This window comes from Anomaloglossus baeobatrachus, chromosome 4 (genome assembly GCF_048569485.1).
Source record: "Anomaloglossus baeobatrachus isolate aAnoBae1 chromosome 4, aAnoBae1.hap1, whole genome shotgun sequence".
Classification (NCBI taxonomy): domain Eukaryota; kingdom Metazoa; phylum Chordata; class Amphibia; order Anura; family Aromobatidae; genus Anomaloglossus; species Anomaloglossus baeobatrachus.
Genome location: NC_134356.1, coordinates 233,245,735 through 234,399,167, shown reverse-complemented (window position 1 = coordinate 234,399,167; position 1,153,433 = coordinate 233,245,735). Strand labels below are relative to the sequence as shown.

General features: G+C 44.6%; 2 protein-coding genes across 3 annotated transcripts; both read right to left on the bottom strand.

Annotated features, from left to right (window-relative positions):
* Positions 1 to 214,624: 214,624 nt before the first annotated feature.
* On the bottom strand, positions 214,625 to 324,510 carry NEDD1 (NEDD1 gamma-tubulin ring complex targeting factor). Its single transcript, XM_075344745.1, has 15 exons — positions 324,440 to 324,510; positions 299,528 to 299,671; positions 283,445 to 283,539; positions 269,862 to 269,978; positions 269,579 to 269,719; positions 269,259 to 269,488; positions 266,633 to 266,831; positions 262,617 to 262,803; positions 262,221 to 262,352; positions 261,105 to 261,152; positions 252,317 to 252,519; positions 251,498 to 251,645; positions 250,412 to 250,568; positions 217,423 to 217,489; positions 214,625 to 216,678 (listed from the first exon to the last, which is right to left on the bottom strand). The coding sequence occupies exons 1-15, from the start codon at positions 324,477 to 324,479 to the stop codon at positions 216,574 to 216,576; spliced, it is 2,013 nt and encodes a 670-aa protein (XP_075200860.1). The 5' UTR covers positions 324,480 to 324,510; the 3' UTR covers positions 214,625 to 216,573.
* A 141,123-nt stretch (positions 324,511 to 465,633) lies between these two features.
* Positions 465,634 to 1,146,223, bottom strand: CFAP54 (cilia and flagella associated protein 54). Of its 2 annotated transcripts, XM_075344743.1 has the most exons (69): positions 1,146,022 to 1,146,223; positions 1,135,252 to 1,135,357; positions 1,129,042 to 1,129,185; positions 1,116,769 to 1,116,940; positions 1,116,556 to 1,116,614; positions 1,097,687 to 1,097,830; positions 1,093,930 to 1,094,043; positions 1,070,851 to 1,070,952; positions 1,057,953 to 1,058,151; positions 1,049,256 to 1,049,354; positions 1,036,281 to 1,036,393; positions 1,024,383 to 1,024,548; positions 1,023,393 to 1,023,472; positions 1,015,559 to 1,015,693; positions 1,009,077 to 1,009,227; positions 990,193 to 990,257; positions 986,359 to 986,490; positions 982,753 to 982,906; positions 974,078 to 974,155; positions 973,878 to 973,993; positions 973,424 to 973,600; positions 971,578 to 971,670; positions 969,799 to 969,984; positions 967,087 to 967,226; positions 964,124 to 964,271; positions 946,263 to 946,418; positions 935,301 to 935,423; positions 929,600 to 929,767; positions 927,331 to 927,436; positions 915,064 to 915,153; positions 905,412 to 905,538; positions 862,232 to 862,340; positions 861,746 to 861,852; positions 805,683 to 805,913; positions 778,981 to 779,135; positions 776,412 to 776,593; positions 773,006 to 773,233; positions 754,555 to 754,778; positions 754,276 to 754,411; positions 740,858 to 740,966; positions 723,870 to 724,025; positions 714,210 to 714,410; positions 711,386 to 711,473; positions 680,802 to 680,999; positions 673,969 to 674,035; positions 673,672 to 673,872; positions 669,099 to 669,185; positions 664,031 to 664,153; positions 663,873 to 663,926; positions 661,007 to 661,223; positions 650,230 to 650,309; positions 645,169 to 645,338; positions 640,809 to 640,896; positions 634,716 to 634,848; positions 628,586 to 628,743; positions 618,995 to 619,168; positions 602,638 to 602,764; positions 592,755 to 592,913; positions 582,005 to 582,113; positions 579,259 to 579,379; positions 566,823 to 566,921; positions 531,962 to 532,103; positions 525,919 to 526,077; positions 522,761 to 522,963; positions 502,287 to 502,466; positions 500,444 to 500,550; positions 486,978 to 487,149; positions 468,225 to 468,299; positions 465,635 to 467,955 (listed from the first exon to the last, which is right to left on the bottom strand). In XM_075344743.1, exons 1-69 carry the CDS (start codon positions 1,146,174 to 1,146,176, stop codon positions 467,836 to 467,838), a joined length of 9,447 nt encoding a protein of 3,148 aa, XP_075200858.1. In that variant the 5' UTR covers positions 1,146,177 to 1,146,223; the 3' UTR covers positions 465,635 to 467,835. The 2 variants fall into 2 exon arrangements, with proteins under 2 accessions (XP_075200859.1, XP_075200858.1); XM_075344744.1 differs by lacking the exon at positions 592,755 to 592,913 and having other exon boundaries at positions 465,634 to 467,955.
* Between the last annotated feature and the right edge of the window lie 7,210 nt (positions 1,146,224 to 1,153,433).

The window sequence follows — 1,153,433 nt, the reverse complement described above, 5'->3', positions numbered from 1 at the left end:
AGCACAGGTGAGAAGATGGAGAACTTAGGCTATGTAGAAGAGGGAGAACTTAGGATATGTAGAAGATGGAGAACTTATGCTATGTAGAAGATGGAGAACTTAAGCTATGTAAAAGATGGAGAACTTAGGATATATAGAAAATGGAGAACTTAGGATATGTAGAAGATTGAGAACTTAGGATATGTAGAAGATGGAGAACCTAGGCTATGTAGAAGATGGAGAACTTAGGCTATGTAGAATATGGAGAACTTAAGCTATGTACAAGATGGAGAACTTAGAATATGTAGAAGAAGGAAAACTTAGGCCATGTAGAAGAAGGAGAACATAGGCTATGTAGAAGATAGAGAACTTAAGCTATGTAAAAGATGGAGAACTTAGGCTATGTAGAAGATGGAGAACTTAGGCTATGTAGAAGAAGGAGAACATAGGCTATGTAGAAGATGGAGAACTTAGGCTATGTAGAAGAAGGAGAACATAGGCTATGTAGAAGATAGAGAACTTAAGCTATGTAAAAGATGGAGAACTTAGGCTATGTAGAAGATAGAGAACTTAAGCTATGTAAAAGATGGAGAACTTAGGCTATGTAGAAGATGGAGAACTTAGGCTATGTAGAAGAAGGAGAACATAGGCTATGTAGAAGATAGAGAACTTAAGCTATGTAAAAGATGGAGAACTTAGGCTATGTAGAAGATGGAGAACTAAATTTCTCCATCTTCTCCATTGTCTGTCGGCGTATATCGGACTAAACTCTGATAAAGTCTTAGTGTAGTCCGATGTTTTGCACAGGTCCATTGACTTGAATGGGTGCACGCCACTCGATGTACACCGTCAATCGCAGCATGTGTTGATTTTCTTCTTCATGCCAAATTGGCAAAATAAAAAAAGCCCCATAGGATAATATTGGGCCCACTGCTATCCAACAAAAAATCTGATAGCACTCAGCTGTGTTATATGCTTCTGTGAGCGAACCCTTAAAAAGGCTCCTATGATGATATAAGCTGTTCGCAGGGACCACCAGCACTTAGCAATATTCTGTGTGGAAACCAGAAAAATCTGTCTGCAATTCTTTCATTTCACTTGCAATTTCCCTGTAGCGCCCCCACAAGGAAAATGATAGATTACACTAGTGTCATTGAATTCAGTGACTCTACATTGTAATACATGGACACGGGAAATCTTTCTGAACGAGAGTTATATTAAAATAAGATCACAGCTAGAACACAGTATCTAACCATTTATTTTACATCAAAATCATCAGATAGATTGAATGGGATTTACCTTACCATTTTTAAAGCAAAACATCAAGGCAGAAATATATATATTTACGTATAAACCGCTGTTTGCGACCCAGTGATGAAAACATGTTCGAAAGAAATAAAATTAATCTTTTAGACATAGCATGTAACCCTATTTCTTCAGTCTTTAGAAATGCCTTTCTAATCCACCCTTAATGAGTATAATCGGATGGCTGATCCGTTCAGTCTCCTGCAGTGTTACTTCTGTATTATCTCTGTATTAAAACTTTTCACATGTTTCACATTATAGAATTTTGTTTTATTAATTTAATAGAATCTAAATTGCATATTTTATCTACATATGTGTAAACATCAGAGATCATCATTTACTAATATTACAGTCAAAATAACTATTTTTTCGAGTTATTCATTTAAGTAAAAAAATATATGACATACAATATACAGTAAATTTCAACTAAATATATGTCAACCCGTTTCATTTATTCCAGCTTAAATACTTTACAGAACACTGGTTCAATATTATTATACAGTTGAAACCAGACATTTCCATCCACTCTTTATAAAGACACATATGCATGTTTTTCTCACTATCTGATATGAAATCAGAAAAAACCTTTCCCGTTTTAGGTCAATTAGGAACCAAAATTATTTATATTTGCCAAATGAAAGAAAGATGATAGAGAGAGAAAATGTTTTAAGGTATTTTTATTACTTCCACAAAGTCAAAAGTTTACATACATTTCAATAGTATTTGGTGCCTTTGCCCTTACACTGTAGAACTTGAGTAAAACGTTTTGGATCTCCTTCCACAAGCTTCTCACAATAGTTTGTAGGAATTTGGGCCCATTCCTCCTGACAGAACTGGTGTAACTGAGACTTGTTTGGAGGTTGCCTTGCTCGCACCTTCCTTTTCAGCTTTGCCCATAAATTTTCAGTAGGATTGAGATCAGGGTTTTGTGATGGCCACTCCAAAACATTGACTTTGACTTTGTTATTTTAAAGCCACTTTGCAACCAGTTTGGCATTATGCTTCAGGTCATTGTCTATTAGGAAGACCCATATCTGCCCAAGAAGTAAGTTCCTGGCTGATGTCTTGAGATGTTGCTTCAGTATTGACACTAAATCTTCTTTCCTCAAGATGCCATCTATTATTTGAAGTGCACCAGTCCCTCCTGCAGAAAAGCAACCCTACAACATGATGCTGCCACCGCCGTGTTTCACAGTTGGTATAGTGTTTTTAAGCTATGAGGCTTCTCCCTTTTTCCTCCAAATGTAACGATTGCTATTATGTCTAAACAGTTCAATTTTAGTTTTGTCAGACCACAGGACATGTCTCCAAAAATTAAGGTCTTTGTTCCTGTGTGCAGTTGCAAACATTAATCTGGCTTTTTTATGTTTCTTTTGGACTAATGTCTTCTTCCTGGCAGAGTGGCCTCTCAGCCCATGTTGATACAGTACTTGTTTCACTATGGATAATGACACAATCTTACCAGCTTCCGCCAGCATCTTCACAAGGTCTTTTGCTTTTGTTCTTGGGTTCATATGCACATGTCTGACTAAAGCACGTTCATCTCTGGTACACATGTGCCGTTCCCGTGTCAGCAGCCTGCCGCCGCTGCTCGGATCCAGATCTGCGGTGGCTCGAGGGGTCTCCGGACCCGGAGATCGGGGTCGCGAGGCCACTCGGAATAACGGGGGGTTATTTACAAAGGGTTGTATGGACAGTTCGTGACGCCACACATGGTGCGTGGTAAGATGGAGTACCACCGCTGCAATGGGGAGTACCCGGTGGCGATGGTGTGGGCAGCCAGATGTTTAACCCCTCCAAGGGGGGATGCCCTGGGACTCGGTGTTGGTGACAGGGAGGGATCACTTTAATACTCACTCAGTCCAATAACGCTGACACCGACAACCATGGTAAACCAAAGTTTGTAGTACCGCTGCAGCAGGGAGGGAGCACGCCTGGATCCCGTGCCCGTTGGTGTTGCTTTTTAGCCTGTGGCCTTTTCCGTGGCACCTCACTTCTAACTGGTCCCTCTAGCATAGAACTATCGGGTCTCGCTCACCAGTATGGCTAACTGGGTGAGCATGCTCTCAAGGTTCACGCTTGGGATTTTCTGGACTATGTAGTGGGAAAGTCCTATCCCCCTTGTTGCGCTAGTACTCCCATTTTGGAGCAGGTGGAGAATGGATCTTGAAGACTCCGTCCTTGTCAGGTAAATTGTCAAGATGCTTGAAGCTCCTTCTCGACCTAGGGTCCACGTACCCCGTCGTGTCCTGGCCCCTGCCCGGTGATGGCACAAGACGGACGGCTGTCCTCCTTGACAGTCCGTGTCCATTGTCACGATCCCCCTGCGACTGGGGTCCAGCTCCTACCAGGCCCAGACCAATGTTTGCCACCTAGTAACCAATGAGCCCAGCTCCTGACCTCCTTACACTTTCACCTCCAACACTCCACTGTCTGTCTCCTAACACTCCTGACCTCATCTTAACCAACCCGCCAAGTGGGCGACCCTTTTCCCTTCAGGTCAGCCACTGGTATGTCTGGTGGGTGTGAAGCAGAGTGTTCCTAGGATTTTAATTAGCTTGTTCTTGGCAACACCAAAGTTCAGGGATCCGTAACCAAGGAGAAGGTGGATACCGTGCAGAAGGGCAGATTGCACAATACCCTGTGACGACCTGATAGGCCAGGGCGTCACACACAGAACTCGTCTCCTTCCTGAGCAGTATGATGGCTGGACATTCCCATCTTGTTTGTACTTGCCAATAATTCTTTATACAGATGAACAAGGCACCTTCAGGCATCTGGAAATTGCATTCAAGAATGAACCACACTTGTGCAAGTCCACAATTCTTTTCCTGAAATCTTGGCTGATTTCTTTTGACTTTCCCATGATGCTACACAAAGAAGCAGTGTGTTTCAGGTGTGCATTAAAATACATCCACAAGTGTGTCTCTAGTTAACTCAGGTGTTGCCAATAATCCTATCAGAAGCTTCCAAAGACATGACATCATCAGATGGGCTGTCCTATATTGTTTTAAGGCATAGTACTTTTAGAGTATGTAAACTTTTTACTTTGCAGAAAGTAATAAAAATGCCTTAAAACATTCTCTCTCTCATTATTCTGGCATTTGGCAAATGTAAATAATTTTGGTTCTAATTGACCTAAAACTGGAAAAGTTTATTCTGATTTCATGTCAGACAGTGAGATATGTGTGTTTTTAGATAGTGTATGTAAATTTCCGGTTTCAACTGTACATAGAAATATGTTTCCATATATTCAAAAAGAGGTCCCATGTCTCATAGTGCTATACACTAAGTAGAATTAAAATCTTCAAAAAAATAAAATATGCTATTGGATATGGAAAGGGGAAGACAGAAAACAAAAAAGGTGTATTACATTTTAACAATATGCAAAGTATTATTTGTGGAGCAACATAATATGTAATTTAAGTACTCCAGTGTTAACTTAGTAAAGAGACCAAAAGGACCATAGGGTTTAAAAGTTAGGAAATGTATCTTCTAAGATGCTAACAATTCCTATGAATCATCATACTGTATTTCCAGTGTTGTAGATAATGTTTTCAGAAACTTACAGATTATACAGTGCTCATTATAAATGAGTACACCTCAATAGATTTGTCAGAAAACCTTTAGTTTCCTTTCAGAATCAGCATTTTCTATGGGATACCCTACTACAAAATACCCCCACAAATGTGGGCCATTGATTGCAAACAAGATTTGTTATTTTACTCACCCAAACAAGTAATTTTTCTAACCAATTCATTCAACCTCATGTTTCAAAAATGAGTACACCCCATTGGAAGTCTTAGGTGAAAAGCTAAAGTTTAGACTTCAAAATTTTTATTAAAAAGAATTCAACCACAGGTAAGTCAAATTATTTATTAAACAGGTGCCCAGCAGACAGTTGACTATAAACGAAAGATACTTAACAAAGAAAGTCCAATCCGAGATCATGCTGTCAGCAATGGAACCACATGGAAGAGAAATGTCACAAGACTTGAGAGAGAAAATAATCTCTTTACACAGGAAAAGTGAAGACTTCAAGAAGATGAGCAAAGTTTTACTTATCAGTCAGAATGCTGTAGCAAAAGTGATATATACAGTATATGAAACAAAGATGGAACTGCAACAATTTCACAGATTCTTCCAGGCCAATGTCTACTTAATACCTGATGAGAAGGGTTGAAGAAAATCAACATGGAAGTTCAATGCTATTGGCTAAAGAGGTAGAAAGCCAAACCAGAGTGTTTCATGTGACAAAATATGGCGTACACTGCAGAGGAATAGCATGCATGGGTTACGTCCATGAAGTAAGCATCTCCTAAAGCCCATGCACAAAAAAGCTAACCTACAATTTGCTGCAGCCTCTGCTGGAAAATATCAAGACTACATAGACTCAATTCTCTGGAACTGATTGCTTCAAAAAAGTATAATATCGTAACGGTGAGTACAAAGAAAAATACTTGCTGCCTACAGTGAAATATGGTGGTGGTAGTATCCTTAGGTAGGGCTGCACGAGCGCGCTGATGTTGAGCAACTACATTTAATTGTTAGTGAATTTACAAATATGCTGCTCTATATCGAAAGATAAGATGCTACCATCATTCTATGCCCTTGGTTGATGGGCAATTTTCCGGCATGACAATGACTTAAAACACACATCTAAGACCACTGTTGCATTTCTGAAGAACAGCTTAAAAGCGATTCAGTGGCTTGCTATGTCTTCTTATCTGAACCCAATTGAACACCTATGGGGAATTCTGAAGAGACAAGTGGAGCATCACTCTCCATCTAGCATCTATGCTCTAAACGAGGTTATTCTTGAAGAATGGGAAAACACATCATGCAATATGTCAACAACTTTTTTCATTACATAATTACATGCCTAGAAGACTTGGTGCTGTCTTTATAAACTATGGAGGTCATACAAAATATCAAATGCAGTTGTTTTGATATTGGGCGTATTCATTTTTGCATCAACTAAATTAAGTAAAACTAAAGATTTTGTTATGCAATTTTTATTATTATCCTTTACTTTCATGTAAGAGGTTTAAAAATGTTCTATCAAATTCACTTTTCTCAAAATGTTGGAAAATGTTCTTGTGTTCAATGGGATATTGGTAAAAACCTTACTTTTTAAAGAAGGTGTACTCATCTATGCTGAGCACTGTATGTGAGACCAGTTTCTCGCATTTACCAAAGAGATGTCAGTATGAACCAAGTAGCACAGATCAATGAAATAGCAGAACATCCGGAACTTAATGAAGAGCTCTACCATGTACTAAGTGAGGTGCAGATGAGTAGAATCACCAAATGTGAGCCATGGTTGTAATGTAACCACTAGGGGGAGCCGGAGCACCGGTGAGTGAAAGTCAGGACTTGGAAACACAAGGTAAGGCAGGAGTAATCACTAACCGATGACAAAGAGAAGTCGTACTAGCAGGGTCGAAGCCGGGAGATATTGCAGAACCAGGGAGCAGGAAGAGACAGCGTCAGGGGTGAGCCAGAGATTGGAGACCAGGAGGTAGCATCAGGAGCCGAGGGTGAGCAGAAATGTGGTCAGTCACTAGCCAAGGTCGGAACCAGGAGATCAAGCCGTGGGGGGGTAGGAGAACTGGGAAGGAACAGGTTACTGGGAGCAAGAGAGGTAAACTGAAGGGAGACACTAAATGGAGGATGCCGGAGGCAGGGAAGATGGACTGGAGGAGGGAGATGGAAGTCAGGGAGGACTAACGACAGAGGGGGCAGAATAAGGAGCACTTACAGGGACCAGGCTATCACGCTGTGAAGCAAGACTATAACTGGCAACTATCCGGGTGAAACCACGCAGAGATAAAGCACCATGAGTCCCCACAGAGCAAGCTTCATCCACCAGACTTAACCCTGCAGGGGTCAGAAGCAGTCATGACAATGACATTCAATTTACTGCAGTTCCCAGGTGTGATGTATCATTTCATATAGATTTCCTACCATGTATCCCATATTTTATTGGAATTGGATATTGTGCTCTCATGTACAGGTTCAAGTCTGTATAAGATATACAATACAACTTATTTGACTACAAAGCATAGAGATGAGCCCTTTTTCAATGGATCTGTTGTGAAGGAGTACCTTATGCCTGCTTTACACCTTTCAATTAAGCATACGATATCGTATGCGATGTGACACGCGCCCATCGTATGTGTGGCACGTTCAATTTGTTGACTGTGTTGCACAATCGATTAAAAGCTGTCACACGTACTTACCCTTCCATATGACCTCGATGTGGGCGGCGAACATCCACTTCCTGGAGTGGGAGGAACGTTCGGCGTCACAGCGACGTCACGCGGCAGCCAGCCAATAGAAGCGGAGAGGCGGAGATGAGCGGGACGTAAAATACCCGCCCACCTCCTTCCTTCCGCATTACCAGTGGGAGCCGCGGGATGCAGGTAAGATCTGATCATCGTTCCCGGGGTGTCACACACTGCGATGTGTGCTGCCTTGGGAACATTGAACAACCCGACGTGCAATTTTTAGGAAATGAACGACGTGCATGCAATGAACGGTTTTACGTTCAATCACAGTCGCACGTTGCTGTCCCATGCTACAACACCACTAACGATGTCGGATGTGCGTCACTTACGACGTGACCCCGCCGACACATCGTTAGATATGTTGTAGCATGTAAAGCGGCCTTTAGAAGTGGTGAATTATGAGCATTTAAATGGGTTTAACCCATTAAAAAAAACATAAGAAATAGTCACTCAATCTCCTACAGCTTCTGTTCTGATGCTTACCTGGTTTTCTAGGTAATAGTTAGCAATGCCCACTATGTCAAAGTAATTGAATTCAGAAGTGAAGTAATCAAGAAATAAAAATGTGAAAATAATTACATACTGTATATGTCGCGGGCGGAGGGGACGCGCTCGCCACGCTCGGGTCCGGGGCTTCTGCTGCTGCTGCTCGGTGGCTCGAGCGGTGGGCCGGACCCGGGGACTCGAGCAGCGCTCCTCACCCGTGAGTGAAAAGGGATGGTTTGTTTGGGGAGAGAGTTCGTGATGCCACCCACGGGACGTGGTGATGATTGCACCACCGCTGCTGGTGATGGGGATCCCGGGAGAGATGGTAGGGAGCAGCGAGGATGTTGTCCCCTCTGTGGGTAGGGGGTTGGTGATCCCGGGGCCCGGTGGTGTAACGGGGAGGCTGGATGGCTGGGGTGCAGGGACTGCGCAGCGCGGTGCCGGACAGCACTGGTGTACTCACTCAGACAATCACTGAAAGAGTCTCTGGTAAACCAAAACGGCTGGATGGACGGGTCCCACAGCCGGCTGCAGTGTTGTTGTTTTGCTCTCCCCGGACAGCTGATGATGGCTGTCTTTCCCTGCACCTTTTAGAATGTTCTGACTCCTGTGGTTGCCCACCTGTAGTCCGCTCCCCGGCGTATAGGTGCCGTAGGAGCCCGTTTTGCCTGCAGGCGCTGGCCCTTGGATCTCTAGCCTGTGGCGGTGGCTGTATATCCTCACGGTGTGAGTGGTTGCCTTCTGTCAGGACTTGGTTGTTGGGAAACCCCTGGGGTTCCTGTCACATTCGGATTTGACTATTTACGGTGGCTCCAAGCCTGGTCGGGGTCCGATGGCCCTGCCTGTGTGCTTAGCTTCACTCCGCTCCCCGGTTCGGTACCAGCGGGCCAACGCTCGACCCCAGTCCTATGGCTCTGCATAGTTCCGCTAACTCCTGCAGACGGCCACCACCGTCTGCCAACCTTGCTGTCAGTGCCTGGGCTCCGATCCAGACACTTGCAGTTCATGTCCTTCTACTTTCACCTCCAAGACTAAACTAAACTTTTCCCGCCTCCAGGCCTGTGAACTCCTCGGTGGGTGGGGCCAACCGCCTGGCTCCGCCCCACCTGGTGTGGACATCAGACCCTGGAGGGAGGCAACAAGGGTTTTTGATTGACTGTTGTTACTGTCTAGGGTGGGGGGTGTGTGCATGTTGTTATGTATGTGACTACCTGGCTAAAACAGGGCATCACATATACATTGTTAGGTCCTCCAATATTTCTAAAATGAACTGTAGTTCGAGGTTATTACTGTGCACATACTTAAAGATAGTGTCAGTGGGCTTATACACATTACTTAAAGTGCTATTTTGTAATTTATTCTAAGCATCTATAGATCATGTGTACTTTAATGTGCAGTCCAGAACTGTTTTCCTACAGTAGTCTTCAATATACAATTGTAAGACTTTTTTTTGCATAAAGTTGAGCATATTAGCTTTCCTGGAACGTATAAAACGTGTATGACTTAGCTGAATATCCATTTGAATGAAGTTCATATCCATCCATACCATTGTTTTGAGAGCACATGCTGCTTGTTTACTAAAAAGCGTCTTGTGCATTGAGCCTGTGGTCTTTATCTTATTGTGAAGTGATTTTTCCCACTCAATCATTTTCTAGTCAGTATTAGTTGATGTAAGAAAATTTGTTTGTATTTATCAACATTCTTAAGTGTTCTTGGTTTACGCTCTGAAAACTGACAATGATCCTCCACCATGCTGGACTGCAGGACATTTTTGTGTGGGGACATACCATGCGGGAATGCTAATGGATTTCATTAATGGTACAATTTCATTGTTGGCACACATAAGTGCATCTCAATAAATTAGATCATCAAAAAGTTTATTTATTTCAGTAAATCATTACAAAAAGGGAAACATATTATATAGAGTCATTACACACAGAGTGATCTATTTCAAGTGTTTATTTCTGTTTTTGTTGATGATTATGTCTTACAGCCAATGAAAGCCCAAAAGTCATTATTTCAGAAAATAACCACAAAACAGTCTACTCCTTGTGAATCTCCCCCAAGTTTTTGAATGGCCCTTTCTTTACAATCCTATCATAGATGCAGTTATCCCGGTTGCCTGTGCCCCACTTTTTCTTTCCACTCAAGTTACCATTAATATGCTTGGACACAGCACTCTGTGAACAGCCAGCTTCTTTGGCAATGACCTTCTGTGGCTTACCCTCCTTGTGGAGTGTGTCAATGTGTGTCAATATTTGCAGATGATACTAAACTCTGCAGGGTAATCAATACAGAGGAGGATAATTTTATATTACAGGGAGATTTATGTAAATTGGAGGATTGGGCTGAGAAGTGGCAATTGAAGTTTAATGTAGATAAATGTAAGGTCATGCACTTGCGTAGAGGAAATAACATTTATGATTATGTACTTAATTGTAGAACACTGGGTAAAACAGGCACAGAAAAAGACTTGGGTGTATGGGTGTATGGTAAACTTCACTTTAGTGGACAGTGTCAGGCAGCTGCTGCCAGGGCTAATAAAATAATGGGATGTATTAAAAGAGGTATAAGTGTTCATGAAAAAAATATAGTTCTACCTCTGTACAAGTCACTAGTGCGACCGCACTTAGAATACTGTGTACAATTCTGGTCACCGATATATAAGAAGGACATAGCTGAACTGGAGAGGGTGCAGAGAAGAGCCACCAAGATTATTAGAGGAATGGGTGGGCTGCAATACCAAGACAGGTTATTAAACTTGGGGTTATTTAGCTTGGAAAAACGAAGGCTTAGGGGGATCTAATCACAATGTATAAATATATGAAGGGACAGTACAGAGACCTTTCCAAAGATCTCTTTACACCTAGGCCTGCGACTGGAACACGGGGGCATCCGCTACGTCTTGAGGAAAGAAGGTTTAATCATAATCACAGACGAGGATTCTTTACTGTACGAGCAGTGAGACTATGGAACTCTCTGCCGCATGATGTTGTAATGAGTGATTCACTACTAACATTTAAGCAGAGCCTGGATGCCTTTCTTGAAAAATGTAATATTACCAGTTATGTATATTAGATTTTATGACAGGGTATTGATCCAGGGAACTAGTCTGATTGCCGGATGTGGAGTCAGGAAGGAAATTTTTTCCCCATTGGAACTTGTTTGACACATTGGGGTTTTTTTGCCTTCCTCTGGATCAACGTGTTAGGCTACAGGTTGAACTAGATGGACTTAGAGTCTCCCTTCAACCTTAAAAACTATGATACTATGATACTATGAATGACTGCCTTCTCACATCTGTCAAGTCAGCAGTCTTCCTCATGATTGTGTAGCCTACTGAACCAGACTTAGGGACCATTTTAAACACTTTTGAAGCCTTTGCAGGTGTTTTGTGGTAATTATTCTAATTTTCTGAGATAATTACTTTTGGGTTTTCATTGGCTGTAAGCCATAATCATCAACATTAACAGAAATAAGCATTTGAAATAGATCACTCTGTGTATAATGACTCTATATAATATATGCGTTTCCTTTTTTGCATTGAATTACTGAAATAAATTAACTTTTTGATGATATTCTAATTTATTCAGATATATTTGTATAAGGGACTGGACAAGGTTAGGGCAGAGGTGTAAAATAAAAAAAAACCTGTAATGGAGTGATACAGTACATGTCCTTGTTTCCTATCTTTCATTGTTGGGAGGTATGGCAGAGCAGTAAAGGTCAGTAACCCACTTTTGATGATTCTCAACCTGTTCCTTATAGTGTTGTACTGTGTGCTGTCAGCCACTGTTTGGCGTTAAGACATAACAGACACAGCGGCTGTGATGCAACGACATCCATGTGATCCTAGCATTCCACAGTAGTGCCTGCCTGGATACATTATAGCACCTGCATTATGTCAGTTGTCCTGACTACTATTTGTGATCTTGAAGGTAAAGATAATTTAGATTCCACCTACTCTTTAAATTTCACAAAGGAAACAATTTGTCAAAAGCCAGCCCTGCTAGACTCATGGTGGAAGACATGGTTTAGAGTCTTTCATTGCTTCTACAAAGTAGAAGTTACTTTTGGTTATTTGTCTAAAGGCTGCTTTACACGGTACGACCAATTGTGCAATTTCACAATCGATCGTACCCGCCCCCGTCCTTTTTGCGTCACGGGCAAATTGCTGCCCATGTCGCACAAAGTCAGTAACCCCCGTCACACGTACTTACCTCTCGTGCGACCACGCTGTGGGCGGCGAACGTCCACTTCCTGGAGTGGGAGGGACATTCGGCAGGGCGGAGATGAGCGGGACGTAAACATCCCGCCCACCTCCTTCCTTCACATAGCCGGCGGCGGCCGCGTGACGCAGGTGAGCTGCTGTTCATCGTTCCCGGGGTGTCACACGGAGCGGCGTGTGCTACCCCGGAAACGATGAACAACTAAATTAAACGATATGGAACCTAGCGAGCAGTACACGACTCACGATTTGTGAGCGATACTGCGTCACTAGGAGGTGTCACACAGGCCGGCATCGCCATGTGCGTCACAAAAACCGTGACCCCGACGATCTATCGCACGATAGATTGTCTGGTGTAAAGCAGCCTTAAGTCTCTACATTTATTAATTTACAATACCAAATGCACAGTCTTGGCATTAATTTTTTTATTTTATTTTCACTGTTTTTTTCATTTTTTTTGCAACATCTTCTTAAGAAATGCAAATTCTATGAGAACCATGGACTTCAGGAGTCATCAGTTCCAGTTTACCATGGACAATAAGACCGTAACCACATTTTTCTATATTTTGTTTTACTTTTGTTTGATGTTCTCTGTATGTTAGAGGTATTATTTTATAAACCTTGCAAAATATCTCTTTCAGACTAGGTTAATACCACATTCTACTCCCCCCGGTCAGCATGCCATCGTCTCCTCAATGTAACAATACACTTGAATTAGGCAAATAGAGCCTAAAATATAAAAGTTTTGACCTTTGTTTCTAATGGTGAATATCTACCGTGGGACTTTCAGAAAATTTGCTGCAGAAATTCACGACTGAAACTCAGATTTTTGTTGTTCAACAAATCCGACAATATTTAGCGCAAAATGAATATCAACTGCTTGGCGTCAATATAAAAGCTTTCAAAATACAGTAATTTTGCAGCAAGGAGAGACATAGTTAAATATTACTTTTAGTTTTATATATATATATATATATATATATATATATATATATATACAGTACAGACCACAAAAGTTTGGAAACACCTTCTCATCTCTAGAACAACTATTAAGAGGAGACTTTGTGCAGCAGGCCTTCATGGTAAAATAGCTGCTAGGAAACCACTGCTAAGGACAGGCAACAAGCAGAAGAGACTTGTTTGGGCTAAAGAGCACAAGGAATGGACATTAGACCAGTTGAAATCTGTGCTTTGGTCTGATGAGTCCAAATTTGAGATCTTTGGATCCAACCACCATGTCTTTGTAGAAAAGGTGAACGGATGGACTCTACATGGCTGGTTCCCACCGTGAAGCATGGAGGAGGAGGTATGATGGTGTGGGGGTGCTTTGCTGCTGACACTTTTGGGGTTTATTCAAAATTGAAGGCATACAGGACCAGCATGGCTACCACAGTATCTTGCAGCGGCATGCTATTCCATCCTGTTTGCGTTTAGTTGGACCATTATTTATTTTTCAACAGGACAATGACCCCAAACACATCTCCAGGCTGTATAAGAGCTATTTGACTAAGAAGGAGAGTGATGGGGTGCTACGCCAGATGACCTGGCCTCCACAGTCACCAGACCTGAACCCAATCGAGATGGTTTGGAGTGAGCAGAACCGCAGAGTGAAGGCAAAAGGGCCAACAAGTGCTAAGCATCTCTGGGAACTCCTTCAAGACTGTTGGAAGACCATTTCCGGTGACTACCTCTTGAAGCTCATCATGTGCAAAGCAGTAATGAAAGCAAAAGGTGGCTACTTTGAAGAACCTAGAATATAAGACATATTTTCAGTTGTTTCACTCATTTTTAAGTATTTCACTCCACATGTTTTAATTCATAGTTTTGATGCCTTCAATGTGAATCTACAATTTTTAGAGTCCTGAAAATAAAGAAAACTCTTTGAATGAAAAAGTGTGTCCAAACTTTTGGTCTGTACTGTATATATAGTATAAGGTAAGATCTCTCCCAAATATCATGATGTTGTATCAAGGTTCAGGGAGCGTCACAGGTGCTTTTAGCCAGGTTTTTAAAGGAGTGGTGACTTGTGATTTGTGGAGGTGGTGATTGTCTGTGCATGCCAGGTATTCGTCTTAAGCGTGCTTTACATAAGACGACGGATTGTGCGATGCATCGTTGGGGTCACGGTTTTCGTGACGCACATCCGGCATCATACACGACGTTGTCTCGTGTGAAACCTCTGAGCGACGCAGTATCGCTCACAAATCATGAGTCGTGTACTCGTCGCTCAGTTTCATAATATAGTTTATTTTTACTTGTGCCGGTTGTTCATCGGTCCCGTGGCAGCACACATTGCTCCATGTGACACCCCGGGAGCGATGAACTCTGCTTACCTGCGTCCCGCGGCACCCGCCGGCTATGTGGAAGGAAGGAGGTGGGCGGGATGTTTACATCCCGCTCATCTCCACCCCTCCGCTTCTATTGGCCGGCAGCTGTGTGACGTCACTGTGACGCCGAACGTCCCTCCCCATTCATGAAGTGGACGTTCGCCGCCCACAGCGAGGTCGCTCAGCAGGTAAGTACGTGTGACGGGAGTTTCACGACTTTGTGCGACACGGGCAGCGATTTGCCCATGATGCACAAACGACGGGGTGGGTACGATCGATTGTGAAATCGCACAATCGGTCGTCCCGTGTAAAGCAGGCTTTACACTGATGTCGCTCTCTGTTGTCAGCTCATTACTACTAATCTGAGTTGGTGAAAGAGCGCACTGTCATTATGCACATTGCACAGTGACAGTGCAAGAATTAGCCCGGCCCCTGAAACAAAGGTCACCGATGACGCTTTGTTTTGGGGAGGGAGTAAGGGATGCTGCAGTGACCAGTGACCGCAGCCTCTGTTCCCAAATGACGCTTCGTTTGAATATCCTAGCATGCACTGGGATTCTGAATCAAATATAGTGGTAAGGAAAGGAAAGGGAGTAGCTCACCAATGTACTCTGTACAGGTGCATGGAAGTGGCTGGCATTCAATAAGCAGAGAAAAGAAAAATGAATTGTCCAGCACTTATTCTTCCTTGAAATGTGTTTTATTCAGAATTCACATACAAGTTCCCATTAAAAACATATGATCCCCATATAACAGGCCACACTGGCCCCCATCTTATACGTTTCAGAACAAGTCTTTACCCATAGAGATATAGACATACATTTGACCCCACATTTAAATATCATATTTATTATTGTCACAAGTGAATGCAATAATAACCCAATTAAGTGGAATAACATATGCGTGTTCGGAAGAAACTCCCCAAGCGTCAGAAAAATAGCAGCATGCATTTAGTCTTCATAGTAAAACAATCAAGATGCAGTATCCAAGGAATGAATAACATACAAATAAACCATAAGGTATATTAATATCCTTCGGATTAAGGTAAATCCATATAGCATGAATACTACTTTAACATAGTAGATGGTTAAATACTTATTCATCATAATACAGGTTCATGTAAGAACAGATAAGGCTGACATAGCAATCATGTATTTATAACAATGGACAGTTGTTAAAAATAACACCTGTTTGCATGCAGTTTTTTATATGTATATTAAGTAAATATAAATTATTCATCTATATATATATTACATTTGCGACGCCCTGACAAAACCAAGTAGTCACAGTTAGGCCCCTGCACAACACTGTCCCCTCATTAGGAAACACACAGCCAACCATTAAACCCTAGTCACCCCCTTAGGGACAGATAGACACACCAGTGGGCGTGGCCAGGCGGTTGGTGCACGCCCACCCAGGGGTTAAGACAGCCCAGGATGGGAAAGCAAGCAGTGAAAGAGGAGTTCAGTTTCAGAGTTCAAAGAGAGTGGAGGTCAGGCCTGTGTGTCAGGCCTGAAGGAAACTGACAGGTACCAGGGTAGGAGCCCTGATGCCACTGGCTAGGAGGCAGACGGTGGTCTCCGTCAGGAGGAGACGGGAAGACTGCTTGGTGGAACCAAGGTGGACCGGGACAGGGTCGTAGCTCGCCGGCACCAACACGGGGAACCGACCCGGAAACTGTAGCACAAAGGGGGGTACTCGGACCCTGAAGCCTGAAAACAGAATCGACTGGAGCTAGTTAATTAACCGATTGAGGCCAGGACTAGAGGTTCTGTCCCACCCAAAGTCCCTCATAAAAGACAACAGCCCACCGATTAGGGATAAGAGGTCACCACCAAGGCCCATAGATCCCACGGGCCAGCGTCTGCGGGCACGGCTCTTTAAGCCACATCCAGCCGAAGCGGACTCCTACGTTTCACACTAGGAAGTCATTTCTACTAAAAGCAGTACAGGAAAAGGATAGAGACCACCAGCCGGGTGAGGGACCAGAATGCAACCGGCCGCGGCACCGGCCACCATCACCTTGGTTTACCAGAGACTTGTGTGGGTTTCTAACTGTGAGTACACCAGCACCCCCAGCGGTCGCCATCCCCTGCACGCACCAACCGGGTCCCAGGGCCACCATCCCTGCCCACGGAGGGGTTAACAACTCGCTGCACAACATCTCCCCCGGGTGCCTCGTCACAGCAGCGGTGGTATCCTACCTCACCACACACCGTGTGTGGCGTCACGAACTTAAATACGGCCCAGTCCGTACATATACAACCCCCCATTTATTCGGCATGTCCGCAAGACCCCCGGGTCCGGAGACCCTCGAGCCACCTCCCCTGAAGGCTCAGACCCGATCAGCGCCAGCTGCTGGCACGGGGGCGGCACACCCCGGCTGTGATATTTTTAATTCATTCTGTAACTAATCACCGAATACATATGTAGATCAGCTAGTATTACATTAGCTAGTTGTTCCTTTCTATTTGAACTTTTTTTTGTTTTTGTTGTGTCATTTGATCTCTTGGTGACTGTTTGGAAATTATATGCTTTTGTGTTCTCTCAAGGAGGTCACAATCTCAGTCACCAGAACACCCTGTATGATGAAACTGTACTACACAAGTTCTGCACAGATGGGAACAAAATCTTCTATCAGTTTCTGAAGATGATTTGGCAGCTCCTGCGCCACAGTTATTACAGATGAGCAGATTTGGCAAAATTCTAATTCAACGCTTCTCACATGTTTTCCCATAAAATACAATTCAAGGATAAGTTATCTCCTAAAATTGAATGTCCCTTATTATGCTCTGGGGTTATTTTTATACCCCAGAACATAATAAATGTAGGATATAAAAAAAATCCTTATAGTCACCTCACTACTTACCTACCTCTACTCACTCTCAGCTGCTCCTCACTGCATATTTGGATCGCCATTGCTTGCTCTGAAATCCTTGGGCCTTTGACTCTGGGCTTGGACTTCCGTGCACTTGGTCAGAACTCTCCTGGGTCTTAATTAAAACCAGAAGTTTCAGCCCAGCATGAGAGTTTTAAGACTCTAGTACCAGTCGGGGCAATCTGAAGATGCAGTTAGGCCCAGAAAGTCGAGTATAATTTTTTTTTCACAGTTTAATAGAATTTTACAATTCAGAAAAATAGCTGCCATCCGCAAAGTGTGATGGATAATCAAATGAGAGTGTAGTTTTGAAACAAATGTTGAAGGACTATTTCTTTATAGGGGTTTTTCCATGAAAAAGTACATTTTAATCAATAGATCTTGGAAGAATATTAAGGTCTACAATTGAGTGTGATAAAAAAAAAACAAAAAAAAATGTTCCTGTGCTGAGATAATCTTATAAATATGCCCCTGCTATGTTTTATGTAATGGATGTAACTGGCCATACAGGAACATGGTTTGCACATACCAAAACTCCTGGGCAGGAGGGAGATGCAAAAAAGTATACAGACTGGACAGCTTGGGATCACAGCTGATTCTTTCTGTGAGGTAAAACAGGGAAATGTTTTACCTCACCAAATCCTGTGTTGTAATGCCTGTATACTCTCTGTCTTATTACCAACCTCTAAAATATGTTTGTGTAGTCGCACAGATGATGACGCACCAGCACTGACACATTAAATGCCACACTAGGGATGCTGGAAGGTAGGGTTTTTGTAACCCTCCTGTCTAGTCGCATGGTACCCTGACCAAATCAATCCACTCATCTCTAATTATAATTGAGTGCCAAGGTGCCCTTTGTAGCACATTTCTAATACACTGCAGACAGAATCCAGCCACAAACAACATCAGACAGACTGAACCTGAGCTTTCATAATGTCCATTGTTTCGAAAGTTGTGTTGCCATAAGTTTACCCTGTAGCCACCAAGCTTGTGTACAACTTACTGATATTACCCCACTTGTATCATTGACTGGAACTGCCAGGATTAATGCCTCTAGTAAAGTTGGATCTGTTTGTAACAGGGTCAAGTTAGCATGAGCCATGATTGGTAGTATACCATGTCCTAAGGCCATTTTTAAACAGGTTCATTGGACAAATTCCTGTGAGTGTCTATGAATGAACAACCATAATAAGATGCATGGAATCAAGGGCAGACATATAATTGGTACAACCTGTGCAACCACACAGAGGCCGAAGATGTCATGGGTCCAAGTTCCACCTCCAAAGGAGCTATTGGAATTCAAATCAACCCATATATTGTTTTTGCACAAGGGCCCTTTTCTGACATTGTCCACCAGTGCATTGAATAAATCTCTAGCTACAAAACTGTTAGTGATGAGGAACGGCATTGAAAATCCTGAACTTTTACTACTCAGTTTTACCAAAAAAAAATATATTATATTAGTTTCTACTAGAGATAAGTAGATCTGACAAACTTCAAATTCACATGTTTTTTGTGGATTTTTCTGGGAAATTTGATATGCAGTAAAGTTATTCTCTGAAAATTCCATTATTATGCTCTGGAATCTTTATAGATCCCAGAGCATAATAAATGTAAGATGTAAAAAAAAATACATATACTCACCTCACCATTCACCTTTCAGTCATTCCTGCTGTTCCCTTTCCACTGTATGGTCCTCCGAGACTCCATTGCAATGCATTGTCAGGCCAAAGAAGCCCATGCAAAACGTGTGTAAGGGTTTTGGAGACACACAACCTTGCAGTATCCAGGGTATTATGGGTGAGTGTTACTCTTTTCTGAGTTTAGTACCTTAGCTGCTAATTTGCACATGCACCTTATGTTCAGCGGTTGGTTCTAGGCTTGGAACTGGGTACTATTGCTGCTAGACACTCTCGAACAATGGGCTGAGAAGAACAGGATGGTTTTTAACAGGGACAAACACAAAGTCCTACATCTGGGTAAAAGAAATGTAAAAATCATGTATAGTATGAGGGAACTAGAACTAGGGGATAGCACCGGGGAAAAGGACTTGGACATAATAGTGGATCCCAGATTCAACATGAGCCAACAGGGCGGTGCTGCAGCTAAAAAGGCCAACAAAATCTGGGATGTATCAAGACAAGCATTGAATCTAGATCAAGAGAGGTCATTATTCCCCTATTATACTCTGCCTGATCAGACCCCACATGGAATACTGTGTACAGTTCTGGGTGCTCCAATTCAAGAAAGACATCGATATATTGGAGCAAATCCAGAGAAGAGCCACCAAAATGGTGGAAGGTCTGCAAATCATGTCATAAGAAGAACGGCTAAAAGAACTAGGAATGTTTAGTTTGAAAAAGAGAAGACAGAGAGGTGACTTAATAGCGGTCTACAATATCTGAAAGATAGTCACAGTGCAGAGGGAACCACCCTATTCTCATTAGCACAAGGAAGTACAAGAATCAATGGGATGAAACTAAAAAGAAAGGGGATTCAGATTAGACATTAGGAAAAACTTTCTGACAGTGAGGGCAGTCAGAGAGTGGAACAGGCTACCACGGGAGGCGGTGAGCTCTCCATCAATGGAAATCTTCAAGCAGCAACTGGATAAACATATAAGCTGGGATGATTTAGGAAAGCCGGCACTCGCAGGGGGTTGGACCCGATGGCCTATGAGGTCCCTTCCAACTCTACCATTCTATGATTCTATGATCTATTATGCACATGCACTTTATACCCACCCTGTATTTCTTTTGATCTGCACTGTGGTGTTCTCCTCACTTGTAATCTTTACTGAGCACCTTGTCTCTTGTCTTTTTTATTATGCTACTTTTTCATGATGTATGATTAATAAATTTATTTGATTATCTAATTTGGTGGATTTCTGACTCTATTTAGTTATAGCTTTATATACTGTTTGAGTCACTACCTACTATTTATTCTTGAGTCCTTTTTGCAATTTATTGGGTGCCAGAACCCACATTGGGGATCATTATTACGGATCACTTTTCTCTTGTTGTTCAGATGTTGTTGACAGTATTTACTTTTGGCCTTGGCTTCTGGCCACACGTTTAGATGAGCAAATCTGTGGAAATTTGGTTCAGCAGGCGCAGCTGAACTGAACCTCCATGGGTTCAGACTTGACACGAACCCCAGTGGAAGCCAGAGATTGGCACTTCAGGTCACCACCCACATACAGCTAGCCATAAGTAGAACACTTCCGGGCGAGAGTGGGTGGGGTTTTTCAATTTTATTTGAATGGGTTGCACACTACATCCGATCACGATTTTATTAACCACAGTACGAGCCGTTTAAATACTTCAAGCAGCTCGCACTGAGCTGAGCACCAAGTGTACCTGAGCACAGCGATGCTCACGCAAGTGGTTAGCATACATAAAGAACCCGATCACTGTTTTTTTTTGCAAAGTCCGTGTTCAGCCCGAATACCAAAGATTGGGTTTGCTCATCTCTAGCCACAAGTAGGCCTTGGAGCATGTGCAGTAAATTCTTGAACCTGCTCATAGCTGGAAGAAAGAACAGGGGGCCAGATTTTGTAAAATTTAAGTAAAATTCTTTTCCACTTGAATAACTTTGCCTATCTCCAGTTTCTACTGTTAAACATCCTACTTGATGTATAGATATAACCGGCAATAGGTTTATTTTGACAACCTGCTGAGTATGACATGGACAAAGAACAGTCTTTTATAGTAATTTGCTATTACTTGTTCTCACCAATAAAAAGATTTTCAGAATTGAAGATTATTTCTACCTACTATTTGTATAATATTTCCATAGTAAAATGATTATGTAGAATGTAAAGCAGGCTTTACATGCTACGATATATCAAATGATATGTCATCGCGGTCACATCGTTAGTGACGCACACCCGGCCACGTTTGACATATCGTAGCGTGTAACACAAATGAGCGACTGTGAACGAGCAAAAATACTCACCTTATCGTTGCTCGTTGACACGTCACTCATTTTAAAAAAAATTGAACGTCCTTCTGTGCTCCGGTTGTTCATCGTTTCTGAGGCAGCACACATCGCTCCGTGTGACACCCCGGGAACGATGAACTGCAACTTACCTGCGTCCCGCTGGCAATGCGGAAGGAAGGAGGTGGGCGGGATGTTTATGTCCCGCTCATCTCCGCCCCTCCGCTGCTATTGGCCGGCTGCCGTGTGACGTCGCTGTGACGCCGAACGTCCCTCCCCCTTCAGGAAGAGGATGTTCGCCGCCTACAGTGAGGTCGTTCGGGAGGTAAGTACGTGTGACGGGGGGGTTACGAGTTTGTGCGACATGGGCAAGAAATTGCCCGTGCCGCACAAACGATGGGGGCGGGTGTGATCGCAAATGTGATCGCACGACATATCGACACGTGTAAAGCAGCCTTAAGGCAAGAAACAGATTTGTATGCAAAGTACATTCAACGAGTCAAAGCTAAGATTTAAAATGATGCCCATGATTAATTGCAACCAATATTTCATTTACTATATAAAAATAGAAAAAAAACTATTGAGTGAAAACTGTGAGTCATTAACTATATTCAACCGGAGAAAATTCACATAACTATGGAAACTCCGGACCTTTTTCTCACAGTGTCTGGATAACGTCCAATGTAACACATTTAATCAATTCACAGGATAAAGATAAGCTACTGCAGGTAGTATACCATCTTTATTTTTATCCTGTACATAATGTATCATTTAAATATAGCACAGTAATTAACAAAGCTCGCATTTTTCATTTTGACTATACTTTGCAGTGTATCTGCACTGCAGAGATAACCATGAAATTAAAAGAGCACTACGGATATATGTTATGGTAAGGAAATGTCCTCAGCATCTTTTTACATATTATCAAAATCAATCCTCATTTTAACTTCTATGCTTCGCTGTAATGCACGGAAACCCATTGTGTATTATTACTGAAGACTTTATAATAAGACGAACAACACTGAGCAGAAAGAGAATCCTTTCAATGCATTGGGGAGAAGAAAAAAAAATGAAGCTTTAGCTAAAAGATATACATATGTATGAAATATTAATATTTTCTTGGATTTTTATTATCCATTTCAATGTTGAGTGCGACCGGTTTGTATTCTCTATTCTCCTTGTAACTGTGAGGCAGGTGTGCAGGTAGCTGGTTACCATGGCAACATATTGGCAAGGGATTAGAGCAGAGTCTTCATCGGCGTAAGTGAAAGGGGGGTGAGCGGGTTCTATAAAACTCTATTGCCGCTGTGTAAAAGATATAACTTACATAGAGCCATACAAATACATACAAACATCTGAAGCCCGTGTGTAGGTTTTCATGACAAAATAGTACATTTCGGGATCATAAATGTGTGATAAAATTCATAAGGATTACTAGAAAAGGCTTCTGCTCCACTAAAATACAATTTTACTCTAGCTTTCATATTAAACAACATCAAATAAAGGTGTTCGGTTTCATCCTATATATTGGCTTTCTTCATATTTTCCATTTTCTCCACTGTTTGTATTCCGGAGTAGCTATTAAGGAACGGGATATCATGTTTTTGATGATTGAGGCAGCGAGAATGCTTTATGGAAGGCTGTTTACTAAATAAAGACTTTAATCAGTATTAAAGCTTCGTGTCTTAATAAACGAGCGAGCTATTCAATTACCACAATGTAATCATCATTTTATTAAGTACATTCTTCTCCCACCTAATGATAGTATCAATCTATAACTGAAGGAACACAAGATCCTATTCAAACAGAAAAAGAATGTTCCTTGGCTTGATAATAATCAGGTACGACCGGGAAAGGTTGTCGTCAATTACAATGGGGGTCATTTATGAAAGGGCTGGTTTAACAAAGTGGTGCTATGGCAAAGTGTCGTAACCTATCCATTCTCTCCTGTCTTTTTAAAGGGCATAGGCAGCATTCCTGTGCTCAATGACTTTGTAAACCTATCTGATATAAACCTTTATAGTGTGAGCAATGCACCTTTCTTTCCATGTGGATGTAAGGACACAGATAACTTTACTGATGTCTATGGAAGAATGTCTGTCCCTGCAGAAGGTAGGCATTAGCAATAGCGAATGAGCTCCTCTATAGGAGGCTTTACACGCTAGCGATATCGGTACAGATATCGCCAGCGTGCGTACCCGCCCCCATCGTTTGTGCGACACGGGCATATCGCTGCCCGTCGCGCACAAAATCGTGCTCCCCGTCACACGGCTTACCTGTCCTGCGACGTCATTCTGGCCGGCGATCCGCCTCCTTTCTAAGCGGTCGGGTCGTTCAGCGTCACAGCATCGTCACACGGCAGGCGTCCAATAGAAGCGGAGGGGCGGAGATGAGCGGGACGTAACATCCCGCCCACCTCCTTCCTTCCGCATTGGTGGTGGAGGCAGGTAAGGAGCTGTTCCTCGCTCCTCCGGTGTTACACACAGTGATGTGTGCTGCCGCAGGAACGAGGAACAACATCACTAATGAGAGGTAAACGATTTTTTGTTTTAGGAAGACGTCTCCGCGGCAAACGATTTTGGGAGCTTTTGCGATCGTTTTAGGTCGCACATAAGTGTCACACGCTGCAATATCGTTAATGCCGCCGGATGTGCGTCACTAATGACGTGACCCCGACGATAAAACATTAACGATATAGTAGCGTGTAAAGCCCCCTTATGTCTTCAGCTGCTGCTATGGTGGGGAAAAAAAATATGACACTCTTTTCAATGTTTTAGGCTAAGTTCTAGTGTTAAGCGAGTAGTTAACTATTCGTACTTGCTACACTGCTAGCGAGTACTGTCCGCTACTCACATATTCATTACGAGTAGTCAATGGGAAATACTCGCTAAGTAGCAAGTAACCCAAAAGCCCTACTATTCTCTACTCGCATGAAAAGTATGGCTTTCGGGTTACACGCTACTTAGCGAGTATTTCCCATTCACTTACATTGCGCCTGCTACTAATAACGAATATGCGAGTAGCGGACAGTAGTCGCTAATAGCGTAGCGAGTACGAATACTTAACTAGTTGCTCAACACTATTAAGTTCACATATCCTGAATCCTTTTTTTAACATGGGAGGCTGTAAAGGATCCAGTAAGAAAACAAAGGATCCATTACAAATGCAAACTCCTACAACAGATAAATAGCTATCTGTTAACGGATCCATAGTCCTCATATGTTAAAAACGGATCCAGCCGATGTCGGTTATTTAACAACGGACAAAAAAGTTGTGTTTGCACAACTTTTTTGCCAATGGATCTCTAACAGATCGGGAATAACGGATGAGTACAGGACATGTGACATATATCAAAAAAAGAGTAAGTCAGCTACACCTCAGTCTGCTATCATAGATACCTCACAAGGGTGCGGTGCACGGAAAACCAGGCCAGTTCCTGTCTACAATGTTGTTTAGATCCAAATGTGCAAGTATAGTTCGCATCCGCAAAAAATTCTTCTCAGAATGAAAAATTCATTAAAGCATACCTTTATTCATGTCATAAAAATACATATAAAACCAGATGAATGGCAGACAGATGAGTCTAGGCATACAGGCATGAGCTCTTAATCATGAAAATGTTCCATTCTGAGAAGAATATTTTTGCTGCTTCTGGATATACAGTACAGACCAAAAGTTTGGACACATCTTCTCATCTCTAGAACAACTGTTAAGAGGAGACTTTGTGCAGCAGGCCTTCATGGTAAAATAGCTGCTAGGAAACCACTGCTAAGGACAGGCAACAAGCAGAAAAGACTTGTTTGGGCTAAAGAACACAAGTAATGGACATTAGACCAGTGGAAATCTGTGCTTTGGTCTGATGAGTCCAAATTTGAGATCTTTGGATCCAACCACTGTGTCTTTGTAGAAAAGGTGAGCGGATGGACTCCACATGGCTGGTTCCCACCATGAAGCATGGAGGAGGAGGTGTGATGGTGTTGGGGTGCTTTGCTGGTTACACTGTTGGGAATTTATTCAAAATTGAACGCATACAGAACCAGCATGCCTACCACAGCATCTTGCAGCGGCGTGCTATTCCATCCAGTTTGCGTTTAGTTGGACTATCATTTATTTTTCAACAGGACAATGACCCCAAAAACACCTCCAGGCTGTGTTAGGGCTATTTGACTAAGAAGGAGAGTGATGGGGTGCTACGCCAGATGACCTGGTCTCAACAGTCACCAGACCTGAACCCAATCGAGATGGTTTGGGGTGAGCTGGACTGCAGAGTGAAGGCAAAAGGGCCAACAAGTGCTAAGCATCTCTGGGAACTCCTTCAAGACTGTTGGAAAACCATTTCCGGTGACTACCTCTTGAAGCTCATCAAGAGAATGCCAAGAGTGTGCAAAGTAGTAATGAAAGCAAAAGGTGGCTACTTTGAAGAACCTAGAATATAAGACATATTTTCAGTTGCTTCACACTTTTTTAAGTATTTAATTACACATGTTTTAATTCATAGTTTTGATGCCTTCAATGTGAATCTACAATTTTCAGAGTCCTGAAAATAAAGAAAACTCTTTGAATGAGGTGTGTCCAAACTTTTGGTCTGTACTGTACCTGCACATTTGGATCTAATCAACAGGACATGTGAACCCAGCCTTACTTTGTTCATGTGCATCTATTTCCTCTTAACTCTATCATATAACCTCTCTGTTTTTCATGGTGCAGTTCTTCCTGTAATCTTCCATGTTGTGATGTTGAAGCTAGTGATTGATAGTCTACCCATGTAAAAACAGTTTATTGTCCCCTGATTGTCTCAGTTCTGAATGATTCTGCTGAAAGCTGAAATATGCAACATGCTTTTCCATTAAACGCTAATAAGTGAAATGTTACGTGGGAGTTTTTAATGTTTTACCACTACAGAGCTTTAATTTTGATCCACTTGTGAGAGCAGGATCCATTTTGTTAAATCTAGACACCATTTTGTCGTTGTGTAAAGGCCCAGTCACACTAAACAACATCGCTAGCAACATCGCTGCTAACGAACAACTTTTGTGACGTAGCAGCGATGTTGCTAGTGATGTCGCTGTGTGTGACATCCAGCAACAACCTGGCCCCTGCTGTGAGGTCGCTGGTTGTTGCTGAATGTCCTGGGCCATTTTTTAGTTGTTGCTCTCCCGCTGTGAAGCACACATCACTGTGTGTGACAGCGACAGAGCAACAACTAAATGTGCAGGCAGCAGGAGCCGGCTTCTGCGGACGCTGGTAACCACAGTAAACATCGGGTAACCAAGAAGCCCTTACCTTGGTTACCCGATATTTACCTTCGTTACCAGCGTCCGCCGCTCTCACGCTGCCAGTGCCGGCTCCTGCTCTGTGCACATGTAGCTGCAGCACACATCGGGTAATTAACCCCATGTGTACTGTAGCTAGGAGAGCAGGGAGCCAGCGCTAAGCAGTGTGCGCAGCTCCCTGCTCTGTGCACATGTAGCTGCAGTACACATCGGGTAATTAACCCCATGTGTACTGTAGCTAGGAGAGCAGAGAGCCAGCGCTAAGCAGTGTGCGCGGCTCCCTGCTCTCTGCACATGTAGCTGCAGAACACATCGGGTAATTAACCCCATGTGTACTGTAGCTAGGAGAGCAGGGAGCCAGCGCTAATAGGTGTGCGCTGGTAACCAAGGTAAATATCGGGTTGGTTACCCGATATTTACCTTAGTTACCAAGCGCAGCATCGCTTCCACGCGGCGCTGCTGGCTGGGGGCTGGTCACTGGTTGCTGGTGAGCTCACCAGCAACTTGTGTAGCCACGCTCCAGCGATCCCTGCCAGGTCAGGCTGCTGGTGGGATCGCTGGAGCGTCGCAGTGTGACATCTCACCAGCAACCTCCTAGCAACTTACCAGCGATCCCTATCAGGTTGGATCGTTGTTGAGATCGCTGGTAAGTTGTATAGTGTGACTGGGCCTTAAGAGTTTGGACTGTGCCTCTCCTGGTGTCTTGCAGATAGATACCCCTGCTTACTTTAGCTAAGGACGTACTCTATATAGTTTCCTTGATAAAAGTGAAAATAAGAAGTTAAGTAATGTGAAACTATATATATATATATATATATATATATATGTTAATGCCGAGATAAGCTGAGTCAATTAGGATTCTACAATGTATATCCAAGGAATTCCTATATAATTGAGTAGAGTTGAGCGCGGTTCGCGGTTCGAGGTTCTCCAGTTCGCGGCTCGAGTGATTTTGGGGGCTGTTCTAGATCGAACTAGAACTCGAGCTTTTTGCTAAACCTTGATAGTTCTAGATAAGTTCGAGAACGGTTCTAGCAGCAAAAAGACAAGCTAATTACTAGCTGGCTTTCCGCTGTAATAGTGTAAGTCACCCTGTGACTCACACTATTATGAAATTTCAGTGTATAGTGTGCGGGAACAGCGCATTCAGATCACTGCTGTTTGGATAATGGCGATCGCCATTTTTTTTTTTTTCCTTGTCTTCCTTCCCTAAGCGCGCGCATGTAGTGGGGCAGGCCAGCATGTCAGCCAATCCCAGACACACACACAGCTAAGTGGACTTTTAGCCAGAGAAGCAACGGCATGTGTGATAGGATGTCCATGTCACATGTCCATGCATTATAAAAACGGACATTTTCCTCCAGCACGCCATTATCTGCCTTCTGCGTCTTGGTGTCAGTCACCGCTGGCGTAGCTCCTGTCTCCGATACTGCTGTGTACGCTCTATACACAACGCTATACAGAATAGGGATAGAGGTTTCTATTAGTCCTTTTAAGGGCTAATACCGGCAGGGTCAGAGCCATAAGTGACAGTCAGGTCTGTGAAAACAGATTTTAACAGCTACACAAGATGACAGCGTCTGTGTAGCTAAGGTCAGGGATTTCCTCGCTGCATTTCCCCATTAGGAGGGATAGAAAGGCAGGCTTCCTTTCCTCTACCCAGACCCACAACCCTGCCACTGTACCCTCCTGCCCTTTGCACACTCAAGCTCATTGTTACTAAGCCATTATACTAGCAAACACTGAGTAAACTTAGTTGCATCCTAAAAGTGGCTGTTGGACTTCCATTAGTGTCCCACTGGTGCAAATCTATGTGCAGCACCTCTGCATTGCACACTCAAACTCATTGTTACTAAGCCATTTTACTAGCAAACACTGAGTAAACTTAGTGGCATCCTAAAAGTGGCTGTTGGACTTCCATTAGTGTCCCACTGGTGCAAATCTATGTGCAGCACCTCTGCATTGCACACTCAAACTCATTGTTACTAAGCCATTATACTAGCAAACTCTGAGTAAACTTAGTGGCATCCTAAAAGTGGCTGTTGGACTTCCATTAGTGTCCCACTGGTGCAAACCTATGTGCAGCACCTCTGCATTGCACACTCAAACTCATTGTTACTAAGCCATTATAATAGCAAAAACTGCTGCAACTTAGTGGCATACAAAAAGTGGCTGTTGTACTCCATTTGTGCCCCACTGGTGCCAAGCTATTTACAGCACCACTTCATTACACCCTCCTGCTCTGTTTTTAAAAGCTATAATAATAGCAAAAACTGCTGCAACTTAGTGGCATACAAAAAGTGGCTGTTGGACTTCCATTAGTGTCCCACTGGTGCAAAGCTATTTGCAGCACCTCTGCATTACACCCTCCTGCTCTGTTTTTAATAAGCTATAATAATAGCAAAAAATGCTGCCATTCAGTGGCATACAAAAAGTGGCTGTTGTACTCCATTTGTGCCCCACAGGTGCCAAGCTATTTACAGCACCTCTGCATTACACCCTCCTGCTCTGTTTTTAATAAGCTATAATAATAGCAAAAAATGCTGCCATTTAGTGGCATCCTAAAAGTGGCTGTTGGACTTCCATTAGTGTCCCACTAGTGCAAAGCTATTTGCAGTACCACTGCATTACACCCTCCTGCTCTGTTTTTAATAAGCTATAATAATAGCAAAAAATGCTGCCATTCAGTGGCATACAAAAAGTGGCTGTTGTACTCCATTTGTGCCCCACAGGTGCCAAGCTATTTACAGCACCTCTGTATTACACCCTCCTGCTCTGTTTTTAAAAGCTATAATAATAGCAAAAAATGCTGCAACTTAGTGGCATACAAAAAGTGGCTGTTGGACTTCCATTAGTGTCCCACTGGTGCAAAGCTATTTGCAGCACCTCTGCATTACACCCTCCTGCTCTGTTTTTAATAAGCTATAATAATAGCAAAAAATGCTGCCATTCAGTGGCATAGAAAAAGTGGCTGTTGTACTCCATTTGTGCCCCACAGGTGCCAAGCTATTTACAGCAACTCTGTATTGCACCCTCCTGCTCATTTAGCTACTCTATTTTTATTATTGTTTGTTTGCTGCCAAGCAAGGTGCAACACCTGTGCATTCTTCACTCCTTTACATTTGTGGAATGTAATTATTAACTGCAGGTAGTCCAGCCAATCTGTGACGAAGGTGCAGGCGTGGATATAATGTTTCCTTCATCCAATGGTGGTTCTCTCAATGTCTGACAGCTCAACAATAACATCTGTTTGGACTTACAAAACAAGTGATGACCTGCCAATCACACTCCCGCTTACGGGTAATGGGGTGGAAGTTCAGTGTTTAAAAGCATGTGTGACTGCTGTCCCCACAGTCACAGAGGATGAAGAGCACGCACATGCACGTGATGGGGCAGGCGGTGGTTGCACAGCCCCGCTAGGCCGCATTGTAGCACAGTGAAATTCTCATTGCGACTTATGTTTAATTTTAAGTCTTGTATTTAGTGTGATCCCCAGTATGCAGCAAAACTACGCAACATGAAAAGCACTGTATGCAGTTGGGTTCATAAATGATTGTTTCACTTTCTGAAAACACACAATAAGAACCATGCATTAAATTGAAATAATAGAACAATCTATTCAGTTGCCTACTGCTTGGTAAGCCCTCTGTGTAGCAGCAGTAATTGTGTGTTTGTGCGTGTGTGTGTGTATGTGTGTGCGCGCGAAGACAACTTACCAGTGGCGCATCATAAGAGCTTCCCAGTTATCTACCTAAACATAGACAAAACACATCACCCACCCTGAATACCCTTGTTAGCTGAAGCCTCACAGATAAGGCAGATGATAACAGTGTGAATGCAAACCACACAGCTCTGCAACACAGTCATGCAAATCTTGTAAAGCAACATTCAATGCAAACATGTGTCGCTGTCCCTCTATGATTTAAACTGTACGTGACAATTTGACAGTGCAGAGGCAGCAAGTGTGATTGTCTATATCAGGGGTGGGAAACCTCCGGCCCGCGGGCCGCATGCGGCCCGCCATGACCTTTTATGTGGCCCCCGGGCAGATTCCCGGGGGAGGCAGTGCTGGTGCTGTCACCGCGGTCTTGCTGCCACCGGCCCTTTAAATCCACACATTGCTGTTTGTGCTGCAATGTGTTCTCCCGTCGGCCAGTGCTTACTTTGTGGGCGGGTCCACAGCAGCCTCACAGCTTCCAGCCTTGTGTGTCCGCCCCCTGCCCTCCGGAGATCAGTGCCCGCCTTCTCCTTCTGATGCAGTGTGTCCGGCTCCTGCACTCCGGTGAAGTGAATGCAATGCTGCTGTGAGTCCAGCGCCGACCCTCTGCTGCTATGTGCCCTGCCCAATGCTTTGTGCCTCCCCACACCAGTTCTGTAAACCCTCTCCCCCAGAGTTGCATGAAACTCTCAGCGCAGTGTGCCCCCCAATGTCCTGTGTGCACCCCCCACACAATCCTGTGTGCAGCCCCCCCAGTCCTGTGTGCAGCCCCCCCAGTCAGTGTGCAGCCCCCCCAGTCCTGTGTGCACCCCCCACACAATCCTGTGTGCAGCCCCCCCAGTCCTATGTGCAGACCATCACCCAGTCCTGTGTGCACCCCCCCAGTCCTGTGTGCACCCCCCAGTCCTGTGTGCACCCCCCCAGTCCTGTGTGCACCCCCCCAGTCCTGTGTGCACCCCCCCCGTCCTGTGTGCACCCCCCCAGTCCTGTGTGCACCCCCCCAGTCCTGTGTGCACCCCCCCAGTCCTGTGTGCACCCCCCAGTCCTGTGTGCACCCCCCCAGTCCTGTGTGCACCCACCCACTCCTGTGTGCACCCCCCCAGTCCTGTGTGCACCCCCCAGTCCTGTGTGCACCCCCCCAGTCCTGTGTTCAGCCCCCCCAGTCCTATGTGCAGCCCCCCCAGTCCTGTGTGCAGCCCCCCCAGTCCTGTGTGCAGCCCCCCCAGTCCTGTGTGCAGCCCCCCCAGTCCTGTGTGCAGCCCCCCCCAGTCCTGTGTGCAGCCCCCCCATCCTGTGTGCAGCCCCCCCCAGTGATGTCTGTGCAGCCCCCCCAGTGATGTCTGTGCCTCCCCCCCAGTGATGTCTGTGCCTCCCCCCCAGTGATGTCTGTGCCTCCCCCCAGTGATGTCTGTTCCCCCCCCCCAGTGATGTCTGTGCCTCCCCATAGTGATGTCTGTGCCCCAGCCCCTCCAGTGGTGTCTGTGCCCCCAGCCCCGCGTGTGGTGCCTGTGCCCCCAGCCCCATGCCCCCAGTTAATTAATTGCTTCACCCAATATAGCAGGGTCATTTAAACATTGATAATTTTGTGCGGCCCCCGAAGGTTGGTAGAAATTTCCAAATGGCCCCCGACAGAAAAAAGGTTCCCCACCCCTGGTCTATATAGTCGTCCTACCCAGAACAGATATGTGTTTTCATAATAAAACAAAGTGTTGCGTGCACGCATTACTGTCTGGGCACAGCCTACCGTACCCGGGTACTGTGATGTCCAGTTGCCATAAATACAGACTTTACGCTCCTATCATGGTTAACAGTATAGACAGCACCGGGAGAATGTTGGTCTGTGGCACAGGATGCTGCTCACTGGCGTTACAGTACTCCTCACCAAACTCCACAATGACTCCCCTCACAATTGAACGAAGTGTTTCCGCAGTTGCTCCTTCCTGTGTGCCGATTTACCCCAGCCGCAGCCTAACTCCAGTGTTTCGCCAACTGAGCATGCTCTGCCTGACTGTGTCATTCCTGAGGCAAAGTCTTAATTTTGGGCTACAGCGCATGCTCGTTTGGACTTTGCCTGAGTCATTCTGCGACCTGCGGCTCAACACACTTACACAGGGCCCTGGTGCTTGACTCACTCGCGGGAGGCCACTAAAACTAACTGCACCCAACATCAGCCCCAGGTGTCCCCTTACACTGCAGTGGCGGTCCCCACTGACCGCAATACTGAGAGTGGCATCACGAAAATACATATAAAGAAGCAACCTAAGTGTGACCAGACTCTTCCTCCACGTGGAGTCCCTGAAGGTAATGCACCAACATAACACCTGTGGGGCTTCACAATGACTGAGAAAAGCCTCTTTGCACAGGTACTTGCACTCCGTGCCGGGTCTAAGTCCTGTGTTGTGCCTAGACAGCATGCTGAAGCGGATAGTCTTTTTTTCAGAAACTGTATTTTATGCTACTGAGCATGCTCAGGCACTTACTGAATCAGAGGCTAGGTCGGGTAATTAACTCTTTGGCCCTGCCCCTGATGTGGGGAGCCCATATAGACCACAGGGAATCAGGTGTCCTGACAATTTGGCCAGGCTACTCCCAACAGGCTTGCAGAGGGCCGCCCCTATGACTTGTCACCTCATTGTTGTTGGTCAGACGATGACTGTTGAGGTGTTTTGGTTGTGGCAGCAATGAGGTCATCATTCAAGTGGCGGTTCAAAAGAGGATGCTAGTTATGCCACTCATGACGTGTCACTCTGCTTTTGTCTCCAGGAGGTGCATTGTGGTCCACCCTGGTTTGGGACGGACCCAGGTTATAAAAGGGGCTGGAGCCAAGAAGAAGGTGCCCAGTCTTCTATTATGCTCCAAAAGAGCACACCTCCATGTGTTGAACCCATTGCGGCTTTAGGCCAGAGGTAGGCAGGGATAGGTCATCGATGCAGGCCGCCACCACAGTTGGTAACGCAGAACGTTTAAGAAGAGCTCCTGTCCTACCAGTCCTGCTAGTGCAGCCCAGTGGCATAAACAGGCCTGCTGCTGCTCATGCGCCTGCTGTCCACAGGTGTGTCCCCTACGCACACGGACTGCGTAACCAATGGCCCCTGTGTTGTTAACAGGGAGTTCCGGGGCTGGGTGGTCGTGTGGACCCTGTCACGCTAACAGGGCTCCAAGTCTCCAGATCCGAGTTGCGTCTAACTCGGTTCAGGCTACTATTTGTTTGAGAGTCAACCTGCTCTGTATCCTCCTCCTAACCTTCCAGTTGCCAACCTCTCCTTTTCCATCTATGAGCACGGTGGACACCGAATGGCGATTGGGATATCTACCTTTCTCTTTCTTTTCTTCTTAATATTTTTGATATATCGGTAACATAGTATGTACCACCTTATCCAAATCTGCCAGTCCCACCATACCAGATGTTGTTTCTTCAGCAAATGTTAATGTTGCTTAACCACCAAACCCACGGACACAAACTTTTTTACCCTTTCCAACACACCTGTTCCCCTTTCCACCAGCATCTGTCCTTTTTCAACTCAGTTTGTATATGACCAAAAATGCAACTCTGCAGAGACACCGTACTCAACGCCGTCTCAGCACAGCAGTCAGCCCTCGGTCCCTCAGATGTGGACAAGTAAGACCATTTCCTCTTATCGATGAAAAAGCATTGAGATTCACTCTGTGCACCACTGGTGTTTAGTGGAAAAGCAGATGTAAGATTGCGTACCACCTTCTGCTGATACTCCTGCATACGTGCGTCCCTTTCTATGGCAGGAGTTATTTCGCAAAATTTTGTGTTGTACCGGGGATCTAACAGTGTGGCAACCCAGTAGTCAGCATGACTTGTAATTCGTACAATCCGAGGGTCATGTTGTAGGTAGTGCAGCAAGAAGGCGCTCATGTGTCTTGAGCATCCAGGAGGACAAAGTCCTTGGTGTCTTGGTGGCGGAGAGGTGAGAATCGTGCCTCCTTCCTCTGCCCTCTCCCCACAACCTCGCACAACCAAAATGTGAGCAAGCTCTCACTAATCTGCTGAGTCTTCCATGCCCATCGCCAGTTCGTCCTCCATTTTCTTCCTGGGCTCCTGCACCTTCCTCAACTGTTTTGTTGATACTATGCTCCCTTGATAATCCCTCTCCCCCACCGTACCATGACTGCCGACAAGGTGCCGCTGAACGTCTGGACCTTGTAGATCTTGTTATCCTTTCCGCATATGACTCCTCCAGTACTTCCTCCCTTCCTCTTGGACCAACACCTGACTCCGAATAATACTTACAGTGTGTTCCATCATGTAGATGACCAAAATTGTCACGCTGAGAATGTCATCACCAGTGTTAAACATCTGCGTCGACATTTGTAAACTGTGTAGAACGGTGCATATGTCCTTGATCTGACACCACTCCAGCAGCGTGATCTGCATCACCTCTGGATCAAGTTAGCCCAGGGTATACGTCATAATAACGTATTTCAGCTGGGCTCTGCGGTGCTGCCACAGACGCTGCAACATGTGCAGATTAAAATTCCTGCATGTCGGAACATCGCATTTTTGACGTTTAACCGCCAGACCTTAAGACTTCAGGAGTGATGAAAGTTGTTGAGCTACTGGGTGCAAACGATGGAAGTGAGTACATAGCGAGTGTGCCCACTGTACAAGGCCATGTAGGCCGGGATGTTGTTTTAAAAATTGCTGGAGAATCAGATTAAACACGTGAGCCATACAAGTCACGTGTGTCACATGGGCCTGACGAAGGCACGCTGCCATGTTTGCATCATTGCCGCACACAGCTGTTAAGTCACCACCGTAGTCCGCTACGTCAATTTGTACTCCTGTCGCAAGGTGACAACGTGTTCCTTTCGTGCATAGTGCTGATGATGGGAGAGGAGTCGATGCCAGCGGTGCAGGTGGACACAGGTTATGCTCACCCACTGGGATGCGTTACCTTGACAGATGCAGAACCACAGGCTGAATGCAGGTGGTGGGTATCTCACAGATGAAGTACCATCATTCAGCTACAACCAATGGGAAGACACAACACCCTTTTTTAGGCCCCTCCTGTCTGAAGACCACTGCCAGACATAGCTATGAACCTCTGGTTACTGTTACCCCCAGTTTAGTTTTATGAGTTTGTGTGCTTGTTACCTGACTACTTTTCCTGCTTGCTGTTTAGGTACCTCGTTGGCCGATTTGCATTTCACCTCTGCTTGTTTTCTGATTAAGTCCTGTCCCTCCCATTCTGTTCCTCTTCCTCAATTAATGTTTTGACCCTGCATGACTACTATTCTCTGGAACTGCAGCCTTCCACAGGTATTGATCAACTTGGGCCCTGTGTCATTCAACATCACTGTATAGGGATTAAAGGGTTTCGGGGTTCTGGGGGTCCAGCTTGGTGAATGGCTTCCCTCTAGCCTATCCTTTACAGCCCGTCTGTATCGTCTGTGTCAATCCAGGCAGGCGTTACACCGTGCCCTCGACAGAAGGACATGTAGGCCGGGATAGTGTTTTAAAAATTGCTGGAGATTCGGATTCAACACGTGAGCCATACAAGGCACGTGTGTCACATTGCCCTGAAGAATGGCCGCAGACTGTTTAGCATCATTGTCGCACCCGGCATTCCCTGGCTGCTGGTTGAGTGGAGACAACCATTGATGAAACTCGGTCTCACTCTACAGAGCTAACCGTCCACAATTCCTCAGCGGTGTCTTACATTTCCCCTACATTTCAAAGTAAACATTTGACCGCCTGATGGCCTTGAGCTCTGCTGCCAGCATAGTAAGGAGGTGTGTGGGATTCCTTGGGCGCAGTTACAAGGAAGGGTGGCCTGACCACACAGGGTTTGGGCTGAGGTGCAGGAACAACACGAGGTTGATGAGGCAGAAGGAGTAGAGGAACTTGTACATACAGAGGAAGGATTGAAACACACAACTCGTGGGGACGGAAAGACTTGTACAGCAGACACTTTTCCATCTATCACCATAGTTACCCAGTGCCCAGTCAGCGACATGTAACGCCCCTGTCCATGCTTACTGTTCCAAGTATCTGTGGTGAAATGCACCCTGTCACACAGAGTTTCTCAAAGAAGCGGTGATATTTGGTGCGACATGCTGGTGTAGCGCGGGCACGCCTTTGTTGGAGAAGGAGTGGCGCCTGGGCATCGGCTCTTGGGGCACTGTGATGGGCATAAGGTCTCGAAAATCCTCGGTTAAAAAGGTTTGAAAGGAAACATTTTGGTAGCCAACAGTTTGCAGATGCAGAAAGTCAACCTCTAAGCCATGTCATGCCCTTCTAAAAGCATGTAAAACAGAGCAAGGGGACTCCAACCACAGTCTCCCTTGTTTCCAAAAATTGGTCCACACACACCCCACTTGACTGTCATCAATTGACCCCCATTTTCAAGCTTACAAAGATGCTTTGCATGAAGCACTATCAAAAATACGCGTGCCTTTGGCCTCCCCTGGCTGACCCAGGGGAAGAAAAGTCCTCTGAGAGCCATGACTTGTTCATCTTGGTTCTTTTTTCAAAAGCGAGGGGACTCCAACCACAGTCTCCCTCGCTTCCACTAATTGGGCCACACACACCCCACTTGACTGGCATTAGTTGACCCCCCTTTTGAAAAAGAAAAAGATGCTTTGCATGAAGCACTCTCAAAAATACGCATGCCCTTCGCCTCCCCTGGCTGACCCAGGGGAAGAAAAGTCCTCTAAGAGCCATGTCCACATTGTCAGTGGACAGACACGTGTGCTTATCTGCCAGCAGACCCCCAGCAGCACTGAAAACAGGTTCAGAGAGAACGCTGGCTGCAGGACACGACAAGATCCCCAAGGCGTACGTGGCAAGCTCAGGCAATTTATCCAGATTGGAAGCCTAAAATGAGCAGGGCTCAAGTTGCACAGTAATGGCATCGATGTTTCCTTGCATATACTCATATATCTGTGTCTCCTCCTCTTTTTCCTTGTCCAGCTCTTTTGTTTTCGCATGAGTATATGTCCTTGTCACTTTCCCATGTGTTTGTGTTGTGTTGTGAGTTGTTTGTCACCTTTTGGACACCTTTGAGGGTGTTTTCTAGGTGTTTTTATGTGTTTGTGATTGCCTGCCATTGTTTCCTATGCGGTTCGAGTTCGGTTCGTCGAACATTCGCCAAACCGAACTCGAAAGAGACGCCCGTTCGGCGAACCGAACTCGAGCCGAACCGCGACCGGTTCGCTCATCTCTATAATTGAGTGACAATGATGTTATAAACACTTCTATTTTTTTAGACAGAGAGCTGCATCTGAAACCTTATTGTCTCTGGGGGTACTCTCCTATTTGGAAATATGAGATTTTAATTAGAACCATACACACACAAGTCTTATATGTCCCATGCTAAATAACATTAGTTATGGGCGGACCTGGACTGTAAAAAAAAATGACAGAAAAATAAAAAAAATAAGAATGAAGCGAGGGTTTCATACTTACAAAGGTTCCGGCACAGCTGTACACTGCTCCTTCAGTCTCTTCTTCCCTACCTGGGCCGCTCATCATTTCTCAACCATATGCATTGCTTTCCCTGCCCACCAGCCATCCTGGCGTGTGTGCTTGGTTGCGGTCAGATGCGCCCCAGCCTGTGTGACAACGTTTGACTACAACCAATCACAGACCCCGTCTGCCAGTCACTATTGTGGTATCAAAATAAATAAAACAATTGGTATAGGGTCCCACCCATATTATGATACCAAGCACAGATAAAGCCTATGACTATTGGCTGCAGCCCCCAGCCATGCGCCTGTCATGGCTGTGTATCAAAATAAGAGGACCGCATGCTGCTTTTTTTGTTTTTAATTATTTAAATAAATAATTTTAAAAAACGTCATGCAGTCCCTCCCAATTTTGAGATCCAGCCATGATAAAAACCCAACAGCTGTACAGCTGTTGGCTGGTATTCTCAGGCTGAGGAGGTCCATGCTTATTGGGCCTCCCCAGCCTAAAAATAGCAGCCTGCAGCCATCCAGGATTGTCGCATCCATTAGATCAGAGGTTCCCAACTCCAGTCCTCAAGGCACACCAACAGTGCATGTTTTCAGGATTTCTTTAGCATTGCATGGGTGTTGGATTCAGCACCTTTGCAGGTGATTAAATTATCACCTGTGCAATACTAAGGAAATCCTGAAAACATGCACTGTTGATGTGCCTTGAGGACTGGAGTTGGGAACCTCTGCATTAGATCACTAATTCTAGAAGTAAAAAGAAATACACAAGCACAGAGAAAAATCCTTTATTTCAAATAAAATACAGCACTCTCATTCCCCTCTTTATTAACTCCAAAAGACCCTTGAAGTACCGCGGTAATCCACACAACACACCATGACGGTCCTGGCTCTCTCTGCTACATCCAAGCCTGGAGAGACCGAAAACATGTCCGATCTCTCCATGCTCTGACTTAGGGGACCTGGCTGGAGCAGGGATGTCACTCAGTTCACCGGAGGTAATACCCGGGTTCCCACGGAATGACCTCTGGTAACCTGAAGCACTCTGGCTTAAATTGCGGAGCTGGGAAAAGCCCCGCACCCCCCTGTCCCTGGCCGGCACTGTGACTGTTAAAGTGTCGGGCCGTGCCCCACACCTTGCCAGCGCTTAAACAGTGACAGTACCGGCCAGGGGTTAGGGAGTGTGGGGCAGCCCCGCCCGCCTGCACCTGGCTGGCACCATCACTGTAAACATACGGGGCTGTGCCCTGCACCCCACCAGCCTTTTAACACTGACAGTGCCGGTCAGGGAGAGGGGAGTGTGTGGCAACGTTAAAGGACCGGTGGGGTGCAGGGCACAGCCTGCACTTTAACAGTGACAGTGCCAGCTAGAAGGAGGGGGGTGTGGAGCTGCCCCGCACTACCCGACCCTGGCTGGCAATGCCATTAAAAGGCTCTACAAAAATTATTATTTACAAATAATCAAAATATTCCGTATAATGTCATACCCCCCCTAAAATAATATCTCATCACAAAGAAATATGTAAATAAATACAAATGATTTTTCTTTTAGTTTACCTCATAATCATTAAATCTTAGATAAATAAGTACTATATGAACGGTATAGCGGTATTCAGGACTTGTGACCATCCTAAGCTATTGAACCCCTTAATGATTTATAAAATTTGGATTTATCCATATATTGTTGGTACTTGTTAAGTTTGGGAACGACCTTTAATCACATTTATGTCCAGGATATACATAATCTTTACCATCTGGTCACCGCACTAGGCACTTTATAAAACCTGTTAATCCGCGGCTAATATTTGGGAAATTGATCAGGTCCAGTATTTATGTTTTTTATTCTTTCTGCACTCGATATTTTTAATGTTAAAAATTAATAAAAATGTATATTTTATATAATTAATTTGTCACTATTCCTTTCATTTGAATCTCTGGGGGTTCTTACTGGGGGGTTTTTGACCTGCAAAAATTATTATTTGTAGTGCATTTTTTTCTGACTGAGCACTCCGCTCTATAACCAGGCTGTGTCTGTCCTCCTTTATAGCTGGATTCTTCATGCCCAGACATGTAGGTTTTTAACTCAGATAGAGGCATTTAAGTTAGGGTCACAGTATATTGGGATCACCTTGCCCCTGGTTCCCAGGCTCACATGCATTGGCCAATACATAAGCTAAGTATCTCTTTTTGAACATATTCCTATAGCAGTAATGCAATACCAGAGTTCCCTTATTCATTTTTAGCATTCCAGAGTGCAGCTGTATATATTTTTTGTTGTTAAAAGGCTGGTGGGTTACAGTGCTTGGCCCCTCACTTTAAGCTAGAGTGTGGTACTCAGGTCACCAGAGGTCATACCGTGGGAAAATGTATGTGACATCACTGCTGCCAGCCAGGTCCCTCTTGTCAGTGTTTCCTGAAGCCTGGAGAGATTGCACAAGTTTTCGGTCTCTCCAGGCTCAGATGTAGCAGAGCCAGGACTGTCGTGGGACCTCGTGTGAGTTACATCGGACCTGCAGGGGTGTTTTGGTGATTAATAAAGTGATGAAAGAGGGTGATTTTTGTATTTTATTCCAAATAAAGGATTTTTTTGGTGATTGTGTTTATTTACTTTCATTATTAAAGGGGGGTCTCATAGACTCCTGTTATTACTAATCTAGGGTTTAGTGGTAGCTTTGGGCTGCCATTAACCCCTGATATTACCTCGAATGCCACCACACCAGAGCTATCGGGAAGAGCAGGATAAAGCATCGGGCTTGTCGCGTCTAATGGATGCGACAATCCCAGGCAGCTGCAGGCTGCTATTTTTAGGCTGGGGGTCGCCTAATTAGCAAGTAAGAAAACATCAACCCCCAGCTCTCAGCTTTATCATGGCTGGGTATCAAAATTATTTAAATAATTTACGATAAAAAAAAAAGGCGCATGTGGTTCCTCCTATTTTGATACACAACCAAGATATATATATATATATATATATATATAAGATTTCCTCGAAAAAAAGACACTGTTTTATATATTTTTTGCCCCAAAAAAAGCACAAGGCTTATTCTCGGATAAACTTGGTTGGGGGAAAGTTTATCCCCCCAAAAAATGCAGATTCCCCTTCCCAGGATCGTTATACTCACCAGATCCTGAGCGTCTGCGTGGCTCCCATTTCCTTCCGTGATCCTTGGTGGGCGCTCCCAACAGGCATGCTGCACTCCGTCCTCCCCTCCTTCTGGCTGACACTTACACATCAGATAGCCCATACACTTATACACACACACTCATACACACACACTCATAAAATCGCACATACAATTGCGAGCAGATAATATAGATATTATATGCTCCTCAGCTGCTGTCACTCAATAAGCAGCTAATTTTATAAAATTTACTTTCTTGGATTTCAAAACCTAAACATCCGAGTTGACCACTAAAGCTACATAGAGAATCAGCCAGATAGTGCCAATATAGCACTGGCTTTAGGTTATATACAAAAATCCTGGTGATTGGTTCCCTTTAATGCTCTCCACAGCTCCCTATAAACTGTATGATGTCCCCCAAAACTCCCTATATACAATATGAAGCATAACAGCTCCCTATATGAACAATAATGTCCCCCCGAGTTCTCTTATATACATTATGGTGCCCCCACAGGTCCATATCTTCATTTTAATGTTCCCATAGCTATCTAAATACAGTATGAAGTACCCACAGCTCCCTATATACTGTATTATGTCTTCTATAGCTTATTATACACAGTATAGGGCCACCATACAGGGCCGGCACCAGCACTCAGGCAAATGCCGGGGGCCTGGAACACCGAGGGGGCCCATATGCAGACGGCAGGGTGGCATACCGCCAATGGCAGCAGGCCACATGGCCACTTTGTTGCCGGTGGGTCAGGGTGGACCAGTGCTAGCGCTGCACTGCCATCCCTCACGCAAGGCGAGATGGCCTATTGACTGCTTTCCTGACACCCTTAGGTAGGAAGGGGTTAAGTGAAAGGAGGGGGGTTAGAGTATAATTCGGACAGAATGTAGAAGGAGGGCAGGAGAGTCCCCCATAGGAGAAAGAGATAACAAGACCAAAACATTTGAATATAGATTATCCTATGGGTCAACCCTTTGACAGCAGACACACAGGGTCCTGCTCTTTAGAGGACTGATTGTTAACTGCGTACCCAGAAGAGGGGTTGAGTCCAGATGGTCGGGGTGGCATCCGTTTTTCCTGGATTAAAAACCCAACAAATTTTCCTGCGATAACGAAGGTCAGTGGGCTCTTAAAGGAGAAGACAAGGTCCTGGCCAGAAGCACAGGTGGAGGAGTAAGCCCCTTCAATAGCATAGCTGTGGAACGAAGTGGCTAAAGTTAGCTGCGTAGCCAGGGCCGGATTATAGGCGGGGCAGACGGGGCTTCAGCCCAGGGGCCCCCACCACAAGAGCCTCTGAGGGGGGCCCCCACCACCATCTGTGTGTCCGCCATTTTATTAATGTTGCAGTGGTTCAAGACTGCACTGTACCTTTAAGGTATTTCAATCCCGGCCATCACTATACTGTAGACACGCCCACTGCACGCTGTGTGGGCTGCGTCTGCCAGGATGACGTCACCGCGCTGCTGTTTCTTCCTGCCGTAGAGGAGCTTGTGGGAGGACCGGAGGTGTCAGTGGATCCCGGTAAGTATGAGGTCATTAATCATGGTGCCGGCCGGGCAGGAGGCTGCAGTGAGGAGGGAGCAGGACGCCGCTGATAACTCCAGACGGGATTCCATAGTGTCAGCACAGCGGCCACTCTGCTATCAGTGTGAGTTATTGCCGGTCGCCGGAGTCTGAACTGCTGCAGACCAGGTCGGGCTGTCAGTGCCGGGTCATCGGCCTCATCCCTCCCCTGCAATAACTCACACTGATCTCCAGCACAGACATCACTACACAGAATCCTGCACTGATCACATCTGAGCCTGCAGCACACATTACACTATATGGCCCATATTACATATAGAATATGTTATATCCTGTAGGTCCAGGTGTGATCAGTGCAGGGGATTGTATATCTGTGCACATGGTATACCACATCCAGTGTACAGAGAGAGTAGTGTGATACACTGTGTACACACATCAGATGGTATATAATAATGTGTATATTGTATAACATCTGGTGTCTGTATCACAGTATATTGTGTAACAGTCATGTATTCTCCTGTACACTGTACAGGGGCGTACCTTTGGGGGGCATGCGTCATATTTGTCCCTGCACGGCAATCAGGGGGGCACCATTAAAAAGTGTGAGGCAGCAGTATGGTGGGAGAAAATTGTAAGTGGAGAGTATTGGTGGAAAAAAGTGTGAGGGACATAGTATAGAGCCTGGGTAGTGGGGGGGGGGGATAAGAAGTATAGAGAAGGGGCAGCATGGTGGCCAGTGTGAGGGCACATTATGCTGAGGAGGGGGAATGTGAGATGGTGGTACAGTATAGTGACTGTATAGTGAAGGAGGTAGACAGTATAGAGAAGGGGCGGCATGGTGGCCAGTGTGAGGGCACAGTATGGAGGGCACAGTATGCTGAGGAGGGGGAATGTGAGACTGAGGTGCGGTATAGTGACTGTATAGTGAAGGAGGTAGGCAGTATAGAGAAGGGGCAGCATGGTGGGCTTTGTGAGGGCACAGTATGGAGGGCACAGTATGCTGAGGAGGGGGAATGTGAGACTGAGGTGCGGTATAGTGACTGGATAGTGAAGGAGATCGGCAGTATAGAGAAGGGGCAGCATGGTGGGCAGTGTGAGAGCACAGTATGGAGGGCACAGTATGCTGAGGAGGGGGAATGTGAGACTGAGGTGCGGTATAGTGACTGGATAGTGAAGGAGATCGGCAGTATAGAGAAGGGGCAGCATGGTGGGCAGTGTGAGAGCACAGTATGGAGGGCACAGTATGCTGAGGAGGGGGAATGTGAGACTGAGGTGCGGTATAGTGACTGGATAGTGAAGGAGATCGGCAGTATAGAGAAGGGGCAGCATGGTGGGCAGTGTGAGAGCACAGTATGGAGGGCACAGTATGCTGAGGAGGGGGAATGTGAGACTGAGGTGCGGTATAGTGACTGGATAGTGAAGGAGGTAGACAGTATAGAGAAGGGGCAGCATGGTGGGCAGTGTGAGGGCACAGTATGGAGGGCACAGTATGCTGAGGAGAGGGAATGTGAGACTGAGGTGCAGTATAGTGATTTTGGTACTGAGGGTGAGGGCAGTATAGAGAGGGGATTGCATGGGGAACAGTGTGAGGGCACAGCTCAGGAGGGGGAGTGTGAGGAGGGGGCACAGTATAGACATTTGGAGGTATAGTGGGTACACAATGTAGAGGCCTGTGTGAAGAGGGGGCCCAGAACTGAACGAATAGGCCATGTACCATAAGAATGACATTGTGTGGGTCATTTTGTGCAGGGAGCACAGTGAAGGGCAATTATTTATTCAGACACACAGTGTAGGTCATATATTTATATTTAGGAGCATTATAATCATTCTGCTATTTATTTTAAGGGCATAATGTCGAGATGTGCTGCAGAAGACCCGGGAGGTCTGCAGAGAGGAGCTGTAGATGTGAAAAGTCATCATGACGTCTGGACAAGATGGAGAAGAAAGAATAAGATGACTCCGATCAGAGAAGATGTCACCTACAAGGTACCCGGATGTAACTGTATGTGTGTGAGGCCCATTTCACACGTCAGTGAAAAACACAGACGTTTTTTACTGGCGTGTAAAACACACACATGTCCCTCTGTGTGTCGTGAATCTCGGCACACGTGGGTTGTCTAAGTGCAATCCGGGCTCCGTTCTCCGTGGCCCGTGATTGCACTTAGAAATCAACTCACCTGCGCCCGCTCCCGCTCTCCGTGGTGCTGAATCCTCCCGCGACGCAGCATCCGGCCGGCGGTGACCCCCGCAGCAGCTGCTTCCGGGTCGGCTGTGTCGCGCATAATGAATATGCGTGACAGTAATCAGCCGGCACAGATGCAGCAGGGAGGACGGGCTGCAGAGAGCGCGGCTGAAGCCGGGTGAGTTAAAATGTTTATTATTTTAAAAGCACGTTTTTTTCTGGCACGTGTTTCACAGATCACACCACTGCGTGGTCCGTGGGACATCAGTGATGCCAGAAAAAAATGGACATGTCTCCGTGCGGCAATCACGCACACACGGGTACGCCGCACGGAGACACGTGCAGTGAAAAATCACTGACGTGTGAGCAGACCCATTCATTATAATGGGTCTGCGTATGTCAGTGATTCTGGTACGTTTAAAAAAAAGCACAAACGTCCCAGAATCACTGACGTGTGAAAGGGGCCTGATACTCAATGCTTCTCATCAGGACTGTGGTTCCTCTATGGTCCAAAGTCTGATAAATACTGATAACAACTCCCAGCATTTTCTTACAATTGTTAAGGACATACTGGGAGTTGTTAATTCATGTGATACAAATGTATATGGGGATGTGACATTACAATATATTGTTGTAAATTTGGTACTGTAGTCATGTATTGGTGGTTCTGGTGATATATTCGTTTAGTGATGAGGGTGCTAGTGATGTATTTTGGTATTGCTTTTGGTTCTGGTGCTGTACACCGTGTGCAGAATTATTAGGCAAGTTGTATTTTAGAGGATTTTTTTTTATTATTGATCAACAGCAATGTTCTCAATTAGCCCAAAAGACTCATAAATATCAAATCTTAATATTTTTGGCAGTTGGAGTGGTTTTTTTTAGATTTGGCTTCTTAGGAGGTATCTGTTTGTGCAGGTAACTATTACTGTGCATAATTATTAGGCAACTTAATAAAAAGCAAATCTATTCCCATCTCACTTGTTTATTTTCACCAGGTAAACCAATATAACTGCACAAAATTTAGAAATAAACATTTCTGACATGCAAACACAAAACCCAAAAAATTAGTGACCAATATAGCCCCCTTTCTTTCTGATGACACTCAGCAGCGACCATCCATAGATTCTGTCATTGCTTGATCTGTTTACGCTCAACATTGCGTGCAGCAGCCACCACAGCCTCCAGACACTGTTCCGAGAGGTGCACTGTTTTCCCTCCCTGTAGATCTCACATTTTATGAGGGACCACAGGTTCTCTATGGGGTTCAGATCAGGTGAACAAGGGGGCCATGTCATTATTTTTTCATCTTTTAGACCTTTACTGGCCAGCCACGCTGTGGAGTAGTTGGATGCATGTGATGGAGCATTGTCCTGCATGAAAATCATGTTTTTCTTGAACGATACCGACTTCTTCCTGTACCACTGCTTGAAGAAGTTGTCTTCCAGAAACTGGCAGTAGGTCTGGGAGTTGAGCTTCACTCCATCCTCAACGCGAAAAGGTCCCACAAGTTCATCTTTGCTGATCCCAGCCCATACCAGTGCCCACCTCCACCTTGCTGGCGTCTGAGTCGGAGTGGAGCTCTCTGCCCTTTACTGATCCAGCCTCTGGCCCATCCATCTGCCCATCAAGAGTCACTCTCATTTCATCAGTCCATAAAACCTTTGAAAAATCAGTCTTCAGATATTTCTTGGCCCAGTCTTGATGTTTTATCTTATGTTTCTTGTTCAGAGATGGTGGTTTTTCGGCCTTCCTTACCTTGGCCATGTCCCTGAGTATGGCACACCTTGTGCTTTTTGATAATCCAGTAACGTTGCAGTTCTGAAATATGGCCAAACTGGAGGCAAATGGCATCTTGGCAGCTTCACGCTTGATTTTCCTCAATTCATGGGCAGTTATTTTGCGCCTTTTTTGCCCAACACGCTTCTTGCGACCCTGTTGGCTATTTGCCATGAAATGCTTGATTGTTCGGTGATCACGCTTCAAAAGTTTGGCAATTTCAAGACTGCTGCATCCCTCTGCAAGACATCTCACAATTTTGGACTTTTCAGAGCCCGTCAAATCTCTCTTCTGACCCATTTTGCCAAAGGAAAGGAAGTTGCCTAATAATTAAGCACACGTTATATAGGGTGTTGATGTCATTACACCACACCCCTCCTCATTACAGAGATGCACATCACCGGATTTACTTAATTGGTAGTTGGCTCTCAGCCTATACAGCTTGGAGTAGGATGACATGTATAAAAAGCATCATGTGATCAAAATACTCATTTGCCCAATAATTCTGCTCACAGTGTATTTATGTACATTTTACTGATTCTGATCCTGTACACATGTAGCAAGCCATAATTTGTAAAATTACATGACCGCAAGGGTTTCTACATTATGTTAGTAGCATTAAAGGGGTTGTCCAGGTTTGTGATGAAAGTTTCTATGTGACTGCAGACTTCTGAATCCTCAGTGTGCACACTGCACACTATCAGGACTCTCCGATGCCAGCAGTGAGAGCTTGAGGGCATGTAACTATTGAGTGAGGCTGCAGACGTCTAATTTGAATGTGGCCGGAAGTAAGCAAATCGCATACTTGCAGTCCCATGACTACTTGCTCATGGCACGGGAAAATCATGACAGTGTGCAGTCCGCAAGCTGTGAGAATTCAGAAGTCTGCAGTCATATAGGATAACAACAAATTTTCCTTGTCGACCTGGACAACCCCTTTAATAATAAAAGTAAGCCCCGTAGCATGCCCAATCCAACAACCTGTAATATACTCAATGTAAGGATTTAGCTCTGCTTGCTAATTCCGGAAGTGGTCACATGACCACTTGCAGGTCATTTTAATACTTTGAGTCACAATTAGCTTCTCTTCCTGCTTCCCTTTATGGGCTGTAGTATTTCACTTAACATTGAGAGAATTAGGAAGAGCAGCTCATCGGCACGTCGCAAGTGTGAAAATAGCGTATGAGCGGTCACCTGACAACTACTCAAACCGCATAAGCCGTGTATAGAAAGGGGCGCCAAACTGAACTCCTACTCCATGGACAGGAAAACCTAGATCCACCTCTGATACTGTGTATGCCATACCGTGTACAGACATCAGCTGCTATGTACTACTCCGGAGATAATACAATAGAGAGCACATTAGTATTTTTAGCAACCATTGCTGCCAGTGAGAACTTTCCCTTTCTGTATTTTTACTATTCCATGGCTGTCTTAACATTGGGATCAATAAAAAAAATGTGAGTAACTTTCTGTTTATAAGTGTAAATGTGAATGTGGCATAACAGGATAAGATCCATGCTCAGTGGATTTATTTCTAAATGCCTCGGTTCGCGCTCTACTGTTATGGCTAAAAATGTTAACGTTATGGGGCCCCCACCAGATTTTCTGCCCAGGGGCCCCCACCAACCTTAATCTGGCCCTGTGCGTAGCTGTGGGTGGAACGGAGTGGCTTAAGGACTTTTTGAATCGGCTAGTGCAGTGTGACGTCAAACAGGAGAATGAGGGGCCTAGTGACATTCAAAGAAGCGCAGGTGCGAGGAAAGTGGTCGGCAAATTTAATTATGGAACGAAGTCTGGAAGGATCCCTATCAGGGTCAGAAGCAATGCCTGTGTGATGTGAATTGAAAGTACCCATGTAGTGAAAGCAAAAAACGTTCCACAGGTTAAAAGATGTGCATCTGTGCCTGATTCATTGACTCATTCTTCATTGGAAGAATGGACTGCGAAATCATCCCTGCAGTTACTGATGACCAGGACATAAGGGTTTATTGAATGGCTGCGCTGCGGCCTAACAACCCCTGTACACATGACTACTACTGCCTCCCCTAGCAGCTCTACACGCTGACTCTCTCCTCATTCCTCCACCTTGTCTGTCTGCGCTCTGCCTCTGACAGCTCAGTACAGTGGAACGAAATAACGTCATTACTGTGCGCGCCTGTGTGCTGAGCTGTCAGAGGCAGAGCAGGGGACACGCTGAGGAGCCTAGAGCAGTGGGGGAACGAGGAGAAGTGAGTATGTAATAATCATGGTGGCCATTAAACAATATGGGGCTGCATAATGCTACTACATGGGGGCTGAATAATGCTGCTACATGGGTTTTGCATAATGTTGTTACATGGGGCCTGCATAATGCTGCTACATGGGGGCTGCATAATGCTGCTACATGGGGCTGCATAATGCTTCTACATGGGGGCTGCATAATACTGCTACATGGGACTGCATAATACTGCTACATGGGGTTGCATAATGCTGCTACATGGGGGATGCATAATAATGCTACATGGGGGTTGCATAATGCTGCTACATGGGGCTGCATAACTATTTATGGGGGAATATGAGGCTGCATTATATTATATGGAGGAATATTTGGTGCATTATTCTATAGGGAGGACTATGGGGGCTGCATAACACTATAAGGAGGAATATGCAGGTGCATTATATGGAGTAATATGAGGCTGCATTAAATTATGTAGAGCAATATGGGTGCATTATATTATATGGAGGAATGTGGGGGCTGCATACTACTATACCACCCAGAGCTGTATGTCCCCTCCAACCCAGTGCTGTATATCCCCCCAGTGCAGTGTACCCCCCAGACCTGAATATCCCCCTCCACCCCAGTGCTGTATACCCCTCAGAGCTGTATCCCCTCCCTGGAGCTGCATGCCCTCCGATTGCTGTATGCCCCCTCCTCAGTAATGTGTATGCCCCCCATGCCTATATATGTCACTGTATATGACTGTGCATGGATTTGTCTGTTTATATGTGTTTTTCTTAATTTCTCTTTCAATATGTATATGTACATATGCCTATATGTGCATGTACCTGTGTATGTGCGTGTCTGCATGGGGCCCACTCAGACTATTTCGCCCGGTGCCCATAAAAATCTGGAGCCAGCCCTGCCACCATAGCTCCTTATAATGTCCTCCATAGCTCGCTATGTACACCATTTAATGCTGAACACATCCTTCTTTCTGAACTCAGGATGGAACAGTTTGATTTTTTTAAAAAGGTTAGCCACTGCAAAAGTAATTGTGGCCTCAGTTATGAGAAATGCCTAGTAGTAAGATTGAGCTGGTTGACTTTAGCCACTGCATAAGTAACTTGAGCCTCAATTATAAAAATTGCATCATAGTAAGATCATTACGGTTGACTATATCAACCAGAGTGCAGCTTTCAGCATTGAAGCTGCTGAGGTAAAGCGAAACCTGAGCTCTGATTGGTTGTTATGGACAACTAGACTTTTATCAAGCGTAACCAATAATCTTCTATTTACAACAGGGGTGGGGAACCTCCAGCCCGCGGGCCGCATGCGGAACGCTATGACCTTTTATGTGGCCCCCGGGCAGATTCCCGGGGGAGGCAGTGCTCGTGCTGTCACCGTGGTCTTGCTGCCGCCGGCCCTTTAAATCCACACATTGCTGTTTGTGCTGCAATGTGTTCTCCCGTCGGGGAGTGTTTACTTTGTGGGCGGGTCCACAGCAGCCTCACAGCTTCCAGCGTTGTGTGCACGCCCCCTGCCCTCCGGAGATCAGTGCCCGCCTTCTCCTTCTGATGCAGTGTGTCCGGCTCCTGCACTCCGGTGATGTGAATGCAATGCTGCTGTGAGTCCAGCGCCGACCCTCTGCTGCTATGTGCCCTGCCCAATGCTTTGTGCCTAAACCCCAGTTCTGTAAACCCTCTCCCCCAGAGTTGCATGAAACTCTCAGCGCAGTGTGCCCCCAATGTCCTGTGTGCAGCCCCCCAATGTCCTGTGTGCACCCCTCCCCCAATGTCCTGTGTGCAGCCCCCCAATGTCCTGTGTGCACCCCGCACACAATCCTGTGTGCAGCCCCCCCAGTCCTATGTGCTGCCCATCACCCAGTCCTGTGTGCAGCCCCCCAATGTCCTGTGTGCACCCCCACACAATCCTGTGTGCAGCCCCCCCAGTTCTATGTGCAGCCCATCACCCAGTCCTGTGTGCACCCCTCCCCCAGTCCTATGTGCTGCCCATCACCCAGTCCTGTGTGCAGCCTTCCAATGTCCTGTGTGCACCCCCACACAATCCTGTGTGCAGCCCCCCAATGTCCTGTGTGCAGCCCCCACACAATCCTGTGTGCACCCCCACACAATCCTATGTGCAGCGAATCACCCCAATCCTGTGCGCAGCGAATCACCCCAATCCTGTGTGCAGCGAATCACCCCAATCCTGTGTGCAGCGAATCACCCCAATCCTGTGTGCAATCTCCATGTGGTGTCTGTGCCCCCAGCCCCGCGTGTGGTGTCTGTGCCCCCAGCCTCGCGTGTGGTGTCTGTGCCCCCAGCCTCGCGTGTGGTGTCTGTGCCCCCAGCCCCGCGTGTGGTGTCTGTGCCCCCAGCCCCGCGTGTGGTGTCTGTGCCCCCAGCCCCGCGTGTGATGTGCGTGCCCCCAGCCCCGCGTGTGATGTGCGTGCCCCCAGCCCCATGCCCCCAGTTAATTAATTGTTTCACCCAATATAGCAGGGTCATTTAAACATTGATAATTTTGTGCGGCCCCCGAAGGTTGGTAGAAATTTCCAAATGGCCCCCAACAGAAAAAAGGTTCCCCACCCCTGATTTACAATATAAAACTGAACACGTCCTGCTATCCGAAGCCGACCTGGTGCGTGCGCTGTGCTATGTTTACGTCTACATAGCCCTCCACATGTGCCAGCCATCACTTTCACCCGTCCACACTAGTTTCATGGTGAGAGAGGGGAGAGTCGAGAAATCGCCTGCCCACACCAAACACGTCATAGTGCGGGAGGTCAGCAGCGAGCAGACATCACATCACCTGCAGATTGCTGCGCCTGTATGGAAGCTGCTTACCAGCACACAGGAATGCAGAGCATGGTCTGTGCAGGCTGGCGTTGTGAGATGCAGGAGTTTGGCTTCCGCACTAGGGAGCGTGGGGTCTCCTTGGAGGCTGCACGGTGCTGTGTGTTTAAAGAGGCCAGCAGTGGTGTCTCAGAGCAGGATGCCTGTGCAGCATGAGGTGGAGGGCCTGCTGAAAAGGTACAGCAGTGCAGGGGCCGTCTAAGGTCCCTGATGTCACTGCGCAGACCAGGGCGCACGCTGTTTCTATCTGTTAGCTGCCAATACACACTCACATACAGCCAATTCACTGATGCCCTGCGCTGACCACCGCACGCTTCTGGTCTCTGCCATCTGCCAATGCACATATATATATATATATATATATATATATATATATATATATATATATATACACTGTGTATATGTATATATATATATATATATATACACACATATATACACAGTATGAACGTTGAACGTGTCCTTCTGTTCTAAGCCGGGATAGAACTGTTTGGCCGGCGTGGTGCCAGAGTCAGCGCGTGCATATACCACCAACTCTGGGGCCACTTTATTGAAGATACTGTCTCTGTGAATATCACCAGTGACCAGTTTGTTTGAGATGATATTCGCAGACACAATGTTTTCAATAAAATGGTGCCGCAGCTGACTCAGGCGCCATTTTATTGAAGAATTCAACTACTTAGTGAAAATAGCGCTACATAGGGATGATCAGCAGCAACATTTAACACTAGAAGTCCCAGAAATTTCGAGCTCCCTCCTGAAGTCCCGAAAGCGGGTCAAATGACCCTTAGTCTAAACTGAATAGAACTAACTAGAAACGAAATGGCTAAACTCAATGGAAAACAACAACCTCCAGTGATGCGACAGAAATGGCCTTAATTACAGAACAAAAGACGGTGATTATAGGATGTTAGCTAAAATCCTTCAGGTCATTCGACCCATCTCAAAGGTAGAAATGTTAAATGACCCCTCTCTGGGACTTCTAGTGTTAAACACATTGGGTTGTCATGGCAGCCAGGGGCTTGCTGAAGGCTGTCATAACTTGCATCCTGTTTATTTTGTGAAGTCTGTGGGGCAGTGTTGCAGCATGAGTGTTGGGAGTGTTGGGAGGCAACAGGTCACCTGCCCTGCTGGTGCACTGTCGCTGCAGCAGTGGTTGGGGCACAGCTCGGCACCTTTCAGGCTTAAATAATATAGAGACACACTGAAAGGTTCACCGTAACGTGGCAGTGTGCTTCATATAGTCTTATCAGAATTTGATTTTCAACTAAGAACCTTATGTTCAATTCTATAAATTTTTGCCTAGTGGTACAAGATCAAGATATGATTTTTGGATTTGCAGTGCATGTCTTTTTCTATTGCTATGGTATATATACAATGGTGTGAAAAAGTGTTTGCCCCCTTCCTGATTTCTTATTCTTTGCATGTTTGTCACTCTTAAATGTTTCAGATCACCAAACAAATTTAATTATCAGACAAAGATAACACACGTAAACGATGACTACTGTAGCTCACATGATTAAGGTCCTGTAAGAAACAGCTGAGTACTGCTTATTACAAGAGATGAGCTTTTCTTCCGATCTGAGCAGTGCTGCTCTGATCATGAGAAAGGAATCAGCGATCAGACAGTTGATCCTTATTGCCCCCTAGGGGGACTATTAAAAAAAAAAGTTTTGAAATATTAAAAAAAATAAATAAATAAAATAAAAGTTCAAATCACCTCCTTTCATCCCATTGAAAATTTAAGGGTTAAAAAAATAAAAAATATTCACACATTTGGTATTGCTGCGTTCAGAAATGCCCGATCTAACAAAATATAAAATCATTTAATCTGATCGGTAAATGGTGTATCGGCAAAAAAATTCCAAATGTCAAAATTACTTTTTTGATCGCCACAAATTTTGCGCAAAATGCAATAACTGGCGATCAAAACGTAGCATGTGAGAAAAAATGGTGTCGTTAAAAATGTCAGCTTGAGACGCAAAAGCATAAGCTGTCACTGAGCCATAGATCCCAAAAAATGAGGACGCTACGGGTCGCGGAAAATGGCACAAAATGTATGCCCCTTTTTTAAGACAAACTTCTGATTTTTTTTATTGACTGAAAAAGAAAAAAGTAACATCTCACGGATGAAGAATGGCGAAAAAACAAAAGCGCAAAATCGTCCGGTCGTGAAGAGGTTAATCAAAACTATAACTCATCTTGCAAAGACTCTAATACAGCTTTGTTTATAAAAAAAATAAAGTTATAACCTTTGGAAAAAAAGGGTAACAATGTCCAGCTTGTAAAGTGGTTTATTCTAAATATTTCCCTAAATGTTTTTTTTTCCACTTTTGTTTAGTTAGCCCTTTAAGCTATATTACTATTTTGCATATATATAAAGAAACTCAAAGTGCAATTCTTAGGGGTACTTTACACACTGCGACATCGCTAACAATTTATCGTTGGGGTCACGGTGTTTGTGACGCACATCCGGCGTCGTTAGCGACATCGCAGTGTGTGACACGTACGAGCGACCTTCAACGATCACAAAAGTGGTAAAAATCGTTGGTGTTGGAGAGGTCGTCCAAACACCAAATATCATTGTCTGGTGAGTAGCGATGTTGTTCGTCGTTCCTGCGGCATCACACATCGCTATGTGTGACACCGCAGGGACGACGAACATCTCCTTACCTCCGCCCAGCGGCAATGAGGAAGGAAGGAGGTTGGTGGCATGTTCCAGCTGCTCATCTCCGCCCCTCCTCTGCTATTGGACGGCTGCCGTGTGACGTCACTGTGAAGCCACACAAACCGCCCTCTTAGAAAGGAGGTGGTTCACAGGCAACAGCGACGTCGTTAGGCAGGTATGTGTGACGAGTGTTAGCGATGTTGTGCGCCACGGGCAGCGATTTGCCCATGACGCACAACCGATGGGGGCGGGTACGCTCGCTAGCGATATCGGTCCCGATATCGCAGCGTGTAAGGTACCCCTTACTGTGTATAGTAGATTAAAAAAGGATTTTGCCAACATAATATAGCTATATTATTAATTCCAAATAAAATATTCTGTCAACTTACAAAATTATACAAATTAAAAAATACATATTAAAAAATACAAAATTATATTTTTGCATTTTAAAAACCCTTAAGATGCTACAAGTCTCAAAATTACTAGCAGCACTTGGTAGAGCCTATAGTCCCTTATAGTCCCATTATGATGCATCCATGTTGTGCCTTCAGCTGAACCAAAATAGCGCTCACTTAATTTTCCTTGCATATACACAACTTTCAAATATTCCATATGCTCAATCATTGCTTGCAAACCCTCGGATTTGTCCTACAAAGCCATATGTAGTGAAATGTAGTGAAATGATTCCAACATTACTCACATGGTCTTTATCTGCTATTTACATCAATGTAGTTAATTATCTATTTAGAATCCTCTGACAAACACTTATCTCTCCACTTAATGGCAACACACATTTCTTGTACAATTAAATATATTTGTGCGTCATGGTTGGAACTGGAACAAACTAATTGATACAATAAAGGGCTGTAAAAGTACCATGGATTAGCCATTTCATTAGTTGTCTAAAATGCATTACATGAAATGGACAAATACTCTTCCATGCTCTGAACCCACACAATCCTAGATTAGCAGAATTATTATTTTACTACATTTGAAATTATGTAGTTCTATTTGTTTAAAGGGGTTGTCTCATCTTATAAAATGTACAACATTGCAAAGTGCTTGTAAAAATAAAAAAGTAACTTTGCAATTATCTGCTGATTAAAAATACCTTAATTCTTAAGAACAAAGTGATTTTTCATTTTATAGTACAGTGATTCCTCGGGTATCGTGGGAGTTACATTTTAGAGACCCCTGCGATAGGTGAAAATCCGCAAAGTAGCATAATTATATTTACTTTATTATTTTCTCATATTTTTTGGATTATAAGATACACTTTTCCTACCAAACATTTCGTCGGAGAATGAGAGGTGCATCTTATAAGCCAAAATGAGCCAAATGTAACTTACCATGGTGTGGTGGAGAATGGTGACAGGAAGCAGGGGCAATGCTGCGGGCTGTGGACTGTGCGCTGTGGGTGTTGAGGCAGGAGCCATCCTGAAAATGTTGATGGGGCGGGCTTCAAATAATAGCACCTGGAGTCAGTGCGTGCGCAGAATGAAGCTCTCAGCTCAAGATCTCACCTGCGCACGCGCCGCCTCTGACCCATTGGTTGCCCTGCAGCGGACTTAAGGAAAATGGGATCAGCAAGTGGCATATGCGCAAGATGAGATCTCGGCTCATCATTGAGCCGATAGCTCAATGCGTGCACATGCCGACTATGGACGACATTTATGTGAAGCTCGCACCGCCGACAGTTTCTGTATGTTCCTGCCTCACAGCACCCACAGCGAAAATCCAGCACAATGCTGCAACACCCGCAGCATTGCTCTTCTCCAGCACCGCTCCTGCCACCTGGGAACCCGCTCCACCACCGCTGCTGACCCCTGGTAAGACACCATCAGATTATAAGACCCCATCATTTTTTTTACCTTTTTTTTCTCTAAATTTGGGGTGCATTTTATAATCCGGTGTATCTAATGAGACAAAAAAATATGGTTGTTCTTTAAAAAAAATATGGTTGTTCTTTAAAAACCCTGCTCATTGCCTATGTTACTGGCTACCTCTGCAGTGTATCAGAGGTATCCAGTCACTTAAGTAAGGCATACAAACTTCCGTGTCCCTTTTCACTTTGCTACAGAAGGAAAGCTACCTCAGCTTGCAGCCTGTGAGAATGCACCGTTCAGGTCACTGTCTAACATCTAGCCCTCATCGCTCCCTCACCCAATCAAGCAGGAAGCCAGAAGGCTGGGATAGGTGCACTCCTGAGGAAACATCCTGCCCATAAAGCACTCACAATCAAATTACTGATTTTGGCAAAATACCCTAAAACCAATTTCAAGAAAAGTCATTTTTCAGTTGGCTCTTACCTAGTGGATGAAGACTAGTTGCTTTAAAATGTAACTTAAAACTTCCTGTTCCGGCGCTGAGGATGTAGGACGTGTGGTGAGAAGCTCCTGCACCTGCAAGAGATCATACTAAGAATCAGAGACGGATCTGTGCCCATCCAACACCCCAAAGACACAGCTGCTGGGGGATAGCTTCCTCTGCAAGAGACTCCCTGAGAAAAAGCTGGGTGAGAGACAGATTGAGGGTCTGGCAGATGCATTGGGGTAGAGACCGGAGGATCCCCTGACCCAGGACTCCTGCTGTGGAAACTGCACTGATGTCCCTCGCTCTGGCCAGATTACCGTGAGGAAGACAGAACACAGCAGTGCTGGGCTGGAGCCTGCCATTAAGAGCTGAGGCCAGAGAAAGAGACTGGACCAGGGGTAGGTCGGGGTGACCCCCGTTTCCCCCCCCCTTGGGTAGCACAGATCACTGAACTGATGGTTGAGGTCCCCACTGGTGTCCCTCTGCTCCCCCTAAACTGTGCTGAGTAGTGCCCTCACCAGTGCTGAAGAGAGAGTCATGATGTGCTGGAGGTCGGGAAGGCAGAGAAAGCTGCATGCTGAGCACTAACACAGGCCAGAGAGAGATTTCTGGGCGGGAAAACTCCATTTTTTTTTCTCTCTTTGAAAACTGCCCGACTGCTGGATCCCCGGGAAGCAGGAAGTGAGACATCTAGTGGGTGAAACAATATAGTGCATCTCACACAGAACCATCTGCAGGATACTGCCTCCCTCTAGTGGCCATCATACAGAACTGCATCTTGTAAATTGATTGCTGGCTTCTGAAGGAGCTGACAGTAAGCCACTCATATACTAAGACCCTCACACTACAATTTATTGTCTCCCCTCGGTAAAGGGACGGTGCTTTTGCAACTTACAGACTTGTGATTTATGGAGCGGTACCTCCTACGTAGTGCACAAAAAATGGACTCCTCTCGCGTAAGAGACAAGGCCAGCAGCGAAGGGGAGGAAGAAATGGCACTGAGCCCCCTGGAAGAACAAGTCTCTGTTGATATATCTCAACCGCTTCACAATGCCTTTATGAGTGAATCTGCCGAACACTCTAATGACAGCAACAAAGAAATTGACACGCACATGCAAACGGTAGACTTTAAAACAATGGCAACAGAGGTTACAGCTAATATCATGCCAGAGATCCAGAAAACCATAGAGAAAGCTATCCAGAATGCCCTCCACGACTTTCAGGGGCAATTAAAAAAACATAAAGGACAGACAGAGGAATTGGAACAGAGAGTGTCATCCCTGGAAGAAGATAACAAGCAACTGTCCTCACAGTTAGAGGAAACGGTCGCAGAAACGAAACGCCTCGCGGACAAGGTTGAAGATCTCGAGAATAGGTCCAGGATGAGCAACCTGAGAATGGTGGGGCTATCTGAAGCGGTTCCCATAGCCGAACTTCAACGCTTATGTGAAAGAGATCTCACGGCGGCTCTGGGAATTAATAAGGACTGTAGAGTCGAAAGGGCTCACAGGGTGGGCCCAGCTCTGCGCTCCCATGCCCAAAAATCTGGTGATCAGACAAGACCACACCAAGTGATCATGAAATTTTTGGACTACAACGACAAGTTTGATATAATAAGGGCCTACAGAAAGAAAACCCAACCATTGATCATAAGAGGAATGAAACTTCTTCTGTTCGAGGATTTTTCTGCAGATGTGGCCAAGCGAAGAAGAGCTTTCAGCAAAATATGTGTGTCTCTGCATCAAGCTAGAAAGAGCTTCACACTTCAGTACCCAGCATTACTGAGGATTTTCCAAACAGATGGTGTCAACATTGTCTACAACTCGGCAAGGGACGCCGAAAGAGACATTGAAAAAATATTGCAAACGGCAAAAACTATAGAGAGAAGAGGAGACCGAGAGGGGGACAACCGAACAATGTCACCGAAATCCCAGAGGTCAACAGGTCGTAATAGGTGAAGCAACCCAGTGATAACTTGTGAATGGTGATGTAGTATATACCCTTACCCTTACCCTTACCCGCTTTCCCTTAAAACGGTCTGGACTCTTATCTGAGCTGTTTGTGAGATGATACCAAGATAATGAATGAATGAACTTTTTTTGGGAGGAGAGGAAGTGGGGGTTGGTGGGGGAGGGGCCAGGAATAGGTTATGTCATGTCATGTGGGGCCTGCCATGCCAAAGGACGCTTGTTCACATCATCTCTATCCCCATCTGGGGATGTGTCCTGTGGTTTGGTGGGGGAGGAGGTGGAGGGGTCTGTTTAGACAAATTGTGAGGGGATAGTTGGGGGATACGGATGTCGTCCTGATTGATATTCCCTACATTTCATGTAGTGCAGGTTGAGTTTCTCTAATATGCTTGTGTAATCAACCACTTTCCCAATCTCAGAAAAAAGTGAAGTCCATAGCACTTCTGGTGGTGTGCGCAGTTCGGAACACACCGCAGTGCATTTCGAATTTAGAGTTATTGTTGCCCTTGGATATTTTTCCTTGTTGTGTATTTCTTGTTCTTTTTTTTAACACCTTTCTTCTTTCAGGAGTCACAGATGGACTACGCATGCTGTTTAACCCTTCCACAAGTATTAAGTATCTGATAACAGGTAGTAACAAAACTATGATTGTCATTTCCTGGAATGTAAAGGGTCTATGATCTCCGAACAAAAGGTCTAAGATACTGAGGCACCTTAAACGATTCTCCCCAGACATTGTCCTACTTCAGGAGACTCACTTAAGGGAAGAGGATTTTTTCAGGCTTAATAGATTCTGGGTGGGGACAGTAGTGGGATCGGAGCACAAGGTAGACATGCAGGGGTAGTGATTTTGTTCCACCGCAACTTCATTTTTAAATTATTGTCTCAGGAGTGTGACGACCAGGGGAGATGGGTATGGGTCACTATAGACCATGGAGGAGAAACCTATTCTATATATAACATTTATGGCCCCAACGGTTCAAACAAATCCTTTTCTGAAGATATAGAGAGAAAAATTGTCCTGGATAATTCTCCCTTGATAATTACTGGAGGTGACTTTAATACGGTACATAGGATAGAGGAAGATAGAAGGAGTCAGGGTAGGAACCCCCAGAGAGAGGAGAATGCACTCACCTCTCTACTTAACCAGACTGGGCTGAGGGATGTCTGGCGCTGGCTGCATCCTGATGCTAGAGAATTTACTCACTTTTCCCATGTCCACCAGTCCTGGTCAAGAATTGACTACCTCCTGACCTCTGAGAGTCTATTAAACAGGCTGAAGTCGGATGAAATTTTTGATCTGGTTATATCAGATCTTACCCCAGTGGGTATGGAACTGACGGACAGGGTGGTCAGGGGAACAGACTTTATATGGAGGTTTCCAGCCTTCCTGAGAAAGGACGAGGGATTCAATGACAAATTGCGCTGCTGGTGGGATGAGTTTGTATCTGACAACAGAGAACACGTAGATGAAACTGCTCTGTTTTAGAACACGGCAAAGATGGTGCTGAGAGGCAGAATTTTAATGTACGTCTCTTCACTTAAGAAAAAAGTGAACGAGGGGTATTCTGAATCGAGTGCAAAACTCAGACATGCCTATACTGAGTTCCTGCAGAACCCCTCACCTCAAAACAGAGAACATTGGAAACTGACCAAACAATAGTTTGAGACGTGGATAGACAGGTGGGAGCAGGTGTATAGATCTAGGCAAGAGGTCGAATTACTTAGATACGGCAACAAAGCGGGTAAGCGTCTGGCGAAATTGGCATAGGGACGTTTACAAGTATCACCCATAGTCAGAATAAAAGATGGACAAGGAAAGGTAACATCTGATCCCAAAAAAATAAATTCCACTCTACAAAATTTTTATGACGATCTATACAAACTCTCACACACAAATACGACAGAGGGTAGAGCCTTCCTCCAAAGCTTATCTCTCCCTAAACTCATGCAGGAGCAGCAGGATGTAATTAATGCAGACATAACGGAAGAAGAGGTGAAGCAAACTATAAGTCATCTTCAAAATGGAAAGGCACCCCGTCCTGATGGGTATAGTGGTGAATTTTTCAAAGCACTCAAGGAACAGGTTTCCCCGGTATTGACTACTTACTACAACAACATTTTGACAACAGCAGATATTCCAGGTAGATCCAGGGAGACGTATATCAAAGTAATTCCAAAGTATGGCAAAGACCTCTTGGAGGCTGGTTCCTATAGACCTATTTCACTTATTGACTTAGACCAAAAGATTATATCCAAAATAATGGCCGACCGCTTAGCAATGGTGCTCCCCCAACTGGTGAAGCCAGCTCAGGTGGGAAGAGCTGCAGTTAAAAACATAAGAAAAGTCTTGACAGTGCTGGACGAGGTAGGACGACAGCAGCATTTAGGAGACAGACCAGCCCTCCTAACTCTTGATGCAGAGGAAGCATTTGATAACGTTAGTTGGGAGTGGCTGGGGGCGACGTTGGACTCGTTCAATTTAAAAGGCAAATTTAGAACATTTTTGGATGGGGTCTACAATAGCCCTACAGCTAGAGTACACACAACAGGATTCCTCTCTGATCCTTTTCACTTGCACAAGGGGACCAGACAGGGATGTCCAATGTCACCATTGCTGTTCAACCTGGCCATGGAACCCTTTGCTAGATTTATGGAGGAGTCAGATCTATTTGACGGAATCAGAGTAGGCAAAGATAAAGTTAAGATTGCTCTATTTGCGGATGACGTCATACTTTTTTTGTCAAGACCACTAGAGCAGCTGAGCATCTTTGACTTTATTCAGAAATTCAGTGAATATTCAGGGTACAGGATTAACATCAACAAAAGTGAACTTCTAGAATTAGGAGACAAAATACCTCAGGAGCAATGGGTCAAGCTAGGTCTGAACCTACGTGTCTCAAAGTCATACATAACGTATTTGGGGATAAAGATAGGGAGGAGACCAGATCAAATCTATTCACTTAACTACACCCCCCTTATAGGTAAAATATTGGGGGAACTGCAGCGGTGGCATCACTTATCAATATCTCTTTTGGGTAGATGTCACCTGGTTAAAATGGTTAGCTTCGCCAGGCTCCTATACCCCTTGCAAACCTTGCCCTTGATTTTAAAACATTTAGACATAAAGAGACTGAAGAAGGCCTTTACACATTTTATTTGGACAGGTAAAAGACCCAGAATTGCACTAGAAAAACTGATGCTACTGAGAAGTGAAGGCGGGATTAATTTTCCAAATATACGTGCTTATAATATCGCCTCTTTATTTAGACATGTAGTGGACTGGATACACGACACTAGTTGCTACTCAAACACCCATCTAGAATGACAGTTAGCCGCCCCTTGGGATCTGACCGCTCTTATCCACACAAGACAAGCTAAACTGCCACAGATAGTGAGATCCTCCTTTTTACTAAGGGACACCATAGTATGTTGGAAGATAGTGAGGAAGGCCTATCAGCTTCCCTTTCTGGTTTCCAAACATATGCCAATATTTGGTCACCCCGAGTTCCCCCAGGGAGCTGAAATTAAGAGGGCCATTGATCAGAGTTGTGATCAGTTGCAAACAGCGGGGTCCATTATGTGCCGGGAAGAAAAACGGTGGATGTCTCCACAAGAAATTAGGGACAAATTCAAGATACACGGGAAACATTTCATACAGGTCCTGCAGCTTCATTCTTTTTGTCAGTCCAGACTCAGAAAGTTGGAAAGGGAATCTGTCTCTCATGCCTTAGATGACAGTATAGGCCCGCGCACCCAAATGGCAAGTATCACCTCATTGTACAGCACCATGAGGCACAAATTTGTTAAATTAAAACAGAGCAAAATGTTCAGAACATGGGAGAGGTGGACAGGAGATGAGGAGATAGCGAAGACAATATTACAAGGGTGGGAACGGGTGAGAAAATCCATCTTGTGTGAGAGATGGAGGGAGACTTATTTCAAGCTCATGCACACAGCGCTGTATGGCTTTAACATCCCGCCTTCACATAGCTGCCCTGGCCGGATTACAGCGTGTCCTAAGGCGGGCTTTGCACGCTGCGACATCGGTAACAATGTGTTACCGATGCTGCAGCGATAGTCCCGCCCCCGTCGCACGTGCAATATCTAGTGAAAGCTGCCATAGCGATTATTATCGCTACGGCAGTTTCACACGCACATACCTGCCGTGCGACGTCCCTCTGGCCGGCGACCCGCCTCCTTCCTAAGGGGGCGGGTCGTGCGGCGTCACAGCGACGTCACACGGCAGGCGGCCAATTGAAGTGGAGGGGCGGAGATGAGCAGGATGTAAACATCCCGCCCACCTCCGTCCTTCTCATTGCAGCCGGCGGCAGGTAAGGTGAAGTTCCTTGCTCCTGTGGCTTCACACACAGCGATATGTGCTGCCGCAGGAGCGAGGAACAACATCGCACCTGTCGCTGCACCGGCATTATGGAAATGTCGGAGGCTGCAGCGATGATACGATAACGACGCTTTTGCGCTCGTTCATCGTATCATCTAGGATTTACACACTACGACATCGCAAGTGACGCCGGATGTGCGTCACTTTCGATTTGACCCCACCGACATCGCACCTGCGATGTCGTAGTGTGCAAATCCGCCCTAAGTGTGGGGTGCCCTTTACGAATCTGTGGCGTGAGAAATTCTGGGTCTTCTGCTGACCACAAATGATGAGGCTCCATAGGATTCGATGAGCGTTGTGGCATTGGATTATGTCAGAACTTTGAGGATTTATTTTTAATTAAAAAAATTGGTGAGTGTATTTTTTTCCTGGGTGTATTTTTTAACTGTCCACATACACGGTTTGTAATGGGGGTGTTTGATAGACACTTGTCCATTACTAACCCCTGGGCTTCATGCCAGCTGTCAATTCACAGCTGACTTAAACCCCAAAAGTATTACTCAGATTGCCACCACACCAAGACAATCATGAACAGCCAGGCAAAGTGCCAGAATTGGTGCATCTAATGGATGCGCCACTTATGGGGTGTTTATGGGCTGCAATTTTTAGGCTGGAGAGGGCCAATTAACTATGGGTCTTTCCAGCCTGAAAATAGCAGCCCCAGCTGTCTGCTCTATCTTGACTTGTTAACAAAAAAGGAGTGACTCTAAGCTGTTTTTTTTTTTTTAAAATTATTTAAATAAACAATTTAAAAAAACGGTGTGGGATCCCCTCTATTTTTTCATAACCAGCCACCAAGGTAAAGCAGACAGCTGAGGGTTGCAGCTCCCAGATGTCTCCTATACCTACAAAAATAGGAGGGACCAAATGTAATTTTTTTTGTATTTATTTCCAATGCACCAGGCTATTAGGGTTCTCAGCACCAGGCTGTTACAGCACCCTGCTCCAGCCTATATTAGAGCACTCTGCACCAGGCTGATAATAAAATAGCAGTGCAACCCATGATCCGGCATTTATAAAGGCGTAGTAACGTGACGTGGTGCACTGGCCAATCACAGCCTTGTCAACACTTGGCATGGCTGTGATGAGTCTGGACGTGCCCACAGCGCTCCAGCCTTTCTACAAGCTTTTTTTGGCTGCCGAACTGGAACAGTAACATGGACTTCAGTTTAGAAGTCCGAATTCAGAGTTCTTCACCTTACACTAGGTGTCTGGTATGAACCCCACACTTTACCATTCAGGTTCATTCATCCCTACTCACTATTCCTCTCTCTTCTACTGCCTATAGAGTACAATACAAGTGTCTTCACACCTCCCTGTGCTCTGTCAGTCATCTTGCTTTAACCAAGATAGATTTCTGCTGTTTGTTTCAGCGTCAGTGGTGAGTTCAGAAGGTGGGGGAGGGTAAGAAGTGATGCCTGAGCAGAAAAAGAAAGACATTTCTCTAAATAGATACCTGATAAAGCTTTTTGTATTCACTTGCAATAGTGATCTATTTGTTTAAATAATTGACTGATCATGATCATCTTCTTTATGCCTTGCCCTCATCGTACAGAAGGATAGCAAGGTATATGTGGCTGTGAATTAAAGGGAATCTATCACCAGGTTTTTGCCATCTAATCTGAGAACAGGATAATATAGAGACAGACCCTAATTCCAGTGATGGATGTGTTACTTACTGGGCTGCTTGCTGTAGTTTTGATAAAATCACTGATTTGTCAGCAGGCAATTATCAGAAGAGGACTAGAAAATCTTCTGCCATGTACTATTCAATATTAATTAGCTCTGTGAAATGCCATCCCCATCACTGATTGCACAGGGTACACAGAAAGCCATCAATAATTGGTGTGGGAGGGGTTATAAAGAAATCTGGAAGATCTGCAGCAGATAAATCTGTGATTTTATCAAAACTGCAGCAAGCAGGTCAATAAGTGACACATCACTGGAATCAGATGTGGGAGCAAAAGCCTGGTGACAGATTCTCTTTAAATGCCATATGAGATTGTTCGAAGATGCTGGTTTCATTGATGCAATCTACTCAGACAGAAGATGTGGAGAGTATCGTTTTTCAAAGTGCTAGAGTTTTTAGGTTGCATTGACATCTTAGGTAGGCAATGTTGTTATTAGAAATTAGAAAATTAAAAATTAGCAAAAATATGACATAATAGTTGATATCTATATTTACCACATACAATGTAAACTTTAGGTGGCCCTCAGGTAGCTGAAATTAATGTCTATAAAAAAATACATTACTATCTGTTCAAAGTGGATGTAAACAATTGATTACCAAAGAGCCAACATCATTGAGAGAATTCATACAATGATACTCTACATTTCTCCTTTTCTGGTTTACTTGTACTTTATATGCAGATCTGTTATCTGGTCTTCAGGACTAAAGTAGCAGATGGTGTGATTATCCATTAAACAAATTATTAAAAAGCCTACCACAGGAATACACAATACTCAAATATTTGCAAACAAGTTGAAGCACCTACATAATTCAAATGAACTGGAATCACTGTTAACTGGCTTTAGTGGTTCACTTACTTTTTTACTATATAATGCTTGTAATGGTAATGATGCTCTAAATGGCGCTATAATCTATGCAAGTATCTATTTAACAGTAACCATTACATTTTCAGTGTTAGTTCCATTCCAGAATACTTAATGATAACTTTGTAATTTTGAATACATTGTAAAGCGACCCTCCAGCCGAATTAAAATTTGACTATGTGTGGACCGGCATCATATTCATTTCAGGCCTGCGACACACATCCGTGCCGCCGGCACGTGTTTGCCATTTTTTGCACATACCGGCGGCATGGAGACATGTTCAGCAATGCTACCCTATTGTAGCAGGCACACACACGTAAAACCACACGGAACATGTATCCGTGTGCGTTTGTACGTGTGTGCGTTTTTCTACACGCTGACATGTCCACAATTTCTCCAGCAGCACGAGTGTCACACGGCCCGTACCACACGGATGTAGTGGGGATGCGGTCCTGTGTGACACACGCCGGAGAAAACACACATGTCAGTGAAAAAAAACCAAACATTTACTCACCTTCTCCAGCCCTCCTGTCTCTGCCGCTCATTATGCTCATTTAATATTCACTTCACTGCGGCCGGCAGCAGCAGCAGCGGGGAGACAGCAGGGCTGGAGACCGAAGATCAGCACCACAGACAGCAGCGCGAACCACATGAGTATGCAAATGACCGGTTCTACGTGTGCTATCGCGGATAGCACACGTAGAGCACACGTGGACCGCACGTACCCGAGACATGTACTTACCACACGCAACACGCAGGGTAAATACGTGTCTCGCGGCACGTGCATGTGTTTAACGGAAGTGTGTTTCAGGCCTCAAAGAGCGCTCAACACAAGAAAATTGCTCGAGTTACCCATAGACTTCCATTGTACGAGAGGCTTCGGATAAGTCTGTGGTTTTGTGATCTTTTTTTGTTTCTATGCTAATGAATGTTACATCACATGAAAGCTTTATGTGTCTAATATATGTTTTCAAAATTTTGTGTTTGTTGCTTATGGCAACAGAGTTCTACGTACGCTAGAAAACAAAGGCTATTCATGGTGATATGCGCAGACATTGGGGGATCAATGCCCTTTATATTCCACAGTTAAGAACTGGGTTGCCAAATTTAAAATGGGCTACTTCAGCACCAATGATGAGGAACGTCTTGGATGAATGAGAGTGGTCGATGTTTCAGATATCGTCGATGCTGTGGACAACCTCATACTGGAGAATTGACGAATTTCAACTAAAGCAATAGAAGACATCATGGGGATTTCCCATGAATGTGTTTGTATTATTATCCATGAACATTTGGACATAAGGAAGCTTTCTGCAAAGTGAGTCCCCAAATGTTTGAAAACAGATCAGAGACGCATGCGAGTGAAAACAACCCGGTCAATTTGTCAGCGTTTCCAGACTGATAAGAATTTCCTGGATTGACTGGTCACTATGGGTGAGACCTGGATTTATTCGTATAGTCCTGAAAACAAGGAGCAGTCAAAAGAGTGCTCCTCTTCCTCCAAAGAAGTTCAGGGTGCAAAAATCAGCCACTAAGGTGATGTCGTCTGGGTTCTTGGATAAGGAGTGCGTGCTGCCAGTGGACTACCTTCAAAAGGGTTCCACCATCAATGCAAAGTATTACATTGAACTTTTGGACCAATTGAAGGCAGCTTTGAAGACCAAAAGACGTGGCAAGCTGTCCAAATGAATCTTGTTACTGCAATACAACGCCTCTGCTCACACTGCACAAGCGACCACGGCAAAACTGGTAGAGCTAGGCTTTCAGCTGGTTGACCACCCACCTTATTCACCAGATCTAGCTTTCTCCAACTATCATTGTTGTGGACAGGTGTCTATTATACTGATAACAAGTTCAAACAGGTGCCATTACTACAGGTAATGAGTGGAATAGAGAGGAGCCTCTTAAAGAAGAAGTTACAGGTCTGTGAAAGCCAGAAATCTTGAATTTTGTTAGATGACTAAATACTTATTTTCCACCATAATTTGCAAAAAAATCTTGCCAAATCAGACAAGGTGATTTTCTGCATTTGTTTTCTCATTTTGTCTCTCTTAGTTGTGGTCTACCTATAATGTCAATTACAGGTCTCTGTCATCTTTTTAAGTGGGAGAACTTGCACAATTGGTGGTTGACTAAATACTTTTTTTTCCCCACTGTGCAGGTAAACATCTGTGTTTCAATCCAGGACCAAGATACTTGGTGTTCGATATGAACCCCAAACTTTACAGTTTGGGTTCACTCAGCCCTAGTCACAGAGATTTCCACAGAGAATACAAAATAGAAATATTTATATTTCAAATAAGAACACGGTTGAGCGTCATAATTTCTAACTGTATGACTCTATAATGACCGCTTCACTAGTCATTAGTATTTGACCACATTATATTCTTTACTGATCCGTAGATCGCAACTTTAACGTCACAAAGTGGCGTTTTTTTCACACTACGAGTATAAGGTACATTTACTATTTCTATGCAAAATGTGTTGCTTTACTTTTCTCCCATTCAACATAGTTAAAATGTATGAAAGCTTATAGGCTTTTTATATTTACTGCTATGAAGCCAACTGTAAATGTAGTGCCTGGATTCAAGAAATATAGCCTCATTATTCTTAGCTGTATTAGTGCTTTAGATATGGTAGTTTCTAGAATACTGGGATAACTAAAGGGATTGAAAATGCAAATAAGATCAATTTATTTTCTGGTAAAAATAATACTATATGAAGCTAATTCAAAGCTTTTTTGATTTGTCAGAAAAGAATAACGCTTTTAACCCTTTATATTGTTAAACAAATTTTTATATCAATTTTCTCTCATAATAAAAACAGTACTCCAACTCTACATATCTCTAAAGTCCAGACTGACCCACAGGTAAGTAGGTGAATTCCTGCATGTACACCTATGCAGGGGTCAGCCCTTAGCCTCCACCCTTCTAAATGAGCACTGCTTGACATAGTACACTTGATGCACTATACTTCATATAGACAGAGGTGGCATAGCGCATCACATCATTTAAAAGGGTAATGCAATGCCATTTTTTTCTGTGCCTATGAACTAACAGGTAGTAGATGCTAACTATTTTACCTACAAGAAGTTCACTATAAATAAAGCCCCTAAATATGTACTGCAGAACCTAAATAACTGTTTTCTCATGTACAAGTCATAGAGCAAAAGAGAAAAAGCATCAGAGGACAATGCATACATATGTTCAAATAGAATAAAGTTTATTGACATAAATTACAAAAATAGAACCGGGAAAATAGCAGGTAAGCTATATGGCTAAAACATACATAAGAAATATGTTGGTGAGATTCAAATAAGAACCTCACGTTCCCTATCAAAGAGGCAGGAAGAGCGACCCTCAAACTGTATTCCTGATTGGCAAAGGATATGTACGTAATATGCAAGTACAACTATAAGTACGTAAGTGTTGCGCCCCTGAGGCTCCAGTCGACACAGAGGTACTGCACCTCAGCCAGAGGTGTCGTATCCCATTCCTGGGTAAGGAGGAGGTCACAAATTGGTATACACACAAACACAGATACACTCTTCATTTAGCAACACTCCATCAGGCCATGGTTAGGGCCTACTGCAAACTATTATCCGGTAGAAGCACCATCCCCTAAGCCAGCTTGGAGGTGGAGTCTACTTAGTGGGAGCACACTGAAGAATGTTAATCAGTCAGGAAGTAGGAGCGGAGGAGTGAAGACCTGTGGTCTGGAGCTGCAGCAGCTCGGCCCAGGCACACCACTGAAGGGGTCCTAGAGCCCACGGGAAGTGCGCCATACACCCGTAGTGTCGTTCCACAAATGGCATAACGGAGTGGAGGGACTTGGCCGCATAAGGGGAGCGGGACCTCAACTAGTGGAGAACTACAAGGCTCAGCTAGTAAACTAAAGGCTGAGGTTACTGCAAGTACCGAAGCCACATCCACACATATCCAGTGAAAAGGTGTCCACATAAGGCTAAGGAATAGAGCTTCAAGCCACCCGACAGGGTCCGCGGACACCGGCTCGGGGCTCTGTGTGTGCAGGTGCGGGACAGGAGGGAGAGATCAGCGCAGGAAAACTACCGGGGAAGAAACACAGAAGCGTGTACCGGCTTCTGCCTTCGAACTATCCAGGATTGTCTGGAGCCCATCACAGCAGGACTAAGCACTCCAAGGGCAACATTTGACCGGTCATGTAAACCAGGAACTTTCAACAATAAGTAAAATCTTGAGATTGCATCCCTGTGTTGCCCAGTTATTTGCCTGCGCCTCCGGCTCTGCACCCCGCTTTTACATCTCCATCATTGGTGAGGACTACTACTCACAATAGCCCTGGGGCCCAGCTCTACCTGTGGAGAACTATACCAAATCAGCTGCATCACCACCGACCCCCATAGAAACTGAACAGCAGTGGCGGCTCATATCTTGCCGCATACCACAGGTGGCGTCACGACATATCCCCTGTAAATAATAACATCCATCATCTCCATTAACGACACTGCCAGGGTCACGGAACTGGGCCCTGTCGCAGTGACATCCTCCGAGCAGAACATAAACCGTGGCCTGGTAACGAGTGCCCCTAGGCGTCGGTGGGCCGTGTCATAAGAGCTGACCAATAGTCATGTGTTAAACAAAATGAGTGTATGTTCCACTGATATGATCATTTTTGAGCAGCACGGTGGCTCAATGGTTAGCACTTCAGTTTTTCAGCACTTGAGTCCTGGGTTCAAATCCAACCAAGGCCAACATTTGCAAGGAGTTTGTATGTTCTCCCTGCATTTTTTTTAGAGGCAAGTGGGGGGTGCATCTTATAATTCAGATGTACCTGGCTCTGTCTGTGGAGGGAGGGGGTGTAGGAGCCGGTCACAAGAGGCGGGAAACAGTAATGGGGCTAATAGTATGCTCACCAAAAGGGGTGTATGTTCCACTATGATCTATCTATCGTTATATAATTTATCTATTGATAGACCATGATGAAGGCATAAGAAGCTGAAACGCGTAGTCCAGCCCTGCGACTAGTCAGTAAGCACTGCCAGGAATGATTTTACAATACTTTACTGGATGTTTTATACTTGTGGAATAAAAGTCTTGTTTTTAATATTCCTGAATTTGTGGATTTTCACGGGACAGCCTTTTCTCTTACTTCTACCTATGAGTTTATCTTTTAATGACCTACATGACCATGTAAACAGTTTAGGGTGATTGTTTTCGCTGAAAAATTCCCTAGTAATTTGTTGCTGTAGCTATGAGGAAAACTTAATTTGCAGACAAAATGTTGCTCATGTGGTAAGTTTTTATATTGAATAATGAACATGCAAATTCTGTCATTCAATGTCTTCCTCTGTATACTTAGGTGACAGATGTTAACTGGCTTGTCTGGACAGACTATTGCATTGTATAGTGGTGGTTCATTTTTCCTGCTGCCATCATTCTGTTTTCTACTGACATACCGGTTAGTCACTGGGATGGCACTGGAAATACTGTACATTTTTTACTCCTGGGGAAAGTTATTATACATATCTTTTCATATTTCAAGATTTCCATTTAACATTACACTGTAATTTTTTAAAAAATACAACTTAGTTCTTAACAATCTCTACAATATTTTGTTAAGATGGTTGCAAAACCTTGAAAATACGGACACTTTTGAAAACGCCAATTTCCACTCAGGCCCCGCTTTTTTCTGCTGAGTCCATTTTCCATGCCATGTGATGCTGTATCTCCTGCTTTTTTAGCTTTTTAAACATTTTAAAACTTTCTAAATTCCCCAAACCTGCAATGAAGTGATCATTATTTTAAATTATGTGAGTTTATAGATAAGACACAAGTATACCATTAATCAACAGGAGAGACTTTAGAAACCACTTTTACAACCTGAAAATCAATTTTAAAGAAATCATTAGTACAGCGTAGTTTATATGGTTTTCATGAAATCTGACCTTCATGAAAATTACAATTATAAAGGCTTGCCTTTAGTTCTAGCTTGAACTATTGGACAAAAAAATGATTCATAGACCACATTAAAACTCTAATAGAGCTACAAAAGTCTACTTACCTTTCTGCTAATGGCAAAATGTGAATTAGTCCCTTTTCTATATTAGTAGGAATATTTTAAATTACATAAATAAGACCAAAGTATATTCTCCTATTTATAACCCACTTTCCTACACAGAAGCTTTAAAAACATTTGAAGTGAGATAAACATTTGAAGTAAATGACAACAAGAAAATCACTACCAATTCTAATGCATGAGAAAAGTCTATGAAGTTCATTCTTTGACCCTTTCTAGTAGGTGATTATACAATCTTTGAGATTCACTTGTATCATAAAAGTGTCATATCCCGGTACCCCTTCTACTGCTGCTGAGATAAGCAGTTGACATGTGGCAGTAGACCTTTGCCAATGGGCCAGAATGACTTTGGGCAATGTGAGTTAGGAAGTATGTAATGCATTGTGTTATGTGCGTACACTGAGGATTGTTAACCCCTTAATGATGAAGCACAAGAACAAGGGGGCATTCTCTTTGATTGGAGGAAAGAAAATTCCTACATCAGCATAGAAGAGGGTTCTTCACGGTAAGAGCAGTGAGGCTCTGGAACTCTCTTCCTGGGGAAGTGGTGATGGCCAACTCACTGAATGAATTTAAGAGAGGAATGGATGCTATTGTTGAAAGCAACAGTATAGAAGGTTATGAATAACACAATATTACGGGTAGATAGTTGACCCAGATTAGGAGTCGGGAAAGAATATTTTCCCCTATGAAGAAAATTGGCTCCTACTCTGTGGGTTTTTACCTTCCCCTGGTTCAACACTGCAGAACAGCGACACTAAAAATAGGCTGAACTAGATGGACATAAGGTCTTCCTTCCGCCTTACAAACTATGTAAGCCAATTTTGACCTTAATGACCAGGCCAAATTTACGATTATGACCAGTGTAATTTTATGATGTAATAACTCTAGCACTCTTCAATGGATCCCAGTGATTCTGAGATTATTTTTAGTGGTAAATTTAGGCTGATATTTTTTCCATTTATTTGTGAAAAAATCAGAAATTTGGGGAAAATTGTTAACATTTTGCAATTTTCAGATTTTGAATCTTTCTGCCCTTTAACCAGAGAGTTACGTCACACAAAATAGTTAACAAATAACATTTTCCACATGTCTACTTTACATCAGCGCAATTTTTCAAACATCGTTTTCTTTCTTAGGACGCTAGAAGGGGTCAAAGTTCATCAGTAATTTCTCATTTTCCCAACAAAATTTACAAAACCATTTTTTAATGACCACATCACATTTGAAATGACTTTAATAGGCCTAGCTGACAAAAAATATCCAAAAGAGCCATCAGTCTAGAAGCTGTATCCCTTAAAATACTCAAAACCACATCAAATAAGTTTATGAACCCTTCAGGTGCTTCACAGGAATTAATTCAAAATGTAATGAAAAAATTACACTTTACCTAAAAATGTTACTTTAGCCCCAATTTATACACTTTCAAGAAATAACATGACAAAATGGTCCCAAAATTTGTTACCCACGCTGATATCCCACATGTGGTCAGAAACATCTGTTTGGACAAACAGCTGGGGTCAGAAGGGAGCAATATTTGAACTTTGGAACACAAATTTGTCTGAAATAAATTGCAAGCACCACGTTTGCAAGGCCCGTAAGGTACCTAAACTGCAGAAACCCCCCACAACTGACCCCAATTTCAAAAATTCTAAACTAGATCCCTCAAGGATTTTATTCAGGGGCATAGTGAGCATTTTGAACTCATATGTACTTCTCGGAATTTGATAACATTATGTCATTATAATAAAAATTTTAAATTTTTTTCACAAAAATGTTGATTTAGCATCAAAGTTCTCACTGTTACAAAAGGTACCACCAAAACGTGGAAACACAGTTTTTTACCCACTTTCTTACGAGCGTGTGGATATCACAAATGTAGTCAAAAAGTTTGATTTGGAGAAACGGGAGTGCTCAGAATGGAATATTTGAATTTTAGTAAGCAAATTTGGCTAAAATAGATTGCGGGCACCATGTTGAATTTGCAGAGCCCTTGAGGGAACAAAACATGAGATACCCCCCACACACACAAATTACCACAGTTTGCAAATCCATCAAGGACTCTTTAAAACATGGATGTGAAAAGGATACCGTAGTTACTTTTTTTTTGCAAAAAATTCAATTTAACACAAAATTTGTAATTTTGACAATGGATAATATGAGAAAACAGACTCAATTTTTACTAAATTGTTACTCAATTTTTCCCAAACACTGTGATAACCCATACATGGTCAAAAACTAAAGTTTGGGATTATGGCAGGGCTCGGAAAGCAAATAGCGGTATTTGATTTTTGGAATGCAAATTTGGGCATGTTGTATTTGTAGAGCCCCTGAGGTGCCAAAAATGCAGAAACACTCATGTGCTACTACATTTGGCAACATAAACCTTATATGAATTTATCTATTGGTGTGGTGAGTAGTTTTAACCCACAAATTACACAGAATTTTATTAGATTGGGCCATGAAAAATAAAAAAGTAGGGTTTTCTGCTAAAATTTTAGTTTAGCTTCGAACTTTTCATTCACACAAATAGTAATAGGAGAAAATGGTCAGGAACGTTTGTTATGCAACTTTCACTGAATGTTGTAGTACACTATATGTGATTGAACACTACTATTTGAGTACACGGCTGGGATCAGATGGGAAGGAGCCTGACAGAGTATAAAGAATGCAGATTCTGTTTGACTAGATTCTGGCCTCAATTAGCAGAGCCCCTGAGGTGCAAGATCAGCAGAGCCCCACAAGTGACCCCATAATGGAAACGCCACTGCTAATTTAATTTATATAGAGGTGTACTGATTATTTTGAACCCTCAAGTGCCTCACAGAATTGTATAACATTTGTGCGTGGAAATATAACATTTTACTGGTAATAGATTTTTTTTTTTATTAGCTGCAAATTTGTCATTTACACAAGGATTAAAAAGAGAAAATGAACCTCATAATTTATTGCACAATTTCTCCTGAACGCGGTAATGCTCTAAATATCCACAGAAACTACTATCTGGCCACACAGCAGGGCTGAGAAGAGAGGAACTATATGGTTTTTTGGAGTACAGATTTTGGTACAATAGGTTGTAGGCGACATTTGCTGAGCCCCTAAGATGCCAGAACAGCAGAAAAAAACTAAAGTGATCCCATTGTAGAAATTGTACCTCTCAAATAATTTATCTGTGGCTGCAATGACTATTTTGTAGCATCCATGCCCCACTTTTTTTCTGGACAATTACAAATATGACAATTTAGTGTCCATTGTGCCCCCATATATTGTAGCGACTCCATACACTGTTCCTAGCTTGTGCTTCTGGCGACACGCACTCCATAAACTGTTAAGTGCACTCTCCCCAATACAATGATGTGTCACGCTCTCCGGGTCCCCTGCTCTGCTCCCCGGCTCACCTGCCATGCTCCCCGGCTTCCCTGCTTCTCTCCCCGGTCTCCAGCCTCCATTGCCTGCGGTCTCCAGGCGGCCCGGTCCCCGCTGCCGGCACCCGTCGGCTACTCAGCCCCTGCCCGGCTCTCCTGCTTCCTGCTCACCGCTCCCTGCCCTGGCTTCTGGCACCCGGGCCTCGCGCATGCGAATTAGGGCGCGCGCGCGGTCATTGACCCTTTCTTAAAGGGCCAGCGTCCACTGACAGGAAATTGAACACACAGGTACAGGGTATAAAGGGGTTAGTGTCCAAGTGGGCGGGGCCTGTTCTTCGTGTTTCCTAAGCTAGGAGTCAGGTCTCCTTGTGTCTCTGTGCCATACTTACCTATCTCTCTTCTAGAGCCGCTCCTGCCTCGCCATCCGGTCCTGCCGATTCCCGAACGCTGACTATCTGCCATCCCGTCAGTCCGTTCCATCTCTGATCCCTGTGGTGACCCGTCCTCTCGCTCCATCGGTTCCGGACTCTGCCTGACAACATCTCGGCCTCCGAACCTGAGCTCCGTCACCCGGACTACCATCAGTGACTCCGTGGTCCCAGGGACTTCTCCATTCCACTCTTGTGCACGGACTGTCCTGCTACCCGTAGTGCCCCGGCTACCGGACCCCTTGCCTTCATCAAGGAGTTCGGCCCAGTGGATCCACCTCCTGGGTCTGCCCGTCCACCTGGCCCTAACAGTAAGAACAGGCCATGGATCCCGCCCAAGAACTAGCGGCCTTGCAGGAGGAACTCACACGCCAGCGTGAGACCCAGACCCGCATGCTGAACTTCATGACTTCTGTGGACGCCCGCCTGAACATGCTGCAAGCGTCGGTCACATCTTCGGCATCTCGAGCTTCCACTGGACAATCCACGGCCACAGCTCCCGTGGCAGCCTCCTCGGATGCTTCCAGACTTCGTTTGGCCTCACCACCCCGGTACGCCGGAGATTCCAAGACTGCAGGGGATTCATAAACCAATGCTCCCTCCATTTCAAGCAGCTGCCGCACTTGTTTGCCTCCGACCAAGCCAAGGTCGCGTTCATGATGTCCCATCTAGAGGGTGAGGCGCTGGCCTGGATGAACCCCTTGTGGGAGAAAGAGGATCCGGTGACCACCAACATCCAGGAGTTCCTGCAGGCATTTCGTGGCACCTTTGACGAGCCCGGACGCGCCTCCGCGTCTGCCTCATCTCTCCTCCGGCTACGTCAGGGGACTCTGACGGTGGGTCAATATGCCATCCGTTTTCGCACCTTGGCTTCGGAACTCGGGTGGAACAATGAGGCTCTAACCGCCGCCTTCTGGGAAGGTCTCTCGGGTCGAATTAAAGATGAGCTGGCTGGTCGTGACGTGCCGTCCACCCTGGATGCCCTGATTGCCCTAGCGACTCGAGTGGATCTTCGTTTTCAGGAACGATCCAAAGAGGTGTCCCGTGAGAGACGTCCGATACGGCATTCCTCTCCTCCGCAGAAGCCCGCCGTACTTCAGTCAACGTCATCTGGTGTCTCCGTCCACGAGCCCATGCAGATCGACCGTTTGCGGCAGTCTGAACAACGCCGAGCAGAACGGCTCGCCAAGGGCCTCTGCTTCTACTGCGGAGAGGGCACACACCTTCTACGCTCCTGTCCAGAGAGGCCGGGAAACTCCAAAGCCTAGGGTTGGTAGGAGAGGCCACCCTAGGTGCTGGGACTCTCTCAGACCCGGTTACGTGGACAGTTCAAGTGACAACGGGAGAGACGCGGTTCACGACCGAGGCATACCTCGATTCCGGGGCAGCAGGCAATTTCATCCAGCAGGCCACGGTGGACAAGTACCAGGTGCCTGTTACTCCACTCGACAAACCCCTAGTGATTGCCTCTGTGGATGGGAGACCCCTCTCTGACACCATCTCGTGGATCACCAAGCCGGTGGAACTACGTATCGGTGACCTGCACACCGAGAACATCACTCTCTACGTCCTCCCACACATGTCTCATCAAATCCTGCTGGGACTCCCCTGGTTACGGACACACGAACCCTCAGTCAGCTGGGGTACTGGTGAAATCACCCGATGGGGCTCCTCTTGCCACGAGAACTGTCTGAAGACTATTCAACCCATCCGACGACCTCCGGTTGCAGAGTCCCTACCGGGACTGCCCTCGGCCTATTGGTCCTTCGCGGACGTCTTTGACAAAAAGGAGTCAGAGGTACTGCCACCACATCATCCTTACGTTTGTGCCATCGACCTGCTCCCGGGAACTACACCACCTCGAGGACGGATATATCCGCTGTCCCCTGCCGAAACCAGAGCCATGTCTACCTACATCACGGAGAACCTGGCAAGGGGATTCATTCGGAGATCCTCCTCTCCTGCTGGAGCAGGCTTCTTCTTCGTTAAGAAGAAAGAGGGCGACCTACGCCCATGCATTGACTACCGGGGATTGAACCAAATCACCGTGAAAAAAAAATACCCCCTGCCGCTCATCCCCGAATTGTTTGATCGGCTTAGAGGAGCTCGTGTGTTTACCAAGTTGGATCTTCGGGGTGCCTACAACTTGATCCGCATTCGCTCTGGGGACGAATGGAAGACCGCGTTCAATACCCGTGATGGGCACTATGAATACTGTGTGATGCCCTTTGGCCTGTGTAACGCACCAGCAGTCTTTCAGGAATTGGTGAACGACGTGTTCCGGGACCTTCTCTACATCTGTGTGGTGGTGTATCTTGATGACATCCTGGTCTTTTCTCCGGACCTCCAGACCCACAGAGAGAACGTGCAGCTGGTACTACAACGACTGAGGGACAATCGTCTGTACGCCAAGTACGAGAAGTGTGTCTTCGAGCAGTCTTCTCTTCCCTTCCTGGGTTACGTAATCTCCGATACCGGACTGCAGATGGATCCGAAGAAGGTCTCTTCCATTCTCAACTGGCCCCCTCCTTCTGGTCTGAAGGCAATCCAACACTTTCTGGGATTCGCAAACTATTACCGCCAGTTCATCCCTCACTTCTCGGCTCTGACTGCTCCTCTCTCCGCCTTGACCAAGAAGGGGGCTAATCCAAAGGACTGGTCACCTGCGGCCGACGCCGCGTTTGGCTCTCTGAAGCGGGCATTTGCCTCCTCCCCTGTGCTCCACCGTCCGGAATTAAACCGACAGTTCACCTTGGAGGTGGATGCCTCCTCCTCGGGAGCCGTAGCAGTGCTCATGCAGAAGTCCTCCTCCGGGAAGATGGTGACTTGCGGTTTCTTCTCCAAGAGCTTCTCAGCGCCTGAACGCAACTACACCATCGGTGACCGAGAGCTATTGGCAGTCAAACTGGCTCTGGAGGAATGGTGCTACCTTCTAGAGGGAGCAGTGTACCCCGTGATCATTTACACGGACCACAAGAACCTGGAATACCTGCGGTCCGCTCAGCGACTGAACCCACGGCAAGCCAGGTGGTCCTTGTTCTTTGCCAGGTTCGATTTCCAGCTCCATTTCCGACCTGCAGACAAGAATGTACGCGCAGATGCCTTGTCCAGGTCATTCCTGCCCATGGAACAGGAGGAGGAGACATCCCAGCCCATCATCTGCCCTATTAAAATCATTCCGGTGGCCCCTGTCACCCTGGCCCAGATACCGCCCGGGAAGACCTATGTCTCTGAGACTGACAGGCAAAAAGTGTTGCACTGGGGCCATGCCTCGAAAACAGCCGGCCATGCTGGTCAGAAGAGAACATGGAGTACGATTGTACGTCATTACTGGTGGCCATCCCTTCGCACGGACGTCGCTTCTTTTGTCTCAGCCTGCTCCTCTTGTGCCAGGAACAAGATGCCTAAACATCTGCCATATGGCCGTCTTCTGCCTCTGCCTATACCCTCAGTTCCGTGGCAACACATTGCGATGGACTTTATTACGGACTTGCCCCTGTCCTCCGGACACACAGTTATATGGGTCGTGGTGGATCGGTTCTCCAAAATGGCTCATTTCGTCCCTATGGCTGGACTGCCCTCTGCCCAGGAACTCGCTGACGCCTACATACAGCACATCTTCCGGTTGCATGGCTTTCCATCACACATTGTGTCCGACAGAGGAACTCAGTTCACCTCCCGCTTCTGGAGGGCTCTCTGCAGACATCTGGGAGTGACTCTGGACTTTTCTTCAGCCTACCATCCTCAGTCGAATGGCCAAGTGGAACGAGTCAATCAGATCTTGACCTCCTTTTTACGTCACTACGTCAACGCCCATCATGACGACTGGACCACGCTTCTTCCTTGGGCTTAATTCTCCCATAACCACCACGTGAGTGAGTCTTCCTCCAGCTCTCCCTTCCATGTCGTTTACGGACTTCAGCCTTCCGTCCCATTACCTGTATCCTCTTCCTCGGATGTCCCTGCTGCTGATGCTGTAGCCCGTGACTTTGCAACAATTTGGGACTCTGTCAAGGCGTCCCTTGGACGTGCTTCCCTGCGGATGAAGAGACACGCAGACAAGAGGCGTCTGGACCCTCCGTGTTTCTCTCCAGGAGATCTCGTCTGGCTTTCTTCCAAGTACGTCCGATTGAAGCTACCATCCTACAAGCTGGGTCCTCGCTACATCGGGCCGTTTAAAGTCCTCAGCAAGATCAATGAGGTCTCCTACAAACTGCAGCTCCCGGCCACGATGAGGATACCCAACTCCTTCCACATCTCCCTGCTCAAGCCGGTTGTCCTTGGTCCCTTCTCCGCTGCTGCCAGTTAGGCTCCTCCTCCTATTGCTGATGATGACATCTATGCGTTAAGGGATATCGTGGCCATGAAGACCGTACGGGGCCGACAGTTCTTCCTGGTGGACTGGGCTGGGTATGGTCCTGAGGATAGGTCCTGGGAACCCCGGGAGAATGTGGGTACTCCTCTGATCCGTGCCTTCCTGTCCCGGTTGCGGGGAGGTGGGTGTGGGGGGGGGGGTACTGTCACGCTCTCCGGGTCCCCTGCTCTGCTCCCCGGCTCACCTGCCACGCTCCCCGGCTTCCCTGCTTCTCTCCCCGGTCTCCAGCCTCCATTGCCTGCGGTCTCCAGGCGGCCCGGTCCCCGCTCCCGGCGCCCGTCGGCTACTCAGCCCCAGCCCGGCTCTCCTGCTTCCTGCTCACCGCTCCCTGCCCTGGATTCTGGCACCCGGGCCTCGCGCATGCGCATTAGGGCGCGTGCGCGGTCATTGACCCTTTCTTAAAGGGCCAGCGTCCACTGACAGAAAATTGAACACACAGGTACAGGGTATAAAGGGGTTAGTGTCCAAGTGGGCGGGGCCTGTTCTTCGTGTTTCCTAAGCTAGGAGTCAGGTCTCCTTGTGTCTCTGTGCCATACTTACCTATCTCTCTTCTAGAGCCGCTCCTGCCTCGCCATCCGGTCCTGCCGATTCCCGAACGCTGACTATCTGCCATCCCGTCAGTCCGTTCCATCTCTGATCCCTGTGGTGACCCGTCCTCTCGCTCCATCGGTTCCGGACTCTGCCTGACAACATCTCGGCCTCCGAACCTGAGCTCCGTCACCCGGACTACCATCAGTGACTCCGTGGTCCCAGGGACTTCTCCATTCCACTCTTGTGCATGGACTGTCCTGCTACCCGTAGTGCCCCGGCTACCGGACCCCTTGCCTTCATCAAGGAGTTCGGCCCAGTGGATCCACCTCCTGGGTCTGCCCGTCCACCTGGCCCTAACATGATGGTGTCTATCTTTTTAGTAATTCCCTTTTTCCTATATCATAATTACGTTTGGCTGATGATTATTTCTTAGAAAAGAAGGCGCATGGATGGTTTAGCAAAAAACGGACCTTGGGACAATACAGCTCCCACCCCCACTTCTAATACATCAACCTCCACAAGAATGAGATACGTCAGGCTGTTTCCTTACAAGTGCCAGCGAAAAGAACTTCTTAAGATAGTTGAAAGTATATAAAGCACCCTGAGTCCATCTAGAGTGGTCTGTACCCTTTTTAGTCATGTGAGTAAGTGAATTTCTTAATAAACATCCAGTAATAACTAGCAAAACCTAACAAGCAATGCAGGACTTTGAAGTTCTCGGGACGGTCCCATTTCAAAATAGCCTGTGGTTTAGTGAAATCCATCAGAAAACCTGCAGCTAAGATAATGTAACTTAAAAACAGAAGTTCTTGAACGGTGAAGACACATTTTTCTAGCTTAGCGTACAAATTAACTCTTAGAATTTGTAATACTTGTCTGACATGTTTCAAATGAAACCTAAAATCCCATTAATATATGAGAATATGATGAAGGTAAATAATTACAAATTTCCTTACCAGATGAGAAAACACATCATTAACAAAATGCTGGAATACTGAAGGTTAGACCGAATGGCATCACCAGATTTTCAAAGTGCACCTCTGGCGTGTTAAATGCCATTTTGCACTCATCCCACTGTCTGATCCTGATCAGATTATCGGCACCACTAAGGTCTAGTTTAGAGAACCATTTAGCCCCATCAATTTCATTAAAGAAGTCAGGAATGAGTGGCAGGAGATACAGATCACAAACCTTTTTCTGGTTGAGTTCACCAAAGTTCAGGCACCAGCAACCACCTGCGATGAGGATGGTTTGATATGCCCTTTAGCCAAACACTCCATAACATACTGCTTGAGAGCTAATCTCTCATGGCCAAACAAATTATACTGTCTGCACTTGGGCAATTTTTCCCCTGGATTCAACCTTATGGTGCAGTCATAAGGTCTATGCATTGGCAACTCCTGACAATTCTTCTCAGAAAATACATTACCAAAATCTGAGAGATCTGGAAGACTAGAGGTATCTGCCAAAATACAGGTTCCTGGATAGTGTTCCTTACAATATGTGCTCCTTTTAACTATGTCTTGGGTTTTTCTGTCAACAGTGGGGTTATGTATTGCAAACCAGGGGAACCCTAATACAATTTGTGCAGGAAGGCCCTTAAGTACATAACAAGTTATGAGCTCCGAATGGTGTATCCCTATATGGAGTTCCAGCCACCGTACACACTCAACAAAACCACCCTAAGAAAGAGGTGATGAATCAATGGCAAAATTCTGTACCAGATGGGATAACTACTTAACTTCTAACCCAGAAGAATGAGTAAAGTGTTCTTTGACAATGTTTACCTCCAGAAAGACTGTAATAGAAACATCTAGACCCCCAACCTTAACCCTTGCAGGTAATAAACATTGAGACACCATAGTGGAGGAAATATGAAGACTTAGGTTGGAATCCTCCAACCCACCTGGGTCTAAAAGTTTTCTGCAGCTGTTTTTCCTTGGCACGAAGGTGCAGGTACTGACAAAGGGTCCCTTTTTGACACAGAAAAAACAAACTCCTTCACTTTTAGGAACAGAGTACTTTCTCCCCATATGGTATGTCCCACCAAGCTGTATGGGCTCGGGTGAGGATTCTGTAGGTAATGTCGGTACAGTAACCCCCTCCCATGGGGTCTTGGTTTTATGACACTGTGTCGCCCGAGGATAAGGCTCTGTGCGCACTGGGAAGTGGAATTTTCTTGAGAAAATTCCGCATGCCCTCAAAGATTACCGCACCCGCGGTAAAAAACCGCGGGAAACCGCACCCGAAAACCGCATGCGGTTTGCCGCGGTTTGCTGCGGTTTTACTGCGGTATTATTCGCGGTATTGCCGCGGTTTTGCCGCGTGCGGGTTGGGATGTGCTTTATTGCATTCAATGCAATAAAGCACATTGAAGAAAAAAAAAAAAAAAAAAAAAGTCATTTAATTCTGAGAGTAGATAGACAGAAGAATAGATAGAGGGATAGACAGACAGATAGATAGATAGATAGATAGATAGATAGATAGATAGATAGATAGAGAGATAGATGACAGATCGCTGCATTTCCCACGGTCGGCAGTGAGTTCACATTACCGGCCGTGGGAAATGACCGGTAATTACCTCTGCTGTCTGCTGCATTCAGCCTGTGTCTGTGACATTCGCGGCTGGATGGAAGCAGCGCAGGACGTCGGACCTGGATTACGCCGGAGCTTTGTTTGGGGGGGGTTAATAAAATGGTGAACGAGGCTTGTTTGTTTTATTTAAAATAAAGGATTTTTCGGTGTCTGTGTTTTTTTTCACTTTACTTACGGGTTGATCATGTCAGCTGTCACATAGACGCTGCCATGATCAAGCCTGGGGTTAATGGCGGTGGTCCCCCATCACCATTAACCCCTTGTATTACCTTGCCACCACTGCTACACGGTGGCAAGAAGAGCCGAGGACACGCCGGCAGTGCCGCATAATGCATGCGACAGTGCCGGGGCAGCTGCGGCTGATATTCTCGGCTGCCGGAGGGGGAGTGAGGCGGGGGACATTACCCCTGCCCCTCTCCCTCCCCAGCCTGAGAATACCGGGCCGCCGCTGTGTGCTTACCTCGGCTGGAAGGTAAATATGCAGCGGAGCCCACGTTCTTTTTTTTCTATATTTCCGTTTTCTTTCTATGTGTGTTCTATGTGTCTGTGTGTGTGTGTGTCTGTGTCTGTGATGTGTGTGTGTGTTTACTCTGCACGGCTTCCTCTTCCTGTAATGACATCACTTCCCTGCAAAACCGCAGACAAGCGATGTACATTACCGGAGGTAAACCGCGAAATACCGCAGGGAATAACGCAGGAAAACGCAGTGAACCGCACAGAATTTGCTGCCTGCGTTATTCCCTGCGGGATTTCTTGATTAACATTGAGTCAATGGAGTGAAATCCTGCAGCGATGTGCGGAAAAGAAGTGACATGCACTTGTTTTTGCTGCGGGATTCCCGCAGCAAAACATGCAGCTGTCAAATTCCGCCCAGTGCGCACAGGATTTTTTTTCTCCATAGGATTTGCTGGTGATTCACTGCAGAGATGTTATGAACATTTTCTGCAGCGAAACATGCAGCAAATCCGCGGCAAAATCCGCGAAAAATCCGGTAAGTGCGCACATAGCCTAAGGGGTACTCAGATCCGGGCCACGGGGTCACTTCTGTGGGTATCATGGTGGCGTGACCCGGTCTGTGATCCCAGGCTCCACAGTAAGAAGGGGATTAGGTAAGGGAGATTGTCCGTGACGCCACGTGACGCGTGGTGTGCGGTGAGGTAATGGAGCACCGCCGCTGCCGGTAAATTGATCCCAGGGATGGTGGTGGGCAGCAAGGTGGTGATTTCCCTCCACGGGTAGGGTGTTGGTGTCCCAGGACCCCGGTGAGGTGTTGCAGGGAGGAGATGGAGACCGTCTGAGAGCTGTGCGCCCGGTTGGACCGGGGGATGTTGTTACTCACAGTTCGCTTTTCAAGGAAATTCACACAGAGTCAGGAATTAACCAGAAATTGCCGGTGTCTGCAGCCTTCGGTGTGGAGGGTGTTTGGGGTCCCACACACAGTACAGCAGGATCCTGGTCTTGTTTTGCAGCCAGACGCTTCTTTCTCCTTCCTCAGTCGGGAACGGGGAGCCCACTCCCCCTGCAGTGATCCGGGTCACCCCTGGATGCCGGCGGGCCACTACCCTGCCCCGGCCACCTCGGTCCCCTTCCTCACACTTCCCTTCCTTATAGCAGCCAGGAGCTATCTCTCCTGGTCTGCTCTCTTCACACTCCAAACTCACTCTGCTCCAGCCCCTCCCCTCCTGCTCTGTTTAGCTCTTACACTGGGGGGGGTCTGTCCTGCTGCACTGGTGTGGGATCAGGTTACCAAGGAGGAGAATCGCCTGCACTTTGCTGGATGTCTGCAGGCTCTGTGACACCCTGGTTTTGCCAGGGCATCACAACACCTCTGTTGAAAATGAGGGTCAATACATGTTACTAGGGACATGGCACTCTTAAGAGAAGGAAAAGGTTTCATACATTACCATCTCCTCCTTTGACCTCTCAGATACACCCTGAAAAAACTGGATTTTGAGTATATGGTCATTCCACTGAGTGTCCATGGACCAGTGCCAGAATTCGGCGCAATAGTCCTCTGCAGGCCGATTCCCCTGTTGCAGTGAATGGCTTTAAGAATCACCTAAAGATATGTTGTCTGTATCAAAATAGATGAGCCCAAGTGCTGAGAAAAAGCACCCACTGACAAAAGAACTGGTTACTCAGGGAACAAAGAAAAAGCCCATGCTTTTGTGGGTCATCACTCATAAGCAAGATCACAGTTCCCACCCTCTGTGCCTCACACCCAAAAGAGTGAGGATGTAAACGAAAGTACAGCTTACATGCATCTCTAAAAGCAACAAAGCAGCTGTGCTCCGGGAGGGGCAGTTTGGGTTCAAATGATCCAGCAACTAGAACAGATTGCATCGGTGTGGCAGACTGTCCTTATTGCTGTACCACCCCCTTTAATTCAGCCACCTAGAGAGACAAGGTCTGCATTTTCCTCGATAGCATAGCCACTGGGTCTATGCTAGAATGTAAATTTTGGTCAGCTATAATGTGACAATGACTTTGGGATAGCTGGTATCTAGGGCTCCTAAGCTGTCCCTCAAGCTACGGCACCCTACGCTATCCCTAACCTCAGGGATACTCATAAAGGTGAAGAGGCCTGAGTCTCCATCCTGGCCCTCCTCCTGTCCAGTCCTGATCTAATTACACTCCCGTGTAAGGAGAAATGGGACAGGAGTGTGTAGAAACCCACAGGTAAAGACAGACAAGGGGAAAAAAACTGTCACACAACATACACACACAAAAAAAAACAATAAGAGATTGATCAGGAAAAACAAAAGAGAAAGGAAATACAAAACAACAGGGGTACACTCCACAACCGCACCAAGCAAAAAGCAACACTAAACTCACCTTTCACGAGAGAGACTTTGGGACACCACACCTCATAGAAGAACACATAATAACCTATAGTTGATATGGGTAGAAAGATTCCAAAAGTATAAATAGGAGGGGAGCAGATGTGATAGCTCTCCCCACAAGATGTGATTAAGGATCAAGTACACTAGCAGAGATTAATTTTAGCTAGCCTGCCTATGAATCAGCACACAGCAGGTCACAGCCCGAGTCTGCCTGTGTTGATTCCAGACACCAGAGAAAATATTGAGTCCAATGACATCATGGCAGTCGGTGAAGTTTGTGCAAAACTCTGTGGGACACTAGCCATCCATGTTCTGGGAAATGAACATTCTCAGGGAAACTATTATCTTTGCTTCCAAAGCTAGATCTACTCCTGTTACCCCTCCATATTTCTTGATGAGATAACCAGGTACCATGCAGAATACACAACTTACACAGACTCCAGCTGCAGACTATAAGGCTTCTATGGAGGCCCATGTAGACACAATTGGCAGAGGATGTGAACAAATCTCTCAGCAGATCAAAAACCTGAGTATTCTACTTTCACCCTCCAGCGAGCAATCCCAGAGCAGGGCTCCTCTCCCTGAGCCTCCACCCAGACGTCAGCCTCCAGATAGAGCTGCTCATCGTGAAAGACGTTTCTGTCAGCAATGCAGCAGATATGGACACACCAAAACCCAGTGCTATCAGTTAAATGGGCTACCCCTGACCGACCCTCAGGAGGAAGAAGGAAAGGTCCGGACAGAACAGCAATGTGAGTGCCCTGCTTCATCTCGCCCTGCAAAATGATGTTCATGTGGAAGCCTTGTCCACAGCACATCAAAGGTAACCACTTTGTAGAAGTGGGTATATCTTAAATATTGGGACTTTAGTGAATTTGATAATCCTTTAGATATCTTGATAAACATTATACCCAGTAATGAGCAATGCATGCCTCACCAAGGATACTGAGAGCTCACTATTCAGTTTGGGGATATTAAGATCCCAAGACAGGGTGTCATTGTAACTGATGTAGAGGATGAAGGTTTTGCTGTAATGGTTCTAGGAATGAATGTTGTTTGTCTTGCATGCTTCTCGCCCTACAGAGAATGAGTCTTCATCCAAGTCTCCTGCTGAACATTACAGGAAAAAAGCAGAACCCGGGGATAACTCCATGACTTTCTTACCAGTAGAAGAGTTCCAACCCGGCTACAACAAGCTCATCCTGATGTGGAATGTATCCGCCTGTGGAGACAGCAAAAATGCCTATTCATCATGATTCATAATGAGAAACAGTTTGGACACTGTCTCTGGAGAGAGACTTTACCAAATACTCGCCCACAGAGAGATGCATGGGTCATTCTCGAAGTCTATCATGATTGTTCCAGCTATTTCAGTGTCCAGAAATCTGAAGCTACCATCCAATAAAGATTCTACTGGATCAATATGAGAGGTGGCATTAAAAGTTGGTGTTGAGAATGCCCAGCATCTAATATCACTAAACATGAGAGCAGTGAAGAAAAAGCACCTTTTCCCCCTTTCAAGTCACAAAAAAACTGAAGAAATTGATGCACTTGATCATGTGAAATTGGGACCAACTCGCTCTGGTTTTACATATGCCATAATAATGGTGGATCATTACACAAAGCTTGCTACTATTGCTCCTGTCAAGGATCTTACAGATAAAACTGTAGCTGACATTTTCTATAGAGTTCGTCTACACATTATGGATGTCTGGACCACATCCTCATTGATGGTGGACCTGCCTTTGAGTCTCAACTTTTCCATGAGCTATGTAAGAAAAGAGATTGTAAGAAACTGTGTACAACTGAATATCATCCACATCTGTGTGAGATACTGAACCAAATTATCATCGGTACCACTTCTGCCACTAAGGGAACGGAGTAGCCTGTACTTCCGAGAGATCTTGTCCACATTAGTCAGGTCAATTTAGCCCAAATAAAAACATAGGGACTAACACGTAATCTCAACCCTATTTTCAAATGTGCAATTTTTATTAATATTCATTAAAATGTACCCACAAACAGACACACCAACGTATAAATGAGAATGGATCACGTTATCCTTGTAAATAACCAAGGAGTTTTATATACACACTCACTTTAGGAAAGGGAAGGGAAACTAATATAGCCCTATAAGAGTAGTGTGTCCCTACCTAACAACGGAGGGTATGACACCATAAGTTACCGGGCACCCCCGTTCCACGTCGGCTCTCCCTCTCCCTGACCCTGATATAGGGATGGGATGGAAATCCCTATAGTGGTGCTTGCATAGTACAATATATATGAGTTCCCAAATGGTAATACTCTTCCCTATATTGTTTTTCTTAGATCAAGAAGGTATCAATTTACTGATCTATAACCAGGAATTCCTATTCATGATACTAGCACTGTACAAGACGTATAGACTTCTATTCCTAATAAATTATCTTTATGCAAGGTAGTGATCCATAAGAGTTATTTACAACCACATATGTTACAGGGTGGTATACCCCAAAAGTATATTACAGTCACCTAGAGTCATATCACAAGGGGCTCAGATCATTTCCCTATTATACCCCAGGAGCTGAAAGAAAAATGGGATACCAACACCCCTGCAAAAACACCCCTGCAAATTACTGCAAAATAGAAAAGGTTGCTCCAATCATATTCTATATAATATAGTATAACAGGGAGAAAAGATTAATTACTTCCCTGAGAAGCAGGAATCCAGGCCTGCCAGGCCTCAACACGTTTCTCCTCTCCCTTCAGAGGTTCATCAGGAGGCTAAGGGGAGATGGCAGCGGGTCCTGTTCAATAACAATCCATGGCTGTAAGCTGACCTCCGTTGTTAGGTAGGGATACCCTACCCTTATAGGGCTATATTAGTTTTCCTTCCCTTTCCTAAAGTGAGTGTGTGTATATAAAACTCCTTGGTTATTTACAAGGATAACGTGATCCATTCTCATTTATATGTTTGTGTGTCTGTTTGTGGGTACATTTTAATGAATATTAATAAAAATTGCACATTTTAAAATAGAGTTGAGATTACATGTTAGTCCCTTTTTGAGCACTCTACCCATCTATTTAGCTCTGTTAGTTCTTCAAATAAAAACATAACCTAAAACAAATTCAAACAAAAGGTCTGTGAAAGTTTTTTGTCTCTACTAAGTGTGGTGATGATATAAAAAATGTCTACCAACATCTGCCAATCGGAAGTGGGTTGTTTTCAAGATGGCCATGAAAATCGGTAAATTACTCTAACAATCTTATTTTTAAGCGTCTCCTACTTTCTTATAGTTTTTTTAACTTTCTTATTTCACCAGACAAAGAATTTCTGGTATTAACTATATATTTTCTTTTGTTCCAGGATTGAAAAATGAGTACTAATTAATGATAGAAGAAAGAAGGAACATCCAGCTCTTCAGGCGAGGAAAGCCATGGTCTTAATTTTAGCATGCAGACAACAGATGACATGACCAGCACAGCACTGCGCGTTTCAGGTGAAACAATCACCCTTAATCATGATGATGATTCATCACAATTAAGGGTTATTGTTTCACCTGAAACGCGTAGTGCTGTGCTGGTCATGTCATCAGTTGTCTGCATGCTAAAATAAAGACCATGGCTTTCCTCGCCTGAAGAGCTGGATGTTCCTTCTTTCTTTTATTTGCAATATCGGGCTGTGGCAGCGCCTGTCCGTGCTCCAGGGAGAGGCCAGGAGTGAGCTTGTAGACGGTGAACTGATATACATAAATTGGACTAATTAATGAGAAGCGCCACATCTGCAAAGAAAGTTTGACAGACAGCGCTGAAATCCAAGTTCTAGAGAAGGGCGCTGATGGCATAAATACTGCAAGTATTCTGAGAGGTAAAAGTAATGTTGCCACTGCTGGTTGTAAAGTGCATGTGCAATGTTGAAAAACGTTATGTGGATAAAAAAAGGCATTCATTTGATGAGACGTGAGTCCAATAAACCAGAACCGAGGAAAAGTGAACAAGCGCCTGCCAACCCTTTCATGAGTAGGCGTTATTGTCTTTTCTGTGGGACACTTGTTTCTCTTGGAAGTTTTGATTACAGCTAAGTAAAGATAGATACATTTGCCAGGACCATTGGTATGTGCTTTGATGGCCAAGCAACTCTTCCCCTGATGAGTCCACTAACAAAATGTGTAGGGAGGTCCAGGATCACCTAAGAACATACAGGCACAGACTGATTCTATGGTGTAATGTGTGGCCTTGCCTAATTGGACCCGCCTCATTTGTCTTTAAGTGGTCTGATGATTGGGCCCTCATCTTGATGGCATTTATAATCTGGTGAGATTGTTTCATTACCTGTTCATCTGTATTATATTTCTCTTTGCTGTATGGTTCTAGAGATCACCACTTTCCTAATATTGAAGCACAATTGTATACTTATTTGCCGGTAATCATTTTCTAATGATGAGATATACGTTTTCCCATGTTTATATATTACCTAAGATATTTTGGGATTGTGTTTAATATATATCAGCACTTTACCCAGTGTCGCTGTTGTTAACTCTGTACATTACTGTTAGCACTTTATGTTTGTGTGTGTCATTTTTTTGTCTGTCAAATTCTATTTGTACAGCTTTACGCATAGTGTGCCATAAAGAACATGAGTATATACTTTTTCTTCTATTATAGTTGCATTGTGGTATGTTTTTCTTCTAAATACAGTGAGTGAAATATTTATGTAACACCTCACCAATTTTCTAAGTAAATATATTTCTAAAGCTGCTATGGACATGAACTTCTCACTAGATGTTGGTAACAACTCATCCAATCCACACAGGCAAAGAAATCAAACCATAGATGTCCATAAATTTAGTGATATGTAATAATGAGAAATGATACAGGGAAAAATTATTAAACACACTTAACCCCTTAACGACCGCGGGCCGTAAAATTACGTCCTAGCGGTCATAACGTTACTGCCCGCGGTCTGCCGCCGGCAGCATGCTGCGATCGGCGCACATCTCAGCTGATTTTCAAAGCTGAGATGTGTGCCTGCTAGGCACGAGCAGAATCGTTATCTGCTTATGCCGTTTAACCCCTTAAATGGCGCTGTCAATATGTGACAGCGCCATTATAAGCCCGATCGCGGTAAACTTTTACTTACCGCCTGATACCGGAAGTCATGTGACGCGATCACATGACTTCCGATAGTTGTCATGGTAGCACCTGGTCATGTGATAACTCCTGTACTACACATGAATTACTTTCACTTTCGCTGTGCCCGAGGCACAGTGAAAAAGAAAGTGAGCGTATCTGCTGTTTACAGCTGTATAGCTGTGATCAGCAGATAGTGCAGAGCGATCGGATTGCTGATCGCAATAGCCCCCTAGGGGAACTAGTAGAATTAAAAAAAAAAGTTAAAAAAAAAAGTTCAAATCACCCCCCATTCGCCCCATTGAAAATTAAAGGGTTAAAAAAATAAAAAAATATACACACATTTGGTATCGCCGCGTTCAGAAACCCCCGACCTATTAAAATATAAAATCAATTAATCTGATCAGTATACAGCGTAGCGGCAAAAAAATTCCAAACGCCAATACGACGTTTTTTTGTTGCCACAACTTTTGCGCAAAATGCAATAAAGGCGATCAAAATGTAGCATCTGCGCAAAAATGGTACCGTTAAAAACGTCAGCTCGAGACGCAAAAAAAAAGCCGTCACTGAGCCATAGATCCCGAAAAATGCGAGCGCTACGGGTCACGGAATATGGCGTAAAACGTGCGCCACTTTTTTCGGACAAACTTCCGATTTTTTTTAACCCCTTATATAAAAGTAAACCTATACATGTTTGGTGTCTACGAACTCGCACTGACCTGAGGCATCACACCCTCACATCAGTTTTACCATATAGTGAACACAGTGAATAAAATATCTCAAAAACAATAGTGCTATCGCACTTTTTTTGCAATTTTTCTGCATTTGGATTTTTTTGCCATTTTCCAGTACACTATATGGTAAAACTGATGGTTTCATTTAAAAGTACAGCTCGTTCTGCAAAAAATGAGCTCTCACATGACCATATTGACTGAAAAATAAAAAAGTTACGTCTCTCAGAAAAAGAATGGCGAAAAAAAAAACGGAAAGCGAAAAATCGGCCGGTCGTGAAAGGGTTAATGACATTTATGTAATACTTTGTACAAAAGCCTTTGTTAGTGACGACAGCTTCAAGATGCCTCCTGTATGAAGAATTTAGTCGCATGAATTGCTCAGGTGTAATTTTGGCCCATTTTTTCACACAAACATTTTTCAAATCCTGAAGGTTCCATGGGCTCATTCTATAATCGTTAGTTCCTTGCATAAATTTTCTTTTGGATTCAGGTCAGGTGATTGTCTGGACCATTCTAGCAGCTTTATATTCTTTCTCTGAAGCCAATGGAGAGTTTTCTTGGCTGTCTGTTTGGAATCATTGCCTGGATCAAATGTCCACCCTTGTTTCATCTTCATCGGCCTGGTAGATGGCAGATTTTTATCAAGAATATTTAAGTACATTTATCCATTTATCCTTCCTTCAATTATATGAAGTTTGTGAGTACCATGGCTGAAGAAAAGCCGCACGCCATGATGTTGACACCACCAAACTTCACTGTTGGTATACGGGGTGATATGCAGTGCCTTTTGGCATCCAAATTGGTGTGTATTATGTTATTCAAAGAGTTCTATTTTGTTCTCATCTGACCAGACTATAATCTCCCAGTATTTCTCAGGCTTGTCTCAATGTTGTTGAGAAAACGTTAAACGAGCTTGAACATGCTTTTCGTTCAGCAGTAAAGTCTTGCACGATGAGCCATCAGCTTATGGATAGGTGATACAATTTTCGATGGGATACATCTTTAATTTTAAGTTTTAATTTGCCTTTATCCTAACATTAATTAGCAATATTAATGAACCCCTGCACTGAGGATGAATTTACCGTGACATACATGCTGAGAAAATAATGCGTTTAATAAGAAAGTGGTTATTGAAGATTTACATTTTATGTAGGTAAAAACAAAAAAGTTCTTATGTACTCTTATAATGAGTTGCAAAATAAAATATATTATTATATTGATATGAAATGGCAATGCCTTCATCACCTCATTCACTACAGGGCTTAGAGAATTGGCTGCTTACCGGTAGAAATAGTTGGTTATACTTTATTTTATATGCATAGCATAGTAGTCTTTGCAAGTAATAGTTGAATTGGATAATATATTGAGGTCATTTTGACATCTATATGTTGCATATATAGTATGGTAGATTGTCCTGATGTTAATGGGAAAATATGTACAAATATGCTTTTTACCTGCAGATACAGGGTTAATTTGCAGGGAAATAGCATTAAAATCCTGCTCTATTGGAGTAGCAGCTACAGGGAGAAAAATAACTTATATCCTCCCTATGGCTGTTCGCTTCCAGGCATTGAGGTGGTGAAGGGTGCGGTTATAGTCATTGTTACTATTAAGTGAGGGCACTGTAATTCAACCCGTCACTTACGATTGACATCCGGCTCAACTCACAAACACAAACACATGCACACATGCCCACACACACACTGCAGCGCATGCTGTAAATTAATGTGTAGGGAAGTCATAACTGCACATTCACTGTACAGTGAGCAGTGAAGGTAACCACTCGTTGCACTGCCCCTATGACTGAAAGTAAGTAGTTACAGGGAGGATATAAGTTCATTTTCTCCTTGTAGTTGCTCCTTACATTAAGTAGCCAGGCAGGATTTTAACATAATTTTCAGTGGTTATGTAAAGTGTTCAGACCCCTTTAAATTTTTCACTCTTTGTTTCATTGCAGCCATTTGGTAAATTCAAAAAAGTTCATTTTTTTCTCAACAATGTACACTCTGCACACCATCTTGACAAAAGAAAAAGAAATCTAAAAATTTTTGAAAATGTATTTAACAAGAAAAACTGAAATATCACATGGTCGTAAGTATTCAGACCCTTTACTCAGACACTCATATTTAAGTCACATGCTGTCCAATTCCTTGTGATCCTAATTGAGATGGTTCTACTCCTTCATTGGAGTGCAGCTGTGTTTAATTAAACTGATAGGACTTGATTTGGAAAGGCACAGACCTGTCTATATAAGACATCACAGCTCATAGTGCATGTCAGACCAAATAAGGGTATGTGCGCATGTTGCTTTTTACCTGCTTTTTACCTGCTTTTTTGCTGCTTTTTCTTCTGCGCTGTTTAATGCCAAAATGGATGTGTTCTTCTATTCAAGCAAAGTCTATGGGAATTTGGGTTTCTTGTTCACACTATGTTGTTCAAAATGCAGCCTTTTTGAGGCAGAACTTTGGTCAAAAACTCAGCTTTTCAAAGAAGCAACATGTCAATTGTTTTTGCCATTTGGGTTTTGCACTGCAAAGCTGAGTTTTTGACCAAAGTTCTGCCACAAAAAGGCAGCATTTTGAACAACATAGTGTGAACAAGAAACCCAAATTCCCATAGACTTTGCTTGAATAGAAGAACACATCCATTTTGGCATTAAACAGCGCAGAAGAAAAAGCAGCAAAAAAGCAGGTAAAAAGCAGGTAAAAAGCAACGTGCGCACATACCCTAAGAATCATGAAGTCAAAGGAACTGCCCAACAAGCTCAGAGACAGAATTGTGGCAAGGCACAGATCTGGCCAAGGTCTCTGCAGTCTCTGTAGTACTCAAGGTGCATAAGAACACAGTGGCATTCATAATCATTAAATTGAAGACATTTGGGACCAACAGAAGTCTGCCTAGACCTGACCGTCCAGCCAAACTGATCAATTGTGGGAGAAGAGCCTTGGTGATGTTAATGTTGGCCATAAATTTACTTTGATGCAATCTAGTCATGCATCCCTCTTAAACTGTCTGCAGTCCAAATTATGAGTCTCTTGTGGTAGCATGCATACCACTCTCTTTCACAACACACCAGAGACGTACTCAGATATGAATAGAAAGTAAGACTGATTTTAATATGGAAGTTGTACAAATATTTAAACGGAATTATTGGCTAGGTGCCAAGAATACGTAACACGTCTCCCATTGGATAAAGTAGAACAGCTTATTCTGTGATATACAATATACTGTAATGTGCTTGCTTCCTCATTTATATTAAGCAATGTCAGCATGATTCACTTGTCACAAGACTCTGTCTGTCTGAGTCTTATGCCAGGAGATATATGTGTGGTACAGTTCAAACACCATCTTAAATCCTGGTTTTTGGATATCTTCATATATACTCCTAATAGTTCATAATCTTGTCCTTAACAGTCCCCCCTTTGGAGATAGCCAAAAGTTTTTCCTTACTTTCCCAGGTCTATTGATCTGTCTTAATGCCGATGGTTACCTCACTGACATACGAGATAACCCATCCCTTGTGGATGAATTTTCCCACCCAACAGACTATGCATAGGAAGCCAGATCCTGACCGTATTCTCTAGACTGTCCTCATGGCTATGTTCCACTGGCACGCGTTATTCAGGAAGGGGGAACGTGGCAGTAGTCCTTTAATTGGCTAATATTTATCAGGGTTGGTTTCAACCAAAGTCTCATGCTCCTCAGTCCTCAGGCAGTAATGGTGGGACATCATCAAAGATGGGATGCACAGTTGTTTTCTGGTCCACATGCTTAGATATCATCGTCCTGGCACAAAGTATTGGGTAGAAGAGGGAAGACAGCCATCTCCTGGTCTCAGGTCTGACATCTCTTTGTTGTGGAATGCATGGATCTTCGTCCAAAAGAAAAAAGTAAAAAAAGTGAGAGAAGAGAGAGGAAGAGAGAGAGAAAGATTGAGAAGAGAGGAAGAAAGAGAAAGATTGAGGAAAAAGAGAGATAAAGAGAGGAAAAGAGAGAGAAAAAGAGAGAGAGAAAAAGAAAAGAGAAAAATCTAGATCTGATTGGATCTGGAGGAGAAAACTCAAAAACGTATATTAGGCAAATGTTTAGTTAAACAAACAACAAGCTTAGTTGAAGTATCTGGGGGTACTTCTAAACAGGATTTCATAGGGTCTCAACCTAGTGGTCCCTGCTGGGGTGTATCTGACACTGAACAATTCAAGGGGAAGACTCTCATGCCCTTGCTTTCTACACTGCCCCATCCTCACAACCTTCCCTCTATTATGTGGCTGGTATGGGGTGTGTAGAGTCAGTTCTGTGTCTAAGGCCTGCCATATCTCTTTAGCTGGCAGTAAAAGCAGGTCACTAGCCACTTTCTATGGTCTCCGGGAGCCCACAGCTGCACCCTATCTCAGTCCTCTTCTTCTTCTGAGACTTGCTCTTGTAGGGTCAGGACAATGTTTTCTCAATACTTTCCATCTTTCCTTTCTTCTTCACATCGGGGTCATTCAAAAAGCACAGATTGACTGACTGTTTCTTTGGTAAGTGGTCTTGGGGCTTCTTTGGATGTTCTGTCAGTGAGGGCACTTCTTACTGCTTCCCTTGACTCCTCCAATGTAGGCCTCAACCCTGCTCACCGCGACTCTGTCTGGCAATAGCAAAGCTTCCATCCGTTCTTCTATGGCCTCATGGCGGCGTACAGTTCCATTGGCAGTGATCAAGTCTCTTGTCTTCCATACAGAGTAGATGCTGGCTGCCATCTTGCAGGCTTCAGCAAGAGCACATACATCTGCTTCTTCACAGATAGGCATGCGGGTAGCGACTGCTCTATCAGCACAGCGTCTTCTGCTACCCCCACCATACCCATGTGGAACCGTCTTCTTGATGCACATCTTGATCCATCCGCAAAGGGGTTAAGTCAGGGTCCAAAGGTGTATCCGTCACTGTATCGAATCCAGAGTTTCCTCAGCTATGCCAGAGTCAACTACCTCTTCCACCAAGGTGTCAGAGGTGGGACACTCCTCCCCCCTTGGAAGAGGGAGAAGTTTAGCAGGATTAAGGACTGCACACCGGGAGATGGTGACTTTGTCAGGGAGCAGTTTGTCACTGGTGCTTTAGGTAGGTGTTCAATCTGGCTAAGTAGTAGTAGTCAAAGGGCTGCTGTCTGCCTCCATGGCAAACAGGTAGAATTACTTCTGGGCTGGAGATGACGTGATGATACTCTTCAGGTGACTGTGATTGTAACTCAGGTGACTGACTGTAACTCAGGTGACTGTGACTGTAAGCTGCTAAATTCATCTCCAGACATCCTGCCACTTGAAGGAGGATGTCTTGGTCCTTACCAGCTGTAGTTTGCATGTGGGCTCTCGGAGACCTGATACAAAGGACTATACCCAGGTTTGTAAGAAAGAGCAATGGGTGTAAATTTGGGTCAGGAGAACACTGAAATTCTAAAAACTAAAATCCCCTAAAACCCCGGGGAAAGAGAAAAGAGCACAAGAGGGTATGGAAACTACCAAGCAGCACCCCCTGACTACATATACACAACTAGAAATAGCAGTGGAGCGTATCTACTCTACCTCTCCTGTGCTGACCCTGTAACTGGGGGCCCTGCACTCTCCCTCATCCCGACGGTAGACCTGATGGTGGTCAGGGTCGGGCCTCCAGCGTATCCCTCTCTCCTGTCAGACCCTGCAAACTAAGACACAAAGGATTACTGGGTGCTGCCAACAAAAACCCTAATATATGCCAACTCCTGATGATCAAAGTCCCCTTAGGACCACATGATCCTCCACCCTCTCTATCAGTGAACTCTTGTGCAAGATACCAGGCAGGATAACATACAAGTGAAAATATCTCAAACTAGGCTAAGCAGCAACTGCCATAGGCAGAAAAATATTCACTGTCCACCAGGACTAATAGTGAGCAGTCTATATGGTCTACTAAATTGTATACTAGATACAGAAAAAACAAACATGCAAAAGTGAGGGGAAAAGGTTTCCACAGGACTATCAGCAATAACCTCTGCTAAGGTTCATTAGTGGGAACACAATGGGGCACAACTGCATATATGACCAAAAACGGAGTGTGTGTTTCAGGTCCACAATGTGCAATGTCAGCATGATTCACTTGTCACAAGACTCTGTCTGTCTGAGTCTTATGCCAGGAGATATATGTGTGGTACAGTTCAAACACCATCTTAAATCCTGGTTTTTGGATATCTTCATATATACTCCTAATAGTTCATAATCTTGTCCTTAACAGTGAGAAAGGTAAAGAAGAACCCGAAGATCACTGTGTCTAAGCACCAATGATGCAGTAGGGAAATGGGAGAAAGTTCCACAAAGTCAACTATCACTGCAACCCTCCACCAGTCAGGCCTTTATGGCAGAGTGGCCCGACGGAAGGCTCTCCTCGGTGCAAAATATACAGTGGGGGAAAAGTATTTAGTCAGCCACCAATTGTGCAAGTTGTACCACTTAAAAAGATGAGAGAGGCCTGTAATTGACATCATAGGTAGACCACAATTATGAGAGACAAAATGAGAAAACAAATCCAGAAAATTACCTTGTCTGATTTGGCAAGTTTTGTTAAAAAAATTGTGGTGGAAAATAAGTATTTGGTCAATAACAAAAGTTATTATTATTATTATTATTATTATTATTATAGCGTCATCTATTCCATGGCGCTTTACATGTGAAAAAGTATACATAATAGGGACAAGTACAATAATAATAAACAATACAAGGCACAGACTGGTACAGGAGGATAGAGGTCCTTGCCCGCGAGGGCTCACAGTCTACAAGGGATAGGTGAGGATACAGTAGGTTAGGGTAGAAATAGTTTTGCGGCACTATATCAGACTGAGGGTTACGGCAGGTTGTAGGCTTGTTGGAAGAGGTGGGTCTTCAGATTCCTTTTGAAGCTTGTCAGGGTAGGCGAGAGTCTGATATGTTGTGGCAGGGCGTTCCAGAGTATGGGTGAGACACAGGAGAAAGCTTGGATGCGATGGTGGGAAGAGGAGATTAGAAGGGAGAAGAGAAGGAGATCTTATGAGGATCGAAGGTTACATGCAGGTAAGTACCGGGAGACTAAGTCACAGATGTAGGGAGGAGACAGGTTGTGGATGGCTTTGTATGTCATGGTTAGTAATTTAAACTAGAGTCGTTGGGCAATGGGAAGCCAGTGAAGGGATTGGCAGAGAGGAAAGGTCGGGGAGTAGCGGGGGGACAAGTAGATTAGCCGGGCAGCATAGTTTATAATAGATTGTAGGGATGCGAGACTGTTAGAGGGGAGGCCACAGAGCAGGAGGTTGCAATAATCCAGACAGGAGATAATAAGGGCATGTATTAGGGTTTTTGCAGCTTCTTGGGAAAGGAATGTACAAATCCGGGAAATATTTTTCAGTTGGAGGCAGCAGGAGGTGAAGAGGGCTTGGATGTGTGGCTTGAAAGAGGGATCAGAGTCTAGAGTTACTCCCAGGCAGCGAGCACATGGGACTGGGGAAAATGAGCAGCCATTGACATTGATGGATATGTCAGGTAGGGGGGTTGAGTGAGGAGGAAAGACAATGAATTCTGTTTTGTCCATGTTCAGTTTTAGAAATCGAGCAGAGAAAAAGGCTGAAATAGCAGACAGACATTGTGGGATTCTGGTTAGTAGGGAGGTGATGTAAGGTCCAGAAAGGTAGATCTGAGTATCATCAGCGTAGAGATGATACTGAAAGCCGTGGGACTCTATAAGCTTTCCCAGGCTGCAGGTGTAGCTGGAAAACAGCAGAGGTCCAAGAACTGAACCTTGGGGGACACCGACAGATAGGGGGCGAGATGAGGAAGTGGTGTGAGAGTGGGAGATGCTGAAAGTTTGGTTAGTTAAGTATGAGGAGATCCAAGATAGTGCCAAGTCTGTGATGCCCAGAGACAAGAGAATTTGTAGTAGAAGGGAATGGTCTACTGTGTCAAAGGCAGAGGACAGGTCCAGGAGGAGGAGGACAGAGTAGTGTCACTCAGCTTTTGCAGTTTTTAGGTTGTTAGTGACTTTGGTTAGGTCAGTTTCAGTGGAATGATGGCGTCGGAAGCCAGATTGTAACCGGTAAAAAAGGGAGCAGGAAGAGAGGTGAGAGGAAAGTTCAAGATGGACAAGTAGTTTTGAGGCATAGGGGAGAAGTGATATTTGGCGATAGTTTGACACAGAGGAAGGGTCAAGGGAGGGCTTTTTGAGGATTGGTGTGATGGAGGCATGTTTAAAGCATGAGGGGAATACATCAGTTTTTAGTGATAGATTGAAGAGATGGGTTAAGGTCGGGATGAAGACTGTGGTGAGATTGGGGATGAGGTGAGATGGGAGTGGATAAAGCAGGCAGGTTGTGAGATGTGATCTTGAGAGTAGAGTGGAAAGATGATCTTCTGTCATGGTGGAGAACCTGGATTTAGAGGAAGAAGGCTGAGTAGTTGTGAGGAGTGACTGTGGTGATTGTGGGCCAAAGCTTGCTCTGATGTTGTCAATCTTCTGCTTGAAGAAATAGGCAAAGTCTTCAGCTGAGATGAGAGGAGAGAAAGGTGGTGCCGGGGGACGGAGGAGAGAGTTGAAAGTATTGAATAGCTGTTTAAGGTTGTGAGATAGAGAAGATATGAGAGATGAGAAGTAGGTTTGTTTTGCAGCAGTGAGTGCAGACTTGAAAGTGGTGAGGGCCTGTTTGTATGAGATGAAATGCTCGGCGGAATGAGACCTCTTCCAACTGCGCTCAGCGATTCTGGAAGTCCGTTTCAACTCTTTAGTCTGACTTGTATGCCAGGGTTGCCTGTTGATTGTGCGGGTTTTGGTGTGTGTGAGGGGGGTGGCTGATTCGAGAGCTGCAGAGATGATGGTGTTGTATAAAGTGGCAGCAGCATCTGCATCGTGTGAAGAAGCAATGTCTGCAAGAGGGAAAGTAAACTGAGAAAGTGATTGTAAGGTCAAGATGATTGAGATTTCTTGGAGGGTGTGAAAGTTTGAGGAGGGTGGGTTGTGTACTTGGAGAAGAGAGGGAAGAGAATGTGAGTAGGTTGTGGTCAGACAGGGTGAGAGGCGCGTTAGAGAGGTAAGATAGGGAACAAAGGTTAGTGAAGATGAGGTCAAGCGTGTGGCCATCTTTGTGATTAGCTGCAGAGGACCATTGGGTGAGGCCGAAGGAGGAAGCAAGTGTTATATGATTTCTATAGCTTCATTGGTGTGGAAATTTTTTTTTAATCAGACCATGATGTATTCTGTTATAGTTTGAAGCTTTACCACTTAGTGTAGTGGGGAAATAGAATTTATACGGGCACCTTGTGAATAAATTAAATGTGGCTTAAGCAGGGTAACACATCTGACACTGAAAGATCTGAGTCCCTGACGGCGTAGTCTGTTACAGTGGCTCCAGGTCTATGCAGGTCATTCACTAAATTCCCCGTGTGGTTCTGGGATTTTTGCTCACCGTTCTTGTGATCATTTTGACCCCACTGGGGAGATCTTGCATGGAGCCCCAGATCAAGGGAGATAATCAATGGTTTTGTATGTCTTCCATTTTCTTATTATTGCTCCCACAGTTGATTTCATCACACCAAGCTACTTGCCTATTGCAGATTCAGTCTTCCCAGCCTGGTGCAGGGCTACAATTTTGTTTCTGGTGTCCTTCAACAGCTCTTTGGTCTTCACCATAGTAGATTTTGGAGTGTGACTGTTTGATGTTGTGGACAGGTGTCTTTTATACTGATAAGTTCAAACAGGTGCCATTACTACAGGTAATGAGTGGAGGACAGAGGAGCCTCTTAAAGAAGAAGTTACAGGTCTGTGAGAGACAGAAATCTTGCATGTTTTTAGATGACTAAATACTTATTTTGCACCATAATTTGAAAACAATTCTTGCCAAATCAGACAAGGTGATTTTCTGGATTTGTTTTCTTATTTTGTCTCTCATATTTGTAGTCTAAGGCACTTCTCATCATCTGCCTAATACAATCCCAATAGTAAAACATGGTGGTGGCAGTATCATGCTATGGGGGTGTTTTTCAGCTGCAGGGACAGGATGACTGGTTGCAATTGAAAAAAAAGATGAATGCGACCAAGTACAGAGATATCCTGGAAGAAAACCTCTTCCAGAGTGCTCTGGACCTCAGACTTGGCCGAAGGTTCACCTTCCAACAAGACAATGACCCTAAGCACACAGCTAAAATAACAAAGGAGTGGCTTCAGAACAACTCTGTGACCATTCTTGACTGGCCCAGCCACAGCACTGACCTAAACCCAATTGAGCATCTCTGGAGAGACCTGAAAATGGCTGTCCACCAACGGTCACCATCCAACTTGACGGAACTGGAGAGGATCTGCAAGAAAGAATGGCAGAAGAGCCCCAAATCCAGGTGTGAAAAACTTGTTGCATCATTGCCAAGAAGACTCATGGCTGTACTAACACAACAGGGTGCTCCTACTCCATACTGAGCAAAGGGTCTGAATACTTATGACCATGTGATATTTCAGTTTTTCTTGTTTAATAAATTTGAAAAAATCTCTACATTTCTAGGGGTTTTTTTTTCAAGATGGGGTGCAAAGTGTACATTAATGAGAAAAAAATGAACTTTTTTGAATTTACCAAATGGTTGCAATGAAACAAAGAGTAAAAAATGTAAAGAGGTCTGAATACTTTCCGTACCCACTGTACCTGCAAATTAATCCCATATTCACGGTAACTAACATTTTAGGACTAGACAGATTCCCTGTAATGCAATGTCTCCATTTTTACTGTGAATGACACATGTTAGAAACTCGTTAGTCACATTCTTTAGATGTAGACGGCGAAAATGCAACTAGATAGCAGAGCTGACAAAATATCGTCACCAAGTACTCCACAGTACTTTGGCCAGTGGATTTAGATTAATGGCTATACTGTAGGTGAAAGGAAGTCTTTGTAGTCACAGCATTTGCAGCAAAAAATATAAAGTTTATTTTACAATAAGAGACATTTTGGACTTAATTGTTTTTTTCACCCTTTACTAGCCCATATGCTAGATGTAACATCTGTTAGAAAACTACTTTAAAGGCTAGTTAGAGAAAAGAAAAGCATCTCTCTTTTATAAATGTTCTTGCTAAGACTTTATAAATGAACACGGCAAATTATGACTCACAAAACAAAAAGGGCAGGATGCCCTTTTCTAATCGTTTCTTGTATTTAGGTTGAGATAAATGAAAACCACTAAACAGCATATGAAATTAGAACCAGCTATGCCTCCTGCAGGTGAAGACGAGGAACATTCTTGCTGAAACTACACCATTGTGCAAAAAAAAAGACATACCAGTACTTCCCAACACAGATGCATCATTCACAGTATAATTAGCTGGTATAATTCTAGTTATTTTATGTGTATTTTTAGGACATATTCTGTATGGAGGTTTGTGTTCCTAACAATAAGCAGCAGCAATAAAAATCGCTTTCATTTCACAGCATCTGTATCTAACTCTTAATGGCAGATTTGTGCAAAAGTTTAATTCGAGACTAAGCGTAAAAGATTGGAAGAATGATCAGCACCCACCGAAGATCATAAAAGGTTGTAATTGTATTATGTTGATGCATTTCTTAGTTACTGCTTTGATGTTTAGAGTGTACAGTAAAAACTATATATATCTGCGGGAACCAGTGGGGCAGATTACTGGTAGTCCTGACACTGCTGTGGGCTGGACAAGGTCACCCTGTAACGGTAGTGGATTACAATTTGCCAGCCTAGTGTCATAGATTTAGGGAAGGAATTCTGTCTTGGATTGAGGGAGCATCTGAAAGAGTACAGCTGTAGCCGGTGTGCAGGACATAGTAAAGATAGATCTTGCTAGAATGGATTTGTATGGTTGTGGGATCGTATTGAAGATGTAAAGTAGTGCTATGTATAACCAACTGTGTGAAAATTCTGACAAACCCAAGCGTAAATACCATGCAGTCAGATGCCATTATTACAGTATAGGCCCCTTTACACGCTACGATTTATCTGACGATATGTCGTCGGGGTCACGGTTTTCGTGATGCACTTCCGTCATCGTTAGCGACGTCGTTGCATGTGACACCTACGTGCGACTCAGAACGATCGCAAATAGGGTAAAAATCATTAATCGTTGACACGTTGTCAGTTTCAAAATATTGTTCGTCGTTTGGAACGCAGCAGACATATTGCTACGTTTGACACCCTGCCAACAACGAACAACATCCACACGACTGCTGTTACGGTTGCTGCGAGCACTGGAGACTATGTCCAGATTTCTTGCTACTGCACATGTGCGAGCGCTGGAGACTAAGTCCAGATTTCTTGCTACTGCACATGTGCGAGCGCTGGAGACTAAGTCCAGATTTCTTGCTACTGCACATGTGCGAGCGCTGGAGACTAAGTCCAGATTTCTTGCTACTGCACATGTGCGAGCGCCGGAGACTAAGTCCAATCTTGGAGCCATTGCACATGTGCGGGTGACATCATCGCTGACACGAGGTCACATGTCTCTGACACCTTCTTTGCCGATTGGTCGCTGGTCATGTGCTTGTGACGTCTTGCTCGGTGATAGGCCAGCATGACGTCACTCCTGTCGTTCTGGCAGCGGATTGGCTCTGGTGTCCTCCATCTTGGATGAGGCACAGAGTCTATATAAGACCCTGACACACGCCGCATGGTGCTCAGTCCTCTTGGTTCATGCATATGAGTAGACGCTCTGTGCGCGTTCCTCTAGGCATTCCTCTGTCTATGCTAGGTGAGCGCTACCGGCAGGGTAGCGTTCTTATACCTTACAGCTTCGGCTGCTGTCCGTATCCTTACCTCTTAGGGGAGCGGACATAGGCAGGTGCCTGAGGCACATGGTCTGGCTGGGCCTTGTGATTCTACTCGTAGGTGGACGTTGCCGCTAGGGTAACGTTCCTTATACTGCGTCTGGCAGTTGTTCGTATCCTCGCACACTAGGGGAGCGAACAGAGGTAGGAGCTTTGTGCGGCTTACGCTGCTGTTCGTCTCTTTTGCACCACTAGAAGAGCGGACCTAGGCAGGTGCCATATCTAGTGGTTCGTGTCCTCGCACACTAGTGGAGCGAACGCAGGTAGGAGCTTTGTGCGGCTTACGCTGCTGTTCGTCTCTTTTGCACCACTAGAAGAGCGGACCTAGGTAGGTGCCATTTCGCACACATTGCCTTTGTCTCTGTGATTATTAACAGAGATCATTCCACACACCCTCCAAGTAAGGGAGGAATTGCTTTACTTACTTATTATATTCTTCTGTGAGTTAACAGAGGTATTGCACTCTGCCATAGTCTGCAGCAAAGTCTTTGCACGGTGGACCCTGACTGTCTGATACTCCTTTCAGTTATTATCAGACAGCCCCCCGTAACATTAGGACTGAGCCAAGGGTCTGGCAGTTATGGCAGAATATCAGCAGTTACACCGTTACATACAAGTACTTGAGTCACGGCTCAAGAGTATAGAGGATAAACCTCAGACCATGGTGACATCTGCACATGATCCTCGACTTGCTCTGCCAAACAGATATTCTGGCGATGCCAGATCATGTCGTGGTTTCATTAGTCAGTGTCAGATACACCTAGAGGTCAACTCTTCTCGCTTCTCTACGGAGAGGTCCAGAGTAGGCTTTATCATCTCCTTACTTCAGGACAAAGCCTTAGAATGGGCGACTCCCCTATGGGAGCGCTCTGATGTGGTTACTCTGAGACATCAAGACTTTCTTGATGCTCTTAAGGCGGTATTCATGGGTCCGCAGGTTACCCATGATGCGGCCCTGAGACTGTTAGATCTATCTCAGGGTCCGTTATCCACTAGTTCTTATGCCATTGCTTTTAGAACTCTGGTGGCAGAACTAGATTGGCCAGAGAAGGTGTTGATTCCTATCTTCTGGAGAGGGTTGGCAGGCTATGTCAAGGATGCTCTTGCTACTCGTGAGGTCCCTGCTTCTCTGGAGGACTTGATCACAGTAGCAACGAGGATCGATGTACGCCATAAGGAACGTAGACTCGAGGTCTCTTCCTCACGCCCTAAGCATCGGGCTATTCCAGTTGTTGAGGGTCCACTACCATCTTCCTCAGCATCTGAAACATCTCCCACTCCTATGGAGTTAGGTCATACGTCTTCCAGACTACGCAAGTCTGGTCCTCCTATATGTTACGTATGTCGTCAGGCTGGGCACTATGCCAACAAGTGTCCTAGTCGTCAGGGAAACTCCCTGGCCTAGTAACCATTAGAGGGGGGTTACTAGAGACGTCTTCTGCACCCTCTAAGTGTTGTATCCCAGGTCAGCTCTCGTTATCTGAGAATACATGGCCTATTATGGCTTTTGTGGATTCCGGAGCTGACGGGACTTTTGTGTCCTCAGGATTTGTAAAGGGACACAATATTCCCTCTATCATGTTAGAGGCGCCTATTCCTGTCCGTGTTGTTAATGGAACTATGTTGTCTGACTCCATTACATTGAGGACAGTTCCCTTGCGCCTTTCCCTGTCTCAGGGTCACATAGAGGAGATTTCTTTTCTTGTTTTGCCTGAGGGTATAGACGACGTCCTTCTGGGTCTTCCATGGCTTCGGACTCATGCTCCTCACATTGACTGGGAGTCTGACAGCATTATTAGTTGGGGTTCGAAATGTCAGTCCCGATGTCTTCCCTTACCACCTAAGGTCGTTGCGGTTGCATCAACTGACCTCTCTCCCATACCTACACCCTATTTGGATTTCGCTGACGTGTTCTCCAAACAGGGTGCTGAGGTTCTTCCACCCCATAGGCCGTATGACTGTGCCATAGACCTTATCCCAGGTTCGGTTCCACCTAAAGGCAGGGTTTACCCCCTGTCGATACCTGAGTCGGAGGCCATGTCGACCTATATAAGAGAGAGTTTAGAGAAGGGGTTCATTCGTAAGTCTGTCTCTCCCGCGGGAGCTGGGTTTTTCTTTGTTCGGAAGAAAGAGGGTGATTTGCGTCCCTGCATAGTTTACAGGGGTCTCAACGCAATCACAATAAAGAACAAATACCCATTACCTTTAATTTCGGAGCTCTTTGACAGACTGAGAGGAGCTCAAGTTTTTACGAAGTTGGATCTGCGGGGTGCGTATAACTTGGTACGAATTCGAAAGGGTGACGAATGGAAGACCGCTTTTAACACCCGAGATGGTCACTATGAATACCTCGTCATGCCTTTTGGGTTATGTAATGCACCCGCAGTATTTCAGGACTTCGTAAACGATGTGTTCAGGGATTTACTGTTATCCTCAGTAGTGGTGTATCTGGACGACATCCTGATTTTTTCTCCTGATCTGGAGACTCATCGTCAGGATGTCGTTCGTGTCCTTTCCCGTTTAAGGGAGCACTCATTGTTTGCTAAACTCGAGAAATGTGTATTCGAGCAGTCCTCATTGCCTTTTTTGGGTTACATTATCTCACAAGAGGGTCTGGCTATGGATCCTGCGAAGCTCTCTGCTGTCCTGCAATGGTCCGAACCTCATTCCTTGAAGGCGGTGCAACGCTTCTTAGGATTCATAAATTATTACAGGCAGTTCATACCCCATTTTTCTACTTTGGTGGCCCCTTTGGTGGCCTTGACTAAGAAAGGTGCTAATCCCAAAGCCTGGTCTACTGAGACATCTCAGGCTTTTGAGGCAGTAAAAAGACACTTTTCAACTGCTCCCGTTCTTCAAAGACCCGATGAGAATAAGCCCTTCCTCTTAGAGGTTGATGCCTCTTCAGTGGGTGCTGGTGCGGTCTTGTATCAAAAGAACGGTGCAGGTAGAAAAAGGCCGTGTTTCTTCTTTGCTAAAACCTTTTCACCGGCAGAGAGAAACTATACCATTGGGGATAGGGAACTGCTCGCCTTGAGATTAGCCTTGGAGGAGTGGCGTCACTTGCTGGAAGGAGCGAAACATCCTTTCCAGGTCTATACAGACCATAAGAATCTGACGTACTTACAAACCGCTCAGCGTCTGAATCCTCGCCAAGCCCGCTGGTCCTTGTTTTTCTCCCGCTTTCACTTCTCCATCAACTATCTGTCTGGGAGTAAGAATAACAAGGCAGACGCCCTGTCTCGCTCTATGCTTTCTACCCAGGAAGAGATTGACGAACCTCGTCTTATCCTTCCCTCCAGGGTTTTTCATACGCTCTCCCCTGTGACGTTAGACCAAATCCCACCGGGCAAGACCTTTGTTCCGCCTGATCGACAGAATGATATACTGTCATGGGCCCACACCTCAAAGGTGGGTGGGCATTTTGGTATTAGGCGGACACGAGAGTTACTGGAGAGGTGGTATTGGTGGCCACACTTAGCCAGCCACGTCAAGAGATATGTCGGTTCCTGCTACTCGTGTGCTCGCAACCGTCCATTACGGCAGAGACCGGCTGGGCTCTTGCATCCTTTACCAGTGCCAGATAGACCATGGGAGGTGGTAGGCATGGACTTTGTGGGTGATCTTCCATGTTCACAGGGACATAGATTTGTGTGGGTCATTACGGACCATTTCTCCCGGATGGTTCATCTCGTACCGTTATCGAGAATCCCATCTTCCAGGGTACTAGCCAAACTATTCCTCAAGCATGTCTTTAGGCTTCACGGGATGCCAGATCGTATCATTTGTGATAGAGGCCCGCAATTTACTTCCCGTTTCTGGCGAGATCTTTGTAGCCTTCTGCAAATTGAGTTGAATTTCTCTTCGGCATACCATCCGGAGACTAATGGTTTGGTTGAACGTACCAATCAATCTATGATTATATACCTTCGACACTTTGTTGCTGAGAACCACGATAACTGGTCCTCCCTCCTACCCTGGGCAGAATTTGCCCTTAACAATTCGCTGGCTGAGGCCACTGGGCAGACACCGTTCGTACTCAATAATGGGCAACACCCTAGGGTACCGGTACCGTTTCCCGCTGCTGCACCTCCTCCTCTTGTGGCCGACTGGGCAACTAATGCCAGAGAGGTTTGGGATCGGACTCAAGAGTCGATCCAAGCAGCTAAGGACCGTATGAAGACGGTGTCCGATCGGTTTCGTCGCCCGGCTCCTGTCTTTTTTCCAGGGGACTTTGTGTGGCTCTCTGCAAAACACGTGAAACTTAGAGTGAGCTCTGTCAAATTTGCTCCTCGCTTCCTGGGTCCTTATGAGGTTCTTCGACAGGTAAATCCTGTAGTCTATCAATTGAAGTTACCTGTCCATCTTAGGATTCATGACAAATTCCATGTCTCACTGCTAAAGCCGGCTATTTTACCTCACGCTCGTGAAGTGCACTCTCCTGCCTCTGATTCCTCTCGCTCTAGCTATGAGGTACGAGCCATAGTTGGTTCTAAGATGGTTAGAGGGCGCAGGTTCTTCTTGATAGATTGGGAGGGCTATGGCCCGGAACATCGCTCTTGGGAGCCTGAGGAGGCTGTCCATGCTCCCGACTTAGTTGCCGATTACCTGCGTCGCCGGGAGGGGGGCCCTTGAGGGGGAGGTACTGTTACGGTTGCTGCGAGCACTGGAGACTATGTCCAGATTTCTTGCTACTGCACATGTGCGAGCGCTGGAGACTAAGTCCAGATTTCTTGCTACTGCACATGTGCGAGCGCTGGAGACTAAGTCCAGATTTCTTGCTACTGCACATGTGCGAGCGCTGGAGACTAAGTCCAGATTTCTTGCTACTGCACATGTGCGAGCGCCGGAGACTAAGTCCAATCTTGGAGCCATTGCACATGTGCGGGTGACATCATCGCTGACACGAGGTCACATGTCTCTGACACCTTCTATGCCGATTGGTCGCTGGTCATGTGCTTGTGACGTCTTGCTCGGTGATAGGCCAGCATGACGTCACTCCTGTCGTTCTGGCAGCGGATTGGCTCTGGTGTCCTCCATCTTGGATGAGGCACAGAGTCTATATAAGACCCTGACACACGCCGCATGGTGCTCAGTCCTCTTGGTTCATGCATATGAGTAGACGCTCTGTGCGCGTTCCTCTAGGCATTCCTCTGTCTATGCTAGGTGAGCGCTACCGGCAGGGTAGCGTTCTTATACCTTACAGCTTCGGCTGCTGTCCGTATCCTTACCTCTTAGGGGAGCGGACATAGGCAGGTGCCTGAGGCACATGGTCTGGCTGGGCCTTGTGATTCTACTCGTAGGTGGACGTTGCCGCTAGGGTAACGTTCCTTATACTGCGTCTGGCAGTTGTTCGTATCCTCGCACACTAGGGGAGCGAACAGAGGTAGGAGCTTTGTGCGGCTTACGCTGCTGTTCGTCTCTTTTGCACCACTAGAAGAGCGGACCTAGGCAGGTGCCATATCTAGTGGTTCGTGTCCTCGCACACTAGTGGAGCGAACGCAGGTAGGAGCTTTGTGCGGCTTACGCTGCTGTTCGTCTCTTTTGCACCACTAGAAGAGCGGACCTAGGTAGGTGCCATTTCGCACACATTGCCTTTGTCTCTGTGATTATTAACAGAGATCATTCCACACACCCTCCAAGTAAGGGAGGAATTGCTTTACTTACTTATTATATTCTTCTGTGAGTTAACAGAGGTATTGCACTCTGCCATAGTCTGCAGCAAAGTCTTTGCACGGTGGACCCTGACTGTCTGATACTCCTTTCAGTTATTATCAGACAGCCCCCCGTAACAACTGCCTTGGTCAAACAATATATCGTTGAACGATGTAGAGTCGTTTGTGAGATGTGTACGTGTGACCGCTACAAAATGACCTATGAGCGATCTCGGCAAATCGTAAGAACTATCTGGGCATGTTACATCGCTAACGAGAACGCTAGCGATATCGTTGTGTGTAAAGCAGCGTTTAGTCCCGTCTTTAAATTTCAGCACAGACTTTCTTTGTAACTATAATGGCCTCTCCTGCTTCCTTGCCTGTCTCCTTCACCACACTACATCACAGGCTATTGCGACCAGCCCCAAAGGGAGCAGTATTCATGGTGTGAAGAACAACATAATCACTGCCTCACTGTCATGCTGTGACTATCAGAGTTCTGCCAGGGGTAAGGGAACCTCCAGAAACGCCACCACAAACAGGGTACACCATGAACACAGTACAATGGTGGGCCTTGGTGCTAGGGAGATTTGATTTGGCATATGATTGTCCTGATGCAGAAGCTTCTGAGGGCTTCGAAATACGTTGACCAGTAAATCATATTTTATCTACATAATTTGGACACGTTTGGTGGTGCAGGAGATTAACCCTTTTCTTCCTTCCATTGTTTGTACAAGTTTAAAATGTGTAATACTAGATCTTACTCTTAAATTATTAAGGAAAATAATTTGCAATAGGAGTAATGGGATTTTAAAGGACTAGTCTCACCATAGCATCTACTGGGATATAATCTGTGAGTGTCATACATCCATTTTAGTGTCAAACTATGGTCCTGACCCAGACCTCTCCCAGTTCACGGCTCAACTGATCCAGACTTTAATGAGCATTGAACAAGTTGTTGACCTAAGTGTGGTTAAAATGAACATCTAAAGGTGAAGGCATTGCAGCTATTATATGGATATCTAAAGCCAGTCTAATAGTGGATCTTTACATATAGTGAAGGTAGTGCATGCTGCATGAAGGTGGAGAGCCAGAAAAATAAATATGAAAGTATTACTGTACATGGGCTCATGCTAGCATCTTATAAAGATCTGTACAACACAGAACGCTAATATGTCAAATAGTACAAAATGATTTCTAATTATTTACAGTATATATGTTTATATTAACACTATGAATTCTGTAAGGTAAAAAAAAATGTGCCAATTCAAAAGTTTGGATATCCTTGGAGATTTGTGTGCTCAGATAACTTTGACCAAGGGTTTAGACCTTAATTAGCATGTCAGGATTATGACTTGTTCACTATCATCATTAGGAAGGCTAGGTGATGCAATTTTCATAGTTTTATAAAAACCTAACCTCCTCTAACCTTGTGCCAAAAATCAGCAGCCATGGGTTCTTCTAAGCAGCTGTCTATCCCTCTGAAAATTAAAATCGTAAAGATCCACAAAGCAGGGGAAGGCTATAAGAAGATAGCAGAGTGTTTTTCAGTTTCCCTTTCCTCAGTTCAAAATGTAATTAAAAAATGGCAGTTAACATTAACAGTGGAGGTGAAGATAATGTCTGGAAAACCAAACAAAATTTCTGTGAGACCTGGTTGTAGGATTGCTAAAGAGGCAAATCAGAACCCCTGACTTACCGCAAAAGACCTTCAGGAAGAGTTAGCAGATTCTGGAGTTGTGGTACATTGTTCTGCTTTTCAGAGACACCTGCACAAATATGGGCTTCATGGAAGAGTCATCAGGAGAAAACCTCTCCTGCATCTCATCATGAAATTCAGCATTAGAAGTATGGAAAAGAACATCTAAACAAGCTGATGCATTTTGAAAACAAGTCCTATGGACTGATAAGGTTAAAATAAAACTCTTTGGCCACAAATGAAGTGGCGGTGAAATTATTATACAGAATTTCAGGAAAACAATATCTTGCCAACCATTAAGCATGGGGGTGGATCAATCATGCTTTGCGGTTGTGTTGCAGCCATTGGCATGGGAAACATTTCATGGGTAGAGGGAAGAATGGATTCTATGAAATTTCAACAAATTCTTGAAGCAAACATAACATCATCTGTAAAAAAGCTAATGTTGAAAAAAGGATGGCTTCTACAAATCTAAATGATAATAATCCTAAATACACATCAAAATCCTCAATAGATTACTTCAGAAAGCCCAACCTGAAAGTTTATCAATGGCCATCACAGTCCCCCGATCTGAACATCATTTAAAATCTGTTGCTAGATCTCAAAAGAGCAGTGTATGCAAGATGACCCAGGAATCTCACAGAACTGGAAGACTATTCCAAGGAAGAATAGATGAAAATCCATCTAACAAGAAATTAAAAACTCTTGGCTGCTAAAAGCATTACAAGCTGTGATACTTACCAAAGAGGGTGTTACCAGTTACTAACAGTGCAGGGCACCCAAACTTTTGCATCGGCCCATTTTCCTTTTGTGTTAATTTAAATATGTAAGGGATGAAAATGTTATTTTTTTGCCTAAAATACAAAGGTAATGTGTCATCTTTAGCTTTATGCTTGTAAGAGATCATTTCACCTTCAAATTGCTTAACTGTTCACGGTAACAGTAATATTGACCAAGCGAGCCCAAACTTTTACATGCCACTGTATTTAGTATGAATGATATTTAAAATATCTATATTTATTGTTTGCACGTACATTACTGTGTGAAGCCATTTCTGTAACACCAATAAAAATAGAAGAATGTGGGAATCTCGCACTAGGTTTTGTTACCCCATGTGAGAGCTGTATGATATCGGAGCAAAAAGCCTGGTTCTAGCAGTGCATCATTAACTGGCTGCTTACTGTAGTTTTCATCAAATCACTGCTTTGTCTGATGCAGACCTATTAGTTCTCTGAGTGCTGAGCTCTGTATAACCCTTCCCACAACAATGATTGACTGCTTTCTGTGTACACTGGCATGGGGAGAAGGCTGCAAACCTATACTGAGAATGAAGCCATAGAAAGAGTTCATGAATATGGAGGACTATATTGCTGAAGGCTTACTGGTCCTCTAGTGATAATCTCCTCTTGATTAGGGATGAGCGAACCCAAACTGTAATGTTCGGGATCCATACTGGTCACCTTATGTCTGGTGCTGAGCCCTGAACATACATTTTAATGCATCCGGTTCCTGTTTGGGTTTTGCCACCCAGAAAAAAAATTAAAAAAGTTAAAAGGAAGCAAAATAGAGATTAAAGCAGGAGAATTATACTTACTGAGTCTCCAGCGGCTGTCACACTGTTCCTCATGCATATTAACTGCTTCTCCCACCCTTTGTGACAGCATCTATGATTGGTTGTAGATGTGCAGTGTAAAAATAAATAAATAATTCAGAAAAATAACATAAGGGTCCCCTTTATATTGATTCCCAGTGCAGATAAAGCAGACAGCTACAGACTGCAGCCTCCAGCTGTGTACTTTATATTGGCTGTGTATCCAAATACGATGGACTGCATGTTACTTTTTTCCCACGGGAATTGCTCTCAAGTCCCTAAGTGCTGCTGCTGTTTAGTATTGTGTTCCACATTGCTAATTATGTTCTGTGTTCCAGTACCTGATGTATCTGCTGCTGCATCATACCATGTCAGCCAAATTTGCTATATTAGCAACTGCTATCTGCTATACCGGCCACATATGGAACATACCCTGTCAGCCACGTTTCCTTTACTGGCTGGTGCTGCATCACACCCTATCAGACACTGCTGCATTGTTCCATATTGGCTAAACCTGCCACATCTGACATCCTTTACTGTACCTATCATATCAGTCCATGTCCATACCCTGTCGCTCCTCCAGTCATCCTGAATGGCAACTGGTTTCCACCTGCAGTGCAACACTCTCACATTTAGAGGCTCTTTTGAAAACATGGTTTGATTCCATAGTCAAAATCCTCTAGTGTGCTTCCTGTGTGCGGTGGCCTAGTGGGTCCACTCCCTGATCGCACCCGCCAGCATTACAGTGGTGTCAGACAAGGCTGAATCCTGTCATCATTTCTCTTCAATTTATATGCAGAAGCTATTTTCAGAAAGGCTGGACTTGCAAAAAAGAAGAAGGAATCAAAATTGCTGGACAAATCAACAACAATCTTAAATATGCAAACAATACAACAACGTAGCAACAAGCATAGATGGAATAAAGGACTTATTACAGAGTGTCAAGATGGAAAGCTCAAACATGGGACTCCTACTCAATACAAAGAATCGGCTATTGACTTCTGCAAGGTATGAGCATGACACATTTGAGATAAACGGTGACAAACTCTAAGTTGTAAAGGACCTACTCGGATCAATGATGATTTAACATGCAGTGACAACACCGGAGGTCAAAAGCAGAATAGTTATGGACAAATCAACAATAAACCAACTGGACTAGGTCATCAATAGGTGATGAAGACACAACTCGTTCATATTCTGGTCTTTTCTATAGTAACATATGAGTGAGAAACCCAGACAATGAAGAAACAAGACAGAAGATGAATCAACACTTTTAAAATGTGGTCCTGGAGAAGGATGTTATTAATAGCATAAATGGCAAAAAGAACAAACAATTCAATTTTGGAACAAATGAAGCCAGATATGTAACTCAAAGCAAGGATCACCAAGCTACGACTTGTCTACTTTGGACACATTATACGAAAAGAGCTATAACTGGAGAAGAACATAATGGTCAAAAGAATTAGTAGGAACAGGGCGATGAGGAAGGTCAACAGCAGCAACCCAATGACTTCATACAACCAAGAAAATGGTGGAGAAGACTGGTGTATCTATCTAAGCTGGTACAAGATCAATCTTCCTACAGAGTGTTCATCCATCAAGTCACCATGGCTTGATATCGAGCCAAAAGCTGTTGAATAATAATAATTTTACTATAAATGCTGGTTCTACTTTGAGGATCATTTTATGCATTCCTTGAGAGTCATTCATTAGGTAGCTCTCCGATCAGGAAAAATTATACACCCCTAGACTATATCATTAACACCGTAGGTCCATGACCTGTGATACAGGTACCTTAGGGGTTACACTACATGTTTGTAATGATACTGATGCAATGCTTTTAAGGTTCATCAGGATATTTGATTTTAGATTAGTCATCCTTTTATGTAACTGTTTTGAATAGGGAGTACTTTCCATTAAAAACCACTGATCTGCAATATAGTTATTATTTGCAGAGTAATCTGCTTCTCTAATAAAGAAAAATTAATTTACTTTACCAACTAATAATAGGAACGTGAAGGAATATTCATCTAGTTTCCAGTGTCTTTCTGCAGATTGACAGACATAGCTGTTCTTTTAGCCTTGAAGAATCAGTGAATTTCATTACCATGTAAAGTATATGGCACAAAAAGATTCTATTTTCATGAACATTTGAAGATCGAAATAACCTTTTATTTTTTATTAAAACATTAGCGTATGCTGAATGATATCTTCTTGAAATATCAATATTTACATGGAATAAAATATAGTATATCATTGTAAGATTATTAAAACCATAATACGCTATTCAACTGATGTATTATTTAATGGTCACTAAGAATGAGATCATTTCAATATTTCACTCTGTGCTCTTCAGAATGATTACAGCATTTTTCTATAAAGGTTTTGTTAAAAACAAAATAAATACATTATGTTAAATTTGCTGCAAAACAAATAATTATAAACATTTGAATCCTTGCAAAATTTATCAACCTAGCCTTTATAGAACATCACAGAGTGATACAAATTTATATTGTACCTTTTCCTACTTGTCATAGAAATTTGACTAGAAGTTTGCATCAATATTCTGTGCTGATGTGAGCAGTTAGAGTATGAATCTCCAAATTTTCATCCAAAACGTTATCCACATTTTATTTGCAGCTAATTACGTCACTGATATGGAATGAGATGAATCTGGGCATTATAAATATTAAATTGCTATAAGTAAGGACTGGTAGTGATCTAATGGGGAAACCAGAACTGATCAATGATTTTAGTCATTATATTATGTAGCGTAAAAAGAAGTTGCAGACAGTCATTAAAGATGCAGGTTAGTGTAGAATGGTGAAGAAATGAGAGAACAAAGTGTACAACTCTTTACTACATTGTATGGCATAAGGATTTTTTTAGATAAACCTGGTTGTTTGGTCACAGAACATTTGTGAAAAAAATGTTCAAACTTTGGTAAAATCTAAAAAACAAATTCCCAAACATTCCCCCACCTGCCCACCCTGGGTTCCTGCACCTTTGTATACTTCCTATTCTGACTGAACAGACATGTAACTACTGCAGCCAGTCACAAGTTTTCTTGCTCTGGCTTCAGATATCATTTAGCCGTGTCTGTACAGATGGAGCAGTAAATTAAGAGACCAGCAAGGAACCCCTAAATCTTCTTAACAGGTGCGCTGGCGGATTGGTAAAGTAAGTATCCATTCTTTTTTACACTATTCTAGCTGTTGTTAAACAAAAAAATGTAAAAACCAATAACCCAATATTCCCATCTCAGCTTTTATGGCCAATAAGGTGTTAAAATCAATAGGTATCAGCCACAAGAGGCAGGGCTAATGCCCACTTTACATGCTTCAATAGATCTTTCAATCCGTCGTCGGGGTCCTGTTGTAAGTGACGCACATCCGGCATCGTTCGTGACGTATTTGCGTGTGACACCTATGTGCGATCAAGATTGAACGCAAATACGGTGATCGCATACACGTCATTCATTCCTCATACATTGGACGTTTTATTGTACGAACCTAGTCAATTGAAACGTGTGACATCCCTCATACGATTTGGATGTCTGAGGCTATGTGTGCAGGTGTGCGCTCTGCACCGCAGCTTAAAAAAGGTCTGCTTCAGAGCGCAGCTGAAAAGCTGCGTTCTGAAGTGCCTCACAATGTCTGTCATTCACTAATCTGTCAGTTGGTCACTATCTCTGTCCCTCTCTCTCTGTCCATGTCAGTCTATCCCTCTTACCCCCTCTCTCATACTCACCGATCCCCGATCACCGGCGTGGCGCTGCACGGCATTCACACTGCTCCGGCAGCTTTTACTATTTTGAAAAAGCCGGCCGCTCATAAAACAATCTCGTATTCCCTGCTTTCCCCGCCCACCGGCGCCTATGATTGGTTGCAGTGAGACACGCCCCCACGCTGAGTGACAGGTGTCTCACTGCACCCAATCACAGCCGACGGTGGGCATGTCTATACTGTGCAGTGAAATAAATAATTAAAAAAACCAGCGTGCGGTTCCCCCCAATTTTAAAACCAGCCAGATAAAGCCATACGGCTGAAGGCTGGTATTCTCAGGATGGGGAGCTCCACGTTATGGGGAGCCCCCCAGCCTAACAATATCAGCCAGCAGCCGCCCAGAATTGCCGCATACATTAGATGCGACAGTTCTTGGACTGTACCCGGCTCTTCCCGATTTGCCCTGGTGCTTTGGCAATCGGGGTAATAAGGAGTTATTGGCAGCCCATAGCTGCCAATAACTCCTAGATTAATCATGTCAGTCGTCTCCCCGAGATACCTTCCATGATTAATCTGTAAGTGACAGTAAATAAACACACACACCCGAAAAAATCCTTTATTAGAAATAAAAAACACAAACATATACCCTCGTTCACCACTTTAATAAGCCCAAAAAAGCCCTCCATGTCCGGCGTAATCCAGGATGGTCCAGCGTCACTTCCAGCTCTGCTGCATGAAGGTGACCGGAGCTGCAGAATACACTGCCGCTCCTGTCAGCTCCACGTAGCTATTGAAGACAGCCGCGCGATCAGCTGAGCTGTCACTGGGGTTACCCGCGGCCACCACTGTATCCAGTGACAGCGGGTAACCCCAGTGACAGCTCAGCTAATCACGTGGCTGTCTTCAATAGCTGCATGGAGGTGACAGGAGCGGCGGTGTCTTCTGCTGCTCTGGTCACTTTTATGCAGCAGAGCTGGAAGCGACGCTGGACCATCCTGGATTACGCTGGACATGGAGGGCTTTTTCAGGCTTATTAAAGTGGTGAACGAGGGTATTTGTTTGTGTTTTTTATTTCTAATAAAGGATTTTTTCGGGTGTGTGTTTATTTACTGTCACTTACAGATTAATCATGGAAGGTATCTCGGGGAGACGCCTGACATGATTAATCTAGGAGTTATTGGCAGCTATGGGCTGCCAATAACTCCTTATTACCCCGATTGCCAAAGCACCAGGGCAAATCGGGAAGAGCCGGGTACAGTCCCAGAACTGTTGCATCTAATGTATGAGGCAATTCTGAGCGGCTACTGGCTGATATTGTTAGGCTGGGGGGCTCCCGATAATGTGGAGCTCCCCATCCTGAGAATACCAGTCTTCAGCCGTATGGCTTTACCTGGCTGGTTTTAAAATTGGGGGGAACCGCACGCCGTTTTTTTTTAATTATTTAATTATTTATTTCACTGCACAGTATAGACACGCCCACCGGCTGCTGTGATTGGGTGCAGTGAGACACCTGTCACTCAGCGTGGGGGCGTGTCTCACTGCAACCAATCATAGGCGCCGGTGGGCGGGGAAAGCAGGGAATACGAGATTATTTAATGGGCGGCCGGCTTTTTCAAAATAGTAAAAGCCGCCGGAGCAGTGTGAACGCCGTGCAGCGCCGCCCCGGAGATCGGGGACCGGTGAGTATATGAGAGAGGGCTGCTCAATTCAGTTGCTCAGGAGTTTAGCGGTCACCGGTGAGTCCTTCACAGGTGACCGCTAATCAGGACGCAACACAGACAGAGCCGCAGCATGACAATGAAGTCGGGTGAAGTTAACCCGAGTTCATTCTGATCGTGTGGCTCTTTCTGTGTCTGCTGTCATCTGCCATTCAGCTCTGCTACATGGCTGTCTGTGTCTGCTGTTAGCGGCCATGTAGCAGAGCTGAATGGGAGATGACATAGTAAAAACGCATCCCTACACATTACACACGCTTGGAAAGTCAATAAATAAAAAAAAAAAAGGGGTGCCCAATACATACGTCACAGAACACATGATCTAAAGGATCGCACACAAAATTGATCAATTTAACATAGACTACTAACGCACGTGTGACAGCAAATGAACGACCTACGTGCGATCTCATTAAATCGCATATGCGACCTGGGCGTGTCACATCGCATACGAGATCGCACACCTAATTGTAAGGTGTAAAGCAGGCTTAAGAATACAGATACTGTTTGCATAATTACCATAGAAATTAATGAGTTACAGCATGGTAAAACAATCTACAATTTTGTTAATGTTACTCGACCATCATAGCATAGTTGTACTCGGCAGTTTTCGCAGCCGTGTGTCTGGTGGTCAGTGACTAGAAGAAATTATTCTCATCTAGGTTATGAAAGGCTGAGATGAGATTATCCCTTTAACCGCTACCCAATGAAACCAGTTTTCACTTTCCTGACCAGACAAAATTTGTCTTCTGATGTATGACTATATACTGAAGACTCTGAAATGCTTCAACATATCCCAGTGATTCCGAAACTGTTTTTTCATGACACATTGTACTTTTATGTTATTGGTAAGTTTGGGTCGAAGTCATTTGCGGTTATTTATGAACATATCTCAAATTTGACAAAATTTTGTAAAAATTCATACTTTTCAAACATTGAACTTTGATGACCATAACACAGATAAAAATCAAACTTTACAGAATAGTAATAATATTTATTCATTTATATAGTGCTATTGATTCCACAGCGCTTTACATACAATGGCAACATTGTCCCCATTGGGGCTCACAATCTACATTCCCTATCAGTATGTCTTTGGAGTGTGGGAGGAAACCGGAGTACCCGTAGGAAACCCACGCAAGCATGGGAAGAACATACAAACTCCTTGCAGATGTTGTCCTTGGTGGGACTTGAACCCAGGACCCCAGCGCTGAAAGACTTAACACATGTCTACGTTATGCCGGCATGCCTTTTGAACAGTATTTTTGTTGAATTATTTTTATTGAAAAAAAAATTTTGTTAGGATATTAGAAAGGCTAAACATTTACCAGCAATTTTTTTTTTTTTTTTTTTAAATGAAATTTACATCTTTAATTATTAGACACCACTTTACTTTTGAAGTTACTTTGAGGAACCTATCTTTCAGAAAACCTACAACCAAGACCCTATTTTATAAATTGCATCCCTAAATGTATCAAAAACCAGTCAGATAGTTTCTTAACCCTTAGGGCGGCTTTGCACACTACGACATCGCAGGTGCGATGTCGGTGGGGTCAAATCGAAAGTGACGCACATCCGGCGTCACTTGCAATGTCGTAGTGTGTAAATCCTTGATGATACGATGAACGAGCGCAAAAGCGTCGTTATCGTATCATCGCTGCAGCCTCCGACATTTCCATAATGCCGGTGCAGCGACAGGTGCGATGTTGTTCCTCGCTCCTGCGGCAGCACACATCGCTGTGTGTGAAGCCGCAGGAGCGAGGAACTTCACCTTACCTGCCGCCGGCTGCAATGAGAAGGACGGAGGTGGGCGGGATGTTTACATCCTGCTCATCTCCGCCCCTCCACTTCAATTGGCCGCCTGCCGTGTGACGTCGCTGTGACGCCGCACGACCCGCCCCCTTAGGAAGGAGGCGGGTCGCCGGCCAGAGGGACGTCGCACGGCAGGTATGTGCGTGTGAAACTGCCGTAGCGATAATAATCGCTACGGCAGCTTTCACTAGATATTGCACGTGCGACGGGGGCGGGACTATCGCTGCAGCATCGGTAACACATTGTTACTGATGTCGCAGCGTGCAAAGCCCGCCTTAGTGTGCTTTACAGGAATTAATGCAGTGAGAAAGGAAAACATGAAAAATTGGGCCAGTTGCATTCCCCCCAAAATTGACCCAAGTATACAAACTACAGTTAGTGAATTTATCTAGAAATACAGTTAGCAAATTTACACCATAGGCAAATGAATAGGGGAAAATGACCTCATAATTTTTTTACACAATTTCTTTTGAATCCAGCAATATCCCATACTACTTTTGGCTACTCGATAGGCTCGGGAGGGAAGAAGCACTATGTGAATCCTCTAATACAGATTTTCTTAGAATAGTTTGCAGACTCAATTTGCAAAGTCCCTAACTGCCAGAACAGAATTCCCAAAAGTGACCACTTTTTGGAAATTACACACCTCTTGGAATTCATCAACGGATGTAAGGACAATTATGACTACAAGGATGTTTTCCAGGAAATCAGCACGCAGTTGATGTTGCAGAGTGAAAATTACAAATTTTGTAAAAATTTGCTAGGTCCGAGTACATTGTGTCAAATTTGTGTTACTATAGACATGGTCGCTGTGGGAGGCAATCCCTGCTATAGTAAAAGCAAACATGTGGACACTAACTGCGGTTTAGGGACAACATGGCAGTCAGCAAAAAATGAGGGCATTTGGATTTGAAATTGCAGATTTTTTTATATTTCTTTTGGATGGGAACCATGCAGGTTTCCCAGAGTTTTTGTGCTAACTGTAAAGTCAAAACCCAAAAATGTTCTGTTGACAGATGAGGTTTGTGTTGAAGTTTTTATTGGTATCTTTTTGAGGTATGTAATATACATTTGGAATATTAAGCCAAGGTGTCACATTTGTCCTGTGCGCTACGCTGACTAACTACATCAGGGTTTTTGTCTATATCTCCAAAATAAGTGTTGCAGATGGAACTCCCTATAATGAGTGTATCCATCTGACACATTACAGTGAATGTGCCATCAGGGTTTTTAGAAAACCTGTTTTTTGGATATTGAAATGGAAACCACAACCTAAGTGTTCAGTGTAAAGTACAGGATAAATGTGCTCTTAGCCTTCTTGTGATCTTTAGTAGGTAGAATGAACAAATCAACAACAATTTAAGAAATGTTTTTATTTGTTTTCCGCCATTCCTCATGGAGTATAAGTGGTAAGTTAATTATATTCTTCGGGTCAGTACGATTATAGTGATACCAGATTTATATAATTTTTTTAAGCTTTGCTACTTTTACACACTAAAAATGCTTTTATTCTCCAAAAAACTTTTGCAACTATATATTTTGAGATCCATATTGTTTCTATTTTTCAGTCAATAGAGCTCTATAAGGGCTTGTGCGCACATTGCGTAATTACATGCATTTATGCTGCGTCTTGCACTGCATCGGAAATGCATGCGTCCTGCGTCCCCTGCACAATCTATGTAGATTGTGCATGATACGTGCGCACGATGCTTTTATGATCGCAGCGATTTGGGTGCTAAAATTTTGACCCAAATCCATGCGTTCATAAAATGAGCGTGGCAATTATTCTTTGCGTTCTGGGTGCAGCTCCCACTCGGTCTATGGTGGAGGCAGCAGCCAGAGAGCATGAAATCGGCTTTTTTGTACAAAAAACTGTATCCATTATGCAGTGTTTCTGCAGCGATTTGATGTGCACATGTGCTGTCAAATCGCTGTAGAATATTCAGCAGTTACATGCGCATGAGCCCTAAGGATTTTATTTTTGCAGGAGGGCTTTAAGTCTTTAGTCATACTATTTTTGTTTACATAGAATTTTTTATTGGCTTCTATTCTGAGTTTTGAAAGGCAGAAAGAACATAAAACCCAGTAATTCAATTATTTTTTTTACACAATTCACCATGCCGTAAAAGTAATAGGATAGCTATATTCTTCAGCTATATTCTTCAAGTCAGTACAATGGTATTGATATCACAATTATTTAGTTTTTTTGTTTTTCTTATTTTGCATACTGAAAAGCATTTGATAAAAAAAAATATTTATACATTGGCATATTCTCAGAATTATAAACCATTTTTACTTTTCCGCTACCAGTGCGAAGTGAGGGCCTGTTTTTTGCAGGATGAGATGATGTATACCATACCATTTTTATTTACAAATGACTTTTTGATTGTGCTTCACATCACTTTATATATGGCAATATGATGAAAACACAGCATTTTTGTCTTGTTTTTATTTTATTTTTTCCTACGATGTTCACTATAGAGGCTTAAATAGTGCGGCAGTTCTACAGATCAGGTCATTTCAACTCGATTTTATCAAATAAGTGGACTGCTCTTGATTATTTATGTTTTTATATGAAAAAGCAGACTTATTGGCATAGTTTTTCATATATATATAGATATATAGATATATATATATATATAGATATATAGATATAGATATATATATAGATATATATATATATATATATATACTTGTATGTGTCTATATATATATATATATTTTGTTTATATATATATATATATATATATACTGTATATATACTGTGTGTATATATATATATATATATATATATATCATATATATGTGTGTGTGTATATATATATATATATATATATATATATACAGTGCCTACAAGTAGTATTCAACCCCCTGCAGGTTTACACATTCGGAATTAACTTGGCATTGTGACATTTGGATTGTAGATCAGCCTGGAAGTGTGAAATGCACTGCAGCAAAAAAGAATGTTATTTCTTTTTTTATTTTTTTTTTTAAATTGTGAAAAGTCTATTCAGAGGGTCATTTATTATTCAACCCCTCAAACCACAAGAATTCTGTTTGGTTCCCCTAAAGTATTAAGAAGTATTTCAGGCACAAAGAACAATGAGCTTCACATGTTTGGATTAATTATTTCTTTTTCCAGCCTTTTCTGACTAATTAAGACCCTCCCCAAACTTGTGAACAGCACTCATACTTGGTCAACATGGGAAAGACAAAGGTGCATTCCAAGGCCATCAGAGACAAGATCGTGGAGGGTCACAAGGCTGGCAAGGGGTACAAAAGCCTTTCCAAGGAGTTGGGCCTACCTGTCTCCACTGTTGGGAGCATCATCCGGAAGTGGAAGGCTTATGGAACTACTGCTAGCCTTCCACGGCCTGGACAGCCTTTGAAAGTTTCCACCCGTGCCGAGGCCAGCCTTGTCCGAAGAGTCAAGGCTAACCCAAGGACAACAAGGAAGGATCTCCGGGAAGATCTCATGGCAGTGGGGACATTGGTTTCAGTCAATACCATAAGTAACGTACTCCACCGCAATGGTCTTCGTAAAGGTACCTTTACTTTCAAAGCGTCATGTCAAGGCTCGTCTACAGTTTGCTCATGATCACTTGGAGGCCACACACGTGACGTTTGGAGACTGGATGGCACTGCATATGACCCCAAGAATACCATCCCATACAGTCAAGCATGGTGGTGGCAGCATCATGCTGTGGGGCTGTTTCTCAGCCAAGGGGCCTGGCCATCTGGGCCGCATCCATGGGAAGATGGATAGCACGGCCTACCTGGAGATTTTGGCCAAGAACCTCCGCTCCTCCATCAAGGATCTTAAGATGGGTCGTCATTTCATCTTCCAACAAGACAACGACCCAAAGCACACAGCCAAGAAAACCAAGGCCTGGTTCAAGAGGGAAAAAATCAAGGTGTTGCAGTGGCCTAGTCAGTCTCCTGACCTTAACCCAATTGAAAACTTGTGGAAGGAGCTCAAGATTAAAGTCCACATGAGACACCCAAAGAACCTAGATAACTTGGAGAAGATCTGCATGGAGGAGTGGGCCAAGATAACTCCAGAGACCTGTGCCGGCCTGATCAGGTCTTATAAAAGACGATTATTAGCTGTAATTGCAAACAAGGGTTATTCCACAAAATATTAAACCTAGGGGTTGAATAATAATTGACCCACACTTTTATGTTGAAAATTTATTAAAATTTAACTGAGCAACATAACTTGTTGGTTTGTAAGATTTATGCATCTGTTAATAAATCCTGCTCTTGTTTGAAGTTTGCAGGCTCTAACTTATTTGCATCTTATCAAACCTGCTAAATCAGCAGGGGGTTGAATACTACTTGTAGGCACTGTATATATATACACTGTACTTATTTACAGTTTTTCCTTTGGCCTTTTTTTTAATTTTTTTACTTAGTTACTGGCTCTTTCATTTGCCTGACCACTTCTTATACCCTGCTATACTAATTTATTCCTAAGTATTGGACTAATCTTGTGGTTTGCCTGATGGGGAAGTGAGTACACTCAAAAATGCGTAGAGGAAAAAAAAAGAATTATGTATTCTAGTGTCTCAAGAGTTTTCTGACATTTCTAACTGTTGAGATGACATAAGTGCAGCATATCTGTTTCTCCACAAATATTCAGACCTGTCAGTGTTACGCTGTTACACTATGTTAGACCCTGTTTTGTGACAGGGTCTAACAGGCCACCATACCTGTCAGGAGCAGAAGTCATTGTTTGAACCCCAAGTGCCATGACATCCATTGACGCCCCATGTGGGAGTGATGGGGTTAAACCCCCCTCTTTTCACAATCTTCTAAATGCCACAATTTATATTGATTACAGCATCTAGAGCGGTAAAGAGCTACAGGAAATACTGACAAGCTGTTGCTGCAGTAGCTCAACTGCTTTATTTTTCTAGTCTGTGTGCTGTGTATCCTAGAGCAATAGAGTCTGCAAGATGACCATCAGTTGGGTACCTGAAGGAGATCAAGGGGCAAGAGACTGCAGGATAAAGTTTGCAAGAGACTGCAAGGAGCATATGGATAAAATGTTCCGCTACGGCGTTTACCAATCAGGTTAATTGATTTATATATTTTGATAGATCGGGCGTTTCTGAACGTGGCAATACCAAATGTGTGTATATATTTTTTTAACCCTTTAATTTTCAATGGGGTGAATAAGGGGTGATTTTAACGTTTAGGTTTTTTCAGGGTTTTTTTTTTTTAAACTTATATTTTACTTTTTTTTTTATTTTTCAGTCTGATCGCTCTTCCATTTCTCCAGATCACAGCTACACAGCTGAGATCTGCAGCAAAACAGATCTCCTATTACACATAACAGTCTGCCAGGTGTCAGAGGAACTGACTCATGATAGCTACAGGAGTCATTACATGACCCTGTGCTACCATGACAACCATCACATCCACGTGATCACGTCACATAACTTACGATGGCACCGGGTAAGTGAATGCTTATTGCGGCGCGCTGTTTCATCTCTCTGTCACATTTTGACAGCGAGATGCAAGGGGTTAACAGGCACAAGTGGGTAGCGAATCCACTCGTGCCTGATAGTCACAAATGTCAGCTGTTCAAATCAGCTGACATGTGCAGGGATCGCTGCCAACTGCCCGCGACAGGGATTAACCTCACACGATGCTTGACGTACCCAGTACCTCATGTGTCGTGAAGAGGTTAAAGTGACCATAGTTTCTGTAAATGTATCTTTTTCCAGTCCTGAAGGGTATTTGCTGCCATTTTATTAATACTTTTAGCATTTTTAAAATATTTTTGTGGACACACCACATATTTTTGTGGACACACCAACTGATAGCCATTTCTCTATTGATGACATGCTGATCTGGGTGTCACTCACTGCCAGAGGATCGGCGACACCTACCTCTTACCATGCAGTGACTGAAACCTCACTTGTCCACCCCCATGAGTGAAAGCGCAAGGCTGCCGGGAGGAATAAAGTTAATTTCCTTCAGGCAATGAGCCTGTCAGTGTGTGCGTTGGGCAGGTGCAGAATACTATTAACTTCCAAATTAACCCCATATCTGCAAGTTAATAGTTGTTTTTTTTACATGACAGGTTCCCCTTAAGGACACCCAGAATGTCCCATGATATTTCAAGTTGTGTTTCTCAAAAACTGTTCTTTATTGTAACTAAGAGAGACAGTGTCATTTCTAACCAATAAGATTGCTCCCTATCAGGAGTAATAGTTTTTTTAGTCTATGTCATTAAATTTTATAGGAGGTCCTTTGGTCCGTCACACTGTGTGAAGGTGCAGGATAACTCCTACAAAATTATAGCCAGATGATATGTTTCACCTTCCCACACCAACAAATGGTTTCCTATCTCACCAGAGATATGCTGGAGGTCTAAAAGCAAGCGTGGCACATACTTTCATATCTGGTGGAAGTGTGATCAGATACAACTGTTTTGGAAGCAAGTCCTCTCCTATACCAAGCAAATCTGCAATCTGACAACTAACCCCCAGCCAAGCCTAATATTCTTGAATTTGGTTGCAGACTCACAACATACACCAAACAAGACCCTCCTCTTATTCTTACTGGCGGCTGCCAAACTGCTCATACCTCCTCTCTGGAGTTTGACTAACCACTATACAGAAATGGTTACTCCGGTTAATGGTTAAAATGGTTACTCCGGTTAATGGTTAATTGTTATAATGGTTAAACCACTATACAGAAATGGTTACTCCGGGTTGACCAACTGTATCATATTGAAGAATTGGCAGCATCAACTTATCACTCCCAATGAAAATTTAAACTCACCTGGGCTCCTTGGTTGAAATTCAGGGAATCTAACATGTACCTTTATTTATTGTTGCTTGACCCCCTCCCCCCCTCATATCAGACCAAACATTCTGCAATATCATTTCATTTATCTTCTCACCCCAATTTCTTAAGTCCCAGTGCCCCCTTCTCCCACCAAGTGTACCACCCCCCACTGATGTCCCCTCATACCTAATTCATGCTGATTGTTGCGATTACATAATTGACCCACTACATTTTTCTCCCTCCTCATCCTGTCTTCATCATCCCGAACACTAATCTCTAATCTTTCTCTTAACCCTTATCTCTTTACACTTTAAAATTCACTAGTAATAGGGTATACAAAGCATTACCATAAAACCCTCTTAAAACTTAACATTTAATATTGATATTTAAAAGTAAAATACCACACTATGTGATCAAAGTGAAATAGTGCACAGAAGAGAGAGGGAAATATATCCCTACAATGTCCGCTCCCTCCTGTGTACTACCTAACCGTGGAGGTTGGCACCCTAAAGATACATAGTGGCGCCCCCACTCCTCGACGGCTGTCCCTGCTAATGACCCTATGAGCCCCTAGCCAAAAGATAAAGTGCAGTGCCTGTAAGTAAAGTGCAGTGCAAACATATATATATAAAGTGATACTGTGCCAAAATAGAGCTCATAAATAGCCTCAAATGATAAGAGGTCGCAATCCTATCTCAAATGAGACACTCAATAATAGCAGGGACATATAGACTTAGCTTAAACTGCCTCAACGCGTTTCCCCATCTCATGGTTCATCAGGAGGCCGATGTCCATATGCTGTGGTATGATAAACCTATGGCAGTAACCGTGCTGCCAGATTCACATGATGCTTAGGGGCCACCAGGTAATCAATCAACCTTATAACCCCTCAGGGGTCCTCCAATCCAGGTGCTGACCAATAAGCTAGAGCGTCACCTTATTTATTGTCCGAAAGAGGCCCGTTCCCACTCCTCCACATGTCCTGGCAATGGTGCCCGTGCTCACTTCCGCATTCCACAGTGGAATGCACGCGTGCACCGCCCCCATACACGTGGGGCCGCGTCAATGCGCTCCAAGGGGTGGAGACCTGAACGCACATAGGCATAGCCACCACTGTGGTGTGTGGATACACTGGCGGTGCCCATGCTCACTTCCGCGTTCCAAGATGGAACGCACGTGCGACCCGCCCCCACATACCCTGTAGGGCCGTGTCTATGCACACGCTTCAGGGGGCGGATCGCAGATCGCATACAAGCACAGCGCAGCCAACTCCTCCCCCAGGCCGGGTAAATCCATGGTGCATGTCAGAGGGGCAAATCAACATGATAACCTCATTACTTCCGCGTTCCACAGTGGAACGCATGCCTATGACACTCCTGTATTATAGCTATCGGTATATAGATTATTTAACCGATCTCAAAGCATGAGTATTAACAAGGTAATGGATAGTGGTGTATAAAGGAAGTGCCAAAATTACTCATAACCCATCTTAAAGATGTATTAGGAAGGAGTAACATTCCATCCGATTCCCAGGCCGGGGGAGGGGGAGGGGTGGTTGAGGAGAATAATCCTAAACGGGCCCCCTGTGGAGTATTTAATTTAGGGGTATCACAATATACAGATACCTCCCTAATACACTCTGGGTCATGGAGGACCCCCGATTTGATACTTAACCCTTTAGTGACGGAGCTAATTTTCACCTTAATGACCAGACCAAATTTTGCAATTCTGACCAGTGTCACTTCATGAGGTTATAACTCTGGAACGCTTCAACGGATCCCGGTGATTCTGAGATTGTTTTTTCGTCACATATTGGACTTCATGTTAGTACCAAATTTAGGACAATATTTTTTGCGTTTATTTATGAAAAAAATTGAATATTGGCAAAAATTTTGAAAATTTAGCAATTTTCAACTTTTGAATTTTTATACCGTTAAACCAGAGATTTCTGTGACACAAAATAGTTAATAAATAACATTTCCCACATGTCTACTTTACATCAGCACAATTTTGGAAACAAAATTTTTTTTTGTTAGGAAGTTAAGCCTGCTTTACACACTTCAATAAATCTTTCAATCCGTCGTCGGGGTCAAGTTGTAGTGACGCACATCCGGCATCGTTCGTGACGTATTTGCATGTGAAACCTACATGCGATCGATATTGAACGAAAATACGGTGATCGCATACACGTCGTTTATTCCTCATACATTGGACGTTTGGTAGTACGAAACTAGTCAATTGTAACGTGTGACATCCCTCATACGATTTTGATGTCTGAGGCTATGTGCGCAGGTGTGCGCTCTGCACCGCAGCTTAAAAAAGGTCCGCTTCAGAGCGCAGCTGAAAAGCTGCGTTCTGAAGCGCCTCACAATGTCTGTCATGCACTAATCTCTGTCAGTCCGTCACTATCTCTGTCCCTCTCTCTCTGTCCATGTCAGTCTATCCCTCTTACCCCCTCTCTCATATACTCACCGATCCCCGATCTCCAGCGCAGCGCTGCACGGCATTCACACTGCTCCGGCGGCTTTTACTGTTTTGAAAAAGCCGGCCGCCCATTAAACAATCTCGTATTCCCTGTTTACCCCGCCCACCGGCGCCTATGATTGGTTACAGTGAGACATGCCCCCACGCTGAGTGACAGGTGTCACACTGCACCCAATCACAGCAGCCGGTGGGCGTATCTATACTGTGTATTGAAATAAATAATTAAATAATTAAAAAAAACGGCGTGCGGTCCCCCCCAATTTTAAAACCAGCCAGATAAAGCCATACGGCTGAAGGCTGGTATTCTCAGGATGGGGAGCTCCACGTTATGGGGAGCCCCCCAGCCTAACAATATCAGCCAACAGCCGCCCAGAATTGCCGCATACATTATATGCGACAGTTCTGGGACAGTACCCGGCTCTTCCTGATTTGCCCTGGTGCGTTGGCAAATCGGGGTAATAAGGAGTTATTGGCAGCCCATAGCTGCCAATAAGTCCTAGATTAATCATGTCAGGCGTCTATGAGACACCTTCCATGATTAATCTGTAAGTGACAGTAAAAAAACACACACACCCGAAAAAAATCCTTTATTAGAAATAAAAAACACAAACAAATTCCCTCATTACCAATTTATTAACCCCGACAAACCCTCCATGTCCGGCGTACTCCACAGTCCTCCAGCGTCGCGTCCAGCTCTGCTGCATGGAGGTGACAGGAGTAGCAGAAGACACCGCCGCTCCGGTCACCTCCACGCAGGTAATGAAGACAGCCGGCGATCAGCTGAGCTGTCACTGAGGTTACCCGCTGTCACTGGATCCAGCGGTGGATGCAGTGGTGGCCGCGGGTAACCTCAGTGACAGCTCAGCTGATCGCGCTACTCACCTCAGTTGCTGACTGGAGCTGACCGGAGCGGAGGTGAGTAGCGCGATCAGCTGCGCTGTCACTGAGGTTACCCGCGGCCACCGCTGCATCCACCGCTGGATCCAGTGACAGCGGGTAACCTCAGTGACAGCTCAGCTGATCGCCGGCTGTCTTCATTACCTGCGTGGAGGTGACCGGAGCGGCGGTGTCTTCTGCTGCTCCTGTCACCTCCATGCAGCAGAGCTGGACGCGACGCTGGAGGACTGTGGAGTACGCCGGACATGGAGGGTTTGTCGGGGTTAATAAATTGGTAATGAGGGAATTTGTTTGTGTTTTTTATTTCTAATAAAGGATTTTTTTCGGGTGTGTGTGTTTTTTTACTGTCACTTACAGATTAATCATGGAAGGTGTCTCATAGACGCCTGACATGATTAATCTAGGACTTATTGGCAGCTATGGGCTGCCAATAACTCCTTATTACCCCGATTTGCCAACGCACCAGGGCAAATCGGGAAGAGCCGGGTACTGTCCCAGAACTGTCGCATATAATGTATGCGGCAATTCTGGGCGGCTGTTGGCTGATATTGTTAGGCTGGGGGGCTCCCCATAACGTGGAGCTCCCCATCCTGAGAATACCAGCCTGCAGCCGTATGGCTTTATCTGGCTGGTTTTAAAATTGGGGGGGACTGCACGCCGTTTTTTTTAATTATTTAATTATTTATTTCAATACACAGTATAGACACGCCCACCGGCTGCTGTGATTGGGTGCAGTGTGACACCTGTCACTCAGCGTGGGGGGCGTGTCTCACTGTAACCAATCATAGGCGCCGGTGGGCGGGGTAAGCAGGGAATACGAGATTGTTTAATGGGCGGCCGGCTTTTTCAAAACAGTAAAAGCCGCCGGAGCAGTGTGAACGCCGTGCAGCGCCGGGGAACGGGGATCGGTGAGTATGAGAGAGGGCTGCTCACTTCAGTTACTCAGGAGTTTAGCGGTCACCGGTGAGCCTTTCACTGGTGACCGCTAATCAGGGCGCGACACAGACAGAGCCGCAGCATGACCGTGAAGTCGGGTGAAGTTCACCCGAGTTCATTCTGACAGTGCGGCTCTGTCTGTGTCTGCTGTCATCTGCCATTCACCGCTGCTACATGGCTGTCTGTGTCTGCTGTCAGCGGCCATGTAGCAGAGCTGAATGGCAGATGACATAGTAAAAACGCATCCCTACACATTACACATGCTTGGCAAGTCAATAAATAAAAAAAAAAAAGGGTGCCCGATGCATACGTCACAGAACACATGATGTAAAGGATCGCACACAAAATTGATCAATTTAACATAGGCTACTAACGCACGTGTGACAGCAAATGAACGACCTATGTGCAATCTCCTTAGATCGCATATGCAACCTGGGCGTGTCACATCGCATACGAGATCGCATCCCTAATTGTAAGGTGTGAAGCTGGCTTTAGAGGGGTTCAAAGTTTATCAGCAATTTCTCATTTTTACATTAAAATTTACAAAACCAGTTTTTTAGGGACCACATCACATTTGAAGTGACTTCAATAGGCCTAGATGACAGAAAATACCCAAAAGTGACACCATTCTAAAAACTGCACCCCCCAAAGTACTCAAAACCACATTCAAGAAGTTTATTAACCCTTCAGGTGCTTCACATGAACAAAAGCAATGTGGAATGAAAAAAAGCAAAAATTAAATTTTACCTAAAAATGTTGCTCTAACCCAAATTTATTCACTTTTAGAAGAAATAACACAACAAAATGGACCTCAAAACTTGTTCCCCACTTTCTTATGAGTGCGCCGATACCCCACATGTGGTCAGAAACCTCTGTTTGAACAAATGGGAGGGCTCGGAACAGAAGGAGCAATATTTGTATTTTGGAAAGCAAATTTGGCTGAAATAGATTGCGGGCACCATGTTGCATTTACAGGTCCGCTAAGGTACCTAAACAGAAGAAACCCCTCACAAGTGATGCCATTTTGGAAACTAGACCCCTCAAGGCTTCTATCTAGGGGTATAGTGAGCATTTTAGATCCACAGGTACTTCACAGATTTTGTTAACGTTACGTTGTCATATTGAAAATTTTAATAATTTTCTCAAAAATGTTGCTTTAGCATCAATTTTCTCACTTTTTCAAGAGGTAATTCCAAAAATTTGACCTCAAGGTTTGTTAACCACTTTTTTATGAGCGCGGTGATACCTCACATGTGGTCTGAAACCTTTGTTTGGACAAATGGGAGGGCTTGGAACGAAAGGAACAATATTTGAATTTTGGAAAGGAAATTTGGCTGAAAAAGATTGCGGGCACCATGTCGCATTTGGAGGTCCCCTAAGGTACCTAAACAGCAGAAACCCCGCACAAGTGACCCCATTTTGGAAACTAGGCCCCTCAAGGAATTTATCTAGATGTTTGGTGAGTACCCTGAACCCTCAGGTGCTTCACAGAATTTTATAACGTTGAGCCATGAAAAAAAAAAAATAAAATTTTACCACAAAATTGTTATTTCAACCAGGTAGCTTTTTTTTTTACAAGAGTAAAAGGAAAAAATTCAGCATAACATTTATTGTGCAATTTCTCCTGAGTTTGGCGATACCTTATATGTGGTGGAAATCAACTGTTTGGGCGCATGGCAGGGCTCGGAAGGGAAGGAGTGCCATTTGACTGCAAAATTGGCTGGAATCAATAGCGGACGCCAGGTTGCATTTGGAGAGCCCCTGAGGTGCCTAAACAGTGGCGGTCCCCCACAAGTGACGCCATTCTGGAAACAAGACACCTCAAGGCTTTTATCTAGGTGTATAGTGAGCAGTTTGAATCCACGAGTACTTCACAGAATTTGATAAGCTTAGGTTGCCATATTGAAAATTTTCATTTTTTTCACAAAAATGTTGCTTTAGCATCAAATTTCTCACTTTTTCAAGAGACAACAACAAACCGTGGACCCCACAGGTTGTTATCCAATGTCTTATGAGCACAGGGATACCCCACATGTGGCCAAAAACCTCTGTTTGGATAAATGGGAGGGCTTGGAATGGAGGGAGCACCATTTGAATTCTGGAAAAGTTGAAATAAATTGCGGGCACCATGTCACATTAGCAGGGCCCCTTGGGTACCTATACAGCAGAAACCCCCCACAAGTGACTCCATTTTGGAAACTGGATTTTATTCAGGAGTATAGTAAGCATTTTGAATCCACAGGTACTTCACAAAAATGTTGCTGTAGCAACAAATGTCTCACTTTTAGGCTATGTGGCCATGATCCAGCGACACGGCGTCCAGTACACAGTGTCAGCCTCCTGCAGAGATGTGAGTGTTGTCCACGGGAGAACGCAGCTGCCCATGCCCACGATTTGGGTTCAGGCCGCTGTGGATCTCTATGCTACCTGCAGAGAACACTCATCTCCGCAGCATAAATTGACATGTTGAGGCTCGGGAAGCTGCGCCACAGGTCAGTGAATGCTGCGGAGAAAAGAAGCACATTGGGCATGGGATTTCTAAAAATCCTTCCACTGTGCTTCTACTGCACAACGCAGCGTTATGGACGCAGGGAAAACAATCTGCGCCCAAAACGCTGCAAACCCTGATTGTGGGCGCACAGCCTAAAATGCTACAATGGATGAATGGATAGATGTCAAACAAATATAACGTCCCACCCCCTGCATATTCTAAGCTGGCGCCCTTTAGTGCCTTTCATGTGGCACTAAAGGGTGCCTAGCCTTGTATTTAGCCCCCCAAAAAATTAATAATTAAAATAAACGACGTGGGGTCCCCCCTATTTTTGATAGCCAGCTAGGGTAAAGCAGACAGCTGTAGCCTGCAAACCACAGCTGACAGCTTCACCTTGTCTGGTGATCAATTTGGAGGGCTCCCCAGGCGTTTTTTAAAAAAAAAAAAAACGTGGGGTCCCCCCCAAATTAGATCACCAGCCAAGGTGAAGCAGACAGCTGGGGTCTGGTATTCTCAGGGTGGGAAGAGCCATGGTTATTGGACTCTTCCCAGCCTAAAAATAGCAGGCCGCAGCCGCCCCAGAAGTGGCGCATCCATTAGATGCGCCAATCCTGGCGCTTCGCCCCAGCTCATCCCGCGCCCTGGTGCGGTGGCAGACGGGGTAATATATGGGGTTGATACCAGCTGTAATGTCACCTGGCATCAAGCCCTGGGGTTAGTGATGTCACGGCATCTAAACAGATACCCGACATCACTAACCCAGTCAGTAATAGAAAAAAAAAAGACAAAAAAAAATTTATTTGAAAAACAAACTCCCCGAAACATTCCTCTTTTACCAATTTATTGAAAATAAAGAAATTCCGGTCGCTGTAATCCATTTTGGAGGTCCCACGCCGACTCTGGATCTTCTAGAATATGGGGGGCACGTTCAGGGAACGTATCCCCCATTTTCTGGAAGAGCAAGCTCTCCATGAGCAGTGTGGGTGCAGTAATCTGAGAATACTGCACTCACACTGCCCCGGTCCAACCTAGGGCAGAGTGACCTGCAGTAACCTCATTCCAGAATATGAGGGGCACGCTCACAGAACGTACCCCCCATTTTCTGGAACAGCAGTCTCTCCATGTGAGGAGTGTGACTGCAGATTACCGCACTCACCCTCCCCCGGTCCACAGTGGAGCCTGTGCATCAGCGACGTCAGGGTCCCTGCTTGCAGGGATCCAGCTGACAGCCGCTGTCTGCGCATGCGCCGCCAGCATTGAAGAAGGAGGCGGCGTGATCGCGGGACGGATCACCAGACAGGTAACGTAAGACCGGGGGCTTGGGGGGGGGGTGACGGGGGGGTGACGGGGGGTGACCTAGCAGGACCTGGGGACACCTTTCTGTCGCATGTGACGTGTCACATGCGGCAGAAAGAGCAGAATGAATGCGGCCGCGCGCTGTGCGCCGCCATCTTCCACGCTCTGGAGGGGGGAGGGGGGTGGTGGCTCTGGAGAACCGGAGGGGGCTCCGGTGACCAGAGGGCTCCGGTGGACCGGAGGAGGGGTCAGGGGGAGGACATTTCCCTCCGATCTGAAATGTTTGATCATTTCAGATCGGAGGGAAATGAATGCAGAGCCGGCGCCGGCGGCAGTTTTCTGTGCGCTTCGGCGCCATTTTGAGTGCTCCGGAGGGGAAGGTAGGGGTGGGGGGGGGGACTCTCCGGTACCGGGGGCTTTGGGGGCACTAGGGGGTTAGATTTCTTTCTCATCTGACATGTTTGATCATGTCAGATGAAAAAGAAATCAGTTTTACCGGCCATTTCTTTTTTTTTCATGTGTTCGTCGGTATACAGTGTATACCGCCGATCACATGATCGGGGTCCAAAAAAAACACCCCGATTCATAATCTGGGGGGTCTCAGCTTCCCCCGGTAGCTGAAACCCCCGAGATTTTCGGTCGCTGGGGGGCGCTACAGGGTTTTTTCGGGTCGCCGCTTTAAAGCGGTGGAACAGAATAAGTACCCTGTTTTGCCGCCGCTTTAAGTCGTACGGCCGTCGTTATGAGGTTAAATAAGAAAATAATAAATGCTGTCCTACACCAGACAGCTACCGCCAAGCTTTCCATCTTAGGACCCCTTATAGTATCACCCTGTTGTTACAAGAAACACGTATAGGATATCTGCTCATTAATCCCCTTAGGAGTTAGGGAGTCCAGTCTAAAGGTCCATTCGCTCTCTTTCTGCAATATACACCTATCAAAATCACCCCCTCTTGGATTGGGCTTGACAACTTCCATGACACAGAAGGAAAGCTGGTGTGGATTTCCCCCATGTTTCTCAATCACGTGCCTGGCCAAGGGGGTATCCCGCTTGTTGCGGATGTCCCCCAAATGCTCCCCCACCCGCCTCCTGAACTCCCTCCTCGTCTTCCCCACATAGTCCAGGGGGCAGGTGCAGGTAACCACATAGACGACACCCGCAGTTTTGCAATTGGCAAAGTCTCTGATAAAGAACTCCTTTCCATTCCTTGAACTCTTAACAAACTTATAAGGTCTCATATATCCACAATAGGAGCAGTTCCCGCAGCGAAAAAAACCACACACCTTTCTATCTAGCCACGTTCCTGATGGTACCGGCTTCCTATAAAAGCTGTGTACAAGGTGATTCCTCAGTGAGCAACCTCTCTTATAGGTTATACTTGGCTTCTGAGAGATAAACTTATTGATGTCTGGATCCGCCAACAGAACCCCCCCAATGTCTCTTAAGAATCTCAAACACACGGCTGTTCTGACAGTCAAAAGTCCCTATCAATCTGGTCAGGGAGTCCCCATCCTCATGTGATCCCCGAGGGTTCAGCAGACTTTCCCTGTTTTGCCCCTCTGCATGTTGTCGTGCTGGATATAGCACATCCCCTGGGTACCCCCTAGCCCGAAATCTTCTGGTCATGTCATCTGCCTGATTTCTGAAATCATCCAGCCTGGAGCAATTCCTACGTAGTCTGAGATATTGGCCCCTTGGGATGCCTTTTTTCAGAGGAGGGGGGTGGTGGCTTTCCCAATTAAGTAAATTGTTTGTGGCTGACGGTTTACGGAACGTTTTCGTTTCAAGGTTCCCATCAGTCCCACGTGTAATTAGAATATCCAAAAATGGGAGACGTGTCCAGTCATGCTCCGATGTGAACCTAAGTCCCAGATCATTCACATTGAGGACCTCCACAAAACCCAAAAATTCCTGCTCAGACCCGGACCATAATACAAGCACATGATCCGTGAGTGCCACCAGGCCTCCTCATCACCAAAGACAGTGGTTTCCTCCCACCAGCCCAGGAAGAGGTTAGCATACGAGGGAGCACATGGGCTCCCCATAGCTGTCCCCCTGAGCTGGTGGAAGTACTTCCTGTTGAAGATAAAGAAGTTGTGCCGTAAGATGAAATTCATTAGGTCGACCATGAAGCAATTGTGTCTAACGCACTCACTATTGCGGCTATCAAGATAATGCCGCATTGCCTCTAGTCCTTTCTCGTGTGGGATGCTATTGTATAAAGCCTCCACATCTATGGAGGCTAACAGTACACCCCTGTCCACAGACACCCCATCCAACTTTCTCAACAGGTCCATCGTGTCTCTGGTGAATGATGGTAAGGCATCAACAAAGGGGCGTAAAACACGGTCCACATATACACCACAATTCTGGGTCAAGGATCCTATCCCAGATACGATTGGTCGCCCCTTAAGGGTCTCCAACCCCTTATGTACCTTAGGCAAGGAATAAAAAGTGGGGGTTGTTGGGTAGGTAGGTTTGAGGAATTTGTATTCGTTAGATGACAATATCCCCTCATCCCTAGCTGCTTCAAGAAAGTGAGACAGAACTTCCAGGTACTCTTGAGTGGGATCTCCCGGGATAATTTCATACGTGTGTTTGTCATTTAAGATGGAATTACACATGTCCACATATCTCTTGTGATCCATTATCACGAGATTTCCCCCTTTATCAGAGGGTTTTATAATCAGATTTTGGTCTCTCTCTAGTTTCTCAAGTGCCCCCCACTCATCCTCGGATAGATTGGACCCTACTCCCCTATTTTTACTAGGGATTTTGCGAAGGTCCCTTTCCACGAGGGTCAGGAAAATATCGACACTTGTGGTATCCCCAACTGGTGGCATCTTAGTACTTCTAGCTCTTAGATCAGTGAAGGGCCCGAGACCACCATGATGCATCCCTGTCTGCACCTGTGCCAGTCCCATAAGAGTCTGATAGCAATCAATATCCTCCTCTGTTAGTCCCATCTCTCTACATTTCTCTCTATCGTTTCTTAGGAAGAATTTCCTCCACTTTAATTTCCTACAAAATAAATTAACGTCCTTGACCCAGTGAAAACAATTGAACTTATTGGTAGGGATAAATGATAACCCCTTCCTCAAGATGCCATAGTCATGCGCATTAAAACGAGTGTCCGTCAGGTTGATAATTTGGCCCCTATTGAGAGAGAGACTATCCCCACATGTGTCTCCTGTTACTGGACTCTGCTCCTCAAGTCGTAGGGTACCCCTACCGTTTTCTCTAAAAAAGAGGAAGCGGGGGGAGCGGAATGGGAGGATGAGGCACCCTGTAAAAATCCACCAGGCTGAGAGGGCCCAGAGGCACCGGATTGTCCTAAACCAGGATTTGGTGCCCTTCCGCTTTGATTTCCGGGTCTCTGCCATCTCTTGTTCCTCCTTCCTTTCCTCTGCCCCCTCCCCCCAAAGGAAGCCCCCTCCATTCTCTCGGTATCAGATACCTCAAAGTCAGATGATGATATGTCCAACTGTTTGTGGTTAGAAAAATTATATGCCTGATTGTTACTAAATTCCCTAAGGTCCCTTTGGAATTGTAGATGTTTTCTTTCTTTTAAAAACCCTTGATATTCTCCACGGATGCTTGGAGAGAAACCTCTCTCCTATTAAAGTCCGCGTCTGATTTATGCTTCAACACCTCCTCAATGCCCTTATTTAATTTTAAAGTGGCCTGTTCAAGTAATACTCTTTCCTCCTTCAGGAGGAGATTCATGAATCTGAAAGATGATTCCACAGATTCCTTTGCCCAAGCCTCCAATAAACGAGGATTAGAGGTACGCGGGGAGGGACACAGATTAATCCGTAGGCCCTTAGGGACTATTTTATTTTTCAGATAATTTTCTAATGTCTTGATCTCCCACCAAGATTTGCTATATTCTTTATAGAGGGAGTACAGATCCCCAAAACGTGTTCTTAAAGATGTAACGTTACTATCCCCAGGTGACACTTCAGTGCAAAATGCCTGATTGGCATCCTCCACCCACAATTCAGTATTAATGGGTCCAGATAGAAAGCTGGCCATGTCAACAAAATTCACTAGTAATAGGGTATACAAAGCATTACCATAAAACCCTCTTAAAACTTAACATTTAATATTGATATTTAAAAGTAAAATACCACACTATGTGATCAAAGTGAAATAGTGCACAGAAGAGAGAGGGAAATATATCCCTACAATGTCTGCTCTCTCCTGTGTACTACCTAACCGTGGAGGTTGGCACCCTAAAGATACGTAGTGGCGCCCCCACTCCTCGACGGCTGTCCCTGCTAATGACCCTATGAGCCCCTAGCCAAAAGATAAAGTGAGTGCAAGTAAATAAAGTGCAGTGCAAACATATATATAAAGTGATACTGTGCCAAAATAGAGCTCATAAATAGCCTCAAATGATAAGAGGCCACAATCCTATCTCAAATGAGACACTCAATAATAGCAGGGACATATAGACTTAGCTTAAACTGCCTCAACGCGTTTCCCCATCTCATGGTTCATCAGGAGGCCGATGTCCATATGCTGTGGTATGATAAACCTATGGCAGTAACCATGCTGCCAGATTCACATGATGCTAAGGGGCCACCAGGTAATCAATCAACCTTATAACCCCTCAGGGGTCCTCCAATCCAGGTGCTGACCAATAAGCTAGAGCGTCACCTTAATTATTGTCCAAAAGAGGCCCGTTCCCACTCCTCCAAATGTCTTGGCAATGGTGCCCGTGCTCACTTCCGCGTTCCACAGTGGAACGCACGCGTGCACCGCCCCCATACACGTGGGGCCGCGTCAATGCGCGCGCTTCAAGGGGCGGAGACCTGATTGCACATTTATTCATACATTCCTTCATTGGGTGTCACAGAAGGAATGTGTTAAGAAGGCTGCCATACACCTTTAATATTAATCCTTTTGTACTTCTGCGCAGTCCTATCATACCTATTACATTATCAGCTTGTATAATGATCACAGCTATTTTACATTGTTCTTCAAAGGTATGGCTTAATTTCAGGAATTTAAAAAACATAATGACGCGCCCACGGGGTCTCGGTGGTTACTTGTCACTGGGCCGTTGTCGGTTTGGGTTGACACGGCAGCCTGGCCCGGTTTCGTGACCCCGGCAATGTCAATAAAGATGGGGATGATTGGAGTATTTATTCGTGACACCACCTGTGGTATGCGGCCAGTATTAGCTGCGGGAGGTCTTCTCCGTGGTGGATGATAACGCAGCTCAGATGGTACAGCTCTCTACAGGCAGAGCTCAGGCCCCAGGGAGGATGTTGGTGGTAGTAGTCGCCAATGGCAAAGAGGCACGAGGATGCAAGCGCCTGCAGTGATGGGACAACACAGAGGGTGCAGTTCAAGTTCTTTTACTCACTGAAAACACACTGCTGTTGAAGCACCGAGCTACGCTGTGATGGGCTCCAACCGATCCCGGATACTTCGGAGGTCAAGGCCAGTGTTTTCTTCTGTGCAATGTTGGTGATTACTGGTGACAACCTCTTCCGTATCCGAAATGAATACTGCACCTCGGGTGAGGTGCAGTACCCTGTGGCGCCTGAAGCCACAGGGGCACCACAATAATGTGACCCAGAGGATAAAAAAAATGGTTGTTTAATAGTGAATAAGAGGTTTATTTTGTTAAGTGTGTCTTGGTGGTTAGCCAAAGAAGGTGGTGCATTATTTTCATCAACACAACATAAATGAATATTATGATGTTCGGTTGGTACATCATGCATGGTTCCTAGACTTTACAAAAATGTTTCTATGTATTATAGAGCTTACAACTAAAAATCTAAATTGCCAATTTACAACTTCATTAAATTAAATTTGCTCCTGGATATCATAACATAAGTGTATAATTATTTTCATACTTTTTGCTATATACCTGCATGATAATTCTCTAACAAAACAGTACACAACTGTTAAGAGCAGAACATTTGTTGGCAAAGGCTGTTTGCCTCAACTCATAAGGTGAATCTAAAAAAAAATGCAGTAAACAGAAATTGTTCAGCTCAGCATTCTTGAACTTGGGTTTTGTCCGCCAATGTCTAATTCAATAGATTTTAAAACACACCAAAAGATCCCGCAGCTCACAGTCTATATTTTCGATTCTGCCTTAAACTTTTATCATCCAACGTTTCCTGCTGCTTCATATGAACCACAGCAGGAGCATTAAATTTGTATGACTCGCAAAATGAGGCTGGATTTCTCGCGGCAGTTCAAGTGCATAAAACAATATGTTGCCCCTTAGCTTCTGGCAGTGTGTTTCTATTTTTAAGATCAGGTTAAACAAGTTCGGGTCACAGGAATAGATGGTCAGCGTAATTATATGGTAAAAAGTAAAGTCTGTTTAAGCGTTTTATAGATAAATGACCTTTTCCCAGGTAGAATTTTACTTGACACTTCTCACATTATATTTCTATACTGAAAAGTCAATGCTTAAATAAAATACATAATGTTCAATGCTATAAAATTAAGTGAAATTTACAAAAGCTCAAAATCTTTGCAATATACATTGTAAAAATATATCTGCTATAAAACCACCTTGCCTGGCTTTATCTTTTTTTATTTTAATATATTGAGAAATTTTTAAACAATTTGTGTTTTTGGAATGGCTGTAATACAATGGCACTGAACAATCCATTCTTTTAATTAACGCATGTATCAATCCAAAGAGGTCTCTTTTTATAGTTTATTGTGTCTTCTTTTGATTAAAACAGTGGACGATTTACTTCAATTAACTTTGGAGCTTTAGGCTGTGTGCACACGTTGCGTTTTTTACCGCGGAAACGCTGCGTTTAGAACCGCAGCGTTTCAGTGGCAAATTGCATGCGTTCAGCTTTCCCAGCAAAGTGTATGAGAAAGCCGAAAAATCAGTGCACACGCTGCGTTTCTAAACGCAGCGTTTTGGATGCCAAAAATCGGTGCGGAAAGAAAAGCAGCATGTCACTTCTTTTGTGCGTTGTGGCTGCGTTCTCTCCCCCATTGAATCAATGATGTGGGTCAGAACGCAGATACACCGCAGTTCGCTGCTTTTTTGTTGCGTCCACGGGCTTTGTCGGCATGCCAGAACGCAGGCATTTACCTGGAAGTGAGGTCAAGAGGATTCCTGTTGACCTCACTTCCTGGCAAAGTCCTGGAAAGCCCCCGGTGTCGCCAAAGTGCCCGCCCCGACCCCCGACCCCCCTCCCGAAAATCCAACATGGCCGCGCGCACAGTAGCGCACCGGCCGCCCTGCTCCTATGATTTCTGTCGCATGTGCCTTGAGACATGCGACAGAAAAATGCCCCCCAGGCCCTGCCCGGTCACCCCCTATTCCCCCCGGTATTCCCCCTTACCTGTCCGATCGCAGCGCTGATCCCCCGCGGCCCCCTCCTCCTTCACAGCAGACGCCGGTCGGTGCGGTCACATGAGCAGAGCAGCTGACAGCCAGCACTGTGTTCAGAGAGCTGTGCTGGCTGCTCGCACTCTGCAGCTGTGACCCGGGGAGAGTGGGTGCCGATTTTTGGCACCCACTCTCCTCAAATGGAGGGTCTGCCCTCCTAGAAAATGGGGGATACATTCCCTGAACGTGCCCCCATATTCTAGAAGGTCCAGAGGCGACGTGGGACGTCCAAATGGATTTCTGCGGACCCATTTTTTTAAAATTTTTTCATTAAATTGGAGAACAAGGGAATGATTTGGGGAGTGTTTTTTCTAATAAAAACTTTTTTGTCATTTTTTTTTGCTTTTGTTTACTGTCAGTTATGTCTGGTATCTGATAGACGCCGTGACATCACTAATTGCTGGGCTTGATGCCAGGTGACATTACACATCTGGTATCAACCACATTTATTACCCCGTTTGCCAACGCACCAGGGCGCAGGATGAGTTGGGGCGAAGCGCCAGGATTGGCGCATCTAATGGATGCGCCACTTCTGGGGTGGCTGCGACCTGCTATTTTTAGGCTGGGAAGAGTCCAATAACCATGCCTCTTCCTACCCTAAGAATACCAGACCCCAGCTGTCAGCTTCACCTTGGCTGGTGATCTAATTTGGGGGGACCCCACGTTATTTTTTTTTTAATTCTTTATTTATAAATAAAAAAAAAAGCCTGGGGAGCCCTCCAAATTGATCACCAGCCAAGATGAAGCTGCCAGCTGTGGTTTGCAGGCTACAGCTGTCTGCTTTACCCTGACTGGCTATCAAAAATAGGGGGGGCCCCACACCATTTTTTTCATTGTTTTTTTTTTTTTTTTTGGATAAATACTAAGCTAGGCACCCTTTAGTGCCACTTGAAAGGCACTAAAGGTGCCAGCTTAGAATATGCAGGCAGGGGTGGGACGTTATATATATTTGACATCCATTCATCCATTGATGCTTTTTAGGCTGTGTGTTCACAATCAGGGTTTGCAGCGTTATGGGCGCTGAGTGTTTTCCCTGCGTCCATAACGCTGCATTGTGCAGTAGAAGTACAGTGGAAGGATTTTTGGAGATCCCATGCCCACTGTGCTTCTTTTCTCCGCAGCATAAACTGACCGGTGGCGTGGCTTCCCGAGCCTCAGCATGTCAATTTATGCTGCGGAGACGAGAGTGTACTCTGCAGGTAGGAATAGAACTAAAGTCCACAGCAGCCTGAACCCAAATCGTGGGCATGGGCAGCTGCAGGAAGGCTGGCACTGTGTACTAGACGCCGTGTCGCTGGATCATGGCCACATAGCCTTAGGCCTCTTTCACACGTCAGTGATTCTGGTACGTTTGTGCTTTTTTTTAAACGTACCAGAATCACTGACATACGCAGACCCATTATAATGAATGGGTCTGCTCACACGTCAGTGATTTTTCACTGCACGTGTCTCCGTGCGGGCGTACCCGCGTGTGCGTGATTGCCGCACGGAGACATGTCCATTTTTTTCTGGCATCACTGATGTTCCACGGACCACGCAGTGGTGTGGTCCGTGAAACACGTGCCAGAAAAAAACGTGCTTTTAAAATAAAAATCATTTTAACTCACCCAGCATCCAGCGATGTCCTCTGCAGCCCGTGCAGCTTGCTGCTTCTGAGCCGGCTCATTATTGTCGCGCATATTCATGATGCGCGACACAGCCGACCCGGAAGCAGCTGCTGCGGGGGTCAGCACCAGCAGGATGCTGCACCGCGGGAGCGATCAGCACCATGGACAGCGGGAGCGTGCACAGGTGAGATGATTACTGAGTGCAATCACGGGCCACGGAGAACGGAGCCCGGATTGCACTTAGACAACCCACGTGTGCCGTGATTCACGGCACACGGAGGGACATGTGCATGTTTTACATGCCAGTGAAAAACGTCAGTGTTTTTCACTGACGTGTGAAACGGGCCTAAAAGTGAGAATATTGTTGCTACAGCAACATTTTGGGTGAAGTAGCTGTGGATTCAAAATGCTTAATATACTCCTGAATAAAATCCTTGAGGGGTGCAGATTCCAAAATGGGGTCACTTGTGGGGGTTTTCTGACGTATAGGTACCCAAGGGGCCCTGCTAATGTGACATGGTGCGCGAAGTTTATTTCAACTTTTCCAAAATTCAAATGGTGCTCCTTCCATTCCAAGCCCTCCCATTTATCCAAACAGAATGTGGAGAAGTAAATGACATCACAGGTTTTTTTTCCAAAGGTCTGTGTCCAACCAACTTTATTAACACTGACAAGTCTAAAAAAAACGCACCTAAAAAAACGCGCATGAAAACCGCATGAAAAACACATGCGTTTTCGATGCGTTTTTCTCAAAAAGCATTGTTTACAATTCTCCCCTCTGCCAGAGGGTGCGTTTTTTTCCGCGCTGAAAAAAAAGCAACGTGTGCACATAGCCTTACAAAGACATGAAAAAAATGACCCAAAGAGATTTTGGCAGTCGTTACCACTCTCAAATTAGCAAGGACTAACCTAGGGTCAGAAATCTAATGAAGCTGTCATCTTCACCTTTAACTCCATCTCAGATTGGAGAAGATCATGGGGGATTGCAATCAGTGGGAACTGCACAACAGAAACTGGCAGGTGAAGGTGTAGGTAGATGTGTAGCCAGATGTCAGAGTCAAAATTCTAATAACATTGGGAATCAAAAGTCATCAATGAGCTGAAATGTCAAAGTCAGGGAAAAACGAGTTAGTATTAAGACAATGGGCATAACCAAATTATGGTATATGATGCGTAGCTTAAGTAGTGAGTGTAAGGAAATGTGGTATTTAACTTATCTGATCAAGTGTTGACACCGGTGAGCAGCAGATGTGCAACTAATGATATATGGCCATCTAAAATAATAATAATAATATTTATTCACATACAGTATATAGCACCATGAATTCCACTGCACTTTAAATACAACAGCAACACTCTCCCCATCAATATGTCTTTAGCATGTGTAAGTAAACCAGTGTTTCCCAAACTCCAGTCCTCATGGCCCCCAACAGGTCATGTTTTCAGGATTTCCATACTTTTGAACAGGTGATGGAATCATTATCAAGGCATCACCTGTGCTATATGAAGGAAATCCTGAAAACATGACCTGTTGGGGGTCGTGACTCGTGAGGACTGGAGTTTGGGAACCACTGGAGTAAACCTATGCACAAGTTAGCCCTTAAAGGGAACCTATCAAGTGTAAAAATGCTATAAATCTGCTCATATGGGATTAATCTGCAGATTAATGGCATTCTGAATGCAAATTAAACCCTGTTGCTCTGAGGGAATGAACTGTAATCCTTCCAACAGCGTTCCAGTTTCAGTTATGGAGGCAGCAGTACCGGCACGGGATCAGTCACCGCTCTGTGTGGAGAATAGCAGCTGTAACCGCTGAGTCTATTGTCAGGCAGTGCGGAGGGTGGCTATAGCTGCTGCTCTCCATATACAGAGTGGTGGCCAAACTGCACCGGTTACATCCCCAAGACCGATTCCGAAACGCTGCTGGGAGGATTAAAGTTCTTTTCCTCCTGGCAGCGGGGTTCAATGTGTAGACACCAGGCAGGTTTAGAATGCTATTAACCTGCAGATTAACCCCCCATATCTGCAGGTTAATATCATTTTTCCATGAGACAGGTTCCCATGAAAGCATAACTTTGTTTCAAGAACAATAGCAGAAAAATGTGTTCCTACTAAGGCTGAGCGGATCCAAACTGTAAAAGTCTGGATCCGCGCGGTTTGAAAGATTTCCGGGTGTCAGATCCGGATCCAGAATTCCGGGTGCACTGGGGAAAATAATTGAAAAATAAAGAAATACAAAGATAAAACAGAGTTTCATACTTACCGAGACTCAGTGTCATGACGGCACACTGCTTCCGGGTCGCGCATTCACTTCCTGTACTGTGCATCGTATACACACAGCTTTCCGTGTTTTCCCCGCCCACCGGCCATTCTCGTCTGTGATTGGTTGCAGTCTGTGACAGTATCTGCCGTGCAGTCATCACGGCTTTCATTGTGTGCACAGCCTGCGGTCATGCTCTATGGCCGCTGGCTATGTAGCAGAGCTGAAGCGACGTGAACCTTGTGTGGATTACGCCGGATCTGCAGGGTGTTGGGGGTTAATAAAGAGGTGAAGGAGGGTGTGTGTTTGTATTTTTTTTTTCCAAATAAAAGATTTTTTTCTGTGTCTGTGTTTATTTGCATTTATTTACAGGTTAGTGTGATGCAGGTATCTCATAGATGCCTGTGCTATCACACTAACCTAGGGTTTAGTAGCAGTTGTGCGCTGCTGTTAATCCCTTATTACCCCAATTGCCATCGCTCCGGGGCAATCGAAAAGAGCCAGTATTATCATGGCTGGGGATGAAAATTAGGGGGGACCGCACGTCGGTTTTATAAAAAAAAGCCACATTACGGACACAGCTGAGCACACTTCTGACAGGAGTGTGCATATGTTTCTGTGTATATGATCACTCTTGCTCAGAAAGCGCAGGCTGTGCCGGCTGATGTCATGCCAGACTTGTACGAGTCTGACAACGCATCACCGGCATAATCGCACACTTCTGACAGGAGCGTGTATGTGTTTCTAGGTACATACACACTCATGTTCAGAGTGCGCAGACTGTGCCAGCTGATGTCATGTCAGCCTTGTACGAATCTGACAGCGCATCACCGGCACAGCCGTGCACACGTCTAACAGGAGCGTGCATGTGTTTTTAGGTACATGCACGCTGATGCTCAGAGAGCGCAGGCTGTGTCGGGCTGATGTCATGTCAGACTTGTATGAGTCTGACAGCGAAGCATAGCAGCGCACACTCCTGACAGGAGCGTGCATGTGTTTCTAGGTACATGCACGCTCATGTGGCGCCCCTGAGGCATCAGGTGTCACAGGGTACAATATCCAGGTACAGGTGCAGTACTTATCCAGGCTTCCTGGGAGACCAGTGCCAATAAACACCAAACAACACCATTTAAAACACACACATTTCTTTGCCCTTTTTCCAGACTGGGTAACAGGCTAGAGACGGATCTGATGGATGGTCACCTATTGGTCGGGAGTTATCCAATCCAACTTGTCAGAAACCCGGGAGGGGGAGGGGCTAGTCTAGACAGTTGACAGGGACATTTGAAAGTCAGTGAGGAGTTGACGTTGAGTCAGGGAAGGTGTGAGGAGACTCAGATCCAGTGAGAAACACGAGGAGTGACATTGTTGGGCTAAAGGAGTACGGTCGCCAGGGAGAGTACAGTGTCAGTACTCACGGGACCGAGCACAGGCGGGGTTCAGAGCCCTAGTTCAGGAGGACGCTTTAGGCTCACCTGTTAAATCTGCTAGGTGAGGGGATCATCAAGGTTCCTCACTGACTTTAGAGTCCAGGACACAGCAGCAAAGAGGGAACCTGGGAACTGGACAGAGGTGCAATCCATTGAGAGGTTCAAGCTGCCTGCCATATGGGCCAGGACAGTGAGACCAGGAGCGGACCCCAAAACGCTTCAGGCCACGGGGACCCACCAATTACAGAAGGGTGCATGGAGGATGAGCTCACCAGGTCACAACACCAGCAATGGGATCAAAGGAACACAGGATCACCTGTGACCCACATTGGCAGAGACCAGCACCAGGTGGGTGGCGGTACCAGAGAACCAGTGAGTAAAGAACCAGTTGAACCGCAGTCCCTGTGTCTTCTGAATTCTTCCCGCACCTCTGCATCACCAACGTTCACTATACTACAACCATCATCATTCTGCCCTGGGGCTTAGCTCTACTTATGGAGGGCCATAACATCCGAGCTGCTCAATACCAACAGATCCAGCCGTGAGAGACTTCGCAGCGGCAGCTCCCTCTCATAGCCGCACACCGCAAGTGGCATCACATACTTTATTTAAAATTGACTATAACTCCCATCATCAACTCCCCTTTATTTATTAAAAAGACACCGCCAGGGTCACGGAGCCAAGTACAGCCATAGCTGACATCCCTGGACTAGTCTGTCCCAGTTCTGAGTACCACTTGGCCCTGGAGTGGGCGTGTCACTCATGCTCAGAGAGTGCAGGCTCTGCCGGCTGATGTCATGTCAGACTTATACAAGTCTAACAGCGCATCACCGGCACAGCCGCACACTTTTGACAGGAGCGTGCATGTGTTTCTGTGTACATTCACGCTCATTCTCAGAGAGCGCAGGCTGTGTCGGCTGATGTCATGTCAGACTTGCATGAGTCTGACAGCGTACCACCGACACAGCCGCACACTCTGACAGGAACGTGCATGTGTTTCTGAAAGACATGCATGTTCACCATACTGACCCGCAGATACTTGCACTGATTTCCCCACCCACCGGCCGTCCTGCCGCCTGTGATTGGTTGCAGTCAGCTGACACGCTGCCACTCAGGTTGGGGGCACATCTAGCTGCAACCAATTACACATGCCGGTGGGCGGGCAAAACAATGAATATTGAATTGTCGGCTCCAGAAGGGAAAAGCGTAACCAGGAAGGAGTTTGCTGCCATGACACAGCCTCGGGTGAGTACACCGCGCACTCTCCTACCCCCGTATCCCTTCCACAAACATTTTTAATCTCCGGATTCTGGTCCCCATAGACTTCGGAGCGGATCTGGATTTTTTTTTTCAATCCGGTAGGGATCCGCCGGTCCCGGATTTTGGCAGATTCGATCAGCCCTAGTTCCTACAGCTCCTTTCCCATCTACCCTTCCCCTCTGCATAGAATATTATAAGTAGCAACTGTCATCTTTTTTCTTAGTAATTGGGAAATCTGTCTTCACTGAATAAATATTTTACCCATAAATTGAGTGCAAAAGATCAATCCAAGAGGAGAAAGAAGCACATATTTCTGATGAGATATTACAAAAATTTTTACTTTCATATGCACTATTGATTTATGAAATAAAAATTAAAACCTTACTTACTCATAACTACATTTGGACTGCATAACTGTGCACGATCATACAGCTGCAGTAGTGGGGGCCAGTTGTAAGACACAATCAGACTCACCATAGAGAAGACAGAGATGGTTTATTACCATCTTTGCCTTAGCAGTTGCTCTATACACAGTGCTAAACAAGCACTATCTATAAAACATATACGAAGCAAAGCACTGACAGCCTTTCCTCTTCTGGACCCAGGGGTCATGTGATCAATAGATGTAGGGTGACAGGAGAAGCTGCTGGATCCTAGGAGGCCCAGACAGATCTGCTCTGCTGCAGGAGGCTGAATTTCTCTTGTAAGGGTATGTGCGCACGTTGCTTTTTACCTGCTTTTTACCTGCTTTTTACCTGCTTTTTTGCTGCTTTTTCTTCTGCGCTGTTTAATGCCAAAATGGATGTGTTCTTCTATTCAAGCAAAGTCTATGGGAATTTGGGTTTCTTGTTCACACTATGTTGTTCAAAATGCTGCCTTTTTGTGGCAGAACTTTGGTCAAAAACTCAGCTTTGCAGTGCAAAACCCAAATGGCAAAAACAATTGACATGTTGCTTCTTTGAAAAGCTGAGTTTTTGACCAAAGTTCTGCCTCAAAAAGGCAGCATTTTGAACAACATAGTGTGAACAAGAAACCCAAATTCCCATAGACTTTGCTTGAATAGAAGAACACATCCATTTTGGCATTAAACAGCGCAGAAGAAAAAGCAGCAAAAAAGCAGGTAAAAAGCAGGTAAAAAGCAACGTGCGCACATACCCTGACTGGGGCTAATATATCAGTCCCAGTTACAGGAGAAATCAGTTAAAAATATTTAAATGTGGGAATGTACTTATTTAAGTTCTTTGTCAATCACTAGTACTGATATTTCAGCATCGCATTTGGGTCCAGACATTAGTTCGGGCTCTCATTGGCCCCTCATGCAATACACTCGCGGAGAGCCAATGAGTTGTTATAATCAGGAGGAGACTGTTTTTCACTATATACAACAGTACCTTGGTATTGCTGTATGCAATAGAAGCAATTACTGGTTCAATTCACCTAATGGGACTAAAAAAGTAAAAAGTAGAAAAAATGTTTTTAAAAATATAAAAATTAGAATCGCCTGTTTTCTGCAATTAACAATAAAGGAATGAAAAATCTAAAAAAAATAGACACCTATCTGTTATAATTGCATCCAGAAAAGTCTAATATATTATTATTATTATTATTATTTATTATTATAGCGCCATCAATTCCATGGCGCTTTACATGTGAAAGGGGTATACATAATAGGGACAAGTACAATATTCATAAACAATACAAGACACAGACAGGTACAGGAGGATAGAGGTCCCAGCCCGCGAAGGCTCACAGTCTACAAGGGATAGGTGAGGATACAGTAGGTTAGGGTGGAGCTGATTGTGCGGCGCTGTATCAGACTGGCGGTTCCAGCAGGTTGTAGGCTTGTCGGAAGAGGTGAGTCTTCAGGTTCCTTTTGAAGCTTGTCAAGGTAGGCGAGAGTCTGATGTGTTGAGGCAGAGCATTCCAGAGTATGGGGGAGGCACGGGAGAAATCTTGGATGCGATGGTGGGAAGAGGAAATGAGAGGGGAGTAGAGAAGGAGATCTTGTGAGGATCAAAGGTTACAAGCAGGTAAGTACCGGGAGACTAGGTCAGAGATGTAGAGAGGAGACAGATTGTGGATGGCTTTGTAGGTCATGGTTAGTGTTTTGAACTGGAGTCGTTGGGCAATGGGAAGCCAGAGAAGGGATTGGCAGAGAGGAGAGGTCGGGGAGTAGCGGCTGGACAGGTGGATTAGTCAGGCAGCATAGTTTAGAATAGATTGTAGGGGTGCAAGACTGTTAGAAGGGAGGCCACAGAGCAGGAGGTTGCAATAATCCAGGCGGGAGATAATAAGGGCATGTACTAGGGTTTTTGCAGCTTCTTGGGAAAGGAATGTACAAATCCGGGAAATATTTTTGAGTTGGATGTGGCAGGAGGTGAAGAGGGCTTGGATGTGTGGCTTGAAAGAGAGATCAGAGTCTAGGATTACTCCCAGGCAGCGAGCACGTGGCACTGGGGAAAGTGAGCAGCCATTGACATTGATGTATATGTCAGGTGGGGGGGTTGAGTGAGTAGGAAGGAAGACAATGAATTCTGTTTTGTCCATGATCAATTTTAAGAATCGAGCAGAGAAAAAGAATGATATAGCAGACAGACATTGTGGGATTCTGGTTAGTAGGGAGGTGATGTCAGGTCCAGAGAGGTAGATCTACGTATCATCAGCGTAGATATGATACTGAAAACCGTGGGACTCTATAAACTGTCCCAGGCCAAAGGTGTAAATGGAGAACAGCAGGGGTCCAAGAAGTGAACCTTGGGGGACTCCGACAGACAGGGGGCAAGATAAGGAGTGGTGTGAGAGTGGAAGACGCTCAAAGTTTGGTTGGTTAAGTATGAGGAGATCCAAGAAAGGGCCAAGTCTGCGATGCCCAGAGACGAGAGAATTTGTAGTAGAAGGGAGTGGTCTACTGTGTCAAAGGCAGAGGACAGGTCTGGGAGGAGAAGGACAGAGTAGTGTCGCTTGGATTTTGCGGTTAGTAGGTCGTTAGTTACTTTCGTTAGGGCAGTTTCAGTGGAGTGATGGGGTCGGAAGCCAGATTGTAACCGGTCAAAGAGGGAGCAGGAAGAGAGGTACGAGGACAGTTCAAGATGGACATGCTGTTCTAGTAGTTTTAAGGCATAAGGAAGAAGTGATATGGGGCGATAGTTTGACACAGAGGAAGGGTCAAGGGAGGGCTTTTTGAGGATGGGTGTGATGGAGGCATGTTTAAAGCATGAAGGGAATACACCAGTTGTTAGTGATGGTTGAAGAGATGGGTTAGGGTCGGGATGAAGACTGTGGTGAGATTGGGGATGATGTGAGATGGGAGTGGATCAAGCAGGCAGGTTGTGAGATGTGTGTTTTTTTCATACTTTCCACTACAATATGGGGCACAATGAACGATATTGTTCAAAAGTACAACTCATCCTGAAGAAAAAAAAACCTCACATGGCGAAAAAATAAAAATAGTTATGGTACTGGGAAGAAAGGGAGGAAAAAACAAAAATGAAAAAAAAATCACCCGGGGATGAAGGAATTAAGCCAATAAAATTATAAAAAAAATACTTTTGACATCTTCAAAATTGTGCTGACTTGGAGAATCCTGTTGACTGGATATTTTTTACTGCGCAATTAACACCATAAAAAATAAAATCCAAAAAGACAATGGCAGAATTAATTTTTTTTTCACAATTGCACTACATTTAAAATTGTTTGCCATCTTCCATTATTCTATATGGTAAACTGAATGGCGTAGTTCAAAGCTTCAACCCATCCTGCAAAAAAACAAGCCCTCATATGTCTTTATCAGTGCAAAAATATAAAAGTTATGGCCATCTGAAAAAGGAAAGGAAATATTAAAACTGCAAAAACGAAAATTAGCTGTGGAGGAAGGGGATGACTGCATGTTTGAAAAAATGAAAATCCGTCTGATCAGAAACGGGAGTAAATGGCCTGGTCTTGAACTGGTTCTAACATGCTGTATAGAAGAGCCCATGCCGCTGTGTAAAACGAAAAAAAAACACTTTATAATACTTACTTAAACGGTCAGGGTAGAGCAGATAGGTCAGATGGGCATCTCCGTTGTCCAGTGCTGCCTCTTGCGGCCATCTTTGTGGTCCTTCTTCAGTAACTGCGGCGCATGACGTGTCCTTTGTCATCCACACTCGCCGGCATTGAGGTTCTGCGCAAGTGCACTTTGATCTGCCCTGAGCAGGGCAGATCAAAGCATTGTAGTGCGCCTGCACGGGACCAGTGAGTATGTATGACGTAGGACGCATCATGCACACAGGCTTCAGAAGGAGGACTAAGATGGCCAAAAGAGGAGGTGCCACAGCAGAGAACGGAGACACCCATCTGACTAGAATCCACTACAGCGCGACCGTTGATGAAAATTCTAAAGTGTTTTTTATGTTTTACACAGCGGCCTGGGATCTTATATATAGCATGTTAGAATGTTGTATATAAGAGCCCACTGGTGGTGGCCGCCGCTTATATGCCGAAAAACTGGTGACGGGTTCCTTTTAACACTAGAACTACTGAGGTAGTCATTTTGACTACTTTGCACCATGTATTTCTATATAGGTGTCACGAGTCCAGTAGTTCTAGTGTTAAGTCATGTGGTATCAGTATCTGATTTCCTACCTGTATGTATGTTAAAAAAAAATTACTTTACAAAAACAGCAAACATTCCCAAATGAAGCATGGCAATCCCTTACAGTAGTGTGTGTTTCTTCCATTTCTAAGGTGATTGGCATTGCTTGTTAAACCTTTGGACAGAATTGAAAGTCCCTATCCAAATTTTTCATGTTTGAAAAATGTCATGCTGTTATCTTCAGATGATATATTCCAATTAGAAGTTGCCAGACATGAAAAACAGAGTTTGGATAAATTGTTTTTGTATACTTATGTCTCCTTTTTTTCGAGACTCTAAAAAGGCCAGAAGGAAAGTATATGGATTCCACCAGCTTAGCTGTAAATTCTTCTAGGCTCATGCCTTGATCTTTTGTAGCATTATACCGTTAACTTACTTTTATTTAAAACAAGCAGCTTTGTATTCGGTGCAAGCCATAAAGTTGTACCGAGGAAAAAGTAGAAGGCTTCTCCTTCACCTTACTGAATGACCAAAGGAAAATGAAGCTATTGAGATCTCAGACCCTGAGACTTATTTAATACGACAATATAACACAAACTGCTTACGTTTGCAGATTCTTGCCTTTTAGCTTTCTCTTCTTAACAGTTTTCAAAATTCTGCAAGAGAACTTAAATATTTCTTGTCCAATAAAGGGAATGTGTCAGCATGTTTTTGCTCTGTTATCTCAGAGTAACTTTCTGTATAGACAGAGATCCTGAATCCAGGAGATATATTACTAAATAGTGACTCTGCTTGCTGTAATTTTACATCTCTGTTGTATTAGGAGATATTCACTAGAGGACTAGTAAACTCTCTATATAACTGTCACAGACCGCTACTCAGGGACAGGGGCTTCTCTCACCCTGTAAGCTAGAGAACCCTGACTTGCCCTCAACCCACAGGTACACTTGGAGGTAGCGAGGCGTGACCCTCCAACCTGTCCTTGTCTCCTACACGAACCCTGCTCTAGAGACCCCCTACCTGTTCAACGGGACAACTCCAGGGAACAGCACAAAAAAAATAAAGAAAAACAAGAAAATAACAAATAACATTGCTTCTGCAAACTACACCTTGTTTGCAGAAGGCTACAGGAATAAGGATAGAACACACAGGCTGTCTCTATCAACTGTGGAGAGAAAATAACCAGCACTGTGTGAAGGATGCTGGGCCCTTTTAAAGGTCCAGCCTAATAAATACCTTAGAGCACTTGCAAAAGAAGCATTAACCCCTCAGGTGCTAAAAGGAAAAAATGTCCAATTAAATGAGAACGAGTCTCGCTGGAAAGAAACCAGCGTGACAATAACCCCGCCCCCACCTCTCATTAACAGGTTTCTATGTTCACTGTACATGAGCAAAAAGCTACCAATCAGTGCTGTGGGAGGGGTTATACAGAGCTTAATATTCCATATTAATATTCAGAGGAGTGCTGGTTTTACAGTAGATAAAACAATAATTTTTATTTTTTTATTTTTTATTTTTTTTTCATAATGATAGCAAGTAGCCCAGTAGGTGACACATTGCTGGATTCAGGGTCTCTGCCCATACATTATGCTGCTAGCAGATGGTGGGGCAATAACCTGTGGACAGACACCCTTTAGGCCAACAGTTTTTTTTTTATTCTCTGTGAGGTTTTTAGAGTATTTTTCTAAAACACCCAAAATATTCCCACAAACAAAAAAGTTAACTCCACATAAAGACATAAATACATTAATAACTCTTGAAACAGATTTCATCAAAAATGGGACCCATGGACTGACTTTATTAACAACTACACATGAAATGTTCAATCTAGCCTAGTTCTAGTTCTGTTATAAAAGTAATACAACATGATACTTGTACAATTAGTTTGATAAGAAAAGTGTTGGACTACATCCATCTCTTTACATTATTTCAAAATATCATACTATGGAAAATCTTAAACCGACTCTATGTCATTGTTTTTACAAATTTTAATACTATATTATTTGTTTGTTTCTTTTATTGTATATGTCTATATTATTTGGGTTTGATATAGCATGATATAATGCTATACAATGGGTTTTATTTTGTTTCTGTTATAACTGTTTTATTTACAAACTTTAAAAACCTACCTAATAAAAATGATTGAATCATAAATACATTTTTATATTAAAACAATTCACAAAACGTTATGATTACTAAAACGAATATACCAGTACTTCAATATATTGGATCCCATCTAATTAATCCCTTAAGGATGAAGCCAGTTTTGTACTTAATGACCAGGTCATTTTTTTGCAATTCTGACCAGCGTCACTTTATGAGGTTATAACTCTGGAACGCTTCAACGGATCCCGGTGATTGTGATATCATTTTTTCATGACATATTGTACTTTATGATAGTGGTAAATTTAGACAATAATTTTTGCTTTTATTTGTGAAAAAATCAGAAATTTGATGAAAATTTTGAACATTTCGCATTTTTCATACTTATCATTTTTATGACCACAAAATAGTTAATAAATAACTTTTCCCACATGTCTTTTTTACATATTCAGATTATTTGAAACAACATTTTTTGGGGTTAGGAAGTTAGAAGGGTTCAAAGTTCATCAGCAATTTCTCATTTTTTCAACAAAATTTACAACATTATTTTTTTAGGGACCACATCACATTTGAAGTGACTTTGAGAGGCCTAAGTGACAAAAAATACCCAAAAGTGGCACTATTCTAAAAGCTGCACCTCTCACATTGCTCAAAACCACATCCAAGAAGTTTATTAACTCTTCAGGTGCTTCACAGGAACTAAAGTGATATGGAATGAAAAAATAGAAATATCATTTTACCTAAAAATGTTGCTCTAGCCCCAATTTATTCACTTTTATAAGAAATAACACAACAATATGGACTGCAAATTTTGTTACCCAATTTCTTGTGAGTGTGCTGATACCCCACATGTGGTCAGAAACCTTTGTTTGGACAAATGGGAGGGCTCAGAACAGAAGGAGCAATATTTGAATTTTGGAACACAAACTTGGCTGAAATAAATTGCAGGCATCATGTTGCATTTTCCGAGCCCCTAATGTACTTAAACTGCAGAAACCCCCCACAAGTGACCCCATTCTGGAAATGAGACTCACTCAAGTATTTTATCTAGGGGTATAGTGAGCATTTTGAATCCACAAGTACTTCACAAAAATGTTGCTGTAGCAGCAAATTTCTCAGTTTTAAGCTATGTGCCCATGATCCAGTGACACCGCGTCTAGTACACAGTGCTAGCCTTCCTGCAGAGATGTGAGTAATGTTCACGGGACAACACAGCTGCTCGTGTCCATGATCCGGGTTCTGGCCGCTGTGGACTTTGGCTCTATTCTTCCTGCCAAGAACACTCTCGTCTCCGCAGCATAAATTGACATGCTGAGGCTTGGGAAGTTGCACCGCAGGTCAGTTTATGCTCCGGAGAAAAGAAGCACAGTGGGCAACAGATTTCTAAAAATCCTTCCACTGTGCTTGTATTGCACAATGGAGCAAAGCGCAGCTGAAACACTCTGCGTCCAAAACACTGGAAATCCTGATCGTGGGCGCATAGCCTAAAAAGCTAGGATGCATGAATGGATAAATGTCAAACACATATATAATGTTCCATCCCTCTGCATATTCTAAGCTGACACCCTTCAGTGACTTTCATGTGGCATTAAATAGTGTTTAGCCTTGTGTTTAGCCAAAAAATAAATAAATAGTTTAAAAAAACGACGTGGGGTCCCCCCCCAGTTTTGATAGCCAGTTAAGGCAAAGCAGATGGCTGCAGACTGCAGCTGGCTGCTTCACCTTGGCAAGTAATTCAATTTAGAGGTCACCCCATGCTGTTTATTTATTTATAAATAAATAATAGGAAAAAAAGGGGAGTCCTCCCCAAATTTGGATTACTAGCCAAGGTAAAGTGGACAGCTGTAGACTGGTATTCTGAAGGTGGGTGTTACGTCACCACCGGAGTCCGCTCCAGCGACTTCTACTATGATCACCAGGTGATGCCGTGTTCCTACCGTGGATAGTGCTGGTGATGGGAGCCAGCGGCACCAGTGGGCGTAGGCTCCACTCATCCACTGGGTTGGGTTTCCCAGGGTGACACAGGAAAAATGTATGGCTGATTGTAATGTCCGCTTTTAGACGTGCTGGGCATATTCAGACCAACAGATGTCTGACGCACCACAAAAACACCCCCCAACAACACCACAAACAAGGGGAACACGATAAGAATAGTGAGCCCTGGCGCTAGTGAGAGGGTAGATTGGACACCTCCTACCTTTACCTGCTGCTGTACCCTGCACTCCTAGCCAGACCCTACACATGCTCCCCACCTGTCGCCAAGCAGGAACCTGAAGCCCTGAAAAGACCCTTCAATAGTTCTGGCTAGTGAGTGGGAAGGTAAGGCTCACTAGGGCCAATGCTGCACTAATACAGGGGAATCAAAACCAAAATGGAGAAGATATTGCTTCAGGACAAATCAACACCAGTTCCTTCTGCCAAAGCGGCCAGAATAGTTTTGTATAATCAGCAAAGATTACTGGGAAACCCTGCTACTAAAACACAAAGGGGTGTGGCTACAGAGAAGCTGCAACTGACCTGCACAGCTAGAAAGCTGCTAGCAGCAAAACTGACATTAACTGTTTCAGCACCAAGAGAAACAAAACAACATTTAAATGCAGAGTCCCAGATGGAAATGAGACGCTACAGTCCTAAAGCTGTCATAAGTCTCTAAAAACAGTAACATGACAGTGAAAATATCCTTATTCATAATCTGATATTATGCTTTACCTCCGATAAACACAGGAAGAGGAGTACTCAGATTTCCAAAGCTCGAATAAACACCACTTACTATTTGTATTTGTCATGCCTCCAGCCATGGGTCTGACCCCTACTGGGCAGGGGGGGTCGGTGCCCAACACGTGGCTCCATAATGTCTGCCCATTCCACTGTCTTTCCTTCCCTACAGGGTTCTTACTCGGATCACAGTCATGGACCTTCCTCCAGCTCTCCGCCTTTGGGCTGTTCCTCCAGAAGCAAGCGTGCACCGAACAGGTTTTCCAGGGATTTCCTTAGGTGATGCCCGCAGCATCATACTGGGATTTAAAGGGCCAGTACGCCTTAACCTAGGAGTGCTTCCCGGCCTATCACGGAAAGGGTCTGGGCATATTTGGCATCCTCCCCTTCTAGGAGGTGCCTGAGCAATGTCTTCTTGTCCCTTATTGTGGTGTTGCTTCCCGTCAGGTCCCTGTTCCCTGGCTTTTTGGTTTAACCTTGCTCCTGTTCCTAATCTCTGTACCTTGCCTCTGCTCAGCGCCGGCCATGCCTGTCTGCTGCTCCAGTCATTGCCTGAGTCCCTGTGCCCTACAGAGTCCATACCATGCCCAGCTGTGACCACTCCACTTCAGCCCGCTGGATCGGAACAAGCACCGACAGAGTAGGTACTTACCAAGGCACCTGTGTCAACATTTCTCCTACTACTGGATCAAGGCCTGGCTAGCTGTTACCATCTACCTCCACTTTGGACCAAACTTCGCTGGTGCTCTAGTTCTACCTGCTGTGCAATGCTACTCACTCATACCTACCAGTATTTGGAGTATTCCTGTGCTGGCTGTACTTGCACTCTGGAATCTACTCTAGGAGCTTTTGTTGTTTGGAACTGGTTGCGCTGTGATCATTAAAGTCCTTTCCTTTCCCCAAGCTTTGTCCAAGTCCATCACTGAGGTCAGCTGCCACAGTCCTCTGAGGTCCTGTGGGTTCACTACCACGCTCCTCCGTGGGTAGCGCAACAGTAATGCCACAAATGGACAAACCCACTCAAGCCAAAAAAGCAGCTGCCACTTTATACAACCAGTATTTTGACTTATTGCTGCAGTGTTACTGTGTGACTATAAGCAAGAAGAAACACTTTTCTATAAGGTAGATATAAAGCAAATGATGCTGGATGGGTGTGTGGACTTCGATAATGTGAGCTATGAATGGGCAGACCACATGATGCCTTTGTTCTATGCTGGTCTGGACCAACAAGCAATTTGAGAGATAAACTGTTATTTTTCCACAGCAGTTCCTTACTGGACAGTTTGAGCATCTCTTCAGTTACAACATTACACAGAAAATAATGAATAACACTTCCAGTATGTTTTCAGTTTCCCCACACATTGTCAGACACAGATTTTTGTCCATTATTATTGGTCCTAAAAGGCCCAGTGCAATCAAGTCCTACATACTATCATAGTAGTGACAGTCCGCTTGCTGTACAGCGGCTCCGGGCACTATGCGTGTTCAATTATTCCCAGGCTAAGGCCTAATGCCTTAGGCTGCTTGTCGTCTATGGAAATGACGCTCAGCAGGTAGACTACTCCCACAGGATAGTAAACTTCACCCAATTCCATTACAGTTGAATGGGCCTGGCTCTGATTGCACTCCAGCTTCAATTACCTGAGGCCGCTCCATCTAAGGGTCGATTTTTATCCCTCTTGCTGTTCTCGTCCATTCCTAACCCACTATTAAGGTTCACACTATCTCCTGTCTGGTATCTCTCTGCTCCTGATGACTCGCCCACCCCAGGGCTATGGGACACCCGGTGCCGGGCCGGACTAGTCCGGTGGTAGTCAGTGGTGGCTGGGCCCGGCTCCGTGGCCCTGGTGGGTGTCAGTAGAATATGTGGCTTGATGAATAAAGTTTGTGTTCGTGACGCCACCTGTGGTCTGCGGCTATTAAGCCGCCGCTGCTGTGTGAGGCCTCCGGGGTGATATAACAGCAATGGTGGTACTGCTCCCCACAGGTGGAGCGGAGCCCCGGGGACACTGTTAGTGCTCGTGAAAGTCTATGGTGTTGTGTGGCTAACACGGTGCAGGGCCGACAGGCAATGGAAGAACCAGGCACAAACAACAGTCTCTTTACCTTTTCCTCTTTTACTTTGGGAACAGTCCAGTCCTGGGAGACCTTTACAGGTGGTGATGGGGATCCGGTCGGCCTGGAAGTACTTGGGGTGATCTTTCTGGCCAGCTGAGTATGAGGCCTACTCCTGTGCTTTTCTTTGTTATGATAGGACCCTGCTTCTCTGAATCCAGCAATGGCCCTCTTTGCTGCTGGGACCGATGGTACGTCCCTTTCCCTCTGTAGCAGGCTGCGCAGGCCCTGATGCTGCAGCTGTACCTTCGGGATGCTTATGGGCCAGGTGCTTGCAGCTCTCCTGCCCTTCGGATTCGGCTACCAGGGAGTATTTTAAGCCCTGGTGGCCACAGACTCCGATGTCCGAGTCTCTCCGCTGCCTCTCTGCTACTCCTGCTTCCCTGGGCCAAGCTACTCTAGCTCTAGGCCCCAGATCCACAGGACAGCACACTCTGCGTCTGCTCACTATCACTTCTCTCTACAGACTGAACCTACTTCCTCCCTCAGGTCAGACTTGAGGAAGGCTCCCTGGAATTCCAGGTTCAGAGCTCTCCCTGCTGGCCGGAGGGAGAACTGTGGTGGATGTTAAACTTGCTGGCCAATGGACCTCCCCATTACCTCCAGGCACAGCATTAACCCTTTGGAAGGACAATGCTGTTGTGGCGACCAGGTCCTGGGGCGCCACACTCCCCCTTAGTTAAATTCAGTACTCCCGGACTGTAGAAAACAAAACAAGAAATACATGTTACAACCTTAAACAACTATAAGAGTCCAGTGTGGCTCCCTGCCGGGTGTCCATTACACTGCTCCATGGGGGACCCGCCGCGATAAAACCCCCAACGTAGGCTTTGGGTGTGCGTCAGAGCATTGATGACCCCACTCTATGCACGCCGGACGGGTTTTTCTTCAGGGGTGCTGAGCACACTGGTGCTAACTATGTACAGCTAGGTGTTGGCCACCCATAGTCCAGTGGCCCAATTGTCTATTTCCTCAATCAAAAAAGAAAAACATTTTGTACACAACATTACAGACATTTCACATAACTATTTACATTCTAATAAGTACTCTTTCTTTTTACTCTCTATACCTTGGAGGGGGCTGTCCCCGAGTGCTGCGTTGAGACCTGCGTAGCTCTGGTGTTTGTCCCTGACTACTTGGTGTGTCTTCTACCTCAGCACGACAGGTAGGCCTAACCCTGATAGGTAAGTGTGATGATTGCCTATGTTGTCTAAGAGTCGCCAATGGTATGACAGGTTCACCACTGACAGGGGGTTGATTCTCCTGTTCCACTGCTGGCGTGTCATCTCGTGTTGGAGCGGACGGTTCTTTAGGTGGATCTGGAACCTCTTCTGTTTCTGGCTCGACCAACTGCGGGAACGTCAACACTGGTACCACTATGGCATTGTTTATTCGGGTCCAAGTTTTGGGGAATTTTCCAAGGATTGTTTGGATCATCTCTTCCTCTTTTTCTGGACTTTGGGGACTTTCTTGTACTTCTTCTACTTCTTTTTGGATTCTGCACCGTTCGGGGCATGCTTTCAGGCGGTCTCGAGAAACTGCTTGATAGGTCTTGCCTTCATCTTTGCTTATGAGGCATACCTTACTATTGTCAAAGTTGGAGGGGATAATGGTGTAGGGTTCATTCTCCCACTGATCATCTAATTTATGCGCCCTCCGCTTTTTCTTGAGGAACTGCTCTCCAGGTGCTAAGGGAGTTGCTGGAGCTGTTTGTATGTAATGCTGCTCTTGTCTCGTTCTTGCTTGAGACAGGCTCCTTTCTACGCATTCCTGGACCTTGCGGTACTGCTGTTGTCGCTCTGTATCCCAATCTTCTATCTCCTGAACCGCTTCAGGTGACTCAGTCCCCATCTCAAAGTCTACAGGTAACTTGCCAGGTCTTGCTCGCATCAGGTAAGCAGGGCTGCAGTTGGTCGAATTTACCGGGATATGGTTGTACAGGTCTACCAGATCTGGTAACTTCTCTGGCCATTGGTTTCTTTCTTCCAGAGGTAGAGTCTTGAGCATATCAATAACCACATGGTTCATCTTCTCGCACAATCCATTGGTTTGGGGGTGGTACGGTGTGGTTCTGATTTTCTTACAACCGTACATGTTACAGAACTCTTGGAACACTTCTGCCTCGAATGCAGGACCTTGATCAGTCAGTACCCTTTCAGGGTAACCGTGAGGTCGACAAAAGTATGCCTGAAATGCTCTAGCTGCTGTTCTGGCTGTCTGGTCCTTCACGGGCACTACTACCAGGAAACGAGAGTAACGGTCCACAATGGTGAGGGCGTACACATAGCCTGACCAGCTTGGTGTTAACTTCACGTGGTCCAGGGCCACCAACTCCAGGGGCTGCTTCGTGACAATTGGCTGTAGGGGAGACCTCTGGCTGGCATCATCTTTCCGCCTCAGGTTACACGGACCACAGTCTCGGCACCACTTCTCGACTGTCTTTCTCATGTGCACCCAGTAGAACCGATCACGGAGTAGGGTCTCCAACTTCTTCCATCCGAAGTGTCCTGCGTTATCATGATAAGCTGCTAGGACCATTGGAGCATCCCTCTGTGGGACCACTATCTGCCAGACGAGTTCATTCGTTCGCCAGTTGACATATCTCTTGCAGAGCTTGCCTTGGTATGTGAACAGTCGTCCCCTCTCCTTCCACAGCTGCTGGGCTTCTTCTGGAGCATCTGGGCCAAGATGGGTCTCAGCTTGTGCTAGTTTTTCTTTGACCAATCGCACGGCCGGGTCACCGTTCTGTGTCTCTTCCCAATTATGGTGGAGTAATGGGTTGACCGAGACCTCGTGCTGGCTCGAGCGCTTCACTCCTACAGCATGCTCACACTGGGAAACACCTTGGTGATGGAAAGCCGGTAACTCTATCTCTTCGAGTTCATCCAGGTCTTCTCCAGACTCGGGTAAGTGAGGCATTCTGGACAGCGCATCAGTATTGTTATTCTTCTTGCCAGCCCGGTACTTGATGGTAAAGTCAAAGTTAGACAGCCGGGCCATCCATCGCTGTTCCAACGCACCTAACTTGGCTGTTGTCAGATGTGTCAACGGATTGTTGTCCGTGAAGATGGTGAACTTGGCCGATGCCAGATAGTGCTTGAAGCGTTCAGTCACTGCCCAAACAATAGCGAGGAACTCCAGCTTGAAGGAACTGTAGTTTTCTGGATTCCTTTCTGTGGGCTGAAGCTTCCTACTGGCGTAAGCTATCACCCTCTCTCTGCCTCCCTGCACCTGGGACAGAACTGCTCCCAGTCCCACGTTGCTGGTGTCTGTATACAGTACAAACGGCTCGCTGTAGTCAGGGTAGGCCAGAATTTCTTCTCCCGTGAGAGCCCCTTTCAGCCGGACAAAGGATGTTTCTATTTGGCTGCTCCATTCAAATGGATGGCTCTGCTTCTTAGCCTGCTTTGGCTGGCCCACCAGGAGATCTTGAAGGGGCGCTGCTATCTTTGTGAAACCATCAATGAACCTTCGGTAGTAGCCCACCAGCCCAAGGAACTGCCGCACCTCCTTTACCGTGGTGGGTCTTGGCCAGTCCTTGATTACGGTGACTTTCTCCGGATCAGGTGCCACACCTTCTGCGCTGACCACATGACCCAGGTACTGTACCTTTGGCTTCAAGAGGTGACATTTGGACGGCTTTATCTTCAGGCCATATTTCGACAAGGACTCAAACACTTTTGCTAAGTGCCTCAGGTGGTCTTCATAAGTCTTGGAGTAGACTATGACGTCATCCAGGTACAACAGCATGGTTTCAAAGTTGTGGTGGCCCAAGCAGCACTCCATCAACCTTTGGAATGTCCCTGGGGCGTTGCAGAGCCCGAATGGCATACAGTTGAACTCGCAGAGGCCCATTGGTGTCGTGAATGCAGTCTTCTCCTTGTCCGCCTCTGCCACGGGAACCTGCCAATACCCACTGCTGAGATCCAAGGTGGAGAAATAGTTAGCTGACTTTAAGGCTGTTAGTGACTCCTCTATTCTGGGTAGTGGATAAGCATCTTTATGTGTAATGCGGTTAATTTGCCTGTAATCTACGCACATTCTCATTGTACCATCTTTTTTCTTTACGAGCACTAGTGGAGCTGCCCAGGGGCTACAACTATCTCTGATAACCCCAGCCTCCTTCATTTCCCGTAACATCTCTTTGGCACGCTGATACTGTGCGGGGGGTACAGGGCGGTATCTCTCTTTAATGGGATGATGATCACCCATGGGGATTTGATGTTTAACCCCTTTCACCTGCCCAAAATCTAGGGGGTGTTTGCTCCTGTACCACCCGGTAAACCCCATGCTTTTGGTGTGAGGGGGTGGAGTCGGTGCCCACATGTAAATTTTGGCACCAGTCTTCCAGCTGCCCCTTGGAGCCATTGTCTTCCGCCTGGTCGGACGGGATCAAGGGTTCCACTGCTTTGATGGTATTGTTGCTGACAGTGTACAGTTTTGCTACAGTGGCGTACCGGGGCAATTTGGCTTCCTCCTCCCCACAATTCAGGACACGGACGGGCACTCTCCCCTTGCGAACGTCTGCTACCCCTCTGGCTATCAGGACTCCAGGCCTACTGTCTGAATACACCGGTTCTACCAAGGCATGGTAATCCTGACCCTTGAGGCCTATTTCTGCCCGACACCATATCAACATTTCACTTCTTGGGGGTATTGCAATGGGGAGGGGGTCACTTACCCTCACACTGCCAATTTCTCCTCCGGCCAGCTCTACCTGCTGCCTCCTCATCAGGGCTCGGATCTCCCTCTGTAGGGCACGCTGCTGCCCGGAGCTGGCAGTTTCAGACGCCTGTTGCAACAAAATTATCACTTCGGCAATACAATTTTCTATCACATTTGTACCAATGGTTAGCAGTGGGTCAGATTCTTTGCGATCAATATCTACAATTATCATCCCCTGACATGGCAATTCTACCCGCCCCACTTTAATGGTTACTTCTTTATACCCAATTTGAGGTAAGGGCTGACCATTACTGGCCACAATTGTTAAATCATCATCTGGGCCATGGTCAATGTCTGAATCAGCCCAATATCTTTTGTACAGTTTATAAGGGATGGTTGTTACCTGGGACCCCGTATCCAGGAGGGCATTCAAAGGGATCCGATCCAGCACAATAGGAAGGACCGGTCGTCCTCCCACATACTTGCTGCGGCTGGGGGTTGAGCCGGGCTTCCTTACACCTGGGGGTTGGCTCCTGGCCCCAGGCTCGGCCCATTTAAAGGACAGTGTCGTGCAATGTGGCCCGCCTGGCTGCAGCGGCGGCAGATCGGTTGTCCCATTGAATCATACCGGTCTGTATCTTTTCCTCGGGTCGGCGGAATCCTCCTCTGTCGCATCCATGGGACGTCATCTGGGCTGGAGGCCAACTCGATTCTTGCAGGCGATGGAGTCACCTTTAGAGACTGCACGGTCTTGGCAAGGGCAGCTACAGTCTTGGTCAGCTCCTGGACCTTCTGTCTGAGCTCTGCAGTGGGGTCCTTATCCAGGGACTGCGCCTCAGCCCCTGCAGCGGCTCGTGTTGCAGGCACCACCGCGGGGTACGTGATAGCAAGAGGCCGGAGGGGTACTGGGTCATTCGGTCTAGATTCTCTCACTACCCGGATGGCCTGGTCCTTAAACTTTTCAAAGTCCAAAGCAGGGTTCTGCAGGACCATGATACGCAGCTGGGTCCTGTGGGCATCTGACAGGAGCCCCTCTATGAACTGCTCAGTTAGGAGTTTGTCTTCTTCACGTACACTCTCTGGGTCCACCTGTTTAATTGTTTGCTTTCAGGGCCTCCTGCAAGTTTAAGGCATAGTCCCGTATGCTGTGTGTGGCCCGTTGTTTGCACCCAAAGAATCTCATCTTTATTTCTGCTGCGGTGCGGGTGTCAAAAGTACTCTTTAGCTTGGCCAGTATCTGGGTTGCTGTCCCTTTATCTGTATCAGGCCAGGACGTCACTTCACGCTGGGCCGCGCCGGCTAGCTGCCCCATTAATATGCCCACCTTCTGGCTCTCAGTCAGCGGATACACCCGGAACAAGCTGTGCAGACTTTCTCTGAAGTCGCTCAAGGTATGGGACTCCCCGGAGTACTGCGGCAGCCATTCCGCTCCCGGGATGTACGGCATTGTGATCGGCATTACCGGCGCTACAGCGGGGGCTGGGGCGACGGCGACTGGGATTGCTTCGGCTGGTGCCGCGGCGTCTCGGGCTATGGCAGCCACCTGCCCATCCTCCGAGTCGGACATCTTCCTCCCCCTTAGTGAACCTTACCAGGCTCCATTCACTTTTCAAATTCCCTTCTGGGTCGCGCGGGGTTAACAGCGCTCTGCTCTGATGGCGCGCTCCCTTCGCGCTCTTTGTCAGGCACGTTCCCCTTCTTCCTGCGCTCGGCGAGGCTGATGGCGGCGGCAGTTTGCAAACAGTAACACAGTCTTTTAAGCACAGTTTCTGCAGGCGCACAGTACCCGGTGGGACCGGGCACGAAATCCTGTTCGTGACGCCAAACTTGACTCGCCCACCCCAGGGCTATGGGACACCCGGTGCCGGGCCGGACTAGTCCGGTGGTAGTCAGTGGTGGCTGGGCCCGGCTCCGTGGCCCTGGTGGGTGTCAGTAGAATATGTGGCTTGATGAATAAAGTTTGTGTTCGTGACGCCACCTGTGGTCTGCGGCTAGTAAGCCGCCGCTGCTGTGTGAGGCCTCCGGGGTGATGATATAACAGCAATGGTGGTACTGCTCCCCACAGGTGGAGCGGAGCCCCGGGGACACTGTTAGTGCTCGTGAAAGTCTATGGTGTTGTGTGGCTAACACGGTGCAGGGCCGACAGGCAATGAAAGAACCAGGCACAAACAACAGTCTCTTTACCTTTTCCTCTTTTACTTTGGGAACAGTCCAGTCCTGGGAGACCGTTACAGGTGGTGATGGGGATCCGGTCGGCCTGGAAGTACTTGGGGTGATCTTTCTGGCCAGCTGAGTATGAGGCCTACTCCTGTGCTTTTCTTTGTTATGATAGGACCCTGCTTCTCTGAATCCAGCAATGGCCCTATTTGCTGCTGGGACCGATGGTACGTCCCTTTCCCTCTGTAGCAGGCTGCGCAGGCCCTCTTTGGTGCTTCTCTGCTGGAGTCCACACCGGGCCCTGATGCTGCAGCTGTACCTTCGGGATGCTTATGGGCCAGGTGCTTGCAGCTCTCCTGCCCTTCGGATTCGGCTACCAGGGAGTATTTTAAGCCCTGGTGGCCACAGACTCCGATGTCCGAGTCTCTCCGCTGCCTCTCTGCTACTCCTGCTTCCCTGGGCCAAGCTACTCTAGCTCTAGGCCCCAGATCCACAGGACAGCACACTCTGCGTCTGCTCACTATCACTTCTCTCTACAGACTGAACCTACTTCCTCCCTCAGGTCAGACTTGAGGAAGGCTCCCTGGAATTCCAGGTTCAGAGCTCCCCCTGCTGGCCGGAGGGAGAACTGCGGTGGATGTTAAACTTGCTGGCCAATGGACCTCCCCATTACCTCCATGCACAGCATTAACCCTTTGGAAGGGCAATGCTGTTGTGGCGACCAGGTCCTGGGGCGCCACACTGACACAAGTCAACCAATGCGTACGGCCCGGACAGCCAGCAGACTATTCATACAATGTTCTTCACACTAGGTCACTTTCAGCTACTATTCCCAACTACACTGTTTAACAGGAACAAACACCTTTTTCCTTTGCTTGACCCCTCCAAGGGTGTGCTAGTACCACCATTAACTATGTCTGCCCCTACAATCTATTGCTGGGTAGATCTTAACCTTTTACCTACATTAACATTACATTACAATATCTTACACTTTACCAACACTGCTACATGTTAGATTATATATAATCAAAAACTATGTTATCTGTCACTACAATGAAATGTAAGACCTTATAATCCCTCCACCGAGTGTCGGCATATAACCCTTGGAGAGAAAAAGTGACGAAAAAAAGCAATAAATATGAGATATAACATTATTATTTTATTAAATTAATTTTTTTAAAAACATATAACATCGTACAAGAAAGATAAAAAGGCAGGGAGATTCCCAGATGATAGCAGCAAGTCAAATGCAAAGTGACAGTGCAAACAACTGACCCAAAGTATAGCCAAAACCCTATAGTAATGTTAAATAACATGTAATAAAAGTGCTCAATAGTGCTGTGCAAGTTTCACAATACAAAGAAAAAATATAAGGAAAAAATATATATAGCCAAGGTGCTAAAAATGATATGCTGAACCATAGTATGATGAATAACAAATAGATCGTAGGACATATACACGGCTAGAACAAAGTAAAATAGACACAGATCTCAGTGAGCAATGTCTGCAGATAATGAGAAATCACTAGGTAAAGCAGAGAATCATATACCTTGGTTATAAGGTCTGTTTGGTCCAAGTGTTCGGTGTATCTCCTGCAGACCCCGACATGTGTTTCGTGAGTTCCTCAGGGGGTGCCGAGTGTCACTTTTTCTCTCCACGGGTAATATGCCGACACTTGGTGGAGGGATTATAAGGTCTTATATGTTACATTATATATTCAACCTTACATATTATACTAAACCTTATCCAACAGTTCACTGCATTACCAACACTACTAAATCATATCCATTACCTTACATTACTGTACACTATGAATTAATATAGATTACTATATATCACAAAACAATTTACATGACACACCACAAATTATATACAAAAGATGCAAGACATTGACATGATTGATGTTTTCAGGGGGCAGGAACACGACCACCACAACCAATTCTCTTACAGATACATCACTTGAAGAACTGGTATGTACAGATTTCACATCAGTGTTCAAAGAATACTCAATTAACATTCTTTTTATATATGAAAACAGAGGGGAATGGCAATATTAATAAGTTACTTTTTTTCCACATGATTCTGAAAATTCAATAAAGAAAAATATTATCTTCATCTTTTTATCATAGTAGATAAAGTTATCATATTGGAAATCAGATGATAACAGGTCAGTAGATCAAACTATTTTATCTATTCACACATAACTAGAATTTAAAGAGGTCTTATGGGCCATATATGAATATCTACTGTAAAGTCACTCTATCTGATAGCATCTTGACAAATCCTAACTGTTACACTGTACAAAGGCTAGTAAGACGCAGTACAGCGTAATCCCCAATAGCTGGCAGCAGAGTAGTGAAGGAGAGACAAAGAAACACTGTAACGGAAATGCAGCTGAAGTATAGCAGAGTAACTTCAGCAATGTTAACAGGCGAATCACCAGGGGGCAATAGAGTAGTCAAACAGTCTGGGTCTAGCCAGGAAAGTCGAGTCACTGCAAAGGGAGGATCAATGTTAAAGTCAGAAGCCGGGAGATCAGGTATGCAGAGGGAAACACAAACAACAGACAAAAGAGGGAAGTCAGGGGCTGGGACAGGCAGACAAACGGGGGAGGGTCAAAGTCAGGACACAGTAGCAGGGAGGCAGAACAGATCAGGAACACTCAAGAGCCAGTATACACGCTGCAAGGCAGAAATATCACTGGCACTGAGCCATAGGTAGAGAGGCAATATATAGCGTCTTGGGATCCAAAATGAGGCAAGGGAAGTTAACCCCTGACATGACCAGGCAGGGAAAAGCCGGCGTGGATCATGACACTAACAGTGTACAATATTCAGACTGTCAAGATTCCATTCTGTTTGCCTGCTTAAGCAGTCCTCACGTAATCACTCGTGTGATATGCAAACTTGCAATCACATGCTAGCTAGCCCCACCTTTCTAGAAGCTACACACCATCCCCTTTATGGGCTATGTCTGGTACTGCTGCTCATCCTCGACCAAGTACAAAAAGAGAGACCCTTGTTTATAATTTAAAAAATAAACAACATATCACCTATCTAGAGGATAGTCAAAAAATACATTATCTCTGGGGAGGCTGATAACTGGGACCCCCGGTAATCACAGGAGCAAGAGTCCCGTGTGAAGTAGGAATTAGTGAGCATGTGCAACCACTGCACTATTTACTCTCCATAGGAATTATACACAATGATTTGTCATGGTCAGTAATGCTTCATTCATTTAGAGGACTTTGGGACCCTTGTTTTTAGTGAGGTGTCAGCACACATATTTATCCTTTATCCTGTGAATAGGTAATAGGTAATAAATGTTGTTTATAGGATAACATATACCCTGGACCAGGGTTGGCTCCAGGTTTTCATAGGCCCGAGGCAAAAGAGTTTCAGTGGGCCCCATTGACATGCAGACACACACATACACAAACAAAACACATAAAGGCATGTGTACATATACATATACATACAGTTAGGTCCAGAAATATTTGGACAGTGACACAAGTTTTGTTATTTTAGCTGTTTACAAAAACATGTTCAGAAATACAATTATATATATAATATGGGCTGAAAGTGCACACTCCCAGCTACAATATGAGAGTTTTCACATCCAAATCGGAGAAAGGGTTTAGGAATCATAGCTCTGTAATGCATAGCCTCCTCTTTTTCAAGGGACCAAAAGTAATTGGACAAGGGACTCTAAGGGCTGCAATTAACTCTGAAGGCGTCTCCCTCGTTAACCTGTAATCAATGAAGTAGTTAAAAGGTCTGGGGTTGATTACAGGTGTGTGGTTTTGCATTTGGAAGCTGTTGCTGTGACCAGACAACATGCGGTCTAAGGAACTCTCAATTGAGGTGAAGCAGAACATCCTGAGGCTGAAAAAAAAGAAAAAATCCATCAGAGAGATAGCAGACATGCTTGGAGTAGCAAAATCAACAGTCGGGTACATTCTGAGAAAAAAGTAATTGACTGGTGAGCTTGGGAACTCAAAAAGGCCTGGGCGTCCACGGATGACAACAGTGGTGGATGATCGCCGCATACTTTCTTTGGTGAAGAAGAACCCATTCACAACATCAACTGAAGTCCAGAACACTCTCAGTGAAGTAGGTGTATCTGTCTCTAAGTCAACAGTAAAGAGAAGACTCCATGAAAGTAAATACAAAGGGTTCACATCTAGATGCAAACCATTCATCAATTCCAAAAATAGACAGGCCAGAGTTAAATTTGCTGAAAAACACCTCATGAAGCCAGCTCAGTTCTGGAAAAGTATTCTATGGACAGATGAGACAAAGATCAACCTGTACCAGAATGATGGGAAGAAAAAAGTTTGGAGAAGAAAGGGAACGGCACATGATCCAAGGCACACCACATCCTCTGTAAAACATGGTGGAGGCAACGTGATGGCATGGGCATGCATGGCTTTCAATGGCACTGGGTCACTTGTGTTTATTGATGACATAACAGCAGACAAGAGTAGCTGGATGAATTCTGAAGTGTACCGGGATATACTTTCAGCCCAGATTCAGCCAAATGCCGCAAAGTTGATCGGACGGCGCTTCATAGTACAGATGGACAATGACCCCAAGCATACAGCCAAAGCTACCCAGGAGTTCATGAGTGCAAAAAAGTGGAACATTCTGCAATGGCCAAGTCAATCACCAGATCTTAACCCAATTGAGCATGCATTTCACTTGCTCAAATCCAGACTTAAGACGGAAAGACCCACAAACAAGCAAGACCTGAAGGCTGCGGCTGTAAAGGCCTGGCAAAGCATTAAAAAGGAGGAAAACCAGCGTTTGGTGATGTCCATGGGTTCCAGACTTAAGGCAGTGATTGCTTCCAAAGGATTCGCAACAAAATATTGAAAATAAAAATATTTTATTTGGGTTTGGTTTATTTGTCCAATTACTTTTGACCTCCTAAAATGTGGAGTGTTTGTAAAGAAATGTGTACAATTCCTACAATTTCTATCAGATATTTTTGTTCAAACCTTCAAATTAAACGTTACAATCTGCACTTGAATTCTGTTGTAGAGGTTTCATTTCAAATCCAATGTGGTGGCATGCAGAGCCCAACTCGCGAAAATTGTGTCACTGTCCAAATATTTCTGGACCTAACTGTATTTTAAGACAAATGCAGAAAAATATATAGAAATATATATAAAATATATATCCAGAAACAGTAGAGATATTTTTAATATGGGGAAGCCGGCAGCAGCCTCACTCACCTTCTTCGCTTGTCTCCCATTCAGCTCCTCTCCGGTGGGCATGTGGATTTGTAGAGCATGCTGCTTGATTGCTGCCACTTTAACAGAAATGGCATGGTGCTCTGGTAGCAGCAACACTGTGAGGACAGCTCTGCAGCTTTAATTCTGATTGTGTGCCAACCCGGCAGCAACACTTATTAGCAAACAAGGCTGCACAGGACACATTGAGACTGTTGTATAAAGATAACGGGAGACATGGGGGCTACAGTATATACATCACAGGAGGGGCTAGGGCAAATACATCAAAGGGAAGGCTGGAGGTATAGACATCACTGAAGACATAGACATCATTGAAGGCATAGGCAGCACTGCGGGCATAGACAGAACTGGTGGGGGGGCATACACATTACTGGAGGTGCATACATATTACTGGGGGGTCATGTACATTATTGGGGGGCATACACATTACTAGGAGAGTATAGACGTTACTGGGCGTGCATGCACATTATTGGAGGGGCTATACACGTTCCTGGGGGGCATACACTTTATTGGGGTGGGGAGCATACAGCACTGGGGGACATACACGTTACTGGGTTGGGGGACATAAAGTACTGGGGATATTGGCGCTGCCACGCCTCTTCATCAGTGAGAATGGGACCAGAGTGTAAATTCACCTACAAATGAACACTTTCCCTCAATGCACGTGTATGCAATGTTCAGCAGTGAACACTGCAATTCGTGCTCTCACTGCACATGCAAGGTGAAAGAGCTGGCAGCCAGTAAAATATGGCTGCTGTCCCAAGCACTGCGATTCCCGGGTATCTGCCTGGGGCCCACAAAAAAGATCACCACCCCTGCGGATGGCAAGTGGGCCCCCCATTTGTCCAGTTCCATGCCACTGTTCCATGTGCGACAGGTGACGACGCAGGCCCTTCCCTGGGGTACAGTAATGAAAATATGTTTTCTACAGTAAATATAAGCTAAATTCTAACTTTAGGTAATTTTGTCCTTGTGATTTGCAGCGGATTTTCTAGGTGCTACAAATTATATAGTTCAGTTATGTGGTTTGATAATGAAGCTGCTTTTAGTATTCGAAAACATTATTGCGCTGCCAGCAGAAGATCCTTAGTGATTTAATGACCTTGTACTATTTTTTCTTTAAGTAAATTGTTTGAGACTCAAATAGTTCTTTTGCAAAGTTCTTGATATCTGAAGAGAAAATACAACCCAATTCAAAAGGATTTGATGTTGTTTTACGTTAAGCTGTGCAAATCTGCTTCGGCATTGGACCATATATTTATGTAAATGGAAATAAAGTTTGGCAGTATTAAAACTTATCTTTGTTATTCTGGTAGTGGGTCGCCTGAAGCCTTGTTCTAGAGATCATTACTGTCTATACTTTAGGAGCTAAGCTACATTGCTCAGCTGGAATTTGAAGCTGTAATATATGCACACTAATGATAATGGAAGATGATTGTTAATTACAAAATATGTAAAATCATTGTAGAGTGAATTAGATCCCTAGGCTGATAAAACTTAGCGTCAACTGCAGTGTTACAACCAAAAGTGTTCTGTCATTTTTCTAACTTTGCTTAGGATTAGTCATTTTCCATGTGTCACATTTAGGAATTTCATCATAAGCATCTAAAAGTACTTAGAGGAAATATCCGAGACTCCCTTTAAATAAATCAGCAGTTATACTTCATTGTAGCCAAGAGAGAGGACACGTGTGCCCAGAGTATACCATTACCAAAAATTTACTAAGAGGTCACAATGAAGAAAAAAATTCAAAGTAAATCACAGCTTAAAATGATATTGAAACTTTAGTTGTCAATTGTATTCTTATATAAAGAATTGATTACTGTAGTAGTTTGGCTTTTCAGGAAATACAGAGCCTTGTAAAAGTATTTGGCCCTCTTGAATTTTTCAACCTTTTCCCACATACCAGACTTCAAATATAAAGATACAAATTTTAATGTTATGATCAAGTGGGACACAATTGTGAAGTTGAATGCAATTTATTGCTTATTTTAAACTTTTGTAAAAAAGAATAAACTGAAAATTTGGGCATGTAATATTACTCAGCCCCTTTACTTTCAGTGCAGCAAACTCACTCCAGAAGTTCATTGAGGATCTCTGAATGATCCAATGTTGTCTAAATGACTGATGATGATAAATATAATCCATCCGTGTGTAATCATGTCTCCGTATAAATGCACCTGATCTGTGATAGTCTCAGTGTTCTGTTTAAAGCGCAGATAGCATCATGAAGACCAAGGAACACAACAGGCAGGTCCATGATACTGTTGTGGAGAAGTTTAAAGACGGATTTGGTTACAAAAATATTTCCAGAACTTTAAACATCCAAGAAGCACTGTGCAAGCGATCATACTGAAATGGAAGGATTATCATATCACTGCAAATCTACGAAGACCCGGCCGTCCATCCAAACTTTCATCTCAAACAAGGAGAAGGCTGATCAGAGATGCAGCCAAGAGGCCCATGATCACTCTGGATGAACTGCAGAGGTCTACAGCTGAGGTGGGAGAGTCTGTCCATAGGACAACAATCAGTCGTACACTGCACAAATCTGCCTTTATGGAAGAGTGGCAAGAAAAAAGCCATTTCTCAAAGATATCCATAAAAAGTGTTGTTTAAAGTTTGCCACAAGCCACCTGGGAGACACACCAAACATGTGGAAGAAGGTGCTCTGGTCAGATGAAACAAAAATCAAACTTTTTGGGCACAATGCCAAACAATATGTTTGGCGTAAAAGCAACACAGCTCATCACCCTGAACACACCATCCCCACTGTCAAACATGGTGGTGGCAGCATCATGGTTTGGGCCTGCTTTTCTTCAGCAGTGACAGGGAAGATGGTTAAAATTGATGGGAATATGGATGGACCCAAATACAGGACCATTCTTGAAGAAAACCTGTTGGAGTCTGCAAAAGACCTGAGACTGGGACGGAGATTTGTTTTTCAACAAGACAATGATCCAAAACATAAAGCAAAATCTACAATGGAATGGTTCACAAATAAACGTATCCAGGTGTTAGAATGGCCAAGTCAAAGTCCAGACCTGAAACCAATCGAGAATCTGTGGAAAGAGCTGAAAACTGCTGTTCACAAACGCTCTTCATCCAGCCTTACTCAGCTCGAGCTATTTGCAAAGTAAAAATGGGCAAGAATGTCAGTCTCTCGATGTGCAAACTGATAGACACATACCCCAAGCGACTTGCAGCTGTAATTGCACCAAAAGGTGGCGCTACAAAGTATTAACTTAAAGGGGATGAATAATATTGCATAACCTAATTTTCAGTTTATTATTTTTCATAGAAGTTTAAAATAAGCAATACATTTTGTTCAAATTCACAATTGTGTCCCACTTGTTGTTGATTTTTCACCAAAAAATTTAAATTTTGTTATCTTTATGTTTGAAGCCTGAAATGTGGGAAAAGATTGAAAAATTCAAAGGAGCTGAATACTTTCACAAGGCACTGTAGCTATAGCAGAATTTAAAGTGGCTCCGTCAGCAGATTGCATAATACAAATGGCATTAAATTTCTTAGACCTGATGAGGCTAATGCATTTATGTTGAAAATTCACATCAAAATGATTGTTTAACCCTGGTATTAAAGCGCCACTACAGAGGGATTTTTTTCCAGTGCTGGAGTGGTGCTTTAAATCTAAGCCCCCTTGTCATATACTCACCTTCCTGGTGGCCTCACATTTTATCGTTGCCGCCCCATTTCCACATCACCATCTTGTGACTGTAACTTCTGACTAAAAAGGGGCGAACGCGAGTTTCGGTATTTGGTGTTCATACCAAACACAGACAGAGTTTGGGTTCGGTGTTTGGGTGCTTTATGTATGTAAACCACTCATGCAAGCATCCCTGTGCTCAGGTACGCTCAGTCCTCAGCCCAATGCGACCCACTTGCAATGTTTGAATGGCTCACACTGTGTAGTGTGCACAAACAAAAAAATAAAAAAAACCCTACCAACTCTCCCCCGGAAGTGATCTGCTAATAGCTGGCTGCATGTGGGCGGAGACCCGAACTGCCCAATTAGTGACTTCAATTGGGGTTCAGGTCAGGTCCGGGTCCCAAACAGAACTTTATCTAAAGTTCGGCTGCACCTAATGAACCGAACTTCCAAGGTTCTGCTCATCTCTAATTCTGACTCTCCAAAAGTCAGAATGTCACAAGCTCTCAATGCATTTCTATGAGAGCCAAAACGAGGCTCTCATAGAATTGTATTGAGTTATGACATCCAGCGTGCTGAATGAAACACTGGAGCAGCCAGCAGGTCACATATCACCGAGACTAACGCGATGCTGTAAAATTATGAAGATGCCGCAAGGTGAGTATAAGATAGGGGTTAGGGGACTAAAGCCTGCTTTACACGTTGCAATTTCGCATACGATATAGTATGCGATTTGCAACGCCCCATCCTATGTGTGGCACGTTCAATTTGTTGAACGTGCCGCACAAACGATTAACCCCTGTCACACGTACTTACCCGTCCATACGACCTCGATGTGGGCGGCGAATGTCCACTTTCTGGAGTGGGAAAAACGTTCGGCGTCACATCGACGTCACGCGGCAGCCGGCCAATAGAAGCGGAGGGGCGGAGATGAGCGGGATGTAAACATCTCGCCCACCTCCTTCCTTCCGCATTGCCGGCTGGAGCCGCGGGAGGCAGGTAAGATCTGTTCAATGTTCCCGGGGTGTCACACACTGCGATGTGTGCTGCCTCGGGAACATTGACAACCCGACGTGCAATTCATCAGGATTCAACGACGTGTATGCGATGAACGTTTTAACGTTCAATCGCAATCGCACGTACCTGTCACACACTACAATGTACCTTACGATGCTGGATGTGTGTCACTTACAACGTGACCCCGCCGACACATCGTAAGATATATTAAAAAAAAAAGCCAGAACTAAATGTGCACTTCAGCACTAAACATTCCAAACTGTACTTATTATAAAAATTTTGAGATTTTTGGCAAAAAATTGCAATTTCTTGAGCTGCCTCGCCACGTCACGGCAAATCTCATTTGAGGCAGTCCTACACTAAAATATTTTTATAAAATGTGCCATACGGCCTCATATATGAATAGTAGAATTGCTCTTAGCAGCACTCACCTGGTCTATTTCAATCCCGTACCCATGACTGAGTCATGGCTGTGGGCGGGACAGGTCCAAGCAAATGCTGCATGAAGTAAATAGCCTGTGGACAAGGCCTGATGACAATGTGAACAGTCACCAACCGCCAAAATCTAGACAGATGGAACACATCCCAAATTGGGGTGCATAGCAAAGTGGGGGTCAACCAAAGACCAATTCAATGAAGAAAAAACAAAAAGCCAGCACTAAATGTGCACTTCAGCACTAAACATTCCAAACTGTACTTATTATAAAAAATTTTGAGATTTTTGGCAAAAAATTGCAATTTCTTGAGCTGCCTCGCCACATCACGGCAAATCTCATTTGAGGCAGCCCTACACTAAAATATTTTTATAAAAATATATCGTCAGATATATTGTAGCGTGTAAAGCGGGCTTTAGATGTAAAGCACCACTCCAGAGGTGCAATAAAAGAAACACTGAAGTGGTGATTTAACATGAGATTTTATGAGTCCATCTAGAGAATTTAATAGCTCATGAGTCTAAGGGGCACTTTGCACACTGCGACATCGCAGGTGCGATGTCGGTGGGGTCAAATTGAAAATGACGCACTTCCGGCATCGCATGCGACATCGCAGTGTGTAAAGGCTGGATGATATGATTAACGAGCGCAAAAGCGTCGTAATCGTATCATCGGTGCAGCGTCGGCGTAATCCATGATTACGCTGACGCGACGGTCCGATGTTGTTCCTCGCTCCTGCGGCATCACACATCGCTGTGTGTGAAGTCGCAGGAGCGAGGAACGTCTCCTACCGGCCTCACTGCGGCTTCCGTAGGATATGCGGAAGGAAGGAGGTGGGCAGGATGTTTACATCCTGCTCATCTCCGCCCCTCCGCTCTGATTGGCTGCCTGCCGTGTGACGTCGCAGTGACGCCGCACGACCCGCCCCCTTAACAAGGAGGCGGGTCGCCGGCCACAGGGACGTCGCACGGCAGGTGAGTGTGTGTGTGAAGCTGGCGTAGCGATAACTTTCGCTACGCCAGCTATCACCACATATCGCTGCTGCGACGGGGGCGGGCACTATCGCACTCGGCATCGCAGCATCGGCCTGCGATGTCGTAGTGTGCAAAGCCCGCCTAAGTGTACCTAGTCAGCTGCAACTTGTACTGAGCAGTGTGAGATCTCAGCATCCCAAGGGAGGAGGGATACTGAAGAGCTGTCAATCAGTACACATGGGTGAAGTTTGAGTTAAACTTTCATATTGATTTTGCAGTCATTCTCACATGTATTATCAAAATAAATACAGCATCCTAATCAGGTTTAAGGGCTCTATTTAGTAGCGTATACAGTATGTATTGTGAAATCTGGTGACAGATCTACATTAAAATGAGCCCTAACTAGACTCATAAAATGCCGTATTTTAATATTATAATTTTATTGTCATTGTGACATGGATTTTAATAGTTATTATACCAGCCTAAACAGGCCCAAAAGATTGATTTAGTAAAGCATGTAGTTTGTATAGTAAAATCCGATGACATAACCACTCTCAATTATTTTACAAGACATCATTAAATATGGGAGTTCAGATGTGGTTTACTAGTTGGTTGCCTAGTCGTTGACACATAAACACAATTGTAGATTGGCCCATAGTAGAATAACAGACAGGACCATCATGCCCAGATTTCAGCTCCATTTATATCTCTTTCAAAGTATCTATTAACTTTCCTATCAAAACAAAATAGTTCACAAAGGAACTTGACAGACCCCATTATTATTCATTGAAGTCATGAAACAGTGGAGTCTAACATGTTTATAGAAGCCATAAATGAATACATGTGTAAGCAATGACCTATATGTATTTCACACAACCATTTTCAGAAAAACATGTTGATTCCATTGATGGGATGCTTAGCAGAAAATGGTCTAAATCAATCTTTGTGGTTGTTTAAAATCTCTATTGTATGGCCACCTTTACGTATGGTGTACACACCCATCCAAACTAAAGAGAATGTCAATTCAATGGGCAAAGTTTTTGATTCCCACACATTCTTATATATACTCTAAAATCATTAGCTATGCCTAGTAATAGATATCATTCAATATTTAAAGAGGTATTCCGGGGAGATAAAAAATTATTCAAATGACCATAACCTTATAAACCATAAAGATAAGATCCATAGTGCTGTTTACCACCCTCACAATACCTGTAATTCAGTCTTACAGGAGGTGCTCTTTCTGCTCCCCCTCCCCTCTGGGACATTACATCACACATCAGGGTGTGTGGCCTGTTCCTGGTGTCTAGAAACAGCCAGCCCCCTGATAATATCTCTTTTTGTTCTGTCCTAGAACACGGGGCATGGCAGGGGTGTAAACCATGTTCTCGGACTTCAGGGAAATAGATATTATCAGCTGAAAGTCACACCTATAACATGCACAGAACAGAAGAAGATATCAGTCAGCTTCTAGACACCAAGAGTAGGTAATGCCCCCTTGTTGGCAATAGATAGTCAACAATACTCTCCAAGCGTGCAACACAGCAATGGTTGTTTTATTCAGGAACAATCAGGAACAAATATACTAAGCTTAATAAATGAGCAAGTAATCATTTCTATGTGTCTCTGGTTGGAGCTCCTGCAGCAAGCATCCTCTCATAGAGAACACAGGAAAGAAGAATACAAATTACAGTCACATGCTCTTCCTGTGACCCACTTTCTCCTTTTTTTGTTCTATCTTTATTAACAGCACACAAACAGGAACAGGATTGACAAATTGGTACGGAGGTCAAGCTCTGTGCTGGGATCTCCTCTCGAGCCTGTGGTTGTGGTGGGTGAGAGGAGGATGTTAGCAAAGCTGACAGCCATCATGGAAAACCCCCACCACCCTCTGCATGAAACTGTGGGGGGCCTGAGCAGCTCCTTCAGTCAGAGACTTAAACATCCTCGCTGCAGGACAGAGCGCATCCGCAGGTCACTCATTCGAACTGCAGTTAGACTGTATAACACATCATGATGTTATTATTCAATTAGACAATTCACCTACACTGCCATCACTAATATGCACCTTCATATACATATATTTATTTATTGTATTAGATACTGTATATGTACATTGTTATATATCACATGTGTATAGTGTTTTTATCTTTCTTTATTCTATCCCACCCTCTCCTATATTGAGCTGTAGTAATGTGCAAATTTCCCCAATATGGGATCAATAAAGTTTTATCTTATCTTATCTAAACCTAGCAACTAAACACTCATAAGGCCACATCACACTAAAGGCCCCGTCACACTAAGCAACATCACTAGCAACATCGCTGCTAAGATACGACTTTTGTGACGTAGCAGCGATGTTGCTAGTGATGTCGCTGTGTGTGACATCCAGCAACAACCCGGCCCCTGCTGTGAGGTCGTTGGTTGTTGCTGAACGTCCTGGACCATTTTTTAGTTGTTGCTCTCCCACTGTGAAGCACACATTGCTGTGTGTGACAGCGAGAGAGCAACAACTGAATGTGCAGGCAGCAGGAGCCGGCTTCTGCGGACGCTGGTAACCACGGTAAACAGTGGGTAACCAAGAAGCCCTTACCTTGGTTACCCGATATTTACCTTCGTTACCAGCGTCCACCGCTCTCACGCTGTCAGTGCCGGCTCCCTGCTCTCTGCACACGTAACCGGAGTACACATCGGGTAATTAACCCGATGTGTACTGTGGCTAGGAGTGCAGGGAACAGGGAGTCGGCACTGGCAGTGTGAGAGCGGCGGACACTAGTAACGAAGGTAAATATCGGGTAACCAAGGTAAGGGCTTCTTGGTTACCTGATGTTTACCGTGGTTACCAGCATCCGCAGAAGCCGGCTCTCTGCTGCCTGCACACGTAGCAGAGTACACATCGGGTAATTAACCCGATGTGTACTGTGGCTAGGTGTGCAGAGAGCCAGCGCTAAGCGGTGCGCGCTGGTAACCAAGGTAAATATCGGGCTGGTTACCCAATATTTACCTTAGTTACCCAGCGCAGCATGCTTCCACGCGTCGCTGCTGGCTGGGGGCTGGTCACTGGTTGCTGGTGAGATCTGCCTGTGTGACAGCTCACCAGCAACCCGTGTAGCGACGCTCCAGCGATCCCTGCCAGGTCAGGTTGCTGGTGGGATCACTGGAGCGTCGCTTAGTGTGACGGTACCTATAGACATGAATGGAGTTGTTGCACTAAACATACGCCAACACCCATAATGTGATGTAATGACCCAGAAGGGAAGGGGAGCATCAAGGAGCAGCTCCAAATACACTTTATCAAATTACTGGCAACTAGGAATTATAAATGGCTAAATCTCCATGATAATGATGGGAAACTAATATTAGTATTGTAAGGTTTACAGACATCAGTGAACTGTTATAGTGGATAATCTTTTGGTTTAAAGGGGAAGAAATTCACCATGTTTATGATTCTCTTTTGAAGAATGTATTAGGAAAAATGGGTAAATATATATTCCAATTGTATTCTATGGATAAGTGAGCCACCTAAATGGCAAAATAGGTCTTAATCTGTGGTGCACCAGGCTTCATATTTCCATTCAGATTAGTACAGAATCACTCCTGCCTTCAAGCTAGTTTTTACCCAGGATACAATCTCACCATATTTTGCTCCTACTCTGATTAAATAAAAGTAAAACCTGTAACTCTTGAATACTATGGGAGATCATCTGATTTACTAATGACTTATATTTAACAATAGATTTTCATCTACTGTCACTCATCTGCTATAATTTCACCTTTTGTCACACTTTGTGTTTTCCATAACAAATAATTCCTGTTTAAAAGGAACCTGTCAAGGCGATAACACCTATAATCTATTAGAAGTATGCTATCAGGCTCCTAATAACGTTTTTTTTAATGAAGTCTAACTGTTATTGCAGCATTTGTAAAAAATAATGTGTAATCCCGCACCACTTGTACCAGGACTAGTCACTCATCCCTGCAATTTGAAAGTACCTATTCCCATCTCCTTTGCTCATTCTGATTTGTCAGTCGTGCCACCGTGGATTTGACACTAGCGATCTGCAGGGATAAGTGACGACACGCCTGGACTTGTCCCAATACAAACAATCTGGAATTTGCATTATTATTATACATATATTGTTGTAATAAAGGCATAATTAAAAATGTTATTAATAGTCCAAATATTATACATGATAAGCATGAATTGGCTGCTATTTCTGTGACATAATTCTCCGGCCATCAATTGGTTAAGCCATATAGTAAAGGCTCAATTTTTTCTTTTTTTTATCACTAAAAACTTTATGAAGAACCTGATAAAGCAGTCCTAATACATTATATGGGTACATATCCTTAAAGGTAAAAACAGCAAATTAGCTGGGAATTATCAATAGGTCCGGTGTACAGCATTCTAAGGAAAGAGTAGTATCTGAGCCGACCTAAGGTCATCGAGTGTGGTGCTATGCCTCAGTTTCGGAACCTGATTCAATGACCTTTTGATGCATGGTCAGTTTCCTTCCCTGCTGAGCCATACCCCGGTCGGTTTCTGTCCCAATTCTGATGGTTGTTTTATCTTTACTTCTTCATTTGGTGTGCGGTTTAGTCAGATGTTCTCACTTGCTTTTTTTGTCTCTGTCCGATCACTTCCTGGGTGGGGCTGTTTATACTCTCCTTTCACCAGCGTACTTCGCTGGTTATGCTCCTAGATGAATGGATGTTTGGAGTCCCAGCTCCTCAATTAAGGATATTCTTGCTGACTTATCTTTATAGCTTTTCCCTCTGGTTTGCTTGTGAGTTTCCTTTCCCTGCATTCTTCCCATTCTGTTATGCTTTGGATTTGGGGGGTTTCCAGGTATTCCATAGTCTTTTGGGTGTCTTCCATTTTCCTCCATCCTCCCTGCATGACTCAACGCAACTTAACCCTGTGTTTTATTCTTTGCTTGTGTGCACTTTCCTTATGGTTATTGTTGTTTTGTGTTACACTCTGTTTATAGTTGATGATGCAATTAAGGACACTGAGAGTCAGCCAATGTTGAGTGGTGTCACCATTATGTAACCTTAGGGTGCCTATCTTTGCGGTCAGTAAGGACAAATCAGGATCAAATTAGTCTGCCTCCTAGTCTACATAGGAAACTACCTGTGAATTGCAGATTTAACACCTCTCCTGGTTAGTCTATACCCATGTGAGTGGGGCTTGTTGTGTGCATCATGGAAAAAGTCCACATATTCTGCGTTAAGCAACAAGTGGCTGCTATATCATTGACATAATTCTCCAGGCCATCAAATAGCTATGCTGTGTGGTAAAGGCTCTACTTTATTATTTTTTGGGGGAAGGCGGAGGGGGAAGTTGCCATTTTATTCTTTAGAAAACGAGTCACAATAATAGTTGAGCTATAACAAAATGTATGGTTTATAGTGCAGATGTTTTGGGGAAAATTAGCTTGTTCTAATGAAGCCTAGAAATTAGCTCTAAAGCTACAAATATGTCTGTGAACAAGAGAAAAAAAAATATGCTCCTCCCATCGTGGTGCAACTTTAAAATTGTAAATGCCAATGTTGAGTTATAGGCCTAATAAAAAAAATGTAATGCGCATAAATCTATTTTATAACAGTTTTCATCAGATTTGTCCTATTAGTAGCTGTATGTAGATAGTTAAAGTGACTTATTTTAAGTGTGCGGTATTACAAATTTAAATAATACTTTCAAGCAATAAGTGCAGATTAGCAATTAACAACCTGTATTGTAATACATTGCAGTATTTTTAATGTTTAGATTCTTTTTGCCTTTAAATATAATTGGGACTTTTAAAAATGTCAGCACTGCACAAACACAATAAAGATAATGTGGATAAGAATAGCTCTGGAAATTTACATAATTAGTGGAATGTGTTAACTATTGCATATAACATTTAAAAAGTCATTAACCTTTTCATTAGTTTCAGAATAACATCAAAAGATCAAGAGATCAAAACTAATAAAAAACAAGAAGCAAAAAAAAAAGACCAAGGCATATAAAGGTTAGAAAACAGATAGGCATTGGGGTTTTTTTCACCACAAGCAAACTGCAGAGGTATTTTCCAAGTGTTAAAGTCTAAATGATGTTTTTAAATGATTCCATATCAATATTTTCATTGTTTAAAATTAGATAATGTTTCAAGTAATTTGGTAAATATGATTAACTGGTATTCTGGTGATATAAGGCCCTGTGCGCACTAGAAAAAGGAATTTTCTTAAGAAAATTCCGGAGGCTCAGTATGATTTCCGTACCTGCGGGAAAATACCGCACCGAAATTCGCATCCAAATCCGCATGCGGTTTGTTGCGTTTTGCTGCGGATTTGGTGCGGAAATGACGCAGCCAGCGTAATATCAGGCCTGGCCGCGGTTACCTGCACTGAACTCCGGAGCTCCCACCTGAGCTCCGGACTGCAGCTTAGACAAAACTGCGAGCACCGAGTGATTGATTCCCCGGCGATTGCTATTTAGTTCAGGCCGGGCTGATCTCCGCAGCTCAGGTGACAGCTCCGGAGGGCAACCCGGCGTCTCTACAGCTGTCACCTAAGCTCCGGAGATCAGCCCAGCCTCAACTAAACTGCAATCGTCGAGGAAACAATCACTCGGCGCTCGCAGTTTAGTCTACGCTGCACTCCGGAGCTCAGGTGACAGCTCCGGAGTTCAGTGCATGTAGCCGCGACCAGGACTGGTATTACTGGATATTCCTCTGGTAGCCAGTCCCGCAGCTACCTGCAGAAAATAAGTGACATGCAATTGTTTTTGCTGCGGGTTTCCCGCAGCAAAACATGCAGCTGTCAAAATCCGCCTAGTGCGCACAGCATTTTTTTTCCCATAGGATTTACTGGTGAATCACTGCAGACATGTTATGAACATTTTCTGCAGCGAAACATGCAGCAAATCCGCGGAAAATCCACAGGAAATTCCGTCTAGTGCACACAAGGCCTTAAAGTGAACCTGTCAAGCTGAAAATAGAGTCCAGCATTTTATAGAGGAGGAGCTGAGCAATTAGATGATACAAAGTAACGAAAATCCAGCAAGATCACAGGCAGATGAATTAAAAACTTTCCTTTATTTTCATCACTTTAAAAATGGATAGACAGCATCCACAAGGCACAGTTCATCCAACGCGTTTCGACATAACGCAGTGTCGTAAGTTCTTATTCATGGATAATTATATATCCATGACTAAGAACTTACGACACTGCGTTATGTCGAAACGCGTTGGATGAACTGTGCCTTGTGAATGCTGTCTATCCATTTTTAAAGCGTTGAAAATAAAGGAAAGTTTTTAATTCATCTGCCTGTGATCCACTGGATTTTCGTTACTTTGTATCTGCTATTATCCCCTTGTGCCTGGGATTTCCGTGCAGGATCAGCTGGTCTACTCCTCAGACTTACACACCAGAGGGTGAGTTGGAACACGTTTCTTCAAGCAATTAGATGGTGTTTTGTAGGAAAATAGTTAGGATAAAGCTAGGTTATCATATATTCATTATGTCCGATCAGTTGTTTTATGCCTCGGTCAGACACAACAACTAATGTGCACCCGCCATTTAATCAGGCATACACAGTTGTAGCATTTTCCATTTCTTGAATCAGTCATGTCCGTGGTGAAGAGACTTTAAGCCGCAATGCTTCGCTGGGAAATATAGAAATTGTCTCTTCAGTTAGGAAGTAGACGAACTCTAGTGCCATCAATTAGATGTTGCAATCCTAAAAGTCATAAGTGACTGTTTAACGAGTCTTGTTGTATGACTTAGGATTTATGCCAGATCAGAACCTCAATTTGCAGACATTGTGTTTTGGGATGGTTGTCCCTCGTCAGTGTGTCAGTCTCCGCAAGGAGAATAGCTTCTCCTGTAGATCCCGTCTTAGCCTCTCATACAGCCAGATCAAATCTCATACTTTGCACTGACAAGAGGCAACAATCTCGAAACACTATGTCTGCAAATTTAGGTTCTGATGTGGCATAAATTCTAAGTCAAATGACAAGGCTTGTTAAAGGCCCACTTTTGACTTTTAGAATTGCTATCTCCAATAGAGGGCACTAGAGTTCATCTAGTTCCTCACTGAAGATACAATTTGCATATTTCCCAGAGGAGCATTGTGGCTCAAAGTCTCCTCACCACTGGCATGCTGGAATGGTGTGTCAGTCTCCACAAGGAAAATAGCTTCCCTTTTAGACCCCGTCTTAGCTTCTCATACAGCCAGATCAGGTCTTATACTTTGCACTGACGATGGACAACCATCCCAAAACACAATGTCTGCAAACTGAGGTTTTGATCTGGCATAAATCCTAAGTCATATGACAAGGCTCATTAAAGGGATACTTTTGACTTTTAGGATTGCTACTTCTAATAGGTGGCACTAGAGTTTGTCTACTTCCTCAATGAAGAGACAATTTGAATCAGTCAGAAACATCATCAGTGCTTTTCTAGCCACAAATGTAGGATATAACCAGGTTACACCTCGTTATAGGTTATCACCTAAGATCAGTGACACAATTCTGATCTTAGGTGATATTCACGGACAAGCCGCAACCAAGGACGCTCATCGGACCGGACCGCTTTGTTCTACCCCGCGCTTTAACCTACATTGCAGATTATTTTCCTGTAATCATTCAACAGTTGTTATATTGTGTGATTCTATTTCTGAATGGCTCATAGATAGGTTTGAGCGGACCCATGTATGTTCAGATTTGCCAGGTTAGGCGACACTTTAGTTAAAAGTTCGGTTTGGGCCTCAAACTTGACCCAAATTCCATAGAAGTCAATAGGGACCTAAACTGCTGTGCTGTAAATTGGTTGTAGTAGGGGGGCCGTCTAGGGGGCTGCAAAGGAAGCAAAATGGGGGTAAGAGCAAAACAACTGCCCTGCAAATAAATGTGGATAGGGAAATTATGTAAAGGGGTACTGTTACCATAGCAATCATGGTTAATAGGACATAAATTAATTAGATAAAAAATTTAAGAGTGTCCCCAGAGAGACTGATTTCAGAGTTCCCCCACAAAAAAAAGTTGTAAGAGTGCCGCCACAGAGACTGTTTTCACAGTTCTCCACAGAGACATAACTGCAGCTCCAGTAGCGTATATTATAGCTGCTGCAGTTAAAATGTCCATAGTTATTATTAATAATAATAATAATAATAATGTTTATTTTCATAGTGCCGACATATTCCACAGCACTTTACAATGAAGTGGTGGTCATGTACAGACAAAAACAAAGTAGCACATAGTTCAGCAGTTACAGTAGGAATGAGGGCAATGCTCACAAGCTTACAATCTATGGGGAAATAGGGGGACACAAAAGGTAAAACGTGCTTGTAGTGTCTGTTCCGGCCATCAATATGATAAATAATACATTTCATAGAAAGTTGAATGATCCAGTCATCAGATAGTAACCTTTTAAGTGCACGTACGTGTTATTGGTTGTATGGAGGATGTGAGGACAGAAATAGGAGAGAGAAAGTTATGAATAGCATTTAGAAGATGGGAACAGGGGAGAGTTAGATTAGTGAGTTAAGATAATAAGCTTGCCTGAAGAGATGTGTTTTTAATGCATGATTAAAAAAATGCTACACCTGATTACTCCAGCTAGTAATAATGGAACAGGACTCTTGTTCTATTTTGTTGTTTTTCGGAACTGGGACCACGATTAAAATGGGACCTGTTGGAAAACAAAGCGAAGGAACTAGAGGCACTCTCGGCCGTCTAATTTAAAACCACCTCTACTCCTTCTGGCTTCACTATTCGTACAGTGGTACTTGGGCCTATGATATTATGCAGAACATCCTGTGACCTGTGTGCACCAGAGGAAGGTGTTTCATTTGGGCACATAGCAGGCACATAGCAGGCACAGATTGACCACGTCCTCTCCTTGCGGCAGCACCATCACCACCAGCAGCAGCATCATGGCCAAGTCCACGTCCCTTACTTGATGCTCTCCTCATTCTTTGCACCCCAAAAAAGGCAGAGTATTACACAGCCTGCATACAGAGAGAGAGTACCCAGCAGATTATTATACTGCATGTTTTCACAATTCACCACAGAACCAAAATTTCAGGTCCAGTAGCATACACCACAACTGCTGCAATAAAAAAAAAGCTCGTAGATGGATTTGGATCGATCAGGTGGTCTGCCGTGAGGTTTGCTACTCTCAGTCTCAGCCCCTTTGCCTTGGGGTGCTCCCTGATGCTGTTGACTGAGTGTCCCGGGGACCCAAAGTGTTTACAATGAAAAAAGTATTGTTCAAAGCAGACAGCCTTGCCTGCATACTCCAGCTAGTAAAAATGGAATAGGACTTCGGTTCTATTTTTTTGTTTGTCGGAACTGGGGCCATGATTAAGAGGGAACCTGGTGGAAGACAAATCGAAGGAGCTGGAGGTACTCTCAGACATCCCCTTTAAAAGCACCTCTAATTATTCTGGCCTCACCATTCATACAGCGCAGAACACTCCATGGCCTGTGTGCACCAGAGAAAAGTGTATCATTGGGGATCGTAGCAGCACAGATCAACCACATTCTCTCCCTGAAGCAGCTCCACCAGCAGCAGTATCATGACCACATCCCCTATTTGATTCTCTCCTCACTCTTTAAGAGTTTCCATACAGAGCCTGATTTCAGAGTCCACCCACACAGCTAAAACCGGAAGAGTCCCCCCACAAACAAACAATATTTAAAATGCCCCTACAGATCCTGCTTCAGAGTTCACACGCATAGCTAAAATTGGAAGAGTTGCCCCACAGACTAACAATGTTAAAAATGACCCAACAGATTCTGTTTTCAAAGGTCACCCACACATCCAAAATTGGAAGAGTTCTCCCACAGAACAACAATTTTCAGTGTCTTTACAGAGTCTGTTCACCCACACAGCCAAAATTGGAAGAGTTCTCCCACAGAGCGCACAGTAGAACCCCTTTAAAATAACTCAGAATTAAAAAAAATCTTGAAAAAGAAGGTGGAGGTCCAAGGGGAGGAGGAAGTTGAGGAGGAAGTTGAGGAGGAGGTGGATGTGGCGGTGTAGGTTTTTCTTTTTGAATTTTTTTGAGTTTTTTTTATTTCATTTTATATTTTTTATTTAGGGAGGCCCAAAAACATTAAGAATAGCAAATATAATGGACAAACTGTGAAAGACTATAAAAATGGCTGAGTGCAGCTGGTATACTTCTCTAGTCAGCCAGAGGTATGGACAAGTCCTGTGTGTTCCACGTCTGGTTCATTTTAATGACTGTAAGCTTGCTCAAGTTGGATGTGTAAAGGCAAATGCGTCTGTCTGATATCACATTCCCTGCCATGCTAAACACATGTTCCGACAGGATACTTGCCTCACGGCAGGCCAGCACCTCCAAGGTGTAAAGGGTAAGCTCAGACCATGTGTCCAATTTGTGGATAAAAGCAGTAGAAGTGGTCGAGTAGAGTGCTGGGACAAGAAAAAAATTCTTGAATAGAGGAGTAGACAAAACAAACCTTTTATTATCCCTCTAGCTGGCCACAACGCGTTTAGATAGTCAAAGCTATCTTCATCAGGTGATGTAGAGGGTGTGAACAAGGAAGTGCCATATATAGATAAGAATACACAATGATTGTATACAAAAAATGACAATAATTGGATATGGAATATAACACTATTAACCCTAAAATTTCCACTGAAAAAACGAAAACATTGTTATTTTTTGTATCCAATCATTGTGTATTATTACCTATGTATGTCACTTCCTTGTTCACACCCTCTACACCACCTGATGAAGATTTATTATCCCTCTAATAAAAGGTTTGTTTTCTATAATCCTTTATTCAAGAATTTTTTTCTTGCCCCAGCACTCTACTCGACCGCTTCTACTGCCTTTAGCCACATATCCATATCCCGCCCGAGGGAGCAGCGGCAGGAGCAGCTCCGGGACATCTCTATTGTGGTGTTTAGCTTAAAGACCTGCAGTTGCCTAGTAACCTGGGAGCCACAAGCTAGGACCTGCGGTGGCGCACTTCCAGTGGGGTCCAGTCACGTGACACCACTCGGAAATACTGCCAGAGCAGCGGCAACGGAGGCCTGCGGTGCTCGGACCCCTCCAGCGACTTGTCCCACATCACACAAGCCTTAACTGGGGTTGTGCAGGGGTGCACAACCCCAATAGGTGAGCAGCCACTTGGCCTATTCGTTTTTATTTCTCCCATTACCAGGTACCTTCACAGCGCATTCCCTTCTTTTCTTTCCTATGTGTCCAATTTGGAGACCCAGAAGTTAAATGGGGCAGACTAATCCCTCAGTATATGGAGAGGTATGAACACATACTCCTCCACCATCTTATTGAAACACTGCTAATACAGAGCATATCAGATGGTGGTGCTGGATGTTGTGGAGCACTGAGGAAATTTTTCCACATTTTGGCAAGGCTAACCCTTTCTTACGAGGTGGTGCCAGTTCCCCAGCTGCGATGGCGAATTCCTGCTCCTCTTCTACCTTGTGTTTCAACTGAACTCCCATCAGCAGTGCATCTACAAGCATGTACTTGTATTCCCGCATTTGCCAATTCCTCTCTAGTGATGGAAGTAAAGATGGCACGTTGTCCGTGTAGCAGGGATCCAGAAGTTTGACCACCCAGTAATCAGCACTGTTAAGAATATGGGCAACTCAGAGCTTGTTGTGCAGGCACTGCAACATATATTCGCTCATGTGTACCAGGCTGCCCAGAAGCAGTGACAAGCTTTCATCTGTGGGAGGTGTATCGTCTGTGTCTTCTGTATCCCCCAGCCACGCTCTAGTGATGCCCGTGAGCTGTTTTGGGTGTTAGGATGCTATGAATACTGTTCCACCTCTTTCTCATCCTCCAAAACTGTCCTCTGGTTGGACAGTTGTGTACCTGTCTGCTGTTGGAACAGAACCATACCCTCGAGCCATGTGTGGGAAAACTTGCTTGAAAATAGTGTGAACGGTCCCTGTTCCTCTGTTCCTCCTCCTCTTCCTTATGTGCCACCACCTCATCCATCATCGCCTGAAGCATTTTTTTTTCAAGGAGTCATAGAAGTGGGATAGTAATGCTGATGATGGAGTCATCAGTGCTGGCCATATTCATGGAGTACTCAAAGCAGCACAACATGACACACATGTCCTGCATGGAGACACACTCAGTGGTCGTAAAGTGCTATTCCGCCTACTGCTGCTCACACATTCTCTCCAACAAATGCAAGGTGGAAATTCATCTTGTGGGTACATCGCATATGAGGCAATGATCGGGAAAACAGAAGTTACGCAGCAGAACAGACAGGCAAGAGGCAGCAGGGTGAGAACACTGAAACCGCGCCCATACAGCTCTCACTTTCTGCAGGAGCTCTGAGATCGTGAGGTTATTTTTGAGGAACCTCTGCACTTCTAAATTCAGCACATGAACCAGGCATGCATCAAACTGGCTAGGCCCAGAGCTACTACAAGATTTTGCCCATTACCGCGCTCCAGCAGGCCAGGATGTTTAGCTGCATCAACCACTCATTGGTCTGTTTGATCTCCGTCCACTTTTTCCGCAAACAGATGAGTATCAGAACAACCTGCTGTCGTATGCAGAGTGCCCCCAGAGAGCTTGGTGCAGAGTAGCCCAATAGTGCCTTCTTTAAGAAGACCCACACATACCCTGTTTAGGAGAACCTCCAAGAACCCTTTTTTTTAAGAAGACTTCCACAAAGCTTGGTGCAGAGTGGCCACACAGACCATTTTTTAAGAGAACCCCCACAGATCCTGATGCAGACTGGCTACATATAGCCTTTTTTAAGGGCATTCACTCTTGTCCATGTTACCTATGAGTAAGGACCATGTTCTAGGGTCCGAAACATGTCAGGTTTTGGTCATGTTTTTTTTAATTTTGTATGTATTTTTAACATTATGATCTAAATAAAATAGAAGATTTTTTTTATTCATCTTCCTGGCTGGATTCCTGTTATGGTGCTGGATGTTTTTCTACATACTTTGAAGACTTTTTTAAGAGGACCTGAACAGAGCGTGGTGCAGAGTGGCTTCACAGAGTCTTTTCTAAGAGGACCCGCACAAACCTTTTTTTTAGGAGGACCTCCCACACAGAGCCTGGGGCAGAGTGGCCACACAGAGCCTTTTTTAAGGGGATAGCCAAAAACCATTTTTAAAAGTACTTTCAAAAAGTCTAGTGCAGAATGGCCACTTAGAGTCTTTTTTTAAGAGGACCCTGGCAAAAACCTTTTTTTAAGAGGATCCCACAGAGCCTGATGCAGAGTGGCCACACAGAGCCTTTTTAAGAGGAACCCAACAAACCCTTTTTAAGAATACCACCACAGAGCCTAGTTCAGAGTGGCCACACAGAACCTTTTTAAAGAGGACCACCACAAACCATTTTTAAGAGTACTGCCACAGAGCCTAGTGCAGAGTGGCCACACAGAGCCTTTTTTAAGAAGATCTCGGCAAACACGTCTTTTAAGAGGACCCCGCAGAGCCTGGTGCAGAGTAGCCACACAGTCTTTTTTTAAGAGGACCCTTACAAACCCTTTTTTTAAGGGTACCACCACAGAGCCTAGTGCAGAGTGGCCACACAGGGCCTTTTTGAAGAGGACACCCACAAACCCTGTTTTAGGAGGACCCCCATAGAGCCTGGTGCAGAGTGGCCACACAGAGCCTTTTTTAAGAGGACCTTCACAAACCCTTTTTTAAGAGTACCACCATAGAGCCTAGTTCAGAGTGGCTACAGAGCCTTTTTTAAGAGGATCTCCACAAACCCTTTTTTCTCGTAGGATCTCCACAGAGCTTGGTACAGAGTGGCCACACAGAGCCTTATTTATATGGACCTCCACAAACTCCTTTTTAAAAGGACCCTACAGAGATTGGTGCAGTGGCCAAACAGCCTTTTTTAAGAGGACCTCTTAAGAGCCTGATGCAGAGTGGCCACAGAAAGCCTTTATAAGTGGACCCTCACAAACTCTTTTTTAGGAGGACCCCCACAGAGCCTGGTGCAGAGTGGCCATACAAAGTCTTTTTTTTAAGAGGACCACCCCCCAAACCCTTTTTAAGAGTTCCACCACAGAGTCTACTGCAGAGTGGCCACACAGAGCCTTTTTAAGAGGACCCCTACAAACCCTTGCTAGGAGGACCCCAGACTGTCACAAATCCTGGTGCAGAGTGGCAACACAGAGCCTTTATAAGAGGACCGCCGCAAACTCTTTTTTAAGAGAACCCTATAGAGCCTGGTGTAGTGTGGCCACACGGGGCTTTTTTTTAAGAGGACAACCACAAACCCTTTTTTAAGAATACCACCACAGAGCCTAGTTCAGAGTGGTTACACAGAGCCTTTTTTAAGAGGACCTCCATAAACCCTTTTTGTCGTAGGACCTCCATAGAGCTTGGTGCAGAGTAATCACACAGGGACTTTTTAAAGGGGACCCCCACAGACACTTTTTTAGGGAGATCCCCACAGAGCCTGGTGCAGAGTGGCCACACAGAACCTTATTTATATGGACCCCCGCAAACCTTGTTTATGAGGACTCTACAAAGCTTGGTGCAGTGGCCACACAGCCTTTTTTAACCCCTTCTCCCCCAGGCAATTTTCCATTTTATTTTTATTTTCCTCTCCTTCTACCGAGAGCCGGAACTTTTTTATTTTTCCGTTAATCTTGCCATATAAGGGCTTGTTTTTAGTGGGATGAGCTGTACTTTTAAATGAAACCATAAGTTTTACCATATAGTGTACTGGAAAGTAGCAAAATAAATGTAAGTGTAGAAAAACTGCAAAAAAAAAGTGCTATAGCACAATAGTTTTTGGGATATTTTATTCACCATGTTCACTATATGATAAAACTGATGTGTTGGTGTGATGTCTCAGGTCGGTCAGAGTTTGTAGCCATCAAACATGTATAGATTTACTTTTATCTAAGAGTTAAAAAAAATCACAAGTTTGTGCAAAAAAAGTGACGCACTTTTTGCGCCATTTTCTGAAAGCCGTAGCGTTCTCATTTTTTGGGATCTATGGCTCAGTGATGGCTTATTTTTTGCATCTTGAGCTAACGTTTTAATGGTACCATTTTGCGCAGATGCTACGTTTTGATTGCCTGTTATTGCATTTTGCGCAAAATTTGCAGCGACCAAAAAACGTAATTTTGACACTTGAAATTTTTTTGTTGCTACGCTGTTTACCGATCAGTTTAATTGATTTTATATTTTGATAGATCGGGCGTTTCTGAACACAGCAATAGCAAATATGTGTATATTTTTCATTTTTTTTACCATTTAATTTTCAATGGGCCTGAATGGTGATTTGAACTTTTCTTTTTTTATTTTTTAAAACTTTTAACTTTTTTTTATTATTTTACTAGTACTCTTACGCACTCTGATCGCTCTTCCATTTCTCCAGATCACAGCTACGCAGCTGCTTTCCTCTCACACACTGTGCTCTGCTGGCAGTGAGAGAAAGTGACACATGACAATGTGCTACCATGGCAACCACTGGAAGTCACGTGATCACATCACGTGACTTCTGATGGGGCTGGGTAAGATATGCTTATGACGGCACGCTGCTACATGTCGCTGTCAGATTTTGACAGCGAGAGGTAAGGCGTTAATAGGCGTGGGTGGAATGCGATTCCACTAGCGCCTGGCAGGCATACGTCAGCTGTTAAAATCAGCTGATGTGTGCGTGGATCGCCGCGGACTGCAATCGGCAGGTGGCGGGGGTTAACCTCACACGATCCATGACGTAATGAATATGTGATGTGTCATGAAGAGGTTAAGAGGACCCCTAAAGAGCCTGGTGCAGAGTGGCCACAAAAAACCTTTATAGGAGGACCCTCACAAACTCTTCTTTAGGAGGACCCCCACAGAGTCTAGTGTACAGTGGTCACACAGAGCCTTTTTTAAGAGGACCCCACAAACTTTTGTTAGGAGGACCTCCACAGATCATGGTGCAGAGTGGCAACACAGAGCTCTTTTAAGAGGACCCCCACAAACCCTTTTTTAAGAGGACCCCACAGAGCCTAGTGCAGCGTGGTCACACAAAGCCTTTTTTAAGACCCTCACAAACACTTTTTAAGAGGCCCCCCACAGAGTAGCCACTAAGAGGCTTTTTTTAAGTGGACCTTCACAAATCCTTTTTTGAGAGGAACCCCATAGAGCCTGGTGCAGAGTAGCCACAAAGAGGCTGTTTAAGATGACCCCCATGGAGCCTGGTGCAAAATGGCCACACAGAATCGTTTTTAAGAGGACCTCACAAACCCTTTTTTAAGAGGACTACCACACAACCTGGTGCAGAGTGGCCACACAGAGCCTTTATTAAGAGGATCCCTATAGAGGATGATGCAGGGTGGCCACACAGAGCATGTTTTAAGAGGAGCACACAAACCCTTTTTTTTTTTTTTTTTTTTTTTTAAGATGACCCCCAACAGAGCTTGGTGCACAGTGACCACAGAGAGCCTTTTTAAGTGGTCCCCTACAAAACCTTTTTTAAGAGGACCCCTAAAGAGCTTTGTGCAGAGTGGCCACAGATAACCTTTTTAAGAGGACCTCCACAAACCTTCTTTTAGGATGACCCCCATAGAGCTTGGTACAGAGTAGCCACACAAAGCCTTTATTAAGAGGCCTCCTACAGAGCCTGGTGCAGAGTGCCACACAGAGCCTCTTTTAAAAGTACACCTACAGAGCCTTTTTTTTACAAATAACCCTAGATAGCCTGATGCAGAGTGGACACATAAAGCATGTTTTAGAGTATTGCCACTATAACTTAACTGTTCCTTTCTCAATCAGTGTCTTGTCCCTACACTAGTCAGAGCAAAATGGAGGCACCACCCAAGATCCAAAGATCCGGTGTTTAAAAAGGCTGGGTCACTTAGTACATTGGACAATCATAGACATGCCAATACTCGGCAAGGCTGTGATAACTGCGGATGTGCACACAGCCAAAAAGCTTGTTGATTTGCTGCGATGCCAACAAGCTTTATTCAGCATTGATCTATGAACTCTGATACTGAGTTCCGGGTGAAGTCCATGTTCAGATTTGAGCACTGGACACTAAGCATCCAGTCCCAACCCTGACCTTTACAGTTTAGATTCTCTCATCCCTATTCCTAGACCTTTATATGTCTTACACTATTGCTTCACCAACTACAAAGTAGCTGTGAAATGTGCGTCAAGTCATTGGTTGGTGAGCCTCAATGTACTTTGTCAATTATCCTGATTATTATCTGCATTGTTGAACTCTAAATACTTTAACCTCTTGGACTTTTAAATAGTGTTGGCACTTTAACCTTTAGTCACTAATTTTATATCATGCTTATATTTACTGTGTGACTATTAAGGTATCTGTTCATTTAGTGAATGCATTTTGGTGTATACCTATCAATCATACTTTGGAATTTACCATCAATTCAAATATACTTACCTTGGTCAGGTATTAATGTGCATACAGCTGTTCACTACTTTACATAATCTTCATTTTCCACCGGAATTTTGTTTCCCTATATGGCTAGCCCACTTTTTATATCTGTATTTACGTTGGATTTCTATTTACCCCCTCTCTTTTTTTAATATTTAACATTATTTATTTAACAAAGATTTATACCCAATTTTGTCCTACCACATTTTTCTTTTTAGTTTTTGTTTTTGTATCCATTAAGTGCAATTGAGGCATTTATCTTGCTCAGAGATACAATTCTTTCATCTGTTACAGTTTATGCAGAAGGCTGTCAATCAGTCTTGTGGGTGGGATTACACAGAGCTCAACATAGAAAAAATGGTAGATTTACAGTAGATAAATCAGTCATTTTATTAAAACTGTGGTACGTTGCTGGAATCATACCCTGTTCTTGTATCATGCTGTTCTCAGAGGAGGGTAATAGAAAGCTGGTGGCAGATTACTTTTAAGGAGTTACTAATCAATTGGTCCACAAATTATCAATTTTTGGGAAGTAACAAGTTTAGTGTTTGCATACAGAGATACAAAACAAAAGTTGTTGAGTTAATCACGCCAGTATGATAGTGGTTACACAGCAATCACTTAGGGAGGGTGCCAAAATCAGCTGTTGATACACAGCTACCAACATAGACCAAAGGGAAAAGATTTGACACCACATCCATTCCCCAAACATTGGTGCTTTATTCAAAACTAGCTGAAGTACCCGATGTTGCCCAGGATAGTAACAGTTCCTCTGTCTCTCTCAGTTTCTGTCTGTCTGTTTCTCTATCGCTCTTTGTCTCTTTCCCTGTCTGCCTCTGTCTCTTTCCCTGTTTGTCTCTTTCGTTGTCTGTCTGTTTGTCTCTTTCCCTGTCTGCCTGCCTCTTATCCTGTATGTCTTTACCTGTCTGTCTGCCTTTTTTCTCTGTCTGTCTCTGTCTTTTTCCCTGTCTGCCTCTGTCTGTTTGCCTTTTTTCTCTGTCTCTTTCCCTGTCTGCCTCTTTTCCCATGTGTTTGTCTGTCTGGCTTTTTTTTTCCAATCTGTCTGTCTGTCTCTCTCTTTCCCTGTCTGCCTCTTTCTCTGTCTGTCTCTTTCTGTTCTGTCTGTCTCTCAGTCTGTCTCTGTCTGTCTCTCCACTGACATCCTATTACCTCACACATAATCTTCTTATACTAACAATTTATTTTGTTCCTATAGCAACCACTCAGAGCTGCTAATAACAACCTGTAGCTCCCAGCTCCTTTCACTTTAATGGAGGCAGATTTTTTTGGAGAGTAACTGTAAAGTGCGGGGTTAAATTTTCCCATCAAAACATAGTCTATGACGTTTCCTGAGTCAAATGAGGCATCTTTGCAAAATTTTGTGATTGTAAATGCGATGGTGCGGATTCCTTTAGCGGATATACACACACACAGCTTTATATATTAGATTCATGATGTGTTATGGATTCACCTCTCATATGAATGTTGAATAGAGCACTTATTTTATTGCGAATGATGTACAAACTGACTTGACTTTTAGCCATCAAAATGTATACATTATCCCAATTTGTGATGTAAGAACAGGTTTGGGGTTTGTTTGTAAAGCAAAACAGCAAAGAAAAAGCACCAAGGCCCAGACAGTGTGGCCAATGAAGGACTAATAGGAAGCACCGGTTAGGACGCAGACAGCATATAGCTCATTTAAGCTGCCGAGATATGGCCAGTGTATATATGCAGCTCACCTTTAGCTAGTGTCATGGATAAATAGCTCTCATAAATACAAAAAAGTGATTTGATTATCTTACAATGTGAAAAGTTATTTTATTTAAAAAATCTGGCAAAAAAAAAAAAAGAAAGAAACTTGTGTTTAAATGGATGAAAGAAAAAGATGAAGAAGCCATTACTCATTGTAACTGTGACAACAAACTTGATTTTTTATTCATGGCAGCAACATCTTAATTGTAAAAATTGGTATATTCAAAACATCTATTTTTTTTTAGAACAGCAAAAGGTAAAGAATCATTTTTTTTAATAAAATGTCTAAAAATTATCCCTTGTTGAGAGCAGATTAGTGTTTCTTATATTGCCCTTTGGGTATGGGCTGTCAGCAGATGTATAATTTAGATAGGGAACACAATGGACAAGTAGATGTGTGGCTGTCTACTTGTAGTGGCAACAACAGCACACTATACACTGTGTGCAGAATTATTAGGCAAATGAGTGTTTTGATCACATGATACTTTTTATACATGTTGTCCTACTCCAAGCTGTATAGGCTTGAGAACCAACTACCAATTAAGTAAATGAGTTGATGTGCATCTCTGTAATGAGGAGGGGTGTGGTGTAATGACATCAACACCCTATATAAGGCGTGCTTAATTATTAGGCAACTTCCTTTCCTTTGGCAAAATGGGTCAGAAGAGAGATTTGACAGGCTCTGAAAAGTCCAAAATGGTGATATGTATTGCAGAGGGATGCAGCAGTCTTAAAATTGCCAACCTTTTGAAGCGTGATCATCGAACAATCAAGCGTTTCATGGCAAATAGCCAACAGGGTCGCAAGAAGCGTGTTGGGCAAAAAAGGTGCAAAATAACTGCCCATGAATTGAGGAAAATCAAGCGTGAAGCTGCCAAGATGCCATTTGCCACCATATTTCAGAGCTGCAACGTTACTGGGGTATCAAAAAGCACAAGGTGTGTCATACTCAGGGACATGGCCAAGGTAAGGAAGGCTGAAAAACGACTACCTTTGAACAAGAAATATAAGATAAAACGTTAAGAAATATCTTAAGACTGATTTTTCAAAGGTTTTATTGACTGATGAAATGAGAGCGACTCTTGATGGGCCAGATGGATGGGCAAGAGCCTGGATCAGTAACGGGCAGAGAGCTCCACTCCGACTCAGACGCCAGCAAAGTGGAGGTGGGGTACTGGAATGGGCTGGTATCATCAAAGATGAACTTGTGGGACCTTTTCGGGTTGAGGATGGAGTGATGCTCAACTCCCTGGCCTACTGCCAGTTTCTGGAAGACAACTTCTTCAAGCAGTGGTACTGGAAGAAGTCGGTAGCGTTCAAGAAAAACATGATTTTCATGCAGGACAATGCTCCATCACATTCATCCAACTACTCCACAGTGTGGCTGGCCAGTAAAGGTCTAAAAGATCAAAAAATAATGACATGGCCCCCTTGTTCACCTGATCTGAACCCCATAGAGAACCTGTGGTCCATCACAAAATGTAAGATCTACAGGGAGGGAAAACAGTACACCTCTCGGAACAGTATCTGGGACGCTGTGGTGACTGCTGCACGCAATGTTGATCATAAACAGATCAAGCAATTGACAGAATCTATGGATCGTAGGCTGTTGAGTGTCATCATAAAGAAAGGTGGCTATATTGGTCACTAATTTTTGGGGTTTTGTTTTTGCATTTCAGAAATGTTTATTTCTAAATTTTGTGCAGTTATATTGGTTTAGCTGGTGAAAACAAACAAGTGAGATGGGAATATATTTGTTTTTTTTATTAAGTTGCCTGACAATTCTGCACAGTAATAGTTACCTGCACAAACAGATATCCCTCCTAAGATAGCCAAATCTAAAAAAAAAAAACCACTCCAACTTCCAAAAATATTAAGCTTTGATATTTATGAGTCTTTTGGGTTGATTGAGAACATAGTTGTAGATCAATAATAAAAAAAGCCTCTAAAATACAACTTGCCTAATAATTCTGCACACAGGCAAGAGATGTTAAATTGTATGCGACAAGCACTGGGCAGCTCAAGCAGTAATACCATATAAATAAAGAGCTCAATGGATAGGCAAATGATTATTAGCACTGGCGACAACAGCACAGTATAGAACATGGATACGCAGATGTTCAGCTGTGTAGGGTCAACACTGGAAGTAGCACAGTATAGATAGAACATGTATGGATGGAATATGATAGATGTATAGTTTTTCACACTTGTGGAGGACATCTGGTCCACATGGACATGACAAAGCCCCCTGCTGCGTTCAATATCCTCCTTGACAGTAAAGAACAGGTTAGACATACGGTTGCTTGACATAGCAAACTGTGCCAGTCCTTACAACTGGTAAAATATGCAGACACAGACTCCATGAAGTCAGGGCTCAGGGTATCTGCCAGAGAAAGAACACTGCACAGCTATGATTGAACATCGTTGTTCAGGCAGCAAGTCTGTTTGCTGATGTGCATCACAGTGATGGAGATGCAGACCAAACATCTGTACTATCATATACTGTAATTGCTGCTGCCTTGGCTACTTGTTGTAGTGGTAGCAATCAATGTGCATGAAATGAATAGTGTATTCTATTTTGCCAAATCCAAACAAAAGCTTATTACAAAACAATCAGCCTTTTGGGGAATGAAGATTTTTGTAAAATTTGAGTAGAATTTAAATTCCCCTCGAGTTTATTTGCTCATCTTAAGTGTTGAGCTGCCTTTCATTCTCAGTAATTCCCCAGAAATTTTTCAAAATGTTAATACCATATTCAGAGATATAAGTGGTCAGTATGTGGTTGTCTAGCTGGATGGCATCTTGGTTTATTCGCCTGATATTAAGTCACACATCCAACTAACACAATTGTTTGCTAAATTTTAAAAATGTGATCTTCTGGTGCAGGAAGTAAACAACTTGAGATACATCTTGTCCACTGACTGTTTCAAATGGACTCCTCTAAGGTCCAAGCTATTAACACTAGAAGTCCCAGAGTGCGGTCATTTAACATTTCTACCTTTGGAACCCAGAGAGGGGTCGAATGACATTCTTTTGTTTACACTCTCTTACAAGACCTTTGTTGAGGTGGATCAACAAAATTGCCCCCTGCAGATTCCTCAGTCAATGGCCACATTTACAAATGAAAGGATGCTAGTTGGAGCCATCAGAGTTGTCAGTTTGGACTAAGGGTCATTTGACCCTCTTTCGGGACTTCAGGAGGGAGCTCGAAATTTCTGGGACTTCTAGTGTTAAGGTGTAAGCCATCCAACCACGTCAAGGTGTACTTTTTATAGATGGATCCCGATCACCTCTCAATGCGTCAAAGCCTTGATGTGGTGTTTAGCTCTTTGATCAAAAAAGACTAAGTACTTTACATTTTTAACATTTACAGCAATATTGGAATTCATGTATTCATTAACCCCTTCAGCCCCCAGCCTGTTTTCACCTTAAAGACCCGGCCATTTTTTGCAATTTTGACCAGTGTCACTTTGACAGGTTATAACTCTGGAACACTTCAACGGATCCTGGCGATTCTGACATTGTTTTTTCGTGACATATTGTACTTCATGTCAGTGGTAAATTTAGGCCGATATGTTTTGCGTTTATTTGTGAAAATTTCGGAAATTTAGCGAAAATTTTGAAAATTTTGCAATTTTCAAAATTTGAAATTTTATGCCCATAAATCTGAGAGAAATGTCACACAAAAAAGTTACTAAATAACATTTCCCACATGTCTACTTTACACCAGCGCAATTTTTGAAAAAAAAAAAATTTCCGTTAGGAAGTTAGAAGGGTTCAAAGTTCATCACCAATTTCTCATTTTTCCAACAAAATTTACAAAAAAAAATTGTTTAGGTACCACATCACATTTGGAGTGATTTGAGAAACCTAGGCGACAGAAAATACCCAAAAGTGACCCAATTCTAAAATCTGCACCCCTCACTCTGCTCAAAACCACATCCAAGAAGTTTATTAACCCTTTAGGAGCTTCACAGCAACCAAAGCAATGTAGACGAAAAAATGAAAATTTTACTTTTTTAACACAAAAATGTTACTTTAGCCATAAAAATTAGTATTTTCACAAGGGTATCAGGAAAAATGCATCATAAAATGTATCGTGCATTTTCTCCTGAGTACGCAGATACCTCATATGTGGTGGAAATCAAATGTTTGGGCGCACGGCAGGACTCGGAAGGCAAGGAGCGCAATTTGAATTTTTGAGTGCAAAATTAGCTGCACTCATTAGCGGACGCCATGTCGGGTTTGAAGACCCCCTGAGGTGCCTAAACAATGGAGCTCCCCCACAAATGACCCCATTTTGGAAACTAGAGCCCTCAAATATTTTTTCTAGATGTTTGATGTGCACTTTGAACCCCTGGGGGCTTCACAGAAGTTTATAACGTTGAGCCGTGAAAAGAAAAAAAAATTTTTTTACCACAAAACTGTTGGTTCAACCAGGTAGCTTTTTTTATCACAAGGGTATCAGGAAAAAATGCACCATAAAATTTATGGTGCATTTTCTCCTGAGTACGCAGATACCCCATATGTGGTGGAAATCAAATGTTTGGGCGCACGGCAGGACTCGGAAGGCAAGGAGCGCCATTTCACAGCAAAATTGGTTGGAATTATTAGCGGACGCCATGTTTCATTTGGAGACCCCCCTGAAGTGCCTAAACAATGGAGCTCCCCCACAATTGACCCCATTTTGGAAACTAGACCCCTCATGGAATTTATCTAGCTGTTTAGTGAGCACTTTGAACCCCTGGAGGCTTCACAAACGTTTGTAATGTTCAGCCGTGAAAATATTTTATTCTTGTTTTTACCACAAAATTGTTTTTTCAAACAGGTAGCTTTTTTTTCCACAAGGGTATCAGGAAAAAATGCACCATAAAATGTATTGTGCAATTTCTCCTGAGTACGACGATACCTCATATGTGGTGGAAATCAATTGTTTGGGCGTACGGCGGGGCTCAGAAGAGAAGGAGCGCCATTTCACAGTAAAATTGATTGGAATTATTAGCAGACGCCATGTTTCATTTGGAGACCCCCCTGAAGTGCCTAAACAATGGAGCTCCCCCACATGTGATCCCATTTTGGAAACTAGCCCCCCCCCCATACAAAAAAACATTAGTTTGGCGAAATAAAAAATACAGACATCAGTAAAAAAAAAAAAAAAAAAGAGCGCCTGCCACTAAGACCAGTGCCAAACGTGAGAGCAATGCACGAGTCTCGTATCGCATCATCCACTGCAGTCTGGAAGTGAGCAACTGCGCTGGATAATGCGATGCGAGAGGGCGGGGCGGCAGATGAGAAAGGGCGCAGCGGATGGAAGATGGGAAAGTGCGCAGCGGGTGGAGGAGCGGCAGAGGATGGGAAAGGGCGCAGCGGATGGATGATGGGAAATGGCGCAGCGGATGGAGGAGCGGCAGAGGATGGGGGGGTGAGATGGGGATACCTACCTTACAGGATGGATCTAGGCAGCAGAATCACAGCAGACAGAAGAGGCAGCAGATGAAGGAGGGTGAAAAGGATGGGAGAGAGCAGGCAGCAGATCAGGGAGGGGGGGCAGAGTCTGATGGGAGGGGGGAGGCAGCACATGGAGTGGAGGCAGCACATGGAGGGAGGGGGGAGGCAGCACATGGGGGGGGAGGCAGCACATGGGGGGGGAGGCAGCACATGGAGGGAGGGGGGAAGGCAGCACATGGAGGGAGGGGGGAGGCAGCACATGGGGGGGGAGGCAGCACATGGGGGGGGAGGCAGCACATGGGGGGGGAGGCAGCACATGGGGGGGAGGCAGCACATGGGGGGGAGGCAGCACATGGGGGGGAGGCAGCACATGGAGGGAGGGGGGGAGGCAGCACATGGGGGGGAGGCAGCACATGGGGGGGGAGGCAGCACATGGGGGGGAGGAAGCACATGGGGGGTAGGAAGCACATGGGGGGAGGGAAGGCAGCACATGGAGGGGGGGGAAGGCAGCACATGGAGGGGGGGAAGGCAGCACATGGAGGGGGGGAAGGCAGCACATGGAGGGGGGAGGGGAGGCAGCACATGGAGGGGGGGAGGGGAGGCAGCACATGGAGGGGGGAGGCAGCACATGGAGGGGGGGGAGGCAGCACATGGAGGGGGGGAGGGGAGGGGGGGAGGCAGCACATGGAGGGGGGAGGGGAGGCAGCACATGGAGGGGGGAGGGGAGGCAGCACATGGAGGGGGGGAGGCAGCACATGGAGGGGGGAGGGGAGGGGGGGAGGCAGCACATGGAGGGGGGAGGGGAGGCAGCACATGGAGGGGGGAGGGGAGGCAGCACATGGAGGGGGGGAGGCAGCACATGGAGGGGGGGAGGCAGCACATGGAGGGGGGGAGGCAGCACATGGAGGGGGGGAGGCAGCACATGGAGGGGGGGAGCCGATTAGGTGCAGTGGCAGCCGATGGAGGCGGCCGGCCGATCGGGTGCAGCGCGACTGAAAGGGGACGGTGGCGGCAGGGACAGCGGCGTGTAAAGCGGCGTGGCGACCAGGGACAGCGGCGTGGCGGGCAGCAGAGGTGGATCGGCGGGCAGGGACAGCGGCGGGAACAGCGGCGTGGCGGGCAGGGACAGCAGCGGTGGATCTCGGCGGGGAGCGGCGGTGGATCTGGGCGGGGAGCGGCGGTGGATCTGGGCGGGGAGCGGCGGTGGATCTGGGCGGGGAGCGGCGGTGGATCTGGGCGGGGAGCGGCGGTGGATCTGGGCGGGGAGCGGCGGTGGATCTGGGCGGGGAGCGGCGGTGGATCTGGGCGGGGAGCGGCGGTGGATCTCGGCGGGGAGCGGCGGTGGATCTCGGCGGGGAGCGGCGGTGGATCTCGGCGGGGAGCGGCGGTGGATCTGGGCGGGGAGCGGCGGTGGATCTGGGCGGGGAGCGGCGGTGGATCTGGGCGGGGAGCGGCGGTGGATCTGGGCGGGGAGCGGCGGTGGATCTGGGCGGGGAGCGGCGGTGGATCTCGGCGGGGAGCGGCGGTGGATCTCGGCGGTGGATCTCGGCGGGGAGCGGCGGGGGATCTCGGCGGGGAGCGGCGGGGGATCTCGGCGGGGAGCTATAACTTACCGATGGGCACCTGCAGCGACCGCTCTCATCAGCTTTCACGGACGGAGTGAAGCTGAGGGTAGCGGTGACGGCACAAGATCCACAGTGATTGGGAGAGATCGGTCACAAGGCCGGTCTCTCCAATCAGAGCTGGGGGCGGGTGAAACAAAGTTCACCCAGCTCCAGCCAGTCATCAGTGCTACAGCAGCACTGATTATGGCTGGATTGCAATGTGTTAGCCATTTTCAATGGCTGACACATTACAGTGACTGTAATTGGCTGAGCGGCGTTCGTCAGCCAATCACAGCCTCTGTAGGTTCGGGGAGGAGGCACCACCCCTCCTGAGGTCAGGCAGAGGTCCCCTCCTTCCCGAATCCACCGTTTAGGTAAACAAATTTCACTCCCCGGGGCTCCGGGACCGCGATTTCGCCAGGACGTACTGAGTACGTCATGGGTCGTTTAGCACCATGTGACCATGACGTACTCAGTACGTCCAAGGTCGTTAAGGGGTTAATCACAGTTTGCTGCCACACCGTGTACAGTTATAAACGAAATAATACCAGTGTGGTTGAAACAACTGAGAAAAAGCTGAATCCTCATAATAGCATCTATTTCTATATACACAAAGGCACTAGGAGCACTGCACATTCAATTCCAAATGAAAACATGAACAAAATACCAAGTTTTAAATTGCAATGGATGAAAAAGGAATAAAAGGCTCTTTTAAAAAAAAATAGAGTCTGCATTTTCATTTACAAACGCAAACATTTATAGTGTAAACTGAAATTTGTTAACAGACTTAGCTTTTCTGTTAATCGCTGAACTAATACTTAGTAGTATAACCTTTATTTCTGATAACTGCATCTGTGGGGCATGGAGTCGAATAAAACCTAACATCTGCAAACATATATTCCAGCCCAAGCTGACTGACTGGACTACATTCCACAGCTCTTCTGCATTCTTAAGTTTTGTATATAAACCAGCATTTTTTATATCACTCCATAAATTCTCAATCGGATAGAGGTCTGGGAATAGGGCTTGCCACTTCATAAGATCAATATTGTTGGTCTGCATACAGAATGTTGCTCGCTTACTGGTGTGTTTTGGGTCATTGTCCTGCTGAAACACCCATTTCAAGAGCATTTTTTCTTCAGCATATGGCAACATGACCTCTTCCAGTATTTTGATATATTCAAACTGTTCCATGGTGCCTTGTATCCAATAAATGGACTCAACTGCAGAGTATGAGAAACATTCCCAAACCATTTCACATGCACCTCCAGGTTTTACAGTATTCACAGTATATAGTGTTCAATGTTTATGGATCATCTAACAAACTACAGCTTTTAGACTAAATAAGAACAATCTTGGTCTCATCTGTCTATAAAACATTGTGTCACTTATCTTTAGGTTTGGATAAAGTGTTAGTTGGCAAGTCAAGAATGGTCACAGAGTTGTTCTGAAGCCACTCCTTTGTTATTTTAGCTGTGTGCTTAGGGTCATTGTCTTGTTGTTAGGTGAACCTTCGGCCAAGTCTGAGGTCCAGAGAGCTCTGGAAGAGGTTTTCTTCCAGGATATCTCTGTACTTGGCAGCATTCATCTTTCCTTCAATTGCCACCAGTCATCCTGTCGCTGCAGCTGAAAAACACCCCCATAGCATGATGCTGCCACCACGTTTCATTGTTGGGATTGTATTGGGCAGGTGATGAGCAGCGCCTGGTTTTCTCCACACATACCGCTTAGAATTATCACCAAAAAGTTCGATCTTCGTCTCATCAGAGCACAGAATCTTATTTCTCAATGTCTGGGAGTTCTTCATGTGTTTTTTTGCAAACTTTATAAGGACTTTCATATGTCTTGCTCTGAGCAGAAACTTCCATCTGGCCACTTTACCATGAAGGCCCGACTGGTGGAGGGCTGCTGCGATATTTGACTTTGTGGAACTTTTTCCAATCTCCCTACAGCATCTCTGGAGCTCAGCCACAGTGATCTTGGGGTTCTTTTTAACCTCTCTCACCAAGGCTCTTCTCCCACGATTGCTCAGTTTGGCTGGACGGTCAGGTCTAGGAAGAGTTCTGGTGGTCCCAAACTTTCTTTAAAGGATTATGGAGGCCACGGTGCTCTTAGGAACCTTGACTCCTGTAGAAATTCTTTTGTAACCTTGGCCAGATCTGTGCCTTGCCACAATTCTGTCTCTGAGCTCTTTGGGTAGTTTCTCTGACCTCATGATTCTCATTTGGTCTGACATGCACTGTGAGGTCTTATATAGACACGTGTGTGCCTTTGCAAATCAAGTCCTATCAGTTTAATTAAACACAGCTGGAGTCCAGTGAAGGAGTAGAACCATCTCAAAGAGGATCATAAGGAAATGGACAGCATGTTAAATATGAGTGTCTGAGCAAAGGGTCTGAATACTTATGATCATGTGATTTTCAGTTTATCTTGTTTAATAAATTTGTAAACATTTCTACGTTTGTATTTTTCTGGCAAGATGGTGTGCAGAGTGTACATTAATGTGACAAAAAAAAATGAACTTTTTAGAATTTACCAAATGGCTGCAATGAAACAAAGACTGAAAAATTTAAAGGGGTCTGAATACTTTCTTTACACACTCTCATATATATATTTATTATCTTATTAGCCACATAGAGGATTTGTGCACCTGTATTTTAATAATAAAAGTGTTCAAGTAGAGATGGGTGAAACCACAGATGTTCGGGTTAGACAGGTCCAGCAGATTTTTTTTTTATTTTTTTTAACAATCCGGTTTGAGACCAGTCTTGAACCTGAACAACTGCCCACATGCCAAACACAAATATAGGTCTAAGGGGACTCGAACAGTGTATTGTAAAATGGTGGTAGAAAGGACTAGGGGGATTAGAGCAGGAGAGTTCTATTTACAGAGTCTCCTGTGCGGGTCCGCTCATTAACCCTCATACATATTCACTGCTTCCCCTGCCCACCGTCAGTCCTGGGGTTTGATTGGTTGCAGTCAGACCACGCCCCCACTGTGTGAGACAGTGCCTGTGATTGGTTGGAATCACACATGCTGTCTGCGTCCCTATAGTGTAAAAAATAAAAAGGCATAGGGTGCCCATATTGTGATACCAACCACAAATCATGCAGACAGCTACAGGCTGCAGCCCCTAGCCATGTGTTTATCTTGGCTGTGTATCAAACTAAGAGGGACCCTATCTGTCATTTTTAATTATATAACTAAATAAAAAATGGCATGTGGTCCACCCTCCCACCAAGTTGGATACTCAGCCATGATAAAACAGACATCTGGGGGCTGGTATTCTGCAGCTGCCCATGGTTATTGGGGTCCCCCTACCAAAAAATAGCAGCCTGCAGCTGTCCATAATTGTTGCATCTATTAGATGTCATAATTCCGACACTTTACCAAGCTCATCCCAGTTGCCCTAGTGAGGTAACAAGCGGGGTAATATAAGTGGGTTAATGACTGCTCACTACTGCCACTAAGCCCCAGATTCATAATGGAAGGAGTCGATGAAATCCCCTCCATTACTGATACTGTAAGTGAAAATAAACACAAACATCGAAAAAATCCTTTATTTGAAATACAAAAAAAAACAAAAAAACACCCGTTTTCTCCAATTTATTAACCCGAAAAACCCAGTTCTGACGTTATCCACACGAGGGCCCCAGCCCTGTTATATATTGAAGTCGCAGCACGCGGGCACATTGGAAAACATGACCGCATTGCTGTGGCTTCAAGCAGAGGCTGATTAAGCCGCAGCTGTGATCCCCTTTCACCAAACACTATGCTACCTTTTAACAATCCGCTCTAGTTGTCTCATAATGTTCCTCAATACTCCATATGCCCCATAGCTCAATCATATCCCCATTTGTTAATTTCCCCCACAGCTCCATAATGTCCCCCAATGTTCGATAATATCCCACATCACTTCATAATATGCCCCATTATGTCCACTGGACAATAACACCAATCCTGAAATGCTTTTAATCTACGGTTCCTCCTAAAGCACTTACCAATCCATGCCAAGTACTCTGCGTCCCGGCGCCAGCAGCAGAGTGAGGTGGTTAGTAGCAGATTATCACGGATCTTCATCTGCCCCCACATCCCAGGTGTTAAAATGAGTGATTATTTGTGTATAGTTATAAGGGAGTTGGTGTGTCCCAGTTGATGCGGGCTGCAATAAACCGTATGCATATTATGAAGGCCTGTTATGGGGTATATGCTCATTTTGTGTTTTGGTTTTTTTTCCTCTTGGGTTTTGCGGTTTGGCCCTTCCCCATCCATGTAGCTTCCACTGCTTACACCAACTTTCCATATCTAATGCATTAGTCTGCATTGGAAGCTGTTCTCACCTTTAAATGTACTCTATAAAGAAAAGTTGGCACTAGAAGTCCCAGAGAGGGGTCATTTAACATTTCTACCTTTGGAACCCAGAGACAGGTCGAATGACATTCTTTTGTTTATTCCCCAGAAATTTTTCAAAATGTTAATACCATATTCAGAGATATAAGTGGTCAGTATGTGGTTGTCTATCTGGATGGCATCTTGGTTTATTCGCCTGATATTAAGTCACACATCCAACTAACACAATTGTTTGCTAAATATTAAAAATGTGATCTTCTGGTGCAGGAAGTAAACAACTTGAGATACATCTTGTCCACTGACTGTTTCAAATGGACTCCTCTAAGGTCCAAGCTATTAACACTAGAAGTCCCAGAGTGCGGTCATTTAACATTTCTACCTTTGGAACCCAGAGAGGGGTCGAATGACATTCTTTTGTTTACACTCTCTTACAAGACCTCGTGCTATTCCCTTCATTCGCTGCGTGGAGCTGACAGGAGCGGCTGTGTCTTCTGCAGCTCCGGTCACCTCCATGCAGCAGACTGGAAGCGACGCTGGACCATCCTGGAGTACGCCGGACATGGAGGGCTTTTTCGGGCTTATTAAAGTGGTGAACCAGGGTATATGTTTGTGTATTTTTTTCTAATAACGGATTGTTCGGGTGTGTGTGTTTATTTACTGTAATTTACAGGTTAATCATGGAAGGTATCTTGGGGAGACGCCTGACATGATTAATCTAGGACTTATTGGCAGCCATGGGCTGCAAAAAACTCCTTATTACCCCGATTTGCCAACGCACCAGGGCAAATCGGGAAGAGCCGGGTACAGTCCCAGAACTGTCGCATATAATGTATGCGGCAATTCTGGGCGGCTGCTGACTGATATTGTTAGGCTGGGGGGCTCCCCATAACGTGGGGCTCCCCATCCTGAGAATACCAGCCTTCAGCCGTATGGCTTTATCTGGCTGGTATTAAAATTGGGAGGACCGCACGCTGTTTTTTTTATTTATTTATTTTACTGCACAGTATAGACACGCCCACCGGCTGCTGTGATTGGGTGCAGTGAGACAGCTGTCACTCAGCGTGGGGGGCGTGTCTGACTGCAACCAATCATAGGCGTCTGTGGGTGGGGAAAGCAGGGAATACGAGATTGATTAATGAGCGGCCGGCATATTCAAAGTAATTGTTGCCGCGTATTCTCTGCACAGCTGTTCCTCGCCGCGCTGGTGATCGGGGTGCGGTAAGTATGAGAGAGGGCTGCTCACTTCAGTCACTCGGGGGATTAGCGGTCACTGGTGAATCCTTCACAGGTGACCGCTAATCAGTACGCGGCACACAGACAGAGCCGCGGCATGACAATGAAGTCGGGTGAAGTTCACCAGAGTTCATTCTCATCGCGCAACTCTGTCTGCCGTCAGCCGACATGTATCAACGACATTGTGCAACACACAAACGGACATTCCACACGGACATTCCACGTACACATACACGGGCATTTTAAACACAAACACGGACATTTTACACGTACACACGGCTCGCATACGCCATCACACGGATGCCATACGTACCGGAGAAACGCCCCAAAAAAACGGAACACGGACCCGAAAAACGGACCGTGTCACATGGACGTTTTTTTGCAGAAGTGTGTTTTAGGCCTGAGAGCTTGTGATGTTACTTCTGACTTCCACAGCCAGCGAGATGTTACAATTACAAGATGGCACTTCAAGATGGGAGTAACGTCGAGAAAAGGTGAAAACGACACAAGGTAAGTATAAGACTGGGGGCAGCGGACTTGGATTTAAAGTGCCAATCCAACGGTGAAAAAAGAAAACCGCTGGCGTGGTGCTATAAAACAAGTGCTATAAGACAGTACAGTGAGTGTGGAATTTTGCTTTAAATTAATTACAAAACTTTTCTTAACATCTGTGGATGACAAACCGTAGCTGGAAAAAGGGCTCTGCTCGAAAACTCACCAAATTCACTGTTTAAATATAAAAGCAATTTATTAAAATTCAAGGTCATTAAATCATTCAATGATTTAATATCAGTATAAAGGCACCGTGATTCTCTAGGTACACCTTTTAATTTTTGTTATCATGCTTGGCTAGACATCAATCAGACTTAGCCACAGTACCAGTTCTTCTCTTATTACATAATATTGATGTAGTGCTGAAGAGGATTAAACGGCATTTATATTTATGGTTTAAATAAAATTACTCTCCATAACAGATTTGAAATAAAAGTTAATTAGAACAAGTCTAACAAGACAGTTTCACACCAAAATAACCAAATTAAAAACAAAACAAATATCACCAAGGTTAGATTTTACATTTAAAATACCATATTTAATAATAAAAAAATAATAGTTTTGTAATGCTGCAAAAAAACACAATGCTCTTACTTTATTAGCTAAATAAATACAAGATATTTATAAAAATGTTGTGAATGATTTCTTAGAAATGCATGTATATTGAACATTGTATGAAAAATCATGACTTCAATCATGACAAGAGTTAGAATTTTAAAACACTAAGCTGAGCCCATAGTGGATATAAAAACAGGCACTTCGGTACATTAATAAAGCATTGACATTATAAGGCCACATCTCAGACCCGTGGAGAGTCACTTATTGCTCTGGATTATTGTACTACAGATAGGGCTGGGTGACTTTGCCTAAAAATAAAATCACGACAATTCTTTCAACTTAGGAGCTAAAAGAATGCCTTAGGGCAGAGTTATTGCATAAAGAAAGCATTGTTTGTACTGTAGTTCCTTAAAGAGGTTGTCTTGCGATGAATCTTCAGGAGCACATTTGCTCCCAGCTTCCTGCTTTACTGGGGATGGTGCTCCCAGAGATTACAGACCAGAGGCATATTTGTAAAATGGGTACGAACTGAGTCCTTCCAAGTTGCTGTAAGGAGATTTGCTTTTTCAACAACGGAAAGGGGCTAGGACAATGAAACTGGTCAGATTCATATACTCCTTACCTAAGTGATCAGCCAGGCTTTGTCTGCAGGTTGGCTAGTAAACTAGGCAATGAGAGGTATAGCCTATAAAATTAAAAATGCCTCCGTTCTTGTGGCAGAGAGAATTTTAATTAGGTAAAAATTGCACAGTCGCTTGTTTTGACAAGCATTATGTAATTTTGAAATTAAAGACAGCCACTTTAAATATAAACTTATGTGCTGATTATCCGAAGATATGTATATTAAACTTATGTGCTGATTATCCGAATAAAGATATGTATATTAAACTTATGTGCGGACGATCCGAATAAAGATATATATATTACAGGGATGCAAAAACAAACCAAACTAATGCTGAAATATAGAACGAACACTACAATTTACCATAACAATTCCTCTTTTTTCCAAGTCCTACAGGTGTGCCAGTCTCTCTCTTGCAAAACAAGAGACCCCTGGAGCAGCCAAGAAGTTAACAGTCTTTTACAATATTTCTGCTATTTGCTATATCTTAAGCTTTGGGAATTGCTTTACATGTATTTTAGTTGTGTAAAAATGAGGTGCTGTAACCACAATCCAGACACTGGATGTTTGGTTGTATACAGGCAATAAATGATTGGTGTAGGTTGTGCACTATATAACATATATGATTGTTGTAGGCTGTAAGCCGTATAATATGCATGATTGTTGTAGTGAGATATCATGGATGTGTTATACACTGCACATGATGATTGTCGGGCTCTGTGGTATACAATGATGCAAGTTGGGATCTCACAGTAACCCTCTACTTCACTTCATAGTCTACAATTTAAAGGGAACCTGTCACCGGATTTGGCCCCTGTAAGCTGCAGCCACAACCAGTGAGGCTTATTTACAGTATTCTAGCAAGCGGTATATAAGAGCCCAGGCCGCTCTGTACAACGTAAAAAACATCTTTATTCTACTCATCTAAAGGGCGGTCAGGTCCAGTGGGCATTGCTGCTCATGGGTCTGGCTCCTCTTCCATCTTCTGTAGTTGCAGTCCCCCTTCCCAGCCCAGTGTGGATCACGCATCGTACGTCATCCACACAGAGGCTGCCATTGCACTCCTGCGCACATTGATCTGCCATGCTCAGGGTACATCAAAGTATTGTAGTATGCATGCTCAGGTGGTCTTTGACCTTTCCTTGCACCTGCACATTACAGTACTTTGCTCTACCCTCAGCATAGCAGATCAATGTGAGCAGAAGTGCAATGGAGGCCTCTGTGTGGATGACATAGGACGTGTCATCCACACTAGGCTGGAAAAGGGGACTGTGACTGCACAAGACAGAGGAGGCACCGGACTGAGAGAAGCGACGCCCATTGGATCCGACTGCAGCCTAGGTGAGTATAATAAAGGTCTTTTTCACGTTCTACAGAGCGGCCTGATCACTTACATACAGTATTCTATAATGCTGCATATAAGGGTTCACTTGTGCCGCCTGCAGCTTATAAGGGAAAAATCTGGTGATAAGATCCCTTTAACAAACTTGCCTCAATCATGTTCTTTAAGATGGGAGCTCAAAGCCCATGATGATGAGAGGTCAAGTTCATCACAGATATGGGAGAGAAATATAACTGCACTCATATACAACTATGTCAGAGACACCAGGAGGGAGTAGAGTGGGTGACACAGGTTATACACATCAGCACTTCAAAAACACTATACATGACCAAAAGCTGGAAATGCATGCACCACGGCTCCCAGAATAAATTACACAGTGAACAAAGGCAGTGGTCACTGCATGAAAACTAAAAGTACTTCCAGATAAATAACCTGATGTTTCTCCCCAACACTGACAAACGCCACGTACACAGCACCGCAAGAACCTAGTCTCAGATCTCTTTATTTCTGGGTAGAGTTAGAGATTCACAGGACCAGGTCAGTAATTCACGGTTGCTGGATGAGAGCCCTAAGAAATAACTACAACCTCCGTGACATCACACATGTATCACACCACAACTTTGACCTTGCACAAGGCAGAGTAATAAAAGAAGAGCCCTGGATACCGGACGCTAGGAGGTGGTTCTCAGAACTTCTGTCTAGAAACTACAGATTACGGATGTTGCCAATGGACTGGGGCCTGTGAAATCAATTTGCACCAACTGTAGCGATGGTGGTGCATATCTTAGCCTCGCCCAGAGGAACAGAGGTTAAAATAGAATCTTCGATTTTGACCAAAACCAATATCGTCGGTAACTGAAATGGAAATTTAATTTGCTTAATACACCAACCCTAACTACAAGATAATACAATATAAATTGAAGAAAATGTAACCTAAGGTCACGTGAAAGAGTTATTGTCAAGAAGTTCCAAGATCCTCTATCTATAGTATAAATAAATGAGCGCTGTACTCTGCTTTCTCCGGCAGTCTCAAAGCCAATTAATAGAGTGGAAGTTGATCATAGGCACCTACACTTCATTCAAGATGGGGATCTAGGGAGCCCAATACCTATGTGCTAGATCCCTGTTCTTGAGACTCAGGGTCCCAAAGGTCAGCAATTGATAGTCTACCCTATGAATGGGTGATTACGTCATGATAAAGGGAATAACTCTTTAATCACATTTCAATCCAACTTTGCTATCCCACTTTAGTCCTATGTAACTAGACATATCTTTATATGGTACTTTCATTTTCACATAGGGAATAAGTAACAGTAAGTGCCAAAAAAATTATTTCGGAAAGGTACGCAATGTAATACTTTCTTGTCTGAGTTTTCAGGAAGAGGTACAGATAACCATACAGCAATGAGACACCCAAAAAGGACTTGCTGAAAATTTAAATTTATAATGTATTTCATCATGCGGAAGTCCAAAATATTCAACCAATGCAAGGAAAGGAAGTATGGAAGAGTTTAGTGTAAACTAATAATCTGCTCCACGTAGCAGTCACTGACTTCTTTGAATTTTTTCTTGGAAAAAAAAAAAAAAAATCCACATGTGCTTAAAAAAGGTAGAGACAAGTCTTGTATAGTAACTGACTATATTGCCCACAAAAATGCAATATGTCAATAATATGACGAGTGTTAATGAAAAATCACTTAAAAGCAATCTTGAATCAAAGTCAGCCCTCTTAATAGTGAGCTTTTAACCTTTTATTCTCTTCACGCAGCTTTTCTATCTCGGCGACTAAGTTTTCATTGACGGAGTATCTTTCAAGTAACATTTGAATTTCATTCTAAGAAAAGAAAGGAGAACAAAAGAAAGTGAGTTATGAATATAAGGAAAATACAGGTGAATAAAATACATGGCAATGGAAAACAAATGCATTATTTATAACTAAATAGAAACAAAAATAAGCAAAAGTTTAACATGGAGAGAAAAAAGAAAAACTTTCTCTTAACAGAAATAAAAGATAACTATTGAAAACCTTCAAACACCATGATAAAGACTTACAAAAAACGTACTACACCATAATATCTGCAAGAAGTAAGTTTCCAGCAACGTCTAACTTCTAATAACTAGGTTTCTCAAGAAGGAGTAGGGTCCAATACACATCCGTCTGATTTCACGCATTCTGCATTGCACCATGGTTTCCCTGCTCCCGCTCTGACACATTACTAGCTGTGAATTGAACCTTCTCTCTAATGTTCCAAAGCATTAAAATAATATTAAGTGAACAGTCTACGGGAAGCCTATATAGCAGTGTAACATACGTTCTTAATAACCGCTGTTTCCCATAGTTCTTTCTTTATTACAACCATTCTTTTCCTGCACAAATGCTGAGGCAGCGAGTCTGCACAATGTTACTTCCACTGGCACATTTAATATGAAAAGATTTCTGGTAATCGCCATGCACAAAACTCTAATTTCTATGCTTCATAGATTCATCAATCCATATGATAATTCACAGTCGTTTGGTTAAACTGCTCTTGTTTCTTCCACCTTAATATTCCCAGAAGCACATAGCCCTCATACATACCGATTGTATGTGAAACTGTTTTATCATCTCCACTTGTAAATTGATAATATCTCGATGACATGCTTCCCTAAAAAAAGACAAAGGATAGCAAAGAAATTACTAAACATTACTTAAAATGTGTTACCCCCTTTGGAGGTAGTTTTTATTTTATGTTAAACACATGTATTTGGGGCCAACAATCATTTTCCAATTGGGTTTTACTGAAGTTTTGCACTTGTTGGTTTTTACAGGCTTTATATTTCCTGCTCATTCAACTTTGATGTGGTCTGTGGTCATTGCACGCCCGTAATGCCAAACAAGCACAGAGAACAGCTCCGACCCTTATTGTGAGGCTACTTTCACACTTGAATTGGACGGCTTCCGTTGCTATCCGCAGCCTTGAGGAATTACGGTAACCGTTGCAGGAAACCATTATATTCCTCATAGACTTCTATTAGCTACAGATAGTAACGGATGGTCTTGCGTTGCATCCGCTGCACGATGCAGCGTCGTTATTTTGACGCTGCATCGGGCGGAAGGAATGCTGCACGTAGCGGTTTTTGTGTTGTTAAAATAGCGCACCTTGACGGATTCCGTTGGAATCCGCCACGGTGTCTAATGATAGTCTATGGTGGCGGTTTCCGCCGCTATGCGCTAAGCGGCGGAATACGCTGACGGATTTCGTCACGTTCTACTGCGCATGCTCAGCATGTCTAGCAGAACAATTGAAATCGTTTAAAATCACTCCTGGTCTCTCTCCCCCCTCTCTCATACTCACCGATCACGGGCACGACGCTGCACAGTTGTCACAAAGCTCCGGCGGCTTTTCCTCTTTTGAAAAAGCCGGCCGCTCATTATTCCATCTAGTATTCACCGCTTCCCTCGCCCACCGGCGCCTATGATTGGTTGCAGTCAGACCCGCCCCCACGCTGAGTGACAGCTGTCTCACTGCAACCAATCACAGCCGCTGGTGGGCGGGTCTATATCGTGCAGTACAATAAATTTAAAAAAAAAAAAAAAAATATCGGCGTGCGGTCCCCCCCAATTTTGATACCAGCCAAGGTAAAGCCACACGGCTGAAGGCTGGTATTCTCAGGATGGGGAGCCCCACGTTATGGGTAGCCCCCCAGCTTAAAAATAGCAGCCAGCAGCCGCCCGGAATTGCCGCATCCATTAGATGCGACAGTCCCGGGACTCTACCAGGCTCATCCTGAAATGCCCTGGTGCGGTGGCAATTGAAGTAATAAGGAGTTAATGACAGCAGCCCATAGCTGCCACTAAGTCCTAGGTTAATCATGGCAGGCGTCTATGAGACACATTCCATGATTAACCTGTAAGTGAAAGTAAATAAACACATACACCCGAAAAAATACTTTATTTGGAATAAAAGACAAAAAAACACCCCCTCTTTCACCACTTTATTAAAATACCCCTCCAGGTCCGGCGTAATCCACACGAGGTCCCGCGACGCATCCAAGTCACCTACATGAAGCTGACAGGAGCGGCACTAGAACACCGCTGCTCCTGTGAGCTCCACGCAGCAACTGAAGTGAATCGCGCTGTCAGCGGGGACGTCACTGAGGTAATGCCTGTCTGTGTGCGGTGATTATGAGTGCGGTAGTGCCTGCGTGTGCGGTGATGATGGGTGAGGTAGTGCCAGTGTGTGCGCGGTGATTATGAGTGTGGTAGTGCGTGCGTGTGTGCGGTGATGTAGACGGGAGTGCCGGGGTGTGTGCAGTAGTGTCGGGTTGTGTGCGGTGAAGATGAGGGCTGTAGTGTCGGAATGTGTACGGTGATGATGAGGGCTGTAGTGTCGGAATGTGTACGATGATGATGAGGGCTGTAGTGTCAGGATGTGTGCGGTGAAGATGAGGGCTCTCTCTCTCGGCTAAAGAAAACTTAAAGCAACGCGTTATTTCACTGGAATCCGTGGCCTTTATTATCACACTTTTTGCAAGGCATCCGTCACATGCGTTACAGAACGCATTGTGACGGATGCCGTTCAATGCAAGTGTGAAAGTAGCCTAAGCCCATAATTCCCAATACTCATAAAAGGCAGTCAAGAACCTAACATGGCATGAGTATCAGTTTCTCACTTAAAGGTGTATTCGCATCTCCAAGATCCTATCCCAATATGTAACAAGTGTAATAATAAAAATATTAGCAAATACCTCCAATTAGAAATGTAGTATAGTTCTCCTGATTAGCTATGTTTCTTACTTCATATGCAGGGCATTGCAGCTTGGGTATCCATGGTTACGGTCATGAGCAACTAAACTAACGCATTGTGAGTGCCATGGATACCAAAGCTGCAATGCCCTGCAATTGAGGTAAGAAAAAGACAATCAGGAGAACTATACTACATTTCTAATTGGAGATATCTGCTGATATTATTACGCTTACCACATATTGGGATAGGATTTTAGAGATGGGAATAACCCTTTAATTACATTTTTAGGATAGTTCTATCTGTATTTATATGGTAGCAGGTTTTATTAAATTGTCTGATTTATCTCATTTTCAAAACTTATTCTCAATGAAAGAGGGGCAGTAAGTAAAGGTGTCAAAAAGCAAAATTACCCTTAAAACCAATTTTTATTCATGTATTCTAAAATCCCAACCAGGTGAACAATTTAGTGAATCTCTTACTATAAGTGCATAGAAAAGGGAGAAGATGATACTGACCCTGTGCCGGTCACTCCCTCCCGTGCACTACCTGTCAGTGAAGGTCGGCACCCTAGATAGCGTAATGGCACCCCCACTCACCGTAGACTTGTCCTGCCTATCCCTGGATACCCCTGCCAAAAAAAGTGCAGTGCCTAATACAGTGTCACAGTGACACAAGAAAGTGCACAGTGCTTATATAGATTTTTCAAATCGGCAGATACAGGATAGGTAAGATTAGAGGGTACTCATCACTTTCCAATCAGATAGTCATATGAATTATAGGTCTGGAGCTTGTCATGGACATGGACAACTCAACGTGTTTCCCCTTCTTTTTGGTTCATCAGAAGGTTGATGAAAATGCCCCATTTCGTGGGCTAGTCGCCATGAAATACTCAGTAGTCAAGCTTTAAAGCAGCCAGCTACCAGCATGGTGACCAGAGATAAACACAGCTCCCTGCACAATGGCTATATGTCAGATGGATGTGATAGCAACGGTTGAGCGGGGGCGCCCCACCTCCAGGCGCCATTTTTCTTAAGTCCGCTGCTGGAAGATCAATGGGTTGGAGGCAGCACGTGCGCAGATGAGATCTTGAGCCAAGAGCTACATCTGCGCAGGTACCACCTTTGGGTGCCATTATTTGAAGCCCGCACCGCGAACAGAGCATCTGGGAGATGCATTGCACCGCTCTGCTCCACACAGCCCCCACCGCAGCCAGCACAGCGCCCATTCTCCACCTCCCTCCCTTAAATTCGCATTATAAGACACCCCTTTCCTTTTCTACCCAAATTTTTGGGACAAAAAGTACGTCTTATAATCCGAAAAATAGGGTAAATACTTGAAGGGGTGAAATCATCTTGCCGACAGATTTCCTTTACAACATATTAACATATTGTGGCTCGCTTTCCACGCGTTTCTTTACTTCTTGTTTCCACCTCTGTGGTTTTGAATATTCAAACTGAAGGCAGCAATGTGCACATTCCAATAAGATCAAGTTAAGTCGTTGCATGAAGTGGTGTGACCAAACTTTTGACAGGTACGCTGCATAAAAAAAAAAAAAAATGGCTGCCATCTTGTAACAAGGACAGAAACCTGTCATACTATGTTAATAGGACAGGTTGCTGTGAACAAGTGCAGTAAGAAGAAGCAGAATATGCAGATTTGTTTTTCATGGCTCCCATATAACCCACAGTTTGTGTAGAAAATTAAAAATAGTAGCGTTAGGATGATTTTTTCTCATTTGATAAATAATTAGCACAAAAAAATAAAATCTGTTGAAAATAAAAAAAAGAAAATACTTGTCAGCATATTTATTGTACAATTCGAGTTCCATTATTGACAATTGATTATAAAGTCTCTGGAGGACTTCAGCTCTAGATCTACATATGTGGTTCACAGGCTTTCAATTCCAACAGCTGGTTAGAAAGCTATCTGCTCTGAACAGTTCCTCCCGAGTCCTACCACAGTTCACAGCATTGAAAAGGGTCAGAGCCTCCCACTGACAGTCGCGTTTCTTCTTAAGAACTATCAGACATGAAACCATCTGGTAGACTGTCTTCGTATAGTGAGAAACCAGAAAGAGACTTTTTAGGTCATTGCCAGAGGAACACGATATAATGCGTTATGAAACAAAGTTTTATGGAGTTTACTAACCAAATGGGGTTTAACAATATGATCATTTGTTATAAATATAATATAAATAGACAAAATGCAGTGTTTAAGTTGTTTTCACTTCACTGCTCTAACAATTCGATCACCATAGGGAAATGTCTTTTTTTAGAGTAATAAAACAGAACTCTATTACTCTGTGATCTGATAGTACGTTATTACAGCCAATAGCAAATCTGACAAGAAATCATTGCAATGGCAGATTATCAAAAATGTGTTTAATAGATAAAATATTACAAACTTAATGCGGACAGGTTCAGAAACTCCTTGACAGGCTGTATTTTAGACTTGTTTAATGCAGAAAAGGTCATTTGAGCAAGGTTAAAGGAAAAGGGTGACATACCAGGTACATAGAGTCTACACCTATATAAAATACTTTTCTATATAATCCTTATTCTTGTCACAATGCTTCATAATATAAATTGCATAGTTTACAAAACAGAACTCTTGCACTTGATTAAACTGGTGTACTTACTTTGAAAAAACATGACCAAATAGCTCTACAATCCTGACATGAAAAGAGTATTCAGTCTCTGTCCACCCAACCTGAAAGCGCAGTATAGTACTCAGCAGTATGGGACCACAGCAGCAAGAGGGATACTGAGGAGCTGCCAATCAAGTTAGGTGGGCAGAAATGTGCGCAAACTTTCAAGAAGAATCATATGACCACTTCAACACGGATTTGAACATAATGTACACCCTCCTCATTACATCTATGAGATCTATATATCAGCAAAACCCATTGGTATTGTGAAATCTTGTGACAGATTCACTTTAAGAAAAGATTTTGGGTTCTCACCGTAAAATCTGTTTTTTGAAGCTTTCATTGGGGACACAGGAAACGATGAGTGTATGCTGCTGCCACTAGGAGGCTGACACTATGCGAAAAAGTAAATCCTTAACAGGTTATATCCACCAACTGGAGCCAAGGTAATCAGTTAGTGAGAAAGCAGTAGGAGAAGTAACATTAGGTAATACCAATCAAGTGAACAAACACAGAAACCAACAAGTGTGGGTGCTGTGTCCTCCAATGAAGGCTCCAAGAAAGAGATTTTATGGTAAATACCTAAAATCTTCTTTTCTGCATCGCTTCACTGGGGGACACAGAAAACCATGGGACGTCTTAAAGCAGTCCCGAGGGTGGAAAGAAATAGAACAAAGGCAAACTCTGGCCTAAGACTGGGCCACTGCTGTTTCTAGAACTTTGCCTAGGATGCCATCTGCAGAGGCAAAAGTGTGCACTTTGTAAAACTTTGTAAAAGTATGCACAGAAGACCAGGTAGCAGTCTTGCAGAGCTGTGATACCGAAGCCCAATGTCAGACAGCCCAGAAGGCCCCTACTGCATAGCTACAATAAGCCATGACCTTGAGCACAATCGGTTTGTCCTTTAATCAATATGATTCCAAGATGGCAGATCGGATCCAAAGAGCAAGAGTGGCCTTGAAGGCAGGTATCCTCCTGCAATGGCCATCGGGAATCACAAATAGGGAATCCGAGTGTCTGAAAGATGCTGTCCTGGAAAGATAGAGCTGGATAGCTCTGACAAGATGCAGAGGATGAGAAGGAGATGGGCAGACTAATGGAATAGTGATATCCTCATTAAGGGTAAACCACCTAAGGAAGAAAAGAAAGCAAAGGGCAAAGTATCCAGTTTCCCTGAAAATAAGACCTACCCTGAGCATAAGCCTTAGTAGGATTTTTGGGGCTTTTTTGAGTATGCTTAAAATATAAGCCCTACTCTAAAAATAAGCCTTAGTTGAAGTTCCATAAGGAAGTGTACAAGTAGCTAAAAATGTTAAAGAATACAGCAGAATGCTTCATCAAAAGAAAGCCAGCATACCCATAAAAAGAAGGATTTTTGTGTACTCACCGTAAAATTTCTTTCTCTGAGTCTTCATTGGGGGACACAGGACCATGGGTGTATGCTGCTGTGACTAGGAGGCTGACACTAAGTGAACATAAAAAGTGTTAGCTCCTCCCTGGCAGTGTACACCCCGAGCCGGAGGCGGAACTATGCCAGTTTAGTGCAAAAGCAGTAGTAGGAGAGACCTGAACAACCATAACTAAACGATGTAATACACGAGAAAAATGTGTGGTGAAAAACACGTATATACATATATATATATACACACACACATACATATATACCCACATACATATACATATACATACATACACATATATATATATATATATATATATATATATATATATAATAGCCGGATGGAAACAAAGGTGACCCGCAAACAACATCGGGAAAAATCCGGTAAATGAAGACCTCACAATCCAAACAGGGTGGGTGCTGTGTCCCCCAATGAAGACTCAGAGAAAGAGATTTTACGGTGAGTACACAAAAATCCTTCTATCGCTTTCATTGGGGGACACAGGACCATGGGACGTCCAAAAGCAGTCCCTGGGTGGGTACATATGCCGTCCTACAGATCGAAAACAAAACGCACAAATTCTGTAGGAACGCTCTGTACAAATGTTTACTACCTTTTTAGAGGTGTGCGACGGCCGTCTGCAACACCTTTCTCCCAAGGCAGGCATCTGCTAATGCCTGGGTGTGGACCTTGTAAAACCTGGTGAAGGTATGAAGACTGGACCACGTTGCGGCTTTGCAGACTTGCTCGGCTGAAGCCTGGTGCCTGATTGCCCAAGACGCCCCAACTGCACAGGTGGAATGGGCTCTTACTCCCCTCGGAGAGGACTTGTCCCTGATTCGGTAGGACTCCGAAATGGCTGACCTGATCCATCTGGCAATGGTAGCCTTGGAACCAGAAGGCAGGACGAACAGGTTGTCCGATTTGCGGAAAGGCGCAGTTCTCGAGACGTAAGTCCTGAGCGCTCGTACTAAGTCCAGAGTGTGTAGTGACCTTTCCAAGGAGCGAGTGGGTGCCGGACAAAAAGATGGAAGCACGATATCCTCATTCAGGTGAAAAGGAGATACCACCTTCGGCAGGAACTCCGGAAACGGACGCAGGACAACCTTTGTCCTGGTGAAAAACAAGAAAATGTGAACGGCACGAAAGAGCTGCCAGTTCAGACGTTCTCCTGATTGAAGTGACCGCCACCAAAAAAAATAACTTTCCAGGATAAGTGTGAGAATGAAGATTCTTTGAGCGGTTCAAATGGAGCCAGTTGGAGGGATCCTAAAACCAGATTAAGATCCCATGGTTCTAGCGGAGCCCGATAGGGCGGATTCAGATGAGCGACACCTTGGATGAACGTCTTGACCTGCGGACGTGATGCTAGATTTCTTTGCAAAAGAACAGACAAAGCAGACACCTGCCCCTTGATGGTTGCCAGCGAGAGACCCGCTTGCAACCCTGCCTGAAGGAACGCTAGAAGCGTCGGTATTGACAGAACTAGCGGGGAGAGATTTCCGTTGACCTCGCACCACTGAAAAAAAGGCCCTCCAGGTGCGGTAGTAGATCTTTGAAGATGAAGGCTTTCGAGCCCTAATCATAGTCTGAATCACTCCTGGAGCAAATCCTGACTGGGCTAACAGCCAGGATTCAAGAGCCATGCCGTCAAATTGAGAACCCCTGAATTTTGATGGAAGAGCGGACCTTGAGACAGCAGGTCCGGCCGATCCGGAAGCCGCCATGGGGTGTCTGCGACGAGCTGTGCGAGTTCTGCGAACCATGCTCGCCTGGGCCATTCTGGGGCGATGAGAATCACCGGAATGCCCTCTGCCTTGATTTTCTTGAGGACTCTTGGGATCAGTGGCAGCGGCGGGAAGATGAACGGTAGTCTGAACTGATTCCACGGAAGAATGAGGGCATCGACTCCTAGCGCCAGCTTGTCGTGGGAGCGGGATATGAACTGTGGGACTTGATTGTTGAACCGCGAGGCCATTAGGTCCACATCCGGAGTCCCCCACCTGTGGCAGATCTGCTCGATAACCTCTCTGTTGAGAGACCATTCGCCCGACGCCAGACCCTGTCTGCTGAGGTAGTCGGCCGCCCAGTTTTCCACGCCGGGGATATGTACCGCGGAGATCCTGGCGTGGTGAGACTCTGTCCACTGTATGATCCTCTTCACCTCTCTCATCGCCATGACGCTCCTCGTGCCGCCCTGATGATTGATGTATGCCACCGCCGTGGCGTTGTCCGATTGTATCCTGATTGGAGACCCCTGGAGAAGGTGCTGAAAGGCTTGCAGGGCTCGTAGGACCGCTCTGATCTCCAACACATTGATCGGGAGCCGGCTTTCCTGGTAGGACCACTGACCGTGAGCCGTGTGTTGATGGAAGACCACTCCCCAGCCGAGAAAACTGGCATCGGTGGTGACTGTCTTCCAGTGCACCGGTACGAACGACGTTCCTTTGACGAGATTCTGGCTGTTGGTCCACCAGCGCAGCGAGTGGCGGACTTTCGGGGACAAAAGTATCTTGCGATCCAAGGGGAATAGAGACTTGTCCCAATTGTGCAGCAGAGAAAGCTGAAGGGGGCGAAGGTGGAAGCGGGCAAACGGAACCGCCTCTATTGCCGCCACCATTCGACCGAGGGCCCTCATACCGAAGCGTATGGACACTGCTCTGGAGAGGTGGAGGGTCTGGACGTCCTTCCGGAGGGAGACAATCTTTTCCTGTGGAAGGAATACAAGTCCTTGGATAGTATCGAACTCCATGCCTAGGAAGGTAATCCGGCGCGCCGGGGTCAACGAGGACTTCTTCCGATTGATGAGCCAACCGAGACGGGATAGAGTGTCGATAGTGACCTGGACACTTAGACGACAGTCGTTGAAAGAGGACCCCTTGATCAGTAAGTCGTCCAGGTATGGAATTACCAAAACACCTCTGGAGTGCAGGATCGACATGGCAGCAGCCATGACTTTCGTGAACACTCGAGGCGCAGACGCAAGACCAAACGGTAGGGCAGTGAACTGATAATGATCGTGTGCCACTGTAAAGCGCAGGAATTTTTGGTGCTGGTGTGCAATCGGGATATGCAGATATGCGTCCTGTATGTCCAGAGAGGCGAGGAATTCGCCGACCTCCATGGAGGCAATCACCGACCGGAGGGACTCCATGCGAAATCTTCGGGTTTTGACGTACCTGTTGAGGATCTTTAGGTCGAGAACAGGGCGCACAGTGCCATCCTTCTTGGGGACAACGAAGAGGTTGGAGTAGACTCCCCTGAACCGTTCCGAATCTGCGACCGGAATCACGACCCCTGAGCGGTGCAGAGATTCGATGGCGTGCAAGAAAGGGCGAGCTTGCGCGTCTGACTCAGGAGGATGGGAAAGGAAAAAGCGACTTTGAGGAATTGACGTAAATTCTATCTTGTAACCCGAGACTAGGATTTCTCTGACCCAAGCGTCTGTGATCAAGGGGAGCCAGACGTGTTGGAAGAGAGAAAGGCGCCCCCCCACCTGGTCTGCGCTGATACGCGAAGACCAGGAGTCATTTGGAGGAGTATCGCTGAGATCTAGATGCTGGTTTGGCAGGCTGGCGTGGTCTGGAACGCCAGGAGGGATTTGCTTTGAAAAACGGGTTCCTCCTGCTTCTCTGCGGGGATCTGTTCCTCCTAGGCTGTGTCGGGGAACTGAAGCTGCGAAAAGGGCGAAAACCTGAGGTCGGCTGGCGGCGCGGGATACGCCTTGGTCTCAGTTGGGGAAGGGAGGTGCTCTTTCCTCCCGTAGCCTCGGCGATAATCTGGTCGAGCCTGTCCCCAAACAGTCGGCCTCCTGCAAACGGGAGGGCGGTAAGGGATTTCTTTGAAGCCGCGTCTGCATTCCAGGCTCTGAGCCAGACCGCTCGGCGGATAGCCACAGTGTTGCTGGCCGCTTGTGCTGCGCAATTGGCTGTAGACAGAGATGCGTTAATGATGTACTCACCCGCCAGGGCAATCTGTGCCGCCATGTTGACGAGCTCGGGATCGCCAGACTGCGAGCGAAGGCCTCTGCGGAGGATGTCGGCCCAGGTCACCATGGCCTTAGCTACCCAGACGGCGGCGAAGGCCGGTGACAGGGCCGTGCCTGCCGCCTCAAAAGCCGAACGGGCGAATCTCTCGATGTTCCGGTCCGTGGCATCACGTAGCGATGTTCCCTGCGGCAGAGATAGAACTGTGTGCGAGGCCAAGCGGGAGACCAGAGGGTCGACCACCGGTGAGCCCGCCCATTCCTTCCTGAGATCCTCGGGGAAGGGATAGTGTAGATCAATCGACTTACCGTTGTTGAACGTCCTGTCCGGTTGCTGTCTGTGCTTGCGCAAGATCTCGGCGAACTCCGGATGATCGCAGAAATACCTGTGAACACGTTTAAGTCGTTTGAAAGATACCTGTGAGCTCTGGTCGGTTGCAGAGTCCGGCTGTAGCTTCAGCGTCGTAGTATTCACCGCGTCGACCAGGCTGTCCACCATACGCCTGACATCGGCTGCCTGATCAGAGTCCAGCAGGGAGGCTGCATCCGACTCTTCCCCTGAATCATCAGACCGTCTCGGAGACGAGTGGCACTCGGGCCTTGGAGGGGAGAGGGACCTCTGGGAGAAATTGGAAGACTAGACCGTGCGGGTTCGCTTCCGCGCTCCAGTAGCCAGGTCGGGGTCAGCATGACTGTCGTCCTGCGGCAGCTGGACCTGTGTGGCATGGCTGAGCGTAGGGAGCGACTGCAAAGCTTGCGCGATGGTCAGGGACGCTCTTGACAGAGAATCCACCGACTGGGAGAGAGAAGTCATCCACTCCGGGGGAGGGAGCGCATTGGGACCCGGGGCGTCCTGTACTGCTGCAGTAGTGGCGTGGACGGGGGGGGGGGGGGGGGGCTGGCGGCGTCTGGGACAATCTGCGTGGGCTGCGGATCGGGAGCGCAAGCTGCGCAGAGGGAGGTAGCCTGGCCTTGGGAGAATTTTTCGTTGCAGGACGAGCACGCAAAATGCATTATAAAGGGGGCCTGTTTGGGGACGACTTAGAGTTAGGCATGGCTGCTCAGGAGACTCCTACTAGGGACACTAGGGAGGAAACAGGAGCTAGTATTAACCAAAAAAGAAGGACCAAAGATCCATATCTGTTTACACATTAAACAACGCAGATTCCACCATATAACTCATATATGAAACCAAAAAAGGGTGTTTCTGCACACAAAAATTTCATCCAATAACCATCATGTTTTTAGAAAAAATATCAAATTTTATTCCATCATAATTGAAGTACAACATTATATTACTTTATTAATTGCTGGTATACACAGAGTTAAAAAACCCTACCCCATAAAAACAACCAATGAAAACAACTGGTGCATTGTGGAACAAGACATAGTATCAAAAAATTCATGCATCATGCACACATATGAGTTCCTGGGTATAAATGGGCACGGGCACATCCAGTGATTGCCCACTACTGTGTTAAAGTGCCAAAAAAGGGGCTCAAAATATTTTAGATCTTAAACCTGCAATTTGCATTCCATATTGCGACCAAATCTATAACTATGTGGGTGAAATAAGGCTATTTCCTAGTTGACAGAGTTGATATATACATCATCTATAGGGGACATCATTCAAAACCAATATATATATATATGATGCAATCCCTCCTATTAAAGGGAAAAAGACCTTTTCAAATGTTGACAAAATTGTGTTATTGCATAGAATATCTCCCAACATTTAAACATATTGCATATTTTATCAATCAGATATTTGCCTTGGATTGTAAATGAGTTACCCCCATCAGAGTTGAAAATAATTCAGAGGGCCAAGGTTGATATCCCCGGGAGGTGAGTCACAACAACCAGCACCTCAATGTACACTGGTACATAAAGAGACAACCACGATGATAGTGCTTCCCATATCACATATATAATTGTGAGTTGCTAGATACAATTGTAAATAGGTGAAAACACCTCCGGAGATTTCCCACAAGATCTTAAGTTTAAAGGAAAAAACACCTCCATTAAGATTTGGTGCAATTCAAAGAGCCATATTCATATACCCAGGTGACGGACCACAACGCCCAGCACCTCGACGCGCGTTTCGCCTCTCGCTTCGTCAGGAGGTGCTGGGGTAGCCGTGGGGTCACTCTTATATAATAGAAGCCCACCTGATGTCTTAATGCGGCGCACGCCGCACAGCGGAGATCGCATCGCCCACTTCCGCCGGCGTCCCGGAAGGTGCTCTGCGCGTGTGCAGAGAGCAACCTACAATTGGGCGCCGGCAAAGGGGGCGAGGCAGTCTCCGATGCGCAGAGCGCGCTCTGACGTCAGTGTGGCCGAGTGGCCATATTAGATAGGGGCACAAGTACTGGCAACAGTCAAACCAAATCCACATGTATGTAGTAACTCTCAGGGCGGCGGTTTTGATTACCAATTGTATATAACATACAATCTAAACGCATGTTAGAAGGAGAAGCTTAAAAATCATTACAAATTCAATATGAGTTATTTGGAAAAGCTTAATCAGGCATGTTTATAAACATCTGACCTCTAGTGGGCAGACCCCCAAACAACATAAAGAATGTTTCCAGTGATAAGTAAAAGGGGGGTTTGATGCACAAATACCAGAACCCATATATTAGTAGGTATTCACCCACCGCATTGACATATGTAAAAACATTCACAATATAAATGTAATGAGGTAATGATTTCCGCTTCTAGATGTATACATCCTCAAAGTATAATTTTCATAATCCACGGAAACCTTCACATGCTGTTCTAACTTCATTCCGTCCCTATACAACAATTGTATGTTATATACAATTGGTAATCAAAACCGCCGCCCTGAGAGTTACTACATACATGTGGATTTGGTTTGACTGTTGCCAGTACTTGTGCCCCTATCTAATATGGCCACTCGGCCACACTGACGTCAGAGCGCGCTCTGCGCATCGGAGACTGCCTCGCCCCCTTTGCCGGCGCCCAATTGTAGGTTGCTCTCTGCACACGCGCAGAGCACCTTCCGGGACGCCGGCGGAAGTGGGCGATGCGATCTCCGCTGTGCGGCGTGCGCCGCATTAAGACATCAGGTGGGCTTCTATTATATAAGAGTGACCCCACGGCTACCCCAGCACCTCCTGACGAAGCGAGAGGCGAAACGCGCGTCGAGGTGCTGGGCGTTGTGGTCCGTCACCTGGGTATATGAATATGGCTCTTTGAATTGCACCAAATCTTAATGGAGGTGTTTTTTCCTTTAAACTTAAGATCTTGTGGGAAATCTCCGGAGGTGTTTTCACCTATTTACAATTGTATCTAGCAACTCACAATTATATATGTGATATGGGAAGCACTATCATCGTGGTTGTCTCTTTATGTACCAGTGTACATTGAGGTGCTGGTTGTTGTGACTCACCTCCCGGGGATATCAACCTTGGCCCTCTGAATTATTTTCAACTCTGATGGGGGTAACTCATTTACAATCCAAGGCAAATATCTGATTGATAAAATATGCAATATGTTTAAATGTTGGGAGATATTCTATGCAATAACACAATTTTGTCAACATTTGAAAAGGTCTTTTTCCCTTTAATAGGAGGGATTGCATCATATATATATATATTGGTTTTGAATGATGTCCCCTATAGATGATGTATATATCAACTCTGTCAACTAGGAAATAGCCTTATTTCACCCACATAGTTATAGATTTGGTCGCAATATGGAATGCAAATTGCAGGTTTAAGATCTAAAATATTTTGAGCCCCTTTTTTGGCACTTTAACACAGTAGTGGGCAATCACTGGATGTGCCCGTGCCCATTTATACCCAGGAACTCATATGTGTGCATGATGCATGAATTTTTTGATACTATGTCTTGTTCCACAATGCACCAGTTGTTTTCATTGGTTGTTTTTATGGGGTAGGGTTTTTTAACTCTGTGTATACCAGCAATTAATAAAGTAATATAATGTTGTACTTCAATTATGATGGAATAAAATTTGATATTTTTTCTAAAAACATGATGGTTATTGGATGAAATTTTTGTGTGCAGAAACACCCTTTTTTGGTTTCATATATGAGTTATATGGTGGAATCTGCGTTGTTTAATGTGTAAACAGATATGGATCTTTGGTCCTTCTTTTTTGGTTAATACTGTGTTCTCTTTTTTGGATCTAGATCTCAAAATGGACTATAAAAGTCGTGATGGTTGCTGGGCCTCACAGATTGGTGAGATATTTGGTGGCGGCACCGGACAGAGCAGTGCGCAATTTTCATTGCCAAATCGTGAGTTACAGACAAAAATTAAAGATCTGCTGAGGAGGCGGATGAGGGCATGGTGGAATAAAGCATCCCTAGAACAATATTTATCTCGAGGGATCACGCCCAGGGGACTCAGAATTCAGGTTTTTCCCTCATTTGAAATTTCGGATGATGTCTTTAAGAAAAGATGGGAGGAAGCCTGTAGCCTTTGTTCTCGTACAATGCTTGAACTTTTGATCGGTCTAGACAAGAAAAAAATAGAATCCCTTGAAACCGAAATTGAACAAGTAAATAGTGAAATCAGATCCAAGATGTCCAAGGAGGCGATTGATGCCCTGGAGAAGGACATACATAAAGAAAGTGCAGAATGGGAGAATGACATAAAACAATTCAAACTCAAAAAGTTCCAGCGGGACATCACGGATCATGAAACTAATAATGTGTTCAGATGGCATCAGACGAGGAGATTCGGTTCAAGACCTAGATCAAGATCTCAACAGAGAAACAGTTCTCTTTCCTCTGATGATCGCTCAAGGAGCCCACATCCCAACTTAGATCACGTACCATCTAATGACCCTCCTGAGAGATCTGGCATGGGAGGAGTAATGACACGCAACTCTTCTAAGAAGAAGGCAAACTACCCAATGGGAGGCTTGAAGGATCTTGCTCCCAAGGATAACCTCAAGGTAATTAACCTCTCAGATAGATTACTTACTCAAGAACAACTTGAAGTGTTACAATTGGGACTCTCATTCTCACCAGTGGCCAAGTTTGACAGCTTTATGGCTATTAAAGATGTCCAACTGTTCAGCCGTAAGCTCCTATACAAAAAATATTTCGCAAGAAATAGGGATGGAGGAGATTTGGCTGGTCTATCTGAACAAGATAGAGAGATTGTCAGCCTTTTGGAATCTTTACTGGCTGAACAAGTTGAACCAACTGGGGCAAAATTTCCACAAACAGTCAAAAAGCGATCCACGGCCTTTCCTCCTTTGTCGTCCTGTCCCACGGTAGAACTCTTCACTAGATTAGTTGTCCAGGATTTGCGGAAACTTCCTGAGACACGATCATATGACAACTTGAATCCAAACCAACGGAAAGCAATTAATGAACTATCTAGGATGAGGGACATTGTGGTGAAACAGGCCGACAAAGGGGGCAACATCGTGGTTTGGCCTACTGCCAAATATGAGCATGAGGCATTCAGGCAACTGAATGACCGATCATGCTATCGGAAATTGAACAGTAATCCGACTGTTTTATTCTTAAATGAATTAGAGGGGATTTTGAAGAAAGCCCTTGAAGATAACATCATACCACAATCAGTCTTTGATGGACTAATTAATAGGTTGCCAACAACACCGACCATATACTTTCTACCAAAGGTCCACAAGGACATTGAGAATCCGCCCGGCAGACCCATCGTTTCGGGCATCAATGGTTTATGTGAACCCATATGTGTCTTTCTGGATTACTACTTGAAGCCCCTAATGATGGATCTGCCTTCGTATATAAGAGACTCCACTGACTTTTTGGTCCGTCTGCAGGAGTTACATCTGGACAGTGACACTATAATGTTCACTGCAGACGTGGAGTCTCTATATACGTCCATCTCTCATAGAGATGGACTAAGGGCAGTAGAATTCTTTCTATGTACTACATCCCTAGACAGGTTGCTGATTGATCTCCTCCTCACCCTGCTTAGATTCATCCTCACCCACAACTACTTCCTCTTCAGGGGGCGCTACTATCTCCAGGAGAGGGGCACTGCTATGGGGGCGTCTTGTGCGCCCTCGTATGCGTGCCTCTCCCTGGGGTATTGGGAGCGCATGATACAATTCCCTGAGGAGGAGTGTGGTTCAGTACTAATGTGGGTGAGGTTTATAGACGATGTCTTTGCTATCTGGCAGGGTGAGCGGGAAAAGCTTGATTCATTCATGCTGGCATTGAATGATAATGCTTTTAATATAAATCTGACTTATCATTCCAGCATGGATTCTATTGAGTTCCTGGACGTAAGGGTTGTGAAGGATGAGGGCGGTCTAATAAGAACGGACATCTACAGAAAGAGTACGGCGGTGAATTCTCTCCTGAGCGCCAAGTCATCCCACCCGCCACAAGTCATCAACTCAATCCCAACAGGTCAGTTCCTTAGGGCTCGACGCATATGCTCAAATGTTGACCTGTTTGAGGGGCAAGCCCTGGATTTGAAAAAACGTTTTAAGAACAGGCATTATACTAATAGAGCAATCCAACAGGGATATGACAGGGCTAGGGCGACACCTAGGGATGACCTCCTGGTTCCATCAAAAAAGAATAAAGTGGATGACCAAGTGAGGTTAATTACACCTTACCACTCTCAATGGCGCAAAATGAAGGAAGTTGTAGAGAGGTATTGGCCCATTCTACTATCTGATAAAGATTTGAAATCTGTCTTATCAGACAGACCACAAATCACCCCTCGAAGATCTAAGACACTGGGGGATATGATAGTGCGGAGCCATTACACACCACCACCCTCGAATTTTTTGGAGAGGACTGGGGGTCCTAGATGGGGCTCCTTCAGTTGTGGAGATTGTGGGGCTTGCTCACAAATGGAGAGGACCTTTACCTTTCATAATTCTGCAAACAATAAAGAGTTCAAAATCGTCCATAATATCAACTGTAGGACTACATATGTGGTGTACTGGGCAAAATGTCCCTGTGGACTTATTTACGTGGGACTTACCTCTCGTGAGTTTAGAGTAAGGATCCTGGAGCACATTAGGGATATAAAGAAGGCTGCTGGAGTGGTGAAACCTGAGGAACTTGAGTTGTTGAAGAACATCCCGAAGCATTTTAGGGAGAGTCACAATTGTAATTGGCGGCTCCTCAAGTTCCGGGGGATCGATAGAATATATCTGAGTCCCAGGGGGGGTGACCCTAAGAGAATTTTGGCGCAGAGGGAGGTCAGGTGGATCACGGTTTTGGAGACGGAAAAACCGAGGGGGTTAAATGATTCCATCTCCTTTAAACCTTTTTTATAAGATCCCCTGGGTTCCCTCTCCGCCACATGGTCCCCCTGCCCTCATCCCCTGTTTTGCTGATTTTTGTTACAATTGCTGGTCTCCTCGACATGATCATATATATACATACAATATGTATTTTTGACTTGGCACTGATTATTGACTTTGTTACCGGATTGCTTGTCACTTTATATCTTGCTTTTTAATATAATTTTTGTGGTCACTCTAATTATGTTTTTTGTATATGTTTATTCCTCTTATGTTGAAGGTTCCGTATGTTGTATAGGGACGGAATGAAGTTAGAACAGCATGTGAAGGTTTCCGTGGATTATGAAAATTATACTTTGAGGATGTATACATCTAGAAGCGGAAATCATTACCTCATTACATTTATATTGTGAATGTTTTTACATATGTCAATGCGGTGGGTGAATACCTACTAATATATGGGTTCTGGTATTTGTGCATCAAACCCCCCTTTTACTTATCACTGGAAACATTCTTTATGTTGTTTGGGGGTCTGCCCACTAGAGGTCAGATGTTTATAAACATGCCTGATTAAGCTTTTCCAAATAACTCATATTGAATTTGTAATGATTTTTAAGCTTCTCCTTCTAACATGCGTTTAGATTGTATGTTATATACAATTGGTAATCAAAACCGCCGCCCTGAGAGTTACTACATACATGTGGATTTGGTTTGACTGTTGCCAGTACTTGTGCCCCTATCTAATATGGCCACTCGGCCACACTGACGTCAGAGCGCGCTCTGCGCATCGGAGACTGCCTCGCCCCCTTTGCCGGCGCCCAATTGTAGGTTGCTCTCTGCACACGCGCAGAGCACCTTCCGGGACGCCGGCGGAAGTGGGCGATGCGATCTCCGCTGTGCGGCGTGCGCCGCATTAAGACATCAGGTGGGCTTCTATTATATAAGAGTGACCCCACGGCTACCCCAGCACCTCCTGACGAAGCGAGAGGCGAAACGCGCGTCGAGGTGCTGGGCGTTGTGGTCCGTCACCTGGGAATATGGCTCTTTGAATTGCACCAAATCTTAATGGAGGTGTTTTTTCCTTTAAACTTAAGATCTTGTGGGAAATCTCCGGAGGTGTTTTCACCTATTTACAATTGTATCTAGCAACTCACAATTATATATGTGATATGGGAAGCACTATCATCGTGGTTGTCTCTTTATGTACCAGTGTACATTGAGGTGCTGGTTGTTGTGACTCACCTCCCGGGGATATCAACCTTGGCCCTCTGAATTATTTTCAACTCTGATGGGGGTAACTCATTTACAATCCAAGGCAAATATCTGATTGATAAAATATGCAATATGTTTAAATGTTGGGAGATATTCTATGCAATAACACAATTTTGTCAACATTTGAAAAGGTCTTTTTCCCTTTAATAGGAGGGATTGCATCATATATATATATATTGGTTTTGAATGATGTCCCCTATAGATGATGTATATATCAACTCTGTCAACTAGGAAATAGCCTTATTTCACCCACATAGTTATAGATTTGGTCGCAATATGGAATGCAAATTGCAGGTTTAAGATCTAAAATATTTTGAGCCCCTTTTTTGGCACTTTAACACAGTAGTGGGCAATCACTGGATGTGCCCGTGCCCATTTATACCCAGGAACTCATATGTGTGCATGATGCATGAATTTTTTGATACTATGTCTTGTTCCACAATGCACCAGTTGTTTTCATTGGTTGTTTTTATGGGGTAGGGTTTTTTAACTCTGTGTATACCAGCAATTAATAAAGTAATATAATGTTGTACTTCAATTATGATGGAATAAAATTTGATATTTTTTCTAAAAACATGATGGTTATTGGATGAAATTTTTGTGTGCAGAAACACCCTTTTTTGGTTTCAGGAAACAGGAGCTAGTTGGAAGAAATACCAAAAAAAGTACAAAGTGTCGCTGGTCCCAATGAGGAGCAGCACTCACCCTGGCCTGTGTCCTTCCCGGGTCAGCAGGGGCCTCAGAGTAGCTGGGACAGCTGCAGAGAAAAAATGCTGTTGCTCACCGGCCTGCCTGTGCTGAGGTGAGCCGTTGGAAAGAAAAACGCGGGCTTTTGCCTCTTTTTTTTTTAATTCTGGAGGGGGGCGTGCTGGCAGATGAGGTGGCTGTCTCCGGGCAGAATATGCGGAGGGTGGGCCAGATGCGGCGCGCGCGCGCAAACAGGGGGCGGAGCGCTCCGGCCCGGAGTAGGCCCGAAGCCGGGGACTAAATTAGTGAGCGGCGGCCGCCGGGAGCGCAGCGCTGCGCGCGGAGCAGCTCTTACCTGCGTCCACGCGCGTCGCTCGGATCCATATGTCCTCTCCATGATGCTGCGGCCCCTGGTAAGTGTTGAGGGATGCAGAGGGGCCGTGATGGAGACTGTGGAGCGCTCCTGCGCTGCAGTGCCAGCTCCTAAGCCTGGGCCCATGGTATCAGGTGAACGCTGGGGGAGGCCTGGTGACAGAGGACCCCTTGATGTGAGCGCTCCTGCGCTGTCACAGTCTGACATCCTCAGGGATTCCTCTTCACCTCCACCAGAAACACCCCCTGGGACGGTACCATGGGGTCGATGGGGAGTGTGTGCCCTTAAAACAATTAATAATATCGGTCCCCAATCAGCCCCTGGGGTGGTACCATGGGGCAGGAGGGGGATAGGGCCTGGCGTCTCGAGCCCTCAGGCAACCCTGGGGCGAGAGTTCTCTCTGAAGCAGGGTCTTTAACCCTGCAGAAGAGACAAAAAAAATGTAGAATGATGAGAATGCTGAGCGGCGCCGTATAGCCCGAAAAAAACGGAAAAAACGCAATAGCCTAGGCTGAGGTTGGCCCACAGAGATATGGGCCCACTTCAGCCTCCTACGACACTAAGCAAAAAACTGGCATAGTTCCGCCTCCGGCTCGGGGTGTACACTGCCAGGGAGGAGCTAACTCTTTTTATGTTCACTTAGTGTCAGCCTCCTAGTCACAGCAGCATACACCCATGGTCCTGTGTCCCCCAATGAAAGCGACAGAGAAAAAAAGCATACACCACCAAAAGAAAGCAGATCCCAGGCGGGAGAGCTACATCATGTGGAAGAAAACGTGTGAGATCTGGATGTTGCCAATCTGCCTTGATGCTCAAGTGTCCTCCAAGAGGGGGCTGGTCTATAAAGAGGGTATTTTCCTCTCCTGCCACACATGGTTCTTCTCCTGACAGCATGAGAACATTAGTGAAAGGAGCAATGAAGCAAATGAAGGGTCAGTTTGTTAGAAATAGAGCGCTTCAACTTTTGTTGAGAAAGCGAGGTTCTCTTTCCACCGTTGGCATCCAAAATGCTTTTTTACAACTGGGTTCCGAAGAGCTAGGAATCCTGGAAGTGAAAACTGGTGAGAGACGTAGAAGTTGATTCAGCGTTTCCTGCCATAAGCCATAGGGACAGGCGGATGTCCACGATACTACTGAATAGTAAGGCCAAACACTTGGCAGTGTCCAGGGAAGTAGACAAGAAATATTTTCCTGCATGAGCAAACTGGCTGGCCAGGTCTGCTAGTTCGTTGGTTGGGGCAGCGTTGACGTAGTAGTTTAGTCCAAGCAGAAACTGATTTGGAGACCGAAGCAGAAGCAAAGGACAGGCAGAGAGTGTATCCTGCAGCCCCGAATGCAGATTTGGCTATGGACTAAATGTGTCTGTCGGTGGAATCCTTGAGAGAGGCTTCAACAGGTGGAGAGGACACTGTATTGGAAGAGAAACTGGAGGGTCCACGACCGGAATCTCGGTCCATTTCTTGAGGAGGTTAGGAGGTAAGGGGTACAGAATATCCATTCTGCACATTTTCTGGAAACATTTTTCTAGGTGTTCCCATTCCTTAGTAAAGATCTCATTGAACTCACTGTGGTTAGAGAACAACCAAGGAGTTTTCTAGGCTCTCTTAAAAGATACCGCCTGTTCAGGGGGCAGGGGATCGTCTTCCTTGACATTTCAGGTCTGATTCACTGAAAGCACCAGATTGTCCATCAGATCACAGAATTTAGAAATCTGGTCAGTGTCTAGATTTGAATCTGGATGAGAGTATGCTTCCTGAGTAACCTGTGGTGAAGGAGAGGAAGAGTGAGAGAAGGAAGCCATTCTTGAGGAGGTAGAGAGAGAGGGAGATCTAAAAGAGGAGCTGATATGTGTCGTCTTTTTGAATCTTACGCGATCTGTCACGTGGGAGCGCATGAGCTGGAAAGTCCGGTTCGCCGAGGGAAGCGAACAGAGCCCCAGAGGCAGATAAAGAAATAGGCAGATGCTCCCAGACTGAGACCAAGTTCTGGGAAACCTTGGTCAGATCTGCCACTAACTGTGATCGCACTACAGCCCAATTAGGGGGTGCAGGGGACCTCTCTTTGTGGGTAGTGGGGGGCTCCTGTGTGTCAGACATGTAGGGGTAGCTGCAAACAGACCAGATAGCTGTGGGCTGTTCTGATGGCAACCTTTTCTTACAGGAAAAGCAGATATAATGCAAGACTACAGGATAGGAGGGGTGAGAGCGATTGTCTCTAAGATAAAGCATTGATTCCAGAGGTAAATAAGGAGGGCTAGTGATAACCCCAAAATGACAGCGCCTACCCCGTTCCTGAAGTAAAAACAAAAAGCCAGCACTAAATGTGCACTTCATCACTAAACATTCCAAACTGTACTTATTATAAAAAATTTTGAGATTTTTGGCAAAAAATTGCAATCTCTTGAGCTGCCTCGCCACGTCACGGCAAATCTCATTTGAGGCAGTCCTACACTAAAACATTTTTACAAACTGTGCCATACGGCCTCACATATGAATAGCAGAACTGCTCTCAGCAGCACTCACCTGGTCTACTTCAATCCCGTACCCATGACTGCAATTTGTGATGTATTCCATCTGTCTAGATTTTGGCGGTTGGTGACTGTTCACATTAAGTCATCAGGCTTTGTCCACAGGCTATTTACTTCATGCAGCATTTGCTTGGACCTGTCCCGCCCACAGCCATGACTCAGTCATGGGTACGGGATTGAAATAGACCAGGTGAGTGCTGCTAAGAGCAGTTCTACTATTCATATGTGAGGCCGTATGGCACATTTTATAAAAATATTTTAGTGTAGGACTGCCTCAAATGAGATTTGCCGTGACGTGGCGAGGCAGCTCAAGAAATTGCAATTTTTTGCCAAAAATCTCAAAATTTTTATAATAAGTACAGTTTGGAATGTTTAGTGCTGAAGTGCACAATTGGTGCTGGCTTTTTGTTTTTTCCCGTTCCTGAAGTGTAGAGGTAATCCTGAAGACGATAGTAGGCCAGGAAACTGGAGCTCACTGCTGTGCTGGAACCAGGGGAAAGAAGATGGCATCTATAAGGGAAAAAAGGGGTGTGGAAACACTGATCCCACAGAGTGCAATAATTGGCTTGGAGAGAGGGAGGCTGTGATAGGCCAAGGGGAGGTGGGCGGGGCCAAAAAGTGTGAGTCCTCGCCAAAATGCGCGCGGTTGGAGGGCGGCGCCAGGGGCGGTCCTAACAGAACGGCTAGGTCTCAATGAAGCTGGGTCCTTAAGTTAGTAAATTATTCATTGCTAGTAGCAAGCTGGAGCGGAAGGAATTAAACAAGGGAAACTGACGTGAACACGAAGCTTGCTTGTGTATAGGAAGAACAGGAGCTCCCACTGCCGAAAGAGATCTGGAAGAAGAGCACAAATACTTTTACATGAATATGAAACTGGCTCATTCTTCAGACACTTGGAAGAATGTCTTCAGTATCCCCGTGGAGGAGAACCGCTGGCACAAGGCAAGGCCCGTCTTCCCTCTCTGTGCCGTCTCACTCTGGTGGGCGAGCGGCGCTGGATATGGATGACAGGGACTGTCCGCTTGGATACTTCTAACCAATGAAGTGTTAGAAGAAAGAAGGGAATTTTGTTACTTACCGTAAATTCCTTTTCTTCTAGCTCTTATTGGGAGACCCAGACGATTGGGGTATAGCTACTGCCCTCTGGAGGCCACACAAAGCACTACATTAAAAGTGCAAGGCCCCTCCCCCTCTGGCTATACCCCCCCGTGGTATCACGGGTTCTCCAGTTTTAGTGCCAAAGCAAGAAGGAGGAAGCCAATAACTGGTTTAAACAAATTAACTCCGAATAACATCGGAGAACTGAAAAACCGTTCAACATGAACAACATGTGTACCCGCAAACAACAAAAAAACATCCCGAAGGACAACAGGGCGGGTGCTGGGTCTCCCAATAAGAGCTAGAAGAAAAGGAATTTACGGTAAGTAACAAAATTCCCTTCTTCTTCAGCGCTCTATTGGGAGACCCAGACGATTGGGACGTCCAAAAGCTGTCCCTGGGTGGGTAAATAAATACCTCATGTTAGAGCTGCAAAACAGCCCTCCCCTACGGGGGTGTCACTGCCGCCTGCAGGACTCTTCTACCTAAGCTGGCATCCGCCGAAGCATAGGTATGCACCTGATAATGCTTGGTGAAAGTGTGCAGACTGGACCAGGTAGCTGCCTGGCACACCTGTTGAGCCGAAGCCTGGTGACGTAATGCCCAGGACGCACCCACGGCTCTGGTGGAGTGGGCTTTTAGCCCTGAAGGAACCGGAAGCCCCGCAGAACGGTAGGCCTCTAGAATTGGTTCTTTGATCCATCGAGCCAGGGTGGCTTTAGAAGCCTGCAACCCCTTGCGCGGACCAGCGACAAGGACGAAAAGTGCATCGGCACGGCGTATGGGCGCCGTGCGGGAAATGTAGATTCTGAGTGCTCTCACCAGATCTAGCAAACGTAAGGCCTTTTCATACCGGTGAACCGGATGAGGGCAAAAAGAAGGCAAGGAAATATCCTGATTAAGATGAAAAGAGGATACGACCTTAGGAAGAAACTCCGGAATGGGGCGCAGCACAACCTTGTCCTGGTGGAACACCAGGAAGGGAGCCTTAGATGACAGAGCTGCCAGCTCAGACACTCGCCGAAGCGATGTGATTGCAACAAGAAACGCCACTTTCTGCGACAGCCGAGAAAAGGAAACTTCCTTCAGAGGCTCGAAGGGCGGCTTCTGGAGAGCAACTAGTACCCTGTTCAGATCCCATGGATCTAACGGTCGCTTGTACGGGGGCACAATATGACAGACCCCCTGCAGGAACGTGCGCACCTTAGGAAGACGTGCTAGACGCTTCTGAAAAAACACGGATAGTGCCGAAACTTGCCCTTTAAGGGAGCTGAGCGACAAGCCCTTTTCTAACCCCGATTGCAGGAAAGAAAGAAAAGTGGGTAATGCAAATGGCCAGGGAGACACTCCCTGAGCAGAGCACCAGGACAAGAAAATCTTCCACGTTCTGTGGTAGATCTTAGCCGAATTCGACTTTCTAGCTTGTCTCATTGTGGCAATGACTCCCTGAGATAATCCAGCAGATGCTAGGATCCAGGACTCAATGGCCACACAGTCAGGTTCAGGGCCGCAGAATTCTGATGGAAAAACGGCCCTTGTGACAGTAAGTCTGGTCGGTCTGGCAGTGACCACGGTCGACCGATCGTGAGATGCCACAGATCCGGATACCACGACCTCCTCGGCCAGTCTGGAGCGACGAGAATGACGCGGCTGCACTCGGATCTGATCTTGCGTAGCACTCTGGGCAAGAGCGCCAGAGGCGGAAACACGTATGGGAGCTGAAACTGCGACCAATCTTGAACCAAGGCGTCTGCCGCCAGAGCTCTTTGATCGCGCGACCTCGCCATGAATGCCGGGACCTTGTTGTTGTGCCGGGATGCCATTAGGTCGACGTCCGGCACTCCCCAGCGGCGACAAATTTCCTGAAACACGTCCGGGTGAAGGGACCATTCCCCTGCGTCCATGCCCTGGCGACTGAGGAAGTCTGCTTCCCAGTTTTCTACGCCTGGGATGTGAACCGCGGATATGGTGGATGCTCTGTCCTCCACCCACATTAGAATGCGCCGGACTTCTTGGAAGGCTTGCCGACTGCGCGTCCCTCCTTGGTGGTTGATGTATGCCACCGCTGTGGAGTTGTCCGATTGGATTCGGATCTGCTTTCCTTCCAGCCACTGTTGGAAGGCCAGTAGAGCAAGATACACTGCTCTGATCTCCAGAACATTGATCTGAAGGGTGGACTCCTGCGGAGTCCACGTCCCCTGAGCCCTGTGGTGGAGAAATATTGCTCCCCACCCTGACAGACTCGCATCTGTCGTGACTACTGCCCAGGATGGGGGCAGGAAGGATCTTCCCTGAGACAATGAGGTGGGAAGGAGCCACCATTGTAGAGAGTCTTTGGCCGTCTGGGAAAGCGAGACTTTCCTGTCCAGGGACGTTGACTTCCCGTCCCATTGGCGGAGAATGTCCCATTGAAGTGGGCGCAGATGATACTGCGCAAAGGGAACTGCTTCCATGGCTGCCACCATCTTCCCTAGGAAATGCATGAGGCGCCGCAAGGGATGCAACTGGCCCTGCAGGAGAGATTGCACCCCTGTCTGTAGTGACCGCTGCTTGTCCAGCGGAAGCTTCACTATCGCTGCTAGAGTATGAAACTCCATGCCAAGATACGTTAGTGACTGAGTCGGTGATAGGATCGACTTTGGAAAGTTGATGATCCATCCGAAAGACTGTAGAGTCTCCAGCGTAGCATTCAGGCTGAGTTGGCATGCCTCCTGAGAGGGAGCTTTGACCAATAAGTCGTCTAGGTAAGGGATCACCGAGTGTCCCTGAGAGTGCAAGACTGCTACCACCGCCGCCATGACCTTGGTGAAGACCCGTGGGGCTGTCGCCAGACCAAATGGAAGAGCTACGAACTGAAAATGGTCGTCTCCTATCACAAAACGTAGAAAACGTTGATGTTCTGTAGCAATTGGCACGTGGAGATAAGCATCCTTGATGTCTATTGAGGCAAGGAAGTCTCCTCTGGACATTGAGGCAATGACAGAGCGGAGGGTTTCCATCCGGAACCTCCTGGCGTGCACATGTTTGTTGAGCCGTTTTAGGTCCAGAACAGGACGGAACGAGCCGTCCTTTTTTGGAACCACAAAGAGATTGGAGTAAAACCCTTGCCCTTGTTCCTGAGGAGGGACTGGGATAACCACTCCTTCCGCTTTTAGGGAATCCACCGCCTGCAGCAGAGCATCTGCTCGGTCTGGACGTGGGGAGGTTCTGAAGAACCGAGCTGGAGGACGAGAATTGAACTCGATTCTGTACCCGCGAGACAAAATGTCCGTCACCCACCGGTCTTTGACCTGTGACATCCAAATGCCGGAAAAGCGGGAGAGCCTGCCCCCGACCGGCGATGCGGAGGGGGGGGGCTGGAAGTCATGAGGTAGCCGCTTTGGAAGCGGTACCTCCATTTGCTTTCTTGGGGTGTGTGTGAGTCCGCCACGAATCTGAGTTTCTTTGCGTCCTCTGAGTCCCCTTGGACGAGGTAAATGGTGTCTTGCCCGAACCTCGAAAGGACTGAAACCTCTGCTGCCACTTTTTCTGCTGAGGTTTGGTTGTTCTGGGTTGTGGTAAAGAGGAGTCTTTACCCTTGGACTGCTTAATGATGTCAGCCAATGGCTCGCCAAACAGTCTCTCTCTAGACAAAGGCAAACTGGTTAAACATTTTTTGGAACCAGCATCTGCTTTCCAGTCCTTTAACCACAAGGCTCTGCGCAAAACTACCGAATTGGCGGACGCCATTGAGGTGCGACTGGTAGATTCTAGGACCGCATTGATAGCGTAAGACGCAAACGCCGACATCTGCGTGGTAAGGTGCGCCACTTGCGGCACTGCTGGATGCATGATAGCATCCACTTTTGCTAAGCCAGCAGAAATAGCCTGGAGTGCCCATACAGCTGCGAATGCCGGAGCAAACGACGCGCCGATAGCTTCATAGACAGATTTTAACCAAAGGTCCATCTGTCTGTCATTGGCATCTTTAAGTGAAGCGCCATCCTCCACTGCAACTATGGATCTAGCTGCAAGTTTGGAAATCGGGGGGTCTACCTTTGGACACTGTGTCCAGCGCTTGACCACCTCAGGGGGGAAAGGGAAACGCGTATCTTTAGATCGTTTAGAGAAACGCCTTTCTGGGTGAGCGTCGTGCTTCTGGATTGATTCTCTGAAGTCAGAGTGATCTAACAAAGCACTCAATTTACGCTTGGGATAAAGGAAACGAAACTTTTCCTGCTCCGCAGCCGCCTCTTCTGCTGAAGGGGCTGGGGGAGAAATATCCAACAGCCTATTGATGGCTGAGATAAGGTCGTCTACCATGGCATCCCCATCCGGGGTGTCCAGGTTGAGAGGGGTTCCAGGAGTGGATTCCTGATCACTCTCATCAGACACATCACAGGGAGACTGATTGCGCTGAGACCCTGAGCAGTGTGAAGACGTCGAGGGTCTTTCCCAGCGAGCTCGCTTAGGGTGGCTGGGGCCATCATCTGAGTCATAATCCTCGGCCTGTGAAGCCGGGGACCCCCCTGTGGGCTGGATACATTCCAAGTAAGGGGGGCCTGAGGACAGAGGCCTCGCCATGCCCAGAGACTGAGCCCCATGCATAGATTGCAAGGTCTCAAGGATTTTTGCCATAGATACAGACATATTATCTGCAAAAACTGCAAAGTCCGTCCCTGTCACCGGGGCAGAACTTACAAGCGTCTCAGCCTGGGTCGCCACCTCTCCTGACTCCGGCTGGCGAAGCAGCACCGGGTCGGAGCATTGCACACAATGGGGGTCATCAGAGCCTGCTGGTAGATTAGCCCCACATGCAGCACACGCAGTATACACAGCCCTTTTTGCCTTGGCCGCCTTGCGTTTTGAGGATGACATGTTGCTGCTTCCACAGAGCGATCTGGGATATGCAGCCAGAAGCGACCTCACAGTGCAAGAAATACAATATCTATATAACTGTATCCAGTACACTGATACACAGTGAGGCACTAGAGGGACCAGCATAGAAAAAACGCTTACCGCCCGCCTAAAAAGCGGGTGTGTGGTCGCCAGATAGCCCCTAGTTCAGGTCTCCCAGAGCCTTGCGTCCTTCCTCCAGCCAGGCATGCATGTAATGGCTGCCGGCGTCTCGAGAGAGGAAGGGGGGCGGGCCCTGGGCGTTCCTGGCCAAGAGCGGGAAGCCTGCTTCCCTCTGTGCATAGTGTGAGGGCTGGAGCATGTAAATCAGGCTCCAGCCCTCGTCGCTGCTTGCGAACAGCGTCTCTCCCCTACCCTGATTGACAGGGTGGGGGCGGGAACGAAACGGAGCTGCCGGCGTCCTAGGCCCAAAAAGCCGGGGACTAAATTTATAACCGCCGCCGCCGTAAAAGCGCGGACGGCGGATCCCCGGCGCACCACAAGTCACAGCAGCGCCGCCCGGTCCAGAGGGGGTCGGCGCTGCGTTCCCAAACACAAACAATCCCCCAGTAATCTGTAGGGACACCAACTCCACGTTGCGGTCCCCGGCGCACTACAACACCCAGCCAGCCCGGAGTGTGTCTGTGCCTGCCGGGGACACAGAGTACCTGTAAGATGCAGGGCCTGTCCCTGATCGTACTCCTGCTCCGAATCCATCAGGTTCTAATGGGTCTGTGGATGGAGCCCGGCATCAGAGCTGAGAGGCCGGCAGGATCCCACTTCCACAGAGCCCTACAAGGGGATGTGGAAGGAAAACAGCATGTCAGGCTCCAGCCCTGTACCAGCAATAGGTACCTCAACCTTACAACACCATCCAGGGGTGAGAAGGGAGCATGCTGGGAACACTATATGTGTCCTCTTTTCTTCCATCCGACAAAGTCAGCAGCTACTGCTGACTAAAATCTGTGGAGCTATGCATGGAATGTCTGACCTCCTTCGCACACAAAGCTAAAACTGGAGAACCCGTGATACCACGGGGGGGTATAGCCAGAGGGGGAGGGGCCTTGCACTTTTAATGTAGTGCTTTGTGTGGCCTCCAGAGGGCAGTAGCTATACCCCAATCGTCTGGGTCTCCCAATAGAGCGCTGAAGAAAAGTCCTGCTGCGCAGACCAGAGAGGGTGCAATATAAATCACACCACACTGTTCTCTCGGTCACTTAGGCAGTAACAGAATGGCTCTCCCACTCTGTTTACCCAGTCACAAACTGAGCCTGAAAGACAAGAATAGCGAGGAATTAAATGAAAACAACAAAATTTAAGGTAGAAATGGGTCCAAGGGGAGCCCTTGTGCCTCCTATGGACACTAAGCTCGAAGGAATAACTTGGTTATAGTTATATATATATATATATATATATATATATAGATGTTGTTGTGTGTAGTTACCAAGTGTTTGTGTAGGGCGCTGTACATGTTCTGGGTGTTGTCTGGGTGTGACGGGGGGTGAGAGCGGTGTTGTATGTGTGTTGCGTGTGTTGCGTTGTTTGTGGAGCGCTGTGTGTCTGTAGCATTGTGTGTGTGTTGCGCGGTTTGTGTGTGTGTGGTGTGTTTTGGGGGGAGGTATGTTTTGTGCAATGTGTGTGTTGTGCGGTATGTGCGTATATTTCTGTGTGCAGCGTTGTCTGTGTGTGTGGGTGTCTGTAGGGCAGTTGTTTGTGGTTCCCAGTGTGTGTGGTGTGTTGTGCAGTGCGCGCGCGTGTGTGTGTGTGTTGGGGGGAGGTGTGCACTTCCCATCGTGCTCCATCCCCCATGCAGCGCACTCCCCATCGTGCTCCATCCCCCATGCAGCGCACTCCCCATCGTGCTCCATCCCCTATGCTGCGCACCCCCCATCGTGCTCCATCTCCCATGCTGCGCACTCCCAAACGTGCTCCATCCGCCATGCTGCGCACTCCCAAACGTGCTCCATCCGCCATGCTGCGCACTCCCCATCGTGCTGCATCCCCCATGCTGCGCACTCCCAAACGTGCTCCATCCGCCATACTCCGCACTCCCCATCGTGCTGCATCCCCCCATGCTGCGCACTCCAAAACGTGCTCCATCCGCCATGCTGCACACTCCCAAACGTGCTCCATCCGCCATGCTGCGTACTCCCAAACGTGGTCCATCCGCCATGCTGCGCACTCCCAAACGTGGTCCATCCGCCATGCTGCGCACTCCCAAACGTGCTCCATCCGCCATGCTGCTCACTCCCAAACGTGCTCCATCCGCCATGCTGCGCACTCCCAAACGTGCTCCATCCGCCATGCTGCGCACTCCCAAACGTGCTCCATCCCCCATGCTGCGCACCCCCCATCGTGCTCCATCCCCCATGCTGCACCAGCATCAGCCTCTCTACCCGCAGCATCAGCCTCTCTGCCCGCAGCATCAGCCTCTCTCCTCCCAGCATCAGCCTCTCTGTCCCCAGCATCAGCCTCTCTGTCCCCAGCATCAGCCTCTCTGTCCCCAGCATCAGCCTCTCTGTCCCCAGCATCAGCCTCTCTGTCCCCAGCATCAGCCTCTCTGTCCCCAGCATCAGCCTCTCTGTCCCCAGCATCAGCCTCTCTCCTCCCAGCATCAGCCTCTCTCCTCCCAGCATCAGCCTCTCTCCTCCCAGCATCAGCCTCTCTCCTCCCAGCATCAGCCTCTCTCCTCCCAGCATCAGCCTCTCTCCTCCCAGCTCTCTCCTCCCAGCATCAGCCTCTCTCCTCCCAGCATCAGCCTCTCTCCTCCCAGCATCAGCCTCTCTCCTCCCAGCATCAGCCTCTCTCCTCCCAGCATCAGCCTCTCTCCTCCCAGCATCAGCCTCTCTCCTCCCAGCATCAGCCTCTCTCCTCCCAGCATCAGCCTCTCTCCTCCCAGCATCAGCCTCTCTCCTCCCAGCATCAGCCTCTCTCCTCCCAGCATCAGCCTCTCTCCTCCCAGCATCAGCCTCTCTCCTCCCAGCATCAGCCTCTCTGTCCCCAGCATCAGCCTCTCTGTCCCCAGCATCAGCCTCTCTGTCCCCAGCATCAGCCTCTCTGTCCCCAGCATCAGCCTCTCTCATCCCAGCATCAGCCTCTCTCCTCCCAGCATCAGCCTCTCTCCTCCCAGCATCAGCCTCTCTCCTCCCAGCATCAGCCTCTCTCCTCCCAGCATCAGCCTCTCTCCTCCCAGCATCAGCCTCTCTCCTCCCAGCATCAGCCTCTCTCCTCCCAGCATCAGCCTCTCTCCTCCCAGCATCAGCCTCTCTCCTCCCAGCATCAGCCTCTCACCTCCCAGCATCAGCCTCTCTCCTTCCAGCATCAGCCTTTTCTGTCCCCAGCTGATGCCTTTTCGGTCCCCAGCATCAGCCTCTCTCCTCCCAGCCTACCCCAGCCTCAGCCTCCCCCAGCATCAGCCTCTCTTCTCTCAGCCTCCCCATCCCAGCCTTCCCCAGGGTCAGCCTCTCTCCTCCCAGCCTCCTCCAGCACGCCGTGCTCCTCTGCCGACACTCACAGATCCGATCGCATACACTCACACACACTCACACACACCCGATCGCATACACTCACACACACACACACACATTGACGATATTGCACATACGCGCTCATACTCACAACATCCGGAGATACCACATGCTTCTGGCCATGTGATCCTCCGGCAGGTCCTGGAAGCTCACAGCACAATATTGCCGCCGAGAAGCAAGCGATATCCCAGGATGTTGTGAGTATGTGGATGTGATGTGTGTGTGAGAGTGAGTGTGATCTGATGTGTGTGTGTGTGCTGTTATGTGTGTGCGTGTGTGTATTTTCCGTCGCTGCAGGACCTTGATGCGCTGGTAACTATGCTACCATGGTTACCAGCGTATCTCGTCCCCCGCTCGCACGGGAGCCACACCAGCATACGCCAGCCAGCCCCAGCAATGCGAGGGTATGTGTCGGCTGGTTTGGCGGCGTACGCTGATGTGGGCTCCCAGGGGTACAGTACTCACCTGGTAGTCGTGGCTCCGTGACCGTGTCGGTTCGGGGAATGCGGGGGGGGGGGCGGGGCCAGAGCTAGCGTGCATTGCGTGAGGGGAGCGGGGCGTGGCCGAGTTGCCAATGCCTGCAGGGTGCCGGGGCGAGAGGCCAATCTGTGGGGGGGCGGAGCCTGGGCGAGCGGCCGGCCAATCCGTGTGGGGGCGCAGCCTGGGCGAGCGGCCAATCCGTGCGGGGGGGCGGGGCCATGGCGAGCCCAGCGGCCAATCAGCTTTGTGTCACCGTAAGGACACAATTTTGGAGCAAGACAGACAGACATACAGACAGACAAGGCAGGATAAGGCAATTATATATATATATTCGTCTGGCAAAATATGCTTTATATAGATTACTACATTTATCAACCTTTTTAAAAAATTCAACTTGATTTTCCACGTCTACAGTTAACGCCCTATATGCTTTCTCTGCATTGCACTGTTTGCACATGCGTAATCTCTAATAAAAAGCCACGGGTGGAAGTAATGCACAGCAATTACATTTATAACCCATATGCTATATGCTAAGGAAATAACTTCTGAAAGTTACAATTCCCTACATGCCTGTTCAGCCGTCAGCTAGACTGAAGAATGTTCACATTAGTCAGAAAACGCCTTTATTTGTAATAGACATCTGAACACATCACCATGTTGACAGTTTTCTTTTTTTTCAGTAAGTTGTGCCACAGTTTAATTGTTTTGGAAAATTACCTGAAGTCATCAAGGGTTTCTTCAATCATATTTCTAATAAAATTAATCTGAACAGATGTTAGCGGGGCTCCAGATTTCTCACTTGCCAATGAGTCTGCTATTTTTTCTGACAGGGAAAAGGCAACTTCAGAACTCACAGACTTTGGCATCTTTGGACCTGCCAGAGAAAGATACAAGTTATTATCAATTGTCATACCGGCAAAAAGCTCAACTGCACCCACCAAATCCCCCCTATTACTCCTGTACTTCCTGATATTGCCACATTTTCTATTCATAACAATGCTACTTATAGTTATTCCTATAGCGCCAACATATTCCGCATCACTTTACAATTCAGAGGGGACATGTACAGACAATATCAGACATTAAAGAGTAAGACGTAATGCTACGATTACCAAAAGGAATGAGGGCAAGCTTACAGTCTATGAACTGTGGATACTGGGAAATAACCGGATTGTCTGAGATAGTGCATTTCAGAGACCTGGCTCAGCACAAGAGAAGGCTTTGATATCGGAGTGGGAGGGTTCTGATTATAGAGGATATCACTCTTGGGTCATTAGTGGAAACGAGAATACAGGGAGGGTGGTAGACAGAGATGAGGGAGAAGAAGTAGAGCTGGGAAGGACTGTGAAGAGCTTTGTCGTAAAGAGTGAAGTCTATATTGTAGCGGATGGGTAACCGGAGCAATGACTGGCGCAGGGTCAAGGCATTGATGTAGACGTTGGACAGAATTATGACCCTTTTATGCTGCATTCAGGAGATTGGAATGGAGGTGGTTTAGTATGAAGGAGACAGATTAATAGAAAGTTGAAAAACTCCATGTGAGCATGAATCCGAGCAGAAGTAATGTTTTGCAGATGCAGGTAAACCTGAGCAAGGTAGTGATCGGATATAGGGAAGAAAGATAAATAAAAGATCTAACTCAAATATAACCCCAAGACAAAGTGTACAGCTTGGGAGTTATGGTGGAGCCACCACCAAAACTGGTAACATTGGGTTTAGGTAGATTTTTATTAGGAAGAGTTTACGCCCATTGCTAATTACTTTACAGCAGTCATACATGTGAACATTAAAAAAGCCACATACTTAATGCCTTTGTGCCATTAACTGGTAAGTCTTGTTTTAACTGCGATGGAATTTGCTTGGCAACTCTTTCAATTACTTCTGGTGTCCGAGAAATGGGAACAGGTGAAGTATTAATTACAATTTGATCACTGTTTGTTGGTTTAGAAGGCTAGAAAATGGAGAAAAATAGGCAACTGTCACGGATATGAAGCGATATATCTATCTATCGCTATTACATATAGTCTGCCTAATAAGGAAATAAAGACCGGATGAGATATATACAATGTATGTAAAATAAATATACATATACACACACACACACACACACACACACACACACACACACATACATACATACATACATACATATATATATATACATACACATATATATACATACACACATATATACATACATACACATACACATTATATATATATATATATATATATATATATATATATATATACACACATACATACATACATACATACATTATATATATATATATATATATATATATTATATATATATATATACACACATACATACATACATACATATATATATATACATACATACATACATACATACACACACACACACATATTATACCACCCTTGGGGTCGGGCTATGATTGTATGCAGTATCACAGCCTTTGCATGGTTCATTAAGGACATGAAACATTTATGCAATATAGGTAGTCATCCAGTATGACTTAGGCCATTTTATCACAGAGAATCTCATGTAATATTTATTTTAATGACTCATATAGTGGATGTGATGTGCAATGGCAGGATAACCTCTTTAACAGACAAACAGTTTTGTGTGCTGATTACCTGTTTGACATTCTCGTTTACGTCCTGTTTTACAATATATGGCTTTCTTGTTTTAAGCTCTACATCTTGGGGCTCATCTTCTTCTTTAATGGGACTTCCAATAATTAAGTGTAAAGGAGAGGAATGCATCCCTTGAGTATTGGAACCTACAGGATGTCGTCTTGAGGCAGGAATTGCACTGAACTGAGCCAAGTAATCAACGTCTACGATTAAAACAACCATAATATAAAGTATTAAAAAAGCATATCTCTTTCAATAGTACCATCTACCTCCGGTCACTTTTAAATCTCAGATGGTACAATAACTCGCAGTTCCCTTTCAGCTGTAAAAATGTGAAACTTTCACACTCAGTAACAGGTTCAATATGTTTTTCCATTAAAGACTACATTCTGTTGATTAGTTTTTAGTTAGTTTTTGATGTTGCAAATTTTCTGCATCATTTCTGCACCTATTTTCTAAACTAAGTAACTTGTGTATTTTTTCCCCATTGTGTTTTTTTTTTTTTTTTTAACATGCTTTTTTTAGTGTAGGGTTTTTGTATTTTGTTTGGAATGTCATTTTTTTAAATTAAAGCGGATGTCCACTACTTGGATAACCCCTTCTCATTTACCTTGTTCCCCCCCACTAAAATAAATAAGCCTATACTTCCCTCCGATGTTGAATATAGTGAAAATCACAGTCTCCTTTGAAGTCCAGCCACAGGCAGGTTTCAAAGGAGAACTACTATGACAAGCATGTAGGTCTTCAGCAGACCCCTGCTCTCAAAGCAGGCAATAGGCAACCCATGATGACACGGGCGCACCGATGGGGGCTTAGAATAGCGTACCCACATGCCAGCGCATGATAAATGCAGCTGTCAGAGGTTAACAGCGGGATTTAACAGGTTAACAATCGCGTGTTCCCTCCACCCGCTATTGTAAGAGGCAGGTCTTGGCTGTAGTACAGCCAACTAAATAGGTAAGTACGACACTCCAAATCAATTTAGGTGCACAGATCGGGTCGAACCCCTTAGTAATATCAGAAAAATACTCCAGCACACAAAAAGCAATGGTGGTTATTTATTGTGAACAGTCCAAAATATGTGCAGTACGTGTGATGTTTTGGTCTATTGGGACCTTCCTCAAACATGCAGTTAGGCACACTGTAATAAATAATGAGTTATGCAGTGCTGTGGTAGTGCAACCGTGTCGCTGTAGTGAATGGACAGATCACAATAGACAACTAGCTTTGCTTTATTTTGAGGGTTGGAGTATTTTTCTGATATTACTATTTGGTTGGACCCTATCTGTGCACCTAAATTGATTTGGAGTGTCGTATTGGCTGTAATACACAGACATTACCAGCAAAGTATGGGGTGAGCTTACCCAATGAGCCCGCTCCATAATCCCGCTAGCGACTTGCGCCGTACATGTTAAAGGGAAGTTGTCAGAAGAATCAACCCTCCTAAGCCGTCTACATGGGTATGTAGGTCATGGAAAGCTGAACAAAATTATACACTATACTTTGATATCTGTGATCCAATGTCTTATTCCAGAGAAATTCACATTTTCTTTATATGTAAATGATCTGTTAGGATCTCTGGGTCAGACAGAGTTGCACGAGATTCTCCAGAACGCTCTCTTTTGTATAAAGAAGGGAATTTTGTTTACTTACCGTAAATTCCTTTTCTTCTAGCTCCAATTGGGAGACCCAGACAATTGGGTGTATAGCTACTGCCTCCGGAGGCCACACAAAGTATTACACTCAAAAGTGTAAGGCCCCTCCCCTTCTGGCTATACACCCCCCCGTGGGATCACGGGTTCCTCAGTTTTAGTGCAAAAGCAAGAAGGAGGAAAGCCAATAACTGTTTTAAAGACAAATTCAATCCGAGGCACAACATCGGAGAACTGAACTGTTCAACATGAACAACATGTGCACCCGAAAAAACAAACTCCCTAAGAAAACAGGGCGGGTGCTGGGTCTCCCAATTGGAGCTAGAAGAAAAGGAATTTACGGTAAGTAAACAAAATTCCCTTCTTCTTTGTCGCTCCTAATTGGGAGACCCAGACAATTGGGACGTCCAAAAGCAGTCCCTGGGTGGGTAAAGGAATACCTCGTGATAGGGCCGTCAAGCGGCCTTCTCCTACAGGTGGGCCACCGCCGCCTGCAGGACTTGTCTACCTAGGCCGGCATCCGCCGAAGCGTAGGTATGCACCTGATAATGCTTGGTAAAAGTGTGCGGACTCGACCAGGTAGCCGCCTGGCACACCTGCTGAGCCGTAGCCTGGTGCCGTAATGCCCAGGATGCACCCACGGCTCTGGTAGAATGGGCCTTCAGTCCTGATGGAATCGGAAGCCTAGCCGAACGGTAGGTGTGAAGAATTGGTTCCTTGATCCACCGCGCAAGGGTGGATTTGGAAGCTTGCGACCCTTTACGCTGACCAGCGACAAGGACAAAGAGTGCATCCGAGCGACGCAGAGGCGCCGTACGGGAAATGTAGATCCTGAGTGCTCTCACCAGATCCAATAAATGCAAACCCTTTTCAAACTGGTGAACTGGATGCGGACACAAAGACGGTAAAGTGATATCTTGATTGAGATGAAAGGAAGATACCACCTTGGGAAGAAATTCTGGAATTGGACGCAGAACTACCCTGTCCTGGTGAAACACCAGGAAGGGAGATCTGCAAGATAACGCCGCCAGCTCGGACACTATCCGAAGAGACGTGACCGCCACTAGAAAGGCCACTTTCTGTGAAAGACGAGAAAGGGAAACCTCCTTCATAGGCTCGAAAGGCGGCTTCTGGAGGGCAATTAGAACCTTGTTCAGATCCCAGGGCTCCAACGGCCGCTTGTAAGGGGGGACGATATGACAAACCCCTTGCAGGAACGTGCGTACCTGAGGAAGTCGCGCCAGGCGTTTCTGAAAAAATACAGATAGCGCGGAGACTTGACCTTTAAGGGAGCCAAGCGACAAACCTTTTTCCAACCCAGACTGCAGGAAGGAAAGAAAAATAGGCAATGCAAATGGCCAGGGAGAAACTCCCTGAGCAGAGCACCAAGATAGGAATATCTTCCACGTCCTGTGGTAAATCTTGGCGGAGGATGGTTTCCTAGCCTGTCTCATGGTGGCAACCACCTGATGAGATAAACCTGAGGCCGCTAGGATCCAGGATTCAATGGCCACACAGTCAGGTTCAGGGCCGCAGAATTCAGATGGAAAAACGGCCCTTGAGACAGCAAGTCTGGACGGTCTGGTAGCGCCCACGGTTGGCCTACCGTGAGGCGCCACAGATCCGGGTACCACGACCTCCTTGGCCAGTCTGGAGCGACGAGAATGGCGCGGCGGCAGTCGGACCTGATTTTGCGGAGCACTCTGGGCAATAATGCCAGAGGTGGGAACACGTAAGGTAGCTGGAACTGCGACCAATCTTGAACTAAGGCGTCTGCCGCCAGAGCTCGGTGATTGTGAGACCGTGCCATGAAAACCGGGACCTTGTTGTCGTGCCGTGACGCCATCAGGTCGACGTCCGGCATCCCCCAGCGGCGACAGATCTCCTGAAACACTTCCGGGTGAAGGGACCATTCCCCTGCGTCCATGCCCTGGCGACTGAGAAAGTCTGCTTCCCAGTTTTCCACGCCTGGTATGTGAACTGCGGATATGGTGGATGCCGTGTCTTCCACCCACGTCAGAATCCGCCTGACTTCCCGGAAGGCTTGCCGACTGCGTGTTCCCCCTTGGTGGTTGATGTATGCCACCGCTGTGGAGTTGTCCGATTGAATTCGGATCTGCTTGCCTTCCAGCCACTGTTGGAAGGCTTGTAGGGCAAGATAGACTGCTCTGATTTCCAGAACATTGATCTGAAGGGTGGACTCTTTCCGAGTCCACGTACCTTGAGCCCTGTGGTGGAGAAACACTGCTCCCCACCCTGATAGGCTCGCATCTGTCGTAACCACTGCCCAGGATGGGGGTAGGAACGACTTTCCTTTTGACAATGAGGTGGGAAGAAGCCACCACCTGAGAGAGTCCTTGGCTGCCTGAGAAAGGGAGACATCCCTGTCGAGGGACGTCGACTTCCCGTCCCATTGGCGGAGAATGTCCCATTGTAGTGGACGCAGATGAAACTGCGCGAACGGGACTGCTTCTATTGCTGCTACCATCTTTCCTAGGAAGTGCATGAGGCGCCTCAAGGGGTGTGACTGGCCCTGAAGGAGAGATTGCACCCCTGTCTGAAGCGAGCACTGTTTGTCCAGTGGAAGTTTCACTATCGCTGAGAGAGTATGAAACTCCATGCCAAGATATGTTAGTGATTGGGTCGGGGTTAGATTTGACTTTGAAAAGTTGATAATCCACCCGAAACTCTGGAGAGTCTTCAGTGCCACGTTCAGGCTGTGTTGGCATGCCTCTTGAGAGGGTGCCTTGATAAGTAGATTGTCCAAATACGGGATCACAGAGTGACCTCGCGAGTGCAGGACTGCTACTACTGCTGCCATGACCTTGGTGAAGACCCGAGGGGCTGTCGCCAGCCCGAAAGGCAGAGCTACGAACTGCAGGTGTTCGCTTCCTATAACGAGGCGTAGAAAACGCTGATGCTCTGGCGCAATCGGCACGTGGAGATAAGCATCCTTGATGTCTATTGAAGCTAGGAAATCTCCTTGAGACATTGAGGCGATAACGGAGCGGAGAGATTCCATCCGGAACCTCCTGGTTTTTACGTGTTTGTTGAGCAGTTTTAGATCCAGGACGGGACGGAACGACCCGTCCTTCTTTGGCACCACAAACAAATTGGAGTAAAAACCGTGACCTTGTTCCTGAAGAGGAACGGAAGTCACCACTCCTTCCGCCTTTAGAGCGGACACCGCCTGCAGGAGAGCATCGGCTCGGTCGGGCGGTGGAGAAGTTCTGAAGAAGCGAGTTGGAGGACGAGAGTTGAACTCTATCCTGTACCCGTGAGACAGAATGTGTCTCACCCAACGGTCTTTGACCTGTGACAGCCAAATGTCGCCAAAGCGGGAGAGCCTGCCACCGACCGAGGATGTGGAGAGAGGAGGCTGACAGTCATGAGGAAGCCGTCTTGGTAACGGTTCTTCCGGCTGTCTTTTTTGGGCGTGATTGAGTCCGCCAAGAATCTGAGCCCCTCTGATCATTTTGAGTCCTTTTGGACGAGGAGAATTGGGACCTGCCTGAGCCTCGAAAGGAGCGAAAACCAGACTGTCCCCTCCTCTGTTGGGGCTTGTTTTGTCTGGGTTGAGGTAAGGATGAATCCTTACCCTTGGAGTGTTTAATGATTTCATCCAAACGCTCACCAAACAAATCGGTCCCGAGAAAAAGGCAAACTGGTTAAGCACTTCTTGGAAGCAGAATCTGCCTTCCATTCTCTCAACCACAGGGCTCTGCGTAAAACCACGGAGTTGGCTGACGCCACCGCCGTACGGCTCGTAGAGTCTAGGACAGCATTAATCGCGTAAGACGCGAATGCAGACATTTGAGAGGTCAATGGTGCCACCTGCGGAGCAGATGTACGTGTGACCGTGTCGACCTGTGTAAGCCCAGCTGAAATAGCTTGGAGTGCCCATACGGCTGCGAATGCTGGCGCCAACGACGCTCCAATAGCTTCATAGATGGATTTCAACTAGAGCTCCATCTGTCTGTCAGTGGCATCTTTAAGTGCCGCCCCATCTTCCACTGCAACTAAAGATCTAGCTGCAAGCCTGGAGATTGGAGGGTCCACCTTGGGACACTGTGTCCAGCCCTTGACCACGTCAGGGGGAAAAGGATAGCGTGTATCTTTAAGCCGTTTAGAGAAACGCTTATCTGGATAAGCGTGGTGTTTCTGGATTGCGTCTCTAAAGTCAGAGTGGTCCAGAAAAGTGCTTAATTTACGCTTGGGATACCTGAAATGGAATTTCTCCTGCTGTGAAGCAGACTCCTCAGCAAGAGGAGCTGGTGGAGAAATATCTAACATCTTATTGATGGACGCCATAAGATCATTCACTATGGCGTCACCATCTGGTGTATCCAGATTGAGAGCAGCCCCAGGATCAGAATCCTGATCAGTTACATCCGCCTCATCACCCATAGAGTCGTCCCGCTGGGACCCTGACCAGTGTGAGGAAGTAGAGGGCCGCTCATAGCGAGCCCGCTTAGGTTGTCTGCGACTGTCGTCCGAGTCAGAGCCGTCACCCTGGGGTGCATGTGACACCCCCGGAGCTCCGAAGTGTTCCAGCTGAGGGGGACTAGGGGGCAATGATTCAACAGTGCCCATGGTCTGAGTTACTGGTCTAGACTGCAATGTTTCAAGAATTTTAGACATAGTCATAGACAATCTGTCAGCAAAAGCTGCAAACTCCGTCCCTGTCACCTGGACAGCATTCACAGGTGGTTCTCCCTGGGTCACGTCCAGCAGAGGCCCCGGCCGAGCAATTGCCACAGGGGCCGAGCACTGCACACAATGGGGGTCAGTGGAACCAGCCGGTAGAGCAGCCCCACATGCGGTACAAGCAGCATATAAAGTCTGTGCCCTGGCACCGTTGTTTTCTGCGGACGACATGCTGTTGACTCCTTGAGTAATCTAGGAGGGTATATAGCAGAAATCACCAGCGACCGTACAGTGTAAAGTATTGCCAGCACAAAATACAAAGTACACTATGGCACAAGTGGGGGTGAGCCCCTGAGGGCTGCTTACCGCCCGCTGAAAAGCGGGTGTGAGGTCGCAGAATCCCGTGTCTGGGTCTCCCCGTCTCCCCTCTGCAGCTCAGCGTGCAGACAGGAATGGCTGCCGGCGTTCAGTGAAGAGGGGCGGACCGTGGGCGTGCCACAAACAAAAGTGCGGGAAACTGCGTCCCTCTGTGCCTAGTGTGAGGGCTGGAGTATGTAAAGCAGACTCCAGCCCTCAGCGCTGAAGGTCTGTACAGCGTCCCGCCCTCCCCCTGACTGGCAGGTGTGGGGGCGGGAACGAAACGAACTAGGCCGCAAAAGCCGGGGACTGTAGTAATAAGCGCGGCCGTCATATATGCACGGCCAGCGCGGAAGTCCCCGGCGCACCACAAATCCCAGCCGCGTCGCAGTGAACGCTGACCCCAGCGGTCGGCTCGGCCGTTCGTACTAAGTCTACTCACTCAGCAGAGCTGCAGTGAGGAATGGCACAAGCGCAGCAGCGCTGTTAACCCCGGCGCACTAACACACCCAGCAATGCTGTAGTGTGCGTGCGGTATGCACGGGGACACGGAGTACCTTGATGAAGCAGGGCCCTGTCCCTGAGGAAACTCCGCTCCAAATCCAGCAGAGGGGCTGTGGATGGAGCACGGTCTCAGTGCCTGGAGACCGGGAAAGTCCCACTTCACCCAGAGCCCTAATGGGGATGGGGAAGGAATCAGCATGTGGGCTCCAGCCACCGTACCCGCAATGGGTACCTCAACCTTAACTAACACCGCCGACAGAAAGTGGGGTGAGAAGGGAGCATGCTGGGGGCCCTCGTATGGGCCCTCTTTTCTTCCATCCGACATAGTCAGCAGCTGCTGCTGACTAAACCGTGGAGCTATGCGTGGATGTCTGACCTCCTTCGCACAAAGCATAAAAACTGAGGAACCCGTGATCCCACGGGGGGGTGTATAGCCAGAAGGGGAGGGGCCTTACACTTTTGAGTGTAATACTTTGTGTGGCCTCCGGAGGCAGTAGCTATACACCCAATTGTCTGGGTCTCCCAATTAGGAGCGACAAAGAAATAAGCTCTGGAGGCAGATTCACAAGGAGATGTGTACGGCCCATAGATCTTAACAGCTTAGGTGCACATCAGAAAAACATGGATTTCTCTGGGATAAGACATCAGATCGCAGATATCAAGGCATCAATTTATTCAGCTTTCTATAACCTATATGCCCATATAAACGGCTTAGAAGGGTTGATCATACTGACAGGTTCCCTTTAAAAGGGAATAACTCAAATTAAGCCTACAGAAATCAAGAAAGCGTAATGTTTGACAAGTGGCAACTTTAAATTCATGATGTGAAACCAGAGAATGCCAGTTTTAGAGAAATAAAATGCATTGAGCAGAAAATACCAAAGCTACACATTTGGCCATGACACAAACAATACCCATAGCCTAAGGTCTGGGGCTCAGTAAGGCTGGGTTCACAGAACCGTATCTGCTCCAGGTGAGAAAAATAGTCAGATTATGCTAATCAGAGTGGGATCCTTTTTCTCGTTGTCTGCATGAGCCCTAAAGAGTGATAGATTTCTGGTGGATTTTGCACCAAAAATCCTAAACAATGAACTACACAAACCTGATGCAATTTAGGACACGTTTTGGATTTTATGAGTTTTCAAAAAGTACTCCCAGTAAAAAACCTTATCAACTATTCCCTTCTAAATCTGTCTGTAATAAAATTTAGGTGCATAAATATACTTAATTGTTGCCATCTTCCCCACTTACCAGAGTTGCGGGACTGCTGCTTCCGCTAATGTTCCTCTAAAGACACTCAGAACAAGGCTTCATAGGTTTACATTGTGAAAGCATGTTCTGATCCTGTGTGATCCGGCAAGTCTGAGGTCACATGACCCAGAAGAGGGCCAGAGTGAAGCTGGAAACATGGGGAGATGGCGATTTGTAAGCATGGAAATGCACCCACACTAAAGAACAGACAAATTTAAAAATATGAACTGAAAAAGCAAAACCCTGAAAAACACGACAGTTTTCAATGAAAATTAATACAGAGAGGTTTATATGGCTGAAGAGTCTCCGGTTCAGAGAAGGTCCCTGATTTTGGACCTACAAGTATTAGACAAACATATATGGAGAGCATCACCTACCGTTTCCTTTAGATGCAAACTCTTCCATTAGTCTAAGGTGTGAAGCATCTTGAGGAGAAAAAAAAATAGACATTGTAAGCATGTGTTTAAACATCGTATTAGCAATTTAACTTCAAATTCCATGTTAGGCCACAATTAAGTGAAGCAGATCTGTTGCCGATTCGTTTGGTCTTTCAAAACCCGATTCACACACACAGATTTACTTCCTCAGCATGCATTTGTTGAGGGTTTGCAACAAAGTATCAAATCCTCAAATCTGAAGCACAGTTCGTATATAACATAAAAGGAAATAATCTGCTCCATCTTAACCAATGTTCTTAAATAACCAAATATGTTTAAAGAGATGAGACTGTCAGCACAGAATAAATGTACAGACCAAATACAGGCACCCGTGCATCATAGTGGGGCCAATCATTTAAGCCCACCTGCTTGTTTTCTCTCCATCTCCACTCCCTCCCTTCTTTGATTGACAGCTTTGACTTCATAGAACCAGAGAAGGGCAGAGATAGATGGAAAACAAGCAGGTGGGAAGGAGCATTTAAAGGGGTACTCTGAGGAGATAAAATAAAAATATTCTATTGTACCTAGCCTCACACTATAAAGATGAGACACACAGTGCAGTTCTATATCCTCACAATACCTGTAATTCAGTGTGATAGGAGCTGCTCTCTATGGTCCCCCCCTCCCTTCTTGGACGTTACATGACACCTCAGGGTCGTGTCTTGCTCCCTGCTATCAGTAACAGCCAGCCCCCTGATATCTGCTTCTGTCACAGAACAGAGCGTGTGACCATTCCCCCTATTCTCAGACTGCAAAGAAACAGCTATTATCATGCTGTTACCAACAGCATGGAGCAGGTCCCCTTATATGTGAAACGTCTGAAAGGGGAGGGGGAGCAGACAGAGCAGCTCCTGTCACACTGAATTACAGGTTAAGGATAATAGAACTGCATTGAGCATTCTATCTTTATAGTTTATAAAGGTAGGGACGTTAGAAGATTCTTCATCTCCCTGGAGTGACCCTTTAAATGTTTGGCCACGCCATGAAGCACTGAGCGCCTGTACTTGGTGTGAACCCTCATTCTGAGCTGGCAAGCTCTTTAACAAGCAAACTTACCATCACGAACGGGAGAAAATATGTCACCTAGACTACTTCTTCCAAAGGAATCTACTGACGCTAAGTCTGCTGTTTTAGCATAGTCTGTTTCTTTTGACGGTATTACGTCAAGACTTGTACTATGTGGAATACCTAAAAGGAAGTAATAAAAACTTAAATTAGTAAAGAAAAACAATTGAAGATCCCATGACAAACAATGGGCAGTATTTTTAAAAACAAATAAATGACCATGTTGCCTATAACAACCGGGAACATTTTAGCTTTAAATTTCGCAGTTCTTTGGTTACTATTTCCAACAAGAAAAGTTTTCATATTAGACAAGTTAGACTAAAAGTTTACCATTCTCCCCCCCCCACCCCCAAAAAATAATGGTAAAAACACAAAACACATTTGTACCAGGTTTTTCACTATTCAGTTCACGTTCTCTAGCATCCACTGTCTCCGCCGCTATTTGTGAAGGCGCTGGTAGTGTTACACTGGATGGTAAATCTTTTATCATGTGAGCTCCGCTTATAGAAGCAGTTGACTTGGTTGGGGCCTTCTTTGAGGCTACTAAAGATGATTTACTTGATCCTTTACCGGTCTAAAAACAAAGGATATATATATAACTTTGTTAAACAAAAACATAAATATATAATATTAACATATTAAAATACATTTCTTTACTCCACTCATTAAATAGTTATAGGTGTTCTGAAGTTTTCCCGATCCATTGGTTAGGAGATATTTTTACGATCGCCAGGGGTTTGACTACCGCAGCCCCCACCAGTCCTGAGAACCTAAATGGAGCAGAAGTTAATCATGCGCACTACCACTCCATTCATTACTACTGAGAGAGGTGGAACATGCACAGTACAGAGCTTGGCTGATCTTAGAATGAATGGAGAGGCAGTGCACATGATCAACCTCCACACCATTCAGCCCCAGGATCGTCAAAGCTCTGGTCCTCGGGATCGGTGAAGGACATGGTGGTCCTTTGGATAGGAGATAACTTTCAAACTTGAGAACACTCCTTCACATGCTAGATCAAATGCATGCATTTATAAAGTGCTGCTATTCCTTCATAGTATTTCCTTAAGCTGTGCAGAGAACTTTCAACACTACCCCATACACACATGCTTGAGCATACTGAAAAATATCCCATTCAAATAGCAAGCAATAGGAGTTTTCAGTTACACACACACAAAATAAATATATATATATATATATATATATATATATATGTATATTACATATTTACAATTTATTAGTTTTTTGTGTTCTAAAGGTGTATTCCAATAAATATATTTTATGTTCTATCTAAATATCTTTATTATTGTATCATAAAAATGATTAAATGTCTGATGTTCACATTGTACTACAATAAATTTTTCACTTAAAAATATACTAAATATTATTTAGTATGTTTTTGTTGAAAACTGTTTTTTGCCACTGACAGTGTTATATATAACACTATGTAATACACTATGTCAGGGGCAAAAAACAATTTTCAACAAAAACATACTAAATAACATTTGTACAGTCTGTGAATTTGTTCTAAGAAAGAGTTGCCTCCATCAGATCCTCCTTCATAGGTGACCTCAAATGTAACCTAATAATTTTAAGGCTAGAGAACAACCTCTCTACACTAACTTGGGTTGGAGGCAAAGCCGTATCCACATGGGCAACAGCTCTAACAATTTCCGGGTATAAAGGAATTGCCTCATGCACAGTCAGTTTTGATGAACCGTTGACTTTTTCTATTTCTTTGAGAGCAAGTGAAAAATGTTGCTGAAATATGGTCAATCTGCTGCTATAGGAAACGGAGTGATATCTTTTTCCTTGCAGTAACACTTTGCTGCTCCATGTCATCCAAATACTTGTCAAAGTTAAACTTCTCATCTGATAAGGATGAAGATATGGCAGCAGTAGCATTGTCAGGCCCCAAGTCCTCTTGCGCCTGGCAGTCCTGTAGCCGCTCATCCTAACTGCTACCTCAGTCAGAGCTTCTTTTCCTTAGTAAGCTGTTGATCATCAAGCAGTATACGATGACTTGGGTCCACAAACAGCTGCCAGAAGAATTTTATTTTCCAATAGCTATGTCTCTCTCCGTTTCATTGATGCAGAAATGCCATCTGTGATTAAACCTCCTCTTTGGGTCAGGCAAAATAGCAAGTTCTTCCACTCCCTTATGAAAATGCCAGGAATTAAATCCTCAGCTTGTAAATTTTTAGTCACGGTAAATGGGTGATTATGCAATTCCTTCAATTCAGCCACCTGTGTCCATTGACCTTCATTTAAGGTTACTTTAGGGTTCACCATATCTATAAGAATTGATTTTAGTTCAAGCAATCGCTCAGTCATTAAATAAGTGCTGCCTCACCGAGTGGCTTGATCAACAATTGCCCCTTTCCCAGCACGTCTCTTCAAGATGGAATCAATTTTAGGGGTTCTGGCGGCAATAACCAACTTCCTCACTTTTCCAATCAGATTTCCAGCATGTCCGCCCAGTTTCACACATCCGGCTTTTTGCCAGTTTGGCGGATGTAGCGCACGCCAGTGCAGTACGATACAGTACAGCGACAGCGCCACAACTTCCGGGTCACATGAAAGCATGTTTGTCGCGCTGCCACTGTACTGTATACACAGTACTGGAGTGCGCCGCATCCGCCAAACCGACGAAAATACGGATGTGTGAAACCGGGGTCCCTCTTGCAGACTCTCTCTTATTGCCAGCTGCAGCATGTGCATAACACGATCATCTAATCCTAAAGTATCATTTTGCTGTTCTTCTGTTGTAATATCTGCTTGTTCCTCAGTTACATGAACATCACTGTGGCTCCATCTCACACATACTGAATCCTAAATTTTCTTCTAGCTGTTGTTCATTACTCTCATTCATCAGTTTAATTGTACTTATGTTTGAAGCATTGTTCGTTACAATGGCAAGAACCTGTTCTTTTTTGTGTTCTTAATCTTGCAGAACTTTTTCCACTAAGGCCTGGAGAAACTGGCTGCTGTGATGAGCTTTAGTATCTTTTACTGCCAGTGTCTTACTAACAATTTCTTTCTTGTCACAAACATATCGAACATTGATGGCAAAATAAGTCAGTGAAATGCAGTGACTCTGGGCATCCCAGCAAAGGCAATGGGTTTCAAGATAGGACATTCAGACACAGCAATTTGTGAGGATCCTCACAAAGAATGAGCATGTCAGTTTGTGTGGTGTTTTTCTAATCTGCTTTTGCTATTAGCATTATTTATGAGCTCAAAAACCATTCAGGTGATGCGGTTTTTTAAAAAGCTGATCTGCTTTTGCAGCTGAAAAACGTATCCTCAAAAAACGCAGCAAAAACGCTGTGTGTGAATGCAGCCTTAGATCAGGAATAGAACAGACATTTATAGGACATTTCATAAGTTTCCCAAATTCCTATAAAAAATATTTTCATCACACTCTGCATTGTACTACTGTCCCCAATTTATTATATATTTTAGGAGTCGGAGTCGCTGCATTTTATACCGACTCCACCAAAATCAGCTCCGACTACGACACCACGACTCCGACTCCACAGCCCTAATTTTAAGTGCATCTAACCCCAAAACAAAGCGTGTTAACGTACATTAGGTGCAAGGATAACACGTATAAATACAGAGCTCAATCAAAAAAGTATATAGGCGTTTACTACAGATTAGCAAACCCGTGGAAGTTTGGTTCGGTGGGTTCAGCCGGACTTTATCTAATGTTCGGATTGGGACAAAGAGTTAATCTGAACCCCAATGGAAGTCACTAATTGGGCAGATTGGGTCTCCGCCCACATGCAGCCAGCCATAAATAGAGCACTTCCGGGGGCGGATGGCCATGGTTTTTTTTCATTTTTTTTTTGCTGTACACTACATCACGCTGTTGTTACTCCCGGTGTGAGAAATTGAGAAATTCACTGGTAGCGGCTGAGCACTGAGTGTTATATGTTATAATTTATTAAGTACTTGAACTACAGAAGAAAAAAAAAAAAATTGAGTGAAGCTAAAAGTCGAGCAGCTTCTGCAATGAGTCCAGAAATTGTTGACCAAAGCACCATAGTACAGGAGAAACTGTAGGGTGACATGAAAAAAAAAAATCAACATGTTAATAAGACAAAAAAATAAAAAAACAGTCATTAGTGTTATATTACGCCTTACATTTTCAAGCCTTCCTGATGTGAAAATTTTGCACTGGACAGTTCAGCTGTGCGTAACAAACTAAGATTGGCAATCCTGAACTGTGATCAGGAATAATTATCTGTAGAAGAACGCATTTTTAATTCAGGCACTAAGAGCCAAGCTGAACAATACGAAATCTAAACAGCTTGAAAAATTGGATCAAGCTCATACAGATAAGAATGGATTCTGCATCATACAACAAGAAAATAGGGCTTAAACCCAACAGAACTCACTTTGTGTGCGCTGCTATGCTGGAACTGAATGCACTGCACAGATGTTTTATGAGCGTTCACGGTTTTGATCGGTGAGCTTAACATTCTCAAGTCATAAAGGTAAATTTTTCCACGTGAGGAGCCAACTGCCAGTGTAGCACCATCAGGCATGAAGTCTACAGCAGTCAGAGGTGAATCAGCTACAACTGTTTGCAGAAGACTGGAAGAAAAAAGAAAAGTTTACAAATCCGTATTTTTCGGACCATAAGACGCACTTTTTTTTCTGCAAATGTTGGGGGAAAGTGGGGGGTGCATCTAATGGTCTGAATATAGGGCTGCGGCCGGGAATTAGGGTGTTGCGGTGGAGCGAGTCATCGGTGGCACGAGCAGGCTGTAGCAGGCTGCCGTGACCACGTGGGCCCGCTCATTACATATGCACGCCCATCATCTCTCAGCTCTGAAGCCGGCGCTGACAGGTGGGCAGAATGATGGGCGGGAGGTGCGGGCATTTTAAAACAGCCTGCCGTGCTCACCCCTGGCAACTATAGCCTGGAGTGATCATGTGCAGCTGTATTCACTGTCCCCGTGCATCATCATCAGCGCGGGGTGCAGTGAATCAGTACGGCATACTCACCGGCCACTTCCCTGCAGCACCGCAATCTCCTCCAGTCTGTCGTCAGCTGATCTGTGTAGAGAGCGGTGAGCACAGCGATGACGTCATCGCTGTGCGCGCCACTAGTCACGCAGGTCAGCCGGCAGACAGAAGGACGAACGATGTTGCAGGGAAGTGACCGGTGACGGCTCCACACAGATCAGCGGCGCTGCTGCCGCCACAGACAGGGGGAGGAGCAACGCTGCATGGAGCGAGGAAAGGGGAGTATAAAAGTTTATTTTTTTTGTGTGATACAGGATACATGCCATATAGCAGGATGGATGGCGGTATATAGCAGGATGGATGGCGATATATAGCAGGATGGATGGGAGTATATAACAGGATGGATTGGAGTATATAACAGGATGGATTGGAGTATATAACAGGATGGATTGGAGTATATACCAGGATGGTGGTATCTAAGCAGGATGGGGGTATCTAAGCAGGATGGGGGTATCTAAGCAGGATGGGGGTATCTAAGCAGGATGGGGGTATCTAAGCAGGATGGGGGTATCTAAGCAGGATGGGGGTATCTAAGCAGGATGGGGGTATCTAAGCAGGATGGGGGTATCTAAGCAGGATGGGGGTATCTAAGCAGGATGGGGGTATATAAGCAGGATGGGGGTATATAAGCAGGATGGGGGTATATAGCAGGATGGGGGTATATAACAGGATGGGGGTATATAACAGGATGGGGGTATATAACAGGATGGGGGTATATAACAGGATGGGGGTATATAACAGGATGGGGTATATATACAAGGCAGGAGGATCATTACCAGGATGGGGTACCTTAGCAGAGAATTTGGGGACATTACCCCCATAACAGTGTAGGCAGCAGATCCTCGCACCATAACAGTGTGTCATGACCACATTTTTTGCTTAAAATTTTATTTTCCTCCTCTAAAACCAGGGTGCGTCTTATGGTCCGATGCGTCTTATAGTCCCAAAAATACGGTATACAATAGCAGAACTATTTTGTGATGCGCTGCCTAATCTTTGAAAAGTTTTCTTCAATCAGACAACAGTGGAAGGCAATTGCAATATTTTTCGTTTTATATGACACACCCCAAATTTAGAGAAAAATAAAAGGTAAAAAAAAATAAATAAAAAAAAAAGGGGGGGTGTCATGTGAGCTATGTGCTGCTCTGTGCTGTGGGCTGCAGGCGGTGACGCAGGCGACATCCTAAAGGCATCGATGGTGCTGGCTTCAAAGAAATGGTGTCCGGAGTCGGTGCATGCGCAGACTGAGTTATCAGCTCACTGACAAGCAGAGATCTCATGTGCACACCAATTTCCTTAAATCTGCTGCTGGGACATCAATGGGCAAGAGGTGGCGCGTGTGCAAATGAGATCTTGAGCCGAGAGCTCCATCTGCACAAGCATTAACTCCAGGTGCCATTATTTGAAGACCGCACCGCCGACGTCTTCACAAGATGTCCACTGCCTCACAGCCCATAGCAGCACAGAGCAGCGCACAGTCTGCAGCACACAACCCGCAGCATCGCCCCTGACGCCTGTCAACATTTTCCTCCACCTTCCAGTAACATACATTCGGATTCTAAGATGCATCCCTCATTTTGCTCCCAAATTTTTGGGAGGAAAGGTGCATCTTATAATCCAAAAAAATGATAGATTATAAGTCCAACAAACCAAAGACTTGCAATGGTGAATATGATTCTTGACTCCGACCTAAAATTGACGTCTCAGGTTTTTTTTGTTTCTTTTTTGTGGACGCTCAGGTTACAAAAAAAAAAAACATCGAAAACCTCATAAATTATAAAGGGTTTGTGTTCCAACTATGAAACCACAAATAGGACAAATGTCAAAAAAGATTTCTGAATGAGGTGTAAGTGAGAGGTCAGCTTGGGCAGGCATAAGAAGTTTGTGTAGGACTACAGACTTTGGTGGAGAGGTGTCAAAACACTACAAATAAATAGTGAAGTTGCCAAAAAGTGCCGAAATAGATCAAGAAGACAAAATTTAAACACTTACATTTTGCTGGACACATCGTAACATATAATTCTTTTATCCAATCCAATTGTGACCATCAGAAGATCATTTACTGGAGAGAAGCAGATTCCTGATGCTGGGGCCTTGTGAGCGCTGTCAAACATATGTACGGGATTCTGGCTATGTGCATCCCATAGCGTCACGCTGCCACTGTCAGATGCTGCTCCAAGTAGAAACTTCTTTACATGGGAATATCTCAAATGTCGAACTGGCTAAAAAAAAAAAAAAAAAAAAAAAAAATATTGTCTTTAATAAAGAGAACATTAAGGTACATAGAAATGAGGACACATATATATAAATACCTGACTGCTGCCATGACCAAAAGGCGCACTGGATAAATTGGTAGTAACATTATATAACATGATTTCACCACTCATGGAGCCCGAGGCAATATAGCTGTCATTCCCATTAAAAGTAACTGAAGTGATCTCATCTTTGTGATCCTAAAATAAAAGAAAAATAAAAAGTTTCACAAAGAAAGGTCACGACTATAAGTAAAATGTACTAACTTGCAGCTGCAGGCGATTCAAGGGACTGCGATTTAGACCAAGTCATTCGCACCGAAAATAATGAAAAACTTCTTACCTTCAAGGATCGATGTAGTCTTTTAGATTTTAAATCCCAGATGTTCACGGTGTTATCAAGGCCTCCACTGACCACATACTGCGAGATGGAGCTGAAATTCACGCATGTCTGTCTTTTCTAGTAATTGAAAGATTTTAAAACAATCACTAACAAAAGACACAAGTTCAATCTCATCCAAAGCCATTCTAGCAATTCATACACAAAAACACCTACGTTACATCATGCGCAATGGTGAATACATTTGATTGAGTTGGAGTAATCCGATGTTGCAGCCTGCATTAAAACACGCGGTTGCATTTACAATCTCTTTTTACCTTCAGAGCAAAAAATCTTGAAATATTTATTGCTTGCACACTGTGCACAGAGATTGACCTGGTGATATGTATTCTGGGAATAAAAGTCTTTACACCAGACACTGAACAATAAATGGATGTATGAGAAACAACCTGCCCCTCAGCATTCTAGGAACTATACTACGCGGTCACAAATATTAACCGGTTCCAACTTGAAGACAGACCATTTTTCCTTTATATATGTAATGTTGTTAATGCATAAGGTTAAAGTTCTCATTACTCAACTGGTTTCCTTTAATTAACAAAAGTATAAGGCCTAAACAAAATTTGCATTTACTATATCAAAATAATAGCTTATATAAAACATTTGTAAAAATGGTGGTACAGATATAGGGAGCGGACAGAAATAATTCACATAAATATTTTATCTATTCCATATAATTCACATATTGGTATGTAGAATATAAAGTGCCTAAGTGCTAGATGTAACTTAAAGTGTCTACATGCAATAAATATATATGTTCATATAAAGTGTCTGTTTTTTTAAGGGATATAGCCCATCATATACATTATCAGAGGTGTTGGTAGAATATCTCAAGTGAGTCTATGTAATCAGGAGGCTGGCAATGGTTGAAGATCAATGGGCATAAACTCATATGTCGTAACCAGATAAATAACTTTAGTTCATATATTAGACTAATAAAGCACTTAAAAGGGACTCTCGTCTGCAGGTTTCTGCAATTTAATCTGAAGAGAGCATGCTGCTATAGTTAAAACAGAGACTTCAGCCCTGTGTCTGTTCTCTCACAGTCCTTTTTTGTTTACCTGTAACGTTCGCTTATGCTCGTTATCTTTATTATTAGTGGGTCTCAGCAGCCATGAGCTCTAGTCCGAATCCATCTCCTTCTGTGATTAGTAGCTTCTGTTTATGGAAATGTACACTGAAAACCTTGTGTGGTCGGGGAAAAGTTCTCAGAGCTCTGCTACATGCAAAATCTAAAATCGTTCACTGTGTGAGAACGGCTGCACACAGAAATAAGTGACACATCGTTGAACACAGAGCCTCTTTGCCTACATCACGCTACTCTCAGATGAGGTAGCAAAAACCTGCTGATAGATGCCCTTTAATAAGGCACTAGCTAAAAACAGTATACAGTGCCTAAAGGCCCCGTCACACACAGAGATAAATCTTTGGCAGATCTGTGGTTGCAGTGAAATCATGGACATATTGTTCCATTTGTACACAACCACAAACCTGGCACTGATTGTCCACAATTTCACTGCAACCACAGATCTGCCGCAGACTTATCTCTGTGTGTGACAGGGCCTTAAGTGCTAAATGCAATTAAAAGTGCCTACATGCAATAAATTTATGTGCCCACAAAGTTTCACTGCTCCTTTAAGGAATATAACCGATCATAAGCACTATGAGCAGTATTAGTAAAATATCTCAAATGAGTTTATGTATTCGATTAGCTGGCAGTGGTTGAAAGTCAGTAGGCATAGTTCAGATGCAGAGAGCATTACATAGCTATAGTGTGTATGTTTAAATAGTAAACCACTAAGTAAGACACTTACTAAGATAAGGTAGTGAGCGTTCCGTCCATTCCCTCCGCACCAACACACGTTTCATTGGAGCGGAGGGAATGGACGGAGCTGGATGATGTGGAGGATGCAACATCCATAACCTTTTTATATCATGTGTTTAGTATAGCAGTAGGACATCATTCTGCATTTATTACCTCATCAGCCTCCTAATGAACCAGATTGGGGGAAACACTTTAAGGCATAGGCATTTGAAGTAGCAACATCACTCTCTATTAAGTACCCCTCATTTATTGATTTTGTAACAGATATATTGTCAGTTACAGGGCCTTATGAGGGCCAGCGGGGGACAACCGCCGTAGAGCAGGGGCACCACAACCTTATGTTAAATCCTCCATTGGTAGGCAGGGTGCACTGATATAGGTGCATCATTAGTGGGAGAGAAGTAAATGTTTTTATCATATTCATCACTATTTGCATGTTGTTTGTCCTATTTTAAAGTATATCAATAAACTTATTTTTTCTTTACAAGAGGGATTAACCTACGTGAGCCTATATCTGTAGCATCATTTTTACAAACGTTACATAAATTGTCTATGATATTAATATATTAAATAAAAAAAAAATATTTTAGGCCTTATACTTTTTCTGTTGTGCTGTTATATGAATCCTCAGTTCATGGCCTTTCAGTTATTTAAGAAAGGGTGCACAGTGTTAACTGGTTTCCTTTATTGCAGGGATGTACAACCTTTTCTAGTTCAGGAACCTCATGTGACACTTTAAACCGATTGCAAAGGTTACAAAATAATAAAGTGGTATTCTGAGCTGGGACATTTATAAAATATTGCAATCAATATAGCTTTAAAGTGAAAAGAAGACACCATCTTGCTAAACCTATATCCCAACATGTTGATCCAGAGGAAAACAATAATCCCATGAGACAGATGCTATTTGCCCCTTAGGGGAAAAAAAAATCCCTTTCCGATTTCACAAACGGGAAATCAGACTAGTACTCTGGATCAACGTCCCATCACAGAATTTAGAGCCCATAACCTGCAATATAATATTTTTCAAGAAAGTTATCCAGAACCTCCTTGAATTTTTATAGTAAATCAACCTATCCAACATCATGTGGTAGAAAGTTCCATAATCTCACTGCTCTTACAGTAAAGAATCGCCATATGTGATGAATAGTAAAACTTTTTTCCTAGACGTAGAAAATGTTCCCTTGTCATTGATGCTGGCCTAGAGAAAGATATCTGTACTGTCCATTCATATATTTCTACATTGTAATAGGATTGCCCCTAATGTTGTTTTTTTCCAAACTAAATAACCCCATGTTTGATAACCTTTCTTGATATTGAGGGTCACTCATTCCCTTCGTTACCTTGGTTGCTTTTCTCAGCACCCAGTCAAGTTAAGATATGTCCTCCTTACACATTGGGGCTTAAAATTGTGCACCCAAATTTGTACAAAGTATTCTAAAGTGTTGGATGCATTAGTGACCAATAAAGAGGCAAAATATGTTCTTGTCATGAGAATTTATTCCTCTATTAAAAGGGAATCTGGCAGCAGATTATTGATATATAACCTGACGCTAGAATGCTGTAAAGGTTAAGACACAAAGTTCAGGCATGACTGTATTGTCACTGTCCAATCATTTGTTTACTGCCCATGTTATTTTTTAGCAGCCTGACCATCATTGCTGTGGCTAACTGGCTGGTGACATGTTGTCCGGCACACACCCCCCTCCTCTGACTGACACCTCACAGTCAATGAACAATCTCTATAGAGAGCCTGGTGTGGGAGGAGACAGCTCGGTGTACACTTCTACATGACAATCTAAAAATGCACATTGTGTCAGAACGGCTGCACCCAGTAATCTAAGTAATACATTGTCGGGTTACGAATCTCTTTGCCTACATTATGCTGCAAAAACCTGCTGACAAATTGCCTTTACTGAATTCCAATATTTTAGAGTCCTTGCCAGCAGCTGCCTGGCACTGATCAATAGAGTTTGCCGTCCAACCATACATCCAAGACTTTTTCAGTGACTATTTTACCGAGTGTTTTATCATTTAGTACATAATATTAAATTTTACTTTCTTGGCCCAAGTGCAAACCTTACATCTATCTACATTAAACTTCAATTGCCATTTCTCAGTCCAAGCCCGAGTTTAACATACATCCCTCTGTAATATAAAATAATCCTTCTTTATATTGATTACCTTGCAGCGCTTAATATCATCTGCAAATACTGAGATTTAACACTATGTCTACTACAAAAGCATTAATCAAATAAAGAGAGACCAATACTGATCCCTGTGATACAGCGCTGTTGATTGTGACCCAATCAGAATTAATAAACACCCTTTGTTTCGTATAACTCAGCCAGATGTTAACCTAATTACACATTTTCACGTAGTCCCATTGTTTTGAGTTTATGTGCCAATGTGGCACTGTATCGAATGCCTTTGAAAAAGCCAGATATACAACATGCATGACCTTCTTCTGGTCCAGTCTGGAACCTACCTTACTTAACTTCTCATAGAAGCTTATCAGATTCATCTGACAGGACCAATCACTCAAACCCATTTTGATGTTGGGTCATGAGGTAATTCTTAGTAAGATACAGGATAGCATGTCTTACAAAATTCTTAAAGATTTTGTCAAGAGATTAAAACTTATAGGCGTATGGTTTCCAGGCTCAGTTTTTGACCCCTTTTTTGAATATTCGTATCCATTTGCTATGCACAAGTAATGTGGTACACACATCCTGTTATAATGGAATATTAGAAAAACGGATTTTTGTGTACTCACTGTAAAACCGTTTTCTCTTAGCCATCATTGGGGGACACAGGACCATGGGTGTTATGCTGCCTATCCATAGGAGGACACTAAGTAGATGCAAAAGCATAGCTCCTCCTCTGCAGTATACACCCCATGGCCGGGCCAGGCAACCTCAGTTTTAGTACACAAGCAGTAAGAGAAAAAAAAAAACAGTAAAAACTTCTCAACAGAGGAACATGAGAAAAAAAAAAAAAAAAAAAAAAGAGAGTCATAACCAAATAAGGTACTATGAGAACCAAGGCCCAACAGGGCAACAGGGTGGGTGCTGTGTCCCCCAATGATGGCTACGAGAAAACGATTTTACGGTGAGTACACAAAAATCAGTTTTTCTCTGACGCCTCATTGGGGGACACAGGACCATGGGACGTCCTAAAGCAGTCCATGAGTGGGTAAACAATGCAACCCAAGGACTAGGAACCAGTCCCAGATAGCCAGGAGCGCCTACTGAGATAGGTACTCCACTATCGTTTGCAGAATTTTCCTACCTAGGTTCGCCTCAGCCGAAGCCTGGGTAGGGATTTAGTAATGCTTTGAAACAGTATGTAGGCAAGACCAGGTCGCAGCCTTACACCTCTGTTCCACTGAAGGCTGATGCCTAATGGCCCAAGAGGCGCCAACTGCTCGCGTGGAATGAGTCCGCAGCCCACTAGGAATGGGCTTAAGTTGCAAGCGGTAGACTTCCTGGATCGCAGAGCGAATCCAGCGAGCCAGCGTTGCCTATGAAGCTGCCTGTCCTTTCTTAGGCCTTTCAAGAATGATGAACAAGGAGTCTATGTTCCTAAAGGGGCTGTCCTGGGTACGTAATATCTGAGAGCCCTCACAAGATGAAACCTTTCCACCCTATGGACTGGGTGTGGACAAAAAGGAAGTCAGAACAATGTCCTCGTTCATATGAAACGGGGAAATAACCATAGGAAGAAAATCCGGAAGGGGGTGTAGAACCACCTTGTCCTGATGAAAGATCAGAAAGGGTTCGCGGCAAGAGTGATGCCAGTTCCGAAACTTGTCTGATGGACGTAATCGCCACTAAGAATGTTACCTTCCAGGAGAGAAGAGCAAGAGAAGATTACTTAAGAGGTTCAAAAGGGGACCTCTGGATACCGTCCAAAACGAGATTGAGGTCCCATGGGTCCAGCGACCGTTTATACAGGGAAACTAGATGGGAAACACCCCTGAGGAAAGTCTTGACTTGCGGATTGCAAGCTAGGCGGTATTGATAGAATATTGAGAGAGATGAAACCTGCCCCTTAAGGGAGCTGAAGGTCAACCCCTTTTGCAACCTGACTGCAAAAAAAAAAAAAAAAAAAATCAAGAATTCTGGGGATCGCCAGAGGTATAGGTTGGACATTAGATTCCCTGCACTGGGAAAGGAAAGTTTTCCACGTACGGTGGTAAATATGGGATGAAGGCCGGCTTTCGGGCACTGTACATGGTGGAGATGACCGCAGGAGAGAATCTCCCTCTTGTTAAAGTCCAGGTCTCAATGGCCAGGCCGTCAGCTTTAGGGCTCTGGAGTTCTGATGGGAAATGGGCCCTTGGGTCAGCAAGTCTGGGATGCTTATGAGGCGCCATGAGCAATTGTACTAAATCAGCATACCAGGCGCACCTGGGCTAGTCCGGTGCTATTAGTATCACCGGGACTCCTGCCTTGATCTTCCTGATTACTCGCGGCAGCAGGGGCAGAGGCGAAAAACATGTAAGTTGGACGGAAACGACTTCAGGAGACTAGAGCATCTGCGCCAATGGACTGTGGGTCACGTGACCTGGCTAAGAACGCGGGTACCTTTGCGTTGAACCATGAGGCCATTAGATTATTATTAATTATTATTTATAGAGCACCATTAATTCCACGTCTGGTGTACTCCAGTGAGTGCAGATGTGTGGGAACACTTCTGGGTGGAGAAACCACTCTCCGGCGGCCAGGCGTTGGAGACTTAGAAGGTCCGCCATCCAGTTCTCTACTCCCGGTATGTGTAACGCTGAAAACACAGACCCCCCCGTCGATTCGGTCCAGGTGAGGATCCTGAGGACCTCGAGATAAGCTGTCTTGCTGCTGGTACCTCCCTGCTGATTGACATTGGACAATGCAACAGCTGTGGCCTATTAGACCCGAATCAAACGACCTGCTAGCAGAAGGGGGGGTGACCTGAGCGCGAGAAGATCGCGCCGATTTTCAGGATGATTTCTGGGAAGGGAAGACTCCTGGGGTGTCCAACGTCCCGAAGCAGTGTGGAGCCAGTACGCTGCTCCCCAGACTAAAGAGGCTGGCGTCCGTGGTCAGGAGTAGCCAGTCCACTTGGGGGAGCAAACCTCCTTCTCGATATGGAAGAGGACTGAAGCCACCAGTAAAGCACATACCTGACTGAAGGTGTCAGGTGAAAAGTTCGTCCAAGGAAAAGGGGCTCTTGTCCCAGGCAGCTAGAAGCGCAAGCTGCAGTGGGCGGTGGTGTGGCTAAGCGAGCAGCACTGCCTCTATAGCCGCCGCTATCCTACCTAGCACTCTCATACTGAATCGTATGAAGTGACAGGAGTACGTAGAGGGCAGTGTACCGCTTGTTGTAGAGCGGTCGCCTTGACTTGAGGGAGAAATATCAAGCCCCGAAGAGTGTCCAGGGACATGCCCAGGGAGGTGACGGATTTTGATGCGACCGGGGATGATTTGACTGGAGTCAGAAGCCGCCCTAAGCGGGATAGGGTGCCCACAGAGATCTGCACGCTGGTTGAGCCCTTGATGAGGAAGTCATCCAAGCAAGGCAGAACAGCCACTCTCCTGGCGTGAAGGGCACTCATGGCGGCCGCCATGACCTTAGTTAAGACCCTTGGTGCTGTGGCAGAGCCGAGGGTAGGGCCACAAATGAAAATAAGAAGTCCTGAACCGCGAAGCGGAGAAACTTTGGTGAGCTGGAGCGATGGGTATGTGCAGGTAAGCGTCCCTGAAGCTAGGGAGGCAAGGAATTCTCCTTCGACCATAAAGGTAATAATGGACCCTAGGAAGTCCATTCTGAATCTCCTTATGTGACGTTTGCTCAGGTGTTAGAGGTCCAGGATGGGACGAACTGACCCATCTTTTTTTTTTTTGGCGACCACGATAGGTTGGAATAGCCTTGAACCTCTCGCCGTCCGGAACAGGTACCAACACCCCCGCCGTTTGGAGGGAGTGGATTGCTGAGGAGAAGGCCTCGTGGTGTTTTGGAGCGTTTGGGGGGGTTTGAGAGAAAAGACTGACCAGGGGATCGGGTCCAGAATTCAATGTGGTAACCGGAAGACACAAGGTATCACACCCATTTGTGGTCTGAGGCGGTGGCCCAGATGGAGAGGGACGAGACTTCTCGGTCTCTGTCTAGACTGCCAGGACGAGGTAGACTCGGGGAGGGCTGAGAAGGTCGGGCCCTGCGTGTCTAGTAAAACAAAACAAAAACAACATCCTGGGCTAGAGTTGGGGGAGGGAGGTACTCTTTTCCTCCCGTGGCGTCAGACAAAAAAAAAAAGAGCCTGTCCAGACGATCGGCAAACCATCGGTCTGGAAAGGAGTACTGTGAGAGGCTTCTTAGAGACCGAGTCCACTCTCCATTATCGGAACCAGAGGGCCTTATGGATGGCTATGGTATTTGAGGCGGCAACAACTGCGCAGGTAGCAGCGCCGAGGGAGGCCTGCATGAGGTACTCTGCCACCGCAGCAATGTGAACAGTTACATCTGTGAGGGTCTGAGGGAAACTGGTAGTCCTGGTGCCTGTGCGACCCACATGGAAGGGGAGAGGGACCCGCGGCCTCGAGGCAGAGTGATCGAGCTGCTCCACTTGTCTGTCTGTCGGGTCCTTGAAGGAGGATCCATCAAGTAAAAGACAGGAGGGTCTTTCAGGCAGGCGGAAGCCGGGTGAGGGTCCACCGAGGCCGGATCGGCCCAGCCCTTAGAGACAGCTAAGCCAAAGGGGTACCGGGGCTCCATGAGTTTACGGATACCGAAGCGGCGTCAAAAAGCAATTTTTTTTTTTAAGGTTTCTTCACTTTTTTAAAGGAGACCACAGGGTCAGTAGTAGTGAATGGGAGATCTTCCACATGCAGAGTTTTGGTGGATTGCTGCAATAAGGGAGTCCATCGCAGCTTGATCGCTCAGGGAGGTTGAAACCAAGGAATCATCCCGGTACAAACATCATTCCCCTTCCTCCGGCTACTCAGAGACCGCAGAACATGTGGGAGAACCCCATCTGTGTACCCCAGAGGGAGACCCATGGGGGTCATGCCCTTTATCTGATCTGCAACCGGTGAAGCAGAGGGCTGATTCTTATCAGAAGGACCCTCTATAGAGGTGTCATCAGGCTGCGTTCTTGTCCAGGGGCCCCGAGGGGTGTAGGACGATGTTGCATAGCCAGCACCAGGTTCTGGGAACTGTGCCCATTCTGGGGGACTGGGAGCCGTAGGCTCTGGGCTGGCAGCGGTTGCTGCGGTGGTGGCGGGAGGGGGGGGGAGCTACAAAGGCACCGGACTCACAGACGGAAGAGTTGCTATCAGCCCCTAGTAGCTCAGCGTGGCAGGATACATTAATAGTCTTATAGTTGTTGCTGTAGTTGTGCAGGGCATAAAACATGTGACTGCAGCCCCTGGCTGATGAACCACAAACTCTGATTGTCATGAGGGAGCAATGCTCTGCAGAGTTAATATGTAAGTGAGGCTATAACTCACCCAGAACCCTGATGACCCCTTCCCCCTCCTGCGTCACAGTTCCTGTGGGAAGGAGGAAGCCAGCTCTGAGAGACGCCCACAGGCTCTGATCACAACAAGAGGGAGCAATGCTCTGCAGCAATGCTCTGCAGATCCTGTGTGAGGAGGGTTACGCGCGCTTTCGTGAGGGAGCGTGGCTTATCGAGTGTCGTAGGGGGCAGAGCTTAGCTCTGACAAGAAGACATGAGAAAATATAATAAACAAAAAATGGTGGGAAAGGACTCCCCTTCCCCCCTCCAGCCCTGTACAACAATGGTGGACAGAAAAACCTCTATAAGTGTACCGCAGCTGCGGGTGCACTTAGTCCAGGGAGTTGTCCCCTCCCCCCGCCACAGGTGGAATGCTATGCAGGTGTCTGCAATCACAGCCCATGTGCATCCAGTCAGTGTGACCTTTGCTCCAATTTCCTGTCAGGGAGCCAAATCTCAGACCATGTGCATCCAGTCAGTGTGACCTTTGCTCCAGTTTCCTGTCAGGGAGCCAGTGTGCAGATTCTGACGCCTGCTGTGCCCGGTCATAGAACGTGTATCAACTCAGAGCCTGCCAGAGGGACTGAGGAATGCTCTGGAAAAATCGGAATTCTCACCTCAGCTCCTGTGGAGATGGCAGTCTGGTCACGCTGGTGTGGAGCGAATATCAACTCAGAGCCTACAAGAGGGGCTGAGGAAGTTTTCATCTGCTCTGGGCTCTGAAAAATCAGTGCCATGAGACCTTTCGTCCAGTGAGTAACAGCCCAGGATCCAGCGTCGCAGGAGGGGGTACGGGGAGGCAACACTCCACGTTCCCGCCTGTTGATGGTTTTGGGAAATCGGTCCCCGAAGGAACCGTCGCCCTCTAAAAACAAAAAATTCTTGCTGCAGTAGTCTGCAGAGATGTGCCTCCTATAAACACTAAGCTAAAACTGAGGTTGCCTGGCCCGGCCAGGGGGTGTATACTGCAGAGGAGGAGCTATGTTTTTGCATCTACTTAGTGTCCTCCTATGGATGGGCAGCATAGCACCCATGGTCCTGTGTCCCCCAATGAGGCGTCAGAGAAATAATGGTTTGTCTATCACACATTTAATTCTGCAGAACTTGTGTATTTGTCAGTCAGACCCGGTGATTTGTCAGTTTCAATTTTTTGGAAGTGGTGCCGTAATTACTGCTGTGTTAAGCAGGTGACAGTTAATGGAAAATGAATGGTGTTCTTGATCATGTAATCTGTCAAGGGATTTTCTTGTATGAATACTATGGACAGGTGATAACCTGCTAAGCAGTGGGGGTCACTGTGATCAGAAATTGAGAACAGCACTTGAAAAAGCTCCATCCTTCATAAGGGGGCATTTTAGAGTCTGTTTTTGAAAGGGGCCTAGTAGTTGAACACCCAGCAATCAGCAAGTTATCACCTGTCCTGTGTGATAATTTGCAATGCTGGATATAAACTTTTGTTAGTGAAATTTGTCTGGGTTGCTGGCTACCTGGGGGAGAGGAGAGGTGGGCAGATCTCTACAGCATCGTGCTTAGCTGCTCCTGACCCACCACTGGTGGTTTCTGGCTCCCTGCTGTCCCCTTTGTAGCGCCTCTTGGCAGTCTGACCTCATGGTTTTGCTTCCGCTCTCTTTTTCTCCCTGCACAAGTCTCATTTCATGTGCTCTTTTCTCCTGGCTCCACTGAATAAGCTCCGCCTCTTTGTCTGATTCATCAGTGGTTAATCTCACCAGCATCTCGCTCCATTGATCCCCTGATCTATCCATCATGGGAAAGGTGAATGGTGGTTTCCAGATCCCTGAATCCCTATAGAAATAGCTACATACTGTAGGCCCCCAATGTATTAGCCCAAGCCCAGCTGGACATTTGTCCTTTATACTCTCTTCCCCTTTCATGTAAATATCCTGATTTGCCCATTGCGCACCTCCCTACACCCACAAAGTAAAAAGCTGCCACTAGAGATCTCCCCACCCATTTTCAGGCTGAAAACCTGGCCCGCAGAGTAGATGGGTTGTCTTACCCTCTTTTCTCACCGTTTCCTCTGCGCCCTCCAGGCAGGCAGACTCCCATTGTGTCTGCCCTGGTGCTCCTAAGCTTCTCTCTGGCTGAAGTGCAGCGTAAGCTACGTCAGCTAGAGACGGGTGTCTATGAAAATACAGTGGAGGTGGGGGCTACATAGGGGAGGGCTAAGGTTGCTGCAGGGAACTAAAATAAATGTGCACATGGAAAAGGCTATCAGTGCCGGGGCCCCCCACCCACTGAGCTCCATAGCAGTTGCGTGGTATGGCTGGATGGGTGGCACGCCACTGATCTTTTGCATGTGCTTGCTTTTTGGGTGTGAAACTAACAAGTTTTCCTCGTTCTGTTTTTTTTTTGGGGGGGGGATAAAGTACTGAGGGAGTAATTTAAAAAATAAATATTTTATTTAACGGACACATTTAACTTTTGAATACCTGATGTAATAGTTCAACTTAACTTTACACCCCGCAACCATACTGCATGCTGTTGCAGCATTTTCACTTCTAACAATGTGGCTAGGTGTACATGTTTTTCCACAGTTTTTTGGGTTCGTATATTGAGCCTCAATGGAAATTTGCTAGCTGCCAATACAGGAGAAAAAGCTGATTGAATTAATACTTGATACTAAAGGGGGCTTTACACGCTGCGACATCGCTAATGCGGAGTCATTGGGGTCACGGAATTTGTGACGCACATCCGGCCGCATTAGCGATGTTGCTGCGTGTGACACCGATGAGCGATTTTGCATCGTTGCTAAAACGTGCAAAATCGCTCATCGGTGACATGGGGGTCCATTCTCGATTATCGTTACTGCAGCAGTAACTATGTAGTTCGTCGCTCCTGCGGCAGCACACATCGCTATGTGTGACGCCGCAGGAACGAGGAACCTCTCCTTACCTGCCTCCCGGCCTCTATGAGGAAGGAAGGAGGTGGGCGGGATGTTCCGGCCACTCATCTCCGCCCCTCCGCTTCTATTGGGCGGCCGCTCAGTGACGTCGCTGTGACGCCGCACGGACCGCCCCCTTAGAAAGGAGGCGGTTCGACGGTCACAGCGACGTCGCCGGGCAGGTAAGTATGTGTGACGGGTCTGCGCGATGTTGTGCGGCACGGGCAGCGATTTGCCCGTGTCGCACAACAGATGGGGGCGGGTACCCACGCTAGCGGTATCGGGACCGATATCGCAGCGTGTAAAGTAGCCTTAACGCACAAATACACAAAAAAAAAAGACATGTTTTCAAAGCAAGCCCATGGTTTTGCTAAAGCACTAAACTGTTTTGAGCTTACCACCCAATATTCTTAGAAAAAATGGTCTCATAGGGAAATAATCCCTCTGAAGTTTGTAAGTTATCCCCTAATTATGGAATTAGCAATAGCCTTCCAATGACGGGAAGCCAACTCCAGGGACCTCAAACAATCCCAAAAACCGGGGCTCTGAAGAGCACCATGCGAGTAGAGCTGTGGTCTATCTTGCATTCCCCTGCTCCGTTCATTCTAATAAAGTGCAAAAAACAGCCAAGTTCAGAGATACCATTAAAAAAAGAATGGAGTGGCAATGCGCTTGATCCACCTATGATATATTCACATAGGGGATTCTTCAGAGTCCTGGTTCTCGGGCTTGTTGGAGGTCACAGTGACCAGTAAGTTACCTCATATCAAATGGATAGAGTATAACTTCCAAACTTGAGAAAACTCCTTTAAGGAAGATATCAATGTACATGGAAGTTAGAGAAATTAAAAATCTGTCAAGGAAGAATCTGATTGAGAAACCTTTGCCTTTTACACTGGATGCACAAATATCAGCTGTTTACACGCGAGCTGGACAACTGATGAATGTGATCCTGCACTTTTAGCACTACTCCAACATCTATAGGCAGGTTCTAAAAAATACAAAAAAAAAAAACCTCAATGCAACTTTTTTGATCCAGTTCAAAGACAAATAGACCAAGAGTTATACTGGTGGATGGAAAATGATCTGTTAAAGCCAGGAGGTCAGTTATGGCTTTGAAAAACAACACTGAATGGCCCCACAGATGGAAAAGAGGCCTAAAAAAGATTTCACTGTATTTGCTACACCCAAATATATAACGATGACAGAAAATATCATACAACATATCTTTTGATAACCAAGTTTCACAAACGTTCTATACATATAAAAGGAAATCGGCAAAACAACAATTCCAATATACTTACCCCCTCTGCTAACTCTAGAAGAGGAACAGGTTTGGACTTACAACTTGAAACAACAATTTTATCACCACTGCCAGAAGCGGTGACCAGAAAATTATCTGAGCATATAGTTAGGGACCATACAAAGAAAGCTGTGAAATTTGTTACTGACAGTGCAAAGGAGGAGTGCCGGCATTAACCTGCATTTCTATCAACAAAGGTCAGTTTTAAGTTCAAGTACAAAGAATGAAAAGCTGACGACAGGCCAGATAATCTCTGAAATGGCCAAAACCTCTAAATGGCAAAAAATAGAATTTGCTAACTTACTATTGCCTCAGTACTCTTGATCTTAAACCTTCACTTTGATTGAAGTTCAAAGCAAAGGCAACCACAGTGCTGTATCCGGAGAAATACACCAACCTAAATTCAGGAAATATCTAAGCAAGACTGTTCAAGCGCTATTTAATAAGCGATAAACTGGGGCACATCCCATAATAAAATAACATAAGAAATATAAGCGCTTTGAAGGCCATTCTTCACAAGACATAACTATTCTATCACTGTAGTAATTACAAAAAAACAAAAACTCAATGTTTTTTTATTAACAGTTATTTTCCAAAATTTTAAAAAATTGCATAAAACCATATCAACAAGTGCTTAGAAAAATAAAGATATGGGGAGAATGCCTTTGAAAAAACTTCATTATAGACTTTAAGGGCACGTGATCAGGATCCGCTGCGTCCTGGACGCGGTGGGTCCTGACCTGCGAGTGCTGTCCGCAGAAGACCGCAGCTGCTCACGCCAACGATCCAACCCCGGGCAGTTGCGGTCTCTCTCTTCTGCGGAGAATACTTGCATATTCGCAGCAAAGAAAAAGGAGCCAGCACGATCTGAAATTGGCATGCATCATATAAAAAGTGAAAATTCACAGATTTATTCCAACTGTATTATAATAAAAAAAATGAGATTTTTAGCAAATAACTGATCAATTTTTTGAGCCACCCCTGCCAACGTCACGGCAAATCTCAATAGGGGGGTCCTACTCTATATTCTGTATTTCATGTGCCATGCGGCCTCCTAGATAAAGTTAAAAGCAGAACCATAATGGAGCACACATACCTGTAACCTGTATATAGCCGCTTCCATGTTGCAAAAAAGGCAATTGTGAATAGAGGCCAGCCCAGGTCCCAGTATGTGGAGCAAGCTCTACACATACCAGGACTATATCAGAACTGACCCTCCCAGTGCCAGACTGCAACCATTGATAAAGGCGGACCAGATCCAAGAATGGTGCTTAATTAGCATTGCCTGTGGAAAGGGGTGAGGCAACTGAATCTGAACAGCTACCAACAGGAGGAATACATTGCAAACCAAACTCAGGCGTGCATGGTATGGTGATGGTCAGTCACCAGAAATTGTAGCATAACTACAGTATTGAGATTTGCCATGACGTTGGCAGGGGTGGCTCAAAGAATTGATCAATTATTTGCTAAAAATCTCATTTATATTACAGTACAGTTGGAATAAATCTGTGAATTTGCACTTTTTATATGATGCATGCCATTTTCAGATCGTGCTGGCTCCCCTCTCTCTATATTCGCAGCAAAGAATTGACACGCACAGTGGGCATGGGATTTATTGCGTTGACCAAAAAAATGTAATTCCGGCGTTTTCTTTTTCTCATTATTACCAATCAAATTACTTTATTTTATATTTTGATAGATTGGGCATTTCTGAATGAAGAGATACCAAATGTGTTTATTTGTTTTTTTATTTAATTGTTTAATTTTCAATGGGGCAAAAGGGGGATGATTTGAACTATTGTTAATAAAAATATGTAATATTTAAAAAAAAAATGGTTTTACTTTTTAGTGTTTTTACTAGTTCCCTTACGGGACTTAAAGCTACGATTGTCTGATTGCTTGTGTTGTACAGAGCACAAATGCTGACTTGCTGCGCACGCTGACGTTCAGCCGGCATTCACAGGAAACTACATCATGACAGTGACAAGGGTCTTCAGAAGACCCCTGGTTGTCACGACAACATATCGGCTCCATGTGATCATGTCACAGGGCTGCCAATAGGAGCGGGGATTAATGCGCTGTTGGAGCACATTAAATCCTGGTATCAGAGAATGACCACCTCCTCCATACAGCATAAGCTCCACATAGCCTCCTACATACAGTGTGAGCCCCACATAGCCTACGACATACAGCGTGGGCCCCACATAGCCTCCTCCATACATCATGAGCCCCATATAGCCTACGGCATACGGCATGAGCCCCACATAGCCTACGACATACAGCATGAGCCCTCACATATCCTCCTGTATACATTATGAGCTGCACATGGCCCCTACATATACACTTTATGAGCCCCACATAGCCTCCTATATACAGAATGAGCCCATAAACATATGGGGGGGGGGGGGGGGGGACAAAAATAAAAAAACAAAAACACACACTCGCCTCTCTCCAATTCCCCTGATACTGCACTGACCCTCTGAACAGGCGTGCCGATATGACATCATTGCGTCTGCTGTCTCATACGATGATTGGTGGAAGATAGAGCCAGTGGCGCCTCTGCCTCCATTGTATTTATCGCTATCTGAATCCTAAGCCATGTGCAAAATGATGTCAGTAGAGCTGCTCTGGAAAAACGTATGCTTAACTAATGGCTATTAGCAGGACTAGGACTATTTCCATGACCACCAGTTGTAACACACTATTCAAAGGGTGGGCTTAGCAGACGTCAGAAGCAGAGGTCTTCCATAAATCCTCTATATTATCGGGGTTCTTTGGTAAAATGTTGTTCATTTACCCAGCAACTGCTCTGATTAGAGGTTATTGTGGAGACTAATGGATGTAAACACTTTGGCCCAGATTCATTATTTGCATTATGCCTTTGTCACTTTTGTTTGTTGTCTTGAAGTATTTGGTGGACTTTTTTTGCGCCTTTTTTTTTTTTTAATGGCAAACTTTTGTTCCATCATAGGGGACAGGGTGAGGCGACTAGGGAAGACGACATATGAGGTCATTTACCCTCACTGCTCCACTGCACATGTATGGTTGCCAAAAAGGGTTTACTAAAAAATTGGTTATTGCCTGATATCTCCTCTATTAGGGAGATACTAAATCAACTAAAATCCTTACTGAGGATTGAAAAACTAGAAACAGAAAAGGAACCAGGAGAAGTTAGTGAATAGTTTTTTCAAAAAGTGGAAGGCGTTTAGTCTGATACACTTCAGAGAGAAAGACATAATACAAATTGTAGCTGCATTTGTGCATACTGAATGGTATATCTTGGAAGATCTTCTGGGCCGGTTGGGGAAGCTGAAAGTATAGCAAGGAGCAGTCTATCAAAAGTTGTTTGGGCTTGATAAGGAATCTGTAAAGCTTACGGAACAAGAATTGAATATGTTCATTTGCATGACGATTGGTTCTTATAGTAATGCTCTAAATAACATGGATGTGTATATGCCTTTTTCCGGTTATTCTTCTGTTGATGTAAAGCTGAGAAAATTAATAAATAATGTTTAAAAAAAATGGCAAATTTCATTCAATAATTGTGTAAAAAGTAAAAAAAAAAAATCTTTATTATTGTCTTAAACCTTTTTTCATTACACTTTAGTGCAAAGCGTAACACATTTCATGAGATCACGCAAAAATTGTGTCAAAATACCTACCATACATAACATCACTACATTGGACAACTGCAGTACATTTGTGACAAATTATGAATCAGGCAAAATCATTTGCAAGCCCTAAACATCAGCCACAGTGGCAAACTAAACAAGAAAACGGGAACATAAGGCATGTGACTGATTAGTTGTAAATAGTGTGATCATAAAGGCAACGGATTCCTGTGAAACATGTTGCGTTCTTTTAGTTTTCTTTGAGAGAGAGAAGAGAGAGGAGAGGGACCCCATCATCACCGCAGACACGCAGGCACTACCGCCCCATCATCAGCGCACACACGCAGGCACTACCGCCCCCATCATCATCGCACACACGCAGGCACTATCGCCCCCATCATCACCGCACACACGCAGGCACTACCGCCCCCATCATCACCGCACATACGCAGGCACTACCGCCCCCATCATCACCGCACACACGCAGGCACTATCGCCCCCATCATCACCGCACATACGCGGGCACTACCGCCCCCATCATCACCGCACACACGCAGGCACTACCGCCCCCATCATCACCACACACACGCAGGCACTACCGCCCCATCATCACCGCACACACGCAGGCACTACCGCCCCCATCATCACCGCACACACGCAGGCACTACCGCCCCCCATCATCACCGCACACGCAGGCACTACCTCAGTGATGTTACCGCTGACAGCGCGATTCACTTCAGTTTTTGCGTATAGCTCACAGAGAGCGGCGGTGTTCTACAGACGCTCCTGTCAGCTTCCGATGTAGCAGAGCTGAAAGTGTTATGGGACCTCGTGTGGATTATGTCGGACCTGGAGGGGAATTTAGGGATTAATAAAGTGGTGAAAGAGGGTTTTTTTTCTTTTATTCAAAATAAAGGATTTTTTCGGGTGTATGTGTTTATTTACTTTCACTTACTGGTTAATCATTGGGGGTGTCTCATAGCCCATCGCTGCCAAAAAGTCCTAGGTTAAACATGGCAGGCGTCTGCCATTAACTCCTTATTACCCAGATTGTCACCGTACTAGGGCAATTCGGGATGAGCTGGGTAGAGTTCCGGGACTGTCGCATCTAATGGATGCGGCAATTCCGGGCAGCTGCTGGCTGATATTTTTAGGCAGGGAGCTCCCAATAACGTGGGGCTCCCCATCCTGAGAATACCAGCCTTCAGCCTTGTGGCTTTATCTTGGCTGGTATTAAAATTGGGTTAGACCGCACGCTGGTTTTTATTTATTTTCCTGCATGATATAGACTCGCCCACCGGCGGCTGTAATTGGTTGCAGTGAGACAGCTGTCACTCAGTGTGGGGGCGCGTCTGACTGCAATCAATCATAGGTGCCGTTGGGCGTGGAAGCAGTGAATACGAGATGGAATAATGAGCGGCCGACATTTTCAAAAGCAGGAGAAGACGCCAAAACAGTGTGACAGCTGTGCAGTGCCGCGCCGGTGAACGGTGAGTATGAGAGAGAGAGACAGACAGACGCCGAGAGACGCCAAGAGACAGACGCCCAGAGACCGGCCAGGAATGCTTTTAAACGATTTAGAATGTTCTGCTGGAGATGCTGAGCATGCTCAGTAGAATGTGGCGGAATCTTGCACTGGAATCAGTCGCCAAATGCATGGCGATTGAATCCAGCACCATAGACATTCATTATGCCTCTTAACGGATCCCGACGGAATCCTGCGGAGTGCGTTTTTTAACACAAACAAAAAATGTTACATTATGCGTTTCGTCAACCTGACGAGCACTGACCGTAACCGATAAAACAACTGATGCGCTGTAGGGCGGATGCAACGCAAGACCATCCGTTGCATTCCGCCCTTAAGGGGAACCAATCACCAGGATTTTCGTATATAACCTAAAGCCAGTGCTGTACTGGCACTATCCGTCTGATTCTCTACATACCATTAGTGGTCAGCTCGGATGTTTAGGTTTTAAAATCCAAGAAAGTGAAGTTTGTAAAATGAGCTGCTTGTTGAGTGACAGCAGCTGAGGATCAGATAATATATTCATAGTTATCCCCTCCTTCTGTTAAGAATTAGCATAATCATTATATAAACGACTCACTTTGACCAGTAGGACCTGTTGTGAGGTCATACCCATGTGACCTGGTATCCAGCTTTGGTGGCTGAGGCCCCGCCCCTTCTGGTCACATGGGTATAACCTCACCACAGGTCCTGCTAGACAAAGTGAGTAATTTTTATAATACTTATGCTAATTCTAACAGCGGGAGGGGATAACTATGCATATAGGATCTGCTCCAGTGCAACTGCCACTCAAGAAGCTGCTCATTTTACAAACTTCACTTTCTTGGTTTTCAAAACCTAAACATCCGAGCTGACCACTACAGGTATGTAATCAGCCTGATAGTGCCAGTATAGCACTGCCTTTAGGTTACATGCAAAAACCCTGGTGATTATTTCTCATAGGCTTTTATTAAAGGGAACCAAACGGATTCCTGCAACGGTTACTGTAATTCCTCAAGGCGGCGGATTACAACGGATGCTGCACAACGCAAGTGTGAAAGTAAACTTTAAGAAAATGCAAACTAAAAGGCGCAAAAAAAACAAGCATTGAATTGGGACCTTTGAACAAAGCAGAAAACTGCAGGTTCATTGAATTTGTAGAGCTACTGCAGAACAGCCATCAAAAGAATCAGACCTGTTCTGCAGTACTCGGTAACAGCCGCTACATATTGAAAAAAGCTGCCCGATTCATTAAGTGCCGCTGAATTAATCAGGTGTGTCTGCTACCCAGCATATTCAGCTGCCAAAAATATACGTCAGCCGTACATTTCTGGAGTAAAGTTTCTCTACTTTAGTGGCTTAGTTCATGGTGAATGACAACCATGCTCCTTCCATATCACAGTAGTTATTCTGGCATACCTGGCCGGGACTGGCGCGTAAACGACAAATGACGCAATATTTTTGCTCAACTGGCAAATTAGACTAAAATATTGTGACTTATTAAGTTGCTTACACCAAATTTCTGGCATAAGCACCTTGATCAATCCGCCACAGTGTTTACATCCTTCCCCTGCAGAGTAATATCAGCTGATGGATGAGGAGCCATGTGTCAGACTCCAACTTATAACGACGACCTACCCTAAAGAGAAGTCAGCAATATTACTTGACCGGACAACCCTCTAATTTTCCTATATGTAGATTACCTAATGAAACTTATGCTTTACACTCTAATAATGTGCATGCATGCCCCTTTTTCACATGTATACTGTCATGGAATAAATGGCATAATAATAATAATAATAATAATAATAATAATAATAATAATAATAATAATAATAATAATAATAATAAAAAATAATAACTAACTGCTGTGAAGTCACCAAAGCCCTCCAGAGCCAGAATTATAGAATAGGAAAAAACATACTTTTTGTAAAAAGGGAAACCACAAGGAATGTCCTCATTTTGTTTCTTAAGGTTGAAAACTATTTTTTACTTTAAAAATAAACTGGAACTTGTATGTATTACAATGAAAACAGATCAACAACCAGCAATTGCTTTCCTACATTGATGGGCTGTCCAGTGCTGCTTTTATGTCTTTATTGCATAGTGTAGTGATGTGTAATCGTTTTATTAGGCTATTCGGAGTCCACGGAAAGGAAACAAATGTGTTTTCTAAACAGAAATGGTCCATTGCCCTAATACAAGTTGACGCCTTTTCCATCAATGACTCATTAATGCAGCAATCACTGCACAGTGTGCCCAATCCATTTACTACTGCCTTACTTAAAATATAAGCAGATAGACGTATACACAAACAGATCAATCCACAAGAAGTGGATCCAGAAGGAATGAGGAGTTCAGATCTTACCAAACATGGGCATTTTTAATTCTGTTCTTATGTTAGGGTTTTTATTTTTTTAAAGAGTATAAGAATTTTCATCCTTGTTTGGTCTGTATGTCCGTTTTTACCATCAGTCTTTATCTCGTGCTAAATACAAAACTTCCATGCTTGTCTTAACCATGACTACAAAGTTAAAAAAAAAATAAATATATGGACAGATAGTGGATGATATACAGATGTCAATGTGCCATTTGGACAGAACAGAGTATGGCTTCTATGGGTCTGCACTATCATCGACTTGCTATTGTGCATACACACTGCTTTTGTGCGCACAGATAATGTAGGAATCTGTGGACTTCAGAGCAGTGTTTTCACCCAGATCCCTACTTATCAGAAACACTAAGAAATGCCTGCAATATACAGTGTGTCCACCTACTCCTGTCCCCCACCATAAAATTGAGAACGGCGGACGCTATAGGCATAGCAGTGGTGTCTAGGTATAGTAAAAGGAAAAGATATCAGCACATCCAACGTAAAATAATTTCTCTTTATTGTCACGTAGTATTAAAAAAGTCCATCCATATTTAGAAGACCATGACACATTTCCTACGCAAAAGAGCGTCCTTAATCATAGGCTCTTGTCCTTCTATTCAAGTTATAGTTCACCAGGTGGACTTCGTATAGTTGCACTCCATGGATGTGTGGTGACCTATTCCATTGGGCGTGTCAAGCTTTCCTCCACCTCGTCTGTTAGGTATAGTAAAGTAGCCATGCGCTACACAATGATACCACCTATAGCGCCACCCGGTGGAAAACAACGGAGTTAGCATTTTTATCTTGAAAACGGAACGAGATAGAGAAAAAAAGTGAATTACAAAGTTGTAGGGCATCATCAATTCAATACGATTCGACACTTTGCATACAGAAATGCTATGATAGGAAACTCATGACCCCCCCAAAACATTGAATGCTGGTCACGCATATGGAGCTCATTTAACTGCTCAAAGTGGCCACCGTCAGCCACTTGCCATGCAATATCTGGACTCTGGACAGCATACTGTACCTTGCTGCACATTGTGCAATATGGTAGGTGACACGTTTGCACAAGCATCTGTGATACGTCGTCGTAGGTCCTGCAATGTTCGTGGAGGGGTCGCATACACCTGATGTCTGATGTGACCTCTCAGAAAGAAGTCCAATGGGGTCAGGTCAGGTCAGGTGAGCATGGAGGCCACTCCACGGAGCCACCATACCCAATGACTTGTAGGAAGGTCTCCATGAGGTATCGCTTCACGTCCGCAGCCTTGTGAGTTTTACACGTCCTAATCATAGCATTTCTGTATGCAAAGTGTCGATTCGTATTGAATTGATGATGCCCTACAACTTTGTAATTCACTTTTTTTCTCTATCTCGTTCCGTTTTGAAGATAAAAATGCTAACTCCGTTGTTTTCCACCAGGTGGCACGATAGGTGGTTTCATTGCGTAGCGCAATATATTATATTATATATATATTTATATTACACTTCTGTTTAATGTGGGAAAATGTGGGTCAGGTTTTGCGATCTATTCCGCCCCTGTATGGCTGCCTGGCCTTCCTCCCCCATGTCGCCGTCTTAGATGTTAATTCCAATGCAGGCAGACAGACAGGTAGGAATAGATAGCAAAACTCAACCCACATATCCCTTCCTGTTGCACCTATCTATCAAATAGCAGTACATTGCTGGAACTTTACTTGCACATATACAGTATTTGAAATAAAACATCCAATCCCTGAACAAAAGCTACGCTTACATTCAACATCCTAGCTAGAATATAGCACTGGCTTTACTTTTTATATGAAAATTCTGATGGTTGGTTCCCTTTAATTTACTGCTAAAAGTCTTTTGGGGTATGTCTATCAGCTTTGCTCATCTACAGGCTGAGGTTTTTGCCCATTCTTCTTTACAAAATAGCTCCACCTCAGTGAGATTGGATGGAGAGCATCTTTGAACAGCAATTTTCAAGTCTTGTCACAGATTCTCAATGAGATTTAGGTCTGAACTTTTGTATGGGCCATACACACACACACACACACAGATCTAAATCACCCATTATTTTTCTAGCAGTATACTTAGGGTTGTTGACCTGCTGGGAGGTGAACATATTTCCGCCAGTGTCAAGCCTTCAAGTTTTTTGCAGCCTTTGGCCCTGTGCGCACTGGAAAATGGAATTTTCTCAAGAAAATTCCGCAGGTATTCAAAGATTACCGCACCCGCGGTAAAAAAAACGCGGCAAACCGCACCCGAAAACCGCATGCAGTTTGCCGCGGCATTGTTCGCGGTATTGCCGCGGTTTTGCATGTGCTTTATTGCATTCAATGCAATAAAGCACATTGAAGAAGAAAAAAAAAAAAAGTCATTTCATTCTGAGATAGAGAAATAGACTGAAGAATAGATAGAAGAATAGTAGGACCCCCCCGAAAGTAAGACAGGGTGGGGGTTACGGGGGGGTCCTTCAATGTAAGGCCTCCCCCGAATGTAAGGCAGGGTTGGGGGGCCGCTGTGAAATGTAAGGCCCTTACCTTTGGGCCGCCGCTGTCCCCTATTGGGTCCCCAGGCTCCAGAGGTGTCCTCAGGTGCAGCTGGGCGGGTCCAGCGCTCATGGGGTTAACTCGCCGTGTTAACCCCGCAATCCGCCCAGCTCAACAGCTCATTGGCCGCCCCTGCTCCCCACGTCACCGCCGGCCCCTGGCTCGAGCGCTGATTGGCCCAGCAGCTCGGGCTGTAATTGGCCGCCCCAGCCCCACGTCACCGCTGTTTCCCTGCTGATTGGCACAGCGTTCCCTGCAGCACAGGCCTTCCGCACCCACAGCCGCACCGCAGAGGAAAACGTCCAGCATTTAAAAACCAAGTAGGGAAACATGTACTGTATAGGGTATGGGGCTGTGTGCAGTGGGATACGGCACTGTTATGGGGTGTGGGGCTGGGTGCAGTGGGATACAGCTCTGTTATGGTATGCAGGCAGAGGGTATACGGCAATTACCGTACAGTACCGTACCGTAGTGTGTTACTGTTACCGTACTTTGATTTGTTGTCTGCTTTCCAGTTGAACGGTCATTTTTTTTCGGCTAATGTAAGACCTCCCCCGAAAGTAAGACAGGGTGGGACTTTTTGGGGTAAAATTAATGTAAGACAGGGTCTTACTTTCGGGGAAACACGGTAGACAGAGGGATAGATAGAAGGATAGATAGAGGGATAGATAGAGTCCCTGTTAGCACACTGCATTTCCCACGGTCGGCAGTGAGTTCACATTACCGGCCGTGGGAAATGACCGGTAATTACCTCTGCTGTCTCGCTGCGAGGCTGCATTCATTCAGCGCTGTGACAGTGTCAGTCGCGGCTGGATGTAAGCAGCGCAGGACCTGTGGATTACGTCGGAGCTTTGTTTCAGGAGGGGTTAAAAAAAAAAGGGTGAACGAGGCTTTTTTTGTGTTTGATTTAAAATAAAGGATTTTTCGGTGTGTGTGTTTTTTCACTTTACTTACGGGTTGATCATGTCAGCTGTCTCATAGACGCTGCCATGATCAAGCCTGGAGTTAATGGCGGTGATCCGCCACCATTAACTCCTTGTATTACCTTGACTGCCACTGCTACACGGCTGCAGGAAGAGCCGGGGACACGCCGGTGCTGCCGCATAATGCATGCGACAGTGCCGGGGCAGCTGCGGCTGATATTCTCGGCTGCGGGAGGGGGAGTGAGGCGGGGGACATTAACCCTGCCCCTCTCCCTCCCCAGCCTGAGAATACCGGGCCGCCGCTGTGTGCTTACCTCGGCTGGACTGTAAATATGCAGCGGAGCCCACGTGCTTTGTTTTCTATATGGGTGTGATCTGTCTGTGGGTGTGATCTGTCTGTGGGTGTGATCTGTCTGTGGGTGTGATCTGTCTGTGGGTGTGATCTGTCTGTGGGTGTGATCTGTCTGTGGGTGTGATCTGTCTGTGGGTGTGATCTGTCTGTGGGTGTGATCTGTCTGTGGGTGTGATCTGTCTGTGGGTGTGATCTGTCTGTGGGTGTGATCTGTCTGTGGGTGTGATCTGTCTGTGGGTGTGATCTGTCTGTGGGTGTGATCTGTCTGTGGGTGTGATCTGTCTGTGGGTGTGATCTGTCTGTGGGTGTGATCTGTCTGTGGGTGTGATCTGTCTGTGGGTGTGATCTGTCTGTGGGTGTGATCTGTCTGTGGGTGTGATCTGTCTGTGGGTGTGATCTGTCTGTGGGTGTGATCTGTCTGTGGGTGTGATCTGTCTGTGGGTGTGATCTGTCTGTGGGTGTGATCTGTCTGTGGGTGTGATCTGTCTGTGGGTGTGATCTGTCTGTGGGTGTGATCTGTCTGTGGGTGTGATCTGTCTGTGGGTGTGATCTGTCTGTGGGTGTGATCTGTCTGTGGGTGTGATCTGTCTGTGGGTGTGATCTGTCTGTGGGTGTGATCTGTCTGTGGGTGTGATCTGTCTGTGGGTGTGATCTGTCTGTGGGTGTGATCTGTCTGTGGGTGTGATCTGTCTGTGGGTGTGATCTGTCTGTGGGTGTGATCTGTCTGTGGGTGTGATCTGTCTGTGGGTGTGATCTGTCTGTGGGTGTGATCTGTCTGTGGGTGTGATCTGTCTGTGGGTGTGATCTGTCTGTGGGTGTGATCTGTCTGTGGGTGTGATCTGTCTGTGGGTGTGATCTGTCTGTGGGTGTGATCTGTCTGTGGGTGTGATCTGTCTGTGGGTGTGATCTGTCTGTGGGTGTGATCTGTCTGTGGGTGTGATCTGTCTGTGGGTGTGATCTGTCTGTGGGTGTGATCTGTCTGTGGGTGTGATCTGTCTGTGGGTGTGATCTGTCTGTGGGTGTGATCTGTCTGTGGGTGTGATCTGTCTGTGGGTGTGATCTGTCTGTGGGTGTGATCTGTCTGTGGGTGTGATCTGTCTGTGGGTGTGATCTGTCTGTGGGTGTGATCTGTCTGTGGGTGTGATCTGTCTGTGAGTGTGATCTGTCTGTGAGTGTGATCTGTCTGTGAGTGTGATCTGTCTGTGAGTGTGATCTGTCTGTGAGTGTGATCTGTCTGTGAGTGTGATCTGTCTGTGAGTGTGATCTGTCTGTGAGTGTGATCTGTCTGTGAGTGTGATCTGTCTGTGAGTGTGATCTGTCTGTGAGTGTGATCTGTCTGTGAGTGTGATCTGTCTGTGAGTGTGATCTGTCTGTGAGTGTGATCTGTCTGTGAGTGTGATCTGTCTGTGAGTGTGATCTGTCTGTGAGTGTGATCTGTCTGTGAGTGTGATCTGTCTGTGAGTGTGATCTGTCTGTGAGTGTGATCTGTCTGTGAGTGTGATCTGTCTGTGAGTGTGATCTGTCTGTGAGTGTGATCTGTCTGTGAGTGTGATCTGTCTGTGAGTGTGATCTGTCTGTGAGTGTGATCTGTCTGTGAGTGTGATCTGTCTGTGAGTGTGATCTGTCTGTGAGTGTGATCTGTCTGTGAGTGTGATCTGTCTGTGAGTGTGATCTGTCTGTGAGTGTGATCTGTCTGTGAGTGTGATCTGTCTGTGAGTGTGATCTGTCTGTGAGTGTGATCTGTCTGTGAGTGTGATCTGTCTGTGAGTGTGATCTGTCTGTGAGTGTGATCTGTCTGTGAGTGTGATCTGTCTGTGAGTGTGATCTGTGTGTCTGTGTTCTATGTCTGTGATGTGTGTGTGTTTACTCTCTCCTCCGCTTCCTCTTCCTGTAATGACATCACTTCTCTGCAAAACCGCAGGCAAGTGATGTACATTACCGGAGGTAAACCGCGAAATACCGCAGGGAATAACGCAGGAAAACGCAGTGAACCGCACAGAATTTGCTGCCTGCGTTATTCCCTGCGGGATTTCACGATTACATTGGAGTCAATCCCGCAGCAAAACATGCAGCTGTCAAAATCCGCCTAGTGCGCACAGGATTTTTTTTCCCATAGGTTTTGCTGGTGATTCACTGCAGAGATGTTATGAACATTTTCTGCAGCGAAACATGCAGCAAATCCGCAGAAAATCCGCGGCAAAATCCGGTAAGTGCGCACAGGGCCTTTAACAGGTTTTCCTTCAAGATTGCCTGTATTTAGCTCCATCCATCTTCCAAACAACTTGGACCAGCTTCGCTGTCCCTGCTGAAGGAAAGCATCTTCTCAGCATGATGCTGCTACCCCCATGTTTCATGGGAGGATGTTTTTTTCAGGATGATGTGCAGTGTTAGTTTTCCTCCACACGTATGATTTTGCATTTATCACAAAAAGTTATATTTTGATCTAATCTGACCACACACCTTCTTCCACATGCTAGATGTGTCACCTACCTGGCATGTGGAATATAGTGGTCTGGTCAGTTAGACCAAAGCAGAAAAATTTAAAGGGAACCTGTCATCAGAAATTTAGTTTTAAACCTAAAAGTTTCCCACTCTGCAGCTCCTGGGCTGCATTCTAGCAAGGTTCCTATAGTTTTTTGTGCCCCCTTTGAAACCAAATTAAATACTTTATAAAGTTCTACCTTTTTGTCTGCAATTCTTGTAAACTATCCATGGGGGCGGGCTCTCTGGTGTCCGTTGCTGTCCCTCCTGCAGATTGACGCAGTCCCCCAATGCTCCATTTCATATCTCAGGACGCCGCCCACTGCACCCGAGGTGCCGCGCACGTGAGGACCGCTGGTGACGTGGTTGCAGGCACCAGATTATGGGCGGCGCTGTGATTGCATCGCAACTGCCCGCCCATAATCTCGTGCCCGCCCTTTCCCCTCTGCCTCCAGTGTTCTGCGCAAGCGCTGGCCAAATGACCCGACATCACCTCCTTCCCATCTTACCCTGCAGCAGGAAATAGATGGGAGGAGCAGAGCAGGCCACCACAGTTTACGATGAGGCGCGGAGAGGATCTGAGTGACGTACACAGTAAAAAAAAAAAAAAAGTAAAATCAAACAAAGACACACATTGTCTTCTGAAAAGTGAAAAGCACTAAACGTTTTGGTTTTATTTTGTAACCTGTGGTGGCCTGCAAGCAGCAGAGAGCCAGCCCCCATGGATAATTTATAAGAATTGCAGACAAAAAAGGTAGAACTTTATAAAGTATTTAATTTGGTTTCAAAGGGGCTACAAAAAGTACAGGAACCTTGCTATAATGCAGCCCACGAGCTGCAGAGGGGGAAACTTTTAGGTTTAAAGCTAAATTTCTGATGACAGGTTCCCTTTAAGCTAAATGCAAAACGCTATGTGTGATGAAAAACTTGTGCTGCACATCACTCTGAAAACATCATACCCACCATCAAACCTGGTGGTAGAATCATGCTGTGGGGATGCCTTTCTACAGCAGGGACTAGGAAGCTGGTCAGAGTTGATGGGAAAATAGATGGCGCTAAATACAGAGTAATCCAGGAGTAAAACCTGTTAGAGGCTGCAAAAGACTTGAGAATGGGAGGTATGTTTACCTTCCTGCAGGACAACAGCCCTAAACAAACCGCCAGGAAATGGATCAAAGCATACTCATGTGTGTGACGGGACAGTCACAGTCCTGACCTAAATCTTATTGAGAATCTGTGACAAGACTTGACAATTGCTGTCCATAGACACTGTCCATCCAATCTCACAGAGCTACAGATAGTTTCAGAGAATAAGCACAAATTTCAGCCTTTAAATGTGCACAGCTGCTAGAGACATACCCCAAAAGACTTGCAGCAGTGATCGCAGTGAAAGGTAATCCTACAAAGTATTGACTCAATAAAAATGCTTGACTGAATTTTCAGATTTATATTTTTAAAACATTTAGAAAACCAGGTATCATTTTCTTTACACTGCAAAAATACTTGTTACTTAGTGTTATTATATCACATAAAATCCCAATAAAATATTTACGTTTGTAGGTGTAGTGCGAAATTTTAAAAAAAAATTCCCGTTATGAATATTTTTTTAAAGGCAATGTATATTATGACAATAAGGCAAAGGGGTTTTTTTGAGTCACTTCAGTTTTTAAGTGATTTGCTTTTTGTTTTTGTTTTTTTAAAAGCCAAAAGTAGGTAATGGATTCTAACAAAAACTTTAAAGCTACAGCAGCAGTTTTGCAGAAAAGGCTGTGTTTTACGTTACTCACAGGCTGAAAAGCTATATCCTGTTTTTTGAGCTAAAGACCAAAGTGAATCCATCAGGAAGAAGTGCTTACTTTGTATTTCCCATTAGTTTGTGATGAAGTCCTGACTTTGGCTTAAAACTGCATCAAAAACTGTGTGTGATACAGGCCTTTTGGCTTTTTTTTTTGGTCTTTACCAAGGGGTAGGTCCTCACAGGGCAATTATGTAGAGCAGACTTCTATACAACTCCCCACTCAATAGTGCCCAACAAACTATAAAACTGTATCAACATCTGCTGTAAACTGTGGAGACTAGCAGCACAGAAAAAAACGGTCACAATGACTGCCAAAAAACAAAAGGTCCAAGTTGTATAGAAATCAGTCTAGAAGCATAGACGCTAACTCACACTACTAAAAATCAAGCTTACAATGAAATGACATTTCCAGCGTGATGTTATGCAGCACCATCCTGGTAAATAAAGTACCCCCTCCCAGAGCCAGACTACTGCAGAAGGTAATGTGCACCTGTCAAAGGATACTGTTACTGCTCCAACACAAAGATGATACAGGGTGTGTGGTACTGTGGGGATTGAATTGCTCCACCACCGTCATGGATGAGTAATCCCATATTTTAATATCATCACCAGCTGAAGCGAATCTGATGTTATCCTGCATTGTGGTCCCTGAAAGAAAGAAAAAAACAAAACAAAAGTGGCTTTAACCATTTACAGCTAATTTTGAAGACTACATACAGTTAGATCCAGAATTTTTTCTTTAGACAGTGGCACAAGTTTTGACATTTTATCGTAACCGTTTACCTAAACATATTCAAGATACAAATATATAATCAATATGAGCTTAAAGTGCACACTCTCGGCTTTAGGAATTACAGCTCTTTCTAAAGGGACCAAAGATAATAGGACAATTATCTCCAAAGCCCATTTAATGAGCTGCATGGGTCATTCCGTCGTTAATCCATCATCAATTAAGCATGTAAAAGGTCTGGTGCTGATTCCAGGTGAGGTATTTGCATTTGCAAGTTGTTGCTGTATACTCACAATGTGGTCAAAGAAGCTCTCAATGGAAGAGAAACAGACCATTAGGTTAAAAAAAAAAAATCCATAACAAATATTTAGGGGTGGTCAAATCAATTATGCAAAAAGAGCACACTGGTTAAATTAGGAATCACAGAATCTACCCGACTCTCTCCCTGCTAGACCAACATATTAAAAAAAATCCATGAAGGTCCGAAGTAATCTACGGAATCTGACTTAGTCCAGAATGGAAACCGTTAAAATGGAGAATTAAAAAATAAATACAAGAGACTCCCTCATTCACCAATCTATTAGAAAGTAAAGTACCCACATCCAACGTAATCCAGGAGTTCCCACGCCGTTCCTTGATTACCTGCATCGAAGTCTATAGAGACTCAGAACAAAGTTCCATAGGCTTTGAGCAGCAGCCGGTTCAGGCGCACACTGAATTCTTATGACTCTGGGACTGTGATGAGCGGTGATGACAGGAACGTCACCGCTCATCCCTCTGATAGGCGATGAGGTCAGGAATGTAATCACTTAGAGTGATAAGCAGTGATGTCAGGATATTACCACTCATCACTGTGATAACCGATGAGGTTCCTGACATAATATTTTTTATTTATATAGCGCCAACATATTCCGCAGCTCTTTACAATTCAGAAGGGACATGTACAGACAATATGAGACAATACAAAATAACAAAATTCAGATACCAAGAGGAGTGAGCTTACAGTCTATGTGGAAATAGGGGAGGCACAAAAGGTGAATGGGGAAAAAAGCTTGTCATATATGGGCCATCCATCGATTTAATAGGGGATTGAAAACCAGCTGCGTGGACCGATCGTCAGCTAGAGTTTATACATACAGAGTGTAAAAAAAGTACATGGAGAGAAATGGAATCAGAAGATACAGGGGACAAGAATTGGAATATTTATGGAGGGCAGAATGGGAATAGATTAGATGAGTGAGAGGTGATAGGCTAGTCTAAACAAATGCATTTTTAGGGCCCACTTAAAGGTGTGGATGTTGGAAATTAATCAAATTGTTCTTGCCAATGTGTTCCAGAGCCTAGGCACAGCTCGTGAGACATCATCGCTTATCGCACTGATGAGCGGTAATGTTCCCAATATCACCACTCACAGTCCCCAGGTCAGCAGAGTTCAATGTGCGCTGGTACTGGCTGCTGCTCAAAGTCTATGGAGCCCCTCGTTCAGAGTCTCTATAGACTTTGATACAGGTAAGAAAGGAACAGCGTGGGGACTCCTGGATTAAACTGGATGTGGGAACTTTACTTTCTAATAATTTGGTGAATGAAGCAGTCTCTTGTTTTTATTTCTTTAATTCTCCTTTTTATGTCTTTCAGGTTTCCATTGTGGACTTCATTGGATTCCCTGGACTACTTTGAACTTACATGGATTTTTATTTTTTTTAATAAATTGGTGAACCAGGGGTAGTTGGGGAGTGATTATAATATATTTTTTAAATACATTTTTTTGTGTGTTTTTTTTCTCTTTACATTTAATGGGTTAGTAATGGGGGGTGTAGACATCTCTCCATTAATAACAACAGAGCTTGATGCCAGCTGACATCAACCTCAACTACCATTACCCAGACAGCCACCACACCAGGGCAATCAGGAAGGCCAGAATTGGCGCTTTTGGTAGATACGCAACTTCTGGGGCGGCTACAATCTGCTATTTTATGATGAGCTGATGGGTTTACTTTAGCTGGTTATCAAAAACAAGGGGGACCTCACACAGTTTTTTTTTTTATTTAAATAAAATAAAAAAACAAACCGCAAGGGATCCCCTCTATGCTTGATAACTAGCAAAGGTAAAGTAGACAGCTGAGGGTTGCAGCCTGCAGCTGCCTTCTTCAGCTTTGCTAGTTATTAAAAATCGGGAGACCGCACGTTGTGTACAAGCTATGTAGCTATGCATCTGTTATCTACTGTGTTTCCTTGAAAATAAGCCCTACCACGAAAAAAAGGCTTAGCAAGAATTTTTGGCTTTTTTGGAGTAAGGCTCAAAGGTAAGTCCTACCCTGAAAATAAGCCCTAGTCGCGGTTCAATAATGACGTGTCCATGCAGCTAAAAAAGTTAAATACTGCAGGACACTTCATTAAAGAAACAGTCACCTCCAAAACAGAGAAGAAAGAAGACCGAAGACCATGCAATCACACTCATCAGACCCCGACCAGACAGAACTGTGGTGGGAGGCATCGAGAACCTGTTGTGTAAAGCTCGTGGGCAGTCACACACATACTATGGGGATCTGGGAAGCAGTGTAACGCAAGGACGACCTGCGCTGGAACACATCGATGGTCCTCACACTCCACTGCACTGTGTCCCAGGCCCCCCTGCCAGCTGGAAGCAATACGGTATTACCGGATAGTGTGTGTGCATGTGCGTGCGTGTGAATACCAGCCTGAAGCAAGGGAGGACAGCTGCTGGGAGCGCCCACTAAGAATCGCAGAAGGACCTGGGAGCAACGCAGACATCCGGGGTCTGGTAAGGATGATTCTCCTCTGCAGTAAAACTGATCCAGCAACACGATTTTTCAGCTCAATACATTTAGAGGGATACTGTATTTATTATTATTATTGGCTAAAAATAATTCAGAGTTTTGTATTAAAAAAAAAAATAAATAAAAAAAAAAAAAATTCTCTTATGCCAGCAGAAAAATAACCATAACACATTTCTCCATCGATGGAGCTATGTGAGGGGTTGTTTTTTTTTGCAAGTCGCACCATAATTTATTAATTTAAATTTTATATCAATACCATTTTGGGGTACATGCAAGGGAGGGAAGTGAACTGACCAAAATAAAATAGCAATTCTGGCCTTTTTTTAACGTATGGTTTAAATAAATTTTTGTAATTTGAAAGAGAACACTTTTACAGACCTGACGATATAAAATGTTTATTTTTTAATTTTCAGATTTCTTTTTTTAAAACAGGGAAAAGGGATGATATCAAGTGTTTTTGTTGTTTTTTTTTAAAAAATTTGACATTTTTAAGTTCGTTTTTGTACCCAACTAATTTGAATCTACAATAACTTGATCGCTTGTTCTATATTCTGCAGCACTTTTGTATTGCAGGATATAGAAAAATTGCTGTTCAACTATGAAGCCAAAACCTTCTGTAAGCCTCCGACTGCTATGATACGGTGATCACATCACAGGGTTGCAGATAGGAGCTGAGGCAGGAGTATACTCACAACCAATACATTTTAGTGGTTCAACAGCTGCGATCAGAGCTAACTCCATTCACCGCTATTACAAGCAGAACCCATCTGTATAACAGCCTCAAATGTCTCATCTCAGCTCCAGAGATAGATCCTGCACACACCAACCTATATTATAAAATATAAGTCAATAACAGGTAAATGTGTATGACCAGCTATAAAGAGGTCATCTTGACCTGCTCACTTCCAAATGGGAGGATTAATAAGGCTGGTGATGTCATGCGTATATCAAATGATTTTCATATGTGAGAATAGAATTTATTTTGTTCCCATTGTGTCCATCTTGTCTTATAACTAAAGATGAGCGAACCTTTGAAGGTTTAGTTCGCTGGCAGCAAATGACCTGAACCGCCACTGCTCTGCACTAGGCCCGAGGAGGTTTGGAATCGATGATTGGCAGTTTGAGTCTCTGCCCACATACTGCCAGCCGTAAGCAGATCACTTCTGGGGGACAATGGGTTGGCGTTATCAAATTATTATTTGTGTATTTTTCTTACACACTACATTTCATCATGCTGTTGTTACCCCCAGTATGAGCCGTTCAAACACTGTAAGCGGCCCACACTGGGATTAGCACCAAGAGTACCTGAGCACAGCGTTGCTCGCACGAGTTAAGTTCGCACGTAAGGCTAGTTTCACACTTGCGTTGTGCGGCATCCGTTGCAATCTGCCGCCTTGAGGAATTACGGTAACCGTTGCAGGAATCCGTTTATTCCTCATAGGCTTCTATTAAGAGCAGATTGCAACAGATGGTCTTGCGTTGCATCTGCCCCGCAGCGCATCAGTTGTTTTGTCGGTGACCATGAGTGATCATCGGGCAGAAGGAACGCGCAATGTAACGTTTTTTGTTGCTGTAAAAAAAAAAAAACAAACAAAAAAAAAAAACGCACTCTGCAGGATTCCGTTGGGATCCATTAAGAGACATAATGAATGTCTATGGTGCTGGATTCCAGTGCAGGTTTTTGCCACATTCTACTGAGCATGCTCAGCATGTCCAGCAGAACGTTCTAAATAGTTTAAAAGCACTCCTGGTCTCTCTCTCTCCCTGTCGGTCTCCCTCTCTCATACTCACTGATCACTCGCACTGCGCTGCATGGCTGTCACACTGCTCTGGCGGCTTCTCCTACTTTTGAAAATGCCGGTCATTATTCCATCTCGTATTCACTGCTTCCCCCGCCCACCGGCGCCTATGATTTGTTTCAGTCAGACGCGCCCCCACGCTGTCTCACTGCAACCAATCACAGCCGCCGGTGGATGAAGCTATGTGCTGCAAAGCTGCGCATTCATTAGCATGTTAGTACACCAACAGAGGTGTGCTAGCATGCTATGTGGGCCGGCTAGCCAAAGAAACTCACGCCCTTGCGACTAGTCGCTGGCCTCATTAGCATATAATAAAAGATCTTTAGAATACTTTTTCTATAGATCTCTTTATCTATGCTAGTGTATACAGAGACAGACAGGGATTGGATTAGCAAAATGCACACAGAACTGCTCGTGGTTCTGGGTGCATATTGCACCTGCCAGGTTCACTTTAAGGCCCAGTGCCCACGCTGTGTAGTTTTGACGCGTATTTTCAGAAATCTGCAGCAAAATCTGCATGTCCATTGTGAAGCCAGCAAAGTCTGAGAATTCAGAAGTGCTGTGCTAATGTTGCTTATTTTTCCCTTGCAAATTTGGTGCAGATTTGGTGCAGAAAAAAAAAAATCTGCACCAAATACGCAAGGGAAAAATACTCAATGTGGGCACAGCACTTCTGAATTCTCATAGACTTTGCTGTCTTCACAAAGGACATGTAAATTTTGCTGCAGATTTCTGAAAATCTGCGTCAAAATACGCGTCAAAATATGCAGCGTGGGCACAGGGCCTAAGGCTATGTGCAAAGGTTGAGTATTTGGTTGCAAAAATTTCTGTACTATTTCTGCATCCCCAGGCATAAAAGAAGGGAATTTTGTTTACTTACCGTAAATTCCTTTTCTTCTAGCTCCAATTGGGAGACCCAGACAATTGGGTGTATAGCTATTGCCTCCGGAGGCCACACAAAGTATTACACTTAAAAGTGTAAGGCCCCTCCCCTTCTGGCTATACACCCCCAGTGGGATCACTGGCTCACCAGTTTTAGTGCCAAAGCAAGAAGGAGGAAAGCCAATAACTGGTTTAAAGACCAATTCAATCCGAGGAAACAACGGAGAACTGAACCATACCACATGAACAACATGTGTACCCGAAAAAACAGAAAAACCCCGAGAAAACAGGGCGGGTGCTGGGTCTCCCAATTGGAGCTAGAAGAAAAGGAATTTACGGTAAGTAAACAAAATTCCCTTCTTCTTTTTCGCTCCTAATTGGGAGACCCAGACAATTGGGACGTCCAAAAGCAGTCCCTGGGTGGGTAAAAGAATACCTCGTGATAGGGCCGTCAAAGAGCCCTTTCCTACAGGTGGGCAATCGCCGCCTGAAGGACTTATCTACCTAGGCTGGCGTCTGCCGAAGCGTAGGTATGCACCTGAAAATGCTTGGTAAAAGTATGGAGACTCAATCAGGTAGGTGCCTGACACACCTGCTGAGCCGTAGCCTGGTGCCGTAATGCCTAGGATGCACCCACGGCTCTGGTAGAATGGGCCTTCAGCCTTGAGAGAACCAGAAGCCCAGTAGAACTGTAGATTTCAAGAATTGGTTCCTCGATCCCCCGAGCCAGGGTGGATTCAGAAGCTTGCGACTGTTTACGCCGACCAGCGACAAGGACAAAGAGTGCATCCGGGTGGCGCAGGAGCGCCATGCGGGAAGTAGAACCTGAGTGCTCTCACCAGAACCAACAGATGCAAATCCTTCTGAAATTGATGGACTGGACGAGGACACAAAGAAGGTGAGGTGATATCCTGATTGATATAAAAGTGGGAAACCACCTTAGGGAGAAATTCCGGAATCGGACGCAGAACTACCCTGTCCTGGTGAAGGACCAGGAAGGGAGATTTGTATGAGAGCGTTGCTAGCTCGGAAACTCTCCTAAGAGACGAGACCGTTACTAGAAGGCCACTTCCCGAGAAAAGCGGGAAGGGAGACCTCTTTCAAAGGCTCGAAAGGCGGCATCTGGAGAGCAATTAGAACCTTGTTCAGATCCCAGGGCTCTAACGGCCGCCTGTACGGAGTGCTGAGAAGACAAACTCCCCGTAGGAACGTGCGTACCTGAGGAAGTCGTTTCTGAAAAAATACAGATAGCGCTGAGACTTGTCCCTAAAGGGAACTGAGCGACAACCCTTTTTCCAACCTAGATTGCAGGAAGGAAGGAAACATAGACGATGCAACCGGCCAGGGAGAAACACCCTGCGCCGAGCACCGAGATAAGAATATCTTCCACGTCCTGTGGTCAATCTTGGCGGACGTTGATATGCTAGCCTGTCTCATGGTGGCAACCACGTCCTGAGGTAATCCTGACGACACTAGGTTCCAGGACTCAAAGCCACACCATCAGGTTGAGGGCCGAAGAATTCAAATGGAAGAATGGCCCTTGAGACAGCCAGTCTGATTGGTCTGGTAGTGCCCCCGGTTAGCCTACCGTGAGGCACCACAGAACCGGGAACCACAACATCCTCGGCCAATCTGTAGCGACGAGGATGGCGCGGCCGCAGTCGGTCGTGATCTAACGCAGCACTCTGGGCAACAATGCCAGAGGTGGCACATAAGGTAGCTGGAACTGCGACCAATGCTGAACTAAGGCGTCTGCCGCCAGAGCTCGATGATTGTGAAACCGTGCCATGAAGCTGGCACATTGTTGTTGTGCCGTGACGCCATTAGATCGACGTCCGGCCTCTGTCAACGGCGCCAGATCTCCTGAAACCCGTCCGGGTGAAGAGACCATACCCTTTCGGCCACACCCCGGCGACTTAGGAAGTCAGCTTCCTAGTTTTCCACGCCTGGGATGTGAACTGTGGATATGGTGGATGCCGTGTCTTCCACCCACATCAGAACCTGCCGGACTTCCTGGAAGGCTTGCCGGTTGCGCGTTCTTCCTTGGTGGTTGATGTATGCCACCGCTGTGGAGTTGTCCGACTGAAGTCGGATTTGCTTGCTTTCCAGCTGCTGTTGGAAGGTTTGTAGGGCAAGATACACTGCTCTGTGTTCAAGAACAATGATCTGAAGGGTGGACTCTTGCTGAGTCCCCGTACCCTGAGCGCTGTGGTGGAGAAAAACTGCTCCCCACCCTGATAGACTCGCGTCTGTCGTAACTATCGCCCAGGATGGGGATAGGAAGGACCTTCTTTTTGACCATGAGGTGGGAAGAAGCCACCACCGTAGAGATTCCTTGGCCGCCTGAGAAAGAAGACGACTCTGTTGAGGGAGGTCGACTCCCCGTCCCATTGGCGGAGAATGTCACATTGTAGTGGACGCAGATGAAACTGCGCGAGAAGAACTGCCTCCATTGCTACCATCTTACGTAGGAAGTGCATGAGGCGTCTTAATGTGTGCGACTGGTTCTTAAAGAAGAGATTGCAGCCCGTAGTGAATGCTGTTTGTCTAGCGGAAGCTTCACTATCGCTGAGAGAGTATGAAACTCCATGCCTAGATATGTTAGCGATAGGGTCGGAGTCGGATCTGACTTTAAAAAGTTGATGATCCACCCAAAACTCTAGAGAGTCTCCAGCGCAACGTTCGGGCAGTGTTGGCATGTTTCCTAAGAGAGTGCCTTGACAAGTAGATCGTCTAAATATGGGATCACAGAGTGACCCTGAGAGTGCAGGACTGTGACTACTGCTGCCCTGACCTTGGCGAAGACCAGTGGGACTGTCGCTAGCCGGAAGGTAGAGCTACGAACAGGTGTTCGTCTCCTATAACGAAGCGTAGAAACGCTAGTGCTCTGGATCAATCGGCACGTGTGGATAAGCATCCTTGATGCCTAATGATGCTAGGAAATCTCCTTGGGACATTGAGGCGATGACATGGCGGAGGGATTCCATCCGGAACCGCCTGGTGTCCACGAGCTTGCTGAGCAGTTTTAGATCCAGAACGGGACGGAACGGCCCGTTCTTATAGGCACCGCAAATAATTTGGGGTAAAAACCGTGACCTTGTTCCTGAAGAGGAACGGGGGTCATCACTCTTTCTGCCTATAGAGTGCACCCTGTTTGCAGAAGAGCAGCGGCTCGGCCGGGAGGTGGAGAAGTTCTGAAGAATCGAGTTGGAGGACGAGAAGTGAGCTCTATCCTGTACCCGTGAGACAGAATGTCTCACACCCAACGGTCATTGACCTATGGCAGCTAAATATCGCCAAGGCGGGAGAGCCTGCTACCGACCGAGGATGCGGAGAGAGGAGGCCGCAAGTCATGAGGAAGCCGCCTTGGAAGCGGGTTTTCAGACTGTCTCTTTTTTGGGCGTGACTGAGCCCGCCAAGAATCTGAGCTCCTCTGATCCTTTTGAGTCCACATTGGACGAGGAAAAATGGGACCTGCCCGAGCCTCGAAAAGACCGAAACCCCGACTGCCTCCTGCTCTGTTGGGGTTTGTTGTGTCCGGGCTGAGGAAAGGATGAATCCTTACCCCTGGACTGTTTAATGGTTACATCCAAACGCTCACCAAACAGTCGGTCAGCAGAAAAAGGCAACTGGTTAAGCATCCTTTTTTTTTTTTTTTTTTTTTTTTTTTTTTTTTTTTTTTTTGGAAGCAGAATCTGCCTTCCATTCACTTAACGAGCAGACCAGGCTCTGCTTAAAAACACGGAGTAGCGGAGGCTACTGCCGCACGGTTCGCAGAGTCTAGGGCAACCTGAATCGCGTAAGAAACAAATGCAGACATTTGAGAGGTTAAGGATGCCACCTGCGGCACAGATGTACGTGTAACCGTGTCAATCTGTGTAAGACAAGCTGAAATAGCTTGGAATGCCCCAAGGGTGAGAATGCTGGAGCCAACGGTGCGCCGACAGCCTCATAGATGGATTTAGACCAGAGATCCATCTGTCTGTCAGTGGCATCTTTAAGTGCAGCTCCATCTCCCACTGCAACTATGGATCTAGCTACAAGCCTGGAGATTGGAGGATGCCGCTTGGGACACTGGGTCCAGTCCTTGACCACGTCAGGGGGCAGGGATAACGTGTATCCTAAGCCGTTTGGAGAAGCGCATATCTGGATAAGTGAAGCTGACTCCTCCACTGGAGGAGCTGGGTGAGAAATAACCAACATTCTATTGATGGACGCTATAAGATTATTCACTATGGCGTCACCATTAGGTGTATCCAGATTGAGAGCGGTCTCAGGATCAGAATCCTGAGCCGCTACTTCCGCCTCAGTACACAGAGAGTCCTTCTGCTAGGACCCTGATGAAACCGAGGGCCGCTCATAGTAAGCCCGCTTAGGCTGTCTGGGACTGACGTCTGTGCAGAGCCGTGACTCTGGGATGCATGTGACATTCCCGGAGCTGTTAGTTGTTCACACTGAGGGGGGCCATGGATCATGATTCAACAGTGCCCATGTTGTGAGAGACATGTCCGGACTGCTAGGCTTCTAGTATCATAGCCATAGTCTCAGAAAATCTGTCAGTAAATACTGCAGACACCGTCCTCATCCTCTGGCCATTAGCAGAGACTCCGGCTGAGTTGGATACAATGGGGGTCTATGTAACCTGCCGGCCGTATAGCCGTACATGCTGTACCGGCTGCATAGAAAAACATGTGGTTCTGCACCTTTGTTTTACACAGAGAATATGCTGATCACTCCTCCGCACAATCCAGGAGGGTATATACAACGTGCGACCAAACAGTGCAATGTATATAGTACAAGCATATCTATAAGTGCACTTCTGCACTAGTGGGGTTAGCACCACAGGTGCTGCTTAACGCCTGTTACAGCGATTGTGTGACTATCAGAATGCCAGGGTCTTCCACACTTGTCTCTGTATCGTACAGAAACTGACACTAATGGCTGCCGGCGTCCTGTATAGAGAAGGAAGCCGTGGGCGTGCCTGAGAAAGTGCGGGAATCCGGTTTCACAGTGCACACAGTGAGAGGGGTGGAGTATGCAAAACATACTCCAGCTCTCAGTGCTGCTGTGCTATGCAGCGTCACGCCCCTACCCTGACTGTCAGGGCTGTGGGCGGTAACGAAGGGAGACTAGGCCCAGAAGCCGGGGACTCGAGTTAATAAGCGCGGCCGGCATATCAGTGCTGGCCGGCGCGGAAGTCCCCGGCGCACCACAAATCCCAGCGGCGCCTTCAATAAAACGGCAGCGGCGGTTAGCGCGGTAGTCACCCAATACACTAACACACCCAGCAACGCTGTGGTGTGCGATGGCACTAGTGCGGACAGCGCCGCTGTCCCTGGCGCACTAACACACCCAGCAGTGCTGCCGTGTGTCTGCGCGGTCCCCACAGGGACACCGAGTACCTCCATGTAGCAGGGCCATGTCCCTGAAGATACTCCGCTCCATGTCCAGCAGATACCAGGGGCTGTGGATGGAGCACGGTCTCTGTGCCTGGAGACCGATAGAATCCCACTTCACCCAGAGCCCTGTAAAAAGGGATGGGGAAGGAAGCAGCATGTGGGCTCCAGCCTCCGTACCCGCAATGGGTACCTCAACCTTAACAAACACCTCCGACATGAAGTGGGGTGAGAAGGGAGCATGCTGGGAGTCTGTATAGACCCTCTTTTCTTCCATCCGACATAGTCAGCAGCTGCTGCTGACTAAACAGTGGAGCTATGCGTGGATGTGTTGCCTCCTTCGCACAAAGCACAAAACTGGTGAGCCAGTGATCCCACTGGGGGTGTATAGCCAGAAGGGGAGGGGCCTTACACTTTTAAGTGTAATACTTTGTGTGGCCTCCGGAGGCAATAGCTATACACCCAATTGTCTGGGTCTCCCAATTAGGAGCGAAAAAGAAAAGGCAGCACAAAAACCAAGTAGTTTTGCTGCGGTTTTTCATAGCTTTCAATAGTGAAAACCGCAGGCATCAACACTGAAAAAATTGACATGCTGCAGATTATTTTCTGTGCCAAATCTTCAAAGAAAAACAACATGTGCACTAAAGTTCAGGATTCTGATTGTTACTCCAGCAAAGTCAATGTGCTTACAGTTTTGACAAAACTGCACTAAAAAAAGCATTAGGCCCTGTGCGCTCTAGAAAATTGACTTTTCTTATGAAAAATCTGCACCCTCTGGCAGAATAACGCAATCGGGGCAAAAACCGCAGTAAGGCCTTGTGCGCACTAGGCGTTTTTGCTGCGTTTTTAGCGGCGTTTTTTACCGCGTTTTTGTGCAGAAAACGCAGTGACATTGCTTCCCCAGCAATGTCTATGGGTTTTCAGAAGTGCTGTCCGCACACAGCGTTTTTTTGTAGCTGCGTTTTTGTGGTGACCACAAAAATGCAGCATGTCAATTATTTCTGCGTTTTTCACTGCGTTTTTCACCCATTGAGTTCAATGAGATGTTCAACAACGCAATGAAAAACGCATATAGCTGCGTTTCTATGACTAAAAACGCAGCTATAAACGCAAGGGGTGGGCAGTAAAGTGACATGTACAGGAAGAGGATTCCTTCTGTTGGTAAACACAGAAGCATGAATCCTCCCGGTACCGTCACCGCTGCGTCCACAACCCGCCCGGTGCCATGTCAGCTCCCGTGCGGCGCCATGTCTGGGTGGGAGGTGGAGGCAGCGGCGAAAACAAAAGTGAACAGTAGAAAAAAAAAAATGTCATACTCACCTATCTGCAGGGTCCCGGTGCCATGCCCGCTCCCATCTCCTCTCACGGTACCGCCGCTCTGGCTGTGTGCAGTCTCCCCGGGGCACGTACGAAGCTTGCAGGACCTGGCGGTGGATCATCTGATGCAGTCACCTGACGCATCAGCTGATCGTAATTCTCGCGGTGTCGCCGGCTTTTTCGCGCCCGGCCGGCTATCAGCTGATCCTGCCGTCAGGACACTTCATCAGCTGATTACCGGCAGCTCATGCAGCGATGGGACAGGATCAGATTCTCATCCGATCGCCCCAGGAGCTGCCGGTAATCAGCACAGACGTGAGTATTTTATTTTTTGCACTGATGCATCATCTGATTGTATAAACGGCTTTTATACAATCAGCTGATGTGTGATGCGATTTACATCCTAGAACCTGACACATCATCTGATCGCTTTGCCTTCCAGCAAACCGATCAGATGATATTGGATCCGGATTGGACGGCGCGGGACCCTTGACCCAGGATTACTGCGGAGGGGGGTTCTTTATTTCAATAAAGATGGAGTCACTAATTGTGTTGTGTTTTATTTCTAATAAAAATATTTTTCTGTGTGTTGTGTTTTTTTATCTTTACTAGAAATTCATGGTGGCCATGTCTAATATTGGCGTGACACCATGAATTTCGGGCTTAGGGCCAGCTGATAATATACAGCTAGCCCTAACCCCATTATTACCCAGTGAGCCACCCGGCATCAGGGCAGCTGGAAGAGTTGGATACAGTGCCAGAAGATGGCGCTTCTATGAAAGCGCCATTTTCTGGAATGGCTGCGGACTCCAATTCGCAGCGGGGGTGCAGCGGGGGTGCCCAGAAAGCATGGGCACCCTGCACTGTGGATTCCAATCCCCAGCTGCCTAGTTGTACCCGGCTGGACACACAAATTAGGCGAAGCTCACGTCATTTTTTTTTAATTATTTCATGAAATAATTAAAAAAAAAAGGGCTTCTCTATATATATATATATATATATATATATATGTCATTTTTTTTTTCTTTTTGGGCAAAAAACTCCTGCATACAGTCCTGGATGGAGGATGCTAAGCCTTGTAGTTCTGCAGCTGCTGTCTGCTCTCCTGCATACACTAGTTCTGCAGCTGTCTGCTCTCCTGCATACAATGAACATTTTGAAGAAGGAAATGACATCAGACCTTTTTTTTTTTTTCCATCAACAATCTTTAATGGCATTGTGCACTGATTAAAAACGCAGTGAGCAAAAACGCAGCAAAAAACGCACCAAATCGCGGTAAAAACGCATGCGTTTGTCGCGTTTTTCAGCTGCGGGTGCGTTTTTTGAGAAAAAAGCGCACATAAAAACGCAGCGTGAAAAAAACGCCTAGTGCGCACATACCCTTAAACCGCACCTGCGTTTTTTCCACAGGTTGGTCCCTGCGTTTTTTTACCATTATCTATGGCAAAAAACGCAGGTACCTGCAGAAAAGAAGTGACATGCACATTCTTTTTCTCAAGAAATTCTGCAGCAAAACCTGTAGGTGACAAAAACCGCATTGCGTGCACATCATTTTTTTTTTTTACCATAGGTTTTTCTGGGGAATGACTGTAGAAAGGTTATGAACATTTTCTGTAGCAATTCATGCAACAAAATCGCGGCAAAAACTGCAGCGTGCGCACAGGGCCTAAAAAATGTGGAACAAACGCAGCTGTACACACAGATTAAACCCTTCCCGACTGGCCAATTTTGTGCTTTCCGTATTTTTCTTTTTGCAATTCTTCAGAGAGACGTACCTTTTTTATTTTTCGGTCAACATGGTCATGTGAAATCTCGTTTTTTGTGGAATGAGCTGTACTTTTAAATGAAACCATGAGTTTTACCATATAGTGTACTGGAAAACGGCAAAAAATTTCCAAATATGGAAAAATTGAAAACAAAAAGTGTGACTGCACTTTTGTTTTTGAGATCGTTTATTCAGTGGTCACCATATGGTAAAACTGATGTGTTGCTGTGATGCCTGAGGTCAGTGCGAGTTTGTAGACATCAAACATGAATAAGTTTACTTCTATCTAAAGGGTTTAAAAAAAAATCAGAAGTTTGTCCAAAGAAAGTGGCGTACGTTTTGCACCAATTTATATGGCTCAGTGATGGCTTATTTTTTGCGTCTCGAGCTGGTGTTTTAACCGTACATTTTTGCTCAGATGCTACGTTTTGATCGTCTGTTATTGCATTTTGCGCAAAATTTGCGGCGAACAACGTAATTTTAGAGTTTGGAATTTTCTTTTGCTGCTACGCCGTTTACCGATCAGATTAATTGATTTTATATTTTGATAGGGCATTTCTGAAAGCAGCGATACCAAATGGGTGGATATTTTTTTTTAACCCTTTCATTTTCAAATGGGGGTGATTTTAACTTTTAGGTTTTTTATTTTAATTTCTGTAAACTTTTATTTAAACTTTTTTTTATTTTACTAATCCTCCTAGGGGGCTATAACGATCAGCAGTCTGATCGCTCATTCATTTCTCCCGATCAGAGCAGCATCGCTCAGACCGGGAGAAATGATCATCTCTTGTAACAAGCAGCACTCCGCTGTTTCTTAAAGGATATGAGTCTTATGAGCACAGGAGTCATCACATGACCCTGTGCAACCATGACAACCACCGGATCCATGTGATCAAGTCACGTGACTTCCGGTATTGGCCAGTATGTAAAGTTATAGCGTGATCGCAATTATAATGGCATTGTCACATAAATGACAGCGCCATTTAAGGGGTTGAAAGGCACGGCCGCACAGCGATTCTGCTCGTGCCTGGCAAGCATATAAGTCAGCTGTATACATCAGCTGAGTAGTGCGCCGATCTACATCTACATACAGATTAACACTATGACCGCTAAGACGTAATTTTACTGCACGTGGTCGTTAAGGGGTTAAAAGGTGTTGTCTAATTTCAAAAAGTATTCTATCATAGCTTTTCAGTTGAAAGAGGAAAAATTTTTCTTTAAAAAGTGAGGGTTTACTCACCCTCCTCGTGTCCAGCACTTCCTCTCACCATTTCAGCAGCGACATGTTGTCAATAACATTGCAGCTCAGGGGTCTGTGCTATCTACATGAAGAAGTCTGCTGAGCGCCGGGATTTGCCGACTTCACTGCAGCCAATCACTGAGCTCAAAAGCTCTGCCGACATAGATGGCACGGGCTGCTAAGCTCAGAGATTGGCTGCCATGAAATCAATAAGACTTCACTGATGAAGTGGCGAGAGGAAGCGCAGGACCCCTGGAGTGTGATTAAAAGTTCAGCTTTTTTTCCCCTCTTTCTGGCCTTAGGCTTTTGGGGCAATAATATTACAAACATGAAAAACTTTTAAAGGGAATCTGTGACAATGCTTTTCCTATGTAAAATAAGAGGCACAGTAAGAGCAGAGACCTTGAGTCTAGTGACATGTCACTCACTGGGCTGCCTGCTGTAGTTTTGATAAAAATCCCTGTTTTATGTCCTGCAGATTTACCAGTTGTCTAAATGTGGAGTTCTGTATAATCCCACTCAAACCACTGATTGGCAGCATTTTGTATATTGTGCATAGGCAGAAAGCTACAAAGGGAGAGTTTGTTTATACAGAGCAGGAAGACTACATGGCACAAGACAATTAGTCCACTAGTGAATCTCCTGCTGATAAGTCACTGAAGTTATTGAAAAAGCACACAGCTCAGTTAAGTAATATCACTGGATTCTGGGTTTCTTTTCCTACATTATAATGCTCCCAGATGGGGTAGCAAAAACCTGGTGACAGATTCCCTTTTAAAAGTCTTGTCACAAGGTATTTTACCAGTGAAGTCTTTTTGATGTAATTGTTCTGCAAGTAAGGTATCGGCCAAAGGATCAAGTAGGGCAGCATAGGAGCGCCCAAGGACAGACAAGTAGGGCAGCATAGGAGCGCCCAAGGACAGACAAGTAGGGCAGCATAGGAGCGCCCAAGAGCAGACAAGTAGGGCAGCATAGGAGCGCCCAAGAGCAGACAAGTAGGGCAGCATAGGAGCGCCCAAGAGCAGACAAGTAGGGCAGCATAGGAGCGCCCAAGGGCAGACAAGTAGGGCAGCATAGGAGCGCCCAAGGGCAGACAAGTAGGGCAGCATAGGAGCGCCCAAGGGCAGACAAGTAGGGCAGCATAGGAGCGCCCAAGGGCAGACAAGTAGGGCAGCATAGGAGCGCCCAAGGGCAGACAAGTAGGGCAGCATAGGAGCGCCCAAGGGCAGACAAGTAGGGCAGCATAGGAGCGCCCAAGAGCAGACAAGTAGGGCAGCATAGGAGCGCCCAAGAGCAGACAAGTAGGGCAGCATAGGAGCGCCCAAGAGCAGACAAGTAGGGCAGCATAGGAGCGCCCAAGAGCAGACAAGTAGGGCAGCATAGGAGCGCCCAAGAGCAGACAAGTAGGGCAGCATAGGAGCGCCCAAGAGCAGACAAGTAGGGCAGCATAGGAGCGCCCAAGAGCAGACAAGTAGGGCAGCATAGGAGCGCCCAAGAGCAGACAAGTAGGGCAGCATAGGAGCGCCCAAGAGCAGACAAGTAGGGCAGCATAGGAGCGCCCAAGAGCAGACAAGTAGGGCAGCATAGGAGCGCCCAAGAGCAGACAAGTAGGGCAGCATAGGAGCGCCCAAGAGCAGACAAGTAGGGCAGCATAGGAGCGCCCAAGAGCAGACAAGTAGGGCAGCAAAGGAGCGCCCAAGGACAGACAAGTAGGGCAGCATAGGAGCGCCCAAGGACAGACAAGTAGGGCAGCATAGGAGCGCCCAAGGACAGACAAGTAGGGCAGCATAGGAGCGCCCAAGGACAGACAAGTAGGGCAGCATAGGAGCGCCCAAGGACAGACAAGTAGGGCAGCATAGGAGCGCCCAAGGGCAGACAAGTAGGGCAGCATAGGAGCGCCCAAGGGCAGACAAGTAGGGCAGCATAGGAGCGCCCAAGGGCAGACAAGTAGGGCAGCATAGGAGCGCCCAAGGGCAGACAAGTAGGGCAGCATAGGAGCGCCCAAGAGCAGACAAGTAGGGCAGCATAGGAGCGCCCAAGAGCAGACAAGTAGGGCAGCATAGGAGCGCCCAAGAGCAGACAAGTAGGGCAGCATAGGAGCGCCCAAGAGCAGACAAGTAGGGCAGCATAGGAGCGCCCAAGAGCAGACAAGTAGGGCAGCATAGGAGCGCCCAAGAGCAGACAAGTAGGGCAGCATAGGAGCGCCCAAGAGCAGACAAGTAGGGCAGCATAGGAGCGCCCAAGAGCAGACAAGTAGGGCAGCATAGGAGCGCCCAAGAGCAGACAAGTAGGGCAGCATAGGAGCGCCCAAGAGCAGACAAGTAGGGCAGCATAGGAGCGCCCAAGAGCAGACAAGTAGGGCAGCATAGGAGCGCCCAAGAGCAGACAAGTAGGGCAGCATAGGAGCGCCCAAGAGCAGACAAGTAGGGCAGCATAGGAGCGCCCAAGAGCAGACAAGTAGGGCAGCATAGGAGCGCCCAAGAGCAGACAAGTAGGGCAGCATAGGAGCGCCCAAGAGCAGACAAGTAGGGCAGCATAGGAGCGCCCAAGGACAGACAAGTAGGGCAGCATAGGAGCGCCCAAGGACAGACAAGTAGGGCAGCATAGGAGCGCCCAAGGACAGACAAGTAGGGCAGCATAGGAGCGCCCAAGGACAGACAAGTAGGGCAGCATAGGAGCGCCCAAGGACAGACAAGTAGGGCAGCATAGGAGCGCCCAAGAGCAGACAAGTAGGGCAGCATAGGAGCGCCCAAGAGCAGACAAGTAGGGCAGCATAGGAGCGCCCAAGAGCAGACAAGTAGGGCAGCATAGGAGCGCCCAAGAGCAGACAAGTAGGGCAGCATAGGAGCGCCCAAGAGCAGACAAGTAGGGCAGCATAGGAGCGCCCAAGAGCAGACAAGTAGGGCAGCATAGGAGCGCCCAAGAGCAGACAAGTAGGGCAGCATAGGAGCGCCCAAGAGCAGACAAGTAGGGCAGCATAGGAGCGCCCAAGAGCAGACAAGTAGGGCAGCATAGGAGCGCCCAAGAGCAGACAAGTAGGGCAGCATAGGAGCGCCCAAGAGCAGACAAGTAGGGCAGCATAGGAGCGCCCAAGAGCAGACAAGTAGGGCAGCATAGGAGCGCCCAAGAGCAGACAAGTAGGGCAGCATAGGAGCGCCCAAGAGCAGACAAGTAGGGCAGCATAGGAGCGCCCAAGAGCAGACAAGTAGGGCAGCATAGGAGCGCCCAAGGGCAGACAAGTAGGGCAGCATAGGAGCGCCCAAGGGCAGACAAGTAGGGCAGCATAGGAGCGCCCAAGGGCAGACAAGTAGGGCAGCATAGGAGCGCCCAAGGGCAGACAAGTAGGGCAGCATAGGAGCGCCCAAGGGCAGACAAGTAGGGCAGCATAGGAGCGCCCAAGGGCAGACAAGTAGGGCAGCATAGGAGCGCCCAAGGGCAGACAAGTAGGGCAGCATAGGAGCGCCCAAGGGCAGACAAGTAGGGCAGCATAGGAGCGCCCAAGGGCAGACAAGTAGGGCAGCATAGGAGCGCCCAAGGGCAGACAAGTAGGGCAGCATAGGAGCGCCCAAGAGCAGACAAGTAGGGCAGCATAGGAGCGCCCAAGAGCAGACAAGTAGGGCAGCATAGGAGCGCCCAAGAGCAGACAAGTAGGGCAGCATAGGAGCGCCCAAGAGCAGACAAGTAGGGCAGCATAGGAGCGCCCAAGAGCAGACAAGTAGGGCAGCATAGGAGCGCCCAAGAGCAGACAAGTAGGGCAGCATAGGAGCGCCCAAGAGCAGACAAGTAGGGCAGCATAGGAGCGCCCAAGAGCAGACAAGTAGGGCAGCATAGGAGCGCCCAAGAGCAGACAAGTAGGGCAGCATAGGAGCGCCCAAGAGCAGACAAGTAGGGCAGCATAGGAGCGCCCAAGAGCAGACAAGTAGGGCAGCATAGGAGCGCCCAAGAGCAGACAAGTAGGGCAGCATAGGAGCGCCCAAGAGCAGACAAGTAGGGCAGCATAGGAGCGCCCAAGAGCAGACAAGTAGGGCAGCATAGGAGCGCCCAAGAGCAGACAAGTAGGGCAGCATAGGAGCGCCCAAGAGCAGACAAGTAGGGCAGCATAGGAGCGCCCAAGAGCAGACAAGTAGGGCAGCATAGGAGCGCCCAAGAGCAGACAAGTAGGGCAGCATAGGAGCGCCCAAGAGCAGACAAGTAGGGCAGCATAGGAGCGCCCAAGAGCAGACAAGTAGGGCAGCATAGGAGCGCCCAAGAGCAGACAAGTAGGGCAGCATAGGAGCGCCCAAGAGCAGACAAGTAGGGCAGCATAGGAGCGCCCAAGAGCAGACAAGTAGGGCAGCATAGGAGCGCCCAAGAGCAGACAAGTAGGGCAGCATAGGAGCGCCCAAGAGCAGACAAGTAGGGCAGCATAGGAGCGCCCAAGAGCAGACAAGTAGGGCAGCATAGGAGCGCCCAAGAGCAGACAAGTAGGGCAGCATAGGAGCGCCCAAGAGCAGACAAGTAGGGCAGCATAGGAGCGCCCAAGAGCAGACAAGTAGGGCAGCATAGGAGCGCCCAAGAGCAGACAAGTAGGGCAGCATAGGAGCGCCCAAGAGCAGACAAGTAGGGCAGCATAGGAGCGCCCAAGAGCAGACAAGTAGGGCAGCATAGGAGCGCCCAAGAGCAGACAAGTAGGGCAGCATAGGAGCGCCCAAGAGCAGACAAGTAGGGCAGCATAGGAGCGCCCAAGAGCAGACAAGTAGGGCAGCATAGGAGCGCCCAAGAGCAGACAAGTAGGGCAGCATAGGAGCGCCCAAGAGCAGACAAGTAGGGCAGCATAGGAGCGCCCAAGAGCAGACAAGTAGGGCAGCATAGGAGCGCCCAAGAGCAGACAAGTAGGGCAGCATAGGAGCGCCCAAGAGCAGACAAGTAGGGCAGCATAGGAGCGCCCAAGAGCAGACAAGTAGGGCAGCATAGGAGCGCCCAAGAGCAGACAAGTAGGGCAGCATAGGAGCGCCCAAGAGCAGACAAGTAGGGCAGCATAGGAGCGCCCAAGAGCAGACAAGTAGGGCAGCATAGGAGCGCCCAAGAGCAGACAAGTAGGGCAGCATAGGAGCGCCCAAGAGCAGACAAGTAGGGCAGCATAGGAGCGCCCAAGGACAGACAAGTAGGGCAGCATAGGAGCGCCCAAGGACAGACAAGTAGGGCAGCATAGGAGCGCCCAAGGACAGACAAGTAGGGCAGCATAGGAGCGCCCAAGGACAGACAAGTAGGGCAGCATAGGAGCGCCCAAGGACAGACAAGTAGGGCAGCATAGGAGCGCCCAAGGACAGACAAGTAGGGCAGCATAGGAGCGCCCAAGGACAGACAAGTAGGGCAGCATAGGAGCGCCCAAGGACAGACAAGTAGGGCAGCATAGGAGCGCCCAAGGACAGACAAGTAGGGCAGCATAGGAGCGCCCAAGGACAGACAAGTAGGGCAGCATAGGAGCGCCCAAGGACAGACAAGTAGGGCAGCATAGGAGCGCCCAAGGACAGACAAGTAGGGCAGCATAGGAGCGCCCAAGGACCAGACAAGTAGGGCAGCATAGGAGCGCCCAAGGACAGACAAGTAGGGCAGCATAGGAGCGCCCAAGGACAGACAAGTAGGGCAGCATAGGAGCGCCCAAGGACAGACAAGTAGGGCAGCATAGGAGCGCCCAAGGACAGACAAGTAGGGCAGCATAGGAGCGCCCAAGGACAGACAAGTAGGGCAGCATAGGAGCGCCCAAGGACAGACAAGTAGGGCAGCATAGGAGCGCCCAAGGACAGACAAGTGGGGCAGCATAGGAGCGCCCAAGGACAGACAAGTAGGGCAGCATAGGAGCGCCCAAGGACAGACAAGTAGGGCAGCATAGGAGCGCCCAAGGACAGACAAGTAGGGCAGCATAGGAGCGCCCAAGGACAGACAAGTAGGGCAGCATAGGAGCGCCCAAGGACAGACAAGTGGGGCAGCATAGGAGCGCCCAAGGACAGACAAGTGGGGCAGCATAGGAGCGCCCAAGGACAGACAAGTAGGGCAGCATAGGAGCGCCCAAGGACAGACAAGTAGGGCAGCATAGGAGCGCCCAAGGACAGACAAGTAGGGCAGCATAGGAGCGCCCAAGGACAGACAAGTAGGGCAGCATAGGAGCGCCCAAGGACAGACAAGTAGGGCAGCATAGGAGCGCCCAAGGACAGACAAGTAGGGCAGCATAGGAGCGCCCAAGGACAGACAAGTAGGGCAGCATAGGAGCGCCCAAGGACAGACAAGTAGGGCAGCATAGGAGCGCCCAAGGACAGACAAGTAGGGCAGCATAGGAGCGCCCAAGGACAGACAAGTAGGGCAGCATAGGAGCGCCCAAGGACAGACAAGTAGGGCAGCATAGGAGCGCCCAAGGACAGACAAGTAGGGCAGCATAGGAGCGCCCAAGGACAGACAAGTAGGGCAGCATAGGAGCGCCCAAGGACAGACAAGTAGGGCAGCATAGGAGCGCCCAAGGACAGACAAGTAGGGCAGCATAGGAGCGCCCAAGGACAGACAAGTAGGGCAGCATAGGAGCGCCCAAGGACAGACAAGTAGGGCAGCATAGGAGCGCCCAAGGGCAGACAAGTAGGGCAGCATAGGAGCGCCCAAGGGCAGACAAGTAGGGCAGCATAGGAGCGCCCAAGGGCAGACAAGTAGGGCAGCATAGGAGCGCCCAAGGGCAGACAAGTAGGGCAGCCTAGGAGCGCCCAAGGGCAGACAAGTAGGGCAGCATAGGAGCGCCCAAGAGCAGACAAGTAGGGCAGCATAGGAGCGCCCAAGAGCAGACAAGTAGGGCAGCATAGGAGCGCCCAAGAGCAGACAAGTAGGGCAGCATAGGAGCGCCCAAGGGCAGCATAGGAGCGCCCAAGGACAGACAAGTAGGGCAGCATAGGAGCGCCCAAGGGCAGCATAGGAGCGCCCAAGGGCAGCATAGGAGCGCCCAAGGGCAGCATAGGAGCGCCCAAGGGCAGCATAGGAGCGCCCAAGGGCAGCATAGGAGCGCCCAAGGACAGACAAGTAGGGCAGCATAGGAGCGCCCAAGGACAGACAAGTAGGGCAGCATAGGAGCGCCCAAGGACAGACAAGTAGGGCAGCATAGGAGCGCCCAAGGACAGACAAGTAGGGCAGCATAGGAGCGCCCAAGGACAGACAAGTAGGGCAGCATAGGAGCGCCCAAGGACAGACAAGTAGGGCAGCATAGGAGCGCCCAAGGACAGACAAGTAGGGCAGCATAGGAGCGCCCAAGGACAGACAAGTAGGGCAGCATAGGAGCGCCCAAGGACAGACAAGTAGGGCAGCATAGGAGCGCCCAAGGACAGACAAGTAGGGCAGCATAGGAGCGCCCAAGGACAGACAAGTAGGGCAGCATAGGAGCGCCCAAGAACAGACAAGTAGGGCAGCATAGGAGCGCCCAAGAACAGACAAGTAGGGCAGCATAGGAGCGCCCAAGAACAGACAAGTAGGGCAGCATAGGAGCGCCCAAGGACAGACAAGTAGGGCAGCATAGGAGCGCCCAAGGACAGACAAGTAGGGCAGCATAGGAGCGCCCAAGGACAGACAAGTAGGGCAGCATAGGAGCGCCCAAGAACAGACAAGTAGGGCAGCATAGGAGCGCCCAAGAACAGACAAGTAGGGCAGCATAGGAGCGCCCAAGGACAGACAAGTAGGACAGCATAGGAGCGCCCAAGGACAGACAAGTAGGGAAGCATAGGAGCGCCCAAGGACAGACAAGTAGGGCAGCATAGGAGCGCCCAAGGACAGACAGGTAGGGCAGCATAGGAGCGCCCAAGGACAGACAGGTAGGGCAGCATAGGAGCGCCCAAGGACAGACACGTAGGGCAGCATAGGAGCGCCCAAGGACAGACACGTAGGGCAGCATAGGAGCGCCCAAGGACAGACAAGTAGGGCAGCATAGGAGCGCCCAAGGACAGACAAGTAGGGCAGCATAGGAGCGCCCAAGGACAGACAAGTAGGGCAGCATAGGAGCGCCCAAGGACAGACAAGTAGGGCAGCATAGGAGCGCCCAAGGACAGACAAGTAGGGCAGCATAGGAGCGCCCAAGGACAGACAAGTAGGGCAGCATAGGAGCGCCCAAGGACAGACAAGTAGGGCAGCATAGGAGCGCCCAAGGACAGACAAGTAGGGCAGCATAGGAGCGCCCAAGGACAGACAAGTAGGGCAGCATAGGAGCGCCCAAGAGCAGACAAGTAGGGCAGCATAGGAGCGCCCAAGAGCAGACAAGTAGCGCAGCATAGGAGCTCCCAAGGACAGACAAGTAGGGCAGCATAGGAGCGCCCAAGGACAGACAAGTAGGGCAGCACAGGAGTGTTCAAAATAGACTGAGGGCATAAAAGTGCCCGGGAGCAGACTGGGGGCACAGACAAGCAGGGGGTACAGGAGTGCCTGGGCACAGACAAGCAGGGGGTACAGGAGTGCCTGGGCACAGACAAGCAGGGGGTACAGGAGTGCCTGGGCACAGACAAGCAGGGGGTACAGGAGTGCCTGGGCACAGACAAGCAGGGGGTACAGGAGTGCCTGGGCACAGACAAGCAGGGGGTACAGGAGTGCCTGGGCACAGACAAGCAGGGGGTACAGGAGTGCCTGGGCACAGACAAGCAGGGGGTACAGGAGTGCCTGGGCACAGACAAGCAGGGGGTACAGGAGTGCCTGGGCACAGACAAGCAGGGGGTACAGGAGTGCCTGGGCACAGACAAGCAGGGGGTACAGGAGTGCCTGGGCACAGACAAGCAGGGGGTACAGGAGTGCCTGGGCACAGACAAGCAGGGGGTACAGGAGTGCCTGGGCACAGACAAGCAGGGGGTACAGGAGTGCCTGGGCACAGACAAGCAGGGGGTACAGGAGTGCCTGGGCACAGACAAGCAGGGGGTACAGGAGTGCCTGGGCACAGACAAGCAGGGGGTACAGGAGTGCCTGGGCACAGACAAGCAGGGGGTACAGGAGTGCCTGGGCACAGACAAGCAGGGGGTACAGGAGTGCCTGGGCACAGACAAGCAGGGGGTACAGGAGTGCCTGGGCACAGACAAGCAGGGGGTACAGGAGTGCCTGGGCACAGACAAGCAGGGGGTACAGGAGTGCCTGGGCACAGACAAGCAGGGGGTACAGGAGTGCCCGGGAGCAGACTGGGGGCACTGACATATTGCATTGCCCGGGATTACACAGTTCGTAGCTATGGCCACAGCTAGCGGAGAGCACAGCACACGCAGCCGGTCACCACAACAAACACCGGAGCAGTGCCGGGCTGCGCGCACACAGTTCCGGGTCAGGGGTCGCTGCAGGCGCGGGGCTGTTGCTTTCTCAGTGACAGGACGCCACTTTCTTGCACTAAACAGAACTTTCAAACATCCCGCCAAGCGCTGTCCGCGGCGGCAGTAACCGCTGAGCAGTCAGTGGTGTGGACAGGGGACACGGACAGCGCTCCACCTGTTGCCCCGGAGCCCGTAGTCTCACCTTGCAGTCGCTGTAGTCCCCCTCCTCCCCCTCTCTGCATCCCAGCTAGGGGACAACGCCGTGACGTCACCCGAACTCTGCAACTGACTCCCGCGCTGGAGTTGTGGCTGCGTGCTCGCTCTGGAGGAGGGCGGGAGCGCGCCGCAGCTAACAGTGTTGTGTGTGTGTGCCGGAGGAGCAGGCCAGAGGGAGGGAGTGTGACAGGGGCCTGGGTTCATAATTACTCAGTATCAGTGTGTGATGCTGCACAGGGGTGTATGTACACTGGGGGGCGTATAGAGTGCTGCACAGGGGTGTATGTACACTGGGGGGCGTATAGAGCTGCTGCACAGGGGTGTATGTACACTGGGGGGTGTATAGAGTGCTGCACAGGGGGCACTAGAGAGCTGCTTCACAGGGGTTATACACTGGGGGGCGCTATAGAGCTGCTGCACAGGGGTTATACACTGGGAGCTGCTATAGAGCTGCTGCACAGGGGTTATACACTGGGGGGCGCTATACAGCTGCTGCACAGGGGTTATACACTGGGGGGTGCTATAGAGCTGCTGCACAGGGGTTATACGCTGGGGGGTGCTATAGAGCTGCTGCATAGGGGTGTATGTACACTAGGGGGTTTATAAAGTGCTGCACAGGGGTTATACACTGGGGGGCGCTATAGAGCTGCTGCACAGGGGTTATACGCTGGGGGGTGCTATAGAGCTGCTGCACAGGGGTGTATGTACACTGGGGGTGTATAAAGTGCTGCACAGGGGTTATACACTGGGGGGTGCTATAGAGCTGCTGCACAGGGGTTATACACTGGGGGGCGCTATACAGCTGCTGCACAGGGGGTATACACTGGGGGGCGTATACAGCTGCTGCACAGGGGTTATACACTGGGGGGTGCTATAGAGCTGCTGCACAGGGGTTATACACTGGGGGTTGCTATAGAGCTGCTGCACAGGGGTTATACACTGGGGGGCGCTATAGAGCTGCTGCACAGGGGTTATACACTGGGGGGCGCTATAGAGCTGCTGCACAGGGGTTATACACTGGGGGGCGCTATACAGCTGCTGCACAGGGGTTATGCACTGGGGGGTGCTATACAGATGCTGCACAGGGGGTATACACTGGGGGGCGCTATACAGCTGCTGCACAGGGGTTATACACTGGGGGGCGCTATAGAGCTGCTGCACAGGGGTTATACACTGGGGGGCGCTATAGAGCTGCTGCACAGGGGTTATACACTGGGGGGTGCTATAGAGCTGCTGCACAGGGGTGTATGTACACTGGGGGTGTATAAAGTGCTGCACAGAGGTTATACACTGGGGGGTGCTATAGAGCTGCTGCACAGGGGTTATACACTGGGGGGCGCTATAGAGCTGCTGCACAGGGGTTATACACTGGGGGGCGCCATAGAGCTGCTGCACAGGGGTTATACACTGAGGGGCGCTACACAGCTGCTGCACAGGGGGTATACACTGGGGAGCGCTATACAGCTGCTGCACAGGGGTTATACACTGGGGGGTGCTATAGAGCTGCTGCACAGGGGTTATACACTGGGGGTTGCTATAGAGCTGCTGCACAGGGGTTATACACTGGGGGTTGCTATAGAGCTGCTGCACAGGGGGTATACACTGGGGGGTGTTATAGAGCTGCTGCACAGGGGTTATACACTGGGGGGCGCTATAGAGCTGCTGCACAGGGGGTATACACTGGGGGGTGTTATAGAGCTGCTGCACAGGGGGTATACACTGGGGGGTGTTATAGAGCTGCTGCACAGGGGTTATACACTGGGGGGCGCTATACAGCTGCTGCACAGGGCGTATACACTGGGGGGCGCTATACAGCTGCTGCACAGGGGTTATACACTGGGGGGTGCTATAGAGCTGCTGCACAGGGGTTATACACTGGGGGGTGCTATAGAGCTGCTGCACAGGGGTTATACACTGGGGGGTGTTATAGAGCTGCTGCACAGGGGTTATACACTGGGGGGCGCTATACAGCTGCTGCACAGGGGTTATACACTGGGGGGCGCTATACAGCTGCTGCACAGGGGTTATACACTGGGGGGCGCTATACAGCTGCTGCACAGGGGTTATACACTGGGGGTGCTATAGAGCTGCTGCACAGGGGTTATACACTGGGGGACGCTATAGAGCTGCTGCACAGGGGTTATACACTGGGGGTGCTATAGAGCTGCTGCACAGGGGTTATACACTGGGGGTGCTAAAGAGCTGCTGCACAGGGGTTACACACTGGGGGTGCTATAGAGCTGCTGCACAGGGGTTACTGTTACGGGGGCTGTCGGATAATAAGGGAATGGAAGGCTATCCGACAGTATCCAGGGTCCACCGTGCAGAGCTCTGCTGCAGAGTATGGCAGAGGATAGGGGAAACCTGTACCACCAAAGCGGTACTGACACTGTTGCGTCACAGTGTCACCAAGACCAATAGCGGCGTATACTGTTTAAGTCACAGCGACTACCTTATTAGAATAACATACGAGTGGAAATGCAAAAGAGTGAGGAATACAACATAGAAGTGCATAGAAGTCTCACAGTCTGTGAGCGTGAAAGCACCTGTCTCAGTTAACAGTCACAGAGACTAGGTGTAGTGTGTGCAATATGGCACCTACCTATGTCCGCTCCACTTGTGGTGCAAGGATACGGACAGCAGCAAGGCTGCTAGCTTGAAACTCCTGCCTATGACCGCTCCCCTAGTGTGCGAGGATACGGACTGCTGCAGGAGGCAGCGTAGTGGAGCGATACCCTAGAAGGCAACGATTACCTAACCTACCTATGTCCGCTCCACTAAGGTGCGAGGACACGGACAACAGTACGGCTGAAAGGTACAGGAGCGCTACCCTACCGATAGCGCTCACCTAAGAGTAGAACCACAAGGCCCAGTCAGACCATGTGCAGCAAGCACCTGCCTATGTCCGCTCCACTAAGGTGCAAGGATACGGACCACAGCATAAGCTGCAAGGTACAAGAGCGTTACCCTACCGATAACGCTCACCTAGATAGAATAGGTGCCGCAAGGGACATGCACAGAGCGTCTACTCCTATGCAGGAACCAAGAGGACTGAGCGCCGGGCGGCGTGCGTCAGGGTCTTATATAGACTCTGTGCCTCATCCAAGATGGAGGACACCAGAGCCAATCCTCTGCCAGAATGACAGCAGTGACGTCACGCTGGCCTATCACCGAGCAAAGCGTCACAAGCACATGACCTGCGACCAATCGGCATAGAAGGTGTCAGAGACATGTGACCACGTGTCACAAGCACATGACCAGCGGCCAATCAGCTTAGAAGGTGTCAGAGACATGTGACCTCGTGTCAGCGATGATGTCACCCGCACATGTGCAATGGCTCCAAGATAGGACTTAGTCTCCAGCGCTTGCGCATGTGCAGTAGCAAGAAATCCAAACATAGTCTCCAGTGCTCGCACATGTGCAGTAGCAAGAAATCCGAACATAGTCTCCAGTGCCACAGCAACCGTAACAGTTACCTGTTTCCATGAAAATAAGAACTAGCATGATTTTTTAGGATTTTGGGAGTATGCTTGAAATGTTAGCCCTATGCCAAAAATATGCCCTAGTTACAGCAAAGTAAAAGTGTCCAGGCAGCAACCAGTATTATACATGTAAAAAAGTAAATGGAATACAGTAGAACAGGTACAGTAGACCAGGGGTCTCAAATACACAAGCCGCATGTGGCCCCTCAGGCTGCTTCTTGCGGCCCATGGGCCCCTTGATGATTGCAGCCGATGCAGGGGCTGCAGCTGTCAGTGCTTTATTGACCGGCGGCTGCTATTGGAATAGTTGTGCATAGAGAGCTTGACTTTCCACAGTGCTAGCAAAACATTCATCAAATTTAAGAAGAAGCACTGACAGCGACCGCGATCGTCAATGGCGACACGTGCCTGCGGGCCACAAGAAGGAGGGAAGAGGACGCCGAGGGAATGGAGAACAAGTGAGAAGAATGTTTTTGTGTGTGTGTATATATATATATATGTATATATATATATATATATATATATATGTATATATATATATATATATATATATATATATATCTAGAATAGCACAATAGGGACCAGGATGGGCCATTGCTACAAGAATGGGGACATTACTACAGGATGGGCACATTACTACAGTATGGGAACAAGGATGGGCGCATTAGTACAGGGACAAGGATGGGCACATTACTATAGGGACAAGGATGGGCACATTACTACAAGAAGACAAGGATGAGAAGATTACTACAGGGGACAAGATTGGGCACATTACTACAAGAAGGGGATAAGGATGGGCACATTACTACAGGATGAGAACAAGTATGGGCACATTACAGGAACAAGAATGAGCACATTACTACAAGATGGGGACAAGTATGAACACATTACTACAGGGGACAAAAAGATGGAGAGACATTACTACCTACAAGAAGGGAACATGGACGGGGACATTACTAAAAGTTGTTGGACAAAATTACTATATGGTGCCAATTGTAAAACTATATTACTTTCAAGAAGGGAAAAAATGTAAACAAAAAATATAAAGCATGACTTTTTTTAACATCAAAAATGTTAGGTTTTTTTATATTTAAACAAAAAATGCACGTTTGTTATAATAAATGAGCAAAAAAATATTCAAAAACAGTGATCCAAAGGTGTAAAGAAAAAAAATATGGTACCAATAAAAATGTCACTTTGTCCGGAAAAGAATGCAGCTCCCCCAAATTATTTTTTTTCTATTTACAGTCCTTATACCCAGCCAAGTTTAAGACCCCTACAGTAGACCCTTCATCAAGGAAAGTAGACACTCCCAAAAGAAATCGCACTCAGAAGACCCCACAATAATAAGGGTTGGCCAATGTTGGGCTCTTTCACACATATCCCAAGCCTGGGCATTGTGGCTGCTTCCTGTCACCAAGGCAGTCGAGCACTGCATTTCAGTGGAGCGTCATGGGACCTGCCAGTGACGCAGATCTGTGTATGAGAGCTCATCCCCCACAGTACTTGTCCAACTCTAAGGGCGGCTTGCAACATCGCACGTGCGATGTCGGTGGGGTCAAATCGAAAGTGACGCACATCCAGCGTCACTTTTGACATCGTTGTGTGTAAATTCTAGATGATACGATGAACGAGCGCAAAAGTGTCGTTATCGTATCATCGCTGCAGGCTCCAACTTTTCCATAATTATGCTGCCGCGACAGGTACGGTGCTGTTCCTCATTCCTGCGGCAGCACACATCGCTGTGTGTTATGCCGCAGGAGCGAGGAACTTCACCTTACCTGCCGCCGGCGGCTCTATGGACGGAAGGAGGTGGGCGGGATGTTTACATCCTGCTCATCTTCGCCCCTCCGCCGCTATTGGCCGCCTGCCGTGTGACGTCGCTATGACGCCGCACGACCCGTCCCCTTAGGAAGGAGGCGGGTCGCCGGCCAGAGCGACGGTCACATTGCAGGTGAGTGCATGTGAAGCTGGCGTAGCGATACTTTTCGCTACGCCAGCTATCACAAGATATCGTACCTGCGACGGGGGCGGGGACTATCGCGTGCGACATCGCAGCATCGGCTTGCGATGTCGCAACGTGCAAAGCCCGCCTAAGGGTATATGCGCACGCTGCAGTTTTGGTTTGACAACAAAACCGCACCCTCTGGCAGACTTTTACAACTGTAACACTACGTTTACCAAAAATGCATCCGTTTTTGCTGTGTTTTTGTTAAATTCGTTTTTTAGAGGAAAAGCAAAATATCATAGGATAGGATAATAGATAGAAAGAAAGAACATATAGAAATAACAGAATAGCTTGATAGAGGGACATATAAATATAGAAATGTGGCACTCCTAATATTGCACTGGTGCTTGGATAGGGTCCCACCCCAGATCAAAAATTGTCAAAAAATCCAGCACTCAAAGCATGAAAGAAGGTAATTTTTATTTAAATTTTTATAGAACGCAATTTTGTGTCAATTATTGTCAAAAACGTGTCGTTCTTCCGACCTTCATCAGTTTAACACAAAAAGGCTCCAATTCGCATATAAAGATTCCAGGAACATAAGAAAGACTGCCCGTCCGGGTCTGCGAGGGAGGGACAGCTAGCTTGGCCAGTTGTTATTTTTAAAATTTATTTTTTGGGAGGGAACTGAAATGACGTGTGGTCCCCCCATTTTTCATATCCAGCACTGGATTAGCAGTAGCTGCGGGCTGTAACCCTCAGCTGTCTGCTGTACCTCGGCTGGTTATGAAAAATAGAGAGATCCCACACTGTTTTTTGAGAGAGAGAGCTGTACTTGGACTACCTTACATTGTATCCAATTGGCATATCTTCAGTGTTGTCCCATGAAAAGAGATAATACAATATTTACACAAATGTGAGGGGTGTACTCACTTTTGGGATAAACTGTACCATCTTGTTATTTATACTCATGGCTATCTCTGAAATATTTGGATTTTTTTGTATTCATGATGAATTCTTCCATTTTGTCACTTTCTGTTGAGTTGATGACGACTGTATCTGTCATAACGTTCTTCCTGTGAACAGAGCGGTGCTGATGCACTGTGCTGTACAGCAAAAGTGATCGGAAAATCTGCAAAAACTTCAAATCCCCTATGTGAGCTAGTAAAAACAATAAAAAGTGAGAGAAAAAAGTTTTTACAAATAAAAAACACAAAAGTTCAAATCACCTTTTGCCCTATTGAAAGTAAAACAATTAAAGACAAATACACATATTTGGTATCGTTGAGTTCAGAATTGCCCAATCTATCAAAATATAAAATAAATTAATCTGATCAGCGATCAATACATCTACACCCAAATGGTATAATTAAATGTCAGCTCAGGACGCAAAAATAAGCCGTCACTGTGCACCAGATCATGAAAAATGAGAACGCTACGTGTCTGGGAAAATGGCGCCAAAAGTGCAATTCCTTTTGTTGTCAAATTTCTGATTTTTTTTTTCACCATTTAAATAAAAAAAAAAAATACTATACATGTTTCGTATTTGTGAACTTCTACTCTACTGACCTGGGGAATTATACTTTGAGGTCAGATTTACCATATAGTGAACATGATAGATGATAAAAAAAACCACTTATTTTGCAATTTCACCACACTTGGAATTTTTTCCTTGTTTCCAGTAAAGTATGTGTCATGAATCGTGTCATTCAAAAGTACAACTCGTCTTGAAAAAAACAAGCCCTCATACCATATGTCTATATGGACAGAAAAATAAAAAAATTATGGCTCGTGGAAGAAAGGGAAGAAAAACGAAAATGAAAAACGGAAAATCACCGGCTAGTGAACCTCAGATCTTCACGAGGCCGAATTCACTAAGTTTATTTGGTGCATGAATGGAAATCCCTTCTTGCGTCTTCAGTTAGGTTATGGCAGTAAAGGTTGTATATTCTCACCTCAATATTTTTTTAGTTTTCAGACGCCTTTGCACTGGATTGGGTCCTTGTTCTAAAAGTCTGTTTTTAGCTCCTCTGCAGCCTCTTCTACATGGACATAATTGATGGTATCCTTAGTAAACAAAAAAACCCCACAATGGTCACTAAAGTAAATTGAAACAGTTGGAAATGGCTACAACAGAACTTATAGTATCCGTAATTAATATTTCAATAGGATTTAGATCAGGGTACATGGAAGGCCATATCAGAATCGTCCAATGCTCTTAGTCATTCTTGGATATTTTTTGCAGTGTGCTTTGGGTCAGGAGAACCATGATATTGCAACTCAGACCCAGCTGTCTGCCAATGGGCAGCACATTTTGCTTCAGAATGCCATGATAGTCTTCAGATTTTATTGTGCACTGCAGAGATTCAAGATGTCTTGTTCAGGGTGCAGAAAAGCATCACCAAAACATAACAGCCTACTCCATATGTGACTTGCCAAAAAGTGCTAGTTTTGTCTCATATGCCCAAAGCACATTTTCCCACAAGCTTTGTGGTTTGTCAGGTGGCATTTTGACAAATTTCAGTTTTGCTTTTTTATGATTTGATTTCAACAGTGCTTCCATCCTTGGTTGTTTTCCTTCTAGTCCACTTTGGTCAAGACAGCAGCAGATAGTGCTATCTAAAGGCCCCGTTACACGCAGCGACATATCTAACGATATGTTGCCGGGGTCACGGAATTCGTGACGCACATCCGGCGTCGTTAGTGACGTTGTTGCGTGTAACAGCTCCGAGCGAGTGTTAACAATCAAAAATACTCACCTTATCGTTAATTGTTGACATGTCGTTCATTTTCAAAATCTCGTTGGTCGTTGTGGATGTAGGTTTTTCGGCGTTCCTGAGGCAGCACACATCGCTACGTGTGACACCCCGGGAGCGACGAACAAACCGTACCTGCGTACTCCGGCAACGAGGTGGGCCTGACTTTCCTGCGGCTGCTCTCTGCTACTATTGGCCGCCTGCCATGTGACATCGCTGTGACGCCGCACGAACCGCCCCCTTAGAAAGGAGGCAGTTCGTCGGCCACAGCGACGTCGCTAGGCAGGTACGTCCGTGTGACGGGTCCTAACGATGTTGTGCGCCACGGGCAGCGATTTGCCCGTGATGCACAACCGACGGGGCGGGTGCTTTCACCAGCGACATTGCTAGCGATGTCGCTGCGTGTAAAGCCCCCTTAACACTATGTACTTTGACATTGTAGTTCAGTTCTTATCTCTGGGAGTTGTTCTGGTCTCTTTGCTTACCAATTGTATTATCCGTCTCTTCAATTTGTCAGCAATTTTCCTCTTGCGGCTATGTCAACAATTTTGTCCTGCCCAGTTGTAGAGTTTTGTATTAAATTATACCCAATTTGCCTTTTATCCAACATTTGCATTTTTTTCCAACACACACAAAGGACACTAAGATGTGTATAACAAAACGTGTAATTGCAATAATTTCCTGGGAGAAATACTTCATTTTTCTGGAACAATTTCAAGGGTGCCAACACTTTCAGCCATGACTGAAAGGTCACAGTGTAATAGAGCCAGGCACTCAAATTGGTAAAAAAAAGTAGATGACTTTATTAACAACAGCGTACACTTTATGAAAATTAAACGTTTTGGACAGTTTATTGACCTTCTTCAGTAGGGACCTGCTGTGTATAATGTACTCACAAAAAGTAGATGGAAAAAACTTATTAAAGAGAAGGTGTCATTAAAATAAAATTCAATGACTGAAAAAAATGTAAAATATTAATGTTTTAATATTTTCTTTAAATATTTGTTTTTAATTTCGCAAAATGTAAAAAAAAAATAAAAGTTTGATATTTTCCAGTCTTAAACACTAGGGGGAGCAGCTGCTGAAATCCTACTGTACAACTAGATCACATTACAACTACAGTAAAAATGTGCAGAATCTGCTCTCCTGTGTGTGGTGTGTGATGTCACCTACCCCTCCTGTTCTGGGTGTTTCCAAAAGGACAAGGGAAGATGAAATTTAGGATCACAGTGTGGAGCCATTTTGTTGGGGCCTGCAAAGTGATCTTGATATGTCTACTGTCACTAAAGACGGCTGGCATAGTGCTCCACTGTACATTGTGCCCCACTGTATACTATGCCCCATATACTTACCCCCCATTTCTTTGCCCCAATATTTTTGTGCCCCCATATACTGTGCCCAGATATTCCTGTGCCCAGATATTGCTGTGACCCAATATACTGTGCCCCGATATTCCTGTGCCCCTATACACTCTGCCCCATTGTATTCTATGCCCCATATACTCTGCCCCCATATTCCTGTGCTCTTATATACAGTGCCCCACTATATACTGTGCCCCATATACTCTGCCCCCATATACTGTGCCCCCATATACTTTGCTCTGAGCACTGAGAGGAGGAACTGCTGAGACACCAGGCTGGCAAGAGTAGCTGCCAGCTGGTATTGCCAAATACTGCCCTGAGAGTGGTACCTGGCATCTATCAGCAGCCAAACCAATGTCACCATCAGAGGCTCTAGTGAATTTCCAGTATGGGCTTAGTTAAGTACCTCTCATGTCTGGGTAAGCACGAGCACGGATCCTCCCTGTGGTCCTCTCCCGCTCGAACACACAAGTGTTAAGGGTGCTTTACATGCTGCGACATCGCTACCGATATATCGTCGGGGTCACGTCATTAGTGACGCACATTCGGCGCCTTTAGCGACATCGCAGCGTGTGACACCAAGGAGCGACGATAAACGATTGCAAAATCCGTTAAAAAACGGGGATCGTTGACACGTCGCTCCTTTCCTTAATATCGTTGCTGCCACAGGAACGATGTTGTTCGTCGCTCCTGCGGCAGTAAACATCGCTATGTGTGACACCGCAGGAACGAGGAACATCTCCTTACCTGTGTCCACAGGCAATGAGGAAGGAAGGAGGTGGGCGGGATGTTACGTCCCGCTCATCTCAGCCCCTCCGCTTCTATTGGCCGGCCGCTTATTGACGCCGCAGTGACGTCGTTATGACGCCGAACGCACCTCCCCCTTGAGGGAGGGATTGTTCGGCGGTCACAGCGACGTCGCTGACAAGGTATGTTTGTGTGATGCTGCCGTAGCGATAATGTTCGCTGTTCGCTACGACAGCGAGCACCAAATGTCGCACGAGCGACGGGGGCGGGAGCTATCACGCTCGACATCGCTAGCAATCACTTGCGAGGTCGCAGCCTGTAAAGCACCCTTTGCGCCTGTGGTAAGATGAAAAAGTCCCAAAACTGCTGTCCCTTTCTGAGGAGCTGCGATGGGCTGTGGCTTATATCCCAGGTATGTACAGAATCGGGGATAATAGACTTCATGTTTTATAGACAAGCTACGATCTGTACATGCCCAGATTTTTAATTATCTATAGTTCAAGCATGTAATGAGTGAACAGATAGGTGCTAGACGATGGAACTTGCCTACTTTCATCATGTTGGAGTTTGTGCTTAACCCTCCTCACCTTTTATTCACTACTCCTTAATAAGTCTAGGGAATCCTTCATTGTTCCTTTAAGAGAAAATTGGTAGGAGATGTGTGATAATTAACTGAAGAGGAGAGGGCAAATTTTCAAATTAATTTCTTTGAATCACAAAAAATGTCTTATACAATTATACGTCTTACATAGGGAGTATTACACTTTTCTCCTGGCACTTTCTTTCACCTCTTTTGGGGCTGTCCATGGACACTGTGTTTTGAGAGACTAGATTCTGTGATGTACTTTTCATGCTGGATCACCTTTAATAGGGTGAAAGGTATGGTGTGGTGTAGGAGGTGGTCGCATTTAGCCCCACGCCTATAGTATTATCTTGTTTCCCTGCAAAGAATGAGTTTTACAATGTCATATAATAATATTTATTTATTTATTGATATAGCGCTATTAATTCCATACCGCTATACATGCATTGGCAACACTGTCCCCATTGGGGCTCAGAAGATAGAGTCCCTATCTGTATGTCTTTGGAGTGTGGGATGAAACCGGAGTACCTGGTGGAAACCCACAAACCCACGCAAACACAGGGAGAACATACAAACTCCTTGCAGATGTTGTCCTTGGTGGGAATTGAACCCAGGACTGCCAGACTGCCACTGAGCCACAATGCTGCCCTAGATTGCCAATGTCATTGAATATTATCATGTATGTGAGAAGATGTACTGCTGCTAGCAAAATGCGGTTTCCTGGATGTAGCAGATCCGGAATAGTGTAGATGCTAGCTCCACCTAATGTTGAGGCTCAATAATGTAAAGAATATGTTAGGCCCTGTGTGCTCCAGAAAATGGAATTTTCCTAAGAAAATTCCGCACCCTCTGAAAGATTACTGCACCTCCGGTAAAAAAACGCAGCAAACCGCACCTGAAAACAGCATGCGGTTTTACCGCGATTTGCCGCGGAATTGCCGCAAATTTCCGCAGGTTGTTCCCTGAGGTTTTTTTACCATTATCTATGGCAATAAACGCAGGTACCTGCGGAAAAGAAGTGACATGCACATTAATTCCACAGCGGAAATTCCACAGCAGAAATTCCGCAGCAAAACCTGTAGAGGAAAAAGCCACAGAGTGCGCACAGCATTTTTTTTTTTTACCATAGGTTTTGCTGGGGAATTGCAGAAAGACTGCAGAAAGGTTATGAACATTTTCTGCAGCAATTCATGCAGCACAACTGCGGCAAAAAACACGGCGTCAGTTTGGCATGACGGTTCATGGATGCAGAATGGACTGAGGGCCAGTCAGATAACCTGGATGTATCGTCATAAGTGTCACAATTCCTCTGTGCAGAGGATCTTACACACAGGTGCTCTGCTGTGCCTTATTGTATTATGGAGCTGACAGTGACGTTTCCTTTGTTCAGAGCATCTTGCATATTTGGAGATGCTCTGCTGTGTTTCTCTGAGCACTAGCTTGTAGGTTGTTTGACAGCACAGGATTCCATGCAGGTTTTAGGAGGTGCCTTTAATCAGGTGTTCCACTTTCCTGGTAATTGCTCTGCTTCATTACTGAGCATGCTCTCCCAGAACTTCGCCAGTCATACTCTCTGGTTCAGCAGTTGTGCTCTTGACTTGTGTTTGTGCTTGTGCTCTGATCTAAGTTTCTTGACCTCGGACTGTAATTGGACTTCGCTCTGCCCTCTCCTTGTTCTTGTTGTTACCTCCTGGCTTTGGACCTCGGACCGTTACCTGACCTCATCTCTGTCTGCTCGCTGAATCTGTTACATACTTTCCTCTTATTCTGATCCTTGGCCTATGACTTGACTGCGCTTCTGCTTACTCCCTGTGTCTTGACGTATCCTCCTGTTACCTGACCCCGGCTTTCCTGACTACCCTTCCATCTTTGCTATTCTTAAGTAGTGACTAGCATTACATTACAACTGGCCAGACGTTTTTTTCTCCACCTATGGATCCAGTATGCACGCTCTGTGATCAGGTGGCGAACCTGATTCAGTTGGTTCAGGATCTGGCTATGGAGCATCAGAAGTTAGAATTTTCTCAAACGCAGTTGCAGTGCCAGTTTTCTAGCACGTTAGGAATCTCCCAGAACCCCTCACTGCAGACTGCAGGCATGTTTTCTGAACTGACTGACGTTCAATTGAGCTTCCCTGAACTGGTGGTAGTGCTCCCTGATACGTTTTCGAGGGAGAAAACCCAGTTTTAAGGGAGAGCTGTAAATTATTTTTTACTTTACAACCCCGATCATCCAGGAATGAGTTTCAGCAGTTGGGAATTATTATATCCCTTCTAAGGTGGGGTCCTTAGACGTGGGCCTGTTCTTTGTCCCTATTAGCCCCGGAACGGTCTTCTGTTGATGTTTTTTTTACGCTTTGGGATTGATATATGACGAACCTGACAGAGTCCAGGTGGCAGAGACTAAGATCATGAACCCGACACAGGGAGGCTGCACCGCTGAGCATTATAGTTCTGAGTTCAGACAGTGGTCATCTGAAGTTCTGTGGAATGATGCAGCCCTCAGGTGTCAGTTTCACAGAGGCCTGTCAGATACCTTAAAGCAGAGGTCCCTAACTCCAGTCCTCAAGGACAACCAACAGTGCAGGTTTTTTGGGATTTCCTTAGTATTGCACAGGTGTTAATGTAATTACATGCCCAGGTGCTGGTTCCAACAGCAGTGCAATGCTAAGGAAATCCTGAAAACATGCACTGTTGGTGGGCCTTGAGGACTGGAGTTGGGGAACCCTGCCTTAAAGGACGCTCTGGCCCTCCACTCTCTTCATTGTTCACTGGGAGAAGCCATAACTATCCGAATAGTTAACAGGATACGGGAAAGACGTGAGGCCCAACAGGAGGCTCCCTTGAGTCCTCCCAGTCTCAGTCATCCACCTCACACAAAGCCCATGGAATTTGGTGTAGCCAGCCCTGGAGAAAAGTAGAGGAGACGATGTCACGATCTTCGATTCTGTTTCTACTGTGGTCGAGCTGGACATTTTCGGAAGGACTGCTTAGCACGCCACCCAGCAGACAAACCGTTGAGAAACGCCTAAGTCTGGGTGATTATTGAGGAGGTCACCCAGACTTCCAGGTACCTCTTAACTCCTCCAGCAAAGTGGAACTGCTTTTTGAAAACCAGTTTATGTCAGCACGTGCTTTTATTGACTGTGGGTCTGCAGCTAACTTTATTGATTCTGCACTGGTTATGAAACTAAGTTTAGGGACAGTTAAATTGGACGAACTCTCTCAGATTGTTGCTATTGACTCGATTCCGTTACTCCAGAACCTGGTCCATTTTGTAATGGTTGAATTCACACTTAAGGTCGGATCTCTCCATACCGAGGTCATTTCCTGTTATGTTATGTTATAGATAATTTACCTGCGGGGCTGGTATTGGGAATTCCTTGGCTACATATGCATAATCCTGTCATTGATTGGTGTCAAGGGGATATTATTAAATGGGGTTCTTATTGTCATAAAAAATTTCCCAATTCTGTTCAGGTTTTGTCTGCTAGTCTGGAGGGTCTTCTGGAGTACCTAATGGATTTCAGAGATGTTTTCTCGGAAAAGGAGGCAGAGATCTTACTGCCCCATCGCCCTTATGATTGTGCTATCAACCTTGTTTTTAATACCAAATTGCCCAAAGGATGCTTGCATAATTTTTCTGGCCCTGAATGGGCTGCCATGAAGGCATACGTAAGTCCTTCCTCCTCTCCTGTAGCTGCTGGATTTTTCTTTGTTAAAAATAAGGTTGGTGGACTCTGTCCCTGCCTTGATTTTCGGGAATTGAATAAAATAACTATTAAAAATACCTATCCGCTTCCACTTATCCCTGACCTATATAATACTGGGGCCAAATGGCTTTCTAAGCTAGATCTTAGAGGGGCTTATAATTTAATACGCATCTGGAAGGGTGATGAGTGGAAGATGGCATTTTTAACATCTGAGGGTCTGTTTGAGAATTTTGTGATGCCTTTTGAACTTTATGAATGATATTTTTTCAGATTACATTGGAAGGTTTGTGGTTTATTTGGATGACATTTTAATTTTTTTTGCCTGATTTAGATTCTCATTATGAACATGTCCGCTCTGTGTTACAAAGACTTGGACAGAATTCCTTGTTTGGTAAATTGGAAAAATGTACATTTGCTGTCCTGGAAATCTCATTCCTAGGGTTCATTATGTCAGCGGTTGGGTTCAAGATGGACCCTGGGATGGTACAAGCCATAGTTGATTGGGTCGAACCTAGTGACCTTAAAGCGTTGCAATGTTTCCTGGGATTTGCCAATTACTACAGGAAATTTATCAACAGGTTTTCTAAGATTGTTAAACCTTTGACGGATCTCACACATAAGTGGGCGGATCTGAGGGTTTGGTCGTCAGAGGCTGTTGGGGCCTTTCTGAAGGTTGAAAAGATGTTGTTTTATGTCCGCACCGGTTTTCATTCAGCCAGACCTCACAAAGCCGTTCATTGTGGAGGTGGATGCCTGTGAGGTAGAGGTGGGAGCTGTATTGTCTCAAGGTCCTAAAACATTAACCAACTTGCAGCCATGTGCCTTTTTCTCAAAGAAATTCTCACCTGCAGAGAGAAATTAGGATGTCGGAAATCGTGAGCTGCTTGCTGTTAAACTTGCATTTGAGGAATGGAAGCATTTTTTGGAGGGAGCTGTTTGTCAAATCACAGTTATTACTGACCATAAAAAGTTAGCATATATTGAATCAGCTAAAAGGTTGACCCCTAGACAGGCCAGGTGGTCATTATTTTTCTCGACATTCAATTTCTCCATCATATTCAGGCCAAGGTCTAATAACATGAAGGCTGGCGCTCTATCACAAAGTCTGGATTCCGTATCTCCTCCAGAACCTCCATCCTCCATTCTTCCCCAGGTATTGTAATTGCCATGTTGTCCTCTGAGTTAGAGGCAGAAATCCATGATGCTCAGTCGTTGGCTCCTTCCACTACTCCTGAATCTGTTATTTATTCCTGTATACCTGAGCATCTTGCACACACAGGTGATGCTCTGCTGTGCCTTCCTGAATTGCGGACCTAGCAGTGACATGTTTCCTTTGCGCAGAGCATTTTGCATATTGTGTTTACCTGAGCACTAGCTGGCAGGATGTTTGACAGCACAGGATTCCGTGCAGGTTCTGGGATGTGCATTTACTCAGGTGTTCCACCTCTCTGGTAATTGCTGTGCTTCATTACTGAGCATGTTTTCCCAGAACTTTGCCAGTCATACTCTCATGTTCTGCAGTTGTGCCCTTGGCTTGTGTTTGTGCTTGTGTTTTGATCTAAGTTTCTTGACCCCGGACCGTTGTTTGACTCCTCTCTGCCCGCTCCCTGTTCTTGTCGTTACCTCCTGGTTTTGGACCTCAGACCAATACCTAACCTCATCTCTGTCTGCTCCCTGAATCTGATACGTACTCTCCTGGAATTCTGACCCTTGGCCTGTGACTTGATTGCGCTTCTTCTTACTCCCTGTATCTTAAGATATCCTCCTGTTACCTAACCCTGGCTTGCCTGACTACCCTTCTGTCTATATTATCCGTAAGTAGAGACTGGCATCACAGTAAGGTCACAAATGACTAGACAGCCTTCAGGGCCCAGAATGGGACATCGGTGAGAACGGTGGGGGAAAGGAGGCACACGTGCTCGGCATTTTGTGGACTATTTCCAAGATAGCGGGGATACCTGGAGAGAGTACCCCAAAAGAACAAATACAATAGAACCATTTGAGTGAAGCTATGTCTGCCATAACGGTGAGAAGAAAAATAAACTGTTCAAGTTATGGTTGATAAAAGAACTTCTGCGTCAAGTTTTTCACTACTGCGTCTATGACAGGGATCGGCTACGGGGTGATGAACACCACCCTGAAGGTAACAGTAAGGGTCATACACCCCGACTGAAGTGATCCTTACACATGGACTCTTTCTGGCGTAGGAGTGTGGACCCTCACGGCCCATTGTCTGTGCCTTCCTACAGTGGTCTGCTTGTAGCCCACAAACCGCAACACGTTTAATCAGGTAAATGTCTAAGTTTGTTAGTTTGTTTTTAGGGGTTGCACAGCAAAACAAAAGCTTAAATATAAAATCCCTAGCCTTGTACAGGCACTAACTAAACAACACAAATCCCGGCTACTCAGACACGGCTGGGCTAGTCCCAGTCCAGTGAAACAAAAATGGCTATTATCTATAGCAACCAGATACACATTCGGTGTGTACAGTCTGTAAAGGCTCCTCTTAGAGAGATGTCCTTTCGCCCTCTCCAGGCTAAGTGTCTTAGAGGAACACCTAGCAAGGTTTTATGCCCTGCTAGCCAGGTGCAGTTTGTCAGAACCTGTAGTCCTTCCTGGCCTTCCTCAGCATACAACAAGATTTTAGGAGAACCTTAGACTCTTTCAATAACTTCCCCATGCAATACACTACAATTCTTACCGACATAATGGGTATACAATATATTGATTTTTAAGCCTGAGAGTCCAGATACATGCATACTTTTTAGACAGAATATATTATGCACAGAAGGTGGTGTGGTAGTGAGAACGTGATTGGCAGCTCAATCCCCACCTATAATTGAATGGATTTAACTCATTAATGCTGTTACCCCAAATAAAATGGCTCTACCATCATCACTGGTATCACCCTGAAAAATTCTACTAAATTTGGGATAAATGATTGCAGCTCTCCATTTTGTCATAGTGTCCGGTTTATCATATTGAATTCTGATTCTCCAGGATAGGTTACTCATGTTCTCAGGGTCCTTTTCTATAAAGTATATGTTATAAGGATGAATACATTATATTAATTTCAGAGGACAATGTACTGTACATAGGTGACAAATATATTGATCTTGGCCTTGGTATCTGCTATGTCAATCTAATTTCTGCTCTTGGACTGCAAATATTGGATTTCTATTACTAGAACTATTACTGGCATTATTATAACTACAGCAGCAATATAAGATCTACACATTATCTGTAATATTGTATATTGATTGATTGTAATACTTGTTTTGCATGTCCTAAACAAAGTTAATGTTTGAATGGAAAAAATATTTATACTGAAAATTACTATTGTTAGTTTAAAGTTATTTCAGTGGTCATTGTGGATTTTTCTTACCTTATTTATTTATTAATTATGCTTTGCTTATATAGCTCCATCATATTCTGCAGACCTTTACAGACATTCATCATAGCGACAGAGGTCGCAGTCTCCACTAGCACAGCTTTTGCTCTTCTTCTATTTCCAGCTGTCAGACACAACTGCGTATGTTGGTAAAAGGGCTACAAAGGCCGAAACATCACGTGTACTATACACATTGCTACTTGGATCACAGAAATACATTTTTATGTTATTTCACCATACTGATTCCAGTGTCAGATTCTTTATAGTACTGGATTTTCATTGCTGTCTCCCATTGAAGCTCACAATCTAAATTCCATATCAGTATGTCTTTGGAGTGTGAAGGAAACCAAAGCACACTGTGCGAACACATACAAACTGTTTGCCGATGTTGTCCTTGGTGGGATCTGAATGCAGGACCTCAGAGCTGAAAAGCAACAGTGCTCCTTTTTTTTACATTATTTGAGTTTACTGTTATATAAGGCTCACAATGTAAATACCCTATCAGTATATCTTTGGAGTGTGGGAGGAATCTGAAGGAAACCCACACACAGACATAGGGAGAACCTACAAATTCCTTTCAGATGTTGTCCTTGGTGGGATTAGAACCTAGGAGCCCAGCATTGTAGGGCAATAGTGCTAACCACTGAGCCATCATGCTGTCCACTACAGCCACTATAAATTCTCTCCTATGGGATCAAGATAGTTCCTGCTTCTACCTCTGATCCGGGCACGGAATGTGAGATCAAATAAATTCTTGGGAGTATATGCTACTTGAAAGTTTGAAAAGGAAAAAAGGAAGTCCTGATGAGAAATACATGTTGTCCAAAAAGGTAATTAATGCTCCAATCTTGCTCAATGCTAAACATGTTTTCTTCTATTTCTAACATCACCTGTAGGAAGCCTAAAAGGGGGTGTACAGCCATGCACCTGTCACGGCTGGGCTCTGCTCCCTTCCACTGTGGCCACCATACTTTGCTGTGCTCCACATTGAATTTTTACAGGTTACCCATTGGGTTTTACAATTTATCACAGTGACATACAGTAATTTCCCTAGACATCTTAAGGCCCATTTGGACACACCCCTGTGTCTGAATGTTAAGACAGTAATGTGTTGAACTGTCATTTGTTTGGACCATGTCAATATCCAGCTTCTTCTGTTGCTACTGCAAAATCAGGCTTTTGTCATTTTGCAACTATCACTTAAGAACGTACCATTTGAAGTAAGCATTATCAACTGACATTTAGAGACCAATCACTATGCTGCCTAGATCTTTGCAAACTCCTGTGATTTCTATAAACCCTGATACCTCCTTGTTAACCCTCTGCTATCTCTCTTTTGGTTAGTCTATAATTTGCTGTGAACTTCATGAACTGCTATTAGAGACTGTTTCCATTAAGAGATCCTGCCACCTACATCTTTATGCTGCTTCAGACCTGCCATTATCCTCTTCATCTGCCTTACTCGTTTTGTGGCTTCCAGCGTGTCCTGCTTCACCTCTTTATCTGCCTTTCAACATAGACAGTTGTTCAGGTCCTACTGTTTGACGTGCCTTACAGCCTGCTGTGCCAGCGCCCTGGGTCCATGTGTCCACCCGGACTTGTGGCTTTGTGAATCCCGTTCACCAATTGAACCCAACAAGGCCTAATCTACTAGAAGAAATGGCTGCTTGTACAGGGTTTAATACATCCATGGTGGATATGCGGCATATACTTCTGAAGGGTTTATCTTTTCAGGAGCTGTAACTGATTTTACATTTTTCGTTGTTTCTTTTGCCCGTCTCCTGTTCTATATTACATTGGAATCCATCTTACATTTCTTCATAGATCACACAGCTGTCAAGATAGTGAGAGAATGGAGATCCCAACTTCAGAGCCAGTGCTATATATTATTCAATTAGTGAGGAATTTTCTTTTTACTGCTCCTAAGTATAAATAATTCAAAAAGGGTTATATTTTCGCCTCGTTTTACCTCATGAAGTTTAATGGGAGGTTTTAGTTCCTCTTCTTGACCAGTGCAAGACAGGTCACTCTGGAGGAAAAAGAGAAGAGACGTTTTTCAGTAAAAAGATATATTAAAAAGTAGGTTTTCTTCCCCGATTATACTATAGATTGATAGACAAAATAGCGTAAATCGTGCTGGACTGAAATACCAGCCTCAGTAGTGCTTGGCTGAAATAATAGACTTCATTCATGGCTAAGTATGTAGACTTCTTTTTTTGGACACCATTATCTATAGGCTGATACTGTACTGGTTTAGCACTCAAATTATGAAAAATATTTTATGCATCATTGGATATTGTACTAAAGGGCATTTTCTAAAAACTATTGTGGCATTTGATGTTCCATAAATATATAACTTGTTTGGCTCTGAATGTTGGCAACCCCCACAAAGAACAGAAACCTAATAAAATAATAATGTTGAGTTGTATGATCCTTACTAATTAATTCCTTATTTAAGTACTAATAATAAATCTGAAATAATCATAGTTTCAGCAGAGAAACCGGAAAAAGATCACATTTTCAGGACATAGTGAAAAAGCATGTTCCAAGCAGTATATGTGTACACGGTGTGGACAGGCCATCAATCCAGCTAGATATGTCTTATGGGAAATATAGTTTTCGGGATATTGCATTTCACATTTTCAGGGCTGCTTTCCAATCACATTGCACTTGTGTGAAAATAGATTCTGCCTTGTCTTTCCTCAGTGCTTGGTAGGACATAGACCTGAAAAACAATCATTCCCAACAAGTTTCCATTTTACTCCAATGAAAACAATTTTAATGCAATACATTTATATAGGTGGATATGTATTTTATATACATTTATTGTCTACGGTGTATATACTGTCCGCAATCTGCCAAATCCTTAGATAAGTAATTATAGCTTATGTTTCATAGATTAAAGACAATTATTAGGGAGTAAAACAAAGCCACTTGGAAGAAAAATTTCAACTTTTATTCATGTATATCAGTGGATGGGTGAGGGTTTTTTTCCATGTTATTTAATGTTATTTTTATAGTAGCTAGGAAACATGATCATATATTTCAGCATTGTTTTCCTTTTTAAAAGTTATTCCAGCTTCATACAAATAATCGGCTTCAAGGACAGTAAATTTCTGAATAGTATTTCTGATCATTTACTAATTGGACTAATCACAAAGGGAGCATAGATGCATTACTTTTTCTAGAAATCAGACCACTGATCACCAAAGACCATTCAACTACCAACCACAAAGTCATCCAATACTATTGCAGATAAAATATAATTGAGATGAATATTAATTTTTCACTAAAAAAGTTAATTAACTTTCCTTAAAAATACAAGCAAAGAGCAATTCAAGATGAAATAAATGTCTGTACTGGACAACTCCTAATAGGTCTCACCACAAAATCATATACCGAAAAAACAATACATAGAATAAAATATTCAAATAGTCAATACAAAATTAACATTTCAATAAAGAAGTATTCCCATCACTAAGATCCGATCCCAATATGTAGTAGGTAGAGCTGATTGAACGCCCCAAGTACCGGGACCGGCAGATCACTGACAGATTAAAAAATAAGTCCGATCCGATACGGAATCCGGTGCCCATATTAGTTAATGATAACAGAGAGTGATAGAAGAAGGGTCTTAATTCCGCGCCAAGGACTCAATGGATCCAGGAAGAGATTAATGCTTCTTTAATAACATGCACAAGTCTACGCGTTTCTGGAGACACAGCTCCCTTCATCAGGAGATTGGCAAGAGAACATCAGATTTGATGTTCTCTTGCCAATGTCCTGATGAAGGGAGCTGTGTCTCCAGAAACGCGTAGACTTGTGCATGTTAATAAAGAAGCATTAATCTCTTCCTGGATCCATTGAGTCCTTGGCGCGGAATTAAGGCCCTTCTTCTATCACTCTCTGTTATCAGCCAACTTTGGGACTGCTGCCTGGACCTGGATCTTTTATATGCCTGTATAGTGGTTGTGACTGGCACAACCATTATAGGTAAGTGTGTTTTTATTACATATCTTTCTCCCCTTTTGAGGTAAGACCCTATTGCGCTTTTCTTTCCACAGTTTCTCATCTCATATAAGTTAATGGGCACCAGAATCCGCAAATTAAAAACATCTGTGGAGGGGATATGGGGGTGGAGTGCGCGCGGTATACTCACCGAGGTGGTGTAATGGCGGTACACTTCTTCCAGGTCACACTTTTACCTTCCGGAGCCAGCAATTCAATATTCACTACTTTGCCCGCCCACCAGCTCGTGTAATTGGTTGCAGTTAGATGCGCCCTTACCCTAAGTAGCAGCGTGTCACCTGACTGCAACCAATCACAGGCGGCAGGACGGCCGGTGGGTGGGGAAAGCAGTACAAGTGGCTGCGCGTCAGTATGGTGGTAAAAAATAAACAAAACAATCAGCAGCACAGATATAGCCCGCGGCTGTAGCTCCAGCTGTCGGGCTATATATGTGCTGTGTATCCAGTGCCCACAGTCACACGTGCGAGGCTTTGAAATGGCAGACTCTCGCGAGTCCCTCGCAAGTGTGATTCCGGTCTAAGGGAAACCGCATACGGCTTTTTTTTTATTTAAATAAATAATAAAGAAAAAACGACGTGCGGTCTCCCTCAATTTTCATCCCCAGCCACACTAACATCGGCTGGGGGCTGGTATTCAAGCCCACAGCTGCCCAATATTGCCGAAACTATTAGATGTGATAATCCCGGTGTGATAGCGGCTCTTCCCAGTGGCGTGATGCAGTGCCAATCGGGGTAATAAGAGGTTAATAGCAGCGCACAGCTGCTACTAAGCCCTAGCTTTGTGATGGCACAGGCATCTATCAGATACCTGCATCACAAACCTGTAAATAACAGTAAATCAACACACAGAGAAAAAATCCTTTATTTGGAATAGAATAAAAACGCACACCCTCCTTCACCTCTTTATTAACCCCCAACACAGCCCTCCAGGTCCGGCGTAATCCACACGAGGTCCCACGCTGCTTCAGCTCTGCTACATCTGAATATCACAGAGAGAGGCCATGAAGCACGACCACTCTCTGTGAGCTCCAGAGAATGAATGAGCTGCGCAAGGAGCGTTGACGTCACTCAGGTCATTTGCGGTCACAGCTGGATGTTCCCACAGTCCTTCACCTGTGATCGCAATTAACCTGACTTCAGGTGGAGGTCACTGAGTTCACAGACCTGCATCTCCTAGCAGAAAATCGCAGTTTTTTGGGCCAAGAGATGCAAATTTGGTGCTGAAATTTTTACACCATATTCCTGCATCCAATTTACACCTCCTGGCAAAAAAAATCGGTGTTTTACCGCATTTTTTGCTGTGGTTTTTTGCCAGGAGGTGCACTTTTGGTGCTGAAATCATCTAGAAACACATGCATGCTTCTGTCAGAAGAGTGCTGCTGTGCCAGTGATGTCAGACTCGTGCGGGTCTGCCAGGCATGACATCACCTGGCACAGCCTGCCGTTTTCTGAGCATGAGCGTGCATGTACCTAGAAACACATGCACGCTCCTGTCAGAAGTGTGCGGCTTTGCTGCGATGTCAGACTCGCGGGAGTCCCTCGCAAGTGTGACTGCGGCTTAAGTGGCTTTCTTTTTTTTTTTATTTAAATAAATAACTAAAAAAAAAAACTGACGTGTGGTCCCCCCTAATTTCGATCCCCAGCCATGATAATGCTGCTATTTTCAGCCCGCAGCCGCCTGGTATTGCTGCATCTATTAGATGTGACAAACACGGTACATTGCCGACCCTTCCCATTGGCCTGGTGTGGTGCCAATTGGGGTAATGAGAGGTTAATAGTATTGCACAGCTGCTACTAAACCCTAGGTTTGTGATAGCACAGGCGTCTATGAGATACCTGCATCACACAAACCTGTAAATAAACACAGACAAAAATCCTTTATTTAAATAAAGTACAAAACGCACGCTCCTTCACCATTTTATTACCCCCAACACCCTGCAGCTCTGGCATAATCCACACGAGATCCCACGACGACACATCCAGCTCTGCCACATCTCAGAGCAAGCAGCCGTAGAGAAGACTGCCAGCTCTGAGTGCAGCCTATTACTGAGCTACGATGAGCGACGACTGCAGCAGATACTGTCACAGACTGGGGGCGCGTCAGCCTGCAACCAATCACAGATGAGAGGATGGCCGGTGGGCGGGGAAAACACTGAAAGCTGTGTGTATGCGATTATACAGTACAGGAAGTGAATGCGCAACCCGGAAGCAGTGTGCCACCATGACACTGAGTCTCGGTAAGTATGAAACTCTCACTTATTTCTTCTTTTCTTTATTTTTACTTTAATTACCAAATCCAGATCGTGCACCCGGAATCCCGCGCTCAGGTCCGGCACCTAGATATCGTTGAAACCGCGCAGATACGGACTTTTACAGTCCGGATCCACTCAGCCCTAGTAGTAGATGTAATAATAATATTAGCAAGTTTGAGTTTAAAGAACCATTTAGCACCAGCAATCTGATTTAAATAGTTCTGGAATAAGCAGCATACGATACCGTTATCTAAACTGTAGCTAATCATGAGAAATACAAGTGTATCTCAATAAATTAGAATATCATCAAAAATGTAATTTATTTCAGTAATTCAATACAAAAAGGGAAACGCATATATTGTATAGAGTCATTACAAATGGAGTGATCTATTTCAAGTGTTTATTTCTGTTAATGTTGATGATTATGGGTTACAGACAATGAAAACCCAAAAGTCATTATCTCAGAAAGTTAGATTCATTACCATAAAACACCTGCAAAGGCTTTCTAAGTGTTTAAAATGGCCCCTTAGTCTGGTTCAGTAGGCTACACAATCATAGGGAAGACTGCTGACTTCACAGATGTTCAGAAGGCAGTCACTGACACACTCCACAAGGAGGGTAAGCCACAGAAGGTCATTGCTAAAGAATCTGGCTGTTCACAGAGTGCTGTGTCCAAGTATATTAATGGAAAGTTGAATGGAAGGAAAAAGTATGGTAGAAAAAGGTACACAAGCAACTGGGATAACTGCAGCCTTGATAGGATTGTTAAGAAAAGGCCATTCAAAAATTCGGGTGAGATTCACAAGGAGTGGACTGCTGCTGGAGTCAGTGCTTCAAGAGCCACCACACGCAGACATGTCCAAGGACATGGGCTACAACTGTTGCATTCCTTGTGTCAAGCCACTCATAACCAATAGACAACACCAAAAGCGTCTTACCTCGGCTAAGGAGAAAAAGAACTGGTCTGTTGCTCAGTGATTCAAGGCGTTGTTTTCAGATGAAAGTAAATTTTGCATTTCATTTGTAAATCAAGGTCCCAGAGTCTGGAGGAAGAGTGGAGAGGCCACAATCCAAGCTGCTTGAGGTCCAGTGTGAAGTTTCCACAATCAGTGATGGTTTGGGGAGCCATCTAATCTGCTGGTGTAGGTCCAATGTGTTTAATCAAGACCAAAGTCAGCGTAGCCATCTACCTGGAAATTTTAGAGCACTTCATGTTTCCCTTTGCCGACAAGCTTTTTTGAGATGGAAATTTTATTTTCCAAAAGTACCAATACCTGGTTTAATAACCGCAGTATCACTGTGCTTGATTGGCCAGCAAAATCACCTGACTTAAACCCCAGAGAGAATCTATAGGGTATTGTCAAGAGGAAGATGAGAGACACCAGACCCAACAATTCAGACAAGATGAAGGCTGCTATCAAAGCAACCTGGGCTTCCATGACACCTCAGCAGTGCCACAGGCTGATCGCCTCCATGCCATGCCGCATTGATGCAGTAATTCTTGCAAAAGGAGCCCCGAACAAGTATTGAGTGCATTTACCACACATACTTTTCAGTAGGCCACCATTTCTTAATTTAAAATCATTTTTTCAGTTGGTCTTATATAATATTCTAATTTTCAGAGATAATAACTTTTGGGTTTTCATTGGCTGTAAGCCATAATCATCAACATTAACAGAAATAAACACGTGAAATAGATCGCTCTGTCTGTAATGACTCTATATAATATATACATCTCCCTTTTGTATTGAATTACTGAAATAAATTCACTTTTTGTTGATATTCTATTTTATTGAGATGCACTTGTATACTACATTTCTAATTGTAGGTATTTGCTAATATTATTATTATTATGGATACCTAAGCTACTGCAATGCCCTGCACATGAGGAAAACGACATAGCTAAGCAGGAGAACTGTACTACATTTTTAGATTGATCTGTTTTCTGAATGCTGAACTGGATGGTTTATTTGTTTTGGGGTTTTTTTGTTTGTTTTTTTTATAATTTAAGGTTTTGTCTCATCTTTTTGAACAGGCTTGCACCATTCTCTCACCCGAATTCCTGCTGACTGAGAACTGTGCAGTACTGCTTGTTTGACAGTTCAGACAAGTAGCATTGCTGCCCCACTATACTGCACAATATTTGAATTTAAATACGCATTACTGCTAAGAAAATATGAGAAAATTTTTTTAGATAAGAGTTATACCTTTACGTTGGTTTCTGGGCACAGATACATTTGGCCACCTTTATTTGCAAAGTAACTCATATTTTTCAAAAAAATATTTTCAATTTTTTTTTCCATGTTTTCTTAGCAGTAATGCATATTCAAATTCCAATATTCTCCATCTACATTCTTGTTTTCCTCCTTCCCTTTACTTGAGTGCAACTGTTATTTTTGAATATTGTATGTCATATTCAGTATGCACCAGTTCAGACTATGAGATTAGGAAGTTTGTATTATGGAGTCATATCCTTTGTCTGCACACTCATCCAAGTTACTTCAGGTGTTTTTAATTTTCTTTTTGCAGGTTCTATTCTAGCCCATATAATAGTTCAGTTTGGACAAGAGAGGCATTGCATTTAGAGTAGGACCCAGGTAAGAGTTACACCTTGACGTTGGTATCTGGGCACAGATAAATTTGGCCACCTTTGCTAAGTAACTCATATTTTTTTTTAAAAAAATATTTTCTAAATGTTTTTCATGTTTTCTTAGCAGTAATGCATATTCAAATCCCTATATAAAGATTTATTGTCCTAGTAGGATTTTCCTGACTCAGTTGCATTTTTCAACAAAAGCCATGGTCCATAAACTACAACAGCAAAGGAATATCATTGTTGAAAGTTATCACTCAGGTGAATATGGTAAAAAAAAAAAATCTTAGTCATTAGACATACCATGTTACAATGAAAACTGTCATCATTAAGTGGCTTAAATTTGGCACAACAGTGACATTACAGAATTGGATGTCACTGAAAAATTTATGAACATACAAGAAGAAAATTGGGTTGTGAGACTGAATACAGGCCTACATCAAAAATAAAGGAGTTGCAGAAATTTTTGGCAAGTACTGGTTGGGTACTGCGTGTGACAATAATCTGCTCTATTTTTCATGTGTCTGGTCTGTGGGGTAGGGTGAAAAGATGGAAGCCATTTCTTTCAAAGAAAAACATCTAAGTATGATTATGTTTTGCCAAAACCCACATTAAGTCTGCCAAAAGTATGTGACAAACTATGCTATGGTCCAATGAGACCAGTATTGAACTTTTTGACCCTAATTCCAAAAGTTTTGGTGCAAGGACAGTACTGCACATTACTAATAGAACACAATGGCCAGAGTAAAGCATGGTTCCACCTCAGGTCCTTCATACGTTCCACCGCAGGTCTTTGTGTTCTACTGGATGGCAACAGAAAGGAAAGAAGGGGATCCGGCACAAATTCCTTAATAGTTAAAATATCTTCATCTTTATTGAGGCATTTAAAACAACGTGAAGACCGAGGATGAAACCATGTATCAGTTCATAGGAGTACTTAACGCGTTTCAGACTTCGGATTTAAAATCCCTTATGATTAAGGACTCTGTTGTTTTTAAATCCAAAGTCCGAAACGCGTTAAGTACTCCTATGAACTGATACATGGTTTCATCCTCGGTCTTCACGCTGCTTTAAATGCCTCAATAAAGACGAAGATATTTTAACTATTAAGGAATTTGTGCCGGATCCCCTTCTTTCCTTTCTGTTGCCGTCCATTACTAGCTGGTTGGGAGTTACCAGCGGATTCCGTGCACCCAGAGGATCTAGCAGTTCGGGTGACAGGTGAGCTCAATTTTTCCCTCTCTTTGTGCTCTACTGCACTGTGTCCCTTCTTCCCCTGCCGGCCATAAGCAATCAGTATTGCCAGATGTGGTGATTGTGTGGGTGAGCGATCTGATGTGTACGTGAGCTGATGTGTGTGGGTGTGCAGTCTGATGTGTGTGTGATCTGATGTGTGTGGGTGTGCGATCTGATGTGTGTGGGTGTGCGATCTTATGTGTGCTTGAGCTGATGTGTGTGGGTGTGCAATGTGATGTGTGTGGGTATGCGATCTGATGTGTGCATGATCTGATGTGTGTATGTTTGCAATCTAATTGTGTGTGCAATCTGATATGTGTGGGTGGACGATCTGATGTGTGCGTGATCTGATGTGTGTAGGTGTGCAATCTGATAAGTATGCGATCTGATGTGTGTGGGTGTGCGATCTGATGTGTACGTGATCTGATGTGTGCGATCTGATGTGTGCATGATCTGATGTGTGTAGGTGTGCAATCTGATATGTGTGCGATCTGATGTGTGTGGGTGTGCATGATCTGATGTGTGTGGGTGTGCATGATCTGATGTGTGTATGTGTGCAATCTGATGAGTGTGCGATCTGATGTGTGCATGATCTGATGTGTGTAGGTGTGCAATCTGATATGTGTGCGATCTGATGTGTGTGGGTGTGCATGATCTGATGTGTGTAGGTGTGCAATCTGATGAGTGTGCAATCTGATGTGTGCATGATCTGATGTGTGTAGGTGTGCAATCTGATGAGTGTGCGATCTGATGTGTGCATGATCTGATGTGTGTAGGTGTGCAATCTGATGAGTGTGCAATCTGATGTGTGCGTGATCTGATGTGTGTAGGTGTGCAATCTGATATGTGTGCAATCTGATGAGTGTTTGATCTGATGTGTGCATGATCTGATGTGTGTAGGTGTGCAATCTGATGTTTGTGCAATCTGATGAGTGTTCTGATGTGTGCATGATCTGATGTGTGTAGGTGTGCAATCTGATGTTTGTGCAATCTGATGAGTGTTCTGATGTGTGCATGATCTGATGTGTGTAGGTGTGCAATCTGATGTTTGTGCAATCTGATGTTTGTGCGATCTGATGTGTATAGGTCCTCCCATTCGGTGTCTGGTCAGTATGTTTGGCGGTCTTCTGTCTTTTTTCTTCCCTCTTTTGGGGTTTATGCTTTCTATAATGAAGTGTCCTGCAGTATTCTTTAACTTTTTTAGCTGCATCAACACTTCATTATTGAACCACAGCTAGGGCTTATTTTTGTCGTAGGGCTTATGTGCTTGCCCCCGTGGGAGCAGCCGAGTAGCTCGGATCCGGGTTCGCTGTGGCTTGAGGGTCTCCAGACCCAGGGTCGTGCGGCCACTCAAATGAAAGGGGGTATTTACAGGAGAGTTAATGTATAGTTTGTGACACCACCCATGGTGTATGGTAATTTGGGGAGTACCACCGCTGCCATTGGGAGTACCCGGGGTGATGAAGTGGGGCAGCAAGGTGTCGTAGCCCTCCACGGGTAGCGGACTGCCCCGGGACTTGGTGTGGGGGTGCCGCGGGGTGCAGGGGTCACTCTTGTACTCACTCAGTTCATAAGCAGACACTGACAACCAGGTAAACAAAGTCTCTGGACACCGCTGCGGGGAGCTCGTCCGGGTCCCATCCTCTATAGTGTTGCCTGGTGATCCGTGACCTGCCTCCTGGCACTAAGTTTAACTTCAACTTGGTAGCTCAGTAGTATGGAACTGACGCTAAGTGTGGGAGCTTGCTCTCAAGGCTCACGCTTGGAATTTTCTGGACCGTTTAGATTGGAAAGTCCTATCCCTCTCGTTGCGCTAATGCCCCAATTTTGGAGCAGGTGGGAACAGATCATAAAGGCTCCGTTCTCCTCAAGTGAATTGTCAGGTTGCTTGAAGCTACTCCCTGACCTAGGGTCCGTGTACCCGGTCGTGCCTTCGGTCCCGGACCGGTGACAGTGCTAGGTTGCCGGCTGTCCTCCTCGACAAGTTCAGACACCTTGCTACAATCCCCTGCGACCGGGGGTCTGACTCCTCTAGGCCCAGAACAAGGAAGTGTGCAAAAAATATTTTTTTTTAATACAATCTCACACTTTGTGATTTAAACAGTTACGTTTACATTTCTTGAATTTGTCTTAAAAAAATGGTTTGTCCATGTCATAAGCCAGGAAGCACACTTTCTCAGTTACACAAGCCTTTCAAAATATCTCTTTAGTAGCAGAATTAGGACAAAGAAGTATTAACCCCTTCACCACATGGTGCTTTTCCATTTTACGTTTTCGTTTATTCCTCCCCTTTTTGCAAGAGCCATAACTTTTTTATTTTTCCATTAACATAGCTGTATGAGGGCTTGTTTTTTGCGGGACAATTTGTACTTTTGAATGAAGGCTTTAATTTTACTATGTAATGTACTAGAAATGGGAGAAAAATTGCAAGTTTGGTGAAATTGCAAAAAAAGTGCAATTCCACTATTGTTTATTATTTTATTTACCATGTACACTATATGGTAAAACTGATGTGGCAGTATGAATCTGCAAGTCAGTATGAGAATTAGATACCAAAGATATATTATTTTTTGTTTCTTTAATTGATGAAAAGAATTTCAGACATTTGTAACAAAAATCGTAATGAGCCGGATAAAGTTCCAGGATTGTCACATCTAATGGATGCGACAACCCTGGGTGGCTGCAGGTTGCTATTTTTAGGCTGGGGGGAGAACAATAACCATGGGTCTTCCAAGTCTGAGAATGTCGGCTTTATCATGGCTGGGTATCAAAATTGGGGGACCGGATGCTGTTTTTCTAAATTATTTATTGAAATAATTTTTAAAAAGCTGCATGCGGTTCCACTTATTTTGATTCACAGCCAAGATAAGCGCATTGCTTGGGGCTGCAGCCTGTAGCTGTAGGTTTTATCTGTGCTGGGTATCATAATATGGGGGACTCTATGCCAATTTTTTTATTTATTTTATTTTTACACCACAATAGAGACACACACAGCGCATCTCATTAGTAGCAGTCAGACACGCTGTCACACAGAATGGGGGCGCTTTTGACTGCAAACAATCAGAGATATAGGGTCTCCCAGTGGGCTTTCAAAGCAGTGAATATGTATGAGGTTAATGAGCACCCCCAGAAGTAACGTTAGAGTCACGCGGGAGACTTGGTAAGTATAATGCGCCTGCTCCAATTCCCCTATCCCTTCTACCACCATTTTAAAGCACCGGATTCTGGTCCCCATAGACTTATACGGGGACCAGCATGCAGCCAGATATCCGGGATCAATTCCGGGCCCAAACCAGGGTTTGTTTTTTTTTAACCCGCTTAAACCCGCCGATCCCGAGTATGTGAGAGTTTGCCCCTTCCCTAGTCATTATGTGTAATGAGCAATGCGCTGTAATTCCAATCCCTACCCTGTAAAATGCTAAAATGGCCACTGCTTGAACAACCTTGATCTTCTATAGTCGTTATGATTGTTCCTTCCTCCCAATTGTGATTTGCGATCTCATCAAATCGCAAATTGTTCAAACTTGTAGAGACCTGTGAATTTCAAGAAATTCCACTCAAAGGTTATTCTCAGCAGATCCATCCACTTTTCTAGTTATTACATAAAGACTTGATTATTTTTTTTCTGTCAGTTCTCCATAGCCTATAAATGGATACTGGTATTTTGGAATGTTATGATATAGCCAGAGGAAATTCCATACATGTCTGATTAATACTTGTCCCACCTCTGAAGTGAGTGGAAAGTACAAAACAGTGTTGCACAGTGAGTATTTCCATAATCCCAGCCAGTTCATTTAATTCAGAGAGAACTGGTGAATCAGTGGTGGGATTCACATAAAACATTTGAGACATAGCGAATAATCCTTACTCCAAATCCATGCCACTGTAATCTAGTCTCCTTAAAATGCTTTTACCTATCCAAATCTTAGTTCTAAAATTTATCTTGAAACCTTGTGCCAGATCTATTTTTCTCAACATTGCTGCTAAACCCTTTCCTGGACTATTAACATTAAGATGAAATTAATCTTCAGTGTCAAACCATATGCCAACCATAGGCAGAATTAATCTTTGCCTGGCTTCATAATTGCAGCTGAGGTTTCAGAGAAAATATAGTACGCTGCTGGCTTCTCCTCATACTGCTCCCGGTAATTCACAGGTCTCTCACTAAGTGCAAACATGGTAGAGACCTATCAGTAACCTGCAACAGCGCCAGGAGAAGCTGCCCTTATGTGGCGTCGGAAGAGACTCATCTTGAATCCTAAAACTCTATAATCTCTAAAACTACAATTCTTCAGCTAGACTCTGATTCATACTGCCCATGGTTTGGGCAACATAAATCAACTGATAAGTTCTTTTTAAGTCTCTCGGAGTTCAGCAACCCAAAAAACAAACCATTACGTTATTTTTTGTTTAAAAACGTTGGGAAATAGAAAAACCTGTATTAATTGGATGTCACTATCATACTGGCCAATGATATAAAACTATACCACTATTTATCCCAAATGTTGGATGCCACAAAATAGATATAAAAAAAAGTCAAAATTGCTGTGTCTCATCGTAGATCCACAAGCTCAGAAACAAAGCATATGGGTTCTAACAGGAGCATTCCATTCATGGATGACACTTAGGGGTACTTTGCACATTGCGACATCGTAGCATCGACTAGCGATGTCCAGCGCGATAGCACCCGCCCCCGTTGCACATGCGATATCTTGTAATTGCTGCCATAGCGAACATTATCGCTACGGCAGCATCACACGCACATACCTGCTCAGCGACGTCGCGGTGACCGCCGAACAATCCCTCCTTCAACGGGGAGGTGCGTCCGGCGTCACCGCGACGTCACTAAGTGGCCGGCCAAAAGAAGCGGAGGGGCGGAGATGAGCGGGACGTAACATCCCGCCCACCTTATTCCTTCCGCATTGCCGTCGGGATGCAGGTAAGGAGATGTTAGTCGTTCCAGCGGCTTCACACACAGTGATGTGTGACGCCGCTGGAGCGACAAACAACATCGTACCTGCAGCAGGAGCGACATTATGAAAATGAATGACGTAACAGATTAGCGATTTTTGACTGTTTCACGTTCGTTCATCGTCGCTCCTAGGATTTACACATTGCGATGTAGCTACCGGCGCCGGACGTGGGTCACAACAACCGTGACCCCGACGATATAGCGGTAGCGATGTCGCAACGTGCAAAGTACCCCTTACTTCAGAAGGCGTCAGATGGGAAACTAGTAATGATCCACCACAGCTCACTAAACAAAACTTCCAACAGAACCGGATTCCAGATGAACCATTTCAGAGAACTGAACTCCTCAATACAATACAGACTCAGACAAGGCCAACAAAGAAGTGGAACTGCTTTCACTGAGGGAGACCACCTGTATTGAGCCAAGGAAAGAGGTTTCTGGTCTCAAAGAACATCCTTGGATGAAGCGCTCTGCTCCTCCACAGTAAAAGCACAATCTCAAGGCTTGGCGATATCCTCATTCTTGTTCACACATCTTAACATCATCCTCTTGCATGGGTTCAGGAAACAGTGTGGAAGCTGGAGCTTGAGAAGCTAACGATCTCTGGAAGACTGAAGCTAAGCGCATCGGTCTCCATTCACAGTAGACTTCCCTGGATCATTCCTGGAACCTGCGATCGACTTGGGTGGCTAAGGAGTTAAGTTCATCTAGACAAGTAACAGGAATGTCACGACCTGCCAGTTCATTTTTGATTCTCTCAGATAAACCTTCTCAAAAGGTGGACACTAATGCCTGATTACTGCGTCCAAGTTCAGAAGAGAGAGTGCAGATTTGATTAGCATATTGACCCACAGTCTGGACTCCTTGGTGCAAACGCAGAAGAGAGCACATAGCAGACATGACACGGCCCGGTCAAAAACGTTTCGGAAGGCCTGCAGAAATTCCAGAATGTCAGCGGTAATTGGGTCATTTTTCTCCCACAGGTGATTAACCCAAGCAATTGCTTTCCCACCAAGGTGCGATATCAGAAATGTCAATTTGGACTGGTCTGAAGAAAATTGGTGGACCAACAGTTCAAAGTGCAGGGTGCACTGGTTCATGAAACTCGGAATTGCTTGGGGTCGCTGTCAAAGCAAAGTTGGGCAGACAAACAAGGTGCAGATACAATTGGAGCAGGAGCTTGAACATTTAGGCGGACATGGAGTGTCCATAGATGGGCCAGATCGCAGATTTTGACATTCACTGATCAGAGATGGGCCAGAATGCGCAGATTGAGATCTTAGGTCTCTCAGGTCTCAATCTGCGCTTGCACTGCCTCCGGCACCATTTTCCTGAAGTCCATCGTATCCATTTCCAGGAGATTAATGGGGCCTGCCTCACGCCGCTGGGATACCCCCACATCCCAACCCAGGTTCACCAACATTTCCCCACTTGTGCTGCTGCCGGCTTACTATGAGCCCACTCCACCACCCCTGCGCTCCTCGGTAAGCTATATTTGGCTTATAAGATGGACCATAGATGGGCCAGATCGCAGATTTTGACATTAACTGATCGGAGATGGGCCAGAATGCACAGATTGAGATCTTAAGTCTCTCAGGTCTCAATCTGCGCTTACACTGCCTCCGGCACCATTTTCATGAAGTCCATCATATCCATTTCCAGGAGATTAATGGGGCCTGCCTCACGCCGCTGGGATACCCCCACATCCCAGCCCAGGTCCACCAGCATTGCCCCACTTGTGCTGCTGTCGGCTTTCTATGAGCCCGCTCCACCACCCCTGCGCTCCTCGGTAAGCTATATTTGGCTTATAAGATGGACCATAAGACTACAAGACAGACCCCCATTTTTACATTAAAAAATCTTTATGGCATATGGCATGAGAAATCAATCGCACATGGACACTGCCCTATAGTTTTGCCCTGGTGCGACTGCAATCCAAGGATTTATCGGATTGCACTCGTCTGTGCAAAACGCAAGTGGGACCGAGGCCTAAAGGTGGTCCTACAAAGTATTGACTCAGGGACGCTGAATACAAATGCATTTTCATATTTATATTTTTAAAATATTTAGAAAACCATGCATCATTTCCCTTCCACTTCACAAATACTTGTTACTTAATTTTGATATATCACATAAAGTCCCAATAAAATACATTTAAGTTTGTGGGTTTAAACATACAAACATTCATGGTGTATGAATACTTTTTCCAGGCACTGAATGTACCCCAAAATGGCTCTATTGACAAATAGAATTCATCCCCCAAAAATAAGCCCTCATTTAGCTCCATCCATGAAAATAATAAATATATTATTGCTCTTGAAATGTGACAATAAAAGAAACAAGAAAAAGATGCCTTTTTATAATGGCGCAAATCTCATGAAGTTATCCTGAGGCAATTTAATCTGAAGTACTTAAAGCCAAATTTTTATTTTGTAAGTAATTCCAAATATAAATGTGAAATGTTGCCCAATAAAACTTTTTCCTCGTAGTATTCCTATTTTCTTGTTTCTTGCCTCTCTATGTGGTCTCATTTTTGCAACACTAGCAAGAAAGCCAGAGTTCTCGGTGAATATGTGTATGGAGTCCTGAAGGAGTTTATCCCAGAGTATCCGGAGCTTGTTTATAGGAAAACAAGTGTTGCTGAGAGGGAGCCTGGAGAAACATTTAGGTCTGGGGAAATACACTATCTGTATATGATGTGTAGAGACAACATACAGGGATGAGATAAAAGCTTTTTGTCCATGAAGACTTTTCAAGATTTTTTTTCCCACATATGTTTGGAAGTGATTCTTAGCTCCAAGACCATTTTAACTCTTTCTCTATGCTACTCTAACAGATAAGGGAATGTTCACACTTCATCTTTTTTCAACCAGCAAAAAGTGCAGCAAATGATGAACATATTGCACTGCAATGTAAAAACGACATTGTTGTGTTCATGTTCATTCTTTTATTACTTCTTTTAAAGGGAACCTGTCATCAGAAATTTTGCATTAAACCTAAATGATTCCCCCTCTGCAGCTCCTGGGCTGCATTCTAGCAAGGTTCCTGTACTTTTTGTGGCTCCTTTTAAACCAAATTAAATACTTTATAAACTTGTACCTTTTGCTATGTAAATTTTGTAAATCGTCCATAGGGGCGGGCTGTCTGCTGACCGTTGCTGTTCCTCCAGCAGATTTATGCCGCCCTCCAACGCTGAACATCTCAGGACGCCGCCCATGGGCGTCCGTGGTCCCGCGCATGCGCTGTGCGACTGTAGCGGGACTGTGCACTGTGTGCACGTGTGACCGCTGGTGACGTTTTGCGCAGGCACGAGGTTATGGGCGGCGCTGTGAGTGTCATCAGCAAGTGCCGCCCATAACCTCGTGACCGCACTTTCCCCTCTTCCTCCAGCGTTCTTCGCAAGCGCTTGCTGGCCAGATGACCCGATGTCACCTCTTTCCCATCTTGCCCTGCTGGAGGGTAAGATGGGAAGGAGGTGACGTCGGGTCATTTGGCCAGCGAGCGCTTGCGCAGAACGATGGAGGCACTGGGGGAAAGCGCGTCCACGAGATTATGGGCGGGCACTTGCGATGCAATCACAGCGCCGCCCATAATCTCGTGCTTGTGACACGTCACCAGCGATCCTGGCGTGGGCGGCACCTCGGGCGCAGTTTTTACAAAATTTCCATAGCAAAAGGTACAAGTTTATAAAGTATTTAATTTGGTTTAAAAGGGGCCACAAAAAGTACAGGAACCTTGCTAGAATGCAGCCCAGGAGCTGCAGAGGGGGAAACTTTTAAGTTTCAAGCTAAATTTCTGATGACAGGTTCCCTTTAACTGCTTCAGGGTTCATTCTTCTGCAGCTTCCTATAGGAAGCCACTCTCTAGTTATAGACTGAATTAAAGAAAAAAGACACAAATGGATGAAGCGCCACAAAAACATCGGAAAATCACCAGTGAAATCACTTTACGATGGAACCACTGTTTTTATTCCTGAAGCGGATTTGCCTAGGAGAACTTCAGTGGGTGTGCCAGCATGTTAAAGACATCATGTGGGCATACCATAGAAGTGTGCGCTGTCAAAATTTATTTTTTATTTTTTTACAGCTTTCACTATATTATATAACTGACATTCCATTGTTTTTCTGTGGGTCAACATGATTATAAGGATACCTCATTTATATAACTGGTTTATGTTTTACTACTTTTTTAATGCAGATGTTTTACTTTCTGTACACAGTATAAGCCTCAACTACTGTTTATAGCATTTATTGATATGCTATAGCCACATAGATGTGGGAGAAAATTTATAGGTGGAAAGCTCATTATAGAAGGGTAAGCAGGTGAGCTGTGACCATCACCTACTGTGAATGGCACATCCTGTGTAATTTATATAAGGCGATAACTAACATTTTATTCATATCTGTAATGAAAATGATTAGACTATTATTATTTTATCATGAAAGCAGGGTATTTAAGTAGAAGCATGCAATAATAATTTCCTTATCTAAAACAATTTCTTGAAAGAAAAGCCATCAACAGTGGTGGGTATACCTCCCCAAAAAATCTCAATGTCTCAATAACTTGTCATGTGGTCTTGGACATCAATTACAGCTTGACAACGACATCTCGTGCTGTTTATAAGTCAAGTTATTGTCTACTGAGGCATGGCATTCCACTCTTCTTGAAGGGCCGGCCTCAAGTCATTGAAGTTTTATGGAACAGCGTTACAAGTCTCTACACGGTGAGTCAACTGATCCCATAGGTTTTTTATGGGATTCAGGTCTGGAGGAAGTGCTGGCCACTTCATTTGAGGTACTTCAGTCTCCAGCAGACGTTCTATAATGATGCAGCCTCAGTGAGCTAGAGCATTGTAGGCCACGAAGATTAAATTAGCCTGTGTTGTTCATGCAGTAGCACAATGACTGGATTAATGATATTATTGAAGTAGTAGGAGCTTGTCATGTAACATTCACAAAGTAAGGGCTGTACTGTATTGATTTGACACACCTGCCCAGTGCCCACACTATAACATCACCACTACCATTGTTCATCTCTTGACAACAGTGGATGATGCATAGCGCTCCCCTTGACTTCTCCAACATCGTTGGCCATCATTTCTGCTCAGCATGAATTAACTTACATCAGTGAACAGAACTGAGGTTCACTGGTTACTTGTCCAGCAAGGCGATGACGCCTATGCCTGGTCACGTGGTCAAGTGCTCTTGCAGGTCATCTAGCACTCAGATAAAGCTGATGTAAATGGTTTTGAATGTTCTGTTATGACACTTTGGTGCCTCTCACCTCCCTTAAATGTGCCTGGAGGTGTGTAGCATTCATCATCCAGTTCCAAAGGGCATTGTTCTCAATGATATAGTCATCAGTGTGGAATGTGGCCAAATGGCATCCATTTCTGTGACTCTACCAGTCTCTCTGTATCTTTGTTGGAACCTGCTGATGATACTTTGTTATTCTCTAAGCTCAGTGGCCACTTCCGCCTGAGCAAATGCTACTTGAAGCCTCACAATGGTGAGGTAATATTGGTCAATTGTTAGGTGTCGTCTTGGTCTCATGATGTCAAAATGTGAACAGCATGATGAGGAGGACTGTTTAAATACCAGTTTTAATTGAATCGCAAAATTTATTTGGCGATTCATGGATCACACAACTTTTGTGACTTTTGCCATTAAAGGGAAGGTGCCTCTTTTTTTTAATTTTTGTTTTAATTAAATAGTGATTATGGAATCAATTATTTTTAATACAAAATTACATTCATTGTTTATTTAGTTTTAATTTAATTCTAGTTTTACTGAAGTCCTAGGGGCTGCAAACTTGGATTTGCTGTTTGTAACGACAGTTACCTCAAATATGACAATCACTGTGCATAAGGTCTGATAGTCAGGCTCCGACCCTATTCTCTAGCACTGAGGCTGATCTCTGCTGTGACCTAGACACATCCCCTGGGCTGTCGAGCTCACAGCTCTGGGAAGACATCGCTGCCATCTTTGTAGAACTCACACCATATGCTGTGCATTCCACTTTCCCCCTGTGACCGCTCTCTGCTTAGTGCTAGTCGAGCGGTGACACTGGGGTGACAGGAGGGTTGAGCCTCGAATGTACGGGTTTCTTCCAGGTGTCTTCTAGTGTCTTCATTAGTGAGTCTGTTACAATGGATGGGCTGCAGTCTCAGGACCTGGAAGGAGCCCGTTCATTCTAGCTGATTCACTACTGAAGACACTAGAATGTATGGGCTCCTTAATTCTGACTGCAGCTTGTACATTGTAACAGACTCACTAATGAAGACACTAGAATGTACGGGCTGCAGTCAGGACCTGGATGGAGCTTGTACATTCTAGACTCAACCCTGAGAGGAAATACTGCTGTTATTGGAGGTCCAGGAATGAGGTAAGTACATTAGCTGCGACCACCGGCAGCTCCTGTTGTGGAGGTCGTCTGAGCTATAGCTTGTTTGTTCAAACGTAATAAGAATATCTGTGTATATAAATAATCAAAATGTAGATGTAGTTGCATAATTATCTGTCTATGTAGCCATCGCATAGACCCATAATATAATTTAAAGTTGTATAGTCATGAAGGGATTACCAAGAATGAGAACAGATGTACAACCGATGAAAGTCTCTTAATGATGAGTAAAAGTCTTATCAGTAGCTTCACACAGAAATAATGTACAAGAAACAAACAATGTGCTGTGAGAAATTAAGGAGTGGAAAACTCCCTGTTTAGCTTCAAGGTTATTCATGCATATTGTATAATTGGATCTATCCAATACACGAGTTGAGTTGATGACGCTAGCTCAAGGAGAAAGCATGTCTGTGTGTTTATTGTCTGATACATTGATATATCGGCACTGATATACAGCTAATACGGCACAGTCTCTGAATATCCCAAACGAAGACTCTATTAGCATGTCTTCACCCAAATTCCTCCCTTGACAGTTGGCGCACCAGCGTGGGGCTCCTTTCACGGATGCATTACCGACCTGGCAATACCGATGCTTTGGACGTCGCGGACTGATATCTCCCTCCACTCCAAGTAGACTGATCATCTCCATCACGTGGGTGAGTGTTACATACTGTGTATTCACAGTATTGGTATTGGTATTGGTTTGGAGGGGAGGGAGTGACGGGCTGTGTGTATGAATCGGTGTGAAAAGGTACCTGATTGTGACTCAGAGGTATTGCCCGCTGGAGCTCAGAGCACGATCCAAGCCCTGAGGTGTGGATCGATCGAGAGTGTCAAACGGGATCCAGAGGACGGTTGTTAGGGCAGGAAAGACAGTGGTGGCCGGATATAACTAGTTAGACTGACCCGGTCTGTAATTAAAGACGCGGGGGATTCCCGTGACTGAAGATAGGGATTAGGACATTAAATTTGATACAGTTGACCAAGTCCGGAGGTCGGGACATTCTTGTATATGCATGTACATTTTTGTACATCCTCCTCCTTTCATGAGACAGATCCTCAGTGAAAGAAGATAGGGATTAGGACAATAAAAAAATATTGGTGCAGCTGATCAAGTCCGGAGGGAATACATTTTGTACCCCTCCTCCAAGTACGGGATACCCTTATTACTACAGTCATATGAAAACGTTTGGGCACCCCTATTAATGTTAACCTTTTTTCTTTATCACAATTTGGGTTTTTGCAACAGCTATTTCAGTTTCATATATCTAATAACTGGTGGACTGAGTAATATTTTTGGATTGAAATGAGGTTTATTATTCTAACAGAAAATGTGCAATCCACATTTAAACAAAATTTGACCGGTGCAAAAGCATGGGCACCCTTATCAATTTCTTGATTTGAACACTCCTAACTACTTTTTACTGACTTACTAAAGCACTAAATTGGTTTTGTAACCTCATTGAGCTTTGAACTTCATAGGCAGGTGTATCCAATCATGAGAAAAGGTATTTAAGGTGGCAACTTGCAAGTTGTTCTCCTATTTGAATCTCTTATGAAGAGTGGCATCATGGGCTCCTCAAAACAACTCTCAAATGATCTGAAAACAAAGATTATTCAACATAGTTGTTCAGGGGAAGGATACAAAAAGTTGTTTCAGAGATTTAAACTGTCAGTTTCCCCTGTGAGGAACATAGTAAGGAAATGGAAGAACACAGGTACAGTTCTTGTTAAGCCCAGAAGTGGCAGGCCAAGAAAAATATCAGAAAGGTTAGAGAAGAAGAATGGTGAGAACAGTCAAGGACAATCCACAGACCACCTCCAAAGACCTGCAGCTTCATCTTGCTGCAGATGGTGTCAATGTGCATCGGTCAACAATACAGCACACGTTGCACAAGGCGAAGCTGTATGGGAGAGTGATGCAAAAGAAGCTGTTTCTGCAAGCACACCACAAACAGAGTCGCCTGAGGTATGCAAAAGCACATTTGGACAAGCCAGTTACATTTTGGAAGAAGGTCCTGTGGACTGATTGAGTTGTTTGGTCATACAAAAAGGCGTTATGCATGGAGGCAAAAAAACACGGCATTCCAAGAAAAGCACTTGCTACCCACAGTAAAATTTGGTGGAGGTGTCATCATGCTTTGGGGCTGTGTGGCCAATGCCGGCACCAGGAATCTTGTTAAAGTTGAGGGTCGCATGGATTCAACTCAGTATCAGCAGATTCTTGACAATAATGTGCAAGAATCAGTGATAAAGTTGAAGTTACGCAGGGGATGGATATTTCAGCAAGACAATGATCCAAAACACCGCTCCAAATCTACTCAGGCATTCATGCAGAGGAACAATTACAATGTTCAGGAGTGGAAATCCCAGTCCCCAGACCTGAATATCATTGAAAATCTGTGGGATGATTTGAAGCGTGCTGTCCATGCTCGGCGACCATCAAACTTAACTGAACTGGAATTGTTTTGTAAACCGGAATGGTCAAATATACCTTCCTCCAGGATCCAGGAACTCATTAAAAGCTACAGGAAGCGACTAGAGGCTGTTATTTTTGCAAAAGGAGGATCTACAAATATTAATGTCACTTTTATGTTGAGGTGCCCATACTTTTGCACCGGTCAAATTTTGTTTAAATGCAGATTGCACATTTTCTGTTAGTACAATAAACCTCATTTCAATCCAGAAATATTACTCAGTCCATCAGTTATTAGATATATGAAACTGAAATAGCTGTTGCAAAAACCCAAATTGTTATAAAGAAAAAAAGGTTAACATTAATAGGGGTGCCCAAACGTTTTCATATGACTGTATATAGCTGAGGAAGCAGCTAGTATAGAGGTGTAGCCTTGAGTTCCGGCCAGGCTCTAACGCACACCGCATAGTCATAAATTAGTGTAATCCAGACACCACCAAGATAGCAAAAATGTTTGGACAGAAAGCTGAGAGGCCTGAAGGTAACAAGACATTGTTGATTGATGCTGAATTGTTTAACAGAATAACGCAGGTATTGCTATCAGACGGATATATTGAGGTCAAAGAAGAGGATGAGCAAGGTGTTGTGTTTTCCTATCGGTCACCCAAGTCTGAGGATGGTTTTAGCGGCACTCAGGAAGGTTGTTTTGTTGCTACTTCGCAGCCTAATTCTGGACAAGCTCAGGAGTTATTCAGAGATGCTGCAGTCATTAGACAGCATCCCTTAACCCTTTCCACACCCATACCCCTGGTCCCTCCCATACCTACAATGCCGTCTCTCCCCTCACCGGCCAGTCTGGCGTCACGCTCCCCAGTTACCAATCCCCTCCCCTTGGATCCCCCTTTTTCCCCTAGGACACATAGTGAGCCTTACCCCGAACCTGATGAGGAACAGCCCTCATTTAAATATGTCCCTTTCAACCCCATCCAGTCAGCGGCATTAATCCCCTGCCTGCCAGATCCCGAAATTAAACCTATGCGATTTTATAGGAAGATGCTACAGGTCTACCAGTTATATTCAGCTGCTCAGAAGGACCTAGTTAATCTCACCAAGATAAAAGCAGGAGACAGTTTTTGGCCCTTAATGGAGCCCCATCTCACAATGCCCCCAGGCACTGATAACACCAATTTCCAAAATGGACAACAGTATTGTGCAGCTTTAAAAAGATGGGCTCAAGATTAATTGGTGTATACAACCGCGCCGGTGCAGCCCCCACCACAGCCCATGCCACGACAGGGCCCAAACCCCGTATACGTAGCTCCCAATCAACAAAACCAGCAGACCCAGCAACAGAATTGTTGGCGTTGTGGTTAGCCCGGTCACTATCAAAGAAAGTGTCTCACCCCCAAATCTCAGTGTTTGGCCCGGTACCCTCGAAACCGTAACCAAAACTTGCAGCACACAAATCCACAATAAAGGTGTTCCTTGTAGATTCAGTAATGATCTACCTGAAGCCTGGTGTGCCTTTTCCCAGAGTATCACAGTATCCCTTTAATTCAGCCCCAGGAGATCTCCCAAGATACTGCCCACAGTCCGGGCTGCACCCACGAGTCTGCTCCAACCTTCCCTAGTGACACAGAGGGGAGCCCTGGACTGCTTGTTTTTGTTGCAGTGATTTCCAGTCCCAAGCCACCCGTTTTAATGATGCTCTCCATTCCACTCCATCAATCTTAAGGCTTCTGTAATATATGTTTCTGTAGTAGTTTTTTCTCTGCTGGCTGACACGGTACAAAAATATATTTTATATATTTCTGTAATGAAAGTTCTGCCCATGGTTTTTTTCTTGTATCTGTTTTTCCCACCAGCCATTCTAACATTGCGCACCCTGAAGGACAGGTGGGTGCCATAAACCCGCAGGGATGTGTGGGAGGGTGTACAGTGAGCTGCTGCTTATTACAAGTTGTAAAAAGAAGGGAAAAAAAAAATAGTTTCAGCAGATTTACAAAGCTGTTTGTGTTTATATACTAACAAGTGCTTTTTCCGGCTGGTGGAGTGGATTTTGTTTAATCCTTAGGCGGGCTTTGCACACTACGACATCGCAGGTGCGATGTCGGTGGGGTCAAATTGAAAATGACGTACTTCCGGCATCGCATGCGACGTCGTAGTGTGTAAAGGTTCAATGATACGATTAACGAGCGCAAAAGCATCGTAATCGTATCATCGGTGCAGCGTCGGCGTAATCCATAATTATGCTGACGCGACGGTCCGATGTTGTTCCTCGCTCCTGCGGCAGCACACATTGCTGTGTGTGAAGTTGCAGGAGCGAGGAACATCTCCTACCGGCGTCACCGCGGCTTCCGTAGGTTATGCGGAAGGAAGGAGGTGGGCGGGATGCTTACATCCTGCTCATCTCCGCCCCTCCGCTCCTATTGGCCGCCTGCCGTGTGACGTCGCTGTGACGCCGCACGACCCGCCCCCTTAATAAGGAGGCGGGTCGCCGGCCAGAGCGACGGTCACAGGGCAGGTGAGTGCATGTGAAGCCGGCGTAGCGATAATTTTCGCTACGCCAGCTTTCACAAGATATTGTACCTGCGACGGGGGCGGGGACTATTGCGTGCGACATCGCAGCATCGGCTTGCGATGTCGCAACGTGCAAAGCCCGCCTTAGAGTTCAAAATTTCATAGGAGATTATCAATAGTGTTTTGCTTATAACTAAATAATGAAATTAATTTTGCAGGGAAAAGTATATTTCTTAAAATATACAAATTAGGTTTTTTTGTTTTTATGGTTATGTTTTTGTTTTGTATTATTTTTGCATACAAACTGCCAATATTGATTACTTTCATTTTTTTTTATAAATACAGAATATCTATGAACCGTGTTGTAAGGTTTCAAAATTTCCCAGTAGAGTATAAGTTATATTTATCGGTTGGTTAATCATATTGTTTGCTGTTATAAACCTATAAATTTTGCCAAAGTAGTATATAAAAGCAAAACAAAAAAAGGGGGGAAAGTAGATATCTGTTATATATTTTTTGTTCCAGCAGTAAAAGGCACAGCAGACATATTGGATAGGTTTTAAAGCTGGTCTTTCTTTTATAACAGTTATGTCATGTTTATTGGACTATTATGAAATATGTCTGTTATAGGAATCATGTAATGCATATTTCTTTTAGTTTTTGTTTTTATAGATGAAACCAGATGGTGGTAGATTCTGCACTGGATATGCTACGGTTTGCACAACATGAAGTAGGCTAAATTTAAGCTACTCTCTCCCCTCCTATCGGTACAGGAGGAAGTGACGTAAGTGCCTCTCTAGATGGGTGGAGCAGAGGTAGGTATGATAGACAAAATGTATGTAGGATGTAGATCTTTCCTGTTGTCAAATAAGCTAGGTAGAAGATAAAGTCTAGATCTGAGCTGATGGAATCGGATGGAGATCCCCGCACAGATACAGCTGACCAAAAAGCAGTGAAAGGGCCTAGAGTTGAGGAGTCCTTTACCATGTATATGGACCATGCCTTGGTGACAACTGTCAAGTCAGTGACTTCTGTCACTCCTTGTGTTCTTAAATCCCTACAGGAACAAGCGAATCAACAAGGAGTGGAGTGCGAGACGCAGGGATCCAGCTGACTGAGGAAGGTCTGTGGATTAAGGGCGGTAAGCTTTCTCTGCCATGAGATCTCTTCTTAATGATGGCCCAAGTTACAGTGCCTACAAGTAGTATTCAACCCCCTGCAGATTTAGCAGGTTTGATAAGATGCAAATAGGTTAGAGCCTGAAAACTTCAAACAAGAGCAGGATTTATTAACAGATGCATAAATCTCACAAACCAACAAGTTATGTTGCTCAGTTAAATTTTAATAAATTTTCAACATAAAAGTGTGGGTCAATTATTATTCAACCCCTAGGTTTAATATTTTGTGGAATAACCCTTGTTTGCAATTACAGCTAATAATCGTCTTTTATAAGACCTGATCAGGCACAGGTCTCTGGAGTTATCTTGGCCCACTCCTCCATGCAGATCTTCTCCAAGTTATCTAGGTTCTTTGGGTGTCTCATGTGGACTTTAATCTTGAGCTCCTTCTACAAGTTTTCAATTGGGTTAAGGTCAGGAGACTGACTAGGCCACTGCAACACCTTGATTTTTTCCCTCTTGAACCAGGCCTTGGTTTTCTTGGCTGTGTGCTTTGGGTCGTTGTCTTGTTGGAAGATGAAATGACGACCCATCTTAAGATCCTTGATGGAGGAGCGGAGGTTCTTGGCCAAAATCTCCAGGTAGGCCGTGCTATCCATCTTCCCATGGATGCGGACCAGATGGCCAGGCCCCTTGGCTGAGAAACAGCCCCACAGCATGATGCTGCCACCACCATGCTTGACTGAAGGGATGGTATTCTTGGGGTCGTATGCAGTGCCATCCAGTCTCCAAACGTCACGTGTGTGGTTGGCACCAAAGATCTCGATCTTGGTCTCATCAGACCAGAGAACCTTGAACCAGTCTGTCTCAGAGTCCTCCAAGTGATCATGAGCAAACTGTAGACGAGCCTTGACATGACGCTTTGAAAGTAAAGGTACCTTACGGGCTCGTCTGGAACGGAGACCATTGCGGTGGAGTACGTTACTTATGGTATTGACTGAAACCAATGTCCCCACTGTCAGATCTTCCCGGAGCTCCTTCCTTGTTGTCCTTGGGTTAGCCTTGACTCTTCGGACAAGCATGTCCTCGGCACGGGTGGAAACTTTCAAAGGCTGTCCAGGACGTGGAAGGCTAACAGTAGTTCCATAAGCCTTCCACTTCCGGATGATGCTCCCAACAGTTGAGACAGGTAGGCCCAACTCCTTGGAAAGGGTTTTGTACCCCTTGCCAGCCTTGTGACCCTCCACGATCTTGTCTCTGATGGCCTTGGAATGCTCCTTTGTCTTTCCCATGTTGACCAAGTATGAGTGCTGTTCACAAGTTTGGGGAGGGTCTTAATTAGTCAGAAAAGGCTGGAAAAAGAGATAATTAATCCAAACGTGTGAAGCTCATTGTTCTTTGTGCCTGAAATACTTCTTAATACTTTAGGGGAACCAAACAGAATTCTTGTGGTTTGAGGGGTTGAATAATAAATGACCCTCTGAATAAACTTTTCACAATTTAAAAAAAAAAATAAAAAAAGAAATAACATTCTTTTTTGCTGCAGTGCATTTCACACTTCCAGGCTGATCTACAGTCCAAATGTCACAATGCCAAGTTAATTCCGAATGTGTAAACCTGCTAAATCTGCAGGGGGTTGAATACTACTTGTAGGCACTGTACATGGACTAACATCTGTGAAAGTTGGATATCAGTGTGCGCTTTGGTGACACCAGGGTTCAGTACCCAGGTAGGCAAACTCACCCGGTCTTGTGAAACACGTTCTTATGGGCTCCGCCACACATCCGTGAAAACCACGTCCGTTTTCCGTTTTTTAGGTCCGTTTTTATGGTATGTGTGGCCTGCGTGTGTATCCCGTATGCTAGCCGTATGTGCGTGTGGAATGTCCGTGTGTGCGTGAGTGAAATAACTGACATGTGTATGTGTTGTCCGTGTGAAATGTACGTGTGTGATGCAAAATGTCGTTACTACATGTCGGAAGACAGAGTAGCGGGATGATAATGAACTCGGGTGAACTTCACCCGACTTCATAGTCATGCTGCGGCTCTGTCTGTGTGCCGTGTACTGATTAGCGGTCACCTGTGACGGATTCACCGGTGACCGCTAATCCCCCGAGTGACTGAAGTGTCCCCCCCTCTCTCATACTCACCGTTCTCCGATCACCGGCGCTGCACGGCGTTCACACTGCTCCGGCGGCTTTTTCTAATTTGAAAAAGCCAGCCGCTCATTAAACAATCTCGTATTCCCTGCTTTCTCTCCCCACCGGCACCTGTGATTGGTTGCAGTCACACACGCCCACCACGCTGAGTGACAGCTGTCTCACTGCACCCAATCACAACAGCCGGTGGGCGTGTCTATACTGTGCAGTGAAATAAATAAATAAATAATTTAAAAAACCGGCGTGCGGTCCCCCCCCCTTTTAATACCAGCCAGATAAAGCCATACGGCTGAAGGCTGGTATTCTCAGGATGGGGAGCTCCACGTTATGGGGAGCCCCCCACCCTAACAATATCAGTCAGCAGCCGCCCAGAATTGCCGCATACATTAGATGCGACAGTTCTGGGACTGACCCGGCTCTTCCCGATTTACCCTAGTGCGTTGGCAAATCGGGGTAATAAGGAGTTAATGGCAGCCCATAGCTGCCACTAAATCCTAGATTAATCATGTCAGGCGTCTCCCCGAGTTTCCTTCCATGATTAATCTGTAAATTACAGTTAAAAAACACACACCCGAAAAATCCTTTATTAGAAATAAAAAACACAAACAAAATCCCTCATTACCAATTTATTAACCCCGAAAAAGCCCTCCATGTCCGGCGTAATCCACGGACCTCCAGCGTCGCTTCCAGCTCTGCTGCATGGAGGTGACAGGAGCAGTAGAAGACACCGCCGCTCCGGTCACCTCCACGCAGCTAATGAGATGAGAAGCGCGATCAGCTGATGTGACTGAGGTTACTCGCGGCCAACGCTGGATCCAGCGGTGGCCGCGAGTTACCTGACTGACATCAGCTGATCGCGCTTCTCATCTCATTAGCTGCGTGGATGTGACCGGAGCGGCGGTGTCTTCTACTGCTCCTGTCACCTCCATGCAGCAGAGCTGGAAGCGACGCTGGAGGTCCGTGGATTACGCCGGACATGGAGGGCTTTTTCGGGGTTAATAAATTGGTAATGAGGGATTTTGTTTGTGTTTTTTATTTCTAATAAAGGATTTTTTTCGGGTGTGTGTGTTTTTTTACTGTCGCTTACAGATTAATCATGGAAGGTATCTCGGGGAGACGCCTGACATGATTAATCTAGGACTTATTGGCAGCTATGGGCTGCCAATAACTCCTTATTACCCAGATTTGCCAACGCACCAGGGTAAATCGGGAAGAGCCGGGAAAAGTGCCAGAGCAGTCTCATCTCATTGATGAGGCTATTCTGGGCATCAGAGGGCCGATATTGTTAGGCTGGGGGGCTCCCCAGACCGTGGGGCTCCCCATCCTGATAACACCTGCCTTCTGCTGTGTTACTTTCCCTGGCTGGTTTCAAATTTGGGGGTGGACACACGTTTTTTTTTTTTTTTAAATTAATTAATTAATTAATTTCGCTGTACAGTTTAGTCACGCCCACAGGCATATGTAAACTGATGATGTCATTAGGGGGCGACAAAGCGCGTAGCCGTCTCAGACCTGTACATATCCTCACTGCATCATGGCTTGTTTTTAGAAATCTAAATGGATTATTATTGAAGAAACACATTTTGTGAGTATGTTTTTTTCATATTTTGCAGACTTGAACAGAATAATATTGTTCCGTCGTGTTCGACATTTAGCCAAGTAGTGATTTAGTTGCTAATGCAATTACCAAGAATATATGTGTAATCTATATCATGTTTACATGAACATCCTATTATTTATAATATGTTAAAATATTTGACAAAAAATACAAGCTATTTAACATTTTAAACAACAAATTAATGAAATGAACATAGTGATATTTTTCAAAAATCAGTCTTTATTTAACATCATAAAGAATGTGAAATAATATTGGAACATTGTTATGAAGCTACTTGGACTATTTCAATTGCGTCAAGTTATCTTAGAAAAAAATATGGAAAAACAAATTCTTTTTGAAACATACATTATTGTTAATTAAAGACATTCAACATATTATGGTTTTTTGATATTTTAAACAAAAACAAAACATGCAAACCAAATTAGATCAGGCTTGTAATATATTATTGAATATAATAAACATTTTATTACATTTCATAATATTTTCAATATTCATTGTTATTACCTAAAAATGTAATTAAATTAAAAAAATAAAAATTTGAAAAATGAAAAAAAAAAAAAAGAAAATTTTATTCATAAAATGCATCGTTACTATTACCCGACTCTTGACTCACACTTATGTGACAATCTGCTTCTGCAGATGTTAGAGTAACACTTGTGGTAGGTATTGTTCGACTGGTACATGGCAATATTGTCACATCAGCACCTGAGGTAGAAGGTAATACCTGTGTGTTTTGAGCATACACAGATTGCCCAATCGGTTGAGTATAGATAATATTTGGCTGATTTGGTTGTTGTGGAGTGTATGGGTAAGGATTTTGCATGTGTGGGGTCTGTAATACTGATTGTGCACTAGTTTGGCCATGGAACAAAGATGGATTGACATTTAATATTGGATTAATATTTGGTATATTAGGAAAAATGGTAGGATTAATTTGAGCTTGACTAAGTTGCTGTATTTGAGTGGGGAAAGTAGGGTTAACATTAACTGTTGATGGTAATGTACTAGTTGAGGGCATGTTTGTATGTTGTGCAGGCCACATTGATATATGAGAAGGTTGTGGAACATTCAATATGTTTGGAATATCATAGGTTCGAGAAGTAGGATTTGTCAACTGACTAGTGATATTAGTTGAAGTTGGTTGGTTAGACATTGGTATAGATTGTGTTACTGCAACATCACTACTAGTGTCATGGAAATTAGTGCGCCACTGCTCTATTGTTAGTAGAACATTATTTGGAAAGGGAGTTTTTTGACAGGCATCTATAAGGGTAATTATAGCAGCCCTAACCCTATCCTGATGTTCTGAATGTATTTTGGATAGACTTGTTGGCAATGATCTACAAAACCGTTCACAATCAGTTTCAGGAATTAAACTATTCATAATATTCATAACTCTGGTGTCTATTAATTCTGGCAAAGTTCTCATATCATCCCCCCTTCTCATTCTTCGACCCCTTAGTGTAATTGGATTAAAGCGTGGGACATTTGTTGCTATAGGAGATTGTGGACGACTTGGAATAGTGGGTTGTGTTGAAGTTTCCTGAGTTTGTACTGTTGATAACACACCTGTGTCACTGGTTTGATGTTCACTTTGATTACTGTCAGGTCTGTCAGTTTCTTGGGTATTGGCTACACATGGGTCAACTTCAGCCTCTGAAGTGGCAGATGCAGATTGTATTGTGGCAGATTGCTCATCATAATCATCAAGATTGTCATCTGTCCTGTAATTATGTGAAATAATTTATAAAATAATTATTTTGCATGGTAAATTTTATTTTAAATAAACAATAATTTTTTTTTTATTTAAAAGCATTATTTAATAAAAATGATGAAAGACAACGTACTGTGTGACCTCCAATATTGGTCTCAAGAAATCCAGATTATTAAAAAAAACATAACGCCTTTTTCGGGTTGACAATGATGATGACGGTATGGGATTAAACTCCCTCCGATATTGATCTCTTGCAGATCTCCATCGTCTGCGAACTGTATCGACTATAGAAATAGATGAAAAAAAAAAAACCCCGATTTAATTTTTTGTTTTGGTATATTGTTATTGGACATTTTAATTTATATTTTTTACCACAATAACATAAAACATATCAATAATGATTTAAAATAAAAAAATTTTGAAACACGAAAGATAGTATTACACATAGATTTTTATGTTAAAATGTACCAAATTAGTATAGTCATAAATATAATAATTAAATTAGCTATCGTTACAATTTATCATAAAAAAAACCCATTACTGAAATATTTTTTTTTTATTAAAAAAAAGAATGAACACAATTAAATATAGACTTGTAATAATCGGACATTTAGACAGAAACATTATGAAATTTGCAAATTGTGTGAAGGATGTTTATAAGTGAAAAAAACAATATGTTCTGTATATTTGAACATGCTAGTATTATGGGACATTATTAATTCAATCTATATACATAGAATATGTTTGAAAAATTTTTAAAAAATGGAGAATTTATATTACTATTTTTATATTTAAAAACATAAAATAATTTAAAAAAAATATTTACATGAAAATAGATAATAGAAAAAAATAAAAAAACTTACCAAAACGAGCACGTTTAACTGGAGAACATCGCTCCCATCCATTGTTAGGAAACAGTTCTTGGGCAACATCCTCCCATGCCCTCTCCACTATTAGCCGATCCCTGTAGCCTTCAATTCTTGTGTCCCACAGTACAGGATGCTGTTCGACAGCAGAGATAATTCTTTCGGTATCAACATGGGGAGACATATTTTCTTTAAATTTTTAGACAGACTTAAAGCACTGCAAAGGAATTATACATGTGCATTTGAAAATACACACAATGTGCCGAGCCAGCTAGTAATGCAGCACGGCTGCACGATTCTTATACCTTACACCTGCTGGCCGATTTTACATTCACAATTGTTAAATCTGCAGCACGCACACGCACCATTAGAACACGTATCCGTGTTTAATTAATTGTTTGAACCAAATCATTGATTTTAATGGTGTCCGTGGATGCGTTCTCCGTGCACAAAACGGACATGCTGGCGTGAGACACGGCCCACAAAATGCATCACGGAGACGGACTAACGGACATAACCAAAAACGCAATTGTAACCGCTGAGATATAGTAACATTGGTGCACGTTTGGCCGTGTCTCCAGTATACACGGAAACGTACCAAACACGCACGTGTTTCACGGATGTGTGGCGGAAGCCTAAAACAATGAGGAAACACTGTAAAGAGTCCATAGAAACACCCTGCTCCTGCTCTACCCATTCTTAGAGACTGCAAACTGATTACAGATGTATATCATGAGCATGTTATATGCAAGTCTGTGCCTGTTGTGTAGATTTCTTTCCAGGTCTGGTCAGAGGCTTTCCAGTGCAGAAAACGATGTCATTGATGAAAATCCATATAATGCAAGTGGTATGTAAAAAAACAAACTAATAAGTTGTAAACCAATGTGTGTTTTGTTTCTCTTTAGTGTGTTTTGTTTCTCTTTGGTGTGTGTTGTGTTTCTCTTTAGTAATAAACAGGTTTCAATGTAAAATGTTTTTTTTTGGTCTAGCACAAAGCACGTATAATTTTCATTTGATTGACTAATTAGAGAAATAAACAAGTGTATTTTCTAATTTCAGATCCTAAATCAGGTTAGTAGTATATGGTTTTTGGTCAGGAGACTGATTAATCCTAAAAGGACACACAGAAATTTCGATAAAGCTCAATGGCAGGACAACATGGATTCACACCCCGCATTACACCGGAGCAGGACGCTCATATTTATCCTTTACAAAAAGACCTGTACAGTCCCAAACCATCATTGCCGAAACAGTTATAAAAGAGGACTTAGAGAGCCTTGAGACATGGGAAAGTCCAACTACAAGTGGTGAGGACTCGCCTAGGAGTCCTTGGTCTCAAACCAGTGAAGAAACCCCTTTCCCCTCTCCACCCATGCCTCAACGTTCAGTCGGGCAGGATTTCCCAACAGATCTTTCTTCCTCTTTTCCTAACGGAACATGGTACCCTTAGTATTTGGAAATGGCAGAAGTGAGTCAAAGGGGGGACTGTTGAGGGTATGAATTGAGTAATCTAAAATACTTAATTCAGCCATTTCATAGACCCAAAAATGTGGTTTGGTTAATGTAATCTAACCATTTACAAATGTTTGTCTCCTACTAACTCATATGAATATATTCAGTGATTTTCCTTAATATAAAATACTAGCTATGGATTCTTTCATCTCGGGAGAAGTTTTGGAGGAGCCTATCCCATCAGACTGATGTCTCTCCGGCCTAGTCTGCTTAGCACTGGCAGTGACACGCGAGTTAACGTCACATCTCAGAAACCAACGGACCTGAAACAACCGAAGCAGAAAGCGGCTTCTATTCTACCCATTATCCCAGAAGGTTTTTCCAAGTCTGTGCCATAAACTGTATACATGAAGCCTCATCATGTTTCGTTGTTTTTTTATCAAAAGCAAATTTTCCAGGTTCACAAAGTGGCCCTAAGTAGACTAGCACTGACCAAGCATCCTTCTTTTTGTTTCATATCCGAAAAGAAGGACCATGGACAATTTGTAGCAAATGGTTTTTTTGGGTTTTTTTTATTATGTGCTAATTTTTAAATAAGGTCTAGACTCAATCTTTATTAGTCAGGATAATGTGCCCTAATGAGAGTAATATCGCCAATTCTAATAGCCCCTATAAATCATAAAGTTATTTTTTAATAAATAAAATAAGTACTTTAGGGGGGAGTCAAAGTCTGTAGTGTTAAATTAAACAACGATCCCATAGAAAGCCCACATATATATAGATATTGATATAATTAAAGTCCCAAATAATAAAATATATCTAAATGGGGAACGTTTTAAAATTTAAGGTAATAATATTCACAGATATTTTATTAAGGGGGGACTTTGGAGGTCGTCTGAGCTATAGCTTGTTTGTTCAAACGTATATAAATAATCAAAATGTAGATGTAGTTGCATAATTATCTGTCTGTCTATGTAGCCATCGCATAGACCCATAATATAATTTAAAGTTGTATAGTCATGAAGGGATTACCAAGAATGAGAACAGATGTACAACCGATGAAAGTCTCTTAATGATGAGTAAAAGTCTCATCAGTAGCTTCACACAGAAATAATGTACAAGAAACAAACAATGTGCTGTGAGAAATTAAGGAGTGGAAAACTCCCTGTTTAGCTTCAAGGTTATTCATGCATATTGTATAATTGGATCTATCCAATACACAAGTTCAGTTGATGACGCTAGCTCAAGGAGAAAGCATGTCTCTGTGTTTATTGTCTGATACATTGATATATCGGCACTGATATACAGCTAATACGGCACCGTCTCTGGATATCCCAAATGAAGACTCCATTAGCACTCTTCACCCAAATTCCTCCCTTGACACTGTCACTGTACTCATCTGTGAGAGAAGCTGCCAAGTCAGCAGGCTCACAGGAGGTGTATGTAGTAGAGCATTGTGGGTGTGCATGTAACAGAGCATTGTGGGCTTGCATGTGTAGGAGAGTATTGCGGGCGGGCATGCGTCTGTAGCAGAGCATTGCAGGGGTGCATGTGTAGCAAAGCATTGAGGGCGTGCGTGTGTTGCAGAACATTGCAGGGGTGCATGTGTAACAGAGGGCGGGCGTGCATGTAGCTGAGCATTGCGAGCGTCCTTGGTGACACTTTAACTAGTTCAGGATCACTTTGGAATCACCAACAAAATGGCTCTGTACTGCGATCCTAAATTTCATGCTCCCTTATCCTTTTGGAAACACCCAGAACGGGAGCGGAGGTGTGATGTCAGACACATGAGAGCAGTTTTAATGCATTTCTAATCTAGGTTAGTTTTACACTAGGTTTTCAGCAGCTACTCTCCCTAGTGTTTAAAAGTGGAACATATCAAACTGTTTAAATTAATTAATATTTAGCACCATTAAAAAAAAAATTCTAATATTTAAACAAGACATTAAAACATTAATAATTTATATTTTTTCAGTTGTAAAAAAATGACAGCACCTTTCCTTTAAACTCTTTGTTAGAGAACAGCAAGTTGTGCAAGAAGTACTGAAACATTGAACAGTTGGACATGTGCATTCATAAGATTACAGAGATTACAAAAAGTTCACCTAAGAAGATTAAAGGGCATTTTAGGACTGTGGAGACACAGGGGTCAGTGGTTGCTCTCGTCCACTGACCTGGCTGCCTTTAGAAAGACAGCATGACCCAGGGCTCATCCCAACTGAACGCCCGATCTCCTTAACCGTGGGCGGAACACTACTCAGACAACACAGGGTAAGGGAATCATAATATTAAGACGTTATTTGATCCCCAAATAATTAACTGCATATGGCACATAACCAGCAAAACCACAGAATGTAGCAGGCAACAGTTTCTCACCCTTTCGCTGGCGCACCAGGGATTAGAATGTTCGTGCCGCAGAGCTTCTAGGGCTACTTACTCCGAACCAGCAGCACCCCGCTTTCGGCAGACACCCATCAAGGATGGTATAATGCCAGATTTAGGAAGCTGTCTGAGGACCGCAAAGCCTGTAGTCAGGTGACTGGATTGTCCCAAGCTGGATTCCTTCCTTAGGTAGTCCTTGATGTCTCAGCCGAATCCTTGCATTCAATGCTGAAGTCCATATAGTATTATAATCCAGGTTTGGTTATGGCTTGCCAATCGGATCCGCAGATCCTAGATTGGTAGCATGTAGCAAGAGTCTCCCGGGCAATGGACAGTCATCCTTCTTATACCCCTGATCTCTCCATTCAGACCATTGGGGTCTTCACGATTGGTGGATAAGACTGGGCTCTTATTGGCTAGATTTCAAGCCGAATACAAAACATCCCTAGTAGTAATGGTAGCATGGCAGAGACGAGGGAGAGACAGCTAAGGGTACCGTCACACTTTAGCGACGCTCCAGCGATCCCACCAGCGATCTGACCTGGTCAGGATCGCTGGTGCCTCGCTACATGGTCGCTGGTGAGCTGTCAATCAGGCAGATCTCACCAGCGACCAGTGACCAGCCCCCAGCCAGCAGTGACGCGTGGAAGCGATGCTGCGCTTGGTAACTAAGGTAAATATCGGGTAACCAGCAAAGCACTTTGCTTGGTTACCCAATATTTACCTTGGTTACCAGCGCACACTGCTTAGCGCTGGCTCCCTGCACAACTAGCCAGAGTACACATCGGGTTAATAAGCAAACCGCTTTGCTTATTTACCCGATGTGTACTCTGGCTACGTGTGCAGGGAGCCGGCACTGGCAGCCTGAGAGCAGAGGACGATAGTAACCAAGGTAAATATTGGGTAACCAAGCAAAGGGCTTCGCTTGGTCACCTGATATTTACCTTGTTACAGCTTACCGCATCCTGCCAGACACCGGCTTCCTGCTCCCTGCACATTCAAATCGTTTCTCTCTCGCTGTCAAACACAGCGATGTGTGCTTCACAGCGGGAGAGCAACGTCCAAAAAATGAACCAGCACTGTGTGTAACGAGCAGCGATTTCACAGCAGGGGCCAGATCGCTGCTCAGTGTCACACACAGCGAGATCGCTAATGAGGTCACTGGTGCGTCACAAAAACCGTGGCTCAGCAGGGATCTCGCTAGCGATCTCGCTATGTGAGAAGTACCCCTAAAGGTGGTGTCACACATAGCGACGACGACAATGACATCGCTGCTAAGTCACCATTTTCTGTGACATAGCAGCGATGTCCCTTTGCTGTCGCTGTGTGTGACATCCAGCAATGACCTGGCCCCTGCTGTGAGGTCGCCGGTCGTTGCTGAATGTCCTGCTTCATTTTTTGGACGTTGCTCTCCCGCTGTGAAGCACACATTGCTCTGTGTGACAGCGAGAGAGCGACAAACTGAAGTGAGCAGGGAGCAGGGAGCCGGCGTCTGGCAGCCTGCGGTAAGCTGTAACCATGGTAAACATCGGGTAACCAAGGAGCCCTTTCCTTGGTTACCCGATATTTACCTTAGTTACTAGCATCCGCCGCTTTCACGCTGCCAGTGCCGGCTCCCTGCATACGTAGCTGGAGTACACATCGGGTAATTAACCCGATGTGTACTCTGGCTAGGAGTGCAGGGAGCCAGCGCTAAGCGGTGTGCTCTTACGCTGCCAGTGCCGGCTCCCTGCTCCCTGCACACGTAGCTGGAGTTCACATCAGGTAATTAACCCCATGTGTACTCTGGCTAGGAGTGCAGGGAACAGGGAGCCGGCACTGGCAGCGTGAGAGCAGCGGACGCTAGTAACTAAGGTAAATATCGGGTAACCAAGAGAAGTGCTTTCCTTGGTTACCCGATATTTACCTTAGTTATGCTTCCACGCGTCGCTGCTGGCTGGGGGCTGGTCACTGGTCGCTTTTGAGATCTGCCTCTTTGACAGCTCCCCAGCGACCATGTAACGACACAGCAGCGATCCTGATAAGGTCAGATCCCTGGTCGTGATCGCTGCTGCGTCGCTATGTGTGACACCACCTTAAGTTACATCGCATCTAGCAATACAATGGGAGATTTGCATAATTGATTTGTCTGGGTTTCTGTCCTTCACTGGCCAAGGCAATTACATGAGTCAACAAGAACTTTAACACTAGACTCCTACTGCTGGGTTCATACATAGCGACGCAGCAGCGATCACGACGGGCGACCTGACCTTATCAGGATCGCTGCTGCGTCGTTACATGGTCGATGGTGAGCTGTCAAACAGGCAGATCTCACCAGCGACCAGTGACCAGCCCCCAGCCAGCAGCGACGGGTGGAAGCGGTGCTGCGCTTGGTAACTAATGTAAATATCTTGTAACCAAGGGCTTGGTTACCCGATATTTACATTGGTTACCAGCGCACACCGCTTAGCGCTGGCTCCCTGCACGCCAGAGTACACATCGGGTTAATAAGCAAACCCTTGCTTAATTACCCGATGTATACTCTGGCGTGCAGGGAGCAGGGAGCCGGCACCACAGGCAGCGTGAGAGCGGCGGATGCTGGTAACGAAGGTAAATATCGGGTAACCAAGGAAAGGGCTTCCCTTGGTTACCCGATGTTTACCTTGTTACAGCTTACCGCAAGAAGACAGAAAATGGTGACGTAGCAGCGACATCGTTGTCGCCGTCGCTGTGTGTGACACCACCTTAAGAGTCTTGTAGAAACAATGAAAGGCTTATCTCCTGTTTATAAACAAGATATCATCATGTCTGGCTGAATTTTAAGAAAATTAACCCATGCTAGGCACTGACAGAGTCCCAGAGTCCATGTTGTCACAAGAACCATCCTGAAATTTCACCTGAAAGCTAACTATCTAAGTTTTTGTGAATAGTATATATATATATATATATATATATATATATATATATATATACACTAAACTATTTCAATATTGTTTTTATTAATGCAGATCCCATGCAAGATTAGAATAGGGTATTACAAATATAAGCAATATTTTTGTAGATGTATTAGAAAAGGCATCTCAGACCACAATAATAGCTGTGTAGAAAGTAAACAGATCTGATTTTTTAATCTATTAAGACTAAAACAAAACAACACTCAAGGATAAACATTCACTTTATGGCTATGATTGTGTGATATCAAATAAAAAAAGCATCTACTGTTATCAACTTTTTATATTCACAAGTTTTGTTTTGTTTTTTTTTTTAAATATTTAATTGAGGTCTGCTTTGTAATGAAACACGACATGTTTAGCTTCTAGGACAAAAATAGTCATTGGATTAAATGTAGCAACAATAATGTGGGAAGATAGTAAAACTAACTTTACAAGAAAATGTGGGGCATCGTGGGATTAGTTTGTGGAAATCACACAAAATACCACAGTGTTTCAAAAGCACCAGGGGGCAGACAAAAAGGAGCCAATGATGTCTTAAGATCTATCCAAATGGTGTTATAGCGGTATAATTTCTTTTTAGGTCATTACTAGAAATGTTACTTTCAAACTACTCAGTCGTAAAAAAAAAATAAAATTACACCCACAAGTAAATAATTGATATATGCCATCAAGTCTGTTCTCCCAAAGCACCAGATTTGTAATCAACTTTTTATGCTTCAATTGTCATGGAATGTTTTTGTTTTGTTTTTTATTTTACTGGAAAAATAACATGTTAGTCATATAATATTTTAGTTTATTAAACTAGCAGGAAAATGTGTGTAAATCTCAATAAATATATTGGAAAAAGAAGCTCACAGAAATCAAGACCCATTTTTCTGGATTTTCGTAACACTTCTGTAAACAGTATTGCCTCTCTAACTAATGAGTAGATGGTTGGAATTGATTCTGCCATCATTTCCTGGACAACTTGCTGAAGAGCCGTGTGACCGCTCAAATCTTTCAAAATGGAGATTAAACTTCAGCAGCAAAGTAGTAATGTAATTAAGAGAGTAGTGATCCATGTTGTCCTCTCCATGAGTCAGAAGCAATATAAGGGGCTATTTGTAGAATATGTATAATAAAAGGGAAAATGCAGACTGTTTATTATGATACATTCTAATTCTACATACACATGGTGTATGGTACCCATGAAAATGGGAATGTACAGCACAGATTATAGATTGTGGCCGCATGACAAAAATTGCTATGTAAAATTTGCGAAAAAAAGAAAAAAGCAGTGCACTTCATAATGAAGAGATCCTAATTTAAACAGGATTGATAAACGCTGACAGGGCTTATGATAATATGTTCATATTAGAAGGATTTGGACATACCAGGCACAACCCTCTTTTATGCCTCCTTCACAGATCCATGTCTCCGGTACATGTGACGTCCATTTTCACATGTACCAGAGACACGTACTCATGTAGGGCTTGGTCATACATCCGTGTTTTCACACAGACCATGTGTCTCTGTGGAGAATACACGTGTCCTTATGAGCCATGGAATGACATGTCCGTTTTCTGTCGGCAGCACAGATGTCACAAGGACCACACACTGATCTGATCCGTGTGACATGTAAACATAGGTCACATAAAAATAAAGAATTTTTAAGGCTAATTTGAATGTATTCTATTCTCTAATAATATCCATCTTAGCTGCATTAAGTGTAGGGAGAGCTGTTGGAGAAGGGACAATGAATTAGAAACATGTAGGCAGGGATTCTAGCCTTACAGCCTTGCTGCTGCTATGTTAACCCAAAAGTCCTTTTTAGGGCTATTTCTAATCTATTTTATTCTCTAATAATATCACTCTTAGCTGAAATTAGTGTAGGGAGAGCTAGTGAAGAAGGGGTAGTGTATTAATGGCATCTAGGCAGTTATTTTTACCTTACATTCCTTGCTATTGTTACTTCAACCAAAACGTTCTTTTCAGAGCTACTTCAAATATATTCTGTTCTATAATAATACCACTCTCAGGTCAGTGTAGGGAGAGCTGCTGGAGAAGGGATAGTGGATTAGACACATGTAGGCAGGGATTCTAGTCTTACAGACCATATCTCATACATCAGAACACAAAGAATTCAAATACCTGACCCACTGATATATAGATACACGGGATATTTTTGAGAGTGAGTGAAGGGTCAGCAGAGGACGTCAGTCGACGAGGAACGTGGGCGTCATGTTCAATTAGGACGCCGACCTCCGTATGTGAGGAAGGGTGAGAGAAGGATATATATAATTTTTCCCACCTTTCTTTCTCATAATAATTTAATATTTTTTTATCATTTTTTATCATATTCAATGTATGTATGTACTCTGTTTGTGGCATATATGTCAAAAAAAAATTATGGTTTTAAGGTAAAAGAAATTTTCGGTTTATGATGATCATACTCCACCTTTGTATCTAGATTCGGTTTTTGGTTGCTGCATCCATCCATTCATCTTGGCCAAATCCATGACTCCAGCTGCTGCTGTTCCTATCACTAGTGACTGTATTTTGTTTGTGGCGCCAGCTGCCGAGGTACCGCATATCCACTGGGGCTGCCCTCTGCTGGCTGCTTACCAGCGTGTGAACCTACTGCCACCTCCTGTGGCAGTAGTGAAGACTCGGCAGCCAGTCCAGTTCAATCCTAAAGGCAAGCGAATGGTACTTCCGGTCCAGTGGACCCATTAATACCGTGCTCATCCCACAAGCATAACAGTTTGCCCATGACATGGATCCTGCTGGTGCCAATGCTGTCCAATTAGCCAGAGTACATCAGGAGTTTGTCTGTCAACGTGAGACACAGATCCAGATGCTAGCCATTATGACATTAGTGGATACCCACCTGAACAGTCTGCAAGCCGCCATCTCTCCGGCTCCTGCTCAGGTCATAGTGCCAGATGCGGTGGTCATTTCTACCTCTGCTTCCAGACTCATTCTCGCTGCTCCACCTTGATTTAATGGAGATCTGAAGCTATGCAAAGGGTTCCTGAACCAATGCTCACTCCATTTTAAACTTCTCCCTCACCACTTCACTTCTGATCAAGCCAATGTGGCCTTCCTCATTCCTACCTAGAGGGAGAGGCTTTAGCCTGGATGAATCCATTGTGGGAGAGAGATGACCCAGCGACCTCCAACCTACTGGTTTTCTTGGAGAGATGTTTGACGAGCAGGGCCTGGTCCCTTCAGCTGCATTCTTGCTGCTCAGACTCCACCAAGGGAGTCTTACTGTAAGCCAATATGCCGGTTTCGCACCCTGTCCTCTGAACTGGGCTGTAATTATGAAGCACAGGTGGCTATCTTTTGGGAAGGTCTGTCTGGAAGAATAAAGGATGAGTTGGTGGGTCGTGATGTCCCATCTTCCCTAAACAACCTAGCATTGCTGGCTATCTGCATTGACCTTCGGATACAGGAATGAGTGAGAGAGATGAACCAGGAAAAGAGGTCATTGCTCCTGGCTTCGTCATTCCAAAGGCCCATCATGCTGCTACTTGGAGTTTCCTCAGATTCCTCTGAGACCATGGAAGTGGATCAAGTGCACCCAGCAAGTCGCCCCTGTGAAGGCCGATGCACTGCTGAGGGGTGTTTCTACCAGTGAAGTTTCACACACATGATCCATTTTTGTCCCAAGAACCTGGGTAACTTCACTGCCTAGGGTCAGTAGAAGAGACTACCTTAGGTGAAAGCAAGTCCTTTTCACCTCTATATTTGACTGTGTCCATTGCCAGTGTTGATTACCGGTTCCCTGAAACAGCCTTACTGGACTGATGGTAATTTCATACAAAAGGCCGTAGTAGATTGGTATCGGATTCCTGTTCATGGTGGCACGGTGGCTCAGTGGTTAGCACTGCAGTCATGCAGCGCTGGGGTCCTGGGTTCAATTCCCACCAAGGACACCATCTGCAATGAGTTTGTATGTTCTCCCCATGTTTGCATGGGTTTCCTCCGGGTACTCCGGTTTCCTCCCACACTCCAAAAACATGCAGTTAGGGACCTTAGATTGTGAGCCCCAATGGGGACAGTGTTGCCAATGTATGTAAAGTGCTATGGAATTAATAGTGCTATATAAATTATTATTATTATTATTATCAGCTGCAAACTCCCATTACAGTGCTGCCCATCCACTTCCTCACTGAGTGCAACTATGTGCAAATATGCACATGTACAGTACAGTCAGGGCCAGAAATATTTGGACAGTGACACAAGTTTTGTTATTTTAGCTGTTTACAAAAACATGTTCAGAAATACAATTATATATATAATATGGGCTGAAAGTGCACACTCCCAGCTGCAATATGAGAGTTTTCACATCCAAATCGGAGAAAGGGTTTAGGAATCATAGCTCTCTAATGCATAGCCTCCTCTTTTTCAAGGGACCAAAAGTAATTGGACAAGGGACTCTAAGGGCTGCAATTAACTCTGAAGGCGTCTCCCTCGTTAACCTGTAATCAATGAAGTAGTTAAAAGGTCTGGGGTTGATTACAGGTGTGTGGTTTTGCATTTGGAAGCTGTTGCTGTGACCAGACAACATGCGGTCTAAGGAACTCTCAATTGAGGTGAAGCAGAACATCCTGAGGCTTTTAAAAAAAGAAAAAATCCATCAGAGAGATAGCAGACATGCTTGGAGTAGCAAAATCAACAGTCAGGTACATTCTGAGAAAAAAGGAATTGACTGGTGAGCTTGGGAACTCAAAAAGGCCTGGGCGTCCATGGATGACAACAGTGGTGGATGATCGCTGCATACTTTCTTTGGTGAAGAAGAACCCGTTCACAACATCAACTGAAGTCCAGAACACTCTCAGTGAAGTAGGTGTATCTGTCTCTAAGTCAACAGTAAAGAGAAGACTCCATGAAAGTAAATACAAAGGGTTCACATCTAGATGCAAACCATTCATCAATTCCAAAAATAGACAGGCCAGAGGTAAATTTGCTGAAAAACACCTCATGAAGCCAGCTCAGTTCTGGAAAAGTATTCTATGGACAGATGAGACAAAGATCAACCTGTACCAGAATGATGGGAAGAAAAAAGTTTGGAGAAGAAAGGGAACGGCACATGATCCAAGGTACACCACATCCTCTGTAAAACATGGTGGAGGCAACGTGATGGCATGGGCATGCATGGCTTTCAATGGCACTGGGTCACTTGTGTTTATTGATGACATAACAGCAGACAAGAGTAGCCGGATGAATTCTGAAGTGTACAGGGATATACTTTCAGCCCAGATTCAGCCAAATGCCGCAAAGTTGATCGGACGGCGCTTCATAGTACAGATGGACAATGACCCCAAGCATACAGCCAAAGCTACCCAGGAGTTCATGAGTGCAAAAAAGTGGAACATTCTGCAATGGCCAAGTCAATCACCAGATCTTAACCCAATTGAGCATGCATTTCACTTGCTCAAATCCAGACTTAAGACGGAAAGACCCACAAACAAGCAAGACCTGAAGGCTGTGGCTGTAAAGGCCTGGCAAAGCATTAAGAAGGAGGAAACCCAGCGTTTGGTGATGTCCATGGGTTCCAGACTTAAGGCAGTGATTGCCTCCAAAGGATTCGCAACAAAATATTGAAAATAAAAATATTTTGTTTGGGTTTGGTTTATTTGTCCAATTACTTTTGACCTCCTAAAATGTGGAGTGTTTGTAAAGAAATGTGTACAATTCCTACAATTTCTATCAGATATTTTTGTTCAAACCTTCAAATTAAACGTTACAATCTGCACTTGAATTCTGTTGTAGAGGTTTCATTTCAAATCCAATGTGGTGGCATGCAGAGCCCAACTCGCGAAAATTGTGTCACTGTCCAAATATTTCTGGACCTAACTGTATGTGTATTCTTAAAATCGCATATTTTTTGTAACCATTTTATATTTTTCAATGTTTTTTTCATTATGTAATTTATGTCATATTTATGTCATATATATGTCATACATTTCCTTTATTATTATCCTTTACACTAGATTATATAGTTAGTTTTTTCACCAATCACTTACAAATATCATGCGTTGTTTTTGAAAAATATGATACTTGTGTATATATATTTCTTCCCTCTTTCATATGATTGATGTACAGCCTTTTAACTAAGGCTAGTTTCACACTTGCGTTGAACGGGATCCGTAGCATTGCGTTGTGTGACGCATGCAACGGATGCGTTGCATATAGTGGCACAACGCATGCTACAGATCGTACAAAATAACGCAGTCCGTTGTAGTTTTTTTTCCTTGACTTTACACATCTGAGCATGCGCAGTTGTGTAAAGTCAGCTGCGTTAACGGAATCCGTCAAATGACGCATTCTAACGGAATCCGCCACCATAGGCGTCCATTATAAAAACAACGGACGCCTAACGGATTCCTGCAGATTGCATTTTTTTGACACTCCGCCAAGCGCAGAAAAACGTTACATGCTGCGTTCAATCCGCTAGACGCAGCGTCAAAATAACGTCGCTGCGTCGTTTAGCGGATGCAACGCAGACACTTGCGTTACAGTGCGTCGTCCATACAACTCTATGGAGAATAGCGTGGTCCGTTAACGGACTGCGCTATTCTCCATAGTGACAGAATGCGCTGAACGCAAGTGTGAAACTAGCCTTAGTCACATTCTCACACTGACTCATTACTTGATACTTCCACACATGCTGTTCAACTACTCTTTTTTTCTATGTTCCATCCTCTGAAGATTGTGCATGCCTACCGTCTGTGCCCCGGACTTTCAGTGAGTAAGCCCATGAGCAGTGGCAATGGCAGAACGCTTGCGTTCCGGGGGACCGCGAGCAGAAGATCACTTACTTCAGGTAACGCGGACGCTACGCATGTGCCATAAATGTGCTCGGTCACATCACACACCCACCATTCTGGCGATTGATTAGCAATCCTGCATTCAAACACCGGCCCCTTCCTCCCCAATGTGCGCCTCCTGATGAAGTGAGACGAAACGCGTGTTGAGGGCAGCAGGGACCGCTTTTCTGCACATTTAGTGTCCTACTCATGATCTGAGAGTTTGGATAGTGAGCAGCAATCTGTCTCTTCACCATTAGATGGCCACAGATATTCATAGTGGACATTCCACTTACTCTTTTTGTATATTTTATATGTATTTTGTCCGATTGACCAAAAATTAAGTCTGCTTGTATGTGCTTGGTTATTAAGGGTACTGTTTACTCTAATACAGTATCAATTGTGGGTATATTTTTGTCTAGGGCCTGCATTTACCAGCTAAGCTTGCTGGTCATAATTTTATGAATTTTGCTAATATTTCTAACCTATAAATTAATAAAATGTTTGAGCTTTTAATCACTCATGTGAGGAAATCTTTTAATAGATGTCAAGTAGTATTAGGTCTATGAGTTGAGGTCACTAATTTTTTGGTGCTTTTTGAATATTTTCATTATACATGGTGGCAGAGCAGTCCGGCAGTGAGTTCACCAGTGGTCAGAATTGGTACCATGGGAACCACCAGCTGTGACCACAGTTGAATTTACTGTTGGACTGCTCTGCCACCGTGTCTCAGTTTTGGAAAACCCCTTTAAGACGTGGGGTCCACCTTATGTTTTTTAACCAGCCAAGGTAATGCTGATAGACAGGGGCTGCTATTATCAGGGTCGAAAGAACCATGGATATTGGCCCCTTGCCAGCCTGATATCAGCTCCCAGCTGCTGCTTTATCTTGGCTGGTTTTCAAAATAGGAGGTGACCCCATGTAAGTTTTTAAAATTATTTATTTCTTTTTATACTACAATACAGCAAACTGACTGCATTCAATCAGAGATGTTGGCACAAAGGGCGTGTGGTGTGTATAGCAGTTTGACTGCAACCAATCACAAAGACTGGCACAGAAAGTGGGCGTGGGAAGCAGTAAATATTAATGTAGTTTAATGAGAGGGTCAGAAAAGAGACTGATTGCTGTGTTATCTTCCAAGAAACACGGTATGTATAATTTTTCTGCTCTTATCCCCATTTTGCTTCCTTTTGCAGTCCCCTAGACCTTACTACAATCATTTTACAGCCATTTTACAGTCCAGAACTTAGGGTCCTCATTAACTTATATGGGGTTCGGCATCTAGGGTCAAATCCGCATCAAGTGCGGTTCCGGAACCAAACTTTTTTTTAAAGTCCAGCCGTACCCCGCGAACTTGAACATCCACGAGTCCGCTCAGCTCTTATCCTCATTCACTAACCTATCGCATTGTTTATTTTAGGTTTGGCCTATTCTTTCTTTAGAAAGTACACATGGGCATCATAGAAAGTGTAAACCATCCCTGACTCCCTTATCATGTACTATTTATATTACTGTCATACTTTGAGGCAGAAAATAAACTTTTGGTCCCCTTAGATAACCGGGCCTGTGTGTGACTAACCTCTGCGGCCCCTAGTGCTACACCCTGTTGCTGTAAATGGCTTTCTAAGCCTGTTTTCTGTAGAGCTTTTTGTAGACACAACAAAGACGACAGATATAAAAAGCTCTTTCAGATAATCTTTGATGACTCATTTATCAGCTGCAAAGTAGTTGATGTCTCCAGCAGGATTTTTCTTTTTTTGTCATTACGTTTTCAGAAATAAACGGCCTCATCACAATCGTCCTAAAAATCCCAAAAAATAATCTGACTATAAAAAAGCTGCAAAAAATAATTACATAAGTGGAATAAAAAGCTTTAAAGAAAAAGTCCAAATTTCTGTACTTATCACTTCTCCATATCAATTTTCAGTGGAGCAGGTCCTGTGTAGGATAAGAGAGTCCCCAAAGAATTCCAAAAATGAAATAAAAAAACAACAAATTTATGGCTGCTCTGCAGTATTACAGTCTGAATGGTGGTATAAAAAATTCACAGACCACCAAGCTTTTAATATTAAAGGGAATCTGTCAAAATGTTCTTGCTTTGTAATCTGAAGACAGCAGGAGATAGGCAGTGATGTTCCAGTTATCAGGCTGTGTGTTGTTCTTTACTTGATTATCACTGCCTGCACAACAGGGTACGCAAGCAGTTTTCTGATCATGTCCCCTCCTCTGATATGCAGCTCACTTTCAATAGACAATATACACACAAAGCTGTGGAGTGGACAGGGTTAGCTTTCTGAGCTCTGCTACATGCTACATGTAATAACTCTGGATAATATATACAATTTGGTGTTTAATAAAAAGAAAAGAGGAGGTGGTGTACATACTGCAATACATAAAATCAAGGGGAGGGTTCAAAAGGATCAAGGAAAGTGGTAGTATGATCATGACTCCATCAGGCTTACAGGACGTTGTTTGTAGTGTCAAAGACATCCCAGAGGTCTCAGATCTGTGCAAATTTGTACAGGGAGTTGAGGAGGGAAGCCGAAGCCACAAGATGTTCCATACTTCCTTCAGTCGACCATATACAGTAGATCTAGAGTTCTCTATCAGAGATTTAGCAGCTGTGGAAATCTATAGGAACAGCATTACTGTAACGCCTGCCTGGAGCCACAGACTCAGACTGGCTTTAAGGGGAGTCTAGAGAAAAGCCACTCACAAAGCAGGACCCCGAGAACTTCGCAACCCTTTAACCCCTATACAGGGATTTGGAACTACACAGAGCCCCAGAGATCACTACCTGTGGTAGGCTGTAGTCCGTGGTGGTCAGGCAGAGTCAAAAAGCAGGAAATGCTAAACAGAAACAGAATCAGCAGGCAAGGGCGTAGTGAGGAGACAAAGCAGAGGTCAAATCCGGAACTGGCAGCAAGGTAAAAAAACGACAGGCAGGAGGGTAGTCAAAAAACAAGCAAAGGTCAGCGCACAGGAATCAAAATACAAACAGCACATGAACCAGGAGTACAGAACTATCTCTGGCAGTGGTCACATGACAGGAGGGGAAATAAGAAGGGTGTGGTGTCTTCCCATTGGCTGCAGGTGAATGATGGCAACTTCAGCTGGAAGACACACGCCACCTACAGTCAGCCAGTGATACTGCAGGTTCTAGGGAAACCCAGCCTAGTGGATGAGCGGAGCCTGTGCTCAGCAGAGCCACGGGCACCGACTCCTCTCCCATCACCAGCACTATCCATGGTGGGAACACGGCGTCGTCTGGCGATTGGAGCAAAAGTCGCAGGAGCAGACTCCGGTGGGGACATGACAATTACTGACTTTTTTCCCAGTTCCCTGGGAGGAACGTTAAGTAAGTAATTTAAAGGATTCAGGGGAAGTTGAATGGAGAGGAGGCCCTTTACAAACATCATCACCATACTCCAAATAGGAGTCATAAGAGTACATTCCCAGAAGATAGGAATGAGCTAGCCAGTATCCACTGTGCACCTCCAGGAGGTAGGCTTTTGGGGGGATTTAGGACATGTAGGAGAGCCAGAGTATGATACCAATCCATAAGTAGTTTGAACTGCATTTCTTTGCAGGTGGTCATTAATCAAGGTGGGCAAGTATGCATTCATTAGATTGTCCAGTATGTGGGTGAGAATCTTCATATCTGAATTTAGTAATATGATAACTCTGTAGTTAGAGCAGTTCTGGGGATCCTTGCCTTGTGTATTGCCACATTTGACCAGCTTTTTAAAGAGCTGCGTCCTAAAATTAGTTAAACACCAGTATGTGACTTTGTATTTCTGCCAAGGAAATAGTGCTTGTGCCATCGAGTTGAGCCTAAATTATTTTTGCTGCTCACACACCACCTACACTTTAATTGTTCAGATGTTGTTTGCTCCTGTACAGTAACATAAACACTTTCAATGCTTCAGCTGCAGTCCAATTGTAGTAGATTCTGTTGGATGACCATAGATAGTGCATCAGTGCATTTAGAAAAGTAAGTGGCCATGTGTGGCAATACCTTCAATCTGGCAGAACATACTTTTATACTTTGTCATGAGCAATGTTCAACCTGCTTTTGTCATGGATGTGTCACGGCCTGTCCTGGAGATGTCACGGCCAGCTGATAATCCAGTGGCAGTGAGTGTTAGAAAATCCCAGAGATTGGCAGCACATGTTATCTGACAGTTCCCTGTTTCTGCAGTAGAGAATTCTATGACCCTGGGAAACTGTCAGTTTTTCCTCTCAGTTGCCAGCATTTGACTTCCTATATAAACCTCACCTTGAGGGGAATTTGGGTGTGGTTTATAGTTGTTCCTGAACGTGGACTGCAGTTTTCATCTCCGCCGGCTGTTCCTGAGAGTTCTGTAGTAGCTGAACCTAAGATAAGTGTTTTAGTTTTGCTATCTACCTGGGCATAGGTGGTAGGATTTGTGTTTCCCCTGTATTGTTTCCTTTCATCTTCCTTAGCATTAGTGGTGTTGATGAAGAGCTCATACCTTCCATCCTTACTTAGGGCCCAGATCATGGTTTGCCTAGGGTGAGGTATTGCTGTTCGGCAACAGGTGCGGAACCTGTATAGGGTCGGTGAGGGCAGTGAGGGTTAGCTGCAAGTTGTTGTCAGGGGTCACCACTTCCCGCTTTCCCTAGCAATAGGGCATTCCTTTTCCCTTCCCTTTGTGTTGTACTATATGGCCAGTATAGCTGTGACAGCTTTATAACAAATAGAAAATGAAGACGCTGCCAAAGATAAAAAATATCTGACCTCTAGGGTTGTCTATTTTTGTCCCAACATCCATGTACAAATGATGACCTACCTTCTTTCGTCTTCAGGAAAGTATGGATGGGCAGCTGCTTGTAATTGTTTTGTTCTTTGTTTGCCTTTCATTAATTTTAGTCATTAATTTAGCTATTTTTGCTGTTTTGTAGAATTTTAGTCACAGGAAATTTGTACTACTTAGTACTGCAACAATTTAGAAAATTGTTAGGAAAATGTGCTACCTGATCTGGAAACACCTAAGGAGCAAGGGCATACTGTAACCTACACCTCAGGTCTGGTTGTCTATTCCAAAAGATTTTCTCGAAATTACGTATTTCCCAAATTGTATCGGTGTCATGATGGGAAGCATATTTGAGTCAAAAAGCAGCCAATTTCTTGATCATATTACTATTACAAGAAATGTTTTTCAGCTATACTGTTGGACTTAGATGATAGCAGTAAGTAGTTTGTACGAGAGAACATTGTAGAAAATGGTAATGCTGCAGATGCTCGCATCTTTCATACACCTAGATTGGCACAGCGCTTAATAACCACCTGTGTCTGAAGTCATTCATGCGTGTTCAGGCCCTACTGCACCCTTCATCTTTGTTGCATATGAAGGATTTGGACATTTGCTCACTGAGGGTTGGACCCTGGAGGCACAATTTCATCTATCGCCTTAAAAAATCTGGATGATTTTTTGAGTGTGTCTTTGGGATCTTGAACTCCAAGTGGCAAGTGCTATTGAGCAACATTCAAATTGATCCTGGGAATATCAAGGCAGTGATAAGGCATCATGGATCCTCCATAGTTTTAGTTGAATATATGTGTCAACTAATAAGGAAGTTGAGGCAGTTACACCTACTGCCTTCATGGTTTTATGATACCATTTACCAATAGAAACAACCTCAGTGTTGCAAGCTTACAGTTGGATACATAAGTATGTTGCAGATTGCATATTGTCAACCAAGATCTACTAATACTTCATTAACTTATTGTTTATATGTATGTGCTAATTAACTTTTTATTATTATTATAATTATTATTATTATTATTATTATACAAATAAATCTGTTTGTGGTCTTTGTTCAGACAAATTGTCTTGAAAACAAACGTGATATTAGCAGAGATGGTTGATACTAATAGATATAGAGCTTGTCTTCCACTAAACACTGGTGTTTGTGGTTGTGTAAAAGTGCGGATCTATATGCAAACTGCATTTTACAACTTAGTATAGCTACTCTATCAGAGCAAAGGAATGGTTTCAACCTGCAGTTTGAGGGACAAACTCGCAGTTTTGAAGGATAAGTATCACAGTGCCACCCTGTGATTACAACCGTGTATGTAGTATAGTCACCATTCAGGTTGTCTCCACACGTTCCGTCCAGTTGGCTGCAATAGACCCATTACACGGAGTGTTAACTAACCCACTCCAATTAACTAATGAATCTCAACATCCTTGTCTTGTCCATTATGCTACAGATGATGCACTTATCCAGGTAACCCACTGAACACTGCATTACTGGAGCTTCAAGGTGTTGTCTGGTCTTATGCCCAAATTCACCAAGCACATCTGTAGAATACTGATTTGTGATCATATGTGTTGCAAATGCTGTCTCTATTTCCCAATTTTGTTGGTGAGTGCGACCAGCCATGTGTTTGCCTATATGCTATTTTACTACTTGCCATCAACCAGACTTCTTTCCATTTCTTGAAATTCACTTCTATGCTGAGAACGCAACCATGTGCAGCTTGCTCATGAGCACACGTTTGCAAATCCCATATATGTGTCCATATGAGTGTCCACTCACATTGGGCAAACAGAGTAACAGGAGATTGGTGATAACTTGTGTAATGCAAGCTGTCACAAATCAACAGTCTGCACTTACATTGAGTGACTTCACATTTTGGTCAAAAAAGACAGCAACTCCATTAATGAGCATCAGGTACAAGGTAATTCAGTAACGTAAATACAAATGTGAAGAAGCGTTTTTCAAAATGTGTCGGTTGTGATTATGAAAGGTGCTAAATTTAATCTTAGGGGTACTTTGCACGTTGTGACATCGCTACTGCGATATCGTTGGGGTCAAATCGAAAGTGACACACATCCGGTGCCAGTAACGACGTCGCAACGTGTAAAGTCTAGATGCACCAATAAAAGATCGCAAAAACATCGTAAATCGGTGATCTGTGCAGTGTCGGACATTTCCATAATGTCGCACCAATAGGAGATACGATGTTGTTCCTCGTTCCTGCAGCAGCACACATCGTTGTGTGTGAAGCCGCAGGAGCGAGGAACATCTCCTACCTGCGTCCACCGGCAATGCGGAAGGAAAGAGGTGGGCGGGATGTTTACGTCGCGCTCATCTCCGCCCCTCCACTTCTATTGGCCGCCTGCCGTGTGACGTTGCTGTGACGCCGCACGACCCGCCCCCTTAGGAAGGAGGCGGGTCGCCGGCCAGAGCAACGCCGCAGGGCAGGTAAGTGCGTGTGAAGCTGCCGTAGCGATAATGTTTGCTACGGCAGCTATCACAAGATATCACCTGTGCGACAGGGGCGGGTACTATCGAGCTCGGCATCGCTATTATCGGCTAGCGATGTCGCAGCGTGCAAAGTACCCCTAAGTGTTTAGGAACATTAATGGGAACCATACTTTGTCTTTAAAGACATATGGTAAATTATGTATAGCAAAGGCCACCTTCACTTTTAACATTTGTCTCCACAGTGAAACAACTATGACTAAGAAAAAGTGTTGTTTTAAAGGTGGTCATACAAATATGTAACATTATTCTCTGAAGCTCGCCTTCTGTTTGTTCTGTATTTAAAGTGGCATTAGATAAAGTGCCTTTAGAAACAAGTCGATCGAATAGTTTCATATTTCTGTCCTTTATAAGGAATTTAGACAGAACACAATATTTTTGACAATATTCAAATGTAAAATATAAATGTAAATAAAAACTATGAGAAAGACAAAAGAACAAAGATCACGAGTCAATAAGGAAATCACAATAATATAAAAGAACAGGAACGTGGTCTTTTTTAAGTAGAAGTCAAGAAGGAAAACACAATAATATAAAAGTACAGGAACGTGGTCTTTATTAAGTAGAAGTCTTAATTGCTCCTGTGTGCTAAACCTGGATGCACTTGGTGAGAGGTTGGTTGGTTGGTTTATGGTGGCATGGTCGAATGTGAGAGTGTGACTTGACCATAGGAATATTGGGAATATAAAGGATGACTCATTCTGGTAGTAGAGCCCTTCATGGCCATCTCTGCGAGGCTGGGACTATTATCTATTTTCAGATGTATACTGTATATATTTGCCTTAGAATACGGATGCTGCTGTAGTGGTGGAGGAAGGAGGATGGTGTTACTATAAAGTTGGACCACAACTTACATATGGTGGAACATATCTATATTGGGAAATGGTTTGGATACGGGGCCAGAATTACTCCCATTTTTTATGGTTTTTAAGAGGGGCATGGGATCATTAGGGGGGCAAGTGGAACGCATGGAGGACTTAGTGGTGGAACGCATCGCAGGTCCTGTAAGCATTCCATCCGCAGATCCATGCGCTCCACCGCACTGCTTCACAGGATTCTGCTGGCCAAAAGAAATCGGTATCGCTAGATGTGGTGAGTGTCTGTGTGTGTGTGTGATCTGATGGGTGATTGTGTGTGTGATGTGATGTGTTCGAGTGTGAGATCTGATGTGTGTGGGTGTGTGATCACTGCAGGTCCTCCCACTTGGTGTCTGGTGAGTGTGATTGTGGGGTATCCGCTGTCTATAATGAAGTGTCCTGCAGTATTCTTTAACTTTTTTAGCTGCATGGACACTTCATTATTGAACCTTGACTAGGGCTTCTATTTAAGCCTTGCTCTGAAAATGCTGAAAAACCCTGCTAGGACTTATTTTTGGGGGAGGTCTTATTTTTGGAAAAACAAGGTAGCTGTCTCTTGGCCAAGAAAATTGCCAAACTGCATCATGTGAGTACCATGGCAGTTGGAAGCAAACAAAATGAATTCTGTCCACCTATTTAAAAGTCAAAAGGTGCACATTCAAACAAAATATTGGAGTCAATTAGTTGGCTCATCACAAGATCTATCAGTTCTGGCACGACACACAGGGCAGTGGTGGTGTCTCGTATACTTCGTAAGAGTGAGATCGCAGATGTCCATCCAAGCAACTTATGACACACATTATACAAGTCTGGAATGGTGACCCAAATAAAGGTGAAGAAACCTCAATTCAATATCGTCATAATAGGCAACAGCTCAAGTTTCCAAAACAGTACAAAAAGTGGACGGTGGAAGCATGGAAATGGGTGATTTGAGATGAAAGCCAATAGACTAGGCTGCAAGGGGTGCAAAAAGGTCTAGAAGAAACAAGGGTAAAACATCTGTAAGGGGAGGGGAGCAGCGGTCACTTTGTACACAATAAGTGTATTTGATTCACTGCTGATTATACAAGTTTTCCATCTGCAAAGAATGAGAGGTCTGTAATTTTTATCATAGGCACACTTCAACTTTGACAGACAGAATCCCCCCAAGAAATCCAGAAAATCACATTGTATGATTTTAAATAATTACTTTGCATTTTTTTGCATGAAATCAGTATTTGATCAATTACCAACCAGCAAGAATTCTCTCTCTCACAAACCTGTTATTTTTTCTTCAAGAAGCCCTCCCATTTAGAGATTGGATTTTTGATTGCAGAGAAAAAACGTTATCAAAGCTCCAGAAAAGAGTGCATTGCGAGCAAAGCATTCTCCAGCACCATTTTATTTAAGACCGTGTAAAGTAAAGACGAATATGAACAGTGGCGTCGCATGCACAGATTGAATTTTTTTATCAGCACATGCATGGCTGTCGCCGTTCACATTCATCTCCACAGTGTCCTCAATAAAATGGTGCTGGATAACCTGGTGCGCGCATGCGCTGATTCTGGTGCCATTTTGTAGAAGACTTGGAGAAAAACGGGAACATAATACTGTGTACACGCCAGCCATATTGTTAATCGCAGTGGCAGAGGGGAGAAATTTAAATAGAGGGGAGGCAGGTTGTCAGAGGAGGAATTATTACTGAAGACGACCCACAAAGTGCCTCCCCGATGCACAAGCCACTCAAGCAATGTACTCATTTCTGGACCTTTGATAATGTTTTTTCTGCAATCAAAGATCCAATCATTAAACTGCAGGTATGATTTGATTCACCATCCTAGCGCCAGTATAGCACTGCCTTTACTTTATATGGGAAAAACCTGCTGGTTGTTTTTTTTTTATTGTATCAAATACTTATTTTATACAAATTAATTATTGAAAAATCATACAATGTGATTGTCTGGATTTTTTTTATTCTGTCTATCACAGGTGAAGTGTACCTACCATAAAAATTACAGACCTCTCTGTTTGTAGGTGGGAAAACTTGCAAAATCGGCAGTGTATCAAATTCTTTCCACTGTCTACTGCAGTCTATTGCCACATTTTGCATTCTGCAACTGTAGCTAACTAATTAGCATATTTTATTACATCCTTTTCATTAGAAGTTAAAAATATAGTAACTGTGGAAATGGCAATGGGCAGAATAATATAAAAGAAAAAAACAGCCCATAGCTAAGAATGTGGGAGCCACTAGCTGATGCACCAACACTGGCATCAGCTGTCAAGGCAATAGTATTATCAACACAGGCCCCAATTGGTCTCCTTTGCGCTTGTAAAGCATATTAGTGGATAGGAAGTGAACAGTGCTACGAAATATCTAGCACATGAAACGTCTTAGTCAGCAAGATAAAGTTACCGTATTTCCCCGAAAATAAGACTTACCCTGAAAATAAGCCCTAGCATGATTTTACAGGATTTTTGGAGTATGCTTGAAATATAAGCCCTAATTACAGTCAGGGCCAGCGTTAGGGGGAGTCAAACGTCACAATTTCTCAGGGTCCCACTCTCTTAGGGACCCCAGTAGTTGTATTCCCAAGGTTCAGATTGTTTAACACTAGAACTACTGAGGTAGTCATTTTGACTACTTTGCACTATGTATTTCTATATAGGTGTTACGAGTCCAGTAGTTCTAGTGTTAAGGACCTTTGATGACTTCACAGTGAAGTGACCAAATGTCTCATAATTGCAGACGTCTAAAAGAACTGAACAGGAGACAGGCTGGTATACAGGACTGGCATTAGGGGGATGGGAGAGCAAACTGTGGGAAATTTGACAGGGCCCCTATTCTATTCTATTTTATATCCTGATGATAACACTGCTTCAGCAGCACCTTTGTAATATCATATCACGTGACCAAAGGTCATTGGAAAAATCTAAAGCTGAAGAGGAGACAGACTGGTATTTATGTGCAGTGTGTGTGTGTGTGTGTGTGTATAGGGGTGTGTGTGTGATGAATGGATAGATAAGAGATAGATAGACAGAAAATAGATCGATAGATGCAGTATGCAAAATATAAGCATCTTAAACATAAGGTATAAAACAAGCCTTTCATTACTCATTCAACATTACATTATTAATTGGTTAAATATCAATCTGTTATTATGATTGGATGTCATTTCAAATGAATGCATCGGGGCACGCTGCCATAGAAGGGGCTATCTGTCTAACAAACCTTTCTTTATGAGAAATTAGACATCACATTCTTTTCAGCGAGAAGTTCTGATCATGTATGTTTTTCAAGTTAAGATTTAATAATGTGTCTTTTTCAAGGTTAATGCGCATAGCTAGATGCACCTGTTCAGAAGTCCAAACAGAATTCCTACAGTATGTCTGCAGACATTTCTTAAAGCCATACTGTCATTTTCAAGATGGAGGCTACTATCTACTTCAAAATTGTATAAGCCTTTAAAAAAAATAGATTTTGTACATGTGGATGAAAGGTAACTTTCTGGTAAACTTTTCACCTTCCTAACAGCCTAACAAAATAAAAGGATGTTTCAAAGATGATGATGACCTAAACTAGATTAATGGGAAATGTTAATTAATGACTACTTTGTGTGGTATGACTATCTGTTATAAAGTCATAAAAGTTTGAAAACTTAAAAATGTCAGGTTTGAAAAATAGGGCTCGGTCATGAAGGTGTAAATTGCTTTCGCAGTAAGGGGCTATGCTTCCCCCTTACATGATGACCCAGTGACAAGTGTGGGAATTCCCTATGATACACACCCTGTCACAGGGGGGAGGAATGTAAATAAACACGACGATGATACCGCTTACCATATATTTATTCCGTTTACTTGCTTTTATGACACCATTTAATTCCACAATGTTTTACAGACATCATTACTGTCCCCATTGAGGCTTGCAATCTATATACCCTATCAGTATGTCTTTGTAGTGTGCTAGTAAACCGGAGAACCCGGAGGAAACCCACACAAACTCTTTGCAGAGGAGTCCTCAGTGGAATTTGAATCCAGGACCCTAAGGGGTACTTTGCACACTACGACATCGCAGGTGCAATGTCGGTGGGGTCATGTCGAAAGTGACGCACTTCCTGCGCCGCTCTCGACATCGTAGTGTGTAAAGCCTAGATGATACGATTAACGAGCACAAAAGCATCGTAATCGTATCATCGGTGTAGCATTGGCGAAAACCATAATTCCCTTGCTGTGACGGTCTGATGTTGTTCCTCGTTCTTGTGGCAGCACACATCGCTGTGTGTGAAGTCGCAGAAGCGAGGAACATCTCCTACCTGCTTCACCGCAGCTCCTGTCGGCTATGCGGAAGGAAGGAGGTGGGCGGGATGTTTACGTTCCACTCATCTCCGCCCCTCCACTTCTATTGGCCGCCTGCCGTGTGACGTCGCTATGACGCCGCACGGCCCGCCCCCTTAATAAGGAGGCGGGTTGCCGGCCAGAGCGACGTCGCAGGGCAAGGTGAGTGCATGTGAAGCTGGCGTAGCGATAATTTTCGCTACGCCAGCTATCACCACATATCGCTGAGCGACAGGGGTGGGGACTATCGCACTCGGCATCGCAGCATCGGCTTGTGATGTCGTAGTGTGCAAAGTACCCCTAAGGGGTACTTTGCACGCTGCGACATCGCAGGCCGATGCTGCGATCCCGAGCGCGATAGTCCCCGGCCCTGTCGCAGCTGCGATATCATTGTGATAGCTACCGTAGCGAATATTATCGCTACGGCGGCTTCACATGCACTCACCTGCCCTGCGACGTTGCTCTGACCGGCAAACCGCCTCTTTATTAAGGGGGCGGGTCGTGCGGCGTCACTGCGACGTCACACGGCAGGCGGCTAATAGGAGCGGAGGGGCGGAGATGAGCGGGACGTAAACATCCCGCCCACCTCCTTCCGCATAGCCGACGGTAGCCGCAGTGACGCAGGTAGGAGATGTTCCTCGCTCCTGCGACTTCACACACAGCGATGTGTGCTGCCGCAGGAGCGAGGAACAACATCAGACCGTCGCGTCTGCATAATTATGGAATTCATCGACGCTACACCGATGATACGATTACGACGATTTTGCGCTCCTTAATCGTATCATCTAGGATTTACACACTACGATGTCAAGAGCGACGCAGGAAGTGCGTCACTTTCGACATGACCCCACCAACATCGCACCTGCGATGTCGTAGTGTGCAAAGCCCGCCTTAGGCGGGCTTTGCACGCTGCGACATCGGTAACAATGTGTTACCGATGCTGCAGCGATAGTCCCGCCCCCGTCGCACGTGCGATATCTAGTGAAAGCTGCCGTAGCGATTATTATCGCTACGGCAACTTTACACGCACATACCTGCCGTGCGACGTCCCTCTGGCCGGCGACCCGCCTCCTTCCTTAGGGGGCGGGTCGTGCGGCGTCACAGTGACGTCACACGGCAGGCGGCCAATTGAAGTGGAGGGGCGGAGATGAGCAGGATGTAAACATCCCGCCCACCTCCGTCCTTCTCATTGCAGCCGGGAGGCAGGTAAGGTGAAGTTCCTCGCTCCTGCGGCTTCACACACAGCGATGTGTGCGGCCGCAGGAACGAGGAACTACATCGTACCTGTCGCTCCCCCGGCATTATGGAAATGTCGGAGGCTGCAGCGATGATACGATGACGACGATTTTGCGCTCGTTCATCGTATCATCTAGGATTTACACACTACGACATCGCAAGTGACGCCGGATGTGCGTCACTTTCGATTTGACCCCACCGACATCGCACCTGCGATGTCGTAGTGTGCAAAGCCCGCCTTAGGCTGCAAAATAACATTGTTAACAACTTAATCACCATGTTAGTAACCATGCAAACAAACAACACATAATGTAGGATTCCATCAAAGACAGCAGAATTAAACTAGAGTATCCATTCTTGCCCTTTGATAGTATTGGCCTTTCATCACCTACGTCAGTGATTTTTCTGAGAGTACTGATAGAAGAGACTCAACAAACAAATGCATGATATCAATTAAAGGGGTTATCTGAGACTTTGGTAATTTTTTTGCAGAAGTGTTACGGTTGCTGTGGCACTGCAGACTATGTTCGGATTTCTTGCTACTGCACATGTGCAAACGCTGGAGACTAAGTCATATCTTGGAGCCATTGCACATGTGTGGGTGACATCATCGCTGACACGAGGTCACATGTCTCTGACACCTTCTAAGCTGATTGGCCGCTGGTCATGTGCTTGTGACACGTGGTCACATGTCTGACACCTTCTATGCCGATTGGTCGCAGGTCATGTGCTTGTGACGCTTTGCTCGGTGATAGGCCAGCGTGACGTCATTGCTGTCATTCTGGCAGCGGATTGGCTCTGGTGTCCTCCATCTTGGATGAGGCACAGAGTCTATATAAGACCCTGATGCACGCCGCCCGGCGCTCAGTCCTCTTGGTTCCTGCATAGGAGTAGACGCTCTGTGCATGTTCCTTGCGGCACGTATTCTATCTAGGTGAGCGTTATCAGTAGGGTAACGCTCTTGTACCTTGCAGCTTATGCTGCGGTCCGTATCCTCGCACCTTAGTGGAGCGGACATAGGCAGGTGCTTGCTGCACATGGTCTGACTGGGCCTTGTGGGTCTACTCTGAGGTGAGCACTATCGGTAGGGTAGCGCTCCTGTACCTTTCAGCCGTACTGTTGTCCGTGTCCTCGCACCTTAGTGGAGCGGACATAGGTAGGTTAGGTGGTCGTTGCCTTCTAGGGTAACGCTCCACTACGCTGCCTCCTGCAGCAGTCCGTATCCTCGCACACTAGGGGAGCGGTCATAGGCAGGAGTTTCAAGCTAGCAGCCTTGCTGCTGTCCGTATCCTTGCACCACAAGTGGAGCGGACATAGGTAGGTGCCATATTGCACACACTACACCTAGTCTCTGTGACTGTTAACTGAGACAGGTGCTTTCACGCTCACAGACTGTGAGACTTCTATGCACTTTTATGTTGTATTCCTCACTCTTTTGCATTTCCACTCCTATGTTATTCTAATAAGGTAGTCGCTGTGACTTAAACAGTATACGCCGCTATTGGTCTTGGTGACACTGTGACGCAACAGTGTCAGTACCGCTTTGGTGGTACAGGTTTCCCCTATCCTCTGCCATACTCTGCAGCAGAGCTCTGCACGGTGGACCCTGACTGTCAGATAGCCTTCCATTCCCTTATTATCCGACAGCCCCCGTAACAAGAAGGCTAAGAACTTATTGGCTGATAGTTGCTAACTACCTGCCTGTTCTTCCCTGTGATAGTCTGTTTCCGTTCAGGTGCTGATTTTGCTGGTTCCTTTTTTTTTTTTTAATTCTTTATTTATAGACAGATCACATCAAACCAAGGCTGACAAACGACAACCCAATACACATAACAGTAGGTGTAAGGGCGAGCCAAGTACATATAAAAGAAAAATGCCAATCAGTCTACCCAAACCGGAAATTGGATCTGAACATTTTAATATATACAAAGAGGAGGGATTTAGCCAGGCAGCAAAGCACCGGACAAGGACCGGGCCCCGCTGCCCTTAGGGGGAAGAGACCGCAAGAGAGAATAGTAGAGAAGGAGAGGAGAGAAGGAGGGGAAAAGCGAGAGAGGAGAGAGGGAGGAGAAAAGAGAGAGAAAAAGAGAGAGAGAGAAGAAAAAAAAGGGGGAAAGGGGGGTAGGGGGGCTAGAGGGAAATTGGGAAAGGGAGAGGTCGAGCAAAGAGGGAAAAGGGGTGGTAGAGGGCCAAAAATGAGGGGGGGAGACTGGGGAAGTCCCACTCAAACCAAAGCAACAGTATTAGTCAGCCAACAAGCGATCGTACTCGCCTGAGAACTTGAATTCCAGTCAGGGGAGCCAGGTCCTATAGAAGTGCTCATACCTATCATGAAGCGAAGAGGTCAAGTCCTCCTTTAGCAGCAGCTCATTGACCCTCGAGGCCCAGAGGAACAAAGTGGGGGGAGCGCCAGACTTCCATTTCAAGGGGATGCATGAGCTTGTCACCATCCCCAAAAAACGCAACAGCGATCTTTTGTACGAGGAGACCAAGGGCTCCAAAAATTGTAACAAGAACAACTGCGGACCCAGAGTCTGAGTCGTACCCATCACATGTCTGAGCGCCTCACCCACTGTGGCCCAGAATCGCTCCAAAGCCGGATAGGACCAGAAGATGTGCAAAAATTTCCTGGTTCCTTTGACCTCATGTCAACAGAGCAGCTCTTTCTTTTCCGATCTGCTCTATCGACAGAGCGTTACTGCCAATGTCATACTGATTGACAGCCAGCTCTACATAGTTAGGTAGCAGGAAGCCGGCTGTCAATCAGCATGATATCCACAGTGACGCCCTGCCAACAGAGGAGAGCAGAAGAAAATAAGCTACTGTGTCGACAGAGCATTACAGCCAATGTCATGCTGATTGACAGCCAGCTCCACACAGGTAGCAGGAAACCAGCTGTCAATGAGCTTGACATCCGCAGTGACGCCCTGCCAACAGAGGAGCGCATAAGAGAATAAGCTGCTCTATCAAGAGAGCGTCACTCTCATTGACGGCCAACTCCAGATAGTTAGGTAGCAGGAAGCCAGCTGTCAATCAGCATGACATCTGCAGTGACCCCCTGCCAACAGAGGAGGAGGAATAGAATAAGCCGCTCTGTCGACAGAGCATTACTGCCAACGTCATGCTGATTGACAGCCAGCTGCAAATAGTTAGGTAGCAGAAAACTGGCTGTCAATGAGCTTGACATCCGCAGTGACGCCCTGCCAACAGAGGAACACATAAGACAATAAGTTGCTCATTGATGGCCAGCTCCACATAGTTAGGTTGCGGCTGTAAATCAACATGACATCTACAGTGACACCCTGCAACAGAGTAGAGCGGAAGAGAATAAGCTGTTCTGTTGACAGAGCATCACTGCTAACATCATGCTGATTGACAGCCAGCTCCCCATAGGTAGGTAATGGGAAGCCGGCAGTCAATCAGCATGACATCTGCAGTGACGCCCTGCCAACAGAGGAGAGCGGAAGAGAATAAGCTCCTCTGTTGACCGAGCGTCACTGCTAATGTCATGCTGATTGACAACCAGCTCCACATAGTTAGGTGGTCAATCAACATCGCATCGGCAGTGACGCCTTGCCAACAGAGAAAAGCGGAAGAGAATAAGCTGCTCTGTCAAAGTGACAGCACATAAAGCAGAAGAATCACCAGCAGTCCGTGATCTCTCTGATTCGGCAGAGATTGTCGCCGGTCAGTTCTTAGCCCTATATGAAAAAAACACAAAGTCCTGCATAACTCACTTAAGTAGCCGAATAAAAATAAATGGTATAGTTATCATTGAGAGAAAGAAGGAAAAAATAAAATTGAGACTTCTTTTTGTAACTCGCTATTAATAATAGTCACAATGCCCTTACATTGTATTCGAGTATGGGTTTGGTAAATCAGCATAGCCTATTAACGTACATTGGATGTAGTAAATATAAATGTCATCGTCCATTGTTTCCCTATAAATCTCGGTGAATGTCTAATATATTGTAAGTAAAATAGACAGCCGCATAACCGTATTTACCGTGCATTGTGGAAAATACACTGTCACACAGAATGCTAAAATAATTAAGAACTACATAAAATACATCATATGTCATGAAAAGCCATATAAACACACACAATACTAAACAGGCTGTTCCAATTTTTTCATTTACTGTGCAATTGCTAAAAATAAATGAATCGTGATCTGACCGAAGACATGTTGCCTTCACAGTTAGAAAGGGTTGATTGGAATCACAGATTGCTTGGCCACTGAGCAAATGGAAATGTTTTCTGTTTCTAAGCAGTGTTGTCAATATGGATACGGTCGGTTGCATCCAAAACATTTGATAATGAACAAATTTGATGTGAACCTACAATGTATTTAACCCATTCACTGTGACTTGCAGACAGTTTATTCTAGCATTGTAATGAAACAAATGACGTGAACAGCAATAAACCGTCCTAATTAATCTTCCATAGGATGCCTGGCATTTAGATGAGTGAGAACGAGGTCTAGAAATGGTAAATAAGTAGGAGAATAGGCGCAATACACATTATATACCTGCCTCCTATAATGGCAGAACGTATTAGGAACAATATATCACGGAATGAGTATGATTATAAAGCGAGAGATAACAGATTGTGATAATATATGGTCCTGTTAGTAAGAGCTTCATAGACTCGGGAGTAGAGATGAGCGAACCGGTCCCGGTTCGGCTCGAGGCGGTTCGCCGAACGGGGGGTCTGGCTCGAGTTCGGCTCGTCGAACGTTCGACGAACCGAACTCGAGCCCATAGGAAACAATGGCAGGCAATCACAAACACAGTAAAACACCTAGAAAACACCCTGAAAGGTGTCCAAAAGGTGACAAACAACTCACAACATAACACAAACACATGGGAAAGTGACAAGGACATATACTCATGTGAAAACAAAACAGCTGGACAAGGAAAAAGAGGGAGACACACAGATATATGAGTATATGCAAAGAAACATCGATTCCATTATTGTGCAACTTGAGCCCTGCTCATTTTAGGCTTCCAATCTGGATAAATTGCCTGAGCTCGCCACGTACGCCTTGAGGATCTTGTCGTGTCCTGCAGCCAGCGTTCTCTCGGAACCTGTCTTCAGTGCTGCTGGGGGTCTGCTGGCAGATAAGCACACGTGTCTGTCCACTGACAATGTGGACCTGGCTCTCAGAGGACTTTTCTTCCCCTGGGTCAGCCAGGGGAGGCGAAAGGCACGCGTATTTTTGAGAGTGCTTCATGCAAAGCATCTTTTTCTTTGTCAAAAGGGGGGCTCAACCGATGCCAGTCAAGTGGGGTGTGTGTGGCCCAGTTAGTGGCAACGAGGGAGACTGTGGTTGGAGTCCCCTCGCTGTGTCTCTAAAAGAACCAAGATGAACAAGTCATGGCTCTCAGAGGACTTTTCTTCCCCTGGGTCAGCCAGGGGACGGGAAAGGCACGCGTATTTTTGAGAGTGCTTCATGCAAAGCATCTTTTTCTTTTTCAAAAGGGGGCTCAACCGATGCCAGTCAAGTGGGGTGTGTGTGGCCCAGTTAGTGGCAACGAGGGAGACTGTGGTTGGAGTCCCCTCGCTGTGTCTCTAAAAGAACCAAGATGAACAAGTCATGGCTCTCAGAGGACTTTTCTTCCCCTGGGTCAGCCAGGGGACGGGAAAGGCACGCGTATTTTTGAGAGTGCTTCATGCAAAGCATCTTTTTCTTTTTCAAAAGGGGGCTCAACCGATGCCAGTCAAGTGGGGTGTGTGTGGCCCAGTTAGTGGCAACGAGGGAGACTGTGGTTGGAGTCCCCTCGCTGTGTCTCTAAAAGAACCAAGATGAACAAGTCATGGCTCTCAGAGGACTTTTCTTCCCCTGGGTCAGCCAGGGGACGGGAAAGGCACGCGTATTTTTGAGAGTGCTTCATGCAAAGCATCTTTTTCTTTTTCAAAAGGGGGCTCAACCGATGCCAGTCAAGTGGGGTGTGTGTGGCCCAGTTAGTGGCAACGAGGGAGACTGTGGTTGGAGTCCCCTCGCTGTGTCTCTAAAAGAACCAAGATGAACAAGTCATGGCTCTCAGAGGACTTTTCTTCCCCTGGGTCAGCCAGGGGACGGGAAAGGCACGCGTATTTTTGAGAGTGCTTCATGAAAAGCATCTTTTTCTTTGTCAAAAGGGGGGGTCAACCGATGCCAGTCAAGTGGGGTGTGTGTGGCCCAGTTAGTGGCAACGAGGGAGACTGTGGTTGGAGTCCCCTCGCTGTGTCTCTAAAAGAACCAAGATGAACAAGTCATGGCTCTCAGAGGACTTTTCTTCCCCTGGGTCAGCCAGGGGACGGGAAAGGCACGCGTATTTTTGAGAGTGCTTCATGCAAAGCATCTTTTTCTTTGTCAAAAGGGGGGGTCAACCGATGCCAGTCAAGTGGGGTGTGTGTGGCCCAGTTAGTGGCAACGAGGGAGACTGTGGTTGGAGTCCCCTCGCTGTGTCTCTAAAAGAACCAAGATGAACAAGTCATGGCTCTCAGAGGACTTTTCTTCCCCTGGGTCAGCCAGGGGACGGGAAAGGCACGCGTATTTTTGAGAGTGCTTCATGCAAAGCATCTTTTTCTTTTTCAAAAGGGGGCTCAACCGATGCCAGTCAAGTGGGGTGTGTGTGGCCCAGTTAGTGGCAACGAGGGAGACTGTGGTTGGAGTCCCCTCGCTGTGTCTCTAAAAGAACCAAGATGAACAAGTCATGGCTCTCAGAGGACTTTTCTTCCCCTGGGTCAGCCAGGGGACGGGAAAGGCACGCGTATTTTTGAGAGTGCTTCATGAAAAGCATCTTTTTCTTTGTCAAAAGGGGGGGTCAACCGATGCCAGTCAAGTGGGGTGTGTGTGGCCCAGTTAGTGGCAACGAGGGAGACTGTGGTTGGAGTCCCCTCGCTGTGTCTCTAAAAGAACCAAGATGAACAAGTCATGGCTCTCAGAGGACTTTTCTTCCCCTGGGTCAGCCAGGGGACGGGAAAGGCACGCGTATTTTTGAGAGTGCTTCATGCAAAGCATCTTTTTCTTTGTCAAAAGGGGGGGTCAACCGATGCCAGTCAAGTGGGGTGTGTGTGGCCCAGTTAGTGGCAACGAGGGAGACTGTGGTTGGAGTCCCCTCGCTGTGTCTCTAAAAGAACCAAGATGAACAAGTCATGGCTCTCAGAGGACTTTTCTTCCCCTGGGTCAGCCAGGGGACGGGAAAGGCACGCGTATTTTTGAGAGTGCTTCATGCAAAGCATCTTTTTCTTTGTCAAAAGGGGGGGTCAACCGATGCCAGTCAAGTGGGGTGTGTGTGGCCCAGTTAGTGGCAACGAGGGAGACTGTGGTTGGAGTCCCCTCGCTGTGTCTCTAAAAGAACCAAGATGAACAAGTCATGGCTCTCAGAGGACTTTTCTTCCCCTGGGTCAGCCAGGGGACGGGAAAGGCACGCGTATTTTTGAGAGTGCTTCATGCAAAGCATCTTTTTCTTTTTCAAAAGGGGGCTCAACCGATGCCAGTCAAGTGGGGTGTGTGTGGCCCAGTTAGTGGCAACGAGGGAGACTGTGGTTGGAGTCCCCTCGCTGTGTTTTACATGCTTTTAGAAGGGCATGAAATGGCTTGGAGGTTGACTTTCATCATATGCAAACTGTTGGCTACCAAAATGCTGCCTTTCCAACAACTGTGGTTATAGGCAATGAGGAACATACTGATGAAGATGAGACGCAGATACCCGATTGGGATGACAACTTAAATATTCGGTCAGGGCAAGAAGAAACTCGGTCTGAGGGGTAGGGGAGTGCAAACACAACAATTGATGATTAAGTTCTAGATCACACCTACTGTCAACCCACAGTCAGACACTCGAGGAGGTCAACAGAGGCGGTGGAGGAGGATGCAACCGACGTCGAAGTAACCTGGCGCCTTCCTGGACACAGTCGGAGCACTGGTAGCACGTCTACAACTGCATCCTCAGCCACCACTCTGCCTCTGAGCATTATTCGGGGTGGATCAACAGGTCGCATGGCCTCTAAGCCTTGCCTAGCCAGGTCCTTTTTTGACATAGAAAAAGATCGCCCAAATTATGTGATCTGTAAAATTTGTCATGGTTCTCTTAGTAGAGGTCAAAACCTCAGCAGTTTGACAACTTCTTCCATGAATCGTCACATGAATAAATATCATATGGCCCGATGGGAAGCTCACCGTGCTGCAATGCGGCCTAGCGGAGCGAACCATCCACCGCCTGCCCCTTCCAGTGCATCCGCGCGCTCGTCATCTTCTAGGACTGTGGGGACAGCTGTCACACCTGTTTTTCCACCCACAACTTCCACCACTGTAACCGCAACAGGCAGTTTGCTTGGTAGGTCGTCAGTTGGTTTGGAAGGGGAAACAAGTGAGTGTGTACAGCTCTCTCAGACATCGATAGCACCAACTTTGGATGAAGGCAACATCATGTCTCCGCCTGCACTTTCCTCACAAAGCTGCATTTTTCCAGGGACACCCGACTCAACACCGTCTACACACAGCAGCCAGATCTCTGTCCCTCAGATGTGGTCAAATAAAAGGCCACTTCCTGCGACCCATGACAAAGCGAAGAGGTTGACTCTATCCCTCTGTAAGCTGTTGACTACAGAAATGCTGCCTTTCCGCCTAGTGGACACACAGGATTTTAGAGACCTTATGTCTGTCGCTGTGCCCCAGTACCAGATGCCTAGTCGCCACTACTTCTCTAAGAAAGGTGTGCCCGCGCTACACCAGCATGTCGCACACAACATCACCGCTTCCTTGAGAAACTCTGTGTGTGAACGGGTGCATTTCACCACCGATACTTGGACCAGTAAGCATGGACAGGGACGTTACATGTCGCTGACTGGCCACTGGGTAACTATGGTGATAGATGGTGAAGGGTCTGCTGCACAAGTCTTGCCGTCCCCACGACTTGTGTGTCAATCCTCTGTCTGTCCAAGTTCCGCCACTGCTTCTGCATCCTCCACCTCATCTGGGTCCTCCACCTCCGCCCCAAGCCTGCCTGGTCAGGCCACCAGCGTTCTCACTGCGCAGAAGGAATCACGCACCCCTCATTACTATGCTGGTAGCAGAGCGCAACGGCATCAGGCGGTCTTTAGCTTGACATGTCTTTGAAATAGGAGTCACACAGCGACTGAGTTGTGGGCAGCTCTGGAGACTGATTTTGATAAATGGTTGTCTCCACTCAACCTGCAGCCTGGTAAGGCCGTGTGCGACAATGCTGCAAACCTGGGTGCGGCCCTTCGCCTGGGCAAGGTGACACACGTGCCTTGTATGGCTCACGTGTTTAACCTTGTTGTCCAGCAATTTTTAACACACTATCCCGGCCTAGATGGCCTTCTGACCAGGGCACGGAAACTGTCTGCAGTGCTCACTTCCGCCGTTCAACCGCCGCACCTGAGCGACTTGCATCGCTCCAGAAGTCTTTCGGCCTGCCGGTTCATCGCCTGAAATGCGATGTGGCGACACGCTGGAATTCAACTCTCCACATGTTACAGCGACTGTGGCAGCACCGGCGAGCCCTGGTGCAATACGTCATGATGTATAGCCTGGGCCAACGAGATGCAGAAGTGGGGCAGATCACCCTGATGGAGTGATCTCAGATCAAGGACCTATGCACCCTTCTGCACAGTTTCGACATGGCGACGAATATGTTTAGCGCTGACAATGCCATTATCAGCATGACGATTACAGTCATTTACATGCTGGAGCACACGCTAAACACTATTCGTAGTCAGGGGGTGGGACAACAGGAAGGGGAGGAACTACAGGAGGATTCATATGCGCAAGACACAACAACATCACCAAGGTCCAGACGTTCATCATCACCAACGCGGCAGGCATGGGACCATGGGGGACAGGGATCAACAAGGGCGCATGGTAGCAGGTGAGATGTTGAGGAAGGTGCAGGAGGACATGAAGATATGGAGGACGAACTGTCCATGGACATGGAAGACTCAGCAGATGAGGGGGACCTTGGTCAAATTTCAGTTGAAAGAGGTTGGGGGGAGATGACAGAGGAAGAAAGAACGGTTAGCACCTCTATGCCACAAACACAGCGTGGACTTGGTGCGCATGGCTGCGCAAGACACATGAGTGCCTTCTTGTTGCACTACCTCCAACATGACCCTCGTATTGTCAAAATTAGAAGTGATGATGACTACTGGCTTGCCACACTATTAGATCCCCGGGACAAGTCCAAATTTTGTGACATAATTCCACCCATAGAAAGGGACGCACGTATGCAGGAGTATCAGCAGAAGCTGTTACTCGATCTTAGCTCGGCTTTTCCACCAAACAACCGTGCAGGTGAAGGGAGTGATTCTCCCAGTTGTAACTTGACAAACATGGGACGGCCTCGTCATCTTCAACAGTCTACCCGTACCAGTAGGACCGTATCTGGTGCTGGTAACAGCAATTTTATGGAATCTTTTCATAATTTTTTTAGACCCTCCTTTGCAAGGCCACCAGAGACAACAAGTCTGACACATAGTCAACGGATGGAGAGGATGATACAGGAGTATCTCCAAATGAACATCGATGCAATGACTTTGCAAATGGAGCCTTGCTCCTTTTGTGCTTCAAATCTAGAAAAATGTCAAGAGCTCTCCAGTTACGCCTCGAAGATTTTGTCGTGTCCAGCTGCCAGCGTTGTCTCTGAACGTGTCTTCAGTGCTGCTGGGTGTGTGCTGACAGATAAGCGCACGCGTCTGTCCAGTGACAATGTGGACAGACTGACGTTCATCAAAATGAACAAGTCATGGATCCAGAAGGAATTTACTACCCCTGTGTCATCCTGGGGAGAGTAAATGCTTGTGGATTTGGAATGTGCTTGATGCAAATCAAAACATCCTGTTTGCAACTAGGGCACAAGTGCTGCCACTGATAAGGTGTCTGTGTGGGGCCCAATTTTTGGAAAAAAAGGGAGACTCCGCTTGGAGTAACCCTTGCTTGCTGTGTTTTTTAAAAATGATACAAGATGAACAGATCTGAAGGCAAGATGAAGCCAACATCATGTCTCCGCCTGCACTTTTCTCACAAACCTGCATTTTTCCAGGGACACCCTACTCAACACCGTCTACAGACAGCAGCCAGATCTCTGTCCCTCAGATGTGGTCAAATAAAAGGCCACTTACTGCGACCCATGACAAAGCTAAGTGGTTGACTCTATCCCTCTGTAAGCTGTTGGCTACCGAAATGCTGCCTTTACGCGTAGTGGACACACAGGATTTTACAGACCTTATGTCTGTCGCTGTGCCCCAGTACCAGATGCCCAATCACCACTGCTTCTCCAAGAAAAGCATGCCCGCGCTACACCGGCATGTCGCACACAACATCACCACTTCCTTGAGAAAATCTGTGTGCGACAGGGTGCATTTCAACACAGATACTTGGACCAGTAAGCATAGACAGGGTCATTACATGTCACTGACTGGGCACTGGCAAACTATGGTGAGAGATGGAGAAGGGTCTGCTGTACAAGTCTTGCCGTCCCCACGAGTTGTTTCAATCCTTGTTCTGTATGTAGAAGTTAATACACTGCTTCTGCCTCTTCAACCTCGTGTGGGTCCTCTACCTTTGCGCAAACCCTGTGTGGTCAGGCCACCCTTCCTTGCAACTGCGCACAAGGACTACCACACACCTCCTTACTATGCTGGCAGCAGAGCTCAATGCCATCAGGCGGTCAAAGTTTTACTTTGAAATGTATGGGAAATGTGAGTCACACCGCTATTACAGAGAATAGTAGTCAGGCAGGGTCAAAACATTAATTGAGGAACAGGAACAGAATGGGACGGCCAGGACTTAATCAGAAAACAAGCAGAGGTGAAATGCGTATCGGCCAACAAGGTACATAAACAGCAAGCAGGAAAAGTAGTCAGGTAACAAGCACACAAAATCATAAAACTGAACTGGGGGTAAAATTAACCAGAGGTTCATAGCTATGTCTGGCAGTGGTCTGCAGACAGGATGGGCATAAAAAAGGGTGTGGTGTCTTCCCATTGGTTGTAGCTGAATGATGGTATTTCATCTGTGAGATACCCACCAGCTACATTCAGCCAGAGATTCTGCATCTGTCAAGGTAATGCAGCCCAGTGGGTGAGCATAACCTGCGTCCACCTGCGCCGCTGGCATCGACTACTCTCCCATCATCAGCACTATTCATGAAAGGAACACGTTGTCACCTGGCGACCGGAGTACAAATTGACGGAGCGGACTCCGTTGGTGACTTAACAGCCGTGTGCGGCAATGATGCAAACCTGGCTGCGGGCCATCCTCAGGGCAATGTGACACACGTGCCTTTTATGGCTCACGTGTTGATCCGAATTCTCCAGCAATTTTTAAAACACCATCACGGCCTACATGGCCTTGTGCAGCGGGCACGCTCGCTATGTGCTCACTTCCATCGTGCGCACACAGCAGCTCAACAACTTTCATCACTCCGGAAGTCTTAGGGTCTGGCAGTTAAACGCCGGAAATGCGATGTTCCGACACGCAGGAATTGGAATCTGCACATGTTGCAGCGTGTGTGGCAGCACCGCAGAGCCCTGCTGAAATACGGTAAGACATATAGCCTGGGATAAGTTGATCCAGAGGTGGTGCAGATCACGCTGCTGGAGTGGTGTCAGATCAAGGACCTATGCACCCTGCTACACAGTTTTGAAATGTCGACGAAGATGTTTAGCACTGGCAATGTCATTCTCAGCGTGACAATTCTGGTCATCTACATGATGGAGCACACTGTAATTATTATTCGGAGTCAGGTGTTGGGACAAGAGGAAGGGGAGGAAGTACAGGAGGAGTCATATGCGGAAGGGATAACAAGATCTACGAGGTCCAGATGGTCAGCGGCACCTATGCGGCAGTCATGGTGAGGGAGAGGGATTAACAAGGGCGCATAGTATCAGCAAAAAGTGTTGATGAAAGTGCAGGAGCCCATGAAGAAATGGAGGACGAACTGGCGATGGGCATGGAAGACTCAGCAGATGAGTGAGAGCTTGCTCACATTTCGGTTGTGCGAGGTTGTGGGTAGAGGGCAGAGGAAGGATGCACGATTCTCACCTCTCTGCCACCAACACACCAAGGACTTGGTCCTCCTGGATGCACAAGACACATGAGCGCCTTCTTGCTGCACTACCTACATGACCCTCGGATTGTATGAATTTGAAGTAATCCTGAATACTGGGTTGCCACACTGTTAGATCCCCGGTACAAGACAAAATTTGGCGAACTAATTCCTGCCATAGAAATAGACGCACGTATACAGGAGTATCTGCAGAATGTGGTACGCAATCTTAGATCTACTTTTCCACTAAACACCAGTGCTGCACAGAGTGAATCTCAACACTTTGTCATGGATAGGAGGAAATGGTCTTTTACTTGTCCACATCGGAGGGACCGAGGGATGGCTGCTGTGCTGAGATGGCGTTGAGTACGGTGTCCCTGCACAGTTGCACTTTTGGTCATATCCCAAAATGAGTTGAAAAAGGACAGATGCTGTTGGAAAGGGGAACAGGTGTGTTGGAAAGGGGAAAAAAATTTTGGTCCGTGGATTTGGTGGTTAAACAACTGTAACATTTGCTGAAGAAACAACATCTGTTACAGTGGGACTGGCAGATTTGGATAAAGTGGTATATAATCTGTGACCGCTATATAACAAAAATTAATAAGAAAAGAAAGAGAAAGGTATATATCACCTTCAGCAGTCAGTGTCCACCGTGCTCCCAGTTGGAAAAGGAGAGGTTGGCAACTTGAAGGTTTGGTGGAGGATACAGAGCTGTGTGGCTATGAAACTAATAGTAGCCTGAACCGAGTTAGACGCCATTCGGATCTGGAGACTGTGAGCCCTGTTAGCGTCACAGGGTCCACATGCCCACCCAGCCCAGGAACTCCCTGTTAACAACACAGGGGCCATTGAGTACGCTGACCGTGTGCGTAGGGGCCACACCTGTGGACAGCAGGCGCATCAGCAGCAGCAGGCCTGTTAATGCCACTGGGCTGCACAAGCAGGACTGTTAGGACAGGAGCTGGTCTTAACCGTTCTGCGTTACCAACTGTGGTGGTGGCCTGCATCCACCACCCTATCCCTGCCTACCTCTGGCCTAAAGCCGCAATGGGTTCAACACATGGAGGTGTGCTCTTTCGGAGCATAATAGAAGACTGCGCACCTCCTTGTTGGCTCCAGCCCCTTTTATAACCTGGGTCCGCCCCAAACCAGGGTGAACCACAATGCACCTCCTGGAGACAAAAGCAGAGTGACACGTCATGAGTGGCATAACTAGCGTCCTATTTGGAAACGCAACTTCAATGATGACCTCATGGCTGCCATGACCCAAACACCTCACCAGTCATCGTCTGACCATCAATAATGCGGTGACAAGTCATAGGTGTGGGCCTCTGCAAGCCATTTGGGAGGACACCTGATGCCCTGTGGTCTATATGGGACCCCCACATCAGGGCCAGGGCCAAAGAGTTCATTACCGGACCTAGTCTCTGATGCAGGAAGTGCCTGAGCATGCTCAGTAGCATGAAATACAGTCTCTGAAAAAAGACTATCAGCTTTAGCATGGTGTCTAGGCACAAAACAGGACTTAGACCCGGCACAGAATGCAAGCACCTGTGCAAAGAGGCTTTTCACACTTAGTGTGGGAGCATGCGCTGTATCCCGAAATGAAGACTTAGCGTCAGGAATGGCACAGTCAGGCTGAGCATACTCACTAGGCGAAACACTGTAATTATACTGCAGCTGGGGTACATCGGCACACGCATGCGCACTAGCTGCCTCTCCACACTTAGACGTGGAGGGGAAATTTGTCTTGGAGATGCTGTCTATGAACAGAAGGAAAAGCTAAAGGAAGCCTGACTTTCTATCCCTCCGAATTATGAAATGCAGCAATGAATTCCATGAGTTTGCTATAACATTAGCGTAGCTAAATGTGCATGAGGGTGTGATGTAGAGGTGCTAGAAATAGCTTGTCACCAGTGGGGCACTAATGGAATACAACAGCCAGTTCTATGATGCCACAAAATGGCAGTATTTTGTGCTATCATTATAGCTTATTAAAAACAGAGCACGAGGTTGTCATGCAGAGGTGCTGCACATAGATTTGCAGTAGTGTGAATAGACAAAAGTACAATAGCCACGTTTAGGATACAACTAGGTACAGTGAGTGTTTGCTAGTATAATGGCTGAGTTTAAAAAAGTTTGAGTGTGCAATGCAGGCAGATGTCCTGCAAATATCGTTCCAATACTGTGAATTGACAAAAGTACAATAGCCACGTTTAGGATACAACTAGGTACAGTGAGTGTTTGCTAGTATAATGGCTGAGTTTAAAAAAGTTTGAGTGTGCAATGCAGGCAGACGTGCTGCAAATAACGTTCCAATACTGTGAATAGACAAAAGTACAATAGCCACGTTTAGGATACAACTAGGTACACTGAGTGTTTGCTACTATAAATGGCTGAGTTTAAAAAAGTTTGAGTGTGCAATGCAGGCAGACGTGCTGCAAATAACGTTCCAATACTGTGAATTGACAAAAGTACAATAGCCACGTTTAGGATACAACTAGGTACAGTGAGTGTTTGCTAGTATAATGGCTGAGTTTAAAAAAGTTTGAGTGTGCAATGCAGGCAGACGTGCTGCAAATAACGTTCCAATACTGTGAATTGACAAAAGTACAATAGCCACGTTTAGGATACAACTAGGTACAGTGAGTGTTTGCTAGTATAATGGCTGAGTTTAAAAAAGTTTGAGTGTGCAATGCAGGCAGACGTGCTGCAAATAACGTTCCAATACTGTGAATTGACAAAAGTACAATAGCCACGTTTAGGATACAACTAGGTACAGTGAGTGTTTGCTAGTATAATGGCTGAGTTTAAAAAAGTTTGAGTGTGCAATGCAGGCAGACGTGCTGCAAATAACGTTCCAATACTGTGAATTGACAAAAGTACAATAGCCACGTTTAGGATACAACTAGGTACAGTGAGTGTTTGCTAGTATAATGGCTGAGTTTAAAAAAGTTAGAGTGTGCAATGCAGGCAGACGTGCTGCAAATAACGTTCCAATACTGTGAATAGACAAAAGTACAATAGCCACGTTTAGGATACAACTAGGTACACTGAGTGTTTGCTACTATAAATGGCTGAGTTTAAAAAAGTTTGAGTGTGCAATGCAGGCAGACGTGCTGCAAATAACGTTCCAATACTGTGAATTGACAAAAGTACAATAGCCACGTTTAGGATACAACTAGGTACACTGAGTGTTTGCTACTATAAATGGCTGAGTTTAAAAAAGTTTGAGTGTGCAATGCAGGCAGACGTGCTGCAAATAACGTTCCAATACTGTGAATTGACAAAAGTACAATAGCCACGTTTAGGATACAACTAGGTACAGTGAGTGTTTGCTAGTATAATGGCTGAGTTTAAAAAAGTTAGAGTGTGCAATGCAGGCAGACGTGCTGCAAATATCGTTCCAATACTGTGAATAGACAAAAGTAAAATAGCCACGTTTAGGATACAACTAGGTACACTGAGTGTTTGCTAGTATAATGGCTGAGTTTAAAAAAGTTAGAGTGTGCAATGCAGGCAGACGTGCTGCAAATAACGTTCCAATACTGTGAATAGACAAAAGTACAATAGCCACGTTTAGGATACAACTAGGTACACTGAGTGTTTGCTACTATAAATGGCTGAGTTTAAAAAAGTTTGAGTGTGCAATGCAGGCAGACGTGCTGCAAATAACGTTCCAATACTGTGAATTGACAAAAGTACAATAGCCACGTTTAGGATACAACTAGGTACACTGAGTGTTTGCTACTATAAATGGCTGAGTTTAAAAAAGTTTGAGTGTGCAATGCAGGCAGACGTGCTGCAAATAACGTTCCAATACTGTGAATTGACAAAAGTACAATAGCCACGTTTAGGATACAACTAGGTACACTGAGTGTTTGCTAGTATAATGGCTGAGTTTAAAAAAGTTAGAGTGTGCAATGCAGGCAGACGTGCTGCAAATATCGTTCCAATACTGTGAATAGACAAAAGTACAATAGCCACGTTTAGGATACAACTAGGTACACTGAGTGTTTGCTACTATAAATGGCTGAGTTTAAAAAAGTTTGAGTGTGCAATGCAGGCAGACGTGCTGCAAATAACGTTCCAATACTGTGAATTGACAAAAGTACAATAGCCACGTTTAGGATACAACTAGGTACACTGAGTGTTTGCTACTATAAATGGCTGAGTTTAAAAAAGTTAGAGTGTGCAATGCAGGCAGACGTGCTGCAAATATCGTTCCAATACTGTGAATAGACAAAAGTACAATAGCCACGTTTAGGATACAACTAGGTACACTGAGTGTTTGCTAGTATAATGGCTTAGTAACAATGAGTTGTAGTGTGCAATGCAGGCAGACGTGCTCTGCAAATGTCTTTGCACTAGTGGGACTATAGCAAAGTCCAATAGCCACGTTTAGGATGCCACTAGGTACACTGAGTGTTTGCTAGTAAAATTGCTTAGTTTAAAAAAGTTGGAGTGTGCAATGCAGGCAGATGTGCTCTGCTAATATCTTTGCACTAGTGGGACTATAGCAAAGTCCAATAGCCACGTATAGGATGCCACTAGGTACACTGAGTGTTTGCTAGTATAATGGCTTAGTTAAAATGAGTTTGAGTGTGCAATGCAGGCAGACGCGCTATGCAAATGTCTTTGCACTAGTGGGACTATAGCAAAGTCCAATAGCCACGTATAGGATGCCACTAGGTACACTGAGTGTTTGCTAGTATAATGGCTTGGTTTTAATGAGTTGGAGTGTGCAATGCAGGCAGACGCGCTCTGCAAATGTCTTTGCACTAGTGGGACTATAGCAAAGTCCAATAGCCACGTATAGGATGCCACTAGGTACACTGAGTGTTTGCTAGTATAATGGCTTGGTTAGAATGAGTTGTAGTGTGCAATGCAGGCAGATGTGCTCTGCTAATGTCTTTGCACTAGTGGGACTATAGCAAAGTCCAATAGCCACGTATAGGATGCCACTAGGTACACTGAGTGTTTGCTAGTATAATGGCTTAGTTAAAATGAGTTTGAGTGTGCAATGCAGGCAGACGCGCTATGCAAATGTCTTTGCACTAGTGGGACTATAGCAAAGTCCAATAGCCACGTATAGGATGCCACTAGGTACACTGAGTGTTTGCTAGTATAATGGCTTGGTTAGAATGAGTTGTAGTGTGCAATGCAGGCAGATGTGCTCTGCTAATGTCTTTGCACTAGTGGGACTATAGCAAAGTCCAATAGCCACGTATAGGATGCCACTAGGTACACTGAGTGTTTGCTAGTATAATGGCTTGGTTTTAATGAGTTGGAGTGTGCAATGCAGGCAGACGCGCTCTGCAAATGTCTTTGCACTAGTGGGACTATAGCAAAGTCCAATAGCCACGTATAGGATGCCACTAGGTACACTGAGTGTTTGCTAGTATAATGGCTTGGTTAGAATGAGTTGTAGTGTGCAATGCAGGCAGACGCGCTCTGCAAATGTCTTTGCACTAGTGGGACTATAGCAAAGTCCAATAGCCACGTATAGGATGCCACTAGGTACACTGAGTGTTTGCTAGTATAATGGCTTGGTTAGAATGAGTTGTAGTGTGCAATGCAGGCAGACGCGCTCTGCAAATGTCTTTGCACTAGTGGGACTATAGCAAAGTCCAATAGCCACGTATAGGATGCCACTAGGTACACTGAGTGTTTGCTAGTATAATGGCTTAGTTATCAGTTGGAGTGTGCAGAGGACAAGAGGGTACAGTGGCAGGATTGTGGTGCTCTGGGTAGAGGAATGGAAGCCTGCCTTTCTATTCCCTCCTAATGGTGAAATGCAGGTAGGAAATCCCTGACCTGGGCTACACAGACGCTGTTGCTGTTTGCAGGACCTGTCACCTATGGCTCTCTGACCCTGCCGGTTGGAGCCCTTAAAAGGACTGCTATAAAGTGCTCTCCCTAAGCTGTCTAACGCTGTGTATGCAGCGCATACAGCTGTATCGGCTATAGGACTCAGGAAGACGGAGCTGCGACAGTGATGTCTGACACCAAAGACGCAGAAGGCAGATAATGGCGTCCGTGAAGAAAATGTCCGGTTTTATAATGCAGGGACATGTGACATGCAGATCCTATCACACATGCCGTTGCTTCTCTGGCTCAAAGTCCACTTAGCTGTGTGTGTGTCTGGGATTGGCTGACATGCTGGCCCGCCCCACAAGACGCGCGCGCTTAGGGAAGGAAGACAAGAAAAAAAAAAAAAAAAAATGGCGATCGCCATTATAGAAACAGCAGTGATCTGAAGGCGCTGTTCACGCACACTATACACTGAAATGTGATAATAGTTTGATTCACAGAGTGACTTACACTATTACAGCAGAAACCAAGCTATGATTTAGCTGTTTTTTGGCTGCTAGAACCGTTCTCGAACGTTTCTAGAACTACCGAGCTTTTGCAAAAAGCTCGAGTTCTAGTTCGATCTAGAACATGCCCCAAAATCACTCGAGCCGCGAACTGGAGAACCACGAACCACGAACCGCGCTCAACTCTACTCGGGAGGTGCCGCTACCTGTGACTTATCCTATTTGGTAAACGCACTTTCATCCATAAACTAGAAAAGATATGAGATGTCACAATGTGTTGTCAGATTTATGCCACACGTACAAAAGGTTACTTCTATATGTCACTTCTATGTGGACTTCTCATTTCCAGTAGGAGATATGTTCTAAAATATATACATCTGACCCTGGGACTTAGGCTATTTAGACACAGCGCCATGATTATGCTCGAAATCTTCCCTTCCCTCATCAATATAAAGTGATTACTCCGGTGACAGCTGATGTTATCTGACAGTCTGACTGATGGAAATTAAAGTTCCTAATGTATAGGGCTCCACACATCACTCTTAATGGCTCAGGATGGATGAATTCTGTCCATGTCCATTGTTATGTCATCCAGATTTAAACTTTATGTTCTGCGCTCTTGATTAATGAGAATATTTATATTATAGATTTTCTGCTTCGAGGCCAAAGTACAGGGATGTATTTAGGCTTTAATGTGACATCATCAATTACAAAATGGCTAATGGAGTTTTCAGTTTATATTTTTTAAATGCCAATCAACCTGCTTGTGTTAAAAATTATAAACCCAGGTATTAATCGCCCTTCTCTGCTCCAGAGATTCCTCTCTGCCTCTACTCACGCTTTGCAACCACCCACTGGCCTCTGCCGTACTGCCGACAGAAAACCAATGCATGGTATGCCACACAAAACATGAGGATAAGTCTATCAATTACCATTTTGAGGTGCAATGGACTCAAAATGGTAATTGTAAATAATTGATAAAAATTATAAAACGATTGGGAAGGAATTATTGGTTCCTGAAGAAGGAACATGCTAGATTCAAGACACGTAGAACTATGAACAATAAAACCTGCTGATTTTATTGGAAATTCCTGTAAGTCTATCCGGCAGTGCGGTATTATAACCACTCTCTTCCGCTTCACTGAATTACTTCTCCCCGTGGGCCTGCAGCAGCTGGTTTTCCACATTAACAAGCGATCTACAGTATTTTTGACTTGCACAACTATCCCAGGTGAATGATTCCCTGCACCCTCTTACACTGGTTTCACCAGGAAAGACGTCAGGTGTGCACCCTTTTCTCTTTTTAGCTCTTTTGTTTATATATGTTTATAGATATTTCAACATCTATCTTTTTCTATTCTTCAAAGCTGACCGCTTTTAGGGCCTGAATAATGATGCTCAACATGTCTCTTCAGAATCCCCCATGGGTGTTCGATTGGGTTCAGATAAGGAGACATAGCTGGCCACTGAATCACTTTCACCCTGTTCTTAAGAAATGCAACAGTGGCCTTAGGGCTATGTGCGCACAGTGCGTTTTTCGCGGCGTTTTTGCGCGTTTTACGGGTGCGTTTTTGGCCTCAAAACTGCAGGACTTTGCTTCCCCAGCAAAGTCTATGAGTTTTAATTTTTGCTGTCCGCACACATCTGGTTTTTTTCAGCTGCGTTTTTGTGGTGCCACAAAAATGCAGCATGTCAATTATTCCCGCGTTTTTCACTGCGCTTTTCATCCATTGAGTTCAATGGGATGTTGAAAGACGCAATGAGAAACGCAAATAGCTGCGTTTTGGTGCGTTTTGAAGACCAAAAACGCAGCTATAAACGCAGGAGGTGGGCAGTAAAGTGACGTGTACAGGAAGAGGATTCCTTCTGTCAGTATATACAGAAGCGTGAATCCTCCCGGTACCGTCACCGCTGCCTCCACCTCCCGTCCTGGGCATGTATGCTGCCGTGCGGCGCCATGTACAGGCAGGAGGTGGAAGCGGCTGCGAAAACAAAAGTTAACAGTAGAAAAAAAAAAAAAAAGTTATACTCACCTGTCTGCAGACTCCCGGTGCCATGCCTGCTCCTATCTCATCTCACGGTATCGCCACCCCCGCTCCGGCTGTGTGCAGACGGCCGGGAAACCTCCGATGGATGCAGGACCTGGCGATGGATCACCTGATGCAGTCACCTGACGCATCAGGTGATCGTAAGTATCGCGGTGACGCGGGCGCCCGGCCGGTATCAGCGGATGCGTCAGGAGACTTCATCCCTGATTACCGGCAGCTGCTGCAGCGATCGGACGGTATCAGACTCCGCCCCAGGAGCTGCCGGTAATCAGCACATATGTGAGTATTATTTTTTTAATTTTTTTTGCACCAATGCATCAGCTGATTGTATAAACGGCTTTTATACAATCAGCTGATGTGTGATGGGATTCAGGCACTTGATCCTGACACATCATCTGATCGCTTTGCCTTCCAGCAAACCGATCAGATGATATTGGATCCGGATTGGACGGCGCGGGACCCTGACCCAGGATTACTGCGGAGGGGGGGTTCTTTATTTCAATAAAGATGGAGTCACTAATTGTGTTGTGTTTTATTTCTAATAAAAATATTTTTCTGTGTGTTGTGGTTTTTTTTTATCTTTACTAGAAATTCATGGTGGCCATGTCTAATATTGGCGTGACACCATGAATTTCGGGCTTAGGGCCAGCTATACAGCTAGCCCTAACCCCATTATTACCCAGCGAGCCACCCGGCTTCAGGGCAGATGGAAGAGTTGGATACAGCGCCAGAAGATGGCGCTTCTATGAAAGCGCCATTTTCTGGGGTGGCTGCGGGACTGCAATTCACAGCGGGGGTGCCCAGAAAGCATGGGCACCCTGCACTGTGGATTCCAATCCCCAGCTGCCTAGTTGTACCCGGCTGGACTCAAAAATTGGGCGAAGCTCACGTCTTTTTTTTTTTTAAATTATTTCATGAAATTCATGAAATAATTTAAAAAAAAAAGGGCTTCCCTATATTTTTGGTTCCCAGCCGGGTACAAATAGGCAGCTGGGGGTTGGGGGCAGCCCGTACCAGCCTGCTGTAGCCGGCTAGCATACAAAAATATGGCGAAGCCCATGATTTTTTTTGTTTGGGGGGGCAAAGAAATCCTGCATACAGTCCTGGAAGGAGGATGCTGAGCCTTGTAGTTCGACAGCTGCTGTCTGCTCTCCTGCATACACTATTGGATGGAGTATGCTGAGCCTTGTAGTTCTGCAGCTGTCTGCTCTTCTGCATACACTAGTGGAGAATGAAGAACACATTGAAGAAGGAAATGACATCAGACCTTTTTTTTTGTTCACTGATAAAAAACGCATAAAGACGCAGTGAGCAAAAACGCAGCAAAAAAACGCACCAAATCGCGGCAAAACGTGTGCGTTTTTTGCCGCGTTTTTTTGACACAGGTGCGTTTTTGTGCGGTTTTAGCGGCCAAAAACGCACAAAAACGCAAGCGTCAAAAAAACGCAGTGTGCGCACATAGCCTTAGATGTGTTTTTTTGGATCATTGTCATGTTAGAAACGTCCACACCTACCAAGGGCACAGAGTGATGATAGTATCTTCTCTGAATGTAGAGCAGTATATCAGTGATTTCATATCATCAATGAAGAAATATAGCTCTTATAAAGACATGTCATAAGGACACTACATTGCCACCACCATGTTTCACTTTAGGCATCATGCATTTTTCTTTGTATTCCTCACTTTTTCGACACCATACAGTTTGAAGCCATTAGTTCTTAAAACATTTATCTTGGGCTGATCACTCTAGAGTATAGAGTTCCATTTTTCTTCATATTTTTCAGCATTGGCACTGGCAAGTTGTAGGTTGTTTTTGTTGTGCATAGGCTTTAGGAGAGGCTTCCTTCATTGACAACACTTATGCATGCCACTCCTCTATTGTGTAGACTATTTGACTGAGGGGGGTTTGTCACAGGAAACACTCACCCCACTTTGGCTTTCTACTTTCTAAAAGCAGTGAGCTTAGGTGTCAAATTTCTTCAACCCTTCTCATCAAACGATACTCCTGTCTAGGTGTTAAGTTCTGTGGTCAGCCTGAATGATTGTGAGATGGTTGCAGTTTCATCTTTTTTTAAATTTTTTTTATCACTTTTGCTATAATACTCTGACTGAAAAGTAAAGCTTTGCTGATCTTCTTGTAGCCTACACTTTTCTCATGTAAAGAAATTTTGCAACATAGTCTTGAATGAATTTGTTAGGAAAACTACATTTTTCGGTGTCCAAAATAAGAAATCTTCTTTGCAATCAATGACCTGAACTCGTGGGAGTATTTTATAGTATGGTATCCCATAGAAAAATGTTGATAGTAAAAGGAAACTAAAGGTTTTCTGACAAATCTGTTAGGGTGTACTCATATATGTTGAACTCTGTAACTTAAACCCTCCATATTTCTAGAACCATTTGGTGATTCGTGTTGCTACTTGCTTATGGTCGAACAATGACATTCACGAGAAAGAAGTACATTGTCTCAGCAAGAACTCTCTGATAACGCCCAATTGAACTTAACGAAACTTAATTCATTTGGTTCCAAATACTTTAATAGTATTTCTAAAATGAAACAACAAAATAAAAATAAAAAGCATTACATAGTTTTTCCATTTTACCATAAAAAAGATGAAAAGGTCCTCTTTAAAAAAAAATCACCCAAAAAACTGAATATTAGGCCCCGGTCACACGTCCCTGAAAAACACGCACGTTTTTCACGAATGTGTCAGAGGTGCAGATTGCCCTTGGTGTGCTGTGTGTATGGCCTACGTGTGTTCTCCGTGTGTTATTCGTGATAACACACGCAGAATGGGAACTTTCTACTCACCTGTCCCTGGCGTCGTTGTCCGTGGTGCTGAACTTTGGTCTCCGGTCCTGCCGACTCCCCGCTGCTGCTTCCGGCCGCACTGAAGTGAATATGCAATGAGCATAATGAGCGGCGGTTGGCATGAAAAGAAAGCAGCGGCAGAGACTGCAGGGCAGGAGAAGGTGAGTAATGTTTTGGGTTTTTTTTCGCAGACACATGTCTTTTCTCCGGTGCGTGTCACACGGAACACATCCGTGTGGTCCGTGTTTGTTACGTGTGACACGTTTGCGTTCCGTGTGACACCCGTGATGCCGGAGAAAAACGGACATGTCGGCATGTGGAGCACACGGACACACGTAAGTACGGAACGGACACACGTTCCGTTCCAAAATACTTACGTGTGTCCAAACCATTAGGAATACATAGGTCCACATGTGTACGTGTCTCCGGTACGTGAGAAAACTGTCAAACACGTACCGGAGGCACGAACGTGTAACAGAGGCCTTAAGGAGTGCAGTGGGAGAGAGCAAAAACTGGCCACTTTTAAAATGTGCACATTGTATGTGTGAGATAACAGAATCCATTTTGTTCGTGTGGTATCCATCTTGTCTTATAACATATGATTAGGGATGAGCGAACGCAAGGTTTGGTGGTCATACCAAACACAGACATTACAAAAAAACATAGTTCAGGTTTGGAGTTTGGGAGCTTTAGATATGTAAACCACTTGTGCAAGCATCGCTGTGCTCAGGTACGCTTGGTGCTTAGCCCAGTGCGACCACTTGCAGTGTTTGAACAGTTCACATGGGGGGTAACAGCAGCATGATAGGATGTACTGTGCACCAAACAAAAACAGAAAATGTAAAAACCCTGCCCGGAAGTGATCTGTGTATGGCTAGCTGCATGTGGGTGGAGACCTGAACTGCACAATCAGTGACCTCCATTGGGCTTCAGGTCAAATTCGGGTCCCAAACCAAATTTTATCTAAAGTCCAGCTGAGCCAGCCAAACCGAACTTCCACGGGTTCACTCATATCTACTTATGATGCCATAAGAATCAGCAAACACTGATATTCGAAGAAATTTCACATTTCTATACACTTGCCCATTGCTCAAATTGGTGCATAGTTTAGAGGGACCTGTTTTTTTGTTCTGAGATACTATATAAAATGGTTGCATGATTTAATAAAGCAGAAATCTTCAGTACACCACAAAGCTTGTATGCTATATTGATTTCCCGAGCGCTCATAAAACAAATCTTATTAATTTGGAGTTCAAATAGCATAGAAGGAGTTTGCGATCTTTATTGCGCCAAAGTTTTACCCGTAACATTACATATTATAATAGTCTGAGCTTAGTTTTACAAAGCTCTATATCCTATAGTCACAGAGTCAAATACATTTCTGATTGCCTGCAGCCACCACTAGGGGTAGCCTATGAAAGATACAAATGTTATTAGAGGTGACTGTAGACAGGCAGAATTGTATTATTTAATTCTAGGATTGTATTAAGGGAAATAGAGGATTTAGAGTTCAAAGAAAACCTGCACATATTGTGTTTTAATTTCATAATACTATGTAGGCCTATTGAAATATATCAGTGAAACAAAAAAGAATTGATAATAGTAACATAGTTTGTAAGGCGGAAGGAAGACCTTATGTCCAACTAGTTCAGCCTATTTTAGTGCCGCTTTTCTCCAGTGTTGAACCAGGGGAAGGTAAAACCCACAGAGTAGGAGCCAATTTTCTTCATAGGGAAAAATATTCTTTCCCGACTCCTAATCTGGGTCAACCATCTACGTGTAATATTATGTTATTCATAACCTTCTATACTGTTGCTTTCAAGAAAAGCATCCATTTCTTAAATTCATTCAGTGAGTTGGCCATCACCACTTCCTCAGGAAGAGAGTTCCAGAGCCTCACTGCTCTTACCGTGAAGAACCCTCTTCTATGCTGATATAGGAATTTTCTTTCCTCCAAACGAAGAGAATGCCCCCTTGTTCTTGTCACAGTCCTTAGTACAAACAGATCATGGGAGAGATCTCTATATGGCCCTCTGATATACTTGTACATATTCATTAGGTCTCCCTTAAGTCTCCTCTTTTCTAGAGTAAATAGACCTAATTTTGATAACCTTTCCGTGTATTGTAATGCACCCACTCCATTTATTATTTTAGTAGCCCGCCTCTGAACCCTTTCAAGTTCAGTAATGTCTTTCTTGAGCACCGGCGCCAAAAATTGCACACAATACCCCAAGTGTGGTCTGACGAGTGATTTGTACAGATGATATTATTTTGAAAGCTACATGGCTAAAGCAGGTTTTATCAAATAAAGCCCAGACACAGTATTGTAATGTAACAGCTTCCATGGTCACAAATTACTTCAGTTTGCTCTGAACACAACAGTATCAATTACAATGCTAAGAAAAGCAAATTCATAAAAATTCTGAAACTTGACCAACTTGTCATATCCATGCTGTGTTTTACGTGAATGTTTGTTAATAATCTGTATTCTGCCATTTAATGTATAGTGTGTGGGTGTCGGTATTTAGAAGAAATCACTGGCAGTTACAGAGAAAACAAGCAAAGTGGCCTCATAATTACAGATCAGGGGAGTGAAGCACCCTTATCATTGAATAACAGTCCAGAAGAGTGCTGACATGATTACCTAGCGGCCAGCAGTGCAAGTCGGCCCAGCAAATTGCCTACATTTGAAAGAAAAAAAAAAATAGATCAATACAATGGTAATTCATATCAATAGGTGTATCAAATACAGCACAGCCATCTAATAGCAGTGTAGTAGAGACCAGCAACAAATCATCTCCAACTAAAAATATATATAATACTAAATAGAAAAAGAAGCTCCAAATAAAGCCAGTTCAGTACTGGCATACTGTATATTCTCTTCAAATATGCAGCATAGGTGATGTAATTTAGAGAAAATCTCTAAACGGGGCTTTACACGTAGCGACATTGCTAGCGATGTGGTTCGTGAAAGCACCCGCCCCCGTCGTTTGTGCGTCACGGGCAAATCGCTGCCCGTGGCACACAATATCGCTAACACCCGTCACACGTACTTGCCTTCCTAGCGACGTCGCTGTGGGCGGCAAACAATCTCTTCGTTAAGGGGGAGGTTCGTTCACCGTCACAGCGACGTCACTCAGTGGCCGACCAATAGAAGCGGAGGGGCGGAGACCAGCCACATTAATGACACGCCCACCTTGTTGCCGGAGGATGCAGGTAAGCTGTTGTTCGTCGCTCCTGGGGTGTCACACGTAGCGATGTGTGCTGCCTCAGGAACGACGAACAACCTACGTCCACAAAGACCAACGAGATTTTGAAAATGAACGACATGTCAACGATCAACGATTAGGTGAGTATTTTTGATTGTTAACAGACGTTCGTAGCTGTTACACGCAACTACGTCGCTAACGACGCCGGATGTGCGTCATGAAATCCGTGACCCCGACGACATATCGTTAGAGATATCGTTGCGTGTAACGGGGCCTTAAGGCCTAAGACACACGGCATGAAAATCGGTGCGAGTGGAGTGCGATAAAAAATTGCATTCCACTCGGACCAATATTAGCCTGTGTGTCAGCACACATGAGCGATTATTTTCTCAGCCCTAATCGGACTGAGAAAACAATCACAGCATGCTACGACTGTAATGCGAGACTCTGTTCTCTCGCACCCATTCAAGTGTATGGGGCGAGAGAAAAAGCGAACTGCACTCGCGGTACACCGGTGTACCGCGAGTGCAGGGCGAGAATGGCAATAGCCGGCAACAGAGGAGAGAGGGAGATAAATCCCTCCTTCCCCTCCTCAGTGCCAGCCCGCCCCTCCACAGCTGAGGTCCGCTCGCACAGTCGGACCTCAGTTGCAGGGACACTCGCATGACACTCGGTTCTGCTGTACTGCCAGCGTGAGCCGAGTGTCATGCGAGGGGATCACAGTAATCCCCGTGTGGCCCCGGCCTAACAAGTTAAATTAGGGCGGCACGGTGGCTCAGTGGTTAGCACTGCAGCCTTGTAGCGCTGGGGTCCCACTAAGGACAACATCTGCAAGGAGTTTGTATGTTCTCCCCGTGTTTGCGTGGGTTTCCTCCGGGTACTCCGGTTTCCTCCCACACTCCAAAAACATACTGATAGGGAATTTAGATTGTGAGCCCCAATGGGGACAGTGTTGCCAATGTATGTAAAGTGCTGTGGAATTAATAGCGCTATATAAATGAATACATATATTATATTATTAAATACTGTTTACTTATTCCTGAGATTACATTATAATTGTTAGGATAGTATCTACCTGAGATGATTGAATTGCTTGAAATTCGAATTTTCAGGTTCAACAAATGTTTCCCAAAACTTTGATTCACAACTAATCATTTCACCTCAAATCACCAGTATTGCATAGCCTCTAATTGCCCAAAACAGTTGTGTAACATTCTGAAATCTCCTAGGATTGCAGTGAAAATCTCAAAGGTGTTGAATACAAACACAACTTTAGAAATGTCAAGTGACCTCATTATAGAATCAAATGATACCCAGTAATGTTAAGCGAGTAGTTGACTATTCGTACTCGCTATGCTGTTAGTGAGTACTGTCTGCTACTCGTATATTCGTTATGAGTACGAGCGGGCCCAATGTAAGTCAATGGGAAATACTGAAAGCCATACTATTCGCTATTCGCACGAAAAGTACGGCTTTCGGGTTACTCTCTATTTAGCGAGTATTTCCCAATGTAAGTATTTGACTTACATTGCACCTGCTACTCGTAACGAATATGTGAGTAGCAGACAGTACTCGCCAACAGTATAGCGAGTACGAATAGGTAACTACTCGCTCAACACTTTGTAATCAGTGGTAATCAACAGTCTATTAACTGTAGAGTGTGAGCCCTCGCAGGCAGGGTCCTCTCTCCTCCTATACCAGTCTGTTTTGTACTGTTAATGATTGTTGTACGTATACCCTCTTTCACTTGTAAAGCGCCATGGAATAAATGGCGCTATAATAATAAATAATAATAATAATAATTAAACATGACACAGCAATAACAGAGTTTTTAGATATTTTTACTTGGAAAAATGGTCCAAAACGTATCCCTCTTTGGGGAAATACGTCTGCCTTGCAGGTGTATACACAGGCAGTGCACATGGAAGAAGAAATATTTTTTTCACAAGAAGGAGGTGCAAAAATGATCTCTGTTTAGAGAGCATAAAGAGCTTTGCTCTTTGCTAAATGAAGAAGGGGTACCTTTTTCTCAAACTGTCCGAAATGTATGTTTGTTCTGGGATCAGCAGACAGAAACATGATCCCTATTTAGAAAGAGAAGAATCTATGGAAAGTTCTTAAGCTTTACAAAAAAAAAAATCACTATTTTGGGATCCACACTATGGCAAGTCCTTAACAAGCTGTACAAAACCTATCACTATTTTATGATCTGCCAGATGATTGCTATTTTCAAATTGAAGAAACAATGGCATATTCTCAACCCATGCAGAAATTATCCCTTTATTTAGGGAGCAAAAGAAAGTGGAAAAGCAAAGGCTTCTCAACAAGGAGTGAAATAATTACCCAGTGTTTGATATTCAGATATTCAAAGCAGGTTTTCTGGTTTCAAAATAAACAATTACTATGGCTTTTTTTTAATCAAAACATCCAATAATGATATATTTAATTAGGGAGGGTGCAGGAACAGGATAGCAATGTTTAAAGTGAAGAAGCAATGGCTTGTCATTAAGCTATAAAAATGTATGCCTATTTAGGGAGTAATTTTATGTTTGTGTACCCTGAAAAGGGTATGCTTTTTAGCAGCTTGGCAGTGACAAAGCCACTTATCCTCTCTGACTGTACACTGGAGGCTGGACATGACAGTACTTCCTAGCAGTGGGGGCGTGCCTTACTACTGGTTCAAATAGGAATAACGTTTGGAACACCATTCTAAGTCCAAACTGGGTGCAAAAACCTAAAAAAAAATCACTATGGGGAGATAAGGTATGCACACCAGTGACTATGTAAGGGGAATACATGAAATAGCAGAAACTGCTGTGTGAATACTGACTTGAAAAATCCAATAGCTATATGCAAGAGTGAATATGTGAAAAATGGAATCTGCATTACTGCCATGAGCATATGAATCAAGAGAAATTTAGCTACTGAATTGATCAATGCAATAGAGCCCCAACACTACGCCAAAGTATTTCTCTACGTTGGGGTCCCTAGCTTGTGTGTGTCCTCTCATGCAGTTAAAAAACCTACCGTGTATGGGAAGCTGAGACCCAGGCTATTTATGCGTATGATATGGATTGGCAATAGGTGTGGTTGGGGAGGGTTCACAAACGAAAAAATACTAACAAATAGGAATAACGTTTGGAACACCATTCTAAGTCCGAACTGGGTGCAAAAACCTAAAAAAACATCACTATGGGGAGATAAGGTATGCACACCAGTGACTATGTAAGGGGAATACATGAAATAGCAGAAACTGCTGTGTGAATACTGACTTGAAAAATCCAATAGCTATATGCAAGAGTGAATATGTGAAAAATGGAATCTGCATTACTGCCATGAACATATGAATCAAGAGAAATTTAGCTACTGAATTGATCAATGCAATAGAGCCCCAACACTACGCCAAAGTATTCTCTACGTTGGGGTCCCTAGCTTGTGTGTGTCCTCTCATGCGGTTAAAAAACTTACCGTGTATGGGAAGCTGAGACCCAGGCTATTTATGCGTATGATATGGATTGGCAATAGGGTGTATTTTTTCGTTTGTGAACCCTCCCCAACCACACCTATTGCCAATCCATATCATACGCATAAATAGCCTGGGTCTCAGCTTCCCATACATGGTAGGTTTTTTAACCGCATGAGAGGACACACACAAGCTAGGGACCCCAACGTAGAGAAATACTTTGGCGTAGTGTTGGGGCTCTATTGCATTGATCAATTCAGTAGCTAAATTTCTCTTGATTCATATGTTCATGGCAGTAATGCAAATTCCATTTTTCACATATTCACTCTTGCATATAGCTATTGGATTTTTCAAGTCAGTATTCACACAGCAGTTTCTGCTATTTCATGTATTCCCCTTACATAGTCACTGGTGTGCATACCTTATCTCCCCATATTACTACTGGTTCAGTCTCCTATCTCAGAAGAGCATAGGATTGGCGTTGAGGGTTTCTGCTGGAAAAATAAGACATAGTGCAGGTAAGACTAAACCTGACTGTGCATCCAGTGTGTCCCTGCTTGTGCAACAGGTTGGTCCAGTGGCAGAAAAAATATCTGGTCTATCATGTCAAATATACTATAAATGTAGTTGCTGTTTTGCCTACTTGTTCTAGCCCTAATACTGGCACAGATAAGGAAGCATTGGCTCAGTGGAAATGTAGCACCCCTGAGGTATCAGGTGCCACAAAATGTAACCTGTGGAAACCAAACCCTGGAAAATCCGTGCCAATCAACACACCAGTACCTTCAGGCCATACATAACTCCAACACCAAACTTGGAGACTGTCTAGCAACAGGTAAAAAGGGATGGGCACTGATTGGATAGTTGCCACCCAATCTGTAGGGGGAGACCCATCAAGGGGAGGGGCGCATGGTCAGTTGTGAAGTTGGCGGGAGGAAGTGAAGCAGAGTAGTGTGAGGTGGTAGTGAGTAGAGATGGAAGTGAAGGAGTGTGGAGGAAGAAGTCAAGGAGAGTAAAAGTACAGAAACAAAGGAAAAGACCTGAAGTAACACCGGAGTGCTGTAACAGGAGTGAGGGTCTGTGGAGTACAGAACCAGGACTCCAGGAACTGTGGGTTACTTGTGGAAGTGGAATACTCCAGGAACCGCAGGACGCCTGTGGAAGTCTGGGACCAAGGCTCACAGGACTCAGCACAAGGCTGGGTGAAGACCCTAGGACAACGGGACACTTTATGGTCAACTGTTAATTCTGCCAGGTGAGGGTATTTCCAGGATCCCTCACTACTCAAACAGTCTGAAACATCAGCAGCAAAGAGGGGACTGGGGATTACACCCCTTAAATAGTCCAGGCTGCCTGCAATAGGACCAATGCGGGCGTCACACGAGACGAGCTATCGCGCGATGCATCGTCGGGGTAACGGTTTTCGTGATGAACATCCGCCATCGCTTGCGCCGTCGTTTCGTGTAACACCTGCGAGCGACGCAGAATCGCTCACAAATCGTGAGTCGTGTACTCGTCGCTTATTTCTAAAAAATTGTTTATTTTTAATGGCGCCGGTTGTTCATCATACCCAGGGCAACACACATCGCTCCATGTGACACCCCGGGAACGATGAACACAGCTTACCTGCATCCCGCGGCTCCTGCCGGCAATGTGAAAGGAAGGAGGTGGGCGGGATGTTTACGTCCCGCGCATCTCCGCCCCTCCGCTTCTATTGGCCGGCCGCTGTGTGACTTCGCTCTGATGCCGAACGTCCCTCCCCCTTCAGGAAGTGGATGTTCGCCGCTCACAGCAAGGTCGCTCAGCAGGTAAGTACGTGTGACGGGGGTTTAACGACTTTGCCCGTGACGCACAAACGACGGGGCAGGTATGATCGCTCGTGCAATCGTACGATAGATCGTACCGTGTGAAGCCCACTTAAGACTGAAAGGAAGGGACTCCCAAGACGCTTTAGGCCATCAACAACAAGTGTGCATGGAGGACAGCCAACCCAGGTCACAGCTGGCACGGAGAACAAGGCGAACGGTGTTAAGGCGGTCATTAATTTACAGTGATGCAATCTAATTGTGCATCTACCTTAACCCTGTCTGCATCCAAATCATGAGTCATTTGTTAGCAGCATGCATACTAATTCTTCCATACAGACCAGAGAAATGACATGGATCTATATAGAAAATATGACTGGTTTAATACGGAAGTGGACAAACATTTAAAAGGAACTAGTTGGCTAGGAGCCAAGAATACGTAACACGTCTCCTATTGGATAAAATAGCTTATTCTGTGATATACAGTAAACTGTAATGTATAATGCATTTCCTCATTTATATTAAGCTATGTCAGCATGATTCACTTGTCACATGAAAGTCCAGACTGTCTGAGTCTTATGTCTGAACGCAGATATACTGTAGGTGTGGTACACAGTTCAAACACCATCTTAAATCCTGTTTTTTGGATATCTTCATATAACTCTTTTACACTCTTAATAGTTCATAATTTTGTCCATAACAGCGGGAACACCTGTAACTGGCACCAGCGGGTCCAGGTACTAGCCTTCAGTAAAAGCAAGTTGAAACTGCAATATCGGTGTGGACTGTTTACTTCTCATCTCTGCACACATATACTGACTGTCCCTTACCATTGCCCCCCCCCATCATCCACTGTTGGGGCCTGGCCCTGCTTGCAGAGGGCTCAAAACACCTAAGCTGCACTACTCCATCAGTCCCAGCAAGACCCTGCAGCAGCGACCTCAATAACCTGGCCACACACCACAAGTGGTGTAGTTTAGAACTCTTTTATTTTTATTCCCTTTTTACTTTTCCCCCCTTTTTTATTGGACCTACCCCCAGGGTCATGGAACTGGGCATCGGCCGGACCCATGACTGTCCCCCTCTGCACATCGCACGCCCGGGACAGAGTACCCTACAGCCCTGGGGCATCAGAGAAACCAGAGAGGAGTACCCTGACCAACCAAGTGGTCAGCAGGCATCGGCTCAGCGGAAGCTTTGCTGAGCACGGAACACAGTTGATTCTGTTAGTATGCCAATTTGGCTCACTTTTAGAAGCCAGAAACAAATACCTTCTTGGTGAGGGTGTAAAAGCAAGGCTGTCCAATAGTCATCCATTTCCTTGATAGTAACTTACAAGCATTTCAGCTTACAGCTTACCATGCTCGTCAGCATGGCTAAGGGCAGCTTTGGTTCACTTTCCACATGGCTACCATTGTGGTTGCCATTTTGTCTGTCAGCCTTGTCCACTGTCTGTGTGTAAGAAGGTGGACAAAGCAGGAGCGCTCTCCCCTGAAGACACAGACCGAAATGTCTTTATTAGTATAACTTAAGGTTTTATGCTATCTTTTATGAAGGGTGTGTGCCGAGGCCATCTAGCAACCGGTGTAGAGTATGACATGTTAATGTAATATAATGTACTGGATGGTATTGAATGTTATGTACGGTCACAAGATTTAGGTGGGAAGTACAATGTTAGATACAGATGTAGCAGAGTCAGGAAAGTTACTTGCAAGATAGGGCTAGTGAATTACAGGTCAAGGTACTAGGGTCAAGTAGCTTGGCCAGATTGTTAGAATAGGTACACTAGGGGTTAAGTCAGGGCCAACATCAGGGCATTACAACCATGACTGGTGTACCGGGCCCGGTGAAGTGGGGGGACCCGGGGTAATTAGTCAGCTTTATAAAGCCCCGGCCGGGCCCCCCTCTTCACCGGGACCCAGTCACACCGCCGCAGAGGGACCAGGCAGTGTCGCTTCTGCCACTACACACACAGCTAAATTGCATGTGAAGCCCTTCTAGGGCATCGCATGCAAATTAGCCATGTGCCCGGAAACAAGGTGAGTGGAGAAGAGCAGAGAGACGGTAACTTCATCACAGTGCTGTGGGCAATGCGGAGGTGGCGAGGACATGGCATCCGGTGGGGAAAGGTAAGCACTCCTTGAGCTGGTGGAACCCATCCAGCTGAAGTGCATCACAGCTCAGAGAGAACACTGCACGACATGGGAGGCTGGGAGGGTGAGTAAAATGTTTGGTTTTTTGTTTTTGCTGCAGACAAACATACAAGGAGAGGCCCTGGAAGAAGGGGATTTGAACAAGAAGAAGGACATATATACCAGGAAGGGGACAGAAACCAGGATGTTGTTATACCAGAATGTGCCCATGAGATATATATATATATATATATATATATATATATATATATATATATATATATATATATTAGTGATGAGCGAGTACTAAAAAGCTCGGGTGCTCGAGGCTCGGGCCGAGCATCCCAAGATACTCGTGTACTCGGCCCGAGCACCGAGCCCAATGTTATCCTATGGGAGACCCGAGTATTTTTATGAAATGACCCCCCGGCAGCATGTAGAAACCCTAAAAATGTCACAAAAGTCTCAGAAGAGTGCTCAAATGACATGGCAACAGCATGGGGAAGACCCCTTGAAGCATTAATCACTCAAAAGTCACAGCTGTGAACAATTTTGTCCGCGTTTTACGCTATTTTTACGGACTCACCAGAAAACCTTCAAAAATGACACCAAAATGAATTTTCATGGCGGAAATGTTAAGGGCACATACCCAATAGTGAGATAGAGCTGGTGTATGTTACTTTTGGAGATTACATGAAAGATTTTACGTGAAAACATTGTGTGGCACTCCGATGTCCCTGAGAAGAGACGTACATGAAGGCCTCTTGAGTCTAATGTGCCCATTTTGAGGAAGTGAGTCTTTGTAGTATTTTCCTTTGCCAGGGCAGTCCAAAATTGTGAGGTTCACCAATGCCCCTGCATACAGACGTGCATGAGGGCCTGTACACCTGAAGTGCCCATTGTAAGGAAGTGGGTCTATTGTAGTATAGCCCTTAGGCAGGGCAGCCAAAAATTGGGAGGCTCCACATTGGAGCAGTGCACCTCATGTTTATTTTTCCATCTGTCCTGATTTTTGGCGGTTGGTGGCTGTTCACACTTGCCATCCAACCCCGTCCACTGGCTATTTATTCTAAGCAGCATGTGCTCGGGCCTGTCCCGCCCACAACCATGAATCAGTCATGGAGACGGTGACTGAAAAGCACAAGGTACGTGCTGTGCAGTCCTAATTTTGCATATGTGAGGCCACATGGCACACTTTAAATAAAAATATTTTAGTGTTAGGACTGCCCCAGGAGATTTGCCGTGACGTTGGCGGGGTGGCTCGAAAAATTGCAATTTTTTGCCAAAAATCTCAATTTTTCAATAGTACAGCTTGGAATGTTGGTACTGTGCACACTTTGCAATACATAATATTTTTGAGTGGAGGTTGTTTTTATGCTGTTTTTTCTTGTTATATAGGGTCCCAGTTGGTTCTCATCTTGCAGTGCACCTCATGTTTATTTTTCCATCTGTCCTGATTTTTGGCGGTTGGTGGCTGTTCACACTTGCCATCCAACCCCGTCCACTGGCTATTTATTCTAAGCAGCATGTGCTCGGGCCTGTCCCGCCCACAACCATGAATCAGTCATGGAGACGGTGACTGAAAAGCACAAGGTACGTGCTGTGCAGTCCTAATTTTGCATATGTGAGGCCACATGGCACACTTTAAATAAAAATATTTTAGTGTTAGGACTGCCCCAGGAGATTTGCCGTGACGTTGGCGGGGGTGGCTCGAAAAATTGCAATTTTTTGCCAAAAATCTCATTTTTTCAATAGTACAGCTTGGAATGTTGGTACTGTGCACACTTTGCAATACATAATATTTTTGAGTGGAGGTTGTTTTTATGCTGTTTTTTCTTGTTATATAGGGTCCCAGTTGGTTCTCATCTTGCAGTGCACCTCATGTTTATTTTTCCATCTGTCCTGATTTTTGGCGGTTGGTGGCTGTTCACACTTGCCATCCAACCCCGTCCACTGGCTATTTATTCTAAGCAGCATGTGCTCCACTCAAAAGCACAAGGTACGTGCTGTGCAGTCCTAATTTTGCATATGTGAGGCCACATGGCACACTTTAAATAAAAATATTTTAGTGTTAGGACTGCCCCAGGAGATTTGCCGTGACGTTGGCGGGGTGGCTCGAAAAATTGCAATTTTTTGCCAAAAATCTCATTTTTTCAATAGTACAGCTTAGAATGTTGGTACTGTGCACACTTTGCAATACATAATATTTTTGAGTGGAGGTTGTTTTTATGCTGTTTTTTCTTGTTATATAGGGTCCCAGTTGGTTCTCATCTTGCAGTGCACCTCATGTTTATTTTTCCATCTGTCCTGATTTTTGGCGGTTGGTGGCTGTTCACACTTGCCATCCAACCCCGTCCACTGGCTATTTATTCTAAGCAGCATGTGCTCGGGCCTGTCCCGCCCACAACCATGAATCAGTCATGGAGACGGTGACTGAAAAGCACAAGGTACGTGCTGTGCAGTCCTAATTTTGCATATGTGAGGCCACATGGCACACTTTAAATAAAAATATTTTAGTGTTAGGACTGCCCCAGGAGATTTGCCGTGACGTTGGCGGGGTGGCTCGAAAAATTGCAATTTTTTGCCAAAAATCTCATTTTTTCAATAGTACAGCTTGGAATGTTGGTACTGTGCACACTTTGCAATACATAATATTTTTGAGTGGAGGTTGTTTTTATGCTGTTTTTTCTTGTTATATAGGGTCCCTATTTTAGTATAGCCCTTTGGCAGGGCAGCCAAAAATTGGGAGGCTCCACATTGTCCCTGGATAGAGACGTGCATGATGGCCTGTAAACCAGAAGTGCCCATTGTAAGGAAGTGGGTCTATTTTAGTATAGCCCTTTGGCAGGGCAGCCAAAAATTGGGAGGCTCCACATTGTCCTTGGATAGAGACATGCATGATGGCCTGTAAACCAATAGTGCCCATTGTAAGGAAGTGGGTCTATTGTAGTATAGCCCTTTGGAAGGGCAGCCAAAAATTGGGAGGCTCCACATTGTCCCTGGATAGAGACATGCATGATGGCCTGTAAACCAGAAGTGCCCATTGTAAGGAAGTGGGTCTATTGTAGTATAGCCCCTTGGCAGGGCAGCCAAAAATTGGGAGGCTCCACATTGTCCCTGGATAGAGACGTGCATGATGGCCTGTAAACCAGAAGTGCCCATTGTAAGGAAGTGGGTCTATTTTAGTATAGCCCTTTGGCAGGGCAGCCAAAAATTGGGAGGCTACACATTGTCCCTGGATAGAGACGTGCATGATGGCCTGTAAACCAGAAGTGCCCATTGTAAGGAAGTGGGTCTATTGTAGTATAGCCCTTTGGCAGGGCAGCCAAAAATTGGGAGGCTCCACATTGTCCCTGGATAGAGACGTGCATGATGGCCTGTAAACCAGAAGTGCCCATTGTAAGGAAGTGGGTCTATTTTAGTATAGCACTTTGGCAGGGCAGCCAAAAATTGGGAGGCTCCACATTGTCCCTGGATAGAGACGTGCATGATGGCCTGTAAACCAGAAGTGCCCATTGTAAGGAAGTGGGACTATTGTAGTATAGCCCTTTGGCAGGGCAGCCAAAAATTGGGAGGCTTCACATTGTCCCTGGAACCTGTTAGGTTCTTAGTGCGTCCGTGCTTGCATTTAAAAACCGCACGTGTGTGCCTTTTGGTGGCAGCGTTCAGGTGCACTTGTGTGCGTTTTGCACAAACTTGGATATAACGCACAAGTCTAGTGAATACACATCAGCACAGCATTGCAAAATGCGCAAGGGCGTTGGCAACGAACAAGGAAGTGGACGTGATGGTGGTGCAGGCAGAGACCGAGGTCGTGTGCAAGCTCTAATTTCGCCACAACAAAGGGCCACATCTACTCGCTCGCACATCCTGTCCCAAACTCTTGGGGACCGCAGCAGTACACCGCTCTTGAACCAAGACCAGTGTCAACAGGTTGTTAGTTGGATAGCGGATAATGCTTCCAGTCAGATTGGCACCACCACAAACACTCTGTCTTCCACACGGTCAAGTGTCAGTAGCCGTGATACTGCACCGCACATTTCAGAACCTGATTCTCCTTCCTACCACCAGGCCGAGTACACGTCCACGGACACTCGGAAGAGCTGTTCATGTTTCCATTCACACATTCTGGCCTCTCGCCAGCTCCTCTTGAAGTGGGTCATGACGAGATTGTATGTACAGATGCCCAAATATTTGAGCAGACACGTTCTCATGAAGTTGGCAATGTGTCTCAACAAGGGGTGGACGATGATGAGACACAATTGTCAGGAAGTCAGGAGGAGGAGCAGGGTGCGGAAGAGGAAGACGACGTGGTGGATGATCCAGTAACTGACCCAACCTGGCAGGAGGATATGCAGAGCGAGGACAGCAGTGCACAGGGGGAGGGAGGCATAGCATCCCAACAGGCAGTAAGAAGCAGGGTGGTGGCCCCAGGCAGAAGTCAGGCAACCGTTCCCCGGAACAACAACACGACACAAGGTGCCTGTACAAATGTTAGGTCTTCCCGAGTCTGGCAGTTTTTTAAGTTGGCTCCAGTTGATTCTAAAAAGGCCATTTGCAACACCTGCCGTGCCAGCATCAGCAGGGGTACCAAAACAAGCAGCCTGACCACCACCAGCATGATCAGGCACATGTCAGCCAAGCACCCGACTTTGTGGGATGTACAACAGAGTCGAGGAGCAGTGCTTGCTGATGTCACTGCTGCGTCTTCGCTTGTTGTGCATGCGAGCCAATCCCCTGTCCATGCTGCCCGCAAACAAGCCTTCTCCGGCCCTGCACCTGCAGTTGCCCACGCAGATATAACACCATCATCAAGCACGTCCTTGTCCCAGCACAGCATTCAGTTATCCATTCAGCAAACCTTTGAACGCAGGCGCAAATACACTGCCAACGCCCCACATGCCACACTTCTAAATGCTAACATTTCGCGACTGCTTGTGCTGGAAATGTTGCCTTTTAGGCTGGTGGAGACAGAAGCATTCCGCGACCTGATGGCGGCAGCTGTCCCACGTTACTCGGTCCCCAGCCGCCACTATTTCTCCCGGTGTGCCGTCCCAGCATTGCATAACCACGTGTCACAAAACATCACACGTGCCCTGAACAATGCTGTTTCAGCCAAAGTCCACCTAACCACAGACACGTGGACAAGTGCTTGTGGGCAAGGCCGCTACATCTCGTTGACGGCACACTGGGTTAATATTGTGGAAGCTGGGACCCAGTCTGAGCGAGGGACGGAACACGTCCTTCCCACACGAAGGTTTGCAGGCCCTACCTCAGTCAGGGTTTCACCTACACTCTACAGCTCCGGAATATCATGCTCCTCAGCCTCCTCCTCCTGCGCATCCTCATCCACTTTACCCTCCACACCAGTCCCAAGCTGGAAGCACTGCAGCACTGCCTCGGCAAAGCGGCAACAGGCTGTGCTGAAGCTAATCTGCATAGGTGACAAACCCCACAATGCAGAAGAGGTGTGGACAGCTCTGAAACAGCAGGCAGATCACTGGCTCACACCTCTGAACCTAAAGCCAGGAAAGGTCGTGTGTGACAATGGCCGGAACCTGGTGGCGGCTTTGAGGCAAGGCCAGCTGACACATGTTCCATGCGTGGTCCATGTGCTCAACCTCGTGGTTCAGCGGTTTCTAAAGTCATACCCAGAGTTGTCTGATCTGCTGGTAAAAGTTCGCCACCTGTCTGCACATTTTCAAAAGTCACCTACTGCTTCAGCCGGCCTTGCCGGCTTTCAGCGCCATTTGCATCTTCCGGCTCACAGACTGGTGTGTGATGTCCCCACGCGTTGCAATTCAACTCTGCACATGTTGGTCAGGATATGTGAGCAGAAGAGGGCAGTTGTTGAGTACCTGCATCACCTAAGCCGTCGGGAAATGGGTCAAACTCCACACATAACACCTGAGGAGTGGAGATGGATGTCCGACCTATGTACCATCCGCCAAAACTTTGAGGACTCCACCAAGATGGTGAGCGGCGATGACGACATTATTAGCATCACCATACCGCTTCTCTGCCTTCTAAAATGGTGTCTGTCATGATGTATGTAGTTTTCTCCATCCCATATTTTTGTATAAGATGCCATGTGATGTATTTTACCTTCTCTCTGTATTTGCTGTAGTACTATGTCTTGGGATGTAAGTGACCATACCTTCCCCCAGCCTGTATCATATTGCAATCATTTGGTGGGGGTTGCATATATATATTGTTCTTCTCAGCATGGGACTTCTCCAATCTACAACTTGGTAAACAGAACAGAGCCAGCAGTCTAAAGTCCATTCATGCATCAAATGACCAGGGGGAGGTGTGCCCACCTAAGGGGCTGATCCCAGGAGAGAAGAACATGTTAGTTCAGTTAGTTGGATATCGGCTGGAGAAGGATGAGGACCTATGGCTGAGGCTGGATCATAGAGAATGTGTATGGACTGTTGCAGACTGGAGATCAAGTGGCCACATGGGATTGTGTTGTCTCAGCCACGCTATCGGATTTAAGGAACACATCTAAGGACTGTTGTTGCATTTTCCTTGGCGTCGGATTTCCCTGGATCTTTTTCCTTTGTGTGGACTCTAAAGAACCATTTTATTATTGGATGTTTTATGCTCCCTGTCTCATTAAATCTTCTTGGATTGTTCATTGGCCTGGTGTCCCTTACTGCTCTGTCGCATACCCCGTCACAGTCTTTGCTCAAAAACAAACATGATGCATTGCAGGCGGAGCGCGATGAGTTGGAGCAAGAAACAGTAGTGGGTGTGGGTGATAACACACAGCCCAGCCTCGTCTCATCACAACGTGCAGTGGAGGACTATGACGAGGAGGAGGATGAAGACATGGAGCAACTCTCCGGCCAAATTGAGGATATGACATGCAGTCATATCCTCGGTTCAGCGTGGCTGGCCAGAGGACAGGGTAGATGATGAGGAGGAGGAGGACAGCATGTTCAGTCATCGTGTTGGTCAGGATACTGAAGTGATGGCTGTTAAGAGTCTGGCGCACATGGCTGACTTTATGGTAAGCTGCCTGTCTCGTGACCCTCGCGTTAAGAACATCTTGGCCGACAATCATTACTGGTTGGTAACACTGTTAGACCCACGCTAAAAGGAGAACTTTATGCCTCTTATTCCCGAGGCGGAGAGGTCAGGCAAAATGCAGCAGTTCCAGAAGGCCATAGTCACGGAAGTAGGCAAAGCATTCCCCTCACAAAACGCTAGCGGCATAGGTCAGGAATCAGTGGACAACCAAGGCGTACAGCCGAGAGGGGCACAAGTCCAATCTGCCAGAGGTAGGGGAACAGTCTTTAAGATGTGGGACAGTTTTCTCAGCCCCTCCCATACCACAGCCCCTGAGGTGCGGGGTAGTGCCACAAGAAATTCTAAGTTTGCCCAGATGCTCAAGGAGTACCTTGCAGATCGAACAACTGTACTCCGACATTCCTCTGTGCCTTACAATTATTGGGTATCCAAGGTGGACACGTGGCATGAATTGGCTCTCTACGCCTTGGAAGTCCTGGCCTGCCCTGCCGCTAGAGTTTTGTCAGAGCGTGTTTTTAGTGCCGCAGGTGGAATCATTACAGATAAACGCACCCACCTGTCAACTGAAAATGCTGACAGGCTGACTCTGATCAAGATGAACAAGGGTTGGATTGGGCCAGACTTCACCAGCAAATGAGAGCGGAATTTAAAGTTTGTAACGGGAATTTGCCATGTACCTCCACTCACCCATGGGTACACACTTCTGGACTTTGGCTAATCGCTGGACTGCTCCTCCTTCTCCTCATGCGCCACCATGATGACCGTTACAATAGTTAGGCCGTTGTTTTAGGTATACCCCCAGTGGTAAATTTTTTAGCCCATTCTTTCAGAATGGGCATTACAACGACAGGAGACTCGCTCCTTTGCAATGGGAACAATGTTTTGAGGCCCTCATGCACGTCTCTATCGAGAGACAATGTGGAGCCTCCCAATTTTTGGCTGCCCTGCCAAAGGGCTATACTACAATAGACCCACTTCCTTACAATGGGCACTTCAGGTTTACAGGCCCTCATGCATGTCTCTATCCAGGGACAATGTGGAGCCTCCAAATTTTTGGCTGTCCTGTCTAAGGGCCATACTACAATAGACTCACTTCCTTACAATGGGCACTTCAGGTTTACAGGCCATCATGCACGTCTCTATCCAGGGACAATGTGGAGCCTGGCGCTGCCACCGACTGCCACACACGTGTGGTTTTTAAATGCAAGCACGGACGGAATAAGAACCTAACAGGGTTTTAGGAGTGACAATTCCTGAGAAGTTTGACACTATCAGACACTGGTGACTGACGTGTATTATGCACTAGACTTGTGCGTTATATACTAGTTTGTGCAAAACGTGCACCTGTACGCTGCCACCGACAGGCACACACGTGCGGTTTTTAAATGCAAGCACGGACGCACTAAGAACCTAACAGGTTTTTAGGAGCGACAATTACTGAGAAGTTTGACACTATCAGACACTGCTGACGTGTATTATTCTCTAGACTTGTGCGTTATATACTAGTTTGTGCAAAACGCACACAAGTGCACCTGTACGCTGCCACCGACTGCCACACATGTGCGGTTTTTAAATGCAAGCACGGACGCAATGAGAACCTAACAGGTTTTTAGGAGCGAAAATTACTGAGAAGTTTGACACTATCAGACACTGCTGACGTGTATTATTCACTAGACTTGTGCATTATATACTAGTTTGTGCAAAACGTGCACCTGTACGCTGCCACCGACAGGCACACACGTGCAGTTTTTAAATGCAAGCACGGACGCACTAAGAACCGAACAGGTTTATAGGAGCGACAATTACTGAGAAGTTTGACACTATCAGACACTGCTGACTGACGTGTATTATTCACTAGACTTGTGCGTTATATACTAGTTTGTGCAAAACGTGCACCTGTACGCTGCCACCGACAGGCACACATGTGCTGTTTTTAAATGCAAGCACGGACGCACTAAGAACCTAACAGGTTTTTAGGAGCGACAATTACTGAGAAGTCTGACACTATCAGTACTGTTTTAGACTGTGTACACCAGCCCCAGATATGATGAAGGCTGGTATACGGTCACCACTAGGAATGGCTATATACCCTGCCTGCCTGTATACAGCTACAATAGTCCTGAGAAGGACTCTTCTGGTCACTAGCCTGTATTCCGACCTGGCTATACCCTGCCTGCCCTGCCTGTATACAGCAACAATAGTCCTGAGAAGGACTCTGCTCCTGTACTCCGACCTGGCTATACCCTGCCTGCCTGTATACAACTACAATAGTCCTGAGAAGGACTTCTGGTCACACTGTTTGCAGCCCTGCTACGGAAATAACTATAAAGGGCCGCAAACCTTTCCCTGAAGCAGCAACACTCTCCCTGCACTGACTGTCTGGATGGCTGTGTGCAGAGCACAGCGCGCCCGCCGGTATAAAGGCTCGGTCACACTGTGCAGGCCGGCCAATCACTGCAATTCCACAACTAACAGGGCTGTGGCATTGCAGTGGTCTGCCAGCCAATCCCTGCATGAGGGCTGGCTCTCAAAAGAGCGCCAACATGCTGGGTTGAAGACCACGAGTACAGCACGAGTATCGCGAGATTACTCGGTCCCCGCCGAGTAGCCCGAGTACAGTGATACTCGTGCGAGTACTGAGTAGTGACAAGCATACTCGCTCAATACTAATATATATATATATATATATTATATATACACACATCAGGAGGGACCCTGGTAGGGGACATATGTACAAGAAGGGGGACATATATACCAGGAATGGGACAAAAACCAGGATGGGAACATTATACCTGAATGTGCCCAAAAGGGGGATATGTATACACCAGGAGGTGCCCTGGAAGAGGACATATATACAAGAAGGAGGTCGTATATACCAGGAAGAGGACAAAAACTAGTATGGGGGCATTATACCAGAATGTGCCCAGGAGGGTGATATAAATTCACCAGTAGGGATCTTGGAAGGGGACATATATACAAGAAGGGGGACATATATACCAGGAAGGGGACAAAAACCAGGATAGGAAAATATATATCAGAATGTGCACAGGAGAGGGATATATATATCATGATGGACCCAGGATGGGGACAAATAAACTATCATGGGTATACACCAGGAGGGTCCCAGGATGGTGACATATATACCAGGAGGACAACATATATGCTAGGAAGGGGACAATAAACCAGGATGAAGACATACATACCAGGAAGGGCCCAGGATGAGGACATGTATACCAGGCTGGGAATATATATTCCAGGAAGGGGATATATATACCAGGAGTAGGACATATTATACAGAGTTGCAGAGGGGCAGTGTGTGAGAATATATATATATATATATATATATATCTCTAGAGGAACAGCTTGTGTGGGGGATACTACACAAATGGGCAGCATACTTGTGGGATATTATACAGAGGGGCAGTGTGTGGGGAGATATTATACAGAGGGGCAAGTGCGTGTGTGTGAGAGGATATTATTCCGAGGACCAGTATGCATGTGGGAAAATTATACAGAGCAGTGTGTGTGGGGAGATATTATACAGAGGAACAGTGTGTGTGTGTGTGGGATATTATATAGAGGAGCAGTCTGTGGGAGGGATATGATACAGAGGAGCAGTGTGTGGGGGACATTATACAGAGGAGCAGTATGTGTTGGGGATATTATACAGAGGAGCAGTGTGTCTGGGGATACAGTATTATACACAGGGGCATTGTGTGTATATTATACAGGAAGGCAGTGTGTGTAGGGGGATATTATACATGGGGCAGTGTGGGAGAGATATTATGGAGAGGGGCAGTGTAGAGGTTATATTATGGGGAGGGACGGTGTAGGGGGTGTATAATTAATTTTCAGAGGGAAATACATCATGTTCTGGAACAACTTAAAGGGCACTAACACTGTTTGCTATGACTGTGTATATATATATATATATATATATGTATATATATATAATATATATATATATATATATATATATATATATATATATAAATATATTATAGAAACACACGTTTTTCCAAGAATGATGGTGAGTGTGGAAGGTTTGAGGATTGGAGGCGGAGCTGGGATGGAGCCTGGGCGGATTCTCAAGGGGGCCCCACAATTTTGACAGTATGGGGCCCTGAAATTCCTAGTGGTGGCCCTGGGTTAAGTAGAGGTTTCACCCCTGGGAGGAGTTTTGGGCACTAGATCCCTGGGAAGTGGTTAGGGAGTTGGAGTTAGCCTGACTTAGGGGCAGGGTGCAAGCTGCTGCCGGTGGCCCGATTCCCCTACGAGCAGGTTCATTGTTGGCGGCCTGCTGGGCCACATCGGAGATTCGCAGGACCCACCGGTTGGTAACTGAGAGCAGCCAAACGACAGAAAACAGCCAGAAGTACCGAAGGAGAAATCAGATTCAGGACCCCAGGTGAGAGACAGGGTGAACCACAGTCGGCTGGCAGGTGAACGAAGCCCATACGTTCACTAGTGACAGAGCACAGGAAGGAGAACAGAGGCTGTCAGGGTAACTGCAGAGTTGTGCTAAAGGGCACTGGAAGAGAAAGGAAGAGACATATTATGCTGAAAGTAAGAGATACAGTAAAATGAAGCTGACAGTAATCATTTAAAGTGCCTGCATTTTCCTGTTTGTGAACTCTGCTGCAGAAACGATAGTAAAAGTTGTATGTTCAAAAGAAAAAAGTCTCCTTGCCTTATTGAAGGGGAATACAGAAGGAAGAGAGAGTCCCCAGGAGGCAAGTGAGCGAAGCCCAAACGTTCAAAGGCTCCGTCGTCTGCTTGTAGCAGGGTCAGGGGGTCGCACAAAATACACGACCATGACTGCAGCGCCCCCTGTGTCCTCCTGTATGCATGTGCCTGGAATAACTCAATGTCCCATACCACATGCATCTGCACCTGCTCCTCCTCTCCCTATTCAGCCACATCTTGCTGCAAGTACAGAAACATAACTGTTGAAATTTTGCTATATAAAGCATAAAATGCTTTGATAACAGCCTTCAGGTCATCTGCAGTGTTTGGTCTGGTGTCTCTCATCTTCCTCTTGACAATACCCCATAGATTCTCTATCATGTTTAGGTCAGGCGAGTTTGCTGGCCAATTAAGCACAGTGATACTGTGGTTATTAAACCAGGTATTGGTACTTTTGGCAGTGTGTACAGGGGCCACGTTTTGCTGGAAAATGAAATTTCCATCTCCAAAAAGCTTGTCGCCAGAGGGAAACATGAAGTGCTCTAAGAGGGGTGTGTGTGTGTGTGTGTGTGTGTGTGTGGTGGCTTATGAAGCACTGACTCCAGCGGCAGTCCACTCCTTGTGAATCTCCCCCACATTTTTGAATGGCCTTTTCTTTACAATCCTATCAAGGCTGCGGTTAGCCCAGTTGCTTGTGCACCTTTTTTTACCACACTTTTTCCTTCCACTCAACTTTCCATAAATATACTTGGATACATCACTCTCTGAACAGCCAGCATCTTTAGCAATGACCTTTTGTGGCAGCAACATCTACGGGGTTAAACGGCCATGGTCAGTGCCAATACTGATCGTGACTGATGCAGCTTGGTGCCAGCTGTAGTATATAGCTAACAGCTGCTGCATATTCACCCATCGTTGGATGTTTGTGTAAAGTTTTCTCTGGAAGAATAGACTGTACATATCACCTAATTGTGTCTTGGAGGAAGATTAGATATCTCTTGCTCTGACTGCTGAAACCTGTTTGGATGAGCCCTCACTGAAATATGTGTCTGCTGAATGAACTGTTTATTTGCTGTTATACCTTTGTGCCAAGAATAGGCTGTTTTGGTTTTGAATTCTTTGGCGTTTTATGAAAGCAATAAAACTGCATGTTTGGACCAAACCGCATTGCCTGTGTGAACACTACCTAATGCCTACCTGAGAGCGCCACTCCCTACAACATATAAAAAATAGTCAGTGGAGTCTCGCAATATTAATCTAATGTGCAGAATCTTACTGTACAATCTAATATATAAAGCTGAATGTGTGTGTGTGTGTGTGTGTGTGTGTATGTCCGGGATTGGCATCTGCACCGTCGCAGCTACAGCCACAAAATTTTGCACACTCACACTTCTGGACCCCAAGAGCGTCATAGGCTATGTTTTGAGGGGAAATTTTAACCTCGCTCTTTACAGTTATTCACCAAAAAACCTGCCTCCATTACAGTGAATGGAGCTGGGAGCCACAGTGCAGCCAGAACTTCAGAAGAATGCGCAGCCACGCCCTTATATGGAATGTTGGCGTGTCACAATGTAGCCAGGGAGACAGACACAGACAGGGAAAGAGACAGCGACAGACAGGGTAAGAAACAGACATAGTCGGGGTAAGAGACAGACACAAAGAGACAAAGAGACAGACAGACAAAGAGACAGACTGACAGGGAAAGAGAGGGAAAGTGACAGACAGGGAAAGTGACAGACAGGGAAAGTGACAGAGAAAGTGACAGAGATAGATAGACAGGGAAAGAGATAGATAGACAGACAGGGAAAGAGATTGAGACAGACGGAGAAAGAGATTGAGACAGAGAAAGAGACAGACAGACAAAGAGATAGAGAGAGAGACAGAGAGATATATACAGAGGGGGAGACAGAGAGAGAGGGGGAAAGAAACAGAGAGACAGTTACTGTCCCGGGCAGCGCTGGGTGCTATGTTGTGAGGTGAACTTTTAACCCCCCGCGTTCCAATTTACCAATCAATTTTGCTCCTATCTACATAATGGGGAAAAAGTGAAACGAAAAGTGTTGGGGGTAAATTGACAGCTGCCAGATGTGAACAAGGGGGGCTTAAAGAATGAGAGCGATGGCGCCAAAGAGTATATACCGTACAGCTGCTAAGGTGGGGCCCCGACATGGGATACTCACCACACGCGGGAATATGAACACACACACAAAATGCGCCACACACTACCATGTACTTGAACACATATACCACCATCAGCACACATTTCACCACACATACACCAACCTCGCCACATAATCGCCCTAAAACAGACACAAGTCTTGTATTATCCTTCAAAAATAAAATATGATTAATAAGCACCAAACTACAAGAACAACAAATGTACCACATAGGAAATACAGCCGCTGTCAGTCACATAACCTGTCTATTATGTGTATGTGTGAGCTAATATATACTGTCAGGGGGAGGGCTTTCTGTTGCCTGGAGATTTATCATACTGCTAATAGCAACCAATCACAGCTTAGCTTCTATTTTGCTACAGTTAATTAATCTGAGCTCAACAATTTAATAATTACATTTCTATTTGTTTTGTGGTTTTTGTGTGCAGAATAAATTTTTGTTAATACATTCTATTTTCTTAACAGCAGTTATCAACCCGGGCGAAGCCGGGTAGTACAGCTAGTATATTACATAAAACACACTATTAGCTCTTTTTAGATGTTTTTCCCAATATTCATGTGCTGTGGGTCTGCCCTCCCATCCACCTATTGCTGACATGTATCTTTTTATGTATGGTAAAGGGAAAAGCTGTCAATCAAAGGAAGCTGCAGCTCATGATTATGATGACTCCAAAGATGTAGAAGATAACCTGGTATTTTATAATAACAGTGGCAAGACAAAAAATGGAATACATTGCTAGAATGGAGGTTTCTGTCACTACTTTATACTGTACTGCCCCCTGATCTGCAGCATACCTAGTGACAGTTTCTTTTAAATGCATAGACTGCAAAACATTGCAACCCATTTAGGTTTATTTTGGCTTTTTGTTCATTCATTTTTCTGAGTGACACTTTTAACCAAGGCATCTGACAATATTTGGTGATATAACACTTTTCACATAGGCCATCACAAGGACTTAATTCAACCATGTTTAGTGTTTAACAGACTGGAAAGAGCTTGTTACACTATGTTCAAGGTTCTCTTGTAAAGTGTTCTCTGTCATTGCAATATGTCTTACTGTGACTTATGCTCACCTTCACCATTTATCTCCAAGGCTATATACTTCGCTAGATGTAAACTTAGTTCTTTAGGGAAATAGGGTGCGAAAATACTCTACATAAATTCACCTGTAATATATTTGAGAAACATAATTATTAGTTTAGAATTCTGACCTTTTAATATTAAGTTGTATTTATGGTTATATGGTCCCTAAAAGAAAGACCCCCATCAAAGAAACATCATGTCTCATGTCAAGTTCTCCATGTCTCTGAGCTTGTAGTGGGAGTGTGACGCCCTGGACCCCAGGGGTCACAGAATAACATCACACACACACACACACCCCCTTCCCTGGTAGGGAACATCCATCAAACTAAACCCTTGTTGCCTCCCTCCAGGGTCTGATGTCCACACCAGGTGGGGCGGAGCCAGGTAGTTGGCCCCACCCACCGAGGAGTACACAGGCCTGGAGGCGGGAAAAGTAGTCAGTTTGAGGAGAGTTTTAGTTTGGAGTTGAGTAGAGTTGAGAGGAGTGGAAGTAGAGACTGTGTGTGTTTGGGTTGGAGCCCAGGCACAGTCAGCAAGGTCGGGAGACGGTGGTGGCCGTCTGCAGGAGTTAGTGGACCTCTGCGGAACCGTAGGACTGGGGTCGGGTGGTGGCCCGCCGGTACCGAAACGGGGAGCGGAGTGAAGCTAAGCACCAAGGCATGGTACTCAGACCCCAACTAGGCTCGGAAGCCGCCGTAACGGTCAAATTCTCTGATTGCGGTCTGGACCTCAGGGGTTCATTCCCACCCAAGTCCCATCAGAAAGCAACAGCCCAACCCGTCCGGATAAGAGCCACCGCCAACGGCCAGCGCCTGCGGGCAAAACGGGCTCTCCCGACACGTACAAGCCGGGGAGCAGACCACCCATGGGAATCCATAGGGGTCAAACACTTACACACAGGTGCAGGGAGAGACAGCCGCCATCAACCCGTCCGGGGAGAGTGAAGACGCCGCAGCCGACTGCGGGCCCCGTCCATTCAGCCGTTTACCAGAGACTCTGTTATTGACTACCTGAGTGAGTACACCAGTGCCATCCGGCACAGCGCTACACCGTATCGCTGCCCCGCTTCCACGCTGCCTCCCCCCATCGGCCCCTGCATCTAGCCCCTACCCACCAACATCCATCCATCCATCCCCCCAACCGGGGACCCGGGACCAACCGCCCCTACCCATGGAGGGGCCAAAACCTCAGCTGCTCCCCGCCATCGCTCCCGGGAACCCCCGTCACCAGCAGCGGTGGTGCCCACCATCACCACAACCCCGTGGTTGGTGTCACAACCGACATCCCACCACCAAACCTTCCCCTTTCACTCGTGGGCGAGGAGGCACTGCTCGAGCCCCCGGGTCCGGCCCCGTGCTCCAGCCACCGAGGAGCAGAAGCACCGGACCCGAGTGCCAGAGATTCCCCAGGCGAGCGGCGTTCCCAAAAACCTCTCTCCGCCCGCAACAGGAGTATCAGCATCAGTCCTCCATATGAGCAAGGAACTCTTCAAGTTTCACCCACAGGATCCAGCAAGCCTCAAATTCCCAAAGCAAAGACACTTTCAATTTGCTTCTTAACTGAAAAGTTATGACTTCAAATCACTTAGTTCACCTTTCACAAATTTATATTAGATACAGTGAAACCAAATTGTGATAAAAAAAGCAACAACATCCACAAAGTTCAACCTTTCACAGATCAATTACACATCATTCAGTGCTAAATAATTTATAACCCTCAATGCCATTTGTTATTACATAAGTATCTAGCACATTTTTGTTATTTGGTCTTTTTTTTATTACATTTATTGTCTCCTAGGAGTGCTATAACCAGACTGGTCAGAAATACGTTAGTCAAGTATGTTTACTATGTTACCGATTTTTTCGATGCTTTTATCCTTATTGATGGAATGAGAAGTTTAAGAAGTTATACAGTGCCTGTCTGCTTTGAATTTATTTTCGCTCTCTGACTCTGGTGTCTCAAGGTATAATACCGGTCATGCTCTGAGAAAGTCAAATACCTTCCTGCTGTTTCCCCCCTCATGACATATTTTCACAGATACAGACAACCTGCAGCTGCATCATACTACCTGTCTACCACTGCACTCACATTTCCAATGGAGTGGGAAGCACGAAGAAAAGTTCAGAAAATTTATAGAGAGAAGTCAGTGCAGGGAAATATAGGTTGCAATTTTATTCAGTTTACATTTAGTGTTTCTTGACTTGTCCGGGCATTCCAAAAGCCATAATTTTCTTTATTTTTTGATTGACAAAGTTATATGGGCTTGGCTTTTGTGGTACAGATAGTAGCATTTATCAGGGCAGCACGTTGGCTCAGTGGTTAGCACTGTTGCCTTGCAGCACTGGGGTCCTGGTCCAAATCCCACCATTGAGAACATCTGTAAGGAGTTTGTATCTTCTCTTCGTGTTTGTATTTGTTTCCTCCAGTTTCTTCCCACACTCCAGAGACATACTGATAGGAAATTTAGATTGTGAACCCCAACAGGGACAGTGATAATAATGTCTGTACAGCGCTGTGGAATTAATGGTGCTATATAAGCGGGTGAAAATAATAAATTGGTAAGACTTTGGGGTACAATATTTTTTCCATTTCTTGCATGAATGTGTAGTGCGGAGCAAACGCCGGGCCAACAGGGCTGTGCTGTACTTCACCAGACTGAATCTGTGTTTGTGATCCACCCCTGGCGGGGGGTGCGACACTTACTTTGGTCTTCAGGGGAGCGTCCACCTCCCCGCAGCTGGTCACCGTCATAGATGTGGCAGGGCAACATATCACACATAGTCGCTTTACGAAACAACATGAACTCGTTTATTCATTCTTCAAACGTTTTGACAGACATGGCCATTACTATCACATTCTGCTGCCCCTATTCTCTGGGGTACTTCTTCTGCCTAGCCCTAACCCTGGGCATTAGCCCTCCAGCGGCAAGTCTAAGCCTCTACTTTTCCCTGTTCTTATCTCCACTTCTACCCATGTCAATCACTGCCTCAGACAGCTACACTAAAGGTACCGTCACACTAAGCAACATCGCTAGCAACATCGCTGCTGAGGCACAACTTGCTAGCGATGTTGCTGTGTGTGACATCCAGCAACAACCTAGCCCCTGCTGTGGGGTCGCTGGTTGTTGCTGAATGTCCTGGGCCATTTTTTAGTTGTTGCTCTCCCGCTGTGAAGCACACATCGCTGTGTGTGACAGCGACAGAGCAACAACTAAATGTGCAGGCAGCAGGAGCCGGCTTCTGCGGACGCTGGTAACCACGGTAAACAGCGGGTTACCAAGAAGCCCTTACCTTGGTTACCCGATATTTACCTTCGTTACCAGCGTCCGCCGCTCTCAGCTGTCAGTGCCAGCTCCCTGCTCTCTGCATGCGTAGCCGGAGTACACATCGGGTAATTAACCCGATGTGTACTGTCACTATGTGTGCAGGGAACAGGGAGCCGACACTGGCAGTGTGAGAGCGGCGGACGCTGGTAACAAAGGTAAATATCGGGTAACCAAGGGAAGGGCTTCTTGGTTACCCGATGTTTACCGTGTTTACCAGCGTCCGCAGAAGCCGGCTCCCTGCTGCCTGCACACGTAGCAGAGTACACATCGGGTAATTAACCCGATGTGTACTGTGGCTAGGTGTGCAGGGAGCCAGCGCTAAGCGGTGTGTGCTGGTAACCAAGGTAAATATCGGGTTGGTTACCCGATATTTACCTTAGTTACCAAGCGCAGCATGCTTCCACGTGTTGCAACGCTCCAGCGATCCCTGCCAGGTCAGGTTGCTGGTGGGATCGCTGAAGCGTCGCTTAGTGTGACATCCCACCAGCGACCTCCTAGCAACTTACCAGCGATCCCTATCAGGTTGTATCGTTGTTGGGATCGCTGGTAAGTTGTTTAGTGTGACTGGGCCTTTAGGTGATCCTAAGCTGTAGGCTTGGGACACGCTAGGGATACCTCTGGGTTCCCTGACAGGCTCAAGAACTGTCAACACTCCAAGAACCCCTCTGCAGAACTAACTTCCCTCAGGCCTTTCTCACCAGCCAACCCTTTGGTTCTCTGTCACTCCTCCCATCCTGGTTCTCAGTTCCTTCGGCAATCAGGAAGTATCTGTTAGGCCTCTTTCACACGCCCGTGAAAATCATGCACGTATTTCACGGACGTGTCAAAGGTACGTATTGCCCTCCGTGAGCCGTGTTTATGGCACACGTGTGTTCTCCGTGTGTTATCCGTGATAACACACGAAGAACGGGAACTTCTGCTCACCTGTCCCTGGCGTTGCTGTCCGTGGTGCTGATCTTCGGTCTCCGGTCCGGCAAGTGAAGTGAATATGAAATGAGCATAATGAGCGGCAGTCGGAAGCAAGTGACAGCAATGGCAGAGACAGCAGGGCTGGAGAAGGTGAGCAAAGTTTTTTTTCTCAGACACGTGTGTTTTCTCCGGTGCGTGTCACACGGAACACATCCATGTGGTCCGTTTGCGTTCTGTGTGACACCCGTAATGCCGGAGGAAAACGGACATTTCTACGTGTGGTGCACACGGGCACACATATGCTCCACACGGACACACGGTCCATGACAGAACACGCACGTGAGCGCAGACCCATTGATTTTAATGGGTCTACGTCTGCCCGTGTCTCCGGTGCATGAGGAAATGGACCAAACACGTACCAGAGACATGGACGTGTGAAGGAGGCCTTACACTGTACATACTAAAACGTTCACCTTCTCTAAGGGTCTGTGCGCATTGGGAAAATGTGTTTCTTAAGTAAAATCTGCACCCTCTGGCAAAATTCCACACCCGCGGCAAAAAAACACACCAAAAACCGCATGTGGTTTTACTGCGGTTTGTTGCGGTTTTGGTGCGTTTTTTCCGCGGGTTGCTCCCTGCGGTTTTTAACCATTATCTATGGCAAAACTGCAGGTACCTGCGGGAAAGAAGTGACATGCTACTTCTTTTTGCGGCAGAGATTCTGCAGCAAAACCTGTAGGGGAAAAAAAAACGCAGTGTACACACAGCATTTTGGATCTCCCATAGATTTTGCTGGGGAAGGTCTGCAGGAAGGTTATGAACAAAAAACACACCTTTTCTGCAGCAAAAACCGTGGCAAATCTGCGGCAAAAATGCAATGTGCGCACAAGGCCTAATACCTATTTAGCTGACATTCCTACTTAACATGCTTATACTTTTCATTATACTGTTAAAAAATTAATTACACATAATGGATTATATTTTACATTACTATAAAACACACATTTATAATAAAATGCAATCTTCAGCAAAACACTTTAAACTCTTGGTCGCTAGATGGCGCCGATTGCTGCACAGCTCACACCAGCCCGTATTCTCCAGCAACAGCAACACTTAGGGCGGCTTTGCACGTTGTGACATCGCAAGCCGATGCTGCGATGTCGCACGCGATAGTCCCCGCCCCCGTCGCAGGTACGATATCGTGTGATAGTTGGCGTAGCGAAAATTATCGCTACGCCAGCTTCACATGCACTCACCCGCCCTGCTACCGTCGCTCTGGCCGGCGACCCGCCTCCTTCCTAAGGGGGCGGGTCGTGCGGCGTCATAGCGACGTCACACGGCAGGCGGCCAATAGCGGCGGAGGGGCGGAGATGAGCAGGATGTAAACATCCCGCCCACCTCCTTCCTTCAGCATATCCTACGGAAGCCGCAGTGACGCTGGTAGGAGATGTTCCTCGCTCCTGCGGCTTCACACACAGCGATGTGTGCTGCCGCAGGAGCGAGGAACAACATCGGACCGTCGCGTCAGCGTAATTATGGATTATGCCGACGCTGCACCGATGATACGATTACGACGATTTTGTGCTCGTTAATCGTATCATCTAGGCTTTACACACTACGATGTCGCATGCGATGCCGGATGTGCGTCACTTTCAATTTGACCCCACCGACATCGCACCTGCGATGTCGTAGTGTGCAAAGCCCGCCTTAGACCCGCAACACACATCCGTTAAATTTGTACGTGTGCGGTACGTATTTGCACGTACCGGAGACACGTACACACAGAGACCCATGTTGTTCTATGGTAGATGGCACACACACGTAAAATCGCACGAAACGTGTGTCCGTGAGGTAAGTACGTGTGTGCGCTTTTCTACACGGACAACATGTCAGTTTTTGGCCGGTAGCACGCAGGCACAGACCCGCTTTAGTCTATGGGTCCGTGCCTGCACGTACCGCACATTATTTTTTTTTTCTTTATATTAATTACATTCATTATACTTACCTTTTTTTCTGCTGTTCTCAGTCATACTTACATTGGCGCTCAGTTTTTTTCTTCCCCCGGCTCATACCGCTCCCCGATCACCAGCGCGGCAGGAACAGCTGTGCAGAGAATACGCGGCAACAATTACTTTGAATATGCCGGCCGCTCATTAATCAATCTCGTATTCCCTGCTTTCCCTACCCACAGACGCCTGTGATTGGTTGCAGTCAGATACGCCCCCCACGCTGAGTGACAGCTGTCTCACTGCACTCAATCACAGCAGCCGGTGGGCGTGTCTATACTGTGCAGTAAAATAAATAAATAATTAAAAAAAACGGCGTGCGGTCCCCCCCCCATTTTAATACCAGCGAGATAAAGCCATACGTCTGAAGGCTGGTATTCTCAGGATGGGGAGCCCCACGTTATGGGGAGCCCCCCAGCCTAACAATATCAGTCAGCAGCCGCCCAGAATTGCCGCATACATTATATGCGACAGTTCTGGGACTGTACCCGGCTCTTCCCGATTTGCCCTGGTGCGTTGGCAAATCGGGGTAATAAGGAGTTTTTGGCAGCCCATAGCTACCAATAAGTCCTAGATTAATCATGTCAGGCGTCTCCCCGAGATACCTTCCATGATTAATCTGTGACAGTAAATAAACACACACAAACCCGAAAAAATCCTTTATTAGAAATAAAAAACACAAACATATACCCTGGTTCACCACTTTAATAAGCCCGAATAAGCCCTCCATGTCCGGCGTAATCCAGGATGCTCCAGCGTCGCATCCAGCTCTGCTGCATGGAGGTGACCGGAGCTGCAGAAGACACCGCCGCTCCTGTCACCTCCACGCAGCTAATGAAGGCAATAGCGCGATCAGCTGAGCTGTCACTGAGGTTACTCGCGGCCAACGCTGAATACAGCTGATCGCGCTATTGCCTTCATTAGCTGCGTGGAGGTGACAGGAGCGGTGGTGTCTTCTGCAGCTCCGGTCACCTCCACATGCACAGCTGTTCCTCGCCGCGCTGGTGATCGGGGAGCGGTAAGTATGAGAGAGGGCTGCTAACTTCAGTCACTCGTTGGATTAGCGGTCACTGGTGAATCCTTCACAGGTGACCGCTAATCAGTATGCGGCACACAGACAGAGCCGCGGCATGACAATGAAGTCGGGTGAAGTTCACCCGAGTTCATTCTCATCGCGCAACTCTGTCTGCTGTCAGCCGACATGTATCAACGACATTGTGCAACACACAAACGGACATTCCACATGGACATTCCACGTACACATACACGGGCATTTTACACACAAACACGGACATTTTACACGTACACACGGCTCGCATACGCCATCACACGGATGCCATACGTACCGGAGAAACACCCCAAAAAAACGGAACATGGACCCGAAAAACGGACCGTGTCACACGCACGTTTTTTTTGTGGAAGTGTGTTTTAGGCCTTAGGCAGACAATATTATAAAACACAACTATTACAATGTACACACTATAACAGGCATCGGACATACTGTATATTTAACCACCGTAGGAGTGGGGTAATCTGGCCACCTCCTACATATGTTTCTCAGTTGTGCGGGCAATTGCAGAATTTTAACATTATTTTCAGAAAAAAAAATAAAACTTAGAAAGGAAAGTGCTGAATGTGTCTTCCAGGTAAAATAGGGAAGGGAAATTTAAATAGTAAGAAAAAAAAACTAAAGCATAAATTGAAAATCTTCGAGACGCAGAGACCAGTCTGAAAGCCGCAGCATTGATTAATTTATGCTGCTGCTAGTCTCTGCAGGCGTGCATGAGATTTCATACACAGAACTGCTACTGTATGACGTAGTGGACTTTCCGGTTAGAAAATCCACTGTGAATGCACCCTGTGGGAACAATCCCTTAAAGATTTTCACTTTGAAACAAAGCTCAGTCCAAAGAGAACTGAATCTGGATATTCCATTCACAAAATGTTGTTTTTTCCCGCCAGGCATTAACAATCTAGAGAATGTCAATATGTACAACATTCCTGTACTGCACATAGAACTGGAATTGGTATTGCAGAAATTACCATAAACAGCAAATAAAAATTCTGTTGTGGTCAATGCAACTAATCTGAAATCAATATTTCCATGCCATTGCACTTGATGCAGATAGCACTAATTAGCCAGCTATTAATAATGTAATCAACCATTTCTGCTACTCTGCAAAAATAAAAGAAGCTCATTATTTCTAAATGTTCCTTAATCACAGAAACAGGTGTACTTGATGCAATTCTTAAAATCTGCACAGTAAGAAGTTTCATCCAAGAAGAAATTAAACATGGTCATCAATTATTAACATTCTACAAGTAATTAGTTATATTTATTAAGTTAATTATCTAATTTGAAGGTCTGTTGTATGCAGATTTACAAAAAGTATAAAGCGGGCTTTACACACTGCGATATCGGTCCCGATATCGCTAGTGTGGGTACCCGCCCCCATCTGTTGCGCGACACGGGCAAATCGCTGCCCGTGGCGCACAACATCGCCCAGACCCGTCACACGTACTTACCTGCCCGGCGACGTTGCTGTGACCGGCGAACTGCCTCCTTTCTAAGGGGGCGGTCCATGCGGCGTCACAGCCACGTCACTGAGCGGCCACCCAATAGCAGCGGAGGGGTGGAGCTGAGCGGAACGTAACATCCCGCCCACCTCCTTTCTTCCGCATAGCGGCCGGGAGGCAGGTAGGGAGAGCTTCCTCGTTCCTGCGGTGTCACACAGAGCGATGTGTGCTGCCGCAGGAACGAAGAACAACCTCGTTACTGCTGCAGTAACGATTTTTGAGAATGGACCCCCATGTCACTGATGAGCGATTTTGCACGTTTTTGCAACGATGCAAAATCACTCATCGGTGTCACACGCAACAACATCGCTAATGCGGCCGGATGTGCGTCACCAATTCCGTGACCCCAACGAGTTCGCATTAGCGATGTCGTAGCGTGTAAAGCCCCCTTAAGACTTCTTCACACAATTTTTAGTGATTTTTTTTATAGTCCTGAATTTTAAGCTTATTTTGTGGCATTTTTTTACCCCAATTCATGATTGCCTTTGCACCTATTTGTCTAGTTTTGTGCCTTTTACCAATTCATTATTCTTTTGTGCCTTTTTTGAAGCTTATATATTTTTTCAGCTTTGTGGGCGGAGTTTAGTGATTCCAGATATTTTTGCCTGATTCATCATTCATTCAAAAATTTGGTGCAACTTCACTCACCTGGTGTATATTTATGTACACTAGTTTGTTGTTTTGTTTTTTTTGGGGGGGAGGGGGTTGCAAAATTTTGTGAAACCTCACAGTTTGGTCACTAAGGAGTCACAACAACAGCTCAAGATGGGAAAAAAATGGCAATTTAGACATTGCGCCAAATTCATGAATCGCATGTGCCATTTATAAGAATTTGACACCAACAATGGTAACTAATACCACAAGACAAAAAATCAAATGATGACATGCCAATAAAATGAAAATTACTTTGTTTTTGGCAAACTTCATGGGGATAGCAATTGGCTAAATAATACCAATGCAGCAGGAACCACATTCAAGTTAGAAAATTGACAACAGGGTGAACACTGTCAAGGTTTGTAAAGGGCCAAAAATACAAACTTAAATAAGACTGAACAACACCACTTCAAAGGGAAGCTGTCATCAGGTTTTTACTACCTTACCTGAGAGCAGCATAATGTAGGGAAAGTGAATCTGAATCTAAATATGTATCACTTATATTACTGGCTGAAGCCATTCTGATATAATCTGATGTTTTAGATTTAGTAAAGCAGCAGAGCTGAGAGAGCTGACTCTCCCACACCAGGCTCTCTATAGTGATTGTATATTGACAGCAGGGGGCATGCCAGACAACATGGCAAGAGTCACCTAGCCACAGCAGTGATAATCACCAAGTGATTAATCCTTTAATTTAAGTAAAGCACAGCATGGAGCCTGATTTTTGTATTTTTTTATTAACTCCTATAGCATGCTGCCCTAAGCTTACATGGCAAAATCCTCCTGACAGATTCCCTTTAAGTATACTTGGAGATCTTAAATTTCAGGCATGGGTTGTACATTAACCTTAACATTTGTTAATGACTTAGAAGGGTCCCAAATGTCATGATGCTTATTCTATTTATGTGTTTGTCTATATGCCCTAATATGATATACAATAGTGCATTGTAAGATGCATAGAATTAGAAGAGCCATTTAGGGGGCAGGACGAGCTGTGGCACTCCCTACGTCAGATATCTCACTCCAGTACCTGAACCGGAATATGATGTTACTAGGTTATTTTTGCCGCACAATGAACAGTATAAAACAAAACTCAAATAATAGCAGAATTATGTATTTTTGCCATTAAATCACATTTGGAATTTAAAAAGCTTGCAGTTGGCTACAATTACAACTACTGTTTTTTAATAAATCAAAATTATATGCAAATATAAGAAATGTAATTATTTTACTATAGAAATGTGTTTTTTTCCTTATTCATCAATACCTGTTCTCTCTGCACTGATCGATCACTCTCAAAAGCGACCTGTCATGATCCAGGCTCGTATCTGCTTTGGCAGTGTTCCAGCCCCAGGCCTGATCATGTCAAGGGTTAACTTTCTGTTCCCAGGACACCATTTCTGGCCACTCTTCCCTTCGTGCCTTGCCAGTTATATTATATGCCTTTGGTGTGTGTAGTTGGCTCTGGGGTGTTCCTGATCTGTCCTACCGCATTCCTCTGATCCCCTACCTCTGTCTGTTTACCTCCTCCCAGCCCGTCTCTCCTATCTTATCTCCTTGTTTGTTGTACCTTGACTTCCTGATATCGACTTACTATGGCCTTCACCTGATTTTGTCTCTACCCTCTGACACCTCCGTTATTGACAAGCCTTGACCCCATTCCTTGTTCCTGACTACATGTTTGATTGCTTCTCTGTACTTTGTTTGACCAGTAGTAACTGTCCTGGCTTGTTTGACTATTCTGTTGCCACCTTGTGGTGACTTTACTGTACTACTCCTGGGCAGGTTTATTCTGCTCTTTCTCCACTCTGCTGCCATCTAGTGGAGTTTGTATTGCACTTCCTCAGAACACCCACTAGTACAGCCTGACACTACCCAAGAGTACGTTTATATGATCTTGATGCATGCACCTGGTGCTTTGGCAATTGGATTAATTGTTTTTGAGGTTGATGTCAGCTGTGAATTGTCTAAAAACACAGCTGGCATCAAGCCCTGATGTTAGTTATAGAGGAATATCTATGACATACCCCCTTTACAAACCTGGTAATTAAAAAAAAAAAAGACACACAAAATAAAAATTCTTTATTAAAATAAACATTCCCTGAAACTTTCTCTCATTCCTCACTTAAAAAAAAAAAAAAAAAAAAAAGAAACTTACAAACCCAGTGAAATAAAAAAATCCCACGCAGGTCCGAAGTAGTCCAACGATTCCATCAGATAAAGTCTATGGAGCATCGTTTTGACGCTCTTAACACTTTGCTAACAGTCACTTCTGGGTCATACTGCACTGCACGAGACAAGGCGCCTTTGAAGAGAGGTGACATCAGTAATGTCACCGTTCATCAAAGTTGTTGGATCAATGTTCATGACCCTGCAACTCTGAAGAGTCATGAACATATTTTTTGCATGTCACCATTTGTGGACTACAGCATATTCCCTGGAATGCGGTGGATCTGTGTGTTTTTTTTTCTAATAAACTGGGCAATTAGGGAAAGATTCAGGGAGTGTTTATTTTAATAAAGGATTTTTGTGTTTGTTTTTTTATTACTGGGTTAGTAATTTGGGTGTCTGACAGATACCTCTCCATAACTTACACCAGGGTTTAATGCCAGCTGTGTTTTTTTACACTACACAGCTGACATCAACTCCAAAAATCATTACTCCTATTGCCACCACACCAGGAGCACTTCTGGGGAGGCTGCAGTCTGGTATTTTTAGGCTGGGAAGGGCCAAATAACCATAGACTTTCAAAGCCTGAAAATATCAGCTCACAGTTGTCTGGTTTACCTTTGCTGGTTATCAAAAACAATGGGGACCCGTATCATGTTTTTTTTTGTTAATTATTTATTAGGTTAAACCAGGAAAAACACTCTTTAGTGCCACGTGAAAGGCACATTGTTTTTTCATTATTTATTTATTTGGTTAATAGCTGTACAATCTATCTACTTATGAATCTATCAGCTATCTATCATATATCTCTCTATCTAGATATTACTTTTGCACAACTTTAACACAACCTTAACTTAAAAAAAAAAAGTCATTTAATTCTGCTACGTGTCACACGGACAGCACACTGATGTCACACAGATCTGATCCATATGCTGTATGTGTTTTTCACGGACCCACTGACTTCTATGGGTCCATGCTGCCGAGAAAAAATGGACATGCCCGTGTGGATCACATGGACAGACATGTGGTTCACACAGACCAGTGTGAAAACACGAAGGTGTAACAATAAAGAGAGATTCTAATAATGAGTATGCTTATGTACGTCTCAGTTACTTGTGATAATGGATGCCACACATACCAGAAAGACGTACGTGTGAAGACGGCCTTTGACAAATTCATACCCAGGAATCTTGCTGTCAGGTTTAACGTCCATTAATTCTCCCCAGAAAAATTACTTACCAAATATTAAATATTGGTTGTCTAAAGTCTCTATAGGCATAAAATGAAAAGCATCCTGCAAGTTCTAGTTCTACAAAGTTGGAGAGTCACTAAATGGGGACTCTATTCTGGGCCATCTTTATTTGTGACAGACCATTGTGTCGCTAGTCATGTTAATGCACCACTCCAGTGTTTTTTTTATTCTACTGCTTAAGTAGTGCTTCTATCCTAAGCTCCCTGCCCCTAGTCTCTGCTGTCTTCACCTTCTATTGTCGCCACTCCCGTTGGTCTCCTCCAGTTTGTGACTTGTTGTGACTTGCAAGATCTCTCCAGTGTTTGTTGGAGAAAACAAAAGGTTACCTTTCAATTAAATTCTATGAGAGCCTCATTCTGGTCTCATTCCGGCTCTGATAGACTTGCATTGAGAGCTTGTGACCGTTACTTCTGACTTCCAGCAGTGAGATGTTGCAGTCACAAGATGGTGCCACAGAAGCAGAGCAGCACCGCTAAAAGGTGAAGATGATGGAGGATGAGCACGAGACTATGGTCAGGGAACTTAGATTAGAAGAACCATGGCAGTGCTGAAAAAATAAAAATGTGCGTGGTGTTTCAACATTTTGCTCGAGCCTATTGTAGCCTTTCTATTTGCATTACGGTAACTTTTGCTGTTGCATACTGACGTGTCACATAGTTGTGCCATCTTAAGACAAAATCTATCATCCACATTCTGCTAGAGGACTTCATATGTTCAACTAGGAGCATGATACTTGTGTAACAGTATGCAGTCAGAGAAATCCCATTGAAAATATACCTGCCTGGGTGATCAGCTGATTTTTGCCATAGGAAACTAGGCAAAGTATTCCTCTACAATAACCATTGCAGGTTAAGGCCACTTTACACACACAGATAAATCTGCGGCAGATCTGTCGTTGCAGTGAAACTGTGGACAATCAGTGCCAGGTTTGTGGCTGTGTACAAATGGAACAATATGTCCATGATTTCACTGCAACCACAGATCTGCCAAAGATTTATCTCTGTGTGTAAAGTGGCCTTTAAATGTAGTTTATATGGCAGATATACAGGGGAATGGATGTCCATAAACTCAAGAGACCCCACTTGTATGATGTCCATGTGCTACAGACAGATATTAATGGGACAACCCTTTTGGGTGTATTTCATATATTCGGATGATTGACTTCTCAATTCATACCAATTTATTTTAGCAAAGATAGGCATGCTTTTATTCCCTGCATGGGTATTTTTGCAACACATATGAAAATCTATGACATTTTAACTCAGAACACAAAATAAGTAGAATTCCAACATTCTTTATAATAGCTGTTTATAGCACATTCTTCTCATCTCGGAAACTACAGGGAAGCAAAGAGATTGATTTTATGAGACTCTTTCCCATGGGCAATAGAATAAAATATTGTAGAAAGTTACAGAGAAAGATATAAGAAATGGTTTGAATAAAAATTAGTAAACTCTGTGCATGTGATTTGTTTGGTAGAAACATATTTGTGAGCGATAAAACAATAAGTATAAATTGATTGTTCAGGTGAGCTGTGACACTGTCCAATCTAGCAGGCTTCCCTTCATTAACATGCAGCCGTGAGTCAGGTCAAAGACTCTCTCCAGCCTGATTAATGATGGCAAAGTGATGTCAAATGGAGCCTGTGAAAAGAAGGAAATTATAGCTGTGAGAGATTCATTTTTCTTGTCATAGGCAAGCATCACTTCCATTTTTGCACTTAAGAAGATTAATATCATAAAGCAAAACTGTGCTGCAATACCCACCAAATGGAAAGGCGCAGAAACACAGACTATGTAAATGTAAAGTAAACACTGAATAATAGATCAAATTATGGAAAATGAATCATTTACACTTGTCCTGATATTTTTTTACTTGTGATAAATAAGATAAATATAAACTGTATGCTAACCTGAGTAATTGGCTGCCGATCGGGATCAGTAGACAGCAAGGCTTGAGCTTCGGAACAGCAGTGCACGACCATTGCCTTTAATAAAATAATACAATGAGGATGTAATGTGGCTGATCATTTTATGTATGGATATTACAGTGTTATTTCCACTGGATATGCAATAAATGTTCTATAGGTGCGGCAAAGAATCCACTATTAATGGTGGCAAACCAGAAGAAGACCCTTGTATTGGCCAAGCAACACAAGGATTGGACATTCAAGCAGTGGGAAGGTACTGTGGTGAGTCAAAATGTTTCTGATACCGTGTCTTTGTAACATAAAGAAAAGAATAGAGCAGTGGTCCCCAACTTTTTTTACTTTGAGAGTCACATTTTGCTTGTAGAAATGGTCGCGTGACATAATCCGTGCAAAGAAATTATGGAAGCTATATTACTAAAATAACAGATAACTAGTTATTATATGAATATCACTAATTCATAAAGGGGTATTCTAGTTATTGTTGGTATCTACTATTTTTTATGCTATATTAATATAGCCATTGTAAAACTCGAGCCAGTCACGTCACCAAATTTAGAAATTGACTGGCTCTGTGCACGACTCCTTGAGCTTGACCATATAGCAGGTGGGTGCAGGAATCGTGTGCTATTTATATGCACTAGTCTAGCCTGTAAATCGGACCAGACTACAACAGGCTGCCATTTTTTTCACAGCAAATAGGCTCACATTTGGCAGTGCACAGACCAAATATAAGTTTGTTTGAAGGTACCTGAAGACCGAATTAAGACATCTGCCTATCACAGTTCCAGCATGGACAGTAACTTTTCAGACTGACTGCTGGACTCCTGGCATGAACTCAGTACTTTCTTAGGCATATATGAAACTGTTAAGTTGGGGTTAGTAGTAGAGATGAGCGAACCGGTCCCGGTTCGGCTCGAGGTCGGTTCGCCGAACGGAGGTCCCGTTCGAGTTCGGCTCGTCGAACATTCGACGAACCGAACTCGAACTGCATAGGAAACAATGGCAGGCAATCACAAACACATAAAAACACCTAGAAAACACCCTCAAAGGTGTCCAAAAGGTGACAAACAACTCAGAACACAACACAAACACATGGGAAAGTGACAAGGACATATACTCATGCGAAAACAAAACAGCTGGACAAGGAAAAAGAGGAGGACACACAGATATATGAGTATATGCAAGGAAACATCGATTCCATTATTGTGCAACTTGAGCCCTGCTCATTTTAGGCTTCCAATCTGGATAAATTGCCTGAGCTCGCCACGTACGCCTTGGGGATCTTGTCGTGTCCTGCAGCCAGCGTTCTCTCGGAACCTGTCTTCAGTGCTGCTGGGGGTCTGCTGGCAGATAAGCACACGCGTCTGTCCACTGACAATGTGGACATGGCTCTCAGAGGACTTTTCTTCCCCTGGGTCAGCTAGAGGAGGCGAAAGGCACGCGTATTTTTGAGAGTGCTTCATGCAAAGCATCTTTTTCATCTTGAAAATGGGGGTCAACTGATGCCAGTCAAGTGGGGTGTGTGTGGCCCAATTAGTGGAAACGAGGGAGACTGTGGTTGGAGTCCCCTCGCTGTGTTTCTAAAAGAACCAAGATGAACAAGTCATGGCTCTCAGAGGACTTTTCTTCCCCTGGGTCAGCCAGGGGACGGGAAAGGCACGCGTATTTTTGAGAGTGCTTCATGCAAAGCATCTTTTTCATCTTGAAAATGGGGGTCAACTGATGCCAGTCAAGTGGGGTGTGTGTGGCCCAATTAGTGGAAACGAGGGAGACTGTGGTTGGAGTCCCCTCGCTGTGTTTCTAAAAGAACCAAGATGAACAAGTCATGGCTCTCAGAGGACTTTTCTTCCCCTGGGTCAGCCAGGGGACGGGAAAGGCACGCGTATTTTTGAGAGTGCTTCATGCAAAGCATCTTTTTCATCTTGAAAATGGGGGTCAACTGATGCCAGTCAAGTGGGGTGTGTGTGGCCCAATTAGTGGAAACGAGGGAGACTGTGGTTGGAGTCCCCTCGCTGTGTTTCTAAAAGAACCAAGATGAACAAGTCATGGCTCTCAGAGGACTTTTCTTCCCCTGGGTCAGCCAGGGGACGGGAAAGGCACGCGTATTTTTGAGAGTGCTTCATGCAAAGCATCTTTTTCATCTTGAAAATGGGGGTCAACTGATGCCAGTCAAGTGGGGTGTGTGTGGCCCAATTAGTGGAAACGAGGGAGACTGTGGTTGGAGTCCCCTCGCTGTGTTTCTAAAAGAACCAAGATGAACAAGTCATGGCTCTCAGAGGACTTTTCTTCCCCTGGGTCAGCCAGGGGACGGGAAAGGCACGCATATTTTTGAGAGTGCTTCATGCAAAGCATCTTTTTCATCTTGAAAATGGGGGTCAACTGATGCCAGTCAAGTGGGGTGTGTGTGGCCCAATTAGTGGAAACGAGGGAGACTGTGGTTGGAGTCCCCTCGCTGTGTTTCTAAAAGAACCAAGATGAACAAGTCATGGCTCTCAGAGGACTTTTCTTCCCCTGGGTCAGCCAGGGGACGGGAAAGGCACGCGTATTTTTGAGAGTGCTTCATGCAAAGCATCTTTTTCATCTTGAAAATGGGGGTCAACTGATGCCAGTCAAGTGGGGTGTGTGTGGCCCAATTAGTGGAAACGAGGGAGACTGTGGTTGGAGTCCCCTCGCTGTGTTTCTAAAAGAACCAAGATGAACAAGTCATGGCTCTCAGAGGACTTTTCTTCCCCTGGGTCAGCCAGGGGACGGCAAAGGCACGCGTATTTTTGAGAGTGCTTCATGCAAAGCATCTTTTTCATCTTGAAAATGGGGGTCAACTGATGCCAGTCAAGTGGGGTGTGTGTGGCCCAATTAGTGGAAACGAGGGAGACTGTGGTTGGAGTCCCCTCGCTGTGTTTCTAAAAGAACCAAGATGAACAAGTCATGGCTCTCAGAGGACTTTTCTTCCCCTGGGTCAGCCAGGGGACGGGAAAGGCACGCGTATTTTTGAGAGTGCTTCATGCAAAGCATCTTTTTCATCTTGAAAATGGGGGTCAACTGATGCCAGTCAAGTGGGGTGTGTGTGGCCCAATTAGTGGAAACGAGGGAGACTGTGGTTGGAGTCCCCTCGCTGTGTTTCTAAAAGAACCAAGATGAACAAGTCATGGCTCTCAGAGGACTTTTCTTCCCCTGGGTCAGCCAGGGGACGGGAAAGGCACGCGTATTTTTGAGAGTGCTTCATGCAAAGCATCTTTTTCATCTTGAAAATGGGGGTCAACTGATGCCAGTCAAGTGGGGTGTGTGTGGCCCAATTAGTGGAAACGAGGGAGACTGTGGTTGGAGTCCCCTCGCTATGTTTTACATGATTTTGGAAGGGCATGACATGCCTAAGAGGTTGAGTTTCATCATCTGCAACTTGTTGGCAACAGAAAGGCTGCCTTTACACCCTTTTGAGACCGAGGATTTTCGAGACCTTATGCCCATTGCAGTGCCCCAAGAGCCGATGGCCAGTCGTCACTCCTTCTCCAAGAAAGGCGTGCCCGCGCTACCACAGTAGGTCCCACACAACCTCACCGATTCCTTGAGAAACTCTGTGTGTGACAGGGTGCATTTCAACACAGATACTTGGACCAGTAAGCATGGACAGGGGAGTTACATGTTGCTGACTGGGCACTGGGTAACTATGGTGAGAGATGGAGAAGGGTTTGCTGTACAACTCTTGCCGTCCCCACGACTTGTGTGTCAATCCTTCCTCTGTATGTACAAGTTCCTCCACTGCTTCTGCCTCCTCAACCTCGTGTGGGTCCTCCACCTCGGCCCAAACCCTGTGTGGTCAGGCCACCCTTCCTTGTAACTGCGCCCAAGGAATCCCACACACCTCCTTACTATGCTGGCAGCAGAGCTCAAGGCCATCATGCGGTCAAATGTTTACTTTGAAATGTAGGGGAAATGTGAGACACCGCTGAGGAATTGTGGACGGTTAGCTCTGGAGAGTGAGACCGAGTTTCATCAATGGTTGTCTACAGTCAACCAGCAGTCAGGGAAGGTCGGGTGCGACAATGATGCAAACCAGTCTGTGACCCTTCTTCAGGGCAATGTGACACACGTGCCTTGTATGGCTCACGTGTTGAACCTGGTTGTCCAGCAATTTTTAAAACACTATCCCTGCCTACATGGCCTTCTGCAGAGGGCACGGTGTAACGCCTGCCTGGATCGACACACTCAGATGGGCTGTAAAGGATAGGCTAGAGGCAAGCCACTCACCAAGCTGGACACCCAGAACCCTGAAACCCTTTAACCCCTATACAGTGATTTGGAATTACACAGGGCCCACGTTGATCAATACCTGTGGAAGGCTGCAGTTCCAGAGAATAGTAGTCATGCAGGTTCAAAAACATTAATTGAGTAAGAGGAACAGAATGGGATGGCCAGGACTTAATCAGAAAACAAGCAGAGGTGAAATGCGGATCGGCCAACGAGGTACATAAACAGCAAGCAGGAAACGTAGTCAGGTAACAAGCACACAAACTCATAAAACTGAACTGGGGGTAACAGTAACAAGAGGTTCATAGCTTTGTCTGGCAGTGGTCTGCAGACAGGAGGGGCCTAAAAAAGGGTGTGGTGTCTTCCCATTGGGACCAGAGTACAAATTGATTGAGTGGACTACGTTGGTGACTTAAAAGCCGTGTGCGGCAATGATGCAAACCTGTCTGCGGCCCTTCGTCAGGGCAATGTGACACACGGGCCTTGTATGGCTCACGTGTTGAATCTGATTCTCCAGCAATTTTTAAAATACCATCCCGGCCTACATGGCCTTGTGCAGCGGGCACGCTGCTATGTGGTCACTTTCATCCTTCGCACCCAGCAGCTCAACAACTTTCATCGCTCCGGAAGTCTTAGGGTCTAGCAGTTAAACGCCGGAAATGCGATGTTCCGACACGCAGGAATTGGAATCTGCACATGTTGCAGCGTGTGTGGCAGCACCGCAGAGCCCTGCTGAAATACGGTATGACGTATGCCCTGGGCTAACTTGATCCAGAGGTGGTGCAGATCACGCTGCTGGAGTGGTGTCAGATCAAGGACCTATGCACCCTTCTACACAGTTTCCTAATGTCGACGAAGATGTTTAGCACTGGCAATGCCATTCTCAGCGTGACAATTCTGGTCACCTACATGATGGAGCACACTGTAAGCATTATTCGGAGTCAGGTATTGGTCCAAGAGGAAGGTGAGGAAGTACAGGAGGAGTCATATGCAGAAGGGATAATAAGATCTACAAGGTCCATACGGTAAGCGGCACCTAGGCAGCAGTTATGGTGGGGGATAGGGATTAACAAGGGCGCATAGTATCAGCAAAAATTGTTGAGGAAGGTGCAGGAGCCATGAAGAAATGGAGGACGAACTTGCGATGGGCATGGAAGACTCAGCAGATGAGTGAGAGCTTGCTCACATTTCGGTTGTGCGAGGTTGGGGGGAGAGGGCAGAGGAAGGAGGTACGATTCTCACCTCTCTGCCACCAACACACCAAGGACTTGGTCCTCCTGGATGCACAAGACACATGAGCGTCTTCTTGCTGCACTACCTACAACATGACCCTCGGATTGTACGAATTCGAAGTAATGCTAACTACTGGGTTGCCACACTGTTAGATCCCCGGTACAAGACAAAATTTGGCGAAATAATTCCTGCCATAGAAAGGGACGCACGTGTACAGGAGTATCTTCAGAAGGTGTTACGCAATCTTCGATCTGCTTTTCCACTAAACACCAGTGCTGCACAGAGTGAATCTCAACGGTTTGTCATGGATAGGAGGAAATGGTCTTTTACTTGTCCACATCTGAGGGACCGAGGGGTGGCTGTTGTGCTGAGATGCCATTGAGTACGGTGTCCCTGCAGAGTTGCACTTTTGGTCATATACAAAATGAGTTGAAAAAGGACAGATGCGGGTGAAAAGGGGAACAGGTGTGTTGGAAAGGGGAAAAAAGTTTTGGTCCGTGGGTTTGGTGGTTAAGCAAAAGTAACATTTGATGAAGAAACACCATCTGTTACGGTGGGACTGGCAGACTTGGATAAGGTGGTATATACTATGTTACCGCTATATAACGAAAATTAATAAGAAAAGAAAGATAAAGGTATATATCCCCATCAGCAGTCAGTGTCCACCGTGCTCCCAGATGGAAAAGGAGAGGTTGGCAACTGGAAGGTTCGGTGGAGGATACAGAGCTGTGTGGCTATGAAACTAATAGTAGCCTGAACCAAGTTAGACGCCACTCGGATCTTGAGACTGGGAGCCCTGTTAGCGTCACAGGGTCCACACGCCCACCCAGCCCAGGAACTCCCTGTTAACATCACAGGGGCCATTCAGTACGCTGACCGTGTGCATTGGGGCCACACCTGTGAACAGCAGGCGCATCAGCAGCAGCAGGCCTGTTAATGCCACTGGGCTGCACAAGCATGACTTGTAGGACAGGAGCTGGTCTTAACCGTTCTGCGTTACCAACTGTGGTGGCGGCCTGCATCAACGCCCTATCCCTGCCTACCTCTGGCCTAAAGCCACAATGGGTTCAACACATGGAGGTGTGCTCTTTCGGAGCATAATAGAAGACTGCGCACCTCCTTGTTGTCTCCAGCACCTTCTATAACCTGGGTCCGCCCCAAACCAGGGTGGACCACAATGCACCTCCTGGAGACAAAAGCAGAGTGACACGTCATGAGTGGCATAACTAGCGTCCTATTTGGAACCGCAACTTCAATGATGACCTCATGGCTGTCATGACCCAAACACCTCACCAGTCATCGTCTGACCATCAATAATGAGGTGACAAGTCATAGGGGCGGGCCTCTGCAAGCCATTTGGGAGTGGCCTGGCCACATCGTCAGGACACCTGATGCCCTGTGGTCTAAATGGGCCCCCCACATCACGGGCAGGGCCAAAGAGTTCATTACCGGACCTAGTTTCTGATGCAGTAAGTGCCTGACCATAGTCAGTTGCATGAAATACAGTCTCTGAAAAAAGACTATCAGCTTTAGCATGGTGTCTATGCACAACACAGGACTTAGACCCGTCACGGAGTGCAAGTACCTGTGCAAAGAGGCTTTTCGCACTAAGTGTGGGAGCATGCGCTGTAGCCCGAAATGAAGACTTAGCCTCAGGAATGGCACAGTCAGGCTGAGCATACTCACTAGGCGAAACACTGGAGTTAGGCTGCGGCTGGGGTAATTCGTCACACGCATGCGCACTAGCTGCCTCTCCACACTTACACGTGGAGGAGAAAGCAGCCAGCTGGACAACCCAAGGCACAGGCCTAAATGGCAGCTGATGCCTGGGCGCAACTGAAACCGCAGCAGGCTGCTTGCGTTTAAGGCGTCACCGTTTTGTAACAACAAATAACATCCAAAAGAACAGGTGTACTTCTTCCCATGGATAATCTGATATGATCCCTTTTTTGATGGACACGACCATCGCTAACAAATGTAGATGAGGCCAAATCAGCAGCTGCTTCAATGGATCTGAATTGCTCCATAAAGTGGCCTCTCCTCCACCCCAATTTCAAGATCCCAAATACTCCATTCCTCTGTGGTGTCAATCCAATCGCACTTGCTTCCTAACAGCTCTCAAGTTTCCACCAGCCCTGCTGAGTATGGGGTGACAGAGATGGTTGAGTTTGCATAGCTGTTCAGTCGCACTATAGCCTGGGAATCAGAGGTCTGCTCCAAAGCTGCAATGAGTACAGACAAGGAAGTTATTATTATTTTTATCATTATTGATTTATAGAGCACCATTGATTCCATGGTGCTGTACATGAGAAGGGGGTTACATACAGAATACATATACAAGTAACTATAGACAGACTGGTACAGAGGGAAGAGGGCCCTGCCCTTGCGGGATTACATTCTAAAGGATTTTTGGGAGGAGACAGTAGGAGTTGTTTAGGTTGAGCATCAAGTACGTATGGTGGTGGTGTCATTGAAGGTTATAGTCATTTCTGAACAGATGAGTTTTCAGATTCAGTTTGAAGCTTGCGTGTGTAGCAGATAATCTAACGTGTTGAGGTAGCGAGTTCCATGAGACAGGGGAAATGATCTGCGCAGATAGCCTGAAGCTTTGTGACTGGGATCCAGGCCCCGATGAAGAAGGTGCTGAGCCTAATCTACACCCTCATTTCCAAATAGTAAATCCTCCTGGTGGAGACAATGGGGAACATGATGAGGAGCACAGATACCTGATTGGAAGGACAACTTTACTATTCGGTCAGGGCAGGAAGAGGTTGTCTCGGAGGACTCAGGACGAGGGGAATGAAAACACACAGGGTTATTGATGAGGTTGGAGACAACACTTACTGTCAAACCAAAGTCAGCCAGTCTATGAGGTCAGCAGAGGAGGTGGAGGAGGATGCTACTGACGACGAGGTTACGTTGCGTCTTCCTGGCCAGAGACAAAGTACTGGAAGCACGTCAACAACTGAATCCTGGACCACAACTTTGACTCTGAGCAGATGTCGTGTTGGCTATGCAGGTCGCATGGGCTGTAAGCCTTTCCTAGCCTGTGAATTTTTGGACATCGCAAAGGATCACCCAAGTCATGGAATCTGTAAGATTTGTCAACAATCTGTAAGTAGAAGGCAAAAACTCACACTTTTGAGTACTTCCTCCATGAAGTATCACATGGATATGAATTGACAGCGTGAAGGTGTATTGCTCAGCTTTAGCAACTGTCAACGCAATATGCTTATTTGTTCATTGCATGCATTGTTGCAGACTACACACGAGGGGCTGCTGTTTTTTTGGATCTGCCTTTGGTCACTATAGCAATAGAAAATTGCTCTTCGGGGGTGGACTTGGAGATGCTGTCTATGAACAGAATGAAAAGCTAAAGGTGTGTGTTACAGCAAGGAGCCACCGCGGAAACACTTTGTTCAATTGTGAGGGGAGTTGTGTTGTACTTTGATGATGAGCACTGTAACGTCAGTGAGCAGCATCCTGTGCCACAGACCAACATTCTTACAGTGCTGTCTATACTGTTTACCGTGAGAGGAGCGTAAAGTCTGTATTTCTGGCAACTGGACATCACAGTACCCGGGTACGGTAGGCTGTGCCCAGACAATAATGCGGGCACAAAACACTTTGTTTTATTAGCAAAACACATATCTGTTCTGGGTAGGCCGACTATATAGACAATAAGACTTGCTGCCTCTGCACTGTCAAATTGTCACGTACAGTTTAAATCATAGAGGGACAGCAACACATGTTTGCATTGACTGTTGCTTTTCAAGATTTCCATGACTGTGTTGCAGAGCTGTGAGGTTTGCATTCACACTGTTATCATCTGCAATATCTGTGAGGCTTCAGCTAACAAGGGTATTCAGGGGGGGTCATGTGTTTTGTCTATGTTTAGGTAGATAACTTGGAAGCTCTTGTGATGCGCCACTGGTAAGTCGTGTTCGCACACACACACACGCACACACACACACGCACAAACACACAATTACTGCTACACAGAGGGATTAGCAGGTAGTAGGCAACAGAATAGATTGTTCAATTATTTTAATTGTATGCATGGTTCTTATTGTTTGTTTTGGTAAAGTTAAACAATCATTTATCAACCCAACTGGCTAGAGTCCTTTTCCTTTTGCCTGGTTTTGCTGCATACTGGGGAGCCCACCCTGTACATGACTTAAAATGAAGCATAAGTCGCAATGTGAAGAATTTCACTGTGCTACAATGCGGACTAGCGTGCCTGTGCAACCACCGCCTGCCCCATCAAGTGCATCTGCGTGCTCTTCATCCTCTGTGACTGTGGGGACAGCAGTCACACATGGTTTCTCACACTGAACTTCCACTCCTTAACCCGCAACAGGGAGTGTGATTGGCAGGTCATCACTTGTTTTGGAAGTGGAAACAGAAGGTATTGTTGAGCTGTCAGACATCGAGAGAACCATCATTGGATGCAGGCTACATTATATCCACGCCTGCACCTTCGTCACAGATTGCCTGGACTACCTGCAGTTAATAATTGCATTCCAGAAATGGAAAGGAGTGTAGAATGCACATGTGTTGTACCTTGCTTGGCAGCAAAGGAACACTAACTTAGTATTCCAGACAATTTTAGGAAGGCAGAAAAAGAGTCAGCTCTTTGTGCAAATTAAATAGCGTGGCAAAAGTGGACAGATGGGTACAGTGGCCGTGTTCTGTGGGTACCAGGACAGTAAAAGAAGCTTCACTTTCTATCCCTCGTAATGATCAAATGCAGCAAGGAATTCCCTGAGTTTGCTATAAAATTAGCATAGCAAAATGGGCATGAGTGTAGAATGCAGAGGTGCTTGAGATTGCTTGGCACCAGTGGCACAATAAAGGAGTCCTACAGGCATTTTTTGTATACCACTAAGTGGCAGTATTTTTTGCTATAATTATAGCTTATTAAAAACAGAGCAGGAGGGTGTCATGCAGAGGTGCTAGAAATAGCTTGGCACCAGTGGGGCACTAATGGAATACAACAGCCAGTTCTATGATGCCACTAAATGGCAGTATTTTGTGTTATAATTATAGCTTATTAAAAACAGAGCAGGAGGGTGTCATGCAGAAATGCTAGAAATAGCTTGGCACCAGTGGGGCACTAATGGAATTCAACAGCCAGTTCTATGATGCCACTAAATGGCAGTATTTTTTGCTATCATTATAGCTTATTAAAAACAGAGCAGGAGGGTGTCATGCAGAGGTGCTGCACATAGATTTGCACCAGTGGGGCATTAATGGAGTACAACAGCCACTTCTTGTATGCCACTAAGTTTACTCAATTTTTGGTATTATAATGTATTAGTAACAATGAGTTTGAGTGTGCAATGCAGGCAGACGTGCTGCAAATATCTTTGCACTAGTGTGACTAGACAAAAGTCCAATAGCCACGTTTAGGATGCCACTAGGTATACTGACTGTTTGCTAGTATAATGGCTTAGTTAAAAAGAGTTTGAGTGTGCAATGCAGGCAGACGTGCTGCAAATATCTTTCCACTAGTGTGACTACACAAAAGTCCAATAGCCACGTTTAGGATGCCACTAGGTACACTGACTGTTTGCTAGTATAATGGCTTAGTTAAAAAGAGTTTGAGTGTGCAATGCAGGCAGACATGCTGCAAATATCTTTCCACTAGTGTGACTACACAAAAGTCCAATAGCCACGTTTAGGATGCCACTAGGTACACTGACTGTTTGCTAGTATAATGGCTTAGTTAAAAAGAGTTTGAGTGTGCAATGCAGGCAGACGTGCTGCAAATATCTTTGCACTAGTGTGACTAGACAAAAGTACAATAGCCACGTTTAGGATGCCACTAGGTACACTGACTGTTTGCTAGTATAATGGCTTAGTTAAAAAGAGTTTGAGTGTGCAATGCAGGCAGACGTGCTGCAAATATCTTTCCACTAGTGTGACTACACAAAAGTCCAATAGCCACGTTTAGGATGCCACTAGGTACACTGACTGTTTGCTAGTATAATGGCTTAGTTAAAAAGAGTTTGAGTGTGCAATGCAGGCAGACGTGCTGCAAATATCTTTCCACTAGTGTGACTACACAAAAGTCCAATAGCCACGTTTAGGATGCCACTAGGTACACTGACTGTTTGCTAGTATAATGGCTTAGTTAAAAAGAGTTTGAGTGTGCAATGCAGGCAGACGTGCTGCAAATATCTTTCCACTAGTGTGACTACACAAAAGTCCAATAGCCACGTTTAGGATGCCACTAGGTACACTGACTGTTTGCTAGTATAATGGCTTAGTTAAAAAGAGTTTGAGTGTGCAATGCAGGCAGACGTGCTGCAAATATCTTTGCACTAGTGTGACTAGACAAAAGTCCAATAGCCACGTTTAGGATGCCACTAGGTACACTGACTGTTTGCTAGTATAATGGCTTAGTTATAATGAGTTGGAGTGTGCAGAGGACAGGAGGGTACAGTGCCAGGATTGTGGGGCTCTGGGTAGAGGAATGGAAGCCTGCCTTTCTATTCCCTCCTAATGGGGAAATGCAGCGACGAAATCCCTGACCTTAGCTACACAGACACTGTCTCTGTTTTCAGGACCTGTCACCTATGGCTCTGACCCTGCCGGTACGAGCTCTTAAAAGGACTGATAGATAGTGCTATCCCTATGCTGTCCAGCGTATCCAGTATCGGCGATAGGACAAAGGACGGAGCTGCGCCAGTGATGTCTGACACCAAGGACGCAGAAGAGATAATGGCGTCCGGACGGGCAGATACTCGTTTTTATAATGCAGGGACATGTGACATGGACATCCTATCACACATGCCGTTGCTTCTCTGGCTAAAAGTCCACTTAGCTGTGTGTGTGTCTGGGATTGGCTGACATGCTGGCCCGCCCCACAAGACGCGCGCGCTTAGGGAAGGAAGACAAGGAAAAAAAAAAAAAATGGCGATCGCCATTATACAAACAGCAGTGATCTGAAGGCGCTGTTCACGCACACTATACACTGAAATGTCATAATAGTGTGAGTCACAGAGTGACTTACACTATTACAGCGGAAAGCCAGCTAGGAATTAGCTGTTTTTTTGCTGCTAGAACCGTTCTCGAACGTTTCTAGAACTATCGAGCTTTTGCAAAAAGCTCGAGTTCTAGTTCGATCTAGAACAGGCCCCAAAATCACTCGAGCCTAGAACTGGAGAACCTCGAACCGCGAACCGCGCTCAACTCTAGTTAGTAGACCTGCAGTAAGTCCTTAAATTGCAATTTCAGACAGTGATATATGAGTGTCTGAATGTGTCCTTAAGGCCACTTTACACACAGATATAAATCTTTGGCAGATCTGTGGTTGCAGTGAAATTGTGGACAATCAGTGCCAGGTTTGTGGCTGTGTACAAATGGAACAATATGTTCATGATTTCACTGCAACCACAGATCTGCCAAAGATTTATCTCTGTGTGTAAAGTGGCCATTAGCCCAAATTCAGCTATCCTTGTTTTACAGTCCAAGCACGAAACGTGATGCAAAAAGTAACCGTGGGTCTCCTAATAGACATATACATACTTCCCAACTATGGAAGGTAAGAAAGAGGGACACTTATTACACTGTGGCAATATTTATTTTATCCAAAATAGCAGTTGCACTCAAGTAAAGGGAAGGAGAAAAAACAAGAATGTAGATGGTGAATATTGGAATGTGAATACACATTACTGCCATGAAAACATTTTTTTTTTAAATATGTGTTACTTAGAAAATAAAGGTGGCCAAATTTACTTGTGCCCAGTTACAACATCAAGGTGTAACTCTTATCTGGGTCCTACTCTAATTTTTATGCCTCTCTTGTCCAAACTGACCTTTTATATGGGCTAGAATAGAACCTGGAAAAGAAAAATGAAAACACCTGAAATAACTGGGAGGAGTGCACTGAGAAAGGAAATGACTCCAAAATACAAACTAGAAAAATTGCCGGCACTTCCTAATCTCATAGTTTGTACTGGTGCATACTGAATATGACATACAATATCCAAAATAGCAGTTCCACTCAAGTAAAGGGAAGGAAGAAAACAAGAATGTAGATGGTAAACATTGGAATATGAATACGCATTACTGCCAAAAAAACATGAAAACAGTTTTTTGAAAAATATGAGTTACTTAGCAAATAAAGATGGCCAAATTTACTTGTGCACAGATATAATGTGAAGGTGTAACTCTCATCTGCGTCCTACTCTAATTTCTATGCCTCTCTTATCCAAACTGAGCTTCTATATGGGCTAGAATAGAACCTGCAAAAGGAAAATTAAAACACCTGAGAAAACTGGGAGTAGTGCACTGACAAAGGATATGACTCCATAATACAAGCTAGAAAAATTCTAATCTCATAGTCTCCTTCTCTTTACTTGAGTGCAACTGCTATTTTGGATATTGTATATCATGTTCAGTATGCACCAGTTCAGACTATGAGATTAGGAAGTGGCAGCAATTTTTCATACAATCATTTGTGTTGAAAGATGACAGTAACCCAAAACACACATCCAAGTTATGTAAGGGCTATGTGATCAAGAAGGTGGGTGGTGGAGTTCATCAGCAACATGGCTCCCAAAATCACTTGATCGCAACACAATTGAAAAGGTTTGTGATGAGTTGAACCATGGAGTGAAGGAAAAGCAGCAAACTAGTGCTCAACACTTTTGGGGACTCCTGCAAAATTCATTCAAACTATTCCTGGTGACTACCTGATTACGAAGCTGCTTGAGAAAATGTCAAAAATATGTAAAGCTGCCATGACAGTAAAGATTTTGTTTTGAGGAGTCTTAGGTTAAACAAATATTTTAATTTGTTTCAGACATGCCTCTTTACTCCTTGTTAGTGGTTTGGCTGCCTTCAGTTTGAGTCTACAAAATGCATATTCCAATAAGAATAAAGAAAGCCACTGCCTGCACAAGTGTGTCCTAATGTCTAACTGGTACTATATCTTAAGATTAATCATTTTAAAAAAGAAATAGTTTAAATGCACCCTTCCTAAATACTTGGTTGCATAACCTTTGGCAAATGCTATGTCCTTCAAATGTTTTATGGCACAACCTTTGACAAATGCTATATCCTTCAAACGTTTTGGGAAATTCTTTGGACTTCTTGCACCTGTATGCTGCTAGTTTCTTCCATTCTTTAACTGCAATTTTCTCAATTGTTTGAATGTTTGCAGGTTTTGTTTCCTGACAGCAGATATCATCTCTCTCAAAAAATTAAATTAGATTGTGATCAGGACACATTGTTAGCCAGTTTAATAACTGTCCATTGTTCTCTTATTAACAATTCTTGTGTATGTTAGGATGTGTGCTTATTTTCCTGTTGTAGGACCCATTTTGTTCTACTCAAACCTAGTTTTCTTATGCTTGGGAGAACTTGCTCTTAAATGTTCTTATAACCCTCTGATAATTCCCAGATTATTATGGATCTTCATTCATGTTTCACTGTAACTAGCGAACACTTTAAAGCCTTCATTTCATCGTCTATCAACATAACGCTAGTATGCATTACTAGGAAACTGTAATTTATTTTCATCTGTCCATAGAACACTTTAAGGCTGCTTTCACACTACGTCTTTTTAACATGCGTCCTGAACGTTTTTTTGCTGCAAAAGCGGATCCTGCTTTTACAGCAAAAAATGCATGCAAACGCATGTCTTATTTTGCAGGATCCTGTCACTGGATGTTTAGGGGCGGGCATGGGAGTCATGTGATCGGGAGTGAGGGGAACTAAACGTGCCAGACTGGGAGCCGACATCTGACAGCTGCGAGGCTCGTAACCAAGGTAAACATCGGGTATACTTGCTTGGATACCCGATATTTACTTTGGTTACAAGCGTCTGCAGCTGCTAGGAGCCGGGCTCCCTGCACACGTTACCAACGTAAACATCGGGTAACTAAGATAAGTGGTTACCCGATATTTACCTTGGTTACGAGTGTCCGCAGCTCTCAGGTAGGGGAGAGGGAGGGGGAGAGACAGAGAGAGAGGGAGGAGAGAGAGGTGGAGAGAGAAAGAGGTAGGAGAGAGATAGACTGATCACGGAGGCTGGCTTCTGGGCATGCTCAGTAGAGCAAGCAGGATCCTGTCTATCAGCATGCCAGCGTTCACATGCGTTTGCGTGCTGTTTAGTCAGGATCCAGCAATTTGCAGAAGTTGGACGCAGCTCAAAAACGCTACAAGTAGCGTTTTTGAAAGATGTTAAAAAACTGCAAGTCGCTGGATCCTCACTATAACGCACGCAAATGCAGGTGAACGCATGTTAACGCGAGTCCATTGCAAATGCATTGAAAACGCATTTGCACTGGATCCGTTTCTGCGTTAAAAAACCGTTCAGGACGCATGTTAAAAAGACGTAGTGTGAAAGCAGCCTAACTTAACGATTATTTTTTGACAACGTACTGCAACATTTGGCAAAGAAAGTTCAGTTACTTTTTACGTCTTTTTTAAAGACATTTTCAGAAAACTTGTGTCCTTACGCTGATGCTCACTGACTGGCAGCAGCACTATCGACATGATGTCAGTGCTGTAGACAATAGGCACCAGGAGCAGTGGTAGAGAAACAGCGATGGACCCACAAAAGGTGAGTAAAGCATAGTTTACTTTTCCAACAAACTACACCTGGGAACACAATTTTCTAACAATGGAAAACCCTTTTAAAGGGAATCTGTCAGCAGGTTTTTGCTACCTAACCTGAGAGCAACGTAATGTAAGATTCCGGTGATGTATCACTTAGATTACTGGGTGCAACCCTTCTGGTACAATAAGAATTTTGCGATTTAGCAATGTGGCAAAAGGGAGAGAGCTGTCCTTCCCACACCAGGCTCTCTATAGAGATTGCAAATTGACATTGAAGTGTCGATGTCAATGATATGCATGTGACATTGTAGTCCAGGCAATGATAAGTCCTGCTGCTTATCCAAACGTAGGACTTAAACAACATATCGTACCTTGACAAGTCAGTCATCCCTGAATTCTATGTTTTCACCCTTGCCACAAACTGTCTTCACATTACATCGCAAAAAACTGCGGAAAGATACCCTTTAAGTAGTGAGATCCAGTGTGAGGTATATGACAAAGGCTGAAACCATCCCTCCAGATATTGCCAGCTCAATCTGAAGTTATTTTGCAAGCTGTCTGTGGCTTCTTTGCCACATTTAGAACTGACTTTGTAGGGTTCTCTCATCAATATTACTCTTTTTATCATGTCCCAAATAGTTCCTGACTGTTCAATGAATTGCAAACTTCTTGATTACATTTTGAACTGTTAAAGTCTGAATGCCAAATCCATTACAGATAGTCTTGTACCCTTTAGAATGCTTGTGCTTGGTAATCTAAGCAATTCTGATTTGATCAGGCAGCTTTCTTGTCTTTGCCATTGCGAACAATGAATGGTAAATAAAATTAGCCTTTGGAATCATCAATACCACAATTCATGGGCTAATTAAAGTTACGTTCATGAAAACAGAAGATCCACAGCACTCCAACTTCACCTGGACCAGAATATTTTAATAAATTCAGCCATGTTTTGGATCAGTAATCGATGCTGCTTCCTTCTCTTTTAATTATTGTAATTAAGCCTGTGTGAGAACTGACAGGGTACTGATCAAAGGGTGGCATTATTTTAAATGGTGTATTTAAAGGAATTGTCCTGCTGAAAAGAAATGTTCCCCAGGAACTTGGATCTGTAAAAAATATCAAATCAAGTGACACTCAACTACTTCACCGTTCCACCAACAGAAGGACCGCTGCAGCCTGTGATTAGCTGCAACAGTCATGTGATTTGAGTAGCCAGTCATCAAATGTTTTTCTAATGATGCGATATTCAAAGTCAACTGACTCCAATCACAGTCCGCAGCAGTCCTGCTGCCGGTAAAATAGTGATGTATTTTTTTCCTCTGCAAGCGCAGACTGCATCTTACTGCAGAGTACAGTTTGTCAAGACTAGTGTACAAAGCACCAGTCTTGATGAATCATATTCTAATATATGCAAATTTCAAGTTCCCTTTTTAGTTTAACTATTACAACTACAGGCTACCTTCATACACACTTTTTTAGTTGTCCTAAAAACTGCCATTAGATACATTTTTAAAATGTACTACCCTGAACCTTCCCCCTGAAGCGGCAATACATAGACAGAGACCGTGAAACGTGCGTTGGGGCGCATCTATACCAGATCCTGTGGGCATCACCCTTCTTATAGGTAATACTTTGTATACTTGTGGGGCTTTCTCTTTTGTTCAGCAGTGGATTTCCTGCTGTTGCAATCTGGACACATTCTTTATGGCTTCAATGAAAACAGCCTTTACCTTATGCACATGCTTTTTTTTCCTATTTGCATATAATTCATTTGAGTAGGTACCCCCACCCAAGGATCTGAGCCAGTTCTTTGCCACATCTACCCTCCTGGTGTCTGCCTTTCTTGTTATGTTTTTAATATATGCACTTTGTGTAATATTTTTTAATAAAGATTTTCTATGATTTAGCTCATGCTCATGATTCTCCGTTTTTTTCATTACAATTTTTTTAGTTGCATTTTTTGGTTTACATATGTTTATGTTTTTTTATGCATTGTATTCTTTTATAAAGAAGTCTTTGGAAATGTTTGAAAAACCCAAAGTGCCATATTTACAGCGTGCTGAATTCTGAAAAATGGTAAAACACAGAAACACTACAAAAAAGGAAAAAGAAAACCACTGTTTGCATCGTGTTCTATCGACTGCCTGCTAACATCTGGACACACCATTTTTTGCTCCTAAAAATGTTATCTGTGAAGGCAACCTTCAACTAAAGTAAAAATGTTTTACAATGTATATAAATGTATGTTATAATGTTAGAATCACTCCCATGTGATTACTAGCCTTAGGCAGCACCAGCAGTGTACTGTACCATATAAATAGTATTCTGATGGGCTGACACAACATTGCCTCCTCCAGCACTTCTATGTGTTATTTTGTAGCACAATACAACACTAAATACCGCACACAATTTATCTTCATGCTAAACAGTCAGAATCAATAGGAGTCAGTAAATATGATTTACAAATATCCCTGATAAGCAGAAATATGAAAAATGTATCTATTGCCATGGCATGCAATTTGGAAGAGTGATACATAGATCCCTGGCCTGTCAGCAGATACTGATGTGTTCTTTCCGGCATCGGAGTGTGACAGCCAAGCTACTAATACTAATGCTTATCAATGTGTTTACATCTATCAGCCTCCCGCATAAATTGTCCTGCTGATTGGGCGCTGTCTGTTATACCTGTAGTTCTTCTGTGATCTTCACTGGTTTCAGGTCACGTTTATTTGTAGACGTCAGGGAAGATCGCTTTTGCTTTTCACCGTTTCCCGAGATAGAGGTATCACTCACATCATGGATGGCAATTTCTGCCTTGTGCTTCAGATTACAAAGTTTCTCATGTACTGACAAAACACTAGGAAAAAGGAGGATGAAAACCAGTGAGTGCTATTCATCAGGTTCAGATATTTGACAAAGCTTGCTGAATACATTTTAAGAGTACGAAAAACGGGACCTAAAGCAAAATCAAGCCTGAAAAAGCCCCTCAGATATGTTTTACTATACTTCCACAAGAGAGCAACCTACAAGAAAAAGTAAAGGCCCCGTTACAAGCAACGATGTATCTAATGATATATCGCCAGGGTCACGGATTCCGTGACGCACATCCGGCATCGTTAGCGAAGTTGTTGTGTGTGACAGCAAGGAACGACCGTTAACGATGGAAAATACTCATCTTATCGTCCACCGTTGACACGTCGTTCCTTTTCAAAAAATTGTTGATTGTAGAGGACGCAGGTTGTTCGTCGTTCCCAAGGCAGCACACATCGCTACGTGTGACACCTCGGGAACGACGAACTGCAGCTTACCTGCGGGCGCCGGTAGGGAAGCAGGTGGGCGGGATGTTACGTCCCGCTCACCTCCGCCCCTCCGCTTCTATTGGGCGGCCGCTTAGTGACGCCGCACGAACCGCCCCCTTAGAAAGGAGGTGGTTCGCCGGACACAACGACGTCGCTCAGCAGGTAAGTCCGTTTGCAAAAACTGCAAAGTTTTGAGGAGTTTTGTGTTTTGGAGAAGATTTGAACTCCTAATAGCAACTTAGTGTGCACATAGCTCAAAACTCTTCTCAGCATAAAGTGCACCATGGCTGGTGCTAGGAAAGGCATAACGATCCTCCGGTTTTTATTAAAAAATTTAGCTATGGAATGATTACATACAGTCATAGCGAAAAGTGTTGGCACCCTTAAAATTGTTCCAGAAAATGAAGCATTTCACCCAGAAAATTATTGAAATTACAAATGTTTTGTTATACACATGTTTATTTCCTTTGTGTGTATTGGAATGTCATTATCAGGTAGGGGTTCCCATAAAATGATGTACAGTTACATTATGGCAATCAGGTGTACACAAACTGTACCTGCACAACTAAGTGGTACCCGTGCTCTGGCTGTCATTGCAGGAGCCGGTACCTGTACACTCTTGTCTCTGTAACTCCCCAAATACTGTGATCAATAGCTATTGCAGCATTTACAAGGCAAGGAGAGGGAAGGGGCTCCCTCTCCAACAAAACCGGCATCCTGCAATATAATCGCTGGGTGCCAGTGGTAGTCATAGCAGACTAAAGACAAATAATGACCCAAGGGTCTGCCAGCTACGGTGGCCTGTTAGGGGTACTTTGCACACTACGACATCGCAGCTGCGATGTCGGTGGGGTCAAATCGAAAGTGACGCACATCCGGCGTCGCTGTTGATATCGTAGTGTGTAAAGCGTTTTTGATACGATTAACGAGCGCAAAAGCGTCGCAATTGTATCATCAGTGTAGTGTCCGACATTTTCATAATTGCGTGGTAGCGACGGTACGATGTTGTTCCTCGTTCCCCTGCGGCAGCTCACATCGCTGTGTGAGAAGCCACAGAAGCGAGGAACATAAGCTTACCTGCATCACCGCAGCTCACGCCGGCTATGCGGAAGGACGGAGGTGGGCAGGATGTCTACGTCGCGTCATCTCCGCCCCTCCGCTTCTATTGGCCACCTACCGTGTGACGTCGCTGTGACGCCGCATGATCCGCCCCCTTAGGAAGCGATGTCGCAGGGCAGGTGAGTGCATGTGAAGCTGCCATAGCGATAATGTTCGCTACGGCAGCGATCACAAGATATTGCTGCTGCGACGGGGGCGGGTACTATCACGCTCGGCATCGCAAGCATCGGCTTGCGATGTCGTAGTGTGCAAAGTACCCCTTAGACTATGCAAGGATTATAGTCTAAAAGATGTTTTGCAGCGTAACAGTTACAGGTATAATGCATTGTGTTGCATGTACATTAAAATGCATTACACCAGTAATTAGAGTAACAAAAGTTAACGTCCCATAGAAGGACTAAGTGAAAAAGCAAAAAATAAGAATAAAAACCTTTGTAAAATTTGTTAAAAACAATCACAAAATAAACAACAAAAAATGCTAAAAAATATACCAATAAATGCTTTTTTATGTAAAAACAAAAAATTTACAAAAAAGTAAACATATTTGATATCGCCGCTTCCAAAATGACCTGATCTATAAAACTTTTACACTATTTAACCCCTTCAATGAACCCCCCTCAAAAAATATGGCAAAAACCTGTTTTTTCATCATACTGCTGAAAAAAGTTTGAATGTAAATAAAAATTGTATTGCTGAAAAACGTTATCTTGTCCCGTAAAGAACAAGATGCCATATAGCTCTGTCAGCGGAAAAATAAATATAGCTATAGCTCTCAGAATACCACATTGCAAAAACATATATTTTTCTCTATAAAATTCTTTTTATTGCATAAAAGCAGCAAAGCATAAAAAAATAATGTGATATCGCCGTAATCATACTGACTCGAAGAATAAAGCTGCCTTGTCACTTTTACCACACACTGAACAATATAAAAAAATCCCAAACAACAAAATATTTCATGCTCATTCTGCCTTCCAAAAATAAAAATGTTGTGCCAGAAAATGGTACAAATAAAAACGTCAACTCATCCCGCAAAAAAACAAGCTATTACATAACTCTGTCACCAATAATACAGATAAATTATAAATCTAAAAAAAAGCACTGAAAAAAACTTTTTTTCTAAAAGAGTTTTTTAGTTTGTGATAGTAGCTAAACATAAAAACCCGATATTAATTTGGTATCACTGTAATCGCACTGACCCGAAGAATAAAGCTGTCTTATCAATTATACCGCACGGTGAACGGCATAAAAAAACAAAAGCAATTCTTTACATATTGTTGATTTTTTGATTCTGCCTCCCAAAGATCACAATAAGGCTTGGCTCACACTTATCCTGCGCTCTACGCTTAGTACTTACACTGGAGTTTCTGTGTAAATCTTCGAAATACGTTATTCAGGTAGAATCACTGACAAAAGATTCTCTATATAATGAAGCAGATGGAAACCACTTTGGACTCTCTCTGGCCTATGAAATAGCGGTGTCTGTCTTTTTAAGCGTGCATAAGGGCTCATACGCACGCTGCGCTTTTTTTGCGTTTCTGCAGCGTTTTAAGCTGCAGCATCCCATTGTCAAAATGCATGCGTTCTGCTTCTCCAGCAAAGTCTATGAGAATCATGCAAAATCCGTGCGCACGATGCTTTTGTTAAACGCAGCGTTTTGATTGTCAAAAATGTGACAAAATCTCTGCGTTTAAAAAGCAGCATTTCAATTCTTTTGTCCGTTTTGGCAGCGTTCTACACCCATTGAAATCAATGAGTTGTAGAAAAACGCTACCAAAATGCTAAGCAGTGCGTTTGCACTGCATTTTTGTTGCGATCCGCATGTTTTTTTTAACATAAACGCAGTTCTTTCGGTCTCTCACTCTCTCTCTCTCTGTCCATGTCGGTCTCTCCCTATCACCCCCTCTCTTATACTCACTGATCCATGATCACCGGCGCTGCGCTGCACAGCGTTCACACTGTGGTGACTTCTCCTCTTTTGAAAATGCTGGCTGCTCATCTCGTATTCCCTGCTTCCCCCGCCCACCGGCGCCTATGATTGGTTGCAGTCAGACACGCCCCCATGCTGAGTGACTTCTGCCTTACTGCAACTAATCACAGCCGCCGGTGGGCGTGTCTATATCGAGCAGTAAAAAAAATTAAATACATAATTTAAAAAAAAAAAAATGATATGCAGTCCCCCCAATTTGGATACCAGCCAGGGTAAAGCCACACGGCTGAAGGCTGGTATTCTCAGGATGGGGCTCCACATTATGGGGAGCCCCCCAGCCTAACATTATCAGCCAGCAGCCGCCCGGAATTGCCGCATCCGTGAGATGTGACAGTCCCGGGACTCTACCCGGCTCATCCCAAATTGCCCTGGTGCGGTGGCAAATGGGGTAATAAGGAGTTAATGGCAGCCCATAGCTGCCACTAAGTCCTAGTTTAATCATGGCAGGCGTCTCCCTGAGATATCTTCCATGATTAACCTGTAAGTTAAAGAAAATAAAACACATCCAAAAAATCCTTTACTTGTAATGAAAGACAAAAAAACACCCTCTTTCACCACTTTATTAACCCCTCAAAAACACCGCCAGGTCTGACGTAATCCACGCAAGGTCCCACGACGCTTTCAGCTCTGCTACATCGGAAGCTGACAGGAGCAGCAGTAGAACACCGCTGCTCCTGTGAGCTCCATGCAGCAACTGAAGTGAGTCGCGTGATCAGCTGTGCTGTCACTGAGGTTACTTGCTGTCACCGCTCTCAGGTGGAGAACTGCAGCTGTGGCCGCGAGTAACCTGAGTGACGGCACCGCTGATCGTGTGGCTCACTGCAGTCACTCAGGGGATTTGCGATCACAGGTGAGTCCTTCATGTGTGACCGCAAATTAGGCAGCGACACAGAGAGAACCGCACGATGTCAGTGAAATCGGGTGAAGCTCTGACGTCACTGCTGTGGACTCCTGTGTCCTTGCACTGACCTCAGAGGTTCATCTGAGTTCATGACAGCACACAGAGACAGAGCCACGGGATGACAATGAAGTCAGGTGCAGTTCATCCGAGTTCATTCTTATTGCCCGGCTCTGTAAGTGTCTGCTGTCAGCGGGCATGTAGCAGAGCTGAATTGCTGGGGGACCGCACTGACAAAAATGCATCCATAACGCATGTAAAATGCATCCAAAATACGTGCATGTTGGATGCATTCTTTTTGTCAACACGCAGCGTCAAGTCTGCCAGAGGGTGCATTTATTTCTGAACTGGCCAGGACGCAACGTGCGCATGAGCCCTAAAAGCGTGGTGAACCACAGTTTTGGTCGACCACATTAACTCTGCTGCCTCATAGTGAATGAATCCGTCGGGATTTTCATCTGAATCATGTCATTCGGAGATTTAGATAGAAACCCTGATGAAAGGGCATAGACAAAACGTGATAAAATTTTTTATGTAAAATGTTTCCAATTAAAGCTTCAGCTCAATCCACAAAAAAAACAAGTTCCCACTCAGGTCCATAATCTTTCAATGAAAATATAGGGGGCTTCCACGTTACTGGTGGCACAAAGGCTATGCTCCATGGCTCCAACCAAAAAGGAATCCCACAAAATCTGCATTCCCAAATCCAAATGCCCCTCCCTTCAGAGCCTCACAGTGTGCTTAAACCACAGTTAGCATCCACGTTTGGCATTTCTGTAGCAATGAGAGCCTGCTGAATTTTTGCAGTGTGTGTCTCCAGAAGCACATGCTGGGCACATAATATGGGCACTATATTGTACTGGGCACTGTAATGGCCGATTTGAAATTTTCATTCAGCAACAACCATTGCTGCTTGTTTCCAATGGACTCAAAATTTCCACTATACCTGTACATAAATTCGAAATGTAACTTCCAAAATGGGATCACTTAAGGGGAAATTCTGCTCTTCTGGGAGTTAGGGGCTCTGTATATGAAGTCCGCAAGCTATTCTACAAACATTTGTTCTCCAAGAGTCAAATAGCACTCCTTCTCTCCTGAGTCTCGACGTGTGGACAAACAGTACTGCTGAGCCACATATGGGGTATTGCCACAATCAGCAGTAATTGTATGATACATTTTGGTGCCATTGCTAACCATTTTTCTGTGTGAAAATGTAGAATCTGTGGCTAAAACTACATGTTTGTGGTAAAAATATATGTTTTCTTCACTGCCCAATAATACAGTTAGGTCCAGAAATATTTGGACAGTGACACAATTTTCGCGAGTTGGGCTCTGCATGCCACCACATTGGATTTGAAATTAAACCTCTACAACAGAATTCAAGTGCAGATTGTAACGTTTAATTTGAAGGTTTGAACAAAAATATCTGATAGAAATTGTAGGAATTGTACACATTTCTTTACAAACACTCCACATTTTAGGAGGTCAAAAGTAATTGGACAAATAAACCAAACCCAAACAAAATATTTTTATTTTCAATATTTTGTTGCGAATCCTTTGGAGGCAATCACTGCCTTAAGTCTGGAACCCATGGACATCACCAAACGCTGGGTTTCCTCCTTCTTAATGCTTTGCCAGGCCTTTACAGCCGCAGCCTTCAGGTCTTGCTTGTTTGTGGGTCTTTCCGTCTTAAGTCTGGATTTGAGCAAGTGAAATGCATGCTCAATTGGGTTAAGATCTGGTGATTGACTTGGCCATTGCAGAATGTTCCACTTTTTTGCACTCATGAACTCCTGGGTAGCTTTGGCTGTATGTTTGGGGTCATTGTCCATCTGTACTATGAAGCGCCGTCCGATCAACTTTGCGGCATTTGGCTGAATCTGGGCTGAAAGTATATCCCGGTACACTTCAGAATTCATCCGGCTACTCTTGTCTGCTGTTATGTCATCAATAAACACAAGTGACCCAGTGCCATTGAAAGCCATGCATGCCCATGCCATCACGTTGCCTCCACCATGTTTTACAGAGGATGTGGTGTGCCTTGGATCATGTGCCGTTCTCTTTCTTCTCCAAACGTTTTTCTTCACATCATTCTGGTACAGGTTGATCTTTGTCTCATCTGTCCATAGAATACTTTTCCAGAACTGAGCTGGCTTCATGAGGTGTTTTTCAGCAAATTTAACTCTGGCCTGTCTATTTTTGGAATTGATGAAAGGTTTGCATCTAGATGTGAACCCTTTGTATTTACTTTCATAGAGTCTTCTCTTTACTGTTGACTTAGAGACAGATACACCTACTTCACTGAGAGTGTTCTGGACTTCAGTTGATGTTGTGAACGGGTTCTTCTTCACCAAAGAAAGTATGCGGCGATTATCCACCACTGTTGTCATCCGTGGACGCCCAGGCCTTTTTGAGTTCCCAAGCTCACCAGTCAATTCCTTTTTTCTCAGAATGTACCCGACTGTTGATTTTGCTACTCCAAGCATGTCTGCTATCTCTCTGATGGATTTTTTCTTTTTTTTCAGCCTCAGGATGTTCTGCTTCACCTCAATTGAGAGTTCCTTAGACCGCATGTTGTCTGGTCACAGCAACAGCTTCCAAATGCAAAACCACACACCTGTAATCAACCCCAGACCTTTTAACTACTTCATTGATTACAGGTTAATGAGGGAGACGCCTTCAGAGTTAATTGCAGCCCTTAGAGTCCCTTGTCCAATTACTTTTGGTCACTTGAAAAAGAGGAGGCTATGCATTACAGAGCTATGATTCCTAAACCCTTTCTCCGATTTGGATGTGAAAACTCTCATATTGCAGCTGGGAGTGTGCACTTTCAGCCCATATTATATATATAATTGTATTTCTGAACATGTTTTTGTAAACAGCTAAAATAACAAAACTTGTGTCACTGTCCAAATATTTCTGGCCCAGACTGTATAAAATTCTGTGACATCTCTGGTGTCAATATGATCATTTATTGAGAGGTATAGTATGTAAAATGAGGTCGCTTCTGTGCGCTTCTGCTGTTTTGGCACTTCAGGGGTTTTGAAAATGTGACAGGACACCCACAAACCAAAGCAGCAAAATCTGCACTATAATATGGCGCTCTTCCCCTTCTGAGCTTTCAACTATGCCTGAAACGTAGTTCCCAATTACATGTAGGGTATTAGCGCACTCAGGAGAAATTGAACAGCAAACTGAGTGATCCATTTTTTCCTATTAGCTGCTATAAAAATTTAAAACTTCCGGCTGAAACAACAAATTAGTAGTAAAAAATTAATTCTTTTTTCTTCATCACCCAATGGTAGAAAATTATGTGAGGCACATATGATGTCAACATGCTCACTGCACTCCTAGATTAATTCATTGAGGAGCGTAGTTTGTGGGGTCTGCTTTACTGGCATGTCATGGGCTCTGGCACCCACAAACCATTCCGTCAAAATCTGCATTTCAAATGGCACTCTTCTTTTGAGCTTTGCATTAAGCCTCAAAAGTAGTTCTGAGGCCTGAGTTGTGCCCAAACAGTAGTTTGTGACCGCATATAAGTTATCGTCATACTCAAGAAAAATTGCACAACAAATTATCTGGTCTAATTACTCCTGTTTCTCTTGTGAAAATGAAAAAAATTGGGGCTAAAGCAACATATCTCTGGAAAAACAGCTGCATGTTTTGCTGCGGGATTCCCGCAGCAAAAACAATTGCATGTCACTTCTTTTCCGCACGTTGCTGCAGGATTTCACTCCATTGACTGCCATGTAATCGTGAAATCCCGCAGGGAATAACGCAGGCAGCAAATTCTGTGCAGTTCACTGCGTTTTCCTGCGTTATTCCCTCTGGTATTTCGCGGTTTACCTCCGGTAATGTACATCGCTGCCTGCGGTTTGCACGGAAGTGAAGTCTTTATGCCAGGAAGAGGAAGCGGAGCAGAGTAAACACACACAGATCACAGACACAGACAGATCACACTCACACAGAGACATAGAACACACATATCGCACTCACACACAGACATAGAGAATACACATAGAAAACAAACGGACATATAGAAAAAAGAAACACGTGGGCTCCGCTATTTTTACCATCCAGCCAAGGTAAGCACACAGCGGCGGCCCGGTATTCTCAGGCTGGGGAGGGCGAGGGGCAGGGTTAATGTCCCCCGCCTCCCTCCCGCAGCCGAGAATATCAGCCGCAGGTGCCCCGTGACTGTCGCATGCATTATGCGACAGTCCCGGAGTGTCCCCAGCTCTTCTTGTGGCCGTGATGCGGTGGCAAACAAGGTAATGTAAGGAGTTAATGGTGGCGGATCGCCGCCACTAAGTCCAGGCTTGATCATGGCAGCGTCTATGAGACAGGTGACATGATCAACCCATAAGTAAAGTGAAAAAACACACACACCGAAAAATCCTTTATTTTAAATAAAACACAAAAAAGCTCCTGGTTCACCATTTTATTAACCCCCCCAAAACAAAGCTCCGACGTAATCCACGTCCTCCGATGCCTGCATCCAGCTGCGACTGATACACAGTGCTGAATGCAGCCTCGCAATGAGACAGACTGCAGAGAGGTAATTACAGGGCATTTCCCACGGCCGGTAATGTGAACACACTGCCGACCGTGAGAAATGCAGCGTGTGCTCACAGTGACTCTATCTATCTATCTTATCTATCTATCTATCTATCTATTCTTCTATCTGTCTATTTCTCTATCTATCTATCTATCTATCTATCTCAGAATGAAATGACTTTTTTTTTCAATGTGCTTTATTGCATTGAATGCAATAAAGCACATGTACCAACCCGCACGCGGCAAAAGCGCGGCAATACCGCGAACAATACCGCGGTAAAACCGCGGTTTTTGGGTGCGGTTTGCCGCGGCTTTTTACCGCGGGTGCGGTAATTTTTCAATGCCTGCGGAATTTTCTTGAGAAAATTCCATTTTCCAGTGCGCACAAAGCCTTAAACTTTAGTGAATACAAATGTAAGTCTGGAGTTCAAATAGAAATATAATCAATCCAGCCTTGGAACACCTGACAGACGGGACACGCAGGTACGATCATGAAAAGGTTACACCCCCCTGACAAATTAAAAAACATTAAGTGAAATAGTACAAAACATGGCAAAAATTTGTTTTGAAGACACTTAAATATAAAGAAAAAAAAGGCTTAGATGTCAGAAAAATAGCATGAACCGAAAATGAAAAAATCATTAATTTTTATAATGCATTTAATTCTGGCACGTGTCATACGGACAGCACACGGATGTTACACAGATGCCATCCGTGTGCTGTACATGTTTTTGCCATGGAACCAAAGAAGTCTATTGCACTTTTTCACCTGTTCTGACAGTAAAAAAACATACATATCTCAGTTTGGTTCACGCAGACACAAGTGTGGTTTACACAGAAGTGTAAAAATCAAAAGATATTTTAATGAGTATATATGTGAATATGTCTACAGTATGTGTGAAAATGGACACCAGGGGAGGCGTGTGAAGAGGCCTAATCGGTATTGGTGGTTGGTCTGCTAAGCAAAGAGCTGTAAATAGAATAAAAGTGTTGCTATCTCAATAACAACACAGAAAAACTAGAAAAGTGCTTATTTCTACAAGCACTATCCAACAATATCAAGCTTTAAAGTTGTCTAAATTCCAGCAAGAATGCCAAATTTATCAAACAGTGTGCATTAAGTAAAAAGTGTTTTATACATACAATGTCACAAACAGCCCTTCAATTCTTGAGAATTAATGGAAGAACATGTAGTGTATTACATAATGTACATAATATAGTATTATTTTACAATTCAATTGTAAGGATGCCATTTGAAGACATAATGGGGGACTGCCTAAGCCATGTACATAACATAAAATAAGTATTATGTATAGCTATTATCATGGTCAACTTGCCATAATCCTCTAACCCAGTGACGTACCGCCAATAGCAGCAGGTTACGCAATTTCTATGGGGTTCAAGAGCTAAGGGGCATGCTGACACCAGTATGTACTTCATCAGGATGTGTGTCCGAGGGCGATATCTAGCTGGAATGTATTGCAGCACAGAGACCTTTCGGGTCCCTAAGCTGCAAATGTGCCTACTGTTTAAGGAAATGAATAATCACTGCTCTCCATACCCATAATCTCGCCCACCTCTCAGCACTGAAGCCAGTGCTGAGAGGTAGGTGGGATCATAGGCTTGGGAAGAAGTGAATATTCATTAGCTAATAACGGACACATGATCACCCAATTGCCGGCTTACTGCAGCTGCTGGGTTATCATGTATGTCTGCTATTAATGAGAATGATTATTCACTGCTCCCTAGCCCATAATCCTGGACATGGGGAGCAGTGAATATACCTGCAGCTGATATCGGTGTAAGTGGGAGCGCATGGAAGTGATGTCATGTACTGCGCCGCTTACATGGTAAAGTCAGGTGCCGGCATCAAAAGAGGACACCACGAGGGAAGGAGGGTATAATTGTTTATTTTTTTTACTGTGTGCTGCGAAATGGGCCCATACATGGGCCAAGGATGGGGCCATATATACCAGGATGGGGAGGGATATATACACCAGGATGGTACAAGGATGAGGAAATACATACCAGGATGGGGAGAAACATACCAGGATGGATCCAGGATGTAGACATATACCAGGATGGGCCCAGGAAGAGGATAAATATACCAGGATGGGGACAAAGATACCAGGAGGGGACATATATACCAGGATGTGGACATATATCAGGATGGATCCAAGATGTGGACAAATATACCAGGATGGGGACAAACATACCAGAATGGGGACATTTATACCAGGATGGGGACAAATATACCAGAATTGGAACAAATATACCAAGATGTGGACACTGGACATATACCAAGATGGATTTCCTAAATTCCTATACCAGGATGGAGACAAATATACCAGGATGGTGACATATTTACCAGGATTGTACCAAATATACCAGGATGGGCCAAGGATGTGGACATATACCAGGATGGGCACAGGATGGGGATATACATACCACGATGGGGACATATATTGCAAAATGGGGGACATATCTACCAGAATGAGCCGAGGATGTGGACAGTTACCAGGATGGAGGCATATATACCAGGATATAGACATATACACCAGGATAGGCCCAGGATGGGGACATATATACCAGGATGGCTCAAGATGTGGACATATACCAGGATGGTGACATATTTACCCAGAAGGGGGACATATTTACCATGAAGTGGCCCAGTAAGGGGGACATGAAGACATAATGGGGGACAATACTACATAATGAGGGGGGGAACTTGTATGTCTTTATAGGAATTAGAATGCTACAATGGCCCATACATTTGATGAACATGTGGGGAGGTGGGCCCAAACTTTGCATTGGGGCCCATCGGACTCTAGTTATGCCACTGGGTAACAGGTTCCCTTTAGAAATAAATCATAGTAATAATAATGTCCAGCCAGTTATATGCTTTGTCTGGAAGGCATGGAAAGTGCAGCATGTATTATGGCACATGAAACAATATTTTAAAGCATGACGAATTATGGCATGATGTAAAATGGTACATACAATGCATTATGGCACAATGTTTTGAGGCACATTGTTTTATGGCAACATGTATTATGGCACATCACACCTTCTATTATAGAACATGGCACTGTGTTATATAGCCTATGGAAAAATGTATTATGACACATGGCACAATGTATTATGGCACAAGGCACCGTGTTATATAGCACATCGAAAAATGGATTATGACACATGGCACCGTGCTATATAGCACATCGAAAAATGTATTATGACACATTGCACAATGTATTATGGCTTGATGTATAATGGCACATGGCACAAAGTATTTTGGCACACAGCATTGTGTATTATGGTACATGGTAAAATGTATCATGGCACGATGTATTATGACTTCATGTACAATGGCACCGTATATAGTGGCACATGGCATCATGTATCATGGAACATCACACGGTATATTATAGCACATGACAATGTTTTATGGCACAAAATATTATGGCTTGATATGTAATGGCACATGTCACAATCTGTTATGCACAATATTTTATGGCATGATGTATTATGGCACATGGCACTGTGTTTTATGGCACATGGCACTGTGTTTTATGGCACGATGTATTATGGCTTAATGTATAATGGCACATGACACGATGTACAATTGCACATGACACAATCTATTATGGCACAATGTATTATGCATGATATATAATGGCACATGGCATTGTGTATTATGGCACATGGCACCTTGTATTATGGCACATGGCACAATGTATTACAGCTTAATGTAGAATGGCACAAGACACAATGTATTATGGAACTCTTAAATTTTAGGGCAATTTTTTTTGTGGGCAATGTCTGACCTCTAACATACATGCATACCTGGATTTAATTACACCTGTTGATTATTTAACTTTTTCTTGGGGGGGTAGGGTGGGCATTCCGAATTTCACCCCTGCTCCAACTTCTTTTTAATTTACATAATTTATGCTTAAAGGGTCCTTATGAGAGTGTGTCTTACACAGGACACTTTGTAACCGTTAAATGTATGCTCCCGTAGTGCTGTGACAAAGATAGCAGAAGTCTATGCACAGCACATTGGCAAAAGTGCAGACATCTGGACAGTTGGTCCCAGCGCCAGCATGCACTAATGTCTTAGCAGCAGAACCATTTTGGCAGCGCATCAAGAACATTGATCATTGAAGCACTAGTCCTATCTATCTATTTAATATAGGTTGTGTAGATGGTATGATATGATTATGACTAGTACACTCAGAATCAATATTGAAGAAATACAGAATAGATCTAAAGATAATGCTGTACTTACTCTGTCAAAGCAACCCAAAGATAGCCGCAGAGGACAACAGATGGATCACACTTTTTTGGGTCTTTAACATCAATATTCTGCTTGTTATAGGCATACATTAGCAATACCTAAAATATGAATACATAATACACAATGTAAATGTCATCTATAAAAACATATAATAAATCACTCAGTACTGTAATGCAAAAATGGTCACATTTTGGGTTACATTGTATGACATAATTGGCTTATTGATAATTGTGCCATTTGATAATTGTGCCATTTGATGCTACAAAGTAGATTAAGGGCTTAATGATGGATGTGCAGGTGTAAGATGCGCCTAATTACTTTAAGAGGACCTACCACCAGGATTTTGCTATATGAAGTAAAGGCAGTGCCATACTGGCAGTAATATGGTGAATCCAGGCATACCTGTTATAGAAAGATCAGATGCTTGGTTGATTAAATATCTTTAATCAAAGTGGCAGAAATGCACGGCACTTTGATAGATGTGTGCAGCATGGGAGGGTCTTTGTGGGTTGGGACTTCGCATGTATTCCTCCTCCTCCAGCGTCCTCTGGCATGCCCCCTTTTCTGTATTTGAATATTGCACTGCGCCGCCATTGCTATTGTTGGCAGCGCATGCACATTGCCACAGTACTCAGGTCTTCATTAAAATGGCGCCGAAGTCCGCACATGCGCTTAGAGTAATCTCTGGTGCCACGGTGCCACTTTATTGAACAACTCTTTCGTAATGCAAACATGAAGTATATACAGTACATATATAGCACATGGATGATCCTTACTTTGGAGGCAGCAACCTTAGACTTCATCATGGAAATACATGTATTGGGAAACGTTTGTTGTTAAGAAAAGGTAAAAATAGCAGCGCTGGATTTGAGATACTGTGAAGAAGGAATAATATTTGCTCCTTTCCTGATTTTTACTTTTGCCAATTTTTTAAAATTATTTTAGCTCCTCAAACAAAATTTAATATGACAAAAATGTTGCAGTTTTATGAAACCCACAAAAAAAACCCTAGTATGGTAAATATACCATTAAAGGGAATCTGTCAGTAGGTTTTTACTATGTAAGCTGAAGAAAGCATACTACGAGGGTTAAACCCCCCCCCCACAGCGAAGGTTTCCACGCTGAAACGTTAGCGTCGGGTCTCAGGCGCCATTCCAGCGACTGGGTAAAATGCAGGAAGGTTGGTTCCTCGTTTACACACACACACACACACACACACACATATATATATATATATATATATATATATATATATATATTTATATTTATAATCTCACTGTTATATCATTTATAATATATTCATATGGACCACCAGCTTATTAAGTGATCTCTTATACTTATGTCCCCCTTTCAGCTGGTCTGAGGCACTTTTCTCCTTGTGTGCTCATTGTTATTTATTATTTTTTCTTAAATACTTTTTTAATATATACAGTAAATTATTATTTCATCACTATCTGGCTAATTTATGATTTCTTTTTGGGTTTGAGATTATCTTTTTTCTTTAACCTTGTTACACATTACTATTTGGGAAAATAATATTAGACTATATATATTTTTTACTTTTTTAATATATTGGTATTTCCTTTATTGGCTGATAGTTTGTTTTAATCTCTATACAGAGCCCGGTGTGGGTGGGGATAGCTCTCTCAGCCCTGCTACATGACTAAATCTAAAATGTCTGATTGTATCAGAACAGCTGCAGCCAGTGTTCTAAGTGATACATCATTGGATTCAGGATCTCTTTGCCTACATCATGCTGCTCTCAGAAGAAGTAGCAAAAACCTGCTGACAGATTCCCTTTAAAGTCTTGCTTCAGTCAAAGCTGTATAATTACCATTGGTTTCTCTTGTGCTGATCTCTCCAAGGGTGGGAGATACCACTGTAGACAAAGTTCCTGATCTAAAGCATATATTGCCATGTATTCCGCTTGTACTTTGCAGTCCAGTGACCAACTAGAAGGAGATTTCAATGGTTGTGGTGTACGTTGATTAAAATCTTTACGTTCCAAACTTATCTGAAAGATAGATACAGTAATTAACTTATAGTGGTAGCAATACAAATTATGTTATACCATAGCTATACATGCATGCAGGGAGAGACCTGTCACTTCTGAGCAGTGAGCAGCCAAGAGCAACTGGGGACCCGACTGTTCGACTGGTCTTCAGCCCGACTTGTAATATACTGTATGTTTGTCTCTGAAACGCCGCAGCATTTCAGAGACAAACAAACATGGGGTGGGATCATACAGCCAGTGCCTGATACATGCTGACCATGGTTCGGGGACCATGAGTCGGGTGTCAAGTTCCCTTTAAAGGGAACCTGTCACCAGGTTTTTCCCTTATGAGCTGCAGTCATTACCAGTGAGCCCTTATATACAACATTACAGAATGCTGTATATAAGTGCCCAGGCCATGCTGTACAACGTAAAAAAAGACCTTTATTATACCCATTTAGGGGGTGGTCGGGTCCATTGTGCAGCACTACTCGAGTTCAGTGCCTTCTCTCTTCTTTCCATCATTGTCGTCCTCAGCTAAATTATCTACACAGAGGCCTCAATGGCACGCCTGTGCAAGCACACGTACTCTCAAAGGTCTTTGACCTTTCCTTGTGTCTGCGCATTACAGTACTTTGCTCTGCCCTCAGCATGGCAGATCAAAGTGCGAATGAACAGGAGCACAATGCTGGCCTGTGTGGATGACGTAGGATGCGTCATCCACACGGAGCTGAGAAGGCGAACAGCGATGGAAGAGAGGAGGCGCCAGATCGGACAGCATCGACACCCATCAGACCGGACCGTCCCCTAGGTGGGTATAATAAAGGCCAGCGCTCTTATATACAGTATTCTTTATGTTGTATATAAGACCTTACTGGTGGTGGCCGTAGTTTATAAAGGGAAAATCCTAGTGACAGGTTCCCTTTAAAGCAAATATCAGCATTCAGCTACAGACAATTTAGAAGCTTCATAATTTTTCTCAACCTCCTTAGTATTTGTATTCACCCTGCAGTTACTGCATAGTGGCTTCTTCGCTATGACATGGCAGAACACTAATCACGTTGCAGGACTAGGCATTTGTAAAACTTTCTGTGACCTTTTCCCAAACATTGCTAATCACTATGCTCACAACACAAGAAAGGACAAATTGTACATGAACTGCTCTGTACCCAGCGCTATATTTCCCTATTAAGGTAGAAATGAATATACATTCATACATACATTTTTTTTTACAGAGCGGAAACTTTTGCTATTGAAAAGATAGGAACTAATGAGGTATAATAGTTTCATTTACTGAACAACATAACGAGTTTAGACTCAGGTGTTAATGGTTATTACTAAAGATGAACAAAGCAGTTTGCAAGTTTCAATAGTTCACAGCCAGAAAAATCACGTCGAAAAGATTGTTCAGAAATTCTATTAAAACTAAAGATGAATTTCTTTCCCTGCACTAAAAATCCCATTTCCTCTCATTTAAATGTTTTCCCCTTTTTATTTCCACTTTATTTTTCTGCTTACTCATTGGTAATGTTTTTTTCTAAGATAGAGGAAGCTACAGGAATTTTTCTGATTTGCAACATTCAACCTTTTCATCAATTTCCTATTTTTGGCATTTGATAACTGTATTTCTCAATGTTAGGTGGAATTTACATGCCATAGATTTATTACGGAAAGTTCTGTGACTGTAGATCAATTCTGTTAATCGAATGAAAAAAGGAGTTTTGCAAGATGGGTTATAGAAATGAAGGATGGGTCTTCGCCATCACTGATCCTTGTTGGAACATAATGACTTCCTAAGGGCGATTGCATGTGTTTGATTCCATTGAAGATCAATGCATGATGGGATGTCAGGGAATGAAATGGGGTGGTTCACCTCTTTTCATTACTTGCCACATTAATATTCTGTTGAAAAACAATGTTTCGCGCAAATACGTTGTGTTGCCAATAGTTATTACTATTATTATTTATTTATAGAGCACCATTAGTTCCATGGTGCTGTACATGAAAAGGGGGTTACATACAAAATACATATACAAGTTACAGTAGACAGACTAGTACAGAGGGAAGAGGGCCCTACCCTTGCGGGCTTACATTCTATAGGATTATGGGGAGGAGACAGTAGGTGGGGTGTAGCTTGGGCAGCAGCAACGCACGGTGGTCGGGCGGCAGCTCCGCACGGTGGTCGGGCGGCAGCTCCGCACGGTGGTCGGGCGGCAGCTCCACACGGTGGTCGGGCGGCAGTGAGTTCATTGTAGATTGTAGGCATTTCTGAACAGGTGGGTTTTCAGGTTCCGTTTGAAGTTTGCAAGGGTAGGGGATAGTCGCCTGTTAGCGGCGCTATTGCGGTTCACTCACCCCCTTTGCATGACCCCCAGGCTCCGTGACCTCAGATGTCCAGTGATGTTACGTAAACAGAGGAGGGCCACAATCTTCCTGAGTGACTGGGCTGTAGGCGGTGTTTTATCATTCATCACAGCCCAGAGTCACAGTGCAGCATCTCCCTGCTCCCTCCTTCTTCACTGCAGATTGCGCAAGCAGGAGCGACGCTGGGCTGTGACAAGTGGTGAAACGCCGCCCACAGCCCAGAAACTCACGAAGACTGGGGCTGGCTGCAGTGATGTCAGGTCAACAGCAAGTTGACGTAACATCACCGAACATCAGAGATCATGGAGCCCGGGAGTCACGTGATGGTGATGAGCGGTCGTCAATAGCGCCGCTTACTGGCACTATTGGCAACACAAGGTATTTGAGAGGAGCTTTGTTTCTCAACACAATATCGATGTGTCCAGTAATAAAAAGGGGTAAACCACCTCTTTAACACTAGAAGTCCCAGAGAAGGGTCATTTAATATTTCTACCTTTGGAACCCAGAGACGGGTCGAATGACCTGAAGGATTTTAGCTAACATCCTATAATCACCGTCTTTTGTTTTGCAATTAAGGCCATTACTGTCGCACCAGAGGAGGTTGTTGTTTTCCATTGAGTTTAGCCATTTAGTTTCTAGTTAAGGTACCGTCACACTAAGCGACGCTCCAGCAATCCCACCAGCAACCTGACCTGGCAGCGTCGCTACACGGGTTGCTGGTGAGCTGTCAAACAGGCAGATCTCACCAGCAACCAGTGACCAGCCCCCAGCCAGCAGCGACGCGTGGAAGCGATGCTGCGCTTGGTAACTAAGGTAAATATCGGGTAACCAACCCGATATTTACCTTGGTTACCAGCGCACACCGCTTAGCGCTGGCTCCCTGCACTCCTAGCCAGAGTACACATCGGGTTAATTACCCGATGTGTACTCCAGCTACGTGTGCAGGGAGCAGGGAGCCGGCACTGACAGCGTGAGAGCGGCGGAGGCTGGTAACGAAGGTAAATATCGGGTATCAAGGAAAGGGCTTCTTGGTTACCCGATATTTACATTAGTTACCAGCATCCGCAGAAGCCGGCTCCCTGCTCACTGCACATTCAGTTGTTTAGCAACAACTAAAAAATGGTCCAGGACATTCAGCAACAACCAGCAATCTCACAGCAGGGGCCAGGTTGTTGCTGGATGTCACACACAGCAACATCGCTAGCAACATCGCTGTTGCGTCACAGGGGAGAGGTCGAAATTTCTGGGACTTCTAGTGTTAATCCATTACAATTCTTAACATCTCTCTTGAAGATACTACAGACCGCTCACAACAGACAAATTATTATGCAGCATTTGATGGAATTATTGACTGTCCCAGAACCAACAGTTCCAACACTGTATTTAGTGCCCAAAATCCATAAAACCAAATGCACTTCAGCATTATCTCTGGAATGGGGAGGGGCTCACTGATTGTATCCTAGTACACTGACACAAATTCAGCCTTTGGTGGAAAACTTACCGTATTGAGAAAAAATTAGATCTACTACACGTTGAAAAGGACATGATGCTGGTGACATGTGACAATGAGTCACTGTATGCCAGCAACAGACATACCGACTGGTTGAATACAGAATCTTATTTTTTACCTATGGCAAATATTGAGTTTAGGTATGCTGAGTTTGTCTCTCGATTAGTAGAATTTGTACTCACCTCACCCCCCAAAAAATGTTTGCATTTAGCAGACACTTCTACCTGCAGCTATAGGGCACAGTCATGGGGACGGCTTATGCCCCCTCATATAATAACTTGTTCCCAGGGCTTTGGCAGAGGGACCTATTCCTGTCATATTAGCACTCACCAAGGGACTGTGTCATTTTTTTGGGGACACCGTACATAAATAATGTGTTTAGGATTAACAGAGAACAGGGGAAGAATTATTAAATTCTTCCATCAGTTCAATATTTATTTGACATAGAAGTATCATGTAAATCAGATTGAAATTTTAGAGATCTCTAGTTAACGTGACCTTGATGGCATGATATATACTAGGATTATTCAGAAAGAAACATTGACAATGCATTGTTATATGCTTCTTCTGCACATTCTCATCAAGGGATAAATTCTATACCCATTGGACGGATTCTCATATTGTGAAGAACTTGGTCCTTGGAAGATGATTACAAATGTCAAGCTGATAATCTGGAAAAGCAATTTTTCAAACAAGGATACAGTCATTGATCCATTAAAGGAGTACATAACAGAACTAAGAATAGTAGATTACAGGATTGTGCACAAAACCATTGGAAACACGTAAGATTGATTAATAAACATCAGTCATGCTGGGACTTTATAAAAAATTTATTATTGCCACATACCAATCTTATCAGTGGATCCAACTTTGGATAAATATATAACTACACAACTGTCCAGTACTGCATGGAGTGCAAATAAGCTAAAGGATCATCTGGCTAAGAGCCATTATGGGAACAAGCAGCAACCATCCATCATCCCTATTATTGGAAAGCCCTCATGGGTCGGTACTCCTTGAGATAGATGCATTTTTTGTCGCAGTATTGAGTCTGCTACTGACTTCTTTATCTCAACTGGTAATTCCAAATTTCGTATTACCCAATCCACCACATGCCATACTTGTGCTGTGATTTATTATGCAACCTGTGTGTCCTGAAATATAGTGGATAAAAAATAGCTATTCGGTCTATTGGAGCCCTAATGAAGATATTTGCCAGATTATTTTAGAGACAAGATTTATTAGCGGTCTCTTATAACCACAATGCGTTTCAATAATCCACTGTTGTTTTCCTCAGGTGATATAGAAATGTACTAAAATATAGTGGAGGCTTACCACCTGAAAACTCAAAACCAAAGTAAGGGAATATGTCAGAAACATTATAGCAGCCAAAGAAACCAAGAATATTTGCACAATTATGTTTGAAACATTTTAGATTATTTCAGCAACCTAATCCTGCCATCCTACAGATTAGGGGCATTGAGTGCATTTTTCAGGTACTCGTGGAGGCAATATAAGTGGTCGCTGGCACAAAAAGAGAGCAAATGGATTTGAACTATGCCTTATAGTACTAGAGTCAAAACGAAACCATTAGCTTTTCTCCATACCTTTAACTGTTCCTTTCCTAGAAAATCACAAGCTTAAAGATTATAAATTCTACTCCTTTTTATCTTCTTGTATCATTTTTAATATAATTTATTTTTGTAATTTTCTTGTCTTTACCTATAGATATATCAAATGGAAGAATGTCCACAATTATTAGAAAAACTCTTTACTGGTAATCCTTGTAGATGGTAAATTGGATACTGTTTCACTTTTGTGCATTGTATAAATTCCCAGACTCTTTTTCAACTTACATTTTCAATTTTACACTTTTTGTTATTTGTCAGTACCATGCACTTTGTCCCACAAAGTACATTTTAATCAATAGATCTTAGAATAAAAATATGATCCACAACTGGATGTGTTAAAAAGAAATGTTCCTGTGCTGAGATAATCTTATAAATGTGCCCCTGCTATGTGCTGGGTAATGGTTGTATCTGACCATGCCAGATTTATTGTAATATACCGACACTATGTAGCAAGTATTTGTGAGGTGTAAAGGAAATGATACATGGTTTTCTAAATATTTTAAAAATATAAATCTGAAAATAGTAATATGCATTTGTATTCAGTCCCCGGTAGTCTGATATCCCTAAATAAAATCCTGAGTGACCATTTGCCTCCAAAAGTTCCCTAGTTGGTAAATTGAATCCACCTCTGTGTAATGTATTTTCATTATAACTACCGCTGTTCTGTGAAGACCTCAGAGTTTTGTTGCAGAACATTCTTGGTCATGGAAACCAAGGAACACACCAAACAGATCAGTAATAAAGTTGTGGAGAAAAATAAAGCAGGTATAGGTTATAAAAAAATAGCTCTAAAAATGTCATGGAGCATTATCCAAAATGAAATCAGTATGGCACAGCTGCAAACCTACCAAGACATGGCTTTCCACCTTAACTGACAGCCCAAGCATTGAGAGCATTAATTAGAGGAGCAGCCAAGAGGTATATGGTTATTCATGAGGAGCTGCAGAAATACACAGCTCAGTGGGAGAATCTGTCCACAGGACAATTATTAGACATATACTCCACAAATCTGGGATGTATGATAGAGTGGCAAAAAAGTCATTTTTGAAAGCAAGCCATTAATCCTGATAGAAAGTTTTCAAAAAGCCATATATGGGACACAGCTAGCATATGGAAGAAGGTCCTATGGTTAGATAAGACAAAACTAGAATTTTTTGGCATAAATGCAAGACAGTATTTGTGGTGAAAAATTAAAAATGGGTCTATCGGCATTGTCAATAAAATACTATTACTGCACCGGAGCCCTGAGAACCTCTAATGACCTCAGAGCATCCACTGCTCTTCTTTTTATTAGCCGGTTTGGCGCGACTTCAGCTCTTGCTGGATGCCGTCACCTAAAAAGAGATTCTCTGGGCTCCGATCCAGCAGTCACAGTCTACTGACAAGACTGATAGACCGGGTCTTGTGAAATGATTGGTACCAAATCTAGTCTGAATATACCTGTCCACAAGGTAACACAAAATGAAAAAAAGCAACATTTAACTATACACTTATGGTGTACCGTGGCATCTAAACAGTTTATGTGTACCACATCACACCTACTTGTGCATCTTTCTCAAAGAGTATTGTATATAAAGATTTTTTTTTTCTAAATGTGCGAAAGCACTAAAGGCCACTTTACACGCTGCGATGTCGGTACCGATATCGCTAGCGTAGGTACCCGCCCCCATCGGTTGTGCGACACGGGCAAATCGCTGCCTGTGGTGCACAACATCGTTAGGACCCGTCACACTACTTACCTGCCTAGCAATGTCGCTGTGACCGGCGAACCGCCTCCTTTCTAAGGGGGTGGTCCGTGCGGCGTCACAGCGACGTCACTAAGCGGCCGCCCAATAGAAGCAGAGGGGCGGAGATGAGCGGGACGAACATCCCGCCCACCTCCTTCCTTCCGCATTGCAGGCGGGACGCAGGTAAGGAGAGGTTCCTCGTTCCTGCGGTGTCACAAAGGAGCGATGTGTGCTGCCGCAGGAACGACGAACTACATTGTTACTGCAGCAGCAACGATAATTGAGAATGGAGCCCCATGTCACTGATGAGCGATTTTGCACGTTTTTGCGACGATGCAAAATCTCTCATAGGTATCACACGCAACAACATCGCTAAAGCGGCTGGATGTGCGGCACAAATTCCGTGACCCCAACGAGATCACCTTAGCGATGTCGTAGCGTGTAAAGCGGCCTTAACAGGCAGGTAGCAACTCCGTACCTGTCTTTTGTGCCCGCCTCCGTTCTTTGCTGACACAGACCACTCCTTTAATCAACCTTGTGAAACTATATATACAATTGTGCTGTCAATAAGAATCTACAACCTCTGAAAGGGTATTGATAATGCTTTCCTACACCGCATTATAGCCAAGCCTAATATCATCTCCTCTTCATAAGGATTTTCAAAATTAAATCATTCTTATGTTTCAATCCAATTATTGTTTTTCCACTCACCAGACCAAAGGAAAATGAAATCAATAAAGCAGCAAATACAAACCTCCGCAGCGCTTAACATTTACCAAAGCTTAATTATTTCCTAAAATCAAAATATTTGCATGCTAGATTTTCAATAAAAGATGTTATGAATTTCGGATGAGGATCTGCCCGGTCTGCTCATAATAAAGAACGCTTGCATAATGACACTTTCATCTTTGTAGAAAACATTTCATGACATTACATTACAGGGGGAGTTTGACTGAATTCATCATGACAAGTTTAAAAGCAACAAAGCTTTGTTTCTGTAATGAACACAATAATCAAAGGACTGCCTGCTTGTTAGCTTTCTGCTACAGTCAGGGTAATACACGAATATGCCTGCACCTGTCAGATTTCTGCTGCTGATGATCTGAGAAAAAGGAAAATAAACTAACAAATAGGCCCATACAACATTTTAATATGATGCCGTTTTGGAGATGCCAACTATGTTTAATGTTTGTCAGGATGAAATCTGATATTATACATTTTATATTGTAATTCTAGAACCTGTTTTACAAATGTGCACTTTATTCTATAAATATTGCACTGGGTGATACACATGATATTTGCAGTTTACTTACTAGAGAGAATGGCAGAAGACATGTACAAACACCAAAAATGTCTCCCTACTTTGTATACAAGTCTAGTAATCGGCAAATAGTAACTATTTGTGTTTGGATAAAGCTCACCAAATACCAAGTACTATTCCAGTATTCATCACGGCAAGAAAAACGCTCGGGTTCCCCATCAACTAGGTTCGTTATTCTTGACAAATACCGGAACAGTACTTTGGATTTGTTACAAATAATCCGAACAAAAATTGTTACTATTTGCACATCACTAGATACAACCTAAGAACAACTATCAGACTTTAGGTGACTTCTTCAGCTATGACCAGATTTCAAACCTAACCTGTGAATATTGCAAGTATGAGCATTTGCTTTTTGTATAAATAATGGAAAGATGCAAAGCCGGATGTTCCTCAGCCATAATCCAGAAACAGGGGCTTGATTTTCAAGCGCTATTAAAGAGCAAATGTCAACCTGTTTTATTTCACTCAAGCCATAATTATGATTTAGGCTGGAGTTACAAGCTAAATTTGCCTGCGACTTGGGTCAATCGGCCAAAGATCACTGCTATATTGCAGTATAATGCAGGTAAATGGAGTCATGTAGCGCCCCGTAAAATATTGTGACCATTACAGACAAAATCACACAAAGATGAGACTGGTTGGATTGTTTTCAACATTTTTGTAGCAGTCACAATGTGACCCCATTCATCCACATTAGCTGTGGCAGAGAGCGATCTTTGACTGTGCGATTACTGCCAAAGCCTGTTACCATATAATCCAAACCTAATACAGACCACCAATATTTTTGAGCAAAAATACTCCAAACATACTGTATTTTTGGCTGTGGCAGTAGATCATCAAATCCAATAGGAACCCTCTAGCCCATCTCCAAACCATGTAAATAGAGATAAGCAGACCAGCGGAAGTTTGGTGGATTCAGGCAGACTTTAGATAAAGTTCGATTTGGGACTCGGACTTGATCTGAACCCCAATGGAAGTCACTAATTGGGCAGTTGGGTTCTCCGCCCACATGCTGCCAGCCATGTACAGATCACTTCCGGGGGTGGGGTTTTTCCATTTTTTTCCCTTTTTTTGCTGCACACCACATCCGATCACACTGTTGTTACCTCCAGTGCAAGCCATTCAAACACTGCAAGTGAGCACAGAGTGTACCTGAGCACAGCCATGCTCGCGCAAGTGGTTTGCATATGTATAGCACCCAAACGCAGATCTCTGTTTTTTTGTAAAGTCTGTGTTCGGTCCGAACACCATTCACTCATTTCTACATGTAACGTAAAAAACACTTGGATACTAATGTATCAATATGTTTCACTTTATCTTCATTTCCAAGCTATGTTACAAATTCACGTCATGGCAAACAAACATTCACCACAACATGCCAATGTGCATATCCACCAGGTGGATTTGACACAGTACTGCACATCTGGACATTTCGGGGGCAGACCTTTTCTTCAAGAATCAACAATCTATGACTGTGGAGAATGTAGTACATGAAACATTTACAATCTTAAGATCCTACTTCATTTCTTATTTCATATGAAGACATACAGAGGATTTTTGTTGAATTCCATATGAATCTGACAGAAAATAATTGTGGCATCAGATGGCAAATTACAAGGATTCTAAGGGGAAATGTCTTTCTAATACAGAGCAGTATAGAGAAGGAAGCTGCAGGGATTCCACGTGCCTTCATATAGGCACAGTCCAAACGGCCTGCTCTGTAGGATGTCTAAAGTGATTTATATTTTTATTTATGAGTCCATCCAAAATGTTTATAGATTTCTTGTTGTTCTATATTGGAGTGCATATATTTCTGTTTTGTAAGGTTAAAAATTGTGGAAACGCAAGAAACAAAATACAAGTCTCTCATCTTTGTTTTTGCCTTTATAACAATGCAATGTACAGTATGTGCAGACTTTACATGGATGGCATCACTATCTTTATATGAAGCTTCTGCATATTATCATTTATTTACTAAAAAGATGTAAGAACAAATAGAGCTGGTGTAGTTGAAGTAAAATTTAGTTCTCTGATATAATTTTCTCATTAAAATGATTATATATTTTGTATAATATAAATGTATTAAAGGGGCTGTCCCCTACTTCAATATTGATGATATATTCATTTCATAGATCATCAATATCAGATCATCAGGGTTCTGAGGCTTGGTAATATATTTTGTGTAATATAAATGTATTAAAGGGGTTGTCCACTACTTCAATATTGATGATATATTCATTTCATAGATCATCAATATCAGATCATCAGGGTTCTGAGGCTTGGTAATATATTTTGTGTAATATAAATGTATTAAAGGGGTTGTCCACTACTTCAATATTGATGTTCTATCCACAGAATAGATGATCATTATCTGATTTGCTGTTACAAACTCAGCCAGAGGCTGGATGACAAAATGGTGTAATGAGTTGGGACCTCACAGTTCCATACACTATTTAATGGCTGCTCCCAGGTATTATCAACTGCTCAACTTCTTTTCAAGAGAATATGTATTGTACCCCCAGTGTGAGCCGTTCAAACACTGCAAGTGGCTCGCACTGGGCCGAGCACCGAGTGTACCAGAGCACAGCGATATGTGCTCGAGTGGATTGCATACGGAAAGCTCCCGAACTCTGTTTTTTGAGGATAGTCTGTATTTGGTATGAACCCCAAACCTCGGTTCACTCATCTCTAGTAATTCACAATTGCTCTTTTTTTGATTATAAAGAAGTGTTCCTTTATGTATGGAGTCAATTATTAAAGAGTTGCATAGTATAAAAACCTGGTATACTGGTAGGTATAGAAGTGTAACTTAAATCTCCTTGACAATTATGCAAAATCTGTTCCAAGACTCTCCTATAACATTTGTTTCCCTTTATGTGTCACACAGTCCTTCCTCAGTCCTCAAAAAAGTTTATTTTAATTAACAGATCTTGGAATTATAAGTTCCACAATTGGATGTGTTTAAAACAAATGTTCCTGTGCTGAGATAATGTTATATATGTGCCCCTGCTATATACTGTGCAATTAATGTGTCTGATCGTACAGGGACAGGTGTCTGATCATACCCCATCTCCTAGGCCGGGGAGAATACAGAAAAGTATACAGACATTACAGCAGGGGATCATAGATGATTGTTTTTGTGAGGTAAAGCATTTCCCTGCCTATTTTTAAAAAAAGACAGCTGCACTCTGAAATGCTAAAGCATGCAAATCATGATTGAAAGAATATAGACATGCATTACTGTTAAAGAAAATCTAAGAAAAAACTGAGATATTTAGCATACAATAATGGTCATATCTATATCTGTCCAGCAGTCTTGTCAAGGCAGTCTCATATTACTGGGAACCTACACTAAACTGAAGCCTCTCGCTGGGTTAAAAACCTCCAAGTGTATGGGCAAGTAGGAACCTGCTATAAAGAATAAAATCACTTGTGTCTAATGGGGGGAGGGATGCACAGTCAGAAGGCATTACCCCATAAATTAGAGAAAAAGACTGATGCCACTCCCAAATTTGCAGTATGAACAGGTGCATAACTGAACATGCCATATAATGACAAAAAAGACAGCTGCACTCTGAAATGCTAAAACATGCAAACCATGAATGTAAGAATATAGGTTCCTACTGGCCAATACACATGGAGGTTTTTAAGGCAAAGAGAGGCTTCAGTTCAGTGTAGATTCCCAATAATATGAGATTTCCTTGACGTGGCCATTTTTGTATGTTAAATATCTATTTTTTTCTTAGATTTCCTTAGGTAGTAATGCATGTCTATATTCTTATATTCATGGTTTGCCTGCTTTAGCATTTCAGAGTGCAATTGTCTTTTTTTTGTCATTATATGTCATGTTCACTTATGCACCTGTTCACACTGCATGTTAGGGAATGTAGTGAGTGTTTTTGTCTATTTCAAAAAAATGTTTTACCTTAATGTAATTATTTGCAATCCCATACTGTAATGTCTGTGAACCTTTTACATCCTCCCTGGCCCAGGAGACGTGGTATGATCAGACACGGCCATTACACAGTACATAGCAGGGACACATTTATAAGATTATCTCAGCACAGGGACTTATTTTTCTAAACACATCCAATTGTCGAACTTATTATTATTGAAAAAAATGAACTTTGTTTGTGGGAAAACGCATTTAAGGTCCAATAAGACTGCAAACTTTGCACCCAGTAAAAATACAAAGCATGAAACGAATGGGCCTCCATTGTGACCCATGTGTACAGATTATTTCTCTTCATCACCAACCCATAAATCTGCTTGTGATAAATCTCCAACAACAAAAATGTCAAGGTGTGAGGATAAACGTCCAGTTAGAGCTGAATCATCTACCTCTATGGATCAATGGGGGTCACCATTTCTGGAGAAAACTTAAAGTAAACTTTATGATTAAGCTGCTAATAAATTGCTGTTTGTACCGAAAATGTCTGTGATCCCCTAGCCAAGCAATATCTCTTTAAATGCCCACTCTGTGCCTCTTTGTACATCAATGTGTAGCTGTGATATATAAAAATAAACGTATTATTACGCTATAAATATAATATATTTGCTTTGAAATGTCATGTGCAACAAAAAAATATTGCTTTGTCCCCTGATGACATTTGGTATATATTCAACAGAAATCATCACAGTCCAGCAGTAATGTAAGATAATGCACTTTCTCTAAGACGCAGAACAATATGCAAGTCAAACATTACAATATGAAAATCTATTTGTGCATTCAGATCACGTTCCTCCTTCGATTTAAGCCAACTATTTCAGGAGGTCAGTGCGGGAACGATTCTTCTGCTGAGGTGCAAAACATGCATTAAATCCCAGCCAGATTCTAGGTCCTTTCTATTGACCCTATGTGTAATTTCTATACTTAAACATATATTAATTGAGAATATGAAGCTTTGTGGCAGAAGAAGGTTGATTCTCTTAAAATGTAGCTCGGCGTGCTGCAGAAAGAAAGTCAGCTTTGTAATCCTATCAATGTTGAAGCTTCCCACTGGTTCAGCTGGCACCCCCATTTACGGAAACAGATGGTAAGGTCATTGCTAGCATTTAGGAAATTGTAACTCTCGGAGCAGAAGACAGTATGTATATTTTACTTAGCATTCACATGTCATTTAATTGCTTTAAACAGAAAATGATGTTTCCCGAGCACACAGCTCGTAGAAAAAAAAAAGCTTAATTACTCGCTAGTTGCTAAGGTAACAACACTTTCTCTAGGAAAATAAATTCCCAGATTTATGTAAACATAGCAATAATTAAAAAAAAAATCCACTGATTTATTAGGAGAGGGATGACATTTAGTTGAATCATTAGCAAGGAACCATTGCTATAGGTTATATTTAACTAATTCGATTTTACACCTCAAAGTTATATTCTCTACAGAGATTGAAAATAGAACTGTTTTTGTAAAGTAGCTCCACTAACACCAACGGAGTCACATTATAGAGAGACGTTAAAAAAAGGTAAATCATACATGATTTTGTTCCTATTGTGTAACACAGAATACTGTTTATATAAATATCAATTTCCATCATAAAAGCTTGATTTTGGGTAGCATCGTAGGTTTCCAAAAATATGCAATTTTGTTTTTATGTCGCAGGTGAACTGGGACATTCGCGTGAACATCTCTGAACATCAAGATACTGTATAAGCACAAATGAAGAATTTACAACATTCATGCCCAAGCTTAGATTATGGGGAATGGGGCTTGATTACAAAAACATACAACTACACATACGAAACTACTATGGGGATATACTATATACACAGTATACTATTGTGAAGTGTAAAGGACATGATACGTGGTTTTCTAAATATTTAAAAAATATAAGTCTAAATAGTGACATGCATTTGTATTCAGACCCCCTGACTCAATACTTTATAGGACCACCTGTCACCTGTCATTATTGCTGCAAGTCTTTTGGGTATGTCTTGAGCAGCTTTGCATATTTAGGGGATGACATTCTTATTGATTTGTCCAAATAAAATATGTCTAGCTCAGTGAGTATGGACAGAGAGCATCTGTGAACAGCAATTTTCAAGTCTTGCCATAGATTCTCAATGGAATTTAGGTCTGGACTTGTCTGGGTCATTTACACACATGAATATGCTTTGATCTAAACTATCCATTGTAACTCTGGCAGTCTGCTTAGCATTGTTGCCCTGATGGAAGGTGAGCATACATCCCAGCCTCAAGCCTTTTGTAGCCCATTGCCCTGTATTTAGCTCCATCCATCTTCTCATCAACTCTGACCAGCTTATCTGTCCCTGCTGAGAAAAAGCATTCCCATAGCATGATGCTGCCACCACCATGTTTGATGGGTAGGATGGGTTTTCAGGGTGATGTGAAGTGTTTTACATTTAGCCCAAAAAGTTCTACTTTGGTCTCATCTGATCAGAGCTCTGTCTACCACATGTTAGCTGTGTCCCCTACATGATATGTGGAATAAGATGCTCTGGTCAGATGAGAACAATGTAGACCCTTTTGGGCTAAATGAAAAATGCTATGTGTGGCAAAAAACTAACATTGCACTTTACCATGAAAACACCATCCCTACCATCAAACATGGTGGTGGTGCATTATGCTGTAGGGATGCTTTTCTTTAGCAGGGACAGCGATACTGGTCAGAGTTGATGAGAAGATGGATGGAGGAAAAAATGCTAGAGCCTGCAAAAGACTTGATACTGGGGCATAGCTTCACCTTCCAGCAAAACAAAAACCCTAAACATACTGCCAGAGCTACAATGTAATAGTTTGGAGGATCAAAGCATATTGATGTGTTTAAATGACCCAGTCAAAGTCCAGATGTAAATCTCATTGAGAATCTATGACAAGACTAAAAAATTCCAGAAGAGAAACCGTAGGTGGGTCATCTGAGATGGTGATGGAGATACGAAAGAATCAAGTAGACTTGATGCAGTTTTATTATCTACGCATTTGAAATCTGAAGACTTCTTCATCAGGATGAAACCACATGCAACCACATAGCTTCATACTGACAGGCTTAAATAGGAAGTACACGCAAATAAAGGTGCCTCACCGATCAGCTGTTTGAAGGGGCATTAGTGCTTTTTTGAGAACCATGTCCCCTTTACATTTAACACTGACTTGTACTGCACAAATACTACACTTCTAGTAATGGCTTTGCCAAGCAAAAAGCAGTGATATACTGTAAAGCACAAAGGGGAAACCAAGCACTGATGCTACTTCATGTACAGCGTTGTGCAGTATAGAATAGTAGAATACTTTGGACTATACAAATGACTAATTAGTAGCGGGCCAAGATGTGAACTCTCACTAATCTAAAATTGAATGCCAGGAGCAGACACTGACAAAGGGTCCCCTGTACTGGACATTTGTTTAAGTCATGTCATCCCATCATAACTTGCACACCCACATATATATATACAGTACAGACCAAAAGTTTGGACACACCTTCTCATTCAAAGAGTTTTCTTAATTTTCATGACTCTGAAAATTGTAAATTCACATCAAAACTATGAAATAACACATGTGGAATGAAATACTTAACAAAAAAGTGTGAAACAACTGAAAATATGTCTTATATTCTAGGATCTTCAAAGTAGCCACCTTTTGCTTTGATTACTGCTTTGCACACTCTTGGCATTCTCTTGATGAGGTTCAAGAGGTAGTCACCGGAAATGGCTTTCACTTCACTGGTGTGCCCTGTCCGGTTTAATAAGTGGGATTTCCCACTTTTCCCATTTCATTCCACATGTGTTATTTCATAGTTTTGATGCCTTCAATGTGAATCTACAATTTTCAAAGTTAGGAAAATAAAGAAAACTCTTTGAATGAAAAGGTGTGTCCAAACTTTTGGTCTGTACTGTATATATATATATATATACATATATATATAGATACACACACACAGTATATACACACACAACTAGCTGTAGTACCCGGCAGTACCTGGGACAGTAACTAAAGCCCGCTTTACACGCTACAATATATCTTACAATGTGTCGGCGGGGTCACGTCGTAAGTGACGCACATCCGGCATCATAAGGTACATTGTAGTGTGTGACAGGTACGTGCGATTGCGATTGAACGTTAAAACGTTCATCGCATACACATCAATGAATCCTGACGAATTGCATGTCGGGTTGTTCAATGTTCTCGAGGCAGCACACATCGCAGTGTGTGACCCCCTCGGGAACATTGAACAGATCTTACCTGCATCCCGCCGCTCCAGCCGGCAATGTGGAAGGAAAGAGGTGGGCGGGATGTTTACGTCCCACTCATCTCCGCCCATCCGCTTCTATTGGCCGGCTGCCGCGTGACATCGATGTGACGCCGAACGTCCCTCCCACTCTAGGAAGTGGATGTTCGCCGCCCACATCGAGGTCATATGGACGGGTAAGTACGTGTGACGGGGGTTAATCGTTTGTGCGGCACGTTCAACAAATTGAACGTGCCACACATACGATGGGGGCGTTGCAAATCGCATACGATATCGTATGCGAAATTGCAACGTGTAAAGCAGGCTTAAGTCTCTCCTCCAGTCTCCCTTAATCCCCCTTTCCCACTCTCCCTTTCTCTCCCTCTCTCTATCTCTCCCCACCCTCCCTCTCTACCACCGAAATCATATTAACAGAAGTGGGTGGAAGAAAAGGGTTAATCCATGCTGCCAGAAGAAGATCACAGAAGATTGATGGAGATTCACCGTATCTGATTTTATTGTTCTACGCGTTTTAGAGTCATGCAACCCCTTCTTCAGGAACAAAATCAATAATGTACATTATTATAACTGTGATTGGTTGCTATACTAGGCTAACTGTCAAAATAGCCAATATATTACCACACATTGAAAACAGTAAGTATGCATTTTGTTGGTTTTTTTTGGTGAATAACTGTAAAGTGCGGGTTTAAAATTTCCCCTCAATACATATTCTATGGCATTCTCTGATTCAAATGAAGTGGTTGTGCAAAATTTTGTGATTGTAAATGCACACCCTTAACTTAATATATACAGTATATATTGCACATTCACACATGTACACATTACACACACATATATACTGTATATATATATACTAAACACATGTTATGCTCAAATGTATACATTACATATATAACTACACACATTACACTTGTGGTATGTTTTCCTCTAAAAACACCAAAATGCAGCCAAGTGTGAACATAACCTAAAAAGGAGGGAAGCCTAGCTATTCCGATGAAAATGTTGTTTTCTGCCGGGACAAACATATTCACTTCTAAATATCTATAGCAAAACAGATACATTTTTTTCTTTTTTACATACATTTTGGGACATAACATATGTCCATGGTATTTAATGGTTTATGATGTTTATTTTAACAAGTGTATAAACATATGATTACTATGATAGTTTTGGTGCCATTGTTTTTTTTTAAAACTTTAGGCGGAAAAAAACCTGATTTTTACTTTTCAGCTTTTTACCAAAAAATGTACTAATATGTAGAGATGCATGTATGTACCAGTACAATATGCTTGTAAAGAAGAAAAAATATCACTTAGATTATTAAGCACAGGAAATATTTGTAAACATAACGGTGCATCCTGTGGCTCACTGATAAAAATTGTGTTACAAGAAAACTAATTAAGGCTATGTGCGCACTTACCGGATTTTGCCGCGGATTTTCCGCGGATTTGCTGCATGTTTCGCTGCAGAAAATGTTCATAACATCTCTGCAGTGAATCACCAGCAAATCCTATGGAGAAAAAAAATCCTGTGCGCACTGGGCGGAATTTGACAGCTGCATGTTTTGCTGCGGGAATCCCGCAGCAAAAACAAGTGCATGTCACTTCTTTTCCGCACATCGCTGCGAGATTTCACTCCATTGACTCAATGTTAATCATGAAATCCCGCAGGGAATAACGCAGGCAGCAAATTCTGTGCGGTTCACTGCGTTTTCCTGCGGTATTCCCTGCGGTATTTCGCGGTTTACCTCCGGTAATGTGCATCGCTTGTCTGCGGTTTTGCAGGGAAGTGATGTCATTACAGGAAGAGGAAGCCGTGCAGAGAGTAAACACACACAGATCACACACACACACATCACAGACACAGAACACATAGACACAGACACATAGAACACACATAGAAAGAAAACGGAAATATAGAAAAAAAAGAACGTGGGCTCCGCTGCATATTTACCGTCCAGCCGAGGTAAGCACACAGCGGCGGCCCGGTATTCTCAGGCTGGGGAGGGAGAGGGGCAGGGGTAATGTCCCCCGCCTCACTCCCCCTCCGGCAGCCGAGAATATCAGCCGCAGCTGCCCCGGCACTGTCGCATGCAATATGCGGCACTACCGGAGTGTCCTCGGCTCTTCTTGCCACCGTGTAGCAGTGGTGGCAAGGTAATACAAGGGGTTAATGGTGGTGGGGGACCACCGCCATTAACTCCAGGCTTGATCATGGCAGCGTCTATGTGACAGCTGACATGATCAACCCGTAAGTAAAGTGAAAAAAACACAGACACCAAAAATCCTTTATTTTAAATAAAACCAACAAGCCTCGTTAACCCTTTTATTAACCCCCCCCAAACAAAACTCCGGCGTAATCCACAGCTCCGGCGTAATCCACAGGGTCCTGCACTGCTGACATCCAGCCGCGATGTGTCACAGACACAGCGCTGAATGAATGCAGCAGACAGCAGAGGTAATTACCGGTCATTTCCCACGGCCGGTAATGTGAACTCACTGCCGACCGTGGGAAATGCAGCGATCTGTCCTCTATCTATCCCTCTATCTATCTGTCTGTCTATCTATCTATCCCTCTATCTATTCTTCTGTCTATCTACTATCAGAATTAAATGTATTTTTTTTTTTTTTCTTCAATGTGCTTTATTGCATTGAATGCAATAAAGCACATCCCAACCCGCACGCGGCAAAACCGCGGCAATACCGCGAACAATATCGCGGTAAAACCGCAGCAAACCGCGGCAAACCGCATGCGGTTTTCGGGTGCGGTTTCCCGCGGTTTTTTACCGCGGGTGCGGTAATCTTTGAGAGCATGCGGAATTTACGCAAGGAAATTTCATTTCCCAGTGCGCACAGAGCCTAAATATTTAAGGCACCACTCCAGTGATTTGTTTTTTTTTCTGTGATGGAGTGGTGTTTTTAATCTAAGGTCCCTGCTCCTTCTCTTATACTTGCCCTCCGGCGTCTACACCTTGCATCAATGCAGCTTCGGGCCCGTGACGCCATTCTGTAACCATAACTTCTGACTAGCCGGAAGTCAGAAGTTATGTCACAAGCTCTCAATGCAAGTCTATAGACTCTCATAGACTTTCATTAAAGAGTGACCTCCAGCTCGCTCCATGAAACACTGGAGAAGCCAGTAGGTCACAAACTGATAGAGACTGGAGGTAATAGAAGATACAGACGGTGGCGGGTTAGTATAAGATTAAGGTCAGGGCACTTAGATTTAAAGCACCACTCCAGCAGATAAATAAAAGGAAAAATGCTGGTGTGGTGCTATAAAGCAACTATTGAGTACATTCAGTTGTGGATAGGGACCTTGTCTACAAAAGGAGATAATGTTTATACACAAAATAAACTATATAAAAGCATCTAGTGAGAACATTCAGATATTATGGGGACATTAGTTACTCAGGGAGCTGAATTCAGATGTGTCTACACAGTTAGATGATAAACACAGTAGTGTCTTATGTAACTGATATAAACCTACAGAAACCAGCCCCTTATTGTACCTACATATGAATATCCAGGCACAAATAATCTAAAATACCTTAGATGAAGTATAAAAGCCAGTTGTTTTCTGTTCTAGTCCCCACAGTAGTTCTGCAGGAAAGTCATTCACACAGCATGTGGAATAAGAATCAAGATACTTCTTGAGAAACAGGTGCATCTCCACATAGCGCAGTGTAATCCCATTATCAAAGACAGATGTGTACAGTGTGTCAGTGGCAGACACTTTTCCATCATCAAAATCTATAAAAAGACATACACATATTAAAGAATGACATATTGCAATTTTAAATTATTTATTCTATCTGTAATTGTTAATTCTAAATGTATTTGGAGTCTTAAATTTGTGCTATGTCGGAGAGTTACGCCAGAGGGTGCCGGCTACACACATTTTCAGCTGACTCCTGTAGGAGAGCTCACAGAAGATAGTACTATTCAAGTGGTATAGGAAGTAACCCGAGATAGGTTGGTGCTCAGATCAAAGAGGCATGTTATCTAGAAAGAACATGATTGATCATGGGAAGTCTCCTAAGGAGCATTTTCAGTAAATGCATCATTTACAATTAGGAGGTGTGCCACCACTGCAGCGGTCGAACCGCTCGGATCCGGGGGTGATTACTTGTGGCTCGAGGGTCTCCGTACCCGGGGGGCCAGGGGCCACACTCAAATGAAGAAGGGGGGTATTTACAGGGGAGATATAGTTCGTGACACCATCCATGGTGTGTGGTAATAGGGAGTACTGCCGCTGCCGTTGGGAGTACCAGGGTTGATGGAATGGGGGCAGCTAGATGACGTTTTCCCTCCACGGGTAGGGAATGCCCCGGGCCTCTGGATGGTGGGCGACAGTGCAGGGGGGAGCGCAGGGCTGGTTGGGAGCTTGGGTTAATCAGGTACTCACTCAGCAAAAAAGCAGATGCTGCAAACGTAGTAAGCCAAGTCTCTGGGTGCCGCTGCCCTCTTGGGGAGCTCGTCCGAGTCCCGTCCCCTACTGTACTGCCTGGTGGTTCGTGGCCTCCCTCCTGGCACTGTATTTTAGTGTTTAGTTGGCTGTCAGGTTGGAGCTTTCCGGGCCCCGCTCCCTGCTAAGAGTAGCAGAGGAGCTTGCTCTCAGGAGCTCACACTTGGGATTTCAGTGGGCTGCTTGCTTGGAAAGCCCTATCCCCCTCGTTGCGCTAATGCCCCCGATCTCTGAGCTTTGTGGGAACAGTCCATATATGCCCTGTCTTCCGCAGGTTAATTGCCAAGTTGCTTGAAGCTTCTCCGCGACATAGGGTCCACGTACCCCAACATGCCTTCGGTCCCAGTCCGGCTATTGAATTGCGGCTGCTGGCTATCCTCCAAGACTAGCCAAGCACCCAGTCCCAATCTCCCGCGACTGGGTCTCCGACTCCTCTTGGTCCAGACCACCGTCTGCGACCTATTCTCCTTTCCCCTGGGAGCTCATACTCCCAGCTTCCTCGAGCTCCTCACTGCTCGAGGGCTACCACTCAACTGACTTGTCACCTCCCACCTCCCTGCCTGACCCCTAGGTGGGCGGCCCTATTCTAGCTTAAGCAGCCCACTGGTGTGCCTGACAGGTGTGGTGCGAGGTGTAACTAGGATTTGTGGATGCTGGTGGAGGCAGTACCGCAAGATAGGTACCCAGAACCATGGGGGGTTGAGTCCTGCATGGGGAGAAAAAATTGTGCAGAACCCTGTGACGACCTGACCTGACAAAGGCCCTCAGGAAGTGAGGGAGCACTCTATGTATGAGCTATTTCCATATCTGGACCAGCCTGTTTATGGGGTTTCCAGACAATAATAAATGTGGACCTTGGTTAAAAAAGTAAAGCACTTAGTGACTGTGTGTGGTGCTCAGACCGAAGAGGAATGTCAACCAGAAAGGACAAGAATGAACTTAGTACAACCTGAGGAGTGTTTTCAGATAATGCATAATTTGTGTCATGATTCCTCTGTGCAGAGCCTCTTGCACACTAGGAGATGCTCTGCTGTGTTTTCCTGGGCTACTGGCTGGCAGGTTCATTGACAGTGCAGTCTTCCATGCTGGTTCTGGGAGGTGCTGATTGCTCAGGTGTTCCATCTTCTGGGTAAATGCTCTGCTTCTTTAGTGAGCATGCTCTACCAGCAGCTTGCCAGCTATACATTCTGGTTCTGTTGTTGTGCTGTCGGCCTGTGTTCCTGCCTGTGCTCTGATCCCGGACTGCTGTTTGACTCCTCTCTGCCTGCTCCCTGTTCCTGTCATGACCTCCTGGCTTTTGAACTCTGACCATTACCCGACCAGGTCTCATTTTTCTCCTTGAATCCATTATATGCCTTTCCAGAATTCTGACCCTCGGATTGTGACCTGACTATGCCTCTGTGTACTCCCTGTGTTCATAAGTGTTCTCCTGTTACCTGACCTCTGCTTTCCTGACTACTCTACCGATAAGTAGTAACTAGCATCACAATTTGCAATTAGACAGGATTCAAGAAGTGAGAGTGTACCCTATGTATGAGTTATTTCCAAATCTGGATCAGCCTGTTCAAGGGGTTTCTGGACACTAAAAAATATGGATTTTGGTTGAATAGGTAAAGCACTTAGTAAATGTGTGTGGCACTCAGACCAAAGAGGAATTCCAACCAGAAAGGACATGAGTGAACTCAGTACAATTTCTGAGGAGTGTTATCAGTAAATGAATAATTTACAATTAGGTAGGTAAGCTCACGAGTTATTTCCATATCTGGATCAGCTTGTTCAATGTGTTTATGGACACTAAAAAAATTGGATCTTCGGATCTTTGTTAAAGAAAGTAAAGCACTTAGTAACTAACTATTTTTACATAAATCCAGGGCTCGCTCAATATTCTACATCATGCAAAGGGAGAAGGATGCTGTGTAATTCCTAATGTATGCCTCTGAAGCCACACAGAGAACTACTGACCCTTCATTCTGTTATATCATGGTAAACTGGTCTGGCATACAGAGGAGGTGGTAAGCCAAGCCCTATTTTACAAATGAGCTGTAACATGGCGATATTGAAAGGAAGGGGTAGTGACTCTAAGATGTTAACCTCTTTTAGAGCCCAAAAAGCTGTAATGTCAAATGCTAATTCACAACCAAATGTTACTATGTTTCATTAGATTCATTAAATGTGGCATAGACTGGGGTCAGCCTTATCAGGATTTGGTGTCTACAAATTCATGGCATAAAGTCATTTACCTGTCATTGTGAGCAGATTTTGAAGTCTCATTAGGTGATTATGATATCGGATGACATGAACCCAAGACAACATATCTATGGGAAGACTATCTTCAATGCTTTTCTTTCCATCTACAGGACTTTCATCAGCATGTTCAGCATTGTTGGGTTGTTTATTATCTGTGAACAAAAACTTTTACTTTTATATTTGTATTTCGGATTGTGGTTCGCATATTTGTACAATATAGCTCTTGAGTATGATTGAGATATTTTAGTTATGTGATATCACTTAATGCTTTGATTCCTTTAATATGCAATGGCAAGAACCTCCCTCTTTATATCACATGATCAGCATTTTCGTTCGTTTGGCACTTATTATGCACAGTCCTTGTCCTGATCACGTGATCGTGTCCGTACATGTGATTGAGTCAGATGATCAGCATCCTTGTTTGCTTGGCACGCGTTGTTATGCACTGCCCTTGCCCTGATCACGTGATCATGTTCATACATGTGATTGAGTCAGATGACCAGAACCTCTAACTACGTCAGCAACAAACTCAGGAAATGAGTATCCATCCCTCCGCACAAGGTGCTGGATCTACTGAGGCAATTGCCTTTACAGTATGTCATTGGCCTTCGACAGCTTAATAGCACCCATACCAGAAGCCCATCACGCTGGCTGAATCATTTAATTACAAAATGTGAGTGGGGTGTTGTGGATTCCTGGACCTATTTGTGTTAAGGTTGCTGCATATACAGTTATAAGATTTAATTATAATGGGAACTTCTACTCTATGGTCTAATATACTGGAGGATGACACTTTTTACATGTATATTCACTGATCTATTTATTTAGAGACATATATGAGTATTATTGTAGCCATACATCTCAGATTATGTCTCTATATACACTGATGAGCAAAAGGATAACAGTGTTTTGTACCTTTGAGTTTCAGGCTCCATATCTCACCATCCACTCCAGCTTTAACCGTGAGACTACCTTCATTTTATAGTCAATCATCTTGGCTATCGCATTCATAAATAATACTTGCAACTATTTAGCATAAACAGTAATTAGTGTCATGCATCTGAATGTCTGAATGCATACTCAAGAGTCTGTGCTTTGTGGTCAGCTTCCCTATCTGCCGGACCACAGTAGATTCTCCTTTCCTTTGGGTATTTGGTTTCTGTTATTCTTGCTTTGGTTCTATTAGGGTAAAAGGTGTATTCATTTACTCAGTTGCCTGCCCAATCACCTTTTGGGTGCAGCTTTAAATACTTTCTTACTGCTGGTGTTTCCTGCTGGTGATATTCTCATTTTGAAGTACAGTTATATTGCTTTTAGTTTCTCTCAGTCAGTGGAATACCAGCTAGAATATTTCTCTTTGCTGTTTTAGTTCTCCCCTCTGCCTCTATATTAAGCTTGTTGTCAGTAAGAAGGTGGCACATTCCTTAGCATTATTGACCCTTTCTGATATTTTGTTGTTTGTCTTACTCACTCTGGGATCACTTTCTACTTTAGCACACTTTCCCTTCTGTAGGAAATCTGCACTCTGCTCTGCCCTCCAGTTCCTTAGGAGAAAGATAAAATGTTCAAAGGCCGATCAGTTGACATTGCTTAGTTTGTGGTCAGGGTTATTGCAACAGTAGCAGAAACCACTAGGAACTGAAGCGTTGAATCTCTAGTCTGTACAAAAACCGTAAGGGACAGTTGCAGTTTTTAGTGTGTTACCTTTACCCCTTTCTAAGTTGTTGTACGAACATAATTAGTTATGCAGTTTCTTCTCATGTCACTGCATTGTTACTGTTTTGCTCCTAACATTTTAAATGTTAATTTTTTTCTATCTTTCAACACTGGCTGAATACTTCTGGGCATGCTCTCAATCAGATTCAAGCATGTCTCGACTGAAATCTGAATCTAGGTTTCTTCTCCACAGTCCCAATGTTGGTGCATACTGGTGGACTCACTTGGGTATGTATATAGTTTTTTCCTTAACTCTACCCACGAGTGTTCGAATGAGTTCAGGTCTAAGAACTGCCAGGTAAATCCAGCAGCTCTACTTCATTGTCATCGAACCACTTCTTCACCATTCTCGACATATGCTTTAGGTTATTGTCCTGCTGGAACACTATGCCGTCCATTTCATATCCAGAGTACTCAAGTATACGAAGTAACTCGTCTTGTAGGATACTCACATGTAGCTCAGAATTAAGACCATCATCGATCCTGGTCAAGTATCTAATGCCTTTGGCTGTGAAACAACCCCATATCATTGGGCTTCCTCCACCGATATTGACAGTTCCTTCAATTTCTTGATCAATTAGCCACTTTTTTTCTTGTTTCTCTCAGACCCATTTGCCCAGTCTACTGACTTTAGTCTCATCGCTCCAAATCACCTGTTTCCAATCTTCTGCTGACCACATTTCATACTTTTCTGCAAACCCGACGCTTCTTATGACAATATTGAGGTAGACGCTTCTTCACCTTTTTTCGGTCCACGATTGCAAACTTGTGTTATATGCGTCGCACAGTGCTTACATGGACATTAGTCATCTCACTATTAAGAAGCATACCAGCCACCTACACTGCCATGTTTATTGCACCAGAAATGATTGACTTTGTGATGAGCTGACTTGTTGATGCCAATATTTTGCCTGAACTCATTGAGACATTAGGGAATGTGAGAAAAGGTTGTTTTTTTGTAGTATAAAGGAATAAAAATATTTTTCACCAACAGAAGCAAAAGAGTAACAATGCAGTGACATGACAAGAATCAGCATAACTAATCATATGCTAGATAGTTGCAAGTCAAATTTATATATGAGGTAGCTAAGATAATTGTCTATAAAATGACTGTCATCTCACGTTCGAAGCTGTTGAGGATGGTGATATATGGAGCCTGAAAGTCAAAAATTTAAAACATTGTTACCCTTTTGCTCATCAGTGTACATGTTAAGCGCCCCCTTTTACTTTCCAATATTTACTGTTTACAAATAGACATATGTTCTAATCTGCTTTTGTACTGACCCTTGTGTATTAGTTATGTTACTTGGTTGCTTCATACACTTGTGTCTTACCATTGAGCATTGTATATTATCTTCCAGGTACTGAATACCCACCTTTAGCTTTATCTGTAATGTCCCATTTTTACTTCTATACATGTTTATATACTTTTATGTATATGTTTTTTATTTATTTCGTATTAATGCATTTTTTTTAGCTATAAAGAAAAGCCTATTTTTTTTTAATTTGATTATCTGTGGAGCAACAATCTGTGGATTACAAAAATCACAAGAAGTACTGAACCTGAAGCAATCTTACTCCCCAGGTATTAATGGCTGTCGCCACTGATGATTGTTATGTTAGCATGGCGATTAGTTTATCATTTGTTTTACAGTGGACATCTACTAATAGGAACCCTACATGCCACACTTGTAATTCTAAATAATGCAAGATACATGAGGCAACATAATCTCATAGTGGTACTAAAGGTTTCCTGTGTTTTCAATGTTTGGCCCAGAAAGATAAAGAGGATGAAAAAGGCGCAAAATTTCAATAGGCACAATGCAACTTGTGTCTACATGAGGTCAGCATCAAATTGAATTAAATGGCTTCTCCACCTTTTGTGGACATTTTTTTTATTTTTACATGCATGTATTTGGAGGTAAAAATATTTTTTGCAATTGGGATTCATTCCCAATCCTTTACTGTTTGCCTTTAACAAATTCTTTGTTTTCCACACATTTAATTTTGATGTCTGTGGTCCTAAATAAGCTGTGAGCAGCAAAGATAAACATATAAGAGTTACAAAATCCTTGTCAGATTATCATAGTGAGCTGATTAATGAAGTCTAAAGGCCACTTCACACATAACGAGATCGCTAACGACATCGTTGCTACATCACAGTTTCTGTGACGAAACAACGACTTCACCAGCGATCTTGTTATGTTTGACACGTACCAACGATCCGCCCCCTGCTGTGAGATCGATGGTCGTTGCTGAATGTCCTGAACCATTTTTTGCTTGTTGGAGTTCTGCTGGGCAGGATGGATCTGTATGTTTGACACCTACCAACGATCTCGTTAACGACCTAGATGAGAACTTAAAGTGTGACACGTAGGCATGTAGTTGCGTCACCTTTTCCGCGCCCCCTCTGCACCGATTGGTTGGCGCTGAGAACAGTAAGCAAACACTCGGGAATGAAGGAGGGATGAATCTGGGTGCAGATGCAGCTTCGATCCGAAAAGCAAGCAAGCAACCGGGAACAAAGTACGAATGAATCTGGGTGGAGTCACAGGTTCTATCCTCAAAGCAAGGCTCAAAAAGGAACAAAGGATGAAGCAATACAAAGTTGCCTTCTAGGCCGGCTGCCTAATGAGAACGCAGTATTGGCCACCAATCGGAGAGGCGGGGTATGGAAAAGGTGACGCATATGCACGCCTACGTGGTTTACAGCGTCAAACACTACACCCCTATTCGAGGTCGGAATCGTTACATAGCTGCTGTGTGACAGGGTCCCAACGACCAACGAGATCGTTATACAGGTCGCTGCATCGTTACTAAAGTCATTGGGAAAATGACTCTGTGACATCTCACCAACGACTTAACAACGATCTGAAAACTGTGACGTAGGAATGATCTCGTTAACGGTCTCGTTATGTGTGACTGGACCATTAGTTAACTCATTCCGTAACCACAAGAGAAAGCGAATCACAGAGGCTATAAAAGTAAAACAGTGCACAATTTTTCATGAAACCCAAATGCAAAAATTTTTTTTAGCACCAATTACTTGCATTTAAAGGGAACTTGTCACCAGATTTGCCCCTGATAATGTCACGATTGTCTCCCTGTATGTTGAGACCAGTGACCACCCTTGGACTGGAGCCTCTCATCTTGCTCTCTTCATTTAAATGGGTTTCATTTCTCTTGGCACTGAAGTGGGTAAGAGCCAGTTTTGCTATTGCAGCTTTTCCAAGCAGTTCTTTGCTGAGTGATCAGCTGCACTTACTAAGTAGTCATGCCCTTCAGCTTTGGATAGTGGTGTGTCCCAGCATTCCCTGCTTAGGATACATAGTCCTTTGTGTCCTGGCCGTCTTTGAGGAAGGTTCTGCAGTTCAAGTTCCTGTGCTTAGGCTATATCCTTTTGGTTGTTATTTTCCCGTTTGTCTTTACTTCCCTGGTGTGTTGCTAGTGCAGAGGTGAGGTCTAGTGAACCCCACCTGCCCCTCAATAGTCAGGGTTACTATATGGTCTTCTGAGGGTCCCAGGTTCTTGTTCAGAGACAGCTGCGAAGACTGTATAGGGACTAGTGAAGAGCGGAGGGACAGCTGCAGGTAAGGTTAGGAGGTGCCCACCAACCCCTCTCACTAGTTCCAGGGCCTCTTGTTGCTTGTGTGTCCCCAGTGCCCCCCTTTTCTGGTGTGTTTAGTTGTGCATCAGACGCACGTAGATCTGAATGCACCTTGTCACGATTGCTACACCCGGCAAGCATGACATATACAGCATTGTATAACATAAAAAACATCTTTTATTATACTCATCTGTGGGGTGGTTGGGTCCAATGGGTGTCGCTGGTCTCAGTCTGGCGCCTCCTCTCTTCCTTCCATCACCATCCTCCTTCCCAGCTCTGTGTGGATGACGAATCCTACGTCATCCACACAGAGGTCTCCTTTGCACTCCTGCACATATGCACTTCTCTCTGTATTGTAGAATGCTGTATATAAGGGCATACCGGTGGTGGCTGCAGCTTATAAGGAACAAATCTGGTGACTTGTTTCCTTTAATAAAAAATAAATGACAAACAAATGACTACCCTGTGAAAACCAAATGCCAAGTCTAGATCTACACTTTTAAGCATACTCACTTTTTGGAACAGAAACGAAGCAGAAACTCTCCAAATCCGACTCAAACAGTCATATCCATTCAAAAACTTAGCATTTCTGCTTCATTTCCATTTCAAAAACTCAGCAAAAAGACTCACTCCGAACACACCCTTAAAGAAAAAATTCTGTATTCTAGGTTAGTGGTGAATTGACTTTATTTCTTTACATCTATCGTACTTACCATGCAAATATGTCTTATAAGTTGACAAAAGATCCATGTAAGCAAAAGTTGGGATGTGCTGGTGTAGGATGGTCTTTGTAGCCTGAGCATTAACATCCTTCTCTCCTATTAACTGTTTATAGGCCAACATAGATGTAGCCACCTGTAAATACATTAAAAACATGTATAAACCAACACAGCAGACTTTAAAAGTGAAAGTTAGTAAACTAACTTATTTTACTAGATAAACTAAAAGGAGTAATGAGTTTACAGAGGAGGTTCACAGCAAGACATGCCGATAGACAGGTAATTTTCTGTTTGTTAATGTTCTTTCTGGAGAGGCTAAGATTTCACAAAGCTTCTGAACTTTCCTGCCCAGAGCAATTTACCGGCAGAGTACAAGAAAGGTAATATCTTTCTCCTGACAGGGACTGTAACTCCTGTCTCTAGTTAGCAATCGTTTTTATAATCCAACATTACTTCTCATCAAGACTGTATTCGTGGTGATACCTCTGCTGTCTTTTTAATAGTACATGCTGTGTACAATCTCATCATTTTTTCTTTGCTTAATCACAAAGATCTTTGGACCCATATCATTCAAGACACTAGCAATATAGACATAGCTCAGTGGAACAATGCCTTACATAATTTTCAGGCTAAATAGTCTTTCTTATCAATCCCTTGTTGGCAGAATCTGTTTTTTCTTTCAGAAAATAATTAGTTGCTTACTGGATGTTGGCACTTTGTCTTTCACTCAGTCAATGCATGCTATTTACCATCTTATCTACACCATGTAGCTAGAAACAGGCTCCTTTATTTTTGTGCTTTGAGGTTAAGTTCAATAAATATAAAATAGGAAACTATAACATTTATTTGCCTCTAGAGAAAAATAAATTACATGGTTATAAGAAAACTAGGAATAGTGCAGAGGCATCGACAAATTAGAAAACAAAAAGACTGAAAAAACGTATTTACGTAAGATTTAAACTGACTGACCGTTTGTGACCACCCTTTTGTTTTTCATGTAAATGAGCAACACCCCGGTGTTATTTTACTTCACCGCCGGAGTGGTATCTCTAATGCATGATTTCTGCCCTTAGTTGTACCCTTACCAGCCGCTGTCTTCTGCTCATCCTAGCCTCGCTCAGATCCCATTTCACCATCTTATGACAGCATGTTCTGACTGACCAAAAGTCAATGCTAATGATCACACTATCTCAATTTAAGCCTTGTCCGAGCTCTCATAAACTCACATTGAGAAGTGAATACTGGTCCACCCAGCAAACCAACCTGGTGGCACACAAGTAGCAGAACATGACCCAAGAGGTGCTCAGAACAGCAGAAGACGACAGCTGGTAAGTACTCAACTACATGCAAGGAACATACATTAGCAATATCCTTCCAGGGGGTAGGGGAAATAAAAAAACAACAAAGAAGTTTTATTTGGTGAGTGTCAAGGTGATGAGACCCTGACATCACACTGAAAGAAATTGCTTATTTCCTACTAACCATTTCAAAACCAAGTTTACAAATGCTGCAGGGTGCGTTCAAAATGCATCAGGTATCATGATGTCTTCTTTTTTCTAATACCATACACTTGTCCCAGCGTGAATAAATGGGTTATATGCATTTTAATAAAAGATAAATGAAGTCCTTTAATAAAGGATTTCTCATTTTGGACCAGAAGCTGGATTGTCTCTTCTCTCTACAAGTGTACTGAGTGCCAGGCGTGACTCTGTGCTTCCTTCTCATCCAGAATACATGGACATTATATAAAGGGTGAGCTGGCTATCAATATATTTCCCTATAGTCACATAGAGTGACTGCTGACTTGTAAATTTAGACCGGACAACCCCTTTTAGGCACATCAATACAGTTCTATGGTGGGCTATTATTTTTAGCTTTGGGTCTGAAAATCTTCAGGCTAAGAAGATGAGTTTTATCAAATTACAGGGTGTTTGATGCTGCTTTGTTCTATCTCTATAACATGTCAAGAAGATTAATTGTTCCAACGGGAGGGTAATACTAAGCTCTTTATCGGTTTCCTTATCATCCAAAATATTAAAAACTCAAATCAGCAATCACACTTTTAAGTTCAGGCTTTTTCAACTGATAAATTCTAATTAATTTTGACCATTTTTGGGTACACTATTTACAGCACTGAAGAATAATGAAGGTTTTAAGGCTGTAAATAAACACAATTATGTTACTTTGCACATTCAGAGTCATTAAACATATTTGCTTACACAAATTATTTTAACCGAAGGTGGAGGAATGTCAGTATTCGAGTCCATGCACGGCTGAAGAAAAGAAGAGCCTGTTATTTCCATCAGCTATCTATCATGCTGGAGAGAACACAGTGAAGAAAGAAATCTTCCTGGTGACAAATGCTCCCATTCCTAGCGTACCACAGCACTAAATAACGTTTAGATGTAAGAAGAAGGAAAACAGGTTTTCCCCTGTAATGTTCACAAATCTGATTATAGGATATTATGCCAAGCCATAAAATCTGGTGTGATCATAAAATTTCCAAGAGACCCTATACGCGAACAGATGCTGCTTATACTGCCAGCAGACTAATATCTCACACACTTGTTTCCATGAAAAAAAGGCACAATCTTTTACAAGCTGTACAGCAATATGTAAATGACTTTCAAAGATTCCAAGAATTTAAAAATAGATAACGTGGAATACGTGCATGAAAATAGATTTAATATCCCCTTATGTGAGAAGGTTTGTTTTTTATAATATGTAGGCATATAAAAATAGTATTGTTCTATGACTGCAAACTAAGCAGATGTCTTCACAACAGACAATCTTTCTTGCTGGCTCCCAGGAGAGTGCCTTGTCTAGCTCAGCCCCGCATGTTTTCTGAAGCAAAGCTTCACTGTCTTTTCACATGCATTTATCTGACTGTCCAAATAACAAACACTTTACTTGGAAATCAATAAGAAGGTCATGGCTTGTCCCTACCTGGATGAAATAAGCTTATGCAGCCAGAAAACAACGCTATAAATGTGCAATGTAATTTATGAATCCATTTATTACGTGCTACAAAAGAAAGAAATTCTTGGCTGATTCAGATGTAGTCGTTTTTACCATCCACTACAGCAAATTGCTCACCTTTTACTGCTGCATATGATCGCTGAGATTTCAGCACCATGGACAGTAACATTAATTTGGACTTTCACAAGTAAAGCCTGCTTTACACGTTGCAATTAGTTGTACAATCGCATTTGCGATGTGACACGCCCAGGTTGCATACGGGATCTTATGAGATTGCACGTAGGTCGTTCATTTGCTGTCACACATGCGTTAGTAGTCTATGTTAAATTGATCAATTTTGTGTGCGATCCTTTAGATCATGTGTTCTGTGACGTATGCATTGGGCACCTTTTTTTTTTTTTTATTCATTGACTTGCCAAGTGTGTGTAATGTGTAGGGATGCGTTTTTACTATGTCATCTGCCATTCAGCTCTGCTACATGGCCGCTAACAGCAGACACAGACAGCCGTGTAGCAGAGCTGAATGGCAGATGACAGCAGACACAGACAGAGCCGCACTGTCAGAATGAACTCGGGTTAACTTCACCCGACTTCATGGTCATAATGCGGCTCTGTCTGTGTCGCGCCCTGATTAGCGGTCACCTGTGAAGGGCTCACCGGTGACCGCTAATCTCCTAAGTGACTGAAGTTAGCAGCCCTCTCTCATATACTCACCAATCCCTGATCCCCGGCGCTGCACGGCGTTCACACTGCTCCGGCGGCTTTTACTGTTTTGAAAAAGCCGGCCGCCTATTAAACCATCTCGTATTCCCTGCTTTCCTCGCCCACCGGCACCTATGATTGGTTACAGTGAGACACGCCCCCACGCTGAGTGACAGGTGCCACACTGCACCCAATCACAGCAGCCGGTGGGCGTGTCTATACTGTGTAGTGAAATAAATAATTAAATAATTAAAAAAAAACGGCGTGCGGTCCCCCCCAATTTTAAAACCAGCCAGATAAAGCCATACGGCTGAAGGCTGGTATTCTCAGGATGGGGAGCTCCACGTTATGGGGAGCCCCCCAGCCTAACAATATCAGCCAACAGCCGCCCAGAATTGCCGCATACATTAGATGCGACAGTTCTGGGACTGTACCCGGCTCTTCCCGATTTGCCCTGGTGCGTTGGCAAATCGGGGTAATAAGGAGTTATTGGCAGCCCATAGCTGCTAATAAGTCCTAGATTAATCATGTCAGGCGTCTCCCCGAGATACCTTCCATGATTAATCTGTAAATTACAGTAAATAAACACACACACCCGAAAAAATCCTTTATTAGAAATAAAAAACACAAACATATACCCTGGTTAACCACTTTAATCAGCCCCAAAAAGCCCTCCATGTCCGGCGTAATCCAGGATGGTCCAGCGTCGCATCCAGCGCTGCTGCATGGAGGTGACCGGAGCTGCAGAATACATCGCCGCTCCGGTCACCTCCACACAGCAACTGAAGAGTGCCGCGTGATCAGCTGAGCTGTCAGTGAGGTTACCCGCTGTCACTGGATCCAGCGGTGGCCGCGGGTAACCTCAGTGACAGCTCAGCTGATCGCGCTACTCACCGCCGCTCCTCTCACCTCCACGCAGCAACTGAGGTGAGTAGCGCGATCAGCTGAGCTGTCACTTAGGTTACCCGCGGCCACCGCTGGATCCAGTGACAGCGGGTAACCTCACTGACAGCTCAGCTGATCGCACGGCTGTCTTCATTAGCTGCGTGGAGGTGACCGGAGCGGCTGTGTCTGCTGCAGCTCCGGTCACCTCCATGCAGCAGCGCTGGAAGCGACGCTGGAGCATCCTGGATTACGCCGGACATGGAGGGCTTTTTGGGGCTGATTAAAGTGGTTAACCAGGGTATATGTTTGTGTTTTTTATTTCTAATAAATGATTTTTTTTCGGGTGTGTGTGTTTATTTACTGTAATTTACAGATTAATCATGGAAGGTATCTCGGGGAGACGCCTGACATGATTAATCTAGGACTTATTAGCAGCTATGGGCTGCCAATAACTCCTTATTACCCCGATTTGCCAACGCACCAGGGCAAATCGGGAAGAGCCGGGTACAGTCCCAGAACTGTTGCATCTAATGTATGCGGCAATTCTGGGCGGCTGCTGGCTGATATTGTTAGGCTGGGGGGCTCCCCATAACGTGGAGCTCCCCATCCTGAGAATACCAGCCTTCAGCCGTATGGCTTTATCTGGCTGGTTTTAAAATTGGGGGGGATCGCACGCCATTTTTTTTAATTATTTAATTATTTATTTCACTACACAGTATAGACACGCCCACCAGCTGCTGTGATTGGGTGCAGTGTGACACCTGTCACTCAGCGTGGGGGCGTGTCTCACTGTAACCAATCATAGGCGCCGGTGGGCGGGGAAAGCATGGAATACGAGATTGTTTAATGGGCGGCCGGCTTTTTCAAAACAGTAAAAGCCGCCGGAGCAGTGTGAACGCCGTGCAGCGCCGGGGATCGGGGATCGGTGAGTATATGAGAGGGGGATAGACTGACATGGACAGAGAGTGAGGGACAGAGATAGTGACCGACTGACAGAGATTAGTGAATGACAGACATTGTGAGGCGCTTCAGAACGCAGCTTTTCAGCTGCGCTCTGAAGCGGACCTTTTTTAAGCTGCGGTGCAGAGCGCACACCTGCGCACATAGCCTCAGACACCAAAATCGTATGAGGGATGTCACACGTTACAATTGACTAGGTTCGTGCAACAAAACGCTCAATTCTAGACAAAGATACGATGTGTTTGCGATCAACGGTTTTGAGTTCAATCCTGATCGCACGTAGCTGTCACACGCAGATACCTCACAAACGATGCCGGATGTGCGTCACTTACAACTTGACCCCAACGACGGATTGTGAGATATATTGAAGCGTGTAAAGTGGGCTTTAGGCTGCTTTGACACATCAGTTTTTTTGCATCAGGCACAATCCGGCTCAAAAACCTATGCAACGGATGCGGCGAAAAAAACGGATCCGTTGCATAAGTTTTTCCATGCGGCCCGTCCGTTTTTTTACGGATGCGGCTTGATACTGAGCATGCGCAGTTCAAAAAACTGCAGCCGGATGCGTTTTTTGCCGCAGGACGCCGCATCCGGTGTCCATAGCCTTGCATTGTAAATTGCGTGCCAGGCAACGTTCCATCCGGCCACCGCATGGGCTAAATATGCCGCATCCAGCAAAAAACAGGCGCAATGCAAGTCCATGCGGCACAATACGGCGCTAATGCAAGTCTATGCGGAAAAAACGCAACCGGTGGCAAAAAACCAAACGGTTGCATTTTTTCTGCAAAGCGCCGTATTATGCCGCTCAGCAAAAAACGGATGTGTGAAAGCAGCCTAAGAAAACATGCACTGCAACAGCAAGAGGAGGACATAGGTCAAACTACAACTGGAAACATAGTATGTTAGAAACAAAGCCAGAAGACAAGACTGCATAACTGACTCCATGACTCCAATGTATTGCAATTTCCACATGGGCACAAATTTTAACCTCCTCCTGAACTATAGCTTTCCCCCTTATCTCTCGTTTGAAGAGGAGGGATCTAAAGTTCACAAGGAGGTTATGTTTCCATTTAATAGTTAATGGTTGTTTGTTTAGTTTTTAACTAGAAGACCAGCAGGCTTAGATGATTTAAAATTTAATTTATTTACTTATATAACACCATTATTTCCATAGCACATTAGCTTTACAGACGTGATCATCACTGTTCCCATTGGAGTTCACGATCTAAATTACCTATCAGTATGCCTTTGGATTATGGGAGTAAACCCAGCAAAAACTGGGAGAATATAAAAACTGCTTGCATATGTTGTCCTTGGTAAGATTTGAATCCAGGACCCCAGCACTGCAAAGCAACAGTGCTAACCACATACAGTTGAAACCAGAAGTTTACGTACACTATCTAACAAGACACATATTGCTTGCTCTTCTCACTACCTGGCATGAAATCAGAATAAACCTTTCCTGTTTTAGGTCAATTAGGAACCAAAATTATTTCTATTTGCCAAATGCCAGAATTATGAATGAGAATGTTTTAAAGCATTTATATTACTTTCAGCAAATTCAAAAGGTTTATTGGCAACATCTGAATTAATTAGAGACACACCTGTGGATGTATTTTAACGCACACCTGAAATAAACTGCTTCTTTGTGTAGCTTCATGGGAAAGTCAAAAGAAAGCCAAGATCTCAGAAAGAGAATTGTGGACTTGCACAAGTCTGTTTCATCCTTGAGTGCAATTTACAGATACCTGAATGTGCCTCATTAATCGGTACAAACAATTATACGCAAGTACAAACAGGACAGGAATGGACAGCCATCATACCGCTCAGGAAGGAGACATGTTCTGTGTACCAGAGTTGAACGTGCTTTGGTCAGATGTGTGCACATCAAGCCAAGAACAAAAGCAAAAGTTCTTGTGAAGATGCTGGCGGAAGCTGGTAAGATTGTGTCCTTATCCACAGTGAAAAGAGTACTGTACCAAAATGGTCTGAAAGGCCACTCTGCCAGGAAAAAGCCATTACTCCAAAAGAAAAAGAAAAAAGTCAGGTTAATGTTTGCAAATGCACACAGGAACAAAGACCTTGATTTTTGGAGGCATGTCCTGTGGTCTGACACAACTAAAATTGAACTGTTTGGTCATAATGACTATTGTTACGTTTTGGAGATAACGGGAGAAGCTTTGAAGCCTAAGAACACCATCCCAACTGTGAAACAAGGGGTGGCAACATCATGTTGTTGAGTTGATTTGCTGCAGGAGGGACTGGTGAACTTGACAAAATAGACGGCATCATGAGAAAAGAAGATTATGTGACAATACTGAAGCAACATTTCAAGACATCAGCCAGGAACTTAAAGCTTGAGCAGAAACGGATTTTCCAAATGAACAATGACACGAAGCATACTGCCAAACTGGTTACAAAGTGGCTAAAGGATAACAAAGTCAATGTTTTGGAGTGGCCATCACAAAGCCCTGATTTCTATCTTATTGAAAATTTATGGGCAAAGCTGTAAAGGCAGGTGCGAGCAAAACGACTTACAAACATGGCTCAGTTACCCCAGTTCTGTCAGTAGGAATGAGCCCAAATACCTACCAACTATTGTGAGAAGCTTGTGGAAGGATATTTAAAATGTTTGATCCACGTCACATAGTTTAAGGGCAATAGTACCAAATACTAAAGAAGTGAATGTAAACTTTTGACTTTGCAGAAAGTAATAAAAATACCTTAAAACATTCTTTCTCCCTCATTATTCTGGCATTTGGTAAATATAAATAATTTTGGTATTTCTAATTGACCTAAAGGGGAAAAGTCAATTCTGATTTCATGTCAGATGACAAAAACATACATATGTGTCTTTTTAGATAGTGTATGTAAACTTCTGGTTTCCACTGTATATATGTTATGGATACGGTTGCAAATCTATAAGACATTTCATAATTATCACAGTTAATATTGAAGTTAGGCTAACACTCAACCTCCACAAGACCCCTATGCAGGTAATTAAAAATAATCCTTTAGCATATGTTAGTCCAATCTCAGCTTGAATACACAAGAGTGCGGAGAAGGACAGAAAAAAACCCACCAGCTTAATCAGAAACTGGCAAAATACATTCCAACGATTTGTTGCCTTATAGAAATTATGAATTGAGGTTTCATGGACTGCGTCAATATAATAGATAGAAAAGTCATATTTTCCGAATTGTGATGAAGTGATGAACGCAAAGCACAATCTTGCATCACTTAATGATGGCCGCAGTTCCACCAAATGGATATCGGCCAGATAGCTAACAATATCTATGCCATAACTCCTCTCTATGAACAGATAAAATCATGATAGGAAAGATGACTGTAATATCTCCCACCTGGGACCACCAGGGGTGATGATTAGAGATGAGCGAACCGGTCCCGGTTCGGCTCGAGGTCGGCTCGCCGAACGGGGGTCCCGTTCGAGTTCGGTTCGTCGAACGTTCGACGAACCGAACTCGAACGTATAGGCTAGAATGGGAGGCAATCACAAACACATAAAAATGCATGATAAATGTACACAAACAGTTAATAAACATTGCCATAACACTTACCGGTCCTCGCGATCCCTTCTGCACTCTGTCTCCTGCCGCTATTCCATCCGATGATCGCTGAATCCTCCCGGTGACCGGCACTGCCAGCAGAGATGCAGGACCTATCGTGACGTCAAAATAGCCATGTGACCAGTCACGTGGCTATTATCTCATTGGCTACAGACTGGTCACATGACTATGACACGTCATGTAGGACCTGCGAGTGCATCTCTCCGGTACACGGTGCACATATGTGTATCGCCGTGTACCGGCGACATGCTCTAGCACACGGTCGACTCCCCGTTCCGTTAGGGACCGGCTGACACAGCCGGTCATTAACGGAGATCACCGTTGCCATAGCAACACAGTTAGCGGTGATGTCACCGCTAACCGCGGCTCCGAGAGCACCGTTGCTATGGTAACGCGTCTGTCAGCGTTACCGCTGTTACCGCTGACAGCCAGCACTGATCACTCACGGAGTGAAGGCTGCACGATTGTAGTGAGCATTGTAGTGAGGATGGAGGTTCCCCAGCCCCAAGTGATGAGCTGGTGAATCTCATCCTCACTACAATCGTCACTACTACTACACTAGTGAGGATTGTAGTGAGCATTGTAGTGAGGATGGAGGTTCCCCAGCCCCAAGTGATGAGCTGGGTAATCTCATCCTCACTACAATCGTCACTACTACTACACTAGAAAGAAAGAAGACAGAAGAGCAGGATCGTGGAGGGCTGACAGGGGGTAATAAAGATGGAGTCTCTAATGTGTCTGTGTATTTATTTCTATTAAAGTATTTTTTCTCTGTGTGGTGTTTTTTTTAACCCTTTATTGGAGATTCTTAATGGCCGGGTCAAACGTGCCTGACATTAAGAATCTCTGGCTTAATACTGGCTAGTAAAACAAAGCCAGTATTAACTCATGATTACCCAACAAGCCACCCGGCTCCAGGGCTGTTGGAAGAGTTGGATACAGCGCCAGATGATGGCGCTTCTATGAGAGCGCCATTTTCTGGGGCGGCTGCGGACTGAAATCCGCAGTAGAGGCGCCCAGAAACCTCGGGCTAACCTGTGCTGCGGATTCCAATCCCCAGCTGCCTAGTTGTACCCGGCTGGACACAAAAATGGGGCGAAGCCCACGTCATTTGTTTTTTAATTATTTCATGAAATAAGTGAAATAATTAAAAAAAAACGGGCTTCCCTATATTTTTGGTTCCCAGCCGGGTACAAATAGGCAACTGGGGGTTGGAGGCAGCCCGTGGCTGCCTGCTGTACCTGGCTAGCATACAAAAATATGGCGAAGCTCACGTCCTTTTTTTTGTAGTTTTTTGGCAAAAAAAATAAAAAATGCTTCCCTGGATTTTCCATTGCCAGTGAAGGTAACACCAAGCAGTGGGGGTTAGCAGCCAGTAGCTGCTTGGATTACCCTTAGCTAGCAATACAAAAAATGCAGCGGGAGCCCATATATATTTTTTTTAATTATTTATTTAAATAACTAAAAATAAAATGGGCTTCCCTGTATTTTGATTGCTAGACATCACAGTGCTGTAAAAATAAATCTTTAAAAAAATGACGTAGCGCTCCGCGGTATTTTTGATTCTCAGCGCAGATAAAACAGACAGCTATGGGTTGCCACCCCCATCTGCCTGCCGTTACCTTGGTTGGCAATCAAAATACAGGGAAGCCCATTCATTTTTTCTATTTAAAAAATGGTTAAAAAAAAAAAATTACGTTGGGTCCCCCCATTTTTGATAGCCAGCTAGGGTAAAGTTGACAGCTGTAGCCTGAAAACCACAGCTGGCAGCTTTACCGTGGTTGGGGATCCAATGTGGAGGTCCCCTCAGGCTCTTTTTTATAATTATTTTATAAATATTAATAATTACACAATAAAAGTAGGGTCCCCCCCAAATTGGATCACCAGCCAAGGTAAAGCGGACAGCTGTGGTCTGGTATTCTCAGGGTGGGAAGGTCCATAGTTATTGGGCCTTCACAGCCTAAAAATAGCAGGCCGCAGGCACCCCAGACGTGGCGCATCCACTAGATGCGCCAATCCTGGCGCTTCATCCCAGCTCATCCCGTGCCCTGGTGCAGTGGCAAACGGGGTAATAAATCGGGTTGATACTAGCTGTAAAGTCACCTGAGATCAAGCCCAGCAGTTTGTGATGTCATGGCGTCTATTAGATACCCAACATCATAAACTGTCAGTACTAACAAAAAAAAAAAAAAAAAATCGACAAAAGAAATTTATTTGAAAAAACAGTCCCCAAAACATTTCCTCTTTCACCAATTTATTGTAAGAAAAAAAATAAAGGGGTCCCACGACGACTCTGGACCGTCTAGAATATGGGGGGCAGACACTCAGGGAACGTATCCCCCATTTTCTAGGAGTGCGGACCCTTCATGTGAGAAGTGTGGGTGCAATGAATCTGCACTCACTCTCCCCGGGTCCACAGCAGCAGAGTCCATGTCGTAATGGTTGCTACCAAAGCTGCAATGCCCTGCTCATGAGGTAAGGGCATGCCTAATCAGGAGAACTACTGTAGAGGAAGCTCTGCTCACTGGTATATAGGTGCTCAGAGGTAATAATAGATAAAATTAGTGAGTAACCTCGGCACTCTAAATCTCCCAGACTAAGGCGGGCTTTGCACACTGCGACATCGCAGCCCGATGCTGCGATGCCGAGTGCGATAGTGCCCGCCCCCGTCGCAGCAGCGATATGTGGTGATAGCTGGCGTAGCGAAAATTATCGCTACGCCAGCTTCACACACACACTCACCTGCCGTGCGACGTCCCTGTGGCCGGCGGGCCCGCCTCCTTGTTAAGGGGGCGGGTCGTGCGGCGTCACTGTGACGTCACACGGCAGGCGGCCAATCGGAGCGGAGGGGCGGAGATGAGCAGTATGTAAACATCCTGCCCATCTCTTTCCTTCCGCATATCCTACGGAAGCCGCAGTGAGGCCGGTAGGAGATGTTCCTCGCTCCTGCGGCTTCACACACAGCGATGTGTGCTGCCGCAGGAGCGAGGAACAACATCGGACCGTCGCGTCAGCGTAATCATGGATTACGCCGACGCTGCACCGATGATACGATAACGACGCTTTTGCGCTCGTTAATCGTATCATCTAGGCTTTACACACTGCGATGTCGCATGCGATGCCGGAAGTGCGTCATTTTCAATTTGACCCCACCGACATCGCACCTGCGATGTCGCAGTGTGCAAAGCCCGCCTAAGTCAGTAAGTCACAACGGATAGTAATGCAAAATCACTCTTTATTGGTCCGTATTAAGAAAAAAATTTTTTTCATAAGCATATATGTTTTTGTCCAAAACAAGTTACAAATGATCTTTCGGCCTTAGCCTTCGTCAGATTGGACTTATCTGCATGTAATCATGAAAAATGACAATAATCAGTATCACATAAGAGTGAGAGAACAATAACATAAACTCGAACAATGTAGAGGTACAATTGGGATGCAGCAAAAAAATTGCAACACAGCAAGAAATGAAACACATGATACAAATGTCATAATACAGTACAAGGACAATATAGTAATGACAAATATGGGGTCAGAGTAGACTTAGACAGCTCTGGTACGAAAGAGATGTCAATCATAAAGTAACATGTGCAGTAGGTGTAGAGCTACAGTATGCATGGCAGAGCTAATGGGTAGACCGACCATAGAAAAAGAACGGAGAAAAAGTGGAGAAAAAGTGGAGAAAAAAATGGAGAAAAAGTGGAGAAAAAGTGGAGAAAAAGTGGAGAAAAAGTGGAGAAAAAAATGGAGAAAAAGTGGAGAATAAGTGGAGAAAAAGTGGAGAATAAGTGGAGAAAAAGTGGAGAAAAAGTGGAGAAAAAGTGGAGAAAAAGTGGAGAAAAAGTAGAGAAAAAAATGGAGAAAAAGTGGAGAAAAAAATGGAGAAAAAGTGGAGAAAAAGTGGAGAAAAAGTGGAGAAAAAGTAGAGAAAAAAATGGAGAAAAAGTGGAGAAAAAAATGGAGAAAAAGTGGAGAAAAAGTGGAGTAAAAATGGAGAAAAAGTGGAGAAAAAATGGAGAAAAAAATGTAGAAAAAGTGGAGAAAAAAATGGAGAAAAAGTGGAGAAAAAGTGGAGAAAAAATGGAGAAAAAGTGGAGAAAAAGTGGAGAAAAAGTAGAGAAAAAAATGGAGAAAAAGTGGAGAAAAAGTGGAGTAAAAATGGAGAAAAAGTGGAGAAAAAATGGAGAAAAAGTGGAGAAAAAGTGGAGAAAAAAATGGAGAAAAAGTGGAGAAAAAGTGGAGAAAATGTGGAGAAAAAAATGGAGAAAAAGTGGAGAAAAAATGGAGAAAAATTGGAGAAAAAGTAGAGAAAAAAATGGAGAAAAAGTGGAGAAAAAGTGGAGTAAAAATGGAGAAAAAGTGGAGAAAAAATGGAGAAAAAAATGGATAAAAAGTGGAGAAAAAGTGGAGAAAAAATGGATAAAAAGTGGAGAAAAAGTGAAGAAAAAGTGGAGAAAAAATGGAGAAAAAGTGGAGAAAAAGTGGAGTAAAAATGGAGAAAAAGTGGAGAAAAAATGGAGAAAAAGTGGAGAAAAAGTGAAGAAAAAGTGGAGAAAAAATGGAGAAAAAGTGGAGAAAAAGTGGAGAAAAAGTGGAGCACCCTTTGGTGCCTTTCATGTGGCACTAAGGGGTGCTTAGCTTTGTATTTAGCCAAAAAAATGAAAAAAAAAAATGACGTAGGGTTCCCCCTAGTTTTGTAGCCAGCTAGGGTAAAGCAGACGGCTGCAGCCTGCAGACCACAGCTGGCAACCTCACCTTGGCTGGTAATCCAAAACTGAGGGCACCCCACGCTGTTATTTTAAATTAAATAAATAATTAAAAAAAAAACCACGTAGGGGTCCCCCAAAATTGGATCACCAGCCAAGGTAAAGCAGACAGCTGGGGCCTGATATTCTCAGACTAGGGAGGTCCATGGTTATTGGACTCTCCCCAGCCTAAAAATAGCAGGCCTCAGCCGCCCCAGAAGTGGCGCATCCATTAGATGCGCCAATCCTGGTGCTTCGCCCCAGCTCATCCCGCGCCCTGGTGCGGTGGCAAACGGGGTAATATATGGGGTTAATACCAGGTGTGTAATGTCACCTGGCATCAAGCCCTGGGGTTGGTGAGGTCAGGCGTCTATCAGATACCCGACATCACCAACCTAGTCAGTAATAAAAAAAATAGACGACAAACACATTTTTATTTGAAAAAACACTCCCCAAAACATTCCCTCTTTAACCAATTTATTAGAATGAAAAACAAATCCAGGTCTGGTGTAATCCAAGGGGTTGCCATGACGATCCACACTGTCCCAGTCAATGAAGAGCAGGATGTTCCCCATTGGCTGGGAGAGCAATGCAGTGACCTGAGCTAACATCAATGGGTCAGCCCAGGTCACTGTAGGGCATGACAAGTGCTGCTGTCAGCGAGGTACATTACCTGCGCTGATCTCCAGCACTGCTGACAGCCCCTGTCACTAAGTTCAATGACCGCCGCCTTCACAGCCAAGAATCGCGAGAGGCCCGTGACGTCACCGCTAGTCAGTCTCGGGTCGGAAGCGAGAGAAGGTGATGTGACAAGCGGCGACCATGGAGGACAGTGACAGCGCTGAGGTCGGGATGGCGGGACTTCATCACCGCAGGCAGGGCCGGCTCCAGGTTTTTGTGGGCCCCGGGCGGAAGAGTCTCAGTGGGTCCCATACACACGCAGACACACACACATACACAGATACATACACGTACATATACATATTTAAAGACAAACTCACAAAAATACATATAAACAGACAAATCTATACAGTCATATACACTGACATACATAGATACACATCATACATGCATACATACAGAGACACACACTGCTATGCTGCATACATACATACAGACACACACATACTGCTCTGCATGCATACATACATATAGACAGACACACACACACACACTGCTCTGCTACATACATACATATAGACAGACACACACATACTGCTCTGCTGCATACATACATATAGACAGACACACACACACTGCTCTGCTACATACATACATATAGACAGACACACACACACTGCTCTGCTACATACATACATATAGACAGACACACACATACTGCTCTGCTGCATACATACATACAGACACACACACACACACTGCTCTGCTGCATACATACATACATACAGACACGCATACTGCTCTGCTGCATACATACATGCATACATACATACAGACAGACACGCATACTGCTCTTCTGCATACATACATACATACATACATACAGACAGACACGCATACTGCTCTGCATGCATACATACAGACACGCATACTGCTCTGCTGCATACATACATGCATACATACAGACACGCATACTGCTCTGCTGCATACATACATGCATACATACAGACACGCATACTGCTCTGCTGCATACATACATGCATACACGCATACTGCTCTGCTGCATACATACATGCATACATACAGACACGCATACTGCTCTGCTGCATATATACATACATACATACAGACACGCATACTGCTCTGCTGCATATATACATACATACAGACATGCATACTGCTCTGCTGCATATATACATACATACATACAGACACATATACTGCTCTGCTGCATACATACATGCATACATACAGACACGCATACTGCTCTGCTGCATATATACATGCATACATACAGACACGCATACTGCTCTGCTGCATACATACATGCATACATACAGACAGACACGCATATTGCTCTGCTGCATACATACATACATACATACAGACACGCACACTGCTCTGCTGCATATATACATACATACACGCATACTGCTCTGCTGCATATATACATACATACATACAGACACGCATACTGCTCTGCTGCATATATACATACATACATACAGACACGCATACTGCTCTGCTGCATATATACATACATACATACAGACACGTATACTGCTCTGCTGCATACATACATGTATACATACAGACAGACACGTATATTGCTCTGCTGCATATATACAGTTAGGTCCAGAAATATTTGGACAGTGACACAATTTTCGCGAGTTGGGCTCTGCATGCCACCACATTGGATTTGAAATGAAACCTCTACAACAGAATTCAAGTGCAGATTGTAACGTTTAATTTGAAGGTTTGAACAAAAATATCTGATAGAAATTGTAGGAATTGTACACATTTCTTTACAAACACTCCACATTTTAGGAGGTCAAAAGTAATTGGACAAATAAACCAAACCCAAAAAAAATTTTTTATTTTCAATATTTTGTTGCGAATCCTTTGGAGGCAATCACTGCCTTAAGTCTGGAACCCATGGACATCACCAAACGCTGGGTTTCCTCCTTCTTAATGCTTTGCCAGGCCTTTACAGCCGCAACCTTCAGGTCTTGCTTGTTTGTGGGTCTTTCCGTCTTAAGTCTGGATTTGAGCAAGTGAAATGCATGCTCAATTGGGTTAAGATCTGGTGATTGACTTGGCCATTGCAGAATGTTCCACTTTTTTGCACTCATGAACTGCTGGGTAGCTTTGGCTGTATGCTTGGGGTCATTGTCCATCTGTACTATGAAGCGCCGTCCGATCAACTTTGCGGCATTTGGCTGAATCTGGGCTGAAAGTATATCCCGGTACACTTCAGAATTCATCCGGCTACTCTTGTCTGCTGTTATGTCATCAATAAACACAAGTGACCCAGTGCCATTGAAAGCCATGCATGCCCATGCCATCACGTTGCCTCCACCATGTTTTACAGAGGATGTGGTGTGCCTTGGATCATGTGCCGTTCCCTTTCTTCTCCAAACTTTTTTCTTCCCATCATTCTAGTACAGGTTGATCTTGGTCTCATCTGTCCATAGAATACTTTTCCAGAACTGAGCTGGCTTCATGAGGTGTTTTTCAGCAAATTTAACTCTGGCCTGTCTATTTTTGGAATTGATGAATGGTTTGCATCTAGATGTGAACCCTTTGTATTTACTTTCATGGAGTCTTCTCTTTACTGTTGACTTAGAGACAGATACACCTACTTCCCTGAGAGTGTTCTGGACTTCAGTTGATGTTGTGAACGGGTTCTTCTTCACCAAAGAAAGTATGCGGCGATCATCCACCACTGTTGTCATCCGTGGACGCCCAGGCCTTTTTGAGTTCCCAAGCTCACCAGTCAATTCCTTTTTTCTCAGAATGTACCCGACTGTTGATTTTGCTACTCCAAGCATGTCTGCTATCTCTCTGATGGATTTATTCTTTTTTTTCAGCCTCAGGATGGTCTGCTTCACCTCAATTGAGAGTTCCTTAGACCGCATGTTGTCTGGTCACAGCAACAGCTTCCAAATGCAAAACCACACACCTGTAATCAACCCCAGACCTTTTAACTACTTCATTGATTACAGGTTAACGAGGGAGACGCCTTCAGAGTTAATTGCAGCCCTTAGAGTCCCTTGTCCAATTACTTTTGGTCCCTTGAAAAAGAGGAGGCTATGCATTACAGAGCTATGATTCCTAAACCCTTTCTCCGATTTGGATGTGAAAACTCTCATATTGCAGCTGGGAGTGTGCACTTTCAGCCCATATTATATATATAATTGTATTTCTGAACATGTTTTTGTAAACAGCTAAAATAACAAAACTTGTGTCACTGTCCAAATATTTCTGGACCTAACTGTATATATACATACATACAGACATGCATACTACTTTGCTACATATATACATACAGACACGCATACTGCTCTGCTGCATATATACATACATACAGACACGCATACTGCTCTGCTGCATATATACATACATACAGACACGCATACTGCTCTGCTGCATATATACATACATACAGACACGCATACTGCTCTGCTGCATATATACATACATACAGACACGCATACTGCTCTGCTGCATATATACATACATACATACAGACACGCATACTGCTCTGCTGCATATATACATACATACATACAGACACGCATACTGCTCTGCTGCATACATACATACATATAGACACGCATACTGCTCTGCTGCATATATACATACATACATACAGACACGCATACTGCTCTGCTGCATATATACATACATACATACAGACACGTATACTGCTCTGCTGCATACATACATGCATACATACAGACAGACATGCATATTGCTCTGCTGCATATATATATATAGACAGACACGCATACTACTCTGCTACATATAAACATACATACAGACACGTATACTGCTCTGCTGCATACATACATGCATACATACATACAGACACGCATATTGCTCTGCTGCATATATATATACATACATACATACAGACATGCATACTACTTTGCTACATATATACATACATACATAGACACGCATACTACTTTGCTACATATATACATACATACATAGACACGCATACTGCTCTGCTGCATATATACATACATACAGACACGCATACTGCTCTGCTGCATATATACATACATACAGACACGCATACTGCTCTGCTGCATATATACATACATACAGACACGCATACTGCTCTGCTGCATATATACATACATACAGACACGCATACTGCTCTGCTGCATATATACATACATACAGACACGCATACTGCTCTGCTGCATATATACATACAGACACGCATACTGCTCTGCTGCATATATACATACATACATACAGACACGCATACTGCTCTGCTGCATACATACATACATATAGACACGCATACTGCTCTGCTGCATGCATACATACAAACACACACCTTACTCTGCGGGGCCCACACACGCGGCTCCGGGGGTCACACACACGGCTCTGCGGGGCCCACACACGCGGCTCCGGGGGCCACACACACGGCTCTGCGGGGCCCACACACGCACGGGGGGACAGGGAGGGGCGGGGAGGGAGTGATGTCCCACATACTAATCAGGTCACGGTGCAGATGGGGCCCACACAGCGCCGGAGGGAAGCGATGTGCTGGGGGTCGCTGGCTGGCACTGTGACTCCTTCATCTGTGCGACCGAGCAGGACGCCGGGCGGTAGCTCCGCCCACAGATGATGCTCAATGCAGGAGAACACAGTGGCCTTAAAGGGCCGGCAGGCACAGTTTCCAGTGCCAAGGACTGCTGCCCCCGGGCCGACCGCAGGTAAGCCGAGCGGGACCGTCTGTGTGTGTGTGTGTGTGTGTGTGTGTGTGTGTGTGTGTGTATGTGTACATGCCGCGGGCAGGAGGGGGCGGAGCGAGCTGAGCGGAAAAGTGTGGGCTTCCTGCACGTAACTAAGATAAACATCGGGTTACTAACCAAAGCGTTTTGCTTGGATACCCGATGTTTATCTTGGTTACCAGCTTCTGGCAGGCTGCCAGCGATGGCTCCTGCACACTCTAGCTGTAAAAAGCCCTGCTTTTTGCTGCTAGAACCGTTCTCGAACGTATCTAGAACTATCGAGCTTTTGCAAAAAGCTCGAGTTCTAGTTCGATCTCGAACAGCCCCCAAAATCACTCGAGCCCCGAACTGGAGAACCTCGAACCACGAACCGCGCTCAACTCTAGTGATGATATTGAAAAAGTTGTGAATCTCATAATTTTCTAAGACATAGACACATCCTATAGTTCTGTAAAGACCAGCCCTGTTGAGCCACCACAGGTATGTGGATGTAACTTGTGTAAATAAAAGCCAAATACCAAATTATGATCCTTGTCAGTCCTTGAAGGCACAACTTGTGGTTCTGTCTATTATCTTAAGGAGTACCTCCATCTCCTAAGATCTAAGTCATTTCTGTGACATAGATTTAGTAATTTTCTTTCATTATTAATTTTTATTTTATATAATTGTATTTACTGTATTGTTTTGTTCCCTTTGCAAAATGTTTTGTATATTTTTATAAACACTGCCTACTTTCGGATTAAATATATGAAATTTAATAGCTTTATTCCTCTTGGTCTATAAACTGCATCCCTGAAGCCATATGCTACCTGTAACGGGTGTCCAATTGGCCTGTAAAACGATTGTTGGTGGCAGTTAATAGTTTTCTTGAGTTATTTTGGTGCTTGGCAGTGACTATACTCGGGTGTATATATATATATATATATATATATATATATATATATATACATATACTGTATATATATATATATATATATATATATATATATACAGTATATGTATATACAAAATTATGTACATGTAGTAAATGTATATGTAGTCAAAATTGTTGGTACCCCTTGTTTAATGAAAGAGAAGCTTACAATAGTCACAGAAATAACTTGAATCTGACAAAAGTAATAATAAATAAAAAAATCTATGAAAATGAACAAATGAAAGTCAGACATTGCTTTTCAACCATGCTTCCACAGAATTAAAAAAAAAAAATAAAACTCAGGAAATAAGCCTGGACAGAAATGATGGTACACTTATCTTAATATTTGGTTGCACAACCTTTGGAAGCAATCACTGCAATCAAACGATTCCTGTAACTGTCAATGAGACTTCTGCACCCCTCGACAGGTATTTTGGTCCACTCCTCAAGAGCAAACTGCTCCAGTTGTCTCCTATTTGAAGGTTGCCTTTTCCAGACTGCATGTTTCAGCTCTTTCCAAAGATGCTCAATAGGACTTAGGTCAGGGCTCATAGAAGGCCACTTCAGAATAAACCAATGTTTTCCTCTTAGCCATTTTTGAGTGTTTTTTAGTTTTGTGTTTTGAGTCATTATCCTGTTACAAGACCCTGACCTGCGACTGAGACCAAGCTTTCTCACACTGGGTAGCACATTCTCTCTAGAATCCCTTGATAGTCTTCAGATTTCATTGTACCCTTCACAGATTCAAGACACCCTGTGCCAGATGCATCAAAGCAGCCCCAGAACATAACAGAACCTCCTCCATGTTTCACAGTAGGGACAGTGCAGCCCCAGAACATAACAGAACCTCCTCCATGTTTCACAGTAGGACAGTGTTCTTTTACTGATATGCTTCATTTTTCCATCTGCGAACATAGAACTGGTGTGCCTTGCCAAAAAGTTCCATTTCCGAATCCGGAGATCAAAAATGTTTGTGGAGTGGACAGGGGGGTAGAAGTGCACGTGGTATACTCACTCGAGGCTGTGTCATGGCAGCAAACTCCTTCCGGGCCACGCTTTTCCCTTCCGGAGCTGACAATTCAATATTCATTGTTTTCCATGCCCACCAACGCGTGTAATTGGTTGCAGCTAGACACGCCCCCACCCTGAGTGGCAGCATATCAGCTGACTGCAACCAATCACAGGTGTCAGGACGGCCGGTGGGCGGGGAAAGCAGTGCATGTGTCTGCGAGTCAGTATGGTGAATGTGCATGTCTTTCAGAAACACATACAGATTCCTGTCAGAAGTGTGCAGCTGTGGCGCTGATGCGCTGTCAGACTTCTACAAGTCTGACATGACATCAGCCGCCACAGCCTGCACTCTCTGAACATGAGCGTGCATGTACACAGAAATACATGCATGCTCCTGTCAGAAGTGTGCGGCTGTGCCGGTGATGCGCTGTCAGACTCGTACAAGTCTGACATGACATCAGCCGGCACACCCTGCTGTCCTCTGAGCATGAGCGTGCATGTACCTAGAAACACATGATCGTTCCTGTCAAAAGTGTGTGCGGCTGTGTCGGTGATGCAGCTTTTTTTTATATTATTTTTTAAACAAATAATTTAAAAAAAACGACGTGCGGTCCCCCCTAATTTTCATCCCCAGCCATGATAATGGCGGCTGGGGGCTGGTATTTTCAGCCCGCAGCCGTCCAGTATTGCCGCATCAATTTGATGTGACAATCCTGGTGCAATATCGGCACTTTTCTCGATTGCCTTGGAGCCGGTGGCAATTGGGGTAATAAAGGGTTAATAGCAGCGCACAGCTGCTACTAAGCTCTAGGTTAGTGTGATAGCAAAGGCGTCTATGAGATACCTGCATAACACTAACCTGTACATGAATGTAAATAAACAGAGACACAGAGAAAAATCCTTTATTGGAAATTAAAAATACAAAAACACACACCCTCCTTCACCTTTTTATTAACCCCCAACACCCTACAGCTCTGGCGTAATCCACGAGGTCCCATGCTGCTTCAGCTCTGCTACATAGCCAGCGGCCATAGAGCACGACCGCTGGCTGTGCAGACAATGACGACCGCGATGACTGCACAGCAAGCAGATACTGTCACAGGCTGGGGGCACGTCTGCCTACAACCAATCACAGACGAGAGGACGGCCGGTGGGCGGGAAAGACACGGAAAGCTGTGTATATACGATGCACAGTACAGGAAGTGAATGCGCGACCCGGAAGAAGTGTGCCGCAATGACACCGAGTCTCGGAAAGTATGAAACGCTGTTTTATTTCTGTTTTTCTTTATTTTTCAATTATTTTCCCCAGGGCCGGATCCGAATCTTGCACCCGCAATTCCGGATCCGGCACCCGGAAATCTTTGAAACCGCGTGAATCCGGACTTTTACAGTTCGGATCCGCTCAGCCCTAGCCCTGACCTAAATCCTATTGAGCATCTTTGGAAAGAGCTGAAATATGCAGTCTGGAAAAGGCAACCTTCAAACAGGAGACAACTGGAGCAGTTTGCTCTTGAGGAGTGGACCAAAATACCTGTCGAGGGGTGCAGAAATCTCATTGACAGTTACAGGAATCATTTGATTGCAGTGACTGAAAGCAGCCTTGCAGCCTGAAAAGGTTGTGAAACAAAATATTAAGATAAGGGTACCATCATTTCTGTCCACGCATGTTTCCTGAGTTTTATTTTTTTTACAAATTCTGTGGAAGCAAAAAGCAATGTCTGACTTTCATATGTTCATTGCCATAGATTTTTTATTTATTTATTATTACTTTGTCAGATTCAAGTTGTTTCTGTGACTATTGTGGGTTTTTCTTTCATTAAGCGAGGGGTACCAACAATTTTGACCACGTGTGTATATACTGTGTATGTATATATATACTGTATATTTCATGCGTTGGAAATGGTGGTGAATTTAGTATACGGTCACTGTGAGTTTTCCAATTACCGCCCTACTAGAGAAAGCAGTCGACACACTGTCCATCCACAGTCAGTCAATTGTGTATTATCCTGATGATTGCAGGCAGTAGAGTGCTGTTCTTAGACATTTCAGCTGGCATCAAGCCCTGGTGTTATTAATGGAGAGGGGTCTATCAGACACCACCATTACTAACCTAGTAATAAAAATACACACACATGAAAAAATTGTTTATTTGAATAAATATTATCCCTCTTTCACCAATTTATTATACAAAATGTTCCCTAGAAGCTCCTCCGTCATAGTCCACTTTTCCCAAATGCATCTCCGGCGACTGTGTACAGCTATTCACAGGCAGCTGGTAGTGAGGACAACGCTTATCAGTTGCCGGGTCTCACTCAGCGCAGTGTTGAGCTGGCAGCTCTGATGAGATGTATTTTACAGCTATTCACAGATAATGAGATGTATTTTATACTTATTCACAGTATAGTAGTCGGAGCTGCATTCAGGAAGTGTGGACAACGATGGAGGAGCTTTGTTTGAACATTTTTGATAATAAAATGGTGAACGACGGATAGTGTAGAGGAGTCTTTAGTCAAATAAACAATTTTTCCTGTGTGTGTTATTTTTGATTACTAATTTAGTAATGGGGGTGTTTGATAGATGCCTCTCCATTACTAACCCCTGGGCTTGATGCCAGCTGACATTACACAGCTGACATCAACTCCCCCAAAATATTACCCTGATTGCCACTGCATCAGGGCTATTGGGAAGAACCTGGCAAAACGCCAAAATTGCTGCATCTATTCTGATGCACAAATTCTGTTGTGGCTGTGGGGTGGTATTTTTAGGCTGTGAAGGGCCAAATAACCATTAACCTGCTCAGCTTAATATTATCAGTCCCCCGTTGTCTCCTTTACCTTTGCTGGTTATCAAAAATAGGAACCCATGTCATTTTCTTAAAATTATTTATATATTTAGTTCCCTGCAGCAACCTGGGAGTCAGAGATGCTTCCAGTCATCTTCACCATGCTGATCCCATTGTATTTGAGTGCGGTTTCCATCCATTTTGTTGATTTTCCAGCTCCTCCAACCGTCCTGTTAGGGTCTTCCAGAAAAATGCTTGAGTTTCCCCATGACTTACATAATACTCTTTACTGAAGTTGAGACCCTCCGAGCATCTTACCTGTGTGATTCGGGTAGAGATGAGCGATGTTCGATTCAAACCATTCGCCAATTTCAAATACGAGTGATTTTGGGCGGTGTTCGAGTCGTTTGATGAACTCGAACGATTTGCTTCAAGTTCGGCAGTTTGAGTTACCGTTCGATAACGGTTCGATCACCAAAAGTGTGGCTTTTCACAGTAAGGCTTGGTGCGCACGTTGTGTATTTGCATGCGTCCTGCGTGCCCAGCACAATCCCTCTCTCTTTCCTACTCACCGATCACTGGCGCGGCATTGCACGGCTGTCACAAATCTCCGGCGGCTTTTCCTCTTTTGAAAATGGCTGCCGCTCATTATTCAATCTGGTATTCCCTGCTTTTCCCGCCATGATTGGTTGCAGTCAGAAACACCCCCACGCTGAGTGACAGCTGTCTCAATGCAAACAATCACAGCCGCCGGCGGGCGGGTCTATATCGTGCAGTAAAATAAATAAATAAATAATTTAAAAAAAAAAGCGGACCCCCAATTTTAAAACCAGCCAAGATAAAGCCACATGGCTGGAGGCTGGTATTGTCAGGATGGGGAGCGCCACGTTATTGGAAGCCCACCACCTCAACAATATCAGCCAGCAGCCGCCCGGAATTGCCGCATCCTTAGATGCGACAGTCCCGAGACTCTACCCGGCTCAACCCGAATTGCCCTGGTGCGGTGGCAATCGGGGTGATAATGTTAGGTTAATCATGACTGGCGTCTCCCCGAGATACCTTCCATGATTAACGTGTAAGTGAAAGTAAATAAACACACACAAAGGAAAATCCTTTATTTGGAATAAAAGACAAAAAACCCCCTCATTTACCACTTTATTAATCCCCAAACAACAATCCAGGTCCGAAGTAATACACACGACGCTTTCAGCTCTGCTACATGAAGCTGACAGGGAGCGCGGTAGAACACGAGCGCTTTTTGTCAGCTTTACGCAGCAACTGACATCTCTCTCTCCTCTTTGTAGCTGAATAATCCACTTCTGGTATCTCTACTGCAATACAGAGGTCAAGATTACCAAATCTTCCTATGCTTTTCATTAGAGACAGTGGCTCAATGGGTAGAGCTACTGCCTAAGGAGAATTAGTTCATGAGTTCAAGTCCTGGCCGTCCCGGTAAAGAATTTAATTTAATTTACTTTTAATTTTAAATTATAATTATTATTTATTTATAATTATAATTTAATTTAATTATGCACTGAGTTGAGGAGCCGGACATCAGCTGTGAGCTGCAGGACACACCTCTAAAATCGGAGCAGTTCACGGAATGAGGCTGCATTGTTCTCTCTCCTCTCTCTCTTCTCTCTCTTTTTTTCTCTCTCTTGTTCTCTCTCTCTCTCTTGTTCTCTTTCTCCCTCACTTTTTCTCTCTTTCTCCCTCTCTCTCTATTTCTCTCTCTATTCCTCTTTTTCACTCTTTTTCTCTCTCTCTCTTTTTCTCTCTATTGCTCTCTTTTTCTCTCTTTCTCCCTCTCTCTTTTTCTCTCTCTCTCTTTTTCTCTCTCTCTCTTTTTCTCTCTTTTTCTCTCTCTCTGTCTCTCTCTTGTTCTCTTTCACTCTCTTTTTCTCTTTCTCCCTCTCTCTCTTTTTCTCTCTCTCTTTCTTTTTCTCTCTCGTTTTCTCTCTTTTTTTCTCTCTCTCTTTGTCCCTGTCTCTCTCCTCTTTGTAGCTGAATAATCCACTTTTGGATTCTCTACTGCAATACAGAGGTCAAGATTACCAAATCTTTCTATGCTTTTCATTAGAGACAGTGGCTCAATGGGTAGAGCTACTGCCTAAGGAGAATTAGTTCACGAGTTTGATTCCCGGCCGTCCCGGTAAAGAATTTAATTTATTTTTAATTTTAAATTATAATTATTATTTATTTATAATTATAATTTAATTATGCACTGAGGGGAGGAGCCGGACATCAGCTGTGAGCCGCGGGACACACCTCTAAAATCGGAGCAGTTCACGGAATGAGGCTGCATTTGTCTCCTGTCTCTCCTCTCTCTCTCTTCTCTCTCTCCTCTCTCTTCTCTCCTCTTCTATTTTCTCTCTCTTCTCTCTCTCTTCCTCTCTCATCTCTCTCCTCTTTCTCTTCTCTCTCTGTCCTCTCTCTTTTCTATCTCTTCTCTCTCTATTTTGTCTCTTTTCTCTCTCTTATCTCTCTCTTGTCTCTCTTTTTCTCTCTTTTCTCTCTCTTCTCTCTCTATTTTCTCTCTTTTCTCTCTCTCAGACCTGGCGATGATCAGCTGATGCGGTCACCTGACGGAATCAGCTAACACTATAAGCTGAGCGGTGAGGCCGGCTTTTTACCGTGGGACCCTTGACCCAAGATTACTGCGGGAGGGGGTTCTTTATTTCAATAAAGATGGAATCACTAATTGTGTTGTGTTTTATTTCTAATAAAAATATTTTTATTGTGTTTTTTTTTATTTGTACTAGAAATTCATGGTGGCCATGTCTAATATTGGCGTGACACCATGAATTTCGGGCTTAGGGCCAGTTGATAATATACAGCTAGCCCTAACCCCATTATTACCCAGTGAGCCACCCGTCACCAGGGCAGATGGAAGAGTTGGATACAGCGGCAGAAGATGGCGCTTCTATGAAAGCACCATTTTCTGGGGCGGCTGCGGATTGCAATTGCAGCAGCGGTGCCCAGAAAGCTTGGGCACCCTGCGCTGCGGATTCCAATCCCAAGCTGCCTAGTTGTACCTGGCTGGACACAAAAATTGGGCGAAGCCGTCATTTTTTTTTTTTTAATTATTTCTTGAAATTCATGAATAAATTAAAACAAAAAAAGGGCTTCCCTATATTTTTGGTTCCCAGCCGGGTACAAATAGGCAGCTGGGGGTTGGGGGCAGCTTGTAGCTGCCTGCTGTACCTGGCTAGCATACAAAAACATGGCGAAGCCCACGTAATTTTTTAAACTCCTGCATACAGTCCTGGATGGAGTATGCTGAGCCTTGTAGTTCTGCAGCTGCTGTCTGTCTGTATGGAGGAGAGCAGACAGCAGCTGCAGAACTACAAGGCTCAACATCCTCCATCCAGGACTGTATGCTGGAGGGAGAGGCAGGGGGAGCAGAACTGCATGGCTCAGCATACTTCATCCACTAGTGTCTGCAGGAGAGCAGACAGCAGCTGAAGAACTACAAGGCTCAGCATGCTGCATCCAGGACTGTATGCTGGAGGGAGAGACAGGGGGAGCAGAACTACAAGGCTCAGCATGCTCCATTCACTAGTGTGTGCAGGAGAGCAGACAGCAGCTGCAGAACTAAAAAGCTCAGCATGCTCCATTCACTAGTGTATGCAGGAGAGCAGACAGCAGCTCCAGAACTACAAGGCTCAGCATGCTGCATCCAGGACTGTATGCTGGAGGGAGAGACAGGGGGAGCAGAACTACAGTTAGGTCCAGAAATATTTGGACAATGACACAAGTTTTGTTATTTTAGCTGTTTACAAAAACATGTTCAGAAATACAATTATATATATAATATGGGCTGAAAGTGCACACTCCCAGCTGCAATATGAGAGTTTTCACATCCAAATCGGAGAAAGGGTTTAGGAATCATAGCTCTGTAATGCATAGCCTCTTCTTTTTCAAGGGATCAAAAGTAATTGGACAAGGGACTCTAAGGGCTGCAATTAACTCTGAAGGCGTCTCCCTCGTTAACCTGTAATCAATGAAATAGTTAAAAGGTCTGGGGTTGATTACAGGTGTGTGGTTTTGCATTTGGAAGCTGTTGCTGTGACCAGACAACATGCGGTCTAAGGAACTCTCAATTGAGGTGAAGCAGAACATCCTGAGGCTGAAAAAAAAGAAAAAATCCATCAGAGAGATAGCAGACATGCTTGGAGTAGCAAAATCAACAGTCGGGTACATTCTGAGAAAAAAGGAATTGACTGGTGAGCTTGGGAACTCAAAAAGGCCTGGGCGTCCACGGATGACAACAGTGGTGGATGATCGCCGCATACTTTCTTTGGTGAAGAAGAACCCGTTCACAACATCAACTGAAGTCCAGAACACTCTCAGTGAAGTAGGTGTATCTGTCTCTAAGTCAACAGAAAAGAGAAGACTCCATGAAAGTAAATACAAAGGGTTCACATCTAGATGCAAACCATTCATCAATTCCAAAAATAGACAGGCCAGAGTTAAATTTGCTGAAAAACACCTCATGAAGACAGCTCAGTTCTGGAAAAGTATTCTATGGACAGATGAGACAAAGATCAACCTGTACCAGAATGATGGGAAGAAAAAAGTTTGGAGAAGAAAGGGAACGGCACATGATCCAAGGCACACCACATCCTCTGTAAAACATGGTGGAGGCAATGTGATGGCATGGGCATGCATGGCTTTCAATGGCACTGGGTCACTTGTGTTTATTGATGACATAACAGCAGACAAGAGTAGCCGGATGAATTCTGAAGTGTACCGGGATATACTTTCAGCCCAGATTCAGCCAAATGCCGCAAAGTTGATCGGATGGCGCTTCATAGTACAGATGGACAATGACCCCAAGCATACAGCCAAAGCTACCCAGGAGTTCATGAGTGCAAAAAAGTGGAACATTCTGCAATGGCCAAGTCAATCACCAGATCTTAACCCAATTGAGCATGCATTTCACTTGCTCAAATCCAGACTTAAGACAGAAAGACCCACAAACAAGCAAGACCTGAAGGCTGTGGCTGTAAAGGCCTGGCAAAGCATTAAGAAGGAGGAAAACCAGCGTTTGGTGATGTCCATGGGTTCCAGACTTAAGGCAGTGATTGCCTCCAAAGGATTCGCAACAAAATATTGAAAATAAAAATATTTTGTTTGGGTTTGGTTTATTTGTCCAATTACTTTTGACCTCCTAAAATGTGGAGTGTTTGTAAAGAAATGTGTACAATTCCTACAATTTCTATCAGATATTTTTGTTCAAACCTTCAAATTAAACGTTACAATCTGCACTTGAATTCTGTTGTAGAGGTTTCATTTCAAATCCAATGTGGTGGCATGCAGAGCCCAACTCGCGAAAATTGTGTCACTGTCCAAATATTTCTGGACCTAACTGTACAAGGCTCAGCATGCTGCATTCACTAGTGTATGCAGGAGAGCAGACAGCAGCTGCAGAACTACAAGGCTCTTCATACTCCATCCAGGATTGTGTGCAGGAGTTTTTTGCCCACCAAAAAAATGACGTGGGCTTTGCCATATTTTTGTATGCTAGCCAGGTACAGCAGGAAGGTACGGCTGCCCCCAACCCCCAGCTGCCTATTTGTACCCGGCTGGGAACGAAAAATATAGGGAAGCCCTTTTTTTTAATTATTTCATGAATTTCATGAAATAATTAAAAAACGACATCGGCTTCGCCCCATTTTTGTGTTCAGCCAGGTACAACTAGGCAGCTGGGGATTGGAATCCGCAGCGCAGGGTGTCCAAGCTTTCTAGGCACCCCTGCTGTGAATTGCAGTCCGCAGTCACCCCGGAAAATGGCGCTTTCATAGAAGCGCCATCTTCTGGCGCTGTATTAAACTCTTCCAGCTGCCCTGGTGACGGGTGGCTTGCTGGGTAATAATGGGTTAATACTAGCTTTGTTTTACTAGCTAGTATTAAGCCAGAGATTCTTAATGTCAGGCAAGTTTAACCCGGCCATTAAGAATATCCAATAAAGGGTTAATAAAAAAGACACCACACAGAGAAAAAATACTTTAATAGAAATAAATACACAGACACACTTAGACTCCATGTTTATTACTCCCACTCACCCCTCCACGATCCTGGTCTTCTGTCTTCTTTCTCCTTCAACCCATGCATCTCTGCTACATCAGACAGCACTGCATGGGAGGAAGACGCTGCTGCTCCTGTGCAGTCTAATCATTTAGTGAGTCAGCAGAGGCTGCGGGTTGTAAGCGGTGACGTTACTGCTGCCACCGTTGCTATAGTAATTTGACAGGCGGGTTACTATAGTAACGGTGATCTCCGATCACCTGATTCCCGGTGCCGCTATTCACTGGCTGTGGCATCCAGTCCTTGCATGTGGGCTGACTCTGTAAAGAGCACCGACATGCAGGAACGACGAGCCAAGCATGTGCCCAAGCATCTCGCCGGTACACGGAGATGCTCAAACGAGCACCGCGTACCGGAGAGATGCACTGACAGGACCTAGCATGACGTCTAGCCATGTGACCAGTCTGTAGCCAATGAGATAATATACACGTGACTGGTCACATGCTATGATGACGTCACAGAAGGTTCTATCATCAGTGCTGGTTATCGGGATGGCGCATCGATGATCGGGAGACAGAGTGCAGGACGCGTTGCGGGGACCTGTAAGTATAATTGCAATGTTTATTAACTGTATGTGTATATGTATAATGTGTTTGTATGTGTTTGTGTTTGCCTGCCATTGTTTTCAATGGGGTTCAAAGGTGTTCGTCGAACGTACCGAACCGAACCCGAGCACTAGGGGGGTGGCTCAACACTAGATTCGGGTACCGAGTACTAGAACATTTTAGTGCTTGCTAATCACTGTGATCCATATTACCATGTGTTTACTGGATTATTTATTCTGTTCCTAACCAGCATATCTTTTAAATTACGATTCCTACTGTTGGCTAATGTTTATTTTTCTGTTATTTCTTTTAGGTCGGCATCTACACTAAGTAGATGCCAGTTTTTGTATTGCCGATCTTCTAGTGTTAGGATGGCTGCGTGAACTGATTTGTCAAGGTTTATAAGTGACGATCTCCTGATTGGTAAAACTTGATACTCGTGTAATCGTCCGTCTGTTAACTTTTTGGAATGTATTCTTCAGTTTTTCTGCTTTTGATACAAATGTATTGTTGTCTCTATTGATCTTGCGCAGGCCGGAGGAAATAGCCATAAGGGATGGCTTTTCTAAGTTGTTCAAGGTACACACCATCAAAGTGAAGAAGTCATCAATGTTTGTGAAAGGATTTGTATTGCTTGCTATGAAGATCTTACCATGACGTGGTGAGTGCAGTCATCTTCACTTCTTCTAAGTGGGACTATTTGTACGGATCTGATAACAACATTGATTAGAGGAGTTCGGGCTATGGCATTTTCTTTGTCTCTTTCTGAAGGTGAAAGATGTGTAATAAAGTAGCAGCCCTATAAATATGAGTCTTTTGAGAATACTGTGTATGGTAAAGTAAAGAGATATCTATGAGCAAATAAAACCCAAATATCACTTGCATAGGGAACAGCCAGACTACAAATGTCTTCTTTCTGTCATTATAAAAATACCACATTTCTTAGAAAACAAAAAAAATGTTTCAAGAAAAAGATAAAGGAAAAAGGAGCAACAAGATAGATGGATGCTGTCACAGAAATCATAAACACATCATTGAAAAAAATATAGATTCAAAAAACAAAGGGCAAAACATTGTAGAAAAAACTCAATAATCCAGCAACTTAGTAATAAAAGTAAGAAGGAGGAAGGGAGAGTAGAAATGGTTTAGAGATGGGGAAAACAAAATAAATATGTTTATATAGTATATAGCCAAAAAAAGTGACACCCAATCTTCCCATTATAAATATGAAGTTGAACACTTTTGTTGCAATGACAGGCTCCTCCATAGTTATGGAAAGGTTTGCTACAAAATTTTGGAGTGTGACTGTAAGGCCAGGGCCACATGGATCACTAGTGCTATCCTCGCATGACACTGGGCTCACGCTGGTAGCACAGCAGGAGATGAGTGTCATGCGAGTGTCACTGCGACTGAGGTCCAATCATGCGAGGAGGGGCGGGCCGGCTCTGAGGAGGGGCGGGCAGGAGCTGCGGAGGGGAGGGAGGCATTTTTCTCCCTCTCTCCTCCGTAGCTGGCTATTGCCATTCTTGCCCTGCACTCGCGGTACACCGGTGTACAGCGAGTGCAGTGCGATTTTTCTCTCGCTCCATAGACTTGAATGGGTGCGAGAGAAACAAGGATCGCATTACAGTCGCAGCATGCTCTGATTGTTTTCTCAGTCCGATTGGGGCTGAGAAAATAATTGCTCATGGGTGCTGACACATAAGCTAATTTTGGCCCAAGTGGAATGCCATGTTTTATGGCATTCCACTCGCTCCAATTTTCATGCCGTATGTCTTAGGCCTAAGAATTTGTGCCTAGTCAACCAAAAAGTCAGACACTAAGGGGTACTTTGCACACTACGACATCGCAGGTGCGATGTCGGTGGGGTCAAATTGAAAGTGACGCACATCCGGCATTGCAGGCGACATCGTAGTGTGTAAAGCCCAGATGATACGATTAACGAGCGCAAAAGCGTCGTAATCGTATCATCGGTGTAGCGTCGGCGTAATCCAAAATTACGCTGACGCGATGGTCCGATGTTGTTCCTCGCTCCAGCAGCAGCACACATCGCTGTGTGTGAAGCCGCAGGAGCGAGGAACATCTCCTACCGGCGTCACCGCGGCTCCCGTAGGATATGCGGAAGGGAGAAGGTGGGCGGGATGTTTACATCCCGCTCATCTCCGCCCCTCCGCTCCTATTGGCCGCCTGCCGTGTGACGTCGCAGTGACGCCGTACGACCCGCCCCCTTAATAAGGAGGTGGGCCGCCGGCCAGAGTGACGTCCCAGGACAGGTGAGTCCATGTGAAGCTGCCGTAGCGATAATGTTCGCTACGGCAGCTATCACAAGGATATCGCAGCTGCGACGGGGGTGGGGACTATCGCGCTCGGCATCGCAGCATCGGCTTGCGATGTCGCAGCGTGCAAAGTACCCCTTAGGTTGGACCAGAAGATATTGCTTGCAGTCATGACTTCTTCACCTCAAAAATGTTTAATAGGTTTGAGGTCAGAATGCTTTGCAGGGCACTCATTTTCCTTTACAACAAAGATGTCAAACTACATCTTTATGGAGTCTTTTTAAGTTTATTTAACGTTACTACTGATGGGTGGACCTGGACTGTAAAAGTCCACATCTGCACGATTTCAAAAGTATCCAGGTGCTGGATACGGAATTATCAGGGAACTGCAGCTAATGATCAGGGAAATTAATAAACAGTAAAGGAAAACTAAAAAGAAAACAAAGTGCGCTATACTTACCGAATCTCTGGCATGTTTTATTATACTTATTATAACATAATAACTTGGTCGTCCATTCTTCTTCCAGGCTGGTTATTAGTCTCACACATATTCACTGCTTCCCCCACCCACTGGCAGGCATGGCATCTGAGATTGATTGCAGTCAGACGCACCCCCATCCTGTGTGGCAGCGTCTGACTGCAACCAATCACAGACCCAGTCTGCGTGTCACTATCGTGGTATAAAAAATAAATTGTTGTAGTGTCTCTCTGTATTATGATACTCAGCACAGATAAAGCATATGGCTATAGGCCGCAGCACCCAGCCATGCGCTTATCTTGGCTGTGTATCAAAATAAGAGGAACCGCATGCAGCTTTTTTTAAATTATTTAAATAAATATTTATTATTTAAATACCAGCTAGGGGCTGGAATTCTCAGGCTTGGGAGACCCATTATTGGGCCTTCAGCCTAAAAATAGAAGCCTGTAGCCACCCAGGATTGTCGCACCCACTAAATGTGACAATCCCAGTACTTTACCTGGCTCTTCCTGATTGCCCTGGTATGGTGGCAATTGGGGAAATAAGGGGTTAATAACAGCTGCCACTAAGCCCTGGATTAGTAATGGGAGGCTTTTATGAGACCCCCTATCTGTAAGTGAAAGTGACCCCATAATCTGTAAGTGAAAAGAAATAAACACAAACACCACAAAACTCATTTCTTTGAAATAAAATACAGGAAAAACATCCTTTTTCACCAATTTACTAACCCCAAAAGCATTCAGGTCCGATGTTATCCACATGAGGTCCCACGATGATTCCAGCTCTGTTACATCTGAATGCACAGCACGCGGCCATAGAGGATGACCGCCCACTATGAGCTTCAGACAGAGACTAAGTTCCAGCGATGAGCGGATGTCATTAAGCTTATTTGCGGTCACAGCTGGAGGTTCCCATGGTCTTTCACCTGTGACTGCAGGTAACCTGACCCCAGGTGACCTAATTAAACTCAGGGACCTCACCCTCAGGTGAGGTTACTGAGTTCATAGACCTGTATCTCCTGGCAGAAAACTGCATTTTTTTAAGAGAGAGGGAGAGAGAGAGAGAAGAAAATGCCAGTGTTGATAAATAGGTGACAAATAACTCACAAACAACAAATCTACACAAAATAAGTGAACTTTAGATGTTGTATTACATTAATTTTAGTGAGATGGCAGAAAAGACTAAATATTGCAATAAAAGGTTATGGGCCCTGTGTAATTCTGTAGATCAGGATACAGAATGTTCCTGGTGTGAGCATGCCTTCCATTTCTTTTTAATTCTTTCCCTTTGAAACCAGAGAAACCCTGTACTGTATTTTTATTCAAGGTTCAAAAAAGGTGCACAGGTGATTTTTTTTTGGATATAACAGAACTGAACTGGATGTTGTCGACATTTTATTGGACCTTATTGCTACTCTTCCAGTATACATGTGAAGTCAGAGACTGCATCAAAGTGGGTATGGATTCTTTAAGAAAGTATAGTTGCATCAGACAGTTATTATAGCAGTGCAGAGAAAATGTGAAAGTACCTGTGTGGCAGCTCTAACAGCAATCCATGCAAGCAATCTGAATAATTCTGATGGGCTCACTGTTTTCTCTGCTTCATCTTTATCCATCCCTTTAGCCACCTAGACAAAAAAGAAAGATATTATGTTGACACCAAATACATGTTACCCATTTTATTCATCATCCCATTAAAGGGCATTTCCCATAAATAAATATTATTTTACTTTGTTAGATCAGACAACGGATAAGAGGTTTTCAGTTTAAATCATTAAAGGGAATCTGTTATCAGGTTTTTGCTACTTCATTTGAGAGCAGCATGATGTAAGCAGATATCCTGAATCCAATAATGTATCACTTAGCCGTTGTGACACAATCTGAATTTTTAGGTTTAGTCATGTAGCTGAGCCCAGGGAGCTGTCCCGCCCACACCAGGCTCTCAATAGAGATTGTACATTGACAGTGATGTGCCAATCAGAGAAGGGGGCATGTCGGACATCTCTACAAGTGAGTTTTTTGCCCTGTAATAATAAGGGTTCTGCTACTTAAACATAGCAAATAATCAAAAGATCGAACTGCGATACAACAGGCATGACTGAACTTTCTGTGTCAACCCTTGCAACATGCTGGCTTCAGCTTACATAGCAAAAACCTGCTGACAGATTCCCTTTAAATGGGTTATCCAGCTTAATCCCTGGAAGTCTACTTTTCTCACATCGCAATTAATAAAGACATAAAATATATCCTGCACATATACAGCTGTATTAAAGGGGTTGCTATTTTGTATTGTTATTGCAGTATTCCTCACAAACTGACCAGTACTTCTGGCCATAAAATGACATTTGGTGGAAAAGCATATGACAAGACCAATCCATCAGCTCCTCCAATAGAAAAGCAGCTTTCCCAAGTAATGTGTGTTACTACTGGAGGAGGCTGATGGAACGGTCTGGTTACCTGCTACTCCAGCAACAGCCATTTTATGGACAGAAGGGCTAATCGCATCGCTGATGGTGGACAAGCAGATGACCATACCAGTCCATCAGCCTCCTCCAATGGAAAACCAGCTTTCACATGTGAGGTGACTTACATTTCGAGGAGGCTGATGGACCAGTCTCGTCATATGCTCCTTGCTCCTCCATCAGCAGCCATTTTATGGACAGAAGGGCTGGTCACATCACTGCTGGTGGACAAGCCGATGACCATTCTATCAGCCTCCTGCGATGAAAAAACAGCTTTCACATGTGAGGTGACTTGCATTTGGTGGAGGGTGATGGATCAGTCTGGTCATATGCTCGTCCACAAGCAGCCATTTTATGAACAGAAGGTCTAGTCAAATCGCTGCTGGTGGAGGAGCAGATGACCAGACCAGTTCATCAGCCTCCTCCAATGAAAAAGCATCTTTCCCATGTGAGGTGACTTACATTTTGAGGAGGCTAATGGACTGGTCTAGTCACATGCTTCTCCACCAGCAGCCAATTTATGGACAGAAGTGCTGGTCACATCACTGCTTTTGGAGGAGTCTATGACCAAACCAGTCCATCTGCCTCTTCCAATGGAAAAGCTAATAGAGAGAAAAGAAGTGCCAAAAAACTGAGGGATCACCATATACATAATTAATCAAAAATATTTTATTGTATATCAAGGAACATAAAAAGCACATTTGTGTCACACAACACCAAATGGTATCACAACAACCATAGACAAATTTTAAAAACATTTAAAAACATACAAAAAAGGAAACCATGTGATTCCCTATATAAAGTGGACCCAGATTCTAACCAAGCTAGCTGGTATAATGAACAGATCAGAAGTAATACTTTTTTGCCCTTGAGAAAGTCACCAAGTGTGACGACACGCGTCGGGTGGGTAAGGTGATTCCCTGGACCTTCAAACAGCTTTGTGCTTTACATTATCCTGCTTTAAGCCTTTGAACTTTGGTGCATAGACACACGAGTCAAGTCAAAATCTGTCTCCTTGAGGAGGAATTTTTTTTTTTTTTGCACTCATTTTCTCAGCCCAGGGCTAGGGATTATCAGGCTGCAGCTCTGGGAATTGTGGTGCTCAGGTTTAACCTGGGGTTATGCTAGTTGAGATATTGGGGTTTCTATAATTTTTCTGCACAAGGCTGCTTTGTCTAAGTATCAAGGTATATTATGACTGCATTACAAGCTGTTGCTGGGTTCAATATGTTGTCACGGCCAGGTGGACGGGCAGACCCAGGAGGTGGATCCACTGGGCCGAACTCCTAGATGGTAGTAGAGAGTCCGGTAGCTGGAACACTATAAACAGCAGAACAGTCCGTGCACACGAGTATAGCGGAGAAGTCCCTGGGACCACGGAGTCACGGGTGGTAGTCCGGGTGACGCAGCTCAGGTTCGGAAGCCGAGATGATGTCAGGCGGGGTCCGGAACCTTTGGAGCGAGATGATGGGTCACCGCAGGGATCCGAGATGGTGCGGACTGTCAGGATGGCAGATGGACAGCGTTCGGGGTTCAGGATACGGCAGGACTGGATGGCGAGGCAGGCACGGCTCTACAAGAGAGATAGGTGAGTATATGCACAGAAACACCAGGAGACCTGACTCCTAGCTTAGGAAACACGAAGATCAGGCCCCGCCCCTTTGGACAATAAACCCCTTTATACCCTGTACCTGTTTAGCCTCATTTCCTGTTAATGGACGCTGGCCCTTTAAGAAAGGGTCAGTGACCGCGCGCGCGCCCTAATGCGCATGCGCGCAGCCCGGGTGCCAGAAGCCAGGGAAGGAAGCTGAGAAGAGGACGCAGGGTAGCCGGCCAGGGCCTGGGAAGCCGTCGGGCGCCGAGATCGGAGACCAGGGGGCCTGGGAAGGACGGGCACCGGAGGCTGGAGAGCGGGGAGCGTGGCAGGTGAGCCGGGGAGCGGGGCTGAGGACCCGGGAAGCGGAGCAGAGGACCCGGGGAGGGGAGCCGAGGACCCGGGGAGCGTGACAGTACCCCCCCCCCACGCCCCCCTCCCCGCAACCGGGACATGAAGGCACGGATCAGAGGAGTGCCCACGTTCTCCCTGGGCTCCCAGGACCTATCCTCAGGACCATACCCTTCCCAGTCCACCAGGAAGAACTGTCGACCTCGTACGGTCTTCATGGCCACGATATCCCTTACCGCATAGATGTCGTCATCGGCAATAGGTGGAGGAGCCGGACTGGCAGCAGCGGAGAAGGGACCAAGGACAACCGGCTTGAGCAGGGAGACGTGGAATGAGTTGGGTATCCTCATCGTGGCCGGGAGCTGTAGCTTGTAGGAGACCTCATTGATCTTGTTGAGGACTTTAAACGGCCCAATGTAGCGAGGACCCAGCTTGTATGATGGTATCTTCAGGCGGACGTACTTGGAAGCAAGCCAGACGAGATCTCCAGGAGAGAAACACGGAGGGCCCAGACGTTTCTTGTCTGCGTGTCTTTTCATCCGCAGGGAAGCACGCCCAAGGGACGCTTTGACAGAGTCCCAAATGGTTGCAAAGTCACGGGCTACAGTATCTGCAGCAGGGACATCCGAAGAAGGGGATACAGGCAATGGGATGGAAGGCTGAAGTCCGTAAACGACATGGAAGGGAGAGCTGGAGGACGACTCACTGATGTGGCGGTTGTGGGAGAATTCAGCCCAAGGAAGAAGAGCGGACCAGTCGTCGTGATGGGCGTTAACATAGTGACGTAAGAAAGAGGTCAAGATTTGATTGACCCTCTCTACCTGGCCATTAGACTGAGGATGGTATGCAGATGAAAAGTCCAGAGTCACTCCCAGATGTTGACAGAGAGCCCTCCAGAAGCGGGAGGTGAACTGAGTTCCTCTGTCGGATACGATGTGTAATGGAAAGCCATGCAAGCGGAAGATGTGTTGTATATAGACGTCCGCGAGTTCCTGAGCAGAGGGCAGTCCAGCCATAGGGACGAAATGAGCCATTTTAGAGAAGCGGTCCACCACGACCCATATAACTGTGTGTCCGGAGGACAATGGCAAGTCCGTAATAAAGTCCATTGCTATGTGTTGCCACGGAACTGAGGGTATCGGCAGAGGCAGAAGACGGCCATATGGGAGGTGTTTGGGCGTCTTGTTCCTGGCACAAGAGGAGCAGGCGGATACAAAAGCAGCGACGTCCGTGCAAAGGGATGGCCACCAATAATGACGTACAATCGCACCCCATGTCTTTTTCTGACCAGCATGACCGGCTGTTTTCGAGGCATGAGCCCAGTGTAACACTTTTCTCCTGTCTACCTCAGAGACATAAGTCTTCCCGGGCGGTATCTGGGCCAGGGTGACAGGAGCCACCGGAATGATTTTGCTAGGACAAATGATGGGTTGGGTAGTCTCTTCCTCCTGCTCCATGGGCATGAAAGACCTGGACAAGGCATCAGCGCGTACATTCTTGTCCGCGGGTCGGAAGTGAAGCTGGAAATCAAACCTGGCAAAGAATAGGGACCACCTGGCTTGCCGTGGGTTCAGACGCTGAGCGGACCGTAGGTATTCCAAGTTCTTGTGGTCCGTGTAAATAATCACGGGGTACACTGCACCTTCCAGGAGGTAGCGCCATTCCTCCAAAGCCAGTTTGACGGCCAAGAGCTCTCGGTCACCGATGGTGTAGTTGCGTTCAGGCGCTGAGAAGCCCTTGGAGAAGAATCCGCAAGTCACCATCTTCCCGGAGGAGGACTTTTGCATGAGCACTGCTCCGGCTCCTGAGGAGGAGGCATCCACCTCCAAGGTGAACTGGCGGTTTAACTCCGGACGGTGGAGTACAGGAGAGGAAGCAAAAGCCCGCTTCAGAGAGCCAAACGCGGCGTCGGCCGCAGGTGACCAGTCCTTTGGATTAGCCTCCTTCTTAGTCAAAGCGGAGAGAGGAGCAGTCAAGGCAGAGAAGTGAGGGATAAACTGGCGGTAGTAGTTGGCGAATCCCAGGAAACGTTGGATTGCCTTTAGTCCAGAAGGAGGAGGCCAGTTGAGAATGGCGGAGACCTTCTTGGGATCCATCTGCAGTCCAGTATCAGAGATGATGTACCCCAGAAAGGGGAGAGAAGACTGCTCAAAGACACATTTCTCAAACTTTGCGTACAGACGATTTTCTCTCAGTCTTTGTAGAACCAGCTGTACGTTTTCTCTGTGGGTTTGGAGGTCCGGAGAGAAGACAAGGATGTCATCTAGATACACTACCACACAGATGTAGAGAAGGTCCCGGAACACGTCGTTCACCAGTTCTTGAAAGACGGCAGGAGCGTTACACAGGCCGAAGGGCATCACGCAGTATTCATAATGTCCATCGCGCGTATTGAACGCGGTCTTCCATTCGTCACCAGAGCGGATGCGTACCAGATTGTAAGCACCCCGAAGATCCAGCTTGGTGAACACACGAGCTCATCTAAGCCGGTCAAACAATTCGGGGATGAGCGGCAGAGGGTACTTGTTTTTTACGGTGATCTGATTCAAACCCCGGTAGTCTATGCATGGGCGTAAGTCACCCTCTTTCTTCTTGACAAAGAAGAAACCTGCTCCAGCAGGAGAGGAGGATCTCCGAATGAATCCCCTTGCCAGGCTCTCTGAGATGTAAGCAGACATGGCCCTTGTTTCGGCTGGAGATAAAGGATATATTCGTCCTCGTGTTGTTCCTGGGAGCAGGTCGATGGCACAATCGTATGGACGATGTGGCGGCAGTACCTCGGATTCCTTTTTATCAAAGACATCTGCAAAGGACCAATAGGCCGAGGGCAGCCCCGGTAGGTTCTCTGGAACCGGAGGTCGTCGGATGGGTTGTATGGACTTTAGGCACCTCTCATGACACGAAGAGCCCCATCGGGTGATTTCGCCAGTGCCCCAGCTGACTGATGGTTCGTGTGTCCGCAACCATGGAAGTCCCAGCAGGATCTGATGGGACATGTGTGGGAGGACGTAGAAAGCGATGTTCTCGGTGTGAAGGGCACCGATACGCAGTTCGACCGGCCTGGTGATCCAGGAGATGGTGTCAGAAAGGGGTCTCCCATCCACAGAGGCAATCACTAGGGGCTTGTCGAGTGGAATAACGGGCACCTGGTACTTGTCCACCGTGGCCTGCTGGATGAAATTGCCTGCTGCCCCGGAATCAAGGTAGGCATCAGCCGTGAACCGCGTCTCTCCCGTTGTCACTTGCACTGTCCATGTAACCGGGTCTGAGAGAGTCCCAGCACCTAGGGTGGCCTCTCCTACCAACCCTAGGCTTTGGAGTTTCCCGGCCTCTCTGGACAGGAGCGTAGCAGGTGTGTGCCCTCACCGCAGTAAAAGCAGAGACCCTTGGCGAGCCGCTCTGCTCGACGTTGTTCAGACTGCCGCACTCGGTCGATTTGCATGGGCTCGTGGACGGGGACCCCTGCTGTTGATGACTGAAGTACGGAGGGTTTCTGCGGAGGAGAGGAATGCCGTACCGGACGTCTCTCACGGGACACTTCCTTGGATCGCTCCTGAAAGCGAATGTCCACTCGAGTCGCTAGGGCAATCAGGGCATCCAGGGTGGTCGGTACGTCACGACCCGCCAGCTCGTCTTTAATTCGCCCTGAGAGTCCTTCCCAGAAGGCGGCGGTTAGGGCCTCGTTGTTCCACCCGAGTTCTGAGGCCAGGGTGCGAAACCGGATCGCGTATTGACCCACCGTCAGAGTCCCCTGACGTAACCGGAGAAGAGACGAAGCAGACGCGGAGGCGCGTCCGGGCTCATCAAAGGTAGCACGGAATGCCTGCAGGAACTCCGGGAGGTTCGTGGTCACAGGATCCCCCTTCTCCCACAAGGGGTTCATCCACGCCAGTGCCTCACCCTCTAGATGGGACATGATGAAGGCGACCTTGGTTTGGTCGGAGGCAAACAAATGCGGCAGCTGCGTGAAATGGAGGGAGCATTGGTTTAAGAATCCCCTGCAGGTCTTGGGGTCTCCGGCGTACCGGGGTGGTGAAGTCAACCGAAGTCTGGTGGTATCCGAAGAAGTCGCCACAGGAGCTGGATCCGTGGATTGACTAGTGGAAGCCCGGGATGTAGAAGTCGTAACTGCCACTTGTAGCGTGTTCAGGCGGGCGTCTACAGAAGACATGAATTGCAGCATGCGTGTCTGGACTTCACGCTGGCGTTGGAGTTCCTCCTGTACGGCTGCTAGTGCTGCAGCGGGATCCATGGCCTGATCTTACTGTCACGGCCAGGTGGACGGGCAGACCCAGGAGGTGGATCCACTGGGCCGAACTCCTAGATGGTAGTAGAGAGTCCGGTAGCTGGAACACTATAAACAGCAGAACAGTCCGTGCACACGAGTATAGCGGAGAAGTCCCTGGGACCACGGAGTCACGGGTGGTAGTCCGGGTGACGCAGCTCAGGTTCGGAAGCCGAGATGATGTCAGGCGGGGTCCGGAACCTTTGGAGCGAGATGATGGGTCACCGCAGGGATCCGAGATGGTGCGGACTGTCAGGATGGCAGATGGACAGCGTTCGGGGTTCAGGATACGGCAGGACTGGATGGCGAGGCAGGCACGGCTCTACAAGAGAGATAGGTGAGTATATGCACAGAAACACCAGGAGACCTGACTCCTAGCTTAGGAAACACGAAGATCAGGCCCCGCCCCTTTGGACAATAAACCCCTTTATACCCTGTACCTGTTTAGCCTCATTTCCTGTTAATGGACGCTGGCCCTTTAAGAAAGGGTCAGTGACCTCGCGCGCGCCCTAATGCGCATGCGCGCAGCCCGGGTGCCAGAAGCCAGGGAAGGAAGCTGAGAAGAGGACGCAGGGGAGCCGGCCAGGGCCTGGGAAGCCGTCGGGCGCCGAGATCGGAGACCAGGGGGCCTGGGAAGGACGGGCACCAGAGGCTGGAGAGCGGGGAGCGTGGCAGGTGAGCCGGGGAGCGGGGCTGAGGACCCGGGAAGCGGAGCAGAGGACCCGGGGAGGGGAGCCGAGGACCCGGGGAGCGTGACATATGTATAATTATCTGTGAAGTGTTACAGCACATTTTTTGCTATGCTGTTACACCATGTGCTTTGAAAATTTAACTAACTTCTGATCTGTTCATTATACCAGCTAGCTTGGTTAGAATCTTGGTCCACTTTATATAGGGAATCACATGGTTTCCTTTTTTGTATGTTTTTAAATGTTTTTAAAATTTGTCTATGGTTGTTGTGATACCATTTGGTGTTGTGTGACACAAATGTGCTTTTTATGTTCCTTGATATACAATAAAATATTTTTGATTAATTATGTATATGGTGATCCCTCAGTTTTTTGGCACTTCTTTTCTCTCTATTAATTATTAGCTTTCAGTGCCAGGGGTGATCCCAGGATTTGGTGCCCTCCTACTTCTTGAGTTTCCAATGGAAAAGCACCTTTCCCATGTGAGGTGACTTACATTTACAGGAGGCTGATGTACAGGTCTGGTCACGTGCTTCTCCACTAGAAGTCATTTTATCGACAGAACTGCTGGTCTCACAGCTGCTATTTGTGGAGCAGATGACCATACACAACCATGCTTTCCTTCAATAGAAAAGTTACTGTACCATGTGAGGTGACTTACATTTGGAGGAGGTTGTTAACCTGCTCCTCCACTAGCAGCCATTTTACGGCCAGAAGTGATGGTTAGTTTGTGATGAAAGCAACTCTAAAGGCCCCGTCACACGCAGCGATATGATATATCGCCGGGGTCACGGATTCCGTGACGCACATCCAGCATTGTTGGGTGTGACACCAATGAGCGGCCGTTAATGATGGAAAATACTCACTATATCGTCTATTGTTGACATGTCGTTTATTTTCCAAAAATCGTTGATTGTTGAGGACACAGGTTGTTCGTCGTTCCAGAGGCAGCACACATCGCTATGTGTGACACCTCGGGAACGATGAACTACAGCTTACCTGCGGCCACTGGCAATGAGGAAGGAGGTGGGCGGGATGTTACGGCCGCTCATCTCCGCCACTCCGCTTCTATTGGGCGGCCGCTTAGTGACGCCGCATGAACCGCCCCCTTAGAAAGGAGGCGGTTCGCCGGCAACAGCGTTGTCATAGGCAGGTAAGTCCGTGTGACGGCTCCTAACGATATTGTGCGCCACGGGCAGCGATTTGCCCATGATGCAGAAACGATGGGGGCGGGTACGCTCGCTAGCGATATCGCTAGTGATATCGCTGCGTGTGACGGGGCCTTTAGAATGAAAAGTGGTGAAACACCCCTTTAAGATCATGCATGACATATTTTTTTCAGAAATGTGTGCAACTTCCCTCTTTACGTAAAGAAGAAACTAATACTTGTGCTGTAGGCAAAACCCCTATTGCAGCAAATCTGCCACATGTGCCTGTATCCCTCTTCAGTGCCCTCTTGGTCTACTTTTAGTTTGCTTTCCAACAAAGTTTTCTTGGACTGTACAGTATATATAAATTAATGAGCAGCTTCCGAACAGAAGCCACGAGAAGATTGGTAAGTTCGCTTGATTTAGCGATAAGTCGTTTTGACATTGCAGTGCATTTGTTTATTCTTTTTATCATTTTTTAAGTGTTCTTTCAGGCGGGATCCTGAGTGGATCCACCTGAAAAAGACGCCATAGGAACATTTCCTAATGATGATAAAACACTGATGAAAACTGATAACCTGACCAAAATTTAGTAAAAATCTGAACCAGTACACTGATGAAAATCAATCCAATATTCAAATACGAGGAAAAACTGAGTCCACATGAGTTCTATGATGGACTTTTAAAGCGACAAAGCAAGAGCTAGAAAATGTATGTCTCAGAACATAAATGTTTGCAAGTGTGGGCAACTGGAGCCCACTCCACAGATCTCATGCTAAGTGTCATAAACCTAGTAGGTCCGCAGGTATTCTAAAAAGGATTATGTGTGTATTACACTTTGGTGCCCCAAACGCAAATGATTTGCAAAAGGCAACGTTCCTTTGGCCTTATTTTCAATCCCAGTACTGTCTGTGCTCCTCTATGGCACACTGAAGACAGAAGTTGCACATAACTGATATCTCCTCCCCTCTGAAGCTGCTCACTACATTTCTGGGTGTAGAAGGGGTAACGTCATAACAGGAGGCAATGTTAAAAGGGGGATGTCACGGGTGTGTCACCGGTGATAGAAACTCATGTGGTTTCTGGCAATAGAAGGTCAAAGCGCTTGACTGCACAACATGCTCCCTGATTTTCTATTGTTCCTGCTGTTAGTATTCATTGCATTAGGTAGCTTTCCTGCTGGATTTTCATCTCTCCCCCTTTAGGACCTAGCAGAGCTGATTATCAGTATTGTCCATGTTCTTAAATACTCTCATCTTCCCTGGACTTGTACTGGTGATATTATTCAGTTCCTTCAAGCCCTGGATGCAAGCAGGTGGCTTGCTCTCATCTGTGGTATTGTTGCTGCAACTTTGCTGAACTTCTACCTAAATCAACTGTGGATAAGTAGTTCACTTTTCCCCAGTGTGTCCTCCTTGTTGTCGTCTTTAGTTTTTAGTCGGGTTGATGAAGAACTCATCGCATCCGTTCCCTATTTAGGGCCCAGCACTAGGGATACCTAGGGTCAGGTATCCGGCTTGACGCATAGGTGAGGAACCTATCTAGGATGATGAAGGACCCCAGAGACCAGCGCTAAATTTGGTCAGGCGGTCACCATATCCCCTTTCCCTAGACACTGGGTTTCCCTTCCCATTTCCACTCGCTTGGTACTTCCCTGTACCTAGCGTAACAGGGGACCTGCCGCTGTACTGTGTGCCTGCTGCTGACTCCTGCATGGGCAGTGTGCACACTCAGCACCATGGTTTGGGTTTGAGCAGTGCTCAATCTAGCAAAATGAGTGTTTTCAATTAGAGTCAGGGAACTGCTTAGTATGCAAATTGAGGAAAATGTAATTGAGCGCCAAGTTCTTGGTAACACCAAGGGTGCACCAAATCCCTCTTATTTGCATATTTTAAATAAAAAGTTTTCAAACTAATTACAACAGTGAAAATGATCATGCTGATAAGATTTTTATAGGGGCCAAGTCCCCTTCATAACTGTTTAATTAATTCAGTTTGCATTTCAGGTAGCAGACTCTCTAAGGGGCACTTTGCACACTACGACATCGCAGCTGCGATGTCGGTGGGGTCAAATCGAAAGTGACGCACATCCGGCGTCGCAGTCAATATCGTAGTGTGTAAATCCTTTTTGATACGATTAACGAGCTCAAAAGCGTTGTTATTGTATCATCGGTGTAGGGTCCGGCATTTCCATGAATTGGGAAATACCGATGTTACGATGCTGTTCCTCGTTCCTGCGGCAGCACACATTGCTGTGTGTGAAGCCGCAGGAGCGAGGAACATCTCCTACCTGCGTCCTGCGGCTCACGCCGGCTATGCGTAAGGAAGGAGGTGGGCGGGATGTTTACGTCCCGCTCATCTCCGCCCCTCCGTTTCTATTGGCTGCCTGCCGTGTGACGTCGCAATGACGCCGCACGACCCGCGCCCTTAATAAGGAGGCGGTTCGCCGGCCAGAGCGACGTCGCACGACAGGTGAGTGCATGTGAAGCTGCCGTAGTGATAATGTTCGCTACGGCAGCTATCACCATGATATCGCAGCTGCGACGGGGGCGGGGACTATCGCGCTCGGCATCGCAGCATCAGCTTGTGATGTCGTAGTGTGCAAAGTGCCCCTAACTCCTGATGCCTGATCCATTTTTTGTGTCCACTAGACCAGTGTTCTCCAACTCCAGTCCTCAAAAGTCACCAACAGTGCATGTTTTCATGATTTCCTCAGCATTGCACAGGTGTTGGAATCATCACTAATGCAGGAAATTAAATTATTACCTGTGCAATACAAGGGGAATTCCAAAAACATGCCCTGTTGGTGGCTCTTGGGGACTGGAATTGGGCAACACGGCACCAGAAGAACCCTACAAATAAAATAAACAATAGTAAGGATGGCCACAGAGGTTCAGAAGCAGATCACGATTTTTTGTGATTGAAAAATCTCTTATAAAGAACTTGAGGCCTGGAGACCTCAATTTAGTCCTTGAAGGTAAAGATTATGGTGTTTAAGATGATGTTAGTAATGCAGAGTGGCTCCAACACTGAATGTAAAAATGAATATACATCATAAGATCTATATTTGCTCATAACAACTAGTGGGATTCCCATATCATTATTCACTGATCTACATTATAATAATTACCACGCTTTTTACAATCAAGGCCCACGGCGTATTCCTGTGCCTCACACACAATGCTCTGAATCACTTTTGCGCTTGATATGCCGTATAAATACAGTATCTGAACTCTGAGTCACAAATTACATAGAAAGTTCCTCATATTAAACCCCTTATACTGTGATGAAACCCTCCATTAGGAAACAAATGTTTTTAATACATAAACACCACTTCTTATTTTCAGAAATATACTAAACGAAGGGAGAGAAATCTTACATTACAATGTTCGCTACTGAGACAAAGGAGACAACCATCAGGGAAATGTTAGAATTACCTTGCGCTTTGATGGAGGTGATTTTAGGGCAGGTAAAGGTATAGAATTTATTTTGTTTGCATCCAAACTGGACATGTGCAGGTATACAAGCGCAATCTCCAGATAACATTTCCTTATTAAGCTGTTAGGAAAAAGTAAGTACATACAATACAATTAGTGTAATAAATGCACAAGTTGCAATTGTCTCATATGAAGAAGCTTTTAGAGGCTTAACAATACTGTATGTGCGTAAGCTAAGTCCGGCCGAGTGGGAGTCATTATTTGCAATGATGCTCTAGCTAAAACTCCGGTTTTTGACACTGCATATTTTCGCTGCTCAAAAAACGCAGAGTCTCAAATTTACAGCAAAGTAGATGGGATTTATCGAAATCTCCTGCCCACTGTTTTTATTAACTCATCATAAACTGACCTATGGCGAATGTGTGAAATCTGCATCATGTCAATTTCTTAGCGAGTACTCTAAAGGGTGCTTTACACGCTGCGACATCGCTAGTGATAGCTAGCGATGTCGTGCGTGATAGCACCCGCCCCCATCGTTCAAGTGCATTTGGTGATCGCTGCCGTAGCGAACATTATCGCTACGGCAGCGTCACATGCACATACATTTTCAGCGACATCGCTGTGACCGCCGAACAAACCCTCCTTCATGGGGGAGGTGCGTTCGGCGTCATAGTGACATGACTGTGGAGTCACTAAGCGGCCGCCCAATAGCAGAGGAGGGGTGGAGATGAGCGGCCGGAACATGCCGCCTACCTCCTTCCTTCCTCATTGCCGGTGGACGGCAGGTAAGGAGATGTTCATCGTTCCTGCGGTGTCACACGTAGAGATGTGTGGTGTCGCAGGAATGACGAACAACCTCGCTACTGACCAGACAACGATTTTTGAAAAATGAACGACGTGTTACAGACCAACGATTTTTAACTCTTTTGCAATCGTTTAAGGTCGCTCCTAGCTGTCACACGCTGCGATGTTGCTAATGACGCCGGATGTGCGTCACAAAGACTGTGACCCCGACGAGATCTCGTTAGCGATGTCGCAGTGTGTAAAGCACCCTTAAGTTTTATGTATGGATTTTCCCCACTAAATTGTAACAGATGCAGAAAATCCACAGGTAAACAAAAAAAAAAATCGCTGTGCCAATATTGCAAGAAAAATGAATGTAAAAAAAACCACTCAAAAACTCACCAAATACACATCTTGGGAACGTACCCTTGTAGTTTGTTGAGTCATAAATATTTTTAAAAAAAATCTGAGTGATCATTGATAGAGATGAGTGGACTTGTTAAGGTTCAAGTTCACCGGATTCAGTTGGACTTTAGGTAAAAGTTCGGTCCAGGACCCGGACTTGACCCCAGACCCTATATAAGTCAGAAGACCAGAACTATTCTGCTGTAAAATGGATGTAAAATTGTTGTAGTAGGGGCTGGGGCAGAAGAAAGCAAAATGGGGGCAAACAAATTTGAATAAGGAGTAAATAAGTAAAAAAATGACACAGGCTCTCGCCTATTTTTTATAACCAGAGCAGGAAAATCAGCTACGGGCTGTAACCATTAGTTGTTTGCTTTACTTTGGCTGGTTATCAAAACAGAATGGAGTTCATGCAGTTTTTTAATTATTTAAATAAATAATTTAAAAAAAATGACATGAGGCCCCCCCCCTATTTTTGATAACCAGCCAACGTAAAGCAGATAGCTGGGGGTTGTATTATCAGGCATAATTTTTTGCCCCCTTCCAGCTTAAGAGCAGCAGTAATAGGTGTCTGACAGATGCCTCTCAATTACTAACCCCTGGGCTTGATGCCAGCAGTCAATTCACAGCTGACATCAGCCACAAAAGTATTACTCCGATTGCCACCACACCAGGGCAATCGGGAAAAGCCGGGCAAAGCACCAGAATTTGTGCATCTAATGGATGCCCCACTTTTCGGGTGGCTGTGGGCAGAAATTTTTAGGCTGCGAAGAGCCCAATAACTATGGGCCTTCCCAGCCAGATAATGCTACTGTAGTTCACAGCTGTCTGCTTTACCTTGGCTAATTATCAAAAATAGGGGGGACCCCAAGTCGTTTTTTAAAAATTATTTAAATAAATAATTTTAAAAAACGGCATGAGATCCCCTTTATTTTTGATAATGAGCCAAAATAGAGCAAACAACTGAGGGTTGCAGTCCACAGCAGTCTGCATTATCTGTGCTGATTATCAAAAAAAGGAAGGAACCCACATATTTTTTTTCTTTATTGTTCACAGCAGCGTACAGGATTCTTCTACATGCAGCAAAGCTTGTTGATTGGCTGTGCTGGAGTCTTTCAACAAACCTTATTAGCATATAAACAGTACCCAGACTCTGACTTTTTTTTAAAAGTCCGTCTTTGAGCTTGAGCCCTGGACACTCGGTGACTGGTACGAACCCCGAACTTTATCGGATGAGTTCCCTCATTTCTAATCATAGCAGTTTAACTAATGGGATCCTTAGTTTGAAAACATCAATATAAATGTCTAAAAATGCCCATTTAACAAACTATAGACAGTAGGATTCATAGTAAGCCCAACTTTGAACTGAAGGAGTTGCCAAACAAATATCATAACTTAGTAAAGGGTGTTTGTATAGTGCTGAAATTTGGTTGCCTCGTAGCTGCCATAGCTTTGCGCTAATTTGGATATATCTCCTTCACTTTCTTTATTTAAAGCCACCATTCCCGAGTCTTCTTTATGAATTAGATTTTTCTTAGTTAAACAACTTATGTCTTACCTGAAGTTTTGATCATTATCCCTGCTAATGCGGATAGCATCTGAGAAGGATTTGATGGCGTGGGACTTTTCATGATCTCCTAAGACAAACATCAAGCGTTCTGCCTTACCTGAAATAGTACATAGGCCATAAAGATTTGTGGAAAAAATGTTTATACACTAAAAGTAGTACAAAACTTTACTTTATTTTCTGATACCCTCTAATCAAAAGTTATGCATATTATTGCTGGAAATTAGATAGTTTGCATAATATTCATCCAATGCTAACCTGGCAAATACCTTGCTACCAATAGAATCATAGAATAGTAGAGTTGGAATGGACCTCCTGGGTCATATAGTCCAACCCCCTGCTCAAAGCAGGATTCACTAAATAATCCCAGACAGATGTCCATGTAACCTCTTTTTGTAGACTTCCATTGAAGGAGAACTCACCACCTCTCGTGGCAGCCTGTTCCACTCATTGATCACCCTCACTGTCAAAAAGTTTTTTCTAATATCTAATCTGTGTCTCCTCCCCATCAGTTTCATCCCATTGCTTCTAGTCTTTCCTTGTGAAAATGAGAATAAAACTGATCCCTCTACAGTGTGACAGCCTTTAAGATATTTGTAGACAGCTATTAGGTCTCCTCTCAGTCTTCTCTTTTGCAAGCTAAACAATCCTAAATCCTGCAACCGTTCCTCATATGACATGGTTTGCAGACCAGTCACCATTCTGGTCACTCTTCTCTGAACTTGCTCTAGTTTGTTGATGTCTTTTTTAAAATGTGGTGCCCAGAACTGGACACTTTATTCCAGATGAGGTCTGACCAAAGAAGAGTAAAGGGGGATAATGACTTCACGTGATCTAGAATGTATGCTTCTGTTAATATATCCTAGAATGGTGTGGTGTTTACCTTTTTTGCTGCTGCATCACACTGTTGACTCATGTTCAGTATGTGAACTATTAGTATACCTAAGTCTTTTTTACACATGCTGTTGATTAGCTCTATTCCTCCCATGCTGTATATGCTCTTTTCATTATTCTTGCCAAGATGTATGACTTTGCATTTTTCCCTGTTAAAAACCATTCTTTTTGTTGCTGCAATACAGTGGTCCCATCAGTTTGTGGTAACTACAAATAAAAAACACAGTTCACACTGTATCTGATAACCCTACCATCACTAGAGCTATGACTAGTAGTACTATGTGTACGTCCGAAAGGTCTATTATACTGGCTTATTTAGCAGCACACAGTGCAAATGGAAGGAGGATGATAGGTCCAATGGTAAGAGAAAATGGAAGCGTGATCATCCAGAGAGAAGAAGAGAAGCCCAGTCAACAATGGTAAATTTATGGTAACTGTCCTGCAGTGATGATACGCCAAACACATACACGTGATCGCTGCAGTGAGCACTTAGGAGAATTCATAAAGACTGATGGAACCACTGGAGTAACGATGCTGAAGTGGCAGGGAGTTATCCATTATATGTTATTTTTCTGTTTTATCATTTTCTTTGCTTTGTGAAAGAATTAAAAAAAAAAAAATCCTGGTCAACACTAGAATGTTGTATATTTGTGAAAATATTGGGTTTGTACAAAATATTTAGTCATTAAGAATCAATAGGATGTAGAGCAAAGTTACATTTATGAATAAAACTGTCTGTATTCTATGTTTAGACTTCAGGAAAAAATAGAAAAAAATTTTTTTCTTTCGTTGTTAGGTTAGTGAAAAATCAGTACATCACCAAAAAAGTATGACTAGTGTTAGAACTAGAGTTGAGCGCGGTTCGTGGTTCGTGGTTCTCCAGTTCGCGGCTCGAGTGATTTTGGGGCATGTTCTAGATCGAACTAGAACTCGAGCTTTTTGCAAAAGCTCGGTAGTTCTAGAAACGTTCGAGAACGGTTCTAGCAGCCAAAAAACAGCTAAATCATAGCTTGGTTTCTGCTGTAATAGTGTAAGTCACTCTGTGAATCAAACTATTATCACATTTCAGTGTATAGTGTGCGTGAACAGCGCCTTCAGATCACTGCTGTTTCTATAATGGCGATCGCCATTTTTTTTTTTTTTTTTTTCTTGTCTTCCTTCCCTAAGCGCGCGCGTCTTGTGGGGCGGGCCAGCATGTCAGCCAATCCCAGACACACACACAGCTAAGTGGACTTTGAGCCAGAGAAGCAACGGCATGTGTGATAGGATCTGCATGTCACATGTCCCTGCATTATAAAACCGGACATTTTCTTCACGGACGCCATTATCTGCCTTCTGCGTCTTTGGTGTCAGACATCACTGTCGCAGCTCCGTCTTCCTGAGTCCTATCGCCGATACAGCTGTATGCGCTGCATACACAGCGTTAGACAGCTTAGGGAGAGCACTTTATAGCAGTCCTTTTAAGGGCTCCAACCGGCAGGGTCAGAGAGCCATAGGTGACAGGTCCTGCAAACAGCAACAGCGTCTGTGTAGCCCAGGTCAGGGATTTCCTACCTGCATTTCACCATTAGGAGGGAATAGAAAGGCAGTCTTCCATTCCTCTACCCAGAGCACCACAATCCTGCCACTGTACCCTCTTGTCCTCTGCACACTCCAACTGATAACTAAGCCATTATACTAGCAAACACTCAGTGTACCTAGTGGCATCCTATACGTGGCTATTGGACTTTGCTATAGTCCCACTAGTGCAAAGACATTTGCAGAGCGCGTCTGCCTGCATTGCACACTACAACTCATTCTAACCAAGCCATTATACTAGCAAACACTCAGTGTACCTAGTGGCATCCTATACGTGGCTATTGGACTTTGCTATAGTCCCACTAGTGCAAAGACATTTGCAGAGCGCGTCTGCCTGCGTTGCACACTACAACTCATTCTAACCAAGCCATTATACTAGCAAACACTCAGTGTACCTAGTGGCATCCTATACGTGGCTATTGGACTTTGCTATAGTCCCACTAGTGCAAAGACATTTGCAGAGCGCGTCTGCCTGCGTTGCACACTACAACTCATTCTAACCAAGCCATTATACTAGCAAACACTCAGTGTACCTAGTGGCATCCTATACGTGGCTATTGGACTTTGCTATAGTCCCACTAGTGCAAAGACATTTGCAGAGCGCGTCTGCCTGCGTTGCACACTACAACTCATTCTAACCAAGCCATTATACTAGCAAACACTCAGTGTACCTAGTGGCATCCTATACGTGGCTATTGGACTTTGCTATAGTCCCACTAGTGCAAAGACATTTGCAGAGCGCGTCTGCCTGCGTTGCACACTACAACTCATTCTAACCAAGCCATTATACTAGCAAACACTCAGTGTACCTAGTGGCATCCTATACGTGGCTATTGGACTTTGCTATAGTCCCACTAGTGCAAAGACATTTGCAGAGCGCGTCTGCCTGCGTTGCACACTACAACTCATTCTAACCAAGCCATTATACTAGCAAACACTCAGTGTACCTAGTGGCATCCTATACGTGGCTATTGGACTTTGCTATAGTCCCACTAGTGCAAAGACATTTGCAGAGCGCGTCTGCCTGCGTTGCACACTACAACTCATTCTAACCAAGCCATTATACTAGCAAACACTCAGTGTACCTAGTGGCATCCTATACGTGGCTATTGGACTTTGCTATAGTCCCACTAGTGCAAAGACATTTGCAGAGCGCGTCTGCCTGCGTTGCACACTACAACTCATTCTAACCAAGCCATTATACTAGCAAACACTCAGTGTACCTAGTGGCATCCTATACGTGGCTATTGGACTTTGCTATAGTCCCACTAGTGCAAAGACATTTGCAGAGCGCGTCTGCCTGCGTTGCACACTACAACTCATTCTAACCAAGCCATTATACTAGCAAACACTCAGTGTACCTAGTGGCATCCTATACGTGGCTATTGGACTTTGCTATAGTCCCACTAGTGCAAAGACATTTGCAGAGCGCGTCTGCCTGCGTTGCACACTACAACTCATTCTAACCAAGCCATTATACTAGCAAACACTCAGTGTACCTAGTGGCATCCTATACGTGGCTATTGGACTTTGCTATAGTCCCACTAGTGCAAAGACATTTGCAGAGCGCGTCTGCCTGCGTTGCACACTACAACTCATTCTAACCAAGCCATTATACTAGCAAACACTCAGTGTACCTAGTGGCATCCTATACGTGGCTATTGGACTTTGCTATAGTCCCACTAGTGCAAAGACATTTGCAGAGCGCGTCTGCCTGCGTTGCACACTACAACTCATTCTAACCAAGCCATTATACTAGCAAACACTCAGTGTACCTAGTGGCATCCTATACGTGGCTATTGGACTTTGCTATAGTCCCACTAGTGCAAAGACATTTGCAGAGCGCGTCTGCCTGCGTTGCACACTACAACTCATTCTAACCAAGCCATTATACTAGCAAACACTCAGTGTACCTAGTGGCATCCTATACGTGGCTATTGGACTTTGCTATAGTCCCACTAGTGCAAAGACATTTGCAGAGCGCGTCTGCCTGCGTTGCACACTACAACTCATTCTAACCAAGCCATTATACTAGCAAACACTCAGTGTACCTAGTGGCATCCTATACGTGGCTATTGGACTTTGCTATAGTCCCACTAGTGCAAAGACATTTGCAGCACGTCTGCCTGCGTTGCACACTCCAACTAATTATAACTAAGTTGCATTGTCAGGGATATTTATTCTTTATTATTCTGCTGTTAATAAAGCTAGACCACCACTGCAATCTTCACCACCTCTCAATTTTTACTACCACATTTTCAGTCCACAATCTTGTCGCAATCAACATGAGTGGCAAAATGACAGATGCTGGTGGAAAGGGGAAGAGGCGTGGTGGAAAAGGCAAAAAAGGTTTTGTCCGTGGGGAAGGTGGCAAAGCTCCATTATCATCTGCTGAAGATAGACCATCTACCAGCAAAAGTAAGATGTCTACTACTTACCGTGGACAATCCGATGTGCTCCCTTTGTTACGGACACGAACAACAGGAACAAAGGTAGATGATGGGCAAAAAAGGAAAATGCTTGAATGGATCTCAAGTGGTCCAACAAGTGCCCTCTCTGCCACTTCAAGTACCGCATCCAAAAAACACCAGTCCTCTGAGTTGTCATCCCAATCAAACTTGCTTTCTCCCAGCTCTGAAGTCTCCATCAGCCCTGCACAGTATGGTGGAACTGAGATGGCTGAGTCTGCAGAGCTGTTCAGTCACACTATAGCCTGGGAATCAGAGGTCTGCTCCCAAGCTACAGTGAGTACAGAACAGGAAATGGTCTGCAGTGATGCCCAGAACCTTTGTGACTCAGATTCAGGCCGTGAGGACCAAGTTTCTGAGCATAATGTTGACCCTTTGTCACAAACTGTAACACCTGTGGTTATAGACAATGAGGAACATACTGATGAAGATGAGACGCAGATACCCGATTGGGATGACAACTTAAATATTCCGTCAGGGCAAGAAGAGGCTCGGTCTGAGGGGGAGGGGAGTGCAAACACAACAATTGATGATGACGTTCTAGATCCCACCTACTGTCAACCCCCAGTCAGGCACTCGAGGAGGTCAACAGAGGCGGTGGAGGAGGATGCAACCGACGACGAAGTTACCTTGCGCCTTCCTGGACAGAGTCGGAGCACTGGTAGCACGTCTACAACTGCATCCTCAGCCACCACTCTGCCTATGAGCATTATTCGGGGTGGATCAACAGGTCGCATGGCCTCTAAGCCTTGCCTAGCCTGGTCCTTTTTTCACATCGAAAAAGATCGCCCAACTCATGTGATATGTAACATTTGTCATGATTCTGTTAGTAGAGGTCAAAACCTCAGCAGTTTGACAACTTCTTCCATGAATCGTCACATGACTAAATATCATAAGTCCCGGTGGGAAGCTCACCGTGCTGCAATGCGGCCTAGCGGAGCGAACCATCCACCGCCCGCCCCTTCCAGTGCATCCGCGCGCTCTTCATCTTCTAGGACTGTGGGGACAGCTGTCACACCTGTTTTTCCACGCAAAACTTCCACCACTGTAACCGCAACAGGCAGTTTGCTTGTAAGGTCGTCAGTTGGTTTGGAAGGGGAAACAAGTGAGTGTGTACAGCTCTCTCAGACATCGATAGCACCAACGTTGGATGAAGGCAACATCATGTCTCCGCCTGCACTTTCCTCACAAACCAGCATTTTTCCAGGGACACCCTACTCAACACCGTCTACACACAGCAGCCAGATCTCTGTCCCTCAGATGTGGTCAAATAAAAGGCCACTTCCTCCGACCCATGACAAAGCTAAGAGGTTGACTCTATCCCTCTGTAAGCTGTTGGCTACCGAAATGCTGCCTTTCCGCCTAGTGGACACACAGGATTTTAGAGACCTTATGTCTGTCGCTGTGCCCCAGTACCAGATGCCTAGTCGCCACTACTTCTCTAAGAAAGGTGTGCCCGCGCTACACCAGCATGTCGCACACAACATCACCGCTTCCTTGAGAAACTCTGTGTGTGAACGGGTGCATTTCACCACCGATACTTGGACCAGTAAGCATGGACAGGGACGTTACATGTCGCTGACTGGGCACTGGGTAACTATGGTGATAGATGGTGAAGGGTCTGCTGCACAAGTCTTGCCGTCCCCACGACTTGTGTGTCAATCCTCTGTCTGTCCAAGTTCCGCCACTGCTTCTGCATCCTCCACCTCATCTGGGTCCTCCACCTCCGCCCCAAGCCTGCCTGGTCAGGCCACCAGCGTTCTCACTGCGCAGAAGGAATCACGCACCCCTCATTACTATGCTGGCAGCAGAGCGCAACGGCATCAGGCGGTCTTTAGCTTGACATGTCTTGGTAATAAGAGTCACACAGCTGAGGAGTTGTGGTCAGCTTTGCGGTCCGAGTTTAATAAATGGTTGTCTCCACTCAAACTGCAGCCTGGTAAGGCCGTGTGCGACAATGCTGCAAACCTGGGTGCGGCACTTCGCCTGGGCAAGGTGACACACGTACCTTGTATGGCTCACGTGTTGAACCTTGTCGTGCAGCAATTTTTAACACACTATCCCGGCCTAGATGGCCTTCTGAACAGGGCACGAAAACTGTCAGCTCACTTCCGCCGTTCAAGCGCCGCAGCAGAGCGACTTGCATCGCTCCAGAAGTCTTTCGGCCTGCCGGTTCATCGCCTGAAATGCGATGTGGCGACACGCTGGAATTCAACTCTCCACATGTTACAGCGACTGTGGCAGCACCGCAGAGCCCTGGTGCAATACGTCATGACGTATAGCCTGGGCCAACGAGATGCAGAGGTGGGGCAGATCACCCTGATGGAGTGGTCTCAGATCAAGGACCTATGCACCCTTCTGCACAGTTTCGACATGGCGACGAATATGTTTAGCTCTGACAATGCCATTATCAGCATGACGATTCCAGTCATTTACATGCTGGAGCACACGCTAAACACTATTCGGAGTCAGGGGGTGGGACAACATGAAGGGGAGGAACTACAGGAGGATTCATATGCGCAAGGGACAACAACATCACGAAGGTCCAGACGTTCATCATCACCAACGCAGCAGGCATGGGACCATGGGGGACAGGGATCGACAAGGGCGCATAGTAGCAGGCGAAATGTTGAGCAAGGTGCAGGAGAACATGAAGAAATGGAGGACGAACTGTCCATGGACATGGAAGACTCAGCGGATGAGGGAGACCTTGGTCAAATTTCAGTTGAAAGAGGTTGGGGTCAGATGTCAGAGGAAGAAAGAACGGGTAGCACCTCTATGCCACAAACACAGCATGGACTTGGTCCGCATGGCTGCGCAAGACACATGAGTGCCTTTTTGTTGCACTACCTCCAACATGACAGTCGTATTGTCAAAATTAGAAGTGATGATGACTACTGGATTGCCACACTATTAGATCCCCGGTACAAGTCCAAATTTTGTGACATAATTCCAGCCATAGAAAGGGACGCACGTATGCAGGAGTATCAGCAGAAGCTGTTACTAGATCTTAGCTCGGCTTTTCCACCAAACAACCGTGCAGGTGCAGGGAGTGAATCTCCCAGTTGTAACTTGACAAACATGGGACGGTCTCGTCATCTTCAACAGTCTACCCGTACCAGTAGGACCTTTTCTGGTGCCGGTAACAGCAATTTTATGGAATCTTTTCATAATTTTTTTAGACCCTCTTTTGCAAGGCCACCAGAGACAACAAGTCTGACACATAGTCAACGGCTGGAGAGGATGATACAGGAGTATCTCCAAATGAACATCGATGCCATGACTGTGCAACTGGAGCCTTGCTCCTTTTGGGCTTCAAACCTACAAAAATGGCCAGAGCTCGCAACTTACGCCTTGGAGATTTTGTCGTGTCCAGCTGCCAGCGTTGTCTCTGAACGTGTATTCAGTGCTGCTGGGTGTGTGCTGACAGATAAGCGCACGCGTCTGTCCAGTGACAATGTGGACAGACTGACGTTCATCAAAATGAACAAGTCATGGATCCAGAAGGAATTTACTACCCCTGTGTCATCCTGGGGAGAGTAAATGCTTGTGGATTTGGAATGTGCTTGATGCAAATCAAAACATCCTGTTTGCAACTAGGGCCCAAGTGCTGCCACTGATGGGGTGGGTGTCTGTGTGGCCCAATTTTTGGAAAAAAGGGAGACTCCGCTTGGAGTAACCCTTGCTTGCTGTGTTTTTAAAAGAAGCCAAGATGAACAGAGCTGGGATCAGGAAAGACTTTGCTACCTACCCCGGTGTCATCCTGGGGACGGCTAAGAATAGCGTATTTTTGAATGTGCTTGATGCAAATCAAAACATCCTGTTTGCAACTAGGGCCCAAGTGCTGCCACTGATGTGGTGGGTGTCTGTGTGGCCCAATTTTTGGAAAAAAGGGAGACTCCGCTTGGAGTAACCCTTGCTTGCTGTGTTTTTAAAAGAAGCCAAGATGAACAGAGCTGGGATCAGGAAAGACTTTGCTACCTACCCCGGTGTCATCCTGGGGACGGATAAGAATGGCGTATTTTTGAATGTGCTTGATGCAAATCTAGCTGTGAAGTGTACAACTGGGGCACAACTGCTGCCACTGAATGGGTGGGTGTGTGTGGGGCCCAATTTTTGGAAAAAAGGGGAGACTCCGCTTGGAGTAACCCTTGCTTACATTGTTTTTAAAAGAAGCCAAGATGAACAAGTCATGGGTCAGCAAAGACTTTGCTACCTACCCCAGTGTCATCCTGGGGACGGCTAAGAATAGCGTATTTTTGAATGTGCTTGATGCAAATCAAAACATCCTGTTTGCAACTAGGGCCCAAGTGCTGCCACTGATGGGGTGGGTGTCTGTGTGGCCCAATTTTTGGAAAAAAGGGAGACTCCGCTTGGAGTAACCCTTGCTTGCTGTGTTTTTAAAAGAAGCCAAGATGAACAGAGCTGGGATCAGGAAAGACTTTGCTACCTACCCCGGTGTCATCCTGGGGACGGCTAAGAATAGCGTATTTTTGAATGTGCTTGATGCAAATCAAAACATCCTGTTTGCAACTAGGGCCCAAGTGCTGCCACTGATGTGGTGGGTGTCTGTGTGGCCCAATTTTTGGAAAAAAGGGAGACTCCGCTTGGAGTAACCCTTGCTTGCTGTGTTTTTAAAAGAAGCCAAGATGAACAGAGCTGGGATCAGGAAAGACTTTGCTACCTACCCCGGTGTCATCCTGGGGACGGATAAGAATGGCGTATTTTTGAATGTGCTTGATGCAAATCTAGCTGTGAAGTGTACAACTGGGGCACAACTGCTGCCACTGAATGGGTGGGTGTGTGTGGGGCCCAATTTTTGGAAAAAAGGGGAGACTCCGCTTGGAGTAACCCTTGCTTACATTGTTTTTAAAAGAAGCCAAGATGAACAAGTCATGGGTCAGCAAAGACTTTGCTACCTACCCCAGTGTCATCCTGGGGACGGCTAAGAATAGCGTATTTTTGAATGTGCTTGATGCAAATCAAAACATCCTGTTTGCAACTAGGGCCCAAGTGCTGCCACTGATGGGGTGGGTGTCTGTGTGGCCCAATTTTTGGAAAAAAGGGAGACTCCGCTTGGAGTAACCCTTGCTTGCTGTGTTTTTAAAAGAAGCCAAGATGAACAGAGCTGGGATCAGGAAAGACTTTGCTACCTACCCCGGTGTCATCCTGGGGACGGATAAGAATGGCGTATTTTTGAATGTGCTTGATGCAAATCTAGCTGTGAAGTGTACAACTGGGGCACAACTGCTGCCACTGAAGGGGTGGGTGTGTGGGGCCCAATTTTTGGAAAAAAGGGAGACTCCGCTTGGAGTCACCTTGCGGTGTTTTACATGACTTTAGAAGGGCGTGCCATGCCTATATCTGTGTGTCCTCCTCTTTTTCCTTGTCCAGCTGTTTTGTTTTCGCATGAGTACATGTCCTTGTCACTTTCCCATGTGTTTGTGTTGTGTTGTGAGTTGTTTGTCACCTTTTGGACACCTTTGAGGGTGTTTTCTAGGTGTTTTACTGTGTTTGTGATTGCCTGCCATTGTTTCCTATGGGCTCGAGTTCGGTTCGTCGAACGTTCGACGAGCCGAACTCGAGCCAGACCCCCCGTTCGGCGAACCGCCTCGAGCCGAACCGGGACCGGTTCGCTCATCTCTAGTTAGAACAAACTTTATTTTGGAAAAGCCATAGCTCATAAGGCGATGACCCTCATGAAATTTGGTTGATAACTGAGCCCCACGGCATGTTGTTATATACCTCACACACCTTTCTTGAGATATTTCCTTGAAGTATCTAACGACCAGTTACAATACCTTTCAAAAAGAGCAACTCAGCTTCCAAGTCCCTTTGTCGAAATGCAGACAATCGACATATCCCTAATGCGATGTTGTACAAATTCAGACTTGGCAAAATGTAAGATGGATTAACAGATGATTCCGAAGAAGAATTTGCTTGGAGAATAAGAATGCGCCCTGGAGAAAATAATCATTTATAATCATTATTTTCTCTAAACAACATAATGACAAAGTTATATTTTGTGTCATTTTTGGGAACAGAAGATTGCATGGACAGAAAATAAATCCATGTGAATGTATTTTCACTGTATACCAAAGAAAACAACCTGCCAGATAAAGAGGATGGTAAATCTTACTGGACAAAACATTGTCTCATAAATATCAATGGAATACCCATCCCTTTAAATGACCTCTCACTTTATATTAATCTATATAGCTAAATTTCATAATACAGACATATATCACCTTAAATAAGCTTTTATATATAGTACAATGGAAAACGGGAAAAAATTCCAAGTGCTGTGAAATTACAAACAAAATGCATTTGCACAGTTGTTTCTGGGGTATTTTCTTCACAGTGTTCACTATATGGTAAAACTGATGTGTCGGTGTGATGCCTCAGGTTGGTATGAGTTTGTAGATACCAAACGTGTACTTCTACTTTATCTAAAGGGGTTAAAAAAAATCAGTAGTTTGTCCACAAAAAAGAATTGTGCTTTTGCCTCCATTTTCCGTGACCAGTAGTGTTCTCATGTTTTGGGATCTGGGGCTCAGTGACAGCTTATTTTTTTGCGTCTTGAACTGGCGGTTTTAATTATTAAATTTTTGTACGGATGCTGTGTTTTGATCACCTGTTATTGCATTTTTAAAAAATTTTTGTGGCGACCAAAAAATGTAATTTTGGCGTTTGGGATTTTTTTCTTGTCACACCGTGTACCGATCAGATTAACTGATTTTATACTTTTATAGATCGGGAAATTCTGAACTCGGCGATGCCAAATATGTGTATATTTTTTTAACTATTTTATTTTCAATAAGTTGAATGGGGGGGGTGATTTGAAAACTTAGGGTTTTTTATTTTGTCATATTTTTAAAAACTTTTTTTACATTTTTAGTCTCCCTAGGGGACTTTATGAGTCAGCAGTCTGATCGCTTGTGCATTTCTATTGATCAGAGCTACACGTCTCTGATCAGCAAAAATGCACTGTTCCTTTAAGAACTGCCGCTCTGTTAGCTCTTGAAGGAAGTACATCATTATAGCGACAGGAGTCATCACATGACCCATCGCTACCATGGCAACCATCGGAGCCCCGTGATCGCGTCACGGAGCTACCAATGGTGGCGGGTAACGGCACGATCCCTGCCACATTGGACATTGCGATCTAAGTGGCAAGCGCGCGTGGTTGGATTGCGGATAATCGTGTAGGCCATAATTGTGCAGATGTCATTGAATAGTAGAACAATGTACCTCAACTCCAAAGTCAGCTAAATCTTCCTGAAGGTTTTTTGAAGTTACACAGTGGCTCTGATTTGCCTCTCTAGCAATCCTACGAGCAACTCTCACAGAAATTTAGCTTGGTCTTCCAGACCTTATTTTGTCAGCCACTGTTGCTGTTAATTGTCATTTCTTAATTACATTTCATACCCAGGAAGGGCAACTTAAAAACATATTGCTATCTTCTTATCGCCTTCTCCTGTTTTGTGGGCCCCCACCATTTTCAGAGTGCTAGGCAGCTCCTTAAAAGGCTGCATTTCTATAAAGCTGTGCAATTTCCATCACCTGACTTTTCCTAACGATGTTCATAAACAAGTCATAACCATAACAGTCTAATTAAGGTCTGAAACCTTGGTCAAAGTTATCTGAGCACACAAATCTCCAAAGATGTTCAAACATTTGCATCGGCCCATTTTCCTTTTTGAAATTTTTAAAATGTAAAAGATTATTTTTTTCTTTTTGCCTAGAAAGGAAATGTGTCATCTTTAACTTTATGCCTTTTAGAGATCATTTAATCTTCAATTTGCCTAACTGTTCACAATAACAGTAATTTTGACTATTGCAAAGAATGGAGACAGAAGAAATATCTCTCAGACTATTGGAAGTACTTTAAGTTCAGACTTTTTGTAACAAAACAGAAAAATGTCAATACAGTCATATGAAAAAGTTTGGGCACCCCTATTAATGTTAACCTTTTTTTTTTATAACAATTTGAGTTTTTGCAACAGCTATTTAAGTTTCATATATCTAATAACTGATGGACTGAGTAATATTTCTGGATTGAAATGAGGTTTATTGTACGAACAGAAAATGTGCAATCTGCATTTAAACAAAATTTGACCGGTGCAAAAGTATGGGCACCTCAACATAAAAGTGACATTAATATTTTGTAGATTCTCCTTTTGCAAAAATAACAGCCTATAGTCGCTTCCTGTAGCTTTTAATGAGTTTCTGGATCCTGGATAAAGGTATATTTGACCATTCCTGTTTACAAAACAATTCCAGTTCAGTTAAGTTTGATGGTTGCTGAGCATGGACAGCACGCTTCAAATCATCCTACAGATGTTCAATGATATTCAGGCCTGGGGACTGGGATGACCATTCCAGAACATTGTACTTGTTCCTCTGCATGAATGCCTGAGTAGCTTTGGAGCGGTGTTTTGGATCATTGTCTTGCTGAAATATCCATCCCCTGTGTAACTTCAACTTCGTCACTGATTCTTGCACAGTATTGTCAAGAATCTGCTGATACTGAGTTGAATCCATGCGACCCTCAACTTTAACAAGATTCCCGGTGCATTGGCCACACAGCCCCAAAGCATGATGGAACCTCCACCAAATCTTACTGTGGGTAGCAAGTGCTTTTCTTGGAATTACGTGTTTTTTTGCCTCCATGCATAACGCCTTTTTGTATGACCAAACAACTCAATCTTTGTTTCATCAGTCCACAGGACCTTCTTCCAAAATGTAACTGGCTTGTCCAAATGTAATTTTGCATACCTCAGGTGACTCTGTGGCATGCTTGCGGAAACGGCTTCTTTCGCATCACTCTCCCATACAGCTTCTCCTTGTGCAACGTGCGCTGTATTGTTGACTGATACATATTGACACCATCTGCAGCAAGATGATGCTGCAGGTCTTTGGAAGTGGTCTGTGGATTGTCCTTGACTGTTCTCACCATTCTTCTTCTCTGCCTTTCTGATATTTTTCTTGGCCTGCCACTTCTGGGCGTAACAAGAACTGTACCTGTGTTTTTCCATTTCCTTACTATGTTCCTCACAGTGGAAACTGACAGTTTAAATCTCTGAGACAACTTTTTGTATCCTTCCCCTGAACAACTATGTTGAATAATCTTTGTTTTCAGATCATTTGAGAGTTGTTTTGAGGAGCCCATGATGCCACTCTTCATAGGAGATTCAAATAGGAGAACAACTTGCAAGTGGCCACCTTAAATACCTTTTCTCATGATTGGATACACCTGCCTATGAAGTTCAAAGCTCAATGAGGTTACAAAACCAATTTAGTGCTTTAGTAAGTCAGTAAAAAGTAGTTAGGAGTGTTCAAATCAAGAAATTGATACGGGTGCCCATACTTTTGCATCGGTCAAATTTTGTGTAAATGCAGATTGCACATTTTCTGTAAGTACAATAAACCTCATTTCAATTCAGAAATATTACTCACTCCATCAGTTATTAGATATATAAAACTGAAATAGCTGTTGCAAAAATCCAAATTGTTATAAAGAAAAAAAGGTTAACATTAACTGGGTGCCCAAACTTTTTCATATGACTGTATATGAGCAAATAAACAAATACCATATTTTGGCTCTTGCACAAATAGAGAAGAGACTAAAACGAGGTTCAAATGCCATGTTGTCATGCGGTATGCTGCTCTATACACACCAGGTGCCATGGTGACTTCGGACTCTATTCACACTGCAGAGGCTGACACGCCAACTGGTGCTTCTGTATGGTTTAGGCAGAGCCGGGCGTTGACCAGTTTTAAGCTCGCTGATGATCGGTCTGGTGTAGTTAATTCCTGCTAGCCTGTTAGTTGCTCCTGGGGTCACAGGTTACTAAAAACCTATCACAGGTGCCTATGCCCTTTAAAAGAAGGTGGGTCCTGTTCCTCTATGCCAAATATAGCAAAAGCAATATCGGTCTTGGTGAAGGGGATTCACCTGCTGGAGCACAGTTGTATGGTATCGTGGTGTGTAGTGGAGATACCCTTGTCGTTGTGTATTTCCTTCCTTTTTTTATTTCCTCTCTGTGCACATATTGTCTTTACCTCCGTGATTGACTGCTGTGAGTGTGAGTTTCAGTTTCCCCCTATCTGTCTATTTATGTGGGGATTTATCACTCCAGTCCCAGCCCCCTCCTGGAGTGGGGCTGAGGGGGTATAAGACCAGGGCGTCTTAGGAGTTAGGGTTATGTTGGGGTGCAGACCTCGCCATTATCGGCGTACCTCTGGGATGACGGACAGTTAGGAGCTCCTCTATCCTGAGGGTCAGTTCAGGAGTCCTGATTTCCAGTCACTCCGTTACTACCGTGACACAAGTAGGACAATTAAAAGATGTTGTTCCATCAATTATCATGGTAAAAGGATATGCAGGTTTATATTCATTCCCAAATGACATTACCAGTGCAGTTAATATACAAATATAATAGCAATGAACCTTGTAAATAAATGAGAGAAAAAAAACATTATTTTTAGAGTCTAAATTCGTAACGTAAAGCCAACAGTAATTCAGTATTTTTTTGGCACAAACAAAAAGTTACCCTGGAGGTGTGCCCAATACACAATCAACATGACTGACATAAAAAGCAGTGGAAGGATAGTTAATTAAAAAGCAACAAATGATAAAACTGCACTATTACTCATTGCCCGACAACAAGATAATGATCATTTTAATTTAATTATTGTTTAATATTTCAAAAAAGCATCAGCTATTAATCAGAAAGTGTTAAATATTCTCTACTTGTAGGGGAACGTGAAGTACACGATACACACCATGGAAGTTTCTTGTTTTATAAGCTCAAAGTTGAATTCCTTTCTTTTGTTGAATCATTAGTCACATTTCTGGTAATATGTATTATTATAGACAATATACATTCTTATCTGGTATCTACACTCCTGGCCTGAAAGCGTAAAGGTTTTTACCCTTTCGACATTTGTGAGGGCCGGGAGGACTGGTAGGCCCAGGAGGTGGATCCACTGGACCGAGCACCCCACCTGGAGGGCAGGGTACACGGTAGCTGGAGCACTAGCGTGGCAGGAACGGGAAGAACTAGGTCACCAGGGTCATGGAGTCCCATAGGACAGTACAGGAACAGGTGCAGGTATCAGGAAGCAAAGACAGGACCAGGTTACTAGGGTCACAGCGTACTTTAAGGCAGTAATACAGGAAACAGGAACAAAAGGACTTGAGCACCTAGCTCATAAGACAAAGCAAAAAAACACAAGCGATAATCAGGACCCACCCACACGGAAAGGCCAGTCTTATATACCCAGCACAGCCTCAGGTCATTTCCTGTTGCAGCAGTGCTGGGCCTATAAGACCAGGTGAGTGGGCGCGGCCCGGTCCTTTACAGAGGCATCAGTCAGAGTCAGACTCCTAAGACCTGGAACAGGACTCAGGGGAGCAAGAGCGGGAGCGGCAGGCGTGACTGGTGGATGCATGGACTGGACCAGTGAGCAAGGAGCAGTGGTGCGATGGCGAGACTGGATCAGTGAGCACGGAGTAGTGCAATGCAGGTGCGACCGGATCAGTGGGTATGGAGCGGTGCCTGGATGGTGAAACCGGCTCAGTAGGTAAGGAGCGCTGTTGGGACACCGGGAGCGTGACAACATTGTATATGCTGTTAGCTTATCCAGTTGTCAAGACACTTATGCCATTGTTGTGCATCCAAGAAGAAAGTGTCTATTACGAAATAGCGATGACCATGTTATATGAAATAATGATGACCATCTATTATGTCCAGGCTTTCCCCCCCGCAGCAGAAGTCGGGCGTATGAATTTCAACATTGCTGATTCTTTTATCCTTGGAGAAGTTACGTCAATGGTGTCTGGCAACACATTCCCATTTACAGTGCATCACTCCCAGCTGAACTAAGGGTGCGGAAGAAGAAAGCTGGAGAAACCACCATTTTTCTAATGTGATATCTGTCTAACTTAAAGAAGAGCTATCATTTTATACAAATAACTAATTTTTCTTTTACCTTGTATAAATGACACCGTTGTCCTGAATCTGATATTGTTTTTCTCTTTTACCTGGTCCTCTTTTTGCCTAAGATATGGATAGCTCTTCCTTTTACACTATTCTAGTCTTGTTAGCCAACTGGTCATTATCAACTCTTCTCTCTGGGAGTCTTCATGAGGATTATGCTCAGTTAGCATAAAAGAACAAAATACTATGGATTCTATTCATTTGCAGTTTTTTAGGTCTCTTTCATTCTTTTGGTATTCATTGATGTTTTTTCAACCAAAATCTTTAAAATTGCTCAAATGATTCTTTATTTCTGTTTTTAACGTTTCCGTGAGACTTTTTTAGGATAAAAAAGTTACCAGGTTTGGCTTAAAATAAAAAAAAAATTCAGACGTACATAAAATCACTTCAGGTGCAAACTTAATAGTTCTGCGCCAAAAAAGGGAACTTTTAAAGAGTCACAATTGATGAATCAGTGAAAACATCGGAAAATCCCTAATCCTGCCCACAATAATGATTAGAAAAAAAAGCAGCCAAACACATGTTATAGACTTTAACACAGGCGCAAATGAAAAACTGGCGAGAAACACCCAAAACGCGAAAAAAAAGATAATAATGCAATAGAGAATCGGGCAATATACTGAGAAGAGTGGGCGATAATTACATATGTATTGCAAGTGATAGATCCTCTTTAAAAGTAGATACTTGTGAATCTCTTATTCTTGGAAAACTGTATGCAAAAATATGTAAGCAAGTTTCACACTTCTTATGGTAGCAGGAGAAAGTATGTTTTTTGTTTGGATGGACTTGAGATATGGAAAACATAATTAAAAGGAACCTGTCATTTTGAAAATGGTATCTGATCTGCAGGTATATCTGATGTGTTCTAGAGCAGAGGGAGCTGATCAGATTGATACACATTTCTGTGGGAAAAGGGAGTATAACTTGTATTATATTTATTGAAATCACTGATGCTTGTATATATGAGTTCAGTGGGCGTTAACAACTATTAGGACCACCCACTGGACTCCTACACATACAGATACTAGGGATTTCAATTAAATCAAAGTTAAAATAAATTTTTTACCACAATACAATAAAAGTGCATCTCAATTAATTAGAATATCATCAAAAAGTGAATTTATTTCAATAATTTAATACAAAAAGAGAAACGCATATATTATATAGAGTCATTACACACAGAGGGATCTATTTTAAGTGTTTATTTCTGTTAATGTTGATGATTATGGCTTACAGCCAATGAAAACCCAAAAGTCATTATCTTAGAAAATTAGAATAATTACCACAGAACACCTGCAAAGGCTTCTTAAGTGTTTAAAATGGTCCCTTAGTCTGGTTCAGTAGACTACACAATCATGGGAAAGACGGCTGACTTGACAGATATTCCGAAGGCAGTCATTGGCACACTCCACAAGGAGGGCAAGCCACAAAAGGTCATTGCTAAAAAAAGCTGGCTGTTCACAGAGTTATGTATCCAAGCATATTAATGGAAAGTTGAGTGAAAAGAAAAAGTGTGGTAGAAAAAGGTACACAAGCAACCGGGAGAGGATTGTTAAAAAAAGGCCAGTGAACTGCTGCTGGAGTCAGTGCTTCAAGAGCCACACACACAAATGTATTCAGGACATGGGCTACAACTGTCTTATTCCTTGTGTCAAGCCACTCATGACCAATAGACAACGCCAGAAGCGTCTTACCTGGGCAAAGAAGAACAAGAACTGGACTGCTGCTCAGTGGTCCAAGGTGTTGTTTTCATTTGAAAGTAAATTTTGCATTTCATTTGGAAATCAAGGTCCCAGAGTCTGGAGGAAGAGTGAAGAGGCCACAATCCAAGCTGCTTGAGGTCCAGTGTGAAGAATTCCACAATCAGTTATGGTTTGGGGAGACATGTTATCTGCTGATGTAGGTCCACTGTGTTTTATCAAGACCAAAGTTAGCGCAGCCGTCTACCATGAAATTTTAGAGCACTTCATGTTTCCCTCTGCCGACTAACTTTTTGGAAAAGGAAATTTCATTTTCCAGTAGGACTTGGCACCTGTCCATACTGCCAAAAGTACCAATACCTGGTTTAATAAATACAGTATCACTGTGCTTGATTGGCCAGTAAACTCGCCTGACCTAAATCCCATAGAGAAACTATGGTGTATTGTCAAAAGGAAGATGAGAGAAAAAGTGTTATAAACAGACACGTGCAGTTAAAGAAAAAAAAAAGTGCAATTCTGCAATGTTTAAAAGTGCAAATAATAAAAATAAAACAAGTCATTTTCTGCACTAAAAGGAGGGCTTTGTAAAGAAAAAAAAAAAAATTATGCAGACAAACTGAAGGCTGCTATCAAAGCAACCTGGGCTTCCTTAACACCTCAGCAGTGCCACAGGCTGATCGCCTCCATGCCACGCCGCATTGATGCAGTAATTCATGCAAAAGGAGACCCGACCAAGTATTGAGTGCATTTACTGTACAGACTTTTCAGAAGGCGCCAACATTTCTGAGTTTAAAATAATTTTTTTAGTTGGTCTTATATAATATTCTAATTTTCTGAGATAATGACTTTTGGGTTTTCATTGGCTGTAAGCCATAATCATCAACATTAACAGAAATAAACACTTGCAATAGATCACTCTGTGTGTAATGACTCTATATAATATATGCGTTTCCCTTTTTGTATTGAATTACTGAAATAAATTAACTTTTTGATGATATTCTAATTTATTGAGATGCACTTGTATATTGTGCCCAGCTTCTCCTTTTCTATACCATTCTATCCACAGATCGGACTGCATGTACAACGTGACAGGTTCCCTTTAAATTTTTGCTGATATGCAAGCTATATGATCATGACACTACTCAAAACCCAAAATAAGACTATCGCTTATGAAAAATTGTCTTTGTTGCCTGTAGGAATGGATAACAACACAGCTTGTCTAATTTTAGAGCAGTTTAAAAATTAAAAGCTTGACGTTGATTGGCAGCTGTCACCAAGAAACTCAGTTTTCGTGAGGCTATGTTCTCATTAGCAGTGGAGCCATTACAAATTCCGTCATGTTTCACAGGAAAAACAGCTTTGCATGTAGTGCTATTATTTTCCTGAAAATGACAAGCACTTTAGAGCAACCTGTAAGTCAATGTGGTCCATCAGGAGTCGATGGTGTCTGCTATGCAGAGGACCCTGCACTACTCGATGGGGAAATTGATCTGATAGTGAGGTCCGTGTCTCCTATATAAAGATGCTTGACTTGCAGATAAAAGCAAACTGATTTCTAAGAAAAAAAGTTATGTAGAGAATGATTGTCCTGTTTATAAATGTATTTTACAGATTTGCAAATGAGAAGAAATCGTCTACAGCAGAGCAGTTCATAAATGTAATGAAGGCTGGATAACAGCCAAGAGATAGAAGCATTCAGTAGGTAATTTTGCATCAGTTTGTTTCCCCCTTTTGCCCTTTGTAAAGATCCAAACAATTACTATTCTAGTCTGGGTGACACAGAGAGAAGAACATAAGCTCATTGATCGCTGTCTACAGAGAGGCCCATTTTAGAATCAATATGATAGCTGCATTTGTATAGATAATTAGACCTATTTTTATGCGGAGTCAACAATGGTCTCCTTATAAAATATACAAGAAACACAAAACAGGGGTCTGAAAGTCAGAAAGGATGCCTGCTATACATGGGCCTCACTTACCTATTCTCATTTGTACTTTTGCCAATAAACAAATTTGCGGTAAGTATATGTTATTGAGAGATGGTTCAGCTGATGACCCCACAGATTGTAAGACACTAGGTTCAATGGTTTCCCCAAGACATGCCAGCTGAAATAAAGTAGAAAGGTTATCTATTAACTTTATTGGATTACCAAGCGGAGAAATCAACCATTTCACGTAAAGTACCATAGAGTGCATACAATCCCCCCACCAAGTAAAGACTCAATTGCACACATGAAAATAATAAACTTGGTAATATGTCTTATCCAGTGGCGGACATATACTTGGTGCATCCTGCGAGGAGGGTCCCTCACAACTAGAGGAGGGACATGGACTACAATAAAAATTATATATTTCCAGGGTCTAACTGACTCACTAGGAAACTGGTGAATGCTTATGGGCCCTAGAACCAGTAAGTGGCCCTTCCTATGGAAAGCTCCCCTGCAGCTCTGCTCTGGAGTTCACTCTGCCACTCCATCAGCTAAGAATGCAGGGGAGAAGATGCCCGGGACTCACCACTCAGGAGAGAATGGAGGCCGCAGCCAAAGAGGAGCTGATTCCTGCAGGAAAGGAGGGCGGAGCTGGAAAATGAGGCTGCACAGCTCCACATCCACAGCAGGAGAGGAAGCCCAGTATAAACTCCATGGGGTTATCAGCAACTTCCAAAGAAACACAAGTGTTTATATACTTGTTGGATCTGTCTGTTTGTTTTTACATACCTATGTTGCTTGTACTGTATATAATTGTGTCTGTGTATATATAGTATATGTGTGTATGTGAATGCATATATGATGTGTGTATGTGTCTGTGCGTATATAGTATATGTATCTCTGTGCATAAATAGTATATGTGCCTATGTGTGTATATATAGTATATGTGCCTGTGTATGTTCCTGTATATATGTGTATGTGCCTCTATGTATATATAGTATATGGGCTTATGTGTATATGTGCCTGTGTGTATATTTAGTATATTTGTATGTGCATGTATGTATATAGTATATGCATCTGTGTGCATAAATAGTTTGTGTATATGTGCCTGTGTGAATATATAGTATATGTGTAAATGTGTCTGTGTATATATAGTATTTGTGCCTGTGTATATATAGTATATATGCCTGTGTGTTTATGTGCTTGTATACGTTCTTGTATATATGTGCCTTTGTGTATTTATAGTATATGTGGCTGTGTGTATATATGGTATATTGTCACGCTCCCCGGGTCCTCTGCCCAGCTCCCCGGCTCCCCTGCCATGCTCCCCGGCTTCCCTGGCTCGCCTCCCGGCTCCACTGTCCGGCGTCCCCTGCTCCACAGCCCCCAGGCCTCCTCACCTATGATCCCCAGGCGTCCCGGTCCCCGCTCCCAGCGTCCGCCGGCAGCTTCGCTCCAGCCCGGCTCCCCTGCCTCCTGTTCGCCGCTCCCTGCCCTGGCTTCTGGCACCCGGGCCTCGCGCATGCGCATTAGGGCGCGCGCGCGGTCATTGACCCTTTCTTAAAGGGCCAGCGTCCACAGACAGGATATTGAACATACAGGTACAGGGTATAAAGGGGTTTAATGTCCAAGTGGGCGGGGCCTGTTCTTCGTGTTTCCTAAGCTAGGAGTCAGGTCTCCTTGTCTCTGCTAGTATACTTACCTATCTCTCTTCTAGAGCCGCTCCTGCCTCGCCATCCGGTCCTGCCGATTCCCGAACCCCGAACGCTGACTATCTGCCATCCCGTCAGTCCGTACCATCTCTGATCCCTGTGGTGATCCGTCCTCTCGCTCCATCGGTTCCGGAATCTGCCTGACAACATCTCGGCCTCCGAACCTGAGCTCCGTCACCCGGACTACCATCAGTGACTCCGTGGTCCCAGGGACTTCTACATTCCACTCTTTCTAACGGACTGTCCTGCTACCTGTTGTGCTCCGGCTACCAGACCCCTTGCCTTCAGTAAGGTGTTCGGCCCAGTGGATCCACCTCCTGGGTCCGCCCGTCCACCTGGCCCTAACAGTAAGAACAGGCCATGGATCCCGCCGAAGCACTAGCAGCCTTGCAGGAGGAACTCACACGCCAGCTAAACTTCATGTCTTCTGTGGACGCCCGCCTGAACACGCTACAAGCGTCGGTCACATCTTCAGCATCTCGAGCTTCCACTGTACAATCCACGGCCACAGCTCCCGTGGCAGCCTCCTCGGATGCTTCCAGACTTCGTTTGGCCTCACCGCCCCGGTACGCCGGAGATCCCAAGACCTGCAGGGGATTCATCAATCAGTGCTCTCTCCATTTCAAGCAGCTGCCGCACTTGTTTGCCTCCGACCAAGCCAAGGTCGCGTTCATGATGATTGATTCAACAATTGGGGTCTTAATTTTTCCCCCTTAGTGAGAGAAAAAAACATAGATTTTTTGGACCTAACCATTAGGCATGAGGAGGGGACTATTGTGACCAAAACGTTTTTCAAAAAGGTAGACAGCAACGGATACATTGATTATACTAGTGATCACTATTGCAAATGGCTGTCAAATGTGCCTAGAAATCAATACCAGAGGATACGCAGAAATTGTACTCTGAATAAAGATTTTATTGAACAGGCAGGGGTCCTAAAAGACAGATTTTTGAATAAAAAATACCCACACTCAGTGATCAAAAGAGCCTATAACGAAAATTTAAAGTCCCAACAAATAGATTTAATCAAAGGAAAAAAGAATCATCCAGATACTAAAAATAAAATTAAAAATGATCCCAGTTTTTCCCTAAATTTCCTGACCACATACAGTAGGGATGGTGTGGCCTTAAAAAATATCATACAAAGACACTGGAGCATTCTTCATAATGATCCCTTTTTGAAGGATGTTCTCCCAATAAAACCCGGTATTACGTTTAGGAGGGCATCTAGTTTAAAGAATCAGTTAGCCCCCAGCAGACTTAGGACGTTTTCCCCAGGACCGATAATCAATAAACCTATAGGAGTTTTCAAATGTGGTATGAAAAACTGTCTATGTTGTAGATCTATACAACATAGAAGGGTGGCTTTTGGGTCTTCTCTAGGAGGTACTGAGTTCACGATTAAGAGTCACTTGACGTGTCAATCGGAATTTGTTGTCTATCTCATCGAGTGCGACTGCAACATGCGTTATGTGGGCAGGACCACGCAGGCTCTTCATAACCGAATCAACTCGCATAGACACAATATTAAAATTGGGTTTATGCTCCATGGCCTATCTAGGCATATGACCATGGTTCATGACAAAAAGTTCAGCCTAAAAGTGACTCCTATTGAACAGATACCCCCACACACTCCTAATCGTAATGAATTACTAAACAAAAAAGAAACCTATTGGATCTACAAACTTAACACGCTTAAACCGTTGGGGCTTAATGAGGTAACCGATCTTTTTCACTAGTGGCTTTTAAATTGAAATATTGATGAAATGTTATATCCATTAGTCAAATATTGTTTTTCCACATCTTTCTTCCTATGTATCCACATGTTTATATATATATATATATATATATATATATATATATATATATATATATATATATATATATATATATATATATTTTATTATTTATTATATATATATTTTTTACACTTTTTATCCTGATAATTCAGGGTTTTAAGTTTTTTTGGGCTCTATCATTTTAAATAATCCTTCCAGATAATTGTTAATTGGTTTATATGTATAGTTGTATTTTGTCGTTTTCTTGTTTTTAATGCCTGTTTTTCTGGCTTAATGGTTTTAATCCAGCTAATTACCAGGTCTTACCTTATATGTCAACATGATACAATTTTTATTTATTTTTTATATATTTTATATTAATGTAATTTTTGTCTGCACCTGCCTCTCCTTTGCATAATCCTTGTGTATAAGTTTTTATTCGAGGAATTCTCGTATATGTGTGTGTGTTATATGCACACACGTATGTGTGTGATTGTCCCACAGGTATATACAAGTGGAAGCCTTTATTTAATTTATTTTTATGGTTTGCTTCGGAGCATTTTTTGGTGTAATTCACCCTTTGAGATCACCAGTCGATTATCTTGGTTTTTATAAAAGGTTTTTTTCCATCACATTGGTATAATGTCTGCACTTTCGTCCATGGAAATAGATAATCCAGATAATTGTTCCCCTTTGACAGTTCTAGGGAATGGCTCAGGCCGTACTACGACTTGAATTGTCCATGTGCCTTTGTCTGAACTCCCTGGGTTTGATTCCCACTTAAATTCTGGTTGTGGTACACCCTTATAGTGCTTTTTATAATTTTATGTACGTTCTCGTGCACAGTATTAGATTCCCGTGGCTACATAACACGGCTATCTTTTTTTCTTCCTACCGCATGCGCAATAGTGTTTTTTCCCACGCTTTTGATCTTTCTCGACCCCGCACATTACTCCGGCTTCCTATCTTGTTTTCCGCATGCGCATTAGTGTTTTTCCCACGGTCTTGAACTTCATGACCCCAGTACTTCTGATACCTGTAGCTCCTTTACTCTGGACCTCTCACAGTTTGTTCACTTGCACTACTAGGTCTTTGCCTTTTATAAGATGATGCTTCTTTGTGGAAATAAAACTTCTTTTTCTATGTTCACCTCTGTCTGCACTGTTTGGCCTAAGGGTCTTATCCTCCAAAACACTTGTGTTCACAGACTGATTCTATGCTTCTGTGGGTTCGCTTCTGACCCTATTTGCCGGTTTACATAGTGATTACCACTATCCTTTTTTCCTATATATTTTGTCACTAATAATAAATACACGGTACTCAAAAAATTTTTTTTTTTCCTTTTTATTACACTAGATTATTGATGTTTATTTCAACAGAGATTTCTATAATGAAGATAAGTTGGTTTTGCATTCAAATCATGTTACTACGTCACATAGTGAATGTATAGAATTCCCGCCGATTTTTTTCTTTTTGAAGTGGGCGGTCCAATGACGTCACACTTGAAGGTATATGTTTTCAGCCCATTCTGTGTCTGTTGATTTTGATGTTTCTTGTGCCTGTATTGTCCTGAGAAAGGGAGCATAGCCTCCTGAAACGCGTAAAAAGACCTGAGCATGGAATAAAGTTACGTTAAATTCATCTCCTGCATGAGTGGTCGTTGGCGCGGTACCATAATACCCTTTTCTCTTCAAACTATTTTACTTCATCCAAGGGGTAACTGCTGCCGCTGACCCATTGTCTATGCCCTTATAGTGGTTGTGACTGTCACAACTCCACTTGGTGAGTAACCTATGTGATTTTCACCCTATTTGTTTTTAGGGTAAGACCCTATTGCGCTCTCTCTCCACAGTGTCTCTTGTGCAGGCATTTCGTGGCACCTTTGACGAGCCCGGACGCGCCTCCGCGTCTGCCTCATCTCTCCTCCGGCTACGTCAGGGGACTCTGACGGTGGGCCAATATGCCATCCGTTTTCGCACCTTGGCTTCGGAACTCGGGTGGAACAATGAGGCTCTAACCGCCGCCTTCTGGGAAGGTCTCTCGGGTCGAATTAAAGATGAGCTGGCTGGTCGTGACGTGCCGTCCACCCTGGATGCCCTGATTGCCCTAGCGACTCGAGTGGATCTTCGCTTTCAGGAACGATCCAAAGAGGTGTCCCGTGAGAGACGTTCGATACGGCATTCATCTCCTCCGCAGAAGCCCGCCGTACTTCAGTCAACGTCATCTGGTGTCTCCGTCCACGAGCCCATGCAGATCGACCGTGTGCGGCAGTCCGAACAACGCCGAGCAGAACGGCTCGCCAAGGGTCTCTGCTTCTACTGCGGAGAGGGCACACACCTGCTACGCTCCTGTCCAGAGAGGCCGGGAAACTCCAAAGCCTAGGGTTGGTAGGAGAGGCCACCCTAGGTGCTGGGACTCTCTCTGACCCGGTTACGTGGACTGTTCAAGTGACAACGGGAGAGACGCGGTTCACGGCCGAGGCGTACCTCGATTCCGGGGCAGCAGGCAATTTCATCCAGCAGGCCACGGTGGATAAGTACCAGGTGCCTGTTACTCCACTCGACAAACCCCTCGTGATTGCCTCTGTGGATGGGAGATCTCTCTCTGACACCATCTCGTGGATCACCAAGCCGGTGGAACTGCGTATCGGTGCCCTGCACACCGAGAACATCGCTCTCTATGTCCTCCCACACATGTCTCACCAAATCCTGCTGGGACTCCCCTGGTTACGGACACACGAACCGTCAGTCAGCTGGGGTACTGGTGAAATCACCCGATGGGGCTCCTCTTGCCACGAGAACTGTCTGAAGACTATACAGCCCATCCGACGACCTCCGGTTCCTGAGTCCCTACCGGGACTGCCCTCGGCCTATTGGTCCTTCGCGGACGTCTTTGATAAAAAGGAGTCAGAGGTACTGCCGCCACATCGTCCTTATGATTGTGCCATCGACCTGCTCCCGGGAACTACACCACCTCGAGGACGGATATATCCGCTGTCTCCTGCCGAAACAAGGGCCATGTCTACCTACATCACAGAGAACCTGGCAAGGGGATTCATTCGGAGATCCTCCTCTCCTGCTGGAGCAGGCTTCTTCTTCGTTAAGAAGAAAGAGGGCGACTTACGCCCATGCATTGACTACCGGGGATTGAACCAAATCACCGTGAAAAATAAATACCCCCTGCCGCTCATCCCCGAATTGTTTGATCGGCTTAGAGGAGCTCGTGTGTTTACCAAGTTGGATCTTCGGGGTGCCTACAACCTGGTCCGCATCCGCTCTGGGGACGAATGGAAGACCGCGTTCAATACTCGCGATGGGCACTATGAATACTGTGTGATGCCCTTCGGCCTGTGTAACGCACCAGCAGTCTTTCAGGAATTGGTGAACGACGTGTTCCGGGATCTTCTCTACGTCTGTGTGGTGGTGTATCTTGATGACATCCTGGTCTTTTCTCCGGACCTCCAGACCCACAGAGAGAACGTGCAGCTGGTTCTACAAAGACTGAGGGCGAATCGTCTGTACGCCAAGTACGAGAAGTGTGTCTTCGAGCAGTCTTCTCTTCCCTTCCTGAGTTACGTGATCTCCGATACCGGCCTGCAGATGGATCCGGAGAAGGTCTCTTCCATTATCAACTGGCCCCCTCCTTCTGGACTGAAGGCAATCCAACGCTTTCTGGGATTCGCAAACTATTACCGTCAGTTCATCCCTCACTTCTCTGCTCTGACTGCACCTCTCTCCGCCTTGACCAAGAAGGGGGCTAATCCAAAGGACTGGTCACCTGCGGCCGACGCCGCGTTTGGCTCCCTGAAGCGGGCATTTGCTTCCTCCCCTGTGCTCCAGCGTCCGGAGTTAAACCGACAGTTCACCTTGGAGGTGGATGCCTCCTCCTCGGGGGCCGGAGCAGTGCTCATGCAGAAGTCCTCCTCCGGGAAGATGGTGACTTGCGGTTTCTTCTCCAAGAGCTTCTCAGCGCCTGAACGCAACTACACCATCGGTGACCGAGAGCTATTGGCAGTCAAACTGGCTCTGGAGGAATGGCGCTACCTTCTGGAGGGAGCAGTGTACCCCGTGATCATTTATACGGACCACAAGAACCTGGAATACCTGCGGTCCGCTCAGCGGCTGAACCCACGGCAAGCCAGGTGGTCCTTGTTCTTTGCCAGGTTCGATTTCCAGCTCCATTTCCGACCCGCGGACAAGAATGTGCGAGCAGATGCCTTGTCCAGGTCATTCATGCCCATGGAACAGGAGGAGGAGACATCCCAACCCATCATCTGTCCTAGTAAAATCATTCCGGTGGCCCCTGTCACCCTGACCCAGATACCGCCCGGGAAGACCTATGTCTCTGAGACCGACAGGCAAAAAGTGCTGCACTGGGGCCATGCCTCGAAAACAGCCGGCCATGCTGGTCAGAAGAGAACATGGAGTACAATTGTACGTCACTACTGGTGGCCATCCCTCCGCACGGACGTCGCTTCTTTTGTCTCAGCCTGCTCCTCTTGTGCCAGGAACAAGACGCCCAAACACCTGCCATATGGTCGTCTTCTGCCTCTGCCTATACCCTCCGTTCCGTGGCAACACATTGCAATGGACTTTATTACGGACTTGCCCCTGTCCTCCGGACACACAGTCATATGGGTCGTGGTGGATCGGTTCTCCAAAATGGCTCATTTCGTCCCTATGGCTGGACTGCCCTCAGCCCAGGAACTCGCTGACGCCTACATACAGCACATCTTCCGGTTGCATGGCTTTCCATCACACATTGTGTCCGACAGAGGAACTCAGTTCACCTCCCACTTCTGGAGGGCTCTCTGCGGACATCTGGGAGTGACTCTGGACTTTTCTTCAGCCTACCATCCTCAGTCGAATGGCCAAGTGGAACGAGTCAATCAGATCTTGACCTCCTTCTTACGTCACTACGTCAACGCCCATCACGACGACTGGTCCACGCTTCTTCCTTGGGCTGAATTCTCCCATAACCACCACGTCAGTGAGTCCTCCTCCAGCTCTTCCTTCCATGTCGTTTACGGACTTCAGACTTCCATCCCATTACCTGTATCCTCTTCCTCGGATGTCCCTGCTGCTGATGCTGTAGCCCGTGACTTTGCAACAATTTGGGACTCTGTCAAGACGTCCCTTGGACGTGCTTCCCTGCGGATGAAGAGACACGCAGACAAGAGGCGTCTGGATCCCCCGTGTTTCTCTCCAGGAGATCTCGTCTGGCTTGCTTCCAAGTACGTCCGATTGAAGCTACCGTCATACAAGCTGGGTCCTCGCTACATCGGGCCGTTTAAAATCCTCAGCAAGATCAATGAGGTCTCCTACAAGCTGCAGCTCCCGGCCACGATGAGGATACCCAACTCCTTCCACGTCTCCCTGCTCAAGCCGGTTGTCCTTGGTCCCTTCTCCGCTGCTGCCAGTTCTGCTCCTCCTCCTATTGCTGATGATGACATCTATGCGGTAAGGGATATCGTGGCCATGAAAACTGTACGAGGCCGACAGTTCTTCTTGGTGGACTGGGCGGGGTATGGTCCTGAGGATAGGTCCTGGGAACCCCGGGAGAATGTGGGTACTCCTCTGATTCGTGCCTTCCTGTCCCGGTTGCGGGGAGGGGGGCGTGGGGGGGGGGTACTGTCACGCTCCCCGGGTCCTCTGCCCAGCTCCCCGGCTCCACTGCCACGCTCCCCGGCTTCCCTGGCTCGCCTCCCGGCTCCTCTGTCCGGCGTCCCCCGCTCCACAGCCCCCAGGCCTCCTCACCTATGATCCCCAGGCGTCCCGGTCCCCACTCCCAGCGTCCGCCGGCAGCTTCGCTCCAGCCCGGCTCCCCTGCCTCCTGTTCGCCGCTCCCTGCCCTGGCTTCTGGCACCCGGGCCTCGCGCATGCGCATTAGGGCGCGCGTGCGGTCATTGACCCTTTCTTAAAGGGCCAGCGTCCACGGACAGGATATTGAACACACAGGTACAGGGTATAAAGGGGTTTAATGTCCAAGTGGGCGGGGCCTGTTCTTCGTGTTTCCTAAGCTAGGAGTCAGGTCTCCTTGTCTCTGCTGGTATACTTACCTATCTCTCTTCTAGAGCCGCTCCTGCCTCGCCATCCGGTCCTGCCGATTCCCGAACCCCGAACGCTGACTATCTGCCATCCCGTCAGTCCGTACCATCTCTGATCCCTGTGGTGATCCGTCCTCTCGCTCCATCGGTTCCGGAATCTGCCTGACAACATCTCGGCCTCCGAACCTGAGCTCCGTCACCCGGACTTCCATCAGTGACTCCGTGGTCCCAGGGACTTCTACATTCCACTCTTTCTAACGGACTGTCCTGCTACCTGTTGTGCTCCGGCTACCGGACCCCTTGCCTTCAGTAAGGTGTTCGGCCCAGTGGATCCACCTCCTGGGTCCGCCCGTCCACCTGGCCCTAACATATATATGCCTTTGTGTATTTATAGTATATGTAGCTGTGTGTATACAGTTAGGTCCAGAAATATTTGGACAGTGACACAATTTTCGCGAGTTGGGCTTTGCATGCCACCACATTGGATTTGAAATGAAACCTCTACAACAGAATTCAAGTGCAGATTGTAACGTTTAATTTGAAGGTTTGAACAAAAATATCTGATAGAAATTGTAGGAATTGTACACATTTCTTTACAAACACTCCACATTTTAGGAGGTCAAAAGTAATTGGACAAATAAATCAAACCCCAAAAAAATATTTTTATTTTCAATATTTTGTTGCGAATCCTTTGGAGGCAATCACTGCCTTAAGTCTGGAACCCATGGACATCACCAAACGCTGGGTTTCCTCCTTCTTAATGCTTTGCCAGGCCTTTACAGCCGCAGCCTTCAGGTCTTGCTTGTTTGTGGGTCTTTCCGTCTTAAGTCTGGATTTGAGCAAGTGAAATGCATGCTCAATTGGGTTAAGATCTGGTGATTGACTTGGCCATTGCAGAATGTTCCACTTTTTTGCACTCATGAACTCCTGGGTAGCTTTGGCTGTATGCTTGGGGTCATTGTCCATCTGTACTATGAAGCGCCGTCCGATCAACTTTGCGGCATTTGGCTGAATCTGGGCTGAAAGTATATCCCGGTACACTTCAGAATTCATCCGGCTACTCTTGTCTGCTGTTATGTCATCAATAAACACAAGTGACCCAGTGCCATTGAAAGCCATGCATGCCCATGCCATCATGTTGCCTCCACCATGTTTTACAGAGGATGTGGTGTGCCTTGGATCATGTGCCGTTCCCTTTCTTCTCCAAACTTTTTTCTTCCCATCATTCTGGTACAGGTTGATCTTGGTCTCATCTGTCCATAGAATACTTTTCCAGAACTGAGCTGGCTTCATGAGGTGTTTTTCAGCAAATTTAACTCTGGCCTGTCTATTTTTGGAATTGATGAATGGTTTGCATCTAGATGTGAACCCTTTGTATTTACTTTCATGGAGTCTTCTCTTTACTGTTGACTTAGAGACAGATACACCTACTTCACTGAGAGTGTTCTGGACTTCAGTTGATGTTGTGAACGGGTTCTTCTTCACCAAAGAAAGTATGCGGCGATCATCCACCACTGTTGTCATCCGTGGACGCCCAGGCCTTTTTGAGTTCCCAAGCTCACCAGTCAATTCCTTTTTTCTCAGAATGTACCCGACTGTGGATTTTGCTACTCCAAGCATGTCTGCTATCTCTCTGATGGATTTTTTCTTTTTTTTTTCAGCCTCAGGATGTTCTGCTTCACCTCAATTGAGAGTTCCTTAGACCGCATGTTGTCTGGTCACAGCAACAGCTTCCAAATGCAAAACCACACACCTGTAATCAACCTCAGACCTTTTAACTAGTTCATTGATTACAGGTTAACGAGGGAGACACCTTCAGAGTTAATTGCAGCCCTTAGAGTCCCTTGTCCAATTACTTTTGGTCCCTTGAAAAAGAGGAGGCTATGCATTACAGAGCTATGATTCCTAAACCCTTTCTCTGATTTGGATGTGAAAACTCTCATATTGCAGCTGGGAGTGTGCACTTTCAGCCCATATTATAAATATATAATTGTATTTCTGAACATGTTTTTGTAAACAGCTAAAATAACAAAACTTGTGTCACTGTCCAAATATTTCTGGACCTAACTGTATATAGTATATGTGCCTTTGTGTATATATATTATATGTGCCTGAGTGAAAATATAGTACATGTGCCTGTGTGTATTTATAATACATGTGCCTGCATCATGTGTATATATAGTACATATGCCTGCATGTGTATATATAGTACATATGCCTGCGTGTGTATATATAGTACATGTGCCTGTGTGTGTATACATAGTACATGTGCCTGCATGTGTGTATATAGTACATATGCCTGCGTGTGTATATATAGTGCATGTGCGTGTGTGTGTGTATATATAGTATATGTGCCTGCGTGTAAATATAGTATATGTGCCTGCATGTATATATAGTATATGTGCCTTTGCAGATATATTTTCTGTTTTAATCTTTTAATGCCGTTAGGCTAGTGCTAGTTATTTCCTATATCAGTAATGGGGAAATCTGTCTTCAATGAATACAGATTTTACTCAAATTGTGAGTAAAAGAAGCAGATATCTCAAGTAAGACATTCTTATTTTCATGTGTATGTAGCGCCTGGTCCCGCCAGATCCCGAGGAAGGCACTCTCCCTCACATCTGCCCAGCCCCAGCATAGCCCCCACGTGCACTCCCGATCCCAGCCTCCGGCAGCGACGTCCTTCCTCTTACCGGTCCCATGGCTCTGCAGGCTCTGCTCCTGGTTTGGCTCCTGCTGTGCGTCCTGCTCACTCCCGGGTCGGGCGTCCTGCTCCAGGGGCTGCTGCAGCCTCTTCCTGTCTCCCGGCCACACACAGATCTGCAGTGAGTGATTCTAGGCTGCGTGCAAGGCCACACCCCCTTTCTTAAAATGGTAGCGCTCCGTTATCTGGAAGTGACCTCAGAGGTCACCTGTTACCATATGGGTATTTAAGTTCGCCTCCCCTGGCAGTAGGCGCCCGAGCAACGCTCCTATTAGTGCATTGCTAATGTCCAGGCCCTTGAGTACTATCGTTTGTATCTATGCCTTATCTACCTGTTTCTAATCCTCTGTCTCGCCGTAGTGCCAACTGTACCATTCCTGCTGTGGACGTCACCGGCCATACCTACAGAGGACGTCACCGGCCATACCTACAGTGCACGTCACCGCGCCATACCTGCCGTTGATGTCACCGGTGCCGTACCTACTGTGGACGCCACCTGCTGTGAACATCTCCGGTGCCATAACCGTGTTCTGCCTGCTGCGGACGTCACACCCGTGCTACGCATGGCCTTACAGAGACTCCTACTACCGGTTCCTGGCTGCCGTGCATCTAGTCCCTTTGAGGAGGCACCGCACAGTCCCTGTATAGGGGTTCGCTGCTGGTCGTCTTCTCGGGGTCCAGTGGGTCCACCTCCGGACGCTCACCGCTCCTCGGTGGGCGTAACAGTGTATTATTGATGCATAACATCATATTGACGGTTATGCTTTAATTACCACACAAATTAAAAGTTTTATGACTTTCAAATATACTTGGGCACTATTCATTAATGCATTTGTGCCTTTTTTTGTCTATCATTGGTGTGTATTGCCTGTTTTGCCTATTACTTTCAGCTGAACCTCTCTTTATAGTCTATTTAATACATTTTCAACCTTTTTTTCATATTTGCTATTGTGATTAGAGTTCACATTTTCTAGATGTTTTCGCCCTAATCATCATTTGCGACTTTCAAAAAAGTCACAAAATTTGTAGCAAAGATACTTCCGTTCCCCACACTTGTGTAATTGTATATATGGCAGTTATTTTTGTGCACTTTTTGCGCAACTTTTTGTGAAAGAAAAAAAATAAAAAATATATTAACTGTGTGTGATATTTTCATGAATTTGGTGCAAAAAATGTCAGCAAATGCCACAAGACAGAAAAATGAAAGAGGAATTAAAAAAAATGCAAATGGTAACTCTGGCCCTTTGTGTGTCAACTCCTCATCGTTTTCAAGAGTTTGGTTTGCTGTCAGTAAAAGTGAACACTCTTCTTTACATTAACAAGGGCAAGTCAGTACATATAATTCAATAACTATTGATGCATATGGATTAATGGCACCAATACAAAGGAACTAGCAATATGGACTAATAGAATCCCCAGCGAAGGAAAACGACTTTTCTGTAACATGTAGGATCTTGTTTTGCTCCTTAAACTTTTCCATTGAAGTAACATCACTGTAAAAACAGGATTTGAGATTGAAGCAGTGTCTAGAGTTCGCCTACGGCCGAGATGCACTACACTTTCCATCTTCTTAATTGAAACATACTGAATGGGAGTTATCGCCACCCAAACCCAGGATCGGACTGGAGATTGTGGATACACCCTAGACCTGTCTCTTACAGAACCGGTTTGCTGGTACAAAACAACATTAAGGTCGGTAATTGGGGTTACACTTCTATATAATCCATATGGGCGATAGCTATTGAATTATAACTGTATATATCCCGCACATTTTAGTGGACTAATGTGATATCGTGCTGCAATGCTCAGAAATCTCTGATCATAGGAACACATTGAGTGGCTTGAAAATCTCTTTAAAATGCTGCAGCCAATTGCGTGACTAGTGATATCTTTTTTACTTTCATCGGCATGTATTGAGATGTCGAAGTGATTTTGAAAAGTAGTAGTTGCTTTTTCCTCTACAAAGTATTATAACATTCACAAGTTAAGGGGTTTTCCTATGAATGACTTTTATTACTTATCACTCGGAGTTCTAAGACCTCTAAAATCACAAGAACATGGGTTCTGATCCCCCATTCTACCTCACTTTGGTTGGAACTGAAAGGGCACATTTGCACATAACATGAATGAATTCTTGATGGAGACAGCTGAGTACAGAAATCTTAGTGGTCTTCTCAAATATACCATATGCAAGTATTGTTTTAGGAAAGCCCTTCTGTGACATGTACCGAAGATAAAAAGGAAGATGATATAGATTTAGGATAATATATTACTAAGATTATTCATGTATTTTGTGCTATGATGAGCACCATAGAAAATTGGAATAAGTATAAGAAGATGATACACTAGAGTTCATCCGGGAGTAAACCGGAAAGTAAATGTACAATAGAAATAAATGTATAAAGTGGAGGTCTAAAAGTCACTACATTTAAGTAACATTTGGGATGTTTATACCAGATTGAAGAATGGCGCGGTGTTACTCACATGTGAAGATTAGTGTAATCTGTCCTGATTCGGCATAGAAACAGTTGGAAAATGTCAATGAAATGCATTAGAACATAACCCGGCCTGGTATTTACCACCCAGTGAGAGCCCTCCGGGCAGACATTGTTCATACCTTAAAACATAATATGTGACATTGCTATTTTACACTTTTACAGTATAAAGGATTTTATGGCTGACTGAGTACAGATTCCTCTTATATGACGTGTATTTTGCAATGTCCATATTTTACTTACTGCCTTTCCAGATATCTATAGCATATATTTGCTAAACGTAGAAATGTTAGATTTTTTTTGTGATCCGCCCTTTGAAATTTAATAAGGCGCACATATCGTAACCTGTAATGTCAGCCTTGACAGCTATCTTAGATGGCACATCAGCTATTGTAGACATGGCTATGGCTCTGATTTTAATCAGGAAAAATAGTCATAATGTGTAAAGATCTGCCGGTTTTGTGTGGGCTTTTCTTTCAGGTCAGTATCGGAATAAACTTGTGAAGACCCATAGGCAGTTTGACATCTTTTGGCCTCCTCCAGTAAATTTTTTCCTAATATGGCTTAAAATTTACTAAAAACAATTTTAATAAACTAATTAAATGTTATTAAACTGAACAAAAATTAAGTTAATCAAACCGAAACCTAGAAAAGGTAACTAACACCAGCTGTAGGCCTATATATACATTTGTCAGGGGTCGCAAAGCTTCTACCCATGAATGTCCTATGATGATCTAGAGTAACGAGAACTCGCTACCACTTACCTATTCTCCACTCCCACATGACCTTCTGGCCAATTACACAGTTGTCACGCCCAACTGCATAGATGCACCTCCTCTACTACTCGTAAATTCTTGAATAGACCGGTCAACAGCTGAAACATCATTTCCCTGCCGCTTGCACATCAGAGCTGATTGTAAATTTCTTTCTATATCAAATCAATATTATTTTTCATCATTTGCGCAAGGCCCCCATATGACGAGGGGCCCATAGGCCGATGCCCTGTTTCACTCAGGTACCCTAAGTCGCTCTCCTAGAAAAGGTCCTGTCTTACCGAGTCAATTCTTTTACATATGCCCTATGATGAGATAGGCATCTTCTTAGGGTGCCCCTTTATGACATGTAATGCCTTAGCTTTCCCTGGCAATAACCGCTGATTGGGACAGCTTTCTGACTTCGACCCACATTAATCATTTCACTTATAAAATAGATCAATATTTTTAATATATTTGTAGTACATTACTTTCTGACTTAGCACCCTGCCCTGTAAACGGGCTGTGTCCACCCTCTTTGATAGCAGGATCTGCCCAGACATGAAGGTTTTTAACCCAGATAGAGGCATTTCAAGTTAGGGTCCCAGTATACAAGAGATTACTTTGTTGGGGTTATCGGGCTCACATGCATTGGCCAATACATAAGCTAAATATCTTTTTGTTTCAATTATTTCTATAACAGTAATGCAATACCAGAGTTCACTTATTCAATGTTAGCATTCTAGAGTGCAGCTGTATGTATTTTTGAAGTTATAATGTGTTTTCAGCTGGCACCTGTTCACACCTGTTGGCTGTGCAGGTCAGTCTTTTTCATATATTTATAGATCAATATTTGAACAAGTTTATTGCATTTTCTACTTTAACTCTCTAGAATACAACTAAGTCCACTGATATATTTACCTGTTTAGTGATAAGTTCATATGCCAGTTTATAATTTTTCAACTGCTTTGCCCAAAACAATTGTTCATCCTCATTATTTTCCATTAAGTCAGCCGAAAGAATCAAGCTTTGAGCCAGTGTTAAGTAGGCTACGGGAGACATGAAACACTTTCCTTGCAGCAAATGGATGGTATTCTGTTAAAAAAGACAAAACTACTTTTTTTAATTGAATAGTTGTGTATAAAAGTGTTCTCTTACAGAGCAAGTTGTTTATGAGACCTCATTACTTGCTATAAAATATCATACAAAAAGACAGATAATGTCCTAGGCTGATACACTTGTTACAAGTATTTTCTCAGTATTTTCTCAGTGCATTTATTTTTGATGAATTATTAAAATGAAATCTTACAATGGTTACTTAGTTAATTGTGTTTCTTTTGCTTTAGCTCTACAGCTGCAATGGTGGCTTATGTGTCTCCAAGGTTACAGACTACAAACAATCATCTGTGTAGTCTGATGTTACGATCATGCTTTTTTCTGTCCACTACTTGTTTCCAACATACAGTTTGTATTAACTCAAGGGTTAAAAACACACAGGCCTCCCGAGGAGCTGTAGACACAAGATAATAAGAGATTTATATTTAGGATTTACATGCTAAATGATTGTTAATTTATTGTAACAATTAAAAAAATACATTGTGAAGGTAAACTTCCATCTATGGGTGTCATACAGAGATTTTCACTAACTTTGCCAACTATCATGGAGGATTCAGATCCTGTTCAGATTGCAGATTCTAACACTCCGCCTGAGAGATTCTCTGGTGTCTGGAAGCAATGCAGGCAGACTCAGCATCGGCCTGTTGTGTGCCGATTCATAGGCAGGCTGGCAAGAGTTAATCCTCGCTAGTCTGCTTACTTGCTCTCTTTGGTCATCTGTTGTGAGGGAGCCTATCACATCTGCTCCCTGCCTATTTATGCTGGATGGGTCCTATCACCTATGCCAGCAATAGCTCGTCTTAGTTGGGCTGGTGTGGTGTCTCAGATTATCTGGTGCTTGTAGTTCTTGTTGCTTTATGCAGTTGTGTTTACCTCAGTTGACTTTTGTTGTTTCCTTCCAGCTCTCATTTTCCTCCTGAATTTCTTATGTTTAACCCTAGAACGCATACCTGGGGCCTCGCAGGCCTGCTAGGTTACTTCTTTTCTATTGTAGATGGTTGCGCGTTCTAGGGTTAACATCACACTCCTACCCAGTCCTTCCTTGGTCAGAGGGGAAGGGAGGAAATCAGACAAGGTCTGGTTAGGAGCAGGGCTAGGAACAGGACTCGGGCGTCATCACCATTAGCAGTATCCCTGAGATTACGACCCCCTAGTGTGAGGGACAGCCTCTATCCCTCGTTATCCTACAAGTCACATAGTGACAATGGCTATGCATGCAGGGGTGTCAAATTAATATAGTCTGCTGAATAATTGCTGAATAATGTTTGTTGGACTCATAAGTCCATAACACCTATCGGTGGATGTAGTAAATGGAATCCACATCACCAGCATGAAGGGAGCTTTATATATCCATATAATTTGTTATACCACATTATAATTTGTGAGTAAATACTGATGTCTACATTTTCTTTCTTCCTTTTTGCATTTCCCATCCATTTTACACATCAATTTATAGTAATTGTCTGCACTCTGTGGCTCTGCAGCTGCTAACGCTCCAAAAATAGTTGTTTCTATATTCTGCAGGTTTCCAGCCTTTGTACGGCATATCTCAAGAGTATATTAAATACGTTTACTATGATCATGCAGAAATCTATACTCATAGCAATATTTGCCTAGTATTAGCAAGAGGCCAAGATCATCTATCAGTCTTCAGGCATAATACAGACTATAAATAAAAACGGCTCTGTTCTCAGTTCTTTGTGCAGAGAAATGAGACACTTACATCAAAGTCAATGCTAATGAATTTGCTGCACACGCTTCTTTCCAGTGATTGTCCATTTCTTTGACTAAAAATACAGTGTCGGTAGAAGCATGGTACCCGTATTTTAGACTTCAGTACAATCTAATTAGAAGATCCTACATAGGATATTCATTGTATATTATTTCATATGCTGCCTGTTCACTGTTAACGTGTATTCTTTTGGTTCTGCGTTGCGTCACAGCAGATTTGTTCCTGCCTGAATTTGTTAGGACCTACTGTCTTTTGCATTTCATAATATGATAGAGTTCTTGCAACATCCTGAATTAAACTACTTTTAAAAATAAGCAACTTTACAATTTACTTCTTAATAAAATCATCTCTGTTCTGAAAAGAACAGTTATTTTTAATCCTATTGTTAACTGCCCCCTGCCCAAAATTGGCAGGTCCCCCAGGCAAGAAGCAAAGTGTTTACAAGCTCTTTCCAACAGAGCTTGTAAGTGTGGCTCTGAAGCTGGCTGATGACAAAACCTGCCAATAAATCAGGAGTGCACCAATCCTCAGCAAGCAAGAAACCTGTAGGCAGGTGACCCTTGTGCTCTTAATGACTGATTATGAGAACAACCCTTTAAAGGCCCTGTCACACAGAGATAAATCTGCGGCAGATCTGTGGTTGCAGTGAAATTGTTAGACAATCAGTGCCAGGTTTGTGGCTGTGTACAAATGGAACAATATGTCCATGATTTCACTGCAACCACAGATCTGCCAAAGATCTATCTCTGTGTGTGACGGGGCCTTAAGAGTATGTAATAATGCACTACTCCATGAATGAAGCTATGTGTATTCCGATCATTCTCATTTAGGCAGATGAAAACAGTTGAAAAGTCACCTGAGATACCATAATGGTGTAGTAGGCATGGGGATATGCAACATATAGATAAGAAATATGGAGGTTGTTTGACTGAGTGCCACAATTAATGAGAATTTGTCACCTAATCTGAGAGACCCTGATTCCTGTGTTGTCTTACTTACTTTGCTTCTTGCTGTAGTTTTGATAAAATCATTGCTTTATCAGCAAAAGATTATTATAAGAGGACTATTTATCTCATGCAATGTTGTCATCCATATTAATGAACTTTGTGTAACCCTGGCCCCACCACTGATTGGCAGCTTTCTGTGAGCATTGTGCATATCAGATATCTGCTAATAAGTGGTATGGGCAGGATTATATATTGTTCAGCATTCTGAAAAAATGGTAGATCTACTGCAGAGAAAATAGTGATTCTATCCCAACTGCAGCAAGCAGCCCAGTAAGTGATACAGCACTGGAATCATGGTCTCTGCTCCTACATCATGCTGCTCTCAGTTGGGGTAGCTAAAACCTGGTGACAGAATTAGAGTTGAGCGCGGTTCGTGGTTCTCCAGTTCGAGTGATTTTGGGGGCTGTTCTAGATCGAACTAGAACTCAAGCTTTTTGCTAAAGCTCGATAGTTCAAGTTACGTTCGAGAACGGTTCTAGCAGCAAAAAGCCAAGCTAATTAGTAGCTGGCTTTCCGCTGTAATAGTGTAAGTCACTCTGTGACTCACACTATTATGAAATTTCAGTGTATAGTGTGCGGGAACAGCGCATTCAGATCACTGCTGCTGGGATAATGGCGATCGCCATTTTTTTTTTCCTTGTCTTCCTTCCCTAAGCGTGCGCGTGTAGTGGGGTGGGCCAGCATGTCAGCCAATCCCAGACACACACACAGCTAAGTGGACTTTTAGCCAGAGAAGCAACGGCATGTGTGATAGGATGTCCATGTCACATGTCCCTGCATTCTGAAAACGGGCATCTGCCCGTCCGGACGCCATTATCTCTTCTGCGTCTGGGTGTCAGTCAGCGCTGGCGTAGCTCCTGTCTCTGATACTGCTGTGTACACTCTACACACAGCGCCATACACAATAGGAATAGAGGTTTCTATTAGCCCTTGTAAGGGCTAATAACAGCAGGCTCAGAGCCATAGGTGACTGTCAGGTCCGTGGAAACAGATTTTAACAGCTACAGAAGATAACAGCGTCTGTGTAGCTAAGCTCAGGGACTTCCTCGCTGCATTTCACCATTAAGAGGGATAGAAAGTGAGGCTTCCTTTCCTCTACACAGACCCACAACCCTGCCACTGTACCCTCCTGCCCTTTGCACACTCAAACTCATTGTTACTAAGCCATTATACTAGCAAACACTGAGGAAATTAGTGGCATCCTAAAAATGGCTGTTGGACTTCCATTTATTGTCCCACTGGTGCAAAGCTATTTGCAGCACCACTGCATTGCACACTCAAACTCGTTGTTACTAAGCCATTATACTAGCAAACACTGAGGAAACTTAGTGGCATCCTAAAAATGGCTGTTGGACTTCCATTTATTGTCCCACTGGTGCAAAGCTATTTGCAGCACCACTGCATTGCACACTCAAACTCGTTGTTACTAAGCCATTATACTAGCAAACACTGAGGAAACTTAGTGGCATCCTAAAAATGGCTGTTGGACTTCCATTTATTGTCCCACTGGTGCAAAGCTATTTGCAGCACCACTGCATTGCACACTCAAACTCGTTGTTACTAAGCCATTATACTAGCAAACACTGAGTAAACTTAGTGTGCATCCTAAAAGTGGCTGTTGGACTTCCATTAGTGTCCCACTGGTGCAAATCTATTTGCAGCACCTCTGCATTACACACTCAAACTCATTGTTACTAAGCCATAATACTAGCAAACTATGCTGCCAGTTTAAGGGCCGTAGTTGCATTGTCAGAGATAGATATTGTTGTTTATTCTGCTGTTAATAAAGCTAGACCACCGCTGCAATCTACACCCCCTCTCAATTTTCACTACCACATTTTAAGTGCACAATCTTGTCGCAATCAAAATGAGTGGCAAAATGACAGATGCTGGTGGAAAGGGGAAGAGGCGTGTTGGAAAAGGAAAAAATGGGTTTGTCCGTGGGGAAGGTGGCAAAGCTCCATTAACATCTGCTGAAGATAGACCATCTTCCAGCAAAAGTAAGATGTCTACTACTTACCGTGGACAATCCGATGTGCTCCCTTTTTTACGGACACGAACAACTGGAACAAAGGTAGATGATGGCCAAAAAAAGAAAATGCTTGAATGGATCTCAAGTGGTCCAACAAGTGCCCTCTCCGCCACCTCAACTACCGCATCCAAAAAACACCAGTCCTCTGAGTTGTCATCCCAATCAGACTTGCTTTCTCCCAGCTCTGAAGTCTCCATCCGCCCTGCACAGTATGGTGGAACTGAGAAGGCGGAGTCTGCAGAGCTGTTCAGTCACACTATAGCCTGGGAATCAGAGGTCTGCTCCCAAGCTACAGTGAGTACAGACCAGGAAATGGTCTGCAGTGATGCCCAGAACCTTTGTGACTCAGATTCAGGCTGTGATGAACAAGTTTCTGACCATAATGTGGACCCTTATTCACAAACTGAAACACCTGTGGTTATAGACAATGAGGAACATACTGATGACGATGAGACGCAGATACCAGATTGGGATGACAACTTAAATATTCGGTCAGGGTAAGAAGAGGCTCAATCTGAGGGTGAGGGGAGTGCAAACACAACAATTGATGAGGAAGTTCTAGATCCCACCTACTGTCAACCCACAGTCAGGCACTCGAGGAGGTCAACAGAGGCGGTGGAGGAGGATGCAACTGACGACGAAGTTACCTTGCGCCTTCCTGGACAGAGTCGGAGTACTGGTAGCACGTCTACAACTGCATCCTCAGCCACCACTGTGCCTCTGAGCACTAGTCGGGGTGGATCAGCAGGTCGCATGCCCTCTAAGCCTTGCCTAGCCTGGTCCTTTTTTGACATAGCAAAAGATTACCCAAATTATGTGATCTGTAAAATTTGTCGTGATTCTGTTAGTAGAGGGCAAAACCTCAGCAGTTTGACAACTTCTTCCATGAATCGTCACATGAATAAATATCATATGTCCCAGTGGAAAGCTCACCGTGCTGCAATGCGGCCTAGAGGAGCGAACCATCCACCGCCTGCCCCTTCTAGTGCATCCGCGCGCTCTTCATCTTCTAGGACTGTGGGGACAGCTGTCACACCTGGTTTTCCACGCACAACTTCCACCACTGTAACCGCAACAGGCAGTTTGCTTGGTAGGTCGTCAGTTGGTTTGGAAGGGGAAACAAGTGCGTGTGTACAGCTCTCTCAGACATCAATAGCACCAATGTTGGATGAAGGCAACATCATGTCTACGCCTGCACTTTCCTCACAAACCTGCATTTTTCCAGGGACACCCTACTCAACACCGTCTACACACAGCAGCCAGATCTCTGTCCCTCAGATGTGGACAAATAAAAGGTCATTTCCTGCGACCCATGACAAAGCTAAGAGGTTGACTTTATCCCTCTGTAAGCTCTTGGCTACCGAAATGCTGCCTTTCCGCCTGGTGGACACACAGGATTTTAGAGACCTTATGTCTGTCGCTGTGCCCCAGTACCAGATGCCCAGTCGCCACTACTTCTCTAAGAAAGGTGTGCCTGCGCTACACCAGCATGTCGCACATAACATCACCGCTTCCTTGAGAAACTCTGTGTGTGAACGGGTGCATTTCACCACCGATACTTGGACCAGTAAGCATGGACAGGGATGTTACATGTCGCTGACTGGGCACTGGGTAACTATGGCGATAGATGGTGAAGGGTCTGCTGCACAAGTCTTGCTGTCCCCACGACTTGTGTGTCAATCCTCTGTCTGTCCAAGTTCCGCCACTGCTTCTGCCTCCTCCACCTCGTCTGGGTCCTCCACCTCCGCCCCAAGCTTGCCTGGTCAGGCCACCAGCGTTCTAACTGCGCAGAAGGAATCACGCACCCCTCATTACTATGCTAGCAGCAGGCAATCTTTAGCTTGAAATGTCTTGGAAATAAGAGTCACACAGCGGCTGACTGAGTTGTGGGCAGCTCTGGAGACTGAGTTTAATAAATGGTTGTCTCCACTCAACCTGCAGCCTGGTAAAGCCATGTGCGACAATGCTGCAAACCTGGGTGCGGCCCTTCCCCTGGCCAAGGTGACACACGTGCCTTGTATGGCTCACGTGTTGAACCTTGTTGTCCAGCAATTTTTAACACACTATTCCGGCCTAGATGGCCTTCTGAACAGGGCACGAAAACTGTCTGCTCACTTCCGCCGTTCAACCACCGCTGCTGAGCGACTTGCATCGCTCCAGAAGTCTTTTGGCCTGCCGGTTCATCGCCTGAAATGCGATGTGCCGACACGCTGGAATTCGACTCTCCACATGTTACAGCGACTGTGGTAGCACCGTCGAGCCCTGGTGCAATATGTCATGACGTATAGCCTGGGCCAACGAGATGCAGAGGTGGGGAAGATCACCCTGATGGAGTGGTCTCAGATCAAGGACCTATGCACCCTTCTGCACAGTTTCGACATGGCGACGAATATGTTTAGCGCTGACAATGCCATTATCAGCATGACAATTTCAGTCATTTACATGCTGGAGCACACGCTAAACACTATTCGGAGTCAGGGGGTGGGACAACAGGAAGGGGAGGAACTACAGGAGGATTCATATGCGCAAGAGACAACAATATCATCAAGGTCCAGATGTTCATCATCACCAACGCGGCAGGCATGGGACTATGGGGGACAGGGATCAACAAGGGCACATAGTAGCAGGCGAAATGTTGAGGAAGGTGCAGGAGAACATGAAGAAATGGAGGACGAACTGTCCATGGACATGGAAGACTCAGCGGCTGAGGGAGACCTTGGTCAAATTTCTGTTGAAAGAGGTTGCGGGGAGATGTCAGAGGAAGAAAGAACGGTTAGCACCTCTATGCCACAAACACAGCGTGGACTTGGTCCGCATGGCTGCGCAAGACACATGAGCGCCTTCTTGCTGCACTACCTCCAACATGACCCTCGTATTGTCAAAATTAGAAGTGATGATGACTACTGGCTTGCCACACTATTAGATCCCCGGTACAAGTCCAAATTTTGTGACATAATTCCAGCCATAGAAAGGGACGCACGTATGCAGGAGTATCAGCAGAAGCTGTTACTCGATCTTAGCTCGGCTTTTCCACCAAACAACCGTGCAGGTGCAGGGAGTGAATCTCCCAGTTGTAACTTGACAAACATGGGACGGTCTCGTCATCTTCAACAGTCTACCCGTACCAGTAGCACCGCATCTGGTGCTGGTAACAGCAATTTTATTGAATCTTTTCATAATTTTTTAGACCATCCTTTGCAAGGCCACCAGAGACAACAAGTCTGACACATAGTCAATGGCTGGAGAGGATGATACAGGAGTATCTCCAAATGAACATCGATGCCATTACTTTGCAAATGGAGCCTTGCTCATTTTGGGCTTCAAATCTTGAAAAATGGCCAGAGCTCTCCACTTATGCCTTGGAGTTTATGTCGTGTCCAGCTGCCAGCGATGTCTCTGAATGTGTCTTCAGTGCTGCTGGGTGTGTGCTGACAGATAAGCGCACGCGTCTGTCCAGTGACAATGTGGACAGACTAACGTTCATCAAAATGAACAAGTCATGGATCCACAAGGAATTTACTACCCCTGTGTCATCCTGGGGAGAGTAAATGCTTGTGGATTTTGAATGTGCTTGATGCAAATCTAGCTGTGAAGTGTACAACTGGGGCACAAGTGCTGCCACTGAAGGGGTGGGTGTGTGTGTGTGGCCCAATTTTTGGAAAAAAGGGAGACTCCGCTTGGAGTAACCGTTGCTTACAGTGTTTTTAAAAATGATCCAAGATGAACAGAGCTGGGATCAGGAAAGACTTAGCTACCTACCCCGGTGTCATCCTGGGGACGGTTAAGGATGGCGCATTTTTGAATGTGCTTCTTGATGCAAATCTAGCTGTGAAGTGTACAACTGGGGCACAAGTGCTGCCACCGAAGGGGTGGGTGTGTGTGGGGCCCAATTTTTGGAAAAAAGGGAGACTCCGCTTGGAGTAACCCTTGCTTGCTGTGTTTTTTAAAAGGAGCCAAGATAAACAAGTCATGGTTCAGCAAAGACTTTGCTACCTACCCCGGTGTCATCCTGGGGACGGTTAAGGATGGCGTATTTTTGAATGTGCTTGATGCAAATCTACCTGTGAAGTGTACAACTGGGGCACAAGTGCTGCCACTGAAGGGGTGGGTGTGTGTGGGGCACAATTTTTGGAAAAAAGGGAGACTCCGCTTGGAGTAACCTTACGGTGATTTACATGATTTTAGAAGGGCATGCCATGCCTATATCTGTGTCTCCTCCTCTTTTTCCTTGTCCAGCTCTTTTGTTTTCGCATGAGTATATGTCCTTTTCACTTTCCCATGTGTTTGTGTTGTGTTGTGAGTTGTTTGTGACCTTTTGGACACCTTTGAGGGTGTTTTCTAGGTGTTTTTATGTGTTTGTGATTGCCTCCCATTGTTTCCTATGCGGTTCGAGTGGTTCGCCGAACCGAACTCGAACGAGACCTCCGTTCGGCGAACCGAACTCGAGCTGAACCGCGACCGGTTCGCTCATCTCTAGACAGAATATCTTTAAATTAGCTATGAGCTGTACAAAAAAAACATAAAATGCAATGTAAAAAAAAAATCAACAGCGTTCTTTGAATCCTGAAAAATGATACAAATACAAGTAAATTTGCTGTGCAATATATACAGTATATGTAATGTACCTTCAGCATGAGCTGAATGCCTTTCCTGGGATGTCCCTCTTGAATATCAAGGAAAGCAGCTTGCAACATAAATTGGGCCTGGATCTCGGAATCATTGAGTGCTTCTGCCTCTACAATACCCTCAGTTATTAGAGCTGAACCATCCAGCACATCCTGATCTAGAAAGAGATGTATAAAAACATTACCTTACTATACCAGCAACCTTGTTCTGATAACAGTACACCTGTCTGCACACATACAAACTGTCAGGAAAGTGTATCTTTAATGCTAGGGAACTGTCAAGCAACAGATAAGCAATACCACGAGGAGGCTAAAGTGGACCACGTAGCACAGGCAAGGAAGTCAGCACTGTCAGCCACGTATACTTGGAAATGTAGAAGTGGAAATCAAAAGGAAAGAAAAAAGGATTCAATTGCAAAGGGAAATTATTAAACAAAATAATCTCGTTACAACAGAACTTATGGCAGAACATTGTTTGCACAGTGAAAAATAGTGCCAAGTGTGCATTAGTTAGGGCGCTCTCACACATCTGGCTTTTCGCCGGTTTGCCAGTTCCGCCGCATGCCAGTACAGTGTATACAGTACAATGGCAGCGCTGTAACTTCCGGGTCACATGCTCCGGTCATATGACAGCATGTGACCGGAGCTTGTCGCGCTGCCACTGTACTGTATACACTATACTGAAGTGTGCCGGAACCGGCAAACCGGTGAAAAGCCAGATGTGTGAGAGCGCCCTCATGGGGAATATTTACACACCAAAAAATCTAGGGTAAAAGTTGAAGAACAGAGCCTCAAACACAGATGAGAACAGAGACTAATAGGATCTAAGTAGCTACATAATTACTTAATTGCTTCTATTTTAGTTGCCATAGAGTGCAAGTTTTCTTCTCGAGTTCCTGGGATTACGTTTACATTGTGATCAATTTATTCCTTTCTAATCCTTTATAATCCTTTATATTTTCTGTAATTTGGATTAATACAATGTAATACATTTATTCTCTTTTAAAGGGAATTTGTCAGGTGATTTTTGTGAACCCTACTAAAGCGGGCTTTACACGCTGCGATATCGGTATCGATATCGCTAGCGAGCGTACCTGCCCCCGTCGGTTGTGCGTCACGGGCAAATCGCTGCCCGTGGCGCACAACATCGCTTACACCCGTCACACGGACTAACCTTCCCTGCGACGTCGTTGTGGCTGGCGATCCGCCCCCTTTCTAAGGGGGCGCTTCGTGCGGCGTCACAGCGACGTCACACGGCAGCCGTCCAATAGCAGAGGAGGGGCGGAGATGAGCGGCCAGAACATGCCGCCCACTTCCTTCCTTCCTCATTGCCAGTGGACGCAGGTAAGGAGATGTTCGTCGTTCCTGCAGTGTCACACATAGCAATGTGTGATGCCGCAGAAACGAGGAACAACCAGCGGCAAGCCCCAACGATATTATGAAAAGGAGCGACGTATCAATGATCAACAATTTTTGACGTTTTTGCGATCATTGATTGTCACTCCTTGGTGTCACACGCTGCGATGCCGCTAACGACGCCAGATGTGCGTCACTAATGACGTGACCCCAACGATATATCGTTAGCGATGTCGCAGCATGTAAAGCACCCTTAAGAGTATTCTGAAATAGAGCTTGGGCAGCTCTTTCAGGATATGTAACTTTTATTCTTGTACATGGCCCCATTGTGTTGCTTTAAACTCCGGAAAATTTATAGTCATGCGTCAGCTAGTCAAGTGTATACTGTGTCAGAATTATTAGGCAAATGAGTATTTTGATCACATGATCATTTTTATACATGTTGTCCTACTCCAAGCTGTATAGGTTGAGAGCCAACTACCAATTAAGTAAATCAGGTGATGTGCATCTCTGTAATGAGGAGGGGTGTGGTGTAATGACATCAACACCCTATATAAGGTGTGCTTATTTATTAGGCAACTCCCTTTCCTTTGGCAAAATGGGTCAGAAGAGAGATTTGACAGGCTCTGAAAAGTCCAAAATTGTGAGATGTCTTGCAGAGGGATGCAGCAGTCTTGAAATTGCCAAACCTTTGAAGCGTGATCACCGAACAATCAAGCATTTCATGGTAAATAGACAACAGGGTTGCAAGAAGCGTATTGGGCAAAAAAAGGCGCAAAAAAACTGCCCATTAATTGAGGAAATTCTTGCGTGAAGCTGCCAAGATGCCATTTGACACCAGTATGGCCATTTTTCAGAGCTGCAACGTTACTTGAGTATCAAAAAGCACAAGGTGTGCCATACTCAGGGACATGACCAAGGTAAGGAAGGCTGAAAAACCACAACCTTTGAACAAGAAACATAAGATAAAACGTCAAGACTGGGCCAAGAAATATCTTAAGACTGACTTTTCAAAGGTTTTATGGACTGATGAGATGAGAGTGACTCTAGATGGGCCAGATGGATGGGCCAGAGTCTGGATCAGTAAAGGGCAGACAGCTCCACTCTGACTCGGATGCCAGCAAGATGGAGGTGGGGTACTGGTATGGGCTGGTATCATCAAAGATGAACTTGTGGGACCTTTTCGGGTTGAGAAGGGAGTGAAGCTCAACTCCCAAACCTACTGCCAGTTTCTGGAAGACAACTTCTTCAAGCAGTGGTACAGGAAGAAGTCGGTAGAGTTCAAGAAAAACATGATTTTCATGCAGGACAATGCTCCATCACATGCATCCGACTAGTCCACAGCGTGGCTGGCCAGTAAAGGTCTAAAAGATGAAAAAATAATGACATGGCCCCCTTGTTCACCTCATTCTGAACCTCATAGAGAACCTGTGATCCCTCATAAAATGTGAGATCTACAGGGAGGGAAAAAAGTAAACCTCTCGGAACAGTGTCTGGGAGGCTGTGGTGGCTGCTGCACGCAATGTTGATCGTAAACAGATCAAGCAACTGACAGATTCTATGGATGGTAGGCTGTTGAGTGTCATCATAAAGAAAGGTGGCTATATTGGTCACTAATTTTTTGGGGTTTTGTTTTTGCATGTCAGAAATGTTTATTTCTAAATTTTGTGCAGTTATATTGGTTTACCTGGTGAAAATAAACAAGTGAGATGGGAATATATTTGGTTTTTATTAAGTTGCCTAATAATTCTGAACAGTAATAGTTACCTGCACAAACAGATATCCTCCTAAAATAGCCAAATCTAAAAAAAAAACACTCGAACTTCCAAAAATATTAAGCTTTTGGGTTGATTGAGAACATAGTTGTTGATCAATAATAAAAAAAATCCTCTAAAATACAACTTGCCTAATAATTCTGCACACAGTGTATGTAAATGCAGATGAATATTCACTTCTTCTCTCGCCCATAATCCCGCCCACCCATCTGCGCCGGTGTCACTGATTGGATGCAGTCAGACTGCCATATTACTTTATTTGTTGGAGCAAGTGGAATTCATCTTGCAGCTGTGACACCTCTTCCCTTAGCAGGCCTTGTGTGTTGTACTGGTTGTTCTCCATGACACAGGGGTCTGCATTATTCAGCTCACCTTGTCTACTGTTGGTCGCTGTCAGCTCAAATTTCAGGTTAGTCACCTCCTGGCTCGCAGACTGAATTACCCCATCTATTGTCAGGGCCAGCAGCTTGTTATTCTCCATCACTTGCAGGATATTGGCCTGGGGAGAAGGGAGATGGGGAGCAGCATGGTAGGTACAGTGCTCACACTCCGACACCCACTCCCTTGAAGAAATGAGCAGCACTGGCTGAGCTGAACAGTGCAGAACCTTGTGTCATGGATAGTGATGGGCGGACTTTCGGATACCTGGGATTGGCAGGTCTAAAAGAAAAAACGCAGTTGCAGCCCGGATATGTGGCCAGATGCCGGTCCCCATATAAGTCTATGGGGACCATAATCCGGGCTTCAAAATGGTGGTAGAAGAGATAGGGGGATTGAAGCAAGCATGTTATACTTACCTGTCTCCTGCACAGCTGTAACTGCTTCCGGAGCAACACATTCTACTTACGGGGCAGATTATTTTACCTTCATACATGTACACTGCTTCCCCTGCCCACTGGCAGTCCTGGTGTCTGATCAGATGTGCCCCCAGCCTGCGTGACAGCATGCTTAACTGCAACCAATCACAGACTCCATCTGTTAGTCTAAAAATAAATAAATAAATTGGCATAGGGTCCCCTGATATTATGATACCCAGCAAAGATAAAGCATACGGCTACAGGCTGCCGCCCCCAGCCGTGCACTTATCCTAACTGTGTATCAAAATAAAAGAAACCGGGTGCGTTTTTTTAATTATTATTATTTAAATAAATAATTTTTAAAAAACAGCGTGTGGTCCCTACTAATTTTGATACCCATCCATAATAAAGCCTGACAGCTGGGGCTGGTATTCTCAGGCTGGGGTGACTCATGCTTATTGGGGCCCCCCAGCCTAAAAATAGCAAAAAGTAGCCACCCAGAATTGTCACATGTATTAGATGCGACAATCCCAGAACTTTAGCCCGCTCATCCCGATTGACGGTGGCAATCGGAGTAATAAAGCGCTAATAACAGCTCATAGCTGTGACTAAACCCTAGGTGAAAGAGGGTGTTATTTTGTATTTTATTTCAAATAAAGGATTTTTTCATTGTTTGTTTTTTTCACTTACAGATTAGTAATGGGGGGTCTCATAGATGCCTCCCATTACTAATCTAGGGTTATTAATACCTTATTACCTCGAGTGCCACCTCACCAGTACAATCGGGATGAGTTGGGTGAAATGCCGAGATTGTCGCATCTAATGGATGCAACAATTCTGGGCGGCTGCATGCTGCTATATTTAGGCTGGGGGCCCCAATAAGCATGGGTCTCCCCAGTCTTATAATACCAGCCCCCAGATGTCAGGCTTTATCGTAGCTGGGTATTAAAAATTGGGGGGGTCGTACATCATTTTCAATATTTTTTTTAAAAAAGCCGCATTTGATACACAGCCAAAATAACGTGGGTGGCTGGGGGATGTAGCCTGTTTCTGTATGCTTTATCTGTGATGGATATAATATGGAAGGACCCTATGCAAATTTTATTTATTTATTTATTTTTACACCAATCTAGAGCCGCAGATGGAGTCTGTGATTGCAAGCAGTCTAACATGCTGTCTATCAGGGTGGGGGCGCGTCTGATTACAAACAATCATAGACACCAGGACTGATGGTGGGCAGGGGAAGCAGTGAATAGGTATGAAGGTAAATGAGCGGCTCCGGACGTAGAATCAGCAGCCCCGGAAGCAATTACAGCTACGTGAAGACTGGTAAGTATATCACACCTGCTTTATTCTTATTTTCTTTTTTTTTGCTTTATTATTTTTATTACCTAAGTTGCTGGGCCTGGATGGTTACCCAGAGATCCCTGAGAACTCGAGGCCCGCAACTCGGGTACTTTTGAACCTGCACGGATCTGGACTTTTACAGTCTGGGTCCGTCCATCACTAATCATGGAGAATAACCAGCACAACACACAAGGTCTGCAATATGGCAACATGAAGCTGAGCAGATCTGGTACTCTATAAATAGAAGACAAATACACTAATGGTTTGCTTCTAAGGAAAGAGGTGTCACAGTTGCAAGATGAGGTTCACTTGCTCCGATAAATGGAGTAATATGGCAGTCTGATTGTACCCAATTACTAACGCCAATGCAGAGGGGTGGGTGGGATTATGGTCGGGGAAGAGGTGAATATTCATATGCATTTAAATACACCTGACTAGCCGGCGAATGACTATACATTTTCAGGGGCTTAAAGCAACACAACGAGGACACATAAAGCAATAAATGTTACATATCCTAAGAGGGCTGCCCAAACCCTGTTTCAGGATTCTGCTAGTATGGTATGCAAAAATGACTTGACAAATTCCCTTTAAGATTGCTGCTATGCTGATTTTTGTAATTGCCCGCTCAGGGATGGGGTTATGTCAGATAGCAAAGTATACTGTTGCACTATAGTCTCCTTAATCTGACTGCAATATAAAACACCTGTGCAATGCCACAGACCATTTATTATGTTATGAAATGCAATGTCTGTGGCTCAATAGCATGTAATAGGTGGGTACATACAGTAAAATGAATCAAATGTTCTTTTTAGATAAAATCTAGAGGTCTGTTAGGATAGAAATGAATGTCCATACCATGAAGTGCTATTCCACGTATCTGCCTTGTAAGAACAGCAACAAACACAAGTCGACATCTCAGCCACGTGTTTATACTTAGACGCTCTCTGGCTTCACATTCAACTGGATTCATAAAAATTTCTTCACCAATCTTAAATCACGGAAATAGAATAATCAAACTCAAAAGCAAAAAGTAAATTAGACTTATGTAATTAAACTGACTCTGCCAGCACAAAATGACTGTCCGAACCAAGCACGCCTTATAAGGAACATAGCCCTAATAAAAATAATACTTTTAGGCCCCAATTCATCAAAGTGTTTATACCACAAATCTAGCTTGAAAGACTTTGAAAAGTTGCAACATTTTTGTGGAGTAGAGTAAAAATGTAGCGACTTTTACCATTTTCACAGCAGTTTTGGATAGCTTCACCAATATGGGCAGAGCTGGTGAGGACTAGGGGGTGGTTATGCCCACTGACCATATTTATAAATAATGGCAACTTTTTTTAAGCGAGAAATGTACTCCAGTCCATGATTGGAGTAACATTTCTGGAAGGAGGAACGAAGGCGCATTCCACTGAGAAGATGCGTTGAATCCATCAAGTGGTGTGTGTCTATTAATGAATTTGACACTTCTAATTCCTACCACCTCTCCATTAAGACTAGCATATTTAACACCAGTCTTAATGAATGGGGCCTTCTATGTCCAAATTGGATATCATTTGCCAAAAATTCTTCTTCGTACAAATATGCTAATAAAGCACTCATTCCACCCTTTCCATAGCCAATTAGTTCAGCAAACCTTCCAACTATTTGTTTTCCGTCTTTACATGGTTACATAGGTTGAAAAAGACCTAGGTCCATCTTGTTCAACCTTCCTCCACCAATTCTACATCTTATCGATAAATCTTTTATAACCAACAATGTTGTGTGTACTGAGGAAATCAACCAGCCCATTTTTAAAAGCTGTTATAGTGTCTGCCATTACTACCTCTTGTGGTAGGGTATTCCACAGTCTGACTGCTCTAACTGTAAAGAACCCTTTCCTATTTAGCTGCCGGAATCGCCTTTCTTCCACTTGCAGCGAATGCCACCTGGTCATTAGTATTGTCTTTGGAAGAAATAAGTCATGTACCAGTCCTTTATATTGACCACACATGTATTTATACATATAAATGAGATCTCCTCTGAGATGTCTTTTTTCTAAGCTAAACAAATCCAAGTTTTTCAACCTCTTATCATATGGAAGTCTTTCATTCCTTGTAGTAGTCTAGCTACCCGCCTTTGAAGTGACTAACTTCTGAATATCCTTTTTAAATTGTGGAGACCAAAACTGGATCCCATATTCCAGATGTGGCCTAACAAGTGATTTATAGAGGGGTAACAATACGTTGGGATCACGGGATCTAATCTCTCTTTTTATGCACCCTAAAATCTTGTTTGCTTTAGCAACTGCTGCCTGACATTGAGTGCTGCTGCTCAGCTTATTTGTAATAGAATACCCAAGTCCTTCTCCTGTTCTGTAGTCCTGAGTTTACTTCCATTTAATGTATACGCAGCTCTAGGATTACCCCATCCTAGGTGCATTACTTTACATTTATTACATTAAATCTCATTTGCAAAGTGTCTGCCCATACCAACATCTTATCCAGATCGTTTTGTAATATTGTACTATCAAGGTCAGTTTTTAATATCCTACTTAGTTTGGTGTCATCAGCAAAGACTGACACTTTACTATCAATCCCATCCCCAAGGTCATTAATAAAGAGATTAAAAAGAATCGGTCCTAGCACAGATCCCTGCGGTCCCCACTGCTGATTGCAGCCCATTTAGAGAATGTACCATTCATGACTACTCTTTGTTTCCTATTTTTTAGCCAATTTGTTACCCATTTTCATATAGTTCCCCTTAGTGCCTGCTTTTGGAGATTCAGTATAAGGCTATTCTCTTTCTCCACCCTCCTTTGGCTCTTATAAAGACAAAGCTGTCGATCAAGGAGATAGATGGAAAACAAGTATCTGGAAGGTGCACTGAACTGCTCAGCCATGACAAGGTTGCACCAAGCACCACTATTAGCATATTTGAATAAAGAAGGATTTTTGGCCAACAAGCAATGGATTTTTACACTAAAGGTATGATTTTTATTAGCACTATGTCCCTTACAAGGCACTGTGCTTGGTTTCAACAGTCATTTTGCGCTGAGATGCTTTCTATAATAGTAGCCAATGGAACTTTATTGTTAAACAGATTGTAAAATGTGAAAATAAGGAGCAGGTTACAGGCACAAGTAAGATGTGGCATGTGAGCTCAATGCATTCTAGCTATTCTAAGTGATAGGCATACGTGACAACTAAACCTCTGGAATGGCATTTATCATCCTGGTAAATAAATGCATCTTGTCTGACTAATGTACACAGTAATCTCCTACAAAAGACAAGGTAAATGGAGTACAGAATGTTTTGCAGTGTTCTTGGAAAGTCAATGCATTTGCAGGAGAATGTCAAGATGGTATTTTTCTGTAGGAAGCCTTTGTTCTCAATGCATAATTGAATGTAGTTAGATATACGGTCTATAAACAAGCATTAGCAATTATATATAAAGACATATATAATAATAACAGGAATCCTTTATCTCTGAGAAGAAATAATATATTGTTATTGTTAGCTATGGTACTATTTCGGGAATAATGTCATGCATGGGTGTTATAAGGTATATAATGCACTATTAAAACTTCTGGGTACATAATATATTCCCTTTGATAAATATATCCGTTTAATGCAGAAACATTAATATAGCTGGAATGGAACTGTTATCAGAATAATTGTAATCCCATGAAAATAGCCTCTTCAGAGAGGAATAGACCTAGTGCCATCTATTGGAATTAGCAATTTAAGAAGACAATTTTTTGTTTTTGCAGTTTGTTTTCTCTCCCTCTTACCCAAGAGCCATAACTTTTTATTTTCCAACCCCATAGCTAGACGAGAACTTGTTTCTTTGTGGTATGAGTTGTAGTTTTGAATGACAATATTCACTTTACCCTTACAATGAAATTGAACCCCTTCATCACCCAGTGATTTTCAGTTTTTTGATTTCCTTTTTTTCCTCCCATGACCCAGTGGACAGAATTGGCTGAAAAATAGCATGTATGCTATTCAAGGCATCTTTAAAAAAAGATAAAATTATACCAAAACTTCCCACCAGGTGAAAAAGTGGTGCTGTACAGTGAGCAAAGACCCAAAAACTGTGTATCAATAATTGGAGATGTCACAATTGTTCCACAGACTAGCATAACTGTTCAATATGGCCGCCATCATGCATAGTGATCATGTTCATCCTATGCAGAACATGCTCGACGCTTGCGTGTAACATGTGTTACTGTGGGTCGTGGTGGTGGAAGCACTGAACCGTACACCGGACCTTCCTAGTGAGGCAACCAGGCCAGTCACCCCGCCAGAGGGCCTTGATGCATGGCAGCCGAAGCACTACGGGTAGCAGGACAGTCCGTTCGGAAGGAAGAAGTCTACTGGGACCACAGAGTCTCTGAAGGTAGTCCGGGTGGCGAGGCTCAGGTTCGGAGGCCGGGATGATGTTAGGTAGAATCCGGAACCGGCTGAGCAAGGGGATCAGTCACCACACGGATCGGGGACTAGAGGCTCTGAAGAGATGGCGGGCAGTCACCGAGCGAATTCCGGAACCTTCGTGGTCAGGACCAGTTGGCGAGGCAAGGGCGGCTCTACAAGACAGGAACAGTCAATACAGAACAAGGCACAGGGGGACCTGACTCCTAGCTTGCTAAACACGAAGAACAGGCCCCGCCCACTTGGAAAGGAACCCCCTATATACCCTGTACCTGAGTCTTAAATATCCTGTTGGAGGACGCTGGCCCTTTAAGAGAAAGTCAATGACCGCGCGCGCGCCCTAATGCGCATGCGCGAGGCCCGGGTGCCAGAAGCCAGAGCAGGAAGCGGTGCACAGGAGGCAGGAGTGCTGGGCTGGCTCAGCGTCGCAGATGGGCGCCGGGAGCGGGGACCGGGTCACCTGGAGGACGCAGGTGAGGGAGCATGGAGGCTGTGGAGCAGGGGACCAGGGAGCGGGACACGGGAGCCGGGGAGCGGGACATGGGAGCTGGGAAGCGTGGCACGGGCACCGGGGAGCGTGACAACATGTCTGGTGGGATGCTGTGCACTTCCAAAATGATGCGGTCTTTGAGGTCAGCCAGGGTGTTGATATTTCCCTGATAAACACGCTCTTTCAAGTGTCCCCATAACCAGAAATTACAAGGATTGAAATCAGGTGAACGCGGTGACCATGCATTATGGAAGGAGCAGCTCAAAATCCTGTCATCGGGAAAATATGTACGCAGAACTTTTTTCACACGATTTGCAATGTGAGGAGGTGCTCCATCAAGCATGAAGGTGGTCGTCTGTAGACACTGCCGCTGTTGGAGTTGCAGAACGACCACTGTTTCCAGTATTGTCTGGTATCTCATTGCTGTCACATACAAGGTAGCAACCCCAGTTAGCCTCATTTATTCACAAAAGAACGGTCCATGGATAAATGAAGAGGTGAAGCCACACCAACAGTTACCTTTGGCGAATGCAGCGTAACCCCCTCAACCACATACGGATTTTTGATAGCCCATATGTGACAGTTTTGTGTGTTCACCGTTCCATTCAGGTAAAAATGCTATTCGTCGCACCACAGAAAATTACATGTCCAATTGCCATCCACTTCCACTCTTGCCAGAAACATGATTGCAAATGTCATTCGGGTATCATTGTCACGAGGAAGACATAGTTAATGATGGCTAATTTTGTACGGGTTTTCCCACAAGACCTTTTGGAGAACTTCCCAAATTTTCAAATCTCGCGCCTTAGGTCTGCTCGCGCATGCGCAGTTCACTCTGCCATATCTCGGGCAGAGCGCCGGTCAGCTAAATGCGCAGGTGTAGGATTATGGGTTGGGTACTAGGATGACGCTGGTGATGTGTTTGCTGTGCAGGACCTCACCAGCGTCATCCTAGTACCTGCCCATAATCTCGCGCCTGCGCATTTAGCTCACTGGCGCTCTGGCAGATATGGCAGAGTGAACTGTGCCTGCGCGAGCAGACCTAACTGCACAGGCGCGAGATTTGAAAATGCGATGAGGAGGATGACGGAGGGCGTCATCCCGTCAATCAAGGAAGGAGGCCAGCGAACAGAGGCAGGAGGGGGAAACGGAGCAGAAAATGAGCGAGCCAGCGCCTGCGGCCCACCAAGGTAATTAGAATACCTAAGGGCCAAGTTTTATAAAGTTATTTTTGGGGTCTAAAAGGGGAGTCCAAGCCAAGGTGCACCTTCATAGAATGCAGCCCAGGAGCTGCAGAAGGTGATTTTTTTTTTTCATAGGGAAAAATCTGGTGACAGGTCCCCTTTAAAGGGGTCAATATTGACTTCAAGGATTGTTACCGCCAATAGGTGGCACTAGAGAACGTTTCCTTTTTGAAGAGGTATGTGCATATCTTTTTCCTAAGGAGCATTGCCTGACCTGTAAGTCTCCTTTAGCTAACTTGGTGCCCTGCTGACGGAGGAAATTGTATGCTCCGTAAGTCAGTAATCCTACACAATACCATTAATGTTAATTGTAATTATTTGCTGATACACCCAGTAAATAGGAAATAATAAAAATAATATAGCAGCTACATGCACCAATAATTGCTCTTGGCTAAAATGCAATCAAGTTGTTCTCCACTTTAGATACAGATTTAGAAACTTCTTACCTAGTTTTTGCCACGTTATAGTTTTTTTAAACTTAATTTAAAGTCTAATATGAAAATTGTGTTTTTCACCATTTATATACTTTTTATTCTAATTGCATTTTATGTGCGCCTTGCCTTATGTTGTGCGTTTAATTACATACAACCCTCACAATAGCACAATAGCATATGGTCTACAATAAACATCTAAAATACATAATGTAGACATTTCACATGTCTAAATACAATAGACCTACACATTTGACACAAAGGCTCAGTATAGAAGCAATGTAAGCGTATGAGAAGGATGGAAGTAATAGCAGTCTTAATTAGGAAGAGAAAATGTGTGATAATGGGTCATTTCTGTCACTACTTACTTGTCCATTTTTATTATCACGTTTCGCTTTAGTTGTGAACAGTTTGGCTTCCTGCAGAATCTTCAGTGCAGAAAATGACAGAGCAACGCTGCAATTAGCGAGGAAAGCAAAATTATATTGGCCACCCTGAACATATTACCAACTTTGGTGTAATACAATCGATAAAAATATAACCTTAGCAGAAACTTATGCATTGATGGTGTCATTTATCTAATGTACAATTTCTCAGATTTGCTTCAAGCTATTGTGTTCTAATAAACTTTAAAACTTTATTTTAACCAGAAGCAATTATGTTATACGTTAAAGAGGATCAGTCACCATTTTACAAAACACAAATTACAAACATTATTAAATCTTCAAAGCAGAAGAGAAGGGGTTAACGCCGCACAGTCGCCAAAAAGGATGTAAAATTGTTTAACTAATAATTATTTTAATTCATAGGTCTACGTGTGTCGAGGTACGGAACCTCTTCCTCAGGACCAAAAAATCAACAATACATGTATTGTTGATTATTTTTTCATTTAAATCTCATTTTTTAACTGTATTTACTAGGTTGTGAAAGGGTTAATCTGGCTCTATGGACTTAAGGCCGCTTTATACGCTACGACATCACTAAAGCGATGTCATTGGGGTCACGGAGTTGTGATGCACATCCGGCCGCGTTAGCGATGTCGTTGCGTGTGACACATATGAACGATATTGAATCGTTGCAAAAACGTTCAAAATCGCTAATCGTGACATGGGGGTCCATTCCCAATTATCGTTGCAGCACATCGCTATATGTGACACCGCAGGAATGAGGAACCTCACCTTACCTGCATCCGCCGACAATGAGGAAGGAAGGAAGTGGGCGGGATGTTACGTCCCACTCATCTCCGCCCCTCCGCTTCTATTGGCCGGCCGCTTAGTGATGTCGCGGTGATGCCGAACACACCTCCCCCTTGAGGGAGGGATTGTTCGGCAGTCACAGCGACGTCGCTGAACAGGTATGTGCGTATGACACTGCCGTAGTGATAATGTTCGCTACGGCAGCGAGCACCACATATCGGCCGTACGACGGGGACGGGTGCTATCGCGCTCGACATCGCCAGCAAATGCTAGCGATGTCGCAGCGTGTAAAGTACCCCTTAGAAAGTGCTCATTTTAATACCAATAGGGAAAACTTTCACAAATGATTATTATGTATAGCAGCTTCATTTTAAGTAGATTCACTATCTTTAGCAAGTCCAATAGCTCTATTTAATAATATATACAGTTTGCATTGAGGAATTGCGTAATAGATCCCTTTCAAAGGGGTTGTCTAGGACTTTAAAGGGGTTTTCTCACTAACAAAGTTCATGTCAATCAATAGAGTTTATAATAACAATATTTTCAACACTTGGATGTGTTTAAAAAAATGTTTCTGTGCTGAGATAATCTTACAGCAGCTCACAAAAGTGAGAACACCCCTCACATTTTTGTACATTTTTTATATCATTCATGGGACAACACGGAAGATATGACAGTTTCATACAATGTAAAGTAGTCAGTGTACAGCTTGTATAACAGTATAACTTTGGTGTGCCCTCTAAATAACTCAACACACAGCCATTAATGTCTAAACTGCTGGCAACAAAAAGTCAGTACACCCCTGAGCGAAAATGGCCAAATTGTGCCCAAAGTGTCAATATTTTGTAGACACCATTATTTTCAAGCACTGCCTTAATTCACTTGGGCATGGAGTTCACTAGAGCTTCACAGGAGCCACTGGAATCCTTCATGACGCATTAACACAGCTGATGGATGTTAGAGACCTTGCACTTCTCCACCTCCTGTTTCAGCATGCCCTACAGATGCTGAATAGTGTTTAGGATTGGGGATATGCTTGGTCAATCCAGCACCTTTACCCTCAGTTTCTTTAGCCAGGCAGTGGTCATTTTGGAGGTGTATTTGGGTTCATTATGTTGGAATACTGTCCTGCGGCCCAGTTATCGAAGGGAAGGAAACATGCTCTGATCCAGTATGTCACAGAACAGATTGGCATTCATGATTTCCTCCACTAACTGTAGCTACCCACAGCTGGCAGCACTCATACAGCACCAAACCATGACACAACCACCACCATGCTTGACTGTAGGCAAGATACACATGTCTTTGTACACATGGCCTGGTTGCTGACACACACTTGACACCATTTGAACCAAATAAGTTTATCTTGGTCTCATCAGACCACAGAACAATGTTCCAGTAATCCATGTCCTTAGTCTGCTTGTCTTCAGCAAACTGTTTGAAGACTTTCTTGTCAATCTTCTTTAGAAGAGGCTTCCTTCTGTGACAACAGTCATGCACACCAATTTGACGCAATGTGCAGAGTATGGTCTGAGCACTGACAGGCTGAGCTCAAACCCCTTTATCCTAGGCAGCAATAGTGGCAGTACTTTTTGAATAGACAAACTCTGCGTACGCATTCAGTGTCGACCATAGAAATACCTGAGCACTCTAAGTGGATCCTGTCCTGTTAAACTCCTCTGTGGTCTTGGCCACCATTCTCCAGCTCAGTTTCAGGGTGTTGGCAATCTTCTTATAGCCTAGGCCATCTTTATGTAAAGCAACAATTCTTTTTTTCAGATCGTCAGAGAATTCTTTCCCATGAGGTGTCATCTTGAACTTCCAGTGACCAGTATGAGAGTGTTTGTGAGCTATAACACCATTTTTAAAACACATGCTTCATATTTCAAACCTTGTAACACTGAGTCACATGACAACAGAGAGGGAAAATAACTAATTAGGTGGCAATTTCATCACTTTCACTTAGGGGTGTACTCAATTTTGTTGACAGCGTTTTTTACATTAATGACCGTGTGTTGAGTTATTTAGAGTGCACACCAAATTTACAGTGTTATACAAGCTGTACACTGACTACTTTACATGTATCAAAGTGTCATATCTTCAAAAATATGAGGGTTGTACTCACTGTGATATACTGTAAATATGTGTTCCTGCTATACTGTATATTGTGTAATGATTGTTTCTGACTGTGCCCAGCGCTTTGTCTAATCATACCACATCTCCTGGGCAAGAGAGGAAGTAAAAAAAATATACAGACATTACAGCACTGGATCACAAATGATTCTCTCTTTGAGGTACAGCAATTTTTAAAAATAAGCAGGGAAATGTTTTACCTCACAAAAAGAATCAGCTGCGATCCTATGCTGTGCTATCTGTATACTCTTTTACTTCCTGCCCTGTCCATGAGATGTGGCATGATCAGACCATGTCCCTGTATGGTCAGACATGGCCATTACACAGTGGTAACGTCTAAATCCCAGTGAACAGAGGGACCTCTAATGACGTTATGGCCGTGTGACAAGAAGGGGCGGGGCCTCCACCAACATAGCTGATACCAGGAAGCAACATTATTTTTCTAAGTCCACATGGGATAGAGTTGATTACAATAGAAGCGGGAGTCTGGGGGTAAGACCCCCACATGGGGGTGAAGCGGGGGCGAAGCCCTCCTTGCATGATTATAGTGGAAAGGAAGTAAACTCCCCACGCCCTCCCAACAAAGCCAGCCACATCCACTATCCAAGCCGGCCACGCTCAAGGTTAGCCACTGGGATTTAGGCACAACCATTACACAGCACATAGCAGGGACACATATATAAGATTATCTCAGCACAGGAACATTTTTTTTTAAACACATTCAATGGTGGAAATTATTATTATTCCAAGATATATTGAATAAAATCAACTTTAAAATTAGCATTGTTTGTGGGAAAACCCCTTTAACATTGATGACTTATCTTTCAGATAGGTCACCAATGTTTGATCGACGTAGAAGCGACACTTAGCACTCCCGCCGACCAGCTGTTCCCAGTGCCGCTGTGTCACCAGAACTACTCCGCTGCACAGTGCAGCTTCGTTGATGGAATAGTATGGGTACTGGATGTTGATTTGAATAGGGTGCGGATATCCAGTCCTCAGCTGTGACCACTTTACAGATGACGGACGTGTTCTGTGAAGCTCCGTCACTGAGTTATTTCAGTCGGCGACAGCATCGGAAACAGCTGATTGGTGGGGTGCCAGGTGTTGCCACCGCACTTATCAGACATTGATGACCGCTAAGGACAGCTCATCAATATAAAAATCCTGAACAATTAATCCCTTTAAGGTGGCCATAGACCTTAGATAGCTGAGTGCAGCACACCCATTTAGTCAAAAGCTATTCCTACTGACTTCCCCTACATATCCATGATGGAATCGGTCTACTGTCTATGTGTTTTTAATGGAAATAAACAAAGGCAATTACATTTTGACAGAAAACAAGGCATTAAGCATCCTCATATTCAAGACGGCTGTCCATCGAATATGTATGGCTTACCTTTCGGCAATATGCTGCTTCTGCTGTGCTATTTCGGAAAGTTGAAGCTTTGTCTCAATTGCCAATTCCAGATCTGATGCATTACATTCTGACAATTGATAATTATGTTTTATCTCTAAATCCTGGAGAATGCATTTTACGCTTCTCTCAGCTTCTTTTAATAAAATGTCCTAATTTAATAGCAAGACAAACAACAAATAGGGTAGGCAAAATTAATTTGTCTATATCCTTAGAAAATCTGTTTGCAAATAAAAGTCAAATATTTAAAATATGATTGTCATCAGCACAATACACCTTAATGGTTATTCTAGTCTTAATAAGATATCATCCATCTACCAGATAGGTAAAAACTGTTGGATTATTGTGGTTCCCACTGGCATTATAATTGGCTATCCTCATCAGGAATTGAATGTATCTGCAGGGTACAATTTTCAGTAGATAGATGATTTGTTTAGGATGGAATACCCCTTTAAGCAACTAAAAGGTAACCACTGATTAGACACATCAGACAAAAATTAATAAGTTTATCAGCACTGTAACTCATGGCTTGTTTACACTGGATCACCCATTGCCATAATTGACCATTAAGCTGCTACATACAATCTGACCAACGCTTCCAATACATACAGAATGAACACTAATAGAAAGTTCTGTGCATTTATAACCAATTTAGAGAGAAATACCATAAATCTCAAGATTATATAACAAATAGTGATGGGGTGGTCAACACTGCTTGATACTCGATCGAGCATCAGGGTGCTTGAGCAAGCTCGTTACTCGATCAAATATCGAGTAACGCTGCTTAAGTGCCATGCTCAAGTCCCCACCCCAAATTTCACAGATGTTTTTCAGCCACTAAACATGTGGGGTTGCCTGCCAAACAGGATAATGCCAAGGCCATTTTGGCTTCTGGCATACCTGTGATTGGCCAGCTGCATCACATCATCAGGTCTATATAAGACCCGGTGACGAGACGCTCGGCACACTGTACCCCAAAAACAGTGTAGGGTTAGCTGCTGGAGGAGGGATAGGTTTGTATTAAAGGCATATAGGTAGGGATTATAGCCTTACAGTCCTTGCTGCTGCTGCCTAAAACCAAAAGTCACTTCTCAGGGCTATATCTATTCTATTCCCTATAAATACCACTGTTTGCTGCATTCAGTGTAGGGTTAGCTGCAGGAGGAGGAATAGGTTTGGATTAAAGGCATATAGGCAGTGATTATATGCCTTACAGTCCATGCTGCTGAACATTAAAACCAAAAATCCCTTATCAGGGCTACATCTAGTCTATTTCCTATTAATACTGCTGTTTGCTGCATTCAATGTATGGATAGCTGCTAGAGCAGGGATAGGTTTGGATTAGAGGCATATAAACAGGGATTGTAGCCTAACAGTCCTTGCTGCTGCACCCTAAAACCAAAAGTTCCTTGTCAGTGCTACATCTATTCTCTTCCCTATTAGTAATGCTGTTTGCTGCATTCAATATAGGGATAGCAGCTGGAGGAGGGATAGGTTTGTATTAAAGTCATATAGGCAGGGATTATAGCCTTTACAGTCCTTGCTGCTGCACCCTAAAACCAAAGTTCTTTGCCAGGGCTACATTCATTCTCTTCCCTATTAATACTGCTGGCCTATATCATACACCTAATTTAATAAATGCAAGGCATGCAGTAAGGGAGTGCCGAGGCCGTGGGACAGGTGAAACTGTGTCTTCTGCGAAAGCACAAAAAACACGCTCATGCATGAGACCTAGTTTTCTATCCAAATTTGCAGGCAGGCATGGGCCACCACTCTTGAAGCCAGAACAGTGCAAACAGGTGGTCGATTGGATAGCAAATAATGCTTCCAGTAGGTTTCCAGGATAAGGGTTAGGTGTTGTCCAGTCTGGTGCTTTTTTAAAGGTAGTGTAAAGAGTAAAAAAATATGGTAATTTGCAACCTGTGCCATACCAAGATCAGCAGGGGCCTGACCACCACCAGCATGCTCAGGCACACGTCATCAAAGCACCCGGATACGTGGCCCGAACGACTGGGTCCACAATCAGTGTCTGCGAGTGCTACCATGACCTCTTCCCCTGTGCTACATGCTTGTCAATACCCTGCTCAGGACACAGGCGTGGATGACTCCTGCCCTACACTTGTCGTTCCATATTTGCAACCACCATTAACAACCATGTCCACTTCCTTGCCCCAGCGCAACGTTCAACTGTCTCTACGACAGGTCTTAGTATGCAAAAGAAAAAACCCAGCCACCCACTCACAGGCCCAAACACTAAACAGGCACATTTCCAGACTGTTTGTCCTAGAAATGTTGTCGTTTAGGCTTGTGAACACTCAAGCTTTCCACAACCTCATGGTGCCAGCTGTACATCAGAACTCAGGCCCCAGCTGCCACCATTTTTTCTGCTGTGCCATCCCCACCTTACACAAGCACATGTCCCATAACATCACCAGTGCCCTGACCAACGCAGTTACTGGGAAAATCCACTTAATCACGGACACGTGGACAAGTGCTTGTAGTCAGGGACACTACATTTTCCTGATGGCACACTGGGTGAACTTTATGGAGGCCGTGCTCAAGTCGGACTCTGGGATGGCACACGTGCTACCGATGACTAGGATTGCGGATACTCATTCCATCAAGGTTTTCCCCACCTCCTACACCAGTTTCTACACCCCCTCCTCCTCCTCATCCTCCATCCCAGAATTGTCATCCATATCAGACACAAGCTGGAAGCACTGCAGCACTGCATCGGTGAAGCGTCAACAGGCTCTGCTGAAACAAATTTCTTTAGGTGACAAGTAGCACACCACCAGAGAGTTGTGGAAAGCTCTAACAGACCAGACAGAACTCTGGCTCTTACCGCTGGACCTACAACCAGGCATGGTGGTGTGTGATAATGGCCTTAACTTGGTGGCAGGCTCTGAAGCAACACAGCTCGCACACATACTCTACCTGTCCAACTTAGTGGTTCAATGGTTTCTGAAAATCTACCCAGATTTGTCAGAGCTACTTGTGAAGGTATGCTGCATGTGCGCTTATTTCCACAAGTCAGGCCAACTACAGCTGCCACCCATCTGGCAGTACCTCAGCAGTGCTAGCAAGTGCCAGCTCACCGACTGTGTGCAACATGCACACGCGCTGGTAACACCACATTGCACATGTTGGCAAGATTTTGTGAGCAGCAGAGGGCTTTAGTTGGATACTAATACTAGCCCATCATTATTCCTGTCAACCTCTGCACATAAGAACCAATGAGTGGGCATGGATGTTTGACATCTGTGAAGTTCTTCAAAATTTTGGGTGTGCTAACATGCTAAGAAGGCGGAATGAGTGCAGCAACTAAAACCCTTGCGACTAGTCCTTGCGCTCATTAGCATGTACGCTACTAGATACAGGGACAGTTAGGCAGGGATTAGAAATATGCACCCAGAACTGCACATGGGTCTGGGGGCATATTGCACCTGACAGGTTCCCTTTAATTGTTCCCTAAAGGTGTCACTACTTTTAATTTTTTTCCCACTGGTGTTTTAGGAATGTTGAGCACTGTGTTGCACATCTGATGCGCCCTCACTGTGTTGTTTACTGGTGACATCACAGAATGTGCCACTTACCACCCATGTGACACATTTACGGATATCGCCTCACTGATGCCAGTGGGAGATAATATTCCTCCATATTATATAGATACTGTTTTAATTGGCCGTATCAATTTAGCGTCACTATTTCCCTTCCACGTCACTCTTTAAGGAAGGTCATGCGAAATACACCTTGAGGTTTATGGCTGGGAAACAAAGAGATCATTGCAACTATCTTAACCCTTAAATCACCTATTAATATCTCTTATACTCATATAGGATTTGCTGCACTTGCACTTTACTTCTATTATATTGGCCCCTTTTTTCACATTTATCTTACTTTATTATTAATATGAATTATCATTTACACAGTGATCTTCAATAATGAATAATTCTCATTCCTGGGTGATTTTGACCTGTTGCATTACTTACACACAATTCTTCTGTTATATTATTTATATTTGGATTCCTCGCTAATGCCCATCTCATGTTAATAAATATATACTATTTTTGAACTCTGTCACTTTTTTGCTTTTATTAGGGTATGTGTTCTTCTTCTGTACATTGAGGCTGTCATTGTTCTTGGCATCACAAATCCTGTTTACAGAGGACAACATGCTGCTTTGAATGATTATTTTTAAGCAAGCTTAAAAATTATTTCACCAAATCAATGAGAATTCACGTGATTACTAGTCTGATTGTTGAGGAGAGCCTTTCAATGAAATAACCTCTTGACAAGGGATTGTGGGAAATATGTTGATTTGCCTTACATAATTCAGGTTTCAGATCATACACATGACACAGATTTAAGGATGGCTGCCATTTCCTGTTTTCCACACCTTGTCTGGAATACAAGGACTGTCCAGATGTAAGAAGACCACCATATAAGGAAAAGACCCACTGGCCAAGCTAGAGGACCAACCCACAGATCAGATAACACCATGGAGTCATCCACTGAAGTCAGACCTGCCCATCAACAGCAACACGGATCTCCCCATTGGCTAGCCCATGAACTGTCCCACTAAATGGACATATCTGAACTTGTGTATGCCCCTAGTCTATATCAGAGGACGCATGCTCTGTACTGTTCTCTTGGCTGCCCTTTTTACTGTGATAAAGAAGAGATTTCACATCTGACTGTGTCCGGCGTGAATTCTTTACGCATGCACTTGGTCCATACCAACTAGGCCAGGCAGTAGGCAACAAGTGATCTCTGGTTAAGAGTTCACCTTAACATGATTGCACTGCCCAAAAAACACTTTAAACAAATCTCTGTTTTTCCTGAACCTCCTGATCAGGCAGGCCCTATACTTGTCATGTGTCCCAAAATAAATCTGAGCCTTTGTGATGACAACATTCGTTCCTATAAGAAAATATTGAGGTTGTCCATGGGCTGCAATGTGAAACAACAAAACATTTAGCTGGCAATGTAATGTAGTCAGTGTCCCACAAATGCTCAGAACGTCCTGATCATGTACCATACCTTTAATTTTGGTAGTGTAAGATCTTGGTTAGAAGCAAGTTGCAATGGAGCGTCACTTTCACTTTTGGATGCATTGTCTTCTACAAAGAACAAACAAAAATCAATGCAAATTAATTATTAGATTATTATTTCACTGAACAATACTTTTTCTGAGCTACGAAGGTTGTTGCCAATCACAATAAAATGGGTATGCAATAAGCCTCCTCCCAGATGAAGAGCAGGGTCTCTAAAGCGACCTGTTGGAAGAATCAATCCTAAAAGCCAGACTGGAACCTGGTTCATGTGGCAAGGTTCTTTATATGGTCGATACAGACTTTTAGGATTGCTACCTCCAGCAGGTAGCACTAAAGTCCCTACTCTTTTAAACTATGAAAAGACTATTAGCATATTTGATTCCATGGCTCTCTATGCCAGCTTGGCGCTCTGTATAGACCTTAGAACTGTAATTAAATGGAAGCACATAATTATATTGAACTCCAAAACAGACTTTGTATTATAGTTTTGGTGGCAATGTAGATGAAGAAAAGAAATAGTTTGTTACTACTCTATAAAGAACTGTATAAAGAAAAGCATGAGGTTCCCGTGACGAGGGTTGTAGGCTTCCGTTTTATGGTCATAAATACCAACTAAAACCTATTTTTTTTTACAGGATACAGCCAGACCCCTTTCTGTTAGGCCTTGCATTTTAGAGTTTCTGTCCCTGCATGATACACAGGTGGGGTACGGCTTGGCAGCCCGCCTGATCTAATAGTATGGGCGTCACCTAATAGGCTGCGGGCTTGAGACTGTGTTATCTGCATGTGTGAACAGCGCTCTATGCAAGCCATCAGTGTGCAGTTTTATCATCTAGCAATCACCCCCTCCATTCCGTGGAAGTGTGTGTGTGTGTGTGTGTGATTTGCTCCTCCTGCACTTAGTGGGGGTTTAGCTGTATCCTGGTAGAGTATTAGATTTTGGCCTGGGCGTTGTACACACTGCAGCCCATCTTTGCTGTAATTAATACTTAATTTTTGGAGGATATTTATTCCTCTTTTTGTTGCAACTGTATAAAGAACTGCATTCTACAAAGCTTTGAAAAAGTATTCATACCCTGTGAACTTTTCAACATTTTTTCATGCTACACCCTCAAACATAAAAGGAACCTGTCACCTAAAATATGAAATATGAAGGTAATAAAATGTTTTTTATTACTTTCATATTATACAATTTTACAACACAGGGATGGGTCGGGAGGTGTAATTAGGGCACACATGAGTCTGCTGATAGGTCAAAACGCATATTCTAGGTGACAGGTTCCCTTTAAATGTATTTTAATGGGAAGCAAAAAGCAAGTACTTGTGACTTGTAAAGATGATACACTTACGAACAAAAGGGTAACAATGTTTTGAACATTTTACTTTCGACTCCGTATCTCACCATCAACTACAGCTTCGAAAGTGATACTGCCTTCATTTTATAGACAATCATTTTGGGCTATCTTATACATAAATTTGATTTGTAACATCTAGCATATGATTATTTATGCAGATTCTTGTCATGTCCCTGCATTGTTACTGTTTTGCTTCTGGTAATGGAAAAATCTTTTTTTCCCTGTATACTACAAATTACAACATGTTCTCACATTTCCTAATAGCTCAGTGTGTTATTAGGTTAATTCCCAAGTGAAAGTCACTGGTTCGAATTGAGGAGCAGACGTTAAGAATATTTCCCAAGAAAAAAGAAACAGCAGCATCAAGCTTATCGATAGAGATCTCTTGGCCAGGAAAATTACCAAACGTCATAATCCGAATGCCATGACAGTTTGAAGAATATAAAATTAAGTCGGTCCAACCATTCAAAAGCCAAGAGGTGGATGTCAAGGCAACATATCGGAATCAACAAGTTGGCTCATGACAAGGTCTATTAGTCCTGGTACGACAAACACGGGAGTGGAGGCGGCTGATATGTGTTGTAATAGTGAGAGCATAGATGTCCATACAAGCACCGTACAAAACCTGTTACACAAGTCTGTAATGGTGGTCTGAAAAAAGCTGGAAAAGTCTCAACTTCAATATCGTCATAAGAAGCGTCGGTTCAAGTTCTCAAAAAAGTACGAAAAGTGGACAGTAGAAGATCGTAAATAGCCGATTTGGATAGATGAGAAGAAAGTGAATAGACTAGGCTCTGATGAGTGCAAGTGGCTCTTGAAGAAACAAGGGAAAAAGGGGTCAATGGATTGGGAAATTGAAGGAACTGTGAAGTTCAGTGAAGGAAGTCTCATGATATAGGGTTATTTCACAGCCAAAGGAGTTAGATACTTGATTAGGATTGATGGTAGTCTTAATGCTGAGCTATATGTGAGCTAGGCTACAACAGACGTTACTTCATACACTCAAGTACTATGGGTATGAGAAGGATGACATAGTGTTCCAGCAGGACAAAGACCAGAAGCATGCCTGAAGAATGGTGAAGAAATGGTTCAATGATGATGAAGTAGACATGCAAGATTGTCCCCATATTCCCCAGACCGCAACCCAATCGAATACTTAGGTGTAGAGTTGAAGAAAAAGTTGTATACATACCCAAGTGCGTCAATCAGTATTCCCCAACATTGGAATCATGTAGCTGAGACATGGGATCAATAACCATATGTTAAATAATTGCTAATTAAATTTATGTATGAGACAGACAAGATGATTGTCTATATAACGAAGGTAGTATCACACTCAAAGCTTTAGTGGATGGTGAGATATGAAGCCTGAAGGTCAAAAGATCAAAACATTGTTGCCCTTTTCCTCATCAGTGTATATGGTATGGTATATATGATACATGGAAATAATATATAGTTTTCTATATAAATCTGAAAATTGTGACATGCATTTGTATTCAGCCCCCCTGAGTCAATAGAGTAGCAGGACCACCTTTTGCTCCAATTACTTCTGCAAGTCTTTTGGGGTGTCTCAATCAGATTTGCACATCTAGAGGCTGAAATTTTTGCCCATTCTTTGCAAAATAGCTCTAGCTCTGTGCGATTGGATGGAGGTGTCTGTTAACAGTAAATTAAGTCTAAGGGTGGCGTTACACGTTGCAACATCGCTAGCCGATGCTAGCGATGGCGAGCGTGATAGCTCCCGCCCCTATCGTTATGCCGATTTGGTGATGGCTGCTGCAGCGAACGTTATCGCTACGGCAGCGTCACACGCACTTACCTGGTCGGCAGCGTCAATGTGACTGCCGAACAATTCCTCCCTCAAGGGGGAGAGACGTTCGGCATCACAGCGACGTCACCAAGCGGCCGGCCAATCAAAGCGGAGGGGCGGAGATGAGCGGGACGAACATCCCGCCCACCTTTCTTCCTTCCTCATTGCTGGTGTGTGGCAGGTAAGGAGAGGTTCCACGTTCCTGCGGCATCACACGTAGCGTATGTGTGCTGCCGCAGGGACGAGGAACAACTTCGTCCACGCGACAGCAGCGATAATTGGGAGAGGACCCTCAAGTTAACGAGGAGCGATTTTGGACGTTTTTGCAACGATCCAAAATTGCTCTTAGAAGTCACACACAACGAGATCGCTACAGCGGCCGGATGTGCGTCACAAAATCCGTGACCCCAACGAGATCGCTGTAGCGATCTCGTAGCATGTAAAGCCCGCTTTACCACAGATTCTCAATGGGATTTGGGTCTCAACTTGGGCCATTAATAACCATGATATAAACCATTACATTGCAGCTCTGGCAGTATGTTTAGGGTCATTATCCAGCTGGAAGGTGAACATACTCCCCAGTCTCAAGTCTTTTGCAGCCTCTAACTCATTTTCCTTCAGGATTGCCCTGTATTTAACTTCATCCATTTTCCCATCAACTCTGAATAGCTAACCTATCCCTGTTGAAGAAAAGAATGTCAATAGCATGATGCTGCCAAGTTTGATGGTGGGGATAGTGTTTTCAGGGTGATGTGCAATGTTAGCTTTCTGCCACTCATAACATTTTGCATTTAGCTCAAAAAGTTCTACTTTGGTCTCATCTAGCCAGAGCACCTTCTTTTGCATGCTAGCTCTGTGCTTATCATGGCTTTTTGCAAACTGAAAATGCAATAGATTCTTGAACCTGGGCTCTGGTTCTCTGCAGGTCCTCCAGAAAGACCATGGGCCTCTTGGTTGCTTCTCTACTTAATGCTCCCCTTGCTTGGTATGTCAGTTTAGATGGATGAATAAATAGATTCTGTATGTCGTGCACTCAGTCGGGATGGAGGTGCTGGTAGAGGGGATGAGAATCCCTCGTAGTCAATAATTCTAATCACTGCACACTGCAAGTAGTTTTCAAAAAGTGTTCAAAGTTTATTCACAAATGTGGTACAGGGCAGTAGGTGGTGTCAGGAAATGAGTGACTAAAACAACGTTTCTACCCTGCATGGGTCTTCTTCTTGTTGTCGCTCAGATATGCAGTGCAAAAGGCGCTCCCATGCCTGTGTTCATTAGTGACACTACCACAGGAACACAGCTACCAGGATTCAGGCGCGGGAGCGCAGATCTACAAGGAAGTACCCTGCCACTACAAGGCTCTGGGGTGTCAGATCAACCATATTCATCCTAAAGGTTAAGTAATTTTATAAAACCCTGCCATTCCAAGACACTGGTGCGTTATATGAACCTTCTCCAACTGCAAGGCTGTACAACTATCAGAACCCTGCTATTACAAGATGCTGCATCGTTAGATTTATCACCTTTATCTTGAAGGCTATGTAACTATAAGAACCCTGCCACTACAAGACCCAGGAACGTATTGAGTCACTATCTCCATCCTCAAGGCTATATAACAAATAGAACCTTGTCACTACAAGATGCTGGTGTGTTATATTAACCAGAACTCAGAAGATACCTTTCTCATTGCATCATTCAAGGTACCCACTATTAGTTACCACTAATGGACACAGGCACGGGAACGCCTTTTGCACTTAATATCATATAATCAGCAAAAACATTAGTGCATGCCCTCATCATCTCCTGCCTTGACTACTGCAACCTCCTGCTCTCTGGCCTCCCTTCCAACACTCTTGCACCCCTCCAATCTGCGGCCCGCTTAATCTACCTCTCCTCTCGCTATTCGCCAGCCTCGCCACTCTGCTAATCCCTCCACTGGCTTCCCATCGCCCAACGACTCCAGTTCAAAACATTAACCATGACATACAAAGCCATCCACAACCTGTCTCCTCCCTACATCTGTGACCTAGTCTCCCGGTACCTACCTGCACGCAACCTCAGATTCTCACAAGATCTCCTTCTCTACTCCTCTCTTATCTCCTCTTCCCACAATCACATACAAGATTTCTCCCGTGCCTCCCCTATACTCTGGAACGCTCTACCTCAGCATATCAGACTCTCCCCTACTATGAAAAGCTTCAAGAGGAACTTCAAGACCCACCTCTTCCAACAAGCCTACAACCTACAATAGCCCTCAGTCTAGTACACCACTGCGCAACCAGCTCTGTCCTCACCTATTGTACCATCACCCATTCCCTGTAGACTGTGAGCCCTCTCGGGCAGGGTCCTCTCTCCTCCCATACCAGTCTGTTTTGTACTGTTAATAATTGTTGTACGTATACCCTCTTTCACTTGTAAAGCGCCATGGAATAAATGGCGCTATAATAATAAATAATATTAATATAATAATAAATAATAAAATCTGAGCAACAATGTGAACAAGAGCCATGCAGGGTTGAAACATTGTTTTAGTCGCTCATTTCCTGACACCACCTACTGCCCTGTACCACATTTGTGAATAAACTTTGAACAATTTTTGCAAACTATTTTTGAGTGTGCGGTGATTAGAATTATTGATTATTGAGCTTAGATGAATGGCCATGTCTTGGTAGGTTTGCAGTTGGGCCATACTCCTTCCATTTTTGGATGATGGATTAAAACAATGCTGCTTGAGATATTCAGAGATTAGGTTAGTTTTGTGTTACCTAACCCTACTTTACTCTTCTCCACAACTTTATCCCTGACCTGTCTGGTGTGTTCTTTAGTTTTTATGATGCTGTTTGATCCCTAATGTTCTCAAATAAATCTCTGAGGCTTTCACAGAACAACTGTATTTACACTAAGGCTACTTTCACACTTGCGTTGGACGGGATCCGTAGCATTACGTTGTGTGACGGATGCAACGGATGCGTTGCATATAGTGGCACAACAGATGTTACAGATCGTACAAAATAACGTAATCCGCTATAGGTTTTTTTTCCTTGACTTTACACATCTGAGCATGCGCAGTTGTGTAAAGACGGTTGCCTTAACGGAATCCATCAAATGATGGATTCTAACGGAATCCGCCACCATAGGCATCCATTATAAAAACAACGGACGCCAACGGATTCCTGCAGGTTGCGTTTTTTTGACACTCCGCCAAGCACAGAAAAACGCTACATGCAGCGTTCCATCCGCCCGACGGTCACTCGCGGTCAGCGTCAAAACAACTGATGCGTCGTGGGACGGATGCAATGCAAGACCATCCGTTGATATCCGTAGCTAATAGAAGTCTATGAGGAATATAACGGATTCCTGCAACGGTTACCGTAATTCCTCAAGGCTGCGGATAGCAACGAAACCCGTCCAACGCAAGTGTGAAAGTAGCCTAAGACTATATGAGACGCAGGTGGTCTTAATTTACTAATTAGGTGATTTCTGGAGGAAATTGGTCACTCAGGATGTTATTTAGTATCAGACTACATGGCGTTGAAAACAAGTGCACATCACTATTTTCAGATTTATTTTTTTAAAATATTTAGAAGACCATGTGTCAATTCTATTACACTTCACAAAATACTTACTACTGTGTGCTAATATATCACATAAGATCCCATAAAAATGAATTTAAGTTTGTGCATGCAATATGAATAAATGTAGAAAAATTGACATGGTATGCATTAGGTAGTAATGCCTTGTCCTAAAAGAAGTTTTCCAATTTCCTTAAAGGGGTTTTACCAATTTAAAACATTTATAACCTATTCACAGTTCTTTTTGTATGATAGATGTTTCAAAGAAAGTGAATAAGTGTTGATCATGCATGAACACCATCATTATATTCGCAAAGGGACTTTGGATCCCCGTTCTAAAGGGGGCTTTACACGCAGCGACATCGCTCGTGAAAGCACCCGCCCTCGTCGTTTGTGCGTCACGGGCAAATCGCTGCCCGTGGCGCACAATATCGCTAGTACCTGTTACACCTACTTACCTTCCTAGCGACGTCGCTGTGGCCGGCGAACAGCCTCTTTTCTAAGGGGGCGGTTCATGTGTGGTCACAGCGACGTCACACACCAGGCCACCAATAGAAGCGGAGGGGAAGAGAAGAGCCGCAGGATCGTCACTCCCACCTCATTGCCGGAAGACGCAGGTATGGTGTTGTTTGTCGTTCCTGGGGTGTCACACGTAGCGATGTGTGCTGCCTCAGGAACGACAAACAACCTGCGTCCTGCACGAGCAACAACATTTGGGAAATGGACGACGTGTCAACAATCAACGATTTGGTGAGTATTTTACATTGTTAGTGGTCGCTCGTACGTGTCACACGCAACAACGTCACTAACGAGGCCGTATGTGCGTCACGAATTCCGTGACCCCCAACGACATCTCGTTAGCGATGTCGTTGCGTGTAACGGGGCCTTAATGATCTGTAGGGTCTTGTGGCAAGCTAATAAATGTATTTAGCAGGAAAAATCCCTTTAAATTTCTTTTTTGCTTTTGCTATATATTATCTCTAGTATAGTACCTACTATTTCTTAGTTTTCCAGCTTAATGTTTGTTCCCTTTTGCTGGAAAACTTGAAAAAAAAGGATAAAGATTTCACACTTTTATTCCCTAGGTTTTTTCGTCACCCGCTACATTATATAATTACAATGTTTGTCAGAAAAACCATATATTGCTTTAAAGTGGCAGACATAAAGAGAGCCTAACACAAGCAAAGGCTCCTGTAGAGCAGGCAGGCTGTGATCACAAATGGCCCCCTAAAGTGCCAATCAGTGGACATAAAATAGTACTCCTGGTAATTGTGCTGCACAGAGTATTACTGTCTGTAACTCTTCGCTTTAGAGCTGGAACAGAAATGGTCACGGAGGAAAAGAAAATAGCTTCTAACACTACTGTACGTGCTAGTCAACCAAAAATAAGTCATAAAAAGATTGTGATCTACAAGGTCCTACCTTGGTGATCAGATACCTTTAAATTTGAGAATATTTTATAACATCCAAACCTTCTTAAATGTTAAAACAAAGCAAAATTAACCTGTGCTTCTTATAATTTTTCTGACCTTTTCTTCGAATAGATCTGAAAGTGATTGTACTATTAAAACAGTCAGTTTGTACAAAGTGCAATTAGTACCTGTGTGCTTTTGCTTTTAATTGTGTTAGCATGGACCAAAGAACTAATCATATAATTACTAGATGTATTAGCATGAAAAAATTAGAAGGCTGTAAGTCTTTCAGTCAAAGACAAAGCTGAGTACACTGTTACATAAGTATAGGGTACAAAGCACGGCAATAAACATTGTTACTGAAAACACATTCACAATTTAAAAGGGAATAAGTCAGCAAGATCAACCTCCCCAAACTGCAGGTCTTTGAAATGTAATCCAATCTACACCTTTACATCTTCTATCTGTTGCTGCATTACCAAGAAATTAGCATTTAATGTCATATGCAATTATGGCATTAGGTACTCTGGGCAGGACAGAGCACTTAACCATCCTCTGCCTCCTTTAGTAGTTTCCCTACCCTGCACCAGCTTCTTTAGCTTGATTGATTGATAGCTCATTGTCTAATTTCCTTGCTTGGCACCTGCTGTCACACAAACAATGAGATGTTAATACAGTTAAAGAGACTGGTGCCAGGTGGGGAAGTAACTTAGGGAGGCAGTGTTCTATGTAAAGTCCAGAGACTGGTGTCTGGTGGGGAAGTAATTTAGGGAGGCAGTGTTCTATGTAAAGTCCTGAGCACTTGTCTACACATGATTGAAAACAGTAGTTACTTGAGAAAGCAGCAACAGATACAAAATATAAAAGGTGAAATATCTGACAATCTGCAGCTTTGAAAGCAAATAAAATATGCTATAAAAGATAGGTAACAATGTGTGATTACAGTATAAGTCACTAAAATTTAGAGCTTTTGAGGTGCCTACAATATTGTGAAGTGTTATACATGGAAATGATGCTACCATAAACTTTACTGAACATGCATGGTCCTGCTTCTGCAATGGAAACCTAACTACTTGGGCATGCACATAGGCTAAAGGGAGGTTGGCACAACTGCGCATGTGTTACTGCCAAAACTGTTGGCAGCAATTGTCGAATTCCAAACAAGGGCACAAACATGAGTAGTACGTTTAGAGACCTTTATAAAGATGTTTTATAGATTGCTACTCTATCATTTCAGCGCTATTTACTATTTAGAAAACTTTCAACAGATTGAGAAAGATATTTCATAGAGTTGAATAGAATTAATCAGCCTTGGTATATTAAAAATGTGGGTACAAGCACCAAGACAATTACAATGAAAGGCTCGCTCACACTGGCGTGTGAAAGAACATGGCACTTTAAAACTATGTTCAATCAACACCAGCCATAAGGAAGTGATGTGTGCTGCCTCGGGAACGACGAACAACCTGCGTCCTCAACAATCAACGATTTTTTGATTGCTGTGCTGCGAGTGTGAGCCGAGTGCCATGCGAGGACTCGCACAAATCCCCATGTGGCCTCAGCCTTAATGAATTACCAGCATCTTACTCCAATATCTCAACTCATCAAGACTGGCGTGAAAAACACCAGATGACTCAAGGCCTATATACAGTACCATAGTTATCTAGCATTAGAGATGCATAGAGTTTCACTCAGATCTCTTGGAAATCTGGCTAAATGAACTGATCAAAGGTCAAAAAGTTGGACTTTTTTGGATGGGAAAAAAATGGTGACATGTTGATCTTATTAAAATGTAAATATATAGTTAGGGAGAAATTCTAGATTTGTCATTTAAATTCCAAGAAGTACCATAGGTTTTATCTTCAGGATAACAGTAAGGGGTACTTTGCACGCTGCAACATTGCAAGCCGATGCTGCGATGCCGAGCGCGATAGTCCCCGCCCCCGTCGCAGTTGCGATATCCTTGTGATAGCTGCCGTAGAGAACATTATCGCTACGGCAGCTTCACATGGACTCACCTGTCCTGCGACGTCGCTCTGGCCGGCGACCCGCCTCCTTATTAAGGGGGCGGGTCGTGCGGTGTCACAGCGACGTCACACGGCAGGCGGCCAATAGGAGCAGAGGGGCGGAGATGAGCGGGATGTAAACATCCCGCCCACCTCCTTCCTTCCGCATATCCTACGGAAGCCGCGGTGACGCCGGTAGATTTTTCTCGCTCCTGCGACTTCACACACTGCGATGTGTGCTGCCGCAGTAGCGAGGAACAACATCGGACCGTCGCGTCAACATAATTTTGGATTACGCCGACGCTGCACCGATGATACGATTACGACGATTTTGCGCTCGTTAATCGTATCATTGAACCTTTACACACTACGATGTCGCATGCGATGACGGAAGTACGTCATTTTCAATTTGACCCCACCGACATCGCACCTGCGATGTCGTAGTGTGCAAAGCCCGCCTAAGGAGTAGTAATGGAAGTCACAACAGCCCATAAAAGAGACCAGCCGTTTCCTTTATAGGGCATATTGTAAAATCAATAGAAAGCAATGACAATGGCATATACTTGGCAACACTTTAAAGAGAATGGAGCTATTTCGATGGGTTTTGTTACCTGACAAGGTCGGCTCCCGGTTTTTACTTTGTGGCTTTGTTCTGTCCCCAGTCACATAATATCCAGGCTCCTTCTCTATCTCGGGGATGGCATTAATCGTTGAAGACAGTTTTAGGATGAAATATGTTTTAGTCAGTACCAGCTTATTCATGGTTGCTTGATCACACACAGACAGCAGACAAGGACTGGGTTTTTTGTTGAGAATTTCTTCTAGTGCCTGCAATTTCAAGAAGGTTTATAGTACGTCTACAATAAAAATGATTACCACTATTGTCTACGTAGGATTTCAATTCAGTTAATGGCTATTCCTATAATACAAATATGAGACCTATTTTACCATTAGCCGTGTGCCAACAACATTTTTTTGCTTCATGTTTTGTGAACTAGACTCTTTCCTAGCAGAATATAGTTCTTCAATTAAATAAGCCTTAGGGAAAAGAACTGCACCTTTAGTGGAACAAATATCAAGCTATTGCTGTAAGGAACAGTTCTGACTTATCTTCCGTTAGTAGCCAAACCACTGGGGTATACCTAGTCATGACAGCAAACTTTACTTAAAAATAGGTGGCAAACCATTCTGAGATAAATACAGTGCTGCCTTTTTTTACCGGTTACACAATAGCAAACCTAAAATAAACTCAACTTACAATGTAAAATAAAAAAGACAAATTAGGAAAATATTTAATAATCTATAAGAAAAAAAAACATGTTAGGAAAGTATGACTAGCTGAGATCTGGCTACCTGACGTATATTTGTACACTGAGCATTGATCCAATGTTTACTGGTATACATTATTAATACTAGGCAGGATTCAACCGGCACAACAAAAACGTCAGATTCAGTGATCTCTAAAAGCAGTGAGCAAAGTTAGATAACACACTTTAGGGGATGTTTGGAATATAATAAAAATCCAATAAATTCCTTATTCCCTTAAAGACAATCTGTCAGCAAATTTTGCGATTTAAGAGCAGCATGATGTAGGGGCTTAGATCCTTATTATAGGGATGTGTCACTTACTAGGTTGTGTGTTGTTGTTTCAATACAAACAGCAGGAGATTATCACTGCCTGACTAGGTCTCACATACAAAGTAGTCAGGCTAATCTGTATAACCCCGCCCCCACTGCTGATTGGCAGCTTGCTGAAAATGTACACAGGAAGCTACAGGGTTAGAGATGTGGGTTATACACAGTCCAGATGTCTTAGCTCTGCTACATCTACAACAGATAAAAAAGGTATTTTATGGAAAACTACACCAAGCAGTCCAGTAATTGATACACCCCTGGAATGTCTCTTGCCCTATATTATGCTGCTCTCAAATTACAAAGCCAAAATCTGCTGACAAATTCCCTTTAAGGGCTCATTCAAATGAGCAGATTATACTTACATATGCTGTACATTAGCAAATTAGATTCATACAGAGAGCACACTGACCAATGCTGATTACTGGGGTAGACCAAATTAATGGTTTTACATATTGGCATATAGTCTCCATTCATACGGAGAGCACACTGACCAATGCTGATTACTGGGGTAGACCAAATTAATGGTTTTACATATTGGCATATAGTCTCCATTCATATGGAGAGCACACTGACCAATGCTGATCAATGGGGTAGATCACATGAATGGTTTTACATATTGGCATATAGTCTCCATTCATACGGAGAGCACACTGACCAATGCTGATTACTGGGGTAGACCAAATTAATGGTTTTACATATTGGCATATAGTCTCCATTCATATGTAGAGCACACTGACCAATGCTGATCAATGGGGTAGATCACATGAATGGTTTTACACATTGACAGACAGTCCCCATGTATAAAATTGCAGCATGCACTAGTCTGATCAAACCCAACCACTACACTGAAAGGGTATGTTTAAATAAATGATGCCATACATACACCATCCGTTTATACGTTTTTTACACATCCATTGCAATTATTAAAATAAGATTAATATAGGAATTCTTTTCACTATTTATGTATAAAACAGATGCTATTTGGATGTAAAAGCTGGAAATAGGGATGGCACAGATGGAAAATCATACTTTTTTCTGGCTGAAAAGTGGTATTTTTTCACATGCTGGTTTGAACTCGGCCTAAAGGCCCAGTCACACACAACGACTTACCAGCGATCCTGAAAACGATGCGACCTGTTAGGGATCGCAGGTAAGTCGCTGGGAGGTCGCAGGTGAGATGTCACACAGTCAGATCTTACCAGCGATGCAGAAACAATACAGGTCACAGTAGCCACCTGTATAATGATCTCAGCAGTCACTGTGACCCTGTCACACAGTGTCAAACACAGCGATGCGTCCTGCCCAGCAGAACATCACCTTTGAAGAAAATGGCCTGGACCATTCTGCAACGACTAGCGATTTCACAGCAGGGGCCTGATCGCTGGTAGGTGTCACACATAACAAGATCGCTAACGGGATCGCTACTGCGTCACTGAAACCGTGACTCAGCTGCGATCTCGCTAGCGATCTCGTTATGTGTGACGGTACCTTAAGGATAAAGCTCTTATACTGACAATGCACATTTCAGGGGCAGAGCTGTTGGTTATCAGCACTGGAAACAAAGGATTCACTATTTACTGCAATTAAATTAACTTGCTGTTTCACAGTTTTCTCATATTTCTTTTATGGTCACCGACTGGAAGACAAAGAGTCTGAAAAGATGGTATTTGTACAGTAGGTAGAAATATAGCTTTGCATTGAGCCCCAGAGCCTTTTTATATCCGTGTTATTCAGTTATACACATATAATGATTTCTTCACATATTACAAAGCTTTTATATAAGTTCTTTGAATCTATAAGATGATACTAAAAGTTAGCGTGTTAAACATATATCCATCCTACCTCTAAGTTTTCCCTTGAGATAAGATTGCTTGATGATAAGAATTTTATGGTTGCCTGAAATAAAAAGAGTTCTGTTAAAATCCATCATTTTCAATATGATCACTTAGCCCAATGAACCAAATAATCCTTTGTATAAAAATGTAGAACTACCGCTTTACCGAAATTTTTCCGACTGTTGAGAATCCTTCATGTGGTCTTCTTGGAATTCTTTGTCCGCTATTTAGGAGGAAAAACTCCCGGAAAGCTTCAGAAAACAGGTGAAGATCTATCAGGACTTTAACCTTAAAAAGAACAATGCAATGAACAATTACAATTTATCATTGTTCAAATGACATTTCCCATATGTGAGCCTGAGATTGCGTTCCCCAGTTGTGATATTTTGCCATGGGTGTGATAGTACTGTACCGTTTTAGACTTGACATTAGAAAACCATGGCAAAATAATGCCCTTTTAACACTATTGTAAAAAAAAAAAAAAAAAAAAAGCATCGCAACTGCAACGTGTAGATGCAGCTAAATGACCAGGGTTCAATATCAGGTACCGCATTGTTTTTAATGTGATCTCAATCCTATGGGAGAATGAATGTGATATCAAATCCAAACTGTAGTACATAGTATATGAGCTGAACATACTATGACACTTTGTAAATTACACTCAATACATAACCTTGACCACAAATGTTTAGAAGAATTCAGAGGTCTGACAGACAGTGACAAAAACTGGATATTTATAAGTCTTAAAGCAATAAATAGTGTGGAAGATAAAAGGCAATGTGTTTCTACACCGGAGTGTTGTTTTCGTCAGTCCTTTTGTTCTGTATATAGGCAGGCATTCCTAGTGTTTTGGATTCAGTCTGACAGGTATTGATTTTAGTTACTGTCCTAGGTGATCTCTCCTTAATTTCACTGTGCCCCACAATTTTTAGATTCCAAAATCTTCTCATAGTAAAGCTAGTAATGTCAATTATATCAAATAGTTCGAACTCAGTGACTGGCTGCAGCGGTGATGTGAGCTGTTGACACAACATCACTAGTGATGAGCAAACACTACCATGCTCGGGTACTCGGAACTTGTAACGAACAGTTCGATGCTGGGATCGGGTACTTGAGTATAATGAAACTCAATGGGGAATTCAAAAATTTTCTACCAGAAAAATGATCATCTACTCCATTGACTTCCATTATACTCAGTACTCGAGTCATACCCATCTGAGCGTCCAACCGCTGGTTATGAGTACCGAGCACCTGAGCATGATAGTGCTCACTCATCCCTAATCGTTATGAATACCGAGCCCCTGAGCATGATAGTGCTCACTCATCACTAATCATTATGAGTACTGAGCACCTGAGCATGGAAGTGCTCGCTTATCACTAATTGTTATGATTACCGAACACATGAACATGGTAGTGCTCGCTCATCCCTAATCATCATGAGTACCGAGCACCTGAGCATGGTAGTGCTCGCTCATCACTAATCGTTATGAGTACTGAGCACCTGAGCATGATAGTGCTCACACATCACTAATTGTTATGAGTACCGAACATGGTAGTGCTTGCTCATCACTAATCGTCATGAGTACCGAGCACCTGAGCATGGTAGTGCTCACTCATCACTAATCGTCATGAGTACCGAGTACCTGAGCATGGTAGTGCTCGCTCATCACTAATCCTTATGAGTACTGAGCACCTGAGCATGGTAGTGCTTTCTCATCATTAATCGTTATAAGTACTGAGCATCTGAGCATGGTAGTGCTTGCTCATCACTAATTGTCATAAGTACTGAGCATCTGAGCATGGTAGTGCTTGCTCATCACTAATCGTCATGAGTACCGAGCACCTGAGCATGGTAGTGCTCGCTCATCACTAATCGTCATGAGTACCGAGCACCTGAGCATGGTAGTGCTCGCTCATCACTAATCGTCATGAGTACCGAGTACCTGAGCATGGTAGTGCTCGCTCATCACTAATCGTCATGAGTACCGAGCACCTGAGCATGGTAGTGCTCACTCATCACTAATCGTCATGAGTACCGAGTACCTGAGCATGGTAGTGCTCGCTCATCACTAATCCTTATGAGTACTGAGCACCTGAGCATGGTAGTGCTTTCTCATCATTAATCGTTGAGTACCGAGCACCTGAGCATGGTATTGCTTACTCATCACTAATCGTTATGAGTACTGAGCATCTGAGCATGGTAGTGCTTGCTCATCACTAATCGTCATGAGTACCGAGCACCTGAGCATGGTAGTGCTCGCTCATCACTAATCGTCATGAGTACCGAGCACCTGAGCATGGTAGTGCTCGCTCATCACTAATCGTCATGAGTACCGAGCACCTGAGCATGGTAGTGCTCGCTCATCACTAATCGTCATGAGTATCGAGCACCTGAGCATGGTATTGCTTACTCATCACTAATCGTTATGAGTACTGAGCATCTGAGCATGGTAGTGCTTGCTCATCACTAATCGTCATGAGTACCGAGCACCTGAGCATGGTAGTGCTCGCTCATCACTAATCGTCATGAGTACCGAGCACCTGAGCATGGTAGTGCTCACTCATCACTAATCGTCATGAGTACCGAGCACCTGAGCATGGTATTGCTTACTCATCACTAATCGTTATGAGTACTGAGCATCTGAGCATGGTAGTGCTTGCTCATCACTAATCGTCATGAGTACCGAGCACCTGAGCATGGTAGTGCTCGCTCATCACTAATCGTCATGAGTACCGAGCACCTGAGCATGGTAGTGCTCGCTCATCACTAATCGTCATGAGTACCGAGCACCTGAGCATGGTAGTGCTCGCTCATCATTAATCGTCATGAGTACCGAGCACCTGAGCATGGTAGTGCTCGCTCATCACTAATCGTCATGAGTACCGATCACCTGAGCATGGTAGTGCTCGCTCATCATTAATCGTCATGAGTACCGAGCACCTGAGCATGGTAGTGCTCGCTCATCACTAATCGTCATGAGTATCGAGCACCTGAGCATGGTAGTGCTTGCTCATCACTAATCGTTATGAGTACCGAGCACCTGAGCATGGTAGTGCTCGCTCATCACTACACATCACCACTGTAAGCAATAAACAATGAACAAAGACCGGCGCTGTAGTGATGAGCCGTTCTGCAGCGGGGAAGGAAGTTTATTTTACATTATGTGAGTTGTTTTGAATACACTTTTACAAAAAAGGAAAACCCTTTTAACCCACATTAGCAGATAAAGCTAATACTTTAACTGCTAATGTGAGTACTCTATACTGTATATAATACCCTGGGGAACATGTATAAATTCTGTACAATTCTTAGACAGAGACAATCTTAGAAAATGCCTCAGTAATGTAAACCTGGAAGCATGTTTCAATATGTTAGATGCTAATTGGCCATGATAAGGGCCTAGTTTGTGAACAGCTAAAGAGTTGGGTCAGATAGCTATTCACCCTATCGCCACCCTAGGGAGTCGTCCAGAAGGTAAAATGAAGGTCTCTGAATTCACTAGGTGTCTGTGTAGGGAGGAGAGCAGACCTCCACAGCTGTGTTCTTACTTAAGGAATTTAATCGTTTTCCTAAGTGGGCAGACCACACAGTTGTATGAATTGTTAAGAGCTGTCTGTTACCTTTATGACGGAAAGGCTGTGTTAGTTATTCTTATTTTTGTTCTGTTTTTTTTTTTTTTTATGAAGTTTAAATAAACCACTGGAATATTTAAAGGAAACCTGTCACCAGATTTGGGGCCTATAAGCTGCGGCCACCACCAGTGGGCTCTTATATACAGCATTCTAATATGCTGTATATAAGAGCGCAGGCCGCTGTGTAAAATGTAAAAATGGCTTTATATTACTCACCTAAGGGGCAGTGCAGACGGTATCTCCGTTATCTGCGCCCGGCGCCTCCTCTTTCGGCCATCTTCTGAAGCCTGGCTGCATGACACGTCCTACGTCATGCACCCTATCCGATACTGGGGTCCTGCACAGGTACACTTTGATCTGCCATGAGCAGGACAGATCAAAGTACTGTGGTGGGCCTGAGCGGGACCTCAATGCCAAATAGCATGATGTAGGACATGTCATGCATCCAGGCTTCAGAAGAAGGAGGACAAAGATGGCCAAAAGAGGAGACGCCGGACCCGGAAAGCGGAGACACCCATCCGACCGGTTTGCACTACACCTCCCGTTAGGTGAGTATTATAAAGTGTTTTTTATATTCTACATAGCGGCCTCGGCTTTTATATACAGCATGTTAGAATGGTCTATATAAGAGCCTACTGGTGGTGGCTGCAGCATATAAGCCCCAAATCTGGTGATAGGTTCACTTTAAACGAAAACAAGTGAGGTGATCTACCACACCCTTTACAGTATTTAAAGCTGAAAGCACAAACCTGGATTGCCAACTATCGAGAAATTCCAGAACAATCCGTAAAAATAGGTCACATATTCGGCCTGCCCGTAAAAAAATGGAAGGCGTCCAGGATTTATTTAAGTTGTAGAAACTTCTACAGGTTAAGAGTACTGAAATTGTCATAATTTTACAGTTTACAATGAATGCAGCTGATATCTTTATATCAGAATTATGGGCTGTAGAAATGGATCACTTATAATCATAATGACTTATTGTGGTTTTCCAATGTGTCTGTGATTTTTTGATAAGCTGTTTGTACCCTAGTACAAACTAAGCGCTGCACCAAATGCACCACAGCAGCGACAAACATCAGTACTCTGGCTACCAGATTCTGTGCTAATTTCCACTAGGACATAATTAAAAAGTAATACTCCACGCTACATTACCCTGGCATTAGTTACATAGGGAAATCAGTGATAACAGGTTTCCTTTACTTCTGCAGTGTCTCTAAATAAGCAAAATCTAACTAGAAGGGAATTACAGCTATTTCTTGATACTGCAAGGCGTGGATAAACCGTATTGTTGGTCATAGCAAGCAATAGGCTGTGTTTTCTAAAATCAATATCCACAAGACAGCTAGAAAGTGTTAATTTGCTGTACCTAGACTTACACTTTTCCTTTCCAGTCATTGCACTTGTAACTGCTATCTTAAGTGTAGCAAATATGGATACTCGTGTCAATACGAGAAAAAAAATGACAAAAGGCAGCATACAAACAAATCAATTGTTGGCTAGATAATGTCTGTCTGTGTAATACATTTACTGCTGTTAAAAGTCACGCTGTCATCTGTTTATCTCGGTGTCAATAAGCTTAAATTAAAATTTCACATACCTTTAAGAGCCTTCCCTCCACACTTCTGACAGGGTCACGGCAAATAGTGCTGACAAAATACTGGTACAATGTAAATAATGGCAAAACCTGCAAAAATATATTATATATTTAAGGTGGGAGCATGGCATGCTACAATTTGTAATATTAAGTAATGCTATAATGTAAGAATATTGACCAACGTTTATCACAAGTGAACTTAAAAAAGATTTCATTTTTGACTAATTTGGAGAAATTCTCTGTCACTAACATTGACTCAATTTACAAATATGTGACCTTGTTAGGGTCATACTGTATAGGTCATTGTGTTGTTGTCTTGCCAATATTTTTTCCTCTTAGAGACCATGGTTATATTTTAAATAATCCGGGTGAAGTCTATAGCATCAGCTCCAACAAGGGTTGTCTCTTATCTTTCTTATCTTTCACAAAGACCTGGGGGATTGAAGATATCAGGGCATCAATCTTGGTCCATCATTCATTTTCAGAACACATAAGGCCACTTTACACGCTGCCGATCGCACCCGCCCCCGACGGTTGTGCGTCATGGGCAAATCGCTGCCCGTGGCACACAAAATCGTTAGTCCCCGTCACACAGACTTACCTGCCTAGCAACATCGCTGTGGCCGGTGTTTTACCTCCTTTCTAAGGGCGCGGTTCGTGCAGCGTCACAGCGACATCACACAGCAGCCGCCCAATAGAGGCGGAGGGGCAAAGAGCAGCCAAAAGAAAGACACGCCCACCTTGTTGCCGGAGGATGCAGGTACGGTGTTGTTCCTCGTTCCCGGGGTGTCACACGTAACGATGTGTGCTGCCTCAGGAAAGACGAACAACCTGCGTCCTGCAACAGCAACGATATTTGGGATTAGAACGACGTGTCAACGATCAACGATTAGGTGAGTAGTTTTGATCGTTAGCGGTCGTTCGTACGCTTCACACGCAACAACGTCGCTAACAAGGCCGGATGTGCATCATGAATTCCGTGGCCCTAACGACATCTCGTTAGCGATGTCGTTGCGTGTAAAACCCCCTTTAGACTCTTAAAGGGGTTGCCCACTACTAGGACAACTCCTTTTGATTCCACGTTTCCCCCAGGTAAAATAATAAAGACTATACTCACCTTCCATACCAGCAAACATCCAGTACCGTCCAGTGGTGTCCGGGATAGTAGTACGGGGCTCACGTGGGGTTGTGATGTAATGAGTCATGTGTATCATGTCATGTCCAATCAGCGCCGGCTTCCTTCTCCCTGCCTTCAGACCAAATGAACAATCAACAGGAAGTAAGCATAGCGGCGCTGATGGGTGCTCGCATACTGTTACAACCCCATGTGAGCCCTAGCATCGGAATCCTGGACACCACTGGAACGGAGCTGGTATGGGAAGTGAGTATAGTCTCTATTATTTTACCTGGAGTGAACATGTGGAATCAGAAGAGGTTTTCCTAGTAGTGGACAATCCCTTAGGCCTTGTGCGCAGGCTGTGTTTTTTTTTTTTATTTTTTTGGGTGCTGTTTTGATTCCAAAACTGCATGCATTTCCTTCTGCAGCAAAGTCTTTGAGATTTCATTTTTGCTGTGCGCACGTTGCATTTGTTTTTGGCTGCTTCTTTGTGGTAACCACAAAGATGCAACATGTCAATTCTTTTTGCGTTTTGTCCCTGTATTTCGGAGGACTGTCAGCTCAATTCCCTGCTGACTGTGGGTCAGCGGGGGATTGATCCCTAGTATCTGGCCAGATGCCAGTTCCCATATAAAGTCTATGGGGACCGGAATCCGGCGCAATAGGGTAAGAGCAAGCGTTTTATACTTACCGAGTCATCAGGGCAGCAGTCACACTACTCCCGCGGCCTCTCATTCTTCTTCCCAGGCTGCTGACTAGGCTCATACATATTCATTTCTTTCTCTGCCCACCGGCGTTTGTGATTGGTTGCAGTCAGAGGAGCCCCCATGCTGAGTGACAGCGTGTCTGAGGCTTCCAATCAAAGACGTCAGTGGGAAGATCTATAACGTACAGTAAAATAAATAACTAAAAAATTTGGTGTAGGATTCCCCCATATTATGATATCAGCACAGGTAAAGCCTGACAGCTGGGGCTGGTATTCTCAGGCTGAGGATATTCATGATTATTGGGCGCCCCCAACCTAAAAATATCAGCCAGCAGCCACCCAGATTTGCCGCATCCATTAGATGCGACAGTCCCAGCACTTTCCCTGTCTCTTCCAGATTGCCCTGGAGCGGTGGCAATTGGGGTAATGAGGGCGTTAATGACAGCCCACAGCAACGACTAAGTCTTAGATGGCAGGCGTCTATGAGACACCCCCCATCACTAATCTGTAAGTGAAAGTAAATAAACGCAAACACCAAAAAACTTTATATGAAATAAAAGACAAAAAAGCACCATCTTTCACCACTTTATTAACCCCAAAAATACCCTTGCAGGTCCAATATAATCCACACGAGGTCCCACGACGCTTCCACCACTGCTACATCTGAAGTTCACAGCAAGCGCCATAGAAAATGACTGCCTGCTGTGAGCTCCACGCAGTGACTGAAAAGAGCAGCGCGATCAGTGATGTCACTCAGGTGATTTGTGGTCACAGGTGCGTCAGATGTAGCATTTTTCCCACAGGTGTGTTTTTTGGGGGCCAAAAACGTGCATCTTTGTGGTGACCAATGTGCACACATAGCCTTCAAAGGTCTTATCCACTGCTTTTCTATTGCAGACTTATGCGGGCATCACACGAGACGAGCTATGGCGCGATACATAGTCGGGGGTCACGGTTTTCGTGACGCACATCCGGCATCGCTTGCGATGTCGTTTCGTGTGACACCTCCGAGCAACGCAGAATAGCTCACAAATCGTGAGTCGTGTACTCGTCGCTTATTTTGAAAAAAAATGTTTATTTTTAATGGCGCCGGTTGTTCATCGTACCCGGGGCAGCACACATCGCTCTGTGTGACACCCCGGGAACGATGAACACAGCTTACCTGCGTCCCGCGGCTCCCGCCGGCAATGCTGAAGGAAGGAGGTGGGCGAGATGTTTGCCGGACGCTGTGTGACGTCGCTGTGACGCCGAACGTCCCTCCCCCTTCAGGAAGTGGATGTTCGCCGCCCACAGCGAGGTCGCTCAGCAGGTAAGTACGTGTGACGGGGGTTTAACGACTTTGTGCGCCACAGGCAACTAATTGCCCGTGATGCACAAACAACGGGGACGGGTACGATCGCTCGTGCAATCGCACGATAGCTCGCACCGTGTGAAGCCCGCATTATTCTTAGGATACTTCACAATATCAGATCAGTGGATGTCTGACACATGGCACCCATCCACTTAGCTGTTAACACCTCTGTTGGAGGCTAGATGTAAAGTGTACAGAGAAAAACATCACAACACCATACATTGTTTAACGGACACTGCCAGTTACTGCAGAACTGCTCTTATTGAAGAGACTAGGAACTGATCTGCAGTACCCGGCTGTAATCACTAAACAATTAATGGAACTATAGTGTTTTCCTCCATACACTATCCACATCAGGCAGCTGCCAAAAGTGTTAACAGCAGATTGATGTTCGACCCCCACCAATCTTATGTAAAGGACCTACCACCACTTAAGGGTGGACTCATAACCTACAGATTTTGTTGCAGAAATTCTGTGACTGTTCTATTCATCTGGATGCAACCTATGTAAATATATGTGCTTGTGGCTAACACAACCCTATTCAGAAGAATGGAATTTTTGTCGCAAAAATGTCATCAGAAAACGATCTATTTAAATCAATGTGTTATATATACATTGTTTTTGTGATTTTATTTTTATTTTTTTTACTATTGCAGTCTGAAGTTTTACATATGGACCAATCTCTAAATCCTGACATTAAAGGCCCTGTCACACACAGAGATAAATCTGCGGCAGATCTGTGGTTGCAGTGAAATTGTGGACAATCAGTGCCAGGTTTGTGGCTGTTTACAAATGGAACAAGATGTCCATGATTTCACTGCAACCACAGATCTGCCAAAGATTTATCTCTGTGTGTGACGGGGCCTTAAGGCAATATAGGAAACCCCCATAATCATGTAGCAAAAACTGTCTAAAAAATATACAAACAGAAAAAAAAATAGATTGAAAAAAAAAAGTTTTACTTGATGGTTTTAGTTATTAAAATATAATATAGGTGATTACATTCCCTTTCCAGAGCTTAAATCCCTTTGTCAGAGTCTGGAGATTTCTTAAAAACTAGTACTGGTGTCTTTTATTAAAAAAAAAAAAAAATCAATATACAATTTTTCCACTGTCCATTAACAGTGTTTCATACTTTCTATGTTATGATCTGTTTTATCATTCTATTTTAAACTTATACTTATTGAAATCATAATAAACTTTATACTTTTTGAAATCACTCTAAAAAATGAATGGCATGCAAATAAGTAAAACACAACAAAGACTAAAAAAAAAAAACCCTCAAGCAGAATGGCATAAGTATTCTGGTATATCTTAAAAGATTATATATATATATGTATATATATTATATATATTTATTTATTGTTTTATTTTTTTATTTTTTTCTTCACTGGGCACTAACCATAAAATTCTGGGCAACAGAATGCAAATCGGAAATGAGAAAACCTAGGCTGGAAACAACAGTTATAACATCTGCTCTGTGCCGATCAGAAAACAGGTCAATCCCTGGAATAAGTTCAGATACTTCACATCCTTCTCCAATCTCATATAATGCATAATCAAGATCTTCATCTGGATGTGGCAAGGATGCGCGAAACAAGGACTGGGAAGAAAAACAGAATTTATATATTATATCATTTGCTTTCAAATAACTTATTACTTGTCATAGAAATTCATAAGTAAAAAATGTGCTTCTTACCTTGAAAAGTAAAGCTGAGAGCAAGCAGCAATCTCTTCTCTTTCCAGCATCTGATGTCAAGATATAACTACAAAAACATACAAAACAAGAAAGGTATACTATAACAATACATGGAGGCAGACGGGTACATACATGGAAACCAGGGCAGTTGCAACCAATGAAGCTATATCGTTTAATCAAACTGAAAACATTTCAATAGCCATATGATCTGTAGGTTTCCTAGATTAAAGGACGACACCCTACAATATTAAATGACAAATACAGATATACACTCCCTACCCCTCTCCTCCCATACAAATGTGTGCGTGTGCTCAGTTCAGCCAAGAGTGCAACTATTTTCAAGGGTAATATAGAGGAATATACTGATTTTAGACACCAGTGGCAAGGCATCTGCCCATACACCTTAGGCCTCATTCACACGGCTGTGTTTTAACATGTATTTGAATAAATGGGATTGGTGTCATCACTGTTTTGGATCAATGTGTCATCCGTGTACGGTCAATGTGTCCATTTTAACCAACATTCATCATTGTTTTTCTCGGATGAATAAACTTACAAAACTTCTCTTATCCTTTCCAATGTTAAACACGTGATCATGCTTGATGGATGCCATCCGAGTGCTGAATGTTTCTTTCACGGACCAATCAACTTGTATTGGCACTTTACATCCATGTGTCATGGGTGTGTCCTACACTGAGGAGTCCTCTGACATGTCTGGCACCAGAAGGTCACAGCGCTTTACTATTTGCAGGTCGACAACATATATTTAAGTTAATCTACTTTCTTTTAGTGCTGAGGACTCTTTAATATCTGGCTGTCCTTTGTAGCCTTTATGTCAGGTGCAGCTCTTTTTTGACCACTTCCTTTATAAATAGTCATGTGTTTTACCATCTGAGGTAAGTAATAGGATCTCATTCTATGCTGATCACTTTGGAAGGAGCCTGTCTCTGGAAGAAGCTGCAGAGTCGTGATGATTGCAGCTGTGGTGTTTAGCTGCATGGGAGGAGATTTCAGTGTTTTTTCTTTTTGTGTCTATTTTTCCTTTGTCTGTCTTCCTTACCATGTGTTGTATTATTGTAGTGATGAGACCAGTTTTCTCACTGGCCTTCTCAATAGCCAGATTGAGTTCAAGGTAAGCGAGGGCCTAGGCACGTGACCATGAAGAGGAAAAGGACCCTTAAAGGGACGTTAGGAAGTGTAGGGTACAAACTCAGGTAAGTTGCTGAAGGTGCCCCCTCTGCCCATCGTCACTCCCTTTTGTTCTATACCATTGGTTTTTTTACGTTTGTGTTGCTCTGGATGCTGAGCATCTGTACACTCTGCCCTGACACCATGATATCGGAAAAAAGAGTCGTGCCTCCGTGAGTTTTGCATGGACACACAGTCCAAGTGAACAGCCCTAAATATTGCCCTATAATGGATACATGATGAATCCATGAGAAACACAAATACAACACATACAGTACATCTGAATTAGGCTTTAGATTAGCTTTTGGTCATTCCACTATAGACTGAAAGTCAGAGGCTGCTGGGAGGAATAAAGTTAATTTCCTCCAGGTAACCAGGGCTTTCAGTGTAGCGGCTGGCCAGTTTGGGAATGCTATTAACCTACAGATTAACCCCATATATGTTAATAGCGCCTTTCAAAATGACAGGTTCCCTTTAAACTTTAAAGCTGTCAGTACACAATGTAATGCTAAATGGGGTCTTTCCAATCTGAAGTGGAAAAGAGAAATATATAAATCTGCTGAGATCCAGACTGTCCAGATACAATTTTAAGAGTGAGTTTCTACTTAACATTTATTGAAATGGTAAGAAGCACTTTCAGTATACAAGCATTTTAGCTACAAAAGTTCAATGAATTATTAAATATATGTTTAAAACCATTCAAAACATTTTTTGTTTAAAAGAACAGAAAGTCCTCAGTGGTTGATACCTTTTAATGGCTTACTGAAAAGATGGTAATAATTGCACGCTTTCGAGACTACTCAGGTCTCTTCATCAGGCATGGTATAACACAAAATCTGAAGAGTCACATATTTATACACAACAGGACATAGAATAGTGCAGTACAAAAAAAAACAAAAAACAAGTTATATGAAACAGAACTATCACTATGGCAGGGGGGCAAACTGTTGTGGGGCCATAAATACTGCTGCAGTTCTGTTTCATATAACTTGTTTACACTGAACTGCAGCAGTATTTATGGCCCCACAACAGTTTGCCCCCCTGCCATAGTGATAGTTCTGTTTCATATAACTTGTTTTTTGTTTTTTTTTTTACTGCACTATTCTAAGTCCTGTTGTGTATAAATATGTGACTCTTCAGATTTTGGGTTATACCATGCCTGATGAAGAGACCTGAGTAGTCTCGAAAGCTTGCAATTATTACCATCTTTTCAGTTAGCCATTAAAAGGTATCAACCACTGAGGACTTTCTGTTCTTTTAAACAAAAATTTTTTTTTATCTCTACTGGCTAACACGGTACAAAGATATATTTTACTTGTACAACCATTCAAAACATTTTTTCATCCTGTTCTAATGTATACTTTCAAAGTTTCATAGCTTTCAAGGTTGAAAGTAGACATGGTCATTTGGGTCAACCTTTAGGGCTTGTGCGCACGTTGCGTAAATTCATGCATTTACACTGTGTTTAGCACTGCAGCATAAATGCATGCACCTGCGTCCCCTGCACAATGTATGTAGATTGTGCATAATCCGTGCGCACGTTGCTTTTTTGAACGCAGTGATTTGGATGCCAAAATTTTGACCCAAATCACTGTGTACAAAAAAGCAATGTCAATTAATTTGTGCGCTTTGGATGCTGCTCCCACTCTGTCTATGGTGGGGGCAGCATCCTGAGCGCATGAATTCGGCATTTATTCTGCTGAAACACTGCATCCATTACGCAGTGTTTCTGCAGTGATTTGAAGCGCACATGTGCTGTCCATTCACTGCAGAAATGTCAGCATGTACATGCACACAAAGCCTTAGGCTATGTGCGCACATTGCGTTTTCCCCACGTTAACGCTGCGTTTTGAACTGCAGCGTTACAGTGCCAAATGGCATGCGTTCTGCTTCCCCAGCAAAGTCTATGAGAAGTCCGAAAATTCAATGCTCACACTGCGTTTTTAAACGCAGCATTTTATATGCCAAAAATCGCTGCGGAAAAAAAAGCAGCATGTCACTTATTTTGTGCGTTATAGCTGCGTTCTCCACCCATTGAAATCAATGATGTGGGTCAAAACGCAACCAAAATACACTTGGACTGCATTTTTGTTGCGTTCCGCATGCTTTTATGAAAAGCAAAACGCAAGTCTTCTCAGTCTCTCTCTGTCGATGTCAGTGAATCTCTGTCTGTGGATGTCGGTCAATCTCCCTCTGTCGGTCGGTCTCTTTCTCTGTCAGTTGGTCGCCCTGTCTGTCTCTCTCTGTCTGTCGGTCTCTCCTTCTCCCCCCCTCTCTCTCTTTCATACTCACCGATGATTAACCTGTAAGTTAAAGAAAATAAACACATACATCCGAAAAAATCCTTTATTTGAAATAAAAGACAAAAAACCCCCACCCTCTTTCACCACTTTATTAACCCCCAAATACCTCTCCAGGTATGGCGTAATCCACACAACGTCCCACGACGCTCTCAGCTCTGCTACATGAAGCTGACAGGAGCGGTCACAGACCAGACCGCTCTCTGTCAGCTCCACGCAGCGACTGAAGTGAGCTGCACGATCAGCGATGACGTCAGTCAGGTTACCCGCAACCACCCCTGGATCCTCCAACTGTGACAGCTATTCGCCTGACTGACTGAAGTGAGCTGCGCGATCAGCGATGACGTCACAGGTGAGTTGCGGTCTCGGGTGGAGGACTCCAGCTGGCCGCGGGTAACCTGAGTGACGGCTGATCGCACTGCTCACTTCACTCTGGGGATTAGCGGGCACCAATGAGTCCTTCACGAGTGACCGCTAATCAGGACGCGACACACAGACAGAACCACGGTATGACAATGAAGTTGGGTGAAGTTCATCCGAGTTCATTGTCATCACGCGACTCTGTCTCCTGTCAACAGGCATTACAGAGCTCAATTGCCCTGGGACCGCAATGCAAAAAATACATCCAAAACGCATGCAAAATGCATGCAAAATGCATGCGTGTTGGATGCATTTTTTTTACAAACGCAGTGTTTACTGTGTTAGAGGGTGTGTTCTTTTCCGCACTGTTATGAATGCAACGTGCACACATACTCTAAAGCCCGCTTTACACGCTACAAGATATCTTACAATGTGTCGGCGGGGTCACGTCGTAAGTGACGCACATCCGGCATCGTAAGGTATGTTGTAGCGTGTGACAGCGACGTGCAATTGCGATTGAACGAAAAACCGTTCATCGCATGCACGTCGTTCATTCTGACGAATTGAACGTCAGCTTGTTCATCGTACCCGGGGTAGCGCACATCGCAGTGTGTGACACCCCGGGAACGATGAACAGATCTTACCTGCCTCCTGCGGCTCCTGGCCCAGAATGCGGAAGGAAGGGGGTGGGCGGGATGTTTACGTCCCACTCAGCTCCGCCCCTCCGCTTCTATTGGCCGGCTGCCGCTTGACGTCGATGTGACGCCAAACGTCCCTCCCACTCCAGGAAGTGGACATTCGCCGCCCACATCGAGGTCGTATGGTAGGTAAGTGTGTGTGACGGGGGTTAATCGTATGTGCGGCACGTTCAACAAATTGAACGTGCTGCACATACGATAGGGGCGTTGCAAATCGCATACGATATCGTATGCGAAATTGCAACGTGTAAAGCAGGCTTTAATCTAACATGTTGATTCAGAAGAAGGCAAAAACCCCATGACGCAGATGCTAATTTTCCCATATTAGGCTATGTGCGCACTAGAAAAGTCATTTTTCTCAAGAAAATTTCGGCGGATGTAAACATCCTGCCCACCTCCTTCCTTCCGCATATCTTACGGAAGCCGCAGTGACGCCGGTAGGAGATGTTTCTCGCTCCTGCGGCTTCACACACAGCGATGTGTGCTGTCGCAGGAACGAGGAACAACATCGGACCGTCGCGTCAGCGTAATTATGGATTACGCCGACGCTGCACCGATGATACGATTACGACGATTTTGCGCTCGTTAATCGTATCATCTAAGCTTTACACAGTACGATGTCGCATGCGATGCCGGATGTGCGTCACTTTCACTTTGACACCGACATTGCACCTGTCGTAGTGTGCAAAGCCGCCCTTACTGTCATCCAATCCTGTGATCAGATCACAGGTGAGAAGAGGGAGAGATTAATCTCTACATCCTCTCTGCTGCCTGTCTATGCATATATCTCACTGCACTTGGATCTCATGATGCGAGCCGTGATATCAAACGCAGCATGCTGCAACTTTTTTCTCACGTTGGTTCAGCATGAGAAAAAAATCACGGCTGGACACTGCCTCATTGTTTAACACTAGTGCGAGTACAATCCGTTATTTTATCAGCCCTCATCAGTGTGAAATGCGAGTGGAAGCGAGGCTTCAGTACCACACTCAATTTAATAGAATCTTGTACCCATAACCTGAAATATAGAAGAGAACCTGTCAGCATGATTTTGTGATGTATAGACATAGCATTGATTAAATTGATACCTTTGTTGAATAAATCCACTTTGTTGTTCCTCTGTAATCACTATTTGAAGTGTTATGCTAATTAGGCTAAAGTGCATGGGGGATGGACTGTGCACTGGGTTTTCTGCTGTCTGTCTGTGTTTCCCGGCCCCTTAGCCTGCCTCTGGTCTTTGAATGGCATATCACTGCTTTTTCTGTGACCTTTTTTTTTTTACTGTGATCCGATCCTATTATCGGATCACAGGTGAGAAGAGTGAGAGATTAATCTCTCCATCTTCTCTGCTGCCCTTCTGAGCGTATATTGCACTGCACTTGGATGACATCCGAGTGGAGTCCAATGTTTCACATGTACCCATAGACTTGTAGTATGGGTGCATGTGATGCGAGACTTGTGCTGTGTATGCGCAGATTGAGCTGGGTTACAATAAAATGGTGCTGTCATTACCATGGGCAGCACATGTGCAATCATCTCTATAAGACGTCATTGAGACAGGAACTCAATCTACGTATGGCAATAATAGCGATAGATTTCAAACAAAGGAGGCACGTCACTGAAAAAACAGTGACCTATCATTGAAAGACTCGGGACAGGCAAACGTGGCTGGGAAATCACAGACAAACAGAAGTAGATCCGGTACAAAATCCAGCCCCAATGCACTTAGACCTAATTATCGTAACACTTGAAATGATGATTACAGAAGAAAGTCAAAGTGTATTTTTTCAACAAAAGGATTCATTTATCAGTATTACAGTGCCATTACAGCTACGTCTTTAGTGTACAATTCTAAATTTGTGCAGACAGGTCCCTTTTTTTTAAAGCATCCAGGCCCTCCTTGAACTTTTAAGTGAAGTATCCCTTACAACATGATGACTCTATACAAGTAAGAACATCTTTGAGAATTTCCCAAGAAAGCCTAATGTTGCTTAGCTGAATCCCATCTTCGGAATTTTGTTCTGTCCTTTAAGCAGAAATACAAACATTTTTTTTTAAAGTATAACACGGCTTCTGTTAAGAGTTAATATGTGATGTTTATGTGGCTAAAATATGGGGGTTCATGCATTAAACAACAATGCTACTAAGGAAAAGTTTTCCCTTCCTATATTGTAACATTTTATTTCTTCAGCATGTACCAGGAGAAGCTTTTATTGCTCCCCTCTGGGCACTGAACATTACGTGATAAATAAAAATAAATCAAGGCGTTTTTTTCTTCAATACTTACCGAGACATTTTAGCAGCTATGACGGCAGCCAGCAAACAACCCCAAATTCCCGCTCGGGAGAGAAATTTCTCACTGTAATCTTTAGATCTTCCATTGCTTATGCCGTCTGGGGAGCTATCAGGCTCCTGCCATGAATTAAGAGCATCAGACATGTTGAGCGTTTCATCAAGGGCCTGACACCAGCATTTGAAAGCAGCTCTGCAACATATAAAATGCAAAAAAATATGACACTATAGGGGGGATTTAGTGCACACACAGCCAAATAAAATACTTAACCTCTTTAGTTTTAGAGATCAAGCAATGTGTGCACAAAGGCGTATGAAAAGGATGAGTTATGTGGATATTATCCAGACGCTTACTATTGCATCAGTATCAAGTATCATTTATTCTAAACTTGTATTGCTAGATTTCCATATTTCACATATGAACCAAAGGCAAACAGTAATTATATAGTAATATGGAAATATATGGAATATATAGTGTCTACTTACAAGAGAAGAAGGCTTATATGTTAAATATCAAAGAGGGTACATACAGGGGGCAAAAGTTGGTAATACAAACCATACTCAAATGTTTAAGTCAGAATATTAATTATAGTCAGTGATTGAAGATTTGCCTCCATCTTTCTTACATTTCTGGTAAATCTGCATTGTGATGCAATGATACATCCTCAGCCCAATGTTTTAGAGTAACTATACAATTTGCTGTTTGGAGATTCAGAAAACTGGGTGTAAATGGGAGTAAGTGAAAGAACTTAGTATAGCATAACATTTTTATGGCTTGATAAAGGCCCTGCGTTGCCCAAAACGTAGCGTTGTTTATATCCCCTCATGTACTTGAGACCAACAAAGATTTTTCTAATTGATGAAGGTGTCTTCGGTGCCTTATATATTACAAAATTGGTAATTGTTTACATTTACGACAATTGTTTTTAGATTTTAGAAAGGAATGAGCTACGATATCTCATAAATGTTTGGTAGATGTCAGTCACCACCGATTGGGGACTATCATCTACCTCCAAAATAAGCATGGTCAGAAATTTTCCCATCTCCAATACAAGTAAAAGCAGAGACAAAAAAAGCAACTTTAATATAATATAGTATAATATAAAATATTAATATAATATATTACAATATAATATATTTTAATATAATATAATATAAAAATGACTCGCTGTGCATTATGTTTATTCTTTGTAGTGATTTTTTAGTGCTTTTTTTCAGACAGGTTCCAAGGAGAAAACGCTGTTAAAGAAGTTGTGTGCACATGTCCCTAAAGCGATCCTGTACCCCTCATACTATTTGTGACTATATAATCCTAAAGTATAGTAACTCCATTATGGGAAGGCATGGTTTGGACTCACCACAGCTTTCCCCGATTCTCTGCACCAGCCATTTGGGACATGATATAGAAGGAGCAATAGCAGAGCACTGGCCATTAGGTGAAGTATACATTTCTTTTATAAAATGATGTTGTAAAGTTGTGCTTCTAATGTCCCTTGATCTATTACTATGGAAGGCCCCAAATATAATATATTAATTATGCCAGAAAGTTATGTGTTAATGGCAGCGAAGAAATAACGATTGCATTTTCTTATGCCTTTGGTTTTAAAAAGAAAGTGATGGTCTAATATACTTCAATTTTTGGGAATATTTAAATATTTATCTCCCCAAAAAATGAAACCATTGGTCCTCTCTTAGTTCCACATATTTTTACAGCCTTCCATTTAAGATGGAACACATAAAATCATTTATGCTACCCAAGATAATTTGCGATAAGGTGCTGTAGTGACCGGTAAGCAAAAAGAAACAGTAATTAAAGGGAACTTTGTCACCAGATTTTTCATGTGTGAACTAAGACCCTAACTCCCTCAAAAACATTTTTATACTGTCCAGAGCTTTATGTAAATGTGGATGCTTCAGTCTGATGGACATCGTTACTGCACCCTTTACCCCTCCTCTCCGCCACTGTGGCCGGCCTTTTCCTCTGATTTCCTCCTGCATCATGCACATAGCCGGGGGAGAACTCATGCCTGCGCTTACACATTGCCTATTCACATATGCGCATGCTCTTCCCCACCGCGGACAGCGCCTAAAACATAACTGACCATGTGTAAGTCGGCGATGTGTCTGTGCAGGCGTGAGATTTTGCCCAGCTACATTGTCATCCAGTTAGCTGCGTAAAATCCTTGTATTTTCCATGGGGAGAAATCTCATTTCCTATTAAAACAAATGGATTTTCAATGCTTGGTCTTCTTTCTTTCACATCCTCTAAGTAATATTACTGTGGCACAGAGAAGCACAATAGGGTCTTACCGGTAGAAAAAAAATTTGACAAAAATAAGGCGCACTCACCTATTTAGGTTGTGACAGTCACAAGCCCTTTAAACATGTGCAATGATGATATCAGTCGCAGCCCCGAAGTGTAAGATGCAGAATTCAATAGGAGAAGAAATCGGGTATATGCCGCGCTAACACCACGGAATCCGATATTAATATAATTCCTTTATTGTTTGTACAGGTCGACGCATTTCAGAGATATCCGTCTCCTTCATCAGGACATCAAAGGAACAGTATGTCATTAGCTACAAAGAAGCTTCTATATATACAAGTGAAGTGCCACGTCAGAAGGTAAACAGAGGTCAAGACCGTGGGAAAAATCTCAAATGTGCAGCTGCAAATGTAAACGTAGGTTCAGATGATGAAGGAAAGAAATAGCCTGTCACTGGAGTGTATAAAAAGCACAACATTAGATATTAGACATTATAAATTACCAGATATAGTGCAAGTGGGAAAAATCTCAAATGTGCTCAAATTTATATATATATCATTTTTATCTAATAGCACTATATCTAGTAATTCATATCTAATTCATAGTTTTTATGTTTATCTAATAACTTTCCCCTGTTGTCCTCCCCTTAGCCACAACTGTTTTGCTTTTTATACACTCCACCAGCAAGCTATTTCTTTCCTTTATCATCTGAACTTACGTTTGCATTTGCGCCAGCGCATTTGAGATTTTTCCCATGGTCTTGACCTCTGTTTATCTCCGCGCATGCGCATTAACTGTTGTTCCCACGGTTCTGAAGTTTTGGCACCTTCTCATGCATGCGCAGTTCCACGGTACTCTGGCACTCGCTTCTTTTACACAGATACATTCCTCCATGTCCTCTCTTTTTTTTTTCTTTGTTGAAGGCCCCCTTCAAACGTCCGTGAAAATCACGCACGTGTTTCACGGACGTGTCAAAGGTGCGTTTTCCCCTCCGTGTGCCGTGTTATGGCACTACGTGTGTTCTCCGTGTGTTATCCGTGATAACACACGGAGAGCGGAACTTTCTGCTCACCTGTCCCTGGCGTCGCTGTCCGCGGTGCTGATCCTCGATCTCCGGTCCTGCTGACTCCCCGCTGCTGCCGCTTCCACCGCAGTGAAGTGAATATTAAATGAGCATAATGAGCGGGGGTCGGCAGCGAGTGACAGCAGCGGCAGAGACAGGAGGGCTGGAGCAGGTGAGTAAAGTTTTTTTTTTCTCTGACACGTGTGTTTCTCCGGCGCGTGTCACACGGGACCGCATCCACACTACATCCGTGTTGTATGGGTGCGGGCCATTTGACACCCGTGCTGCCGGAGAAAAATGGACATGCATCCGTGAGCACACGGACACACGTCTGCTCCACATGGATTCACGGGCCAAGGGCTGCACACGTGCGTGCACATAAACCCATTGATTTTAATGGGTTTACGTGTGCCCGTGTCTCCGGTACATGTGGGCACGGACCTAGCAGGTATCGGAGACACGTGCGTGTGAACGGGGCCGAAGACACAGTAACTAAATTAACACTTTTTTAACCTTGATTTTCTTATATGATCCTGGAATCTTCATGATATCCTTACAAGTGTTTCTCACTCATGTTTTTGTTACTTTAATTAAATAATTAAATAATTTTATTAAATACGGTTTTACTAATTGTTAATATCTATACCGTTGTGGATTTATCCCACATTGTTCCTATGAACCTACTCAAGCTTTTAGAGTTCTAGACCCGCTCTCCCTTCCCTCCCGCCCCCTTTTATTATTTTTTCTATGCTTTTGGATATATTTATTTTGACTTTTTGTACCCTTATATATTGTTTTTTAAAATCTATGAAGTTTTTTAAATTGTTTTATGCATTTCTCTGCACATTTGTATATGTACATGTCCCATAATGTTAACAGTTGAACATCCTGCCACTATTTGAATTGTGGCGGGTGGTCTTCTGACGTGTCACTTCTTTTGTATAAACAGATGCTTCTTTGTAGCTGATGACATACTGTTCCTTTGATGTCCTGATGAAGGTGATGGATATCTCTGAAACGCGTCAACCTGTACAAACAATAAAGGAATTCTATTAATATCGGATTCCATGGTGTTAGCAGGGTATATTCTCCTATTGAATTCTACATCCTCTGTAAGGAAAGAATTGGGAGGATCCCATTCACGACAACCAGTCATGTCAAAATTGTTGGGTTCAGCCAATTTTAATCGAATGTATATGGTTGCCTTTAGTTTCTGGAAACATTATGAGATAATGACCTTCAAACTATAGAATTGACTTTCAATCCCAACGCACACGATGACAATTCGGCAGAGAAGAAATGGCAGAATAATATGCACCAATAGAAAGCACTCCAAACAAATGTAATAATAAATCTTTTAAATAACGTCGCTAGATACGGTAAATGGCGATGACAGCCGCTACTGTCAGCACTAGATAAATATGACAATCACAATAGAAAACATCTTTGTTGATAAATATCACACGCAAAGCAGATTATCAGTTTATAGAAGAAAAATGAATTGTTGCATCAAAGGAAAACACTTTTGGCAGAGTCTCAAAATAATTTTGGTCACCACTGATTTGAATATGTAGATGATGAGAGGAATTCAGCACAGGTTCCCCGCTGACACAATACAATTTATGAACGTACTGTGGTTCCTCTATTATTTTACTTTGAAAACAATAAAACAAAACAGTTGTTTTTATCTGACAGAATGGAGGCCACACATTTTTAGTCATCTGTGCTTTGATACATGACAGTGACCCCAATAGCTTTTATCTGTTGTCCCCTGAAGAGGCTATATAATATAATCCAATGCCTTTAAAGGTTGTGAAAATGAGAATGTGGAAAAAAAGGACTATGAGCAAAGATAATATCCCTAGTCCTAAAACACTGGCAATACTTTGGTCACAGGATACTTCTCCTACGTTATATATAGCACCCAATAAACACATGACCAAATACATATATGCAACACGGACTAAAAGACATATCAACATCAATATGTAAGTATGGAATTGATATCTTTTATCTTTTAGGAAGCACTGTTAGGCAGGGTTCACATTTCTGCCAGATGTTTGTAGTTTCCATCTGTGGCCCTGATAAACAGGCTCTGGTGGAACTCCCAATAAAGTCATTCACTATAATAATGCCAACTGAGTTACTTTAAAGACAGGATAAGTGCAGTAGGGTCTTATCTGCAAGAAAAACAGTATTGCTGAATTCACTGAGGGCTCACCTGGTGGGGGTTGTGTACCCACAACCTAGGAATACGCTCAGGGGTATGGCTGCTGTGGCCCCTCAGATAAAATTGATGTCAAGAAAAGAAGGGTTAAATATCTGCGCTGCCGATGGATGCACCTGATGTGAAGAGGAGACGCCAATTAAGAATAATCCAAGTAGTGTATTGTGTTTATGCGTTTCAAAGTATAAAACGTCTTCAGGATAGTAGTTTTTATCCTGAAGAAGTTTTATACTTCGAAATGCATAAACACAATACACTACTTGGATTATACTTACTTGTCTTGTCTTATTCACAACCTGTGCATCTTGTCCATCACCAGCATGAATATTTAACCCTTCTTTCCTGACATCCATAACTGAGTTACTTTGGATGACTTATGAACTCTTTTTTAGACAAAGTTCATCTATTCAAGCAACTGACCCGCACATCCTACAAGTGTGTATAGGTGCCAGCTGAAAAAACATAGCAAATACAAAATGGATACAGCTGCACACTAAATGCCACCAATGTATAAGGGAACTCTGGTACTGCATTACTGCTATATGAAAAAATGAGATTTTTAGTTTATGAATCGGCCAATGCATGTAAGCCCGGAAACCAACGGCAAGGTAAATCTCAATATTCCGGGTACCTAACTAAAATGCCACTATCTAGGTTAAAAACGATAGTGGCATTTTAGTTAGGTACCCGGATTATTGAGATTTACCTTGCCGTTGGTTTCTGGGCTTACATGCATTGGCCAATTCAAAAACAAAAAATCTCATTTTTTCATATAGCAGTAATGCAGTACCAGAGTTCCCTTATACATTGATGGCATTTAGTGTGCAGCTGTATCCATTTTGTATTTTGCATCTTTTCAAGCAGGCACAAAATTAAAATATAAATTTAACCTGGCTTAAATAATAGGTAATTTTCACATAACTCATCTTCTTTAGCGATTCAAGAACACAAACTTATTACAGACCTGTGATGTATAAACCCCCTATAAAAACCTTAAAGATTAATTCACAAACTGCAAATGTGTTCCTGAAATTTCTGTGCTTGTCCTTTTCATTTAAATGAGGATTGCAGAAATCCACATGCCTGCCCACAGAACATCCCCAATTGGAAGAACTGAACAGATTTTCAATGTCAGAAACTTCTGCAACATTCGTGAATACTGCTCTCGTCCCTTACTGTACAAGCTATTTTTTAAGGTGCCACACAGAGAACGTTTCTCATATAATCTGACTATACAATGCTGGCATAGCTCACATTCTTTGCATTTAAAGGTGATCTCTCACCAATTGAGCATGTTAAACTGGCCACATCATGGAGTAGTAGCTGCAGAGCTGAGTAAGGCTATGTGCGCACTAGAAAAGTGATTTTTCTTAAGAAAATTTCTTGAGAAACTTTTGGGAGTTGAAGATTACCGCACCTGCGGTAAAAAACCACACCAAAACCGCGGGAAAAACGCATGCGTTTTTGCCGCGGTTTTTCCGCAGGTTGGTCCCTGCGTTTTTTTTTATGCTGAACTGCAATAAATAATATAGATAATAGATATAGTCGATAGATAGACAGATAATGGATAGAGGGAAAGATGGATAGATGAATAGATAGATAGATAGATAAGAAAGACCTATATAATGTCCTACCCCCCTGCATATTCTAAGCTGGTACCCTTTTGTGACTTTCATGTGGCACTAAAGGGTGCCTAGCCTTGTATTTAGCCAAAAAATAAATAAATAATTAAAAAAAAATGACGTGAGGTCCCCCCATCTTTTGTAGCCAGCTAGGGTAAAGCAGACGGGTGCACCCTGCAGACCACTGCTGGCAGCTTCACCTTGGCTGGTAATCCAAAACTGAGGGCACCCCACGCTGTTATTTTACATTAAATAAATAATTTAAAACAAAAAACGTGGGGTCCCCCCCAAATTGGATCACCAGCCAAGGTAAAGCAGACAGCTGGGGTCTGATATTCTCAGACTAGGGAGGTCCACTGTTATTGGACACTCCCAGCCTAAAAATAGCAGGCTGCAGCTGCCCCAGAAGTGGCGCATCCATTAGACGTGCCAATCCTGGCACTTCGCCCCAACTCATCCCGTTGCCCTGGTGCGGTGGCAAACGGGGTAATATATGGGGTTAATGCCAGATGTGTAATGTCATCTGGCATCAAGCCTGGGGTTAGTGATGTCACGCGTCTATCAGATACCCGACATCACAAACCCAGTCAGTAAGAAATAAAAAATAGACAACAAAAAAAGTTTTATTTGAAAAAACACTCCCCACATTCCCTCTTTCACCAATTTATTGACAAGAACAATCAAATCCGGGTCCGGTGTAATCCAATAAGGAAGAGGGTCCCACGACGATCCATACCATAGTCACTGTCCCAGTCAATGAAGAACAGAAGGTTCCCCATTGGCTATGAGCAATGCAGTGACCTGAGCTAACATCAATAGATCAGCCTAGGTCACTGCAGGGGATGACGAGCGCTGCCATTAGGAGGTTAGATGAGATTATTACCTGCTGTGACTGTGCTGCAGTCCTGCCATCAGCGCTGTCACTGCCTTCTATGCCCGCCGCGTTCTCAGCAGTATCGTGAGAGCCCGTGACGTCACCGCCAGTGCAAGTCTCGGGCCACGGGCATAGACGGCAGTGACAGCGGTGACGTCACGAGGCAGGAGATCGTCACAGCAGGTAATGGTCTCATCTCACCTCCTGACAGCAGCGTCCGTCATCCCCGTGGCTGCACGCACTGCTGTGTGTCAGTGTCTGCCTGCGCTGCAGCGTGACTAGCTGCTGATACTGCGGGCAGACACTGACACTGCAGGGCAGGCAGCCGCAGGGCTGGAGCGGGACACAGACTGCACGGGCACCTGGAGGTCACACGGAAGTGCTTCTGTGCGGCGTCCAGAGAGTGTGACATCTGTGTTTACTCTGCTCCGCTTTCTCTTCTGTCATAATGACTTCACTTCCTACAAAACCGCAGGCAGCGATGAACATTACCGCAGGTAAATCGCGGCTATACCGGGGGTATACTGCACATCATTTGCTACCTGCGATATACCCCCGGAATTTCGCGATTACATTACAGTGAATGGAGTGAAATACCGGGGGTATACCGCAGGTACCTGCGGAAAAGAAGTGACATGCACATTTTCTCAAGAAATTTTCTCAAGAAAATCTTCACAAAGAATTTTCTTGAGAAAAAAACGCAGTGTGTGCACAGCTATTTTTTTTTCTCCCATAGGTTTTGCTGGGAAATGTCTGCAGAAAGATTTCAAACATTTCTCAAGAAATTTCCGCAGCAAAACCACGGGTAAATCCGCGGGTAAAAACGCCTAGTGCGCACAGGGCCTAAAATGTAGTTTTTATTTTTTAATTTCTCCTTTTCATTGTAGAGATAATAGTTTTTAAAGTTTAGGTTATAATTTATTATAAGCACAACTGTACATTACCACAGATATGTATCTGTGACGTCTACTTTTTCCTTGCATAATGTTGACCAATTATAAGTTGGAGGCGTCATGCAGGAGAAAAAAAGAACATGCCCAAAGAATGGCAGAAGGACATGCCTTCTCCTATGAGATGGACAATCCAGGTCTAAAGGGTGCTTTACACGAGACGAGCTATCGTGCGATGCATCGTCAGGGTCACGGTTTTCGTGACGCACATCCGGCATCGTTCACGACGTCGTCTCGTGTGACACCTCCGAGCGACACAGTATCGCTCACAAATCGTGAGTCGTGTACTCGTCGCTCAGTTTCAAAAAATTGTTTCATTAAAATGGCGGCAGTTGTTCATCGTACCCGGGTAGCACACATCGCTCCGGGAACGATGAACACAGCTTACCTGCATCCCGGGGCTTCCGCTGGCTATGTGGAAGGAAGGAGGTGGGCGGGATGTTTACGTCCCGCTCATCTCCGCCCCTCCGCTTCTATTGGCCGGCCGCTGTGTGAAGTTGCTGTGACGCCGAACGTCCCTCCCCCTTTAGGAAGAGGATGTTCGCCGCCCACAGCGACGTAGCTCAGCAGGTAAGTACATGTGACGAGGTTTGACGACTTTGTGCGACACGGGCAGCGATTTGCCCGTGACGCACAAACGACGGGGGCGGGTACGATCGATCGTGAAATCGCACGATCGGTCTACTCGTGTAAAGCAGGCATAAGCCTTGATATATGCAGCTACTATGTATTACAGTGCAGAGCTGAGTGTGATTACACCTTTCAGCTTACATCCCACAAAAGTCAGAATAAGGGATAGGAGAGTATCAATACAAAGCCCTCTGCAGCTTTACTCTCACAGTGCTGTAAGCTCAGCTGTATCCCACTACCCCACATTGCTATGAGATCAAAACTGAATGTGTGTATAATAACACTCATCACACGTCTATAATTACATCTCAAAGTGGAGCATGTTCCTCTGACATTCTGAAGGCGTGATCTTTGTTTCGCTACATGATGCCTCCTACTTATGATTGGTCAACATCATGCAGGAAAAAAGTACACGCCCTCAGAGAAGAATGTCTGATAATGTCTGAGATTCTATTGCAGAGATTTAAGCTGCCAGAGAGGAAAATTAAAAACTATGTTGTTCTTCAGCCACTATTCCATGATGTGCCAAGTCTAAGATGCTAAAATTTGTGAAAGAACTTCTTTAATTCAGTCATGGCCAAAAATGTTGGCACCCTTTAAATTGTTTCAGAAAATGAAGTATTTCTCCCAGAAAATTATTGTAATTACACATTTATTTAATTTGTGTGTATTGGAACAACAGGAAAAAAAAGGCAAATTGAACATATTTTCACACAAAATCCCCAAAATGGGCCGGACAAAATTGTTTGCACTTTTCTAAAATTGTGGGTAAACAATTTTTTTTCAAGCATGTGATGTTTGTTTAAACTCACCAGTGGAAGGAAAAGATTTGTGGGAAATATGAAAATCATACATGAAACCAGATAAAAATTGGAGAAGTTGGCTCAATCTTGAGGGTGCTTTACACACTGCGACATCGCTACCGATATATCGTCGGGGTCACGTCGTTAGTGACGCACGTCCGGCGCCGGTAGCGACATCGCAGCGTGTGACACCAAGGGGCGACGATCAACGATCGCAAAATTGTTCAAAAACGGGGATCGTTGACACGTCACTCCTTTCCATAATATCGCTGCTGCCACAGGTCCGATGTTGTTCGTCGTTCCTGCGGCATCACACATCGCTATGTGTGACATCGCAGGAAAGACGAACATCTCCTTACCTGCCGTCCACCGGCAATGCGGAAGAAGGTGGGCGGGATGTTATGTCCCACTCATCTCCGCCCCTACGCTTCTATTGGCCGGCCGCTTAGTGATGCCGCAGTGAGGTTGCTATGACGCTGAACGCACCTCCCCCTTGAGGGAGGGATTGTTCGGCAGGCACAGTGACATCGCTGTCAAGGTATGTGCGTGTGACGCTTCCGTAGCGATAATGTTCGCTTCGGCAGCGATCACCAAATGTCACACGAGCGACGGGGACGGGTGCTATCGCTCATGATATCGCAGCGTATAAAGCACCCTTTAGTCTGCCACATTAAGCATGGAGAACAGAAAGATAAGAAAAGAACTGTCTGTAGACTTGAGAACCAAAATTGTTGAAAAATATCAGCAATCTCAAAGCTACAAGTCCATCTCTAGACATCTTGACGTTCCTTGTCCATGGTGCGCAAGATACTCAAGACGTTTACAACCAATGGCACTATGTAGTCTCCCTGTAGCTCTGTAGGCTATAGTCTCCCTGGACGTGGTCAGCAGAGAAAAGTTGATGAAAGGTTGGATGGTGGATAATCAGCCCTAATCTAGTTCCAAATAAATTTAAGCAGTCCTATAGTCTAAAGTTTTACACGCTGCGACATCGCTAGCGATAGCTAGCGATGTCGTGCGCGATAGCAGCCGTCCACATCGCTGTTTCGTCATGGGGGTGATCGCTGCCGTAGCTACGTCGCTACGGCAGCGTCACACGCACATACCTGCTTAGCGACGTCGCTGGGGACACCAAACAATCTCTCCTTTAAAGGGGAGGTTCGTGCGGCGTCACTAAGCGGCCGCCCAATAGCAGAGGAGGGGAGGAGATGAGCTGCCGGAACATCCCGCCCACTTCCTTCCTTCCTCATTGCCAGTGGACGCAGGTAAGGAGATGTTCGTCATTCCTGCGGTGTCACACATAGCGATGTGTGATGCCGCAGGAACGACGAACAACCAGCGGCATGCACCACCAATGATATTATGATAAGGAGCGACGTGTCAACGATCAACGATTTTTGACGTTTTTGCGATTGTTGATCGTCGCTCCTTTTAGTCACACACAACGATATCGCTAACGGTGCCGGATGTGTGTCACGAACACCGTGACCCCGACGATATATCGTTAGCGATATCGTTGTGAGTACCCTTAAGGGTGCATCAGTGTCAGTTCGAACTATGGAGCAACATTTGAATGAAAAGGCAGGAGACCCAGTAAGACCCCACTGATGACACAGATATATATTAAAAAAAAAAAAAATAGACTACAGTTTGCTAAAATGTACTTAAGTAAGTCAAAATTCTTCTGGGAAAACATGATGTGGACAGATGAGACAAAGATAAAGCTTTTTGGTAAAGCACATTATTCTACTGTTTACCAAAAATGGAATGAGGTCTAAAAAGAGAAGAACACAATACTTACAGTCAATATGGTGGAGGTTCACAGATACTATTGGGTTGTTTTGCTGCCTCTGGCACTGGGTGCCTTCTCTGTGTACAAGACATTATGAAATCTGAAGATTACCAGAGAATTTTGATTTGCAATATAGTGTCCAGTGTCAGAAAGCTGGGTTTCCATCCTAGGTCATGGGTCTTCCAGCAGGACAATGACCCCAAACCTACTTTAAGGCGGGCTTTGCACACTACGACATCGCAGGTGCGATGTCGGTGGGGTCAAATCGAAAGTGACGCACATCCGGCGTCGCAGTCGATATCGTAGTGTGCAAATCCTTTTTGATACGATTAACGAGCGCAAAAGCGTCGTTATCGTATCATCGGTGTAGGGTCCGACATTTCCATAATGCCGGTGCAGCGACAGGTACGATGTAGTTCCTCGTTCCTGCGGCAGCACACATCGCTGTGTATGAAGCCGGAGGAGCGAGGAACATCTCCTACCTGCATCCCGGCTGCAATGGGGAAGGACGTAGGTGGGCGGGATGTTTACATCCTGCTCATCTCCGCCCCTCCGCTGCTATTGGCCGCCTGCCGTGTGATGTCGCTGTGACGCCGCACGACCCGCCCCCTTAGGAAGGAGGCGGTTCGCCGGACAGGTGAGTGCATGTGAAGCTGGCATAGCGATAATGTTCGCTACACCAGCAATCACAAGATATCGCTGCTGCAACGGGGGCGGGGACTATCGCGCATGACATTGCAGCATCGACTTGCGATGTCGCAGCGTGTAAAGTACCCCTAAGAAGCAACCAGAAATGGATGGAAACAAAGCGCTGGACAGTTCTGAAGTGGCCAGCAATGAGTTTGGATCTAAATCCCATTTAACATATTTGCAGAGATCTTAAAATTACTATTGGAAGAAAACTCCCTTCAATTATGAGAGCCCTGCAGACGCTTGCAAAAGAAGAGTGTTCCAAAAATCCAGTTGAGAGGTGTAAGAATCTTTTTGATGGTAACAGAAAGTGATGATTGCAGTTATTTATACTGATCCAATGCATACAAAGAAAATAAACGTGTATAACAAAACAATGGTGATTGCAATTATTTTCTTGGAGAAATACCGTACTACATTTTCTGGAACAATTTCAAAGGTGCCAACATTTTCCACCATGAATGTATATGAGAATTACTTCTCCCCTGATTTTGACCAAATTAATGGACTACCAACAAACAAATGTATAAAAATTATTGAGGAATTTAAATAACAAAACCATATTAGAAAGTTGCATAACATTTCATTACATAATAATTAAGCTTTAAAGGTCACATTGGGAATCAGCCGTATTCAACCGGAAAAATTAGATGGTGAAAGGTGTTTGTGAAACCTCACATTAGTTGACCAATTTCTTGTTTAATTTACATTGCCATGATGGATGGCTTTTACCTTTTAAAGCATTTACCTGTAATTTAGCCATGACATAAAGATGTAGCGGTTCTGAATTTGTTACTTAACTGTTTATTCTCTGCACTGTGATAATGCTCTGCCGCTATTAAGGTCCAGTCACACATAACGAGATCGTGAACGAGATCGCTACTACGTCACACTTTCTGGATCGTTTATGAGTCGTTGTTGAAATCGCATGTTGGGTGTCACACATAACGAGTTTATGAACGAGCATGCGTCCCGTATAACGATCTTTCAAATCGCTGGGACCCTGTCACACAGCAACTATGTTAACGATTCTAATCCCATTAGGGGCGTAGTAAAATGCAGTGAGTCACGTAGGCGTGCATTTGCGTCGCCTTTTCCATACCCCCACTCCGCTTTCATTGGCGGCCAATACTGCGTTCTGATTGGGGGCGTATCTAGCGGTTAAATTTTGGATCGCGTCACCCTTTGTCACTTCTTTTGCGCTTTACTTTGAGATAGAACCTGCGTCTCCACCCTGATTCCTTCGTCCATTGTACCCGGTCGCTTTGTTGGTGTGTTTTTCGGATCGAAGCCGCACCTGCACCTGGAGCTAACCAATCGGTGCAGAGAGGGGCGCGGAAACGGGGACGCAACAACACGCCTTCGTGCATCTCATCTAGGTCGTCAACGAAATCGTTAATAGGGTGTCAAACATACAGATTCATGCAGCCCAGCAGGACTCCAACGAGCCAGAAATGGCCCAAGCTGTTCGGCATCGATCAGCGATTTCGCAGCAGGGGGTGAATCGTTGGTACGTGTCAAACGTGACGAGATCGCAATTGAAGTCGTTCTTGCGTCACAGAAACTGTGACGTAGTAACGATCTCGTTTACGATCTCGTTATGTGTGAAGTGGCCTTTAGGAAAACTGGAGATATCAGTTGTGAATTGACAAATTTATCTTTATTGCTTCAACAAACTCAATACTATCTATATACACTACAGTGCAAAAGTTTAGGGTCACTTAGATGTTTACTTAATTTTGAAGGAAAGCACTCTTTTTTCAAAGAAGTTAACATTAAATTAAACAGAAATACACTCTATACATTGTTAATGTGGTAAATGACTAATCAAGCTTTAAACATCTGGTTTTTAATGCAATATCTACATAGGTGTATAGAGGCCCATTTCCAAAAATCACCACTCTAGTGTTCTAATGGTACATTGTGTTTGCTAACTGTGTTAGTAGGCTAATGGATGTTTAGAAATCCCTTGAAAAACCTTGTGCAAGTATGTTAACACTGCTGAAAACAGTTTTGCTGATTAGAGAAGCTATAAAACTGACCTTCCTTTGAGCAAGTTGAGAATCTGGAGCATTACATTTGTTGGTTCCGTTAAACTCTCAAAATGGCCAGAAAAACAGAGAACTTCCATGTGAAACTAGGCAGTGTATTCTTGTTCTTAGAAATAAAGGATATTCCATGCGAGAGATTGCCAAGAAACTGAAGATTTCAATGGTGTGTACTACTCCCTTCAGAGGAGAGCACAAACAGACTCTAACTAGAGTAGAAAGAGAAGTGGGAAGCATCGCTGCACAAATGAGCAACAAGACAAATACATTAGAGTCTCTAGTTTGAGAAATCGATGCCTCACAGGTCTTCAACTAGCAGCAGTACCGCAAAACGCCAGTGTAAAGGTCTACAGTGAAGAGGCAACTCGGGATGCTGGCCTTCAGGGCAGAGTGGCAAAGAAAAAGCCATATCTGAGACTGGCAAATTAAAGGAAAAGATTAATATAGAGTAAGATAATATAAGAATAAGGAATAGAGGAAAAAAGTGTTATGGAAAGACAAATCAAAGTTTGAGGTGTTTGGATCACACAAAATAACATTTATGAGACACAGAACAACTGAAAAGATGCTGGAAGAGTGCCTGACGCCATCTGTCAAGCATGGTGGAGGTAATGTGATAGTCTGGGGTTGCTTTGGTGATGGTAAAGTGGGAGATTTGTACAAGGTAAAAGGGATTTTGAATAAGGAAGGCTATCACTCTATTTTGCAACGCCATGCCATACCCTGTGGACAACACTTGATTGGAGCCAATTTCATCCTACAACAGGACAATGACCCAAAGCACACCTCCAAATTATGCATGAACTATTTAGGGAAGAAGCAGGCAGCTGGTATTCTATCTGTAATGGAGTGGCCAGCCCAGTCACCAGATCTCAACCCTATTGAGCAACTTGGGAGAAACTTGACCATATGGTACGCAAAAAATGCCGATCAATCAAGGGATGAAATATCTCCAGATTACCTCATCAAATTAACAGCTAGAATGCCAAAGGTCTGCAAAGCTGTAATTGCTGCAATGGAGCATTCTGTGACGGCAGCAACGTTATTATTATTTCAAGTAAAAATCATTATTTATAACCTAGTCAACTGGACTATACTTCCTATTCATTATGCAACTCATTTGATAAAATAAAAATATGATTTTTCATGGAAATGGCAAAATTGTCTGGGTGACCACGAACTTTTGAACTGTTGTGTCTGTTTAAATATTATCAATATACTGGGATAGATTTTAACATGTGCCATTCTGGATGATACAATTGCTGAATCCTCAGATATTTTACCCTAATTTTATACTATCTACTGATTAGCTTATTTTACACCAAGATTTCACATAGTGGCTGTCACGCTCCCTAGGTCCCGTCGCCGCCTGTCACTCACCGCTCCGGTCTCCGGTTCTCCTGCCCGCGGCGGTCCCTCTCACTCCCCCTCCTGTACGTCCTCTGTGCCTTCCGGCCGCCGGTCCCGGCGTTCTCCTGCGACCCCGGACACTCCGTCTGGCTCCCCTGCATCTCCTTCACCTTCCCCGCCACTTCCTGCTCTGGTTTCCGGCACTCGGGCCTCACGCATGCGCATTAGGGCGCGCGTGCTCACTCACCTTTTCTTAAAGGGCCAGCGTCCCGGGAACAGGATATGGCTGATTACAGGTACAGGGTATATAAGACTTCCTTTTCAATGTGGGCGGTGCCTGTTCAACGTGTTCTTCTAGCTAGGTGTTCAGGTCCCTCTGTCTTGTGTACCCAGTTTAACCCTGTCTACTCCGCAGTGCCCGTCTGCCGTCCCGACTGTGTCCAGTGTGTCAGCCTCCCAGGAGGTGTCCCGGTGACTGTCTGCTGTGGATCCCGCCATCTTCCATCAGCTTGAACCCGTCACCGATCCTGGATCCCACTTAGATACTTCAGCCTGCCCATCCCGCTGGATCCGGACCCCGTCTGCTATTTCTACTCGGCACCTGTACCTGGTTCCAGTCATCCGTCCTGCCTACAGTTCCCGTTGGACTCTTAGGGGTACTTTGCACGCTGCGACATCACAAGCCGATGCTGCGAAGTCGAGCACGATAGTCCCTGCCCCCGTCGCAGCAGCGATATTTTGTGATTGCTGCCGTAGCAAACATTATCGCTACGGCAGCTTCACATGCACTCACCTGCCCTGCGATGTCGCTCTGGCCGGCAAACCGCCTCCTTCCTAAGGGGGCGGGTCGTGCGGTGTCACAGCGACTTCACACGGCAGGCGGCCAATAGCATCGGAGGGGCGGAGATGAGCAGGATGTAAACATCCTGCCCTCCTCCTCACTTTTGCATTGCAGCCGGGACGCAGGTAGGAGATATTCCTCGCTCCTGCGACTTCATACACAGCGATGTGTGCTGCCGCAGGAACGAGGAACAACATCGTACCTGTCACTGCACCGGCATTATGGAAATGTCGGACCCTACACCGATGATACGATAACGACGCTTTTGCACTCGTTAATCGTATCAAAAAGGATTTGCACACTATGATATCGACTGCGACGCCGGATGTGCATCACTTTCGATTTGACCCCACCGACATCGCACCTGTGATGTCATAGTGTGCAAAGCCCGCCTAAGTCATTTCCCGTAAAGACTTCTGTAGGACCCGTACTCCGTACCCCAAGTGTTCCGGCTACCGTGCATCTAGGCCCTCTGGTGGGGTGATCGGACAGTCCCTGTATAGGGGTTAGCTCCGGGTCGCCTCTCTGGGGGAGTGCGGTGCACGGTCCCGTGAATCCACCTCCAGGACGTTACAGTGGCACACTTTAGGGCACAAACCTTTCACAAAGTCAATCCTATTTACAAACCAGTCCCACCAAATGGTTGGAACAAAAAGTGTTGAAAATGTATGACATATGCAGTTCAAGGCATGGAGGTTGGGGTGTTTTTTGTACAAATTGTTTCAAATTTGTGGCATGTTCATTTTAATAGATCTGCCCCACTGTGCTAGTGAAATGGTAAATGGTTCTTGCTATTCATCAAGTACATCTTCGGAAGCTGGCAAATAGCAAAAAAATATTAACTTGAATAGACTCTCCTACACATAAAGACGGGAATATGCTGGACCCCGAACTCGGCTCAGTGCATGTTACTAACTCCGCTCTCCCGCTCTCTGACCAGTATCACCACAACCTTCTTTCATTCTCTGTCAAGAACTGTCAACCCCCACTTACCACACTTATACGTGCCATTAAAACTCAGAAACTTATGATGAATTTTCATTCATCATTGGCCTCAATTGGCTCCATTTCATGTCCAGACTCTGCTCTGAAACATAATAATTAAACACTGCAAAATGCCCTGGATGAAGATGCACCTCCTACACATAGAACAACTTATCATCGATGATGGCAACCGTGGTTCAAACTGCAAACTGCAAAAAGTGCTCTAAGTGTGCTGAACATCTGTGGAGAAAATCCCATTTGGCCAAAGATTTCAACCATTATAAATGTATGTTTAAAACATACAACTCTGCCCTTCACCTCTCTAAACAAGCTTACTTCAATACCCTCATCACCTCGCTATACAACAATCCTATAAAAACTATTTGACACTTGTCATTCCCTCCGCAGTCCAACAGTGCAGACATGTGGTCTGATATGCAGGCATCTTGCCTGACATCTTCCTTCCCGCACATCATCTAGCTCACTTTCTGTCTTTGAACCAGTCACAAACAAGAAGTTATCAGGTTCTTTGCGTCTTCTTACCCTACTACCTGCACCACTGATCCTAATTAATCCCATCTGCCTTAGTCCCTTTCCCTGACTATCACCATTCAGCTAACTAAAATATTTAACCTGTCTCTCATCTGGTGTCTTTCCCTCCTCCTTCAAACACGCCAGCATACCTACATTACTAAAAAAAAGCATCCCTCGACAATAACTGTGCTGCTAACAACAGACCTGTCAATAATCTCCTCTTCATTTCTAAACTTTTGGAATGATTGGTTCACTCCTTTCTAATCCGCTCTCAGATAATTTTTTTCTTGACCCTTTGCAATCTGATTTCTGCTTCTTACACTTTACTGAAACTGCCAATACTAAAATCTCTAATGGGCTACCAAAACTTGCAATTCTAGAAAGTGCTAGTGTCTTAAAAATGCACTGAATGAATAGAAGCGACTGAAAAGGTAAATGTGTGCAAGGACAGAATTAATCACACTATTAAAATATCTTAAACTTTATTAAATAAAATTGATTAACAGCAGAATATACAAATGATCCCGACAATACAAACAAGGATTAAAATTTGTAATTATCTACTAACAGCTAAATCTAATTGCTACTACTCCCTGCTGATTCTCCTGGATCTCTGCTACATTTCACACTGTGGACCATCAGCTCTTCCTCACTATGTTACACTCTATTGGCATCTGTTGGTTCTCTCTTGGTTCTCCTCCTACATCTCTGACTGCTCCTTCTCTGTATCTCTTGCTGGCGCCTCTTCCTCTTCCCCTTACTGATGGGGTGTCTCAAGATTTCAATCCTAGGTCCCCTCCACTTTTTCCTATATACTGCCCCTCCTGGCAAACCATCAGTAAATTTGGTTTTCATTACCATCTCTATGCTGATGACACCCAATTATACACATCATCTCCTGAAATCACCCCTACATTACTACAAAATCCCAATGATCGTGTGCTGTTTCTAACATCAAGTCCTCCCTCTATCTAAAACTGAATCTGTCAACAACTGAACTTTTTATGTTTCCTCCCTCTAACCTTTCTAAACCCAATATTGCCATTTTCGTGTGTGGTTCTTCCATTACTCAACAGCAGCATGACCGCTGTCTTGGGGTTATATTTGACTCAGATCTCTCCTTCATTCCCTACATCTGATCACTCGCTCTCTAATATCGTCTACACCTCAAAAATATCTCCACAATTCGGCCTTTTATTGCCTTTGACTCTGCAAAAACTCTTACTGTTGCTCTTATTCATTCTTGTCTGCAACTCTCTACTAATCAGTTTCACTCTTACAAAACCCATCCCTCTCCAATTGATCCTTAATGCAGCAGCCAGGATCATATTCCTTCCAATTACTACACTAATGCCTCTCCCCTGTTCCAGTCATTGCACTGGTTGTCCATCTGCTTTAGAGTCCAATATAAACTTATCACAAAGCCCTCTATAGTTATTCTCAACTCTAAATCTCTTCCCTCATCTCTATCAGCCTACCCATGCCCTCTGTTCCACTAATGATCAAAGACAGCCATCCTCTATAATCCAAACCTCATACTCCCATCTACAAGACTTCTAGTAAGCTGCACCAATTCCCTGAAATACACAGTCCACTTTGATTGATTAACTGCCAATACCCACAATTTTATGAATGCCCTAAAGATGCACTTCTTTAGACTAGCCTATCGCCTCCCTTCATTAATCAAACTATTCCCATTTTGCCCCTATAAAATTTACCTCCAAATTCACACACACTCCATGGAAACAACAGAACTCTGCACTTGTACAGATACTGGCTGGTCAACAGTTCAAGCAGCATTATTTGAATAACCTATTGGTTAAATTGATGGCTGGACCATACATGAAAATCACTTTTTAACCATTTATTTTATTTTGTGCCTCCCATATTTTCCTATTTCCTCATAGACTGTAAGCTTGTGAGCACGGCCCTCACTCCTCTTGGTATCTATTGAATTATGTATATTGTCTTTACAAGTACCCTCTAAATTGTAAACTTCTGCAGAATATGTTGGCGCTACACAAATAAAAAAATATTATTACATTATTAATAGACTCAGCGCCTTAAAAAGTTTGTCGACAAAAAAAAGTTAAACACCTAATACTTTTAATTTAGAACTTCACAAATCTGAAGGTTTGTGATGTGCTGTTATAGTATAGCCTATTTGGAAAGTAAAGGGCATAGCAACCAATATGAGCCAATAAACAAACTAGATCTGTGTGAGCAGTGGCGGACACAGACATAAGAGGGCCCCTGTGCAAGAATAGTATATGGGCCCTTTACAGTCCAAGAGCTCAGCCTCATCATAATACACAATCCCACCTGTTTTGATGATGTAAGTGGGACCCCTTGGGCCCTGAACAGCTGTACAGATTGAACTAATGATATGTCCATCCCTGATTTCGAGAACACTCAATACTCATTGTATATTTGATCACTTTTACAGGAATCAACAAATGCAAACCAAGTTTTTATGTTAAATATATACAGTATATTTTTATTATTTTTCATTCATTTTTTGTGTCTAAGTTGAATTAGCATGCACTACCTGTTTGGAAGGTATCGCTTTTCAGCAGTCTCAGTATCATCCCAGTCTTGATGGACTTGATGGACAGCACAAACAGCAATGTAATCCAATAAAGACTAAATAAAAGCTGGCATAGCTAAGCAGACACATTTAACACATAAAGTGGAGTACTGGCACAGGGTTACACATGAACTCAATATATGGTGCCATGCATAGAGACAGGCATGTCTCGTAATACTAAAAATGAATAAAATAGGCACTCACAAGCTAGGGCGTATCTTCTTTATTTCAACAAAAAAAGATTTTTAGAAGGATACAGGGGTTAAAATCAAAAGAAACAATGGGCAAGGGCCGTTTCATGCTATATACTTCGTTTCGAGTCTGGAATAAGTGCAGTGGATAGTGTTAAACAGCCATTGCCTGTTGTTTCTCACTTGATTTTAATCAGATGACCTATGAATAACTCTTTTTTTAAGAAATATAAAAGATAAGACTTATCTGGTGAGTTCTGCCCTCACTCCTGTTTTTGGATTATGTTTGGGTGAATGTACTCTAAAGGCCCCGTTACACGCAACGACATCGCTAACGAGATGTCGCTGGGGTCATGGAATTCGTGACGCACATTTGGCCTTGTTAGCGACGTCATTGCGTGTGACACATACCAGCGACCACTAACGATCCCAAATACCAAATCGTTGATTGTTGACACGTCGTTCATTTTCAAAATATCGTTGCTCGTTTGGGACGCAGGTTGTTCGTTGTTCCTGAGGCAGCACATATCGCTACGTGTGACACCCCGGGAACGACGAACAACAGCGTTCCTGCGTCCTCAGGCAACGAGGTGGAAGTGACGTTCATGCGGCTGCTCTCCGCCCCTCTACTTCAATTGGTGGCCTGCTGTGTGACGTCGCTGTGACGCCGCACAAACCGCCCCCTTAAAAAAGAGGTTGTTCGACGGCAACAGCGACGTCGTTAGGAAGGTAAGTTGGTGTGACGCGTACCGGTGATATTGTTCGCCACGGGCAGCAATTTGCCCGTGACGCACAAACGACGGGTGCGGGTGCTATCGCTAGCGACATCGCTAGCGATGTTGCTGCGTGTAAAGCAGCCTTTATACAGACTGTTTAGCTTTAATCCTAAATATACACATACACAAAGAAAACAGCAATTACTAATACACAACACACATTTAACTAAAGATATCAAGTCTATAAGCATTTTATTCATTAGCTCTATTTTAGGGTTATAACAGTAGAGCATGCAGTGCTTATGAAACTGGTTACAAAAGGAAAATAGCAGTCTTTTGTCTTATTAAATTCCAGTTTTCCAAACATTTACAAAGTGTAATAACACAGGTATGCAAAATTTTGGTTAATGACATTTTTTCCAATTCCAATGACTGTTTCTTATTTTTTCTTATGCCCCAATTTCAAAAACACTTACTTTTCACCATCAAGTACGGATTTTGCACAAAACGCACATGAAATTATGTACAAGAGAGATGAAAAAGAAAAATCTTTATTGTAGCCAAAAATATTCACAATGTTATATAAATAAATGTATTGAACGTTCATTCAGCAACTTTACTTGAATTGATTCTTGTGCCTTTTCCTTTTTTCTTCAAAGTTTCTCTTGACACCTTTATTCTTATAAAAGGCCTGTGGATCTTCCCTGTAAAGCATCCAGCAGTAGTCCACCATCTTGTTCATGTTCTATCTACCTTAGTATAATCGTTCCATCTCCTTGATATCCTAATGAAATCTTTCTCCTTGATCTTTGGTAACAACACCAAGGTTTTCAGAAAAGTAGCCCAAATGGGAATGTAAAAAATGTACCCTATTTTCCTGATGCACTTTTTTACTGAAAATTGGAAGAAAGAAAACATTGATTGGTGTCATAGTTCCAATGTACCTGGCTGTGGCTGTGGGGTGGTGTGGGTGGCGATAGAGGAGCTGGTCACAGGACGCAGGAGCAGGGTCAAAGGAGGCTGGAACCGGTACTGGGGCGTACACGTGTGCCCTCTAATAAAGAGAATGAAAATTCACTGCTCCCTACAACCATAATCCTATCCACCTCTCGGCACTGAAGCAGGAATAAGGGTATGGGGATCAGTAAATATTCATTCCCTTTAATAGTGGGCACACGTGATCACCCAGTTGCCGGATTTCAGCAGCGACTGGGGATCGCATATGTCCACTATTAAAGAGAATAAATATACCCTGCTCACCATGCCCATAATCCAGGGTATGGGGAGCAGTGAATATTCCAGCAGCTGACTTCCACCTGTAACTCGGGGTGCATGGCAGTGACGTCAAGTGCTGCACTGCTTAAACACTGACATTAGTTGCCAGCATCAGAAGAGGATACGATGAACTGGGGGAGCAGAGGAATGGTAAGTATAATTTTTTTATGTGTGTGGCATGATAGCGGACATATATACCAGGATGAAGGACATACAATGTGTGCAGAATTATTTGGCAAATGAGTATTTTGATCACATGATAATTTTTATACATGTTGTCCTACTCCAAGCTGTATAGACTTGAGAGCCAACTGCCAATTAAGTAAATCAGGTGATGTGCATCTCTGTAATGAGGAGGGGTGTGGTGTAATGACATCAACACCCTATATAAGGTGTCTTAATTATTAGGCAACTTCCTTTCCTTTGGCAAAATGGGTCAAAAAAGAGATTTGACAGGCTCTGAAAAGTCCCAAATTGTGAAATGCATTGCAAAGGGATGCAGCAGTCTTGAAATTGCCAAACTTTTGAAGCGTGATCACTGAACAATCAAGCATTTCACGGCAAATAGCCAACAGGGTCGCAAGAAGCGTGTTGGGCAAAAAGGCGCAAAATAACTGCCCATGAATTGAGGAAAATCAAACGTGAAGCTGCCAAGATGCCATTTGCCACCAGTTTGGCCATATTTCAGAGCTGCAACGGTACTGGAGTATCAAAAAGCACAAGGTGTGCCATACTCAGGGACATGGCCAAGGTAAGGAAGGCTGAAAAACGACCACCTTTGAACCAGAAACATAAGATAAAATGTCAAGACTGGGCCAAGAAATATCTTAAGACTGATTTTTCAAAGGTTTTATGGACTGATGAAATGAGAGTGACTCTTGATGGGCCAGATGGATGGGCCAGAGGCTGGATCAGCAAAAGGCAGAGAGCTCCACTCAGACTCAGACGCCAGCAAGGTGGAGGTGGGGACTAGTATGGGCTGATATCATCAAAGATGAATTTGTGGGACCTTTTCGGGTAGAGGATGGAGTGAAGCTCAACTCCCAGATCTTCCAGTTTCTGGAAGACAACTTCTTCAAGCAGTGGTACAGGAAGAAGTCAGTATCGTTCAAGAAAAACATGATTTTCATGCAGGACAATGCTCCATCACATGCATCCAACTACTCCACATCGTGGCTGGCCAGTAAAGGTTTAAAAGATGAAAAAATAATGACATGGCCCCCTTGTTCACCTGATCTGAACCCCATAGAGAATATGTGGTCCCTCATTAAATGTAAGATCTACAGGGAGTGAAAACAGTACACCTCTTGGAACAGTGTCTGGGAGGCGGTGGTGGCTTCTGCACGCAATGCTGATCGTAAACAGATCAAGCGACTGACAGAATCTATGTATGGTAGGCTGTTGAGTGTCATCATAAAGAAAGGTGGCAATATTGGTCACTAATTTTTTTGGGTTTTGTTTTTGCATGGCAGAAATGTTGACAGGTTGGGTCCAGGATGAGGGCCATATATAAAAGGATAGTAACATATATACAAGGATCGGGGTCATATATACCAGGATAGGGGTCATATATACCAGGATGGGGGCCATATGTACCAGGATGAGGGCCATATGTACTAGGATGAGGGGCATATATACCAGGATGGGGATCATATACTGTATACCAGGATGGGGCAAGGATGGGTAACATATGGGGCGTGAGACATCTGACACCATAAATAGCAGCTCCCAAGCTACAACAAAATACAGTAACATTAAATTCATCAGACAACCCATGGCTTTCAAACGTTTCGGCATCTTCTCCACGATGGACTTAAATTTTGGATCTTTGTTGTTACATAGGGATGTATTATTTATTTAGAACACGTCGTTCTTCATGGGTATCCGAATTTCAGACCCACAAAAAATACGCTTTCCTTCAGTTTTTCTACGGACAGCCCTTGAAACTTGATACGCAGGTACTCTAAAGTCTCTCCTTTCGTTTCAGCATTCAGAAACAGCTTAATCAGTCCAAGCTTAATATGGAGTGGTGACAGGACAACTTTACTGGTATAAATTAAACTTTTCGCAACTAAGTTCTTGAGTGTAGGTTGCAAATATATTCTCGCTGCCCAACTTTTTGGCTCCAATGACACTGCCCATAGCAACCAATTGCAGAGCAGGATTCCTTTCTTATACTGCAGAGGTAAAATGAAAGATATGATATGAGTCGATGCTCTAGACACCACCAAAAAATTTGGAAGCTGTTAAGAAAATCTTCTTTACTCACAGCAGCCAATCGCAACAATGTCCATTGATTTCTAACCAATTTAATGACACCAAGATCATCCACCAAAGGTCATGCAATGGGGTCAAAGTATGGTGATAGAAAAAGCCTGTGGAGTCAGTGTTCATGAAAAAACTGTACGTAATGGAATTATTTCAATATTTTTACTGAGTTCAACATTTGATGTATTTAAAAAATCACCTCTTAGTTTTCAAACAATTTTACCCTTGCAGACCTGTGCAACAGAAATGAATTTCTAATGCAGTGTTACATTGCTACATTGCGATTGCTTATACCTTTTATCTGTCACCTCCATTACTAAATTGCTATATTGAATATAGCACACTGGAATGAATCTTGTGTTTGCACTTTGGTGTTACAAGATAAATGGCGATGTGACTCACTCACCATCGCTATACTACAGCAATTACATAACCAAAATATTGTGCACCTGAACATCTATATTCTGTGAGGGGATGGCTGTGAATATGGTAGAACTAGGTCAGTGGTTAAGCATCTAAACTGATGCTTCATTCATAGTTAATAGGCATGACACATATATTTATAGTTAATAGGTATGACACATATAGCAGAGCACAGAGCTTTGCTATCTTTTTCAGTCTCAAACTTTAACTGAATCTGCAGCACATTTTAATTTATGTTACTCGCCTACATTGCGCCATTCATTTTCACAGCCATTTAAAGACATCATGATTCATGTCCTCATTATGTCTCACAATATAATTTTCCTATCACTATGTCTTTGGAGTGTGGGAGAAACTGGAGTACCTGGAGAAAACCCACGCAAACATGGGGGGAACATACAAACTCTTTGCAGATCTTGTGCTTGGTTAGATTGGTACCCAATATCCCAGCGAGGCTGCAAGGTTACAGTGCTAACCACTAAGCCACCAAGCTGCCCATGACCAAAGCTTCATTCAAAGTCTTCCTCTCTGAAGACAAGAACAGTCATAAAAGTCCGTTCTAAGGATGAGCTTCAGTCAGGGTCTTGTTATTCCTCATGTGCAACTATAAACAGAGCCATACACATAGACCGGATGAAATAAGTATTGAACATGTCATCAATTTTCTAAGTAAATATACTTCTAAAGGTTCTATTGACATGAATTTCTCTCCAGATGTTAGTAACAACTAATCCAATCTACATAGGCAAAAAAAATCAAATCATAGATGTCCATAAATTTGCTGATGTGTAATATTAAGAAAAGAAACTGGGGAAAAAGCATTGAACACACTTACTGAAATTTGTTTAATACTTCATACAAAAGCCTTTGTTGTTGATGACAACTTCAAGACGCCTCCTGTATGCAGAAATTAGTCACATGCGTTGAACAGGTGTGATTTTGGCCTATTCTTTCACACAAACATTCTTCAAATCCTGAAGGTTCCGTGGACGCTTTCTGTGAACTCTGAGTTTAGTTGCTTCCACAAATTTTCTATTGGATTCAGGTCAAGTGATCGGCTCGGCCACTCCAACAGCTTTATTTTCTTTCTCTGAAACCAATTGAGAGTTTCCATGGCTGTCTGTTTGAGATCATTGTCTTGCTGAAATGTCCACCCACACTTTATCTTCATCATCCTGATAGATGGCAGCAGATTTGGTATGGTATGGCTACATGCATCTGTCTTTTTCATTATTACATATTACTAAATTTATGGCCAGTTATGGTTTGATTTCTCTGCCTCTGTGGATTGGATGGGTAGTTATGAGATCTAGTGAGAAATTCATGTCAATAGCACGTTTAGAAATATATTTATTTAGAAAATTGGTGATGTGTTCAATACTTATTTCCCCAGTTGTATGTACCTTACCAATTTGATTTATTTTTAGTGTCAGTCCAACTCTCTGACTCCATGGGCCGGTTCATTAAAGGGAAGAGGTCAGCAGGACTTCACCACTCAAACTATTTAGATGTACGTGTAGCTTTTTCAAAGACAAGTCCAGCAATATTATCAAAGTTCAGGCTAATTCTAGATTACTAGCGTTTGAATTATAATGCAAATGAGGCTGAAGAGCTATGTATAGCCTCTGTCACTCCAGCTCTTTTCCCTACCCAACACTGCCTCATCCTGCTTAACTGAAAGCTCCTGTGCCTGAAGTTACTCAACATAGAGGCTCTCAGTCAAGCAGTAGGAGGTAGCGCTGAACGAGGAATAGAGCGGGAGTGACAGAGGTTTCAGACCAACAGTAGCTCTTTAGCTTAATTTGCATATCTGTGCAAACGCTGAATACTCAGTAATGGAGGAACAAACTGGCCATATAGAGATATTACTAGACTTCTCTTTGAGAGATCTATATAAACATATACACTGTGTGCAGAATTATTAGGCAAGTTGTATTTTAGAGGATTTTTTTATTATTGATCAACAACTATCTTCTCAATCAACCCAAAAGACTCATAAATATCAAAGCTTAATATTTTTGGAAGTTGGAGTGGGTTTTTGTTTAGATTTGGCTATCTTAGGAGGATATATCTTTGTGCAGGTAACTATTACTGTGCAGAATTATTAGGCAACTTAATAAAAAGCAAATATATTCCCATCTCACCTGTTTATTTTCACCAGGTAAACCAATATAACTGCACAAAATTTAGAAATAAACATTTCTGACATGCAAAAACAATACCCAAAAAAATTAGTGACCAATATAGCCACCTTTCTTTATGATGACATTCAACAGCCTACCATCCATAGAATCTGTCATAGATTGCTTGATCTGTTTACGATCAACATTGCATGCAGCAGCCACCACAGCCTCCCAGACACTGTTCCGAGAGGTGTACTGTTTTCCCTCCCTGTAGATCTTACATTTTATGAGGGACCACAGGTTCTCTATGGGGTTCAGATTAGGTGAACAAGGGGGCCATGTCATTATTTTTTCAACTTTTAGACCTTTACTGGCCAGCCACGCTGTGGAGTAGTTGGATACATGTGATGGAGCATTGTCCTGCATGAAAATCATGTTTTTCTTGAACGATACCGACTTCTTCCTGTACCACTGCTTGAAGAAGTTGTCTTCCAGAAACTGGCAGTAGGTCTGGGAGTTGAGCTTCACTCTATCCTCAACCCGAAAAGGTCCCACAAGTTCATCTTTGATGATACCAGCCCATACCAGTCATGTCATTACGCCACAACCCTCCTCATTACAGAGATGCACATCACCTGATTTACTTAATTGGTAGTTGGCTCTCAAGCCTATGCAGCTTGGAGTAGGACAACATGTATAATGTATAAAAATTATCATGTGATCAAAATACTAATAATGCCTAATAATTCTGCACACAGTGTAGATAGTGTTGGATGTGAAACCCTGGTGACAGAGTCCCTTTAAGACTGGCATTGGAAGACACTGATGGAGTAAGAGGCCTGCCACTTAATGAATAAGGCACATTCTACAACTGGCATGCGCCTCTGCCAGAAATGTCACTTCACTGGAGTACATTTTTTGTGTAATTTAAGCACTAAAGCGGTATCAGTTTTAAGCAATTTGCCAGGCAGACCCACTAAAGTTCCATCCATTTTGGTTGAATTGTGTTGGAATAGTGTAAAATGCCAAAAGCTGAACATTTTTTGCTCAACTTCAAGATGCACAAAAAAGTAGCAACATTTCAACATGTTATATGCCAGAAAATTGGCAAAAACACATTGGTGAATTGACAACTATGTCTTAAATTGATATAGCAGCCACATTAGCTTGTATTTACAAATGAGCGGACCTGAGCTTGACCAAAACCTCAATGGAAGTTATGGGCACTTCGGGTCTCCGCCCCCACATGCAGTCAGTCATAAATAGATTCCTCCCGGCAGTGGGTGAGAGGGGTTTTTCCATTTATTTATTTTTTGGTGCACACTACATCCGATCATGCTGCTGTTACCCCCCAGTGCAAGCCGTTCGATTCAAACACTGTAAGCGGTTCACACTAGGCTGAGCACCAAGCATACCAAACACAGCAATGCTCGCAGGAGTGGTGTTCAAAGATAAAGCACCCTAACTCTGTTTTTTTGTTTTGTGTTTTTTTAATAAAAGTCTCTGTTTAGTACGAACACTGAACCTTGGCTTTGCTCATCTCTACTTGTATTCTCTTTTGATAAACTTTTGTCACCGAAGAGATGGGTAACTGAAGCAGGGGCACCTAGACTGTCCTTCAGATTGGGGACTCTGCGCTGTCTCTTTTCCCAGAGGTACACTCAATGGCAGCGAGGTCTGGATCACCAGTGTGACCCTAACTCCTGCCCAAACCCTGGTCTAACACCCCCTTTCCCCCACTCCAGGGGAGAGCCCGGACCGAAGTAACAAACCCCACAAATAACACAGACAGGGGAGAACCAAAACACATACACAATACAATCAGAGTCAGGGGAGAGACAAAACATGCACAGGAAGAAATAACATCCACAGAGGAAATAAACTGACATCAGGGAATAACTCCTGCTGGACTGATGAGCAGTGAACATGAAACAGCCGATGCCCGGCTCTGGCTGAACAACTAACAGACATCAGGTTGCCTGTCACACTCTTCAGTGTGAACAGAGTCTGAAGCTGTCATGACACCTAGTGAGTGCAAAGCAGAACACCACATGACAGTTCTCCTCTGATGCAGAACTAAAATACGTACTGGACAATGTGCACTAATATAGTTCTGAACATGGACTCTGTTCTATAGTAACTATATATTGTTTACTCCTAGTCTGGTCAGATGAATCACAAAAGAGGGCAGAAGTTTGAGTGCCATGTATCTTCCCCATATTTTGAAAAGGTCATGAATAAATTCTAGAATGCAGGTTTTTTTTTTATAAACCACAATCAAACAAATTATCTCAAACTAAAATAGTATATACTAAATAATACCTTTTATTTCCCGCATAGTGATGAAGATTGCCAAGTTCATGAAGAGCCTGAGCTTTCAGTCCTTGTTGTCTGTCTGAATGAAGGATTTCTAAATTCCAGTGAAGAAAAAGAGTTATTCTTTACAGAATTTGTCCACTACATTATTTAAATTATAAATGGGCCCATGGGGCATTAAAACAAAAAAAAGAACATATACTCACTTATCATACCCCTTCTATTCTGCCGAAAACAGCTGCCAGTGTCACACGACTTCCTCTCTTGGTGGGGGACTTAATCTTCTCATCAAACCACAAATGGCCACAGATTGTTACATCCGATTTGGACAAAATGTGTAGGCTGTAACCAATCAGGTCCATTTATTACCTGCAACAGTCACATGACATCCTCCGCCAAAAGAGGAGGCCAGATGTCCAGGAAGCAACAGGCAACAAGGCAGTGAAACAGAGGAGTCTAACAGGTGAAGATATGTTCTTTTTTTTCATCAAATATCAGATTGGGCCATTTTTAAAATAAAAAATAAATAAGTGGGGAAAAGTTTTAAGGTATTTTAAAAACAATAAAATCTAACAGGTATAACAGCACAGAAGCGAAAACATAGTTATAATATGCTATTACCTAATATCTGATAACTTTCTTATTCAACGTAACTATATAGTTATAGCTTAATCTTAAACTTTGTACTGTATTGGGAACATATATAACACACATGTAAAGTTCATATAGTCCGAACTCAGATATCTGTGAAACCCACCCCATGGACAAACAGACTGTGATGTGTAGACTGGCCACCGATATGAACAGCCTCATAGGCATATTTGAGGTTGTTGTGTTCAAGTCAGAGGACCTGGGACCTGTACGTGCATCATGCTTCACAGAAGTCAAAATTTGGCGGCTATTGAGTTGAGGTCCAAAAATTCAAAGCCAGTCTGTACATCATGATCCATACATAGAATATGTGTCACAGACATCTGAATTGACACTAAGATATGTACACACAGTTTTATTGAGACAGTCAAAACCAACCCCCTTCAGTAAACGCTTCTTCTTTGGGGAGGTTTTTTTTTAATTTTCCTTGATTGGACAGTGTTTAGTTTGAAGCATTTTCTATCAGGAGATACTTCAAACCAGTGACATGCACTTTCTTTTCTCCCACGAGGTGTTTTAAACACCAGAAGAGTAAGAAAAATGTTCAAAAGACTTAATATATGATCAGCAAGTCATTTTACAAGAGAAATTAATAGAAAGAGTCTTTCAGGCTATTTTTCAGGCTTTTTTTTAGTAGACTCGCTTCAAAATGTTCCTTCAAAAACTCAGTGTGCACATACTGTCAAAATGCAGGAAAGTTCCTAAGACATGGACAATTAGGGATAATCTCAATATGAACACAAAGACACTACTGTAATAAAGAGGGTTACATATATTCCAGTAAGAAGAAGTTATGACCTAGCCACATGGACACTTATCGCTAGAACAGGAACTTCTGCCCCCATTTGAATGGCATGGCAATTGAGCATATCAAATGTTGTTCCCTTCATCTGAGTAAAGCATTATCATATGGATGGGTGATCATTTCTATTTCTGAAATACCCCTTAAGGCTAATTTTACACCATGTCTGTGGTGTATAATGGGTGAATATGCCAGGAAAATTCCAAACTTTATATACTGTTGTGGTTATAGATTTTAATGGCCATCCATATGCCAATGGAGTATCGTTTTGGGATATATTTGGTCAGTATAGGTAAGGAAGGATCAAGCCCAATTATGTTGAAAAACAAAGTTGACTACACTTTTCAATACAAATATATACATAATATTTGGTTTGGGATTTTTTTTTTTTCTAAACCGGTTTTTCCCTTCTAGACTTTTGGCTTCTACTGGCAACACTGTGTTAGAACAATGAAAACAAACAGCAGTGGAGTCATGACAATAGTGCACGTCACCGCTGCAGACAATCACTGAGCTCAATAGCTTGTGCCATTTCTGAGCTCAGTGATTGGCTGCAGCATAGATGTGCACTCTAGTGATTATGTTACGCATAAAGCCAGTACAAAGAGATCACAATAGCGACAGAAAGTTGACATTGGCCAACACAGGGTTGGACAATAGAGGCCAGAAGTGAAATCCACTTTTATATTGTCTGTGATCATTTTAGCTTGTCTTGAAGACCATATTTGGGTTGTTTTTCAAGAATTTAGGCAAAGTAGAGTCATAAATCACACTTTTGGTGCGTTTTCTGTTGCAAAAGCAATATAAAAATGTAAAAACAGTTGTATATCACCTTGCCTAATTGCTTATTCTGATCTTAGGCAATATGCATATTACGTGAAATGACAAATGAAACCATGTTCTGCTTGTTATCCTACTATATATTTTTCGATAGGACCTTTCATTATTATGTTAACCTACGGTTTGTCTGCTTTGAAATAAATTTGCAAATAAATGGATATGTCAGTATAAGATAAATGATGTATTGGCAAGTGCATGGCATACTATGACAGGCTGCAGTGTCTGGGTTTACAAAGTGCAGCTCTGGATGTGAAGCAGAATTATTTAGCAATGATGAGACAGAGGATTTAATGAGTGGTAACTCTATAAGCCCGCATGCATACTAATCTTGCCCTCAGGTAACATGACGTGCTGATTGATGCCCCCCCTCAACATCTTCATCAGGGTGATTAAATTAACTTGATATATTTAGGAATATTTTGCTGTCACTGTCCAGCTTTTCAATACTTATTGGATGTTGAAGGCATTAATCCCCAACCCACAGATTAATTGATCTGAGACTGTGGCTTATTATCAGTCAAAGAATAAATGCCTTACCAATAGTCTTGTCATAGGACGCGATAACAAGTGAAAGGTGTGAGGGAGGGATTGCCTTGCTTTCAATAGAGCCCAAAGAGATAAACTGTTCTTCTGACAGGTCAGGAGGACCTGGGCGGTGTGCCTGCAATGCACCAGCAGAAAAAGCTACTTTCCCAGAGGACAGGTATGGACTGCTTTCGTTATCTAGTGAATTTGACGCTGGAAAAAAGAACAGTAAAATAAACACCTTATTATATAAGCCAAGACATAAAACCGACAAACGTGGAAATGTACACCATACACATGTATGTATACACATACAATACAGACCAAACGTTTGGACACACCTTCTCATTCAAAGAGTTTTATTTATTTTCAGGACTCTGAAAATTGTAGATTCACATTGAAGGCATCAAAACTATGAATTAAAACATGTGGAATGAAATACTTAAAAAAGTGTGAAACAACTGAAAATATGTCTTATATTCTAGGTTCTTCAATGTAGCCACCTTTTGCTTTCATTACTACTTTGCACACTCTTGGCATTCTCTTGATGAGCTTCAAGAGGTAGTCACCGGAAATGGTTTTCCAACAGTCTTGAAGGAGTTCCCAGAGATGCTTAGCACTTGTTGGCCCTTTTGCCTTCACTCTGCGGTCCAGCTCACCCCAAACCATCTCGATTGGATTCAGGTCTGGTGACTGTGGAGGCCAGGTCATCTGGCGTAGCACCCCATCACTCGCCTTCTTAGTCAAATAGCACTTACACAGCCTGGAGGTGTGTTTGGGGTCAATGTCCTGTTAAAAAATAAATGATGGTCCAACTAAACGCAAACCAGATGGAATAGTACGCCACTGCAAGATGCTGTGGTAGGCATGCTGGTTTAGTATGCCTTCAATTTTGAATAAATCCCCAACAGTGTCACCAGCAAAGCACCCCTACACCATCACACCTCCTCCTCCATGCTTCACGGAGGGAACCTGCCGTGTAGAGTCCATCCGTTCACCTTTTCTACAAAGACACGGTGGTTGGATCCAAAGATCTCAAATTTGGACTCATCACACCAAAGCACAGATTTCCACTGGTCTAATGTCCATTCCTTGTGTTCTTTATCCCAAACAAGTCTCTTCTGCTTGTTGCCTGTCCTTAGCAGTGGTTTCCTAGCAGCTATTTTACCATGAAGGCCTGCTGCACAAAGTCTCCTCTTAACAGTTGTTCTAGAGATGAGAAGGCATGTCCAAACTTTTGGTCTGTACTGTACATACATTATATGATATATACACACACACTACTCAAATGTAAAGTAAAAGTAATGGTGTTATGGAAATCACAGAACTGCTAGACATGTTAATCATATCAAATTGATGAAAAGATGGAACCAAAATTTTTTAAAACTACTCAATTTATTCAGTATTGAGTATGAGCACCACATGCAGAAATCCACACACTTACATACTTTGCCATGCTATCAATGAGGTTATAAATGGTTATAACTGGAGTCTATAATTACAGAGAGTACCAGTGATATGAAAGACTTCCTGCCTGATTCCGGTACCTAAAACTACTTTCCCTGCATCTTTAAATTACAATTGTCATGTAGCCTTAACAGCGCATGCTAAAATGTCCTTGGAAAGATTAGTGCTTGCTTACTTGAGTCCGAGGGTGGACTTTTTCTGACCCCCTACAGTTTGCTTAGCAGCATAGACTGGGGTCGTATCATGCTATTATGTCTCTGTTACATACAGTACATTCACTGTTGAACAATGACAGAACCACTGTGCGCACAATGTTTTTTGGTTTATCTAGTGCGTTCAATACCTTACAGTTACTTTTACTAAGCAAAAAGATGACTGAAATGAAGGTGGATGAAGGGATGATAAATTGGATAACTGACTACCTGTCAGACAGGCCGCAGTTTGTACAGATAGAAGCGGCTGTGTCTTGCTGATTATTGACCAGTGTAGGTGCCCCTCGGGGAACGGTGCTGGCGCTTTTTCTTTTCACATTGTACACAGCAGATTTTCTGTATAAATCTGATTTTTGCCACCTTCAAAAATTCTCAGATGACGCTGTAGTATTCAGATGTATTAGGGAGGGCTGGGTAATGCCAAACATAGAAGGGTGGTGTCCGATTTTTTTGGATCAGTGCAATGAAAACTGAACGTAAAGAAAGCTAATGAGTTGGTGCTGAACTATAGCAGGAGAAAGATGGAATGTTTACCTGTCACTATTGCTGGTCCGGAGGTGGAGCAGGTGGAGAGTTACAAATACTTGGGAGTCCACTTGGACAGAAAACTAGATTGGAGGTGCCATATAGAGTGGGGGTTACAAAAAAGGGGATGAACAAACTCTACTTCCTACTGACAATAAGTCTGTATAACGTGTGAAATGTTCTACCAGTCCGTAGTGGCAAGTGCCATCTTTTTCACAATCCTATGCTGGGGATGTAGTGTTCAGGTTTTGGATGCTAACAAGCTCAATAAGCTTATCAAGAACATAAGCATCCATCCAGTATCCACTTCCCCTCAGCTATAAGACCAGTTTCTGACGGAGATTAAGTTCCTGTACCTATCTACGCTACCTTGGAAATTTCCGACAATGATGAATTCTATCAGTCCAATTTTTCCAAAGACACCAATAAGAAAGATTTCGTGGCTTTAGAAGCTGATGTCAGAAATCAGCAATTCACTCAGGCTGATGTCTAAAGTAAGTGTTGCTTTACAATGGCAATAAATTAGCTTCCATTCCCATTGCTCATTTGATAAACATGAAAGAAACTTATGAATGCATAAGAGCCATTCTACAAAAAAAATAAAATATAATGAATATTGCTTGATTTTATGTGGCAACCTGAAGGTTATATCGATTATACTAGGACAACAAAGTGGATACACAAAATTTCCTTGCTTCTTGCACCTATGTGATAGCTGAGCAATGGCAGAACATTATACAATCAAAGAATGGAAAACTAGAGATACATTTACAATAAGTGAAAAGGATATCAAGAATGAACCACTTGTTAATCCGCAAGTGTTCCCCCCCCACTGCATATAAAATCAGAAATCATTAAACAGTTTGTTAGGGCTTTGGATTGATATGGTGAGTGCTTGAAGTACATCTGCACCAAATTTCCTGATGTTTCACGTGAAGTTGAAAGTTGGCATATTTGATGACCCACAAATTAGGCTTCTAATCAAAGATAGAATTCCTTTATACCATGAAAATCATCGAAAAGGATTCTTGGTCTGCTATTTCTGATTTGATTACAGACTTCCTTGGCAACTGAAAATTACAACCTTTTAGTTCAAAGTTGTTGATTGCTTTTCAAAGACTGGGGAGTAAATATGAGTTTCAAATTGCTTTTCCTTCATAGCCACCTAAACTACTTCCCTCTACTGTAATCTTGGAGTTATGAGTGAAGAACAAGGAAAATTCTTTCACCAAGACATCAGGACCATGGAACATACATATCAAGAAAATGGAAAACAAACAGGATGATCTACTAATGGTGTTTCCTGTGTGATAACCCTGATCAGAACTTTTCTAGAGCAACCAAACTGTTGCTCTCTTGGTTAGGCAACAGACTTGTCTTTTTGCATGAAACAAATATATTATGTGTTATCGCTTCTTCAGAATTTCTTATTACCCCTGAAATTGGACTTTAAAACCTTTAATCAAACCGTTCTCATTTATGCAAAAAAATGACATGCTGCATATTTTTTTACTTCATATCTGGAATCAGCACCTTTCATTTGGGTAAAATCAGCAAAAATATATAGATCAGCTGAAATCATTTTTCCAAATATAGACCAGTGTTGTTCAGCAAGTGTGATCACTTCTGTAAAACCAGAATGTTCGGAAGTTTGCGGGTATGGTGCATTCAGACAGGTGATAACACAATGCCAAGAAGGAAAGTCATCAGCAACGATTTTGGAGAATCAAATTTTGTTGTCCATCAATCTGGGAAAAGTTGTGAATCCATTTATAAACAATTTGGAATCAGTCCTTTAAGTGAGAATGATTTATTTCAGGAAAATTTCAAAATAGCTCACAATCTTCCCCCAAAAAGTTGATGTCTCAGCAAATTCATCCCAAAGTTATACCATGCAATGGTGAAAAAAAACTGCAAAAAAAACCCAAGACCTACAGCTCAGATTCTAAAGGCTTCTGTTAGCATGTTCAAGTTCATCAGAAAAAGACTAAAAAGTATGGCTCGTCTGGAGGAGTTTCCAGGAGATAGTCTCTTCTTTCTAAAAAGAATATAGCAGTCAGGCTTACGTTTGAACATTGCCCATAAACTCTGCTATATACCAAAGTATTATAGAGTCAATCATGAGGCCATGTATCCAAAAGCCTAAGCTTGGACAACATTGTAACACTCACAGGTGTTGAGGCAGAGAGCAAGGTTGGTGTTACAGAGGGGACAATTGAATATAGTGTGATATCAATTGTCACCCGAAGTCCGCCGGGCAGATGATAAGGCCACAACAGGACTGGTGGATGCACACCGCAACACAGACGAACAGAAGTAGGAACGAAGGGGATGTTAAGGTCACACCCCAACATGCAAGTCTGTCCCTGTTGTCTTCACAGGTATACGTGTGCTGGTCACGTGTGTATAAACACATCAGACCAACAGGTGACCCAGTTAAACTCACTGGGACACCTGGGACATAAACCTGGAACCGGTCATGTGCGTACGGGGCACGACTGACCGTGAACAGATATACAGGTATCGATCACGTGTGTAGAGGCATGTCAGACGAAGCGAACTACCCAGTTGGCGTCGCTGGGTACACAACGACTGGTACACACCCACACACGTCTGCCACAACACGTCTGCAGAACACCGGTCACGTGTGTATGGGACACGTCAGGCCAGGAGGGTAACCAGCTAGTGATACTGGAGATCGGAGGACTGGTAGGACAATGGTTGACCCTCACCGTACCAAAGTACAGGTGTGCACGGATACGAATACCCGGCACCGACGCCTAGCCCTGAAGTAGTCACTGTCCTTTTCTATATATATGCCTGCCACAAGCACTGCAGGTAAATGGCGCTGGAAACAACACGCACTCTCACAGCCAGGACAGCTGCCTTAGCTGTCAGCATGCAGAATGACATTCGCGCGCCGATGGGCTTAACTAAGTGCCTGTTGCAAAGCAGATGTCAGGTACCACTCTCAGGGCAGTGACTGAGAGTGACTGAGACTGTAGCAACTGACCACCAGGACAGGAGATGGACTCAGGTATGGACACAGGTGCAAGCGGGTACAGCTAAAATGGCTGAAGCAAACAGGAAAGCGTGTGCGGAAAGGTATGGTGGGCACGTCAGGGACAGGTAGATATGTAAAGGTGGAATAAAAATAAGGTAACAGGACAGGAGCACGAGACCTGACAACTAGCTAGCAGGCAAAAGACTGATTAACTAAGGACGTTGCGCAGGCACCTTCACTACTGGAAGGATGCCTTATGTACCTACTGCCTCTCAGCCATACGCTGAGAGGCAGTTTTGAGAAATTGCATGCCGGCCTTTTAAGAGGATGGCAGATGTGTGGGCGTTCGCCCTAAGAGCATTCCTGGGTGACCTGTGTAGCATGCACAGGCCCCGGGAGGAGGAGGAAACAGGAGCACATGCGGATAGCCGTGGCAGTGCGGGGGAGGACACAGCCCGGCCGTGGTGGTAAGTGAGTTACCTACTGAGAAGAGGTAGAGTGATGCAAGGACGCATTACAAAAACTGGGTCATGCAACAGCACAATCATCCGAAGCAGAACAGAATATCCACAAACGAATGACTGACAAAGGACAAAAATCTTGGAGTTACAATGGCTCAGACAAATTTCAGACCTCAACCCGATTGAAAGGCTGTGGTGGAACTTTTAGGAAGATATGCATAAAGAAATGCACACAAAATCCAGAACAAAGTGAGAGACTACAAATCATTACTTGAAGTTATAGCTGCTAAAGGTGCTACCAGCCCCAGTTACAAGATAAATAAGATGAATGCAAAATATTTCAATATTTAAATGCCCCAGGATAATTCTAAATCCATAGCAAAGTATAGTTTCTATCATTCCCTTTTTGTCCACTTATGGTTTTTGCTTTAGCCCTGGTGTTGGGCTTACTCATTACTATGCTAATAAAAGTTGTGCATTTAGAGGAAGGGGGCAACTAAAGAGTCAGGAAAGTTTAAACCTTTAAGGACCTGGTTATATTCAGATTTCGCACTTTGTTCTTTTCTCCTTGTTCCATCTTGTTTGCAGGATGAGCTGTAGTTTTTAATGACCCTATTAATTTTTCCATATAATGTACGGAAAAACAAGAAGAATATTCCAAGTAGGGTAAAATGGTGAAAACCCCCCCACAATTCCTCTATTTTTTGTTGAGGGGTGGGGAGTGTTTTTAAGACATTCATTGCTGGTAAAGATATCCTGGCAATAGGATTATCCAGGTCAGTACGATTATGGCAATATCAAACTTAACAAAAACAAAAATTCCTAAAAATTACAAAATTTTATTTAATATATTTAAAAACTCAATAAGTAGATGTGTGGAGAACACTCCAAAAAAACAGGCGAAAAAGAATAATAAAAAGTGAGATAAGAATGGATCTTATCTTATCGTAAACCTGAAGGGCCCCACCGTTGTCCCTACGGTCTCACCCTACCTTGCTGTGGAGGTTAGCACCCTTACAAAGCCCAATTGGTGCCCCGCTCACTGATGACTCACCCTTGAGAGCCAAAACTTTTTTTATTCTTGCTTAATGAGGACTTTATTGATTCCATTTTCGGGATCATATAACATTTTGATAGGTTTTTATTGCATGTTTTAAGGAGGTGTGCAGATGACAAAATGGAAATTCTTGAACTTATGATTTTTATTATTGCATTTAATGTACGGTTTAAATAATGTAATATTTTGACAATTCAGACTTTTTAGAATATGATGATACCAAACATTTACTTAATACAGAAAAAATTGTAGAGGGGGGAAGGAGGCGATTTACAGTTTTATACAGATTTTTTTATATACATTATTTGAAAAAAGTCTTTATTTTTTTTAGTTCCCTAGGTGACTTGAACATGTGATCGCTCGATTGCTATATTATACACTGAAATTGCTCAGTTTCTCCTAAGAAGCCCAGTCTGTCATGAGCTTCAAAAGATAACAGAAAGCACATGTCCACCTGCACCAAGCGGAGGTCACATGGGAAGTCCACCGTCCACGTGACCTCCGCTTGGTGCAGGTGGACATGTTTGTTGAGGGCGCTTCGCCACAGGGGGCAGATGCTCCAGAAACGCGTCGACCTGAATAACAATAAAGTGACACTGATCTGAACATCTTCTGAAGTGATCTATTGGCGCGGCATTGAACACCTCTCTCTTGTGCTGTCTGTTATCTACCGGTTTTTGGTGGCTGCAGCCCTGGATCTTTTATATATGCGATTATAGTAGTTGTGGCTCTTCACAATTACAATTGGTGAGTAGTTTTACTCCCCCCTCCCCACCCCTCACATATTGGGGTAAGACCCTATTGCGCTTGTTTTTCCACAGCTGTTTTCTCCGATGAGCTTCAAAAGAGGTCTAAGATCCCAGAATGGTGGCTTTCACCAGACCTCAAGGTGGCATTATAATTCATCGGCTACCAGCGATTGTAAAATGGGGGGCCAGCAGGAAATCGTGCATGTACCCATCATGAAATTTCAGAAGTTAACAGTGTCAGTTAAATGGTTAAACTGCAGGAACTGAGGAAGCTCTGGTCAATATAATTGTTGCAATTACTGGCTATGCAACACAGATAACATTTGTCTGGTATATAGCTTACATTTTGAAGCACAATTCATTAAAGAAAATCTGTCACCAGGTTTTTGCCACCTAGTCTGAGACCAATATGATATAAAGATGGATACCCTGATTCCAGCGATGTGGGCTTCTTGCTATAGTTTTGATAAAATCATACTTTTATTAATAGGAAATTATTGCTAGAGGACAGTTAACCTGTTTCAATGAAGTCCAAGTGCACCCCCACCACTGATTGGTAGCCCCCCACCACTGATTGGTAGCTTTATACCTATGCATAGTGTACACCAAAATCTGTTATCCAGCGTTGTGGACGGGATTATACAGAGCTCAGCATTCAGAGAAATGGTAGACCTGCAACAGCCAAAACAGTGATTTTAGCAAAACTGCAGCACCCAGTAAAGTGACATATCACTGGAATTAGGGTCTCTTCCCGACATCATGCTGGTCACTGGTGGGCTAGCAACATCTGGTGTCAGATTCCCTTTAAAGTGTAATACACAAGAATTCTGTTGTAAAATGCAATATATTTTCCCATACATCGGAGGTTGCACAGTATATTGTATCATTTGGAGTTTAGGGTGGGAGGGGGAGTAGCTATGCGTGCCCACCACAATCATGAAAGAGTATGCCAATTTAGAGGTGTAACTTACTCATGAAATGTACTCTAGTCGCTGAGAAAAAAACATTAACTACCTGGTTTATACAGATCTGTGACTAATATTGGAAAGTAATCAAAAAGGTTGTGAAAAGCAGTCATTAGCTTGCACAAAGAAAATGATACAAAACACTAGCAAAGACTGTGTTCTTAGAAATACAGGTAGAAGCATAGTTTGCATGTACAAAGTCAATGGCTATACTACCTAGATGTAGCAGAAAGAAGACGTTATCACTGGCTGACACCAGACTCCTGAGGAGGCAGGGGATTGAAAGCCCCTGAGTGACTGCAAAAGACCTGCTGCAAGATTTGGTGGTAGCAAGCACTGAGGTTTCAGTTTGCACAGAAAGGTGGATATCAATCACCGAAAGTCTCAATGCTTTATGTCTTCTTGAGACAAACTTTTTTTTTTTTTTAGAGTCCAACTTGTTACCATTGCGTTTTAATGGTGAGCAGTCCTATGGCTGTCCTGTTATGACTTCATATAAAAAGTAGATGAAATAAGGCTATATGCTTGAGCCATTGTGGGCAGCTGATAGTAGTCAGGCAGGAAGCTCTTACAGCATGTGTAGCAATCACAGTGCTGTGTTTTTGCACTGATTCTAACAAGAGATGTGCTCTATTCCTAGACATTAGTGACATGTAGTTCCACATGTGTCTAAACAATCCTATCCTTATGAGCATAATGATTCATCAGTGAATACTTTTCCTTTACATTTTACTGTCAGAAAAATCAATGGTTATTTCTTAATTGCAATATTGTGATTGGTATATATAATTCTTGATAAAGAAAATCTGCAATAAATAGCTCTGCGTTCATTAATAACGGAAGGAATTAATGGCAGTTGAAAAGGGCTGGAGTTCTTGCGACACTGATCTCTTGTAATCTGTCACAGCTAATTAGGAGGCTTTGTCAACTTTTGTACACTTTTTTCCAGCAAATCATTCTGGAAGTAATTTATAACAATGTAGTCTGAGACCCAGTTTTGACGTTTTACTATATTGCCAGAATGCTAACATATCTGTTGTATTGGATGACTGTCCGTGGAGGCATTGGATAACGGATCGCACTGGTCTTTCTCTTATTTGCTAGATGCGTGTCCACATTATGTTAACCTGTGGAGAATCGAGTTCTCTCAGCTCAGAGATACTGATTATAATACAAGTACAATCTACCTTTTTTACATGTTATCATTTTGCATTCACAGACACAACATTTACCCTGGATTTGTGAACCTTGACCGTAAGCTAAGAACAAAGTGAGAAGTTTTCTGCTGTGTTTCAAGGCTCGGCTTGAGTATTTCGATTTCTGTAAACTTTCACGAAAGCAAGTTAATGTATCCAACTCATTCAGAGGAAGATATGGAAGTACAGGGCCTGTAATGAGAGGAAATCATGGTTTTTACATAGTATTACATCCAATCATTTCTTAGATTAACTAAGACGTTTACTAATGTTTAATTAATTGTTTCCAAACTATTGTACCCTCAAAATTGCTTCCATGTATTCAAGTATTAGCTAGCGTCAAGATAAAATTCTATACAAGGCCCCATTCACACGTCCATTTAAAAAACACATGTGTTTTGTTCATCCATGTATCATCTGTGTAACATCTGTGTGGATAGAACCAGGAAAAAAGGCATGATACTGAAATGAATATTTTTTTATGTGTAAAAGATATGCAAAGCCAGGAAAAATATAGATAAATGCTTGATAGATAGATCGATAGATAGACAGACAGATACCCAGCAAAGGTAAGGCAACAGCTGCAGGCTGCAACCCTCAGCTGTCAAATTTACCTTAGCTAATTATTAAAAATAGAGGTGATCGCAAGCTTTTTTTTATTATTTATATAAATATTTTTTTAAAAAAATGGCGTGGTGTCCCCCTCATTTTTGAAAACCAACCCAAGGTACAGCAGACAGCTGGGGGCTAGTATTATTAGAGTGGGAAAGCCCATGGTTATTGGGCCTTTCCCAGCCTGAAAATAGCAGCCCACAGCTGCCTCAAAAGTGGTGCACCCATTAGATGCGCCAATTCTGGTGCTCAGTTCAGCTTTTCCCAATTGCCTTGGTGTGGTGGCAATCTAGCTAATGGTTTATTGTGTTGATGCCAGCTGTGAATTGACAGCTGTTATCAAGCCCTAGTGTCTCTAATGGAGAGGTGTCAATCAGACACACCCATTACTAAAAAAGTGGATGGAAATAGAAACAAAAAACACTAAAAAAAATAATTTAGTTAAAAATACAATCCCCCCTCAAGCCCTCATTCACCAATTTATTAAAAAAATAAATAAAAAAAAGCCTCCAGTACATGTGAAAACGAACAACACACATACCATACACACGGACGTGTGAAGGGGACCTAAACCAGACGAGTCCTCGATATAACGGCTCTTAAGGCTATATTCAGAAAATTTTTGACACAGATTACAGAGGCACTATGGGGGCAATTTATCATGAATTAATTTTTAGTCAGTGATTTTTCACCAAGTATATGTAATTAGTCTTGTACAATGTTCGATAAATTTAGTGCACCTATATATATATATATATATATATATATATATATATATATAAAATACTTTAATGTTTTTTTTCACTTTTTACCTCCAACTGAACTAAGAACTAGGTACTCACACACACTTTTTTTGACCACACTTAAAGGGAACCTGTTATCAGATTTACTGCCCAAGCTTTGGGCAACATGAATCCAACATTGGCTGTGAGACTGCAGGCAGGATGTTTTATAGCTCTTTCAGACGTCTGTGTACATTGGTTTGGTCTCGGACTTAAATGCATGGACTGGCCGCGGCTCTGCCATCCGCACCATGACTGCCTTATAGAAATGAGCTGTCATCCGTGGCCAGTCCGTTTTGTAGTTCAAAACCGGACTGATGCACATGAACAACTGAATGAACCCTTACTCTGAAATACTGTGTACATAAACAGTACTGTCAGATGTGAAGCATGGTGGGAGAAGGCTTTTCAAACATAACAGACTACAATTGTGCATCCAATGTCTGATATATGCTGTCTGTGTTTTGGGCAGCATGAATCTATAGACAGGTTCCTTTTGAAAAGTGAATAAGATCGTAACATAAAAATTAAAAATGTCACAACTTTCTTAGCTAAAATTGCATAAAAGAAATGTTTAGACTTTTGGATGATATGCAAAGTTTAATACAAAAATAGCCTTTGTATACTTTCATAGGAAGTGTTCCAAAGTATGGTAGTACCCAATATAAGATTATTATGTACATCACAAGTATAGTTTACAAAGTAAATATTTTTGGGCACTTTATTTCCTAAATAATAAGTGTGTTTCCCTTGGAGTTTAAAAAAACAATTATATCCTGCCAGTTTCATTTCTATGCAATTGTTATATTTTTAAAATATTTTTACTTCAGTGCTATGTGGGTGGAAGAAAAATATGACATCTATTTGCAAAAATAATTAAAATTGTAAGAAATACAATAGGCGTAAAATAAGCTAAAAGAAAACAACATAATCTTTGGAAAAGACTGAGGTTTTAAAGCAACATTGGCTGAGCGAGCGAGGTGCTGAATTCAAGTCAAGTGCTGAATTTAAGATAAGTGCATAGTTTCAACACAATTACATAGTGGTGATAACTGTAATTGTTGAATTTCATTAGGGAATTGTGTGTCTGTGATTCTGTGAAAAGGGAAAAAAAAAAAAAAAAAAAAAGGTTAGTCTTGTGATTTAATTAGTAGGATTAGTCACACCTGTTTCTAGAAGCTTCCAGCAGCTTCTGATACTCATTGTACATCTATATAAACCAGCCAGTACTAGCGAGGGGGCTGAGCGAGCGAGGTGCTGAATTCAAGTCAAGTGCTGAATTTAAGATAAGTGCATAGTTTCAACACAATTACATAGTGGTGATAACTGTAATTGTTGAATTTCATTAGGGAATTGTGTGTCTGTGATTCTGTGAAAAGGGAAAAAAAAAAAAAAAAAAAAAAAAAAAAAAAAAAGGTTAGTCTTGTGATTTAATTAGTAGGATTAGTCACACCTGTTTCTAGAAGCTTCCAGCAGCTTCTGATACTCATTGTACATCTATATAAACCAGCCAGTACTAGCGAGGGGGCTGAGCGAGCGAGGTGCTGAATTCAAGTCAAGTGCTGAATTTAAGATAAGTGCATAGTTTCAACACAATTACATAGTGGTGATAACTGTAATTGTTGAATTTCATTAGGGAATTGTGTGTCTGTTTGTGATTCTGTGAAAAAAAAAAAGTTAGTCTTGTGATTTAATTAGTAGGATTAGTCACACCTGTTTCTAGAAGCTTCTAGCAGCTTCTGATAGTCATTGTACATCTATATGAACCACCCAGCACAAGCGAGGTGCTGAGCGAGCGAGGTGCTGAATTCAAGTCAAGTGCTGAATTTAAGATAAGTGCATAGTTTCAACACAATTACATAGTTTGACACAAGAACATAGTTTGAATTTATCCTTAGACGTTTCCCATTGGGTTTCTTTCGTTTTTTTCTCTTTGTTTTTCTACTTTACTGTTGATCCCCATTTGATAGGTGCTCCATGGACAATGCTACCAGGTGTGTATCTTGTCAGATGTATGCATGCCTTGAGCAGCCGTTCGAGGGTGAATATGTCTGCACTCGATGCAAGCATGTTGCGTGTTTGGAAGCCAAGGTAACTGATCTAAATAAGCAGCTTGCAACACTAAGGGGCATTGCAAACCTGGAGAGGAGTTTAGAGCTCACTGAGCTTTCTCTGGCTGGGGCCAGTGATATGGAGGAGGGTGGAAGTGGGGAAGATCAGGACCCAGAGGTAGGTAGCTGGGTAACAGTTAGAAGAAGAGGTAGGGGGAAAAGTGTCAGGGAGCCTAGTCCTGACCTGGCACAACCTAATAAATATGCCTGTTTGGCTGATATTAGGAATGAAGGGCCTGGACTAGGGTCACTACAGCAGGACGTTGCTCCTAGCAACCAGGAAAACAACTGCTGTAGGAAGGAGGGAAATAGGAGTGCAGCAAAGCCCAGACAGATGTTGGTGGTAGGGGACTCTATAATTAGGCGGACAGACAGGGTCATCTGTCGCCGAGACCGTGAATGCCGAACAGTGTGTTGTCTGCCGGGTGCTCGGGTTCGGCATATTGTGGATCGGATAGACAGATTGCTGGGTGGGGCTGGGGAAAACCCAGCGGTCATGGTGCACATTGGTACTAATAACAAAGTTAGAGGCAGGTGGAAGGTCCTTAAAAATGATTACAGGGAACTAGGAGAGAAGCTGAAGTCCAGGACCTCCAAGGTGGTGTTTTCAGAAATACTACCGGTGCCACGAGCGTCACTAGAAAGACAGCGGGAGCTTAGGGAGATAAATATGTGGCTTAGAAATTGGTGCAGGAAGGAAGGGTTCGGGTTCATGGAGAACTGGGCCGACTTCTCAGTCGGCTACAGGCTCTACGGTAGGGACGGGCTGCACCTCAATGGGGAAGGTGCAGCTGTGCTGGGGGAGAAAATGGTCAGACGGATGGAGGAGCTTTTAAACTAGGATCGGGGGGGAGGGAGGGTAGTGGAGCAAATAAGGGGATAGATAGAGCAGATAGAGACAGGGAGACGGTAGGGGTCAATGAAGGATTAGGGGGGGATGGGACATACAAGGAACGTAGGGAGGCTAGGAGTAATAAAGGTGTTAATAGGATTAAATGTCTACTGGCAAATGCAAGAAGTCTTGCAAACAAAATGAATGAATTGGAGACTCTTATGTCAACCATGGATTATGATGTGGTGGGCATTACGGAAACCTGGCTGGATGAAAGCCATGACTGGGTGACAAACATACAGGGTTATAGTACATTTAGGAAGGACAGGAAAGGCCAAAAAGGTGGTGGGGTGTGTATATTTATCAAATCTAACCTAAAACCTGTGTTGTATGATGACATTGAGGGGAACAGCAACAATGTAGAGTCAGTATGGGTAAATGTACATGGGGAGGGGAATAATGGAAAAATGCTAATTGGAGTTTGCTATAAGCCTCCTAACATACCTGAACAAATAGAGGGTGAAATGCTGGAACAAATTGAAAAGGCAGCTAATAATAATAATCGGGTTCTTATTATGGGGGATTTCAACTATCCAGACATACAGTGGGACATAGAATCTTCTGGTTCTGCTAAAAGCTGTAAGTTCTTATCTACCATTCAGGACCATTTCCTCTCTCAGATGGTAGATGAACCGACCAGGGGAGATAATTTGCTAGATCTGGTCCTGTCAAATAGACCGGATACAATTTCAAATCTACAGGTCCGGGAGCACTTGGGCACCAGCGATCATAATATGGTAAGCTTCGACATAATATTCAATAGAACATTTCAAAGGGGGAATGCTAAAACCTGGAATTTTAGGAAAGCTGATTTCAACAAATTAAGGGAAGAGCTTAAATGTGTAGATTGGGACAGAGTCATGGTAACTGGGGATACCGAACATAAATGGGGTAAGTTTAAGGATATACTGCTAGAGTCCTGTAAAAAACTTATACCCTCTGGTAATAAAATGTCCAGGAATAAAAAGAAACCACTATGGATAAATAAGACTGTACAAAGTATAATAAAACAAAAACAAAGGGCATTTAACATCTTAAAGGCTGAGAATACAGAAATAGCATTGCAGGAGTATAAAGATATCAATAGGCAATGCAAAAAAGAAATCAAACAAGCAAAACTAGCTACTGAAACAAAAATCGCCAATGACATTAAAATAAATCCCAAAATCTTTTATAAATACATTAATGCCAAAAGGAAAACAAAGGATAGTATCGGACCCTTAAAATATAATAACAAGTTAGTTATAGAGGACAAACAAAAAACTGAGATATTAAATAGGCATTTCTCATCTGTGTTCACCAAGGAACTGACTGTACCAGGGATCATTCAACAAGTGAAAAATCAAAGTCCACCACCCGATATAATTAATTTAACACAAGATGAAGTACGCCTACGTCTGAGTAAATTAAACATTGACAAATCCCCAGGGCCAGATGGCATTCATCCACGAATATTGAGGGAATTGAGCTCCGTAATCGACAGACCGCTGTATCTCATCTTTTTAGACTCACTTGTAACAGGGTTGGTGCCTCAGGATTGGAGGATTGCTGATGTGGTACCGATATTTAAGAAAGGTAAGAGGGTAGATCCAGGCAACTACCGTCCAGTAAGCCTGACATCAGTAGTATGCAAAGTTTTTGAGGGCATTTTAAGGGATGACATGCAAAAATATATTGCAGAAAATAATATGATAACTGACAAACAGCATGGATTCATGAAAGATAAGTCGTGTCTAACCAACCTGTTGGGGTTCTATGAGGGGGTAAGTGCAAACCTGGATATTGGTAATGCAGCTGATGTGATTTATTTGGACTTTGCAAAGGCATTTGATACTGTACCACATAATAGCCTTATACTAAAGCTCCAGAAGCAAGGACTAGGGGACACAATATGCAACTGGGTAAGGAATTGGCTAAAAGATAGGAAACAAAGAGTAGTCATAAATGCTACATTCTCTAAATGGGCTATAGTCAGCAGTGGGGTGCCGCAGGGATCTGTGCTAGGACCAATTCTTTTTACTCTCTATATTAATGACCTTGTGGATGGGATTGATAGTACAGTGTCAGTCTTTGCCGATGACACCAAACTATGTAGGATATTAAAAACTGACCTGGATAGTACAATATTACAAAAAGATCTGGATAAGATGTCAGAATGGGCAGATACTTGGCAAATGAGATTTAATGTTGATAAATGTAAAGTAATGCACCTAGGACGGAGTAATCCTATAGCTGCGTATACATTAAATGGAAGTAAACTCGGGACTACAGAACAGGAGAAGGACTTGGGTATTCTAATTACAAATAAGCTGAGCAGCAGCACTCAATGTCAGGCAGCAGCTGCTAAAGCAAACAAGATTCTAGGGTGTATAAAAAGAGAGATTAGATCCCGTGATCCCAACGTATTGTTACCCATCTATAAATCACTTGTAAGGCCACATCTGGAATACGGGATCCAGTTTTGGGCTCCACATTTTAAAAAGGACATTCAGAAGTTAGAGTCAGTTCAAAGGCGGGCAACTAGACTATTACAAGGAATGGAAGGCCTCCCATATGATGGCAGATTGAAAAAGTTAGATATGTTTAGCTTAGAAAAAAGACGTCTCAGAGGAGATCTCATTTATATGTATAAATACATGTGTGGTCAATATAAAGGACTGGCACATAACTTATTTCTTCCGAAAACAATACTGAGGACCAGGGGGCACTCACTGCGAGTGGAAGAAAAGCGATTCCGACACCAAAATAGGAAAGGGTTCTTTACAGTTAGAGCGGTCAGACTGTGGAATGCCCTACCACAAGAGGTAGTAATGGCAGATACTATAACAGCTTTTAAAAAAGGGCTGGATGATTTCCTCAGTACACAAAACATTGTTGGTTATAAATGACTTAGTGACTAAATGTACAACTGGTGGAGGAAGGTTGAACTAGATGGACCTAGGTCTTTTTTCAACCTAAGTAACTATGTAACTATGTAACTATGTAATTGATAAAGTCCATAAGTGTCTTCTTACAAGTAAAACCTTAATGTTTAGTAAAAGAAATAAACTGATTATGAAAGAACCACCTTTACAGACACAGAAGGATGTATTGGGATTAAGTCCAAGACTGGTTTTATCCAGAGAAGTAAAGGTATGTACACACAACTTAGTCCAAAGTTTTTAAAACAGGTAGATGTTTAAAGGGGTTGTCCCATGTACAAAAGTGAGGTTTAATCAATGGATAATTAAACATTTGTATAATTGGATGTTTTTAAAATTAATTTTGCTGTGCAGAGATACACTGATAATGCTGTCCCTACTGTGTCTTATGTGAGGCTTGTGCCTGACATATAGAGGAGCTTTAGCTGCTGGTTGGCATGTGCTGCTTGTATTGATCCCACAGAAGGAGGGATAGAGGATAAGTGAACATTCTCTAAAGATGGAGCTGACAGGGTCCACTTAAACTTTCTATGTAGGAATGGTTTGTGCCAATTCAAGAATCATGCTACAATTCAAGAATGGGAACCCCAATTCAAGAAAGACATCAATATATTGGAGCAAGCCCAGAGAAGAGCAACCAGGATGGTAGAAAATCTACAAACCATGTCATATGCAGACCAGCTAAAAGAACTAGAAGTGTTTAGTTTGCAAAAGAGAAGGCTGAGAAGAGACTTAATAGTGGTCTATAAATATCTGAAAGGTAGTCACAGTGCAGAGGGAACTACCCTATTCTTATTAGCACAAGGAAGTACAAAAAGCAATGGGATGAAACTAAAAGGAAGGAGATTCAGATTAGACATTAGGAGAAACTTTCTGACAGTGAGGGCAGTCAGAGAGGGGCGCATGCTACCATGGGAGGTGGTGAGCTCTCCATCAATGGAAATATTCAAGCGGAAACTGGAAAAACATATAGCTGGGATGATTTAGGAAAACCTATGCTCATAGGGGGTTGGACCTGATGGCTTTAAGGTTCACTCCAACTTTACCATTCTATGATTCTATAGCGGGCTCTCCATCAATGGAAATCTTCAAGAGGAAGCTGGATAAACATATAGCTGGGATGGTTTAGGAAACCTGGACTTCCGGATCCGGTCCTGGCTGAGGAGGTAGCATAGAGGGGAAGCTCCCGACACCCCTCTGAGAAACCGACGATAAACAGCATACCCGGGCAAGTGAGCGAGCAGAGAGCAGCACGTCTGGTAGCAGGAAGCAAGCAGCTATGGAGTGGTACTTACTGAGGAGTGCTGGTGGTGGTGAGGGGACCTGGAGGAATGGAGATCCTGACTGCCGGCGTGGAGAAGAGGAGACTGTCATGGCGCCGATGAGCCTGATGGAGGAGGAGCCAGAGTCCCCAGTGCAAGATGTGGTAATGGAAGGCAGGAGAGGGAGAAGTGAAGGAGATGAGAGCGGGGGGTCGGGGGAGGATGGAGCAGGAGAGAAATCGCTGCAGGGGATTGAAGAGGGAGAAACACAATGAATAGAGGAAGGGGACATGGAGGAACGAGAGAGAGAGAGAGGAGGAGGAGTGCAGCAAGCAAAGAGTGCACAGAGACGCAGGAGACCGGACTGATCACTCAGACACGCAGTATAAGGTGTCTAATCATGATCAACGCCAGCAGAAGCTGCATGTCAGAAACAGTAACACTCCTTCTAAAGTAAACAAGAAACAGCCGGCCACACCATTATCTAAATACTGTAAACAAATGGGGGAGGGTGGAAAATCTCCAGCACAGAATAAGAGAACTAAGAAACCAGCACCACCTGCAGGCCAAGACAAGCATGCACAAGAGCTCAATGTTGATTATAAAAAATTGGCTGCCGAAGTGACATCACATCTGTCAAAAGAGATTAAAGTGGCCATTGAAACAGCCATACAAACATCCCTAGCAGCTATGCAAAAGCAGATTAGTGGACATGCATCTAGACTGGCAGAAACAGAGCAGAGAATATCTGACTCAGAGGAGAAAATAATGGCTATGCAAGAGCAAATAGCAGCTCTAGTGAAATCTAATGATTATTTGAGAGATAAAGCGGAAGATTTGGAGAACCGATCAAGGCGAAATAATTTGCGCATTGTGGGGCTGCCAGAATCGGTATCTTTGGGACAGCTGGATAACATATGTGAACACGAGTTACCTCAGGCCCTGGGCATTAAGGCTAAATTCAGAGTGGAAAGAGCGCACAGAGTGGGACCACTAAGACAACAAGAAGCGAATAGGGGAGAGGATCCAAACCCAAACAAGAAAGCCCCGCTGAGAGCTAGACAAGTGATAGTCAAATATCTTGATTATAAACATAAAGAGGAAATACTGAGGGCCTTTAGAGACAGACAGCGACCATTGCATTACCAAGGCAACAGACTGCTAATTTTCGGCGATTATACAGCAGAAGTCTCCAGAAAGAGAAAAGAATTCAGCAAAGTATGTTCATTCCTGTATAACAAAAAAGTCAAGTGCCAACTGCTATACCCTGCCACACTGAAAGTCAGAAATCTTAATGGCTCGTTTGCATATTACAAAGACTTTAAATAAGCAGAGCGTACTCTCATGGCAGAACAGGATAAGAATCGGGCTGATGGACAAAAAAGAGGAAATAATGGAGAAGGGACCAGCAGAGGAGGATCTCCAAGAGGCCCAGGGAAAGACCCGAGAAGCTTTGAGGAGCAATCGCGGGTGGAGAGTAGAGAGGAAAGGAGATTGAGCCCAATACAACAAAATAATCCTCGCTCGGAACACAGAGACTAACTGTTGGAAATGGTTCATGATAACTGAACTGAACTAGATATTGCTGGTCCTGTTCTCGCACTCTCTCGCTCTCTTGATTTCACTCTCTCATGTTCAGTTTCGCTTTCACGCTTACTTTCAGTTTCACTTTCAGTCTTACTCCTATATTCAGTTTCACTTTCATCCTCACACTAACGTTCAGTCTCACACTCACTCTCAGTCCCACACTTTTTTTTTTTTTTCTCCTTTCCCCCCTCACATATTCAGTCTCATTTTCAGTTTCACGCTTACTTTCAGTTTCACACTCACTCCCATACTCAGTTTCATTTTCAGTCTCACGCTCACTTTCAGTGCCACACGCGCTCTGTCTCACTCTTTTTCTCTCGCATATTCAGTCTCACGCTTACTTTCAGTTTCCCTTCCAGATTCACTTTCATTCTTACTTTCACTCGCCTTTGTCCAGGAACGACTTCCAGGCGTAAATGAAGTGGATCTGTCTGCTCTGAGTGCTGGGACGGCCACCAGAAAATAGAGCTAAGTTGGACTTGAAGTTCTTATAGAGGTTTTGTCATACTGTACTATTTTCGACATATTATTTAAGGCTCGTTCATGTGACTCATGTGAATCTGGGGCTAGAACGTATACTCTAAGGAGGGTGACTAGGGAGCTCAACAGTTTGGCTAGGAAAAGGGGAAGTCATCAGCATGGCGAAAAGAGCCAAAAATTTCCCAGAAGGGAAAACTTGTTCTACAGTTACTTGTTTATTGTTATATTTGATATACCTACAAGGTGGGGAAAAGATATGTCAAGCCTGGGGGGCAAATTCTATACCTGGTAATAATTGTCTCGTCTCTTGTGAGTTCAGGGCCCACAGGGGAGGAAGTAGTAAGAGCAAAATACAAAGGCAAATATGGTACAAATAACTACTTGGAATGTGAAAGGCTTGAGATCTCCTAACAAACGAGCAATGATACTAAGACATCTGAAAAGACTAAAAACAGATATTGCATTATTACAGGAAACGCATTTGAGGAAGGAGGACTTTTTCCGCATGAAGAAATACTGGGTGGGTACTGTATATGGGGCAGAGGCACAAGGTAGGAAAGCGGGGACAATGATTCTAATACATAAACAGCTCAGCCATGAAGTAGTGACACACGAGGCAGACGACCAGGGACGGTGGCAACATTTAACAATCATCAGTCCAGCGGGTAAATTAAGTATCTATAATGTTTACGGTCCACACTCCCAACAGAGCATATTTCATGATGGCAAAAAGGCCAACATACTAGCAGATGGGGAGACCAACATCATAGTAGGAGGTGATTTTAACACAGTTCCAGACTCAGCTGAAGACAGGAGGAGGGGGAAGGAGAGGACAGAGGATGTGGACAGAAGGCTGGAACATAGGGATGTGACATTAGAAGACGTGGGTTTGAAGGACATCTGGAGATTAGCTCACCCGCATGATAGAGAATATACACACTTCTCGCATCCTCATGATAGCTGGTCGTGTATTGATCAATTTTGGATTTCTCAAGGCCTAGTTTATGGGGCACAAGAATGTGTGATAGAAAACATGGTGATATCTGATCATAGTCCGGTGAGATTGGGTATCAGAGAGAAGTTCAAGAGAGGTACAGATATCATATGGAGATTTCCATCGTTTCTTCTCAGACAAGATAATTTCCACAGGGTATTACGAGAGTGGTGGGGAGAATTCACAGAGGAAAACAAGGAACACAAAGGGAACCCAGTGCTGTACTGGGAAACGGCAAAAGCGGTCTTGAGGGGTCGCCTGATTGGATATGCGGCCATGATCAAAAGGAAAACCAATGAGAATTGTAATGCCCAGAGTGAAGCAGTGCGGGTAGCATACACAAAGTATTTGGCTAATAGATCTCCCACGACGAAAGACAGATGGTTGGAGGCGAAAAGGGGGTTCGATGAATGGGCCAAAAAAAAGGAACAATTATTTTGGTCGCACAGGGAAGCAGAGTTACATAGATTTGGCAACAAGGCGGGGAGGATGCTGGCAAATTTGGCAAGGGGTAGCAGGAAAATGACAGTGATTTCCAAACTAAAAAGAAAGGGGGGGAGGTGACCACAGATCCTAAGGAAATTAATAAATTGCTGGGACATTTTTATAGAAAACTATATGGGCCAGGAAACAATGACATGATTGACGAGGCAGAGTGGTTAAGACAAGCGCACTTGCCTAGCGTAACAGAGGAAGATCTGAGTGACCTAAATGCAGATATCACAGTTGAGGAGGTGACTAGAACCATCGGGGAGCTTAACACCAACAAGGCACCAAGCCCCGACGGTTTTAACAGCGAGTTTTATAAAGCTACGAGAGATCTGATCTCGCCGGATTTAACTGCTGTATTTAATGCATTTTTGGAAGGAGAGGAAATTCCTAAAAATTCAAATGTAGCATATATCAAATTACTCCCTAAGGGAACTAAAGACCTGGATGATCCCTCTAGTTATAGACCCATATCACTTATAAACCAGGATTTAAAAATAATATCTAAGATTATGGCTAATAGATTGGCCATGATTCTCCCAAGGATCATTACAGAGCATCAGGTAGGGTTTATTAAAGGGAGAAATGCTGTCACTAATATCCGGAAGACAATACTAGTGGTGGATGCGGTGAGATTGGAACAGATAGAGAGGGGGGCAAGACCTGCTCTAGTTACACTCGACGCAGAAAAAGCGTTTGACAATGTAAATTGGAGCTGGCTGGACAAAGTACTAGAGGCCACAGGGATTGTAGGCAAAATGAGGCTTTACATTAGGAATCTTTACGCTAACTCGGGAGCTAGGATACACACTCCAGGTTTTTTATCAGACATGTTCCCTTTGATGAAGGGAACAAGACAAGACTGCCCGCTATCTCCCCTTCTATTCAACTTGGCCATTGAACCATTGTCAAGAATACTGCAGGGCCCGAATAGTTTTAAAGGGATTAAGGTAAGGGGAACTGAAATAAAGACAGCACTTTTTGCCGATGATGTCATACTATATATGGGGGACCCTAACGTGGATTTGCCAGACTCTAGCCCTAATTGAAAAATTTGGATTAGTCTCAGGATTCAAATTGAATAAAAAAAAGTGTGAGATCCTGTTCCTAAAAGGGGGGAATGCAAGAGATGGTTGTATATGTGGCATTCCTATAGCACAGACATCACTTAAATACCTGGGAATTCATATAGGAAGAACGGTGGAATCAATTTACGAGATGAATTATGGCCCACTAATTAGGAAAATTATAGCACAACTAAAGGGATGGAAGGGTCTGCCTCTACCACTACTGGCAAGGAGCCACCTGATAAAAATGATGAGCTTTCCTAGACTGTTGTACCCATTCCAGACGATCCTGATATTGCTAAAACTGAGGGACGTAAATAGGCTCAAGTCAGCGTATGCGGATTTTATATGGCGGGGAAGGAAACCTAGAATAAAGTTACGAACATTGATGAAGTCAACGGAGGAAGGAGGTCTCAGTTTCCCAGATGTTCGGGGTTATAACCTGGTGTGTATAATGAGACATGTGTTTGATTGGATGAGAGGAACGAGCAGGCACTCAGACTATGGCATGGAAGCCAAGTATGCATCACCGTGGGATTTGGCGTCCATTTTACACTCCCCATTGTCCAGGGCGGATGGGCATATAAGGAAACCTGCACTCGCAGGGAGCTGGACCCGATGGCCCTTGAGGTCCCTTCCAACTCTACCATTCTATAAATAGACCTTTGAAATCACATTAATAAATCACCCCAACTCATTACAAAGAGCTCAGTGGTCACACATGTAAAGTGAAATAACAGTCTGGCTGATGAGTTCATTGTATTGTTCTAGTGTGATTTATTGGGGTGAACTGAAAAGGTCCTCTGCTATAAGAAATACCATCCCTGCTTAAATGAGAGGAAAAGGCAGAAAGGAGTAATGTCATAACAATAGAATAGCCCTGTCACTGGCATCAGTAGAGAATATTCACTTATCTTCTGTCCTTCTGTCTACAGTCCCTGACAGAAGTTCTGTCGCTTATCCATGTTATGTAAATAAAAGCTTATAACATCACTTTAAATTCATCCATTGGTTTTATAAATTACTATTTTGAAAGCTGAAGCACACCCAAATTTGGTTTAGGTTATGAAAATAAAGTTGCTGCAAAGCTGAAATATTGATCATTTAATGAACACAGAAAGGTCAGATTTTGGTAAGACAAACGTTTTCTCGCCTTGTCATGTAATGTACCCAATCCTAGTTTACATCCTCACCTGTGCTCACTAAATGATTGCTTAATTAGTGGGTGTGTAAAAAAAGAAACCCAGCACCCCAGACCTTCACTTGAACTGCAACTTGACCTCTGACAACACGCCAAAAATCCACCCTGCGACCAAAGCCTTGATTATCAAGAGGCTGAAGACCAGATCCACTGCAGAGATGACTGGCACCATTAATGTGTCTCAGCGTCAAGTACAAAGAATTAAAAAAAGATTTGAAGAGACTGGAGATGTTTTTGACAAGCCCAGGTCTGGCAGACCCCGCAAGACAACTGCTCAGGAGGAACGTTTGTTAATTAGAAAATCCAAAGCCAGCTCCTCTTCCACTGCAGCAGAACTCCAACAGGCCTGGTCACCCCAAGTTCCTGTGTCAACTAGAACAGTTTGTAGGATTCTGTCTCTAAATGGCCTCCATGGTCAAATCAGTGCCCAGAAGCCAGCACTAAACAAAAGGCAATTAAAAGTCCCATAGCCTGCTAAACAGATGGACACTGGAAAAGTGGCAGAAGGTGGATTTCTCTGATGACTTTTCAGTTGAATTACACCACAGCTGCTGCAAATACTGCAGACTGGAGCCTGTATGGATCCAAAACACACCCAGAAAAAAAGTTAAGTTTAGTGGTGGAAAGATCATGGTCTGGGGTCCCTACATTCAGTATGGGGGTGTGCGAAATATCAATAGCCTAAAATATCAAGAAATATTAGCTACTTCTTACATTCCCAATCATAAAAGGGGTCGAATTCTGCAGCAGGATGGTGCTCCATCTCATACATCCATCTCTACAACAAAGTTCCTCCTGGCAAAGAAGATCAAGGTGCTCAAGGACTGGCCAGCCCAGTCACCAGACATGAACATCATTGAGAATGTTTGGGGTAGGATGAAAGAGAAAGCTTGGAAGACAAAACCAAAGAATCTAGATGAACTCTGGGAGGCATGTAAGACTGCATTATTTTCTATTCCTGATGACTTCATCAATAAATTGTATGAATTATTGTTGAACCGCATGGATGCAGTCTTTCAAGCTCATGGAAGTCACACAAAATATTAAATATGGCTCTAATAGCACCACAACTTCATTCACCAATGTTATGCAACATATCTCTGTATTAGAAGTTAATCATTTGTTTGAATTTCACATTACTTTCTGTGAGCGACAAAACTTTTGTCTTGCCAAAGTCTGACCTTTCTGTGTTCATTAAATGATCAATATTTCAGCTTTGCAGCAACTTTATTTTCATAACCGAAACCAAATTTGGGAGGCTTTCAGCTTTCAAAATAGTAATTTATAAAACCAATGGATGAATTTAAAGTCAGGTTATAAGCCTTTATTTACATAACATGGATAAGCGACAGAACTTCTGTCAGGGACGGTAATCACTAAAAGCAGCAAGAGCAGACCTGCAGCCTCCTGTACATGGTGAGGCACAAGGCTTACATAGGACACAGCAGGGGCAACCTTATCAGTGTATCTGATAATGTGAGAATGCTTTATTTTCTATTATCTATCGATTACACTGCAACTCCTGGAACTGCAAAGCACAAGTTATATAACACTCCTTTTACTTGCCTGCCAGCAAACAAAACATAATAACTGTTATTTTACGATAATGATGTAAATGTATTACTATAAATTACCGTAATATATCCACTCATAGACTCACAACTGTATTCCCTAATTTATCATATAGACTGAGTCACATATAAAAATCATTAGGGAAGTAATTACGCAAATAGTGAAAGAAGAGGTCTGTAAATGGTCATCACTGGCATTGAACAGGACTGTAGTTAAAGGTATGTACATCTTTAAGATGCCGGAGGACCTGCCGAGTTTTTCAAGGCATACACATTTCAGAAAAACACTGGCGGTCTGTTCACTGAAGCGTCTTCTCCAGCACGTTTTCCTTCATTCTGTGGCTGCTCTACTGCTCAGGTCTGTTTTTGAGCATTTGAACTATCAACAGTCAATAAATTCCAAATGGTAGCCACCAGAAGAATAAACAGGTCACTTCTTTTAGCCACCTCATTGCTTTCGAAGACTGAAGCTGATAAAAGAAGCTCTAAGGCCGGAGTCACACTTGCGCGTATCTCGCGCGAGTCTCGCATTGCATCATCCGGCACGGCCGCACACTCTCCTGAAAGGAGCGGGTCGGTTGCATGTATTTCTATGCAGCTGAGATGCTCCTGTCCGGAGAGCATCAGGCCATGCCGGGTGATGCAATGCGAGACTCTCGCGAGATACACGCAAATGTGACTCCAGCCTAAAAGAAATATCATATGCACAGCAAGCAGTTTTGACATTGCAGTGCATTATGTTCATTCTTTTTCTTAGCTCTTTTTCAGGCAGGTTCCGCCTAAAAAAGACGTTGTGTGCACATACCCTTAGAAGTAGGTTTTAGAACTGATAGGAACTTAATGATAATTTCAGATATTTTATACTTTTTACATTTGATCAATTAATTTATATTCCAATGTGTCAAACAAATACGCCACGCCACCTGTCAAACCGCTACCTGTTTACCTCTGAAATAGGTTGCATCACATAACATTGCGGTGATCTAGACTGAACATTGCCTGGTTTATTTGCTTTGGATACAAATACGTGTCACATAAAAAGATGTAGCTCTGACCCGAATGAACAATGTGTCCTGTCTGATCAATATCGGCTCCTGAGTTCCTCACTTTATTACTGATTGTGCCAACGTGCGGTTGTTTTCCGATGTAATTTCTGCAATGCATCTAAAGAGCAAACGAGAACAGAGAACATTTCTGAAGGCTTATGGTAACAAATCTTTTTAGCAATTTATGATGTGCAAGTTCTTCAAATACCATAATAGTGATGTTGCTTTATAGATAATCCTGTGTGGGAGAAAACAGACTGATGTTAATCTTCTCCCTTAGTAAAACTATCGTAAGTGCGATGTATGTTTTACAGGGAAATCTAACAAAATAGAAAAACTGTGTTATGTACTTATTATGTTAACTTGAAGAAAAGGTTATTGGAAGTAATATGTTTTCCTTAGCAAAGACAGAAAGGCAGTGGTGACAAAGATTTCTTATATCCTACTATACTATTCATGTTATTAAAAAAAAGAAAATGCAACATAAGATAATAAACCTAAAACAAGATGATGATAATGACTATGACGCTCCCCAGATAACGAGGAGAGAGCAAGGAAATATAAACTAACTGTATTACTGGAAATGGCTACAATATAATGGTTGTAGGTTATCGAGCAGGGAACAAAGATGGGATAGAGCAAGGGGAATGAGCGCAAGGTTACCCAAAGGTTTTATTTATAGTCTGTAACCACATAGGTATCCAGAAAAGCTGGGTACATAACACAGTAGGATCTTTTTTTTTAGTTTGGATTTTACTATTAGAAAGTTTTTAAATGGGTTGTTGACTTCTCCGACAAATTATATTACATTCCTCAATGTGAAATAAAAAAAACCATTATGTCGCCTCCCAAAGCTGATGTCGCATATCAATGTTACGTGATCCCTGGGAGACCTGGTGCTGACATCACTGGAACTGCAACATTATGGAAGATGGGTATAGGAGTCTTTTATTTTACACTAGATAATATAGTACTTTAGATGAGGTTGTCCTAGTAAAGGACAACCAATTTAAGACATGTCTGGCATCAGTTGGAAACCTGAGATGGAATGCTCTCACCTAGAAATCTCTCACCTTGTCAAAGTCAATGGTGATGATGCTTCAAGACTGGCATTTTTCAAGCAGGTCTAGTTGAGGGGCTGGAGTCTAACTCTCTGGATTCATTAAGAGGCGCACACCTCTTAGTGAATCAGAAGCGTTTGACAAGTGGAGACTGCCTCACCACAAACTTGACTCCAGTTGTGGACTGGAGTAAGATCTGTAGCATAAGGAATCGTGAATTTTATGAGTGGGTGTTGCCATGCCCCCATTTCACCCCAGTTCTGCCCACTCTGTGGTAGCTGGGCAAAAATGACATGAAATCACTTTAACTCACATGTTCCTAGCTTTGGTATTGAGGTAACCCCTTTCTTGCGCCAATATGTTGTTGTGACTTTTCAAATCTTTTTACATCAGAATTCTAGTGTTAAAGCTTTGATGAATCGTGAATATATTTTATAATATCTATATCCCAAGTCAAGTGTTATCTGCAGACAAATGAGGTGTAATGAGGTTGAAACATAGTATCACACTGCTGCTGTTTGCATTACCCTAATGTGGCATAAATGGGACATGTATAACAGAAATCATGGCAGCGCTAATCGCACAGCCGTGAAGCAGCTGGGCTTTATGCAACAAATGGCTAAATGTATTTAAATACTTCATTATATTAGCAACTAGCAATTTTAGGCCGACATATATTTTCTCTGACTGAATGAGAATCTGATGAACTTTATTAACATTTTGTAGACAGGCAGTGATTTTGTTCTGGCCCGCAGCAGATAGGACAAATGCAACATCATCAGACAAAACCCGATTCATGTAATTGCAACAGTAGAAGAAGTTTCTGCAACAAATCTGCTCCGTATGAACTTCCCACTACGCAATAAAGCTGTTTTGATACATGACGCTCAGTGCATTTCCTAATACTAATTATTAAAAGGGTAAAAAGCTCATTTTAGAATTTTATGGCATATCCACTTCCATAAATATTTGACATTCTGGAGCCTAGACACATCTAGTAAAACTAGAGAAAGTCACAGAGCTTATAAATCAGTATGTAATCCATGCTAATAGTACATATAGAATGGAACTGAATGAGGATATATTCCAACAAAAAAGCTGCGCTTATTTTCCAGTGTGTTTTTTGTGCGGAGAATCTGCACCATTTAAAGTTTAAAGAGGTTGGTCACTACTTTTAGATTTATGGTCTATTGTTAGGATAGGTCATCAATGTCTGATCGGCAAGGAACCGATACCCCACACCCCTGATGATCTGCTGTTCTTTGTGTTGGCAGTGGCAACATGTGGCTGGAAATGCTTAGTTCTGGAGCTGCCCTGTCAACTGATAGCAGTCGTGGCCAAGTACTGCACATCTGTCTCTTATTGATTTGACTAGGAGGCGTATGTGCAGTACCCGGCTACAGCTGCTATTAGTTGACAGGGCAGCTCCGGAACTGAGCATGTCCAGCTGCCTGCTCCTGCCGCCGGCAGCAGAAACAGCTGCTCAGTGGGGGTGCGGGGTGTCAGACCCCAGCCGATCAGACATTGATGAATTTGTGATGACTCAGCATTTGGCTACTTGTGTGGGGTGAATTATTCTTAATTAGGCCAGATGTATGGGTTCTATTTTTTGTTAAAGCAAGAGAAGTTAACCATTGTCTCTTTCTCCACTGATTAGTGCCTTATTGTCTGTAAATGTATACTGCATCAGCCCTTCTGACTGCATGGTTCAAAGGAAAATTATGCAGTCAGATTGAACTTGTAACCAATGAGAGAACAGCTATCTCTCACCAAACCTGTAAGACAATGCACTGAATTGAGAATGAAGAGCTAAAAAAGGGCCTTGCTTCTGTCACTAAAAATAATTCTTCATCATCTCAGTTCTGGAGCTATGGTATTGACTAAGGAAACACAGAACTGGTTCACGTCGGATATTCTACAGGATTTCAATTTAGGATCAACGGTTTCAGCTGACTGTTCACAGAACTGCTTCCTAAGCTTGCAGCTATCTCTTCTCAGTAGGTGCCTGCCAAAAGCAGGATGCTGCTGGACTGGGATGGTTGGCCCTGGAAGCTCCGAAATCACAAAGACTCTAATCCCTTGTGGGCCAGCGGAAGGGTGAGACTCTGTTGCTTGTTCCATTTTGTGTTCTTGCAGGAAATATCCAATATGTTTTTGCCTGTTGGTGAACCAATAAAGTCTTACCAAGGTGTGGTTCACTCACCCTGTGTTGTCTGAGTAGTGTTTTGCCCATGGGGAAGAAGTGCGAGAGTTCATTGGGATGAGTCCTAGACCATGGAATAGTTATAAAAAAAAGCCAAGCCAGCGGACGAGAACATCGACTGACCCTCGTGTCTCCACACACTTATCCTAGCCAAGGGATAGGCCATTAATATAAAAGTAGAGGACAACCAAAGTGGATGTGATTTCATGAAAACTCAAGCCCACTACAGTATGTGCTTAAGGATGTTGTTGAACTGTATTGTTTTTTATGTGTTTTTGCTATCTAAAAAATTGAACTAAAAAAAAGGGAATAATGTATAAAAACACAGCAAGAATGCAATAATCAGATTGCTTTGGTGCAGGCACCTATAGAAGCATATGCAGAAGGAACAAAAATGCAGCATTTTCATGGGAACATGGCCTTCAACAGAGAATTCAGTTAAGTAGCTAAAAGTGATCATTGTGAAAAATTTAATAGACGTTCAGACTATTGTTCATGCAAAAGTCTTACTTATAGGTAGCTACTATCCAATCTAAAATAATGAGCGCTCCACACATATTGGCAGTACTCCATATTTCTTATAGCACTAATACACCAAAGTGGACAATCTTTTAATCTACTCAAGGTATAGTACTGCAATCATTTAATATACAGTAAATTGTAGCCATGCACAAACACTAATACTTTTCTCCGTGCCGGATTGAAGTGCACTTTGAGCGTAAAGCACAACACTTACAACAGCTTAATGGGAAGTATGACTAACATGACCAATTATTGAGCTTTAGATTAGAATGGCAGCATAAACCTGTACAGACCGAACATATAAGTGACTAAGTCTTCACATTGGTGATGAACAAAAAAAAACCCTTTAAACTACAATCCATACTGAGCAAGTACTATCATTAAATTCTCCACTTCACTAAAATAACAACACTTAAAACTTAAAAGAAAATGTCTATGCACAATAATGCTGACAACTTTTTGTGAACCCTTTAGCATTTTCCATAAATAAAAAGACAAGTACGGTACATCATAAAAGTGAAAAACAAAAAATATTTGTTAACTCAAGAAAATGATTCAATATGGCATGTTTGGCAGTGGCAAAATTATATGAACCTCTGCTTTCAGTTTCTGGTGTGACCATCGTGTAGAGATCGTATACTTTATCTAAATGTTTCATACAATTGTTGTCCTGCACATCAGCTAAGAGGAATTTTAGCTCGTTCCTCCTATAAAACAGCTGCAACTCTGATATATTGTATGGTTTTCTCCATGAACTGCTCACATCAGGTCCTTACACAACACTTCTAAAGGATTAAGGTCAGGACTTTGACTTAGCTATTCCAAAAAAAATCTTCTTCTTTAACCCTTCTTTTGTAGAATAACTTGTATGCTTACTGTATGACCAACAATCTCTTGAAATTCAGTTCATGGGCAGATGTTGTGACGGTTTCCTTTAGAATATGCTGAGAAAATTCCAAATTCAATGCTCCATGAATTATGGCAAAATATTCAGCCTCAGATGCAGCAAAAAGACCCAAACCAGGATTCCGATGAGACCGTGTTTCATACATAGTATGAGGTTTTAATGCTTTAAACCAGTGTGTTTCTTTCTTCAAACATAAGGCTTTCCATTTAATCCCAAAAGCTCCACAATGGTCTCGTCCTACAAAAACATTGTTTCAGAAGCCTTCTGGGTTGTCCAAGTGATCTTTAGCAAACTGCAGAGAGGTTTTCTCCTTGAAGTTCTGCCATGCACTCCATTGTTTTTTAAGGTTATCTTCAGCAAATGTGAGAAAAGCCTTTAGTTGCTCGTAAGAAACCTTGGGATCTTTTGTTAACTAACAGACTATTATTTACCTTGTTTTTGGAGTGATTTTTGTTGATCAATCACTCCTTGGGAGGGTAATAATGGTTTAGAATTACCTCTGTACATAATCTGTCTGATTGTGGATTAGTAAAGTCCAATCTCTTTTTGAGATAGTCTTGTAATATATTCAAGCCCACTGAGCATCAACAATTTTTTTTCTGAGGTCTTTAAAAATCTCTTTTATTCATGTCATAATTCACTTCAAGAAATATATTGTGAAGATCTGACACTGACAGATTCTTGTTCTTTTAAGCACCACTCCAGCGGGTTGTTTTTTTTCAGTGCTGGGGTGGAGCTTTGAATCTAACTCCCTGCCCCCTCTCATATACTCACCTTCAGGCGGTTTCACCTTCTACTGACACCACTCTGGTCCTGTGGCGCCATCTTGTGACTATAACTTCTGACTAGCTGTAAATCAGAAGTTACATCACAAGCTCTCAATGCAAGTCTATGAGATACAGAATGAGGCCAGAATGAGGGGTTCATAGACTTGTCTTGAATTGAGACCTCCAATGCACTCCATGAAACATGGGACATGCCGACAGGTCACAAATCACAGCAAACCAGCTGAAGCGACGCTGAAAAAAGATTATGCCACTGGAAGGAGAGTATAGGACAAGGGCTAGGTGACTTGAATTTAAAGCATCATGCCAACAGTGAAATAAAAAAAAAACCACTGGAGTAGTACTTTAAATAAAACAGATTACCCACTCATACCTGATTATTACCCTATTGATTGAAAACACCACTATAATTATACCTTGAAATTATCTACTAATTTTAAAGGTTCAATTTGTCCAATTACAGATGTAATATTGAATATTTTTGACTCGTTTCATTTGATTTTCTTTTAGCTTTTTTATCTTTTAGGGCCTGTGTGAAGATTTGATGTATTTTTAGGTAAAATGTATGCAGAAATATGGTAAATTCTAAAAAGTTTACAACATTTCATACACCACTGCCATTTATGCAGCTATTATCACACAATAAAGTAGGCTTTAAGATATGGTAGGCATAATAAGCATACAGTTTGTCCCCGGGCACAACATTGTTAAGACAGGAGCTTGATGATATGTAATATTGATACATGACGATAAAAGTGAACCCCTGCACATTTGGGGGGATATAATGAGGACAATGTGACTAAAAAATAGAATTTTGTTACTTACCGTAAATTCTTTTTCTTATAGTTCCGTATTGGGAGACCCATACCATGGGTGTTTAGCTTCTGCCTCCGGAGGACACACAAAGTACTACACTTAAAAGTGTAGCTCCTCCCTCTGAGCTTATACACCCCCTGGTAGCCAGTCCTAGCCAGTTTAGTGCAAAAGCTGAAGGAGAATAGCCACCCACAAGTAGAACCGAGTAAGAACCGGAACACCCGGAGACTCTGTCCACGACAACAGCCGGTGATAACACACGGAACAAGAAAATTGCCAACAGGCAACAGGGAGGGAGCTGGGTCTCCCAATACGGAACTATAAGAAAAAGAATTTACGGTAAGTAACAAAATTCTCTTTTTCTTTATCGTTCCTTTGGGAGACCCAGACCATGGGACGTTCCAAAGCTGTCCCTGGGTGGGAATAAACAGAAAAACTAAGAAGTAGGCGGAGCCTAACTTCACAAGTGGGCGACAGCCGCCTGAAGGATGCGTCTGCCCAAGCTCGCATCTGCCGAAGCATGAGCATGCACTTGGTAGTGCTTCGAAAAGGTATGCAGGCTAGTCCAAGTGGCAGCCTGACAGACTTGTTGAGCCGTAGCCTGGTGCCTAAAAGCCTAAGAGGCACCGACAGCTCTGGTCGAGTGTGCTTTGATCCCCGGCGGGGGAGGCACCTGAGTACTCTGGTAGGCGTCCGAAATGGTCGATCTAATCCAACGGGCCAAGGTCGGCTTAGAAGCAGAGAGACCCTTGCGCCGCCCTGTGGTTAGCACAAAAAGAGAGGTGCACCGCCTAAGCGCAGCGGTGCGAGACACATAAATCCGGAGAGCACGCACCAGATCTAGAGTATGCAGCGCTTTCTCAAAGCGATGAACAGGGGCCGGACAGAAGGAAGGCAAGGAAATATCCTGGTTAAGGTGGAAGGGAGAGACCACCTTAGGAAGAAAGTCCGGGGTCGGACGGAGAACTACCTTGTCTTGGTGAAAAAACAAAAAAAGTGACTCCGAGGAGAGCGCAGCCAAATCAGAGACTCTCCTGAGAGAAGTTATGGCAACTAGAAAGGCCACCTTTTGAGAAAGACGATACAAAGAAACCTCCCTAAGGGGCTCAAAAGGGGGTTTCTGCAATACCGTGAGGACCAAGTTAAGGTCCCAGGGATCCAAGGGCCGCCGATAAGGCGGAATGATGTGAGACGCACCTTGCATGAAGGTGCGGACCTGAGCCAGCCGGGCTGGAACAGCACTGATAGAGCTGAGACTTGTCCCTTGAGAGAGTTGAGGGACAGTCCTAGCTGAAGACCGGACTGTAAAAAAGACAGAAGGGTCGGCAACGAGAATGGCCAAGGAGAATGGCCGGAAGAGCGACACCAGGACAGGAAACTTTTCCAAGTCCTGTGATAGATCTTGACGGAGGAAGACCTAAGGGCCCGAGTCATAGTGGAGATGACTTCAGGAGGAATACCAGAAGCCGTCAAAATCCAGGACTCAAGAGCCACGCCGTCAATTTGAGTGCCGCAGAATTCGGGCGGAAAAACGGACCTTGCGAGAGCAGGTCTGGACGGTCTGGAAGATGCCACGGCATCTCCACGGACAGTTGGAGCAGGTCCAGATACCAAGCTCGCCTGGGCCAGTCCGGTGCAATGAGGATGACTCGACGGCCCTCCATTCTGATCTTGCGCAGGACTCTGGGCAAGAGAGCTAGAGGGGGAAACACGTAGGACAGACGAAACTGGGACCAGTCTTGAACCAGAGCGTCCGCGGCGAAGGCCTGAGGATCGTGGGAGCGAGCCACGTAAACCGGAACCCTGTTGTTGTGACGGGATGCCATTAGGTCCACGTCCGGAGTGCCCCACTTGCGGCAGATTGACTGAAACACTGCAGGGTGCAGGGACCACTCGCCACCGTCCACGGATTGACGGCTGAGATAATCTGCCTCCCAGTTTTCTACGCCAGGGATGTGGACTGCGGATATGGTGGACTTGGAGTCCTCCACCCATTGAAGAATGCGTTGGACCTCCAACATTGCCAGGCGGCTGCGTGTCCCGCCTTGGTGATTTATGTAGGCAACCGCTGTCGCGTTGTCTGACTGGACTCGAATGTGCCTGCCCGCCAACAGGTGGTGAAAGGCTAGGAGAGCTAGAAGCACAGCTCTGGTTTCCAGCACATTGATTGAAAGGGCTAACTCGGACGGAGTCCAAGTGCCCTGTGCTCTGTGGTGGAGATGTACCGCTCCCCAGCCGGAAAGGCTGGCATCCGTGGTGAGAATCACCCAGGACGGAGTCAGGAAGGAGCGCCCTTGGGACAGGGAGAGGGGTCGAAGCCACCACTGAAGAGAGCTCCTGGTCCGTGGCGACAGAGCCACTAACCTCTGTAAGGAGGAAGGCCGCTTGTCCCAACAGCGGAGAATGTCCAGCTGCAGAGGACGCAGATGGAACTGGGCAAAGGGAACCGCCTCCATGGAGGCCACCATTTGACCCAGCACCTGCATCAGGCGCCTGAGGGAATAACGGCGGGGCCTCAGGAGAGAGCGCACCGCTAGCCGGAGAGACTGCTGTTTGATTAAGGGCAACTTCACAAGTGCCGGCAAAGTCTCGAACTGCATCCCTAGGTACGTGAGACTCTGGGTCGGAGTCAGAATGGATTTGGGAAGATTGACAATCCACCCGAATTGGGCTAGGGTGGCGAGAGTGAGCGAAACACTCCGCTGACAGTCTGCGCTGGATGTACCCTTGACCAGAAGGTCGTCCAGATAAGGAAGCACTGCTAACCCCTGGAGGTGCAGGACCGCAATCACTGCCGCCATGACCTTGGTGAATACCCGAGGGGCCGTGGCTAACCCGAAGGGGAGAGATATGAATTGGAAATGATCCTCTCCTATCACAAAACGTAACCAACGCTGATGTGACACTGCGATTGGCACATGTAGATAGGCATCTCTGATGTCGATGGACGCCAGGAACTCCCCTTGGGTCATAGAGGCAATGACTGATCGCAGAGACTCCATGCGAAAATGCCGCACCCGGACATGCTTGTTGAGAAGCTTGAGATCCAGGATGGGCCGGAAGGTACCGTCCTTTTTTGGAACTAGGAAGAGATTTGAGTAAAAACCTCTGAGCCGTTCCTGAGCGGGAACTGGGACAATCACTCCGTTTGCCTGCAAGGACGCCACGGCCTGTGAGAAGGCGGCGGCCTTGGAGCAGGGGGGAGTTGAGAGAAAAAAATCTGTTTGGAGGGCTGGAAGAGAATTCTATCCTGTAGCCATGAGATATGATGTCTCTCACCCACTGATCGGAGACTTGCTTTAACCAAGCGTCGCCAAAGTGGGAGAGCCTGCCACCGACTAAGGACGTGGCTGGAGCGGGCCGAGAGTCATGAGGAAGCTGCCTTAGTGGCAGAACCTCCTGCGGTCTTCTGCGGACGCGCTTTTGGGCGCCAGTTGGATTTCTGATCCTTGGCTGAGTTAGCGGACGAGGCGGAAGGCTTAGAGGATGACCAGTTGGAGGAACGAAAGGAACGAAACCTCGATTGATTCCTACCCTGAGCGGGTTTCCTGGTCTTGGTTTGTGGCATGGAAGTACTCTTCCCGCCAGTAGCTTCTTTAATGATTTCATCCAGCTGTTCACCAAACAGCCGTGAACCAGCAAAAGGGATCCCAGCAAGAAACTTCTTGGAAGAAGCATCTGCCTTCCACTCTCGAAGTCACAAAATCCTGCGGATAACAAGAGAATTAGCTGAAGCCACCGCAGTGCGGTGAGGAGCCTCTAGCATGGCAGACATGACATAAGATGAAAAGGCTGAAGCCTGAGCAGTTAAGGTAACCATCTCAGGCATAGATTCCTTGGTGAGGGAATGCATCTCCTCTAGAGAAGCAGAGATGGCTTTGAGAGCCCACACTGCTGCAAAAGACAGGGAAAACGCGGCCCCCGCAGCTTCATACACAGATTTGGCCAGAAGGTCAATCTGAGGTCAGTGGAATCCTTAAGTAAGGTGCCGTCAGCCACCGACACAACGGTCCGGGCTGATAGCCTAGACACCGGAGGGTCTACCTTTGGGGAGTGAGACCACTCATTGACCACCTCAGGTGGAAATGGAAACCGGTCATCAGAACCACGCTTTGGAAAGCGTTTGTCAGGGCAGGCCCTGGGTTTGGTCACAGCGGTCTGAAAACTGGAGTGGTTAAAGAACACACTCTTCACTCTCTTAGGCGAGGTAAACTGATGTTTTTCTGCCAAAGAAAGTTGCTTTTCTGACACTGGCGGATTGAGATCCAGCACAGAATTAATAGAAGCAATCAAATCACTAAGATCTGAGTCACCCTCAGAGAAATCGATGGGATACATAGCCTCCGAGCCCCCAGTGAGGGCATCCTCCTCATCTTGAGAGTCAGCTCTTGAGACAGAGCCGTGGGATGGGGAGGGGGTGGAAACCCTGCGCCTTCTCTTAGAAGGACGGGGTCTGGGATCAGATGATGAATGCTCCGTGAGCTCTGATGGACGGAGGTCAGAGGATAGGAGTCCTCTGTCAAGAGTATTAGAGGCACCCTGTGAGGGGGGCTGATGCATATTCATCAAAGTCCTGGACAAAAGTCCCATGGACTCAGCAAATGACTGGGATATGGACCTAGAAAAGGACTCTACCCAGGCCGGGGGTTCAATAACAGGTGCAGCAGCAGCCTGAGAGACCACTGGGCCTTGCTCCTTGTGTGAGACATGCTGCTGGTATACAGAGGTCCACAACCGGAGACCGGCTGTGGCTTACCAGACCGCTGAGCGTGGTGCTGTGTGCCCTCCAGATCCCGAAGCCTGGTCCCCCAGTCGCAGCACCTCAGCAGAGATGCAGAATGCAGGATGTCCCAGAGCAGAGTGAACTCTGCCTGAGAAATGACTAGGGGGCATTCCTATAAAAGAGCGGGAACTGGAGGGCTATAGAGACCTGCAGGGAAGGAGGGACACCCCAGCAGTGGGGAGTGTCCCTCCCCTGTGTAGAACGGCCGCCGGGAGGGGCCGAACCTGTCCCTCTGCATGAGTGACATGCGAGGGCAGGAAAATGAAACTAGGCCTCCGGCAAAGCCGGGGCCTAAATTTAAGCGGCGAGGCCGACAAGCAGGCACCATCGGCGCGGTTCTCAGGCAAAAGCTAGAGAATCCGCCGGAAAAGTTAAAACAATCACATACAGCATACTCTCCCCTTACAATAAAGAACCGGGACCCCCAACATAAACGTCTCAGGTACTTAGCTGCTGAGACGCAGGGCCATGTCCCTGGGGATGAGTGCTCCGGTCCAACAGAATCCTCAAGGGGCTGTGGATGGAGACCGGACTCCTGCCAGGCATGGAGACCGTGCTGGCTCCCACTTCAAGCCAGAGCCCAGAAGGGATGGTGAAGGAGCGCGGCATGTAAGGCTGCAGCCTTGTAAATCAACCTTAACAACACCGCCGACACAGTGGGGTGAGAAGGGACATGCCGGGAGACCAGACATGGACCCGCTTTTCTTCAAACTCTTTCCAAAAGTCAAACAAATCAGATGAGAATGCATGTGTGGATGTATGCCTCCTGACACAAAGCAATAAAACTGGCTAGGACTGGCTACCAGGGGGTGTATAAGCTCAGAGGGAGGAGCTACACTTTTAAGTGTAGTACTTTGTGTGTCCTCCGGAGGTAGAAGCTAAACACCCATGGTATGGGTCTCCCAAAGGAATAACGATAAAGAAAGAGTTTTTGGTACGGTAATAATATACAGGCATTACTGTGGGGTATCCATCTGAAATACATTTTTACAGGAGGGCTATCATTTCCTTTTATTGTTGAGACTACTAAATTGCAGCTAGTCATTACTGAGGATATTGATCCAGCCACACCTGCTCCATCGGATGCCTACCCTGCTCTAAGGACTGCACACAGAACTGTCTTAGGCCATGTATTCCAACAGCTTTTTATGTTGCAATATTGAATCAAACCAGTAAAAACCATGAGTAAGATTTTTATTGACAATGAAAAAGGCTCAGATTTTTTCTCCCACCACATTTCTACAAAAAAGGCAACTTTTTGTGCTTTTGCACTGGCCCAATCATATGCAAAAAGGTGGGAATTCGTGTTAAGCGGGTGTCCCACTTGCGATTGGCTCACGTGTATCTCGCGCAAGATTTGCGGTGCATCACCCGTCACGGACTCACACTCTGCTCACAGGAGCGGGTTGGCTGCATAGCGATGCATGCAACCGATCCGCTAATGTGAAGAGAGTGTGATACACGTGAGGCAATCGCAAGTGGGACACCGGCTTAAGGCTCATGACCAAACACTGCCTGCCAGCTTTAATATAATTTGGTCCACAATGTGGTGAAATTAGAGTGGAAAACTAATACGAATACAGTAATGGTCCATGCATTGTATGCTAATGTGTACCCCAAACTAGACATGAGAGAATCGATTAGCAGGACTCCAATCCATTACCAGGTCAATAATCTGCGACTACTGGATGGGAGTCCTGTGAGTCCCCTTACCTCCTAACAGGACTGAGCTGGCACAACGTTATCATTGCAGCGTAACACACACACACACACACACACACACACACACACACAATATCGCACAGCACGGCTAATCAAAAATAGAGCCGGGAATGTCGGGAGGTAAGGAGATTTAAAGGACTAAAACGATCACAGAATACTGACCTGGTTTATGGACCGGAGTCCTACAAATTGATTCTCCCATCACTACCCCGCACATTTCAGAATATGGCAAAGCAGACTCTTAGGGCTCATGCACATGATCATTGCTATCACTGTTTTGGACATAAAGTGTTTTTGCTGCGTTCAAAACAGTTGTACAGTAGAAGAGCAGTGGATGTGATTTATAGAAATCTCCTGCACACTGTGATTCTTTAATGTGCTCAGCTTCCCGAGCCGCAGCATGGCAATTCATTCTTGTGGAGACGCGAGTGTTCTAAGCAGGAGAATACAGTGAAAATACACTGTGTCTATAATCCTGATCGTGTGCACGTACAGCGCGTTCTCCCACACAGGACACTAGTGTCTCTGCAAGGGAAAAAGCGCTGCATCCAGGACGCTCCCCCATCTGGATCGTGAGCACGTACTCTTAGATGCATTAACATACAGCGAATAGCTTTCAGTCACTGACCTTTTCATCATTTTCCTGAATGGCTTCATAGCAATTTGTTTGAGAAAAATGAGTTCCTTTTTTGTGAAATATTCTACCAGACAGCATTCTCTGAGCATGAACCAACAGTGGTGTGACTTGTTCAGTAAACCTCTCACTGTAATAAGAGAACAGTATATTAATATTTGATTATAGGCAATTAGACGTTAATACGTACACTAAATTACACGCCCTGAGTTTCATTACTTTATTATGAGACCTATTGGAATCCATAGTTCATATAAGCGCAAATGTACTTACTGAGAGAGAATATTGAATTGCACGGCTATATGCACCAATGCTCCCCATCTCTTCACTAAGTACAACACTTCTATGGCTTTCATGACTATATCACATATCCAACGCCTGTCAATTACAGTCACGTCATCAAAGGGGTACTCAAACTTTAGGCTAGATCCACCCTCTTCATCAGCAATGTCACCCATGCAGCTTGGGACACTAAACTTTCCATTGTCATCAATGACCTGAGAATGGAAATGACAATATTATGTTATTAATTGGCCCAATACACATTAAGGGCTAACTAATCAGTAAATTACTACAGAGGCAATAACTTATACAAGATTCTATTTACTCATCTGCGCAAAGAATTAAGCCTTTCTGTTCTGTAATGTGCGCGGAAAAATCGAAAGTGAATGTTGTGACATAACATAGGTGTGTGTCACGTCAGCAAAGTAAAAATAAAATGATCAAGAATATAAATATAATCATGTAAAATGTAAATAGCACTTTTTTCTTTTAAGCCCTTAATTATTGGGAAAAAATACACACATTTGGCATGAACTATAAAAGTTACTTATTATTTGTTATTTTTTATGGGGTTTTATTGTGGGAAAGTGTCTAACGATTCGTCCTAATGAGCATGCAATTTATAGTGCTCAGTAAACAGCATAAAAAAGGGGGGGGGGGAAGAAGTCAGAATTGTAGATCATTTCACTAAAAAAAGCATAAAAAACAAAAAGGCTCACAAATCCCAAAATGTTACCAATAAATACAACAGTTTGTCACGCATAAAAATAAGCCCGTGAACTGAAAAAGTTGCAGCTCTTAGGGCGGCTTTTCACGTTGCAACATCGCATGTGCGATGTCGGTGGGGTCAAATCGAAAGTGACGCACATCCGGCGTCACTTTCGACATCGTAGTGTGTAAATCCTAGATGATACGATTAACGAGCGCAAAAGCGTCGTTATCGTATCATTGGTGTAGGCTCCGACTTTTTCAAAATTACGCTGCCGCGACAGGTACGATTTGTTCCTCGTTCCTGCGGCAGCACACATCGCTGTGTGTGAAGCCGCAGGAGCGAGGAACATCACCTTACCTGGCGTCGGCGGCTATACGGAAGGAAGAAGGTGGGCGGGATGTTTACATCCTGCTCATCTCCGCCCCTCCGCTTTGATTGGCCGTCTGCCGTGTGACGTCGCTCTGACGTTGTATGACCCGCCCCCTTAGGAAGGAGGCGGGACGCCGGCCAGAGCGACGTCGCAGGACAGGTGAGTGCATGTGAAGCTGGCGTAGCGATAATGTTCGCTACGCCAGGAATCCCAAGATATCGCTGCTGCGACGGGGGCGGGGACTATCGCGTGCGACATCGCAGCATCGGTTTGCAATGTCGTAACGTGCAAAGCCCGCCTTAGAATATGGCAACACAATGAAACATCATTATTTTTAAATTGGATTTTACTGTAAAAAAGAATTAAAATATCAATAAACATGACTTAGGGCTCATGCGCACGTTGCCGAATTTCATGCATTTACGCTGCGTATTGCACTGCAGCGTAAATGCATGTGACTTGCGTCCCCAGCACAATCTATGAAGATTGTGCACGAGACGTGCGCACAATGCTTTTATGAACGCAGCGATTTGGATGCCAACATTTTGTTCGCTGCGTTCTAAGAAGTAACATGTCATTTCTTTCATGCGCTTTGGATGCAGGTCCTGCTCTGTCTATGGGAGAAGCTGCATCCAGAGCGCATGAAATAGTCTTTTCTTCTGCAGAAACATTGCATTCATTATGCAGTGTTTCTGCAGCGATTTGACGGGCATATGTGCTGTCAAATCCCTGCAGAAATTTCTGCAGGGACACGGGGGGGTGCTTGATGCACCAGTATTTTTTATTGCTGTAGGCTGATAAAGATGTTACTTGGAATTTTTGATATGTATGACTAAGGCCCGTTTCACACGTCAGTGAAAAACACTGACATTTTTCACTGCCGTGTAAAACACGCACATGTCCCTCCATGTGCCGGGAATCACGGCACACGTGGGTTGTCTAAGTGCAATCTGGGCTCCGTTCTCCGTGGCCCATGATTGCACTTAGAGATTAACTCACCTGTGCGCGCTCCCGCTCTCCATGGTGCGGATCGCTCACGCGGTGCAGCATCCGGCTGGCGCTGACCCCCGCAGCAGCTGCTTCCGGGTCGGCTGTGTCGTGCATCATGAATATGCGCGACAGTAATGAGCCGGCTCAGAAGCAGCAAGCTGCACGGGCTGCAGAGGACATCGCTGGAGCCGGGTGAGTAAAAATGATTTTTATTTTAAAAGCACGTTTTTTTCTGGCACGTGTCTCACGGATCACACCACTGCGTGGTCCGTGGGACATCAGTGATGCCAGAAAAAAATGGACATGTCTTCGTGCGGCAATCACGCACAATGGAGACACGTGCAGTGAAAAATCACTGATGTGTGAGCAGACCCATTCATTATAATGGGTCTGCGTATGTCAGTGATTCTGGTACATTTAAAAAAAAGCACAAACGTACCAGAATCACTGACGGCTGAAACAGGCCTAAAGAAGATTTTTATGGTGCTGAATCTATTCTTCTTGCTTTCATTTTAAAGTGTTTTGGCAGAAACATTATCCATGCTCCAGACAGGACAGGAATCAGGGATGGAGGGTAGGATTTTGTTTCTAAACAATATATAATTTAATATCACTGTGTCTGAAACGAGTCAACCTGTCCAGTGAACACCATTCAAAAACATTTACAATAAAAACCATTTGTAAAGAGAAGAGTAGACATATGGGAAATGTCAACTATTGTTGTGCGGTGTTCTGCGTTCACTCGCTGGGTGTCATGGCAGCATCGGGCTCTGTTCACACTGCAGAGTTTGACAAACTGCCTGGGATTCTTTAGCTGCAAAGCCTCACATGGACGTCGACTGGTTCTGGCTTCACGGCTCTCCAGTACAGCAGGACTTAATTTCTGGCTGCTAATCATTATCTCCAGCCTTTATAAGCTTCTAGATTCTGCAGCTGCTTGTCAGATGGAGTTCTTTGCTCCCTGGTTCCTGTTGTTATCCAGTTGTATGGTGATATTCAAATTGCAGATCAGCGTGGTGTGTGAGTACACCAGTTGTGTATTTATTTCCTACCCCTTTTGCGTTACTCCCTAGTTCATATACTGTCCCTCCTTTGTGTTTGAGTGCAGTAGCTTTTGTTTACCCTTGTTTGTGATTATTTGTGGGGTTTTGGTAATTGGGTTTTCGACCCACTCCCTGGTTGGGTGAAAGTATTATCAGTGCTTGGACAGGAGATAGGGCCACGTTGGAGGCTCAAACCAGGCTACCATCAAGTCTACCTTCATGATAAAGGGACAGCACAGGGGCCCCAGTCTGAAGGCTGCTTTACACGGTACGACCGATTGTGCAATTTCACAATCGATCATACCCGCCCCGTCCTTTTTGCGTCACGGGCAAATCGCTGCCCGTGTTGCACAAAGTCAGTAAACCCCGTCACACATACTTACCTCTCGTGCGACCTCGCTGTGGGCGGCGAACGTCCACTTCCTGGAGTGGGAGGGACGTTCGGCGTCACAGCGACGTCACATGGCCACCGGCCAATGGAAGCGGAGGGGCGGAGATGAGCGGGTTGTAAACATCCCGCCCACCTCCTTCCTTCACACAGCCGGCGGCGGCCACGTGACGCAGGTGAGCTGCTGTTCATCGTTCCCGGGGTGTCACACGGAGCGACGTGTGCTACCCCGGAAACGATGAACAACTAAATTAAACGATATTATGGAACCTAGCGAGCAGTACACGACTCACGATTTGTGAGCGATACTGCGTCTCTAGGAGGTGTCACACAGGCCGGCATTGCCAGCGATGCCGGATGTGCGTCACAAAAACCGTGACCCCGACGATCTATCGCACAATAGATTGCCTGGTGTAAAGCAGCCTTGAGGGTCAGCCTAGGAGGTCCTGTTCCATCCGAACATCCCCGTGACAACTATTTTGTGTCAACTATTTTTAAAAGTGCAAACCTTATTATATTTTTTTAAAACATTTCAGTTTTTTGTTTAATAAAATCCAAACATAGCTACCTATATTTACTATTAATAAAGTTTAATGTGTCATGAAAAGATAACCTGAGAACCACAGGGTTATATAAGACATTTCATAGATATTGCTACATTAAAGGACGCATGCCAAATTAGAATTTTCCAGTGTAAAACCAGATTTTTGGTCTTTCCAGTTCTGATGATTTTCGAAAGATACTTAGAGTCTAAATATACCACTCTGGTTATGTTAAACGTCTACTTTAAGGAGGTGTGAAGAATATAAGTTTCTGTAGGGGTTAAATTCTGTACAAGATACTGAAAGGCATTATGACAATGTGCCAAGTCTATACTTTCAGAAAATATACAGGAGTGAACTCGTTCATGACCTTGCGATTTTCCATTTTTGTGCTTTCGCTTCTTTCTTCCCTTCTTCCAAAAGTCATAACATTTTTTTTTCCATCAATATAGCCATATGAGGGCTTGTTTTTTGTAAAACGATATGCACTTTACAATAAAAACATTCATTTCCCCACGTAGTGTACTGAAAAAAGGGGGGGGGGAATCCAAGTGCGGTGAAATTGCAAAAAAAAGTGCAATTCCATGATTCCTTTTTCTTTTATTTTCTTTGTTCCCTATATAGTCAAACTACCCAAGCAATATGATTCTCCACATCTGTACGAGTATGTAGATACCAAACATGTACTGGTTTCTTTCATTTTAAGTAGTGAAAAAGTTTACGAATTTTGGAAAAAAAATAAAAACATAAATAAATTCACTTTGGGGCCATTTTCCGAGACTTGTAGCATTTTTATTTTTTGGGATCTGGGGCTCAGTGACTGCTTATTTTTTGCTTCTTGAGCTGACATTTAGGGTATGTGCGCACGTGTGCGTATTACATGCAGTTACGCTGCGTTCTGCACCGCAGCGTAACTGCATGCGTCCTGCGTCCCCTGCACAATCTATGGAGATTGTGCAGGAGCCGTGCGCACGTGGCATGTTAGAACGCAGCGATTCGGCTGCTTGTCGAATCGCTGCGTTCTAAGAAGTGACATGTCACTTCTTTCGTGCGTTCTGCATGCTGTCTATAGGGAGAGGCAGCATGCAGAGCGCACGAATCTGCCGGCACCATGCGCTTCAGAACGCAGCTTTTCAGCTGCGCTCTGAAGCGCACATTTTCGGTGCGGTGCAGAGCGCACACGTGCGCACATAGCCTTATACCATTTTGGTGTAGATGAGATGGTTTGATCACCTCTTATTGCAATGTTACGGCAACCAAAAAAAAATAATTCTGGTATTTAATTTTTTTTTTGTTGCTTTGTTTACTGATCTGATTAATTTATTTTATATTTTGATAAATAGGACATTTCTGAAAGCAGCAATACCAAATAATTGTTGTTTGTTTGTTTTTTACTTGTTTTATTTTCAATGGGGCAAAAGTGAATGATTTGAACTTTTATGGGGGTTTTTTTCCTTTTTTCCCTATTTTTAAAAATAACATTTTTCACTTTTCATTGTATCTACTTACTAGTACCCTTAGAAGACATGAAACTTAATTCGATCACTTGTGCTGTACAGCGCAGTGCTCTGTATAGCAGAAATCGCGGTCTCCTATGAATTTTGGATCCCAGCTGGCGTTCACAGGAAGTTTATCTTGACATGAAGAAAAACAAAAAGCTAGCACTAAATGTGCACTTCAGCACTAAAAATTCCAAACTGTACTTATTCTAAAAATATTTTTGAGATTTTTGGCAAAAAATTGCAATTTCTTGAGCTACCCCGCCACGTCACGGCAAATCTCATTTGGGGCAGTCCTACAATAAAATATTTTTATAAAATGTGCCATACGGCCTCACATATGAATAGCAGAACTGCTCTTAGCAGCACTCACCTGGTCTATTCCAATCCCATACCCATGACTAAGTCATGGCTGTGGGCGGGACAGGTCCAAGCAAATGCTGCATGAAGTAAATAGCCTGTGGACAGGGCCTGATGACTGAATGTGAACAGTCACCAACCGCCAAAATCTAGACAGGTGGAATACATCGCAATTGGGGTGCATAGCAAGGTGGGGGTCAGCCACCGACCAATTCAATGAAGAAAAACAAAAAGCTAGCACTAAATGTGCACTTCAGCACTAAAAATTCCAAACTGGCTTTTTGTTTTTCTTCATTGAATTGGTCGGTGGCTGACCCCCACTTTGCTATGCACCCCAATTTGGGATGTATTCCATCTGTCTAGATTTTGGCGGTTGGTGACTGTTCACATTGTCATCAGGCCTTGTCCACAGGCTATTTACTTCATGCAGCATTTGTTTGGACCTGTCCCGCCCACAGCCATGACTCAGTCATGGGTACGGGATTGAAATAGACCAGGTGAGTGCTGCTAAGAGCCGTTCTACTATTCATATGTGAGGCCGTATGGCACATTTTATAAAAATATTTTAGTGTAGGACTGCCTCAAATAAGATTTGCCGTGACGTGGCGAGGCAGCTCAAGAAATTGCATTTTTTTGCCAAAAATGTCAAAATTTTTATATTTTTAGTACAGTTTGGAATGTTTAGTGCTGAAGTGCACATTTAGTGCTGGCTTTTTGTTTTTCTTCAGTTTATCTTGACATGCATGGGATTCATTAGCTGACTCATGGCTGTCCTGATGACCCATCAGCGCCCCGCGACCAGGTCACAGGACCGCCAATAAGAGCGGGGAATGGCACACTCCCTGCCGGCGAATGTTAAATTCCGCTGACAGAGACTTAACTGGTTAACCAGCAGTGGCAGCTCTGCGATTCACCCATGCCTGTTTGAGGCACATATGAGCTGATCAGATCAGCGGACATGTGCAGGCAAAGATGTGAGCTCACACGGCGAGCCTGCATCAAAGCAAGGGACACTATCTATGATGCAAATATAGCGGGCTTTACAAGCTACAATAAATCTAACGATGTGTCGACGGGGTCACGTCGTAAGTGACGCACATCCGGTATTTGTTAGTGTTGTTGTAGTGTGTGAAACCTACGTGCGATTGCGATTGAACGGAAAAACGTTGATCACATACACGTCGTTCAATTGCTAAAAACTGAACATCCGGTTGTTCAATGTTCCCGAGGCAGCACACATCGCTGTGTGTGACACCCCGGGAACAATGAACACCGCTTACCTGCGTCCCGCCGGCAATGCTGAAGGAAGGAGGTGGGCGGGATGTTTACGTCCCGCTCATCTCCGCCCCTGCGCTTCTATTGGCCGGCCGCTGTGTGACGTCGCTGTGACGCCGAACGTCCCTCCCCCTTCAGGAAGTGGATGTTCGCTGCCCACAGCGAGGTCGTATGGAAGGTAAGTACATGTGACGGAGTTTAATCGTTTGTACGACACGGCCAACAAATTGACCATACCGCACATACGATGGGGGTGTGTGCGATCGCATACGAGATCACATGTGTAATTGTAAGGTGTAAAGCAGCCTTATGTCATAGGTCATGAAGAGATTAATATCAATTTATTTGCACTTATATACCAACTTGAACCCCACTTTACAGTCATCATGATCATCATTTTCCCAATTGGAGTTCACAATCTAAATTCCCTTTCAATATGTCTTATGCGGGTGTCACACGAGACGAGCTATCGCGCGATGCATCGTCGGGGGCACGGTTTTCGTGACGCACATGCGGCATCGCTTGCGACGTCGTTTCGTGTGACACCTCAGAGCGACGCAGCATTGCTCACAAATCGTGAGTCATGTACTCGTCGCTTATTTTTAAAAAATTGTTTATTTTTAATAGCGCCAGTTGTTTATCGTACCCGGGGCAGCACACATTGCTCCGTGTGACATCCCGGGAACGATGAACACAGCTTACCTGCGTCCCGTCGCTCCCGCCGGCAATGCGGAAGGAAGGAGGTGGCCGGAATGTTTACGTACCGCTCATCTCCGCCCCTCCGCTTCTATTGGCCGGCCGCTGTGTGACGTCGCTGAGACGCCGAACATCCCTCCCACTTCAGGAAGTGGATGTTCGCCACCTACAGCGAGGTCGCTCAAGCAGGTAAGTACGTGTGACGGGGGTTTAACGACCTTGTGCGCCACGGGCAACTAATTGCCCGTGACGCACAAACGACGGGGGCGGGTATGATCGCTTGTGCAATCGCACAATAGATCGTACCGTGTGAAGTCTGCATTAGAAGTGTGGGTGGAAACCCAAGAAAACTTAGGAAGAACATACTAACTCCTTGTAGATGTTGTCCTTGATGGGATTTAAACCTAGGACAGCAGCATTGGAAGGCTACTATGCTTACCAATAAGCTTCTAGGCTGCCTAATTTACTATTTAGTAAGCTGGGTCTTATTTGTACACCTCAAAAGTGGAAAATTGTCATGGCTCAAAATGTTGAGAAATCCCTGGCAGAAAAAGGGTTAATCCAAATTATCAAACTTTTACAAAAGTGCATAATATTATCAATGCCCCATGAGAAGTCATTCGGATGGGTTCATAGCTGGTGCCGTTTTACAGCCAAATAGGTAGGCGTGGAATTGGTGGCACAGGCTTGAGAGTCATCTTGGAAATACTTCAATACTGAATAAAGCTTTTCTCCCGTGTCTGATCTATGTTTATAGCTCACATAAAGAAAAGACAGGGAAAGTAGAGTAATTTGAGCCTAATGGAGGAGGTTTTTATTTTCCTGGGGTGAAAAAGGTGTGCACTATACTTTCCAATGAAGACCATCACTGAGCTGACTTCTATTCATATGTATTCACATCATAAAATCCTCTCCAATGGGCAGAAACTGGATACAGAGATAAATACGAGAGCAGAAAGCTTTTTATTGTACTTAAAAATAAAAGCTCAGAAGGGAACTTATAAACTGTGACTGGGAAAGAGAAATGTGCGCTGGCATTGTACCAGAGTTTATGTAAGACACTAATGAATCATGCGTAGCGTGGAACTACTGTTTGCCAACAGCTCTACTCGCTCTGCCGTACGGACATTTTTAATTGACTAGACTAGATGTAACATTTTATTTTTGCCTTTGTGTGACACAACTTAATTTATCATTAGTGTGCAAAATATTTACTACAGTCGTTAAATAGACCATTCTGTGCATTTTAACATTGGAGTTAAAGTGCTAAATGATCTATTTGCCATATGTTGCGTAAGACACCTAGATACAGCACACTATAGAAACAAAACCTGGATAAGACTTATTGATAACTACTGCTATTAGCATAGGGGTATTTACAGTAAAAAGAACCTTAAAGGGGTCATCTGAAGGGAAAAGGAAACTTCATTTAAATCCCTATCTATTTGATGCTATAAGCTAAGCTACTTTCTAATATTCTTGTATTAAAAATTCCCTATCGTTCCCTAACTACAGTATGTAACTGGTTTTCTATGTTTTAATTTGAGAATCCCAGTGAATGCTGGGACACTCAAGTGTCAATAGGGCAGAGGCGGTGGCAGTGACCGCAGCCTCTGTGCCCTCCCAGAAATGAAGCAACATCATGACACTTGTTTCACGGACTAGTCTGTCCCTCTGTGTCCTTCCCTGCGCTGTGTGATCTGCACCGTGCACAGCGCTCGCTTCGTTATCTGCGGGGGCAGCCCTAGTCTCCTGAATGCTGGGTGATCATTACAGATCTGAGCAGATAACATAGTGGCAGCTGTGCACAGGATACACCACACAGTGCACAGCTCAGGAAGGAACAGAGCAGGGAGGGACACAGAAGGACAGACTAGCCTCTGAAACGAGCATCATTTCTGGGTGGGGATAGAGGCTGCAGTTACTGCCACAGACTCTGCTCCCTGATGACACTTTGTCTGAGTATACCCGCATGCACTGGGATTCTCAAATGAATCGTCATCAGGCAGGAACTAGAAAAAAAATAGAATAGCAGTTAGATACTTTTAGTTAGAGAATGGTAGGGAATTTTTAGTACAAGCATAAAAAAAAGTTGCTTAGATTATAGCATCAAATAGATAGGGAATTAAATGAAAGTTCCTTTTGCCTTTTGACCACCCCTTTAAAGAGAAAATGTCACATCCTCAAACACTATTAACCTAATCTAAAATATGGGGTTAATCTTCAGGTTAATGGCGTACTAAAGCTTTGCAGCCGCCACACTGAAAGCCTGGCTGCCAAGAGGAATTAACTTTTATTCATTCTGGTAACCTCCAGCTTTCAGTCGTAGAGGCGAGGCCGCAGGGATGCAATGCTGTCAGACAGAGTAGTTTCAGTCGCCACTCACTGCATGCTGAGCATTGACTGAAGTTGCGCCTCTATGACTAAAAGTTGGAGGTTGATGGGCAGGATAGAGTTAATTTCCTCCCGGTAGCCCAGCTTTCAGTGTGGTAGCTGTGCAGCTTTAGAATGCTATTAACCTGCGGATTTACCCCACCGGCAGGTATATAGTGTTTTTAGACATGACAGGTTCTCTTTAAGTGTGAATGCCATATATAAATTGTAGCTGCTTGAAGTTTGCTGGCTTTGGTGCCTAGCGCTGCTGCAGTGCCTTGTGAACACCTGCTTTATACACCAGTGGACATAGGGAATACCCATCAAACATGGTTATTTCATTAATCCTCTAAATTCTGTGGTAAATAGCAATCATTGTATTTAGTGGATTACAGTGGCAGCCAAAAAAAATACTTTAACTTACGAAGTATACCAAGCTTTGTGAAAGTGATAAGAAGTTTGCATTGTGAGGTCCAGTACTAGGATAAGGCCCCCTTCACCCATCAGTGATGTCATTTTCATACATACCGGAATCACGGACATATGCATACTCATTAAAATCAATGGGTCTGCGCACACATCAGTGATTTCTCAAGGACCATGCGTCTGTGTGCCGTACACACGTGTCTATGTGTTCCACACAGAGACATGTCCGCTTTTCTCCGGCAGCACTGTCACACGGACCACACAGTGACATGATCTGTGTGACACGTACTGGAGAAAACATGCCTTTGAAATAAAATGAATTTCTATACTCACCTGTCTCCAGTGCTGCTGTCTTTGGTGCTGCGGTCATTTGTTTCATTATGTTCATTGCATATTCACTGCACCGCAGACCTGGAAGCAAGTATGACCGCAGCGCTGGAGACATCAGCACCACGGACAGCAGTGACGGGGACAGGTGAGTAAAAAGTTCCTGCTCTATATGTACTATCACGGGTAGCACACGGAGAACACCCATGTGCCAAAATCACGGCACACAGAGGGCCGTACGCACCTCTAACACGTCTGTGAAACATGTGTGTGTCTTCATTGACATGTGAAAGAGGCCTAATAAAGTGGTTTTGTTTTGTAACAATAAACCTCAAATGTACAGTTGAAACCAGAGATTTACATACACTATCTAAAAGACACATATACATGTTTTTCTCACTATCCGACATGAAATCAGAATAAACTTTTTACACTTTAGGTCAATTAGGATTATCAAAATCTAATATATAAAGCTGAGTATGTATGTATGTATGTATATATGAATGTATGTAAGTGTATATCCGCTAAAGGAATCCGCACCGTCGCATGTACAATCACAAAATTTTGCACAGACGCCTCATGTGACTCAGGGAACGTCATAGACTATGTTTTGATGGGAAAATTTAAACCCGCAGTTTACAGTTACTCTCCAAAAAACCTGCCTCCATTAAAGTCAATGGAGCTACGAGCTACAGGTTATTAATAGAAGCTGTGATTTTTGGCAGCAAATCTGCTGAATAGACAGTAACAGCAATCTTAATGAGAGCTCATCTACCCCTGGGGGATAATTTCAGCAAGTATATTTAGAAGCGTTGTAGTTTTTTAAATCTATAATATACCAATTCTTTTTGTAGTGGACTTCACCTTTGCAATCAATAAAACCCGAAAAACACCTGCCGATTTTGCAACAGATTTCTGCCAATATGTTGGATTTGCAGCAAATAAATCTGTCACAAGTGCATGGACCCTAAATATAGCCATTAAAAATATAATGTAAAAAGTAAATGAAGTGGTTACAATTTTGAGTATTTATTAAAGGGAATCTGTGTGCAGATTTTTGGTATCTAATCTGAGACCAGCATGATGTAGGGGCAGAGACCATGAGTCCAATGATATATCACTTACTGGGCTGCTTGTTGTTTTTTTAATAGGATCAATATTTTATCAGCAGGAGATTAACACTGAAGGACTAGTTTTCTCATGCCATGTAGTCCTCCTGCTCAGTATAATCCACCACTGATTAGCTCCTTTATCTTACAGTATACACAGAAAGCAGCCAATCAATGATGTGGGTGGGGTTATACAGGGCTCAGCAGTCACAGAACTTGCAGATAAAACAGTGATTTTATCAAACGAACAACAAGCAGCCCAGTAAAACTCACTTGCAGAGAAGTCCAACGCCCCCTCCTCTGATTGGCACCTCACTGTTAATGTACAATCTCTACTGAGAGCCTGGTGTGGGCGGGACAGCTCCCTGGGCTCAGCTACATGGCTAAACCTCAAAATTCAGACTATGTCAGAACAGCTGCAGCCAGTAATCTAAGTGATATATCGTTGGATTCAGGATCTCTGCCTGCATCATGCTACTCTCAGTTTACATAGAAAAAAACCTGGTGACAGATTACCTTTAAATATCTGGTTGAATAGTAGATAATTTCTAAGGCATTAAATAATGTTATCATCTTTTGAATTAAAGGGTTTCAATAAGCCGTAAGTAAATACGTTTCTGAGAAACACTCTGGTAAAGTGTAGTCCCAGACTGCTGATTTTCAAGTATAAGTCTAGACATTCATACATATTAATGGTCTTTCTGAACTTAGCAGATGTTATATAGGGAACATAGCAAGCATAATTCTGCACACACTACAAAGCCAGAAAAAAGGTTCATCTTCATTAGCTCTAAACACATATTCCTAAAAAAAACAGTGTTACATTTCTTGATATTAATGAAGGCCCAATTTTCAATTAATTTTATTCTTTGATAGTTATGACTTCTGATCCGTTGGATTTTTGTGACTGCAGTAATTGACATTTCTTGCAAAATGTTCTTTTGCTGATGTGCCATGAGTTTGAATTGCATGAAAAATTGGATCAGCATAATTTTAGAAATAAACTAGCAAGATAATCAGAAAGTTTCTGCTAACACAAAATACTTTTATCAGGATGAAAGATTCTTAACATTGGAACGTGGGCAATATAGCAATCAGGCTACTGATCTAATAAATAGTAATGAGCAAACCCCTATTCCAGCTATTAGGAAAATCTATATTCAGTAGACAGTGAGATATCATGAAACCATTAGGAGGAAGCAGTAACACATTGCTCTTTGTCACCACCTAGATTCACATATTGCACCTAGGAGAGTTTTTCATGTTTAGACAAGGAATATCTTCTGCTTAGTGGAGTGTTTCCTCATTGAATAAGATTTTCAAAATGGGTTACAAGAGCAATGAAGAATGCGTGTGCAGCACAGTGCAATATCTTCAACTGCTATATTGATGTCATCAATATTCAATTGGTGAGTGTCCGCCACTCGGCACCTGCATTGATCAGCTGTTACCAGTTTCTGCAGATGATCGAGAAGGGGAGTACCACGTGTCGGACCCCCAACAATCTGATATTGATGACCTATCTTAAGAACCAATTGAGAGGGTAACAACATAATTAATATAGTACTGGAAAACTCCTTTAATCACTGCAAATATACTTCTGAAAAAGCATAGCTTGTGTGCAGGGGCATACAAAGAAATAATGGGGCCCCAACAGCAAAACTTCATTTTCCCACAAACAAAGAAAGAAAGAAACTTGGCGGAATAGGCAGGGTAATATTTCCCAACATTTATAGAGGGAGAAGGATATGTATTGTATTATGGTATGTAGAAAATATTTTTGGCCCAGTTGAAGACTCTTAAGGGGGCTTTACACGCTACGATACTGTTAATGTTTTATCATCGGGGTCACGCCGTTAGTGACGCACATCCGGCGTCATTAACGATATCGTAGCGTGTGACACTTTTGTGCGACCTAAAACGATCATCGCAAAAGCGGTTAAAATCGTTTGCCGTGGAGAGGTCATCCTAAAACCAAAAATCGTTTAACGCTCATTCGCGATGTTGTTCCTCGTTCCAGCGGCAGCACACATCGCTGTGTGTGACACTTCAGGAGCGAGGAACATCTCCTTACCTGCGTCCACCAGCTATGCGGAAGGAAGAAGGTGGGCGGGATGTTTACGTCCCGCTCATCTCCGCCCCTCCGCTTCTATTGGACGCCTGCCGTGTGACATCGCTGTGACACCGCACAACCCGCCCACTTAGAAAGGAGGCGGATTACCGGCCAGAGCAACGTCGCAGAGCAGGTAAGTCTGTGTGACAGGGGTGCGCGATTTTGTGCGCGACGGTCAGCGATATGCCCGTGTCGCACAAAAGATGGGGGCGGGTACGCATGCTAGCGATATCGGCAATTATATCGTAGCGTGTAAAGCCCGCTTTAGTGTTCTCACCTATGATACCCCTTTTATGGCCGTTATAGAATTTAATGTTCCCAAAAATACCCCACCACACACACACAAAGTATAGTATCCTCCCAGTGAATTCCTCCCTACAATTTTACCTCAATGACCCCCACACATACAGTATTATGATTCCACACTGTTTCCAGCAAAGTATGATCTCCCCACAGAGCCCCAACACAGTAAGATGCCCCTATAATCCCCCCCCCCTTAGTATGGTGTCTTTATAGTTCCCTCACACACACAGTAGCATGGCCCACACACAGTATGATGACCTGTCAGAATGATAGCTCCCACCCAGTCAGTTTCATACCCCTAATGCCATCGCTCAATATCATAACCCCCATTCAGTAAGATGGCACCATAAACTCCACTCAGTACGATAGCCCCAAACAGTATTATGGCCCACACAGTATAATGGTACCTCAGTTTGATGCTCCCACAGCCCCTTACTCAGTGTGATGGGCCCCACAGTCCCCCACTCAGTATGATACCTCTACAGCCCCCAACTCAGAATGATGGCACCACAGTCCCCATGCAGTATAATGGCTCTCATAGCCCTCATTCAGAATGATGTCCCCACATTCCTCCACTCCATATGAGTGTTGCGAAAACCCCCACTTAGTATGATGTCCCCACAGCCCCTGAACACAGCATAAGGGTCCCCATAGCTCTCTACTCAGATTGATGGGCTCCACAGCCCCCAATCGATGTTTCTTCAGCCCCCCTTTCAGCCTCCTCTCAGTATTAGAGCCACCTCAGTCCCTCTCTAAGTATCACAGTGCCACAGTTCCCCATTCAGTACGAGAATCCCTAAAGCTACTGACCGAAAAAAAAATATATATTCCGCAAAGTGCTGTTCTAATCTGTGCAGTGTGAGTACCGAGACTCTACATTGCCGAAGAAATTTAGGGATGTCATAGTGCCTGAAGTGTATGAGCACACAGGCACAGATTAAATTACGGATTAGGGAGATTTTGGCGGATGCCACTGAAATTCTAATGAAAGGTATGATACCGAATAAAACAGAGCCCTCGGCTTACAAGTCCCACATAGCCCGTGTGGATTGCCTCAATTGGTGGTATGCCCCTGTTGTGTTAAAAATTTCTAAACCCATATTTAATCCTTTTAAAAAACTCTGTACATGACTGGAGTAAAATAAAGTGGAAAGCTGCACGCATCTTGTCAGTAGCTTGTAATTCTATAAGACGCGTGCATCTCTTAAGGGGGGACTCCAAGAAATGTAACAAAAATAAAGTACATTTGTTTATTACAAATTTTACTATATACCTTTATTTAGCAAAAAGGTACTCTTTAGAAAGGATTTTAAATATGTCAGCTACCGGCAGTTTCCCAGCCCTCCCACATCTGAGAACGGGCTGCGTAAAGACGTCTGCTGAAGACATCGGGTGAGGGCAGCGTCCTGTCAGGTATCGTGAACGCACATTCCTCTGTTCACCAAAGGAGTGTCTGACTCCAACTCACCTTATAATCAAGATCGGTGTTAACATCAGCAGTGTTGATAAATGGGACCAAATTTTTCTATGCAGATTACGCACATAAGAAAAACAGATATTTAATGCCAAAGACCAAATATTTTTTTATTAGCATATCAGCTATGTAGCACCACGTCCTGAGATTTTTTTTGTTTTCTACCCAAGATGAAGTCTTAGGGTATGTGCCCACGATCAGGACTCACTGCGTCTTGCACGCAGTGGGTCCTGACCTGCGAGGCCGCGAGTCTCCTCCACCCACAGAACGCAGCTACTCATACCCACAATCAGGGTACAGTGCACTGCGGTCTCTCGCTTGTGTTCTTCCTATGAAGGATGCATGTGAATCCACAGCAAACAACTGACATGCTGCGGTCTGGAAAGACTCACCGCAGGTCAGTGTTTGCTATGGGAAAAACAAGCACAGTGGGCACGGGATTTCTAGAAATCCCTCCACTATGCTTGTACTGTACAACGCAGCGTTTTGGATGCAGCTGAAACATGCTACATTCAAAAGGCTGTAAACACTGATCGTGGGCACACAGCCTTAAAGTAATATGGGCAATAGGTGTTATAACTGCAAACAAATTTTAGCCAACACCATTACAGCAACCTGAAAAGACACCAACCACAGTTTATAAAAGACTTTCAAATGTACATTGAGCATAAGAAAACTATCTTAAAATATAACTTCCATTCTGAGACAGGATTCCTTGAAGTTACAGCCCCAAAGCCTGAGGCAGAACTTCTGAAAGAATCTGGTAACAACATTACTCCCTCTGAATTTCTGTCAAGTGTTGTCAAGTTCACAATTCAGAATAGAAGATATTTAATACAAAAGTTTTCACATTTTTGATATATGCTAGAAGGCTTTTTACAAATTCCTTTTTGGTAGGTCTCCTATAACTCCAAGGATATTATGTCACAGGTAAGCCAAGGATTTTGAGCAATATTGCCACGATTCCTCTGCATAGTACGTCTTGGAAGCAATGAGTGACTGTTGGCTGTACTATGGAATCAGTGCATTCTGATCTCACAGTTAAGTGAGTGACAGCTCAGTGCAGAGGTGTGCTTGGCTGTCAGTGCGTTCAGTGACTGCTCAGTTGTCCAATCGGATACTGGGAGGTGATTGGTTTCTTCAGGTGTTCCCTGTTTTCTGTAATTGCCCAGCTACTTAGCTGTAGAGTTAATCCCAGAACACTGCCAGTAGAAGCATTCTGCTCAGTGGTGCTTGTTGGCCTAGTTTATCTGCGCTCTGTGTTCTGATCTATTGCTTCCAGACCTCAGCCCTCATGTGGCTTTTTGTTTGCCTTGTCCCTTTTCTCTGATCCCCTATGCTTCAGGTATTCTGACTCTGGACTGTGACCTAACTACAATTCTGACAATTCCATTATTCCTTGACGTGCTCTCCTGGTATCTGACATGTGGCTACCCTGTCTCATGACTTGTTCGTGTAGTGACTAGCATCACAAATGTATACAGCATACAACATCAGGTATCAATAGTAAATTAATGAATATACTTGCAACACACGCTCACAAATGCGGTTGTACACTCAGAAAACATATTGCGAGCCCGATTCATCATTGGCAGGGTTTATTGTCTCTATTCTGTTATGACGTGTTTTTTTCTGACTTTTTTTGCGCAAAAATTAATAAGGTACACTTTGGTCATGAATTTTGACCAAAGCCCAAGATTGTCTTTTTTTTCTGCCATCAACCATTTTACACTCAATAATTTGCACTTTTTGGCAAGAATTATGCCAAAATAACTGGCGTACAAATCAGTCCAGAGAAGAGAGCTGGAGTAGACCTGCGCCAAATTTTGTGACTTTTTCAAAAAATGATGAATTGGTCTGAAACATCTGGAAAAGCTAAGTTAATGTAAAATCAGAAATCTAATCAACAAATGACAACTTGAAACAAAGTGTAAATCATTTCAGGAATTTGTTGGAAGTCACAAAGTCACTAGTTAAGAGGTAGCCAATAAAAAAAAAACATGGCAGAAATGCAATGATGAATTGGCCATTTTTTTGGAGAGGTTTGAGATGACAATTATAAGTTGTAGCTTCATTGGACTTTTAAAAGCTCATACTAGTAAAGACCTAATTCTCAAAACCTCAGCATACTGTGAGGCTGCCAGAGGTCAAAGGGTTTTCTTCCAATGCTGACATTTATGACATGTATTGTGTACTGTATATGCAGCTTCTACCTTTAGGACTTGCACGTATGAGGGAACAGGGGTACCAGACCTTCGACTGTGGATATGCTACACATGTCTCAGATTGAAATTACCCGAACTTAGCTGATGTGGGAAGGATAATAGGTCAAAGCACAGGGAACAGTTTGGTTTACATTGCCCTAAACAAAATAAGGCATATGAATGATGCTAAATCTTATAACAGGCAATGTCTCAGACACAGAATACTGAAAAATATTACCTGAACTGATCCAGTGTTTTGTAATGTGACTACCATATCAAGTAAGGTGTCTGCCGCAAAATAAAATGGCGTGCAAACTTCACTGTTCAGGAGATCTCTTGTTATGGGAGAGAATCCTTTACTTGCACCACATTCTTTAGTCATTAATTGTATTTCAAGTACCAGGTTCCATAGTACTCGACCCACATTCTGTAGTAATGTCCAGTGTCCTCCTCGATGCGCCAAAACCTGCATAAGTGAAATACACAGCATGGATCTGAAAGGTGGAGCAAATACTGCGACACATCACATATTTCTATATACACTGTAAGGATAACTGAATATTACTGACAAACGAAGGGAAGTGATGCACATGTGAAAAATAGATATATTTAGTCTTGATTCATGAAACCGAGGGTTAATTTTCCTATTCTCATTATGATTAGTAGGATAATATATGCAAAGATGTATTATTTTATTAGCACATTCATCACTAATTCGCAAGATAGGAAGAAAATAAAAGATACGACCCCCAGGTAACAGAGGTCTAAGGGGTACTTTACACACTGCGACATCGCTAGCAATTGCTAGCGATGTCGCGTGCGATAGAACCCGCCCCCGTCGTTGTAACGGTATGTGGTGATTGCTGCCGTAGCGAACATTATCGCTACGGCAGCGTCACACGCACATACCTTCTCAGCAACGTCGCTGTGACTGCCGAACAATCCCTCCTTCAAGGGGGAGGTGCGTTCGGCGTCATAGCGACGTCCCTGCAGCGTTACTAAGCGGCCGGCCAATAGAAGCGGAGTGGTGGAGATGTGCGGGACGTAACATCCCGCCCACCTCCTTCCTTCCGCATTGCCAGTGGAGGCAGGTAAGGAGATGTTCGTCATTCCTGCGGTGTCACACATAGCGATGTGTGGTGCCGCAGGGACAACAAACAATATCGTACCGGTGGTTGCAGTGATATTAAGGAAATGAGTGACGTGTCAATGATCACCGTTTTTGAACGATTTTGTGCTCGTTGATCGTCGCTCATTTGTGTCACATGCTGCGATGTCGGTAATGGTGCCGGATGTGCGTCACTAACGACGTGACCCCGTCGATATATCGTTACCAATATTGCAGCGTGTAAAGTACCCCTAGAAGTCCCCCAGTGTAAATAAAACAAGAGCAATCTGTTTTGTTTAGTCATCCTAAGTGAAGATAGCATTTGTTGAGCTTGAGCTCCATTTATACAATGGACCTTGGGATTCCAGTTCTCAAGATCACTTAGGGTCTTATCAGCCAGATTCCAGCAATCATACATTGATACGAAAAAAGTATTTAGTGGAAAACTCCCTTTATACAGAGGACAATACTATATAAAATAGTAAAGTGATCTGCACATGGATTGTTTTGAATTTTATTTTTAAGTGGATCCTTTTCCAAGACCTTCTTGAAAAGTGCTTCAAAAATTCTTGCAAGCTATGTGCCCAAAATGTCTTTTTGCAGAGTTTTTGGAGCAGAAGCTCAAATATTTTGTAGGAATTTTAAGATTTGGAGAACTTCTGTTCGGTGGTTATGTGCATTTGGAGTTTTCTTGCAGAATTTGTGGAGCAGAAACTGAATAAAACCTCCAAGAGTTTAAGGATTTTGAGAAGTATTTGGAAAGTTTCTACTCAGGTTCTGCTCCAAAACCTCCTCAAAAATTCAGTGTGCGCATACACTAATAAATAAATTCAGTCAATTAGGATATATTTGTTCTTATATTGTTTGGTAGGTTTCATACATTTAGATAAAAATTTCTGTATTACTTATCTATACATTCTGTTATGTACAAAAAAGCCTTTAAGATGACTAAAGATGAGGAAACCTTTGGAGGTTTGCCAGCAGCAAACAATCAAACCTCCACATGTCTGAACCTTGCCCAGGGAGGCTCAGAAACTCTGATTGGCAGTTTGAGTCTCTGCCCACATACAACCAGCCATAAGCAGATCCCTTTCGTGGGAGGGAGGGCAGGCATTTTCAAGTGTTTTTTTATTGGTTGCACACTACATGTAATAACTCTGTTGGTTCCCCCAGTCTGAGCCATTGACACACTGCAAGGAGCTCACACAGGGCTGAGCACCAAGTGTACTTGAGCACAGCAATGCTCATGCGAGTTAAGTTCGTACGAAAAGCATTTTAACTCCGAACTCTGTTTTTTTTAAGTTGGTGTTCAATTCGACACCAAACATCAGGTTCGCTCATCTCTACTAGTGACCTACACCTGCATAGTGAAGCTTCCTCCGCTGAGTCTTGCATTCTGGACCTCCTGCATCCAAAATGGACAATGTATGGGAATGGGCACCATAACTTTGGTCTCAAAAAGAGAGCCATCAGGATGCAAATGAAGAGCCCCAGGTTGGGTGACTGTCATGGGTATGACACAGTAACCAGGAGAAAAAGCACCTAGACTGGCCCTCAGACTAGGGTTCCTGAACTGTCCCTTATTCCAGATGTAGGCTTGATGGTAGCCAGGTCTGGACCACTAGTGTAGCCCTAACTCCTGAGCAGCCCTGGTCTAACACTCTCTCTACCCCACCCCCGAGGAAAACTGGGACAGGAGTAAAGAATCCAACAAATACAGAGACAGGGGAAAACCAAGGCTCAAACTCATTGCATGCACAGGGGAAAAGACAATATGTGATCAGGGGGAAATAAAATAAAGGGAGGAAATAAACAAACAACAAAAATAGTTCCACAGCAAATCAAATAGCATACAACTGTTCACCAGCAACTGGATCACCACACACAAAGACCGATAACGCTGGAGCAGAGTTAGAGCTATCTTCGGCATGTGAGGCTAGGTTCCACCATTTTTTATATGGTGGAGGCAGCGTTGATCAGCAATCTGTGACCCCAGTAATCATTCACCAGCCAGCAACAATTAACTCCTATTAAACTGCAGATAAGGGAGCACTAAACACGCGACGCCCGACTCTGGCTGGGCAATTGTGAAGCATTAGGTTGCCTGCCAGTCTCTGCAATGTGAACAGAGTCTGGAGTGGCCATGACAGTGATGATACATGACAAATGTATTACAGCTTTTCAGTACCAGGGTGGAGGGTCCACAAAAAAACAGGAGGATCCATCATTGCTGCCCACCAGACAAAGCAGTGGCACAAACTTTTTTTAGGAAGCTGTTGAGCAAATTAAGTGGTTAAAGAAAGTCTAAAAGGCTTACTAATATATAAATTGGGCTCATATGCATTGGGAACAGCTCATTTTAAGTCATTTTAAATACACCATGCAAATGTGAGTGCAATAAGAATGATTAATAGTGGATGATAAGTGTGTCAGTGCTGCAAAAATGAAATATGTAATTTTTAAAATACATTTCATGAGATAAAAATGGCTGTAATACTGAAACATAAAAAGGGACTTTACTAGGAAAATATCTTACCACTGCTCTTTTAAGATGCATAAAAATCTTCCCAAGGTGATCTAAAAGAATGGCTGAGGACATGTTTAGTTTTGCTTGTTCTTTTAAGGGAGGAGATGACGTCTCTGTGTCATTGGTCATTTGTGTTCGAGGAGTATCTAAATCACTTCGTTTTGTACTTGGTTCAGAAATATCCAGTGAGTCTAAACAAAAATATGTAAGATGTGGGAAGAAGTGGGATCAATCATGAAAACATGATTATACAATAAACATATTATAAGAAAAGTTAGGTAATGGATACAGGGAAAGTTTAAAAACACATTTTAAGACTTGTTATTGGAAACCAATGTAAAAACAGATATTTATGTAAGGTGCGCTTGTATTTAGTTTTATGGTCCCTGATAAGGAGGTGATTACTCAAAACCCAAATTAACATTTAATCTACAGCATGATTGGCGGGATCTTTCATCATTTTGTTGTGACATTGAAGCCAGTAGATCACTATTTCTTCCCATTGAAAGTAAGGATATGTCACAATAGGTCATAGAATACTTTATGGGTACGTACACATGTTATAGAGGTTGTCCACTACTTTTACATTGATGGCCTATCCTTAGGCCCGCTTTACACGCAGAGACATCGCTAGCGATGTCGCTGGTGAAAGCACCTGCCCCCATCGGTTGTGCGTCACGGGCAAATCGCTGTCCGTGGCGCACAACATCGCTAACACCCATCACACATACTTACCTGCATAGCAACGGCGCTTTTTAAGGGGGCGGTTCGTTCGGCGTCACAGAAGCGTCATTAAGTGGCCGCCCAATAGAAGCGGAGGGGTGGAGATGAGCGGGCCAAACATCCCGCCCATCTCCTTCCTACCTCATTGCGGGCGGCCGCAGGTACGATGTTGTTCCTCGTTCCTGCGGTGTCACATATAGCGATGTAAGCTGCCGCAGGAACGACGAACAACATCGTACCTACAGCAGCAACAATATTTGGGAAAGAAACGACGTGTAAACGATCAGGTAAGTAATTTTGATCGATAACAGTCGTTCCTGCGTTTCACACGCCACGACGTCGCTAACGAGGCCAGATGTGCGTCACGAATTCCTTGACCCCCAACGACATCTCGTTAGCGATGCCGTTGCATGTAAAGCCCACCTTAGGATAGGTTATCAATGTCTGATTGGCTGAGGTCCGACACGCAGCACCCCCACCGATCAGCTCAACCCGGTGCTGCAGCAGCCAGAAATGGAGGTGGCTGTGCACTTACCAAACCTCTGCTTGATTTCCCGCCCAGCGCCGCCTCCTCCTGCTTGATTGAATTCTCATTAGAAGTGTCACTTCAAGCAAAGGAGTTGTCAGTCAAGGAGAAGGTAGCACTCGCGGGAATTGCAGTTGGGGACAGTGGACGTTTCTAAAGTGCTTCCTTGTGTTGAAAGCACTTTAGTATATTGAATCATATGCTGACATCTCAGTTACCAAGAAAAAAACTATCGGACTGGCTAGGTAAAGATATAACTGGATATTTGTTGAAAGAACTATATGCACATATTAATAGTTTGAGGTGTGAAATCCTGCTGACCGATTCCTTTTAAGGGTACGTGCCAATGATCAGGACTCGCTGCACCTTGGATGAGGCAGCTCCTAACCTGCGGGGCTGCGATGCTCCTCCGCAGGAGACCGCAGCTGCTTATATCCATGATCAGGGTTTTATGCACTGTGGTCTTTTGCTTGTGTTCTCCCTATGGAGGACACTTGCGACTCTGCACCAAACAATTGACAAGCTGCGGCTTGGAAAGTCGCACCGTAGGTCAGTGTTTGCTGAGGGAAAAACAAGCATAGTGGGCATGGGATTTCTAGAAATGCCGTCCACTGTGCTTGTACTGTTCATTGCAGCATTTTGGACACAGCTGAAGCAAGCTGCGTCGAAAACATTGTGAACATTGATTGTGGGTACGTACCCTAAAGAGACTGTATCAGCACAGGATGACTGTTCACACAAAGTACAGGCGCTCGGTACATCATGTTCTGGCCAAACCAGCCTGTTTTCCCACTATCGCCACCCTCCAATCTCTTTTGATGGATAGGGAGGCGACAAAAAAACATCAGGTGGGAATGTGGTGTTAAATGATTAACCCTGCCATGATGTAGGAGCGCCTGTACTTGGTGGGAACAGTCACAGTGTAACTGTATTTCAGGTTGTATTCTGTAAGAATCCTCAGGATGCTTCCAGCACAAAAGGAAGCAAGATCAGATATGTAAATGAATAAGAAACCATTACCATTTACATGGCACAAATTAATGGCCAAATGACGATTCCTACTAATGATTTATTGCCAGTGATGACTCAGTAACCCCATTTTTAGTGTGCCATTTGTGGATGGGTGCAATGTACAAATTCAGAACTGGCACACAGTGAAAGGCATGCCTTTTTCAAAGTGCTAGCTGTACAGTCACTTAGAGCTGAAGCCATTACACAGGCAATTTGCAATTCAATGGAGGCGTTTTGAGAATGCAATTACATTTGTAATTAAATGCAAAAACACAGTAAAATATTGGACATTGTGGTATAAATTTATAAAATGTTTACCCGTTAGTTTGGCATCTGGTGGAAGATCTAGTTTAAGTGAGGGATGAAGGTGACCTAGGCTCGATATTTGCTCATCTGCAGCATTTGTTTCTGTTGCCATGACGACAGTGCCAGCATGATGCAAAGTGAATAATTCGGGATCCAGAATTCTATAGCTGCACAAACACAGAAAAACACATGTATGGAACCAAAACAAATGTTAATTCCGAGCAATTAATTCAATCACAACAACTTGAGGAACAAACACTTTTCCACTTAACTAGCAACTTGGAACCAGACAGCAGGTACAATTTGGCGGAGGAATGAAGAAAGAGTTCTATTAATATAGCATTAAAATGAGTGTTTAGCCTTCATTTTCAAGGAAAGGATTCTTCAAGTGACAACTACAAGCTGAAAGCCTTCGGCTCAGAATAGCTTGGCTTTATTTTTAATTACTGTTCTACTGCATTAAACAGTAACAATGATTCTTACAATGATAGTGGTTACCTTTTAAGTAATAAGATTGAAATGTTCAATCACCCATTCAATTTCAATGCAGTTTGAAGCCTGATACAAGTTTCAGATATTTCTACTGTGAGGAGCATCACCCAATAATAATATATGCTGGATGTCAGGTCTGTAAGTATATAGGGTGCTACTGTCTTTATTAGCTCATGGATCAGCACAAATTCTATCCTACACTTCGTTCCTCTTCATTTTTTTCTCTGCTCCCTGAGACTATTGCATGATTTCTCCCCTCACCACCCATTCAGACATCCGTGTTTAATCGGGTACAAGCCACACATATCGGTATGGTCAAACGTGTTTGCATACGTGTGACATCAGTGTGACACGTACCGGAAAAATCACATGTCTTTGAAATAAAAAAGATTTTCCATATTCCCCTGTATCCGATGCTGCTTTCTTTAGCTCTGCTGCCTCCTGCTTCTGACCCCCGCTCATTGTACTCATTGATTATTCACTACAACTCGGGACTGGAAGCAGAAGCATCGCCGGGGACAGCATCGCAGAGGAGAACATCGGGGACTGCATCACCAGGGATAGCATCGGGGACCGAATCGCCGGTGACAGGTGACTATCCAGCAAACACTGTGTGTGCAGTGACGTCCAGGAGGTCATCGGAGTTCCCAATGAACTTGAACGACCTCCTCATGACACCCCCGCGACACCTATGCTACAGTGGGTGTCCCGACGATAACTTCATGGGTTCATCAGAGTTAATTGGGAACTCCAATGACCTCCTGGACATCACTGAACACACAGTGTTTGCTGGCTACTAACCTGTCCCCAGCGATGCTGTCCCTCATGCTGTTCTCGGCGATGCTGTCCCCTGCACTGTCCCGGTGATACGGTCCCCAATGTTCTTTCAGGTGATGCTGTCCTCAGCGCTGTCCTCGGTGATGCTCCTGCTTCCAGGCCCGAGGTGCAGTGAATACTAAATGAGTAAAATGAACGGGGGTCAGACGCAGGAGGCAGCAGAGCCGAAGACAGCATCGCTGGATACAGGTGAATATAGAAAATCTTTTTATTTCAGACATGTTTTTTCTACGGTATGTGTCATACTGAAGTCACACAGATTACATCAGTGTGCGATCCGTGTGACATCTGTTCTCCCAAAAAAAAAAAAACAGACATGTCTCCGTGTGTGCGTGTGGGGCCAAGCAGGGTCACAGGTCCATGTGGGTAACACCATAAAATAACATGGGTACGTGTGACATCTGTATTAAAAACAGATGTCACCCGACCTGAAACACTGACGTCAGAAAGGGACCTGAAGATCAGTGTAATTCCGCTCCGTCCTGCTTTCTCTAAGGGTAGGTTCACACAAGTGTTTAAAAAAAATCGTAAGGGTCATCTGGAAAACTCTGACAATTTTTTTTCTCACTTTTCATCCGACTGAAATCTGTTTTTTCACGTGCAGATACATACGGTCAGTGAAAAGATATGCTCATCTGCACTGCCCATTGAATAACATTGGTCTTAGTACTGACCTTGTGCTGACCCTGACTAAAAATATGGTCCTGCGAATAAGCCTTAACATTGAGTTAAAGGCCATTTACACGCTGTGACATCGCTAACGATATATTGTCAGGGTCACGGTGTTTGTGACACACATATGGCGCCGTTAGCGACATCGCAGTGTGTGACAGGCTGGAGCGACCTTAATCGATCGCAAGAGACAAAAAAATCGTTGGTATATGAGAGGTCGTTCATTTACCAAAAATCGTTGTCTCGTACGTAGCGAGATTGTTCCTCGTTCCTGCGGCATCACACATCGCTATTTGTGACACTGCAGGAGCGACGATCATCTCCTTACCTCCGTCCACCGGCAATGAGGAAGGAAGGAGGTGGGCGGTATGTTCCTGCCGCTCATCTCCGCCCCTCCTCTGCTATTGGACGGCCATTTTGTGACGTCGCTGTAACGCCGAATGCACCTCCCCATTGAAGGAGGGATTGTTCGGCAGACACAGCGACGTCGCAGAATAGGTATGTGCGTGTGACGCTGCCGTAGCGATAATGTTTGCTATGGCAGCGATGACCACATATCGCACCAACAACGGGGGCAGGTGCTAATGCTCGCGACATCGCAGCGATGTTGCAGCGTGTAAAGCACCCTTTAAGGGAGGGGAGAGCAGTGAGCACCATCAGAACTATGAGGAAGAAAGACACTCCATTTTGCAAAAGTTCTAGAAACTTTCCAGCAATAAAATGATAGACAACTTTTATTGAAGACTACTATTTAAAAAGTTGCTTAGTTTTGCATTTAGAAAATTAAAAGTAAAAAAAAAAGTCTGTATGAAGGTGTACATAGCCTTATGAGAGATAAGCGAACCTATAAACTAAAGTTCGGTGTTGATATCAAACACGGACTTTACAAAAAAAACAGTGTTTGAGTTCAGAGTTCAGGTGCGATATCTATGGAAACCACTTGTGCGAGCATTGCTGTGCTCGGATATGCTCGGTTCTTAGCACAGTGCGAGCTGCTTGCACTGATTGATTGGCTTGCACTGGGAGTAACAATAGCGTGATCGGATGTAGTATGCAACCCAAAAATAATATGGAAAAACCCTGCCCACACTTCCCGGGAAGTGATCAGTTTATTTGTGGCTACATGTGCACAGAGACCCAAACTGCCCAATCCGTGACTTCTATTGGAGTTCAGGTCAAGTCCGCATCCAGAACAGACTTTTTAAAGTCCGGATAAACCCACTGAACCAAACTTCAATGGGTCCGCTCAAATCTAGTCTGAAAGTGTAACTAACATTTTGCTAACCTGTTGTTAATATTTTATTCCCTTAAAAGTCATGCAGATCAGAGAAGTCTGGTTCTTGGGACCTCTACTGGTCACTCAAACCATGTGGCAAACTTGCTCAGGCTATACATGAACCCTATAACGTATGGACACATTAAAGGGGTTGTCTACTACATGAACAACCCCTTCTCATTCCCGATGTTTGGCCCCATTAAAATAAAAAGCTTATACTCACCTTAGCTGTCAGTTCCGATCTAATGGTGTCAGTATCTGCAATTTGAGGGCTCATATTAGGTTGTGACATCACCACCGTCTTTTCTCTTCTCGCCTTCGTACAAATGATTGATCAACAGGAAGTGAGAGCTGCAGCTGGCTGCTCACATCCTGTTGACTAATCACAACAACATGGGAGTGCCGACACCACTGGAACAGCATACGCACGGGAAGTGAGTATAAACTTTATTATTTTAATAGGGCCAAACATGGAGAATGAGAGGGGGTTATCCAAGTAGTTAACAACCGCTTTAACACTTTCTATTATGCTGAATGCTTCTACTCAGCAGTTTGAGCCACACGTGTCTCAAACCCCTCAATAATTTACAGGGCTTTTAAGGGGCTACAACATATCAAAAGACTCACAAAGTCAATTTAAGGTGATTTCTTAAATCCTTTGCTATTTCAATCTTTCTTCCAAAAACCATAACATTCTTGTAATGTAATGGCATCATTAAATGTATTGAAAAAAAAAAAATCTTTGTAGCGTAGAATAGGAAGAAAGATGAAAACTTTTTTTTTTTTTTCATCTTTCACTATACTATAGAAATGACATGTTGACTCCATTCTGTTGCTCGATACAGTTAAAGGGAACCCATGATGTGTAAAAATGCTATTAAACTGCCGATATAAGGTTAATCTGCAGGTTAATAGCATTAAACCCTGCTGCCAGGAGGAAATTAACTTTATTACTCCTGGCAGCATTCGAGTTAGTGTCATGGAGGCGGTCCAGCGAGGCTTCAGTCACTGCTCTGTGTATGGAGAGCGACGGCTGTAATCGCGATCCCTGCACTGACTGACAACTTGCTTCTTCTAATGTACAGAGTGGTGGCTGAACCCAAATGCTGCCGGGAGGATTGAAGTTAATTTCCTGCCGTCAGCAGGGTTTGATGTGGACCGGGCAGGTTTAGAGTGCTATTAACCTGCAGATTAACTTCTTATCTTCAGGTTAATAGCATTTTCCATGTGAAAGGTTCCCTTTAAGGTAACCCAAATCTACATAGCGTACTTTTTGTTAATTCATACTACTTATTAAAAAATTGCACCATTTTTTTTACTTTTTTTGTCTACATATTCTGAAAACAATTATTTTTTTGTTTCCCTTAATGAAGCTTTGTGAGGTCTTTCTTGTTAATAGGGCAAGCTGTAATTTTTATAGGTACCATTAATGGTGTTCACTGTGAGGGAAACATGAGATAAATACTTTTGGATTTCAGTGTATTGGTCTATCAGAGATATCTTAGTGGTTGTCCAGGACTTTGAGATTGATGATTACTATAGTTCAGTTCCAATTCACCACATAGCGTAAGGCTATGTGCGCACAGTGCGTTTTTCGCGGCGTTTTTGCGCGTTTTTCGGGTGCGTTTTTGGCCTCAAAACTGCAGGACTTTGCTTCCCCAGCAAAGTCTATGAGTTTTCATTTTTGCTGTCCGCACACATCTGTTTTTTTTACCTGCGTTTTTGAGTTAAAAAAAAAAATGGACATGTCAGTTCTTTCCTGCGTTTTTCTGCGTTTTCCCCCCATGCAATGCATTGGAAAAACGCAGAGATCAAAAACGCAGCAAAACGCAGCCAAAAACGCACCAAATCGCGGCAAAAACGCATGCGTTTTTTGATGCGTTTTTTCGACGCAGGTGCGTTTTTGTGCGTTTTTAGCGGCCAAAAACGCAGCGTCAAAAAGACACAGTGTGCGAACCTAGCCTAAGGAGTTGTGGTGTTTGGCCTTTATGAGAGTGTACTTTTGGGTACTGTGGGATTTGATAACAGCGGTTAACAGACCCCTTCTGGTTTTATACTGATGAGATAAGGATAAGTCATCAATGTCATAGTCCTGTTCAACACCTTTAAACCCAGTCTCTACATTTGTAGTCATTCAGGCTGAGACCTCAGCTGCCACAACAACACATAATAATGTTGCAGGTGGGCCTACTACAAAATAATGGGAGCTCCTCTTTCTGTTCAACCACTTAGAAGCTGTAGTTGATATTGCTTATAGCATGTAAATGGTGAAAAAGGATATGGAATATGATTTGCTGGGTGCAAGCTCGGCTCCTAAGCCAACTTCATAAACTTTATGCAATTTCACTATCAATATGGATGCTATACAGTCATATGAAAAAGTTTGGGCACCCCTATTAATGTTAACCTTTTTTCTTTATAACAATTTGGGGTTTTGCAACAGCTATTTCAATTTCATATATCTAATAACTGATGGACTGAGTAATATTTCTGGATTGAAATGAGGTTTATTGTACTAACAGAAAATGTGCAATCTGCATTTAAACAAAATTTGACCAGTGCAAAAGTATGGGCACCTCAACATAAAAGTGACATTAATATTTTGTAGATCCTCCTTTTGCAAAAATAACAGCCTCTAGTCACTTCCTGTAGCTTTTAATGAGTTCCTGGATCCTGGATGAAGGTATATTTGACCATTCCTGTTTACAAAATTATTCCAGTTCAGTTAAGTTTGATGGCCGCCAAGCATGGACAGCACGCTTCAAATCATTCCACAGATGTTTAATGATATTCAGGTCTGGGGACTGGGATGGCCATTCCAGAACATTGTAATTGTTCCTCTGCATGAATGCCTGAGTAGATTTGGAGCGGTGCTTTGGATCATTGTCTTGCTGAAATATCCATCCCCTGTGTAATTTCAACTTCGTCACTGATTCTTGCACATTATTGTCAAGAATCTGCTGATACTGAGTTGAATCCATGCGACCCTCAACTTTAACAAGATTCCCGGTGCCGGCATTGGCCACACAGCCCCAAAGCATGATGGAACCTCCACCAAATTTTACTGTGGGTAGAAAGTGAGACAATTTTTTGTATCCTTCCCCTGAACAACTATGTTGAATAATCTTTGTTTTCAGATCATTTGGGAGATGTTTTGAAGAGCCCATGATGCCACTCTTCATAGGAGATTCAAATAGGAGAATACCTTGCAAGTGGCCAGCTTAAAAACCTTTTCTCATGATTGGATACACCTGCCTATGAAGTTCAAAGCTCAATGAGGTTACAAAACCAAATTAGTGCTTTAGTAAGTCAGTAAAAAGTAGTTATGAGTGTTCAAATCAAAAAATTCATAAGGGTGCCCATACTTTTGCACCGGTAAAATTTTGTTTAAATGCGGATTGCACATTTTTCATTAGTACAAACAACCTCATTTCAATCCAGAAATATTACTGAGTCCATCAGTTAAACCCAAATTGTTATAAAGAAAAAAGGTTAACATTAATAGGGGTGCCCAAACTTTTTCATATGACTGTACATCGTTTGTATTGTTACACAAAAAAGGGCTCATAACACTGTTCAACACAAAAAAAATCATCAGCAAAGGTAATATCTCTGTTTTATGGAGTTTGATATGCGGATTCCAAAAATATGCTTAGTTTTGCTCTATCGCTTAAAGTTTCTCAGATATAAGTATTTTTGTTATTACGTTATTATTGCAATTTCAGTGTATGCTGGGCTCCTCATGTAATATGCTCAAGTTGTTCAAATGGTCTTTGTGACTGATTGAATATGAAGAAAGTGGCTATGCCATTTGCTGTTCCCATGATTTGGAGAGAACCCGAAAATCATAGTGTTGACTGCTACTTTTGTTTTGTCAAACTAAAGGGCTTTTCTACAAAGAACAAACTTAAGATTAATTACCCTGAACTTGAATCTGCGATTAGGCCAGTTCCACATGATGGTACTTTGCCACTTTCTGTACGACCGCTGTCTGGATTGGATGAAAATGAAGTAGAATATGAAGACTATGGAGCTGAAACTATTGGCGAAGATATGGAGACCTCAAATCAAGATGACTATGTACCTGATGGAGCAGCCAGAACTCTTTACTTTACTGAATTAAATGATCTCATCAGAGACCTTTCATTGTCAAAAGATAAAGCTAAACTTCTTGCATCTAGGTTGAAACAGAAGAATCTTCTTTATGATGATGTCAAAGTGTGTTATTACCAAAACAGAAGTAACACTTTAACACAATTTTTCACAGTTGATGGACCAATGGTGTACTGTAACAATGTGAATGGCCTCTTTGAAGAATTAAATCAAGAGTATTTTGTTGCAGATTTGTGATTGTTTATTGATGCATCCCAGAGAAGTTTGAAAGCAGTGTTGCTTCACAATGGAAATATGAAACCATCAATCCCTATTGCTCACTCATGTCATCGAAAGAAAAGTTAGGAAAATATGTCAGTTGTTTTGAATGCCATACGTGATTGGTCTGCTACTGGGAATGCAAGGAGGTTTCTCAAAATATTGTTGCTTTTTGTGTTTATGGGGCAGTAGAAATACAGTAGAGCATTATGTTCCTTGTATTTGGGGACAGAGAAACATCTATGCTCCAGGCAGAGACAATGTTCAACATATTCCTTTAGTTGCTCCAACAAAAATCTTTCTTCCTCCATTACATATAAAGTTGGGATTGATTAAAAACTTGGTGAAAGCCATGGCAAAGACAAATTCACAAGGGTTCCAGTACATTTTCAGAAATTCTCCAGCATTTCACCAGCAAAACTGAAGGAAGGGGTATTTGTTGGTCCTCAGATTAGAGATTTTATGAGAGATGATGTGTTTGAAGGAACTCTAAACGATAAGGAATTGAGATCTTGGAAAAGCTTCAAGTGGATCTGTGATAACGTCTTAGGAAAAAATAATTTCCAGAATATGATAAAGGTGTTGAGGAACTGCTAAATGCATACAAGTGTCTTGGATGCCGCATGTCTCTGAAAATGCACTTTTTGCATTGACATTTAGATTTCATCCCTGAAAATCTTGGGGATGTAAGTGATGAACAAGGCGAGCGGTTTCACCAGGACATTAAAGTAATGGAACACTACTACCAGGGTTTTTAGAATGATTCAATGATGGCAGATTACTGTTGGATGTTATATAGGGACAACCCTGAAAAATCGTATCAATGACAGTCTCATGTCAAGCACTTTTCATTTCTGCTCATATTTTGGTGTCTATTTTCTGTTTGAAATTATTTTGGTTCAATAAAAACTGTTTTGTAAGGTGAAGTATTTATTTCTGATATGTAGATTTTTCTTAATGTTGCCAGTATATTTCCTATACCTTATAATAATGATACTGCTCCATGGAAACTATACGTGCTACAGAAAAACTATATACATTTTTTAAATCAGGACATAAAAATGATTCAGAAAAGTACAAAGTCACCTGTGATGATTACAAAAAATATTTTTTGTAGACCTGTGTAATTTGCAGTTTATTACATGTAGTCTTATTACATGTACAGTGGTACCTCGCTTAACGAGTAACCCACATAACGAGAATTTCGCTATACAAGCAAAGCTTTCTGTAAATTTGTAACCCACTTTACGAGAAAGCTTTGCTATACGAGCGAAATTCTCACCCCACACACTTCCGGTTCCGTCCATCCACCACACTCTGACCCGCACGTGCAGTCCACACAAGCACACACATGTACGCACAAACACACACAAACACACACACACACACACGCACGCACATACAGTATTATGCTCACCTTACCTTCCGTTCCACCGGTGGTCTCATGGTTCTTGTAGTTCCCGGGTACATCGCGACGTGCTCGCGGCGAACTACAAGACCCAGGAGGCCGGCGATGGAACGGAAGGTAAGGTGAGCATATAACATAGTGTACCTTACGTTTCATCGCCGGCCTCCTGGGTGCTGTAGTGCGCCGCTCCACTCCGTTCCACGCTGTGATTCTGCCTCCACAGCGACGAGAGAGGAACTTCCTGTCACCGCTGCTGAATGGCAGAGCGCTGGCCAATCAGAGGCAAGCAGCTCTGCTGTGACGTCAGCGCTCTAGCCGGGAAGTTCCTGCCTCGTCGTTATGGAAACGCGATACACAGCACGGCCCCGTACTGGTGAACAGCAAGTCCCAGGAGACCGGCGATGGAACGGAAGGTAAGGTGAGCATGTAATATGTGCGTGTGCATGCGTGCATGTGTGTTTGTGTGAGTTTGTGTGTGTTTGTACGTGTGTGTGTTTGTGCATGTGTGGAATGACAGAATAGGGGACCAGGATGGGACATTTAACCCGTTGTGGAACGGATCGTCAGCACTGCAATGATTTCCTATGGGAAATCTTGCTTTGCTGAACGAGTACCTTGTTTAACAAGCACAGTCCCAGAACGGATTGTTCTCGTTAAGCAAGGTACCACTGTACTTCATTTGTAGAACCATAGACATCCTTAAGGAACCACAAACATGTTATGGCAAAATATGCAATTGGGGCCTGAAATATTTTTTAGAAGTTTCATAAATTAGCCTCTATATACATGTATAATGTAAAGTAAACCATTTTCAGAAAACCCTTGTCCCTAGACATAATTTGTTTTAACAAACCCAGACTGTAATTTTGGCTACATTCATGTCTATATTTACATGTAACATGGACCATTTTATTCTCCTGTTTCATCCGAATTGCCTCTGTGTTGCATTACTGCATTTTTTCCACATCTACTTTAAGCAGGTAGACTATGCAATCGTATAAGTAGAAAAAAGTAGTAAGTCTAGCACATAAAAAAAACCAAAACTCGTTTTTTATTTCAACATCGTAAAAAATTTCTTTTTCTATTTTCACATACAGAGATACATTAAAAAATGTCATGATAGTCCAGATTTGCGTGTTTCTAGAGTAACCCCTTAGTCATATTTTTTGTTTTTTCTATATGCAAACTTATGATTATCTTTGACTCTTAAAGGGACTCTGTGAGCAGGTTTCTGAAGACAGCAGGCTGTAAAAAATTAAAACAGAGAATTCAGCCCTGTGTTTCTTATGTCAGTCTTTTTTTGTTTACCTGCAAAGTTAGTTTAAGCCTCTTATCTTTATCATTAGTGGGTCTCAGCAGCACTTGAGCTCTAGTATGACTCCGTTGCCTTCTGTGATTAGCAGCTTCTGTCTATGGAAATGTACAATGAAAGCCTGGTGTGGGTGGGGGCAGCTCTTGGAGCTACATGCAAAATCTCAAATCTTTCACTGTGTCAGAACAGCTGCACACAGTAATTTTACGCTGGTTTCACATTAGCGGTATTCTGCCGCACTGCTGGGTCCAGCACAAGTGCAGTACAGTTCAATGCAGTTCACTGGCAAGCTCCGGTCACATGCGGTCATGTGACCAGAGCATGTGACAGCATGTGACCGGAGCTTGCCGCGATGCCTGTAAATTGTATTGAACTGTACTGTACTTGTGTCGGATCCCGGATACGGCAGTGCGGCAGAATACCGCTGATGTGAAACCAGCATAAGCAATACATGGTTAAACTCAGGGCCTCTTGCCTACATCACGCTGCTCTCATATGAGGTAGCAAAAACTTGCTGATAGATTCCCTTTAACAAGGAATCAATTAAAAACAGATAAAATAAGGATGAAACACAAAACTATGAAGTATGTCCTCCGTGTTTCCTCTGTTTTAAACATAGCCTTATAGAATTTAATGTCAGAATCTGATCAATCTCATCAGTGGATGAGAATAGGACGTGCTCTGGGTCTAATGAACAAGTCACACAGTTCTGTATCTAAAACAAAGATGTGTGAATGGATCTGTGCGTCCATGTGATGACTGAAAAAAATAATGGACAGCATAAGAACATGTCACTGGATGTAGCTTTACTCACCCGCCCTGGGTCCAGTGCTCACCCTTCACTGTCACTCATGATGTTTGTTATTGTCTACAGTGCTGATGTCACATTAACAGCGCTGCAGCCAATCAGTGATCTAAATTGCTCTACCTTTGTAGATGGTGTGAGCCATTCAGAGCCACTGAGTTCAGTTATTGGCTGCATTGATACTGTTGTGACGTCAGTGCTGTAGTCAATAATAGACATTAGGAGCAGCAGCAACGACTCAGCGCTGGACTCAGGGAGGGTGAGTAAAGCACACTTTGTCTTTTTAAAACAAATTGCATCTGAGAACAGGGGTTTTTTTCTGAAAACAAAGAACCCCTTCAATATGTGATTGAATTTCAGACTTCCGACTTAATTCAATAAAAATAAAAATATTGCATTGACCATTTAGAAATTACAGCCTTTTTTGGACACAATTCCTCCATTTTCACAGGCACATAAGTAATTTCACAAAAAAAATAATTATAAATAAGATTTATATAGAGATTCATTTTTTAATACTGCCAGAAGCCTGTAAACCATGGACACCACCAAATACTCAGCTTCCTTCCTTGAGATGCTTTGTCAGGCCTTTATTGCAGCCATTTACAGTTTACTCCCAAAATTTCTGTACTCAGCTGCCTGTGGACTGTATACTTTACAAACCTGCATTTTACATGTGAGAATGGCTAAAAAAGAGTAATCTTCAGACCTTATGGAATGTTTATATGAGATATTAGAGTAAGGGCTCATTCACATGACCGTTCCGTTTGTCCTGTTCAGTTCCTGTTTTTTTGCGGACCCACGGACAGGACCACCTTTTCAATGTCTTTTGTATAAGATCGAATGGTACACGGTAGCACTTCCGTGTGCATCCGATCCTACAAAAAAACACATCGGATGCCCGGATGTCCGTTCCGTTATTATGGAACATGTCCTATTCTGTTTCGTAATAATGGACCGTGACTCAATACAAGTCAATGGGTCCGCAAAATCCCCGGAAGCCACATGGAAGCACTTCCGTGTGATCTCTGTCGGGTGCCCGTGCAGTCTGTGTCCTGCTCCCTGCCAGCCCCGCGGGTGCCCGCACTGCAGTGTGTCCGCATATGCCCACACTGCAGTGTGTCAGCATATGCCGGTACTGCAATGTGTCTGGATATGCCCACACTGCAATGTCAGCATATGCCGGCACTGCAATGTATCAGCATATGCCCGCACTGCAGTGCGAGCAGCCGAGGGGATGGTGAGCGCTGCTGTCAGAAGGTTAGTAAAGTTTATTATATGCGGTGATGAACTCCTGCCCTCTTGACGTCCGCGCTTGTCACTTACCGACGTGTTCTCACATCTCCTCTTGCGGGCGGGCCCGAGACTGTGACTAGCGGTGATGTCACGGACCGCTCGCGAGAGGTGATTTGAGAATGCGGCAGTCATTGAACACAGTCACCAGCGGTGACGTCAGGAGTGCAGTGGCTTCCATCTCCGCAGGTAATGTACCTCGCTAACCTCCGGAAGCCAGCGCTGGTCATGCACTGTAGTGACCTGGGCTGACCTCATGATATTAGCTCAGGTCACTGCACTGCTCTCCCAGCCAATGGGAAACATTCTGTTCTTCATTGACTGGGACAGTGAGTATTGATCGTCGTAGGACCCCCATATTGGATTACGCCGGACCCGGATTTTTTTTTTCTTTTCTATAAATTGTTGAAAGAGGCAATGTTTTGGGGTGTGTTTTTTTCAAATAAAAATTTGTTTGTTGTTTATTTTTTTTAATTACTGACTGGGTTACTGATGACGAGTATCTGATAGACACCGTGACATCATAACCCCAGGGCTTGATGCTAGGTGACATTACGCATCTGGTATCAATCCCATATATCATATCACCCCGTTTGCCACCGCACCAAGGCATCCAGATAAGCCGGGGCAAAGCACCAGGATTGGCACATCTAATGGATGCGCCACTTCTGGGGTGGCTGCTGCCTGCTATTCTTAGGCTGGGGAGGGTCCAAGAACCGTGGACCTCCCTAGTCTGAGAATACCAGACCACAGCTCACCGCTTTACCTTGGCTGGTGATCCAATTTGGGGGGGACCCCACGTTTTTTGTTTTAATTTAAAATAACAGTGTGGGGTGCCCTCTGTTTTGGATTACCAGCCAAGGTGAAGTTGCCAGCTGTGGTCTGCAGCCATTTGCGTTACTCGAGCTGGCTACAAAAAATAGGTGGGACCCAACGTCGTTTTTTAAAAACATTTTTTTTGGCTAAATACAAGGCTAAGCACCCTTTAGTGCCACATAAAAGGCACTAAAGGGTGCAAGATTACAAAATGCTGGGGAGTGGGACATTATATGTCTTTCTCATCTATTATCTATCTATCCCTCTTGCTATCTGTCTATCCATCCCTCCATTGATTCCTCTATCTCTCTATCTATCTCTCTATCGCTGTCTCTCTACCTAGCCCTCTATCTATCTATCTATCTATCAAGCTGCTTCCGTGTTTTGCGGTCCGCAAAAAAAAACGAAGGCACATGGATGACACACGGCCCATATACGGAACGGATGTCACATGGATGCCACACGGATGCATCCGCGAAAAAATGGGACCATGTTTTGCGGACCGCAAAAACAGAACGGTCATGTGAATGAGCCCTAATTGACATTACTGTGATTTATCAGAATCTTAACAGTATTAGCTTGATATGAAATGAAAGCATTAGCAATGATTTAACGTTATTTACTTTAGGCTAATCTGGCCAACACTGATTAGGTATCCTCATTTGAATCATACTGTATAATAAAAAATATTCATTTTGAACTATGCAGCTTTACCGTCAGCTTTGTGAATAATCGACACAATCCCATTTTACAGAATTCTCATCTACATTATCGCAAACACCTTGGGGAGAAAGCTTTTGTCAAGTGAAAATTTTGCCAGCTCTTTTTGATTTCTCATAAAAAGTAGATCAATAACTTGAGCTCTCGTAACAAATGTAATAGCAACGAGAAAAATTTCAATCTGACCAAAGTAATTGGTTTAACGGCGGTTTGAGAAGATTCATGCCGAGTTCCCTGGAGAGATGAGGAAAACAAGAAGACTATTTTCTAATAAATGTCCTAATAATAGTGGTGGAACCGATGTGCAAATCTGCTTTTTCTGTGCGGTTAGTATTGGTTGTGTCAGGCAAAAAGTGCATTTTTGTAAAGAAATGTATTTCATATACAAGTACAGACTAAAGCAAGAAGTATGAGAGTCTCAAGTAAGTTACAGCTTACGTAGCTCTGTACAAAGTAGTAAAAAAGGAGAGCTTCTGGTCAGAAGACAAAATATCGCTTTGTTCAAGTGTATCTTTGGGAAAACAAAAAAAAAAAAAGAATATTTTAACTTCTGGCTGTATTAAAGAGAACCTGTCAGCATGTATTACTGCCACAAACACAACCCATCTGTTAGGTCGCTGTAAAGCCCGCTTTACACGCTGCAATGTATCTTATAATGTATCGGCGGGGTCACGTCGTAAGTGACGCACATCCGGCATCGTAAAGTACATTGTAGTGTGTAACAGCTACGTGCGATTGCGATTGAACGGTAAAACGTTCATCGCACGCACATCGTTCATTTCTCTAGAATTGAACGTCAGATTGTTCATCGTACCCGTGGTAGCACACATCGCAGTGTGTGACACCCCGGGAACGATGAACAGATCTTACCTGTGTCCTACGGCTCCCGGCCAGCAATGCGGAAGGAAGGAGGTGGGCTGGATGTTTACGTCCTGCTCAGCTCCGCCCCTCCGCTTCTATTGGCCGGCTGTCGCGTGACGTCGCTGTGACGCCGAACGTCCCTCCCACTCCAGGAAGTGGACGTTTCCCGCCCACAGCGAGGTCGTATGAACGGGTAAGTACGTGTGACGGGGGTTAACCGTTTTTGCGGCACATTCAACAAATTGAACATGCCGCACATACGATGCGGGCGTTGCAAATCGCATACGATATCGTATGCTGGATCCTAAGGTGTAAAGCAGGCTTAAGATAGAATCAATCCATACCTTACTTTTATAAGCCTTCTTCACATTCTATTTCATTTTTTTTGCTATTGTGCCGCATGTGTCGGGAGCGCACTGCATTTACAGCGCTCGGTCCTCTCTCCAACTTTCACCGCCTGGCACCACTCTTTTCTCCCTGATTGACAGGTCTCTCTTGTCTGAGTGACCTGCCTCCTCCCACGAACACATGCCATACAGGCGTCAGCACATCAGCACTTCCTTGATCCTGGAATTTTTCTCACAGCGACTTTTTGAAAAAGACCTGGATGGGTCGAAACGTCCCTAGTGACATGTCGCCTATCACCAGAAAAAATTTTTTTGTATATACCACAAATAAATTCCACTATTGCATGAACTTTTAGACAGTGCAGTGAATTATTAAGTTGTGATTCTTGGGTTACCCCATTTCACGCGCACCTCGACTACTTCGAGTGCAGAACCATTTTCTTTAGTTTCTCCACCGGAAATTCAGTGCATGCACCTTTACTCCCCATGTGGGACGTCTTATCAGATGGGGCGGAGAAAGCACAGATCCAAAGTACAGATCTTGTTACGTCATCAGGACTTTACTGTGCATGCACTGCAGCCTCGAGTAATGGTGCCTGCGTAAGATTTCCGGTAGGAAGGCAGGTAACTCAGACAAAAGTGACCTGTCAATCAGGGAGCAAAAAATAGTGACAAGCAGGGAAAATTGGAAACAGGACGGAGAGTTGTAAGTGCCTGTGCACTTGCAGCTCATGTGCATAAACATTGAATAAAGGATTACTTTGGAACATAAAGAAGGATTACGAAACTGACAGTGTGGATTGATTCCGGATTACAGTGACGTAACATAGATGGGTTTGGTTTGTTGCAGTAATACCTGCTGACAGGTTCCCTTTATGGTTCTTTTCCACTTGCGTACCGTTTCCGATGCGAGAGCATTGGAAGCGATATACTAATGACCCTCTGCTGAGTGCATCAGCCGAGGGTCCTGCAACTGTGATGCGATCTTGCGATCGTATTACAGCCTCGGACAAGAGGGAGGGAGCACTTTCTCCCCATCTCCTCCGCTGTCTGTCTCTGTAAATATAGCACTGCAGTCGCATAACATGCGAGTGCAGTGCAATGTTTCACAATCTCCCATAGGCTTGTATGGGGGTGAGTGAGCCCAGACTCGCTGCAAAACGCAGCATGCTGTGATTGCACCGAGAGCACGATTCGTGTCGAGAAATAAAAAGAAAGAGGACACTGCCTCATTGATTAACACTGAAGCGAGTGCGAGCCGATGTTTTATCGGATTGCACTCGCACAAGAAAGTTGTAAGTTGAAAAGAAGCTGTAAAGTCAGTATTACACTTGGGATCCACTCACATTTTCATTGGAAGTGCCAAGACATATACAGCTCCCAATGATTTCAGTTATATAGATCCATATGCATTAAGCTTCCCATACTGATGATTGCAGAAATACAGAATTGGATAATGAAAGTAATTTAAGTAATTTGTACCTCTCTTAGAAAAAAGGAAGATTTATCTCCATTAATTATATTCTTCTAATATATAATTTCAGTATTGAAAAATAAACTAGTATTCAAAGGAAGACACTCATTTTAATTAAAGAAGTATTACCATAAAGTTCACAATATCTGTCTACAGTGAATTATGAATAATCCTGAATCCTTGGGTCTTTTGACATGCTGGATTATAGAAAAATCTAGGCAATCAACATGTTTAAATAAATAGGGACACACACTCATATGTAAATGCCCACACACATTATATTCAGTTGAATTCGCTGTAGCAATTTTTTTTTCATCATCTCTCCCACTCTGCTTCTGAGTTTTCTTATGGGATACTATAAGTAATGTGCATAAAATACTATTTATACAAAAATGCAAGGGAAAATAATACAAAAATGGAAGAAAAAAAAATGCCAAGAAAAAAGATGGGATAGCAATCCTAAAAGTCAAAAGTGACCCTTTAACCTCTTCAGCCCCCGGGCACTTTCCGTTTTTCCGTTTGTGTTTTTTGCTCCCCTTCTTCCGAGAGCTGTAACTTTTTTATTTTTCTGTCAATCTTGCCATATGAGGGCTTGTTTTTTGTGGGACGAGTTGTACTTTTAAATGAAACCATAGGTTTTCAATATAGTGTACTGGAAAACAGCAAAAAAATTCCAAGTGTGGAAAAGCTGCAAAAAAAGTGTGATCGCACAATAGTTTTTGGGATGTTTTATTCACCGTGTTCACTATATGGTAAAACTGATGTATCTATGTGATGCCTCAGGTCGGTGCGAGTTTGTAGACACCAAACATGTATAGGTTTACTTGTATCTAAGGGGTTAAAAAAAAAATCACAAGTTTGTCCAATAAAAGTGGTGCACGTTTTGCGCCATTTTCCAAAACACGTAGCGTTCTCATTATTCGGGATCTATGGCTCAGTGACGGCTTTTTTGCGTCTCGAGCTAACATTTTTAATGGTACCATTTTTGCGTAGATGCTACATTTTGATCGCCTGTTATTGCGTTTTGCATAAAACATGCGGCGACCAAAAAACGTAATTTTGGCATTTGGAATTTTTTTGCCACTACGCCATTTACCAGATTAATTGATTTTATATTTTGATAGATCGGGCATTTCTGAACGCGGCGATACCAAATATGTGTATATTTATTTATTTTTTAACCCTTTAATTTTCAATGGGGTGAAAGGGGGGTGATTTGAACTTTTAGGTTTTAGGATGCCGAACGTCCCTCCCACTCCAGGAAGTGGACGTTCGCCGCCCACATCGAGGTCGTATGGAAGGTATGTGTGACGAGGGTTAATCGTTTGTGTGGCACATTCAACAAATTGAACGTGCCACACATACGATGGGGGCGTTGCAAATCACATACGATATCGTATGCGAAATTGCAACGTGTAAAGCAGGTTTTAGCCTCCCATACAGCAAGATCAGATTCCATACTTTGCTCTGATGAGGGACAACCATCCCCAAACACCGTGTCTTCAAATTGAGGTTCTGATCTGACATAAATCCTAAGGGGTACTTTACACGTTGCGACATCGCTACCACTATATCGTCGGGCTCACGTCGTTAGTGACGCACATCTGGAGCCGGTAGCGACATCGCAACGTGTAAATCCTAGATTGAACAATGAACGAGCACAGAAGCGTACAATCTCGCTGATCTGTGTAACGTTGTTCATTTCAATAAAGTCGGTTCGACCGCAGGTACGATGTTGTTTGTCACTCCTGCAGCTCCACACATCACTGTGTGTGAAGCCGCAGGAGCGACAAACATCTCCTTACCTGCGTTCACCGGAAATGAGGAAGGGAGAAGGTGGGCGGGATGTTACGTCCCACTCATCTCCGTCCCTCCGCTTCTATTGGGCGGCCGATTAGTGACGTCGCGGTGACGTCGCTGTGACGCCGAACGCACCTCCCCCTTGAAGGTGGGATTGTTCGGCAGTCACAGCGACGTTGCCGAGCAGGTAAGTGCGTGTGAAGCTGCCGTAGCGATAATGTTCGATACGGCAGCAATCACCACATATCGCATGTGCGACGGGGGAGGGTGCTATAGCGCTGGACATCGCTAGCCGATGATAGTGATGTCACAGCGTGTAAAGTACCCCTAAGTAATATGACAAGGCTCGTTAAAGGGTCACTTTTGACTTTTAGGATTGCTACCCTCAATAGGTGGCACTAGAGTTCGTCTTCTTCCTCCCTGAAGAGACAATTTGTAAAGGCTAGTAAAGGCAGACTGCATGGCTGGATATTATACACCTGTGACAATGAGACTGAATAAAAAATCTGAATTCAATGATAAAAGGCTGAAATTGTGCAGCTAGAGTCTGATAAAAGCTGACCGAGGATCGCGCAACACGTATGAAGGGTTGCTGTTAAGTCTTTGGCTTTACCCAGAAATAAATGATATAGGATGATGAAACTTAACATTTATTCCACATACTCTCTACTGATGTCAACATACTTCTTACATCGGTATTGCAAGCTCTGTAAAGCGGGCTTTACACACAGCAACATCGCTAGTGATGTCGCTGGTGAATAGCAGCTGCCCCCGTCGGTTGTGCGTCACGGGCAAATCGCTGCCCGTGGCGTACAACATCGCTAACACCTGTCACACATACTTACATGCCTAGCTACGTTGCTGTGGCCGGCGAACCGCCTCCTTTCTAAGGGGGCGGTTCGTTTGGCGTCACAGCGGCGTCACTAAGCGGCTGCCCAATAGAAGTGGAGGGGCGGAGATGAGTGGGCCGAACATCCCGCTTAACTCCTTCCTTCCTCATTGCGGGCGGCCGCAGGTACGATGTTGTTCTTCATTCCTGTGGTGTTACACATAGCGATGTGTGCTGCCGCAGGAACGAAGAACAGCATCGTACCTGCAGCAGCAACGATATTCAGGAAAGGAACAACGTGTCAACGATCAATGATTAGGTAAGTAATTTTGATCGTTAACTGTCGTTCCTGCGTTTCACACGCAACAACGTCGATAACGAGGCCGGATGTGCATCACGAATTCCGTGACCCCAACGACATCTCGTTAGCTATGTCGTTGCGTGTAAAGCCTGCTTAAGCCTAACAAAAAGAAGGATTTCGGTTGTGCCTCAAACCAGCCATGGCATCAGAAATGTTGTGAAATTTGATACCCTTGAGTTGTTTTTCAGGTTTGGAAACAAATGATAGTCGGAGGGAGCTAGATCTGGTGAATAAGGTGGTTGGTCAACCAGCTGGAAGTCCAGCTCTGGTCGCTTGTGCAGAGTGAGCGGAGGCATTGTCTTGCAGGAACACAGACGCCATCACCTTAATGGCTGATTATTGCACCTTGAACTTCTTTGGACGATGAGATCCACTGTGCCTCCACTCTTTTTACTGCTCCTTGTTTTCAGAGTCATCAAAAAAAAAAAATCCAGGTTTCACCCATAGTGACCAGTCGATCCAGGAACTTCTTATCAGTCCGGAAACGCTGACAAATGGATCGGGAAGTTTTCACTCGCTGCTTATCTGATCTGTTGTCAAACATTTGGGGACCCACTTTGCAGATCGCTTCCTCATGTCTAAATGTTCATGGATAATGACACAAACACGTTCATGGGAAATCCCCATGATGTCTGCTATTGCTTTAGCTGAAATTCGTCTATTCTCCAGTATGAGATTGTGCACAGCATTGACGATCTCTGGAACAATAACCACTCTTGGTCGTCCAGGACGTTCCTCATCACTGGTGCTGAAGTGGCATGTTTTAAATTTGGCAACCCAGTTCCTAACTGTGCAATATGAAGGGCATTGATCCCCCAATGTCCGCGACATATCACCATGAATAGCCTTCGTGGACTTTCCTTACAGAAACAAGTATTTTATCACTCCTCTGCTCTCAGTTGCTGTGACGATAACATTAGACTCTGCCATTTTGTTTTCCCGCTTGTGTAGAACACTGTTGCCATAAGTAACAAACATAAAATTTTGAAAACATATATTAGACACATAAGGCTTTCATGTGATGTAACATTCGTTACCATAGAAAGAAAAAAAAGATCACAAAGCTAAAAGACTTAGCAGCAGCACCTCGTATCAGCTGTCAAGTTTCCTTTAAGAGCTGTGTCCCAAACTTTTTGTCCATACATGCACACCTTGAATATTTGCTGCAAACATTTCTGCACCAAAAACTGGAGTGCTGGTAGGAAAAACGCTGCAAAAATATGGGCACTTATTAAGTGTTTTATATTCATTCTTGATGCTTTTTCTGATTCACTTGAATGGATGAAAAGCGCTGAAAGAATTGACACACTGTAGGTTTGATGAAAAGCTTTGATGATGTAAAAGTGTATTCCCATCTCCAAGATCCTATCCCAATATGTAGTGGGTGTAATAATAATATTAGCAAATACCTCCAATTAGAAATGTAGTATAGTTCTCCTGATTCACTATGTCACTTACCTTATGTTCAGGACATTGCAGGACCTTATGTATCCATGGTTATGATGGTTATGACCTCTAGGAACTATTTAACTGTGACTATATGCGTGGTCATAACCATGGATATGTAAGTGTAGCGCCGGCGTCTCTGCAGAAACGTCGACTTACTCACCCCCCCCCCCTCCGGGCCATCCATGTGTGCTGCTGCCTCCTTCTCCTCCCGGGTCCTGTATATGCCACACAGGGTTCCCGGGAGTGCACCTAAGACGCGCGCATTCACACCAGCCCTCCTTTTAAAGGGTCAGTGTGCCATTTACCGGAAATGCCTCTCAGCCTATAACTGCCCTGTCATCTGTATGTGTAAGATATTTGCTGCATTTTTCTAATCTGCAGCGCTGTATATACTTGAAGTATGTCTTTTTAGGCATACCAAGTGATCCTGTGCCGCTTAATGTGGTCATATCTCCGTGAAAAATGCTCATGGCACTACTTAAATTTATAACATTGTTTTTTCTGTCTCACATTATGAGCTATTTATATGAGTAAACACTTGCTGCTTTAATTTGCAGAGGTACATATGCATTGTGACTCCCACCTTGTTATAATTAGTTATTCTTGTGCGAAAAAAGCCTGTTTTGATCTGTAACGCTGCACATGTTGTGCGTGGCAATTCCAGGCGGTGGATTCTCAGTGTTTCATACGGTCACCAGTCGGGTGGCCGCGCATGCGCGGTGGCCGTGGCATAGTGTTGCCATGGCGGTGGGCGGCCTCCTGACATGACCGGAACTAACACCGGGCTGATTAAGACATATCCCCCTGTCATGGCGGCGCCCGCGCCGAAAATTACATGTGCTTTAGCGTTTGGATCCCCAGACACCTGCAGAGGATTACATAGATTTGGCTAAGTATATATATACGTCCTGTCGCCACGTTATGTACACCTGCCTCCCGAAGAAGCAGAAGGTGAAACGCGTCGAGGCGTGGTGGTTGCGGGCGCATCGGTGCTTATACTGGTCAGGTTTGTGACTTCAATCATTACTATGTGTGTTGCTATACATGTCATAATATAATTTTGGTCAGATCGGCCCATAATTTGTTTTGAATGCATTGTTTGGATCAAAATACCTGAGCATAAGGATCTGGTTAGAAATTATTGCTGCCTCTCTGCAAAGGAGCCCTTTCTGGATGTTCACGTTTGGAATAGGGCTCTCTTGCTATGCATGAGGTTTTTCCTTTACAGTATATTTCATACAGCTCAGGTAGGATTGAAATACAGACTCTGCTATACTAGAGGGCTGACCTTTTGAACCATTTCATGATGAGGGGTCCATTACCTGTGGTTAATTATAGCTAAAGAGTTATTTGATGTGGGGAGGCAAAACTTTGGGTGTTCCTAATTGGAACATGTTACTGTATTATTGGTAAAATAACTTATAGCCTTTTCCCTGCAACCCAGGTGGGTCAAATTATTCTCACTCCTGTATGGAAAAAATTGATCCCTCTTTGGCTTATATTGTGGTGATGGGCTCATCACCAAAGATAAATTATAGCCTGTGATATGGGTTACATATTTTTCTGGTTAAATGCCATTTTTTGGTAACAAACTTGCCTAACCTGTTCCGGTAGCACTGGTGTGCCTGCACCAATCCCTCCCCCTGTTAGGAGGGATACACTTGTGATTTTACATTGCACTACTTTTTGCTGAGCGAATATTGTCATTATTTGTTTTATGATTAAATATTTAATAAAAATTGGTTTTATTGATGTTATGGCATCTGAGTAATTTCCTTTAGGGGTTACTAGTGGTTCTGTATATGCGTAGGATGCTGTCTAATGGGTAGCAACATGTGGTTATTGTGGCTCCTATAACTGCCCTGGGACTGGTACCTGGTGTCCGCCTTGAGGTGGGTTCTTAGCTAATCCCTTAGCACTAAGAGGTAAGCCCGGGTCCCTCCTGTGATCCAGTAGGTCCACTAATCCCACTCGCTGCCTCTACACTGGCCTTGAGCATTACACTATAGTCCTGCAATGCCCTGAATATGAGGTAAGCAACATAGCAAATTAGAAGAACTATACTACATTTCTAATTGGAGGTATTTGCTAATATTATTATTAATACACCTACTACATATTGGGATAGGATCTTGGAGATGGGAAAACTCCTTTAAATCTACAAGTAAAAAATAAGAAGGATTTAAAAAATCTCACTCACTTTGTTGGCACTGTAAACAGCAATGTTTTTTTACCCTTGAAAAAGTTTCAGAAAAAAACTCCCAGTGTGATGTCCATCACAAGGTGGCACTAGACACTACTTGTGTGAATGTGAATGCAGAGGTAGTCAGACAAGCCGAGGTCAGATGCCATGAGGTAGCACACAGGACTCTGGGAGCAGTCAGAGACTATGTGAAGACACAAACCGAGGGTCAGGATTCTAGAAGATTACGTACAGGATACAGGGAGCAGGTGGGGACGTGGTCAGGAGGAGATCCGACGTCAGAAGCCAGGCGGTAACGACAAAAACAAGAGACAGGCAGAGAAGAGTAAACAACAGTCCAGAGTTGAGAGCGAAGATCAGATCACTAAACACAATGGGAGCACTACTGTCAACAGGAAGTACGACTGGCGACATTCCGGGCGAGCAATCACCAGGAACAAGGAGCATCTGCATAGGCACCTCCCAGGACCAGCAAACCCAGAGGTGAGAGACAACCCATCCATAGGTGTTCAAGACAGATAGCAGAGCATGCAAACCTGCAAAAAGCTCTGCACGATGGATCAGCAAGTACCGACTCTGCAGGAGAGCATGGCAGAACATAACAACACAAGATACTCTGCGCATCTGAACCATGACACCCAGTGTGTGTGTGAACAAGCCCTAATTCCTATCTTAAAAGAAAAATAAATTATTTTATATTAAATAATGATAAACCCACAGTGTTGTTTCATTAATTTTGATAATTCAGAAGACCCCAGCTGACCACCTGAACCTCAGTTTCCAGGCTCGCTGTAATATGGATCGCATCAATACTGTACAAATGATAGCTTTAATAAAGCTAACGATTTATTTTCATAACGGCGTGCTCATGTCTTGGGTATATGGGTAACAACGCTGGCTTGTGAAGCTCTGAAAACACTTGTTATTGAAATTATTGCAATTTATCAAGGATATGTGTTGTTGTCAAATCATGAGATGAATTATGAGTAAGATATCCTGCCATCCACATAATATATGATGGTCCGCACTGAGAATGTATCCATAGGATGACACATGTGGGGGTAATAATATGTGCTAATATTTGATGTACGAACACTATCAATAATGCTTGTTACATCTGTGGCATATACAGCAGTAATGTTATTTCCTCATTTCCATTCGAAGCTAAAACCCCTGTTTGTCCCTGTGCCAGGGTCTTCTTAATTTCATACACATGATTAAAAGATTTACATATAAATGAACATTAACAGTTTGATCTCTACCCCTAGAGTATTCATTAAAATTAAATCTTATTAAATAACAAGAATTGTAAACTTAAGTTCAGATTTATTTTCCAGTTTTTATATTGATCACTAAATTCAGGCAAAAAAAAAATAGCTTTATAAAATTTCTAGGTGATTTTTACTGGCCAATGTTGTGTAAGATATAACAAATACTGAATAACCAGAGGCTTAAATTAAAACAGCAAGAAATGTGCAAAGAATGAATTATTAAAATGTGCAAACTTGTCCACTCAAGGGCCATTAGTGCCACTCGGAACATGGCACAGTGAGGGGTGTACAAGTAGCAAGGTACAATTCATTTGCAATGTAAGCCTGGATATTACCATGAAAATTCTCTGCAGTTAGAATGCTAAAGTGGCACTGATAAAATGTTTCATGTATATTAAAATATAGAGAATTGACTGCACTGTGGCAAAGAAAGAAAGGTTCAGATGCCAACTTTCCCATAAATGTAATCAATGTTGTAATAGCCTAAGAGGGAAATCTCTGGGCCTGAGTAACTCCCACTGATTTTGATAGAGAGGTACTGTAGCTATACAAGAATTGCCACTGTCCCTTTCAATTATGTTCATTTGGTTGGTAGATCATCAGAATAAACCTTTACAAGTCTGCACTGTAGATCAGTAGTCTCAAGCTTAGAGGCGTGTATGCCATCGTATTCCCCCACTACTAAAATCTAGCTAAATATATGAACAACAAAGGGGTTTTCTTGGCAGGTATAAAATTACAAAGGTAGTCTAATATGGTAAATCCTAACACTGTGTAATATACACACTGTTAAGATTCCGCCATGTTTGTCAGTTCCAGCAGTTGTCGTGTGGTAGATCATATAGTTGGAATGTGGCCTGAAGTATGCATATCACATACTTGTGGCTACGTGACTACCATTCCCAGTTCTGAAACTGGCGGATGCTCTCAGCAAACTCATAAGTCTGCAGTCATATGGACTGACTGCAGACTTATAGATTTAGACTGGACAACCCCATTAATGGTGGCTATAGCTTATGATGAATTGGATGGGTGGGGGTTACCACGGCCTGCTACGCTAACGTCAATGCCAATATTGGCATAGATGGTCAGGACTGACGTGTAAATGCCAAAAGTCGTAATATTTTTGTGCAACTGACAAGTTATTAAGATGGTTGCACCAGATTTCTGCTGTAAGCACTTTGATGAATCTGCCCCTTTAGGCTGTGTGCCCATGATCAGGGTTCACAGCGTTTTGGACGCAGTGTGTTTTCTCTCCATCCAAAATGCTGCGATGTACAGAACAAGCAAAGTGGATGGGATTTCTAGAAATTCAATGCCCACTATGCTTGTTTTTCCTGCAGCGAAAACTGACCTGCAGTGTGGCTGTCCGAGTCGCAGCATGTCAATTCTCTGCAGGAAGAACACAGTAAGAGACCATAACTGCCCAAGCCCGGATCGTAGGTACGAGCGCCGAAGTCTCCTCCGGAGGAGACTCGCAGCCCTGAAGGTCAGGACCAGCCGTGTCCAGGACGCAGCCGGTCCTGATCGTGTGCACATACCCTTATGCATCCAGTTCATTGTTTCAACATCTTTTTGTGCCGTTTTAGCTATTCGGCGTACAGACCAGTAGCGGTGAGATGCTGCCCTTGCCTCCGGCAACTTATTAAGCTGATATATCCACTTTCAGGACAGGATTAATAAAAATGAATAGCATAGGCATGCCACAGAAGAGAAAAGACGCAAGTGCTACAGTACATAATACGGGAGAATGGGTCAATGGCTGCATACACATTTGTGAAATAAGCACATCTAACAGCCCTTCGGCTTAGAGGCTGTGCAAAAAGGTACAGCAATCCTACAGAATAACGGATATCGTGATCTGTGTTTGTGCCCATTAACAGACAGCAACAACAAGGAAATAGTAAAGGTCATACAACGGCAATTTGTTCTTGCAGCATTAAAGGAACTAACAAGGCAACATAACATTTAAGTTGGTAAACTTGAGAACAGGGGCCACCGTGCCTCTTCATTACTACAGGATCTTCTACCGGTCATTTGTCTCCAGCTCAAGATGTGGAAGAATGCTAATGAGAGACATTATTTGTGAAGCTGCTCGCGTGTTGTCGTCGGTTTACCTGTTAATGCCTTGCTCACTCGCCAGTTCTGCACCGCACAGCTGACTAAGCTTTTTCTTAAACAAGCTGAAGTGCGTTAGTGCCAAAAGTAGATTCATTTGAGCTCTCCATGGCATCTCTTCTCTGCTGGCATGAAAAAGTCTCTTACGTTTTATATATCTACCAACAATAGGTGTTAGTAGCACGAGTAAAGTTTTAAAAGCTTTTTCCTCAATCTCCTCTCTGGTAAGCCTGAAATAAACAAAAAATAAAAATACTGTACTAAATTTATATCACAGAACCACAAGAGATTAGTAACCAGATCACTTTACCGCATGAGAGTTTAGTTGTTTTTTTTTTTAAAGTGCACAAATTTACCAACCAAAAAAATAAAATAACGGTTAAGAAATCTTCATATGGAAACAAGCACCTAATAATAGAAGAGTATAAGTTGAAAACATTAACCCAAAGAAAGCAGTTTACCCACGGCGAGGTCAAAAAGTCACACAAAGACATAGATAATCCTCCAGTCTGTTAAAGGGATCTGTCTTAAAGGGAACCTGTCACCACTTTTTTGGACTATAAGCTGCGGCCACCACCACCGGGCTCTTATATACAGCGTTCTAACATGCTGTATATAAGAGCCCAGGCTGTGGTATAACATAAAAAACACTTTATATTATAATACTTACCTAACAGTCACGCTGCGGTGGAATAAGGCCCAATGGGCATCTCCGTTGTCCGGTGCCGGAGCTGCCTCTTTCGGCCAACTTTGTTCTTCTTCTCTAGCCGTGGTGCATGACGGTTCCTACGTCATCCACACTTGCCGATCCTGCGCAGGACCAGTAAGTCTGTATGACGTAGCCGCGTCATGCACGCAGGCTTCAGAAAGAGGACAAAGATGGCCGAAAGGGGAGGCGCCCGCACCGGACAATGGAGACACCCATTAGGCCCTATTCCATCGCAGAGCGACCGTTAGGTAAGAATTATAAAGTGTTTTTTATGTTGTCACAGCGGCCTGGGCTCTTATATATAGCATGTTAGAATGCTGTATATAAGAGCCCGATGGTGGTTACCGCAGCTTATAGGCCAAACAAGTGGTGACAGATTCCCCTTAAGGTTTTTGCTATGGAATCTGAGAGCAGCATAATGTAGGAGCTGAAACCCAGATTCAAGCAGCGTGTCCCTTACTGGGTTGCTTGGTGCAATTTTGAGAGAATCCCTTTTTTTCTGGTGTAGATTTAGCAGTGCTATGATTTCTGAGCTGTTAAACCCCACCCACATCCCTGATTGGCAGCTTCCTGTGTGCACTGTGCAATGTCAGCAAGCTGCCAATCAGTAGTGGGGGGGGTGTTACACAGAGTAGCTAGACTGACTACAGGAAAGATGTAGTCAGGCAGTAATAATCTCCTGTGGATAAAACACTCATTAAATTGAAAACAGACGTCTCAGAGGAGATCTCATTTATATGTATAAATACATGTGTGGTCAATATAAAGGATTGGCACATGACTTATTTCTTCCAAAGACAGTACCAGGGGGAAAGGACCAGGGGGCATACACTGCGAATGGAAGAAAAGCAATTCCGGCAGCTAAATAGGAAAGGGTTCTTTACAGTTAGAGCAGTCAGACTGTGGAATGCCCTACCACAACAGGTAGTGATGGCAGACACTATAACAGCTTTTAAAATTGGGCTGGATGACTTCCTCAGTACACACAACATTGTTGGTTATAAGTGACTTAGGGACAAAATGTAGAATTGGTGGAGGAAGGTTGAACTAGATGGACCTAGGTCTTTTTCAACCTATGTAACTACAGCATAGAACCTAATAAGTGACATATCCCTGTAATCAGGCTCTCTTGCTCTAAAATATACTGGTCTATCTGCTGACAGATTCCCTTTATTAAAAAGGTATATAACTAAACTATAATGAACTAGTGGAAAAACCTGGCCTTTTCACATCAAAATTAAAATACGGTATATGTTAAACAGGACATATCAAACAAGCACACATCTCAGACAGATTAAGCTGTATGGCCTTGATTCATCATTGCCTTTACGCTTGGCTTTCATCTAGCTTTGTCTGTTTTATGCCTTTTTTGTTTCCACCTAATTTGTTATTCTATTTGCATTTTTTGTTGTCTATGGTCTTTTTTTCTGTCTTGTGGGTGAAATTTAATGATTCCAGATGTTTTCGGCTGATACATAAATTGTGACATTTTAAAAATAGTTGCTAAATTTGGCGCAACTCTGCCCTAGTCGCCACTGCTGGAATTGTATGCATGTTTTTTAAAAAAATTAAACCTGGGGGCGTGGCCGGAGCTTCATGGAGCAGGACGTGTAGGGACTGAGCTCCTTCACCCGGGAGTGAAATAAGCCCATTTGCATCAGCTTGGAGTGCCCAGGATGGGGAAGAGAAAGCCCCTAAAAGTTGCCAGGGACCAAGGAACCCCAGCGCCGCTCACCCTGGACTCCTATCTACTAAAGGAGCTGCCAGGAGAGCAAAACCGGGAGGACGCTAAGATGGCGGAGGCGCCACATCCCCTGCTCCCACAAGCTGCTGCAGCTCCAGGAGACTTGGGAGACAGCGGACGGAGGGAACCGGAGCACACTGCAGACGGAGGAGGAGGTGAGGGGTCTGGAGAGGTCGGTGGCGCGAGTGAAGAGAGAGGAGGAACCAGCAGGTGCCGACAGGAGGGGATCGGACCTCGTGGCAAAGATGGCGGCGGAGGAGCAGCACAGCGACTCACCTGCTCGCGGCTGGGACCGGGACTGCGGGGAACAAGCTGAGGCCGCACGCCCACAGACTGCAGGACCGGGTAGGAGGCAGACGTTCTCCCTAGAGGCGAGCTCCGGCGGTCGCATAGAGATGGGGGAAATGCCGCTCCTCCCCCCACTAGGGATCCTGGAGAGCGGCAGCAGCTGGAGTCCATCGGCGCTAGCTGTAGAGCCGCAGGGGGAGACCGGTGGCTCAGCCTGGGGCGGTGAAGCTGAGGACTGGGGGAGCTCTGGAGGTGGGATGGTGGACAGCCTGATGGGGGACGGGGGAGAGGCATATGGGGAGGCCCGGGAGGCCAGGAGTGAGACCCGGCAGTCTGCAACACTTTCCCAGCCTGTCTGGGATGACCCAGACTTTCATAGAGGTACCCCCCTTTCCTCCCCACTGGGACCACCAATATTACAAAGTGAGACTTACACCCCAAGGCCTCAAAGGCACCAGAAAGCAACGGGGGAAGCAGGGCCAAAGAGCCCAGTCCCTGTAATACAATATAAGGAGCCCCCTGGGACCCCACTGAGTCCACCTGACGGGGTGGGTTCCAGGAGGGGGCCACCGGGAAACCTGAGTGCTGAACCCGTGCATCTGCAGCCTGCTTGCCCTCCAGCAGACTGGTGGGAATTTGTACGTCAGCTCCCTACAAAAACGGACTTCCAAGCACTTATTTCTGAGGTAAAAGATACCTGCAGGTCTGAAATAGCGGCGGTCCGACAGGATGTGATATCTGTCTCTAAAAGAATAAACCAGCTGGAGACTGACCACAATGAAGCTAGAACAACCATTCGCCACCTCCAGTCCCATGCCTCCTCCCAAGCCGACGCCATAAGAGAATTACAGCGTCATATTGAAGACCTTGACAACAGAGGTAGACGCCATAATATAAGGGTCAGAGGCGTGCCGGAGGCCCAAGTAAAGGAGGACGTTACAAAAATTCTGCAGACCATATTTAATTCACTCCTTCAGCGCCCTCCTGATAGCCCAATTCCTATGGACAGGGCACATAGGGCTCTGCGCCCCAAAAATTTGACAGGGAACCCGAGAGACATTATTTGTCATATTGTGGACTTCTAACTTAAAGAGGAAATAATGTTCAGAGCACGACCGCCAAAACAAGCAATGTACCGAGATGCTAAGATTCAACTGTTTCATGATCTTTCATGGCTGACGCTACAGCAACGGAGGGCCCTCCGTCCACTACTGTCATCCCTAAAGGCTAACAATATCCTCTATAGATGGGGGTTCCCGTTCAGTCTGTCGGCGCGGCGAGGGGAGTCGTCGGCCAGCCTTAGGACCCCTGCAGATCTGGAGTCTTTTTGCCGGGCATTCGACCTTCCTGTCCCGGACCTGCCAGACTGGACTCTGCCCCAACAGATACAGCAGCTTCCTCAGACCTGGCAGCCGGCTGCGGCGGCACGTAAACGGCGATCTAGAGGCCCAAGAGCAGAAGGACCTACCTGATGGCTTTTTTCCGTGACTTTATAGTCATTTTCTGATCCCATATGGGAATTTCAGGAGGTCAACTGATTTGCTTTTACTGCTTCCCATTTCCCGGGGACATCCTCCTGTATACAAAATCCCGGGGGAGGGGGGGTTTGGATCCCTGGTCCGGTTGGTGAAGTTCCGCCACTAACCCTTCTGCAGAGTCGTACCAATTGATTCGCACTTTGGTTTATAGTGCAGGTTATAGTTAGTGAGGTATCTTTAACTTTGTATAAAAGTAAGTCGACTCTGCTGGTGGGGTAGTGGACGGTTGGGGTTGAATCCATACCCTTAGTACATAATTGGAGAGTTTATATTTTTTGGTAGAACATAAGTATGTTTTGGTTTATTCTTTTTTGTTCTGGTTGTACTCACAGATATGCAATTCACTATAGTAGAGGCGCTCTGTCCCGGAAGAATCCAGGGAGTATGATTACCATACACATCGCGCGACAGTCACAAACGCTAGCCCTGACATTAGCTTACTTTAAGGTACTGGGATGGCTATGTTGATGAGCCTTAATGTGAAGGGGTTGAATTCCGATGTTAAAAGGAGGCTGGTGCTTCAGGAGATGCGAAAATCACTGGCGGATGTGGTGTTCCTGCAAGAGACACACTTCACCGAAAAAAGTTCTTTTAACTTTGCCCGCCATTGGTTTCCTCAATCCTTTTCAGCTACAAATACAAAAAAGAAAGCTGGGGTGGCTATACTAATTTCTCGCACTTGCCCGCTTCAAGTGAGTAAGTGGGAAGCAGATCCCTCAAGTCGCTACCTGATCATCCAGGGCACGCTGAATGGGATGAAATTAGTCCTATGTAACCTCTATGCTCCAAACTCTAACCAGAATAGATTTGTTTCCTCGGTCCTTTCACGCCTCCCGACAGATCGGGGGGTCTTTCACATTATAGGAGGGGACTTCAATATGGTGTTTTCACATAGAGCCGATAAAATGCTAGCACCCTCGCAATCCACAAACTTGAGTAGGTCATCAAATCTGTCTACGGGATTTCGCAAGTTGATCCATAAATACCACCTATTTGATCTGTGGAGAATTGATAACCCGACAGCAAGACAATACACTTTTTTCTCACACCCTCATAATTCCCACAGCCGAATAGACTATTTTTTTGGTAATGTCCTCACGCTTAGAACACTCAGACAAGCACAAATAGGCAGTATCACGTGGTCAGATCATGCTCCTTTAAAACTACACCTTAATTTAACAAATGTTCCCACAAAAAGAACCCATTGTAGATTAAATGAATCCCTACTCACTAACCCCACTTCTCGAGAATATATCTGTAAGGCTATACAGAATTACTTTGCGGAGAACTCTCAGACCCCTCCATCTTTCCCAGTGATATGGGAAGCCCACAAGGCGGTTATTAAAGGGGAGTGCATAGCTATTTCCTCCAGGCTCAAAAAGGACTCACAGCACCTTTATTGTCAATGTGAAACAGACCTCCGAGCAGCGGAGGAACACCTTCGCACCCGCCCCTCTAAGACCCGCCTGAAAGCGGTAATAGATCTCAGATCTAAATTAAAAGAGATATCGCACGGGAAAATAGAAAAGCTATTGCGATACTCACGTCAGAAGTATTATGAGTTTGGCAATAAGCCGCATACGATGCTGGCCAGAAGGCTCCGGGACCAAACAATAACTTCCGCACCTAGCGCCATAAAGGATACTCTGGGCACCCCTCATTATGACCCCGCAAAAATTGCACAACTCTTTCACGCATATTATACATCCCTGTACTCTATTCCTCCGTCACTACCAATGTCCCACCCAGATAGAACAACAATTATGAATGACTATTTGGCTGACTGTCACCTTCCAAAACTGTCCCAGGAAGCTCTGGAGGATCTTAATCGAGAAATAACCCCGGATGAGATCCATCAGATCGTTAAAGACCTCCCAAACCACAAGGCCCCAGGCCCAGATGGGTTTACTTACCTATATTATAAAACCTTCCTGGGAGAATTGTCGCCTCATTTGACTCACCTTCTCAATCTCTTTATGAAGGGGGAGGACATCCCAAACACTTTTTTACACTCTTATATAACTGTTATACCTAAAGCTGGTAGGGATCCCATGGAATGTGCGAGCTATCGCCCGATCAGCCTCTTAAACTCTGATCTTAAAATATTCACCAAATTGTTGGCAGACCGTTTAAATAACTGGATTCCACAGCTGGTCCATAAGGACCAAGTAGGTTTCGTTCGCTATCGGCAGGCGGGGGACAACACCAGAAGGATCTTTGATTTGGTGGAGGTAGTGAACAGGGAGGGAGTGGAGGCACTTCTTCTGGGATTAGACGCGGAGAAGGCTTTTGACAGGCTGCATTGGTCCTTCATGTTTTCTGTGTTGGGCCACTTCGGCCTGTCGGGACCGTTTGTCTCAGCCCTGCGGGGCTTGTATTCCCTCCCGGCGGCAACGATTCGCCTCCCTCATGCACACTCCAACCCCCTGCCGATTCGGAATGGAACTAGGCAGGGCTGTCCTCTGTCCCCTTTGCTATATGTTTTAAGTATTGAACCACTGGCAGCACACATCCGACTTAATCCGGACATTGGGGGGGTCAAAGTTAGGGACAAATCCTTTAAAGTGGCCCTATTTGCAGACGACGTCCTCCTGTCTCTGACTAACCCCGCCATTTCCTTGCCAAACTTACACGCAGTACTCACACAATACGCTAGACTCTCGGGCTATAAACGTAACTCCGATAAAACAGAGGCCTTGCCGCTTAACATCCCAGAAACTAAATTACAGATCCTTAAACAGAACTTTAAGTACTCTTGGCGTTCAGATTCCCTACAATACTTAGGAGTAGTGATGAGCGAGCATGCTTGTCACTACTCGGTACTCGCACGAGTATCGCTGTACTCGGGCTGCTCGGCGGGGACCGAGTAATCTCGCGATACTCGTGCTGTACTCGTGGTCTTCATTTCTGCATGTTGGCGCTCTTTTGAGAGCCAGCCCTCATGCAGGGATTGGCTGGCAGACCACTGCAATGCCACAGCCCTGTTAGTTGTGGAATTGCAGTGATTGGCCGGCCTGCACAGCGTGACCGAGCCTTTATATCGGCCGGCGCGCTGTGCTCTGCTCACAGCTATCCAGACTGTCAGTGCAGGGAGAGTGTCGCTGATTCAGGGAAAGCTTTGCGGCCCTTTATAGCTTTTTCATTTGCAGGGCTGCAAACAGTGTGACCAAAAGTCCTTCTCAGGACTATTCTAGTTGTATACAGGCAGGCAGGGTATAGCCAGGTCGGAGTACAGTAGCAGAGTCCTTCTCAGGACTACTGTTGCTATATACAGGCAGGGTATAGCCAGGTCTGAATACAGGCTAGTGACCAAAAGAGTCCTTGTCAGGACTATTGTACCAGTATACAGGCAGGCAGGCAGGCAGGGTAGTGGTGACCGTATACCAGCCTTCATCATATCTGGGGCTGGTGTACACAGTGTAAAACAGTCCAGATAGTGTCTGACTTGTCTGTAATTGTCGCTCCCCAAAAAAACCTGTTAGGTTCTTATTGCGTCCGTGCTTGGTTTTTAAAACCGCACGTGTGTGCCTGTTGGTGGCAGCGTACAGGTGCACTTGTGTGCAATTTCCAGAAACTTTAATATAACGCACAAGTAGTGAATATACACGTCAGCAGTGCACAGCATTGCAAAATGCGCAAGGGCATTGGCAAGGAACAAGGAAGTGGACGTGATGGTGGTGCAGGCAGAGGCCGAGGTCGTGGGCAAGCTCTAATTTCGCCACAACAAAGGGCCACATCTAGTCGCTCGCACGTCCTGTCCCAAATTCTTGGGGACCGCAGCAGTACACCGCTCTTGAACCAAGACCAGTGTCAACAGGTTGTTAGTTGGATAGCAGATAATGCTTCCAGTCAGATTGGCACCACCACAAACACTCTGTCTTCCACACGGTCAAGTGTCAGTAGCCGTGATACTGCACCGCACATTTCTGAACCTGATCCTCCTTCCTACCACCAGGCTGAGTACACGTCCTCCTCGGACATTAATGATCCCACACTTGGACACTCGGAAGAGCTGTTCACGTTTCCATTCACACATTCTGGCCTCTCGCCAGCTCATATTGAAGTGGGTCATGAGGAGATCGTCTGTACAGATGGCCAAATATTTGAGCAGCCACGTTCTCACGAAGTTGGCAACGTGTCTCAACAAGTGGTGGACGATGATGAGACACAATTGTCAGGAAGTCAGGAGGAGGAGCAGGGTGCGGAAGAGGAAGACGACGTGGTGGATGATCCAGTAACTGACCCAACCTGGCAGGAGGATATGCAGAGCGAGGACAGCAGTGCACAGGGGGAGGGAGGCGTAGCATCACAACAGGCAGTAAGAAGCAGGGTGGTGGCCCCAGGCAGAAGTCAGGCAACCGTTCCCCGGAACAACACGACGACACAAGGTGCCTGTACAAATGTTAGGTCTTCCCGAGTCTGGCAGTTTTTTAAGTTGGATCCAGATGATTCAAAAAAGGCCATTTGCAACACCTGCCGTGCCAGCATCAGCAGGGGTACCAAAACTAGCAGCCTGACCACCACCAGCATGATCAGGCACATGTCAGCCAAGCACCCGACTTTGTGGGAAGTACAACAGAGTCGAGGAGCAGTGCTTGCTGATGTCACTGCTACGTCTTCGCTGGTTGTGCATGCGAGCCAATCCCCTGTCCATGCTGCCTGCGAACAAGCCTCCTCCACTCCTGCACCTGCAGTTGCCTACGCAGAAAGAACACCATCATCAAGCACGTCCTTGTCCCAGCGCAGCGTTCAGTTATCCATTCAGCAAACCTTTGAACGCAGGCGCAAATACACTGCCAACACCCCACATGCCACAGTTCTAAATGCTAACAGTTCGCGACTGCTTGCGCTGGAAATGTTGCCTTTTAGGCTGGTGGAGACAGAAGCATTCCGTGACCTGATGGCGGCAGCTGTCCCACGTTACTCGGTCCCCAGCCGCCACTATTTCTCCCGGTGTGCCGTCCCCGCGTTGCATAACCACGTGTCACAAAACATCACACGTGCCCTGAACAACGCTGTTTCACCCAAGGTCCACCTAACCACAGACACGTGGACAAGTGCTTGTGGGCAAGGCCGCTACATCTCGTTGACGGCACACTGGGTTAATATTGTGGAAGCTGGGACCCAGTCTGAGCGAGGGACGGAACACGTCCTTCCCACACCAAGGTTTGCAGGCCCTACCTCAGTCAGTGTTTCACCCACACTCTACAGCTCCGGAATGTCATGCTCTTCAGCCTCCTCCTCCTCCTGCGCATCCTCATCCACTGTGCCCTCCACACCAGTCACAAGCTGGAAGCACTGCAGCACTGCCTCGGCGAAGCGGCAACAGGCTGTGCTGAAGCTAATCTGCATAGGTGACAAACCCCACAATGCAGAAGAGCTGTGGACAGCTCTGAAACAGCAGGCAGATCACTGGCTCACACCTCTGAACCTAAAGCCAGGAAAGGTCGTGTGTGACAATGGCCGGAACCTGGTGGCGGCTTTGAGGCGAGGCCAGCTGACACATGTTCCATGCGTGGCCCATGTGCTCAACCTCGTGGTTCAGCGGTTTATAAAGTCATACCCAGAGCTGTCTGATCTGCTGGTAAAAGTTCGCCGCCTGTCTGCACATTTTCGAAAGTCACCTACTGCTTCAGCCGGCCTTGCCGGCTTTCAGCGCCGTTTGCATCTTCCGGCTCACAGACTGGTGTGTGTGATGTCCCCACGCGTTGGAATTCAACTCTGCACATGTTGGTCAGGATATGTGAGCAGAAGAGGGCAGTTGTTGAGTACCTGCATCACCTAAGCCGTCGGGAAATGGGTCAAACTCCACACATAACACCTGAGGAGTGGAGATGGATGTCAGACCTATGTACCATCCTCCAAAACTTTGAGGACTCCACCAAGATGGTGAGTGGTGATGACGCCATTATTAGCGTCACCATACCGCTACTCTGCCTTCTAAAACGGTCTCTGCTGAAAAACAAACATGATGCATTGCAGGCGGAGCGCGATGAGTTGCAGCAAGAAACAGTAGTGGGTGTGGGTGATAACACACAGCCCAGCCTCGTCTCATCACAACGTGCAGTGGAGGACTATGACGAGGAGGAGGATGAAGACATGGAGCAACTCTCCGGCCAAATTGAGGATATGACATGCACACCAGTCATATCCTCGGTTCAGCGTGGCTGGCCAGAGGACAGGGTAGATGAGGAGGAGGAGGAGGAGGAGGAGGAGGACAGCATGTTCAGTCATCTTGTTGGTCAGGCTACTGAAGTCCTGGCTGTTAAGAGTCTGGCGCACATGGCTGACTTTATGGTAAGCTGCCTGTCTCGTGACCCTCGCGTTAAGAACATCTTGGCCGACAATCATTACTGGTTGGTAACACTGTTAGACCCACGCTACAAGGAGAACTTTTTGTCTCTTATTCCCGTGGAGGAGAGGTCAACCAAAATGCAGCAGTTCCGGAAGGCCATACTCACGGAAGTAGGCAAAGCATTCCCCTCACAAAACGCTAGCGGCATAGGTCAGGAATCAGTGGACAACCGAGGCGTACAGCCGAGAGAGGCACAAGTCCAATCCGCCAGAGGTAGGGGAACAGTCTTTAAGATGTGGGACAGTTTTCTCAGCCCCTCACGTACCACAGCCCCTGAGGTGCGGGGTAGTGCCACAAGAAATCCTAAGTTTGCCCAGATGCTCAAGGAGTACCTTGCAGATCGAACAACTGTACTCCGACATTCCTCTGTGCCTTACAATTATTGGGTATCCAAGCTGGACACGTGGCATGAATTGGCTCTCTACGCCTTGGAAGTCCTGGCCTGCCCTGCTGCTAGCGTTTTGTCAGAGCGTGTTTTTAGTGCCGCAGGTGGAATCATTACAGATAAACGCACCCGCCTGTCAACTGAAAATGCTGACAGGCTGACTCTGATCAAGATGAACAAGGGTTGGATTGGGCCAGACTTCACCACACCACCAGCAAATGAGAGCGGAATTTAAAGTTTGCCATGTACCTCCACTCACCCATGGGTACACACTTCTGGACTTTGGATAATCGCTGGACTGCTCCTCCTTCTCCTCATGCGCCACCATGATGATGACCGTTACAAATTGCAATACTTAGGCCTTTGTTTCAGGTATACCCCCAGTGGTAAATTTTTTCGCCCATTCTTTGCAGAATGGACATTACAACGACAGGAGACCCGCTCCTTTGCAATGGGAACAATGTTTTGAGGCCCTCATGCATGTCTCTACCCAGGGACAACGTGGAGCCTCCCAATTTTTGGCTGCCCTGCCTAAGGGCTATACTATAATACACCCACTTCCTTAAAATGGACACTTAATGTTTTGAGGCCCTCATGCACGTCTCTACCCAGGGACAACGTGGAGCCTCCCAATTTTTGGCTGCCCTGCCTAAGGGCTATACTATAATACACCCACTTCCTTAAAATGGACACTTAATGTTTTGAGGCCCTCATGCACGTCTCTACCCAGGGACAACGTGGAGCCTCCCAATTTTTGGCTGCCCTGCCTAAGGGCTATACTATAATACACCCACTTCCTTAAAATGGACACTTAATGTTTTGAGGCCCTCATGCACGTCTCTACCCAGGGACAACGTGGAGCCTCCCAATTTTTGGCTGCCCTGCCTAAGGGCTATACTATAATACACCCACTTCCTTAAAATGGACACTTAATGTTTTGAGGCCCTCATGCACGTCTCTACCCAGGGACAACGTGGAGCCTCCCAATTTTTGGCTGCCCTGGCAAAGGGCTATACTGAAATAGACCCACTTCCTTACAATGGGCACTTCAGGTTTACAGGCCATCATGCACGTCTCTATCCAGGGACAATGTGGAGCCTCCCAATTTTTGGCTGCCCTGGCAAAGGGCTATACTGAAATAGACCCACTTCCTTACAATGGGCACTTCAGGTTTACAGGCCATCATGCACGTCTCTATCCAGGGACAATGTGGAGCCTCCCAATTTTTGGCTGCCCTGGCAAAGGGCTATACTGAAATAGACCCACTTCCTTACAATGGGCACTTCAGGTTTACAGGCCATCATGCACGTCTCTATCCAGGGACAATGTGGAGCCTCCCAATTTTTGGCTGCCCTGGCAAAGGGCTATACTGAAATAGACCCACTTCCTTACAATGGGCACTTCAGGTTTACAGGCCATCATGCACGTCTGTATGCAGGGGCATTGGTGAACCTCACAATTTTGGACTGCCCTGGCAAAGGAAAATACTACAAAGACTCACTTCCTCAAAATGGGCACATTAGACTCAAGAGGCCTTCATGTACGTCTCTTCTCAGGGACATCGGAGTGCCACACAATGTTTTCACGTAAAATCTTTCATGTATTAATCTCAAAAAGTAACATACACCAGCTCTATCTCACTATAGGGTATGTGCCCTTAACATTTCTGCCATGAAAAATCATTTTGGGGTCATTTTGGAAGGTTTTCTGGTGAGTCCGTAAAAATGGCGTGAAACGCGGACAAAATTGTTCACAGCTGTGACTTTTGAGTGATAAATGCTTCAAGGGGTCTTCCCCATGCTGTTGCCATGTCATTTGAGCACTCTTCTGAGACTTTTGTGACATTTTTAGGGTTTCTCCATGCTGCCGGGGGGTCATTTCACAAAAATACTCGGGTCTCCCATAGGATAACATTGGGCTCGTTGCTCGGGCCGAGTACACGAGTATCTTGGGAGGCTCGGCCCGAGCTTCGAGCACCCGAGCTTTTTAGTACTCGCTCATCACTACTTAGGAGTCAAAATTACCCCTAATTATAGAACAATGTATCAGGCTAATTTCCCGCCTCTGATACGCGAGGTGGAAAATAGCCTGAAAAAATGGTCATCACTTCAGATCTCTTTCTTGGGTAAAATCGCTACAATTAAAATGTCAGTCATCCCTAAATTTCTGTATCTGTTTGAAACACTCCCGGTGCGGGTTCCCCTGGGGGTATTGAAAAAAGTCCAATCGAAACTTTTGCAATTTATATGGCACTCAGGAAGGCACCGCATCCCGGATTCAGTACTATGCGCACCACGTACAAAAGGGGGCTTGTCGTGTCCTAATCTTAGGCTTTACTACTATGCCGCACACCTGCGCAGCCTGGCGTCATGGACGACCTTACCGGCTTTTAACAGGTGGACGGAGATAGAGAAGCTTTGGTTGGCACCTTTCCACCCTAGCTCGCTAATATGGGGACGCCCTAGTGACACCCCCTCCAGAGAACTCCTGGGTCCGATGGCGTTTGCGAGAGAGGTGTGGCGGCAGTGCAGAATGAAGTTCCAGCTGGCCTCACAGTCTTCCCTGCTGACTCCTTTCTTGTTCACACCACATCTGACAAAGGGCATGAACTCGGAGGTGACGGGGCAGTGGGTGAAGGCGGGCCTATACTGTTTCCGGGATCTGGTCAACCCGGGTACGCTGAAATTGAAACCATTTTCGGATTTACGATATCAACACAACCTACCCCTCCGCCTATTTTCCTCATACCAACAGATATCACTTTTTTTCACAGACATTATGGGTCGGGCGGGGGCGCGACGTCCCACAGCATTCGAAATTCTTTGTTCGGGCAGGACTTCAACCAGGGGACTGATCTCGGCTATTTATAATATTTTGATAATGGGGGACCAGCCGGAAGCACTGAAGCATTCATATATGAAGAGATGGGAGGGATGGGTTGGACGCCCCCTTTCAGATGCACTCTGGTCAGTTATATGGGCTAGGACATTTAGGTCCTCGATTAGCACTCTTTATAAGGAAAATCAAGTAAAGATCTTCATGACATGGTACCACACACCAGAACTCCTTCATAAATTTAACCGTACATACCCAGATGTGTGTTGGAGATGTGGCCTTGGGGGAGCATCCCAGTACCATGTATTCTGGACATGCCCGCTCATTGAGGGCTTCTGGGAGGAGGTGGAATCCTTGATTGGCAGATTGGTGGGGGGTAGTGTGACCAGAGATCCGGTAGTGTACCTGCTGAATGCCCTCCCATCGTCTCTAAGCAAACCTGAACTAAAGCTTTTACTCCATGTCCTTACTGCGGCCAAGTGTCTAATTTCACTGTTTTGGAAAAGGGTAGCCCCGCCCTCAGTCTCAGATCTATATGCCAGAATAAAGGATGTCAGGAATATGGAAAAGCTGACAGCACAGATCCATAATACAATGGATAAGTTCATACTGACATGGTCTCTTTGGGATGCCCTTGTGGACACATACCAGATGTAGGGTGAGGCATGAGAACGACGGGATAGATACTCGGGGGTTGGACGGATACCGGGGGACATCTTCCATCTTATACTTGGCGCTTGGAGTGTTGGTGATATGATCGATTAATGAGCATGACTGTGAAATGGTACATTTCATGTAACTGCATATCTGTGTATTATTCTTTTCGTTTTTAATGTATAATCTGTTTTAAAAAATCTTTTTCAAAATAAAAAGTTGAATAAAAAAAAAATTAAACCTTTTGCAACATTTTGAAAAAGATGTGTCTTTTTGGTCAAAAAGAAGGCCTTTTTTGCAACTCCTCGCCAAATCGATGCACGCACAAGACAAAACAGAAGTGACTTAAAAAAACCTCACAAATGATGAATCGAAGACCACATCTATACGAAAAAATATGTCCATAACTGTATAAAATGCATAGACTGTTAAAGATATGCCTTTTTTGCCTAATCCCCTTGTACTGAAAACTGTATGGTGGGTACGGAAAGTATTCAGTCCCCTTTAAATTTTTCACTCTTTGTTTCATTGCAGCCATTTGGTAAATTAAAAAAAAGTTAATTTTTTTCTCATTAATGTACACTCCCACACCCCATCTTGACTGAAAAAAACAGAAATGTAGACATTTTTGAAAATGTTTTAAACAAAATAAACTGAAATATCACATGGTCAGAAGTATTCAGACCCTTTGTAACTACTTACGCTGCATTCACACATCTATATGAAGTGTCGGTGTGCGTCCGATTTTTTATTGGACAACACACAGCCTCACTGTGTATGTCCTATTCTGATCCTCAAAATCAGATCAGAAAAGGACATGCTTTGAATTTCACCAATCTCTTTCTTGTCTCTGTTGTTTTACCAAATGTCAGAACAGATCAATTTTACTCAACGGGTTTGAGTGTTGTCGGAGAAGAAAAATGGGCAGAACACGGACATATCACACAAATGATGACTGCAGCCCTAGGAACAGGATGAGTCAGTATGTGTGGAACTACTTATATCGTCATTTGCTCCGCCGTGACCACATGCACGTAGTTCTCCCTTTTCTGTCATGTGATATAGAAGTTTACCCTACTTTCTTTGGCATTACACCTATTTGTTTGCCATAAAGAGGGGTGTATGTTGCTTTTTTCTTTGTACGGTGTTTTGATTGAAAAAAAAATAGCATAAGTAGAAGTAGACTACTTTACCTGGAAAAATTGCTGTAACTTCTAAAAAAGAGATGGTCAACTGTATTGAAATTTGGACTGTACATACACTAATTAGATTAATGAGAAGTGAGAGTGCAATGAACCTTAGCAACGATAAACATCCTTGCACCGCGTGGTCTTACTAACTTGTCACCCCGCTGGTCATCGCTACACCTAGATAGACTTAAGGCCCCATTACACGCAACGACGTATCTAATGATATATCGTCGGGATCTTGGATTTCGTGATGCACATCCGGCATCGTTAGCGACGTTGTTGCGTGTGACAGCAAGGAACGACCGTTAACGATGGAAAATACTCACCTTATCGTCCATTGTTGACACGTCGTTCCTTTTCAAAAAATCGTTAATTGTAGAGGACGCAGGTTGTTCGTCGTTCCCGAAGCAGCACACATCGCTACGTGTGACACCTCGGGAACGACGAACTGCAGCTTACCTGCGGCCGCTGGAAATGAGGAAGGAAGGAGGTGGGCGGGATGTTACGTCCCGCTCACCTCCGCCCCTTCACTTCTATTGGGCGGTTGCTTAGTGACGCCGCTGTGACGCCGCACGAACCGCCCCCCCTTAGAAAGGAGGTGGTTCGCCGGACACAGCGACGTCGCTAGGCAGGTAAGTCCGTGTGACGGCTCCTAACGATATTGTGCGCCATGGGCAGCGATTTGCCCGTGACACACAAATGACGGGGGTGGGTGCTTTCACCAGCAATATCGCTAGCGATATCGCTGCATGTAAAGCCCCCTTTACTGCATGGTTTTCTGTGTATCGGTAGTTTGTGTGGTGCTTGTTTTTCACTCCTGCTGAATTCCTTCTTCATTTCTTAACACTGTACAGATACAGTTTAGAGGAACGTGATTTCATTTAGTAAACTTATTGGAATACTTAGTGAGAGGTGTCTTTATGAGAGGTACCAAAGTGATTTTCTAAAGACGTTTGGAGGTTGAAATCAGCTGTACAAAGAGTGTTTTCTGCCACTGGTGTATAAGCTGGAACATACAGGAACATTACTGGAGAGGCATGATGGAGGACATCTGAAAATACCATATGAAAGGTCGGGTGTACAGTAACAAGCCACAAACTTTACAGGCACTCCAAGGGGACAAACAGTTCAGGCAATGAGCCCAGACGTCCTGCGGAATACATTCAACAACACGGAGCAGCGCATGCAGACATGCTTGGTTGCGAACGGTGGACATTTTCAACACCTGCTTCAAGATATCAGATTCTCATAAGCCTGAGTACCGTATGTGTAGTCCAAATTTCAGTACGATAGATTGTCTCGTGTTTTAAGTTACAGCAATTTTTATGGGTAAATTAGAGAGTGAATCATCCTGTGCTATAACTACAATAACTGGCATATGGTAAATATAACTTACTGAGGTATACAAGGCATACATTACGATAACTTCTATCAGTAACACGTAAACTTTCAAATATATATTCTAGATCAGGTAGTTTTGGCAACCATTTTCAGTGTCAAAGTAATAATATAAGCTTTTACTGGATGAGCAGTCATTAGCTGGCTGGCAATTTGTTTTACAGATGAAAATATGATACAAGATTTCTACATTTTTGGCCACAGAAACAACTGGAAAACACATATCTGATATAGGTCAGAGATTGTCTCAAAGAGGCGGTCGTCACAGGGGATTTACTATAAACATAATATCAAATTAATGCTTATTAACTGTGGAAATAATGCTCTAATTTGTTTTCAGCTGCTTCATAAAGCTCCTGTCATTTTGTATACATGCAGATATATTCGTTATAGTGATCTCTCTAACTTGTCCACGGTAACCTCGGAGGTGAGAAGGACATATTCCATGGTGTTGAAGAAAATGAATGTTCTGTTATTAGATCTGTCTACAAATAAATCTAGTGAATAAAACACTACAGAATTTAATTCTTCAGTTCAATATTTTTATTGCAAAAAAGATGGTTAAAAACAGCAACCGATGACCTTGTGCTAAGATATATATATTCAGGCCTGCTGACACTTAAGGGCCATTTACAAGCTGCGACATCGCTAACGATATATCGTCGGGGGTCACGGTGTTTGTGACGCACATCCGGCGTCGTTAGCGACATCGCAGCGTGTGACACCTATGAGTGACCTTAAACGATCGCAAAAGAGACAAAAATCGGTTGTCTGTGAGAGGTCATTTATTTATGAAAAATCATGGTCTGGTCAGTCTGGTCTGTTGTTCGTCATTCCTGCGGCATCACACATCGCTATGTGTGACACTGCAGTAGCGACGATCATCTCCTTACCTGCCGTCCACCGGCAATGAGGAATGAAGAAGGTGGGCGGCATGTTCCAGCCGATCATCTCCGCCCCTCCTCTGCTATTGGACGGCTGCCGTGTGACATCACTGTGACGCCGCACGAACCGCCCCCTTAGAAAGGAAGCGGTTCGCCGGCAACAGCGACGTCGCAGGGCAGGTAAGTCCGTGTGATGGGTGTTAGCGATGTTGTGCGCCACGAGCAGCGATTTGCCCGTGACGCACAACCGACGGGGTCAGATACGCTCGCTAGCGATATCGGTACCGATCGCAGCGTGTAAAGTAGCCATTAGAGAATTTTAAAGGGGCACAGGCTAATATCGTTCCAAACATAAACAGTTAATTACAATTCAGTTACAGTTTACAGTTCATTACAGTTTCTTACATTTTTAGCACTTAGATATTTTTTTAAACAGGGTTCTATGGCCTAAAATATATAAATAGTCTGAAGTTACTTTATGTGAATGCAGACTTCAAAATAATGATATTGTGAGTTCCACACACTGTCACGAGTCCCCTATGTTTCTTGTGCAGGCGGGTTTTCACATCACCGCATGTAAGTGATTTGCATACCTGCGATTATGTGCCAACTAGACTCATTAGATTTGAGAGAAGCAGTGTAAATATAGTCGGCATTTGACCACAGATATCCAAATTAAGACATGTGACCTGCACTGGGAATACAGAGGAATTGTGACAGTGTGCACATTACACAGTGTCACTATGGTCGGTGTCTCACTTGCAATTGCCTCGCGTGCATCACCCGTCATGGACTCACTGTCCGGACAGGAGTGTCTCAGCTGCATAGAGATGTATGCAACCGACCCACTCCTGTGAGCAGAGTGTGAGTCCGTGCCAGGTGATGCACCACGAAACTCGCGCAAGATACACTTGAGGCAATCGCAGGTGGGACACTGGCCTATTTGTCAGTCTGCTGTCATCTATATATATAATTGCCTTATTCTGTCTGTCTGTCTGTCTGTCTGTCTTGCTCCAAAATTGTGTCCTTACGGTGACAAACAGCGGATTGGCCGCTCGCCTCGCCTTGGCTCCGCCCCCCCCGCACGGATTGGCAGTTCGCCTCACCTCGGCTCCGTCCCCCCGCACGGATTGGCCGCTCGCCCAGGCTCCGCCCCCCACACGGATTGGCCTCTCGCCCCGGCCCCCTGCACGCATTGGCAACTCGGCCACGCCCCGTCCCCCTCACGCATTGCACGCTCGCTCTGGCCCCGCCCCCTGCACGCATTCCCCGAAACGACACGAAGCCCCAACTCCCAGGTGAGTGCTGTACCCCTGGGAGCCCACATCAGCGTACGCCGCCAACCCAGCCGACACATACCCTCGCATTGCTGGGGTTGCCGGCGTACGCTGGTGTGGGCTCCCGTGCGAGCGGGGTACGCTGGTAACCATGGTACACATTGGGTAATATTGTGTAGCATGGTTACCAGCGTACACCGGCTCCCAGGTGAGCGCATCAAGGTCCTGCAGCGGCGGAACACACACACACGCACACACATAACAACAGACACACACACACACACACACATCAGATCACACTCACTCTCACACACACCTCACACATACATCAGATCGCATCCACACACTCACAACATCCCGTGATATTGCTTGCTTCTCAGCGGCGATACTGTGCGTGCAGTGACCTTCCAGGACCTGCCGGAGGATCACATGGCCAGAAGCATGTGGTATCTCCGGATGTTGTGAGTGTGTGAGCGCGTATGTGCGATATCGTCAGTGTGTGTGTGTGCGTGTATGCGATAGGATGTGTGCGTGTATGCGATAGGATGTGTGCATGTATGCGATCGGATGTGTGCGTGTCGGCAGAAGGCATAGGAGCACTGCGTGCAGCACAGCTGCTGGGACCGCACACCGGAGGGCACAGGCAGAAGTGGGGTGTGAGTGTATGCGATCAGATGTGTGCGTGTATACTGTCTGAAGTGTGACTGTGGAGAACGATGGGGGGTGCACAGCATGGGGGATGGAGCATGATGGGGGGTGCACAGCATGGGGGATGGAGCACGATGGGGAGTGCGCAGCATGGGGGATGGAGCACGATGGGGAGTGCGCAGCATAGGGGATGGAGCACGATGGGGAATGCGCAGCATGGGGGATGGAGCACGATGGGGAGTGCGCAGCATGGGGGATGGAACACGATGGGGAATGCGCACCATGGGGGATGGAGCATGATGGGGAGTGCGCAGCATGGGGGATGGAGCACGTTTGGGAGTGTGCAGCATGGGGGATGGAGCACGTTTGGGAGTGCGTAGCATGGGTGATGGAGCACAATGGGGAATGCGCAGCATGGGGGATGGAGCACGATGGGGAGTGCGCAGCATGGGGGATGGAGCACAATGGGGAGTGCGCAGCATGGGGATGGAGCACGTTTGGAGTGCGCAGCATGGGGGATGGAGCACGATGAAGAATGTGCAGCATGGGGGATGGAGCACGATGGGGAGTGCGCAGCATGGGGGATGGAGCACAATGGGAAGTGTGCAGCATGGGGGATGGAGCACTATGGGGGGTGCGCAGCATGGGGGGATGGAGCATGATGGGGGGTGCGCAGCATGGGGGATGGAGCACGATGGGGGGTGCGCAGCATGGGGGATGGAGCACGATGGGGGGTGCGCAGCATGGGGGATGGAGCATGATGGGGGGTGCGCAGCATGGGGACTGGAGCACGATGGGGGGTGCACACCTCCCCCCAAAACACACACACACACCGTCACACACGCACTGCACAACACACCACACACACACTGGGAACCACAAACACCGCCCTACACAGACACCGACACACACAGACAACGCTGCACACACACAACACCCAACACACAAACACCGCGGCACACACAAATATACGCACATGCCGCACAACACACACATTGCACAAAACATACCTCCCACCAAAACACACACACATACCCCACACCCACACAAACCGAGCAACACACACAACGCTACAGACACACAGCGCTCCACAAACAACGCAACACACAACGCAACACACAAACAACACCGCTCTCACCCCCCCGCCACACCCAGACAACACCCAGAACATGTACAGCGCCCTACACAAACACTTGGTAACTACACACAACATCTATCTATATATATATATATATATATATATATATATATATATATATATATATATATATAATATATATATATATATATATATATAAATAACAAAAATCATACATTAACTACACAATACGTAAATTCTAGAATACCCGATGCGTAGAATCGGGCCACCTTCTAGTATAGAATAATAGTCTAAAGCATTGGTCTATGGGTTTTATAACTGATAAAATAATACCAATTTAACTCTACTAATATGTTTTACAAGAATTAACTGGTTAATGATTTCTATCAAAGCTACAATTGTTACAGGTCTAGATTTTTTCCATTGTTGTTTTTTTTTAATTTTAATATTTTAACTAAAAAAGATTTAAGCCTTTATTTCCTATAGGAATCGCTGCCTTTATGGCTGTAAGTTCTTGTTGCACTAGTGTACTTATATTTATATGCTAGCTGTATGTGCATCTCATTACTGTGTAGTAGTGTGAAGTATCATTCAATGCAAATTGCTATATGCTTCTAAACAGCTTCTAGATTAAAACATTTTTATTTTATAAGTAAAACTTTCATTCTAAATTGCTATGTTCATTAGACTGATGTACTCAGAATGCATTGCAAGAAGACAACAACACAACACAATTACATCTAATTACCCTAATGACTGCATAAACACATCATTTAAGCATTATTTTAAATAGATATAATTTTCCCATGATTGCATAATTGGAAAATGTTGACAAAATTAATGTAGTGGAGTTTCACACTAGCAAAAGTGTGGTAGAAACTATATCAAAGAATGTACAGAATATGAGTCTTAATGTGATCACTTTCACAGTCAGGTTAGAGGAGCTTCTGTAGCAAGCGATCCTTATGCATCAACAATATTAAAGCCGTACTAAGGCATCTATGAGCTTCTGAAGTACCGTACTTTATAGATTTACCTTTCCTATTGTTCCAATAAATTACAGCAGCAAACAGGGACAGCTTAAAGCCTGGAAATCAAATATAAAAAAGAGTCTATGCAATGATGACAGCATTGCAGTCTTGGCTATAATGTAGAATATAAGATCGAAGGACTGGGGAAAGGCGGTTGTTATAGGGGCACCTCATCTGAAAGATGACTCCTCTGCAAATGATGGTTACTGTGATAATAAAGCAGCAAGAGCATAACTCAACTATCCCAGATTCAGTGAGAGTCCCAATTTGGTGAAACCTTCCTGGTGTCCCAGAAGAGCAGGGCTGTGTCCTAACTTCCACTCACTCTGTGTAATGTCTCCTCTTCTCTATCTTCATTTCTTCATACCACCTCCTCCGGACGGGGCTGTCAACTCTGCTCTTTACACACTTAGGGGTACTTTGCACGTTGCGACATCGTTACTGCGATCTCGTCGTGGTCAAATCAAAAGTGACGCAAATCCGGCGCCGGTAACGACGTCGCAACGTGTAAAGCCTAGAAGCACCGATAAACGATCGCAAAAGCGTCGAAAATCGGTGATCTGTGTAGTGTCGGTCATTTCCATAATTTCGCTGCAGCGACAGGTACGATGTTGTTCCTCATTCCTGCGGCAGCACAAATTGCTGTGTATGAAGCTGAAGGAGTGAGGAACATCTCCTTACCTGCGTCCCGCCTGCAATGAGAAGGAAGGAGGTGGGCAGGATGTTTACGTCCCACTCATCTCCGCCCCTCCACTTATATTGGCCGCCTGTCGTGTGACGTCGCTGTGACACCGCACAACCTGCCACCTTAGGAAGGAGGCGGGTCGCCGGCCAGAGCGACGTCGCAGAGCAGGTAAGTGCGTGTGAAGCTGCCGTAGCGATAATGTTTGCTACGGCAGGTATCACAAGATATTGCATCTGCGACGGGGGCGGGGACTATTGTGCTCGGCATCGCTACAATCGGCTAGCGATGTTGCAGCGTGCAAAGTACCCCTTACATTAAATTAACAATTCTTCTCTTCTTTTCTTGAAATACTATGTCCCAAGAATTACAAAAGTATTTTAGGAGTGATATCTTTATAGGCTAACCAGACTTTATAGGCTAACTCTTCTTTTCTGAAATCTGGTTTGAGTACCCAACCTTTATCATTGTAGGCAGTAGCAAAAGCTAGGAGCCACAATCTGCACTGGCAAGTGTGGAAGAATTTTCACTACTTAAATGTGCAGTGTATTCTCCTAAAGTACAGGCAGATTGTAATGGTACATATAAATACAGTATATCACAAAACTGAGTACACCCCTCACATTTTTGTAAATATAACTTTTTATGTGACAACACTGAAGATATGACACTTTTATACAATCTAATGTAGTTAGTGTTCAGCTTGTATAACAGTGTTTATTTGGCATGTCCTCTAAATAACTTAACACACAGCTATAAATATGTAAACTGCTGGCAACAAAGAGACTACATCCCTAAGTAAAAATTGCTAAATTGTAGCTAAATTGTCAATATTTTGTGTGACTACCACTATTTTGAAGCTCTTCCTTAACTCTTTTGGGCATGGAGTTCACTAGAGCTTCATAGGAGCCACTGGAATCCTCTTCCACTTCTACATGACGACATCATGGAGCTGGTAAATGTTAGAGACCTTGTGCTCCTCCACCTTCTGTTTGAGGATTCCCCACAGATGCTCAACAGGGTTTAGGTCTGGAGACATGCTTGGCCAGTCCAGAACCTTTACTCTCAGTTTCTTTAGCAAGACAGTAGTTGTCTAGGAGCTCTGTTTAAGGTCATTATCATGTTGGAATATGAAGGAATGTGAATATGCTGCGCTTGGTAACTAAGGTAAATATCAGGTAACCAAGCGCTTGGTTACCCGATATTTACCTTGGTTACCAGCGCACACAGCTTAGCGCTGGCTCCCTGCACTCCTAGCCAGAGTACACATCGGGTTAATAAGCAAACCGCTTTGCTTATTTACCCGATGCGTACTCCGGCTACGTGTGCAGGGAGCAGGGAGCCGGCAATGACAGCGTGAGAGCGGCAGACGCTAGTAACCAAGGTAAATATCGGGTAACCAAGCAAAGGGCTTAGCTTGGTTACCTGATATTTACCTTGATTACAGCTTACCGCAGGCTGCCAGATGCCGGCTCCCTGCTCCCTGCACATTCAGATCGTTGCTCTCTCACTGTCAAACACAGCGATGTGTGCTTCACAGCGGGAGAGCAACGTCCAAAAAATGAACCAGCACGGTATGTAACGAGCAGCGATCTCACAGCAGGGACCAGATCGCTAATCAGTGTCACACACAGCGAGATTGCTAATGAGGTCACTGGTGCATCACAAAAACCGTGACTCAGCAGCAATCTCGCTAGCGATCTCGCTATGTGAGAAGTACCCCTAACATCTGAACCAAATACATTTATCTTGATCTTATCAGACCACAAGATTCCAGTAATACATGCCCTTAAGCCCCCGTCACATTTAACGACTTTCCAGCGATCCCAACAACGATACAACCTGATAAGGAACGCTGGTAAGTCGCTTCGTGGTCGCTGCTGCGATGTCAAACAGTCAAAATCTTCCCAACGACGCAGGAATGATACAGCGACCGTTATAATGATCTCGGCTGAACGTGTCTGAGCTCTGAGTTGTCAACGAGGTCGTTGGTAAGGCATCAAGCACACCGATGCATCCTGCCCAGCAGGACCTCGACGATCAAAAAATGGTCCAGGCCATTCTGACACAACCAGCGATCTCACAGCAGGGGCCTGGTCGCTGCTATGTGTCAAACGTAGCGAGATCGCTGGCGAAGTCGTTGCTGCATCACAGAATCTGTGACTCTGCAGCGATCTCGCTATGTGTGAAGGTACCTTAAGTCTGCTTGTCTTCAGCAAACTGTTTGCGGCCTTTCTTGTGCATCATCTTTAGAAGTGGTTTCCTTTTGGCACGACAGACATGCAGACCAATTTGATGCAGTGTGCAGTGTATGGTCTGAGCACTGACAGGTTGACCCCGCTTATCCCTTTAACATCTGCAGCAATGTTGGCAGCACTCATAAGTCTATTTTGAAAAAGAAACCTTTCAATATGACGCTGAGCACATGCACTCAACTTCTTTGGTCGACCATAGCGAGGTCTGTTCAGAGTGGAACCTGTCTTATTAAACTGCTGTATGCCCTTGGCCACTATGCTGCAGCTCAGTTACAGGATGTTGGCAAACTTCTTATAGTGATTGCAAACCTATGGCACGCGTGCCAGACAGGGCACGCAGAGCCCTCTCTGTCGGTACGTGCACTGTCGCCTCATCAAGCAGCTTTGAACTGCTGGCACGATCGGGGTAAATACAAGGGGCACATACAAGGATGGAGCACATGCCAGGATGGGGGAACACGCCAGGATGGAGCACATACAAGGATGGGGCACATACCAGGATGGGGCACATACCAGGATGGGAAACATGCCAGGATGGGGCACATGCCAGGATGGGGGAATATGCCAGGATGGGGGACATACCAGGATGGGGCACATGCCAGGATAGGGCCACATGCCAGGATGGGGAACATGCCAGGATGGGGGAACATGCCAGGATGGGGCACATGTCTAGATGAAGCACATTCCAGGATGGGGAAAGTGCCAGGATGAGGGACTATGCCAGGATGTGGCACTTACAAGGATGGGACACATGCCAAGATGGGGAACATGCCAGGATGGGCCACATACAAGGATTGGGCACATTCCAGGATTGACAGGTTTTTTTAAATTATTTAAATAAATGGTTATTCTGCCCTCCCAAGCCTAAAAATAGCAACGGCAGCCGCCCTAGTATCCTGGCGCTTACCTGGCTTATCTGGATTGTCATAGAGTGGTGGCAATATAAGGGGTTAATGACAGCTGTTATTTGTCAAAAAATCACAGCTGTCACAAAGCCCTAGATAAGTAATCATGTAAGTAAAAAGAAATAAACACAAAATACAGAGGAAAATCCTGTATTAAAAACAAACAAAAAATACCCTCTTTCTCCAATTTATTAACCCCCAAAACACACCTGCAGGCCTGACATAATCCACAACATGACATCCCAAGACAATCCTGGCTCTGCTAAATGTGTAATGGCGTAAAAAAAATTCCTGATTGATTTTTTACTTCATTAAAGCCATAGAAAGTAATAAAAATGTAACACTGAGGCTGAGTTTTCACATAGCATAAATGCTTTTTTTTCTGCTGTATTTTTCTGTCTGCACTTTTTCTCCAGGTCTCTGCAGAACACTATTTAATTGCAATCTTCTCTTCTTGCATTTTTGTTACATTTTTTATACTTTATCCCCCTTATTTGATATGTTTTTGGTATAAATTTGATGCAGAATTTAACTATTTTATCAATCTTCCCCTTATTTTTGTTACTTTTTTATGCCTTTCCTCCTAAGTTATTAGCATAGATTTGATGCAGCATTTTAACTATTTTTTTACAGTACAGAAAAGCTAAGCAGTAAATGCTGAATTTTATTGCGTAAAAATTCTGCTATGTTTAAGGCTATGTTCGCACGTTGCGTTTTTTACCACGTTTCTGCAGCGTTTTTAGCAGCAGCGTTTTTGCGCTAAAACGCATGCGTTTTTGTTTTCCAGCAAAGTCTATGGGAAAAGCAGAAATCCTGTCTGCACTTTGCTTTTTTTTCAGCAGCGTTTAATTTGCATATTTGTGGTCAAAAACCATGCTGAAAAAGAAGCAGCATGTCAGTTGTTTTTGCCATTTCTGCAGCGTTTCCTTAACATTGGAGTCAATGAGAAATGGCAAAATGCAACCAAAATCACAATTCCTGCGTTTTTCATGCTTTTTACCTGCTTTTCCACTGCGTTTTGGGCTCCAAAAACGCATGCTTTTCTGGCCAAAAATTAATGGGTTCTAATGTTCCTTTACACACACACAATAACCGAAAATTTTAATGTTAAAAAATAATAAACTTTACCTATTTTTCTGTTAAAATGTGCATAACCGCTATTATTTTATTAAAATTGATAATTTTCCATATAGTTTTATTAAAAGTTAATTTTATACTTTTTTTCTCTTTTTTCATTCTTTTTGACTATTTCAACTTTATTTCTCAGTGTCTTGATCTACAAAACGCATCTGCAGAAACGCAGGTGAAAACGCAGGTAAAAAGCACTGAAAACGCACTAAAAACGCGGTAAATACGCATGCGTTTTTAGCGCTAAAAAATGGTCAAAAGCCATTTGGTCAAAAACCAAGGGAAGGAAAACGTGCAGAATAAACTGCAGGTACTCCGACGCAACGTGCGCACATAGCCTAACTGTTCAAGAAAATCAGATGTGATTTCATGAAAACTCCTAACCGCTGTGCTGAACTGTGAGGCTTTGGTGCTTTTTTCTATAGCCTTCTATGGGGAACCTGAAAGAATGCATGTTAAAAAAGCATGTAAAAAAGTAGTTTGTTTTTTTTTAAAGTGCAGACTCAAAACAACAGGGTCATTCCGTGTCAAGTGGACCAGTTTTAAAAATCGTCCCCACTCGACGTTCTCCGATTTTGCTGAAAATTTATAAGGATGTACATGTATGTTTGAAAAGAGGTTCTGCAAATTTTTAGGGCCAGATCTCAAATATATTGGGCACTGTTGACCTTTCACTGGAGGACCCCCCAAGCCTGCGGCTTCAGCTAAGAGGATTTTGCAAACTTTGGCACATAGCCATTAGAGTTCTATACTGGCTATGATGCTGAAATTTGGCATACTAGCTCAACTTTTGCTGCTAAACGCGATACAATTATTACCGGCTATGACAAAACAATATTTCGGCCGCAATTTTGTGTCAAAGTAGCTTTCAAAACGCCTCGCATAAAATTTATGCCGAACTTTGCCCATATATAACTCAAGACCAAAAACCAATAGGAACTGGTGCTTTACCCTGTACAACAAACATCTTCATGACTTTGCATTGCTGCAATATCACGGTCAAAGCATATGTATTTGTGGAAATATTCACACAAACATATGATGAAAAACTTAAAAAAAACGAATTTTACCTATTTTTAGGTCAAAGTTCCCAAAAAGGGTACCCCTAAAATATATTAATTCTGATATCATTAGAAAGAGCACATTTTTCTCTACAAGGATCATTGGGGGTTTTTTTGGAGTCTCTCCATTTAAGAAAAGAAAAATGCCACTGAACATGGTGTTATTTATTCATACGCAATGAATGCTAACTGCACTATTCAAACCCTTGCGTTGCTCCATGGTGGTTATACCACAACCAATTCCCTAAGAATTGGTATTATAATCCTATTAAGAATTGTAATAATGCTGTCTTTCGAGAATTGGCAGCCCCATCGCCTAGGAGCCATGGCCGATAGCCGTGCAAGGCAAGTCGCGGGTGGTCTCTTTATCCCAGGTTCCAAAGTCTGAGGGTGGGTGTCTTTGCCTAGGATCCCAAGCCTAATATTGGGTATCTTTTGTTGGTTCCCAAGCCATAATGTTCAGTCTAAGTAAGTGGTCTGGAATTGTTGCTGAATTTGCAACATAATCGGTTCAGAGAAGCTGTATTGTCGGCCCATTGCTGTTGCAGCTGGTGCTGGAATTATTGCAATGATCGACTGCTCGGGAATCCAGCATGTATCATTTCTCACAGGCCAGTGACAGAAGCTAGCTGGTCCATGAGGATGCATAAAATGTATTAATGCATCATGGTCGTCGACTGAAATTTCAGAAATATTTCCAATCCACCAGTTCCTATCGTAAATGCAGGCAATGTATTGCCCTGGCTGGAGGTTTGCAATTGGCACAAAAGGCATTTCTGATCTGACAGATCCATCTACATGGGCAATGAAAGATGAAGGGTCATTTGACACCCTTGAAATGCCAATCTTTTTGTCATCAATTTCACTCTCCATCACTAAAAAATAAATAATATATGCATTAAAATGTAACAAGAGTCAATAGGTTTATAGGTTTTTGATTATAATAGACATTGTTAGCAACAATACAACTCTGTAACATGTGATAAGAATCAGAAAATCAAACACAAAATCAATGCATTACGTGCATAAATAACACCATGTTCAGTGGCATTTTTCTTTTCTTAAATGGAGAGACTCCAAAAAAAACCCCAATGATCCTTGTAGAGAAAAATGTGCTCTTTCAAATGATAACAGAATTAATATATTTTAGGGGTACCTTTTTTGGGAAATTTGACCTAAAAATAGGTAAAATTTGTTTTTTTTAAGTTTTTCATCATATGTGGGTGTGAATATTTCCACAAATACATATGCTTTGACCGTGATATTGCAGCAATGCAAAGTCATGAAGATGTTTGTTGTACAGGGTAAAGCACCAGTTCCTATTGGTTTTTGGTCTTGAGTTATATACAGTTAGGTCCAGAAATATTTGGACAGTCCCACAATTTTCGCGAGTTGGGCTCTGCATGCCACCACATTGGATTTGAAATGAAATCTCTACAACAGAATTCAAGTGCAGATTGTAACGTTTAATTTGAAGGTTTGAACAAAAATATCTGATAGAAATTGTAGGAATTGTACACATTTCTTTACAAACACTCCACATTTTAGGAGGTCAAAAGTAATTGGACAAATAAACCAAACCCAAACAAAATATTTTTATTTTCAATATTTTGTTGCGAATCCTTTGGAGGCAATCACTGCCTTAAGTCTGGAACCCATGGACATCACCAAACGCTGGGTTTCCTCCTTCTTAATGCTTTGCCAGGCCTTTACAGCCGCAGCCTTCAGGTCTTGCTTGTTTGTGGGTCTTTCCGTCTTAAGTCTGGATTTGAGCAAGTGAAATGCATGCTCAATTGGGTTAAGATCTGGTGACTGACTTGGCCATTGCAGAAGGTTCCACTTTTTTGCACTCATGAACTCCTGGGTAGCTTTGGCTGTATGTTTGGGGTCATTGTCCATCTGTACTATGAAGCGCCATCCGATCAACTTTGCGGCATTTGGCTGAATCTGGGCTGAAAGTATATCCTGGTACACTTCAGAATTCATCCGGCTACTCTTGTCTGCTGTTATGTCATCAATAAACACAAGTGACCCAGTGCCATTGAAAGCCATGCATGCCCATGCCATCACGTTGCCTCCACCATGTTTTACAGAGGATGTGGTGTGCCTTGGATCATGTGCCGTTCCCTTTCTTCTCCAAACTTTTTTCTTCCCATCATTCTGGTACAGGTTGATCTTTGTCTCATCTGTCCATAGAATACTTTTCCAGAACTGAGCTGGCTTCATGAGGTGTTTTTCAGCAAATTTAACTCTGGCCTGTCTATTTTTGGAATTGATGAATGGTTTGCATCTAGATGTGAACCCTTTGTATTTACTTTCATGGAGTCTTCTCTTTACTGTTGACTTAGAGACAGATACACCTACTTCACTGAGAGTGTTCTGGACTTCAGTTGATGTTGTGAACGGGTTCTTCTTCACCAAAGAAAGTATGCGGCGATCATCCACCACTGTTGTCATCCGTGGACGCCAAGGCCTTTTTGAGTTCCCAAGCTCACCAGTCAATTCCTTTTTTCTCAGAATGTACCCGACTGTTGATTTTGCTACTCCAAGCATGTCAGCTATCTCTCTGATGGATTTTTTCTTTTTTTTTGAGCCTCAGGATGTTCTGCTTCACCTCAATTGAGAGTTCCTTAGACCGCATGTTGTCTGGTCACAGCAACAGCTTCCAAATGCAAAACCACACACCTGTAATCAACCCCAGACCTTTTAACCACTTCATTGATTACAGGTTAACGAGGGAGACGCCTTCAGAGTTAATTGCAGCCCTTAGAGTCCCTTGTCCAATTACTTTTGGTCCCTTGAAAAAGAGGAGGCTATGCATTACAGAGCTATGATTCCTAAACCCTTTCTCCGATTTGGATGTGAAAACTCTCATATTGCAGCTGGGAGTGTGCACTTTCAGCCCATATTATATATATAATTGTATTTCTGAACATGTTTTTGTAAACAGCTAAAATAACAAAACTTGTGTCACTGTCCAAATATTTCTGGACCTAACTGTATGGGCAAAGTTTGGCATAAATTTTATGCGAGGCGTTTTGCAAGCTACTTTGACACAAAATTGCGGCCAAAATATTGTTTTGTCATAGCCGGTAATAATTTTATCGCGTTTAGCAGAAAAAGTTGAGCTAGTATGCCAAATTTCAGCATCATAGCCAGTATAGAACTCTAATGGCTATGTGCCAAAGTTTTCAAAATCCTCTTAGCTGAAGCCGCAGCCTTGGGGGGGGCCTCCAGTGAAAGGTCAACAGTGCCCAATATATTTGAGATCTGGCCCTAAAAATTTACAGAACCTCTTTTCAAACATACATGTACATCCTTATAAATTTTCAGCAAAATCGGAGAACGTCGAGTGGGGACCACTGGTCCACTTGACACGGAATGACCCAACATTAAATATGTTGCTTCAAATCTGTATCAAAAACAAATCAAATAAAATGGAAAATACATTAAAAAATGCAGAAAATATGCAATAACAGATAAGATTATTATTGCATAGATTGGTGCGGACACCTGCAGAAGTATTGAAGTTTACGTAAAAGTGAAAAAGGTTATGGCTACTATATCTATAAGTGAATGATCAAAAAATACACACGTGGTGAAAATTGTTGGTACCCCTCGTTTAATGAAAAAAAACCCACAATGGTCACAGAAATAACTTGAATCTGACAAAAGTAATAATAAATAAATAAAATAAATAAAAAAATCTATGAAAATGAACAAATGAAAGTCAGACATTGATTTTCAACCATGCTTCCACAAAATTTAAAAAAAAAATAAAACTCATGAATCAGGCCTGGACAGAAATGATGGTACCCCTGAAAATAATGTGACAAAAGGGACATGTTAAGTCAAGGGGTGTCAACTAATTAGCATCACAGGTGTCTGCAATCTTGTAATCAGTCAATGGGCCTGTATATAGGGCTAAAGATACTCACTGTGCTGTTTGTTGATATTGTGTGTACCACACTCAACATGGACCAGAGGAACAAAAGGAAAGATTTGTCTCAGGAGATTAGAAAGAAAATTTATAGACAAGCATGTTAAAGGTAAAGGTTATAAGACCATTTCCAAGCAGTTTGATGTTCCTGTGACTACATTTGCACATATTATTCAGAAATTTAAGTTCCATGGGACTGTAGCCAACCTCACTGGACGTGGCCGCATAAGGAAAATTGATGACAAATCAAAGAGACGGAAAATACGAATGGTACCAAAAGAGCCCAGAAAAACTTCTAAAGAGATTAAAGGTGAACTTCAAGCTCAAGGAATATCAGTGTCAGATCGCACCATCTGCCCATTGTTTGAGCCAAAGTGAAGTTCATGGGAGACGACCAAGGAGGACACCATTGTTGAAAAAAAAAAAAACATAAAAAAGCCAGACTGGAATTTGCCAAACTACATGTTGACAAGCCACAAACCTCCTGGGAGAATGTCCTTTGGACAGATGATACAGAAATGGAACTTTTTGGCAAGGCACATCAGCTCTATGTTCACAGATAGAAAAATGAAGCATATCAAGAAAAGAATACTCTCCCTACTGTGAAACATGGAGGAGGCTCTATTATGTTCTTGGGCTGCTTTGCTGCATCTAGCACAGGGTGTCTTGAATCTGTGCAGGGTAGAATTAAATCTCAAGACTATCAAGGGATTCTAGAAAGAAATGTGCTGCCTAGTGTCAGAAAGCTTAGTCTCAGTCGCAGGTCATGGGTCTTGCAACCGGATAATGACCCAAAACACACAGCTAAAAACACCCAAGAATGGCTAAGAGGAAAACATTGGACAATTCTGAAGTGGCTTTTATGAGCCCTGAACTAAATACTATTGAGCATCTTTGGAAAGAGCTGAAATATGCCATCTGGAAAAGGTAACCTTCAAACACCAGACAACTGGAGCAGTTTGCTTTTGAGGAGTTGGCCAAAATACCTGTCAAGAGGTGCAGAAGTCTCATTGACAGTTACAGGAATCGTTTGATTCCACTGATTGCCTCAAAAGGTTGTGCAACCAAATATTAAGTTAAGGAGGAAACCATCATTTCTGTCCAGGCCTATTTCATGAGTTTTATTTTTTTTAAAATTGGGTGTAAGCATGATTAAAAAGCAATATCTGACTTAGGTTTGTTCATTTTCACAGATTTTTTATGTATTACTACTTTTGTCAGATTCAAGTTATTTCTGTGACTATTGTGGGTATCTTTTATTAAACGAGGAGTACCAACAATTTTGACCACATGTGTTTATCCATAGGTTCCAACTGTTCTGGATACAGCAGGACTGTCCTGATTTCGGTCGACTCCCTGTTGTCCCGGGTGGTCTGACCCTCTGAAATCTCTTTCTGCCAGCACAGAAGGAAATGTCAAATGGGTGTGGAGCATAGATGTAGGCGTGATCAAAATTTGAGATGACTTGATATGTGTACTACAAAGTTTGTCTCTCTTTCTGTACGGCTCAAGGGTTAATTACTGCTGCAAATGAGTTAACCTTCACAAGGTAAAGTGTTATTCTCAAAATCATGTGATTTCAGTTTTCTGTATCTACATAATTATGCATGCCAATATGACCGATTTTTAAGTCTACACTCATTTTTAGCAATCACCCCCCCCAATGAAGACCCCCCAGGACTCTCTTAAACCTCTATTGCTAGTGGATCAGGATTCCAGTGGTTCTAATGGTGTCTGTCGAGCAGTCTCAGATGCACATACTGAGTAAAGGCCGCTTTACACGCTACAATATATCTAACGATATGTCGTCAGGGTCACGTCGTTAGTGACGCACATCTGGCATTGTTTGATATATCGTAGAGTGTATCACAAATGAGCGACTGTGAACGAGCAAAAATAGTCACCTTATCATTGCTCGTTGACACGTCGCTCATTTTCAAAAAATCGAACGTCCTTCTGTGCACCGGTTGTTCATCGTTCCCGAGGCAACACACATCGCTCCATGTGACACCCCGGTAACGATGAACACAGCTTACCTGCGTCCCGCTGGCAATGCGGAAGGAAGGAGGTGGGCGGAATGTTTACGTCCCACTCATCTCCGCCCCTCCACATCTATTGGGTGGCCGCTGTGTGACGTCGCTGTGACGCCGAACATCCCTCCCCCTTCAGGAAGAGGATGTTCGCCGCCCACAGCTAGGTCGTTCGGGAGGTAAGTATGTGTGACAGGGGGTTACCAAGTTTGTGCGACACGGGCAACAAATTGCCTGTATCGCACAAACGATGGCGGCGGGTGCGATCGCAAATGGCTTTAGTCTAAAACATTTGACAGTCGAATTTTAGCACAGGTCAGGTATGCTACGCTGAAGATTCAAGTGATACAAGTTGTATTTATACCTAATGACCCCATAAAATGCATGAAAAACAATTGCACTTATGAATAAATAGTAAATGGGTATTGGTGAAATTGTGTATCACAGTCACTACACTGAAAACTTTCAATGGCTAGCTCATCCTTATTAAAATTAATTGCCCAAGTTAAAATCTAATCAGGAAGCACACAGGACAGCAGAAGGAAAAACCTGCAGCACTGAGAAGAAGCAGGGTGCAGCTGCGAAATGTAGTTTTACCAGATAAGAAAAAAAAACACCCATTCAGCTCTGTGAAGCTGGATGTATATGGGGGCAGAAGGAGATGAAAAATCCCACAAAGGTACAAGAAAGAAACCCTGTGTTTAAACTGTGTATTAACAATAATCATGCAGATACTGTACGTCGTATTAAAAAAAAAAAATCCATTCAGGAATAACCCTTTAAAAATAATACTTAAAAATCTGTATGTTTTGCAGTATGTTAAAAAAATGTTGATTACTGTTACTGCTGATACATAATATTCCAAGGCTTTAACGAGATATATTCTTACTAGTAGCAGTTAATCAAAGCCTTATTATTTACTGCTTTTCATTAACTTTACAAAGAGCAGCAAATGATATGGATTTTATTAGCTGCTACTGGTAAGAATATGTTAGGATAAGCCTTGTCGTATTATGTATTAGCAGTAGTAGCTAATTAACATATTTTATTCTACTCAATATCTGCTAAATATTAAGCCCTAAGATTAATATTGAGCAGAATTAAAGAGTTATTCTCAACACGTGTCTTCAGCACCACAATGCTTCACAGCCTCTTTCACTTAATTATTTCTAGGGAAAGGAAACGCAAGCACTCCTCAAGTGACTGTTCTGGTTCAGTAGCTTGATCCAACTGCTGAACTTCTGATTGCTGCAGCGTTTTGAGCAGCAGCGTCACATTGTCAAAGTGCATGCGTTCTGGTTCCCAAGCAAAGTCTATCAGAATCATGCAAAATCCGTGCGCACGATGCTTTTTGAAACGCAGCGTTTTGATTGTCAAAAATTTGACAAAATCTCTACATGCCAATTCTTTTGTCCGTTTTGGCAGCGTTCTACAGCCATTGAAGTCAATGAGTTATAGATTAACGCTACAAAAATGTTAAGCAGTGCGTTTGCACTGCATTATTGTTGTGATCCGCATTTATTTTTTAACATAATAAACGCAGGTCTTTCGATCTCTCTCTCTCTGTCCATGTTGGTCTCTCCCTTCCACCCCCTCTCTCATACTCACCGATCCACGATCACCGGCGCTGCGCTGCACGGCGTTCACACTGTGGCAGCTTCTCCTCTTTTGAAAATGCTGGCCGCTCACTAATCCATCTCGTATTCCCTGCTTCCCCCGCCCATCGGCGCCTCTAATTGGTTGCAGTCAGACACGCCCCCACGCTGAGTGACAGCTGTCTCCCTGCAACCAATCACAGCCACCGGTGGGCGTCTCTATATCGAGCAGTAACAAAAATAAATAAGTAATTAAAAAAAACGATGTGCGGTCCCCCCCAATTTGGATACAAGCCAGGGTAAAGCCACACGGCTGAAGGCTGGTATTCTCAGGATGGGGAGCTCCATGTTATGGGGAGCCCCCCTGCCTAACAATATCAGCCAGCAGCCACCCGGAATTGCCGCATCCATTAGATGCGACAGTCCCGGGACTCTACCCGGCTCATTCCGAATTGCCCTGGTGCGGTGGCAAACGGGGTAATAAGGAGTTAATGGCAGCAGCCCATAGCTGCCACTAAGTCCTAGGTTAATCATGGCAGGCGTCTCCCCAAGATACCTTCCATGATTAACCTGTAAGTTAAAGAAAATAAACACACACATCCAAAAAATCCTTTATTTGTAATGAAAGACAAAAAAATACCCTCTTTCACCACTTTAATAACCCCTCAAAAACACCTCCAGGTCCGACGTAATCCATGCAAGGTCCAACGACACTTTCAGCTCTGCTACATCGGAAGCTGACAGGAGCGGCAGTAGAACACTGCCGCTCCTGTGAGCTCCATGCAGCAACTGAAGTGAGCCGCGCAATCAGCTGTGCTGTCACAGAGGTCACTCGCGGTCACCGCTCTCAGGTGGAGGACTGCAGCTGCGGCCGCGAGTAACCTGAGTGAAAGCACAGCTGATCGCGCAGACCACTGCAGTCACTCAGGGGATTTGCGATCACAGGTGAGTCCTTCACGTGTGACTGCAAATCAGGCTGCGACACAGAGAGAGAGACGTGTGATGTCAGTGAAATCGGGTGAAGCTCTGACGCCACTGCTGAGGATTCCTGTGTCCTGGCACTGACCTCAGAGGTTCATCTGAGTTCATGACAGCACACAGAGAAAGAGCCGTGGGATGACAATGAAGTCGGGTGCAGTTCATTCTCATTGCCCGGCTCTGTCTGTGTCTGCTGTCAGCGGGCATGTAGCAGAGCTGGGGGACCGCACTGACAAAAATGCATCCAAAATGCATGTAAAATGCATGCAAAATGCATCCAAAATACATGCGTTTTGGATGCTTTCTTTTTGTCAACATGCAGCGTCACGTATGTCAGAGGGTGCATTTATTTCTACCCTTAGGGCTCATGCCCACGTAACTGCTGAATATTCTGCAGTGATTTGACAGCACATGCGAGCTTCAAATCGCTGCAGAAACACTGCGTAATGGATGCATTTTTTTTTTGGAGAAAAATGCCGATTTAATGCGCTATGGCTGCTGCCCCCATCATAGACAGAGTGGGAGCTGCATCCAAAACGCAGAAATAATTGACATGCTGCTTTTATGAACGCACGGATTTGGGTCAAAATTTTAGCACCCAAATCGCTGCACTCAAAAAAGCATTGTGTGCACGTATCATGCACAATCTACATAGATTGTGCAGGGGACGCATGCATTTACGCTGCAGTGATATACACAGCGTAAATGCATGCAATTATGCAATGTGCGCATGAGCCCTTACAGGAGTGGATGGACAAGCCGCTAATGTTTGACATGCCCCTAACCACACCCCTTAGCCACACCCATTTACCATTTATTTCCAACGTGGCAGGAGGAGATGTTAGAGGGTACATGGTGGCAGAGAGGGACATTCATGCCCAAGATAGTAGGGACTAGAGTTGAGCGCGGTTCTAGGTTCGAGGTTCTCCAGTTCTAGGCTCCAGTGATTTTTGGGCCTGTTCTAGATCGAACTAGAACTCGAGCTTTTTGCAAAAGCTCGATAGTTCTAGAAACGTTCGATAATGGTTCTAGCAGCAAAAAAACAGCTAATTCATAGCTGGCTTTCCGCTGTAATAGTGTAAGTCACTCTGTGACTCACACTATTATGAAATTTCAGTGTATAGTGTGCGTGAACAGCGCCTTCAGATCACTGCTGTTTGTATAATGGCGATCGCCATTTTTTTTTTTTTCCTTGTCTTCCTTCCCTAAGCGCGCGCGTCTTGTGGGGCGGGCCAGCATGTCAGCCAATCCCAGACACACACACAGCTAAGTGGACTTTTAGCCAGAGAAGCAACGGCATGTGTGATAGGATGTCCATGTCACATGTCCCTGCATTATAAAACCGGACATTTTCCTCCAGCACGCCATTATCTGCCTTCTGCGTCCTTGGTGTCAGACATCACTGGCGCAGCTCCGTCCTTTGTCCTATCGCCGATACTGCTGTATGCGCTCCATACACAGCGCTGGACAGCTTAGGGATAGCACTTTCTATAAGTCCTTTTAAGGGCTCGTACCGGCAGGGTCAGAGCCGTAGGTGACAGGTCCTGAAAACAGAGACAGCGTCTGTGTAGCTAAGGTCAGGGATTTCGTCGCTGCATTTCCCCATTAGGAGGGAATAGAAAGGCAGGCTTCCTTTCCTCTACCCAGAGCCCCACAATCCTGGCACTGTACCCTCCTGTCCTCTGCACACTCCAACTCATTATAACTAAGCCATTATACTAGCAAACACTCAGTGTACCTAGTGGCATCCTAAACGTGGCTATTGGACTTTTGTCTAGTCCCACTAGTGCAAAGACATTTGCAGCACTTCTACCTGCATTGCACACTCCAACTCATTATAACTAAGCCATTATACTAGCAAACACTCAGTGTACCTAGTGGCATCCTAAACGTGGCTATTGGACTTTTGTCTAGTCACACTAGTGCAAAGACATTTGCAGCACCTCTACCTGCATTGCACACTCAAACTCATTATAACTAAGCCATTATACTAGCAAACACTCAGTGTACCTAGTGGCATCCTAAACGTGGCTATTGGACTTTTGTCTAGTCCCACTAGTGCAAAGACATTTCCAGCACCTCTACCTGCATTGCACACTCAAACTCATTATAACTAAGCCATTATACTAGCAAACACTCAGTGTACCTAGTGGCATCCTAAACGTGGCTATTGGACTTTTGTCTAGTCACACTAGTGCAAAGACATTTGCAGCACCTCTACCTGCATTGCACACTCAAACTCATTATAACTAAGCCATTATACTAGCAAACACTCAGTGTACCTAGTGGCATCCTAAGCGTGGCTATTGGACTTTTGTCTAGTCCCACTAGTGCAAAGACATTTGCAGCACCTCTACCTGCATTGCACACTCAAACTCATTATAACTAAGCCATTATACTAGCAAACACTCAGTGTACCTAGTGGCATCCTAAACGTGGCTATTGGACTTTTGTCTAGTCACACTAGTGCAAAGACATTTGCAGCACTTCTACCTGCATTGCACACTCCAACTCATTATAACTTAGCCATTATACTAGCAAACACTCAGTGTACCTAGTGGCATCCTAAACGTGGCTATTGGACTTTTGTCTAGTCCCACTAGTGCAAAGACATTTGCAGCACCTCTACCTGCATTGCACACTCAAACTCATTATAACTAAGCCATTATACTAGCAAACACTCAGTGTACCTAGTGGCATCTTAAGCGTGGCTATTGGACTTTTGTCTAGTCACACTAGTGCAAAGACATTTGCAGCACTTCTACCTGCATTGCACACTCCAAATCATTATAACTAAGCCATTATACTAGCAAACACTCAGTGTACCTAGTGGCATCCTAAACGTGGCTATTGGACTTTTGTCTAGTCCCACTAGTGCAAAGACATTTGCAGCCCCTCTGCCTGCATTGCACACTCAAACTCATTATAACTAAGCCATTATACTAGCAAACACTCAGTGTACCTAGTGGCATCCTAAACGTGGCTATTGGACTTTTGTCTAGTCCCACTAGTGCAAAGACATTTGCAGCACCTCTACCTGCATTGCACACTCAAACTCATTATAACTAAGCCATTATACTAGCAAACAGTCAGTGTACCTAGTGGCATCCTAAACGTGGCTATTGGACTTTTGCCTAGTCACACTAGTGCAAAGATATTTGCAGCACCTCTACCTGCAATGCACACTCCAACTCATTATAACTAAGCCATTATACTAGCAAACACTCAGTGTACTAAGTGGCATCCTAAACGTGGCTATTGGACTTTTGTCTAGTCCCACTAGTGCAAAGACATTTGCAGCACCTCTACCTGCATTGCACACTCAAACTCATTATAACTAAGCCATTATACTAGCAAACACTCAGTGTACCTAGTGGCATTCTAAACGTGGCTATTGGACTTTTGTCTAGTCACACTAGTGCAAAGACATTTGCAGCACTTCTACCTGCATTGCACACTCCAACTCATTATAACTAAGCCATTATACTAGCAAACACTCAGTGTACCTAGTGGCATCCTAAACGTGGCTATTGGACTTTTGTCTAGTCCCACTAGTGCAAAGACATTTGCAGCACCTCTACCTGCATTGCACACTCAAACTCATTATAACTAAGCCATTATACTAGCAAACACTCAGTGTACCTAGTGGCATCCTAAACGTGGCTATTGGACTTTTGTCTAGTCACACTAGTGCAAAGACATTTGCAGCACTTCTACCTGCATTGCACACTCAAACTCATAACTAAGCCATTATACTAGCAATTTATGCTGCCAGTTTAAGGGCCGTAGTTGCATTGTCAGGGATATTTATTCTTTATTATTCTGCTGTTAATAAAGCTAAACCACCGCTGCAATCTACACCACCTCTCAATTTTTACTACCACATTTTCAGTGCACAATCTTGTTGCAATCAACATGAGTGGCAAAATGACAGATGCTGGTGGAAAGGGGAAGAGGCGTGTTGGAAAAGGAAAAAAAGGTTTTGTCCGTGGGGAAGGTGGCAAAGCTCCATTATCATCTGCTGAAGATAGACAATCTACCAGCAAAAGTAAGATGTCTACTACTTACCGTGGACAATCCGATGTGCTCCCTTTTTTACGGACACGAACAACAGGAACAAAGGTAGATGATGGCCAAAAAAGGAAAATGCTTGAATGGATCTCAAGTGGTCCAACAAGTGCCCTCTCAGCCACTTCAAGTACCGCATCCAAAAAACAGCAGTCCTCTGAGTTGTCATGCCAATCAAACTTGCTTTCTCCCAGCTCTGAAGTCTCCATCAGCCCTGCACAGTATGGTGGAACTGAGATGGCTGAGTCTGCAGAGCTGTTCAGTCACACTATAGCCTGGGAATCAGAGGTCTGCTCCCAAGCTACAGTGAGTACAGAACATGAAATGGTCTGCAGTGATGCCCAGAACCTTTGTGACTCTGATTCAGGCCATGAGGACCAAGTTTCTGAGCATAATGTTGACCCTTTGTCACAAACTGTAACACCTGTGGTTATAGACAATGAGGAACATACTGATGAAGATGAGACGCAGATACCCGATTGGGATGACAACTTAAATATTCGGTCAGGGCAAGAAGAGGCTCGGTCTGAGGGGGAGGGGAGTGCAAACACAACAATTGATGATGAAGTTCTAGATCCCACCTACTGTCAACCCACGGTCAGGCACTCGAGGAGGTCAACAGAGGTGGTGGAGGAGGATGCAACTGATGACGAAGTTACCTTGCGCCATCCTGGACAGAGTCGGAGTACTGGTAGCACGTCTACAACTGCATCCTCAGCCACCACTCTGCCTCTGAGCACTAGTCGGGGTGGATCAACAGGTCGCATGCCCTCTAAGCCTTGCCTAGCCTGGTCCTTTTTTGACATAGCAAAAGATCGCCCAAATTATGTGATCTGTAAAATTTGTCATGGTTCTATTAGTAGAGGTCAAAACCTCAGCAGTTTGACAACTTCTTCCATGAATCGTCACATGAATAAATATCATTTGTCCCGGTGGGAAGCTCACCTTGCTGCAATGCGGCCTAGTGGAGCGAACCATCCACCGCCTGCCCCTTCCAGTGCATCCGCGCGCTCTTCATCTTCTAGGACTGTGGGGACAGCTGTCACACCTGTTTTTACACGCACAACTTCCACCACTGTAACCGCAACAGGCACTTTGCTTGGTAGGTCGTCAGTTGGTTTGGAAGGGGAAACAAGTGAGTGTGTACAGCTCTCTCAGACATTGATAGCACCAACGTTGGATGAAGGCAACATCATGTTTCCGCCTGCACTTTCCTCACAAACCTGCATTTTTCCAGGGACACCCTACTCAACACCGTCTACACACAGCAGCCAGATCTCTGTCCCTCAGATGTGGTCAAATAAAAGGCCACTTCCTGCGACCCATGACAAAGCTAAGAGGTTGACTCTATCCCTCTGTAAGCTCTTGGCTACCGAAATGCTGCCTTTCCGCCTGGTGGACACACAGGATTTTAGAGACCTTATGTCTGTCGCTGTGCCCCAGTACCAGATGCCTAGTCGCCACTACTTCTCTAAGAAAGGTGTGCCCGCGCTACACCAGCATGTCGCACACAACTTCACCGCTTCCTTGAGAAACTCTGTGTGTCAACGGGTGCATTTCACCACCGATACTTGGACCAGTAAGCATGGACAGGGACGTTACATGTCGCTGACTGGGCACTGGGTAACTATGGTGATAGATGTTGAAGGGTCTGCTGCACAAGTCTTGCCGTCCCCACGACTTGTGTGTCAATCCTCTGTCTGTCCAAGTTCCGCCACTGCTTCTGCCTCCTCCACCTCATCTGGGTCCTCCACCTCCGCCCCAAGCCTGCCTGGTCAGGCCACCAGCGTTCTCACTGCGCAGAAGGAATCACGCACGCCTCATTACTATGCTGGCAGCAGAGCGCAACGGCATCAGGCGGTCTTTAGCTTGACATGTCTTGGGAATAAGAGTCACACAGCTGAGGAGTTGTGGTCAGCTCTGCGGTCCGAGTTTAATAAATGGTTGTCTCCGCTCAACCTGCAGCCTGGTAAGGCCGTGTGCGACAATGCTGCAAACCTGGGTGCGGCCCTTCGCCTGGGCAAGGTGACACACGTGCCTTGTATGGCTCACGTGTTGAATCTTGTTGTCCAGCAATTTTTAACACACTATCCCGGCCTAGATGGCCTTCTGAACAGGGCACGAAAACTGTCTGCTCACTTCCGCCGTTCAAGCGCCGCAGCTGAGCGACTTGCATCGCTCCAGAAGTCTTTCGGCCTGCCGGTTCATCGCCTGAAATGCGATGTGGCGACATGCTGGAATTCAACTCTCCACATGTTACAGCGACTGTGGCAGCACCGCCGAGCCCTGGTGCAATACGTCATGACGTATAGCCTGGGCCAACGAGATGCAGAGGTGGGGCAGATCACCCTGATGGAGTGGTCTCAGATCAAGGACCTATGCACCCTTCTGCACAGTTTCGACATGGCGACGAATATGTTTAGCACTGACAATGCCTATATCAGCATGACAATTCCAGTCATTTACATGCTGGAGCACACGCTAAACACTATTCGGATAACAGAGAGTAGTAGAATGAGGGTTTCCAGGTCGCGCCAATGACCAGCCGATTTAGGATGTTAGATTAATGTTGTTTTTATTCCAATGTACAGGTCTACGCGTTTCGGAAGGCACCCCTTCCTTCTTCAGGACCACATGGCAAGAAAACATAAAAGAGATAATAGAGATTTTATGTTTTCTTGCCATGTGGTCCTGAAGAAGGAAGGGGTGCCTTCCGAAACGCGTAGACCTGTACATTGGAATAAAAACAACATTAATCTAACATCCTAAATCGGCTGGTCATTGGCGCGACCTGGAAACCCTCATTCTACTACTCTCTGTTATCTGCCAACCGAGGGATCGCTGCCGTGGCTTGGAATTACCTACATATATGCTGTTATAGGTGTTGTGACTGTCACAACCCCTATAGGTGAGTAATACCATATCTCTTTCTCCTCCATTGCTACTGGGGTAAGACCCTATTGCGCTTCTTTTTTCCACAGTATATCTTCTGGAAACACTATTCGGAGTCAGGGGGTGGGACAACAGGAAGGGGAGGAACTACAGGAGGATTCATATGCGCAAGGGACAACAACATCACCAAGGTCCAGACGTTCATCATCACCAACGCAGCAGGCATGGGACCATGGGGGACAGGGATCAACAAGGGCGCATAGTAGCAGGCGAAATGTTGAGGAAGGTGCAGGAGAACATGAAGAAATGGAGGACGAACTGTCCATGGACATGGAAGACTCAGCAGATGAGGGAGACCTTGGTCAAATTTCTGTTGAAAGAGGTTGGGGGGAGATGTCAGAGGAAGAAAGAACGGGTAGCACCTCTATGCCACAAACACAGCGTGGACTTGGTCCGCATGGCTGCGCAAGACACATGAGTGCCTTCTTGTTGCACTACCTCCAACATGACCCTCGTATTGTCAAAATTAGAAGTGATGATGACTACTGGATTGCCACACTATTAGATCCCCGGTACAAGTCCAAATTTTGTGACATAATTCCAGCCATAGAAAGGGACGCACGTATGCAGGAGTATCAGCAGAAGCTGTTACTCGATCTTAGCTCGGCTTTTCCACCAAACAACCGTGCAGGTGCAGGGAGTGAATCTCCCAGTTGTAACTTGCCAAACATGGGACGGTCTCGTCATCTTCAACAGTCTACCCGTACCAGTAGGACCGTATCTGGTGCTGGTAACAGCAATTTTATGGAATCGTTTCATAATTTTTTTAGACCCTCCTTTGCAAGGCCACCAGAGACAACAAGTCTGACACATAGTCAACGGCTGGAGAGGATGATACAGGAGTATCTGCAAATGAACATCGATGCCATGACTTTGCAAATGGAGCCTTGCTCATTTTGGGCTTCAAATCTAGAAAAATGGCCAGAGCTATCCAGTTACGCCTTGGAGATTTTGTCGTGTCCAGCTGCCAGCGTTGTCTCTGAACGTGTCTTCAGTGCTGCTGGGTGTGTGCTGACAGATAAGCGCACGCGTCTGTCCAGTGACAATGTGGACAGACTGACGTTCATCAAAATGAACAAGTCATGGATCCAGAAGGAATTTACTACCCCTGTGTCATCCTGGGGAGAGTAAATGCTTGTGGATTTGGAATGTGCTTGATGCAAATCAAAACATCCTGTTTGCAACAAGGGCACAAGTGCTGCCACTGAATGGGTGGGTGTGTGTGGGGCACAATTTTTGGAAAAAAGGGAGACTCCGCTTGGAGTAACCCTTGCTTACATTGTTTTTAAAAGAAGCCAAGATGAACAGAGCTGGGATCAGGAAAGACTTTGCTACCTACCCCGGTGTCATCCTGGGGACGGTTAAGAATAGCGTATTTTTGAATGTGCTTGAAGCAAATGTAGCTGTGAAGTGTACAACTGGGGCACAACTGCTGCCACTGAAGGGGTGGGTGTGTGTGGGGCCCAATTTTTGGAAAAAAGAGAGACTCCGCTTGGAGTAACCCTTGCTTACATTGTTTTTAAAAAAAGCCAAGATGAACAGAGCTGGGATCAGGAAAGACTTTGCTACCTACCCCGGTGTCATCCTGGGGACGGTTAAGAATAGCGTATTTTTGAATGTGCTTGATGCAAATGTAGCTGTGAATTGTACAACTGGGGCACAACTTCTGCCACTGAAGGGGTGGGTGTGTGTGGGGCCCAATTTTTGGAAAAAAGGGAGACTCCGCTTGGAGTAACCCTTGCTTACATTGTTTTTAAAAGAAGCCAAGATGAACAGAGCTGGGATCAGGAAAGACTTTGCTACCTACCCCGGTGTCATCCTGGGGACGGTTAATTATGGCGTATTTTTGAATGTGCTTGATGCAAATCAAAACATCCTGTTTGCAACTAGGGCACAAGTGCTGCCACTGATAAGGTGTCTGTGTGGGGCCCAATTTTTGGAAAAAAAGGGAGACTCCGCTTGGAGTCACCTTGCGGTGTTTTACATGATTTTAGAAGGGCGTGCCATGCCTATATCTGTGTGTCCTCCTCTTTTTCCTTGTCCAGCTCTTTTGTTTTCGCATGAGTATATGTCCTTGTCACTTTCCCATGTGTTTGTGTTGTGTTGTGAGTTGTTTGTCACCTTTTGGACACCTTTGAGGGTGTTTTCTAGGTGTTTTTATGTGTTTGTGAATGCCTGCCATTGTTTCCTATGCAGTTCGAGTTCGGTTCGTCGAACGTTCGAAGAACCGAACTCGAACGGGAGCTCCGTTCGGCGAACCGACCTCGAGCCGAACCGGGACCGGTTCGCTCATCTCTAGTAGGGACTAGACCCAAATCTGGGACTATCCCACTGCATCCCAGACAGTTGCTTCTTATGGATTTATTTTTGTTCATTCATTCATAGTTGTTCATAAGTTTTTCATTTTTTACTACATGAGATCTTGTTTTTTTGCAAGATGTCTTGAAAAATTAGCTTGTCTTCCAAGATCTTGTCTTGTCTTGCAAGATGAGCAGTATTTTTTTTTTTTAAGTCGCATTTTACCAGACATTCTGTAAGGCCGTGTTCACACACAACGGAAATGCAACAATTTTTCTGTTTTTATTGATAGTACAGAAAAGCTTTGATTCTGCAGTTAAAAATGCCAGTGTTTATTTAACATGCACTGTTTCAGGCCCCCTGAGAAAAAAAATGCACCAAACCCGCACAGTCTTTAGACATATAGCAATCAGGAGTTTTCATGAAATCACGTCCTATTCACTTCGACAGTTAAACTCAGGAGATTTTTTGGGCAAAAAAAACAACAGAAATAACACAGCATTTATGCTACAAATAAACATGGCCTACCTGTCCAAGAAAAGCGGATGTGATTTCATGAAAACTCCTTACCGCTGTGCGTCTAAAGACACTAATGAACTGTGCGGTTTTGGTGTATCTTTTTACTATAAGGCTATGTGTCCACGCAGCGGAAAATGCGCGGATTTTGCCGCGGATTTCTCGCGGAAAAGCCGCGGTTTTCCCGAAAATCTGCAGCTCAGGCACTTCCCAGCCATTTCTATGGCATTTTGGAAATGCTGTGCCCATGCTGCGGATTTTTCCGCTGCGGATTTCGTGCGGATTTTGATCCGGAAAAATCTGCAACATGTCAATTATTGTTGCGGATTTTCATCCGGATTTTGGCTTTAAAATTGGGAAAAAAAAATAAAAAATCCGCACCAAAATCCGCATCAAATCCGCGGCAATTCCGCGGTAAATCCGCAGCAAATCCGCACCTTTGAAAAGGTGCGGATTTTGCGGGAAAGCCGCGGATTTTGATGCAGAAAAATCCGCAGCTACATTCTCCCGTAGACACATAGCCTTAGGAAGCCTGAAAAAATGCATGGAAAAAACGCAGTTGCCTTTTTAAGTGCTGATTCAAGGTTTTTCTGTTGTATAAAAAAGCATAAAATAAAGGGGAAAGGCAAAAACACAGCAAAAGAGTAATAGAAGATTGTTATTGCAAAGTTTGGTGCAGACACCTGCAAAAAATGGGCACAAAATAATGCAGCTTTTAAGTTATGTATTAACAGGGCCTCAACGTTACATTATTCTTACATTTTTATGGGATTACTGAGGGAAAAATATTCATTCATGCCATTTATCAATTACCCTAATAAAAATCTGATAGCCGTATTGTACAGGTTGTTATTATTATTATTATTATTATTATTATTATTATTATTATTATTATTATAGGGATACTAATAAGGTTAGTTACTTACTAATTTGTGATGTTTTAAAAAAAAAAAAAATGTAATTATAGTAATTGTTTTTCATTATTTTGTAGTAATTTTATATGAAGTAAAAAAAAAACTGATCTCTAGAATACAAGTATATAAAAATAAATTAGTATATAGAGATATACCTCTATAGACAAGTACATTGAGCCTGTCTTGGAGAAGCATATAAAACACTTTGTGGCTAATAGATTGTGCTGCTGCCTACAATGTTACAGGTTGGGAGTTAAATTTCCATGAAGACCACAATCAAGAAATGAGAAGAAATATTTATAAAAGTGACTAAAAGTGTAAGCTGAAGCAAAGAGATGCTGGGCTCACCTCCCAGAGTCAGGGGAGGAGGAACAAGGGTGGAGCATCAAATACATGAAGTAAAGATGTGAGGGAGATCTTCACTGCAGGAGGCAACGCAGACAGTATAAGGCTCTGTGCGCACTGGGAAATGAAATTTCCTTGAGAAAATTCTGCATGCTCTCAAAGATTACCACACCCGCGGTAAAAAACCGCGGGAAACCGCACCCGAAAATCGCATGCGGTTTGCCGCGGTTTGCTGCGGTTTTACCGCGGTATTATTCGCGGTATTGCCGCGGTTTTGCTGCGTGCGGGTTGGGATGTGCTTTATTGCATTCAATGCAATAAAGCACATTGAAAAAAAAAAAAAAAAAAAAAAGTCATTTAATTCTGAGATAGTGGATAGATAGATAGATAGATAGATAGATAAAGAGACAGAAGAATAGATAGAGGGATAGATAGAGGGATAGATAGAGGACAGATCGCTGCATTTCCCACGGTCGACAGTGAGTTCACATTACCAGCCGTGGGAAATGACCGGTAATTACCTCTGCTGTCTGCTGCATTCAGCCTGTGTCTGTGACAGTCGCGGCTGGATGTCAGCAGTGCAGGACGCCGGAGCCGGAGCTGTGGATTATGCCGGAGCTGTGTGGATTACGCCGGAGCTTTGGTGCGGGAGGGGTTAATAAAATGGTGAACGAGGCTTGTTGGTTTTATTTAAAATAAAGGATTTTTCGGTGTCTGTGTTTTTTTCACTTTACTTACGGGTTGATCATGTCAGCTGTCACATAGACACTGCCATGATCAAGCCTGGGGTTAATGGCGGTGATCCCCCATCACCATTAACCCCTTGTTATATTACCCTGACCGCCACTGCTACACGGCGGCAGGAAGAGCCGAGGACACTCCCGGTGCTGCCGCATAATGTATGCGACAGTCCCGGGGCAGCTGCGGCTGATATTCTCGGCTGCCGGAGGGGGAGTGAGGCGGGGGACATTACCCCTGCCCCTCTCCCTCCCCAGCCTGAGAATACCGGGCGGCCGCTGTGTGCTTACCTCGGCTGGAAGGTAAATATGCAGCGGAGCCCACGTTCTTTTTTTTCTATATTTCCGTTTTCTTTCTATGTGTGTTCTATGTGTCTGTGTCTATGTGATCTATGTCTGTGATGTGTGTGTGTCTGTGATGTGTTTGTGTTTACTCTCTGCTCCGCTTCCTCTTCCTGTAATGACATCACTTCCCTGCAAAACCGCAAGCAAGTGATGTACATTACCGGAGGTAAACCGCGAAATACCGCAGGGAATAATGCAGGAAAACGCAGTGAACCGCACAGAATTTGCTGCCTGCGTTATTCCCTGCGGGATTTCACGATTACATTGGAGTCAATGGAGTGAAATCCCGCAGCGATGTGCGGAAAAGAAGTGACATGCACTTGTTTTTGCTGCGGGATTCCCGCAGCAAAACATGCAGCTGTCAAATTCCGCCCAGTGCGCACAGGATTTTTTTTCTCCATAGGATTTGCTGGAGATTCACTGCAGAGATGTTATGAACATTTTCTGCAGCGAAACATGCAGCAAATCCGCGAAAAATCCGCGGCAAAATCCGGTAAGTGCGCACATAGCCTAAGGCTGGAAACACATCTATGCGAGTAAAATAGAGTTGGCTGAAAAAAACTCGGCTGATTTTAGTTCACGTTAGGTCAGAGTGCAATGCAACTGCACTGCGATCCTGAGATTTTTCTCATGATTGCAGTGCGTGTGCAATGCGTGTGCAATGCGTGTGTGATCCTTTTTTTCTCAGCAGCTGTCATCTGCCATTCAGCTCTGCTACATGGCCGCTGACAGCAGCAACAGACAGCCATGTAGCAGAGCTGAATGGCAGATGACAGCAGACACAGACAGAGCCGCACGATCAGAATGAACTCGGGTGAACTTCACCCGATTTCATCGTCATGCCGCGGCTCTGTCTGTGTTGCGTCCTGATTAGCAGTCACCCGTGAAGGACTCACCAGTGACCGCTAATCCCCTGAGTGACTGAATTGAGCAGCTGCTGTCACTCAGGTTACTCGCGGCCACCGCTGGATCCTCCCCCCGTGACCGCAACTCATCTGTGACTTCATCGCTGTCACTCGGGTGACTTGCTGTCACTGTTGGAGGATCCAGCGTGGCCACGAGTTACCTGACTGATATCAGCTGATCACGCTTCTCACCTCAGTTGCTGCGTGGAGCTGACAGGAGCGTCGGCGTCTTCTGCAGCCCCTGTCACCTTCATGTAGCAGAGCTGAGGGCGACGCGGGACGTCTGTGGATTACATCGGACAAGGATGGGTTTTTTGTGTACTTAATAAAGTGGTGAACGAGGGTCTTTGTTATTGTTTATTATTTCAAATAAAGGATTTTTTCACTGTGAGTGTTTATTAACTTTAATTTACAGGTTAATCATTGGGGGTGTCTCATAGACGCCTGCAATGATTAATCTAGGATTTAGTGGCAGCTATGGGCTACCATTAACTCCTTATTACCCCGATTGCCAACGCACTAGGGCAAATCGGGAAGAGCCAGGTACAGTCCCAGAACAGTCGCATCTAATAGAAGCGACCATTCTGGGCGGCTACTGGCTGATATTGTAAGGCTGGGGGGCTCCCCATAACGTGGAGCTCCCCATCCTGAGAATACCAGCCTTTAGCCGTATGGCTTTATCTGGCTGGTATTAAAATTGGGGGGGACCGCACGCCGTTTTTTTTAATTATTTATTTATTTATTTTAATGCACAGCATAGACACGCCCACCGGCTGCTGTTATTGGTTGCAGTGAGACAGCTGTCACTCAGCGTGGGGGCATGTCTGACTGCAACCAATCATAGGTGCCGGTGGGCGGGTAAAGCAGGGAATACGAGATTGAATAATGAGCGGCCGGCTTTTTCAAAAGAGGAGAAGCCGCCGGAGCAGTGTGAACGCTGTGCAGCACCAGGCTGATAATCGGGGATCGGTGAGTATGAGAGAGGGGGGGAGAGGGATAGACCGACATGGACAGAGAGAGAGGGACAGAGATAGTGACCGACCGAGAGAGAATAGAGACCGAGAGGGAGAGACCGACTGACAGAGAATAGTGATTGACAGACATCGTGAGACATCACTCGATTCCAGTGTTTTAGGAAACATGCGAGAAATGTATTTAGAATATCGGATGTCACTAGGATGGTGTGAGTGCCGTCCCGTGACATCCGATTTTTTACACGCTCCCATAGACTTGCATTGGAGAGACTCGCAGTAGAAACTCTCAAAAAGCAGCATGCTGCGATTTTTTTCTCAGTCCAATTTGGACTGAGAAAAAAATTGCAAATGCGAGCTGAATCATTCACTAACATGTGTCCAATTCCAATGCGAGATTTTCTCACATTGCTCTACTGCGAGAAACTCGCAAGTGAGAAGCAGCCTTAGTGAAAGTCAGGATACAGCTACCATAAATCAAACCAGTCCCACTGAATCTGGGATGGCTGGGAGCTATGTTAACAATCTGTCCGTTCTTCTTCTAAGGCTGGAGTCACACTTGTGTATGAACAATCGGTCCAATTCTCGTCCAGGAGAGTAGGACGATTTTTTCTCACTTGTCATCCGTGTACTCACAGTTTGCTGTCCGTGTGCAATCCGTTTTTTTCTCAGCAGCTATTAGTATTTACAGGACTATTTAAAGTCATTTACAGGACCATTTACAGTGTTCTCTGCTACATGATAGAATTGTATCCATAAAAACGGATGTCACTAGGATGGTCCGTGTGCTGTCCGTGTGACATACTTCTTTTTTTGCACCCATAGACTTGCATTGGCGAGTCTCGAACGAGATACCTGTGTAATCGCAGCATGGTGCTTTTTTTTTCCTCAGTCCGACTGCAGCTAAGAAAAAAAATGCAGATTGGAGCTGCCTCATTAATTAATACTGGTTCGAGGCCAATGGAAGATTTTCTCACATTGCACTTGTGCAAGTCATATGCAAGTGTGACTCTAAGCTAAAGTCTACACTCTTATCACTATATTTACACATAGAGGTTAAAGACCTTTCAATAAGCACCAGCTCAAGTAAGCAGTGAGTAAAGGTCCAGTCACACTAAGCAACTTACCAGCGATCCCAACAACGATAGGGATCGCTGGTAAGTTGCTAGGAGGTTGCTGGTGAGATGTCACACTGCAACGCTCCAGCGATCCCACCAGCAACCTGACCTGGCAGGGATCGCTGGAGCGTCGCTACACAAGTTGCTGGTGAGCTCACCAGCAACCAGTGAAAAGCCCCCAGCGCAGCGTGGAAGATGCTGCGCTTGGTAACTAAGGTAAATATCGGGTAACCAACCCGATATTTACCTTGGTTACCACCGCTCGGAGCTACACGTGCAGAGAGCAGGGAGCAGCGCACACTGAGCGCTGGCTCCCTGCTCTCCTAGTTACAGCACACATCGGGTTAATTACCTGATGTGTGCTGCAGCTAAATGTGCACAGAGCAGGGAGCAGCGCACAATGCTTAGCGCTGGCTCCTTGCTCTCCTAGTTACAGCACACATCGGGTTAATTACCCGATGTGTGCTGCAGCTAAATGTGCACAGAGCAGGGAGCAGCGCACAATGCTTAGCGCTGGCTCCTTGCTCTCCTAGTTACAGCACACATCGGGTTAATTACCCGATGTGTGCTGCAGCTAAATGTGCACAGAGCAGGGAGCAGCGCACAATGCTTAGCGCTGGCTCCTTGATCTCCTAGTTACAGCACACATCGGATTAATTAACCCGATGTGTGCTGCAGCTACAGTGCAGTGCAGGAGCCGGCACTGACAGTGAGAGCGGCGGAGGCTGGTAACAAAGGTAAATATCAGGTAACCAAGGACAGGGCTTCTTGGTTACCCGATGTTTACATTGGTTACCAGCCTCCGCAGAAGCCGGCTCCTGCTGCCTGCACATTTAGTTGTTGCTGTCTCGCTGTCACACACAGCGATCTGTGCTTCACAGCGGGACAGCAACAACTAAAAAATGGCCCAGGACATTCAGCAACAACCAACGACCTCACAGCAGGGGCCAGGTTGTTGCTGGATGTCACACACAGCAACATCGCTAGCAACATCACAAAAGTTGTTCGTTAGCAGCGATGTTGCTAGCGATGTTGCTTAGTGTGACGGGGCCTTAAGAGAACTGCTCTGTAAATTGTCATCGGGGCCAGAGGATTGTGATTTGCAAGGCTGATAACAGCAGCTCTGGTTCAGGGGCTGACAGGAAAGGAGAAGTGAGCAATTATCTAACTGCTATATAGAATTCAATAGATTGGAGTGAGGGTACTGCAATCTCACAAGATAACTTCTATGTCATGATTTACTCTTGGCTCAGCTGCAGCTGAGCCATTTTTTAGTTTCACTTCTGATACAGGTCACGTTAGGGGTTAATCCTTCCTGCCTCGTTCTGGAGGTCAGGCTGCTTTATTAGGGCACTGTTTCTCTGGGACTACGCCAGTGATATTTCTGGCTCTGCTGTGTTCTGCTCATGAGTGGCCTGTTGTCTGCCTGCCCCCCTCCTGACCTTTGTGTTCACCTGACCTGTTGTTAACTTCCTCTGTTCTCTGTTTCCGTCTTGTCATTGTCTCTCCCGCTGTCTCCCTTCAGCTCCCTGTTCGTCTGTCTCCCTGTTCATTCCTTATCTGTTTACCTTGATTCTGTCTTGTCTTCCCATTCTCCTTTGCTTCTGAGTTCTGACTTCCCGGCTACTGACTGCTTGTTTCCATCTGACTATGTTTAGACTTTGCCCTTGTGTATTTACAAGACCTCATGTTGTGACACGGCTTTCTGAAAATTCTACTGCCATCTGGTGGGCTTCACTAGTATTACCTCTGCTAGGGAATTATCTGCTCATACGTCTTCTCCACTCTATCGCCCCCTAGTGGTTTACCAGCTAACTACCTTCTCAGGTAGTTTCAGGAATCCTCTCTGTCCCACATTACTGCACTGTACTGCTATTCTACATCTTAGACAGTACAGCGTGACACTATTTCTGGAATACAGTGGAACCTCGCTTAACAAGTAACCCAGTTAGCGAGTATTTCGCCTAACGAGCAAAGCGTGCTGTAAATTTGTAACTCGATTTACAAGCAAGCTTTGCTGTACGAGTAAAATACTCACCGCACACACTTCCGGTTCTGTTCTTGCAGTTCAAACAAACACACACAAGCACACATGAACACACACAAGCACGCACAAACACAGACAAGCACGCACGCACACACAAATATTATGCTCACCTTACCTTCCGTTTCCTCCTGGAACTTGCATGTATCGGGTAACCAAGGTGACCGATGCGGGACCGTCAGCTCTCAGCACGCTGCCTTTGAGTAGCGGCTGACAGGGGAAGGTCCTCCCTCGTCGCTATGGTTGCCAATACACATGCTGTACCTGCGGACTACAAGACCCAGGAGGCCGGCGATGGAACGGAAGGTACACATTATACTCTCCTTACCTTCCGTTCCATCGCCGGCCTCATGATTTTTGTAGTTCACCGCTCCAGGATGTGTATCCGGTAACCATCGGCGACGAGGGAGGAACTTCCCCTGTCAGGCGCTACTCCAAGGCAGTGCGCTGGCCAAACAGAGGCAAGTGGCTCCTGCCTTTGACATCAGCACGCTGGGAGCTGAAGGTCCCGCATCGGTCGCCTTGGTTACCCGATATACAGCCCGTACCGGCAAAATACAAGCTCCAGCAGGCCGGCGATGGAACGGAAGGTAAGGTGAGCATAATATGTGTGTGTGCGTGCTTGTGTGTGTTTGTGCGTGTTTGTGCGTGTTTGTGCGTGTATGTGCGTGTTTGAACGTGTGTGGAATGGCACAATAGGGAACCAGGATGGGAGATTTAACAAGTTGTGGAACGAATTGTTTGCATTGCAATGATTTCCTATGGGAAATTGTTACGTCACCACCAGAGTCCGCTCCAGCGACTTCTGCTCCGATCGCCAGGCGACGCCGTGTTCCTGCCGTGGATGGTGCTGGTGATCGGAGAGGAGTCGATGCCAGCGGCACCGGTGGGCGCAGGCTCCGATCATCCACTGGGCTGGGTTATCTTGGGATCTGCAGTACCACTGGCTGACTGTGGGTGGCGTGTGTTTTCCAGCTGAAGTTGCCAGCGTTCAGCTACAGCCAATGGGAAGATACCACACCCTTCTTAGTTCCCCTCCTGTCTGCTGACCTCTGCCAGAGATAGTTCTGATTTCCTGGCTCCTGATCCACCCTATTCTGTTTTGTGATTCCTGTGTGCTGACTTCTGCGTGTTTTCTGACTACCCTTCTGCCTGCCGATTCTGTCCCTTTTCTGCTATTCCTGGTTTGACCCTGCCTGACGACTACTCTCATCGGACTGCAGCCTTCCACAGGTAGTGATCTCCAGGGCCCTGTGTAATTCCAAATCCCTGTATAGGGGTTAAAGGGTTTCAGGGTTCTGGGGGCCCTGCTTGGTGAGTGACTTCCCTCTAGCCTGTCCATTACATCCCATCTGAGTCTGTTGATCCAGGCAGGCATTACAGAAATCTTGCTTTGCTGAATGAGTAACTTGGTTAACAAGCACGCTCCCAGAACGGATTGTTCTCGTTAACCAAGGTTCCACTGTATAGCTAATTCATATACTACGTTCTGGTGGTTGATCTACTTGACAGCAAGCTGAAAACTTTCCAAGATAAACAATCTCATGGCAAGAAAATGACAGTTAATAGAAAAAGTAAGTCAATTGCAAACTTGCTTATTTTCATGCTGCTTAGGTAAGGATTCCAATATGTTAACATTAGAGTAACCATTTAAGTAACCTATTGCTTAAGCCGTCTAAAAACCAGTCCCAATTTCTCATGTGGCCACTTGGAAAATGTATCCATGTGCCATTCATGTGTGTGTGCTGTCCATGGGACATCTGTGTTACATGTACTAGAAAACAAACGCATGACACTGAAATTAATGGTTTGGATGTGTAAAAGGTGTACAAAGATAGACATCTTTAACACAGAAAAACATTAATTTATCGAATGCAATTAATTCTGGTACCTGTCACATGGACGGCACATGGATGTCACACAGATGTCATGTGTTATGTGTTTTTTACAAATCCATAGACTTATGTTGACTCTTTTTATCCATGCCGACAGTAAAAGTTGAACATGTCTCAGTGTGGATCACACAGACACATGTGTGATTTAAACGGACACATGGTCTGTGTGAAAACACACAGGTGTGAAGATCAACAGAGATTTTAATGAGTATGTGGATAAAAACGTCAAGAAGCGGATAAAAATTATTAAAATTGCTAAATGACAAGTGTTAATAATTATATATAAGTGATTTCATACTGCATCCAACTTGTAACAAAGAAATGTAAAATAATTCTCATAATAACCTGTGAGGCTCCACATTTCGATTCTTCTTTTTTTGCTCATTTATGCCTCCAACTTTTTTAGAAATATTCTGTTTCTTTGACTGTTTCTGAGTTGAAGGCGCCATGTCCTTAAGTATGGAAAAAAAATGTTAATAATAATACAAAGTGATATCACGTCCAATTAATTGACTGAAGAATAACAGTGACTGCAAGACAAATAGACATTGTCACTTTGGACAACAGGTCCTCACAACAAAGTCAACATAGAGCGTTGAGATTGTGGAATGAAGAGTTGTGCTTAATCATAGCACAAGATTTAGTATTTTTCAATGAAGCAACTTATGTCACAAAACACCTTAAAGGGCATGTTCAGACGTGGCAGATTTATTGCAACAGAAAATCTGTTCTATGCTTCTGAATAGGAATGAGTGCCATGTGTGAACATACCGCAAGACTTCTTAGGTTTCAGGCATAGAATGGTAATATTGCAGTTTATAATCAGTATACCTTCTTATATTCAACAAGGGCTGTGGTGTATCTCCTGAAGGAATCATTTGGTGCTGGAACATCTCCTGTCTCATCAGGTCGCCTGTTTCTAAAAACATCTTCATTTCTCCTAAATGGATAAAACATTACTTATTTCATTTATTGCAGCTTGTTTGAAAACAACATATATTGCCCCACATGTTCTTATAAAGCCGTGGCAATGTAAACATAAGAGTATGTAAAGTCGTTTTCACTGAGACAAAGAACACAAAAGCAAACAGATCTAGTGGCCGTCTCTAGCTATGGTTTTTAGTTATGCACCTAAGGCTAAAGGGGGCTTTACACGCTACGATATCGTTAATGTTTGATCGTCGGGGTCACATTGTTAGTGACGCACATTCGGCGTCATTAACGATATCGCAGAGTGTGACACTGACCAGCGACCTTAAGCGACCTCAAAAATGGTGAAAATCGTTCACCATGGAGAGGTCGTCCCAAACTCAAAAATCGGTAAGGGTTGTTTATCCATGTTGTTCATCGCTCATGCGGTAGCACACATAGCTATGTGTGACACCTCAGGACAGAGGAACGTCTCCTTACCTGCCGCCGGCCACAATGAGGAAGGAAGGAGGTGGGCGGGATGTTACGTCCTGCTCATCTCCGCCCCTCTGCTTTGATTGGCCGGCCGCTTAGTGACGTTGCGGTGACGTCGCTGTGATGCCGAACGTCCCTCCCCTTTGAAGGAGGGATTGTTCGGCAGTCACAGCGACGCCGCCGACCAGGTAAGTATGTGTGACGCTGCCGTAGCGATAATGTTCGCTACGGCAGCGATCACAAACAATCGCATCCACGACGGGGGCGGGTACTTACACGCTCGCTATCGCTACAAATTGCTAGCAATATCGCTACCGTGTAAAGCCCCCTTAAGACCCCACTTTGCGTTCATCTACTTGCAGTTCTAAACGCACGTTTTTGCCTTAATTGATTTAGCCAAAGTTTCCTTTTCCAGAAATTTAGCGCTAAAAACGCATGCGTATTTACCACGTTTTAGATGCGTTTTCAGCGCTTTTTGCATGCTTTTTCACCTGCGTTTTGACAGATGCGTTTTGAATATCAAGACACTGCTAAATACAGATTACATAGTCAAACAGAATGAAAAAAGAGAAAAAAAAGCAAAACATATAATTTTTGAATAATTTAAGAAAATAGTTGTATTTCATGAAATTCTAGCGGTTTTATAATATTTATTGCTAAAACAGCAATAAAATCATAATTTTCACTAATTTAATTGTCGGACTACGTGTGTGTGTAAAGGGACATATTATTCCATTATTTTAATGTCTGAAAAGCATGCGTTTTTTAAGTCAAAAACGCATTGTTTCTGCAGCTAAAAAGCAGGTAAAACGCAGGAATTTTGATGTTTGTTGCTTTTTGCAATTTCTCATTGACTTCAAAGTTAGCAAAACGCTGCAGAAATGGCAAAAACAACTGACATGCTGCTTCTTTGAACGCATGGTTTTTGCCACAAATTATGCAAATTAAACGCAGGGTTTTAAAACGCAAAGTGCGGTCTAGAAATCTACATTTTCCATAGACTATTATGGAAAAGCAAAACGCATGCCTTTTGGTATGAAAACGCTGCATGCCTTCTGCATGCCTTTCTGCATGCCTTTGGGTATGAAAACGATGCAGTTCAAAATGGACCTAAAAAGCACCTGAAACGCAGGTGGAAACGCAAAGTGTGGTCATAGCCTTAGGGTAAGGGGGCTCATAATGAAGATCAAAGTGGGACCTTTCACCAGTTAGCACTGGGTTTGTTTTGTTCGTAGGTTCTTTCCTTGTTCCTTGACTTATACACACCTGAACATTGAAATTGCAACACCAAGAAAGTAAAATCCTTGAGTTCTGTAAACCACAAGCTCTATAGACATGTTAATTATATGTAAATGATAAAAAAATGGAAACAGAATTTTTAAAATATCTTCAGAATTAAGTATGAGCGCCACAAGGAGAAAAATACAGTTACACACATTGACATTATTAACTAATGGTTGTATGAATAATGTTCTGCCACACTGTATGTATTTGGAAATGCAAATCATCAAGATCTGTGCTGACAGCTCCCTTTACAATTGCCACTCAATGACTTTACGGATGTGCTTGATGGTAGACAAGACCGGAGATGCTGCAGCCCATGATAGCACATTTCAACCATGCAGGATGCACACAGTTTCACGAGCGACATGTAGTCTGGCACTTTTGTGTTGAAAAATGGCTCCTGGGACATTTTGGAGAAATGGCCACTGCTTCCACCACCAAATCAATGTAATGCCAAGCTCTTAGGCTATGTGCCCATGCTGCAGAAAATTCGCGGAATTTGCCGCGATTTTTTTGCGGAAATTCCGCGGATTTTTCAAAAATCCGCAGTGCAGCGAGTCCCCAGCCATTTCTGTGGCATTTGGGGACTGCTGTGCCCATGCTGCGTTTTTTTCCGCGGCGGAAATAATGCAGTATTTCCCTGCGGAAAAATCTGCAGCATGTCAATTATTCCTGCGGATTTCTCCGCAGGGTCCCATACTTACCTGCCTTGATAGAAGACAACGGAGTCACTTTCTCCGTCCGGTGCACAGGAGCGCGGTTGAGCCAGGTACAGGAAGGAAGAGGTAGGCGGGGCCTACACGAGCTCCGGTCATGTGACAGCCGGAGCTAGTTCAGGCCCGCCCACCTTCTCCTGTGCACAGTGCAGACACGACCGGAGAGCATTGCTGCGTGATGAAGGTAAGTATGAACTCCCGATAACTCAGCACTTGTTCTGCATTGAGGATGCAGTGCCGAAGCCATGGTACTGTATACTCAATGCAGAATGCCCGCAGCATATCCGCAGGCCATTCCGCAGCCTAACCGCAGCATGTAAACAGACAAGTTGTGCTGCGGATTTCTGGGAGCTCCTGCGGAATGTCCTGCGGATATAACTGCAGGACACTCTCCCCATGGGCACAGAGACTTAGTGTATCTGGAATGAAGGCAAGAGAGGTCTGGCTGCCGTACACAACAATCCCAGAAGTAGAACCAGTGTAATGCTTCCTCATGAAGGCCTCTTCATGGTGTTCTTCATGTGGTCAATTGACCAATCACTGGTTAGGATATATAAAGCAAACGCGGGACTCATTGCGGAAAAAGATATTCCAGCCTCTATTGCTTTATTCTAGCTTGGTTTTCATCTGGAGACCATGTGGTCTCAATTTCATCAACCAAGAAAATAAGGAATGCGAGCAACCTGACCTGGACCTCCTCTTCCATGGAACTACTCATACATCCTCTCTCAAGTGCATGTGCACTCTTGCTCGTGGTTGTAACTAGACTTTACTGTTGAAATCAATTAGTTTGACATCATATTGTTAATATCGAACTGTCATTTCAGGAAAACATGCAGCAAAACATCTGTCTGTCCCTTGATCCTCCCCTCCTGCCTCTTCTACCTTATGAGCAGTAACTTACATCACCTCTTAGTAATTTGCATATCTGTAATTACTGAAGGAGGAGACAGAATCAAATTCTCTGATAACACATGTCAACACAAAAAATCATCAGCAAAGGTAATATGTCTGTTTTATGTTGTGTGATGTTCTGATTCCAAAAATATGCTTAGTTTTGTTCTATCACATAAAGTTTCTGAGATAAAAGTATTTTTGTTAATAGGTTATTTCTGCATTTTCCATGTATGCTGGGCCCCTCATGTAATATGCTTAAGTTGTTCAAATGGTCTTTTTGTCAAACTGAATGGTACCTTGCCAGTTCCTGTTCCGCCGTTGTCTGGATTAGATGAAAATGAAATAAAATATGAAGACTATGGAGCTGAACCTACTGATGAAGACATGGAGACCTCAAATCAAGATGACTATGTACCTGATGGAGCAGCCAAGCAGCCAGAACTCTTTACTCAACATTAATTAAATGATCTCATCAGAGACCTTTCATTGTCAAAAGATAAAGCTGAACTTCTTGCATCTACATTGAAGCAGAAGAATCTTCTTCATGGTGATGTCAAAGTGTGTTATTACCGAAACAGAAGTGACAATCTAACACAATTTTTCACAGTTGATGCACCAATGGTGTACTGTAACAATGTAAATGGCCTCTTTGAAGAACTGAATCAAGAATATATATTGCTGTAGTTTGGTGATTGTTTATTGACTAATCCCAGAGAAGTTTGAAAGCAGTGTTTCTTCGCAATGGAAATATGAAACCATCAATGCCTGTTGCTCACTTATGTCATCTAAAGGAAAGATAGGAATATCTGTCAGTTGTTTTGGATACTATACAATTATGCATCATCAATGGAATATCTGTGGAGATTTAAAAGTGATTGGTCTGCTAAACGGAATGCAAGGAGGTTTCACAAAATATTGTTGCTTCTTGTGTTTATGGGACAGTAGAAATACAGTAGAGCATTATGTTCGCTGTGATTGGGGACAGAGAAACATCTATGCTCCAGGAAGAGGCAATGTTCAGCATAATCCTTTAGTTGATTGAACAAAAATATTTCTTCCTCCACTACATATAAAGTTGGGATTGATTAAAAACTTGGTGAAAGTCATGGCAAAGACAAATTCACAAGGGTTTCAGTACATTTTCAGAAATTCAGCGTTTCACCAGCAAAACTGAAGGAATGGGTATTTGTTGATCCTCAGATCAGAGATCTTATGAGTGAAGATGTGTTTGAAGGAACTCTAAATGATAAGGAATTGAGATTGTGGAAAATATTCAAGTGGATGGATCTGTGGGAACTTCTTAGGAAAAAATAAATCTCCAGAATATGTGGAAGGTATTGAGGAACTGCTAAATGCATACCAGTGTCTTGGATATCGCATGTCTCTGAAAATGCACTTTTCGCATTCACATTTAGATTTCTTCCCTCAAAATCTTGGGGATGTAAGTGATGAACAAGGTGATCGGTTTCACCAGGACATTAAAGTAACAGAACACCGCTACCAGGGTTTGTGGAATGACTCAATGACGGCAGATTACTGTTGGCTGTTATATAGGGACAACCCTGAAAAATCATATCAACGACAGTCTAATGTCAAGCACTTTTCATTTCTGCTCGTATTTTGGTTTCTATTTTGCATGTGAAATTATTTTGGTTCAATAAAAATTGTTTTGTAAGGTAAAGCATTTATTTCTGATATGTAGATTATGGTTTTCTTAATGTCGCCAGTATATTTCCTATGCCTTATAATAACAATGCTGCTTCATGGAAACTATTCGTACTACAGAAAAACTATATACATTTTTTAAATCAGAACAAAAAGATGATTCAGAAAAGTAAAAAGTCACCTGTGATGAGTATAAAAAATATTTTTTTGTAGACTTGTGTTATATAAATTACATAGTTTTTTTTTTTTTGTACTATTGATTTATGGGGGAAAAATAAATCACCACTTTCGGACCACCCATAGATTATAAACGTCCAGCAATTCTTTGTTCTGCCCAGCAGTGATGTTCTAAAACATCACTGCGTAGCAGAGCAACTGCACATGATTGTGAACCTCAGGGAGCAAATAGCCGGCTGATAGACATAGCCAAGCTCCCCAAAGAGAATGCAGAGATGGTTTATTACCATCTCTGCCTCTTTTATCATGGTATACACAGCTCTGAATAAGCAACGGCAATACAGTAATGGGAAGCGCTAATGGTGTTTCCTCCTCTGGAATCAGCAGTCATGTGATTGCTGGGTATAGGGAGGAAGCAGGAGCTTCTGTGTTGCAGGAGATCCATTCAGCTCTGCTATGCAGCCAGGACACTGCATTTCCACTGTAACAGATTGTGATATATGCAGTAAGCTTCAGTTACAGTAGAAAACAAATTTTTTTAAAAAGTATTTAAATATTGAAATCCACCCCCAAAGGTCTTTATGACTTTATGAGAGGCACAATATGTGCAATAAAAAAATAAACTAAATAAATAAAAAGTATGTAAAAAAATAAGCAAAAAAAGTTACTGACAATAAAAATCACAGTTACAAGCCCCACCCCATTAAAAAGGGTTCAATACTTAAAAGTAATTGTCACAGAAAATATTTAAAATATATTTAAGTGATCCTTTGTTGTCTAAAAAAATATGCAAAATAGTCACTTATTTCATTAATTTCTCCACCAATAAAAATGAATATAAAAATAAAGCCCCATGAATCATGAAAAAAAGATGCAAAAATTATTTGAATATACGAATGAGAATTTTTTTTTACAGTTCTTTAAATCGTGTACAAAAAAATTAGAAAATGTGCCTGGTCAGGAATGGGGGGAAAAATGGCCCAGTCATGAGCTGGTTAAAAGAAATCTGTCACCTGGTTTTTGCCATTTCATCTGAGAGCAGCATAATGTAGGGACTGATTCCAGCGATGTGTCACTTACTGGGCTGCTTGCCGTAGTTTTGATAAAATCATTGTTTCATCAGCAGGAGATTCTCAGAAGAGGACAAGTAAACCTGTTATCAGGTAGTCAATCATGAGCCTTATGTAACCCTGCATCCACCATTGATTGGTAGTTTTCTGTGCAAAAATAAATCTTTATTTTTATATAGCGCTAACATATTCCGCAGCGCTTTACATACATCATCATCACTGTCCCCATTGGGGCTCACAATCTAAATTCCCTATCAGTATGTCTTTGGAGTGTGGGAGGAAACCGGAGTACCAGAGGAAACCCACGCAAACACGGGGAGAACATACAAACTCATTGCAGATGGTGTCCTTGGTGGGATTCGAATCCAGGACCCCAGCGCTGCAAGACTGGAGTGATAATCACTGAGCCACCGTGCCGCCCATTGTGTATGGGCAAAAAGCTGCCAATCAGTGGTGTGGGTGGGGCTATAAAGAGCTTAAAGGGAATATATCAACAGGTTTTTAACACCTAAACTGAGAGCAGCGTAACATAGGAGCAGAGACCCTGATTCCAACAATGTGTTACTTACTGGGCTGCTTCTGCGGGCTTTACACACTGCGACATCGCTAGCCAATGCTAGCGATGTCGAGCGTGATAGCACCCGCCCCCATCATACGGCCGATATGTGGTGAACGCTGCCGTAGCGAACATTATCGCTACGGCAGTGTCACACGCACATACCTGCTCTGTGACGTCGCTGTGACCAGCGAACCGCCTCCTTCCTAAGGGGGCGGTTCGTTCAGCGTCACAGCGATGTCACTAAGCAGCCACCCAATCAAAGTGGAGGGTCAGAGATGAGCGGGACGAACATCCCGCCCACCTCCTTCCTTCCTCATTGCTGGCGGGACGCAGGTAAGGAGAGGTTCCTCGTTCCTGCGATGTCCCATGTAGCGATGTGTGCTGCCGCAGGAACGAGATACAACATCACTACTGCAGCAGCAACGATAATTGGGAAGAGGGGGGCATGTCACCGATTAGGGATTTTGAACGTTTTTGAGACGATTCAAAATCGCTAATAGGTGTCACACGCAACGACATCGGTAACGCGGCCGGATATGCGTCACAAATTCCGTAACCCCAATGAGATCGCTTTAGCGATCTCGTAGCGTGTAAAGCCACCTTTAGTGTAGTTTTTATAAAATCACTGTTTAATCAGCAGTAGATTATCATTACAGGACAACTTGTCCTGCTGTCAGGTAGTCTAGCATATTTCTGAGCTCTGTATAACTGCTCGATCTGCAGCAGAGAAAACATTAATTTTATCATAATGACAGCAAACATCTCAGTAAGTGACACATCGCTGGAATCAGGATCTCTGGCTTCTGAAAAGAACATGGAACCCATTACAAATTTAGATCTCTTCTCTCTGTAATAACAGGCCTTTTGTCCCACAAAGACTTGCTATATGATCAAAAGTTTGTTTGTTCTATGCCTTTTCTGTGAATAAAAAAGATTCACTTTTTTTGATCATGACTTTTGTCAAAAAACTGTCAGTGCCTTCTAAATTCAGGCTTCAGTTTGCTATTATTTCACTGAATAAAAATAGAATTATATTACAAATTAATACCCTGTAATTCTTGTGCAGGGAGAAAAAGAAAATCGATAGGCAGGTGGTTGTCAACATTTCAGTCTCTTTGTACTACTGTAAGATGACAGTTTATTGATTCAAATCTATTTCTCGACTTCAATTTAGAAATCAATTTCACAAAGTGAAGGCAAGACCCATAACCTGCTGAACTACTTTTTCTGTTAGAAAAAAGTGCATATATTACAGAATGCTCCAGAATAATGATTTAATCATCCATGTCACGCAAGTTATTCCTTGTTACTATACAAAATTAATAGTATAAATTCATTTTTTTACCCAATGCATGAAAAGTCAATGTCCTGTAACTAATATCAAGCTGGTTCTAATTTTATTTCAATTGCAAATCCTCCATCTGTGTGTTAAGAACACAGATGGACCCTTGGTAGAACCTTCGCATAAACAAAACACTACTTTATTATGTATTCCTTATTACTTTGTATGCATTCATCATATAAAGAGTCATAAATAAAGATACGGTTTCCTAGGAAACAATACATAAGTGCTTGTGCACGCGATCAGATTTTCAGATGAGTATTATCTCTCAAAAAAAGGGTCACACTCGGACCAATGTTATTCAAAGAGGAAGTGCACGTCCAATGTTTCCTCCAATTTTCACAGACTAGAATATTGGAGAAGATTGAGAAACTTTTTTTTTTATTCTTCACCTCCAAGGAAAACAGATCCCACTATGATTACACTCTGATCATAGTCTGATTAGTATAATCGGACAGAGATGGAGAAAACACTGTATGCGATTGCAAGATAAACTAATTAAACGGAACCTATCAGGTCCAATATGCACCCAGAACCACGAGCAGTCCATATTGCTAATCCCTGCCTAACCGTCCCTGTATACACTAGCATAGATAAAGAGATCACAAGAAAAAGTATTTCTCACCTATGACTAAGGACGTTTTTTAATGTGTGTTGTCCGAAACGCGTAAGGTGTCCTGTATGCCTGATGCCGTTACATCTTGAGATGCCATTTTTTTAATGTATCAAATATTTTTTTTTGCTATTTTTATACTTATATATAATCTCTGGTGCTGGATCCATTTTTCCTTTCCCTGTTTAACCGCTACACCAGACCAGGCCGGACTGGAGGCTTTCCGTGCACCATCACTGAAGTCCTGGGGCACCCACTTTAGGTAAGCTGAAAACCTTCCTTTTGCATATTGCTAATCCCTGCCTAACTGTTCCTGTATACACTAGCATAGATAAAGAGATCTTTAGAGAGAGTACTTCTAAAGATCGTTTATCGTATGCTAATGAGGCCAGGGACTAGTCACAAGGGTGTTAGCTCTCTTAGCTAGTTGGCTTCCTTAGCATATTAGTATGCCCCTGTGGGCGTGCCAACATGCTAATGAATACGCAGTGTCAGGGGATGGTCGCGTTCTCCATTCCGCTGCCATCGCATCTGACACTTGGATATCAGCTAAGTGCGCATGATCCCGGACTTTCGGTCATGCGCACTATGATGCCCGGTGTACAAGTCCTGGCTTCAACCCCATGTAGTGCGCATGACCAATGCACACTGAGCTGAAATCCATGCGTCAGGCACGGTGTAAGCAGAGAGGTGAGCGCAACCATCCTCTGACGCATACTAACATGCTAAGGGGCCCGCTAGCCAGGGGAAATCACGCCCTGGCAACTAGTCCCCTCGTTCATTAACATACGATAATAGATCTTTAGAAATACTTTTTCTAAAGATCTCTTTATCTATGTTACTAGATACAGGGATGGTTACGCAGTGATTAGCAATATGCATATTGCACCTGACAGGTTCCCTTTAAGGTTAAAATGAATCTGTTACCAGGTTTTTGTTATGTAATCTGACAACACTATGCAGAAGGTATAGAGACTCTGATTCCAGCAATATATCACTTAGGTTACTGGGTGTAGCAGTTATACATTAGTCACAGTTTTCACTGCTGCAGATTCAGCAGAGCTCATTTGTTGACCTGTGTATAGCCCTGCACACACCACTGATTGGCAGCTTTTTATAGTAACAGATACAGTTAGGTCCAGAAATATTTGGACAGTGACACAATTCTCGCGAGTTGGGGTCTGCATGCCACCACATTGGATTTGAAATGAAACCTCTACAACAGAATTCAAGTGCAGATTGTAACGTTTAATTTGAAGGTTTGAACAAAAATATCTGATAGAAATTGTAGGAATTGTCACATTTCTTTACAAACACTCCACATTTTAGGAGGTCAAAAGTAATTGGACAAATAAACCAAACCCAAAACATTTTTTTTATTTTCAATATTTTGTTGCGAATCTTTTGGAGGCAATGACTGCCTTAAGTCTGGAACCCATGGACATCACCAAACGCTGGGTTTCCTCCTTCTTAATGCTTTGCCAGGCCTTTACAGCCGCAGCCTTCAGGTCTTGCTTGTTTGTGGGTCTTTCCGTCTTAAGTCTGGATTTGAGCAAGTGAAATGCATGCTCAATTGGGTTAAGATCTGGTGATTGACTTGGCCATTGCAGAATGTTCCACTTTTTTGCACTCATGAACTCCTGGGTAGCTTTGGCTGTAAGCTTGGGGTCATTGTCCATCTGTACTATGAAGCGCCGTCCGATCAACTTTGCGGCATTTGGCTGAATCTGGGCTGAAAGTATATCCCGGTACACTTCAGAATTCATCCGGCTACTCTTGTCTGCTGTTATGTCATCAATAAACACAAGTGACCCAGTGCCATTGAAAGCCATGCATGCCCATGCCATCACGTTGCCTCCACCATGTTTTACAGAGGATGTGGTGTGCCTTGGATCATGTGCCGTTCCCTTTCTTCTCCAAACTTTTTTCTTCCCATCATTCTGGTACAGGTTGATCTTTGTCTCATCTGTCCATAGAATACTTTTCCAGAACTGAGCTGGCTTCGTGAGGTGTTTTTCAGCAAATGTAACTCTGGCCTGTCTATTTTTGGAATTGATGAATGGTTTGCATCTAGATGTGAACCCTTTGTATTTACTTTCATGGGGTCTTCTCTTTACTGTTGACTTAGAGACAGATACACCTACTTCACTGAGAGTGTTCTGGACTTCAGTTGATGTTGTGAACGGGTTCTTCTTCACCAAAGAAAGTATGCGGCGATCATCCACCACTGTTGTCATCCGTGGACGCCCAGGCCTTTTTGAGTTCCCAAGCTCACCAGTCAATTCCTTTTTTCTCAGAATGTACCTGACTGTTGATTTTGCTACTCCAAGCATGTCTGCTATCTCTCTGATGGATTTTTTCTTTTTTTTCAGCCTCAGGATGTTCTGCTTCACCTCAATTGAGAGTTCCTTAGACCGCATGTTGTCTGGTCACAGCAACAGCTTCCAAATGCAAAACCACACACCTGTAATCAACCCCAGACCTTTTAACTACTTCATTGATTACAGGTTAACGAGGGAGACGCCTTCAGAGTTAATTGCAGCCCTTAGAGTCCCTTGTCCAATTACTTTTGGTCCCTTGAAAAAGAGGAGGCTATGCATTACAGAGCTATGATTCCTAAACCCTTTCTCCGATTTGGATGTGAAAACTCTCATATTGCAGCTGGGAGTGTGCACTTTCAGCCCATATTATATATAGAATTGTATTTCTGAACATGTTTTTGTAAACAGCTAAAATAACAAAACTTGTGTCACTGTCCAAATATTTCTGGACCTAACTGTAGCTGCTAATCAGTGCTGGGGGCAGGGTTATACACAAGAGTGAGTTCCTCCAGCAGCACAGAGTGTTTCAGATGAGGAATGCAGTGTTTACATGGGAGGCCACAACTTGAGATTTGCATAGCAGAGCAGTGTTTCCCAGAAGCAATGAGGATTTTAGAAGGGCAGGGTGCTGAATTTGTGGGTGTTCAATCAATGAACTGAGCGTTACATAGCGGAAGGATCAGTCGCTTAGTTGCACAGAGTATTTCAGGGAAGGAGTTCGCTGATCCTGAGGGAAGACATAGTCCAAGATTAATAAAATGCAATTAGATTGCTGTGGTGTAGAAGGGCTTGGAATGATGGGTTACGTTGAGACTTGTCGTCCCACTCCTCTCCTGAAATACTCTATGCTGCTGGAGGAACGTTCTCTCTAGCTCTTCGCATGTGACCTCTCAGGAGATAAGCCCTCCTAAAATACTCTGTGCTCCTGGGAGACCAAGCTCTGCTGTGCAACTTTCATTCTGGCATCCCACAAGATCAGGGCAATCATGTTCTAAAATACTCTGTGTTGCAGAATCTGATCATGGTCAGTCCCTGCTCATACGTGCTCCCACAGACAACTACACCATCCTAGTCCAAATAAGCTGATTTACTTTGAATGCAGGGAAATCTCAGCCGGCAGAACGTTCCAAGATCTCCTAGAGATCTTCAGGCAATTTGCAGTTGGCTAGGAGCGGCGCTGGTGATATTTACTGCTTCTAGCACCACCTTCAAATGAAGTGTCATAAGGAGGAGGTGCTAGAAGTAGTGAGAGACACCAGTGCTGCTTCGTTTTACGGGCGATGCTAGAGGCTGTGGGTGGCGCTGGTGTCACTTACTGCATCTAGCACCACCCCCAACCGACGTATTCACAAAAGCAATGGAAGCGGCAGCAGAGAGGTGAGTATCATGCCAGCACTAGTGTCACTTACTTGTTCTAATCTCCCGCCTTATGACGCTTTGTTTGAGGGTGGTGCTAGAAGCAGTACTGTAAGTGACACCAGTGCTGATGATGCTTCACTAGAAGGTGATGCTAGATGCTGTCAGCGGAGCTGGTGTCAATCACTAGTTCACTAGCACTGCTCCCTTACGACGCTTTGTTTGAGAGTGGTGCTAGAAGCAGTAAGTGACACAAACGCTGATCACGCTAGTGTTTAGGGGCGCTGGCAGATGCTGTGTGGCAGCACTCTTGTCACTCACTGCATCTAGCACTACCCCCAACCGACGTATTCCAAAATAAGAAATGGAAGTGGCTGCAAAGAGTTGAGTAACATGCCGCCGCTCCACTTAACCCATGCCACAGCGTCATTAGCAGTCATCCAGAATCCAGGACATTTTTAGTTGACGGAGATGCAGGAAACTAGTAAGTAACTGCAGTGCCGCCCTCTGGTGACATCCTGTTCCAGGAGAAGTGATGTGGAATGACTGTAGCCTTCTTTGACATGACGTTTGATACTCCTCTCAAATGAAAGTCACAGGAAGTGCAATAAAAAAAGCACCCTTAGGGATTAAATAGGTAGGAAGAAATGTAGGGCACTGTACAATAAAGATAGTTATAAAAGTGGTTGGGGGTAAAGATAGTTAGTTAGAAAATACATCTTAGGTCTTAGACCACCCCTTTAATGCTTTAAAAGACCAGGGAATTTTTGTTTCTGTGGCTTTTCGCTTTTATCCTGCTCTTGTTGCAAAAGACAACTCTTATTGCTCTATTGATAGAGCCGTAATGAGGCCTTTTCTGTTGCATGTTTAGATATAGCATTGAATGATATCATTTCACCATGAAAATGGGAAAAAAAATAACAGTGACAAAGACAACCCCCCCAGTGTCAGAGATTGACAGCAGCATTTTATTTAATTAAACCATAACGATTGGAGCAGGCTGCAGTCACTGCAGCTACAGGCATATACTGGTTATGTAACACGGCTGGATCTGCCTATATGGAAGCTGGCTCAGCTCCTGAGCTGGTGAAATACCTTCCTTATTGAACTACTAGAAGGTGGCCCGATTCTAACGCATCGGGTATTCTAGAATTTATTGTGTAGTTAATGTATGTTTTTTGTCATATATATCGATGTTGTTGTGTGTAGTTGCCAGTGTTTGTGTAGGGCGCTGTAAATGTTCTGGGTGTTGTCTGGGTGGGGGTGTGTGAGAGCGGTGTTGTTTGTGTGTTGCGTTGTTTGTGGAGCGCTGTGTGTCTGCAGTGTTGTCTGTGTGTGGTGCTGTGTGTTGCGCGGTTTGTGTGGGTGTGGAGTGCGTGTGTGTGTTTTGGGGGAGGTATGTTTTGTGCAGTGTGTGTTGCGCGGTATGTGCGTATATATGTGTATGCCGCGGTGTTTGTGTGTTGGGTGTTGTGTGTGCAGCGGTGTCTGTGTGTTGGTGTCTGTGTGGGTGTCTGTGTAGGGCGGTGTTTGTGGTTCCCAGTGTGTGTGTGGTGTGTTGTGCGGTGCGTGTGTGGCGCTGTGTGTGTTTTGGGGGGAGGTGTGCAGCCCCATCGTGCTCCATCCCCCATGCTGCGCACCCCCCATCGTGCTCCATCCCCCATGCTGCGCACCCCCATCGTGCTCCATCCCCCATGCTGCGCACCCCCCATCGTGCTCCATCCCCCATGCTGCGCACTCCCCATCGTGCTCCATCCCCCATGCTGCGCACCCCCCATCGTGCTCCATCCCCCATGCTGCGCACCCCCCATCATGCTCCATCCCCCATGCTGCGCACCCCCCATCGTGCTCCATCCCCCATGCTGCGCACCCCCCATCGTGCTCCATCCCCCATGCTGCGCACCCCCCATCGTGCTCCATCCCCCATGCTGCGCACCCCCCCATCGTGCTCATCCCCCATGCTGCGCACCCCCCATCGTGCTCCATCCCCCATGCTGCACACCCCCCATCGTGCTCCATCCCCCATGCTGCGCACTCCCCATCGTGCTCCATCCCCCATGCTGCGCACTCCCCATCGTGCTCCATCCCCCATGCTGCGCACCCCCCATCGTGCTCCATCCCCCATGCTGCGCACTCCCCATCGTGCTCCATCCCCCATGCTGCGCACCCCCCATCGTGCTCCATCCCCCATGCTGCGCACCCCCCATCGTGCTCCATCCCCCATGCTGCGCACCCCCCATCGTGCTCCACAGTCACACATCAGACAGTATACACGCACACATCTGATCGCATACACTCACACCCCACTTCTCCCGGTGCCCTCCGTTGGGCGGTCCCAGCAGCTGTGCTGCACGCCGTGCTCCTCTGCCTTCTGCCGACACTCACACATCAGAACACACTCACACATCAGAACACACGCACACATCCGACCGCATACTCGCACACATCCGACCGCATACACGCACACATCCGATCGCATACACGCACACACACTGACGATATCGCACATACGCGCTCACACACTCACAACATCCAGAGATACCACATGCTTCCGGCCATGTGATCCTCCGGCTGGTCCTGGAAGGTCACTGCACGCACAGTATCGCCGCCGAGAAGTAAGCGATATCACTGGATGTTGTGAGTGTGTGGTGCGATCTGATGTGTGTGTGATCTGATGTGTGTGTGTGTGTGTGTGTGTGTTCCGCCGCTCCAGGACCTTGATGCGCTCACCTGCTCCCGGTCGGCATCTGGTGAGTATGACTGCGGGGTCTTCTTTCTTCTGTCTTCTCTCTTCTGGGGGTGCCCGCTGCCTATAATGAAGTGTCTTGCAGTGTCTTTAACTCTTTCACCGCTGCATGACACTTCATTATTGACCGCAGCGTATGCCGGCTCCCTGCACATGTGTACCGGGAGCCGGTGTTCGCTGGTAACCATGATACACATCGGGTAACTAAGGGAAGCGCTTCCTATAGTTACGCGATGTGTATCATGGTTACCAGCGTACACCGGCTCCGTCACGATCCCAGCATCGCAAGGTTATGTCCGCCGGGAGCAGGGCAGAGTGTGCCAACGTGTGACGGCGGCGAGTGGGCGGGGCGTCAGCGTATGCCGGCTCCCTGCACATGTGTACCGGGAGCCGGTGTACGCTGGAGCGGGCGATGCGTGCGGAGGGCCGGGGCGAGCGGCTAATCCATGCGGGGGGCGGGGCCAGGCCAAGGCGCGCGGCCAATCCGTGTGGGGCGGGGCCAGGCCGAGCCCAGCAGCCAATCCGACAGTTGTCACGCTAATGACACTGTCACTGTGACACAATTTTGGAGCAGGACAGACAGAATAAGGCAATTATATATATACTAGAAGGTGGCCCGATTCTACGCATCGGGTATTCTAGAATTTACGTATTGTGTAGTTCATGTATGATTTTTGTTATATATATATAAATAGATGTTGTTGTGTGTAGTTACCAAGTGTTTGTGTAGGGCGCTGTACATGTTCTGGGTGGCGGGGGGTGAGAGCGGTGTTGTATGTGTGTTGCGTTGTTTGTGGAGCGCTGTGTGTCTGTAGCGTTGTGTGTGTGTGTGTGTTGTGCGGTTTGTGTGTGTGTGGTGTGTTTTGGGGGGAGGTATGTTTTGAGCAATGTGTGTGTTGTGCGGTATGTGCGTATATTTGTGTGTGCTGCGGTGTTTGTGTGTTGGGTGTTGTGTGTGTGCAGCGTTGTCTGTGTGTGTGGGTGTCTGTGTAGGGCGTTGTTTGTGGTTCCCAGTGTGTGTGTGTTGTGCAGTGCGCGTGTGTGTGTGTGTGTGTGTTGGGGGGAGGTGTGCACCTCCCATCGTGCTCCATCCCCCATGCTGCGCACCCCCCCATCGTGCTCCATCCCCCATGCAGCGCACTCCCCATCGTGCTGCATCCCCCATGCTGCGCACTCCCAAACGTGCTCCATCCGCCATGCTGCGCACTCCCAAACGTGGTCCATCCGCCATGCTGCGCACTCCCAAACGTGCTCCATCCGCCATACTGCGCACTCCCCATCGTGCTGCATCCCCCATGCAGCGCACTCCCAAACGTGCTCCATCCGCCATGCTGCGCAATTCCCATCGTGCTCTATCCGCCATGCTGCGCACTCCCAAACGTGCTCCATTCCCCATGCTGCGCACCCTCCATCGTGCTCCATCCCCCATGCAGCGCACTCCCCATCGTGCTGCATCCCCCATGCTGCGCATTCCCAAACGTGCTCCATCCGCCATGCTGCGCACTCCCAAACGTGGTCCATCCGCCATGCTGCGCACTCCCAAACGTGCTCCATCCGCCATACTGCGCACTCCCCATCGTGCTGCATCCCCCATGCTGCGCACTCCCAAACGTGCTCCATCCGCCATGCTGCGCACTCCCTATCGTGCTCTATCCGCCATGCTGCACACTCCCAAACGTGCTCCATCCGCCATGCAGCGCACTCCCAAACGTGCTCCATCCGCCATGCTGCGCACCCCCCATCGTGCTCCATCCGCCATGCTGCGCACTCCCAAACGTGCTCCACCCGCCATGCTGCGCACTCCCAAACGTGCTCCATCCGCCATGCTGCGCACTCCCAAACGTGCTCCATCCGCCATGCTGCGCACTCCCAAACGTGGTCCATCCGCCATGCTGCGCACTACCAAACGTGCTCCATCCGCCATGCTGCGCACTCCCCAACGTGCTCCATCCGCCATGCTGCGCACTCCCAAACGTGCTCCATCCGCCATACTGCGCACTCCCCATCGTGCACCATCCGGCATGCTGCGCACTCCCAAACGTGCTCCATCCGCCATGCTGCGCACTCCCAAACGTGCTCCATCCGTCATGCTGCGCACTCCCAAACGTGCTCCATCTGCCATGCTGCGCACTCCCAAACGTGCTCCATCCGCCATGCTGCGCACTCCCAAACGTGCTCCATCCGCCATGCTGTGCACTCCCAAACGTGGTCCATCCGCTATGCTGCGCACTCCCAAACGTGCTCCATCCGCCATGCTGCGCACTCCCAAACGTGCTCCATCCGCCATGCTGCGCACTCCCAAACGTGCTCCATCCGCCATGCTGCGCACTCCCAAACGTGCTCCATCCGCCATGCTGCGCACTCCCAAACGTGCTCCATCCCCCATGCTGTGCACTCCCAAACGTGGTCCATCCTCCATGCTGCGCACTCCCAAACGTGGTCCATCCGCCATGCTGCGCACTCCCAAACGTGCTCCATCCCCCATGCTGCGCACTCCCGATCGTGCTCCATCCCCCATGCTGCGCACTCCCCATCGTGCTCCATCCCCCATGCTGCACCAGCATCAGCCTCTCTGCCCGCAGCATCAGCCTCTCTGCCCGCAGCATCAGCCTCTCTCCTCCCAGTATCAGCCTCTCTCCTCCCAGCATCAGCCTCTCTCCTCCCAGCATCAGCCTCTCTCCTCCCAGCATCAGCCTCTCTCCTCCCAGCATCAGCCTCTCTCCTCCCAGCATCAGCCTTTTCTGTCCATAGCATCAGCCTCTCTCCTCCCAGCCTACCCCAGCCTCAGCCTCTCTCAGCATCAGCCTCTCTTCTCTCAGCCTCCCCCTCCTAGCTTTCCCCAGGATCAGCCTCTCTCATCCCAGCATCAGCCTCTCTCCTCCCAGCATCAGCCTCTCCTCTGTCCCCAGCATCAGCCTCTCTCCTCCCAGCCTTCCCCAGCATCAGCCTCTCTCCTCCCAGCCTCTCTCTCTCTTCCCAGCCTCCCCCAGCATCAGCCTCCCCCAGCATCAGCCTCTCTCCTTCCAGCCTCCCTCAGCATCAGCCTCTCTCCTTCCAGCCTCCCCCAGCATCAGCCTCCCTCTCCCAGCCTTCCCCAGGATCAGCCTCTCTCCTCCCAGCCTCCGTCCTCCCAGCCTCCCCCAGCATCAGCCTCCCCCAGCATCAGCCTCTCTCCTTCCAGCCTCCCCCAGCATCACCCTCTCTCCTTCCAGCCTCCCCCAGCATCAGCCTCCCTCTCCCAGCCTTCCCCAGGATCAGCCTCTCTCCTCCCAGCCTCCGTCCTCCCAGCCTTCCCCAGCATCAGCTTTCCCCTCCCAGCCTCCCTCAGCATCAGCCTTCCCCAGCATCAGCCTCTCTCCTCCCAGCCTCAGCCTCTCTCCTTCCAGCCTCCCCCAGCATCAGCCTCTCTCCTTCCAGCCTCCCTCAGCATCAGCCTCCCCTTCCCAGCCTTCCCCAGGATCAGCCTCTCTCCTCCCAGCCTCCTTCAGCATCAGCCTTCCCCTCCCAGTCTCCCCCAGCATCAGCCTCCCACTCCCAGCCTTCCCCAAGATCAGCCTCTCTGCTCCCAGCCTCCTCCAGCACGCCGTGCTCCTCTGCCGACACTCACACACACCCGATCGCATACACTCACACACACAACCGATCGCATACACTCACACACACACCCGATCGCATACACTCACACACACCCGATCGCATACACTCACACACACCCGATCGCATACACTCACACACACAGACACTGACGAAATCGCACATACGCGCTGATACTCACAACATCCGGAGATACCACATGCTTCTGGCCATGTGATCCTCCGTCAGGTCCTGGAAGGTCACAGCAGCACAGTATCGAGGCCGAGAAGCAAGCGATATCGCCGGATGCTGTGAGTGTGTGGATGCGATGTGATGTGTGTATGAGGTGTGTGTGAGAGTGAGTGTGATCTGATGTGTGTGTATGTGTGTTTGTGTGCGCGTGTGGATCTTCCGCCGCTGCAGGACCTTGATGTGCTGGTAACTATGCTACCATGGTTACCAGCGCATCACGTCCCCCACTCGCACGGGAGCCCACACCAGCATACGGCGGCAAGGCCAGCAATGCGAGGGTAAGTGTTGGCTGGGTTGGCGGCGTACGCTGATGTGGGCTCCCGTTGGGGGGGGGGTTGTACAGAACTCACCTGGGAGCCGTGACCGTGTCAGTTCGGGGAATGCGCAGGAGGGGGGAGGGGGGCAGAGCTAGCATCCATTGCGTGAGGGGGGCGGGGCGTGGCGTGGCCGAGTTGCCAATGCCTGCAGGGTGCCGGGGCGAGAGGCCAATCTGTGGGGGGGGCGGAGCCTGGGCGAGCGGCTGGCCAATCCGTGTGGGGGCGCAGCCTGGGCGAGCGGCCAATCTGTGTGGGGGGGCGGGGCCATGGCGAGCCCAGCGGCCAATCAGCTTTGTGTCACCGTAAGGACACAATGTCACCGGAAGGACACAATTTTGAAGCATGACAGACAGACAGACAGACAGACAGACAGAATAAGGCAATTATATATATAGATGGGGTAACTGATGTTGTTATACAATCACAATATAATGAAACTTATAACCTAATTACTATTATGGTTTAATGGAATAATTTTGCTAAAAACATTACATGAAAAAAATCTATAATATATTAGGTTATAGGCCGGACACATACATTAAAGTTTGGACGCAAAGCCAGGAAAAGATTTAAAAAATAGGAATTATTAAGGGCAATGTGTAATCAGAAATTACCTACTGTTTAAATAGGCATTTTATGGCTATACAGTTACATAGTTAATACAGTTAAAAACAAGTTCATTTTTATCAAGTTCAACTGAAGGATGGGGAAGGCCAAAGGGAATTGGTCACATGCACAACCTCAGTGCATTACCCAGTGCACCCAAAATAGCTAATCTTTCCCTCCTGGCATCGATATATTGGACCAAGTACAGAGAAGAGCAATCAAGCTGGCAGCAGGTCTGCAAACCATGTCATATGATGACTGTCTAAGGCCTAAAACACACTTCCACAAAAAAAACGTACGTGTCTCACTGTCCGTTTTTCGGGTCCGTGTTCCATTTTTTAGGGGCGTTTCTCCGGTACGTATGGCATACGTGTGATGGCGTATGCGAGCCGTGTGTGCGTGTGGAATGTCCGTATTGACATAAAATACATAGATGTGCTGTCCGTGTGCTGTCCGTTTTTAAAGGCCCGCATTCTTACCCAATTAATGTTGTTAATCATTCATCATGAGATCCTGGTGTTGTTGTTTGCCATCAATTGACCTGATAGATTGGTAACAAGTGTTTCAGATTTTGTGATTAAAAACGGACACGGACGATACGTGCTGAACACGGACATACTCCGTGTGCGGTCCGTGCAGGCACGGACCCATAGACTAAAGCGGGTCCGTGCCTGCGTGCTGCCGGCCAAAAACGGACATGTCGTCCGTGTAGAAAAGCGCACACACGTACTTACCACGCGGACACACGTTCCGTGTGATTTTACGTGTGTGTGCCATCTACCATTGAATAACATGGGTCTCCGTGTCTCCGTGTCTCCGGTACGTACCGCACACGTACAAAAAAAACGGATGTGTGTTGTGGGTCTAAAAGAACTAGAAATGTTTAGTTTGCAAAAGAGGAAGCTGAGAGGAGACTTAATAGTGGTCTACAAATATCTAAAAGGTAGTCACACAGGTAGAAGGAACCACCCTAATCTCATTAGCACAAGGAAGTACAAGAAGCAATGGGATGAAACTAAAAGGAAGGAGATTCAGATTAGGGCAGTCAGAGATTGGAACAGGCGACCACGGGAGGTGGTGAGCTTTCCATCAATGGAATCGTCAAGCAGAAGCTAGATAAGCATATAGCTGGGATGATTTAGGAAAACTTACACTGGCAGGGGGTTGGACCTGATGATCCTTAAGGTCCCTTCCAACTCTACCATTCTATGATCCTATAGTGAGCTCTCCACCAATGGGAAATCTTCAAGCAGAAGCTAGATAAGCATATAGCTGGGATGATTTAGGAAAACTTTAACTCGCAAGGGGTTGGAAATGATAGCCCTTGAGGTCCCTTCCAACTCTACCATTCTATGATTCTATAGTTAGCTCTTCATTAATGGAAATATTCAAGCGGAAGCTGGATAAACATATAGCTGGGATGATTTAGGAAAACCTGCACTCGCAGGGGGTCAGGGGGTTGGAGTTGGCTCTTGAGGTCCCTTCCAACTCTACCATTCTATGATCCCAATTGTTGATCCACTGGACCAAACATTCAGAAAAGAACTTTTACAAAAGCATTTATGTTATTTTCTTCTAAAACAAAAAAGTATTCAAGCCTTTCCTGAAACTATAAAAGCTTCCTGCTATTCAACAGATTAATGGTTCTTATGGTAAAGACGGCCTTTCTCCTCTGGAGAATGAACTGGTTTTATTTTCTCAAGGTGGAAAGACTGCGTCCTTGTCTTTTGCAGGGGTGTTACATGAAATCACTTTTGACCATATTTTTTGCATTGGCCATTTTTATACTTGTACAAGTTAATTGTGTTCCTCTTAGAAGTCTCTTCTCAAGACTAAATAACTGCAAATCTTTTCATCTTTCCTTATAAGTAAGATTCTCCATACCTCTTGTCAGTTTAAAGGTTCGTCTTTGTAGCTTTTCTAACCCCAGGGCATCCTTTCTATAAACTGGTGCACAGAACAGAACTGCCTATTCTAGTTCAGATGTCTTTAATGCTTTGTAAAGTGGCAGTATTACGTCCCTGTCCCGTGAGATCATGCCTCTTTTCTTACACAGCAACATCCTGCTGGCCTTAAAAGCAGTTAACTGACAATGCATGCTGTTATTTAGTCTGTGATCTGCAAGTACACCAAGATCCTTCTCTACAAGTGACTCTCCTAGTTCTACACCCCTTGGAACATATGATTATTGCATATTAATAGTGCCTGGGTGCAAAACTTTACATTTCTCCACATTGAAACTCATGTGCTAAGTGAATACATAAACACCCATTTTGTCAAAGTCAGCTCGTAACTTATGGACATCTTCCAAAGTGGGACCAAACTATTTTGCTTTGTGTGATCTGCAAAAATAGAAACAAGATTATTAGCGCCATCTTCTATATGACTAACAAATACGTTGAATAATAGTGTACTCAGCACTGAACGTGGGGTACAGCACTTATAACCCGAGACCATTTAGAGCAGCAGTTATTCCCCACAACTCTCTCGATGCACTCTTTGAGACAAATTTCAATCCAACTACAAACCTACAAAATATTTGCAACTAAATAATTTGGTTTCAGTATATAGAAGAACAAGGAGGCAGCTCACTCTGTCAGTTACACAAAACTTTTTATTCTGCGGTTGCAGACATATACAGGAGAAGTGAAGGGGGAGAGAGGAGTGCAAGGGCGAGGAGCGGACGACAGCCTGTTTCGCGCTGTATAGCGCTTTGTCGAGTCCTAGAAAGTGCTGACAGCTGATCCTCTTTATGAGTCATCCCAGCTGACATAAGTGCCGTTAAAAAGCAGATCAAAGCTGCTAACAAATAGTTACTAGCAAAGCTGCAATGACGCTGCATTAATAGAACAAACATGTATACAATGGTTACATTGATTGCAACACAGTTAAATTCCATTCATAGTATAACATTACACATTTTCGTGTGACAGTTGTCATACATTTTGCAACCTGTGTGCATGTAAATAGCAAGAGAAAAATCTGATCATTTATCAGGACATAAGCTTAATAATAGGAAATAGGAAGGTCTAGGTCAAGATGACCTGATGCACAGGGGCTGACACCAATTTTTTATACATTATTCATATGTTCAGACCTTTTTTGAAAAAAGGATTTTTTTTTTTCTTTTGTAGGGACGCTATTTTAGGCAGATGTTCAAAGATAATACTGTACATATACCGTAATTTACTATGTGTTTATTTTCAATTTGTATTCTGTGACTCCCCCTCATATGATGGAAAGGTGTAGCATTATATATAATTATTTGTAACGAATAACGGATTCTTTTTTATAGTCGTAGCGTCCTGACTGAATGAACGTTCCTTTCTCTAATAAGAAGCGACAGGGTTTATAATGTCAAAGGATTAATTCCTTGTTGGTTTTTTATCAGTTATTACTAGAGTTGAGCGCGGTTCGTGGTTCGAGGTTCTCCAGTTCTAGGCTCGAGTGATTTTGGGGGCTGTTCGAGATCGAACTAGAACTCGAGCTTTTTGCAAAAGCTCGATAGTTCAAGATACGTTCGAGAACGGTTCTAGCAGCAAAAAGCAGGGCTTTTTACAGCTACAGTGTGCAGGAGCCATCGCTGGCAGCCTGCCACAAGCTGGTAACCAAGATAAACATCGGGTATCCAAGCAAAGCGCTTTGGTTAGTAACCCGATGTTTATCTTAGTTACGTGCAGGAAGCCCACACTTCCCCGCTCAGCTCGCTCCGCCCCCTCCTGCCCGCGGCATGTACACACACACACACACACACACACACACACACACACACACACATGGTCCCGCTCGGCTTACCTGCGGTGATGAAGTCCCGCCATCCCGACCTCAACGCTGTCACTGTCCTCCATGGCCGCCGCTTGTCACATCACCTCTCGCTTCCGACCCGAGACTGACTAGCGGTGACGTCACGGACCTCTCGCGATACTTGATGTGAAGGCGCCGGTCATTGACCTCAGTGACAGGGGCTGTCAGTGTGCTGGAGATCAGTGCAGGTAATGTACCTCGCTGACAGCAGCACTTGTCATGCCCTGCAGTGACCTGGGCTGACCCATTGATGTTAGCTCAGGTCACTGCACTGCTCTCCCAGCCAATGGGGAACATCCTGCTCTTCATTGACTGGGACAGTGTGGATCATCATGGCAACCCCTTGGATTACAGCAGACCTGGATTTGTTTTTCATTCTAATAAATTGGTTAAAGAGAGAATGTTTTGGGGAGTGTTTTTTCAAATAAAAATGTGGTTGTCGTCTATTTTTTTTTATTACTGACTGGGTTGGTGATGTCGGGTATCTGATAGACGCATGACCTCACCAACCCCAGGGCTTGATGCCAGGTGACATTACACATCTGGTATTAACCCCATATATTACCCCGTTTGCCACCGCACCAGGGCGCGGGATGAGCTGGGGCGAAGCACCAGGATTGGCGCATCTAATGGATGCGCCACTTCTGGGGCGGCTGCGGCCTGCTATTTTTAGGCTGGAGAGAGTCCAATAACCATGGACCTCCCTAGTCTGAGAATATCAGGCCCCAGCTGTCTGCTTTACCTTGGCTGGTAATCCAATTTTGGGGGACCCCTACGTGTTTTTTTTTTAAATTATTTATTTAATTTAAAATAACAGCGTGGGGTGCCCTCAGTTTTGGATTACCAGCCAAGGTGAGGTTGCCAGCTGTGGTCTGCAGGCTGCAGCCGTCTGCTTTACCCTAGCTGGCTACAAAACTAGGGGGAACCCTACGTCATTTTTTTTTTCATTTTTTTGGCTAAATACAAAGCTAAGCACCCCTTAGTGCCACATGAAAGGTACCAAAGGGTGCTCCACTTTTTCTCCATTTTTTTCTCCACTTTTTTTCTCCACTTTTTCTCCACTTTTTCTCCACTTTTTGTCCACTTTTTCTCCACTTTTTCTCCACTTTTTCTCTGTTCTTTTTCTATGGTCGGTCTACCCATTAGCTCTGCCATGCATACTGTAGCTCTACACCTACTGCACATGTTACTTTATGATTGACATCTCTTTCGTACCAGAGCTGTCTAAGTCTACTCTGACCCCATATTTGTCATTACTATATTGTCCTTGTACTGTATTATGACATTTGTATCATGTGTTTCATTTCATGCTGTGTTGCAATTTTTTTGCTGCATCCCAATTGTACCTCTACATTGTTCGAGTTTATGTTATTGTTCTCTCACTCTTATGTGATACTGATTATTGTCATTTTTCATGATTACATGCAGATAAATCCAATCTGACGAAGGCTCAGGCCGAAACGTCATTTGTAACTTGTTTTGGACAAAAACATATATGCTTATGAAAAAATTTTTTTCTTAATACGGACCAATAAAGAGTGATTTTGCATTACTATCCGTTGTGACTTACTGACTTAGTCTGGGAGATTTAGAGTGCCGAGGTTACTCACTAATTTTATCTATTATTACCTCTGAGCACCTATATACCAGTGAGCAGAGCTTCCTCTACAGTAGTTCTCCTGATTAGGCATGCCCTTACCTCATGAGCAGGGCATTGCAGCTTTGGTAGCAACCATTACGACATGGACTCTGCTGCTGTGGACCCGGGGAGAGTGAGTGCAGATTCATTGCACCCACACTCCTCACATGAAGGGTCCGCACTCCTAGAAAATGGGGGATACGTTCCCTGAGTGTCTCCCCCCCATATTCTAGACGGTCCAGAGTCGTCGTGGGACCCCTTTATTTTTTTTCTTACAATAAATTGGTGAAAGAGGAAATGTTTTGGGGACTGTTTTTTCAAATAAATTTCTTTTGTCGATTTTTTGTTTTTGTTAGTACTGACAGTTTATGATGTTGGGTATCTAATAGACGCCATGACATCACAAACTGCTGGGCTTGATCTCAGGTGACTTTACAGCTAGTATCCACCCGATTTATTACCCCGTTTGCCACTGCACCAGGGCACGGGATGAGCTGGGGTGAAGCGCCAGGATTGGCGCATCTAGTGGATGCGCCACGTCTGGGGTGCCTGCGGCCTGCTATTTTTAGGCTGTGAAGGCCCAATAACTATGGACCTTTCCACCCTGAGAATACCAGACCACAGCTGTCCGCTTTACCTTGGCTGGTGATCCAATTTGGGGGGGACCCTACTTTTATTGTGTAATTATTAATATTTATAAAATAATTATAAAAAAGAGCCTGAGGGGACCTCCACATTGGATCCCCAACCACGGTAAAGCTGCCAGCTGTGGTTTTCAGGCTACAGCCGTCTGCTTTACCCTAGCTGGCTATCAAAAATGGGGGGACCCAACGTCATTTTTTTTTTTAACTATTTTTTAAATAGAAAAAATTAATGGGCTTCCCTGTATTTTGATTGCCAACCAAGGTAACGGCAGGCAGATGGGGGTGGCAACCCATAGCTGTCTGCTTTATCTGCGCTGAGAATCAAAAATACCGTGGAGCGCTACGTCATTTTTTTAAAGATTTATTTTTACAGCACTGTGATGTCCAGCAATCAAAATACAGGGAAGCCCATTTTATTTTTAGTTATTTAAATAAATAATTAAAAAAAATATATATGGGCTCCCGCTGCATTTTTTGTATTGCTAGCTAAGGGTAATCCAAGCAGCTACTGGCTGCTAACCCCCACTGCTTGGTGTTACCTTCACTGGCAATGGAAAATCCAGGGAAGCATTTTTTATTTTTTTTGCCAAAAAACTACAAAAAAAGGACGTGAGCTTCGCCATATTTTTGTATGCTAGCCAGGTACAGCAGGCAGCCACGGGCTGCCTCCAACCCCCAGTTGCCTATTTGTACCCGGCTGGGAACCAAAAATATAGGGAAGCCCGTTTTTTTTTAATTATTTCACTTATTTCATGAAATAATTAAAAAACAAATGACATGGGCTTCACCCCATTTTTGTGTCCAGCCGGGTACAACTAGGCAGCTGGGGATTGGAATCTGCAGCACAGGTTAGCCCGAGGTTTGTGGGCGCCTCTACTGCGGATTTCAGTCCGCAGCCGTCCCAGAAAATGGCGCTCTCATAGAAGCGCCATCATCTGGCGCTGTATCCAACTCTTCCAACAGCCCTGGAGCCGGGTGGCTTGTTGGGTAATCATGAGTTAATACTGGCTTTGTTTTACTAGCCAGTATTAAGCCAGAGATTCTTAATGTCAGGCACGTTTGACCCGGCCATTAAGAATCTCCAATAAAGGGTTAAAAAAAACACCACACCGAGAAAAAATACTTTAATAGAAATAAATACACAGACACATTAGAGACTCCATCTTTATTACCCCCTGTCAGCCCTCCACGATCCTGCTCTTCTGTCTTCTTTCTTTCTAGTGTAGTAGTAGTGACGATTGTAGTGAGGAAGGATGAGGTTCACCAGCTCATCACTTGGGGCTGGGGAACCTCCATCCTCACTACAATCATCACTACAATCGGGAAGCAGCGTGCAGCCTTCACTCCGTGAGTGATCAGTGCTGGCTGTCAGCGGTAACAGCGGTAATGCTGACAGACGCGTTACCATAGCAACGGTGCTCTCGGAGCCGCGGTTAGCGTTGACATCACCGCTAACTGCGTTGCTATGGCAACGGTGATCTCCGTTAATGACCGGCTGTGTCAGCCGGTCCCTAACGGAATGGGGAGTCGACCGTGTGCTAGAGCATGTCGCCGGTACACGGCGATACACATATGTGCACCGTGTACCGGAGAGATGCACTCGCAGGTCCTACATGACGTGTCATAGTCATGTGACCAGTCTGTAGCCAATGAGATAATAGCCACGTGACTGGTCACATGGCTATTTTGACGTCACGATAGGTCCTGCATCTCTGCTAGCAGTGCAGGTCACCGGGAGGATTCAGTGATCATCGGATGGAATAGCGGCAGGAGACAGAGTGCAGAAGGGATCGCGAGGACCGGTAAGTGTTATGGCAATGTTTATTAACTGTTTGTGTACATTTATCATGCATTTTTATGTGTTTGTGATTGCCTCCCATTCTAGCCTATACGTTCGAGTTCGGTTCGTCGAACGTTCGACGAACCGAACTCGAACGGAACCCCCGTTCGGCGAGCCGACCTCGAGCCGAACCGGGACCGGTTCGTTCATCTCTAGTTATTACTTACAAATATTAAACTTATGTCTAAAAACATTCATGTTTTTTATTTTTTCTCATTTATTATTATCTTATTTGTCTAATATTTGAAAAACCGTGCAGCCTCTTTTTATTACTCTCCCTCGTCCATGATTCTATTCTTATTTTATATATATATATATATATATATATATATATATATATAAGACTATTGTTTGGCATCTTTTTGGGACAGAGACCATTGAGGCACAGAAAAAACAGATTTTAAAAGAGTGGAATAATTATTTTCCGTCATTTATCATAAGTCGTAACAGTATTAATATTTCGTTATTATTCATATATATTCCTATATCTACTGTTGCTGTAAACTGTGCTAATGTCTCATAATTTATAGCCTCGCTATCAAAAATGTGTCACATAACACCATTTGAGACCCAAAATGTCAAAGAAGTCTATTATCATCTATATTTGAACTATAGGGAGGGAAGGAGAAACATCTTTTTCAGAAGAAAGGATAAATCAGAAAGTCAAAAGGAAGAAAAGGAAAGGAAAAGACGCGTTGTAAGTAGTGGCGAAGATATGATACTCTAGATGGCCTAATTATAGCAAAACTCTGAGAGGTAGGACGTTCATGGAGCTATTTTTTATACTATGTTATTATTCGTACTCATTTTTTTTATATACTTATTTTTTATGTTATTTTAGACCTCTTAACAAAATGGCGGGGAAGAACCTTTTTAGTTGGTAAGCCATTACAAAAATGCTGCCATATCATTACGGTCGTTAAGGCCTAAAGGGCCCATTGCTCTAGTTTTAATTATAAGACGTGCTTCCTTTTGTAATAGCACTTTATGAGTGTCTCCTCCTGCACCAGAAGGAGAGATTCTTAAAACTCCTGCAAACCTAAGGCTATGTGTCCACGTTGCTTTTTACCTGCTTTTTACCTGCTTTTTTGCTGCTTTTTCAACTGCAGCGTTTAATGCCAAAATGGATGTGTTCTGCTTTTCAAGCAAAGTCTATGGGAATTTGGGTTTCTTGTCCGCACTATGCAGTTCAAACTGCAGCCTTTTTCTGGCAGAAATTTGGGCAAAAACTCTGCTTTGCAGTTCAAAACGCAAATGGCAAAAACAAATGACATGTCAATTGTTTTTGCCATTTGGGTTTTGCACTGCAAAGCTGAGTTTTTGTCCAAAGTTCTACAACAAAAAGGCTGCAGTTTGAACTGCATAGTGGGCACAAGAAACCCAAATTCCCATAGACTTTGCTTGAAAAGCAGAACACATCCATTTCGGCATTAAACGCTGCAGTTGAAAAAGCAGCAAAAAAAGGAGGTAAAAAGCAGGTAAAAAGCAACGTGGACACATAGCCTAAGAGACTCTGGATTTCCAGCATGGTGTTCTCTTATATGCTGGATCAGCCTTGGAGAGCCAGCACCAGAGAGAATAGAATTAAAGTGTTCACGGAAACGCACGTATAAGCAGCGGATGGTTTTCCCGATGTAGAACCGTAAACATGGACAAAAGATAACGTACACAACGTTTTTTGTTTTACATAAGATAAAGTCTGCCACATCGAGACTGACAACTCCAATACGTAGCACTTTATCTATTATGTGGAAGGAGCAAAAATTACAACTTCCACACTTGAAATTGCCTACCAGTGGAGTTTTTTGTAACCATGTGCTTTTTTGGTCTTTCCATCTATTGCATACTAAGATGTCTCCCAAATTTTTGCTTCTTTTATACGTGACTAAAGGGCCTAGTGCCACCCTGTGTTTGAGATCTGAATCATTTTCTAAAAAATGCCAGTGTTTTCTTATACTGGCTTTTATCTGGTTGTCCATAGGACCAAATTTGAAACTAAATAGAAATTTTCTATCATTAGGACCTTTTTTACTCTTATCCTTGTTATTGGTACTCGTGATAGTTTTTTTATCTGGCCCTTCTGATCTCGAGAGCGTACGTAATTTTGCAGCCTCGATGATAGGGGAGGGGTATCCTCTTATCCTTGAGGCGATGCTCAAGCTCCAAAAATTGCCTATCACGGATTTGGCTGTTATTATTAATTCTTTCAATCCGAAGGAATAGCCTTAAGGGTAGTGATTTTTTTGAGTGAGGAGGATGATAGCTATTGAAATGTAATAGCGTATTTTTTGCTGTGGGTTTTCTGAAGACCTCACAGGTGAGGAGTCCGCGATTTAAGGTCAATTTTACATCTAAGAACTCCAACTCTGTGTCTCCAAAGACATAAGTGAATTTCATATTATAGATGTTATCAGTATTAAGATAGGTCACAAAATTTTGAAACTCTCCCTCGGATCCATCCCATACGATAAAAATATCGTCGACATATCTTAGGTATTTTTTGACATGTCTTAAAAAAGGATTTTGCATACTGTAAATCAAGTTGTTTTCTAAGGCCGCCAAGAATAAATTTGCAAAAACGCATGCTACGGGGGTACCCATAGCGGTACCCCCGCATTGTTTGTACCAATGAGCTCCAAATTTGAAGGAATTATTTTTAAGAACTAAATTTAAAGCCTCCTCGATGAAGTCGATAATTTTTTGTTCTACTTGCAATTTTGAAAATAAATCCCTTATTGTTAGAATCCCCAGATCTTGTGGGATCCTAGTATATAAACTCTCGATATCGATAGATGTTAAATGAAAGTTGTCCTGCCATTCGAAGGTATCTAATACCTCTATAAACATCTTAGTATCCCTTATGAAGGCCGGGATTTTTTCCAATAAGGGGTTTAACAGCCAATCCAGATATGCTGAGATTGGTTCAAAAATGGAGTTGATACAGGACACTATGGGTCGGCCGGGTGGTGTAGTCTTATTTTTATGAATTTTTGGTGTGCAATACCAGTGTGGAGAGGATGGGTGCGAGGGGAGCAATTTTTCTGCTCTGTTTTTTGAGAGAAATCCATCCGTGACTTTTCTGTTCAAAAAACTACAAAGTTTTTCTTTATATTGACTTGTGGGGTCAAACAGTAGTTTAGTATACGTCGATGTATCATTTAGTTGTTTTTTGGCTTCTGCCAAATACATGGTTTTTGGCCAAATCACGGTCCCTCCCCCTTTATCGGGCCTCCGAAAAACCACATCATCCCAAGATGAAAGGATCTTTAAAGCTCTTTTCTCACCTAATGATAAGTTTTGGGGTGCTTCAGGGTGGAAACTAGATTTTAGTCCCCCAGAAAAAGGAGTTGATGGGCCAGATGTATCCATACTATTGCATTGATCAATAATGTGGGGTTCAGTCAGTTCCAATAACGACAGGGTGTCCTCTTTTATGGAACTTAAAGCATCATCAGCCTGAAAAAAGCCGAGCGGTCCAATAGTTATAGGATTTTTTTCAATAGCATGTGTTTGTTCCGAGGACCTCTCCTTGCTGTTATAGTACTTAGACAAATGCATTTTACGGCACCCCTTGTATAATTCAACAGAAAAATCACAGAAATCAAACTTTTCAGGGATGCAATAATTGAGTCCTTTGTTAAGGAGAGAAAGAATATTTTTATCAAGAGGATGAGGGGAAAGATTCCAGACAGTCTCTTTTTCCAGGGAACTAATATTTAATCCCTCCATGAAACTTGTTTCTCCCTGCTGGGTCCGGCGATTTTTTTTTTTCCCGTCTGATTTTCTTTCTAAAGGGATAGGTTCAGAAGCATCGTCTGTGAGAGGAAAACTCATCCTTCTTTTTGGTGGGGGGGGGTTGTTGTTCGTCCACCCCACTTGAGTCTGAGTCTGTGGTCCAAGCCCCACGTTTTTGATGTAAATTTTTTTTAAACAATTTTTTCTTGTTGTTAGCATTGGATTTTCTATATCCATATCCGCCTGATGCAGATGCCTCCCCTCGGAAAGTTTGGTTGGTTTCATAGTCTGTCTTGTCGCGTATACATTTTTCCTTCTTTCTCTCTTTTATTATAGTTTGCATAGGTATGAGTTTCTTGTCCAGTTTACTCAATTGTGTCCATTGCTCTGATGACAGTCTTTTTTTCTAGTTCCCGCCGCAAGCGGGTAAGTTCCATGGTTATAGAGGTGTGTTCACATTCATTTTTAGAGAGAACCACATCAAGAAATCGTAATGAACAGTCCTGCTGAGCTTGTTCCCAGGCTGCTCTAAAAGCAGAGTCCTCCTGAAAAAAGGAAATGTTTTTTATGACTCTGAGGCCCCTTGGAACTCTATTACATTCTTTATAGGCTCTCAGTGAATGAATGGTCCAAAACAGTCCTATTTCCTTTTCAGCTAGCTGATGAATTTTAAACTTCAGGCTCTTGCTGCTGAGTATATCAGTGTCCAATGCGTCATTACAGCTAGAAAAAAACGTCCCCGCATCCTCTCTCCCCTGTAAGATGTTAGGGTTATCCAGGTCCATGCTTTATGTCAGCTGGGATGACTCATAAAGAGGATCAGCTGTCAGCACTTTCTAGGACTCGACAAAGCGCTATACAGCGCGAAACAGGCTGTCGTCCGCTCCTCGCCCTTGCACTCCTCTCTCCCCCTTCACTGCTCCTGTATATGTCTGCAACCGCAGAATAAAAAGTTTTGTGTAACTGACAGAGTGAGCTGCCGCCTATGCTGGATCTCTGAATTCTCTTCATGCTGCTGGCTGAGCACCACTCTGCAAGGCACTATCCACACAGGCGCATGTGCATTCCTGGAACAGCTGAACCATAAAACCTGTGAGTATGGCTCTACTGCCCGGCAGACCTGCTCTGCAGTGCCCGATCTTGCTTTGTTTAAATAATTTGGTTTGGTTTTGCCATTTTCTGAGACCTTCAGCATTTTTTTTTGTTTTTTAGATTTTTCCTTTAATTGAACTGTATAGAGGGTTTGTTTGCTTGTTTTATTTTTTCCTTTTCAACATTTAATGTATGCTTTAAATAAATCAGATTGTGATAGATCATATTTTTATGGACCTGATGATACAAAATATATATTTTTTTAATTTATTTATTTTTAAATTGGGAAAAGGGGTTGATTTATTTTAATGTTGTTATTACTATTATTATTAATTATTATTATTATTACTACTTTACATTTTTTAAACAACTTTCTAAGCCTGTAGACTTTAATTTATAAGGCAGTTATATCGGACAGTGTCGAAGTCTTTGCAATGTCAAGGTTTCCACTCAGCAATTCATAAAAACGTATCAGTTTAGACTGACAACTTCCGACCTTCGTAAAACCATGCTTATAATATTATTATTTATCACATGCTCCTGGATATAATCATTTACAAAGCCCCCAAGCATTTTTCCCACAATGAATGTACTTTAAAAAACAATGTTGATGTTTTTTTCAATTTACCATCTCTTTCAATCTGATCTAGAATGCAGGATGAGGTATCCAGATGTTGCCCTTGTGGAGATCTGATCCAGCGGACCTCAACAGACTCAAGAAATTCTTTGGTTATGTAAAATGGTTTGTTGCTTCAGCAATATTTGCAGCAGCTGTCTGTGTGGGAGCTCTCAGATGATCTTAAAGTTGAAGATGCTGAATGTGTAGATCCTGGGCTGTTGTGGTTACATGTGGACTGCGGTTGTGACGCTGGTTGGAGGCACTGCCAAAATCTATGAAATGCCTTTAGAGGTGGCTTATGGTAGAAAAATTAACATTCAATTCATGGGTAACAGCTCTGGTGGACATTCCTGCAGTCAGTATGTCAATTGCACGATCCATCAAAACTTGTGCCATCTGTGGCATTGTACTATGTGATAAATCAGCATATTTTAGATCGGCCTTTTATTGTGGCCAACCTAAGGCACACATGTGCAATAATCATGCTATCTAATCAGCATCTTGATATGCCACACCTGTGAGGTGGATTGAGTCACTCAGCAAAGGAGGAGTGCTCACTAAGGCTGCTTTCACACATCCGGTTTTTGCTGAGCGGCACAATCCGGCGCTTTGCAGAAAAAACGCAACCTTTTTTTTTGCCGTCGGTTGCGTTTTTTCCGCATAGACTTGCATTAGCGCCGTATTGCCTTGTGTTGCGTCTGTTTTTTGCTGGATGCAAATGCGCGATGCGGCGCGATTTACAATGCAAGCCTATGGACGCCGGATGCGGCATTCTGCAGCAAAAAACGCATCCGGCTGCCAAATCAGTATCAAGCCGCATCTATCAAAAAACGGACGGCCCGCATGGAAAAACTTATGCAATGGATCTGTTTTTTTCGCCGCATCCGTTGCATAGGTTTTTGAGCCGGATTGTGCCTGATGCAAAAAAAACTGATGTGTGAAAGCAGCCTAACAGATTTAGACAAATTTGTAAACAATATTTAAGAGAAAAAGGCCTTTTGTGCACATGTAAAAAGTCTTGAAAAATGGAAGCAGAAACAAAAAAGTGTTGTGTTTATATCTTTGTTCAGTACAACAATGGCTTGCATTTAAAGAACAACTGAACCTCTATTAAGCCCCAACTACCGCATAAATCCTAATCAGGGTTACATCCATTTTTACCCAGTGTCCTGCAATTCAAGGTTATTTTGTCTTACATTGTGGCATTATATATATAGTGTGTGTGTATATATATATATATAAATAAAATATATATATATATATAATATATTGTGTATGTATATATATATATATATATATATATATACATAGATAGATCACTAGATAAAACAGAGAATGGAGTTTGACGGCTTTTATTTGAAAGATTAAACTGCAATCTCAGGGCTTACACACGATCACACTGTGAAATTTTTTGATGGGCCAATCCATCAGTCTTGGCAGTTACGTTGTTAAAAATATAGTGAACCTGGGGCTATTATTTCTAAAGATCCAACAACAACATGCCACTGCACTGGGGAAACTTAGGAAATATTAGTAACATGAATGATTTATTAGCAAAAAAAAACCTTTATTGCAGAGGTATCTCAATTCCAATATAGTGTTCTGCTCCAAACAGTTAATTGACAAACTGATTCTGCAAAAACTAAAGCCTTCCTCAAAAATCGTTGCTTAAAATTCATAACTGGTGTGGATCAAATGAGTTTTGTGACAATTAAAAATATCATCAGTTATTGCCGTATATTCTGGCATTGTTTGGCCTTGTCATAAGGACAATGGCGGAGATTTATTAAAACTGCTACACCATGAGAACAGTGTGCCAGAATTGCTCATCACGAAGCCCTGTTAAATGTAGCATAGACTAAAGGCACCTCAATGGACTCGGAACTGCAATGTAGAAAAGGGAGTAGATATAAATAAATTAGGCAATGTGACCACTGCTCTGAACCTCTGCCACATGGGCCCCATAAATGTGATGTGATTTATGGCAGTAAAAATAAACCTGACCAATGTAAAGATCCACACAAATATGTATACATATATATAACTCCTATTAACCTCTTCCGATGGGACAATTTTTAGGTCTTTTTTGCAGTTTAATTTTTTTCCTCCACTAAGAGCCATAACTTGTTTTTACTTTCCCATCAACACTTGTATTAGCGATTGCTTTTTTGTGAGTTGTAGTTTTGAATGACAATACTAATTTTATCAGATTTACTGAAAATGGGAAAAATTCCAAATGATCTAAAACAAACAAGCTTGATTCTGCTTTTTTCTTAAACTGAGCTCATTTTGCAGTGAAAATGATTTGGCAATACGATTCTTCAGGATAGTATGATTACGCTGATATCAAACTTATGTTTTTTATTATATTCTATTATTTAAAAAAAAAATATTAGCAACTAAATAATTTGGCTTGTTTTTGACACTTTCTGAGACCTTTAACTTTATTTTATTTGTCCTTTAATTGAACTATATGAGGGTTTGTTTTTTTTTCTTGTGCAGCAAGCTCAAATTTTATTGATTAGCATTTCTTTATTTTTTTTTTCTTTTCAACATTTAATGTATGGTTTAAATAAATCAGATTGTAATAGATCATATTTTTATGGCCCTGATGATACCAAATATATATTTTTTCCTTTATTCATTTTTAAATTGGGAAAAGAGGTTGATGTATTATAATAATAATAATAATAATAATAGTAATAATAATAATAATATAATAATAATATAACAGGATTTGGTCACTCATAGAGCGCTATTAATTCCATAGTGCTTTACATACATAAAAAACACTATACCCATTCGGGCTCACAATCCAAGGTCCCTATCAGTATGTCTTTGAAGTGTGGGAGAAAACAGGAGAACTCGGAGGAAACCCACACAAACACAGGGGGGGGACATACAAACTCCTTGCAGATGTTGTCCTTGGTGGGATTTGGACCCAAGGTAAGGTAACCCAAGGATTTGGACTGCAAGGCAACAGTCCTAACCACTGAGCCACCATGCCACCAAATTTTATTTTATTTTTTAGATTTTTTTTTTAAATATTTTTTTTCATCCTTTGATCTACATATTGCAATACTTTAGTATAACGATGAATAGGCACCAAAAAGAATGCTCAATGGAAGCTTTCCATTAAATACCTCTGGCAGATGCCGGCTATATAATAAAGCCAGCACCTGCCGATTGGGGAGTGGGCTCAACTCCTGAGCCCTCTCTATACACCCTCACCAGACATATGACATAGTGTCACGGGTGTGTAACAGTTGACAGACAGTCCTCTGGTGTCCGGCTGTAGACGGTCGCAATGATTGGCTACACAAACTGCTCCCTAACATTATATTCTTCCTGATGTGGTGTAAATGGTATCCTATGTATCTTCTTTACTTGGGGTTTATCCCTTTCTTTTTAGGACCCTGAGGATATCCTCACCTTTTAGGTGTTAATCATCATCAATTCCCCTTCTATTCTTAAATACCCACATTTCCCCCTGGTGTTTGTTGACGATAGAGTTATATTTCTATACAGTCCTTGTATGCAAACAGTCGGCTCGTATTCATCTGAAGAAACATTGTTTGTTGCTGTTTCTCTCCCTGAGTCTTCTTGGAGATAAGTTATTTGTTCACTTCCCCTGTTTGTGCTTCCTGTGACTTCTTTAGAGCCTAATGGGGTTGACTAAGTGCTCATCCCATCCATTCCTTAAGTAGAGCCCAGGGTCATCAAGAGCAAGGTATCCTGCTCAGCACATAGGTGCAGAGCCTATCTAGGGCAGTCAGGATGCCAGGGGCCAGTGTAAGGTTTGGTCAGGGGTCACCATCTCCCCCTTCCCTAGACACAGGGTTTACCTTCCCGGTCACCATATGCATGGTACTTCCCCATACCTAGCGTTACACATAACAGTACATTCAGGTTAAATAGTTAGATAGTTAACTAGGTAAAACAAATACACAGGTCTGTTATGTTCAACTAGTCTTGCAACAAGTTTATCCTTAAGGAGAAAATGAAACCTGGAGCTATTGTTACATATTTTATCTCCCAGGGGTGGGGAGAAGCGGCAGTATAAAGCCTCATTCCTGTCCCAACAAAGACTGATTCAACTGTTTTTCATGCATAAAAGTAACATAATTATCCCCCATAATAAAATACCCCTTAATATTAAGACATTAGATAAATCTTTAGGACTTTAAATCTAATTCTTCTTCTATTTTTTTTTCTTTAATTCGTCTAAAGTTATCATAAGGAATCCATGCTGGAAGATCTCTTTATTCCACCCATATATTATGTTCTATTTAGCTAATTATATTGTTTTAACAGGACCAATCCCAAATCAAGATTAAAGGGTACTTTGCACACTACGACAGCGCAGCTGCGATGTCGATGGGGTCAAATCGAAAGTGACGCACATCCGGCGTCGCTGTCGATATCGTAGTGTGTAAAGCGTTTTTGATACGATTAACAAGATCAAAAGCGTCGTAATCGTATCATCGGTGTAGTGTCCGACATTTTCAGAATTGCGCGGCCGCGACGGTACGATGTTGTTCCTCGTTCCCCTGCGACAGCACACGTCGCTGTGTGAGAAGCCGCAGGAGCGAGGAACATCAGCTTACCTGCGTCACCGCGGCTCACGCCGGCTATGCGGAAGGACGGAGGTGGGCGGGATGTTTACGTCCCGCTCATCTCCGTCCCTCCGCTTCTATTGGCCGCCTGCCGTGTGACGTTGCTGTGACGTCGCACGGCCCGCCCCCTTAGGAAGGAGGCGGGTCGCCAGCCAGAGCGACGTCGCAGGGCAGGTGAGTGCATGTGAAGCTGCCGTAGCGATAATATTCGCTACGGCAGCGATCACAAGATATCGCTGCTGCGACGGGGGCGGGTACGATCGCGCTCGGCATCGCAAGCATCGGCTTGCGATGTTGTAGAGTGCAAATTACCCCTAAGACTAACATCGAATTTCAAATAGGGCAAAATTATTTATTTTTAAGTTTTATCTTTTTTATGCTTTTGAAAATTGTATTCACTTTTGTATTCACACGACACAAAAAAAGGATGTAGGCATTGAAACGGATGAGAATGAGATTAACCTGAATAAAATCAACGCACAAGTTGGCTGTGTTACCACGAGGAAATATGGTGGGACAGCCTCTGCCTTTGGGTGCACTAAATGACAATTTTATATATTACTTCTGGATTCTCACTTTCTTGCCAAGACTGAAAGAAAGCAGAAGTAATATAACTAGCTGTCTTCCCTGACTGGAAGCCGCATGGCATATGAATGATTAGTGCAGGAACTTCATGTATTATGTCATAGGTTATCAGAAGTCTAAGTGTGAAAAGCAAACCAAAAATATAGTTTTTAACATTATGCAAATTACATGAACTGTATAATCTTAGAAATCACATACATCTAAGACATTTGATAAAGCTTTACAATAATTATTCATAAAATGAGATATCTCTAAACATCAACAGGGGGTTTTAAGTTATTTCAATATTAAGGATAGGCTAGCAATGATGAATCTTGGTCTTCCTTATTCTGAAGCCGCGGTGCATGACGCGTCTACATCATACACACGTCGGCATTGAGGTCTTGCGCAGGTGCACTTTGATCTACCCTGGGCCGGGCAGATCAAAGTGCGCCTGCGCAGGATCTCAATGCCGGCACGTGTGTATGACGTAAATGCGTCATGCACTGCAGATTCAGAATACGGAAGACCAAGATGGCTGAAAAGGGAGGTGCCGGTCCCAGAGAACAGCATCACCCATCCGACCACTGTGCACTGGAGCGACCTTCTAGGTGAGTATTATAAAGTGTTTTTTATGTTATACTCAGCGGCCTGGGCTCTTATATACAGCATGTTATAATGCTGTATATAAGAGCCCAGTGGTGATGGCCGCAGCTTATAGGGCAAAAAACTTGTGACAGGTTCCCTTTAAGATGCTCACCTCTTACAGTAAACCTGTGAGATCCAACAAGCACCCATAACAACGAGCAGTTCTGGGTGCATATTGATAATCCCTGCCTAACTGTCTCTGTATCTAGTAGCATACATAAAGAGATCTTTAGAAAACGTATTTCTAAAGATCTTTTATTGTATGCTAATGAGGCCAGCAACTAGTCGCAAGAGTGTTACTTCCCCTGGCTAGTTGGCCCATTCGAATGTAAGCACACTCCTGTGGATGTGCTAACATGCTAATGAGTACGCAGCGTCAGAGGTATGGTCGATCTCATCTCTCTCTGCTACCACCGCTCCTGATGCTGGGTTTCGGCTCAGTGCGCATGATCAGAAGTCCCGCACTTCCAGTCATGTGTACTATGAAGCCAGGTGTACGCATCCTGGCTTCAAATTAATGTAGTGCACATGACCGGAAGTCCAGGGACGTTCTGATAGTTCACACTGAGCCGAAAACCAGTGGTGGCAGCAGATGTGAGAGTCATGCCTCTGACACTGCGCATTCATAAGCATGTTAGCATGCCCGCAGGAACGTGCTAACATGCTAAGGGGGTCGAACAGCCAAGGGAACTAACGCCCTTGTGACTAGTCGCAGGCCTCATTAGTATACTGTACGAGGGGCTGCTGATAAGTCTTAGGGGCACTTTGCACACTGCGACATCGCAGGTGCGATGTCGGTGGGGTCAAATTGAAAATGACGCACTTCCGGCATCGCATGCGACATCGCAGTGTGTAAAGGCTGGATGATACGATTAACGAGCGCAAAAGCGTCGTAATCGTATCATCGGTATAGCGTCGGCGTAATTCATAATTACGCCGACGCAATGGTCCGATGTTGTTCCTCGCTCCTGCGGCAGCACACATCGCTGTGTGTGAAGTCGCAGGAGCGAGGAACGTCTCCTACCGGCCTCACTGCGGCTTCCGTAGGATATGCGGAAGGAAGGAGGTGGGCAGGATGTTTACATCCTGCTCATCTCCGCCCCTCCGCTCCGATTGGCCGCCTGCCGTGTGACGTCACAATGACGCCGCACGACCCGCCCCCTTAACAAGGAGGCGGGTCGCCGGCCACAGGGACGTCGCACGGCAGGTGAGTGTGTGTGTGACGCTGGCGTAGCGATAATTTTCGCTACGCCAGCTATCACCACATATCGCTGCTGCGACGGGGGCGGGGACTATCACACTCGGCATCGCAGCATCGGCCTGCGATGTCGTAGTGTACAAACCCCGCCTTAGGCTTTACCCAGAAAAAACGAGATAGGATTATGAAACTTTACATTTATTACACATACTCTCCACTGATGTCAACACACATCTTACATCAGTATTCCAAGTTCTGTAACCCTAGCAAAAAAAAGGATTTCAGTTGTACCTCAATCCAGGCATCCGTTGCAGCTATCGCATAAGAAATGGGGTGAAATTTGGAACCCTTGAGGTGTTTCCTCAGGTTTGCAAACAGATAAAAGTCGGAGGAAGCTAGATCTGGTGAATAAGGTGGGTGGTCAACCAGCTGGAAGCTCTGCCAGTTTTGCCGTGGTTGCTTGTGCAGTATGAGCAGAGGCGTTGTCTTGTAGGAACAAGATTCCTTTGGACAGCTTGCCGGGCCTCTTGGCCTTCAGAGCTGCCTTCAATTGGTCCAAACGTTCAATGTAATACCTTGCATTGATGATGGAAGCCTTTTGAAGGTAGTCCACTAGCAGCACGCACTCCTTATCCCAGAACACAAACGCCATGACGTTAGTTGCTGATTTTGCACCCTGAACCTCTTAGGAGAAGGAGAACCACTGTGCCTCTACTCTTTTGACTGCTCCTTGCTTTCAGGTCATACAAATAAATCCAGGTCTCATCCATAGTGACCAGTCCATCCAGGAAGTTCTTATCAGTCTGGAAATGTTGACAAATGGACTGGGAAGTTTTCACTTGTATGTTTCTCTGATCTGTTGTCAACATTTGGGGACCCACTTTGCAGATAGCTTTCTCATGTCCAAATGTTCATAGATAATGAAACAAACACATTCATGGGAAATCCCCATGATGTCTGCTATTGTTTTAGCTGACATTTGTCAATTCTCCAGTATGAGGTTGTGCACAGCATCAACGATCTCCAAAACAACAACCACTCTCGGTCGTCCAGGACGTTCCTCATCATTGGTGCTGAAGTGGCCCATTTTAAAATTTGGCAACACAGTTCTTTACTGTGGAATATGAAGAGCATTGATTCCCCAATGTCTGCGACATATCTCCATAAATATCCTTCACAGACTTTCCTTGCAGAAACAAGAATTTTATCACTTCTCTGCTCTCAGTTGCTGTGAATATCGCATTAGACTTCACCATTTTGTTTTCCCGCGTGCGTGGAACTCTGTTGCCATAAGCAACAGACACAAAATTTTGAAAACATATATTGGACACATAAGGCCTTCATGTGATGTAACATTCGTTACCATAGAAACAAAAAAAGATCAGAAAGCCAAAGACTTATCAGCAACCCCTTGTAAAGGATCTTAAAGAGAATTTATCAGCATAAATAAATAAATAAATAAATAAAATAAATAAATCTTTACTTTTATATAAGATATTCCTCAGCGCTTTACATACATCAGGAACACTGTCCCCATTTGGGCTCACAATCTAAATTCCCTATCTGTATGTCTTTGGAGTGTGGGAGGAACCAGAGAACCCGGAGGAAACCCACGCAAACACAGGGAGAGCATACAAACTCCTTGCAGATGTTGTCCTTGGTGGGATTCAAACCCAGGACCCCAGCGCTGCAAGACTGCAGTGCTAATCATCAGCATGTCTTCGCTATATAATGCCATGATGTAGGAGCAGAAACCTTGATTTCAGCAATGTTCTCACGTACAAGGCTGTGTTTTGCTGTTTCAATACAATCAGTGTTTTATCAGCAGGAGATTATCATTACAGGACAAGCTGCCTGGGTGCCTCCTAGTCCAACCAAACGTCCAGCACCAATAAAAAGCTTTCTGTCAATATACAGTGTACACAGAAGGCTGCCAATCTTTTGCTACTTTTGAAAAAGTTGAGGGAAGTGCAAAACTAGAAAATGTTGACCTTTTTTTAAGCACCAGACGTCTAGTGTACATGTAACGCATTGTTTTTACTGTGTTTTTTTTGTGCCAAATGTTTCTGCTTGTAACTTGTCTCTGGTAGTTATGCGGGCTTTACACGAGACAAACTATTGTGCGATGCATCGTCGGGGTCACGGTTTTCGTGACGCACATCCGGCATCGTTCACGACGTCGTCTCGTGTGACACCTCCGAGCGACGCAGTATCGCTCACAAATCGTGAGTCGTGTACTCGTTGCTCGGTTTTAAAAAAATTTTAATTAAAATGGCGACGGTTGTTCATCGTACCTGGAGTAGCACACATCGCTCCGTGTGACACCCCGGGAACGATGAACACAGCTTACCTGCGTCCCGCGGCTCCTGGAGGCTAAGGAAGGAAGCAGGTGGGCGGGATGTTTACGTCCCACTCATCTCCGCCCCTCCACTTCTATTGGCCGGCCGCTGTGTGACGTCGCTGTGACGCCGAACGTCCCTCCCCCTTCAGGAAGTGGATGTTCGCCGCCCACAGTGAGGTCGCTCAGCAGGTAAGTACGTGTGACGGCGGTTTAACGACTTTGTGCGACACGGGCACAAACGACTGGGGCGGGTGCGATCGATCGTGAAATCGCACGATCAGTCGACTCGTGTAAAGCCCGCATTACACTTGTACCTCACTTGCAAGCCTACATGAGAATCACTGTCCATTTTATACATTCACAATGACTGTACCTTTTCAAGTAGTCTAAGGCAGTGGATGACCACTCCAGGATTTTTGGGAACTTTTCCTCATAGTATACCCTCTGCAATAAGTGAATAAGAAATTCTAGAAAACGAGATTTCTTCTTGAATTTCATAACTGTAAAAGAAAAGACAGATTGCTTTATTTTTGTAATCATTTTAGCCAGAAAATAAAAACAGATACTGTTGAGGACACAAATATTTGAGTGCAATGAGGTTAAATGGTTTCATAAACATAGAAAAGAAAATGATATAAGTAATTTACCTACAGCATTACCGCTCAGGTCACTGACAGTGACACAGGCATCAATCTGAAGCCCTAGAAGCTGGCCTCCATTACTTGTACCTGTCACAGCTGAACATAAACTAGAGAAGAGTGACATCTTTTGGTTATTGATAATCACTAGATTTACTGCCTAACTAAAACATTCCCTGTTCTTCAGTCACCAAATTCTGCCCATCATTACACTTTAGATTTATATTTGCATAGTTTGTGGCCCTAAAACTAGTTTATTTGAAATTTTTAACCTCAATCCACAATGATGTAAGGTTGAAGTGGATGCACATGGCTTGTCAGTGTATTCTGGACGAGTACAAAGCTTTGCAGTACCCTGGTCCAGTGGTTACGTTGTGCCTGTCCTACTAATCACAAGTAGGAGGTTCACAGTGTTCTGATCCAGTGGCCACGGATGACTAACATGGCGGATGGAGCAAGGTCTTGCAAATCTTTTAGCTCAGCTTCAGTCTATTCTCTTTGATCTCAGATTTCGCATTCCTTTAAGGGTTTTATTAACCCCAAAATGCTCTATATATGTGAAAATGACAAATAGTAATATACTTGAGGTCTGTAGTCTATACAACTCCAGCTAGACTAGTGCTATAGCCAGGGGCGTAACTAGAGTTTGATGGGCCCCGGTGCAAAGTTCAGACCTGGGCCCCCCCTCCACGTACATCGACATTTAGGGTACAGGATAATGACACTGACACTCGGGGTACAGGATAATGATGCTGACACTTGGCTCTTACCCACAGCACCCAGATTTCCCATGATCTGAAATCCCTCTATCAGCACCCAGCTTTCTTATTTTCTGATATCCATCTTGTCCTCGGCACACTGCTTCCCCATGCTCTGCTATACATCTTTCCCTCAGCACCCAGCTTTCCCATATGAGAGCATGGGAAAGCTGGGTGCTGAGACATGATGTATAGCAGAGCATGGGAAAGCTGGGTGCTGAGAGAAGATGTATAGCAGAGCATGGGAAAGCTGGGTGCTGAGGGAAAAGAGCCTTTTTCCCTCAGCACAAAACGTTCCCATCCCCTGCTTGTATCTTTGTCCCCCCTTGTATATAGTTCTCCAAATACAATAATGGCACCCACATAGCCTTCCCAATAGTATAAAGGGTCCTACATAACCCTTCATATATTAGAATACACTTCCATAGTCCTCCATGTATTATAATGCATTTCCCATAGTTCTCCATGCATTATAATTCACCCCATAGTACTCAATATATAATACTGCACCACATAGTCCCCCATATATTATAATGCACACCCATAATCCTCCATGTATAAAGTAGCCCTTCAATTATTATAATGAATTTCTCATAGTTCTCCATGTATTATAATTCACCCCATAGTACTCAATATATAATACTGCACCACATAGTCCTCCATGTTTTATAACGCACCCCCATAGTCCATGTATAAGGTAGCCTCCATAGTCCTCCATATATTATAATGTAGCCCCCATAGTCCTATATGTATTATAACGCAACCCCATAAAACTTCATATTGCATTATGCAGCCCCATACTCCTCCATGCATAAGGCACCCCTATATTCCATGTATAAGGTGTCCTTCATTTTGTATTATGCAGCCCCCCCAGACCTCCATATATAATAATGCAGCCAGCCTCTCCAGGCCTCCATGTATAATAATGCAGCCAGCCTCCTCAGGCCTCCATGTATAATGTAGCAGCCAGCTTCTCCAGGCCTCCATGTATAACAATGCACCCAGTCTCCTCAGGCCTCCATGTATAATATAGCACCCAGTCTCTCCAGACCACCTCCATGTATAACAATGCCCCCAGCCTCCTCAGGCCTCCATGTATAATATAGCAGCCAGCCTCTCCAGGCCTCCATGTATAACAATGCACCCAGCCTCCTCAGGCCTCCATGTATAATGCAGTATCTCTAGGCCTCCATGTATAATGCAGTATCTCCATGTATAATAATGCAGCTACCCCAGACCTCCACATATAATGCAGCCTCCTCAGACCTCCATGTATAAAGCAGCCTCTCCCGGCCTCCATGTACAATAATGCAGCTTCCCCAGAACTGCCTTCCCAAGCCTCTGGCCACCGTTTACTCACTTATATTAAAAAAAACCCAAGTACTCACCTTCTCTCTTCCTTCCACCGCTGCTGTCTTCCCCGCTGCTCGTTCTCCTGGTGCTGTGGTCGGCGTCCTCCCGTCCTGTACTCTGTGCACTCAGCACAGCAGTCGCTCGGGAGTGACGTCATCGCACAGGGGGAGAATGGTGATGCATAGCGCGGCACCGGCCGCGCTATGCTTCATCATTACTGTGCGCGGTGACGGGGGAGACGCTGCAGCTGCTGACACCAGGCAGGGGGCCCCGATGCCGCCGCTGACATCAGGCAGGGGGGCCCGGTGTCGGCAGCGGGTCAAATAGCGGCCGCGAGGTCTGTGACAGATCAGCGCAGCTCCTCTCACACTGACAGGAGCTGGCTGATGATCTGCCTGGCGGCCGCCGGGCCCCTAACCTCCCGGGCCCGGTCGCGATCGCGACCGCTGCGACCGCAGTAGTTACGCCACTGGCTATAGCCCCCAGACTTGCAACCATCTTTGGTGTGATGACCAAATCAGTCAATTGCTAAATGGTAATCAATGATATACGGCACTGCAAAATTGTACGTAGGTAGCTGAGTAAGGTTCCAATCCATGGTAGTAAATAGATGAAAACTCAGCAGTTTGAATATGTTAAAAGGAGAAAATTTAATTCAAACAATCAAATAGGTTCACAATTCGGTCCTATATCTGGACCTTCATCAGAATGTTGCGCTCCCCACAGCACTATTTTCATCCTTCTACCATTCCACTCCACGCAATCTGCCTCAGGCCTCGGTTCCACTTGCGCATAGCTTCTGATGCAAGAGCATTGGAAGCAATATGCTAATGACCCTCTGCTGCGAGCGTCAGCCAAGGGTCACGCGACTGTGATCCAATTTTGCAATCTGATCACAGCTGCGGAGAATGGGGGAAGGAGCACTTTCTCCCTCTCCTTCGCTGACTGTCTATGTACATCGCACTGCAGTCGGATCACATGCGAGTGCAGTACAATGTTTCACATAGACTTGTATGGGGGTGCATGAGCCGAGACTCGCTGCCAAACACAACATGCTGCGATTCATTTCTCATTTGGAATGAGAAATCAATTGCAGATGAACAGTGCCCCATAATTTTGCACTAGTGCGAGTGCAATCTGATGTTTTATCAGATTGCACTCAGCTCGGTTAATCGCAAGTGGAAACCAGCCCTCATTCTGATGAGTACCAAGTCATATAATTAGTATACAAATTTTAATGATATGGCCATTTACTGGCTACTGTAATGATGAGACATAGGCTATGTGCCCACATTGCTTTCTTTAGACGCTGTGTTTTTGTGCGTTTTTTTACCGCTAAAAACGCACAAAAACGTACCCGCAGCAAAAAAATGCATGCGTTTTTACCACGTTTGACGTGTTTTTGGCTGCGTTTTGCTGCGTTTTTGACCACTGCTTTTTTCCAATGCTTTGCATTGGTGGAAAACGCAGAAAAACGCAGAAAAGAATTGACATGACACTTTTTTTTTCAGCTCAAAAACGCAGCTAAAAAAATAAAGCTGTGTGCGGACAGCAAAAATGAAAACTCATAGACTTTGCTGGGGAAGCAAATTCATGCAGTTTGCAGCACAAAAACGCACAAAAACACGCAAAAACGCTGAAAAAAACGCACTGTGCGTACATAGCCTAACGATGTTAATAAGATGAAAAAGGGTATAATTACAGCAGCAACCCAACCGATATCTTACAACTTTGACAAAAATGCAATATTTCGTGATATCAAATGTGTAAATTACGGAATACCTATTTCTACAACCTCTCGCCCGCCTCATCCCAGACTTTACTGAGAGATGCAAAGGCTTTTTACTTGAGGTGGGACCAACATGGCTCTTACAGACAACTCACCAATTAGCTACTGACAATCAGGCAAAGCACTACATATTCAAGGACAGAATAGAGAAAGGAGGCAGGTGTTGAGTGAATCTATTGACTTGCATGAGTGAGTATTGACAGCTGACCTGACTATCCCCTGAAGCCCTGACAAGTATACAGTGCTGTGACAACAGGAGAGGAAGCACTCTGAGTATCTTGTGCTTTGACTGTGACATAAGAAGGTTGCGGCTCACCTCTGAGGAGCCTGGTGCTCTATAGAGTAATAAACATTTTTGAAATGTCCTAGATTCACTGTATCTGGGTGTAGTGTTGTCACAGGTGTGACAGGCAGTCCTGTAGTGTCCGGCAATAGACAGTCACAGCGTTTGGTTGTGCAAAATGCTCCCTGACTTTCTATTGTTCCTGCTGTCAGTATTCAGTGCTCCTCTGCTGGGTTTTCATCCTTTCCCCTTCAAGACCCAGGTGCGGAACCTATCCAAGGTGGTGAGGGACTTCAAGGACCAGTGGAAGGTTCAGTCAGGGGTCACCATCTCCCCCTTCTTAGATGCAGGGTTTTCCTTCCCTTTCCTTTTGCCGTTCGCTTGGTACTACCTTGTACCTAGTGTGACAAGTGTATGAAGGACTAAAGGCTCAGTCCCATCTGTGTGTAAAATATAGCTTGCTTATTGTTCCTGAAGTGGCTTGCAGTGAGATGCGAGTGGCATTTTTCCCCTAGCCTAGTCTCCGTGTGTCGTCCTTGTGACATGGAGTTTTACATACTGTCTCGGACTAATATTAGTCAATAAGTTAGAGCAGATGATCATTTTTTTTCTCATCCAGATTCTGTGAGTGGATGCATAAATCATGCGAGACTCACAAATAAAAGTCAATGGGTGCAAGAAAAAAAACGGACTTAACACGGACCATCCATATGGCGTCTTATTTTTATGCATACAATACCATTCTGAAACATAAAACACTGATGTAGAATTATAGTTGCTGAGAAAGAAATTCATATGCTACCGATGGCTTATGGAAGTCATATGGATTGCTAGGCAAGAAAAAAAAAACCACACACTCACATAGGACTCAGATGACAAACAGTTGAAACCAGAAGTTTCCATCCTCTATCTAAAAAGGACACGCATGCATGTTTTTCTCACTATCTGACATGAAATCAGAATAAACCTTTCCCGTTTTAGGTCAATTAGGAACCAAAATTATTTATATTTGCCAAATGCCAGAATAATAAGAGAGAAGGAGAGAGAGAGAACGTTTAATGGCATTTTTATTACTTTCTGCAAAGTTTACATACATTTCATTAGCATTTGGTACCATTACCCTTAAAGGGAACCTGTCAGGTCCCACATGTGTTCTGACCTACAAGCAGGGTGTTGTGTGACCTAGAAACCCCTTCCTACCCATCCCTGTGTTGTAATATTGTGTAATATGAATGTATAAAAAAAAGTTTTATTACTTACATGTTCCCTATGTAAATGATCAGAGGGTCTAGTCCCCTGGGCATCACATCGCCCCGTGGACGTTTGCATGCTTTCCATGGAATCACGCCACTGTGGGCGTGATACCATGGATTTACATGAGCGACGTCACCGTCAGCTCCTTGAGATCCCGCGTGTGCACACTTACCATTCCTGCAGCCTTGTTATCCGGGTGCTTGCTTGTCGATTTCAGACGCGCTCTGTGCATGGTCGGAACTGCAGGAGTCTTCTGAGCATGCGCAGTGCGCGTCTGATGCCGACAAGCGAGCAACCAGATAACAAGGCTGCGGGTATGGCAAGGGCGCACACGTGGGATCTCAAGGAGCTGACGGTGACGTCGCTCATATAAACCCATGGTATCACGACCACAGGGGCGTGATACCACGGAAAGTATGCAAACGCCCAAGGGGCGATGTGATGCCCAGGGCACTAGACCCTCTGATATTTTTTATACATTCATATTACACAATATTACAACAGAGGGATGGGTAGGAAGGGGTTTCTAGGTCACACATCACCTTGCTTGTAGGACAGAACGCATATGAGACCTGACAGGTTCTTTTTAAACTGTATGACTTGGGTCAAACATTTTGAATCTCCTTCTACAAGCTTATCACAATAGTTGGTAGGAATTTGGGCCCATTCCTGCTGACAGAACTGGTGTAACTGAGTTCATTTGGAAGACCAATTTCCACCCCAGCTTTAAGTTCCTGGCTGATGTCTTGAGATGTTGCTTCAGTTGTGAAGTTCACCAGTCCCTCCTGCAGCAAAACAATGCCACAACATGGTGCTGTCACCCCCATGTTCACAATTGGGATGGTGTTCTTAGGCTTCAACGCTTCTCCCTTTTTCCTCCAATCGTAACAATGGTCATTATGGCCAAACAGCTACATTTTAGTTTTCGTAAGACCACAGGACATGTTCCCAGAAATTAAGGTCTGTGTTCCTGTGTGCATTTGCAAACATTAATCTGTCTTTTTTATGTTTCTTTTGGAGTAGTGGATTTTTCCTGGCAGAGTAGCCTTTCAGCCCATGCTGATACAGTACTTTTGTCACTGTGGATAATGACACAATCTTTCCTGCTTCCGCCAGCATCTTTACAAAGTCTTTTGCTTTTGTTCTTGGGTTGATATGCACGTCTGCCCAAAGTACATTCACCTCTGGTACACAGAACTCGTCACCTTCCTGAGTGGTATGATGGTTGGACATTCCCATCTTGTTTGTACTTGCATATAATTGTTTATACAGATGAATGAGGCACCTTTAGGTATCTGGAAATTGCACCCAAGGATGAACCAGACTTGTGCAAGTCCAAAATTCTCTTCCTGAGTTCTTGGTTGATTTCTTTTGACTTTCCCATGATGCTACACAAAGAAGCAGTGTGTTTCAGGTGTGCATTAAAATACATCCACAGGTGTGTCTCTAATTAACTCAGATGTTGCCAATAAACCTATCAAAAGCTTCCAAAAACATTACATCATCATATGGGCTGTCCCATATTGTTTAAAGGCATAGTATTCTAAGGCGGGCTTTGCACGTTGCGACATCGCAAGCCAATGCTGCGATGTCGCACGCGATAGTCCCCGCCCCCGTCGCAGGTACGATATCGTGTGATAGCTGGCGTAGCGAAAATTATCGCTACGCCAGCTTCACATGCACTCACCTGCCCTGCGACCATCGCTCTGGCCGGCGACCCGCCTCCTTCCTAAGGGGGTGGGTCGTGCGGCGTCATAGCGACGTCACACGGCAGGCGGCCAATAGCGGCGGAGGGGCGGAGATGAGCAGGATGTAAACATCCTGCCCACCTCCTTCCTTCCGCATATCCTACGGAAGCCGCAGTGACGCCGGTAGGAGATGTTCCTCGCTCCTGCGGCTTCACACACAGCGATGTGTGCTGCCGCAGGAACGAGGAACTACATCGGACCGTCGCATCAGCGTAATTATGGATTACGCCGACGCTGCACCTATGATACGATTACGACGATTTTGCGCTCGTTAATCGTATCATCTAGGCTTTACACAGTACGATGTCGCATGCGATGCCGGATGTGCGTCACTTTCAATTTGACCCCACCGACATCGCACCTGCGATGTCGTAGTGTGCAAAGCCGCCCTTAGTGTATGGAAACTTTTGACTTTGCAGAAAGTAATAAAAATGCCTTAAAACATTCTTTCTCTCATTATTCTGGCCTTTGGCAAATATTAATAATTTTGATACTAAACTGACCTAAAACTGGAAAGGTTTATTCTGATTTCATGTCAGATAGTGAGAAAAACATGCAAATGTGTCCTTTTTAGATAGAAGATGGAAACTTCTGGTTTCAACTGTATGCGATACCAAACGGATTTCAGTCGTCTAACTCTCCTTGATGAAAATCGGTCAGAATTTCCATACACTCATGTGACTCCGACCTTAGGAGAATATCTATGTATGCATAATTATTAGGCAACTATTTGGGTGCTGAATTGTTATGCAACTAAAGTAAAAACATATATTTACCCATATCATTTGTTTATTTTCAGCTGTTACATTAAGAATTATAACAACCAAGCAACTCAAAATGTACAAAAATACATTTCTGACATTCCCCCAAAAAATATCAGTGACCAATACAGCCGCCCTTCTTTTCAATACCAGTCAGAAGCCTTCCATGGAGTGAGTTTCTTAATTTCTTAATCTGTTGACTGTAAACTTTTTTGACAGCACCAACCACAGCCTTCTAGACACTGTTCAGAGAGGTGACCGTTTTCCTTCACCATAAATCTCCTATTTAAGAAGGGTGCACAAGTTCTCAATAGGATTAAGGTCACACGAGGAAGGGGCCATGTCATTATTCTTTCATCTTGAAGATCTTTACTGGATAGCCAATCAGTGGAGTACTTTGATGCATATGATGGAGCAATGTCCTTTCAAATCAAACTTTTCTTGAAAGATGTTGACCTTTCCTGCACCATTGCTTGAAGAAAGTGTCTTCTAAAAACTGGCAGTAGGTCTGGGAGTTGATTTTGAGTCCATCTTCTCTGAAAAGGTCCACCTAGCTCATTTTTAATACCGGCCGATAGCAGTACCCCACCTCCACCTTGTTGTTGTATGAGTCAAATCGGAAGTCTGATCCAGCTGTGGGTCCATCCATCTGGTACGTCAAGAGTCACTCTCATGTCACCAGTCTATAAAATCTTTGAAAAACATTTTTCAGATATATCTTAGCCCAGTTTTGATGTTTTAGCTTGTGAGTCTTGTTCAGTGATGGTCAGGTTTTAGCCTTGTTACTTTGGCCATGTCTCTGAGTACTGAACACCTCGTACTCCTGGGCACTTTGGGGAGGTTGCAGTTCTGTAATATGATAGCACTGGAGTATAATTGGTTCCTTGTCACTTCAAGTTTGATTCTTCTCAAATTTATCCCAGTTAATGTGCGTCTTTTTAAGAACACCTTTTTTCTAAACACTTTTTGATTATTTGCAACAAACTTTTGATGGTTCTGTGATTATGCCCCAATATCTTAGTAACGTCAAGAGTCATGTATCCCTCTGTAAGATTTAACATTTTTTTTTACTTGTCAGAGTCAGTTCAATCTCTTTTTTGGCCCATTGTGCCAAAGGAAAACAAGCTGCCAAATTCTGCACACCTTGATAAAAGGGGTTAATATACTTAGGCCACAACCTCCTTCATTACCAAATACACATCCCTGATCTGCTTCATCCAATAAGCATTCACATTTACACAGCTTGGAGTTGGATAGTCTGCATTAAAATGATGATCTGGTCAAATACTAATATTTGTGTATGCAGCATCACATAAATAAAGTGTGGTAATCTGACAACTGTAATCCTGCTATATGCAGCATCTTATACCTCAAAATTTGTCAAATAAACAATAAAAAGTCTATTAAAGCTTTTTTATCATTTGGATTATGAAAAACTCACTTTCTTTAAATGCGGCACTTGGAGACCAGCATGAAACAACAGAATACAGAAGGAGAGGATCTTCTTGTCCAGTAAGCTGGGTCCCAGCAGCTATAAAATGAAATGTTCAAATATATCAGATTTATACATATTCAAATGAATTAACTTTACAGCAGTCGATGCAGAAGTCATTTTTAGACTAAGTTACACATTTAAAAAACTTTCTCTGCAATTTCCCTGTTTAGTATTCTGTTCTAACATGTGAGCGCAGCAAGCGGTAAATTTACGTTGTGCTGTGTCAGCTTGTTCTTTCCTGTGGCAAGAAACTCTTAATTGTTTTTTATTTTCCATAGAAGCATCACTGTAAAAACAACAATATGGCCAGTTAATAACTTTTTTCATTAATTCACCCAGGTAAACTACACTGATTAGCTATTATATGAAAATGATTATGTTGAAAGTATACAAATCTAGAAGAAAACTTTTTTTTCTAGTATCTTAGTGTCCTCTGAATAATGAGATCACTATTTGTTCAACTTTTGAAATGTACCACTCGTAACTCCACATAGTAGATCTCAAGGACCATGGCTAATCGATTTGATTACAAGGGGAGAGACCATGGACAAGGAAATGCAGAGACATGTATACAATCCAGGTACATGCAACGTGCATCCTTGGTCTATCACTAATCATACTAATCATATACATATATGTGTATACATATACAGTATATCACAGAACTAAGTACACCCCTAAGTGAAAGTGTCTAAAGCCTGCTTTACAACTTACAATTAAGCATACGATATCGTATGCGATGTGACACGCTCCCATCGTATGTGCGACACGTTCAATTTGTTGACCATGTCGCACAAACGATTATTTGCCGTCACACGTACTTACCCTTCCATACAACCTCGCTGTGGGCGGCGAACATCCACTTCCTGGAGTGGGAGGGATGTTCGGCGTCACAGCGATGGCACACGGCAGCCGGCCAATAGAAGCGGAGGGGCGGAGATGAGCGGGACGTAAACATCCCGCCCACCTCCTTCCTTCCGCATTGCCGGCAGGACGCAGGTAAGATCTGTTCATCGTTCCCAGGGTGTCAGACACTGCGATGTGTGCTGCCTCGGGAACATTGAACAACCCGACATGCAATTTTTAGGAAATGAACGACGTGTATGCGATGAACGGTTTTACATTCAATCGCAATCGCACGTAGCTGTCACACGCTACTACGTCACTAACGATGCCGGATGTGCGTCACTTACGACGTGACCCCGCCGAAACATCGTTAGATATGTTGTAGCGTGTAAAGCCAGCTTAAAGGGGGCTTTACACGCTACGACATCGCTAATGCGAACTCGTTGGGGTCACGGAATTGGTGACGCACATCCGGCCGCATTAGCGATGCCGTTCCGTGTGACACCTATGAGCGATTTTGCATCGTCGCAAAAACGTGCAAAATCGCTCATCGGTGATATGGGGGTCCATTCTCAAATATCGTTACTGCAGCAGTAACAAAGTTGTTCCTCGTTCCTCCGGCAGCACACATCGCTCCGTGTGACACCGCAGGAACGAGGAACCTCTCCGTACCTGCCTCCCGGCCGCTATGCGGAAGGAAGGAGGTGGGCGGGATGTTCGTCCCGCTCATCTCCGCCCCTCCGCTTCTATTGGGCGGCGGTTCAGTGACGCAGCTGTGACGTCGCTGTGACGCTGAACGAACCGCCCCCTTAGAAAGGAGACGGTTCGCCGGTCACAGCGACGTCGCCGGGCAGGTAAGTATGTGTGACATGTCTGGGCGATGTTGTGCGGCACGGGCAGCGATTTGTCCGTGTCGCACAACAGATGGGGGCGGGTACCCACGCTAGCGATATCGGTACCGATATCGCAGCGTGTAAAGTAGCCTTAACCCTAGAACGCGCAAGCAATTCAATCTACCATAGAAAACAAATGACCTAGCAGGCCTGCAAGGCCCCAGGTATGCGTTCTAGGGTTAAGTTGTGCCCAATTAACCATTTTCTCTCCCCGATATCTTGTGACTCATTAGGCTATGTGTGCACACATGGAGTATTTGGTTGTCGAAATTTCTGCACCATTTCTGAACTCCTGCAGTGAAAAACGCTATGTTTTTGCCACGTTTTCGTTGTGTTTTTTTTCCCCCCATGCATTCCAGTGTGGAAATAAGAAACAAAAATGCTAACAGAACTGACATGCTGCAGAATTATTTCTGCACTAAATATGTAAAGGGAAAAAAGCAACTTGTGCACACAACTTCAAGATTCTCATAGTCTTTGCTGGATCAGTTTTTTTGCATCAGGCACAATCCGGCTCAAAATCCTATGCACCGGATGCGAAGAAAAAAACGGATCCGTTGCATAAGTTTTTCCATGCGGCCCGTCCGTTTTTTGACAGATCCAGTTTGATACTGAGCATGCGCAGTTCAAAAAACGCATCCGGCCACCGGATGCATTTTTTTGCCGCAGGCCGCCTCATCTGGCGTCCATAGGCTTGCATTGTAAATCATGCCGTATCCGGCGCGATGCGTCTTTTTGCCACAAACAAAAAACGCTGCAAGCAACGTTCCATCCAGCCGCCGCATCGGCTAAATATGCAGCATCCGGCAAAAAACATACGCAACGCAAGGCCATGCGGCACAATCCGGCGCTAAAGAAAGTCTATGAGGAAAAAACGCATCCGGTGGCCTAAATAAAACGGATGCGTTTTTTCTGCAAAGCGCTGGATTGTGCCTGATTGCAAAAAACTGATGTGTGAAAGCAGCCTTAAGGATTTGCATGCAGTTTTTTGACAAATCTGCACTCAAAAACACGATAAAAATGCAATGTGTGCACACAGCCTTACTGTTACCTGGCGGCAGGTGTGAATGGGGAGCAGGTGTGTCATATTTGCTATTATCGCTCTGACACTTTCCCATATTATTCACTGGAAACTTAACATGGCACCTCATGGCAAAGAATTCTCTGAGGATCTGAAACAAAGAATTGTTGCTCTACATAAAGATGGCCTAGGCTATAAGAAGATTGCCAACACCCTGACACTGAGCTGCAGTACAGTGGCCAAGACCATACAGTGGTTTAAGAAGAGAGGTTCCCCTCAGAACTGTCATGTTCGTCTCCCTGCATGTAAAGACCAGTCGCAGCTTTTGGACTAGAACCTCTCATCTGGCTCTCTACATTTAAATGGGTTTTGTTTCTCTTGACACTGAAGTGGTTAAGGGTCAGTTTAGTTTTTCTCTTGCAGCCTTTCCAAGTAGTTTCTTGTTGAGTGTTTTCAGCTGCGCTCACTTTGAAGTCATGCCCTTCAGCTTTAAATAGTGGTGTATCCCCCTGTTTGTTTTTACTTACCTGATGTGTTGTTAGTGCAGCAGTGAGGTCTAGTGAACCCCACCTGCCCCTCACTAGTCATGGCTACTATAGGGTCGTCCGAGGGTCTCAGGTTCCTGTTCGGCAACAGTTGTGGAGACTGTATAGGGACTGGCTAGGAGAAGAGGGATAGTTGCAGGTGAGCATAGGAGGTGCCATACCAACCCCTCTCACTAGTTCCAGGGTCTCCCGTTGTTTTTGTGTCCCGGGTGCCCCCCTTTTTGTGTTTTTTTGTTGTGCATCAAACGCACGTAGGTCAGAATACACCCCGCCACGCTTGCTACACCCAGCAAGCGTGACAAGAACAGTCCTCGCCGTGGTCAACCAAAGTTGAGCGCACATGCTCCATGTCATATCCATAAGTTGTTTCTTCAAAATAGACATATGAGTGCAGCCAGCATGGCTGCAGAGGTTGAAAGGGGGGGGGGGTGACCTAGTCAGTGGTTAGACCATATGCTGCACACTGCATCAAACTGGTCTGCATGACTGTAGTTCCAGAAGGAAGCCTCTTCTAAAGATGATGCACAAGAAAGCCCACAATACGCTGAAGACAAGCAGTCTAAGGACATGGACTACTGGAACCATGTCCTGTGGTCTGATGAGACCAAGATAAACTTATTTGGTTCAGATGGTGCCAAACGTATGTGATGGCAACCAGTTGTGGAGTACAAACACAAGTGTGTCTTACCTATAGTGAAGTATGGTGGTGGGAGTGTCATGGCTTGGGTCTGCATGAGTGCTGCTAGCTGTGGGGAGCTAAAGATCATTAAGAGAACCATGAATGCCAGCATCTACTGTGGCATACTGAAGCGGAGTAAGATCTCCTCCCTGAGGAAACTGGGCAGCAGGGCAGTATTGCAATATGATAACTACTACCCCAAACACACCTCCAAGACCACCAGTGTCTTGTTAATGAAACTAAGGGTAAAGGTAGTGGACTGGCCAAGTATGTCTCCAGACATCTGTGTGGTATCCTCAAATGGAGGGTGGAGAAGCACAAGGTGTTCAATTTTTACCAGCTTCATGATGTCATCATGTAGGAATGGAAGAGCATTCCAGTGGCAACCTGTGATACTCTAGTGAACTCCATGCCTAAGAGAGTTAAAGAGGAATCTGTCACCAGGTTTTTGCTACCCCAACTGAAAGTAGCATAATGTAGAGACAGAGACCCTGATTCCAGTGATGTGCCTGTCTTTTTTAATACAAGGGGAGGAAGGACAGGAGGAGGAAGGACAGGCAGGCAGACAGGGGTGGGAATAACAAGCAAAACTCAACCCACCTATTTGATATTCTAGATAATCCGTTGCACCTCTCATCAAATAACAGTGCATTTCACAATCTTTACTTGCCTATATTTCAGAAAGTATACATCCAATCTTACAACAAAAGGTATGAATCACCATGATAACGTCAGTATAGCACTGGCTTTAGTTTATATATGAAAATCCTGGTGCTTGGTTCACTTTAAGGCCATACATATATAAATGGGGGCTTTTATAGTTAGTTTGAAAAAACGTGATAGTGAAACTTTCATTGCCACATGATGAGACAAACATAATGGCCCATTGGTGAACGTTTGTTGAAATGCTCGTTCCCGATTATCACCCCATGTAAACAGCCTGGCAACGACTAGACAAACGAACAAAACAATTGTTTTATGGGTGTGATTATTTTTATGCTGGCATAAAAGTCATTGTTATTGACAGCACATTGTCCCATGCAACCAGGAGATATGCTGTCAATACCATGATACTGTATGTTGACAGATCGATCATATAAGCTATAGTTCTATCCCCATCAATGTTTTGTTGACCTGTGTAAATAGGTTGGTATATGATATTCGACCAACTTGTACATAGTCTATGTTTAAATGGGCCATACTACCTACAACACTATCAGGATGCACACGTTCATTTTTGTTCCACTTATTGGAACTACAATTTTATATCTATTTGGCAAGTAGACATTGTATTTCACATTACAATGCAGTGTAGCTGCTAAGCATCAGTGTAATTCTTAATGCCTGAGAGTTACTTTTTTCATGTGTTTCCTTCAAAAATCCATTTTAACTTCTACCCATCTCTTGACTTAATTAATACATAAAATAATCTTACAGTATATACTTTCACCTCATTAAGCAAAACAAAATCTAATATCTAAATTGCACAATTTCTGCTTGAAAATACAACAATCCTGGCTTATGACCGCAACGCAGAATGTACGTGCATTTTACCAAAAGGAATATATTGAGGTTATATTCAGTCTCATGTCATTAAAATCTAAATCTATCCTAATTTTTTTTATAATTTAATGACTAGACTGTAAACTGACTTAATTAATTTATCATATGCTTCAGCAACCAACTTGTATAATTAGCTGATTAAGATGCATATCTCATTGATTTAGTTATACACTTGTTAATTTAATTGCCACAAGTTTGCCTAATTACATTTAGGAGTGTCCCCATAGTTAGATAGTGTCCTTTGTTAAAGGATGTATAGAATATTATATCTGGGTTATGCTTGGCAGAAATGATAAAAAGTGGGCTTTTATTCATTTAGTTGGTTACTTGCTAAATATTGGGATATAATGCAATTTACTCTACAAATCATAGAAGCGGGATAATTCAATTAAGTCATATTTATATCTGCTTCTAGATTAATGCAAGCACCTTGCAAAATAATAAGTTCACAGTTTTCATGATGGAAATGACTATTACTTGTCTAACAGACATAGCATTAGTGTGGAAGTGATGAAAACATTATCAAAAGCCACATATGTTCTGATATTTCACTACACTAATAGCACACTTTGCTTTTCAGATTATGACTAGATGTCAATTACTGGCAAATACATGAGCTACAATAAATACAAAAGCATATATTTCGGGTATTTTTATAAACTTGTCAAGGACGCAGTGTGCGGCACATTTTATATCAAAAGACACTAAATGTACTATTAAGATGTACCACCGATGTCCACAAAATACTACAGTACACTACTGTAACAGCGTGTCCCTCTCTGGCCTATGTGTCTGGACTTTAATGGAATCAGGCCTAGGTAAACATCTAGTGGGCGACTGTGTCTTTGTTCTTCTCCGCATGGGACTCATCCAATACAAGCCTGTAGTTTCTGGAAACTTCTCCATATAAAGTCACATACTCAAAAAGTTGGTGTGAACCCTTGCCCATCCAGGGGGTAGATCTAAGGAGAGGTGGAAGATTTAGCCACATGTTTTGAGTTAAGGCCCAGTCACACGAATTACCAGCGATCCTGAAAACGATGCGACCTGATAGGGATCGCAGGTAAGTCGCTGGGAGGTCGCAGGTGAGATGTCACACAGTCAGACTTTACCAACGATGCAGGAATGATACAAGTTGCAGTAGTGACCTGTATACCGATCTCTGCTGTCATTGGGACCCTGTCACACAGTGTCAAATACAGCGATGTGTCCTGACCAGCAGGACATCGCCTTTGAAGAAAATGGGCTGGACCATTCTGCAATGACTAGCGATCTCACAGCAGGGGCCTGATCGCTGGTAGATGTCACACATAACGAGATCGCTAATGGGATCGCTACTGCGTCACAGAAACCGTGACTCAGAAGCGATCTCGCTAGCGATCTCGTTATATGTGACGGTACCTTTAGTTGATGCTGTGTCTGGTGAAGGGCTGAGATCTGTTGCTGAGGTCAGGTCCTAGTGCCCATGTATGGACTATTGAACAGTGAAGATCGGCTGGCACGTAGGATTGTGGGGTCTCTACCACGCTGCTGGATTTAAGGAACTCGTCTAAGGACTGTTGTTGTATTTTCCTTGGCGTAGAATTGCTGGGTGGCGCCCCCGGATCTGTTTCCTTTGTGGGGACTTATTGTGGACTCTAAAGAACCATTTTGATATTGGATGTTCTATGCTCCCTGCCTCAATAAAACTTGTTGGATTGTTCATCAGCCTGGTGTCCCTGCCTGCTCTGTTGCATACACCGTCACAACTACAACCAAAATTCACGAAATGTATAGCATGTGGGAGGTTTTTCTTTAAAGGGGTATTCCCAAATCCAAGATCCTATCCTAATATGTAGTAGGTGTAATAATTATATTAGCAAATACCTCCATTTAGAAATGTAGTATAGTTCTCCTGATTAGCTATGTCGCTTACCTCATGTGCAGGGCATTGCAGGACCTTAGGGATCCATGGTTATGACTACGCATGTAGTGCCAGTTGCTAGTGGTTGTAACCATGGATACCTAAGGTCCTGCAATGCCATGCACATGAGGTAAGAGACATGGCTATAGGGAGATATAGGAGAACTATACTACATTTCTAATTGGAGGTATTTGCTCATCTTATTACACCTACTACATATTGCGATAGGAGCTTTAAGGACTATGGTTACAAGCAAACATTTAAATGGTTCAGTAAAATCTGAAATTTTACAAAAGTAAAAGCCTAAACACTGATTTACAGCTTTATTAGGCAGTGATCACGTTACAGCACTATCAAGAGCACCAACAATGCAGCTAACCCCGATGTATGCAGTTTCCAAAAAAAACAGCTAAAAGCACTTTATTTGTTGATAGCCATGCGGCTAAATCTGATTTTGCTGCATAATCATGCATCCATTAACCTCTTCACCCCCCAGCCTGTTTTCACTTTCCTGATCAGGCCAAATTTTACAATTCTGACCAGTGTCACTTTATGAGGTTATAATTCTGGAACGCTTCAACGGATCCCAGTGATTTTGAGACTATTTTTGAGTGACATATTGTACTTAGTAAGTAAAGATAGTGGTAAATTTAGGATGATATTTTTTGCTTTTCTTTGTGAAAATATTGGAAATTTGGCAAAGAAATGTTGAAAATTTAGCAATTTTCAAACTTGTAATTTTATGCCCTTACACCAGAGAGTTATGTCACACAAAATAGCTAATAACATTTCCCACATGTCCACTTTACATCAACATCATTTTTTAAACAAAATTTTATTTTGTTAGGGAGTTAAAAGGGTTAAACGTTTCTCAGCAGTTTCTTATTTTTCCAACAAAATTTACAAAACCAATTTTTTTTAAGGGACTACATCACATTTGATGTGACTTTGAGAGGCCTAGGTGACAGAAAATACCCAAAAGTGACCCCAATTTTAAAACTGCAAACCTCAATGTGCTAACAAAAGTTCATTGAGTTTATTAAAAGGGATGAGCGGACATGGACTGTAAAAGTCCAGATCCGCGGCACTCGAGAAAAGAAAAAATAAAGAAAATAAGAATGAAGCAAGTGCTTCATACCTACTGAGGTTCCATTGCGGCTGTAAACTGCTCTCATGGCCGCCCATTCACTGCCCGGACCACTCATCATTCCTCATCCATATGCACTGCTTTCCCCGCCCACCAGCCGGCCTGGCGTCTGTGATTGGTCGCAGTCAGAAGCGCCCGCAGCCTGTGTGACAGCGTCTGACTGCAACCACTCACAGGCGCTGTCTGTGGGTCAGTATCATGGTATAAAAATAGATAAAACAATATGGTCCCCCCATATTATGATACACAGAACATATAAAGCATATGGCTACAAGGTGCAGCCCCCAGCCCTGTGCTTACCTGGGCTGTGCATCAAAATAAAAGGAACCGCATGCGGCTTTTTTTAAAGTATTTAAATAAGTAATTAAAAAAACGGCGTGCGGTCCCCACAGTTTTGATACCCAGCTATGATCAAGTCCAACAGTAAGGGGGCTGGTATTCTCAGACTGGGGAAGCCTATGGTTATTGGCCCCTCAGCCTAAAAATAGCAACTTAACGCTTCCCGAGATTGTCGCATCCATTAGATGCGACAAGCTCAGCGCTTTACCGGTTTCTACCCGATTGCCCTGATGTGGTGGCAGTCGAGGTAATGAGGAGTTAATAACAGAGCACAACTGTCATCAAGCCAAACATTAGTGATGGGAAGGAGTTTATGAGACTCCCCATCACTAATCGTATAAGTAAAAAGAAATACACACACACTGAGAAAAATCCTTTATTTGGAAAAAATACAAAAACACCCTCTTTCACCACTTTATTAATCCCAAAAAACCACCCTGCAGGTCTGACATAATCCACACGAAGTCCCACTATAGTCCTGGCTCTGCTACACCTGAGCCTGGAGACATCAAAAACATGTCCGATCTCTCCAGACTTCGGGAAACACTGACCCGACGGGCATCTGTGATGTCACTCAGTTCACTGACGTTCATACCCATGTTCCCACAGTATGACCTCTGGTGAGCTGAAGCACTCTGGCATAAAATACAGGTCCGTGCCCCACACCCTAAAAACCCTTTAATACTGACAGTGCCAGCCGGGGCTGGGGAGTGCAGCCTGCACCCCCCTATCGACACTGTCACTGTCAAAATGCTGCACATCTATTCATGAACCAGGAGGTTTAGAATGAGCAGATCTGTTCATCCTGAGCCTCCTTGTTCATGAGATATGCAGCACTCCTCTGTGAGGAGTCCACTATAATCCTCCTGTCCACTATAATCATGCAAGGGGGCTTGCACAGAGGAATGCTGCACATCTATTCATGAACTGGGACGCTCAGAATGAGCAGATCTGTTCATCCTTAGCCTACTGGTTCATGAGATGTGCAGCACTCCTCTGTCAGAAGTCCACTAAAATCCTCCTGTCCACTATAATCAAGCAAGGAAGGGCTTCACCACGCACCCCCTTCACCTATTATAAACAACTCCATACCCACGTAGAAAAAGAATGTTTATTTTGTCTGGAAAACATAGGGCTGCATTTTGAACTTTATCCCCTATTACGTAACAAATAACGTCATACCTGAAATGAGCCTGTATATCCTAGGCTCACGGTAGATGCTAGAGTGTATGTGCTCCTTAAGTTGCACTGCTTTCCCCGCCCACCAGCTGTCCTGGCACCTGTGATTCGTTGCCGTCAGCTGACACTCTGCCACTTAGGGTGGAGGCACGTCTGACTGCAACCAAGAACAGGCGCGGGGGGGTGGGGAAAGCAGTGCATATGCATTAGCAGTAATTAGCAGACCCGGAAGTGAATGGGAGGTCTGGGAGCAGCGTACAGCCATACCTGAGCCTTGGTAAGTAAAACATGCTTGCTCCCATTCCCCTATCCATTCTACCACCATTTTTAATCTCGGAATTCTGATCCCCATAGATTTATATGGGGGCTGGATTCCTGACCGGATCCAAATTTTTAAGAAAAAAAAAAAGAGAACAGGGACCCACCGGTCCCAGTTATCTGCGAGTCTACCCATCTCTAGTCTTGATAAAACACAGTGGACCTACATCAGCAGATGGCTCCCCAAAGCATCACTGATTGTGGACACTTCACACTAGACCTCAAGCACCTTGGATTGTGGCCTCTCCACTCTTCCTCCAGATTCTGGGACCTTGATTTCAAAATGAAATGCAAAATTTAATTAAATCTAAAAACAACACCTTGGACCACTGAGCAACAGTCCAGTTCTTTTTCTCCTTGGCCCAGGTAAGACGCTTCTGCCATTGTCTGTTGATCATGAGTGGCTTGACACAAGGAATGGGACAGTTGTAGCCCATATCCTGGATACGTCTGTGTGTGGTGGTTCCTGAAGCAATGACTCCAGCAGGAGTCCACTCCTTGTGAATCTCCCCAAATTTTTGAATGGCTTTTTCTTAACAATCCTATCAAGGCTGCTGTTATCCCGGTTGCTTGTGCACCTTTTTCTACCACACTTTTTCCTTCCACTCAACTTTCCATTAATATGCTTGGATACAGCACTCTGTGAACAGCCAGATTTTTTAGTAATGACCTTTTGTGGCTTACCCTCCTTGTCGAGTGTGTCAATGACTGCCTTCTGGACATCTGTCAAGTCAGCAGTGTTCCCCATGATTGAGTAGCCTACTGAACCAGACTAAGGCTGGGTTCATACATAGCGACAGCGACAATGACGTCGCTGTTACGTCACCATTTTCTGTGACGCAACAGCGACCTTGTAAGTCGCTCATATGATCACTGCTTAGCTGTCAAACACAGCAGACGCAGTAGCGATCATAACGACACGCGTCGGTGTGCTACATGTGCAGAGAGCAGGGAGCCGCACACACTGCTTAGCGCTAGCTCCCTGCACTTCTAGCTACAGTACACATCGGGTTAATTACCCGATGTGTACTGCAGCTACATGTGCAGAGAGCAAGGAGTCGCGCACACTGCTTAGCACTGGCTCCCTGCACTCCTAGCTACAGTACACATCGGGTGAATTACCCGATGTGTACTGCAGCTACATGTGCAGAGAACAGGGAGCCGCGCATACTGCTTAGCGCTGGCTCCCTGCACTCCTAGCTACAGTACACATCGGGTTAATTACCCGATGTGTACTGCAGCTACATGTGCAGAGAGCAGGGAGCCGGCACTGGCAGCAAGAGCGGCGGACGCTGGTAACGAAGGTAAATATCGGGTAACCAGGGAAAGGTCTTCCCTTGGTTACCCAATGTTTACCCTGGTTACAGCTTACCGCAGCTGCCAGATGCCGGCTCCTGCTCCCTGCTCTCTTCATTTCGTCGCTCTCTCGCTGTCACACACAGCGATGTGTGCATCACAGTGGGAGAGCGACGACCAAAAAATGAAGCTGGACATTCAGCAACGAGCGGCGACCTCACAGCAGGGGCCAGCTCGTGGCTGGATGTCACACACAGCGACAGCGACAGGACGTCGCTGCTACGGCACAGAAAATGGTGACGTAGCAGCGACGTCGTTCTCGCTATGTGTGACCACCTTAAGGGAGTAATAATTTATTGAGAAGCATTTGTACTACAAACTTGCAAAATTTGCATATGTACTAGTGATCTATAAAATAAAAATTAAAACGAAGGATAAACTTTGTGCATATATAGGTATTGTTAGTCTTTCAAACAGTACTTACATGGTTTTGTCAGTTTTAGAAGTGTTTGTTCCAAAGCATTTAACTGTTCATTAAGTTTTTCAGTGATATGCGTCTTCTTTTTTTGATGTTTTTTCTGTTGATGTTCCTTTAAAAAAAACAAAAACAAAACAAGAATATGAAACACTAGCAACATACAACAGATTTCTTGCAAAATTTGCACAAAAAAAGTCTGTCTTATAGGCTTCCATTGCATGTAAGGTGGTTTAAACCCTTTTTGCACCTTGCTCAGCAAGGGGGTGTGGATTTAGAAAGAAAAGGCAAGTCTTATGCCGGCGTCACACGGTACAATATATCATGCGATATGTCGGTCACAGAATTCGTGATGCACATCCGGCATCATTAGAGATGTCGTACCGTGTGACACCTCCGAATGACTGTGAACGAGCAAAAATACTCACCTTATCGTTGCTCATTGACACGTCATTGAATTTCAAAATGTCGATCCTCCTTCTGTGCTCCCGAGGCAGCACACATCACTCCGTGTGACACCCCGGGAACGATGAACACAGCTTACCTGCGTCCCGCCAGCAATGCAAAAGGAAGGAGGTGGGCGGGATGTTACGTCCCGCTCATCTATGCCACTCCGCTTCTATTGGCCGGTGGCTGTGTTATGTCGCTGTGACGCCGAACATCCCTCCCCCTTCAGGAAGAGGATGTTCGCTGCCCACAGCGAGGTCGTGCGGGAGGTAAGTACGTGTGACGGCGGTTACCAACTTTGTGCGCCACGGGCAATGAATTGCCCGTGACGCACAAACAATGGGGGCGGGTGCGATTGCTCATGCGATCGCACGATATATCGTCCCTTGTGACGCCGGCATTATAATGTGGTATTGTGTAGTTTTCACTAGGGAGTGTTCATAAATGCGCCCCAGAATGTTTATATATACATACTTACACACACACATAATACAGGGGGTGAAATAAGTATTGAACCAATATCTATGCATTTCATCTGCCTGTGTGGATCAGATGAGTTATTACTGACATCTGGTGAGAAATTCATGTCAATAGCAGCTTTAGAAAAATATTTACTTCCAATATTATATATATATACATATATATACACACACACACGCACACACACACCATATTTTTCGTTTTATAAGACGCACCGGATTATAAGACGCACTCCAAATTCAGAGGAAAAAAAAGGTAAAAAAATAAAATAAATATATGGGTTGTTTTATAATCCGGTGGTGTATTACCGCTGTGCTGGGGCTGCAGACTCTGCTCTGCACTGGCTCTGCTCTGTGCTGCTCTGTTTTGTCCTGGCTCTGCTCTGTGCTGGCTCTGCTCTATGCTGGCTCTGCTGCATGCTGGCTCTGCTGTGCCCCGTGCTGGTTCTGCCTTACCCAGTGCTGGTTCTGCTTTCTGCTGGCTCTTCCCCGTGCTGGCTCTGTTCTGTGAGGGGGCGGCGAGGCACGGGTTATTCTGAAGATGTGCTTCAAACAGATGGAGCCTGGAGGCATTATTTGAAGTCCTTACCACTGACATAGTCAGAATGGCTTATACCTCGCCAGCCACCGCCGCTGACCACAGTAACTGTTACGGCCTCCGCCGACCACAGCAGAAGTGTGGGCCGCCACCGACCACAGCAGAAGCGCCGGCTACCGCCAACCACAGCAGAAGTGCCGTCCGCCGCCGACCACAGCAGAAGCGCCGACCGCCGCCGACCACAGCAGAAGCGCCGACCACGGCCGTTGCAGCGGCCGCCGCACACACCAGCTGAGCTGGCCGCTGCCGCACACTGCAGCAACGCCGGCCACTGCACAGTGCCCCTGCCTCCTGTGACCCCTCTAAATCACCACCTGTAAGCTACAATCAGATTTTAAGACGCACCCCTCGTTTTCCTCCCACATTTTTGGCAGGAAAAGTGCGTCTTATAATCCGAAAAATACGGTGTGTGTGTGTGTGTGTATATATATATATATATATATATATATATATTTATTGTATAGAAATGCAAAATTGAATTAGCTAATTAACTGCTAAAATAACTCAATAACTCTACCGTTAAATTGCCACAGATGTCACCTGTAATTCTATTAGAACAATATGATGGTCCCATTTGCAAAGGAACCACATTGTACTATAGCTTATGCCAGGCAGAAAGAGTTTTAGTATTGATTTAGAATAATTTTATTGGGTCAATGGCCATTTATCAATTTATAAGTTTATTTTAACCTGGTCAAATCTTTGTTTAAATATGACAATTTTACATTGTGTGTTAAGTGTATTAGTCCTATACCTTTTCTTTATCATTAGCATCCTTTCCTTTTTCGATGTCGTCATCACAGATGGCTTTTGCCTGAGAACTCAGCACAGTAACTGATGCATTTTCTGTCAAATCAAGTATTTTTTTCCCAATACCTATTACACATATGGCGAGTTCATATTCTTCCCAAGACCGAAGTGTCTGTCAAAAGAGAAAGAACCACATTCACTTTTAATGTAGAGGAATAATAGAAGATGAAGCAAATTCAAAATAATTTTACTCATGTAAGGTTGATCATGCCCTCGTCCTGGTACCTGTACTTTTGTTTGTGCTGCTTCATTTTCTTGTATATGTACACAAACAGGGATACATTGTTGGTAACCTTCTGTTAAAGTAAGAAAAACCCATAATGGTCACTGAAATAACTTGAAACTGATAAAAGTAATTTTCAATTTAAATTTACGAAATATCAACTAATGAAAATCAGATGTTACTTTTAAATTGTGGTTGAACAGAAAAAAATAAAATAATCCTATGAAAATGGCTTGGACTAAAATGATTGTATCCCTAGAAAAGATTGCAAATAATTTGAGCAATAACAAAACTTTTAAACTAAGGTGTGGCCTATAATTAGTATTATAGAAGTCAACAAACTTGTAATCAGTCAGTTTGCTACTTTAAACAATGAAAAGTAGTGACTGTGCTGTTTGGTATCATGGTGTGTACCACAATTAACATAGACTAAAGAAATGACAGTGGTTAGTATTGTAGAATTGCAGCACTCAGGTTCTGGGTTCAAATGCAAACAATGGCATAAAATAAAATAATCCTATGAAAATGGCTTGGACTAAAATGATTGTATCCCTAGAAAAGATTGCAAATAATTTGAGCAATAACAAAACTTTTAAACTAAGGTGTGGCCTATAATTAGTATTATAGAAGTCTACAAACTTGTAAGCAGTCAGTTTGCTACTTTAAACAATGAAAAGTAGTGACTGTACTGTTTGGTATCATGGTGTGTACCACAATTAACATAGACTAAAGAAATGACAGTGGTTAGCATTGTAGAATTGCAGTACTCAGGTTCTGGGTTCAAATGCAAACAATGGCATAGTATGCAAGGAGTTTGTATATTCCCCACATGTTTGCGTGACTTTCCTCCCAGTACTCAAGTTTCCTCCCCCACTCCAAAAATATGGGCCCACATCTGCATCTGGCACAGGGTGCCTTGAATCTGTACAGTACAATAAAGTCTAAAGATTATCAATCATTATTCTATGTCCTGTTGTGTACAAATATGTGATTCTTCAGCTTTTGTGTTATACCATGCCTGATGAAGAGACCTGAGTAGTCTTGAAAGCTTGCTATTTATTAACATCTTTTGAGTTAGCCAGGAATCAACCATTGAGGACTCAAATGTTAAAGATTATCAAGGCATTCTAAAGGGAAATGTGCTGCCCAGTGTCAGAAAGCTTGGTATGAGTCGCAGGTCATAAGTCTTCCAACAGAACAATCATAGTATCATAGAATGTTAGAAGGAACCTCCAGGGTCATCGTGTCCAACCCCCTGCTCAATGCAGGATTCACTAAACAATCTCAGATAAATGTCCATCCAGCGTCTGTTTGCAGACTTTAATTCAAGGAGAACTTACCACCTCTCATTGTAGCCTGTTCCACTCATTGATCACCCTTACTATCAACAAGTTTTTTCTAATCTGTATCTTCTCCCTTTCAGTTTTATTCCATTGCTTCTTGTGTTGCCATGTGCAAATGAGAAAAAGGATGATCCCTCTACACTGTGACATCCCTTCAGATATTTGTAGAGAGATATTAAGTCTCCTCTTAGCCTTCTGTTTTGCAAGCTAAACATTCCCAGATCCTTCTTGGAGGACATACTTTGCAGTCCGCTCACCATCCTAGTAGCTGTTCTCTGAACTTGCTCCAGTTTTCAATGTCTTTTTTAAGATGTGGTGCAAAGAACTGGACATAGAATTTTATATGTGATCTGACCGAAGAGGAATAGAAGGGGATAATTACTTCACGTGATCTAGACTCTATGCTTCTCTTTATACATCCCAGAACGGTGCTTTCCTTTTTTTCTCCTGCATCACAGTGTTGATTCATGTGCAGTCAGTGATCTATTAGTATACCCAAGTCTTTTCACACATATTGTTGCTTAGTTCTATTCCTCCCATTCTGTAAATGTTATTTTTGCTTTTCTTGCCCAGATGTAGAATTCTGCAAATATCCCGGTTAAATACCATTCTATTAGTCACTGGCCATTGTTTCAGCTTATCTAAATCTTCTGATTCCTTTCTCTATCTTCTTTAATGTTAACTATTCTTGACCCAAAACACATAGTTAAAAACATCCCATCCCAGAATAGCTAAAATACAAAACATTGGACTATTTTGAAATGGCTTTCTATGAGCTCTGATCTAAAACGTAAGGAACTGAAACATGCATTCTGTAGAAGGCCGCTTCGCACCTGAGATAGCTGGAGCAGTTTGCTGTGGAGTAGTGGGGATTAAAATGTAACTTTTAATATCAATAATCTAAAATCATGATAGAACAAAGTGCAATGCAGTGCATGAATAAATAACAATAAATAGATAGATCTCACCCAGTTCTTCTCCTGAGGAGATCAAACACCACCGGAAAAATCCAAGGCAGAAGCGGGCCAAATTGGATATGAGGGGGGAGGGGACCAGTATCAAAGTTCCTTACCCCTGTAGTGGGACCACTGGCCATTAGCATACACACTTGTACCACTAACGTGCTTTGTGTGGTATTGTCCTGCCATTGCAGGCTTTACTTAATATTTCTCCCCTGATGAACTCTCTTACTACACAGAGAGGGAAACGCGTTGGGAGGGTGTGCATTTTCATCGGGATAGCATTCCTGACTTGGGTGCTGCCCTTGTAAGGGCGGAAGCTTTTTCTGCAGGGGCACTTCAGGGGTAAGGAACTTTGATACTGGTCCCCTCCCCCCTCATATCCAATTTGGCCTGCTTCTGCCTTGGATTTTTCCGGTGGTGTTTGATCTCCTCAGGAGAACTGGGTGAGATCTATCTATTTATTGTTATTTTTTCATGCATTGCATTGCACTTTGTTCTATCATGATTTTAGATTATTGATATTAAAAGTTACATTTTAATCCTTGCTTTAACTGATATTCCAATCAGGATTTGGGCTGCACTGTTTTGCCGTTGCGGCAGGATTGCTTTTCTGTGGAGTAGTGGGCCAAAATACCTGTGGATACGTGCAGACGTCTCATTGAGAGCTACAGACATCACTTTCTACAGTGATTGCCTCAAAAGGTTATGCAACTAAATATTTAGTTAAAGATACCATAATTTTTGTCCAGCCCTTTTTCATTGGTTAGTGTTTTGTTTGTTTGCTTTTTTATTATTAATATTAGTAGTAGTAGTAGTAGTAGTAGTAGTAGTATTAGTAGTAGTAGTAGTAGTATTTTGTGCCACAATTTAAAAGCAATGTGTGATTTTCATTAGTTGATATTCAGCAAATTTAAATAAAAAATTACTTTTGTAAGTTTCAAGTTATTTGAGTGACCATTGTAGGTTTTCCTAATTTAGCAGAAGGATATCAACAATTATATCCATTTGTGTATAAGTATATTTATAGATAAAAAAAAAATTCATTTTTCAACTAAATGGGTATTTCATAAAGTGATCTTTATTCTAATTAATTTATGATAGGTGAGGGTTTGACCTTTGGGAAATTGACTGATGCTTAAAATTAAGGCATATTGCTGTCACAAGTATGTCCCGGTCTGGGTAGACCTTTGATGACTCTGGGACCAGAAGGCCATAACGCCTTATTATTCGCTGGGCTACAACTGGTATTTGAATGTATCTATTTTCTTTTACTGTTGAAGGGGTTAAAAACTCTTTTGTATCTGGCTGTTCTTTGCAGCCTTAATCTCAGGGGCAGCTCTTTTGTGAACACTCCTCTTTGCTATAAAAAGTGATCTGTTTTACCATCTGATGCCAGTTATAGAATCTCATGTGGAGAGAGACAGTCTCTGGAAGAAGCTGAGGTGTTGTGACTTTTGCAGCAGTAGTGTTTTGCTGCACTGAAGAAACTTAGAGGGAAAAGGACACAAAAGGAAAACACTACATCTGTGTCCCTTACCTTGTGTTGTATTATTCAAGTGGTGAGACTAGTATTCTTGCCAGCCTTCTCACTGACCAGGGTGCGTTCAGGACAAGTGAGGGACGAGGCACATGACGGCGATGGGGGGGAAGGACCCATATAGGGACGTTAGGGAGCTTAGGGTACAGACTCAGGTGAGTTGCAGGAGGTGTTCCTTCTTCCCACTCCCTATAGCCATGGCCTTCCTTTGATACTATCCCTGTTGTCACCTTTATGTTGCGTTGCATTTTGAGCGTTTGTCCACTCTGGCATGACCATCACTAACATATACCATTACTTCAAGATCCGTGGGAGGCTACCATATCATGAGATGAAATACTGCAGCACTAATTTGGTGCTGTGGACTTTTTACAGCATCCTGACTACCTGCTGTGCAATTTCCTAACCAAAGGGTTGACAGTTGAGTCGTTATGCAGGGCAGAAGTAGCTAAGGGGCCACAGCATGGAATTAGCGCCTTAGCTGCTTCAACCTCTGGATTGGTGGGTGTGCCATAAGTTGCACCACACAGATCTTAAATTAATAGCATATCCTAACAATTTGCCATTGGTCTAGGAAATAAGACGCTTCTTTGCAATCCACTGAATCTAATGCAATAAGGACAATGACTGGCCAAACCAATTATACAATAATGAAAGAGTAGCAAAGCATTGCAGTGTTGACCTCATGTATAAGGAGTTCATCTAACAATGTGTAAACTTTAATGTGACACCATTCATTAATGCATCTCAGCCTGTTTTTCAGTGCAGAAATAGAATTATTCATTCGACTTTCCTAACAATCTCATTACTCCATACATCAATGAACTGCCACTGAAAACAAAATATTGTTTGCTGTGCTCTCTCCTTCAAACATTTCTAAGGGGATTAAACAAATATCACCACCATTAGGCCACATCTTTTGATCTGGTTGTAAGCAGGACAATTACAAACCATTTCCTCAGCACCTGCGCAATTACGCACAAGCGCAACTCGCCATTTCCACAGAAGAAGATGAATTTCCTCTAAATTAACATGAAATGTTTGATATGAAGAAAGTTATAAAGCAGATCACATTACCTTTCTCTTCATTTATTACCACTAATGCAGAAAAGTGCATTATCTCATTGCGATATGGCTATCAAATAGATAATTACATTGAATTCTGGGTAAAAAAAAAAACCTATTGAACCTAAAAGAATAGACAGAACAAGTACTTGCTCAAGCTTTGTAAGGAAAACTTTGTCTCCTAATTTATAGCAGGAAATCTGATTACACATAACATATAATTATGGCTTGTATAAAGCGGATTTTTGGTCCTTTGTATGTAGAATTCAATAGGTTACATGGCAGCAGGGAAAATATTTATATCAAGGAGCTTGATAAAGTAGGTCATTAGGCACTCTAATCTGTTAATAATACATCATTTTAAAGGGACCCACCGTTGGGTCATGAGCTGGAAAAAAAACATTCAATTGGAAAGAATAGAAAAGTAACAGAGAAATGTTTCTAGTGACATCCTAAAAATAGAAATATAATATGCATTCTCATGATTGCCATGTTGGATATGTCTAAATAAGTACCTTTGCTACAAAATACACCATGCAGGCTGTCATGTGCAGAACGCCCTCTGTTACACCAGTCTGTTTTCTCTGCCAGGTGCTTCTGGGGATTTCTTGTAAAACTGCCAAGCATTTAATTAGGATCTGAAAACAGAAAAAGAAGTGAATTGAGCCTTATAACATTAACTGCTTATTCGCCAACTGAATGTTCCATGGTCATGTGTACAGTTAGGGAATTGTCACATAATCATGTTAGTATACTTGTACATGGGGAACAGATTGCTGAATACAGTGGAACCTTGGTTAACGAGAACAATCCGTTCTGGGAGTGTGCTTGTTAACCAAGTTACTCGTCTAGCAAAGCAAGATTACCCATAGGAAATAATGCAAGCTCAGACAATTCGTTCCACAACTTGTTCAGTGACCCATCCTGGTCTCCTATTGTGTCATTCCACACACGTACAAACAGGTACAAACACACACAAACGCATACATATTATGCTCACCTTAACTTCCGTTCCATCGCCAGCCTCCTAGTCCTTGCAGTTCGCCGGTACAGGATGTGTATCGGGTAACCATCGCGACGAGGGAGGAACTTCCGCTGCCAGATCGCTGACGTCAAAGGCATGAGCCGCTTGTCTCTAATTGGCCAGCGCGCTGCCTTTGAGTAGCGCATGACAGTGGAAGTTCCTCCCTCGTCGCGATGGTTACCGATACACATCCTGTAGCGGCGAACTACAAGAACCCGGGAGGCCGGCGATGGAACGGAAGGTAAGATGAGCATAATATGTGTGTGTGTGCATGTGTGTGTGTGTGCGGACTGCAAGAGCAGGTTAGAGCGCGGTGGAAGTATGGAACCGGAAGTCTGTGCAGTGAGGGTTTTGCTCGTACAGCAAAGCTTGCTCTTAAACTGAGTTACAAATTTACAGCAAGCTTTGCTCGTTAAGCGAAATACTCGCTAACTGGGTTACTCGTTAACAGAAGTTCCTCTGTATACAGTATATCTATATCGTTTAACAGTACAGCCAAAACAGCCCAAAAAATAAAACTATTCGAAAAAGCTGTGATGCTGTGTAAAGGAAACAAGAGTGGTATACTATAGGCATATGCAATCTATTTTCACCTAGACGAATACATCCATGCATTCTAGCAGATTTCAGGAAATTTCCGATAGTAAAGTGACCCACACAAGCTTATCTGTAGCCTGAATAAAGGGATTGTCCAGTCTTCTGATACAAGTTGTCAGTCACTGGATGGGATTAAGAGTAAAGTGTTAGGGTACCGTCTCACTAAATGACGTACCAGCGATTCCGACCACGATATGACCTGGTCAGGATCACTGGTGCGTCGCTACATGGTCGCTGGTGAGCTGTCAATCAGGCAGATCTCACCAGCGACCAGTGACCAGCCACCAGCCACCAGCCAGCAGCGACTCGTGGAAACGATGCTGTGCTTGGTAACCAAGGTAAATATCGGGTAACTAAGCAAAATGCTTTGCTTGCTTACCCGATATTTACCCTGGTTACTAGCGCACACCGCTTAGCGCTGGCTCCCTGCACTCATAGCCAGAATACACAGCGGGTTACTAAGCAAAGCGCTTCACTTAGTTACCCGATGTGTACTCTGGCTACGTGTGCAGGGAGAAGGGAGCCAGTACTGGCAGCCTGAGAGCGACGTACGCTAGTAACCAAGGTAAATATCTGGTAACCAAGCAAAGCGCTTCGCTTAGTTACCCGATGTGTACCTTGGTTGCCAGCGTCCGCAGCTTCCAGACGCCGGCTCCCTGCTCCCTGCACATTCAGATCGTTGCTCTCTCGCTGTCAAACACAGTGATGGGTGCTTCACAGTGGAAGAGCAACGAGCAAAAAAATGAACCAGCACTGTGTGTAATGATCAGCGATTTCACAGCAGGGGCCAGATCGCTGCTTAATGTCACACACAGCGAGATCGCTGATGAGGTCACTGGTGCGTCCCAAAACTTGTGACTCAGCAGCGATCTCGCTAGTGATCTCGCTATGTGAGAAGTACCCTTAGTCTTTGCTGACGACACCAAACCTTGAAAGTACAATATTACAAAAAGATCTGGATAAGATGTCAGAATGGGCAGATACTTGGCAAATGAGATTTAATGTTGATAAATGTAGATTAAGGCATCTAGGACGGAGTAATCCTATAGCTGCGCATACAATAAATGGAAGTAAACTAGAAACTACAGAACAGGAGAAGGACTTGGGTATTCTAGTTGCAAGTAAAGGTCCAGTCACACTAAGCAACTTACCAGCGATCCCAACAACGATAGGGATCGCTGGTAAGTTGCTAGGAGGTTGCTGGTGAGATGTCACACTGCGACGCTCCAGCGATCCCACCAGCAACCTGACCTGGCAGGGATCGCTGGAGCGTGGCTACACAAGTTGCTGGTGAGCTCACCAGCAACCAGTGACAAGCCCCCAGCGCCGCGTGGAAGATGCTGCGCTTGGTAACTAAGGTAAATATCGGGTAACCAACCCGATATTTACCTTGGTTACCACCGCACGGAGCTACACGTGCAGAGAGCAGGGAGCAGCGCACACTGAGCGCTGGCTCCCTGCTGTCGTAGTTACAGCACACATCAGGTTAATTACACGATGTGTGCTGCAGCTACATGTGCACAGAGCAGGGAGCAGCGCACACTGCTTAGCGCTGGCTCCTTGCTCTCCTAGTTACAGCACACATGGGGTTAATTTCCCGATGTGTGCTGTAGCTACATGTGCAGAGAGCAGGGAGCAGCGCACACTGCTTAGCGCTGGCTCCTTGCTCTCCTAGTTACAGCACACATCGGGTTAATTAACCCGATGTGTCCTGCAGCTACATGTGCACACAGCAGGAGCCGGCAGCACAGGCAGTGAGAGCGGCGGAGGCTGGTATCAAAGGTAAATATCGGGTAACCAAGGACAGGGCTTCTTGGTTACCCGATGTTTACATTGGTTACCAGCCTCCACAGAAGCCGGCTCCTGCTGCCTGCACATTTAGTTGTTGCTGTCTCGCTGTCACACACAGCGATCTGTGCTTCACAGCGGGACAGCAACAACTAAAAAATGGCCCAGGACATTCAGCAACAACCAACGACCTCACAGCAGGGGCCAGGTTGTTGCTGGATGTCACACACAGCAACATCGCTAGCAACGTCACAAAAGTTGTTCGTTAGCAGCGATGTTGCTAGCGATGTTGCTTAGTGTGACGGGGCCTTAAGCTGAGCAGCAGCACTCAATGTCAGGCAGCAGCTCCTAAAGCAAACAAGATTTTAGGGTGTATAAAAAGAGAGATTAGATCCCGTGATCCCAATGTATTGTTACCCCTCTATAAATCTCTTGTAAGACCACATCTAGAATATGGGATCCAGTTTTGGGCTCCATATTTTAAGAAGGACATTCAGAAGTTAGGGGTACCTTACACGTTGCGACATCGCTACCGATATATCGTCGGGGTCACGGTTGTTGTGACGCACATACGGCGCCGGTAGCGACATCGCAATGTGTAAATCCTAGGAGCGACGATGAACGAGCGCAAAACAGTCAAAAATCGCTGATCTGTGTCACGTCGTTCATTTTCATAATGTCACTCCAGCTGCAGATACGATGTTGTTTGTCGTTCCTGCAGCACCACACATCGCTGTGTGTGAAGCCGCAGGAACGAAAAACATCTCCTTACCTGCGTCCACCGTCAATGTGGGAGGAAGGAGGTGGGCGGGATGTTATGTCCCGCTCATCTCCGCCCCTCCGTTTCTATTGGCCGGCCGCTTAGTGACGTCGCGGTGACGTCGCGGTGATGCCGAACGCACCTCCCCCTTGAAGGAGGGATTGTTCGGCGGTCACCGCGACGTCGCTGACAAGGTATGTGCGTGTAAAGCTGCCGTTGCGATAATGTTTGCTACGGTAGCAATCACCAGATATCGCATGTGCGACGGGGGCAGGTACTATCGCGCTCGACATCGCTAGCCGATGCTAGCGATGTCGCAACGTGTAAAGTACCCCTTAGATTTAGTTCAAAGGCGACTAACTAGACTACTACAAGGAATGGAAGGCCTCCCATATGATGAGAGGTTGAAAAAGTTGGATTTATTTAGTTTATAACAAAGAAATCTCAGAGGAGATCTCATTTATTTGTATAAATACATGTGTGGTCAATATAAAGGACTGACACATGACCTATTATTCCTTCCAAAGAAAATACTAAGGACCAGGGGACATACACTGCGAGTGGAAGAAAAGTGATTCTGGCAGCTAAATAGGAAAGGGTTCTTTACAGTAAGGGGCACTTTTCACACTACGACATTGCAGCTGCGATGTCGGTGGGGTTAAATTGAAAGTGACGCACATCCGGTGTCGCAGTCGATGTCGTTGTGTGTAAATCCTTTTTGATATGATTAAGGAGCGCAAAAACGTCCAAATCGTATGATCGGTGTAGCATCGGTCATTTCCATAATTTCGGAAGGACTGATGTTGTTCCTTGTTCTTGCGGCAGCACACATCGCTGTGCGTGAAGCCGCAGGAGCGAGGAACATCACCTTACCTGCGTCCTGCAGCTCACGCCGGCTATGCGGAAGGAAGGAGGTGGGCGGGATGTTTACGTCCCGCTCAGCTCCTCCCCTCCGCTTCTATTGGCCGCCTGCCGTGTGACGTCGCTATGACGCTGCACGACCCGCCCCCTTAATAAGGAGACGGTTCGCCGGCCAGAGCGACGTCGCAGGGCAGGTGAGTGCATGTGAAGCTGCCGTAGCGATAATGTTCGCTACAGCAGCTATCACCATGATATCGCAGCTGCGATGGGGGCGGGGACTATCGCGCTCGGCATCTCAGCATCGGCTTGCGATGTCGTAATGTGCAAAGTGCCCCTTAGAGTAATCAGATTGTGAAATGCCGACCAGAAGAGGTACTAATGGCAGATACTATAAGGCTATGTGCGCACGTTGTGTACTGCCGTGACAAATATTCTGCAGTGATTTGGCAGTGTATGTGAGCTTCAAATCTCTGCAGAAACACTGCGTAATGGATGCAGTGTGTCTGCAGAATAGATGCCGATTTCAGGTGCTCTGGATGCTGCCTCTCCCATAGACAGAGTGGGAGCAGCATCCATAACGCACAAAAGAAGTGACATGTTGCTTTTTTGAGCGCAGTGATTTGGATCAAAATTTCAGCATGCAAATCACTGCGCACTCAAACACAACGTGTGGATGGATTATGCACAATCTTCATAGATTGTGCAGGGGATACAGGACACATGCGTTTACGCTGCAGTGCAATACGCAGAGTAGGCACATGAAATTACGCAACGTGCACAAACAGCCTAACAGCATTTAAAAAAGTGCTGGATGATTTCCTCACTACACACAACACTGTTGCTTATAAATAATTTAGTGACAAAATATAATTGGTGGAGGAAGGGTGAACTAGATGGACCTAGGTCTTTTTTCAACCTATGTAACTATGTAACTCTATATGACTGAAGACTTCTGAGTGATTACAGCGTGCACTTTGCTCGCTGTCAGGATTCTCTAGTATAGGCAGTGAGCATATGCGATTTATATACTTCCAGGCCACGTCTATGCTCGGCTTTGCTCAATGCACTTGTACTGTCTAATCAAAATATGGTCGGAAATATGCGAATTGCATGCCTGAAGTTACGTGAGTGCTCACTCTCGCTGGCAATATCAGAGAATCCTGACAGTGTGCGGTTCACAACCCTTAAGTCTGCAGTTAGGTAGAATGACTTTAATCAGAAGACCAGACAACCCCTTCACAACATCTGCCATACATGTACGAAGCAAGTAAGAATCAGGTGTATGGCTCGAGCTCACAGGTTGAGCCCACCCCATACTTGACAGGTAATGTCTGTGTGGTACAGCCAGGACCTGCCGCTAACAATTGCCTATTAAATACCACTAACAATCTCTGACAGCCGGATTTAACATAAGGCACACCATTTTAAGCACCCATCGGCGCACCCATAACGTGATCGCGGGTCGCAGATGGGATTCTATGACAGCATGGGATCCAGTACCCCGAAACAGCTGTCTGTGGATGGATACCATGTTTTGGCATAGGTGGTCTCCTTGATTGGAGACTGCCCTTCCCGTGGTTGTTCCTGTGCCGGTGAAAGACATGGCTAGTTTCCTGCCAGCGTTGAGAAACATGTGATGGTGTCTACGCGGCTTTCTTGTTTTGCATATTTTCCCAGGGGGCCTTGTTCTAGTGTCACTGCGTTGAGAAGCACGTGATGGTGTCTCCGCGGTGTTGGATGTTGATCTCCCTGAGGTCAACCATCCTTACCTATGTAGCATGGGATCCAGCGACCAGTTTTTAATGTTATTTTATTCCTGTGTATTCCTGAGTTTTTTGGGGTTTTTTATCTTCAAATACAGTATTTTCCAGTGTATAAGATGACTTTTTAACCCCTGAAAATCTTCTCAAGAGTCAGGGGTTGTCGTATACGCCGGGTGTCGTCACTTTACACACAATAAAACATATTCTCACCTGTCCTCCGTGACTACGCTGCCTCCAGCTGCTTCTTGCAGTCCTCAGGCACACAGACCCCTCAGTGATAGTGTCCATGCACGAAGCGGCCGCTGCAGGATGTCGTCATGGCTTTGCTACAGTTGAATGCTTTACGGCGCCACAAAGCATTCAACTGCAGTAGCTGTGGCCCTGTGTATTGGACGCGCTTCATTGCAGTTGAATGCTTTGTGGCGCCGTAAAGTATTCAACTGTAGTAAAGCCATGACGACATCCTGCAGCGGCCGCTCCGTTCACGCTATCATGGAGGAGTCTGAGTGCGGACTGCAAAAAATAGCTGGAGGCATCGCGGGCATGGAGGACAGGTGAGAATATCTTTTATAATGTGTAAACAACTGCATGATAGGGGACAGAAGGGAATCAGCAGGAGGACATTATTAAACAATGGACACATTACTGCACGGGACATTAAGGACAGGGCACATTACTATACAATGGGACATTACAGCAGGAGGGCATTATTATTAAACAATGGGTTCATTACTGCATGGGACATTACAGGAGGGGATTTCACTAAACAATGAGGACAATACTCTTGTTGGCTTAAGGCCCCGTCACACTAAGCAACATCGCTAGCAACATTGCTGCTAACGAACAACTTTTGTGACGTTGCTAGCGATGTTGCTGTGTGTGACATCCAGCAACAACCTGGCCCCTCCCTGCTGTGAGGTCGTTGGTTGTTGCTGAATGTCCTGGGCCATTTTTTAGTTGTTGCTGTCCCGCTGTGAAGCACAGATCGCTGTGTGTGACAGCAACAACTAAATGTGCAGGCAGCAGGAGCCGGCTTCTGCGGAGGCTGGTAACCAATGTAAACATCGGGTAACCAAGAAGCCCTGTCCTTGGTTACCCGATATTTACCTTTGTTACCAGCCTCCTCCGCTCTCACTGTCAGTGCCGGCTCCTGCTCTGTGCACATGTAGCTGCAGCACACATCGGGTTAATTAACCCGATGTGTGCTGTAACTAGGAGAGCAAGGAGCCAGCGCTCAGTGTGCGCTGCTCCCTGCTCTCTGCACGTGTAGCTCCGTGCGGTGGTAACCAAGGTAAATATCGGATTGGTTACCCGATATTTACCTTAGTTACCAAGTGCAGCATCTTCCACGCGGCGCTGGGGGCTGGTCACTGGTTGCTGGTGAGCTCACCAGCAACTTGTGTAGCGACGCTCCAGCGATCCCTGCCAGGTCAGGTTGCTGGTGGGATCGCTGGAGCGTCGCAGTGTGACATCTCACCAGCAACCTCCTAGCAACTTACCAGCGATCCCTATCGTTGTTGGGATCGCTGGTAAGTTGCTTAGTGTGACTGGACCTTTACACTTGAGTATATACGATATATCCCAAACTTTATATTTTAACTGGAAAAGTTGGGGCTCGTCTTATAGGCCCAGTTGTCTTATACGCCAGAAAATACTCTCACGCTTGTAGTGTGCATAGCACTTGATCAGAAAGGGATGTAAATAAGAATGATTTCCATCACCGACAAGGAGAAATTTTAGAAACAGCAACAGATTAAAACAAAACAATTATTATATAGTTTCAGCAATTCTTAACATAATTAATGTTATTTAAACAAAAGTATAAAAGCACTTTGATGCAAGAGGAATAGTCACTACTCTTATGCATGCAATAATGTTAATACAATTTGTATAATTATGTCGATGTAGCACTTATCCAACAAGCATTTCTGATGCTTTAAAATCTGATGCTTACTGTGACTTAGAAACTGATGGCTTTTCTTTAGGATAAAAACTTAGAGGCCGATTCTTCCATAACATGGCTGGAGTACATTTTCTGACCCTAACACACAATTACTTAACATGAATCTGCTGAAAGGATCCCTTTAATAAATATGGTGACTCCAAATCCAGTGGATTGTAAATCATGATGACAATAAAGCACCAGTCTTGATGAATTCTCTTCCTTGTGTTTGAACATTGCACTGATGACTGCCTGAAGCACAGTGATGGGGCCATAGTACAGGCAACATTGCTAACAATGGGGCAGATTGATCAATGCTGTCTAATTATTAGACTGCAAACGTAGCACAGGCAGTTTTAAAATGTGCCAGATGTACAGTGCAGTATGTTAGGCCACACCTATTTTCATAAACCACACCCATTTCTACCAAGTCCAAGCTTATTGGACAAAGCACAGAACGTGTCTAAAACACATAAAAATATGATTCCGGTCACAACAGATAGGTTTTTGAGGCATATGGAACCACAATCTTCCTATGACTTACAAATATATACATCTGAATAGATGACCACACTTGTCAGATTTGTCTGTGGTGCCAAACAGCTTATTCTTCAGTGTACAATTAATTTCTACAATGTACTTTGTAATGACTATTTTACACATCATATGCATTGTGATAGTGCACTTATTTCATGTGATGGGGGTCACTCACTTGGCTGCGTCTTAGAGGTAGCACACAGGAACGCACTTATTAAGAGTTCAATCGGTTTATTATATATCACATAAACCACACTCCACCCACAGGTGTCAAGTCCGTAAGTCTTGCAGTTCACCCGCACAGGTTCAGATTAACTTCCCTAGTATCCTAGTAGAGTTAACAACTGCTAATCAGTGACTCCAGCCAGTATTTCTACACGGATTTCAATTATTTACCCTCTGAGCATCGCAGTTTTTCCATACACTGACAAAGCAATTCCTCTCTTCTCCCATAACTCTCCAGGTGCCTTCAGAGAGGCTTCATTACCTCTATCCACGGTCCTAGTCAAAATAATCCCATATTCCCGCGGAGGAATCTTCCCAGAGTCTTCACACATAGCCTCCTTCACTGCCATGTGGCAAACAAACAGTCTCACTAAAGGTGGCTTTACAAGCTACGAGATCGCTAAAGCGATCTCGTTGGGGTCACGGAATTTGTGACGCACATCCGGCCGCTTTAGCGATGTCGTTGTGTGGGACACCTATAAGCGATTTTGAATCGTCGCAAAAATGTTCAAAATCGCTCAACGGTGATATGCCCTCCTCTTCCCAATTATTGTTGCTGCTGCAGTAACGATGTTGTTTGTCGTTCCTGCGGCAGCACATATCGCTATGTGTGACGCCGCTGGAACGACAAACATCTCCTTAACTACGTCCACCGGAAAAGGAGGAAGGAAGGAGGTGGGAGGCATGTTCCGGCCTCTCATCTCCCCCCCTCCTTTTCTATTGGGCAGCGGTTCAGTGACGCTGCTGTGACGTTGCTGTGACGCTGAACGAACCACCCTCTTAGAAAGGAGGAGGTTCACCGGTCACAGCGACGTCGCAGAGCAGGTATGTGCGTGTGACGCTGCCGTAGTGATAATGTTCGCTACGGCAGCGATCACCACATATCGTTACAACGACGGGGGCGGGTCCTATCGCGCTCAACATCGCTAGCAAATGTTAGCGATGTCGTAGCGTGTAAAGCGGCCCTAAAGGCCACGGAATTTGTGACGCACATCCGGTCGCTTTAGCGATGCCGTTGCGTGTGACACCTATGAGCGATTTTGCATCGTTGCAAAAACGTGCAAAATCGCTCATCGGTGACATGGGGGTCCATTCTCTAATATCGTTGCTGCAGCAGTAATGAAGTTGTTCCTCGTTCCTGCGGCAGCACACATCGGTACGTATGACACCACAGGAACAAGGAACCTCTCCTTACCTTCCTCCCGCCCGCAATGCGGAAGGAAGGAGGTGGGCGGGATGTTCGTCCCGCTCATCTCCACCCTTCTGCTTCTATTGGGCGGTGGTTCAGTGACGCAGCTGTGACGTCGCTGTGACGCAGAACGAACCGCCCCCTTAGAAAGGAGGCGTTTTGCCGGTCACAGTGACGTCGCAGGGCAGGTAAGTAGTGTGACGGGTCTGGGCGAAGTTGTGTGCCACGGGCAGCGATTTGCCCATGTCGCACAACCGATGGGAGCGGGTATCCACGCTAGCGATATCGGTACCGATATCGCAGCGTGTAAAGTGGCCTTTAGACACACATGAGATCGCCAGACCCACCCATCTCTCCAGCTATCCGTAAACCTGGCCCTTGTGAATGCCTTAAAAAATCTGTTCCATTACAGGTACCAGCATAGACATTTCAGGTTTACATCCCAGAGGACAACCACCTTTGCGATACATACCAGCCATTTACAATGTAGCTGGTTACCACCTTGCAGCCTATAAAGTTAATCAAAACCAAGAAAATGAACTCCAACAGATGGGTGCTGAATAACATTTTCACTTGTACAGTCAAATACATTACATTATCAAGCTCAGCACAAGAAAATGCATGGCCCTAACAGACTCAACATCATTCTGCTTGTAGTAGGCACATCAACCCCATTCTGGAAGAAAAGTGGTTCATTACTTTTATTGGAGTGATTTGTTATGTTTGAGACATAAATAGAAATGATTACTTATCACGTCTGAATGCATTTATTTTGGAACATTTCCGCTTACCTGCACTACTGCAACAGAAGGGATCCTGTGATAGATTAGAGGAGCAATCAGACCGTAGCACTGAACAACAGCTTGAAGGGCATAGCTGGTATCACTCAGCAAGGTACTAACATCAAGAGCCACTAACAACCTCTCACATTCGGCTATTCGACAAATCTAAAGATGACAGAGAAACATTTTGCTCAGCACAGACGACCTTCCTTTAACAAAGTGTTTTGGTAATCTAAATGTAAATACAATTTTATAATCTTCCTTTTTTGCAAATCAATATGAAACAAACACAAATTTTCTTTGTGGATTAGATAAACTTTTATTTTACAAACTTCTTAATGTGTTTGACTCCTTAAAGGGGTTGTCTCATGAACAAAGTTCATCTTAATCAATAGTTCTTGGATTAAAAAATAGGATCCACAATTCAATGTGTTAATTTATTTTATAGTTTGACAGATCGGACTTTTATAAATACAGCAATACCAAATATGCGTATTTTTTATTATTTCTTAATTTTTAATGTGGTAAAATATTTTGATTATATTTTTTTAAAACATTTTTTTTTCTACTTTCTACTGTATTTAATAGTCCCCTTAGGGGACCTGAACCTGCAATAGTCTGATCACTTGTTCTATATACAGCAATGCAATAGCATTGCTCTATATAGAAGACACTAGTTTTCTATGAACGCCAGCTAGAGGTTGGTTTTCACAGGAGTAGTGTGATGAAAGACATAGGGGTCATCAGCTGACCCTTGGCTGTCATGAGAACTTATCGGTGCCCCATGATCGTGTCATGGGAGCGCTGATGAGGGCTCAGAATAGCATGCCACCTGCTGACAGCAGCATTTAAGAGGTTAACAGCCGTGGGAAGATATTAAAACAAACAACATGTACAGGGAAAGATGCGGGAACAGCATGTGAGCCTGCATCAAAAACAAGGAGATGACTTATGACGTACATAATACATCGTAAGTCATTATGGGGTTTTAAACATGTTTTACCTCAAAGAAAGAATCATCTATCAACCCATGCTGTCCTGTCTGTATACTTTCTTGCTCCTCCCCTATTCAGGAGATGTGGTGTGAACAGATCATGTCCCTGTACGGTCAGACACAGCCATTACACAGCACATAGCAAAAGCACATATAGAAGATTATCTCAGCATAGGAACATCTTTTTTTAACACATTTAATTTTTATATTTAGATCTATTGATTAAAAGGTACTTTGTGTGGCTGTATGATTACACTACATTCATTTGTCTCAAATAAGACTCCTAAGGGGTTTTTCAGTGAATCAAAAATTCACTGCTCAAAAAATAAAGGGAACACTAAAATACCACATCCTAGATCTCAATAAATGAAATATTCCAGTTGCCAATCTTTATTCATTACATCGTAAAATGCTTTGAGAACAATAAAACATAAAAATTATCAACGTAAATCAAAATTAATGTCCCATGGAGGTATGGATTTGGAGTAATACTCAAAATCAAAGTGGAAAATAGAATTACAGGCTCATCCAACTTCGGTGGAAATGTCTCAAGACAAGGAAATCAGGCTCAGTAGAGTATGTGGCCTCCGCATTCTCCTGATGAGGCAGCGTATGTTCTTCTAAAGGATCTTCTCCCAGATCTGGATTAAAGCATCAGTCGACAGTCCTCAACAGTCTGTGGTGTAATCTGGCGTTGGTGGATGGAATGAGATATGATGTCCCAGATGTTCTCCATTGGATTCAGGTTTTGGGAACGGGCAGGCCAGCCCATAGCATCAATGTCTTCATCATATAGGAACTGCTGACACTCTTGAGCCAAATGGGGCCTAGCATTGTCATGCATCAGAAGGAACCCAGGACTCACTGCAACTGCACATGGTCTGACAATGTGTCTGAAGATCTCATCCTGGTACCTAATGGCAGGATACATCTGGCTAGGACATGGAGGGGTGTGTGGCCCTTCAAAAAAATGCCTCCAAATACTATTACTGATCCACTGCCAAATTGGTTATGCTGAAGGATGTTACAGGCAGCAGAATGTTCTGCACAGCGTCTCTAGACTCACGTCACATCTGTTACATGTGCTCAGTGTGAACCTACTCTCATCCGTGAAAAGCACAGGGCGCCAATGTTGAATCTGCCAATCTTGCTGTTCTCTGGCAAATACCAATCGCCCTGCAAAGTGTTGGGCTGAATGCACAGCACCCACTTGTGGATGTCAGGCCCTCATACTACCCTGATGGAGTCTGTTTCTGACAGCTTGAGTAGACACATGGATATTAGTGGCCTGCTGCTTGTCATTTTGCAGGGCTTTGGCACTGTTACACTTGTTCCTCCTTGCACAAAGGAGGAGGTAGCGGTCCTGCTGCTGGGATGTTGACCTCCCATATCCCCCTCCACATTTCCTGGTGTACTGGACTGTCTCCTGGTATCTGCTCCATGATCTGGACCATGTGCTGACAGACACAGCTAACTATTTTGCCACAGCTCACATTGATGTGCCATCCTGGATGAGCTGCAAGTCCTGAGCAACTTCTGTGGGTTGTAGACACTCCCTCATGCTACCTCTAGGGGTGAGAGCAATTTCAAAATGCAAAAGTGACCAAAACAGTGAAAAAGGATGAGAACAGAGAAATAGTCTGTGATCACCACCTGCAGAACCACTCCTTTTTAGCAGGTATCTTGCTAATTTCCCATTCATTTCTACCAGTTGTCAGTTCTATTTGCACAACAGCAGCAGAAATTATTTCACAAACAGTGGTGCTTCAAAACTGGACAGATGGATTTCACAGAAGTGTGACTGACTTGGAGTTACTTTGTGTTGTTTAAGTGTTCCCTTTATTTTTTTGAGCAGTGTATAAAAAAATGATCATTAAATTATAAGTTAGATAGGTTTCCAATACAATCTTATTAGTCCAAATGCCCACTTCCTACGATAATTGCTACGTTCCAAGTTTTGGCTCTTTGTTTCATGTCTTGTGTCGACGAAGGACATTGTGTCACCAGGCGACTAGAGCGATGACATAAGGGTACCACCTGAATGCCTATCTCAATAGCAAAGCTGGCTCTTATCTCTGATGTAGAGTCAGAGAAGCGAATTGGCTTAGCTGTTGAAATAAGTCGGCCTCCTTCATACACTGGTTTGGACACCAGGATACAGAAGAAACATTGTCCTATATTGACAACTGGACTGTAAGGCTACGTTCCCACAATTAGGATCAGTTGAGTCCTTGACGCTGCAGAATTTCGGCACAATTTCCGCATTGATGCTGCATTTTTATTGCGTCTTTGACCCTGTGTTGTTTGTCTCTGGTGTGTCATTCTTTAACTAAAGCTGTTTTGTTTTTGAAACTTCCAGATATTGACATCATTAGGCGCGGATTACATGCGCTGTTGGTGCATTTCCTTTGCGCAACGCACCAAAAACGTATGCGTGTCTTTTACTTGATAATTTTCCGCATCTAATGGAAGTGTCTGGGGAAACTTTTTTATTCATTCAATGTGTGTGTACATAAATGTAATGTAGCTCATCACCACTGTTTTTGGGATACAGCGCGGTTCTTCTCGGGTTATCTGTGACACCCCCGCTCTAAAGGCTTGCCGGGTCATGCTGCACTTTGCATGATCCCAAAATATTTTTTACAATGAATGCCTATGGAGTTTTAGAACAAGGCGCCATAGGCTTTCATTGTAAAATGTATTTCCGGCTCATGCAAAGCGGCGCATAGAATGAGATTACTAGTCAGAATTGCGGTGATGTCACAGAGAAGTAGAGAAGAACTGCCCTAGATCCTGAAGACATAACACTCACACTACATTACATACATGTACACACACATTTAATGAACAAGACGTTACTGGGAGGGCTTCTTTAATGCAGTCCACATTTATTTGCTTTTCTGCTCCTATAATACATTTTACTTTAGTTGTTAACAATTGTAGTAGTAAAAGTGTAACATAAGTGAAGTGAGATATTATTTCACTAACCTACACAGTCTATGGAGCATTAAACAATCTGGAGTGCCTAACGACATTGTAGTCATTTAGAACCAAGGTTTTAAGCAGAATGGAAGGAAAGTGAAATAATAACAAGACTACATTTATGAACCCCATTACAGGACTGCTGAGCTAAAGCAATTCTCTATCAATTGATTTTTTTTACGGCGAAATTTGAAATTTGCTTGGTTGACCTAAGATCAGGTTTGTTCTACAACCAGAGCAATAAGTTGTAATGGTAGTTTTATCTTCCTATGTGTATGTTTAGTTTTATCAAAAGTTCTCTTCTCCTATTTCGCTAAAAAAAAAAATGCTTGTCAATTTAGGGCTTTTTTTGTAGTGTACATTTGGGGGTAGGTTTCCGCCTCCATATTGTATGAGCACCACTCCTACCTTTCCAAAGCTGATTTAGAGCTGAATCCTACATGCCTTACACATTTTAGACCTAGGCCTGGGAGAAGCAAGTCAGAGAGTGTGATTTTCTGAAGAGGATGCTTTGTCTGTGACAGGCAACATTTTGATTAAATTGTGTGAGTTCACTTAAGAACCCCAAATTTATAATATAGCAGTGATGAATTTGAAACTATATATTCAATGATTGCATATTCAATTATGCCATATAGCATGTTCAGAATGTGGCAGTATTTGCTTGTTCTCCTATTTCAGACATTTGTGGCTTATCTACAAGATAGATATGTAGCTGTCACAGTCACACACAACGAATTACCAGCGATCCCGAAAATGATGCGAGCTGATAGAGATCGCTGGTAAGTCGCTGGGAGGTCGCAGGTGAGATGTCACACAGTCAGATCTTACCAGCGATGCAGGAACAATACAGGTCCCAGTAGCGACCTGTATAACGATCTCAGCAGTCACTGTGACCCTGTCACACAGTGTCAAACACAGCGATGTGTCCTGCCCAGCAGGACATCGCCTTTGAAGAAAATGGCCTGGACCATTCTGCAATGACTAGAGATCTCACAGCAGGGGCCTGATCGCTGGTAGGTGTCACACATAACAAGATCGCTAACGGGATCGCTACTGCGTCAAGGAAACCGTGACTCAGCTGCGATCTCACTAGCGATCTCATTATGTGTGACGGTACCTTAAACTCGCCGAGGGTCATGGCAGCATCAGACACTGTTCATACTGCAGTCTCTGACACTCCTCTTTATGTTTTTCTGGTGCTTTTGAGTTACACATGCAGGCTCGGGAGTTAACCAGCTGTGTTCATTAGTGTACTAGTAGGAGTTCTTTTCTGCTAGCCTGCTGGTTACCTTTTGGATCACATGGTGTGGGAGACCTATCACGGTTACTTCCCGCCTTTTAAGATGGAGGAATTTGTCTTCCAATGCTGACTATAGCTTTTGAGAAACCAGTCCGTTTGCTGTTGTGTTCCAGTAACTGGTGTTGCTTGGTGTGGTGTGGAATTCCTCCAGTCATCTGGTTATTTCCTCCCTGCTCTATATTTTACTCTTTACTATTTGTTGTCTAAGGCCCTGTGCGCACTAGGCCGTTTTACCCGCCGATTTGCTGCGGACATTTCTTGAGAAAGGTTTGAAATCTTTCTGCAGACATTTCCCAGCAAAACCTATGGGAACAAAAAATAGCTGTGCGCACACTGCGGATTTTTCTCAAGAAACTTTCTTGAGAAAATGATCATGTCCATTATTTTCCGCAGGTACCTGCGGAATACCCCCGGAATTTCACTCCATTCACTGTAATGTAATCACAAAATTCCGGTGGTATACCGCAGGTAGCAAATGATGTGCGGTATACCCCCGGTATAGCCGCGATTTACCTGCGGTAATGCTCATCGCTCCCTGCGGTTTTGCAGGGAGGGATGTCATTATGCCAGGAAGAGGAGGCGGAGCAGAGTAAACACAGATGTCACACTCCCTGGACGCCGCACAGAAGCACTTCCGTGTGACGTCCGGCGGGTGCCCGTGCAGTCTGTGTCCCGCTCCGGCCCCGCCGCTGCCTGCCCCGTAGTGTGTCAGTGTCTGCCCGCAGTGTCAACAGCTTGTCACGCTGCAGCGCAGGCAGACACTGACACTCAGCAGTGCGCGCAGCCGCGGGGATGACGGGCGCTGCTGTCAGGAGGTGAGATGAGATCATTACCTGCTGTGACGATCTCCTGCCTCATGACGTCACCGCGGTCACTGCTGTCTATGCCCGTCTCGCGAGCGGCCCGCGACTGTCACTAGCGGTGACGTCACGGGCTCTCGCGATACTGCTGACAACGCAGCGGGCATAGAAGGCAGTGACAGCGCTGATGGCAGGACTGCAGGAGATCATCACAGCAGGTAATGATCTCATCTATCCTCCTGACAGCAGCGCTCGTCATCCCCTGCAGTGACCTGGGCTATTGATGTTAGCTCAGGTCACTGCATTACTCTCCCAGCCAATGGGGAACATTCTGTTCTTCATTGACTGGGACAGTGACTATGGTATGGATCGCCGTGGGACGCCCCCCTCTTATTGGATTACGCTGGATGTGGATAAATTGGTGAAAAAGGCTATGTGGGGAGTGTTTTTTCAAATAAAACTTTTTTTGTTGTCTATTTTTTATTTCTTACTGACTGGGTTGGTGATGTCGGGTATCTGATAGACGCGTGACATCACGAACCCCAGGGCTTGATGCCAGGTGACATTACACATCTGGCATCAACCCCATATATTACCTCGTTTGCCAACGCACCAGGGCAACGGGATGAGTTGGGGCGAAGCGCCAGGATTGGCACGTCTAATGGATGCGCCACTTCTGGGGCGGCTGCGGCCTTCTATTTTTAGGCTGGGGAGTGTCGAATAACAGTGGACCTCCCTAGTCTGAGAATATCAGACCACAGCTGTCCGCTTTACCTTGACTGGTGATCCAATTTGGGGGGCACTCCATGTTTTTTGTTTTAAATTATTTATTTAATGTAAAATAACAGCATGGGGTGCCCTCTGTTTTAGATTACCAGCCAAGGTGAAGCTGCCAGCGGTGGTCTGCAGGCTGCAGCCGTCTGCTTTACCCTAGCTGGCTACAAAAGATGGGGGGATCTCACGTGTTTTTTTTTTTTATTATTATTTCATTATTTTATGGCTAAATTCAAGGCTAGGCATCCTTTAGTGCCACATGAAAGTCACTAAAGGGTGCCAGGTTAGAATATGCAGGGAGATGGGACATTATATAGGTCTTTCTCATTTATCTATCTATCTATTATCTATCTATCTATTCATCTATCCATCTTTCTCTCTATCCATTATCTGTCTATTGATTATCTATTATCTATATTATTTATTGCAGTAGTTACAGCATAAAAAAAACGCACGGACCAACCTGCGGAAAATCTGCGGCAAAACCGCGGTAAAACCGCGGCAAATCCGCGGCAAAAACGCATGCGGATTTGGTGCGTTTTTTAACGCAGGTGCGGTAATCTTCAACTCCCAGAAGTTTCTCAAGAAATTTTCTTGAGAAAAATCACTTTTCTAGTGCGCACATAGCCTAATAACGCTGTGTGAGCATTCTGTGTCTGTGTGATACAATTTTGTTTTCTCTGTTTGTCTATCACTGTTGGTGTTAACACGCTCCTGTCCAGGCCCCATCCCTGGTGTAGGGAGGGAGGGTGTATTAGATCAGGGCTGGTCAGCAGCAGGGTCAGGCTGGTGGCTTAGACATTCTCACCTTCAGAGGTAACTCTGAGATAAGGAATAGTCAGGGTCCCCCTTAGTCTGAGGGCCAGTCTAGGAGCCCTGGTCCCAACTGTCGCCCAATCACTGTGACAGTAACCAGACAAGATGACTGGCAGATAGATTGCATTCAAGCCTATGTATGTTATGCCTTGAAAAAATATTCATGTCACATGATCTTTTCCACATTTTTCACATTACATCCACAAACGTAAAGGGATTATTTTCATGAACAAAGTTAATTTTAATCACAAGATCTGGAAATACTAATAAGTTCCAAAATTGGTTGTTTAAAAAAAAGTTCCTGTCCTGAGAAAATCTTATATGCAGTATATCACAAAAGTGGATTCACCCCTTACAATTTTATAAATATGTCATTACATGTTTTTGCAAAAGTGCTGGTACATTATATATATATATATATATATATATATATATATATATATATATATATATATATAGATACACACACACACACACACAGTGGGGGGAAAAAGTATTTGATACATTGCCGATTTTGCAAGTTTTCCCATCGACAGAGATTGGAGAGGTCAGTAATTTTTATCGGTGGTACACTTCAACTGTGACAGATGGAGTCCAGAAAAAAAAATCCAGAAAATCACATTGTATGGCTTTTAAATAATTTATTTGCATTTTATTGTATGAAATAAGTATTTGATACAATAGAAAAACAGAACTTAATATTTGGTTACAGAAACCTTTGTTTGTAATTACAGAGGTCAGACGTTTCCTGTAGCTCTTGACCAAGTTTGCACACACTGCAGAAGGGATTTTGGTGCACTCCTCCATACAGATCTTCTCCAGATCTTTCAGGTTTTAGCGCTGTGGCTGTGCAACATTGAGTTTCAGCTCTCTCCAAAGATTTTCTATTGTGTTCAGATTTGGAGACTAGCTAGGGGACTCCAGGACTTTGAAATGCTTCTTACGAAGCCACTCCTTAGTTGCCTTAGCTGTGTGTTTCCAATCATTGTCATGCTGGAAGACCCAGCCGCGACCCATCTTTAATACTCTTTCTGGAGGCAGGATTTTGTCAGCCAAAATCTCGCGATTACATGACCCATCCATCCTCCCTTCAATACGGTGCAGTTGTCCCGTCCCCTTTGCAAAAAAGCCCCTCAAAGTATAATATTTCAACCCCCATACTTCATGCTTGGCACAGTGTTCTTGGGGTTGTACTCATCCTTTTTGTTCCTCCAAACACATAGTGAGTGAAGTTCATACCAAAAAGTTCTCATCTGACCACATGACCTTCTCCCATGCCTCCTTTGGATCATCCAGATTGTCACTGACGAACTTCAAAGAGGCCTGGATGTGCTGGCGTGAGCAGGGGGACCTTGCGTGCCCTGCAAGATATTAATCCATGACAGTGTAGTATGGTAATAATGGTAATCTTTGACACTGTGGTCCCAGCTCTCTTCAGGTCATTGATCAGATCCTCTCGTGTAGTTCTGGCCTGATTTCTGACCTTTCTCAGAATCATCCTTACTTCATCAGGCAAGCTCTTGCATGGAGCCCCGGACCGAGTAAGATTGACAGTCATCTTGTGTTAGAGGGAGATAGATAGAGACTGGGAGAGAGAGAGACAGTTACTATTCCGGTCAACGCCGGGTACTACAGCTAGTTTTCTAATGAATGCACCAACAGTTGTTGCCTTCTCACCAAGCTGCTCGCCTATTGTCCTGTAGTCTATACCAGCCTTGTGCAGGTCTACAATTTTGTGCCTGGTGACCTTAGACAGCTCTTTGGTTTTTGCCATGGTGGAAAGTTTGGAGTGTGATTGATTGAGTCACACTTAGCTCTCATTGTCTCTAACCAGCAGACCACAAGGCTTAATGGTTAAGTGTATCATACTCCCTTGCATTACCCTCCTGAACCCCTTGTATTCCTTAAAGGGATTGTTAGTATTTTGATGTGGGTGGGCTGTTATTGTGTGTGTATTAAAGAGTTCTAACCATCAGGATTTTCATATATAAGTAAAGCCAGTGCTATACTGGCACTAGGATGCTGAATGTAATCATACCTTTTGTTCTGAGATTGGAGGTTTATTTAAAAATATCAGCAAATAAAGTTACAGAAATGTACTGCTATTTGATTGATAGCGGCTACAGAATATCTAATAGGTGGGTCGGGTTTTGCTATCTATTCCTGCCCCTGTCTACTGCCTGGCCTAGACTGCACTTTACTAGCACATATTTCTGAAATAAAAGAATGGGAAAAATGTCAGATTCTAGATGTGTAAAGCTGGTAGAGAGATATCCCAAAAGACTTGCAGCAGTAACTGCAGCAAAAGGTCCTACAAAGTATTGACTCAAGGGGCTGAATGCAAATGCTTGTTACACTTTTCAGATTTATATTTTTAAAATATTTAGAAAACCATGTATCTTTTCGTTTACACTTCACAAATACTTGCTACTTAGTGTTGCTACAAGATATAAAATTCCAATCAAATACATTTTAGCTTGTGGGTGTAACGTGAAAAAATGTGATAAATTTCACAGTGTATAAATACTTTTTCAAACCACTGTAGAAAGACACAAGAAGCCACCCCTCCATTCAGTCTTTAGCTGCTTATCTTGTCTAAATTATTTTGGGCTTTTATAATTTATTAGGCTGTGGTCCAGATGCATTACTGCATGAAGCTCAGCAACTGTCACACACGTGGGTGTAGCTAAGTGCCTACCGGGTATGCAACAGAGCCTCTGATGGTGAGGTTGAACTTGGCTGGCGATAGACAGTACAACTAACTGACAGGATGGGTTAATAGCTGGGATCCTGCAGGATGGGTTCAGGTTTTGTCAGGCCAGGTTCTGGTACTGGTACAGACAGGACAGGTTCAGGTATAAGCAGGACAGGTCCTGGTACAGAAAGGACAGGTTCAAGTTCAGGTATAAGCAGGACAGGTCTTAGTACAGAAAGGACAGGTTTAGGTAATGACAGGATGGATTTGGGCTCAGGTACTGGCAGGACGGGTTGAAGTTCAGATACAGGCAGGATGGGTTCAAGAACAGGGACCTGACAACGTATTAGCTGTTGTAGAAACTAACGAGACACTAAAGTTGCTCAGGCACAGGGAAGGATGCCATAAATAGCCAGTGCCTCCCAGCCATAGGCTAGGGATTCTTGCAAAGTACACGCGCTACCACTTTAAAAAGCATAAGGTGCATGCGCCCTAAACACATTGCGAGGAGACCTGCACAACATGCGCAACCCCAGGGAGCCGCGGTGAGAAAAAGGACATGTGTGCGGCCACAGGGGTGAATGCATCAGCATCCCTGTCAGGAAGGAAAAGTGGAGTAGTGTAGGGACACTGGCATTACAGTACTCCCTCCTTACGCACCCTCTTCTCCAGGCCTGAAGGAAATCTTTTCAGGAGAAGTGGGACATGAATACTCTCCCTGGGCTCCCATGATCTCTCTTCGGGATCAAATCCTTTCCAGTCAACCAGGAATAGCGTCTTCCCCTTCCCCTTCTTTACAGCCAAGATTCCCTTCATCTCAAAGACATCTTCTGATCTAACAGGCGCAGGCACTGAACAAGAGACCTTGAAGATGTGACTAAGTATGACTGGTTTTAGAAAAGATACGTGAAAGAAGTTGGTAACACGCAACGAGACGCGAAGCTTCAACTTGTAGGACATGGCATTGATTTGCTTGATGACCTCAAAGGGACTGACAAATCCAGGACTCAACTTATAAAATAGAATCTTGAGACAGATGTATCTAGAGGAGAGCCCCACCTTATCTCCTGGATGAAAAGTTGGAGGATCTATGCGTCTCTCGTCATCATGCCTTTTCATCCATTCAGATGATTTCTCAAGAGTGGCTTTGGTGTTCTCCAACATCATGGAGAAATCTTTAGTGAGACTAAAGGCTACTTTACACACTGCGATATCGGTCCCGATATCGCTAGTGTGCGTACCCGCCCCCATCTGTTGCGCGACACGGGCATATCGCTGCCCGTGGCGCACAACATCGCCCAGAGCCGTCACACATACTTACCTGTCCGGCGACGTCGCTGTGACCGGCGAACCGCCTCCTTTCTAAGGGGGCGGTCCGTGCGGCGTCACAGTGACGTCACTGAACCGCCGCCCAATCGCAGCGGAGGGGCGGAGATGAGCGGGACGTAACATCCCGCCCACCTCCTTCCTTCCGCATAGCGGCCGGGAGGCAGGTAGGGAGACGTTCCTCGCTCCTGCGGCGTCACACGCAGCGATGTGTGATGCCGCAGGAACGAGGAACAACCTCGTTACTGCTGAAGTAACGATAATTGGGAATGGACCCCCGTGTCGCCGATTAGCGATTTTTCACTGTTTTGCAACGATGCAAAATCGCTAATCGATGTCACACGCAACGGTATCGCTAATGCGGCCGGATGTGCGTCACGAATTCCGTGACCCCAACGACTCCGCATTAGCGATGTCGTAGCGTGTAAAGCCCGCTTTAGGCGGGCTTTGCACGTTGCGACATCGCAAGCCAATGCTGCGATGTCGCACGTGATAGTCCCCGCCTCCATCGCAGGTACGATATCTTGTTATTGCTGCCGTAGCGAACATTATCGTTACGCCAGCTTCACATGCACTCACCTGCCCTGCAACCGTCGCTCTGGCCGGCGACCCGCCTCCTTCCTAAGGGGGCAGGTCGTGCGGCGTCATAGCGACGTCACACGGCAGGCGGCCAATAGCGGCGGAGGGGCGGAGATGAGCAGGATGTAAACATCCCGCCCACCTCCTTCCTTCCGCATAGCCGGCGGCGGCAGGTAAGGAGATGTTCCTCGCTCCTGCGGCTTCTCACACAGCGATGTGTGCAGTCGCAGGAGCGAGGAACTACATCGTACCTGTCGCTGCAGCATAATTATGAAAAAGTCGGAGCCTGCAACGATGATACGATAATGACGCTTTTGCGCTCGTTAATCGTATCATCTAGCATTTACACACTACGATCTCGAAAGTGACGCCGGATGTGTGTCACTTTCGATTTGACCCCACCAACATCGCATGTGCGATGTTGCAATGTGCAAAACCGCCCTAACAGCTGCGGGAATACCAGAAGTGGTAGACACCGGAAGGGGTACATTAGGCTGCTGACCATAAACTGTAAAAAATGGGGACTTCGCAGAGGCTTCACTTATGTGATTTCTATATGAGAATTCAGCCAAAGGTAAAAGTCGTTGTGATGCACGTTGGTAAAATGCTGCAAAAAATGACACAGGATCTGATTAACCTGCTCCAACTGACCGTTGGACTCAGGATGGTATGCTGAAGAGAATCCAAGGATACAGTCAAGAATTTACAAGTAGCTCTACAGAATCTGGATGTGAACTGGACATTCATATCGAATACAATGTGAAGTGAGAACCTGTGGAGGTGGAAGATGTGCTGGATGAACTTCTCAGCGAGCACTGGTTCAGATGGAAGACCAGGCAATGGGGTAAAGTGAGCTATCTTCGAGAAGCAGTCCATCACCAACCTGATGAAAGAGTATTCAGAGGACACAGGGAGATCTGTAATAAAATCCATTTGATGTGCTGTCAATGAACTCAAGGAACAGGAAGTGGTAATAGACTTCTTGTTGTTTCGTGCACATGAAAGATAGGCAGAAACAAATTCCACAATATCTTTTCACATGGTAGGCTGCAAATATTGTTGCCAGATAAGTTACTAGGTCTTTTTCTGCTCATGATGGCAGCCAACTTTGAAAATAGATCACATAGAAGAAATTGCTTCCTATCTGGGTCTGATATATTGAGGCTCCTTCTCTTGTTTGGTGGGTAGGGAGGACCTACAGAGTGCATCCGCCTTGACGTTTTTGTCTGCCAGTCAAAAGTGAAAAACAAAGTAAAAGCGGGAAAAGAACAGCGACAAACCAGCTTGGCGTGGTTACACCCTCTGTGCGGACTACAGGTAAGCAAAGTTCTTATGGTTGGTGTAAATGATGACTGGATGGACTGCCCCTTTGAGTAGGTAACGCCACTCCTCTAAATCCATCTTAATCACCAACAACTCAAGGTCACCAATCGAGTAGTTGTGCTCAGGTGCATAGAAAGCCCTGGTGAAGAAACAGCAGGTTACCATTCTCCCGGAGGAAGACATTTGCGTAAGAACTGGAGAGGATGAAGCATCAACTTCCAGTAAGAATTGCTTGTTGGTGTCAGGTTTATGCAGCACAAGAGCAGAGAAAAAGCTTGTTTTAGGGAGAGAAATGCATTTTCAGTCTCCAGAGTCCAAATCCTTGGCTAAGCGCCTTGCAGATTATAGCTGAAATTGGGGAGATCCAAAATAAGAACTGAGTAATAAACTGTCGGTAATAGTTTGCAAATCTTAAAAATCGCTGAATTGCCTTCACGCCAGCAGGACATTGCCATTTGAGAATAGAAGACACCTTCTCCGCATCCATTTTACAGCCTATGTAGAGGTAACGTCTCTGCTTCCTTCTTATCGAAGATGTCAGCATATGACCAGTAAGGCCGGTTTCACACATCCGGCTTTTCGCCGGTTTGGCGGATGCAGCACATGCCAGTACAGTGTATACAGTACACTGGCAGCGCAACAAGCGCCGGTCACATGCTGTCATGTGACCGGAGCATGTGACCCGGAAGTTTCGGCGCTGCCACTGTACTGTATCATACTGAACTGGCGTGCGCCACATCCGTCAAACCGGCAAAAAGCCGGATATGTGAAACTAGCCTAAGAGGGTGGCAGACCCGGCAGACTAGAAAGTGCTACTGGCAGATCAGACGTATAGGATCGAGACACCTTTCATAGCAAGACTGTCCCTAATGCAGCACTCAGATCTCCAGTCTAAGACTGGCTTGTGTACGTCTAGCCATGGCTGTCCCAAAATTAGTGGATGTGACAGGCTATGAAGCACATGAAAGGCAATCTTCTCTGTATGCAGCATCCCTACCCAAGCAAGACAGGTTCTGGTACAGACAGGACGGGTTCAGGTACTGGCAGGACAGGTTTAAATTCAGATACAGGCATGACAGGTGTAAGAACAGGTACCTAACAACGTACTAGCTGATGCAGAAATTAACTAGACACTAAAGTCGCTCAGGCACCTCCCTACAGGGGAAGGTGCACTAAATAGCCAGTGTCTCCTATCAATAGGCTGGGGACACTTTCAAAGTGCCCTTTTAAGACGCAGTGAGTGTGCCTTAAGCATATTGCCAGGAAATTTGTGCAATGTGTACAAGCCCTGGGAGCTAGGGTCCATGATGGGAGCTGAGACAGGAGAAACACATGTGCCGCTGTGGTGGTGAGTGCGCTGGCGTTCCAGCCAGGAGGAAGAAGTGGAGCAATGCAGGGAAGCAGGCATTATAGCAACAATAAATAAGGTCAAGGGATGGGAATGTCAAAATTTCATACAAGTGTCATAATTTGTAACGGTCATTCACATGAAATACGGTAGCAATTTCTACTAGTACACAATGTTATAGATATGTATAGGATAAGTTTAGGTGAAGAATATTTTATGTACAGTATTTATTTTTGTAATAATGCAGCTGATGCAATCCATGAGACACAAGTAAAATGTTTTATTTCAAGTACCTCCCACACAACCTTATGTTTCCATGATATTTTAAGGTTTGGGGCTCATCTTTATTTCTATCTTCAATTTACCACTGCCTTATTCATAAAACAGTCATAAAATCGTGGTGTTTCTCCTTAGGTCAAGAAGCCTTTTTCTTCTCAGAGAAAAGACGGTGATGAAACTTATACTGCAATATACCTATCTTTGACTTCTTCATTATTAGATGACGGATGGTGAACTGCTCCCAACTGTCCCTATTGCAAAGCGTATTACTTATATTAATATAGTTTTATTAAGGGAGAAGAAGTGGTAGTATTCCTTGGCACTGGTTCGAAGAATGATGCAGAGATGTCAGCAGAGTGATTAAAGCTGTATTTACACTGGCCGATTATTGTGAACGAGCATTTCTAAGAAAGCTCATTTCCCTATAATTGGCAGTTTAAACAGGATGCCAATCACCCGCGGAAAAAGCAAAAATGTTCCTTTATTGAGTGAAATTATTGTTAAGCAGGCTTAAAATCATCTTTCTCTGCAGCACATTGTCCTGTGTAAATAAGACGTGCTGCCGAAAACAAAAACAGCCTATGTGCACATAACAATCTATTACTAATCCGTTCTGTGTGCATAGGAAATGCAGTTGGCTTGTGTCTTTGGCAGGTAGAATGAAGATATGTAAAAGTGCAGACAGAGGTAGGTAGGAGACCTGGAACAAGGCTTAAAACTATTGTTTGGTTTTATCAGCCTCACTGCGAGCATTAGTGTAACTTGAAGCTTGTGGGTCCTATTCCAAAATCTTTAACAGGGCGCAAAATTATCAAGGGTCATTAATAGTACTGGTATTTCACGGACTGTTCTCCTGACCCAAACGTGACAGCGTTATATATGCCTAAAAATAGCTGTGAAGGAGTGGGTAAAAAGTGCAGAATGAGCCGTGACAATAAAGATATACTCATTCTACGCTCATTCATGGGTCCTATGAGACATATAAATATGCCAGCAACAGTTAAAACATTAAACAGGCAGATAGATGAGGCTTGGTCAGGTGGCTGGCTCTCATAAGGAGCAAGAAGGTACGCATGCTGCCTGATCTGTAACTTAAGGTGGTGTCACACATAGCGACGACGACAATGACGTCGCTGCTAAGTCACCATTTTCTGTGACGTAGCAGCGATGTCCCGTCGCTATCGCTGTGTGTGACATCCAGCAACGACCTGGCCCCTGCTATGAGGTGGCCGGTTGTTGCTGAATGTCCTGCTTCATTTTTTGGACATGCTCTCCCGCTGTGAAGCACACATCACTGTGTGCAACAGCGAGAGAGCAACGAACTGAAGTGAGCAGAGAGCAGAGAGCCGGTGTCTGGCAGCCTGCGGTAAGCTGTAACCACGGTAAACATCGGGTAACCAAGAAGCCCTTTCCTTGGTTACCCGATATTTACCTTAGTTACTAGCGTCAGCCGCTCTCACGCTGCCTGTGCCGGCTCCCTGCTCCCTGCATACGTAGCTGGAGTACACATTGGGTAATTAACCTGATGTGTACTCTGGCTAGGAGTGCAGGGAGCCAGCGCTAAGCGGTGTGCTCTCACGCTGCCAGTGCCGGCTCCCTGCACACGTAGCTGGAGTACACATCGGGTAATTAACCCGATGTGTACTCTGGCTATGAGTGCAGGGAACAGGGAGCCGGCACTGGCAGCGTGAGAGCGGTGGACACTACTAACTAAGGTAAATATCGGGTAACCAAGAGAAGTGCTTTCCTTGGTTACCCGATATTTACCTTAGTTACCAGAGTCCGCCGCTCTCACGCTGCCAGTGCCGACTCCCTGCTCCCTGCACACGTAGCTGGAGTACACATCGGGTAATTAACCCGATGTGTACTTTGACTAGGACTGCAGGGAACAGGGAGCCGGCACTGGCAGCGTGAGAGCGGCGGACACTACTAAGGTAAATATCGGGTAACCAAGAGAAGTGCTTTCTTTGGTTACCCGATATTCACCTTAGTTACGCTTCCACGCGTCGCTGCTAGCTGGGGGCTGGTCACTGGTTGCTGGTGAGATCTGCCTGTTTGACAGCTCACCAGCGACCATGTAATGACGCAGCAGCGATCCTGATAAGGTCAGATCACTGGTCATGATCGCTGCTGCGTCGCTATGTGTGACACCACCTTTAGCGTTCCAGAAGGTAGGGGGAGCACTCAGGAGCAGCATGAGTACTGTGAGATCACAGCGAGTAGCTGAAAAATTAAGAACGGTAAAAACGATCTAAGCCCTTATAGAATTTGGCAGAATGTGGGTTGAAGTGTATTTTTTCTCCCCAGAGTATCCCCTTAATGTTGCATTGAAGGGCTGATATAAGCCCATGTGAATTCAACATTTGTCTACATTTCCCGTGTAATAAGAATGCTGTCTATGTGCATTTTAAGTGGTATTTCTAGAGTTGAAAGATATCCCAAATCCAGCAGTCAAATCCCCAGAGATCCCAAGAAAGGGTCACTACAAAACCTCATCTTGAAGGTGTGTGTGCTCAACCTCTGCTCCACTCAATATACGGCCCTTCAGAGCCCGCTTCCCTGAAGCACTGGGGGTCTCCTAAGGATAACTTAAAAATCTGGAAATACCCCTTTAACCTGATAAAACATTACTATATCTATTTATTACTTACTTGTCCTTTCCGAGAAAGCTCACCATCACACACAGAGTCATAAAAAAGTGCTCCTTCCTTTATGTTTATATCACTAAATATAAAAATGCTTCCCAGGAAAAGTTGCAGTAGTATAGGCGAAGAGTTTGATACAGCTTCCTGACACAGTCTATGGAAAAAGAGATACATAATCGCAGCTACACAGTGTGGACAAATGAATCCATTCAAATACATAACATGCTAATATTCCCATTGTATTTCACTACAATGATGCTAACCTTGACTATAGTACTTCCTGCAGGAGAAGAGAAATATTAAAGATAAGTTATGACAATCCGACTATTTACTAAACAGCGAGAATCACAATCTGACAGCGCTAATTAAAAATTCTTCCGTGCACACAGCAGGCAGATACTGGCCACTGCGGTTACCATGGAAACCATCACCAGGTCTCCTTTGTATGAAACAAAGACGATATTAGAAATGGATTCCAAGCATCTCAGTGTTATACATAGATCAGTGCATATTATTTACTGTAGTCCCGAGAGACTTTGATATTGAGCCTAAAAATAAAAAACACTCCGTGACACGAGAGCTGGGTCGTGCCCAACTTCACTGTGTTACAGCTGTGTAACTGTTCATATAATTAGTGAGAAGGATAGCAAACAAATACGGCAGAGCTGTGAATAAAGTGACAAGTCTCATTTCTGGCCTGACCTTTCCTTGGTTTCCTTATGCATGTACAGTATGTTACAATAAAAATGATACTACATAAAAACAAAACTGATACTGTTTCACCTTACCCTTCTTCAAAAATGCTAATAATCAGTCTCTGTTTCATCAGCAAACTCCCTATCGTATCACTTGTCAGTTATATTATTATTATTAGGGTTCGCTCACATCTGCGTATACATATGCCTAGTGCAATGTGAGAAAAAAAATCACAGCATGCTGCGTATGTTTGTATCTCACGAGATTTGTCAATGTAGGTCAATGGGTGCAAGAAAAAAATCGGATGTCACAAGGAACATCAGTATGACGTCCGATTATTTCCTAGCACACACTTCAAAGGAAAAAAAGCAAATATAAAGACATAAAGTACATAGACAGATCATAGAAATATATTAGATATATGATAGAGATAGATAGATAATACAGTTAGATGATAAATAGATAGATATAGATAGATAGATAGATAGATAGATAGATAGATAGATAGATAGATAGATAGATAGATAGATAGATATCCTGCAGCTAAATAATTCCCCAAACCCCTCTACATATTATAAACTAGCATCCTTTAGTGCCTTTCATGTGGCACTAAAAGGGTATTTAGGCTGGACTAACAATAAATAATTAGAAAAAAACAACTTGAAGTCCCCCCTATATTTGATAATTCAGTAATGAGCTGTGAGCTGATATTATCAGGCTGGGAAGGTCCATGGTTATTGTGCCCTCCCCAGCCTAAAAATATCTGCCCGCAGCCGTCCCAGATGTGGCACAGCACATTAGATGTTCCAACTCTGGCACTTCACCTTGTCACTTCCCAATTGTCCTGGTGCTGTGGCAGTCAGGGTAATAGTAGTTGGGGTTCATGTCAGCTGTGTAGTGTCATCTGGCACCAAGCCCTGGTATCAGTAATGGAGATGCATCTATCAGAATCCCCCATTACTAACACAGTAAGTAAAAAGAAAATAACACACACAAAAATAGTTTATTTAAGAAAAATCTCCCCAACTTTTTCCCTGGTTCATCAATTTAAAAAAAATGCAGGTCTGACATGGTCAACGGATTCCAACTTAGCCCAGGGAATCCAACATAGTCCCCAAATGGAAACCTGAAAGACATAAAAAAGAGAGAAATAAAAACAAGAGACTGTTCACCAATTTGTTAGAAAGCAAAGTTACCATGGAGGTCCAACGTAGTCCAGCACTTTCACGACGTTTACTGACTCCGATGATCAAAGTCAGAATAAAGCTCCATAGACTTTGAGCAGCAGCCACTCTCGACTCACAAAGTGCTTCGCGAGACTCGGCGATTCTGATGAATGGGGACATTAATAATGTCACCGCTCTTCATAGTCACCGGTTATCGCGCAGGGCAGGGTGACCGGGATCTTCTGAAGAGTGGTTACTTTACCGACGTCACCGCTCTTCCCAGTTGCCAGGAGTGGCTGCTGGTCAATGCCTATAGGGCCTCATTCTGAGGTTCCAAAGCCTTTGATCGTCGGAATCGTGTAACGTTGTGTAAAGCGCTGGAGTACGTTGGACGTGCGTGGGAACTTTGCATTGAAATAAATTGGTAACTGAGGGACAGTTTCATGTTTTTATCTCTCTCTTTTTAGGTTTTTCATGTTTCCATTTGTGGACTAAGTCGGATTCCCTGTACTGCATTGGAGTCCCTGGACTACGTCAGAACTGCATTTGGTTTTTAATTTTTTTAAATAAATTGGTGAACCAGGGAAAGGATTGGGGAGTGGTTTTTTTTCAAATAAACTATTTTTGTGTGTGTGTTGTTTTGTTTTTTTTCTTTTTACTTGCTGGATTAGCAATGAAGTTGTCTGAAAGACAACTATTACTAATACCAGGGCTTGGTGTTCATAGCTAGACGTCAACACTAGTGATGGATGGACTCGCAGATACCCAGGATTGGCAAGTCTAACTGGGTTTTTTTTTTGTTTTTATTTTTAAATTAAAAAAAAAAAAAAAAAAACCTGGTTCTGGCCCGGAATTGATCCTGGATATCTGGCCGGACAATACAGGGTGGCTGCAGGCTGCTATTTTAGGCCGGGGGGGGCCAATAACCATGGTATTCTTTGTAGAAAATCACAGCTCATTTGAGAGGAATTACATTTTAGCATAGAAAAAATACATAATTACAATATTTCATAGTTCTAGAATATTACAAATGATATTGTGATCATACGTCTTAATATTAAGTACTTACACTAGAAGTACAAGGAAAGTCATTACTTCCCAACTTACCTCATCTGCGTAATATATTTATCTGTGACTCCTCTCCTTTCAGAATGATTTGGCGCCAGATTTGGTGAGAAGACAAAGTAATTCCACAAGACAGAGCAGGCCTTCTTAGACACTTGATAGTGGCCAATAAGATAAGCATTCTGTAAATCAGAATATCATTTTATTTATTCTGTTATGCAAACTACCCAATGCAAGTGATTTATTCAAAGCAAGAGAAGAAACCAAAAAAACTTTTTACAGAATCTACAAAATCACAAGAAAAAATATATGTGCTTTATTTAAAAACGGTAAAAGAGATCTGAGCCTTTATAGAATTATTATAGTGTAGGACTGCCCCAAAGAGATTTGCCGTGACATGGCGGGGTAGCTCAAGAAATTGCAATTTTTTGCCAAAAATCTCAATTTTTTTTTATAAGTACAGTTTGGAATTTTTAGTGCTGAAGTGCACATTTAGTGCTGGCTTTTTGTTTTTTTTTCATTGAATTGGTTGGTGGCTGACCCCCACCTTGCTTGCTATGCACCCCAATTTGGGATGTATTCCACCTGTCTAGAGTTTGGCGGTTGGTGGCTGTTCACATTCAGTCATCAGGCCCTGTCCACAGGCTATTTACTTCATGCAGCATTTGCTTGGGTCTGTCCTGCCCACAGCCATAACTCAGTCATGGGTACGGGATTGAAAAAGACCAAGTAAGTGCTGCTATAAACAGTTCTACTATTTCATGTGAGGCCGTCTGGCACATTTTATAAAAACATTTTAATGGACTGCCCCAAAGAGATTTGCCGTGACGTGGCGGGGTAGCTCAAGAAATTGCAATTTTTTGCCAAAAATCTCAAATTTTTATAATAAGTACAGTTTGGAATTTTTACTGCTGAAGTGCACATTTAGTGCTAGCTTTTTGTTTTTTCTTTATAAATATATACATGTACGTATGAAGTAAAGCCAAGATACAGAAACGTGGTAGAGAAGATGGTGCATGAGCCAGAGAATCAGACATGTCATATGCAGGAAACCCAAGGGATGATACAAGGCAATTGAAGCCAAACAATAATGTCATAGGATACAATGTTACGGTGAAAATGAAAAGTAGAAGTCACAATGGACATAGAAATTACCCTACTGTTTATGACTTTTTAGCTAAAAAAAAAATGACAACTTTTCTCAAAATGATACAAAAACTGTGCCAAAATTACAGGCATACAACACTCCGACGGTAAACTAAAGTACATTCACAAGAAATTTGGAGACATTTGGAAAAGCAGCAAATGAAGAATCAGGGGAAAACATCTGGGATCCCTAAAACCGGTCTACAATGACAAACATAAAAAAAAACAAAATAACAAATGTTAGAAATGGTGCAAATTAAAATAAGAAGTTAGACGGAAATGACAAACAGGTAAAAAAAAAAAAAAACTAGGACAAAAAAAAGAGTTAGAAATGCAATAATGAATCAGGGTTTCTATTCTTTATTTCTTCATGCAACGTAGAAGACACCACAGCGGCATGTATAACAGTTGTACTGTTTTTTTTATGTTGCATTAAGCAGTAAAAAATAAAATGTCTGTACAGAGAAGACAGCTTTTCCTTTTTTTTATATTGTCTAGAATACTGCTCTTCAAGGATGCACATTAGTGTATAGTATGGAGCTTTACCATGAAATGTACGTGTGTGTGTATATATATATATATATATATATATGTATATATATAGTCCTGACCAAAAGTTTGGACACACCTTCTCATCTCTTGAAAAATTATTAAGAGGAGACTTTGTGCAGCAGGCCTTCATGGTAAAATAGCTGCTAGGAAACCACTGCTAAGGACAGGCAACAAGCAGAAGAGACTTATTTGGACTAAAGAACACAAGTAATGGGCATTAGACCAGTGGAAATCTGTGCTTTGGTCTGATGAGTCCAAATTTGAGATCTTTGGATCCAACCAAAGTGTCTTTGTAGAAAAGGTGAACGGATGGACTCTACATGCCTGGTTCCCACCATGAAGCATGGAGGAGGAGGAGGTGTGATGGTGTGGGGGTGCTTTGCTGGTGACACTGTTGGGGATTTATTCAAAATTGAAGGCATACAGAACCAGCATGGCTACCACAGAATCTTCCAGCGGCGTGCTATTCCATCCAGTTTGCGTTTAGTTGAACCATCATTTATTTTTCAACAGGACAATGACCCCAAACACACCTCCAGACTGTGTAAGGGCTATTTGACTAAGAAGGAGAGTGATGGGGTGCTATGCCAGATGACCTGGTCTCCACAGTCACCAGACCTGAACCCAATCGAGATGGTTTGGGGTGAGCTGGACCGCAGAGTGAAGGTAAAAGGGCCAACAAGTGCTAAGCATCTCTGGGAACTCCTTCAAGACTGTTGGAAAATCATTTCCGGTGACTACCTCTAGAAGCTCATCAAGAGAATGCCAAGAGTGTGCAAAGCAGTAATCAAAGCAAAAGGTGGCTACTTTGAAGAACCTAGAATATAAGACATACCTTCAGTTGTTTCACACTTTTTAAGCATTTCATTCCACATGTTTTAATTCATAGTTTTGATGCCTTCACTGTGAATCTACAATTTTTAGAGTCATGAAAATAAAGAAAACTCTTTGAATGAGAAGGTGTGTCCAATTTTTGGTCTGTACCGTGTATATATATATATATATATATATATATATATATATATATATAAATATTAATGTTCTCATGACATATACCTGAGCTAGATAGGCCAAAGTGGCAGGTACTGACAGAGGGAGAGAGGCCAAGATTGGTTTAGTTGACTCTCCTATAACGTCTCCAATGAGGCGACCGTCTGCAGCATACGCAGCAACTGCAAATATGTACTTCTCATTCCTTTTTAGACCTTTAGCTTCTAGTAAGACATTGCCATTTGCTGGAACCTGTGGAAATAAGTGTGATCATTACCGCATAGCACAAACATTGTGCACTATAGATTTTGGGTCACATTTACTAATACTGATTATACAATACGGTACTGTACGGAAAAGTATACCAGAAATCCTGACTATATTAGTCACAGAGTGTGACTGTTCATGTTCTTACTGTAAATTGAAAACAAAAAAAATCAATGGGATTTCTGAAATAGCAAAATCAGCCATTTTGAAAAACTACACGCAGCATTAGACTATAACCTTTTTTTGTAAAAATAGTTGGGGGTTTTGCATTAGTTGTCTGATGCCCAATGGTGTTATCTGCTCAGATATAGCAGAAAGCAGTAATGTGGAAATTGAAATTACGCCAATATGAGATGGCTTCTTATATATCTATTATTATTTTATATTTATAAATTTTTTGGAGACTTTTTACTCAATGTTTATTAATAACAGTGCATTTTAAAGAGCGGATCATTCAAAAGAACTACACCTAATGTGTTATATAACTCATGCGTCCTAACTGATTGAATTTATTTTTATGTCTACTGTGCGCAGATACTTTGCGGACACAAATTTGCACCTTTTTATCCTCGGTCTATGGAAGAAAGTACCTTTAAGGTTCAGGTCACAGGACAGTATAAAAAAAAATAGTCCAATTTTCATCCGGAAAACTGGGACGATTTTTTTTCTATACGTTATCATTGCGCTGTCCATAAGACATCAGTTTTTTTACAGTAGCAGCAATTAATCAAGTAAAAGCCAAGTTACAGTTTCTTATGTTAAAGAATTGTACATGTAAAAAACATTGGTCCTAGTTCAATACCTTTTTTTATTGGTGTGCACTCATCCAACTTATACGGTGCTGTGAGAGAGCCCCAAAGGGAACCTGTCAGGTCTATTAACACTATTAACCTGCAGATATAGGGTTAACCTACCAGTTAATAGAGATATGAAGGTGTACAGCTGATGTACTGAAAATGTGGCACCAGGGAGGATATGCAGACATATCCGGAAAAGTTAGTCACCTTTCACAACACTAACAGCAGTGTATTGTGCATTGTAAGCACACCGACTGACAGCAGGCTCTGCAATGATGCACTATAGTGCCAGCTGTCAGTCAGTGCATGGTGTGATTACAGCAGCCACACTTAGTGGTGTGAGTAGTGAATATAATGGCTCCAGACATGCCTGCATGACTGAAAGCCAGTGGAGAATTAAAATTGGGTTTATGCAAAGCACGCTGTCAGTCAATGTGCAAAGGAGGGATTAAAGCTGCGCTCACTGTGTAGTGAATGGTGACTGTAACAGCTCTATGCACCGCACTGATGACGGGTAATGAACAGCTTCAGGTAAAATAAAACTTCATTTAGTCCCTGTAACCACTGGTACTCAAGTAAACCGGCTACACAGGTTTTAAATTCTATTTACCAGCACATGAACCCTATATCTTCAGGTAAACAGCATTAATGGACATGAAGGATTCCATTTAATAAGGGGTAAAATAACAAAGTAGATTGCTTTTCTAAACACTTGTTTTTATAACTTGAGACAACCTCTTTTAAATAAAAAGTTATAGTGAAATGATCTGCAACCACTTACCTGCTCTCCCGTTCCCAGAAGATAGTGATCATTTAACCGGACTTTTAAGTTAGGACCTGTAACAATCCGCCCAAATAAACTGCACCAGGTCACCTAGAGAAAATACAAACATATATAATAAGAATATTGTCACAATTAAGGACCACTGAAAAAGCTGCTAAGCTGAGCACCCGGCCACCGGCATGTGAGAGCTCTCAGCTGAGCGCCCGGCCACCGGCATGTGAGAGCTCTCAGCTGAGCGCCCGGCCACCGGCATGTGAGAGCTCTCAGCTGAGCGCCCGGCCACCGGCATGTGAGAGCACTTAGCTGATTGCCCGGCCGCCGGCATGTGAGAGCGCTCAGCTCAGCGCCCGGCCGCCGGCATGTGAGAGCGCTCAGCTGAGCGCCCGGCAGCCGGCTTTTGAGAACGATCAGCTGAGCGGCTGGCCGCCGGGTGATCAGCTGATCGTTCACAATAGTCTGCTGCCGGTAAAACTGTAAAGAAGGAAAAAAAATAAAAAAGCTTTCCGTTGTTTTGTATGATCCGTTGCATCCGTTGTGTCATTATATGCAACGCATCCGTTGCATCCGTCACACAACGCAATTGATGCCATTCAACGCAAGTGTGAAACTAGCCTGAGAGGAAGGCACACTTTTTCAGATAAAATGTGATCTGTTGCCTTTGATTGGCTGCAGCTCTCATTTGACGCCCCCGCTGGATGTTGATGTCAGAGGAGGCAGATCTGAGGTACGGAGAAGCCAAACCAAACCAAGGTCAGTATCTTTTTTTTTTTTTTTTTTTTTTATATTTAACCCCTTTTGACCTATTAATAAGGGCAGGGGCATTACAATGATGGTATCAGGGGGGCCCATCGCTTATAGAATGCATATTCAGCTGAAATACATTGCAGTGTAGAGACCCTCTGGGTCCCTGTGTAGCAATACATGCAATGATTCACAGCCATACAAGTTGATATTGCTGCATTATGTTCTTTATGCTGCTGCTGCTTCTTCTGAATGTGTTCTGAAGATAAAAAGTAGAGAAGGAAGCCCTCTGTTTCTGTGTACATCATAGCAACTAGACTCTTCTCATTAATTCATAGACTATTGAAAATAATTATTATCTTTCTGAAAATTAAAGAAAGACCAGGTAGAAGGGAAAACGGTCAAAAAGGCAGTATACAAGTCATATAATGGAAAGCAAAAGAGTTATAACCTCAAGTACGCACGCAACGACTTAAGGGTACATTACACGCTGCGATGTCGGTATTGATATCGCTAGCGAGCGTACCCGCCCCCCGTTGGTTGTGCTTCACGGGCAAATCGCTGCCTGTGTCGCATAACATCGCTTACACCCGTCACACGGACTTACCTTCCCTGCGACGTCGCTGTGACCGTCGAACCGCCTCCTTTCTGGGGGGGGTTCGTTCGGCGTCATAGAAACGTCACTAAGCGGCCGCCCAATAGTAGAGGAGGGGCGGAGATGAGCGGGAGGAACATCCCGCCCACCTCCTTCCTTCCTCATTGCCGGTGGACGCAGGTACGGTGAGTTTCCTTGTTCCTGTGGTGTCACACACAGCGATGTGTGCTGCCGCAGGAATGACAAACAACCTCGTTACTCACCAGACAACGATATTTGGTGTTTGTCCGACCTCTCCAAAACCAATGATTTTTACCACTATTGCGATCGTTGAAGGTCGTTGAAGATCGCTCGTGCGCCGGATGTGCGTCACAAACACCGTGACCCCGACGATAAATCGTTAGCGATGTCGCAGCGTGTAAAGCACACTTTAGTCTGAAAATGTCTACTTTAAATATGTAAGACTGTCCAAAAGCAGCTATTGAAACTGTTTGCCAACTAATTCACCTTAGTATCACATGTGAATGGAGCTGGCCTAAACACCATTGAATTCTCTGTTCTGCGCAGTAATATAGGTGCGGGGGGTACATTCATTTTGCCACCTTTTGTTTCTGATTGTTTAATGCAGGATAAGTAGACGGCATTTTCTTCAGTTTCAGCTTGTTGAATCAATTTCTCTGAATCCTGCCAATAGAATAACATAGAGATAAATAAGCAATAAATTGTTCTTCTGACTGTTCGGATCCAAAGGAAGAACAATAAATATGTCCTAGACATTGTTAAGCTGGGAGAAAAGCAGAGAAAAGTCTTGGTAACATTGCAGAATTTTATTATGCCATAGTTTAAGCCAAAGATCAATATTACTGCACAGTCACTAGCACAACATATACACTGGAATCATAATTCTAGGAGACCCAGCAAGTTTAATAAAATTGATCAGAATGATAATGCTCAACATTACCTCAAGGAGCATAAAAGGAGAACAGTCTAGCCCTTTGTTCAACAGCACGGCTTTCTGCATTAAGAAAATGGCTTTCGAGAGTTTATTCTTGTTGATTTTATCAAGTATTTCAGATTCTACAACCCCAAATCGCAAAAAAAATGTAGTTAGGAGCAGTACTCAGTCATGTGTGGTATTATATTATACCGAAAGCAGTTCACCTGTGAGGAATCCTAAAGACGCATCTCTTCCTTGACTTTTCCTGAAAGTTTTGGATGATCTGAGATGTTCTCCATCAGCTGCAATAAAACGGAAGGGACACATTGAAATGAGGCATCACTGGAAGTGTAGTTTCAATATTGAACTTTTTTTTAACCCCTTCAGCCCCAGGGCACTTTCCATTTTTGCGTTTTTTGTTTTTTGCTCCCCTTCTTCCGAGAGCCGTAACTTTTTTTATTTTTCCGTCAATCTTGCCATATGAGGGCTTGTTTTTTGCGGGACAAGTTGTACTTTTAAATGAGGCCATACGTTTTACCATATGGTGTACTGGAAAACAGCAAAAAAATTCCAAGTGTGGAAAAACTGCAAAAAAAGTGTGATGGCACAATAGTTTTTGGCATGTTTTATTCACGGTGTTCACTATATGGTAAAACTGATGTGTGGGTATGATGCCTGAGGACGGTGCGAGTTTTTAGACACCAAACATGTGTAGGTTTAGTTGTACCTAAGGGGTTAAAAAAAATTCACAAGCTTGTCCAATAAAAGTGGCATACGTTTTGCGCCATTTTCCGAAACCCGTAGCGTTCTCATTTTTTGGGATCTATGGCTCAGTGACGGCTTATTTTTTGCGTCTCTAGCTGACATTTCTAATGGTATCATTTTTGCGCAGATGCTACGTTTTGATCGCCTGTTATTGCATTTTGCATAAAACTTGCGGCGACCAAAAAACGTAATTTTGGCGTTTGGAATTTTTTTTGACACTACACCGTTTACTGATCAGATTAATTGATTTTATATTTTGATAGATCTGGCATTTCTGAACGCGGCGATACCAAATAAGTGTATAATTTTTTTTTTAACCCTTTAATTTTCAATGGGGTGAAAGGGGGGTGATTTGAACTTTTAGGTTTTTTTGTTTTTTTTTAAATTTTTTAAAACTTTAACTTTTTTTTTTATTTTACTAGTCACCCTAGGGGGCTATAGCGATCAGCAATACGATCGCTCTAATCTATCTGCTGATCACAGCTATACAGCTGTAAACAGCAGATACGGTCACTTCCTGCTTCACTGGCCTCCAGGCAGAGTGAAAATGTGACCCTGTGCTACCATGGCAACCACCGAAAGTCACGTGATCACTCACGTGACTTCCGGTGGGGGCGGCGGTAAGTGAAAATCTTCACCGCGCGTATATACATCTCGCTGCCAGACTTTGGCAGTGAGTTGTAAGGGGTTAATGTTATGGGTGGAATGCGATTCCACTCGTAACATGCAGGCACACATGTCAGCTGTTGAAAACAGCTGATATGTGCGCCGATCGCCGCACCCTGCCCGCGGCAGGGGGTGGGGCTTAACGGCACACGATCCATGACGGATAGATCCGTCCATGGTCGTGAAGGGGTTAAAGGGAATCTGTCAGTAAGTTTTTACTATGTAAACAGACAGCAGCATGCTGTAGGGCAGGGGTCCCCAACCTGTCGCTCGGGAGCCACATGTGACTCTTGAACCTGTGATATGTGGCTCAAGGCTGTCCTCCAGCTTGTTGCATAAGCACCAGATCTACCAAACAGCGATGAAGAACAGATCTCCAGATAATGACTTTTTGTGTGTAGATGAACACAGAAGAGCAAATCTAAAAGCGGTGACGATAGGAACCTTCGGATATTGATATACTGCCTCGGTATGATTTCTGTGGAAAAGGTTTGGCTGTCATTATACCGGTAATGTGGGCTCTGGATGTCACTCCTGTGATGGGGGTGGGAATGGGATGTGGCTTGCAACCCTCTCTCTGAGCTGGATGTGGCCCACAACCCTCTCTCAGAGCTGGATATGGCCCACAACTGTCTCTCAGAGCTGGATATGGCCTGTAACCCTCTCCCCTAGCTGGATATGGCTCTCAATCCTCTCTCAGAGCTGAATGTGGCTTACAATCCTTTTTCAGAGCTGAATGTGGCTTCCCAGTTTAGAAAGATCAGGGAACTCTGCTGTAGGGAAAGAGACCTACATCTGTGCCCTTGAAGAAGCCACATTTCTACTAGTGATACACGTGGGTACCGCTTTTTCCCTATCGATGCACTCTTTACAATCTAGGTTACTTTAGAAGGTATTGCTTCATACAAGAACAGACTGATGTATTCCATTTAATTGGTTGTGCGGACAGTATGTACATTTTTTGACCTATGGTCTAAATTTGCCGTATTTTTCGCTTTATAAGACGGACTTTTGTTCCCCCAAATTTTGGGGGAAAGTAGGGGGTGCGTCTTATAATCCGAATATAGGGGGGGATATATATATATATATATATATATATATATATATATACTAGAGTCCAGAGGAGGTGGGGGCAGCTCTGGAGCGCTACTGGGGGCTGGTGAAAGCTGCAGGAACGCAGCGAGAGATCTCCGGCTCCCGCTCAAATAATATGCACTACCGCTGTCCATCACCGTGGTGCTGAAACCGCACTGCGGTGATGGGCTGGGGCAGCGGCGCATATTATATGTGCCTCCGCCCCCCTTTGATGGCACATGCCCCCCCTGTGTTAGATATGGCCCCCATGCTGCTGCCCATAGTAAAATAAAAAACTCTTTACTTACCTCCTCCAGCGTGTCTCCCGGTCTCCTGCTGCCGCTGTGATCAGGCATGCAGAGATGATATCACTCTGCTGTGCGGATCACATGACCGGCACCGAGAACCAGGAAGTGCAGGAGATCAGCAGCACGGAGGGAGACACGAGGGAGGACAGCGCTGGAGAAGGTAACAAAAGTGTTTTATTTTACTATGGGCAGCAGCATGGGGGCGATATGTAACACAGGGGGAGGTGTGCCATCCATAGGGGGCCATGGGCAGCACAGGGGGAGGTGTGCCATCCATAGGGGGGCATATCTAACACAGGGAGACGTGTGCCATCCATAGGGGGACATATCTAACACAGGGGGAGGTGTGCCATCCATAGGGGGCCATATCTAACACAGGGGGAGGTGTGCCATCCATAGGGGGCCATATCTAACACAGGGGGAGGTGTGGCATCCATAGGGGGCCATATCAAACACAGGGGGACATGTGCTATCCATAGGGAGCCATGGGCAGCACAGGGGGACGTGTGCCATCCATAGGAGACCTGTGCCAGCTGTAGGAGACGTGTGCCATCTATAGGAGACCTGTGCCAGCTGTAGGGGATATGTGCCAGCAATAGGGGATGTGTTCCAGCACAGGGGGACGTGTTCCATCAATAGGAGACATGTGCCAGCAATAGGGGATGTGTGCCAGCAATAGGGGACGTGTGCCATCAATGGTGGACACGTGGCATCACTGGGAGACGTGTGCCAGCACAAGGAGACTATATTCAATATAAGGGGGCCATATCCAGATTAAGGGGGCTAATTTTAGGATGGGGGGCTATGAAGGCCATATACCCTTTATGATTTGTTAAATGGACACTGGCATTATAAGACGGACCCCACTTAACATTTAAAAAAAATTCTCTTTTCCTTCACCAAATTTGGGGGTGCGTCTTATAATCAGGTGCGTCTTATAAAGCGAAAAATACGGTATGTTGTTTTTTCACTTGCACTATTAGAATATTATTGGGTTGGTGGGTTGGTTATTATGTCTATCGGGGATAAATCATTTTTTATCATATATTCCCTCGTGATATATATTCTTTATTTGCATACTATCCATTATGTCTATCAGGGTTAGGTCATTTTTATTCACACCCTATGTTACATATATTGCCCATCTACACATTGTATTAATTTACTGTATGTACTTGCCTCTTAATTAATCCTTATTGAATAAGATTTGTCTCTATTACTATTACTTTTGCATATTATTACTATTGTTTTCTAATATCCAACACCAAGCACTTTATTTAAGTGTTTTTACCAATTTGTTTTGCTATTGGTTAACCATGTCATTGCGTGATAGGACACAATTAAACTCTATTATGATTTTTTGTGATCAATAGCCATTTGGCTTTTTAAGTGTTTTTAATATTGTCTTTGTTTCCGTGTACAATAAACATTAATAATTTTAGGTGATCCCTTGTTAATTTTTATTTTTATAGTTATAAAACACTAATTATATTGAAATTACAAAATACAGCCTAGTAAGTGACACATCACTGGAGTAAAGGGGGCTTTACACGCTGCGACATCGCTAATGCGGAGTCGTTGGGGTCACGGAATTTGTGACGCACATCCGGCCGCATTAGCGATGTTGCTGCGTGTGACACCGATGAGCGATTTTGCATCGTTGCAAAAACGTGCAAAATCGCTCATCGGTGACATGGGGGTCCATTCTTGATTATCATTACTGCAGCAGTAACGATGTAGTTCGTCGCTCCTGCGGCAGCACACATCGCTATGTGTGACGCCGCAGGAACGAGGAAGCTCTCCTTACCTGCCTCCCGGCCGCTATGCGGAAGAAAGGAGGTGGGCGAGATGCTACGTCCCACTCAGCTCCGCCCCTCTGCTGCTATTGGGCGGCCGCTCAGTGACGTCGCTGTGACGCCACACGGACCGCCCCCTTAGAAAGGAGGCGGTTCGCCGGTCACAGCGACGTCGCCGGGCAAGTAAGTATGTGTGACGGATCTGGGCGATGTTGTGCGGCACGGGCAGCGATTTGCCCGTGTCGCGCAACAGATGGGGGCGGGTACCCACGCTAGCGATATCGGGACCGATATCGCAGCGTGTAAAGTAGCCTTAAGAGTCTCTTCCATTACAACATGGTGCTTTAAGATTACATATCAAAAATGACAGATTGATTTTATTTAGATAATATTTAAAAAGTTATTCGACTTTCATACAAGATTTCTCCCGTGCCTCCCCCATACTCTGGAATGCTATACCCCAGCATATCAGACTCTCCCCTACCGTGGAAAGCTTCAAGAGGAACCTGAAGACCCAACTCTTCCGACAAGCCTACAACCTACAATAGCCCTCAGTCCAGTACACCACTGGGAAACCTGCCCTGACCTCACCTATTGTATCTTCGCCCATTCCCTGTAGACTGTGAGCCCTCGCGGGCAGGGTCCTCTCTCCTCCTATACCAGTCTGTCTTGTACTGTTAATGATTGTTGTACGTATACCCTCTTTCACTTGTAAAGCGCCATGGAATAAATAGCGCTATAGTAATTAATAATAATAATATAAAGTGCTTTTTTGTAAAAAAAAATGTATACTTTGCGGTATATTCTTTCTTACTTAGTGGGTCTATCTGTATAACATAGAGAAGTCTACTGTGCTATTCAATACAGCAAAATAATAAATCAACATGAATATTGGATAGATGGAGTTAAAGAGGCCTGTGAATGAATTTAATGTTTGGCCATTAAAGAAGTACATATAGACCATATATACCGACTCCAAAATAGCTTGGCTTTGACTATCTGGAGACAGGAAAAGAACAAATCTGCTGTTTCAAAGATTTTTTTAAAATTCCAAGATAAACGCAGTGCAAAAATGTCATTAAGGCCCTGTGCGCACACTGCATTTTTTACCCGCATTTTTTTTGCGTTTTTGCTGCAGAAATTTCTTGAGAAAATGGTTGTAACCTTTCTGCAGACATTCCCCAGCAAAACCTATGGAAAAAAAAAATAGCTGTGCGCACACTCCATTTTTTTTCTCAAGAACATTCATTCTGCAGAATTTCTTGAGAAAAAGAATGAGCATGTCACTTCTTTTCTGAAGGTACCTGCATTTTTTGCCATAGATAATGGTAAAAAAAAGCGCAGGGACCAACCTGCCGAAAAAACTCATCAAAGACGCGGTAAAAACGCATGCGTTTTTCGGTGTGTTTTTTTAAACGCAAGTGCGCTAATCTTTCAGACCCTCAAAAAATTTCTTGAGAAAAATCCTTTTTCTAGTGTGAACAGAGCCTAAAAACCTCTCATTCTCAACCCCCTTGAAATTTGTTACTTTTATAACGTAAATAACAAAAAAAATAGACATAAAACAAGATATAAAAATGTATTATCCTGTTATTATATTGCTTTAGCTAGGGAACATTAAAATAAGCAAGTTTGCAATTGACTTGCTTTAACTATCTGCTTTCATTCTCCTGTGAGAGCTTTTATCTTACATAGTGTACAGCTGTAATTATACTAAGAATAAATTATACACAAGTAGACTTGATTTTCTAATTAGGTGACTCTTGGAGGCAATTAGCCACTCAGAATATTATTTAGGGGCATTAGAGTAGAGGGAACATGTGGACAATTTTGGAGAAGTCACTCCACAGTGTGTGCTCTCCCACTCCTGCAACTGGATGAAGAGCCGTAGGAGAAGGGAAGCTCAATTAGTATTTTGCTTATTTAATCCCAATATTATGTAATATACCACCATGGGAACACATTGATAATCCACCATAAAAAGACATCATTGAGTAAACCTATGCTTGCATCAATGAGATGTCCCTGGCGTCCGGCTCCCTCTGTCCTACTACTGGATACCATTGTAACTAGGAGAACACCTCTGATGTCATCATCTCAGGCCTTTTAAGTCTGGCTCAGGTGGCTGCATGCCACCTGAGTATTCAAATAGTGTGGTGACCAAGGTGACTACTATGATTCTAGGACTATATTTCTTCCACATGACCAACCCAGCTCTGCTATGGCAGGGCTCCACTGCAAAGTGTGACCCCTGACCAATAGTTCTCTGCCCACTGCCCACTCAGCTCTAGTTTTCTTGGGTGCTACTTACACACTCTTCAAGATGCCTGACTGCCAAGTCATCTCCGCTATCTCTGGGTGCTGCCAGTGCCTTCAGTTCCCACAGGCACCTGTCTGCCAACTCACTTCTGTTGTTTCTGTGTGCTGTCTGCACATTTGGCTCTCCATCATGGTACCTGTTCATCCGCTATACCATGTCACTGTAGGTATCAGGTAGCTGATTCAACTCTGCTGTTCGCCATGTTGTACGGCCTATCCAACTGTGCTACATCAAAACATCCGGTCTGTATTGCTTAACCTGACCTATATATTAGTGAACCTACCTCATCAGGTAAGCATTTTGAACACCTTGAACTGATTTTGTTAAAACTTTGAAAATTGGTGCAAAAAAAACCCCAAGAAAGCCAGCACTAAATGTGCACTACTGCACTAAAAATTCCAACTGTACTTATTATTAAAATTTGAGATTTTTGGCAAAAAATTAGCAATTTCTTGAGCTACCCGCCACGTCACGGAAAATCTCTTTGGGGCAGTCCTACACTAAAATATTTTTATATAAAATTTGCCAGATGCCCCTCACATATAAAAAAAAATAGAACTGTTTATAGCAGCACTTACCTGGTGCTTTTCAATCCCATACCAATGACTGTCATGGCTGAGTCACGGCTGTGGGCGGGACAGGTCCAAGCAAATTCTGCATGAAGTAAATAGCCTGTGGACAGGGCTTGATGGCTGAATGTGAACAGCCACCAAGTTAGAGAAGGACTGCCCCAAAGAGATTTGCCGTGACGTGGCGGGGTAGCTCAAGAAATTGCATTTGTTTTTTTGCCAAAAATCTCAAATTTTAATAATAAGTACAGTTTGGAATTTTTAGTGCTGTAGTGCCCATTTAATGCTGGCTATCTTGTTTTTTCTTCTTTGAAAACTGGTGCCTGTAGCTACATGAACCTAAGGGGTACTTTGCACACTACGACATCGCAAGCCGATTGTAGCGATGCCGAGCGCGATATTCCCCGCCCCCGTCGCAGCAGCGATATCTTGTGATAGCTGCCGTAGCGAATATTATCGCTGCGGCAGCTTCACATGCACTCACCTGCCCTGCGACGTCGCTCTGGCCGGCGAACCACCTCCTTCCTAAGGGGGCGGGTCGTGCGGCGTCACAGCGTCGTCACACAGCAGGCGGCCAATAGGAGCGGAGGGGCGGAGATGAGCGGGACGAAAACATCCCGCCCACCTCCTTCCTTCCTCATTGCAGCCAGGACGCAGGTAGGAGATGTTCCTTGCTCCTGCGGCTTCATACACATCGATGTGTGCTGCCGCAGGAACGAGGAACAACATCATACCTGTCGCTGCAGCGATATTATGGAAATGCCCGACACTACACCGATCATACAATTTCGACACTTTTCCGCTCGTTAATCATATTAAAAACGATTCACATACTCCGATGTCGACAACGACGCCGGATGTGCGTCACTTTCGATTTGACCCCACCGACATCGCAGCTGTGATAAGTACCCCTAATAGTGCGATGGGACATCAAGGTTGCTTTAATGGTTTCATTTTATAGTTAGTGTAATATAAGGATATTTAAAAGAAATCTAACATTTATTTTTTTAAGAAATATAGATGTAGGGGTTAAAAAGTTAGGATCGCAAGTAAAGCGTTGACCCAATAACCCAATGGTAAATACAAAGTGACATCACAATTGCTCTTTTTTCACTATACATTAGAAAATGACAACACCTACTAGTAGAACACAGTAGTAGAACACCTACTAGAACTAGTGAATAGCGTACAAAACAATATTCACTGTTTGTAAGTAAATGATAGCAGTCTTTGTCACTTCTCGCATTTTGCTGAAGACGATGCCTGAAATTGACATGATTTGCTTCTTTTCTTCAGTTGTATCAATGCCATTATTCTGCTAATGGGCTTTATTACATGGTGAGATGCACTGTCATAGCAGCTCTGTATCTTAGACAGATCTAGCACAAGCAAATCTCCTACCTTTTTCTTGACGGAGGATTTTGATTGACACCCGATGCTGGGCTACAATTAGCTCGAGCTGCAAATCCATCATCGTCACATTATTTACGAGGGGCTTGGAAGAACAGTTCGGGGCTTTAAGTGTGTCTTCTACACGCTGTCTCTTTGCACCCAGCTAACAGAAAGCGCAAACATATACAGAATGGATTAGTATTCATTTGTGTTGCTTTGTTTTAATTAGTTTATAATCCTAACAAACATTACTTCAGGACTTAACTAAGAATTTACAAAACATTGAATATTCAGTAAGCAACAAATGTGAATAATACATCGCTTCCTGGTAAAATCAGCAGAACATATAGAAATGAGCATCAAGTAGAAATTTCTAATATTTAGACAATTGCTGGATCTATACCATGTTACAATAACTTTAAAGGGAATCTGTCACCAGGTGCTTTCTCCCTCATCTGAGACCAGCATAATATAGGGGCAGAGACCCCGATTCCAGCGATGTGTCACTTACTGGGCTCCATACTGCACTTTTGATAACATCACTGTTTTATCTGCTATAGATCTTCAAGTTCTCCACCCACATGACTGGTAGGTTTCTGACTATGCACAGTGTTCACAGAAAGCTGCCAATCAGTGGTAGGGGTGGTATTAAACCAAGCTCCTGACAATGCAGGACTATACAGATGGTTTACTAGTTCTCTATAGATAACCTCCTGCTGATAAAACAGTGATTTTACCCTAACCTACTGTATCCTCACCTATCCCTTGTAGATTGTGAGCCCTCACGGGCAGGGACATCTATCCTCCTGTACCTGTCTGTGTCTTGTATTGTTTGTGATTATTGTACTTGTCCCTATTATGTACACCCCTTTCACATGTAAAACGCCATGGAATTGATGGCGCTATAATAATAAATAATAATAATTTTATAGTAAGTGATACTTCTGGAATCACGGTCTCTGTCTTTACATTTGTACCAAAAATGCCCCTCAATTTTGAAGTACTATTTTGACACATGGGCTCACATACCCTCTAGTTGGATAAGTCGTAAAAAGTGTGTAAAACGCATCACAAATATGACTCAAGTAAAGTAAGACAGTTTTTTAGGTGAAAACTGGTCCCTAAATATGGCACATTTAGTTTGATAAATATACCCCATACTTAAATGTGTCACGGATTTGTCAGATTTGAAGACTAACCAGCAGAGATTCTTCCAGTTAAAGCGGCAGACTCCATGGTAGAATGCCATGGACCCCACCATAATTCAATAGGGTAATAATAATAATAATAATATTTATTTATTTATACAGCGCCATTAATTCCACAGAGCTTTACAGACAGCATAGTCATTGTCCCCATTGGGGCTCACAATTTAAATTCCCTATAACTATGTTTTTGGAGTGTGGGAGGAAAACAGAGAACCCGGAGGAAAGTCACGCAAACACAGGGAAAATATAAAAACTCCTTGCATACGATGCCCTTGGTTGCATTTGAACCCAAGACCTGAGTGCTGCAATTCTATATTGCTAACCACTTTCCTTTCTTTAGTCTATGTTCATTGTGGTAGACACCATGATACCAAACAGCACAGTCACTACTTTTGACCCTTTAACTAAGCAAACTGACTAAGCTGTCCTTGCTAGAATCTGAACACAGGACCTTAGAGCTACAAGACGGCAGTACTAACCACTGAGCCACCATGACAGTCAGGGTCTGTTGAATGCCAATGGTACCAGTCGTACACTAGATTTTGTAAGGTGCTATGACATACACAGGATCCACTATACAAGATCGTGTACTTTTTTGTTTGCAATCCATTGTATCTAAAAAAAAAAATATGCAAACAGTCTTGGTGAATAAATTACTGTTTTGTGTAAAAAGCTTTCACTCAGACCCCTGTGTCTCTGAGACAAAGCCTGTGCGAGTGGTCGAAACAAGTGGGGTCATTATCGCCACACATTTTTTACTGCTGACTCCTAAATGTGCAAAGTATGCTAAGAGACAGACCTACTGCACCTTTAGAGACTCTTCACATTGGCTCTGGAGAGGCCAACAGCAGTTCCATCAAAGTATTTTTGTTTTTGCTGTCAAAACATTGGAAACCACAACAGACCCTATTAGAAGTCAATGAAATCCACGGGGCACCGTTGAAATCCATCTTCTAACTGACTTAGCACAAAGTAATTGTAAACAAAGCCTAATACATATCAGCACTTCTGATATGGAAAAATCGTGAGGTCACACAACCTCTCCCCCACTGAATCAGCACTCAAATGTTACTGGGATCCAAAAACACTAATATAGATGAGGGACTGAATTAATACCAAGCATGACAAACACAATACCTTGCAGAATCATGGAGCTAAGTATACAGACACTCCCAGCAGGGAATGATCCTATTCCACCAAGAACTCCACACAGACAAAATAGGATGAAGCATTAGTATTAAGCAGAAAGAAACAACAAGAAAGTGGAAAACAAACAACAGAGGTACAAAGACCACTTATCTGAGAGGAGTTCTGGCTGTGAGCAGGGCTGGTTACAGAATGTCCTAACACACATGAGACCATTGAGCACCGGCAAGTAACAGGAGAAAACTGCTCAGTTATATAGTCCCAGTCTGACCCTGATTGCCAGTCCTCTACAGGTATGTGGATTTCATTCCACAAATCAACTGCACCGCCAGCACTGACCACAAGAGGGAGCCCCAAACTGGAAAATGTATTTACAATACATAACTTATCTATAACTGTACTTCTGCATAACATCTGTAAGTTCCATCTTGTATATAATGTATTGTCTAGTGTGCCCTTAAGGTGATTAAATATATAATTTAATCTTGGGTTGTTTCTTTTATCTCGATTACTGAATTTTATGTCCATGAGTTCGGTTTAACATTACATGTTACCTGGGCTGGTTTCTGGCCCGATATAGTCCTGTAAATGAACCAGGCCTATATCTAACGAGGCACTGGTGGCAAATTACTGTACTGGACTGGCAGAGTTCTGTTTCACTAGGGCTAGTGGAAAGGTCCTGGCGGCTGGTCGGGGTTGTGAGAAAGCTGAGTGCTGCGCCGGAGGTTGCACGGCCTGCTCTGTCTCCCTCCATATGCCTCTGTACCCACGGGGACAGGGGGTGTCAGTTTTACATTGCGTCAAGCGAACCTTATGTACCCCTTGGGGCACGGAACGTCGTGTGTTGGTGGAAGTGAAGACGTCGCATCACAAAACAAAACTGCCATTCCGGAGCTCCCTGCCAGTCCTACAGTGATGACATCACAACAATTATACTCCTAAACGCTGCAACCAATCACACGCCTCAGTAGTATTGTGCGAAACAGGCCAATGTGGCCACTGAGGACAGTGATTGGCTGTGACAGTGCGGAGAATGATGGACGTAATGTCATTGTTGCAGGAGTGGTAGGCACAAATACAGTAGTAGAGCTGGTGGATGGTGGAATGGTGGAGATCTGAATACATGAATAATGTTTATTTTAAGGTTTTGTATAATTGTGCCCTTAGTTTTTGAGCAATCCCGGACAACCACTTTGACTTTCATCCAGCCCTGCTAAGGTACACACAAGACTACAAAGTTAGCATACTCCTTTGGTCTTACCGTTCTAATGTAGTGGTTAACAATTGATACATCATCATGACGTCTCGTGCTTTCTGATGAGGAAACAGCTAATCCATTAATGGCTTTGTCTAGGGTTTCATATGCAAAAATCAGCTGGGTCAGAGGAGTGTTCTACAATAAAAACAATATGCACATAAGGATAAAAAAGACCATTGTTACCTGGATTTTGAAGTAACAAAAGACCTATTTTTAATAAAAAGCATCTTTTTTTCCTAACAAATTTTCTTATGACTTCCAACTGAAAATTGACAAATTGATTTACCTTTAACAGAACTGCAAAATTAATTTCTGTGTGATACATGTAATAAATTAAATTATCAAGCTCCTAGTGTTCAATTACCAATTCAATAAGATTAATGTAGCCATTTGTCCCAACTGCATGAAGGACTCACAAAAAAGAAAAGAAAAAGACAAATATTTGTGTATTTAAACCACTTCAGACGTAATCGGTAGTTTTAAAATTATCTTGATAATAGACTGTCAAACGGTGTTTGGCTCTAAACTTGCCGAGTGACATGGCGGCATCACACGCTGTTCATACTGCAGACTCTCAAACTCAGCACTCAGCAGTGCTTCTGAGTTGCACAATCAGGCTCAGGCGATGACCAGCTGTGTGCTCATTAACAGGAGTTCATCTCTGTTAGCCTGCTGGTTACCTTTTGGATCACGTTGTGGGAGACCTATCACAGTTACTCCCCGCCTTTTTAAGATGGACGAATCTGTCGGCCCATGCCGACTATAGCTTTTGCTAATCCGGGTCTGTGTGCTGTTGTGTTCCTGTTGCTGGTGATTTATTGTTTGCTGCTTGGTGTACTGTGGAAATCCTCTCGTTTAGTTATTTCCTCCCTGCTCTTTATTTCCTCCTTATCACGTATGGTCTTATATCTCCATGTGTGCTAGCTGTGTGATAGAGTTTTGGTTTCCCCGTTTGTCCATATCTGTGGATTCAACAACTCCTGGCCCGGTCCTCCACTGGGGTTGTGGACAGGGGGTATTAGATCAGCGCTGTCCAAGAGCAGGGCAAATAAAGAGAAAGAGCCTGTGGAAGAAAGGGCGCAATAGGGTCTTTCCAGGTAAGCGAGAGGAGAGGAGGTGAAGGATGTACTCACCTATAGGGGTTGCGAGAGGTCACAACACCTACAGTAGATGGAGATGTAATGGTGGAGATAGGTGCAGCACCTGAGATTCAGGCAGATAGGAAACATCAAGGGAGACCAGTTGTCATCGCCGCACATTTCACCACTCTGGAGACGAAAGTTAAATCATCCAAGTCTTTATTATGAATGCTGATGTAAGTCAACGCGTTTCTGAGGTCACAGCCCCTTTCTTCAGGACAAAATAGCACTGACAAGGAATGCATTGACTTACATCTGCATTCATAATAAATACTTGGATGATTTAACTTTCATCTCCGGAGTGGTGAAAAGTGCGGCGATGACAAACGGTCTCCCTTGATGTTTCCAGGAGCAGGGCAAGGAAGGCGGCTCAGACATATTCACCATTAGAAGTGGTGATCTCTAGGATCAGGGACAGCTAGGGCCCCCTAGCCTGAGGGCCAGTTTAAGAGCTCCGATCCCGTTATCCCCTCACACACAGTGATGCAAACAATGCTGAAGATGAAAACTTCAACTTCCTATACAACAAACACAAGGTAAAATACCACACACCATTTTCCTGCATGTTAGGGTTCAGTTTGGGTTTGAGGTTATTGTGCCAAAGTCAGAAGTTGATTCATAAGGGAAAAGAATCTTGTTTTTGAGAACCAAAAAACAGAGATTTAGAAGTTCTTTCCTATTTATATCTTATTACTTTGTTATAATCCATTCCCGAAAATTGTGACCCAACCCAGATAACTACAAGGAAGGTTCTCCACAGGTATTAACAAAGGACTTAAAGGGGTTGGCCACTATATATATATATGTATATATATATATATATATATATATATATATATATATATATATATATATATATATATATATATATATATATATATATATATATATATATATATATTTTACCAGATGTGTTGTGGAAAGGATTGTGTGTCATTTTCTAACATACAAGTATTACAGGTTCTCATCCAGTACTTATTAGTATAGTCTTCTTCACAGACTGCTTGGTGCTCATGTCCATAAAATGGTTGATGATGGGAGAGCATGTGATCAAACATGTGATTTAGTGTCCTCCAATGGGAAAACAAGTCTTTTTCAACAGAAGGAGGTTGATGGACACATGTGATACACTGTGAGAAGAAATGGGCAGTCTGTGGATAACTACACATACAAAAACAGAAGGAGAATCTGTAATACTTATATATTGATAATTGTATACAAAGTCAGGTACCCAATACATCTATTAAAGTTGAACATATAGTAGCCAGCCCATTTAAAAGTTGGATTAAAGGGGTTGTCCATTACTGTACAAATACTTCTTAGAAGCTAAATTTTCCATCATTTTGTAAAAAACATTACTTACCACACGGACTGGAGCCACTCCTCCAATGTTGGCACTGTCTCCCAGTGTGTCACATAGTATTATTATGCCATGTGACCATTATATACATGTATGTTTAGCTGTTAAGAAGTGTTTAAGAGTAGTGGACAACCCTTTTAAACTAATGAACATAGAATGTTGACCCCCAAAATTACACAGTGGACAATCACACTACAATCGGATATACAGAAACGTCCCTACTGTAAAGGCCGCTTTACACGATGCGATATCGTGACCAATATCGCTAGCGTGCGTACCCGCCCCCATCAGTTGTGTGACATGGGCAAATCGCTGCCCGTGGTGCACAACATCGCCCAGACCTGTCACACTACTTACCTGCCCTGCGGCGTCGCTGTGACCGGCGAAACGCCTCCTTTCTAAGGGGACGGTTCGTTCAGCGTCACAGCGACGTCACAGCTGTGTCACTGATCCGCCGCCTAATTGAAGCGGAGGGGCGGAGATGAGCGGGACGTAACATCCCGCCCACCTCCTTCCTTCCGCATTACGGGTGGGAGGCAGGTAAGGAGAGGTTCCTTGTTCCTGCGGTGTCACACGGAGCGATGTGTGCTGCCGCAGGAATGAGGAACAACTTCGTTACTGCTGCAGCAACGATATTAGAGAATGGACGATGAGCGATTTTGCACGTTTTTGCAATGATGCAAAATCGCTCAAAAGTGTCACACGCAACGGCATCGCTAACGCGACCGGATGTGCGTCACAAATTCCGTGACTCCAACGAGTTCGCTTGAGCGATGTCGCAGCGTGTAAAGCGGCCTTTACACTGTAACTGGGATGACACATTTAAACCTTATCTTTATTAGATAATAGAATGCCAGATACTCTGAATATTTGTATTTTTGAGGTTGGATCCTATCTAAGCAGATCAGGAACCCAGAAGTGGCATATTTCTTAGGGAATAAAAAAAGCATATGTTTGTTATACCTTTTCTTGTCCATCAGCCATAGACCTGACTACTGTAACAATCCAGGCAGTATGCAAGTCAGTCACATTGATAAATGGGAAGCACATAAATAGGAGGCTTTGCTTCCAATTTGGATCATTATTGTTGTCAAAGCATTTGTTTCTCTGGGAGATGTCACTGCGGTTGCCTCAGACATGAAGGATTACATAACTTATTTGCCATACAGTTGACAAATACAATTTTACTTACAAACATCAAAAAATATGTAGCACTACACAACATGTCAACTGTATGCCAAAAAAGTCAGACTGACCCAAAAAGGGAGAATCATGCACTTCCCTCACCGGCACGGTATAGAACATTAGCTTACGTGCTCTATAGACATCACTGCTCACCTTCACACTTCTGGGTTTATCGCTGCCAGTAAGAACATCGGCAGTAAGTTTTTCATGTGATCTGCCTAAATAAGAAAAAAAAAAGTATGTGTTAAGCCAGCTTTACACCTTACAATTAGGTATGCGATCTCGTATGCGATGTGACACGCCCAGGTTGCATACGGGATCTAATGAGATTGCACGTAGGTCGTTCATTTGCTGTCACACGTGCGTTAGTAGTCTATGTTAAATTGGTCAATTTTGTGTGCGATCCTTTAGATCATGTGTTCTGTGACATATGCATTGGGCACCTTTTTTTTTTATTTATTGACTTGCCAAGCGTGTGTAATGTGTAGGGATGCGTTTTTACTATGTCATCTGCCATTCAGCTCTGCTACATGGCCGCTAACAGCAGACACAGACAGCCATGTAGCAGAGCTGAATGGCAGATGACAGCAGACACAGACAGAGCCGCACTGTCAGAATGAACTCGGGTGAACTTCACCCGACTTCATTGTCATGCTGCGGCTCTGTCTGTGTCGCGTACTGATTAGCGGTCACCAGTGAAGACTCACCGGTGACCGCTAAACTCCTGAGTGACTGAATTGAGCAGCCCTCTCTCTCATACTCACCGATCCCCGGCACTGCACGGCATTCACACTGCTCCGGCGGCTTTTACTGTTTTGAAAAAGCCGGCCGCCCATTAAACAATCTCGTATTCCCTGCTTTCCCCGCCCACCGGCGCCTATGATTGGTTACAGTGAGACACGCCCCCCACGCTGAGTGACAGGTGTCACACTGCACCCAATCACAGCAGCCGGTGGGCGTGTCTATACTGTGTAGTGAAATAAATAATTAAATAATTAAAAAAAACGGCGTGCGGTCCCCCCCAATTTTAAAACCAGCCAGATAAAGCCATACGGCTGAAGGCTGGTATTCTCAGGATGGGGAGCTCCACGTTATGGGGAGCCCCCCAGCCTAACAATATCAGCCAACAGCCGCCCAGAATTGCCGCATACATTAGATGCGACAGTTCTGGGACTGTACCCGGCTCTTCCCGATTTGCCCTGGTGCGTTGGCAAATTGGGGTAATAAGGAGTTATTGGCAGCCCATAGCTGCCAATAAGTCCTAGATTAATCATGTCAGACGTCTATGAGACACCTTCCATGATTAATCTGTAAATTACAGTAAAAAAACACACACACGAAAAAATCCTTTATTGGAAATAAAAAACACACACACATTCCCTGGTTCACCACTTTAATCAGCCCCAAAAAGCCCTCCTTGTCCGGCGTACTCCAGGATGCTCCAGCGTCGCATCCAGCGCTGCTGCATGGAGGTGACCGGAGCTGCAGCAGACACAGCCGCTCCGGTCACCTCCACGCAGGTAATGAAGACAGCCGTGCGATCAGCTGAGCTGTCACTGAGGTTACCCGCTGTCACTGGATCCAGCGGTGGATGCAGTGGTGGCCGCGGTTAACCCCAGTGACAGCTCAGCTGATCGCGCTACTCACCGCCGCTCCGGTCAGCTCCAGACAGCAACTGAGGTGAGTAGCGCGATCAGCTGAGCTGTCACTGGGGTTACCCGCGGCCACCGCTGCATCCACCGCTGGATCCAGTGACAGCGGGTAACCTCAGTGACAGATCAGCTGATCGCACGGCTGTCTTCATTAGCTGTGTGGAAGTGAACGGAGCGGCTGTGTCTGCTGCAGCTCCGGTCACCTCCATGCAGCAGCGCTGGATGCGACGCTGGAGCATCCTGGAGTATGCCGGACAAGGAGGGCTTTTTGGGGCTGATTAAAGTGGTGAACCAGGGAATGTGTGTGTGTGTTTTTTATTTCCAATAAAGGATTTTTTCGTGTGTGTGTTTTTTTCCTGTAATTTACAGATTAATCATGAAAGGTGTCTCATAGACGCCTGACATGATTAATCTAGGACTTATTGGCAGCTATGGGCTGCCAATAACTCCTTATTACCCCGATTTGCCAACGCACCAGGGCAAATCGGGAAGAGCCGGGTACAGTCCCAGAACTGTCGCATATAATGTATGCGGCAATTCTGGGCGGCTGTTGGCTGATATTGTTAGGCTGGGGGGCTCCCCATAACGTGGAGCTCCCCATCTTGAGAATACCAGCCTTCAGCCGTATGGCTTTATCTGGCTGGTTTTAAAATTGGGGGGGACCGCACGCCGTTTTTTTTAATTATTTAATTATTTATTTCACTACACAGTATAGACACGCTCACCGGCTGCTGTGATTGGGTGCAGTGTGACACCTGTCACTCAGCGTGGGGGGCGTGTCTCACTGTAACCAATCATAGGCGCCGGTGGGCGGGGTAAGCAGGGAATACGAGATTGTTTAATGGGCGGCCGGCTTTTTCAAAACAGTAAAAGCCGCCGGAGCAGTGTGAATGCCGTGCAGCGCCGGGGATCGGGGATCGGTGAGTATATGAGAGAGGGGGATAGACTGACATGGACAGAGAGAGAGGGACAGAGATAGTGACGGACTGACAGAGATTAGTGCATGACAGACATTGTGAGGCGCTTCAGAACACAGCTTTTCAGCTGCGCTCTGAAGCAGACCTTTTTTAAGCTGCGGTGCAGAGCGCACACCTGCGCACATAGCATCAGACACCGAAATCGTATGAGGGATGTCACACGTTACAATTCACTAGTTTCGTACTACCAAACGTCCAATGTATGAGGAATAAACGACGTGTATCCGATCACCGTATTTTCGTTCAATATCGATCGCATGTAGGTTTCACACGCAAATACATCACGAACGATGCCGGATGTGCGTCACTTACAACTTACACGACGGATTGAAAGATCTATTGAAGTGTGTAAAGCAGGCTTTACTGTTCCTTAGGCGCTGTATACAATTGAAGGAGCCGAATACGTAGATTTCTAAATACAGATTTATATGAAAAACAGAACTACAGTAGAGTTATGGCTAAATCTGAACATACTGATTAAAATAATTACAAGGACAGTGTAAGATGACCCCTCAGGATGAAATTGTAATACCACAATACTTTTGTATATATATTTTTATATTATATATATATATATATATATATATATATATATTTTTTTTATATATATGAGAGAAAGAGATACAGTATATAGAGATATATATACACATGCTCACATATTTTACCTTTCATGAGTAAGACACAGCCTGGCCAATTATAAAGCTGTATACACGCAGCTTAGATATATCTAGATACAGTACATAGGACTCAAGCTCCATTCTTTTGACTGTTATGTCGCTTGGCCTTCTGCAGCAGTCCCTTATGTATACACGCAGCTTAGATACATCTAGGACTCAAGCTCCATTCATTTGACTGTTATGTCGCTTGACCTTGTGCAGCAGTCCCTTATGTATACACGCAGCTTAGATACATCTAGATACAGTACATAGGACTCAAGCGCCATTCATTTGACTGTTATGTCGCTTGACCTTCTGCAGCAGTCCCTTATGTATACACGCAGCTTAGATACATCTAGATACAGTATATAGGACTCAAGCTCCTTTCATTTGACTGTTATGTCGCTTGACCTTCTGCAGCAGTCCCTTATGTATACACACAGCTTAGATACATCTAGGTACAGTACATAGGACTCAAGCTCCAATCATTTGACTGTTATGTCGCTTGACCTTCTGCAGCAGTCCCTTATGTATACACGCAGCTTAGATACATCTAGATACAGTACATAGGACTCAAGCTCCATTCTTTTGACTGTTATGTCGCTTGGCCTTCTGCAGCAGTACCTTATGTATACACGCAGCTTAGATACATCTAGATACAGTACATAGGACTCAAGCGCCATTCATTTGACTGTTATGTCGCTTGGCCTTCTGCAGCAGTCCCTTATGCAATCAATGGATTGAAGGTTGAGCATGAGCATCTCCACTGGGGTCTGCACATTCTAGCTCTTGGGATCACTGGGTTCCATCTGTTGCGATATATACGGTATTACTTTCAGTTCTGGGAATATCCCATGAAGTATTTTCTGCCAACTTGGATTATATCACATAAGACCTAGGAGGCTAGAGGTTCTCCAAGAGTTTCTACGCATTAGTGCTGCTTTTGTTTTTGTTGACTTTAATATGATCTTAATTGATTACAAGCAAGTTTATCAGTTTTATTCTATTACTAGAAGGTGGCCCGATTCTAACGCATCGGGTATTCTAGAATTTGCGTATTGTGTAGTTAATGTATGATTTTTGTTTATATATATATATATATATGTATATATATATATATATATATATATATGTTGTTGTGTGTTGTTACCAAGTGTTTGTGTAGGGCGCTGTAAATGTTCTGGGTGTTGTCTGGGTGGGGGGAGTGTGAGAGTGGTGTTGTATGTGTGTTGCGTTGTGTGTGTTGCGTTGTTTGTGGTGCGCTGTGTGTCTGCAGCGTTCTGTGTGTGGTGCTGTGTGTGTTGCGTGGTTTGTGTGGGTGTGTAGTGCGTGTGTGTGTTTTGGGGGAGGTATGTTTTGTGCAGTGTGTGTGTTGCGCGGTATGTGCGTATATTTGTGTATGCCGCGGTGTTTGTGTGTTGGGTGTGGTGTGTGTGCGGCGTTGTCTGTGTGTGGGTGTCTGTGTAGGGCAGTGTTTGTGGTTCCCAGTGTGTGTGTGGTGTGTTGTGCGGTGCGCGTGTGGCGCTGTGTGTGTGTTTTGGGGGGAGGTGTGCAACCCCATCGTGCTCCATCCCCCATGCTGCGCACCTCTCATCGTGCTCCATCCCCCATGCTGTGCACCCCCCATCGTGCTCCATCCCCCAAGCTGCGCACCCCCCATCGTGCTCCATCCCCCATGCTGCGCACCCCCATCGTGCTCCATCCCCCATGCTGCGCACTCCCCATCGTGCTCCATCCCCCATGCTGCGCACCCCCCATCGTGCTCCATCCCCCATGCTGCGCACCCCTCATCGTGCTCCATCCCCCATGCTGCGCACCCCCCATCGTGCTCCATCCCCCATGCTGCGCACCCCCCATCGTACTCTATCCCCCATGCTGCGCACTCCCATAGTGCTCCATCCCCCATGCTGCGCACTCCCATCGTGCTCGATCCCCCATGCTGCGCACTCCCCATCGTGCTCCATCCCCCATGCTGCGCACTCCCCATCGTGCTCCATCCCCCATGCTGTGCACCCCCCATCGTGCTCCATCCCCCATGCTGCGCACCCCCCATCGTGCTCCATCCCCCATGCTGCGCACTCCCCATCGTGCTCCATCCCCCATGCTGCGCACCCCCCATCGTGCTCCATCTCCCATGCTGCGCACCCCCCATCGTGCTCCATCCCCCATGCTGCGCACCCCTCATCGTGCTCCATCCCCCATACTGCACACCCCCCATCGTGCTCCATCCCCCATGCTGCGCACCCCCATCGTGCTCCATCCCCCATGCTGCGCACTCCCATCGTGCTCCATCCCCCATGCTGCGCACCCCCCATCGTGCTCCATCCCCCATGCTGCGCACTCCCCATCGTGCTCCATCCCCCATGCTGCGCACTCCCCATCGTGCTCCATCCCCCATGCTGTGCACCCCCATCGTGCTCCATCCCCCATGCTGCTCACCCCCCATCGTGCTCCATCCCCCATGCTGCGCACCCCCCATGCTGCGCACCCCCCATCTTGCTCCATCCCCCATGCTGCGCACCCCCCATCGTGCTCCATCCCCCATGCTGCGCACCCCCCATCGTGCTCCATCCTCCATGCTGCGCACCCCCCATGCTGCGCACCCCCCATCGTGCTCCATCCCCCATGCTGTGCACCCACCATCGTGCTCCATCCCCCATCGTGCTCCATCCCCCATGCTGCGCACTCCCCATCGTGCTCCACAGTCACACATCAGACAGTATGCACGCACACATCTGATCGCATACACTCACACCGCTACTGTGCTGCACGCCGTGCTCCACTGCCTTCTGCCGACACTCACAGATCCGATCGCATACACTCACACATCAGAGCACACGCACACATCCGATCGCATACACGCACACATCTGATCACATACACGCACACATCCGATCGCATACACGCACACATCCGATCGCATACACACACACACTGACGATATCGCACATACGCGCTCACACACTCACAACATCCAGAGATACCACATGCTTCCGGCCATGTGATCCTCCGGCAGGTCCTGGAAGGTCACTGCACGCACAGTATCGCCGCCGAGAAGTAAGCGATATCACTGGATGTTGTGAGTGTGTGGATGCGATCTGATGTGTGTGAGGTGTGTGTGAGAGTGAGTGTGATCTGATGTGCGTGTGTTCCGCCGCTGTAGGACCTTGATGCGCTCACCTGCTCCCGGTCGGCGTCTGGTGAGTATGACTGCGGGGTCTTCTTTCTTCTGTCTTCTCTCTTCTGGGGGTGACCGCTGCCTATAATGAAGTGTCTTGCAGTGTCTTTAACTCTTTCACCGCTGCATGACACTTCATTATTGACCGCAGCGTATGCCAGCTCCCTGCACATGTGTACCGGGAGCCGGTGTTAGGTGTTAGCTGGTAACCATGATACACATCGGGTAACTAAGGGAAGCACTTCCTATAGTTACGCGATGTGTATCATGGTTACCAGCGTACACCGGCTCCGTCACGATCCCAGCATCGCAAGGTTATGTCCGCCGGGGGCGGGGCAGAGTGTGCCAACGTGTGGTGGGGGCGAGCGGGAGAGGCGTCAGCGTATGCCGGCTCCCTGCACATGTGTACCGGGAGCCGGTTTATGCTGGAGCGGGGCTGAGCGGGCGAGGCGTCAGCGTATGCCAGCTCCCTGCACATGTGTACCGGGAGCCGGTGTACGCTGGAGCGGGCGATGCGTGCGGAGGGCCAGGGCGAGCGGCTAATCCATGCGGGGGGCGGGGCCAGGCCGAGGCGAGCGGCCAATCCGTGGGGGTGCGGGGCCGGGGCGAGCCCAACGGCCAATCCGATAGTTGTCACTTTTATGACACTGTCACGGTGACACAATTTTGGAGCAAGACAGACAGACAGACAGACAGAATAAGGAAATTATATATATAGATAAAACATCTCACGAGTTCTACAACCAAGTCAATGAGAGGATTAATATTTGCAGCTTTCATTCTAGTCTTCAATATTTCAATATTTGTTCATTAGTCCTTCCACTTACATTGGAGCGGTATACTCACCTATAATGCAATGTCATACGCTAGAATATGCCATAACTTTATGATTGGTGGATATCTCACTTCTGAGACCCCCACTAATCCTGAAAACATAGGGGCCACATGTTTAATTCAATGCCGCAGACCCTTCACTGTTATCCCTGCAGAGTGCAAGCTCTATTTATGTCAATGGACCGATCCTGCAGTTCTGCAGAGAGGCTCAGCAGGGTAAGTAAATGAAGCAGCGGAGCTGAATGCAGACCCTTCACTGTTATCCCTGCAGAGTCAGCAGGGTAAGTAAATGAAGCAGCGGAGGTGAATGCAGACCCTTCACTGTTATCCCTGCAGAGTACAAGCTCTATTCATGTCAATGGACCGGTCCTGCAGTTCTGCAGAGAGGCTCAGCAGGGTAAGTAAATGAAGCAGCGGAGCTGAATGCAGACCCTTCACTGTTATCCCTGCAGAGTGCAAGCTCTACCAATGTCAATGGACCGGTCCTGCAGTTCTGCAGAGAGGCTCAGCAGGGTAAGTAAATGAAGCAGCGGAGCTGAATGCAGACCCTTTAGATGGGTAGGAGACCCTAGTGGTCAGATCCCCAGTAATCATAAAAATAAGACAAAAAAATGTGATGTTTCAATAGCAATTCTAATGTATCTGTATCCTTTTTTTGTTTCTCTGAATTGATCCTACTCTTTCCTGATGTGGCCATCAAGTTAAGCTAAAAAAATAATATTGATTGCGCAGACACAAAAGCTTCCACGTGTTATGTGTCTTGTTATTCCTCACATCGCATTATAAGATATGAGTAGAGCTCTAAACAGATTTGCCCAGGGTTAAATAAGACATCCATGTCCTTTGATCAGAAGGTTAATATGCAGATTATAGAATTTGTAGCTCGGTGACTTTTTCCATGGGTCACTTTTACATTTCAGTTGGTAGCTACATTGCTAAATGGTTTATTTTACAAGGTCTCCAGAATAGGATTCTCCAGGCTGGAAGTTCACAGTGTCTCTCTGGGTTAATTGCCCTGTTGTCTGCAGAATATCCTTACGGCAGAAAACTAATTTCCGCCATGGTCAGAAGGGTCCTAGTTCAGCTTCTCTTCAGCAGTGTGCTTAGCAGAGCTCACAAATACATTCCTCCTCACTGCTCCGAATGTGCCGGATCTGGTAATTAAATCCATCTTTCCTTTCGCCTGCCACAGTTCACTTATTTTACCCCATTTGTCAACCTATGATTTTTGGAAACCAAAAGCACATGCACTTGACTACTTAATAACAAATCCTTACACATCGGGCAGCTATCACGTATAGAAGAAAGCCCAGTGTGTTATCATTACTGGTAGGGTTAGGTTACACTAACACACATTTTCATCTTTTCTGTCATATTTGGCTGTGTTCATTTCCAGCAGTGTTAAGGTAAAGATCTGTATGGCCACCTCTAAATCTGGAGAAACATGGTTTCTTTTCATTGTGACCATGAATATTTAAATATTTCAAGCAAACCATTTGGAACAATAAAATCTCTTCTCAAAAAGTATATTCCTTTAATAGGGTCCACAACCTGTTCCCATCAAACAGCTCTGTCCACTTGTCTGCTCCTTATATCATACTCTACAAGATTTCTCCTTTCTGTTCCTTTAAAGGAAATCTGTCAGCATGTTTTTTGCTATGTAATCTAAAGACAGCAGGAGATAAAGGCTGAAACACAGATTTTAGCCATGTAACATTTATTAAGATGTGTGCTGTTGTTTACTTACAATGAAGGCTTTATCACTAGGATATTATCATTGCTGTGACTAGCTGCCTTGTGCTAAGTTGTCCGATCTAAGGGGTACTTCTCACATAGCGAGATCGCTGCTGAGTCACAGGTTTTGTGACGTACAAGTGACCTCATCAGCGATCTCGCTGTGTGTGACACTAAGCAGCGACCTGGCCCCTGCTGTGAAATCGCTGATCGTTACACACCGTTCTGGTTCCTTTTTTGGTCATCAAGCTCCCGCAGGGCAGCACTCATCGGTGTGTTTGACTGCGGGAGACCAACGAGCACCGACTCTGTGTAAGCAGCGTATGCTGGTAACCAGGGAAAATATCGGGTAACTAAGCAAAGTGCTTTGCTTAGTAACCCGATGTGTACCCTAGTTGCATATACAGGGAGCCAGCAATGGCTCCCTGTACACGTAGATAGGGTACATATCGGGTTACTAAGCAAAGCGCTTTGTTTGGTTACCCAATATTTACACTGGTTACCAGCGTACACTGCTTACAGGCTGCGAGCGCTGGCTCCCTGTACACGTAGCTAGGGTACACATCGGGTTACTAAGCAAAGCGCTTTGCTTTGTTACTCGATATTTACCCTGGTTACCAGCGTACACTGCTTACAGGCTGCCAGCGCTAACTCCCTGCACACATAGCCAGTGTAAATATCGGGTAACTGAGCAAAGCGCTTTGTTAGTAACCCGATGTGTACCCTAGCTACGTGTACAGGGAGCCAGCAATGGCAGCCTGTAAGCAGTGTACACTGGTAACCAGGGTAAATATCGGGTAACCACGCAAAGCGCTTTGCTTAGTTACCCGATATTTACCCTGGTTACTAAGCGCAGCATTGTTACACGAGTCGCTGGTGGCTGGTCGCTGGTGAGATCTGCCTGATTGACAGCTCACCAGCGACCATGTAGCGACGCACCAACAATCCCTGCCAGGTCGGATGGCTGGTGGGATCATTAGTGCATCGCTATGTGTGATGGTACCCTAAGGCCCTTCTCTGATAAGCAGCTCACTGTCAATATACAATGTACATAGAGAGCCTGGTGTGCGTGGTATTAGCTTTCTAAGGTCTGCTACAGAAAACATCTAACAACTCTGATTGTGTCACAACTGCTGCACCCAGTAAACTAAGTGATACATTAGTGGAATCAGTGTCTTTTTACCTACATTATGTTGCTTTCAGAAGCAAAAATCTGCCAACAGATTCCATTTAAATTGCAATAACCCCGTTTGTACTAAAGAACAATATAAACAACTTGTACCCTCGCCTGCTGTTCCCCTCTTTTTGTGGCTTGTAAGGCCTTTTGGGCCAGTCCTCCTCTACATTTGTACCTGTATGTCATTCAGTAAATATTTGATTCATTGTTTGCCCATACATTATATGGACAAAAATATTGGGATAAATACACTCTATTACTCTATAAGCCTTTATGATATCTTATTCTAAATCCAAAAACATTCACTTGGATTTTGTTCCCCCATTTGCAGCTATCACACCTTCCTCTCTTCTGGAAAGGCTTTCTACAAGATTTTGCAGTGTGCCCATGGGAATTTTTGAAAATGTATTCAGAAGAGCAGGAATAGGTCAGACGCTGGAATAGAGAGTCTGGCAAGCAATTTACATTGCAGCTCATCCCAAAAATGCATGATGGGTTTGAGGTCAAGGCACTTTGAGGAACAGTCAAGATCTTCCATGCCAAACTCAATCAACCAAGCATTTATGGATCTTGCGCTCTTCACTGAAGAAAAGTCATAATGAAACCAGAAAAAAATCTTTCACAAATTATTCCCACAAAGTTGGAAGCATAGAATTGTTGAAAATCTCTTCTAAACATTAAGATTTCCCTTCACTGGAACTAAGTGGCCTAGGCCAACTCCTGAGAAAGAACACGTCTGCGTTAATAAGAAAGCAATTCATTGGCCCTCAGGGATCCCATTCTATGAATCACATGGACTTCCATCTTGTGGCTGACTTCCTGTGGTTCTGAAACCCTTCCAAACCCCAAAAATACCACTCAAAATTGAGAACACATATTTAAGAGGAAAGTTTCACAAAGTGACTTGTTATAACGGTGGCATCCTATTATAGGACCACACTTGAATTCAGTGAGCTCTTCAGAACAGCCCATTACTTCACAAATGTTTTTTATTATTATTATTTATTATTATAGGGCCATTTATTCCATGGTGCTTTACAAGTGAAAGAGGGTATACATACAACAATCATTAACAGTACAAAACAGGCTGGTATAGGAGGAGAGAGGACCCTGCCCGCGAGGGCTCACAGTCTACAGGGAATGGGTGATGGTACAATAGGTGAGGACAGAGCTGGTTGCCCAGTGGTGTACTGGACTGAGGGCTATTGTAGGTTGTAGGCTTGTTGGAAGAGGTGGGTCTTGAGGTTCCTCTTGAAGCTTTCCACGGTAGGGGAGAGTCTGATGTGCTGAGGTAGAGCGTTCCAGAGTATGGGGGAGGCACGGGAGAAATCTTGTATGCGATTGTGGGAAGAGGAGATAACAGAGGAGCAGAGAAGGAGATCTTGTGAGGATCTGAGGTTGCGTGCAGCATAAAGGCAGTCTGTATGGCTGGCAGCTGGATTGTATATACACCTTTGGAAATGGGGCTGGGGATGAATGATAAACTTGAAATCGATTTTTGGGAGATGTACCAATACTTTCATCCATATTGCGTATATTGCACACATTTAAATGTATACTGTTGTTTTGGGTAAATTTTCAGAATGATCTGTCATTTATATGTACATGGAATAACACTATTACTGGCCATTATATTACCTGCACCTTGTATTTTCAACACCTTCCCTCATTATATGTTTTATCTCTAATTTTAGTTGTCCACAGGCTAGTTGGTAAAGGCTAAATGCTATGAAATTATACATAGTAAACAGATAGAAGAGGAGATCCTGTTCCCCAATTTCTAATAAGCACAACCCCCAAAAGCGGGTGCAGCACTGAGGACATTATACAGCAGTACTGAGCAGTGTAGCTGTGAACCAGCATTGAAGTGAGATAAAATACTTTCTGCTGTCTGCAACTGCTTCCCCCCTCCTTTTCTTTCCCTTTTCTCTTTAATCTATTACAGGCAGCAAGAAGCCTGATCACTCAATGAGCCTTAAGTCTCTCAAGATGTAAGCAGCGCTGTAAAGTTAAAGGAAATCTGTCACAAGGATTTTGCAATGTAAGCTGAGGACAGCGTGCTGCGAAGGTTGAAAAAGTAAAAACATCCGAGCTTCTATTATCTGCGTCCAAGCTATTGTTTAATCATATTTAAGGGTTTATTGCTCTGTGATTAATATTGGGGTGACTCCTCTGGGTGTGCAGACTAGGCCACCATGCCCCCTGCTCCCTGCTGTGATTGACAGGCAATGAAAAATCTCTATTGAGAGCCTGGTGTGGGTGGGGGCAGCTCCCAGCTCTGCTACACTGACTTCTGAAATAAAGTCAGAAAGGCTGCACACAGTGATCTAAGAGAAACATGGTTACTTTCAGGATCTCTTTGCCTGCATCATGCTGCTCTCAGGAGACAGGAAAGGGAAGAAAGGATAACACATGAAGAAAGGCATTTTTCTCTAATAAGATATATCCAAAGTTGTGTATATTTGCTTGGCTATTAATTTATGTATGCCAGTGACTAAAGAGGATAGTGGTAAAGGGGAGAAACAGCTAAAGGCTTGGAGGATAATTTATCACTTAGGAAAGCAAAAATTTAATTAGCTTAAAATCCAGCCCACAAAAAATGGTAAGGCTACATGCGCAAGCTGCATCTTTTTGTGTTCACAAACTGCAGCCAAAACTGCAGCCAAAACTGCAGCCAAAACTGCACCTTGTCAGAGAGAGCCTGGAAATGTCACAAAAAACGCATGTAATTTTAGGTGCGTTTTTGGTGCGTTTTTTACACCCTGCGTTTTTGTGACAAATGTTGACAAAAACGCAGGAAGAATGAACATGCTGCATTTTATTTGTCACAAACCTTTGACAAATAAAACGCTGACAAATAAACTGCAACGTGCGCATGACAAATCTGACTTCTCATAGACTTTGCTGGGAAGTCAAATGTCAGAAAGTTCTGTCAACAAAACTGCAGCCAAAAAAGCAGCAAAAAAGCAGGAAAAAAAGCAGCGTGTGCATGTAGCCTAACAATACTGGAACCTCTCAACAATAATATTCTGAATATTTTTTTTTCTCTCTCACATACAACATATAGTTGCATGACAATATTATATAAAGTTTACAATTTGTATAAGCCACAAACTATATATACTCCAAATATATTCTATATTAATTTTACAAAAAAGTAACAACAAAATTGTGTTTTTCATTTATGATAAAATAAAAACATATAATATTGTCTATATGTGGAATTATATTCTTTCCATCATTTTTTCTTTTTCTCTAAACTAAACAGCATCACAAGATTAAAGGGAATCTGTCAGCAAATTTTTTGCTATATAACCCAATAACAGCATGATGTAGGGGCAGAGACCCCAATTCCAATGATGTTTCACTTACTTGGCTGTGTGTTGTCGATTCAATAAAATCAATGTTTTATCAGCAGGAAATTATCACTAAAGGACTTGCTTTCTTATGCCATGTAGTCCTCCTGCTCTATATAACCAGCCTTTACCACTGACTGTAAGCTTTCTGTCCATGTACTATGTACACAGAAAGATGCCAATCAGGGGTGTATGCAAAGTTATACAGAGCTCTGGATTCAGAGAACTACAAGATCTGCAGATTATTAAAACTACAGAAGGCAGACAAGTAAGTGACACATCACTGGTATCACGGTCTCTGCTACTACATTATGCTGCTCTCAGATTACTTAGCAAAAATCTGGTGACAGATTCCCTTTAAAGAGGGAATCCAAGGAACTTTTTTTTCTCTAAATTTGTGTATATAAGTATGTTCTGCAGTGTCAGTGTATTAATACACTGACCAACTGCCATGTTCTCTGGTATCTGGCACTGTTCTGCTCCGCTTCAAAGTGACTTCACCGCTCTTCACACTCTCCCGGTCACATATCGCTCTGCAAGACCCAGAAGTGGCTTTTACAAAAAAAAGACTACCAGCTCATGCATAAAGTGATCTGGATAGTCTGAAATGTGGAGATCTCACTGAGTAGAGGAGCAGAATGGTGCTGGATTCCAGAGAAGTTGGCAGTAGGTGAGTATATAAATACATATATACCGTTCATACACATATACACAGATTAAGGCCGGTGTCACATTGGCATACAGCATCCACGCGACTGAATAGGATGCTATATGCTAATGACACTCGGCTCAAACTCTGCTGTGAGCGTGAGGGGAATGTCATTTTACTTGATCCAATTCTCTTGCATGCGAGAATCGGGTCACAGGTGCGCAGGAAATGGAGAGATTAATTTCTCCATGTTCTCCCTTCTCCATCTCGGTTTATATTGGACTGCACTTGGATGACATCCAAGTGCAGTCTGATGTCTTCCACTCATTCATAGACTTGAATGGATGCATGCCGTCAGACATAAACTGCCAATTGCAGTATGCAACAATTGTTTTCTCATGCGGATTCGGCATGAGAAAAAACGCATCAGTCGTCACTGCCTCATTGTATAACATTGGAGTGAGTGCTAAAACATCAGCTAGTACTCGTCCAAGTTATACACAAAGGTGAATGAATCCTTAAAAATGCACCGCCATAAACTTTTTTATTCTTTACGGATAAAAAAAATGTAAATGTGACTTTACTAAAATCAGTGCATTTCTGCAAAATTATTTTTTAAGGTGTCTACCTGTAGTAAAATGTATTACATCTGCCACCAAGGTGCTTAAAGTGAATCTGTCAGTAGGTTTTTGCTACCTCATCTGAGAGCAGCATGTTGTAGGCAAAGAGATCCTGAATTCTATGATGTGTCACTTAGATTACTGGGTGCTGTGGTTCTGACACAATCAGATTTTTTAGATTTAACAATGCAGCAGAGCTGAGAAAGCTGTCCCTCCCACACCTTGGTCTCTATAGAGACTAAAGGTACTGTCACACATAATGAGATCGCTAGCGAGATCGCTGCTGAGTCACGGTTTCTGTGACGCAGTAGCGATCCCGTTAGCGATCTCGTTATGTGTGACACCGACCGGCGTTCAGGCCCCTGCTGTGAGATCGCTAGTCGTTGCAGAATGGTCCAGGCCATTTTTTTCAAAGGCGATGTACTGCTGGGCAGGACACATCGCTGTGTTTGACACTGTGTGACAGGGTCACAGTGACTGCTGAGTTCGTTATACAGGTCGCTACTGCGACCTGCATCGTTTCTGTATCGCTGGTAAGATCTGACTGTGTGACATCTCACCTGCGACCTCCCAGCGACTTACCAGCGATCCCTATCAGGTCGCATCGTTTTCGGGATCGCTGGTAAGTCGTTGTGTGTGACTGGGCCTTAAGCATTGACAGTTGGGAGTGTGAGACCGTCATGTATATGATATTGTAGTCCCACCAATGATATGTCCTGATGCTTAAACAAACACAGCACATAAACAACAGATCGAACCTTGACAAGACAGGCATCCCTGAATTCTATGCGTTAACCCTTGCAGCATGCGGTCTTTAGATTACACAGCAAAAACCTGCTTACAGATTCTCTTTAAAAATTGTAGTAATTGTATTGTGAAATAAGCCCATCACTACCAGACACCATCTGTGAATAAACTAGCCAAAAAAATAAAACAGTAACATGGAACAGTAGCTACAAAGTATAGAAAGTAATACAGAAATGTGCAGGATTGCCCTTTTTGACATTTCGCATGCTGTATGAACTTTCTCTAGTGAAAGAGCTAAAGGTTGGTACATGTTCTTTTTCAACTTCACATTAATGTTGAAGGTAATATGTAGCAAGATCACTTTGGCATCTAAGTCAGCTTGTTCTTTACCGAGATTTCAATATTTTAGACCTGAGAAAGTCATTATTCTCAACAGAAAGAGAAAATTCAGAGTGACATTGTCATTTCCCTGAGAACAGAAGTAAGAAAACTTCTATGAACCTCTTCTTAAGAACTTCCTGAATTGTTTTTTTTATGTATTTCAAAGACTCAAAATCAATTGGTACTTTCCCCTGTATTTCAGTAAATATGAACATGGCACAAAAGCATTATTTGAATGCAATGGCCTCTTGTGGATGAAGAATAGTGAAATGTCTGCCGAGAAGCGGTATGTGCGGTGACACTGCTGTGATCCTTTCCATTAGCTACAGCTATTATATATGTGTATTTGTGCATGGACAATACATTTTTGGTAAAAACTTTTGCCTTCACAATGCATTGCATATTTTTCTCAAGCATAAGAAACATATAGATAGCTAGTCTTGAACTTTTTCGGTAATGATCCTTGCTTTGTTAAATGAGAAAACACCAAGTACTGTCATATAGATCTGAATTATTCGAAATCAAGCATCTCCAAATCTTGCATACAAGGTACTCATCAGCATCATTATATAATGTTATTCATTTGCCCTATGATTTGTAGCAAAAGATGATGATATAGATGAAAAATGTCACTATGAGGTCACATTAAAGGGGTTGTCCAGGCATATGATTGTCCCACAAACATCGCCGACTGTCGTGGCGGCATCGGGATCTGTTCAGACTATTGATACTGACACTCCACCTGATAACTTCTCTGAGGTCTGTAATCAACGCAGGCTGACTAGGGCGTCAACCAACAGATTTTAATTAATTTCTGCTGGTCTGCTTGTGAGTCATCTTTGATCACATGATGTGGGGCAGCCAATCACATTGGCTCCCCTCCTATATATGCTGGCAGGACAATTCCATTAGTGCCAGCTATAGTTACTCTTAGCTGGTCTGGTGAGTTGTTGTAATCAAGACTAATTGGTAGTTTTATTACTTGTTGCTGTGAGCAGTTGTGAAGTTAACCCATGTTGTCTTTTTATAGCTACCTTCCTGCTCTTGCTTTTCTCCTGAGTCTCTCATTGTTAGTTCCTGTGTGTTTGCAGTGTGTCATAGTTTTGGTTTCTCCTGTCTATTTTAATCTATATTTCCATCTCTCCTGCCCCTTCCTTCCCTGATGGGAATGGAGAATCAGATCAATTCTGGTCAGGAGCTTAGCCGGGCATGGCACACGGGTATCTCCGCCATTAGGGGTAACCCTGATTTTAGGGATAGCCTAGGGATCCTTAGCATGAGGGACAGCATAGAAGCCCCTGTCCCTGCTTTCCTACAGTCATATTGTGACAATGATATTGAAGAACAACCCTAAGAATAGGTTATCAATAAGAGGTCTGTGGGAATCTGATACCTGGTACCACAAATCTGTTTTTAGCTCTGTCGGTGGCTAAAAGGAGCTGAAGAGTACATCTGTGTTTACTATATGACAGCCATTGTCACAAAAGATGGCCTGCAGTATCCAAAAATAGCCAAAACAAAGTGAACAGAACTGTGCTGTTCTGCTCGGTTCACTGCTTACGTCCATCACTGCTGGAGCTAAATACAGCTGATCGTTGAAAGTGATGATTGTTGGACCCCCACTAATTTGATATTACAGATATCCTTAGGATATGTCATCTATATCTAAGGTTTAGCAAACTCCTTTAAATATTCAATTAACCTTTATGGAGGAGCCATGAATAGTTGTGGTTGTATATATCCTTTATTTTATATTCAGCCACCTAGTTTTCTAACCCCAAAATACGACTTTATTCACTCATCCTCACACATTAACAATAAAAACACTAAACACCATATTAGCTTTCCTTTTTAAAACTAAAGGGTACTTTACACGCTGCGACATCGCTAGCGATTGCTAGCGATGTCGCGAGCGATAGCACCCGCCCCCGTCGTTGGTGCGATATGTGGTGATTGCTGCCGTAGCGAATATTATCGCTACGGCAGCGTCACACGCACATACCTGTTCTGCGACATCGCTGTTGATGCCAAACAATCCCTCCTTCAAGAGGGAGGTGCGTTCGGCGTCACAGCGACGTCACAAAACGGCCGTCCAATAGAAGAGGAGGGGCGGAGATGAGCGGCTGGAACATGCCGCCCACCTCCTTTCTTCTTTCTTTTCTGTTGGACGCAGATAAGGAGATGTTCGTCGTTCCTGCGGTGTCACACATAGCGATGTGTGATGCCGCAGGAACGACGAACAACATCGTACCTGCAGTAGCAACGATATTAAGGAAATGAACGACGTGTCAACGAGCAACGATTTTTAACGTTTTTGCGCTCGTTGATCGTCCCTCATTGGTGTCACGCGCTGCGATGTTGCTAACGGCGCTGGATGTGCGTCACTAACGACATAACACCGATGATATATCGTTAGCGATGTCGCAGAGTGTAAAGTACCCTTAAAATTATATGGCAAATTAATAAAAAGTGCATATGAAAAGCTATGGTAGCATTCCCTCTCCAGACATGTCTGTTATAGTAAATACTTGTATTCCCAATAATATACCCAGCCTGGAGCACCCTTCACTAGAACGCTGCATTGTGCTGCTCCTCAAAGAAATGAATTCATAAATTGACAACTGGGTGTTTCATGTTCCAAACTGTGTAAGACCAGAATTCCATGCTGCAGTTATCATATGGAATTCTGCATTTAAAATAAATTACCGTCAAATCCGTTTGGCTGGGTGTTGGCATCTTTTCAGCAACATGTGGCTACCGGAGCATGAGATCATGATGCATATCACAACCCTTTAACAAGTGTGATTGTAACGCCCAGTTGTCAATTTATAAATATTCAGGCAGAATAAAGCACAATGCAGATGATCCAGAATTGTCTTAGTTTGTACTGTTCCCTTCTAGTTCCCGAGATGATGGTTGGGAGTGAGTATATAATATGGCGGGAATACTGAGTAACATTTTGTTAAGAAATTTGATTGGAATGACATATTACAAAAGGCTTGTTTTCAGAATTCTATACTCTTTCCTAATTAAAGATTTCACCTTTTATTTGTAGATAAATAAGTTGTCATTTTACCTGACTTTTTGTCACATTTCATGATAGCATCAGCCATGCTTTCGGCAATCCCTGCTAATTTCAGAGCAGCTTCTCCCAATATAACAGCATCTGTGTGTATGATACTTGAGTGTTGCATCACTTCATAGATAAGACAAAGAATATAGATCCACTGGAAGAAAAATTAAAACAGTATATAAAAAAATGTGTTTTATTAATCTCCTCTCTGAAATTACATTATCAACGCATGATGAGTCCAGCACACTAATCATATGTCTATTGCAAAGTTACTCCTTTTCATTTTAACTGCACTGGGGCAATAAAAGTCAAGGGCTTGCTTTTACTGAGATAATAAACAATAGAAGTCATGGGGCGTTGTACACCCCAGTCTTAAAGGGGGTCTCTACTACTTGGACAACCCCTGCTTATTCCCCTTGTTCGTCCCGTAAAAATAAATGAGCCCATGCTCCCCTCCAGTGTGGCCGCAGTTCCAGTGATGTCTGAAGCTGCGTTCCCCGGGTCCATGTGACATTGTTATGACACGTGAGTCCGGAGACCAATCAGCACCCGACATCTGTCTCTGTAATGACACATGAGCCCAGAGACCAATCAGCGCCCAGTGTCTGTCTCCCTGCCTTTGAACATTTGAGCATGACGTGAGCGTAACTTCCTGCTCAAACGTACGAAGGTGGAATGAAGGAAGCCGGCACTGATTGGTTGCGGGGGCCTGCATGTCATAATAATGTCACGTGGGCCACGGGAATGCGACTTTAAACATCATTGGAATCGCGGCCGCTTCAGAGGTGAGTATAGGCTTATTTATTTTTACGGGGCAAACAAGGGGAATGAGAAGAGGTTGTCTAAGTAGTGGACAACCCCTTTAATAACGGGGCAAGGTGGGGTACATGAACCAAATTGATTAAGAGGCACTTCTTCTTCGTGGTGTGCGCCTTGCTAAAAATACTATTCTACTCAAGGACTGGAATAGTATTTCAAACAAACAAAATTGGACGAGGTGGGCTCTCTGGGCCCCAACTAGGCTCCTCCCAATTTCCAGCCAGCTCTACAAAAGTGGGAAGGGCATGGTGGGACAAGGCGATGCCTGCCCACCAAATTCATCATAGGGTACCCCAATCACCTGACTAAAATAGCATTCTGCGATACGCATGACACTGAGAACATGTGTCTCCCAATAAATTCAGCACACGTTCCTTCAGCCACCCCGTAATTAAGATTGACATGTACAACGACAGACTAAGGAATCAGGCTCTATGACTATTGTTTACTATCATAACCAAAGAAAGCAGGATCCTGACTTTTATTGCCCCAGTGCTACTGAAATAAAAGTAAGTAACATTGCAATAAATTACAGACAATAAGCGCTTTAACGTTTGATTTTAAAGCAAGAATGCACAATCTTTTCTGGTCAAGAGGCCACATTGTCAGACAGAACCAATACTGTGGACCACAATAAACTGTAAAGTGGTTCTCAGGGAATTAACAAACAAAAAATTATTAACCACTTAGCGCCAAAGCCTATTTTCACCTTCCTGACCAGGCCAAATTTTTCAATTCTGAACCTATGTGTTCCCTGAAGGGGTTAAGCAGTGTGATAGTATTAAAGATCGGGTCATCCTGGATGCAGCGATGTAAAATAGCTGTCCATTATGTAAGATAGCCGCTGGAGGCATCAAGGATCGGAAAAAAGTATCACAGAGGTGGTTATCCTCAATGATGTAAGCGTGGATACTAGCTCCAATATGTATAGTACTGAAATGGTTAATAGGGCATGGCAGGGCCGGGTTTACAAGCAGTCAGAGAGATGGGTGGGACTGGTTGCTGACATATCCCCGCTCCCGGGGCATTTTAGGGTGGATAAAAGAAATTCCAGTTGTATTATTAGATGGCTTGGTTTGGAGATAAGAAGGCCTCATGTGTCATATTGCCATACGGTGGACTATCACTGAAGTGCCATTGTTTGGAATGTTTTGCCTGCACTGGATATAGTATTTAAATCGCTTCCCACACCTCCTCCTAACGCAATCGAGTCAGTCGAGATCATACAATAAATATGTGTATTTACTAGTGTAATATTTTGTAATTTTATTGTTCTTTATTTTGTTTTTTTATATTTTTATAATTCTTTTAAACTTTTTTTTCACTTAATTACTTAAGGGTGCTTTACACGCTGCAACATCGCTACCGATATATCGTCGGGGTCACGTCGTTAGTGACGGACATCCAGCGCCGGTAGCGACATAGTAGCGTGTAACACCAAGGAGCGACGATAAACGATCGAAAAATCGTTCAAAATTGGTGATCGTTGACACGTCACTCCTTTCCTTTATATCGTTGCTGCCACAGGTACGATGTTGTTTGTCGCTCCTGCGGCACCACACATCGCTATGTGTGACACCGCAGGAATGCCGAACATCTCCTTACCTGCGTCCACCGGCAATGAGGAAGGAAGGAAGGAGGTGGGCGGGATGTTTACGTCCCACTCATCTCTGCCCCTCCTCTGCTATTGGACAGCTGCCGTGTGACGTCGCTGTGACGCCGCACAAACCGCCCCCTTAGAAAGGAGGCGGTTCGCCAGCCAGAGCGACGTCACAGGGCAGGTAAGTCCGTGTGACGGGTATAAGCAAGGTTGTGCGCCACGGGCAGCGTTTTGCCCGTGACGCACAACCGTACCGATATCGCAGCGCGTAAAGTACCCTTTAAAGTCCCATAGAGACTCTAAAGGGTACTTTACATGCTGCGATATCGTTACCGATATCGCTAGTGAGCGTATCCGCCCCCGTCGGATGTGCGTCATGGGCAAATCGCTGCCCGTGGTGCACAACCTCGCTTATACCCGTCACACGGACTTACCTGCCCAACGTCGCTCTGGCCGGCGAACCGCTTCCTTTCTAAGGGGGCGGTTCGTGTGGCGTCACAGCGACGTCACACGGCAGCCATCCAATAACAGAGGAGGGGCGGAGATGAGCGGCTGGAACATGCCGCCCACCTTCCTCCTTCCTCATTGCCGGTGGACGGAGGTAAGGAGATGTTCGTCGCTCCTGCGGTGTCACACATAGCGATGTGTGATGCCGCAGGAACGACGAACAACATCGCTACTGACCACACATCGATTTTTCATAAATAAACGTCCTCTCACAGACAAACGATTTTGCCTCTTTTGCGATCGTTTAAGGTCGCTCCTTGGTGTCACATGCTGCGATGTCGCTAACGACGCCGGATGTGCGTCACAAACACCGTGACCCCGACGATATATCATTAGCGATGTCGCAGCGTGTAAATGGCCCTTAACTTTTATTAGTTTGATCCCTGGCATTGCCATGCATTAGACTTGTCAGTGTTACGCTGACAAAATGTGTTTTCGACCCTGCTCTTGGCAAGGTATAACAGTCCACAGTAACTGACAGACCACAAGGTCATTATTTGACCTCCAGATGCCATGACAACCATTAAGTAACATGATCATGTCCATGGGGTGCCCACTCCCTCTCTCAACCTTCTAAATTCTGTAATCGGCTGTCACTTAAGCCAAGCTTCTTGCAACGATCAAGAGGGTACAGCTCCTGTGGGTACGTACTACAGAGTAGGACATACCGATATGTCCAATGTCGGGAAGGGGTTAAAAGAAATGTCATCATAAATACATTTCTAAATACTTTTAATCAGGAAATCGAGTTCATTTTGTCTTGACAAGTAATCACTATAGTTATAGTACATGAAAATGGCTGCTGTCATATTACATTGATAGAAACCTGACCTGGAATGTTAGTATACAGGTGATCGTGAGCATGTGCAGTAGAAACCTATTGCTGAGATCTGGCGATTACCTATATGTTCTGAAGGGGAACCAGAGTATATTATCCTAGAGATAAGAGATTTCACCCACTGTCGAGCTTCAGTTCATAACTTGAGATGAGTGAACCCGTGGAAGTTCCGTTTGGCGGTTGCAGCCGCACCTTAGATAAAGTTCGGGTTGAGACCCAGACTTGACCTGAACCCCAATGTAATTCACTAATTGGGCGGTTTGGGTATCCACCCACATGCAGCCAGCCATTAACAGATGACTTCTCGGGAAGGGTGGGAGGGGTTTTTACATTTCTTTTTTTTTTAGGTGTGCACTATATCCGATCATACTGTTGTTACCCCCAGTGTGAACCGTTCAAACACTGCAAGCAGCTTGCACTGGGCTGAGCACTGAGCATACCCCAGTGCAGCAGTGCTCATGTGAATGGTGTTCATATGTAAAGCACCCGAACTCCGAATCTGAACTCTATTTTTTTTGTAAAGTCTGTGTTTGGTGTGAACTCTGAACTCCGAACTTCAGGTTTGCTTATCTCTATTCACAACAGCCATTCAGAATTCAGTCTACCATGGTGGACAGCAGTGTGAATAGCTTATTCTTACATCTGCACACCCGATATCTCCAGTATAAGGTCAGAAAGACAGGGAAAACAGCAGTGTGAGCAGCTTATTACTACGTCGGCATCCCTTGTATCTCCAGATTAGAAATACAAGGTAGACAGCAGTGTGAGCATTCTCATCTTTCCTCAGCACCTTTGGAATCTCCAGTATTAGAGCAGAAAGATAGGATGGACAGCAGTGTGAGCAGCCTCTGCTTACCTCTGCACCAATGGTGTATCCAGTGTTACATCAGAAAAACTGGATGAACAGCAGTGTGATCAGCTTCTTCTTACATCAGCACACATGTTATCTCCACTGTTAGATCAGATTATCGACATATGAAATGGGTTTGAAGCTTCTACTGCACATGCTCAAAAGCTCTTGTGTTATTTATATTTTATAAGGATCACCTCCCAAAACAAAATGAGTTTCTAGTAAAAAGGCATTTATAAATAAATTTAAAATTACATTTCCTTTACATGAAGAAAAAGAAAAAGGGAAAACAGCAGGTCCAATTGCCTTAGATCATGTGGAGGATCCGTTTAATATGTAATCTAAAGATTTAAATAATAGAGTAGATTAATTGAAAGGGAACCTGATAGCTGATACATGCTGCCCAAACCATCACTCAAACCGCCAGGTATGTTTGACTTTGATATGCTGCGGCGTTTTGGAAGGATCAAGCGGCATGGAAGACTAGTCAGACATGTTGGTCCCTGGCGGTTTCTCACCACCCACTGCCATGGACTGACAGATCTCTGATTATATGTAGACATAAGTAGAGACCTGTCTGTGGGTGAGGAGAAGCTGCTGGCGATCTGCTTGTCCAACTAGTCTACAGTGTGGTTTAGTCCTCAGCCAGCTATTAAAGTATGTTTTTCTCTGAACACTGCAGCGTTTCAGAGTCAAACAAACCTGGCTTGGATAACACAGCCAGTGCCTGATACATGTTGTCCACGATTTGGGCAGCATGTATCAGCTTTCAGGTTTCCTTTAAAGGAAATTGGAAGCGCCCTCCATTGGCTCCCAATCTTCCATCGTATCCAATTCAAACTACTAACACTGACCTACAAAGCCATCCATAATCTGTCTCCTCCGTATATCTCTGAACTAATCTCTCCCTACACTCCAAAACGTAATCTTCGGTCCTCCCAAGATCTCCTTCTCTCCTCCTCTCTCATTCGCTCCTCACATAACCGACTCCAAGACTTCTCCCGAGCATCCCCAGGCTCCTGGAACTCGCTGCCTCAACACGTCAGACTATCTACTACACTTACAAACTTCAAACGGAACCTGAAAACTCACCTGTTCAGAAATGCCTATAACCTTCAATGAGCCCACTGCCCCACCCCCGTGCGGAGCTGCCGCCCAACCTACACCCCACCTACTGTCTCCTCCCCAAAATCCTTCAGAATGTAAGCCCGCAAGGGCAGGGCCCTCTTCCCTCTGTACCAGTCTGTCTATTGTAACTTGTATATGTATTCTGTATGTAACCCCCTTCTCATGTACAGCACCATGGAATCAATGGTGCTCTATAAAGAAATAATAATAATAATAATAATAATAATAATAATAATAATAATAAAAGCGCCATTTTCTCTGTTCTTCATATTATGAGTTGGCGGCCCACAATTGGCTTGGCTCCCATCTTTCCTCCAAACCGGAGTTCATTCCAAAGTCTACTGTAGTCATTAAGAAGTGGTAGACCCATCATTCTTTCTTTATTTAAATAGATAAAGTGATGTTCATACTTTTTCAGTGGAGAAGAAATTTTAACATTTATTAGACATTTCATGTTATTTTTTTGATCTCTCCAATCTCTAATTAGCTAATTTAATAATAAGGAAAAAAACGAAGTAAAGCCCTTGGCCAGTCAGGTTTAGTAAAGGGGTTTCTTTGTCACAAAATCTGAAAGCTAGCTATTCCTTGGTGGCTGGTTGTAATTTTCAAACACTTATTTTTTTCTCTCTAGAAAAGCATGTTAATTATCAAAATTAGCTGTCAGTCTTCCTACGTAGAGTTGTGAGCTACAGCCCAAAATAATAGAGTCCCAAGTGGAAACCAAACTATACGATGGATAATACCTTGCTATTCATTTCACATTTTTGTACAAATTTGCATCCATCTAATCCAGCTTGCATTCGCTGCACTCCAGCTTTGCATTTTTGCCACAGGAATAATATGCCATCAATGACAATATCTCTGTCGGGCTGGACATCCTGAAAAATCAAGTAGAAGTGTTATGGAGAGAATGAAGATGTCACACAAGTCACATTAAAGGATATGTGTCAGGCATGAGGAGTCCGCGACTGGCTCCATTATTGCACATGTGTATGTTTTATTCTGGCAGAATGCAGATTTTCAGAGAAAAAATACTTCAAGACAGTAGCTGGAGAGGAGGTGACTAGGATTACTGGTCATAAAAGTCTGTCCCCACCACTTCTCTCTGCAATAACAAAAACGTTCTCTCATGGTGCCCGTGGTTTGGGCGGCATGAATCAGCTGACAAGTTCCTTGCCAGCAGCATGAATAAGCAAACATGTTCCTTGCTAGCGGCATGAATCAGCTAACAAGTTCTTTGCCAGCGGCATGAATCAGCTAACAAGTTCTTTGCCAGCGGCATGAATCAGCTGACAAGTTCTTTGCCAGCGGCATGAATCAGCTGACAAGTTCTTTGCCAGCGGCATGGATCAGCTGACAAGTTCCTTGCCAGCGACATGAATCAGCTAACAAGTTCTTTGCCAGCGGCATGAATCAGCTAACAAGTTCTTTGCCAGCGGCATGAATCAGCTGACAAGTTCTTTGCCAGCGGCATGAATCAGCTGACAAGTTCTTTGCCAGCGGCATGGATCAGCTGACAAGTTCCTTGCCAGCGACATGAATCAGCTAACAAGTTCTTTGCCAGCGGCATGAATCAGCTAACAAGTTCTTTGCCAGCGGCATGAATCAGCTGACAAGTTCTTTGCCAGCGGCATGAATCAGCTGACAAGTTCTTTGCCAGCGGCATGGATCAGCTGACAAGTTCCTTGCCAGCGACATGAATCAGCTAACAAGTTCTTTGCCAGCGGCATGAATCAGCTGACAAGTTCTTTGCCAGCGGCATGAATCAGCTGACAAGTTCCTTGCCAGCGGCATGAATCAGCTGACAAGTTCCTTCCCAGCGGCATGAATCAGCTGACAAGTTCCTTGCCAGCGGCATGAATCAACTGATTATCCCTTAAATGTATGGTGAAAGCCAACACCATAGTAATTAGATTTATTAGATTCATTATATACACATACTTTTAAATAGCATAGATCCTATAGCAAAAAAACTGCATAAACTTCAGTATAACCTGTGTTTTATTTATTTAATCCTCTACTTTTTGTGGCAGTTTGTGTCCAGGGGGCGGTCCTATCAGTGACTGACATCTGCCCTTGTATAAGTGTGCATACAGATAGATAGCTGTCAGTCACTGATAGGAAAGCCCGCTGGACTGAAGATCCAGAAGGAGAATAGGATTAAAGAATGAAAACATCGGTTATACTGAATGCTTTCTCACAAGACTATATATCAATCTGCTCAGCTCTTTCTGATCTATAATATGATATCTGTAAATTGAACTCCATTTTAATGATGACAGATTACCTATGACTATTGGTATGAGGAGTGGTACGAAGAAGGGTACAGTGAGTAGTATGAGGAGGGGTACAAGTCATATGTGGAATGGTACAAGGAGTGGTACCAGAAGTAGTATGAGGAGGGGTACAAGTCATATGTGGAATAGTACAAGGAGTGGTACTAGAAGTAGTATGAGGAGGGGTACAAGTCATATGTGGAATAGTACAAGGAGTGGTACCAGAAGTAGTATGAGGAGGGGTACAAGTCATATGTGGAATGGTACAAGGAGTGGTACCAGAAGTAGTATGAGGAGGGGTACAAGTCATATGTGGAATGGTACAAGGAGTGGTACCAGAAGTAGTATGAGGAGGGGTACAAGTCATATGTGGAATAGTACAAGGAGTGGTACTAGAAGTAGTATGAGGAGGGGTACAAGTCATATGTGGAATAGTACAAGGAGTGGTACCAGAAGTAGTATGAGGAGGGGTACAAGTCATATGTGGAATGGTACAAGGAGTGGTACCAGAAGTAGTATGAGGAGGGGTACAAGTCATATGTGGAATGGTACAAGGAGTGGTACCAGAAGTAGTATGAGGAGGGGTACAAGCAGTGGTATAATGAGAGGTACAAGGAGGAGTATAATAAGAGGTAATAAGAGTGGTAAGAGGAGTGGTAAGACTAGTAGTATGAAACGATGGATGTATTCAGATTGTGAGGTTAAAACCACATCCTAAATACCACATGCATTCTAGAATCTGCCAAACCTCTATATCTGACAGTAGTTTTCAATAAAATGATTAAGTAGTACAAGGAGTAGTACGAGGAGTAGTGCAAAAAGTGGTATGAGGAGTGGTACGAAGAGTGGATGGAGGAGTGGTACGAAGAATGGTACAAGGAATAACAGGACAAAGGGTGCATTCAGATTGTGAGGTTAAAACCACATCCTAAGAACCGCATGCAGGTTTTCCATGGTTATTGATGTGACTGCAACTTTTACAGGTAAAATGTATAAATTGAATATATTTTACCCATAAAAACTGCATCCATAACGAAAACCAAGGCAAAACCACATGCACTAGTTTGGATGGAATTTTACACATTGTTTTATCCACGATCCAAACACACCCTTAGCATCCCAGAGATTTCATTTCTGGATAAAAGACTACAGCGCACATAGGTGAGCATATAATTTGACTTGCCTGTTCCCTTTAAATAGTTGATATATCTATTTGATTTTTTCCTAAACAATAAATGCTTTCCAGCAGAGCATATTGTCCCCTCACAATAGCAGAGGAATGGCAATCCCCATTTACTGTACACAAAGCAGTCCCCGTGATTGATTTATATGCAGACCTAGACAAAACCTGTCAAGTCTCACTGATTTCTTGTCAGTCCTTCTGACTGTTTGCAGTGACGCATACGTTAATGGATTATCTATCACTCACAGCTTTCAATAATTTCTCATTTAAATTTCAGATTCTTTTTGAAAAAGATAAAATGAGTGTCTACTTTTATTGTTAATGTGTTCCTGCACATATCTGTGTGGCTGGAGATAGGATTTAGTTGGAGAAGAGACATTGCGCTCATCTCTATAGATTTGTATGGTGTTTCATGTGACAATAACCTCACACAACTGGTATATGGGCAAACTTATGGACATATTTATGCATTTTTATCCATTTTGATTTTGCTGTTTATAAATTTTAAAAGCTTTAAATTCTATGGACACCTTGACATGAATAGAGTTTTGTGATACATTGAATTAGAAACAGGTTGCACTAAGAACGTAAACTTCATTCCCATTTAGACCCCCTAATTAGGAGCCCTATCCAGAAGTACATGGGGGATGTGAGATCTGGAACGCTGATTTAATTAGCACTAACTTTCTGCCATAATAATAATAATATTTATTCATTTATATAGCGCTGTTAATTCTCCAGCACTTTACATACAAAGGCATCACTGTCCTCATAATCTAAATTCCCTATCTGTATGTCTTTGGAGTGTGGGAGGAAACCGGTGAACCCGGAGGAAACCCACACAAACATGGGGAGAACATACAGAGTCCTTGCAGATGGTGTCCTTGGTGGGATTTGAACCCAGGACCCCAGCGTTGCAAGACTGCAGTGCTAACCACTGAGCCATCAACTATTCCTGTACTACTTCCCTTTGTAATATAGTGGCTTGTCCTGATATGATGCTGCTAGACTGTGTGCGATCACTGCCTGCAGATTCTGCCTCCATGTCCCATCACTCCCCCTTCCTCTGGAGATTTTGCCTCCGTGTCCAATCACTCCCCCTTCCTCTGGAGACTTTGCCTCCGTGTCCAATCACTCCCCCTTCCTCTGGAGACTTTGCCTCCGTGTCCAATCACTTCCCCCTTCCTCTGGAGATTTTGCCTCCATGTCTGATCACTTCCACTTTCCTCTACAGATTCTGCCTCCATGTACAATCACTTCCACCTTCCTCTGTAGATTCTGCCTGCACGTCTGATCATTTCCCCCTTCCTCTGTAGATTCTGCTTCAATGTATGGTCACTTCCACCTTCCTCTGTAGACTCTGCATGTTCGATCATTTCCACCTTCCTCTGTAGATTCTGCTTCCATTTACGATCACTTCCCTCTTCCTCTGTAGATTCTGCCTCCATGTACGATCACTTCCACTTTCCTCTGTAGATTCTGCCTCCATGTACGATCACTTCCACTTTCCTCTGTAGATTCTGCCTGCATGTATGATCACTTCCACTTTCCTCTGTAGATTCTGCCTTCATGTCCAATCACTTCCACTTTCCTCTGTAGATTCTGCCTCCATGTACAATCACTTCCACCTTCCTCTGTAGATTCTGCATCCGTGTCCGATCACTTCCACCTTCCTCTGTAGATTCTGCCTCCGTGTCCAATCACTTTCAGCTTCCTCTGTAGATTCTGCCTGCATGTATGATCACTTCCACCTTCCTCTGTAGATTCTGCCTGCATGTATGATCACTTCCACCTTCCTCTGTAGATTCTGCATGCATGTATGATCACTTCCACTTTCCTCTGTAGATTCTGCCTCCATGTACAATCACTTCCACCTTCCTCTGTAGAATCTGCATCCGTGTCCGATCACTTCCACCTTCCTCTGTAGATTCTGCCTCAGTGTCCAATCACTTGCAGCTTCCTCTGTAGATTCTGCCTTCATGTCCGATCACTTGCAGCTTCCTCTGTAGATTCTGCCTCTACGTCCGACCACTTCCACTTTCCTCTGTAGATTCTGCCTCCATGTACAATCACTTCCACCTTCCTCTGTAGATTCTGCCTCTGTGTCCGATCACTTCCACCTTCCTCTGTAGATTCTGCCTCCGTATCCGATCACTTCCACCTTCCTCTGTAGATTCTGCCTCCGTGTCCGATCACTTACACTGTCATCTGTAGATTCTGCAGTCACGTCTCTCCTTTCCATCACTGTACCTGATGTAACCTGTGTAATCGCTTTCTCTGTAGACACTGGTTCCACTCCTCTCTCTCTAATATGATGTATTACTGCTCTGCATTACTATATTGTAAATCAAGCCCCCTTGTCATAAACCACAAACATTGGCACTAAATAAATAAAAATGCAGTAATTGGCTTGCCATCACACAGAACAAGAAGCTGGGTAGAAGACTGAATTGCATGTCATAATTGAAAAGAACTGAAAAAATCTGATCTCACCAAACCAAAATGAAGATTTAAAAGGGATCATGTTACAAGATCTTAGGTGACCAGGTTTTGCTCTTATTTTATTTCAGTTGCTACGCTGAATACTCCATTTTTTTGTTTCTTGAAAATCGACCACACGGTTGCAGAGATTTGGGCCCTGTTATCTGCAGCTACTTTGCATGGTCTTAACCAGAGGTGCTTGGTTAAGAGGGTTATAATGCAGAACAGCCTAAAGACACGTCCCCAGAGAATTGTGAGCCACGCCTCCTTAGTAAACTCCATAAAAACTAGCACTAAATAAAAAGGACCATATCACTGGAATCATATGGGGGATTTACAGAATATAAACAACTACAAAAAAAACAGGCTTATTCATGGCAGCAGCGAGAAAAAATAAAGAAAAAAAACTGGTCACTTATGACCTGGTGACGGGTCCTCTTTAAATGATCAAATTGAAAACAAAAAAATTCCACCTTATAAGATTTGTGAAGCTTTTAGAAGGCCCTTTTTTTTCAAAATGTTGGGCAAAGGCAGAGGTTTTACATGAGGCAGATTAGAAATATCCCCATTCGCTTGAATCTAGCACCAGTTACCCCATGCTAAGATCATTTTAAATTCTTCTCATACATTAATAAGCATGAGGAAAGTATTATGGTTGGTAAACTAGGGGGTTTAGCTTCAGCTGATGCATGAGGAACTCCAAGTAGGACTATAGAACCTAAACCTCAGTACTTAGTTAGAATTTTAACCTTTTCCATTACCCCAAACTGTGACGTAAAGGGCTGTCTCAAACAATACATATTACCAATACGCAGTATAGGTGATACATTTATAATCGTTCGGGGTCTCAAATTCCCTTGTGTGAGCAATTGCAAAACCTGATCTGCAAACTGTAAATAAAAGTTATACATAGGTAAAAGAGCAGTGGTTGCACATGCTCACTAAAGGTCTATTTACACAGGGGACATTGGATCTTCCATATTCTGGATCATTGGGGATGTCAGCAGTCTGATTGCCAGTGATCACACATTTGATGCCATTCTATGTTTTCATAGGACAACCCTTGTATTGCATTAAAACATCTCATAGTGATATGATAGCAGTTCTTGAGGGTAAAAAATCCATGCTCCTTCTAAATGTAGATCAATTATTTTATTAGGCTAAGACGACTGCCATTAAATAGTATCTGTTCCAAGTAAACCCTTTCATTACAGATTCCTTTACCTGGCAAACTGTGACATTGAATATTTTAGCTGAATTTTTAGGTATTAAAGGGAATCCATCACCAGATTTTTGTCACCTAATCTGAGAGCAGCATAACAGAGACTCTGATTCCAGCAATGTGTAACTTGCTTGCTGAAAGTTTGCTAATATAAGTGTTTTATCAGCAGGAGATTATCATTAGAGGACTAGTAAGCCTGCAGTCATGTAATCCAACCATACCCCCATAATTGCTTGGCGCTGTCTACCTATTATCATTAGAGGACTAGTAAGCCTGCTGCCATGTAGTCCAACCATATCTCCATCATTGTTTGGCACTGTCTACCTATTATCATTAGAGTACTAGTAAGCCTGCTGCCATGTAGTCCAACCATACCCCCATCATTGTTTGGCACTGTCTACCTATTATCATGAGTTATAGTAAGCCTGCTGCCATGTAGTCCAACCACACCCTATCATTGATTGGCGCTGTCTACCTATTATCATTAGAGTACTAGTAAGCCTGCTGCCATGTAGTCCAGTTACACCCCTATCATTGATTGGCGCTGTCTACCTATTATCATTAGAGGACTAGTAAGCCTGCTGCCATGTAGTCCAATCACACCGCTATCATTGATTGGTGCTGTCTACCTATTATCATTAGAGGACTAGTAAGCCTGCTGCCATGTAGTCCAACCACACTCCCATCATTGTTTGGCGCTGTCTACCTATTATCATTAAAGTACTAATAAGCCTGCAGTCATGTAATCCAACCACACCCCCATCATTGTTTGGCGCAGTCTACCTATTATCATTAGAGGACTAGTAAGCCTGCTGCCATGTAGTCCAACCACACCACCATCATTGTTTGGCGCTGTCTACCTATTATCATTAGAGGACTAGTAAGCCTGCTGCCATGTAGTCCAACCACACCCCCAGCATTGTTTGGCGCTGTCTACCTATTATCATTAGAGGACTAGTAAGCCTGCTGCCATGTAGTCCAACCACACCCCCAGCATTGTTTGGCGCTGTCTACCTATTATCATTAGAGGACTAGTAAGCCTGCTGCCATGTAGTCCAACCATATCTCCATCATTGTTTGGCACTGTCTACCTATTATCATTAGAGGACTAGTAAGCCTGCTGCCATGTAGTCCAACCACACCCCCATCATTGTTTGGCACTGTCTGCCTATTGTGTGTAGGCAGACAGCACCTAACAATGATGGGGGTGTGGTTGGACTACATGGCAGCAGGCTTACTAGTCCTCTAATGATAATCTCCTGCTGATAAAGAGCTCAGCCTTCAAAGAACTGGTTGATTTGCAAAGGATAAAACAGCGATTCTATCAAAACTACAGTAAGCAGCCCAGTAATTGATACCTTTAAGAAGAGATGTTGTACAATGCTTACAAGTAGAAAACTGTCAAGACCCATTACCTGAGAGGAGCGACACACACATGAGTACAGAATCTCTGCCAGTGTGATGTGATCATCTGTAGATCTGTTTATGGGTTCACCTATAATGTAAGATCAGTCCATCAATTAATGATTATTAAAGATAATCCGGAATGCACACATTATTATAGAGCTACTACGTTTATTGCTTACATATTGTCTCTTACATATATCTGCACTGTTTGCACACATAGCAAAATTCTGAATTTATATGCAACGCAATGTTTCATACGGATGCCTAATGGCTCTTTTATTTGAAGTTACATTTGTTTATGGCTATTGCTATATGGATATTTATTGGAAGATGTGATACAAGTTGGGAGTGTGGGGTGCTTGGTATGCAGACACCTTTCTTCTTCATTAAAGAATCTCAAACAAAATCAGTAATGTACACAAGGAAAGTCTGCTGATTCCGAGCAGTGTTTAATGTTTTAAGATGCATAATCACTATGCAATCTCATGCATATTTTAACTTGTCGGGTTGTCCCCTCAGAAGGGAAAACGTTAATCAGTTTGACTGGAAGCGCGCACCATGCTTTAATGAGGCATCTTCACCTTCTTACTCTTGACTTATCTTACCCAGGAAGAACTTATTTTCTGCGGATACTAGAGATAGAATATTACAATAGACTAAGTCGCTTTAGAAAATATTCAAAAGGGTTAAAAGTGTAAGTATATGGAGTCAAACAGAAGCAAACAGTGAATATATTAGATAAGTTGGAACTGGCTGCAGGAGAACTTAATTTGATTTCCTTTATAACGGCGCCATCTGGTGGACACGTTCGGTAACAATAACGCATCATATAATTGAGGAGAATGTTATTTTTTTACATGAATGTTATTATCGGCAATTCATTATGGATTCATAATATGCAGTACATGAATAGCATGAGTTTATAGGCTACTATGAATGACACTGGGAAAATGTAATAGACTTTAAAAAGCATAAAGAGAGTAATGTTATTCACATACCTTGTAGTCCAATAATTCCAAGATAGTCGGGTAACTCAGCTATCATATTCTGCTTCACAATAACCTGTACATTGTGTTTGTGCTTTTTCCCTGACAACAAAGGTTCAGCGACAATAAGTATGCTCAGATCCATTGCTTCTTTCTTCCACTTTGCACTTTCCTTGGCCTAGTTTAGGATAATCAGATAGATTTATGTTTACATTCATTTCAAGGAAACAAAAGACAAGTATATATGTATACAAGTACGAAAGTCATGACTATGCAAGTAAACTAAGAAGAAGGCTTGATGCTATATATGATTTCTCCCCTCTTATGTGATACAGCCTCATATGCACAGTGAGTGTCAATGCAAAAACAAGAAAGGCCTCATGTACCCTCAGTGTTTGGTCAGAGTTTCGGCAGCTTTTCTAGGATGAAGAAAATTAACTGATTAAGGTTTCTCCAGTTCTATCAAACAGTTCATGAAAAACACAATGCCATCCAATTGCTGTCCAATTTTTCCACGGACCCAGAGAGGTGCTGTGATGAGTGTTACTAGGTGGCGCTATATACTACATGCATGCAGTGAACGAAGAGCTAGTCAGACAGACCGAGGTCAGAACCAGAAGGACACAACAGTACCCGGGGGGCAGACAAACATGAGGTCAGGATACAAGGCGAGGGTCAGGTTTGCAGGAGAGTACGAACAGAATACAGGGAGCAGGCGGTGACGTCGTCAGGAGGATGTCTGAGGTCAGAAGTAGGGAAGTAACAACTGAAACAGAGGGGCAGGCAGAGGAGGGTCAGCAGCAGTCCAGAGTTGAGAGGCCAAGATCATATCACTGAGCACCACAGGAGACAATAGCATAACGGTAACCAGGAAGTATGACTGGCGACGTCCATAGCTAACACTCCCCCCTAATGAAGCAGAGCAATCACCGGGAACGAGAAGCATGGGTGTAAGTACCTCCCAGGACCAGCGTGGAACCCAGTGCTGCAAAATAACCCGTCCAAAGGAGCTCAAGAACCAGCAGAGCATCCAACCTGCAAAACGCTCTGCACAATAAAACAACACCGGCTCTGCAGGAGAGCATGACAGAACAAAACAATAAAGGATGTTCAGCACATCGGAACCATGACACTTGGTTTAGCAAGTTAGATCTGAGACTCAGATCAAAATTGGACAGGTCTCCAAAATTTTGTGTGAACCACTCGGACTACAAAAATACACAGACATGTAAACAGCTCCATAGACTATAATAGGTGCAAGTTCTATCTATGAAAAACATAGATATACAGTTAGATCCAAAAATATTTGCACAGTGAAAAAAGTTTTAACTTTTCAGCTGTTTACAAAACTATGTTCAAGATACAGTTATATAATCAATATGAGCTTAAATAGCAGACTCTCAGCTTTAATTTGAGGGTATTCACATCCTCATTGGAGAAAGGGTTTAGGAATTACATCTCTTTAATATGTAACTGCCTCTTTCTAAAGGGACCAAAGTAGGACAATTATCTCAAAAGTTCTTTAATGGGCTGCATAGGCTATTCCTTACTTAATCCATCATCAATTAAGCAGGTGAAAGGTCTGGAGCTGATTCCAGGTGAAGTATTTGCATTTGGAGGCTGTTGCTTTGAAACAACCCAGCTCTCAATGGAAAAGAAACAGATCATTAAGCACAAAAAAAAGAAATCCACAAGATAGCAAAAATGTTGGGGGTGGCCACATCAATAGTTTGGTACATTCTGCAAATAATAGAATGCACTGGTGAGCTTGGGAATGCAAAAAGGCCTGAACGTACACGGAAGACAACAATAGTGGACAATCACAGAATCCTTTCCAAGGTGAAGGAAAACTCCTCCCAACATCAAAACTAGTAAAGAACATTCTCCAGGAAGTGAGTGTTTCAGTATCTAAGTCTACCATAGAGAGAAGACATCATGAGAGCAAATACAGAGGGATGCGCCCCCATCCTGTGTGACAGATGCTGTGTGCATGGCTATAATGTAAAAATAAATAAAAAAAGTGGTGTAGTGTCCCCCCATATTATGATACCCAGCAACGATAAAGCATGTCCGCTAAAGGAATCTGCACCGTTGTATTTCCAATCACAAAATATTGCACAGACATCTCATTTGACTCAGGGAACGTCATACACTATGTTTTGAGGGGAAATTTTAACCCCACGCTTTACAGTTATTCGTCAAAAAACCTGCCCCATTAAAGTCAATGGAGCTGGGAGCCAAAATGCAGCCAGAACTTCAGAAAAATGTTGGTGTGTCACAATGCAGCCAGGGAAAGAGACAGAGACAGACAGACACAGACAGAGAAAGAGACAGGCAAAGAGATAGACAATGAGACAGACACAGAGAGGGAAAGAGACAGAGAGGGAGAGAGACAGAAAGGAAGACAGAGAAAGAGGCAGACAGGGAAAGAGACAGACAGACACAGGCAGAGACAGACAAAGAGACAGACAGGGAAAGAAAGACAGACAGGGAAAGAGATAGAGAGACAGAGAAAGAGAGGGAGAGAGACAGACAGAGAGACAGGGAAAGAGACAGACAGACAAAGAGATAGAGAGAGAGACAGACAGACAAAGAGATAGAGAGAGACAGACAAACAGACAGAGAGATACAGACAGAGAGGGAGAAAGAACAGAGACTGGGAGAGAGACAAAGAGACAGTTACTATCCCGGGCAATGCCGGGTACTACAGCTAGTTTGAAATAAAATACAAAAAAACACACACTCTTTCTCCCCTTTATTAACCCCAAAAACATCCCGTTCCGACGTAATCCACATGAAGTCCCACAACGATTCCAGCTCTGCTACATACATATTAAAGGCACAGCACACGGGTATAGAACATGACCACATGCTGTGGGCTTCAGGCAGAAACTGAACCGCAGTGATAAGCGGTGACGTCACTCGGTTTATTTGTGCTCAAAGATGAAGGTTCCCATGGTACCACATCGCTGCGGCTCACCTTCTGTCCGAAGCCCACAGCATGCGGTCATATTCTGTGTCCATGCGCTGTGGCTCCAGTAATGTAGCAGAGCTGGAATTGTTGAGTGACCACGTGTGGATTACGTTGGAACTGGGTGTTTTGGGGTTAATGAAGGAGAGAAAGAGGGTGGTTTATTTTGTATTTTAGTTTGAGTTGCACGGTCTGTAAATCGGGATACTTAACAGGTGACTCGGGTCTTGCACCTTAGATCTCAGCAATGCAAGTGAAAAAACAGCGAAAGGAAAATCCAGCATTGCCATTAGGTAAAATTAGAAACAAGTTATTTGAAATTCATTAAAAAAAAGTCAATTAATAGAATCCACAGTAATATTGCAAATTTGACGCATTTCTGGCCAGATGGCCTTAGTCATGCTATCACTAAGGACGTCTAGTCAGAAACATGTCAGTTTGCAAAGTTACTATAGATTCTTTTAATACACTTTTTTAATGGATTTCAAATAAATTGTTTCTAATTTCACCGGATGGCAGTGCTGGATATTCCGTTCCCTGTTTTTTCACTTGTCTTGCTGTGCTCACCAGCAGGAAACTAGCATCCACTGGCCTTGGATTTCTCGCACAGTTGATCGTTTTAACAGCAAGCGATGGTAAGCTCTGTTTCTTCTTCTTGTTCACCTTAGATCTTATTAAAATCATCAGCTAGCAAAGACCTAAGTATCAAACAAGGTCGGGTTCTGTGGATTAATGGCTTCTGCATCATATGAATGGAAGATCTAACTTTACTATAATGATTTACTGAAATAGTTTTCTACAAAAAAGTTTTTTTCATTTTGTTTCACTATGACTTGGCAGCTTTCAAGCCATGATAGTGCCTAATCTAAAGGGTGCTTTACACGCTGCGACATCGCTAACGATATATCGTCGGGGTCACGTCGTTAGAAACATAGCAGCGTGTGACACCTAGGAGCGACGATCAACGATCGCAAAAACGTCAAAAATCGTTGATCGTTGACACGTCGCTCCTTTTCATAATATCGTTGGTGGTGCATGTCGCTGGTTGTTCGTCGTTCCTGCGGCATCACACATTGCTATGTGTGACACCGCAGGAACGATGAACATCTCCTTACCTGCGTCCACCGGCAATGAGGAAGGAAGGAGGTGGGCGGGATATTCCGCCCGCTCATCTACGCCCCTCCGCTTCTATTGGACGGCTGCCGTGTGACGTCGCTGTGACGCCACACGAACCGCCCCCTTAGAAAGGAGGCGGAACGTCGACCACAGCGACGTCGCAGGGAAGGTAAGTCCGTGTGACAGGTGTAAGCGATGTTGTGCTGCACGGGCAGCGATTTGCCCGTGACGCACAACCAACGGGGGCGGCTACGCTCGCTAGCGATATTGATAGCGATATCGCAGCGTGTAAAGTGCCCTTAAGTCTGAATACTGGAAACCTGTGCTATCACTTTTTTTGTGCAAATGTCGTAAATGACAGAATTGAGTAATTTTCCAGTATCCAACTGACTTCACTTTTCTTATCCTCAAGCATGTTCTTGATCTTACCGATTAGCTGCAGCAGACGATATCATAGCAGACGTCTGCTGCAGCTAATTGGGGTAAGATCAGCTGTTCTCCAGTCCTGTTGTGACCGCGCGCACTCCCGCGGTCACAACGAGATCTGAAGAAGCGAGGGCGCATGCACAATACTAGGTACTGCGGGCTTCAGAAACACAGCGGCGGAGGTAAGCGCTATGCGCAGGCGCCAACTCCGACCCCGTGTAACTGAAGAGAAAATTTGCATACAGTCAGAGAGAGGGAGGAACAGGCGGCGGGGAGAGGGGGGTGCATGAATCATGTGCATAATCCGCCCGGACATTATCAGCAGAGGGGCACACGTCAATCAAAAGGTGGATGAATTTTCAAACTTTTTAAACTTGGATTTCACAGCCTAAACATCCGAGCTGCCCACTAATGGTATGTACAGCCTGTGCCTGATAGTGCCAGTACTGCACTGGCGTTACCTTATATACCAAAATCCTGATGTTTGGTTCCCTTTAAGGCTGGGGAGTGTAGTAGGAGACTGACAAGAAGGGAATTTTGTTACTTACCGTAAATTCCTTTTCTTCTAGCTCCAATTGGGAGACCCAGACGATTGGGTGTATAGCTACTGCCTCCGGAGGCCACACAAAGCATTACACTAAAAAGTGTAAGGCCCCTCCCCTTCTGGCTATACACCCCCCGTGGGATCACGGGCTGCTCAGTTTTAGTGCCAAAGCAAGAAGGAGGAAAGCCAATAACTGGTTTAAACAAATTCAATCCGAAGAACATCGGAGAACTGAAAACCGTTCAACATGAACAACATGTGTACCCGAAAAAACCAAAAATCCCGAAGGAAACAGGGCGGGTGCTGGGTCTCCCAATTGGAGCTAGAAGAAAAGGAATTTACGGTAAGTAACAAAATTCCCTTCTTCTTCGGCGCTCCATTGGGAGACCCAGACGATTGGGACGTCCAAAAGCAGTCCCTGGGTGGGTAAATTAATACCTCATGTTAGAGCTGCAATAACAGCCCTTCCCTACGAGGAGGCAACCGCCGCCTGTAGGACTCTTCTACCTAGGCTGGCGTCCGCCGAAGCATAGGTATGCACCTGATAATGTTTGGTGAAAGTGTGCAGACTCGACCAGGTAGCTGCCTGGCACACCTGTTGAGCCGTAGCCTGGTGTCGTAATGCCCAGGACGCACCCACGGCTCTGGTAGAATGGGCCTTCAGCCCTGAAGGAACCGGAAGCCCGGCAGAACGGTAGGCTTCAAGGATTGGTTCCTTGATCCATCGAGCCAGGGTGGATTTGGAAGCCTGCGACCCTTTGCGCTGACCAGCGACAATGACAAAGAGTGCGTCCGAGCGGCGCAGGGGCGCCGTGCGGGAAATGTAGATTCTGAGTGCTCTCACCAGATCTAACAAATGTAAATCCTTTTCATACCGATGAACTGGATGAGTACAAAGAGAAGGTAAGGAGATATCCTGATTGAGATGAAAAGAGGATACCACCTTAGGGAGAAACTCCGGGATCGGGCGCAGCACTACCTTGTCCTGGTGAAACACCAGGAAGGGAGCTTTAGATGACAGCGCTGCCAGTTCGGACACCCTCCGAAGAGACGTGACCGCTACTAGAAAGGCCACTTTCTGTGAGAGTCGAGAAAGTGAAACATCCCTCAGAGGCTCGAAGGGCGGCTTCTGGAGAGCAACTAGTACCCTGTTCAGATCCCATGGGTCTAACGGCCGTTTGTACGGAGGGACGATGTGACGAACTCCCTGCAGGAATGTGCGAACCTGAGGAAGTCGTGCTAGACGCTTTTGAAAAAATACAGATAGCGCTGAGACTTGCCCTTTAAGGGAGCCGAGCGACAAACCTTTTTCCAACCCAGACTGCAGGAAGGAAAGAAACGTAGGCAATGCAAATGGCCAGGGGGACACTCCCTGAGCAGAGCACCAGGATAAGAATATCTTCCACGTTCTGTGGTAGATCTTAGCAGACGTGGGCTTCCTAGCTTGTCTCATGGTGGCAACAACACCTTGAGATAATCCTGAAGACGCTAGGATCCAGGACTCAATGGCCACACAGTCAGGTTCAGGGCCGAAGAATTCAGATGGAAAAACGGCCCTTGTGACAGCAAGTCTGGTCGATCTGGCAGCGCCCACGGTTGTCCGACCGTGAGATGCCACAGATCCGGGTACCACGACCTTCTCGGCCAGTCTGGGGCGACGAGTATGACGCGGCGGCAATCGGACCTGATCTTGCGTAGCACTCTGGGCAAGAGTGCCAGAGGTGGAAACACATAGGGCAGCTGGAACTGCGACCAATCCTGCACTAAGGCGTCTGCCGCCAGAGCTCTTTGATCGCGAGACCGCGCCATGAAGGCCGGAACCTTGTTGTTGTGCCGAGACGCCATTAGGTCGACGTCCGGCATTCCCCAGCGGCGACAGATTTCCTGAAACACGTCCGGGTGAAGGGACCATTCCCCTGCATCCATACCCTGGCGACTGAGAAAGTCTGCTTCCCAGTTTTCTACGCCCGGGATGTGAACTGCGGATATGGTGGAGGCCGTGGCTTCCACCCACAGCAGAATCCGCCGGACTTCCTGGAAGGCTTGCCGACTGCGTGTCCCGCCTTGGTGGTTGATGTATGCCACCGCTGTTGAGTTGTCCGACTGAATTCGGATCTGCTTTCCTTCCAGCCACTGTTGGAAGGCCAGTAGGGCCAGATACACTGCCCTGATTTCCAGAACATTGATCTGAAGAGTGGACTCCTGCTGAGTCCACGTACCCTGAGCCCTGTGGTGGAGAAAAACTGCTCCCCACCCTGACAGACTCGCGTCTGTCGTGACCACCTCCCAGGAAGGGGGTAGGAAGGACCTTCCCTGTGATAATGAGGTGGGAAGAAGCCACCACTGAAGCGAGTCCTTGGCCGTCTGGGAGAGGAGGACTTTCTTGTCTAAGGACGTCGACCTCCCGTCCCATTGGCGGAGAATGTCCCATTGAAGTGGGCGCAGATGAAACTGGGCAAACGGGACTGCTTCCATTGCTGCCACCATCTTCCCCAGGAAGTGCATGAGGCGTCTTAAGGGGTGCGCTTGACCTTGAAGGAGAAACTGCACCCCTGTCTGTAGTGACCGCTGCTTGTCCAGCGGAAGCTTCACTACCGCTGAGAGAGTATGAAACTCCATGCCAAGGTATGTCAGTGATTGGGTCGGTGACAGGTTTGACTTTGAAAAGTTGATGATCCACCCAAAAGTCTGGAGAGTCTCCAGCGCAACGTTTAGGCTGTGTTGGCATGCCTCTTGAGAGGGTGCCTTGACAAGCAGATCGTCTAAGTAAGGGATCACCGAGTGTCCCTGAGAGTGCAAGACTGCTACCACTGCTGCCATGACCTTGGTGAAAACCCGTGGGGCTGTCGCCAGACCGAAGGGCAGGGCTACGAACTGAAGATGATCGTCTTCTATCACGAAGCGTAGAAAACGCTGGTGCTCTGGAGCAATCGGCACGTGGAGATAAGCATCTTTGATGTCTATTGATGCTAGAAAATCTCCTTGAGACATTGAGGCAATGACGGAGCGGAGGGATTCCATCCGGAACCGCCTGGTTTTTACGTGCTTGTTGAGCAGTTTTAGGTCCAGAACAGGACGGAACGAGCCGTCCTTTTTTGGCACCACAAACAGATTGGAGTAAAAACCTTGACCTCGTTCCTGAAGAGGAACAGGGATCACCACTCCTTCTGCCCTTAGAGAGCATACCGCCTGCAGAAGGGCATCGGTTCGGTCGGGATGTGGGGAAGTTCTGAAGAACCGAGGCGGAGGACGAGAACTGAACTCTATCCTGTACCCGTGAGACAAAACGTCTGTTACCCACCGGTCCTTGACCTGTGGCAGCCAAATGTCGCAAAAGCGGGAGAGTCTGCCACCGACCGATGATGCGGAGGGAGGAGGCCGAAAGTCATGAGGCAGCCGCCTTGGAAGCGGTTCCTCCTGTTGCTTTCTTTGGGCGTGAGTGAGCCCGCCAGGAATCTGAGCTCCTCTGCTCCTTCTGAGTCCCCTTGGACGAGGAGAATTGGGCCCTGCCCGAGCCTCGAAAGGACCGAAACCTCGACTGTCCTCTCCTCTGTTGAGGTTTGCTTGATCTGGGCTGGGGTAAGGAAGAATCCTTACCCTTGGACTGTTTAATGATTTCAGCCAATTGCTCACCAAACAGTCTGTCACCAGATAATGGCAAACTGGTTAAGCATTTTTTGGAAGCAGAATCTGCTTTCCATTCCTTTAACCACAAGGCTCTGCGCAAAACCACAGAGTTGGCGGACGCCATTGAGGTACGGCTCGTGGAGTCTAGGACCGCATTGATAGCGTAAGTCGCAAACGCAGACATTTGCGAGGTTAAGGACGCCACTTGCGGCACTGATGGACGTATGAGAGAGTCCACCTGCTCCAGACCAGCTGAAATAGCTTGGAGTGCCCACACGGCCGCGAATGCTGGAGCAAACGACGCGCCGATAGCTTCATAGACAGATTTCAACCAAAAGGTCCATCTGTCTGTCATTGGCATCTTTTAGTGAAGCCCCATCTTCCACTGCAACTATGGACCTAGCCGCAAGCCTGGAGATTGGGGGGTCCACTTTTGGACACTGGGTCCAGCGCTTGACCACGTCAGGGGGAAAGGGATAACGTGTATCCTTAAGACGTTTGGAGAAACGCTTGTCTGGATAAGTATGGTGTTTCTGGACTGCTTCTCTGAAGTCAGAGTGGTCCAGAAAAGTACTCAATTTACGCTTGGGATACCTGAAATGGAATTTCTCCTGCTGTGCAGCTGCCTCCTCTGCTGAAGGGGCTGGGGGAGAAATATCCAACAGTCTATTGATGGCCGCTATAAGATCATTTACCATAGCGTCACCATCAGGAGTATCCAGATTGAGAGCGGTCTCAGGATTAGACTCCTGATCAGCTACCTCTGCCTCATCATACAGAGAAGCCTCTCGCTGAGACCCTGACCAGTGTGATGACGTCGAGGGTCTTTCCCAGCGAGCTCGCTTAGGCTGCCTGGGACTGTCGTCCGAGTCAGAGCCTTCAGCCTGTGATGCCTGATACACAATGGGGGTCAGTGGAACCTGCCGGTAGATCAGCCCCACATGCGGTACAAGTAGCATATAAAGCCTGTGCCTTGGCACCCTTGCTTTTTGCGGATGACATGCTGTTGTCTCCTCAGAGCAATGGGGTATAAGCCAAGAAGCGACCGTACAGTGCAATATATAGGTACAGACAAAAAGTACACTAAATCACACTGTGGCACTAGTGGGGTCAGCACTTTTGTGCTGCTTACCGCCCGCTTACAGCGGGTGTGTGGTCGCCAGAATCCCTTGTCTGGGTCTCCCAGGGCTATGTCCGTTCTCCAGCTCAGACTGCATGCAGGAATGGCTGCCAGCGTCCTGTGAAGAGGGGCGGGCCGTGGGCGTGCTGCAGACAAGAGCGGGAAACTGGCGTCCCACTGTGCCGAGTGAGAGGGCTGGAGTATGTAAATAAGACTCCAGCCCTCGGCGCTGACTGATTGTACAGCGTCTCTCCCCTTCCGTGATTGACAGGGTTGGGGGCGGGAACGAAACGGAGCTAGGCCGCAAAAGCCGGGGACTAGATTTATGAGCGCTGCCGTCGTAAAAGCACGGTCAGCGCGAGTCCCCGGCGCACTACAAGTCTCAGCCGTGCCGCCGCTCCAGGGGCGGTCGGCGCGGTAGTTCCCAACACAGAAAGTCACTCAGCTAAGCTGTAGTGAATAAGACCCAGGCGCGCAGCGCTACTGTCCCCGGCGCACTAGCACACCCAGCAACTCTGGCGTGTGTCTGTGCCTGTCTGTACGGGGACACAGAGTACCTGAATGTTGCAGGGCCTTGTCCCTGACGGCACTCAGCTCCGTATCCAGCAGGATCTCCGGGTCTGTGGATGGAGCCCGGCCTCAGAGTCTGGAGGCCGGTAAGATCCCACTTCCCCAGAGCCCTTCAGGGGGATGGGGAAGGAAAGCAGCATGTGGGCTCCAGCCTCCGTACCCGCAATGGGTACCTCAACCTTAACAAACACCGCTGACACAGAGTGGGGTGAGAAGGGAGCATGCTGGGGGCCCTAGTATGGGCCCTCTTTTCTTCCATCCGACATAGTCAGCAGCTGCTGCTGACTAAACAGTGGAGCTATGCGTGGATGTCTGACCTCCTTCGCACAAAGCTTGAAAACTGAGCAGCCCGTGATCCCACGGGGGGTGTATAGCCAGAAGGGGAGGGGCCTTACACTTTTTAGTGTAATGCTTTGTGTGGCCTCCGGAGGCAGTAGCTATACACCCAATCGTCTGGGTCTCCCAATGGAGCGCCGAAGAAAGATAGCTTTTGCTTAGCTGTTGCGATATCCTGGTGTCCGTGGTGAGCTTCTGTTTGGTGACCAGCGATTTGTTGTCTGCGCTGTAAGAAAGTTCCTTGGTGTGACTTTCTCCTTCCCCTTTGGTTTATCCCCTCTGGTGTCTTATTATCTCCCCTCTATGGATAATTGCAGTGTGTGTGTCTGAGTTTCAGTTTTACCCCCTTGTCTTTGTCTTGTGGGAGGTTTATTACTTCCTATACTGCCCATTTTGGGGTTGGGGGTATTAGGTCAGGGGCCGGCAGGAGACTGGGCCAGGTTGGGGGCCTGGACCTCCCTACCTGTAAGGGTACCTCTAGGTGAGTGCAGGATTCCCAGTCTTAGGGCCAGCATAGGTACCCCTGTGCCACCTAGCCACCTGTGACATTGTGTCTCTAAAACTGAAAGTTAGAGCTTATTCAGACATTGGTGCATATCAGTCAAATCTTACACCGCAATACGTGGACTGGCCGTAGTTTCCTAATTGATGTATGACAGCTTCATATATTTCTATGTGGATATGATGCTCGGGTCAGGAGAGCCATAACCAGCCCGTGTATTGTGGTCCGAGATTGGACCACTGTGCACAGACATCTGAATGAGCCCTAACTCATTCAGGATAGCAGAGAAAATAGATAATATTAGACACGAGTCAACAGCAACTGTGCTGTTGGATCTATGTGAAAAACAGCAGCACAGCTAGCTATGTGAACAGGTTGCACAGACTCTACAGTAGCAATCTGGAAGAAAAGGGGTTTTTTTCCTTCTTTTTGGTCGTTTTCACATTAAACATGAAATAATGAGAATGTGGAAAACATTTGTGAAAAGTAGAATGAAAACAACACAAATGCATATACATTCAGACTTGTGATCCAAAAGATTTTACATTCGTAACTTCATGACATTACATGAAGTGGGTTTCATATTTTTAAGCCTTTGTTGTATGGGGAATATAACTTATACAGATAAACATTGCCTGAAAAGGGGGAATACTGTACATCATTACTGATACCAATTCTATACTGTTCTATTGTACTACCTGTAGAAATGAATATAATGGAGCTATAATGGCATCAAATGCTTCCCAATGTTCATAGCTAAATGCCAGTTTTGAAAACTTGACAACGGCTTCTGCAGACATAGCATCATGTTCTGAAATAGACACAAAGAGAGACAAAGCAATGCAGAAATCTAAATACTCATACAGCACAACAGATAGCTCTGCTGCGTTTCACAACATTGCTATCAATACATCATCAGCCCCAGTGTGAATTGTACGAGGCAGTAGGAACATTTAAACTAATTTTAGACAATGTAATGCTGCCTTTGGCTGTGTCTGGCATCTTGTGAATCTTCAAGGATGCTTGGCGAACGTTTGTTTTTAAATGATTTATTTCTTTTTGCAGTACATTTATCTTATTGTACACGATTAAGTCATCAGTTATGTTACACGCTCTTTAGTCTGCTCCTTTGGTTACAGACTAAGGACAAACATTCAGACACAGAATTGTAGAAGTAAAGCACAGATGCAGATGTTGATGTATTCTGCTATAAGGCATTGTTATTTTTTTCATTACAGATAGGGCTGTCAAAAAGAAGAGGATTCCTGTGCCAAAGGAGCTCAGCATTTTGCTTTCTTCAGTTAATGTAACGCCTGCCTGGAACCACAGACTCAGACTGGCTGTGATGGACAGGCTAGAGGAAAGAGGCTCACAAAGCAGGACCCAGAGAACCTGAAACCCTTTAACCCCTATACAGGGATTTGGAATTACACAGGATCCAGGAGATCACTACCTGTGGTAGGCTGCAGTCCGATAAGAGTAGTAACCAGGCAGGGTCAAACCAGGACATGCAGAACAGGGACAAAATCAGGCAGGCAAGGATGTAATCAGATAACAAAGCAGAGGTCAAATCCAGATCGGGCAGCAAGGTACAAATACGGCAGACAGGATTGTAGTCAGAGAGCAGGCTGGGGTCAAAGCAGGAATCAATGTTCAGAGTAGGGAAAACCTGAGTAGCAGGAATACAATTTATATCTGGCAATGGCTAGCAGACAGAAGGGGGGATAAATAGGGTGTGGTGTATTTCCATTAGCTGTAGCTGAATAGTGGCAACCTCAGCTGGAAGACCCACGCCACGTACACTCAGCCATTGGTACTGCAGGCATCAAAAAAACCCAGCCTAGTGGATGAGCGGAGCCTGTGCCCACCAGAGCCATTGGCACCGACTCCTCCCCCATCACCAGCACAGTCCACAGCGGTAATATGGCGGCGCCTGGTGACTGAAGCAAAAGTCACAGGAGCGGACTCTGGTGAGGACGTGACAGTTAATTTGTTGCAATAGAGTGCCCATGTTCCACCATGCCAATGGTTGCAAGTTATATTTTCGCAGTAGAAAATGTGGATAAGTGCAATGAAAATATTTAGATATACAGCGGGTGAAATAAGTATTGAACACAGAAACAATTTTCTAACTTAATATATTTTAAAGGTACTATTGACATGAATTTCTCACTAGATGTCAGTAACAACCCATCCAATCCACACAGGCCAAGTACTCAAACCATAGCTGTCCATAAATTTAGGACTGTGTAATAATGAGAAATGATAGGGAAAAGATATTGAACACGCTTACTGAAATGTATTTAAATACTTCAGCCCCCCAGCGATTTTTCATTTTTCTTTTTCATTTTTTTTCTTCCTTTCTTCCAAGAGCCATAACTTTTTATTTTTCCATAGTGCCATATGAGGGCTTTCTTTTTGCAGGACGAGTTGTACTTTTGAATGAATCCATTAGTTTTACCATATGGTGTACTGGAAAATGGGGAAAAAAATTCCAAATGCAGTGAAATAAAAAAAAAAAAAGTGCAATTGCACAATAGTTTTGGGACTCTTAAGCCCGCTTTACACGCTGCAATATATCTTACAATGTGTCGGCGGGGTCACGTCGTAAGTGACGCACATCCGGCATTGTAAGGTACATTGCAGTGTGTGACAGGTACGTGCGATTGCGATTGAACGGTAAAACGTTCATCGCATACACATCGTATCTGTCTCTAGAATTGAACGTGTGGTTGTTCAATGTTCCCGTGGCAGCACACATCGCAGTGTGTGACACCCCGGGAACGATGAACAGATCTTACCTACGTCCTGCGGCTCCTGGCACACAATGCGGAAGGAAGGAGGTGGGCGGGATGTTTACGCCCCGCTCAGCTCCGCCCCTCCGCTTCTATTGGCCGCTGCCGTGTGACGTCGCCGTGACACCGAACGTCCCTCCCACTCCAGGAAGTGGACGTTCGCCGCCCACAGCGAGGTCGTATGGACGGGTAAGTACGTGTGATGGGGTTTAATCGTGTGTGCGGCACGTTCAACAAATTGAACATGCCGCACATACGATGGGGGCGTTGCAAATCGCATACGCTATCGTATGTGAAATTGCTAAGTGTAAAGCCGGCTTTATTTACCATATTCACTATATTGTAAAAGTGACCTGGCACTATAATTCCCCACTTTGGAACGAGTTTGTAGATACCAAACATCTGTATATTTACTTTTATCTAATAGGTGAAAAACAAATTCAGAATTTGTTTCCCCCCAAAAATGGCACATTTGTTGCCATTTTCCAAGACCTGTAGCATTCTCACTTTTCGGGATCTGGGGCTCAGTAACAGTTTACTTTTTGCATCTTGAGCTGACGTTTTTAATTACACCATTTTTTGTGTAGATGCAATCCGCTGATCACCTGTTATTGCATTTTAATGCACTGTTGCGGCGACCAAAAAACGCAATTTTAGCGCTTGAAATTTTTTTCTTTGATCAGATTAATTGATTTTATATTTTGATAGATCGGCCATTTCTGAATGCGGCAATACCAAATATGTGTAGTTTTTTTCATTGTTTTATTTTCAATTGGGTGAAAGGGGGGTAATTTGAACCTTTACTTTTTTTTAATTTTTTCAAATTTTTTTGCAATTTATTTTATTGATTTTACTAGTCCCCCTACAGATCATTATGACTGCAGCTTCCGTGCTGGTCAGAGCGATGCTGCAACATTGCTCTCATCAGCGAAAATGCACTGTTCCTGTGAGTGCCGGTGCTCTGTTGGCTCTCACCGGAAATAGCATCAACACCCTGGTGCCCCATGATCACGTAACGGGGCCGCCATTGGTGGCAGGGAAAATCAGGATCCCCACAGCGGCCATTTAAATTGCGTGTCAGAGATATTGTGCGGGGATTACCGCGGGCTCACCGAGGGAGCCCACGGTAACCGGTGGACATGACCTTGGACGTACATATACGTTCAAAGTCGTGAAGAGATTAATACTTTGTACAGAAGGTTTTGTTGGTGGTGACAGCTTCCAGACGGCTCTTGTATGGAAAAACTAGTTGCATGCATTGCTCAGGTGTGAATTTGGGCCATTCTTCCACGCAAACACTCTTCAAATCCTGAAGTTTCCGTGGGCTCCTTCTATGAACACTGAGCTTTAGTTCCTTCCATATATTTTCTTTTGGATTCAGGTCAGGTGATTGGCTGGGCCATTCTAGCAGCTTTAATTTGTTTCTCTGAAACCAATTGAAAGTTTCCTTGGCTGTCTGTTTGGGATCATTGTATTGCAGAAATGCCCACCCTCATTTTATCTTCATCATCCTGGTAGATGGCAGCAGATTTGTATTAAGAATGTGTTGGTACACTTTTCTATCCACCCTTCCTTCAATTATAAGAAGTTTGCCAGTGCTGTATGGTGAAAAACAGCCCCACACCATAATGTTGCCACATCCAAACTTCATTGATGGTATGTTGTTGCTGCGGTGATATGCAGTGCCTTTTCATAGTCATACATGGTGTGTATTATAGCATCCAAAGAGTTCAATTTTGGTCTCATCTGACCAGACTATGTTCTAAAAGTGTTTCAGTGACTTGTCTAAATGTTGTTGAGCAAACCTTAAATGAACTTGAACATGCTTTTTGTTCAGCAATGGAATTGTGCATGGGGAAAGTGCAAACAGGCCATGGAGGTTGAGTGCATTACTTATTGCTTTCTTAGCGGTCCTCGGCACTTGGACAACTCTTCTGATAATTATTTACACTCTTCTGTCTAAAAGCTTGCAGGGAAAACCTGGTGGTGGCCAGTTTATGGTGAAATTATGTTCTTTACATTTCTGGATTACGGCCCCAACTCACTGGAAGCTTCTGTCAATTCGAAATTCTGTAACCCATGTCATCAGTATGTTTTGCAACAATAAGCTTGCAAAGGTCTTAAGACAACTCACTGGTTTTACCAGTCAGGAGATGTTTCTTGTGTGACACTGGTAATGAGACACCTTTTCATAGGCAATCAGTTCTACCAGCTGGTATTATTTTTCAATAAGTGGCAGGATTGCTTTCTAATTATTGATAGATTTCAGTTGTTGTCATGATTTCCATTCCTTTTTTTCATCTCTCTTTCTGCATGTGTTCAATACTTTTTCCTAGTGTCATTTCTCATTATACAGAGCTTATTTGATGGATATCTATGGTTTGATTGCTTTGCCTGTTTGGAATAGATGGTTTGTTACTGACATCTGATGAGAATTTCATGTCACTAGCACCTTTTGAAATATACAAACGGTTGCTGATAAGTCTTTTGCTTTGTGATCATTTTTGTTTCTATAGTAACGAATGTTACATCACATGAAAGCCTTATGTGTATAATATATGTTTTAAAAATTTTGTGTTTGATGCTTATGGCAACAGAGTTCTACACACGTGGGAAAACAAAATGGCGGAGTCTAATGCAATATTCACAGCAACTGAGATCAGAGGAGTGATAAAATTCTTGTTTCTGCAAGGAAAGTCTGCAAAATGTCGCAGACATTGGGGGATCAGTGCCCTTCATATTCCACAGTTAAGAACTGGGTTGCCAAATTAAAAATGGGCCACTTAGCACCAACGTTGAGGAACGTCCCAGACAACTGAGAGTGGTTATTGTTCCAGAGATCGTCGATGCTGTGCACAACCTCATACTGGGGAATCTAAAGCAATAGCAGACATCATGGGGATTTCCCGTGAACATGTTTGTGTCATAATCCATGAACATTTGGACATGAGGAAGCTATCTGCAAAGTGGGTCCCCACATGTTTGACAACAGATCACAGAAGCATGCGGGTGAAAACTTCCCAGTACATTTGTTAACGTTTCCAGACTGATCACAACTTCCTGGATCAACTGGTCACTATGGATGAGACCTGGATGTATTTGTAGGACCCTGAAAACAAGAAGCAGTCAAGAGTAGAGGCACAGTGGTTCTCCTCGTCCAAAGAAGTTCAGGGTGCAAAAATCAGTCACTAAGGTGATGGCGTCTGTGTTCTGGGATAAGGAGGGTGTTATGCTAGTGGACTACCTTCAAAAGGGTTCCACCATCAATGCAAGGTATTACATTCAACTTTTGTACCAATTGAAGGCAGCTCTAAAAGGTCAAAAGGCGTGGTAAGCTGTCCAAAGGAATCTTGTTCCTGCAAGACAACGCCTCCGCTCACAAAGCACAAGCAACCACGGCAAAACTGGCAGAGCTGGGCTTCCAGCTGGTTGACCACCCACCATATTCACCAGATCTAGCTCCCTCTGACTATCATCTGTTTTCAAACCTGAAGAAACACCTCAAGGGTGCCAAATTTCACACCATTTCTGATGCCATGGCTGCTACAGATGCCTGGTTTGAGGCACAACCGAAATCCTTCTTTTTGCTAGGCTGACAGAACTTGAATACCAATGTAAGAAATGTGTTGACATCAGTGGAGAGTATGTGGAATAAATGTAAAGTTTCATCATCCAATCTAGTTTCTTCCTGGGTAAAGCCAAAGACTTATCAGCAGCCCCTCGTAGTTACTTACAAAATTGGTGACATATTCAATACTTATTTCACCGGCTGTATACTATATACTACAAAGAAACACAAAGAAACAAAATCTGAACAGAAACTCCTAACAGAATGAGGTGTGAATGGGTGCAATCTGCTATGACTGTATTATAGGCAGAAAAAATACAGTAGCACTCTGTAACCGCTAAAATGTATGCAAACGTATATATTAAATGTAAACTGCATTACTGAGAATACACTTATAAACTTAGGGTAGTTACCACACAAATTGGCACATTCCTGTGTGTCCACCAGCCACGAAAAGCCACCTGGCCCATTTGTGTTCTAAGCAGTTTGCATCTGTTCATACTTGTTTCTTTCTGTTAAGAGGTGATACTCAGTTTTTTTGTTTCTTTGCAGTATACACTTGGAAGTAGTAATTGCTTCCTAAGTCAGCTGAGCACTCACCCCATCAATCCAAAGTTGTTTGTAATTAGCACTTGAAATTTCTAGATATTTTGCCAGGGAGAGATATGTCTGGTAGAAACTGTTAGAGCCCCATCGGAGGGAGGTTGCGTTGTTGTGGCTGGTGGGCACGCATGAAAAAGCCAATTTGTGTCTTAAGTACCTTTATTTTATAAGTATATACTCTATAGCAGTAATGCACTTTACAGTTCATATACAGTCATATGAAAAAGTTTGGGCACCCCTATTTATGTTAACCTTTATTCTTTATATCAAATTGGGTTTTTGCAACAGCTATTTCAGTTTCATATATCTAATAACTGATGGACTGAGTAATATTTCTGGATTGAAATGAGGTTTATTGTACTAACAGAAAATGTGCAATCTGCATTTAAACAAAATTTGACCGATGCAAAAGTATGGGCACCCTTATTAATTTCTTGATTTGAACACTCCTAACTACTTTTTACTGACTTACTAAAGCACTAAATTGGTTTTGTAACCTCATTGAGCTTTGAACTTCATAGGCAGGTGTATCCAATCATGAGAAAAGGTATTTAAGGTGGCCACTTGCAAGTTGTTCTCCTATTTGAATCTCCTATGAAGAGTGGCATCATGGGCTCCTCAAAACAACTCTCAAATGATCTGAAAACAAAGATTATTCAACATAGTTGTTCAGGGGAAGGATACAAAAAGTTGTCTCAGAGACTTAAACTGTCAGTTTCCACTGTGAGGAACATAGTAAGGAAATGGAATAACACAGGTACAGTTCTTGTTAAGCCCAGAAGTGGCAGGCCAAGAAAAATATCAGAAAGGCAGAGAAGAAGAATGGTGAGAACAGTCAAGGACAATCCACAGACCACCTCCAAAGACCTGCAGCATCATCTTGCTGCAGATGGTGTCAATGTGCATCGGTCAACAATACAGCGCACATTGCACAAGGAGAAGCTGTATGGGAGAGAGATGCGAAAGAAGCCGTTTCTGCAAGCACGCCAAAAACAGTCGCCTGAGGTATGCAAAAGCACATTTGGACAAGCCAGTTACATTTTGGAAGAAAGTCTTGTGGACTGATGAAACAAAGAATGAGTTGTTTGGTCATACAAAAAGGCGTTATGTATGGAGGCAAAATAACACGGCATTCCAAGAAAAGCACTTGCTACCCACAGTAAAATTTGGTGGAGATTCCATCATGCTTTGGGGCTGTGTGGCCAATGCCGACACCAGGAATCTTGTTAAAGTTGAGGGTCGCATGGATTCAACTCAGTATCAGCAGATTCTTGACAATAATGTACAAGAATCAGTGACAAAGTTGAAGTTACGCAAGGGATGGATATTTCAGCAAGACAATGATCCAAAACACCGCTCCAAATTTACTCAGGCATTCATGCAGAGGAACAATTACAATGTTCTGGAATGGCCATCCCAGTCCCCAGACCTGAATATCATTGAAAATCTGTGGGATGATTTGAAGCGTGCTGTCCATGCTCGGCGACCATCAAACTTAACTGAACTGGATGTGTTTTGTAAACAGGAATGGTTAAATATACCTTCATCCAGGATCCAGGAACTCATTAAAAGCTACAGGAAGCGACTAGAGGCTGTTATTTTTGCAAAAGGAGGATCTAAAAAATATTAATGTCATTTTTATGTTGAGGTGCCCATACTTTTGCACTGGTCAAATTTTGTTTAAATGCGGATTGCACATTTTCTGTTAGTACAATAAACCTCATTTCAATCCAGAAATATTACTCAGTCCATCAGTTATTAGATATATGAAACTGAAATAGCAAAATTCCAAATTGTTATAAAGAAAAAAGGTTAACATTAATAGGGGTGCCCAAACTTTTTCATATGACTGTATGCAATGCGTGCTTACACCTTAGCACTTACAATGTGCTACATTATTCTTTATATATAAACTAGAAGGTCATTATTTGACCTCCAGATGCCATGACAACCATTAAGTAACATGATCAATGTCCATGAGGTGCCGACTCCCTCTCTCAACCTTCTAAATTCTGTGATCGGCTGTCACTTAAGCTAAGCTTCTTGCAACGATCAAAAGGGTACAGCTCCTGCGGGTGCGCACTACAAAGTAGGACATACCGATATGTCCAATGTCGGGAAGGGGTTAAAAGAAATGTCATCATAAATAAATTTCTAAATACTTTTAATCAAGAAATCGAGTTCATTTAGTCTTGACAAGTAATCACTATAGTTATAGTACATGAAAATGGCTGCTGTCAGTGGCGTATCGTCAATAGAGGCAGGCCACGCGACTGCTGCGGGGCCCGTGAGTTAGAGGGGCCCGTGGACGGCTGCCCGCGGTATCAGCTCCAGCACCGCCCCTCCTCCCCGATCATACTTTCAAATGTATCGGCATCTGAAAGTGACGATGACAGAGTGCAGCCCGACCTCTCATCATTGTCCCGCTGTGCTCTGATAGTTCTTCAACACAGCGGTGACGTCACTAGTAAGCGCCAGCCGCCACTGTGTTAAAGTACTAAGCAGAGCACAGACATCTGGTGAACTAGGAGCAGCGGCGGGGGACCAAGGTGAGGTAAGTATGCAGGAACACCGGGGTATCCATCAGAGGGCCCCGGGTCCTCAGTGAGGCCTCCCCCATGCTTCATACTGTATGGGGCTGGTTAATCGCCCTCTGCTATTGGCTGACTGGGCTAGGGCACGGGGCCTCATGCGGCTTCACATGTCGGCCAGATCTGCACTGCACCTTTAGATGTTCTTCTGGAGCCCCGGGAGTGTCACAGTTAACAGACGCTGCCGTGTCTGCTAACTGTGACGTCACGCTGTGCGCCCTGGACTACTGCTTCCTGCTGGAGAGAATCAATGGAGCCTGCAGACCGGAGACAAGCCGGGGGAAGGTAAGAACTCCTCTAGTGTCTGTGTTATCTAATATATAAAGCTGAATGTGTGTGTGTGTATGTGTGTGTATGTCCGGGATTGGCATCCGCACCGTCGCAGCTACAGCCACAAAATTTTGCACACTCACACTTCTGGACCCCGAGAGCGTCATAGGCTATGTTTTGAGGGGAAATTTTAACCCCGCTCTTTAGAGTTATTCGCCAAAAAAACGGCCTCCATTAAAGTGAATGGAGCTCAGAGCCACAGTGCAGCCAGAACTTCAGAAGAATGCGCAGCCACGCCCTTATATGGAATGTTGGCGTGTCACAATGCAGCCAGGGAAAGAGGCAGACACAGACAGGGTAAGAAACAGACATAGACATGGTAAGAGACAGACACAAAGAGATAGACACAGACAAAGATACAGACTGACAGGGAAAGAGACTAACAGGGAAAGACAGGGAAAGTGACAGAGATAGATAGACAGGGAAAGAGATAGATAGACAGACTGGGAAAGAGATTGAGACAGACGGAGAAAGAGACAGACAGGGAAAGAGACACAGACAAAGAGATAGAGATAGAGAGACAGAGAGATATATACAGAGGGGGAGACAGACAGAGAATGGGAGAGAAACAGAGAGACAGTTACTATCCCGGGCAGCGCCGGGTGCTATGTTGTGAGGCGAAATTTTAACCCCGCGCGTTCCAATTTACCATTCAATTTTGCCCCTATCTACATAATGGGGAAAAAGTGAAACGAAAAGTGTTGGGAGCAAATTGACAGCTGCCAGATGTAAACAAGGGGGACTTAAAGAATGAGAGCGATGGCGCCAAAGAGTATATACCGTACAGTTGCTAAGGTGGGGCCCCGACATGGGATACTCACCACACTCGGGGATATGAACACACACACAAAATGCGCCACACACTACCACGTACTTGAACACATATACCACCCTCAGCACATATCTCACCACACATACACCAACCTCGCCACATAATCGCCCTAAACACACACAAGTCTGGTAATATCCTTCAAAAATAAAAATCTGATTAATAAGCACCAAACTACAAGAACAACAAATGTACCATATAGGAAATACGGCAGCTGTCAGTCACATGACCTGTCTATATGTGTATGTGTGAGCTAATATATACTGTCAGGGGGGAGGGCTTTCTGTTGCCTGGAGATTTATCAGGCTGCCAATAGCAACCAATCACAGCTTAGCTTCTATTTTGCTACAGTTAATTAATCTGAGCTCTGATTAGTTAATATAGGCAACAAAGGACATTCTCAGTATGTGTGAGGTCATAGGATGTTAAATCTCTGTGGAATATCTGTGGTGTTGAAATATATGTTGTGAAATGCTTCTATTAGCTTAGTTTTTGCCTTTTAATAATTACATTTCTATCTATTAGTTTTGTGGTTTTTGTGTGCAGAATACATTTTTGTTAATACATTCTATTTTGTTAACAGCAGTTATTAACCTGGGCGAAGCCGGGTAGTACAGCTAGTATATATATATATATATAACAAAATAGAATGTATTAACAAAAATTTGATAAATCTCCAGGCAACAGAAAGCCCTCCCCCCTGACAGTATATATTAGCTCACACATACACATATAGACAGGTCATGTGACTGACAGCTGCCGTATTTCCTATGTGGTACATTTGTTGTTCTTGTAGTTTGGCTGCTTATTAATCAGATTTTTAGTTTTGAAGGATATTACCAGACTTGTGTGTGTTTTAGGGCGATTATGTGGCGAGGTTGGTGTATGTATGGTGAGATATGTGCTGAGGGTGGTATATGTGTTCAAGTACGTGGTAGTGTGTGGCGCATTTTGTGTGTGTGTTCATATCCCAGAGTGTGGTAAGTATCCCATGTCGGGGCCCCACCTTAGCAACTGTACGGTATATACTCTTTGGCGCCATCGCTCTCATTCTTTAAGTCCCCCTTGTTCATATCTGGCAGCTGTCAATTTGCCCCCAACACTTTTCGTTCCACTTTTTCCCCATTATGTAGATAGGGGCAAAATTGATTGGTAAATTGGAACGCGCGGGGTTAAAATTTCGCCTCACAACATAGCACCCGGCGCTGCCCGGGATAGTAACTGTCTCTCTGTTTCTCTCCCATTCTCTGTCTGTCTCCCCCTCTGTATATATCTCTCTGTCTCTCTATCTCTATCTCTTTGTCTGTGTGTCTCTTTCCCTGTCTGTCTCAATCTCTTTCCCTGTCTATCTCTGTCACTTTCCCTGTCTGTCACTTTCCCTGTCTGTCACTTTCCCTGTCTGTCACTTTCCCTGTCTGTCACTTTCCCTGTCTTTCCCTGTCAGTCTCTTTCCCTGTCAGTCTGTATCTTTGTCTATGTCTGTCTCTTTGTGTCTGTCTCTTACCATGTCTATGTCTGTTTCTTACCCTGTCTGTGTCTGCCTCTTTCCCTGGCTGCATTGTGACACGCCAACATTCCATATAAGGGCGTGGCTGCGCATTCTTCTGAAGTTCTGGCTGCACTGTGGCTTCGAGCTCCATTCACTTTAATGGAGGCCGTTTTTTTGGCGAATAACTGTAAAGAGCGGGGTTAAAATTTCCCCTCAAAACATAGCCTATGACGCTCTCGGGGTCCAGAAGTGTGAGTGTGCAAAATTTTGTGGCCGTAGCTGCGACGGTGCGGATGCCAATCCCGGACATACACACACACACATACACACACACACACACACACACACACATTCAGCTTAATATATTAGATTTCACATTCTCACCATCTAAGATTTTGGAGTGCTGCACCCATTTTGTGTTAGATTTTTTATATATATATATATATATATATATATATATATATATATATATATATATATATATATATATATATATATATATATATATATATATATATATATATATATATATATATATATCTATATCAAAAAAGTCCATGGAGCCCCTGTTAGGAGTCGCGACGCAGAAACTAGCCAGACTGGCTAGGTCCTTCCCGGAGGGATATTTGGCTAGTTTCTGAGTCAAGACTCCTAACAGAGTCTGTGGAGCCTCTGTTAGGAGTCTCGACTCAGAAACTAGCCAAATATCCCTCTGGGAAGGACCTAGCCAGTCTGGCTAGTTTCTGTGTCAAGACTCCTAACAAAGGCTCCACGGACTTTTTTGATTTGCATATTTCCCAGGGGGCAATGTACCTAGGATTTCACTGTGTTCAGCGCCCTCGTTGGCTGCTGGCAGTGTTTCCTCTGGCTGGTCTCCCCGAGATCAGTGATTGTTTTGTCATATATATATATATATATATATTATATATATATATATATATATATATATATTGTGACGCAGTAAAGGGTATGGTGGTAGATTGGAGATATATTCCACCTACAAAGTGCCTTTTGCACTGGTGAGCAGCAGTGAAGGAGGTCAAACCTGGCCTGGACCTTCTCTGCCATTCGAGGCTTTTGGGGCAACATCCGAGGTGCACAGCTGCAGGATTAGCACAGCATAAATGGGCAGCCAGAACTTCTCAAAGTGGTGGTTGTTTTGGCTGGAAAGCTGAAGCAGGGTCTGTAGGAATCATATACTTGAATGGACTGGCACCTCCAGAACCTTTGCTATGCTGTTTGACAACATGGACTTTTGCTTTACATTCCTGTCTAAAGTAAGACTGTTCATTTATGTTTGTTTTCAGTGTGAGTAAAACACTGACTTTTTGGACTGAAAACCTGTATGTGCCTCTTTACTGCATCCCTGCCATTGCCTTCTGGAGCCAATTCCCTACAATATGTATAATATGTGTATGTAACCCAATGTAGCTCCCGGATATATACCAAAAAACACTTTAAATCTCACCCTCCACTGCCAATTCCAGTAGTGAGGACTCTTTCAGCAGTTTACCCAGCTCACTTTCTGGGGTACTTCCCATGTTCCGTTCACCTTTGTTGCCTCCCCCTAGAACAGGTGACAATTAGAAGAATGACTTTCATATTTACAATTTTATCTTACAATAAAATGACATGAATTTAGCACAAAAAATGGATTTTAAGGTTTTTGACATGTAATTAACTCAAACAAAATCATTCAAAGTAGTGATATTTCATACCTACCACAATGCAGAAAATAAAAGACACATGAGAAGCTGGAAACCACACTGTTTTCCTGTGTTAGGGTATGTGCACACAACATCTTTAAGACATTGGCACACCCAACAAGGTTTTCCTATGTAAGTCAGCTTCAGGAAAAATGGCCCAGTCACAGTCCAGACCTAAATCTCATTGAGAATCTGTGACAAGACTTGAAAATTGCTGCTCACAGACGCCTCCATTCAATGTCACTGAGGTAGAGCGTGTTTGCAAAGAAGAACGGGTAAAAATTTCAGCCCCTAGATGTGTAAAGCTGATAGAGACATAACCCTAAAGACTTGGAGCAGTGATTGCAGCAAAACTTGGTCCTAGAAAGTATTGACTCAAGGAGGCTGAATACAAATGCATGTCACCATTATGATTTTTAAAATATTTAGAAAACTGTGTATCATTTCCTTTACACTTCACAAATGCTTCCTACTTAGTGAAAAATCCCCATAAAATACATTTACATTTGTGGGTGTGATGTGAAAAAATGTGAAAAGTTCACAGGGTATGAATACTTTTTCAAAGAACTGTATATCAGAGAACGAGGCTGGCTTAGTTAATGATATGACTCAAAAAGCCAGCCCCTTTCAGGTAGCACTCATGACTTGACTACACAGGAACTATTGAGTTAAACACAAGATGACATGGGAGCTTCTGGGACCTAATACATTACTAAGTTATTAAGTACAAGGACAAGATCTTTGCACTCATAATTCAATCAAGAGCCATTGAGAGAACTCAGTAATCCCTATACAAATAAGACCTATACAAATAATACTAAAGGCAAAAAGAGTTATGAAAGATGGTGCCAATTCCTTGGCTTCAACTAGCGGATGAAGAGAGTAGAAGTAGATGATGTTCACATCACATTTTTGCCAAGCGTCAGTGGCTTCATCGAGACTTCCGTCTGAAACCTTGAAAAACAGGATTCAGGAGTATTCGCCAATGGTTGATAGGCTTTAATGAAACAGATGAGTCACTTTGTGCTGTCTGACCTCGTTTTCCACAGTGTCTGCTTTTTTGAGATGGTCACAAAAGTGCAGATGACCACCCTTAGGTGGTCCAAAGACCCAGTGGATAGGCCTGAATCCAGTTATTCAGGGCTTCCGATGGAAACCCCAACAATGACACTGACGTCTGAAAAAACGTGATGTGAACTTGACGAAAGGTTTAAATGATTGTATAATAAAATGTTCTGAAACTTACCACCGGTAGTAGTCATTAAAATCATTGCTTACTGTCAGTGAATGGCCAAATTACAGTTTACATTATGAGGCTAAACACTGTCCTGACATAGCCTACTCACAGATGCCCATGTAAATCTAGCCAATCCTCTGCCAATTAAATACAGCATTGGCACAAATCGCTGCCATCGACTCATATATATATATATATATATATATATATATATTGTGAGGTAGCGTCGTCGGCTGCGCTGCAGAAGACACGGGATCCAGGCACCAAGGTTCACAGCACACGGTTTATTCCAAAGAAAAAGTTCACAATAGTACATAGGTGCCTTTCCGGCAGAGAACTCAGGGAGATGTGATCACCCCCTCACACCCGGCACACCTGCCCTTGTTCCTGAATCTATTTATCCCTCCCTTCAGCCTGTAGGGAAAACAGCATTAACCCTATAGTGGATTATCATGGAGTGAGCACAACCGGGGCGAGACATACCGGCCGTCATAGATAACCCCGGTCACAGTCTCACATACCCCCCCCTCAGTTCAAGCGTGCGGGGTTGAACTCCTGCCATCAAACACGGGCCGCGGGACAAGGCATCGGCGTTGCCCTGCAACCTACCGGCCCGGTGTTCAACCGTAAACCGGAAGTTCTGCAGAGAAAGGAACCACCGGGTAACCCGGGCATTCCGTTCCTTGGCGGACCTCATCCAGACCAGTGGAGAGTGATCCGTCACCAAGCGAAACTGACGTCCCAGCAGGTAATAGCGTAGGGACTCCAAGGCCCACTTGATCGCCAGGCACTCCTTCTCCACTACGCTATAATTCCGCTCGGGAGGGGTGAGCTTCCTACTTAAGAAGGTGACGGGGTGTTCCACCCCCTGAACCACCTGAGACAGCACTGCCCCCAGGCCGACCTCCGAGGCGTCAGTCTGTACTATGAACTCCTTCCGGAAATCAGGGTTTACAAGAACGGGCTGTCCGCACAGGACCCCCTTCAGGGCCCGGAAGGAGTCCTCGGCCTGCGGAGTCCAGTGCACCATGACGGACTTCTTGCCTTTGAGAAGGTCCGTCAAGGGGGCTGATAGTCCCGCAAAATCTTTTACAAACCTCCTGTAGTACCCCACGATACCCAGGAAGGCCCTAACCTGCTTCGTGGTCAGGGGTCTAGGCCACTTCTGGATCGCCTCAACCTTGTTAATTTGGGGTTAATCACTCCTTGGCCTATCACGTAGCCCAAATAGCGGGCTTCCGTGAGTCCCAATGCACATTTCTTGGGATTGGCTGTCAGTCCGGCTGTTCGAAGCGCGTCCACCACCGCTTGTACCTGTTCCAAGTGAGTCTGCCAATCGGAGCTGTAAATAATGATGTCATCAAGGTACGCTGATGCATACGCCTGGTGGGGTTCCAGCACTAAGTCCATCAACCTCTGGAACGTGGCCGGAGCGCCATGTAACCCAAAAGGCAAGACAACATAGTGGAAGAGACCCTCCGGCGTAACAAAAGCGGTTTTCTCCTTGGCGGACTCCGTTAGTGGCACCTGCCAGTACCCCTTGGTCAGGTCGAGCGTGGTAAAATATCGCGCCTGTCCCAGCCTATCAATCAGCTCATCCACCCGGGGCATGGGGTAGAGATCAAACTTGGATATTTCGTTCAATCTCCTAAAGTCATTGCAGAACCTTAAGGAGCCATCGGGTTTTGGTATTAGGACAATCGGACTAGCCCATTCACTCCGGGATTTTTCGATGACCCCCAGGCGTAACATTGTCTTTACTTCCTCCGATATGGCTTGTCGTCGAGCCTCCGGTACTCGGTATGACTTCAGGCGTACCTTCAGGTGGGGCTCGGTGACAATATCATGTCGTATCAGACTGGTCCTACCGGGCAGCTCGGAGAAGACATCGGGGTTCTGCTGAACCAACCGTCTGGCCTCTCGCCTCTGTGTCTTGGTGAGGGCTTCTCCAATCCTTACTTCCGGTTCGTCCTCTCCGGAGGTCGCTGGAGCCGGATGTGAACGACCCGAAGAGGAGGGAGGTGGGGAAAAAACAGCCATCAGGCTTTCCCGTTCCTGCCAAGGTTTTAATAGGTTGACATGGTATATTTGTTCAGGTTTCCGCCTACCGGGCTGCAATACTTTATAGTTGACCACCCCGACTCTTTCCTTTATCTCGTAGGGGCCTTGCCACTGAGCCAGGAATTTACTCTCCGCCGTGGGAATCAATACCAACACCCGATCCCCGGGATTAAAGGTCCGCACGGTGGCTTGTCTATTGTAGCGGCCGCTTTGCGCGGCCTGAGCCTCCTGTAAATGCTCCTTCACAATTGGCATGACCGCGCTTATGCGGTTCTGCATACCCAAAATGTGTTCAATCACACTTTTATGGGGGGTGGGCTCCTGCTCCCAGGTTTCTTTTGCCAGGTCCAACAATCCCCGGGGATGTCGCCCGTATAACAATTCAAAAGGCGAAAACCCCGTGGATGCCTGTGGCACCTCTCGTATGGCAAACATCAAATAGGGAAGCATCATATCCCAGTCTTTCCCGTCTTTGGAAATCACCCTTTTGAGCATGGTTTTAAGGGTTTTATTGAATCGTTCCACTAAACCATCCGTCTGAGGATGATACACAGACGTACGCAACTGCTTGATCTGGAGTAGCCGGCATAGCTCTTTGGTCACTTTAGACATGAATGGGGTCCCCTGATCCGTAAGGATCTCCTTGGGCAACCCCACCCGGCAGAACACAGCAAACAACTCCCGAGCTATAAGCTTGGCTGCAGTATGTCTGAGTGGTATCGCCTCTGGTTACCGGGTGGCATAGTCAACGATCACTAGGATATGCTGGTGCCCTCGAGCAGACTTTACGAGGGGCCCCACCAGATCCATCCCTATCCGTTCAAAAGGGACTTCTATAATGGGTAACGGTACCAACGGACTGCGAAAGTGGGTCAGGGGTGCGGTAAGCTGACACTCCGGGCAGGTTTCGCAGAACCGTTTTACCTCCCCAAAGACCCCGGGCCAATAGAACCTTTGCAATATTCGCTCCTGCGTTTTCTTGACCCCTAGGTGACCACTCATCAGGTGTTTATGAGCCAAGTCGAGGACCCGCCGGCGATACGGCTGGGGCACCACCAACTGCTCCACCCCTACGCCCCGTATTTCATCTACCCGGTAGAGTAAATCCTGCTTAAGAGCGAAATGGGGGTATCTTACCTGGGCACCAGGCAGCTGTGCCACCCCGTCAACTACTGTCACCCGACTCCGGGCATGTATTAATGTAGGGTCCTGGAGTTGGGCTGTCCCAAACGTATCCGGGGACGCCTCCAACTCCGGGATGGGCTCGACCGTCTCAGCCTCTCCTGCCAATACCTCTAGGGGCGACCTATCAGGTTCACATCCTGTCCCTATCATGGGGACCCCTACGGCAGGCGTCCCGGATTCAGGATTGTAGGGCTCAGGTCCCGGACTGACCAATATCTGAGGGGACTTATGAGGTCCCTTCCATAAAGTCCAAAAATAGGGCAGATCCCTTCCTAGGATCACATCATAGGGAAGAGTATTAATAAGTCCCACCTCATGTTGCACCTGACCGCAAGGTGCTGTGATGGTGACTATCCCCGTAGGATAGTCTCGGCGGTCCCCATGTATGCAAACCACCCCCACGGTACGTCCTGTGGCCTTTACTTTAGCCCTTAGGGTTGATCGCACAAGGGTCACTAAGCTTCCGGAATCCAACAAGCCTGTAACCGGACATCCATTCACCTGAATTTGGCACAAGTGGAGCTCAGTCTCTGGGTAGACCAGGTCAGCGGTACACACCACCTGAGCATACATTGAACCCCGCCGGGTAACCCCACAATCCATGGGCTCCGGGGTGAGTGGACACTGGGCTTCCATATGTCCCACCCGCTGGCACCGCCAAAATCTAATAGGGAAGGACACCCCCTTGACGAGTTGTCGTTTAGGGTACGTAGTTTTCCGGACCTCAGGGATGGAGGGTGTGGTTTCAGACGGGACGGTAGCGGACTCCCGCACCGGTGTCAGCGGTGGGTCCTTGGCCCTAGGCTTGGAGGGACCGGACCGACGGGCGGTACGCAAAGTCTCAGTGTCCCGTATCAAGTCCTGCGTAGCCACATGCCGCTCTACCAGGGACACTAATTGGTCCAGGGTACTCGGGTCACCCTGTCCGACCCACCGTTGAACGGTGACGGGTAAAGTGCGCACAAAACGATCCACTACTACCCTTTCCACCATTTGCGCCGGGCTCAGAGTGTCAGGCTGCAACCACTTTTTTACAAGATGCAACAAGTCATAGGCCTGGGAGCGTACGGGTTTGGCTTCCTCAAAGAACCACTGATTTACCCGCTGAGCCCGTACATAGGTATTCACCCCCAACCGAGCCAGTATTTCGGCTTTCAGGGTCACATAGTCAATGGCGTCCTCGGTACAGAGGTCCAGGTACGCTTTTTGGGGTTCCCCCGTCAGATAGGGCGACAATACCTCAGCCCACTGCGGGGTCGGCAGCTTTTCCCGCTCGGCCACCCGCTCAAACACCGCCAGGAACGCTTCCACATCATCACCCGGGGTCATCTTTTGCAACGCTTGTCTCACCGCTTTCCGGACGCTGCCGTCGTCATCCGGTCCCGGGGTGGTTGCTGCCGGTCTGGCACGGATCGACTTGGCCAGGAGAACCATCTGTTCTTGGTGCCTTTTTTCCTGCAATTGCAAGGCTTGCTGTTGACGTGCATTGGCCTGCTCCATCTGTTCTTGGTGCACTTGCAAGGATTGCTGCTGACGTGCATTGGCCTGATCCATCTGTTCTTGGAATTTTTTTTTCCTGCATTTGCAAGGATTGGAGCAGGTGTGCATTGGTCTGTTGCTGCTGTGCATTAGCCTGAGCCAAATGCTTTAGTATGTCCTCCATGGCGTCGCCGGGTTTGGGCTGTAGTATAGCCGCTCGAATCCAGGACATGCGCAGCTGGGTCACCAGGGATGGATGCTACACCTCACCGGCTGTCATGCCCGCATTCTCCACCATATGTGAGGTAGCGTCGTCGGCTGCGCTGCAGAAGACACCGGATCCAGGCACCAAGGTTCACAGCACACGGTTTATTCCAAAGAAAAAGTTCACAATAGTACATAGGTGCCTTTCCGGCAGAGAACTCAGGGAGATGTGATCACCCCCTCACACCCGGCACACCTGCCCTTGTTCCTGAATCTATTTATCCCTCCCTTCAGCCTGTAGGGAAAACAGCATTAACCCTATAGTGGATTATCATGGAGTGAGCACAACCGGGGCGAGACATACCGGCCGTCATAGATAACCCCGGTCACAGTCTCACAATATATATACATATATATATATATATATATATATATATATATATATATATATATATATATATATATATATATATATATATATATATATATATATATATTATACAGTACAGACCAAAAGTTTGGACACACCTTCTCATCTCTAGACCAACTAGTAAGAGGAGACTTTGTGCAGCAGGCCTTCATGGTAAAATAGCTGCTTGGAAACCACTGCTAAGACAGGCAACAAGCAGAAGAGACTTGTTTGGGATAAGGAACAAAAGGAATGGACATTAGACCAGTGGAAATCTGTGCTTTGGTCTGATGAGTCCAAATTTGAGATCTTTGGATCCAACCACCGTGTCTTTGTAGAAAAGGTGAACGGATGGACTCTACATGGTTGGTTCCCACCATGAAGCATGGAGGAGGAGGTGTGATGGTGTGGAAGTGCTCTGCTGGTGACACTGTTGGGGATTTATTCAAAATTGAAGGCATACTGAACCAGCATGCCTAGATTATTTTTTTTTTTGCCTAACATGTCATCTTTAAAGGGAATCTGTCACCAGGTTTTTGCCATCTAATCTGAGAGCAGCATAATCTAGGGGCAAAGATCCTGATTCTAGCGATGTTTCACTTACTGGGCTGCTTAGTGTAGTTTTGTTCTGTGTAATCAGCAGGAGATTATCATTAGAGGACTACTTGGCATGCTGCCAGGTAGTCCAGCATATTTATGAGCTTTGTATAACTGCTAGATCTGCAGCAGAGAAAACATTGATTTTATCAAAATAACAGCAAACAGCTCACTCAGTGACACATCGCAGGAATCATGGTCTCTTTACATTTTGCTGCTCTCTGAAGGGGTAGCAAAAACATGGTTACAGATTCCCTTTGACTTTATGCCTTTTAGAGACCATTTCATCTTCACCTTGCTTAAAGGTAACCTGTCGGCTCCAAGATGCACCCAGAACCACAAGCGATTCTGGGTGCCTATTGCTAATCGCTGCCTAACTGTCCCTGTATACACTAGCATAGATAAAGAGATCTTCAGAAAGGTATTTCTAAAGATTTTTTATCGTACGCTAATGAGCAAGGGGACTAGTCCCCTGTGCATTAGTTCCTCGGCCAGTCGGCCCCATTAGCATGTTAGTATGCCCCTGTGGGTGTGCTAACATGCTAATGAATGTGCAGCGTCACAGGATGATCTCACTCACCTCTCCGCTGCCATCGCAGCCCGACACTGGATTTCGGCTCAGTGCACATGACACCGGAGTTTGGGTCATACGCACTGAGCTGAAATCCCTCGTCGGACGCGATGGCAGCGGAGAGGTGAGTGAGATCATCCTGTGACGCTGCACATTCATTAGCATGTTAGCACACCTACAGGGGCATACTAACATGCTAATGGGGCCGACTAGCCAGGGGAACTAACACCCAGGGGACTAGTCCCTGCACTCATTAGCCTACGATAAAAGATCTTTAGAAATACTTTTTCTAAAGATCCCTTTATCTATACTAGTGTATACAGGGACAGTTAGGCAGGGATTAGCAATATGCACCCTTTAATTGTTCACAATAACAGTAATTTTAACCAGGGGTGCACAAACTTTTACATTCCATATGTCATAGCAAGTAGATAATATTGGATACAGCTTGTTCATTAATTAAATGAAAAATACAATTCTGCCAAAAAATGTGACATGTAAATTAAATTCTTGTGCAGTGCAATAGTGATTTACTTTAAAGATTACCTCTGGGCATCCCTTCACCTACATAATGACTTGGGACTCTCTTGTTTCCATGTTAAGATTTGAATAGTGAGAAATCTAAGTATCTACGGAGCTAAGAGCAGACTGCAGGACTGAGTATTCTGTGGTGCCCAAAGTAGTTCTTTAGGAACCTTAATAATGACACATATTACCTGAAAGGATATCAATTCCAGCAAAACAAAGCTCTGCAATCACATCATGTATTTCTAGTTCATCAGGCACCGGGGGTCCAGCCTGCAACACTCTTCTATTGCTATCCGTTAGCGCTTCAACAATAGCGAGGAATTGGGCTGCATTGTTTCCAAACATCTCTACCAGAAGTCGCTCCGTATTAGTACGAGGCCACGGCAACTGGGAATAAAACAGCAGATGTAATTTCTTAGAATGTGGCTTATTTTACAGTTTTGTAGATAGTATTGGTAGGTCTGCATTGTGGTAGGTCTGTTCTCATGAATTGGCCAATTTGTGCGCCAACTACCTCCATTTTTTTACGTAGTTTCTATGGCAGTAATGCAGTTCCACATTTATATATTCAGTGTTTCCATATTGTAGTAATACGGTGTACATCTGTATTTTGGGAAATACAAAAAAAATGTTCAGCTCACCTGTCCCCTGAGTGCTCCAGATCAACAGTTCCACCACACTTAAAAACGTCCAAAAAAGGGATCATAACCTGATTATGATCTAAGTGAACCTGTCAGGTGCAATATGCAGCCAGAACCCACGAGCTGTTCTGGGTGCATATTACTAATCCCTGCCTAATTGTCCCTGTACACACTAGCATAGATAAAGAGATCTTTACAAAAAGTATTTCTAAAGATCTTTTATCGTATGCTAATGAGCGAGGGCAGTAGGCCCCTGGACGTTAGTTCCCCTGGCTAGTCGCTCTCATTAGCATGTTAGTACATCCCTGTGGGTTTGCTATCATGCTAATAAATATGCAGCGTCAGAGGATGATCTCACTCCCCTCTCCACTGCCATCGCTGCCCAACGCTGGATTTTAGCTTCGTGCGCATGACCCAGAGTTTGGGTCATGCGCACTACTTCAGTTTGAAACCCAGACGCGTACACCCGGCTTCATAGTGCGCATGACCGAAACTGCAGGATCATGCACACTGAGCTGAAATCCAGTGTCGGGTGGCAATCGCAGTGGAGAGATGAGTGAGATCATCCTGTGATGCTGCGTAATCATTAGCATGTTAGCACGCCCACAGTGACATACTAACATGCTAATGGAGCCAACTAGCCAGGGGAACTAACGCCCAGGGGACTAGTGCCCTCGCACATTAGCAGATGATTAAAGATCTATAGAAATACTTTTTCTAAAGATTTCTTTATCTAAGCTAGTGTGCACAGGGACGGTTAGGCAGGGATTAGCAATATGCACCCAGGACTGCTTGTGGTTCTGGGTGCATATTGGACCTGACAGGTTCCCTTTAGGCTCTGTGCGCACTAGAAAAGTGATTTTTCTCAAGAAAATTTCTTGAGAAACTTCTGGGAGTTGAAGATTTCCGCACCTGCGGAAAAATCCGCGGGAAAAACGCATGCGGATTTGCCGCGGATTTGCCGCGGATTTACAGCAGATTTACCGCGGATTTACCGCAGGTTGGTCCCTGCGGTTTTGCAATAAATAATATAGATAATCGATAGACAGATAATGGATAGAGTGAAAGATGGATAGATGAATAGATAGATAGATGAGAAAGACCTATATAATGTCCCACCCCCTGCATATTCTAAGCTGGCACCCTTTAGTGACTTTCATGTGGCACTAAAGGGTGCTTAGCCTTGTATTTAGCCATAAAATAAATAATTAAAAAAAAAACGACGTGAGGTCCCCCCATCTTTTGTAGCCAGCTAGGGTAAAGCAGACGGCTGCAGCCTGCAAACCACAGCTGGCAGCTTCACCTTGGCTGGTAATCCAAAATAGAGGGCACCCCACGCTGTTATTTTACATTAAATAAATAATTTAAAACAAAAAACGTGGGGTCCCCCCCAAATTGGATCACCAGACAAGGTAAAGCGGACAGCTGTGGTCTGGTATTCTCAGACTAGGGAGGTCCACTGTTATTGGACACTCCCCAGCCTAAAAATAGCAGGCCGCAGCCGCCCCAGAAGTGGCGCATCCATTAGACGTGCCAATCCTGGCGCTTCGCCCCAACTCATCCCGTTGCCCTGGTGCGTTGGCAAACGAGGTAATATATGGGGTTGATGCCAGATGTGTAATGTCACCTGGCATCAAGCCCTGGGGTTGGTGAGGTCAGGCGTCTATCAGATACCCGACATCACCAACCCAGTCAGTAAGAAATAAAAAATAGACAACAAAAAAAGTTTTATTTGAAAAAACACTCCCCAAAACATTCCCTCTTTAACCAATTTATTGAAAAGAACAATCAATTCCACGTCCGGCGTAATCCAATAAGGGGGGGTGTCCCACGGCGATCCATACCATAGTCGCTGTCCCAGTCAATGAAGAACAGAATGTTCCCCATTGGCTGGGAGAGCAATGCAGTGACCTGAGCTAACATCAATAGCCCAGGTCACTGCAGGGGATGACGAGCACTGCCATCAGGAGCATAGATGAAATCATTACCTGCTGTGATCATCTCCTGTACTGCTGACGTCAGCGCTGTCACTGACTTCTATGCCCGCCGCGTTGTCAGAAGTATTGCGAGAGCCCGTAACGTCACCGCTAGTGACAGTCTCGGGCCGCCCGCGAGACGGGCATAGACAGCAGTGACAGCGGTGACGTCAGGAGGCAGGAGATCGTCACAGCAGGTAATGATCTCACCTCCTGACAGCAGCGATCGTCATCCCCGCGGCTGCCAGCACTGCAGGGGTCAGTGTCTGCCTGCGCTGCCGCGTGACAAGCTGCTGATACTGCGGGCAGACACTGATACCCTGCAGTGCAGTGTCAGTGTCTGCCTGTGTCAGTGTCTGCCAGCGCTGCAGCGTGACAAGCTGCCGATACTGCGGGCACACACTGACGCTGCAGGGTGACAAGCTACTGACACTGCGGGCAGACACTGACACACTGCAGTGCAGGCAGCAACGAGGCTGGAGCGGGACACAGACTGCACGGGCACCTGGAGGTCGCACGGAAGTGCTTCTGTGCGGCGTCCAGGGAGTGTGACGTCTGTGTTTACTCTGCTCCGCTTCCTCTTCCTGGCATAATGACATCGCTTCCTGCAATGGCATAATGACATCGCTTCCTGCAAAACCGCAGGCAGCGATGTACATTACCGCAGGTAAATCGCGGCTATACCTGGGGTATACCGCACATCATTTGCTACCTGCGGTATACCCCCGGAATTTTGCGATTACATTACAGTGAATGGAGTGAAATTCCGGGGGTATACCGCAGGTACCTGCGGAAAATAATGGACATGCTCATTTTCTCAAGAAAGTTTCTCGAGAAAATTTTCTCAAGGAAATTTCTTGAGAAAAATCCGCAGTGTGCGCACAGCTATTTTTTTTTCTCATAGGATTTGCTGGGAAATGTCTGCACAAAGATTGCAGACATTTCTCAAGAATTTTCCGCAGCAAATCCGCGGGTAAATCCGCGGGCAAAACGGCCTAGTGCGCACAGAGCCTTAATGCGGGCGTCACACAAGACGATATATCGTGCGATATGTCGGCAGGGTCACGTCGTAAGTGACGTACATCCGGCATCGCTTGATATATCGTAGCGTGTGACAGCTATGAACGAGCAGAAATACTCCCTTCTCGCTGACACGTCGCTCATTTTGTAAAAATCGCACGTCCTGTTGTTCATCGTTCCCAGGGCAGCACACATCGCTCCGTGTGACACCCCAGGAACGATGAACTGCAGCTTACCTGCGTCCCGCCGGCAATGCTGAAGGAAGGAGGTGGGCGGGATGTTTACGTCCCGTTCATCTCCGCCCCTCCGCTTCTATTGGGCGGCCGCTGTGTGACGTCGCTGTGACGCCGACGTCCCTCCCCCTTCAGGAAGTGGATGTTCGCCACCCACAGAGACGTCGCTCAGCAGGTAAGTACGTGTGCCGGGGGTTTAACGACTTTTTGCGCCACGGGCAACTAATTGCCCGTGACGCACAAACGATGGGGGTGAGTACGATCGCTCGTGCGATCGCATGATAGATCATATTGTGTGACGCCCGCATAAGAGTAGAGATGAGCGAACCCGAGGTTCGGTGTTCGTATCAAACACAGACTTTACAAAAAAACAGGGTTCAGGTTTGTCTGTTTCCATTTTCTGCAATGCTTTATAATTGATGGAATAAAGTCTACCCTTTTACAGTAGAAGTGATGGATCCCTTTTTTGGATGTTTATAGCTGTATTTTCTAGGTGTGCATTAACCAAAACGTGGTCAGGCAGGAGGGAAAGCAAGTAGAATATTTTGCTGCATAGAGCTATTCCCATTAGAAAAAGGGTGATTATGACCCCATTTTATAACGCTCTTCAGAACATATCTGTCACATGGTGTTTGACTGTAAACTCACTGAGTGTCATGGCAGCATTTGACGTTGTTCACACTGCAGAATCTGACACTCAACACTACACCTCCTTTGATGCTTCGAAGTTACACAGACAGGTCGTGATCAGGCTTGCATGAGTTAATTTCTGCTAGCCTGCTGGTTACCTCTTCGATCACATGTTGTGGGAGACCTATCACAGTCACTCTCCACCTTTTTAAGATGGTTGAGCCTTTCTTCCCATGCCGACTAAAGCTTTTGCTAAGCCAGTCTGTGTGCTGTTGTATCCCAGTCCTGCTGGTGATTGTATTACTTTGTGTGTGAAGTTGTTGTGGAATACTCCCATTGTCTTGTTGTTTACTCCTTGCTCTTACTTTTATCCTAACCTATTTTTGTCTTATACCTCTGTGTGTGTGGGATATCTAGTATTCCCTAGCCTGAGGGTTAGTCTAGGAGTCCATGTCCCCTGCTCTCCATATACACCGTTAGAATATATGGAAAACTGAGGCAAATGTATTACTGTTTGATATAAAGACATTATAAACCTAAAGCTTACTTTACCTTAAAATTGTAGCACACATCAATAATAAGGTTGGGCTACACTTTAAGGCCCTGTGCGCACTTGCCGGTTTTTGCCGCGGATTTATTGCGGATTTGCTGCATGTTTCGCTGCAGAAAATGTTCATAACATCTGTGCAGTGATTCACCAGCAAATGGAAAAAAAAAATCCAAGAACACAGACACAGACATATAGAATACACATAGAAAGCAAACGGAAATATAGAAAAAAAAAACACGTGGGCTCCGCTGTATTTTTACGTCCAGCCGAGGTAAGCACACAGCGGCGGCCCGGTATTCTCAGGCTGGGGAGGGCGAGGGCCAGGGTTAATATCCCCCGCCTCCCTCCCCCCTCCCGCAGCCGAGAATATCAGCCGCAGCTGCCCCGGGACTGTCGCATGCATTATGCGACAGTCCCGGAGTGTCCCCGGCTTTTCTTGTTGCCGTGATGCAGTGGCAAGCAAGGTAATGTAAGGAGTTAATGGCGACGGATCGCCGCCACTAAGTCCAGGCTTGATCATGGCAGCGTCTATGAGACAGCTGACATGATCAACCCGTAAGTAAAGTGAAAAAACACACACTGAAAAATCCTTTATTTTAAATAAAATACAAAAAAGCTCCTGGTTCACCATTTTATTAAACCCCCCCCCCCCCCCCCGAAACACACAGCTCCGGCGACTGACACAGACACTGCTGAATGCAGCCTCGCAGCGAGACAGCAGAGGTAATTACCGGTCATTTCCCACGGCCGGTAATGGAACAACACATTACCGCCCGGGAGAACTGCAGCGTGTGCTCACAGGGACTCTATCTATTTCTCTATCTATCTATTCTTCTATCTATTCTTCTATCTGTCTATTTCTCTATCTATCTATCTCAGAATGAAATGATTTTTTTTTTTCAATGTGCTTTATTGCATTCAATGCAATAAAGCACATGTACCAACCCGCACGCGGCAAAACCGCGGCAATACCGCGAACAATACAGCTGTAAAACCGCAGCAAACCGCATGCAGTTTTCGGGTGCGGTTTGTCGCGGTTTTTTACCGCGGGTGCGATAATCTTTCAATGCCTGCGGAATTTTCTTGAGAAAATTCCATTTTCCAGTGCGCACAAAGCCTAACTGTTTCAGAGAAACCTGTTACATAACCAAAGTTCGCTAGGTGTCTCTGCTACATCATAGCACAATATCACTGAATGCGTCACATTGTGACCCTGAGTGTACTGTTACAAGCAAGTCGTAAGAAGTCCAACTGTATTTGATTTTTTTTGCGACTTGCTAGTCAAAGTTGTAGTACCTCGCGGTGTCAATACGACCCCAAGTACTTGTATTGTGCTGAAATGCAGCAGCAACATCTAGCAAACTTTGGCTGTGTGACCGGTGCCCAGACCAAAATCGTCATGTAGCCCCAGCCTAAATTTGGGACATTTTAGGACCTCAACTATTCCTATCTCTTCTAAAAACCTTTGAAAAATGTATAAAACATATATCAACTTTGTTATAGTGAACGCATGCTAGTTTTTTGGTGCATATCAAACCTTTTTCTCATCTTTATGCTACCATAATTTAGTATAAAAATGTGTTGAATGTAATTGTTGCATTTCAGGACACCACCTGGACATTCCTTTCTTTTCTATACACTTTTAGGGTGCACTCAAATAGCTGTAGATTCTCTCATGCGAGAGAATCGGTCCAATTATGTTAATGACACTCGGCTCAAGCTCTGCTGTGAGCGTGATCCGAGTGTCATTTACTGTGATCTGATTCTCTTTTGTGTGAGAATGGGATCAAAGCTGCAGAGAAGATGGATAATTTATCATCATCTTCTCCATTAACTGTACGTCGACTGTACTCGGATGTCATCAGAGAGCCATCCAATGTTTTGCATGAACCCATAGACTAGAATGGGTGAGTGTCATTGGATCAGATGCACTTGTTGAACGCTGTGATTTTTTTTTCACATACTGAACCGGCATGAGAAAAAAAGTGCAAGTCGGCACAACCCCATAGTATAACATTAGGCATATAAAACATTGGATAGAACCCGACTGTGTTATACAGTCATGTGAGCGAGCCCTTACAAAGTGTCAAGTGTCTAAAATACGTAACCAACACACGACATGCATGCCACTTTTCTGGAACAATATGTGCTTAAGTATTTCGTTTTTTTCTGGAGACCTCAAAAGGAAGTTGATAATCTAGACCAAGTCCAAGAACTACTAAAATCGTGGATAGTCTCAAGAACAAAACTTATCAGGAAAGACTTAAAGGGGCATTCCAAGATTAACGTTTTAATATGTCCATAGGCCTACCCACAGAAGCAATAACAAACTGAGTTTTACTCAGTCATTGTTGCTCCAGTGCTCCTTCTCTGCTACTGCCCTCGGTTTTGTTGACTACAGCATCTGATTGCTGCAGCTAATGACAGGACTCATCATCGAAACTGCTGTTTTCGACACAAGATCGATGAGCCAAGTGATTGACTGCAGCAATCATGTGCTGTAGTCGTAATGTCACTGCTGCAACCTGTCAACAAAGAACAAAGGAAGCAACAGAGTGGCACACTGCCCGAATAAAGCTCAGATGGTTATTTTTACACTGTGGACATTTAAAAGTTAATAATAGAAAACCCCTTTAAAGAACTTAACTTGTATACCCTAGAGGAAAGCAGGCAAAGTGGGGCATGATCAAAACCATTAAATCTTAACGTTTTAAATGACACATCTGAAATTAGAAGGAGAAAAGATCAGAAGCAACTTCAGAAAATAGCATTTTACTGAAAGACTGATGGATGCTGGGAACAAACTTCCAGAAACAGAAGAAGGAACACAAACAATCCAGAACTAATAAGCACACCTGGGCAGATGACTACACCGCTCACTCTCTCCTTATCTTACATGAAATGATGAGTCAAGGAAGGGTATGAACTGTGAATTCACAGCCAGGATTTTGATTATTTCGGTGACATGACCTCTGCTAAATGTTCATTTTACTTGTATGGTTTGTGATAGATGGCAGCAGATTTTTATCAAGAATATCTTGGTACATTTGCCCATTCACCCTTCCTTCAATTATATGAAGTCTGCCAGTGCCATATGCAGAAAAACAGCCCCACATAATTATGTTCCCCCATCCAAACTTCACTGTTGGTATGGTGTTGTTGGGGTGATATGCAATGCCTTTTGGCCTCCAAACATAGTGTGTATTATGGCATCCAAAGAGTTCAATCTTGGTCTCAGCTGATCCAACTATATTCTCCCAGTATTTTACAGACTCGTCTCAATGTTGTTAGGCAAACTTTAAATGTGCTTCAACATGCTGTTTGTTCAGCAATGGACTCTTCCATGGTGAGCGTGCATACAATGTTGACTGCATTCATTGTTTTCTTTGAAACAATAGTACTTGCTGATTCCAGGTCTTTTTGTAGCTCTCCACATGTGGATCTTGGCTCTTAGACAACTCTTCTGATTATTCTTTTCACTCCTCTATCTGAAATCTTGCGGGGAGCACCTAGTTGTCGCTGGTTTATTGTAAAATTATTTTCTTTCCAGTTTCAGATTATGACCCCAACAGTGCTCAATGGAGCCTTCAATAGTTTAGAAATTCTTCTGTAACCAATGCCATCACTGTTTTGCAACAATAAGATTGCAACAAATGTTTTCAGGCAGCTCACTGGTTTTAACCATGATGAGATGTTTCTTGTAAAGCACCTTTGTAACGAGACACCATGTTATAGGTCATCAGTTGAACCAGCTGATATTACTTTTCACTAAGTGGCAGGATTGCTTACTGCTTACTGATAGATTTCAGCTGGTGTCATGACATTCCTTAGCTTTTTGCACTTCTCATTGTTCATGTGTTCAGTACTTTTTCCCTGTGTTATTTCTCATTATTACACATCACTAAATTTAGGGACATCTATGGTTTGATTTCTTTGCCTGTGTGCATGTAATGGGTTGTTATTGACATCTGGTGAGAAATTCATGTACTGTAAAAAGCACCTTTAAATATATTTACTTAAAAATTTGGTGACGTGTTCAGTACTTATTTCACCCACTGTATCTGTATTTAAACAACTTTCTGATTGTACCTGCATTCAGTTTGTATGATTACATTTGTTGCATAATTGGTGACTATTTCAGCATATGCAAGATTTGCAGAATGCTGGCAATGACGCCGGCTCTTGTAAATCATGTTATCATGCCCATAGGGGCGTGATAACATGCTAAATGGGCCAACTAGTCTGGGGAAACTAACGCACCATTGACTAGCCAAAGGGTTAATTTGGATATCATAAATGGATTTTCTTGCCAATTTACTGACTCAGCGTTCAAGTGTGGAAAGTCACCAAAAAGATATTAGTTTCTTGGCTGATAAGGATATCACCATAAGATGGATTTCACATTGAGTCAATATGGTAAATGTTGCAGTTTCCTATGAGACAGTTGTATATAACAACAGATATTGTTCTCAAAAATTTGCTAAGTTATGGAAGCCTTGGTTTCATTCTCTTTTGCCTCATATTAGTCCCAAGGTGATGAGGAGTATTCGGTCATGATTAAAGTATGAGATAAATTTGGTGCCTGACATGGGTGTCCTATGCTTTTCGCTCAGATATTAGACCCATGGTACAGTGGGTACGGAAAGTATTCAGACCCCTTTACATTTTTCACTCTTTGTTTCATTGCAGCCATATGGTAAATTCAAAAAAGTTCCTTTTTTTCTCATTAATGTATACTCTGCACCCCATCTTGACTGAAAAAAAAACAGAAATGTAGAAATTTTAGAAATTTTTGCAAATTTGTTAAACAAGAAAAACTGAAATATCACATGGTCAGAAGTATTCAGACCCATTGCTCAGTTTTGAGAAGCCCCCTTTTGAGCTAGTACAGCGATGAGTCTTCTTGGGAATGATGCAACAAGTTTTTCACATCTGGATTGGGGATCGTCTGCCATTCTTCCTTGCAGATCCTCTCCAGTTCCATCAGGATGGATGGTGAACATTGGTGCACAGCCATTTTCAGGTCTCTCCAGAGATGCTCATTTGGGTTTAGGTCAGGGCTCTGGCTGGGCCAGTTAAGAATGGTCACAGAGTTGTTCAAAAGCCACTCCTTTGTTATTTTAGCTGTGTGCTTAGGGTCATTGTCTTGTTGGAAGGTGAACCTTTGGCCAATTCTGAGGTCCAGAGCACTCTGGAAGAGGTTTTCTTCCAGAATATCTATGTACTTGGCCGCATTCATCTTTCCTTCAATTACAACCAGATGTCCTGTCCCTGCAGCTGAAATCATGTTTCACTGTTGGGATTGTATTGGGCAGGTGATGAGCAGTGCCTGGTTTTCTCCACACATACTGATTAGCATTATCACCAAAAAGTTCTATCTTCGTCTCATCAGACCAGAGAATCTAATTTCTCATAGTCTGGGAGTTCTTCATGTGTTTCTTTGCAAACTCTATGTGGGCTTTCTTATGTCTTGCACTGAGGAGAAGCTTCCGTCGGGCCACTCTGCTATAAAGGCCCGACTGGTGGAGGGCTGCAGTAATACTTGACTTTCTGGAACTTTCTCCCATCTCCCTACTGCATCTCTCGAGCTCAGCCACAGTGATCTTGGGGTTCTTCTTTACATCTCTCACCAAGGCTCTTCTCCTACGATTGCTCAGTTTGGCTGGACAGCAAACTAGGAAGAGTTCTGGTGGTCCCAAACTTCTTCCATTTAAGGATTATGGCGGCCACTGTGCTCTTAGTTACCTTGAGTACTGCAGAAATTCTTTTGTAACCTTGGCCAGATCTGTGTCTTTCCACAATTCTGTTTCTGAGCTCCTTGGGCAGTTCCTTTGACCTCATGATTCTCATTTGGTCTGACATGCACTGTGAGCTGTGAGGTCTTATATAGACAGAGCAGCAGTTAGGAGTACCGGGCACAGCTGATCCACATACAGCTCTCTGTCACAGTTTCCCAATAAGTCAGGGGAGATCCGGGTGCGTATTCCAAAGCAAAGACAATGCAAAATCCAAGTATAGAAAAGAAGTGTCACACTCCACAAGGATCTGGATGAAGGATGAAGCTTTAATCCAAGCTGGACCCGTAGAAGCAAGTTATTTGCGAAATGGCCCGCCGTTGTCTGGCGCTGCACGTCCTCACCCTCCCCCAGCACCTGTATCCCTGATATGTGCTTGGATTAAAGCTTCATCTTTCATCCAGATCCTTGTGGAGTGCGACCCTTCTTTTCTATACTTGGATCTTATATATACAGGTGTGAGCCTTTCCAAATTAAGTCCAATCAGTTTAATTAAACACAGCTGAACTCCAATGAAGCAGTAGAACCATCTCAAGAATCTTCACAAGGAAATTTACAGCATGTGACTTAAATATGAGTATGAGTATTGCAAAAATTGTTACATTTCTGTTTTTTTCTGTCAAGATGGGGTGCAGAGTGAACATTAATGAGAAAAAAAATAGAACTTTTTTGAATTTACCAAATGGCTGCAATGAAACAAAGACTGAAAAATTTAAAGGGGTCTGAATACTTTCCGTACCCACTGTATGTTAAGGGCAAGGTTATCTTCGCCAGACAATAATATTGAGCAATGAGAAATGTTATGTTAATTTGTTCTGTAACCTTGTTAGGCCTGCGCCACACATCCGTGCCTCCGGCACGTGTTTGTCATTTTTTACACGTACCGGCGGCACGGAGACACTTTAACCAATGCTACCCTATTGTAGCAGGCACACACACGTAAAACCACACGGAACGTGTGTCCGTGTGCGTTTGTACGTGTGTGCGTTTTTGAAAGCGCTGACATGTCCGTTTTTTCACCGGCAGCACGGGTGTCACACGGCCCGCACCCGCACCACACGGGTGTAGTGTGGATGCGGTCCCGTGTGACACGCGCCGGAGAAAACACACATGTCATTGAAAAAAAAACAAAACATTAACTCACCTTCTCCAGCCCTCCTGTCTCTGCCGCTGCTGCCTCTTGCTGCCGACCGCCGCTCATTAATCTCATAGAATATTCACTTCACTGCCTGGCAGCAGCAGCAGCGGGGAGACGGGAGGGCTGGAGACCGAGGATCAGCACCACGGACAGCAGCGCGGACATCAGGAAGGACCAGGTGAGTATAATAATTACCGGTTCTACGTGTGCTATCGCGGATAGCACACGTAGAACACACGTGTCACGCACGTACCAGAGACACGTACTTACCTGCACGCAACACGCAGGGGAAATACGTGTCTCTCGGCACGTGCGTGAAATTCACGTGAGTGTGGCAGAGGCCTTATGGTGTATAATCTTCAAAACAAGATTTTTTTTTATTTTTTTTATTTATTTTTTTTTTTTTTTAAAAGGTACAAAAAGCAGACGAAGATCATGTTGTCTTCTTCTGAAGACATCTGTTAGATTTCTAAGATTTGTTTTCTATTAGCATGTTATTATTTCAATCACATTTTTAAAAAATACCGTGGGATTAACCATCTTTACTGAAGAGGAATAATAAGCCTGAATCAACTGTGCATAATCAGAGACAAATAGCTGCAAAACTTCAGGTTATACATGTGCTACATGTGAGTGACACTGGGATCAAAAGATATAGAAGTAATAAAGAAGTATAATATGTACCGGGAGTTGTGATGGAAGTAATGACATGTGAATACCATCTGTAATTCCGAGAAATTCTGTAGAGATTTTAGGTTCCTTTCAACCAATCACACAATAAACTAGTTATCAACTTTCCAATCAAAAAATATGTTCATAGTTACAGTATAATAAATGTTTTAGCTTGTTTTTATGTAAGTGTAGAATAAAGGTATATATAAAAAAATGCCTAAATACTATATTCTGGTATTGGCTCATTTAGCTGTTACAAATAGGTAGTAACATTCAGTCCTCTGTATTTAATAGCCCACAGGCTAGCTATCATTTATGGCGCTTTGTTAGGCATTCTGATGAAGTCCCCATTAGCTTGCTTAGAAGAACAATAAACAATAAAAATGACAATACAATTGCTAAGATAAATAGGGTCTTGTCCCCATACCAACCTTTTCTGCTTCTTTTAGATTATTTTTCAGCTTTGGACGAAGGATTCCTTTAGGTTTTCTTCTCGACTCAAACACAGCTCTTTTGAAGATCATTACTGCCATCTGACAACAAATGCATTCACTTAGTACCATAAAATCAATTCACTTTCAATTAGGAGGAAAACTTTGTTAACCCCTTAACGACCGCGGGCCGTAAAATTACGTCCTAAATGACATAATCTTACTGCCCGCGGTCCTCCGGCGGCAGCATGCCGCGATCGGCACACATCTCAGCTGATTTTCACAGCTGAGATGTGTGCCTGCTAGGCACGAGCAGAATCGTTATCTGCTCGTGCCGATTAACCCCTTATAATGGCGCTGTCAATACATGACAGCGCCATTATAAGCGCAATCGCGGTAAAGTTTTACTTACCGCCGAAACCGGAAGTCACGTGACGCGATCACGTGACTCCCGATAGTTGCCATGGTAGTACAGGGTCATGTGATGACTCCTGTACTACACATGAATTGGTTTCACTTTCGCTGTGCCCGGAGCACAGCAAAAGAGAAAGACAGCGTATCTGCTGTTTACAGCCTTCCAGCTGTGATCAGCAGATACTGCAGAGCGATCGGAATGCTGATCGCAGTAGCCCCCTAGGGGGACTAGTAAAATAAAAAAAAAAAGTAAAAAAATAAGTTTTAAAAAATTAAAAAAAAACAAAAAAACCTAAAAGTTCAAATCACCCCCCATTCGCCCCATTAAAAATTAAAGGGTTAAAAAAATAAAAAATATACACACATTTGGTATCGCCGCGTTCAGAAACGCCCGATCTATCAAAATATAAAATCAATTAATCTGATCAGTAAACGGCGTAGCGGCAAAAAAATTCCAAACGCCAAAACGACGTTTTTTTGTCGCCACAACTTTTGCGCAAAATGCAATAAGAGGCGATCAAAACGTAGCATCTGCGCAAAAATGGTACCGTTAAAAACGTCAGCTCGAGACGCAAAAAATAAGCCGTCATTGAGCCTAAGATCCCGAAAAATGAGAACGCTACGGGTCACGGAATATGGCGTAAAATGTGCGCCACTTTTTTCGGACAAACTTCCGATTTTTTTTTAACCCCTTATATAAAAGTAAACCTATACATGTTTGGTGTCTACGAACTCGCACTGACCTGAGGCATCACACCCACACATCAGTTTTACCATATAGTGAACACAGTGAATAAAATATCTCAAAAACCATAGTGCTATCGCACTTTTTTTGCAATTTTTCAGCATTTGGAATTTTTTTGCCATTTTCTAGTACATAATATGGTAAAACTGATGGTTTCATTTAAAAGTACAGCTCGTTCCGCAAAAAATGAGCCCTCACATGACCATATTGACTGAAAAATAAAAAAGTTACGTCTCTCAGAAAAAGAATGGCGAAAAAAAAAAACGGAAAGCGAAAAATCGGCCGGTCGTGAAAGGGTTAAAAAAAATCACCTCACAACTAAAAACAACATAAATTGCACATGTATATATCTAAGTTGTTCTTGTCTCCTTTGTTCAGTGTCAACAGCTCTATCAAGTCCCTGGGCTTGATATCTGTAACAAAGGCATGCTACAGATACCCAGCTCCCAAATATTAGAAATTCTCTCATACCTTCGTACCCCCTGATTGGGAGTCTAACGACCTAGGGACCAAAGAGGTTGATCTCCTTTTTATATACCCAGTAAGAAAGAAAGAGATGCTCCTCATCGCCATTGGTGGTTGAGGCCAACTGGAGGACAATAATACCTTCCCTATCAGAGGAGGATTAGAGTGAGGCCTTGACCTTCCCACAATATGTTTCACTAGCAATTAGTAACAAGCTAAACCAAATGTATATAGTCCATCAAAGCTACACCTAGCAGGTTATATAAAATGGGTAGATCTGCAGATTGCCATAGGTGAAGGGAAGAGGCAGCAGATTTTATTCACCTGATGTAGTGTTGGCCTTCTATCGCAAATTTTTGGTCATAACTATAGTCATCGAGATCATACAATCCCCTGTACCGATCTGTTCTAAGGTGTGTTTATTAGTAATCCTTGAGGAGGAGATCTGGCCTCACTACCCTACCACTCATCTCAGGGAACATTGTTTTTTGCTCACAAGGCTATTGCCATGAGATGGATGGATAGAAGACCCCTTCGAATTTCACAGTGGGTCAATATGGTAAACACTGCAGCTTCTTAAGGCTGGAGTCACATGTAAGCGACACACCAACGATCCCACCAGTGATCTGACTTGGCAGGGATCGTTGGTGCGTCCCTACATGGTCACTGGTGAGCTGTCATTCAGGCAGATCTCACCAGCGACCAGCCACCAGCGACTCCTGTAACGATGCTGCGCTTGGTAACCAGGGTAAATATTGGTATCTAAGCAAAGGGCTTTGCTTGGCTACCCGATATTTACCCTGGTTACCAGCGCACACCGCTTATAGGATGCCCGCGCTGGCTCCCTGTATATGTAGCTAGGGTACACATCGGATTATTAAGCAAAGCGCTTTGCTTAGTTACCCAATATTTACCCTGGCTACGTGTGCAGGGAGCCAGCGCGGGCATCCTGTAAGCGGTGTATGCTGGTAACCAGGGTAAATATTGGGTAACCAAGCAAAGCGCTTTGCTTGGTTACCCGATATTAACCCTGGTTACCAGCGTACACTGCTTACAGGATGCCCGCGCTGGCTCCCTGTATATGTAGCTAGGGTACACATCGGGTTACTAAGCAAAACGCTTTGCTTAGCTATCAGATATTTATCCTGATTACCAGTGTACGCTGCTTACATAGATGGGTGCTCGTTGGTCTCCTGCCGTCAAACATGCTGATGTGTGCTGCACAGCAGGAGACCAACGAGCAAAAAATGAACCAGAACAGTGTGTAACGATCAGCGATTTCACAGCAGGGGCCAGGTCGCTGCTTAGTGTCACACACAGCGAGATTGCTGATGAGGTCACTCGTACGTCACAAAAAAAGTGACTCACCAGCGATCTCGCTATGTGAGAAGTACCCCTAAGAGAGGAAGGTATATACAAATAGACATTGTCCTCAAAATTTTGATAAGGTTTGGAAGTCTTGGTTTGACTCACATTGGTCCCCAGGCGATGAGGAGTATTCTCTCATGATTAAAGTTTGTGATATTTGGGGTCTTATGCTTTTGGATAAGATATTAGACACATGGTATGCTAAGTGTAAGATTAACTTTGCAAAATAGTATTAATGAGCAATGAGAAATGCTATTTCTTATGTTCTCTGATGTAACTTAATCTTCAATTAAATGAGTTTAAAAAAAAATGACAAACTGCTTATTACTATTGTATAAAATTGAAGCTTCAAGCACACGTTGAACATGTTACTGCGGGATAAACTGTTCTACATTAGTTGCAGCATCTCTGATCACATTCCACTTAAGTGTATGGCACTATGTAGATTTTGTTCTGTATACATGAATTAATAGTACATATACCAAAAATGTTCTGTCAATGGAGAAAAAAGGATGTACAGATCCAATAAAAATTGGTACAGATCCCTTCTTGGAGTGACATGAACTGACACGTGATAATATAAAACAGGCACCAGGCCGGTCATATGTAATTTCTGACTCACTAACCCAATGACAAACAAGCATCTGTAATTTGCAATCCTGTGTGCCTGGCGCTATTCTAGGACATAACACATCTGTAAAGCTATTTGGACAACTTGTCTTCAAAAATTGACATTTCTGACATCTTAATCAACAGAGAAAGTGACCTGGATTCTTCCCCTATCACAGTCAAACATAATATATAACATCAACAAGTGTACAATGGGGATCCCGACAGATGTTGTTAATTCCTTTACTTAAAGGGGTGTCACGGATGACAGACAGTCATGTGGTTTCTGACCGTAAATCACAGCGTTTGGCTGCGCAGAATGCTCCCCGACTTTCCATTGTTCCTGCTGTCAGGATTCATCGGTACAGGTTGCTTTCCTCCTGGAATCATCTCTCCCCCTTTTGGACCCAGCAGGAGCTCGCCTTCCACCCAGGTGTTGATCATCAGCATTCTCTTGGTGCCTAAATACCGTCCTTGGACTGGGGCTGTGATATTTTTCAATTCATTCAAACCTTGGTTGCAAGCAGGTGGCTTGCTGAACTTCCACCTGTTACATCTGTAGAGAAATAGTTCATGCATTTTCCCCCTCTGTGTCCTCCTTGTGTCTTCTATAGTGTTTAGTGAGGTTTACAAAAAGCTCATCACATCCGTTCCCTATTTAGGGCCCAGAACTAGGGATATCTAGGGTCAAGTATCTGGCTCGACGCATAGGTGCGGAACCCAACTAGGGTGGTGAGGGACCCCAGGGACCAGTGGTAGGTTTGGTCAGGGTTCACCTTCTTCCTCTTGCCTAGACATAGTGTTTCCCTTCCCTCGGTCGCTTGGTACTTCCCTGTACCTAGCGTGACAAGGGGTTGTATAAGTATTTGATTACTTATCTATATGATCTGATGTAGGGCCCCTGAACCCCTCAGGGCACTACTAGGTACTGCATCCTGACAAAGATGCAGGGCCTACCCCCATGGACCTGGAAGTTCAATGCCGGTACCACCTAAACACATAACATCCCCAGTTTCCCACTCCCCATTAGGGTTGACGGACTAGTCCGGGAGCCAATGGATGGCCACCCAGAGGCGGAGCCAGTCCAGTGAACTAGAAGGCAACCTGGTGGGAGGGGACAGACACGGTCAGACACTCTGACAGTGAGGAGTCCGTTAGTGACAGTTGAAGGGTACGGACGTGTCTCCAGATGGGGTCGTGTAACAGTGACCGAGGTGGCAAGGAGAGTGGTTGCCAGGGAGGGTACAGCCAGGTACCCCAGGAACCAGAGCACCGACGGGTAAAGGGTCCTAGGTCAGGCGACAGCTTCAGGCAACATGACAAATACCTGCACAGTGAGGGGACCTTCACAGACCTCACTGACCCAAGAATCCGGGGGCACCAGTAATGAAGATTGAGCCAGGAAGCGGAACAGAACACCGACCCTACAGGGTTCGCACTGCCCGCCGTACAGACGAGAGACTGCCAACAGACAGTAAGGGACTCACAAACGCTCCAGGCTATGGGGTCCCATCCACTAGTGAGAGGTGGCGGGGAAAAAGACTACCAGGTCACCACACCGGCACTGGGACAAAAGGGACCAGGGGTCTGAACCAGCCGTCCTCAGGGTCACAACTCAACATCACTGTGAGTAAACAGAGGTTGCACTGCATCCCCATCGTGTGGTCTCCCTTCTTTCTGCGACGGACCCCTCCATTCACTCCCTGGGGCACAGCCCTACTTGCGGGGGGGCCTATCATCCAGGCTGCCACCACCATCAGCCCCAATGGTAACAGATTGTGCAATGGCGGTTCCATCACCATAACCGCAACCAGCAAGTGGTGTCACAATACAAACTTTCAACGCCCCTGTATATAACCCCTTTTAAAAAGCGTCCCCAGGGTCACAGAACTGGGCATCGGCCATTATACAACCGTGACACAGCATCCCCATACATATACGGCTTGGGACAGAGTACCCCATAACCCTGGGCGACACACTGACACCTGGTGCCCCCAATGATCAGTTACTTTTTGCACCAATAAAAGTGGACTGACCCTATAATGTGTACGGAGCCTCCTGATTGGCCCCTGAAGGTTTAAATCAGGGGACACAAGGATCAGATGGTTGGAATTGAGTTGCCTGATCTTGTTGTTCGGCAGGGAGCTAAGCCAACTCACTCGTGGAGAGCACAGGAACACTAGGCTGATCGTAGAGAGGAATAGCTGCCAACTAGACTTGAACAAAACCAAAAAGTCACCTAACAACAACGTAATAAGAACGTGTAAACAATTTTCTCAATTGGTTTTCTATTCTGAATGGATCTGGTATAGTTCTAGTCAGGCATATAAAACTCTATCAATTTGGCTGCAGCAATGATATGACAGCAGATAAGTGAAAGAAACAATAAAAATAGGACAGTTGTAAAGCTAAACCAAGGGCGACTTTGGTACTTTATAAAAACCTTGTTTAGTGAGGGATCATGTAAGTAATCTACAAAATTATTATTTATTACGGCTATCGCTATTATGTGCCAGGGACAATACATGTAATGACCAATGAGTCACCGTTATAGAGACTGAAATGTGTACAATTACAGAATAAGATACCAATCAATGGTTAAAGAAGGGAATTTTGTTACTTACCGTAAATTCCTTTTCTTCTAGCTCTTATTGGGAGACCCAGACGATTGGGGTATAGCTACTGCCCTCTGGACGCCACACAAAGCACTACATTAAAAGTGCAAGGCCCCTCCCCCTCTGGCTATACACCCCCCGTGGTATCACGGGTTCTCCAGTTTTAGTGCCAAAGCAAGAAGGAGGAAGCCAATAACTGGTTTAAACAAATTAACTCCGAATAACATCGGAGAACTGAAAAACCGTTCAACATGAACAACATGTGTACCCGCAAACAACAAAAAAACATCCCGAAGGACAACAGGGCGGGTGCTGGGTCTCCCAATAAGAGCTAGAAGAAAAGGAATTTACGGTAAGTAACAAAATTCCCTTCTTCTTCAGCGCTCTATTGGGAGACCCAGACGATTGGGACGTCCAAAAGCTGTCCCTGGGTGGGTAAAGAAATACCTCAATGTTAGAGCTGCAAAACAGCCCTTCCCTACGGGGGTGACACTGCCGCCTGCAGGACTCTTCTACCTAAGCTGGCATCCGCCGAAGCATAGGTATGCACCTGATAATGCTTGGTGAAAGTGTGCAGACTGGACCAGGTAGCTGCCTGGCACACCTGTTGAGCCGAAGCCTGGTGACGTAATGCCCAGGACGCACCCACGGCTCTGGTTGAGTGGGCTTTTAGCCCTGAAGGAACCGGAAGCCCCGCAGAACGGTAGGCCTCTAGAATTGGTTCTTTGATCCATCGAGCCAGGGTGGCTTTAGAAGCCTGCAACCCCTTGCGCGGACCAGCGACAAGGACGAAAAGTGCATCGGCACGGCGTATGGGCGCCGTGCGGGAAATGTAGATTCTGAGTGCTCTCACCAGATCTAGCAAACGTAAGTCCTTTTCATACCGGTGAACCGGATGAGGACAAAAAGAAGGCAAAGAAATATCCTGATTAAGATGAAAAGAGGATACGACCTTAGGGAGAAACTCCGGAATGGGGCGCAGCACAACCTTGTCCTGGTGGAACACCAGGAAGGGAGCCTTGGATGACAGAGCTGCCAGCTCAGACACTCGCCGAAGCGATGTGATCGCAACAAGAAACGCCACTTTCTGCGACAGCCGAGAAAAGGAAACTTCCTTCAGAGGCTCGAAGGGCGGCTTCTGGAGAGCAACTAGTACCCTGTTCAGATCCCATGGATCTAACGGTCGCTTGTACGGGGGCACAATATGACAGACCCCCTGCAGGAACGTGCGCACCTTAGACAGACGTGCTAGACGCTTCTGAAAAAACACGGATAGTGCCGAAACTTGCCCTTTAAGGGAGCTGAGCGACAAGCCCTTTTCTAACCCCGATTGCAGGAAGGAAAGAAACTTGGGTAATGCAAATGGCCAGGGAGACACTCCCTGAGCCGAGCACCAGGATAAGAAAATCTTCCACGTTCTGTGGTAGATCTTAGCAGAATTCGACTTTCTAGCTTGTCTCATTGTGGCAACGACTCCTTGAGATAATCCTGCAGATGCTAGGATCCAGGACTCAATGGCCACACAGTCAGGTTCAGGGCCGCAGAATTCTGATGGAAAAACGGCCCTTGGGACAGTAAGTCTGGTCGGTCGGGCAGTGACCACGGTCGACCGATCGTGAGATGCCACAGATCCGGATACCACGACCTCCTCGGCCAGTTTGGAGCGACGAGTATGATGCGGCTGCACTCGGATCTGATCTTGCGTAGCACTCTGGGCAAGAGCGCCAGAGGCGGAAACACGTAAGGGAGCTGAAACTGCGACCAATCTTGAACCAAGGCGTCTGCCGCCAGAGCTCTTTGATCGCGCGACCTCGCCATGAATACCGGGACCTTGTTGTTGTGCCGGGATGCCATTAGGTCGACGTCCGGCACTCCCCAGCGGCGACAGATTTCCTGAAACACGTCCGGGTGAAGGGACCATTCCCCTGCGTCCATGCCCTGACGACTGAGGAAGTCTGCTTCCCAGTTTTCTACGCCTGGGATGTGAACCGCGGATATGGTGGATGCTCTGTCCTCCACCCACAAGAGAATGCGCCGGACTTCTTGGAAGGCTTGCCGACTGCGCGTCCCTCCTTGGTGGTTGATGTATGCCACCGCTGTGGAGTTGTCCGATTGGATTCGGATCTGCTTTCCTTCCAGCCACTGCTGGAAGGCTAGTAGGGCAAGATACACTGCTCTGATCTCCAGAACATTGATCTGAAGGGTGGACTCCTGCGGGGTCCACGTCCCCTGAGCCCTGTGGTGGAGAAACACTGCTCCCCACCCTGACAGACTCGCATCTGTCGTGACTACTGCCCAGGATGGGGGCAGGAAGGATCTTCCCTGAGATAACGAGGTGGGAAGGAGCCACCATTGTAGAGAGTCCTTGGCCGTCTGGGAAAGCGAGACTTTCCTGTCCAGGGACGTTGACTTCCCGTCCCATTGGCGGAGAATGTCCCATTGAAGTGGGCGCAGATGAAACTGCGCAAAGGGAACTGCTTCCATGGCTGCCACCATCTTCCCTAGGAAATGCATGAGGCGCCGCAAGGGATGCACCTGGCCCTGCAGGAGAGATTGCACCCCTGTCTGTAGTGACCGCTGCTTGTTCAGCGGCAGCTTCACTATCGCTGCTAGAGTATGAAACTCCATGCCAAGATACGTTAGTGACTGAGTCGGTGATAGGATCGACTTTGGAAAGTTGATGATCCATCCGAAAGACTGTAGAGTCTCCAGCGTAGCATTCAGGCTGTGCTGACATGCCTCCTGAGAGGGAGCTTTGACCAATAAGTCGTCTAGGTAAGGGATCACCGAGTGTCCCTGAGAGTGCAAGACTGCTACCACCGCCGCCATGACCTTGGTGAAGACCCGTGGGGCTGTCGCCAGACCAAATGGAAGAGCTACGAACTGAAAATGGTCGTCTCCTATCACAAAACGTAGAAAACGTTGATGTTCTGTAGCAATTGGCACGTGGAGATAAGCATCTTTGATGTCTATTGAGGCAAGGAAGTCTCCTCTGGACATTGAGGCAATGACAGAGCGGAGGGTTTCCATCCGGAACCTCCTGGCGTGCACATGTTTGTTGAGCCGTTTTAGGTCCAGAACAGGACGGAACGAGCCGTCCTTTTTTTGGAACCACAAAGAGATTGGAGTAAAACCCTTGCCCTTGTTCCTGAGGAGGGACTGGGATCACCACTCCTTCCGCTTTTAGGGAATCCACCGCCTGCAGCAGAGCATCTGCTCGGTCTGGATGTGGGGAGGTTCTGAAGAACCGAGCTGGAGGACGAGAATTGAACTCGATTCTGTACCCGCGAGACAAAATGTCCGTCACCCACCGGTCTTTGACCTGTGACATCCAAATGCCGGAAAAGCGGGAGAGCCTGCCCCCGACCGGCGATGCGGAGGGAGGGGGCTGGAAGTCATGAGGTAGCCGCTTTGGAAGCGGTACCTCCATTTGCTTTCTTGGGGCGTGTGTGAGTCCGCCACGAATCTGAGTTTCTTTGCGTCCTCTGAGTCCCCTTGGACGAGGTAAATGGTGTCTTGCCCGAACCTCGAAAGGACTGAAACCTCTGCTGCCACTTTTTCTGCTGAGGTTTGGATGTTCTGGGTTGTGGTAAAGAGGAGTCTTTACCCTTGGACTGCTTAATGATGTCAGCCAATGGCTCGCCAAACAGTCTATCTCTAGACAAAGGCAAACTGGTTAAACATTTTTTGGAACCAGCATCTGCTTTCCAGTCCTTTAACCACAAGGCTCTGCGCAAAACTACCGAATTGGCGGACGCCATTGAGGTGCGACTGGCAGATTCTAGGACCGCATTGATAGCGTAAGACGCAAACGCCGACATCTGCGTGGTAAGGTGCGCCACTTGCGGCACTGCTGGATGCATGATAGCATCCACTTTTGCTAAGCCAGCTGAAATAGCCTGGAGTGCCCATACGGCTGCGAATGCCGGAGCAAACGACGCGCCGATGGCTTCATAGACAGATTTTAACCAAAGGTCCATCTGTCTGTCATTGGCATCTTTAAGTGAAGCGCCATCCTCCACTGCAACTATGGATCTAGCTGCAAGTTTGGAAATCGGGGGGTCTACCTTTGGACACTGTGTCCAGCGCTTGACCACCTCAGGGGGGAAAGGGAAACGCGTATCTTTAGATCGTTTAGAGAAACGCCTTTCTGGGTGAGCGTCGTGCTTCTGGATTGATTCTCTGAAGTCAGAGTGATCTAACAAAGCACTCAATTTACGCTTGGGATAAAGGAAACGAAACTTCTCCTGCTCCGCAGCCGCCTCTTCTGCTGAAGGGGCTGGGGGAGAAATATCCAACAGCCTATTGATGGCTGAGATAAGGTCGTTTACCATGGCATCCCCATCAGGGGTATCCAGGTTGAGAGGGGTTCCAGGAGTGGATTCCTGATCACTCTCATCAGACACATCACAGGGAGACTGATTGCGCTGAGACCCTGAGCAGTGTGAAGACGTCGAGGGTCTTTCCCAGCGAGCTCGCTTAGGGTGGCTGGGGCTATCATCTGAGTCATAATCCTCGGCCTGTGAAGCCGGGGACCCCCCTGTGGGCTGGATACATTCCAAGTAAGGGGGACCTGAGGACAGAGGCCTCGCCGTGCCCAAAGACTGAGCCCCATGCATAGATTGCAAGGTTTCAAGGATTTTTGCCATAGACACAGACATATTATCTGCAAAAACTGCAAAGTCTGTCCCTGTCACCGGGGCAGAACCTACAAGCGTCTCAGCCTGGGTCACTACCTCTCCTGACTCCGGCTGGCGAAGCAGCACCGGGTCGGAGCATTGCACACAATGGGGGTCATCGGAGCCTGCTGGTAGATTAGCCCCACATGCAGCACACGCAGTATACACAGCCCTTTTTGCCTTGGCCGCCTTGCGTTTTGAGGATGACATGTTGCTGCTTCCACAGAGCGATCTGGGATATGCAGCCAGAAGCGACCTCACAGTGCAAGAAATACAATATCTATATATCTGTACACAGTACACCGATACACAGTGAGGCACTAGAGTGACCAGCACAGAAAAAGCGCTTACCGCCCGCTTAAAAAAAGCGGGTGTGTGGTCGCCAGATAGCCCCTAGTCCAGGTCTCCCAGAGCCTTGCGTCCTTCCTCCAGCCAGGCATGCCTGTAATGGCTGCCGGCGTCCCGAGAGAGGAAGGGGGGCGGGCCCTGGGCGTTCCTGGCCAAGAGCGGGAAGCCTGCTTCCCTCTGTGCCAAGTGAGAGGGCTGGAGCATGTAAATCAGGCTCCAGCCCTCGTCGCTGCTAGCGAACAGCGTCTCTCCCCTACCCTGATTGACAGGGTGGGGGCGGGAACGAATCGGAGGTGCCGGCGTCCTAGGCCCAAAAAGCCGGGGACTAAATTTATAACCGCCGCCGCCGTAAAAGCGCGGACGGCGGATCCCCGGCGCACCACAAGTCACAGCAGCGCCGCCCGGTCCAGAGGGGGTCGGCGCTGCGTTCCCATACACGAACAGTCCCCCAGTAATCTGTAGGGACACCAACTCCAACGTTGCGGTCCCCGGCGCACTACAACACCCAGCCAGCCCGGAGTGTGTCTGTGCCTGCCGGGGACACAGAGTACCTGTATGATGCAGGGCCCTGTCCCTGATGGTACTCCTGCTCCGTCTCCATCAGGTTCTAATGGGTCTGTGGATGGAGCCCGGCGTCAGAGCTGAGAGGCCGGCAGGATCCCACTTCCACAGAGCCCTACAAGGGGATGTGGAAGGAAAACAGCATGTCAGGCTCCAGCCCTGTACCAGCAATAGGTACCTCAACCTTACAACACCATCCAGGGGTGAGAAGGGAGCATGCTGGGAACACTATATGTGTCCTCTTTTCTTCCATCCGAAATAGTCAGCAGCTACTGCTGACTAAAATCTGTGGAGCTATGCATGGAATGTCTGACCTCCTTCGCACACAAAGCTAAAACTGGAGAACCCGTGATACCACGGGGGGTGTATAGCCAGAGGGGGAGGGGCCTTGCACTTTTAATGTAGTGCTTTGTGTGGCCTCCAGAGGGCAGTAGCTATACCCCAATCGTCTGGGTCTCCCAATAGAGCGCTGAAGAAAATATACAGAACCCAACGAAGCGGGAAGTTATTAACTACTGAATAGGGGCTGTTCTTCAGGAACCGATTATAGTCAGTGTATCTCTTCTGTGTACTATAGTTCAGAGGGCAGGATATACAGTAAGTGCTCCTATATAACTGAACTACCAAGTACTGTATGTATTTATATATGCACATACACAATGCTCGGCACTGATTAACATACCCCCTTTGAAAAGTAAGACTTTAGTCAATATCTCATTAAACAGAATACCAAAATTTGTGACAAGACTGAGTTTCATAAAACATATTTTTAATCCATAATAAGAAGGGTAATAATATTCAATTTTAATCAAAATAGTTATAAAAAATGAATGCACCCCACATAAAAAAAAACTACATCAAGGATTTTGTGTGACCTCCATGATTTTTAAGGCCAGCAGCACGTTTTTTATGCATGGAATAAACATCTTTTTTTTTCCATTCTTCCAAAACGTTCTCTTTTAGAGCCTGGATGCTGGATGAAGAAGGATGTTCAAGGAAACTAGAGTATGATGTTCAACTTGTCTCTTCAGAATTATCCATGGGTGTTCAATTGAGTTCTATCAGGAGATATACTTAGCCTCTGAATCACTTTCACCTTGTTCTTCAGAAATGCAGCAGATGTGTGTTTTGGGTCATTATCAGGTTGGAAGAGTGGATGTCTGTTAGGCCTAAGCCACACGGCGAGAAAAACGGTGCGAGTGGAGTGCAATAATTAGCCTATGTGTCAGCACACATGAGCAATTATTTTCTCAGCCCTAATCGGACCGAGAAAACAATCGCAGCATGCTTCAACTGTAATGCGAGACTCTTTCTCTCGCACCCATTTAAGTATATGGGGCGAGAGAAAAATCGCACTGCACTTGCGGTACACCAGTGTACCACGCGTGCAGCACGAGAATCTCAATAGCTGGCTACGGAGGAGAGCGGGAGATAAATCCCTCCCCTCTGCAGCACTGGCCCGCCTCTCCGCAGCACCGGCCCGCCCCCTGCAGCTGAGGTCCGCTCGCACAGTCGGACCTCAGTCGCAGGGACACTCGCATGACACTCGGCTCCTGCTGTGCTGCCAGCATGAGCCGAGTGTCATGCAAGGATCGCACTAGTGCCCCGTGTGGCCCCGGCCTTAGACTTCCACTAGATAAAAAAAGTTTGTTTAAAAGAGTCCTCAGTGGTTGATACCTTTTAATAATAGCAAGCTTTCGAGACTACGCAGGTCTCTTCATCAGGCTCAGTATAATACAAAATCTGAAGAGTCATATATTTATACACAACAGGACATAGAATAGAGAAGTAAAGAAGACAAGTTATGTGAAGCAGAACTATCACTATGGCAAGGGGGCAAACTGTTGTGGCCATAAATATTGCTGCAGTTCATAGATAAGCAGTGTGAAAGTTTTATTGTCCTCTGATTGGGGTCTGCTCCAGGCTGTGATGCCCCCAGATGCTATGAGGAGCATATTTCTTAATTGATGTAAAAAGACATGAATCTATGTGACACATTCATTCCTGCTCTGAATGTGTCAAAGGTCATCATGAGTTTGTATTCCCAGACTCTCCTGTCTCTGAGACTTGAAATTCCCTTTCAATACCAGCAATTTCATGTCCATGATGCTGTGGTCTGGGTTACAAAAATGTTTGGCCACAGGTAGATCCATCCTTTTTTCTCTAATTGTGTGAGAATTCATCCTTGTCCTGAGCTGTTGTCCGGTCTCCCCTACATACAGACCCCCAGTTGGACATTTCGTACATATAATTAAGTACACCACATTAGTTGTGGTGCAGCTGAAGGTACCTGGGATCTTGTAGTCCTGATGTGATCTGGGAATTTTTATCTTGTCCATTGCCAATATAAATGGACAGGTCTTACATTTTTCTGGTTGCAGGGAAATGTTCCTGTTGTTGGTGTTGGAGAGGATAGGGAGCTTCTGACAATGATGCTTCTTAGATTCGGGGGCTGTCTAAAACACAGAAGTGGGGGGTCTGGAAAAATAGTGTCACTTTTATGTTGAGGTGCCCATACTTTTCCACCGGTCAAATTTTGTTTAAATGCGGATTGCACATTTTCTGTAAGTACAATAAACCTCATTTCAATCCAGAAATATTACTTAGTCCATCAGTTATTAGATATATGAAACTGAAATAGCTGTTGCAAAAACCCAAATTGTTATAAAGAAAAAAGATTAACATTAATAGGGGCGCCCAAACTTTTTCATATAACTGTATATCTACAGGAGACTGGGACTGCAATGGGAAGCAAAATGGCACCACAATATGCAAATCTTTTCATGGCCAAGCTTGAGAGTGACTTTTTATCCTCTTGTCCTATCAGACCTCTGGCCTACTACTGTTACATTGCAAAAAGAGGATCTACAAAATATTAATGTCACTTTTATGTTGAGGTGCCCATACTTTTGCACTGGTCAAATTTTGTTTAAATGCGGATTGCACATTTTCTGTCAGTACAATAAACCTCATTTCAATCCAGAAATATTACTCAGTCCATCAGTTATTAGATATATGAAACTGAAATAGCTGTTGCAAAAACCCAAATTGTTATAAAGAAAAAAGGTTAACATTAATAGGGGTGCCCAAACTTTTTCATATGACTGTATGTTATTGTCAAATGCAAAGTAATTATGGGTGAGGATGAATTGTTTAAGTTTCACCACAGAATCGGCATCAAATCCTGTATTTTCCAGGAAAACTTTGCAAGCATTTAATCCATCCTGGTGTGGAATATTCAAGTACAAGGATTCCACATCCATGGTGGCAAGGATGGTTCCCTCTGGTAGAGGACCTATTGCTGATAGTTTTTTCAATAGGTCAGTAGTGTCTTGGATGTAGCTGGTTGTATCCCTTACCAAGGGTTTAAGGATACCCTCTAACAATCCAGAGACTTGTTCAGTGAGGGTGCCCACACATGAAATGATGGGTCTTCCTGGATTTACAGATTTGTGAATTTTGGGAAGCATGTATAATGTGCCTACTCTTGGATTCACCGGTATCAGTTCATCAGTTCTTATATGGATATGTCAGGCAGACAAGAGGCCAACTTGTTAAGTTCCTTGTAATAGTCCTGTGTAGGGTCAGACTCCAATTTTTTATAGTAGCGTGTGTCTATTAGTTGTCTGTGTGCTTCCTTCATGTAGTCTGATTTGTTCATCATGACTATTGCACCACCCTTGTCTGCAGGTTTAATTATGATTTCTTTGTTGGTTTTCAAAGATTTTATGGCCCTTCTCTCCTGGGCACTAATGTTGGATGGTTGAAGGCTTTCACCAGGTGAGGCAAATCCTCTAAGCCTAAGGTGAAGCACAAAAGGCACTGAGTGCTGAAGGCCTGGAAACCGCAGGCAGACAGTTGAGATACTGGAAACTGTAAGGCAGTCATGAGTTATCCTGGAGACCATAGACAGGTAGTTACAATACTGAAAACCATAGACAGGCAGTTAGCTGTGGAACTGAAAACCACAGACAGACAAGAGATGTCCTAGGAACTGCTGGCAGGTTGTGCAATACTGAAAACTGAAGGCAGGTAGGTAGCTGAGGAACTGGAAGCCCCAGGCAGCCAGGAGATGTCCTGGAGACCAAGACAGGTAGCAAACCAAACTCTGGAGTAACTAGAAGTCTAACTACAATGGAAGCCGCAGGCAGAGGAAATGTCCTGAAGACCGCAGACAGAGCACTGTGAAAGCGCAGGGAAGGAGATAGCTGAAGAACTGGAATCCGAAGGCAAACAAAAGATTAGCTGAAGACCGCAGATGTGTGTCTTGGAAGGACTTACATAGGCCTAGGAAGCTCATCATAGGGAAGGACACTGGGCTACTTTCAAAGCCCAAAGTGAAGCACAAAAAGTTTAGGGGACTGGGGAGAAGTGTGTAACAATATCTAACTGGGCACGGAGTGAAGGTAGCATCTTCTCTTTCAATATAGAGCAGTACAGCTGTGTATTCATGATACCATCAATGAAATGTAGCTCCCTGACACCAGAAGCACTCGTGAAGACCCACATAAGAACACTGCCTCCACCATGTCTCACTGTAGGCATCATGCATTTTTCACTGTATTCCTCCCCTTTACAACACCTTACAGTTTTGAAGCCATCAGTCCAAAAACATTTATCTTGGTCTCATCATACCAAGTCACAGTAGACTTCATATTTTTCAACTTTGCCCTGGCAAATTATAGCCGAGTTTTCTTGTGCATGGACTTTAGGGGAAGCTTCTTCTGAGGATTACACCCTTGCCATGGTTCCATCTTTATTACATTTTTGTAATAGTTTTTCTAAAGTATTCTGACCGGTATGTACATTTTAAGAAAATGTAGTCCAATCTGTAGGCACCATGATAAAGTGCAGAGAGAGCTGAATAGATTTATATATAGTTTTTCAGGAAAGATTCAGTATCAGCTGTGTTTTAGGCTATGTTTACACGTTGCGTTTTTGCGGCGTTTTTTTCTGCAACCAAACCTACTTGTTTGGCCATGAAAAAGCTGCTTCCAGCTGCTTACGGTTTTTTGGCTGCATTTTTGGTGTGTCATTTGTTTACAGTACATGTTTGAAGAAAGTTACTTTTGCTCACCACAAAATCAGCTAAAATGCAGCTGTTGTGTTTTTGCACTTTGACATTGCTTTCAGTGGTGAAAAAATGCTGCAAAAACGCTCAAAGAATTGACATGCTGCTTCTTTCAAAAACGCAGCAGTTTTACATTTCAAAAAGAGCAAACATCAGGCTATACTAAATCTATTCAGCTCCCCCTGCTGTATAACATGGTGCCTGTAGATTGGACAGCAGGCATTTTCATGGTGACAGGTTCCCTTTAAAGGGTGCTTTACACGAGACGATCTATCGTGCGATAGATCGTCGGGGGTCACGGTTTTTGTGACGCACATCCGGCATCGCTTGCGACGTCGGCCTGTGTGACACCTCCTAGCGACGCAGTATCGCTCACAAATCGTGAGTCGTGTACTCGTCGCTAGGTTTCATAAAATCCTTTATGAAACATGGCGCCGGTTGTTCATCGTTTCCGTGGCATCACACGTTTCTCCGTGTGACACCCCGGGAAAGATGAACATCGTTTACCTACGTCCCGCGGCTCCCGCCGGCTATGTGGAAGGAAGGAGGTGGACGGGATGTTTACGTCCCGCTCATCTCCGCCCCTCCGCTTCTATTGGGCGGCCGCCGCGTGACGTCGCTGAGACGCCGAACATCCCTCCCAATTCAGGAAGTTTATGTCCGCCGCCCTCAGCGATGTCGCCCGGGAGGTAAGTACGTGTGACGTGGGGTTAACGAGTTTGTGCGCCACGGGCAATCAACATCCCGCCCACCTTCTCCCTTCCGCATTGCCGGTGGACGCAGGTAAGGAGATGTTTGTCGGTCCTGCGGCTTCACACACAGCGATGTGTGGTGCTGCAGGAACGACAAACAACATCGTACCTGCGGACGCATCGACATTATGAAAATGAACGACGTGACACAGATTTTTGACTGTTTCACACTCGTTCATCTTCTCTCCTAGGCTTTACACGTTGCGACGTCATTACCGGCGCCGGATGTGCGTCACTTTCGATTTGACCCCGACAATATCGCAGTAGCGATGTCGCAACGTGCAAAGTACCGCTTAGGCTAAATAGAGCAGTCAGTTGCATTCAGCCTCTACAGTTTTTTGATGGCTTACAGTGCATTTATCTTAAAAAACCTTCCATACATTATGTGGGCTGGCTGTATAGTGCTGCCAAATGGTGGGGTAAAACATTGCTCTGAGGTGCGCAGCTCCTGCACACACAGCAGCGTACAGATCAATAAACTTTCTACTGAACTCGTACAGCATTCTGAGCTGCGCAATTCAGAGCAATGTCCTGACCGATTGGTGGGGTCTCAGGACCCGAACCCCAATGATCAGCAGCATTACACATGTCCTTTAATTAATAAAAAGTGTTGTTGTTTTTTTTTTTTAAATGACAGGACACTTTTTCAGTGGAACAACTCATTCACCAGTGAAACGGATTTTAATGGCTGCACAGTTGTGCATGTGAAATAACTAACTACTCCCTGCAAAAATCGTGTGATTGCTTAAAAAAGCAGTTAAAAGACCATGTGTGGATTTTCAGCATGGAAAATCCAGATGGGAAATCTGTAGAATATTTGCCCCATGTGAACACATCCAAAGGGTAAGTTTCAAATACAGAAATTTTCCTTGTACTTTTTTCATTCATTTTTCCTGCCCAAAAACACTGATATGGAACCAAACAATACATTTGTTGCAGAAATGTCTGCTCCTGAAACCCCATTCTAGACATCGGTGTTGCTATTGTACTAGCTGAATGGTGGGGAGGTAGAGCATGGCCACAGCCGCAACCCCATAAGATGCTACCAATCAGGCTGGGAAATGGCACAAATAATATAATGCGTATACATGGAGCCTCAAACTTCCAACATCTCATCATAATGATCGCCTTATACATGAAGTTTATGAAAGGGGTTATCCAGGCTTGGGACTTCACGTGACTGTAGAAAGCCATAAGTACCCGTTATTTCCACTGCCAACAGGAGGTCATGTCACATACACTGGAGATCAAAATTAGAGAACAATGTATAATCAGTTGCTTTTTTCAGAAATAATGTAATCCACATTGATCAACATTTGAAGTTTAATTTTTAAAGGGCACACCATGCCACTAGAACCGTGTTTTACTAAAGATTCAAAGTTTATCAACATAAAACCTTTATTTTGCCCAAAACATGATGATCATAATTAGAGAATAACAAAGATTATAGCACAGAGAAAGATTATAACTAAATTTTCTGAAGGTAACAACAGTCACCAATCAGTAGGAAGTGTACAGGCCTTTGCTTTGAATGACTTCAGCACATCTGCGGCTACAGGACATCACTAGTCTCTTACACTGCTCTGGTGTGATTTTGGTCCACTCTTCTTCCAGTCTCTTCCACAATTCTTTGACTGTTGTGGGTTTCTTGGCCATAACTTTGTCAAAAAGACCAAAACAATCCTCTATAAACAGACATTTTTTAATTCTAGTTAAAAATGGCAAGGCCATGTAACACAAATAGCTACAACAGTCAAAAAAAACCACACAGCAAATGTCGTGCATGGGTGGGTACACAGAAATAGGGTTATCTATGTGGTGCAGGATAGCTGGGTGTATATAAGTATAATAGTCTCTCAGAAATTATATTAGAGTATTGGGTTGTAAGACTGGGTTACAATTCCCTGGTCTCACTCCTTCCAAACCGCGGAGGTTAATACACCATAATGTTTTGGGCGCCCCCACTCAGCGTCGACTCGCCCTAATTTACCTTATTCTTAGCAACGTGCCAAATTTATACCCATCACCCAGAAAAAGTGCAATAACAGAATGTTCTCAAAATATGATAAATAAGCCCATAAGTTACTACGTCCTAGTTAAGGGGTACACTTATCTTGCTGGAAAATTAATCCCGACGTGTTTCCCCCCCCACTCTTTTTGGGGTTCATCAGGGGATGTTTCAGAGCCAGGAAAAATTCACAATACTCCAGGCCACCTTATAGTTCCTAGTGTCCCGTTATGGATCCATGTAAAAATTCCCAAAAACGTCCTCCTGGACAATGCAGAGAGGAATTACCAGATAGATGCCCTGTAAATACGGGGCTGGAGACTTCCGCCCGAGTCCAGTGCAAATGGGCCTATTTATCATATTTTGAGAACATTCTGTTGGTCATCAGATCTCTATATATAGATGGGTCTATTAACAATATAGTATATCTAGACAGCTGAATCGTTCTATAACAGGACAAATTCTATAGTTTATCCCACCTGGGAGTTAATATATGACCAACAGTATTATTATTATTATCAATATCTCCAAATACTGACCTTGTGCAATATTTGATTGAGTGAATTATCCTGACTTCAGCACTAATTGCACTTTTCTGGGTGATGGGTATAAATTTGGCACGTTGCTAAGAATAAGGTAAAATAGGGCAAGTCGACGCTGAGCGGGGGCGCCCAAAACATTATGGTGTATTAACCTCCGCGGTTTGGAAGGAGTGAGACCAGGGAATTGTAACCCAGTCTTACAAGCCAATACTCTAATATAATTTTTGAGAGACTATTATATTTATATACACCCGGCTATCCCGCACCACATAGATAACCCTATTTCTGTGTACCCACCCATGCACGACATTTGCTATGTGTTTTTTTGACCATTGTAGCCATTTGTGTTACATGGCCTTGCCATTTTAGAAATAGAATTAATAAATATCTGTTTTTAGAGGATTTTTTTTCGGTCTTTTAGAGTCTCCTCTTTTTGTTAAATTCCTTATGGTTTTGAATCCATAACTTTGTCACCAAAGATTTTCCAGAGGTTTTCTATTGGGTTTAGATTAGGACTCTGGGTTGGCCATTTCATTGTTGCAATGCTTTCTCTTTCAAGGAACTACTTTCCCAGTTTTGCGGCGTGACAGGGGGCATTGTCTCCATGAAAATTGCTGGCTGATTGAGTGATGAACTCTAGTAAGGAACCACAAGATGTTTAAGAAGGTTCTGATACACACTTGCATTCACTCTGCCATGTAGCTGTATGAGAGGTCCAACTTCTCCTGCAGAAAACATTCTCCAATCCATGACACTTCCTCCACCACCTTTCACTGACATTTTGGGTTCAGTCTTTCCCCAGTATGTTTCCCACCAGACCTAAATAAATTAAACTTGCTTTCATCACTATAATGAACTCTGGACCACTTCTCAGTCCACACAACATGCTCCTCACCAAAGGTGAGTCTAGCCTTTTGATTCTTTCTGTTAATGAGAGGTTTGGTCACTGCAGAGTGGGCTTTCAGTCCAAGTGCTCTTAAACATTGTGACACTGTATGACAAGACAGATCCTTTCCCTGTTCAGTACTGAACTACCGAGCAATTCCAGCTGCAGTGTTGACACGATTACCCATGAAGATTCTCCGCATTATCCTATCCTCTCTTGCATTTGTCTTTCGAGGGAGATCAGCCTTCTTGGGGGACTGAAAAGACTTTGTGATGTTGTAAAGATGCAATATTCTCGAAATCACAGACTTGGAATGACCAACTTGTCTTCCTATGGCTGATAGGGTCATCCCTTTGGCCTTCATCTGGACAACCTGCTGCTGGAGGGTTTCAGTCACTTTGGAAGGGCACACCATTTTTGCAAAGTCAGTGCAAACTGGAAAGTTAGGCTGCCAGTTAAATAGGGTTTGTTAGATAATTAAGGAAATTAGAACCAGGTGCCAGATTTAACACCAATAACTTGCAGGTATCTAAAAGTATTCTCTAATTTTGATCAGTGTTCTTTTTCATTTAAAATTTTATTATGTGCTTTACAATAAATTCAATGTATGACATAAGCTTAAATACTGCTAGTTTACTCATGTTAGGATATAATCACATAGGACGACACAATGACCTTAACATTTGGAAAATTGTGTGTTGTTCTATATTTTGATCTCTAGTGAACATATATGCAAGTTTCATACTTGAGGTCATGTGCTGACTAGACTCATCTAGCTTCTCAATTCACTCTAGAGAAGCTAAATACGTCCAGTCGGCACATGACCTCAAGTACACAAATTGCATACATGTTGTCAGGTGACTACCCCCATGCATGGGAAATACTAGAAAATGGTGACAGATTGTGCAACACATGCTGTCGCGATTCTGCAGTCTGCAGTCATATAGAGTGACTGTAGACTGTTGCCCCAAACATGTACAACCCCTTTAATTGGAAATCTTTTTCCTTTTGAAAGATGTCTGCTTTGTTTTTCAATGACTATAACGGGTCTCTACTGTATTATGGGTTGACGGATTACCGCTGATGAGAAACACCAAACTTGGGAGTCATATTTGAAGCCTTATCCAAACCTAACCATGATGTGTATGACTACATAGTATTAAGGACATATTGTAGTTTGCACACATGTCCATTTCTGCTGATACTATTTCCAAGCTGTGTGTAAAGGGGGCTTTACACGCTACAATATCGTTAATGTTTTGTCGTCGGGGTCAAGTTGTTAGTGACGCACATCCGGCGTCATTAACGATATCGCAGCGTGTGACACTGACCAGCGACCTTAAGCGACCTCAAAAATGGTGAAGATCGTTCACCATGGAGAGGTCGTCCCAAACTCAAAAATCGGTAAGGGTTGTTTATGTAGGTGGTTCATCGCTCATGCGGCAGCACACATCGCTATGTGTGACACCGCAGGAGCGAGGAACGTCTCCTTACCTGCCGCCGGCCACAATGCGGAAGGAAGGAGGTGGGCGGGATGTTACGTCCTGCTCATCTCCGCCCCTCCGCTTTGATTGGCCGGCCGCTTAGTGACGTTGCGGTGACGTCGCTGTGATGCCGAACGTCCCTCCCCCTTGAAGGAGGGATTGTTCGGCAGTCACAGCGACGACGCCGACCAGGTAAGTATGTGTGACGCTGCCGTAGCAATAATGTTCGCTACGGCAGCGATCAAACAATCGCATGCGCGACGGTGGCGGGTACTTACACGCTCGCTATCGCTACAAATTGCTAGCGATATCGCTACCGTGGAAAGCCCCCTTAAGTTATTAGAAACAAGGCAGGTGTAATGTAGAGGCAAATCTTCCTTCGTGCTTCAGGAGCAGTAAGATTACTGTAGTACATGTACGTAACCTCAGAGCAGTATTCCATGTCTTGTTGCCTGACTTGTGTCTGTGAATATCTTATTGAGCTTGTAACTCCAATCACTTCACTTCTTGAAGCGGACACATGTTTGTTTACCTTAAGAGTCGACTCTTTAAAGGCTTTCTTTGTCTCTTCATTGTATGAGGAATCGCTCATATGTTCAAGCTGACTAAGCTCGCTGATCTTACTGAGAGCACGCCGAGCAAACACCTACAAAAACACACAAATATCAAATATGAGATGTCTCAATAACCTTGTCATTCACACAATGAAACAATAGGCCAGTAAACAAAAATATTAATTGCAGCATAATCCTATTTGAGTAAGGAAGGTCAGAGGCTGAGTTTGTTGTTTAGTAATGAATATTCATTCTGAAGTTTATGTAAAATGTCATTATTTGTACTCTATAAATTCAGACGCATACAAATAAAGAAGAAAAGGAAACATAAACCCTTCTTTCTTCCATTAGTTAGTTATTATCATGGCAGTCAACCCTGGTTTCTTGGCTTCCATGGATCTTCACCAACCTGCTTAGTTTCTGCTGGGACGATTAGGACACGCTGACTTCCGGTCTCTTAACCCTTTAGTGTTGACCGCCATACATGTATGGTGGCCATGTGATATCCCTGTACATAATGAGCTGCACATGCTCAATGCAACGCAGATACTGTCACTATTACAAAGCCTGCCACTAAGTGATGTGATAGGCGCTAGTGCTGACTGCATCAGTTTAACCTCTTAGGGGCCCTTTGCACACTACGACATCGCAAGCCGATGCTGCGATGTCGAGCGCGATAGTCCCCGCCCCCTTCGCAGCAGCGATATCTTGTGATTGCTGCCGTAGCGAACATTATCGCTACGGCAGCTTAACATGCACTTACCTGGCCTGTGACGTCGCTCTGGCCGCCGACCCGTCTCCTTCCTAAGGGACGGGTCGTTTGGCGTCACAGCGACGTCACACGGCAGGCAGCCAATAGGAGCGGAGGGGCGGAGATGAGTGGGATATAAACATCCCACCCACCTTCTTTCTTCCGCATAGCCGGTGGAGGCAGGTAAGGAGATGTTCCATGCTCCTACGGCTTCACACACAGCAATGTGTGCTGCCTGCTGGAACGAGGAACAACATCGTACCGTCGCTGCTGCGAAATTATGGAAATGTCGGACCCTACACCGATCATACGATAACGACGCTTTTGCGCTCGTTAATCGTATGTAAAAGGATTTACACACTGCGATGTCGACAGCGACGAAGTACTAAGTGTGCTGAGGTGAACCCATTGACCCATTTAGGGTATAACTAATCCTGATAGGTGGTGCCCTCCCCACTCTTTACTACTTGAAGGATGTGCGTCCCTTTCGATTTGACCCCACCGACATCGCACCTGTGATGTCGTAGTGTGCAAAATACCCTATAATTGTCATTGTTAAGCAGCATTTAAAAGTTTGCAAGTCGGTGTGCATAACTACTAACAGCCACCACACTCTGGGTAATGCGCTCGTGGGAACCGGATCAGTTGCTATAGCAGTTAGAGGCCTTCTGAAGATCCAATTGTCTGCATTATGAGATCTACTATGAAGACAGTCTGAAATGTGACTGTGACAAAATAAAGATTACAATTATTAACAATAGAATTATCAGTGCTGGATATATTGCTTTGTGCGTTTCCGCAGGATAGGTGATCCCTTACTTCCCTTTTGAATGGCGCAATATCCGTCCATGTGAACCACATTTATGGACTATGGGCCTGCTGGTGATAGCCAAGCTCAGTACTCAGCTATCATAGCCCTGTCCTCAGGGTCAGTAGGGTTCCCAATTATGGGACTCTCAGTGATCAGCAAGTTAGCATCCATCTTGTGGATCAGGGATAACTTGTTAAGATAAGACTAATACTAAAAATTGTGTCTAAATCGGTAATTGTCATGGGTGGTATGGAAATATTAGGGGACTGGGGCTTCTAGACTGGCCCTCAGGCTGGGAGGCCCTAACTATCTCTGTTCCAGAGATACCTCTGAAGGTGAGCGTGTCAGGGCTGCCTTGCTAGCCTTGCTCCTGACCAATTCTGATGTAATACCCCCTACCCCTTCCCCAGGAGAAGGCCAGAACAGGAGTGGTTAAACCCATAGAAATAGACAAACAGGGGAAACCAAAACTCGATTACACAGAGGTATTAGACAACAAGAGATAAGGAGGAAAATAAAAGCAGGGAGGAAACAATGAGACAATGAGAGAATTCCACAACACCCCAAGCAGAACGCAGTATAAACACCAGCAAACTGGGACACACAGCACACGGACCGGTAGGTTTCCGACAACATGTGATCCTTGAGGTAACCAGCAGGCTAGCAGAGATTAACTCTTGCTAGCCTGACCATTAAAGAGCACACAGCTGGCTGACGCCCGAGCCTGTCTGTGCAATTCAGAAGCACCAGAGAAACCATAGTGTGGAGTGTCAGAATCTGTAAAGTGAACAATGTCTGATGTCATCATTACACTCAACTAGTTCTGAGCAAAACTCTGTATGGCTGCAATATCTCAAGATGTAATGTCTCATTCACAGAGAGGCCTCTATTGCACTTCTGCGCAGGTGCACTTTGATGTGCCCGGCAGAGGGCAGCTCAAAGTATTGTAGTGCACATGCGTGGGTGGTCTTTGACTTTTTCTTGCGCATGCGCATTACAGTATTTTACTCTGCCCTCATCCGGGCAGATCAAAGTGCACCTGCGCAGAAGCACAATGGAGGCCTCCCTTTGAATAGCGCATCATGCACACTGGGCTGGGCAAGAGGATGGCAATCCCACAAGATGGAGGAGGCACCAGACCGAGAGCAGCAACCATCGGACCAGACATGAGTATTCTAAAGCTGTTTTTTAAGTTATACAGAGTGGCCTGGGCTCTTATGCGGCACGGTGGCTCAGTGGTTAGCACTGCAGTCTTGCAGCGCTGGGGTCCTGGGTTCAAATCCCACCAAGGACAACATCTGCAAGGAGTTTGTATGTTCTCCCCGTGTTTGCGTGGGTTTCCTCCGGGTACTCCGGTTTCCTCCCACACTCCAAAAACATACAGATAGGGACTCTAGATTGTGAGCCCCAATGGGGACAGTGTTGACAATGTATGTAAAGTGCTGTGGAATTAACAGCGCTATATAAATGAAAATTATTATTATTATACACAGTATTCTGGAATGCTCTGTATAACAACTCACTGGTGGTGGCCGCAACTCATAAAGAAAAAATCTGGTGACAGGTTCCCTTTAACACAATTGCAGACAAGTTAAAGGGGTTGTCCACTACAGGACAACCTCACCTTAAAAACTTTAAGGCCCCATTTAAAAAAAAATCAGAATAGTTTCACATCTTGCAGCTATTCCTGGCAGATCACATGACACTGTTATGTGATATGTCTGCTGCAGTCAATCAGCGACCGTTGGCGGGTTTGCAGCCTTTAATACCTCATCTTCTTTGACAAAATATTTAAGATTCATGAAGCTCTATGGGCCCATGTGCTGTACAAGAAATACATTGGCAGCACAATGGTACCATGGGAGCCCCTGTTTAGGTCCAGATCCCTGTATGTGGGTTAAAGGGTGAAGGTCAAGATCCCCCTTCATATGGAGTGGCTTCAACCAAAACCCTATGAAGAGCTGCTACGCTATCAAGAATGAACTTCATTACATCTCCACGGTTCTGAAACTGTCAGCCATGTACAGATTCTGCAGAGACAACAAGGTTAATCTGATGATCAGTTCCATCTTACCTAAGGGGCTGATCAGTAATTTGTATATTTACTTAGATCCTAAATTAAAAAACAAAGGAGAAATAAAATATATTGTCCAAAAAACCACTTGTACTTTACCTCGCCATGAACACCAGCCTGACAGTCGAAATAACACTGGCACACGGCAGTATACAGGGTCACCCTCCAGGTAAGGTAATGCACCGATAAGAGGGGCACTGAAGACTCCATGCACACACTTGCCCATAGCAGGAATTCAAGAGCCTGAAATAAAGATGCATTAAATAAATATTTACTAATCTGATAAAAGGTAGTAATATGACATTTATGGGGGATGAAGTGTTTTATATCTAGGATGTCAGTAAGAAATTGGTTTACAGATACTAAAGCAATAAAAAACAGCAATTAGGCCATTAATGTTGAGCACTGAGATTTATTATTTCATAAATGCTGATAAATATGTGGACATAGACAAGTAGAGCAAACACAGACTACTGTTATGTTTGTAAAACCCTGTGCAATACCCTATTGTGGCCACTAGAGGTCACCACCGCATAAGTTATATAACATCCTCAATAATAAGTATTCCTTTATTGCCGCACTTTATTGAGTCTAATAACTTATTTTTGACAGGAGATGGTTAAATAGTAACGACAACAAACATTAGCAGCTCTGTCATAAACCTGGACAGTAAAATGTTAATGTTAATGCTATGGGCTAGTACAGGTCTGCAGATAAATGTAGCTGTGCTGAAGGTCACTTATTTATTCTTCTTTCTATGACCTACTTGCCCATATAGATGGCTTAGAAGGGGTGATCTTACTAACCATTGCCCCTTTTAAAGGGTTTGTTCAGTATATTATATAACTTTGTAAAGAAATCTAACATGGAATCCTAACTGTGTAATGTACTCACTGTTAGGATTATGCTGTTTCTATACTTCCAGTCATCATCATGTGAGAGCTAGAGATGAGAAAAAAAAGTTCCAGGATCTTGATCCAATGTCCACAGCTACACTACTGTAGTGAAAACTTCCTTAGCCGACATCATGGACACATGGGTATTAATAAGGCTGTTTGTTACAAGGGCTCACATGATTGATGTGTGTGGTGCTATGGCATCTTGATGTTGCAGGAGCCCTGTAGATGCCATAGGCACTACAGTGCCAATAGAGGACGTTTGCACTGGTCTGCTTCTCCTGCCATAGGATACCAAAACTGTAGCCTGTAAATCTAGTTACTCATCTCCAGTGAGTGCTCACATGCGATTTTCACACTTGCGATCTTGTGCCAAGTGCTTGCCCTTTGGCTTCTATCCATTGAGACGATGTCACGGCTGTCTCTCTGCATTATGAGACTAGTTACAGGTTCAGGCCTAGAGTCTCTCATGGCAATATAAGACTCTTTATATTAAACATAGTTTCCTTGCTTTTGGTGAGCAAAGGGTTACTGTCAGTTTCTCCTTGCCAGCAGCATTCTCATTACCTCTCCTCAGGTGCTTTTGGTTTGGGACCAGCCCCATTCCCTATGTATGCCCTCTTCTCCCAGTATACTGCGGCCGTGAGTTGGACCTTATCTTCTGTTGTTATCCCCTTTTTTGTCTTTCCTTTCCCTGGTGTTGTATTAGTGCAATGGTGGGACTAGCATTCCTCACATGCCCGCTCACTAGCCAGGGTTATTACAGGTTCTGCCAGGGTCTCAGACATCCTATTCGGCAACAGACGCGGACCTGTATGAGATTTGCTAGGAGTGCAGGCGTCCATCTTCCCCCTCACTGGAACTAGGGCCAACCGTTTGTTACATCACCACTGCAGTCCGCTCCAGCGACTTCTGCTCCGATCGCCAGGCGACGCCGTGTTCCTGCCGTGGATGGTGCTGGTGATGGGAGAGGAGTCAATGCCAGCGGCACCGGTGGGCGCAGGCTCTGATCATCCACTGGGCTGGGTTATCTTGGGATCTGCAGTACCACTGGCTGACTGTGGGTGGCGTGTGTCTTCCAGCTGAAGTTGCCAGCGTTCAGCTACAGCCAATGGGAAGACACCACACCCTTCTTAGTTCCCCTCCTGTCTGCTGACCTCTGCCAGAGATAGTTCTGATTCCCTGGCTCCTGGTCCGCCCTATTCTGTTTTGTGATTCCTGTGTGCTGACTTCTGCGTGTTTTCTGACTACACTTCTGCTTGCTGTTTTTGTACCTCGCTGCCCGATCCGGATTTGACCTCTGCTACGTTTTCTGATTACGTCCTTGCCTGCCAATTCTGTCCCTGTTCTGCTATTCCTGGTTTGACCCTGCCTGACGACTAAGCTTATCAGACTGCAGCCTTCGACAGGTAGTGGTCTCCAGGGCCCTGTGTAATTCCAAATCCCTGTATTGGGGTTAAAGGGTTTCAGGGTTCTGGGGGTCCTGCTTGGTGAGTGGCTTCCCTCTAGTCTGTCCATTACATCCCCCTGAGTCTGTTAATCCACGCGGGTGTTAGACCGTTGTAATACTGTCCCCGGTGTACCTTTGTTTTGTTGTGTGTTGTGCTGTACGCCAAACTTTCCCTAGTCACTACATGACAGACGAGTCAGAAAAGCAGAAGCAAAAGTGGTCGGCAGGTGATCACAAGTACGCATATGAGTGGTACATGATAAGTGTCAGGGTTGTAGATCCTGCTGAATCCTAACAGCGAGCATACTACACACTGATTCCAGAGGTTAAACGCTCTGCTAAGTTTTAAATTTGTTCAGACAACCCCTTAACTTGTAGATCTATCTACAACATTTGGTCTACTAACAAAAAACACAAAAACACAAGTATGCTCAGTGAAGTGATAAATATGTAATTTTCCTACAAGTTCTCAGAAATTGAGTGCTCAGAAATGTTCATGTGGCTTGTCACTAGTCCCATTAATATAGATTTAAAAAAAAAAAAAAAATTGTTTGTGTAGGTTGAAATACCTGTTTAAATAGGAAATTTGTTCTGGAATTATAAAAATTAACAGTCAATCCAAGGAAATTATGATAATTGCTGCCATTCCTTTTCCTGGCTCATAACTGCTGAGCTAACTCAAGGGGTCACCCTTTTCCATACAAACACATGATAATAAAATATACATGTGAGGCGTGATGAATGCATTCATACTATATACTCTAGCCACTTACAAGGTATCTTTGGATTATAGGGTAATTCGCAAATAAAAAAATGATCCTCTATCCCCAGGATAGGGGATACTTTGCATATTGCTGGAGGTCTTACCATTGGGAGAATTCAAGGCTTTAATACCCCAGGAATGGTGCTTGACAGCCCTATCTTGAACTGAGCAGAATTTTGATCTCTAAAGGGTGCTTTACACGCTGCAATATCGCTAACGATATATCGTCGGGGTCATGTCGTTAGTGACGTACATCTGGCGCCGGCAACAGCGATGTCGCAGGGAAGGTAAGTCCATGTGACGGGTGTTAGTGATGTTGTGCGCCACGGGCAGCGATTTGCCCGTGACGCACAACCGACGGGGGCAGGTACACTCGCTAGCGATATCGATACCGATATCGCAGCGTGTAAAGCACCCTTTAAGGGTGCTTTACACGATGCGATATCGCTAACGATTTATCGTCGGGGTCACGGTGTTTGTGACGCACATCAGGCGTCGTTAGCGACATCACAGCGTGTGACACATACGAGCGACCTTCAACGATCGCAAAAGTGGTAAATATCGTTGGTATTGGAGAGGTCGTTCAAACACCAAATATCGTTGTCTAGTGAGTAGCGAGGTTGTTTGCCGTTCCTGCGGCAGGACACATCGCTGTGTGTGACACCGCAGGAACAGGGAACCTCACCGTACCTGCGTCCCGCCGCCAATGAGGAAGGAAGGAAGGAGGTGGGCAGGATGTTTGGCCCACTCATCTCCACCCCTCCTCTGCTATTGGGTGGCCGCTTAGTAACGTCGCTACAACGACGAACGAACCGCCCCTTTACAAAGGAGGCGGATCGCCGGTTACAGCGACGTCGCAGGGAAGGTAAGTACGTGTAATGGGTGTAAGCGATGTTGTGCGATGTTGTGCGCCACGGGCAGCGATTTGCCCGTGACACACAAACGACGGGGTCGGGTATGCTCGCTAGCGATATCGATACCGATATTGCAGCATGTAAAGTACCCTTTAGGTCTATCATTGTCTGTGGGATTGCTAGAAAAAGTTGAATCCTCTACATCGCTATTTCCAGCAATGAATGGAGGAAAGGCCAAGCATGCACACCTTCACTCAATTTAAAATGGGGATGCAGAGTCCCATTCTCAGGAATTTAGAGCCCTGATCTTGAGATTGTGGTTCCCAGCGATCACCACATTATCATTCAGATACAAAATAACTTTAGATTTTGGAAATTAGCCTTTAATTATTCCCAATAAACAAATGTTCCAAATAAAATGAAGCAAATCTGTCCAATGATCCTTCCTCTCATATGTATACAGTATTTTAATATATGGCATCTCCTTCTGCCCCTCTGTGTGTCCAGCTTCTCATAGCTGAACAGATGTTCCTATTATTATATGCTAAAACTACATTTCCTATCAGTTCCCTGCTTCCTTTCAGTGCTGCAGGCCCCTTCTTCTGCTCTCTTACATGCTTCCTGATGAAAGATAGATAGAACACAACATGGCAATTTTTATTTATATGGATACGGTGACCACTGATTGTTTTGTATGTAGTGACTATGATCCAATATGTGTCAAATATTTATTACTATTTACAAACTCCACATTTCATTGATGAATATATGTTCATTGGGATCTTCAGAGAATAATTAAGTACACCCCAGCATACATAGATCTGAGCATTGAATAGATGATCTGTGGAACAACATACCTGGCAGTGCAATGAGAATGCAGTGATGGTGTATATATTTTATAAGCTGCTTTTCATGAATTGGGCAATTTCAGTAGGTACAAATGGTGCTGGTATTAAATGTGTTACAGATGTTTTATTAGACAGGCTCATTAGGTGCACCCAAGCACTCTCAGCCAACAGTAATAGAATTATCGGAGGATGGAACTATTAACATCGGAGGTTGACAAAAAGCAGGGAAGAGGTCATCAATGGAGAAAGGGATGTGAGGAAGTTGCAAATCAGTGCAAATGTAAAATGTGCTTATCTTTATGGCACACGTGTGTTCTCCGTGATAACGGGAACTTTCTCCTAACCTGTCCCTGGAAGTCGCTGTCCGTGCTGCTGATCTTCAGTCTCCGGTCCTGCCGACTCCCCGCTGCTGCTGCTTCTGGACGCAGTGAAGTGAATATGCAATGAGCATAATGAGCGGTGGTCGGAAGCAAGTGACAGCAGCGGCAGAGACAGCAGGGCTGGAGAAGGTGAGTAAAGAAATTTATTTTTTTACAAACACGTGTGTTTTCTCCGGTGCGTGTTGCACGGATCACATGTGTGCGGGCCGTGTGACACCCGTGATGCCGGAGAAGAAGGGAATTTTGTTTACTTACCGTAAATTCCTTTTCTTCTAGCTCCAATTGGGAGACCCAGACAATTGGGTGTATAGCTACTGCCTCCGGAGGCCACACAAAGTATTACACTTAAAAGTGTAAGGCCCCTCCCCTTCTGGCTATACACCCTCCCGTGGGATCACGGGCTCCTCAGTTTTAGTGCCAAAGCAAGAAGGAGGAAAGCCAATAACAGTTTTAAAGACAAATTCAATCCGAAGAACAACTCGGAGAAGTGAAACCATTCAACATGAACAACATGTGAACCCGAAAAACCAAAAATTCCTCAGAAAACAGGGCGGGTGCTGGGTCTCCCAATTGGAGCTAGAAGAAAAGGAATTTACGGTAAGTAAACAAAATTCCCTTCTTCTTTTTCGCTCCTAATTGGGAGACCCAGACAATTGGGACGTCCAAAAGCAGTCCCTGGGTGGGTAAAAGAATACCTCGTGATAGGGCCGTCAAACAGCCCTGTCCTACAGGTGGGCGACCGCCGCCTGAAGGACTTGTCTACCTAGGCTGGCATCCGCCGAAGCGTAGGTATGCACCTGATAATGCTTGGTAAAAGTGTGCAGACTCGACCAGGTAGCCGCCTGGCACACCTGCTGAGCCGTAGCCTGGTGCCGTAATGCCCAGGACGCACCCACGGCTCTGGTAGAATGGGCCTTCAGCCCTGAAGGGACCGGAAGCCCAGCAGAACGGTAGGTTTCCAGAATTGGTTCCTTGATCCACCGCGCTAGGGTGGATTTCGAAGCTTGCGATCCTTTACGCTGACCAGCGACAAGGACAAAGAGAGCATCCGAACTGCGTAAGGGCGCTGTGCGGGAAATGTAGATCCTGAGTGCTCTTACCAGATCCAACAAATGCAAACTTTTCTCAACCTGATGGACTGGATGAGGACACAATGAAGGTAATGTGACATCCTGATTGATATGAAAGGAAGATACCACCTTAGGTAGAAACTCAGGAATCGGACGTAGGACCACCTTGTCCTGGTGAAAAACCAGGAAGGGGGATTTGCATGAGAGTGCCGCTAGCTCGGACACTCTCCGAAGAGACGTGACCGCCACTAGAAAAGCCACTTTCTGTGAAAGACGAGAAAGGGAAACCTCTTTCAAAGGCTCGAAAGGTGGCTTTTGGAGAGCAATCAGAACTTTGTTCAGATCCCAGGGCTCTAACGGCCTCTTGTAAGGGGGAATGATATGACAAACCCCTTGCAGGAACGTGCGTACCTGAGTAAGACGTGCTAGGCGTTTCTGAAAAAATACAGATAACGCTGAGACTTGCCCTTTAAGCGAGCTGAGCGACAGACCTTTTTCCAACCCTGATTGCAGGAAGGAAAGAAAAGTAGGCAATGCAAAAGGCCAGGGAGAAGCTCCCTGAACAGCGCACCAAGATAAGAATATTTTCCACGTCCTGTGGTAGATCTTGGCTGAGGCTGGCTTTCTAGCCTGTCTCATGGTGTCAATCACCTTACGAGATAATCCTGAAGCCGCTAGGATCCAGGACTCAATGGCCACACAGTCAGGTTCAGGGCCGCAGAATTCAGATGGAAAAACGGCCCTTGAGATAGCAGGTCTGGCCTTTCTGGTAGCGCCCATGGCTGGCCTATCGTGAGGTGCCACAGATCTGGGTACCACGATCTCCTCGGCCAGTCTGGGGCGACGAGGATGGCGTGACGGCAGTCGGCCCTGATCTTGCGCAGCACTCTGGGTAACAATGCCAGAGGTGGGAACACATAAGGCAGCCGGAATTGCAACCAATCTTGAACTAAGGCGTCTGCCGCCAGAGCTCGGGGATCGTGAGACCGTGCCATGAAAACCGGGACTTGGTTGTTGTGCCGTGACGCCATCAGGTCGACGTCCGGCATCCCCCAGCGGCGACAGATCTCCCGAAACACGTCCGGGTGAAGGGACCATTCCCCTGCGTCCATGCCCTGGCGACTGAGGAAATCTGCTTCCCAGTTTTCCACGCCTGGGATGTGAACTGCGGATATGGTGGAAGCCTTGTCTTCCACCCACGTCAGTATCCGTCGTACCTCCTGGAAGGCTTGCTGACTGCGTGTTCCCCCTTGGTGGTTGATGTACGCCACCGCTGTGGAGTTGTCCGACTGAATTCGGATCTGTTTGCCTTCCAGCCACTGCTGGAAGGCTTGAAGGGCAAGATACACTGCTCTGATTTCTAGGATATTGATCTGAAGGGTGGACTCTTCCTGAGTCCATGTCCCTTGAGCCCTGTGGTGGAGAAACACTGCTCCCCACCCTGATAGACTCGCGTCTGTCGTGACTACTTCCCAGGATGGGGGTAGAAAGGTCTTTCCTTTCGACAAAACAGTGGGAAGAAGCCACCACCGAAGAGATTCCTTGGCCGCCTGAGAAAGGAAGACTTCTCTGTCGAGAGACGTCGACTTCCCGTCCCATTGGCGGAAAATGTCCCATTGTAGTGGACGCAGATGAAACTGCGCGAATGGGACTGCCTCTATTGCTGCTACCATCTTCCCTAGGAAGTGCATTAGGCGTCTCAAGGGGTGTGACTGGCCTTGTAGGAGAGATTGCACCCCCGTCTGCAGCGAATGCTGCTTTTCCAGTGGAAGCTTCACTATCGCTGAGAGAGTATGAAACTCCATGCCAAGATATGTCAGCGACTGTGTCGGGGTTAGAGTTGACTTTGAAAAGTTGATGATCCACCCGAAACTCTGGAGAGTCTCCAGTGTAACGTTCAGGCTGTGTTGGCATGCCTCTTGAGAGGGTGCCTTGACCAGTAGATCGTCCAAATACGGGATCACAGAGTGACCCTGAGAGTGTAGGACTGCTACTACTGCTGCCATGACCTTGGTGAAGACCCTTGGGGCTGTCGCCAGCCCGAATGGCAGAGCTACGAACTGAAGGTGTTCGTCTCCTATAACAAAGCGTAGAAAACGCTGGTGCTCTGGAGCAATCGGCACGTGGAGATAAGCATCCTTGATGTCTATTGATGCTAGGAAATCTCCTTGAGACATTGATGCGATGACGGAGCGGAGGGATTCCATCCGGAACCGCCTGGTTTTCACGTGCTTGTTGAGCAGTTTTAGGTCCAGAACAGGACGGAAAGACCCGTCCTTTTTTGGCACCACAAACAAATTGGAGTAAAAACCGTGACCTTGCTCCTGAAGAGGAACAGGGGTCACCACTCCTTCTGCCTTTAGAGTGCACACCGCCTGCAGAAGAGCATCGGCTCGGTCGGGAGGTGGAGAAGTTCTGAAGAATCGAGTTGGAGGACGAGAACTGAACTCTATCCTGTACCCGTGAGACAGAATGTCTCTCAACCAGCGGTCTGTGACCTGTGGCAGCCAAATGTCGCCGAAGCGGGAGAGCCTGCCACCGACCGAAGATGCGGAGAGAGGAGGCCGAGAGTCAGGAGGAAGCCGCCTTGGTAGCGGGTCTTCCGGCTGTCTTTTTTGGACGTGACTGAGTCCGCCAAGAATCTGAGCTCCTCTGATCCTTTTGCGTCCTTTTGGACGAGGAGAACTAGGACCTGCCTGAACCTCGAAAGGACCGAAACCCCGACTGTCCTCTCTTCTGTTGGGGTTTGAATTGTCTGGGCTGAGGTAAGGAGGAATCTTTACCCTTAGAGTGCTTAATGATTTCATCTAAGCGCTCCCCGAACAGTCGGTCACGAGAAAAAGGCAAACTGGTTAAACATTTTTTGGAAGCAGAATCTGCTTTCCATTCCCTCAACCATAAGGCTCTGCGTAAAACCACGGAGTTGGCTGAAGCCACTGCCGTACGGCTTGTAGAGTCTAGAACAGCATTAATCGCGTAAGACGCAAATGCAGACATATGAGAGGTTAAGGAAGCCACCTGCGGAGTCGAGGTACGTGTGACCGTGTCAATCTGGGTAAGACCAGCTGAAATAGCTTGGAGTGCCCATACGGCTGCGAATGCCGGAGCCAGAGACGCGCCAATAGCCTCATAGATGGATTTTAACCAGAGCTCCATCTGTCTGTCAGTGGCATCTTTAAGTGAAGCACCATCTTCCACCGCCACTAAGGATCTAGCCGCCAGCCTAGATATTGGAGGATCCACCTTGGGACACTGGGTCCAGCCCTTGACCACCTCAGGTGGAAAAGGGTAACGTGTATCCTTAAGCCGTTTGGAAAAACGCTTATCCGGGTAAGCGTGGTGTTTCTGGATTGCCTCTCTAAAGTCAGAGTGGTCCAGAAATACACTTAATTTACGCTTGGGATACCTGAAGTGAAATTTCTCCTGCTGTGAAGCTGTCTCCTCCGCAGGAGGAGGAGGGGGAGAAATATCCAACATTTTATTGATGGACGCTATGAGATCATTCACTATGACGTCACCATCAGGTGCATCCAAATTGAGAGCGGTCTCAGGATCAGAATCCTGACCAGCCATCTCTGCCTCATCACACAGAGAGTCCTGCTGGGACCCCGACCAGTGTGATGAAGTCGAGGGCCGCTCATAGCGGGCTCGTTTAGGCTGTCTGGGACTGTCGTCCGAGTCAGAGCCATCACCCTGGGATGCCACAGATACCCCCGGATCCCGGAGCTGTCCCTGAGGGGGACCGGGAAGTAATAAGTTAACAGAATCCATGGTCTGAGGGACTGGTCTGGACTGTAATGTTTCAAGAATTTTAGTCATAGTCACAGACATTCTGTCAGCAAAGGCTGCAAACTCCGTCCCTGTCACCTGGACAGTATTCGCAGGGGGTTCTGCCTGAGACACCTCCAGCAGAGGGTCCGGCTGAGCAAGTGCCACAGGGGCCGAGCACTGCACACAGTGGGGGTCAGTGGAACCAGTCGGTAGAACAGCCCCACATGCGGTACAAACTGCATAGAAAACCTGTGCCTTGGCACCTTTGCGTTTTGCGGTCGACATGCTGTTGTGTCCTCTGTTAGTAATCTAGGAGGATATATAGCAGAGACTATCCAGTGACCGTACAGTGCAATGTATAGCTGCAAGCAAACAATACAAATATACACTTCGGTATCAGTGGGGGTCAGCCCTTGAGGGCAGCTTACCGCCCGCTGAAAAGCGGGTGTGTGGGCACCAGAATCCCGTGTCTGGGTCTCCCAGTCTCCTCTCTCCAGCTCAGACTGCACATGTAATGGCTGCCGGCGTCCTTGTGAAGAGGGGCGGACCGTGGGTGTGCCTCAGACAAAAAGCGGGAAACTAGCGTCCCACTGTGCCCAGTGTGAGGGCTGGAGTATGTAAAGCAGACTCCAGCCCCCAGCGCTGACGATCTCCACAGCGTCCCACCCCCACCCTGACTGGCAGGTCTGGGGGTGGTAACGAACCGAAACTAGGCCGCAAAAGCCGGGGACTCGAGTAATAAGCGCGGCCGTCCTATGTGCACGGTCAGCGCGGAGGTCCCCGGCGCACCACAAGTCCCAGCCGCGCCGCAGCGCTACTGACAACAACGGTCGCGCAGCAGTTTCAGACACATGTACCTCTCTCAGCAAGGCTGCAGATAGGCCTGGCACCAGCGCGCAGCGCTGTAATCCCCGGTGCACTAACACGCCCAGCAATGCTGTGGTGTGCGCGCGATATGTACGGGGATACAGAGTACCTTGTCGTAGCAGGGCCTTCCCTGACAGTACTCAGCTCCATTCCAGCAGGTTCTCCGGGTCTGTGGATGGAGCCCGGCCTCAGTGCCTGGAGACCGGTCAAATCCCACTTCACCCAGAGCCCTAAGGGGGATGGGGAAGGATGCAGCATGTGGGCTCCAGCCTCCGTACCCGCAATGGGTACCTCAACCTTAACAAACACCGCCGACAAAGAGTGGGGTGAGAAGGGAGCATGCTGGGGGCCCTATATGGGCCCTCTTTTCTTCCATCCGACATAGTCAGCAGCTGCTGCTGACTAAACAGTGGAGCTATGCATGTATGTGTGCCTCCTTCGCACAAAGCATGAAAACTGAGGAGCCCGTGATCCCACGGGAGGGTGTATAGCCAGAAGGGGAGGGGCCTTACACTTTTAAGTGTAATACTTTGTGTGGCCTCCGGAGGCAGTAGCTATACACCCAATTGTCTGGGTCTCCCAATTAGGAGCGAAAAAGAAAAACGGACATGTCTACGTTGCGAGCAAACAGCCACACGTACACACGGTCCATAGCAAAACACGCACATGTGCGCAGACCCATTGATTTTAATGGGTCTACGGGTGCCCGTGTCTCCGGCACGTGAAGAAACGGACCAAACACGTACCGGAGACACGGAGGTGTGAAGGAGGACTAATAAAGGATTAATGTTAACCCAATAAATGGACAAAACAACCAGGCAAAATATTTTAAAATTGAAAAACAAATTAGGTCTGTACCTAAAAGTGTTCTTTATTTACAGATAGACTTTTCCCAACAGGTCTGCTATTGCTGGCTCTGGGTATAACAGTAGATTAAACTTATAACTTAACTATTCTTCTTTTCCTTGAACCCTAATAATTTGGCTATTATATTGTAAACATACTGAAAAATTATACAATGCAAATGACCTGCTGATTTTATAGGTTGAACACTTTAAAGTGGTTATCAAACCACGGCATATTGATGACCTAGCCATAGAATAGGTCACCAATATGAGATCGGTGGTGGGCCAACACTTGGTATGGCCCAGATTGGCTGTCATTTGCTCTGACGGCTGCCTGATCTAAAATATTGAAGGCAGCTGTAAAGCACAGCTGCAATCAAAAGGGTACTGCAGAATTGGTCATATTCAAAGAATACAGCAGTGCCTGCTACACATTGCTTTGGGCTGCACTTTGCAGTCCACTGCACCCCCACCAGACAGTGGAGCCGCAGTGCTATAGCAAGTGCCCTGCCTCCTTTATGGCTTACCCCACGCATTTTGTAGTGGCTACATCTGGTACACCAGTTCAGCCATGAGCTATGGCTCCTTTGATCAGCTGATCGCTAGGGTACCAAGAGTTAAGGTACCGTCACACATAACGAGATCTCTAGCGAGATTGCAGCTGAGTCACGGTTTCCGTGACGCAGTAGCGATCCCGTTAGCGATCTTGTTATGTGTGACACCTACCAGCGATCAGGCCCCTGCTGTGAGATCTCTAGTCGTTGCAGAATGGTCCAGGCCATTTTCTACAAAGGCGATGTCTTGCTGGGCAGGACACATCGCTGTGTTTGACACTGTGTGACAGGGTCACAGTGAGTGCTGAGATCGTTATACAGGTCGCTACTGCAACCTGTATTGTTCCTGCATCGCTGGTAAGATCTGACTGTGTGACATCTCACCAGCGACCTCCCAGCGACTTACCTGCGATCCCTATCAGGTCGCATCGTTTTCGGGATCGCTGGTAAGTCGTTGTGTGTGACTGGGCCTTTAGCCCATCCTAAGAATAAGCCATCAATATTAAAATCCTAGAAATCTCATTAGCAATTTTCCAATATATATGCAATGCTATGAAATTGGTTTAATCCAATCTTGTTAAATAAAAATAGCTGACAGTCATCCAGATCAACTGAATTAGGGGGGGTCCGGCCAGCCATCCAATTTGTAGGCGGTCCTAATCTCACCCAAAAGATTATATCAAAAGTGGAGATAAGGATTGGGCAATAGAAATTTCAACACCTAATCCTTTTATATGAGCCACTAAGGGGTACTTCACACACAGCGAGATCGCTACTGAGATCGCTGCTGAGTCACGTTTTTTGTGACCTCATTAGCGATCTCGCTGTGTGTGACACTGAGCAGCGATCTGGCCCCTGCTGTGAGATCGCTGCTCGTAAAGGCCCCGTCACACTAAGCAACATCGCTAGCAACATCGCTGCTAACGAACAACTTTTGTGACGTAGCAGCGATGTTGCTAGCGATGTTGCTGTGTGTGACATCCAGCAACAACCTGGCCCCTGCTGTGAGGTCGTTGGTTGTTGCTGAATGTCCTGGGCCATTTTTTAGTTGTTGCTGTCCCGCTGTGAAGCACAGATCGCTGTGTGTGACAGCGAGACAGCAACAACTAAATGTGCAGGCAGCAGGAGCCGGCTTCTGCGGAGGCTGGTAACCAATGTAAACATCGGGTAACCAAGAAGCCCTGTCCTTGGTTACCCGATATTTACCTTTGATACCAGCCTCCTCCGCTCTCACTGTCTGTGCCGGCTCCTGCTCTGTGCACATGTAGCTGCAGGACACATCGGGTTAATTAACCCGATGTGTGCTGTAACTAGGAGAGCAAGGAGCCAGCGCTAAGCATTGTGCGCTGCTCCCTGCTCTCTGCACGTGTAGCTACAGCACACATCGGGTAATTAACCCCATGTGTGCTGTAACTAGGAGAGCAAGGAGCCAGCGCTAAGCATTGTGCGCTGCTCCCTGCTCTCTGCACATGTAGCTACAGCACACATCAGGTAATTAACCCCATGTGTGCTGCAACTAGGAGAGCAAGGAGCCAGCGCTAAGCATTGTGCGCTGCTCCCTGCTCTCTGCACGTGTAGCTACAGCACACATCGGGTAATTAACCCCATGTGTGCTGTAACTAGGAGAGCAAGGAGCCAGCGCTAAGCATTGTGCGCTGCTCCCTGCTCTGTGCACATGTAGCTGCAGCACACATCGGGTAATTAACCCGATGTGTGCTGTAACTAGGAGAGCAGGGAGCCAGCGCTAAGCGGTGTGTGCTGCTCCCTGCTCTTTGCACGTGTAGCTGCGTGCACTGGTAACCAAGGTAAATATCGGGTTGGTTACCCGATATTTACCTTAGTTACCAAGCGCAGCATCTTCCACGCGGCGCTGGGGGCTGGTCACTGGTTGCTGGTGAGCTCACCAGCAACTCGTGTAGCCATGCTCCAGCGATCCCTGCCAGGTCAGGTTGCTGGTGGGATCGCTGGAGCGTCGCAGTGTGACATCTCACCAGCAACCTCCTAGCAACTTACCAGCGATCCCTATCAGGTTTGATCATTGTTGGGATCGCTAGTAAGTTGTTTAGTGTGACTGGGCCTTTACACACAGCCCTGGTTTGTTTTTTTATTGTTGCTCTCCCGCTGATAAGCACACATCGCTGTGTGTGACAGCGAGAGAGCAACAATCCTGAATGTGAAGGGAGCAGGAGCCGGCGTCTGAGAGCCTGCGGTAAGCTGTAACCAAGGTAAACATCGGGTAACCAAGGTGGTTACCCGATATTTACCTTTGTTACCAGCCTCCGCAGCTGTCACGCTGCCAGTGCCGGCTCCTGCTCCCTGCACACGCTAAGTTAAGCGGTGTGAGCTGGTAACTAAGGTAAACATCGGGTAATCATACCCAATGTTTACCTTAGTTACCAGTGTCCACAGCTTCCAGACGCCGGCTCCGTGCAAGCGCAGCGTCGCTTGCACGTCGCTGCTGGCTGGGGGCTGGTCACTGGTCGCTGGTGAGATCTGCCTGTTTGACAGCTCACCAGCGACCATGTAGCGATGCAGCAGCGATCCTGACCAGGTCAGATCGCTGGTCGGATCGCTGCTGCATCGCTAAAGTGTGAAGGTACCCTAACAGAGGAGCATGGAAGCAGCCTTATCCCCCCCCCCGTGTCCATTAGAAGTGCACAAATACTTGGGACAGGTAGCAGTCTACCAATTGTTCAGCCCACAGCTGTCCCATGTGTGTCGCCATGTCTCTATAGATTACAAAAAAAACCTGCATATGTCTGACTCTTGGTCAAAGTCTAAAGCGGGCTTTACACGCTGCGACATCGCCCGAGCGATCTCGTTGGGGTCACGGAATTTGTGACGCACATCCGGCCACTTTAGCGATGCTGTTGCGTGTGACACCTATGAGCGATTTTGAATCGTCGCAAAAACGTTCAAAATCGCTCATCGGTGACATGGGGGTCCATTCTCAAATATCGCTGCTGATCGGTGTACGAAGTAGTTCGTCGCTCCTGTGGCAGCACACATCGCTATGTGTGACACCGCAGAAACGAGGAACCTCACCTTACCTGCAGCCGCCGGCAATAAGGAAGGAAGGAAGTGCGCGGGATGTTATGTCCCGCTCATCTCCACCCCTCCGCTTCTATTGGGCGGCGGTTCAGTGACGCTGCTGTGACGTCGATGTGACGCTGAACGAACCGCACCCTTAGAAAGGAGGCGGTTCACCGGTCACAACAACGTCGGTAGGCAGGTAAGTAGTGTGACGGGTCCGCGCGATGTTGTGCACCACAGGCAGCGATTTGCCCGTGTCGCACAACCGATGGGGGCGGGTACACATGCTAGCGATATCGGTACCGATATCGCAGGGTGTAAAGCGGCCTTAAGGCAAAATTAAAGCTTTACCTTAGTTCTTTGCCTTCTTGACTTTATAAAACATTAAAAAAGCACAAAATAAGTGTAAGACATGTGCAGCACATGATAATTTCTACCAAAACTATACCTGTTCAGAAAGAAATAGAGCTCACAATCAAAACTCATACACTGATCTAGTGCCGCTAGGCAAAAATATACAAAGCTGAAGGTAAGGTTCTTAAAGGCCGCTTTACACGCTGCGATATCGGTACCGATATCGCTAGCGTGGGTACCCGCCCTTATCTGTTATGCGACACGGGCAAATCGCTGCCCGTGCCGCACAACATCGCCCAGACCCGTCACACGTACTTACCTGCCCGGCGATGTCGCTGTGACCGGCGAACCGCCTCCTTTCTAAGGGGGCGGTTCATTCAGCGTCACAGCTGCGTCACTGAACCGCCGCCCAATAGAAGTGGAGGGGCGGACATGAGCGGGACATAACATCCTGCCCACCTCCTTCCTTCCGCATTGTGGCCGGGAGGCAGGTAAGGAGAGCTTCCTCGTTCCTGCGGTGTCACACGGAGCGATGTGTGCTGCTGCAGGAATGAGGAACAACTTCGTTACTGCTAACATAACGATATTTGAGAATGGACACCCGTGTCACCGATGAGCGATTTTGCACGTTTTTGCGACGATGCAAAATCGCTCAAAGGTGTCACACACAACAACATCGCTAAAGCGACCGGATGTGCGTCACCAATTCCGTGACCCCAACGACTTCGCATTAGCGATGTCGTAGCGTGTAAAGCCCCCTTAACATTCTGATCAGACTGTATGAAGCCCACGGCCATGTGACGGCGAACCTCTCAGTGGGTCTCTAAATCTATAAAAGACTTAAAGGTAAAGCAACCACCCCCTTGGAAGTAGTGCACTAGCAGGGCAGGTAACCTGATGCCTCACAGCATCCACACTGCAAGGCCGAGTCCTTATGACTCCATGCCATAGTGCCCCACAAGCAAAAAAACGCCACAGCAATGGCCAACACAGCACCAACACCAAGTGAAAGGAGCTGAGAAACTCAACATTCACAAGTCATCAAATTGTCAACTAAGAACAAAAATAGGCAGAACCCCTCTTGCAGTCTCCTGCTAATTAAAACTGCCTGTGCCAAATAGAAGGAGTGCTGGTCCACGATAAAAAAAGAAGAGCAAGACCATGCAATGTGCCAGGCTTTAATGGCTATAAAATGTTAGGTTTGCCATGACGTGGCAGTGTGCTCCATACAGTCTGATCAAAATGTTAAAGCACCACTCCAGTCCAGGGCTTTTTTTTTATTTATTTCAGTGCTGGAGTGGTGCTTTAATTTAAGTCCCCTGACTCCTACTATCATTGATGCTCCAGTCGCTCTCCATTGATTTGTTTTCCTGCTGGCAGCTCCCGTGTTTCTTTACAACGCAATACATCTCTGAGAACCTCGTTCTGGCTCTCATAGACTTGCATTGAGCGCTTGTGACATAACGTCTGACTTCCAGCCAACCAAAAGTTACAGTCATAAAATGGCGTCGAGGGTCTGGAGCGACACCAAAAAATGGTGAAGATGCTGGAAGGTGAGTATATGACAAGGGGCAGGCGACTTAGATTTAAAGCACCATATCGGTACTGAAAAAAAACAAGCGCTGAAGTGAAGCTTTAAACTAAGGGGTACTTTGCACGTTGCGACATCGCTACTGCGATCTCGTCGGGGTCAAATCGAAAGTGACGCACATCCGGCGCCGGTAATGACGTCGCAACGTGTAAAGCCTAGAAGCACCGATAAACGATCGCAAAAGCGTCAAAAATCGGTGATCTGTGTAGTGTCGGTCATTATCATAATTTCGCCGCAGCGACAGGTACGATGTTGTTCCTCGTTCCTGCGGCAGCATACATCACTGTATATGAAGCCGCAGGAGCGAGGAACATCTCCTTACCTGCGTCCCGCCTGCAATGAGGAAGGAAGGAGGTGGGTGGGATGTTTACGTCCCGCTCATCTCCGCCCCTCCGCTTCTATTGGCCGCCTGCCGTGTGACATCACTGTGACGCCGCACGACCCGCCCCCTTAGGAAGGAGGCGGGTCGCCAGCCAGAGCGACGTCGCAGGGCAGGTAAGTGCGTGTGAAGCTGCCGTAGCGATAATGTTCAATACGGCAGCTATCACAAGAGATCGCATCTGCGACGGGGGCGGGGACTATCGTGCTCGGCATCGCTACAATCGGCTAGCGATGTCGCATCGCGAAAAGTACCTCTAAGAGCCTCATGGTCTGTTTTGTATATTTTTGTCTAGTAGGACTAGATCCATATATGATTTTAGATGTGCAATGGTATATTTTTTATCAAAACTGCCTCATCAGTTGTGTCTCAACAACAAGTGAGAACTAACATTTCAATCTAGCTTACCAATACAGTGGAACTTTGGTTTACGAGAATAATTTGTTATGGGACTGTGCTTGTAAACCAATCTACTCGTATAGCAAAGCATATTTTCCCATAGGAAATCATTGGAACTCAGACAATTTGTTCCACAACTTCCCGATTGTGCCATTATACATACACACACACACACACACACACACACACACACACACACACACACACACACACACACACACACACACACACACACACTATTCTCACCTATCCTCCGTTCCCTCAGTGGCCTCTTCCCTGGATCCTGCAGTCCGCAGGCATGTGGACCTGGTAACGATCGTGCCGCTGTCAGTGCTTCAGCCCAGCTAACGTCATACACATGAGCCGCTTGCCTCTGATTGGCCAGCACGCTGCCTGTGGGAGGTGTGCAGAGACAGCTCAGTGCCGGCCGACATGAAGAAAAGACAGCAGAAGCCCCTGCACTGGCTGCGATTATTACCAGATCCACGTGCCTGCGGACCACAAGAAGCAGGCAGAGCGGGTCGGAGCGCTGTGAAAGTACAGGACCGGAAGTGTGTGCGATGAGTATTTGCTCGTACGGCAAAGCATTGCTCACAAACCGAGTTAAAAATTTACAGCAAGCTTTGCTCCTATAGTGAAATGCTCGCAAACTGGGTTACACTGTAATCCGAGGTTCCAGTGTACACTTAATATTCTTATAGGGGTTGTCCGGTCCGAATCGTGAATCGTCACAACACATGCACTGTGAGGATTCGCCAGCTTCACAGCCGGTAACGGAGGTCACATGACCACAAGCATGCAATATGCAGACTCCTGGCCAGAATCCGAATAGATGGGCGCAGCATCTCTAAATACACTTGCATTGATTTTTTTCTATACACATAACAGCTATTGCTCTACTTATTACATCTTACCTCTGATGAATGTCCCAAAGCCATTAAATGTCTGCATATGGTGTATATGTGGAGACTTCCTACATTTTAGATAAAAAATCATAGTAATTGGTTAAGAAGAAATGTATAAAATACCATACAGAAAGAACACTGTATACACACGCCAAGAGTGGCCATAACTGAACAATCACTTTTCTCCACCAATGCATATGTATAGTCATATATTGAGCATACCATTAAAAATGAGCCAGCAGAGACTTTCTTGTGGAAGGACAACTTGCATGATGAGCTGAAGAAATGACAATATATTCAGGCATTTCTTCACAGATTCTGGGCTCCGAAGATTGGCGTCACCGGTCTTCACCAACTGGTACATACAGATACATCTTCCTTGGAGAGCATGGAACTGAAATATGGGCAGAGTAGGTGAATTATTAGGGAAACCTTTTAGCGAGAGTTGCAGTAATGTATGTACACTGAAACCCTAAAGACTATGAAGATCCAACTGGTCCAGAATCTCCTGAATGCAATGTTATCCAGGTGAAAGGGGCTGCTAGGACTATGTCTACCCCAAATCTAGAAGTCATTTTACATTAACTTTCTGACATTTCCAACAGAAATTTGCCCATTTCTTCAACTCCCAAAATTATACCAAGAATCACTGCCATATGTGTAAATAATAAATGCACCAAATCAGCAATGTTACAAATTAATTTCTAGAAGTTCCCTCTTGTGTCAAACGCTGATTGACTAAGGCCTAAAACACACTTCCGCAAAAAAAACGTCCGTGTGACACGGTCCGTTTTTCGGGTCTGTGTTCCGTTTTTTTGGGGCGTTTCTCCGGTACGTATGGCATCCGTGTGATGGCGTATGCGAGCCGTATGTACGTGTAAAATGTCCGTGTTTGTGTGTAAAATGCCCGTGTATGTGTACGTGGAATATCCGTGTGGAATGTCCGTTTGTGTGTTGCACAATGTCGTTGATACATGTCGGCTGACAGCAGACAGAGTTTTGCGATGAGAATGAACTCGGGTGAACTTCACCCGACTTCATTGTCATGCCGCGGCTCTGTCTGTGTGCCGCGTACTGATTAGCAGTCACCTGTGAAGGATTCACCAGTGACCGCTAATCCCCCGAGTGACTGAAGTGAGCAGCCCTCTCTCATACTTACCGCTCCCCGATCACCAGCGCGGCGAGGACCAGCTGTGCAGAGAATACGCAGCAACAATTACTTTGAATATGCCGGCCGCTCATTAATCAATCTCGTATTCCCTGCTTTCCCCACCCACAGACGTCTGTGATTGGTTGCAGTCAGACACGCCCCCCATGCTGAGTGACAGCTGTCTCACTGCACCCAATCACAGCAGCCGGTGGGCGTGTCTATACTGTGCAGTAAAATAAATAAATAAATAATTAAAAAAAACCGGCGTGCGGTCCCCCCCAATTTTAATACCAGCCAGATAAAGCCATACGGCTGAAGGCTGGTATTCTCAGGATGGGGAGCCCCACGTTATGGGGAGCCCCCCAGCCTAACAATATCAGTCAGCAGCCGCCCAGAATTGCCGCATACATTATATGCGACAGTTCTGGGACAGTACCCGGCTCTTCCCGATTTGCCCTGGTGCGTTGGCAAATCGGGGTAATAAGGAGTTATTGGCAGCCCATAGCTGCCAATAAGTCCTAAATTAATCATGTCAGGCGTCTCCCCGAGATACCTTCCATGATTAATCTGTAAATTACAGTAAATAAACACACACACCCGAACAATCCTTTATTAGAAATAAAAAACACTAACAAATTGCCTTGTTCACCAATTTAATAAGCCCGAAAAAGCCCTCCATGTCCGGCGTACTCCAGGATGGTCCAGCGTCGCATCCAGCTCTGCTACATGAAGGTGACCGGAGCTGCAGAAGACACCGCCGCTCCTGTCAGCTCCACGCAGCTAATGAAGGGAATAGCGCGATCAGCTGTATTCAGCGTTGGCCGTGAGTAACCTCAGTGACAGCTCAGCTGATCGCACTACTCACCTCAGTTGCTGCGTGGAGCTGACCGGAGCGGCGGTGTCTTCTGCAGCTCCGGTCACCTTCATGCAGCAGAGCTGTATGCGACGCTGGACCATCCTGGAGTACGCCGGACATGGAGGGCTTTTTCAGGCTTATTAAATTGGTGAACAAGGCAATTTGTTAGTGTTTTTTATTTCTAATAAAGGATTGTTCGGGTGGCTGCTGACTGATATTGTTAGGCTGGGGGGCTCCCCATAACGTGGGGCTCCCCATCCTGAGAATACCAGCCTTCAGCCATATGGCTTTATCTGGCTGGTATTAAAATTGGGGGGGACCGCACGCCGTTTTTTTTAATTATTTATTTATTTATTTTACTGCACAGTATAGACACGCCCACCGGCTGCTGTGATTGGGTGCAGTGAGACAGCTGTCACTCAGCGTGGGGGGCGTGTCTGACTGCAACCAATCACAGGTGTGGGGAAAGCAAAGAATACGAGATTGTTTAATGAGCGGCCGGCATATTCAAAGTAATTGTTGCCGCGTATTCTCTGCACAGCTGTTCCTCGCCGCGCTGGTGATCGGGGAGCGGTATGAGCCGGGGGAAGAAAAAAACCGAGCGCCAGAAAAAAAGGTAAGTATTCTGAATTTAATTTAAAAAAAAACAAAAGAAAAGATCACTAGCGTAAAAACGCACACGCACGAAACGTGCTGAACACGGACATACTCCGTGTGCGGTACGTGCAGGCACGGACCCATAGAGTAAAGTGGGTCCGTGCCTGCGTGCTGCCGGCCAAAAACGGACATGTCGTCCGTGTAGAAAAGCGCACACACGTACTTACCACACGGTCACACGTTCCGTGTGATTTTACGTGTGTGTGCCATCTACCATTGAATAACATGGGTCTCCGTGTGTACGTGTCTCCGGTATGTGCAAATACGTACCGCACACGTACAAATTAAACGGATGTGTGTTGCGGGTCTAACATATTCTTCTTCCCCTTTTCAGATCCTGCCCCCTTTTGCAATGTGTACTGAAGAGATGTTTGTTCTTGCTACTGCAAAGTACATTCACACACCTAAAGCTGGGTTCATACATAGCGACAGCGACAACGACGTTGCTGTTACGTCACCGTTTTCTGTGACGCACAGCGACCTTGTAAGTCGCTATTATGATCGCTGCTTAGCTGTCAAACACAGCAGAAGCAGCAGCGATCATAACGACGCTGTGCTACAAGTGCAGAGAGCAGGGAGCCGCGCTTAGCGCTGGCTCCCTGCACTCCTAGCTACAGTACACATCGGGTTAATTACTCGATGTGTACTGCAGCTACATGTGCAGAGAGCAGGGAGCCGCGCACACGGCTTAGCGCTGGCTCCCTGCACTCCTAGCTACAGTACACATCGGGTTAATTACTCGATGTGTACTGCAGCTACATGTGCAGAGAGCAGGGAGCCGCGTACACTGCTTAGCGCTGGCTCCTTGCTCTCCTAGCTACAGTACACAACGGGTTAATTACCCGATGTGTACTGCAGCTACATGTGCAGAGAGCAGGGAGCCGCGCACACTGCTTAGCGCTTGCTCCCTGCTCTCCAAGCTACAGTACACATCGGGTTAATTAATCCAGCAGATCTTTTTAAGTGGATCTAAGAACTCCCCTTATGAGTAGCTTTTGATGAATTCTATTGGTAAATGACACTTGAGGAACCACAGTTTGATGAAAGATCTAAATTACAGGGATTGTTCAGTAAAAAAAAGTAATCATCTACCTCTGAAGGGGGCATAACTTACCGATCGGTGGGAGGTCCGACCACTGGGATCTGCACCGATTGTCAGAAATAAGAATTGTTATCCCCAACAGAGCACTTTAATCCCCAATATAAAATAGCAGCAGCTTCATTCATTCATTCTCAAGGGGGTGCTCGAAAAAAAACAAGAGTGGTACCCTGCAGCCCCATTAGGGACCACAGACACAGGGTGACTGTCACAGACAGACTAGAGGCAAGCTGCCCACTCCGCATGATCCCAAGAACCCCAAAACCCTTTAACCCCTGTACAGGGATCTAGAATTACTTCAAGGTCCAGGAGATCGCTGCCCATGGAAGCCTGGAATCCAAAGAAGAGTAGTTGTCAGGCAAGGTCAAAACCAGGAGGTACTGGTGAGATGGTACCTAGAACCCCACAAATTGGCCTGCTGTCCATGATTCCAGGGTCTATAAAAATAGTTAAACAAGTCTTTTGAAACATTGCATGACAGCTGCACACTTAATAATTCCGAGAAAGTGGCGGTCATCCAATGCCCCACCTAAGGAGACTGGTTTGCCGAAATGGATTTCTTAAGCAGAATGGAGAGATTGTCTTCCCACAGTGGGATGCACCCAGAACGATACTATATGGTATGGCAGAGCTGGATTTTGTTTCGGGATTCACATCAATTTGCACATTTTGGATAGAGTTCTATGCGAGGTAAAGGTATATCTTGGCTTGGGATATATTGTCTAACGTGAGATTCTTAGGATCCCCCTCCCCTCCCCCTCTTTCTTTATCTATTTTTCTCTCCTTAATATCTTTACTCTGCTTTTTTCTTTGTCTCTTTTCTCATTCTTTTGTGTTTCTTTGGCGCTCCATTGGGAGACCCAGACAATTGGGTGTATAGCTACTGCCTCCGGAGGCCACACAAAGCATTACACTTAAAAGTGTAAGGCCCCTCCCCTTCTGCCTATACACCCCCCGTGGGATCACGGTTCCTCAGTTTTCAAGCTTTGTGCGAAGGAGGTCAGACATCCACGCATAGCTCCACTGTTTAGTCAGCAGCAGCTGCTGACTATGTCGGATGGAAGAAAAGAGGGCCCATACTTGGGCCCCCACCATGCTCCCTTCTCACCCCACTTTGTGTCGGCGGTGTTTGTTAAGGTTGAGGTACCCATTGCGGGTACAGAGGCTGGAGCCCACATGCTGCATCCTTCCCCATCCCCCTTTGGGCTCTGGGTGAAGTGGGATTTTCCGGTCTCCAGGCACAGAGACCGTGCTCCGTCCACAGCCCCTGGGGAATCTGCTGGATATGGAGCGGAGTATCGTCAGGGACAGGGCCCTGCTACACCAAGGTACTCTGTGTCCCCGTACAGACCGCGCACACACTGCAGCATTGCTGGGTGTGTTAGTGCGCCGGGGACAATAGCGCTGCTGCGCTTGTGCCACACTTCCACAGCTTGCTAAGGGAGTTTATGTGTGGGGAACTGCCGTGCCGGCCCCTGCTGGCAGTTTTTACTGCGACGCGGCTGGGACTTGTGGTGCGCCGGGGACTTCCGCGCTGCCAGTGCATATTTGTCGGCCGCGCTTTTTACTAGAGTCCCCGGCTTTTGCGGCCTAGTTCCGTTTCGTTCCCGCCCCCAGGCCTGCCAGTCAGGGGAAGGGCGGGACGCTATGCAGAACGTCAGCGCTGAGGGCTGGAATCTGCTTTACATACTCCAGCCCTCACATTGAGCTCAGTGGGAAGCCAGTTTCCCGCACTTTGTCTGAGGCACGCCCACGGTCCGCCCCTCTTCACAGAACGCCGGCAGCCATTCCTGAGGTGCAGGCTGAGCTGGAAAGGGGAGACAAGTTCTGGGAGACCCAGGCACGGGATTCTGGCGACTACAACCCGCTTTCAGCGGGCGGTAAGCGGCACCTCCGGTGCTGACCCCACTAGTGACGAAGTGTTCAACTGTATTTTTATGCTTGCATGCTATACATTGCACTAAACGGTCGCTGGTGATTCTTGGCTATATACCCTCCTGGATTACTCTGTGGAGAATACAGCATGTCGTCCGCAAAAAACAAGGGTGCCAAGGCACAGGCTTTTTATGCTGCTTGCACCGCTTGTGAGGCTGTTCTACCGGCAGGTTCCACTGACCCCCATTGTGTGCAGTGTTCGGTCCCTGTGCCCCCTGCTCGGCCGGGGCCTCTGCTGGAGGTGTCCCAGAGAGATCCACCTGTGAATACTGTCCAGGTGACGGGGACAGAGTTTGCAATTTTTGCGGATAGATTATCTGTGACTATGTCTCAGATTCTAGAGACTTTGCAGTCTAGACCAGTAACTCAGACCATGGGCACTGTTGATTCATTGCTCCCTGGCCCCCCTCAGTTGGAACAGCTCCGGGCTCCGGGGGTGTTCCACGCATCCCAGGGTGATGGCTCTGACACGGACGACAGTCCCAGACAGCCTAAGCGAGCTCGCTATGAGCGGCCCTCTACTTCATCACACTGGTCAGGGTCTCAGCACGAGGGTTCTCTGGGTGATGAGCCGGAGGTAGCTGATCAGGATTCTGATCCTGAGACCGCTCTCAATCTGGATACTCCTGATGGTGACGCCATAGTGAATGATCTTATCGCGTCCATCAATAAAATGTTGGATATTTCTCCCCCAGCTCCTCAAGTGGAGGAGTCAGCTTCACAGCAGGAGAAATTCCATTTCAGGTATCCCAAGCGTAAATTAAGTACTTTTCTGGACCATTCTGACTTTAGAGAGTCAGTCCAGAAACACCACGCTTATCCAGATAAACGTTTCTCCAAACGGCTTAAGGATACACGTTATCCCTTTCCTCCTGACGTGGTCAAGAGCTGGACCCAGTGTCCCAAGGTGGATCCCCCTATCTCCAGACTTGCGGCTAGATCCATAGTTGCAGTGGAGGATGGGGCTGCACTTAAAGATGCCACTGACAGACAGATGGAGCTCTGGTTGAAATCCATCTATGAAGCTATCGGCGCGTCGTTTGCTCCTGCATTCGCAGCCGTATGGGCACTCCAAGCTATTTCAGCTGGTCTTGCACAGATTGACACGGTCACACGTACATCTGTTCCGCAGGTGGCATCCTTAACCTCTCAAATGTCTGCATTTGCGTCTTACGCGATTAATGCTGTCCTGGACTCTACGAGCCGTACGGCAGTGGCATCTGCCAACTCCGTGGTTTTACGCAGAGCCTTGTGGTTAAGGGAATGGAAAGCAGATTCTGCTTCCAAGAAATGTTTAACCAGTTTGCCATTTTCTGGTGACCGGCTGTTTGGTGAGCGCTTGGATGAAATCATTAAACAGTCCAAGGGTAAGGATTCATCCTTACCTCAGCCCAGACAAAACAAACCCCAACAGAGGAGGGGACAGTCGGGGTTTCGGTCCTTTCGAGGCTCGGGCAGGTCCCAATTCTCCTCGTCCAAAAGGACTCAAAAAGATCAGAGGAGTTCAGATTCTTGGCGGGCTCAGTCACGCCCAAAAAAGACAGCCGGAAGACCCGCTACCAAGGCGGCTTCCTCATGACTTCCGGCCTCCTCCCTCCGCATCCTCGGTCGGTGGCAGGCTCTCCCGCTTTGGCGACATTTGGCTGCCACAGGTCCAAGACCGTTGGGTGCGAGACATTCTGTCTCACGGGTACAGGATAGAGTTCAGTTCTCGTCCTCCAACTCGATTCTTCAGAACGTCTCCGCCTCCCGACCGAGCCGATGCTCTCCTGCAGGCGGTGTGCTCTCTAAAGGCGGAAGGAGTGGTGATCCCTGTTCCTCTTCAAGAGCAAGGTCACGGTTTTTACTCCAATTTGTTTGTGGTTCCGAAAAAGGACGGATCCTTCCGTCCCGTTCTGGACCTAAAACTTCTCAACAACCACGTGAGAACCAGACGGTTCCGGATGGAATCCCTCCGATCCGTCATCGCCGCAATGTCTCAAGGAGATTTCCTAGCATCAATAGACATCAAGGATGCTTATCTCCACGTACCGATTGCACCAGAGCATCAGCGTTTTCTACGCTTCGTTATAGGAGACGAACACCTTCAGTTCGTAGCCCTGCCCTTTGGTCTGGCGACAGCCCCACGGGTCTTCACCAAAGTCATGGCAGCTGTAGTTGCAGTCCTACACTCTCAGGGACACTCGGTGATCCCTTACTTAGACGATCTGCTGGTCAAGGCGCCTTCTCAAGAGGCATGCCAACACAGCCTGAACGTGGCGCTGGAGACCCTCCAGGGTTTCGGGTGGATCATCAACTTTTCCAAGTCAAATCTAACCCCGACCCAGTCGATAACATATCTTGGCATGGAGTTTCATACTCTCTCAGCGATAGTGAAGCTTCCGCTGGACAAACAGCGTTCACTGCAGACAGGGGTGCAATCTCTCCTTCAGGGTCAGTCGCACCCCTTGAGACGCCTCATGCACTTCCTAGGGAAGATGGTGGCAGCAATAGAGGCGGTCCCTTTCGCGCAGTTTCATCTGCGTCCACTACAATGGGACATTCTCCGCCAATGGGACGGGAGGTCGAAGTCCCTCGACAGCAACGTCTCTCTCTCTCAGGCGGCCAAGGATTCTCTTCGATGGTGGCTACTTCCCACCTCATTGTCGAAAGGGAAATCCTTCCTACCCCCATCTTGGGCGGTAGTGACGACAGATGCGAGTCTGTCAGGGTGGGGAGCAGTCTTTCTCCACCACAGGGCTCAAGGTACGTGGACTCAGCAAGAGTCCACTCTTCAGATCAACGTTCTGGAGATCAGAGCAGTGTATCTTGCCCTACAAGCCTTTCAGCAGTGGCTGGAAGGCAAACAGATCCGTATTCAGTCGGACAACTCCACAGCGGTGGCATACATCAACCACCAAGGAGGAACTCGCAGTCGGCAAGCCTTCCAGGAAGTCCGGCGGATTCTGACGTGGGTGGAAGACACGGCCTCCACCATATCCGCAGTTCACATCCCAGGCGTGGACAACTGGGAAGCAGACTTCCTCAGTCGCCAGGGTATGGACGCAGGGGAATGGTCTCTTCACCCGGATGTGTTTCAGGAGATCTGTCGCCGCTGGGGGATGCCGGACGTCGACCTAATGGCGTCTCGGCACAACAACAAGGTCCCAGTTTTCATGGCACGGTCTCACGATCACCGAGCTCTGGCAGCAGACGCCTTAGTTCAAGATTGGTCGCAGTTCCAGCTTCCTTATGTGTTTCCACCTCTGGCTCTGTTGCCCAGAGTGCTGCGCAAGATCAGGTCCGACTGCCGCCGCGCCATCCTCGTCGCTCCAGACTGGCCAAGGAGGTCGTGGTACCCGGATCTGTGGCACCTCGCGGTAGGCCAACCGTGGGCACTACCAGACCGATCAGACTTGCTGTCTCAAGGGCCGTTTTTCCATCAGAATTCTGCGGCCCTGAACCTGACTGTGTGGCCATTGAGTCCTGGATCCTAGCGGGTTCAGGATTGTCTAAAGAGGTCATTGCCACCATGAGACAGGCCAGAAAACCTACTTCCGCCAAGATATACCACAGGACGTGGAAAATATTCTTGTCTTGGTGCTCTGCTCAGGGAGTCTCTCCCTGGCCATTTAGATTGCCTACCTTTCTTTCCTTCCTGCAATCCGGGTTGGAAAAAGGTTTGGCGCTCAGCTCCCTCAAGGGGCAAGTCTCAGCGCTATCGGTATTTTTTCAGAAGCGCCTAGCACGACTTCCTCAGGTACGCACGTTCCTGCAAGGGGTCTGTCATATCGTCCCTCCTTACAAGCGGCCGTTAGAGCCCTGGGATCTGAACAGGGTTCTAATTGCTCTCCAGAAGCCGCCTTTCGAGCCTATGAGGGATGTTTCCCTTTCTCGCCTTTCACAGAAAGTGGCCTTTCTAGTAGCGGTCACGTCTCTTCGACGAGTGTCCGAGCTAGCAGCGCTGTCATGCAAATCTCCCTTCCTGGTGATTCACCAGGACAAGGTGGTTTTGCGCCCTATTCCGGAGTTTCTCCCTAAGGTGGTATCCCCGTTTCATCTCAATCAGGATATCTCCTTGCCTTCCTTGTGCCTCGTCCAGTTCATCAATGTGAAAAGGATTTGCATTTGTTGGATCTCGTGAGAGCGCTCAGGATCTACATTTCCCGCACGGCGCCCCTGCGCCGCTCGGATGCACTCTTTGTCCTTGTCGCTGGCCAGCGTAAAGGGTCGCAGGCTTCCAAGTCAACCTTGGCTCGGTGGATCAAGGAACCAATTCTTGAAGCCTACCGTTCTGCTGGGCTTCCGGTTCCCTCAGGGCTGAAGGCCCATTCTACCAGAGCCGTGGCTGCGTCCTGGGCATTACGACACCAGGCTACGGCTCAGCAGGTGTGCCAGGCGGCTACATGGTCGAGTCTGCACACTTTTACCAAACACTATCAAGTGCATACCTACGCTTCGGCGGACGCCAGCCTAGGTAGACAAGTCCTTCAGGCGGCGACTGCCCACCTGTAGGGTAGGGCTGTTTTTACGGTCCTATCACGAGGGGTTATTATACCCACCCAGGGACTGCTTTTGGACGTCCCAATTGTCTGGGTCTCCCAATGGAGCGCCAAAGAAGAAGGGAATTTTGTTTACTTACCGTAAATTCCTTTTCTTCTAGCTCCAATTGGGAGACCCAGCACCCGCCCTGTTTGCTTAGGGATTTTTGTTTTTTCGGGTACACATGTTGTTCATGTTGAATGGTTTCGGTTCTCCGATGTTCCTTCGGATTGAATTTGTTCTTAAACCAGTTATTGGCTTTCCTCCTTCTTGCTTTGGCACTAAAACTGAGGAACCGTGATCCCACGGGGGGTCTATAGGCAGAAGGGGAGGGGCCTTACACTTTTAAGTGTAATGCTTTGTGTGGCCTCCGGAGGCAGTAGCTATACACCCAATTGTCTGGGTCTCCCAATTGGAGCTAGAAGAAAAGGAATTTACGGTAAGTAAACAAAATTCCCTTCTTCTTAATCACTTACATGGTTCAGTAATAAGACTCGTATGTTTCTATAAAATATGTAGATGTTTGGTTTTCATTATTGAATGAAATATGGTTTTGTTTGACCAGATGTTAAGTCATATGACGGATTGGAGAGGAGTTTTTATTTATCTTGGAATGTGATTGTTTATACTTTTGTAGTATTCAATAAAATCTTGATTGATGAAAAAAAAAAACAGGAGGTACAAAAGGGGAAAAATCAGCAGGCAAAAGGGAAGTCAGTAAATCAGGCTAAGGTCAAACCAGGGATGGCAGCAAGGTACAAAAACAGCAGCAGAAGGCAGATGGATAGTCAGAAATCAGGCAGAGGTCAAAACACAGGGATCAATAGTACAAGGGCAAGGTGAACCAGAGCCGCAGCAGTGAATATACAAAGGCCAGATATAGATCTGGCAGCAGTGAATATACAAAGGCTATATCTGGCAGCAGTGAATATACAAAGGCTATATCTGGCAGCAGTGAATATACAAAGGCTATATCTGGCAGCAGTGAATATACAAAGGCTATATCTGGCAGCAGTGAATATACAAAGGCTATATCTGGCAGCAGTGAATATACAAAGGCTATATCTGGCAGCAGTGAATATACAAAGGCTATATCTGGCAGCAGTGAATATACAAAGGCTATATCTGGCAACAGTGAATATACAAAGGCTATATCTGGCAGCAGTGAATATACAAAGGCTATATCTTGGAGCAGTGAATATACAAAGCCTATATTTGGCAGCAGTGAATATAAAGGCTATATCTGGCAGCAACCAGCAGACTGGAGGAGGAATAAGAAGTGTGTGGTGTCTTCCCATTGGCTTTGGCTGAAAGGTGGTAGGGGGAAGGCACGCACCACCACAGTCAGCCAGGTGTACTGCAAGCCCCAGTCTAATCTAGCTTAGTGAATGGGCGGAGCCTGCGCTCACCAGAGCTACTGGTACTGACTCCTCCCCCTATCACCAGTACTGCCCACGACGGGAATACAGCGGTACCTGATGATCGAAGCAGAAGTAGCAGGAGCAGATTCTGGTGTAGACGTGACAGAATGGAGTGGCTATTGAGCATGTGGCACACGGCCATGGACATTTTAGTTTATATTGGTCATGACAGTAAAGGAACCGTAAATGTTTAATCACATCAAGCAAATATTGGGTGAAAAATTAAATCTGGCCGACTTCCAGATGAAGATGCTTTGTCACCAGTTTGCTAATATGATCCCTTATTGTTAAATTCCACCTAAATAGCATATTTGTTCCGTTTCCGTAATTTTGACGGAATTAATCTGTTAATGAATAAATCTGTTAATAAGTCACCTTTTTTATTTAGATTGATTAAACAAAAAACAAAGTGTTTAAAAATATATACAAATTTACATCACTCCCTTACCCCTTTTCCTAGTTCAAAAATGGAAAAAATAAAGATAAAATAAAAAATTCAAAATATGGGTCCCTCAATGGAAAAATAAAAAAAATTACATTTCATCATTTCACCTTACATGGAATATTTTTTTCCCCAATTTGTAAGTATATTATATTGTAAAATTAATGATGGCATTCAAAATTACAATTTGTCTAGGAAACACAAGTCCCTTGGAAAATGGCAAAACATGGTAATAGGAAGAGGAAAATGGCAAAAAATGAAGGGGATAAAATCAGTGCTGTGCTTAGTATTCCAGGTTTTGTCTGAAGAAGCATTATAATGCCATTAGTTAAAGGGAGGAAGAAGGCGAGAAAGATTTTTTAACAGCTCAAAGCTTTACAAGACTCTTGATGAATACATTGCCATGTCACGTACCATCATACCGGCTTTTTCATCATCTGTTCCATTTGGAAAAAATGTAGCTTTGAATTGTTCCACATCTGTAATCTCATCAATATCCAGTGAACAAAACTGTTCGAGGTACCTCCCGTAGCACTGAAAGAGCGCCAGCTTGTGTTCCTGCAATCGAAGCAAGAAAGATACAAGAGTATACTTTTATCAATCAGCTATACGTTACATGGAATCTGTCACCAGAGCAACATTATCTGGAGACAGAGATCCTGATTCCAGTTATGTGTCACTTATTGAGCTGATTGCTCTAACGTTGATAAAATCGCTGTTTTATCAGCAGGAGATTATCACTAGAGGACTAGTAAACCTGCTGAAATGTAGCCCTCCATATTCAAGAGCTCTGTATAACCCTGCCTCTACCACTAAGGCTGGTTTCGGATGTCCGTGTTTCAGATGCGTGTGACATACGTTTTTAACACGGATGCCACACGTACCCATGTTATTATTTGCTGTTACTCACACGTCCGTGTTTTCACATGGACCGTGTGACCCCTCATGATCCCGCACGCAAACACGCAGGCATGTCCGTTTTTTTGTCGGTAGCACGGGTGTCACACGGACCGCATACTGTTGTGATTCGTGTGACATCAGTGTGACATACCGATGAAAACACGGATCTTTTTAATAAAAATATTTTCTATATTACTTTTCTCCAGCAATGCTATCTCCGGTTTTGCTGTCTCCTGCTCCTGACCCCCGCTCATTATACTCACTGAATATTCAGTGCCCTGTGGAGCTGGAAGCGGGGACAGCGCTGGGGACTTCAGTGCCAGGGACCGCATCGCTGGGTGAGTATACAGCAGAGTGTGTGTGTGTGTGTGTGTGTGTGTGCGTATGTGTGCCTGTGTTCAGTGTATACATGCATGTGCGCTATGTATGTGTATGTGCTCGGTGTATCCATGTGTGTCTGCTATGAGTGTATACATATTTGTTTATATCTGCTCAGTGTATACGTGTGTGTGTGTGTGGTGAGAACCTGGAAGCCAGAACATCGCGGGGACAGCATCAGGGACTCATCACAGTTCCTAATGAACTCTGATGAACCCGTGAAGCTGTAGCGTGGGTGTCGCGGGGGTCATCAGGATGTCATCAGAGTTCATTGGGAACTCCGATGACCTCCTGGATGTCACTGTGCGTGCAGAATACTCACCTGTCCCCGCGATGCTGTATCCAGCGCTGCACTGGCTTCCAGGTCCTGAGTGCGGTGAATAATCGAATATAATGAGCAGCAATCAGGAGCGGGAGGCAGCAGAGACGGAGAAAACAGGTAAATATGGAAAATCTTTTTATTTCACAGACCCGTGTTTTCTCCGGTACCTGTCACACGTATGCAAACACAGATGTTATACGTGTGACACATGTGTGAAACACGTATGACCATAACCATGCATGTGACTGGTACCTGATTAAAAACAGATATCTGAAACCGGCCTAACTGGTAGCTTTCTGGCTATGCACAGTGTATACAAAAAGCGGTCAATCAGTGGTGTGATTACCATTTAGGGAACAGGTATGGTAGATCTGCTACATTGAATTTTCTCTAAACAGAAGCACGCAGACCAGTAAGTGACACATCACTGGATTCAGGGTCTCTGCTCTTACATCTTGCCCCTCTCAGGTGGGGGAAGCAAGAAATTGGTGACCTATTCCATTTAAGGTTCGTACAGAGAACAAAAGTGCACACTGCATCAAAAGAACATATACAGTATGAGCTTTTTACTGGACTGGCTAAATGTATTTGATCCTTCTCTGGTGAGAACTTTATATTGCTGCTACATAAACTTTGGCAAAACTTGAAAGGTAGTCCACCCATTAAAAAATACTGTATTTTTCAGACTATTAAGGCCCCGTCATACGCAGCGATATCGCTAGCGAGCGTACCCGCCCCCCCATTGTTTATGCGTCACGGGCAAATCGCTGCCCGTGGCGCACAATATCGTTCGGAGCAGTCACATGGACATACCTGCCTAGCGACCTCGCTGTGGCCGGCGCACCGCCTCCTTTCTAAGGGGGCAGTTTGTGCGGCATCACAGCAACGTCACTAAGCGGCTGCCCAATATAAGCGGAGGGGCGGAGATGAGCGGCCGTAACATCCCGCCCACCTCCATCCTTCCTCACTGCCGGCGGCCACAGGTAAGCTGTTGTTCGTCGTTCTCGGGGTGTCACACAGAGCGATGTGTGCTGCCTCGGGAATGACGAACAACCTGTGACCTTAACAATCAACGATTTTTTGAAAATGAACGACGTGTCAATGATGGACGATTTGGTGAGTATTTTCCATTGTTAACTGTCGCTCGTTGGTGTCACACGCAACAACGTCGCTAACGATGCTGGATGTGCGTCACGGAATCCGTGACACCGGCGATATATCATTAGATACATCGTTGCGTGTGACGGGGCCTTTAGGGTCAGCACACACGGCGAGTAATACGGGGCGAGTGGAATGCGATAAAAAATCGCATTCCACTTGGACCAATATTACTCTATGGGGCAGCACCCATGAGCAATTATTTTCTCAGCCCTAATCAAACAGAGAAAACGGTCGCCGTATGCAGCAGGTGGAATGTGATCCCGTTTCACTCGCACCCATGCAAGTCTATGGGGCGAGAGAAAAATCGCATTGCTCTTGCATTTCACCGGTGTACTGTGAGTGCAGTGCGATACTCACATCAGCCAGCAACGGAGGAGAGAGGGAGATAAATCCCTCCCTCCCATCCGCAGCGCCGGCCCTCCCCTCCGCAGCGCTGGTCTGATCGCACGATCGGACCACAGTCATATGACACTCGTATGATACTTGGCTCCCGCTGTGCTGCGAGCATGTGCAGAGTGTCATGCGAGGACTTGCAGTAATCCCTGTGTGGCTGCAGCCTAAAGGCACCGTCACACGCTACGATATATCTAACGATATGTCGTCGGGGTCACGGAATTCGTGACGCACATCCGACATCGTTAGAGATATCGTAGCGTGTAACAGCTCCGAACGACTGTTAACGAGCAAAAATACTCACCTTATTGTTGCTCGTTGACACGTCGTTCATTTTCATAATATCGTTCCTCCTTCTGCGCGCCAGTTGTTCATCGTTCCCGAGGCAGCACACATCGCTCCATGTGACACCCCGGGAACGACGAACACAGCTTACCTGCGTCCCGCCGGCAATGAGTAAGGAAGGAGGTGGGCGGGATGTTGCGGCAGCTCATCTCCGCCCCTCCGCTTCTATTGGGCGGCCACTGTGTGACGTCGCTGTGACGCCGAATGTCCCTCCCCCTTCAGGAAGAGGATGTTTGCCGCCCACAACAACGTCGTTAGGGAGGTAAATACGTGTGACGGGGGGTAACGACATTGTGTGCCACAGGCAATGAATTGCCCGTGACGCACAACCGACGGGGGCGGGTGTGATCGCACGATATTTCGAAGCGTGTGACGGGGCCTTTTGACTCCGCAAAAATTTGGGAGGAAAGAATGGTCACATCTTATAGACAGAAATGTACCTAGCTCACTGTGGGAGGGGGCAACAATGGAGCAGGGTCACAGGAGGCAGGCGCGAGGTCAGCAATAGAAGATCCATGTTGCAGTTCATACAGGCATAGGTTTTTCTGCAGTGGATTTGAAGACCTCTTTACTAATGCGGGCGTCACATGGTACAATCTATCGTGCGATCGCATGACCGATCGTACCCGCCACGTCATTTGTGCGGCACGGGCAAATCGCTGCCCGTGTCGCACAAAGTCGTTAAACCGCCGTCACACCTGCTGAGCGACCTCGCTGTGGGCGGCAAACATCCACTTCCTGAAGGGGGAGGGACGTTCGGCGTCACAGGGACGTCCCACAGCGGCCAGCCAATAGAAGCGGAGGGGCGGAGATGAGCGGGACGTAACATCCCGCCCACCTCCTACCTTCCGCATAGCCGGCGGGTGCCGCGGGACGCAGGTAAGCTGTGTTCATCGTTCTCGTGGTGTCACACGGAGCAATGTGTGCTACCCCGGGTACGATGAACAACCAGCGCAAAGAAAAACGATTTTTTAAAAATGAGCGACGAGTGACAGATAAACGATTTGCAAACATTTTGCGTCGCTCGTAGGTGTCACACAGGACAACGTCGCAAACGATGCCGGATGTGCGTCACAAAAACCGTGACCCCGACGATGCATCGCACAATAGATTGTCTCGTGTGACGCCCGCATAAGTAACATTTCATAGCAAGTAACAAAGAATTTCACAGAGCCTTGGGCACTAAGTTTAAGATGTCAAGATAGTAACGTGAGGGGGGTAGGTAAGAAATGGATGCTTTATTAAAATACTGTATTATGCAAAAGTACATACTCAACAATGCAATGAATGCCATAAAGGGAAAAAGGGTAAAAAGTATCGAAAAAACTGCAATGTGCTTTAAAGCCCCAATCCAGCCTGTGTTTTTTTTTATTTCACTGCTAGAGAGGTGCTTTAACCCCTTCAAGATCAAAGATGTATATATAGGTTCTTGGCCATGTCTGTCCGTTTAATGTGGGCCCACGTGGCGGTGTATCCCCAGAAATAAGCTCTACCCCGAAAATTAGCCCAGAGACAAAAAAATAATATAAGACTGTCTTATTTTTGGGGAAACACAGTAGCAGTTTTTGAGAAATATTTGTACATGTGCATACCTAAGATCAACATGCATATAATAATAATAATATATTGGAAGATATACTATCTATTCATTTACAATTAAACAGAACTTGTCAAGTCTCCAGTGGACCCAGAAGCATGAGCAGTTCTGGGTGCATATTTCTAATCCCAGCATTTACTAGCATACATAAAGAGATCTTTAGAAAGAGTATTTCTAAAGATCCTTTATGATATGCTAATGAGCGCGGGGACTAGTCGCAATAGTGCTAGTTCCCTAGCTAGTTGGCCCCCTTAGCATGTGAGGACACCCCTGTGGACGTGCAAACATGCTTTACAATGCCCAGCATCATGGAAGTCGTCTGCACTCACAATCATGCGCACTACTCCTCTCTGAAGCCGGGACACATATACCAGTCTTCTGAGTAGTTTGCATCAGTGGAAGTGCGGGCAACTTCCTATCATGGGCAGTGAGCGTATTTGACATACACCCGGCATCAAAGGAGCTGAATGCTAGCTGGTACACAGCCGTGCGCATGCGCTGCTTTGTATCGTGTTGCCATGATGCTGGGCACTGTGAAGCATGTTATCATGCCCACAGAGGGCGTGCTAACATGCTAAGGGGCCAACTAGCCATGGGAAATCACGCCCTTGTGACTAGTCCCTCGCCTCATTAGCATCTCATAAACAATCTTTAGAAATACTTTTTCTAAAGATCTCTTTATCTATGCTACTAGGTACAGGAACTGATAGGCAGAGATTCTAGATATGCACCCAACTGTTCATGGTTCTGGGTCCACAGGGGACATGACAGGTTCACTTTCAGGTAACAGAATCTGTACCGGGTTTTTGCTGCCCCATCTGAGAGTCGCAGAAAGTAGAGTCAGAGACCTTGATTCCAGAGATGTGTCACTTATTTGGCTGTGTGCTGCAGTTTGGATAAAATCACTGTTATATTTTCTAAATGCTGAGCTCTGTATAAATCTGCCCACACCACTGATTGGCAGCTTGCTGTGTACACTCTGCATAGGCAGAAAGCTGCTAATCAGTGGTGGGGCAGGATTATACAGAGCTCATGAATTTAGAGAACTACATGGAAGCAGTTTTACTAGTCCTCCTGCTGATAAATCAGTGATTTTATCAAAACTACACTAAGCAACCAAGTAAGTGACACATGGCTGGAATCAGGTTCTCTGCCCCTAGATTATGCTGCTTTCAGATCAGGTGACAAAAACTTTTAAACAGATTCCTTTTAATGAGGCGTGGTACAAAACACTACAAAAATCTATCACTTTTAGTCCAAGTTTCATTCTGTTCCCATATTTTCATCATCAGAGAATGCACAATCTCCCACCATTACTGAATGGAGTGAATCACAGCAATGATTCATCGACATGTCACGAATAGCACCCAGCCAGATGATTCATTCTCAGGGAAATCTATCCATCATGCTGTGATCATTGCCTGCTGTAAGAGCTTTTGATATCGCTTGGTGAAAGCATTCTCAGCAAAGAGCGGACGCAATATACTGCAAAGTATCACTATGTCACTCAGGAATAACCTTGACTTACTCTGATCTGAGCAAGGCTATCTCCGACCTTAAGAAGCTTTTCTTGGTAATACCACGCTGGCAGTCGGGGTTTATACTTGACCCAAATATGAAACAAAGTACTGGATCTGGAGGAATAACAGAAATATGTGACATGAAATCCTGGCAGTAATCTATAGATCAGGAAAAAGGCAAATAAATAGATCTTTTCTACAGCCTACAGAAAGGGCATTGCTATATTAAAGAAGCTGTGCAGTTTGGCCAGTAATGGGTGTGCACTACATGTGTGTGACCGGCGCCCTATACAAGACGCATCCATGCCTAATTCTAATAATAAGCAATGCCGCCCTTCATGTGGCCACTTTTACCATCTGACAGGTTCTCTTTACATAGTCCCATTAACTTTTGCATAAATTTATAGTATGATCAAAAATTTAAAAAAAAACTGCCATGTGTCTTATCAGAGAAAAATGCCTTTCTCCACTGAAGAGCCACATCTCCTTCTCCCTCCTGAACTGATCAATCGCTGAAATCTGTATAGTACTGGGAGATGAGACAGACTGCTCTTTGAGGAGTCCGGTTACAAGCCCATTTAAGACTATAGAGAGGGCAGATGTTAATATTATTACTATTATTAAGGATTAGAGATGGGCGAACGCACAGATGTTCACGTTCTGCCAGATCTAAAAACAACCCCTCTGATTAGGGATCGAACTCAGACCTGAACATCTGCCCAAACGCCGAGCTCCATATAAGTCTATGGTCCTTATCCCTATAGTGGTGTAGAAATAAAGAAAGAAAACAATTAGCGTAGGATCGCCCCATATTGTGATACCCAGCACAGATAAAGCATACAGCTACAGGCTGCAGACCTCAGCCGTGCGCTTATCTTGGCTGTGTATCAAAATAAGAGGGACCAAATGTGGCTTTTTAAAAATTATTTAATTAAATAATTTTAAAAAACGGCGTGCGGTCCCCCCAATTTTGATACCCAGCCAAGGTAACGCCAACTGGGGACTGGTATTCTTGGACTGGGTATGCCTATTGTTATTGGGCTCCCCAGTATAAAAATAGCAGCCTGCAGCCGCCGAGAATTGTTGCATCCATTAGATGCGACAATCCTGGCACTTTACCCGGCTCATCCCGATTGCCCTAGTGTGGTGGGTAATATAAGGGGTTAATGAAAGCTCATAGCTGCCACTAAGCCCTAGCTTAGTAATGGGTAGGGTCTATGAGCCCCCCCCCCCCCCACATTACTAATCCTATAAGTGAAAACAAATAAACACAAACAAAGAAAACATTTTTTACTTGAAATAAAATACAAAAAAACACACTTTCTCCAATTTATGAACCCCACAAACATCCAGGTCTGATGTAATCCAAACGAGGTCCCACTATGATGCCGGCTGTGCTACATATTGAAGTCACAGCAAGTGGTCAAATTAGACACTATGACTGCCCATTGCGGCTTCAGGCACACACTGACTGAGCCACAGCTCTGAGTGGTGACGTCACTGAGGTTCTGTGCAGTCACAGTTGGAGGTTCCCACGGCACCCCCACCTGTGACCGCAGGTAAACTCACCTCAGGTGAACTGATTGAACTCAGTGACCTCCCCTCAGAGGAACTCATTGAGTTCAATGAGACTTGCATCTTCTGGCAGAAAACCACTTTTTTTTTTGCTAAGAGATGCAAATTTGGTGCCAGAATTCATACACCAAATTCCTACATCAAATCTGCATCTCTTGGCAAAAAAATGCACAGAGTTTTTGACAGGAGATGCAAATTTGGTGCAGACATTTCAGCACCAAATTTGCATCTCCTAGCAAAAAAAACGTACCGAAACAGCGTCAAAACCTTTTTGGGCATTTTTTAGCCAAGAGATGCAGATTTGGTGCCTGAATTTATACACCAATTTCCTGCCAAAAATCTGCATCTACTGGCAAAAAATCACATCAATACCGCATCAAAACCGCATCATGTGCGTTTTTTTGGCCAAAAGATACAGATTTGGTGCAGGAATTTAGTGTATAAATTTCAGCACTAAATCTGCATCTCTTGGCAAAAAAAACCCATGGTTTTCTGCCAGGAAATGCAGGTTTGATTGAACTCAGTTCAACTGAGGTGAGATTACTGAGCTCAATCAGTTCACCTGAGGTAAGTTTACCTGCGGTCACAGGTGGGAAACCTTGGGAACCTCCATCTGTGACCGCACATAAACTCAGTGATGTTGTCCCTCAGAGCTGCGGCTCAGTCAGTGTTTGCCTGAAGCTGCAGTGGGCAGTCATGTTCCGTAATGTGCCCGCACGTTATGACTTCAGTATGTAGGAGAGCCGGGATCGTCGTGGGACCTTGTGTTGATTATGTCAGACCTGGGTGTTTGTGGGGTTAAGAAATTTTAGAAAGAGGGTAGTTTTTGTTTTCTATTTTATTTCAAATAAAGGATTTCTTCGTTGTTTGTATTTTTTTTTTCACTTACAGGGTTAGTAATGATAGGGTCTCATAGACCCTACCAGTTACTAATCTAGGGCTTAGTGTCAGCTGTGAGCTGTCATTAATCCCTTATATTAGCCCAACTGCCATCGCATTAGGGCAATCGGGATGACACATGTAAAGTGCAAGGATTGTTGCATCTCATGGATGCGGAAATTCTGGGCGGCTGCTATTTTTAGGCTAAGGGGGCCCAATAACCATGGCCCTCCCCAGCCCTTGAATACCAGCCACCAGCTGTCGGATTTATCTTGACTGGATATCCAAATTGTGGGGTACCACACGCTGTTTTTTTAAATTATTTATTTCAATTTTTAAAAAAAAAAGCAGCATAGGGTCCCTCTTATTTTGATACACAGCCAAGATAAGCACACGGCTGGGGGCTGCCGCCTGTGGCCACATGCTTTATCAGCAATAGAGAGAAAAAAAAAAAAGTGAGCCAGAGTTTGTGTTGGTGTACATGTAACTTGTAAGCTCATGTTCACACTGGTCATAAGACATAAAAAAAAACAAAGAAAAAAATAATATGAACATATACCCTGCTGTAACTAAATAAAAGCATAGTGAATATAAATAAACATAGGGGACTTAGTAAACACTATTTTGATCAAAAAAGCGTAAAGCCATCCCACCACGAGAAGGTGTACCCAATTGGGACAGTACCTACACTCTCTAATATTAAACCTCACCATGTATCAACAGACATCAATCTGCATAAGGGCAGATTGATGTCAAAACAGTGTTAACTAAGTCCCCTATGTTCATGTACAGTGCCTACAAGTAGCATTCAACCCCCTGCAGATTTAGCAGGTTTGATAAGATGCAAATAAGTTAGAGCCTGCAAACTTCAAACAAGAGCAGGATTTATTAACAGATGCATAAATCTTACAAAGCAACAAGTTATGTTGCTCAGTTAAATTTTAATAAATTTTCAACATAAAAGTGTGGGTCAATTATTATTCAACCCCTAGGTTTAATATTTTGTGGAATAATCCTTGTTTGCAATTCCAGCTAATAATCGTCTTTTATAAGACCTGATCAGGCCGGCACAGGTCTCTGGAGTTATCTTGGTCCACTCCTCCATGCAGATCTTCTCCAAGTTATCTAGGTTCTTTGGGTGTCTCATGTGGACTTTAATCTTGAGCTCCTTCCACAAGTTTTCAATTGGTTAAGGTCAGGAGACTGACTAGGCCACTGCAACACCTTGATTTTTCCCTCTTGAACCAGGCCTTGGTTTTCTTGGCTGTGTGCTTTGGGTCGTTGTCTTGTTGGAAGATGAAATGACGACCCATCTTAAGATCCTTGATAGAGGAGTGGAGGTTCTTGGCCAAAATCTCCAGGTAGGCTGTGCTATCCATCTTCCCATGGATGCGGACCAGATGGCCAGGCCCCTTGGCTGAGAAACAGCCCCACAGCATGATGCTGCCACCACCATGCTTGACTGTAGGGATGGTATTCTTGGGGTCGTATGCAGTGCCATCCAGTCTCCAAACGTCACGTGTGTGGTTGGCACCAAAGATCTTGATCTTGGTTTCATCAGACCAGAGAACCTTGAACCAGTCTGTCTCAGAGTCCTCCAAGTGATCATGAGCAAACTGTAGACGAGCCTTGACATGACGCTTTGAAAGTAAAGGTACCTTACGGGCTCGTCTGAAACGGAGACCATTACGTTACTTATGGTATTGACTGAAACCAATGTCCCCACTGCCATGAGATCTTCCCGGAGCTCCTTCCTTGTTGTCCTTGGGTTAGCCTTGACTCTTCGGACAAGCCTGGCCTCGCCACGGGTGGAAACTTTCAAAGGCTGTCCAGGCCGTGGAAGGCTAACAGTAGTTCCATAAGCCTTCCACTTCCGGATGATGCTCCCAACAGTGGAGACAGGTAGGCCCAACTCCTTGGAAAGGGTTTTGTACCCCTTGCCAGCCTTGTGACCCTCCACGATCTTGTCTCTGATGGCCTTGGAATGCTCCTTTGTCTTTCCCATGTTGACCAAGTATGAGTGCTGTTCACAAGTTTGGGAAGGGTCTTAATTAGTCAGAAAAGGCTGGAAAAAGAGATAATTAATCCAAACATGTGAAGCTCATTGTTCTTTGTGCCTGAAATACTTCTTAATACTTTAGGGGAACCAAACAGAATTCTGGTGGATTGAGGGGTTGAATAATAAATGACTCTCTGAATAAACTTTGCACAATTTAAAAGAAAAAAAAAAAAAGAAATAACATTCTTTTTTGCTGCAGTGCATTTCACACTTCCAGGCTGATCTACAGTCCAAATGTCACAATGCCAAGTTACTTCCGAATGTGTAAACCTGCTAAATCTGCAGGGGGTTGAATACTACTTGTAGGCACTGTATATGCATTATGCTTTCATTTAGTTACAGCAGGGTATATGTTCATATTATTTTTTTTTATCAACGCTGGGTATCACAATATACGAGGGACCATACACCACTTATTAAATTTATTTTTACACCACTACAGAGACTCAGACAGCGTGTGTGATTCCAACCAATCACAGACGCTGTCCCACAGGGTGGGGGCACGGTCTGACTGCAACCAATCACAGACGCCGGGACTGACAGTGGGCGGGGGAAGCACTGAATATGTATGAGCGGTAATGAGCGGATATGTTATGATATTCAAATGAATTTTTCCTGTTTTTTCGCAACACATGGTGCTTCAATTTTATGCTATTTTTATATTCTTTTTTTTGCAGATATTGGAAAATGTTAAGAAAAGTAGGAAATACGTGTCTATTTTTCACTTTTTTATTTTTTATTGATGACCACAAAGTACAATTAAAAACATTTCTATTTGTGTTCCACGTTTCATTGAAATTATATTGATATATCGGACATTTTTTCAATAGTGGCAAGAATAGAAACAGAAATTTGCAGTTTCTCTTTTTTGTTTAGTTGTTTTTTACCTTTGCTTTTTTTTTCTATTTTATTGTTTATATTTTTATTTCTTTATATTTTTTAATTATTTGACACACAATGTTCCCATAGGATCTTAAAAGACCTTTGAGATGGGGGATGCATAGTAACACATCAATACAGTCATTCCCCTCTCCCTCCCAGGCTGGCGATGCCAATACAGTTGAAACCAGTGATGGAAGAGAGAGTCGTCTTCTCGCTCCTCCATCACTCTTTCTGTCGTGATGTCATCGATCGTGTACGCTCTTCCGAGCAGTAAAGAGTTGCAGATTACATGCTGCGGACACCGTAGCAGAGGGGGAACGAGGGGAGGTATTTTTATTTAATTTTTTAAAATTAATGGGGCCCATTTAAGTATTTGGAGGGTTATGGGGGGGCCATTATACTGTTTGCAGGGGTATGTGGGGGCCAATATACAGTTTTCAGGGCTATGTCGGGACCATTATACAGTTTTCAGGGCTATGTTGGTCCCATTATACAGTTTTCAGGGTTATGTGGGGGCCATTATACTGTTTGCAGGGGTATGTGGGGGCATTATACCGCTTTCAGGGCTATGTGGGGGCCATTATACAGTTTTCTGGGCTATGTAGGGGCCATTATACAGTTTTCAGGGCTATGTGGAGGCCATTATACAGTTTTCAGGGCTATAAGGAGGCCATAATACTGTTTGCAGGGTTATGTGGGGGCCATTATACTGTTTGTAGGGGTATAATGGGGCATTATACAGTTTTCAGGGCTATGTGGGGGCCATTATACTGTTTGCAGGGTTATGTGGGGGCCATTATACTGTTTTCAAGGGTATGTGGGGGCATTATACAGTTTTCAGGGCTATGTGGGGGCAATTATACAGTTTTCAGGGTTGTGTGGGGGTTATTATACAGTGTGTAGGGCTATGTGGGGGCCTACTATACTGTTTGAAGGGCTGTGTGGGGGGCATTATACATTTTGCTGGATTATGTGAGGGCTATTATACAGATTGCATTGCTATGTGAGGGCCATTATATTGTTTGGTCGGCTAGTGGGGGCCATTATACAATGTGGAGGGTACATCAAACTGTGTGAAGGCGTGGTGTATGGAAGGCCGTTATACTAGACTAGAAGGTGGCCCGATTCTACGCATCGGGTATTCTAGAATTTACGTATTGTGTAGTTCATGTATGATTTTTGTTATATATATATATATATATATATATATATATATATATATATATATATATATATATATATATATATATATATATATATATAGATGTTGTTGTGTGTAGTTAGCAAGTGTTTGTGTAGGGGCTGTACATGTTCTGGGTGTTGTCTGGGTGTGATGGGGGGTGAGAGCGGTGTTGTTTGTGTGTTGCGTTGTTTGTGGAGCGCTGTGTGTCTGTAGCGTTGTGTGTGTGTTGCGCGGTTTGTGTGTGTGTGGTGTGTTTTGGGGGGAGGTATGTTTTGTGCAATGTGTGTGTTGTGCGGTATGTGCGTATATTTGTGTGTGCATGGCCATCAGGCTGTGCTTGGTCACTATGGGGATATCCTACTTTGCAGAGCTGGGGGAATTATAGGGCCATAATACTGTGCATGTGGAGAGTACTGAGGAGGAATTCATTGTGGGTTTTTAGGGGGGTGGGTCCCAATTAGGACTTCTACTATGGAGCCCCATGATTTCTATGTACGCCCCTGCTCTCGGCATTATATCTCACATGAATAACTAGACCACCCATTGTCAGTAGCTTATATTATGTTCACACGTTAGCAATAAAATCTGACGTATTTCCACAGCAGAAGTTCCAGGCTGATATGGATATTTCTGCTGCAATTGTGCTTCAAGTGTTTGTCCAAGGATTAAAGGGGTACTCCGGGAGATAAAAAAAAATGTATGTCCGTGCATGTGTGTATGTTACATGTGCTGTCCCTGTGCTATCCGTGTGACATTCAGATAGCACATGAACAGCACAAACTTGTATACTTACCTCTCTCCCGCGCTGCTGTCACACTTGCTTCCGGGTCCACTGTAAGTGTGGTGAATATTCATGGGGCATAATGAGCAGGCTGGGAAGCAACAGCACAGGTAGAGACAGGTAAGTATAAAAATTCTTTATTCCTCAGTGACGTGTTTTTTCTGGTACGTGTCACACTGATGTCACATGGATCACATCAGTGTGTGGTCCATGTGACGCTCGTGCTGCAGGCAGAAAATGGACATGTCGCCGTGTGGAGAACATGAACCATGTCAAAACACAGACGTTAGCACAAGCCCATTGATTTTAATCGGTCTACTTGGTATTCGTGTCTCTGATACGTGTGGAAACCAATGTCACATGTACCGGAGACACGGATGCGTGAAGGAGGCCTTAAGGCTATGTGCACACATTGCGTAGTGTCCATGCTGAAATTCTGCAGTGATTTGGCAGTGCATGTGCTCTTCAAATCGCTGCAGAAACACTGCGTAATGGATGCAGTGTGTCTGCAGAATAGATGCCGATTTCATACGCTCTCCCATAGAAAGAGTGGGAGCAGCATCCAAAGCGCACGAAATAAGTGACATGTAGGTTTTTTAAATGCAGAGATTTTGTCAAATTTTTGATTCTCAAATCGCTGCGTTCATAAAAGCATTGTGCGCACGTCTCATGCACAATCTTCATAGACTGTGCTGGGGACGTAGGATGCATGCATTTATGCTGCAGTGCAATACACAGCGTATACGCGTGAAATTACGCAACGTGCGCACACAGCCTAAGAGTTCACACAGGTATGTGCCCACGATCAGGACTCGCTGCGTTCTGAATGCAGCGAGTCCTGACTGGGGGGGCCGTGAGTCTTCTCCATAGGAGAACACAGGAGACCGCAGCTGCTCGTGCCCATGATCAGGGTTCAGTGCTCTGCAGTCTCCTGCTGTGTTCTCCCTGCGCAGCAAACAATTGACAAGCTGCGGTCTGGAAAGACGCTCCGCAGGTCAGTGTTTGCTGCAGAAAAAAACAAGCACAGTGGGCACGGGATTTCTAGAAATCCATCCACTATGCTTGTACTGTACAAGGCCTCTTTTATACATTTGTGAAAATCACGCACGTTTTTCACGGACGTGTCAAAGGTGCGTATTGCCCTCGGTGTGCTGTGTGTAGGGCACACGTGTGTTCTCTGTGTGTTATCCGTGATAACACAGGGAGAACGGGAACTTTCTACTCACCTGTCCCTGGCGTCGCTGTCCGTGGTGCTGATTTTCGGTCTCTGGTCTTGCCGACTCCCCGCTGCTGCCGCTTCCGGCCGCAGTGAAGTGAATATGCAATGAGCATAATGAGCGGCGGTCGGCAACAAGTGACAGCAGCGGCAGAGACAGCAGGGCTGGAGAAGGTGAGTAAAGGTTTGTTTTTTTTTCTCGCAGATACATGTGTTTTGTCCGGCGCGTGTCACACGGAACACATCCATGTGGTTTGTTTGTGTTACGTGTGATGTGTTTGCGTTCCGTGTGACACCCGTAATGTTGGAGAAAATGTGGACATGTCTACGTGTGGAGCACACGGGCACACGTATGCTCCACACGGACACACGGTCCATGGCAGAATACGCACGTGAGCGCAGACCCATTGATTTTAATGGGTCTACGTGTGCCCGTGTCTCCGGTACGTGACAAAACTGACCATACACGTACCGGAGACATGGACGTGTGAAAGACGCCTAACACAGCGTTTTGGATGCAGCTGACGTACGCTGCGCCCAAACTGCTGCAAATACTGATCATGGGCACACACCCTAAAGATCTGATTTCTGGGTAAATTCTGCAGCTAAATCCTCAATCATTTTTTGACGCTCTTGTAAAACCACATGACGGTATGTGCACACATTGAGTATTTGGTTGTATAAATTTCTGCATCTCTTGGCAGGAAAAAATCAGCACATATATTTTTCCCTCATTTTTTAGCTTTTTTTGCAGACTGTTTTCAAATTAACTCAATGGGTGGAAAAACACTGCAAAACCGTAGAAAGAATGGACATGCTGAAGATTATTATCTGCAAGGAGAAAATACTCAACGTGTGCGTGACACCTCAGGATTCTTACTGACTGCCAGCACCAGGATTTGCTTGTAGTTTTATGGCAAAACTGCACTAAAAACGCAATGAAAATGCACTGTGTGCACACAGCCTAAAGGGGGCTTTACACGCAGCGACATCGCTAGCGATTGCACCCGCCCCCGTCGTTTGTGCGTCAAGGGCAAATCGCTGCCCGAGGAGTACAAAATCGCTAGTACCCGTCACACTATACTTACCTTCCTAGCGACGTCGCTCTGGCCGGTGAACAGCCTCTTTTCTAAGGGGGTGGTTCGTGCAGCGTCACAGCGACGTCACACGGCAGCCGTCCAATAGAAGCGGAGGGGCGGAGAGCAGCTGTATGAAAGTCACGCCCACCTCATTGCCGGAGGACGCAGGTACGGTGCTGTTCGTCGTTCCTGGGGTGTCACACGTAGCGATGTGTGCTGCCTTAGGAACGACGAACAACCAACGATATTTGGGAAATGGACGACGTGTCAACAATCAACGATTAGGTTAGTATTTTGCATTGTTAGTGGTCGCTCATATGTGTCACACGCAACAACGTCGCTAATGAGGCCGGATGTCATTGCGTGTAAAGTGGCCTTTAGGGTCTGCCACCCACATTATGATCGGAGAACATTGATCAACCACATTGGGGTCTGCCCTCCCCCCCTTCAACGACCACACTGGGGTCTGCCATCCCTCATCAACGACACTAGGGTCATTGGGGTCTCATGCCCCTCATCGACTACATTGGGGTCTGACGGCCCCTCATGGACCACAATACGGTCTGCTGCCCCTCATTGACCACATTGGGGTCTGATGACCGTGATCGACCACACTGGGGTCTAACCACACTCATTGACCACATTAGGATTTGACCTCACTCATCAACCACATTAGGGTCTGATGCCTCTGATCGACCCCATTGGGGTCTGACGCCCCTAAACGACTACATTGGGATCTAATGCCCCTAATCAACCACATTGCGGTCTGACACCTCTAATCGACCACATTGCGGTCTGCCACCCCTCATTGACCACATTGCGGTCTGCTACCCCTCATTGACCACATTGCGGTCTGCTACCCCTCATTGACCACATTGCGGTCTGCCACCCCTCATTGACCACATTGGGATCTCACCCCACTCATCTATCACACTGTGGTCTGTCGTCCCTGATTGACCACACTGCGGCTGACGCCCCTGATTGTACAGACTGAGGGCTGACTCCCCTGATCACGTGTCCTATTCTAGGGCATGCTGGCAGTTGTAGTTCCTCCAGTGCTGGAGCCTGATGGCTCACAGCACACCTCTATGCCACACAGTGGTCAGTGGTGTCGCTCGTGTTACCCCCTCCAGTGGTCCTGCTGCCGGGCTTCTCCGGGGGGAGCTCTCTGCAGTTTTCTCATGAATCCCAGAAACTCCTTGATTTCATTCTCGAAGGTTGCGACCACCGGGTTCTTGCTGTCTATAGCCCCGTAGAAGGCGGCCGGCAGCGGCTCCATGCTGCGATATGGATGGCCTAGGTATACAGGAGCTGCTGCTAGGAGACCGTCTCCATAGGAACGACGCACTGAGTAGCCTTCACAACGAACGCGGCGTGTGAAGGCAGAGAGCGCCTGACGTCACGCGTTCTCCCTACCTGTGTAGTGCGGACAGTGCCGTGCTGCTCAGTGACAGGGCTGGTGGTTACCGAGCACCGATCCTTCTGACAGCGCTCCGTGTACGTACGGGCCGCTCACCGCCAGGACGATGTACCGTCACAGCAGGAGCTACTGCCATCCGTATTCTGCCTCCTAGTCCAGCCCTGGGTCACTTACTGGGCTCCCTGCTGTAGTTTTGATACTAATGACACTTCTCTCAGGGATGAGCTCTGTATATCACTGCCTCCACCATTGATTGACAGCTTTCTGCCTTCACTGTGCATAGACAGAAAGCTGCTAATCACTGGTAGGATGTGGGGCTAGGCAGAGCCCATGAATATCGCGGACTAAATCACAGAAGCTCGGGACCAATTGGCAGTATTTTATCAAAACTACGGCAGGAAGCTCAGTAATGAGTCATTGCTGGAAACAGGGTTTCTACCTCTGCTTTATGCTGCTCTCATACGGGCAGCAAGGACCTGGGGGCAGATTCTGACACCCTCTGTGCATCTAGGAAGTGCGGTGTCTGCCTAAAATATGGGGAGAGTGTGAGTTTTGGCTGGAATTCACACGCTATGGTAAGTCTGCCACTTCAGGGGTCTTCAGAATAAGCAGCATCTGTGATGATAAGCGTTTCTCAGCTCAGAAGTGGAATGTCTCCCAACTCACCCATAGCTGTGCGCAACTGGCTCAGCCGAGCATACAGTGTACGGTGTAGGGAACGCTCCGGCAGTGGCGTATCTCTAAGGAGAGTGCTGCTCCGGCAGTGGCGTATCTCTAATGAGAGTGCTGCTCCGGCAGTGGCGTATCTCTAATGAGAGTGCTGCTCCGGCAGTGGCGTATCTCTAATGAGAGTGCTGCTCCGGCAGTGGCGTATCTCTAATGAGAGTGCTGCTCCGGCAGTGGCGTATCTCTAATGAGAGTGCTGCTCCGGCAGTGGCGTATCTCTAATGAGAGTGCTGCTCCGGCAGTGGCGTATCTCTAATGAGAGTGCTGCTCCGGCAGTGGCGTATCTCTAATGAGAGTGCTGCTCCGGCAGTGGCGTATCTCTAAGGAGAGTGCTGCTCCGGCAGTGGCGTATCTCTAAGGAGAGTGCTGCTCCGGCAGTGGCGTATCTCTAAGGAGAGTGCTGCTCCGGCAGTGGCTTATCTCTAATGAGAGTGCTGCTCCGGCAGTGGCTTATCTCTAAGGAGAGTGCTGCTCCGGCAGTGGCTTATCTCTATGGAGAGTGATGCTCCGGCAGTGGCTTATCTCTATGGAGAGTGCTGCTCCGGCAGTGGCTTATCTCTAAGGAGAGTGCTGCTCCGGCAGTGGCTTATCTCTAAGGAGAGTGCTGCTCCGGCAGTGGCTTATCTCTATGGAGAGTGATGCTCCGGCAGTGGCTTATCTCTATGGAGAGTGATGCTCCGGCAGTGGCTTATCTCTATGGAGAGTGCTGCTGCGGCAGTGGCTTATCTCTATGGAGAGTGATGCTCCAGCAGTGGCTTATCTCTAATGAGAGTGCTGCTCCGGCAGTGGCTTATCTCTATGGAGAGTGATGCTCCAGCAGTGGCTTATCTCTAAGGAGAGTGCTGCTCCGGCAGTGGCTTATCTCCAAGGAGAGTGCTGCTGCGGCAGTGGCTTATCTCTAATGAGAGTGCTGCTGCGACAGTGGCTTATCTCTATGGAGAGTGATGCTCCGGCAGTGGCTTATCTCTATGGACAGTGATGCTCTGGCAGTGGCTTATCTCTAAGGAGAGTGATGCTCCGGCAGTGGCTTATCTCTAAGGAGAGTGATGCTCCGGCAGTGGCTTATCTCTATGGAGAGTGATGCTCCGGCAGTGGCTTATCTCCAAGGAGAGTGCTGCTGCGGCAGTGGCTTATCTCTATGGAGAGTGATGCTCCGGCAGTGGCTTATCTCTATGGACAGTGATGCTCCGGCAGTGGCTTATCTCTAAGGAGAGTGCTGCTCCGGCAGTGGCTTATCTCTATGGAGAGTGATGCTCCAGCAGTGGCTTATCACTAAGGAGAGTGCTGCTCCGGCAGTGGCTTATCTCCAAGGAGAGTGCTGCTGCGGCAGTGGCTTATCTCTAATGAGAGTGCTGCTGCGACAGTGGCTTATCTCTATGGAGAGTGATGCTCCGGCAGTGGCTTATCTCTATGGACAGTGATGCTCTGGCAGTGGCTTATCTCTAAGGAGAGTGATGCTCCGGCAGTGGCTTATCTCTAAGGAGAGTGATGCTCCGGCAGTGGCTTATCTCTATGGAGAGTGATGCTCCGGCAGTGGCTTATCTCCAAGGAGAGTGCTGCTGCGGCAGTGGCTTATCTCTATGGAGAGTGATGCTCCGGCAGTGGCTTATCTCTATGGAGAGTGCTGCTCCGGCAGTGGCTTATCTCTATGGAGAGTGCTGCTCCGGCAGTGGCTTATCTCTATGGAGAGTGCTGCTCCGGCAGTGGCTTATCTCTATGGAGAGTGCTGCTCCGGCAGTGGCTTATCTCTACGGAGAGTGCTGCTCCGGCAGTGGCTTATCTCTAAGGAGAGTGATGCTCTGGCAGTGGCTTATCTCTATGGAGAGTGATGCTCCGGCAGTGGCTTATCTCTATGGAGAGTGCTGCTCCGGCAGTGGCTTATCTCTATGGAGAGTGATGCTCTGGCAGTGGCTTATCTCTATGGAGAGTGCTGCTCCGGCAGTGGCTTATCTCTATGGAGAGTGCTGCTCCGGCAGTGGCTTATCTCTATGGAGAGTGCTGCTCCGGCAGTGGCTTATCTCTATGGAGAGTGCTGCTCCGGCAGTGGCTTATCTCTATGGAGAGTGCTGCTCCGGCAGTGGCTTATCTCTACGGAGAGTGCTGCTCCGGCAGTGGCTTATCTCTACGGAGAGTGCTGCTCTGGCAGTGGCTTATCTCCAAGGAGAGTGCTGCTGCGGCAGTGGCTTATCTCTATGGAGAGTGATGCTCCGGCAGTGGCTTATCTCTATGGAGAGTGCTGCTCCGGCAGTGGCTTATCTCTATGGAGAGTGCTGCTCCGGCAGTGGTTTATCTCTACGGAGAGTGCTGCTCTGGCAGTGGCTTATCTCTAAGGAGAGTGATGCTCTGGCAGTGGCTTATCTCTAAGGAGAGTGCTGCTCCAGCAGTGATTTATCTCTAAGGAGAGTGCTGCTCCAGCAGTGGCTTATCTCGTGCTGCTCCGGCAGTGGCTAATCTCTAAGGAGAGTGCTGCTCCGGCAGTGGTTTATCTCTAAGGAGAGTGCTGCTCCAGCAGTGGCTTATCTCTATGGAGAGTGATGCTCCGGCAGTGGCTTATCTCTATGGAGAGTGCTGCTCCGGCAGTGGCTTATCTCTAATGAGAGTGCTGCTCCGGCGGTGGCTTATCTCTAATGAGAGTGCTGCTCCGGCGGTGGCTTATCTCTAAGGAGAGTGATGCTCCGGCAGTGGTTTATCTCTAAGGAGAGTGCTGCTCCAGCAGTGGCTTATCTCTATGGAGAGTGCTGCTCCGGCAGTGGCTTATCTCTATGGAGAGTGATGCTCCGGCAGTGGCTTATCTCTATGGAGAGTGCTGCTCCGGCAGTGGCTTATCTCTAATGAGAGTGCTGCTCCGGCGGTGGCTTATCTCTAATGAGAGTGCTGCTTCGGCGGTGGCTTATCTCTAAGGAGAGTGCTGCTCCAGCAGTGGCTTATCTCTATGGAGAGTGCTGCTCCGGCGGTGGCTTATCTCTATGGAGAGTGCTGCTCCGGCGGTGGCTTATCTCTATGGAGAGTGATGCTCCGGCAGTGGCTTATCTCTAATGAGAGTGCTGCTCCGGCAGTGGCTTATCTCTAATGAGAGTGCTGCTCCGGCGGTGGCTTATCTCTATGGAGAGTGATGCTCTGGCAGTGGCTTATCTCTATGGAGAGTGATGCTCTGGCAGTGGCTTATCTCTATGGAGAGTGCTGCTCCAGCAGTGATTTATCTCTAAGGAGAGTGCTGCTCCAGCTGTGGCTTATCTCTCAGGAAAGAGGAATCATCAGGTATTTATAATAAAACAACATAGGCTGAGTTCACATATCATATTCCACTATGTTCAGTGCCACCACTGAGGCTTATGTCCAAACCTATAATAGTGCAGATGAAGTCACGGTTCGCTCTGTCGGGCATCACTTTTAGCGCATATAATTATTGGAGGCAGCCAGGAAGATGTAGTCAACTATGCCTTCGTGCCCACCTCATCTAGGCGTAAACGGGCAAACATTATGCACGCCAGAGCGGACCATGACTCCTGTCTACACCATTGCAGTCAATAGCCACATCAGGACATACACCGGAATGTTGTTTTGCTGAGGGTTTGGACATATGCCCTGATGATGGCACTGAACATCTATATATATAATTGCCTTATTCTGTCTGTCTTTCCATCTTGCTCCAAAATGGCGTCATTACAGTGACAACCGTCGCCACACCGCGCGCGCTAAAGAGCCTGCGACCAATGGCTCAGCTAACTGAACAGCCCGAACTACGGGCCGACAGGACGACGCCCGACACTTCCCCGCACCCACACGGAGTCCCGATTCTCTGGTGTGTGCTGCATCCCCGGGAGCCGACACATACCTACTGCTCGCCTCCACCCCCTGCACACATTACCTCGCTCGGCTCCGCCCCCCCACACTCCGCCTTCCGCTTGTATACACTGAACAAACACACACACGCGATAGTCACCTGTCCCCAGCCATGCAGTCCCCGGCACTGACGTCTTCAGCGCCATGGCCCAGCTCGGCTCCACCCACCCCGCACTCCTCCCCCCGCACACATTAGGCTGCTTTCATACTTGCGTTGTGAGGCATCCGTCACAGTGCGTTGTTGGACGCATATAATGGATGTGTTGCAAATAATGTGCTAATAAGTAACGGGTTCCTGTAAAAGAATGTTTTGCCTGGGGTTTTTTTTTTTTTTTTTTTTTTTAATGTTTCGCCAGGAAAAGGAGATTTGCAGTCGGGAGGAGAGAGAGAGAGAGAAAGAGAGATGTCCGCAAATCCCCTGAGTGACTGCAGTGAGCCGCGCGATCAGCTGTGCCGTCACTCAGGTGAAATCGCGGCCATAGCTGCAGTCTTCAACCTGAGAGCTGTGTCCGCAGGTCACCTGAATGAGGGCACAGCTGATCGCGTGGCTCACTTCAGTTGCTGGGTGGAGCTGATAGAGATGGTTGTGTTCTACTGCCACTCCTGTCAGTTTCATGTAGCAGAGCTGAAAACGTTGTGGGACCTCTGTGGATTACGTTGGACCTGGAGGGGTATTTGGGGGTTTAATAAAGTGGTGAAAGAGGGTTGTTTTTTTCTTTTATTCCAAATAAAGGATTTTTTCGGGTGTATGTGTTTATTTTCTTTAACTTACAGGTTAATCATGGAAGGTATCTCGGGGAGACGCCTGCCATGATTAACTCCTTATTACCCCGATTTCCACCGCACCAGGGCAATTCGGGATGAGCCGGGTAGAGTCCCGGGACTGTTGCATCTAATGGATGCGGCAATTCCGGACGGCTGCTGGCTGATATTGTTAGGCTGGGGGGCTTCCCATAACGTGGGGCTCCCCATCCTGAAAATACCAGCCTTCAGCCGTGTGGCTTTATTTTGGCTGGTATCAAAATTGGGGGGACCGCACATCGTTTTTTTAAAATTATTTATTTTACTGCACGATATAGACCTGCCCACCGGCGGCTGTGATTGGTTGCAGTGAGACAGCTGTCACTCAACGTTGGGGCGTGTCTGACTGCAACCAATGATAGGTGGGCGGGGGAAGCAGGGAATACAAGATTGAATAATGAGCGACCAGCATTTTCAAAAGAGGAAAAGCCGCCGGAGCTTTGTGACAGCTGTGCCGTGCCCGTGATCGGTGAGTATGAGAGAGGGTGGTAGAGGGGGGAGAGAGGCCAGGAGTGAATTTAAACGATTTAGATTGTTCTCCTGGACATGCTGAGAATGCTCAGTAGAACGTGATGGAATTTGTCAGCGGATTCCGCCGCTTAGCGCATAGCGGCGGAATCCGCCCCCATAGACAATCATTAGACACCTTGGCGGAATCCAACGGAATCTGTCAAGGTGCGTTATTTTAACGACCCAAAAACGCTACATGTAGCGTTCCCTCCGCCCGACGCTGCATGAAAATAACGACTCAGCGTCGTCCAGCGGATGCAATGCAGACAGTTGCTTTACAGTACGTCGTCAATACAAGTCTATGGAGAATAGCGCAGTGCGTTAACGGACTGCGCTATTCTCCATAGCGGCGGATTGCGCTGAACACAATTGTGAAAGTGCCCTTACCCCGCAGGATGGGGCACATGTCAGGATGGTGGCTGCACCACGATGGGGGCACATACCAGCATTGGGCCACATCACAGCATCAGCATATTTTTACTTAACTTTACACTGTTCATGACCTTCTTTCATTACAAGCCATGGACATCATTAAACATTAGACTCATCTATTAAAACTGTTCCTTCTGTTGTTTGTCATTTTAAAACCAATAAACAATTATAAGAATACTAAATTAAACCTAACCCATCCAGTCCATTCATTACCTCATTATTCAATCTGCTAACCTACATACACATTCTAGACTACCCGATACGTTACAATCGGGCCACCTTCTAGCAGTGGTAATAATAGAATAATAACTCTAGCACTCAGAAAAAAGTTCAGTTTAATGTATTTGTAATTCATACACGTGAGAAAAGAATATCAATACCGACATTTCAGCTTGCTCTCAGCCTTTATCAAGGTATATTTTATCTAGGTAATGTATGTAAAACAAAGAAATATAAGCATAAAATTATACAAATAAGAGGAAAATAAAGAAAAAGATCAAGAAAATTGACTGCCATACAAGTTTGTAATACATGAAATTAGTACTTGGTACAACAGAAGAAAAAAGTGCTTGTACAAACGTTTGTGTTAATGAGACAAGAATAAACAGGAAAGAAGAAAAAGATCTCTAAGATGTAGGAAGAAATTTACAACGGTGTCTCCGCTGAAGAAGTGTGCAGCGACGGGACAGAGTCAATTAAACAAAAAAATGAAATATGTCACTTAAATGTTATATACGTGTCAGGAGAGTTGGACTGTGTAAACAGTCAAGTACCTTGTTCATAGTATCAATCTATACAAATGTA

Coding starts and splice junctions, on each gene's coding strand:
- CFAP54 (XM_075344743.1), bottom strand. CDS start 1,146,176: ATGGAGCCGCTGCCGGCCGCCTTCTACGGGGCTATAGACAGCAAGAAC. Junction 619,169..628,585: donor GCATTCAGCTCATGCTGAAG/GTACATTACATA, acceptor CTTTTTTAACAG/AATACCATCCATTTGCTGCA. Junction 579,380..582,004: donor GATAATGATCAAAACTTCAG/GTAAGACATAAG, acceptor TTTTCCTAACAG/CTTAATAAGGAAATGTTATC.
- NEDD1 (XM_075344745.1), bottom strand. CDS start 324,479: ATGCAGAGAGGGGGAGGAGGGGGACTACAGCGACTGCAAG. Junction 269,489..269,578: donor TTGGTCATGGCAGCAGTCAG/GTATTTATATAT, acceptor TTTTTTTTTTAG/CCAGTTCGACATTTGAGATA. Junction 250,569..251,497: donor TAATGGCACAAAGGCATTAA/GTATGTGGCTTT, acceptor TTTCTCTGGCAG/GTCCAAAGATGCCAAAGTCT.